Source organism: Spodoptera frugiperda, chromosome 29 (assembly GCF_023101765.2).
Source record: "Spodoptera frugiperda isolate SF20-4 chromosome 29, AGI-APGP_CSIRO_Sfru_2.0, whole genome shotgun sequence".
Classification (NCBI taxonomy): domain Eukaryota; kingdom Metazoa; phylum Arthropoda; class Insecta; order Lepidoptera; family Noctuidae; genus Spodoptera; species Spodoptera frugiperda.
Window position 1 is genome coordinate 12112372 of NC_064240.1, and position 1153433 is coordinate 13265804.

The window sequence follows — 1153433 nt, forward strand, 5'->3', positions numbered from 1 at the left end:
TAGATGGCGTTAGCAGTAAGTGCAATTCGAATTATCCCTACTATTATACAAAACAAATGGTGAAGTAAAACAATACTATGCTGAAATTCGCATCAAAATCAGTTCAGCGAAACGCGAGATAATAGCGCACAAACATATATACATATATACACAGATCAAACCGAGAACATATATTTCAAAGTCAGTTAAAAATTATAACATACTTATTTAAAATCAACTAGTACACAATTAAAGCTGAATAAAAATAAAACAACAGACTTATTTAAATAGATTTTACTATTCTAATCAGTTGGTTGTGCTGGGTCCACATCGGGTTTCTGACACATGTACGCTCCACATCGGTTGGGGCAGCACTTGAGGGTCCGCGGGCAGTCGGAGTCAGTGGTGCACATGTCACTGCACACCCACGCTCCTCGCGGCTGCTCCGGGCAAAGACCTGGCTTCACTGGAACATTTTAAGAAATAGATTAGTCTATCGGTCAGTAGTAGCACAGAGTCTGGATTGTGTGACTCACAGCTTATTACATGGGACTTATAACAAATGGTGAAATGTGGGTGTGTATTGTATAGCGGCATTACATGCTGTAATATGCACCTCTGCCCACACCTTCGGGGATAGAAGGCGTGACGTTGAAAAAAATCTATGGGATAAAATAAAACACTGTTTGTTCTACTAGTCGCATCTTTACAACTCAAACATGTAGTTGAATTATGGAGACAGAGATTATGGAGTTTCTTGCTCGTTCTTTTCCATTTGAAGCTACACTTTGGAACGAGCACCTAGTTTCACTGAGTAGCAGACTGACAGACATTTATTTCTTTATTTGTATATAATTGGAATAAATGATTTGACTTTGACTTTGATTTATATGCATGATACATTGTCACATAAAGTTAGCACAGATCAAGTATTTGGCTGAACCAAATAACCTCACACTCTTCACAAGAACTTTGCTTTCGAAATTCCCAATACTTTGGCCAACTCGTAAATAGGAGAAACATAGCATTCAGCACTCACACTTGCAACAAATAAAGTAATGACATCATCATTGTACCAGAGCAAAATATGACATAACCAGTCAACAATAAGGTACCTATTCCAACGAACCTGCATCCACAAAATGCCTCTGTGTCACAGCGTCCACACACATGGCTCCCCCACAAGCAGTGGGGCAACACTTTATGATTGTACCACAACAACACAGTACAATGATGATTGTACCAGACCAAAATATGACATAACCAGTCAACAATAAGGTCCCTATTCCAACGAACCTGCATCCACAAAATGCCTCTGTGTCACAGCGTCCACACACATGGCTCCCCCACAAGCAGTGGGGCAACACAACTGCTTAGGTTTCGTGCACGGAGACTCAGGTCCACAGGTTGCGTCACAAATGTCCACTGGGATGGTTGGGGGACAGGAGCCGATGATCTTGGCTGGCTCACATGATGACATGCCCACTAGGGATAGAGCTGGAATTCGATAATACAAATGTGTTATTTCTATTATGAAAATGGTTCTGTTATTTACAGTAAATGTTGTTAAGCGTACAATGCTATTTATAAATAATAGAAGTTTTGCGGTATCAGAAAGGTAACAAGCCTTTATGGTCTTAAAAATCAATCAATCTCCGCAATCTAAGCAATCTCCGCCGCTCATGGACACTCGAAACACCAGAGGCGCTACAAGTGTATTACCAACCATTTGGGGGTTAGGAATTTAAGCGTTGCTGGATTGGGAATGAAGAAGATTGGGAAGGAGCATAACGAAACACAAGCGTTATTTCACGTCGGTTTTCTGTAACGCTGTGGTAACACTTCATTCATGAAAATTACCTTACTAAAAATCTATACCATTTACAAAATATACTCTAGAGTACGCCATTAACAACATCCAGGTACTTCATCATCATTATCAAAGGACTTACTCAAATAAACAATTTACAGACATCTCAATGATCAGAATTTCATATCTTTTGATTTAAACACAAATAAAATATTCGGGCTTGGTGCAGAGTCCTCATATAAATTATTTATGCCTTCTTATGGAGCTCATTGCTATTCAAGAATGCTCAGTCAACAATAATCTTTGGTTGAACAAAACATTGACTTATTATTGTTAGAAGCGAAAATTTTGGAGATAGAGAAAGAGAGCTTTCGTACAAATTGAAAGTTGTTAAGAAGCGATTAGGATGAATGTTTTCGTTTTAATCTTTCAATATTCTTAGTATGAATTTGTAATTATGATATTGCGTTCTTGTTCGCTTGTGTTTAGTAGGCCACAGTTTTTTATGACGATGTATGTGTGTATGTAAACAGAAATCTTCAGATGATAACAATAGTACATTTTTACCCAACTGTTTGACTGTTCAGGGTCTAAAAGTAACAAAATATAGGTAAATGCTATGATTCAGTATTAAATTTCAAGTTAAATAACAGTGACTGCATGATGGGGAAATTGCAAATATAAACCAAAAATACCTGCATTATTTTTAACATAGGTATCTATAAATCAAACTACATAATTTCATTTCCATAAATAGGTTTATAATTACAATTACGAACCAGGAAAAATATCATATTATGTATGTAGTTAATGAACTCAAACATTAATTTAATCAAGTGAAAATAAACATAAATTCTGTTCCAAAACAAAAACAAGTACGTGTGTCATTAAAACATCACTTCTATGACAATAACAGGAAAATAAATAATAAATAATTATTATTATATTAAAATAAAATAATCTTACCGAATAATAACACGAAATAATACATTTTGTACACACACTCACTGGAATACTAATGATTTGTAATTGTCAGTCGGCGTGATTATCGCGAACTTATGACACTAATAATGTGATCTACGGTCAAGTAGAATGGAGAATTAATATTTATTTATTTATAAACTTTTCAAGTACACAAACTGGAATATAATGGTACATTTAAACGGGTTTGATAACGTAATTATACTGACATATTCTACCAAGCAACCTTAGGGTCAAGTGATTATTTATAACTACATCTAGTAATATTCAAAGCTCTTTAGAAATCCCTAAAACCGTTGTTTCTAATATCTATACTACTCCGGTACTGGCGCTGTGATAACTCGATGAAGCTGTTGTGAGTTATTGCGCATTAGATTCCGAGAATCTCAACAACTATTGTTGTAGTTGCGGTTAAGGTAAAGTGTTCTACTAAAATCAAAATGTTAACATATTATTTATTTAGATTTAGAAATTAATTTAAAGTTGGTTATATTATAAAAACTACAACTAGAGTTGTAGTTTAATTAATTTCTGCCGCTAACCTTCTCCTTGAATACTCGTAATTGCAGCTCTAAGTAAATATTGCCTTGATACTCAGACACTCAACAGGTTTTTCATTCGAACACTAGACGTCTAGACATGGTTTTAGGGCTAATGTAGCGATAATGGCATAATATTTCATTGTTTTATTCAGCTGTAGAAAAATCAACATTATTTTCTTGTGTACTTGAACCAATAAACCTGTCGATATCAAAATATTGTAGAGAAACTGTACATTTAGTACGAGTTTACTTGACATCTACCATCGAAACAAGAGCACGTTCAGCGCTTTGATTGGCCGGCTCGTATAAACCAGCCAATCAGACCGCCGCGCTAAAATACTTTAAACGTAAAGCAAACTCGTACTAAGGGTACAGAAGAGTTAATACTTTTTCTTAAGTCTGTTAAAGTATGTACGATATTTCGTCAATACACCTTGACGAAAAATCGTTCAAAAAACAAACTTTTTCGTCAACGTAGTTGGTCATCGTACTGGTCCGTGTGTCCACTCCGGTACTGTCACTGAGATAACTCGATGAACCTGTTTTAAGTCATTGCGCATTCGTTTCCGAGAATCTCAACAACTATTGAGTTGCGGTTAAGGTAAAGTGTTCCACTGAAATCGAAATAACGACTTTTTGTCGATGTTTATGAAGAGCCAATTGCCAAACACCACTGGTACGTAGGTACTTACGTACAGGATACTTATTCAGTTTAAAATATTGCTTTTGGGTTTTTCCTAATTAACCTAAAAACATCAACCCACTGGTCATCGTCATTACCATTTTCTCTGTTGAACTTTAACCCTCTAACATATAAAAGAAGGTTCCTATACAAAATTCATGTTTATAAGGCGGAATGGAAACCATAGTTGAGAGCGCTGTTGTCCAGTCTTCGTTAAACGTGCAGTCACTTAGTCAACTCTCACAATACTCGAAGGAAGAACTTTACCATTCCCGCTGCGCGCACTTAAAGAACTGTCAGACCACCAAAGATGGGATCCAGTAGGACTGATGCCTGATCCGGAGCTGCGGACTAACCTAGCGGGTTAACCGGGCTCCAGCTTGAAAAGCAGGAGTAGGAACGGGATGGTTTTAAGTCAGTAAGAGTCTGACACTCTCTCGCCTCGCCCAAGGCGGGAGAAGTCATTGGATGATTTGCCCTCTCAAAAACAAACCCTTCTTGGTGTAATGACAAATATATTCTACATGACCATACTCGCCACAGCATTGATTAAAAAAAAATACATAATATTAATATTAGTTGCAAAGAGAAACAACATGTTTGCATGCAGCGGACCCCACTTCGCCAGACATGCACGACTTGACGCAATGAGTATCCAAACTTTAATAACTATATGCCCAAATTTCATTCCAGCATACCCTTGAGGAAAACCACTGCAAATGAATCTGTACCTTCTTCCTCGCTAGATAAGGATTAAAATTGAACGGTGGGTTTCCCACTGATTAAACTTAAGTCTAGTGCACATGGAGATATGTAGATGTAGCTTAAATATTAGGTTTAGTGCTTCAAATATTAGTTTTATATTTAGTGGTCCCCAATTTTACTGCCTCGTTAGTATATTGTATGCCATGTTGAAGATTCGGTATTCAGGAAAGTAGGTGTAACTGAAATGTTCAAATAAAAATTAGCATTGAATTAAGGAAATTGTTAAATTAAATTGGTATCGTACTACAATGCGCACTAGTAGAAAGCAGTACAAATAGCACAAATAGAAAATTCATATCTCAAGACTATAATGAATGAATCAATATCTTAATTTCTATTTGTATTCATATGAATTTAATTCAGTACTTTAAATTATTCAGCTGTAATATTTTCAACATGAAACTGTAATACATAACATCGTAACCTCACGCCATAGAGGCCAGTCTCACTCGAGCGCGGATTACAAGATGTTACGGACATTAGGCAGCGTTCACACTGCGATCCAAAAGCGGGACATCACGTATTTTTAAGTTAAAAAACTACCTGGTAAGTACCGGAACATTTTTTCTAACAGATTAGGAAAGAGAAAAGAATCGTAGGATAAAACTTTTGTTGTATTTGCTATCAGCACATTTTTTCTGCTAGATTGGTAAAAAGATGAATAAATGCAAAGTGATTGTAGAATGAAACTGATTATGCAAATGACCACGTTATTCTATAGCAGTGTTTTAAAGAAAAAGAGTTTTGTTATTGCTTGTTTCTCCTGCGTTAAATTCTGAAAAGATGTCAGATTTATTGTTTAAGCTTGATTAACCTGTAACCTCCATGATATCTGGATCTGAGCCTGGTATATCATAATATTTACTACTCACTTCTACATGAATATATTTGGAAAAAAATCATGTAGACCAATTTAGCCCCTCACATTTTTGGAAAGACGACAAAAATAGCAGACGTTTTTCTTAAAAAAATATATGTATTATAATTTCTTTTAAAGTACAATATTAAATAATAAATAATTGAACCAATATGAACAAACCTTGACTGACATAAAGGTTATCACTAACACCGTTTTATTTTAATACCAGGAATCAGTTCTTAGAATGTTTGGAGCCGATGAAAATATTATCACAAAGGTCACTCGGTTTAAAGTTCGATGTTTTGCGTAATAAACCCAAAAGTATACGAGTATTAGATATTAATCACATTTTTATCCTCGTGTTATTATTTATTAGATAATATCCACATTTTATATAGTTGTTCTAATAGAGTTCGTAATGATACGGTAGGTGATTATGAGTAAACATGATGACTTATAACTGTGATGTAAAGTTTCCAGCTGCGAAATCTAGATGGCGTTAGTTGTACTGATTTAGTGATTGTGTGAATGTTCATCAATTTATTAGTATTAATAATACTTTCTTTAATTTGTGCATAGCCATCATGGGAGATGACTGTTTGCTGAGCAGAAGAGGGTTTTTCAATCAAACTGTTTTGTTTAGGTTCTCTTACCTTTTGCAACTAATTTGTAATGTAATATACGAATAATAAAACATTTTCTAATATTTTATTAAAATTACTAGAAAAACTCTATTCAACTGTAGCTAATGATAGTTCCTACTACTCTTTTACATCTTTTATAAAGATTCCGTTCGTTCCGTTGTGTTTTCAGCTAATACTCGAAGTTCTCAGTGTTCGTTTTAACGGAAATAATTTGATTTGTACTACTCTAGTAGACTAACAAGAAGCAATCATTGATACGTTCAGTTGAGGCACTTATAAACACTGAAAAAGTAAATAAATACTTACTTTTGTCCTTGGACATTTAAATGAAATTTTGGTTACTCACATCTCACATCATAATTTAGAAGATAATAATTATAAATTCTGTTACAATACACATTAATAAAAACGATATTCAAATGAACGGAACGGAAACGGATTTCAAATGAATGTCAATAAACATTCAATCTTCAATTGACTAACCAGTCACCGAATAACAATTGCCACCCAAAAAGGAACAAAAAATAAAACAAACAGCATAACCTATTACAATAAAATAATAATATATTAAATTAAATAAATTACACAATACAATCACTTGTGGATAAACTTGTCATCCTTTACTTCACTACTGGCCAGGTACTTGTCTAACCACGCTTCGATCACCGGCAGGTTTTCTGCCGACCACTTGGCTTCCTCCCTGATGTTCCTCATAGACTTCTCAATGATATGCTCAGCGGACGCGAACTGGCCTTGATGGGTGACATACAGCTGGGAAACCAGCTCCAATCCTTCTTCTGTGGTGAATTGTGACGTGGCTGAGGTGATCAGGTTGTCCCAGAGATTGGTTCTGCTTACGTACCTGTGGGTGATGTTATGTGATGTGAGATTGAATAGCTTTGTAAAATAAGTGAGACTTTTTTTATTAGAAATTGTGATCAATTGTAAACTATTCTGACAAGATCCGGAGCTGCGGACTACCTAACAGGTTTACCGGGTCTCCGGCTCGAAAAGCAGGAGTAGGAACGGAATGGTTTTTAGTCAGTAAGAGTCTGACACTCCTCTTGCCTCGAAGCCAATGGATGATCTTCCCCCTTAAAAAAATGTTGACAAGATGCCTATCTTGATCTTATCTTCACTAGAACGCTTATTTACCAGTAAAAATGCAGAAAAGTCGCATACGTTGTAGTAAAATAATGACATTATAAAAATATTCAATGGACCAATATTAAAAACACTTCTCTAGATTTCCAATAAAATTCCAAATTCACTGACCAAGCTCTCTAAGCAAAAGTTCAGTAGAAGTTGCTCTTTGTTTTGGCGAGTCTCGCTACATCCGAGCATCGAGCAGTAGCTACACGGGATAGACGCAAATGAGGAAAATTGGCGGCTGTGGTGCATAGCCATTAAGTCAGCCCCTACCTGAGCACTCTGAGCTAAACCCTTTGAGTGATGCAAACGCGATTATCGTAAGGCCACGACCACATTGCACGATCGAACATAAGATTTTTGTTTAAAAACTTATCGCGGAACTTGAGATGCTAAGAGAACAGATTTTCTTACTGGATTATACAACAAAACAAACACCTAAAGTGGTGGCCTTTTACGCCACACCAAACACTTCGAGCAATACTTTGTTTGAACATTTTTTGCACCATATTTATGTTTTTCGTTAGGCTTTGTTACCCAACCACTTTGTCTTAAATGTACTGTAGTATACATACCTTTCCTTCAAAACATCCCAGTTGTTGCTGAGGAAGTGGAATAGTGTAGTGTAACCAGTCGCAGATCCAGTCAACATGCTGAAGATTAAGAAGGCATCGGTCTCCGTGAAGTTAGCATGACCTTCAAGCAGTGTTATGTTCAAGAGCCTGTTAATTTTGGCTTCGGATTCAGGGCATCCAGCCAAGGTCTTCAGAAGATAGGTCCTCTCACTCTGCTTCCTCGAAGGGGGGAAGTTTATGACTCTTTGCAGACCAAACTCCCATTCTTTCATGGTACCCCATTTGAAGACCGGACAGATGTACTGGTTGGCTAGGCTGGGGAGCACAAACAAATCAATTTTACTACAGAGCATATTATGAGTTTTGTTATCGGATATAAGCATAAAATGACTTATTTTATTAATTGAAATTATTTGTTTCCATTATTCAATTACAATTTACTCCAAACCTAACGTCATACCTAACTATACAATATACATCATAACAGCGTCGAAACTATCGTCCCTACGCAAAACAGTCGACAAACAGTCAGACAATACAATGAAGATGTTATTATGTGCTTCACTGAACACACACACACACACACACACATGACAATGTTATATGTTTTGTGGAGTCCACTGTTCAGTGTATGGTTAATGGGTAACAATACAGGGTGTAACCACCTTGGTGGCTTAGTAACCCTGCCTATACTATATTTACTGCTATATTATAAGCCTGGAATAGGCAAAAACTTCGAAGGTCGAGGTTTTTGTAAGGCAGAGGCACACGATATTTTTAATGATCAATAGTAGCTCAGAGTATAGTAGACTATTTAATATTGTAAATTAGGGTGTCATAACATCTGTTAGAATGAAAAAAACAATATTCAACTTCACGCCTTTTATCCCCGAAGGCAGAAGTGCACATTACGGCACATAATGGCGCTATACTATGTACACCCTCTTTTCACAATTTGTGTTTTAAGTCCCATGTAATAGGGGGTGGCCCTACTGACATATACTGGGCACAATTCCAGACTCCGTGCTACTACTGAGAAATTTCCGAAAAAAGCTCAGTAATACTTTGCCCGACCCAGGAATCGAACCCGAGACCCCAACGAGGCATCAGTGAAATAAACAATATTATAGAGGAAAAATATTTTAAATACGACTGTGTGTCCCATACCTGTCTACTCTTCGGGAGGATATAAAGCATCATCCCATAATCAGGTCAATGGATTCAAATATGAGCAATTCGTCAAAAGGGTTAAAAAGATAACAGACAAAATTTCACACGTCATGGATATCAAACAGATACGTTCGCATTTTAAGGGTTTCGTCCCCATTCGTGGGATGAAAATGTCCCACTTGAAATACTTTGTAGGTCACGTGCTACATTAGATATTAATTGTGAAACATTTGGAACTGTTCAACACTGGACTGATTAATTATTTTATCGATTGGGGATTATGGTTTAAGTCCAGATATTATACTAAGACATTGTGCTTAATTATGTGCACCTATGCTAGTGGATCGCAAGACATACATAGGTACATAGGTGCATAGGAACACCCATTAGTGATGCTATAAAAGAGACAGAATTAAAAGTACCCTTAACCGACGAGCTTACATGAAAAGACTGATGTCTGTTGATGAAGCGAAAGAGGTGTGTAAGATTTGTAGCCATTTGGCAGTCTATTATCTGCGCCTACCCCATGAGAGACAGGCATGAAGTTATGTATTTAAAATAACAGAAAATCTAAAATCTTTTCTCCACTTCTTCCCTACATTTATCACGAATATCTACCACAGATTTATTATTAAAATAATTTTGTGCGTACAATTTTTAAGTGAGTCAATTAGACGCCGGAGCCTCAAGACGAACAAATTTTAGCCACGGTCCTCGACTAAACTTTGCCAATTTATTATTTTTCTAACTTCTTCCATACTTATTTTTAGAATAATTATCGAAACTTTACATTGTTGTTTTTAAACTTCTTTTAAATTGAAACTTTGGTGATATATATGCTAGTTACTTCGTGTGACTTCACTTGCTTTCCCTAAGGACACGTTATACGTGTCTGCGACGACATTGCTTGAATGCTTTTTGTCTTCGAAGTCAATCCCGTTTCGTGAAAATAAACTATAGTAAATACTTACAACTAAGAAAAGCGATTAGTGCGATTCGAATAAAATATTTTATACTGTTAAAACTTCTCAGAACTAGTAATAATTTCGTTAATTATTTGTTATCATAACACCACTTCATAAGTTTATTGAAAACTTACGGATTTCCCTCATCAGGGTTCTTGGCTTGCATCCACTTGCTGAACTGTTCCTGCGCGTCCCTGATGCAGGGTTTGTAGCCAGCCTGGCAGAGGAACGTCTTCGTCAGGGACCTGAGGTGCTTGCGCCAAGGCTCTTCATCCTCCTTCTCATCTTTGGCCAGTTCCTCATATAGAGGACTAAGGAGTACTCGAACGTATGCCTGAATGAAATTTGAAGTTATAATAACTTGCTGTTGCATAAACATAATGAAAACGAATAAAAATCATTTACTATAAATTGTTGGGGCGCCGAACTTTAATAAATAAAACATAGATTGCAAAAAGATCAAATAATCTCTTGGATCGATGGATAGAATATAAAGAACATCCTTGTGACATTTTTATTTAAAAAACAAAGGATTTGTTTCATTAAGTACCGGAACTCAAAGTAGGAATAATCGTACTATTTCACTAAAATGCCTGCTATTTCGAAAGAACATTTAAAACTAAATGCTCTTATGGTAACGGTATATTTACCTGGAACTTTCCATGCAGACATTGACAAATATGCCTTCCAAGATGATCGATCATGGTGAACACGGGATCCCACACCAGATGGTGTCTCTCGTTCTTCAAGAACAGAGTCATGTTGAAGGCAGTCACGAAGGACAGTTCTCCAGCGTACGCCAGATTCCATGCATCATGGAGGAGCTTGGCTCTCGTCAGCTCAGGGATCATATTCCTCTTGTCGCTTTGCAAGAAGTTGGATAGCAGGTTCCAGTTGTCTTGGTCATAGTTTACTGGGTAAGGGGCTGGAAGTAAAAAAAAATACATTAGAAGCTAATTAAAAAACAATTTGATTGAATGGTGAGTGCAGTCTAAGTTTTAGTGCGAGCCAGATCCGGAGCTGCTGACTACCTAGCGGGTTTACCGGGGCTCCGGCTTGAAATGCAGTAGTCGGTTTTTAGTCAGTAAGAGTCCGACACCTCTCGCCTCGCCCAAGGCGGGAGAAGACATTTGATGATTTTCCGCCATTAAAAAAAAGTTTTAACGTGAATCACTTTTCGTTTCATTTCTTGAAGCCAAACACACAACAAAACCAGTTATCTTAAAACCAAAGACAATCTTACTGTTATAAAATGAATATTTATTCATTAAAATCACCTTCACCCATTAAAATTCTCTAAGATTATAACAGACTTGTCAATTTTAAACACAAAACAGTCGACCGTCATTGAAACTTTGCTCATTCAAAGCGCATTGGGCTTTATTGGAGTCAGAGGTGCAATTAACTCTGGCTCCTGTCAAGATAGTAACAAAGACATGTTAATAATAAACGTGGCCATTTCTATTCCTCTTTAGACAAAGAAACTGTGAAATATATTAACGAAGGAGTTTTAGTAGCGAAGTTTCAGCTCGCTCTAGAATTCTGTTTCGAAATTAAATGGCGGATTCTCGGTGTTATATTTCGGTGGTGCTTTAATATTTTGTCCTATTTCTGGGGGGTTGCGGGTGCTTTTAAAGGATTCGGAAAGTTAATATTAATGTTTATAAATATGAATTGTAGATAAGTAAGTATTGAACTGTGTTGGTTAATAAGACTAAAAATTGTTGAACGTATTTCTTTACAAGAGTTATTAAACTAGTCTTGTCCGACTACATATAACTCAGATTTTTTTAACTTAATGGCGTGTAAAAGAGTTACATTGTAAAATAAATATCATTTATCATTTATAGAAAAAATCACATTGGTACTTGCCGTTGATTACGAACCCTCATGTACGAAAAGCGGGCGTCTTAACCCTCTTGGCCACCACAACTATGTTATATAGATATACCTACTCGCTAATTATGTTATGAATCCAACCCTACAGACACAATAGGGTAGGTAACAAATGTTTATTTTAATGTCCGTCTTGTAGATTATTTTAAAATATGAGATACATATTTTTCATTTTCTTAAGGAAGCAAATACTTATGAAGATTTGAAATATTGCGTGACGTCACTTCTAGTTACGTTCTATACGTAGAAATTACATAGTTAGTTTCCACTCCTAAACTTTGATTCGTTTTATCTAAGTATATGACAAAATAAAAAAAATACGTGTCTAAAATTTTTCCATTACCTAACTGACGGACTAAATAGTTTTTTGATTTTCATACCCCGTCACCATCCCACTACACCATAGTTGAAAATCCAAAGTCTTTCATTGAAAAACGTCACTAACTTACCAATTTCCTCAGGGTTGACAATAATGAACTTGTCTTTATCAGGTATGTTGGGGATGGTGAGTGGTGACCGATCCTTCATCCAGGCTGCTGGAGTAGTGTCCTTCAGGTCCAGAGTACTCTCCTGGGCAATCACCACTGGCAACCACCACGACATCTTGGCAGCTTCGGGAACATCGTGAGGCCTTTCGCGGAGATATACTTTCTGTAAAAGATTAGAGAGATTGAAGTTAAAACGGTATTTCAGTTTTGTCTTTTGTTTAAAGATTCCATGTCTATTTCCCCAATTATTTAAAGTATATATTTTATAATAAAGGTAAACTTTATTATTATATTAATAATACCTATAGAATAGAATAACGAATAGAATAACAAAAATATTAAAGTTAACTAAGAAGCTTCGTGAATTATACAAACAAAAATGTAAAAAGGTACACGTAACGCCATCTGTGACTGAAGTGTGAAACTACGGAAACACTGAACCAACAAGAGGTTGATGAAATGCTATGAAACAAAAAATAAATCTGGTTTTTAAATATATTTCATCTTAACAGATTTAATTACCAACTACATTATTAGTCACAGATTACCGTAAAGTTTGGTCAAATAAACGTATGTATTTCTATGTTAGGTACCTATTCAATCATATGCCGAGTTTTATTTCCAACTTCTACTAGCAAAGTAAACTCCTCACCTGAGTAACAACAGCAGTATTATTGCTGTAATGTCTCTGTACGTTCAGTAGAGGCAGTCTGTCCTTCTCGATCCAGCTCTTGGTCATCGTCTTGATGTCCACACCCTGGGGAATCTTGTTTGCTTCCCTAGCGGCCGCGTTCAAGGCGTTCCAGATGTCATCGCCAGAGAATGTCTTGAATTTGCTGTTCAGGAATACAATAATTCGAATTAAATATGTTGAAACCTATTTATAAAGGTGAATGGGATGTAATACTAAGTAATATTGTGGACGTAAAACAGAGATTGATGTTTTAAAAACAAAATGTACGTAGTAGCTTACCATACAGATCTTAATAGGTACTGAAAACACGTTGAATGTAAAATGGAACCGTAAAATGTAAATAAATAAAGAATTAAGTTTCTACTTTGTATTTGTATGATTATTTCATTAGTAGGTACTGATGAAATACGTTGAATGTAAATACATATAGAATTTCCTAATTTCATACTGGTCTTGTTCGATTTGTATGATTAGTTTTACTTTCCATTGTAAGTTTCTTAAAGCAAATCATACTAATTTGTCTTACTTAGTTTATCTTTAGTTGGGAGAACAAATAAATGTATATATGTACATATAATAAGTAAAAATCGAATGTGTGTACATTCAATGTTTTTTGAAAAAACTGATAGGAAGCAACTTAAAAAGACTCACAGAAACCAAAAAAGGAATTTTTGTCTGTCTGTCTGTCTGTCAGAGTAGAATATTTAGACACCAATAATTAAGTTTTAAAGAAATTACACGCTAACGGAGTCTCGAGCACAGCTTTCTATACTTTACTGCCTGAAAGTCAATATCCGACGCGGACGAAGTCACGGGCAAAAGTTAGTATGAAATAAAACGTGTTATGAATACCAAAAGAACAAAATTAAGTTATAAAGCATCTCATGTATGTGCATGTGAACTTATATGTTTGTAAACGCACCCACAACAGAGGAGAAAATCCTTATGTGGGACAACGTCTAGAAGGTAAAAAAAAAATATCTTACCGAGACTCCAAGAACCTCCAGATTCCATTCTTGAAGGTCTCTTCTCCGAGGGTGTAGTTGAACATGCGGAACAGCAGCTCGATCTTGGTGCAAGCGGTCTCTTGCTTCATGCCAGTGATGCGGGAGTGAGGGTAGCGCTTGCTGAACTCATAGTACAGGGAGTATAGCACGGTGAGGGGCCACTTGCCTTCCATCTCTGAGCCGTTGTTGATCTAACCAGAGAAGTGTGTAATGAGAATTATAGTTTAAGAAGGTAAGAATAAGGTTGAAAATATATTTGATGAAGGGACGTTCATAGTACAGGGAGTATAGCACGGTTTTTATACCGTTTTTCACAGGAAATACATATTATTTACTTTATAACTAAACTTCGTCAAGATGTGCAAAAGTTTGTTGGCGAAAATAGCGAAAAATTTAAATGTGTGATCAATATTCGTACAAAATTGAGCTGGTTACTTTTTTAGGTGATACCATAATCATTAATCCTGCCGTAATTAGTTTGAAAAATAAGAGATAATACCTCATGTAATAAGTGCAGTTCTGAGAGATTTAGAGATCCAACAAATAATTCATAATCACCACTTTAAAGTGAAAAAAAAAATATCAAATTGATATTCCCTAAAATGATGACAATGACCCACCTTAAAAGCGGTAGCAGCAGCGACATAACCGACGAGAGCCTTGTTCAGATGGGCATCAGTCCACCAAGCAGGGGTAGTGAGAGCTCCAAGCCATTGATAGGACAACTCCTGAGCAAGTTGGATGTAGCCACGGCTGCTTAAGTCACTCTCCCTGAAAACAGAATCGAATGAAAATATCGGTCGAATAAGCATGTACATTTTGGAATGAACTATAGATGTTCGCTTCTAGACCGACAAGGTTATTTATTTTATTTCTTTTCTTGAATTTGACTGCCTTTTAATTAAAATAAATGGCTTTAATTCTTTAATGGTTACCTACTTTCAATTAGAACCTAAAATATTTAGAAAAGACGAGGAAAGTCACAAAGTTGGAACTGGCATTCGATTCACAATTTTCTCTAAAGAGGTTTTACCTGAACACAATAAGACCCCAGTTATCAGCAGGCTTGACTCCTTGGTAGTTGGGCAGGGCGACGATGTCCAACCTCTTCAGAGGTAAGGGCACTCGCCAGAAAGCAGCCAACTCTTTGAACACTCGCACTACCTTCTCATTGATACCTTCCAAAGCTTCCAGATACTCGGGACGACCCCAGACACGAATTTCTAGAGGAAAACAAATTCAGTATTCTAATTTGATTGTGGTTAAAAGATTTTGGCTACTTTGCTTTTTTGCGAATTCCAAGGATTCATATTTGACTCAGAGCAGCAGACTGTCTAGTGGATTACCGGGGTTCGAAAAGCAGGAGAAGGAACAGGGTGGTTTTTAGTCAATATGAGTCTGGCACTCTCTCTTGCCTCACCCAAGGCGGTAGAAGTCATTGGAAAAAGTATGAACATTTGATTCAGATCGACTAGTAAAATTACTATCTTTAACACCACCGTCATTTTAATCAAACATATCTATGACTATGATGAAAGATTATCCAAATTATCCAATTACTATTGATCTACACTCTTTAAAGACTGCATTATTTTCCTTACCAATATCATTTCCACTGTTATCCTTAAGTTGCGTAGAGTTGCCCAGCTGCTTCAGGTTGGCTATGACCAAGCCGAGGGTGAACGTAGACATTGGAGGTGTCTTCTCGAAGTGATCACACACCGCGTCCGGTTCATCAGGACTGTTGAGTACATTTTATATCAAATACTAATCATCATATTTATTGTAATTCACATACTGAACAGTAACTTTTTTCGAAATATTTCGGTAGTGTATGGCCTCCTACATAAATGACATCTTCTATGTAGGCTAAGAAATATAATATGTATACTAAATATTGTTCACGAAACATTGCCTGCCTTTAAAGTATTTCTATTAAAGGGACAATTTATGCAGATTTCTGTCGATTACAACTCAGAATCATCAAGTCTTAACATTTATCTCAGATCTGAATATAGTACTGGTACTTACATGTTCTCAGTTCTAGCCACCGGCACGTTGCTCAGCGCGACCATGTCCCTGGGCCGAACTACGCTCAGCTCGAAGGGTGTCTTGTACCCAGGCTCATCAAAGCACGGGAACATACGACGAGCGTTATTCGGCCGCAGTTGAGTAGCTGCTATAATCCTAAACAGGATTGTTATTAAACAGGATTATAGACCGAATCTTCAAAGTTTCGGACAAAACAACTTTAGGAGAACGAGAACTTACTAAAATATTATTGTTTGCCAGAAAAAAATGTAGTTTAGCAGTAATATAAATATTTAAGTTGTTATTAGAATAGACCTTATTTTATAGAATTACTAAGTGGCTACGCCGTTCAATAAGTATCCTGTCACCCAAGTCAACTCATACCCTGTCTGTATACCAAATTTCATCAAAATCCGTTCAGCAGTTTCAGCGTGATTGAAGGACAAAAAAATCACATTTATAATATTAGTGTGATTAATACAACCGTTATTAATGACGGGAATACAGCTCTATTACATGTTCATTCGAGGCAAGTCTTCGGTGTTACAAATTACTTTCTGCAAATTTCTCATCCCACTTACCTTTCTACTTCCTGATCAGTCACATACGTTGTTTTGAAGAACGCTTCAGTCGAAGAAGTTTCCAGATTACCCTTGAAGCTGAACTTCAGGACTCCTGTGGCTCCTTTCGGGACTGTCCTCTCTAGAGAAAGAGTGACGATAGGCTTCTTCGAGTCCATCGACATCTTAGTTATAGATACCCTTTTCTGTTCCTTACTAAAACGAAATTAAGACAAAGCTATAATCACTACAAAGACATCGACACACGCGACATGTCAAGCAAAGCTGATCTTTTTAGCAACGATCTTAAAGTTGATTGTACCTTGTATTTAAAGTAAAACAAAAATTATATATTTATATAACGCAGCACAGGTTGTTTAAGTGTGGGAAAGCCATGCTTCGGCAATAATGGGCCGGCTCGACCGGAGTGATACCACGGCCTCACAAAAAAATGACGTGACTTTTCCCAACAATCCTTACGCACTTGTAACGCCTCTGGTGTTTCAGGTGCCCATGGGCGGCAGCGATTGCTTACCATCAGGTGATTCATCTGATTGTTTACCAGCTTATAACATAAAAAAGTATTTATTTACTTATAATATATAGTATCATACTAATATCCGAATATACTCACGCGTCTCCAGAAAAATCAGCTCTAACTTCAGACTCCAAGAGCTCAATTTCATGTGCGCAATGCAAAATGATCTCGTTACCGTCCATCAACCAGGTCACATTGATGGCTACATGACCTTTGAAAAGACCATCTTCTAAATAAGGTTCTAGGTCCAACTTGTAGCCTGTGGGTACCACCACCTTGTCCAGGCGAGTCTCCATCGATAGACCATGGGCATTGTTCAGGTCTATACTACGAGTTTTGATTATATGGATCGGCACCTAAAAATGTGAAGATGGATTATAAAACGTATAATCACACCATTTGATACCTAAAGTAGAAGAAGTTAAAGATCACAGTCGCATAACTGTGATAAATAAAAAGAGACATTTTATTTTAATATGTGTTAATGTACACACTTTAGAAAGTGTTAGCACCTACATACGGATACTCTATTAAATCGGTTAGAATATAGAAATATACATTAGTCCAGTGCCGTTATAGTTTGTACAGGACATTATGTAACCAAATACCTAAATGCACTAACCCACATAATGGTAATGGACGCACTATATCAGCTAAAACGGTGCATTATATAAAAGTGACGTGCGTCGGTGTTTACCTAATTTTATTCCTGGAAGAACCAAAGTATTTTAGTCAAACTTGTTTTATGTGGTTTTGTTACGTAAAACCTATAATGAATTACCTCATTTCTTATTCATTCATTTATTCTAATTTCTCTATAAATTTTATATTTATTTTCCTAATTTTTGCCTCGTTTACGACTAAAATATTTTTGGTGTTTTGTGTTTTGCAATTTTCAATACATTAGAATTCTGCCTTAAATCTAGTGGATTATGAATCTAGATGAGAAAACCTTTATTATTCAATATAACCTTTTAATGAAAGACCTGCTAAGGATGCTTAATATAACAATTACAATACTAATACCGTTTTTCAAAGGGGTAATCATCCAATAACTTCTTCCGCCTTGGACGAGGAAATGTCAGACTCTTACTTACTAAAAACCAATCCCGTTTCTACTTCTACTTTTCGAGCCGGAACCCTGGAATACTAACACCCTGAGTTATCACTATAAAAACGTGATAATATAGGCATTACTATAAAAAGTGTCCCAAAAAATCCAACCATACTACGTAAATAATTCTTGCCAAACTTGGCCTTTAGTTTGATTTGGAACTCGTCCGTAAGATATACCCAAATAAGCGAGTATCGCTGGCTCATCAAACCGTCGGCCATCGAGCCATATTTAGCGGTTTGTTATGCACATATTTGGTGCACTACTAACTGCTGCTAATCGCACTTAATTAATGACCGATGCCTAATGTTTACTCTCGCTCTGCTATGACGTCATTCCCTGGTAACTTTACTCTGATTTGTCGATCTTGCTGATTTTTGAAGCCGATTGTTTAGCTTGGTTTTATGAAGTTAAATGTTTTTACAGAAAAGTCTGTACAAAATAGTAAAACAATTGGTATTGTGTCTATGTTTCTTCTTATAAGTATGACGTTTTTGTGACATGAATGTTTACTCCTAAAATATGAAATTCTATTGACTAAATGCAAATCTCGACTAATTTTGACTCAGCTGTCGCATATATTTGTACGTAGTAAAGTCTGAACTCGCGAATGTGGCATAATTTTATAAGAAATCAAACAGACCGAAAACCGGCGTAAAACAACGTTTGTGTTGTTTCGTTGTCTGAGTGAGATTACCGGAGGCCCAATTCCCGATTCCCAATCTTCACAGTCCCCGATTCCCCAACAACCTTTAAATTCCCAACCCCCAAAAGACCTGTGCAACGCACTTTTAACGCCTCTGGTGTTTCAAGTATCCATGGGCGGCGGCGATTGCTTACCATCAGTTGATACGTCTGCTAGTTTACCGGATTATACCATAAAAAATAACACCAGTAAACCCTCAATGTCACACCTAATAAATTACAGCTAATCTGTTCTTGGAAAAATTTCAATGGACATACAATAGATGTGGTCACAATTTACCCAAGTAGATCATCTTGATCAATATTTGCTCTGACTTTGACCAGTATCACAACATGCGAAATACCATAACAGTGACGGAATATGTCTTCTATGCTTTGTTGCTGTTTCAACATAGTATTTATCGGGTAGTGATACATTTTAATAAGAAGTCAACCAAGTATAGGAGGCAGGAACTCAAAAAGACTGCAAAGGTAGTGTAAATGAAAGTCACTTCTGAATAGAATGTATGGGGGAAAAAGCCAACCTTTTCCATAGTAACATATTACTCTAATATCTAGGTTGCTGAAGATAATGATAAACAGAAAATTCCTATGTCCCCTAGATGGGGCAGAAGGCGTCCACTGAGGTCTTCCCTGGAGGATCTCTCTACTATACTACCAACAATTGTAAGTACTTTACAAGTTTTGCACGATTCAGGAAATGTGCAAATTCTTGCCAAATATTTCATCGCAAAAACTGACTAGAAAAAAGTGGTTTTATATTATTACGATGATGACACAAACGTACAAAAAAAGGTAACATTTATAGACTTTGGTTCACCTAAAGCGGCGGCGTTAATAAGAAACTGCTATTGTCCGTTATCACTGACTCGTGACAATGATAAAAACAAATATAAAAAACTTTGTACCAGTTTAGAACTACAACTGCGTACACAAAGCTGTGTATAGTCAATAGTCGTTCAATACTTAGCGATAGGCTCGATCATAGATCGTGATTGGATCCTGTTGGGGTCGTGGGTGAGGCTAACCATATATCGCTTGACCTTGGTATAGGAAAGAAGTTGGATCAGGGTGGTTTAGAACCAGTGATGGGATCCTGTTGGGGTCGTGGGTGAAGCTAACTATATATCGTGGCCTTGGTAAAGGGCAGGAATTGAATCAGGGTAGGGTTGCTCCCAACACGCACATGGTGAAAGGTCTCGTTGGATGATGGTGGTAATGATGAGGCTCAACCAGTACCTAATTTTATCAAACCCTATAACGGTAAAACGGGGTTAATAGAAATCAAAGGGTGAATAGACACAAGAATAAGGTGAATAGATGTTAGAACATTTTCCCAACATTTATTCACCCCTCTTCTGTGTCTATTCACCCCTCGAATTCTATTCATCCCGTTTTACGGTAATCGGATTCAAGATCTCATCCTCAATCCACTAACCCACACTTTGATTATTGCATAACAATTCCGAATCGTCTACACTAGACGATCTACTCTACATACGAATAATAGTGAGTCTGTACGGCAATCCGTGTCAATATCAGCTAACAAAGGCAATCAGGATGTGTCGTCACGAACCTTATCCGGCGGCAGAGAGTTCGCGACTCGGAGACACAGGCACACGAGCAGAAGGACGCGGCTGATCATCGTTTCCTTTGACTCTTTCTGTTATTTGTACCTAGAAAGAATAAAATGTATGATTCTTAATCCTCTTCAGTGGATCTGGTGGAAAAGATATTGTCACGAAGAAGAATCTTATGAGATATATAAACTTTAAAACAATAAAATTTCCACATGGCTTACTCGTTTGACAGGCGTTAGTTTCAGATAGACAAGAACGAAAGAATTTGAATAAATACATTTCCATCAAATGATACTGATTGTGATATCTATCTGACTTCTTAACAAATCAAGGTGGTAAAGCCAAAAATAATTTTCATCGTTAGTAATTTGCTTTCTACGCTTGAGAGTTTGCTTTCACAACCTACCAAAAAGCAATATGTGGACCTTATAACCTTTCTATTCGCTAGTTTATATAAAATCATTAAAAACAAAAAAGTAAATGTGGATCCAATACTAAAGAGCAAATTAATCTGCAATACTTAAACAAAACTCATTATGAGGGTACTTAAGAAAAAGATACTCCCGTAAAATCCCATATTTCAAGACAAAAATTAGAATGATTACTCTAAATCACGTGTCAGCAAACCAAACACTTGAAGGACATAACAATACAATACACTAAAGAGGTTACTGGTCCACAATAGTAACCTCCTTTCCTTTGAGGACATTTAAAAACCGAATAGAAAAAAAAACAACGGATTCTTCTTTCAAAATCTTCTTGGAGGGAACTGAAGAGAATTGTCAAAAACTATTTTGAATTAGGAAGGGATTAAAAAATATTAAAAAGAAAAAATATCCAAGGAGGTTTGACTTACGTGTTGGGTTGAACCCGTGCAGATTGCCACTGTAGTGTCCCAACGTCGGTCCCCCTCAATTGTATACAGGATATGCCTCATTTGCACTGACGACTCAACTCTTGTGAACCTCTTATATCTAATATTGCTAATGTTATTTACGCGTCAGATTGTACCGACAATTTGTTTTCAATGCTCCTATCACGCAATATTCGTGAGGATGAGTTATGGAGAATGCGGGAAGGACGTGACATCTTGAGACTATTTTGGGATGTAGTTTAGTTGGACTACGGGTTGTGGATAGGAACAGCGTAATGGGTGCTGTCCCACGGTTACCTACGTCAGAGATGGAACCATTATTGAAGGACTAAGATTTTAAAGAACTTTAACAGTATCTCATCTTAAAAACAATATTTTTTGTTCAACATATTTGTTGGACATTGAAATAATCAATATTATGATTACTAGAAAAACTAGGGTGTATTTTGTTTTCTATAAAACATCCGAAGCCGCAGGCAGGGTACTAGTTTAGTGCACTTCTCGTCCACGGAAGTGCGGTATTTAAGAAGTCCACATACTTGTTTCTATCCACAGGTGTCTAGAAGATACTCGAACTAGAACCTGTCTGATCTCTCAATTAGGTACTCTTGCCAAGCAAGGTGAATTTACCTCTAAAGATCGATGTTTCGGGGAATGACTTAAATTCATAGCTTTGGTTACTCCTTGTTCGTAAATATGCCGTGACAGTCTAGTACTGGACTATGGGTCTCCTCTGGGTGAGCTGGTTTACCATGCTTCCCCAGCTTTTATGTGGGGGATCATCCAATGACTTCTCTCGCCTTGCGTGCGATTAGAGGTAGTGTCAGATTCTTACTGACTAAAAACCACCCCGTTCCTACTCCTGCTTTTCAAGCTGGAGCCCCAGTAACCCGCTAGGCAGTTCGCAGTATAATTCCCCAATGTGCTTGGCACATCAAAATTGACAGCATTGATGGTATCATTAAAGACTACCTGACGATTCCCAAATACTGTACTATAAAAAATTACAGCTGCAATATTCTAAGCTTAACAACGTTGCTATCTAAAACAGTATTTTCGTAAATATCCTGTACCGTACGTAAAACATTGGAAATGGAGTGTGTGGGAGTGGAATGTATTTGAAAGTGCCTATCACAGTCAAACAGTTTCGTTCCAAACGAGTACAATCGACTAAATATCTCATGTGCAGACTGAAATAACAAATATTCTCCGATTTATTTAGTTAAACTCGGTTTATCGTCAATGAAATTGCATTTACGTTTTTCGGGTTTCCGTTGGTAAAACGGATTATTCTACGCGTTTTTTAGAGGAAAATGTACAAATAATGAAGCGCTTAGTATTATAATTACTTATTGGGAATCACTGAATTATTGGGAACGGTCTGTTTGACTAATTCACGAATATGGACACGGAACTTTTTTACGTTTCATCAAATTTAATTGTTTGATCATGTTCTATATTTTATTATATTATCTTTTATGCAACAGGGGGCAAACGAGCATATGGCTCACCTGATGGTAAGCGATTAGCGCCGCTCATAGACACCGGCAACACCAGAAGAGTTACAGGAGCGTTGCCGGCCTTTTAAAAAGGAATACGTTCTTTTCTTGAAGGTTTGAAGGTCGTATCGGTTAGGAAATACCGCGGACAACAGCTCATTCCACAGTTTTCTTGTGCTAATTCATCTAAGCTTATTTTGGCTGTAAATAGCCCCTAGAAATATCGTCTCAACATTATCCAAAGCCACATCCTTACACTGCCTGGTGGTACTCCGTACATTTAGTCGATAGTACATCTGCCATAAGCATGACATATTTAAAGGCACATATCGCCGGCGGAGGTGAATCCGGCGGCATTCCAGCCAAAATGTTATCAGTAAAATGTCGCTGGAAATACGTCTGCATTACTTCAGAGTTTGAGGCATCCTCACATCATGTGGAATACAATTTATACGTAGCTTAGTAACTGTACCTAGTTACAATGTAGGCACTTATCAAAATTGAACCTTTCATATTTAATAGGAGATCTAGGATTAAAATTACAATTGTATTTTCTAAGTATAGGTTCATATTTTAGTGCCGTTTTCTGTTAATGTAATTTATTTATTTCAATCCATGTTAGCATAAAAAAAATACATATCTCATTTACAACAAAATACTTTATTAAGTAATTACTAGCGCATTTGCTCTAACCGCCGTACTCAGAGTCACTTAATGGTTACTAACTATTCCTTACAAACGAATTTATACCGTAAGCAATTGCTAAGGACTGGGGGAAGTAATCATTAAATGACTCTGAGTACAGCGGTTAATGCGTGTGCTACGTGCCACATGACACACACGAGAAAATATAAGACGCATTACTAAAAGAGCATCTTAAAAAAAAACCTTTTTTTATTCAACGACATTCATCAAACTTAGATAATAAATATTATCATAACTAGAAAAACTAGGGTAAATTTTGTTTTCTATAAAACAGTCGCGGGCTGAGTACTAGTTTAGTGCACTATTCGTCCGTAGAAGTACGGTATTCAAATAAATAGTCCCAATACTTATTCTAATCCACAGCTATCTAGTTACTAACGCATCTATTGCCTTTAATGTGTGTGCTACGTGCCACATGACACACATGAGAAAATATAAGACGCATTACTAACAGAGTGGTCTGGACACGTAATACGTTAAGAAGCTCAGCTTATAAAGCCATAACTGATAATTCCTTAACCGCGAAACTAAGAAATTTCTATTGGAAATTGAAACCATAAAACCATACTGGCTAGTGATAGGCTAGTCTTGATAGTCTTCTGCCTAAGCTTCAGATCCCACGATAAAGATCAAGACAAAACAAGAACAAGATCTTTTTTATTTTATCTGACTGAAAAGATTTGGAATACTACATATTACTTTTTTTAAAGACAGTCTAAAAAAACGTCACGCCTTTTATCTCCTAAGGGGTAGGCAGAGGTGCACATTACGGCTCGGAATGTCGTTATACAATATACACCCATATTTCACCATTATTGTCCCATATAATAGGGGCTGAGCCTATTGCCATATACTGGGCACAATTCCAGACTCCGAGATAAATTTTCGAAAAACACGAAAAATGCCCAGTAATGCTTTGCCCGACCCGGTAAACGAACACGAGACAACTTGTCTGGCAGTCGCACTAGCGACCACTCGACCAACGACACAGTCTATCTGAATCTAAAATGAAAATAAAAGTCAAATAATATGTTTCCCGACCTCTACATCGAACCCATATACTCGACAATCACAACTCCAAGACTAACAAGTACTAAACAACTACCACGAATTCAATTGCTACAATCATTTGCGTCATTGAATGACAAGTGACGCGTTGGTTTAAACGACATGACTCCCAGACGTATAATTTTGTAATTTACACGTAGGTAATTTGCACAAGACAAAACGATTCTTGTATCAGATTTATTAACTACCTTAGTGACATATGTCATGTTTTGTACTACCGACTTAATTATTCTGTTGCGAGTGGCGCTAGTATCGTTTTAAGACTAGTCTATTTGTTTGTCGCTAAAAATTGATTTATGTAGTTTGTTATTTTAGGTTAATCTTTACTCATTTACTACTCTACTCTACTTAAATATTTTTTTTCTATATGTGTCGACATTTTAAAAGTACCAATTTATGATTTAATTGGAATAAACGATTTGACTTTGACTTTCGCTTTTATTCCGACTACAGATCACGAACTTCATATTCATTGGAACTGATAGGTAAATAAAGCAATTCATATATTTTTTATTGTATTTAGTTTTGAAATCCAATCTACAATTCTTTATCTACTGCACTCATGAATGTGGATTAAAAATAGTTCATCTAATAAAGTCTATGTAGATCGGACTCATCTATTTTAGAGAACGAAGTTTGGTATATAATTTTAGTTCCAATTTTATCCGCTTGCAAAAATAAATTGGTAGCTGTATACAGTGCCTACATAGTCATTGAACTTGACCCATACATTACTAGATGTGTAATTATTGCAGTTCCATTTCCTGGTATTCGATGGTCTTTAAATTATTATAAATGTACGGCATGTTCTAGTTTTCCTTGTAATTTAGGTACTATCAATCACGTATCTATTGTGACGTACAAGTTCCTTGTAAAAAGGGGCAGCTCTGAAAAAGTACTGAGACATTTGAAAATCTTAAAACCCTAACATTAAACAATTTATTTTTTTGGGAGGGTGTGGGGGATAAATGACTTCTGCCGCCTTTATACCTATATACTAAGCATTGCTGCATGATGATGCAGTTCGTACGGTGCGGATCAGTGGACGCAGTTGTATGAGTTTCTATACAAGGCAAAATAAAATTAGTTGCGTATGATGCGTGCAATGCGTACGATGTGGGCCTGTGGACGCTTACCCTAACCATGGCTACTCGTTGGCAGTTTCATCAGCTATAAAACTAGCTTAAAAATATAGGAAGGAAATCTGGTGGCACATAACATATTCGTATAAAATGGATGCCATTGTTATGTTACAAGAAGGCGCGCGACATTGGCATTCACCCAAGCGTGGTGAATCACGTGGGACTGATTAGCTAGTAACGTTGTTTTGAGTGCGGATTATAGCAAAACTTTACTACCTAGGTGATTTATGCATCTTACAATCATATTTTTAAAAGTACTTCATCACTACATAGTATAAAACAAAGTCGCTTTCTCTGTCCCTTTGTATGCTTAAATCCTTAAAACTACGCAACGGATTTTAATGCGGTTTTTTTTAATAGATAGAGTGATTAAAGAGGATCGTTTATATGTATAATATACAAGTATCACCATTGCACCCATGCGAAGCTGGGGCGAGTCGCTAGTTGTTTTATAAAACAAAAACTAGTTGTCTAAAAACCGAAAATCCACCAATTTCAATGGTGTCTGTGATATTTCAACTACATTGTAATTATGAGGGTTCATATTATATCATATCATATCTGACTGCACGGTTGGTGCGGTGGCTGGGCAACTGGAGCAACTCTTTGTGTGATCCACAAATTGTTGTTTCGGGTTTGGGTGTCATGTGCATGTGAAATTGTATTTTTGTAAACGCACCCACGACACAGGAGAAAATCCTAATGTGGGGCAACGTTTTTTTTTTAAATAAAAAAAAATATCAAATACAGTCTGACAGATGGACAGCAAAGTCTTATTAAGTAATAGGGTTCTGTTTTTACCCTCGGTCCTCGGTGCGCGAGCCTAACGCGCATTTGGCGGATGATTTTCATAAAAAACGTCGGGCCAAACATATTTTTTGTTGCATCTTACCACTATAGTACTATAACCACTTTATTACTTAACACAGCTAAGAACATAATTCACTCGGTTTACCTCACGTTGTATCCAAGGGCAGACTTGCAATTTTTATCACATTAAGCGGTAAGTACTGATAAAGTCTGAAATTTCATACTAACGATCTTCTTTGAGGACGAAACATCCTTCCTTATTGAAGATAAAAATTATGACATACATATGTGTTACTCGTACTAGCATATTGTTGACTTTAAGGTGATTTATGTTCATAATAAGATTTACATTAAGATCTTGAAGAGTTTATCCTGTTATTGTTTTTAACATTAAAGTAAGACGAGAGTGTAGCTCGTCGTATGTCGTAACAAATTCTCTTACAAAGGAAATTGGCAACATTTTCCACTACTTATTCATTACAACTATACAGATTTTACTCTGAATGGAGCCCCGGTAACCCGCTAGGCAGTCCGCAGCTCTGGGTCGGCATGAGCCCTACTGGGCCCCATCTATTGTGCTCTGATGGCTTTTTGAAGCGCGCGCGTATCGCGAAGCGTCCTTAACCCTATCAGAATAAAGTTTATAATACGTCATAAGTATGTATTATTATTTCATAATATTTACATATTACATAATATTCCAATAAGTTGTTTCATAACAATGTACTCGTAGGTACTCCAGTGAATCGATGATGGAAAATGTTAGCGGGTGTCTATTTCTGTTCATGGCTGAACCGTGGTTTCTTTTTATTTTGGTTTTAGATGCCAAAGATAACAAACCTTTATGTACAAGGAAATAAGATACGTATGTATGTATAATTGTTGAGTAGTGTTATTACATCTCTACGATTTCTAGGGATTGTTTTATCAACGTTTAAGATTAGTAGAGGAATATTCGGTCTGGGAATATTATCAAAGTACCTAAATGCTGATAACTTTGAGCCAAATTCTATAATGAATACAAATCCAGAATAAAGCTAATATTAGTTTTACATTAGTCTAAAAGTTTGGGTCAAAGTTACTCCCTAAGGCGAAAGAAATCCGATCTCATGGTAAAAAAAGACACATTGTCTTTTTTTATTGGTAAATGGTAGGCGAGAGGAAGTGTCAGACTCTTACTGACTAAAAACCACCCCATTCCTACTTCTGCTCTTCGAGCCAGAACCCCGATAAACCCGCTAGTAGTAGTCCGCAGCTTCGGAAAGATACGACCTACGATAGAGATTTGAAGACACTCAGATTGTATACCGTTCCACTACTTTGCAGTTCGCACAAGAAAACTAAAAGCGAAATATTCAGCGTTTGAGTAAGTGGAACATCTACCATGTAATGGTGACGTTTGATTTTTAAGGCTATACCTGTTACAGGGTCGGCAAAGCACATGTAATGTCCCAAGTGTTGCAAGTGTTTATAGACCACGGTAACCACTTACCATCAGGTGGACCATTTGTTTCTTTTCCACCGTGGTGGTGTAAAAAAATATTTCAATTTTAGACTAAGCGACTACAGGAGATCTCCTTTTACTCAACTGGAAATCGTAAGGTAACTGGAAAGATATCATTTCGAATCTCCGTCTGCATTTTCGAGAGTTTTAAAGTATTGTACCTACCTCGGTAAATGGGTTGACCATGAATCATCAGATCCATGATAAAGATAATTAATCATAATTATGTTTTCCTTCATCCAAAATGGAAGTCATAATGTTGCATATTAGTACTATCTGATGCCCAATATGGTTGCTTCAAGGAGGATCCTCTTTTCCCTGTACTAAAACCTTGAAGGTAAAGTTGTCAACAGTCTTGTATATCACGACTTGATGTGCAGTCGCGTTTCTTATCACTATATTGTTTCTTCTTTTTTCAAATACTTAATGGTGAGTTTTTATATTGTACTAGCGACCCGCCTCAGCTTCGCATGTGTGCAATGGTGATATATTATGCATGTATTATATATACATCAAAACGTTCTATTAAAAACCGCATCAAAATCAGTTGCGTAGTTTTAAAGATTTAAGTATACAAAGGGACAGAGAAAGTGACTTTGTTTTATACTATGTAGTGAAGCTACCAAATTGTGTGTGTGCAGGTGTTTGTGGGTGTGTAGTTCTTAAAAAATAAGTAGCAGTTACAATAATAAAAGTATTAATAAATCCTCTCCAGTGTCGATGAAACGAAACAATCAAAACATGACGTGTTGTCTTTATATCTCACGCAACTGATCGAATTACAATTACATGACCAATCCAGAACACGCTTATTAATAGCCCTTATACATATACAGTATTGAAATCACTCATACGATTTAAATGAAACTACAAATAGTACTCGTAAATAAAAGCATAATACAACTAAATATTTCAACAAAAACTGAAAAATCTAAAATTGAAATATTCAAACAAAGTAAAGAAATATATTATATGTACCTTGACCCCAGAAGAGCTGTAATATTAGGAATGTTACGGACATGTAGCGCTGCTGTTACAATGGCGTATTTGTAAAGAATGTTCAAATTAGCTCAAAGAGAATAATGCACTTTTTGGCTTACCTACTGGGCCTATTTTGCTCTTTTTTTTTTCGTATATCGTCAGCCAAGATGATAAAAAATATGTGGTTTAAATTAAGTCATAAGAGGTCTCCCCATACGGTATAGCATACACGAGAAAGACTAATTGAAATCTTTGTTAAAACAAAAACCTGAACTGCCCAAAAACAGGACGAGAGAACCGGTAACTGGCACCGAAAGGCTACGTCATTAAGTAATAATTGGTTTTCACCGAAATGTATTACTCATCGTAACACTTTCTTAAAACGATAACGAAACACTAAAAAATAAAAGTGCGGTTAATCTGAAAGAGTGGCGCCTGGAGATATTCTATCTAATTAGGTATTTCCCTTATGCAAAATACCTGTTTGATACTCATATGCCATTAATCTTATTTATGGATTCCAATGAACTTCCAAATTTAAACATTTAACTTCCCACCAAAAATGACTCTTCCACGCGAACATTATCTAAACAATGTTAAGTAGATTGTTATGTCTTTGACAGACAAAACTACGGTACAAGGTCAGACGTAGCTACTTTTCTTGCTCGTCATTGGCCAGTGAAAAAGAACTCACGCGTTAATAAATACAACTCTATATTGACACAGCTGCCGCTAGAAACACAGGTGTGCTAGGGGTCAACGTAAAATGGTCGTCAATACGTAAATTGCGCTCACCGTACGATCGTGCATATCGCCATAGATTGGAGTCGCGCGCACAACGCATAGCCGTTCGGTTTATTTGAATTTCGAATTATGTTTTGTTTTTAATTTCCAGCAAGAAGTTTTGTGTTGATTACTTTTTGTTTTTCTTCGTTTGAATTTGGAAGTGACTGTGTGTTTTGTTTTATTTTGGATCTTTATTTTTCGGCCGGCCAGTGACGGTATGTTTGATTTCATATTATTCTCCTTTATTTTTTCCTTATTACTACAATATTGTACACGTCAATTAAAATTGTATTAGTAACAAAATAACAAACATAAAATACATAAATATTGGTACAAAACATTGTTGTTTACACGCGTTTTCTGTAATTATCTATCTACTATGTCCTGCTTATGTATGAATCAGTAACAATTCAATTACAAAACATATGTCTAACGGCATTGTTAAAATATGTGTAAATAATTTAAATAGCAAATAAATTGAGGAGTCATTGGCTTGGATATTAGAGTAAAACAATCGTTTGTTATTTAAAGACGTGTTTATTACCACAAAGACCTGTTATGTCATTAGTTAATTTCTGAAAATAATTATGAAATATTCGAAAGACGGTAGAATGGAGGTATGTGTTAATGTTCTTAGAACTATGCTACCCTACGTAAGCGGTGTATTCAGTAGCATTTTCTCCGTGGAACAGACACGGTAAGTACTTAAACAATGCATGTTTAATTTAACTGAAACGTGTTCGTTTGCGTTGAGAATTTGAAACTACTGCCGTTGCGTGTACCCGAATTTGTAAGTTTAATTTTGTGATAAAAAATTTCAACGTTTTGTGTCGTACAATCTTTTCATTTTTAGATCTATTTTATTGCATAACTTTCTCCTTTGTCATGTGTGCGTTTAGAAACATACAAATTGACATACACATCACATTATTATAACATTAATTAAATAAAAGGGCCAAAAGGGCCCATAGTTGGAACATATTACTGTATAAAATTGTAGACCACACTGTACACTATGAATGCATTAAAGTGATTTGATTTGATTTTGATTATGCCCTAATGTGTGAATTACATAAAGAGTTGCTTCGTTTTTCAATCGATTGGCTGCCCAGTATGGCTGTAATGACAATCCGTCTTATGAAGGTTTCCAGACAGCCCACTAGTAAACAACATCCAGGTTTATGAGAGACCTCAGCTTTTCTTAACACAACCAACTGAAATATCCACTCTTTCTAAAGTATAAACTCCGCTTCGTTTTTACTTCACACCCGCAGGAAGAATAGGGACAGTGACAAATTAATTACGTTCTATTCTACAGTCATAACATGGCATACTGTTCCAATAAATCCTATGTAAGCTGACATTAAGTCCATATTCCTAAAATACGGTTTCATTGACCTGAAATATGCATAAAGCATAAATAACAGAAACCGCCAAGATTTATATCTGGCACGTTTTATTATTATGAGTTTATTTATTATCACAGACGAACATAAAGCTGAAAGATTGATTCCAATATTGAAGTGAACGATCAATTCAGCTTCTGGTGTTTTGACTCAATATTAAAAAAAGTGCATAATATAATATCACTCCTATTAATAAGAATATCTCCTATAAATAATAATAGAGGAAGTAGACTTGCGGATTTAATTAATGTTAACAACAATTCTTTAACCGTTTTTAAATGAGTTAAAAAAAAGGTTCTCAGTTTGACCAGTATGTATGTACGTTTGTGCGCGATTATCTCGCGTTTGGCTGAACCGATTTTGATGCGGTTTTCCGCATAGTGTTTTTCAGACATAGGTAAAGGTTTTAGATATATTAACCGACTTACAAAAATGGAGGTTCACACAATAAATTCTGAATGCGGTTCCCTTATTTTAAAAACAGTTTTTTATTGTCATGTAAGAATCTACTTACAATAATGTTACTTATATACATATAAGTATTGAAGTGTGATTAGTGTTTTTTTTTTCAAAATAATGAAGCTAAAGTAAGTACTAGTCAAAGTATGTACACTTTACCAGACTTGAGAATCCTACCGACGACGAAGACGCAAAAATCTTTCATAGCCGGTAAAAACTAAAAGTACCTACGCGTAATGATATGTCACACGATACTTTTACTATTATCTATGCAAACGATGTTAATTGTCCGATGCAAATACTCCAAGAATTCCATCCATCTTGCTTGTGTTTCGTTCCACTTCAAATATTTCATTACCATCTGTTTCAATTAGCTATTCAATTAATCTATTCGCGGCTGTGCAATCATCTCTATATTTAACTAATGTTTATAATCTGCGTACGTAATCTGACTAAAAGATACATAAAATTAGCCAAATTAGCTAAAAGATACATAAAAAAAATAGGAAAATAAATAAAAAGTAACTTACCTATTTAACTAAGTTATTTTTTATAAATTATAAAATATATATAATTTAATCATTATAATTTAATAATGATATTTTTTATAAAAAATTACTTAGTTATTTAGCTAAGTAAGCATAAGTTCCATCTTAAATTTTAACAAATAATTGGAAAATTAAGTACTATGCTATTATAAACAAAAAATATTGTTCTACTTTAGTGTCAAAAATCTACAAACTAACTAAGTATTAAAACAGAAATTATTTACCTTATTTAACTCATCTCATAACTAGTACTCTTACTCATAATTTTGGAAAATAAAATAACAATTTCAATCATAGAACATGGTATTCTTGGTTCACCACAACATTGAATTCATCATAATTTCACTCATGATTCACAACGACGGGCTACCTACACTACCTAGAAAAACAAATTAGAGAAACCACATTTATTCAAAATTATTTATTATTTAATTTTATTTGGACAAATTTCATTTTAGTGAGTCAATTTCGAAGTCATAAAATATCGTGGAAAGTCCTACCAGGTGTTACATAAAAAGTCATTAATTTTGTATTTATTGTGTACCAGCTGAGTCAATGAAATATTAGGGGATATTCCACGTCGATTGAGAAACCAAATTAAAAGTATTGTGGTAAATTGTATCAACTTGTATTGACCATTGACGCACTCATGCCACAGACTTATATTTCTGTGACTCGTGAAAAATTTTTTTCTTTTCTAGAATTATTGCCGAGCTATTATAAAATAACTTTTAGGACATTAGATACAAAGTTTAAAATTCAATCAATTTACCAACAATCACCTAATGAACTGAATCTTAGGCGGTGCAAAACCTATTTTAATTTTCTTACTTGTTAGGGCCGTACTTGTTAATACAAGTTAGTTTTTCGTTGAACGAGACTGCGTTCGGCACTCTAATTGGTCAGCTCCAATGAACAACCAATCAGAACGCCGTACGCCGTTTCCATCTCGTTCAACGAAAAACAAACTCGTACTAAACCCTCTGCATACGTACTGAATAACTTGGCACATGGCACATAAAAGGAAAAACACATAATTAGGAAACTGCAGTAAAGTGAAGAAAATGAGCTAATTTCAGTAACAACAGGGACAAAATCACCAGTATGGAGGTTAATGCATGTTGCATCACTTGCATCCCGCCACTTGAGGGAAATGGATAATCGTGCTCAAGTAGGTGATATCACTATGAGCAACAATCTTAGAACATTGTTATTTCTCAATGCTTTGCGTAATGATGCGTAATTGTACGCCATTATGGCTTGTTTTCTTAGATAAATACAGAAAGGAGTAGGCAATTGTAATAAACTGTTGATCCCCGGTCGGTTATTAGGTATGCATGTCCGAGGATTTAATAAATAATATCATATTGGAATACAATTATTGGAAATATCGTAAAATTACTATTAGCTTGATGTCCAATCAGGTATGGGCTCCATAGGACCAATTCAAAGCTTAAACTCACAACATTCTTCAAAGGACTTCAAAGTCAAAGCATTTATTTCAATTAGTTCTTAATTAGGCACTTTTGAAACATGAAATTGAATTGTCAGTCAATCTGTCCGTCAGTGAAGCTAGTTGCTCGTTCCAAAATGTAGCTTTGAATGCAGAAGAACGAACATGAAAATCCATCGGTACCTACTTCTTTCCAAAAATTTTTTTTTTTTACAATCTCACTGATAGATTATATTGAATCCTTTACCTATTTTATATATACGTGAGAACAACGTAACGACAACACATCCCTTAAAAGGAGATGGCTAAATGACTGACCCAGGCATAATAACAAGAATACGAATTTCACGCTAACCCGTATCATTTAAATATTCACTTATGAATTATTTTGTGTTTAACTAATTCTTATAACTTGGTGAACAAAAATTAACAAAAAATAAGTTTCATAATTGATTTTTTTCTGTTGTGGTTTGACATGACAACACGGAAGTAGGTACTGCAAGCTAATATTAGGACATTAGTTTCCCCGAAAATCAAATCGAAATAATTAAACGAACATCAATTTTTAATAACGGTAATATAATGACTTTTTTCTGAAACCAAATAATTGTAAATGTTTTGATCGACACAAAATATATATTTTGTAGAAGATTGCACAATCTTACTATATATTTTGTGTCTGTCCTTGGTTACTTTGTGTTCATTATCTAGTATAAGCAGAATTGTTTACCTATCTACCTCATATATAAATAACTTTCGGCTCAGGTTCATCAAAACGCCTTGGTAAAAGTTCACAGCAATGTTATATTTTGAAGATTTTGTAACGTTGTTTGACGTAGGAGCGCTACTTTATTTTCAGGATTGCGCAGATATGCCAAGTTTCTGGACCTTCTTAACTACAAAATATCAATCTTTAATTATGCGGCTTTATTTATTGCTAGGTACCATATTTATACAATATTTATTTGTACGGGTTACGACGTCCATACTTTGGTTTAGCCATGTCCTTTCGAAATTATTGGGACTACAAGACTGTTTCATTAACAAAAAAACGCTCGATAATCGTTTCACATCTAACCAATAAATATTCATAAAAATGAATAGCAATAACTTTTCATAACAAAGTGCAGTGTTATCGTCGCCCGCATGCATTCACCACGCACCAGTACATTGGACATAGTGCCTAGACTATCGAACAGTTGTTCGTTCTGCGCGTTACCCATATTACGATACTGGCAATCTTTAATTCGACATAGCTGCGGTTTCAAGGCCATTTCTTTTTAAACACAGAGAAAATACATTATGGTATTTTATAATGGCCTTTCTTTTGTGTGTGTTAAGTTTAAGTCACGTGTATTTTTATGACTTATTTGAAGTTTTAAAAAGTCTTAAGTCATATACAATACATGTATCTTTTTTTTAAGTGGCAAAAATCATCCCGTGACTTTTCCCGCCTTGGGTGAGGTGGGAGGGAGTGTCAGACTCTTACTGACTAAAAACCACCCCGTTCCTTCTCCTGCTTTGAGCCGGAGCCCCAGAAACCTGTTACGTTGTCCGCAGCTCCGGAACAATACATGTATCTAAATATGTAATTATTATCTGTATCGACAAGAATAAACTGTTCACTGTTGTCATCGTCATCATCAAAAGCCTATTAGTGGCCAAAGCTGACCAAAGCCTCTTTTTACATGGAGAAGCATTAATTGCCACGCTTGCTCAATGCGGGTTGGCGATTTCAAACATATATTATAACTAGCTTCTGCCCGCGACTTCGTCCGCGGAAAATTAAAAAAAATAGGGTTGTACTACCCCTAACATTTAGGGGGATGAAAAATAGATGTTGGCCGATTCTTAAGATACCGGATAAGCACAAAAAATTTCATCAAAATCGGTCAAGCCGTTTCGGAGGAGTATGGCAACGAAAACTGTGACACGAGAATTTTATATATTAGATTAGAAGTTACTTATAAGTAAAGTCACATTGATACTTGCCGTTGGTAGGTTTCGAACTGGCATCCTCATGGTGCATAAGAAGCGGTTGATTTAAAGCTCCAGGAGTCTGTTGAAAAAAAAGAGTCCGCTGTTGTGCCAAAGATTTGTTCCATATACTCTTATATGGAAAAAACGCCAGTAATACATACTTTTTCTGATTAACACATTGAACGCCGTGGTGGTCACCGGTGACGGACGTTAGCGGAGAATTTGCCTTTAACAGTTTTCTATTGGCAGTCAAAGACAACCTGTGAAAATTCTCGATGTGTCAACCATTATTTTAATTTATTTCACAAGCTATTTTTAACAAAATGAAATTCTACTTGCGACATTGATTTTCTTCGTGACCTTCCGACTGATTTCGTATTGCAACGGTTTCTTATTTGTTTACACTGTGACTAACACGGAGCGCGACCAATGAAATAATTTGTCATAGACTGGATCTAACGACTAAACAATTTGATTAGTCATTGAAATCTGTACAATCTGATATTATTGTAATGACACAAGTATAGGTACCTACCTAAGTATAAAAATATTTTGCAACTTTATTATACAAAATTGTACAATTTTTTTAAAAGAATTAAGCACTACACACATTATATTCATTCATAAGTATAAAAATATTTAGCCAACAAAAATGTAGGAAATTAAAAAATATTAAGTACATACACAATTTACTCACAAAATAAACAATATATTAAATATTGACACGATAAAGAAAAACAATTTATTTAGCACAGGGGACGGTGCACCAAAAATACACACAAATAAAAAATTACAGTACATAATATATGAAATACAGTACAACGCGACAACGCTTGCGTTGTGATAGTGAGGTTACCGGAGGCTTAATTACCCCCCATTCCCAATCCCCAATTCCCCAAAAACCTTAAATTCCTAACCCTCAAAAGTCCGGCAACGCACTTGTAACACCTCTGGTGTTTCGGGTGTCCGGCGGAGATTGCTTACCATCAGGTGATCCGTCTGTTCGTTTACCGGCCAAAAACACGTTATCCACTTACAACGTCCAAAGCAGTATTACTGCCTCACACGTCTAATTTTCAACTTTATACAACTTCGCATAAAATTACTTTTCCAATAACTGTCACGAATCACGACCCTCGTTATTTCTAAAACAATAATTAAATATACGTTACGTTCATTGATATTTATATTTTGTTATAATATTAAATCTGACAGCTCTTTTGTTATCCGACGATTACATTGTTTGAGCAACAATAAGCTATTTGCATAACCACTGATTTATAGATACTTTAATTATTAAATACGATATTTAAGTTACTGTTGGTACCAATGAATATTTTATATTTTATCGGTCTTTGTTTTACTACACTATAAATGTACACTAATGCCACGGACAATGTAGTTTTGGTACTTATCGCTAACACGGAATAATAGAATTGAGTTTCAAGAGTCTTTAAATTATATTGTTCACATAAGTTGACAAATTATTTACTTTGAAACCCATTTTAATTAAGATGTTTCAAGAAAAAAATATCATAACTACAAACTAAACCGCCGCACTCAGAGTCATTTAATGGTAACTTAACCCAATCCTTAGCAATTGTTTTCAGAACAAAATTGTAGCTAAGGAATAGTTTAAGTAATCATTAAATGACTCTGAGTACGGCAGTAAGGCCAGATTAAAGTTTTGTTAACATTAAAAAACTAATTAAAGATTGACCAAATTTCTTAAACAAGAGTTGCCCAAAAATTTTAAAACGAGTGAAGGAAGTTTTTACCAAATCTTCCCGCGTTCTTACAATAATATAATAAACCGTTGCTACTACAATCATTTCAATAAAAACAATACAGCAGTTTTTGAGATGCGATCATACATACAAACGCCTGTTGAATATAAATTCCGTGAACAAGTTCAGGTTTATGATAATTTTGTAATTGAATTATTAGATTATGAAGGACAATACGTACATTATCATGTAATTTGAGATTAACAGGCGTGGTTTGGATTTTACTCATTGTTTTTATGCGTAATTGGTATACATATTGTGTTTCTAGTTCCTACACGTGGCTACAGATACAAGTATACATATGTATAATCTATAGTTGTTGTCATCCAAAAATACCTACAACATCCAACACAACATACTACCTACATATTACTTGCCGACAAAATATATGATTTTCTTTCTTTCAAAAATGACTATTAAAACCACTGCACTGAACTACTTTTTCTACTTTAAAAATGTTCACAAAATACCTATTTAAAAATATAGGCTCAATCTGAAGATGATCAGAAACATGAACAAAATCAAGATTGTTTTTATTAAAAAAAAAATACCGGAAATGGGGTACACGTAAAATTTAGTAGTTTCCTAAGTTAAAAATAAATTATTTCATGATCACCGTCTATTCGTTTACGGGCTTATCTACCATAAAAAAACACATAAAAAATAGCCAGTAAGTAGAAAATTATAGCCAAAAATTTTTTCAAGGCAGCATGAACAAGGACGTTTCGCAATGAAAACAATAGTTCTTGAATAAATTAGGAGACATGCGGAACATAGATAAATAGTCTACTATCGATTTTTCGTCAACCTAACGTAAAATAGTACCAAACTGTAAATTTTGTTATTTACTATTAGTCATTTTTAAAAAAAGAATCTCCGCACAATAAGACTTACTCCCATGAAATGAAATTTGTTATCAAAAATACCCATTGTAACGTTATGAGATAAAAAAAAACAATAATTAAAAGCATTTCAATTATGACGTCATGAGATAAAACTTAAGGCATTAATTACCAAATCCTAACCACCATTCTCTAGCCCCAATTAGACAATCCTCCAAGCCATGGACTGAATTAAATTTCTCATTAGGTATCTAAGTACCTACATACATACTTAGCTACCTAATAATAACTGACGAGTACAGGATAAAACCCAACAATAATTAGTAAGTCCACAAGTAAATCTGTCACACATACCAACGTTAATTGAAAGTCTTAATTAGAACATTGATTTAAAGGAAATCCCTTAAGTATTCTATTTTAAAAACAGCGAACACAAATAGGTGATGATGACGAAGAACGGGAAACAAAAATAGTTTTAATTAGGTCTACCACCTAATTAAAACTATTTTTGTCAATAAGAGTTGACACTCCCTCTCGCCTCGCCCAAGATAGGTCATTGGAGATTTTCTATAAGGCGTCTGGCCTTATACACGGGCTGCTCAAGCAGTTAACGACTGTTGTGTGTACGGCAGCGAATGAATGACTATATTTTATACTGTACACCGCGGGATCGTGACATCAAGAAGTAGTCAATATCGTATAAATATTGTTTTTGTCCAGCTAACAGGGATGATGACAGGGTATGAAAAATAAAAATGTATGTAGTCCGTCAGTTTGATAATGAAAAAAATATAATAGAAAGACAATACGTGTCTAAACACGTATTTTCTTTATTTCATCGTTTAAGAAAACAATACCTACATAAAACAAACTAAACTTTAGGAATGATATTTTTTAAATATCGCGTGACGTCACTATTGAGTATAAAATAATCTCAAAAGTGACGTCACGTTATATTTAAAAAAATACGTGTCTAAAGTTTAAAAATAATTTACCAGACGGACATTAAAATAAAACTTTGTCATTTACCCTATTATTAGTAACAAATAAGAATGCTAATTGACGCAAAAATATGACATCATAACTCACTATTATGGTATACCCAACATAGGGTAGACAGTAGACACCTATGTAGAATACGGAAACCGATCACAGTCGTAGTAACAAATGGACAGAAAATCGTATTTTAATCATCGTTTCTATTTCAATTAAACATTCTTCTGTTTTATCGTAGTTATGGCAATGACTCATCAGTTTGATGACCAATAAACCACACTCGTGTGTAACCACAGAGTAAAATAATTGTACGTTTTGACGCCACCGCGCATAATGCGGTTGTGTGCAGAAAATAATGACACTGGCAGGCAGTACATGACGTATCATCATTTATCTGAACAGTCAGCTTAGTTACTTGGGATGTAGGTAAAAATATACAGATTGATTCGGTTCAGTAGTAGCTGTTATAATAATAAATAGCTTTTCGATTGGTCATCTCAGTAGCCAACCGTAGATAAAGCGCCTGTTTCACCACCTTCATATAAATGCCTTATAAACTTATGTGACAAAGTGGTTTACTTATACAAATTACGTTCTTAATTATTCAAATTCTGGGACATAGCGGCTATCCAAGCATAGGGAAAGAGGCCCTAAAATTAAGGTAATTTCCATGGCTCTGGCTTTAGTTTAATCCCCGATTTCACTAAACAACCAAATCGGTTAAGTCCCGAAATGTCAGGCCTTTTAACAGGTTTTCTTTTAATTTTCAAAAACCTTACCGTAATATGACATAAGCATTGCATCAAATATTTTGACCACTCTGTTACAATGGGGAGTAGTCAAACAACTGGCAGAATGTGACTATACTTCCTTCTCCCTTTTTCATCGAAATCGCTGGCATTTGATGAGAAATCACTGATATAAATATTTCCTACTTAGTGCCTAAGTACCGATTCCCTAATGTATTTTTAAAAAGGACCTAAAGATCCAATTCGACCTTTACTTTGAAATAAATAAAAAGAACCAACGTTTTAGCTAACATACAATTTTTAATCGAAACCCATTAACAAAATCAATCTTATGGTTCGACCACGGTTAATTCGCGAGCGGTGCATTCGCCGAAAGAGGACGGATCATTAGTCATCACTTCAAATTAATACAAGCCCTTTTTTGAAAGAACTTGCGCGCATCGTTGATGTATATCGCGCCAAAGTGCACACGTGTGTAAGCTTAGTACCTATATAGGTACTTGTAGTGTACCTAATGTAGTGATGTAGGATCAGATAATAAATTCCCATGACGCATTGCATTCCAAATCACTGCATCGAACACTAAAGGTGATTGTACGAAATACAAGTTGCTCTGTCAGAAATTACTAAGCGGAAATGGTACATAATGTGTTTTAGCTAGAAGCTATTTATCTACAGTTCTAAGAATCTAATGTAAAGTTTAAGTCATTTCCTTATAGTAACTGTGTACTTTTGTCCAAAATATGGATTTGGAAATTCCGTGCCGCAAGACATGTCTTCTTATAGATGATTAAAATAGACTCCAAACTATTACTGAGAAATTTTAGAAATGTTCCCAAAAACCCAAAAGCCTGGTTCTGCAGTTCAACTACCGACTACTCGACCAATAAAGCAATTATAGATTACATTTTAAAATGATAGACTGATAAAACAGTGTTGTTTTACTATGGTATTGTCAACCCAAAGCCGCTTCGTAATTCAATTACTTGTAGTAAAATACCTTACAGATACAGCATATTTGCGAACCCACTCGTACATAACGACAACAATTTCATGTTTTTCTGCGACCCCTCATTGGACTTTAAAGGCACTGCATTATCTTTGTCCTATTCTGCCGCGCGCGCCTTAAAGCTAGTATCTATCAGACCACCACAGATGGGGCCCAGTAAGGCTGACGCCTGACTGTGTACTACCTACCAGGCCTACCGGGGCTCCGGCTCGAAAAGCAGGAGTAGAAACGGGGTGGTTTTTAATCACTAAGAGTCTGACACTCCTTGTTGCCTCACCGAAGGCGAGAAAAGTCATTGGATGATTTTTACCCGTCAAAAACCAAAAAAAAACGATATTACCTCTTCTCGCAACGTGGTCGAAGAAGGCCCCTTAATTTTTCCCACAATCTCATTTTCCCTAAGGTTTTCTTGGTATTTGTTAGTAATCAAAGCGGAACTTTGAAACACAATAAGCTATAATTATATCAGATTTCTGTAGATACCAATCGTCATAATATATCAGTATTCCCCTCATGGATAAACCCATGATGTTTCGCAAATTATCAATTGGACGCACCACCCACTACCGACACCTCACGTGTTACAGTTAAGATATTGCGAGTCACGCCAGATGATTCACTTAACTTGATACAGCAAGTTATGTTAGTTTATGTTGGTAATCAGCCTACATTGTTTAGATGACCCCGGCGAACTTACTGCCTCAGAATCAATGAACTATTCCAACCGAAATAGATTTTCTTTATATTTTTTCAATGGTCTCATTTCGTTATGATTTGCTTTTTGATCAACCAAAGAAATTAACAATACCTAATTAATTAATTATTATGTTAAACTGGTTTGTAAAAGGTACTTAGGTATTCCTTTTTGGCAAGTCAGCTACTTGTAACTCTTAAAATTGTGAATGTGCATGTGATAATCACAAAGGTACCATCAGGAGATCTGCTCATTTGCCTCCTAAACATTCCATAAAAAATATTATGCCTCTTGTCCTCCAATGTCCGGAGAAGTAGGTACATACTTAGCCAAAAACTCACAGTTCATTCATCCACTTTTTACCAATCCGATTAGTCACAGCATGCATGTCGCCAAACACCGGACACGTTTCCAATTCACCGAGAATCTTCAAATTGGAAGTTTTGTAGTACCCTAATTTCCTATTCTGGAATTAAATCTGGAGTGACAGCTTGACTTACTATCACCCAACTGAAGTTGAAGGCCACATCTAATCGTCTTGCGTACACGCATCGAGCATCGATGACTGATACTACCGATATATATTTATACTCCTACTAAACGAGTTCACACAGGTCACGTGTGTGAAACATGTAAGATTTCGGGAGCTCTAATTGTTATCTTTATGTTTTCCGAATTAGAACCAATGTGCGAAATCAAAGAATCTTGAACTTGAATTTTCAATGAAACCACATTATTATTAGGTACCTATCCAATGCGAAAAATAACAATAAGCCTGTTATGAGGTTTTTCACCCAAATTAGGCAGGTGAAGGTCATTAGATACAGCAGGCAAAACAGCCATTTACTTAATTAAAATAAAAGCCCGTTACAGTTATTGTATTGATAGTATGAAAACACGCCGACGCTAGTTTTCATAGACTTCGCACGTTTCATGAAATCTGGAGAAATCTGGTATAGAATAAAATATAAAGTACCTATTTCCGATACCTATTTTAAATACCCGTCTGTAAATTGTTTCAGAATGAGTTAACAACATGACCCTGTCAACCAGCCGGCAGCAGTTCCTGGCTTACGAATCCCAAACACCAGAAGATATCCACTATGGAAGAAGGGGAGGAATTTTCATATCAAACTGCATTTGTGTAACATTCATAATTTTCGCCGTCCTAATTGCAGTCATCGTTGGAGTTATTGTACACTTTATTACCTACTTCAAGGTAAGCCCGAGCTTATTCACGTCATTTTTTTATGTTCGTAGGTACTATATAAATGTGCTCAAACCAACAGCTGTTATCTAATCTGTCACCAACTCCACACACGAGACGTTGGCCGATTTCAAGTTCAAATCGTCTTATCTAGTAATAATATGTCTTATCAACTTTAATTAAAAGCTACTGTCTTTCGTATAATTTTTATCGAACTTTAATTCCGCAGTTACACGCTATTCTCAGCGTTTTGCGGATAGTAGCAGTATAAATAATCATAATTGAAACTACTTTGTCCGGAGTAAACGTGTCCTTTGCCTGTAGGAACTCACTACGCTCTGAAAAAAAAAAATAAACGTCAAAATGACAATCGATCTCTGAGTGTTTGGAAGTGTGTGATATTTTTGCGAATATTTCTAAATATTTATTTTAACGAACAGTTCATTTCTCTGTAGTGTAAAATGTTTAATTTATAAAAAGAAGACAGCTTTTAAAAAGTTGTTTCCCTACGTACCTATTGCATTTTGTAACCTGTGATATTTTTAGTTAGACGCACAAAATGTTTATAAAATCTGTTATTGTTTTAATTTTATTTGAAGGAGTTATTATAAAAGGAGATGAAAAAGTAAGTACCTGTGAATATTTGCTAAACAATATAATCTTTCTATGCAAATGTATTGTATACATTCTAGACATGAATTGTATTTTCAGTGATTTTTGTTTCAAGCTTTAACTAATATTATTTAGTCTCTCAATAATAAATTATATTCACAAAAATACTTATCAAAATGTATGAAATGAATTAAAGAGATATAATCAACAGTAAAATTCCAATTCTTTATTCTTCCATTTATAACTTTCTTGTTTATTATTTACTTAAGTCAATCAACATATTAATTTATATTTTTATGTACCTAAGTCATGAAAATTAATTCAATTTAATCACATATTTATTTAATTAGCTGTTAGAATAACAATAGCAATAAATTATAGTTCTCCATTGTAGGATGTAATAAAATTATAAACTCATGTCCCTACATGTTTCATTATGATTAAATAATTATGTTATTGGTTAGAAACAAAATTTCAGTTGTTCTATATATCAAGTTAATACTTTATTGTCTTTGCCTATAAATCGTTTTCCATTGACTAGCAAAAGAAAATTGAAAACTTTTTTATGATTTATATGTGAACATTTTCAATAATACTTACATATTATACTATTGTTTCAGCTCTCACAGAAAACGGTAGACTTCTGGGATGAAACGGAACCATTTGGTCAAACAGGGTCACCATCCCCTGACCTCAGACTCCCATCATACGTAGTACCGAGTTTCTACAGGCTCAAACTAAAAGCGGAACTAGAAAACTCAACCTACTCTGGTGATGTTTACATAACACTCAAAGCCAGTAAAAGTGTCAAAGAAATTATATTACACTCTAAAAACCTCAGTATTAGTAGCAACGCTAAGCTTACAGAACAAATATATGAAAAAGTTGAGACTTTGCGGTCACTGAAAGTGAAGCGGGAAGCACCAGAAGTTAATGTCACCACCACTGCAGACAACACTACCACCGAAGTTCCTACAACAAGTATAGCTGATCAGAATGCAACAACAGCTACGGTACCAGAAACAACAACCACTGAGGATAATGCCACAACTTTAAGGACAGATACAACACCAGCTCCTACTCCGGTAGATACAGAAATAAGTCATAGTGCGGTGCGGACTATCAAAATTCTCTCAATAGTGCAAGGTACAGGAGACAGACTGATTTTAGGACTAGAGTCTGCGTTGAAAGCTAATGTGGACTACGTACTGCAGCTCTCGTTTGAAGGTGCAATCTCTAACTCATTGACTGGATTTTACAAGAGTACCTATGTTAATGACAAAAATGAAGTCAAGTAAGTCGCATTCTTTACATTTTATTGCTACTTGAAACTATTTATTTCGAATTTAATTTAAAGTAATTTTTTTCTTACTTTTTGACAATTTCTCATGGTATTATGATAATGGCCTTCCACTCTTGAAATGTTTGAGTAATTATTGAGGGACAGATGTGAGAAAATGTATGATTACAAGAGTCTTTTTCAAAGATTGAACCCACATAAAGTACCTCAGAACCAACTCTCTCAGTCACTATACCAACCACACTAAAAATGATAAAGTCATATAAAAATAAAACAATAACAAGATAAATATGCTACACAGTAACATTGTGTAATATTTATTTATAAGTAGTATATTTTATAAACAATTCCTTACTTGGAATTTATATATCTAACCCAAAAAGGTAACAAAAAAATAACATTAAGTGATAAGTAAGTGAAGTCGTGCTTTATCTAAGTGGAAGTTGAATCATTACCTTGTTGGGTTAATTTATTCATCATTATGACCTCAGCTTAAAGCTCATTGATGACTGAGTGTGGATAATGGTATTGTACAGACTAACTTGCAAATATGTATTGATTACCATTATCAACGGTCTGTGACAATAGGCCTCCTGTACTTAAGACTCCACTCCTCCTGTACTCCACGTTGTGAGACGCAAGTTGGTCGCAGCTTAAAAGGTCGTGTGGTTATCAGAGAGGATTACTGCAGGATCTCTGTCAAATGTAGACCCTTATGCCCGAATACTCAAACACTACTCAATTTTAAGACACTCTCAAAATGTAGTTCTGTCACTATCAATTCTTTATAAAATGACAGAGATAGCACGATATTTAAGTACAACTTATAATTGAGTAGCGTTTGAGTATTCGGGCGTTAGTCCGATGTTTACCTAATTGTTTCTGGGGTCTACCCACTATACCTGATTGTTCAAAGGTCTACCCAGAAACGTCGTGAGAATGTCCATTTAAAAAATAGTTGCTCACAAAATATCTATACAGGAAGATTTTGGTATTAAAAATATTTTTATATAATCTTTATCTTACAGGAACCTAGGGGTCACTCAATTCGAGCCGACGTCGGCGCGGTCCGCGTTTCCTTGTTTCGACGAACCAGCCTTCAAAGCCAAGTTTGAGATCAGCATTGCGCATCCCGAGACTGTCACTGCGCTGTCAAATATGAAGATAGTTGCGCAGGAGCCTGTGTTAGTGGCATTTTTATAGTTATTATTACCTAAGTTTGCTTGTGTTTTGAAGCAGATTTTTTGAAGTTTTGAAGCAGGTTCGATTACTTCAATCCCTGTACAATTTAGTGTATTAAACTTAATTTCTACTAGGTCGGTTACATTTTTAGATAGAACAAATCAGAGTATTTTGTTGAAAATACTCGGTACCAAATGTAAGTTCCTAAACTCATCAGCCTACTGGGATTAATCTATAAAGTTTCTCGTTCCCAAAACTTTAATATATTTTTTAATCAATTCTACAACATAAAACATAGTAAGTACATATTTGCCACTAAACTAAATAAATAGAATGATTAAATTTAGATTGTTCAAAGAAGTTTAAAATGTAAACAGTAAAATTTCATCATACTTGGTAGCTTGTAATAATTTTCAAATGAAAATACTACTTATATTTGCTAACAACACACGTGTAGTTTTGATTACGTTTATTTCGTGTTGAATTAAAAATAGCTGTTTAATCGATTTAATTCCATGTCGACTCATGATCATGTAATTTATTAGCCATTGCTTGCAAGCAAATTGGAAAATCACTTATACGAGAATCAGTTTTATCTCGTAATCATACTAACGTCACCGTCAACGTCACGTCACGTCACTGTAAGTACACGTAACGTATACCCAGTTAGGTATATAGATCCAAAAACATAACCATTTTGAAGAGTGCAGTTGATAATTTCACACAATTTTGTATCTTAAAGATATTTATCATAAAGTTGATTTTACGATATACGTCTACGATCTACGATCTACATCTTATCAGTTCTCATGCTTCCAAGAACCTTCAAATTATTTTGCATTTAACTATTTTATGGAACAGTCGAAATATTTAAATATATTTTCGACTATATTACAAACCGTTTAAAGTTGAAAATTAATCGAACAGTTTTAACAATTTTCCCTTTAATATATTTTCGACTATATTACAAACGGTTTAAAGTTGAAAATCACTCAAACAACACCTTGACTAACATCATTTCTACCCAATTTTCAGCCCCGATCAACCAGGCTGGCAATGGACGCACTTCGACAGATCAGTCAGCATGTCCACCTACCTAGTAGCCTACGTGTTATCAGACTTCAAGTCCTTAGAAACCAGCTACACAAGCACGAATAACGTTACCATACCAATCAGGATTTGGACCAGACCTGAGTTAATAGGGAAGGCTAAATACGCGTCAGTGATTACGCCCAAACTCCTCGCGTACTATGAAGAAGTGTTCGGTGTGCCCTACGCTTTGGACAAGATGGATCTTATTGCTATTCCTGATTTTTCAAGTGGAGCCATGGAGAATTGGGGGCTGGTTACTTTCAGGTGAGTTTTGGCTTATCTTTATAACAAAGTATAGGTAGATGGTGAAAGCAATGTTATATTTTTATTTATTTATGATCGATATGCCTTGCCTTAATTTCCTGCTTCGTCGACTGGTTGTGAGCATAACAGTCGAGCAAAAACTGTTTAGGCTCGATTCCCGGGACAGGGAAAATTTAAGTAGGCAGGCACTTTATTGGGGTATTTCAGATCTTCTCAAAGACTCGTAGACAAGATCTGGAATTAATTTCAATCAGCTCACCTCCTATTACATGTCTGATGTGTAAAGTAGGTGTTGACTGTCACCCATTACAAGAATTCTTAAATAATGTGGCGTTATTTTAAGTTAAAATTTCTCTGTAAAATAAATACGTAGTTTAGCTAAGCATATGAATATTGCCTGCACAATTCTTGTCGCATGCGTAACATCGATCTAATCGCAGTAGAATTTTAACTCGCCATAGCGATAGGCGAACGGTTTAACGCCTTTTATCGAGTTTTAGTAGTCGCACAGAAGCAAAAAATCTTAAACACCATATTATTGGCCAAATTCAAATACTACTTATATACATTTTTATGGTCTGAAAGTTCTATTGATATTAGATTCTTGATTTCTTTTAGTGTTTAATAAATATCACGTCATGACTAATGTCAGCATCCTCTGCATGTGGACCCAGCTGCAGACTGCCCTTAAGAGGTTACTGGGCTTGGAGATGGCTTGGAGATCGAAGGATACCGGTGGTTTTTAGTCAGCAAGAATCTAACACTCTCTCGCCTCACCTAAGACGGGAGAAATACATTGGGATGATTTTCCATGCGTAACCTCTAAAGTAGATTTTAACTACATAACATGGGTTGCCTTTTATCGAGTTTTAGTGGTCTCCACTAGCTAAGATTTATTAAAAATGGCAACCACAACAAAATATTAATTAATGATGTAATTTTTATTTTTTTTTTCAACAGAGAAACGACCCTTCTATTCGACGAGGCGGAGAGCGTGCCCCGCGACAAACAGAACGTGGCCATAGACATCGCGCACGAGCTGGCGCACCAGTGGTTCGGGAACCTGGTCACCATGCGCTGGTGGACCGACCTCTGGCTCAACGAGGGATTCGCCACCTATATCGAGTATGTTGGAGTTGATCATGTAAGTAGTATTTTATTATTCTTTATTTTGTTCATCGTAACTTTCAGCCATTACTATGTCCACTGATGAACATAGGCATTACTGCCGGTTTTCCCTAAATAGTCTATAGTTTGGTATAACCAGGATAATTCTTAAAAATGGGAATTTAAATTAATATGTAAAGAGCAGATTAGGTAAGGTGCTTTGCGAAAAAAAGATGTAAAAAGCAGTTTGAATAAGGTATTTTTGAAAATTCCAAGAACTAGTTATATCTTATCTGTATTCATATTGATAAATATATTTGAAATAGTATATTTATCAATATGAAAATTTAAAATACTCTAGTATATAAGACACAATAGAACATAGGCCTTCTCAATTTTTGTTGGTGTGACCTAAATAGTTATAGGTAGTTTGTTTTAACAAGGATAATTCATAAAAATGGGAATTTTCAAAATGTGAAGCTCTGAAGAGCAGAAAGTCCAAGAACTAGGCACACCTTATTTGAATTCATATAAATAAATGTAAAAGAAATAAAAGCCGCTTTTAAATAGGTACTTACTTCAACTGATGGACTGTTTAAAACTCATTGATACCGATACTTAATTTTGAGTCTCGTCATACTACGCACTAAACTATGACAATGCCGTAATGAGCACCTCTATCTACCCCTTCGGTGATAAAAGGCGTGACGTTGTAAACTACGAAAAACCAACTCTCATAAATCCAAATGTATATCTTCAGGTGGAGCCAGAATGGAACATGTTCGAATCGTTCTCCCGCGACAAGATGGACCTGCTTCGCTCCGACGCCCTGAAGAACACGTCTCCTGTGTCACGGAAAGTGGAGGATGCGTCGGAAATATCACAGAAATTCGATGAAATATCCTACACTAAGGGAGCCAACCTTATACGGATGTTGAACCATACCATTTCGGAGGATCTCTTCCATAAAGGATTGGTTATTTATTTGAATCAATGGTGAGTTAATACTATGCGATCTTTCGTCTTTTATTTTTTTAAATCGTCGCCCCGCACTAGGCTTTTCTCCTGTGTCGTGAAAGCGTTTACAAACATACAAGTTCACATAGGTACACATGATTCCCAGACCCGAACCAATAATTTGTGAATCACACAAAGGTCTGACTACTTTAAGATTTGAGCACTAATCACCACGCTTGCTCAATGAGGGTTGGCGATTTTAAACTTATAATTAGTAATTAGATTGGTATATTGGTAGGTTTTAAACCCGTATGAGAAGAATCTTAAACCTCCGAGCTACCACGACTCCAAATGTATGCTTAAAAACGTGCAATTAGCTTCTCGCTCTCATCTAACTATCTCCATTCTCCCAGGAAATACTCGAACGCGGAAGAGAATGACCTGTGGCACGCCATGTCGAAGGCGACTCCATCGGACCCCGCGCTGAAGGACCTCAATGTAGTCGACTTCATGAACTCTTGGACCAGACAGGCCGGGTACCCCGTCGTCAGTGTTAACAGGAACTATGAAACCGGACGGGTGGACTTTGAACAGGTACTTTGACTTGATTTCATTTAAATAAGCTTCGTTAATGACTGCCGAGCTGGACTTGAACCTAATTCTTGAATCGGACAAATCAATGTTTGACGTTTTCGGTTTATTTTTCACATCACAATGGTCCGTTTTTGTTGTAAAATGCTTTTGCCTGGAGACAATTAGGAAACTAGAATCATAAAGGCTCCTTTTTTCTTTAACCAAGGTGAAAAGCTAGTCCATTCATACTTTGCCCGATCCTGCAAATAAACTGTTTTTCTGTCATTCTTTCTCTTTCTTTCTATCCTAATGGATTCCTTACTCAATAGTTGCACTAGCAATAATTCGACCAATGAGACCATCAGTGTAAATTTGTTGATACTCATCAACTAAAACCTTCCCCAGCGCCTGTTCACGGCAGCAACAGACCCGTACCAGAAGATGTTGGACCAACTATGGCACATCCCCATCAGTTACTGCGTCGTGGACTCGCCCGTCCACACGTGGACCTCCAAACCCAAGACCTGGCTCAAAGGACGCACTACCGCTGTCAATCTACCTATCAACGATACGCAGGCGTTGTATGTCAATGTTGATGCTATTGGTGAGTACTAGCCAGAATATAAGTCAATATAGAATTGTATAAAATAAGCCATGAAACATGAAAATACTGTTTTACGAGTTGAAACCATGCCTGCACTCCAATAGATCAATAAAATCCCTAAATTCTATTGAATATCAGAGCCCAGCATTGATTTATAACTATGAGGGTAATGCCCCATTTTCGTAGTAAGACTTGACATCCGTTTTTGGGGTTTTGAACCTGTAAAGTACAAATGTATAAAATCAACTGACAGTCGATTTTTGAGTTGACATAAACCATTAAAACAAAAAGCATTTTTCCAATTTGGTGCAGTCAATCGCTAGTTATACGCTTACATACATTTCAATTGAATTTATTATTATTAATGACTTAATGCCTTAAAACATAGGTAGATATTATTTACAAATATTGACTAATAAACAAATCTCTCCACAGGTTACTACAGAGTAAACTACGACAAGAAGAACTGGGAGCTATTGAGCATTGCTTTGAAAACGGGACAAATTAAATCGCCCATAACGAAATCTCAGCTTATAGACGATGCCTTCAACTTAGCCAAAGTGTCACGCCTTAACTACAGTTACGCGCTCGGTCTGACCACTTGTGTCATCAATGGAGAAGATTCCAAAATGGTCTGGGATCTACTACTGAACAACATGGCGTTTTTGAGACATAATTTGAGAGCTACGTCTGGTTATGTTTATTTCCAAGTAAGTTTTGATATTTTATCCTGAAATATTTGGTTATTAAAAACCTAATAAGTGATCTTTTCATTTTATACGCAAGTGAACTTTTGTTGCTTAATACAATAGAATCATGAGACCATTATAAATTGAAAAGGTTTCATGGTTTAGTAATATATTTGAGCTTTTGACCACCCGTAACATCTTTTACAACTGACGTACAATTCAATTTAACGTTTCAAAAATGCCTAATTAAGGATTAATTTAAATAAATGCTTTTACTTTGACTTTATGTCGTTCATCTGAGACGCCTATGACAAAAGCGTTTGACAAAATATTTTTTTAAATAAATCTAATTTTATGAATTAATCTCTGCTTACAGTTTACTTATAATCATTAGTCAACAATGACCATACAAAAACTATATTAAATTAATTCACTCACACAATTAAAACCCTAATTCCAGGACTACATGAGAATATTGCTGGCTAAACAGCTAGAGAAAGTGAACTACGGGCTGTCGAAGCCGAAGGACGACAACGAGGCGTTCCTGATCGAGAACCTGGTCATGTGGGAGTGCTACGTGGAGTCCCCGCGCTGCCTGCAGTGGGCCAGGGAACAGTTCGACAACTGGACCCGCCAGGACGATGTTAACAATAACCCGTGAGTTTACATTTTACTAGCTATTCCCGCGCGGTTACACCCGCTCTGCTAGGCTCCTATTGGTCACAGCGTGATGTTTTATGCACTATAGCCTTCCTTGATAAATGCACTATTCAACACAAAAAGAATTATTCAAATCGGACCAGTAATTCTGGAGATTAGCGCGTTCAAAAGTTTGTTTGTAAACAAACAAACTCTTCAGCTTTATAATATTAGTATAGATTAGCTTATGCCGGTGACTTTCTACGCGCAAATAGGTGATTCCCGTTTTTCTTATTCCCGTGGGAATTTAGGGAAATCCTCTCTTATTACCCCCTACACTTTTTAAGGAATATCCATTCTAAGTTTCAGCTTCCTAGGTCTAGTACTAGTTATGGCTATGCCTTGTCTGTCAGTCAGCCGATCGCCCATCATTTTTCTGTTAATAACATTTTTAGCAGTACCACATTCAAGTATGAAATAAACGATAAATATAGTTACGATTGCTTAGAGCTAAAAAAATGCAAATCTTTCTGTCCCATTTTGAAAAGCTATACCGAAGGACATTTAATATGTGTTTAGGCCTTTAAAAATGTATATTTTTTGATGTGATTGTAATCTATATATATAAAAATCAATTGCTGTTCGTTAGTCTCGCTAAAACTCGAAAACGGTTGGACCGATTTGGCAAATTTTGGTCTTAAATTGTTTGTGGAAGTCCAGGGAAGGTTTAAAAGGTGAGAAAAAAATGTTTGAGGCGGTACGAAGTTTGCCGGGCCAGCTAGTTAATATATATACTTAATTTCTTTCTAAATTGTTTTTTTTTATACTTATTGCTTGAACGGTCTAAAAATAATGTTGAGCCTACCTTTAATTTAAGAGCATACACTAACTGTTGTTTCTCATATTTTTAAGATTGTCTGTATGTATCTTAGTTGGTAAGCCTTAATAAATAAATAAATATATGTTGTCCCCAGTATCCCCAGTTACCTGCGCGGCCTAGTATACAACATGGTACTCCGTCACGGCGGGCGCACGGAGTTCGAGTTCCTGTACCGCGTGTTCCAGACCTCCACCGACCCCAACGTCAAGACTCTCATCATCAACAACCTGCCCAGCACGAGGGAGGAGTCGCTTATTACTTTGTAAGTTGTTTTATTTATTTATTTATATTTGTGACAGTAACTGCCGCATTCAGAGACATTTTTAACGATTACTTAAACTAGTCCTTAGGAGAAATTTTGTATCGAAAACAATCGCTAAGGACTAGGTTAAGTAATCATTAAATGACTCTGAGTACGGCAATAAGTTTTAGATAGTTTAAAACTGTCTGAAAACGGGCTTTCATTCATAGCTCTTTTTTTACATTTAATGGGTCGACGTTTGGCCGCTATCTCACCTCTTACTTTTGTTATTAAAGGTATTGAGAATTTTGGTACAAATCTTTAATTCGTACGATTTTTTTTAATAGGGTTCGAAAATAAAAATTATCTTCTACTAGTAAAAATAGCACGATTAAAATAATTAATTAAAAATCTTCTATTATACAAAAAATACTTAGAGTCGGTTCGGTCGTACTGACGTATCATCGGTTGAGTGTGAACGGTCAATTCTTTTTTTATACATTTGTTTGTTATGGCGTTACACGACGCATGTTTTGTCAGATATGAACCGACCTTTATTCTATTTAAACGTTTTATATAAACACAACATAAATGCTTTGTTATCCCCGCAGACTGCTGGAGCGGTCCCTGTCGGAGATCCCGAAGCAGTACGCGGTGGCGGCGTGGAGCGTGGAGGCGCCGCTCGGGACCCGCCTCGCGCAGGACTTCCTGCTCAACCACTTCCACCAGGTACTCACTGCTACTGGACCGGGGGGGACAATGGACAGACCCACTGTACCAAGGTCTTATACAATACCGACGTCACGGTGCCGTGTCACTAAAGGCATTGGAGGCCCAGTAACGGAGTAACGAGGGAGTTTCCTACTCATTCTTCACCATACATTAACATTTTAGGCAACGAGTACCAAACCTCGCTGACAGACGATTTTTATATATATTTGATTATAATTTTTGATATTTTGAAAATGCCTGTTTTAGGATTAATGGAAATAAGTAACGTACATACTTTGAAATGGTGTTAAATGTATTATTATAAATCGCAGGTATACGACAAGTTCACCCAGATGGACGCGTTCATGTTCCCCGCCGTGCTCAGTGGCAGCTTCGGGTTCATCTCTACTGAGGAAGAACTTACCAGGGTATGTATTAAATGCTTTATTAAACCAATTGTCCAAAATGTTTAGGCCTTTTATCGCGTTTCTAAGAAGTACTTAATCGAGTACATACCATAACAAGACGATAGACAAACCGAAAGTGCTTATTCTCAATCGTTATGGTATTAAAATCACATGAATAGGCCTAAAAAATAATAATATTTTTAGGCTAATATTTTAGTAATAAAATATCTATCAATTTAAGTAGACCATACAAAACAATTACGAGTAATGACACAAATTAAGTAGTATAAATAAATCGTCTATTAATATTATCAGAAATGTACTTCTATAGCACATACTAAAGAGCTATTTAACAAATAATTTTAATATTCCCAGCTGAAGAACTTCGCCCTAAAACACAAGGAGCAGTTGATGCCGATGTCCCAGACGCTCCAGAAGTTAGTCGACACGGCCACGTTCCGCATCGACTGGGTCAGGAAACACTCCGCCGGCATCAGCAAGTGGTTCCAGGACTATGTCTCCGGTGAGTACCATACTAATAGAACAAGTATTACATTAACAATATTTATATATTAACGTTTTTAATGTGCTTATAATGTATGGACATCAAAATCAAGAGTATGTACCAAATATCAGATCGATTAGACGTCAGGAAGGGGGCAATATTTACCATTAGTTCCGCAAAGCCCAAAATATGGTGCGCGAAAGGAAAATAAATACACTAGACTCCGCCTCCGTTTAGTAAATACAAACGGTGAATTAAACTTAATGCCAAAACAAACAACTGAATGGAGCAACTGATTTCAATATTTTTATGAGCGAATGAGAAAATCTGAGTGGGAGAACACATGAAAAAAGAAATAGTATAAGTAGTCCCTAACTTAACTACAATTATAAAAGTGGTCCTTGACCAAAAAAGTTTGGGAAACCCTGACTTATACTATGTTTAACATGACAATAAAAATTTGCTCGCTCAACTTTGTTGACAAAAATGTGATGTATGTTGGTAGTATCGCCAGTCCTTACATACTAACCATACCTTTCTATACAGTCCATCGCCAGCGATGTCATAAACCGCCGAAATCATCTCTTACAAGATGCTACCAAATAAGAGCAAAAAGATTGGTTAGATTCTGATTGTTTTATGTATAACTTTAGTTAGTACTTGGTAATCGTAGAACGGTACCGTATAAACGTGGTTATACACTACACCGTAGATGTAACTATGTTATGTTTAGTAGTATTAAGGTTAGCGTCCACAGGCTCGCAACGCACGCATCATACAGATCGCACACAACGGATTTTATTTTGACTGCGTATGTAAACATACGCAGTCAAAAAAATATCCGTTTGATGCGATCCGTCCCAAGCGTACGATGCGGGTCTATGGACGCTTAGTATTACCGTACACTTAGTAAGTATACATAGCAACATTTCAGCAGTTCAGTAGTCGATTTATATCTTTTGGTAACTTTTTCTATCTTCAATAATACAGATAGTAACATTTTTTGTACTCTCGCAGGTAAATCGCCTCTATCACAAATAAGTACAGTGGCGCCGACTACAGCCAGCCCGGCTGGCAACTCCAGTACGACGGCAGACACTACGCCGAGCGACAATACGCCAAGTGGAACTACGCCGGAAAGCACTACGCCGAGTAACACTACGACACCTGCTGCAGCGTAACGCGCGCACTGGTACTCTTAACTTGATGTAAATATTTTTAAACGTTCCTAAACTTAGATGAATAAACCAAAAAAAAAAAACATCAATGGCAGACTCTGTGCTAAGAAAACTTGTGAAGATTTCATAATTTAATTTTGGTCTAACCACACTTGAAGACAAAATGTTACTAAAAATACTAATTTAACGATTATAAAACTAGCTAAAATCTACGTCCTTTAATTTTTTTCGTCGGAATCTCAAGATTTTATAGCTACTAGTGGCGTAGTGTTGCTAGGGTTTTCAAAATAAAATTATTTTCAAAACAACACTAGCCATACTACCAAAACTAGCAACATTTTTTCACGATTACTTAATAAAATATAAACTAAGTTTTTGGTTATAAAATAATATAATAATTTAGTATTAGACTTTGATATAATCAAGCCTAAGATGCGAGCTAGTCGCCAAATATTAAGTTCATTATATTTTGAAAAAAAAACTAATATTTTTACATACATAATTAAATCTTGTTCGTCAATCAAATACACATACTTTCAAAGTATTACCTTAACAGTAATCGGAATAGTATGTCCGATATTTGGACTCGACGATATACCGTGTACATAAATATATAAAAATATCGATAAACACCTCAATAATCGATTCTCATTATCGATAATTTCACATCCCTATTTCTATTCCTTTATGTATTTCTATAAACTTTATAAAATATATTATTTATTAGAATTTTTAGCGTTTAAAGGTTTTATATTTTATAATTATAATATATTTGCCAAATTAGATATTGCTATATGAATTATGTGAAGCCAAAGCTAAAAGCATACTGTCACAAAAAATATAATTAAGAATATATTGTTCGGCAAAATTATTGTACTTATTATTAAATTATAATTGTAATTTTTATAGATAATTTATTTATAAATCTGAATCTTAATGTTAGCATCACTTGTTAGATTTAGTACAATTATAAATAAGTTTATTTTTATTATTATGTTACCTTAGTTGTGGCCATATTACCTACATTGGATCTGTATACGATAACTTCTTAAATTAATGTTTAACGTGGACACTTTTGAGGCTAAACACGCACAAAATTCAGGGCTAACATACAATCACAAACATGTTACATGCAAAGTTACTAAAAAACACTTTACACATACTTGAACTAAAGTATCGATCATTATCATCTTATATCAGCCAAAAGACATTCACATAGGCCTATTATAATACCTCCAAATTGGCGATCTTGCATTTATATCGATACTTAATTAAAATAAGTATATCGATAAGATTCGCGCTGTATTTTATCGATACTGTACACTTCACTATGACTACTGACTATTTCGTCCATAAACAACACCAAATGTATGAAAGAGAGGACTAATACTATCTCTCTTTCTTTTAACTTTGCATGTAGCAATTTTTTGTAGATAAAAAGTCATGAACTAACCTAAATGACAAACATTTTTACTAATAGCAAAATTATTTAAAGAAAATTTAATGCATTTTGAAGTTTTTGAACTTCTTTAAGTTCAAAAATGTTGTTGATCTTGATAGAAGCTATTGACACTGTTTGTTTTATAAATATTTAATGCAATTACGATTTTAAATTCATATTCATTAAATAAAAAGAATCGTCATGGAAAATTATCGGCTACATAAATTGTTTACTTTTACACATTTCAAAATGAAAAAAGAGTTGAACTCTAGATTAATATTATTAAAAAAACAATAAATTATCTCCTGTATAAAAACCTATTGTTAATTATTATTGTGTTTTTTATTTATTACAGATAGCAACACTCTCCATTTTAAAATCCTACAAATAATCAATCTTTTTTAAATGGTTTATTATAATCTGTTGTATCAAATGTTACCATCATTGAAATGTTTTGTGTTGCCACCTGTAAATATTACATTATTTAATATTAATCGTTCCTATTTATTATACAAAAAAAAACTCGAATTTAGATAATCTTATTTGTTAAAATATATTTGTGTAAACTTTTTATTGTAAGTGTTTGCATGGGAAAGCTTAATGTTGAATAAATAATTTAATAAATTATACTTGTAGTTTCATTATGTATATTTATTTATTTATTTGTAGACAGGCAGACAGTTGAAACAACTGATAACGCCCGCATCCTGTTAATTTTCACTAGTTCATTTCATTATTTATATTATACTAGCTACTTCCGCGCGGTTTCACCCGCTCTGTTGACTCCTATTGGTCATAGCGTGATGTTTTATAGCCTATAGCCTTCCCCGATAAATGCACTATGCAACTAAAAAGAATTATTGAAATCGGACCAGTAGTTCCGGAGATTAGCGCGTTCAAACAAACAACGGAAGTAGCTAGTAGTTAGATAAAAAGAATCAAAGTTTAGGAGTGGGCAAATACGTCATTTCTACGTATAAAATGTACCTAGAAGTGACGTCACGCGATATTTCAAATCGATGTATCGTCGAAAATATTATTTTGTTTCCGTAAGAAAATAAAAAATACATGTCAAATGTTTTAAAAAAAACTACAAGGCGGACATTAAAATAAAAATTAGTCATCTAGTCCATTGTATATAAAGAATTGCATTTCATTTATTTTTAAATAGAAAGTACCTGTGACACACGTAGTCGTCATACATCTTCTCCTACATTTTCCAATATGACGTACTCACACACCTATAAAAGATACTGAGTCAGAAACTATTTTTCAATCTACGTACTGTAGATAGTGGCCAGCAAGTCAACCTACTTCTTTCCGTCATTTTTCTTTTTAGGTTTTCAACTTTATTGTTTCGAAGTAAAGTCGAAAATCCAATGAAAAATATTTGCATATTGGAGTAGGTCACTGTGTCATAGGACTAAATAATGCTTTTTTTCCCAAATTATTAAAACAAATTTTGCAACTAGATTGCGCTATACAAATAAAATAGATATAAATTAACTACTTTACTCAAAAGTAATGCATTACTAAAATTACAGTATCCTTGGTCCGGATCGTATGAACCAACCAATCACAGCGCCGATCGCGCTCTCGTTTCGATAACTTTAAACGTAAAGCAAACTCGTACTAAGGGTACTGTACAACACCTATATGTACCTATACTTACATAGCTATACACAGTTACACATACCTACGTATAGATAGATACCTACATACTTGGCAAAACGACAGTTAAAAAAAAAAACAACCAAAAAATGTTTCGTATGTAAAAACACCCTATAATTACTTTACGATTCATGACGATACTTATATTAAAAAAAATATTATTATATACAACACGCGACTCGATTATCAATGGTTCCCTCCTGCCACGTCATTTTCCCTCCCTAAGCGAAGTATGGCAGCCCTGCGGCCAGCGCGAAAATCAATAATCTGCTTGTAAACAAGCCGTACCAAATGTAGGGCAAACAATCATTGTACAATTTTCATATTCCGCAATTATTGTTTTGTCAAACCGTTTCATTTAACCTCCGTTTTAGTTAGTTTTGTGTGTGTAGAATAATTTAGTCAAAATGGATACCGCAAATGTTGGATATTCGTACCATTTGCCATCAGGCGGCTGGAACTATAAAATACGCAACACATTGTCGCAATTCAGTGATTTGTTTAGCGAATTTAATAAATATATCGCCCCGGCATATCATCATGATCGCTGTGAAAGGTATTTATGACTTTTTTTATACTTTTATCCTAATTTTTTTTTACGTAATTTAATATTTACGGAGATTATACCTACCTACCTAACGTATGACACCACTTGTATGATCTAATTCATACGACAAAATTATTTTTAGGTTTCTTTCTATTATTTTAATGTGCTTTGCTAAAATAAAATAATAAAATATCTGTTTAATACCTTTCCTAAATGGAACTTTCCACTATTACGTTGTATTTTCATGGGAAGGCACTCATTCGTGTTTTAATACCTAATTCCAGATCTGTTCAAATGAGGATTTATTCAATGCACAAAGGGGAGTTCGTGATGGTATTTATTGCGTTTTTCGCTTGTTTCGGATTAGGAGTATTTATAGGACTAGCAGGTTGGTACAATTACTCATTACTTATTTTAATTAGCCCTTTGTTTTTGTGGTACCACGTGGAATTTATACACTCCCGGCATAAATCCACACTTTAAAAATAGGAAAGATGGGAAATTGCAACCTATTTTCTCCAAACTGATACCTATATGTAGATATATAATTATATCTGTCTATACATTAATCTTGACTCCTTTAATCTGCGTCTTACGATCTATGGCGTCACCGCTTCATAAATAAGGGCAAATAAAGCCCTTAGCGTCTTCGTATAATTTGTGTTTGTAAACACACCCACGACGTAAGCGAAAACATTATTAGAATACGTACCTACCTACGAGAAATTTCATCGTTACGTTTCATCTTTTAACGAAAAAATCAGATAGCTTATTTGACTTGGTTTCATGACTGTAACTGTTTTCTTCAAATGGGTACCTACATAGAAGGATTATTAATACGTAACATAATCTTTTCATTAATTATTATTTTTTGGCTTACTCACGCAATTATTTGACTCGACTAAGAACTAGTGGACTTCCTCGTCGATTCATGTCACACGAAAGTATCGTGAGACATTCTCTATAATATAAAACTCTTCATTACTTAAGTATAGTATAGGGCAAATCTATAACCATACATGGACAACAAGTCCAGAATTATGTGCCTTAGCCTTAAGTAAATAATCCGAACGATTCCAGGACCATCGCCGACGATGACGACGTCGATGACAGCGTCGTCAGTGCTGACGAACTCGAGCACGATATACCAGGGACCCTTCCACCTGCACAGCAGGGCGCTCGGCCTGAGGGCGCAGCAACTGTGGCTCATGGCTGAAATACTCACTAATAATGACGACGGTAAGTTCCTATAAGTCAATAACACAGATTTGGTGTTATGTCAGTAACGAAATTGGAGAGTAGAAGACATGGAAAGGCTGACAAACAAATAATTTAGGGATTGTCTCTTTTTTATTGGGACAAACCCGCAACAAGCTTGCAAAACCGCTGCAACTCTTGTATTTTTTTTATCGAAAATGACGAGCAGACAGATCACCTCATGGTAAATCGCCGCCGCCGGTAACACCAGAGGCGTTAAAAGTGCGTTGCCGGCCTTTTGGATTTCGGAATTTAAGGGTTGTTGGGAAATCGGAGATTGAGAAGATTGGGGAAAGAGGTAGTTCAGCCTCTGGTAACCTCACTCACTACTATGAACACCTGGGGATACCACACACGTTTCACGTCAGTTTTGTCTGTGGTTGTGCTATCACTCCGGTCGAGGCGACCCATTCATGCCGAAGCATGGCCCTCCCACACGTATGTCAGGGTCTACAATAGACTCAAACATAAAAACCCTAAAACATTAAATTAACTGAAAACGTATTCTTTAATTTCAGAGGAGATATTCGACAAGAGCTTCCAAGTTAGTATTTCAATAGAGGGCGTGTTGGCCGACCACAGTAACACGGAGGAAATATTGTCCGAAGCAGATGCTCCCAATAGGTAAGAACTAATAAGCAAGCAATTTTATTATTATTAACATTGAAAACCACTAAAAACCACCAAATAGCCAATTGAACCGAAAGAATCCATCTATCAAAGACCAGTAAATGAGATGAGCGTTGTAAAGTAGCTACCATGTTTGCCGAGTGATGAAAACGAAAGATCTTTCAATACTTCTATTAACATTAGTTTAAACATAACTGAACCCAGTTTTGGTCAAACTGAACTTCGCGTTTAATAGTTTATGTCTTCGCGAACCGCGCATCTCATATCTTAAACTTTAGACATATAATCACCCCAGGCGATATGCCGTATCAGACTTTGCACAGTGGGAGGTTTGGATCTGGTCTACATTCAGATATAGATACCTATAAAGTGCTGATGAAAAAAAAATGCCTTAAATATAAGAGCATTTTTGCTAAACCTATCCTCTTGATTCCAGGACCCAACACCTGAAGTGCAAGAAGCGTGTGTGCGAGGAAGTGATGATCCTGCACATATTGTGGCTCGACTACACGCACTACGTGTTCAATATTAACTTTTATGGACTCAAGGAGTTCCACCACCGTTATATTATTAGGGATATTGTATTCTATGTAAGTACATAACTACATACAGGGTGACTGGTAATTAGTGAACGATATTTAAACACGTGATTGTACTGATGATTACAAGCAACTTTCCCAAAGAAACTTTATTTGTATACTCATTAGTTTTATTTTTATCACAATAACAAAACAACAAAATTTTGCGCGCGTGCTTTCGCTTGATCAGCTGTTAGCAGCGAGGCGCCTACGCCCGCGTTATAGGAAGACTAGTAGGTATTTTGGAACTTTACGCGCGCTAATGAAATTTGGTTATTTTGCCCGACTAGGAGCAGGAGTAGGAACGGGTAGGTCTGTAAAAGTGACACTTCCTCACGCCTCACCCAGAGTAGAAATTAGATTATTCTATTATTCTACTTACGAGATCGTAGATAAGGTAAAATAATTAAAAATAGCACGATATTAGGAACATGGGGAGATACTAACTAACACATTATTGCAAACAAATTATCTAACAATGAAAAAGAATTATCTTATCGTAATAGGTACCTGGGATGTAAGGCTTATAAGCATTATGACATAAGGTCTAAAATCTAGTGGCGCACAATTTTTGAACTCAATTATTTCTTTGTTCCCAGTTCAAAACCTACAATCCAGCTTTTACACAAATGGAAACGTGGTTTAGATTTATATTCGTGATGACGTCATTCTTCATGACCGTAAGTTGTACAACAATTTTATTAAAACAAACATGTTTTCCATGTTATATACTAAACTAGGTACTAATTTAGTAAATATTTTTCAGTTCTGGTTTGCCTACATGATGCGAAAGTACCCGATGTCCGACTGGTCGATAGAACAGAGATGGATCTACATCTTGTTGCCGTCCTTACTTACGTTCAATGGTGAGTACCGAGTAGTAACAAAGAATACATTGAGGACATACAAACTTTCTGTCTCGCACAGCAAAACTGTGGAATGAGCTGTCTTCGGCGGTATTTCCGAAGCGATACGACCTTCAAACCTTCAAGAAACGAGCATACTCTTTTTTAAAAGGCCGGCAACGCACCTGTGATTCCTCTGGTGTTGCGAGTGTCCATGGGCGGCGCTGATCGCTTACCATCAAGTGGCTCGTCTGCCCGTTTGCCACCTATTCCATAAAAAAAATATTGAGGACTGGGAATTCAGATGCTAAGTCAAACATATCATTTTTAGAATTACAACTTTATAAGAAAAGTATAAAGTTGAAAATGTATTTACAAGTGTTGGAACTGTTGACCTTGGATGCGGCACTCTTGCGTTCAGCCGTAGATACGTCTGAATACTATCATATCTCTTGCACAACTCTCTCTCTTGCTCTAGACTACTAAAGATTGACATTAAACACCAAAGATAATCGTTACAAGGCACTAGTACCCATGGTACGGGTTAGTTTAACGTTTAAAGTAATCGAAGGCGCTCCGATTGGTCGGTTTATTAGAGCTGGCTAATCGGAACGATTTTAAACGTAAAGCAAACTCGTAGGTACTATAAGTGAGTCCTGAAAGGTACCTATATGGTAGCATCATTTTCATCATCGTCAACAGCCCGTCACAGTCCACTGACAATGGGCTTCCTAGAAATATTCAGATTTATATAATCTCCACGCTTGGAGCGCGAGATGGAGATGTAAATCGCCTCTAAAAAGTTCAGAAAACGCGGCAAGCTAAACAAAGATTTTAAAATGAATAGAAGAAAGAAAGAATACCAGTTCATTTGCACCGTTGAAAAATATTTCAAGCAAAAAGAAAATTATTAAAAAAAATACCACGGCGCAAAAAGGCCAGTGGTCAGCTAAAATGCCGTAGCCTGAGCACGGTGGCTCGAGTCACGGCGTTGATTAATGTAATAGAAGTAATTAAGTTCCTTGCAATTTTATTTGTAGTTGCATAAAGTCTATCGAACCTACTACTACCTACTTTGCTACTAAAACTAATTCAAAATAAGTAATTCTTTTAAATAGTTTAAACCCACAAAAAAACCACGAGAGAACAAAAATCCCACAAACGTATAAAACGAAAACTTACAAAAACATAAATTCGGTGGACAAAATCGGAACTAAAATGTTTAACAAAGTGACAGTACCAACTGTCAAACGTATTACAAAGAAACTAGCGACGCTTGGAACTGCACACATAGGTTGGTAGCGTCATTCGTACAGCCATAGAGTAATGGTATTTAACAAAGGTAGCTACAGTAGGAGCTTGTAGCTTGTACACAAAGGACAAGTTAGGTGGGGATGAGGGCAGACGCCCAAAGTTGTATTTCGTCCCCAATCGAATCACTTTGTTTAGTAAAATGGTTTTAATCTTTTATGGACTCTTATGAAATTTTGATCCATACATTTAAAATCAGACAAATTACACACGGCTTTTTGATTTAGATTCTTACTCACCTCCTACCTACTTATAAATAATAATAATAATTCTCAATACCAAATAAACAAACAAATCAATCATTAGTAGGTAAATGTATTTTTATATTAATTAATTAACAAACCACAAAACAACACGAGCCGATGCGGACATCACTATTAATATTTACAACAAAGTATTAAATCAGGGCCTACCATATTTATTTACATTATAGTCGGAGTAGCGGCCATATTGGAAACGTAGATACGCCATCACCCCGACCGGTTTGAGGCGTCCCTTTGGCACTCGCGTCGTCTACGATAATAATTATAGACTCTTTGATTCACTGTTCCACACGCCTGTACCGACTACCTACGACTTTTCTACCCACATGTACTACAGAGATAGAAAGTACAAGGGCATTGTTATAAGTCCTTAGTCAAGAGCAAAAGGTTTATTTAACTACCTACTTCTACTACGAATTTCATATCGCTTTTTTTTCTGTAGCTCCAAACTTTTGGTCATTTATTTTTGTCGGAATTCCAGATTTACCTAGTAAACGAATTTGGACTCTGCTCTGTTAATTTTAAAGTGTCTTCTAGTACTACGAATCATACTGCGTCAATGGTTTTTTTTATACAACCGCTGCATACCCACCCAAGCTGCCTACGTGCTATGGCATAGTAAAAAAAACCTTGTCCTGCTATAAATAGAATCCCTTAAAGCTCAACTCGGCTTCTAATTTTTTTTATCTGATTTTCTATGACAGCTGTCCCTTTCATCTGTAGGATACAATACAATGGGGTGCTTTGAGACTAGTAAAAATACATTCGATGTGCATTGTCGTTAGGAAATGCATTACGTTGCATACCAATGATGGGAGTTCTAATGGTATAAAACTATTGAGTCAATGCTTTTGAGATAAAATAATGTGTGGGATAAGTAGATACGTATTGATGCCTGGGTTTTAAGTGAGGACTAGGCATACAACGTAGATGTTATGAGAATTTCCTATGCCTCGGTGCCTAAATAGTGTTTCATTTCTCTATACAATATTTTCCTGTTCTCTTCATGAAATGTGGCATTTATCATTTAAATGACGACTGCCTGTAGTCCTTAATTTAAATGCGAAAATTCTTTCTTCCGCAATTTACTTACCAGTTTTAATAAAGATTTACACAAAACTAGAAACTGGTGTCACATAATCTTAGGATTATCTATACTAATATTATAAAGCTGAAGAGTTTGTTTGTTTGAAAGCGCTAATCTCCGGAACTACTGGTCCGATTTGGATAATTCTTTTTATCGAGGAAGGCTATAGGCTATAAAACATCACGCTATGAAACCGCGCGGAAGTAGCTAGTGAAATAGATTTTGTGATATAAAACTTTACATTGGTTTTTATTAAAAAACAAATAGAGCATAGCTAAAAGTAGCTCAATGTATGTACTATGTAGCTAGTCAATATACACCTACGAGGCGTCAAGTTTCACCAGAGACGTAGCAAGACGCAAAGAAAGTAGAGAAACTCGAAACTCATGTTAGTAGTGGAGAAAATATTCTCTGTCGTCAAATGCTAAAGTCAACTTAACTTTAGTAACGCCTGTCGACAGCGAAAACCTTTATTTATTTATTTATCTAGTTTACAACTATGAATACAACGCGAATCAGACTACATTGAACAAAGGAACCACTAAATTTGTTGCTAAGCGCAAAACTCATGACCGACTGGCCATAGAGACCTTTTATAATCCTTTATTGTAGCATAGCAGGTAGATTTTCGTTTAGACACGAGGAATGTTCTAATATAAAGAAAAATAAGACAAAAAGATCTTTTGTGATAAAAAATGTGCGTTTAACTTTCGTGCCTTCTACCACGATGAGAATGATCTACCACCTAATTTATGAGTTCATCAAGAGTACCTATCTAAATATCACCAACATTAAAATTGTAATTTTAATCATCTTTTAGAAACCAGTAGGTAACACTTTTTATAATCGAACTTATTTGATTATAATCTCCAAACTCCAAATCGATACAGCACGAAGAATTCGATATAAGATATTCGACTCGAGTGTGTCATTCAAAGGTTTAAATTTCGAAATTCACAGCACTTAGTCGTTTGTGGATTCGATTTCTGCATTGCTTAGCAGTTAGGTATATCGAACCCAAATAAAAGGCACATATTATAAAAGCAATTGCTGTATAGTTCCTACCGTCTATCTTAAAAAAAATATAGCATCAAAAGCTACTAAACGAGTTTAGGCAGCAAGCATTGGGAATTATGGTGGGTGTCCATGGGCGGCGCTGATCGTTTACCATCAGGTGACCCGTCTGCTCGATTACCTCCTATTCCATCAAAAACCAGTTTTCCACAAGAATAGGAATACCTATATTCAGCATTGAACGTGTATACAGCTGTTGATGAAGATGCTTATGGTGACTTATACCCATTTTTCTTTACAGATCCCTTGTATCCTTTGAGGTTTTTCCCGGGAGCCATCATGGCGCCTCTGATTGGTAATTTCTTCCAGACAACATTCCTAGCAGCAGTTATGCTGTCGTGGTTGTCACAGTACCACGGACTTAGGCAGGTATGTAAAGATTAACATTTTGAAAGACAAACCTTTGCTTTCTAGCATGAATTTACTTATGTATATGTTACAGTCAGAGTGATTAAATAGCAATTATTCATAATGACTGGTTATTATGAATAATCGTATAAAAATGCCAATTTCACAAGACAATGTAATAAATTAATCACTTTATCTGGATATTATTCATAATAGGGAGTCCAAGTTAGTCAAAGTAATAATACATGTGTAACTCAAAATGTCATAAGACTTTTACTTGTAAGAATAACTTGTAAGAATAAAAATTAATCTTTAAGATCAAAGACTAATTTGTTTTGGCATAAATTTGATTCGCATAACGTTAGTAGGCCTAATAACTTATGTAGGAAATGGTGGTAAAGAACTTGTAGTGCCCCATACATAATTCCAATCAAACTAATTTGCTATAGTTTCTGTAACAATTAAATAATAATGTTGGTTAAAAATTTAATATGCTATGCAACAAAAGTTAGTGACAAAACCGAATTGCTACAAAACCGACTCCACGTAGTCTTGTTTGTCCTACCCCTAGAGTGTAATTTAAAATCGCGTAGGCGCGTAGGACCGAGGCGGCCCGCGGGCTGAGGAGTAGGAGGCTGCGGTGGTGAGCGAAAGCCGTCTGCGACGATTAGCACGCGTGGGGCCGCCGGAGGCCCGCAGCGCCGGAGCCATGACAGACACCCTGCCTGCTACATGCTGCATGTTTGCTTGCATGCTGCTCGTCTTATTACATTATCCAAGTATTCGAAGATTTTATATAAAATAGCTGGTTAATGTGATTAATTTTGTGTCATTTATCAATTTATCTAAATTGAATAGACGTTATATATAATTGCTAGACAGTATATATAATATCAAGATTTATTACTTTGGCTGTAACATATATAATTATGAGGCGTTGTAATAAACGGTTATTAAATTTGAATTGTCAACCGTTTCATGGAACAAAATCTTTATTAGGTACCTTTGCTAACTTGATAATCTTTATAGGCTAGGTGGTACCTTGGTAAGAAAGTTCATTTGATTTCAATTCCGATCGATGCGGATGTGAAAAATTTATTTTTATTATTCTCTGGTGTATAACTTCTCGATTTGTTACAGAATGACCGAGGTATCGTGTCCTTCTATTTGTTCAAATTCGTACTGGTGGGTCTGTGTGTGATCCCCGCCTTCATGCTCGGCAACTGGCAGAAGTTCAGCAGCTATCTAGATCCCACTTTTAACTACATGATGGATCCAGACTATCCCGTAAGTGTACATAGGTACCTAAATCATTTTGTATATATTTCATTACTCCAAAAAGTCTTCCCAATCCCCGATTCCCCAACAACCCTTAAATTCCTAACCCCCAAAAGGCCGGCAACACACTTGTAATGCCTCTGGTGTTTTAAGTGTCCATAGGCGGCGGCGATTGCTTACCATCAGGTGATCCGTCTGCTCGTTTACCGGCTTATTCCATAAATAAGTCCTTAATACGAATTTGGAAAGCACCTAAAGGATGACGAAAGATAACCAAATGTTTGAGAAGTGATTATAAAAAAGGCTATTTACAACCTGCAAAGAGTGATGCCATTGAAGATTAGACCCTTTGTCAGATTTGAGCTTCTCACCAGCGCAGCAGTTACGAACCAAGTTTATAAAACTCTACGTTAAATGTTGTCCTTTCTAAACTGCACCCTCTCCTATCCGAATCAATAAAAAAATTAAACGTTGCCGGAGCGAAACAGCTGTGGATACCATTGTTCTTTTTTTTTGTTAAAATTCATTCATGGTGGTATTTTTTTTTTTTTGCAGCTCGTCAAGCTATGGTTCTTCTGCGCAATCACGATATACTTCTTATACTTATTAATATTGATCATCAAAGCATATAGCGATTTGAGAAACATGCCATTTTTCGGTAAGTAATGTCCAATTAACTTTGAAGTCAGCATTACCACCTAAGTTTTTTTTTATATTTGTTGGGTCGTTGTTTGGTCGCTATCTCGTGTGGTAAGTGATGATGCGGCATACGATGGAGCACGTCTGCCCTTAAGCAACCTATTCACTCGGGCTTTGAAGACACAGGTTATCAGTATAGTACAGTCCTATTTAGATTCGACTAAACGTCAGTATTTTATATGGATTAGAACAGCTGCCGTTCGCCCTATAAACCTCTAACGGTAATGCCACATTCTTCTTTGACTGCCAATAGAAAACTGTAGAAGGCAAATCCTTCGCTAACGTCGGTCACCGGTGACCACCACGGCGTTCAATGTGTTAAATCTCTTCACGGACATTTAATACCTTTTCCCTAATCATTATTATGGTCTTGAAAAGAAAACACAATACTTACTATTGTGTATAATTGCGTCGTACACGTGCACCTGCGCTGGCGCCGTTTGCTGGACGTACCTATGACTGAGTGGAGTCCGTTATCAGTTTAAAGGTTGTTTTGATTCGTAAGCCTGATAAAGCAGAAAGTTAAGCGGCAATAGCACTAAAATAACCGTTCAATGCTTATTTTAAGGCGTAGGTACTTAACTACTAAGTACTTTAGTAATAATCTAAATTCGTTTTTATTGCGAAGTAGTGGATTAAGGAAAACTTTAAAAATGTCTAATAAGTAGATTGTTTCCTCGAATACCGTCTTTGACATATACATACATACATAACCTCACGCCTGTCTCCCATGGGGGTAGGCAGAGACAATGGAACGCCAATTACTACGAATCTTACATATCTCTTTCGCTTCATTTGAGTTCGTTTATTCGGTTAAGGGTACTTTTAATTTGGCCCTTCTTTTTTATAATTCATTTTTGGTGAATCAATAATAAAGTCTTCTAACGTCCCTACATAAAAGTTCCTTGTACTTTAACAAGTAGACTTGATGATTTGTATGATTTCTTTCAGATATCCGACTCAGGTGCTTATCCATAGTAGTGGGTACGGTGACGTCCATTATAACGGTGCTGGCGCTACAAGGGTGGGGCCCAGCCGCCTTGCAGGACCACTGGGCTTGCCAACCGAAGATACACTTCGATACATCAGCACCATTCATGGCCCTCTACGGATTATTCAACTTTTATATTTACATACTGGCCTATTTGTTCTCGCCTGGTGGTGGCTCCCTTCATGGTAAGTTTATCCTCACAGATGTTAATGCAAAAAGTAGCTTTTTTTCTCTTTATCCCATTCAGAGGAATGAGGAGTACGACCCTACTATGTTGGGTTATTTGACATAAAATATCGGAAACCATTAGCCAAACACTGCAGAAAAATAAGACTTTCAAGTTACCCAATTCAAAATTTCAACTAAGAAAATGTTTTTAGTTTTACTAATTACTTGTGCTGAAAACAAAAGGTTTTCCAATCTAGCATTCCGCCATTTTGTTTCAGAAACGGCCATAACCAAAGACAACCCCGCTTTCTCTATGATCAACGATTCAGACGAAGAGGTTATCTACGGATCGGACGAGGAGAGCAGACGTCCTCTCAACTCTCACCACAGGATTACTACCGACGAAGATCTATGAATATTAAATAATTAACTTAAAATAATATTTTCCGTACCTAAATGTAATTTTTTCTTGTTATAAAATTCTAAAACTAATTAGATGGAAGTTGTTTTATTTTAATAATGAAATAACGTCTCAATTTCCATCGTTATGCCTATAACATCTACATACATATTTTAATTTAATAAATAATTCCTGTTACCACCTATTGAGGTTAACGACTAATAATGTACAACTTACATAGTATCTACGTTGGTATGTACTGACCTACCTATTGATGTAAATGGTCATTTAACAAATTGACCTTACTGAAAAGGGCAACCGTTAGCGGGATGATAAACCTATAAGTAGTTTATTAGCTACTATACAACATGTAGCTCTAGTAGGTATTGTGAATAACGATCACTGATTGATTCAATAAAACAATGCGCATATTATAAGTAACGTGGTCTATTGAAATCCTCTGGGAACGGTTTTTGTTCAGAAAAAAGCCAAACAGAATAATTAATTCCAACTTATTCCTCTTATCCGTTCATCAAAATTCTATACACGTATCTATCTACGATGTGTTATCTACAATAATATTTAGATAGGTAAGTATCTCCATTCAAAAATACTGTGTGGTAAGTATATTCAAAGTCATTTAGTTTCTTCCATATCTCAGCTCAGCATGGACGGTTGTGACGTATCAAGAGATACGTGATGTAGGTCTTTGATAAACTGGAAAATAAAATAGCCCCTATACTATAAGTGGTTCAAACGAGAATTCTAGGGCAACAATACCTAAGTAAATGGTTATTTATTCATTCACTCGTACGTCAATTCACGTTGGATATTAGTCATGGAGGCAGGCTTCGCGAACTGCAGCGGCTGCGCACGGAGTCAACGACCCCAGTTCCTGGTCGTAGCGTATCCAGCGTAGTGTTACTGAGAATTAAGTTACTAAGTAATCTCGGCAACTTGCAATATAATATAATAATTTAGAAATTCCCTAATTTCTTTGGCTAAGTAAAATTAGTCCTCTCCACTAAATGCTTAGGTACGCATAGTTTTTATTCTATAGAAGTATAGATCATCTTTAACTGATCTTTCATGAAACTACACAAGGAATGACCACATTACACCAAAAAAATAAAAAAAATGTATATCGGCGTCGATCATACATTTGGTTGATAGTAACTGTTGACTACGAAACTTCCGATATGCACGTTATGCAGTTTGATAATGTAATCGTGAGGAGACAGTTGCGGTGGGTTAGTGGTTGTGCAAACGAACGCAGCTAACGAGGTGTCAGGGTCAAATAAAAAGTATTACTAGGTTTTTCTGAGAGGAAAACAACAACACAAAACTGATTGGACGTTCCTGCTTATTATAGAATTGTCAGTTTATTGCTATTAATCTCAAAACCGACTCCAAAAATATAGCTTCACCACAACCAATTCGCGTAGTCTCTAACCCTTACAAATTAACGGAAAGCAAACTAGAACTAGCATGAAAGGTCCAGTAGGTATTTCCAAAAGTAACGAATATTGAAAATATTGTCCAATCTCACCTATATCCTGTCTGTAATTTGTCAGGCACCATCACACTACGGCACAGGAAGTCTGACGTAAAAGACAAATGTAGTCAGGTAGTTATCGTTAAACGATAAGACCAGCGAAACCTTACCTCCTACTACTACTGAAGTAGGTACTACGGTAATTTACGCAAGTTCTGGAGAGCAGTACATTCCTCTATTTAACCGAAGGACGTTATATATCTTTAAGAACGCCGAGAACTGAGAACGAGAACGCCAAAAAGAGGAATTTTCTCCCAGACGTCCGTTTTGTTTGGGATTCAATACCGTTGACATTGTTTTCAGGTTAGTCTTTACTGTAGATTCTGGCTGCTGGTTATATAGTGGTTGGAAATGCAATTGGAACCGGTAAACACGGTATCCATCCATCGTTTCATCCGCTTTCAAGCGGCGGAGTACTCAAACGCCCTGAAACAATTACTTCTAGACTCACTAAAATGGAACCTTTAGTGAGTACGCGTAAGTTTAGATTTTTTATAGAACCTTTTTGTATCTAGCGTAGGTACTCATAACAGAGTGCGAGTGTGTTTTACGTTAATGCGATCGACGCGTTTATGATGTTTAGCGCTCTAATTAGTTGCTCCCAAGTTAACTAACCGATTCAAGGGTTAAACGCATTAACGTAAAAATAACTCGGACTCAGTACCCAGATACAGTAATGAGCAGAGACACTATCCTAATGAGTTATCACTGTAATGACACAAACCCAGTAACGGAGTTCCGGTGTGAAAGCCAATGAAAAAGTCATCCAATAGCTCTTCTCGTCTTGGGTAACGCATCGGTGACTAAAAACCACCTCATTCCTACTCCTGTTTCGAGCCGGAGCCCCGCCAACCCGTAAAGTCATCCGCAGGTCCGGATCGGGCATCAGCTTTACTGGGTTCCATTTGAAGTGGTCTGGTGGCTCTTACGAGGTGCCCGTGAATATAAAGCGCTGTTCGCTCGGTTATGATACCCTTGCTCGTCGGTCACAAACTTACGGTGTTACGCTGCGCTTACGATGTCCGGAGAACGTCGCGTGATCGCGACCCTCGGAGTATCTCCCGCGACGACAACTGGGGTGTAATGCGGTTCGCTCCCTCACTCGCCCCGCCCCTCCTCCTTAGCTAGCCTGACGCCGCTCGCTCCATAATGAAAATTCGGATCCAACCCAGTTTTTTGGAACGACATTATATATTTTTAACGATAGCTTCCGCTTGTGGACAATAATATTTAAATACATCTTTGTCATAACCTCTTCTATATTGACTTTCTGGCCACGAAGACAATAGATTTAAGAAAATGTGTCGAAAAAGAATTGATTTTCTCATTCCAAAAAAATCGAGGGAGGTTTGTGGTTACAGACCGAAAGCACAGGATGTTATCTTCTTCTCAAATCTAAACCAAGAAGTATTTTAAATGAGTCTAGTGGAAGGAGTCGTCAATGAACAAAAAGAGGAAGCTCAGCACAAGGCATGATGTCATCAATTCATAATCGTCGAAGTACAAAACTCCGAATGAGATAAAGAGATATCCCCACTAAGGTTCACGATTAACTTGTTGATCTTTTAACCATTATCGATTTCGATTTAAAAGTATTTAAAGATTTAAGTATGTGTATAAAAAATACAATATTTCAGTTCATTTGAATTAGTACGTGACTAAATCAAATTATATAATTATGTAGGTATTTACAGTAACAAACAGTTTTTAAATCGTCACATTCAAAATCAAATAGTTACAATGGAAATATATGTACATCGACACAACATGCATGCATTATCTATCATATTTTCTCCATTTTACGAAACTGACTGAATCAATGCTTACTCGTATTATACAAACATACATTTTGATGACAATCGCACCATCAGCAAATTCAGTCATGAGTATTAATAAAAACGAGACTTTACAATTGGTTGAATCAAGTCCTATTTACCTATTACATATTATGGAATTATACGAACGCCATAATTGGCCACAAGACTGTAATGTAACTCCAAAATGGTTTAAAAATTCCAAATTCTTGACTAATGCTACAAAGTTTTAAAGAAGTTACGAGATCCATGATCCTAAAAACTTTAACATTAATATTATTTAAGACATGAGAAACAGAGCCCTGTTCAAGTGATTTTAAATAAAAAGTGTAATCAAAGGTGCAGTAAATGTTAGTAGATAAATTCGCATTAGCCAAAAACGAAAGAATTAAAGAACATAATTTCTTCATCGTGCTGAATAACAAACTAAGAAAAACTAAACATTTTCGTACCAATCATGATTAGCTTGAACACAATGGATCAGATATCAGCGCGTTCTAGTATCCGCCTTCAATTTCGTAACATTTCCAGCCCGCTTAAAAATGAGTGAGTTCTGGGCTACGTACGTCCACATCCGACGAATGTACCGCTCGCGAGCATCTTGTAAACTGCGCGCTAGCATTTATACACACACCACCCGTGCGAAGTTCATGAGATTTACAAGAATTCGACAGATGTGGACGCTTCATTAGAGTTTAACGTAAATAACTATTAAGTGTTCTTTAAATTTTTGAGAATCCAAAACACCACTCATTTTTGCGCATAAAATTTAGTAGAACATTCGGTCATTTCTGAACAAACGTAATAGTTATGAGAAGGAAGATTCAGGTAAATTTATAAAGCTAGACTCATAAGAGGAAATAGTCAACAATGATATTATTCACATTTACACATTTTATTATTAGGCGAACTGACCATCTAAAGATAATATGATCCTTGTTTTACAAAATGTACCTACCTACTTATACTGTTACTTAACAAAAAATAACACAGTTTCAAGACATGCGCAAACGCATGTGGACCAAAATGGTGTTATAAAATATTGACAACATTTATACTAACAATATTTTTCTAAATATTCCATGATTTTACACTATACACTTGATAAGATGTTGTTTACGTATTTTTATCAAGTTGTCATTGGCTGTTATTCGTCCGCCATTTTGTCCGCACAACAACATAGACTCCACAAAATGGCGGCGATGAAAGTGACAATAGTGACACGAAATGAAATTTCTTTGATATTGATATTTAGTTTAATCATGAAGAATAATAAATAATAATTAGCAAATTTTCTAAAGATAAATATTATTACATGGAAATTCAATCTATGGAGATAGTTTGTAAATTGTTCAGAGCGTGTGTATGCGCAATGAGAATAACGGGATGTGGTTGCAGTACGGCGGCGGGTAGAGGGCGCTGACGAGCGCCACATGGCTCGGCGGGCAGGGCCTGTGGGGTCGCTGCGGTACGCCGCAGCACAGCCCCACCGCGCATCACACAAGTCACCCCTGCACGAGGATCACAGTTCTCATTTACACTAGTAGTCTCATCGTCTGAACACAAGTCAATCACTTCACAAACATTGTCCAATCGCTTCAAGGGGTCCATCGTCACTTCCGAATCAGCTGGCTGATCACAGTCTAGTCCATCCACAAATACAATGTCCTTATCTTCCAAGGTCTGTTGCTTACTCTCTCTTTCTTTTCTCAAGTTGTCAAGATACTCCTGTATGCATTTTTCTGACATTTTTATTAATTTAATCGAAAATGGTTTACATTTCAAGAAGAGCAGTTGACCTTTAATATCGAGTATTCCTTTATTTCGCTGATCGGGAAAAACATATTTTCTATTCCAATAGCTCAACGGTCTTCGGTATCTCACAGGAAATCGTTGATTTTTTATCTTAACATTGTAATTTTTACTAAAAGGTGTTGTAGTGCAACAATATCTTTCTACCCTTTCTCTTGAAAAGCTCAAATCCCTTCCATCCCTCTGGCAACTTGTTGTAGCACTCCGTCTGTAAGCCAGTGATGAAAATGGATACAGTGGACCTCGGTCTACGTTTGCATTATTTCTGTTTGCATTATTTCTAAGTTGCTTAGCTCTACTTCTAATGTTTCTTGGAGGAAGTCTTACTGGGATATTTGGAGGAGGATCAGGACGAGAACTGGGACCTGGAACCGCAACATTCTCAAATATTTGACCTACTCGATGAAGTTTCAGGGCTGAAAGAAAATCACGAAGACCTCTATCCTCTCCTGGGTCATTTTCAGGATTGTTGCATAGCCTCTCATGAGCTCTCAATAATTCCGCACTATCAAAGTGGCTGTCACAGTTGTCACATAAGTATACATCTGCAGGTCTCTCTGCAATATCATCTTCAATGCCCACGGGATTGTAAGATCTGTCATAATGTAGATTTTCATTTCTGAATGTAACCAGAAGTCTGCCACTAGGTCTGAAGTAAAGTGAAGTGGTGTGGTCTTTATTGTCAACATACCTGAGCCTGTTGCGTGGGTACCGCGAAAGTTGCGCAGAAAAAACTAATAGGAAGGCGCTTTTATGGTAGTCGTAGCATTTTTTCACTAAACTCCTCAACTTCATAGACCAGTCCTTGGGCACCTCGTTCGGTCTCACAAAGGGGTGCGAAAATGCAACATCTTTCGGCCACCATGGTGGCTGCCGAATGTCTTTCGCTGTATCATGTCCCCAGGAACATGTCACCATGAATGTTATAAACTTCTCCAGCTCAGCGACCTTGATCGCCGCCAGGGATGTCGGATTGCCATTAGCAAAAAGAAGCGGCAAATTGGCGATCATGATTCCTGCTGACGCTTATGGTCATCGAAACCTGAGGGAGGCCAGCGCTTGCGATGTCAGACCGCGCAGGTATACAATAACGGTTATTGCGTTTAAGTCCATTTTAGCGCGATAATCGGGAACAGTTATCACTCATATGGATCGTCACAATTCTAGATATACTTTTCAAACGATTACAAAACACCACTTTACCACTAAATCCACAAATTTTTATACAGAGCGAGAGCGCTACTAACTAAAAAGAGAAAGATCCATAGATCCGCCACAGACTTCATAGATCTTTGTTACTCCAAACGCCAAGTTTGCTGCGCACTGTTCGCAAGCGAGATCAATGCAACGTAAAACGAAATGATGTTGTGAACAAAATAAAAAAAATTACCGAAAAATTGAACAGTTGCGCTTTTATATTATTATTTTTTTATACCACTTGTTTGTGTGAATAATATTTTTTATATTATAATTATTATACTTTATATTAATTAAATTCATTATTTTTTTTAATATTTGCATCATTTGAAAAATGTGTAAGTCAAAATGTTTCCATAATAAATAAAAATATGAAAATAAAATAGAAACCAAATAAGTAGGTAATTAATTTAAAAGGGATTTTAAAAAAGGACCTATCGCTCAAATAATTTTTAGCTTACTATTACAGTGTTGTCAACAACAAAACTGTAACTAAAGATTTTTCAATTTCAAGAGCGTAATTAAAACAATTATTTAGTATTGATTTGATTTTGTATTAATTAATGATTGCATATTTTATTGATAACGGAAAAATGATCGATATTCAAGATAATACTCTTCTGACCTCTCTAACGTCAATGTCACTATGACAGTTATATAAATATCAACTAAACTTTTAGTTACCTATTTATTTTTACTCTGTGTCAGTCAGCAGTCAGCCAGTTGTCATTGTTGTCAATTTTGTGTAATCTCTGTTGTTATCACATTGATAAACTCGGTTATTAGAATAAAACTGAATACCTATATGCTTTTTATCAGAAGCTGACAATAATATTAATTTGTTTATAACTAATAAAAATGCTTTTCCAATATTAGAATTTTATGAACGAAAATGGTCAGTTTTGACAAGATTTTGCATGTGATTGTGGTCAATCTTTTTTTCAGTTATATTCATAATAGCATTGTTCCACAGGAACACAACAGCGCTGATAGTTCTCCCAACTCTCCTTCAAAAAAGTTTCCTGAAATCACGGACTACCAGTAAGTGAATTATTGCCTCCTTGACCTAACACCAGAAAGTTGTTTTTTTTTCTTTGTTCAAGGCTTCAGTTCAGTACATACTGATAATATTAGTGCTTTAAAGTTTTCAATGTCGTTGCTTGATGTTTACTATCGTCCTATAGTTAACGATTGATAACTGAAATGACTTCACCATTTCTAGACAACAAAAACAAAAAAGTTTTCTTTCAAAGGAATCTTCAATATTCTTTTACTAAGAACATTGAACAACAACAACTTTCAAGCTATAGAATATATATTCAGATACTTGTTCAGAACTACATACTTAAACCAACCACAACCATCATTGAAACAATAGAAGTTTGTCTTAGAAAGCACCTTCAAAGTTCAAGCTAAAGTAATACCATACCTCTGTTTATAAACCTCCTTTAGGTATATTACCTACCTGAAATATAAATTCACAGATTATTTCAATTCAACTAACTATAAATTGGTCGTATAGATCATTGCTACCATTATAGAAGTATAAAAAAGTTGTCTAAATAATTTATTTGTGCTGTAAAACAGGTTGGATCTCCCAGCATGGAGTGTGGACAGTCTGAAGGCTATAGCCATCCAGCAGCGTCTGCCTCGCCCCCGGAGCCTTGCATGGGCCATCTTACTGAATGCCCTGCCTCCTCCAAACATGGATATTGTGTCCAGGTAATTTATTGTCATCTTCTATATCGTTGGCTTATTACAAAAAATCATTAACTGCAAAAAATCACTAAATATGTTTTTATTTAACTATTTTGACACATTCTACAAAATGCAAACACAAATTTCATCAACATAGTTATTATATTTAGGATACTATAGGCAAATCAACAACCAACCGATATCTAATTCAAACTAAAATACTGTTTATCTTAGAATAGTGGATATGTCTCATAATGACTTTGTGCCATAAGCTGATGATATGGACATATCATTATTCATCATTTCTTTCATTATCATCTACGAAATTAGTATTAAAAAATTTCAATAATTTTTGATTGAAATTCTGTCTGTCTTTTTAGTTGCTCTAAATTGCCTCTTTAAAACCCAGTCATAATGTGTTTTTATAATAAGAATTGTTTATTCTGACCAACTGTATCCTGAGTCACACTCCTCAGCTTGCAATCATGACTCATTGTTATTTGGTTGCATCCAAACATTACCTAAATATTTTAACAAAACAAGAACATGAAATGATGTATTTAATTCTAACATTGAGACAATGTCTTGGTTTTTTAAGATCACATCATCCAACAATTGTGAAAATCTTGATTTCAATTTTATGCTTTACATTTGCTTGTGCTAAGCAGTTATTCTACGAAGATGTAATAGCTAAGCTGTGAAACTATGTGACCATTGCCACTAACACTAAGCTATGTAGCTGTGTGAGGAAGATCAATAGGGCCATCCATAACATGCATCTTTACATATCAAAAACATAGCTTACCAGTGCTGAGCTATGTATATCAATGAATATGATTGGTGGAAGCCAAACGCATCCTCAGCAACATAGCATAGCACAACTCTGGTTGAAATGTTCCTTTAATGTCAAATACTTGTGTGGTCTGCATTCCTAGATTATGAGTTTAGTTTTGCCAATGCTTTATTGCCACTTGATCTATTTATTCTGTGATATGTATGTTACTTTTATTACATTTGCCTGTTCAAGCATCACTTAAATTAAATACCTTAATAACATACATATTCTTTTCTACATTCCAAAATGGAAGATTCCATTAAGACTAAGTTTAAATAAAGAGTTTAATAATGACTTTTCTAAAATAAATACTCTGATAATGGCAATAGAAGATAAGAAATTTCAAATAAATAGCAGAATTATCTGTGAGATGTTAAACACTAAGGAGACTGGCCATTAATGTGTTTGTTTTAATTTATATTGAATGTGAATATCTTTTTGGTCCTTGTTTACCTAATTCAAAGTAATTATCAAATGTAGCGGATAGAACTACTTATGAATATAGACTGACCTATGTTCATGGATTTTCTTCTCTGTCTTAACTCTGAATTAATATTTTGTGTGTGCATGTGCATTCTAGACTGTATCAAAAAAAACATGTACCTACTGTGCCCTTAGTACGAGTTTGCTACACGTTAAACGAAAACGAAACGAGAGAAAGTTCGACGCTCTGATTGGCCGTAATAAGCCCTCAGTATAACTGTCATGAAAATTCCGAAAATTGAGAGTGCCTACTGATATTCTTTGTACTGAGTCCATCTTTATTGTCTCACCAGCATACTGAATAACATGACTGTAACACACACAGACAGACTGCATTTAATAAATAAATCTAACTTTTTTTGGGGGCGAAATTCATCCAATAACTTCTCCCGCCTTGGGCGAGACGAGAGGGAGTGTCAGACTCTTAATGACTAAAAACCACCCCGTTCCTACTCCTGCTTTTCGATCCGGAGCTCCGGTAAACTCGCTAGGTAGTCCGCAGCACCGGATCAAATAAATCTAACTTAACTTAATACATTTGTTAAAATTACTTGTCATTCTTGTTTCAGTCTAAAGTCTCATAGGAACTACTACAATGATTTGAGTGACAAGCTGTCAATGGACCCAAGGGCAGTCATTGGAGATGACCCACTCTCACAGGATGATGAGGTAATATGGCCATAATTATTATAAACAAGCAATGAAAACAAAACTTTATGCTTTAGGAACTAAGTCCTAAATTGTTTTACAGTATCCATAGGCGTAATTTAATGTTCTATTGTAATGCTATCTGTTATCGTTCTGTTTACAAAAAAATCTATTATTTATGCTTATTATGTGTTTTTACTGATTATATTGATGAGCTTAACTGCGCAATTAAATAGTATAATCGGTTATAACGAGCACTGACAGACAGACTGACGGACAATTCAATTTGACGTTTTAAAAGTGCCTAATTAAGACATAATTGAAATAAATGCTTTGACTTTGACTTTAAATACAAATATTCTAGTTAATTTGAAGACTCAACGCTCAATTTAACATAAAGCGTTTAACGTTAGTTACGAAGCAGCATAAGATATAAGGATAAGGTGACTTTAATGTAACATGTTTCCCCAATCACTTAAGTGAGGGCGAGTCTATTTAATGGTAATTATTATGTATCTATCTCATTGAAAATAATAAAAGAATATTATTTGAATATCATTCTTTTCACTAATTCTTGTTCTTGACTTGATCACGAAGTGCTTGATCACACCAATATGACCGTTTTGGAGATTGACCCTATTCCCAAATTTCCAAATATCAGGGCATAATTCCCGTTGCCAATTGATCTAGTATCAAGAAGTTTTGGATCACACGAGAGATTGATTTTGGAGATTGACCCTATTCTCAATTTTCCAAATATCGGGGCATAATTCCAGTCTCCAAATGATCTAGAAATCGTACCTCTCACGCTTACGATAACTCGATCAACAAGACAGTTTAGAACCTAAACAAAATCTGAAGTATAAGGTTTAGATATCCAATTCGCTACTGCCATAACAATAAGTAGTCAGGTCAATGACTCTTATATTATTCGCACTGAATCTGAAACCGCTATCTAACCTTTGTACAAATGTAATTAAGTAAACCATGTGTGCACACTTCAAGGTGAAATAATATTTGTTTTAATTATAGCTACAGATGCATATTATATATACCTACTTAGATACGTACATACTCATTGTTTTGTTCAAGTTCTAAGTAATAACATTATTACATTAAAGCTATGTATGTTTGATGTTATACTCGGTTTTCGTAATACATAATCTGCTAGCTTTAGTTTTTTTTTTTTTTTATTTAAACTCTAATGCCACTCTAGGATTTTCTCCTGTGTCGTGGGTGCGTTTACAAACATACAAGTTCACATACTCATGACACCCAGTCCCAAAACGATAATATGCGGATTACACAAAGAGTTGTTCCATGCGGGAACCCGCTACACGTAACGCGGCAGCCGGTTGCCCAGCCATCGCGCCAACCATGCAGCCAACCGTGCAGTTAATTCTCAGATAATGTTGGCAGACTGCCTGCTGCTTCTGACTGCTTCGTTGTTCGAGTGGTCGCAACTGCGGGCGGTATGGCTAAGTAATACTGGGCTTTTTCCAGTTTTTCGGTAATAGCATGGAGTCTGGAATCTTGGCTATGTGGCTATAGGCTCACCCCCTATTACATGGGGCTTACTTGAGGCGTTACACGAGTTACTTCTTAATAAAATAATGTTAAATTAATATTCTAATACAAATCTACAATGCAATCATCGTCCTATCAAATGCACACAGCATTCGAAACTCGACGTTCAATGAGATAACAAACCATTTAGCTCCATAAAATTATCTAGAACCACATTGGTACTAGATTACGCAGTTCCCCATTATTATGCAAATGCACATTTGTACAACATACAAACATAGATATCTCTTTGTATTAGGTATGTACTAAGCGGTTCCACTTTCTTAATTTAGTAAATATATTTTTTTAAAAGTTGCCCCACACTAGGATTTTCTCCTGTGTCGTGGGTGCGTTTACAAACATACAAGTTCACATACAAATTGTCACGTTCACATCGTAAAGAAGGCTAAGGTTCCTTCAGTATTTAAAAAAAAATCGAATGCTCCTCTCTTCTGATAGATTAGCAACACATTTATAACCGCTCTAGTTTGCGGGTTTCTATATATAGGTACATGGTTGCAACATATAAAACATAAATAATATTGAATTTGTTCCAGAGCGTATGGAAGCAACATTTCTGTGATAATGAGCTGAAAACTCTTATACTGCAAGATGTGGTGAGGACGTTTCCCGAAGAACTGTACTTCAGAGAGAAAGACGTGCAGGACCTGATGGTAAGTTCACCGCTTGAAACCTGTAATCAAAACCTATCTCTCTGGGTTTACTAATACAATTGGTACTAAGTAAGCATTTAGACCATTTATAATTCATTGTTTAACACGTGAAATAAATGTTCAAGATAGAGACAGGCGTTACTTTGCGGAAATCCATGCTACACTAACAAACAAGAGAAATTTAATACAATAAGCGACAAAACTAAAATTAAACCTTTTTAATATAAATCAATGTAATTTATTTTCCTTAAATCTGTGTTTCCAGGTCCGCATCTTATTCTTCTGGGCTCGTTCCCACGCTAACGTGGGCTACAGACAAGGGATGCACGAGATCCTAGCGCCCGTGCTGTTTGAACTGTACTTAGATAGGAAATTTGCGCCCGATGGACTAGGGTAAGTCATATTAAACCATTTCTGGTAACATAACTCCAATATAATATAGTAGTAATAAATGTTTAGAACAAATAAAGTGATCGATATCTCAGCCTATTACTTTATTATTAACTAGCGACCCGCTCCAGCTTCGCATGGGTGCAATGGTGATATTTTATACATAAAACCTTCCTCTTGAATCACTCTATCTAATAAAAAAACCCATCAAACAAGCATACAAAAGGCACAGAGAAAGGACTTTGTTTTAAACTATGTATTTATTAATAGAATATAATTATTATTTGTTTCAGGGATAAGTTAAAGTACATACTAAAGGAAGACTGCTTAGAACACGATAGCTAGTAAGTATAAAGGACTTAAATCTTCTATTTCTACTAACTTGATAATAAAGAGTGGGTAATTAATAAAACCAATTTGTTTCCAGCATGATTTTCAGTGCAATAATGAAAGGCATAGAAAGGTTTTACACGACGGGTGACATCGTGCCTACATCGTGTGGACGATTACCCACAGCTAAAATGTCTCACGTAAGTTACACATAACACAGAATATGGTTGCGCAAAATTAAGCGCAATTTCGCGCAACTATCGAGTTTGCGCAACCACTAAAACATATTAACTTATTGAGAACTAGCGACCCGCCCCAGCTTCGCATGGGTGCAATGGTGATATCTTATGCATGTATTATATATATAAAGTTTCCTCTTGAACCACTCTATCTATTAAAAAAACCGTATCAAATTCCGTTGCGTAGTTTTAAAGACTTAAACATTTAAAGGGATATAGGGACAAAGAAACTTTTTAATACTATGTCGTGATAGGGTATAAATACCTGTGCTATTATTTTACAGAATCCAAACGAAGTGATAAGATATTTGGATAAAGTGAGAGAAGAATTTCTAGTGCCTCTCGATCTAGAGTTAGCTGTACATCTAGTTGACTGCAACATATCTATGGAGCTGTTTGGAATGTAAGTACTCCTTCAAATACGACGAGTTAAGAAGATTTAACTTTAACTTTAGATTTGATAAACAATAAAATTGTAAACGTCTTTTTTTTGGTAAAAAAAAAAACAACGGTAAACGCGGAAAATATCTTTAAATAAATATTTTTTTAGTATGTTTCTTTTCTCTATGTTCATAAATTGCACTGTAAAATATTTTTACTATTTTCGCAGACGATGGCTACGACTGTTATTTGGCCGAGAGTTCCCAAGATCTGAGATCCCCAATCTGTGGGGATTTTTATTCGCCGACGGACCGATGTTCCCGAACCTACATTATGTCATCGTCGCCATGTTAATCTCCATGAGAAATACACGTAAGTATTACAAATTAGGTACACAATATAATAAAGCTTATATTATTTGTTTACAGATGTACATCATTAGACTTTATGAATGTGTAATACATATTTTGAAATTTAAAACCTTATAATTATTTATTTTAATGTGATTTTTTTGTTGTCTTGGACATTTCAAAAGTAAAAGATAAAAATAATAAATTCTTTGACTTTGACTTTATCGACAAAAGAATAATATAGCATAATGAAATTAAGAATGGATCATTGCTCATTTAATTGTCCGTGTGAGAAATTAACTTCATTCATTAGTTATATATGTAGTTACAATCTGACTTGAAACTTGATATGATAACTTTGTGCTCGGTGCCCTAACGTTCCCAATAACTATGTCCAGTGCTGGACCCGGACCCGGGCGTGATCCTGTCGGCGCTGATGCGTCCGGTGTGCCTGTGCGTGGGCTACGTGTGTGCGCTGGCGCTGCACCTGCGGGCCCCGCTCACGTACCCGCGACCGCCAGCCAGGCAGGAAGTCCTCAACCACACGTGAGTTCTTCTTTATTGAGTGGGAACCTTAACTTTGCATTCTTATTCAGGTTTTTCCGCAGTTCCAAACGTTCTGACTGAGGCTCAAGAATTTCAAGAAATTCTTTTGTATTTTATAAATATTTAACGGACATATTTCTTTAGTTTGCTTAATAGGTGTTAGATAATGTGTATAGCAATAGACGAAAGCAAGAAGACAAATTATATATATCTACAGAAGTGATGTGTATAAGGTTACTTACTGTACTGTGAGCTTAGTACGAGTTTTTTTTTACTTTTATCGCGTACGAAACGAGAGCCCTTTTGGCGTTCTGATTGGTTGGTTCATCGAAACTGACCAATGAGAGCGCCGAAGGCGGTCTCGTTTCAATCTAGTTCAACGTAATACAAACTTCTTCTAAGCCTTCTGGTGTTATAGAATACATTTTAATTTTATTGAAGAGATTATACAAAAAATCTACTTATATACGAATGACCTTATTTATTTGGCACGATCGTATGATCAGATGCATGATTTTGCTTTCTTCCTTTAAGACAAAACCTTGTGACACTAATTATTATATGATGGAAACGTTTTATACTATGGTAGTGTAACCTGTATTTGTACGACGCAGGAACGCGGAGACGGCAGAAACGGAGCCCCGTCCGTGGCGGGACGTGGAGGTGCGCGCGGGGTCGGAGTCGGGGTCGGAGGGCGTGGCCGAGGGCGCCGACGTGGCGCGCGAGCTGGCCGCGCTGGCACTACTCAGGGCGCAACTACCGCCCGCCGCCGCCGCGCTGGCGCAGGCCCTGCCGCGGCCCCCGCCCCATGTCCAGCAGCCGCTGCAGCAGATCCTGCAGGTATGTACTGCCGCGGCCCCCGCCCCACGTCCAGCAGCCGCTGCAGCAGATCCTGCAGGTATGTACTGCCGCGGCCCCCGCCCCACGTCCAGCAGCCGCTGCAGCAGATCCTGCAGGTATGTACTGCCGCGGCCCCCGCCCCACGTCCAGCAGCCGCTGCAGCAGATCCTGCAGGTATGTACTGCCGCGGCCCCCGCCCACGTCCAGCAGCCGCTGCAGCAGATCCTGCAGGTATGTACTGCCGCGGCCCCCGCCCCACGTCCAGCAGCCGCTGGGCAGATCCTGCAGGTATGTACTGCCGCGGCCCCCGCCCCACGTCCAGCAGCCGCTGCGGCAGATCCTGCAGGTATGTACTGCCGCGGCCCCCGCCCCACGTCCAGCAGCCGCTGAGCAGATCCTGCAGGTATGTACTGCCGCGGCCCCCGCCCCACGTCCAGCAGCCGCTGCAGCAGATCCTGCAGGTATGTACTGCCGCGGCCCCCGCCCCACGTCCAGCAGCCGCTGGCAGATCCTGCAGGTATGTACTGCCGCGGCCCCCGCCCCACGTCCAGCAGCCGCTGCAGCAGATCCTGCAGGTATGTACTGCCGCGGCCCCCGCCCCACGTCCAGCAGCCGCTGCTGCAGATCCTGCAGGTATGTACTGCCGCGGCCCCCGCCCCACGTCCAGCAGCCGCTGCAGCAGATCCTGCAGGTATGTACTGCCGCGGCCCCCGCCCACGTCCAGCAGCCGCTGCAGCAGATCCTGCAGGTATGTACTGCCGCGGCCCCCGCCCCACGTCCAGCAGCCGCTGCAGCAGATCCTGCAGGTATGTACTGCCGCGGCCCCCGCCCCACGTCCAGCAGCCGCTGCAGCAGATCCTGCAGGTATGTACTGCCGCGGCCCCCGCCCCACGTCCAGCAGCCGCTGCGGCAGATCCTGCAGGTATGTACTGCCGCGGCCCCCGCCGCATGTCCAGCAGCCGCTGGCAGATCCTGCAGGTATGTACTGCCGCGGCCCCCGCCGCATGTCCAGCAGCCGCTGCAGCAGATCCTGCAGGTATGTACTGCCGCGGCCCCCGCCGCATGTCCAGCAGCCGCTGCAGCAGATCCTGCAGGTATATCTGCTTTTAAACCTTTCAAATCCTTTTTTATGGGTGGAAAATCGTTTAATTAAAATCTAGAATGACAGGATCCCGCCATGGGTGAGACGAGAATAAATGTCACACTTTTACTGACTAAAACCATCTACTTCCATCTCCTATTCCATGCCGTAGCCACGGTACAGTTATATGGCGATGACCAGAACATCATGAATCACGACTGACTTTTAATAGACTCCACTAACTAAAGCTTTTTACTCTGTCCCAACAGCTCGCAGCGTTACTCCAATGCCGCAACCACGCCTTAATAGACGTGGAAACGGCTTTAGAAGCCGCGGAAGGCCAAACGACGGAGAAGGTAGGTCGTCGTCAACTGGTTCCCGTAGCTATGATACACAAGCAACAGCAGAAACCCAATATAAAACCCTTGAACAAAGTGAAAGAGGTCCCATTAAAGGTGTTTCATCAGGGGGAGAGTGTCGCTAGTGATCTCCCGTTCATGGACCCCCTGCGTTTAAGGACAGAGTGACTAAGAACTAAAATTATGTTATACAGTTATTACCATTAATGATGATTATGAAACTGGTCACCGATTTGTAAGGCCAAAATTTTAATGGGGGCTAACGATTGGCGCTAGTGTAGCATAAAGTCCTGTTTGACCAATAGAGATAGAGCCTGGAACCCATTGGACATTAAATTTTTGACAGCTACAGTGATTGGAACAAATTTGTCTCATGCTACATGGGCGCCATCTAGTGGACAAAACTTTGGTAAACTTCATTGCGAAGGTTGACTTCATATCTTATGAATGCTTTATGAAGTGTTAATGTATTTGATGATGATGATTATACAATGTCCTATCTCAGGGCAACTTCTGTGCTCCTTTGACTTTCAAATCGGTACTAATGTTCAAGATTTTAGAATAATTGAATTCAATTATTTCTGAATGGAGTTTTTAGCTAATTAATAAATTGGTTCTTGTAGCTAAAATGAATCTTTGTAATTTTCAATACTCGTTTTGTAAAAACTTTTCTTATTCTTCTCTATACTATATTCTAAACGTATTTTAATGTTTGTTATGTGTAATATATCTTTAGTAATCTATCTATTGTACTCACACTATTTATCGACTATTGCCATAATGGACCATAGCATATTTTTTGAAAAAATATTCATGTGTTAATGGACTTTAATTGACATAGAATTTCAAGACGATTTATACAGACGCACTTCAAATAAGTTTCTAGATTTCTTAGATTCATATTTCAATAACTACAAGTTATTAATGTCTGACTACAAACCATATTGATGAATGGCGAGAATTTCTTTCTCGCATGAACGTATAACGGTTTACTCACATAAATATTTACCTATTGAAAATAGCTCTACTAGTTTTAAGTGACAGAGACACTTTCCGCCATGAGCAGAGTGCACACAGACGCGGAAGAGTATATAGGTGTATATTTACTTGAGTAAACCGTTATTTGTATTATGGCACATTGGTATATGGTGAGAATGTTTCACCTTTTCTTATGAGATTTTCTGTTCGATCAAATCTATGACTTTCTAAACTCATTAATTATCTTTTTAATTAGTTTATGTATTAGAATTTAACATGTACACAATTTGTACAATTCATTGTGTATGGAAAACGACGTGTAAAAATGTTACAGAAAATAGTATATTTATTTAATTAGTTGATAATATGATCTATATGTATGTATTTCTTTTAAATATTCTTATGTTTTTCTGATATCTAAAATAAGTATTTATAAGATTTTATGTGTAAGTAAACATCTTTGTTTTCATATCTTTTTGTTAGTAAAACATTAATTTCTCTTTTTCCGAATTAAATAGTAAGTATAATTTTATTTGATTATTGTAAGGCTAGTCAGGTCACAAAATAGTGTTAAGTTTTTAGAACATTTTTAGTTAATTTTCATTTTGGGACTGGAAAAGGGGTTATGCATTTAAATTTAGAACAATTTAACAACTTAATTGGTCTTTGGCTAGAAATAGGAATAAGTTAAATTTTCTCGTTTTTACATAGTTTATTTTTTATGTACTTTAATGTTTTTTCTTTTTTTTAACTTGTAGCAAACAGTATTTTATGGATCCAGTATTTAACAATGTCTGTTTTTGTAGTTTTTTTATAATGCTTATCAATAGAAGATTTTTGCACTACTAAAGGTACTAGTGTAGTATAAGGTCTTTATATCAATACTAAATTTAATAGTACCTTACATCTCACTAGCGCTATATACTGAGCGCAATATCACAAACTCTTGTTAACAAGCTGTGCTAATTTCTCCTGATGCTATGACAATTTAATTTAAAGCCCAAACCATTTTTAACGCTAGGGTATTAAACCTCTTCAATCGATATTCGACTTAATCACAAAACCATAGAGATGAAATTGAAGTAATTCAACAGATTTGCAGTTTGATGTGCTTACATCTATACATATTAGAACATTTTTTTTTCTTTGTGTAACACATTTGTGTATAGAAAAATGAGTCTTATGACTATGTGAATTATATTACCTTCATGTAAATTTAGCGCATTTATTGCAATGCCATTTGGGTAGTTTTTATTAATATTCTAAAATGTTATTTACGTAGTAGTATTAAGATCGGCAGTTATAGCAAATGTTAGAATAGTCGCTTAGAAATTGGACCAACATTTGCCAAAGAAACTTGGACTTTTCTTTGGCCCAAATGTTTGTCCAATACATAGTAATAAGCATAGAATATATTTTGTGATAGTAAAAGCTTCAATATGAAATTTTATTACAAATATTGGCTGTTATGAAAGTGATTTTCGTACAATGGTTTAAGTGCAAGATAAATGTATATATTTGCTATTTAGATGTAAGCCAAAGAACAAGATGTTATTATACGTATAAATGTATATTGATTGAGCCTTTGGAATTTATGGAAAGTAAATAAAATATATTTTTTCGTCCATGATTATTTTTGTTTTGTAATGTACCTAATAGTACTATCATCTCTTCCTGTCCTGTTCATCAATACTTTTTGTGGTTGGTTGGTGGAGTAAGTTACAAGTCAAGATACCATTAGACATCTACGAGTGTACTTGCACACTATGATCTTATATAATCTTACCGCTTATTCAACTGATATAATTATTATCTCTCTAGTAAGTTTCTTAGAGTATCTTATTTTAGAGTAAAAATAGATACAGAAAAATAGATAGAGAATATAAGAACCAAAAAGGCGACAGTTTTTAAATTTCATAATCTATTACAATGTGAAATAAAGTGGTAGAGTGAAGAAAAGCTGGCACAAGTAGATATTTGGTTATGTTGAAATAATGAATACTTACTAGAAATTTTACTAGAGCGATTTCAGCAATAAGCAAAATTTGATATTGCTTATTGTATTTGATATTTTCATCTACTCCGTCTAACTCAATGGAAAATCGCAATTTGTGGCATGCGTGTTGATCATCTTGCGTGAAACGAAATGTTATGACTGTCAAGCAAGTGTCAAAAAATGGAATGTCACTTTTCTTATCAGCGAGTGAATGTTGTGTTGTCATAATATTTCATCAAAGTGAAAACGAATATTGTTTCTAGTTTGTATTATTATTAAGTATACAACTATAATTTCGAATAATGGCAGAAGCAGTAAAAGAGAAAGAGGAAAACCCGTTGGATATAGACGGAAGCAACTTCAATCCTGACATGTATTTAGATGTTCTCCTCAAATGTGCTACATTGAAGCAGGTAATGGACAAGGAGGCTGAAATAGTCACCCAGAGCCAGTTCCTACAGTCAGAAATGCAAACGTTAGTATATGAGAACTATAACAAGTTCATCTCCGCGACGGAAACTGTGCGAAAAATGAGAACTGATTTTAAAATAATGCAAGAAGAAATGAACAAACTGAGCGAAAACATGAACAAAATTACTACATTTAGCGCCCAGATATCTGATTCGTTGAGAGAAAGTGGAAACAATGTCAGCAGATTGTGTGGAACAAGACAATTGTTGGATAAACTTCAGTTCTTATTCTTGTTGCCTTCCCAACTGAACAAAGCTATTGAGGAGGGCAGGTATGCTGATGCAGTTCACGATTACACTCATGCTCAACGAGTATTACAAAAGTATGGCAACCAGCCTTCATTCCAAAGCATTCAGACTGAGTGTTCTGAAATCATCTATGGTCTAAAGAAGACCTTACGAGAAAGACTGCTAAGTCCTGACACCTCAGCCTCTGAACTGGCTGAAAGTGTTGGCTTATTGAGACAACTCCAAGAAACAGACTCTTCTTTACAAGATATCTTCCTAAGTTGTTCGGAGAGTCGGCTTGACCAGCACTTACAGGCATTAAGTGGGATGGTTGAAAGTACTGATATCCTGGAGTGGGTTGAAAAATGCAATAACACTCTCTTAGCTGACCTTGGAATTATTATATCTTGTTACCATGATATGTTTCAAGATAAAGAGAGTACTAACATTCCAGATTTTGCAGACAAAATCATGTTACAAGTATTCCACCTGTTTGAAGAAGTTGTCAAGAAACCAGATAATATTGGAACAGAAATTTTGATCAGAGGACTAGACAAGTTCTTTAGAAAGTTACAGGCAATGACAGAGATCATTTCTAGTGACACCATGTCTAACAAAGCAATAGATGTAGTAATACAGTGCATCAATCATAAGGCTACCATACAGTATCAGTCAATTCAATCCCAATTTAAAGATAGCTTGACAAAAGTGAGACAGTCTTTAGCAAGTAAAGGCACAGACACCACTGACTTGAAGGACATATTGAATTCACTCCAAGTATACTTAATGCAGAAAGTCCAAGCATCATTACTGGACCTCATGGCCTTCTTACAAAATAATCTCTCCTTTGGTCTGAAACCATGGTGTGCTACAGCTGTAGCCGACACATGTTGGAAAGTAATTTCTGAAACCATGATCAATTTGTCCGATATGGTGAAGAAGATGGCGTGCCTACAAACATCAAATAACAACATTCCCTTTGAGTTACTATTAATATTAGCTAAATTATGTTTAGAAATGCAAGAGAGTGGTGTTTCAACATTGCACACTCACTTGCTTAAGCTTTTAGAAGAATCTGCTCCAGGGTTAGCAGTACAGAATAAGGACACAAACAGTGTGATGGTACACCTCTCTACAGCTGCACAAGCTGCTCTGGATTCTGAGGTGGTATTTATTGGGCAGACAGCAGCACAGATGTTAAGAGTGTCAGTCCTGGCCAGGGATTGGTTGAGAGCACCTGAACCGCGAGGACCGCGTGCCGTTTGTCGCCGAGTTGTGGAAACACTGGCAAGTGCAGACAGTGCTGCCTCGCAACTGTTCCCGACAAGTATTAAACCTTCCAGCGATTCTAGTCGTCGCACTATCTGGTCGCGCGCTCCATCTTCATTCTCACCACTGAACAGAATATTCTCTGAGAGAATTGAAGTATTCAGTCCAGCTGGGGCTGACAGGGCTGCATTATCTAATGGAGCTCTGAAAGTAGCCCTGAAGGCGTTAGTAGAGTGCGTGAGACTGCGCACGTTCGGCAAGCACGGCCTGCAACAGTTGCAGGTGGACGTGCACTTCCTACAGCAGAGGTTGTCTTGTATGGGGAATGATGAGAGATTACTTAATGCTTTGCTCGAGGATGCGCTTGCTTCCGCGCAGCTGAGATGCGTCGACCCACAACTAATGGAACCTAGTATTGTAGATATTATTTGTGAAAGAGGATAAAATCTTACTTTAACTGTAATTAATATTAAATTGATGTATATTGATAATTTATCTGAATAAAAGAAACATTATAATAATTTTTAGACAATTTATTTATAACCCATTAATCAAAATTGCATCATCATATTAAAAATAATGATATCATCTACATATATAAAATTTTATGTTAAATGCTTCTAAAACATAAATCTCACAATACGGACTACTCTTTTATATTTTAGCAATTAATTACATTTTACACTGTTAGTCACGAGAGGAGAATAAACATTATTTAAAATTAAAAACAACATAATATATTATTACCATTAGAAACAGAGAAATTGATATATTTTGGTCCTAGTTCACTATAAATTTGGAGAGCATCATTGTATGAATACCCATTGACTAAGAAGACACGTGGTCCGAATTCTGCTAAAATCTTTGACCCTGGCTAATCATCAAGCAACATCAGAAAACTTGAACTGTGGTATATTTTACGACTATTGCAACTACTTGTGGCGCTGATTCTTTTGTGCATGTATCTAGGCTGTGTTACTAAAATTTAATTTTATATGAAAATAATTTGCACACCTTATTATATTTCGGTCCCTACCCACGGATGGTGAGTAATAAAACTATTTTATTATAATCCGAACAAGAGAATCAACACCATTAAAAATCTGGTACCAACATTAACGGGCGAACATTTTCAAAGTACCAAAGTACCATATAAAATGTACTGTAGCTACTCTAAATGTAAATGGTAAACATTTGCAAATATCTCAACAACTTGGTAAAGCGATGTGGGGAATCCGGAATTCGTGGATATATTGAATAAATGAAATATTTATCCAGTTATAATCCTTTTGACCGCCGCGTCAAAAAAAGGAAAGACGTGTTATTTTTTAGATGTGTTGTCATCCTAAATAAATATGGACGAAATATAAAGAAAAAACGTCCAACAAATACAAATAAAACTGAGTCAAGTAACATAATTATTTGTAATTGAAATAAAAAAAGCTTTTTCGTTTATAAATCTGACATGTAGAAGTGCTAGGATTTTTGGCATGCCATCTTTACATGGATTTGGCGGTCAAAAGCTCAATAACGCTGTCTAAACAGTATTATTCAGGACATCCTAATCCTGGATCCCTCGGACGCACCATATGGTATTGGACTACATAACTTCTATTATAAAATAGTAACCTCGGAACTACTCACGAAGTACAAAACTAATCAGATTGAGGTGCTGTTGTTTTTAATTATTTCATATATACGAACAATTTGGTACTCAAATTCCTCTAATCCCTTACATTAATGATGAAAACATACTACGAAGCACTAAATAACCCAAACTCCGCGATCGGGAAGCTCAATTATTCATTATTATAAGCATTGTATATTACAAATCCATTCAAATCAATATAATTATGTGTAAACAATTTCAATAATAAGCTCATTTCAAAACTTCCGATATTTATAAAATTCATTAAGAACTCCGTTATTCTAATATCATTTTAAAACTTAAGTTTTGCACCTTCTCGCAATATAGTTAGGCTTATTATTATCATTTCAAAAACAATTCGATAAATCATTGAATGGTGAACATTTACAGTTTAACTGAAAAGTACAGCATGTTAACCGATAATGCCAACGAAATTATTATGCCTAGATCTAATAAACATAAATATTTACTCTTATACATATATAATATCTAAACTCTAGAACAAATTGACAAAATATACTTATTACTTTAAGTTCTCATTTACATATAGACAAGATCAACGCCTATCTAACTGACTCACGATAAAAATATTGTTTGTTGATGAACCATTTCCATCAAATGTGTAAAAATATTTTTATTTAACAATGGTCCGTTTGTTACGATTGTGAGCCTTGTGATGCGCGACTTTATCTAAACATACTAGCGGTTCCCTTACTAATAACATCCCGAAATATAGGGAACATTTTCAGTCCAACTTCGTAACTCGAACCAATCTATTTATTACAATATCTACTTATTATTCTTCTGCATAAGTTTCCTCATCTTCTCCGGCACGGGCACGCCCCGGTGCGCGCCCGTCCTCCTCGGCTTCACGCTGGACTTCGCTTCAGACTTTTCAGGTTTTGGTTTCCTCGCCTCTGCCGGAGTTTTTGTGTCTTTGTCAAGCGATTTTCTTGTAGGTTTTGTTTCCTGTTTGTTCAATTTTGCATTAGTAGAGGTGCTACTATCGCTCCGTGTGCTCGATTTTCTAGAAGCCGGAGCTTGCTTAGGCTTGTCGGCGACGCTTGACTTGCGAGGCGCTGGTTTAATGGTAGGTTTGACCTCGGGCGACGGCGACCGCCGGCGACGTATCCGCGGCGGCGTGTGCGCCAGCGTCGTGTGCCGCGACAATAGGGCCGCACTACTGAACAACTGCCCGCAGTCGCATCTGTGCTCCACTTCCTGCGTTCCTGGAAAATATAAGTCATCAATTAGAATCTTAACAATTAAAATATCATCATGGACAATAGAAATAATAAAACTTCAACTTACTTCTCTTGATTTGTTTCACCGGCAATGGTTTGTGCCTGGCTGTGACGACTTTCCCCAAAGATTTCCTCTTTGCTATTCCACTCAACGACTTTCTCTTATCAGCTAAGGTTTTCTTTTGAGGTGTGCGATCTTGTGCAGATTTCGTTGGTTTTTCGGGAATGGTTTTTGGGAAAGAGTATTTCACGGTTTCACTATCATCAGAGTCAGTCGAAGGCATTGGTTCTACTTTAGGTGTCTTGGCTACAATTTTTACAGAGGCTGGTTCTACAGGTTTCGGTTTCAAGCGCGGAATTTTAGGCGGGTGTTGTAAAGATGTTCTTCTCTTAACTAAATCTTTGGAATTCGGCCGTTCTATTTGGAGTGAACTACGCTTATTCGCCCGAACTTTCATGAAGACTTTTTCTTCCGTTACGTCTTCGACTTGGAAGTTTGGATTCAGCATATATCTAACCTCATCATCATCACTTGATTCCACTGCCGGTTTATTGTCTTCGGAACTGACATCTGGTGCAGGCGCTGTAGTTTTGGGACGCTTGTTCGCATTGGGCGTAGTTTTTTCTTTCGGGGATTTCTTTTTAGGTGTTTCCTGGCCTTTAGTTTCAGAGACATCAACCTTTTTTATTTTTTCCGGAACTTCAGGTTTTTCTTCTGTTTTGACCATTACTGTCTCTGAAAAATCTCTTTTTGTAGGTGTAGCAACTTGTGGTTCGACGGGTTTGGCTTCAACTTTCAGTGGAACAGTCTCTATTTCTCTTTGTACCTCTTTTACAACTTCTGCAGGTTTATCTTCAATTGGTTTAGGCTTTTCTACAGGTAATTCGACTTTTTCAACTTCTTTTTTGTGCGTATCTTCCTTTACTTTCTCCTCGATTACTTTCGGAGTGTCAACATTCTCACTCTTTTCTTCAACTTTAGCAGACTCACTGGAGTCTTCAATAGATTCTCCTGCTTCAGAGCCTTCGACTGGTTTGGCTTGTTTTGACTGTCTTTTCTTCCTTTGACAGATAATTGTGTGTTTGTTTAGGGAATGCTCGTTGGGGAACACCATGTAGCAAAGTGAACACTCATGTATTATATCTTTGGTTGACAAAGAACTCTTAACGCTCTTATCGTCAGATTTTTCTGAACTAGTTTCTACATGTTGCTCCTTGTGTTCAATCAAATGATGCAGTTTTCTGAATGTTTTCTTACAAACTTCGCATTGGTGTAAAGTCACAGGCTTTTCGACATTGTTTTGTACCACAGCTGGCGTGGTCTTCTGCCTATTTATACCATCGTGGGTTTCCCTATGTTCCACCAAATGGTGTAATTTTCTGAAGGATTTGTCGCAGGGTTCGCAGCGGAAACCAGCGCTTGCATCTTCGCTGTGTTTAGAACTGTTTGGTTCTTTTTCAATCTTGGTGTCGGATTGCTCCGAAGAACTCTTTCTCTGAGTCCTCGCGGGTTGAGCTGAGCTAGGGTTGTGAATAATCCGATGCTGAACTAAATGATGCAGCTTTCTGAATTCTTTCTTGCAGACTTCACAGCTGTACACTGATTTTATCGCGGCAGGAGCTTCCTTCTCGACTTTCTTCGACTCCTCTTTCTTGTGTTGTAATTTATGACTCACCAAATACGATAACTGTCTAAACGTTTTACCACAGAACTCGCAAACCAGATCGTTACCTTTGTTGAATATTTTTGCTCTAGGTTTTCTAGATTCATGAATTTTTCTGTCATCAGTCTCTTTTTCTTTTCTTTCAGATTTCTCCTTAGCTGGTGGCGTATCTTCTATAACGATAACTTCGTCTTTATCGTCGGATTTAGCAATAGAATCCTTAGATTTACGTTTCTTAGGAGTTTCTTTTTTGACTACAACAAGAGGTTTATCGTCATCAAGATCCATGTCATCAGACTTGCTACTTTGTGACTTAGAATCAGATTCCTGTGATGGTCTCATCCTCCTGGGGCTTCTTTTATCTGAACCAGATCGACTTGGCGAAGGACCTGTACAATGTTTCACGTGTTTAAAAACTACGTTCTCAGTTCTGAATAACTTGTTACATATTGGACAGACTATGTTTTCATTGATTTTTCCCATTGTCCAATTTTCTTTGATGATTTCATCGTCGCTATCGTCATCATCGTCATCGGTTGTTGTCACGGGATCACGTTTAGGAACTTTGGCATCTATTAAACGAGGTTTCTTTTGTGGGCTTGGTGCTTTGTTCTTTTCAACACCTCCTTCTGGAAGCGGGTATTTCCTTGGACGGCCCCTTCCTCTTTTGACGGGGGTGCTCTGTTGACTGTCGGTATTCGGAGAATCAATAATGTTTCTGTTCTCTGATTGGTGTTCTAATAGCTCAGCAGCTTTTACTAAGTTGTCAATAGCTGATACGGCATTCTTGTGAGAGACCCCATTGTCGTTTAGATTTACAGTCTCTTTGAGAGGATTTTTGATGACATCTGTTGTGGGTGTATATTTGTCATCAGCTACTGTGTTAGAGCCAAGAAGGTAATACTTCTTCCGCATCGGATATTTCACTGTTTTGTCTGTTTTATCTTCTTCGGTTTTTCTTTTCTTCTTAGGCGATGCTTCGAGCCCCAAATCTTTTGGTTCAATTAGTTCTAATTCTGGTTCGTCGACAGGAGTTAAAACTTGTTTCCTCTGATGTTTGGATTTTGTTTTAATTTCTTCTTGTGCCTTAGTATCTTCAGTTGTATCTACAGTTTCAGATTCCAAGGAGTCAAGAGTGCTAACAGTGAAATTATCGGATTCAGTGACCAATTTCTTAGCGGGGGAAAGCTGTTGTCCCTGAAGATTAAGTGGGCTGGGAACAAACTCCATGTTATCCATAAACACTACTTTTACTGGTTTATCCTCTATTATAGTAATAGGACCCTCTAATTGACGTTTGGCTGACAAAGCCGAATGATATGCTTTTTGTAACTTAGATTGATTCCTATTTGAAGAATCTTCGTTAGCAGTACTACCCACTTTAGGTCCATGTACTTTAGCTGGTTGTATGGGACGCACGTTTTGGTACTTGTACGGTGGCTTGGCTTTAGGATCAACTCGTGCAATATCATTCTTAGAATAACTCTTTGGATATTGATCTTTCTCTACTACTGTTTGAATAACGTTACGAGTGTCTTTGCTATCCAAATTCATAGTGAGACAATTTTCATAAGTTTTAGAATTACGTCTTGCGAACTTGTCAAAATCTTTTTCTGTGATAATGGGTTCTTTTTTGCCAGCATCTTGTTTGGGTTTCTCTATACTTGCGTAAGACTTCGCTTTTTCTTTAGGAGGTAATTTAGCAGTAACAGTTTTCTTAGTTACAGCAATATCACCTGTAATAGGCTCGTGCTCTATTACTTCGTCTTCAGAGTCCACTTCTATAACACTATCTTTACTAATTTTTACCGGATTTTTATTTGCAAATGGTAGGAGATTCGGTATTTTTGAAGTTTTATTATGAATGGTGGCCTTTTCCTTATCAATTTTCGAATAAGTTTTTGGTTTAGCTTCTGCTACAGGAACCACTGGCAATTCATGTGCGGGTCTTTCGATAAATGGTATACCATGTAATTCATTCATTTTCATTTCTATTTCGTCTAGTGTAGCTTGATCAGTTGGTTTGCAATTCGGTGGAAATTTGCCACTTTGTGAAATATTGGATTCTTTCGCAGTGGTCGAACCTGGCTCATCTTGAGGTTTTGTAGGAGCTACTGTTCTGTGTATCATATCTTCTATTGTTTTGTCAATCAGGTCTTGGTAATTTACTTCTGTTCGTTGAGCACTATCTTTCTTGACACTAGTCGCACTTGCGACTTGAGTGACTTCATTTTGAACGTTATTTGGAACATCTTGCTTGACGGGAGCTTTTTCAACAACAGCTTCAGGTGTTTCTTTGACAATGTCGGGTTTAGGAAGAACCTTAGCTTCTTGTACATTGTCCTTCTTTTGAATTAGGTTGGTTTTGCTGACAAATGCCGTCTCGTTTTTAACATTTTTATTGGCTTCTTGACTTTTCGCTAGAGCTGCTGCACTGCTTGACTGTTGCCTTTGGCTATCAATTTTTTGGAGAACGTCACGCCTGTTAAGGTCGTTCGTGTTTTTCAGCTGATTACTGCTTGTAGACGGTACAGCGGGTGCCACAGTAGTTCTGTTCCTCATCTTAATTAAGAACTCTTTTCTGTTAGTTGCTGTCCATTTTCCGAAAGGCACTGCTTCTTTGCTACCCCCCGGCTCGTCCGTATTAGATTCATCCCTAGCTTCCCCAGTTTCATTTCTGTTGTCACTACTTTGCGAAGGAAGACTATCTGTTGATGTGCTGCTGACATCCTGTATGCCTGAGCAACTTGGTTGTTCTTCTTTTGGAACTGAACTTTTTACCTCTTTGACTATATTCTGTTTTTCAGGTATAGGGTCTTTTGGGGCTATTTTCACATCAGCGTCTCTACTTTTAGTTTGAGAATTAACTTCAGAGATACGTTGAGATGTTTCTTCAACAATTGGTTTTTGTTCTTTAACTTCCCTACTAGGCACTTTGTTACTTTTCTCCTCAGGTTTCTTAGTAGTGTCTACTTTTATATTGGCGATACTGTCAATTTTTAAAGGCATTATGCTAGATTGAGATTCAGCAAATGGCTTAGATAACTTTTTGGGAGATTTATCAAATACATTGTTTTCTTTTTTAGGCTTAACTTCTGTTTTAGAAGTCATAGACGAAATAAGAGTTGTAGTTTTAGTTGTTAGTGCTTCAGGTACGTAGATCAGCTTATCTTGATTTTTATCTATCTTTGTCTCTACTTTTTGAGGTTTCTCTAATTTACTGTAAGGCTGTGTTGGTACTTCAGCTACTGGAATATGTTTGACTACTTCCTTGGTATCCTTTTCTATTGGACCTGTTTCTTTCAAAGTTTCAGGTTTCAATTCAATTTTGTGTTCATTGACGACAATAGGTACTGCAAGATCTTTAGTCGACGTATCACTTTTAATTGGTTGTAATGTAACTGATTCGCTTTTTAATATTGGTACTGGTATTTTAGATTGACTAATTTTTGCAATCTCATTAGACACTGGTGACTCTTTTATTTTAGTTGGTGTCTTGTCTGTTTTAGTTGGTGCATCGTCTATTTTAGTTGATATCTCGACTTTTTTAGTTGGTGCATCGTCTATTTTAGTTGATATCTCGTCTTTTTTAGTTGGTGCAACGTCTATTTTAGTTGATATCTCGTCTATTTTAGTTGGTACCTCGTCTGTTTTAGTTGTTATTTCGTCTTTTTTAGTTGGTGTTTCATCTGTTGTAGTTGGTTTCTCGTCTGTTTTAGTTGATATCTCGTCTTTTTTAATTGGTGTATTGTCTGTTTTAGTTGGTGCCTCGTGCGTTACAAGCATGGCCGCAGGAGTTACACTAGTCTCTTTTTTATTTTTGTCTTCGGGACATTCATTTACTTTTGATACAGCTTCATTTTTCTTTGAAATATCTGACTCTACATTACTTTGTTTTTGGACTTCAACTTTTACCTCAGAAGACGTCTTATCTTCGATCTTGGAATCATCTATTTCACTATCGTCAATAATTATAATGTCATCATTATCTTGATCTGTTATATCATAAATAATTTCTTCAGCTTTGGTCTTATCTTGATTATCACATTGAGTATTGTCTACAACTGTTTCTTTATTTTTATTATTAGTAACATCAACTTCCTTTACACCTTCATCTGTAGATATTTTAACAGGCTCAGACTGTTTTTCTTCAACTTGATTTGTTGTAGTTACATCATTCACTTTTTGTATCTCAACACTATCGGATTGAACAGGTTCTTCTATCTTTTCTTCCACCTTATTTGTTGCACTTACAGCAACTTCTACAATTTCAACATCTTCCTCGGTTTTCTCAATAACATTTACATTTTTCTCACTACTTTTCTCTTCTTTATCCTCTTCACATACAATTACATCTTCAACACTCTCCTTAATTATTGCTTTATCACTAGTCATATCTTTATCTGTTGAATCAACCACATTCTCTTGTTCAACTGGAAGTTCTATGATATCATCACATTTTTCATTCAATACTTCATCAGTGTTTGGCACCAAATCTTTAGGTTTATCTTTATCTTCATTCTTTACACCTGTACTTTCCTTGTCTGCCTCTTTAGGAATATCTACAGTTTCAACTGATTCATCAATTACCAGTTCTTTGTCACTTATGACTTCTTCAATGATTTTGTTGTCATCATTGACTTCAACACTTTTGTTATTATCACTAGCATCAACATTTTTAATGTCATCACTAATATCTTTATTCTTAGTTGGTGTTTCAGCAGTCCTTTGCTTACTGCTATCAGTGTGAACTTCTATAGTTTTCTTAACATTATCTGAATGTCTGTTGGGATGCAGCTGTTGGTCGACCATTGTCTTAGTCAACGGTATGCGTTCTTTATTAGGTGTCGAGTGGTATGTCATGGCTGTATAACTGCCTATAACGGGAGATTTTCTCGATTCACTGAATTTCATCATTTTACCATTTATATTCACCTCCGTTTTAGCGTCAGATGGTGATTCTTTATTACTGTCAACTTCAACCTCTGTTTTTGTTAAAATTGGTTCTTTTCTGGGCACTTTAGTTTTTCTTTCAGCAACTTTGTTGCACCCAGACTCACTAATAACTTTATTGATATCTGTTATAGGCACATGTGATGATGTCTTCTTCTCAGGCATCTTCCCTTCTTTTGCAGGCTGAAAGGTAACAGATTTAATCAATATTTCAGTACAATTGAAAAGAAATTATAAAAGAAAAATTAAAACATGAAATGTGTAATTACACTTTTTTTATAATTTATCAGTTTTTTATAAAAAATATTTTAAAAATCTTATTTGAACAAAAAAAAAAAATACAAAAAACATGAGTTTGTGGAACGAAATTGAAAAAAGAATCTACACAATATTTGTAACAATATAAAAACTCCTTACCACTTCTTTAGGTACTTCTATTTCTATTTCTTCATAAACTTCTAAATTACCCTCAGCATTTTCACTGAAATACATATTACAAATATCAATCTTAGATCTAACAAATAGGCACATTACCAATCATTAAAATAAATTGGCAAGATTGCATGTTAAATAATGAAATTACAAATATCCATTTCTGTTAAGTAGTATAATAGTTTTAATGTCAGTATCACAAATAAGACCCTATATTCCACCCCTAGCAGTTAAGCGTTTACTTAGCTAGCAAATATATTTTAGCTGTGTTATTGTTGTGTGTGTGTAATTTCCATAGGCGTAGCCAGTTTGGGGAACCCCTAACCCTATAGGGGTTCAAACCCTCCCCGAAAAGTTAAGATAAAATCTGTTTATTACATAAATTGTTTTTTTTTTCTCATGAATGAAGGAAGTTCATGAAGGAAGTTTTGTTCGTTTTACTTTCTTAAACCCCTCCCGATACTAAAACCTGGCTACGCCTATGGTAGTTTCTATCTATAGAACCCTCTTCATTTGTTTTTTAGATATTGCTTCACACTGGGCTTTTCTCCTATGTTGTGGGAGTGTTTACAAATATTTACAATTTCACAATAACCTAGACCCTTAACAAAAATTTGTGGACAAAGAGTTGCTTCATGCAGGAATAGATCCTACAACAGACTGTACGGCAGTCAGTTGCCTAGCCCCCGGTTAACCGAGCATTGCAAATAATAAATATCTAACTTTTCTAGGTTGATGAAACCTGTAATGTATGTTCATGTTTATTCATAATGAAGACTAGCAACTTGTAACTATGAATATGTCCATTGCACTAACAGTATTTAAAAGGATGCATACAAAACTCAGACATCAATAAAATCATCAGATAATGATGATAATATTTTAAATCCCAAGTGTTTGTTTACCTGATATTATTTATTTTTAGGTCAATCAGAGGTGAGATTCTAGTCGGACTTAGTTCTGACAATAACAAACTTGTTTTTTCTGACTAACCGCCATACTCAAAGTCATTTAATGGCTACTTAACCCTGTCCTTAGCAATTGTTTTGAACAAAATCATTACTAAGGAATAGTTTAAGTAATCATTAAATGTCTGAGTATGGCAGTATGCTACACAAGTAGTGTACCTAACTATCTTATAAATACAGTTGGTATTATTTATATACAGTAGCTATTAGAAAATATGAATAAATAAAAAAAATATGCTACAGATAGGTAGTACAAAGTTAATTATGTATCATATACTATTCAACAAAAAATCTTAGTGTCAACAAAATCAAACAACACTTTATGAAATGAGTAAAAAAATAAAATCTGAAAACTAGGCAGTGAGGGAGCTTGCCCTTTGACATTTCTAAAACTGAATCCAGAACATTAATCCATGTCTAAGAGGAGGCATTTTAAAAAGATAAAAATAGACTATCCATTCTAAATAGGTCAGAATATGGTAATGCTTTGATTTCATCTTTCAGTTTGGATTTTTAAACTAGGTATTTATAGATTCCTGTATTAAAATATAAACCTACTTTGGTGTTTTCACTAATTCTAATGTGTTATACTAGGATAAGGTAGTAATGTTTTACAGAATTATCTTAGTCTGTATATTCAAACTTCTAAATCACTTTGAATGAATAACTATCTACATATATTCAATAACAATGTTGCAAATTAAAAGAGACCAATGTTAAGGTAATTTATCAAACATTTCCATAAATCTGTTTACTGTTTATTAGACAAACACAAAAATATTGAATTAGGTAACTAGTAAGAGTGACTCACCGCACTTTCAGGAACTTGAAGCTGGTTTGTTGTTGGTCATCATCAATTATCTGGACAGCAGCCAGCTCCTCTTGCCCTTCCTTCCTATACAAGTACAATCCATTACCAATATCTATAGCATCTACGTTTTTACCATCAATTTGTAGCACCACTTCAGTATCTTTACTAGCTATGTCCATCTCTTCATTTATCAATGTAGACTCAATCATATTCTCATCAGACTTAAATTGCATTTCCTCTGGCTGCTTCATATCAGAATTAGACTTATCGTCAACATCAACATTGTCATCAATCACCAGCTCGTCTCCATCATAAGAATTGTCATTATCATCAAATATATCCACACCGCCTGACAAAATGTTTGCAGCTTCAATCTGTTTACCAATTTTGTAGCTATCTAGCATATCACTTTTCTTTCCAATTGGAGATAGATTTGACATCAGCTCGTCAGCATTTGTTATGGTCCCTTCGGTATCAGTGGCGGTACTGGCCAGCGAAACATCTTTTATAGAAGAAATGTCGAAAGATGAATCAACAGAGTCCACTTCTGACAGAGAAAAGTACTTGGAGGAGCTCTCGTTGGCGGTCATGAAAGACTCGCTCGGCGGGGACGTGGTGTCGAGCGTGGAGTCCCGCGAGCCCCCCGCTTCTCCCCGCAAGTGGCTCAGCCTATCCATTTGCACACTTCATCTGCTGCGACAACAGGAAAACGATAATTTAGTTACAATGCACAATATAATCACAGCGCGAATACACTTCATCGATCATAAGAAAGCTAATGAAAACATTTGAAGGTTGGTCGATTAATTAGCACCTAGGTCAATAGCAAAGAACAGTGAAACTTTTAGAACAAACGATAATGATACTGTGACACTTTCGATAAAAAATAATAAATCACATCGTACCAAGTTATTCTTTTATATTATAGTACTCAGATAAGACTATTGAATAGAATGTATGTATTAATTAAATTGTAGAAGTAATAATAACAATTTTATTACAATTTTGTTAAAATATCACAACACATCAAAAGATTAAAGATGGACGCCAAATAGCAATGTTGCCGTTATTTTGCATGTCATTACGTTGATAAAAAATTGCAAACAAAAATTTTACAAATGGTTAAAGTTTCATTTTGCTGTTAAATTATGAAGCATGTCTATTAGTAGATTCACAAGCTTTCATACAAACAAAAAATATTCATTATTTTATGTCGGAATCGTCCATAAAATTGTTAAATTAGGTTGATTTTTTTAGTTGGCAACTATTGCCGCGCTATAATGGATGCTGCTGATAATGCAAAATACCTATCGTTAAGGTGTCAATGACCTGTGTGAATATGAAAGTCTTCTAGATCATTTTCTATTACAGAATATGCAGTATAAAAATTTTATTGGCTTATTTTATGTCAAAAATAATCTACAGAATATAGTTAGACGGCAATTCTGTTATAATTCGTAATGTAGGAATAAAACTTGAAATTCCCGCTGATTACTCCTTATCAATCAAAATTGGTTTTATACAAAGAGTATAATAAGTATACGGTTTTTTAAAATGCGTTTGTTGTTATTAAAAAAGAAAAATAAGAAAATAGTTTGTATGTCACTAATAACTATCATCTATCAAAATAAAATACAACTCATCATTATATGTATGGCAGATGGCAGGCAGGATTTAAAATACAGAAACAGAAAAAAAATGCATTTCTAGGTCTTGAGAAGCTATAGTTAATTTTCTTTAATATAAATAGCCACATTTTATTAAATATTTTTTAAGATTAAACTTATATTATTTTTTGTTACTATCTCTGCAAATGCATCTGTGCCATTTTAAAGAAATGTCAAAATCAAATCACCTGTCAAAGTCAAATCATCAAAAGCGTTATTTTCGAAAGTTGTTTGCTAAGCTCCGCTTTAGTGTTTATCTTATTTGTAAAATATAATATTGATAGAAAGTTATTAAAAAATAATTATGGCGCCTCGAGGTACTCCAAAACGTGCGGTAAAAGTACAGCCCGTTGTAAAAGACATGCCTGCTAAAGGTCGGGCGTCACCAGTTGGGGCGATAAAAAAGACCACTGTTATGAAAAAGCCTGTGGATAAAACACCACTCAAAAGTAAGTGATTATTATATTTCTATAGTTCTAGTATGAATAAAATACCACGTTTTTTACCTATACGTATTTGGATTGTATTGAATAACAAAATAAAAATATTTAGTACAGTATGGTAATTTAATTGTTCTCTCCCTATTACGATTTTTAACATGATATGAGATTTGTAACATGCCTAACTAGTGAAAAGCATAGTCATATTAGTCAACGAATATCTTAGAGATGCATGTACATGAGTATTATTTGGACTCCTCTTCAGGAATACAGTCTGGCTTGATGTAATGTTAGGCTCAGGTTAACTAATTCAAATCAAATGTAAATCCTTGACATCTACTACATAATTTATGTTCATCATCATCATCATAACAGCCACAAGAAGTCCACTGCTGATCATAGACCTCTCCCAATGACTTCCATCATTTATGTAATTGTATGTCACTGAAGAAATCATAATAAATCTACCTTATTATCATATCAACCACAAGACATCCCCTGCTGAACATAGGCCTCTCCCAATGACTTCCATCATTTATGTTATTGTTTGTCACTGCTAAATCATAATAAAACTATTAACTATAATTTCAGTAAACAACACAACAACGTCAGACGCCAGGGTTACAAGACAACGGACCAGCACGGTACCAACTCTTGCCACACCGAAACCAAAGGAGAACAAAGCAGTTCCTATACCCAGCAGTGTGACCAAGAGTGGTAAGAAACCTTCTTGGAAGAGAAGGCCCAAACCAGCACATTCTGGAGTCCCTATTCCTGAGAAGATGAGGAAACTCATGGAAAAACAGTTCTTAGACTCGGAATTTGTTTTATAACTTTGTGATGTAATATTTTATGACTTGTTCTATGAACGGACACTAGCACATCAAGCTATCCTCAATTTGCAATGGATTTTCAACTCTAGTATATAATGGTAGAGTTGAAAATTCATTGTAAATTTCATTGTGTTCAATTTCACATCATCAAAAATCCATTGTAGACTTTCTTCAATAGATTTTCAACTCTAGTACATAATAGTAGGGTTGAAAATCTATTGAAGAAAGTCAGATAGGAGTGATGTGCCTGTGTGAGTTAGTTAGGCAAACATGCACTTTGTGTTCATAGCCACAAATCTTACTTTAACTTTTTAGTGTTTAGATTTAGATTTTATTAGTTTTTAATTTCTTGACATTTTGATTAGGTACTTTCAATATTAATTGTACTTGTTTAATATTTTCTTTGTGTATATTGTTAGGATTGTATTGTTTGTAGCTTGAGAAAAAAATAAACATATTTTTTGATCCTTTTTTTGACAAATTATGACTTGATTTAAGACTTGTAAAAACCTTGCAGTTTTTACTTATATTGCCTAATTCTGGATGTCATAATTTTAGTATGGTAAATATTAATTACTTACATAAATAAATGAATACAAAATACAATAGTTAGAATACAGAAATTGAGCTTCCATAGGTATCTATAGTATGTTAAAACAAATGACATAAATTAACATTTTAAATATTGTTTTAACTATAAGTAACTTGCTATTTTTTTACTATAAAAAATAGTAGTATACTATAAAATTCTTGTGTTTTTATGTTTTGTTATTTTATGTCTTATTAATAATGTGGTATTATTAACTATAGACAAATTAATAACATACTCGATAAATTTAAAAATTACTTCAATTTTGTACTTGATTTGTGCCAAATTTAGATTTTAATACTTTAATTACTTTTACGAAAAGGGAATTGAAGTGGAAAATGTGACTTTTTGATAAATGTTTCACAAAAAAAAATGTGTTGATTTATTACAAAAGGTTGTATAACTTAACAGTAGTTTGATATTGTATTCTAAACTTTGTTAGTAGAGCCATAAGAGTGTTAATAAGACAGCACAAAATAATTTAGTAATTTTGTTTCCACTAGAAGTCTGTCGACAACTTTGAGCTTTAACTTACTAATTAGAAAGTTCATTATACAGTAACAAAATAAAAGAATCAAAATAGTCTTTGTCTTCTCCATATGCATGTCTATGAATTTGCACTTCAAAGACCTAGTAATAAAGTTTATTATCCAATACTATTCAGTTGCTTTATCCCACTGATTTTGCTATAGTTGTGTACCTGTCTAGTGTCATGTAAATATGTGATTACAATTACATTAATTATTGTATGCTAGAGTAAACCTGATGGTAATAAATATATTATCTTTTATGCATGTTGTTTTTCTATATAATAAATTTGACTACATGGTGACAATAAATAAATCTACATGAAATAGGAACTTAAATTTTAAGTAATACATAAACATGCACAAATTAAAAAAATAAAACTAAAACAAAGAAGTCAGTAGCAGCGCGACAATCGCCGCGTCGTGTGTCGCGGAATGCTGTTCATGAATATGAGCCTCTAGCATGGCTTGAAACTAGTCGAGCTCCTCGTTAAACAGTTACGTGAGTAAGCCGATAACATAATAATTAAAATAAATCAAAGATTAGAAAAACAAAAATTCCCTCCATTAGGCGTCACAGTACTCTATCACATCACTATCATTGGGGATCGTTTCCAGTGTTGGTGTGTTTAGATTAGTAGGACATTTATTACCAAAATTCCTTTGGGTGTCGTAAGGCCTAGGTGACCTTAACGACCAGAAGGTGGGGACCTTCTGATCGTTTTCGACGACGTGGAGACGAGACACAAGAGCTTAATAGGAAACTTATACAGTTTATCTATAGAGACCAAGCAGCAGTTCATTCTGATTAAAGGCGTGACGATATATCTTTTACTTGAAGACCCGTATTATGCCAAGAGTGCAGTACAACGTAGGAAGTCCATCGGGATTTCCATCGCGCTACAAAAAAGAAAGATCTACGCGAGACACAGTGCGTTTCCAATTGTGTCTCATATATACGAGAGGTAAATGACCAAGTTAATGTGACTTAAAAATGTAACTTGAAATCTACGTCTTATCTACGGTTCCTCAACTGCAGTTGCAGTAAAGCATCGTTAAAATAGTTTTGTTTCCCTATCGAAAGATAAAAACAATGTTTGTTCTTTTAATAATCTAGGTATTTATTGAGTTTCATTCATTCAAGGACTAGGCTTCTTGAAATCTGTGTTTCTATTACCACTTGGCTACTTAATGGTTATCAGTGAAACTATAAAAGTGTTATCACTACTATTGTCACAAAATGCATCGTAAATGCGAGTAAAATAGTGGCGCGCTTTTATCTTTGTATTTTGTAACAGGTTAGTACTCAGTCTTAACGGATAGATGGCGGGACTTGTACCAAATTAAAGCGATTCGCTGAAAGTATCGGTGGTCTAGTGGCCACAAGGGCGAGTCATCGCGGTGTTCGGTTTGATTATTACGCCTTTATGTGAAGGAGAAGGCAGATACATTTTATTTTTAAGTAGGTATTTCAGCAATGTAGGGTGTAAAGACAAGTACCTATTGTCTTTTTATTTTATAGCATTTTACTACAAATAGTTACTTTACAGAAATATGAAAATATTATGTACTTGAATCGGTAGTGAATTCATAATACCTTGCTCCTGTAAGTGTAACCTGTTAGGAGGTAATTGATTTAAATAAATAAATAAACCTTACCAATAATTCCATTTACTTGAGTAGCCTAGAATACCTAGGTAGGTACGTATTCCAGCAAGCCATGGTGCGAAGCGAGGAGGACCGGGAAGCCGTCTCCTCCTTCTGCGAAGCAGTCATGCTAGCTAAGGAGGAGGCGGGGCGCTTGAGAGAACGAACCTCTTCACGCCCCAGCCGTCGCGAGAGACACTCCGGGCGTCGGGGATCGCGGGACGATCTCCGGCCTCCGTAAGTGCGGGTCTGCGGACGGCGAGCAAGCGTAGCTCGCCGCCCGACCAGAACCAGACCCGTGCGTGCGGCGCGTCGCGTTCTGCGCGCGCCTCAAAGAGCCATCAGACCACCACAGATGGGGCCTAGTAGGGCTGATGTCTGATCCGGAGCTGCGGACTACCTAGCGAGTTACCGGAGCTCCGGCTCGAAGGACAGGAGTAGGAACGGGGTGGTTTTTAGTCAGTAAGAGACACTCCCTCTCGCCTCGCCCAAGGCGGGAGAAGTGTCATAGGATGATTTACCACACTCAAAAAAAAAAAGGTACTTATTCCATAGTCCTGTGTAGGCGGTAAAATCTATTTAATAGAAGGAGGGAGGATTTTTGTGCAATTTACTGATACTGTTTTTTTATCTTTATAAAAGTGGGAGAGCCTTGCTTCGGCACGAATGGGCCGGCTCGACCGGAGTGATACCACAGCCTCACAGAAAACCGACGTGAAACAACGCTTGCGTTGTGTGAGAGAGGCTATCGAAGGTCTAATTATCTCCTTTCGTAATCTTCCTAATCCTTGATTTTCCAACAACCCTTAACTTCCTAACCCCCAAAAGGCCGGCAGCGGACTTGTAACGCCTCTAGTATTTCGAGTGCCCGTGGGCGGCGGCGATTGTTTACCATCAGGTGATCTGTCTACTCGTTTACCAGCTTATACCATAAAAAATATAAAACTAGACATGGATTTGACCGCGATCTCACCTGATGGTAAGTGACGATGCGGTATGATAATAAAAAAACCCAATGATCCGACAGTCGGACCCGAGACTAAGTACCTACCTAGACTACGTTATCTGCTTACCACCAGGACCAGGGTCATAAGCTTATTTACAGTTAAGTATCTAGGTAGGCAGAGGTACGCATCTTTTCATCAGATCAAAAAAGAAATCGAACTTGTAACTCCCTTTTTTGGTTGAGTGAATAATTTATAAAATTGCCCTCGCTACTCCTTTTTTTACTCCTTTTTTTGGACGAGAACAGGCTGATGATGATGACCCCTTTTTTTGAGTGGGTAAATCGTCCAATGACTTCTTTCGAGGCGAGAGGGAGCGTCAGACTCTTGAAAACCACCCCGTTCCTACTCCTGCTTTTCGAGCCGGAGCCCCGGTAACCGGTTCCTACTGGATAAAATCATCCCGTTTCAGTTGGACCAGCCGGGACCTAGGTATGGCGACTATGTCAGGGCATTCTCGCATGCGACTACTAGATCATTCTAAAAAAGCAACCGACAAAATAACTTAAACTGGTCAGACTACTTAACATGCCTCTGTACATACTATTTAAAAACAGCACATTATAAATGTACAACTAATGTTATGCCACAGAGTAAATAATTGATGTAGCGTGACGTCATCTGTCACAAGATGTCACCAATAAATTGCGCGCGAGTGATTGATGAACTTCCCATAAACACGACTACTGCTTGTACGTCTAAATGTTTAACAATAGGATCATCTATAGCTAATAAAATTTAAGGGGATGTCTTATTTTGTTAAGGGAAGAATAATTATTATTGTTTTGTTTGTCTCAGTAGATCTAATAAGCCTTAAATCGACGAGGGCCGAGGGCAACATCTGTCTCAAAGGTGCTAGATGGTTCTATGATTAATTAGCATTGAAACTGTCCTAATGCTGGGCAAAGGTTTTTCGTGTAATTTTCTGCTGTTAGTTAGCTATTTTTTACATATGTATAGACCTTCTTTGTACTACTGGACCTGCTTCTCTGATACCTTTTTTTATGACGGGGAAACCTTCATAAGGCGCCTAGCTTTCCGGGGTAACAGACTAGGGCGTGTGGAATTTTTGCCTGACTAAAACCACCCTAGTTGCCACCCTCAGCATTTGTAAGGGGCACCGGGTTCTCTAACAGACCTGCTCCGGTGCGACGTCGGTTATGGCACATTCTTGAAAGCTTCTCTTATACCTACCACACGATTGAGCTTCATTCCCAGAATACGTCTACTTCAATGGTCAATGGTTCTCTGATTATAGTGATCGGTACTCCACGACGGATCATCTCGTTTCCGATTCATTCGTTCGTCCTTCAGATAGAGTCGAACCTAGACCTTACATAAATGAAAGACCAGTTCTGTATGGTGTCTATGACGATGTCTTAACAGATTCTTGCGTCTTACTAATAAAACGAATATTACTGCTTTACTAGTCTCTTTGGTTTATATGGTCATTGGTCGCAACCGCGAATGCTGAGCGATATTTTTTGGTTTTACTTCTTAAATCACGGTTTTTACTGATGACAGAATAAAGTTGAGATGGTATTATAATAAATGCCTACCTCGTTGGTCAAGTAGTCGGGCAAGGGATCTCTGGTTCGATTCCCGGGTCAGACTGTGTTGACCCTTTCAGGGATCACGACACAGGAGACAATCCTACTGCGGGGAAACGCTTAAAAAAATTGTTACATACTTAATCTACCCCAGTCCTTACGCCAGACACGTTTAAAAGTAAAAAGCTCATTTCCAAATTGAGTTATGAGACAATAGGACACTAGAAAATTGTTACTAAGTATCTACCTATTCTATCTACTTAGTTATCATTCCATGCATCGCCTACCTCCAGACTAGACTTCACTTCCATTGCAAGAGACCTACCACATACAAAAACACTAAAAAAACCATCTTATCGCCGTACATATCTAAAATATCCTATAAATGCCATTCAACAGCACCTTTCCTAAATACATAACGGCGCTAAAATATTTCAAATCGATTCCTAAGATTGTTATCGATTATTCGCCTTAACGAAAAAAGAATTTGAGATTCGCGCCGCGAACATTTTATACGAAAATCGTCTGGCGCCGCGATACGTTCGCCATTTTAATTGGTCTTCTAGTATTTTAATGGTTGTTTATTACCTGATGCATATCATAGATTATTCCTAGGCTTTGTTAGACTGTCTAAGTGTTTGGTAGCATTCTCGATACTTCGGTTAGTGCTACTTTTTTGGATGGTAACTGTACCTAATGGATTATTGTTTGCTTTGTAAAAGATTAGAAGTTCTACGCAAATAGAAACTCCTTTTTACGCTGCATTAGGATTAAGCAGTTCTTTTTAAAGTAGCTCATATCCAGTGTCTGAACTTGTGTGAAGTGTTGTGGAATGCTAGATACATATAACCATTTAGTAATTTACCTTTAGGTACACCATTTATGTTTATTCTAAACGCAACCATATTAGAGACCCGGAGCTGCTAACTACCTAGCGGGTTTACCGGCGCTCTAGCCCAAAAAGCAGGAGTAGGAACGGGGTGTTTTTTAGTCAGTAAGAGTCTCACACCACAGAATAAGTAACTGACACTCCCTCTCACCTCACTCAAGGCGAGAGAAGTCATTGGATGATTTTCTCACCTCAAAAAAGATATATTATACCAAAAAATTCAAGTGCTTTGCTAGATGCCAGGTTCCAAGAAAGAACAAACGGTTTTAATGGCCCATAATGGTAATAAAATAAGAACACAAAATATTAAGTTTTTATTACATATCATTATCGTATTACGTAACAGAGTCTAGACTAGCAAGAGCTTAAAATAAATACTAGAATATTGTAGGTACCTACTGTGATCAACATGTATCTGTCAAACAAATCCTGTCTGAGACCTTGGTAACTTTAAACCTGAATTGATTTATACAATGAACACTTTGTCTAAACAAAATCCTCTTGGATCGATTCGGCACTTGAAGAAATGACCTGATGATGAATAGCAGACCCATTATACCTACATTTTTGATACCTAAGTAGTTATACTATCTATCTACAAATCGATGCTTTTTTTGAACAGGAAAATAATTGACTTCTGCCTTGGGCGAAGCGAGAGGTAATATCAGAACCTTTCCTACTCCTGCTTTTCAAGCCGCAGCCTCGGTAACCCGCAAGACAGTCCGCTGCTCTGCACAAATCGATGATACCAAGTGATGTATTACTTTCTCCTCGACTTTAAACTAGGTTCCACGAGCTCTGGTTGTCACCAAGATCAAAAGTTAAAGTCATTTTATATTCTACTTTTGGAGTTCTGGAGTCTATTTTGAACAACATTTTACTATTTAAAGTATTTATACTTAAATGGTAGATTTGACAGGCCCGGTTTCTTGATAGTGCACCCGATTGCTCTGCATTATTGCAATCGGGTAAGAAAATCCTCAGAGTCCAAAAATTGTACTTTGCATTTTGAGACAGTTGCTTTACGAGACAGTTGCAAATCTATTAATCCACTTTGGTACTATTTAAATAGAAGAACTAGCTAAGTTTATTATTCTATAAATATACCACGAAGTACGAGTAGTAATAGTAGACTACTATCAGTAGTAAAAGTAAGGTTCCACTCGAAAATATTGGTAACGGCAAACAAAATCCAATCGCGTGTCGAACTCGGTCATCAGAACGTAGGCAGACATTTTTTTTAAAAAAAAACGTTGCCTATATTAGGATTTTCTCCTGAGTCATGGGTATTGGGTGTGTTTACAAACATACAATTTCACATGCTCAAGACACCTAGACCCGAAACAACAATTTGTGGATCACACAAAGAGTGCGGGAATCAAACCGCTACACGTTGCACCGCTACCGTACCACGCACCACATTGCAGCCACCGCGCCAACCATGCAGACTTAACCACTAGACCAAATAAGTAGTCATATTAATTTATTGGTATCATAAAATTAATTAAAAACGACGTTAATTATACTATTAATAATCACCCGAGTAAAGGTGTTGATTGCTTTACAACGTTCAATAGGCACTTAAGCTTGTTTTAGCACTCAATCGCTTGTTGGTACTGATTTACGATCATACGCAAGCGATCATCGACTAGATATAAATAAATACCTACCGCAATTCCGCAAGTGTGGAAGAGCCATGCATCGGCACCAAATGTCTGGCTCGACTGGAGGTAATCACCACGGTCAAAGAAAACCGACGTGAAACAAAGTTTGCGTTGTGTTCCCAATCCCCGATTCCCCAACAACCCTTAAATTCCTAACCCCCAACCAAAAGGCCGGCAACGCAATTGTAACGCCTCTAGTGTTTCAAGTGTCCATGGGTGGCGGCGATTACTTACCATCAGGTAATCCGTCTGCTCGTTTACCAGCTCATTCCATAAAAAAAATCTTTAACCAAAATCGGAGTAGACAAACAATTGTCTGGATTATTCTGTGATGTCATTGCGGACCTCCCATCCATCATAAAAAAGTTATCAATACCAAACCACGCCCACAGATAAAGATCTTCGCGCCACAAGGCGCCATTATGCGCCATAAAGGCTTCGTTTACACCGTACTCAATTCCATCGGCGTTCTAGTCACGTCCAAAGGTGCTATTAACAATTAAGTTTAGCAGTGAGCATGATTTATAGACGGCGAGACTCCGCCTGTCCGGTGTGATAGACGCGCATTATTTGACGAACTTTGAATTTGGAATTGATTGGGTTTGGTGTTTGTTATAAGATGATGGTAGCAAAACCACATTGTTTCCGTTAACCCTGGAAAAAATAATTGTGAATGTAAATGTAATTATAATTATTATGTGACCAATTTATTTCATATATTATCATATTTTACATAGACTTGATATTATTTTCTAATTACCGTTGCATAACAAACATTTTTCTGATTACTGTAAGTGCTCATAAGAGCGTATTCCATTTTAAAAGTCCGGCAACGCACCTGTGCTTCCTCTGGTGTAGCGGGTGTCCATGGGCGGCCCTGATCGCTTACCATCAGGTGATGCGTCTGCTCATTTGCCCCTTATTCCATAAAAAAATCACCATCACGTGCCAAATACATGATAATAATTAAATGGTCAAAGTCTCTTTCATACCTTTATTATTAAGGTTTAGGTACCGGTACCGAAATATATCTTCCTCATTTTGATACCAAAAAATAACGGTATCGAGCTAAAACTTGGATACCGCTATAAAGCGGTAATCTATCAGTATGACCTCATACAGCAATTTAAAGGTATCTTAATTTTCCGGTTATTCAGTCTCTAGTTATTTTATGTTAAAGTGTCAAAGTCCAAATTGTCATCAATTTAAGGAAATCTGTAAATTAGGGGTATGTAATTCCTACCTACTTACCTCATTCGATTCATATTAGGCACTCGGAAAATCCGCATTGGACATTGACATGACATTCACACTTTTCTTTTTTTAGAATTTCCTTTTTCACCCAAATAAACAAACAAACCAGACAAGCCAAATAAACCGTTTAATTAAAAACTTTGCCTCATGACTTGACTTTGACTTTCCCCTGTCGTACCTACGTGCGATAATCTTCTAATATATAAAATTCTCGTGTCACAGTTTTCGTTGCCATACTCCTCCGAAACGGCTTGACCGATTTTAATGAAATTTTTTGTGCTTATCCGGTATCTATGAGAATCGGCCAACGTCTATTTTTCATCCCCCTAAATGTTAGAGGTAGTACAACCCTATTTTTATTAATTTTCCGCGGACGAAGTCGCGGGCAGAAGCTAGTAAACATATAAATTCACTTACCATGACACCTAGACCAGCAGCAAGAATAATTTATGGATCACATAAAGAGTTTTGAGACTTTAATGCAGTCAAATACAAATCCGCTTCAGTTTATACCTTACAACATACACAAAAACAATGTTTATTAACATCATTGTATGAAGATTGGTACGCGTCTTGTTTTAAAACTATTAAGTAGTATTAATCTATCCTGATTTGATCTCATCATTACTGATAGGACTGTAGCTAGATTATGATCACTGGCTAGACAACCTAGGTCACATTGAAGAACCTCCTCATGTCTATTCTGGGGAATAGAAATGACGATTGAAGTAGGTTTACTTATTTATCTAGTTATTAGTTAATCAATGACTGCCTCGTTGGTCGAGTGGTCGCAAGTGCGACTGCCGAACAAGGGGTCTCGGGTCCGATTCCCGGGTCGGGCAAAGTATTACTGGGCTTTTTTCGGATTTTGGCAATAGGCTCACCCCTATTACATGGGACTTTAACACAAAATGGTGAAAAGTGGGTGTACATTCTATAGCGGCATTACGTGCCGTAATGTGCACCTCTGCCTACCCCTTCGGGGATAAAAGGCGTGAAGTTGTGTATTAGTTAATCAAGTGGTCGTGAGAAAATTTGTTGAGCATCTTAAGTTCGATATCGGGGTCTCGAAAAGAATTCTTGAAATTTTCGGTTTTCAAATATTTGATATCCATAGTAGCACGGAGTCTAAATTGGGGCCTACGTGGGTTTTGATGACTATTGGATCGCTATTTACTTTGCTTGACCAGGGAATTAAACTGGAGACTTGCTCTGCAGTCACACTATAACCAATTTAGTTGGTTTTACAATGGCAGTAAATTGCTATTTGCAATTTCCTTTTATGAAATTCATTATCACTTGTTTTAGCACCATAGGTAATGTGTGTGTATGACAATAGCTTTTACCACAGCTCTTACTGTCAAAGCAACAAGGTTCTATATCGCAGAGCTACTTACGTCGTTAAGGAAGCGTATTACTTAAATAGTCATAGTTTTACTCAGGGCATTAGAAAATTAACGTTTATTAATTTTCCGTAGTAACAAGGCACTGATAGTATTACCACAATTACTTACGTGTTGTGGTTTCAATAATTTCTATTTAATATAATTTCCTATTTGTAACTTTTTTGTCGTATGTTATAAAAAACCTGCTATACATAATCGTCATAACGCCAGTCATTAGGTACCTATAATTGGCTCAATTTATAAAAAGTTTTCTTTGGGTTAGCGTTAGACAAAGTATAGGTATCTTTGGCCTTTCAAATTCTCAGTAATAGCATGATGGCCATGAAGCCCAGAAAAAAAGCGCGAACTACTATGGTGTGGAACTCCTGGCCATAGTCCTCATTTCAGCAAGACAATTCTTACAACTTAGGTGGCTTTAAGTCATAATATAAATAAGATGCTTGTACTTTATGGTTGGCTGCACTATAGCCATAGTCAGGCCCCAATACACATACAAAGGATAAAATCATGCTTTTTGGTGCAGTTCCACCTTCCGTATACCCCAAAATTTGAATGAATTTAAAGTTATACCCATCTATGGTATAAAATGTCGAATCCAATATAAAAAGTGACTAATAGTTATAACAATTATGTAAAAATCCCACTACCCTTAGTCATTTGGCCGGAGCTGCAGCGTCAAATGACGTCGTGTGACATCATAGAATACGGTTAATACAGTAAAGAACTCGATCCTGATACATTTTCCTGTTACGGTGATCAACGTCATTAGTTATAGCAACATTATACAACGTCAGATCTTCAATTGCCTAAAGAGGATAAGTAAACTAAACCAATTATATGGACAAATGAATCATTATCATCATTTCTAGCCAACAGATGTACTGCTGATCAAGGGACTACCCGCATCATTATGGGTCCCTAATACAGGTTTTGCCCGTAATTCCCCACGCCTGGCAGGTGAGATGGCAGCCACTGAGACTGAGAGACAACAGCAGCATTCTCTTAAACTATCATGCGAACCCCAATCTGCTCGCTTAAGGGTAGGGATTATTTCAGAGCTGCGGACTACCTAGCGGGTTTACCGGGGCTCCGGCTCGAAAAGCAGGAGTAGGAACGGGGTGTTTTTTAGTCAGTTAGAGTCTGAAGCGAGAGGGACTCGCTTCGCCCAAGGCAGGAGACGTCATTGAATGATTTTCCCTCCTTAAAAAAGGGTGGGGTTTATGGAAAGGACGGGACTGTTTAACACTGGTATTCCGGCTAGCGACACTTTATACAATGACTATAACGCTATGTAATTGTAATTATACCATGACTCAATACAATAAAATGATGAATTAATAAAATTCAAAATGAATATGAAATTACAATTTAAAGTGACGTATGAGAAGGTATCGTTTGTTGCTAGGTTTACTCTGGATTCCCTATAGAATAGTAGGCGGTTATTGCAGGGGAAAATTATTCTTATCACTGAGTAATAAAGAAGGTAATTGCTTCTACCATTTAGGTGGGATGCACTTGCTTCCCTGTGCGTTACGTAGTGAGTTCCTCATTTCCTTCAAAGGTGTAGTGTGGTTTTGAGTGGACTATTCCCTTTTTCCATTTTTGTTAGATAGTGATGTGATGATGCCTGACGAGTAACAGAGAACTAAAGTACATAGGCTTTACGATTCCAACCGCCCTTCTTCTTAATCGTGAATTTGGTAGCGCTTAATGTGTGATTTATAGTTCTTGAAATGATTGTCTAAGGTTTTTAAGGATCTGCAAGGCGCATGTAATACCCCAAGCGTTGCAAACGATCAGCTACAATTACCACTTACCATCAGATGAGCAATATTTTGCAAAAAAATTCAAGGAGCAAATAAAATCCTTAAAATTTTTATCGTCCTATCGCTCGCCGCACCCGGTTCAGGGTGTATTTCCACCAGAGATGTATCAATGGAAACGGTCACATAGTTTCACAGCTTAGATATTACATCTTCTTAGTATAGCTACATAGCACATCTATGGTGGAAAAGCACCCTGAGCCTTATTGTATTATGGAAACTGCATCTCTTATGCGAGAGACCTTTGTTCAGCCGTGGATATAATACGACAATGATACTGAACTAACACTAGTTCCTGTCATTATTAAACCAAGAATTGTTCCGAAGAAAATGCTGAAAGAAAATAATAGATGATGGGGATGGGAATAAATAACAACTGTGGACTGAAACAATTACTTTCAGAAATACAGCTTAAGTAATATTTTGAGTATAGATCAGAAACAATGAACGATTGTGCTTAGCTATTGTCGCGTACTAGTACTACACAATATTTAATGTATAACAATACTATTTAAAACATTGTTCGATGTTTTTGAAAAGGTTTACAGTTGCCACTATGCCTATATAGGCACATTGAGATTATTATAGACAGATACAGATTATAATCTTGTCACCCATTAGGCTGATAGTTAACGCCCTTGGTAGGTAGGTACTGCCCTGGCGATTTGGGTGTCCAAGGGTGGTGCTGAATAATGCAAACGATTGCATTGGTACTTTCTTTTTATACATCCAATAGAACCTATCTATTGTTATAATCCCTGATTTCCCAACAACCCTTAAATTCCTAACCTCCAAAAGACCGGCAACACACTTGTAACACCGCATGTGGTGGGCAACACACTTGTAACATGGTGTTGGGCAGCGGGGACTGCTTACCATCAGTTGATCTGTCTGCTCGTTTACCGACTTAGAACATAAACAAATTACAGCAAATATTAGGAATCTAATGGTAAAGGTTTGACGCCAGTAGCTGTGAAAACGGGCACCATCACTTGGCCACTATGACACCGTATTATGTAATGTTACTTAATAATATTACTCTACTGTTATTAACTGTCCTAGCTGTAAGTAATTTGCTTATTCAACATACAGTACCAGCAACAGTAGCAAACAATAAATTGCTGACACGAAAATGTATGTAGGCCTAGGTCTATGCAACGTGTGCTTACGTTCGATACTCTCTTTAGTGACCCAGTTATTACCCGACTTACACAAATACGCAACTCATAAGGTTACCCATAAATAAAACAATAAGTTTTATATTGCATACCTATGTGCCTATATTATCCAAAAGACTGTCTTATTGGCCACTGACGCTTGATCCGTAGCTGTGGACCACCTAGCGGACTCCGCTCGCCTCGCTCAAGGCGGGAGAAATCAACAACAATGAATAGAGTCTAGAATAGTGCCTAGAATGTGTTGTAATAGGCTCCTATGTCTATAATGTCCTATTACATGGAATTAAAAAACTAAACTTTAACTTTTTAAATGGGAATGGGCCAAAATTTTGCGAAGATTTTGTAAGCATCTAATTCTTCAATCACTCAGTTTCTATTACAATAACAGCAGTAGTTGTACAACGAGTTGTTTGATTCATAGAGAATGGAATCCTAACGACTTACGCCATTTCCTATGCTTATTTATTAGCTATGATTCGATGATCGCAATGATTTATTAAACGACACTTATAACAAATGATTGTATAAGTATTTAATATATGCATCTCTACTATCAACGTTTGATAAAACTATTTTAAAACCGAAACCCTTTGAAAAATAAATAATTAAAATAAATCTGTGTTTCATTTCACCTACATCTAATTTATGTCTATAGTATAAAAAAAAACATAGGGCTCCCTGCGATTTTTTTGGTGACAATATGATAATTACCTTACTTTTGTTAAAGGTGAGTTAGTCTATAGAATGCGCATTGTCAAAAGTAACAACCCTCTTCCTAATAGGCTCGGTGTTTCTCGGTATTATTTGTTTGTTACACCGACTTCCGAAATTAAAGTTTTTTAACTTTTTTAGTGAAGTCGGTAAATTTTTTTGTAAAAAGTATTTTATTTCACACTTTTTAGTCGCGATACTCAGTATCGCAACTAAAAAAATCGGATAAAATTCTCTATCTCAATAACTACTTTATTTATTTGTATTGTCACAGTCACTTAATTAACTTTATTGTGATTTCTATGTGAGTATGCAGTTCCATTGACCATTTCTGGTCTTCTTCATCAGTTCCACCTCTTCAAAGGTTACTTTTTGACTGTAAATGCTTCAATTCTAGATGAATATACCACAATCACTATATAGTTCCCTATAATATTTGAGGAGTTCCCTCGATTTCTCTAAGATCCCATCATCAGATCCTAACTTGGTGACAATGGGACCACCTCAGAACTATCTACTTTTGAACAAAAAAAGAATTTTGAAAATCCGTCGACAATTGACGGAGTATAACTTTATTGTGATTTCTATGTGAGTATGAAGTTCCATTGGCCATTTCTGGTCTTCTTTATCAGTTCCACCTCTTCAAAGGTTACTTTTTGACTGTAAATGCTTCAATTCTAGATGAATATACCAAAATCACTATATAGTTCCCTATAATATTTGAGGAGTTCCCTCGATTTCTCTAAGATCCCATCATCAGATCCTAACTTGGTGACAATGGGACCACCTCAGAACTATCTACTTTCGAACAAAAAAGAATTTTGAAAATCCGTCGACAATTGACGGAGTATTCGATGAACAAACATACAAAAAAAAAACATACAAACAGCCGAACATAGTACCTCCTCCTTTTTGTGAAGTCAGTAAAAAGTAACAACCCTCTTCCTAATAGGCTGACAATGCGACTTGCAACCCCTCTGATGCTGCAAGGTATTCATGGACAACGCTGACTTTCAAAATTAAGTGACCCATCAGCATTTGTCCCCCTATTTCATAAAAAAAAGCCACCCAATCCTAGCCGTCGTTTCTATTTTCTGAAAACACATCAAATCAGTTCAAAACCTTGCTTGTATAATCTCAGGATCAAATCAAAATATAGGTATACTAAGGAACAATGCCACTCATATTGTTACATTTAAGGCACATTGTGCTAATACTATAATATTTACTTATAGGACCTTTTAACAGAGATTGTTATTGCACGAGGAGCTTGAGCGCGTGGCTTGTTTTAGTAAATGGGACAACATAACATAACACTACTTACTTGTGATATAGTGGTTGTAATAAGGATTAACTGAGATCTTTGGTTTTTGGATTATGCGAAGGACTATTGGTGGATTATGCGAAGGACTATTGGTGGATTATGCGAAGGAATATTGGTGGATTATGCGAAGGACTATTGGTGGATTATGCAAAGGACTATTGGTGGATTATGCCAATGGCAATGGCATTCTCACCAGACCATAAGTCCTGAGCAAAGGTCTTTACTCGCACGGGTAAGGTTTGAGCATTAATCACTACTCAACCTAGGGTAACAGTAACCTAAAGTAGGTTATCCATTACATAAATAATAATCTTCATCTTCCTACCCTTATCCCAAGCCACTTGAAGTAGTTGCAATGCTTCCGTCTTCCATTTTTTTCCTATGAGCCACATGTGACAATCTTATTTGTTATCATTGTATCATAGTTTCGTTATGCAACAAAACTGACACACGTTAGTTTTACTAATTATATCAATAACTATCTTAAACAATAACAAGAACTATGAGGCGACAATATAGATATACAACAAAGATCTCGTCATTGAGTTATTTAAGATTAGTCAAATTAAAAATAGAGATCTAGGTAATCATGTAACTAGCGTTTGGCTAAGGGAGTATTTTGGAGAGAAAAGTGAAGGAACCAACCAATGGTGCTTTACTCCCTTTTTTAAGGAGGAAAATCTTCTAATGACGTCTATCGCTTTGATGCTTTACACCCTGACTCTACAAAAGACAGTCAAAACAGGTTAATACCCATTAAAACGTATGAAAGATAAGCCCAATATTTTAATGGGTTTCAGTCAACTTTTCTGGATGAAGAGATTTTAAACATTATTATTTTTATGATGGAGTGGAGTGAATATTTCTACTTAAACTGCACAGTATTTTCAAACTAAGCAAAGCCTAAAAGGCCAGGTTCAAATTGGGCATGGAATAAAAGTTTTAGAATAGAAAGAAGCTAAGACGAAGCCTCATTATGGCAAAAAATAGGAGTTGCAGTTCAATTGCTAAAAATATGGAGGATCAATTACACGATAATTGATGACTTGATAATTACATATTATTATAATAATATATCTTTTTTTTAACTTGCTTAAAATGTTGGTGAGGTATGCAATAAACAATACAGACAAATTTAATCAACCGGTTTAGGTTCAAACGACTTTACGAATGCAATTGAAATAAAAACTGTTACTATTCAAATTCGAAGAGTAACGACTTTAATCGATCACCCGAACAATTATTGCAACAATCAAGTGCTGAATGGCTACACTGACGTATAAATATGTAAGACTGTATAATCCGAATCAATATCTATAATGTTTTGGTTCTAATCAATGGTCTTATTATGACAACTGTCCTAATAATAATTTACATCATCTCGTCGCTATGTTATCATCTATTGTTTAATACATTCGTTCAGTTGGGCGGCGCAGGTTTAACCCTGTTAACGACGATGCGTTTATTCTTTATGAAAAATTGTACGTTGGGTTGTAATTACCCCTGAATGAATGAGAACAGAAAAAAATGAGAAGAGAGAAGGTTCTATAACTAAACAATTTAAAATAAGTATTAATTTTCTTTGCATAAATGAATATTTGTGAATAAATTCTTATTTATAAAAGCATACTTATTTTAAATCTTTCGGAGCAACATTGAGAACCACATAAACTTGATAAATAAAAATTCTACTGTCGTATTACTTGCGTATATTATTGTTTGTTTACAAAAATACCTAATAATCAAGCGATATACACTCTTCACATGAACACACCCCAGAAATACGACAAGTACTTATTTAAAATCCAATAACAAAGTGCTAAAGAACACGCGTTCATCAAACCCCATTGAATGCAGATATTTTACGCTCTGAATACTGATACGCCAATATATTATGCAGCTAATACATATGCGTTTAGCCTCTAGAATACTATTAAAAATACTAATTACGCGGAACAGTTTTTGGCACATTATTCTTCACCCATTTCCGACATAATTCTTTTCATAAAACTCACTTTTCGGAACAAAACTAATAGTTTCATTGGTGAAAATTTTCATGCTCATATGTTTAGCGGCGAAACAGCGAGGTCGAAAAAATTGCATCGGTAACAACTAAGATCAACCGTGAAGACGTAATATAAATAATATAGGTATATAAACCAATGTGTGAAGCATGTGGTATTCAAATCAATTACATACCCTTTTAGTCGCACAACGCTTATTCGTTATTTCATTACCTGGTATTAAACTGCATTGATGGATTTAAGCTATCGCATATTTAGGTTGCCATATAAATAAAAATTTTAGGCACTAAATTTATTAGAAGAAAGTGATTAATTTGGAGGAAAAGTCGCGTGGTTAATGAAGCCCGTGTGTCATTGTTTGAGGGTTAATTCTCACGCCGATGACGCGTTAGGCCATTGAAAACGCAGTGCTGAAGATGTGGATGTGTAGTATATAAACCGCGGGCCGCCTGGCAGGAAGCATCGGAGTGTCCACTCAATTATCTCTAATTTTATATTAAAAAATAAAAGTGAATATGAGATCTGCCGTGTTAACATCGATTTTCGCCATTTTGGCGGTAAATGGTGAGTGAAAAATTTAAAAATTTTATTATTAGTGAAAATTTAAAATTAAAAAGTTAATTAAATGATAAAGAGTAATGATTAAGTCAATTAAAAAATTTTAATGTTGAAAGAAAATAGCATAACTAGATTTAATTATTTTCTTACACCTCTAGAGTAAATTAAGTGCTAAGTACTATATCGAATTGATAAAAAGATTAATTGTGGAGCTATAAAATAGCCATAAAAATCTATTTTTTTGTGCCACAGAAAACCATCATAAGAGTAAGTGGGCGTGGATTTAAACAAGAAAATAAAAAACTAAAACAATCTAGTACAGTATTAAGAAACATGAATTTATCAGTGTATAATAATTGCCTTCGATTTATAGATAATTGAAGCATCGGAATCATAATTCAAAAATAATGGTTAAGTAGAGTGAGGCCGAATAATTATATGCTATCATAAACATGGAGCACGTAAACTTAATCAACAGTTTGGTAATGAAACATGCGAAAAACGCAGTATTTTCCTCTCGTGCTACGGATCGCGCAAACATCCGACAGCAAACCAAACATTGTCTTGTCCAAAACAAAACTCTAACTATTTTCTCTACAACCCCATCCTGTATTTTCAAATATCTTATTTCAAACTACGAAAATTAATCACCATTTTCAAAATGGTGATTAAGGAAAAAATAAATTAATTAGTGTTTAAATTGTAACTTTCGTGAGACATACTAAATTAATTATTACATTGTTTGGCTTACTCACGTACCTAATTATTTGACGAGGAACTCGACTAGTTTCAAGCCTTGCTAGAGGCTCATCATATTCATGAGCAAAATTCCGCGACACACGAAACTGAAATAATTACGTGAATAAGGCGAAAACATAATAATTCAATTTAATATGTGATTGCATTTTGTTCAAATTATTAATTGTAAAACGTAATATCACAAACTGTTTTAAAACGGTGATTAATAAAAAAATATATGATTCCGTTTAAATCGGTATTAAAGAAATAAAGCAGGGATCTAATATGCAACATATTGCAGTCTTTTTTAATACATACTTAATTGGCTGTGATGTTGTAATTTCCATACAGTTTCACTATGTATAATCGTCTATTATATTTATTTACACGTGGCTAATTCACAAAGCATATTAGAAAACGTAACAATCATATTTTGATTAGGTATAAAATTGTCAGAGATACGAATTATTGTAGTTTGTCCCCGTAGCCAAAGATAGGAACATCATTCTAGGGTTGATAATGTAAAGGGCGAAAAGTTGTGTTATATTAAGAATCAGAATCTTTCCTTTCCCTTCCCCTCTTCCCTTTGGAGCTTAGAAAACGTCTTTTAAGACGTTACTCTTCATTTGTCATAAAGAAACCCTTTAGAGAATGACCCTATAAATTCTTTGTCAAAACCTGACCATGTTCAAATAAAATAGAACTCTAGAATTCGGGTTTAAAGAATGTTTTCGTAATGCTAAAGTTATCGTAACAGTTTGAAGTATGCGTCTTGTTTACCGAAGTAAATAAAACAGTACATATTCGGCATTTGTAAACAACAACATGGTTGCAATAGCACACGTGGTTGATACTGAATGAATGTGTTGTTAGTAAACACTGGCTGTTGTGATTTCGTTAGCTTATAAAAACTTTTTAGGGCTATTAGAGCATCCCCCATTTCGCGAAATGGTCTTTTAGGGCCGAAATTAATAACCCCTTTTATATTTCTGGATCGATTCAAGGTTATAATATTGACAGGAACTAAACAAAACGAACGTCCAAAATCGATTGTTAGGAATCTCCCTGTCCTCCCTAGGAACGATAACATTTTATGAGCTGTAGTTTCATTTTATACTTTGATATAATATGAACTCCGGTACCATTTGACTACTTGAAAGAAAAAAACAGGAGTAGTTTACTAGAAATAGATATAAAGAAAACTTGCCAAAAGACAGAGAATAGAATAAAGCAACAAAAATTAGCAAATTCAATGTTATAACGCATTTTATCCACGTGAAACTAAGGTAGGTTGTCCGATCTGGAATAGATAAGTAGCCAAACCCATGCTATGGTGTTTTAGCACGCAATGCGAATCTAAAAAGTAACAACGCGAAGGACGCTTATACTAATAGAACACGAAACTTGGAACATCGTGTGACAATTACCTAGATATTACAATGTTCATGTCTGCACGACATAATTAGTTTTGGACCTAGTCTAGCTTAATTGACCTGTACAAACTGGAATTTATTGAAAAGATAAAAAAATATTCTTAAATTCTTTTCGTTTTATCGGGCGGTTGCATTGCTGGATTATGAGTCTCCGGCCTCCTCTACATAAAAGAGATTGCCTTAGGTATAGTCACGCTTAGCAGGTAGGATGGAGATTGCAGATGAAAAGGTTTAGGCTGATCAAAGAGAGACGTTGTCCGGTTTTATCAAATGCGTGCGTAAGGTCTCTAAGTCACCCCTAAAGAACTCCCTCGAGAAAGAAAGGGTGGTAACAAAATGTAGTCAACACACTGCAGTGGGGTCTAAAAATTCTAACGCTAAATACAATTCAAGGCACACATAATATACTAAATTCTATCATAATAATCGATCACTGAAAATTGCAACATCGTATGCAAATATAATTTGCAAGCTTGACCTCAATTGTAGTTATACAATCTCCACAGAGGTCGATACTATTTGACAAATAAATTTTCTCTTAAATGCATCGTGCGTAAACTAAATGATAAATAACATGCAATGTTATGGGTTAACAAAAGAATTCGGCCCACTAGTCACGAATTTATCTAACCGATACATTATTCATGTGACAAGGATTTTTTATCCGTAAACTTGAGTGCAGCATATTATATTCTCGCTTGTCTTAAAAAAGAAGTACGGCAAATACTAGGCGATGTGTTTCAAAAAAAATCCTCATCATTTCATTAGTAATCGTATTATCATCAATAGTCCGAGACATTCCTTTGTTACATTGTAGGCCTTCTCTACAAAATAAAAAAATGCAATAATTCCCACGCATGTCAACCGGGTTGGTGATCGCAGTTTAAAAATGTTTAGGTTTATCAGAGAGCAATGCAGCCCGGTATTTAACAAATGTCTAAAGCCTTAATGGGCAGTTACAAGTTCCGTGAGACGAGTAGCAGACAGTATGGGCGCCAAGTTAGTGACAAATGTGTTTTCTACTGCGCGGTCATCAATATTTTAAAATTCGAGCAAAAAAATTGCAACCAAAAATGGGGTTTCTGCCGCTACAGCTGTCCCGTTTATGAAGTACGAGGTTATCAATGTACGAAGATTGTTTCTATTTTAAGGTACTACACCAACGGCTGGAAAGGGTAATTTAGTTGACAATTTTGCTTGCATAATGTATTTTTTTATTATATTGATATTATTCTCCTTTCCATCCTTTCACATCTAAGCAATGTTTTTGTCAGCAATAGGCACTTTTAATTTTTATATCACTTTACAATTCTTGTTAATCTACCTGATGCAGGTATCTAATATATTTTTCTATAACCCAATGACCTAATATCGCAAGCAAATTTTTTACAAGCACGCCTGTCACTTGTATTACATGCCATACACTTTTAATTTTAATTTGCAATACGATATTGCTGTACCAATATACATTCCTTGCACAGACAAGTATTATCAGTTTCAATGTATGAAAAAACTGGTCTAATCCTAGGATATTTAAATAAACAGTTTGATTGACAGTCGCATAAATCTAGGTATGCATAACTAAATCGCAAGTGGATTACTAAATATATAAAAAAACTTCCACGGCTGACACGGGTTTGTCTATAATGGGTTCCGTTTATCAGGAATAGCTTTGGATGATAATTTTTTTCTATACATGGCATGGTTTTTAAGCCCGATCATTTTATTGTGCCTTAATTTGATAGGTTGAGTAAAATGATTAATTTTATACCAATTACTTAATTACAAAGAGAGACTGACGCCGAATTATTATTGGGTTGGCGCAGCGGCTGGGTAACCGAAATGTCGCGAAATTCGATTCTTTGTGTGATCCAAAAACGTTTGTGTTGTTCCGCTTTGAGTGTGATGGGTATCTGAATTCATATGTCTGTATGTGAATTTGTATGTTTGTAAATGCACCCGTGATGAGAGAAAATCTCAGTATGGCGCCACGTTGAAAAACGTTTTTTATATTCCTTACGTTACGCAAAGACCCCTAAAAATTAGCATTCGCACAAAGTTAATGTGTTACTTGTTTAGCATAATTCGACATTCTTGTTGTACAAAAAATTTATGATTGTCACAACCGAAAAGGATACTCCCGCGTCGCAGATAGAATAATGAGTAGCAACTCGTATTTGGAGTTTAAAATTTATTGACGACTTTTCCATTTATAATTCGGCAATTTGTAATCTCATTGCGTTTGATTTTATGGCCTCTAACGACCGATGTATGTTTGGGTTAAATGACCAATTGTCAGGGCGTTGAAATGAGAAAATAATTGGGTATATATTTATTGTAATCACTTTTCATAGGAAGTTCATGGAAAAAGTTTATATGTGAATTTATTTTGTATAGCATAAAGGAAAGATAATTTTCTCGTCTTTGGGTGCGTTTACACACTATACAGATACAAATTCCCATACACATCGCACCCAGAACAACAACCTGTGGATCACACAAAGAGTTGTATATGGTTCCGTGTGGGATCCGCGACATGTTGCGCTTTGCACAGGAGACGGTCGCTCATCCCCTGCACCAACCATGCAGTACCTAAGATTGATGTCATCGCGAAAACAGAAAACAACAGTCAAAACAAACGTTATTGTTACCGTAGTAAAATAATTGGATCATTTATTATGAATGAATGACCGATGATTAAATATTATTGATTTTTTGTTTATATAATCAAAGGTTTATTTGATATTGTTTATACCGCCGCGTCGCGGGTAACAATGTTGTGTTACCATAACATCGAACGAGATAATCCGTTGATTAATATATCATCTCAAAATATTTTCATAACAAGCCGGCTGTATGGAAATTTTACGGTGCGAAGTTCGAACAATTGCTCTGGGTTCTTGAACTTTAAATAAACAAATGGTTTATTTTCAAAATCGTCATCATCATCAATGGCCCGTGCTCTCACTGGTGAGAACAGTGTGGAAGAATCCACTGATGGTTTACTTCCTCCTACTCCAGGCCTCCACTACAAAAGAGGGAGTTTAATCTTTGACACTAAGCACGTGGGTTGGATACCTACTTATATATTTTAGCTAATTTAAATGTTGTTCTAAGAACAAAAGGTGACTCTTTTTATTCTTCACAGAGCATTTTTCATGTGTTATTGTATAATATATTGATTTTTTTTTGGCAAGTGTTTATGAATATTTTTGATTGACTTCTAAGGCTTACTGTCCACCATGCGCATGCGCACGCAGTTTAGTCAATTGACGAATGTAAGGGGAATGCTTGTATTTTACGTAGAAATGAACAAAATTGTGTCCACGGAGCGTCATTATCCAAACCCGAAGGTTGAAAGATGTCCAATAAATCCTAGAATTTCATTTGATAATGATAGACCTACCTGATTATTGTGACAAGAAGTAATTAATGATTTGTTTCTCTTCCAGTTTCTCTAGTCCTTGGTTGGGGTTACAGAGCCTCCGACCAGAGGCGCTGGGCCGTCCTCCACCCGGCCTGTGGAGGTCGGCAACAGTCTCCCATCGCTATAGCTGCTCGTCAAGCTATCCCCATCTCCATACCTGCCATGGAATTGATCGGCTACCAAAACCCATTGCCTGGTCCTCTTACGATCACCAACAATGGACATTCAGGTGAGGATACAGGACAAGGAACTTAGCTCAGTTGATGTAAGACCAATTTTTGTATAGCAAATTAATGCTCAAAATCTTTCTATACCTCAAAAGCGTTTATGAAACGTAGCAAGTGGTCGCAACATGGACCTTTAGGTCCGAAGTACCTAAAAATGCCTATTAGTGTTGTCTTATTGTATCTCTTTAATGACCTGAAAGAAAGTACCGATTCCAAAGCCTTGATATACAAAATCTAATTCCTCATAAATTTTCAGTTGCCCTCACCATTCCCAAATACAGTTCTGAAGAAGAAAAGAAAGGATTCCGTCTTCCATTCATCTTCGGAGGCCCCTTGGACAATGAGTACGAGATTGAAGGCCTACACTTCCACTGGGGAGACAAGAACAACCGAGGTTCTGAACATACTCTTAACGATATGCGGTTGCCTTTGGAAATGCATATCATCCACAGGAATAAGAAGTATAGGAACCTCGCTGAAGCCCTGCAGCACCCTGATGGTCTTTGCGTGCTTGCGTTCTTCTACCAAGTATGTACCTAATATTTTGTTCATAATTTTGTAGAAGCGTTTCCGCGGTAAATTGTGCCACTTCGAACTTATGTAGTGATGAGGGCACAGCAAATTCAACCGGACTTATGAGTCATCATGCGTAAATTCTACTTTTATCACTTTCTGGGGAAGTCTGCTTTAGCCACCATGCACCATTATGTATCAAGTATCTAGGATAATCTACATTACTTTCTTCTATTCCAGGTTGTAGAATTCGACGCCAAGCTCCTGACTCCCATCGTCAAGAATCTGTCAGCCATCGAGAATTACAATACCTCCATGCAACTGCCACATACCTTCTCCCTGTCCTCCATCCTCTCTGGATTGGATACTGAGCGTTTCTACACCTACAAGGGATCCCTCACCACGCCTCCTTGCGCCGAAGCTGTCACATGGGTCGTCTTCTCAGACTACCTCCCAATCTCCGTATTCCAGGTACATTTCTCATAAAAGGTTATTTTGTAAGGAATAGAGTTGATTTTCCTAGGTAAAGTAATCCAGATAATTATAAAATAATTAACAGAGTTACAAAATGGCCATTTTGTAATCTTGTTCCTTTCCACTAATTTTGGATATTGATAGAGTTGTAATAGTCTTTTAGATACAGATGGATGACCTAACAGCTTCTATCCTCCACAGATGGACAACTTCCGCGGTCTCCTGTCTAACCTGAACCTGCCTCTCGTGGACAACTTCAGACAGTTGCAACCGCTATTTGGGCGGCGTATATTTGTTCGTATAACATCGAAGAATCCAAAGTTCAAGAAGACTAAGCTCCACTACTCCAAATGGGACTGGGTCGGCCACAAGAAGGCCGAGAATGACGTTGCCGAGTTCGACGAATAAGTTACCAAAGATTAACGACCTGTCTCAACTTTAACTAATAACCAATCACCCAAACTTTCATTACGGGTATATAGCTCATTTTTTGATACCAAATAAGCAACCTATTTGTTACCATTTTGTTTTTTTTATAACTATATGGTTGTGTGCACTGTATTATATTGTATATTTGTGTGAATAGAGTATTATAGTGTAAGCTTGTTAATAATCTTTGAAAATAAAAATATAAAACTATGTTTTTAGTTTTATTATAACAAAATAGACATACATACATACATAAATAAATAGGGGGCCAATAATAACAATATAAGTAATATGGAATAAATTTCAGTGACTAATTTGAGAAGTTATCAGCTCCAAACATTGACTGTAAAATAAAAATGAATGCATTAATATTTCACTCTTTGAAAAACGTTTTACTTGGAAAATATTTGATAAATAAAATACTCACTCAGATCAGAAACACACAACACACGAAAAAAATCGAAAATGTAAAATGTGACCATTAATTAGTAAAACAACAGTTTATACATCATAGACAATGATGATGATCCAGGATATTTTTTTAGGCAAAGATTCCTTTTCACAAACAACGCAGCTAAACTATGTTCCTAAAGCTGGAATACACGCATAACGCCAAGGGCCACAAAAATACAAACTCTGCATCTTCGGAACATGCTCATGTTACAATTTTGATGGTGATGTCATTATATGCTGCTCAAATAACATACAAATAAATGGTTTATCGTCAAGATCATTTCAAGTTTAGGATAATAATAATAAGATAGAGGTACTGTTTACTAACATAGTGTTATAAGTTGTTGTGGTACTAACTAATTTTTAATCTTAATTTTTTAATTTTTTAATTTGTATGTTTTATGGATTTTTCTGAAATAAAAAGCTTATTATTATTATTATTATTAAGATCATTTCAAGTTTGGGGTCAACGATTTGAGCTGGGCAGAGGACTGTAAAAGGTTTTTGATTTGCGCAAGGACCTGTTGTTGCGAAATGTGTTGCAGGTTTCTGCATCACATGCTCCACTCCACAATTTATTATTATAGGTCTGACGTGATTAGATTAGCAACTGCCAAAATTTTAATTTAATTTCTAAAGAAAATGAAGTTAAATGAAAATACCTGGAAGCTCAATATTGTCAATTAAAAAAATCTTATCCCATTTGGTACCATGCCATCTCAAACCTTGGCCAAAAATATGATGCATTCAAAACCATTCATTTCTTGTTATTAAGCAGCAAAAACACTCAAAACTAAACCAAAAACTCAAAAAGTAAATAAAACAACAAACTGGTATTTTATATTCTATAATACAACTTCAACAAATCTATACATGATTGATTAATACTCTGTAATTTAGGCTGGAACCACACTAAAGTCGCATTAAATAAAATAAATTATAAAATATTTAGTGCCGACGACAATTAAATTAAAATTAAATAGATATATAATTCATATTTTGACACGAAACATTTTGATAATGGCGCGAACCACTTTACTGAACTTCCAACCTTACATAATTATTTGAATAATTTTATCAATATCACATTAAATAACGGGATCATTCGCTGTAACAGTTAAAATAAATGTTTCTGGGAAGTGGAATGTTATAGTTAACTGCTTTAGTTTTAAATAAAAAAATTGCACACTGAAAACTGTAGACATGCATTCACTGACTAACTGACAAAATAGATGACAACAGATAAAATAAAATAGATATTTTTTCGCGCCATTTCAGTATCTATTTTTTTTTAATTAACAAGTTGGAGGTTTTGGCGCCTGGTCATCTTGTTATGTCATAGTTGTCAAGCGAATGCACGTCATTATAATGGATGGATGGTCACACTTATTGTTAGTCTGTAATGTTGGTACACAGCTGGCGTATATACAGGGGTCGCCTGATGCGCAGACAACAATATCATGCAATAAATTAGTTTTAGCGTACCAAGTCGTCTGGGTTGAACATGCCCTGAAATAGAGAAATAAATAATTAGTATCTTAGTTAAGATATATTTATTACTAACGAAGTTGAATTACGCCTTAATTTAGCACAATATAATGTTTTACTGACTATAGACTTTAAATGTATAGGAATAATGTTCAAATTATAGTTTTGTAAATTAAAGTGCGTGAATATCGCGAAGAAATATAAATACACCAATCAGTATGGCGTGCTGACTTTTCGGAGAAAAGGAGAAAAAAGAGATTGTCGTTTTCTCATGTAGACTATTGGCTAAATATTCTTTAGATTTGTCTTGTTTACTTCCTGTTATATAGAGATTAATTATTAATTTATTGCACAATGTACACAGAGACATTATATACTACTAGTACAGTAAATGACCCTGTTAAGGCGACTTATAACATAACTGGTGAAAAACAACCGTTACATTGTACTTACATACCTAATTACCTAGTAATGGTGTTTCATAGATCAATAAGATTTTGTCTGACTGCCTTGTTGGCCGAGTGGTTGCAAGTTCGAGTGCTGGGCAAAGGGTCTCGGGTTCGATTCCCGGGTTCATAGGCTCACCACCTATTACATGGGAGTTACAACATAAATTGTGAAAAGTGGTGTACACAGTGGCAATACCTGCCATATTGTGCACCTCTGCCTACCTTCGGGGATTAAAGGCGTGACGATATGTATGTATGTATGTATAAGATTTTGTTTACCTTGGCACGACGCAGGATGGAGTCCTTGCTAGCATCATAGGGATGGTCCTTGGATGGGATCTCAAGCACCGCGGGCACTGGAGCGGAGTGACTGTCAATCACATGTCGGATCATCTCAGCGATGTTCTGGTTGATCAAGATGATGTCGATGTCATCACGCTTCACAAATCGTCTGAAGCATTCTTCAATCTCGCTCACTGGTGTGTCTGTAACATTTTAATTTATTTGTGTTAGAACATCAAAATCTGGATTGTTGAAAATTATTGGATAGGAATTTAGCAAGTGTTATTATTCTATAATTTATTTATTCAATAAATAAAATAATAAATAAGCTTATCTTAATGTGATCAAATATAATCTTCTTGGAATGAAATGACCTTATAAAATATTAGTAGCTAAACAATTATTTTTATTTCTTTTCAAGCAATTCTGAAACTTGCATCATGTTCCTTCAACTGCTCTCTTCCATTAAATCTTTAATTTTCTATGAGTGGTAATATGACAATAAGTACATAAACAAAGAGTAGGTACAACATTGCTTGGACAAAAATATTTTATGTCTTTGTTTGGCAAAACTGATAAATTTTGTTTTGATTGATAAAGGATGATTTATTGATATATAAATCCTTTTTGACTTTTGGTGGCTATAAATAACATTTTTATCAAATCAAGATGACATCTAGTCAATGAATCTGAGTCTGAGGTCATGAGGATTTTCCACCATGAGGCAAAAAATTTCTGGGATAACGCTTGTCTCCCATTGGGGCATGAATCTCATATACTCTCTCGCTTTATCGACTGTCTGTCAGTAACATTTTAATAGTTAACAAAAAACACATCATCAAATAGGTACCATATAGGTAATTGCTAACTTTTTTTAAGATATTGATTATATTTGATATCAATTTGCTGAAGTTGACTGATTGATGGTTATATAAGCCACTTCTGGAAATATAAAACCACCTTGGATAAATAATATCATACTGACCTAATTTATGAAATTCTCAAAATAGGCCACATCTTACGAATATCTTAACTGGTATACTAATAAATTTTTGTATAAAAATATATATGAATATTATATTGACGGTTCAAATGCTAATTGATCCGACTGACATGTTTTTGTTATATTTAGTTATATACATTATTCGATGGAGAAAACCTCATTGATTCCAAATATGTATCTAACACAAAATCACATTGAAATGCTAATATCATCGCTAATTGATATTAGCACTTCAACTGTTGAATATTGATTTATAGTTTCTTCCCATGGCCTACCCCTGGAATAAAGGCTTATTTGGTGAACTAATTGATTAACCAAAAGAAAACATTTTTTTTCTTATAAAATAAACGTAAAAGTAAGCAATTATGGGATCCAATATGAAAGCTGCTAATTAGCCAAAAATCAAATAGATTTCTGAGCATTTTTTTAAGACGTTTCTGATAAGAATATACGTTTTATTTTTCTAACTGAAAGAAAAATATGAGACTTACTTTTGTCAACAACCATGAAGTTGGGGTGTCTGTTTTTGTTGATTTCACCAATCCCGCCCAGCAGGAAACCGACGCAAGTATCCTGGAATGAGATATTTCACGGTTCTTTAGACATTTTTACACTAATTGCTGGAAAACTAGAAAAGTTTCAGGACATGGGGCCAATCAAGTGTATACCTTTGTTAGATCATAAAATACCGATTTCTTACCTCGTCACCGATGACGCTGATCAATTTACCCTTAACTGCCATGCTCAGTGCCATGTTTAATGTTTTTCTTGGTTTTTATTATATTTTAGAGAAATATTGAACTGTCACAAGGGCTCGTCACCTGACTTGAATAGATTTTTAGCCGCGTTCGGTTGGTACTCCTGGATATGGTTGTCAAAAACAAAATAGTTTCCATATAAAAAAAAGGAAGTGAGATGATATTCTAGTCGGTATGACCGATATTCGTTCGGAAATTTAAAGATTTTTCTTTATATATCTCTAAATTTTCTAAAATGATTAATAATATCATTAAAAGCTTTTAGAAAAAATAATCACCTACGTAGCTCTTCTATTATATTCTTTAATTTCTAAACGAATTATTTGCTGTTATAATGACACGAGATTGAACTGCCGTTCCTTACCCACTAAAGTTGGGATATTTAGCATGTAAGTCACTTGTCTCTGTCCCACATTAGGGTAAATTGTAAGTAAATATCTTCTGTCACTGTCTCTCATGACAGCAGTTTTATAACCGTGAACGGGACGCTTCGTTGTAATTTTGTAATTTCACGAAAACACATTGTTTTTGTTATGAACGAAATATTTTATAAGAATTTCATATATTAGTTAATTAGACGTTGAACAAAATGTTAAATATACAAAACTACGGTAGCAGTTCAGAGGAAGAAGAGGATAATGAGACGGAAACTATTAAAGGGGAGAGCAACGAAAAGTTATTATCACACTTGAAACCAGTTGATTCTAACTTTTCCGTGGCTAAATCGATGCAAATATGTGCTGCGCCTGTTGTGATGCCCACGGTACGTTGTGAATATCATTTAATGTTGTTAAAAAGTTCAAAACGCTAACAAACTTTATCCATGACTCAAACTGTCAAGAAGTCATGGTTATTTCCTAGTACTGTATTAAGATGATCTATGATTACTGGATCTCATAATTCTCCCAATTAAATCCTCCATAACATAGTTCTTTTGGTCACAATTTGCATTGTCAGGTAGATTGTTAAGATAGAAACCTGGGAACTATGTTTGACAACACATATTGCTCATTACAAACTTTTCTTATTACAGAACAGCGACGATACAAGAGTTTTGTTACCAAACAATCAAGAATTAATGCACAATCCTAAGTATGAAGAACTATTTGCTCCTACATATGGTCCAGAGAATCCGTTTCAAACGCAACAGATGAGAGCTAATAGAAATATATTGTCTGGTTACGTAGAGAAGGCACATATAAGTGACTTTCAGTTTGAGAATCAAAGGCGAACATTTACTAGTTACGGACATGCTGTAGATCCTTCTACGGACAGTGAAGCCACTGGTGATGCTGTAGTTGGTAAGTAAAGTATGGTGTAAAATGTTAATTATATAATCTTCTCAGTATATTAAGGGAGTCCCAGATATAGTCATAGTCTTCATTATCAGGCAAATATATTACCAATAATATATATATATATACCTATAATAGTGCATCTTTATCATCATCATATCATCTGGTTACTGTTTGTTCTGTAAAATGGTATAATTTTAGTGTCAATATTTTTCCTTATAAAAAGGGCATATGAGTAGAAAAGTTGATAAAGTTTTCATGTATTATTTAAGGAGAAATATAAAAAAAATATGTTTTAATTAACATTATTTATAATATTTCCAGTGTCTGCAATGATAGCACCACCAGAAGAGGCACTAGGTAAATCAGTGTTTGAGACTATAAAGAAGAGGCCGCTTGACAAAAAGAAGAGGACCAAGAATGACAACCCTGAAGATATCAATGGATTCCTCGGACCCTGGGGAGGATATGAGGGTGAACAGAGGTGAGAAACTACTTTCTAATATTTTCAAATTGGACCAGTATTATAAATTAGTAGTAAACAATCTCTTCAGTTTAATAAATTAGTACATATAAGATAAGATATTAATTTCAGAAGAAATAACTATGGCTTCCATAGTAATGAAATTTTGAGAAGTAACTTTTGTGAAATAAAAATACTTATTATAATGTTTTTGTTAATTTTCAGAGTGATGAGGCCAGAAGGTGATGAAGCTAAGGAACTGCAGGAGATTGTCGCCAAACGACAGAAGAAAGGCAAAGTGGATGAAGACAAACCATTGGAAGAGAAATCTATATTCCATAGTGAGTTACAATGCATTAATAGTCTAACTATTTACTTAGCGAGGGCAATATTTAATTTATTTAATCTTTGTAAATGTTCATCAACAATCCATGAGAGATTGTGGGTCTCTATAAAAGAGGTGTTTGTTAAATCTCCATGCTTGGCAAGCTGGGTTTTTTTTTTTTTTTAAAAAAACGTTGCCCCACATTAGGATTTTCTCCTGTGTCGTGGGTGCGTTTACAAACATACAATTTCACATGCACATGACACCCAGACCCGAAACAACAATCTATGGATCACACAAAGAGTTGTTCCGTGCGGGAATCGAACCCGCGACACGTTGCACGGCAGCCAGTTGCCCAGCCACCGCGCCAACCGTGTAGTTAAAGCTGGTTGAAGACTACAGTTTAAAGGGATTGTGTTTAACCGAGAATGCTGTTGTCCTGATTCTGTTAAATATGTAGTCCCTTAGTCGACTCAAAATACAACATTCACCATTTTGTTGTTAAAAAGATTTATAAAAAGAATGGTTCCTCTATTGTTTGCTATGTATATCTTCTATTGTTAACTATTGTTTACTATGTATATTTTTTGCTAGTATAATCTAGATCAAAGGCTTTATTAGTACTGTATATTTGAAACAGCTTTATTTTCATAGTTACTCACATTTTAACATACTTATCTATGTTTATTCCAGTTGACAACGCGACAGACTACCAGGGCCGGTCGTGGATCGCGCCGCCGCGTAGTGAGACACAGCTGCGGAGTGATACGCCGCCCGACAAGTGCTTCTTGCCTAAGGTATGTGTTATTTATTAACATTACATTATTATCACATACAATAGCTAAAGGATCAAATAATGTAACAGTGCCTATACTTTGCCACATATATGCTTTGTTTTTAACTTTGAAAGCATATCAGCATCTTACTATCGTGGTAATAAAAACCTCGATTAGTTTCAAGCCATGCTAGAGGCTCATATTCATGAGCAGCATTCTGCGACACACGCCGCGGCGATTGTCGCGCTGCTACTGTACGGACTAGCATAGCTTGAAACTAGTCGAGTTCCTCGTCAAACATTTACGTTAATACTCACGAAAGTTATAAAAATATTAAGTAAATAAAGTTCATAGGGCTTGTATTTTGAGTTCACCTATAAAATAACTTGAAAGTGAAGTAAGAAATATAGTTTTTAATCTGATATTGTGGTTTCCAGGCACATATCTTCACGTGGAAGGGCCACACGAAGGGAGTGGCGGCGGTGCGCTGGTTCCCCGGCACCGCGCATCTCATGTTGTCTGCTGGCATGGACTGCAGGGTCAAGGTAAATATACGAATAAGAAAACATTATGGGTTTCAATATTATTCTTATTGACAAATCTTTTGAAAAAAATTTATAGTTTACCATTGAACTGATTTTAATGTTAAAGGATTCCAGTCCTAAATACATTATTTTTATGTATTATGGGTTGAATTTTTACTGCATACTTAAAACTTTTATGGTGGGATACTTGCAATAAATATGAAACCATGAAGATGGCCGATAAGAATGTAAAATCATAAAACGAATTTCTATTTATACAAATAATTATCCAGAGGTACATTACGGCTCGTAATGCCGCCATACAATGTACACCCACTTTTCACCATTTGTGTTATAAGTCCCATGTAATAGGGGGTGAGCCTATTGCCATATACTGGAAACAATTCCAGACTCCGTGCTAGTAATGAGAAATTTTCTATAAACCGGAAAGAGCCCAGTTCTTAATACTTTTTTTGTTTACAAATAATTACAAAACCATGATTACTTTTTATACAGATTTGGGAAGTGTACGGCGAACGTCGTTGTATACGGACATACTTCGGACACAGACAAGCTGTTAGAGATGTCAACTTCAATAATACTGGGGATAAATTCTTATCTGCAGGTTTGTATCATTTATTTTTTATAGAATAACTATTTATTTAAACAAGCAGACAGATCACCTGATGGTAAGTAATCCTTTGCATTACCGACACATTTTTATGGTAAAAGCCGGTAAACGACCAGCTACATCACCTGATGGTGAGTAATCGCCGCCGCCCATGGACACCCGAAACACCAGAGGCGTGCGTTACAAGTGCGTTGCCGATCTTTTGGGGTTAGGATTTCAGGGCTGATGGGGAACCGGGAATTGGGAAAACTGGAAAGGGGTAATTGGACATCCGGGAACCTCACTCACACAACGAAACATAACGCAAGTTTTGTTTTGCGCCGGGTTTCCGTGAAGCCTTAGTATATCTCCACTCTCCAGCCTGTCCAAAAAAAAAATAAATGATTTGACTTTCATATTTTAATTACATAATTATATTTTACACATTTTGTTATAAGTTTCAATTTCTAATCAACCGAATTTTGGTTATATAGAAAATGTTTTTTCTTTATCATTTTTATCTTACATCTAATAATTCTCTTTCAGCTTACGACCGTTACATAAAACTCTGGGACACGGAGACTGGAGAGTGTATATCGCGGTTCACTTCCCGGAAGGTGACATACTGCGCCAAGTTCAACCCAGATGAAGACAAACAGCATCTCTTCGTAGCCGGCACTTCGGACAAGAAGATTATTTGTGTAAGTTTCTGTGTTACAAAACTATCGCATCTTAATGTAACAATGTCTTTGTTCAATGCAACATGCATACAAATGGTTTATTATATTTATACATTACATTACATAATATTTATATATTCCCTCTTTAAAAATAATGTTGCTAGGATTTTCTCCTGTGCCGTGAGTGCATTAACAACAATCATGTTTCATCTACACATATGACATCGAGACCCGGAGCAACTACATGTGGATCACACAAAGAGTTGCACCATGCGGTAATCGAACCAGCTACACATTACCCGATTGCCCTGCTAGTCCTGCCACCGTGCTAACTGTGCAGGCGGTTCTTTTCAGGTTTTCGAATATTATTCTTACGTAAAAAGAATTAAGCAAGGCTCTCTGTGAGATGGAATTTATGATATGTTTACTTTTGCCAATTGTTTTACATATCATGATGGTTTTCGATCTTTACAAAAAAGGCCATAGCAAGCCTGATATTGACGATGATTTTATTTCTCTCCTACAGTGGGACATCCGCAGCGGGGAGATAGTCCAGGAGTACGACCGGCACCTCGGCGCCGTCAACACCATCACGTTCGTCGACGACAACAGACGGTTCGTCACCACTTCTGACGACAAGAGTCTGCGGGTTTGGGAATGGTGAGTACCACGTACATATTTATTTAGTTATACTACTAGCAGTTTCACTTACAAACTAGTAAATGTATTTACAATAACTATCGCGAGATATACTAAACGCCCAAAGACAGAATATAGTCTGGATTTTGACGAATTTTCGGTCCTGTGGAAAATCTATGCCACAGTAACAAAAACTCGCCAAAATCAATACTATATTCTCTATCTTTGGGCCAAACACAGATCCATTTTTGTATGGTATACGACGGCAAACCAGCATCATCACCTGATGGTAAGCAATCAGCTCCATCTATGGTCACCCGTATTACTAGAGAAGTTACAAGTGCGTTGCCCTCTTGGGGAGATTTAATGTGAAAAATACTTAAAAAGCTATCTTCTGCCAGAGTATTTATCTATAGGTATATTTTCCGACGTTTCCTGTTACGTAGTTACAATTTAAACTTAAGATACCGCTTTACGTCCCGTCATGATTACTATCTTAACCGAAATCACGTGATTTTAATCTGATGTTAAACTCAACAATATTTATATTATAGTATTTTGTAATGTCACAGTGATAGTCACGCGAATCTTTTGCTTAGTCATGATGTTATACTGTTATTGTATGTAAATTCGCTTATTTGTACCTATAGTAGAAATGTAGATAGATTCTAAATGACTAGTTTCAGATTAATTTAAGTTTTGAAAATTTATGCGGGGTCCACAAGAATGCTTATAAACGCACCACTGACCGAACAAGTGTGGTTTTTTATAATGCCATTGTTATTGTATAATAAAATGATTGTCTTCTATTGGCATCTATATAGATAATTATAGATGTGGGTAACTAGAGTAGGTAGCTAATAGCTAAAATAGTTTACATAAAAAACTATTAGCAAATAAAAATATAGATCATCTTGCAAAAAATCTCAAACCACTTGAGGGTAGAAGGAAAACATAATGTCAATTTAATGTGAAACGATTCTATGCAACGTATTCATTGCTATTTCACTCTCTCATGAGTAAAGACCGTACATAGATATTTTGACTTTAAATTAAATTTTCCAGTGCTTTAGTGTACCTGTTTTAATAAATTAAAACAATCAAAGTGAACTAAGTGTGCAGTGTGCTATATTCCAGCTTATTTCCTTACTGTACAATACTAAGTAGTCTAAAGCTTTTATTTTACTTTACAAATTAAAAATGTCGGCAGTACCAAGTACCAGTGGTCTATCCAAATACAGTTTAAATACTACTAGTGAAGATCATTCATCATCATCATCAAAATATAATCTACCTCATGCTTTAAATGATACAAGAAAGGGGGTTAAGCAAAGAGAGGAAAGATATAAGATTGTACAATCTTTAGATAGTGATGATGATGACTATGAGACAGATTTAATGAAGACAATGAAAACACCAATGGGAACTATGAGTAGAGATTTGAATAACAACAATGAAGTTTACATAGAAAACGATTTTAACAACAATAATATAGCAAATCCACATTATATCCCGCCGCGGGAATACAGTGAACCTTTAGTGCCAAATAGAACAGATATTTCCTACATATTTAAACACCAAGCGCGGATAGGAAAGTGTTCGCCATTTAGCAGAGTATTGGTTTCCCGCCAAAAGCCCGCGGCGACGCCATATTTGAAAGAAAACGATGAAACAAAGAATGTGTCGTTTGATTTTAGAACAAAGTCTCCTCGTGATTTGGTTTTGGAGAATACGCAAAGGAAATCAGTGCATACAGTTTAGTTTAGAATTAAGTAGTTTAGTTTTAAATATCTCCCAGTATTTGTGATATTTTTTATTAAGATTTGTAAAGATATGTATGGTAGGTAGTCGGTAAATTAGGTATTTTTTTTAATAGACTTAAGTCTATGTAAAGCTAAAGTTCAGTTAATTTTACATTTTTAAGGTTGACGAGTCTTGCTGGGTATTATATGGACTCCTGGTGTTAGTTCTTTTGTATATCCAACATCAGATAACAATAGTTAAAGGCATGGCGAAATCTGAAAGCAATCCCTTTCCTTATAAAACCAACACCGCACTTGTAACTTCTCTAGTATTGCGGCTATCCATGGAATGGGCTGATCATCAGGTGATTCGCGTAGGTATTCTTTTATCAATAAAAATGTGACTATATTTGTATTATTTACTATCTCTCTATTATAGAAATACAACCCGGGTCTTTTCAAGGTCAGAGTTAATAACTACTTTCTAAGTCTGTGTGCTCCATCTTCAGTCACATCTTCGCTTCGTAGCATAGTAGGTAGGTACTAATTTCCGGAGCTGCGGAATACCTAGCGGATTTACCGGGGCTCCGGCTCGAAAAGCAGGAGAAGGAACGGGGTGGTTTTTAGTCAGTAAGAATCTGACACTCCCTCTCGCCTCGCCCAAGGCGGAAGAATTCATTGGATGATTTTCCCCCTCAAAAAAAGAAGGTACTAATTTATTAAAATTTTCCACAGGGACATACCAGTAGACATGAAATACATAGCGGACCCGTCAATGCATTCATTGCCGGCGGTGACGGTGTCTCCCAACGGCAAGTGGCTCGCCTGCCAGTCGATGGACAACAAGGTGATCGTCTTCAGCGCCCTCAACAGATTTAAGATGAACAGGAAAAAGACGTTCAGCGGTCACATGGTGGCCGGGTACGCGTGTTCCGTGGACTTCTCGCCTGATATGAGGTAAGGATTACTTTTTTAATTAGTTTTTACTTTTTCTGACTTTGACTGCCTCGTTGGTCGAGTGGTCGCAAGTATGACTGCCGGAGTATTACTGGGCTTTTTTCGGTTTTTCGAAAATTTCTCAGTAGTAGTACGGAGTCTGAAATTGTGTCCAGTATATAGCAATAGGCTCACCCCCTATTACACGGGGTGTGGTGAAAAGTGGGTGTACATTTTATAGCAGCATTACGTGCCGTAATGTGCACCTCTGCCTACCGCTTCGGGGATAAAGACAATGTTGATTGATTGATTTTACTTTTTCCTGATACCCACTTTATTCATATTGGTTTTTTCGTTAACGTAGTCTGTATTCGATGTTTTATCCATCTCTGTAGAATCTGTAGGTACAATCTAACTTGTCTTATGTCAGTAAACACACAAACGACATACTTATACATGCAGGTTACAATAGTATTGCGAGAGTGAGCGGCACGATCACCTGATCGATTTATTCGTTTACCCCATATTTAACAGTGACTCATTACTCTAATCTAGGACATGAATGGATGTATTCAGTGTTATATCTAAGATTAGTATGTCTTGGGAAATTCAAGAATTCAATCCAATCCAAGTCTTCGTAAGATGTAAATTAGGTACATAACATAACGGCTGTGTTAGCAGATGTAGTTATTTTTATCGTAAAATGCTTGAAATGATCCAATAATACACAAAATGTGAACGTTTACTCAGTTGTCATCGATTTGGAACAAAATAAATAACAATTTATTACCTTGTCTAATATGGATATATATATATTTTATCTTATTTATCTAATACATACTAGCTTCTGCTAGCGGCTTCATTTCTGTGGGATAAAAGTGGCCCGCGGCCTATGTGTTATTCCATACCATAATCTACCTATCTAATTTATTAATTTTTATTAATTAACACATAGGCACCTACTAACATTGAACTTAACTACGCCATTGAAATAAACAAGAATTAATTTAAATTCATAATTAATGTATTTAAATTATGTTTTTAAAAATCAGCAGCAGTTTAAAGTTATAATGAGCATTTTAAACTTTAACTTAAGAACCGTACTTATAAAAATATTAATGATTTTTTTTACTAAGTAGGTATGTAATCGACAAAAATTGATTGACCATTGATCTTCCTAATTTGTTGGTTTTGACTTTCGAATTGCCATTCTAGGATCATTGAAGACCAGGCATTGGTAACCTACTTTTATTTAAATAAAGTAGTACTAGGATTTTTTCTTGTGTCGTGGGTGCGTTTACAAACATATTTCATATTCTTACGGGGTTATTATAGGTTGACCATCAATCTTATTGATTTAGGAATCTAGGTAGTAGATTTAGCAATGTATTCAGATTCACTGAACAGATATATTATTACCTAGCTCCTTGTGGGAACACTGTCCATCTAATGACTTTATTTATTTACAAACAAGACTATACTGAGGATAATGTGGTTTCTATGTATTAACTTGTAACAAGAAATTTGCGTTCCTAGGTGTGAAAATGTTGGGCTGAAATGGAATTGAACCAAAATCTGTTCCCTTAGTACGAGTTTGCTTTACGTTTAAAGTAATCGAAATGAGAGCGCGTTCGGTGCTCTGATTGGCCGGTTCGAATAAACCAACCAATCAGAATGCCGAACGGGAGTTTCGATTACTTTAAAGTACAAGTATACTAAGTTTAGTATTTAAAAAGGAAAGGCTAAATTCACATCACATAATATTATACGTTTGTATCAGGCAGTAACTGCCATTTTTAATTAGTGAGTTTTTGCCCAAGCGGGACTCGCATACTAGTAAAATAATATAATTATTTACTCCCCTTTAGGTGAAAGTAAAGTAAAACCTTTACCGTCGTACTCATTGAGTTTGACAGAGTCATTTAATTTACTTACCTCTGTCCTAAGCAATTGTTTTCGATACAATATCGTTATTAAGAAAGTACCTAATCATTAAATGTCTATGTACAGTTAAAATTAAATATATTTATTTAACTTTTTTCACGTACTAAATAATTGTATATGCCCGATACGATGCCTTTCGTCCAATAGAGGGTAAACGACTTTTATTTTGTGATTTTAAATTACTTATGCATATACACCATTCGATGGAAAAAAAATAGCTGATTCCTAATATTTATACCTATAACTAAAATCGCAAAAATGTCGCCTACCATCTTTGGCTGAATGAAAGGCATATTATGTATTATGCACGTTACAATGCAGAATACATAATTGTCTTCCGATCTCATCCACATCATTACATAGTGATTAAGTAGTTCATTGCCAATCAGCTGATCGATTCTATTTCCTCCTATCTCTGTCCACGACAGTTACATGTGTTATGTGTTACTGTCTCATTATATAACGTTGGTATATAAATAGCTCGCTCTAAAGATGCGTTGGATTGCAACGGTCATAGTGTTGTACGAAATATGTCCTATGACGGTTGTCCGTGTGACGCGGTGATCATGTGATTGTTTTTGAGGTGTGGGTCTAGTGAGAGAGGGGATGGGGAATGGTTAAAATGTTAGGACGTTTTTGGAGGATAACGGAATGGTTAGTTTTCTTCATGATACATGTTATTAAATAGAAGATTCCTTGTTTTCATAAGGGTATTTTGAAATTTGAGTCTTATCTTCTTTGAACTTGAAATCGACTGCACGGTTGGTGCGGTGGCTGCGGATCTGGCTATAGCAGAACATCGGGCTATAGTGTAGCGTCTTTGATTCTGGCACGGAGCAACTCTTGTGTGATCTACAAATTGTTGTTCTGGTCAAACTTGTATGTTTGTAAACGCACCCATGATACAGGAGAAAATCCTAGTGTGGGCAACGTTTAATAAAAAAAAAACTATCGTAAGTTTAACAAAATAATGTTATTTATGATTTAACACTTACTTCTAAGTTAACAGCCTTTATTTGCGATTACAGTTTTATTTGTTTAATAAAATGCAGACATTTATTTTTATGTCTCTGAATGATTTTCTTTAAACCGCCACGCCATTTACGTTAGCACCTTGTATCATTGCATAAATACAATCTTTCTATAATAAACTGATATCGACTTACTTACTTGAATCAATTGAATACAGAATCTCAAAAAAGAACAGTGAAAAAGCGTTCCTTTCTGCAATTCCTGCCAAAAGCCTATGGGTACGGAAACCAAACAAATTATAAATTATCAATTTTGATGAGAAATCGTCCTTAATTGCCAATCCGCGGCCACAGTGACCGCACCCCATTCGTGCGAGTATTTAGCCTTGTATGTTCTCATACGAGTGGTTCACGCAACTTTCTCCCTACGACCTCGCTCAATGGAGCCGAACTCACGTATACCATAACAAATAAACGTTGAGAAGATCTAGGTCTCTTAAGGAAAACGTGTGAAAAGAAGACATGTAACATTTATTTTTCGATCTGCCTGGCAATCGTGGGTATTATGGCAGTCCCATCTTCTGTATAATTGAGAGATGATAAATATTGTACAGGATTTTTGTGAGTAGGGTTGGTTTCTAAGTTATATTCTCGCTTTTTGGTCTAGTTCAGCTGCAGAAGTGGCTGATATAATATGATCATGATGATCGAACTATCATAATATGAGCGTACGGCGAGTTGCCTTTCACGCGTGCCTCTAAGAGCCATCAGACCACCACAGATGAACTAATAGCGGGTTACCAGGGCTCCGGCTCGAAGAGCAGGAGTAGGAACGGGGTGGTTTTTAGTCAGTAAGAATCTGATGACCACCCTAGGTGAAAGAAGTCATTGGATGTCTTCTTCCTTCAAAAAGGCTATCATAGTACCGATTAAAGAGCAGCTGCTGTCCTGCCACGGGATCCCTGTTCGACTACATTAGACAAGAAAATATGTTTAATAGCATGCTCCATAGATGTGTCAATACAACTGCAGTTGCAGCACTAACGACCTATTGTTTAGTCTATGTTACGTAGGTACCTACATACAGAGGGGCATCTTAGCGTAACTTCTTATTTACCGTAGGAAAATAGGTATGTCTTAGTATTAAAAGGCACTACAGTTTAGTAAGTTTTCATGAAAATATCTACTTATAATAATATTGGAAGTTTATTTTGTTTGGAATGAGGTAAACAAAACTAAAGTGTGAAGTCTGAAATATATTCATAAATTGCGTAGTAACGAGTCGTTGGCAGTGTGCCCAGGGTACCATAATTTGGAACTCTGTTTCAAAACTAACCGATTGCCGTCCAAGTAGGTATCTAGTATGTATTTAATTTTCATTTGTAAAGATTTCAACAATTACAAGTCCAGTAATATGTATCCTCTCGTTTAAACCATTTATACGATATTTTACACATACGGCTATTGGATTAACAAGGTAATCTTTAACATTGCGTCATGCGGTCACTCTTTTAGACGCCCATAACTGTACTCGTCAGGTATCGCCTGCCAGAGGTGATGGTAGTATGACTAACCCTTTAGGCCGGAAGGCTTTTGTTCAGCAGGGGAGGTGTATTTACTGATAACAAAGAATTCCATAATTATCTATAGCTTGTACTGATACAAAAGGGACGCATCCTGGATGCCTGACTGATTCACCATCATCAGCTCTTATGAATTCGATTGTTATTTGTTATCTTACTGTAAATGTTACGTTTTATCGAGTATTTTAGTTGGACTAATCTGGCGTTTAGCTGATAACATTGATTGTCACTTGGCACGGAGACGAGTGTTTTGAACCGTCCCGGTAGATGGCACGATTTCGTCATGTAGCAAGGTGACTTTTTGTAGGATAAATGTTATATTCTGCAATAAAGATGTAGGTAGTTAGACTGGTTGTTGGGTTTATCCCATTGACAAAAGATAAGCAGATGGACACGAAGTAAGAGATTGTTTAAAACTGTGTGATTTATTGATTATTAGGTATAACAATAGTACAATAGTTTTTGACTTTTGATCCGGAGCTGCGGAATACCTAGCGGGTTTACTGGGGCTCCGGCTCGAAAAGCAGGAGAAGGAATGGGGTGGTTTTTAGTCAGTCTGACACTCCCTCTGGCTTCGCCCAAGGCAAAAGAAGTAATTGGTTGATTTGTCCCCCTTAAAAAAACAATTTTTGACTATCCTTTTCAGATAATAAGATAGACAGACAGACAAGTAGGAGTTTATTTAATTTATTGGTTATTTGATTATGCTTTTACGCTTTACGCTAAATAATGCGTAAACCGTGTCATTTGTATACAAAGTAGGTACAAAATTGTGAACTCGTCACGTTTTATAAAATGTGGTGAATAAAATCTCTTAATTATTTCACTATAAAGTACCTGTTTTATTAACTCGTGTGGTGAATCGATATTAGCAGTTTCTAATTACGAATTTTTTTCCTATTCGGGTCTTATTGTCACGTAACTAAGCTTCTCGTGAATGGCACATGACACTTACAATATTTTATCAAAGTATATTAATGAGATTTGTTTTCTCAGAAAATATTCTATTCTTAATGTTGAAAGAACCGAAATTAGGAACATACATAGTATTGTCTTTCGCTAACCTTGTCTTTCGATTAATGCTAAAACCTTCCCCGTGTGAGAAGAGGCTTTGGTCAGCAGTGGTCATTAATAGGCTGTTGATGATGATAGGTTTGTCTGTAGTCACTTTCATGCTTTCTTAGTTATACTAGTTATACAAATAAAAACAAAGTTTACAGTGCATATCAATGTATTTTCGTTGCGAACAGCACATACATAAGTTACTAGCTACTTCCGCGCGGTTTCACCCGCTCTGCTCAGTTCCTATTAATCGTAGCGTGATGTTTTATAGCCTATAACGTTCCTCGATAAATGCGCTATCCAACACAAAAAGAATTATTTAAATCGGACCAGTAGTTCCTGAGATTAGCGCGTTCAAACAAACAATCAAACAAACAAACTCTTCAGCTTTATAATATTATTAGTATAGATGAATTCAAAGAAAAACAGGCAACCATTTTTCAGAATCCTAAATACAGTTCTGAATGTATTTTCTTTATTTATGTGCATTCTTATGAGCATCCGTTGGTTTGTTTGTCTTTCTAGAACGATCAATATGTAGGTAATTTGATTATGTATCAAATACAGTGTCCGTCCTATACCTAAGCGTAAACAAGTTTGGTATTCGTACGTGTAAACTACTAGGTTTCCGCCCGGTTGGTCGAAGGAAGAATATAAGTAAACTGAATTTTCAACTTCCTCAAAATACAAATAAAAAAATTCTGTTACTACATAAAAGAAAGTCATACAAACAAACTCACTTTAGCATTTGTTATATTCATAACGATTTGCAAATAGTTCTGTTAACTACATGGCAGGTTTAAAATACTTTTTTGTGACTCGAAGGACCAAATCATTGTTGATATTAAAACAAGAAATGAAATGGTAACAATATCCGATTATAGAGTACAAATTCGAAGTAAGATACTAAAATTAAATTTTCTAATAACCCTTTGAAATATTTCGATATTGGAGCACATAATATCATGTTATCCTAACAAACACATACTTATATGTGGTATATGTTTTCAAACAAACGGTGAAAAGTGGGTTTACATTGTATAGCGACATTACGTGCCATAATATTCACTTCAGGGATAAAAGTCAGTTCAGTTTTCAGTTCAGTTTTCATACTAATTACGAGTATATTGCCATCGCTTAGAGAGGTGCATCTAATCCGTCAATACGTTACTATCTAAATTGCAGTCCACTGAAGGCTGTTACGATTAAGCTGAACTAATTGGACAGTGTTTGTGAGTGGTATACCCTCAGGCTTTTCTCAAGTGTAGTGGTTTTACAAGGTCTATCGAGTGTTGTTACGTAGATTAGTAGGTAGTCTTTACAATATGGAGATAACATGACGGCATGTCTATTTATCGTAGCTGCATATACAGTATGGAGATTACTCATATGACTTAAATTAAACTACAAGTAGTACTGGTTCACAGAAGCATAATATAACACTGCTTCTCACCTCGTCCAAGGCGGGAGCGCATTGGATGATTTCTCGCCCTCAAAAAAAAAAAAAAAAAAAATCAATCGGGCGCCACTTCCTACGATAATAATTATACGATTTATTACTAGTAATTACTTACATTAATATATTTCAATTTGTTAACAAAACATTTGTTATCATCAACTTGCCTTGTCTATGAATTCCGCGTCTCTATGTCTATGCGTGGCCTTACCCAAGGTTTCGTATCTGTCTGTTTATGCAATAGATCGAAGTTCGTTCTCATTATATTTTAAACAATTTTGGCATTTATTAGTGTAGCAAATGAGTCTAATATAAAAAATATTGTAGTTTGTTAATCATTTCGTTCCGGCTCTAAGGACCACGTTTTATAAATATGCGCCACACCGCTCTCAAATGTTTTCATAATTGTAATCTTGAAATTAAATAAGAAACATACGAGGTATTGTTTGATAAACTCCTAATTTATTTTCGTAGTACTGTGAAAAGATCCAATAATATAATTTCATGGTACTTACGTATAAGTAACTTTAGATATTTATATCTTAAAATATTCAATTCTAATTGGTTAAAATAACCTTATCAAAAAAGTTTAAGTATTATCCTCAAATTTACCTTCTATTTTTGAGTTGAGAATTAGCACGTCTTATTGTATTGAGTACAATGTTGAGGTTTCGTGTTCCGAGTCATTCGGCAGCCATGATGATAAATTGAATCTGAAATCGAAATAAGTGAGTTATTAGCGAGTTCTACGTTATAATCGATTAAAAGGTTTAACATTTATAGTTCTTGATATAATTATTTAAAATCAGGACGCGATTTCTCATTGATTGGCCTAAAATAGATATTTTTGACTTTAATAAAGTAAACACACAATAATAGGAATTATTTGTAAAGAGAATTTTCATATGACCAGTATCAATAATGATCGTTAAATATGAGGTTATTATCCAAACAGGTTTGATGACTTGCAGTTATTTATGTTATTTTTTTTCAACATGATTTAGCAATTTTCTCTTTACTATGTTTATACTGATACAGCTGATTTAGACACGTAGATATCTAACCTTATTGCTAACGTTGTATTGACTTTTTATAATTATTTTGTTTATATTATTTTCGCATATTCGTATAAGTTATTTTTGCTTTGTATTGTATTTAATGTTTTTAATAGGCATACAATTAAAAATAATGTGACTGAACTACTGACTGAACTACTTTTTCTTACTAAAATGCTGACAGTGTATTTGTAACTCCTCTGGTATTATGGATGTCTATAGACGGCGAAAGGTGACCTCTGTGCTTGTTTGCCTCATAAAATACTAGTAAAAAAAAATGTACCGCAAGATGGTTCCACCATAAGATACTAGTTTGGTCCTTCGGTACGAATTCTGAAAGTCATCGTTGCTGCTGTGTGTCGACCTAACATTGGTAAATCGTTGTAACACGTGATCGTAACCTGAATCGACACGTCTGACGTCGGAACTGCATAATTGTTGAATATATAAATATTTTAAATATACACATCGATGTATTTACTTTGTTTTTGTGATGATGGTCGATGGTACCACCATACTTCGATGTCGTAACACTGTACACCCACCACGTATCGTCCTTAGGCTAGGATTTTTTAAAACAAATGCGTTATGTCTTGTGTTCGTTTACAAATACACATACAGTATGAAAGTGTGTATGTTGCTAAACTCTTAAATCCAATTTGTTCTTGTATAGATATCTATATTTTGCTTCGGAATTAATTCAAGATTCCTTAATGATGTTACATGGAAATTATATCTAGCTATGGTAATATTGTTATCATCACTTTATGGAATTTACATATCGTTCCCCATTAACACGTACAATGGTATTTTTATGATAAATCAAAGTTAAAATTGCAAATAAATATTCAAATATTCAGCTAGTCGATGTAAATATTATTCATGTAAATTTGTATTGTATACAAACTAGCTTGAAGTGGTTATTCGAAGACTAGTTAATTGGTGCTGTATCATTAAGTGAACACATGATCCGTACTATGAGGTTAATCGTTATATTGTTAACTACAGTTTAAGATTTTCCATTATTGAAACTTATCAAATACCTATATTTCTTAATATTATCATTATCATAACTCGGAAGACGTACATTGCTGAAGAAAGACTTCAAGGAAAAAGCTTGCCATTATCTCACAAGCTTGAGAGGCCCTTTTTAGAATTAGTATCGCGGATTTTCCACATCAATTTAAGAGGATAATTAGGGTCATGTTTGGGTCTGGTATACTATACAATGATACCAAAAATAATAAATAAACAAAGTAAAAGTTACATTGACAATCACATATTGCATTACTCAAAGGTTTCGATTCGGTCCTTGTTATTTATCAATGTTATTTATCCGCTTAATTCGGTCATCGAACCTGTCAGTTCAGTTTTTCTTCGAAAACAAAAATTATAAGGCAGTTATTTTTAAATATTTAAATTTTGAAATTGAATCGCTAGTGGAGTTTAATAGGCGACCTCCATGAATCAAGTAGGCATTGTAACAATTCGTTATGTCATTATGATTTGTCAACGTTATTATTTTTTTACCTTTGACATTTCAGATTTGATAAGGTTCAGCTAAGTCACGGTACATTAGCGATTACAAAAGATAATAATAACAACAAAGTAATTCAAATGAAAAGGTTTTTTTTTCAGTTAAACTATTCAGGTAGTATAGGTAGTTGGATAGCAATTTTATGTAACCGCATTCTTTAATAATATGACTTATTCTTTTCTAAACTCATAAACAACAACAGCCATAACTGATTCATAAATACATGCTATTTCATAATAAAAGGATAATTATTGCCTTTTATTTCAGAGTAATTTTCCTTTATTAACCGACTTTATTTTATTTAATAGTATGTTATAAAAATAGACTAAGCGTATAAGGACCAGATCTGCACGAAGGCAAAGAATTACTAGGTACGTGCTTCTTTTCCTTAAAGGAGTAGTAGAAATACCGTCATTTATTTTCTCTTCAACATTATCACCATGAAATTGAGAACATATTATTAAGATTACATTAATGAACCAATAAATTACTTACCAAAAGACTTACCAAGATGACTTAATACAAAGGTTGAATTTCCAGAATTTCAAAGAAGCAAACCTTTTATAAATTGAAATAATTTCACGTGTTGCATCCGTGTGTATCTTCAACGACAGTTATCAATGTAATTTTACTGCATTACTTTAAAATGTACGTGACCAATATTTTACTACTGGTGTTGCAAATATCGCAATCGTGTTAATATCTTCATATTAGTTCTTTATTAATATATGACTTTTTTATTTTAGTATCTGTAGGAACCATACATCATTTATTCGTATTTCTATAAAAAACGACAAGGATGGATACTGGTAACTGTAGGTAACCTGTAACACAAGAGGTTAATCATTGATGGTTACTATTTAGTGCTTAAGCTTAACTCATACAATAAGTAGGCACCAAGTACACACAAGTATAAAAAAAAACAAAAGTAACAAGGATTGCGTTGACGTACCTTTTCGTCATTACCTTTTTTTACCTTTCTGTGTTGGAGTTTCCACCTCCCAACAAGTTTAGAGATAATCCTACTTGATTAAATAAGGCGTGCGTCATCGTTTTACGTATGAGGATAGTTCTTAAGTGTTCTTGGAACATTTAGGAGTTCTACGATTTCATATGAGATGAACGTGTATTTCCTTTTAGACTTTTTTAAATCAAAATGAGAGATCCGCAAAACTGAGTAGCATAAAAGTTTTAATCGTCACAGTGGGTGATTTTTTTAGGATGTAGTATAATAATGATAGAGTTGGTTTTCGGAAAGTAACGGTGTTTCGGTTCCATGAAACTAATGGTAAGTTAGGTAGATGGGTATGTGAAACTCTGAAGAAAGAGGTATTCGGGAAATAAATATCTTATTTATAGGATTTGGAAATGTTTTAGAATGTTAATGTAAGATTACATTATAGGATGTATTATTCTTTTCAATAACAATACAGCCTTCGAATTGCTAGTTGAGAATGTAAGGACCAAAAACATAACCGGAATTATTTATTTATGGATAGTATTAAAAATATTAAAACAACTTTCAAGTTATTTCTTAATATGTATGAGTTTAATAATTAAAATGATGTATTTGTTTTGAACAGCACCGTGACTTAGCGTTTCAGCTTAAATATTGTTTGTCATCGTTACATTTTGTTACTTGATTTAGTTACATAAATGATAAACATATTGTTTTTATTGTATGTAACTATCATCATCACCATGCTTGTTTCTACTTCTAAGGGAGTACAGATATCTTTCATATTTTTCTTTTTTTGATTTATTTTTATTGCACTATCATCAGCCGGTCTGTACTGGACATAGGCTTACAATATCACGCCATTCAGGTCGATCTTCATCTCTTCACATTCAACTACTGCTAGTTGTTATTTTTTTCGTAGGCATCTAATAGCATCAGTTTAATTAATTTAATTATTTTTCTTATTAAGGTTATCGAGTTTCTAAAATAGCGTGTAACATAATATGTTTCATGTTAGATATTGTTTTCATTGTAGATAATAGAGATCGAGTGTTTTTTAAGATCCGGTAATCAAACTAATGTATTGTATTAACTAAAGTGGCTGATTTAATATAAAATGTTAATAAGGTAACAACAGATGATTGTCTCGTTGTTGGAATCAGATTCGGTTTTCTTGGGAATCTTCAGTGATAACGGGGAACTTAGACCTTTGATTGGGATTATATGAGATTTATGATCTAGACACACGGCAGTGTGTCCGCCAAGTTCGAGCAAAAAACCGACACACCGGCCGTGGGTTATATTACACGAACCATTTCGGCGCAAGTTCGACCCACCTATAACTCAAAATCTATTTTATCTACGAATATGAGATTTCTAGTATCTGTTGAGATCTACTTACTTATCTAAAATACAAAATTTCATTAATGTACCTATTGTAGGTCTTGAGATATTGACGTCAGAAAATCGCTATTTTTACTATACACTCACTGACTGACTCACTCACTCACTCATCAAAAACCTAGACCACTTCCAATGGTCGTATTGACTTGAAATTTGGCATGGAGGTAGGTCTTTAGGTCAAGGTAAAGGAAAAATTCTGAAAATGGCCAAGTGTGAGTCGGTTTTAAAAATAATGAAGGTGTAAATTCATACCCCTAAGGAACTAAAACAAAAAAATTATCTATATCTTCCAATGGTCGTATCGACCTAAAATTCGTTACGAAGGTTTGTATTTAGTCAAAGTAAAGTAAAATAAGAAAAAAAGAAAATAAACCTTACAAAAATAAATGAAATCCCACCCAAAACATAAATGTGAAAGGCTGCCAAGTTCGATAATATTGGAATGCTTCGCCTATAAAAGAAGTGAGATCTAAATAAGTACCAAGTTCCATACACAGACCTCAGTTAAAAATGATATAACTTGGCAAGTTTTAATAGAAAATTATATACTTGACTCATTGCGTTTAGTAGGTTTATAACAAAGTGTGTGAAAACTTGCCAACTTGTTATATCATTTTTAACTGAGGTCTGTGTATGGAACTTGGTACTTATTTAGATCTCACTTCTTTTATAGGCGAAGCATTCCAATATTATCGAACTTGGCAGCCTTTCACATTTATGTTTTGGGTGGGATATAACTAGCCGGAGCTGCGGAATGCTTAGCGGGTAACCGGGGCTCCGGCTCGAAAAGCAGGAGTAGGAACGGGGTGTGTGTTTTCTAGTCAGTAAGAGTCTGACACTCCCTCTTTTGTCACCCAAGGTGAGAGAAGTCATTGGATGATTTTCCTCTCTAAAAATATGTAGCTAGCGAAAAAAGTGGGAGTTACATCTAATAATATACCCCTTTCCTCACTACCATGAGGATTCTGAAGGCGTGATATTATGTTAACATAAACAATTAATAATAATAAAGTAATATTAACCTTTACCTTACACGATATTGTTATAGGATAGAAACCCCATTAAACTAGCTCGTGGTTGATCGTTATCGACTTGTATGTTGTATCGACTTTGACCACTTAACGCGCGTGATTCCATATCAGATTAGATTAACACAGACACTATACTGAACCTAAACAGTCAGATAATATTGACTGTTATATTACTATGTTTAATGTTTTAACTTTTTATCTTTATTTACTTAAAACAAACTTTTTGACTGTTCTGTTGATATAGGGGTACTACATAACATGTGATTGTTATGTTTCTATTTACAGTAAAATGGCCTTAGTTGATAAATTTATTTGTTGTTTTTTATTTAAAAAAAACTTACAAGACGGCAATTGGGGTCGCAAATGAAAAAAAGTCTTGGTCCTTTTGTCCGCACTTAGGACCAATATTTTTCATACTCCACCAAGTTAAAAATATTCACCTTTTAAATTTGTCGTTGTTTTACATAAACTTAGCTAAAGAAAATGAATTAACCCCATTACAAATATTTGTAAAAGTATGTCAAGACTAGACCCTAATTGTTACTTGACCTGCGTGCTACCTGAAGTAATCATTACTGGCTAGCCCTAACATAAATATTTGGAGTAGGTAACAGCAAACCTCCCCTAATCGGTCTCTTGAAGGCCAAATATCTAGGACAAATTCATAACTTGGTCCCTTTACGGTTTTTTTACTAGGCCATGTATGTATTACACTTGGGAAAACTACTCATCTCTTATGTGTATCAATTTATTATACGTACGTTTTACTGAGTAATTTACGAGTATATGACGTGTTGCTATCTTGTTACTACGATGATATACTTAACTGATATTCATGACTGAAGTATTTCCTAGTTAAGGGTACTCTACTACTATAGTAAGGTAAGTATGACGTACATATTAATGCCATATAATAAATAATACAACTGTTATCTTTGTTTCTAATAGAGTATCATTGGATATCCCGAAAAAAGAATAATGCGTAGTAGTTTGGAGTCGTACCACGAAACGTATGTAACATACAAGTTACTTGTACCTGGATCGAACTGATCTCATTCTATTATGATATCTAAATAAACAAACAAATAAATCAACAAAATTGATTTTTTTGGCAGATATTTCATTAAACAAAATTGTGTCTTATATCCATAGCCTTAGTACCTCTTTTGAGAGGTTTCTAGATCGATGATGGAGAGTTTTCCTTTCATGTGAAAAGAAAACTCTAGGTATATACCTAACTACATTGTAAGAGTACACTTTGTCCATCGAATGTTTTGTAATCTACGGCCGCGGCGATCGACCTTTGCCACTGTTTTGGTTATAACTAGTATTGTATTTCGGGTACGTTATTCTTGGCAACACAGGGCTTCACCACGTAAGTCAGGCGTGAATCCAAATAAAGTGGGCGCTTAAACCAACTCGAAACTGATGAAAAGACCAACCCAATTAAAATAAAATTTAATATTATTTACTATAAGATTTGCAATGAAATGAAAACAAAAATATTTTCCGATAGGACCATTTTAAATGGAAGTTCTGAGTTTTTAGTATTATGTAATGCATCGGGATTTTCCACTACGACTACGGTACTAGCAGACGTATTTTTAAATACGCGTGATACTTTTATCTCTATGCAACGTATATTGGTACATGGTTCAAGGATAGATGTTTGTAAATAGAACAGTAGGTCATTGTCTTTTGTGTCAAACTAAATGGAGCGCAGGTGTGATTTCTTTTTCTGATAATTTTTGGTGCTTTTTATACATAATCTGTCTTTTTTCTTGCATTGGAGTGACAATGGAACGCCTAATGACACGATTTTGGCGTACCTTATTCAATCTCTACATGAATGCTCGTCGATTGAAGGTATTTTTTGCGTGGTCCTTTTATACGCACAAAAACGGAGGCAATATAGGTCCTTTTACGTACAGTTTTAGTGTCTTTTTTACTGCTATAGATAAAATATACTTCTGAATTAAAAAAGCCTTATGTTCGTTAACATTATATTATTAACCTGTGTCAGTTCATTGACCGATTGACCAACATAATACCAGAATTGGATTATGGAGGTTTACTTACGGAAGTAATTTAGGTCTTTTGGCTTCTGTTCCGGTTTTTATCGGAATATTCAATGATTTTTGTACAAGTGTGTAGCCTAAACTATAGCAAAATATATCATTTTTAATAAAGTGGGTTTTGGACAAGGAATGACGAGGTTCTATGTATGATTTGGTGATGGATTTTTTTATTTTTTCATTATGACTTGGTTTGTGTTTAATAAAACAACAAAAATAGTGTGTTAGTTGTACAATTGATTATAATTCTTACTTCAATTTGTATTTAGATCAATGTTCATTAGGTCAGTTGAAATGAGGACGCGTCTACTCGTTTTAGGCAACTTTTTTAGTTCTAATTTGGAACATACGCCACACAGTATGAAATACCTAAGTTTCTTATTAGCAATCGTTTGTTTTTCTTTGAAATATTTTAAAGATTCAATAATGGTCATATCAAAACTTATTTCGAAATGTATTGAGTCCATTTTGAGTTCATAAAATGTCCTTATTTGCATTTTAATGAAATGTATTATAATTATTAATTATTGACATTTACGTTAATGATAAAGACAGTGGAGGGCTCTTAACTTAATTGTCTGTTTTAATGCAAACCTTAAAGTTACATCTATTAGGAAAAATAAATTACAAATGTTTTTCCCCATTCTTTGAATTAAAAGTTGTCGAACATTAGATTATATCATCATCATATCAGGATCAGGATCACTGCTGAACATAGATCTTCTTAAAATCATAGATAATCCTGATCCTCGAGATCGACCATTTAAGAGTGAGTGACCAGCATTCAGTGGTTTCCTGCGTCCTGTATCAAATTCTATAGTTCTTAAGGATTTCGAAATGGAGAATTCTAATAATGTTTAGCTTGGACCTGCGTTCTGAGCTTAGACTTTGATACCAAAAATCAAGTTTATGACAACACATTTAGACGTGAATGTTATATCTCTGTTTACTCGTTCCCAGCAAATATAGTTATTACAATGTACCGTATGATCTGAAGAATCAGCGCCCTTCGTAACCTTTTGAAAGTTAATAAAATAACACGTGGGTACAATGATGAATCACGATCATTTGTACCAATCGTGGCTGGTCACTCACTAACTACAACTAAATGCTTATTAAGCTCAATTAATATTTAATTGATTTACTAATTAATCAAGTTTCGCTACATAGTATTTAATGTGTTTGCGTAATAACTCGCGTTACACCATATTTTGTTATTTTAACTTGGGAAAAGTGACTGAAAATGTTTCTTCCTATATTATTTTTCTCGGTAGAAATAAAAGAAGTGATAGTCTATTGATCTTCAGATCTGAAGCTTCGTATAATGTAAAAATATTTGCCATAAGTACTTAAATTGTGACAATTCTGTTAAACTGTAGCAGGGGCGGATTGTAGGTAGCATATATGGCCCGTGTATAAGCAACTATTAGGCGTCTATGCCCAAGTAGAGAGCGAAGAAATCTTATCTTTGTTACTTCGATTTGGCGCCCAGTTTGGGCCTTATAAATACTGCTAGTGTTTACTGTATGTAGAAATATTATAAAATATTCCATTGTAATCTTATTCTCAGTACAGATTAAATACAATTCTAGCAATAAAATAAATGTATTCAATAGCTTAATTACTTGCGTAGAACTATTGGTGACACGTGTAACTTAGCGATTAATGTAACGCCAAGACAAGCAGATTGTATAGAAAACATATAATACTAAAATGTCGTTGGCCTACAAACATAAATAGGGATGTTTACTTAAGAATACATTGTATTAGGTATTAATTAGATTATAATATTCTATAGTTATATCGATTCTCGATTTATGTATGGTTTTACCGATCCTTATATGGTTCGATATGAAAGAGGTAGTGGATAGTTGAAGATTGAAGGGTTGTCACTTGTGACCGTTGGAAATAATATAATTCAAAAACATCCTGTTAGTCGTTTGTTAAAATAATAATATGATTGTTCGATTGACGATGATGCTTATGATGACAATCGTTTGTTCCGAGATCTCGGTCTTATACAAACGACTTATGAAAGTAAAATAATATAGGTATATTATATTGAAAGCGATTAGGTATATTTTTCTGAATTTTAATCAGAGGTGGTACGATGCCCATTTAATTAGCGGAAAAACACGGGTGGTGTGACATTACTATCTAATTGTTGTTTTTAATTATGAAACGAAAACATTTTTAATCGTATACCTAATGCCAATTTAACTATTTTGGATTTCTAATCGAATCAAAAAGGTCAAAAAACAAGCAAAGTTTATTTAGTTTATCAAAATGGGGTTGTTTTTGAAAATGATGTAAGACAATCAATCATTGTAAGTAGGGACCTTAATTATGATTATTATTTCAAAATAATAATTAAGACACTCCAAGTACATAATTGTGATTTGTTTCATGAATATGTACTAAGGGTTACGATAATCATAGGTTTTGATTAGCATATAAGGTAGTTTCTTTTTCTTAGCCAATCAACGTGGCTGTCTTATCAACACTTGCAATCGTAACTACTAGTGTTTATGAGCCACTATAAATATGTACTAGTAAGAACTGTCATAGAGTGATAGATTATGTTCTACAACTAGATTACCTAGTTGTCATATTGATAAAATACTCTAACCAAACTAGATTACTTTGTCATGATATTGATAAAATACTCTTCTGTCTATATAGACCAGATTGGTTTTATTTATCTAAACTCCTAATGCTTTATTGGATTAGATAGTATTGTCATGGATGTTAGAATGCTGTTAACGTGATATATTTTCAGAAAAATACGGTACATTTCATTTACATTCATTGGTTTTCCATTCAATATAGTACCTTCAATAATGGGTATTTTCCAAATCATCATCATTTGGAAGATTAAAAGTCTAAGGAAAAATGTGGTCCTTTTACCCAACTTGTGAAAGCGCCACCAACCGTCATCTGTTATTTTTAGCACTCTTACTAATATGTCTCGTAGACATATATCAAAAGATTATCGTAATAGTATTTGTTCCATTGTGTTTATTATATACCTAAATATAGGTATGTATTTATCTACATTTTATATCGACGACTTTATAAAGATTTTCCACTAGCTAGTCACTTTAGCGCGCTTTTCAGCTGTCACTATGCCAATTTTTATCATATTTTTTTATAATATCGAAACCGAATATATCCAGTTAGAAGATAGATAATAAAAAAATTAAACTTTTCCTTCTTATGAATGTTTGTTTCAAAATGATAAAAAGTATTTCAAATTTTTCCGAGCAGTTTTCCAAATAAGATTTGGGATAGTTAGGCAGGCACCTGCAGTAGATATAGCAGTTATGTAAATTTTTATAATTTATTTACGTAACATTTTACAAGCAATTAAACATTTACAGCAACTTTCAGAATGATTTTTAGGAAAAGGTGTCCTGAAAGACTTAAAGCCTTTTTGAAGGTTAACAATGATTGTAGTAGATTTATTCAAACTAAAAGCTGATTGGAGTAAATTTTACTCATATTACTCGTTCAAGGTCTTAAAAATATGAAAATTAAGGAATTGTACAAATACTTATCTCATAACTTCTTTTATTTTACCAAATTTAGCACGTAATTTGTTTATTTGTCCATTCGATTTACTCACTACTCATTTTTTACTTACATGGATCGAAGGACCAATTTTGGTCCTTGTACAATAATTCACGTTGCGTAACTTCGAACACGGTGTAATAGGGTGGTAATCTACTATCTATATATTATGATTCATTCAGTTTCCGAAGAACTAGACAGTGCCGAATAAAATGGATGTTATGGTGTTTTAATAAAGGCTAGGTCACGGTCACACCAGGCCATATTAATGTAGTAATGTCTATATTTAATACTTCAGACAGACATCAAAATGTTTGTTTTACTTCACCTTAATTTTCTTACCTTTAATTTTGTTATATAACCCAGATATGTAGGTAGGGTATCCTAAAGTGTTTACCGGGGCTCCGGCTCGAAAAGCAGGAGAAGGAACGGGGTGGTTTCTAGTCAGTAAGAGTCTGACACTAGCCTCTCGCCTCGTCCAAGGCGGGAGATGTCATTGGATGACTTTTCCCCCTAAAAAAAAGGGTATCCTAAAGTACAAGGCTCTTATCATTTTATCATTCATTTCGCTAATTAAAGGTATTTTGTTCCAATTTAATAGGTATTTGATTTATTAACTGTTATCGTGTAAAATAATGATAGAGTGAACGATAGGCGTAGGTAGTGCTTGATTAACCAGCTAATGTGCTACCTCCGGCTAAAGATTTCAGTATCTATATCTACCTTAGCGCGTAACAAATATACCTACGCTAAACATTGAACACTTTCCTTGGAGATCGAACCCAAATAACATATTATAGTTATAGTAATACATAAATGCAATTATTTATAAAAATTGTGTGGATGAAGCATTTAAAAAAGTAATAATAATTATATGAGCTACCTATTATGGCACATAATCAGAATTGTCTTTTCCTTCCCTGTAATTCCTCTGTAAACAATCCCACATAGGTACGAAAGCACCCAATCATCTCTATAAAAGGTATAACAAAATACGTCATTAAGGCTTCTTTCATGGATGAAATGTTCTCGTTTGTATTCTCACGTCGTCCGCCACACCTGCAGTATCGACCTGTCGGCCCCAAGGTTACTACAAGGAGGATATTCCTAGTTACTGTTCAGGACACAAGAGGGGAATGAGGATTGAGTAATAAATTATAAACTGTTATGATAACATATTGCGATATTAGAGTAGATATGTTTTCAGTAAATTCGTTTCTGTCTGAGCCGTTGATGGCAGAGTAGAATAAATTTACCTCCACTCCTACAACTGCGGGCTTAGAATCTAGAACGTCTAAAAGCCAACTGGGCATCGGTCTTTTCGAATGTTTAACCTTTTCAACTGATCTCCAGCCCTCGTGCCAATCTTGGAGATTATGGCAAAATTATCTTTTATAGAGAAGGCCCATAATCGCCAAAATTCACTAAAATTGAATCTGTAATTTAAGTAAAATTCATTTTCGTATTCATAAATACCCACCTACCTATCACACGTGGTCCTAAGTTCCTAACTTGTGCACAAAATACACATAAGTACATACATTTTAATTAAAAAGTTTTGTTATGTCTGTTCGGTTTTGTATAGACGTTTAATTAAACAAATGCTTGCCTTGCCATATAAGAAATGCGTCATAGCCCAGCACTGAAAGTATGCAAAACAAATGTATAGGACCTCGCCCCCGAGGTCGGATTCACGACTCCGTCGCGTCTGTTTTGTACCTATCAATCGTTTTTAGTAACAAACTATCAAGTTTTATTTCTAGAAAAGATAAATATGTATTTTTACACCTTATGAGTCCTTAAGTCCGCAGTCTTCCTATGTCGATGTACCTAATAGGAGATGAACCGTGCTGTACCTACATGAGACAATTGCTAGCTCCACCAGAAATTAGGAATTTAGACCCTTAATACAAATGCCGTACTCTTTCTGATCAAGGCGTCAAACCCTTGATTGTGACCACTCGACAAACGATGCGCTTGTTGTTCATAGTGTTAATTTATTTTTAAACTAGTTAAATTCTGTTGCAATGAATTTTAGGCCATTTCAAACAAGAAATACATATAAAATTACCTACATATAAATAAGTCTACCTGAGTGACGGAAGTAATTATAATTATAAGGACAAACTACGCGAACTCAAGTTTATAATTTGCAAAGGTCAAGTGCAATTCTAACAGGTTGCAATCAACTGGTGGCATGTAAATTGAGTACATATAAACAGAATTGCATAGGGTAGATTTTCGACTGACGCGCCGTACTTAATAAGTAATTTCGATAACATAACCATACTGACGACTAAATAATCGAGAAATGTGTAGCCACTTATAGTTATCAATTTAATAATAGTAAGGTCCTGATAACATGTACAGTCTATGCATTGTTATTTGTTATCCAGAATTGCACTGATAATGCAATCTTGCCAAAGAAACAGCTGGTTAGCAATAATTCTCAAGTTTCAGAATGAAAATCCAATTTGAATCGAACGGTAATTTCAGAATACACTTCTCATCGCCACCTATTTTATTTTTATTGCTGATTCACGCTGTAGTCATTAGAAGTTCGAAGTAAATACTTAGGTAGGTACATAACTAATGTGAAAAACTGGTTACCTCACTCAGTGTAGGTAATGTTTGAGTGGAATAGGTATAAAGTACAAATATTGTATTTTGTACACCTGATTTATCAAAGGTTACAATGTTTATGTTATCATTTTTTACCGTGCTATTATCGGTGTGAAAAAAACAAGTCCAACGTGTTCAGTGTTCACAGTTACATAACATTGTTTGTTACAGTTACCTCGTGTCCGGCGACGCGGACGGAAAGTGTTACATATGGGACTGGAAGACTACGAAACTGTACAAAAAGTGGAAGGCGCACGACGGCGTGTGTATCACATCGCTGTGGCACCCACACGAACCCAGCAAGCTGCTCACGGCAGGCTGGGACGGCGTCATCAAATACTGGGATTAAATAAAATGACTGATTTCCTTGATACCACGTTTTAATTTCAACCTAACATGAACCATGAACCGCAATACAATAACAATAAAATAGAAACATACATTTTTTATAGCTTACATATTTCTTTCTTTATATATTTTTTTAATTATAACAAGCGCCCAATGTCATGGTTTCCGCGGGGTCATGTCAAGGTCAACCTACGCGACTTGCGTGTACTTGAAGCTTGGCTCCTCGTACGCAATGTCAACCTTGTACTCCATGCTACACTCGCGGCATGTGCCATTCTTCATAAACTCATTGAAACTTATATTGTTCTCATGGAATGCTTCAGTTAGGGCTGTGACCAGGCTGTCGATCATCTCCGTAGTGTGGTAGGGGCCAGGCGCGAACCTCAGTCGCTCCTCCCCTCTTGCCACGGTCGGGTAGTTGATGGCCTGCACGTAGTGACCCCTCTTCATCAAAGACTCGGCGACGGCGGCCACTTTATCGGCGCCCGTTATAGGTACAGGTACAATGTGACTGACTGACGGCATTTGTGGCAGACCTGCCACAAGAAGCGACAGCTTTAGGTATCGCACAATAGCTTGGTGCTTGGCTCGCAAGCTTCTGCCCTCTTCACTTGCGAGAAGTCTAATGGCGGCTAGCGATCCCGCCAGTACAGGCGGCGGTAGTGCCGTGGTGAATATGAAGCCAGGAGCTAGGGATCTCACTGTGTCTACCAATAGAGAAGACCCAGCAATGTAGCCCCCAACATTACCAAATGCTTTCCCCAATGTTCCGGATACTATGTCTATCTTGTGCTGTATGCTTCTCTCTTCCCCTATACCAGCACCATGTTTCCCATACAACCCTACAGCATGGACTTCATCAACAAATGTCAGAGCACCATACTCATGGGCTATGTCACACATTTCATCCAGTGGACATATCGCTCCACTCATCGAGTGGACAGTCTCAAACACGACTAGCTTGGGTACACCTTCCGGTGATTGAGATAGTAACTCTCTCAAGTGGTTTGGATCATTATGTCTAAATATTTGCTTTGGTGCTCGACTGTTTCTTATTCCCTGTATCATAGAGGCATGGTTCCCAGCATCAGAAAATATTAAGCAGCCAGGTAGAATTTTTGCCAAAGTAGACAATGTTGCATCATTAGCAACAAAACATGAACTGAATATTAAGGCTGCAGGTTTCTTGTGCAGATGAGCTATTTCGGCTTCAAGTTTTTCTGTCATCTGAGAGTTCCCGGCGATGTTCCTGGTGCCTCCAGCTCCAGTACCATAGGCTTTAATGGCATTGATAGCAGCATCTTGAACAACAGGGTGACGGGAGGCACCGAGGTAGTCGTTGGCGCACCAAACGGTAACACGATGGTTGTCGGGGCCTTCCAGGGCCTGCGGGTACACGCCTTCTGCAGCTAACCGGGACACCTTCCTGAAGATGCGGTATGAGTAGTCCCTCTTCTTGGCACTGATCTGCTCGTGGAAGAACTTCTCATAGTGGTACGACTGCGCGGGCTCGGTGATGTCTTCCGTCATCTCCTTGGGTGCTTCGGAGATTCCAACATTTTGCTGGATGAAGGGGCACTTGGTTTCATCAACGCCGAGAGTGCGGAATCCTCGAGTAATCATAGGACAGTAGTTTCCGTATTGTTTCATAAGAGTTGCTCCGTAATTCTTTACGAAGGCTTGGTTCAACGATCCTAAGAATGGGCAGCGCATTTCTGCTTTTTTATGTAATCAATGACACACCAAACACTTGCGACACTGAGTATTGTAGGTAATATTATTATACCGAGATTTGGGCATGAACGTTGGCTCGCACTGTAGCCGAACGTCTCACAGTATTCAATCAACTGGTTGTACGGCGGACAAAACCTTTCATTTATAAAGTTGGTGTCGTCATATCGATTACGTTTGAAACTTCACTCACTCACTTCACTGCGAATTTTATTATGATTTTGTAAGAAAAATGTTGCCACGCTAAGCTTAGGTTGACAGCATTCGTTTAGATTGCCATTACAAAAACAAAAAATATTCTCATTCATCGATTTATAATGTAAAATATTTGTTTATTTTGAAAACTATATGTATGTAAATAAAATAATTCTGTCATTTTCAATTTGAAGTATCCAATATTAATTTTTCACGCATTTTTAATCTTTTTTTCGTACTCATAATTTGTGTAGATATCTAGTTGCAAAAATATATATCAGCTGATATTGAGCAGTCTATGGATTCTCTTATCTAAACTGACAGTTGACATTTTGACAGACATTTCAATTTGTCTCAATGTCAAACTTCTAAATTTTATCAACATCGTGAACTTCTGTGAATTTTAAAAGGAAAAAATGTTTTCATTGCAAAATCAGTTAGAACTACGGAAAGTAACAATATCAAGTTTGATAACATGCATTTATTTACCGAGTATTATTACAGTAATATCGTATAAAGGTATCCTGTATTCAGTGGGCAATGGATCTTCGTGCTTCGTTTTGGCTTTAATTTTCGTCGCTGAGTTGTTAAAATCATTTTATCTGAACTCCAGTAGCGATGCACAAGCGAAAAAGAACAAGGCCAATAAGAATATCGCGGGGGATATCTTGAGAGGCTTTGTGTTCCTATTATGTGTGAAGTTTACGTTTTTCGTGGGGATTATATTGTTCGGAGCGCCTGTACTTGATTGTCACGAGGAGACGCTGATGCTCTCGCTGTTACTTACGTTACTAACAGTGTTTCCTCTGTTACTGCACACTGGAGTGGAGTCATCCTTGCAGCTGCTGTTTGGAATTAGAAATTATGGAAAGAACACTGTGATTGAGATGTTGGTCAACAACGCCTTGTTGACGGTTTGTGGAGCGTGGGTGGGGGCTGTCGTCATCCCCTTAGACTGGAACACACCCTGGCAGAAGTGGCCGATACCTTGCTACCTTGGTGCAGTGGGAGGATTCCTGCTATCAAATGTACTAACAGTATTGAAAGTAACACTAATGAGCTCCGCACAGAAATATCCCATACTAAACATCTTTGTACAAATACTGAACGGGTTTCAAGTATCTAAGCAATGATTAGATTGTTATTATTATTTTTACATATTGACTAAATAAATTATTGAAATTAAATTCAAGTATTATTGTTTTAAAATATTGTTTTATTTTATCTTTTGCATGCTCCTTATTAAAACAAGGCTACTTCAAATCAGGGTTTTGTAAGTAAATCGGTCTGCTGTGTATAAATTCCGATGCTAAATTATTGAATGTTAAATAAATTTTCTTACAAGCTGGTAAACAAGCAGATGGATCATCTGATGGTAAGCAATAGCTATGACCCATGGACACCCGAAACACCAGAGCATTACGAGTGTGTTGCCGGCCCTTAGGAATTTAAAAGTTGTTAGGGAATCAGGAATATATCGATTGGGAATGGGGGATAATTGGGCCTCTGGTAACCTTACTCACACAACCATTCCCTGAAATAATCTCTAATTAATTACCTGTTTTTCTTATTTTTAGACCACATGAAATTTTGGGCTTGAAGGATAGGTTTTGGCTTTGTCAAATTAATCACTATCCCATTTAACAGCTTGTATATAAGACACAATAGAAAACACGTGAGACAGAATGTCTCACGTAGATCCGTGTTCCGGCACACCAAGAGTTAACTTTAAGGGAATTGTAGTGCATAGTTTATGAGTGCTATAATAAACTGGGTAGATACTTAGGTAGGTAGATGACTGACTCACTGGGTAGACTCGCACAAAATTGAATATAAGAAGGAATACCAGAATTAGAGGGAATAGAAGAAATACCCAGCAGTCGAATTGCACAACTTGGTTCGCCCTAGTCCTTTCCATCATCGAACCACTAGACAATCGGCGAGGCGTCACCGTTTCATGGTAGACATGACAGTTTAGAAACAATGGTTTTCACTCACACGATCAACATTTATATGACGCTTCGCTTCAAGCTTCGTTGTGTGAACTGCTAGGGATGTACAAGAGGAAGTCAGAAACATATGGCGACTTGTAGTATTAACATAAACATCAAAACAATAAGTAAAGATTTAAAAAATAAAACCAAATCCTCAACCGCTCGCCTTAGCCTTTTTGTTAAGATCTTAACAATTTCACCCTCAACTAAAAAGAATGACTTGTTGCATCGAAGTGAAGTTTGACACATTAAAGCTGCCAACGGTATCAGCAGTATCTACAATATTCAATATTTTAAATACTGTACATCACAGAGTAATTTATTTGTCCATGCCTTAATTATAAATATTTGAAGGCCCAAGTGGCCACAAAGGGGTCGATGGCCACAACCGGGTCACTTGCCCTAGATATCGCACGAAGCGCTGCGCTTCAAGCGGAACTCCTTGCCAGAGTCTGTGTTTCCTGATGGGTATAACCTGGGTGTCTTCAGAGCCCAAATGAATAGGTTGCTTATGGGCAAACGTGCTCCATCGTAGGCCGCATCATCACTTACCATCAGGCGAGATAGCGGCTAAACGTCGACCCATTAAATATATAAAAAAAAACCTACTAAATTGAATATTACAAGGTTCAACAATAAAACAATCATTTAGTAAATTAATAATTTTATTTTGTATTTGTTAAATATTTACATAGCCTATTTAATGCTCTATTTTTAATAAAATATGAAACTTAACCAACATTCGCTTGATCACATACTTTTGTTTAAATAACTCCTATAATATATTTAGTTAGCGTTACGTTCTTCACAAGTATTTAACAGCAATAGACTTAGCAACGTAAAGATACTCGACATACAACATAACAATAGTTAACACATCTAAGGCCTTTGTTTACTCTCAGGTTCTCTAGTGCTCAAATTTAAAAAGAATCACGATTTTATAATAAGTAGAACGGTTATAATAATCTCTTCAACATGAAACCGCTGCATTCATTTCCAGTCGTTTGTTGTTTCGTTAGCAAACGAATGAAAATGTAAGTAATGGTTAATTTTCACGCAATTTACGCTTTGCGATAAAGAGGAATATATTATTGATTGTACCATTTTACTCCAAAGGAGTCTCAACATACTACATTATGTTTGCCGGACTCGAAACGTTACATTAACGCCATCTATTGGTTAATTACAAAACAATTCCTCTTCATCGCAATTTTTATCATACTACCCTACATCTTAACACACCATCACGATACATCACACAGCTCTACATTGCTTTATAATCGTCGATTAATATTGAATGCTAACATACTCTGCAGAAAGATCACTTACAAATATAACTGTATATTAAAAATTGCAATATTGCACTCACACAAACAACACGCAAACGATTCACACATTTACTTCCTAACCCCGCAAATCAGTCGTTTCCTAAGGTCAGTTGCGGAATGCGGTAGAATGTTTTCTTTAGACCTTTGCATCACGATACTGACAAGCACATCTCATCGATAATTTGGAATAACAACTTTATTGCTTAGGTAATAAGATGCATAGCATAACACAGACGTGGTCGACTGAACATGAAACATTGAAACTAGCAACATGGGCGGTTACATTTGAAAAATTCAACCAACTTAGTTTAGAGGGACCTTACATTTATATTATAGCAAATATCTCGATCGCTTACACATATCTTGAAGAACATTTCTCTCAGGCCTTAAGTCTATCGGTACTAATAAACATTTAAAAATTGTTTTGAACAGGTGGCACAATAGTTACGGACAAAATAATTTAGATTTTCTTTTTTGTACACTTTGGCTAAGAAAGAAAAATATCGTTCCACGAAACGCCTTTGCCGTTAACAGTTAAACTACGTGATCGATAAATATAAATATACAAATGTTATATTTTCTCCTATTTCTATAATAACAACAGCATTTTATAACAATATCGAAAGTCAATATGAGGTAATTGGCAAAATCTCTACTCGATTACAATCCATACAAGCTACTTCACTCACAAATATCTACACAGTTTCGTGGAACGAGGAACCTGTAAAATGTTCTAAGTTTATAAAAATATGTTAAAAGTTTAGATGCATCATTATCCAAGGCTACGTACATTTGGTGATCCCTATGGCACGTCGAGGCGTGTCGCATTGCCGCTACATGCGAGTGGCAGTGTTTTATATTTAAAGGTTGGCAACACTACTGTGGCAGTACCGCCAGACTTTTAACAGTCCTTTCAAATGTGTCATCCTATTTTATAGGACCTATAGCATAGTCCCTGGCACATAACATAGCAAGATTACACAATTTTGTCGAGGTAAGGCTAAGTTCGCATATTGTGTATCCTCATTATTTTATGTTTATTGTTATAATTTAATTACATATGTCTACTTGGTAGGAAGATAGCGTAAGAACAAGAAAAATAATTTGTAATGAAAGTTAAAGGCAAAATAATGAGAATATACACAATATGCTACTTTATCCCCCACTACACAATATCTTGCTATGTTAAATGCCGGGTGTTACAGTGTAACATTACTGTCGAGCCCGCACACATATTGCATGGAAAGTCCTTATTAAACAGTTGGCGGCAAGCCATTTGAACCACAAATTCACACGACTACCTCTACACTGAAATCTCACGACGTGTCCTGAGAGGGTGAGTTTGTACTATTCTGGATCCTGACAGGCCTTCCAAGTATGGTCTCTTATCGACCACATATCGATATGTTAAAGCAGCAATTAAATATTTCCAATAGGCCGAAAACGTGCTGCGTAGCGTTCTTACTAACGTGCCAATTAAAATATGGATGACTACTCAATAGTACAAACTCACTTTCTCATTCAGCGTTTTATCAAAATCTACAATACCGTAGTGCGAGAGTGAATGTTTCCGCAAAAATCTTTAACAGCGTACGTATTTACATTACTCTAACATTATGTACCATTATTAAGCCTATATTAAAATCTATGTATGTAAAAAATTAAAATCTCAATATGCAAAAATTATCAAGCACCTTTGTGTAAAAATTAATTGTTAAATATCTAAATTTAGAGAAAGGGTTTGTTATATTTTAATTTTTCCTAAATGATACCAAATCTACGCGGTATGAGACAACTCTTTTCTATATTAAAAAATAACATTTTCCTCACTACTCACTAAACGAATACCCTGTCGCTTGAACAGTGAAGTTTCAGAGAATGGGGGCCGTGGGAAGAATACGTAGTGAACAACTAAGGTAAATATGGAGACTGGCAGACCAGCTAGACGCAAGCTCACTCTGCAAGTGGAAGTGTTTCATCAACAGAAAGAGCGGGAAGGCGGGTAACGCATGGAATTGGCTTGTATTCGTCTCTTTCTAAAAGGTCAAAATAGAGTGCAAATTCCAACAGCTTTTCTACACTGGATCATTCAAAGTTCACCCACAAACCACTCATGAGCATAGTCAGCATCAAGATTATTAAGTAGGAAGGTATACATTAATAAAATGACAGTTTCGTCTATTACTTTTACATAAAAATATAATATAGGTACAAAAAATAGCACACATTGTAACGTTCACAACTAAATACATAGACAAAATATTAAAAAAGTCTAAGTACCTTTATAGGTGGTTTAGATATAACGGGGTTGCAAGAGTTAAAAATACAGACGTAATAAGAACATCTAACAATCGATAATATGTCTTATATCAATTATTACAATTAAATAATATAAAATGCACCGCTAATACTAGATTACAAGATAATATATTCTCAACAATTTTAACTTTTCTTGTACTTTTTATTCACTGTCTGATTTATTTTAGAGTTCCATTTATGATGGTTCTTTGGTAAATTAAGTACTTAATGTACGTTTTACAGTAGGAATGGTTTAACCGGGTCGGTATACCTTCTATAGTTTTGGCGTATTCTAACATCTAAGTCTTACGATCATTCGAATTTCTGGACCCAACAGTTATCTGATATGTCACTGATAGGAATCTGTAATTTACATTACTCACAATACATATTTTTATCCTACGCCAAAATCTTTCGACACAATATTATTGAAATATCGTCAATTGTAACATTTTCTTGATAACGAGACTCGTTACAAACACAGTACGATCAGACAGTGAATAAATAGTCCACAAAAATACTATAACAGCGGCCTAAAAACGAGTCACCGTTTTTCATAATCAAACGGTCACTCGGATTCGAATTGCAGTGTTGCCAGCATATCTTTGTGAAATCCTACTAATCGATTATAAAAAAATTCAAGCAAACTTTTATTTTGCGCCGAGTTGTTTGGTAACAGTATTAATGTACCGGCGCCGTGTTAGATTAAAACGACATCTAAGTAGGTAGTCCTAAGATACACTTTTAAGTGATCTGTATTGCTAGCAATACTCATAGTACCTAAGTACGTATATTTATTGCTTGGAACGCTGCGGTCCAGCGAGAAGCGTGTGACAGTCGAAATCCTTCGTCGTATTGACACAGAGAGATGTTGGCAACTGGCCCGGAACATGTAACAACGATCTGAACATATAGCTAAAGGAGTTGATGCTGCGTCTTACGTATTGTTCGTGTCCGGTTGGAAGTAATGGAGACCGTTTATCTGCAAAAATAATTAATAGGTATAGTTATACAAGAGTTACTTATTTCTCTAAAGGAAAAGTGAGGACTTTATACAATACATTTTCGCTAATATTTGGTACTCCCGAAGGACAAGTCAATCGTCATGTCATACATAATATCCAATATGAATTTAAACTCAAAAAAAAATTCTCATAACAACAATGGCGTTGTGAGTGAATTAGCTGGATGGACAATCCCTCCTCCTAATCAAAGAAACCAGGCACCCACATGTAACTTTTATTTTACTTTTTAAGTAGTGTTACGGCGGAGCTGAATGCTTAGGTACCATCAGATTCAGATAATCCATCAGCTCATTTGCCGTCTGATCGTAGCAAAATATCGTCTACAGTATTTATTTCAGTTGCCAATAATATCTTAGTAACTAACTTACCGTCATATCGTATTCGGTGACGAAGGCCGGTACATCGAGCTGATCTCTCGCCATCACGGAGTACAAGTACTCCACTCCAGGAAGATTGTGTACTTTCGCCTTGATCGCCGGCGCCATGAATGTGGTGAACCACCACGTCATCATCTGAAAACAATCAGTTTCTTTTTAAATTTTGCCTTCTTTTGAGGGGGAAATCATCCAATGAGTTCTCGCGCCTTTGGCGAGGTACGAGGGAGCGTCAGACTCTTACTGACCAAAAACCACCCTGTCCCCACTTCTGCTTTTTGAACCGGAGCTCCGGTAACCCGCTAAGTAGTCCGCAGCTTGGGTAAATTTTGCTCTACACTATATTTCATTTCTTATGACAGTACGAGTAACAACTACAATATGATGAGTAGGTAGGTATATTTACCTTTGTCCAGAACGTGGGATGTACAATGTAGAATGCTTTGAGGTTCTTCTTATATCTGGAAATAAGAAAAAACACATATTTAGGAATATACGTTGAAATAAAGGAACAACTACATATAGCCTACTACTACTACTAACCTATACATAAAAACACAATCAAGAATATTACTTCGAAAGGCAGGCAGAGGCGAGCAAAAGAAACACCTGCTAGTTTTGCCAGTACCTACAAGTTTCATCTAATGGATGGCAAACTTATTGTCATATGTTGGACTCAGTTTTAAGATTCTGGTTCCGCCATCCCCTTTTCAGTAATCCAGTCACCCGTGGAGTTAGTCAAAGTTCATTAAATAAGTTAATTCTGCTGAACAGAAATTTGTCATGTCGCATACGTACTTGTAAGGCAGCACGGTGTACACTTCTTTGAGCCAGGAGAACGGCGGGTGGTTGGCGGAGGAGGCGAGCGTGTGGAAGTAGGCGATCACGTAGTCCCCGCGGACTATGGGGTCCAGCAGCTTGATCAGGTATAGGAGAGCCTGGAACATGGAAACATATTAGATAGGTTATGACGGCATAGGTTGACAAGGATGACAATAGAATTAAGTATAGTCAGGTATGATTCTGATACTAACAGACACGGAACTGTATTTGAAAAGGATCTTGTATAAGAATCATCATGATATAGATGATGTGCATGAGTCTACTAGGCAGGTATCTAAAGAAGACTTAACTAGTAAGCTAAACACTTTCTGCAAAGAACATAGAGAGGTACCTGAAGTATACACGTATGTGAATTTTCTAAAATAATAGATCTAGTTTCTCTGGTCTGGGTTTGTATTAAGCGCTATGCTAGTGCAGGATTCAAAGTAAAAATATACGAAGCAAATGCTCACCTTATCCAAGTCAATATCTCCAATAGGGAACCACTTCCCGATGAAGACGACGACGGGCCTGCCGAGCCTGTCCACTCCGCTCTGGTACAGGCAGCCTATGCCTGAGATCTCGCTGAGATCCTCTGTGCGCGCGCGACGGAGAAGTCGCTCATATCTGAGGGAGAAAGAGAAAGGATCTTTTAGTATGATAGTTATTAGAATTATGAAATAACACATTATGTTAACTTTTGTATAGAGTAAGTACATCATTGTTAAACTTTTGCCTAAAATGGTCTTACTGTTGACATTTAATGATTACTTAACCCAGTCCTTAATAATGGTTTTCAGTACAAAATCGTTACTAAGGATAGTATTAAGTAATCTTTAAATGTGTCTGAATGCGGCAGTTAGATCATTTGGCGCCCGTTGTATACTGAGATTCTACTGAAAATGCCTAATTTAATAGGAAAATACACCGTATAAAGACATACATAGGTACAAAAATCGCTTCGACGTGCCAAAATTTCACACAGCACTACCACAAACTCTAAAGAAAATGGAGCTGGAAAATAACTCATCCACAATATTTATTCACGTTTCTGATTTATTAAATCTCACTTTCAAAGAAAATCATTGAGAAAGGTTCAAGATACCCATATTCCTTTTATCATATAACGCATCAAACCGTTTTCAATGCAAAAATAATAAACAGGTCCATTCTACCAAAGTATTTATTTTAATTCAATATGTTCGTCTTGCCCTTGGCCTAAAATTCTCCTGTAAAACGACCAGTGTTGATTGAGCTATCCTCCTGAAAGATTTTGATGGTGTTGCGTGTCTGTGTATAATGGTGGTATGAGCAAACAGGTCTATTTTGAGCTGCACTACCCATCAATGACGTAGAAGAAGTTTAAGAACGTAGAACTAATATCGGAAAGGATATAATATGTTGGGGCTTTTTGCACATTACTTTATACTTTATGGCATTCATAATAAGGTTTTGTTTTGTTTGATCTGTGCATTGTGAATGGTTGAAGTATTTTTGGTTATACCTAATCTTAAAGAAAATACATTCTAAACTATTTCCATGATATAGAAATATATCATAATATATATTCGAAATAATCGTTAAAGTCCTACACGTAGCGATTTCGCGCATTAAATCTTGAGTCGCGTGCTTAATGTATATCTACTATGTTAGTAATTGGCAACATAAATTAGGAACAATACTTCGTTTAAACACCATTAATTAGTAGTTAATCTGTTGCATAATTGTTCTGTTTTGTTTTATAATGGCTACTTAAATAAGCAAGCAATATTGTATAATGTTCCACTTTCTTGAAACCACATTAAAACAGATTAAAAAATAAACGAATCATAAAGTGGCGCTTAGTATCTAAAATCTAAATAATCAAAAACTTCTTCATAGATACTTACTCCGTATACAATCAAAATAAGACTTTAACACACAAAGATAGAGTTAAAATTCGTGTGCGAGATTGACGTCTTTAATGTGACGTTGAAAATATGGCTGCTTCTTCGTAAATATTTGTTTAGTAATTAAAATATTTTAATTGCAAACACGTTTGTTCTCGGAACCGCATTGCGGGCACATTTTATTGAGGAATAACCTTGTATGTTCTAAATATCAAGTGACGATGTCAAGGAAGATTTAGTATGCGACATTGATAAAAGAATTAACGAACAGTTTGTAGTCATCGTGGAGCCGTATTTGAGTAACATAGTGGTCGGTAAAGGATTACCTATTACCTAGATTTAATTTTATCAACTTTTCAGTTATTTATTTATTTTAAACTTTATGTACAATCATACAATGGTGGACTTAATGCCAATTTGGCATTCTCTAACAGTCAATCTTAATGTGTACCCTGTAACATCGGTAACAGTTATGTTATACATAAGTCAAATGCAACAGGGAAATAATTAATTGCCGAGAATTGAAAAGCACAATAGTACTTTAGCCTGCCCACAAAACCCTTTGTTCAACAGTTGAACTTGCAACCAATCAACAAATTAATAAAGGAGTCTTTCACCTCTATAAAACACAGCACAATAAAAACATTAAGTATATTCTCGTACAAAGTGCAACCACCCTACTATTTCTGTTCCAAAGCCCTTCACAAAGGAAAAATACCAAACATTTATCACACGCCGCGATGAAAAGGAACTTTTCCTTAGAAAATACGCCACAAAAATCATGATTAATCGACATTCTTAGTTCTATTAATAACAGTTTTATTTTTAGACAGACCTACGTATTTGTTGCAATCAATGAATCATAAGTCACGTACATATCAAGTTATACAGAACCAGTTTATCATGGCCTCTCTTTATATCATCTTTCAGCACATTCGACGGTCAGTTTATACTGGTTGTATAGCTTCATGTGTAGTCTTACTATGTGTACTATGCTTTGTTTGAACGCATGGTGCTTCGTTTGTGTGTTTTATTTATGTTGAGTTGTTCCATTTCCGTACACGCAGGGTGGTAGAGGAATAGTTAATGCGTGTGACGTCAAACATTCATTGACTGTGTCGATGCTTTTGTGATACGAATGATTACTGATTTTTTATTCATTTTGAGTGATATTACTAAGTAGACGGGAAAATAGAATACATTTGTCAATACCTCTACTTTTGTCGCGTGTTTAAGGTAAGCGTCCACAGGCCCGCATCGTACGCATCGCACGCAATGGATTTTAGTTTGTCTTGTATAAAAACTCATACAACTGCGTCCACTGATCCGCATCGTACGGACCGCAGCATCAGCAATGCCTACATGCGATGCGTGCTGATGACGTCATACGGAATGCCTTTACAAGCCGATAAGGGACTATTCATTTTTAAACTGCGATCTCCAACCCGCCTAGCAAGGAGGTTATAACAAACCTTCTTTGATAGATGTAGATGTAAAGTCTAGCGGTGGATTATTACGGGCTGAAGATCTTATTGTTACGACTCGCATTCAGTTTCACCCACGTAATCTGAATAAAAATATTACGTCGATCAATGTAAAATGGATTCTTTCAATAAAACTTTCAAAATAGATTTATTTATTTATTTTGATACTTTAGAACGGAATTCGATATAAATAAATCGTGCGTGATTTTATTTATGTGCGCTCAAAGTTTACATAACTAAAAATAAACTTGCAGTTAAATTTATATTTAGGGAAAAATACGTCAATAAGATTCTATATGCGTCGCGAGAACGATGAACGATGTTGTTTTTAAAAAACAACATTCGATAGCTGAACGAAAATCGTACTAAAAATAAAGGGCAAAAGAAGCTTAATTCTTTGGAAATAATGAAAAATAATAAAATTTTCCCGCACGGAACAACTCTTTGTGTGATCCATAAATTTTTGCTTCGGGTCTGGGTGTCATGTTGTGAAATTGTATGTTTGTAAACGCACTCACGACACAGGAGAAAATTCTAGTGTGGGGCAACGTAAAAAAGAAAAAATCATGTCTTATACAGGCCTATATATAATACTAATGAAATAAAGACGTTAAAATATTCAATATAAAATAGTTTTCTACCATATTGAAGTAGACCACGCGTTCTATTGAAAGGCCATCATATCAAGCGATTGAACGAGCTCTAACATAAAACGGTAACATTATGTTTTATGGTCAGAATTCTGTTTAAGATCGTTTTATGTGCATTTCACGGTCAGTTACTGCTGACCTATATACAGTGCTTTAGGTAAACATTTCTTTTTTTATTGTTTTTGTATGTAACTAGCTTTTACAGATGTCTTTATCTGTAGTAATGCCTGGGTACGTCCATACACTCGACTGTGTGTTTGCTAAATTTCAAGAGTGGTTGATTGGATAAAAGACTAAGACTGTGGAGGACTAAGGGGGAGGACTTTATTCAACACTGGACGTCTCTAAGCTGATGATCATGATGGTGATTGGATAAAAGTAAAACAGACATATGTTCATAATATTGATTAGATTGGGAAACTATGTTTGTTTTTTTCCATACACTTAGAATTTATACGTTTTTAATTCGTTGAATCCTAATACGGACGGATGGAATGGTAGTGAACGCAAGATATCTGATAGGAGAGTACGGATAAATAAGATCTGCTCATAAGATAGGGCTTTATAAGTTCTATAATATGCTAGAGGTGGTCATGTAAGCAAACTCAATACAATTAGACCAACGAGGTAATAAAATGTTATCGTTTTTATCGAGCAAGCAACCACATTACAGCGATTTCAAGAAATCTGTTGCGGAGTTTTGTTACAATAGCTAGTACTACACTTTAATATAAAACTAGCTTCTGCCAACGGCTTCACCCGCGTTCTAGTGGCATAAAAAGTATCCTATCACCCAAGTCAGTTCATACTCTGTCTGTATACCAAATTTCATCAAAATCCGTTCCGTACTTTCAGCGTAATCAAACATCTTAACAAACATAGTTTCACATTTATAATTTTGGTGTGATTGGCACATTTATACAAACATTAATAAGAGATACCATATAAAGCACACTATGATAGCCAACAAACCTTTTCATACCGCATAACAGTCTCCTAAAAGCCTGACTTACAGGGTTTTGTAGGTACAGCCCTAAGGTACAAAACCCAACCTAATCCCAAAGCCAAAAGACACATATTCCAGAATCCCGACCCCACACATCTATTAATAGCAAGTACTAGCGTACATGCGTATTAAATGCCTCGTTTAGACGCACTATACCGGAGACTCGGTTCATACTAGCCGCAACTGGTTGCCAGTGTCAATGCTAAGTGCATTAGTGACGTATAATGTAGGATACGTTAGTCAGCCTAGCGGAAAAATACTACGATCTTTACTGTGTCCTATGTTATAACATGCAATAGAAAAAATATTCAAATTAGGTGCATTTATAGTCCAGTCAAATAAGGCAAAATTAGGTAAGAATCTCGGAATGCGAGATACCCAGTTGTAATTTTGTATATACTTGTTTATTGACCCCCTAAAACTTGTCTCAAAACCTACATATGGTAGGGTGTAAGCAACCCTAAAAATTTAGGGTCAAAGGGCCCAAAAATCGGTTTTTTCGAAATATCTCATTTCCTATGGGTTTTTGGTAGTTGTATTCAATAGCAATATTGTGAAATACAAAATTGTCTACAACTTTTGTTTAAACTTTTTTTTCTTTTTTTTTATACGGTGAACCGTTTTCGAGATAGAGGGCGGAGAGGGCGCGGTCACTGCATCTCTTCAAAAATTTTTTTTTTCGTCTAACCTATCCGTGATTGTTGTCTATGGATAGGACATTAAAAAATACGTCATGGTTCCTAAAACCATTTTTCGTCAAAATCAATCGTTTGAAAGATAGACGCTTCCAAAGTGGAAAAATGAGGTCTATAGAATGTGTCCTGCCCTCTAATTTTTAAAACAAGTGAGTAAGAAAACTAAAAAAAATATATGCTGTAGATTTTAATGGAAACTTTCAACGAAAATTGGTTTGAACGAGATATCATATATAGTTTTTAAGAATTGATACATTTAAAAAAAAACACACTTAATTTTCCACTTTCTCAATTCTTTTAATCAATTCTTAAAAACTAATTATGATATCTCATTCAAACCAATTTTCGTTGAAAGTTTCCATTAAAATCTACAGCATATATTTTTTTTAGTTTTCTTACTTACTTATTTTAAAGGTTAGAGGGCAGGACACATTCTATAGACCTTATTTTTCCACTTTGGAAGCGTCTATCTTTCAAACGATTGATTTTGACGATAAATGGTTTTAGGAACCATGACGTATTTTTTAATGTTCTATCCATAGACAACCACCACGAATAGGTTAGACGAAAAAAAATTTTTTTGAAGAGATGCAGTGACCGCGCGCTCTCCGCCCTCTATCTCGAAAACGGTTCACCGTATAAAAAAAAAGTTTACACAAAAGTTGTAGAGAATTTTGTATTCTACAATATTGGTATTAAATGCAAATACCAAAAACCCATAGGAAATGAGATATTTCCAAAAAAGCGCAAAAAAACGATTTTTGGGACCTTTGGACCTTAAAATTTAATAGTTGCTTACACCCTACCATATGTAGGTTTTGAGACAAGTTTTAGGGTGTCAATATACAAGTATGTACAAAATTACAGCTGGGTATCTCGAATTCCGAGGTGAATTCCTAAATTGACTGGACTATTAATCTATACTTAAGATGAAGAGTTTGTTTTATTTGAATGAGCTAATCTACGGAGCTACTGATTCGAATTGAATTATTTTTATTTTTGTGTTAGATAATACATGTATCTAGGAAGGCTACAAAATATCACGCCCTATTGCATGGGATGTATAACACAAATTGTTTGGATAGTGCCATTACGTGCCGTAAAGCGCCCCTCTACCCGTGACATTGCATATTGTTGCACATCACGATATGACCAAGAGGAGTCGAGCAGCGGGTGAAAACCGTGTGAGCGTAGTTAGTTAAGTATATTATGTTTAGATCTAAGTACCTACACAAGACATATTATGTCGTATGTTTATACGTACTTGTATCATTTTGAATTGAATTGCATGCTAGTGCGTTATTTACTCAACTACACGTAAAACCTTGTTGTCATTTAACGTAACATGACTATAGTATAATTACATTTATTTCTTATCAAATTTATTTCAAGAACAGTTATAATTTATTTAGAATTTGTCGAAAATAAGCAGCAATTTGTTGTATCATTTTGACATTTAAATGAATTGTTATCATTCTGAATTTAATTTAATTTTATGACATTTCTCTTCATGTGTGAAACTGGTTACGTTACGTACTAGGTTTGCATATTACGCCAATTTCATTTTATATGAATAAAAGAAATACTAAATTAGACGTTTTCTCTTTACGAATTAATTAATTTAAATTAAATTGACATGACAGGGTAGTAAACGTCAAAGTAATTAATACTTAATTTGAATGATATACATACAAGTATGTATATGTAAATGTAATTCTGTCATCTATTTACACTTTGACTATCTTTAATTAGAAATATGACATGTCTGTGTCAACAGTAGCGGAACTTGGATTTATAGTCGAAGATAAGGTTGATAAACAAGCATGATGTCAGTAAGGAAATATAATTACAACCTATATACATAAGTAAGGCGTGGAAACTATTCAGCGACATTTTCTTCCAAGATGAGAAAATATAGAAGGGATAAAAGGTCAACTCCCTTTTTGTACCACATAATGATCAATTAAGTTTAAACTAAACTAGCAAATCCGGCGAACTCCGAACGGAATTGGAAAATCATTATTTTCCCTGTTTTTCTGCTTTTCTCTTGAATTTTTCCTAAATTTTCTTTGCTATAAACCTCATAGAGCGCGAGACCTTTCCAACGAATGCAAAACTGTGGAAATCGGTTCGTGTTCTAAAGTTATGGAAGACCCAACTTATTTTTATATTATTATAGAATAACTAGGAGTGAAAAGTCCTAAAGAACTTTAGTATTACACGAAAATATTAAAATCTTAAACCTTTCCAACTAAAAATTCTTAAAACAGTGTACCAACACTATTTACTGAGCAGGTCAAGTGCTTTCCAGAGGTTGAATACGTCGCGGAGTATCTCAGAAGTAGTATGGAGTACGACCTCCGACAATGCACTGTGACCTAAAGGGATGGGAGGGTGTGGTGCGGGGCGCGACTCGTCTGGCGCCGCGCCACCGCGCCGCCCGCCCATTGAGACCTGACGTCATCGCCTTGGGTACATAACTTATATATACCTATACTGTACACTGTATACCCCACTTATAGGTACCTATACACTGTATACCCCACTTAGACGCACTTCCAACGGAGTTAGAACGCGTTTTTATTTGATGCCACCGCTAACCTTTACTTTTATTGTTTTTGGATTCCATTATTTGGTTGCTACCTTGAACTATAGCGTCGTAGATTTTGTAGAGGGCGAACCTATTTCGTTTCGGTGTTCAATTTTTTATACAGAAATCGTTTAAGTGGCGATGGTTTGGTTTAAGAAATGGTTTTCTATTTTATACTATGACTATGTTCCACATCATATAACACTTCTACCACTGTCTACTCCTTCGGGTCTTAAAAGACTAGTCAAAAAAGATCTTTTTCGCAAAGAAGCTACACATTTTCCAGTACTTTTCCTCCGTATAGAACGCGTCGATATTTAAGATCGTTATATTAAAGTCTTGCTTGTCAAATTACGGACAATAAGAGCACATTCAGACAAAGTTTGCAAAGAAATTGTGAACGTGACGCGACTTTGGAATCTGCGAGGGTTTGCGCACAATAGTCGAAGGTTCGGTAGCTTGGGCTACAGGTTTTTCATTATTAAGGATAATGACGGTGCATTTGTCTCTGTTTAACCCTATTGGAGAGAGGATTCATGTGTTATGTTTACTAGTAAGTATAAATTCTGGATTTTCAAATAAACAAAGTTACAATTATAAAGAAAGTATTTAAAATACTAGGTAGAGATGATCTAACGAAATAAACATCCCCTTATCTATGTTATTGGGAAACAAAGGAGAAGTTACTAAGGCTACATTTTCTTGCATAATTCTAGTCTTCTAAGACATATGACTACAGTCGTTGTACATAAAAGTAAGTACATCGTCGTCTGCTGTTCAGTCCACTGGATTCGATGACGTCACAAATGTGTTTAACGTTTGTTTAACCCGACCTAGCTTTTATGTAATAAAATGCGAAGATGTAAAAATAAAAAGGTGAATTGGTAAACCATTTTTATTGCTTTTAGTCTAGACTCTAGTTTTGTGGTATTTTGACGTTGAACTATCGTGGTGTGTTTAATGAATTCTAAACCTAAATATCATTGCTGTAAAGTTGAGATTATAATAAAGAAATTTGGGACAGTTTGATGTGTTGTACCATTCTCTGTATTACAAGCCCACGATCGGTGTTCCCATTTCGTAGAGTTGGGTCAAGTTTAGACGATTATTGGGTTTTCGGGACAATACATTTATAAATATTTTATAAGCTAACTGTGTTACGCAACGTCAATGGGCTGTTATTTGAAATTAGAAGCGGGCATTTTGTATAACGTTCTTAAAAAATAAATGTAGGTATTCTTTGTCGTTGGCAGTTTTTATTTTTTATTTTAGAACACTGCAAAATTATCATAAATGTATTTTTTTTTATATTTTTTTATTACTTATTTAACGACCTAGGAAGAATCACGTAATTGATTATTTTAATGGTAAGTAGCAAAGCAAGAAAAGTATTGTAATTTTTATGAATTTTATGAATGAATGTTGACCCAATTTAGAATATGACTTATATCATTCATACTGTTGCAACTGACGAGTAACAGCTGGCTGCAACAGCTACCATTGACCCAATAAATAAACTGGATTGATTAATGAATACTATTGTGTTGCATCCCATCGGTATTTGTAAATAAAGTTATATACAGAATACTAAATACACATTAGAGCACCTAGCTTCATTGACGGATTCAGACTGACAGTATCTTAACTGACTGTCCACTGATAGACTTATTCATTTCTTTATTTGTTGACATTTCAAAACATAGACTTTGACATTTGCATCGTAATTCGGTTCATTACAAAATCACAGAAATATTAAAAGTGACTGAGAATATGTTGTAATAAGTTGGTTTTGGCGGACCTGTATATTTTATGTAAACTACAAAATATATGTGGATACTGTCTTCTCTATTGCAAAGAAAAAGCTTGACGTTCAAATCAGAACATTTGTTATATATAAGTGAAAATGCCTTGGAGATCCAATTAGGAGAGCACAAAATATGATGTAACGACATTGTTATCGTAAAAGAGATCCCGTGTTCCCGCCACTTGACGGCAGACATCTTGGATGTTATGTCAAACACCACAGAGCAGGGCGCTAAGTTTTTAATGTTTTTTTTTTACGTCACGCCTTTTATCCCCGAAGGGTTAGGCAGAGGTGCACATTATGGCACGTAATGCCGCTATACAATGTACATCCACTTTTCACAGTTTACGTTGTAAGTCCCATATGTGACTCCGTATTACTACTGAGAATTTGCGAAAAATCGAAAAAAGCCCTGCAACACTTCGCCCGCCCGGGAATCGAACCCGAGACCCCTTTGCCTGGCAGTCGCACTTGCAACTCGGCCATCGAGGCAGTCGTCGTAATGCAACATGTCTGTAGAATTTTCCATGATTTATGAAGGTGACCATTTCTCTAACATATGCTGTTTTATTTCGCAGATAAAACGTTTTTGATCCACGGATGTTTATAAACATAGAGGTTAAACAAAGGATTTTCTGTAGCGAACTTTAAATTTGTATCGGAAAGCCCGAACGTAATTGTTTAAAGATATTAACGCATAGCAATTATTGTTACTGGCAACCTCTGGCAACTATGAGCTCTTTGTTGATTCGTCTATCTAATACGAATCAACAAAGATCTCATAGCATTGGAACAAAGAAATCTCTAATAACCAATAAGAAGTAGAAACCGTGAGATCTCAAGACAAATATCCAAGAAAGTCTCCCTCTACACAAATTACCATTAACCTACAACAATTACTTTTTACACCGTGACAATGTCATATAAAAACTTAACTGCTACACGAAAGCACAATTTTAACGGCTGCCTTAATTAATTAGAGTTTTAATGAGTACATAAGCGTTAATTGAAACGTCACACTTATTCCTGTAAACAATGAAAACTGTATTAAGTGAAGGAAATGGTTCATCAAGTTTTAAAGGACTAATTAACTTTTGTTTCTGTAGCATTTGACAAAGATGGGACGAAACATTGAGACTGGTTAATGGAAATGCATTCTCAGAAATTATGGATGCTTTTCCACCCTCTCATGTAAAAGATAGAAGATAACACATCTTTATGTGCTATGTAGCTATGATACGAAGATGTAATAGCAAATCTATGTGGAAGTTTCCTCCGATTCTAAGAAATGTAGCTCTGCAGGATAATGGGCAGTTTGAGTATGCAAAGTATCAGTAGTAGGGAAGCCATCCATAGCACACATTCATAGTACGCCTTTTATCCCTAAAAGTGGCAGAGGTGCACATTACGGCACGGAATGTCACTGTACACTGTACCATGTGTGTAATAGGGTGAGCCTATTGATTACCGCACCGTGAATTCTGATTACAGCGTAGCAACAGATATAGATAAAGCTAGACAGTAGACACTTATTAATAAGAAAAAGGGAAAGAGATGAGAAATTCTTGTTTTTTGCTCAAGACTCGACCTGTGGCTGGATTTTTAATCAAAAGCCTGTTGCTTATTGGTGCTTTGCCAATGTAATCATGCAGTCTACGGAGTTCATAACCTTTGGTAAAGCTATCTTTACTTACTTTTCTTCAGCTGTCTCCTCCACAGGTGGCTGAGGCACGTGTGTCGATAAGTCCGGCAGTTCAACTGCCATCGTGTCCATTGCCATTTTTGCACTAGTTATTTACACTTGTGTCCTTATAGTCACGGACATGGATATGTCACAATTCGAAATTCACTTTTTACTTTGCTCTGTAATTGGAATTTTATGTGTTATACTTTTTGTGGAAATTTGTTTCAGACGTTACTCGTTACGGTATTCTAACTGGTTATGATTTGGTGTAGATATTTTTGTCAACGTATCTCGGTAAAATACAGTGAGTGAATGCTGTGTGTGTATCAAACGTCGAGATAATGAATCAGGAAGCTGTATTATCATTATCAAAACACTTTACTGCCCATAGATTACGGTAAACATGATTTTCTAAATTATCAAAGTCTGCTGATTCATGGTCACAACTAATACTGAGTTTAGTTTAAGTAAATATTGTTTTAAAATGATTTTATACTGCTATACTGTCGTTTAGATAACTATACTTTTTTCCTGTGAATTTTATTACCCGCTTTTTTCCTTATTGTAGAAATAATACCGATTGACATTTCAATGTTTTGTTAATTTCATCAATGTTTTTTTTTCATTCATACAGATATTTTGACATATTTACATCGTAGGCGCGTTTAGACGGGTGATGCTGCGTTTAGGCGTGAACATTTATTAATAAAAAAATATATTACTAACAATTGCTTCACTATTTTTAGTTATTACTTCACTATATAAACATACTTAGCTTAGACAAATGAAACACTTATACCAAGCACATATACATACACGAACTCAAGTCGAGCGTCGCTGACGTAAAACTAAAAATCGATAGTTTGAAATTCTTTGTTTGTATAAGAACGTTGAGCTGATTTCGTTCGGAGCTACGGTTTAAAACTTTATAGAGAAAATCAACTACAAAGTTTTGTAAGACAAGGATCTTTGGTATTAAAAGATAGGAGCAGGATATTGAGTTGGTTGTTGCGGAAAAATGTTCTTTGTTTTTTATTGGTTAAGTGTTATTTTACTTTGAATATGGTTTTTAATTGGGTGTTTTAGGCGTACTTAAAGGATGATTGTGTTTATGTAAAGGTTGGAATTCGTTTTTGAGAGATATTTGGACTAAGTATACAGTATTTCCTTCTCCGTATAAGAAGAAACCTTTGTCCAGCAGTGGCCACTTATAGGCTGATGATGTGATGTCATGCAGTATTTTGAAAATATTTATTATTATAGCTAATACAGCTTAAGACACTGATCCTTTGCTATTTACATTCGGTTATTGATCTTCAGAAAAAAATGGATGAGCAATGCTAATGCAAAGATTGTATGCAAAAACTCTTGTTATGAATTTCAAATAGCTTTTTGTGACGTGACTAGCAAAAATACTTTAATATTTGATGGTATCTAAACTTTATGTCATAAGACGTAGGAGCAATTTTTGTATGACAATTTGTCTATTCATAATCATGTTCAGTAAAAACAGTAATGTGACATTCTTCAATAATTAATTAAACCGGTTTGGTTAAGCCTATTGTTATTTATTACTCTTACAGTATTTTTAATTTGGCTTTACAAGCATCCACATTACAGCAATTTCAAGAAGCCGTTTGCGAAGTTTTGTAATACATAGGTACTAACTAGTAGTAGTACTTTTAATAAAACTTAGTATAACTTAGCTTCTGCCAGCGGCTTCGCCCGCGGAATGGGATTAAAAATATCCTATCACCCAAGTCAGCTTCTACCGTGTCTCTATACCAAATTTCATTAAAATCCGTTCAGTAGTTTCGATTGACTACATCCAAACATTCAATCAAACAAACTTTCAGGCGTTTATAATATGTATTAGTGTTGTCGTACTTTCTAGAGGACGACCATATAAGTTAACGAAAAACAGAACATTTTGAAGCTAGAAGCAAACTATTCTTATAAAACGTACATCAAAAGGTAGGAAGGAGTTCATAAACAACACAATACCGAAGCTTCCGTTTCAAACTCCACGCAAAAATAACGTTCATACAAATAAACACTCAGAAATTGTTTACTGCACATCTTTGGTGCGCAATTTCCGTCTGCGCCCACGCGTCTTGTTATATCTAACCCTTGTTTACAACAATTGTTACTATAACCTCTAGTAAACGGATTTGTTCCCGGAATTTATTTTAAAGTGGATATTTTTAGGTGAACACCAGTGCCCTTAGTACGAGTTTAAACGAAACTAAATGAGAGCGCATTCGGCGCTCTGATTGGTTGGTTTTTTCGCACTGGCCAATCAGAGCGCCGAACGTTTCTTTTTCGTTCAATGTGCTTTACATTGAACGAAAAAGTCAAAGTCAAAGCATTTATTTCAATTAATCCTAAATTAGGCACTTTTGAAACGTCAAATTGAATTGTCCGTCAGTCCGTCCATCAGTGAAGCTAGGTGCTCGTTCCAAAGTGTAGCTTCGAATGGAGAAGAACGAGAAAGAAAGTCCATCGTTACTCTTTAAAAAAAATGTTTTGTACAATATCTCTGATACATTATTTCGTACTAAGGGTCCAACAGGCATTCGGAAGTGAGTGTGACTGAGTTTACAGTGATGTTTATTTGTAAGTATGCGAGTTATTGCGCGCCTACACGCAATTTGTTTGTGATATAACACGCGATGTTTTTTTGTGAATAAACAGGAAAGGATTTGGTGTAAACAATTAGGTATTTCTGTTGTAGTTTCTTGATGACGACTTACAGATGTGTTGTAGGTCGTAGGTACACTAACACTACAACGTAGGTAGGTTGAACTTATTTGGTATGAGGAGCTCTTGAGAAAGAGACGAGACGATATAAAATGACGTAAACTATACTTTTAATTCGTTTTCAGGTTTCTAGTGTACATGTTATGTTGATTAACTAAGTTTTAAGAAATTAAAAGCCAAAAATTCAAGTCACGTTATCACAAAACGGTTTGGACATCAGATGACCGACAAACTCTGTGTATATAAAGAACAAAGACGAATTTAAAACCGATGATCTGCAGAATAAAAATTAAGTATCCACAATCTAAATTCTATGAAACCATTATTTGTAAAGACTAGTTGTATGATACACAATTACAAGAAGCAAAACGTCAAGCCTTTTATCCTCGAAGGGGTAGGCAGAGGTACACAGGCACATTACGGCACGTAATGCCATTGTACAATGTACAACCACTTTTCACCAATTGTTCTATAAGTCCATGTGGTAACCATTATGGCACGTAATGCCACTGTACAATGTACACCCACTTTTCACCAATTGTTTTATAAGTCCATATAATAGGGGTGAGCCGATTGCCATATACTGGACATAATACCAGTACCCGTGCTACTACTGAGAAATTGACTAAAAAACGCCGAGTAATACTTTGCCCGACACGGGAATCGAACCCGAGACCCCTTGCCCGGCAGTCGCAATTGCGACCACTCGACTAACGAGGCAGTCAATTACAAGAAGTTGTATCACAAAGCGCGGAAGCCTGTAATTCATCAAAAGATCCCTTTGATAGCATTGTTTGACATGCGCTTACATCTGTCACCTTGACAGGAGGCGGAATAGTGGACACAATTATTTACGTCATTGAGTTGCTGTTTACTACGGTTTTGTACGTCCTTTGTGAACCAGTTTAATGTTTGGGTCATGTAAAATAGTAATATTATTACCGTCAAATACCTACGGTACTTATTATTTATTTTGTACTTTCATTTCGTATTTGGCAGTACCTAATAGTTAAATATGGCGTAAGTATCAACTATCGTTTTCTTTTCTTCTCCTCTAATAATATCTTCTAAATTATTTCGTTGCGGGATCCAAAACAGTCATTTATATCGACGGGGACGCGCCCGGACTTCAATGTTCCGGTGTTTTCATGGTTGTATCTACTGTAGATCCTGGCTTACAGGAGTTGCAGCGGTATGGGAGGTTGCGGCGGGCTTGTCCCATTTAAACAAATATGGCGTCCATAGCTATAAGGATAAGTAAAAGATTTTATCGATACAGGAAAACATGGTTAGCTGGAACTGCAGTTAGTGTTTTTAGGTATCCAATTATTATCCTCGTTAAACCAGGAAAGGGTTAATGTTTTTATTTATGAACGCACAAAATATTTGCGTCAGTGCTGCAACATAACCTCACTTTGTTATGGCCTGATGTACCTACGCAATAGCAGTATAAATGTTGTAGTAAAGTGCCATTATGAATAATCTGAATGAATCATCACAATTAAAAAGATTGTCTCGACATGCAATATTGTATTACATTACACGATTGCTGGGCAAAGTCTTGATAAAGTAATGTTTGATTTCATATGTTTAAAAGAAATGTACCAATTTTATCATATATGCAATATTTCAAAATGTCTTTATCATCTACATTTTGTTAATATTGATAAAGGATTAAACTAAACTATTAATAGAGTTCCTTCCTTTCACTTCGACTCTACTCATTTCGGAACTAGTTCAATAGAAACCCTGTCTACAGTCTTAAGTAGGATTTAATTGATTATCTAAGTTTAAATCCATGTCAGTCTGGGTGTCCATATCGGCTTACATGGATTTCCCATCAAGGGAAGGAAGCTTTACTACAACCATGTGTTTACGCACGAATTACGGCAATGTGAAAATATCACATGGTGTCATCGTCCATGTCTTTTCCCATGGGATTGTACTAGTGAGATGGGCAGCTACGCAGTTGTTATTCAATAGTGACATGGGTTCTCAAATTACTGAATTTTGCGTAGATAAATAATTATATATGAACGCTAAATGAATTCATGATCGCATCCACGGTGTCCATAAATATGATTTAAAAGGAAACTAAAAGCAACAGGTAATGAAAATAACCAATGACAGTAAAAGGAAAAAAGAACAGTATTATTGCATACACAAGGATCATTATATCCCCAACACAATTTATGTTATGAAGCCACATAGCGTTATCTTCATTCATTTTGTTAAATGTTCTTTCCAAGGCTTCATCAAATTCATCATATGGGTTCATAAGGGCTGATATTCGTGACTTGGAGTCTATTAACAAGATTGGCTTCCCGCGGGGGCTATTTCCATCACAATGACCACGATACGCAATAACGCGTATGTAATTAACTACACATGGTGGTCTGTTGCGAATGAATGCATGTTACGCTTCAATACCGCTGTAAAATCTCTCGTCACAAAACTGGTAGCTAGTATTTTATGAAAGTGTTCATCATGAGCCAAAGGGTTATCTTCCGACCCTGGAACACTGTTTACAACTATTCTAATAATAATGCCTTTTCCAACTCTGTCCTTAATTCCGTTGTTTTCTTTTCCTATAATTGTTCTATTAAGATTTTAATCGCCGTCGATTCCAATTAGATTAGACTGAAAAAATACTCATTCAGTTAAACCCGGTCGTTTGTTTCGTCTATTTTTGTCTTGTTTATTTTAGGAACATTGACAACGAACCGTTCTCTGTCCATTGAGACTGGTGTTTCATTTTCTGGTATTTGTGTCTTGTCGTTTTTATCAATGGCTATAATAATTTGTACTTTACTTGTATATAGATGGTCGATAAATTTTATTTTTGGTTAAACGTATCACATATTTGTCTAACCCTTTAAAGAATAATGGAAGCGATGTAAAACAAAAAGTACACCTATTTTAAAATTTTGAAGAACGTTATTGTATCTATTTGACTTTCAACAAAGTAATAAAAACAGATGAATCGATTTGTCCGTAACTTTGACTGAAGGAACAAATATTATTGTTTCAGATTCACGATTTGTTATTTTTATGTCGGTTTCATGGTTCTCTCTTATAGGTTAAGTGTTCAAAGCCGTGTTGCTTGCCAATTTGAATCAAGGTTTATGGCTTTCTTCAATTTTCTTTTGTATTTATCTTGTATCAATTGCAGTTGCATTTCCTTTATCTTCTGAAATTACTTATTTGTGTCTGTCTGTCTCTTTGGCATTATAATATAATATCTTACATTTTAGTTACTCGTTTTATCCGTTAGTTTCATCTCAGTTTGAACTTGCCTATGAAATTTTAGAACAAAAATTTTTAACCGACGCGAAGGAAAAGTTTGCCTTTTTGTAATAAAATAACTTTCAAAGTCAGCCTTCACGACAAAGTTTAAAGTAAAGAATCTGAGCTATGGAATATTTTAGAGCAAATTAATTATAAGGCTAGACTTCAGTCTAGAACAGATTATGTGACAACTGATAAGTGTGACTGACGGGCAAGGTTGTGAGCACATTGGCTAAAAATAGACAATATAGGTAAACCATGGAACAAAATGATAGGAAGCTGATGTTTTTACGTATAGGTACTCTATTACATGATCTTAGTTAATATTAACGACCAAATTCTGACGTCAATTAAATATCACATCACATCACATCAACAGCCCATAATTTACCACTGCTGACCAAAGGCCTTCTCGCACGTAAATTAAATTATCATTTTACAAAATCAAGAAATATAAAAATACTTTGTCCGATTCTTGTATTGCTTAGTAGTGGCTTTTGTTAGATCAGTTAATACATATCAACACCCAATTAATATTAAAATGAGTCACTAGAATAATAAATCAGTCATATGTTAATATTTGAATAATGCTAGTTACTCTGTTTTTTTTCCTTCACCGTTATCTGCCGTACTTAGTCATTGTACTGTGTAACGTTTGCACTTGAAACATTAATTTCTAAAATGTAACGTTTATCACAATAATGTTCAGCGGATGTGATTGTTTGAATATTATGCGATTGTTTCATAATGAGCGTAACAGCAGCAGTTTCACAACACTGCACGGCATTATGTGCAACCGTGCATATGCAACAATAAAAACATTCTAAAAATGGACATTATGACCGCCTCGCCTCGTTCTCAATTTCATTCGTTAATTAACAACAAAATGACTAGAAAGTACGAGCGTGAACTATTGTACTACACAACTACTGGTGTCGTTAATCCATGCTTTATTGAAGTTGTTAATTAAAATTGTTTTCATAACTCGTGAAGCAATTGTTCAGAGTTCGTGGTTATCGCCTTTGACATTAACAAATGGAATACCAGCAAATGGATTTATATCGACTCGGTTCTCGATAACACGATCCTATTTGGCTGTAACCTTTTCGAATGTTAAAACACTACCCACATCCTGAGCGATATTCACTAAGCGAGTAATGTCTGAAACATTTTTCTTGATACCAATGTGACATGTAAGTAATCAATTGTAGGGTACACAGGAGTATAACATACGTTTCTGCGGCGTTACATTAAATACTGAGCACTTATATCACTTCACATTCACTCAATAGTCGGGTACAGTGTATAACATGAAACTGTTGTTTATAGAAGGCAAGGAGGCGAGCGTGCGTGCGGCTCCGTCGAGGTTCGCGGCGCAACTGAAGGGGGCGCAGAGTTAGCCGGCGAGAGATGCGCGCCGCGCCGCCCCCCACGGGGTAAATTACCAGATAATTTGGGTAATTTATGTGTTCTACGTTCGGAAAATTCGTGTTTTTCAGCGTCAACGTGAGCTTGTTGTTTACGATTTTGGCTAATAGTTAAGGATGTCCGGTGATTTAATAGCTCGAGTTCAACTAAAGATGGAAAACGTTCATTTTAACGCGACCTAGATTTAAGGCCTTGATGAAAAATTAGAATTACAAGAACTGGATTAGTGAATCAAATATTCACTGGGAACTGGGAAGACGGTGAAACTGTCTCAAGGTAAGTTACTGAGAAAATTTTAATTATTACAAAGTTTTCCTTAACAACAGAATTGGCGGAGCTGTATCAATTAATTCAGATTCTCTGGAACAATAAAGGAATCTGGTAACATTATCGTTAAAGAAATAAAAGTAAAGGTAGCAGCTGGGTTGATCGCACCCGCCCACTCTTTGGGCGGAATCGTCGGATCGATCGGTAGACTGGTTGGGCGACTGGTGGGCCGATGGTTGTGAAGCAGCCCGCCCAACCCCGCGCCCAACCTACGTCACTGGTCGTCGATATTCAAAACTTGGGGTACTTTGTTTTGATTGTTTTGTCAACAGATTCAAATTGTTGCGTCAGGGTGCTTTCCAAGATAGCCGCGTAGAACATAAAATATTGTTGTACGTTTAATGTTCTTTATTATTTATTGTCTTATGTTTTTATTGGAAGAAGAAGACGTGCTTTGTGTTTTAAGGGTTTTCTATATGCCTACTTAGGTACACGTTATCATTTAACGAATTCACGTAAGTACTACATTGTTAAAAGCGGTAGCATTTACCACGGGTCCGTACACACTCTCTTATTTCTCAATTAAATAGGAAAGTAGAATAATATCTAGATATATAAAGTTGCCTGAATTTGCAAATAACGTAGAGTTCGCTCTGTGCTTTGTTAATGCAATACACAATACTAAACAAATGTAAACCTTTGCTGTTTCTTTACCTGTCTTGGGAAAAATGCTATTGACTAGCGATAAAGCTGTAGTAGGTAGTAGGTGGATTTATAGTGCAATGTGACTAGACAGACTATCACATCGATCGCAGACACAAATATTTATTCTACGTTATTCTGCACTGGCAGGAAAAAGTCACAAAAACTTCTGCATACGAGCATCAGTACCCTTAGTACGAGTTTCCTTTACGTTTAAAGTAATCGAAACGAGAGCACGTTCGGTGCTCTGAATGGCCGGCTCGAATAAACCAACCAATCAGACCGCCGACCGCGTTCTCGTTTTGGTACAGATGCATGTGTGTACTAAAGAAAACATTGAAGAATTCGGTATAAAAATAAATTAGTTTAACATACCTAATATTACATCCGCGCTTTTTAATTCTTGGTATAAGCGAGAGGAGGAAAAGTCAAGGTAAGTACCTATATATAGCATATACATTTTACATCAGTTGTGTTTGCTTGCAATAAACCCAGACTTTGCTTTAGGTGACAGACCATGACGATCGCAGTAGTCTTGGACGAATGACGATGAAGGAGCCAGCTCATTCCTTTCAATGTGAATTTGCAAATTGGAAAGAAACTCTAGCTTTATAGTAAAACTGATCAACAATGTACAATTTTATATACAAATTGTCCATTGTTGCAACCGCAAACAGGCAATGGTGAAAAAAGAGTTTTATTAAAAAAAAAGGAATTCAATGTTTATTTTATGTAATAATAGTTGTAATCAACTGCTTAAGGCTGATGTTGCATGAATAACACGAAAACTAAAACGATTAAAATTATAAAAACAAAAAGGAATTGTAGCGTTTTTCGGGAGCGTTCCGTTTACATCCTGTATAATGTTAAAATTATTGCCAACAGGCCGGATTGTCGCATCCAAAGGCTTAAATCGAACTAGCTATAGGATTATGTAATGAAGAACTAACATTAACATAGCATATAAGCATTTTCTATTACTAATTCACTAACAACGTATGAACTACTATTGGGTCTGAAATAAACAATTTTTTTTATGTCCCAGCCTTTATGGAATAATTGCACTAAAGTGTTCTGTTTTTTACTTTAGCTTCAGATTCGAAACTACTAAACAGAAATGAGAAAAAAATATGCAAAGTTTACCCATCGTGACTCAAGTAGAGTCAATAATCGATAATACAGCAAGTTTGTTAATAAGCAATCAGTTTCATTGTGCAATTTGTAATTACGTTGTTCTTTCGTCGAATTGTTAAAAAAACACCTGAGTTTAATATTGTTCGGAGGAAACGTGTTTTTAAAGCCTTTCATGTCAATGCTGATTAATTTAAATGCTGTTTCTAATCGTTTGGTACATCCTGAAAGATGTCAAGGTGGACATAGTTGTCCATACACTTTTAAGTCTTTGACTGCCAATAGAAAACTATTGAAGGCAAATCCTCCGCAAAGGCGGTCACCAGAGACTACCACGGCGTTCAATGTGTTAAACAGTCCATATCATCAGCTGAAAGATATTGACTGTTCTTCTTCGAAGGAGGTGTTGCCTTTAGAGTGCTTTTCCACTAAAGATGTTCTAAGCTACGTTGCTGTGAATGGGTTTGGCTTCTATCAATCGTATTCATTGGTACAGATAGCTTATCACTGGTGGAAACGCACTCAGCTGAGCAGTTTTTTATATGAAAAGATGTGTGTTATGGATGGTTTCCCTACTATCGATACATCGCATACTCGAGCTGTGCATCTTCCTCGCACAACTACATAGCTACTAATCTGATACTGATCAGTGGAAACGATCATATAGTTTCACAGCTTAGCTATTATTACATTTTCGTAGCATAACTTTACTACATAGCACATCTCTGGTATAAAAGCACCCTTAACATCAAATTTGGTAGATAGCTTGGTTAAGTCACCCGATAGTTCAGATGACGCTGCAGTTCACGACCATCCTTAGGTAAAATATATATACAGTTGAACAAGTCTCTCTCTTTTAATTAGTAAAACGACGAGTATAACACACAACGTGACAAGTATTCTCGTAGTGATGGGAAAGGTTGTAATATCCGCCAGCGTGTCAACATGTGCAGTCTGTATTGCAAACGTGACAGTCTCATATCCCTTGTTAGAACGGGATAGAGGGCGTTGTTGTGCAAGGTTGTGTTGTATAGTTGTTTAATTAAACGAAGTGGAATTGTTTGTAGACATTTTATTTTGAAAGAAGTAAACTATATACTTTTCAAAATTAAAGCAAAATAAAACATATTGTGATTTTTATTTAACACTTAAACGCCACGGGGGTCACCAGTGACCGACGTTAGCGGAGGATTTGTCTTCAACTGTTTACTATTGGCAGTCAAAGACTTAAATATCAAAAGTCTTTGGATAAATATTTTTGAAGGATATCACACAGACGGAAACCATTTGCAGTATTTTTGGAACGCTATTAGCACTCAAGTAGACGGACCTGTCTACTTAAAACTATTATTCGTTATTAAACAATTCATTGAACTTGTAAATATAATATTAATATACGGAAATATAATAAACGTCGACCTCGCCGTTTTATAATTTGCAAGTAATATTCAAATGTAATATCTCTCTCAATGCTCTTACAAAAACTGATTGATTAATTTGACTGCACGGTTGGCGCGGTGGGTGGGCAATTGGCTGCCGTGCAACGTGTAGCGGGTTCGATTACTGCACGGAGCAACTCTTTGTGTGTTCCACAAATTGTTGTTTCTGTGAACTTGTATGTTTGTAAACGCACCCACGACACCGGAGAAAATCCTAGTGTGTGGCAATGTTAAAAAAAATCAAGAATTCGAAGTGATTTCTCAAACATAGTAACATAGGAACAAAAACATGTAGTTTTCCAAGCCTACGTGTCTAACAATATCATTATCACGTCCGTCAACTACAGAGGCAGAGAAACAGTGTGCTCTTAATATCCGCGTGTCAACATCAACGTCGTGTTGTCAGTGAGCGTGACACGCTGTCTTTTCACATCACTATTGTTGCAACGAGTGGAGACGGCTCTTTCAAGTAAAAACTGAACGTGTAGAATGTTCAGAGCGCTTTGTTTGTTTAAATAAAACTGGGATTTTTTGCAGTATTTTCAGTTCTATTGATGATGTAATTCGTAGTGAAAACTTGATTTACAAAAGTTTGTACTATATTTTGAAAGGCTCAAATGCGTCATGTTATGTGTGATAGAGTATGGAATGGAAATTGTTAAACTTAATATTTTTTAATCAATTATAGCGTCTAAAAAACCATTGGTTGAAGCCCAATTACCCCCTGTTCCCAATTTTCCCAATTCCCGATTCCTCAACAACCCCTAAATTCCTAACTTCCAAAAGGCCGACAACGCACTTGTACTTAACGCCTCTGGTGTTTCGGGAGTCCATAGGCGGCGGCGATTACTTACCATCAAGTGATCCGTCTGCTCGTTTACCGACTTATGTACTATAAATAATAACTATACATAAATACTAGACCATAATAAAGTTACATAATGAAGTCTGAAATAACTTTCAAAGCAGCGAACGAGCAGACTTCCAACTTGCCTTGCGGTCACAGGCGGAGCCAGAGTATTGAATTATAGAACCGTTCCAGCCTGAAGCACCAAAGAGCAGTAATTAAGAGCACGACTCGAGCACACAACTAATTAACGGGCATAACGTATTCTGTTTGAGCTTGTGACCCATTTTAGATAGAGAACTGGATTTTTGCGTGTGATTTTTACTGGTAAAGGTAGCTACTAGAATATTTACGTCGTTTTTGTTAAAAGAAAAGGTCTGTTGAATTGTATATCAGTTTGTTAATTTTTTTTTTGTCGTCATTTGGCAAAATTTTGTCTTTCATTTGAGTTAGCTAGCATTTTGCACGCCTGCTCCTTCTACTAATTTCTGTTGCCCTAGTACTTGACTAAGAAAATGTTTTAGACATTTAGGTTATTGTATGTATGTCAGTTTGTTAATTTTTTGTCGACATTAGGTAAAGTTTATTGTCTTTCATCGCTTTGAGTTAGCTAGCCTAATGAACTTATAATTTGAAAAACCTATTCATACATACATACTTCTCTCAGATGTGGAGTGTATCTATTTACCAATTTTGATTCTTGATCTAACTACGAATGTCAAAAATGTGTCGAAAATCCAAAACCGTTTTTTTTTCATACTTTAATCTGGTAGAAGCTAAGCACATTAATGTTCTAGAATCTAAGTTCTACACTCTAGAAAATTTATCGGGAAGCCGTACTCAAACACCAAACAATTTAATTAGTGGCTCTAATATTTGCTGAATCAGAATTCGATTAAAACCTATCTAGGCTTGGAGATTATGTCAAATAAAAAAGTCTGAACATGTGAGAGTGCATATAAATTGGATAGGATGACAGCATCGTGTCCATTATGGGGCGGCCCCATAAGTGGTCTGGATGACACAATCTGTAATCCAATCTAATAATGGAATCTCTGGGTAGGCTGGTGACGTCAGAGGGTGGGGAAATAAATGTTCTTCTTGATATTGAGTTTAAAAGAGTAATTGTGGATTTCTTTAAATTTTATTTGAATAGTTTGTAGTTGCCGTTTACCCCTATTTCAGTTGAAAGGATTTCAGTGATATTTTAAGTACTGAAATGTTCAAAAGTACAAAGGTTTACACACGTAAATATGTTGAAAAAAGCTCTATTAGTTTCGAGTTACAGAGGAACTTTTCATCGCATTTCATTCTACGTCACGAAGCTTACTGAGTAAACAGTTATTAAATTAGTTAATTTAGTATGTCTTACGATAGTTTTTATAAAATAATATAACATTGCTGCTTATGGAATTATATGCGGACGTGTATTACCACAATATCGTTACCTATTTACTACACAAAGGTAATTTTATTTAATTATTTGAACATTTAGTTACAACTGTATGTTTAGAGAGAAGTGTGAATCAGATTTTGTGCATGTAGGTATTTCCCTAATACATTTATTTAATTGCATATAGGTTTTTCCTGAATTCAACAAGTAAATAAACATGGTGTTAAATACATAATTATATTGTTTAGTTTTCTTTTATAATGGCTTATTAAATCAGCGGATGTTTATTTATCGTGAGTCATAAATCTTTGTTTCATCTTTTTGTGCAGAATATGAATATATGGGGGACTTATGAAAGGCGTATAATTTGAAAATAATATTTTCTGGGAATTTCGCTTTGTAGTTACAGCTTTGTAGTTTTATAATGTTTTGTTATTAATGATTGAATGCTGCTTACATGGAAATTTTGAAATGATATTCATTTTGCCAGCGAAATTATAGCAGAAAAGTTTTATTTTTAAATTTTGAAGTCTATTTAGGACTCAAAACGTGCATCGAGACACAATATTGATATAGGTAAAACTGAGAATAACTAATATTACTATGCTTTGATGTTTAACGTATAAAAAAGTGAATAAAACCACGTAATTTTATTAGTCATATAAAATAAGTAAATAAATCATAATAAATTACCCAGATGTTGTTTTATTATCCAAGAAGGTATTGAGTCGTTAACTTTTGCCTAGTAAAATACAATTAAATGCTATTTATCTACAGTAAATCTATTTAATTAATAGAGTTTAGAATAAATTATTGAATCATTATTAACTAGCTTCTGCCAGTAGCTTTGCCTACGTTTCCGTGTGATAAAAAGTATCTATGTGTGTATACCAAAGTTCATCAAATTCCGTTCAGTAGTTTCAGCGTAATTGACGGACAAAAATCTTCAAAAACCAAATTTTTAATAATAAGTGTGATTAAAAGAACAGTTAGTCAAGTAATCCAAGTTATCATTTCAGAAAATGTAGCCATTGTTTTACTTAGTCAGTAAAAGAACACAGTTGTTGCATCATTTTAGATGACTAGTACTTGAATGACTTCATAAACTCGTTTAATGACGTCGATGACTAATAACAATTTCTCAATTTCTCCAGAAAGCGGAAAATCTGAATCAATAGTTACATTTTCTTGATTTATTACCGACTACGTAGCTGCGTCGTCCGTTTATACCTATAATAGTATCCGGAGCTGCGGACTACCTAGCGGGTTTACCGGGGCTCTGGTTCGAAAAGCAGGAGTAGGAACGGGGTGGTTTTTAGTCAGTAAGAGTCTGACACTCCCTCTCGCCTCGCCCAAGGTGAGAGAAGTCATTGGATGATTTTCCCCCTCAAAAAAATACCTATATTAGTAATCTTTTTAAAACGCAATAGGGACAGAACTATGATTAATTGTATTGGTGAATCGAAACAGTGTCATCATTAAGACTGTGTAATAGATGTATCACAAGAAATAGTGAAGTGTGAAAAAAAGGAAAAAGTGAAACTGTTGTCAATTACCTAACGTGACGTCACATACGTTGTTATCTAGAGGAACTAAACAAGTACTGTTTAATGTAACATATTCCATTACAACACTTAAAAAGTGTATAAGAAACAAAAATACAAAATTCTTTGCCTAGATCTTACACCTCTTTGTTTTTGAAAAAAATTTTTTACATTTTATGGGTCGACGTTTGGCCGCTATCTAAACTAACTAAACCCTAATAAGAACTAAGATCAATCTAAATATAGGACGTCGTCTTATAAAGAAGGTTATAACTACTACCATCACACTGCAGAGGACATATACCAAATTATATTGAAAATAAGGCGTTAAATTTTTCATGATCGTAAAATGGGACGTGAACATATTCTTCTAAGGATCACTGTCTACTGGGAGTAGTAACATATAGGTACATATAGTATAGGGTTATAGTTGACCGCCACGTGTATGCTGTGACGTCATCGTTCCAAGATGGAAGCCTTACTCTCAAGAGGTTAGTCACTATGTGAGGGTGTATTGATGAGTGACATACATTTAAAGTGTCACGCCTTTTATATGTTAAAGGGGTTAAGTTGAGATAGACAGAAGGATATACAACGTGTAACAAAATACCCATATACATCAAGAAGCCCTGATGAATACAGGTTGAATAGAATCTCTACACAAAGTTTCAGCTTATAATATGTTAATAAAAATTTGGTACCAAATAAATTGGTGTCGCATGGTTCTTGATTTTATAAATCACAGTCACCACATTACAGGGGTCACTCGCTAATTACGAAACATTTCTTCTGTAAATCTGATTGCCTAGTACCTCTCTACCTAATTTTGATTCGCGTGCCGGCGCGATTTGAAAAATTCATAACTTGGTACCATGAAAACATGAGTTTCAAAAAACCCTTCCCGTATTGTTTGTTATGTTATCTAGAAACTTGATATGTATACCCCTTTTGTTACACGTTGTATATTGAAATGTCAAAAAAGTATGTCGGTCAGAAATGAGCTCGTTCCAAAAGATCTATTGTTTTTTTGAGTTACATGAAGCTAATATGGGGAGGGGTTATTGAGATCAGCGTTATCATGAGGCCGAAACAAGTGCACTTTTAAACAAAGCCATGCTTATTTTTGTTTTACATGGCATAATTATATTGAGCTTAATTTTAGTCTAATAAAGAATTATAGAATTTGATTCACACGACACGTCGGGCGTGTTATCACATTTCTTTATTACCTCAGCAATTTCACTCGACCTCGTATGAGGAAAATCGGTTAAATTAATACATTTTTATATAACACTTCTGCCAGCCGCCCGCTTTCTACCCCGAACTATAAACCCTTGTGCCAAATTTCATCTCGATCCCTTCTACCGTTTTAACGTGAAGAAATAACAAACATACAAACTTTCGCATTTATGATATTAGTATGTAAGAATGGAGAAGGATCGTAAGGAAAACTGAATATTTAAGACTTAAGAAATACCTACATTTATGAAACCCTTTAGTCCATAATATGGGTTACGTGAGCGTGCAGTCGTGCGCCGTATGAGATCAGACATTGCATCCATGCGCAGTGTCAGGTAATTAAATTATTTACTACCTAACTGTTGAAAGGATAACTGCTTACCCTACTTACCTTACTTCTAAAGGAATATTGAAAATTATTTAATGAAAGATTTATCTATTCCACCTGGTTTTGGTATCAAAATATTTATTTCTGAATTAGTATTACTAGTTCCTACGTTTTATATTAAAGAATATATAAAAGATACTACGGTTTCACAACCTTGTCATTGTGTTGTGATACAATTATATTATACATATTAGGTTCTACTTAAGTACTGTGTAGTTTGTAACAAACTATATGATAATTACAGTTACTTTACAACATCAGTAGCTATATTAGACATGTAACGATAGCGTTACATCCTCCTAACAGGATGAATAAGATAGCCTCCTAATAGTAGGAGGCAATTATTATTCATGTACTGTATATAGGTGGTCAAAATATTATTACGTTTTTTAACAATTCAGATTAGGTAAATTCTCTTACGTCCTGAACTACGCAGAAAACACTGGATTTCTTTATACCGCAATCTCATAAATAATTAAGAAAACATTACCACAATAAAGATGTAACAATAACGGAAAACATACTTAATAATAAACTAAGTATCAATGTAAATAAACATTAAATGTCAGTTCAATCTAGATTGTAGTTAAACATAAACTAGCGAGCGATGTACAGAATGATATGAAAAATGATTGTATGTTTGTTCAGTGTCATGTTATGTATGTACTTTAATTAATTAATACAAACATGTAGCTAATATTATCTCATGAAAAACAAGCTACTAACAATAGACACGGGTTTATAGGAAGTGTGCATGAGACTTACCCATATTAGATATAGATATATATGTATAGGTGAGACTTATATTACCCAATATTATAAATACGAAAGTTTATTGATAGTTTATTCAATTACGTCAAAACAACTGAAGGGATCGGGATGAAATTTGAAACAGGGGTAGATGATAGTCTGAAATAATACATATACATATGTAAGCTTTTGATACCACGGGAACATGAGTGGAAGGATCAAGAATAAAAGAACTTGTGAAAAATTAAAATCCATATTACTTTTGATTCTACGAGAACCTGAACAGAGCTAGAATATCAGATCTCGTAAAAATGAATATCTAATACAATTAATACATCCTCTGCTTACCCTACCGGGAATAAAAGGTTAAGTGAGTATATGAGTCATTTGGTGCTCATTACTTTAGGTCTATATTTCAACTATGTACTAGGATAATGTTAAAGAGGACCACGGAGGCATCGATTGAGGAGAAAGAGACGCCCGAATACTGAAATGCTACTCAAATTTAAGTTGTACTCAAATCTCGTGCTATCCCTGTCATTTACTAAGAATTTACAGGGACAGAACTATATTTGAGAACGTCTTAAAATTGAGTGACGTTTGAGTATTTGACAAACAGTGTACTTGTAAACAAACATAACAAAAAAATAATTAATGATAAAACGATTCATGCATTTTTTACATCTTGATATTCATTCGTTCTAGGGTTTAGCATAAACACTATGTTTGTGACCTAGATCCTGATGAAACAATGGTTTGTCGTGGTTGATTCTATCTAGGTAATTGTTTTCCATGGCTGTTCTAAGGGGACAACCTTGAACACCAAGGAATTGTCTTAGAAAACTGTGTAGATATTTTTTAAGGACAGTGTTTCATATCTTATACTTTCAAGGCGTTGTACTCCATTTCTAAACTTGAATTAAATCAGGTTGGCATTTACTGAGCCAGTAAATAGAAAAAGTAAATCTGTTTAGATAGCATTTACTGCAAAATGTTACAGAAATCATTAGAAAAAAAATTACAAATAAGGCAAACCCGTCCGTTTTATTAAACCTACAAAAACAATACCTCCACAAGATCTCATTTGGGACAAACAAAACATCTCAGTACCTACACTTTAACCTAAAAAAAACGTAAAGAATAGTAAAACATGTCAGTTTAAACAATTTATCATAACCGTCCTACATATTTTGAATGAAATAAAGCTGTGTGCAAACATGTCAAACGGTGATGTTCAAACAATGCTATCGTGTCGCCGCTGCGACTATAGTCTGCAGTGTGACGCCACCCTTATCAAGCGACAACTTTGTCATGTGAGACAAAGCCACACAGGGCTCGATGCAAAACAGGAAATTATCATCAATGTTGTTGTAACCGAGATTCGTTTTATTTACTTTGATGAATTAAAAAAGTATAACATAATTAACACATTGAACGCCGTGGTGGTCACGGTGACCGACGTTAGCGGAGGATTTGGCAGTCAAAGACTTAATTGGTGAATAATATTACCCATGTGAGTTCTCTGCTCGATAATAAGCCACTTCTTTATAAGAGGGTTTGTCATAATCTCATAGTGGCATTGTATATCGCAGTTAAAGAAAATGGTTTTTCTATTCAAAATATTCTTCTAGGGTGTAGAAGCACTTTTCAACAAGCCTGTTTTTCAGCTTTCTTTTAAATTTCGTAGTAGGTAGCTCTCTTAAACCTACAAATACCTAGTTATACCTTTATCAAGCTATGATATTTCCGGAGTAATGTATCATTGAAAAGAACGACTCGAATATTTTCATTCAATCTTCTAAATGGTCTTTAATAAAACTATAATCTACTACCTTATTAACACCAATACAAAGCACAGGAAAAGTGGGTGTGCTATTGTATATATCTACTCTTTCAATGAACATTGAGCTACATGCTATATTAAGGGTTTGCTTAAAATAGACACCATTGTTAGTCATACGTAGTAGTAAAATAGAAAACGTGGGTGGTACCTACTACGTAGTATGTAATATTTTCTGCGTGAACACTTTAAACAAGTCAAATGGTTTACACGATTTATTGGGCATTACTCAGTGTTGTTCCTTCAGTAGGCTGTCTGACGTAAGAAGCATTGCATTTCTGGTACCAAAATAGTATCAGGAATACTATTTCAGGAGAGGAGATTTGGGGGGCGGAGGACGTGTTGCGTATTATCGTTTTTACCACTTACCTTGTATGGTGATTAGATGGTGATGACGTTGCTTTTAGTAGAATAACGTAGAATAATTCTGTGGCGGATTTCTACCGAAAACTTAACCTAAATTTTGTTTTACAATACGATGTACGTAACAACATCAAAGAATTAACTTTCAGTAGTTAACAAGAAATATTATCGCGTTGAAACTGATTATATTCAAAATTAGGTTGTTGTTTCAGGATCCTAACTGCTGAGGCGTTTGAGCTCGCATCAAAATACGATACACGCTGGTCACAAAGGGGTGTAACTACTACCGTTTTAATAACAACATACCCTATCAGTTCAATTCGACCTGAATATTAAATTCTTCAGGATCCTCTACCCTCTAAGTAGCCAGCTACGCCACTGGTATTGGCCCTTGGGCCCTATCCATCGAAAGCCTACTCATTATTAATCTTTAATAATCACCCTTTAATCTGCTATGCTAGTAAAATCATGATATTCTACCTTCTAATTATAAGTTAACGAGGTACTTACTGGTCTTGGTTATCGATGCGCGGTCTCCGTTCGTAAGGCTGTCGCTGATTGGCTGGCGCGAGCAGGCGTTGCGTGTCGGGTGCGCACGCGCGGGCAAACGCTGCAGCCGCTTCCACTGCCGCCTCCTCGTCGTACGTCGACGTGTCATCCTCAGCTGATGGACAAAAAGTAATTTTATTATTTTAATAACGTAACATAAACTTAAATACATAGACTAATTAAAAATAAAAACTAGAATACAATATTTAAAACTTAAAAATTAAAATTGTAGGTTTGATAGCTGAACTTAGGATTTGATGGGACATGTGGATACTGAATATGCTTAAACAAGCTTTTTCATTTTAATTCCTTTGGGATTTTGTAGTAAATATTTACCCGATATGACAAAATAAATTAATATTGTGTTTTAAACTTCCTTTTAAAACTAATATGTATATGAATAACACCTAATATCTATGACTAACAAATGTTAAATTAAAGGAAAACAATGTCACGTGTGTTAAAAATCTGCAATGCGCAAACGTGTTGACTTATCAGTAGTTTAAACTTCTATGGTGGGCTTGTAGATAACTGACGTATGACATAATCTAATTATCTAAACAAGTATGTATTTATAGTACTTATTTCTTTATTTAGCACTTACTTAATAAGATTTTAGTTAAGACTTTAATTATTATAATGAATCTTCTTTAAAGTAAAATTATGCAGCAATATGACGCGTAGATATAAACACGATAACGTAAGTTAGTATGAATGAAACGTCTGTATTGCGGATATTCAAATTAAATAACAATTTCATAATTATAACAACTGATTATTATGAACAACGATCCGCAAACGAACAAAAGTCGCCGGCATAGCCCTATTAGCAAGCTGAAGTGACAGTGGGCAGGCACATAGCGCGAAGAACCGATGGCCGCTGGGGCAGAAAGGTTTTCGAGTGGAGACCGCGTACCGACAAGCGCAGCGTAAGACGTCCACCCGTAGGCCGCCTGGGGGAGGCCTATGTTCAGCAGTGGACGTGTGGCTGATATGATGATTATAAACAAAACATATTTTATGATTTATGAGACCGAAATTATTATTTTCTTAAACGCAACATCCCTTAAACTTACGATCGTATTCAAACGCCTCGTTGTACATCCTTATCTATGACAGCTTCCGAACGTAACCATAAACAAAACAAGATGGCGTCTTGGCGGGAAACAGCTGTCAGTTCGCAAACATTGTTTCAGTTCAATATCAAATAACAATGTGGCACACATTTCATTATTTTGACATTCATATTATTATAAAATGTTGTTTAATTTTCTAGAGGTTAAAATTTTTATTTCACTTTATTTTAAAACACACACAGGTTTATTTCACGTTTCACCAACATTTAGTTCAAGAAAAACTTCCTTGAAACCTCGTCAATCGTTTTCCTGTTAGTTAACACAAAAATATGCAGCACTTATCACATTTTGTTGATTTTAACGACATAAAAATAAATGAATAGTGATTTGTTTTACTTCGTCTTGGCTTGGCGTCTTTACTTTAGTTTTAATATTTTAATATTAACACAATACCTGACTAGTATTTCAAAAATTGAAATTTACTGTAATTTTTTTTACAATAATTAAAGAAAAATCACTTCTAACGGTATACACATAGGTGCATATTTTGTTTGCACTTGTAAGTTGACTAGAGAACACTATCTTAACCGACGGCGGCGTAAGCGTAATGTGTATCTTTGTCACTGATCTCAGTGAATATGAGCCGAAATTCTGAGAGGTTTGTACACAGTTCGTTGATAGTTAGGTATATATAGTGAAGTAAAGTTGTATGTCTAGTACAAAGATGAAGCTTATTTTTTAATACGGTACGGGAAGAAATTCCGATAGGAATATGTAGTACCTTTGTGCTTTAATTTTATATACTATCTATTGTCTTTTGTGTTATATTATGTGTGTACATTAAAAGAGAAATAAATAATGAATAAACAAAAATATTGTTATTTTTTTATTCGATTTCATATTGTTATTGTTATACAGGGTGTCCCTGAAATCGACGTCCAACGGGCACTAGATGATCAGCAAGGTTCCAACTGTTATCAGAAAAATATAAAAAAATTCTAAGTCCTACAGTTTTTAAATTACAGTGCCTTATGTGTTATCCATAAAAAAGAACACCCTGTGCCAGTCTTTTCTTGTTGCTACAAATCTTAATATTTTTTGCATTTTTGCTTACATTATCCTGAATAGTGCTCCAGTAATATGGAATAATAAATTCTTAGCCAACTGCTTTAGATTGGAAAACATTGTTAGTTTTAGAGGAACCAAATACTCTAGATAAAATTCTCACCTTACTTTAAGTGACTATACTGAATAAATTATGTATGGCGCTAGTAGTGGCAAATTTCACCAAAGTTGGCGCATTTAATAAGGATTATAAAATGGTATAGCACTTTGCAAATTATTTCTTAAATTCGACACAAAAAAAGATTTTTCAACGAAACTCCGTTTCGATGAATTTATTTAAACTTACTAATATTTCTTCTAGTGTACTCAAATCATACGTTACAACCTCGTATGCACTAGACAACACTTTGCACGCGATTTGTTATCTTCATATTGAAAATTGTCAAACAACATTGTCTGTCTACTCATGATTTCGCTTGCAGCTTTCGTCGGCAATATTACTAGACTTACTAGAGGAACTGATGTTGTGTATCTTGTTTCACTAAATAATATTGAATGATTGCAATATGATGTTCATAGTGCATCAAACACATTATCAAATGTGTAGTAAAATCAAAAGGAACGGACGCGGTAGCGTCATGTACACAGCATATCGACGCGGTAGTTGTATGGTGTACACATACAACTACTGCCCTTACGCACAATTACTCGTCATATCACCATCAAAAAAAAAAAAATGGGTGAATCCTCCGATTAAGTTACGTGTTCATGCCTTGTGATCAAATGCAGGATGAAAGCAGCCGGATGAAATTTGTCGAGAAAGAGTTATTTGCACCGTTACAAGGTTATAATTTAAAAAATAAATAATCAACACGGCGCAAAAAAGCCAGTGCTCAGCTAAAATACCGAAGCCCGAGTACGATGGCTCGAGATGCACAACACCAGTTCGTCTAGCGATAATATTGCCGACGAATGCTGCAAGCGAAATCACGGGTAAACAGACAATATTGTTTGACAAGAGATCCTCGCTGATTTTCAACATGATGATAACAAATCGCGTGCAAAGTGCTGTCTAGTGTATACGAGGTTATAACGTATGATTTGAGTACACTAGAAGAATTTTTAGTAAGTCAAAATAAATTCATCGAAACGGAGTTTCGTTGAAAAATCTTTTTTTGTGTCGAATTTAAGAAATAATTTGCAAAGTGCTATACCATTTTATAATCCTTATTAAATGCGCCAACTTTGGTGAAATTTGCCACTACTAGCGCCATACATAATTTATTCAGTACAGTCACTTAAAGTAAGGTGAAAATTTTATTCAGAGTATTTGGTTCCTCTAAAACTAACAATGTTTTCCAATCTAAAGCAGTTGGCTAAGAATTTATGATTCCATATTACTGGAGCACTATTCAGGATAATGTAAGGAAGACTGCAGACGAAAAAATAAAGATTTGTAGCAACAAGAGTCAAAAGACTGGCATAGGGTGTACTTTTTCGTGGATAACACATAAGTCACTGTAATTTAAAAACTGTAGGACTTAGAATTTTTTTATATTTTTCTGATAACATTTGGAACCTTGCCGATCATCTGGTGCCTGTTGGACGTCGACTTCAGGGACACCCTGTATAAGCATTAATTAACTTTTACCTTAAGATTATGTTGAGGTTTTATAACAGTTATAGTATTTTTTAATTTACTTTATTAAGGCAAAACTAAACACATCTTCTAATACGTTCGTTGTATTGTGTAATGTGAATAATATTACGATTTCAAATTTTACATAGAAACGAATTAGCATAGTAAAATAGTACCAGAAACATACTTTAATTTCTAATTAAGGCCAATTAACACTAAAGAAAAAGAAATCAAAACAAAAAGATCATAATCTCTCGATAACAATTGTTCCAGTTTATATCGAACATATTTTTAAGTATTTACCAAATTACGAGTGTAAAACAAAAAGATATCGACTAATGAGTAATAGGTAGCTGCATGATGAATAAGAGATAACGAAATATTCTTGTTTTTTTGTTATTTTCACATTGTTTTTCGATTATCTGCATTCATCAGTATCGGAAATGAATGTCACTACTAAATTTTCAGGTAGTCAGTGCCATGGCATGCTTCATCTAAGAGACTTAATGTCACCGGGGAAGTCATTAAAAATGACTTCTCCCGCCTTGGGCGAGGCGAGAGGGAGTGTCAGACTCTTAGTCTTCTTAGTAAGTTTAGAACTAACTTTAGTACTAAAATAAACTTTAGTATAAGATTGATTTGGAATGTTGACGTGAAGTAGCTTGAAATTCTTTGAATTTATTTTTGTAAAGTTTTCCATATAATTTTGTCATGCTTCTGGCTTTTGTCCAAATATTTTGAGGCCGGTATCGAATCTTATCGGATTTGATTGGATCAATGAATACTATTATGGAATTACTACACTAATAGAGAACGATTCAATATTGATTTTATTTATTTATATATCTTGCACATTTTATGTTGCAAAAAATTCTCGAATCAACTTTGACAAGAAAGTACGAGTAAGTACTATCTTGTTAAAAAAAACGCGACTTGATACCTACTTAGGTACATGGATATGGGCACTAATATTAGTCCCTCATTTAGTCAATCCATTTTCCTTAATTATTTGCTAACATTACATCAGGCAACGAAATGTATTTATCGTGCCACAAAATACCACATTTGGTCGTATTCAACCAACCCTCCTTCGACCCGTAGTCTGAAGTCACGTTTACAAACCCTAGACTAGACCAATCAAAACTAAGAACTAAATACGTTAACACACATAATATATTACTACTATATACTAAACCACCTACCCGTAGGTCTTGGCTTCATCTCAATAGCAGTCACTTTGTTTTGAACCTCCATGATCACTTCACTATTACAAAATAAATCAGAATTCCGAAGTAAAACTACACGGAACAACTTTGTCACCGATTGTAATCGATACTAAATGCGTCAATACATCGATAACCCATTTATATGTATTCTTTATCTAAGATAAGCGTAATGTACTAATAGTCATATTTGTGTCGCATCCCACGGGTATTGTGCAAGGGAATATAGGTCTTATATGTTTAGAAAGAGTGTTGGGATTTGTGTGTATGTTTTTGGTGTTTGATGCGGGGTAGAGATTTCTAGTACTGTTTGTATGCTCTATTAATGCTAAAGGATTTTCATTCGAGTTTAATTGCATTAACTATCGTATCTAGATAGCTGGAGAATAAAAATCTTAACTAAAAATCACGGTTTACTCACGTAAGTTAATGGGAAAAAGTTCTGGGTACTAATTTTGAGTCACAGAGGGACTCTCATCATAAGCAGACGCAGCGACGTCGCGCAGCCTCTGTGACTAGAAACTAGTAGAATTTTTCGCCATTCATTTACGTGAGTAATCCTTGATTTTAGTTAATTTTGTATGTCGCACGATAGCTATTATAAACATAAAAAATTTGAACCGTTAATTACGCTTCAGAAATAATGTGTTTGTAAACACACCACAAACGAAAAAATCTCAACGTAGGGCGACATTTAAAAGAAATGTTTGTCATAACAACTGAGTCAAGACGCATGTTGTCTATGTAGATCTTAAAATTTCTTGTATTTGATAACGTACTAAGAAAGGATTGTCAAAATTTCCCGGTTACCGAGAAAAGCAGGTGCAGCGATAACGTCATCGTGGTTACTCATAGCTCATAGTGTTGGTTTAAAATAAATTTCATGGCGTATTGCCATATTTGTATCACCTTAAGGTTGATTTTACGAAATGAGTAGATAAGAAAGTAATGACCAAGAGTGGTGATTAATGCTCATTCCTGCTTTCGTAAGAGAAAAGGGCTTTGTTTAACAGTGAAACAGTTGCAACCGTTTCACGCACACAACGTCACGCATTTTATCCCCGAAGGGCTAGGCAGAGGTGTCATTATGGCACGTAATGCCACTGTACAATGTACTCTCATTTTTCATTATTTATTTTATATGTAACAGGAGGTAAGCCTATTGCCATACTGGGCACATTTCTAAACATCGTGTTACTACTGAGGAAATTTTTTAAAACCGAAAAATATCAGCCGAATTTTACCAGGCCGACGTGGGAATTGAACCTGAGATCCCTTGCCCGGGTATCCCACTTGCGACTACTGGGCTAATGAGGCAGTCATGAAACGAGTAGCTAGATGGTAAGTAATCGGTCACCCTCACGGACTGTAACATCCGAGGAGTTACAATTGCGTTGTCGCTTTTAGAATTGACGTAATGATGTTTATTACAAACAATATAAAGAAATCAATAGTCTAGCACTTTAATAAAATGTTTCATTTTATAATAGTAATAGTAAATTTTATTTGATAGAACTTTTTACTTAAAAGTGTGGAATAATCCGGGAAATACTTACGCAATACTACTCTGGGATGATGTAAGTACTGAGTTTATATGGAAAATAATACACTTTCCCCAATTATGGTATGGAAACATAACATAATGTATCATGGTGACGAGCTATCGTTGTGTCAACAAGCGATGTTTACTCTTCCATGAGTCAATTTCGATTAGTAATTTAATCGATATTGTTGAAATAGGATGACCAAATGATGTAATCTAAAATCTAGATGATTCTGTCTGCTTGTGTCTCAATAGTTGTGATGAACTAGGTACCTGTTGTTTAGCACATGCAGTGCCAACGACTCGCCCGGAAAGTCCATGTTAATTTTATTCCAGTGCCGTCGTCTCGCCCAGCGAGTTCAATGTTTTTGCTCTTTCTTTCTAAAAGGCATGGTGTATTTTCTGCTTAAAATAATACTGAAGACTAAAGATACCCCAATCTAAAGAATTACATAGAGAGTGCCACTCTACGGTTCTGGAATTAAATTTACGTGGACTCTCTGGGCGTGTTGGTGGCACTGAATGTGTTAGTAAGGGATAACTGAGTCCATGGCTTTTCTGTACGGCCGCGTTGTCAGGCAAACGATAACTATTGGGGCATACGTGTTCTGAGTGGAGGTTACTAATAGCTGGGTTGATATTATCCATGAAGCAAATACAAAGAGGAAATTGTCATAACTGGATTTTCCTTTAACATAAAGTGTCTCATACTTTACGGAAAGCACGGGACGTTACAAACTACGATTCTCTCTTTTTCCATTACGCAGTCGCATACTACGAAAAAATGTTGTCAATAGTCTACATATTTTTACTTATAATATCATTTCGACTGCACAGTTGACGCGGTGGCTGGGCAACTGACTGCCGTGCAACGTGTCGCGGGTTCGATACCCGCACGGAACAACTCTTTGTGTGATCCACAAAATGTTGTTTCGGGTCTGGGTGTGATGTGTATGTGAACTTGTATGTTTGTAAACGCACCCACGACACAGGAGAAAATCCTAATGAGGGGCAACGTTTTTAAGAAGAAAAAGAAAATCATTGGGCGGGCCGATTTGTTTTGTCACAGTGCACAATCACATTATGGCATCTCCTCTTTGTACTTGCTTCATGATGTAAATCTACTACCTACTTCACGAGAATTAAAGTCATTATGTAATGTTTCGTGCTTTATAAAGCCTTTCATGTTATTGAGCTTTCTGGTCTTACAATCTTTTGCTCAATTTAATCTGTTTACTCTATTGCGTAGTAATAAATGTTATCTTTATATGAATCAATGCCGCCCTTAAAACGCAATTAAAGTCCATTTACACCTTTATCTATATGATATCTTTGTCAATTTGTCTGTTTATCGTTCGTTATATCAATGTAAACATTATTAGTAAGTGGTAAGTGCATTGTACTTGATGTAAAAGAGATTTTGGCTAAAATAATATAGTAGGTACCCAGCTACACTGTATATATTTTGAACTGTGTTGTGGTCAAAATAGACTTTATAGATTGTGAAAGAAAATTCATTTTCGATTTTTAACGAGTAGAACAATATGTACCAAAATTGCTTTTACCATGAGGAGACTTCAAGCAATTTTATCTAATGGTTAATATTTAAAGCCGGGTCCAGACGAGTGTAACGTGTAATGTAATCCACCGTGTAATGTAACACGAATTCTACGTGTGGACGGCAGTACGAGCATTACATGTAACACTCGCGCTGAAGAATTCGTGTTACATTACACGGTGGATTACATTACACGTTAAGCCGGGTCCAGACGAGTGTAACGTGTAATGTAAGATTACGTGTAATTTAGCATCAACAGTGTGGACGGCACACGAACTCAAAGCGAATTGTGAACGCGAAAATATTTCAAAAGCTGTTTCCACTCAGTTGCTACGAACAAGCCGAATAGGAAGGTCGTGATAGCTGATCCTCTAGGTACATCTCTTTCCAATGAATGAGCAATATTATTCCAAGCATCGTGTTTCAGATTTTTTTTAAAGTATTGCGGGTTTTTTGGATCCCAAATAACAGGGTTTTCGTGATACAAACTAATAAGTTCAAGCGATTGTTCGTCACATCGTGAACGTACATACGACACAACCGTCACGAACGCCGTCCAAACGAGCACTGCGAGCGTCTTTGTGTTCGCGCGAAAAACCGACAGCCGATGGATCAACCCCGAGCGCCGCGCGAGCGTTACATGTAATGCTCGTACTGCCGTCCACACGTAGAATTCGTGTTACATTACACGGTGGATTACATTACACGTTACACTCGTCTGAACCCGGCTTTACACTCGTCTGGACCCGGCTTAAGTGTAACATTGACATAGATGAAAGTATTTAGGCTAAACTGTGAAGACTGATTACATTAATTGAGAGTTTTCGAAGTCAAAGTATTTACCGTGTGGGAGAGCCATGCTTCGGCATGAACGGGCTGACTTGGCCGGAGTGATACCACGGCTTCACAGAAAACCGATGTGAAACAACGCTTGCGTAGTGTTTCGTTGAATGAATATGCAAGCAGATAGATACCTGATTTAATACAGGTAGTTGACATTGTGATAATTTATTGTAATAATGATATTTTTTTCCTGTTTCGTAAGTGTTTTTACAAACGGTATATAGAAAAAATATTTTGAATTACATGTATGTAGATACATAATAGTAACACGCCATGCTTTTATCCCATATTTCTTTAATTTCTACCACATCCATGCATCCTTTCGAATGCTGACCACCATAGCTTATCCTTCTAATGTATATTATACCCATCAAGTACCTATTTTGTCGATTTACGGTTTAAGCTACTTTCCGGAGTTGCGGATAACGTAGAAGGTTACCGGGGCTGCGGCTCAAAGCAGGAGAAGGAACGGGGTGGGTTTTAGGCAGAGGTACTTGTTTCGTTTTCATTACATGTGCTATCTTTGTATGGGACTAACCAGGGACTTTAGTCTGCTATTACAAATGTGTCAGAATGGTCGATCACTGAGCAGTGCATGAGAAACGGAGCTATACAACCTTCATAGCTCCGTCCCTCTCGCACTGCTCAGTGATCGATCATTCTGACACAATTATAATAGCAGACTAAGGCCCCAGGATGAATATACCAGGCACGCAGTAAGTACAGGAGATGTATGAGCTTACCAGTATCGGAGTTGTGTGAGTGGGGGTTGTGTATGATGCGGATGCGGCGGTCGTGGTTGTGCGCGTCGTGCGGCAGGCGCCAGCGCGCGGCGTCGGCCTCGCGCGGCGAGCGCGGGAAGTACAGCGGCGCCAGCGCGCTCCACAGCGCCACGTCGGGCCCGCACCACGACCACAGCACCACCAGCGCCGGCGACCGGTGCGCCTCCAGGTGGCGACGGATCGTGCCTGTACGAGGATACAGTATTTGTGTAATAAAAGCTATATTGTTAGTGCCTACAAATTATATCGTAGCAATAAACAGTCTTGCGAGTTGTTGCTCTAACATAAAGGAAAGGTTGTTTTATCGGTAAATGTAGAACTGAAAAATATCATGTTTTCTATTTTACTTATGTTTAAAAACATAATTAATTCATTACACCATAAAATGATTTTGAATTACAAAATACTAGGGGCAAATAATGTGGGATAGTATCTAAATATTTAATATAGGGCTGAGCCTCTTCATCGGTTTAATGACATAATTTTAGCCTTATAAGTAATTTAAGTAATAATTGTATAAAATACTCACGGAGAGCAACATGTGCAGCGAGATCAGGCGGGAACTGCGTGCGGGTCCCGCTGATGAGGCACAGCGCCAGGGACCGAGCGCCAATCTCCGTCGCCTTGCAGAGCACGTTCCTGAAACATAGAAATTATACTTCAGATTAGACGGGTAATTTTATAATTCTTATGGTTTCATATTTTGATATTAGTTTTATTGTATTCATTCGTATCAGTTGAGAGATTTTGAATGAGAGACCCAATTTTACCCCTCTTCTCAATTTTCGATCCTCCGACAATCCTTAAATTCCTAAAACCCCTAGAAGGCCGGTAACGCACTAGTAACGCCACTAGTGTTTCGGGTGTCCATGGGCGAAGGCAATTGCTTATCATCAGGTGATTCCGTCTGCTCATTTACCGGTTTATTCGATAAAAAAACACATAAAAAAAAATGAGAGAAAGCAGCCTGAGTGGCTACTGAAATGTGGTCTATTTTTAACGTTGCGGTTAAAAACTATTTTGCGAGCTATTCTGCGATTTTATTACATACGTTACTTTAGTAACTTAAAAATCTTAACCATCCAGGATTCAACAGATCTTAGATTTAAATGAATGTCGGCTTGCTTCTAATAATCTTACGATGATAAGGTGCCAAACTGATTGAATAGTTTACCTGTAACAGTTGTGCAGCGATGTCTCCGCTGCAGTGTGGTACTTGGCCACGTACTTCGGGCTGACAGTGTGGATGATGTGTCGGCAACGCAAGCCGAAGCCAGGAGTCACAACCACTTCGCCTGTACGGCATTCTGGAACCAAAAAACAGAAATTTAATAATAAATAATTAAGATATCTTGTTCATAATAAACGATTTTTTTAAGAGGGGAAAATCATCCAATGACTTCTCCCGCTTTGGGTGAGGCGAGTCTCAGACTCTTACTGACTAAAAAACCACCCTGTTTCTACTCCTGCTTTTCGAGCCGGAGCCCCGGTTAACCCACTAGGTAGTCCACAATCGGAATCATCCGGAATCATAAAATATGCTTTGGTACTGCTACTACACCTCCGTTTAAAAATGAAACGGAGAAAACAAGAGAAAATATGAACAATGTTTTAAATTGCCGCCAACAGATGGCGCTAGTAGTCACACACAACAGCGTTTTAATAAAGTTTTAAATTGGGATATCTTTGCAATCTCCATGGCTATCTGCCGGGCGTTGGAAGTTATGGTAAACCCTTTTATGAAGATGATTCTTATAGTTCAACATTGGATTATGAATAATCTAAATTATGACTATATAGAAGTTTCACAGTTCACTTATATGTAAGTCTTTACGCTATGAATGCAATTTTTTCGATTTTAACCCGTGCGCGACAAGTTGAGACCTGTGTGGAATGTATAACAAAGCTTAAATTTTATACATAATTAATTAATATAAATGGACAACTAAATATTACATACATATCAACAAACCACCACTATTATTATTATTTTCGTAATTATTGTACTGTAACTTATTCTATTAAGTCTTATTTTGTCGCGTACAGGTTAACAATATTTGGTAAGGCTAACGTACCATATCCCCTGGTGATAATTTCTTCCTTGAGCTCAGGTCCGGCCACCTGCAGAATGCGTTCGTTGATCGCATTGCATTCTGTCAACGTCTCGTCCGTGGTGTTCGTGATGGCATCCACTTCTAGAGAAGATATATCACCTTGCCTGAAAAATTAAATGTACCAAGTTTTAAGGAGGAAATTATAAAAACAAAATGACAGATTTCGTAGCGCGGTGTAGCACGCCGTAGCACGGCGTAGCACGGCGTAGCATTATGTAGCGCTACGTAGTGCGGCGTAGCGCGATGTAGCGTGGCGTAACGTTAGTTACAAAATTTTTGACAGTTAAGCCGGTTAACGAAATGGGATTTTACTAAAACCAATTGATAAGGGACATTGATATAAAAATATTAATTGAGAACTGATCCCGGTCCTATTCACAATGAAAAATACTAAGAACTTACCATATGGCAAACCGGCTATTAATATGATCATCATGGAGGAACACAGGATGTGTGTGCGCGGGAGTGTTGTCGTAGTCGGCCTGGTGCGCAGGCGCGGAGTGCGACCACCGCGGCACTCCTGCGCACGACACGCCGCCCCCAGCTGGCGCGCGCATCACGCACACCTCCGCCTCTGAAGATAAATTGATATAACTTGTTAAAGGTTGTTGATTGGTTACATTTTAACAGGGTACAGTCAGCCAAGTTATTTGGAATTCAGGTAAGCAAATTCAAATTGATTCAGTACTGTGATACAGTTACAATTGAAAACGATCCTTAAAAATGATCTAAGACGTATATTTTGTATTATAATTATCGTGAGATATAATAAATTAACTAAAAATCACTCTTATGGTTTACTCACGCATATTAACAGAGAAAAGCTCTACTAGTATCGAGTCACAGAGGGACTCTTCTTACAGTAAGTAGCCTATGAGTAGGCTGCACATAGAAGTAGTAGTAAACTAGTAGAGCTTTTTTCCATTAATATACGTGAGTAAACCGTGATTTTTAGTTCATCCAAGACGTGATGACACTAAAGAATAACTTGACTAACGAGGGAACAACTATAACACATATTGAGGGGTATTATCATTTATTCACAAATAGCGTCTCAATTTTCTTAACTACAATTTTTTCAGTAGTAAATTTTCGACACTCGATACAACAAACGTCTATAAATACCCGACAACACAATTCTAAGAACAGCACCTACCCCAACGTTAGTCAAAATTGGTTCCCCATTTACTGTTTGATGAAGGGAGCCAATAAAGCACTATATCAATTAGGCCGTCAGTTTAGCCTGATGGAGCGATAACAACTAGCTATTAGGGTAGTTACAGACACGAGCTATTCTGAGCCATCCAGTTAATTCAATCGATGGTTCGTCCACGGCCCGTCGTAATTTGTAATACGATGGATGGGCTGTATGTGTGTGTGTGTGTGTGTGTGTGTGTGTGTGTGTGATGTACGTCACGATTGTAACGGTTGTTATTGTAGGTATGTTAGGTTATTACATATATAGGTTATGCTTTTTATTCTATGAAGGGATTGGCAGATGTATACAGATAGTGTATAAGAATCCAATTTTGTATGTTTTCAAATATTTTGTAGGTTACAAGACGTGCGGTAATAATGCTATAAATATCGGAATGAATTTAAAAATAGAAAAAATAAACCCTGTTGGACATATTACATGTTCGAGTACTAAACTAAAGATGTCATTTTTTACTAAAATCTTTATATATATAATTCTTCTGTACGTGTGTATGTCACTGAACTCCTCTTAAACGACTAGACGGATTTTGATGAAACTTTTTGTGTGTGTTCAAGAGGATCTGAGAATGGTTTAGATTCACAATTTTGTCCGCTGGACAATGTTTTTTTAATTAATTTTTAATTTATTAGTAGTTGTTGATTTTGGAATGTTTTACATCGGATCCGACGGACGGCGCTACCATCGCAGTGTCAAATATTAATGACGTTAGATATTGTCATAACATTTGAATAACAATTTTCATCAAAAAGGTCCAGAATGTTTTAGCTTAATAAAAAAAGTTTAAAATTTTCAAATTAAAGACGTGTAGACAGGACAACGTCTGTCGGGTCCGCTAGTATGTTATAAGACTGATGGCCACACTATCGCATTAGATTAAATCTGTCATGGTAGTTGTTAGTGCGTTAAATAAATTAATAAATACTGTTATTCGTCAACGAGACATCCAAAAAGTAGGTACATTTTTGATGTTTTTATGTAGGTTTTTGACTATACATATAGATAGGTATCTAAATAAAGTCCGTAATAAATTTTTGGCCATCAATCCATTCTAATTAAATAAAGAAACCTCAAATTCCTCACAAATAAACAGTTCAAAGAAGAAGACACCTGCCTACACAGAGCTAAATCTTCCAAAACGCTTTAATACCTACCAGGGTATTAGCAAAGGTTTAACATTCACAATCATTAACGTTTGCAACCCTACAAAGGGATTGAATACATTTCCGGACAGCATTAAACTCCGGCTTATCCCATTAGTACCCCATTAAGCCTCATTTTACAGTTCAACACACCATTCATGGAGAAATCGACCTACATTTCTAACTCAAGTACTAGGAACACAGAATCGAATGGAGCATAAAATTGAGCTAAAGTGACATTTGTATACAATACTGGACCTTGAACACTTAGATAAAAGGGCATTTTCGCATGAATTGCTACTCTGTAGGAGACAATGAAATTGAAATGTAATTTTGTTCAGCTAGTAAGTGGGACACGCAGTCCTGTGACGTCACAGAGTGCACTATCTCTCTCGCTCGACAAAGGAGAAAAAGAAGGCAGATTCATTGATGTTGGGAAATCTATTTCCTGCACTACTACAGTAGTGCTTTGTACGTCATTCATTGCAGATGTGCTATTTTTAGTTCCCAGATTTTTATTAAAGGACCTATTTTGTATAATAGCTACAAAGCTTCAAATGTTTTCTTTCATGTAGAAGAGCTATATTGTGTCTGTATTATAAGTATATTAGCTACATTTTCCATTTAAACAGACAAAGAAAATTATTAAAATTGATTTCTAGAAACGTTTACAAGGCGATAGAAGCAACTAGAACGGTTTGGTTACTAAAATACCAAACATTGAATCAATGGAACATTAATATTGGTACTAGGAATTCATGATACCCAAGGGCTTTTGCATAAATTATAGAACGTTGGCTTACAGAAATTGCAATGTTTAGTATGGGGCTCTATTCAAACAAAGGAAGGGTGATATATGGGTTGGTATAGGTAGAGGAAAGGATATGTTTTTTCCAATAATAATACGAAATAAATCTGACTGCTATCTAATTATTATCTTTTCTATACAATTTACTTGATGATAACCAACATTGTTATTTTGTAGACAAAAGACACGATACTTGTTGGTTGATCTTAAGTGATCAGCGACGCCCATGGACACCCACGACACAAAACGTGTAACAATTACATTGTCAGTCTTTAAAAATACTAGTTTCTTCTCTCATTCTTCTACAAAAAGACGATTCTTCTGGAGTATCCATCCAGATCCAGAAGAATCATCTTTTTGTTCCTCCTTTTATTCCCACACAGTTTAATCTACTAGGTTGCTAAACATGAAGCTTGCTTCTTATTTATTTAGAACAGCGTTTTCCAATCTGTGAGCCGGGACCCTCGCGAGGTCGTGAGCTTAGTGGCTTCAAATTTTTAAGTACTTGTATCCCTCAAAAGAATGTTTAATGTATTAAAAAAACAATATCAACTTAGTACAGAATTGCTGCATTTTAAAAATAAGGTGTAATTGCTTTATGTTGCACAAATAAAAAGGACAAAGGGGTTGAAGAATGGAGACTGCCTCGTTGGTCGAGTGGTTGCAAGTGTGGCTGCCGGGCAAGGGGTCTCGGGGTTCAATTCCGAGTCTGGCAAAGCATTACTGGGCATTTTTCGGTTTTTCGAAAATTTATCTGGAGTCTGGCATTGTGCAGTATATGGCAATAGGCTCACCCCCTATTATGGGTATGGGATTTACAATACAGATGGTGCAAAGTGGCTGTACATTGTATAGCGGCATTACGTGCCGAAATGTGCACCTCTGCCTACACAGTGGGGATAAAAAGTCATGTTGCATAAAAAGTCATAAAAATAAAACGGGTTATAAAAGTATTTTTCCTAGTATGAAATTAAATAATAACTGGAGATATTAAACAAAGGTTGACAAACCTTGTTTAGAGCAAAATGCTTGAATCAATATTTTACGTTAGCATTGTCATACAATTTGGGAATGCTGCCAATATTCTGGAGACTAACAAGTGAATATATTATGGAGGTGCTCCTTGAATTTTTATTGTCAATGTGATTTTATTAAATTAAATCTGAAAGACAAAAGTTGAATAGAAAAATAGTTATGTCTGAGCTTAACTTACTTTTTTTATTTAATTTTATATACTGAAAAATAGTACACACAGGAAAAGATAAGCCATAGTTTCAAAAGCAATTTCATTCGTGATCCATCAACAAATGAGCCTCAATGAATGAAACATCTGATTTATTACGCTCAAACGCATTTACATACAAATAAATTCCAATCGTAAATTCGTATCCTTCTTGTACTTATCGAGGACAACATTTAAAGGCATTTTTACGAGGGAACGCAATATAAATCGATTAACATTGTCTTTGACACGAAACATCGCGATTTTGTACCGAATTACCGAAAAAAACTGTCGAGGGACGCATGCAAAGAAATCAAGCACAGAGTTTATGTAGCCGTACCTACTTACGCGTAATACGAAGTCTGAAGGTCGTGCCTATGGTAAAAATGTGTTACATAACATACAAAGGGAATTTTCACTTAATAGTGTTGCGTGTTTGTTGAAATTATACTTTGAAATACCTACATTCTCTTTGTTAGAAACACCAGTCTAAATATTCTAAACATTTTGCATTTAAATATTTCATAGCGCTTTTTTAAAGAAAAGTACATCGATAACTAGAGAATAATAAATAAAATCTCACCTATAATCGTCATCACAATTCGTTCACAGAATCAAATCACACAAAACACTCACTGTATTAAAAAGTTTAATTAATAACAGAGACGTCTGTACGGCGCGGATCGCGAGCGGCATGTGACCTCGAACCGGCAGGATAGGAACACACCCCCGGGTGACGTGTGGGAGGGGTGGGGGTGGGCCGGCCGTGACGTCACACGGTCGACGACCCGCGGAAGTGGGTCATCGGGTTGGTCGATCTGCCAGTTTTGATAGAGCCTTTTGTAATTGTCTCTGAGTTACATAAGTCGTGTCACTCGAAATGTCACTGAGGATTTGATCATTGGCGTACAAGGTCGTTCTGGTTAATTGATTTCCAATCAATTGTTCTATAGGAGTTTTATATTACCTATCTGTATATTATATCTGCTTGTGTGGTGAACGTTGAGTTTAATAATAAGGTATGAATTTTTATTACCGTTAGATAAGCACGTAGAAAATGCATTATGTGGGATGATAATAAATTGACGTCTTTTATTATTATTTTGTTTAAGTATTTGCGCGGTCACGTGTGAAAATGCGCATTAATGCATTTCATTAATAATTTCGCTACTATATTGAATAATACTATAACTTTCAGTAGAATTACTTATAAAATAAAGAGATTATCATATTTTTGTTATTACCTGCACTCGGATCGACACTTCCAATTTGCCGCGCGACGTTATCAGCGTTCAATTAATTAAATAAATGAAAAGCATTGCTATCATACGTGAAATGCATGAAACAAATTAATTTTATAGTAATTGCTGTCTGTACGTACAAACGTAACATATACAATCTAGCTTCGTAGGTATGTATAAGTGTAATGAATGACAATAACTTTAAATTAATTTTATTTTTACTTTATCGTTTGTATTTTTTATGGAATAGGTTGCAAACGAGCAGACTGGCCACCTGATGGTAAGCGATCAGCGACGCCCGCAACACTAGAGGAGTCACAGGTGCGTTTCGATGCAGTACGATCTTATCTTAAAGTTTTGAAGGTCGTATTGTATTTTTCGAGTTTTAAAATACACGTTGTAAGATAACTCAAATAAACAGTAGATTGATATGTCAAGAATTGATAATTATATTTCTTTTTGTATGTACTTGAAAAAATATTGCTATACAACAACAGATTATCGTGATTTTTATTACAATTGTGAAATCATAACTCGTTATTCAAGTGTTGATGCAAGTGATAAGCAAACCATATCAATTCCCAATACAAAAGATAAACAAATAAAATGTAATGTAATTTAACAATGTACAAGATATTGATTAGCCTGCCAAACCAGACGCCAGGGAAAACATTTTCCAACAAAATACGAACGCCTTCACCTAAAAATGGCCACAGATAAGCACGAACTTCGTACCTATAATCTTGGTAAATGCACCGCCATTTTGTTACAAAAGCGCGCCAAACCGCGTTCGAACGCGTTCTTCCTACAAAATATATTCTTGCCGGGAACACTACCTACAGTTCGAACGCGTTCTTCCTACAAAATATATTCTTGCCGGGAACACTACCGTACAGTTTTAGATTAAACTTTGAAGTTAGTTATTTAACTTTTACTACATTGGAATAGGAAACTGAAGTTGTAATATACATAAACTTTGATAGACCTGTCTGTTTGTTAGTGGATATTTCGAGAACAAGGAATGTCCATTAAAGAGGTTTCGGAAAGGAAGAGTTAGTTGTAAGTCTTTTGCTGTCTAGACATTTTTATGTTTTATGCCGAATGAAAATGATGTCGTGGTGGCCTGGAGGTTCAAGACGCTTCATGATCAAATTCCATATCAATGTGACATTTTCCGAGTTATATGTTTTTCTATCTATGATTATTTAGATACTACTGACAAACGGTGAAGGAAAACATCGTGACAAAACCTAGGTTTCTAATTTCGTGGTGATTAATGCACAAACCTTCTCCGTGCGAGAAGAGGCCTTTGGTCAGCAGTGGTCACTTATAGGCTTGATGTATGCAGAATGCACACGCTAGAGTCATAATTATCATCTATTGATGAATTTAAATGTATCATCGTACATGTTTATGGAAGTTTTTATTGAAGGGAACCGAAGTTTGATTAAGTATTACCCTTTAAAACACAGATTTTCTAAGTAAAAGCGATTTTTAAATAAAGATAACTTGTTCATAAGATATGAGCGATTACTACCAGTATTAAAATATTTTTTTCCTCAAAATTAACCTCTATTTTACCATGTATATATACACTTTGACTATATCTATCCTCATATATAAAAGTAAGCACAGCTCTTACCGGCTACATTTGTACTGTCCTACCGTCCTACTTTGAGTGGGTAATGGACATTTTCCGGCTGATATGTGAACCGTTTTGGATAAGCGGTTTGTTGGCTTCGGCTCAAAATATGACGCGCTCTATCGTGTGGTTATCAGGCCACTTTTGTGTAGGGTTCTTTGAGACCTGATTTCGCTTCCTATGTTTGAAAGCGGTAAAAGATTAGTGGTGGAAGATTCACAACGTATGCAAAACTTGTCATTTTCGAAATTTATATTTGGTATTTACACTAACAATACAATAGATTTTTAGTTTTAATTAGGCTTTGGATTTCCGCAAAGTAACGCCTGATTCTATCCTACATTTGGTATTTTATTAGAAACAGCTTGACCTACAAGGCTATAAGGCTTAAACATGTTAAAATATATGCTTTCATTTCAAACTATGGCCGTACGTAAATCATTATTATGTTTTTCAATTACAAATGCTACTACGGCATCAGTCTCCTTTATAAATCCATCAACATTGTCGAAGGCATTCCTGTGCCGAAAGCATCCTCATTTATTAAATACTTTACCGTTTGCATGAGCAATATTTAAATTAAAAATCTGTCTCGAACTTTTCAATGAGAAATGTGAGGACCGGGGCTCGACCGGTAACATCGACCGCACCTACCTACCTATTTAGAATTTTTGTATTTTACGTCGCGTTTATTCCTCAGCGTTTTGTTGTGATTTACGAATAAATAATTTCCTTTAACAAAATTGGAAACAGACAGTTGGCATGTTTTCTTAGATTACCATTTTAGGTAAATTGATAAAGTTTAGTAGTAAGTCGGAATTATAGTAGGACAATGTGAATGTGTGGCTTATGCGACACATCTCTACCATTATAACAGGGTATCCGACTGCGTAATAAAAGTAACAAAAGTCAGTTCAAAGTACAATCTATAATACTAAGAAAAATAAAAAGCCTAGTACGGCTGACGCCTGATCCGTAACTGCGAACTACTTGGTCCAGCTCGACAAGCAGGAATAGAAACGGAGTGGTTATTAGTCAGTAAATGTTTGACACTCTTTCTCGCCTCGCTCAAAGCGATCATTGGATGATTTTCCTACCTTAAAAAAAAAGAAAATAAATAAAGACAGGAAATTTCTGAAAATGTTTGATAAAGTCATACGACGTCTAGTCGCCATTCCAAAAAAGTTGCAAGCCAAACATCAGACGCAAACGTTTAACCACAAACCAAAATCAGACACGTTTACCAGTACTTCACATCTTCATACTAATCACTTCTGCAAACTGTTAACCAAGACAGTTAAATCATTTTGTCATCAAACCGACCAAGGAAACGTGACCTCATTCAACACACGAGTAAAGTCACACAAAGAACTTGTATCGTAAAATGGTGTCATTGTTGTTTTAAAGACAATGGACGGATCCAGCGGATAATCTTAATGTGCTGATGGTGGCATATCAAGCTACACTAAACAGTGTAATGCATTTTGAACTTTTGCTATTGTGTAATAAAGTTTAAGTTTCATTAAATGAATTTTGTGGTTTTGGGTATCCTGATAGTGATTGAATCCAGTGGTTGTACTACATATTTGCGTTTTTATTTGGTCGTTTCCTGCCGTTGCTTGTGTAGTTTGGTAATTGAAACTCAATGTCAATAGAGTTTTGATTCAATTTCATTTGTATGTTTTTGGGTCATGTTGTGTCGTTTTTGCAAATTGGTATAAGCGTGTTGTTGAATTTAGGAAATAGTTTTTTTATTTAGTATATATCTAGGTCTTTTTTAGGAAAATATAATACAAAATGCACAGCTTAGTCGACTGGAAAAGAAACTGAAGTTTATAGCAAACAATGTTTTGTGGCAGAAATAGATATCACACAAGACAGTGCCTTTCTAAATCCCTCTTCACATAAAACTTTTCTGCACAATGCGAACTGTGACAGCATCTAATCTTTTCATTCTTGTACCTTCTGAAAATGCAGTAATATAAGATTCTGGGTTAAAAACGATTTTAAAAACACACTTATATGACACTAGTCGAGTTCCTCGTCAAATAATTAAGTGAATAAGCCGAAAAACATAATAATGAATTCAGACTCAAACTTCTTCTGCTTGTCAATTTTCAAAAAAAAAAAATTAGGTATTATTTGCCGACCTATGAATCAAACCAAGAAATCTATCTCAGAAGTAATTTATAAGATAGGGGAAGACTAGTACTTAGACTACCCGTGCCAAATGCTATTTAAGCACTTATCGACCGAGAGAGTAGAAAACTCAATGAATGATACTGAAAACTGTAAAAAAATACATCAATCCAATTTTTTTGAGGAGGTAAATCATCCAAAGACTTCTTCTCCTTGGATGAGACGAAAGGGAATGTAAGATTCTTACTGACTAAAAACCACACAGTTCATACTCCTTCTTTTGACCCAGAACCCCGGTAGTCCGCAGTTCTGAAAATCAATGCCATTCAATTTAATTTTCTACTTTCTACTCTCTCGAGATGGCATGTGACTCATAGCCCTGATACACTAGAAACGTAGTACAATCACCAATAGGACTAAGAAATGAGTACAGAGTCCTTATATTTTTGTAAGCTACAATACTATTTCCAAGCTAGACTTTTTCTCTCGGAGGCTATTAATCGTCCCGTCACTTAGTCTCCAGCCTGCCAGGCCGTTGACTCTTGAACGAGAGGTCGTGGGTTCAATCCCGGCCCAATGAACTGTTGTAGTGAACTCGGTCATGTTATACGCATATTTAACTCGCTTTAAACTTAGTCAAGCCGCACATTTATTTTAACTAGACTTTGTTCTCGGTTTTACTTATTATTTTTGGTTTGTGTGGGTTCTCTTTAGATTCTTGCTATAAAGTTATATTAAGGAGAGTTCTTAATGAGTTATAAATAAATACAGTCAGATTGTTTTGAATCTCAGTGTGATACGTTTGTATTTTCAAAGTCCTTAAAGTAATATTTTTTTAAAAGAGAATTTTTGTTTAAGCTGCAAGTCAAACGAATAGATTCCACAATACAAAGAGTTGGCCCATACCTAGCTTCAAAAATGTAACCAGTTTACAACCAGCTAGCCTTTTTTTACGTATACCAAATATCTTTTCTACCTCTCAGGGTCTATCAGGACCAGATGACTATTGGCTTTAAAATTTTCAAAAGCATTTAATGATAGAACCTATTTTCCTATACTTTTTGTTTGTATTCCATTAATTGCAATCCCAATACTGACACACCTGAAACCTTCAGCTACACTATCGTAGGTGCTCATTTAAAGCTGATTACAATCGCGTTGATTGATGGAGGGTGAAGGAAATTGTAGCTTTAGCTGTATGAAGTGGACTAAAGCTATTGACCGGTATGACTCTTTGTTTTATGTTCGGGTTACTGTTCCACTACTGGGCAAAGGGCTTTTCTCATATCACATATCACATCAACAGCCTATAAGTGGCCACTGCTGACACAAGCCTTCTTCTCACACATAGAAGGCTTCAGAATCGCCACGCTTGCTCAATGCGGGTTAATTTATAATTAGAAATTAGGTTCTACATGGTAATCTAGGTTTCTTCATTATGTTTTCCTTCACCGTTTGCCAGTGGTGTCTAAGTAATCTTAGAAAGTAGATATAACTCGAAAAATAAATTAGATTCAGTTAGAGCATCGATACACATGGAAAAAAATCAGCAGTATCATATATAAACTCCCTCGCAAATCTGCTTAAACTTCAGGCAAGAGTTGGTGATATTTATTATATGATCGGAGCTCATACAAAAACCATTTGTGGTTGAGACCCTCCGTCTGATACTGAATTTATAAATCCTTAGCAACAACCCTTTGTAATCCTCGTTAGCTTGAACATTGGACAGGCTGTTAATACTGTGCAAATGTCTTACTAAGATACGAGACAATAATGAGAACAATATGGACTCGAATAATCTTTAGATTTGAAGTACGGAAGGCAATTTGTCTGTTACGACTTCATTATTTATTATGGTATAAGCCGGTAAACTTACTGACGGATCAACTGATGGTAAGCCGTCGCCGTTATTACCCGTAACACCAGAGACGTTACAAGTGCCTTGCCGGCCTTTTGGGGGTTAGGAATTTAAGAGTTGTTTGGGAATTGGGAAGAGGAATAATTGGGCCTCCGGTAACCTCACTCACACAATGAAATACCTACAATGCAAGTGTTGTTTCACGTCGGATTTCTGCGAAGCCGTGGTATCACTCAGCTCGAGCTGGGCCATTCGTGCCGAAGCATGGCTCTCCCACACTTGAAGAATATATCATCAGTCAAAGTGGTGGCTAATATAATAAAGTTAGATTATGTTATCTGGACTAGGTATTATAGAACTTCAAACCGAATGCTTAGTAATAATTTTAGTCATCACATTACTAGCAAGACATTTAGTGTCTTATAAAGCAACATAATGATTGAATCCTCATTTCAACTGTTTCAGATAACGACCAGTATTGTTTGGAACATCTAAAGCTGAAACAAGTCGATACTTCTGCATTATTCATCGGGCGGCCATTATTCGTTCATACTGACTGAGGAACGATTCTAAAATGTCACTACAAATAGACGGTAATGTGTTCACTTGTTTATGTTTGCTTAAATTAAAAATAGCTTAACACATTAAACGCCATGGGGGCAAAAGTGACCGGCGTTAGCGGAGGATTTGCCTTCACAGATTTTTGTTGGCAGTCAAAGTCTTAGTAGAGTTCCAGACTTTCTCTTACGGCCGTACTCATAGTAATGATTAATGGTTACTTAACCTAGTCCTTAGCAATTGTTTTCGGAACAAAATCATTACTAAGGAATAATTTAAGTAATAATTAATTGTCTTTGAGTGTGGCCGTAAGTATTTTTTAGCTTCCCTAAACTCTGTGAGGAATCCTATTGTCATACTTAATCTCCAGATGGTCTTCTACACTCCTTATGGAATCAACAACCTACATCATTTCTGCTTATCGTATGACTGCTATGAATCATTTTAAAAGTACAATAACGTCATCACTACAATCTAGAAGTTAATAAAATCTACGTTTTACGTAAGCAATTACATTTTCCAAGATGTTTTCAAAAACAATTGCTATAATATCTACGTGACCGACGCGACGAATATTTAGACGGGCATAAATCAAATTGTATTTATGTAACACAAATACAATTAGGAAAATACTAAGCGGACGGAATACACATGAAACATATTTGTCAAACAGTAGTTGTTTGCAAAGTTTTAACGAGTGAACCGTAAAGATTTAACACATAGACGAAATAATAATTATTTTAGACAAAGAAAATGTTAATTCTACTTTAAATACAAGAGATAGTGTGGATTTACATAGATTATGAGGTCTAGAGGAGATAACTGCGTTTGTGTGACTAATGCTGTGGAAATGTCGTCGAGAAGTGGTGTGCCTTGTGCAATAATAGGCGGTCACGTAAATATAACATGGTACTTGGCGCTTAGAGCACTAAATGTGGATAAAATATATGTACTTAATACTAGTATTTTGCAAGGTACAGGCAGGCAGGTCTTTGATTATTTTAAAGAAGTCTAGAGGTTAGTAGAATTCTCAAGACAGTAGATAGTATGTAGCTAGTTGAATAAAATATATTTACAATTAGAGAAGACTAGTTTATACTTAACCCTTTTGTAAGCCCATATCAGTCAAAAATATATACAAATCCTTACAGAAAAAGGTTGTAATTGCAACAACAATAGTCATGTATCATTTCCATAATATTTACTTATATACTAAAAGTAAACCCACGCAGCACAGCCATGCGAAACATGCGTCACTTAATGACAGTTTGTAAAGAAAAAATAATAATGAAGACTTGGAGAGCAACATCTCAAGTTGTTGACCTACTCGTGGCTAAGCCACCGTAAGTCCATTGTCAATGTTTTGGTTGTTTCCAAACATCAACTAACGTGGAAAGAAAGGAAATCTTTTGTTACTGAAATGGCCGTGGGAACAAATGTATATAGAAGGAAATCTTAGCAGACTGGCGTCTGGTAAATATGACAATATAACGGGTTTTGGGAGGCTAATTTGGGTTAGATTTACATAATTTTCTTTGTATTTTTTGGTTAACTGGTAAAGTTAGAGGTTATCCGTATAATTGGTTAGGGTTTGATTTATGTGTAAAGTAATCGAAACGACAGTACTTTCGTGGCTGTGATTAATTGGTTTATCCGAGCCGGCCAAACCGAACGCCGAATGCGCTCTTGTTTCGATAACTTTAAACCTAAAGCAAACTCGTACTAAGGGCACCGAAGTACGTAAATTTTTAAAGAAAATTGTATGGGAAAGAAAAATCAACAATCATAAATTATTTTTTAAAACATGACAAAATTGTAAATTATTCTTTACGTAGCATCTATCCATCGGAATATTATAATGAATAAATCAATCGTGTCCCGTGTCGCTAGTTCTTCTTTAAACTAGTAAGAAACAACATTAAACTAATTCATACACTGCTTACAAACAAAAAGGCAGAGAGAAAACAAATTAAAACACGACAAACTTCAGGACAGACCAATCATAATGAGTAATTTATGTGTGCTTTAGTACCTTTGTGCCGTTGTTGCTTTGTGTGGCCATAAACCAATTATAAAGCGGTTGTTTTAAAACGTAGGAATTGTGGAAAGTGTAGGCAACGCTGTTATTACTGTACCGACCTCGTTACACATAATTTAGGGTACACTCGCATTTATGTAGGGCATTAGTTACTCCTACTATGTAACTTTGATACCCTTTTGTGATTATTTTTGTTTTTGTTTTTTTTTATGAATGTGTTGTTGTGTATTGATTTGGTAGAATTGTAGGTTAGAGACGTATAATTACAGATATGGAGTTTCCTGCTCATTCTTTAGTTTATCTTTTTTTTTGAGTTGGGAAAATCATCCACTGACTTCTCCCGCCTTGGGCGAGGCGAGAGGTAGTGTCAGACTCTTACTGACTAAAAACCACCTCGTTCCTACTCCTGCTTTGAGCCGGAACCCCGGTAACCTGTTACGTTGTCCGCAGCTCTGGATTTCTTAGTTTATCTACCTTGGTCTTGCAACAAAATATGCAAAAACAAAACACAACAGTTACATTTTTACATCAAAACATAAAAGATAAGTTGCTCAGTAAAATTAAATTATGTTTAATCAAAAGTGCTTTAGTCTGAGTACATAACGCAATTTAAGGGCATAAGAAATTCAAAACGAGATGTATTACATTATACACGGTGTAACAAAAAGGGGGTATACATATCAAATACACGGTTTTTAGACAACATAACAAACGATGCGGGAAGGGCTTTTTAAACTCATGTATTCATGGAACGAAGTTATGAATATTTCCAATACATAAAATTCTAGAAATTTAACATCAAAATTAGGTAGATACAGGTAGATACTAGGCGATCAGATTTACAGAAGAAATGTTTCGTAATTAGCGAGTGATGTAGTGTAGTGATACGTTTGTATGATGATTTAAGACTAAGAACCATACAACACTAAGTATTTGGTACCAATTTTTTTAACCGTATTTTAAGCTGAAACTTTGTGTAGAGATTCTATTCCACCTGTATTCTTCAGTCGTTCTTGATGTATATGGGTATTTTGTTACACGCTGTATATATGGGCTTTTACGATTATTCTATATTTTCTTTGTTCTTTTTACATCACATTATGTGAGGTAATGCGATGATTGCACCTTCGTCGATTATCCTTATTCATAAATATGTATGGACGTTCTGATTCTATGATCATGCTGAGTTGTTGATCATGTTTTGTACTACATTTACATAGTCCATACTATGTGTATGATAATATGTTTTACATTGTAGGTTGTAAAGGTGGTGGGTTAATGTTATTATTGTTGTTTTGTATCGTCAAGCCTTTCGTTGCCGAAGGGGTATGCAGAGGCCTGCATATTACGGCTTGTAATGCTACTGTACAATGTACACCCAATTTTCATTATTTGTGTTACAGGTTCCAGATAAAAGGGTGTGAGCCATATTTTCATATACTGGGCACAATCCCAGACTCCTTGCAAAACTGAGAAATTCTCGAAAAACCGTGAAAAGCCCAACAATTCTGTGCCTGACCCGACAATCGAACCCGGGACTCTTTGCACGACAGTCGCACCAACGAGACAGGCAACGACGTAGTATTATTGTTTTAGCTTTAAGAGAAAATAAAACAAATCATATATTCTACTCAATTCCTTCTAATCGGCCAGTATCTAAGGTCACCTACCACATAAACAAAACAAAACAACTATCTACAATCTACATTACAAATCTCATTGGTATTACAAGGCGGTGCATAACTGCACAGATGATAAATATGCATGGCCTGTCACCATGGAGCTGGTGCAACGAACTTAGATTGGGGTTAAGTGGTAAAATTGATGAGATCGGGCTAATGACTGCGGCGGCATCTCGTCATAATGAAACTACCCGGTCATCTGGTTACGAGTAGATGGATAGATTAGGTCCTAGGTTTATACCTGATATTTTAGGTTTTAATGTAGGTACTAGTGCTTATTTCCGAATGAAAGGTGTGTTTGTAAAGTATTATCGTTTTGTTTATTTTGTTAATGGTCCTAATGAATATAGAGGTGGGTTATTTATTATAATATCAGACCACCACAGATGGGGTATATATGGCACCTCTGTAGGGCTGATGTCTAATTCGGAGTTGCGGACTGCCTCCGGACGGGCTCCGGCTCAAAAAGCAAGAGTAGGAACGGGGTGGTTTTTAGTTGGTAAGAGTCTGACACTCCCTCTCGCGTCGCCCAAGGCGGGAGAAGGCACTCGATGATTTCGGCCGCTAAAAAAACCACCATAAATATTTTGGTAATGATAAACTTTATTCATAGGACATAATCAGACGTCAAATCTCGTGCTTGAGCGAGACTGATGTCTTATTTTAATCAGGGATCCTAAGGAGGAGTTCTGACATAGCTGTCGAAAAAGTTGTTGTATTGCGCTTACATACCTACTTGCAGATAAATAGTCTATTCGACCAACCATTAGAACAAAGCAATGTATGTGTTGTATGTTATTACTGTGTGGTACATAACAAACGCAGCATCATTATCATTTGTTCCATTTGGTTAACTAAATCCAATTTGCATTTGAGGTTTTGCATTTAAAATTAAATGCAGGCTAGATACATGTGGGTACATAATATGTTGCAGTATAGCGAGTTTACCGAAGTTTTTAGGCAGTAAGAGTCTAACACTCCCTCTCGACTCATCCAAGAAGTCATAAGATTATTCTGTTGTTGCAGACCGCGTCCATAAGTTAGGCTAAAGTAACGTCTTTCCATCTTGTCTTGTAATTTCTACTTAAAATACATTATCATAAGGTGTTTTTTTAAATGCGTGTGACCATTTACCAACAAAGGTATCACGTCATGTACCGCTTAAGTAGTTAACAACGTCTTTTGTTAAATACAACACAGAGATCGTGAATCACGTATACTCGGTACAAACTAAGTTAATCCGCTCTGCAAATAGTGCAGCACTAATTACTTCACAAACTTAATGGAAACAATGTATTCTTTACACGTAGTACAAGTATAAAATGAGTGTTTGTGTGGTTTGCACCGGACTATTGTTAGCTTTTTTTAATGGGGAAAATCATCAATAACTTCTCTCGCCCTGGGCGAGGTGAGAGAATTTGTCAAACACTTACTGACTAAAAACCACCCCGTTCCTACCTGTGCTAATTGACCTGGTCAACCGGATACCACGGCCTACCATACCTCATAATAAACCGGCGTGAAACATTACTTGAGTGAGTTTAGCAGAGTACCAATCAACTGCCCCTGAAAGGCCGAAAAACTAGGCGGGCAACTCAAGTGATTCCTCTGCTCGTTTGCCGACCAATCACATATAAAAAAATAATTTGCATTATTTTACTACAAACCCTTAAAACTGAACAATTACTGTAAATGGTTGAGCAATTTGTAATCAGCGAAACTGTTTAAAACGGGATTGCAATCACGGAGACCACAACCCACAATGGTAAACAGTATCCAACGTGCTGGTCAACCTACTCCAATCTGTCAATTTTATCATTGGACTTTCAACTTTATAATCAAAACAATGAAATTGAAAATGTAATAACAGAGAGGGGTAGGTTGACTTGCTGGGTACTTGTACATGATGTCATCTGGTCATATTGTTTGGCGAATGAGAATGAACAGTCACAAACTATCGCATAGACTGTAGTCATAACATTGGGTTGAACGATCATACGATCGTGTATTGTTTTTATTTCTCTCGGGAAAAATTAAATGATCTGTCTGGCTTGGTCTGCTGAGATATGTTTTGACTGGGGCGTCCTACACTACGTTTAAGACGCGGTCTCCACTCCAGGACTCGCTTACCCCAACGGTTGTCGGTCCTGCGGCTAATATGGCCGGCCCACTGCCACTTCAGCTTGCTGATCCGGTGGGCTATGTCGATCACCTTGGTTCTCTGCCGAATCACTTCGTTTCGAATGCGATTCCGGAGAGAGACACCGAGCATAGCCCTTTCCATAGCTCGCTGAGCGACTTTGAGTTTGTGGACCAGTCTAGCCGTAAGTGTCCACGTTTCGGCACCGTATGTCATTACGGGTAGGACGCACTGGTTAAAGACTTTCGTCTTTAGGCACTGTGGGATTCGATGAGAAGACCCGACGGCGTTTTCCGCTTACCAACCCAAGTGAATACGTCTGCTCGATTGCACGGCTCATGTTCAAAAAAAAAGTTGTTTCTACCTAACTGCAACGATTTGCCTCGAGGTAGACATTTTTATGAATAAAACGGCTCCGTGAATCGCAATCTGTTTCGTAAAACATCGAAAATCGGTTTGAACAATTTTGGTTTTGTCCAAGTTCATTTGCCGATGCGTCCAGAGGAGTCAGCCAGGTTTCAGCATCCCTTGTGTCCTGCAGCGTTTCTGCCATTATGACGTTATCGCAAGTGAGAGATGTGTTCGCCATTGATAGGCCACGTCCTTTCCAGTGCAGCGTCTTGAACATATCCTCCATTGCATTAGTGAACAGTTTCGGGGATATGACGTCCCCTTGTCTCACTCCTCGATGCGATGGTATGAGACGTGTTTGCTGATTCTGTACCGGACATATAAAGACATCTCATCACTTGGATGTATCGCCAATCAACCTGGCATCGCTGCAAGGACTCCAGGACAGAAATCTCTATCGAGTCAAAGGCCAACATAGTCCACAAATGCTAGGCACAGGGGCTGATTATACTCTTCGGTTTTCTGTATAATCTGCCGCACTGTGTGGATGTGGTCTATGGTGCCGTATCCGCTCCGAAATCCAGCCTGCTCCGGTGGTGGAATTCGTCGAGTCTTCGCGCAAGACGGTTCGTGATCACTCTTGAGAACAGTTATCCACGTGGCTTAGAAGCGAAATGGGCGATAGTTCTTCAGAAGGCTGTCCCCTTTCTTGAAGAACAAGACGTACTTCTGCTCCACGCCTCTGGAGTCAAATAGGACAGCGTTAAAAAGCTTCTGGAGCTACGGGATGCCTCCAGCCTTTAGCAACTCGGTAACGCCGTCCTCTCCAGGGGCTTTTCCATTTTTAAGCTGCCCAAGAGCAATCTCGACTTCGCCAATGCTGACTTCTGGCAGGTCTTCGGTGAAATAGCGCGTTAATGTAGCTCTAGAAATCGTGTATTGTATTTCTCTCGGGAAATATTTGATCTGTCTCTTGGTCTATGGGAAATGTTTTGATGTAGTGTTTAAAGAGTGTTAATGAAAATATACTGATGTGAATTACTTATAATATTTTTTAAGATTTTCGTCGTTCATCTTCTTTTATATATAAAAAACTCTTGCTAAAACTCGGAAACGGCTTGACTAATTTTGGTTTTGAATTATTTGTAGTGGTCCAGAGAGTCAAGGACTTTTTTGTAAACTAAGATCTATAATGTTATCTACAATTTGTGATGTTGTTCAAGGTTTACAGCTAATCAGTTTAATATCAAACCTCAGGTAGTCAAGCTTGATAAACATTTAAAAACTAACGACCATGATAAAATAAAAAAAAACATACTAAAAAATTAATTATACATAAAAATATCTAGCAACAAAAAACAAGCCAAAAACAACATTAAAATTACACAAAATAAGGTTGATAATCCATTGAATATTTAGTGCTAGACTGAAAAGTAGACATGTCTGGCGTACGGAGACTAAAATAACCGCAGAGTTTCCACGAAAGGCCAAAGGGCATGTTGGACGAGGCTGCGCGGTACTAGAGCCGGGTAAACCCGAACAATTCTAGCTAGGGGATGAAACCAACGGAATTATTTACAATGTAACCCCTACACTCTTGGCCCTGTATGCGTTCCTGGTAGCTGGTAAAATGCTCACTGTGTGTGTGGATACAATTTATGTGTTATTAGAAAATTATATTAATCTAAATGCAATGTCACGCCTTTTATCCCCGAAGGAGTAGGCAAAGGTGCACATTACAACACGTATATGCCTATACAATGTACGCCCACTTTTCATCATTTGTGTTATAAGTCCCATGTAATAGGGGGTGAGTCTGTTGCTTATATTATTATTCTCTACTGGGCATTATATTAATCAATTGGTTGAAATGGGCCATTTTTTAGCTAATTAGATTTGAAATGATAAACATTACTTTATTCAATCAACCTAATATTAATACTCACAACTTTAGTACAGTAATTTTTGCTTGCAAATTCTAGAAAAAGTAGGTGGTACCAGGCTAAAGGCTTGTGTAGTAATATTTTTAGTTTTAAGTATATTTTTTTTTTAATTTATTTAATAAAAGGTACAATCTATGACTTATAAACTAGCGTGATGTCCAACAAAATTATTGTATTTGAAAGCTATAGACATAAGAAACCAGTTGACAATAATCATTCACCGTCAGAGTAGTTTGGTTAGCTTTCATTTTTCCTTCACGCTTTCTTACCCATAGGCTAAGGTACTAGAAGCTACAAATAACTAATATTTGATTAAGAAATATAGCCTACTAAGAGAATAAAAACCTCAATATATGCGTTTATGCGAATGCGAATTATTACACGTTATGCAAGTGTCAAACCAATGAGTAGGTATTATTATGTCCCTGTGCATTCATTTTCAGAGAACGTCTAGTTTAACCATGTCAGAAGCTGCTGACATAGTCAAACTAGGCGCCCTACACCTAACATTTACGTTTGAAGATACACATCTCACAATAGACATGTTGTGGTATGCAAAAAGTCAGGGCTATACAAGGAAAAACCGATCTTAAAGTAATGATTTTTGATGTGGTTTTCCTAGAGAATATCATCATCATATAATCGTGATGTTTGTAACCAAATGACTACGCATAGGCATAATAATATGTTTTTCTGTAAAATCATCTATTCTTTTATTAGGGAAGGACAATATATTGTACACAAAACAAGAAGACAACGAGAGACAACGAAAATTTAAAGTCACATTATGTTCTTGTGTTATTGCAAATGTTAAAGTACCTGCATATGTAAGTACCTAAGTAGTATTTAAACTCTTAACATGAAGTACCCTTTGAAGCAAAAAAGGAACAAAAACATTAAGGCAAAAAATAAAATACAAAAACCAAAGTTAATTCAAGGGTAAATGACCACACTAATACTTAACTTTAAGATATTTTTTAAATGATACACTTCAATCTTTCCATTCCCCGATTCCCCAAAACACTTAAATTCCAAACCCCCAAAAGGCCCGGCAATGCACTTGTAACGCCTCTGAGTTTCGGGTGGCCATGGGGGCGGCGATTAATATCTGGTGATCCGTTGCTCGTTTACGACTTATATCATAAAACAAATTTGCGGTTGATTATTAATTTCCGGGTATTTATAATCAACCGCAATCCAAATTCGGGACATTCCTAATTATAGAAGAGGAAAACATCAGCTTACTCACATAACCCATGATAAAGATGACGCACATGGGAAACCGAACAAAATATTTTTAAAATATTTTCATTCGTTCAACATCAAAAAACATTTGTATACACTTAGGCCTGAATCGTACCAATCCTTTTTCACGATGAAATATAACATTGCGTGTCTGTTCGTCCCTAAGGCACGATAAATCGTTTAGGAATCCGGTGTACATTCGATCGGCGATTGGAAGTTGTGATTCACTTCCATTACTTGATTCCTTTATGTCATAACTTTTGGTTATAAACCTCTGTATATCGTGCTATTGCCCCCAACATTTAGTAATTTGTTGGCAAAAATAAACTGAACATGCTACTATGGAATTTTTGGGTGGCACCGTGGGTTATAATTGTTTGGTTTTGATCAATCTTTTTGCTGTTATTCCTAGTTAGATAAAGAGTTATTTTGTGTTTTCATTAAGTCATATATTCAGTAGCAGCGCGACAATCGCCGCGTCGTGTGTCGCGGAATGCTGCTCGTGAATATGAGCCTCTAGCATGGCTTGAAACTAGTCGAGTTCCTCGTTAAACAGTTACGTGAGTAAACCGATAACATAACAATTAATTTAGTATGTCTCACGAAAGTTATAATAAAGTCCGCTATTTGTATCTGCGTTCATATGTTTCAACATATATTTCAATTGAATGATCACAGTCACCAGTCACCGTCGGTACTTCTTATCTAAACAATATGGAGATCTCACTGACCAAATACGGGAGCCAATGGAGTCATATATTTTATATGGAATCTTTAGTGTGGTCGTGTGAATAAATTAATCATTTAGACTTTAGTCAGTAAAATATTATGCAACTTGCAAAGAAATAGGTACAGTCGGCAAAGTTTACGATAGCACACTTTTTAAACAAAATCCTGTGGCAAACTCGCTATTTACCAGGCGTTTTCCCCGTGGTGGTCGCTCGCACCGCGTCGAGTGCAAGCGAATATCGCCTAATAATGGTCAACCACCAACTTTGTTAATTGTACATTTAGTTGTTGATTTAGTTAAATCATGTGACAAGAGATTTTGCAGAGGTATATAGGTAAAGAGGTAGATAAAAGTTAGTTATGTGATATGTAAAAGAAAAGTAAAAAGAAAATAAAGAATCCTAACTAGTCTTTGAAATGATATCTAAATAGCAAAAAATGTTTTACCTATTACTATTTCTAATCGCATAAATGGTGCCTAAGTACCGAATGACAAACATTTAACTTTATAGTGCAGAAAATAGTCTGAATTGAGTCATCTTACCTATTACTCTAACCTTGAAGTGAGGTGCTTTTTTATCACTTAAACGTGGTACGAGTAATTAGGAAACATTACTACGCAGTAACAAGTATAGTGTGCCAGTGTAGACGAATACACTTAGATTATACCTACTTTCCGTAAAAAATACGTAGATATAAGCGAACCAATTTTTTAAGACTATTTATTAGTAAAGGAGTCTACATAGATACATAATATATTATGTGCATAAATAGGTACATGAGTTGAGTACTCAAGAACTTAGGCTAAATAATTCTGAGCTGCGGACTACCTAGCGGGTTACCGAGGCTCCAGTTCGAAGAGCAGGAGTAGGAACGGGGTGGTTTTTAGTCAGTAAGAGTCTGAAGTCTTCTCTCGCCTCACCCAAGGAGAAAAGTTATTGGATGATTTCCCTGTTATAAAGGCTAAATACTGCACTTAAATATATTTAATTAATTAAACTTTTAGGGAACAGAGAGTAAAGTTCCCGACGAGTAACCCGAAATTGTACTGTAGACAATGTATCCCTTATTACATAGAATTAAAGAACTCATAACTTTCATAGTTCTTTATGAAACACTATAGGCGAAACTACTATTTGTGTTTTCCACAACAACACTGGAAGTCACTCATCAAACTGAGTTCACGAAAATAACAGGTCTATAGTACGTACCTAGTATTTACGAGTATTTATCAACGAAGCGACCTTTGATAAGGTAAACACGGTGCAGTCGCGACTCACCATCGATTGCAGTGCACGCCGCATGCAAATACTAACAAATTGACTTGCAAATTGACATAGGGTATGTTTCTCCAGAACTGAATGTACTGTGGACTGTAAATGTTTAGTGTTAGTAACGTCTTTGGTTATTGAGGTTAATGATACATTGATTCGGGATGGTTGTTATGTGGCTGTGAGTTCGTAGGTTTGGATTGTGTCGTTTCTTATTTTGAATTTTATTCATTGGTTCTTATTAAGCAACCTAAGGTCGTTGGGCACAAAATTATAATTTCTTAATTACGGCGATCGTCTATATGCGCCTTATGTCAAATGTCACTTGTCATGTGTCGCCACAACAGTATAGCATCCTTTTAGGATTTAGCGACCCGACTGTGATTCCTAAGATAACCTATTTTTAAATTATGGGAAGGTCTTTGTTTAACAGTTAATAAGCTGATATCTTCAGCCTAATACTGGTGATGATAAACGTTATCATTTATAATTATGGATTTATGAGACAAAAAACGTCATAAAAACTTGTCATAACATCATAAAGATACAACAGTATCAACAATCCATTAAGTACGTACAAACAGGTCTAACAAATAGAACCTGTTTAGAATGCTATGTGTGTAACTCGATTAATTATTGTTATTATCGAGTTAAATAATTTACTAGTTACAAGTTATTCTAATAACAAATAGGTTGCATCTTAGGAGGCTGGCGTTAGGTGGATGTATCAAGGGCCTGATACAGAATTCAGTTCTCTTCGAAACGGCACGTATTGTGAGGAGGTTTCTGTCTCTGGAGCCCGTCTCTTACTTACCCGACTGTTTTATATATATTTTTAATATTTTGGATTTGTTTTTTTTTAAATAGAATTTAAAAATATAATTTTAGATATTTTTAAATAAATATCTATATTCTTGTAATTGTAGAGGCTTTTGTCATCAGTGGCCACTTACCTATAGATGATGATAATGAGGTATTCTTTCTTATAATCTAGCTCACATCTAACGTTTAGGTAGTAACACTAAAAATTACACACAGTGGGCATATTTTTTTTTATGGAACACGACGAGCAGACGTATCACCTGATGGTAAGCAATCGCCGCCGCCCGTGGCCACTTCAAACAACAGAGGCGTTACAAGTGCGTTGCCGGCCTTTTGGGGGTTAGGAATTTAAAGGTTGTTGGGGAATCGGGTATTGGGAAGATTGGGAAGGGGGAAATTGGGCCTCCGGTAACCTCACTCACATAACGCAAGCGTTGTTTCACGACAAATTCATATTCATAGCACAAACACGAATCTAGAACAAAACATGTCCCTAATTCCCTTAAACAATCATGCTAATATGTACCAGAAAGTCCTTAACATCTATTTATAGAGCCTCAACAACAAGCGATAGGACTTAATAACTAAAGTGATCACTTAAAGAATGTGTGGGTATGTCTTCACGTGTGTGTATACTTAGACCTCACTTGTTATTTTGATATCCAAGGCTAAACAACACGAATTATACCTACACCGTTACTTCATTTCTACCGTGAGTCTATCGTGAAATATCCTGTGTTAGTAGATGTCTATAGTTAGAATTTTTATTAATGCGTTGAATAGGTTTTTGTTACTGTTTTGTGTCTTCGTTTACGCTTATAATGACAGACAATTTTCTTTCGTTTTGTATTAGTGTTTAATAGTATCGACAAATCGCAACCGAGACTGCGGACAACTAGCTCAAAGCAGGAGTTGGAACGGGGTGATTTTTAGTCAGTAAGAGCCTAGCACTCCCACTCGCCTCACTCAGGGCGGGAAGAGTAAATTTGAAGGAGTAATCTGATAATATTCCTCCCTCAAAAAAGGTAACGACAGATGCCTACTAATTAAATGTCTATTTTTATCAGTGATGTTTTTAGTTTCATTGTTATAGGTAAAGAACGAGAACCGTATCGACCAAACCTCAGTCACAATTACTCCGTGTGGCTTCTAGTCATGATAACCTCTATTTCTATGACAAAAAGTACACATTACCAAAACGTAACGTATTAAGTTACGTTACGTAGTAAGTCTGTAAGCTGTTCTAGGCTATGACGTTAGTGTTCAAGGCTACAAACCAAACTATCCTAATTAGATTTGCTAGCACTAGAGGGCGCCATAATCTTTTGTTGCTCACACTCTTATAACCGACTGATAGGATTAAATTAAGTAGGTTTGCTTGGGCCTTCGATATATCTTATTTATGTTTATAATTTGCTGTTTACGGGACGTTAAAAATGTAGAAAGGATGGATGAAAGCAGATTTACAAGAGAAATATACAAGGCGAATATGAATGGGGCCGTCGATAGAGAAAGCCCTAGACGGACATATAGAGACTAGATTGGCGATATATTAAAGAAGGGCAAAATTAAAAGTACCTTTTACCGATGAGCATGCATGAAAAATCTGATGAATGTTGATGAAGCGAAAGAAGTATATAAGATTTGTCTCTGCCTACCCCCATGGGAGACAGGCATGAAGTTATGTGGAACGTTAAAAACAGATGAATGAATTATTGTTTTAATATCTGCGGCGTAGTGACACGGTGTATGGTTCAAAGAGCAATGTTCAGACCATGTACTGCCATAGCATTATGTAGCCACTAAGCCACTTACATACAACTCGTTCTACGAGGTGACGTCATGTGATTTATGTCGACACGATTTTAGTATTAGCTGTTACGATACTGATTAAAAAATATGATTAGATGAATAAAATGGTAGTTACATAAAAATATCCTAACCTAACTGATTGACTGCTTCGTTGGTGGAGTGTGTGAGAGTATCGGGTTCGAATCCTGGGTCGGGCAAAGTATTACTAGGCTCAGTTTTTTGAAAATTTCTCAGTAGTAGCACGAAGTCTGGAATTGTAGCCAGTATATGGCAATAGGCTCATCCCTATTACATGGGTGTACATTGTATAACGGCATTACGCCGTAATGTGCACCTCTGCCTATTTGTACCTGTACAAAAGGCATGACGTTGCATTAATATATATCCTAACCTATATGTGTTATACAAAGGGAATTATCAATTCAAATTGGTAATTAAATAGTGAATTTAACCCTGTCATCCTTGACTTAGCTAGCCACATCTCACAATACCAGAAATAACTAACCAAGAATACAAGCAGTATAAGTTTTGTACGTCCAAAGTTTGTAATTTCCCAGTTCTGACTACATTTTGTAGTCTACCGGACCAGTGGAACAAAGTTGGTGGCCAACTATAGTTGGACCAAACTTTGTCCAATGTCCAACACCTGCAGAACTTGGGTTAGAGCCGGAATATATTCCTGGCTTAATGAATATTGGTTTGCTATGAGATTTCACATATAGCAACTTCTGAGTAAGGGTGTGTTTATGCTGGTTTAATGTCAAGATTTAAATTCTAAATAAAACTATAAGTTGATCGTTTTATTAGACCCTAGTACGCCAGAGCGCAGTTTTAAGCAAAGCCATTGTATTTCTGTTTAGTCTCATAACTAAAATAGTACCCTTAGTACGAGTTTGCTTTACGTTGAACGAGAGCGCGTTCGGCGCTCTGATTGGTTGGTTTATTCGAGCCAGCCAATCAGAGCGCCGAACGTGCTGTCGTTCTATATTATTTTACACGTAAAGCTAACTCGTACTATCGGTACAGAGTGCCGAACACGCTTTCGTTTCGATTTCATTTAACATAAAGCAAACTCGTACTAAGCTCTCTGTATAAGTAATTTACCTAAATAAGATTTTTTACTTTTATAGTAACATAAGTACAAAAAATAACGATTACCTGCTACATGTTTGCCACAGACTAAGTTTTTATCGCAGTAAACTAAAAGGTTTATCCAACCATGCAAACTATGATGTCATTGTCCCTACTGTTCGACCAAGGCTAAGCAGAATTACAAAACGTATGGAGTACTTCACAAATGTAATGTTGTTCAAGATTTGTCGGCTCAGAGTACAATTTCCACAGTGAGTCATTTGTATTTGTGTAAAAAAAGTTAGGTTATATTTAGGTGTATTTTGTTGTACTCTAGTAAGTAATGGTCATTGATTTTGCTTTTATATTTAAATAGATTCATTCTAAGCCCCTGCTTCATCATCTCGATCTCTTCAGCTGTTTTGAAGAGAAGCAGTGATAAACAAACAAAATTACAAACTTCCGTATTTTTGTTTTAGTAAGATAGTAGGTCTTGTAAGAAGTAGGATATCAGGATGGTTATGTAATGACGTTTGATTAGTACGTAGCAAATCAAAATCACACACCAATTTACCAACAATCATCAAATTCCTAAGCCCCAAAAGGCCGGCAACGCAAGTACGTGGTATTACAAGTGAGCCTCTGATGTTTTGGGTATCCATGGGCGGTGGTGATTGCTTACCATCAGGTGATTCGTCTGCTCGTTTACCGGCTTATACCTACCATAAAAAGAACTACTTAAGCTTTGATTCCTCACCAAATTAAATAAAACTAAACTATATAATTATGATAATAATATAGCGACTACATAATTATCAATGAATACTTAAGGTCACATCGGCCTAAGATATCTTAAAATAGTGTTCCGAAATCAATTATATCTACGTAATATTTTAATATAAACTATTATATGAATTACTATAAAATACGTTATTTGCGTCACCAACTAAATGTAAATCAATTAAAGTTATTTTATTTTTATCGCGTGACGTCATCAATATTTGTGATTGACGATGATACATACATTTTATAATAAGGCCGTTAAATGATTAAATCTGCCAAAGATCAGGTAGCATGACGTAGTTTAAGTAGATACAAAGAATTGCCAACACAGTTCCGACATTGATTCCTGGGTTGGCTATTGCGGATAACTTTGAGGGTAATTTAAACCTTATGTTTAAGGTTTCCTCGTCTATTATATTTACATGGAGATAGAGATGGGATCTATTAGATTTTTAAATAGTTACAATAAATTAGGTAAATAAATACTTTCTTTTTTTGGTATATTTTATTGTCAGAACACCAACAGCCTGTAAGTGGCTACTGCTGACCAAATGCCTTTCCCGCACGGAGAAGGTTTGAGCATTAATTGTGAACAAGGAGTGTATGAGAGAAAAATAGTTTAATTCACCAAGGACGTTGGAAAAGTAACCGAGGCAAAGTTGGAGCAGCCATTAAAGTTCATACTAGCACCAGACAGATATTTTTGAATTATGTCTTCTATTTTCGGGGAATAACATCGATCTTAAACATGGCGTCATCACGATTTGTGATAGACAATGTTACAATAAAAACTCGGTTAAATCAGACACGACAGGTTTTTCCCTCAGTGTTTATATTTAATATTATTATCATTACCATATAGCAATACTTTACGTCAACATTCCACAAGACGTATTTGTAGAAATCGTTATAATATAGATGCAGTTTCGATAGAGAATAGATACGTTTCAAAATTTGCATTTATATGTTAAACTATTTCCAAAATGATATGAATAGCCTTGAAGTTTTTTGTTTATATTTCTAGTTTTTACATTGTTTGATCTACCTATCTACATACGTATAAAAACTTTGAGATTTGAGACAAACTATTTAATTTTAATAAATATAATAAAGTTAAAGTGTTATAGGAATGGTAATCTAAAGTCTATCAGGTTTTCCTTATGTTTAAATTTAGTATCTGATATGTGAGCATTATAACAATAAAGTTAGCATTTTCCTTAATACTAACTGAATTACTAGTTATAAATATTTATAAAATACTAGCTGACCCGGCAAACTTCGTACCGCCTCGAACATATTTATCTCACCTTTTAAACCTTCCCTTGACTTCCACAAATAATTCAAGTAATATTTTAATTTTCGAATTTTCGAATTCTCGAATTTTAGCGAGACTAACGAACAGTAATCGATTTTTATATGTATAAATAGTTACATGAAAATACATAGGTAGGTACTTAAAAACCTCACGAGTTTCTAGTTAAAATGAAGAACCAAAGGAAATGATATGTAAGTCATTATTTATTTCATTGATCATTGTATTAGATAGGTTATTTTAAAGGTACGATACCTGTACATGAAAGATCATGTTGACTGCTGACTAACAAACGAGTTACCACGTATAGTTTGCATGTGAACATAATAATTTGCTTTCAGTTTATGCTAATAATGCTTACACAAAGCTTACCAATTTACTTACAATAAACAGAAGCGTTCATAACAAATTTCCCATCACGGTAACCCATTAGAATTCTATGAGTTTACAAATGTGACTACATTTCTTAGGAAAGGACTGAATACACTACAATATTCAAGATCACGATGTTTTTCTTTAAATAAATCAACAGAAGAGACGCTCCGATTATTCAGTAAGCAAAGTTACATTAATTCATTCCCTATAACGAGCTTAGGCTAATTTTTGTGAAGAGTTGTTCTACACTAGGATTTTCTACTGTGTCGTAGAAAATTCGTGACAGTCAGACACGATATGTACAACAACTCATAAGTTGTTGTTGATTACACAAAGAGCTGTTTGCTCAACCACCACAACAACTGTGTAGCTTTAGTAGTATCACACCAGTTATAAACTCGAAATTGGAATTGAAACCAAAATTCCATCATCAGATATCCTAGCATAACTAACCAAGGACCTATCTGAGACCTAGGTAATTACACAAAACTATCCAATGCTGCACTTTTACACAAAGAAGAGTGAGTCACAACACAATAGAAACAGAATATCAACTTGATTCAATCACTCAAATCAACATCAAGTTTTACTATAATATAGTTATGAGCGGCGATGGTTCAATTACTATCAGCTGAACGTACGGGTCAATGTCAAACTGTTATAACATTTAACTGTTTGCGTAGACATCGTAAACCATAACCGCTAACTGTCAAATAGTCACGCGAACAATATAGTGCAATTTATTGCCATTTTATTTGGGAGACGTCCATTTAATAATGTAGGGTTGCAGTGAGTAGATTAATTTAGAAAGTGTAGTCAGTTACATTATTTGGTATGCAGGGAAGGGATTAGAGATTGATTCAGTGTAAAACTGTAGCTGTAAATAGGTTTTTGGGGGTTGGCAAGGCACATGTAATGCCCCATGTGTTCTAAGCGATTATAGGCCACGGAAACCATTTACCATTAGGTGTGCTATGGTGCCACGGTCGTGGTATATAAAAGAAAATTGTATGATAATTTGTAATTAATGATTAGTTCATTACCAGATGAAACAAGTTAGCTGACTGCTTAGCTACATTGGGAATAGCAAAGTAAATCAAATATAATATCATTGTTTTTGTTGAAAACTAGGTAGATATGATTAGATAACTAAATTAATCTCTCTTGCATTTATCTTTATAATACTAAATCAAATATTAGATTAATTATTGTTATAATCAACTCTATTGTGTGCTTGTAAGGCTGGTTTTGTCACACAGTTTCACAGCATAGCTACATAGCACATCTCGCGTAGAATAGCACCGCTCGCTGCTTGCATTATTAATTATTATGATGAAGTATCTCTACTACGAGTATACGTACCCACGATTTTACTTTTATACCGTTCCTGTACAAAATTGTTATATTTCTTTCTTTTTTTTTGTATATTCCTTTGTCACGAACCTTTTACATATTATTTTATTGTGGCACCCGCATGTGTGTTCGTTCATATTTAAAAAAGTTTGCGCTGTTTTTTGTGGTTCGCGTAAATACGGTAATAGGGTAGCGTTTTAGGCTACTTTACCTTATTGCAAAAGGTGGGCGTTGTCAAATTAGCCAGTACGCTTAAATAATGGATAATATGTTTATTTAACTAATGATTTTTATAATATACTAGCGATCCGCCCCAGCTTCGCATGGGTGCAATGGTGATATATTATGCATGTATTATACATATAAACATTCCTCTTTAATCACTTTATCTATAAAAAAAAAAAATCAAAACTCATTGCGTAGTTTTAAAGATTTAAGCATACAATAGTGGAGGACTAAGGGGGAGGCCTTTGTTCAGCAGTGGACGTCTCTCGGCTGATGATGATGATGAAGCATACAATGGGAAATAGGGACAGAGAAAGCGACTGTGTTTTATACTATGTAGTGATTCAACCTTTTGTTTTTTGGTTTGGTCAACTGGTGATTGTTATAATTGAGCAAAATTTTTATAATGAACTTGGAAGTTGCATCTGTGATCTGTTAATACCTACTAAAGATCTACACATGACAACAAAGCATAATTATTACCAACTAAAAACTCTAGCACAAAAAATCAAACAGATTTGTATGACGAAGTTCAAATTGTTCCACAAAAAAAAAGAAACAGAAAAAATTGATTCACAATTCCGAATTCGAACTGTCGAAACACAACGGGAATGCAAACAGAAGTTTATAATTGGAAACTATACGTCCAGCCTTTACTACGTTAATTGAAGCCAGTGCTGTTCCCACAATGCTTTCCAATAACCAAACGTCTCTCACTTTGGACAGTTACATAAATACTCGTAGTATTCTGCAAATGACTGCACTATGTTGCGGTGCTGGTGGTAACGGGCTCGATTCCCGCACGGAGCAACTCTTTGTGTGATCCACAAATAGTTGTTTTGAGTCTGGGTGTCATGTGTATGTGAACTTGTATCTTTGTAAACGATACAGGAGAAAATCCTAGTGTGGGGCAGAAAAAATCAAATCATTTATTTGCTAATATGGGTAAATTACATTAAGTTTATAACAGAAAAGTATAGTTCCGACCATATTACACCTTGAGGCAAAAGATTAATTTATCTCGCAAATCACCTTGCAAGACACACCTAAAAAGTTATTAAAAATGTTCAAATGCCACAATCCGAAAGTCAAATGTCAAAATGTTCACCTGACACTACTTCATTTTATCACCTGGTGGCGCTAGTGCAGAACTCACTTTCAGAATAAGAAATTTTAATCTCACCGTTTATTCTAGGTACCTGACTTTTATGATGTACGGCGCTTTGATTGACCAGCTCCAAGTAACCAAACCAATCAGAGGGTCAAACACGTAACTTTTCGACCATGTTTCTATTGCATTAACGTAAAAATTACTTTATTTTTGAGGGGTAAAATCTTCCAAAGGCTTCTCCCGGCTTGGGTGAGGCAAGAAGGAGTGTCAGACTTTTACTGACTAAAAACCACCCTGTTCCTACTCCTGCTTTTCGAGCCAGAGCTCCGGTAAATCCGCTAGGCAGTCCGTACCTCCAGGAACGTAAAAATAACTTGGCCATCTGAAGTGACGTTGCAAACTAAACTTTCAGAATAGCACTGCAGCTTGTTATAGCTTTGAATGTCAAGTCCCGACTTCCAGAAAGTCATTTGGGAATTTCTCCGAATTAATCCTGAACACTGCATCTAACCTTCGCACATTTCGACCCTCGCTGTGTCCTAGAGTCGGTTTGTTATACAACGGTGAAGTTTCTAGTTGTGTCCCCAACAATGGATGCTGTTTGAAGGTTTTTGTTTTAGATTGGTGTTGGAATACTAGTGAAATATAACGAGGTACGTCTATTTATATGAGTTAGTTGTTAGTACATGATAATAGTAGGATTATGAGTAAGATTAATTCCTAAGAATAATAATTATTGGCCATTAAAAACAAACAATCGAATTGAGTACCTCCTTATTTTTGAGTCGGTAAAAAGTCTGTAACAATCATACACGATATTTGCTTTTTTCTTCTTTCTTTACATAATATGTTTGATGTTTCGATAGTTCACAGCAAAAAGTTTGTGATTTATTAAACATAATATTCAGTCACCTCAACCTCATAACAAAATTAAATAAAAAATCCAAGATTTTACAAAAACCTTAAGCAAACAAAAACGCTTCATTTAGCGCGCAAAAACAAAAAATAAATCAATATTATTATTGATTAGAGACGATTTACCTATCTTTTTTTTGAGGGAGGAAAATCATCCAATGACTTCTCTCGCCTTGGACTAGGCGTTAGGAATAGTCAGACGCTTACTGAAAAAACCACCCTGTTTCTACTCCTGCTTTTCGAGCCGGGGCCCGCAGCTCCGGTAAATACATCAATTGTTTTCAATACATTTTCGAATTTAAATCAAAAACAAAAAAAATGAAAATCGAATAAAGAACGTTGATAAAAGGAGTAGTTTGACCCGCTATACTTATTGAACGTGACGATCAGAATCAGAAACAGAAAGAGACAGCTGAACAATCAGATTTGCATAACTCCCTCTAATTAGGTACACATGCGGCACCAGTGGGCCGTTTAATCAGATATACGGTTCATGGTTCACCGTCAATACACTTCACCGGCTTCCAACATGGCCAGAGGAAGCCCTGCCGGATTTATACCTATCCTATTTCCAGTTTATAACGTTATTTGTTGTCTATTATTAAGTAGCTTGGAAGATTAAACGGTGCAAATGTTCTATGAAGGCTGAACCACAAGGCTGCTAGATCACGCCTTCAAGAATTGAAATATGGAGTATTGTATTGGTATTCTGTTTTTGTGTATTAGGAAATTATTTATTAGTTTTATTATGATAATACTTCTTTTTTTTTTGATATTTATTAAGATCAAGATCATCAGCCTATAAGTGGCCACTGCTGACCAAAGGCCTCTTCTCTCACGCAGAAGGTTTGATTGAGCATTAATCACCACGCTTGCTCAATGCGGGTTGGCGATTTCAAACTTATAATTAGAAATTATAAGCCCAGGTTTCCTCACGATGTTTTCCTTCACCGTTTGTTAGTGGTAAATATTCTTAGAAGGTACAAAAATGTCACATTGATACTTGCCGATGGTATGTTTCGAACCCGTATTATGAGCAACGACTGGGCAACCACAATTGTTATTTATTATGTATAGTAAATCTACGTGATCAAAATAGTTACCTACTTAAAGAAATAGACACTAATATAAACTACAAACTATTCGTAGGCCGTGTTCAGAAACTTAGCAAGTTCATCATTTAAAATTTTGAAGTCTAAAAGGTTTACTTTTGAGTTTAATAATGGGCAGAAATCACGCAATAATAGAAGATTAGTGAACAAGAACCAACCAACATATACACATGAATCAACTACCTATCACGAGACTAGAATAGTGCTATGAGCCAATTAAATCGGTTATCCTTAACCGTCATACTCAGATTCATTGGATGACAACCTTAACCTAGTCCTAAGCAATTGTTTTCGGAACAAAATCGTTACTAAGGAGTACTTTAAATTATCATTAAAATTTTTTGTACGACAGTAAATCCCATTAGGGCCACAGTCAAAGCACTGATATTATAAATGATAAATAAATTATAAATGATATTTATATCTGTAAGTAGGTTATAAAATAACACACGTCGATATTTCAAATAGCTAGATGAGGCCGGCATTTTCTATCCGACTATTCTGAGAAGAAATGATGAAACAAACTCAGAGGTCATAGTCTCTTTTAAAGTCCAGACAATGATACTGCAGACACCATCACCATTTTTCAAAACAGAGCGGAGGTAGCATTCATATTCATATGAAAATAAATCAGAAACATGCACGAGCCGCTATCACGTTGAGCACATGTGGCCAACGAAATGGATCGCCACGTAACGGTATTACAAAGCGAATGCAATTCACGGGCCAACGGCTCCGCACAAAGAATGGCTGCACTAATTCATTGGTCGCTACCCGCTACTGTAGGTACTAGCTGTGGCCTGTGAGAACTCATATCAATGAGGATTGTTAAACTGTACCCTTACTATGAGATTGCTTTACGTTTAAAGTAATCGAAATTAGAACGTGTTCGGCGCTCTGATTGGTTGGTTTATTCGAGCCGGCCAATCAAAGTGCCGAACGCGCTCTCGTTTCGATTACTTTAAACGTAACGCAAACTCATACTAAGGGTACTGATGGCAGTGAGGCCAAGAATTTATGAATGGTTATTATTTGAGACAACAATATAAATGTTGTTGGTTATAGAGATTTGGAAAACATTGCCTTTATTGTTAGTAGGAACAAAGAGTTGGCTGTCGAAGTATGTTTTAAAAAGGTATCTTTAGATTCATGATCTCAAATTGAGAATGTCATCATCGAAAAACGTGTTATAACTTATGCGAATAGCTAGGGAGTGGAATTCTTTGCCGTAGTCTGTGTTTCCTTTTTTTATGGAATAGGTGGCAAACGAGCAGACGAGTCATCTGATGGTAAGCGATCAGCGCCGCCCATGGACACCCGTAACACCATGCAGAGGAGTCAGACATGCGTTGCTGGCCTTTCAATAAGGAGTACACTCTTCTTAAAGGTTTGAAGGTCGTATCGGTTCGGGAATACCGCCGATTGATGGATATAACCCCTGTGTCTTCAAGCCCCGAGTGAATAGGTTGCTTATGGGCAGACGTGCTCCATCGTAGGCCGCATCATCGCTTACCACCAGGCGAGATAGTTCTTACTACGACCCATCCAATACATAAACAAGGAAATCAGGAAAACCATACAATTCTAACCTTGATCTCCGTTGCAGTAACGCTTGCAATAATAAGATTACTGACGTTATTGTCAGCAATTAAATGATAAAGTTTAAATTGCTCAAATGATTATAAAATAATGTGCTTTAAATAGTTTCCTAAGATTTTCCGTCACAGTATTGTAGAACGTAGATGTCATTGTGATGAAATTACCGCAGCAATAAAGATCGTAAATGGTGTAAAATGACCAATGACCAATGACTTAATGATCAGAGTAATTAGTAATCATATTAACTTTAAATAGCATGACTCTCAGGTATTTATGAGGAAACCATAAGACAGAAATCCTCCTAACACTATGAACGTTTGTTTGTTACTCTTTCACGTCAATACAGCTGAAGGGATCGAGATGAAATTTGAAACAGGGGTAGATTATGGTCTGGAATAACACATAGGGTACCTACTTTTTATTCCAGGCTATAGCTAGGGACTGGAATTCTTTACCGGAGTCTATGTTTCCTTTTTTTATGGAATAGGTGGCAAACGAACAGACGAGTCATATGATGGTAAGCGGTCAGCGCCGCCCATGGACACCCGTAACACCAGAGGAGTCAGAGGTGCGTTGCTGGCCTTTTAAGAAGGAGTACGCTCTTTTCTTATATATACCGCCGACTGATGGATATAACCTGTGTGTCTTCAAACCCCGAGTGAATAGGTTGCTTAAGGACGTGCTCCATCGTAGGCCGCATCATCGCTTACCACCAGGCGAGATAGTAACCAAACTTTGACCCATCCAATACATAAACAAGGAAATCAGGAAATCCATACAATTTTAACCTTGATCTCCGTTGCAGTAATGCTTGCAATCAAAAGATTACTGACGTTATTATCAGCAATTAAAGGATAAAGTTAAAATTGTTCTAATGATTATAAAATAATGTGCTTTAAATAGTTTCCTAAGATTTTCCGTAACAACATCGTAGAACGTGGATGTCATTGTGATGAAATTACGGCAGCAATAAAGATCGTAAATGGTGTAAAATGACCAATGACCAATGTCTTAATGATCAGAGTAATTAGTAATCATGTTAACTTTAAATAGCATGACTCTCAGGTATTTATGAGGAAACCATAAGACAGAAATCCTTCTAACATTTATAGAAACGTTAGTTTGTTACACTTTTACGTCAATACAGCTGAAGGGATCGAGATGAAATTTGAAACAGGGGTAGATTATGGTCTGGAATAACACATAGGATACTTTTATTCCACAAGAACGCGGACGAAGCCGCTGGCAGAAGCTAGTCGAATGTAAAACCTCAAGAGAATAATGAAGTCAAGAAAGCATTTTAACGTTATCTTAAAGCAATAGAATATTTAAGGAGTGCTGTTAGAAACTTATCAATTAGGAATCTTTTTCCCAAATTCTCCGTTTTTTTTCTAGAAACTGTTATATTTGGTGATGATGATGATGTTATTAGCAACGGTACAAACGCTTGAAACTAGTTTACAAATAGTCATTTCAATTCAATTCCTTTATTGGTGACTCATGTTTGTTATTTTCTTCAACGCTTGATTATTGCGCAACCAAAATAAATATGTAGTTACATTTGTTTAGCATTTTATTTACATATTTCGACACGCAAACTTGAAAATAGTAATATTTAAAACTTAAATAATACAAGAAAGATAACATAGTCTGGCGTAAATGAGTAAATATTGTTCTATTTTGTTCGACAAAAAATCTAATTCTGTCACGGTGATGCACGCAAATGGTTGTAAGTTTTTACTTGATGCTTTTTGTTTGGTTGATGTACCTTCATGATTTGCTATAGCAGTCAAGTCCTCAAGTCTATTATTTCTAATGTTTGTTTCTAATATTGTATTTGGATCTTCATTCTTCTTCAATCTGATTTGAGGCTATTATATTACTCAACCCATTAGCTCATAGTTATCTTAACACTCATTAGGACATTCACACTAATATCAACAGCAGCATTACCAATCGCATTTGATTCAAACTCGACTAATTATGCACCGCGTCCATTGACCCAAATGCGATAGTACTAAAATTGCCATCCGCATACATAAAGGGTAATGGACATCAATATTCAGGAGATGAGCAGATAGTTTGCCATTAATGCCACACACGTATCTAATTGGCGTCAGCGATGCTAGCGGGTACGTGCGCTATGGTGAGCGCATTATCATTGTACCCGTCCGCTTTCGAACATTCACCTGTTATTTCTACGGGAATAACCACAGAACAGAGAAAATATGTAAGTACGGATATGCTTATGTCTGTCATTTAGGCGTTTGTACGCATATCAGTCTCGCTAGACTGTAATAACGTCAACTCGACATGTAAAAAATCGTCGAAAATCGTAAAAAAATATAAAAATGAAGAAATGTGCTATTTTATAGTGAAAAGGTGAAAGCAATAACATAAATATGCCTAGTAGTGGTATATCGTATCATCGGTAAGTGCTATTTTATTTTATTTAAATTTATATTTGGCTTGAAACTAGTGACGTATATATTTTTTAATCTACAAACTAAATATAAGTTTATGTCTAAGATGATAGAGTCTACTTTCTTTCAAACCCAAACCTGCTGTTCTAGAAGATTTCATTCGTGACATCTAAAATTTTGCTACTCGTTTAGGGATTGACATTATCGATAACAAGCTGTCGATATAATTAAAACTTTTTATTACGAATACAGATAAATACAAAAAAATGAATAATAAGTAACTATTAATCATTAATTATGTTGTTTTAGATTTCCGAAGGATCCAAAAATAAAAGGAAAATGATCGAGATGACTGGAAGACTAACTACAACAATTTGTTTGTATCAATTACTACTATAACTACTACAATTTGTTTGGACCATGTTGTACAACAAGATATTATATTATTAGTATAACCGAAAAAAATGCGCAATTTTTTACTATAAATAATCAGTTTAATTTCCAGATTGTGCAGGCAGTAATACCCAATCAAGTTATTTATGTAATATTGGCCACCATCTGAAGGGAAGTAACTTTGTTTAATGTTCAGTTTTATTTTCTATTTTTTTAACATACGACCGTAATAAAAAAATACTTTATATATAAAGTGTGATTTTTTTTTTGCAATACAAATTTTGTTAGAATACTACGAAAAGCATGTGACTCTTTCCGAGTTATATGTACTTAACTAAGATCATTAAGACACCACTGACAAATGGTGAAGGAAAACATCATGAGGAAACCTGGGCTTATTATTTTCTAATTACCTATTATAAGTTTGAAATCGACAACCCGCATTTGGCAAGCGTGGTGATCAATGCTCAAACTTTCTCCAGGCCTTTGGTCAGCAGTGGCCACTTATAGGCTATTGATGATGATGATAGATAGATAGATACTACTTCTTTTTCAGTCCAGTTTCAGTTTGCTGCGCCCGATGTGACTTGAAACTAGTACACCTTTTCTACATTAGTTCATCAGAGGACGCTGCTTACTTCAAATACATGTATACTTACTTTATTATTCTGTGTACTAACAAACCTAAAACCTTCAATTATTATCTCTTTAAAATTATAGTTCAGAAAAGAAAAAAAATATATATTTACAGTTTTACAAGGAAAGATGTTTATTCCTATAGAAATCTGATAAAATATTATAATGTATACGAGTATTAAAATGTGTTGAACATTTGAATTATATCGATAAGTAAGCTTTCGATATCGGAACATCACTAGAGAAAATACAAGCGATAAAGTAGCTCGTTAAACAAATGTCAACCTTAAAATGATAGCAATACAGCGTAATTGAATGCATTTATGATAGTGACATCTAGCGTCGAGTAGCAGAACTTGTTAGTGAAATTATGTTGCATTGAAAAAGAAGATTCTTTATTTTAAAATTAGTAGACAAGAGTCAACTCTATTAATATGTAATTAATGTGTTTTTTTCAAAGTGGTGACGGCTGATTTAAAGGCTATTTAACACGGACCAGTCACAGAAAGTTTTTGCTATTATGACATATTATGATTATCCTGGAGATGTGTTAATTTGGGCGTGGCTTCAGAAAAATTGCCACGCTGGTTCTGATACTAACACATGCGGTATACTATTTCTATCTCTTCTTCTCTATTCTGTGGGTATAACCATGGATAAAAGAAAGAGACTGGATTGGCCTTGTGGGCGGGCCACGCGTGCCGAGGGTGCGAGCCGGCGTACTGCGCGCTGTCATAACGCTCAAATGTCCATACTTACCGGCTAGCAATCGCTGTCATGTTTTGACAGCGTACGTATCTCCGCAAAAATATTATATTATGCCGTCTTGCGCTATTATAACGTGTCGGAAAAGAAACCAGGTGTGTAGCATAGCACGAGAAGGAATTTCTTTTCACCGGTAAGTCCAAAAACATAAAAATACGTGTGATATTTGTAATTATAACATTAGTATTATGAAATTTATAGACAAAAACGATATAATCGCAAGCAGACTAATAGTAATACATTGCTTGCGATAGATGAGTACAATCTTGCACTACGTGAGCAATCGCGCAATGTATGACGTCCATTGCGAGAGTCCCGAGTACCGAAACAAAAGCTCATTTCCACAAAATCTATGACATCGATAGTGTTGGGCAAATTTGTAATCAATGTCGATTGTTACTATGATACAGTCTATTATAAATTATAATAGACTGTATCATAAAGTGTGCTATTGATTATAATTTATAATCAATAGCACACTTTATAATTTAAATAATAAGTATTATTTATTACGACTAATTAGTAATATATGTAGATTTTGAGTGAGTTTTATGTTTTTATTTTTTTATAGAATGTGACATATGATTTATTTTAATATTATGTTTTAGGTTTCCAACAGATCCAGGTGTAACAAAATTGTGGATTGACACAACTGGTAGAATTAATTTTTTTTTTCAAATTCCACCACACAGATTAGAAACTGCGTATATTTTTATCTCCACCATATTTATACAGACATTGGTCTTAAAAACTAAGCTTATATAATAATTAATAGTATAATAAATTATGTAGCAAGTTACACGACCAGGTTTAAAACAATTGAAATGACAAGTGGTGGGATTCAGGAACCCAAACTAGGAAAACCTGTACTATGGGCTCCTGGATTCCTACTAAATGTAGCATATTTCGTTCGCAACATTTCGATGTTGATAATTACATAATAACAAAGTCAGGGAAAAGAAACTTAAAATTAGGCGTTTATCCGCACAATATCGCAATGTGTAATTCAGTAAGTAAACTGATTTTATTTTAGAAAATTTTAAATTAGTCTCTTTAAATCAGTTTTTTTGTCTAAAAATGGCGATATTTAAAATATCATATTTCGTAAATTTAAAAAATGAAATAATATAACCATGTTATTTCAATGTGTTCTGTACTTTATACAGATTATTGTAAATGTGAGAGCCCTGTAATTAGCTAAATTAGACTAGTAGAATGCATTTGTGTCAGCTTAGAGTTGTCATGCTCACTCAAAGGTCTCACTGGCGGTGGCACGGGCATTGGATCGTTCGATTCCCTGCAACATGGTTGAGTTGGACGGTGCTGGTGTACGTGCCATGTTGGTGAACCAGCGCTGTCAACTGGGACTGGTCAGCTCCAGACTGTATTAATTTTGTTGTTCTTAAGGTTTTTTTCTATCGCTTTGACTGAATATTAGTTTTACATTGTTCTCACATAGTTCAAGCAATCGATGCAAAGAAAAGCAATGTTATCAAGAATTGTATTGTGAATCTAATTGAAAAAGATCGAACGAACAGATCTTCGATCTTCTCCATAGGAATCTACACTTTGGAACGAGCAAATAGCTTCACTAGAGGGCTGACCGACAGACAGACGTTATTAATATTATTATATTTACTTTGACGTTCAAAAGTGCCTATGATTTATTTATTTTTTACTGATTTTTAACTTATTGAGTAATAAAATTGGTTTTAAAATTCAGTTATGTATTTTTTATTTATTTTAATTTTATTACTTGGTTTCTATTTCGCATGAATACAATTTCACAATATTCAACAATACTTGTAAAACAAAAACAAGATTACTTAAATTTTATCGATATCAACAATCGACCTTTGTCTCGCCCTAGCATACATGAGTTTTTATGCGTGTTAGAGTGTACGTCAAATGCAGTCATTGCGTTTGTGTGACAACCAATAGCAAATTCGAGATTTAAATGTGTGTTATTTATTTGTGGGGGTAATCCGCTCAGACATTGGTCTCTTGCTTGTAGTGAAATTAAAGGGTGTGAGAAACGGCGACACGCGTTCTGATACAAATCAGGAACTATTTCATTTCTACTCTCTTTATATGTTCTGTGGGAATAACAATATCTTTGTCACAGTTATCTTTGTTAATCAATACTTCTACGTGCGCCTTATTGATTTTATCTTCAGCTACATCTGTGTTGTTTTATGTTTATTGATTTGTTTCATTACAATACAGGTTTTATATATTTTTGCACCATAAATCCAGATCTAGTTTGTATTGGTACTCACATTCGTCATAAACCTATTGAATGTGACAATATTATAGTGTTTTTCATTAAGATATTTTAAAAGTTAAATTAACCTGTGTCGTAATCGTAACCTTATCACTGATAGATTTAGTGTTTTTAGTATTTTGTTTTTTGTGTTTAGAAATATTTGGTTAGTTTTTAAAAACTAGATCTAGTATTTTCCAGCAGGTGTGTTGTTTAAAGTTTGTATTCATTAGTTAAATGCCAGCGACTATAGTGCGCGCGGAACTATGAAGTTGGCCACGCGTGTTAAATTTCTAAAAATTCATTTGTCTTTTGTTTCAATAACTGAACAATTATTATTGACGATACCTCGAGATTGGTCATCAGTTATCATTGTCTAATCTTATTTGCGTTGCAGACAGTAAGCAAACTAGCCCGTCACTCCTGTTTACCACTTAAGGAGCGGCCAACTAGTTCTGCAACTACCTAATGCGTATTGACACTAGTAATAGATAAGACTGCATCGTTCACCTGAGATAAGTGTTTGAGTACACTAGACTAGTAACTCGGTCAAATTCGATAAACACGTTTACTACACGCTTCCATAAATGTTTGTACAAAAACATGAATACTGATCGGAGGGCATCAATGAAGCGACGAATGAATCATTCTGCCGTAAACAACTATTTCTTAGCGGCCTCTTTGCAATAAAATAACGTTTTTTACTTTTATAACTTACTCACGTTTCTAGTTGTTATTTGTGTTTAAAAAAACGTTTTGAATTGGTTCGTCGTCTCATTTTTTATCATTTTTTTTAACTTTAAACTTCTGTCTACCCTCTGTAAGTTTTAAATAGGTAAAATCTTTTAGTATTTTTTGAGGACTAGACTTTTTACAAAAAATCATAACAGATGGTACTTATTGCCAAAGAAAGCCAATGTACATTTTTATACAAGAAAATAATCTGATTCATTATTGTATATTGAAGGTTAGTTTAAAAACAAACTTTAATGTAGGGTATTAAAGTTAAGGTTTCTTTGTCCTTTAGACCTTCTGTTATTTATATCTGAAGAATATAGCTTTAGCTTACATTGTGGTTGCAACTCGATCGTGGCTGTAACAGGTTGGACAGTGGGTCGATAAACCCGAGCCGGCTCAGGTCAAGCGACTCCACATCCGCGCCGCTTTTTACTAATTTAGGCCGAGACTGGCTAGAATTCTGATTTATTTATATCTTACACAGCCTTACTTGAGACTAACCTTTGTGTCTACTGTTGTCATAAACCATTTTATGTTTCTGTAGTTTTCCATCCGACATTTTTGTCTTCAAATAAAATAAATGTTTGTATTGGATTCATTACTTTTGTTATCTGCACGTAAGGGTCGGTGACCCACCATTTATGACAGATTAACTTTAACAACATGGATTTTTTTTAAGTGTTCTGATGAAGATAATGAAGTTAATGTATTATTTCCATAGTACTAACTACGTTTTACAAAATGAACTGTTCATTGTGAGGGGTAATAAAAATCATCTAGTGTATAACTTTATTATTTATTTTTATTACCTCTCGTGATGAATTCATCACAGTACGTGCTACGACAGACGGATGTACGAACGCCATCGCGGGAAGTCACGAAGTAAAGACGACTTCAAATAACAATCGTCGATACATTAACAATAATGATTCCGTTGATAATTCCAACCATCCTTGAACAGTAAAAAGGTCGACAGATATTGATACGAGTGATAAGCACACGAAACATTGTAAAACAGTTTTGCTATCGCGGTATTAACGTTGAAACTAATTGCTTTATAGGCTTCGAGTTTGTACAACTACAAACTAACATCGTACAAGCAAGAATGTTGTACGGGAAACTAAATAACTAGGTGTGGAGGATGTACGAAGAGGTTATGACAAAACTTACCATCAAAATTTAAATCCAGGGTGGAAACGTTTGGAAACTTGGAAATAAACCCACTACTCTCACTGTCTCACTCACTGTGGTACTTCGAAAGTTTAATGACACTATTTTGTTTAAAACTGTACGCGAAGTGATTCACAACGAGCGGCGCGTGCGTCCTCAACGAACGTCCAACAGTGACTGAACGTGTCTAAGATGCATCGTTCTATAGCCTTCAAAGTTTTTATCTATAGAAAATTGCACTTTAAACTCTGTAGTTTAAAGTTATTTTTTGTTTGATGGGTCATTATTTTGTGTAGGCTGTTCTAATGCAGTTTTGACATCGAGTCGAACCCACGCTTTGTTCGCGTTTGAAATTGAATGAAAAATTCGCATGGCCAGTGAGGATTAACTTGAGATATTTCAAAACAAAGTTTTAGCGGATACTATTGTTTATATTAATTGGCCTCATCATTAAAATCTAAGTCCACAATTCAATAAGTAGGTAACACACATGGCTTTTAGTATATTTTTGTTATAGAAGCTAAGTCCCTTATACATTGAAAACCGGTATTTCAAGGTTTCAATGTCTTTAATACCATATTACGTATATCTAACAAAAAATCCGATCACTACTGGGTATTAGTAAGTACACACTAGTTCTACTTGCGGTTTTATCGTTGCGAGAAATCCCAATATTTACTTACGTTTGCAGCAGCAAATATTAGAATTGCTATTAAGATTACTATGAAGGCTGAATTTCTAAGTAGATCATGTTTTCTAATGACTGACAAAGATGGGATACATAAATCAGAAACTTTTGCATAATTATGCAATTAATCGGGAGATAATTCCAGGTTCTGATTAGCTGCAGTGGCATTGGCATTAAATAAGCTTCTTTATTTTAATGATGTCAATCATAAAAATATTTGCATCGGTTAAGTCAGAGTCGACCTCCTATCTTAGAGTTCCATGGGTACTGAACACGATTCAGTTTATCAGCTAATAGATAGTTACCGAAGAACAGATATCAATATCCATATTTGTTCATGATGGCCAAGTCCATCTAGTCCACCTTGGTTATTAAACAATAGATTATAATATACTGGTCAAGAATAAGAAGTGAACTTTCAAATAAACTCAAAATTATCAAAAACGGCGTTGCTATGATGACTTGACCTAAATTTTAAATAATTTACTTTTTTTTTGCCCAAAAAGGTGGCAGGATTGCCACGTTGTATGGTAATGCTTTTAAATAATTAAGTTTGTAAGGGTTTACGTGGTCTAGATGACCAACAAAAGCTAAAATCCTGCTTTAAAAAAGGAAAAATTAACTTCCAAAAAAAATATTGCAACAGCTTCTCATTGAACCAAAAGAGAACTGTTTACAAAAAATAACTAGCAAACCTAGCACAGATAGCAGACTTCTAAGGACCCCTTATAACGGAACATTACGATGCAAATAACAGAGCAGATGATGAAGAAATAAATTATAATAAGACAAGTCTATCAGAAAAACACGATACTATGACTAACAATGATAACCAAAAACAGATTAATGAGAACGCAGTAACGCGATTGCGTGTTGTCGATGCGAAGGCCAAAACGCAACGCAATTTGTAACAAATATCTATCCCAAGGAATACATTAAACTAGAACCAGGTAACGAGGTAGCTTTGTATCTGAAATAACTTGTCGATCCTAAGTTGTTCCTTGAAAGAGTAGGTGTGTGTAGGTGGATGCTAAAATGCTTATTGCAAACCTACTTTTTGTTAGTTGTGTGATGTTTTGGTGAAGTGTTTATGTCGATTAAACTAACAGAATTATGTAAACTAAAACTTAAAAATAAAATGTGTGGACCTAAATTTTTTTAAGACAGGTAAGATATCGAAAGTCTTCTCCAAGTCTGAAAAATACTATGCTGAAAATTGCATTAAAATCAGTTCAGCCAAATGCGAGATAATTGCGTACAAACATACATACTACACACAATTCGAGATTCTCCTTGTTTTTGAAGTCGGTTGAAAATTAAAAACGCTTTATAATAAAATAAATTGTCTAACCGATAGTTCTTTCAAAAAAGTGAAGTAAGTTTTCGTTCCAAAACTTTGCATGAAAATCGAAAAAGTGATTTAACTATATTTCAACTATTTTGCCCGTTAAGGCTATTTAGCCTAAGGTCTTACGGAACCAAGGCAAGTCTAAAAAAATAACGTCTAAAACATAATAAGCAGCAATTTTCTTTTTTTTAGAACAATACTGTCTTATCTAATCCCTGGTGTGTCGTGGAGGGAGATAGGCAGGATGCCCTCCGCTAATAACATCTAAATGCGAAAATTTGGCACCCCTATTATTCAAAGAGCCTTCCTGGTCGCTCTCTTGAGTAAAATAAAAGGTTTCCATGCAACGCCTTCTGGCAAAATGCTTGCGAATTAAGAATTTCTAAGCCACAGTAACATTATGGATTTAGTCATAGGTACATAGTATATCACCTGTTGTAGATAAACCTGTATATGTCTTATGTAAACCTATTCTTTTGCCATAAAATTGTAGACTTCGAGGTTCAATAACAGTTCTACATCTTCGGGGTTCAACAACAGATATTAAATATAGACTTCGAAGAATATATTTTTATAATACCCAGCGTGAGGCATACTAAATTAACTAGATAATCATACAAGTTCAATCGATGACCTAGTGTGAACAAATAACCAATAATATAAAATTTAAAATCGCTTGAAACGTGCAGGTTAAAAAAACCTAAAATAGTTATTATTATATTCTTATAGAGACGAGATTATTACAAATCAATTTCCACTCAATATACAGAAAACACACATAAAAAAAACCAGCTATAATATTTTCGTCTATATTTTTTTGCACAAATGCAAAATTTAAATTCGTATTACAACATACAATGGGAAAGTCGATGTGTTAAGTAATAATTTACATAGGTAATGCCATGCAAATATTTTATTGAAAATATGTGCTAATATAGTGTTTATGTAACAGTAAACAGAACATCTGTCGACGTAATATATTATTTGTGAAATTGCACTTTTTCTTTATTTTAGAACAGGTATGATGATAACAATAGTCTTTAGTCGGATTTACATTATGATATTACATGATTATATATATTTATTTCTTTATTTGTTAAACTATGTGACCGTTTCCATTGATATTAAGCTACATAGCTGTGCTATGAAGATGCATCGCCACAACGTAGCTGTGCTAGAAAGATTCGCAGCTAGAGTATACGATGTATCGATAGAACGGAAGCCATCCATACAAAGCATCTTTCCATATAAAAACAACTGAGCTGAGTCCGTTTCCACCGGAGCTAAGCTATGTGTACCAATATGATTGGTTGAAACCAAATGCATCCACAGCACGTAGCACGGCACATCTCTAATGAAAAAACATCCATTATGCAAAGAATCTGCACAGATTTGCCGAGAGCATCCTTAAAATGTCATATATCATATATCATTACATAAATTGGTTGAGATATTACTATTTTAAAACTCCTATACGGATGTAACACCACTTCGTCTTGAGTGAGCTACGTGTATAAGTGTAGAATGATTCTGTCAAAGGTCAAATCCATTGAAGACTGACATCGCGCGCAATAAACATGGTGCGACGACTCTAATACATGTCGGAAGATCATTTATTCGTAAACTATTCTTGGCGTACCTGAATATCTTAAAGGCCCTAGGCAGAGGTGAAGTTAATTAAATACAGGAATTAACCCAAGTTATGTTTTGCCGAACACTTATCAGTTTTTATGATAAAGCTGAGAATTTGAATACTACAAAATTCTATAGTAAATAAGTGTTAGATAAAGGCTTATTTATAGACTGTTACTAATAGTTATTGTGAAGGTAGTGTATTATAATACCTATAACATATCAAAAAGGTTCAATGAAATCAGAATTAGCTCAATTAACTCCAATATACTTATGAATAAGTTCCCCAAAAACGGCCCTACATACAAAATTAAAAACTTCAACTTATCAAAAAGACTTCATACACATTTACTTCCCATTGACAACGTAATAAAGAACCTTTTCTAAGCCTCCCATTCACCAGATTTCGCTTGAAACCATGTCAAGGACACCAATCAAAGCGCAAATCCCCAGAAGGTTACTTAGATCGCAAAATCTATTAATATCGAAAATAGGACGACCTACGTACCGTATCTGTATTGCATTGACGTTCAATGAATGAAGTAGTGGGCTAAAAATAGGCACTGCTTGTGTGCAGGGATTAAACCTGAATGGGACACACCCCCCGCGCCACGGCCGCTTCGTAAATAGGCCACTGTGTCAGTGGTGACGTCGAACGATGACGTCATAACGCATCCCAGGTGAAAGGAAGTGGGTCAGTGTGCACGTCAGCTTCTGAGGGTCTAGTAGTGGTGCGGTTTATTCAGGTTCATACGTCAGCTGGGGGTATGGGAAGGGATTAAAATTTGTGCGTGCATTGGGTGCTATAGTGATTTCTTTATGCTTCAGATGAACATAAGCTTTAGCGCCTGTTTCACCACCTTCATATAAGTGCCCAATAAACTTATGTGACAGATAGTAGTACACGTTCTTAATTCAAAGTTATCTGATACATAGCGGCTATCCAGACATTGAGAGACAAGTCCTTAGTCAAGTTGACTATAATTACTTACTAACAATTTTTAATATGTTATCATGACCAGGTTTTAAATAATTACAATGTCATTAAAAGTGGTGGAAGTCAGGAACTCAAACTAGGATAACCTGAGATGCCATGGGCTACCTTCTTTCCCTCTACCTAGCATATGCATCTGAATATCTGTTTCGTTGATCCATCAGCTCAAATTTTAATAAGCTATTGAATTCAAAGGATTTTTCTTAGGAGTTCAAACTAACATAAAAAATAACTTTACAGTTTTATTACATAATCGTATATTTTCTCTATTACCGTATGAAGAGTTCGTCATACTTAATCTGCAGTAAAGAAGTGTGAAGATAAGAAATTCTATTCTTAATTTACTTTTAATAAGCGATAGTTTACAAAGGCACGCACGTGTTGACGCATAAATGTTACAACGGGGTAGATAGAAGAACCAATTAATGAATGACTAAGAATATATATTTTTTTATACATAAAGAATGACAAAAGTTCACATAATAATATTCCTTATCATCATCATCATCAGCTTATAAGACTTACGCCCGAATACTCAAACGCTACTCAATTTTAAGTTGTACTTAAATATCGTGCTATCTCTTTCATTTTATAAAGAATTGATAGTGACAGAACTACATCTGTGAGCGTCTTGAAATTGAGTAGCTTTTGAGTATTTGGGCATTAGTGCAGCACTTAGCACTTAAGTGCACACTGCAGAATCAAGCTGCTTGATCAAGGAGGATCGGTGATTTCAAAATTATAAGTAGAATATTTTTATAATAATTATCATAAAGAAGAATAAATAAATTTCATGGAAACATTTAGTTATAAAGTGCAGGTAATGCAGGTAATACCTAGTTATAAAGTAAAGAGGAACATGAAACGATTGTATATGAATATGAACATACTTATGGAAATCAATAATAGCGTTCATTATATTCAATGCTATTATTATTTATTATATAGTTATTATACTTGGAGAATAGCATCTGGTATAAGGATTGCATGTTGAAGGACCGATAAGGAATTATTTTTCTTGTATTTTTTTTATTGTATAAGCTGGTAAACGAGCTGATGGATCACCTGATGATAAGCAATCGTCGTCGCCCATGGATATGCCCAACACCAGAGGCGTTACAACTGTGTTGCCGGCCTTTTGGCTTAGGAATTTCAGGATTTTGGGTAATTGGGAAGAATCTTCCCAATTGGGAAGGGGGGTAAATGGACCTCCAGTGACCTCACTCACACGACAAAACACAACGCAAGCGTTGTTTCACGTCGGTTTTCTGTGAAGTCATGGTATCAGTGCCGTCCCAGCAGTGCCGAAGCAAGGCTCTAGCAAGTATACTTTTGTCGTCTCTCTGCGATAGAAAAGTGAACCTTTTCTCTTACTGGCTACATCCCGTACGAATAATAAATCTGCGTACCTACTATACATATAGGACACAGGGGGCTAGAGGAAGGTAAAAATGTTTTATCGAGGTTAGTACACTAGAGGACTGACCGACAAAAATACATTTTCTTTTTATATTGTAATATTTGATTTAACCTTCAAAAGTGCCTTTGGATTATTTGAAATAAATAATTTTGATTTTGATACTTTATAAATTTCTAATTCAACAAATCTACTTACTTTCTTGACCTAAATCTTCCCTTGGGATAAAAAGTAAGTACAACGTTTTTTTTTTGCATTTTATTATTTTTGCTCACGGAATTGAAACGAATGGAATAACAATTTGATTTTAGATCGGTTCCAGAGATCGATAGTAAAACCTAGCAGAGAAACAGCAGTACGTCTGGTCTGAACTATTGAAATATTCAACGACAAAATAAATCATCTTCAAAAAACATCTGATCACATTCACAAATCATTTCACGTGAAACTCAAGCGCTAACCACGTACGGCGAAGTAATGTGCCGACAAACATATTTCATCGTTTAGGCCAGGAGAGCCTTAGATCCTATCACATAACTTATGGGATTAGGAACGTCGTAACCGTAACCCAATTCTCTAAGAGATCCCATTACGTCAAAGTGGCTAGCTCTCCTTACTACTAAAAACTGGTGAAGTAAAAATATCGATGGTAGTTTAACGAAAATAGAAGATGTGGCGTAGAAGGATACATCTTTACGTTGTCATGGCTTGTTATTCAATACAATGCCTTACCCTTATTTTCTAACTCATCAGACAATTTTGGCACTTAAATATTTAGTAGGAAGCTACAAAAGAATACTACTGACACTATTATATTATATTTTGTAACTATCGTGAGACATACTAAATGATTTAAAATTAGATATGTAAAGTTCAAAATGACATAAGACAATCTTTAGAGTCACAGAGCCTACTAGTCAGTATACTGCGACGTCACCGTGTCTGCGCACGCTGCTCATGATGAAGAGTCCCTCAGTGATTCAAAACTTACTTAAGTAAACTGTTATTTTTAGTTAACTATTATATTGGTCTAGTGATAGTGTACTTTTTTTCTATCACGCGACCACAATAATACCGGACCTTTGGAAGGCGTACGAGGAGCCGAAGCCAACTCGCAGAGGCCCGTTGAACAATTTTATTCTAAGTGAAATGGGACATCAGCCGGCAATTATCCCTGTATGCACTATGGAACACTACCCAAGGGCAATCCTTGGTTGATGCAGGAGTGTATATTAGTATCATAGTAAATTTATTAACGAATAAACATAGAAGATAGTGAACATATCTTTAGAAAGAAAACTAAGAAGTGAATATACCCATCGATTTTAATACTCCATGTTCAAAATAGTACCGTTATATGCAAGGGTTGGTATACGAGTCGGTTTTGGCTTGCTTCCAACCAATACCGACCCGAGATGTCATCTTACATTCATAACTACGAAACTTCCCAATCTGCATGCCCGTCTTAGCTTCCAAATTTAAGGTTTTGTTTTGCAAAACAATTCCTTATGGGTTGTGGTTTAGAATGTTGACAAAAATGATTTTATTTAGAAAAAACATATTTGTAACATTCATTACGATTTTAATATGTTTTTTTTAAACGTTGGCTCACACTAGTATATTCTCGTGAGTGTGTTTAAAAACTCGAAACAACAATTTGTGGATTACACAAAGAGTTGCTCCGTGCGGGAATCGAACCCGTTACAAGTTGCCCAGCCAAATGCCCCAACCGTGCAGTCAATGTTATGGTCGATATGTTTTAATTATTGTACAAATTGTTATTGCAATGACCAGTATTGAAGACTGGATTAGTAAAGAAACAGCTGATAAAAACGGTCAATGCTATTAACTAGTTATTTCTTTAATGCTGTGCTGCACTTCCTTAATTAGCAGACCCAAAGCCTGTAGCAACCTCCTTCGTGCCATGTTTCTTTATTACATAAAAACCCGGTAGAATAAACACTGGTTGCACTGGACCGAACAAAATAAATATTTAAAGAGCCATTGAAGAATTAACAGATTTAGCAATGTGTACAAAAAATATTACGATTCGACTAATATTGACCAAAGATCTTACATTAAAGAGCCTAGATACTATATTGGTATTAAGAATCAAAGCATAGGTAAGTATATGACGTCACTAAGAAGAATCAAATAAAAATCGTCAAGAGAAGTAAAACAAATGAAGGTAATGACGCAAATGCTAATCTCAAGAATGGGTCTCATTGAAATTTTCATTCAGAACCTACCTTTGTCTTTATAACGAGAAGTCAACAAGAAAAGGTACCAAAAGTAGGTCATCTAGGTTATTTTAAAAAAAGAAGCTTCTTTGGTGAGCTAGCGTTACTTGTTTGTTTCATGCATACGGCTTGAAGATATGATGAGGTCGTGGAATGAGGTCTTGCTTCAAAGGTAGGTAATGTTGCAGAGCGGAATGATGACGTAACAGCTTCTGTGGTACCGTGCCAAAAGGTGCAAGAGATATATCTATGCATAGGAGTATGTACCTTATTACGTAAGTAACAGGGGAAGATGTTTTCTGTCACGGTATTGGACCCACCTTTCCAAAATGAGGTACAATGAAGTTTATATAAAAACGACGGCTCTTTTGTAGGTACCAAAGGGATAGACATAGGTGGAATGGTACACCATTTTATTTTACTAGATATGGACGTTATGCCTGATCATATGTACAGACTTACTGACGAATGCAGGGATGTAGGGCACAGCTGCAGGGTATCAAGTTTTCGAAATTGATAATCTCTATATAACATTACCTTACAAAGAAATAAATAGCACCTGGCAGTGGTTGGTTGGAAGAAAGTCGAGGTGACCCAGAGGATAAAACCGATTCGAAACCTGACAAGTGGTTTGGTAACCAATGTGACGTTTCACGAGTTATTTGTGTTTTTTTAAGATTAGTTAGAAAACACCGTGAGTTAACATTTCCCCTTTATATTCCCAAAGGGTAAACAGAGGTGAACATTACGGCACGTAATGCCACTGTACAATATACACCACACTTTTCGTAATTTGTGTTATAAGTCCCCTGAATAGGAGGTGAGCGTATTGTCGTATATTGGGCATAATTCCAGACTTCGTGTCACTAATGAGAAATTGTCGAAAAAGGACTAGTACTACTTTATCGGATCCGGGAATCGAACCCGAGACCCCTTGCTCGGTATTCGCACATATGACTGTTCGACCAACGAGACAGTTGACGTGAGGAAACCAGGACTTATACGTATAACTTCTAATTATAAGTTTGAAATCGGCAATCCGCCGCGAGCAACATTGCATATCACATCAACTGCCTATAAGTGCCGACTGCTGAGCAATAGCCTTTTCTCGCACGGAGAAGGAATGAGCATCCTAGTGTAATGTTATTGTTTCACACCTTTGTCTTAAGGGCAGGCAGAAACAATAGAACGTCTCCAAAACTTGGGAAAAAATAGGCATAAGTATAATGTATCGTAAATCTGATCCTGGCTACTTATTGGGAACACCCTCAGAACACACCTAAGAGATCACCTTCCAGAGTAAATATTCTTAATATGTCTTTGTTGATCAAGGTCATAAATCTTATATTTCAAAACAGTATCAAAACCATTATTCCGTCAGTTCCAAATTGATATTACCTAGTTTTCTTCCAAAGAAAGTGTCACGTGAATAAATAATGAAATTGAACTATTTTCTATTATTTTCTACAGAATTTCTATAAAGTATGTCAATGCTTTACTTTTTTTATTGTTTTAAACATGTCACTTGGATAGTATAGCGTTGCTTATAACTTACGTATAGCGTGTTCAAATATCGAATTTAATTGTAAATAAATGGACGCCACGTTCAACTTTAAATGTAGATTCAGAACAAGAACAATAAATAATTTATTAATTATAACAAGCAACATAGACGTTACCTATAAAATACAATTTACTATCGAAATAATTATAGTATTTAGTATCATTATTAAAGTGAAATACAAATACATAAATTGCGGAAGAAATACACTAATGGAATTCAACAAGACACAATGCGAACATTTTATAGACGGACAAAGAAAACAAGAGACAGTTGTAGAATTCTAAATTCTGAGAATGCACGCATCTCACCCCTACACGGCTGACATTGGCCTTTGGTAACACAATCAATACAACTAGTAAAATATACTTTGCAACGAAAACATAAGTAGTACTCACATAGTTACTGAGGAACTCCGATGTGAAACACTTTAACACGACCTTACAAAGCTATAATTACTTAATTCAAACGTTAATTACAATATAATATTAGGAAAAATTCTAATCAAACTATCTAACGAGGACTAGCGGCCGCCCATTTTGTCTTTATGTCAGTTCGCAGGGTTGCCAGCGCGGAAAATGTTGAGAGAAAATCGGGTGCGCGTTCGAAAACTTTCGTCGCGTGGAAATTGTGGAAAATGTGTTTTTTTTTTTATGATTTTTTTCCTATTTTCTGTTTATGTTTTTTTTTAAATTGGTCAATTTAGTTGTCGTAATAATTGAGATTTACTTCGAAAGGATTTTCTATAGGCAGCTTTTCTTTGACCAAAACAAACAATTAATTAGCAGTATTGATTGGTTTTGATAGTTTAGTCAGTTATATTTCATTTCTATTTACACCGCAAAATTGTAATAAATTGGATAATGGCTTTTTTTAAAAAACGTGTAAATAAAAAATGAAAAAAAAACTAACTTACAAATTTTTACAGGAAAGAATCACACTATTTGAATAATCGTAATATACAAAAATGATCCTGAATAACTAACCAATTACATTAAGCGGTATAAATAGCGGCTTAAATTAATACAACAAACACAATTATTAAATAACTGACAATACGACAAACCCACATTTTCCACACACCTGTAAAAACATTCCGCACTGAACACGTAACGCCATCTAGTTGCAAACTGAGTAAACATTTCAAGGAAAACGCTTTCCATTATGTACTTGCAGCCGCGTAGTTACTGAAGTAGGTACTTATTACACGAAGTACATAATGAAGACGACAGATGTCGTTGTACACATATTTTTAAATAATAATAATGGTTTATGAACAAAAAAAAGATATGAATAATTAAATATTACTCGTGTTTAAATATACGAATTTTATAGTTAAGTTCATAGGAATTTTGCTGTAGAGTTTGCCGACATCGAACCGTTTATCAGTACATAGGGCGTCATATTGTTCGTAGGCGAGTTTGGTCCCGATGAAGGAGACTGCGAATATGCAGACGAGGAGCAGGGCGCATATTGTGGGGCAGAGGATCGCGCCCAACTTGTTGGCCCGGTCCGACCTTATCGAACCTATCTCGGAGTCCGTTACGCTACGTCGCACTGATGCTTTTGTCATTGCTGGAAAGTAAATAAAAATAATTTATTATTATTGTGTATACATTGGTAATAGTGTGGTGACTGCAGAATACATTTTGTCACTGACTCTACACCTTCCGTGGGTGTAGTATAAACTGGCTAAGAGATCACACATTTGACAACGGGCGGCATCAGTTCTTTTTGATAATTTAACTACTGCACTCAGAGACATTTAATGGAACTATTACTTAGTAACGATTTTGTATCGAAAACTATTACTAACGACTGAATTAAGTAGCTATTTAATGAGTCTGAATACGGCGGTAAATATTTTTCAAATCTGAAACTTTTCAAGCTGTGATCCCGCCTGCCCAGCTGGATGGTACACCATGTCGTATTTTCATATTTGACAGAGAATCCGACCAATAAATACTTTTCAAATAATACTACATTGTACTACTTACTGTAATTATTCTTTTATAAAAATATTTTTATAAATAATTTTATAAAATATTAAGCGACATGAAATCGACGAAATTGTACACAAAAATTTACAATGTCAATGTCAATTTTGTGTGTGTTTTACTTTTTTTAGAAGAATCTTTTTGTAAAGAGTTTGTTAGGCTGGTAAATGTGAGTACCCTTGCCTTGGTCCCTATTATGCACTTTCCTTGCCATTTAATTGTGTGTTCTTTTAACTGTACAGTCAAATTGTAGCTTCATGTAGGCTTTTTAAGGGGTGAAAATCATCTAATGATTTCTTCGCCTTCGGCGAAATGAGAGGAAATGTCAGACTCTTACTAACTAAAAACCACTCTGTTCCTACTCCTGCCCTTAGAGCCGGAGCCCCGGTATACCCGCTACGTAGTCCGCAGCTTCTGATCAGCTCCATATAGCCTACACACGTATGTAGCCTGCATTAGATATATTTCTTTAGATACACAATAATATGTCCGATCTTAGAACTCCAGAAAATCCAAAGTAAGTATCAAAAATTAGAAAACAGATTTAAGTAGATGTTTAACATTCTACAGCGTTGCTTACTGACTTCTCAAGTGACCCACGCTACCCACTAACCACTTGATATTCTACCGACTTGAAACTCTATGAACTTTGACTGGCTTCAAAGCCAATTTTCTGGGAAAACTCGTTAACGATATAGAAGAAAAATAAATATCTATCATCTACCGATAGTATCTATGAAGTGGTATCTACCGCGAAATCTATTGAATGATTAAATCGTAATTACTCATAGAAGACTAAAAAAAGATGATGATGGAAGATTAGAAGATAGTATGTTAAAAATGGAAAAATACGTTTTTTAAATGCCTTTTTGCAAATTGGTATTTTTAAAATACATCTGAGTTTGTTTACTCTGTTACGAAAGACTAAACCTATTTCGGTTTACCTTTACGGTTATTACTGTGTCGTATAATATTGATTTTGTTGTATCAATGTATTATAAATGTAATAGTAAAATGTTTAAATTATATTTTATGGTGCAAATAAGTAACGACCCAATTTAGTCCATCTACCATTTCGTCAAATTCTGGTATTCTGGTGTTTTTTACCCGACTGCGCCAGAAGGAGGGTTATGTTTTTCGAGTGTATGTATGTATGTATGTATGTATGTATGTATGTATGTATGTATGTATGTATGTATGTATGTATGTATGTATAATTGTTTGGCACGCTCTGCAGCCTAAACGGCTTGATGGATTTTGACTTGAGAGGTGTCGTTAGATTCGTATTTACTGTGAGAGTGACACTGGATATATAAAAATAATAAAAAAACAAAATGGCGGATTTTTGGCGCCAAATTCGAATATTGCTCACTCTCTAGCCTGAACGACTCGATGGATTTCAGCTTGATAGGGGTCGTTTGATTCGTATTTACTGTGAGAGTGACACTAGATATATCAAAATGAAAAAATAATAAAACTAAAAATAAATAAATAAAAAAAGTAATTTAAAAAACTAAAAAACCCGACTGCGTTTCTTTATAATATTAAAATACCTAAAACAAGAAAGTCATCGTAAAATTTAAGCAGTCGGGACCCATTCTAGATAGCAAGCCGTATGTGCCCTCACAAAGTCTTTATATTTAGAATGGGTCCCGACTGCTTAAATTTTACGATGACTTTCTTGTTTTAGGGTTTTTTCATTTTAATATTATAAAGAAACGCAGTCGGGTTTTTTAGTTTTTTAAATTACTTTTTTAACGTTCTTGTTTTAGGGTGCTATGTAGCTTTGCTACGAAGATGTAATAAGCTGTGAAGCTGTGTGACCGTTTCCACTGATACTAAGCTATGTAGCTGTACGAGGATGATGCGCAGCTCGAGTTTGCTATGTATCGATAGTAGGGAAGCCATTCAGAGCATGCATCCATAACACGCATCGTTTTACATAAAATAAATAGCTTAGCTGACGTTTCCACCAGCGCTAAGCTATACCAATAAATTTGATTCCTGGAAGCCAAATGTATCCACAGCAATGTAACATAGCACAACTCTGGTGGAAAAGCATCCATATTGTGTGATAAAAAAGTAAGGAGGTTTTAATTTATTTATCTAAATCTGTCACTTGGATTCTTAGATCTGTCAAATATTTCGCTGACAGCAAAGCGAGTCAAATTGTGATTATTTGTGATGAAGCTTGACGAAAGCAATTAAAAAGGAGATTAGCGATAATAAGCAGAAACTTGATAAGGTAAGATATTTAAATAATGGTCACTTGTGATGATGTTATTTTTTTCAAAAATGAATTTTATTAATATACCTCCTATAGTCACCTATTCAGAAAATTAATAGGTTGAAGTCCTTCTGATTGCGTTAATTGTATCATGATATTTCGGCCTCCGGTAACCTCACTCACACAGCAAAATAACTAGCTAAATTGCCGCCCTTTTGTAGGGTAGGAATTTCAGGGTTGTTGGGGAATCGGGGATAGGGAAGATAGGAAAGGTGATTCCTTTTTGTAGTAATTATTTCCTTTTTGTCTTCCAGCTAAGTGAAAATGCGTTACGTCCTCTATTTCGTGATATACTCCTGTATGATCATCAGCCTCTTCATCACGTTCCTCTACCTGATGACTGTGGTAGATCCTGGGCTGCTGCAGCTGCCTGAGAAGGCTGCCAGGTTCATGAAGGCTAACGCTAAGCTTGCAGAGGACAGTCCAGGGGAACTGGTGAGGATCATAAAAGGTTTCCATGATTTTTTCTGGTTATACTTGGGTGTAGTTAATATGGTTAAGCTATGGACTCATTTTTTTTTGAGTTGGGAAAATCACCCAAACACTTTTCGGGGCCTGGGCGAGGCGAGAGGGAGTGTCAGACTCTTATTTGCTAAAAACCACCCCGTTCCTACTCCTGCTTGTTGAGCCGGAGCCCCGGTAAAGCCGCTAGGTAGTCCGCAGCTCCAGTCAGCTATGGACTGTCCTCATTTCAGTCTTGTGAAGTTATGATTATGATGATGATTACCTACCTATGAATCTATGTTATATAATTTGTGTAACATATGAGAAGTATTTTTTTTATTAGTTTGGTGTCCTCAAAACAATTCGGCATTTAAATTGCCATGTTGGTCACCTATGTACCATAATGGTCAAACATAGAATTTCGGGTTCAATTACTGTATTCAACAAAGCATGTCCGTTGGCTAGTGTGGAATTACGCCTGGTGTATAAAATGTGATATTTTCTTTTTATTTCAGTAATCAATAAAATATGGACTGAAATTATTTTATCAGTGAAGATAATTATTTTGAGAGGTAAACTTCTTATACATATACCTCACTATTGGACAAATTTAAAACTGTTTGATACAAAATAATGTATCATCACATTTTAAAAGTAACACCAGGCCGCTTACTCTTGATACCAATCCCAATGTTAATGCTATTTCAATTCGATAGTTATTCAATGTCAAAACTATACAACCCCAATCGTTGCTGTTAAAATAGCATTCACCCGAAACTTAATACCAATTAGTTCATTCAATATCCACGCAATACGGATGCAATAGCCGCTAGTGTTGTAAATCAAGATCGATTGGAATTGGATTCAAGAGTAAGCCCCCTTTTTGTTGAACACTATACACCGGGGGTGATTCCAGAATGGAAATCGAGGAACTGTTAAAATAGATTTCTTTGACAAACTCAAAGTTTTATCTTAATAGTAATTTAAGTTTTTTAATCATTTGTCATAACCTTTTTATTTTTCAGCCTTCAGAAATGTATATTGATTTCTCTGAGCTATTCAACCGGAGCAGAAAGATAATAACTATAAGTTATTAATAAATAAATAATAAAGTGCTACGTATAAATAATAAAATATAGTTGTTAGAACAATTAATAAAGTTTTATATGCTAACTTAGTTGCTTATTTTTTATTTATCTGTATATTTATCGTTAATTAATACTGTTTTGTCCTGCACATTATGGAATATAGCTTAAAAAAAAAAAGCAGTATACCACCAGTAACGAGAGGAATCCAAGCTAACGGCGATCACGGCTCCAGAGAGAGGAATTTTCGACCAATACCAATATTGTGTCCAAAAACATCGCTTATTGAATTAGGCCAAACATGATTCAACCACTAAAAAAAGCCTACTCAGGTGGTCATCACCATATCAGCCACAAGACATCCACTGACCATAGGTCTTCCCCAATGACTTTTAGATAGGCCGGTTGGAAGCGACCTGTATCCAGCGGCTCGCTGCTACATTAATCAGGTAATTGTCGAGGATGTTTCGTATCATTTGGATATCATGATAGTTTTGTAGTTAGTCGATTTTGTGGAGAATTTGGTAGTTTTTAAAAGTATCCACCATGAATCGATGACGCCTCGCCGATTGTCTTGTGGTTCGACGATGAAAATGTAGCTCTTAAAAGTACAATAATTATTGTCTACGGAATCATTATATCTGCCATGTATCTGCCATTAATTGAAACCTGTCAATGTTTGTTTGTGGAAACTGACATTGCATTTGTATTTGATAAATATTTACTTTTATTTAATAAGATTTTTACTTTATTTATGTGTATTACGCTAACCCAGGTAAAGTCAAACTATATTTATAAGTTAAGTTTCTCAAAGTAAATGATTTGTTTTTAATTATTATGTTATCGGCTTACTTACGTAAATGTTTGACGAGGAACTCGACTAGTTTCAAGCCATGCTAGAGGCTCATATTATTCATGAGCAGCATTCCATTCCAACATTTACGTGAGTAAACCGAAAACATAATAATTAATTTAGTATGTCTCACGAAAGTTACAATAAAATGATTTGATTTTGTTAAGTTCTTTACGTCTTATGTTCTAGTAGTACTGTTTCTAAGGCCATGTTATATTAATTACATTTTCACAGGATAATGGGTAAAGGAGCAGTGTTTATTGTCTGCTGCAGCTTTGTTATAATAGGGGTCTTCATCGTAATGTGTTACTTGATGAGCAAAGTAAACCCGCCGCCTTTAGTTCGGGATCCGCTACCACCACCACCTAAAAATGTAGGAAGGAGTTATTTGGTAAGACGAGATTTCAACTTTGTTATAGACTTAGAAATATTTTGAGGGTTTCAGAACTACGGATAAAAATCTTGTTCGGAATATTTAAACATAATGCTAATCTAAGTATCATGAGGCAGGTTCATTCCCAAAACAAGAACATCATCTTACTCGAGTGAAACCACGGCTTGCTTTGTGTTTCGTTGTGTGATTGAGGGTACTGGAGGTCCAATCTTCCTAATTCCCGATTCCCCAACAACCCTTAAATTCCTAACCCCCAAAAGGCCGGCAACGCACTTGTAACGCCTCTGGTGCTTCGAGTGTCCATAGGCGGCGGCAATAGCTTACCACTAGGCAATTCGTCGGTTCGATTACCGACTTATACCATAAAAATAAAACATTTGTATTCTTATAACATATTTCATCAGTTCATTACATATAAAATCTAAAAACTTCCCAAAATCATGATAAAAACAATAATTTTGTGCCAACAATATCTCATTACACTTCGCAAGTACTATTTTAAGACTAATTTAATATTTTCAGTACGATTCGCTATTTGACAATCCCACGAAAGAGTACGGGAAATATAGATTATGGAAGTCTGAAGAAGGATCATTAGCGGACATTGCAACATTTAGCACTGCTCAAATATTATTCGATCAAGAATACAACACTCTCTGGACATTCCCGACGGTGAGAATAATAAACCCAGCACCACCTGGCACGGTAATAAATCGAACAACGCCATTACCCATACTAAAAGTGTTAAACAAAACTGAAGAAGTCGATAGAGAAACCACAACGGCCGGTGTAAATGGTACTCTAATATTAATACCAGTCAAAAGATCAGTAAAAGAATTCAAAAAAATCAAAGGAGAAATCAATTCTGTAATACTTAGGATTATAGACGATAGTGGACAATTTAATATTGAAATTAAAATTGGATCAAACGGTTCGTATTGGAAGGGAGATGAGAAGAATCGGGTAAAGAAAAAACCTACTTTGAGTATGTATTTGAAGACAAAAAATGATGATATTTATGAAGAAGCTGATTTAGCAAAAGGTGATGGTAATGAACTAAATTCTGATTCTGTTGACTTGTCAATGCATGATAAATATGACAAGACTTTTGGCAACAAAACTAAATACCTGAAAGACTTAAATCAAATGGACAAAAATGGTACTGCTACAGATATAAGTATCAACGGTACTTTTAATTATAACGATACTTCAAAATATAACTCCACTTATATTGATGACGGCAGTAATGTTACGGCTTATACTTTAGACTACAACAGTACAGTGGAAGACGTCCCACATGATGAGAACAGTATTGATATGAATGCTACTGAAACTTTACAAAGACATACTACAAACACTATCAAAGATTATTATGATATACCTATTCCAGAAAATTACACTACTCTAGCTCCTCACGTCACTAATGATAATGTTGATTTGAAAGATGTTATAGATGTTGATGATTCTCTAAGCAGTAACGACACTTATAATGCTACGATAAATCGCACCATGCAGTTGGAAGACAATGCGACATCTAACATAGTACAATACACTAATAACACTCTGAAGAAACCTGCACTTTACGCTAATAACAATCCGTATACATTTTTCTTTGAGAACGCAACAAAATTCCCAAGTCCTGCTTATTCCAAAACATTTGAGTTTATTGATAATGCTTTGTCGAAAGTTATAAAGAAAGGTAACGCAACGAAGAAGTACAAAGGTGACATTTACGGTTTTACTATTACCGAGGCTACGAAACATAATATGGATATCGATAATCTAATACCTATGGAGAATGTCAATCCTAATGTAGACAATACAGTAACTATAACAGAAATACCTGTGACAAAGAAAAGTTTAATCACACCGTTTGAATTATCAACTCATGCAAAAACCACGATTCTATTTAAAGTGAACATCAAAAACAACAATTCATTGCAAATCAAAAGAACAATTCAAAAAGACAATGATACGATGTTAAAAATTAATAAATCGGGGAAGTATAAGAATTTACCGATAGTGCTTCTAAAGTCTAAGGAATTTGCCCTGGACAGTGGATCCGATCAGGGCTCAGCAGTTAAAGATACAAGATGACAGGATTGATACGTAGTCCTTAGTATTATTTTCTGATGAATTTTATTGTAATAAATATACAATTAGTTGTTTATTCATTTAATTTGCTCCATAATTTTAACATGCCTTCAAGAAAAGAGCGTATTCCTTTTAAAAGGCCGGCAACGCACTTGTGACTCCTCTGGTGTTGTGGGTGTCTATGGGCGGCGCTGATCGCTTACCATCAGGTGAAGCGTCTGCTCGTTTGCCCCTATTCCATAACAATGCTTCTGACTCTTCCTTATAAATTGGAACATTCAAAATCATACAACAATTACTTTACACAAAGTAATCTACTTAAAACTTTTAAATTGTAGTTACATGAGTTCAACCTTGCATTACATTTTTGTACAATTCAATAAACGCCATTTACATTATGGGCACAGACGTTGCACATCAAGCTATCACAAACGACCAAAATTCTCCAACCGACTATCAAACTTTTAAACTCAATAATAGAGTTGGAAATCGTTTCACGGTGTGGGGTATCTTATAATGCTGTTGTCGGCACAATAAAGTTTAAATTAATAGGTGTTCTGCGAGACACGTGTTCGTTGCCAGTCAGCAAACTTGATCAATCGGTGAATGTTGAACGATCGGTTGCAAAATGTACTAACCTATGTTTAAATGTTTTGCTTTGATTGGCCTTAAAATACTTGTAGTTTTAATCATACTGCTTTGAGCCGTTCATCTGTTATTAAGGTTCTTTTTTAAGGTTATAGGTTTGGTTAAGCCATGACTGCCATGTTAATGTTTTTAACAAGGTAACTTTATATTAGGTTTGGTAATGCCTTTAAAAGACTCATTATTGGCTATTTTCTTTCAAAGAGTAATGATGTTAAGAAATGAAATTCTGTATATCATAATGATGCAGTTTATTGATGTTTTGAAGCGTCAGACAGGTGCCATCAAAGTAAAAATGGTATCGTTAACTTTTTGGAATATCACGTGAAAGAACTATTCACTTCCAAAGCTATTGAAAATTATGAAAATATTAAAATAGGACAGAGGACATTTAACACGAATTGTAGTACTTAGTTTACTTGTGTCATACTGATAGCTAGAGGGCGCTTCCATAGATAATAGTCGCACAGTTTAAAGTTACGCAAAGTAAGGAGTGTTTGTTACTTGTCAATAATAAAGTGAATGTAAACAGTTCCGCACATTAAGACCAGTGTCGAACATAAGCTTATAATGAAACTGATATTAATATACTACTATTGCAAACAGTGTTTGAAAACTTATTTCGTTTGTGATGCCGCATCTGATATTACACACAATATTTTGGTTTTAAGATTTCAATAATGTCTTTAGGAAGTAAATCAATCCCCGATTCCCCAACAACCCTTAAATTCGTAACCCCCAAAAGGCTGGCAACGCACTTGTAACGCTTTTGGTGTTTGGGGTGTCCATGGGTGGCGGTGATTGCTTGCCATACGGTGATTCGTTTGCTCGTTTACCGGCTTATACCATAAGAAAAGATTATTGACGAATGTTTAAGTATCATAAAAAGGGGTAAAGATCGAGGTTATGGATGTACTATTGGTGAGGTGTATGAGGCAAAACAGACTATCCAATTTAATATTTAAGAAATATTTTTTTTATGAATATTATTATAAGTCATAGTTCAAGTTAGTTAGCAAACAAATATTTAGGCATAAACCACTTAAAACCTCTCTAATTTGAATACTAACCTGTCGCTCATTAGAGAATGGCAAAAAATAAAAACATTTTTAAGTAGGCACTCAACATTAACATTGAAAAAAAATGTTTCTTAACACGTTCAACGCGGAACGAGACCTTTTAGTTCTCGTTTGTGACGTTTTAGTATCGCGCAAGTGAAATTCTATGTCCATCTCATTTCGGCAAATGATATTTCTGTATGTTTCTTTACTGATAGAGTGAGACAAATATTTTTGTTCACATTAGGTACAATGGATGTAGTATTTTTTTGAATGAAAACGTACGAGATCTAATAGGTCTCGTTGCGACCAAATAATAAAATTTTGCATCTAGCGCGGAACGAGAACTAAAGGATCTCGTAGCGATCTCGTGCGAATCCTCACAAGAAAATAATTTAGTGTCGTGTCAACTTTCGATGTGTGCTTATCAATTACGCTATAATCAGGATGACGAATCGCAAACTCTGTCGAAAATAATCATTTATTCATTAAGACAACAAAATTGGTCCATAAAATTAGTGAATAAGTAATACTTAAAATCTATATTAGTAATACATATAATATAATAACAACATGATTCATAAATTTAAATGTCAAAGTTAAAATGTCAACAAATATAAACAAAATGGTCAATAAAATAAAATCATAAAATTAAAAGATATGTCAGTAAAATAAATAAAATATTAATAATTTATGATTGTGGGTATTAAGGAAAATTTAATTATCTAATAAAATTTTCCTTAATACCCACATTACACCATACAGAAAAATTTTAGAAATTTCTTTTAGTTCTTCCGAAGAACTCTTCCATGTTTTAATGAAAAACATTGACATTTTTTGCACTGAATAGTTTATAAATTTCTAATGCCTTACACTATAGTATTATAATAAATGATTAATTTTATCGATAATGTTGTTGGTCTTATTGTTTCTCATCACTATTTTTTTATCGATACTATGCAATATTTGCAAAACGAGATCTAAAAGTACTCGCATTTTCTTGCTATCTAGTGCAGAACGAGATCCAAAAGTTCTCGTTTTTCTATTTTGTAAATTATCCATTATTGTTTTCGACATAACTTGAGGCGGTGAAAACCTACTGAAAGGTCTGATCATCTCCTACCTACACATACAAAAAAAATATAAAATTATTCAAATTTCATAAAACTATTGGGGTTTGAAGTGACTGAGTCGTACGAGATCTGCTGGATCTCGTTGCGTTATTCCTGATAGATCACGACGAGAACTTATAGATCTCGTTGCGTCATATTAACTAGATGCATAAATGGGCTTCCGCGATGAACGTGTTAATCATAAAATTTTAACAAATTATCTTTAATATCCGAAGTGGAGTTTTGAAGTGGATTGCGAAATTTATTGCGAAATGTTTCCGAGTGATGAACGTTCACTTAGTAAATGCGAATTGGGACCATTGTTCTCTAAGCTTCGATGATATATACTGTTAGGTATGCTACACAGGGTAAAGAGAGGCTTTACTTTCAATAATATTGTAGCCATCTTTTAAAGACGCGTTAAAGAAGTCTAACTAGGTAACATTAAGTAAGTATAGAAATTTGAGAAAATAATATTTTTTCAACGTTGCTGATGTTTTTGCTTTTAGAGTGAAGTCCTTCTTTGTTATAGTAAATTAAAAGTTAATACTAGTTCTCTTAACCAACGAGCATCCATGAAAAGACTAATGACTTTTTATGAAACGAAAGAGGTAAGATTCGTAGCAATTGGCGTTCCATTGTCTCTGCCTACCCCCATGGGAGACAGGGGTGAGGTTCTATATGTATGTATATTGTGCATAATATTATTTAATTAATGAAAAAATGACTTTTTTGTCGTCATTGTGGACTATACAAATTTTTCAGTTTTAGCAGCCAAAACGAAACATATTTCCATTATAAATCTATTATATATCTTTATCTTTCTAAATGGACAACAAGCATGACTAGCATACATTCAATTGCGGTTTACTCTCGTAATAACCGATGAGCTTCGTAAGATAATTACCCATGAGGTTAATTTTACGTCTGTTTTGCTATGAGACGTATTACCTACTCTCAATACGTTTTGAAATCACTGGCAGGTTGTAAAATCATAAAATCTTACTTTATGTCGAGGATTTATGTCGAAGCGTAGTATAATATTATGTTTGATGGCCAACGAAGGGATATGGTAGCTGGATTTGTAGATACCTATGTGCATTCACATTATACATTCGTATATGGAATTATGTTATTGTTAGGTACATAGAATATTGGATAACAAAACGATCGTGATGAAATTTAATTCCCGCTGAATAAGAGAAGTAACTTCTAAAACTTCCATTTATCGCGTAAATAGGTCAGGCAAAAGATAAGGACGCCGTGGTTGCTGATATTCTTTGACTGATGAGTGTCATATAAATACCTAAATATATTTTGGTAATTTTCTTTTCCATTTTTCTTTACTAAAAAGTCAAAGTCAAAACATTCATTTCAATTTAATCTAAATTAGACACCTTTGAACTGTGTTATATAATAATGTCAAATTGAATTGTCCGTCAGTCTGTCTGTCAGTGAAGATAGTACTATGATTGAAATTGGGACGTTATCATCGAACATATTGCACAATGATTAATTAAATCGATTAAACGAATTACCTACTAAAATACCACTTTATAGAGGTATTTCACAAAATTATTTACTTATGAAGTAATATTTAGATCATAAAGTGAATCGTAAGCTTCGTCAGTTTGTGAAATCTTTGCAAAATGGTTTAAATACTCAAGATGGCGCCAGTTGTTGGGATTAGCTGGCTTTATTTCTATGTTTATAGTCAATTTAGTATATAGTTAAAATACACGAATTAAACTAACTACATACACCAAGAAATATCTTATTTCACTACTACACATTAACATATAACTTCAACCCGTGAAAGCACAATGCTGGACAATGAGCCTCCTCTAAAAAAAGGATTTTGCCATTATCGGGCGAAGCGAGAGGGAGTGTCAGATTCTGACTGACTAAAAATCACTCCGTTCCTACACCTGCTTTTTTAGCCGGAACCCTGGTAAACCCGCTAGGTAATCCCCAGCTCCGGATCATACAATATCTTTTATTAAGACTCATTTAATTAGATTGTACGGTACCATGAATTTGTCAAAATATTTATGAACATTATGTATTGATTATAAGTTTTTTATCCAAATATCTTTGTCGATAAATGTTATATTTAGAATTGAATAAATCAGTTTGAATTTGATTATTATTATGTTCCTCTTAAGGTAAAACATAAAGGAATGTCTTGATATGACATTTAAGACTAAACACGCGGCAAAAACGTGAAACAGTGCTGTATTTAATAGATACCTGTTCGAAACAGATTCATTTATTTATCTACTACTAGCGGCATGCCTCAGCATCACCTGGGTATTATTTCCCGATGAATGTGTTGAATTTTTCTTTATCATGAACCTTTCTCTAACTGTACAAACTTGACAAAAAGCTCCCAATGTAGTCGAGAAGTTCGTGAGTAATGCGTTTACATCCATTTCGTTGATTTTATTTATTTTTTATTTATCATCTATGACAATGATCTACATCTTTATAAAGGGTATAAAAGAACAACTGAAGGCGGGATCAGGAAGAAAAGAGAAAAGGAGTAAAAGAGAAACGGTTTAAGTTGTAGCAATCATCATAATTATCTTCAACGTATTCCTATATTCAACTCAGTCATATTGGGAAAAGGTTCCTCTAATATCACGTCACTGAGCTTGATCTTCAAATCTCCGTATCCAATAACTGCCAATTGTAGCAGATGTCGTTTCTTCACTTCACGTCGTTGGGCAATCTAGAAAAAGAATTAATTTAGTACACACACACACACACAAACACATGCGATATCTAAAAATAAATACTACACTACAAAACTGCACTTAAACATTAGTCAATAAAGTTCAATAAAAACTGCATTCAGCCGGCCATAGTAACAAGACGTTCTAAAATAATTTGGGTGGCCACCGCCTCGCTGCTACACTGGCTGGTGAGAGAGCGGCGAGCGTTCCCACGTGCGCGCCCGCCTGCCTTGAACGACCTTGCCGATCGCCTGGTTTTACTTGCAACTATTATTTGTTCACCAGATTGAGGAGAACGCTTTTATATTATTATTAATTATAATTTTATTTATATTTGGTTACTTGTGATGCAATGGTAAGATTTTTTGGTTTTGACGTTTTAAGAAGCATTAATTATTAAGAGTAGATTCTTTAGTAACGCTGTTAATAGTGTAGATTCAGTGTAATAATCAAATCAAGTCAAATCAAATTTATTTTCAGAATTGCTTCCATATATTGTTAATAGAATAATAGATAATAGGAGAAATAGAGATAATAGATTTATATCTTAGTTTTAAATTGATCGTAGTCTACAGACAAAAAAACGTTTATTTACAATAGGGACTAATATATTTTAGGAAAATGAGCAATTTGCAATTCAAGAGTTAAACAAAATATGTATATGTTGACCGTTTCTACGCACAGTGGTAGTATATGGCTAGAATGAGTCAAATGAAAATTCTTGCACGAGTCGCATGCCAACAGACAGAACAAACTCATTTAAATAAATACGACTCTTTCTTCAAAAAACATTCCATTCAGTTTCAAGTTTAATAAAAAGAAAAAAGAACATTTGCACTTCTTTTTTTCTTTTACATTCAAAATTCAAATGGCGACTTCATTATTCTAATTTTAAAACATCAATAGAGTTCGCGAATCGTTCGACAAGAATGTTTGTTTTTCTTTATGGCCAGTGCCAAATGGGACGTCCGCGTAGCGTGGGTGATGTTACGTTGTTGACTCGATATAATGTCGAACTGTTTGGAAAATAAACATTTTATTATGTAAGAAAAATAAGACGTTACTCAGATGTTGCTAAATATGTAATGTGAATCATGGGGATAATATTTACGACCTTCATCGAGCAGACCTTGACAAATGACACGTAGGGTAATCGGACGAACTAGTAGAAAAGTCTTGTCTTTTCATTATAATATGTATGAAATTTTCTAACCAAAAACATATATAAAAATGATAATTGATTGATAGTTCTTTAGTTAAGACCTACTATAGTAATTGAGCCATTACAAACGTGCAAACTGTCACGTCAAAATAATATTACGATTTAGCAGAACTGTGAGCGAGTGATCATAAGTGTGAGCGAGAGGTCTGAGGGCTTAATAGGAGTTTGTCATACGTTTAACGAGAGCGCGTTCAGTACTCTGATTGGTTGGTTCATTCTCGCTGGCCAATCAGATAAAGTTCGCACGTTTGTAATGGCCCAACTATAATATACTTAATAATAAGCCCCAAGAAGGATGGGAAAATGGTTTCATCTAAACACAGCAGTTTTTCTAGCTCTATTTTTCTAGGATCTAGGATTCCTCTTCCCATTAAATGATTAGACTAACTGGGTGTGAACACTTTTCTTCTTTACAAACTGTGAATTTATTTCTTTTATTCTATTTTTCAGTGTTCACTTTACCGACGTAATTAATGTGACATAATGTCTGTCTGGTCAATTTGTGTCGTCTCATTGAGTGACTCATGACAGCGATTAGTGTCAAATTGTAAGCCACCGTGTTACCGGGACGATTTTTGTGGGTTGCTTAAATGCTGTTTATTTTATAGATAAAACGTACTAGTAGTAATCATCTAAGGTTGAAGGGGGATAAAAAACAGTGGTGACTGCGACGCTAAATAAAAACTATTGAACCAATCTGAAACTTTTTTTTTATGTTACCAAATTTTAGCTTATCCGCGTTGAACAAAAATAAGAATCTCGCAAATCGGTCAATAAACCTCGACGTAATCGGTGTATATTATACATGAAGTCGGTTAAAAACTATGTTATTTCTTTGATAGCTGAGCCAAATTGAGTGTCAATTGCTGAAGAATAGTTAAGAAAAAAAAATGGAATGTGCCAAGAAAGTTTATTTAATGAGGTAATATAGTTTATAAGTCAGAGAAAAATCAGAAATAAATATTGCATTCAATAAATACAATGGTTGTTGATTCAAAGCCATAAAAATATGCAAGTTAAAGCTCGCACTGTAATTGAGCGTACATGTTTTAATGCATTTAGCTAATGGAAAATAACTGCTGCGACCCCGTTCCTTTGTTTTAAATATTTTTTACAATTATCTCGATATTAACGTTAATATTGTACAAATATTCAAGATCAGGCCATTTAATGAAAGCTGCAATTATAATTTGTCAAAATGAATTGTTGTCGTTGAGTATTGTGAAATAATGTTGGAGGTTTAAATCAACTTGCTATACTTGCTGATTTTTCTCATTATTCAATGGTGTATCATAAAATGCCGTACTCAAACATCTCAAATTAATTGTGGATTTTGGCGAACAATAGGTACTTGTATAATAAATTAGAAGCAGAATAAACAAGAAGTTTTCTAGTCAATTCAAGAAATTCTGAAAATAAATTGGTGTTATTGTATTAAAATTATAATAAATACTTCTAATGTCACGAAATAAAAAAAAAAAAACAGGTTGTACCTTTAGGTAAATGTCATTTTTTTAACACGTATGTAATAAAAAACTAACATGCGGTCTCATTAAAAATAATTGGTATTTGAAAAAGGAATGCAAATTGTTTGACGGTTTACTAACAGGATAAAGCGTAAAGGAATTATATTAAAATGGATGCATTTGGCTTCCACCAATCATATTTATTGGTACACATAGCTTAGCACTGGTGAAAACGGACTCAGCTAAGCTATGTTTTTTTATATGGAACTAGCGACCCACCCCAGTTTCGGATGGGTGCAATGGCAATGGTATATATTATACCTATAAACGATCCTCTTGAATCACTCTATCTATTAAAAAAACCGCATTAAAATCCGTTGCGAAGTTTTAAAGATTTAAGCATACAAAGGGACATAGGGACAGAGAAAGCGACTTTGTTTTATACTATGTAGTGAAGATGCGTGCTATTGATGGCTTTCCTACTATCGATACATCGCATACTCGAGCAACACATCTTACTTGCACCGTTACATTGCTTAGTATTAGTGGAAACGTAATATTTAGGATTCTTCTATATTAAATTTTAAATCTCCGCTTATTAAATCGCCTGTTTAATCCATTTTCTAAAGTATGTACCTACCTAATGTATTCACGAAAAATATCAGTCGTGTCGACAAAGGTGTGACATTTTCAAAGGTTGGTGGGTGGCAGTAACTTTTTCAATTTTCCACCGAAGGCCACGTCGGTCTCGTCTCACTCCGGGATGGGTGTTTTATGTACCACTTGACTTTCTCTGTTGCTACTTATTTTCCGAGTTGCGTGATTTATGTGCGAAATATTGCGTTGCAAAGTTCCTGTAGGAGATAGATGATTTGCATAATGTAACATTTTGATTGGTTAACCTCATTCTTCTGGTTGGAGTTTAAGACTCGAATAATAGATAGTCTAGAGATTAGATATAATTAGATCGTAAAGCTAAGCCTAACTTTAACCTAAGACCCAGTATAGGTTTATACCTAGCTAACTAGTCTAGCTAGTCAGAGAATTGGAGCCTCTAGCATGGCTCGAAACTAGTCAAGTTCCTCGTCAAACTACGCGAGTAAGCCGAAAACTATAATGATTGATATCGTCAGAGTCGTGGGTGTCTGCTGATTTTTGATCAGTACCCTTAGTATGAGTTTGCTTTACGATTGAAGTAATCAAAACGTCAACGCGTTCGGCGTTCTGATTGGCTGACTCAAATAAACCAACCAATCAGAACGCCGAACGCGCTCTTGTTTCGATTACTTTAAACGTAAAGCAAAATCGTACTAAGGCTATTTATGTTTGTAGCCGAGTTTTCTCCCACCATCACCCCGACACAAATAAGTTAATAATGTCGGAGCTCCCGGCAGATAACGGAACCAATTATAACTATATCAACAGGGCCAGGCTTCAGTCAATGATCTGCATGTTATTGTAAAACATATGCCTAGTAGATTACCGTGCACTGTATTGTGTGCGTCATAGAGATCAATGTTGATTGTGATTTGTTGCAATTATCGACGCGTGTTTGTTGTTCCATGGATCAAATTATTTGTATTGAAGTGTAAAGTTAAAAAATGTTTTATTTTTTGGGTTTATAGTTTAATTTCGAATGCCATTAAATACTGATAGCTTATTTCGATTTACTATAGAGTTATTTTATATTTGACTCTTGTTGAGACACTCTTGTCTATTGAGCATTGAATCGAATCTTTATATAGGTTTGTATTTTTCAATAAAATATGGTGATTATAAATACTATTAGGTATCTTATTTCATAACTTATTGCGTAAGTGTTAAATAATCCATATGTTCCTTAACTTCTTCCATTTTGAGAAAGCTGCAATAATGTGTTTTATACGTGGGAAGAAAAGAATACGAAATTCTCAAACAATTGTATTATTTACCCACTACAGTTTGTCCGATTCATACTAAGCCCACACAAAATTTTTAGGACCCTTCACTCCTCTAGGTGCTTATAAACATCAAATATTATGATCTTAGAGTATCTTGTTCAAGCTGTCGGAATTTGTCCATAGTAAGAATATAGCGGAGGTCGAGTTACACAATTTTGAAACTCTCGAGTTTACACCGAGCCTTACAATTAGTTAGGTAAATATCAATTTTGTATTTTGTATAAAAACCTCATTCACTTGAAGTAAAAAATATACAATTTGGCTTGAAAATTGACTGCCTTGTTAGTTAATTGATTGATTTGAATTGAAGTGAAACTACCGATTACGGGATCCTGATTTTATTTTAGAGTTGAGTATTTTGGTTTTTTTAAGTTTCTTAATGTTTTTTAAGTAGGGGGGGGATCATCCAATCTCTTTTTCAAGTTGAGAGGGAGTGTCTGACATTTACTGACTAATAACCACCCCGTACCTACTCCTGCACTTCGAATCGGAGCCCCAGTAATCAGCTAGGTATTACACAGCTTCCTTTTAACTTAAATAATGTAATTAATCCTTTTAGTCTTATTCTTATAAGTTATTTAGTCTTACAATAAAATATGCTGAAAAGTGCGTTCGTCATCGAAAACCCACAACCAATTGCGATCAAAAGGTGCGACGTTACGTTTTCTTATGTTAGTAGCAGTGGGAAGTCTAACAAAAACAAAGCAAAATGACTAATATGACTATTAAAATAAATATTATTTTACCGTGTTACATTTTTCCTCCATTCCATTCATCTGCAATTACACCATGTTTAAGATATTTAGAAAGTAAGGCCGGCATTGAATTAGTTTTACAAACATAATTGTAATGAATTGCGAATTTTTCATCATTAAATAAACCTGTCCTTAGTGCTACTGAGAATTTTGTAACAATTTACTTGAGATTAAAATTGTACAGATATTACTTTTTTAAATTGATTTTTGTAAGCCTATTCATAGCTTTAGATTTGGTATTGTAAATAAATACATTTGGCAATAAACTTCGTTTGCTTTCAAATGTGCGCAATTACCTACTTGCAAGTTTGTGTTTAGAATTATTAAACTAATTGGTTTATGTAATCCAGTGGTTCCCAAGCGATGGTCTACGAAATGAAAAAAGAAGACACAAGACTAACATCTCCGTCCAATAGGTACATGCCACGGCTAAAGCACGAATTAAACTTATATCAAAGAAGAAAACTGAGAGGAGCAACTGATTTCAATAATCAGATTTTATGAGTGAATAAGAAAATCTAAGTGTGGGACCAGAATTATAAAAAAGTAATAGCAATTGCAGTCCCTAATTCAACAAGAATGATAATAAAAGTGGTTATTGACCAAAAAAGGTTGGGAACCCCTAATATTACCAAATGAAGTCGAAAAAAGCGATGTTAAATTCTAATCCCTTCACTGCTAACAACATTTAACACGAGAAAAAACTAATCATTTAACTATTTGATTTCAAAAAGGCTATGTATGACACTTTTGTGATTCTATAAATCTTAGATATATTTTTTTATACAGTTAATTACTTTTTTGAGAATTCAAAGCTTATGTGGTGTATGTGGTAACTTATAATAAGAAGTAAAATATTTGAAATTCGATTTTTAATATCCACATGATTTTAGTTACTGGCATTGACACTTAACAAGTGATAGGACATTCGCCAAGGTGCACAATGTAGGTATATTGTCAACAATTTGTCTCAATATATTTATACTTCTTTCTCCTATCCTTTCCCAACTAGGTTGGGGTCAACACCAACGCTGGATCTTAAGTCTATTTTTCACTTATTTAGTCTTTTAAGTCTTAATTCTGCAAGCTAAGTCTTGTTCCTAGCTCCACCCTCCTGTTCATGTAGATCAGATTTACTTATCGATACTAAGCAGTTTTACGAACTATTTAGAGTGTTCTATTAGTTCTATAATTGACTAATCTGATCTTAGATTGACGATATCTATAAACAATCGAAATTAATTATCGATCTTAATTTAAAATCTATTATCAAAGTTTTGACAGAAATTGCCGATTATTTTATGTTAAAAATAATCTTAATCCAAATATCTGAAATGAAATGAAATCTGAATGAATCTAAATCTGATGAAATCCCAAGACTTTTGGATACGGACCGATAGACTTGCAGCTTATTAGAACGTTTTCACACTACCGTTTGTCCAGCATAGGCGTTCGATAAACGTATGCACATCTCAGATGCTGCAACTATGCGACACCTAAGCCGCTTGCGCCGCCTAGACAAATTCTAGCGTGAAGGTGCTTTAGTATCAACGATAGAATTATGTAAAGATGAAGAGTTCGTTTGTTTGAACGCGCTAATCTCCGAAACTACTACTCCGATTTGAATAATATTTTTTTTGTTAAATAGTCCATTTTTCAAGGAAGGCTATAGGCTATAAAACATCATGCTATAATTGACAGGAGCTAAGCAGAGCGGGTATAACCAAGCCGAAGTCGCTAGTGTCCCATAAACGTAATTATATTGCATTTACTTTCATCTCTCTCAATGTTACTGTTGTATTTACTATTTATTCAGCAGCATCTTAGTTCGTTTACCTACGTTAAATGATGTATTATTTACTTTACAATATAAAATAAATACAATTTCTGTACAAGATATTGAAACAATTGTCTCTTATAAAGAATTTTCTGTTAGTTCCTTCATATGTGCACAATAAATAGCAAATAATAAATATGCATGAGATAAATTACATACTTAGGAGGTATGTATATATTTTTTTGTTTATTTACTTCTGGTATGTCCAATTTCACTTTGATGTCCCATCAAACGTAGGACATCCACCCAATATGTAGTCAGAGACCTGATTAATTTTACAGGGAACCGCTGGATACAGGTCGCTTTCACCGGCCTATGTGGAAGTCATTGGGGGAGGCCTTTGTTCAGCAGTGGACGTATTGTGGCTAATATAATGATCAATTGACCTATAACACAAATTATGAAAAGTGGGTGTACGTTATGTAATGGCATTACTTGCCATAATGTGCCTACCTCTTCGGGGATAAAAAGCGTGACGATACAAAAATAAATATCACTTGAAAGTCGCTGCTTTATAATTTGTCATTTAATTTAATGATACCCTTGGTATGAGTTTTGTTCGGCGCTCTGATTAGTTGGTTTATTTTAGCCGACCAATCAAGGACCGAATCTCTCGTGCCGATTACTTTAATCATAAAGCAAACGCTTTACTAAGGCTAAAGGTAAACGCTATTGCAATCTAGGAATACAATAATGCAACAGATACCTTATTCTTAAAAGAATCGCAACTGTATGTTCTCTAAAAATATCTAGCTAAACTAGTATTTTAATTTACTGAATTGATTAACTTGAACTGTGACATAAAGACCACCAACACTTATGCACATTATGTCATAATAACATATTAAGCTAATTATAAAATAAAATATAAGCAGTATTGCCCAACTGGCTGCTAAAGCAAAACTCTGTGACCCTCATGACATTCCCCACGTTTATATTTAGATTCATTGATGCTGAATTAAGAGCAATAAAGCTACTGATAGTAATTGCAAAGCAAAAACAATTGTGTGAAGGAGAAAGAGCTATAAAATTGATTGTTACTTTAAAACCGTTTTTACATTATACGATACGATATTGGAGTGTGTAAAATGAATGACTATTTATTTGTATCTTAAATTGTATATCGGATCCATAAATGAGGCATGTGATGCCCCATTGCTGTCAGACGATAAAGTTTGTCTTTTTATGGCAAAAAAAGAAAGCACACGACCCACTTGATGGTAACAGTTACCGTGGCCTATGAACGCTTGCAACACTTGGGCCGTTACAAACAAGCGCTTTGCCGACCCTTAAGAAACCTATTTACTCCTTTCTTGTCTGCATGCTATCAATGTATCTAGGTTATTTTTGGCCACAGCTCACTGCTAATTACAGCCACTCGGCACCTGACCAGGACCGTCTCAACAACAAAAGTTATTGACAGGTGGTCCTGACCGCAGTCTTCGTTGTGGTTTGAAAACAGCAAACGATATTGATCAGTTCGATCGGCATTTGTTATCCTACATCGATATCGGAACCCTTAGTACGAGTTTGCTTTACGTTGAAAGTAATCGAAACGATAAAGCGATCGGCGTTCTGATTGGCAAACTCCAATAAACCAACCAATCAGAGCGCCGAACGCGCTCTCATTTCAATTAATTTAAACGTAACGAAAACTTATTCTAAGGGCACTGATCGTATAATGTAAAAACGTTCTTACACAGAACACTCGTAGTAGAAGAAGAGGTTATAGTTTATCGGGTTTTGGACTTTAGTTCTATTTGATATTATAATGTTGCGTTCTGGGGATGAGTGCATACTGCATACAAATGCATTTGTTTATTAGTGACACCACGCGCGATCTACACGACTCCTCAACATGTTGATGTTTAGTTTAATTAAACGTGTCATTATTGGCTTATCTTGAGATAATTATACGTAGTCAATTATCACGTGTAGTGTAGCAATAGGTGAATAACCCCTTTTCCTTTAGTTTGTGAAAAGTCGATTGTTGGTTTTATAATCGAGATCTTTGTTGTATTGCCATTTTGTGTCCTAAGGTCGTTTGTAAATAGTTTCTTTTTGAATTGGTTTTTGTATGCAATTGATACTTGATGTGTTTGTTATTCAAGTTTGATACTGTTGCTGGGTGGTTTATAGTCCATTGAAATGTTACAATTTGAGGGCCGAATTATGCATTTTTTAGAGGACGCAATTTTATTTTTTGATCATGTAGGGGGGTCAATAGAAGCTTAACTTGAAGTTTGTGGGGTCGCCACCCTTGTCCCTCGGCCGCCATCTTGGAAAAAGGGATGGAAACACTTTTTTTGTTATATCTTGGAAACTATGCATCATAATAATATTTTTAAAATCATAATTTGTAGAAAATTATTTTGCCTACAAATATGTTTAATAACTTTTTGCCCTAAATTAACAATTAAAGAAGTTATAAGTAAAAAAGTGAATTTTTTTAAATAAAATTTTCTCTTTTGCTCTATAACTTTTTTTTTACATTTTATAAATAAATGGCTTCAGACCAATCTTGTAGAATATTTTTCGAGAAATTTTTTTCCCTACAACTGTTTTCAATTTCATTCATTAGAAACTCAGTTACAGCGCTCCGAAGTTAACCGGGTTCGTCAAATTAGTCCAGTCAAATAAGCTTAAATTAGGTAAGAATCTCGGAATGCGAGATGACCAGCTGTAATTTTGTAAATACTTGTATATTGACACCCTAAAACTTTGAATTAACTCATCTCAAAACCATGGTATATATGGTAGGGTGTAAGCAACTCTTAAAATTCAGGGTCAAAGGTCCCAAAAATCGGTCTTTTGCGGTTTTTTGGAAATAACTCATTTCCTATGCGTTTTTGGTATTCGTATTCATTATCAATATTGTAGAATACAAAATTCTCTACAACTTTTGTCAATTTTTTTTTTACATGGTGAACCGTTGTCGAGTTAGAGGGCGGAGAACGCACGGTCAATTTTCCACTTTGGAAGCGTCTATCTTTCAAACAATTGAATTTGACGAAAAATGGTTTTAGAAACCATAACGTCTTTTTTAATGTCCTATCCATAACCAACCACCACGGATAGGTTAGCTGAAAAAAAAAAAAATGTCTGATGTGATGCAGTGAACGCGCGTTCTCGACCGTAATATATACCATGGTTTTGAGACAAGTTTTAGGGTGTCAATATACAAGTATTTACAAAATTACAGCTGGTCATCTCGCATTCCGAGATTCTTACCTAATTTAAGCTTATTTGACTGGACTAATTTGACGAACCCGGTTAACTTCGGAGCGCTGTAACTGAGTTTCTAATGAATGAAATTGAAAACAGTTGTAGGGAAAAAATTTTCTCGAAAAATATTCTACAAGATTGGTCTGAAGCCATTTATTTATAAAATGTAAAAAAAAAGTTATAGAGCAAAAAAGAAAATTTTATTTAAAAAATTTCACTTTTTTACTTATAACTTCTTTAATTGTTAATTTAGGGCAAAAAGTTATTAAACATATTTGTAGGCAAAATAATTTTCTACAAATTATGATTTTAAAAATTTTATTACGATGCATAGTTTCCGAGATATAACAAAAAAAGTGTTTCCATCCCTTTTTCCAAGATGGCGGCCGAAGGACAAGGGTGGCGACCCCACAAACTTCAAGTTAAGCTTCTATTGACCCCCCTACATGATCAAAAAATAAAATTGCGTCCTCTAAAAATGTAAAGCTCATGTAACATTTCAATGGACTATTATGTCATCTGTTAAGTCTCTATTCAAGATACCAGTGGAGAGACAAACTTTGTATTTATCTCTATATTCCCTCGAAAAAGACTTGTTCCGTTTCTATTATTATGTTACTTAAAACTATCTCACTTGTCAAGGGTCTTAAGTAGAGTTTCTAGGTTTCTAGGTAGGCCTGTAGAGACTTCATAAGTTTTAAGAAAATTTTTAGAACGCAATAGTATTAAGATTTTAATAGAGTTCATGTTGTTGTTTGATGTAATTTTTATTTGTTGTAATTTTTTATGGTATAAGCCAGTAAACGAGCAGACGAATCACCTGATGGCAAGCAATCGCCGCCGCCCATGGACACTCGAAACACCAGAGACACCACAAGTGCGTTGCCGGACTTCTAGGGGCTATGAATTTAAGGGTTATTAGGGAATCGCGGATTGGAAAGATTGGGAAGGGGGGTAATTGGCCTCATGCGACTCATTTACTCACTTCTTGTTACGCCTGTCATGTAATAAGCTAAAATTGGATAAGAAGGTACTACTTACCTACTTTTTAAAACGTGCCGTAGTCTATTGATCTAAAATATCCTAATCCCAATAACGTCATAATACAATAGGTTTAGACAAATAAAGAGCTAATATGTGTTGTTTGTTCCTTTTCGTCCCGGATTCTGAATCACTCATTCAGAATATTAAGGCGCACGGAACGGTATCAACCGTATACCATTATGGCAATGTGACCTAAATAGGGATGGGCGTATTTCTGGTAAAAATGAAGCTTTGAATAAATATTTTGTGACGTCCATTTTTACTTATTTCACGCACAGGTTTCAAGGAATATCGTATAAAATGTATATTGCAAGCAGGTATATTATATGAGTAACTAAGTATTAAATACTTTTCATGAACATCATAAAATCATTAATCAATTAACATAAAATCATGTATTTTATTGAAACCAACAAATTAACTTTTTTTTTTTATTAGAACAGTATACGTACTCTTTTGCAGTAGCTAATTTGTGGACCTATGACCAAAAGTTCTTTATTAGACTACTACTATTGGTATCTTTCACTTACGGTCAGTAATGGGCCACTGCTAGACAATAAGCATCTTGCCCATTAGACGCTATGCTATAATAATCTGTCGATATTTTTCCAACTTTTTTTACCTTCCACTTTTACCGCTCCATTTTTACTCACAGTCCCCCATCCCTAGGCCTAGATAAATAATAAAATGTTGGGAACGACCGTTGAACCTGAACTGAGCTGTAATGTATTCCATAAATACCCTGATTATATGGAGTTTACGGTTATGACACCATACGTTACTCCGTGATCGATCTCACGTACGCTCAGTTAAGCAATCAGTTTCAGATGTAAATTATTTTAGGAAGTATTATACTTTTTATTCTGGAATGGGTTTGCAGAGTTCGTTTTTATATGTTGTCTCATATACTATGATTTACTCATGTGTCGTAGATACTGGAGTTTCTTGCTCGTTCTTCTCCATTCGAAGCTACACTTTGGAACGAGCACCTAGCTTCACTGACAGACAGACTGACGGACAATTCAATTTGACGTTTCAAAAGTGTCTAATTTAGGATTAATTGAAATAAATGCTTTGACTTGACTTGACACTGTTTAAAAAAAAATGGGGCTGGATTGTATCGGATTATTTCTTTGTGCATAGTTCTGGTTTAAAATCTGCTTATGAATAAAGGAAATATTTAATGTTACCTGCTTTCATACGAGTATGTGTAGAACATTTAATTACTAAAACTTTTAACTATATTCAACGGATGATTATGAGTATCGTCTTACAATTTATACATTAAATTATGGAAGTTGATGCGCGGTGTTTCAGGTGTCCATGGGCAGAGGCGATTGCTTACCATCAGGTTGGATCACCTGCTCGTTTACTGACTTGCTTAATGAAGGCAGCATTATCATCTCGGCTATATTTCTCGAATCTCGACCAGATCTCTCTCAAAAACGCAAATTGTAAAATTCCCTTTTTTATTTCAAATACGTTTATGATAAAGTATTTACAAGCACCAAAACCAATTAAAATGTAAATGGTTTAACAGATTTAGGTCAGAATCCATTATTTGTGCGTCTCACGTGTGCTCAGATAGATTAACTATCGAAACATGGCTTGAGAAGCTTTCAGGGCCGTTTTGTTTACCTGATACATAGATACGATACTTGCCTCATTTAGGATCAGGATTAGGATGCAAGGAGGAGAAAAATACGTTAATATAATATGTATTACGCTCAATTCTAAAGTCCTTATTGTCTTATTAACCTGTTAATAAGTGATGATGACGGGGTATAAAAATTGAAGATCTATTTAGACCGTAATTTAGGTAATGTCGTATAAGATAACAATATTTAGATAAAACGAATCAAAGTTTAGGAGTGAGAGAAAATATGTTATTTCTACGTATAAAACATACCTAGAAGTGACGTATTCCAAATCAATATTTCTCCGTAAGTATTTGTTTCCGAAGAATACGTGTCAAATGTTTTGAAATAATCTACAAGACGGGCATTAAAATAGAAATTATTCATCTACTCTATTTCGTCATGGAAAGCCCTTATAGTGAATCTAATAATTGAATCAAACTCAAGGTCTTGTGCTAGGTACAGTTACATTAACAATGTCGTTTTGAAATCTACTATTTCACAACATTACGTATTTCATGAATGAATCTCTCACCAATGTATTTATTATATTATACTTGACATTAAATCCGTATATATAATTTACTTCGCATTATTTTCGGCATCGGCTAGTGCACGTTCAATGTCATTCATAAAAACCAAGGCTCTATCGATTATGAAAATGATCCGCCTCTCTAATGATGCAATCTTATTCGTATATTGACAGATATCATTTTTCTTACCAATTGCATTGTGGTCCAATGGGTGTGTCTTAGAGAACCGACAGGTCTGATTTCTCAGATGGAAAAAAATATTAGATTTCTTATTTTGTAATTTCTTGTAACTGTTATGCATCTTCAAAATGTGTCAGGTGTATAGCAATAGGCTTTATTTACTACTTGCCAAATGTAATCGTATCTCATAAGTGACACAAAAGAGTTTGCTCTTCTGGAGTAATATCAAAACCTCACAGAAATCTAAAGTGAAATAACGCTTGCTTGCATTGTTTCGTCGTGTACTTTTTTTTAGGGGGAAAGTCATCCAATGACTTCTCTCGCCTTGGGCGAGGCGAGAGGGAGTGTCAGACTCTTATTGACTAAAAACCACCCCGTTCCTCCTCCTGCTTTTCGAGCCGGAGCCCCGGTAACCGACTAGGTAGTCAGCATCTTCGTCCCACCTCAAGGCTACAATACACTTGTAATTCCTCTAGTGAAGATTGCTTACAATCCGTTGGTCCCCCTATTCCAATCTTATAGGTACTAGGTACTCCTTCAGAAAGACACGATATTATGTTACCACTTTTCTCGTAATCGATTACCGATTCATCGATGTCTCCCTATCGAGTGATGTACGGGGAACAGCTTCTATTTTGAATCGATTGCATGATTGTATTTAGGCCAGAGTTCCGCTACGTCGCTTAGCTCTCCGTTATAGAATTACAATAAAATTGAAATTCTTATGAAATCGACTAATAATTATTATAATGTCACATCTTCTTTGAATTGAAAGATATAAATCTTTATTTACGACTAGCTTCTGCCAGCGGATTTGCCCGCGTTCCCGTGGATAAAAAGTAGCCTATGTGTTATTCCTGACCATAATCCAACCTGTTCCAAATGTTATTCTGTACAGCCCTTTTGACGTGAAAGAGTAACAAACAAACATACAAACTTTCGCATTTATAATATTAGTAGGATCGTGTCTTGACTTGAGTACTATTTTTATAGTGTCTAATAATAAAATAATGATCTGCAACTTGTCAAGGAAAACTATTTTTTCTTTCATTTATTGTTAGACCTTGTTTAACCTTTTTTATCGACCTTATAATGTACTCGTACCATTTTGTGATACCTGAAGTTCGTTAGTTTATTTCCTGAAGATACATAGTTTTAATCGGCCACACCTTCAGTATTGAAAAACCGGCCAAGTGCGAGTCGGACTCGCCCATGAAGGGTTCCGTAACAGGAAGTAGATGACATATTATAAAAGTTATAAAATAACTTGGTTTTACATAGTGTTTGTATGAACAACAAACTTATATTTGCAGTTTTTGAAAATGTTTTATTTCTTATAAACTAATAATGATATCTGATTCAAACCAATTTTCGTTGTTAGTTTCTATTGAAATCTACAGCACTTTTTTAGTTTTCTCACTATCTTATTTTTAAAGTGAGATGGGGGGGGGACTCTCATTTTTCCACTTTGGAAGCGTCTAACTTTCAAACGATTGATTTTGACGAAAAATGGTTTTAGGAACCTTAATGTCTTTTTTAAAGTCCTATCCATAGACACCAATCACGGATAGGTTAGCTGAAAAAAAAAATTAATTAGTTCCATGCATGGGTGTCCTCTTTAATTTTTAAATTTAATAATTTTTATTCAAAATTCGAATAGCGGTTACCAAACTACACCATACTACAAAGTTTCAACAATGTAGACCCAACAGTTTGGAAAATAAATGGCTGTGACATACGGACGGACGGACAGACAGACATGACGAATCTATAAGGGTTCCGTTTTTTGCCATTTGGCTACGGAACCCTAAAAACCCAGTAATGCTTTAAAATATAATTGATATGATACGAGCATCCATTAAAATTACCTACATTTAACCGATTGATATAAATATTAGGTGTACAATAAACTTTTTATTCTTTAGCCATTGAGAAAGGCCTCTGTTCAGCAGTGATCGCTTTGTAGTTGTTATGATGATGATCATGAAATTGAAATACCGTTTTGTAAGGTAACATTTTGAAGAAACTCCTTATTGTTATTTATAGAAGGGAACAACGAGTAAAGTTCCCAAAGAAAAGGTAGATCCTCAGCTCCAGCGAGGTGATCATGCCTGGGGGGCTTTCTGCCCAACTGTTGTTCGTTGGGATTTTCTATCGATGTTTATTCGCAACTAAACTTCACATGTGCGATGCAGGATATTTATGACGTCATCCGTTGATTTGCTCGTCGATAGTCTATGTGCGACTTCTGTCATCTGTCACTTGTTAGGTGTCGCCATAGTTTGATTGGAAATTATTTGACTTTGATTGTAAAAAAAACCGAGGATTTCCCCGTCTGCGGTTGCAAAGTCTGATCTTTAATGCGCCTTAAATTAACTAAACTAAGACCTTTCTGTTACTCATGCGATATGACTTCATCGTTGCTTGGTTAAAATTAATCAACAGCTTTTAATTTATAAGTAACATTGCTACCTAAACTTATTGTATTTTTTTATATCGTCATAATCAGTTTCAACAAGGATCATTAAGAATACATACAAGATAAAAATCACATGATTATAAGTAAAGCGATTAATATAAATTAGTCATCGGAGTTTACTAATAAATTCGCCATGTAGTGACGGCTGAGTTGAATACATTTTTGTCACGACTGCACTCTAACATGTTTGACGGAGACCGGACAACTGTGCTCTTTAATAAACCTAATCCCTTTACACTGCGATTGCCATGCCACCTGCTAAGCTTGGATATTATAACAAACCCCAATTTTAATCATTATTTTGTTAGACTTACACACGTAATTGTTTGATGACGAACTCAACTAGTTTCAAGCCATTCTAGGGGCTCATATTCATGACCAGCATTCCGCAACACACGACGTGGTGACTGTCACGTAGCTACTGGCATAAAAATTAATTGAGTACGCCCCAACAAGTTATGATGCATATAGTTAACCACCACGACGCATTATGGCTACACAAAGTAAAGGAGTTTACGCGAGTGAGAGGCATAATAATAAAGGAGATGGATCAAAATTGCCCCAAGTCCTTGAATTCCCATTGAAGATGTAAAAAAAAAGAATTGTGAAGAAAAGAAAAGAAGTATGCCATCTTTTTTATACATTTTTATCTTTTATTTTTGAGATATGTCGTTATAAGACGTGGGGCAATTTTGTGAGATTGTGGTCCTACTTGTTTAGTATGTCTCACGAAAGTTATAATACACACCCTATTTTGAAGACGAGAAGACCAGTCCGGCAGTGGACTCTGGTTTACGATAAATTATTACTTCCAAATCGTGGTTTCAATTACAAAAAAGAAAATGAATACCATCGTCATTTGCATAGTAAATTAAAGAGAGCTATCTCTTTGTTTCAACACAAATTGTCATTAATTAAATGAATCCAGCCCAGGACTGTTAATGATCAACCTTTAAAGCTAATGATATTTATGTAAGACAATAGGCTGCGTGATGATCTTAGACGTAGCGTGAGATGAACTAAAGAGACATTTCTTTACTTGAACTTATTTAATGGTAATAGGTACTCTTTTTAATTAATACGGTTTCAAAGTAATGGATATAGCTGTGCCCTTTGTAATTACGTCGTTGTCATTTATTTATCATAATTATGCTTGAAATTATTATGAGTTAATTATGCAAACCACTCTTAGGTATATTCATTGGACTTTTTAGACCACGGTCTTTTAAATAGTAGACCGGGGTCTTTTAATCAGTAGACCGCATTGTTTACTAGTAAAATACGGATATATAACCTTAATTGTTAATTACAATTAATGTAGTTATAAAAAAATCTTGTTGGCGGATAATTGGGAGAAAATTCATTTGCATATAAATAAATGATTCAAATAAATATTATTACATTTATGAATGTTTATCTATTAAGGAATTTATTAATCACAAAGTTTCAATTGTACCTATTTTCATACATATTTATTAGAGGATGATTAATCAATATAGTCCTTTCGGGGAAATGCCATTTAATTTTGCAGTCTGAGTCATTTGTTTGGGGGAACCCCCGATCGATGTCAGCTATACTTTGTGTTCCTATTGTTAATTTGAGTATGTATGAGCCCAGTATCTTATTCGATTGTCTCGTGTGTAATCTCGTGCTGTCACATTAATGTTGTTATTACTTTTTATATTATAATTATTGTTACATTTTTAGTAGTAACAGCAAGTATTATTACGCAGGTCATATTAATGAGTATTCTGTTTTTTCCTCAATGGGATTTACTCTATACCTCTCCTCTCCTGTTCCATCGTGGGTAAAAAATAAAAGACACAAATTCACTGTTTATATCACTTTTTTATAATTTATTTTCACAACATTTTTATTTCTGTAAAATTTACAATAGCTTAAAACTCCTCACAAATATAATAGTAATTATGTATCGTAACAACACATCGTCGCGGTTCGTGTGACACGAAACAGGCAACTTGGAAGAGAAAGAAAAAATAATAACTATAATGTAAATATACTTGATATAACCTAATATAAGCTTATATAACGTAAGGCCTAAAAACCCCTAAACTAGAGAGTCGGTGTGTCGAACATTCGCTTTTAACATATGAGCGAGAGTTTCGACACGGCGAGCTTCGGGCACGTAGGGGGCGGACAGGTAGCAGTGGTGCAGGGGATGGTGTGACGTCACAACTACGTATAACATACTCTGTGGACGTAGCACATTTGTGACAAGAGATGACTAAAACGGACACATTTGTGTCTCCATACAATTTAAAATTATCAATGCTTTTAATCGCGTAATATTCTAGAAAAACATGATAAGATACCTTTATCTGCGACATTGGCATATTATGCACGTTCAAGGCTATGTAATGCAAATTGTCCATTTAAAAACGCATTAAACTCTATTATATCAACTACCGAATAGTGCCACACCCACAGAATAATGATAGTTGCGATATTTGTACTGGTTTTGTAGGACAGTAGACTAAAGCCGCACCGCTGCTAATTGTCGACACCTCTAGTACCGCGAAGCTTCGCTTCTTATTACGGCGTTCACGTGCTTACTTCCACAATAAATCTAACACAAACCCAAAACCCAGTTGCTTCTTCAACGAAATGAGAACGAAGGAAATCATGTACTTTATAGTTAATTGATGAAAACTATCATCGTAGTCGTTTCGTTGACCAAGGAACTTGGTTCCAGTACCAACATTTTATAAATAGATAAGTAAATGCTTCTAGCTTAGATTGCATTACAACTGTTTTTGCATAATTCACGTACTTTTGTTTCCTCAAATGCCATTTGTTTGATAGCAGTGACATCATCATCTATATAAGCAATATCTGGTATTCGATTAAATGGAAATAATGTTCTGCAGTTAATATCAGTTTTTGTTTGAAGCTACATAGATCCAAACTGTTTATCTGATAACATTTATTTGACAAGTTAATACGTTTTGAATGCTCAAGTCTTTTTTCCAGAATTTTCTTTGCTATAGATGGTAATGTCATCTTTGCTTCTTACGACACATATGCCAAAATACTTTTAGAAACGTACAGAGTGCAATTACTTTTCAATCGTCAACCAAGTTAAAGGGCGAAGTTACAATATTTATTAGAAAACTTAGTACATTAAAAATACAAAACAAAATCTGGATTCAATCTCATAAATATCAAGATTGTCGAACAATACTTCTAGGGCTTTTAACAATATTTCACCACAAAGAGAACATGAGATATAAGACTGAGATGCGTTTGAGAATTCGATAATGATTTTGACCTAAAACCTTCGTGGTGGTTTAAGAAACATTGTTTTAAGTACATTACATAATATAAGGAGACTAGTATATATCTCTGTAAAATATATCAAATTCACAAAACCATATTCCAACAATATATACATATAATAACAAACAACCATCTATTGCACGAGAACGCCATTTGACCAGTGCTCATTAGAATTAAAAATTAATTATAAAATAAGGCTAGCTGAAAACTGATGGTAACTTTAGAAAAAAATAATAAATTCCTAAACTATACTGCAATGTCTCTCTTTGCAAAATAAAAATTTCAAAATATTTAGACCGTTTTTAGAAGCGTTTAGCCACTCGTCGTGGTTTGTGGAAGAGCTTTATAAACTAACCAGTTGCAGTATCTCTTGGGACCCCATTCACTGTTCTCGAATTATATTCAGTCTCGTGTATAATATACGAGTTGATTGTTTACGAAATTCTGAATAGTGAACTCGACCCAAACTAAAGAAAGAATTATGTAGATCTGCCAAGACACTGCCGATAGCATGTCCATTGAAATTGCGATGTTCAAAATCTACTTCGAAAAAAATTACACAAAGATTTGCAAATAACTGGCAAGTCCACTACGGTTAATTTTAATTTACTACATAATTATCTCCATAGTTGTAGAGAGAAAATTCCCAAAAATATACCATCGTTTATCTTTTTTTTACATTTCGCGCGAGGAGGTAGTTCTTAACGGATTTTGCCAATAGCTGATTTACAATATAGATATAACAATCACAGTTATTTATAATAAATATAGTGACAATATAGAATGACATTTAAAATACCTGTCGAAAAGACTACAAATCACAACTTAGACGCCTGTCTCGATATAGCAAGTAACACTAGTGATAATTAACTTACATTCACTCTTATTACATAAATGGAATAAAGTTTAGATTCAGTTAACTATGTTTATGTACTTCATTTATTTCTAAGTACAGACGACTGGGTACTATTTCTAATTTAGGGCTACCGTTTGACGAGGGCAATGCTCCGTTGTACTCGTGTCTTGTACCATGCGATATAATTCCGAAATGTCGACTCTAGTGCTTGCAATCCATTCCAATACAGTTTACACAAAATACATTATCCACAATATGAGCACTAGACTTTCACACGAGCGCAACGGATCACTGCCCATAAATATTTAACTTGCATCAAATGTCTTATCACCTCCAAGTCACAAAATGACATATAGCCAAGATAACAAGCATATGACAACAGTTAAAAGTGTATACATTACAACACTACAATCCCAAAAGAATTTTTGAAGAGATAAAAAAATGAGATCGTAAATTTTGGTTCGACAGTGAGCAAGTCGGGAAAATTCGTTCATAAACTCGATAAATTGTTCCGAAGTTAACGATAATACTCTATTAGATGATTGTACTTGATTACTTCGGATATATTTTCCGCTACTCAAAATATACTACATAACAAACTGCTTAGTAAAAGCCCTACAAAGTTCATGCAATCTGTATAAATATAGTATTTACTCTGAATATGCATTTGGCAAAATATCTAACACATTCACGTATTGGCCGGACACTGTTTACACCATCGTTCATATATTCTATATCTCATTAAAATACAACAATAATAATATATCTCTCTATTGTATTTAATCTACATAATTTTATGTAAGTAGATAATAATTATATAATCATCGACAACATGGTTAATTAATACAACAATTAAATCACATTTTCCATACATCTACAGCTTTATACAAACTGCAATTGATGAGACGTTAAAAGTAAAAAAAATGTTCATAAGTACTCTGTTACTAAACGTGACTTCACTACTTGTAAATGTTCTTAAAATATTCTCTAATGGTATTTTTATATTATTTAAAAAAGCGTGAACTTTAATATTGTACACACCTTAGTAATATATTTTTTTGGGTTTTTAAGTTTTTTTTATCATTTTATATTTTTCTATGTGTATCTTAATTTGTTACTCGTACGCCAAGCCGTATACAATACTAGAGCGATCACGAAACGTGTAAGTGTATACATACATCCTTTCAGATTGATAAATACATAGTAAAATAGTTGTTTACGTGTGTGAGAGTGAGGAGCGGAGGCGACCGCGCTGGCTACGTTCGTGATCTACTACTACTCAACGGATTTTCTCGCGTTTAAGGCCGTCGACAAGGCCGGACTTGTTACTTCACAATCATTGTTCCTACAAAAAGCACGCACGCTCCTCCGTTAGTATCTGTCGCGCAAGTGAACCGGTTATCATTTCTCGCAATAAATTTTCTCACTTACAGTTAGCAATAAAACTCGTATCCGACCGTCCGCTTCTCCGTGATATTTCGACGGCGAGAGACATGCCACTACTTTTATGGAGACTTCTATACGTAAAAGCTTAAAAATAACTAACTAGTCTTTTTATATAGGCAGACCATCGACTCGGACTCACTATCTAGCGGCGCGTCCGTCACAATCCACGTGAACGATAATTTTCGTACTGCTAACATATTAAGTTATCAACACGAAAGGAGTACGACTAGAAATTACTTCACGTCGCGGCGGGCCGAGAGCCGCGGGCCGGCCCGAAGCCAGCTCGCGGGGCAATTGACGAGCGAATTGATCGGCGGACAGTGAGCAACTTGACGCGGCGGGGCGCCGCCGCCCGCTCCTACGCGTACATACATTTATCCGTATTATATACATTTGGCACTAAATTCATCGTCGGTCGTACAGGATCTCCGGTCACGCCGGGCACGAGGCGGCGTGGCAGCAGTCGCAGTAGGGCGCGGGCGGCGCGCACTGCGCACACGCCACGCACTGCGCGCACTGCGCACACGCGGCGCACGCGCACACGCACACGTAGTACTGCGGCGCCAGCAGCACGGGCGCGCGCGCGCACAGCTCGCGGCACGCCAGCGCCTCGATCAGCGCCAGCGTCTGCCGCCGCTCGTGGCCCATCAGGCACACCGTGGACTCGCGCACCACGCCGTGCAGTAGGGTCAGGTACCTGCACACACAGAAATTAAAGGTTAAGCACAAATCTTAATTACAGCCTTGTTTATGTTACCACCAAAAGGCGAAAGGATCTCAGGTTCTCAGAGCATCTTTTGGGCAGTCCGATTGGGTTTACAATGGCAATAAACTCGCTTCAATCTCCTTGAGACTAATAACTGGTCAAGTAGGTGTTATACATATACTTTTGCATGGCCTCTAACTAAAATGATGTTAATTTCGAATGGATATGGCAATAAACTATCAAAAATTATAAAATATAATTTACCTATGCTTTAGAGCTTCCTCCTCTCTGCCAACGAAGTGGTTCCTCAGGTAGGCCTCGAGCTTAGCACGCTGCTGCCCGAGTTCAGGGAAGTCGATGAAGAACCTCGAGCACATGTAGCGCTCGAGGGTTTTGATTTTGTCTGGCCGTGCTGGCCGGTAGCCCTTCGCAAGCAGGGCGCAGTATTTTAGAAGACCGCCGCCACGAATCTCTTCAGGCTGCCGCGTCGCGATCAGTTTCTCGGCGAGGTGGTTCAGAGCCTCATTGAAGTCGCCATATACGGACTCGCCGACGACAGTTGGGTAGAAGTTCTCGCCAATGGGCAGTTGAGCGCACTCGTGGAACGCGAGGAGCGAATCGAGAGCAATCTGGAACGAGTCGACGGAGAACTCGAACTGGCGACGCATTGTGTCTACGAACTTCAGCTCTACAGATTTGTGGCCGCGTGAGTTGCCGAGGGAGATGAGGGACCAGCGGTCACCGTCCGAATTCACGCGAACCATCTTTGAGACGTAGGCCTCCTTGAGGCCAGCTGGCGAGGCGCGGCGGCGCGGCGTAGCAGGTGGCATGAGGGTGGACAGGTGTCCGAGCACGGCGGCCTTGACGCGGTCGCAGTGGCGCGCGGTGGGCAGCTCGGCCGTGAAGATGAGGTCGATGTCGGAGTACGGCTGCGGCCGGTCGGCCAGCACGTGGCTGGCTGCGCCGCCGTTGAGGCGCACGTCGCGCACGTTGACGCCAGCGCCGCCCGCGGTCTGTGGCGCCTCGAGGCGCGCGCGCACTCCCGCCACCAGCTCGCGCAGACGCACGTGCAGCGTGGGGAAGTTGCCGCGGCCGTGGATGGCCACCACCTCGTCCATCACATCGTTGAGCCGCCGCACCTGCTCGTAGCTGAGCACGGCGTGGCGCTCGCCTCCACCGCAGCCCTCTTCTGATGAAGTGTAGCTCGACTCGCTCTGTAACAAAAATAAAACAAAGTCTGTTAATAAACTGAAGTGTTACAACGGTAGTTTTAGGTGTAATGAAGTAATAATTGTTTGCGAAAACGATGCATCGCGGCATCAGGTGTATTGAGGAAACCACAGCGTAATGATCCTAGATTACATCAAAAGGAAATATAGAAAGCAATACTGCTTAGATGTTTCGTACAAGATTGGCAATCTTTAGTCATTACCTACATAATTCTCATTTTCTTATTAGATAGTGCCGATCTTCACCAGCTTGTATAAAACAATAGGCACAAGTATGCGAAGTTGGTTTGACAAAACGTTTCACACATTGTTGATAATAGTCGACAATAAATTAACAAAATAATGCTATGAATGGTCTAAAAATAAAAGAATATCACAGACAAATGAATGACATAATTAAACAATTCCCGAGAAGTATTGAGCGATGGCGCACAATATTTTTTTGCTTGTTCAATACTTAGCAATGCTATCAAGGTTACTTCCAAGCAAATAGGATTTGGGTGCGTTGTTTGTACAAATGAATGCCATTATTTTTTTATGCACACTTTTTGCCGTCTTTATTGTCGTTTGATAAACATTAATATAGCAAAATTGGTTAACAAATTGCAACGCTTTCATTTTTATTCATTGTTGGAGTGCTATTTCGTTGCATTTGCAGAGATCTGCTATTTGAATGCCTCAGCGAACTTATCTGGCACAGGTCCATGTTCCAAAATGCTCAATTGCCCACATGCACCAATAAAATATCCTTATACGTACAATGGCCATTCTTTTCGTTGGCTAAATGGTTTATTGTGTCTAAATATGGCAAGCATTGGGACCAATGAGTTCGTAATAAATCTTTGTCCATTAGACGTTGTAAAGCGATTCTATTTAAGTGGGGTATTGTTGGAGTTCAATGGTCTTTGAACGGGAATTGAGTAATATTGGTCTAGCCTGCTCGTGCTATACATACGTTTGTCATTGAATTTCTATGTTGCACTTACGTTTTATTGGTTTTATTAAGGACGCTAGAGAGAATTATTTTAAATGGAATTATAAGATACATATTGTGCTTAGTTTAGACCAACAGCAGTAGCTATGAGGCATTTATTTATCTGACAAACTTTTTGTAAATCAATTATTACTATACAACTTCTAGTGTTTTAGTAATTTAACGTAGTAGGTATGAGTCAGATGTCACAGGCCAACATTATGTGAACGAGGCAGAAAATTACGTCTCTGAAGTAACACTTGTCAATAAAATAACAATTTGCCTTCGCAACGAAATTATTATTGTTGTCTTACTCATCAAAAAGGTTAGTGGAAACGTTCCGTGGAAAATAAACGTAGCTAAGTGGTACATGTATTGTTTGTTTTGTAATAAAAATGTATTTTTATAATAACTGTCGTGAGACATACTAAATTAACTAAAAATCACGGTTTAATACACGTACATTAATGGAGAAAAGCTCTACTAGTTTCGAGTCATAGAAGGACTCTTTATCATGAGCAGCGTGCGCCGTGATTTTTTGTTAATAAAAATGTTCATAATTAAAGTTGCATTTTTGATTATTTTTATTTTATTTCGAAACTAGAGCATGGGTAATGAGAGCCATAACAAGACCTTGCTAACCTGTGTAGCTAATCTAATAAAAATAAAACTGTTCACGTTTTCATAAAAACGGTTTCAAGAAAAGATGTAAAACAGAAAACAGAAACAACCAGAGGCTGCAAACAAATTTTATGATACTGATGAAACGCCAAAAAACATTTTAAAACAAAATAAATAATAAACATTTTCACCGGCCACCTGTTCGAATTACTTCTAACTTATCTAGACAAAGTATCGGCATTCACAATGGCAATCCATCATGGGCTACCCACGCGGACTTTATCAATTCTATCCGGTTCGTTTACACTATCGCAATTGAATTCTCGTTCCACTGGATAATTATGTCCTGCTGAGCTACTTCCCATTTTATTGGTGTCATTACTGATAATAAATGCAACAGGATTCGTGAACTAGAATTTCTAAGTCAAGTTTGCGTGATTATGTTCTCTGAACCAATTCATTACGTTCGTGTTTAGCATTCACTGTTTCTGTTACATGTGTTCCATTAATTGTCACGTTATTTTGTTTCCGTTTATATTTATTGGCGTCATAAATGATATCACTTTATTGTATTAGCTGCAACTTGTAGTCGATTTTAATAAACTGAAACGCAATTCAAAGTCATCAAGTGCATGCTCACGGCTTATTGCAACAAAATTATTTCGTAACATCAAATTATTGCGTAACAAAAGTAAAACGACGCCTTCTTTAAATTTAGAAAACTTTGTAGAGAACTATTTCTTCATGTCTGAATGCTGATGCAATCGGTAATGCTATTTTGGCGATAAACACATCGCAATCCCATCGCGACCGCAGCCTTACATATTAGTCCCATAGTGTAAATAACAATGCACACATGTTCTCTTCATCTGTAAATAAGTTATTTCAGAACATTGTCGCCTCTGCCCATAAATCGTTGGGATTTTTTTATAAATCTGTAAAAGTGTCATTGTCATTGTCACGGCGGGGCGCACGAACGCTCTCATGAACTATGCGATGTGACCTCGTTACGGCGTCCGATTAAAATACGAAATTTTGTATTGTTTTTCCTCGTCGATTTGAAATCAGTCGGTCGCACGTTGAGGTCAAATGCGCAATCGTAACAAATCGTATCAGACACGAACCGTGTTCTCTACAAGCTTCAATAGGAATACTTTAACTTTTTTATTGAGACGTAGAAATCAGCTGTTCTGCCAAGGTCGGCCCGAGACGTCTGTTGCGTAGAGTTATTTTGTTCTACGGAGAATTATGTTTGAACTCAGTCTCAACTAGAACAATACGTGTGTAAACCGAGGAATAATACATTATATTATTTGTAGAGAGAACAAAAGATAGACTGGTGAACGTAAATTGAAATGAGATTCAAAAACAAATCCGAGGTTAGGCCGTGCAGGTTATAGATTGTATTATGAGTATGAAGGTTATTCTCCCCATGTTTTCTCTTTAAATAAAGTGCTTTAAATAAGTGTATAAGGTTCGCGTTATATATTCCTTGATAGAAGTATGATATCTCGTTATTTTTTGTGTATAAGTAATAAAGTTTGTTTTTCTAAACAGGTAAATGCTAACAATAGTTTAATTGAATGTAAAATCGAAAGGGTATGGCTACTATTAATATCCTTAACATTTTAAGATAATGGTTGGCAATAATCATTCGTTACATATTACTTACCTACATGTGAGATCCTGTTTATCAGCCAAGTTTGAGTAAATATATTGATCAAATATTAGTTTAAACCTTTGTACGTACAACAATGTTCACAAATGTACATTTTTGGGGCCAAATCACATCGTACCGTGTGGTTTGTTTGACATTTCATTCGTCACGCCACCGTTAAATAATGTATTATCGTCTACAATTCAGATTTGTCGACTCTACACGTGAATTAAAGCAGTATGTTAAAAATATTTAGCCGTTTTTTGGGCCCCAACTTGTACGTTTTCCTTGTAAGTTTAATATTATGATAATTATACAAGATAGTACTCTATCTAGTTTCGTTTATATCGTACGATATGTGACGATTATTGAATCGTTAAATTCCTAAAAAAAACGGACCAGGAAAATAAAACAGGTCGCTACCTGATACTAAAGTAACATGGTATAAAAACCATTAGCAAAATATACATAAACACATTACAAGCTAAGACTTATTGAACAAAAGATGATTACATTAACAGCTACTAGTAATGAAACAGACAGAAAATTCCGACATAATGTTATTAAAAGCAGTCATAACAACACGAGCCGTGACTAAACGCATGTCACACGCCACAGATCATGAACTTGGCAGTTTTTGCGTGCGAGACCAAACCCGAGTACCGTGCGGTACGGAACGAGAATGTGAAATTATGAATTTATTTATTTCCAAAGTGCTCAACCGAATTCCTTTATAACGAGAAAGTTTGTTCTATAATCGTCACATTAACTGTTTGTCAAAAACAATTTCTATTTTCACATTATGCGTTTTTCCAATACATTAAGTATTCATTGGATACAATAGTGCGCGATACGCTACAAAATTTGAGACGTAAATAGATATTGCATTTTCTATGTGGACTTGTTCATTTTAGTTGAGCAAGGACAGGTAAGGTTTTTGATCCAATTCCTCGCCCACTCTTTAACTTAATTAAATCATCAATTGATTTTATAGAACCAATTAACCGTCTCATCTCAGCACGAAGCAATAATACGTAGTTCCAAGTACACGACTCGAATTCTGATTCCGTTTGATACTAAAATAAATCAGAGATACAAGGTAAATTAGTGTAACGAGTGATTGCTTCTCAACGGATGTTTGCTAATCGCCATTATCAGATCTTTGCACAACGTTATCCAAGTTATACGTTAATGTAATCAGTATAAGAGGAATGCAAGACGTAACAGTCTGCGTCACTGCGCGACACACACTAAACGCAGATTGAAAACATCACGCGGCAGCTCAAGTACAATGGGTACAATACAAACTGGACTAACATTGAACAAGTGGCCCCACAATAGAGCACGCACCTACCATGCGTAGCTATATACATACGTTAGCATTTCTAAACCATTAGCATAATCATTAAGGATGTTTTTTATTATTAATAAAATATTCAAGACAAACAAAGTCGCTCCACTCAACACTAGACTAGTCTACGCATTCCTTAGGAAATGCCAATATGGCGCCTTCGGCTTCGCTCGTCTGTCAAAACTTCAAAACTAAGCGGGCGACCTTGCAACGGATAGCGTGATCGTGATCAGACATTTTAAAAGTACGATAAAAAATATCTCACTAACAACAAATTATCTCGGAAATCCGTAATTAGAGACTGAAGCCGGCGTTGGATATTGAACAATTTCGATTCAATATCTGCTTGAGATCTCCATCGATTGCTCAAGATATTGGCGATCTAAAGGTCAATTGTATTACCAAACTTTGCACTTATGATATCGATACAGAATGACGTGAAAAAAGCCTGCTTTGTTTATGACACAAGTGGTATTTAAAAGCTTGTTTTATTTGAGAACAATACGCGATCGGAATATTTTAAAGTAGGATATCATGTTATGTTTCTTTATGCGATCGCGTCCTACATCTAGACAATCGAGTGCTTACTTTCGATTTCGTGAGGCTAGTAATTAGCATGGCCTCGGCATACGTGTGCTGCGTAACACGGAACGGAACTAGCTCGCGGCGGCGCGGGATCCGTCATGGCGCGCGCTTTAAACGCAAACGCGCGGGAAGGAAGCCATTTTCACTTTCTTTTTAAATTATATCAACGTTTTATTGTTCGTATTGATTCATTAATATGGTAGGCACCGCTGCTTGCGTCACTGGAGCAATGCAAACGAAATTAAAAGTAACAGCGGTACACATTAACTTCAAGTTACGAAAACGTTTTGTTATAAAGATTACGAGTCGGTTCATTTGAAAGTATAAAGCGTAACATGGCTTGCAAATTCTTTGTTTTATGTAAATAATCTGGGAATAAAGAATTAAAGGCTGAAGTCATTAAAAGTGATGAAGTCTCCCATTTAGCGGTAATCATTGTCGCATCGGAATTTATGAAGCGGATTGTTTGTTAATTACGTAGGGTTAGGCCGCGCGACGGAGATACCTTTGCCTCATTTAATTATAGGAAAAAGGTCCATTATTTGTTAATGGAAATTCATTAATTATGTATTTAACGTCGAGGGACGAGGTGGGCGGTTGTAATGCTGATGGTACTGATTTTTCTGTGTTTTTGTAGCTGCGTAATATTTTACATCAAGTACTTAAAACAGACTATCCTAAAATTGGAAAACATACTTTATGAAAGTCCCAAAAAGAAATAATTTTAAAACAAAACAGTCGATAAATTAAGAATTAAACTCAATACGATTTAGCGATAAAATCTAGTAATACAATTTTATTGTACAAACGACCTTAGAGTCTCGTTTAAAAGGCAGTTGGCAACCAGAGACAATTATGGGCGCGGTCATAATTCACAGATACAGATTAAAACCAGAGACAGAAAACAAGTTTTTTTTTTATTCCATATCTTTGTTTGTCGTCTTGTTGACATTTATTTGTATCAATAAGTGCGTTTTTAATTGGTTTGCTCGAATTATTACAGATTTATCATTACATTGTAACTTGCCTACAGACAATATAAGGTTGGTCATTCACTTTATTTCTTTTTTATAAAGTTTTTAATTTTCTGTGCCATTTCTAGTTTAGAACCATAGATCTAATTTGTTAATACTTTATATTTTATGATGTTGTTGTTACGAAGTTAATAACAAACCTTTGGTGGCGAAGGGTGAGGCTTAATCATACTCATTCAAGCTTGATTAACAATTCCATTTGTTTTAAAATTGGATTTATCTCATCCCCTCACTTAGCTGTTAACGCATTCTGACAGATTCATTAAAGTAACTTTCTTCGCAGCATAGCAAAAAAAAACTTACAAAAAAAAAAGAAAAATAAACCAAATGCAGATTTATATAATTAAAAAAAGAACGTCAACGAACTTTTTGAATTAATAAAATTTGAATTTTTAAAAACGGAATTTGAACGTCACGGTCGGCGCCATGACACGGCCGACGATATCATCCGCCGATTAAAGATTTGACCGATTGCTAAACAATGGTTTAAGTCCAATGACTTTTATAACCCTATTATAACACAACCAGTAACAATACAACACTAACTTTATACCTTTTTAATGAATTACATAAAAAAAAACAATCTACTGTCAACAATCTACTATGAACACTGTTGGTATTTGTCAACATGACCTCTGAATGTCCTAAACAATAAAATTAGAAAGATTGAGGCATGCACGACGAGACAGTTTAAAAATAAATGTAGCTAAAAATAATTTTGAAACGTTAGTCATTTCAATTGTATACCTACTTAACAGGATTTTGTTACGATAGTCTAAATAAGATAGTGTAAGATTTAAGATATAATAAAGTACCTACTACTACTGATAGGAATATAACAATGATACTATAAGATTAGTGTTTATCAAGGGCTAATATGTAACACTAAGATGTATATAGGTAATACTTAGGCATGGCTATATGAAACAGTGGATAAAGGTTTTAAAAAAATATCGAAACAATCATGATTCTTACTTTTAAAATCACGCGTAAAACACGACACGACAGACAAATAAGTCAGTGAATCATCATTTAAATATCTAAATGACATTAAATCGATTACTGTAATCGACTATTCTAGATCAAGGGTCTACCAAGGAAAGGCTCAGGTATCGGGTACAGCAATTATTAACATTAGTGCGTCAGTCAGTGCGAGCACAACGTTGCATACTAAACATGTCCTCCAGCATTCCCCTGTGAGGCAACCGTTGGCAGTAGCCACACAAGCACATCAACCTACCTTGTACCACCACAGGTGACTAGTGACTTTAACACAAAACAATAAAGTTGAAAATCGATTAAGGAAATTGAATAGTTCAGGGTAGTTTGACATGCGAGCGTACACTACGTTTTAATAAATTCTCGAGAGTTGAGACAACGTGACGCCTCTACTATTTAATGCTTGTTAGGTCTGTGGCGTTTTACTCGATTTATGTTAGCCTTCAAGCTTGATCGGTAGATAATCGTTTGTAATATTAACGAGCTTAGCTTTTGAATAGGACGTGTGTTCGCATACAATTTATTGTGGTGCGATCGACCGTAGTTAACAATTTGACAATTATGTCTTTATTTCGTTGGGTTAGAGATTGTTTTTGTTTATTCAGTTCCGATAATAGTTTAGTGGGCAATTTTATAGGCAATATTTTTATGTATTGATTTATGGTTTGTGTTTTATTTAATTTTATTTCAAGTTCAAGTTTATTTATATTGTCGTCATGGAAGTTCTTTGATATTATTTAACTTTTATAAAAGTAAAAGACTGTCTTTATAGTTCGATTATTAAGTTTTCTGAAAAACAACATTTTGTAGAAAATTTCCTAACAAACAAGTTATTAACACGATAACCTAACACTTTAATTAATCTAGTTAACAACAGAATCTGTACAAAACTATGATTTTTGAGTTCAGAGGTTACAAAATAATAAACAGATAATTTCGATAGGTGCTTAGTATCACCACACTTTTTTGAAAAACCCTTATCAATTGCGTCTCAAAATTATAAGCAGCAATTAAATTAGAAAATGATTAGGTTGTTTTGAAGATGTTTTTTCAAAACGACCTGATAAAAATTTAAAAACAAATTTTGATATTTATTTACCTAACCGATATTTGAGATCAAGAACTGGAATCAACCAATCGTGAAATAAGTCCTCGACCAGAGTTAAAATAGTATAAGAAACTGGTAGTTAAAATAGACGAATGCATTTTTATCTAACAAAAAACGTGTTTCAATGAACTCGTGAGCTATCAACCGATATCTATTAATTAAAGAACTAGATTACAAGCATTCTGCTGATACCCGCTTATCTAGCAATGGAAAAACGTGACAATAACAGTGTACGCCCTCATTTTCGAGTTTTCTCAGGAAAAATATTAAATAGACAGCCTTCAATGAAAACTGACCTTTTGACGGACGTTACTGACAGACTATTGTTTATATTTGCTGTTGACGTTTCAAAAGTGTACCTAAGAGTCCTGCTCTATTTGAAATAAATAATTTTGACTTTTTAACTTTTGACTGCCCGTGTTACTTGAAAAAAAACTAGCCAATGTGTAATTTCAATAATGTACAAAATGTTGATAAAAATGACCACACACTAACCGGTGACCAACGCCAGACATTATCATCATAGTCTAACCACCATTTTATCAAAATGGTGACCCATTGTGGTGGGAAATGGTCAACCGATTGTAATCTATCTATTGATAGTGGTGGTAAAAATTGGAGTAGGTAACATAATTACCAGTGATAGGAATAGGCTTATTAGCCTTATTATTGAACAGAGAAAAGAAACGGAGTCTTCCATAGTACTATATTTTTTCCGGACATCTGCTTGAAACATGTTTAAAAATACTAATTATACCTATATTTGTTACAACAATATTCACAGCGTTTTATTTTTCTTTTACTGTTTTAGTTTTTTACATAAAATAGTGATAGTTTTAATGACTGTGTTATGTTACGTCTATTTGCAAACTTTTAGATAAACAACACAAACTTATTCTGAATACTTTTAATGTATTTAAGTGTTATCCGGGAAAAATATAGTACTAAGGAAGTCTCCGCTTCCTTTCTCTGTTCTTCAAAGTTTAGGCTAATAAGCACTACCTATTCCTATCATTGATAATATAATTACACATGCGCAATAACACACTAAAATAGTTTCCATAGAACAATAAAATATATAAGTAAACAAGGTGTTAAGTCAACTGTTGATCGGAGCAATCAATATTATGGTATTTATATATAATCATCGTCTATTATATAGTAAATTAGTAATCCTCAATGCATTGATGGAAAAACCTTGCCTATCATATATTATATTAAATTGAATGCAATTAATCTTTAATGAAACCTTTATGTACATGATAATATAAAAAATGTTTCTAACTGACTGTCTGTTTGTCTGTCTGTATGTATGAGCAACACTCGAAAACTGCTGCATTGAATTTTCACTGGTTTTACTAAAAATATAGACTCATATTTTTTTCAATTCTTTATGTAAGTAGTTTTATCCCAAATCATCTTTTTGAAATTTAACATACGTATTATTGGGAATATGGAAGAAGACACAGGTTGATTCACATAAGCAAAGTCACGGATAAAAGCTAGTTGTAATATTATTGTAATTAAATCGCATATTTTTCCCTTATGAATGATATCAATTTAATGTCACGGTATGAATATGTAATCTATTCATAATATGATATAATTATAATTATAAAGTTACCTTGAAGTGTAATGAGTTGTTTGAAAGTTGCGTGTTTGTCTGTTAATGCCATTACAGTTGTGGTCAAATATTCAATAGAGATAATTGATTTTTAATAGATTATATAAATGCTTCAATATGATATTTTATATTTTTTTCGTCACGTTTTATGTATAGGTATTTAACTTCGGATAAAAAGTATCTTATCACCCAAGTTAGCTCATACCCTGTCTGTATACCAAACTTCATCAAAATCCGTTCAGTAGTTACAGCGTGTCATCCAAACAAACAAACTCTTAAATTTATTATATTAATGTGATTAATGGAATTGGAATGCGACCACTAATGATTTGTCATCGTGTGAGGTAAACCTAATTTACTTTTGACACTTTGAAATTACCAATTGATGACCATTTAATTCGAGGAAGAATGTCATTCCTTCCAGGGAAACTTATTTATAGAAAAGATAGAATCATTTTACATTTAATTCAAAATTATTGTTCTGGATTGTTTATAAAATAAAACAAGGATTAATGTAATAAGTTTTTATGCTGGAAAAGTAAACTTGACTTGAAATAAATATGAAAAGTAGAATTGTGTGATAAAAACAAACGAGTACATAGTATGTTTATACATATGATTGGAGAGTATAAGTATAAGAAGAACAGATATTATGCCAACACTAAATAGCATAGTAGGTATATAAAGAAGGAAAAAAGACAGAATAATGTTTTACTGTGTAGTATGTACTAAGTATTACCTACTACAAATCTATTAACAGCCTTTACAAGAAGATCACAACATAAAACCAGTGCTGTATCTATTGTAGACAGCGATAACATTTATCTTTTTAGGCTATACAACTATTTTTATCAATCATTGCAAATGTTATTGCCAGCCAAAGGGATCTTGGATGCACATTGCAGAAGGTATTGTGAAAATACTTAGTAGATACTTCAATACTTAAAGTTTTAAGTAGGATTTCACATCATAATCATCAGCTTGTTCTCGTCCACTGCTGGATAAATCCCTCTCCAATGGCACGCCATAATTTTACATCCTTTGGTAATAAATAACACATAGAAATCATAATATAGTTGGTGAAACGTGGATGCTACATTTGGCCAGGGTTATCAAAAAAATCTGTAAAGACGACAATATCGTTTGAGTGATTTGAGTCGCTGGAAGCATAGATCATGGAAGACACAAAACAGAGAAGTATGGTAGAAAAATGGGGGAGACCTGAACCCAGTAGTTTGTGAACCTAGTCTAAAGTTAAAGAGGATGATAAAAGGTGTGACAAAAGCTATTTTTATCACAGCAAACTAAACTGACTGCGTCATATTTCTCGCATCTAGTGCGGAGATAAGAACAACTACACAAAATGCGGCATTCTATATAGATATAACCTTGAGCGCAACCAGTCCACGATACAATCAAGTGAAAGTAATTTATAATATTATTAATTATTATCGCACGCCGATAATATCGCCGATACAGCTTTGTTATTATTAATAATACCCACCTAATAATATAGGTACATTATTTTAATATCGCGTGCAGTATTTTTGGAATAAATTTCGATTTTGTATCGAATGATGAAACATTTTGTAGTGAATAAATTCAATATTTTTTAGTTTCTAGACAGAAATTTACTAACTAATTTAGTTCTTTGTACTTTTACTAAATCAAAATATTTAATACTCCGTCCGTCCGTAATTGGAATTCAAAACCTCACTCTTGCCAGTCAAATATATCAGCACACAACCAGTCACTATCATGATAAAACTTTTGCTTACCTACTGAAATATTACTAACACATTCAAAGTAGTGAAATTATTCCCATGAATAACTTAGTACGAAAATAATCCTAACATAATTCGATAACTTAGTTTGTTTGTAAGTAGCAGCTAGTTTCTACTTAGCGAACTGTATCAAACTTACTTTTAAATGATTCAATTTTCTCTCGCAAGTTATCGAATTAACTTAAAGTTTTGTGTTGAAGTTTCGATATTTAAGATTTTGTGAATACAAATCCGTAATTAGACAGTTAGACTTAACTTTTGTATAATTCGTTATTCAGTATTCTATAATATAATATACAATTTAGCAAACAGGGTAGATACAATGGGGGCTACAATTTTATTTGCTCATCAGATGTGATTTGTCTAATCGCAGCAACTGTCAAATAAGTATAGAACATAATGGTGTGACACTAGCTTAATTACCTATTGGACGAAGAACGATAAGTTCTCACTAGAGGCGACAGGTAAGTAAAAATACGGTATGTCGTATCACTTTATGCATATAAAATACCGAAAAATAAAATGTGCGCTCATTGAACTGAAAAAATAATTCAGGCACACATTCTGTATTGAAATTTCATTGTACTGTCTGACTATTGGACCAAACTGTAATCGAACTTTGTACTATAGTTCCACTAAACAATTAGATAAACAACTAAACAAGGCACTATATAAATAGATTAATGGACGAAACTATTAAAAACCAATAAGTTACGGAATCCAATTTAAATGAGAACACTTATGTTGTCACGTTAATTAAGAATGGACTAGTACATCGCCCGCGGCGTCACCTGCATTACCACGACAAGTTCTATGTTAATCTAGGTCATGGTCTATCTGTGCAGTCAATTTCATCGAAATCTGTTCCGCAGTTGTTGAGTAAAGGAGTAACAAACAACTTTTAATACAAACTTTTTTATATAGAATAGTATCAGGCGTTACTTTGCGGAAATCCATGCTACACTAACAATACATTAGATTTTTAGTTTTAATTCCGCATGCGGTGTCCAGCACCCACCTACCATTAAATGCTCATGCAGCAGAGGTGCAACATAAAACACACACATGACATGCAATATACCACCCGACATATGTTTCGCTCCTTCACGTACAAACTTTATAAGCAATAACGTAATTCTTGAGTTTTAAAAAACCAATCTTACAGAAAAAAAATTGTCGTGTAAGACTGACTCATTACCTACTTTTATTTTTTTCATTGAAAACAATACGTCGACTTGTGTGATCTTTGAAAAAGTTCATTAATCATGACTTGGCGGAATCGTTTCAAATTAAATCGGTGTTAGGTACCTACTTCTTAGTGGGTACGAAATTGAATGTTGGTGTAATTTTATTATTTAGGTACCTTTATTAAGTTCATGGACGTATAAATTCTACAACTCACGTGGAGTGATAAAAGTGATATCTATGTATTATCTTCCCTTCATTTAGTAGTTTTTAATAACAAAATTCGTTCATAAAAATTTTAAGTCAAAGTTAAAGTCAAAATTATTTATTTCAATTAGACCAGGAAGGCACTTTTGAACGTCAAATCAAATATAATAATATTAAAAATGTCTGTCTGTCGGTAGTCTCTAATCTCTTGGAAATAAGGTATATTATGAGAGAGAGTGAAAGAGGACACTGGTGTTCGCTCAGAAATTTAGAAGCAATATGTAAGTAAGTACATAATATTTTATAGTTGCTTCCATATCCACTAAACCCGTCACATCTTCATCAAAATAGTACTAACTAGTCTTTAAATTCTATAATTGCATACACTATTTAACCAAAAAAGACGTTTCTAATAATAAACTCCAGTTTAATTTTAATTTTAAATATAACCTAAAATAGCACTATCAGAGCATTAACGAAAGGAGTCAATGACGCCGATTATAATATCTATACATATAACACCTACTTAGACATGTATGTAGGTTCATGCACAATTATACCACTAGGTACATAGTACATAGGTAGGTATCACTTTAAAATTGACATGTATTATGTATCAATGTGTATACAATTTGTCCCAGATACATAACATTTTGACGCTGTCAATTAGACTAGGTACCTTTAAATTGCATACATTGTAAAACTAGATATGTACTATAAAGCATGTATTATACATAAGTGTCTGTTCAAATACCTAGGTATTTTAGTAAGTGGAATTTCTGTTATGACACTATTAAAGGTTACTTAGGTATGTGGTTGTTCATACAGTAGTCTTAAATAGAGTAATTCATAACTTCGATACTGCTTGATCTCGATGAAAATTGGTACAGATATAGACTGTAGTCTAGAATATAGCATAGTATACTTTTACATGACATTACGTACGTTGGTTTAACATGCAGACAAAGTCACTGACAGTAACTAGTACCACTATAAAATGTACATTTTAACGGTTAAACTTGGCAGTTGAAGTAAGCCGCATCCTTACATAACTGAAGATAAGCTGTCATAAAAATTCTTTCGCACTCCGAGATAAAATCCACTATAAGATGTCGGGGTAGTAATAAAATATTCTACATGAACGTAGAAACTTCGTCAGTCAACAATTTATCTTAACAGAGATAAGATAAAGTCGTTTTTTTAATAAATATTATGTCAAGGACTAGGTTGAATACTACTTTTACTTTTCATACATAATTTTGTGTGATATGTTGTTTGTATAGTATTTGAACGTAGTGCTGTAGTGCTAGTAACGCAATGTTTACAATGAGTTGTTTTTCATTTTGCTTTAATATTGTCTTATGTTAAGGCTGTTAAGGTTGAAGTTTGAATACATTTGATTTTGTTTATACGTTAATGAGGTTATCTTATTATTATTAAGTGGTTACAGCGAGACTATTTAGCAAAGGGTTGCTGGTTCAATTCCTGTGTAGGACACAGTATGAATGAGATTTTTGGTTAAGGGCATATGAACCGATGACTGTCTGTTTGTTAATGAAAGTTATGTACTAAATTAATTATCTAAACATCTTATATGTTAACAAATCAATAGGTATTATTGACATGATGATGTCAGGGTCCACTGATACTGAAGATCGATATAAGGGAATAACATTTTTTGTTGTACTTACATGTTTGATACATCCAAACAGATAGTGAGGAAAACATCAAATTAATATAATAACTACAAATTTCCATTAAGTTGATTATGATTACTCAGAATTGTTTGATAACAGAGACAATGACATATACATGTAAATAATGCTTAGTTACATATGTAATGTTTTATGACTAGGCTAAATAAAAGGCTTTGATAGTAGATATGTTTAAAAGGTACAAGGATTTTACGAAATCTTTGTACACAACATGACAAAACTAGAGACCTGCTAACTGGCGTTGGAAAATTGTTGGAAACATTGCCTAACTTTATATACGCTTTTTATATCTATTTATAACCTTAACTTCTGTACAATTCCAGAGCTGCGGACTATCTAGCGGGTTTACCGGGGCTCCGGCTTGAAAAACAGGAGTAGGAACGGGGTTTTTAGTTAGTAAGAGTCTAACACTCTCTTTTGCCTCGCCCAAGGCTGGAGAAGTCATTGGATGATACCCCTCAAAAAAATTTCTATGTAATAATTATCATAAACAAGACACTACTACAGTCTACCGCGACACTAATAAAAATACTCATAAAGTGAGAAACTCTATTTTATTTTAAATAATCAAAGACACCTTGATCAGCACTTGGACTAGATTCCAATAACAACACAGTCGTAACAATAAAAAACAAAAGAGACATAAAGTAACATCATCGTAAACAAGTAAAAAAAACTAATAAATAAATCGAAACGTGCACTTTTACCAGCGCGGGCGCACGCGAGGCCGCGATGCACGGCGCGGCGCGACATTGAGTTGTTTCAAAACACATTACGACCCACATTCTGCCTGCATCCGCGACTGTGAGCAATATTATTATAGAAAATGCTTTACTTATGAGGCTTAGGTTACATTAAGAGCGAAGTGCGATACATAAGCGTATATAACAACTAACCTAATACATAGTACACTACATGTAAATATGTAGCTACTGCCGCGTTGTTTGCCCGCTACTCGGCTCCTGTTCATAGCAGGATGATGTTTGATAATTTCTTCTTTCCTCAATAAATGAACTATTAACAGAAAAATAATGTTCAAATTCGAACCAGTCGTTCCGAAGATTAGCTCATTCAAAACAAACAAACTTTTCAGCTTTATATTTTAAGTGACTATTTCAATAGTGCTACTAAATAATTATGAGTTTGGCTACATTATACACCATTGTATTACCAGCTTTTCGCCCATAGTGTGGCCATGTCATAGCAAGTCGCTGCGTAGTGTAACCTCAGCCTTAATATCAAGGATGGTAAACTCACGAATATGCGCGTACGGCCCAAAGCACGCGTAGATGTAACACGTTCCTATAAATGTCTTCGATAAGCTATTTCGATAATGTCAAGTTTGAAAACTTGATTTAAAAGTAATTTAAAATAAACCAGTCTGCCTTATAAAAATGAATCTGAATTGCCGAAATGTAAGTTTGCGCTTAATTCTTCAACGGATTTACTAAATGGAAGATCTTTTTGTTTTTGTTGATGTCTGTTTTGTATGCATAAACTTATTTTTTCAGGAGAATGAAGCAGAATCAATACTAATCACATAGTTCCTATTGCATCCTAACTTGGATTCCTGACTTCCACAAATCCTTGTATGTTCTATATTTATTGCACTTATACTGTACAAAAATATACTTAGTGGGAGGAAAAATAAATCTTCATTATTTATTATTTTATTAGTTCTAGTCAAAACAGATTCAGTAAAAGACTAAAGCAGAAATTCCCAAACCACACCTATCTTCAAGACAACAATAGTTTAACTAATCTTACTCGTACAAATAAAATTGACCTGTATCCAAAACTAAACGATTTAGATCACGTACCGACCGCAACAGCTCATCAAGATACCCAAACTTGTCCCATTTCTTTAATAGACATTCAACCTTACTTTTAGGCAATTCAGTTGAAAGTAACTTAACAGTTTAAGGATATCTTGATGTGCTAGTATAACTCAGGTATATTATAAGAGTTTCTTATGATGATGTAAAAAGACAGAGTCGTCTGGACTATGAACTTTACATATGTAAATAATTCAGTCCAATATGACCCGATTAGGACGAAGGGGCTCGGTTGAATACCTTTACATGTACTACATATCAATAAGGAGCATAATCGAATGATCAATACATGTTTTTTAGAAAGGTACATTTAAAGTGGTGATATTTTGTTATGATATCGATTTTATATTGTTTTGATATTGATTTTGTATGTTTTAAATAGACAAGCGTTGTGTTATATGTCATGGTGGCCTGTAACTTTAACCCCGCTTCTCATTCAACAGCAAGTAACAATGTGACATATTTCGAGTTATATGTCCTTTCTAAAATAATTTGTCACCACTGACAAACGGCGAAGGAAAACATCATCAGGAAACCTAATTTCTAATTATAACTTGGAAATCGCCACTCAAACCTTCTTCGTACAAGAAGAGGGCTTTGGTGCCAAAGCGCCCCCTTCTTGTTCACTACTGATGTTTAAGCGTAGTGTATCTTTTGTTTATTTGCGAGTACTTCTATTATCCTCATAATTGCTATCTGTTTATTTAAACGCAATAAAAGTAAATAATAACTGCGCAATGTTTTTTATTTTGTACTACTATCTATTCAGGTATGCACTATAATGCTTTAAAACTATTATCATCCATTACACTAAAATGCAACACACATTTGCAAGTAACTTGTAATTTTTATCAAAAAATATTTCAATATAATATTTCTTGTAATAAATCTAAGTACGTTTCTTAACAAATCTGATGTAAATTCCGTTGAACTTGCGTTTTAACACCAACTAATTGGACGCATCCGTAGTTTAATATGCTAATAAATTAATAGAGTAACAATTTAAACAAATATTCACAATCAAATCCAGATCCTATTACTATGAATATAAAATCTAAACTTAAATAAATAATAAGATTTACTTAAGACACTTCTGACATTATAACCCCAGAAATACGTAAATTAAAAAAGACAAAGAAACAAAATTGAATCTAATTTCAATATAAATATAGAGTTGATATTTAAAAAAATGTTTCTAATAAAATGACATTGGAACATATCCCACGCACTCACGTGTTCTGTTCACATGCAAATTTTTCTTCATTCAACAATGATTTGCATGAGTGGCTATGTAAATACCACCTTATATTATAGGTAATAGAGTGTATTGAAATTAGCAAGAAATAGAAGAAAATAATTATAATTAAAATTATTATAACGAAGTCAAAACCGGTCAAGGTTCATATTATGATTTAATATTAATATAATTTCTTGACAACATAAAGATCCTTTTAATCATGATAAAGAAAAAATGGCGTCATATTTCAATGTCTACCTTGCACTGAACGAAGCTGTTTTCGATAGCTAGCCATTGAAGCATAAACGCTAAAAAGCAATCAATTCCAGCAAATCAAGTTGGGCAACAGACTAAAAAAGTCGAGAAAAATAAAAAAAAAATATAGCGTCAATGTAGGTAACTAAGCCAATACGGACACTCGGCCAATATCAATATGTTTGAACGCACACACAAACATTTATCTTTCGATACCAATGAATTTTTATTACGTTAATATGTAAATGATACAAGTTTTTACTTATTGTCATGATAAATATCTTAATGAGCACTACGTTCCATATATATTCGTAACAATATTTCTAAATACGTTCTCATTTTGACCATGAAAACGCAATAAATCTGTGTTGTTGAAACTTTAAAGAAAATTAACCACAAGGAATCCTCGACGCATGCGCACCGAGCGTGCACTGTTGCTAAGCATTGCGTGCAACACAACACACTCGGCTAGACACAAATTCCTTCGATTTACGCATATTGTAACATTGTTACTAACTACGATACGATCTTTGGTTGTGTGCTACACCTCGGCTACTCGAGTCTAAGTCAGTAGCCATCGAATAATAGAAACTTTTCATGCATTAAAACCTCGAGAATCATACGTTATCGTTACACGGTACACATCGAAAACTCACATAATCAAAACAATTTTTAACGATCTTGCGTCACCGCGACATTCTTTGGATCTCCGCTCGTTTGCAACAAGCTCCAATGGTTTTATTACCATGAATCATTGTTATACGTACGAGACTACTATCAATAAGGAACATTAGGCAATTGTTAGATCGATTCCTTTGTACCTACTGACTACGATAATGTTTTATTAAGCGAAGCATTCCAGTACTATAACTGAACGTTTTAGCGGGTACTTCTACAACTACCGCCACATGTTCGTGTGTTACGCACTAAACCGAGGGCTAAAACTGTGTGAATGTTCTCACGTAGCAATTCTAGTTATAGCAATCATGTCACAAACAACTGATAAGGGCAACCGCTTCCGTTGACCGAACGACACGAGTTTTCACCGCGGCTAGAAAACGCGCGCGATCTGCATAAAGTCGGCTGGCACGGCGTGTGCGCCGCGCCGAATACCATCGCGTAAAAGCGCATAACATTTAGAATTACGCGAAACGTCGTCGCGTAAATTGACGAGAACGACGAGACAAATGTCTGCGCCCACGCATCGATTCACTATATTTTTTCACTAACACGGAACTGGTCGCTTGGAACGCCGCCATCGCAGTTTTGGACATCACATGATTTTCTCTCGTAACACTTACCTTCATGTCGTCGAGCATGTCGCAGGCAGAGTATAGGGCCGCGGTGTCCGGGCTCACTTTGATGACGCCCATGGTGCTGGTGGAGTCAGGAGTTTAGATCCGAAGCGAACAGGAGCAGCAGGAGCGGTAACACACGGAGGACCGAGCGGGCCGTTTGCGTGTGAACTATTCTCCTGACGAAAGTTGGCTTCGATATATTTTACGTATTCTTTTAACGAGTGACGCGTGAGTCGGTGAAGTTTAGGAACACTAAGCGCGAGACGTGCTCACGCTGTGACCGAGCCGCGCGGACTGAAGTCTCTGCCGCCAGAACGCAACTTCGGACAGTGAAAGGGTCCTGACGTCATGGACACGATAACGCGCCCCCGCGCCTCGCGCCCGCGACTTGTTGCTATATTTCTTGTCTTGTTCACACTCGCGGCCTCACATGTCTGTCTGGCTCGCTCACTAATGACATGACACCTAGTCGTTTGATTAAACATATTCGTGCCTCCAGAATACGCGCGGTTTATGTTATCGTTTTGTTTATAACATGTTCTGCACTGTGATTTTATTAATTTCGAACAAAGAATAAAAACTGAATGCCAACGACTTTTAAAACTACGTTAAGTGTTTGAAGCTGAGTTATTTTTATACCGATGCACTTGTATGAGAAACTAGATAAATTAGTGTAATTTGTTTACGTAGTAGGGCTTCAATGTAGCCTGTGGTTACCGTGACGTCAATAAAAACAAACACTCGTAGCGAGCTACGTCTCGCGTAGGCGTTGCAGGGGCCCGGGCTACGCGCGTAGGCGCGACTGCCGCGTAGAGGATGCGTAGCACCTCGAGCTACCCTAAATAATTGAATGTTTTATAAGTTGGAAGACTTTACAAGTCTGCCAATCAAATTATTACCAACTCATAATATTAAAAAGAGCGATGAGAATATTGAAAAATAAAGTAAATTTAATATATTACGAGGTCAGAATATTAAAGGCGAGGGTAAAAATAAACGACGAAAAATAGAGAGTTTTTTATTTTGAAATTCTCCGCCGTTGCGGTGGCTCTTCAGAATATTCAATTAAAGTAAGCCGGTCGGTAAATATATTTGTTGACGCGTTTTTTTGTTGACTTCATATTGTCTGGGAAACAATAAGCGTGTTCGAGTGTAAATTCATTACTTGGATATTTGATTTTGAATTGAATATTGAGCTTTTGTATTTGGTTAAATAAATCCCACATAGGTTCATCAACAAATAGCTTTGATAAAGTATGTGCAATTTTACAACTTAAACTTCCTTAAGTTTAAGGATAAATAGTTATAATTCTGCAAATTCTTTAAGTCAAGATTTATTTGTGTTATAATTTAATTGTTTAATTACGTGGATGATTAATTTATTTATTTAACACGTATGTTCTGCAAAGAAAACCACACCGTTTACGCAAATCACCATCTGTTCAACTTTATTAAAATAAAAGAAAAAATAAATAGAAAAAGAAGCAAAAATGCTATTAAGAAACTGCGCTATTACAATTAAATCTGATCAACAGAAAAAAGAACTTTAAAAAAAAGTATAACGAAAAAACGAGTGTCATTTTTATATTCAGATAATGAAAGACCAATTTGTGTGACCCTGACCTTCTCGCCCGTACGAGAAACGATTCACACACATACACACACACACACGAAACCACTCACTCGTAAAAAAATTAAAGAAACGTCGTCCAAGAAAAAAGCAGTCACATAAAAATTAAATATGGCCTTATTATTAGACCTGTTGTAACAAGTCTGAGTCCAACTTTGTCTAAGAACTCAACTCTTGTCTATTATTAAAATTTCATTTGTTGGCCTGTCATTGTTACCGCTTCCATTAAGGGCAGCCTTAAAAAGGGCTTGGCTTTTAAAAGGTTTGGCCTTCATGTTGCCCAAGAAATATTTATTTTTATTACAAGCAAACGGTATCTGTTTTTATAACACCGTTTTCTACTGGGCCAATGTTAATTGTTGGTGTATGAAATGCCATTGGTTGGGTTTTTATTTACTTGTAAATAACTATTTGATTTTCGCTTCTAATGTTAATGTTGAGTTGCATTTTGGTTCCTAAATGGATCATGATCGCTCATGTGAAATGGATCACCACTTCAGACGCCTGAAGGCTTAGTACGAGTTTGTTTTACATTTAACGAGAGCGCGTTCGGCGCTCTGATTGGTTGGTTCATTCGTGCCGACCAATCACAGTGCCAAACGCGCTCCCGTTTCGTTTTCGTTCAACGTAAAGCAAACTCGTACTAAGGATACTGTTAAGAATAAGTCAAAGTTTTAAAGAACAGTCAAAATGAGTAGCTTGACGTGTTACAGTCCGTAAATGTTCGTGAAATTTCGCGAACACACGATAAGCGAGTGACATGTGAAATTAATTATTTATATTCAGTCATTATGTATCATCGCAGCAATTAAACTATCGATAAAAACGCGATAAAGCAGCTTATCTATAATAATAACGTTGAGTGCGATGCGGGGACATCTTTTTTATAATAATATTCACTATCTATTTATTTGAAACGTGTTGAAACAGGTTCTTGTTAAGAGCAGTTTGTGAGATTATTGTAGAGGCTGGAAGACTAGTGGATTCATGATCAAACAAGAATTGAATCTGCTGATTTACAAAACGTATCAGTTTTGATTTATGACTGTATGATTGTAATTTTTTTATTAATTCATCATCCCAGTCATCATCGTCAATAGCATGTAGCTTACTTGCTGCTTTTTCAAATTAAAGTTGTCCCTTATGTATAGTACTTATATAATATACCTTTTGTTTAAAAAAATGGCACCCAAACCCTCAAAAACAATTTGTGGATCACACATAGAGTCGCTCCGTGCGAGAATCGAGCCCGCTAATAATGTCCAAAATAACACCATAATGTCATAACAGAAGCTACACGTTTCAACAAAATAATTTCAATACACGGTCTTGAACAGACAGTCGCTGTGTCAATCATAATTATATTATTATTAAATGATGAATCAGATCCGGTTGCTGGTGTTTGAATACATTAAATCGTCAATGTTGCGCAGTTACTTCGAGTATGTAATAACGATGATGCAAGGATCTCGTCAAATAAAGTCAATATTTTTTTGTAAATGTCAAAAACCAATCGTTTTGTGAATGTGTGTTAGGAAGTATAAGGCTATAGACAATGTTGATGTTGTGTAGTAAGGTTAGGCAGAAGAGCGTATATTACACGTGATAGTTAATTTCCACAAGTTATGTTATGGTTTCCATGTTGTCAGAGGTAAACTTATTACCATATACAGTACAAACGACACAAAAGTGCGTTCGGTGCTCGGAATGGTGGCTGGCTCGGCTTGAATCAGAGTGCCGATCGCGCTCTTGTTTCGATTTCGTTAAAGATAAAACAAACATGTACTAAAAGCACTCTTACAGCTAGGCTAATCTGTAACTGACACTTCAAATTTTTGTAGTGAGCTCGATTACATTTTCACCCACCAATGACATGGCTGACCGCGGTAGAGTTCACATCGTTTTTTTGAATTGAATGTTACAGAAATCCGAACCGAAAACGAAAGGATAGGGCATACAAACCTCCAGATTTATATTATAAGAATTTGTAAAACCGACAAATAAATAATTATAGTAATACTTGCTCGACCTGGGAATTGACTAAAAATACGGACAATACTTGCTATAAATGCTGGCTTTGCAATAAAAAAAATTAAGAATATTTTGACAAAAACATCTTCAACCGAATCAAACATGACATTAAGTACAAATAAAACTTGTCAAGTAGGTACTTACGTAACAGCACTATCAAAGCTAAGGTGTGTCTAAGTACTTAGTATCAAAATTATAATTTTAGTGCCGTACTTTACACGTACACTGCAAGGCCAAATGCAAAGGTTAATACTTGTAACGGCATTTCAAAGTGTGCTAACTAATGTACAGATGGTAACACAACAAGCTATGCAAAAACGCTATAAACTGACCTTCAAATGTACCGAAAGATCATACAAAGCGAGATCATGATAAACTGGTTTTGTGTAGTGCATACAATGCACATGTACACTACACATGTACATGTTTACAAAATGTAACATGTCTACTAGAGTTCCGTAAAACGGTGGGTAGTCGCGAAATTGTAGAAGATTTATTTGTGATTTGAGCTGTCAAAAACAAATAGAAAAAACTTTTCCTCTTACTTAAATATTTTCCTTTGTTGTAAACTCGCATGAAACTCATACAACGTTGCATAGCAACCGATTGTTCAGTCACAGTCACTGCGCTATAAATGCAGTCAACACTGTGGCATTAATGAGAATTTGGAAAAGGAAAAATTCAATGTAACTTTGTCACCTAACTAACCTGTCAATATTAGTCAAGCAAGATCTACTAATCGGAAAATGATTTTACGAATAGAATTACGAATGATTTTAGTGAATAATCTCACAGGATTTTCCCAATTGTGAGAGGATCATGCTTCGGCACGAACGTGCCAACTCGACCGTAGTGAAACCACGGCCTGGAGCGTTACTCATTCGCTACCCCAATGAAAAGTAAAGTTATCCTAAGTAAAAAATAGTTCCAAGGATTGCAACGTAGCTGACGTCTGACCGGATCAGGCTGCGGACTACCTAGCGGGTTTACCGGGGCTCCGACTCGAAGAGCAGGAGTAGGAACGGGGTGGTTTTCAGTCAATAAGAGTCTGACACTCCTTCTCGCCTCGCCCAAGGCGGGAGAAGTCATAGGACGATTTTCCCACCTCAAAAAAAAAGGATTGCAACGTCACACATAACAAACAACGTTTGCCTATGTGCTCCAGAAACACACCAGTGATGTCATCTACGCTTAGTGTCATAACAAACACAACATAATGACAAACATTACGTATGAGGATAATATATAATAATATTACATTAATGAGGTTAATTACCACAACTATTTTATTATTGAATAAAACAAAGGGACTTAAGGGAAAACTACGTGGCTGGCCTATTACAAAATTTCAAAACCTTCTATTTACCTACTACAAAATTTGTAACAATTGTGTAGATCATGTAAACTGTTTACGAATTGTGTGACATATAATGAATTTATCAGTTTTCACTCTCCAGAGGGCTTAGTACGAGTTTGTTTTACGTTATAGATACCGAAACGAGAGCGCGTTCGATGTTCTGATTTGTTGGCTCATTCAAGACAGCCAATCATAGATTTATATAAAAATAAAATATTGTGCTGTTGATATGTTTTTTCCTATTGTGTGAAGATATTCATGACGCATGTATTTATACCTAGTTACAAAACATAATATATATAACAAATAACATAGGTATCTACATGTGAATTACGGTATTCATTGAAAACAAAGTTTCCAATCACGTTTGTTTGTAGTCGATTTTCATACAATTTTCACCTATACATTTTCTTTGAGGGGGAAAATATCATCTAGTTCTCCCACCTTGGGAGAGGCCGAATGTGATCTTCGAAGACTCTTACTGACTAAAAACCACCCCGTTCCTACTCCTGCTCTTTGAGCTGAACACCCGACAAACCTTTAGGTCTTCCGCGGCTTTACTAATGGATAGAGCAACGACTTCATTTGAAAATCTATGTAAAAAAAGAATAGCTTAAATGTATGTCAGTCAGGGAACATCACTCGAGCAAAGTCGTAAGTAAATAGCTAGTTTTGTTTATTAATAAAAATGGAGCTAAACGAGTCGAAACTACGTCGAGTCGGTGTTACATTTTAATAATATTAAAGTACAACTTTGACATTTTATTCATAGCGACGACGTACTCACATTGTCTAGAAATAATTTATAGACTAAACCTGACACTAGTTTTTTAAAGAATAATATAAAATTCGTACGTTTTTTTATACAATTTCTTGGAAAACAAAATTCTAGAGAATCGTTTTGTTTGATATAAAATTCGATTGCATTACTGACACCTATCTAATTATGTATTAAAAATCAAAAAGACATTTTTTATCGTGAATTATTACCGAGAATTTGCGAATGTTGATAAAATTCTTATGTGCAGCTGATATAAACATCAATCAAAGTCAAAATCAAAATGTTTTAATTTGATTTTTCGCTTTGCGTATCTAAAATGAATGAATCCTTTAGTACCGAATACCCTTAGTACGAGTTTGCTTTACGTTTAACGAGAGCGCGTTCGGCGCTGTGATTGGTTGGTTCATTTGCACCGGCCAATCAGAACGCCAAATGCGCTCTCGTTTCGTTTTCGTTCAACGTAAAGTAAACTCGTACTAAGGGTACAGATTTGTCTGTCAATCTGTCAGTTAACAGAAAGTAGTTACATCTTTGTTATGCATATGGAAGAACATTTAAGATTTTACTTAAAAAAATATGCTCAAATTAAGATTCTATAAAATTTTAAGTGTATTTTGAATGTCTTGACTTTTATTTTTATTACAAAACATTTGTTAATTTTATTCATTCTTTGATGGACTGAGGTATCATCAAGATGTTTGTGTATAATTACTTATTTCAATAAATCAATCGTTCAAGGTGATGCCGTGGGAAAGATGGTATATTTAAAATGTTTATTTTGCATCTAGTACAGACATTCTGTCTCGTCTAGTAGACGTAAGTGTTTCGAACAACAAGGTCTAGAGTACAATTGCAGAGTTGAGTAAACTTTTAACTTAAATCGAGAATTCATCATGATCTCCCTCGGTGATTCAAAAGCTTTTCTCCATTAATGTACTCACATACGTCCGTAAACCGTGATTTTTTAGTTAATTTAGTATGGCTCACGATAGTTACTATAAAAATATGTATTGATTTTTTTGATTCTGGACTTATTTTTGCGAACTTGATAGATTTATGTTTGAAATTTAAAAGGTCTGACAAAAGTGTGTTTGGTATATATACTTGTTTCTGTTTACCCTTGCGATTAATGATATAGACAGGTGAGATAGAAATACATACATTTATGAATTTCATCTAATATCACATTGAATTACCTGCCTAGGTCAGATCGACATAATATATTCTAATGTCGTACATTCGTTTCGAGCAAAAATATAGGTTCTACTCTTTCGTACGAAACTGTAATACAAATGTCGACATTGAATAATAATCGTTACGCATATAGGACATTTAGAATCATTGAACTTAAGAAAATAACCTTTAGATACTTTGTAGCGAATTGCAACAGTTCGTCTGGTCTAAAGAGTAATCAATTTACACATTAATATGTAGCTAATTATGACAAAAGTGTTCTGTGAGACGGACCTTAATATAGGGCAGAGGTAAATGAGTAGACGTATCACGCCAATAGTAAAAGGCAGTGCTGACGTTGGACACATGAAACATACCTATAGTTATAGCCTCTGGTAATGTCTTTAACATGACAAAAAATAACGCAAGCGTTGGTTCACGCCCATTTTCTGCGAAGTCACGGTATCACTCTGATCGAGTGGACACATTTGTGTTAAAGTGTGTCAAATAAGAGAAGAAAAATACCACGAAAGTTTATTAAAAATGATTTATGATTTAACATACAATTATTATAAGCTTTTCAATTATAGAGTGGTGGAAGTGAATTCATCTCATGACTCGAAGAGGGATTATCGACCGAAATCGAAAGTACTATCTAACGAAGTGGGTCAGTGTCGAGTCAAGGTAACATTATGTTGATAATTTACGTTCATTCATTGCGCTCACTCGCAGGGTTGTCACTATGCTACCATACGAGGTAAATATTGTATTTATTTAACGTAATTAAGTACACGCAAACTACAGTTTAGTTCGGTCGATTGCCGAGTAAGAGATTCGCGGGTAGATAGAACAATGTAGTATGTTGATTTTCAGTTATCAGAAATTCTCAGTAACGCGTACAGAATCTGATGTATACTGTGCTCAGTCCAAAGCACTCAATCGAAAATATCTGGCGAAAAGCGGAACTACTATTTAGAAAAAAAAAATTGGATCCGGGGATGTCACAAAACTAATATCCAAGCCATATGAAAAGAGTGAAGATGGAAATATAAGTATAGAAAAAATAATGGTAAAGGAGGTTTGTTCAAGCTCTTAGTACGAGTTTGCTTTAGGTTGACCAAAAACAAAAAGAGCGCATTCGGCGCTCTGAATGCAAATTTAAAGGTTTGTTCAATTTTGAATGCATACCGGGTAATAGTGATGATGACAGAAAAATGCATACTCTGTAGACAACCCTGCAAGTGCAGACATACAAGCGGTCGTGATCTTCATGACCCGCTTGCCATTTCGGAAGATGCAGGTGAGTATTAGTTAAACGAAAACATTAGAGCGATCGACGCAATATTTTACTGATACAGAGGTCGATCGGGTAACGATTGAATTCTGCGATTGTACTTTGTGATACCTTGTACCGTAGTATTTATCGGAGTATGCGATGCATGTAAACGTTATAATTTAGTTTAATTTATGACACACGTGCATTGCAACGTGTTTTGATTTTTGTAAGGAACTGATATTTTTATGTGATATCTGATAATGATTAACTATACAATCGTAGATAGCATTGAGGCTTCAAGTTAGGTAAAGCGTTATTATAACTAAGTCGAAAATCATAGTTTTCCTACTAGTTCTGTACCCTTAGTACGAGTTTGCTTGACGTTCAACGAAAACGAAACGAGAGTGCGTTAGGCGCTCTGATTGCCAATCAGAGTGCTCGTTTCGTTTTCGTTCAACGTAGAACAATCTCGTACTAAGCCCTCTGATTAATAGGTTCATTCGAGCCGGCCGATCACATACCAACATTATTGAAATTGTATTGATATTTTTATAAAACATCTTCATCAGCTTAGCAAATAAAATAAAAATTAATATATTATTGATCACGATGCATCAGATGCAATATAAATTAATCAAGCAACAAAAACTTAATAGCTACCACTTAATTACAGTAATATTTTCGTTTTGCGGTTAGTTTTTGCTTGGGAACCAGTTTATTAACCCCCGACGCAAAAAGAGGGGTGTTATAAGTTTGACGTGTCTGTCTGTCTGTCTGTCTGTCTGTCTGTCTGTCTGTGGCATCATAACTCCCGAACGGATGCAGTGATTTCAATTTAGTTTTTTTCGTATGAAAGGGGACTTACGTGCGAGTGTTCTTAGACATGTTTGAGGAAAATCGGTTAAGCCGTTTTAAAGTTATGGGCGGTGAAAGTGGGGAGATTAACCGAAGGTCTGCAAATATACTGGGATGGGGTCTCAAATTAAACCGCAATGAAAGAAGATATTATTTTTTCTTATTAACAGAAATAAAAATATATAATAAAAATAAAAAAAATAATAATAATTAAATAAAAAATTTAATAACAAAAATATAAAATTTTTAATTTAACGTTTTATTATAAACAAAAAATCTTGCACCAATGTAATCTTTAGCCTACTTATATGTAGAAACAAAAATTAGTAATTAATAAGTCAAAAAAAAAAGCGAACGAGCTTGACCTCGAATGTAATCTATACCTTAACATAACAAAAATCGAAATTATAGTAAGTATATGTAATATACTAAGCCTAACTTAACCTACCTATAAAAAGTATAAAATAAAAAATTAAATTAAAAATTTAAAAAACCCCCGACAAAAAACTTAATTTCCCTTTAAAAAGTAAAAAAATAATAATTAAAAGAAACTTAATCTTAAAGTACCTAAGAATGTACTAATAATTCTAAAAAAATACGTCTCGTTGGGGGACCGCATTCATATGGACTGTACACCGCCGCCCGCACCGCTATATTTCTATTTTAGAATATAATAGAATAATTCTAAGAAATAATTAGGAGCGGTCCCCCAACGCGACGTATTTTTTTAGAATTATTAGTACATTCTTAGGTACTTTAAGATTAAGTTTCTTTTATATTATTTTTTTACTTTTTAAAGGAAATTAAGTTTTTTGTCGGGGGTTTTTAAATTTTTAATTTTCAACATATGTAGTAGGTACCTACTTATAAAACCCCTGAGGTGACGAATTGGTTGGTTTCTGTGAATTATATTGTGACAACTGCATTCCACTAAATTTCCTCCTATAAAAACGTTTCCCGAATATTTAAGAATGTACCAGAAAATATTATTTATTATTTAGTAATTATAAAATCCCATCCCATTGAATTTTATTTATTTAAAAATGAATCATATTGAGGATACATGAATACCTATCTGTCTTAAAATGAGGAATAAATATTAGTCAGGTGCGAAATTATTGAAATTAAATCAAAACATTTTAATGTAAATATGGCTAGAAATGACGAATAGCTGATCAAAGATGCATTATACCTAATGCGCTCTAACAAGGTGCGGCTGACAGATGCCAGTATGACGTTGACGTCTCTCTTTAGGGATGGACATTAGAAAAATCTTTTTTTATCGTTATCGATACTCGCAGCATACATTTAATTCTCTTGAATTTTTTTATTAAATGTGTGTGTTATTTAGTTGTGCAGTCTAACTACGTGTATATACTTGTCAAAATAAATATTTTATGACCGAGCCCTGAGGTGTTTCAGAGTTATAGTTTTACAGAACCGTGAAGAAAACAAGGATATATTAGTTTGTATATGTTGGAATAGTAGCACCACGCATTATCAATGGCGCCGGAAATGTCTAGAAAAATGCCTACTACATATTTCTGCTCAGATAATGTCACTGTGGTTTGGGCAGAGAGAGCCGCGTCTACAGTGGATTTACCCACATAATTAAAGGTTTTTTAAGAATGATAATTGAACGACGCACGATTTTCGTTTTTTATTCTAAAAAAAACATCGACTACCTATCCATCGTAGCCGTACATCCCATCACTAAACACGACTATGGCTTTACGTTATACGCATAACACTTTACTTTATTTTTCATTTCATTAGATTTTAATTGAATACTAGAACATTCCGGTTGGTTTTAATTTAATTAACTACGCATCCGAATGATTTAACATAATACGAATGTGATACAGCTAAAATATTAAGGCATAATTTTTAAATCGCAGCAACTTTCAAGAGTGATACGAAACGTTACTAAATCTGTCAGCCGCACCTTGTTAGAGCGCATTAGGTATAGATTTCCTATATCAAAAGTTATAAGGAAGTAGTATTTGTTGTGATATATTTATGAAGAGAACAAAGGAGACTGCCTCGTTGGTCGAGTGGTCGCAAGTGCGATTGCCGGCAAAGGATCTCGGGTTCGATTCCCGGGTCGAGCAAACCATTACTGGGCCTTTTTCGGCTTTCGAAAATATCTCAGTAGTGAAAGGAGTCTGGAATTGTGCCCAGAATATGGCAATAGGCACACCCTAAATTACGGGACTTATAACACCAGTGGTGAAAAGTGGGTGTACATTGTATAGCGGCATTACGTGCAGTAATGTGCACCTCTGCCTACCTCATCGGGGATAAAAGGCGTGACGTTGCAAGAACAAAGGAGACTGATTTATGTGACTCGCTATTTGAAAAAATGCTTTTTTCAATTAAACGTAATTTAAATATAATCAAGAAGACATAATTCATCTTATTTTTAAAGCTTGTCTGTATTTCTGTCAATGTATACCGATATGCCATAATATGAATAAATAAATAAACTTTGCAGCAAGCAAGTATTGTAATAAAACAAAAGTGTGAAACTGACAGATTATTTCAGTAATTATATATATTTTTTAAATGAAACATATATATAACTTAGCGTTTTACACTTACAACGAACAATATTACATTAAGTCAATAAATTGTCTGCCGATAAGAATATGGCATTGGACTATTAAACAACAAACACGTGCCACAAAAAAAGGACCAATCAATGAAATGTAATTCGAATAAATTTCTTGAATGACACATTAAAATGCCGGATCCACAAAGCACTACATTTTACATCCCGGATATGTCATACAGGTTTCAAAAAGTCTATAAGCTGTACTCAGATCAGAATTCCCATTTTTTTTTATTTACTACCCAAACTGGAACATAATCAGAGGCCTTAGTACGAGTTTATTTTACGTTTGACGAGGTCGAAACGAAGGTGCGTTCGGCACTCTGATTGGTTGGTTCATTCGCGCCGGCCAATCACGGCGCCGAACGCGTACTCGTTTCGTTTTCGTTCAACGTAAAGCAAACTCGTACTAAGGATACTGGTGTCCTTTCTTTCTCTCGTCTAGTCGGTTACAAGGTCATTCATCAGGTCTTTGTGCTCTTAAACGGATTTGGTTGAAACCAGTTTATATATGACGTCACCCAACCGATGTATCGATGCAATGTAGTAGAATTTAGAGTAATACTTATTTATTGTTTTTTTTATATCTAATTCTCCTAATCCTCGTGTAGGTACATATTTAACAAAGAGGACAACCTTGAAAATTGATTGATAATAATTCATGTGGTTTAAATGCGGTTAATTTGTATATCAATAAAATTATGGGATTACGTATACGTAAAATACAATGAAATTACTCTTTGAGGAAAATAACAAAACACAATAGTGAAAACATATTCTATCATTGATAAATAATTACAGTAATGTAATCAGATAAAAAATCACTAAACACAAATAGTATAATAAAAATGTCTATAAATACAGCAACAGTGGACAATCAGACAGAACGTCACACTATTATATTTATAGTCTGTCGCAATAAATCGTACAAGAATCCCAGCAATATCGCTACTTTTAATAACAAACGTACTATACGCGTTACGAAAGGCTCCACAAATGACGAAACACTTCGATACGATGTAGTAACTTGCAACAATTTTAGTAAAATCTCAGCTGTAATTATTATTTTAATATTTATAGTTTCCTTCGAATCATTGTGTTCATGTTATCTGCTGCCTTCATCGCAACCGGTTGCTATTTTGTGTGGTGTTCCAAAGTTTGGATTGTTCAGTGTGTTTCGCGTACTTCTATGTTGTTTGAAATGTCTGCGGTTTTATATGATTCTTAATTAAGCTAGAGACATGTGAGCCCCGACTTTGCGGTTACGTGTGGCAACGCTTTTACTTATTTACTCAAAAAATTAGCAAACTCGATCAATTCTAAATCAACATCACCTACATACAGATCCAACAAATTGATTACAAAATCTTGCATACACGAAATATCGCGGCCGAAACCTAATTATAAAATTTTACCAGTCAATAAATTTAATCTACAAAAAAATGGATTTACTTAAAACCTCCTTGCACCAATTCCAGTGGAAGTTTAACAAGCTTACCGCCATATACGTATAAATTGATTGGTACCTACGTACGTACGTATGTATGATAAACAAAAAATAATGTATCCGTTGCCATGTGGCCAATTACTTGGGAGTCGTAACGGAACATGCATAAGTATGAATGACAAGATACAAGTGTGCCACACTATAGAATGTCGAATCACTGACGACCAAATTGGCGAGTTAAGAAAGCTATTCAAGGGTCAAATTAATTTTAATGACGACGTCGAAGGCGTACTAAATTGTACTGAAGTGATGCACCTTATATTTTATGAACACAGTAACTGTTTTTCTGGGATCGATAGAAGACAAAAATGCTTTTTCTTTTCTTTCGATCGATCGATCAGTCTACTGCTAAATAATACCATTTAAACTTATATGACATTATAAGTTTTTAAACTGACATGGTCACTAACACTAGAATTGGAAGTTACAACGGGATATTTACCATGTTTTTCAATTTTATCTGACCTTGAATCTTCTTATCTCAAAAATTTAAGTTTATAATGTATGATCATTAAGCCAAAAATGCATATTGTCCCTATAATCTAACACTCTTCCATCATAACAATTGTCAAAATCCAAATAAAATGTAACCAGAACAAATCCAAACAAAATATCTCACTCCAAAAGAGATTTGATTTTAATAAGGACAAACTTAAAAGGATTACAGATTGAAGCCATTTCTGTAAAGTTAGACAGAGCATTAATTATTCCAATTAAGTTTGTTACCGACTGAATGCGGATACTAGCGCTTAATTATTCGGTCCGTTTACAACTAGACTAATACTTTACAGATAATTTTAGACTCGCTCTGGTATGAGAGAATATTATCGAAGGACCTTTAGATTTTTTATTTCTATCTACTGCATGCTCCAATCTCTTTTGTTCGGTGACGAATGTTTCATAGGTATAGGTAATGTGATAGGTTACTCACCTATTTACTACGCTAGTCGACAACAACATGATTAGTGAAAATCTACATTTTCTGGTTACCGATACGGGAAAAAACAGACACGATGATGTAATGTGGTCATCCCTACAGTGATACCGCACTCGAATCGATATCATTGTGTGTAGGTAATCAACCAAGCCAATATAAAAGTGTCGTCATCAATTATCATCCATTGTTCAGTAGCAGACAAAAAAATCAATTTACCAGAATTCAACGGGGAAGTAAAAGGTCTGATATGAAATCCGCTTAGAATTCCAAGTGAAGGAGTGTGTGTATGGTAAGGGTGTCAAGTATTTTGTTTAGCAATCCGTGTCTATTACATGTTAGTACCTTATCGAAGTAGTTCGGCGCGGCCCTGCGTCAAGGACGGTCCACATCCGTGAGCGGACACCGCTACCTACATACATTTTATAAATAGACCGCTTAATATCTTGTGGTAATACCCAGTACCTTTATTTTGTTGGTTAAGATCGTATATAGCAGTTAAGGAAGACATTTTTATATAAGTACTGTTGATGGAGACCGCATAAGAAAGTAAAATAATAGTATCAATGCAGAAGGTTTACGTGATGTAGCACACGTAGACGAACAAATATTTTGGTCAAACACTGATGTAAATTCATTAATAATTAATTATACCAATTTAGAATTTGCTTGAGCTCAGGTTGAGAATATTTTATTTATTTACCTTAAACAGAAAACCAATGCGGAAACATAACAAAAGACAATATAAATGGAATTGTTACAAAAATAAAGATCAATTTTTGACATTGGCTTGAAATAAATACACAAGCTTTTATATTCGGATTCTACTATTTACGACAATTCTATGTATATCGTTTACTCTGATGGCTTGACCTTCTCATTAATCTTGGAAAACATTACCTTGGTCTTTATTTAGTATCACAGGACCATAAAATATGGTACACTTTTAACGGAAGACAATTTAATATTAATGGGAATTTTGCAGTTGGGTCGAAAAAGGTAAGTCGATCAACTCTGCCTCATAAATTGAGGGAAATGTATTACTTAGTATTTCTTGTAAGCCATTCAAGTTTTGCTCTGTCATGTCCAAGGTTTCAAGGTCTCGTTTGATTTAATGTAAGGAGGTTATAATATCTTTGCCATTAATATTGTGAAAGGGTTTATTATGGTTGGAAGCGTTATCTACTACTGTGTTTGGATTAATATTTGTGTCATGTTTATTTGTTTGTCGTAAAATTTTGATATAGTTCTTAATTTAAAGATACCTAATTAAAAACCATAGCAATCGTAGCTAAAATCTCTACCGATAAACAGTAATTCTACTTGAAATAGTTCAAAGGTGTCCATCCTCATAAAGCATGCCCTTAACTGCTCTTGAAACAAAAACACAATAATAAAAAAATAAAGCATCGGGCGATGCGTTCTTATCGTTTGTTTACTAGAACGTTGCGTAAAGTCTTCGTGCCGATGACTTTAGTTGCTAACTAGCTATATTAGTAGTGTAACATGTATTTTACTTATAATAATTGTTATTTAAAAACGGTGAAACAATTTGGTAGGCTCGTAATAATGGAATCCGAATAGAGATTTTCTACTAATTTCGAGAGAATTAGAAAAAAGAAGCTGTTTTCTCATACTATGAGTTTATTACGAGGAGTGCCTCAGGGCTGTGTATTAGGGCCAACTGATAAAAATGTAAGAATTTTCCATAAAAAGTTGATCTTTTTGATTTATTTGAATAAATGGTGGAAAAATTCTACCGTAAACAGTGAATAAATCAGAGATCAGTAATGGAGCAATCCGTCATTATTTACAAATTACGATACAGCACGATTCCATAAATAAACCGATTTGGCCTTTAAGGAAAGTGTTGCCGTGACACTGAACTTTGTGGTGGCAACTATCGGAGAGTAGTTTCGAGCTTATTATGAAGTCCAACTTGTTCACAAGTGGTACTTAAAGTTAAGGCTTCCTTACTTCTGATTGCTTCACTTCATTTACTTGATCGGAATCTCTTGTATAGATATCAGACGTATTTTCCACTTCGTCTGTTTCGATTTCGTTGAAGTGAATGCGTGGTTTTATGGAAACTTTTTTATCAATTTGCGCTTAATCCTTTTATCTTATTTCCGTCAATATTTCATGATTAACCTTTTTATATCGATTTTGGATTTTGAATAAAATTTATCTTTCGTTATTGCAATGTTTTAATTTGCAATATTTACTCTTTACCATTACTAGGTTCAACAGAGACTCGTATCTGTTTATGCCTCTCAGGGTTTAGATTTAAATCTGAAATGTAGGTAAGATAAAGATAATGTTTAGAAAAAAATATTCATCCTCAATCACTGAAATATCTTTGCACATTTTATGCGCTAGACAAAATTATACTCAACAGAAGTATTTTAAAGCATCACTCATCTATTTAAAACCCTTATAACTCTTAAACCACAAAACAATGGAATTTCACTTTTGATTTTCACAGAAACTTTTAGTTTGTATTGTATGAAAACTTTTCGATTTCAAACTATAGGTGAAGTGAGTTCGAACCGAGTATTATCGAGTGCTTGTTTGAAACCAGTGAGTGCGTTTCGAGTAGATGCGAGTGGCTCGAGTGCTATCAGAGGTGAGAGTGAGTGTGTGGAGCCAGAGTTTTGTTTTGAGAAAGAAATATTGCTGCAATTGTTTTTACAAACAATATATCATTCAAGAAGGCTCTGGAATTAAAAACATGACTGGTCTTTTTCATGAGTACTTTAGTTATTTTAATCCTGATTCGCCAATTCGACTATCCGTAATGGTTATTTTGTAATTTATGAAGAGTGTTTGTTTGTTAAAACGCGCTAGTCTCCGGAACTACTGGCCCGATTTGAATAATTCTTTTTTTGTTGAATAGTGCATTTGTAGAGGAAGACTATACGATATAAAACATCACTCTACGATTTATAAGACCCGAGCAGAGCGGGTAGAATCGGGCGAAAGTATACGTAGCTAGTATTTAATAAGTAGATTACTAATCAATTCTGGGAAAGTACCTAGATTTTCAGTTATGTAAGATATTGTGAGCGGCTAATACAATTTAAAGTTAGTTAGAAAGTGTAGACAAATAGGCTTAATTAGCTTCGTTTACTCAGATAGGAATATAGGCACAATATTATTTTATTACAGATAATAAATATTTTGCACTTTATCGTCAACAACAGTTCTTGTTAACAGCTACATAATTGAGAAGTTTCATTAACACAATACATTCTGAACTGTATTCCTTCATCGATAGAGTTTCTTATCCTGAAACAATTGTTGTTTAATATTTACCATTAAATGTAATGTCCATTGTATGATGGATACGATTGCATTGCAATATAGACCTAATTGATGACCTAAATAGTAGGTGCGCCATATTTTATTGGAAAAGTATATAATGATCGATATACAAGCAACTATAAGTTCTATGTCTGTATTTTTATGGTTTATATTCAAGAAATCTAAATCAAGCTTGTTTTCATTCAAAGGAGGATGCAAATCACTATGACGCCAAGTTCCAAATCTTAGTCCGTTCAGTGTTATTCTTTAAACATGGTAGTAGTATGTAAAATAATAGTATTATCAAAATTGTATTTGTGCAAGGAAACGCTTCATTGCGTGGGACCAGGGGGCCTACTATAATTCAACAAAAAACGAAGTTTCGAACGAAACTGCGTAGATTGTATACTACAATTCTATTTATTGCGAACTTTCGTGTACAACAATGAACGAGATAAATAAATAACTTTTGATATGAAATTAAAAATAAAACGTTATTTCAAATAATTCTATTAGTATATCAATAAAATCTACGGCCGAAAATTAAACGAAACTTCGGATTCGAGAACCGAGTAGGCCCCCAGATTTTATAGAGACTCTGGCATCCTCCTTTAATCTAATTATAATGTAGTAGAAAAGACAAAAAATTATCTAATATCTATTTAGGTATACGGATTTTAAATTATTACAACATGAAACACCAATGCATTATTACAAGACACATAAAGCTGATAATCGAAAGTCGTAATTTATTTTATAATAATCAAAAAGTCAATGCACATTAAATATCTCTCTCTATCTATAACAATTTATTTATTAAACAATTTGTAGCCGAACATTAACTAGCAACAAAGTATCAGCTGATTACAGTAATGTTTTGACGACACAAACTTTGATAAAAGTTATCAGCCCAAAAAAACAAATGCTAGAGGTGTGTACGCCTACTCGACTCGTGCAATTTGCTATTATAATAATTTTGACATTGGATATTTATTGTCTACGTGTGGATGAGTATGTTCTAGATCTACAGTCAATAAGATACTAGCAGGAGTATTGTCAATGGTAAGTAACTTAACTGCAATTCTTAGGTTTATATTTCACCGGGACGCCATGACGGCGCGACTGGTTGTACCGCCATAATGTCCCGGTGCAATCTAGCCCTAATAACGCTTGCTAAGCAAACCTCAAATTTAGAGACCTTGTTCAGTAGTGGATGTTTCTAACAGATAAAAGAGATAATTCATGATTTAAAGGTACTGTTGTTCAAGCACGAAACCATGTTGCAATTAAAGATTTGCTACTTAATATTATACATATTTCAGAATGTTGCTCAAAATCAGCAGGCTTATTTGAGTCATGCATTGCGAATCGACAGGCGTGCGATTTTTGTACATGCTCCAATATATGCACTTTTTAGCATGCGATTTTAGAGCATGTATACAGTATCTTAACGCTTAAAATGGTTCGTCATCCGTTTGCTAATAAAGACGTAACGTTGTCCTTTCATCCCTGGCCGTGTCTGTAATTGATTGGGGTCAATTACTTATTAAGCATATCATTTCTGTAGCAGATCATTTTGTAAAAGTGGGTGTACATTGTTCAGTGGCATTGCGTGCCATAATGTGCACCTCTGCCTACCCCTTTGGGGATTAAAGGCATCGATAGTACCTACCGTGTCACGTTAATATTAATTGCGCAGCGAATTTCGCTTCAGCAGCAATCTATACAAACTAGAAGCACTGATAACGTAAGCCAAATAAACAAAAATAACTCAATTGCTATAAAAGCAATGGCTTGTATTTTTAATCTTATTAAAGGTAAAAACCAACACAGATTAAAGCAATCATACTTATTAATTAAAATCAATCACTTCAGTATCGGATTAACTAGTGAGAATACGTAAATATATGCTCACGTACCTTTTTCAATACATTTTCTTGGATTTTCCCAGAAAGATTATTACAAGTATTTGGCAATAATAATTTTAATTGATTGTTTATCGAAATGATAAGTATTTAAAGCGCCAGTGTGCTTTTCCACCAGAGATGTGCTATGCTACGTTGCTGTGGATGCGTTTGGCTTTCACCAATCATGTTAATTGGTACACATAGCTTAGTACTGGTGGAAACGAACTCAGCTAAGCTATGTTTTACATTGAAAGATCCATGCTATGGATTCATGATTTTGATGAAAACGGTTAGGTCATAGTTGATAATTGACACAAGACATGACCTAGTATTGGACGTATTGTTACATTGTTGTCCAGCATTTAATTGAATTTGCACTCTTTCGGTTTGCGGTTACAAACGTAATGTCGAATGGTGCGATGTGCAAAAAACATTACAATGTCACAAACACATACCTACATAATGTATTTTATAACTTAACATCTTTGATTTTCCTTGAAAAAATAAACAAAAATTTTATTTTTATTTTATTTATTTAGGGACAATAAACAGCTACAATATGAAATGCATACAATTAACAATATAAACTTATAAATAGTATTTATAATATTGCAGCCCACTACATTATCCACAAAAATATGATAACTTTTCTGGTTTGCATATTACCTATATTGTGTCACCATGGAATAATTTAATAATTTAATTAAGAATCACGGTTTATTGACGTAAATTAATGGAGAAAAGATCTACTAGTTTCGAGTCATGAGTAGGCTGCGCGACGTCGCCGCGTCTGCACACGCTGCTTTACTCGTGAGTAATTTACTATGATTCACGATAGTTATTATAAAATAATTTTACTAATTTTCCTCCGTTGCTTGTTGATTTTATTGTATTATTCAATGGACCCTTCTTCTTTGCATTTTAAGCTATGATTGATTGTTACACTTGCTTATGTTCCTTTAGTCATTTATTCAGTAATGTATATAGTGTAAACAATTGTTGGTTAACCAAAAATTAATAAATATTACCTAATTAACAAAAATCATTTCAAAGATTTTCACAATACAACCCTAACGAATTATTGTTTTATTCACAATCCTTTGACAAAATGAAAGAAGGTTTACAAGCAACTACTAATTAAAACATCAAATTGTAATTATGTCTATAAGCTCTAAATAAACATAGTCTAACGAATATAGAATATGTTTGCTTCTATTGTCATCAAACTTCAACTCAATAGCACTATCATATAAAAGGCATATGAATCGATAAAAATATCCAATATTATCGCTTATACGAGATATCGATATCATTCAAAACAATCAACAATACTGGCCCACATGCTGACTACACGTGCTTATAGAGATTGAGCCCACATACACCCAAGTAGGTGCTGAAACATCTCAATATGATAACACGGATAAATAGTTATTGAAACGCCGGTATGAGTGCATAAAAGTCATATTTTATGTAATTGATGGGATTAGGAATCATTTTCCTTTGATTGTTTCATGGACAAGGGCTTTTAGCATAAGGGTGAGAGAGTATGACATGACAAAAGTGTAAAAATACTTCCATACCACTGATTATACAAAGTTATCACTAAGTTTTACACACAAGTATTACTGGGTCCGTAGAAAGTACAATTAATAGCAAAAGGGTCCCTGACTATTAAAATTCAATGTCAATTTCGGCTTTCAATGAAAAATCACCGATGTGTATTATACATTTCATAGAATCGAAAGTTCTAAATACCTGACTATTGATTGTGTTTATCAAAATTGCCTATCCAAAGGTTGTTTGATAGATATCAATATTACTTTTACTGATAAGTCCTTCCACGTACTGATTCTATTCTTAACCCATTAACCGCCAAAATAAAACTAAAATAAATATTAATATGAATTGTTTATTTCATTACTGCGTAGACATAAAATAAACTATAAATCAACAAAAAATTCAAAAATTATAATTTGGGTCCGTTTTAAGGGGTGTACCCAATTGGGTACAGTGGCGTATTATGTGTAAAAAAATTCAAAACCACTTTTTTCAACACACAATGTTTTTAGACATTTTTTACATTGCCAATGCACTCTTGAATGGCATACAACACATCGCAATGGTTTTTCAATCTTCTGGGGATAATGTCCTACACCATCTTGAGGTAATCCTGGTACCAAAGAAGAAGAAGGTCGAGCCTTATGTTGAGTTTTCTGGCGTAAATAAAACCTTGTAATGGAACGTCGAAACATAAGCTGATCCATGCTATCACTGTGACTCATGCACATGTAGACCCCAGGCATTAGCAATAGCCACGTCAAGCATATAGGTAAAAAACCCACCACCACTTCTTTCCGTGAATCGCAAGGAACCCCGTAAAGTGATAGTGAATTGTTTAGCAGGATGATGACCAAAATATTTCACCATTGATTCATCAATTGAAATATTATCATGCATCACACCCCACTGTAGAAATTTATAAAAGTAACGTCACGCCTTTTATCCCCGAAGGGGTAGGCAGAGGTGCTCATTACGACACGTAATGCCGCTATACAATGTACACCCACTTTTCACCATTTGTGTTATAAGTCCCATGTAATAGGGGGTGAGCCTATTGTCATATACTGGACACAATTCCAGACTCTGTGCTACTACTGTAGAAATTTATTCATAAGAATATTAGCTAGTGGCTGTACTTTGAACATCTTGTCTTTGGTACTACTTGCTTCATCAATGTTGGCAAAATGAAAACTATTTTTTATGTCCCGGAATCTTTGTCTCGGCATGGCCAGTTCACAGATTTGAATACTTCAATACTGCCAGGCACTTCATGTGGTAAGACCGCAGAAACCATATCTTCTTCGCCACCTTCTTCCTCATCTGTGACAACGCTGGGTGCTGGTGGTATGACAGCAAAGTCGTATTCGAAATCACTGTCAATATATTCTAACTTAGCGTTAACTGCTTCCTCTAACCCGCTGTAATGATCAGAAACGTTAAATAGTTTCGAACTCATTATCACACAAATCTAAAATTTGTTTTAGATTTGTGTGACAGACGAATAATCGTTATATAGATTCGGCCGCTGTACCCAATTAGGTACAGTACGGTTCCATGCTCAATTACTATGTAAATATATGAAACGAAATATTTATTTATTATTTTATTTGAAAATCATTCTATGCATTATAAAAACAATACATAAAATATAAAGTTTTATTTACGCTAAACTTAAAAAAAAAAATTATTCGGTAGTTACCTCCATGCAAAATTATAGTACGATGTTAAAATCCTCACAGATACAGATTTAAAAAATGTATCGACATAAACTGCCGTTTATTTGGAAGCCCTGTTCCAATGGACCACTACAACGAGCAGTAACAGCAGCAATAAGTAAAAATAATTACAACTTTTGTCAATTGTTTCACTGTACCCAATCAGGTACAGAGGCGCCAAATGGGTTAACTTCGTTTCATTAAAACGTGACGCACAAAAAAAAAGAGAAATTCCCTAACAGAGTGAACATTAAATTGACAGTTAATGATATTAAAGTATAAAACCTTAAAAAAATATTTGTATATTAATACGTCGATATTAATTAAATACGTATTCCGATATATATAACCTACTAGCTTCTACCAGCAACTTCGCTCGCGATCCCGTGGGTTAAAAAGCCTATGTGTTATTCCAGACCATAATCTAACCTTGTTCTAAATTTCATCCCGATCCCTTCAGCCGTTTTGAAGTAAAACAGTCACGAACATCCCTACTAACTAACTTTCGCATTTACTTAAATATTAGTAGGATTATAAAGTCTGCCGATTGAAGTCAACACTAGTCAACAAAGATAGTTCATAGTAAAGTTGTTTTCTCTGACGCTGCAGTACATATACGGCAGTAAGTCTAGTATGACAGTTGACATAAAAACACGTGCGTCAAAACTGTTATGTCATTCGGCCAGTTGTGGCACATGCAACACACTGGAAGTCGGCCATGACTTTCAAACGTGAACTGATAACACGAATTTGATAACGGCACATAACTGATAAAGAAAATGTGGAAAAGTTATTTGGTAAACAAATGTATTGTATAGTCGAAATATATTTGTATATGTGTGGTGGAATTTTTCTTCAGATTATCGAGTTGAAGATAAGATTATAGGGTGTATTGCTATTCTGTTAACGATGTAGGTAGGGTAGATCAATGTAGGACGTTGTGGCTCCAAGAGGTCTGAGATATTAATTCATCGTCTTTGCAAGATGTTGTTATGATTCGTTGGTTAAATAATAATTAAAATACTATATGAGGTATTGATATCCATTCCCAATTTAAAATTGATTCAGTATTAAAGCAAAGATTTTTTACGCAACGCAACGTCACGCCTTTTATCCTCGAAAGGGTAGGCAGAGGAGCATATTACGGCATGTAATGCCGCTATACAATGTACACCCACTTTTCACCATTTGTGTTATAAGTCCCATGTAATAGGGGGTGACCATTTTCATTTATAATAATAGTTGCCATTTTTGCGTCTTAATCCTCTCTTGTCTTCAAGTCTTCGTTTCCGGCACACCCCTCAACAGACCATACCCATACAAAATCAAACATGACAGCTTAACAGCTTAAAAAGAACCACAAAAATTACAACTGCATTAATCCCATAACGAATCAGTTTGACATATTAAAATAATTATAGCCACATAAATCATGGGCGACTGTCATCACATCGGCAAGGATAAGATGGTACGAGAGAAACAGCTAATTATTTAACAACATGTCAGCATGAACTTTGCAGTAGAAAGGTATGGCGTGAAGGCCGGTATAAGGTCACACTTTTATGCACCTGACTATGTTAAACCAGACCATAATGTTTAATGTTAAGCCTGTGTGAATTTGCAAATATTTTGTATTCAGTTTTTTCTTTGAGGTGTTTTGTATTGACTACTTTTCGACTGAATTGACTGCACTGTACTCTTATGCCTTGTTTGCTATTTGGGACAAAAGCAAGAGAGTTACTAAGTACTCGCTACTGGAATAAAATACTAGCATAATGCGAACAAAGCATTACGGCCAAATTAATAAATTATCTTAATTAAAATCTCTAGATCAGTCAAGGTGTCTGAAAAAAATAAATAGGACCACTATCCAAAATTAATCTGCACTCCTTAGTAACGAATCGCTCACTTAATGTCTATAGAAATCTGACTATTTGAACCAGTTTTGCTTTGTTAGTTCGTATTATTTCCACGCAAAAACCATTAAACGTACACGTGGTGACAGAAATAGATACGTAGGTATTATTGTCTCTCGGTCACTGCCCTCAGTTCAGGTACTTACATACAACATCATGTAACAATAAGCCTGTTTTTCAAAGGTTTACGATGAGATAATCCCATATATTTGAAGGCAAATCTTAATACCAGGATTAAATTAAATCTTTTTAGTACGGTTATTGTCTGACATCGAATATAATATGCTTAAAAATTCGATTGAAAATGCTAAATAAACAAATTATTAAATACGATTTCAATGTAAACAAAGAACACTGAAAAGGTTTTAAATAAATCAAAGAAAAAAAGTTCATAGTGATATTTTAATCTGTCAACTGTCACAGACATTTTAAAAATAGAATAGGCACGTTGCAATAACAATTTAAAAGATCAGTTTCATTTCAATAAGGAACTAAATATAGAAGGCAACCAAACAATTTACTACACAAATTAATCCATTAAATAACAATAAATTAATTTGATTATAAATGTAGCAACGCCGAATTCATAAATAAAAATAATAATGAAAAGATCATTTAATTAAACATTGGCCTTGGGTCCTTTCAAGCAAACTTACACCTTAACGTACAAGGTTTAGAGTTTAATTTTAATTTGTGGTTTATGTGACCTTGCAGGGCGTGCAGAATTACTATGAAAGTGAACACGAAAGGACCGCTTTCGTGTGGACAAAAGGACCAAAGTAATAGTACGCGCTCGTTCTCAAGGGTTACTGTAATTCTATAGTTGTTATGTGAAAAAGCTTTATTTTAAAAGATTACTGACCCTACAGGTTTTTTGGCAATTGTTCTCTTTTATTTTCTGTGCAAACTTACATGTAATTAGGTACTAAGTATTATGTTACCTCATTAAATGGCTGTATACAGTTGTTTTATCTCAAATTTTTAATTCCGTGTTTAACTTATCAATTTATAGACCCAGTTAAAACTAGTTATTCGATTTTTCACTATCGATAATAATGCATTGGTCATAATGCAAACTTAGGTCATTTTTTGATACAAATCTCTAGATTAATCGGTACATCGATATGCACTGTAGTGTCGATAAATCAGTAGATTGCAATTTAATCGAAGATGCACATTTTATACAAATTTTATTTTACTAAGTATATCAGTTTTGGCTCTGGATTTAATGTGTAAAAAATAGCAAGTTTGCGCTTCAAACATTTTCTAATTCAACACCATTCATTTCGAGTACAATGAGTGAAAATTTTCCCGAACAAATAACTGCACTATATTACTACAGAACATACCAGCTGTTATAGGCGCCAAGCCACGTGAACAACTGTTGCATGCAAAATCACGTTTCTTTCATCCATGTCGTACAAAAATAACTCTTACATCATCGGTAAACAGTTCAAATTGCTAAAACAAATACGTTGAGATAGGACGCTCTAATTTTGAAATCAAACGGGCGTTTTGCCAGATACCTAGAAAAAAATAAGGCCAATGTAAATTGATCTCTACCTTTTTGGTTATGTGGTTTGGATAATGTTCCTGTGTGTTTGTAGGGAAGAGGGTCTAATTAGGTTGGTTGCTTGTAATTATATGGTTGGTTACGTAGAATTATAATGGTTATTTGTAGATTAGTCAGCTGAGTAGCAAGTGAATGCACGTTCAGTACAAAGTTCCAGAAACTTGGCCAAATATTTATTGTAGTACTATTATAGTGGGATCACGAGGACCGGCGCCATATTTATCATCCATTTTAGTTCAATTTTGGAGCCAAAATATCTGTTGTATAATGTTAAAGATTTAAGAAAGATTCTAGTAATCTACTGTTTAATTTCGAGAAAAATTATCTATGCGATTCTGTTATGGGTTCAATTCCCGAGTTGCATCAAATTTCAACCGAATGTAACTCTCTGAATGAAATAATCGATGCAAACAGAGAAATGTCAAAATCCGAAATACCAAAAAACATATTTAGCCAGTATAATAATATTATGTTATATAAAATAACTATAACATATAGCAACAATATAGTATACGTTGTGTTTATTTATACAGTTTTATCAAGAGTGTGCTGATAACACCTCTATTGTGGGCACAGAGTACCTATATAAATGTAATACATATATTATTTTTTATAAAGGAACATAAAACACGGTTATGGTATATCTATTGATACTCTATTTAGGTTTCAGAAACAAAACATTTACTATATGTATAATGTCCATTTTAATAAAATCGATCGATCTGTATATAAAAAAAGATTTACAAATACAAATACTTATATTTGTAAACTGTTTGTATTTATATATAATAGATTGATATTTTAGATTGATTTTAGTTCTATAATTTCTGGTAGAAATGAAGCTCGATCCAAAGATTTTGGATTAAGATCGGTCATTGAAATTGGCAGTTATAGATTTTTAATGTATGCAATGTTACCTGCAATAACATTGCAGGTAACATTGTACATGGTGTTTCTGTCACAAGTTCAGTAACATTTTAAGTAAAACGTTCGTGCCAAAATATTGTTCCTTACTATTCTATTGATTGATTGTTAATAGATACAACTAAATAATATATTTACTAAGAAAACAGAGAACGTGAAGACTTTTTTCTCGATCTGAGAATAGAAAACGTAAATACTGTACCGATTCTAGTCGCAATTTCCTCTACCCTTATAACTTCTACAGTCATCACCCTTTCCACACACATGTCTATCACAATCATTAAGATTACAATAAAACAGCGGATGACATCATCAAATGTAAAGAACTGCCTACCGACTCACGTTTACGAGTCACAGATAGCATTAATCAGCGAATGTGTTTACAAACAATTAATTAAGTAAGTATCGCTATTGGTTATAGCCGATAGCTAGAGTGAACGATGTATCTAATATGATGTGAAACAGCTAGTTTATTTAGATGTCAACAAGTTTGTAACATAGTAACCTGGCCAGTAATTTGTTCAAAAAACAGTCAACTGATTACACGATAAAGTTTAGTAATAGTCAGATATATCTTACATCCCACTTAATAATACCCGGAATGTAGTAGCAAAGGTGCGCATTGTAAAACCCTACTTTTTACTTATGTTATGAGTTTTAAGTAAGTGGTAGCCGGTGAGCAAACTACATACAATTGGCACAATTCCAAACTATTAATGACATAGTTCCAAAAAGAACATAATTATAATCAAATCCATATAAGGTGGTCCTTTAGTACAATGAGTACTGAAGGACCAGCTTACAAAAAATATACTAGATACCTTTACCAGGTTAAAATTCAACCTGAGCATTACCAAGGACTCTAAATTTAGCATTACCGTCAGCCCCAAGGTATCCATAACTCCCCGAGTCACCTTCAAACCTAATTCGCTTACGTAAAACTTTGGAAGCGAGGAACTTAATTAAAAAATTACTTAATTTAAATTCGTTGTAAGTAAAAGGGCAGTTAGCAGTTTGATACAATTAGTTTACCTGTCTGCTGGTACCGTTCATAATTCTCGATCTCGAGAACCATAGATGAATATTCAATGTTACCTGTAACAAAATTACGTAGATTAGTCAATTAGGGAGTAGAAAACTTTTGGAGAAAATTATCGTAATTTGTTGTAAAAACATTGCGTTAGTTTTGTGATAATTTCTAAAGTAAGTAAGTAATTTATGTTTTCACAAAATATTTATGCTTCTACAAACAGTACTTAATTAATATTTTTTAAGCTCGCCTGTCAGTCTTTTATAATGTAAACTTTAATATTCTCATCATAAGTAATTAGTAGTGTTACAAAATTCTAGTTCTATTAAGGCATCCATTTCTAGTAACTGGCTTTTCACTTTTCACTTCAAAGATCGTTAAATTATATTTGAACTTAATTGTTTTATAAATATAGTCAAAAATCTATTGAAGTTTGGCTTGAGTCGACATGACTGCGTACGCCCTCGAAAGTGTGGATAAAATTCATCATGGCGTAAAATAGACAAGGAAGCCTAACCTCACGAATGGTTTCATCTATGCGCTATTTCAAATAATACCAAAAATACCATTCTAAAATAAGCGGAGTGTATTACCACCCTAGAGGCTCAAACTCAGATTAAATTTCACCTTCAACAATTCAGAAACCAAGGTTAATTAATAATAGAACAGCAGAACCTCCTCAGTATAATAAGTAATCCTGTTTATAAAATGAAGAAAATCGAGGATTTTCATCAAAAAATAAACTTCAGGCCTATCCTGACAGAGTTATACCTGTCTCTTTCTTTTGTTTTTAGAAAACAATTGTGTGACAGAGATGTTTTTGTTGAAGGAACTTTCAATTGTTTTGTTTCGATTCGAATCTAATAATACCTGTTTTTCTTTGCTGTGTGCTTCAGCATAGCCCTGTAGTTTGTTGAGTTAGAAATAAATTGTATTGCTTCTTTCATCTGATGCTTTCGCAACGAACTAAAATAACGATATTTTCTTTCATTTCTAGACTTTCTACTACGTAGTTGTACTACAGCACGTAGTCTGTTAATGTGCCTCATGTATGGCAATAAATAGAGTCATACATGAAATACATAACATAACTGGTGAAAGTGGGTGTTACAAAAATGTTATTTTTAACAATTTATCTTTATTAGAATCGTAGCAATTGGCGTTTCATTGTCTCTGCCTATCCCCATGGGAGACCGGCGTGAGGTTATGTGTGTATGTATGTATTTATCTTTATATCATAGATATCTTCAATGTATTAGTAAAAATATAATAAAGGTAGCTCTTAAGATCTCAAATTTGAAAGACATTACAATCATACAAAAAAAAGAACCGATACCAATCCGACACGACCTTCGATCAACCGTAAAATAATAATAATTGACTTCCGAAACAAGTTAAAACAATAGCGAACATGTTTTTATAATTGCTATTACTATTATAAATAATTATTACAAGCTTTTTACTAAACAAAGAGCTTCGTTATAAGGAAATCATGTAGCAAGCGACCGCCAAAACATATTTGAACACAGTCGTTCGTGTTTTACGTCTTGTTAATGTAAATTGTTTCTACTTCTGTGTGTAATTTGCATGTTTGAATCCGTTAACACGTGTATGTTTATTTATAGAAATGTGTCTTTATGTATAAGTGAGAGAATCATTACGCTTTGGAAGTTAAATGCGAATCTAATGACAATTAACAAACAAATATAAAATGGTCCTTTTAATACTCGTATAATTAGCTGATGTAGTATCAATTCCTACACAAATTTCACTAAATTAAAGTATTCACAACAAACGTTACTAATATAATAAAACAACTATCTCTTACTTACTATTAACATCTGCAAAAATAAAACCTCATATTACCTTAGTCTACCTTATTTAAATATAAAAGTTCAAATCGACGACGCACTCCAAAATGGTCCTTTTATCCGTAATATTCTCTACAATGAATACTTTAAAATACTTATAACACCCACCAGAGCAAGGAAAGCACTTCTTACTTAATTAAAGAAAAAAGAACGTAGAAGTAAAACGTCTTTTCTATTCTCAACACAAACTTCAAGATTAAAAAGAATCTTTTTATAAAATTCAATTTCAAAAATAGCAGGGTTTAAAAATAGCTCTAAAATGTCACCGTAATTAGTGCAGGTACGAACAATTTGTTGTGGAATTAATCCATTATGCAGGCAAGTGGAGTGTTTTGTACAATGAAACAAAAGGCTGGAGCGAAGCATTCAGGTAACTTGTGGACGGACACAGGCGAAAAGTTGTACCGTAGGACCGTAGGTATTACGTGAAATAATGTGAGCCAAAGTAGTTGAGGACGCTTTTTAAAAAGGATTTTCTGGGAAGTTGGCGTATGTGGGTGTCTTTAGCGACCAATTATGCTCACACGAGTTTTTTGCTAAAGCTTAGTGGAGTGTTTTTTGTTTATTATCATAATATTTAATCGTCATAACCTATATTACACATAATTTCTATATATTTTTGTAAGCTTAACTATTTGAGAGATTATTCTATGATAATATTTCGTTAAAAAAAGAAATCCTCCATATTTAATATACCCTGAAATGGGGCAGAGATTGTCATAAAAGCGCTCAGTCTCGGACTTGTAATAAAGTCCAATTTACTCCAAGTCTAGTGTCTAAGTTAACGACGTCCTCGCCCTAAATACTCTTTTATATAACTTAAGTAATCGTGTCTACTAAAATGTAAAAGGACCGAAAAGACGCATCGATATTACTTAGAATATTTACTAACCAATCAACATTGAAGTATTGACACGGTTAGTTTAATAGTTATTTCTTGAAATTCAACGTTTTGTTGTCCAGTCCAGTACTATGCAAAAAATAGCCATAGCAGTGTCTAAACCTGGATTAACATGTGGTGGGCGCAGACTCATGTGGATAGCTAGACCGTTATAATACCTAATTTATATAGGCCCTAACTTGGACAGAAAGATACAAAGCCTCGCGCGCCTACTCCTAACTCATAAGCCGTTACAGGGCCACAGTTCACCACAAAACGTACCACATTTGAACACAATCAAAACTAAAACAGCGCAGAACCGCTTGCACAACCCACACTGGATATACGAAGCTTCCATTGCGGTTTACAAACATACAAAGCAAACCGTGTCAAAACTTCGCAACACTAACAATTTACTGCACTTTGATACCGAAAGCTGAATGAAAACGCCTACTCAAACTAACTGCGCAATTCATACGAAGCGCATCGTCATCATGTCTACCTTACAACGGAACTCTCTGGAACGTGCCCGCATAGATGCAGCTATGGATGTTGTGTTTATGTTTTGGATCGAGGGTTGCGCCGAACCCTGGTATTTCGGTAGCGTGTGGGTTGTAGCATAATGTCGGGGGTCAAGGTGAAGGTCGAAGGTCATTGCAATTGCGCAATGTAAGGCGTGGGCTGCAAATGGATCGATTTTGGCAGTACAACCGTTTTATGAATGCGGTAGGTCCGTATTACGTGTTGTGATTGCGATTATGTCAGCTTATGCATTTGTTTTTAAATATGTTGTGACTGAAATGTTGATTGGGTGAATTAATTATGTATTTTTAGAATTCAATTTCTAAAATCTTTCTTATAAAATTTTTACAACAATGGTAAATTAATTTCATATCTTTGTTTAAATTCATAATGTTGTTTAGGCAGAGAGCTTGTGAGGCTCAAAATTTGTAACAAACCTAAATTAGAGATTGTACTCAAGAACTTGGCATTGATCTTGTAACTTAAAAAGCTGAATACTGTGTACATAATAAATGCACATCATCAGAAGAAATAAAAATAAATGAAATTCACAGCTTTCACACAAAACAACAGATTAAAAAAATCAACACCCGTATAAAAAGCTAGAGGGTGTGTAATTAAAAATAAATATTTTTTGCGACAATTTAATCTGCGTTAGCGAACAAAGCAATTTCACCCATTATAATTATATTACAATAACAAAAACAGAGATTGTGTGACCGGACAATGGATCCGACCACATTCTGTGAACCTTTTTGTGGTCCATGTGACCCTAAAAGGCGACAATTATTATGTTTGAAGGGGACACTGTAATTACAGGGTGATGGGAGATGAGACATTCGACCATTGACCTTGAATGCAGTATACAATTAATTACCTTTAATGAGACATTTAATACTTTCCTTAGCAATTGTTTTAGGAACAAAATCCTTACTAAGGAGTAGTTTAAGTAATCATTAATCATCTCTGTGTACGACTGTAAGTATTAACAAGGTGATTTGTACGTGTCTTGACCAATAAACTGCTGACATTGGTATCTTATGTTGCATATTATGAAAATGCAGAGGATGGAACTTAGCTTTTTATATTAGGTACTTTCCAACGAGTGGTTTAGAAACATTTAAGAAAACGCATTCTCTCTCATTAAAATAAAGAAGCCGATAATCTCAGACCATGATTAGTACTAAAAGGAGTCCCCCAAAAGACTACCAACTATTGTAACAAATTAGGATATAGAACAATAAAAGATATTTTCATTTTCATATTTCCTAATTACACTTTTGTTCGATGCGTCGCTTGTTTTGCGATTCTTTACACATATTATTACATTAAAATATATAACAAAACTTTTATCTAAAAACAAAATAAAAATATATCGATATAAAGCCCAGTATCAACCCTTGGGTAAAGTTGTGTGGGTTGGGATAGAAAATAATTTGCAGTTGAACCCAAGCATCGAATCAAAGGGGTCTAAAACATCCATATAAGATCCAAAGTAAATGAAAATAGCCACACGTGTTAGAATTTTATTATATTTTCCCGAAATCCTAACATGAAAGGGTTAATTAACTAGGCGCCGGTCGAACGTACCCTTATTTACATAATTACGTACAAGCCACGAATTTAGTTCGTCACATTTGCATATTCAAATCACCACGAAAATGTATTAGTTAATATCTTTCGGATTTTCGAAATTCGGGCTCATAGTTTGTCGGTATGGGAAAATAGAAAATTACTATAGTGAAATGATTTTCTTTTTAGGAAAAGTTCGTTAAGAAATTGTATTCAGAACTTAAGTTAGTAATTAGGTAGGTAAAAGATTCTTGCGATCGATCTCCATTTTAAGATATTATAGTGATATGATAAAATTTTGTATAACGTAATATTTTAATACACTTGAGATACTGATTCATCGCTTAATTTTTCTATTTCACGAATTTTTAATCTTTTGATTAAAATTATATTGAAGAAAACCTTCACGTAGTTCCAGCAGCCACGAATTTATTTATGCACCGAACATATCGAAACCACAACTGTGTTCTATTTATTTATCAATTTGTGGTCAATATCGTTGCAGTAATTATCGTGGCCATCCCGCCCACAACGACCCACGCAAATTAACTGCGTTTTCCATTCCCATTCCTAACCGAATTCGCAAACTCATTAATTATAATTAATGGAACATTTCGTGGAAACTATAGTTACCAGTAAAACATTTCAATTTGCACCTGGAACAATTTATATAAACATTATTATCGTACAAATATTATCGAATCTACAATATTATCTGATAAATGTGTAGATATTAAAATGACGGGAGAAGGACGTTTATTAATATAATTTATATATTTATGATTGTTTACAATGATAACGGCCTGTATAAGCAATGGCCGCCGCCCGCAGGCTAAGTAATTTCATTGTTGGTCTAATTTCGCTTGAAATTATAACGATGCCCCAATATTTTAAATTGGACGGTGATAAGTTCGCAGAAGTAAGTTTTTCCTAGAAAGATTGAGCCGAATCGTGTGTGTAGAATATATTAATGATATTTAAAATGTAATGTTTGCTAAGTTTTCAGGCTTTTGTAACGTATTTTACAATTGAAATCCGTCAATTAAAATGTTTAAACATTACTAAAACCAGGCTTCCGTCAATGTCCAACAGTTATATGCCACATTAGTTACATTAAAACAACTACCAAAACCGCTACTTTTACCATTATCAAAATACAAAACATATCATAAACTACAGTAATAAATACAGCTACTGATGCCCAAATCCGTCCCATACATAATGCCCAACGGAGATAATTTCCCTTCAAACGGCAAAAGAAGGAAACTTGGCACATAATTCAAATAGCCGATGAGCTATCTACATACAATATCGTACTTGAATGGGACGTAGGTGGTGAATGAATGCGTGGGCAGACAGAAAGAGATGGTGATACAACCCAGGTGTACGTAAGAGGGAGATGGAGCGAGGGTGGCGGGTGGCCGCCTACGCTCAGCTCTGAATGGGTGACGCTGTTGCTTCGTTGCTTCTCACGTTATTATTTTCTGAGGCGCAGTTGCTAGATTAGTGTTGAATATAAATCAGGTTTGTTCCCAAACGCTCTGTGTTTATCCAACATGTATTTTTACGAGTTTCCAGCTAGTAAATTATAATGTTTGTACATGGAAATGACCCATTTAAGTTTTGGTTGTGTTAACAATGTAGTATGAGTATATAAAACTGCTTCATCTGCATAGTTACAATCTGGATCAATCCAGACACAGTTTTTAGAGAGTTTTAGATCAGTTTTCTAGTAAAACAGTCACATTTAGCTCAACTTATAGAGTTAAGACAAATTTCTACTTACACATAAATATATAATATGATCTGTTAGACTGGTCATACTAAAAAAGCGATCAAGCTAATGACTTCTCTATCTATTGTAAGCATCACAGCACAGTTGAAAGAAAAAGTATATCGACCAGTTTCGTAGCGGGCTACTACGTAGTGGGGTTACGACGTAGCCGCGTAGGCTTTGTGCTACGCTTTTATAGATGTTTGCTACGACATTCACTTTCGTTAATAAAAATGTAGAATTTTCGAAAATGGAAATTGAAATGAAGAAATAAATATTATTATTGTTACCTAGTTAAGATTTCTTAAAGTTTATACATTAAAAAAAGCTCATTGCGCCACTTGAGCCGTATAAAAATTTACTGAATTCAACACATGTTATTGAAAATAGTACTCTGTGCTTAAAAGTTGGCTTGTTCCCCAAAGGAAATTAATTTAGGTTGGTATAATAATATAACTGGCATATATAGTTTCTAGGTATTATAAATAAGGCCTGTCCTTTCGCGGAAAAACAGCTACACCTACGAGTATAATTATAATGAATAACTGAAAAGTATATTTTTTAATAATTATTTACAACATAACATAATTGCTACCATATTTAATGTTAGCTCTAATTTCGTATATGTCAGGGATTAAGGAGATTACCAGTACTATCAATTGTTATATACATATATTATGTACATTAGACGAGTATGTGTGGGTGTGTAATTGTGTGTTGGCTTTAATCAGTGTATTGTTATAATAATTACGTTAATTACTATATTATGTATTAAGGTTATTTACTAATGGTGGTTGTTGTGTACGAAAGTAATGAAGTTATTTTATATTCTGACAATATATTATTTTTGTACTACTGTTTTTATGTTTGGTTATGAGTTATATAGATGCTGAGCTTAATCGTAAGGAATCGAAATCGAATACAGGAATTGCTCCGTCTCGAAAAGCAAGAGCAAGAACGGGGTGGTTTTTAGTCAGTAAGAGTCTGACACTCACTCTCGCCTCGCTCAAGGCGAGAGAAGACATGGAGAATTTTGAGCCCTCAAAAAAAAGTTCAAATACAAGAACCAGTTACAGTACTCTGTCCTTTCGGCTTCATTAAACTATTATAGCACATGTAAAGTTCACCCAGAATAATATAGATGCTAATCTTTGAAAAAAAGACATTAAACAAAACCCATAACACTACTTTACTCAGTAAACAAATCAAAACTAGATACTTTAATCATTAATTTTGTAGCTAAAGTAATAAGACAAATAGATATCTCCTATATTGACCTCACAAGTACAAGTGTACTACATACTAGTAAACATACAAGTTTTTACTGTGGTTTTACCTTCGTTTTACGAGCAACTCAAGTCGTGAGGTCAGTATTACTTCAGCCAATTGGACTGGCCAATAAGCCGGAATTAGGGTGAGCACATTTGCTGAATGAACTTTATATTGGCGTATAAAGTGCACAAGTAAGTGCAAAAATATGTATGTTATGTTTATGTAATTCAAAGTAAGTGGTGGAAAATAGTTTTTTTATATACAAAAACATACTATGGAGACTGAAATTGTATTTAGGGTTTGTTAATACAATTTTTACGAACGAACGAAAATGTAGTATATAAAAGTTTTACACTAATAAATAAATAATCAAGATATAGAATCAGTATCTCAATTATGACTCAAAACAGTTTACGCCAAAATAAACTTTACTAACCACACATTTTAAATTCATTTTACACGTCACTTAACCCAGTCCTTAGAAATTGTTTTCAATACAAAACCGTTACTAAGAAATAGTTTAAGTAATCATTAAATATCTCCGAGTGCGGCAGTTAGTACTATAACATCCATACATATATACAAAATTATACCTAATACTCAATATCGTAATACTGAGTTAATATCATGAGATCAACACAAGACATTAAGCCTGCTCAGTTGGCCGTATAACATGTCAATACTGAGCTAATTAATTGCTCCATTGAATAGGGAATTATCGGTCAACTAATCCCATTCAATAATTAGGACATAAACAACACTATATAGACCCTATTACCTGACTACGTGGCTGGACTTCGGCTCCTTTGTACTCCACATTAATCCAAGTCCCTATTATTACCTCGCTACGTAAGCCCATCTTACTAACGAGTGTAGATGACAAGCGAACGACCTAACCTACCCAACCATATTACAAATTCAATCTTCAAACCTATATTCACTGTATTAAGGTTTAAGTTGCTTCGTGCACGTTTTTTCACCGATTGTACTTGGTACTTTTAAACGACGCATTTACGCAGTACGCAGCTGTCTCCCCTCCTTCTTTGGGTGGTGGCTGTGACGTCACGACGCGGAGCCCTCTGACGTCATTCACACGTCACTCGCGAGAAAAGTGCCGGGAATTTGTTCAAACAAACATGCGAATTGTTTGTTAGGAAATTGAAATAAATGTAAATGTTTAATAACTTGATATTAAAAAGAGAGGCTGAGTCGAAAATAGCGATGAAGACAGATATATTTTTTACTGAAAATGTTGCTTCATTTAGTTGAAAGTGAATCCGATGTTTCGAAATTCTCAGAAGGAGCTCTTTACGACGGAGCAGCCAGGGACGTAAACTCAGTAAATTATGTGTGTCGAACGTTCTAAATCTTAATTAAGTTATTCATTGGGATTACTCTACTATGAATAAAATATAAAAAAGGAGCAGAAAGAAAATAAAGACATTTGACCACAGCGCTCCAGCTTCTGTAGGCTTATGAATAATAATTTACCTAAGGTAAAAATATGCCGAAAATTCTGGCCGAAACACGAATTAAGTAGTTGGTCCTAGTTGGTCCTTTATACCGACCCTTATTTATTTTTAAACAACATCGTTCTACCTCCGTGTTATTAAGAAGTGAAAATGAAAGACAAATAAAAAAGGTAATTTAAAAAACTAAAAAACCCGACTGCGTTTCTTTATAATATTAAAATGAAAAACCCTAAAACAAGAAAGTCATCGTAAAATTTAAGCAGTCGGGACCCATTCAAGAAAGCCAGCCGTATGTGCCTTCACAAAGTCTTTATATTAAGAATGGGTCCCGACTGCTTAAATTTTACGATGACTTTCTTGTTTTAAGGTTTTTCATTTTAATATTATAAAGAAACGCAGTCGGGTTTTTTAGTTTTTTAAATTACCTTTTTTATTTTATTTTTTTAGTTTTATGTTTTTTTTTATTTTGATATATCCAGTGTCACTCCCACAGTAAATACGAATCCAACGACACCTCTCAAGTCAAAATCCATCAAGCCGTTTAGGCTAGAGAGTGAGAAATATTCGAATTTGGCGCCAAAAATCCGCCATTTTGTTTTTTTATTATTTCGATATATCCAGTGTCACTCTCACAGTAAATACGAATCTAACGACACCTCTCAAGTCAAAATCCATCAAGTCGTTTAGGCTAGAGAGTGAGAAAGATTCGAATTTGGCGCCAAAAATCCGCCATTTTGTTTTTTTATTATTTCGATATATCCAGTGTCACTCTCACAGTAAATACGAATCTAACGACACCTCTCAAGTCAAAATCCATCAAGTCGTTTAGGCTAGAGAGTGAGAAAGATTCGAATTTGGCGCCAAAAATCCGCCATTTTGTTTTTTTATTATTTCGATATATCCAGTGTCACTCTCACAGTAAATACGAATCTAACGACACCTCTCAAGTCAAAATCCATCAAGTCGTTTAGGCTAGAGAGTGAGAAAGATTCGAATTTGGCGCCAAAAATCCGCCATTTTGTTTTTTTTATTATTTTGATATATCCAGTGTCACTCTCACAGTAAATACGAATCTAACGACACCTCTCAAGTCAAAATCCATCAAGCCGTTTAGGCTGCAGAGCGTGCCAAACAATTATACATACATACATACATACATACATACATACATACATACATACATACATACATACACTCGAAAAACATAACCCTCCTTCTGGCGCAGTCGGGTAACAAATGTTTAGTTGTTTGTATAACTAGTAAAACTAATAGAAAGTAATTAGTGTGCTGGAGTCCTTTGGCCTTGCTTTGTAATAAAAAAACCAGGAAAAAGACATTTAATTAACTACTAGGATATGAAACTAGACTCTATATCCTATATACTAATATAAAAGCTAAGTTATACATACATAAGTATGTAGTTCAAAAACCCAATAAACTTTCCTCGACACTGAATTTCATAAAGTCGTTAGGACCAAAATTGTGTGATACAAAGTTTTCTTAGCTTAGTTGTTCCTAACAAAAATTAAAGCTTACTTACTTAACTTTGGTTGCAATGTCAAAAATGAACCTTATTCACAAATACATATGTGCTATATTTGCAAACAAGTTTCAGTCAGTCACTAAATTATTCTAGAGCTTCAGTTTACTAGTTGTAGAGTAAACAACAACTGTTAGATCTGTCCAATAAACAACTATTCATCACTCCACTGGTTGATACAAATCGCTTGGGACACGACTAACGTCTTAACGTTGCAATACCTGTACCTACGTGATACGTCTAACACAGAGCAATATAGGAAATTCAACTTTAACACTGCATAAACTTAGTTCATTTTACATTAACAATCATACTGCCATACTCAGATACATTTAATGATTACTTAAAGTATTCTTTAGTAACGATTTTGCACTGAAAAAAAATGCTAAAGATTAGGTTAAGTAACCATTAAATGACTCTGAGTGCGCGAGATAGAGTGTATACCAAAATTATTCTCATTACAGGCAATTATACACGTTATACGTAGGGTTTAAAGTTACTTTTCTAATGCATTTGTAAGCAGTGCACGTGCATGTAGTTTCTTAGTGTTTGTTTACACTACCAGTGACGGCGATTGCAAGCTAACAAGATTACCTGTGACTTCCTTACGTGGGATGTGAAGGTGATTGGAGGAGATTGTAAAATAACAATGCTTAATCACTTTAGTCTTGTTATTTTTAGTCATATTTATAAACTATCGAGAGTGGTTGTAACAGTTGTGAGGTTTCTGTTTTCAAGTGACTTTGGTCTTTTGGTACACGGAAGGACCACGATTGTCAGTTAACTATTTGAGAACTAAAAATATAATTACCAGCCTAATAACAACTACCTTTAAACATCAATTCAAATAACAATAACTTTTCTTTTGGTTGTATCTTTAGTGAGTGTTTAATGTAACCAAATGTTGTCTTTTGTTGTCAGTTTAAATCATACACACAATAAATATGTTACATACTTTACTTACAGTAGTAGTAGTAGGCCAACCGAAGCAAGAACAAAACATTGCTTACGTAACTTACCTAGGCAACCTGAAACTTTCAGGTCAAATAAAAGTCTTAGCAACAAGATGTGTGTAGAAGTAATTGTTTATCTGTAGAGGCAGAGCTTGTAGCGACCTCTAACGACATAACCAGTGGGCGAACTAACTCGATAAGAGTTCGAAGAATACGTTCAAGAGATGTACACTGAAAAGACGGATAGCAGAAGGAGGATATAAATATGCAAATAAAATGTTTTAAAAATATTCGCTTCGAGAGTTTCGTTTGAAGTAATTCGCTAGACTAGAACACGTTTTACAGTCTTATATTCCACGGATTATATTACCTTTCGTCAAGTTTGTAAGAATGGTATTTTAATAAAGAGACGTGAAGGCGTCATTACTAAATTTTATCGTGTCGAAGTTATTTTGTACAATAAGTCTGTATAGAACAAAACCAACTGATTTTTAGGTTCTAATTAATTCTCTCCAAGTAAGACTGGACTAACATAACTGCTACAATTGATAAGTAAATGGAGACTATAATATTTCTTTAGTTACTGGGTGAAAGACATAGTTTTGTACTATTATTACAAATGAGGACTTTGCCCGACCTATATAAAAATTACGACACTCAACTCTTTTGCCACTAAACCACAGCCTCGAAATCAATCAGATTCCAACCTTCTGCCGTCCAACTCCTGAATGCCCACGACGAGGCACGTAGAAGACGCGTTTAATATTCAATCCGGCTTCACACAATTACTGGTCCTCAGTCCTCCGTATTGTTTCCCTCCTCCCAACGTAATGCGGTTTAGATTCTTGCACAAGACCAGAATATTATTTGAGGGAATAATAAACAGAATGATTGATGATGGGTAAACAGTTCTGTTTTCGATGAAAAAGATTCGTAAGCTGTTAAGCTGTTTGCAAGTTAAATTGCTTTCGTTAAAGTGTTCGATTTTATAATTTTCGCGATGACACTAGTTTTTGGATATGCAAAAAAGCGTCATCAAGTTTTATAATTGAGAAACTCATGTTTATGTCTAAGAATAAAATGAAAAACGTAAGATACGTAACAAATCAGAGTTCTTAATGTGTATTGCTACAAATTCGAGAGACTATTTAAATTAAATATATTTTTATAATACATAAATAGATAACAATACCATTTTATATTCACAAAATGTCCAATCAAAATTCATTTATAAATTCAAAAACAATTTTGAATAAACGTATCGTTCTTGGAAACTCCAAGCCAACCCCATTATTTTCTGTCCTTAAATAAACTCAAACTCTTAATAAAGTATCTCCTCAAACTTCTATTACAAATAAATTTCAAAAGCAGCCATCAGAAGCCGTTGTACAAACAGACAAGCAAACAATAAGACCGACCGACTTTGCTCTAGTGTGGGGACGTAATCGTTGCTAATAAAGCTTGAGGTTAAATATCGATACAAGCAAAATACAGATAAGTTTCATCGTCGGAAACAAAGCTTAGAGACGGGTAACGTTTCTATCGATATATTGTTAAATGTTGTAAGTTTGAGGAGCGATCTGAACTAAGTCCATCATTAAGAGCAACTGAATATGAACTGAAGTATTTTTCGACTTACTTGTCTAGACTAACTAGATAACTTGCTAAAACAAAAGTTGTTTTATTCATTTGCAAGCTAAAGCAAAACTGAGACTTACTTTTCTGAACTAAACTAAGACTTTCATAAAAACTAAACTCCATATTCAACTCTTTCAGTAAACAAGCGACGTTAACCAACTGTGTATCACCAAAAGACCTCGAAGTCAGCGTAAATTGTAATTAAAAATTCATCTTCATCGATATTGTTCCCTCCCTCACGTCCACTGGTATGAGGTTCTATTTAAAGGCTCTCCTTGAATGGTCCTCCCTCACCCCTCCGATCGTCGAGAGGAACATTACATACAAAACATTTCTTCGCCAATTTGTGCCTTAAAGTACAGTTTGTTCAGCTGATTGATTTTAATATTTATTATTTTATGTTTTCCTGGTATCAAGATGTCGGCTTTTCAGATTTTTACATCTTTTGATGAAGGATTTATTTGTTTTTATGATAAATTGGTTTGCGTACAAAAGGACCAGTTTTAAATGTTTAGATAAAAAACACGATTGCTATTGTATAAATGCTTTCGAAACATTTTCTTTTAAAATTGTATTTTTATAAGTATTGGTGCAAGATACCTTGTGTAGAAATGACGCAGGATTATTACTGGAAATATAAAATAAAGTTTTAACGAGAAGACGATAATTAGATGAAGCATTTGTAATGCGGTTAATAAATACTTCTAGGAAATGCAGCATGCAAATTGCATTCCAAAAAAAAACTGAATTGCTGAGAAAACGGGGTGTTTATAATAGTGTTAAATACGGTCAGCTGTTTATTATTTCGAAAAATAAAAGTCTCATTACTGAGCAATTTCGTTTTCGTCTCAAGAGATATCAAATATCGGTGGCGGTCCTTATTAAATTACACCAATTTATTTTGTAAATAAGACGATTGACCTTAGGACCCGCAAATAAATAAGAGATTCAGAGCACATCAATCACTATAACATGCTATTAGATTTTCTATTAGGGACATCGGATTTTTCGAAACTCCCTCATGAATACATAGACAGCCAAATTTACTGGCCCCTAAATATGAAATGAAATGTGTCTGGAAATATCCTTTTACTCGGACAAAGAATGGAGCTATTTTTAGACACATGTTATAAAGACTTATAAGCCCCCGAGGCAAAGAAAAGTAAGAAAAGAGATCAAGTAGGCACATAAAGTAATAGAATTTTCTGGACCATTGAGTTCATGACAGATGTGTTAAAGAAAAGGTACATGTTTGAAATAACACTCCCACACACAGCAAACATAAATCATACGCTTTATTACCCGAAAGGGTAGGCAGAGGTGCGAAAAATTAAATATTCTATGTCATTTCGATGTTAATCTTTAACTAAACTGAACTAAAATATCGTTACATAAGCCTGTAATACGAGGATGATGTAGACAATAATATTTTTAAAATGTATGCTTCAAAGGACCAGACATACGAACCCAATTAAAACCTTAGTTTTTAACAATCTAACTTATTAAAAATTTTACGTTTCCGTACGTACTAAAAATAGCCCGTTTCACCCTTTCCCCCTATTTTGTGGCGCAGTTGTGTGACGTAGAAGTGGTGTGGGGTTCTATTCTTGGTTGTGCGTGGGTGTACCCTAACTGGGGCCGGTGGGGGGAGGGTAGCGAGGCTATAGTAGGCCTAATGGGGAAAGTTAGCCAGATAGGTAATAAGTGTGATTTTATGTAAGCTCATGCTAATATTTGGGCTGGATTTTTAAGCCTTGTTTAACATCGTGAATTTAGTGCTTGTGCAGGCCTACGTCATCGTTTTTGCTTTATGAACGTGTACGATATGATTTTTTGAGTGTATAAAATTTGCAATTATTCACAAAAAAATTAGATTTGGATTATTTTGCTTTACTAAGAAATTGTTCTCATCATAACGCCTTCACAAATAGGTTCGTAACATGAGCGACGCCAATATTCTCAAACCGAATAATGTACTTCAAAAAGACATAGTTAATACTTATTCATATTTTTCTTTTTGCTCTTTACGTAAAACGTTCTATATTCCGTAGTTCGTATTTTTATTGGGTTTTATCGAGTTCTTTGAGGCGAAAACATATTAATGTCAGCGATACAGAGCGAATCGAGCTTAAACAATCCGACGGTCTGTTGCTTTTAGTAAGTCGTACAAAAAGGTTTTGCTAGGATTACGTAGATAAGGTCAGTGGTGATAGGGGTCCGAAACAAAAACAGAGAGAGTCAACACAGGGTAATGGATTAGGAAGGTACTCGGAAAACTGACATGAGCTCACATTTTGCGATAAATTTTGTATAAGAAAATGTTTCGTTAGTTTTCACACAGACATTAATGTTCCTTCTAAGTTCCTCGTATAGTTTACGTAATGATTTATTTAGTTGGCATCAAATTGAAGTGCCATTTACTGATACGAAAATTTCTCAGAAGTCGACTGGGATTCACATGGGTACCTGAAAAATAGGTAACACATTTGTTGACTACAAAATTGAACCTAATCTATCCCTTCTCTATACTTAGTCAAATTATTCCCTCAAATCAAAGCGTAAAATCTGTATATCATTATAAAAACATGATTCATATAACCAAATCGATTACATAGCCAACGTATCTGATTTTAGCCTAAAACTGATTTTCAGACAAAAAGAACAGATTTTTGCAAATTTACAAATGTGAATGCTCTTTTAAATTACACAGGTGTATTTGTATATGAGTTTAAACAATGTGATTTAATTAAATATTCGGTTAAACGATCAGAACAACTGTGTATTACTGTCTATTGAATTTAAATTACAAATAATATATGTATACACTTAAAATAGTTGTTATTTCATATTTTTACAATATTAATTCACAAACATGTTTAGTTTTGTTAAGTACGTTTGCATTGTTTTTTAATCACGTATATCATGACAGATGTGTTTTCTGTACTAGTGATTTTTAACACTAAAGTTATTTACACGATTATAGGACAAAATCCGTATATTTTGGGTAAAAATCCGTTATTGCTATTAAAATAAAGTATAAGGAAAAAAGCATTTTTACCTGAGATACGGTATTAGTACATTGTTTTCAGAAATTAAACACACGCCCAAAATAAAGAGAAAATTCTACATTTTACAAACCCATACTTTTATAAGAAACTTTAGGTACTAGGTACTTACAATATCATAAAATAGACAACGATAGGATACCTTACTAAGATACGAAAGTTTCGTCTACCAAAAGATATTTTGGGTTCAATTTTAATAAATATGAATAAAAATGTATTTCGACCGATTCTCTGATTTCGAAGGGAATTGCTTTATGTAAATGATCCGAGATATTGTATGGATTCTTATTGAAGCCCTTGTTGACAAGGACAGGATCGGCTGCGGATCAAAATAATGGGTTCGGGTGTACCTTGATTGAGTATCAATTTTATTAGTACCGAAGGACCAAAGTTAGTCCTTTGTGACTTTTTGACATCAACTAACAATTTTAATTAAATACGTGTGTCTTTTTGGGAACTAAATCTTTTTTTTTAGGCATATATAATCGTATATTTGCTGCATTGAGAAAAAATCCGAGTGTCAAATACAAAGATTTCGAATCTAAACTGTACCTATTCGATACTCTCACTTACAACTTAACCAAAAAATAAGTAACTTGTCCTTCAAAGGTTTTAAATTAAATTAATGTTTGTTTAACACGATGATAGACTATGCAAAATTTATTATAGCTTATGAAAGTCATTAGTATGATGGATAGTTTGTAGCAAACAGTTTTGTACGCGCGGTTATGTTTTAGACCCAAAACTTTTAGGCTGAGGTCGGATATTATTGATACAACGCTAAAAGGGTTATCTTTAGACATTTATTTGGACAGGCTAAGGGCGATAAAAAGTAAAAAATGGAGACTATAAATATCTAGGTACTATTTGTCATTTTATAACAATATTTTAAGTAAACATAATCATTTGCAGCAAATCTCTTTTTAGGCACTAATCTTGCTAGGAATTTTATGTTTATGCCATTTGGAAAGTGGCAAATTCTAAGATATTATTTAGATCAATAAAATATAAACACTTATTTCCCATTTTCATAGAACAAAATAATAATATACCAACTTTCCTCGTCTCTTCCTATTAAACTCAAACACCAACCGCGAACCCAGCCACTTAGTCACACATTGAACAATCACAAAACAAAACAATCAACAAATTAATTTTAATTAATACTACCTCCAGGAATTTCAGACGCCCAATAGAAATGTCACTGGAGAAATCTGAAATGTTTGTTCGATCGGAGTTTCCGCAGTTGAATACCAAGTTAATTAAGTAGTTAACAAAGTTTCTGATCTGGAACCTTCAGAGTGGGGTAACAGTGGGGGTAACCGTTCTCAAGGGTAACAGGTAACAGGTAAGTTTAGGGGTAAAGGTCACGGGGTCAACCGTTTGCGAGTTATTGGTACGTTATTGATTTCAACTTTGGATGAAGATTTGTCTGTTTATTCAATGAAGTGGGCTGTGCTAAGAGATTAGACTAGGAATTTAGCATAATGTTTAGTAGAACACAAGATATTTTCCTTTAACCCGCCATTGGTGACCTATATGTCTATGGGACCGAGTAATTTAAAAACTAAGAATAATTTTTAAACTGTTTATCGAATTAGGTTGCGATTTCGAGTAGCTGCCTTACTACACGCCCCTACCATTAGTCCATGGGAACAGCAATGCGCGTGTTTTATTTTTAGGCCATTTTATATCTTTTATTTTCTATTTGTATATTTATGTCATTTTGTGTCCTTCAATGTCAATGTCCATTTATATCGTTTCTAATTCGTATCTAAAAAATCTAATAATAATAAAAAAATAATACATAAACCACAAAATCACGGTGCAGGGGACCAGGGTCACTGACTATGTTAGACAAATACACGTCACCAGTGGCGGGTTAAGTAATGGTCGATGAAGACTGATTAAACATATTGGCGTTCCACTGTATTGCCTGCTATGCCCCAAGCCCCAAGCTGGCCTTTCACACACTTTTCTACAATCCAGTCACCTATATATCTTTACTAATAATTCCCAAACTGAAAAGCCCAACAACACTAGGCCCAAAAACCATACCTAGTTCACCAAAAGACCAATAACTTAATTCTTCTAATAAAGGAACAAAGGACCAAAAACTAAGTCACAAAGTTGGTAAGACTTGTGTCAACCGACGACTCGTAAATATAAATAGTTAGACGGTCCAAGAAACGAAATACTGTTGAAGGTCAAACCGTATTGTTGGAGAAGTTTTAGTCAATATTAAGGCTGTGTTAGAACTCTCTTGAAGTGGTTTGTTTTGATGTCATGTTCTAGTGAAACAGCTGTTACATTGTTGCTTGTAGTCCGAGGTTTTTGTAGATTCAGTGGTATTAGTATATACTAATACTATACAAGATGCACACATAGATAACTTTTTAATGAAAATAGTTCATTTTGTTTTAGGTATTCGTATTAGTGATTTAACCTCTCGTATATAAGACAATAATAGAAAATAAATTGTGTATCGCGTGGATCCGCGTTCCGGCTGACGAAGGGTTAATCTTCGAAGATTTTCATAGAGGGTATTTTGTATTAACATAGGTGTTGGTGAGACTCGATAAGAAATAGATTGGTACACAAAGACTTTTCGTGAAGATGAAATCATCACTTAATATTCTTCATCGAAGTAAACTAGCAAAAATAACGTGTCCAACTATATAATTTTATAATGTCTACGATAAATACATGACAGACAGCTTAATAAATATTAATGCTAGCTCAAAACGACGCCATTTTGCAAACTTCTAAAATATCATTTAAATATATTTCAATATTTATATTTAGAGAGAATTTGTTCGTTCGTCGCTCATTATTAAGATTGTTGTCTGTTTATGAATGAACTAAGTTATGGGCCTTCATTAAAGTTAAGAAAACTTCAGAGTTTAAGTACTTACGATAAAATTAACTACGTACATATTTTTATCTCTATACGGTAATTAAGAGAAGGAAGTTTATCAAATAAGACGTTAAAGAAACTTACAGACAAATTTACACTTATCAAACATTCATAAAAGTTGAAACTGCTATTTTAGACTAATAGGAGTCATTTAGGTAAAATGGTAATCCCCAATAACAAAATTAAAAACCCTACTATAAACAAGCCACTAAGATAATTCACTTTTAAAAAAGGAAAAGGTCGAACCAATAAAATGAGGCAAAGGAAAACACACCATCCTGCCTCTTACAATTAGCTAAAAAGCTTCTCGAGTTATCTCTGGCATTTAGAAGGTAATATTGTTTGTAACAGTTCTTTCTTTATTGTTTTTTGCATTTCGATTCTTACTGTTTAGTAAAAAAGATGCAAAATTGGTTGTAGGTAGCCTATTGACCATATATGGTGGTGAAGTAAATTATGAGCAACTAATAAATATGGTTGTTGATTCATTTTCAATCTGTACGATGCGATGTCCATTATCTCAAATAGAGTAAAACTTGTTGTGACTTGTTGTGAAGAAAAAGCATTAAAATTATTTATTGGAACAAATCAATTATTCAATCAAGTATTATAAACGGAACAAATGGACATTGGACATAGCCCCAAATTCTTAAATGCTATGCTCAACTAGCCATCGACTAAATGTCACACAGTTGCAAGCTTTGTCTTCAAGAATCCGGATATTTTCATAAGCAAATTCAACATTTAAATTAAATCCTATTTTTAAGGACGTAGGGTACAAAATTGTATTGGTCAGTTTACGTGAGATAAGTCGTTTGAGTTTGTGTCGCGTATCAGCTCAATGAATGTCAAGGGTAGAACCTACGACGCTGGTGCCGGTGTGAAACGAATGTTTGCTGCTAATAATTTGGTGGTTATGACTTAGTGATGAGCGGAGCGAGTAGCTGCAGTGATTTTATTACTTTACTGATACATATTTTATTCAAATTATCTTCACAAATTTGTTTTAGTTTATCTTTTGTTAAATCTAAAAACAAAACTACTTTGTGTATTTTTTTTGTTTAATAATGTTAATTGCTGTTGATATAATCATATGAAAAGTGGCGTAAATTATTTAAATTAAATTATTAACACTTTATAAAGCTCGTAAAATTAATTTAAATAAAATTAATGTAGGCACGCGGCTAGCGCATGCGTTGAGAATTCTAGATTAAAATCTAAGGAAGATGAATGTCTTTTTAATTATATAATTGATGCGATGACATTAACAAATAAACAAAAAAAAACTATTTAGTCTTACTGCGTTTTTAGCTTTATTTTAATTAAAGCGCCAGTCACAATTTACATTTAAATATACAGCAGCGTGTTTTCAAAACCAGATTTTTTTTTATATAAAATAGTCAACATTTAACTAAAAACATTAGCTATAAATAAAACCAAATATATTACAAAATGTATCATGTCCAATGTTATTCCATTTTATAATTTAATTCCCAGTTAATTAAAGTGACCAATTATTAGATTAACATGACTTTAAACATCACCAGCGCCACCTACTTAGCGATAAAATTAAAGCTTTCAATGAAATTCACTTTTACTATACACATACCCTAACCTGATAACATCAGTAGACAGACCAGCACAGCACAATTAGTTTGGGACAGGCCGTTGTAAAGATTACTTGTTGGTAATAACCAAATAGTTGTTTATATTGTAAACAATGTAATTTAATAAGATTTTGCTTCAAATTAATGGTGTTTTTATTTTACAATTTTGTGGTCCTTAGGGGTGAAAATAGACCTTAGTACCGTAAGACAAGAGTCACAAAACAATTTAGTACCTACCTAAAAGTGTAAATAACTTAGAAAAGCGTAGGCGTAATGTTTGACCTATTTATCATCAAAAGTTTCATGATCCTAAATATGATATATACAATCGAGTAACGTTAAAAACAAAACCGGCAGACTGTGAAATATTTATGTCCAAACTATTTAGTCGATGCAAAAACTTTAACATCGTTTCACTTTGTCTAGATTTTAATTTTAGCTTGAGGCTAACCTAATATAATAACAGCCTTAGATATTTTTAAGTAGTTAAGTATAGTATAAACTAAATACCAAAACCATTATTATGCAAATATTTCGCTTGTATTATTACTTAGCCGACAGTCTACGCTTTACTTAACTACAATCATTACTCAAAATGTTACTTTACAAATTAAACTTCAGCCGTAAACAATCATAATATTCAATCACCATTGCCGCATAAGCACTAATCTTTAGATTGAAACACTATCAAAACGCTGCAATGTATGATAATTGTAGCGAAAAATTAGTGCTAGAGTCGGGTCATGTCAATCAAGGTAAATACAATTTGTCGGCGTTTGCTTGACGTTTATTAGTGATAAATTATTGAATATTACGCCGTGGCCAAGCTGACATACATCGAGTCGTTCCGGCTAAAGAGTGGCAATATTCAAATTTAGCGCCATAAATCCGTGTAGATATGGTTCGCTGATAAACCGGCAACGTAAGCCTTTACTTAAGTACCTATATGTGTAATGAGGCTTAATACGAGTACATACATCAGGGCGGGGCGGCCGAGATACTTCGCTAAGATTAGCACGATGTTTGATGGTCCTTATTTACTTTTATTATTCTCATTACGATCCTTGATGTGCTCCTTATTACAGTGGGATATGATATATTTTTTATCGTGATTTTATTTATTTTGACTTCTTAGTCTAAGTCTTTCTCTCATCATGAGTGTGTATATAACAGGTATTGCAGTAATAAAAAACCGCATAAAACTTGAAACTGGTCCTTTTCGAATCAAAGGACCAGTATTTAGGTTTTTATTCATCTTTCATTAAAATTACTTTATCAGCATTACTTTCACATCTATTAAATTTGTGTTAGTATAACAATATGAATATAAACAGAACATTTCTTAGCTTATACATATATAATCTTCAGAGCATTAAGTACGTATTAAAACGTACAAACCATTTTTAAACTCGTTATTTCTAAAAATATTACACCCATATATTGCATTATCCACTTGAATGAAATCAGTTACTGATCTTTATTCTAACTCGAGTTAAACCGTCGGCGATTTTCAAAAGCTTTATATTTATGATCTTATTTAAACTCAAAGCACCGACGGAGCTCCTGTCATAAACTGTTCCTTTCGGCCGTAGTAATTGAAGTAATAAGCATATCAACCTACACCTTTCGGTTTCTATATTAGATTTTCAACTTTAATATTTTAATATAGAGTCGAGAATCCAATAAAAATATTAACAGATTGAAGTAGGTTGACCTGCTGATCACTGTATATACATAATCATGGTATTCTGGTGTTGTGACTGACTGTTGCTTTATGGAACTGACATTAAGTCGTGATATTATAATATTGAAAATGTTTCAGTAGTTTTGGCTCAGGTCTTTACCGCAATTTGAATAAGATAGACAGGGATGAAAGGTTCTAGAGCATCTTTACAAATAGGTGTGTAAAATAAAAATAGTATTTTTATTTCTGGTAGGTATGTGGAATTTATAACTAACTGGCGAACAGTGAGTGTTCCGCCTAATATACACTTCTACTTCTTCTTCTTTGACATGTAAAAGACATGTGAGACAGACATAAAGATATATTACATTATGTTATACTTTCAAATATAAAACACTGAACCTAAAATCAATCTCTATTCAAAATCTTATGATAGTGCACATAATTCTCAAAAAATATGTTCTATTTATTAAACAATATTCCGTTACCTAAACGTTTGCACACGGCGAGTTGCGCAAACGCACGAAGGCTTGCACTGATAAACGGTGCAGTGATAACGAGTGGCCTGTCGACCCTGATAGCGATTTGAAAGGCACCCGGCCACTACCGAACTGTTTTTCCATACCATATATGTAACACTGCAGCTAGATATATTTTTATATGAAACTGGATTATGCATATGAGGCGTGCTTGTGGAAATGTTTTGGTAGTTATAAACTAGTTCAGATATTATTATAACCATTTAAATTAGGTTTCTAAATGTTAAGGAATTTTAACAAAAAATAACTGGTTGGCTACTCGGTCTTCCAAACAACTAGAAGTTGTAAAACTGTTCTGGTTGTCTATAAATGCATAACCTATGACTTTACGTGTTCTACATAAGTCGAACTAATTGTTGCATAATAAAAATGGCAGTCGACCTCCAAGATTACATAACGACATAACCAACCATAATCGTTAAATTTTTATTCAAATTAATTGTATTCAACATCCATTTTCAATTAAGATTAATCTGCAACGTATAGTAACAAATAATAATTTGACAGAACCACACCCTTTTGTAACAGGCATTATTGTTTTAATTTAATAAAGTTGTTTTATTACGGCAATATCAATAAATCAATGTAAGACTTGCCCACTGCCCAGTGGACTGACGCGCCGACACCTAGTTTTGTTGGCCAAAAAAATTAATTGAAACTATAAGTACAAACCGCACAGTATTACTTGGTACGCGATAAAGTATCGGGAAACCACACACAAAATATTATACGTTTTATGTTTAACGATTTTAATGTGTTTGGTCATCAAGAATAAGAGTGTGTATCAAAAATCAGATTGAGCTGTTGTCAGGAAGGAAAAAAATTACAATAATTAAATTCGACCCAAACAAATAAACAAGCTAAATAAAACTAATTAAATAATGATGAAAACCCAAAAAATAATGAGACTGGAAGCTTAGTTACGTCTCATATATGGATAAAAACATTTTGATTTTGTAAAATATATCTAAAAATCTCATATGAACTTATTAAACATGTTAAAGTAAACTTTGCTTCAAAAAATATGCAAAAATATTTGATTGTGTTCATAACTGTCTACGCTACAACGAAGGGCCTAGTTAAAATGGTCGTGTGCAAATTTTATTATGATTCTGTAATTAAGTGGCGCCGAAGGAAATATATGACCATGACCGACGTGATTGAGAGATAATGAGTTTCGAGTAGATAGACCTCACACATGAAGCTAATAAGTATCCTGAGACAAAATAGCTGTATCTACGAGGTAGGTATCATCTATCTTCAGTCTCATTTCACAGTTCATTATTATCTACTTCATCAACAGATGTTTTAACTATTTTACTTAAATCATAAGTTGTATTAATATGAATATAACCCTTTCTTCTAAACAATTTTTTTACGACTCGAAGGACCAAGTTCGCTAAACTAAAATCTCCTATCTGTTCAACTGTTCATTCATCATATTATTATTATTCTTAAATGTCAACGACTCAAAAAAAGAGTTCCGAATACTAAACATTTCTTTTTCATCAGCGACCGTAACTAATTGGCATTTGCGTTCCAAAAAGTCCCTTTGCAAGTTTATCGTCCAATCAAAAGGTCGTTTTAATAAATCGTTCGGATTTACAAAGCGTGGGACTGTTATACCTATTATTAGGTTTGCTAGCTGGAATAACAATATACTTGTATACTTACTATTAAAAAAAATTTAAATATGGTCCTTTGGTACTTTTGAGTGCCCCATTCATTAGTTACTTTGTATTTTCGCCATTCTTTAGGATAATCTTTATAATTGTGTAAAGTAATGAACCAGTTATCTATCTAGTAACCTAAGGATATGCCAAAACATTGTTTGTCTTCAGAGACTTAAGTTCTACCATTAAGTTCAATTCCTTCCTGGAACAGTTAAATGATATTACGTTTTGGAAATTCTCAGCAGCACCCCGGAGACCGTGTGTGTAGTAAACTCCTTTATGCTAGCAACATACGTCTCTATGTATTATATATAGAGTGTTTACTGTACTATGTACACTGCAGATAATATTATTTACTATGCTAAATTACTATATTGCCACAAGACAAGACCACATCTTCAAAATAAAGGTTCTAATTTTACATACATGAAATTGACAATTTCTATCGTTGTTTCGCTATCAACTTCATTATCCTCTGTTTGTCATAGTGTAGTCCGGCCTTTATTAAAAAATATTGTAAAAGAAGTAGTTTTATTGTCATGTGAGACTATATAAGGCTTGTATATTTTGACTGGAAGTCAAGCAAATGGAGCTGCGAAAATCACGGTTCCATTGTGTAAACGCCAATTTACTGCTGCGTGAATGGACAGCTTTAGGTAGCCATTACGGTCGTGTGAGGCTATGCACGTGAATACGTGTGTGTGCGTGTTATATATTATATCAAGGTCGTACGTTAATCGCTGTTAAATAATAAATATCGATAAAAACCGTTTGCCTATCGACTAATTTATTAAACATGCTCTCAATTTAATGGGTTTTAGTGGAAAAAATGTGATGTCACGTGTTGATCGTCGATCGTTTTTTTTTTAGTTTAATTTAGAGCTTCAGTCGTGAGTCGAGACGGATTTTATTGCCGATGTATTATGTTTACATATATCAGAAGATATCGTATGACTACCGGTACATATATAGTCTGATTGATTTTATTTAAATTGCAGTCGTCGCAGTTTTGAAAGAAAACTAGGTACAGAAAAGATGGGTGAGTTCTGTTAGGCAAGATATGGAAGATAGTGATTAGTACTGGTGTTACATATTATGTTACAGAAACTTAATATAAGGAAAAAGAAGAAAATGTTATCGCAACTTTTAATAGGTAATTATCTATTACTTATCTTTGTTCTAAATACTAGTTTCCATTGGCTCGAGAATAACTTTACTGTAAGCTCTTCTTTAATTTAGTTTACGATTCTTGGTTCTTTAGGCTATTCATTCCTAACCAATGACTGAATGAATAAATAAAAATTATTCACAAACTACTTTTAATTAAAGATAAGCCAGATTAGGACATTGACTACTTTAAATACTGATAGGTTTTTTATACAAATCTCTTATACAGACATTGTATTTTTGGCTTTGTTGTCTAATAAACACACAGTAACTTAAGGCGAACATTGCAATATTTAAATATGGAGTCGGTAGCGTAGGTTGAAGTATTGCTAAAATTATGGCCGCTCTATATGTAACAGTTGCATTATATTATTAGGTTAGTGTACCTGTTCTGATCATATCTATAGACACTAAAGTGATTACCTAAATGCTACTGCTGATCTGGTAGGCGTTGATACAACATCACCTCTGCGATCAGATATGAGATAATTTCAACACGTTTTGCATTGCGGTCCTTTTGTACGAATTTTGATACGATCGTCAATTAGATGGGCTATCTAAATATATGCTTTTATATGGTATTTTGGGTGGAATTACAGCATTATTTTAATATATATAAAGAGCTAAAACCCACATTCTTGTATGTAACCTAGATAAAAAAGTTACCAGACCAATTTTTTGCACACATATCTATCGAATTGCGTCTCAAAAGGCGAGAGCGTAGGAAGGCATAATTCCAAATTCCTGTGCTACCCACGTGTGTGAGTGCGTGAAAAAACCATTAAAATGTAGCGGTTTCATAATAAATGCATACATATGTCGTTCGAGTAGTAGACGTCCTTGCCACGCCTCTTATGCAACGCGTGCATTGTAATTGTAGGTAGGCACAGTCTCAACAGCTTTTCTGTTAAATATCTTTATGTTATTATATTGGGAAACTGTTCAAAACTTGAGGAATAGAAATGTTCAACATTTTTGTAGCATAGTGATAACTTAATTCGCTCTTGCCGTAGCTATTCTAAGTGGACACCACGCTATAGTATTTTTTAACACAACTTAGCTTATTCTTAGTTACTATGCCAATTTGGGAACACTGCATATAATTGTAACAGAATAAGTATTGTTATAAACCTAGGTTTAGGTTAACAAATAACTAATTACATAATTAAATCCTTTTACTTTAGCAACTAACAAACAGGAATGATTACGCTGTATCTAAATACGTGTCTAAAGCTATGATTAATTAAATTCTAAACTAGTTGGCCATTGTTTCTTGGTACAACGAGAATTATGAATAACTTTCCTTAAGTTAGTCTACGACGCCTACGTAGATAGATAAGGGAAATTGAAATTGTCGCTCAAATTTAAATCAGTAACTAAGGTTTTAATAAAATATGATATGCGGCAAAGAGTCTTAAATTACCAGAATGCAAATTAATTTGATTAATCTGAAAGTTGCGCAGACTATGTATTTTGTTACACAAAAAAACTGCGTGAGACATTGAATTTGTTGCTTTTTTATTAAGTTGTGGATTAGGTGAAATATAATCACAAATATGTATGTACTAGTAGAGATACTAGGAGATATATCTATATCTAAAACAAATGTTATATATTGTATAATAAACTACCTGCTTCCATGCAGTTTTACTGCTCGGCTCCTATTATCGTAGCGTGATGTTTTATAGCCTATAAGTGTTGAGATATTTTATAGATTATATAATAATCTATATAAAGATTAAAAGATAGATGATTAAAAGAATGATAGATAGATGATGTTTTATAGCCTTCCTCGATAAGTGCACTATCCAACACAAAAATAATCATTGAAATCAGTCCAGTAATTCCGTAGATTAGCGCATTCAAACAAACTCTCCGACTCTATAATTATAATAAGTATAAATATAAGATATTAAATGTAAAAAGCATTGAGACTTGTCATCATACCTATTTGGCTTTCATTATATCAAACTGTGGTGTTACAATACATTGGATTTATATAAATATACATTAAAGTATGCGTTAACCATTTCTATTTCGGACGACCACGTCAGACGCAGCAGTACCTAACAGGTGACTTTGGAAGATAAGATTCACCTGTCGATACACTAATCAATGAAAACATTGTTTAATCCGGAAACTTTCAACTAATTACCTCACACTCATTGTACCAAATGGGAATCCCGAAGTCAAAGCAGTTCTGTAAACCGGTATTAACAAGTAAATATTGTAGATAAGTTGTGTAAGGATGCATTTACATGAAATGCACACGATATGCTCGTTAACCGAAGCTGTGGACAATTTTGTACAGATTACCGCAGCTTCGGTTCGAAGCTGGTTTTAAGTCAGTAAAAGTCTGATACTCTTCTTCGTCATACCCAAAGCGGGAGAAGACATTGGATGATTTTTCCCCTAAAAAAAGTACCAACGTTGAATCCCCTATGAAATTCTTAATTTGAATCTTGTGTCACATAAATAGATCTCAAATTGCATTTATCAAAGTCCATCGGGATGTAAGGTGAGCACAACGCGAGGGCAACGCGGACGCGACGTGTCAATGCAATTAGCAACCTATTCATATGCCAAAAGACCGAAATTACATGCAACAAATTTCTAAAGCGGGTTCAACGCGAGCGTGTTGAGTATGTTGTGAACGCGCCTTAAATGTAAAATACCTGATAGTAACAGCACTTCAACACCCGCTGGTAGGTACTGGGTATATTTTCCTTCATTTACCTGTAAGCAAAACATATTGGTGTTAATAGTTTATCTAGGTAGGCAGTAAATACATAATTGTGTGATAGGGTACATAGGGTAATCGAATATTTAACGCTAAGTGTTCCTTGTAATATGCAACCTGTTTGTGTATTCCTTTAGGTCCCCAGGCATTATAATGATAAATTCTTTAAACAATATTTCAATTTTATCTTTGATTTCATTTAAGTTATGATCTTCTGAAACATGGTTTTCTTTAAAAACACATCATACTTAGATTTGTAATCACAATTTGTAGATCACACAATGAAATGTTCTATGTACTATTAGACTAGACACTACATATAAAAATAAGACTTGAGAATAAGTAAAGTATTTTTGCTAATTTGGTCTTTAGAGGCGAAAGAGGCGATACAGACGAAAGCAAAACTAAAACTTAGACTCATGTACGAATATCTAAACATAGATTAGGTATAAAAATTATAGGTAGGTTTTTGTATAAGCCGGAAAACGAGTAGACGTATCACCTGATGGTAAGCACTAGTCGCCGCCTATGGACAACCGTAACACCAGAGGCGTTACACGTGGGTTGCCGGTCTTTTCGGTCAGGAATTTAAGGGTTGTTGGGGAATCGGGTAAGTACCGAAGTAAAAGTGGGGAATAGCAAATTGGGAAGATTGAGCCTCCGTTAACCTCACTTACATAACGAAACACAACCCAAGCATTGTTTCAATTCGACTTTCTGTGAGGCCGTGGTATCACTCGAGGCATGGCTATTCCGTAGAACGTCGAAAGTTTATGTATGTAAGTAAAATATCTATTTACACATTTCCAAATTAAAATCAATAAAACGCGAACTAACATTGTAATTACAAACATTAATCAGTATCCCCTTTCTAACGAAGACAAATAAATAAAAAATCCAATTATAATTACATACCAATGTGTGAAAAAATTCGTGGAACATAAATCAAATATCGTGTAGTATCATAAATATCATTTGATACTGTTATTAGATATCTCCCGTGGGTAGCGGGGTTCGGGATCCTGGACGATTGGTTTCGGTTCATATGTACATATGTATGTATGTATTCCGTATAGGTAGGTACTCGTATAGGTTGTAATTTCAATATTGCCGAAATTTTGTGTATCTCCCCGCTTTAGATTTTCAACATATTTAATTGAAAAATGTGTCTATATTGTGCCTATATTAATTTAGATTGTTTTTTGTCTAGTGAGGTAGTAGTTACAATTCTAAATGTAACTTCATTATCATTGAGATGTGACACCCATTGCTGGACTATGAGCCTTCTCTACAAAAGTAGATTTGCCACATAGCCTCCATGTTTTGTATGGGACTTTTGAATCGCAGTTAGGTTATGAAGTTTCTATCAAATTCTCGAGTACAGCAAAATACTATAGATGTTTTAGATTTTGAAATCGTCACACCTTTTATCCCCGAAGGGCTACGCAGAGGCGTTTTCCCGACCAAGGTATCGAATCTGAGACCCCTTGCCAAGCAGTCGCACTTGCAGGCACTCGCATTTTAAAATCATAAATATAGATACATAATATAAAGCGCCTAAGTAAATAGGTACTGATTTAAATTAATCGCGTCGATAACTCAGCGGCTATTAAAGACGATTAATGGACTGTACGTCCCTCGTATACACTGATAACATGGCTACGCTGTATAAAAGGAAAGGTTTAGGGATTCTAAATATAACTTTATAGATAAAATACACACGTGCACATTATGTGAAACGCAATATGAATTTTTAAACTGTTATAAGTTCGATATAGGTAATAGTAAGCCTGTTTGTTTTCATTGGTTGGTTTACAGGACTCAAAAATGACGAAAAGGACTGAAAACTGCAAAAATGGAAAAATGTTACTACTGTTTCAGCCCACATATATCAGGATAGCACACTATCACACTATATCCAACTATAAAAATATAAATGTGAAAGTTTATTTATTTGAATGTTTGCATGTTTGTCTGTCAATCACGCTGAAACTACTGAACAGATTTATATGAAATTTGGTATACAGACAAAACATGAATGGGTTATAGGATTTTTACTTTTTATCCTATGAGAATGCGGGCAAAGCTACTGGCAGAAATTAGTTAAAAATAAGTGTCACATATTTCTACAAGAGGCCGGAAGATGAATTAAAGTGGAACCAAGGCTCGGTGTTCAAATTGTTCAATGTGCTATGAAACTGTTAAACGAGTTTTATGCCACTATCTCTACTGAACACTCCGGTATAAAAATAGACTAGGGTTGTCGATGAAACATTGACAATTTGGTTAAATGACATTGATTTTCTCCTTTATCGTGGGTGCATTAAATTTACAAACACATAATTTTAGATCATGGAAAATGATGAGTGGATCACACAAAAAAATAGAAGAGAAAATTTAACCCATGACTTGTGGCGTAGCAGTTGCACTTGCGATCACTTGACCAGTGTACATGATGTTAAAATTACAATTATCACAATCATAATAACACAAACAAAACCACAAATTTTTCACCGAAACAAAAAATAGGTAACCTTAGAAGATTTTATACAATATTTCAACTTATAAAACAAAAAGATACACGTGCTCTTGTTACTAATTCAATATAATTATATTCCATTGTTAGTCCAAAGTCTAAAGTAATCTAAAAGGACGGGGATCAACAAAAAATGCTTGAAAACAAACAATTAATTATAACGGGACCGCAACAACTGACAACCCTAAACGGCTTTAAGGTCGTCCCCGATCTATTTCCAGCCACATTTAGGAGATGACCGCTTTAGCAAAAAAAAAAAACGCACATTTATTGGAATTCTCGTTGTTCTAAAGACCCAAGTAATTCGATTATCTGTAAGTTATTTGGGTGCTAAAAGTTTGGAAACGAGTAGAGATGTTGAAATTATACATTGTATATAGGTAGGGTTTTTTGTTTGTCTGTTCTGAAAAGTATGAGTTACAGTTATAAGATAGTTAGTGAGGAATATTTTGGAAATGATATATTATGAATATGCAGTTTTATATAGCATAATATAACATCACTTGTACACATATTTTTTTCACATACTTTAAGTTCACGAAGATATAGGCAGAGGTGCACTATGCCCGGAGCTGCGGACTACCTAGCGAATTTACTGAAGCTTCGGCTCGAAAAGCAGGAGTAGGAACGGGGTGGTTTTTAGTCTTACACTACCTCTCGCCTCGCCCAAGGTGGGAGAAGTCATTGGGTGATTTTCAACGCTAAAAAAAACAGAAAATAGAGGTGCACATAGTGTAAGTTTGATATAACATATCTACTTTTCACCAGTACCATTAACCTAATATCATACACTATGTGTAACAGGTTGTTGAACCTATCGTCATACACTCGGCTTAATTCCAACTTTCGTGCCAGAATTTTAAAAACCAAACCTACGCACATATTTGCGCTAAAATATCCCCTCAGTATAGACCAAACTAAGTACTAAGTAATACGATGAATGAAGGTGTGTCCTATTGATTATAGCAAAAAGCTTTGGAGTGTGTCCTTAAAATTCTATTCAAACTAATTGATCAATTTATCGCTCGTTGAGTGATCAATTGTTTGCTCAAATATTGATTTAGGTTGTGGTTCTCATCCTGGTAACTGGAGTTTACTCAAAAATTATTATGTACAGCATACACAGTCAATAAATAATATATAAAGTATGGTAATAATTATGTAGCTACAAACTCTTCGACACATTTTATAAGTTAAAATCCTCCTAAAATAATAATTTTCATAAAACCCGTATAAAAAATACCTATTACGAAAATTGAATTAAGAAAAATGTCTAATAAAGTAATGAGAGTACACTATAAACTCATAAAGTCAATAACACACCTGAGGCACCCCGTCGTATGAACCTGGCCTTACACGATACAAGACGCTCGACAAACCAGAACGTATGTACGTCACGACACCTATTGCCGTCGACTTGTTTCACCTAATCCATGTTAAAGGCACCGGTTCACAAGGGCGTTACTTATTTCACTTTAAATAAAGGTCTTTTACATTAAGTGAGGGAGTCAAAGGGATGCAAATGTTTGAGGGAGGGAGGGAGGCAAGATGTACATAAACGTTCAGAGGTACTTTATTAACGTAGCACCTACCTTTGGTTTAAATTTGGAGTGTGTAAAAATAATACGTGTTTTATTATGGTACGGTGTAATCGAGAATATGAAATTGTACTTTTGTTAATATTGGCGACTCAGCCTAAATTTCCGTTTTTTTTTTTTTTGGAATAAGCTGGAAACGAGCACAAGAAAGAAGGTAAGCAATCGCCGCCGCCCATAGACACTTGAAACACCAGAGGTGTTACAAGTGCGTTGCCGGCCTTTTGGGGGTTAGGAATTTAAGGGTTGTTGGGGAATTGGGGATTAGGAAGATTGTGAAGGGGGGAATTGGGCCTCAATGATTAAGTTTATAAATGAAGCAAGTCAGTAAAATGATTTCCAGAACCTTTTCACCATATCTGAATTAACTGCTATTAGCTTAACTGGTATATACTTTATACAAACAATGCGTCAAATGAACCGTCAGTCAGACAGAAGCTCACCCAGATATTGTGAAACAAACCCCTAAACTTCGCTTCGAACGGTAAAATTCTCAATTTTTCGTCGAGTTATTGACGTTGCCTGCGGCCATATTGCGAGCAATCATGTGTACAGTCGTGAACAGTATGTGTTTCTTTATAACGAGCAACGGTTACTGTACAATTGTACATACACTTTATATCAATTTATAAAAAAAATGGAATCATTTATCACATCTACACATGAATAAATAAAATGTGGTAGAGACATATTAAAGTGTGGGAGAGCCATGCTTCGGCACGACTGGGCCAGCTCGACCGGAGTGATACTACGGCCTTACAGAAAACCGACGTGACACAACGCTTGCGTTGTGTTTCGTTGTGTGAGACGTTACCGGAGGCCCAATTCCCAATCTTACCCAACAACCCTTAATTTCCTTAGCCTCAAAAGGCGACTTCTTTCTCATTACCCAAGATTCCATGTTCAATTTCATTCCTTATAACTGAGACTAGACCAATCATTTTTTTCTTTCCTTTAAATCCCATATAAAACTAAAGATTCTAAAGTTATTAGCATACATTGGCCCGCAATATAACCAGCAATAACACATGTAGGTACAGTCGTGAACAATATAACATGTACGTTCCTTTATTACGAACAACGGTTAAAATCACTCCGTATACGTATGTAGCTGGCGTAAAAATGAGAGCACATTTTGTGTGTATAATAAAAAGTATTGAAGGAGTTACGAGCTCATTTCGTTACTGTTTTGTTTACAATCATACCTAATGTTCATTGAAATTGTTTGTTTTAGGTTATAAGTAGTTTGGTAATGTTTATTGTGAGTGTTGTAAGTAAGATAAAAGTTTTGGATTTTGATTGATGAATAATGTACCCGTGTAGGGGTCATAAAAAGTATATGAAGCTACTCCTATTCAAAATGGGCGTCAAGTATCACAAGACGATCAAGGGTAGCTCGCCGCCCGACCAGAACCAGAACCCGAATGAATTGGTAAATGTATATCTATCGGAACACATAATTCATTTTATATTTATTAAAATGTACATGTATATGTAACATCACACTAAACCGCAACAGCATAAAAGAATATAACTCGATACACCACTACTCGTATCTACTAAAACACGACCTCGCTAAAATATTACCTTACATACTCTTACATACAAGTTATTAAAGTAAATATAACATTATGTATTCACATCACGACACCGCTTCATGCAGAACTGAAGCACAGAAGCTTGGCGAAGTTATATCAGATGTGTGTCAAAGGAGCCCGCTAAACGGTAGATGTCTATCGCTTAGTATATGCTTATCATGTAACCTATTATAATATTGCGGTTGGTATATCTAGATAGTGTACACAGAGGACTGATATATAGGTACTAGTAGATATTGTGCTAAGTATTGCTAATATTTGTTATGTTCTGTTCCGTTGAAATTGAAATTCAATTATTAACTGCACAGTTAGCACGGTGGCTGGGCTACCGGCTGCCCCGTAACGTGCAGCGGGTTCGATTCCTGCACGGTGCAACTTTTTGTGTGATCCACAAATTGTGGTTTCGGGTCTGAGTGTCATGTGTATGTGAACTTGTGTGTTTGTAAACGGACGACACAGGTGAAAAGCCTAGAGTAGGGCAACGTTTTTTAGCGGACCCGACAAAAAATATAACTATATACTCACATTAATACGAAATCACATTAAAACATTTAAAGCGATTATAAACAAACAAATTAGTACATAAACACCTAAGAAACAGGATCTAAACAAACCACAACACCAGTTTTCCTATACATAATGTAGGAAACAGCATTACTAGTTACTAAGAATCAGAGACAGAGGTACTTATCTATAACATAGATAAGTACATACACAAACAATTACATTCTAGGAACTGCAAAAAAACATATTTTCTTCGAACTATTTTTTGTATGTTATGTATTCAAATCGAATAAATAGGATCAGGATGTAAATAATTATTATGTTTTTGTATATAGACACTATCAAGTACATACGTAACTTCATGCCTATCTCCCATGGGGTTAGGCAGAGACTGTGGAACGCCAATTGCTACGAATCTAACATACTGGAGTGTCAGACTCTTACTAACTAAAAACCACCCCGTTCCTACTCTTGGAGCCGGAGCTGTAGGAATTATGTACAGATGGGATAGTTAGAAATTGATATTAAAATAAAATAATTATTATTTAGTCTACTGTGGAACATGCTTAACATTTAAGTATATAAATAATGGGTTCTTTGACTCAGGATACAAACCGGGGTCCTTTTACGCGGTAATTACATTACTTGACCATTGAAGCAATATCATAGAGGGTTTCCTCTATATTATTGCTAATGAATCCATTATGTTTTTGTAACCTTTCCATCAAACTATAAATGGATTTACATTTATTACAATGCACACAACGCTTACCGCCGTACTCAGAGACATTAACCCAGTAACAAACTGCAATTGTTTTCAGAACAAAATCGTTACTAAGGAATAGTTTAAATAATCATTCAAAGTCTCTAAGTACATCAGTAAGTTGTCCAATCATCACTATATACCTAATACACTGCTTAGCACCTATACTTAATACCTACACTTTACACTTTATGGTAGGCCATAAGCACCAGTGACGTCAATCAGGGAAGTACCAGTTTATCGAGCGCGCGATAAAACCACTCCGTCCGGACTTAGGCACTGAGTGCCATCAACTAAGTCACATTCGACCAATATGTAGTGCTCTCTTAGTTTCGGATTATCATAAACTAGGTGAGCCGGACATATATTTTTAGAGATTTTTTGTAACATTTTTTCTCTCTTGACAAAGTTACTAGAGACTTCAGCGCGGTTTCACCCACTATACCCGGCTGCTATTGATCGTAGCGTAATGTGTTAGCCTATAAGCTACCTCAATAAATGGACTATCCAACACAAAAAATTTCATTTGGACCAGTATGTAGTGCAGAAAGCGCCTACATTCTTCATAAATATTATGAGTTTCAACACACGAGAGTCAGAGAGTCAGTCTAGTTTTATATTTGGTGGATGCAAATTCAGACTACACTATTTTGCATACAATAAAAAACACATACAACAACAACAACGTTATGTCTTTTCACATTACGCCTTAGTGCACATTACTCCTTAGTAACATTAAAAAAAACATAATATAGGAAGTACTTACACCAAACACCACGGGGATTGAACAATTCATCATTAAATTTAATTATAGGTACATCTTTTACACAAAGCCTGAAATATACCCAAAACACCACTGGGATTAGACAAGTCGTCATTAAGTTTAATTATACATTTTCTACAATGACTCAATTTTTGACTGAGTTTTTCATCGGGTATAACATTCAATATCAGTCAAATTATCTATCTCTACGATGTAACATCATCAATTCAAGACACTATCACTCATCATTGTCATTATCAATTGTAACATTCAGGTTGTAACAACAAGGGGTGTTGACATAATCATTACGAGTGACGTCAAAACAATTAGTTTACATCCTCGCCGGGAATCATTATCTAGCAATCGAAATCGCTCAGTAATTTGATCATGTAGGCACCTAATTATGCGGTGAAATTACTTTGTAAAGTGCAGTTCATAAAGACGATGTACACAATTGTCTTCAACAATGCAATGCACATAGATACATGTGGTTGAGATTCTGTGTTGTATATTAAGATAGAAGAAAAGCTTCTATGGAGATTTTTGTTTAGAAAACATCGATTTCAGTTATATAGATTTGGAAATGTGTCAAAACATTAACACAACGCTACACCTTTTATTTCCTTAAGGGAAAAACATATGTGCTATGATACTAAGAAGTATTTGAAATATCTAAAAATGAAATGAAATATTGCATTTATCTCTTGAGGTATTCAAACCATCTCAGTGTCCAGACCTTAAGCATGAATGAACATTGGAAAAATCAACATAATCACAAGCAAGTGGTGTTACGCACCAGTAAGCAGCGGCAATAATGAGCCAACTGCTTTAATCGCCACATTGTAAGGGAGCAAAAACTAAGATTTCAACACTTGACGACGGCCGGTCTTAATTGTGCGTACGTTATTTTACTTCATATGTTAAATTAGACTAATTATATATTGTAACACCTAATTGTGTTACATTATCTTTTCGTCAATAATTATGTGCAAAATGTTTATTATTACAAACACTATAATTATTAATGAAATTGTTTTAATAATCCTATTCAAAGTTCAAACACAGTGATCTCAGTGATTTAAGTTTAGTACATTGATTTAAATAGCAAAATTTTCTTTTGGCAGCAGAGAAGCATGATATTATAACCAACCAAAGAATGACATGTTTGAAAGATAAAAGAGAATTTGATATAATTGGTGGAAGCCGGTCATATGTAAGTTTAAGTAATTGACAGTCACAAGAAGTTTCTCCGTATCTACGTAGAGGTACGTACCTATTGACGCCACCCTAAAATAGTTACTACCCTTAATCACGAATACACGGAAACTGAAATTTGTTAATCATACGCCGCCAGGACGTAGTTATACAGCAATGAATAGAAAATTAAGTGATTACATTTGCTAATTTGCGTACCGCCCGACTTTGAATAATCCATAACTTGGTGTTCGGCGCCTATTCACTAATTTACCGTCGGTTTAGTGAGAATATTCTAAACACGTATAATAAAGTCTCAGTAGTAACACGGAGTCTGGAATTGTGCCCGGTATATGGCAATAGACTCATCTCCTAATACACGGGACCTATAACACAAATGGTGAAAAGTGAATGTATATTGGCAGTGGCATACGGTGGCATTACGTGCCGTAATGTGCACATCTGCCTGCTCCTTAGGGTATAAAAGGCGTGACGTTGTTTTAGTGTGTGACTTAGAAAAAAGAAATAATGTAACAAAGAATAGCTTATTCTTCCTTGAAGATGATATTCATTCATAGCCAATTTTGTTATCATTCCATTTTCATAAGAGACAAGACATTTATTAGTAACAGATTAGATATTTGGAGCCTAATTCCAGACATCAGGCTAGGATATCTAAAGTACGATACTTATGAACAACACAGTTTTTGATAAACACCTTCAAGATGGTATATCATATCTTCAATGACTATCTTGAGTATTCTAAGACTAAGCACTCATACAAAGGACTATACAGTGTCGTCGAGTGGAGCAGTCCAAACTCTCAAGAAATGCAATTATAGTTGCTTTGCTCATACAGTCAAACATAAAACGTCGTGTTTGACAATTTTTTATGTGATAAACTTGCAGACGGATCACCTGAAGGTAAAAAAGTCTTTTTGGGGGTTTGGAATTTGAGGATTTGGAAATTGGGGAGGACGGTAATTAGGCCTCCGGTAACTTCACTCACATGACAACAACACAATCGTTGTTTCACGTCGGATTTCTGTGAGGCCGTGGTATCACTGTAATCGAGCCGATATTCTTGCCGAAGCACAAGTCTCCCTCTCTAATTCCACTAAACTATTTGAACAATACAAAACCCTCTATTTAAAACTTTAATGTCAATCTACAGATACAGTATCAAACAATTTAATATATTATTTATGCTCTCTGGGTGTCAAAACCGTTCATAACATGTAATTAATGTAAATGATTGCAAATTTAGACACTAAAATCAACGTGTGAAATCCGCTTTATTGCAATTTGCAATCCAATTCCGTAGTTTTACTCCCGGCCGCCGGACAAATGATTGGCGATTAGATAATAATTTGTTTGAATATTTGATTAATGTCACATCACACCTAATATTTATAACAGACAACGAAATGGGATGTTGAATATTGGTAGCATACTTTCATAATACATAACTTCACGCATTTCTCCCATTGGGGTAAGTAGAGACAACGGACCGCCAATAGTAGCATAGTTATTTAACTATATTCCAATACGCTACACAAGTATATTTATATACATTAAAAGGTAAAATGGCTTCGATAACGTTAAAAATATCAAAAATTACTAAAAAAAGGTTGTTTCCGAAATTTTCTTCTACTAAAGAACTTTAAACGCAAAAAATATCCGAAAAGTTCCGGTCATTTTTGAGAATAACGCATAGCGAAACATTTGACGATTAACTCACACAAAATTGAGGCAAAACAAGGATTATTTTAATACAGGAACTAAATATAGCAGTGTTCGCGTTATAAACGCTTACAACAATTACAATAATAACAGTAATTCATAATCAACATGACATTATGACAGGAGGAATACTCATTACTTATTCTACAATCATGATTTCTCATGAAACGTGACCAGGCATTAGTCAATTGTTTGTAAGTAAAAAAAAACTTCAAGGAGGTTTTCGCTACTAAGAAAAATGAACAGGTTGCTTTACGTGTTAACTTATCAGACAAGAAGATGATGTATTGTATAACAATCAACCTTTATTTTATTTTTTTACCAAGACCCTACCAGTTCGAGTTAAAGTCAAAGTTAAATCATTTATTCCAGTTAAACCACAAATACTTAGGTAATTTTGAAACGTCAACAAAGAAATAAGTTCAGCCAGTTGCTTATAAATAAGCAATAGTCTATCAGTCTGTCTGTGTGCTTCAGTGGGGCTAGGTTGAGCTATAATTCACGGAAAAAGTTATGCTCAATGCAACACAATGAGTATGTTCGTATAAAAAATCACTTACATTATAACAGATACAAAACAACAATCGCAACATTTATAACTGTACTATATTTAAAGCAATTTGTTTTAAACGTCACAATCCAATTTTAAACCCAATCCCTTCCTATTTCGGTCCTCTTAATATTTGCAACCCCTTTCAATTTATCAATAAATCATATCAAAGCAATTTCTGATCTTTTTGCGCCATCTTAGCAACAGTGATCGTCGACTTTGATCGTGTAGGCTGTCGATTCGTTAATTACACGTCCAATCATGCTAATTGCTTTATTAATCCGTCGGCTCGGCAGGATGAGAAAGCGAAGGTTAGTTACTGACGTACTAACCTCCATGTTTGACTAAACCTAGTATTATGTTGCTTATTAATATTCCGACTTCTTGTTGAAGTGTTTTCCTTGTGTTGTGGTAGAACGGATGGCATTATCACGTTGGATTAAGTATGTATGAGTAGGTAATTTTTATAATAACTATCGTAATATATACTAAACAAGCTAACTTAAAATCACGGTTTACTCACGTATATTAATGGAGAAAAGCTTTACTAGTTTCGAGTCACAGAGGGACTCTTCGTCATGAGCAGCGTACGCAGACGCGACTATGTTCATGCAGCCTACTTTGCAATTAATTTACGTGGGTAAACCGTGATTCTTAGTTGATGGAGTAGGTAATGTTCATAATCAAAACAATCTTCAAAATCCAGAACTAATATTTTAGACCAGATCAATATTGGATACATAAGACACCCAAAATTATACGTGCTTCTTTTCTATTCCATTATCATGTATTGCAATACTACACAACGATCCATCACAAGGTATTTGTTGATAACAATAGCAAAAACACGGCACATCTTTACACGGATTTCAATCTACTTCATCTCTGTCATTCTCATCAAACATTCCTTGAATTCTAACATACTTAGAAGCTTCTATGTGACCACACAACGAACATACGCAAACGCACAGCGTTGCATGTCCCAAGCAATAAAACAAAGGCAGCCATTATAATGAATTGCTGCAAAAATCTATAATTATGAAAGATTACAGTGTCGCGGAATTGTACGACCAATCACGTGCCACAGTTATTGTGTTTACCTACGATTTATTAATTAAATTATTGTAGTATTTTATCCCACTGGACGTTTCGAGTTTCATGTTTAAATTACTGAACGATTTATAATTAAAGTTGGAATAAAGATTTATATGCAGGATACAATTAAACCTCACGAAAAGGGTGACCCGAATTGAAATGTAATAATTATTATAATGTCTGTAACAGATGGTAAACAATGAAACTACTTACCTGACCATATTTGGCAACTATTTATTCGAAGAAGATCCTAAACAGATATAAGATTTTAAACTGACGAGACGGGACATTTATGTACCATGATTATTTATGTTAATGAGTTATGAGTAAATATTTCGGCACTGTTGCAAGCGCCATGATCACGGATGAACAGTTCATCCGTTCGTTCATCGTTCAACATAAATAAACGCGGTAAATATCACGTCTTAAGTTCTAATATTGGTCCTATAGAGATATTGTATAAATTCAGAACTAACAAATCCATAGTTAAATAAAACAACACAATACTAAAAAAAATCCAAACAAACATCCCTAAAAACCACATAATGTCACTGAACCGAAATCCAAATAACACGACGGATATCAAATACCATTCAACTGGTTTCATTAGCACATTCACATACCGAACACACATCCATCAGCCGATCAATTAATTAACATGCCAACATTTCCTACCAACTACACATTTAGTGTTTATTTGCAAACACTGGGTTTGCGGCATGTTCGAATATTCCATTTTAGGGATTATACATTTACATAATATAATGTCACGTATAATCCTCGAAAGTACAGGCAGAAATGGGAATATAAAATGACAGGTTCTATCATTGTATATTCCCATTTAGGTAGGTAATGTTATGTTATCCCAGGTATGTTGTGACATACATACATACATAACCTCACGCCTGTCTCCCGTGGGGGTAGGCAAAGACAATGGAACGCCAATGCTACGATTCTTACATACCTCTTTTTCCTTGCATGCTCGTCGGTTACAGGTAGTTTTAATTTGGCCCCTTTTTAATATATCGCCAATTTGATCGCTACCGATGGCCCCACTCATATTCGCCTTGTATATTTCTTTCGTAAATCTGCTTTCATCCATACTTTCTATAAATGTTATGAGTTCCATATAATGGAAGCCTTTAGGTAGGTATGACCTATATCGGATCTAACTCCAGAGGATCTCGTTGCTATTGCTGAGTTCTTTTTTAAACTGGACCCTTGATTTGAAACCTAGACCCCTTGTTCTACCTACTTGACCAATGTGACATTCGAGGCTATTAGTTACTATGCCAATATTTCCTATTAATGTTTATTTGCAAACACTGGGTCTGTGGTATATTAAAATATACCATTTAAGGGATATACATAATCGATATTCAAATTGATCCTAGGCAACTTTCTAATCATAGTTGGAATAAACATTTTGACCCTTGACTCGTTAAGACATCGGATTCAAATATCTGTGAAGATTTGTTGGGTCTTCTAGGTTCATGTAATTGGTCTTAAATTGTTGGCTAAGTAATCTTTGGATACTAATTACGATAAGTGTCAGTATTCCGGATTTGTTTATTGTAATGTTATTTAGCTAGTGTTAGGAATGTCCATTAGGCTGTGATTGGTAATTCTCTTACAAGCACTATAGGGTTTGGAGCTTAAACTGCAATGCATTGCTTCTTTCGAAATATAATGATAGATGAACGAAAATTCCATTTGCATCATGTCACTTTAACATCCAATAAAATAACATAAAAGGCATCAAAGAAAAATAAAAGTGTACCTCAGGGTCCCATTTTGGGTCCATTCAAAATTTCGACCTATATTTAATTGCCATGAATAATCTACCATAATTTTCCTAATGTCCGATTCCCTAACAATCCTCGAATTCCTAACCTCAAAAGGCCGGCAACATATTTGTAACGCCTCTGGTGTTTTAGATTTCCATGGGCGGCGACGATTTCTTACCATCAGGATACTCGTTTACCGACTTACACCATATAAAAATACATATCACACATTATCAAAATCTAATAATGAACTACATACGTTGCAAAAACATTATTCCTTTGAGTAAACTAAAACAATTACATCACTGTTACTTTAGTGATCTCAGTTTATCTAAAAATATTCTACGCAGGCGCTTCCTTATAGTCTTTAACATAAGAAAGGGAGCCGCTGGTTGGAGGTAGTGTCATAAATCACTCAGTCTGTCGTCGAGTACAGTTTACTTTACCTAACTATTCATGATTAGAATTATATGCTTCTTTAACCATATAAGAATTTAGTGAATTATTATGTTCATTTACCGGAGCTGCGGACAACCTAACAGGTTACCGGGTCTCCGGCTCAAAGCAGGAGAAGAAATGGGATGGTTTTCAGTCAATAAGATTCTGACACTCCCACTCGCCTCACCCAAGGCAGGAGAAGTCATAGGATGATATTTCCTTCTATAAAAAATGACGTCTATGCTTTGATGCAAGAAAAATTTATCTATTTGCAAAGGAATGTAAGATTGGGAATGATTTTCCTTTAAAGAAAAAATAAAATAAATTATTATATTAGTTCTCAACGATGAATAGATTGAGGAAGGTCAGTGATGCGCTGGTGTAATTAATTTAAATATATTTACCTTGGTTATTATTTATTATATTTCTTTTTCTTCTTGATAAGTAAAGGTAATAAATAATATGCAAGTACTTGGATACGAAGAACTGAATTGTGTCTCTGGTATGCTATTGGAAAATGCTAGCTATGTCTATCTCTGGAGAGTTGATATTGATGTAATAGTGACATTTTGTAACAATAATCTTTTACCCCATCTCTTAACAGTTTTACATATAGAAAAGAAGATTTTCTCACAGTTAGCAATATTTCATTCATCTATTCTGCTCACGCGACATACTGCGGCAAACTCAATAGATCGAGACTGGATCTTATTATGCGCAAACGCAACTTATTACTGCGGCGATTAAAGGAGATTTATTATGACGAAAGTATCTACATACATGCACATTAAAGACAAGTAAGTAGCGCGTTCATGTAATTTTAGTAACAGGTTTAAAAAGGAAGATGTGTGATAACAGTATTGTTATTATTTTAGCTATAAAAAAGCCTTTATTAAATCTAGTAGATGTCCAGAGGCTCGCCTATCAATATGTGAAAAAACCTAATAACATGACTGTAACAAAATAGGTGTTAGATTTACATATGAGCACCAATGAATCCTGAAAGAAAAACAATGCCCGACTCATACTTCAGGCGCGTCGCTATCCGCACGTGTCTCAAACAGCCATCAGACCACTATAGATAGGGCCCAGTAGAGCTAATGCCGACTTTCAAACCCAGAGCTGCGGACTGCTTAGCGGGATACGGGAACTCCGGTTCGAAAAGCAGGAGAAGGAACGGAGTGGTTTCTAGCTAGTAAGAGTCTGACATTCCTCGCCTATGGCGAGATAAGTCATTGGATAAACATATTTCATTTTGAAAATGAATGAATCAAGGAACTCTTTTCTCAGTAAGCACAAAGTAAGTTCTTAGGAGCCAAACATAATATATCCTAACTCCAATAAACTAAGATAGTAGTACTAACATCGCTATGAGAAGTCATAAACAGCAACAAGCATCGTTCCCAATCAGCTCGATGTGGCGCAGACCGATGACGAAATAGAACATCATCATAATAAAATGCTTTCGCACATTACTATAACCTAGTTGCCTTAACGAGTGCTTCACTTTTATGACGCCTAGATATCAAGTAGCTAGCACATTAGGTATGTTCGCACTTTGCACTGAAGCGTTTTTATATATATTTACTGATTATTTATTTTATTGTGTTTAGTTAAGCGTTACAAGTTGAAGTCTATTTACTAAAAACCATGTACGGTTCTAGGACAGTGAATTATTACCCTAAAATTAAAGATCTTAAGTTGGTGTTTATATTTATTTGTAATTGTTCCCGAAGTATTCCTACGACGTTACTATCTTCTGATGAATCATGTGTTTTGAAAAACCTTTGTCCTATTCTAGGAATTTCTCCTGTATCGTGAGTGCGATTACAAACATACAAGTTTAATGTACATGACACCCATTGAAAATATAATATGAAACAACAGTTTGTGTAGATCACACAAAGAGTTGTTTCGTGCGGGAATCGAACCCGGTAAATGTTGATGGCAGGCAGTTTCCCTGCCACCACGTCAATCATGCAGTCATAAGCTCTTTTAACATTTCAAATATGATCACCAAATTTTGACGTCATGCAAGAGTGGATAAACCAAAGACATATTAAAATTACAAATCTTGTATCACTTTTAGTAAACACTCAAAAACCTCATAATTATTTGCTCACTAAGCCCCGAATTAATTAATTCTACTTATATGAGAAATCAGTATTACGTTCCTAACCTAAAACCGCGTCTCGACGGCCTATAAACCTCAGTGCACTTCATTGGTATTTCAGCTCTATGAAACGGCAATAGAGCGATCGCATTCAATCGCAGCAGTAATTACACCGTCTCGCCGACCGAACAGAAATGTCAATAAATCACCTCTGCACCACAATGGCGTTTGTATCGAAAACATTATGCAGAAGGGCTATAGAGAAAAACATAAACAGGACACGCTTTTAAAATCGATAAATAAAAAAAACAAACCTAATCACGGTTTACACTTGAATTGTTAAGTTACTGTCAATAACAATAAATAGCATCATTTCTTTATTTATTTATTTCAACTCTTACAACTAATATTACAGGTAAATTATATAACTTAATGCATTAGTGAGGCATTTTATAAAATATTTACACACGTACCCAAACATTTGTGGCGTTTATGGTGATAGTTGCTCAATGGATGGAAGCAAAGCAAGGATGTTATTAGTACAGTCCTCATGACTATAAGGGCTACTGTCCCACACGCACTTTCGTCAATTCACGAATGCAAGACGAACGACGACACGAAATTTTATAAATTTTTATGTTTATTGTTTTTGTAAATGGTGCAAATAAACTGTTTTTCTTTATTTTATCATAAATGAAGCCCTAACTTCATATATTATTATGTTGTTTTTTTCAGTCTCCAACAAAGAAGATCAAGTATCATGTTAGTACCAGAAAAAGTTTGCATGGAATCGACCTACTCAAGGATTTTTTTGAATATCGATGTAAAAACGTCGACCATGGCTTTTATAACAGCATAAATTTTCATAATTTAAAATAAATTATAATATTTATTACTTAATAATGCATTTATTTCAAATAATAAGTAATTTACTAACCTATTTAAAAACATCTACAAATATTTTGATATTCCGAAGCTGTGGACTACCTAGCGGGTTTTAGGGGTTCCAGCTTAAAAGCAGGAGTAGAAACGGGATGATTTTTAGTCAGTAAGAGTCTGACACTCCTATTCGCCTCATCCAAAGCGGGAGAAGTAATAGAGGATGATTGTCCCCCTCAAAAGAAGAATATTTTGATATCAATGGTATTTCTGCACTATTCTCTATACTGGCTCAGTTACACAAGTGGGTAACAATTTTTGCATGCCTCCTGATATTTAAGGCTCACAATAGAATCGATTTGGTATTTATGTAGTAGGTATAATAATTGAACAGGGCAAGCAGGTTGGAGAGATAAAGGGAGTTAATGGAAAGGTCTATTAAGATTTATAGTTATTAAATGAGATTTAGTTTTCAAAGAGAACATGATAATTATAATTAATTTTATTAACGGTAAAGTAGAATAAGTAATAGTTTAAACAATATTGAATCGAAATCGTATTAGGGACTACTAGGGGCTAAAAAAACGAAGAAGAAGCCTTATTTCAAATAATAAACGTGTATAGAAAAATCATAGTGAAATGAAATTAATTTATTTTTATAAGTAGGCTACAAAAATGCAACATTATACGTCAAAAATTACTAGGTATATAAAAAAAAACTAGATGAGATTGCTTTTTCTATTTTAGACTACTCTGAGAGAAAATATCTTAGAGGTAAGTAACTGAGAGGTAACTGTGTGTAAGTAAAGTGAAAATATTCATTCCTAAAATCGATTACCATCCTCCAATACTTTGATATTAGTAGACCTATAGGTAGACAGCAGACCGATTTCGGATCGGTCTACTCGTACAATCTTAAACTGTCCAACTACATTCAACCATCAACGAACTGCAGACCAAAGGCCACACAAGATACAATAGTTAAACAGCTACACCATTTCAATCAGACGGACAGATCTTCAACAGTTTTACTCACAAACATAACATCCTGGGTACGCAAAGACATTTAAACCCGGGTCAATCATTGGTGAATAGACTCGTGGCATGTAGCTTGACTGACGGTTGCCCTATCGCAGTTATTGCAAACTAATATTTATCGAGTCTCACTATTTCTTCACGATCCGAAGTGATAAATGTTTGTTAATGTTAATGTACTTACTATTTGCTGTGCCCATCAGGGTCCACGATTGCTACCATGTTATTTATATTACCATCTTATCTTTACATTGTGGATTTGCAATAAAGAATTATGAATTACTGGTTTTAACTGCTTAAGAACTGAATGAAAGGCGAGTTAAAAAACTCGTATGTATGTAATTTGCCATTTAGAAATCATCTAAAATATATCGCACGTCTAACAGTGTAAAGATATTCGGAGCTGCGGACTACCTAGCGGGTTTACCGGGGATCCGGCTCGAAAATCAGAACGGGGTAGTTTTTAGTCAGTAAGAGTCTGACACTCCCTCTCGCCTCGCCCAAGGCGGGAGAAGTCATTGGATGATTTTCCCAACTCAAAAAAAAAAAACAGTGTAAAGATCAAATTACCAAGACCTACGACTTCGACCAGTAGCGAAAACGGGATAGTGCCTATAAACCACGTGTAGCAGTACAGAAATGTATAATATCAGAATTTAATCTAGCTAAGAATAGAGACCCTAAAATTCCCAACAATATAAAGAAAAAAAATCCTAACGAAAAAGGACCTTATAACAAAGCACGTACGTCTACATCCGGGGTTATTTCCAAAAACCCAGGACTTTCTAAGTGACCAATTCTGAGCTCATTGTCGGTACATTGAAATGGACAGTCACGGTCGTTATTACATGCCAAAATATCTCGACGTTTGGAAATAAGAAAACCGTATCGAATTGACGAAAAAACAGCACCTATTGTAGTAAAGATTGTTCAGTAGCATTTTAGGTGCTACGCTAGTTTCTGGCGATAAAATATAAAGGGGGATTTTTAGCTTGTTTTTAGTTGTCTGCACTATTTTATTGCTGAGTTTTGGACATGACATGACTTAATCCAGATGTCATACAATCAATAAAGAGTTAAGATTAAAATAATCTTGATATAGACTATTACAATCAGAGAAAATGTTAAAGGGACTTTCACATCACACTATTCAATAAATTTAACAACAGTTTAACTATTAAATATTATACAACGTTTGACATTATGATTATAATCAGCATTCATGTATGTAACGGCCATTTAACTTGAATTAACCCTCAGTCACCTTACACGACGTCGACGGATAAAGAGTTCAAATCGCCGACCACTCGCCACAACGCTGGCATTTCCACGATTTATACACAAGTAACATTTCTATTTTATCCAGCCGTAAAACTTGAAGCTGAAGATAATCTAATGAATTACAAATTACATGTGAATGAGGAATTGGAAAGATAATGTTAGACCTATAAATTATGTTGGTGTCCGCATAGCACGACACTGTGGCCCGGAGGGCTAGGATATAGAAGGGTAAGGCTTTATTCGAAGTCTGATGTACTTTCTAAGACACACATTTAGACAGCACTGATATACGGTGAAGGAAATAATTGTGATGAAACTATACCTAATTTCTAAGTATAATTTGATCAACAACCCGTCTTGAGCAAGCTTGGTGATCAATGCTCAAATCTTCTTCGTGTGAGAAGAGGCCTTTGCCTAGCAGTGGGCACTTATTATAGGCAGTTGATGTATATGTGATGTGTGGCAGCATAGCTTTCTGTGTGCAGACTTCTTTATGAAGAAAGGCAGTTGTTTCAAAGTTAGGCACTAAGTATGCACATCCGGCCTTGCCTGCGATTTTAAGAGAGCGTCTCGGCTCGTTGCTAAAACCTGGCCTTCAAATACCAGAACATCTCACAATAGCGATTATAAAATGTTCGTGTTGTAAGCTTCCTAAAGTCAAAGTGTTCGAGCGGAACAATGAATGATTTGTTAAATTTAATTATTGGGTCCGATGGTTTTGTTTAATGGCCAGCTTTACGCAAATTGCTGTATGTTCAGAAAGTATAATAATAAACAATGAATGTAAAAACGCTGTTAAATATTTCAAAACTGATTACTTTTAAATAAAAACACCATTGACAATCGTTTTACTGAAATAAGACTTATCTATTGTCATCAATTTAACACAACTTAAGAATGAACTCGTAGACATAATTTTGAACAAACAAAAACACACTTAATTACCTCACACTAAGAACTGAATTCACCTGAGAATTTCTAAGCAAAGCAAAGCAAATATATGGAACCAAAAGGACCAAATGAAAATAACAAAAGAGAAAAAATAACAATAGAATAAACACTAAACGAATAATCAACATGTGTGTACAAGTTGGAAACATTACGACATTGGATTTAGAATTCTGAGCCGGGGGGAAATCAGGCGGTGGACGTGACGTGTCGTGGTGACATGTTTGTGAGGTCCACAGAAGGGACATTCTGGCCAAATGTTAGGAAAGAGACTTTGACGTCAACTTAGGACATTGTTCTTGTTATAATTTTGAGTGTGAGGTGTTTTTGCGGAGTTGTCCAATTTCTACTATACGTGGATAACTTTATACTTTTGTATTAGTGTCAATTGATTTTATTTTATCTATTTCAGGATGTTTTCCAGTTTAATAGTGACGTTTTATTCCTATCTTTTTGAGAAGGTTATGTGGAGCATAACAGAACAAGAAAACTGTGACTCTTTAATAAATACCTAATAACTTTATGGGTGCAATTGCGGGTGCGGGTGCGTGTGTGGGTGCGGGTGCGGTTACTGGTGCGGATGTAGCTGTGGGTACAGCTTTCCCTGGGTAGTGGCAAATGCTGCAGAAGTAATTATTCTACGGGGATGACGTCGCAGGCTAAAAGCTAGTCTTGAATAAAATTTTCCTTTAAAATAGTATTATAGACAAATATTGTTGGTAATGGTACTAGTAGAATTTGTACCTTCTGTAAATAAACCTGTGTAGCGCCAAGAGGTCCGCCAGCCGTCAGAGCTCGGACCTTACATTTGACGGGTCGGTAATAGAACATTCGCCGAGATTACGACCGTTCGCACATGTTTATTGCCTCAGCGGAGACATTAAACAGTAGGTATTAATGACAATGATCATTTAGACGGATGGCCTCACTCGGTCAGTCGGTCTGTAAGTTTGTTTCTACGCAAATATGTATTGTGTTAGTGGATAGTGCGGGTTTATTTAATGTTGGATAGAAGGGATTATGAAAATGATTATTGTTTTGACCTGGAAGCTTGAATTTATAAGGAGTTCTAACAAAGTTTCAAGTACTTAATTGATATGTTTTTTTAACCAAATTCTTATGGTGCTTTTCCACCAGAGATGTGCTATGCTACGTTTCTGTGGATGTGTTTGGCTTACACCAATCATATTCATTGGTACACATAACATAGCACTGGTGGAAACGGACTCAGCTAAGCTATGTTTTTTATATGGAAATATGCATGTTATGGAAGACTGCTATGGATGGCTTTCCTACAATCGATACATCCAACTGCGCATCTTCCTCGCCCAGCTTCATAGCTTTACATTAGTAGAAACGCTCACATAGTTTCACAGCATAGCTAAGCTTAGCTATCTTCGTAATATGGAAAAAAGCACTCTAATAGTTTCATAAACCAACAGTTTGTAATGATGAAAACAGGTCGTATATCATAAGCGCACGGTGCGCGGTGCTTACTTATTGCGAGTACCAATGCAACCTTTTGCCGCAAATTATAACGTTGAAGTAGGAAACATAAGTTATTTATGGAGCTCTTAGCAACATATCTAATAATTATTTGCATTATTGCGAAACTGACTGGTAGATAGAAGGCGCCAAGCATTAAATGTCGAGGTTCGACAATTTGATGAGATTTTTTTTTCATTCAGGAGTTTTTCTGCATTAACAGGGTTTATGTAAACCATGAATCAAATACAAAGAAGAAATGTCATAACTGGATTTACCTTTAACATAATGCGTGACACTTTACGGGGAGTGCGAGGCGTTACAAACCACACCCCTCTCTATTTTTCATCTAGCGGTCACATACTACAAAACTGTTGCCAATTGTCCATATTTTAATGTGCCACTTTCTGAGCGCTTATTACCTACCTACACATTTTTACTAATAATATCATTGGACAATGCCATTTTTTGTGTCACAGTGCACAATCATGTTAAAACGTCTCCTCTTTGTACTTGCTTTGTAATACAAACAGATTGTTTATAGATTTTTTACCATAAACCATACATTTGCAATATCTACATCCAAATCACAGATCTAATATAACAATATACAAAATAACAAAGTACATTACTCAAAAATTCCGTATAATATAATACTGGAATAATAATACAACTAGGTACATAATTAGATACATTTTACCTCATTTTATGCGCTTTTGACATTTACGAAATGTCAAATGTCCCGATAGATGCAACATTATTGATATTACCTGTAACAAATTAATAATAACATTAAAATATTAGCAAGAAATTAATTTATAATGGCTAGTTTTAGAGTGGTGATTGCCGTATAAATATAAATAATTATTATAATGCATACACGTAATGTTCTATAATATGGAAGGCACATTGCAGTGACCATATGGAAAAATATCACTTAAATCTAGTTATTAAAAGATGCGGTCCTGATCGAGCTTAACCCCTATTGCCCCTATGCAACTTAAATGAGTCAACTTGGACGGGCACGGACCACTCTCTCACAGAATACCAACATGATGTTCTTATGTTAGTGTATAATTCCTCTATATATGTACATTGTGCAACAAATGTTCAATCCACTGTATGACTATACCATCACTTTTGGAAACCCTCTTACCCGAAAGTGATGTCACATTAACGTATTCCTTAAACGGTTCATAAACCACCCATCATGTTAGAGCAAGTACGGAAGATGAATATTATCAATATAATTTCTATTACGCAACTTTCCCTGTAACATTCAACAGCAAATATTTTAGGGTATTAAATTAATAACGAGCCATTTAACAGCAAAGATATCTAAAAATAGTTTGATCGCAAAATCCACGCCAGGCCGAAAGGTCAGTGAACCGTAATTAAAATCGAAACAAACCTAACGATAATTACCGATATAAACATTAATTGAACATCGATTCTTTAGGATATCACTTACTCGATATTACACAAATCGTTGAAAAGGAATGATAATAATAGATCATAAGTTACACGCATGTATTTAAAAATATTAGTAAGGAAAAGTGTCATTCCCATAATTTACCACAGGTTCAGAGACTCTAACTTAAGTCTGCATAACTCATTTTCTCATCAAAATCATCGTCATTCACCACAAAACAAAAACGAAATTAAAACATATCAATTAATTTACCTACCCTACGCCCCGTCTACATTTTTTACAATTTTTGACAGTTTGTTCCGGCTAATCTCTGAAAGGATTGGACTGATTTTGACGGGACTTTCATTGGCAGGTAGCTGTTGTACTAAGGCGTGATTTATGCTACATTTATTTTAGAAAAATAAAAAAGTTATGTCATGAAACTCATATTCTATGCTTACGAAGTTGTACAAAATAATGTAAGTTTTTGTATAGAGTAGTATATTAGAGTATTTTTTTAGTCCACGCAAGCCAAGCCGCGGGCATCAGCTAGTCTAAAGCAAAGTTTAATGAACCCTGCAATACATAAAGCAACAATTCACGGATAATTATCGATACGAACGTTGATCACCGATAGTAACATTGCGGCGCGACCAGCACGCACGATTTACGTAACCAACGCAACCTGTTTGTTCTCAATTTATACCCGGACAATTAATTATTACAGCTGAAGGGTTTTACTATGGGGATATGCTTTTAAAAGTGTAAATAATGAGGCAGAAATTGACGTGAATTGGTTGAATTGAACAGTATAATATAATTGGTTTTTATAAACCAACCACAAACGCATTTTATTTCAACTGTAAACTTACGAGTATTTTATCGACGATACCTTGTATCCTACTACATGCTGAGCTGGATAATGAAAGGTTCATTTAGATTTCCAATAGAAAAAACTAGTTTTGCTATTCCAGGAATATTATTTCTCTTATCCTTCTACAATCTAACGATTACTACTTTAAGTGAGGAAAAAGCAAATAATTTTCAAAATCATTTATTAATCCAAAGGAAGGAATTAGGCTTTTATCTAACCAGAATATCAACACAGTCAAATCTGAACGTGCGCCAGAACCACGACATTTCAACATGCTAGAGAACTGTTACCACCACCATTAGTTAGCACCGAGCTCGTCAATCAATGTCCACAGAAAGGACTAAGCCAAACATTTCTAAATATTTCACTATCGATCTAGAATTCCAGGTATTTGTTATGTTAAATGGCCATTTGTATAGAACGTTTTCGGTGCCCGCATTGAGACGTTATCGCGAGCGGGTGAAACGTGTTTTGAACTCTAAATAGTGTTATTTAGGTAACAAAATAGAAAAAATGGCTTAAGGATAGTTTATAGTCTGGCGGTGAACTAGGGCTCAAACCAGGTAGAATAGTGTCTATCGTTTTAGCTTATGTCTTTTATCTTTCAGTTCAATGGCTTGTAAATCCAAAAAGTTGTTCCTGAAATGGCATGAAATAGTGTTTATTCCTAACTATTTTTTACGGATAGTATTAAGACATTTAAAACAGTGTTTTTTAAGTGTTAACTGTAGGTTTAATGGTTCTATCCCGAGATCGACAGTCACGTCATTTCGATGTCATCACATCACGCGATAGATTAGAATCGATAGCTTGGCGCCACTATAATCCCCGATTTGTCCTCTAAGTCCAATATTTATGCGGCTGTGTCGCAAGGATTAGCATTGCATATTGCATAGCAACGCCACAACCTTCTATTCTCTGCCAAGACTCAGATGTATGCCATACATATGCATGGTTTTGTAAAATATCTGTCGCAGCCTCTGCTATAGATTATATCAAACAGCTGTACGTTGTATAAAGTTACTATGAATGCTTGGATACGTAATCTGAATTACTAATCATCATGCTATTCATTTCCCACAGACAAGTGTGGAAAGAATGGAGAAAGAACATATTTTTCCATACTTGATATTCTAATTTAATGATGGTTTCTTTGCAATAAGTTTCTTTGAATCTGCAGCCTCAATATACTGGAAGCGACGTCACCGTCAAGCAAATTGGGGTATTAGGAACAACGAATGTGAATTGGCTAGACAACATTTGGCAAAAAGAAGCTAAAACGAGTAGCTCGTATCCAGTCCCTTTGGTATCATAACATGTTTATACAGCCTAACTATTACCAAAAAGTCATCACAATCTCAACTATTCTTCTTTTTAGACAATCAAAACCCGATCACATCAACTTGACAGTAAACTAAACTTCAAATACGTGGAAAGCTGATCGCTCTTCAGCAAAACCTCGTCCATAATCCAGTTATATATCGACGGACTGGGATGGCTATTAAAAACTCATTCCGTAGACTATAAAGAGTTTCTTTTTTACTCTCTTTTAATGCTAGAGGATTCAAGTGTTTAGTATTTTCTATTGATATTCGAGCATCACTTGTTTTTACTACTTTTTAACGGACATTGAAGTGGTTTAGAGATTTGATCTTGTGTTAGAAGTTAATGATGTGCGAAGTAGTTTAGTTGAAGGTAGTTATTAAGTTAGAAGATAACTAATGTTGGAATAGTAAGAGGTGTACTGTCAGTTACGCTGTGTAGATATTATTATGTATCGGCACTTGTTCTGGATACGGAAACATTCTTACCTAATCCCAGCATCGAATGTTCCGGAGCTGCGGACTATCTAGCGGGTGTAGCAGGAGTAAGAACGGGGTAGTTTTTAGTCAGTAAGAGTCTGACACTCCCTCTCGCCTGACCCAAAGCGGGAGAAGCCATTGGATCATTTTCCCCCTCAAAAAAAATCGAAAGTATAGTTAAAAATTTACTTTTTCAGGAACTTTAAGATCTCCAGAAGAGAAGTATTTTAGGCATTTCTACATTTTGAACAGAGTTCTGAACATAACAGTGCTCAGAGGCTTATGACCGAAAAACACATAATCTAAAATCCAACTTTGAACTCTTTTAACTATCTTTATATAGCATACTAGCAAACCCGGCGAACTCCGTTTCGCCACCAATGATTTTCCCTGTTTTCTTGTTTTTTTATTTTTATTTTTTCCTGAATTTTCTATGCCATAAACCTCACAAAACTCGAGCCCGAGTCCCTTTTAACGAATGCAAAAACTTGGAAATCGGTTCGTGTATTCTGGAGTTATAGCGTGAGGAAGGAAAACCCGACTTATTTTTATATTGTAGGTTAGCATGGCATGGGTTTGAGACTGATTGTGTAAGCACAATCCCTATCTATAAATAGACCAAAAGCATCTTGGTAAAATGTGAACAGTTGGCACGCGATGGAAACTGCACCCTTAGTATACGTTTGAAGTAATCGAAACGAGAGCGCGTTCGGCGCTCTGATTGGCCGGCTGGAATAAAACAACCAATCAGAGCGCCTGTGGCGATACTCTGACAAGTAACAAGTGACAGATGACAGAAGTCGCATATAGACTATCGACGAGCAAATCAACGGATGACGTCACAAATACACTGCATCGCACATATGAAGTTTACATGCGAATTAACACGGATAGAAAAAATCCCAACGAACAACAGTTGGGCAGAAAGCCCGCCAGGCACGATCACCTCGCCTGGTCGGAGGATCCTCCTTTTCTTAGGGAACTTTACTCGCTGTTCCCTAAACGCCTAATGCGCTATCGTTTCGATTACTTTAAACGTAAATCAAACTTATACTAAGGGTACAGATCTAGAGATCTACAGTACCAAAACGTGTCTACTGTCTGCGAGGTCGGATCGCGACGGGGCGCCGCGTGCGATTGGCTGAGCCACGTGGTATTGACAGGCCAGAGAGTCCACAGGGAAGTGATGTAAGGGCGTGAGTTAGAAAGGAGGTTTTAATTCCTGTTTTTGATATTGTTGGTGTATTTAAAATAGAATCATTGTGTTGAGCTGTGGGATCATCGATCTATGTACCGAAGTTTGGGTAAAGAACTTTAGTATGAGGGTCTTTGAAAAAGTCGTTTTTTTATACAGGGTGGCAACAGGTGAGCCATAAGTAAGACAAAAAGATTTGGTTTTTATGATCAAAACAGCTTGTCAGGAAGAAATCGTCAGGAGAAAAATGTACTTTCCCAACATCTATATTAAGTTTCATGTAAGAAAATTTAAAATAGATTGCATGAAGTATAAAATCGTAAAATCAAGATAATAATCATATCTATAAATTCATAATGGCTGACCCTAGAGTCTGCTGACTCCTGCGCAGTTAAGTTTAAAGTTTAACCATTCGATCGACGCTAACGCACGCTATCTAACTAGATGCCATTCTGGATTATAATCCTGCAATTTTCAAAAGTACATAACTTCCTGATTACGTTGTATATTATGATAATTCGCAATACGAGTCGACAACACCTATAAATTCGCACATACTCAAACGATGTAAAAACCAATAAAGTTAAACGTAATACTAACCTGTTTGGAACAAAGTTGCACCTTTATTAGCGCAATAAACAAAAAACGAGTTGCAATATTATTCTAATCAACGTCTTTCAAACAAATTACGTTGCTTGGTTGCTTCCCTCATTTTGCTATTAATGTTAGACGAAGGAAGGTTCATCGACCCAAGGGATTTTCTTAAGTTGGTACAAATTTTGGCGAGTGTAGGTAGGTAAATTGAGTGTGGGTGGAATTGCGATACGGCAAATCCATTACACTACAGCCAATATTTGAACCAACAGGTTCCTGAATTCCAGTAAGTTTATTTATTTGGCACAAACATTGGTTTACATGTTACCAACTTAAGGTCATTGACCGGATATGCGGGCGGTAATAACCTCCCGGAGCGTTGAGGGATATTAGTCGATAGAAAATCGTTTTATCGATAATTAATTACATTTCGTTGACATCTATGTTGTTGTCAATAAGGATTATTTTGCTTTGGTTTTAAAAATGATAAGATACATTTGTATGCTGTTGCGGAGTGATTTTTGTGACTTCAGCTATTAAGAATGAACCTTACAGAGTGTAAGAATCTTGTTAAGATAAAGGTTACCTCATTAAAAACTACTTCAAGTTTTATCATCTATTTCTTTGAAATAAAGTCAGTATAAAAAATAATAAAAGTCGAACGTTCAACATTTACGATCAATGCACGTAACATAAATCTTCGACTACATAAAATCTTTAATGAATAAAGTAAAATGAGAAAGTAAGAACTCAATATATATAAAATTCTTTACAAAGTCTAGTGTATTTGTAACATTATTCCATAGACCAGCTTGTCTATAAACAGCAGGACTAACGTGTTAATTAGTGATATTTTTATTGTCATGCCTTCTATCCCTGTGTAAGATTAATTAATGTAGGCAGAGGTGCACATTACGACACGTAATGCCATTATACAATATACACCCACTTTTCACCATTTAATTTTGTTTTATAAGTCCCATGTAATAGGGGACTCCCAGCAGACTCCGTGCCATTCCAGACTATTATCCGATGACGTCTCCCAGGGTGGATCACACTCTTATTGGCTAAAAACCAACCCAGTTCCTATTTCTGCTTTGATCTGGAGCTCCGGCAACCTGTTAAGTTGTCTGCGGCTCAGGTTTATATATTAGCCCTACCGAGCCCCATATGTGGTGGTCTGATGGGCTCCTTGAGGCCCAGTGTAATTATGAATTTGAAAAGAAACTATAGATACTAAGTAAATGTAACTTCACTACATAAATTAATATAAAACAAAGTCGCTTTCCCTGTCCCTATGTCCCTTTGTATGCTTAAATCTTTAAAACTACGCAACAGATTTTGATTTCGATTTTTAATAGATATTAGATTATAATGTATAATACATGCATAATATATCACCATTGCACCCATGTGAAGCTGGGGCGGGTCGCTAGTAAGATTTAATACAAACAGGTGTTGAAGAACAAGATGAAAATGACTATAGTTTATGCGTCACAAATCACAAGAGAGAAGATCAAAGTAACGCGATTTAATTCAATATTTCCACTAAGTTCGCTCTATTATTTAATGCAGTTTACTCAACTCACTAAGTAAAGCTCAGATCCTTTCATCTGAGTATAATAAATTAATTAATTACTCAGTATTACTGAGTGTTACGCGAATGCAATTATGAGTCCGAATGGCGATGAGATATAATTAGGTGAATGTATTCTTTTTATCTTAGCTGTGATAATAATGCTAGCTTATACATATAGTCTTAGTATCATTAAGTAATCAAAAAATAGTAATCATATTTTTCTTTGCACGTGGATTTTTCCCTGTATTTTTACTTTTAAAAAGACTTCGGAAGTGCTAGCAAGTTGGAAATACATACATACATATACATACATACCTCAATTGCATTACTCTAATCTTGTAAGTATTAGCTAAATCTCAATAGAGGTGCAAATACCATTGTATAAAAAAATCAATATGTAAAATATTTTTTTTAATAAAGTGTCTAAATAATTGACTGAATCCCAATACCAATCCCTTTATATAAATATGTTTACACGAATGACATAAGAAAATTTCTATAATTTTGACAAAAAAGAAACGAATTTAGGAAAACTAAATATTCAGAAGACGTCCTTATCTTTGCATAATATTTTAAGGCAAACACTGACTAGTGTTTATCTTAATGCACAACACAGCTTGCATTCTATTCGTACACAGCTACACAAAACCAGTTTATCTCGGCCTCGCGTTGTATGATCTTTCCACACATTCGAGGCTCAGTTTATACTGGTTTTGCATAGCATGATATACAGCTGTGTAGCTCACACTAAGTCTAGATAAGACCTAGCTACAACTGTTAAAGTAAAATTACATGTATTTAAAGTACTTGATAGTTTAGAAATATTACGCAACTACAAGAGTTTGGTTAGTTTCCTAGTGGGGTGTAAATGTTTAACCATATACTTTTAGATAACGTAACGACCCACCATTTAATTCCCAAGAGTTAAGGATAAAAGATGTTCAATGTAATACCCACTATCTACAATTATAATTTACATATAGTATAATTAATAAATCTTTGCCGAAGTCTGTGTTTCCTGATAAGTATAACCTGGGTGGTGGTTGTCGTTCTACGTGGAGGAGCCTTTGTTCAGCAGTGGACGTCTCTCGGCTGATGATGATGATGATAACCTGGGTGTCTTCAAGGCCCGAGTGAATAGGTTGCTTATGGGCAGACGTATTCCATCGTGAGCTTCATCACTTACCACCAGGCGAGATAGCAGCCAAACGTCGACCCATCAAATATAAAAATAAAAAATATATGAGTATGTAATAGGAGGTAAACTTCGTTCCGTAAAATTATTTTTTATTAAAGTACTATTAAGGTTTAATATCACTTGCACATGTTTATAGGCAGCTTTATAAGTATCAATATCATCATCGACACATTACTGCACTATTTTATTTGATTGAAAAACGTATCTATCAATAAAATGGTGTGACAAAGAATTGTACGCAGAAAGTCCAGTCTTAATTATTAAACATAAAGTTGGTTCTACTGACCATATCCATAATCACATGTAAAATGATTCTCAGAAGAAACAGTTACTTAGTTTAAAAAAGGGAACCGACTTAATTTTTTTAAAGTCACAATTTTCATATGTTGGGTAATATCCCTAAGACATTCCCTGGGTCAAAAAAATACTATGCTGAAAACTGCATCAAAATAGATTCAGCCAAACGCGAGATAATCGCGCACAAACATACATACATACAGGTGAAACTGAGAACCTCATATTTTCCGAAATCAATTAAAACTCTAACGATTGGACAAAGCAAGTGTTACAAAAAAAAAGTATACTATTTTTATTTTGACCTTCTGTTTTAAAACTATTCAGTGACAACCACAACAGTAATGACGTCACAGCACAATTACGGTTTGCGTCTACGCATCTCTTACATTGCCCCAGTTATTGATGAACTTGTTACAAAAACAGTCTGAACGTGATTTATTACAGATGGAAATGAAATGTAATGGTGCGTGTGAGCTGGGAATGGAAAAAATCCATTTCAATTTATTAATACGTCATTATTGCTAGGAACGTGCTTATTTGAAACTAGGTTGCAATTTCGCTTTAGTTTTCTATTCCGTAGAAGCTTACATAGGTAGTGTCTAAAGTATTGGTATATTTTTCTAATATCATTCTTTAATTGCTGATATTTAAAATAATACTATGTTTGCCTACGCATTTGATGCAGTTAAAAACAGATTTCACCAATCCTCCCTTTTATTTCTACTAGCAGTAGCTGTATTTTGACTAAAAGTATCATGTAAGAAGTTTTTAGTGTACGCTAAAAACACAAATAATGTTATTTAGCCATAAAAGAGTGGCAAACGAAACAAACGCACTTACATACTTTAATATTTCTCGTATTATAACATCACATATTACAGTAGTCAAGACTGAGATTGCCTCGAGCGATGCGTAAGAGTTTTTGCACCTAACACACTAGCACGAACACAGAAACGTACACACACATGTAACATCTCGACGCGCGCCAAAACCAGTGCGGTCTTGGTACAAAACCGGTGCAAGTTCAGAACATTTTCGGTGTGAAATTAGTGCATTTTGGTGCAAGTTGGGTGCATCTGTAGTTCAGATGCAGTGCACACTCAGTTCATTGCACTTCAGTGTAGTGTAAGTACGTGTTGAGTGCATTGTGAGTGTACATATACTTCGTTGGTAGTTCTTTTATGAAGTTTGGTGTGTGGTTTTTAATTGAATCTGTTTTTTCTTAAACTAGGAGTTAGGTTGACCCATATTTTTTTATTGTTTAGATACGTTTCGGGATTATAACCCATATAGGGAGAGAAAGATATAAATTGTCACATATTATGTGCAAACATTGTCCATCACTCAAATCTTATCATCAACCTCAATCAACATCAGTCGGAAGGCGTCCCTTGTTGACCAAAGGCCTTCCCCTTAATCCTCCAGGTAGAACAACAAGCCGTTTCAATACAGTATACAATTTGCTTCTTGGAAAATATAACCAACTTTTCTTAGGAACCAACTATCCTATTCCATCATCCATAGCTATATCACCCACCCACATGAAATTCAGCATTTACAAAACAATCTTGAACTTGGAAATGTTATTTCAGGGCTGAAACAAATCCGTTTGGATCTATCTTTTCACGAGGGATTTTCCTTTATGATTATTATGATTCAATTCGTTGTGCGAATGTGAAATGCAAATGGTTTAGAACAAACTGAATGTGTACATGACCCATGGGATCTCGCGTCATTAAGTCTTTTGCATTATTACTTAGGCTGCGTACACAATTGTGACTTTTGTTAGTGTTTGTTTGTGTAACTTTCCTACGCTGTAACTGTTTTATTTTTAATATAACTTTCGTGAGATATACTAAATTATTATTATGTTATTGGCTTACGTAACGGTTTGACGAGGAACTCGACTAGTTTCAAGTCATGCTAGAGGCTCATATTCATGAGCAGCAATTGTCGCGCTGCTACTGTTTATTTTTTGTTTGGTTGAAATTTTATTCGATATTATTCAAAAACCAATAGCACAGTTAGCCTAAAATTAAAATAATCTTTATATTCTAAACTAAAAACAAAAACCTCGCTTTAAAATTTAAACTCTAATGAACACCATTTATCACAGATAGTAGCCTAGATCCCAACTATGACCACTACAATATTTCACACGACTAACAGCGTTGTCGGGTCGCATCGTCGCGTCGCCGCCGTTGTGTACGCGACCTAAGCCCCATATTAGCGCTCGACTGAAACAAAGCGGGGCTTACACGTAATGGTAGTTAATGAATCTTTCACTGAATTATGTATGCCGTGTGTCCTCGGCTTAGCTTTAGAACACATTCTATTATGTTTGAGTTTAATGTACGTTTGTGTGTAAACTGCCTTGTTGATGTTGACTGGTAGTAAGTGTGACATCCAGGGTCGGTTTCCTTGATCCGGAGCTGCGGAATACCTAGCGGATTTACCGGGTTCCGGCTAGACAAGCAGGAGTAGGAACGGGGTGGTTTGGTCAGGAAGAGTCTGACACTCCTTCTCACCTCACGCAAGGCGGGAGAAGTCATTGGATGATTTTCTCCGTTAAAAAAAAAGGGTCGGTTTCCGTATGGTGATGGTCACAAATGGTGTGGTTTTTTTTAAGAATATCGAATAGAGTTTCTTGCTAGTTCTTCTTCATCCGAAGCTACACTTTGGAACGAGCACCTAGCTTCACTGACGGACAGACCGACAGACTATTGTTTATTTCTTTCTTTGTTGACGTTTCAAAAGTACCTAAGTATATGGTTTAATTGGAATAAATGAATTGACTTTGACTTTAATGTGGAGTTTAAGATATTTATGGCATACTCCAAGCAACTGAGGCAAAAAGTGCGCGTCTTCAGTCTCATCTTTTCAGTCAGATATCTCTAAGTTTTTTTTTCTAAGATATATGTGATGAATATCGGATTTAATGTAAATTCGATGTTCAACTAAAATAATGAGCTGATTTATGTATTTTATTTTAGACTCGTATTTGACGTTTATCAACATTACTAGTATAAAGTGCTGTTTATTTGTAACCATTTTACATATAGATCGAACGCAGAATTTTAAGTCAATGGATGATAGCGATTTATGACATGAATTTAGATTAAAATTGTTGTTGTAGTAGGTATTTTGATTATTATTTACTGTGTATAGTGAACCTCAGAATGTTGTTTGAAGATTTCGCCGATCTAATGTATTTAATTCTTCTACTGCGTAGATATGGACTACATAAAATAAATCCGTTATATATATGTAGAATCTAACTTCACCTATATGTATAGGTCACCCGGAGTTGCGGACTACCTAACGGTTTACCGGGGTTTAGGCTCAAAGCAGGAGTAGGAACGCGGTGGTTTTTAGTCAGTAAGAGTCTGACACTCTCTCTCGCCTCACCCAAGGCAGAAGAAGTCATTGAATGATTTTCACCCTCAAAAAAGGTCTATAGGCTCCCTCTTTGAACGTAATCAACAACAATTTTCTTTTTATCATTAAACCTTTCTGTAGTTTTGTTTTGAATAATCGAGTTTTTTTTATATTTTTTCTGCTTCTTTCACTCGTTATCCCAAGCGTCTTGAAATCGGCCCAAAATGTCTTCTTTTACCACTCTCCTATCACAAACTCCTTTCCATTAGTCCCAGATTTGTTTAAATATGTAAATAAGAAGATGTCGCCTTCCAGAGTTGTATCTTCTGTGTCGCCTCAGACCTTGTGTGTAAGTTTCAGTACACACGTAATGCCTGAACGCGGTACAAACTATGTAGACATAAGATATAAACTTTACATATTCCATTTTACAGTTTAACAAACTTACTGAGCTTCATATAGTGGGATAGAAATTAGTTTTTGCTTTTAGACTATTTTATAAAGATTTATTTTTATACAGTATGATAACTAACAGAAGGCGTTCCTGTTCACCCGCAATAGTATAGCATTCATAAATGTAAAAAAAATATTACCCTTCAAAAACAAAACATTTTTTTTTATATTAAAATATCCACCAAAATTTTAAATCGATACGTAAAAGTGAAGCGTAGTTGAAGGAAGGCAACGTTGCAATTTATTGCTTATTTTTCTTTGCAGATATATTAATTTTAATCTATTAATGATATAGATTAACGATTTAAAGGTACGCCCTGTTAGTTAACATACTGCAGGTATATCAAATATTTTTGTAAAAATTATCATGCTAATTTTGAACAGGAGACAAAAGAGTTCAAAACGAATTGAAATCTCCTTAAATAGAACTACAACAAACTTACATTATACTGACTTATACCACCTAACTCCCTCACACCTCGCAATATAACTCCTTGTAACCCTCACCAGTCATATCAATTCAGCCGCCCATCAACCTTATTCGGAGGTGATAATTGTCGAGTTATCACTCGGATATTACACCGTTTGTAACTGATAACGTTTAATGATACCTGTATTGTAGTGGCTGAGTGACAAGGCGGTGCAATTGGAACGATTTTGCAATGTTTTTAAGTCAACATGTCACGTGGTTGGTGATTAGGTGTTGGTGGAAATTGGTTTAGTTTTTTTTAAAAAAATATTCTAGCGATCCGTCTTGCGTTTCCTTATATAGAATACTAGCTACTTCCGCGTGGTTTCACTTACTCGTGGTTTCATCATAGCGCTTTGTCTTATAGCCTATAGCCTTTTCGATAAATGCACTATTCAACACAAAAAGAATTATTCAAATCGAAAAAGTAGTTCCGGAGATTAGCGTGTTCAAACAAACAAACAAAGAAACAAATTTTTCAGCTTTATAATATTAGTAAAGATGTAGTATAGATTTGACATTTCGATAAATGCTGAATTATTTAAGTCTATTATTAATAACGAGTATAAATTCGTATTCGACTGCGTTGTGATACGACTCGGCACCCCAGTAGTAGTGACATTGGAACCTTGATGCGTAGGGTTGGCGTGATAAAGTAAATCTTATATTATATTATTTATTCGGTGTGAATCGATGTTTTAAATACCCAAATATAACCGTATATTAAAATACTGTCTTATTTACAAACTGTTTATAAATAAACGTCAGGCTCGGTTCAAGGGTCGAACATAGTATGAAAAATATGAAGTTCGACATATCGCTGGTAACTTGTCAACAGAGCAACAGACAGTAAAATTCTTTTTAATATACGCATATTAAATAAGAATTAAATAAGAATATAGACATATTAAATAAGAATTTTACGGAGAAAAACGAAACCACCAACTATAACATCACTTTACACGCTATCATAAAAATCTAGTAAACTTTCCTCAGTCTGAACACATTCTAGACTTTGTCTACTATGTAACAGGACCTTGTAACTCGTATATCACCGACGTATATAATAATATGTTCGTAATATAAAGAAATAGGTCAAAGAAACTAACGTTGTCTTGTCCTGTTAACCTGAGATTGTGGTTCTCTGTACAGAGGGCTTAGTACGAGTTTGTTACGTTTAACGAGATCAAAACTAGTTCGGTGTTCTGATTGGTTGGTTCATCAAAGTGAAGGAAACTCGTACTAAGGGTACAAAATCCTAATCCGAAGCTGCGGATATATTTTGGCCGACCCGGGAATCGAACTCGAGACCGTTTTCCGGCAATCGCGCTTGCAACCACTCGACCAACGAGGGAGTCAGCTTATTTTTCCATTAAAAAAGAAATATTGGCGTAGCGACAACCCTGCACTACAATCTATCACATGTCAAATCGCGATGGATTTTTTTCAGAATCGGATTTTCAGCTAAATTGATTGGGAGCTTCTGAAAATATTGTTCCAATGTTTTGTTGCCTTTTTTTTCACAACACAAACTGAAGGACATTTTAAGGGGTGGTTTTACTAAGACGATTTTTATAAAAAAAACACGAGTAATTAAATAGATTCTTAATCGTAATTATTATAACATAACATAGTTTGTTCTTTTTTTTTAAGGGTGGAAAATCTTCCAGTGACGAGAGGGAGTGTCAGACTCTTACTGACTAAAAACCACCCCGTTCCTACTCCTGCTTTTCGAACCGGAGCTCCAGTAAACCCGCTAGGTAGTCCGCAGCTCCGGATCAGGCATCAGCCCTACTGGGCCCCATCTGTGGTGGTCTGATGGCTCTTTGAAGCGCGCGCGGTACGCGACGCGCCGTACGCACGGGTTTCTTATTCAGCTCTTATCATAATTAAGTATTATCAATAGGAAAAAATAGAGGAACTAAAAAATTAAGTGCAATTTACATGATGATTGACAGATGTCAATCTGTCAAGCTGTCAATGATAATTACATGTTAATCATTGTTAAGTTCATGGTTTCATAAAAAAAGGTAATTTGATTGCAAACGTAGTTAGTTTATATGTACCTATAAACTTTAACAAGTATATCGAGATCAAATCTAAAAAGTATAATTTCTAATACATTCAAGAATATACGGTATTCGTATACCTTTCTTACTACTTTCCTAATAATGAGCCAGTTATAGTAAAATCAAATTATTTAATGACCAATTCAGATTGAATTATTAAGATTCTAATTCGATATTTTCTTTCAAACATCAACTTTCTTCTATGTCATTACCTAAAAATAATTCGATACAACATATTTTAACTTCAAAAGAATATGACATACCCACGCTTAACTCTAACTGAGTATATCTATACAGGAACAAACATTCAAATGACGTCAAACAAAAAAAATCCGATCAAAACTAGAGATAAGCACACAATGCATTTGATTACGTAAAAAAAAAATAACTGGAAGAATAAATCGTAACCAATTACTTGTCAACTAGATTAATTACAAGTTAATTATACGAATGATTCGATAATTGGCGATCATCCTTGTCTATTTATTAACGTTTTTATAATTTACGTTACAACTGTAATTACCTACGCTACAATCTCGGCAACCATTAATCTACAGTGCTGCCAACTTATGAGTGCAAACGGCAAAAATTTGAACTATTGTTAACGCCTTACACTAACCTTTTTTTAGAGAAACTAGTTTTTTTATGATATGAGCCTGCATGCCCATGGACACCCGAAACACAAGAGGCGCTGTAAGTGCGTCATCGGCCTTTTGGCGGTTAGGAATTTAAGGATTATTGGGGGATCGGGGATGGAGAAAATTGGGGAGGGGTGTAATTGGGACTCCGGAAACCTCCACAACGAAACACAACCGTGAGGCCGTGGTATCACTACGGTCGTGCCGAAGCATGGCTCTTCTACACACACACACAGCTGCATGCTTAAAACGGATTTTATTTATACAGTTCATTTGATCTAGATATTAAAGCCATGCTATATTCAAATACTTTTATTTACACACCACGTGTATAATTAAAATTCGATGAATCACTGCGATTGAAGATTATGCGTGAAGATCAATTTATTTACTGATTGCTTTGAAGCATAATTAGTTCAGTCTAAAGGAATCCGGGTCTGATTTATGCTAAGTACGTAGTATAATAAGTTTTCTTATTGTTCTATAGCAATTAGATACGAAAACGTTTTCTGTCAAGTGTAGTAGGCACATAATTTTCCTTAAGGATTCTGTAATTTAATTGTTTTATGTATATCGACACCTGAATAATGTTACCTGTAAAGCATGACCCAAAGCGACAACGGGTTACCGTAGCTCCGGCTTGAAACAAGAGTAGGAACGAGGTGGTTTTTAGTCAGTAACAGTCCCTCTCACCTCATCCAAGGCGAGAGAAGACACTGGCTGATTTTCTCCTCAAAAAAATCTACAAAGCAAATGTTATTTACCTTCTATTTACCTATAATGTAAGCACGCTCAGCGATTACTTACGCTTTATTGTACATTAAGACGTATTGCAAATAATCGTTTAATTTTAACGAGAGTTTCAAAACAACTGTCCAATATAATCGAATGAATATTTCATAAATAATTATTTTACGAGACAAAGTGAAATCCCACTTTGTCTATCTATTACACGGTGTGCCTTACACTGTCTGTCTTTGGTATTACACTGTGTGTTTCATATTTTTTATAGACGCAGAGATTTAACAGTTATTCAGTAATGATTCTTATTACATTGTAATACGTTATGATTTTGAAAGAAGCCTACAATTCAACATTATGTTGAATTTAATTTCAAGCAAAAATTAATATGCATAGTTTTCAAAAGAGATAACGCCACTAATCAATATTCATATGAATAAGCTGTCAAATAATAATTTTGACACTATTAAATAATGTTTTGATAAGTAGCACATGTCAAAATATTGTCATTGCTAACTAGTCATAAGATTAGTGATTGATTGATTAACTAATAGTAACTAGTTATTTTTAACTAAGATATCTTACTCAGATATGAATGGGGCCGTCGATGGAGAGATTGGCGATAATATATTAAAGAAGGGCCAAATTCTCTTAACCGATGAGTATGCATTAAAAATACTGATAACTGTTAGTGAAGCGAAATCGGTAAGATTCGTAGCAAATGGCATTCCATTGTCTCTGCTAACCCCCATGGGAGACAGGCCTAAGGTTATGTATGTATATACCTTAAACATGGGGTTTTATATTTCTAATCTGTTTAATTCCCCTACAAAGGCCAAACACAAATGCACATTATTATACTAAAACATTTACACATTCAAAACTAAATAATTAAAAAACAAACGGCCAACTTAATTCTTTACCTTATCCCCATATATTTATAGTCGAAAAATCCTTGAAAAACGCTATACACTCTAAATTACTTTACAACATACAGCGAATGAAAGTGGTCTGGACCAAGGTGAGCTAGTGGCGCGAACTATAGCGATAATATAATACGATACTAGGCCGATATATCGATATCGTAATTAGTGAGGTACTTACATACATATACTCTAGTTTACGAACGAGAATTAAACATTAGCGGGCATTAGTGTTGATCTATGTTTTTAGTTCACGAACTATAAAGAACATTAAATTGAGCCTTTGCTCGTTTCTGTGTTGGGAAAAACATTGCAGTTTTATGAACTTTAAATTATTAGTAACGCGATGATGTTTAGATTTGTTCATCAAAATAGGATTCCCTCAGGAAAATACTCAAATATCTCTAATTCTTAGAAGTGCAATCAAAATCCTATATGAAAAAACAGTCTAGTCGTACTTTATCCACAGCTTTACCTCTAAAGCTGCGGACTGCCTAGCGGGTTACCGGGGGCTCCGGCTCGAAAAGCAGGAGTAGGAACGGTTGGTTTTTAGTCAGTAAGAGTCTAAGAGTCTTACACTCCCTCTCGCCTCGCCCAAGGCGAGAGAAGTCATTCGATGATTCCCCCCCCTCAAAAAGTAAAGGACGTACTTTATCCTAATAATGATATAACAAGCACTACACACAACAATTGTTGAAGTTTAGAGCTTTAGTTCTCTACAATCCCTTCTGACAAACTCCTGCGCAAACCTCAAGCGAGCTAAGAACTCAAGGTTACATAATTGCACTCACACGCCAATCTCAGATCAAATTCATTAAAGTATTCCATATATCTACTGTAGCTTACTGGCTCAATTAGCTACGGTCTAGACCAGATACCGTTGCTAGGCAACCGTATAACATGAATAGCCTAGGCAACCAACTTGATATAGCTAAAGGACTAGACTACCTTTACATCCATACCAATATAATAAATTTGAAAGCCTGTGCATGGTATGTTTGTTCATACGTTTTCACGAAAAAACAAAGCGATATATGTATGTGATTTTTTAACTGAAGATAGTGCAAGGTTTCAAAATGAAATAGGCTAATGTTTGTCTCTTTCTAATACCCCACGTCCTAAATTGGTAAGGGGGTGTTCGATAAGATGGAGTATTTCGTAATTTTCAAGACGGAAAGTTAATAATTGATATACGGACTGTTTTGAGTAGTAAAAAAATCGCGCATTATTTTTTTATTAACTAATAGAGGCCCTGAATAGAGGGCGAACGAAGACGCGGGAAAAAGCTAGTAGCATATTGTAATTAGAACAAATACAATCGCGTACAAAAATTTACATCGCGCATGAATTTTTTATTTCCCTTGCGTTACAAATTAAATATTAATTGATAGGTAATTACATACGAACCTAGTTTCCCAATGACTGTACAAATTGTTTATTTAAATTCGCGTGCGTGTACCTAATGTTGTTCCGGTTTTGTAGGCCCGACATTTTTTTTATTTGGCAATTAAATACGTACTACATAAGTATGGAATTTCAAGGTGATCTGATTCTATTACTTCGGATGGTCATGTCATGTGTCGTATCGTATCACAATACTATTTCATCAAAGGGTAAACTGTATTGTAGAGTGTAGTAAAATTCATCCATAGTTGAAGCTTAGTTAGATACCTATTGTTAGATTACCGTTAGATTTAGATTACCTATTGGGCTACCAATTTGTTTTAAGGAATGGAAATAAACTTTTGTATTATAGGCTCATATAATAATGTAATTGTAAATGCGAAAGTTTGTGTATTTGTGTGTATGTTCGTTACTTAATCACGTCAAAACGGTTAAAGGGATCGGGATGAAAATTGGATCAGGGGTAGGTCGAAATTTGGAGTCTAGAATAACACATACTACGCTACTTTTTATCCCACAGCGTTCCAGGTAACGCCGGTGGCAGAAGAGAGTGTATAATATAGTTAATCAGTGAAAACTAGATTTAAAGTAAAACTCAAGTAGGTATATATTTCAAAGAAGTAAATAGCGCAATAATAATAACATTACAGTCACGTATCTAACAGTACACACAAAACCGACACTTAATATGAAAATGCTAAGCTTCAACTTAATAATTTATGAACGCAATATAACACCTCGTTTCATACATTTTAACTCTAATCTCTTAAGGAATTCTATACTTTAAGATAACATGCCGTTATTACCATACCACATAGTATGTAGGCCATAATTATTTCATATTTCTAGATTTTCTAGTACTTATATTGTTCTAGTTTAGAACTTGTAACGCTTGTTCTAGATTCTAATAGGTATTGGAATTATTCTTATAGTTTCTTGAAGGATTATGTGTTTTTAAAGAGTTAGTAAAGGTCTAGCACGAGTTTGTTTTACATTTGAATAGATCGAGACGTTACTGCGTTTAGCCATGTGATTGGTTGGTTTATTTGAGCAGGTCAATCAGAGCGCCAACGTAAAACAAACTCGTACTAAGCCCTCAGATTGGAATGTATAGTGTTACAAGTTTTGAACTTGTTTGTATATACTTATGCTTATAACACATATTATATGTGGTATAAGTCAAAACTGTTGAGCCTATGTGATTTGCGATTTGAGACATGTTCGAAAAATCAACAAACAGCTTAATCAATTTTATATTAATTAAAAAACCCAAAACTAGAGGAAGTTCAATATTTTTGTAAGCACTTTTATGTCTTAAGTTATTATATAGCTATATTCCTTTACCATTCGTAATTGAGATACAGTATGCTACAATACCTAGTACCTACATAACCTAACAACAGCCCTAATGTCTCTCGAGGCATTTACACCAATTTTCGATTCGCTCCTATTAATCTTCAGGCTAGACTTAATATCATACCAATTTAACTCCATCACAGCGCACTATTCGCCCTCGAAAACATCTCAGAAGGTCGCCGGCACCATACCGTTAAACTGAGATTAATACATCATCAAGTTAAACTAAGTTCTCGGACTACAAACGAAGACAAATGAACAACTGCCCCAAGTTTAAAGTAAATTCACGGATTAATTTCAATTGATTTAGTTAATGGACTCTAAAGTTGTATTGTGTATGGCTTTTTGGTAATTAATATTGTTTATTTAGTTTGTTAGGTAATTTGGTAAAATTATCGTTTCTAAAAATATACAAATGTAATTTACACTCCATTTTGTAGCAGTGTTCATTGAATACTTTTCTTAATATATATTTACCTACTTTCTGAATACATTGCTTTTTGTACAGCATTCGCGTTTCGGGATTGAAGCTTCACCTAATATTTACACAAGACAACTACCATTTACTTTCTAGACATTAATAAGGATGACTCTACACTACACCAAATAGACTTATACGAGCCAATTTAAAATACGATGTAAGTAAAATTTTAATTACGTCGATCAATAACATTAACGCTAGGCTAATTGACTGGGGTCAATACGATGCCATCAGCCCCAACAAAATCTCAACTTGTAATTGGTTAGAGACCTCTATGTTCGCATGAGATAGGCAATTTGACACCAATATGAATATTATTACCTAGTACATAGTAATTTGTAATAAAGACATAGTTACGTATAAAATACTATGTAGATAAAACTTGTCTAGAAAATGAACGAAATGGTGTATGTTTTATTGAAGGAGATTTATTTTATGGCTTTAGTGACAAAGATTCATATTTTAGGAGCTCAGACTGTCAATGTGTGTCAATCAGATCTTCGACTGTATTCTTTTGTAATTAAATCGAAAATCTATTGAAGAAACTTGACAGTTTGCGGTAGCTTAATGTGGTGGCTTCTACTGAAATTCAGTTATGACATCTCCTTCTTTGTATTTTTTCTCCCGCGTTGTTTTGGGCGAGCCGAGAGGAAGTGTCGGACTCTTACTGACTAAAAGTCACCCCGTTGCTACTCCTGCTTTTCAAGCCAGAGCCCGGGTAAACTTGCTAGGTAGTCAGCAGCTCCATAATTCGTGTAAGTTACAGCCATTCTTTTCTTGTTTATTAATTAATAATTATATAGTGTTAAATATAAAGATATCACATATTTTACAGTAAAAAAACAATTGCACTAGAATACCAATTGCAACCACTGACCAACGACGCAGTCTTAGAATTGACCTTTACAGCTAGATATAATGAAGTGACTCATATAATATAATATGTAGGTAATAAGTACGTAGTAATTAAGCAGGAAACAATAAGTAGCTAACGTTTCCTTATTAATATTGCGACAGGTGGATTAATATAAATCTTAACGTTACGGTAATGGTGTCTGTATGTCATGTTCTATTACTATTACACGACGGTTAAGTCATATACTTAGGAAATGTGTTTTTATTTTTGTTTCATAGTATTTTGTATACATAGACAAACATTCTTATAATAACTATGTAGTTGAGTATTATTAAATCAGACAAGGGGTCATGGGATTTGATTCCCGGATCGGGCAAATTATTACTGAGCTTTTTTTGGTCTTTCGAAAATTTCTCAGTAGTAGCACGGAGTCGCTCATCTAATTACATGGGAGTTGTAACACAAATAGTAAAAAGTGGGTGTACATGGTACAACGGCATTATACAGGGTGACTTGGAATTCGACGTATTCCTCTCGGGAGGTGATAATACAACTAATTTCCTACAAAATTAGCCCTGAGGAGTTCGGAAAGTGGATAGTTTCTGTGATATATAGCACATTTTTGGTTTTGGTAAAAAAATCCCGAATGGATTACTAAAACATCAATAAATAAAAAAATACTGGTTAGATTTTAATTATTTTAGTTTTAATCAGTTGCCAATACATCAGTTATCATTTATAAATACTAAAATTGCTAGAAATATCATTCGTTTTAAAATAGCAAGTAATTTCCTATGAAATTTTGTTTTGTTTCACTAATTTGGTAAATAGATAACTGGATTTATTTTGAAAAAAATATATGACACTAAGCGTACAAACTATTAGAAAAACTTTCTTAGTTTATTAGCCACCCAGAAACGTGAAATTATTTACAAAATTCCCAAAAACAAATGAATTAATTGATGATAAGTAGAGTGTAAAGAGAAAAGCGCAATTTCAAAAACATCTTAATTTGCAAAATTTTGTTCAAAATGATCTTCCCTACGACGAATACATGCCCGAACACACTTTCTTATCTCTATGACAGTCACTCTTGAACTGAATATGCGTCTTATTTCGTAATTAACTTCAAATATGTTTCGGAGAAGAATTTCGATACAAGGCCAATTCCTTCTGTTTAAACAAGGGACTTCATGTAAAAATCAACCGGCGTTAGGTTCTGGTCATTGTGCATGCCATGTAGTTGGACCGCCCTACTAATCCAATGCCTGAGAATCAATGTTTTCGACCATTGCCGCACAGTAGTTCGATAATGCACTTGACAATCGTCATGTGGAATAAATTCGTCAATCAAATTAATAAATTAATTCAATAAGTAGAATAAGTTAATTCATCTTGTTTCTAAATTCAAATTTAAAACAATGACCCTAGCACATTCCTTAAATTTTTTTCATAATTCTCACCATTTAAATTGTTGGATGAAAAGTAGGGTCCAATCAAATAATTAATTTATGATACCCCTGCAAACATTTGAATTAAAACCGCGATGCGCTAATGATGGTTTACTTTTTTCAGATTTTGTTGACTTTTTTGTGGCTAATAATGAATATTGTGATAGTTTATCCAGCGCACTATCGAACTACTGTGGGGCAATGGTTGGATACTTTGGTTCCCAGGCGTTATATTGGCATGGGGGTCCAACTATATGGCAAGCGCGGTGTCCAGAATCTAACGCTTTTTTTGTCTTCTTTTTTGCGTTTATGCAGAGGAAATTGGCCGAGCATCGAAATTCTTCTCCAAAACATAGTGACGAAATAAAACGCATATTCAGCCCAAGAGTGAACGTCATAGGGATAAAAAAGCGTGTTCGGGCATGTATTCGTCGTAGGGAAGATCATTTTGAACAAAATTTTGCAAATTAAGATGTTTTTGAAATTGCGCTTTTCTCTTTACACTCTACTTATCATCAATTAATTCATTTGTTTTTGGGAATTTTGTAAATAATTTTACGTTTCTGGGTAGCTAATAAACTAAGAAAGTTTTTCTAATAGTTTGTACGCTTAGTGTCATATATTTTTTTCGAAATAAATCCAGTTATCTATTGACCAAATTACTGAAACAAAACAAAATTTCATAGGAAATTACTTGCTATTTTAAAACGAATGATATTTCTGCCATTATTAGTATTTATAAATGATAACTGATGTATTGGCAACTGATTAAAACTAAAATAATTAAAATCTAACCAGTATTTTTTTATTTATTGATATTTTGTAATCCATTCGGGATTTTTTTACCAAAACCAAAAATGTTGAATATCTCAGAAACTATCCACTTTTCTCCCAAGGACCTCAGGGCTAATTTTGTAGGAAATTAGTTGTATTATCACCTTCCGAGAGGAATACGTCGAATTCAAAGTCACCCTGTATATCTGATTTTATTGTAACTTTCGTGAGATATACTAAATTAATTAATCCGATAACATAATAATTAAGGCATTATATATCGTTATGTGAAGCTTTGCCTACCCCTTCGGGGATGGAAGGCGTGACGTTGCACATATTAATAAATAAATTTCAAACTACTCTTGAAATAAAATAAGCACTTAATGTGAGTCTATGTGTAAAATATTCACCAGTTATGTTAACAGATCCATTTTTGCAATCACGAATTAACAGTTTTTAAAAAGTAAAACGAAAGACAAAACACATCAATTGCATTTCAATTTTTAAAATAAAATAGAACAATCAAACAACAATTTCGCGTAAAGAAAAGAGCATTTATTTTGGAAAAACACAAAGAAATAAATTCCTAACGCTCTGCAGTAGACGAACACGCAGATTTTCCACAAAATCTATTGTCTAGTCAATTTTAGCTCAAACAAAGTTCACTACAAACCATGTTTGAACGCAAACGTAGTGAATAAAAACGTACAACTGCGAATATTTTCAAAGGCTTCATTTTGTACGAGTCCACACTTTTCGTGTGTATAGCGTTTTTAAAGTCACAAAAAGAGGAATTTGTTAAGAGAGTTTTAGAAAAAATCTGAGCAACTACTGTTTGTATACAAATATTGTATGTATTTAGAAGAAGATACTGAATATTCGTATAAGTTTACCTACCCAATTAAATTGTTATTACCTACTAATGAATTTTAAGCAGACAAATATTTTCAAATGAACTATATTAAATCGAGAAGCAATTCATAAATATTCAACAATTCGAATAAATTAAAACAAAAAAATAACATTCACGAGACAAACAGAAGGAATTCAAAAAAAGAATAACATTTTAAGACTAGAAAAACACCGACCAGTTATTGAAAGACTTCTTCGTTTTAAAATTGAATTTCGAATAGAAATCGAATGCGACCTTATTAAAGACCTTGATATTAGAAGTTCTTCCTGTGTTTAATAAAAATAATGATTTAAAAAATTGGAATTCCAAGTGATATGGTTCGGTCATGTCGCGAATGAGATTGGCTTAGGAAGCTGTTACACTGCGTGCAGCGAGGCTATAAACGGGCGATGCTATAGAGATAGCGTATTTATTGTTGTGAATGTAGGAACGTGTTTACAATGTGTGAAAAGATAAAATTGTTTTATAACACGATTTCTTAAAGAGATAAGCTAAGTTTTCTCAAGTTCCGATGTTAATCTTGTTGTAATGAGAAGATGAGACATTGTAAAAACTCAGTCAAAGTTTCAGACGTTGCCTAAAATTTTTTGGAAATTTCGGAAAAAATTACATACTTAAAAACCAACTTTTTCATGAATAAACTGCATTTAAATTATCAATATCATCATCACCATCATTCACATTCAATGTGTCACATTTTAGACTGACATTCCAAAAAAAAAACACCAACATGCATCCAAAAATCAAATAAAAAAAATTGCTCCCTTAGTAACACTAGAACCAGAACAGGCTCTAGTCTAGATCTAAACGTGGTGTCGTGTTAAGCTAGTGCTAGGCCATTGACCCCATAACGATATCCCGATAACTGGCGCAATATGCTGTGAATATTGGCAACCGCATTTAAAACGATAATCCACGCGGAATATGGCAGCTTCCGCATTTCATATTTGTTATTGAATAAATATTAACCAGTATTTCGTATTTAAAGGTGTTTAAGTGTTTTGTAATAGAGTGCTATGGTGTAATGTTTTAATGTTGACTAAATTGGGAAGAGATTTAAGCCAAGGATACACTAGGGGACAAATGTTCCGGAGCTGCGGACTACCTAGCGGGTTTATCGGGGCTCCGGCTTGAAAACCAGGAGTAACTACGGGGTGGTTATTAGTCAGTAAAAGTGTGACACTTGTACTTGTCTCACCCAAGGCGGGATGAATTTCCGCCCTTAAAAAAGTGGACAAATGTCCCACGACATGTATCGGTAAAACGTCAAGCGAATTTTCGCCTGGTATATGGTGGCAACGCGCGTCTCAAGTCTGTAGCGACAGCGTCGTGTCGCACGATGTGGCCAGACATGTCGACCAAAGTCCAGGAACATCGTGATACTTCACCCAACGTCGCTGGCGACACGTGTCATCATTGGACACACGGACGTTTGTTCCCTAGTGTATCTTTGGCTTTAGGACTAAATTCACAATGCCTGATGTAAGTCACTATCTTTGTAGTAGTTTTTGAATAAAATTTCATAGAACTACCGTCAAAAATTAAAGCAATAATAAAGCTACTAAGAAATACGCCTCACTTTAACTGGTAAACAGGTCTTAATATCAATTACTTTTTTAAATCTTTATTACTCATATACATGTAATTACTACTTGGATAATTAAAAGCATTGCACACATTAATAACGAGGCAGGATAATAAACAGGGAATAATTATTACAAACATGACCTTAATTAGTCGAAATATTTTTTCTACATTAAAATTACTCATCATTATCAGGATGAAATGTGAAATTTTAGTACATAATTATCCGGAGCTGCGGACAGGTAGTCCGCGGAGCGGATTTACCGGAGCTCCGGTTCGAAAAGCAGGAGAAGGACCGGGGTGGTTTTTAGTCAGTAACAGTCTGACACTCCCTCTCGCCTCGCCCAGGGCGGGAGAAGTTATTGGAAGATTATCCCCCCTTAAAAAAAAAGTACATAATTATAAAAGAAGAAAAACTCGTTGTATACTTATAAAACTTCTCTGTACAGTTACTGAGAGGAATTTGCTAATGAAATCATTAAAAAACTATAAAAGTTTACAACCGTAACCATGCTGGTAAGTCGTCATAATTTTATGTACTTAGTATGTTTTTCAATACCATAATCTTTAAGTGTTTCTAGCGTTGAAGCCGGATACTGTTAGTGTGCTGTGTTCTTAGAAAAGTCATCTTATCTTAAATATCACGTCAATTCTATAAAGATATAGGTACCATAATAAAATTTAATACATTCATCTCTTTGTGTGGTACACAAATTGTTGTTTCGGGTCTGGGTGTCACTGCGTACATGTGAAATTATATGTTTGTAAACGCACCGGACGAAAATCCTAATGTGGGGCACCGGTTTATAAAGAAAAAGAAAACGCATTCATAACACAAGGAGGGAATCGTAGTGTGGACAAGGTTTTTTAAAAGATATGAGATTATTGTTCCTACAAAATTAACCCTTAAAACCCTCTCTAAAAACACATCTTTACGTCCCAACACTAAGAAACTACGTAAAACGCCAACAAATCTGAATCCCTAGACAACTTTAAATCCTCCACAGAATCTCAAAACTAGTCTAACAACATTAAAATATGACGTAAACTGTCGACAAAGAGTAACAAGTTACCAAGAAAACCTCTTTTCAGCGTGAAAAAGTTTGTACAAGACAGACTGACACATTTCCCTACAAAACTATGAAACAGTATTAGTGTTCGTAAAAAACTATCGGATAAAGCTATTAATCTTACGACTAGAATGTAGGCTAGTATCACACCATTACTTAAGAAACATTATCACGACACTTCATACAAAAACAGTTTTTTTAAACGGGAACCGCCTACAATTTTGTTTTCCACTCCTTTTTTTTTAAGTCAGGTAATATCATTAAACTTTTACTAAGTCTAAAAAATACAATGCTGAAAACCGCATTCAAGTCAGTTTAGCTAAACGCGATATAATCGCGCACAAATATACATACATACAGGCTAAACAGAGAACCTCCCTTTCTTGAAGTCGATTAAAAATAAGTTTTTAGTTCAAAATTCGTCTTTGTTAATGAATATATCTTGACTAAGATACTATAGTGATCAATAAATTGTGCTTAATTAAACATTCACTTTTTTTATTTACCATCACACTTCTTTTCATTTAATAAATTGCTTGCATATTAAAAAGGTGTAAATAATTACATCCATAATATGACTATTTTTCATAATAAATATTATTTACATCGCATATAATATTACTACTATTGGATAATTTATAACTCAATCAAGAATATTATTAATTTTAATAATCATTAGATCCCACACGCGATAAATAAGATACTATCGTTAAATATATTTTATAATTTTATACACACATTTATAAAAGTAAATAACCACGTGGCCTAATACCCGACATTCCGAATAACTATTTTTCATTTCTCTTAAAAAAGAAGTATTATTGAATTTAGTCAAGCCGTTCTCGAGATTTGCGCTTAGCAACACACCTCACGATCATTTTATTCACAGCATACCGATTTTTGTATGGAGCAGTGCAAACCGACGTACATACGTATAGCAAAGTGATATACAGTATGAGCAAAAAAACACAGATCTTGGCACTATTTTACTAGGAAACCACTTAATTTTTATTAACGCTTGACGTCCACTGATCTCCGTCTAATGGACGTATTAATGTATTTTTTTATTGACTAGTGATCGATGTGAGGCGGGGTGGTTTACTATGTAAGTGGTGTTAATAAAAATGTGACGATCGCTTGGTACTTAAGTACTGGGTTTTTGTTCTTAGGGTTATTGGGGGAAATGGGTTTTGTTTATGGAAGATGTAGTGGGGTGTGGTAACGATGTGGTTGTATGAAAATACTTGTGTGATATTTTTAACCGAGTTTAAAAAAGGAGGTATGTTTACCGATTTTGATGCGGTTTTCAGCATAGTATTTTTTAGACTTAGTAGAGGGTTTTAGGCATATTATGATTATTATATTGTTATAACTAGTATTAAAAGAATTATACCGCGTATAATTATTCACTATTAGTATTTGCTTTTAGTTTCAAATCACGTATTAAACATTTTCTAGTGAAATAAAAATATCTATGTTACTAAAAATTCTATCCCTATGGTAGCAAAAAACTTGATACGTAAACTTCGAGCTTAAAAAACTACACCATTACACACATCATCAATAAAGAAGGAAATAGATTCAGACCGTAATCAAACACTAACAATACTAGAATACTTAATACGCAAACAGCAAACACAACTGAAAGGTCACACACACATAGAATCCATTAATTTGATTGGTTACATAAACACGTCATGACTATCACGTACACAATCATAATATTATCACGACGAATTTAATGAAGACTTACTTCCTTATATGGTAATACGATTCTCATTAAGTAAATTAGGAAGTGCTCGATCACTTACCGAATCGATTAAGATGTAATCGAGTAATCGAGTGATCTCATTTATTTGAATCGTGTGCATATTTTATGATATAAAATTAATTCATTGCTTTTATTATTTGAAGAACTAGTAACTAATAAACAATCCACTAGTTGAAGCAATGTTGTAATAATTCTTAAGTTTCCTTTAACCGACGAGCATGCATGAAAAAAATGTTGACTGTTGATGAAACGAAAGTGGTGTGTAATAATCGTAGCAATTGGCGTTCCGTTGTCTCTGTTTACCCCATGAGAGACAGGCGTCAGGTTATGTACCTGAGTATGTATGTTTTTTCTTGAAACAAATAACAATATACACACGCAAGAAAATCTGCACAAAACAAGAGATAACAGACAACCCAATTTTCCAAAAAAAAACCAACAAAGACAATCTATCAACGGTCAACCGCGGCGAAACAATTACATGTCACACAGGCATCAATTATAATCGACGAAAGGTCACGATCAAAGGCCTGAATTAAGTAGAAAATAATTTATTATTCGGCCATTAGAGAAGGCGACAGTATTTCGGCGCCGGCGACTGCGACGTTAGCAGGCCACCAATTACCGCCCACGGCCTTAAATTCACACTCCCCGACGCCCTTCGATTACACACCCTGTATGATACAATGCATACGCTTTGTGCGGTAAAGATATGTTTAGAATATGGTGTTTGTTGTAGCAATAAATATAACGTTTATGGAACTGCCTTTTTGTCCTCATTTACTCAGAAATTGCTGGTCGAATTCAGATATAGTTCGCTTTACACGTTGGCGATATGGATTAACAATGAGTTGTTAGAATCATGTAACTCTTTCAGATTTGGATTTCAAGAAAAATCGAAAGAATCACAATCTTTGGCGAATCCTGGAATAAAATCCTACCAAACTCGAAACCACTGTTTCAACAAGTTTCCCAATGGTGTACTTGTAGTCTTTTCTAAATAAATAATATAACAAATCAACTCTTCATACATAAAAAGACAAACCACCAACCGTCTTATACATTATTAAAATAAAGCTTACGTATGCGAACGACAGTGTATGCCTAAATTGATTTAATGGAGCACACATTAACACCGATTTTCGTGTTTCGTATAAGCGTGGGCCGCACGTAGTCATGTGCCTAAAATTATGTAGTGCGTAGTGCTTACTTCGATGTGACCTAGATCTTACTTAGCTGGTAAGGTTGTGAGCTAAAATGCTACATTAAATTATATTATTGTTTTGACTATGGTTTTGTGATAATTTTAGGATGAATGTTATGACAGCAATAAAGGTTTATTTTATTTATGTTTATTAATTTATTTGAACTGTATTGAGTTGTGGCATTCAGAAAGGTGACTTTTATGAAGATATTCTCAAAGTATTGTGAAGAGATATTAAGCCTAGAATGAGCCTAGAAGGTACTTAAAAACAAAGAATCTCTGCGTACGAAACTACACAAACTAAAATTACAATAATCATGAAAATATTTGTAAACCTGTTGATTCCTTTGCGTTGAATTTTTGTTCGTATCAACAAGTGAATATCGTGACCAACTTTGTCCATATATTTGTGGCACTTTAATGACATTCAGACGAATTTGATTATCTGCACAGTTATGTAGTTATAATGTTGTGTCTAAACTGAAGATTGAACTGAAACTTCACGATTAAGAACGAAGCAAGTAATGTACCTACTAAATCTGATGCCACAAATTGAACCATATGTTTTTCTACATACCAAACTCGAACAAAAACCAAATCTTCCATACAACCTAACACCTAAACCCATTATGTACAATTTGTAGCACATAACGAACACTATACATAATACAGGGTGTACTTAATTGTCGTTGTTTCAACGTTGTCTATAATCAGGGGAGCGACGTCGTGGCGCCGGCCGCCATTTGCAATGTGACACAACTGTTAGGGATGAACGCGATAACACTGTGATCATGGGGCATTGATCTCAATTTGCTGTTGATAACTGGATTTTTCCGTACCTACCGTCTTGTGTTCCGAGAAAATAAATTGGCCTAGAATAGTACCCTGTGGCATCCCTGCGTGGAATTCTATTTAAATGTCTTCTTCTCTTCAGGGAATTTTCTTCGTTTTATTATTTTCTTGGTTTGTGGAAATAGTTACGTTTCTAAGTGCAATTTAGAATGTATTTTCGAGTTATATGAATACATTACAACTGTATAGAGCAACTACTAAATTACTCTTGCTTTGGTAGCATCTGAGATATAACGAAAAGATTGACACAGTTGAAACTGATAGTCTAAAGTCTCTTGCATATTGTTAAGTACTGAAATTCTACTACAAAAATGTACTAACTCTCCCACACAATTGTATGTTCTATTTTCCCATCCCTCCTTTCGCCCTCCATACGTACAACCATAAGCCCTGATTACCAAATCAACCGCCTTCGCACCATTTGCTGTGTTATTTTCATAAAGCCTAGTAATTCTTGCCTAGCGGTGACGTCATACTTTCAGACAGCACGTCATCACGTCAAGTGGTCTGGCGTCATCCAGCAGCTCAGTGATAAAAACCAATCAATTTCACAGCTTATCACTTATCACCCACGCTACCAATGATTAATGTGTGCCTTTATATTAATTGAAGGTGTTTGAATCATACATATCCTTGTCTGTTGTTTGTTAAAATCGATATTGTTACACCATGTTGGGTTTTGTTGATCCTGAACAGATTAGCTCAATGTATGCATTCAATTGACTTTCACTGTGATTCAGTTTTGGATATACATCTCATACTATGGTGCAAAAATTAACTACGATTGATTTCAATTAAACTTAGACCCGTGAAACAAACAGTACTAAAACATTTTTTCAACTCTGCAATAATGACATGCGAATACATATTAATTTTAAACCACAATTTTGTGCAGAAACATTTATCTTTTATTTTAAATTTAAACAACTTAACACAGATAATTTGTTTGCCCTCTCAAACCAAGTACAGATGAACATCTTCGAAAGATATAAATGTGCTTTTTTAAGGGATTATGCAAAAAATATTTTAAAACAAGCTAGCAAGTAGCAATCATTTACAATGATTAATGAACTCGCTAAACTTGCACAAAAATAAATAAACGGTGATTGATGGACGGAGCGTAACACCAAGTTTGTTGCGACGCGACCCGACACGACGGATTCATTCCTTGCTTACGTACAAAGTTTAATATTTCTGAAGATGCAATTATTGCTGTTGGCTTAACTTTGTGTTGAAGAATAAAGAATCGTATGATTCTTTGACATGAGTTATGTTTTAATATTTGTAAGAAAGAAAAAACATTTGTTTCACACGCAAAAAAAAAAACAAATGACGAATAGGTCCAGTTTATGCACAGATTTGATAATAATATTTATATTTTGTATGGATTTCATACGTATTTGATATTAATTATGTATACACTCTGTTGAACGAAGTTGTTATATAAAAAAAGATATTTTTCAAGAACTTTCCATTGTATGTCAAAAAGCAGTTCCGTGCTCAGTTTTATATTATCCTTTCGCAATTTTTCTTTGAAAAATACACATAATATTTATAAAATTTCTAAGAAATAAATCACATCAAATCGTATTAACTTGAAGTTTAAATAATTACATAGATTTCGCAACAAAAATATTATATTTTCTATATAATGTATTGTTGAATATAAAGTCACCTTGAATAACCAAAATGCGTAATACTTCGCAAATGTTTGCACAAATGTTTGGCTGAAAATAAACTGTAGTGATTGTTATTATTATGTAGATTTACATTTATTATTTATGTTTTAATGTTAATAGAACGGGATTTACCTATTTTTTTTCTTACTATACTGTGCTATTACATAAGGTTAGCCTATGATCCAAACCCCAATGATGATATGTGAGGGTAAATTATCATTTACATTGATCTTGAGACAATAAATATCATAATACGCTGAAGACAACAACTTATGGCTGTTTTTACTATTCAACCCTAAACCATTTCTTAACTAAAAATTACTTAGTATGCCGTACCACCTGAAACCCACCCAATCTTATACTGTCAAATGTCTTGTATAGATTGGTGAAAACCAAATGTCATTAAACGTCTTACGTCTTGTGTAATCTGTGTTGCTTAGGAGTATCTTAAAATTTAGAGAGGTCCCAGAAAAAAAAAATATAATATATGATCTGGTATCAGATAAGCAATCTCCCAAGAAATACCTAGCCAGAAAAATATAAAACACAACCAATAAAAGACTATTTATTTCGAAAATGGAGTCGCTACGAGTATTTCATTTTAGAAATAAATAAAACCTTCAGTAATGAAGTTTAAGTCCAGATTGGATTGGGAATTGTAAGAAACAAAATTAAATAACAAACGTTGCGAGGTAAATAGGGAAAATGAAACAATGCCGTTAGTAACTAAGTGTAGTATATGTACAAGAGTCACATATGTGAACGTATGTAATTACTTTTTTGAAGTTAAAATCAAAGTTCTGTGATTTATTTCTATTACAGTTTATTTCAATTACAGAGGATATTAATGGTCAAATGTATATTGATTTCAGTTGTTCTTTCTCATGTGTGGGATACAAAAGCATAACTTAACCTATTCTTATTTTATACTATCAATACTAAAGTCAACGTAGATCACATTTGGACACAAAAATCCCTTAGCTATTACTTACAAAATATTTTTTCTATAGTGCCAGCGATCGATCTACAAACTGTTTCTGGAAGAATCACCTCTACAATCAGTAGTAATACGACAATCGCCGAATCGTGTGTCGCGGAATACAGCACAATAATATGAGCCTCTAGCATGGTTTGAAGCTAGATGAGTTCCTTGTCAAACAGTTACGTGAGTAAGCCGAAAAACATAATAATTAATTTAGTATGTCTCATGAAAGTTATTGCATAAACACCTCTACATTTCTGAAGACCTTATACTACTTATCCAAACAAAATTTCAATTACCAAACACCATATATGTCCTAAGTCCTATCTTACAGAGTTAACAAAGAGTCCTTGACTAAACTAATCCTACAGTCTGACATTACAGCGCTAGTTCCATTGCAAGTATCCTCCAATCGGGGAGCAAACACTCGACTGGACCACTACCCGACCACTTCACTCCACTATTCGACCGTCTCGCAGGAACCTAACCAAGTTAAATATTTAACTTGAGACTGAAATTTAAAGAAACGGGACGTGTAGCCAAGTTTCTTGTTTAAATTGAGTAGAAAAGAAATTATTAATTTTAAAATGGTTCTACCTATGGATATTGTTAACTGTTTTAATTTTTTTTGCTTACCAAGTAGCGCAAATAAAGGTTTTTTATCCAATCACAGTAGTTATGAAAAATTGAACATCCAATGGTATGACACTAATTAATTCCCTATTGGATTAAATGTAAAAAGGTACTCATGTGCTTACCCCTTTACAAAACAACAGGCATTACACCGATCTGGGTGCTCAGCTCAAGTTATGTTAGGTTTAACTTTTAGTACCAAAGCAAAATCTTCCAAATTTCCCTTACCGAAAAAGATGGAAAAATCACCGTTTTATAAGGCCGAAATCTGCGTACAATTTACTTTTTCGATGGCATCGATGATTGGATCCCACTTCCCAATTATGTAGATTTTCCCATTTATTTCCACAACAGTGAGTAATATAAAGTTGACGGCGGGATAAAATTCGTCACTCGGATCAGTATAGCTTCTCTATCATATGCCACGCTATGAATTACTATGAACACTATGAATTAGAAGCCTAGAAAATTTTACTTTATTTTCCGTAGTATAAGAAACGTGATCAACTGGCGTTGGCAACTGTGCTGAAATATCGGAAACTCATAAAAGTAATAAACATAGTAAATATCTCGTTTTAAGTTCAATGATAATGCTGTATATTGATGTAATTTTCCTGACTTTCCTGACACAAACGAGGGCAGAGATGTGTGTGAATTATTAGCATTTTAAAAACCAAATCTTGATTCCAATAGATATAAGTCGAGCAGAGCATCATTAGTAAGTATATTTTACATTTGTCTATTTGCGGTAAGCTGATACTCATCCTTTAAGATAGTAGGCACTTAGTTACTAGTACATCTTCAAGGAATAAATCAAGAGATAAGAATAATCAAGGAATAAGGAAGGAAGATATAAATCAAGGAAAAAAGCGTAAACAAATTTTATTATCTAGAGCCTAAACTATTTCACCAATAACGTTATACAGACCGAACACAGAGTTGAATAATAGGACTTATTGCAGGGTTTTAAACGGATCCAACTGAATTTAGTTGTGAACCCAAAATGAATGTGAATTAAAGTTGATGTTACTTCGAAGATTTTTGGGAATACTAACATAATATGTAAATTATAGGCATGGGTTTCAGAAATGAAAACCTTTTCCATGCAAGGTTTTAATTAACACAAACAATGTTTTTGTGTGGCAATGAATAATTAATTTAATTATTCTTAAGGTTAGTGATTGAGATTTAAAAAGTCCTACTAACCCTTAAATTCCTAACCCCCAAAAGGATAGCAACAAACTTGTAACGCCTCTTGTGTTTCAGGTGTCCATGGGTAACGGCGATTGCTTACCATCAGGTGTTCCGTCTGCTCGTTTATCGGCTTATACCATAAAAAGTAGGTAACTAGTAACCTTACTAGTCACAATGCGCCGTTTCCAGACAGTCTTGCATACTACTGCATACTGCGGAAAGGTAATTACTAAACATTCGAAAAGATGCCTTGAAATTTTCTTTCCTATTCGATAGTCAGACTACACACCAAAGCCAAAGAGAAACTCGGTAAAAGAACAGTATAAACAAAACCCGCTAACAAAAAGTTAGTATCCTGTACCTTTTAGCGGCGGCGTAATAGTGCGAACTACTCTCCGCATTCATATCAGATACTTTTATTATTTATCTCACTCGCACATTACGTTGCGCTGTTTCAGAGTTCCGCAGTGAAAATGAAAATGCGTTCTCATTGAAACCGTGGCAGAAATATTTAGTAGTGCAAAATTTGGTTGTTCTATAGATATCTTTAAAATAATCATATTTTATTGAAAAATCATGCAATGACTTATCGTGGCTTGAGCGAGGCGAGAGGGAGTAGCAGACTCTTCCTGACTAAAAACTCACCCCTTTCTATTTCTTGATTTTCAAGCCGGAGCCCCAGTAAACCCGTTAAATAGACTATAATCATAATGACATCATATCATTACTTTTCATGCAAAAACTTACTATTTGTGTCTAAAAAACTTGCTAAAAAAGATATAATTGTGCTACATGACAGCCAATTATTTTGGAAAAAGACCAGAAAATATAGACAGATTAAAACTACTAGCAACCATTAGACACATCTTTATTACCTCAAAATACGAACCTCTACCTTTCCCAACATTAAAACAAGCTCATTTATTAATTAAACCCTAATAACAAATGATATAATGGAAGTCAAACATTAATCCCAAGTAATAAACGTAAATAACTTGAAAATAACTTTGTGTTGGCACAATTTTAAACGTGTTTGTGGAGTTTAAACTATGATGGTACACTAACAAAGTCAGTTCAAAGTTACCGTAGTAGTAAACTCGCACAATTTACTTCAGTTTCGGTTAAACTAAGCAGCGTCTATGCTCAACTGCTGTTAAGATTTCGGAGAACTAAGATTTTATGGCGGTACTCTTGTTGTTATTATGTGGTATTTGCTTTGTAATTTTATTTTATATATTTTTTTAATCGTTGCCTCAAAATAGGATTTTATCCGTGTATGTGCGCGTTTACATAAATGTTAAATAACATGACCACACCCGAAGCAACAATTTGTGGATTACACAAAGACTATGCTCCGATGGGAATCGAACCCGTTGCGCCGTAGCTAGTTGCCTAAGCTACTCGTGTACTGTGACAGTCAAGAATTAACACAAGTCGTCAAAACAATATATTATATTTATCTTAAAGAAACGAGGGATGAAATTGTGACTAAGATTTATGATTAGTTATTCTTTAAATTATTCATTATTGAATCTTAGACTACGTTTATAACCTTAAAACACAAGAGACTAAACATTAATTCAACCAAAAACATACCCATTACATTTTTCATAACAATAAAAAATCATGCGTACAGTTTCAAAATCACCCTCGCGTACAATAACCCGAAATCACACAGACACACACACAACACATGCCAAGCGAAAACATAACAAAAAAATATGAAATTAATTGACATACGGGTCCTTTTCCCAGCGCGCAGTTCGTTCGCGGAGTGCGGTGACGTAACGAACCCTCTGTCACATTACCGTATTGTTACTTTACGACCTTACTTACTTTTACTTAGTCGAACATATTTCTCTGCTTACAGCTGTAATTGTTTTTATTTCCCTTTTCCTTGTGAGAATTGATGGTATTAACATTTTTATGAGAAACGCTGCTTTCTGTCTTTATTAATAAGGTTTGCAAATTGTGTGGGTGTTGGTGTAATTTTTGTTTTAGATAATACTTACTTATTAGAATGAATAATGTAAACGTTGAGGAGCAGAGCGTACCAGATTTACCACATCATAAATTATGGAGGAGCAGAACACATAATGATTGCAACCTATTATGTTATAGAATTTTTGAAATACTGAAGAAGACACAATCAGCTGCGGCACCTAGCTTCGGGACTGACGGACAGAAAACTAGACAAAAGTCACTTATTTCCAAGAACTAACTATTTACGTAGCCAATATCCCCACTATCCCAGATCTAACAATTGTTTTGCACACATTTCAATCATTGATGAGTTAATAAGGGCTGTTTCGAATAAAGTGTAAGTAAAGCGTCAACTAGTTGCAATTTCGCTGCTAACGAGAAACATCATATTCTGTGAATTTTAAACTTGTGAAAAAAAATTGTTATGGATTTTGTAGCTGAAGGTATGTACTTTTTATTTTGATACTTAAAGTACCTATAGCTTTTCTCTGCTATTTACAAAACGTGCAATGTTGCAAAATTTTGATATTTTTTCGCCGTTTTTAAAGTTTGATGGACCAGAAACTATCTCTCCCCTTTTTCCCCCAGGTTGATATTTTTATATATCATAGCTATACTATTAACTTTTGATTTTTAGTAGTCATAAAATTCACAAAAAATTACAACTATGTTTTTTATTGGATTTTCAGACATCGAAGGAACAATTTCAAACATTGAGTTTTTGGAAGAATGGCGTAAAAATCCAAAATAATATCGTACCAGTGCATTATGTCAATATATAAGGAACAGACACGGCCCATAAGGTATCAGCGATGATTCTATGAAAGAGTTAAGGAACCATATCAGCGAAAATTCTTCAAAATTTTCTGAAAAATGAAAAAGTTCTGGAGGCAATATAAACGATTCTTGTTCAACCATTTTACTTATTTGGCAGAAGATTTCAAGTGTAAAGTGACTGCCCACCATTCCAAACCCTCAACGTCCACTCCGGGTCGTCCTACTAAAACCTTTGATGACCTGAGTGATTACTTCACATAAGCTTGAAGTTAAAAAATGAAACCTTTGAGATGAAAATGACAAAGCAAATGTGAAACAGCATTCAGCTCCAATCGAAGATTAAGTCGGAAATAGGTTTAATAGTCGATAAACCGAAACCTGGATTCGGGAATACTAATGATGGAAATACTTCTAGTCGTTTTCTTGTGTATCCTGAACTAGCTTCAGATATTTTTTAGGTTTAAATGTTTTTCTAATGTTTAAGTTTTAGAATTAATTATAATTATAATGGGATATTATTAAATATTATATATAGACATATTACGTATAGATATAAGTAAATATGAGTAGTTCTAGTCTGAATGTTAGTTCTGTCTATACTATTGAAGATTCTTCTTTAGAAGAATATAGTGCTGTAGAATAAAAAAAAGGACTGTAAAATGTACTATAAAATGTGAAATGTACTTTAATTGTTATTTACTAATTATAATTTTAAGAATGTAAGTACTTTAAGGCAATTTGATACAACTTAGGTACCTAATGAGGTCCCGTTGTGCAATTATCAATATTAAATTAATAATGTTGTTCTATTATTGTATTATAATTACTTTATTTGAAAATTCTTAAAAATGTAAACCCTGAAGAATCGGTTTAAGACGAAAAAATCATCCCATGTTTGCTGCCCACGGGGTGGCTCTTTAGTCAGTAAGAGTCTGACACTTTGGCGAGAGAAGTCAATTGATATCCCTTCGTCTATCAGACCGTAATACTGTATAATTATTACAAAATATGAACAAAACTCTAAACAAATTCACATGCAATTTTTATCATTTCAACACTTACAACGGCCGGTAAACAAGACGACTCACAAAAACCCGTACATGTACGCTTTCTGCGTCCAACAGCATGTAGATATGATTTCACTTCATGTAAACTGATAGTCGCGCACAGTGTACAGTTTCGGCCACGTTTTGTTTATGGGTTAACGGGAACGGGTCGGGGAAGGATGACTTTGAAATCGTGTTGTATTTTGTTATATTATTTTGTGTATATGGTTATTGGTATGTTTTGGAGCTAAAAAGATATGTGACTGTTGCAGTGATTTTTATGAACGATATTTATGAAATGAATTCTTTAAGGCTTTTCCGGGGTCTAGTCATAGAAATCCTTGAAAAGGATTTATCAGGAAAATCTTGGAAAATCAGTAAAATACATATTACATAAATTTTTGTCTTATTTTATTTAAAGTCTATGTGTAACAAACTGCTTTGGGCATTTACGTCAGTTACAGAAGTATGACATGCCGTGGTTGTATTTTCCAAAAGATCGAAACTCTCTACCTGACTGTTGATGAAGCAAAAGAGGTATAGAAGATTCGTTCACAATTGGCGTTCAATTATCTCTGCTCTGTCATGGGGGTGACAGGCAGGTTACGTATGTATGTATCGAAACCCTATGAACCAAAAAAAGTGATAAACAATATACACAGACAAAGAGTAACACCAAAACACGTCACTATCGACGATCCATTCTTAATGTTTCGTTTATAAATCGATTACAGACATTACGGCCTTCGCAAGTCCAATTTACAGAGGCTTCATCCGAGACGAAAATATCCAACGAATCAAAAGGCGGGAGAATAACATGATTATGCCACTTCTTTGAACGAGATTAGATGTTGGGATGTGTTGATTGGTCGACGCCTACGATGTGACGTACGAGTGTTATGTTCGGCACAACATCGCGATTCCTTTATGAAGAGAGAGAGGAATCGAAATGCTTAATTGGTCGTCTGTTTTAGGTTTAGGTTCTGGAGAAGAGGTTTAATAGGGGGTTTTTTAAGGGGGGGAAAATCATCCAAATACTTCTCCCGCCTTGAGAGTGGCGCGAAGTGTGCGACTCTAAATGACTGAAAACTACCCCGATTGTAGTCCTGCTTTTCCAGTCGGAGCCCCGAGAAGCCCATTAGGTAGTCCGCAACTCCAGATCAGGTATCAGCCCTATTTCTGATTCTGGTCGGGCGGTGAGCTACCCCCTTGTTCTGGAGGTAGCAAGGAGACTAGACAGCTATTTAGGTAGGATTTTAATTTTCCTTTAACCATGCAGACGATGCCACAGGTGACCATTACTTTATTAGCTAAACTGGTTTGAAGATACTTCATTTTTAATAAGTAGTCAATTCACTACGTCCATTGAGGAAACATATTCCTTTTCATTACTCAGCCAACCTAACTGACCTACATCACTAAAACCATGACGTCACACTGCACCACATCATTGTAATAGGAATAAAATCTATAACAATATAAGTTGTCATTTTGAAACAACAATTGTACGGCGCCGCAACGCCTACGACCAAAGTCTCGCCCACTTATGAACATAAGCCCAGTGACATGAAATAGAGAACAAACACAAATTACTTGCCAAACATTAGTCTTAATACACACAAACTTTACACGTGTCCGTCTTTCTACAAATAATTGGTTCCTTCGATTTTATGAAGACATTTCAAAGAGAAATAAAGATTGAGAGAATACCTTTTTTTACATTTTGTGGCTTCTTTACGTTTCGAAAGTTTTATTTTAGATTTTGTTTCTTTTACTTAAGGTTCAAATAGATGTTATAAAAATAGACACAGAAATGATTGTAGTATATAAATAGACGTAAACTTTTACAAATATTAGTTCTTTGTTTTTTTTTTAACACAGTTGACAAGACCTTATTCTATCTCTGGTTGGTGCTTGTATGTGACCATACTACACCTGTGTATATTATTTTAGAATATTCACACGAAATCAATCACATTTACAATCTGGTAAAAAAAGTATTACAGGACTTTTTTCCGAAAAATTGCCAGAAGAAGCACGGAGCCTGGAATTTTGCCCAGTGCCGATAGACTCACCCCCTATTACATGGGACTTATAACACGAATAGTATATAGTGGGTGTACATTACGCGCCATACATCTCTCTCTACCTACCCCTTTGGGGATAAAAAAGGCATGACGTTGCATTATTCGTATGAAATCAGTCACATTTACTCGGAAATCTGGTAAAAAAAGACTTTGGAAATAACGGTTCTCAATGAGTAAACCTAAGATTGGTTATACCTATATATTTTTTACTTTGTACCACATTCACAGTTATCATCACACACAGATACACAGTCACATATATAGTTTTCACCGTACATTTGAAGATAAGATTTTACTCGGTAGATGTCATCTCCGCGTCATTGCAGACTCACACGTACGGGTCACATTCACAAGAGACCCGTGGGGCCACGAAGTTTGATGCACAAGTTTACTAATACACATTTTAATTCTAAAGTTTACTATACTTCAAGGGAAAATAAACCTTAAAGCTTTCACCTAAAGTTACACGTGGAATAATAATTTTCTCTATAGCCATTATCTTAATTACGAATTAAAATTAGTACTAGTTTGCTATTCAAAAGAGGAAATAATTGAGAAAGAAATTATATGAGGAAAGGTTCCTCAATAAAATTACCTTTTGCGTACATTTCTGATGTCAAGACAAATCCAATATTATCCTGCTTTCAAACATACAATAATAAATGAGATTATTATACAGGACATACCTATTACCTAAACAACATTTCTTATTTCCTTGAACAGAAAAAGAACAGTTACCTACGTCATCAGTAGTTAAGCTGATTGGCTACGCACTACAGACGCTCCTAAGATAGCCAATCAGAAACGCTTATCCTGCAAATGATGCTCCTTACGTCATTCTCTGCGCTGGAACTTCCCCAGCAATGCAACTACTGTTATATTATGACGTCACAGTTCACAAACATACTGCGACTGAATAGTTTCGATGCTTGATTGCCATTTTACGGTATACGGTGCTCAATCAAAGTTGAAGCTTGTTACGTTAATTTACACAAAGATTAAACTGTACCCTTAGTATGAATTTGATTAGAGAGCGCGTTCGGCGTTCTGATTGGCCGGCGCGATTAAACCAACCAATCAGAGCGTCGAACGCGCTCTCGTTTCGATTACCTTAAACGTAAATCAAACTTATACTAAGGGTACTGTTCTTTAATTAGTTTTCCTTTGGTTGATTTGAATTTAGTTTGGAAAGTAGGTCGGAGTAATGATATTCATCGTATAATCAAAGTTATTGTTTTCTTACAATGCGTTTGCTGTTTTCCTATACTCGTGCCAAACTGATGTTGACTTTGCATAATAACTTTTGTTTTGGTAACTTAGAATGCAAACTCACAAGAGATCTGTTTTGCGATTAGTATTTTCCAAGAATTAAATAAAGAGGTAAGGTACTTCTTGGAAATTGTATTACGTTGCCTGTCTTTATTATTTACAGCAGTGTCAAATCATAACTTTTGGGCCGATTTTCAAATGAGATATTCACGGAATTTCGACACAAATTTAACATGTCTTATATCCTCGAAGGAGTAGGCAGAGGTGCACATTACGGTACGTAATACCGATATACAATGTACACCCACTTTTCACCATTTGTGTTATAACTCCCATGTAATAGGGGGTGAGCCTATTGCCATATACTCGGCACAATGACTCGGCAGAGTGAGATACTGAGAAATTTTCGAAAATCCGTAAAAAACCTAGTAAGTATAAGTAAAAATATGAATATTAACAAAAAATACTAAACCCAATAAAAAAGTATCTAATAATTACCTAAGCATACTTAAAAATACTATCTCGGTCACTACTCTCTACTATTCCCTGATTTCCTAGCCACACATTCATAACAAAATAATTACATTTCAACCGCTGTCCTTATGGCCATTTGTCAGGTCGTAGTACGTGTTTCGACTAAGGGACTAGATTGTAATTAATGGCTTGGACGCTGGACGGAGACTTCATCACTCAACCTTCTAATCTTCAGCTTTATAAAGACTTACTGTCCTACTCTAACTCAAAGAATAAGAGCGAGAGGAAATACTATCTTCCTAAATAAGAATACTGTTGGATAGGTGTCAGGGTGTCAGGGCAAGTTTATGAAAAGGAGTTGAAATATTTTTAAGGATTTATTTTTGTATATTAAGCCAAGGGATAGCCTAGTTCAATAAATAGATGTTTCATTTTGTACAAAGGCCGTCCGCGCTGAAATAAAACCTGAATTTCAGGCAGGAACACTGACAGACCATAAATTATAACTAAACACGTTTTCGCTATCAAGCAACGAAATGTTTTGCTAAATTAAAAAACACACTGCTTTTTAATATTAACGCGACGGTGACGTGACTTATCTGCAATCCGCTTTTTTTCGAAAAAAAAACATATGAATCGATAATAATGATAGAAAATAACTGGACAAAGGTTTCTATTTGTCATCCACAATTACATCAAAATAATAAAAACAACATCACGCCTTTTATCCCGAAGGAGTAGCCAGAGGTGTGAATTACGGCACATGATGCCGCTGTACAATGTACCCACTTTTCACCATTTTGTCATAAATCCCATTTAATAGGGGGTGAACCTATTGCAATATACTGGGTAAAATTCCAGACTCCGTGCTATTAGGTACTGAGAAATTCGAGAAACCGAAAAAAAACCAGTAATACTTTGCCCGACTCGAGAATCGAACCCGAGACCCGCACTTACGCTCTACCAACGAGGCAGACAAAATAACAAAATAACGATAATATAAAAAATCTTAATTTTCATATAACAACAATTGCCAGAAAATAAAATACACATAAAGGCTTCCATTTTTTGTTCTCTCCCAAAGTAAGCGCTGAACGTGGGCGTACATGATTGCCGGCACCGGTTTAGCGGATTCAACAGTTTAGTATAATACGAAAGCAATTTTCACAATGACAAAGCGTTGTTTCATATTTTCACGTGAAATTCTATGAAAATTGTATGATATGCTATTTTTTGAATTGTCGATAAGAACTTTTGTTACTTTCTTTTCAGAGATTTGGTATAATCTTTACGTTTTGGTAGAGAAGGAGTAATCAGAAGTTTTAAATTTTTTTGTCGACTTTTTCTTGAGTTATGTTTAAGATGATATTATCAATAATCATTAAATATCGAAAAAATGTTAATTTGAAACGACCGGACACCATCTTTTCTGGTATATCTTTTCTGGTAGAGAGCATCCCCGAAAATTAATTTGTAATGGAACTGTTTACTTATACAGACACAGGTATATTTAGGGACATTATTGTCACATCTATGAATCCATAAAGTATGTGTACCATCAAAGACCACAAATTCTCTAAAAAAAACTCTTTATCGAAATGTCAAAAGGTGAATATGATCTAAAAGTGAACTAAGTTCACAACGCGGTTTTGTTCATAAACTTTGCAAATTGAAAGCGTCGTCAACTGAAAATAATTGCGTAGGCAATTTAATTGAATTGTTTCGGAGTTTTCGTTTAACAAACAACTTTAAAAGTTACTTAATTATGATGTTCAAAACAAATATATTTGTGTATTTAAATGTCTCACTTACATTTGGTTTAATTTACATGCATACTGTATTATTACAATATGTCATTCTTTAAAACATTATTATGATATGTCATTCTTAACACAATAATACTCTAAATTAGAAAAATGTGTTAAGAAATACTTTTCTTTCGAAGTAAAAATAGAGTATTGTTCACGCTGTTATACCACAAATAAAAAAAATGATTTAACATAAAAAACTTACCACACGTAATGTGTTTTTCCCATTAGTTTAATAGGCAGCAAACATACCTGTAAATAAATAAAACCATATTGTAAGTCAAGGTAACTAATAAATCATTACTTCAGTAAAGAACATATTATGTGTGTCTAATCAAAATTGTCAAAATAACCAAAAATCTTTACCTAATTTCGTAATAGAAAACCTGAGACAATATTCCGATATATTATTACAAGATAACCACAGTATATTTGACAGGCGGTTAACCAAAGCAACACCTTTCTGACAGTAATTAGGTGTTTATTAATAACATATCAGTGATCGTGGTTTATTTAACTTGGTCAGATATCTTAATAGTGTACAAAAAATCATCGGTACTAGTTTTTATAATTTAAACGCAATTCATCATTAGATGAAGTCTTATAGGGATAAAAGGACCATTTTATGATACCAACCAAGGCAGAAAGACCAAAAATTTACCAAAATATGAAACTTAACAATCGGCTACAATTTTCAACTTAAAACATTTAAACTACTAACAAAAATACAGCTCAACCGTTCAAAAACTAGATACAAAACATTACTATTCCATGAATGAAGATTTCAGTTCAACGGATCCCATAAATCCATCTTTGTGCTCCTCTAAAACGAATCTACAGAGGCAAGAGCATTCTGTGGAAAATTTCCTATAAATATGCATTCAGGGTGACCATTGTGCATACGATCCGGTGCGCCGGTACACTGGACCGGGCCATTATATTCTACACCCTGTGTATACTATAAAAGAAACATTTCACTACAAATATAATCTATAAGAAAACGTATTGTTGGATTTTGTTTGAGATTCAGAAAAGGAGTGTTGATTTTGTTGAACTTTTATTTAAAGAAAACATGAAGAAAAATAAATCTCTTGGAACCATTTTTAACTGATTTTAGTGGTTATTTGTCTAGTAATGTTAAGAAAAAGGCCAGTATACAACTCACAAAACGAATCCTATTAGGAGATAAAAACAGGACCAAAACACTCAGAAACAAAGCACCAGAACATTTGCCCTACATTTCCTTCCAACATACAAGATATAACAAAACAAACAGCGAGCTACTAAACCCAGAAACAATGACTATAATCATAAGCAATGAAATGGGCATCGGTTCACGTCACTGCTAACTAACGACCGCACCAACCATTTGCCTAAAAGCCTGCGCACTTAATGTAGGGATCAAAATCTGCGTCCATCGTATCCTAGCGGCCTTTTATTTCTTATGGCGCAGCTTAAGTATAAGTTCCTCGTGTACAGGGTTGGATTGACACAATTCCTTCTGGAAGATTTTTGGAGTCTTTTGAGTGGTTCTAGATTTGCAATTTATGAAAGTCATTGATGTTTTTGAAATCATTTCAATCTATAAAGAACGCGATGAAATTCTCCAATAACATTTCATTGAAAATGAAAAAAGGCCCTTCGCTCCCGGTGACTTTTTGTAGTGATTCTATCACGTATCTGCATCGATTAAGGCGCGAAGTATACATAAAAGTAACATGCGTTAGTAGCGATGCGGTCGCGTGTTCAGAAAAAGTCGTAGGCGGAGACACTTAGATATGATTTAAAAAAAAGCAACAGAGACAGATAATGTAAATAACGGACACAAAGCAAAGGTCAAAGCAGGTGCTACAACACCTCGTGTTCTTCGAAACAAGGTATACTGACCTTTAGAAAATATCTACAGTTCACACATTTCTTTGTGTCAAGTTGTACGTTAACACGTGTATTTATTTCAAGAAAAGGTTGAAGTTTAGTGTACTTTCTCTATCTTTATTCTACTTCCAAACTGACTTGTCATTGTCAACTATTTTTAAAACATTCTGCCTAACTAAAGATAGCGGTTTACCCACGTAAATATTCTGAGCAAAGCTCTACCAGTTTCGAATCACAGGGGGACTCTTCATCATGAAGCGTGCATAGGCGCGACGTCGCCGCATCAGAATGTTTGCGTGAATAAACTGTTATTTTAGTTAATTTAGTCTGCCTTCTTATGAAACAGTTCCTACTGTATCTTACTGATAAGTAAAGTAAAGAAATAATATAATATTCATTACTTTAAAACTAAACTAGAGCAGAATTAGTTTTAGCTGGAGACTCATCCATCACCAAAGTCTGGAAAGCCTTGATTCAAATCTCTAGACAATGAAGTAACGATTCCTTAATCGTATGATATTTCACTAGCCTCCATTTTGTTTTATTTATAACTAAATCACCTAAGCGACTAATCTAGGTCTCAATGTCATCCAAACAAGTTTCTTCCGACTTCTTAGTTTTTCCTTTTATGGGTCGAACCAAATTGGCTGTTACATCAGCTTAGCAACAGGTTGAGAAAGACAGGATGATGGTAATAGCCTAGGTGCTATAAATATAAACCCTCTGTGCAAACCAGTTATCATTTCTATCGCAAACGGCATTTATCTCACGACTGTAATTGATCAAATGAATAATTTAAACGTTGACGACGTTTTTGAAATTGAAACTGGAAGAAATTGGGAAACATGTTACGAGATATTTCCCTTTACTTATTTTAAATTGTAAATTCACTAAGCACGTTTTCTAAATTGATAAATAGAATGATTAATCAAACTCGAGGGGTTGGAATGCCAATGTATACTATATTTTTCTAAGAATAAATACCATTTTCATTATAAAATCCCTCAAATTAAAACTAGTTCCTCACATTCCAAAAAAAAGGTAGAAAAAGTCACTGACTCTAACCAGTTACATAAGCCAATCTTGAACCACACGCGGATGTTGTCGCCCATTGAGAGCTAAAAACGAATCAATTAACATACGTCCTTGTCCGACCTTGAGCAAAAACTAACCAATAAAAATTAATTCAAATCATAACAAAACAATGACTCTGCATTTGGTTAAACGAAACGGTTTTTTTCTTTAGAAGTAGTCTCACAAAGTTTTTGTCTCCTGACAATCATTGATGGAGATTTGTAAATAGGAACTGCCAATTATTGACGCCTATTGTCAACACTTACATAGGTTTTGAAGCTGTGAAATTGGATAAAAAAGTGTAAAGGTGGTTCCCCCTTTTGTAGACTGACAATCGTTTGAAGAGCTGAATAAATACTACTTGAACCTAGACACTAAAATAGCTTTTCACAAAATGGAGAGAATTGTAAACTAAAAATAGTTGGAAGAATTCTATTTTTAGCTTCAAAGTAAATATAGAACACTCAAACATGTTTAATACAACTAATAAAAATATTCGGATCAAAGGACCATGTTTGTGTTGCTTATTTTGGAAGACAATATTACTCCTACTCTGAAGATTACTTATTTATTATATCCTTAACATAAGACAAGACACATCTATTTATCTGAAACGACAATAAAATTAAACAATCATCATGACTAAAAATAAAACCGTCTATAAATAGACACAAATCCATGGCACACAAAGTTATAATACGCCATAACAGACGGTTGTTGAAAAAAAAAATAAAACAGTCGCTATCAAAGTAGAAATTTTCTAGAAAAACTCTACGAATAACAGGAAATTGCCTTTATAGACAGACCAAGTTCACTTTCTTTAACTTATAAGTTGAGTAGAGGATTGAAACTGACGTCTCCATCCATTCCGCTACTTTCCTGCTGTTCTATTATTTGATTAGTGTTTGGATTATTCCAAAGAGTTCCTTTGAGTTGGTTTGTATTTTTAAATTTTCTCAAGGAGAGTATTGCTTAGATATGCCATTCCTATTTTAGTTGTTATGAATGTTTTTCTATTTGCAAGTAATCAGTAAGGATTTATCTAGTTGAATGATTAGAATATAATTGAGATCCCACCCAAAACATAAATGTGAAAGGATGCCAAGTTCGATAATATTGGAATGCTTCGCCTATAAAAGAAGTGAGATCTAAATAAGTACCAAGTTCCATACACAGACCTCAGTTAAAAATGATATAACAAGTTGGCAAGTTTTCACACACTTTGTTATAAACCTACTAAACGCAATGTGTCAAGTATATAATTTTCTATTAAAACTTGCCAAGTTATATCATTTTTAACTGAGGTCTGTGTATGGAACTTGGTACTTATTTAGATCTCACCTTTTATAGGCGAAGCATTCCAATATTATCGAACTTGGCATTCACATTTATGTTTTGGGTGGGATTTCATTTATTTTTGTAAGGTTTATTTTCTTTTTTTCTTATTTTACTTTACTTTGACTAAATACAAACCTTCGTAACGAATTTTAGGTCGGTACGACCATTGGAAGATATAGATAATTTTTTTGTTTTAGTTCCTTAGGGGTATGAATTTACACCTTCATTATTTTTAAAACCGACTCACACTTGGCCATTTTCAGATTTTTTCCTTTACCTTGACCTAAAGACCTACCTCCATGCCAAATTTCAAGTCAATACGACTATTGGAAGTGGTCTAGGTTTTTGATGAGTGAGTCAGTCAGTGAGTGTATAGTAAAAATAGCGATTTTCTGACGTCAATATCTCAAAATCTACAATAGGTACATTAATGAAATTTTGTATTTTAGATCAGTAAGTAGATCTCGATAGATACTAGAAATTTCATATGCGTAGATAAAATAGATTTTGAGTTATAGGTGGGTCGAACTTGGCCCGAAATGGTTCGTGTAATATAACCCACGGCCGGTGTGTCGGTTTTTTTGCTCGAACTTGGCGGACACACTGCCGTGTGTCTAGATGTCAGTGGAAATTTCCCTTAAAAAGCCACTTCACCAAAATTAGCGTGAAATCTCATCTTCCTTGAAGAGTCCAAACTCAAACATATTCAGATTCAACAAATATTCAATACATGCCTTTTCATTAAATGCTCGCAACAGTAACTTGTGACTTCTAGTTCTACAAGTAACTTTATAATTAATATTTCCTCGTTAGACCTGTCTCCGAAAACCAGCCCGTCAAAAGCCTAATACGTCGATGTGTAGCCGGCGGCGCGTGGCGCTCACAAAGGACCTGCGCTGGCGCCGCACCGCGCTACTTACGCGTTACGCTCGGCGCTTGCGTCTACATGCGCTTTATAAGAATATCAACACGTTTTGTTAAGAATTAACTTTGGAATATCACTATTGTGATTAAAAATAAGTTTATTTAATATGAATATAAAATACCTCTCAAAGTTTTTCCTGGAGAAATAAAGGTATGACACTATCTACATATACAATCATAAAAAAATACAATTTTTAACACTCTAAAGAGTTTTACTCAAGTGGTCGATAAGGAAAAAAAATACCTACATGGTTTGAAAAATCCTTATTGAATCGTACACCAACAAAGACCCCAGATCTTTGCTTGCCAAACAAATAAAAAACTCCAAGGTGGCAGATCAAGAAGCCCAACAAACGATTTCAATTAATCTATCCCCATAAAAATACCAACCGAACTTCAACAACTTCCCACAAGTTTCTATAATATGATGCCTTATACAGTACAATTAGAAAAAAAAAGCTATATTAATAACTTGAGCAATTTCTCTTTTGAAATGAAATAAAAATAAGTCGGTACTTCATTACTTGAAGTTCCTTAGGTAACGCTTCTTCGGTGCCTTTGCGTCGTAATTAAACGAAGGAACTCGATAATTGAAAATTTTCATCCGATACCACCGCGTCTTGGAGTGGCCATCGAACACGCGTCTAATTTGCTCGAACCTCAGGTGGACAATTACAGAATTTGATCCTTGGCACTTCTTTTCTAATTTATACTTTAAAAATGCCATGTTATTTTCAGTAAAGGTATTTCTCTTTCTTTTATATGATACTGGAAAAACTAGTCGACAAATTACCTAAGAATGTAAGAGATTAGCACCACCCAACACTGAAGTAAGTAATTAGTTTTATCTACATACCTTAGGTAATAACTAGATTCTTAGCAATTAATGCATAAATGAAATGAAACTACTTTTACTAACAGATTAATCAATAAAACCGTTTTCGAAAGACTTATCCAGTTAAAAGCTACATTCTTGGACATACATTTGCCCATAACTAAATATTGCATATTGGTCCTAATATCGCTTATTAGTAAAAACTACTTTTCAATTCATGAATATAAAACGTTTCCATAATCCATAGCAAAATTTACGTCACAGAAAAGACCACATATGAGAATTAAAATGATGAACGGTAACCAATAACCTTTAGTAGTAGTAAAAAGCATAAAAATAAAACGACTGGAAAGAAATTCAATTTCCAACGCAACGTACCTAAGCAGTGATAGTTATAAATCAGTCGGTGACAGAAACGATTGGTTGTAAAACGGTCCAAGCTTTGAATATTGCATTTGTGCGCACTCATTTTGATTAGTCGTCACTTTTGTGGCTGCTTTAAATTATTTCCCGGTCAATTATAGAACTCCTAGTTACGTTGGAGCGCCGTAACAGGTCCTTAAATATTCAATAGGTTGCTATAAATAGTTTTGTAAAGAGAATTTTATATTAAGGCTATTTTAGGAGGTAATATTATGGCCAGGTATTAATCTTGACACCTACTTTGATTGAGCGCTGTGTAGGCGAATCTTTGTAACTTTTGTCTTGAAAGACATTATTCATATTATCATTGATTTCCGAATAAAAGTAAATTTAGAACGGAATTACAAAGAAGAATAATCAGATTATTCAACGCATTTAATAAATGTTAGACACCCAAGAAAATAACAGTTCTTTGGAAAATCCAACACAAAGCAAGCTTCTTGAACAACGTTTCAGTAAACCTTTTTCGACCGGATTCTCAGATAAAACATGCATAGTACTTCAAGTACAAAGACCAGACAGACCATTGTACGAAGAATGAAAAGTCTACAAAGTTTCGTTCCTTCTTCGTTTGTCCGCGATACTTTTGTGTTAAACAGTACAGAAGGACCAAAATAGTTCTAAAGGACCTGCTGTGAAAGACTAATTATTTATTATATAATAAAATTTCAGCCTTCTTAATTCCATATATCATCAAGATTCCTAAACTTAAATTTTCTTTTAACAGATTTTCAACTATGCCTTGGAAACAAAACTTAGAATAAATACATTACTGTACTCATTCATTACAGCGTTTTGACAAGTAACAACATGATTTGTGCGTCAAGAATGACATTTTACCACTATAATGACACCTCAATGAGAAATGAAGGCACTCAATCTAGCCATCAGTAAAACAAAAGACGAAGCATCAACTGTCTAGTTAGACTATCACAAAGACATTAGGCTACTAAAATACTACCAACTTACATATGCATGCGGTTAAAATAAGAACTAAGAAAATGCTGAACTAAATAAGGAATATGGTAAAGAAACTAGCGACATCGTAAACAGCAAAGTTAAAATGGTCGGGCTATAAAATGATAGATGTATTAGAAATAATGTTTATAGACGATACGATTGGTGTTGAAAGAGTGGAGTAAATATGTGACTAGTTAGACATTACAGTTATGTTAGAATAAGATGGATGATACTCTCATTAAGTTGTGAAGTAATATGGTATTAAAGGCTTCTTTGCATTCAAAGGATTTACGAGCATTCATCGGCGCACCTTAAACGTAACGAATAATATTATAGAAGTTTAATAAGACTCCTTACACGTAGATATACTAAAGAGTATGTAATATCACTGTAGCCTAAACCAAACTACATGCTTACTACTACTAGTAAACCAAAATCTAAAGACTCAATATTACTGAAACATTTCCAGTCACTTAATTTCATCATTTACACAAACAATGATACTCAAACTAGACAGCTAAATAGATAAATCGATCTTAAAAATTACATAATCCACCGCTAAGCATCTCATTCTTTACCTCTTACTGCGGAAACAATGGACAAATAACAAAAAAAGAACTTACACATTACATGAACAAAGTGTAATGGGCAGATTCAAAGCAAGAGGATGGTTTGCAAAACAGTGTTGCGCCACGGAACGATCTCTCCGCATTCCTTAGATGTCAGCCTTGACGAGACCATCGCCACTCAGTTATGACTGCACTTTTAGATGCACCCAACGTGAAGGTGAGCAGCCTTCTTACATGTGCGCGAAAGGAATTGTGCTTAGGGATTTTTTGTGGTCCTTTTATCCGAAAATGTACTGAAGGACCACTTAAAGAATATTATGTTAATGTCTGTATCGGTTGAATTTTTTGTGCTCAACTTACCGGATTTTGAAAGTTGCTTTCTTGAAAATAAATATCATATTAGATATATGGTAAGCGAATAAATATTTATGTAAAATCCATAAGATAAATAAAAAAGAAGTAAAGTATGTTATTTTACAAATTGCTACGGCAAATGTGATTTTGGTACTTTTCAGACTAGTTCAGAATGAACAAGACCTATATTGCTAACCAGACTTGAAAACTAGATGCTCCTACGTTATTAAATATCTAAGAGGCAATATTGTCAGTATATAGGTACTCGTAGCTAATAGAAAAATGCTGGTATAATTTACTACTCAATGCAAATTACTTCAATTCATAGCAACAGTTCCGAGAATGAGAGATTTCGTACTAAATTGCCATGAACTTCCATTGAAGACGTACAAAGCTGGCCGCCTCTTCCAAGAACGCCAGCAAAATATTTCATCTGATACAATTACACCGTCACCATAATTCAGGCCAATGTCAACAAAACGTAATCAGCGTGTGTCACTAAAACTGCGTTAGCGCAACAATATCAGCCTGTCATCAAGAGACATCACTAAAACCTATTGTTAAGTACATCGCCGTAATAACTGAAGGCATAAAAAACCCGCGTGTCATCTATAACCACGTGACCCGGCCAAGGTCGTCGGTAAACTTGTTAGGAGACCCCCTCACCTCAACACTCCCCTCATTGAGCCCTCATTATGTAAGACTTCGTTGCATGCGTCCTACCATAACAATGCATTATGAGTCATATGCTTCCAACATAACATGACCTACACACTACGAAAGAATACTACGCAAAGAAGACCAGTGTATCCTGGTTGCTAATCTTCAGTTGTACAACCTTAGTGTTGCGTACGCGTTAAAGGAGATTGAACTCTTGTGTCTTGGTTATAAGAGTGGGTGTGACAGTAAGTGGCGTGCGTGGGTGGATGCAGCGTGCGTAAGATCGTAACAGTTGATGCGTAAAATGTAGAAACAGGCACATGACATGTTCACCAGTAAATGGTGTTTATAGAGTGCGTGTAGCAACTCAACTGACATAAGATTTATTTATGGACTAAAATTATTGGAATTATGGAAACACACAAGACCTGCTTGCCTAGAAGTCATTAATAATTATTCGCGACATGAACATTTGATTAATGGAAGTACTTAAGTGGTGTTATTTTTAAACAATTCTCATTATAACTATTTCATGCATTTGACTATCGGTTTTTGAGTAGAAATCTCTTTACAAAAGCAAATATTGGTGTAATTTGGGCTGCCAATATAAAATTATAGAAGCTTTTCAGGGCAATTTGAACAACTTTACATACCAGCAATGTTCTAACTTCTGTAATGATTAAACGATTTTAAAACAGTACACTACGTATTCATGCACGCGTGTAATTGGTTGAAAACATTATTTATTGCTCTTCTAATCATAGGCCTATAGAGGATTTTAGCTGTAACTTCGCTACAAAATCATAATACACAAAATCTTGCCGTGACTCTCAAATGGTAAGGAGAAAAGACTTATTTTTTTCTTTCGTCTTTGGGTACGCAAATCTATGCAAAACAGTGTATTTTCATTGGGTCTTATACAACAGAAACTGAGCGGTCAGCCAGAACCTTATTATGTAGCTGTAGACATAAGGTATGTATGATTCTTTAGGAAAGTCTTGATGGAAACAGATAATAATAATTTTGTTAACCCACTTTGTCATATTACCGCAATTAACCGTTGTGAACCCTATTACAACGTCATTAAAAACAAGTTTGATTAACACGTCAAACATTGTGGAAAATTATGCACGTATTATAGATATAGTTTTGAAACAAGTTGGTCAATTTCCATACAGTTATTAGTAGATACTTGAAGTAAGTGATTGCAGGTTATCTTACAAAACTGGCCAGTCTCTCGCAATTATTTTGTACAGCTAGATTTATTAATGCATGCAAATTATACTTGTCATTTACTTATGAATAATTAGCTGTGTGCACAACAGGACACTGATGTGAAAATCTGTTAATAATCCTTTGATTTATGTCTGGAGATATGAATTTGTAATTTTATATGAAGACATCTTTCAAACGAGCTGACTGTGAAGAGGAAGACGGGACCTTTTCACAGTTTTCCGTTGAAGACTCACAAGTCGGTACAAAACATTGAAATCATCTACTAACAACGTTAACACCAAAATTCGTCGTAAGAAATCAAACATACAGACACCCATATCCTATTGGGATGGGTGAAGACAATGGAATGCCAAGTGACGCGATTGTTTTGCTGCATTCTGACATACACGTCAGATGAGGATGTTTTTAAGAACACACTGTATTGTTAACTCTTTAAAAAGAAGACATTACACGTACAATGTCAACTTCACCTTACTATATCTGTAGCTACAAAATACACATATAGTGAAATTTATCTCAAAGGCTTTTCAAATATCTATTTTGAGTATAACACGTCACAAGCCAAAAGATCGATGTTTTTCAGTTCGAAGAAACACCCACTCCAGCTTTCAATTCATTAAGCTGAAGGTCACAAGATTACCTGAGTTTTAATCGGGAGCTGTATCAGACTTAGCTCAGAAGCGTAGCCTTGAGTAAAAGAGTCTTTAGTGACTCTTTGAAGGAACGAAATAAGTAGCTCAAATTGGAACTAGTAGTTCAAATTGGAATTACGACTTTGACTTTGAGAAATGCTTACATAAATTCATTATAATCATTGATTGATTGATTGCATCATCTATATCTGCCGTGCCTTATGCCCGTGAAGCGTAAGGCAGTTCTCTGCTAGCTGTAGCCCTCCTCACTATAAGAGGGTTACCTCTTACATTTACAATAAAATGTACAAATTGACTACACAACTCATCATTTAAAAACGTAAGAAGATTCTTTACGAAATAAAATTACTAAATTCACTCAAACATTTTAAAGCTATTATTTATACACATTCTTTATATTCAAACAAATAGCCCTCAAGACTACGAACTAAGCTGAGATTATTCAACAAAATATTCCAATAAAGTGATCTGATAGAGCATTTTATTTTACACTTCACCAACTGTAAAGTTACGGAGAAACGTTTCAAAAGCAAGGTTCAGTATCGGTGACACTTCAGCAGCTTTCAGCTTTCAAGTGGATCTCGCCAGACTGTAAGATATTTTACAAAATGTAAGAAATGAAGATTTATTTTATTTACTCCACGTGTAGTGAGGATTTTAGTGATTTTCGTAAATTGTAGTCACATTCTCAGGACTGAATTTGTAGGCTAGAGTGTTATTTAGGAATTCAAATGAGTTTTCTGTATGTTAGGTACAAAGTATTTCAGTTTCAGTCTCAATTTTCTTAGTATTCATATTAGCAGAGTTATCTAGATACATTTGTAATTTACTTTGATTTTATTAGTAATACCAGCAACTGATTACGCCCGACCTCTATTGAACTCCCTTAATTGGCCCTTACGATACCCGCGGGGAGAGGAGGAATGCTGACAAAATACTGCCAAAAATATACGACCAATTCATCATCATGATCATATTAGCCATAAGACGTCCACTGATGAACATAGGCCTCCCCCAATAACTTCCAGATAGGCCGGTTGGAAGCGACCTTCATCCAGAAGCTCCCTGCGATCTTAATCAGGTCGTCAGGACTTTCAGTTAAAACGCAATTATTATTAAATAGAAAAATCGTAAAAGTTGAAAAAAAAAGTACAATCTCCATCGTTCTTCCGCTTTAAACTTTACTTAAAATGTTGCTTATTCATTACTTAAGCGCTCGAACCTTGGGCCGGTTACACCGACAATTTTCGCACCGTCTTAACCAGCTGTTTAACATCACAACGCAAGGTTAATGTCATCTAGGACTTCCTACAGACGGAAGATTACCTAAAATGACAAAAAGTAAGACCTTGTTGGCTCTTTAAATTTTTTAACACCCCTCGATTGTCTTTTGATTACCCGGACAAGGCAAAATAATGACAATTCTCAGAAAAAATCAAAATGTTTAATATTTGCAATGTTATATGATATTACAAATATTATACAAATAAATGAAAACATTGAAATGATTTTCATTAAAATCAATAAGATACTAACAAATTCAATATTAGTCATCAAACTTTAAATTATGAAGAATTCAAACCACTCCCAGCTAATCAAAAATAATTCCTAATGAATAAGATCTAAATGACAAATCCTAGATTAGCATATTAGGCAGCTACATTTGTATAGCACTTAAAATGTCACTTGCATAGCCGGCAATCAATATGTTACAAATTATACAATTCGTACGCTTATTTCGACTATTCACCCACACATAATTAGCTAAGGTTAAAGATGTTAAATAATAAAGTGCAGTAGTACTTTACATGGGTGTTACTTAATCGAAGATTAGTGATTAACAGCTGTTTATATTAAACGCCTGTTAGCTATAACGAGCAATGGTGTAATCGTACCATTTTTTGGTTACTATACGTTCTTTTTTTAATTTTATTAATTAAACTTTTTTGTTTTTCTTACATTTTTCCTGCTTCGTTTCGCAAATTCAAATTCCACAGGTCGGCTTAATATCATTATTTGCATTTATTAATGAACATGGATCAATAATGTTGGCGAAACTTTTATTGTTACTGGTTGCTTTAAAAAACTAGAATTTTCTTAAATATCAAATTGACACATTTTATTTATTTATTGATAAAAACATGCATAATTTTATACATGTAGCTCATTCCTGGGAATCAATCATCATAACTACATTAAAACAAAACTGACAATACCCATCTCTGTATAACTGGATTAAAATTCACGCAAAGTTATAAACTTATAACAGTTACAGATTTCCTATGCAAATCGTGTTTATCTACTATAAACTTTAACTACATACCCTGTATCTTTGGGTAAGGGGCCTATTTCGTTGGGATATTACTATGATAGTTCTGCGACTAATCGCGCAAGATGATATGAAGAGAGAAACATAAGACAGACGGATTTATTTGCGCCCTTGTTAGAGTTTCGGGCGAGACTAGCCTCCCTCTAGTGACGTGCCGTAACAAGCGTTGCACCGTGAGGGCTCCGGACTAGGTCTACTCCGGTCTACTACTACTAGAAGGACTTGGTGCCCTTACAAGTGCTGAAGGTGGCCATCGAGGTGATTTTAGTGAGGTCAACATCCCACATTCTCTAGTCTTTTGTCCCCAAAAAGCTAGCGTCTTTTGAAGGATTCCTCCTGTCATAAAAAGGGTGTCTATTAGATTACTTAATCACCTATCTTAGCTTAGGAATACCATACTTTTAAAAAGTTTGGTTAAACTACTACTGAAATAAGTGTAGTTTAAGTCTTGATATAAGTACACATGTAGGTACTAGATATATGTATATAGGACCGTAAAACAGTAATAAACCGACGCCCTTTTCTCAGAACGTTTAACCGGAGAGCGGCCGATCCTTCACATTTTACGCAACAGGTACAACAAACATATGTTTGCTTTAACCAAACTTTACTTAACACCTTATTTCCAACAACTAAAGATTTATATTCGCTTGTACATTTATTTTGTAACTGCATTTGGTTTTGGGAATATTTTGAAATGACATTATTGTAAGGATTAGGAACGGGGATTAGTGATTGGTACAGGTTTATGTGTTAATCAATTATAATTATTATGTTTATGTAAATAAGGATGAAATTGAGGTAGGCATTTGATATTTAGACCTCATCTTTGATTTGAGACCTTGGAGACAAGTGAATGTCTCGAACGTTTGTGTTATTAAAATATTTAAATTTTATCGTTCGTCTAACATCTACTCGTTCTAGGAAAGTAATACCATATTTTTTCATACTTTATTGTACACTTTTAACAAAATACGATATTAATATGTACTTTTTCATATTATTGTAAGCATTTATCGTAGGAAAATCCAATAAAAATCTGACTAAACAATCAAAATCAAAAACTCAGACTTAAAAATTCACAATTGTTACCACTCAATCAAAGAACTTAAATGAAATATCCAAAATATTTTACTTCTATTGAATTTATTGCGTTACCCTTTAATCGTTTACCAATAAAATTCAACGATTTCCCCCAAGCAAACGAAATCGGAAGGCATTGTAGATTTGGCAATATTTTATTGTAAATTTTTCCTTAAACGACAACAGGGGTTGGGAAAACACGTGTTTGATAACTTAAGCTCAAGTTATCCAAGGGTTCGAACACAATTTTTAACCATATACATACTTATATCTAGTTACATACTAAGTACTTTATGTTCTCCTAGTACCTATTACATGGGACTTATAACACAATTGAAAAGTGTGAAAAATGGGTGTATATTGTATAGCGGCATTACACGTTATGTGCACCTCTGCCCACCCCTCGGGGTTGAAGGTGAATCGTTTCATTTATGTTCTCCATTCGAAACTACATATTAGAACAAGCACCTAGCTTCACTGATATGCAGAATGACGGACAATTCAATTTGACTTTTCAAAAAGGCTTACAAGGATAAATTGTAATAATAACTGCTTTGACTTTATTTTATAGATCCTAAACCGACGAGCATGCATGAAAAGTCTGATGACTGTTAATGATGCGTAAGAAGTATTTAAGATACGCGGCAATTGGTGTTCTATTCTCTGCCTGCGCCCATGGGAAACAGGCGTGAGGTTAGGCACATATTTTATAGACTAACAAGACTAGGTAGTCAAATCACAGTCATAGTATTACAATAAATTTAATTATTATAAAATCTACTAACAATAACACTTAAATAACTTAACAACAATTAATATTTAATTATGCGAAATATTATCCATCAATCACGAAGTTATAAAAAGACGATTATGCGGTAATCGGCTGACCCGAGTCAACGATACTTCAACGATACGGGCACGACACGCGATGCAATGATATATGACGCATACTTTGTATCACTTTAGAAAGTATTCTATACTACATAGTTTCACTTTTCTTTGACACAAAATATAACAAAACATCGCATCTTTTAACCCCGAATGGAGTTTTTGAGGGGTTCATACAAAGACTTCTCCCGCCCTGGGCGAAGTGAGAGGGAACTACCCCGTCGCTACTCGAGTTGTCCGTTAGTGGCAGCTCCGGATCTAAGGGGGACCGCACATGTGCAATAAAATACCTATTTCTTACTAATTATGGTATTAGTCCCATGTAATGGAGCCGTAGAGCCGAAAACACCATAATACTTGAATACCTATAATTTTACCGGACCTGAGATTCGGATTCAAAGTTGAGCAATTATGACAGGACTTAGATTAGGACACCATCGAAGCTAGAATAAGAGACAAAAAGAACAAAACAATAGTTAATCTCCTAAAACATGACCACATTAAGTAATTGTCAACCATTCAAGTATTACCGTGGCTAATCATTAACCAGCCAAATTACGACCTAGACTACACAGCCACCAATTTATTAGGTCTTTTGTCAATTAAAAAACAAACAATGAAGCCTAGGTTTCCTTAAAGCTTAGACAAAGAGACTAACTATTGTTTGGCATGACCAATTGATTTTACTAAATCTACAGAATTTATAAATGTAGGTAAAACTATTTCGTAATCAAAGAAGAATGAACGGGTTGAACACATTTAGGTTCCTAATCTAGGAAGGTATAGAAAAAGATAGACTAAGACCCAACCAGTTTTTTTAAATGAGTCCCTATATGACAAAAAAGCAACGTCATGCCTTTTGTCCCAGAAGGGGTAGGCAGAGGTGCATATTACGGCACGTAATACCACTGTATAATGTCACTTTTCACCATTTGTTTTATAAGTCCCGTGTAATCGTATAGGAGTCCCATGCATTTGATATTTTCGAATAACTGAAAAAAAACCAATAATACTTTGCCCGACCAAGAAATCAAATCCGAGACGCAGTTAAGCAGGCAGTATGTAAAAGAAATTTGAAAAAATCCGAGACTCATTTCTCAGCAGTCGCATTTACTAACCACCGAGCTAGCTTGTATGGAAACTTAACTAGAACAAACAAATATTATTGTTCTACTTAAACATTATTTACGTCTAATAAAACCATGAAATTGTAATATAATTACATTTACTACGGTTTACTGTTAATGGGGATAGCGATAGTGATTAAATAAAAAAAAATCTTATATAAGGCTAGCTCTTACAAAACCAAGGAGAGTAATTAACACAACATTTTACACACCATAATCTTAGTTTTGCTGTGAATATGGTTTGTCTGACAAAAAGATAAGAATAAAAATAACTATCTGCTGGATTAACATTTTAGTACTTGACTGCGTAATTAGTTTAGTGGTGGAAACAGATCTTGAGTATGCGATGTATCGACAGTAGGGAAGCCATAGCACACATCATAAAAAACATAGCTTAGCTGAATCCATTTCCACCAGTGCTAAGCTATGTGTACCCATGAATATGATTGGTGGAAGCTAAACGCATCCACAGCAACGTAGCATAGCACATGTGTTACTGCTGCACTCAGAGACATTTAATGATAACTTACAATTAGTCCTTAGTAACGGTTTTGTATCGAAAATGATTGCTAAGGAATAGTTTAAGTAGTTACTTAGTAGTAGTCATTTAATGGTTATTAAATGACTCTGAGTGTGGCCGTTAGACTGACACTTGTGGGATAGTGACATTATATTCAACCCTGCTGTCACCACACAGCAAGTTATGTTCCAACTAGACTAGACAAAAACTAGGCACCCTATAAAGGAATACATCCAAGTATCAACTTACTTAGCACTAGTATTTATTAAACACGGCGACAAAAGCCCCTCGCTCGCCACTTGTGTGCGGACGAAGAATAAAAAGAAAAATATTGAAAACCCGCTCTAAACTCACTGGGACGCGAAATTAACGGGATGGTTCCGTATAACATATTATTGAATTCGTTTTAACTTTATCATGAAATGGAATAAATAGGTGTAGGTTAGGTACAGCAGTGGTCTCTGATAGTGATTGTGATGATTGCAATGACGTCATCATTGTTATTCTATTAGAATGTAGGCTCAACTCTTTGTGTGATCCACAAATTTCGGGTTTGGGTGTCATGTGTATGTGAACTTGTATGTTTGTAAACGCACCCAAGACACAGGAGCAAATCCTAGGGTGGAGCAATGTTTCTTTAAAAAAAAGTATGTCCTGAGTGAATCTAAGAGTTAGCTAATGAGTTAGTCCTAGTATATTGTTCTACAAAAAGGAAAACAAAAAAAAACTACTATTTGGTACAACGTCTAATAAGACTATTTTTTTCTACCTAACCGTACCATGTTAGAACAACCTAATCCTAAGTTATGTTATTGTGAAACTTGTATCAGCTCGCGTTCCAATTTCATTGTTGTTTTTCGTTTCGTTTCATTTTGAAATTAGAAAAATAAACTAGCAAAGATACAAGCAGTCTCTTTATTAGCTCCTAATTGAGATACAAGTGCTCCAACAAACACGAGACGAGCTCACAAACCCCACGGGACTCTAAATTTGTCCTAGCAGCCATATCAGAACAATTTTCTCTCCAGACGTCTCCTATTTATTCACATTAAGATAACAATCGTCCAATACAAAACCAACTCTATTCCCAACACAATATAGCACAAAATTACCTGTCAATACACTGACACATTCTTAGACGACGCTCTTACAGGAATTTGATCTTTGTGTTTGTTGGTTAAAGCTGTTTTTGCTTTGGGGTCGCGTTGTTTGAGGTCAGTGGATCATTCCCACACCCTTGGTGGCAACAGGTTCTATTGATCGTGGCGCCATCTAGCGTGGTGAGGGAACTAGTGAGTTTGCAAGTTGCCAAGATTGGCATAATAGTTGTTGGGACAGCTAAGTGGTTTATAATTGTGGGCCAAGTTGGTCGCGTCCGGTAAACTCGAGTTAATTGCGTGGAAGATTAATTAATTAGTTTATCTCGTTCACGGTTTACGATAACTAATAAAATTAGTTATTTTCTATGATCATTATGATTATTAATATTATAACCTTGTCTTGTATAATCTAGTTCAAGTGTAGCATCATTTATTTTTAGCTTACCGCAGTTAAATATCCTTTACTTTATCTGCAAAAACTACTGACTGGCTTTGACTTACTTACGAATATTTTTTATGAGATAAGCCGGTAAACGATCAGGCGGATCATCTGATGGTAAGCAATCGGTGCCGCCTATAGACACTTGAAACACCAAAAGGGTTACGTGTACATTTCCGACCTTCTGAGTGGTTAGAAATTGCAGGATTGCGAAGATTGGGGATGGAAGTAATTGGGCCTCCGGTAACCTCACTCACACGACGAAAACAACGCAAGCGTTGTTTCACGTCGGTTTTCTGTAAGGCTGTGGTATCACTCTAGTCAAAGCATGGCTCTCCCACTAAATACTTAAATAAATACATCTAGATACGAAATTCCAATTATTTTCACATAATTAGATAAAAATACTTTTGTCATAATAATAGCAACGAATGATGAATGGACAATTTCGGTTTCCTTTGTCAATTTAAATAACACGAGCACTTTAAAATTCAACAAAGCAACGCCGAAAACATAAAGTACATAACATAACATAACATATTGCATCACAACATGTAAAAAATATTTACATAACGGATAATAAGCCACGACCGACATTTGCCTAGATTAAAAATAATGACTAACTTGATAACAACACCAGTTAAAAGCTGATAACTGTTCATGTTTGACAGCTTGTCAAAATGTAGTATTTTTTTTTATCAAAATTGTTGACTGATCCCCATGTTTGGACATAGAAAAATACTATAAGTGATAGGAATTTTGTATTATTTGTACTAGACAAATTGTTATCTAGGTATAGTAAAATAGTTATCTGATTAACTTTCATACACGTGAATAATGACGTCACAAATCATTACTTTTAAAAGTAGCCTAAGGTCACGCACTACCCATTCCCAGATCATTTGAAAAATTCCATCCAAAGGTTGTCTGGAAGAAATCGCCGTGTGTGATAAGACCGCCCATTGTACTCAAATACTATTACAATGTAAATGTGTTTTATGTATGTGTGCAATAAAGTATAAAATAAATAACGTCCTCACTTGAATTTTCTTCTGTGTCATATCGTAGGTACAGGAAAACATCGTCGGGAACTTTGGACATAGTGGTGATTAATACTCATTCCTTTTTCCAATGAGAAGACATGTTTACAAGCCGATATTTTATACAGAACAAAACCTATTTCATTTGGATTTTTTTGTAGACTCCACCTTAAATGAAACTTCAAATTCAGAAATAGTTTTATAGTGACCAATTCTCGAGAAATGGGTGTTTGTAAACAAGAGCCGGACAGCGTATTTCCCCGTTGCCAGTTTAAAATTAACCACGGTTTGTATAGCCTTGTTGGTGATGCATAAACTATTCTAGTTATCCCTAGTCCGGTTTTCAATGGTCATTCGAGATACATTTTATTTGAGTTTTTTATTTAGGTACGTTATTCCTAGTAATAGCACGGAGACACTAGATCTGTGGTGGTAAAGAAAGAGGTTTATGTTGGGTCTGTACTTTGATATTTTAAATATCTGCTTGCTGAAAAAAATTAAGGGTATTTTTATTAACTCTTTAAATAGGGATGATGATGAGTGGGAGCAAATACGTCATTTCTACGTATAAAACGCACCTAGAAGTGACGTCACGCGATATTTCAAATCAATAGAATCGTCGAAAGTATAATATATCTCCGTGTGGAAATTAAAGATACTTACGTATCTAATATTTTAAAATAATGTACAAGACGGACATTAAAATAAAAATCATCTACCCTCTTAATGATGAACCTTCTGATTACATGATATTTTGATGTTATCTGAGGTACAAAGTATCAAAATTCAACTAAGTAAACAGGTACATATAATATTAAATTCCTACATTACCAAATTCGACGCACAAATATCCTTTTTTAAAGAACACAATAACGTCAATAGAATAGTTCCAATTATGAGAATCGCTCGACAAACACACCGATTAGCGAGTCACGATTATAACGATCGGTATTTGTACAAAATCACCATTATTTGCACAAACTATTGTGATTTGTGAACAAAATAATAACGTTTGCTTTACAATTTGCGTTTTATTTTTTAGTTTATCGTATCGCGCGATTTTTAGCGAATATTATTTATTCGAGTGTTTGACTGCACTTTGGTTGGTTTGTTTGCTTTGATATTGTAAATTTGTGCATTTTTGGTGTTAGTGTTTCTGTGTAATTCAGTTGTGAAGTGTTGTCTGAACATAATAATATCAGCAAACAAAGCTTCATCCACGAATGCTTTCACCCAAACATAGGTAATATACAAATCAAATCAAAAGTACCTACTGCATCCTAGAACTGAAACCGCACCCTTAGTTTGAGAGCGCGTAGGGCGCTTTGATTGGTTAGTTTATTCAAGCTGGCCAATCATAACGCCAAACGCGCTCTCGTTTCGCTTACTTTAAACGTAAAGCAAACTCGTACTAAGGCTACAGAACAAAGAAGATGTTTGTCAGTCAATTCTGAACTCAAATTCGCCTTTGAAGAATCATTAAACTAATCTATCAATCAAAATACAAAAAAAACTAACAACCAATAATGATTCTTAAAAACATAATAATATAACACACAATTTAAAACACGGTTTCTATTAAAACACTTCAGCACACGAGATGTTGATCAGTAATTGCTATTTGAGGCGTTGAAGGTAACGGTTCAATAAGGCAATTATGTAGGCACGGTAACACGTCAAGTTATACAGAACCAGTATAAACTGACCGTCCAATGTGCGGAGAGATCATACAAAGCGAGACCGTGGTAGACTGGTTTAATAGTATAGGTGATTTTAACAAATTATTATAGAGGCTGTTTATTGTGCCTACTGGGTCAATTGCTGTTGTTTTACATGTGCTGATACAATGTTGCTTTACTTAATTTTAGAGCACATGAAGTACACTACATTTGTAGTAATATGAAGTGTCGTAAAGAATCCGAATTATTGTTTTGAAAGTAAGGATTAATAGATAAACAGGTCACAGCAATCTAAAATGCCTTAAAATGCTTCCACACTTAATACCTTCCACTCCTGCTTGTCGAGCCAATCAAAAAGATTCCAGCAAACTTCCAAAGGTATTCAGACTATTTGTGACCAACAAATAATCGTGATTTTTTCTGTAAGCCTTCCCCAACCCCTTAAAGTGTTGCAAGCGAAGTCGCAGACAAAAGCTAGTCGATGAATAAAATAATTTCAGTTACGTTGAAATCGTATTTTTTCTTTGAAATCTCTGCAACTAAAGAAAATCAATGAACATTCTGTAAGATTCACCTCATTTTAAAACCACTTAAACTCATAAACCGTAATAAGATGTGCGGGTCCAAATGTCAGGAGGATATCTTGACTATTTACTCTAACTGAAATATTTGGCTTCATCCGAGTTTTACACACGGTTAAATATTAGTCATTGAAAACCCACAGTATTTTGGTCCGACGAGAACTAAAGGGCTCACCCCCCACTACATGAGACCCAATTTATTATAACTTTCGTTGGTTTAAAAGTTATTTTAACATGTTTTTCAATACATAATCACCAGTCTAGTACTTTATCATTGAACAACGATCTATCAGCTCTTGTCAACAAATTAAAAACTGTGTGCTGAAGTATATCAGCCCTTGTACTATAAAAGATTTTAATATGCGATACACCATAACAAACATTCATTATACTCATTACACCTGTTGTCACTATAACTTAGTACGTAATTAACTTAGACACGCATAACTATCTACAATCTATTTAGTAATATTATGTCACCAGCGTAAAGTATTTTTTACATAATTATATTATAGTTTATGCTACAAAATAATGCTACACTTGGGAGCAAAGAAACGGAGCTACAAGCTATTTTTCTTTTTCATTTCTTGATAAATATTTTCTGATACAAGTATTTCATTAATTGGTAACGTATGTCATATGAAAAGTAATTTAAGTACTGTTAAAATGATAGTATTTTGTTCTAAAAGGATTATTTTTTAATTTATAGAGGGTTCTTTAAAATAAAAATAGACTCTAGTGACTCTGTTACTTTGCTCCCAAGTGTAGTTACTTTTACTTAAACCCTAACAATGATTGGACATTCATATTGTTATCTCGTGCCGTAGACCAGTAAAACGTTAAATCATCGTGATATTTTTTTTCCTATACATTTCAATATTCAGAGTATATTGTAAAAAATATGTAACAACATAACCATCCATTTATCATGAACTGAATTCACAAAAAACCAAAACAAACATTGACATCAATAACAGAAAAATAAATAAAATTAAACGTGAAAGTGGAAATCGCGTCGTACATCCGACATTATGGGGTCCAATTACGTAAACAATGGTTACACGAAATATATCGAGTGTCGCATCGTACGACCTTGACAATGTCACGCTAGCGAGCACGGTAATAACCCCCGCCGGCCGTCGCTTGCGCACCAAACGCTGATGTACTGAAATATGTTTCAAATGAAAATTGTTTTTTTTTCGTACAATGTACGAGTATCTATGTGATGTATTTTCCTCGTTCGTCGAGTGGTCGTATGAGGCTCTCTTTTTCAGCAATATACATAATAATAAGACATGGTTGCCACAATCCCTTCGCCTAGCAGGGAGCTTGGAGATCGCATATATGTGCTGGTTGCAGTGTCAAGACAATTTAATACAATTTACTTCCATATATTTTTTTAAAAAGGGAAAATCGTCCAATGTCTTTTCTCACCTTGGGTGCGGCGAGAGGGAGTCAGATTCTTACTGACTAAAAACCACCCCTTTCCTACCACTGCTTTTCGAGCCGGAGTCCCGGTAAACCCACCAGGTAGTCCGGAGTAGTATGGAAGACCATACCTATTATAATACTAACTAACAATAAAACAAATCACACACAAAACACAATCAGATATCAAAACGCTAAGTGTGAACGCGCCTGCGCTCTCGGTGCGGGGAGAGCGACGCGCGACGTTGCGCGGACGCACAGCACGCGACGCGCGGCCTTGTGCGCAGTTCCGTGAAAGGCGATCGGCTTAGCTAACACCAGTGTAGGGTTGCACCGGCTTACCTTATATTTGGAGCACTATTTTTTGTTAATATCTTTGTGTATGAATGTGAACTTTAAAATATGAATATAAGTCTCATTTTTGCTTTGCTGTAGTTGGATAAAAGGAGTTATTTACTAAGCTATGATTATGATGTATTATTTATCTGTAGTAGACATTTTCTAAATATGGTATAGTTTATTATGGAGTGCCTGTAAATATTACTATTACTAAAAATGACGGTCTGACCCCCTATTACATGGGATTTATAACACAAATGGTGACTTGTAACATTGCGTGCCGTAATGTACACCTCTGCCTACCCCTTCGGGAATAAAAGGCGTGACTTGTGCGCAAATGATGGTCTCAAACCGTTAGTTTAACCTTACGAGATAGAAGCATAAGTTAGATAATAAGAAAGTATACATTTTCGAAATTTTCTTAGCTCTGTCAAACAAAGCAAACTTTGCAGTATTTTAAAATTTAGAAACACAAAATGAAAACCTTGTTTAAAGCACGAGACAAGTTCTCGGCTGACTTAAATAAATTATATCTAGTTCCGACCGAGGACGAGCCACAAAGGAAATGCAAACTCCTGCGAAATACTAAATGTACACCTTCACGCTGTTTAGGGCTGACACGAAGTAAAATACTGATGTATAGCTAAGATTTACTATAATTATACATTTAAATTTTTAAATTGTCCTTAAAAATAATATGGCGTTGCAGACTAATGTGTAGGTATAGGTGAGATTTATGACTATACGCTGTAAATAAGAATAGTAATAGCGTTCAATCAAACTACCCTAAGTTTGTATCCCAACTTTAGATTTTAAAACTCTAATTCTATCATCTGGTCGTCTATCCTTTTGTCCAGTAAACGATAAAAAAACAACCTACGACACTTTATAAAAATATTTGTATTAAAAGAGAGACCTCTTCTCACTCGGACAAGATTTGAGCATAAACCAAACTTACAATCAGAAATTATAAGCCCAGCCTCACGATATTTTCCTTCATCGTTTATCAGTGGTGTCTAAACAATCTAAGAAAAGTACATATAACTCAAAAAAGTCATATTGGTCTCCAACCCACGAACCATACTTCATTAAATAAAATAACAGACGCAATAACACGCTGTGTTAAACAATGTATTTTTAGAGCAACCAAATAGTTATCGACCTTTTACAGAGAGCGAGCTAGCGTGGGTTTACAAAAGATAATTGCAACATACAACATTGAATATTTTCATCAGGGAAATGGCGTTGGAATATCAACTTCTATTTTCGTTGGCTCTTATCGAAATTGCGTATTGAATGAGGATTTCGATACGTTTTTTTAATAATTACACGTATAGATATTGGAACACGAGTTTGTATTTCTGTGAGTAAATATTTGGTGAACCGCAATGGCAGTGAAGCTTGCAATTTTGTTGGATTATTCCACTTGTATTTAATAAACAAACTATTTACTCATTTTTGTAATAACACTACTAATAAGTAACTTACTAATAAGTAAGAGTAACTTTTTTGGTATAAGCCAGTAAACGAGCCCTTGGATCACCTGATGGTGAGCAGTCGCTGCCGCCCATGGGCACCCGAGACACCAAACATGTTACAAGTGCGTTGCCGGCCAAGGCCGTTGCCGATGGGCCTCCGGTAACCTCACTCATACAACGCAAGCGTTGTTTTACGTCGATTTTCTGTGAGGTCGTGATATCACTCCGGTCAAACCAAAGCAAGGCTCTCCCACAGTTACTCCAACTATAAAAAGTAGGTATTTCTCTTCTATACATATTCCTATCCCAGTGACATTGTTACTAACTACCCAAACTTTTTTTCAAATGTATTGTGTGGTAATACAAAAATCATACTTAAACTAATTAGAACTACAAAGTAAACATCACTATAAATCCTTTCTTCCCACTTCAGAAAATATCTCAAGTTCACAACCATTATTTTCACACAAAACAATATCAACGTCTTAAACTCCTTTACTCAGAACGGACAGCCCTACCGAGTGTAGAGTAACAATAATTCAGAGTCGACGTAAGTTTCATGCGGTGCACTAGTGCCGCCATATTTGCTATATTTACTTTCGATATCGACCGCCAACGAGATCGGTATCGACTATTATCGAGTACTCGATATTTCCGTCATGTGCCTAATGTTTAGCTATTAAGCAGTTAATAGCATTGTTATTTATTAATTCCTTGTTTGTGAGTTCTACGTTACTTTGTAAGGCTTATTGTATTGTTGCAATCTTGATCTAGGAAGGTAGAAATTATGAATTATACATTTATAGGTGAGTGCAAAAGGGTGTATTGGTGAATGTTGAGTTATTGGGGCAAGCGATCGCGACAAGGCAACGTTACGCCTTTTATCCCCGAAGGGGTCGGCAGAGGTACACATTACGGCAATCGCGGCGGCACAGCGGCGATAGCGATAATAGCAATGAACGCCTTGTATCAGTGTCTTTTTGCAATTAATAAAACCATTTACGGCTTGTAGATATTTGAATAATATCGCTAAAAATATGTCTTTCAGTTAGACATTTCTAGAAACTAATCGATTCAAAACCATTCATCTCATTTATTTTTATTAGGAGCACTACAAATACCTTTATTTTTCTACCCCATCCTTCGAATCCTTTCCTCACACTTTTTAACACACACGATGCCATCTAGAATCCAAAGCATTCTATTTCCTACCCACTACGTGTTGAAGACAAGTACATACATACATTACAACTAGGTACGTTGAGTACTCCATGTGAACTCACTCTAGCAGCGAGCCCATCGCTCACACGTGTCGAGAGCATTTTGTAACGTCGCTTGGGTAATGTTGCACCTCTTAACACTACAGTTTCTATAGCAGAGAGATAAGTAGGTGATAATCTATGAAGGGAATAATATATTTTATATAAAGTTTTTCATTAAGTTGTTCTTCCCGCCCTAGGTGAAGCGGGAGGAGCGCTTGTTACACAGTTACTGACCAAAAACCACCCCATTTCAGCTCTTGCCTATTTTTTATTATCTAATAAATCTATTGCTTTATGATCATAGCATTCCGTGAATATCCAAAGTTTAAATTCAATTTTATAATTTAAGATTGCAATTAGAACACATTGTAACAATGCAATTACTGAGACAACTATCAGCCAATAGTGCAACTACATGAGAATCTATACAGCATAAATATTATCTTTTCTAAATCAAAATAACAAGATCCAAACATTTACATATAACACACCCTTTATAAAACACTTTTAAAAAGAAACGCCACTACATTTTTAACATCATCTAAACTCGTTACAAACGCATAAACGTCTCAGATTCCATAACAGTTCACATATCAAAGAAGGATACAGATAAAAATATACTTTATATACACGTACATAAGTTTAAATATGTATCCAATATGAAAATCCTTCGAACATCTCAAGCAGAAAGCGATGTACGAGTTATTCGTGCATTGTAAGATCGCTTTAAAATATCATCAACAATATTGAAATGATATTGAATATATGAATGCAATATGGAGGCTCATAGAAAGAATTTCAACTTGAATGTGATGCTACTATTCGAGTGATATTTGATAGATTTACCCTCTTATATTTGATGTGGAATAGATTTATATTTGAGTAAATATTTATAGGATAATGTAGGGATATTTTTGGGTATTTATTTTTCGTGTGTGCATTTAAGATACTTGAAAAACAAGTTCGAATAGTTTAGGTTGTCACATGTAGTTTTAGTAGTTTTATTCCTAACCCCAAAAGGTCTGGAACGCACTTATGGCGCCTCTAGTGTTTTAGATGCCCATAGGCCGGATTACTTACCGTCAGGTGATTCGTCAATTCGTTTAAAAGCTTATACCATAAAAAATAACTCACAACAAAACTACGATCAAACAAAAAGAAACAAAAACAATTAAATAAACATTGCATAACAAGTCGAGCATATTCATTAATAATTTTCCTGTTTACATATTTTACTACAGAACCGTGAGGCCAGTCACTTTTTGCTCCATATCTTAAAACTAACTGTTTTATTTAAATCGCCTTTTTTCTCATCGCCCACAACTTTGATAAGGTAATTGTTTAAATATGCAAATTAATTGATTTCGTTTTCGATATGATTCATGTTGCAATCTTTGAGTTACGTCTATTGTTCTGAAAAGCGTATTCATCTTATTCGGGAAAGTGAATTTTCGAGGTTCTGTTTCTAGCCGACGAGCATGCATGAAAAGACTGATAACTGTTGATGAAGCTGTATGTAAGACTCGTAGCAATTGACGTTCTATTGTCTCTGCCTACCCACATAGAGATAGATGTGAGGTTATGTATATGTTTCTAAATAAGCCAAATGATAAAGATTTTTTGGTAATATTTTATAGTCTTTAATGGGACAACGTTAGAGATGCATCCATTCAGAAGCTAATAATGTAACGATGCAACAAACAAAATAATTGCAGTACTAATAAATGAAACATAAAAACTTAACATTACTACTACTACACCTTTACCTATCCCTTTGAGAAGGGCAAGACCTTGTTACGTATAAAATTTTCACTTGTAACACGATTAATGTGGAAATCGAGCAATTTCGTAACGTCTTTTGTTTTAGATTAGAAGTGATGTTCGTTTTGATATTGGACGGAGCTGCACCTGGGCTCCAATTCTCACAAGAACAATACGGAGGTACTCTATTTGAGTGTTTGTAAATTGGTATGCAGGAACTGGGTAAACATCTGCAACAGTCAAGGTGACGTGTTGTTGTTTACTATGGAAGTAAGTGTAAGACTGTTAACTAAAACGATTGGTGGGTCTCACAAAGTTAGGACGCCTGATCTAGGTTTAGGTAATCTTTCGAACGCCAAAAAGTCTGACAGCTATACTTAGAGTCACAAGAAGCCACTGCTGACCAAAGCCTCATCTAACACAGAGAAGGTTATTATATTAATCACCAAGCTTGCTCAATGTCGACTGACGATTTTAAACTTACAATTAGAGCCCACAAACTATAACGAAGATTTCCTTCACCGTCTGTCATAGGTATCAAAATAATCTTAAAAAGTACAATAACCTGGAAACTTAAAGGAACAAAAACAACAGGCGCCACGTCCATGTCAAATTAAATATAAACACGTTTTTTGTCAGTACATCGGACATTTCAAGGTTACTCATCACCACCACTTCCCTACTACATACTTCACTAATTAGTATGAAAAAAATACTAATTACAACAATTATTTTTTTGTGAACACAAAGCATTTAGGTTTCGCCACCGGTCCTGTATGAAAAAACAACCAAACCTTGTTTCGAGATCATTAATATCTTAACATTTACCTCTAATATAAAATTCCAAGGCCTAAAGCCTAAATAAAAGCTTTTCCAGTATTTGAAACGAGTTAAAAATAGATAAATGATGAAATATTAATGTGCCACTTAGAACAAACGCGAGACTTAAGAGAAGAGAACGGATTATCGATAACAATATATGAATAAGGAACCTATTCCTGCAATATTGAAAAAAAATATCAAAAATCTAGTAAGTATTCATCGTTTACTAAAACTTTAAAAGATTTAATACCAAGACTGGGTTATCTCCGAGAAACCTAAAAGAAAGCATTATAGAATTGTAAATGTTTTGTTGTTTTTGCTCTATGATTTCAGAGTCCTTGTTTCAGCCTCGCTTTCAGACTGCCACAATGAGTGTGAATGATAACCTTTGCCCAAATACAAGAGGCACTATTACAACATTTTCTTTCTCCCTTCAAACAATGACCTTTCGTTCACCTCTATCACAAACCACTACAATGACACCAGCCACACACACTTGCACACTGCGTCCTTCTGACGTCACATCCGGACCCGGACCGTCGCACGCGCAGCTCTGCCATTAGGATGATTGACGAGACCGTCCTTCATCAAGTGCAACATGCGTATTGCTATTGTGTGAATTTTTATTGTGCGATGACTTTTGTGGAATTGTGAAAATATTTAGCATAGTTTTCAGGCTATTGTATTGTTCGCAGTTAGAGATTGAAATTTCAGGTTGACTGAAGGTTGTGACCAGTCGTAAAAATTGATTCGGAACATGAAATACAACGAAATGATCAGGCATATAAAAATAGATTTGTTACATTTTTAGAATGAAGATACAAACATATCACAGAGATTCACTGAAATAAAACAATACTAAAACACATTGAAGAACAAAATTACAAAACATAATCGTCCTCCCTAAAGCGTATTTCTCTTTCAATTGCCCTTTAAACATTATCTGCCGAAGCAGCCCACTAGCCAATAATCCAGGTGTTTAATAGGTATTATTTCACAGCCGGCTTCAGATAAGAAAGTTTATCAGACATTTAATATTTATAATTATTACACTCGATTCATAAAATCGATTACTCAACCGGGATCGTAAAAGGACCTTTATTGACCATAAATTTGCTGCAGGTTAATTTGCATATAGTACAGTGTAATAATGGTTAAATTACACTAGCTACACTGCAATGACTCCCAAACATAGTAATAGTACCTACTTATAATGTCACATATGAACAAAATGTCTCCATACAAAAGTAAGATAGAGAAACTAGGTGAAACAGTAAAGTTGCCTCCAGGGAAATGAAAATGCGTTTAGCAAATGCTTCGCAAATCTATAAAGTTTACTGTGTTAGTTTCAAACATGTCAAAAAAGGGACATCAAAAACCCTTTTGTTTACTGTTGAATATCGTTTACAATATCAGAACCTCCAGTATATTACTAGAGTAAATTGTTCCTACATCTAGACCACCTTCAAGCCGGAACTCAAGACACAGCTTTCTTCTGAGGAAGTACTAAAAGTGTCCATTTTTGCCGCTAACCAACATTGCTGTCCCGATTTAATAGGCATCGGGTGAAATCATACTACATCGCATCGGTTAAATACCTCGGTACGTCGCAGATAACCGTAAACGGAGAATACTTTCCATAGGAAAAAATCAAGATGGACATTTCCTCTCCGCCATTTAATGAATCATACACTCCTGCAACTGATACGTGTTTGAGAACAAAGACATTCCTTCCATGCATGATATAGGAGTGAACCCTAATTCCTCTGACGGGCTATTAAAAATTCCCAGGTCTAAAACAGCAGGTGCATTTACGACGGCTAAATAGCAAAGCGTTCAAGTACGTAAACATGCTCTTTTAATTACTCAAACTGGAATTATCCGTTAGTCATTAGTGAAGCCAGATGCTCGACTACTTTGTACCGAGAATAAACTAGCCTGCACTCAAAAATCAACTTAAAATTACTCAATAAATGAGTCGGAGATTAAAAGACAAAAAGGACCAAGACTTGATATTGGTCCTTCGGTACGAACTTGTTGCTTACACTTTTATTTTTTTACAAAGGGTTGATGACCCGGAAAATCGTAAGATTGTTACGAATACTTACACACATACATACTCGTATTATAGGTACTTGAATCATAATATTATGTGTACATTTCATAAGTACGGAGGTCAATACGCACGGGCGGTTTATTTATCTTTTTTATAGATGAGAATCTTTTGGTATGAAAAATATCAGGTTGAAACCAAATATTTTTTGTACTGATTGGATATGGGGGAGGCTCACCTTTTGGCCTTTGCAATGAAATGTGAGGGGTTAATGATATCGAGATTACATCTCTAACAAAATACCCTTTGGAAAATATCCCCATTCAATGTGTTGCAAATTTTAATATTTGGGTTATTTTTTCATCTTTTGGGATTTTTTTCACTCATATATATGATGACTCATCCTATGCCCAAAACACCAAATACTTATATTGCAAATTACAAACATATCATGTTTCGAATACAAAATACATGAATGTCACAATTAATTAAATCAGTCCACAATATTTAAAACATTCACAAAATACTAAATAAATACAAAAGAACGCTTAAACATAATTATGTATGTGTATGTATAATAGTAACAAAGATGACATATGGAAGAAATAATAACGTTAAGAAATATCCGCGATCGTATTGGCGTCGTTAGACAAATGTCAAGGTTGTTCATATATTTAAATCATACTATTTTTGGCCCAGCCGTTTTGCATATACACATTATTGACTGTCACACACATTGATAATGCATTGATTGAAATATGTCTTTAGAGTTATGTAATGTTCACAGATAGGAATCGTGATCGAGTGATACATAATTAGAGAAGAAAAAAAAAGAAAGAATGATACAATATATGTCACATACCAATCAAATAACGAGTGTTATACTAGATTCTGTACTATAACTGAGATATTTGGAAAATAAGGTCTTAAAACTTAGCCTGTTTTTCGATTAAAACTGTTGACGTATTTTTTTTTTGAGTGGGAAATCCTGCAATCTTAGCTTTACTTCTCCCGCCTTGGGTGAGACAAAAGGGAGTGTCAGACTCTTACTGACTAAAAACCACCCTGCTTTGGCCAGCGCCCTTCAGTTCGTTGCTTTCGCCGTGCGCCCCGGTAAGTCTCGCATTTACCAAATATACAACTTTAATTTTTAATACGATTATGATTTTACTTGCAGATTTAACTATTCAGTTATATTGTAAGGTGTGGCCGCTATTAAACAACCTCAAAATATAGTATACTAGCTACTCTGTTGCGTCATTGTAAGATCAAAAGCACCTAACATATAAAAAATAGCATTAGGCTAATAGGTATTTATTTGTAAGACTAGCAAGACTCTTGCCGGGTAGTTATTACAGTTAAATCATAAGCGTACAAAAAAATAAAGTTGGCTAATTGGTAAATGCGAGACTTGCAAGACTCTTGCTGGGCAACACTATCTGTGATATATCCGTCACAAAATTTAACAAGAAAACAAAAAAAACCTTAATGTACAAGAAACATACCATTTAAATTAAAACCCGAGAAATACAACTCATAATTAACTCACACTTTACCAACTGACAGACAGTAAACATTCCCAAAGGAATATCTGTCTGTATTGGAATAATTCTACAAGTCCTTGCACCACAAGGTAACTCCCCAGCCCCGTTACAGAGTGACCTTCATCGGAACACGTACATACGTTTATGTACCTAAAGGATTAACTTAACGAAAGCGAAATTGAGATTTATGTATGGTACAGAGGAGCTCAAAATCAATTGAGAGGTATAGAACGTTTGGGTAGGTAATCGATTTGGATTAAAAGCAAATAAGTTGAGAGGAAAAAATATAAAAAAAACTCTTTAAAGTTTTAAATTGCTGTAAGGTAAAAGTTTTATTGCAAATATGAATGAAGTAAAAATCAATTAGCAAATTATGGATAACAAAAAAAAACACAAAATCGAATACAAATGAATCAAAACTAATAAAGAAATACACTAGAATATTGAACAAAACCAAAAGAAAACAAAACAAAAAACACAAAGTAAGTTAACTAGGCAAGATTACTACAATTTCTTCGTCGTAAACCTTTCCCTTACATACCAATTGATGCAAGTCTAAGTCCCACTACTAAGAATTTAAAGTAATAGTATTTATCAATACTCGACAGCGTCAACGTAAAAAATAATTTGTACGACAAACTTTACAGCACCTCTAGTGAGCAATTACAGAACTAAAATAAGCCATACAAAAAAAATTACGTCGTCGCAATCGAATACCGACAAAAATACTATTGCTTTAAAGTTTAAACTCATGGTAAAGGTACCTACTGCACCTAAACTTTACAGCACCTCTAGTGGACAATCATAAAACTACAATAAGCCATATAAAAAATGTACATCGTCGCAATCGATTATCGACAAAAATACTATTGCTTTAAAGTTTAAACTCAAAGTAGAGGTACCTACTGCACCTAAACTTTACAACACCTCTAGTGGACAATCACAGAACTAAAATAAGCCATACAAAAAATTTACATCGTCGCAATCGAATATCGACAAAAATACTATTGCTTTAAAGTTTAAACTCAAAGTAGAGGTACCTACTGCACCTACTTCGCAACGCAGAGATGGCTTAGATCTGGAGTCAGGCCAAGCACGTTGGCACACTATGCAGTTACGTAGCAAGTCTGCTATAGTTTCTGCATCAATTCAAAATGCTTTGAGGTAGGTAAGAGGCTAATCTTTGTGCAATGTCGATTTTGTTGCTAAGTTAGCTTTTTTGGTTTGCGTCTTTAAATGTTACATTATTATCTGTACTCTTTATATCTTCATTATTATGTACTGTTTGTATTCTTTCTTTTCTGAATATTAGCGTTTCTTAATTTGCAGTTATTTTAATTTGAACCATCATCATCATCATCATCTGATTATTGACGTGTAAAAGTGTTATCTTGTAACCTATTTGCAAAAATAAATATCTTTTATCATTTATCATCAGCCACAAGACGTCCACTGTTGAACAAAGGCCTCCCCTTAATCCTCCATGTAGAACGACAAATTGCCACCTGCATCCACTAGCATATTTGAACCATATCGTTATATTAATCCTTCTAAAGCCTTAATATAGCCTATAATCTTATAATACAAGCAAAATAATTTTGCAAAATCACTTCGCGTGTTTATTCCTTTGTGTAGCCGAGGCCATGTAATACCTTTATTTATAAATTAAAGCGTTTATCACCATCTCTTACCAAATAGTGTGGCTATTACACAAATGATACATGTCACGAAAGAGCGGGACTGTGACGGTTTGTATGGTACGTATACAGAATGAGTATAAAATGGGCTGTTGATTGATTTTCAACTCTATAATGTGGTCGGTAAATTATAAATTTGTTTGTCTACGATCAAAATGTCCTGATGTATAAAATCACATGTACGTCAATCTAGTCAGGTCCTTTTACATTTTTGTCTTCTTAGTATAGCAACACGAATGCTGAAAAGATTCAGTATAAAAGTAACTTATTTTACCAATTTTTTTTATCATCCTAATATTGGTATGTACATTGGTAAAGCCATTATTTTGTTCCATGATACCCAGAAACGTCTATCCTGGTAGCTGTGCAATATTTCACCGAGCATTTTCCCGGTCACCCATCATGGTCTGTTTTCGATATTGTATTCCCTGACGGTTTCGCTGAGTTATGTCTTATACCAATGACTAAACATGGCTGCCCTGCCTTCAAAAAAATATTGTTTTACAAGACAAAATGCCATTTTATGATAATTGAGGCCATCACTGAATTAAGGATCCATCCTAATATTTGTCGTTTTAAACCACTTTTTTAACTTGATCATGCCAATAGGCATCATATTATTTTTCTGAATGAGCTATTAGTTAACGTTTGATATCGATTGCAACACTATCTATACACACACAATATTTTTCAATTCTTACAGCCTACCGAACAACTATCCCAACCACACCGCCAGCCAGTCGTGGGCAGTTATTTTGCAACAAGCAAACAGTTCCGCACCAAGCCTCGTTTACATTTACTCGCGTTCCAGCACTGTCCCTGTGTTTCCACACTCGATCTAAACGCGCACAATATCCCTCATCAAAAGCGACTCGATCACGAACTGTCCAACATAATGCAAGCGTCGTGATTCACACTATCCTGCACCAAACGCTCCTTCTCAATTCAATCCTTTAAATTTAATAACCGTTAAATCCTATAAAACCAACCTTACCTCCAACAAAACAAAGCACAAATTGCAGTGAATGTTTTCTTTTATTTCGGTTTTATTTTTCAATAAAATATAATAAAGGGGCTTGAAATGATCACTGTTGTCGAGCGCGAATGATAATTGGAAGCCCTTTGCGAAATGATCGTGTGGTGTATTGTTGACAAAGGTTCTGCCTATTATCTGTTTTCTGTGAAATTTGAACGTTAATACGATTTTATTTAAGGACCAATTTATATGGACATGTGGGCCTTGGATTGAGGAAAAACCGTCACTGAAATTGATCTCGCCCCCAATCGTTAGTCAAGTTTGGAAACATGAGGCTTCAGTTTGGACTGTACGCCAGAAAGTTTTTCGCTTAACAACATTTTACAATGGTTAGTTGAAATAAATTGGATTCGTTGATTTTAATGTGCTTTGTCGTAGGTATATGATTTACAACTTAGAAGAATGGTTCATAAAATACTTAGATAAGTATTCCTAAATACTAAATCGAGTACTAAAATGAACGCTCAACACGACCATACCTATATCATTGCAATCAATAAATACATTATCACATATTCCCTACAATGTTAGCCCAAAGTCAGACCTACAGAAAATCTATACCAAAAATCAAATACCGCTGAAATGTACAATAATAATAATTACACAGATGACTTGTAACGTTGGGTACTACATAGTACACTAGTTATTATATTTCTGTCCACGGCTGGAGGTCGGCGTGGCGTACCTCTGACCTTTACAGCTGTCAACTGTATTGTTGTGTAGTCTAGTTCTAGTTTTGATACGTGTATTGTGTGTGGGGACTAGGTTTTCACCTGCTGGTTCGCCTGTATCAATACTAAAACATTGACAGATGATAAAATGTGTATCTTCTTTTTGTCTTTCTTTTTTCTGCCTTTTTGATGAAAAGAAGATTCTTTTCATCTGAAAACTGTGTATCTACACAGTTTTAAAGACAATGATTTATGTATTTTCTGAAGAACCGTTTGTCATACCTCCACTTTTTAAAAATACCATTTGTTGTACCTCCAATAGGTAACCTTATCACACACCGGACTTTCGTATTCTCATCTGGCGATACCATCTTTAGTTGTATCACACCATTCTTATCACCAAATAAATCGTCGTCTAACATCTATACTACTTGAACTACGTACAACCACATCATAAAAAATCCTTTCATAAACAATTTCCTCGAACATAAACAAGCACGCACAACCCTAATTATTCTTTTCACAACTGCGTAAAACATCGACCCCTACCATTGGGCGTTGGAAAACAAAACGTAATCCTATTAGGGGTGTCCCGCGATCCTATGCTATAGTAATCACGTCGGTATCCGCCTGTCACTATCTCAAGGTCCGTGCTTGTGGGTTTTCATTGAATTAGGTGTCATGTTTTTGTGGAAATTTGAGGATATGTAGACCTTGATTGGATTTGATGATAGGGGACAGATTTCCGTGATAGTATACGTATAACATAGCTGTTGCCTTCGACTTTGGTTTGTTTTATGAAAGTATGGTGGTTTGTGTAAAGGTTGAATAGAATGTTTACTTATTTACCCATTCTTCCCAGACGTATCATAAGAGCCACCTAAAGGAACTAAGGCAGAAGTTCTCTGATAAACCTGAACCTTATAAACTACATTTTTCAGATGCTAAGCGCAGAGTACCTATACCAACTCCTTTTATGTAGAGGAGATCCTTAGCCTTTTTTAGGGAGAAAATCATCCAATGACTTAAGTTCCGCCTTGGACGAGTCGACGAGGAGTGTCAGCCTTTTACAGACTTACCACCCCGTTCCTACTCCTGCTTTTCGAGCTGGAGCCCCGGTAACCCGCTAGGTAGTCCTCAGCTTCGCGTACATCGATAGCCTAGCAATGGACTGACCTGGGTTTTATTTTATTGTACACAAGACTAGGCATTCATTGTGTAGTTGTAAGTATAAATTGTTTTACGTATGATTTTTAATAGCAATCTGTAACTAAATAGTGCACATTTTGTCTGTAATGCTATTGCTATAGTATTTCTGTGTCACTGATAATATCGCGTCAGTGTTACTTTTAAATCAGGCGCTAAATTACGCAAGTCAAATAAAGTATCTCTGTCTCTCTCACTCTCCATTCTACTAGAAAAATACCTATTATGAAATATTACGTAGACAACTCGAGTAGACCACTAATCTAATTAGAAACTTAGAAACAAAACTATGTTAATCAACTGCTTTGTAACTAAACATACCTACTCGTACATTGCAGTTCATCTCCCAAGATTTATATAAAATTAACAAAAAACCTAAATAAACAGCGTAATGTACACAGAATTGTTAAAACCTACGCAGGTTAGTAGATAGGACATGCAAACGCTCGATTGAAGAGTACTTAATACATTTTGCCCTTGAGCGAGCATCCGCCAACGCAATATCGATTTTTACATAGTACCTACATAGATTCATTTACAATAAGGCTTCACTGTCCACAATGTTTGTATTACAACATCCAACTTATCTCACAACTCAACATACGCAAAAAGCTACCATACAACTCAGGAACAGGGTTGATATTTCAATGTGATGACACGTCGCTTAGGACGTATGGAGATGAGCTAGCACTTACGAAGTTGTGACCGAGCAACAGTAATTAAGTATAGGCATTAGTGCTGAACACATGACCTTGTGTAAGATTCAATTTTCTATGACAAATTGTTCGTGAAGATTATTGAGAGAAAAACTTTAATCCTCTGTTTCTTTGTGGAGGCACGAGCTCACTTGAACTGAAAGACCATATGTAAAAATGTTATGATTTTCGAAAGATACACTTCAACATGTTTTCAAAGGGGTAGGCAGAGGTCATTATAACACGTAAAGCCACTGTACTATATCCCACGTAATAGGTGGTGAAGGACGATTGCCATATACCGGGCATTTTTCAGACTCCGAGCTACCACTGAGAAATTTTCTAAAAACCGAAAAAAGCCCCAGTAATACTTCACCCGACCCGGGAATCGAACCCAGTCCCCTTACCCGGCAGTCGCACTTGCAACCACTTGGCCAACGAGACAGTCAAGTCAATCAAAAGATACACGTGTTTTCCAATCATACGAAGGCCGTAACGTAACCAAACATACTTAAAAACCTCACACTCACAGTTACACCAGATAAAAAAAAATACGCAGATTCTTCATGCGGCAAGCCATAAGTATGCGTAAGAGTGCATTACTGGCATGCAATAAACATTTCCCTATCCTGATTGGAACAACATTTAAATTTTAAATCAAGAACATAAACAGGCTGAGAAAGGTGTTTGAATCACATAATTTACGTAATGGAAGGATGCAATCGCCTTCGGGAAACATCAACAATTAATTGCTAGAACATAAACATATACATACATGTGTACAAACACCTATTTCATATGTACCTGTAGACGTTTATTTGTTTCCTTATGTTTGTAAAATATCTATAGAAAGCCTAGAACTGATTATAATAAGAAGAAGGATATAACAGTACCCTTAGTATGAGTTTGGTTTACGTTGAACGAAAACGAAACGAGAGCGCGTTCAGCGTTCTGATTGACCCGTGCGAATAAACCAACCAATAAGAGCGCCGAACGGGCTCTCTTTAAACGTAAAACAGACTCGTACTAAGCCTTCAGACTAGCTACTCGTCAGTTTCACCCATTGCTCGACTTCTATTCTTCGTAACGCGGAACATCACTACGCTATAAAACATAGCCTATTTATTGCCTTCCTCGATAAGTGGAATATCCAACACAAAAATTAATTTTCTAATTGAGGCAGTAGTTCCTCTGATTACCGCGTTCAAACGAATTAAATGTGTTATTAATCATTTGTCAATAGTTTTTAGAAACATGACCCCTAAATTTAATATTACTTATAGGCAAACCTTTTACCACATTCACTCATATTTCTAGGTACTATCTTTTATAAGACCTTAGTTTAAATTACATTTAGTTTTAACCTTTAAAATGCCTACAACAGCCTACAGAAACATTTGTCATTAATCTGTCCTATTGATATGACGTCAGTGTTCATTCATTACCAAATTCATAACAAAAAAGTTTCATTCGAATTGTCACCTTTAGCTGTTAGCATAATGATCATTATTGAACAAAAACTGTTCAGCAATGACAATCGTTGGTAATGTGAATGGTTCAGGGTGAATCATAATTTGTGACGGTTGACTATCAAAATATTACAAACGTAGTTAGGTTACAGTAACCGTTTATCATTAGGGCCCACAAGCTTTAATACTACTGATAAAACACATAACGTAACATAACACAAACACATAAGCTCACGCCTCTTAAACCTCAAATCAAGAGATAGACATACACAATTTAACACCAATTTTTATCAATTATTTTGTAGAAATCATAAGAACAAGACATACTAGCGGTGCGTCCATTGGTTTACACCAGGTTTTTAAGGTTCTTCAAGACTCCTTCGCTACAGATATTGTATCGTCGCAATACATGACAAGTAACACATGACAAAAGTAGCACATAGACGATCGACAAGCAAATCAACGGATGACGTCATAAATCCTACATCGCAGATATGAAGTTTACATACAAATAAACATGGATAGATAACGAACAACAGTCGGGCAGAAAGCCTGCCAAGCACGAACGCCTCGCCTGGTCGGAGGATCTTCCTTTTCTTAGGGAACTTTACTCCTATTCCCTAAAGCACAATTGAGCCTATAATTGCCATATATCAGATAACTCCCAGAGGATTTGACTTCTAAAGTGTATAAAAGAGGCCTTTTAATACATACTATTCTAACCTTGTCTTTGTCTAATGAACGCAGTACATATTATACTGTATACTGCAACACATATATTATAATATATTATATATTATGGCACACAACTAACTTACGACCTAAGATGAAACATTATAAATGTATTAAGCAGATATTACCGCATCAGGTAATACGCATGTGCCAGTTTCATAACTTACTTGAATAAAAAATCTGATATTTATGAATTATGGCGCTTAACAACACGCATTCTAGTCCCTGGGGGTATAGGCAGAGGCGGATATTATTATATTAGCATGTATGTATACTTTTCACTAAATATGTTATGAATACCAAAATGAATATTGGGCAATCTGAAATACCAGATACAGTGAAATTGGTAATATCAATAATATGTACTTTTAAAATCGTATTGGTATACGTTGTGGTATATATGTAACTACAATAACACTTATAAGACTACAATCTAAAGTAAAACACGATGAAAGTTGGATTAAATGTGCTATGTAACGATGCTATGAAGATGTAACAGCTAAACTATTAAACTATGCGACCATTTCCACCAATACTAAGCTATACCTGTAACTCTGCGAGAGCCACCGCAAAGTAGCTGTTCGAAGAAGATGCACAGCTCAAGTATGTGATGTATGAATAGTAGGGAAACCATCCATCCATGGATGCGTCCATAGCACACATCCATCACACATCTTTCCATATAAAATACATAGCTTAGTTGAGTCCGTTTCCACCAGTGCTAAGCTATATGTACCAATGAATATGATTGGTGGAAGCCAAACGCATCCACAGCAACGTAGCACATCTCTAGTGGAAAAGCACTCTTACACGAGTGACACGTGTTCGCTATTTTCATTCAATGTGTGAAGAAAAAGATAAATTTATGATACGAATTATTAACTTACCTTTTCCTTAAATAAGTTGCTAAGTCGAATTGCCGTCAACTTAGTATATTCGTATTACAATATAACGCTTTTTTTCCTAGAATTTGTAGGCGTAAGGTATACCTAGTTATAGTACACCTTCAATTCAATACAAGTTGTATTAACAGTGTCAATGTTACTAAGTGAACATTACTAAACTCTAACAAATTTCCCGAGAATTCAGGAAATATTAAATAATACTTCAAGAAGTACCAAGTTTACTCCGCATCTTATAGGTATAAAGCTGAAGAGTTTGTTTGTTCGAACACGCTAATTTTCAAAACTACTGGTTTGATTTGAAACATTATTTTATGTGTTGGATAGTTCATAGTTAACGAGAAGGGTTACAGTGTATAAGAAACCGCGCGGGATTTAACTAGTATAATTTACGTATGGAATATACTATTTCTTCCTTTTTTATACCAATGTATGTATCAAGCCAAATTTTCCCATATTCAATAATACACTAAACATCTAATAACACTATAAAAAAATCCAAGAAATAGAAAAAAAAACTCGTTTCCATGGCACTAAGAATAAACAATACAGGAACAACTAACATTAATACTTCGAATATATAAAGTAAATAAATTCTTCTTAGGAAAGAACATATTTTTAGAGGTCCGAGTAAATAAAAAAAAAAAACAGTTACTGAAACCTTAGTAAGTACGGCGCGCCTATTGTCCTGAAATACTGAACAATGTCCTATTTATAGGTCGGACACAAAAGGATTGTTAGACAAGAGATCTTCATGTTCAGAAGTTTGACATTGTGGAAGAATGCTCAGAATTACCACTTCGATAAAGATTGGATGATAAATAAGTCATCGTCATTAGAATCAGCGTTATCAGCCACAAGACGTCCACTGACACGTAGGATTTCCTAAGAAATGTAAATAGTGTTGTCTGTCAGTCTATCCGTCAGTGAACCTAGGTGTTCGTACCATTAGCAATGTAATGTAATTAACAAAACTCTGATTAAGTACAAAATTTATGAAGGGTACATACATTTGAAGTTATTATTAATAAAACATTCATAATTTTATAACTTAAGCCAATAGACTTAAGTTATAGTTATAACCAAAAGGCTATGATAATTTCACTTTAATAACTGTTTTGTTATCTACTGTATTCGGTAAAAAGTGAATTTTTTAGTTAAAATAACTAAAAAAGTACAATGTATGTGCAAAGGAACAACAAACATACATTATTTGTATATTATAATAAAATGGTGGTACTACTGAATATACTTCCAAGTGTAATCTGAAGGCGGTCCAATATTTTGATAGCATTCATAAGAAATATTCAGGGCGAGCTTTCAGGAAAATTAAATTAATATAAGCCGTTAGCTACCTTCTGTGCGGGTCAAGTGAGACTCATTCATGTTTCACAATTCAATCGCAGACTTTAACCTTCCCGGTATTGAAACTAGGTTCAGAAAATCTTAAAGATGGTATCATTTTTTAAGGGATAAGGAATTAAGGTGATGTGGGGGAGAGCTAGATAACACATTAAACGCTGCACAGATCAAAAATGACTGGTGTTTTAGCACAGGTTAGATTTTGCGTTTAACATTTTTCTATTAGTAAATAAAAACTTAGGCAGAAACTTATAATACCATACTAATAATTTTAAGTTAATCATATATCAATAAAATAGTTACACTTTTGGTTTACAGAAAAAAAGGTAATGCATTTTATGAAACCCTATACTAAACTTCATCAATGACACTAAAATCTAGTACCTATAACGCAATATTAAGTATGCACAAATAAATCCAACTTCAATCATTTCCACGAACAATGTTAAGACTCATTGCTTATTCGAAAACTTAGTCAATAACTGAACTTTAAACAGCTTTTCAATCCAAATTCCTATCAGTTGACGTAAGAACGACCTTTGCCTACCATTCACACAGTACCTACTTACAATCTCAAAAACCGTATTGTAACAAATTGACACACATATTGAATGTAAGTGTAAAATGCAATGCAACCTCTCATTTCAAATGTCGAAATCGAAAAAAGACGAGTAGCCAAAGAGATTGTTAAAGAAAAAGATTCTAAGGTCGTGTACACATTGGTAATGTCGAAAGTCAACGACAATGCGAATAAATTAGAGAGATTGTCGCGATTACACCCGCATCGATTTTTGCAATAACGATCACGGATATCGATTTGCTATTAGTTTGGTAGCGGCGTAGCAACTGAAGTTTGAATAAAATTAAATGTGAATAAAACTCAACTCAAATGAATTAAACAAAGAAACATTATGTACTTAACAATGTTAACTGTTGTCTTAATTTACAATGAAGCTATAATTTCATACTAATTGAATGATAATACAAATATGTAGGTATGTATACTAATAAGTAAATAAAAGCTCATGATCATTTTGCAATGAAACATTAAAACGTTACTTAGCAAATTCACTACAGAAATGTAATTCTAACACAAACTTTTCGCTAACATTTGACATTGACACTTCGATCACTTATCGTAAATTAAAATGTCGTCATCTCCCCATCCCATTCCATTCTATTTCGATATTCGGCAAACATCATTGTGTACTAGGCCGTACGATGCATCGAGATTGCCGGTCATTGCATAAGCTACATTCCCCGTTCTAACATCACTATTGCTCAACTAGTGAATTCTATATGCAAACTATACTTTTTAAAAATTACGTCAATGAGGGCTATCGGTGCTGTGCTAACCAGATAGCGCTAATGTAACCTAGCTAGCGAAGATAGCGCTAGTGCCAAACTATTGTACAGTCAATATTGACAGCTACATTGATTGGACAAATACTACACCTTACGCTATATTAGCTCTATGTCTTGTAACAACAACTTCAGTTTTTTTTATTTCAAAATGACTACTTCAATACCTAAGCTATAACTGAAACCTAGGTTTAGAAAGTATAAGAACTGTATCCTAATTATGGATTGATTAAAGTCCATAAAAATGTATAGGATGTAAACGGAACGCTCCCAAAAACCGCAAACAGGTGATGGTAAAAACTAGTTTTATTTTCAGATTATTAAGGATTTCATGTAATAATAGTTGTAATCAACTGCTTAGGGCAGATGACGCATGAATAACACGAAAGTAAATAAAATTATAAAAAAGAAAAATGCGTTTTTCGGTAGCGTTCCGTTTATCCCCTGTGCATACTATGTTATGACGCGTAATAAAGAGAAACAATATCAGAGCTAAAAAAGTAATCAATAGTTATTTAAGGTACTGCTAGCGAATACAATAAATTATACAAACATTCCTCAAAATTCTAAAACAAATCAAATACAGTAACACAGCTAAATAGATCCCTAAGTAAGTACTAAATACGTTCACCATCGGTACCTATTCTCAAAGCTCTGGGCGCCATGATGAAAGGCGATGACGTAACGATATTGTGCCCTAGTTCGACGTTACATCTTAGCAAACGCCATTGGATTAATGCTGTCGCGTACCGATACTGTAGCAAGCTACGCAACAACTACAACGATACGTGTAATGTCTAGACATTTGTAAATTTGTTTGCCCTTTTCTCTCTATAGCTGAGATAACACAATTAATCGGTAAAACAATGTCCTTTTTTTAAGGGGGGACAATCATCTAATGACTTCTTCCTTGGGCGAGGCGAGAGGGAGTGTAACTTACTCTTACCGACTTAAAACTGCCCTATCTTAATCCTGCTTTTCGAACCAGAGCCTTGGTAAACCCGCTAGGTAGCCCGTAGCATGGTAAAATAGTAACTGTTTGCTTCTAAAACTGCAATAGATTGTGCTTTATCACACTACCTAACAGCTGAATAATAAGGTAAAACCTCGAGCCAATAGAAAACTAGAAAAAGGAGGAACTAATATAAGTATAGCACGACAATTAATGTAAAGATAATTAAATTCAGAATTTAATAGAACCTACGCCTAAACAAACTCTTACTTTAAAGCAAAACACATAAAATCCGCATCTAAAAAACCTAGCACTTTATATTCAGCACTACAACTGACACAATTAGGTCTAAAATTGCGTCGCTATACACATAAAAGTGAACCGCGATCCACCTGTACTTTGATGACATCATATAACAAAAACTGGTTTACGAGATGGTCTCCGGTCAGACGATGAATGTAAAACCAGAAATACCGCATCCACTGGACGCGGCGTTACACTGGCTGGTTCCTATGTCTCGACGATGAGACTCCAAACAGTGCGAGTTTGTTTCACTAACGCGATTGACATGTTTATGACGTTTAAAGCTCTGATTGGCTGCTACAAATTAATCAACCAATCAGAGGGTTAAATGTGGCAACGTTTTAATCACGTTAATGTAAAATTAAATCACACTTATGTCCCTGTGATTGGTTCAGATAAGCTTCTGCAAAAATCGAATTCATGAATTACAGTAGTATTGATACAGAGGGGACAGATTTCGATCGCACGTTATTTTATCCGCAATATGAAGATAGCTTTATTTTTATAATCTTTAATTTATGCAAAATCTTCTATCATCTTCAAAATTTGCGGTCACGAGACGTGCTTTAAACTAATACAATATCGATATTCACAACTTACTAATATACGGATATCAATAAGAAAAGTGTCACAAGTTCTATCATAGTTTTCATAATATAAGTTTTTAAACTGACATAGTCACTAACACTAACATTAGAAATTAAGACGGGATATTTACCATGTTTATTTATGTCTATGAGTTATATTGCAAGCGCCATGATCACGGATGAACTCATTTGTGATCATGGCGCTTGCAACAGTCTTAAGTTCTAATGTTAGTTTTCATAAAATAAAACTTCGAGAAGACAATAAAAAAAATGTAAACAAGAACAAAGCATCATACAACAATTGCATTAAAAAAAGCGAACCTTTTCTTAAACCGTTGATACACATAGCACAACTTTCTTTATCAATCCCAACGATCTAACTCACAAAACGGTGGAACAAAAGCTAACAGGCATTACGTAATACTAATATAATCCATCTCGAGTCTCAACAGCATTAAGAGAAAGGTACCGATTCAGTAGAACACACGTTTTGTAACAATGTTACTTTTATATAACTGTTTTATGCCGTATCTTTAGCTAGGAATATGGACGCGACTCTGCCTGTAATATTCCTTAAGAAGAAAGGGGAATAAATTGTAATTTCTATACTTGATTTTTTTTAATACGTGTATAAGAATCGTGTTGTTTATCTTATTATAAAAAACTGAAGAGTTTGTTTGTTTAAACGCGCTAATCTTCGTCTGATAGTCCATTTATCGACTGACTACTTTTAAAACATCACGCTACGGTCAATAGGAGAAAAGCGGGTGAAACCGGAAGTAGCTAGTCTCTTCATATCAGTCAAAAGTTTATGACTAGCTTTTCAGTCATTAATTTCTAAACGTAAAATCAATAACCTGTATTGACGATCTCATCTATATTCTTACCAAAACTCATTGAATACGGTTCAGCGATTCAGGTGTTAGAGTGTAACAAACAAACGAATATAAACATACACTATTTTAATCTGACTTAGAAACAACCTACATCGAAACATTTTATCATCTTATAAAACAGATGAAAGGCATAAAATACTGTGTATACTGCTTATTATACGTTAAGTAAACATTTCCCAATAAATTCTTCAGTATACGTAACTTAATCCTTTTTCTAATTAGAAATAATTTATTACACTATTGCAATTGCATTCCTAGCTGATATGTAATTATAAAATAAGCCGCAAGACGGTCCATTGCAAAAACTTTAAATTAAAAACTAATATAACTAACTCATTTATTCCACTTAGGATTAAAAATAGATATGTATGCAAGCACGCTTTGCATTGCTAATTAAAATCTCAGTAAATGTGAATTTTATGCATAACATTTTTATCTTGGATACCTTTTTTAAATAACTGTTCGTGTTAAATTAATATTCAGAGAAAAGGATATTCTCTACGTCGTTTTTGAAGTGAGGTGGTAATCGATAGTAATTTATAATATTTTTTGTATTTTTTCAACTTTATAACAAAAAGATATCTTTATAGCTAGCTAGCTTCTGCCAGAGCGGCTTCGCCCGCGTTCCCGTGAGATAAATAGTCCTATAACTCAAGTCACCTCATACCCTAAAAGGGTATCACCGCATATCTGTATACCAAATTTCATCAAAATCCATTCAGTGGTTTCAGCGTGATTGACGGACAAGCATCCAAACAAACTATTCCAATAATAATACCGGTGTGATAGACTAGGTTTAGGACGATGGTAGTTGGTAATACGATGACGTCTGATAGGAGAATGTACAAAAACTTATATTGCGCTTACTCCACTAAGAGTAGAAAAAAAATTAGGTAAACCGTAACAATTCGAAAGTAATTTCACAGAATATTGCTAAAGCAATAGTTTCAATTGGTTCTGTATTCATTATTCCGTCTTTGTCAAGAGATCGTACGGAAATAACTCCGTTCTAATTGAGAGAACAAATGCTATGCATTACAATGTGAAACGTAAGATCGCTTACTATCTATGCGTCCCTGGTACACGACGAATGATCATCCAATATTTTATTGAGAAGAAGAATACATGAACAGAGTATACTTCTTATTATATTTTAGTTAAATTTTAAGTAAATACGTGAATAAAATATCAATGACCAGTACATTATTATAACATATTCGTTTATAAAAAAAAACAAATACTAAATGGTCTCAATAAATAAGTAAATACTTGATTTACTTTATAAGTAAACTCATCGACCATTATTAAAAGCACATGACATGTGAAAAATCCGCGAAAACATGCCGTATAAAGCATATTGTTTTTTAACACAGATATTGTATAAGTATAATCTCGTGACCTGTTTCCTATAATCCTATAAGTTCTTAGAAAGACAATACAACAATAAACATGTCGTGTTTATTACTCTAAATAAATCGTGCAAAAACTAATGTCTAGTATATCCTTACGGAACATTACTTCTGTTGTCCGCTAACATTTCCGTGTACTTAAACAATATGGTTGTATTTACTCTTGTCGAGTACGCGATGGCAGCACGTGAAGCTACCCAAAACGGTGTTATTGCTTCAAAGAAGATTATCGCTTATTTTCTTTGTAATAGAGTCGAAAATCTGTTAATTATAAGTTGATAACTTTATTTGCTGGTGTCTTTGCCAGGGTGTTACGTTAAAAATAAAGGTATAATAACTAAGTGACTGACCTGAACGAGAGCATCCATGGCCAGGCGCTCGATGTCCACGTTGTAGAAGCTGAGCTGCGGTACGTGCCGCCGCCTCGGACGAATGTCATCGTAATACGCCACCACATCGTTGATCGACACCACGGGACAGTCATCGGCGACACTACAGCCACTGCTCACCCCATCCACACCACTGTCAGAGTCTCCTTCACCCCCAAAACCTTCCTTCGAATCCCTACGATCCCCATAACTTTGTTCAGACCCCTCTTGGTAACCAGACTCAATCATCTCGTCTGGGGCAATGATGTCGGGGATCTTTGTCGTCTCGTAATCGTAACCGAGGTCATCGTCCACGGGGTCGATTTCGAGAACGTCGGCCATCTTTAATTTATTTAAAACGCGAGTGAAAATTTGTGGTATTTATCGTTCACTGACTACTACATGCTGGTACGGGGGACTTGATCACTGGTAGCGCCCTGTGGACAAAACGAAACAATAAGTACACATTCCACACAAACATAATATTCTACACACTATTTAAGCCAAGCGTAAGCACTGCAGGATACTTTAAAAGTACAAAGATATGACATTGAAACTTTTAAATATTTTAAAGATTGACAATCGCAAAAATAAATTCCGCATAATTACACGCTTGAACAAATCAATCACACGGCTGCCAAAGTTCGTACCATAGGACATAATATCCACAAACAGTAATAACCAGTTTTAAAATGATGTCACGAGACTTGGAGCTCTGCATAAAAAGTCGCAACCGGCCACAGGCAAATATCGACGTATCATAACAAACCACACCCACATTTGTCCAACGTTTGCCAAATGAACCAATACGCCAACTTATAAAGCGAAGATGACCCGAAGATGACAAATTGGGTCCAATTCAAAGTCAATTCGTTGCAAATTCTTCGTAAGTAAACGGAAACGTCCAATCCATTGTGGAATTGGGAATTAATGCTTGTAAACTGTGGAAGTGCATTGAGCAGTTTTTCTAGAACTGATACCTATAACCTGAGGAAACGAAGGTCAAGCAAACTAAGGAGCTGATTCTCGAAATCCCCTGATTATCGATGAAAATAATGGCAACAAAGATAAAGGCATACAAACCCTTATTCCCGTATAAGACATATAATAGATACTAGATTAAATAATAGATTTTAAAATACAAGTATCAGACACCCAGACGATGCTTACAAACGCTAGCAATCCACAGAAAGAACAAGCCCTTTGAGATATACAAGAGAGCCTTAATCTAAAAATGCACAAGACCAAATAAAGCGAAAACTACTGAGTTTATTTTATCAAAAGCGACAAAGATAATCGGATTCGAAGGGCAGAGGAAGGAGATCAAAGGAATAAGGAAAACATAGGAAACTTTGAAATAGGTTAAGCTGGGAACAGTGTGATCAATAGTGTGAGTGTCCGGATTCTTATCTCACTGTAACCATATCTTAAGGATACTGCTCTCCTAAAAGTATGTAAGTTGATGTGTTAATTGTAGCTCAGAATAACGTATGATCATTAATAAATATACAGGTATATAAACTGTATAATAATGATAACTAAGACAAAATATTTACAACTTAAATGAAGAATCACTTAAAGCGTTGTAAAAATAATCCTTATCGGAGTCGTAAGGTATGGTGCCCAAAAGACTGGCAGCATTACCACGTTGAATGGCAATGCTTAACCTTTGACCAAGGTAGGCTTAAGTAACAGGCTCGGTCACCTGAAGGTGTCAACCATCATCTTTACAATATCATTATATCTATATTAGAAGTTTCTTTACAAATTGGTACAATAGTACCAGTTATCACATGAGACTATTTTGAAACAAAAACAAGCAATTGGGGCAAAACACAAGCCTCATTCTTCTAACCAAAATTCCTATAAGATAAAGTCACTTTCCAAACAAAATCTGTTCAAAAATGAGTCCATGGAACAGCTGGTTTTCGCTTCAATAATACAATAGGAAACTAACCTAACACAGTACCGTAAACACAGACTTGCTAAGTAAAACTACAAACCTTCATAAAAATCTTCCACAGCCTGCCACATTTCACATAATATATGTGTAACACAAAGCAATTTGTAGTACATAACAATCAACGATATTGAATTATTCTCATTATAACTTATTTGTGTGATAAAAGAAGGTGAGACTATGTAAACAAAGCGTATATTGACGTATGCGATAGACAATTGACATTTGAATCCGTGGAGTATTCTTCCATGGAGATCTTTATTTCATTGTAGAAGTCTTTATATGGTTACGTGGCGCCACCCATTTTTGTGAAGTTGTAAGTAAATGTTAAATGCTGCAATGAGCGATAGTGTATTAGGTATTAGTGCTAGAGGATTTTTTACTAGAAGTGGTTACTTTATAAATATTATACAAGCTTTTCTGTTCATAAACATTACAATATTTCTGCCAGAAGATCATTCAGGCCTGAAATCATTTACGTGTTTACTCAGAGCTAATTTTATTTAGGGCTTGATCTTACTGAACCATGGTCCTCCATAACTTTTTTTAACTTTTTTTAATCATCCAATAACTTCACCCGCCTTGGGCAAAGCAAGAGGGAGTGCCAGACTCTTACTGACTAAAAACCACCCCGTTCCTACTCCTGCTTTTCGAGCTAATAACGAAATATGTTCAAATAAGACGCTCAATCGACTCATAACAACTTTTATAAACCTATAAGATTAACAAAAACAACAAAACCCCATTTATATACCTACTACAAAACATAAACAAACAAAAACCAGAACTGATCCACAACTAATTTCACTACCAAACGAAAAAAAGGCAAACAAACTCGTAGTACTTTCAATTTCATCTGACCACTACTATCACTATCCGTAGTCAAACAGTGTCACTTTCGCTGTGCCCCGCAACAAGTGACCTCGTGCGGGGTCAATGACATACTCCACCAGATTTGGAACGATCCGAACTTGTAGAACTCATCAATGGGCTATGACGAACTTAAACATGTTTTTAGGTTATGAGGAAAATATTATTTTTTTTTGTATACTAGGAAACGTGTCATCTGATGGTAAGCAATCGCCGCCGCCCATAGACACTTGAAACACCAGAGGCGTTACAAGTGCGTTGCCGGCCTTTTGGGGGTTAGGAATTTAAGGGTTGTTGGGGAACCGGGAATTGGGAAGATTGGGAAGGTTAACTTAATCTTCACACCTATTATCCTAGTAAGGAAAATGTGTGTGAAAGTTTGTACGTTTGTTGCGCGATTACGCAAAAACTGCTTAAGAGATTGTAATATTTTTTGGCGTATAGATAGATTATTATCTAAATTATTAAGATATACATGTGATTACGTATGTATATTTAGACGGAAGTATTAGAAAGATATTATTATACTGCTTTTATGGAACAGAAGTTTGTGGTTGACAGCTGGTCAAGTTGCATAGAAGTCGATAGTGGATCATGAGGTCACGAGGTCTCATAGTACCACGGAGTGGGTTACTCTCATTGAGGTTGATGTCGTCATCGATGGCTGTGGTCATTAAGAGATCTGCATTATTTAAGAATTAGTGGTAAGAATTTGTGGTTTACCGTGGCTATACTATTTATTTACCAAAAAACTTTGGTGCCTTAATAACTACTTCAGATTTTTATATGCTCCAAAAAGATTTAAAGATCCTACGAATTGCTACCTATATGTTGAAGTTATCTGAATCGTTTTTTGTTTATTTTTATTCGTTTCGATATAATTTAATCATTTATAAGCACAGCCAATCAACAAACTTGATTTTTGATCCCGTTTTTTTATGGAATTGGTGGCAAACGAGCGGACGGGTCTCCTGATGGTAAACGATCAGCGCCGCGCATGGATATTGGACACCCGCAATACCAGAGGAGTTACAAGTGCGTTGCCGGCCTTTTAATAAGGAGTACGCTATTTTCTTAAAGGTTTGAAGGTCGTATTATGAACTTTTATCTTCTTAAAGCTAACACATTCGCCTCTTAAGTAAATCTATAGTTAGGTGAATGAAATCATTATATGTTTAAACGAGTTATGTTATACAATAGTCGAGGTGGGGATGATTATAATGCGATCGGACGGAATTTAGAAAGGTTTGCTAATTCAGAATTACCTCAAACGTAGCAACCTCGATTTTCTTAACATTTTATGTAATAACTTCAATGTATGCAATATTATAAACTATTAAGGATATTGGATACAGATTTTGTGTGCAAAATCTTACTTTTAAGGGAGATTTGTAATTTGTTGTTAGGTATTTACTAAACATTTTTTTATAGAATAGGTGCAAACAAGTAGCCGGATTGTTCTTACATTAACTCATACATCGGGTTTAGGATAATTTACCCTGAGAGCAAACGACGTTTTCTTAAGATATGGAAGCATGGAAAAATGGACTTCATGTGTATTTAACGTAACGAATAAATGTTACTATGTATATATTTTTTTTTTAAATGAAAAAATCTGTATATTAAACGTAACAAAATGATTAATGGCTTGATGAATAAGTAAAAAATAATAACCATCTGTGTCTTTTTTGTAGGTATCCTATGTATGTATGACTGCAGTATGACAAATACATGTTTCTCACAGAAACCGCAATTGAAAACTAACCACAAATTAATTACGATTAATAAGAATTGCAACAATATGTTTTTAATGCAGATATGCAGTAGCGCTTTCTGATAAACCTGAATCTTAAAACTGCGATCACAACCCGGCTCCAAAGCGGCGCGATTATGGCAAAATCTCTTATGTAGAAGAGGCACATAGTCCTCTCAATGGACTATCACGTCTATCAGAGCGTGTTACCCTCTGGTCGCGGTGAATTGTGTAGTGATCTATGATGATGATGATGATACTATGATCCACAATAAAGAAATTTGAATTTGTATTTGAATTCCTGTAAGTTTTACTCATGAAGGTAATATATTATTTGTAACTATCACCATACTACTTACCATATTCTATTGGTACATAAAAGAAAAAAAAGGAAAAATATTAATGTTAAATTAATGCATATATCGGCACTTAACAATCTTGAACCGCAGTTCCAATTCCTCTAAACCTATTGTTCCAACCTAATAAAAGTATGAATGCGATCCACGGAAGTTGTGCCCGGGGTGTCAGCATGGCGCACTTGTTGCGTGGCTCGGGAAGCCAACCTTGACACAATAACTGGGTCACAACTGCTTACACCCTGTGTGTACGTGGCGCTGTAGATATATTGCTATGGGAGCATCTGTTTGTTCGACATATTGTGTGTATTGAAGGTAAGTTCCTTGTTTGGGAAAGGATTAATATTTAATAATGTTTTTTTTTTTATTTGAAATGTATGAGTGTGTGTTTAATGAAGGATATATAGACTAGGTCACTATTTTTCATTAAATAATAAATCATCTTTGCTTTAGTTTGTAATAACTATTTTGTACTTAAATGCCTTTGTGTTAAGATCGCTTTTAACCATGATATTTTTACTATAGGTACTATAGTAAATAAATAAATGTATGTCCCATCGAGACTAAAAACCCTTCTATAAAATATTTACCAGTAAACTTCCAAACAAAATTTAAATATTCAATGCTATCCCAAAGTGATACTTCTGTCCTTCAACACAAGGTGTTCAGGGTTGCCACTTGTTGCATTATGGCTTTCTTATTGGCGCCGAGTCACCTTGCCGTATTGAAAACATCGGGGAAATGTTTTGTTTGTATCACGAAGGAAAGCATTTTGTTATTCTTAAGGCTTTGGAAACATTTTCGGATTTACTGTAGAGAAAAGATTGGGAAAACAGTGTCCATAGAATTCTGGAAAATAGGACGACATCGGGTATTCGATGCTATTTATAAATTTCACGTGAACCTTTTTTGACTTACACGTTTTTCCTTAGTACCCACTTTAAATATCGAAGTAACCTTTCTACTTTACACCACCTTCTATCTTTTAATTATAAAAAGAATGAATGCATGCAAAAACAGTTCTTATAACACCAAATACAAAACTAGAGCGAAACAAAATCCAATAAAATAGCAAACAGAATAACAGAGAGCGAATCGAACACACACAAACAAACATTTCAAAAAAGGAACAAAACTAGGTTCGTATTGGAAAATACAAGCTAGAACCGAAGTTCCAATATTTACAAGTGTGTGTCTAACAGTTGTAATGAAAAGTGCGCGCTGATTGGTTGAAAAAAGTTCGTTCGACCGAATGTTGACGAGTTGTTCCGAAACCTTTCGGACCGTGAAAATGAAAAGTTGCCGCCATGTTTGTTTGTTCTATTGTAGTCATTTTGATATAGACAGATAAACCAGTCAAAGCTACAACTTTATCTCTGTACATAAAAATCAATTGCTGTTCGTTAGTCTCGCTAAAACTCGAGAACGGCCGGACTGATTTGGCAAATTTTGGTCTTGAATTATTTCTGGAAGTCCAGAAAAAACAGGTTTTAAAGGTGAGAAAAGAAAATGTTTCATGGGTTTCATTGTTTCATTGATAAATTACTGTAAGGAATTCGATAGTTTATAAAAACAATTAGCCGAAGAAAAAAAAGCGATTTATCAAATTCTGGCTTTGATCTTATTCGTCTAATAACATTTTATTTGTTCGAAACTACATTATAATCAATAATTTAATATTATAATTAACCAAACACGCCCGTTTCGAGGAAAACGTTATACATCAAGTTTTCGCCAATTATGTTATTCGTGCTTTGAAAGTAATTAATTTCAGTTCAATTATAAAGTAATAGGTCATTGAAATATTCTTTAATATATTTATAGAAAAAACTATCGTCGCTATTAATAGGCTTAGCATATAAGGCTTATTGTATTAAACTTCAATACTACACGTAATGCCACTGTACAATGTACATCTACTTTTCACCATTTGTTTTTATAAGTAAGTACCATGTAATAAGGGGTAAGCCTATTGCCACATGAGAAATTTTCGAAAAATTTATAGAACGCCCAGTAATAACTATGTATCGACCTTGGAAATCGAACTCGATGATCCCTTGCTTGGCAGACGCAATTGCAACCACTCGACCAAGCAGTTAACACGAAGTTATCTTCAGCTGATTAAGAATACTCTCAATCAATAAGCATTCATGAAGAAATTGATCAATGGAAACAAAACTAAATATATAACTTTTTATTTAGTGTTCCTTTATTAACCTGACCGAGATTCATAACAGTAGTAAACACAAATGTATGATCCCAAATCCTAATAATCTTATCATATTTGTAACGAAACAGCAGCCACGATATTTAAAACCCATGTTCGACATAGCACATGTGTCATCGGTACATAAACATTGTCCCACATTCATAATTACAAAACAACATTACAAAAGCATTATTATTACGTCTAATTCGCTAAATCCCACAAACGATTTGTAACGCCTGATAAACCTAAAAATACGCTTTTATCTTTTGCTACTTGGCCACCGGCCAAACTGAGTTCGTTGTCATTTCTGCGACAGACCCACTCCTAACTCTCATTACATAAAGTAACATGTTACTGTATCCCCATCAATGGAAAATAGACTTTGTTGTATCGGATTAGGAGTAGTTTTCGAACTTAGGATAACGTAAAACGCATTGAGTTTTGGCATAATGCCACCTGTTGCATTCAGTAGCAATTGTTTTTTGTAGATTTTCTGCTTCCGCACTTTTAATGTCTAGTTGAACATTTCCATGTTTTGTGATTCAATTAAAAGCTTATTTATACCTATTTAAGGTAGTTTTTACCTTGTTGTCCTTTTCAAGATAATTGTCATAAAAAGTATATTGTATGCTACTGCACACTGTATCTGTCGTTATTTCGTTTCGCCGTCCCGGCAGTAAGCGGGTTGGTGGCCAAACGCTATAATATACTACTAGTTTTTCTTTAGCCTTTCAGGGCTTAGACTTATTTTATTTATGTAAAACTTCTGTTTATATTTTAGAAGACCTTCTATTCTTCATATCATCCTCAAAAAGCCATTTAAACTTCCTTATAAGTCTAAAATTAAAACACAAACATCAACTATTCACAAACTGTACACAACAACTTACAAATTAGCTTCAAAGTAAAACAATACACACACTTGACAACACATTAAGAGCATACAAAATAATCTCACCAAAATTCCACGCAAGTCACTCGTCACACAGTTTCACAATCGAACAATTAGCGCTATAATGAATTGCATTCAAAGCCAAGGTTATATTTGTGAGCCCGCCTGGCGCCGACCCAACTCTGCTAGCCATTCATCCGGCATTCCCCACTATAGCAGTTTATAGTAGACTTTTATCATAATAATATGTACGGTATGAACATAACCACAGAGTAAAGGTATAAAAATTCTAGGAGTCTAATAAATTAGAAGAGATCCTGACTGAAATTGAAACTTTTTTGTCAAATAAATATTTTGTTTAATAGCTTAGAGATCATACGCTCACTTCTACGCCTTCAATTGCATTATTTATATTTGGGTAATGTGTTTTAATATCCTGAAATGTTAAATTGGCATCGAATTATAGCATCAGAAATGACACCTGATGGCTTGTGATACACTTATCTTCATTGTATTAAAATTAAAACTTTACATTAACATTTTCAAAAAATTGAACTTTATCTATACATATAATAAAATCGTAGAAAAGTGCTGTCTGTACATTGAAAATAAAAATAAAAAAAATAGCAGGGGTTATTGTTATGTCGATGTCGAACCCAAAAATGTAATTAACTTTTTTTTTGTCTGTTTGTCTGTTTGTCTGTTTGTCTGTTTGTCTGTTCGTCTGTGCGCGCTAATCTCAGAAACGGCTGATCCGAGTTGGATGCGGTTTTCACGAATATATTGTGGGATGCTTAAATTTACATTTAGTGTTTGTTTCATGTCAATCGGTTCATAAATAAAAAAGTTATGTCAAATTAAAGAATCACGTCGAACATTCTATGCTTATACCATTAATCTCCGCAACTATTTGACGGATTTGGTACAGATATAGTTTAGAACCTTAGAAAGGACATAGATATATTTTTATTTCAAAAATCAAAAAATAAAATAAAAATAAAAATAAAATAAAAATAAAAATAAAATAAAAATAAAATAAAATAAAATAAAATAAAAATAAAATAAAAATAAAATAAAAATAAAATAAAAATAAAATAAAAATAAAATAAAAAAAATAAAAAATAAAATAAAAATAAAAATAAAAATAAAAATAAAAATAAAAAAAAAAATAAAAAAAAAAATAAAAATAAAAATAAAAATAAAAATAAAAATAAAAATAAAATAAAATAAAAATAAAAAAAAATAAAAATAAAATAAAAATAAAATAAAAATAAAATAAAAATAAAATAAAATAAAAATAAAATAAAAATAAAATAAAAATAAAATAAAAATAAAATAAAAATAAAATAAAAATAAAATAAAAATAAAATAAAAATAAAATAAAAATAAAATAAAAATAAAATAAAAATAAAATAAAAATAAAATAAAAATAAAATAAAAATAAAATAAAAATAAAATAAAAATAAAATAAAAAAAAAATAAAAATAAAATAAAAATAAAATAAAAATAAAATAAAAATAAAATAAAAATAAAATAAAAATAAAATAAAAATAAAATAAAAATAAAATAAAAATAAAATAAAAATAAAATAAAAATAAAATAAAAATAAAATAAAAATAAAATAAAAATAAAATAAAAATAAAATAAAAATAAAATAAAAAATAAATTTATTCCGGACATACAGCGCCATCTATTGTTCAATTTCGTACTTATAGTACGGAATTGAACAATGTCGGGCTGTTCCTATACTCCGTAGATAGATGGCGTTGATCGCGCAATGGTGTAATTACAATTGTTCAGTTCATGTTATTGTTTTAATTCATTGGAAATTTGTTTTTACAAAATAGTAAAAAGCAATGAAAAATATAACATAATACAACTTTTAGTACAAAGAAAACGCTCTAACGGAGTATAGATAATTCTATGTCGATCGTTACACGACTTCGGTTCATGTTATTGTTTTAATTCATCGAAAAAAGTTAACAAATAGTAAAAAGGTATGAAAAAAATTATATCAATATAATTAAACTTTTAGTACAAAGAAAATGCCCGAACGGAGTATAAATAAATAATCCAAGTTGTCTTTATCCTCGATAGATGGCGTTGGGATCGAAATAGATTGCGCTATGGTTTTGTTACAATTATTTGGTTGGGTATCGGCCGAGCGCTTCGGTACTATTGTAGAAAATGTGTATTATCAGTCGTATGATTATTTGTCTGTAGTGGTCCTGCTGTTTCGTATATTCTAAATTGGTTTCGTTGTATTTGTCAATTAATAAGTTTATTTGTTGGGTTTTCCTGGTTTTCTGGTTAAACTTTTTAACGTAGGTTTAGTTTGATATCGATTATTAGTAGTTACTGTAGTTAGTTTTTTTAATAAAATTGTAAGTCTAATTTATAAATTAATTAGATTAGATTTAAGTCGTTTCTTTTAAATTATTTAGTTTAAGCTTGGTTATTATAGCATAAAGGATAGGTTCTAATATAATTTCTTTTTTAATTGTTATAAATTCGTAATTCGTAGCTTTCTTTAGTTTTAAGTTAGTTTTCATCTAAAGTTCGGAAAGATTATAATATTTCTTTAGTTAAAGTCCGTTTTTAAACTATTTTTTCAATGCCCTAAGTGAGTATACATCTATTAAAATCAAACGCAGAGCTCATTATGTTGATTTTTGAAGAGTTCCCTGGAATATCTTCCACATCTCATTTTTGAAGAGATCCCGCGAGATCGGGAACTCATCATCATCATCATCATCATCATCAGCCTATAGCTATGGGAACTATGTGGTTAATCTTTCATAATTATCTACGTAACTAATGCATAGCTTTCAACAGGGGATCTCAGCAACTGTTGCTCTTCAAATAATTGTCTGCCATCTCATTACAATGTGAACTTAAACAGAGACAACTCCCAAATGAAAAGAAAGATTTCAAATGACAAGAAATAAAATTAACAAAAACCTTACTTTCATTGTAATACTAGCTTCTTCTAGCGGCTTCGACTGCGGTACCGTGGGATAAAAAGTTTCCTATCTGTTATTCTAGATTCTAGACTATAATCTGCCCCTCTGCCAAAATTCATTCCGATCACTTTAGCAATTTTGATGTGATTGAGTAACACACATACACACAAACAGTCCAATCTCCTAAACAGCTTAACAGAATCGAATGCAATTAAAATACTCATAGAAATATAAATGTCTATTCGTCACGGATTAAATAATTTAAAAAGCATTAGGTTCGCTGATTTGCATAGGACTGAGTGCATGCCTTTCATTCAGTCTACATTCCGCATACCAGTTTGAATTAAGGGAGACAAACTTGCTAGACGGAATACGAAAGCTAGACAAAATATATTAGTCAATTCGATGTCTAATACCATGGAGTAATACTAAACGATAGAAGATATTACAGCAGGCTGCACGACGTCACCGCGTCTACGCACGCTGCTCATGAAGAAGAGTCCCACTGTGACTTGAAACTAGTAGAGTTTTTCTCAATATATTTACGTGAGTCAATCGTTACTTTTAGTTAATTTTGTATTTTTCTCTATAGTTATTATAAAAATACAAGTATATGTTATACAATAAAATATATGTTTTTTTGACTAAATCATAGTTTTCGGACAAAAAACCTATATTTTTTTATCTTGAAAAGTAAAAATCCAAGTATTTTCTGAATTCTTTTCATAATTCAACGTATTCTAGAATCACAGATTTGAAAACATTTACACTGTCAAAAACCAAAACCCATTCAAAATAATTTAACACCTCTTTAATTTAAAACATTAACTTAAGTAAATATTTATGTTTGTTTAGCTTCCATTTATAGTGCATCTGTAGCAACCAGGCTCCCATTCGATGCGTGTGTTACGTCACAACGGCAGCCTGTTTCGCGAGTCGGTTATCAGCCTTAAGTGTAACCGTTGGGGCAATTCGAGGAAATATACAACCAGTTCTTAGAAACTTATTAACTGGCAGACGAGAGCATTTAGTTCAGATGCAGAGCATTCAGTGACTTCATTTAGTTTTATATCTAGATAATGAATTAAGAACTTTATGTTGTTACTGTTAGGGTTGACAGAAAAACGCGAGGGGAATTGATAATAGTGTGTACCACGGCCTTACAGAAAACCGACGTGAAACAACGCTTACGTTATGTTTCAGTGTATGAGTGTGGTTACTGAAGGTCCAATTACCCCCCTTTGCCATTTTCCCAATCCCTGGTTCTTCAACAACCTTAAATTCCTAACCCATAAAACTTACCAACAGGTGATTCATCTGCTCGTTTACTGGCTTATACCATAAAAAAGAACTTCTTTACAATCTTGAAACTATTCAAATTGCAAATATAGGTATGTACCTACATAAACATACATACACTAATGCAACCTATAACTTTAAACTTTTAATGATAGGAACTTTAACTGTATGCGTAAATAATTAAATAGTTAACGTTGCACCCAGTAATGAAGTTTATAGCGAGATAAGATTATGGAAAACTTGGAGATTGAAGCTTATGATCTTAGTCGGAAGGTTGAAGGTAAGTTTTTTAATAAAACGTTAGGAATATTGTAGTGAATAATTACACTGGAATAGGAGGAAAAACACAAGAACTTGCTCTAAAATGGATGCAACATGTCTAATAGTAATGACTATAATGTTAAGTAACTTCTTTAAGAAAATTTGGCTTTTATAGACCTCGGGTACTGCAGGCGTCCATTAGCTAACTAACATCTCAATCATATTATAAAAAAATATAAGTATCATACATTAGCTTTTCCCGCGTTCCCGTAGGATAAAAAGTAGCCTATATGTTGTGGCGACACATTGACAAGTGACAAGTGACAGATGACAGAAGTCGCACATAGACTATCGACGAGCAAAATCAATGGATGACGTCACAAATATCCTGCATCGCACATACGAAGTTTACATGCGAATTAACACGGATAGAAAATCCCAACGAACAACTGTTGGGCAGAAAGTATGCCAGGTACGATCACCTCGCCTGGTCGGAGGATTCTCCTTTTCTTAGGGATTTATACTCGCTTTTCCCTAAAGTGGTGACCCCCGACGTGATTGAAACCAACCTTCACGGAGCAGATCAGCACCGTCATCCTCATCGTATCTCCCTCACCCAACACTTCTCCGCTGAGCGGTAATCAAGTCGCAGCCAACCAGCATCCTCGGCCTCATCAGGGACCACCACACGCTACATCGAAGATATGCAGCCTGGTTCTTCCCTACGGCCTCATCAGCGTCTAGGCACAGCACTCTCTGCACACGGTCTGAGGACGCCTTCCTCCCGTCAACGCAGACGCCAGCCACTACGCACCTACCCTCGCAGCATCTATTCCCCGACTCACTGTGGGACACTGCGAGCTGCACTACTCCGACTCACTGGAGTACGTATCACCCTGCACCGAGCACCCGGAACTTGGGAAATTCTACACTGGCTCTGGCACCGCTCATCTCAAGCATCGACAGCCGTCTCAACAGGATCGACCTCCGGTCTTGGGGGGGAGTGATGTGGCGACACATTGACAAGTGACAAGTGACAGATGACAGAAGTCGCACATAGACTATCGACGAGCAAAATCAATGGATGACGTCACAAATATCCTGCATCGCACATACGAAGTTTACATGCGAATTAACACGGATAGAAAATCCCAACGAACAACAGTTGGGCAGAATGCCCGCCAAGCGCAACACCTCGCCTGGTCGGAGGATCCTCCTTTTCTTAGGGAACTTTACTCTCTGTTCCCTAAAATGTTATTCCAAATCATAATCTACCCCTGTTCCAAATTCCATCCCGATCCCTTCAGCCGTTTTGACGTGAAAAAGTAACAAACATCCATACCCACAAACTCATAAACCCAACAAAATATGAGTAAATAAGCAATCACTTAATACGAGACCAATCAACGAATCGACGCAGGCGTCGAAAGCAATATGTTTTAAGTTAAAACCATTTAATTGAGAAGTTGTAACCCAAAGCCGAAAGTTGCGAAACATATGTTCCGATTGGTATCCGATCCGTTCCGATATCTCACGAGACTAGCCCAGATAACACGGTTGGTGGACCAGTCAGGTAGGGCAGTGACATGAATTTATCTGTACAGGTACATTATAATTAAAGCTATATGTTCAGAATTTTGATGTGATTTTTTATATGAAACGTTTTCATAAATAAAACAGTTACCAGAATTGCACTGTAATTTCGTTTAGTCTGTGCGTACGCGTCGCGTTCCATAGGAGACTCAAATAGTCATCAGACCACCACAAAAGGGGCCCAGTAGGGTTCATGCCTGATTAGGGAGCTTCGGACTACCTACCAGTTTTACCGGGGCTCCGGCTTGAAAAATAGGAGTAGGAATAGGATGGTTTTTAGTCAGTAAGAGTCTGCACTCCCTCTCGAAAGGCTCATCGAATGATTTGCCCCCTTTAAAAAAAATTGCTTAATAAACTGACTAGGTCACTTATTAAATAGTTTAAGCTAGCTGACTGTCACAACAAGAATCTAAACGAAATAATAGTTTCATAAATGGGGAGTATATTGATAAAAACTGTTCTTCCGAACCTATATATCTAACAATTATAAAACCGACACCACTAAAAATATATATCAAAACTAATTAAACACAGCCCACAATTATATACAAGTCCTTAAGCAAAACGTGGCCGCTGGATACATTTATTAAATACCGTATATAAGGAACTATCACAGGGCGTGCTTAGTCGTTACGAAAGGTACCGACTGCCTTTACTTAGATAGTTAAATTAACGTTATATACCCTTTTATTTATAAACCTTTCTCCTTTGAATGTAGTACATTATATGCTCCTAGTAGTGATTTAGCAATTCGTTGCATAAATTGTTGATAAGTTATCTTTGTATTTAGTTCTATTGATAATTTGTTTGGTAAGCTGCTGGGCTATTGTCAATTCGAAACATTTGAAGTGAGCGCGTTATGAGGATAATCTTGACCAATAATGGTAGCTTAGATGAATCTATATTACTACGGTACAATAAGCCTAAGAGTTTACTTTTTTGGAATGCGTTAATTTCGTCGTATCATGGATGATTTAAAAAAATAATTAACTACATTTTGGTTCTCAAGGATAATCGAATGAAAAGGATAAAAAGTAATGACATATGGTGTTTGAACATTCGTATTGAAATACTAATTAAACCTTTGTAATGAACTTCCAAAATGGAGATTTTTAAACTACCATTAAATACAAAACTTTTAGGCATAAGTCTTATTGTAAAGCCTAAAACCGTTTAGCAATACAAAATGTTACCTTTTCAATACAAAGTTGTGCAATAAAAACACGAAAGAGGTTGACAAATTGCTAATTTTGTTTAGTGTGTGCAATAACTAATTACCATTAGGAACAAAACTGCTGAATAGAGAGAAACTATGATGAACGAGACAGAATTTCATAAAAAACACTTATGCTTATACGTCATTAGAAATGTATTATTGTTTAAAATAGCACAGACATGTGCAAAATATGTGACAGTACGTACTAACTTACGTACGTACTAATTGCTTTTCGACACAAATTTTCTACGCTGTGTTGTTGACTGACTATTAATTCATAGGCACTAGAAAAAGCATTAAAAATATTTCCACCACTTATTTCATTTCACTTCTTTTCTATTATTTTATTTTAACTGCAAGTGACAGCAATAGTAGTACATTTCTCTGCATTACCCTATGGTTGACTCCAGAGCTGCGGACTACCGGGACTCTGGCTCGAAAAGCAGGAGTAGGAACGGGGTTAGTTTTTAGTCAGAAAGAGTCTGACACTCCCTCTCGCCTCGCCCGAAGCGGGAGAAGTAATTGGACGTCTTTCGCCCCTTAACAAAATAACCTATGGTTGACTGTCAGAGAATGCCTTAAGGCATTAAGTCCGTCATTCACAGTTATTTGTGTGAAAAAGATTAAATAAATAATATACTTTTAAATATAAAACTTGTCTGTCTTAATCCTTAAACTCCGAATTTACTTCACTCGTAATTAAAAACCGATAACAACTACCTACTAGGTATCGTAACACTATCTATAAATAAAAGGTCAATCAACTCTCAAGGCCATAAACAAATGTTCTACTACACTACCATGGCTCACAAACTACATACTCCACACACATTAATGTTTAACATCTCATTTCGAAGAGTACGGCACTCTGACCGACTCCGATCTCTTTAGGAATTTCACGCTACGATTTTATTGAACACTAGCTTCTATCAGCAACTTCGTCTAAGTTTCCAAACTGTAGTCTATATCTGTGCCATTTTTATTCAGATCCGATCAGCAGTTATAGCAAACAAACACACACAGAGACACACATTCATACAGCCATCCATTACATATTTTCGCATTTATTACTACTAGTGGTCGCCTAGTGGCCGAAATTCGACCATATATGATTTAATTTACAATACCACTTAACGTACGTTGAAGGATAATTTTTATTTAATTCAAACTCTTTTATAAAACTCTTTTCATATGAGACGTGAGAATATCATCGCAATGTCTGTCAATTATGACATTTTGTCAAATACGATCAGATACTATGCATGTGTGTGTAATGTTTTATTTATTGATTTAATGTACTTTATATACTATATATAACTATAAGTATACCAAATTTTATGCTCCTACGTCCGCGCAATTTTCGTAAAATGTGGTCCAAAGTTTTTGCATCACGTATTAATATATAGATAAATGCAAAAGTATAATATTCCTATTGATCATAGCATGATATTTTATAGCCTATAAGCCTTCTTCAGAAAATAGACTACCCAACACAAAAATAATTGCTGAATTCAAACCAGTAGTTCCAAAGACAAAGAGACAAACTCTTCAAGTAAAGATATTCTACATATCAGATCATAAATTAACGCTTTACTACCTTTTGGCACCTGTTTGATGGCGATGTCCAATGTCACCAGAAACCGGTTGTGACTGAGTCACACCGTGTCCGAAATAACTCTCATTGATTTTGATTTATACGGTGTTGTGTTGAAAGAAAGTGACATAATAGTGTCGCTTTGATATATGCTTTATAACTCCTTTTTTATCATTTCTGGTTGCACTTGGAATATGGAGATTTAACAAACTGTTTATTCATTGTTAAGTTTATTGTTCATATCTAAAACAATTCAAGCTTGAACACACTTTTCTCACTGTAAAAAGCGAAACTAAAAACATCAAAATATTTCAAATTACAATCAATCAAAATGATGACCGTTTCCACTGATACTAAGCTATGTAGCGATGCGAATAAGATGTGCTATGAAGATGCGCCGCCGCAAAGTAGCTGTGCGAGAAAGATGCGCAGCTTGAGTATGCGATGTATCAATAGTAGGAAAGCCATATATAGGACGCATCTTTCCGTATAAAAACATAGCTTAGCTGAGTCCGTTTCCACCAGTGCTAAGCCATGTGTACCAATGAATATGATTGGTGGAAGCCAATCGTATCCACAGCAACGTAGCATAGCACATCTCTGGTGAAAAATCCTTATTTGAATAAACTAGTTCCAAAGACCGACAACGGCCTTATTGTGATGGAATCCAATTACTTTTCTTTCTTATCAGAGTGTCATTTCCAAGGCTGGTGAGCATCAAATTATTCAGTCACCTTGGGAAATGTAAAGATATGTAAAGGTCCAATAAGGGGACCATTATTTCACAGACAGTGAACAAAGCCATATGAGAGTATTATAGCTACGTAATGTGGATTTGACGTGGGGTCACAGTATTGGGTTAACAGTAGGTCTACGTTGACGCGAAAATATAAAAGATATTTTTGTAATAATACAAATTTCGGTAAATGATTCATTTAAAAAAATATGTTTTAAATGTTCTGTAGCTTATTATATGAAAAAAATTAATATCATTTCTTCATATTTATTTAATGAGACAAAAAAATATTTACTCTCGTATACATTTTTAAATCTAAAAAAAGAACAGAAATGCTAATCTTTTTGCTCATTTCATTCGTAAGTCTTACGTAAGAAGGATTTAGGTATTCATGTAATGTAAAACGATACAAATTACTTGAGATGTGCGTGTCTAAAAATAGATTCGCCCATAATTTCCCTTGAGGCTGATGTCTAATGGTGTCTTCGAATGCCAGATCGCTGCATCGATGTTGAAAACTTAAATTAAGGGGTATTCGTAGTTCCCCAAAGAGTTGAGAATTGGGTCAGAAGGATCAAATTGAGTTCCATAGGGAAAAGGCAGCTTAATTACACCATGAAAAAAACATAAAGCAGTCACTCAGGAAATTAAAACGGTTGTAAATATTTGTTTCTTGTTTTCCTTTCTTTTCTCACTATTTTTATTTCGTAAATAAAATGCGTTTTTTAATGCAAATAGTGCCAGTTCTTTAAAGTAACATGCAAGATAATAAAATTTTATATATCAAAACCTGTTCACAGTCAATTCATATTTATTGTGGGAAAGCACCTCTAAATGCCCAAGTCAAGAAAAATATAAAACCCTTAAATTCCTAACCTCGAAAAGGGCGGCAACGCACTTACAACGCCTGTGGTGTTTCAGGTGTTCATGGGCGGCGATTACTTACCATCAGGTGATCTGTTTGCTCGTTTACCGGCTTATATAATAAAAATAATAATACTGAGCTCGATTGTTATTATGTATAAAGTTTTCCAAGTATTTTCACAAATGACCTACTGATTCCGCTGTACTACGACTATTCCCATCAGGTCAACCGAGAAAACTCAAATAAGCGAGTGAAATTATTATACTCACTATACCAGTCGTTAAATGTACACGCAAAGTTCCGGGTTTGATGTCAAGGCTGACACTAACACTGCATGTGCTATAGTTATGACACCTTTTATGGGATTATAAAGAGAGAAATGATAAAACTTTCCATTGTACTCATGAGTGATGAATATCACACGTGTGTAGGGGGAAACAGTGAACATATTCATGCTTTGTGAACACAGAAATAATATATAGGTTACAGTTGAAACTAAAAAGGGTTGAAAAATGTACAATATTATAACAAACAAGTCTGCAAAAGCATGAGACGCTTAATGTACCACTTTCTAGGATTATTTAGATGCCACTGACACTTGGTGAAGAAAAACATCGAGAGGAAACCTGGGCTTATAATTTCTAGTTATAAGTTTGAAATCGGCAACCCACATTGAGCATGCGTGGTGATTAATGCTCAAACCTTCTCTGTGAAGAGGCCTTTGGTCGGCAGTGAGCACTATAGGCACTAACACTATAGGCTGTTTGTGTGATGTGAGTTATGAGACGCGACGACGGAAGAATATTAAAACAGATAATAAGTTTAACTCAATGTATTGTAAAGTACTGTAAATAATTTTAAGACCAAAGAAATATATAAAAACTTTATTGATCACCATTCACTTTTCTGAAGCTGATCTCAACAGAGGATGACTAAGAAGCACAGCAAACATCCATTAAAATAATAAATCCATTAAAGGAAATTTCCTTCAATACATTTCCTAGCTACCTATTAAACAAAACACACACACACATGAAACGAACACACTCTGAACTTGATACAGTTTCCATGGCGTTATCAACGCGCAAAAACCGTTAAAGGTCACGCCATGAGATTGCTGTACGTAACACCATCACTATAAATATTGTAGTTTTCCATACAAGAACAGTTAGAATACAAAAAGTGTAATAGATTAGGATAAACTTGGATTTGTAAATAACCTTTCCATGTTAAGGCTTTATGTTCATCCTTGGCACGTTATAAACGTGTGTCACCCAGGTGGTTTTCAGTCAGTAAGAGTCTAACACTGCTTCTCACCTCACCCTAGGCGGGAGAAGCCATTGGATGATATTGGCACCTAGCTTCACTGACTGACAGACTATTGTTTCTTTATTAGTGGTCGTTTCAAAAGTAGCTAAGTATTTATGGTTTAATAGAAATTAATTATTAGACTTTGATTTTCCACCGTCAAAAACAAAAGTATCACTTTATTATAACTTATGACTAAAGTTATTACTTTATTAGACAACATATCGGTCATAATCTACATTATGATAACTTCAAATGTGAAATGTTACACCTGTACGAATTGTTCGATACATGTGCATGGCAATATACACCTGAAGTCTTTGAGAATCACAACTAATATCCTCAGTTGTAACTAAAAACGTAGCCAGTTTCACTGTCACACTAGATAAATCAAATTACCCTAAACAGCTACATCAGATGAGCACTTTCTCTATAATTCAAGGGAATAATTATGTGACAAAAGTTAATAATTTTGTCGAACAAATGACCGTATGTCACGAACGACACTATATACAATAGTTATAAAAAAATATAGCAAACTGATGCCCTGGATGACATAGATCTGTGATTGATATGTATTTCATCATCAGCCGAGGACGTCCACTGCTGAATAAAGATATATAACACTGATATGTATTGATACTAACAATATAAAACTTTCATATCAGACAACCCCAACACTAGGTTAATGACCCATATCACACATATCATCACTATTTTCAATGAAAATCTCAACACATAAAGGTAAAACACACTACACAAGTATATCAGTTTCAAAAAATTGTGGTTAGAGTCACACTTCTACGTCGTAGCGTATCGCTAAATGCTGGCAGCCGATTGGGCCAGAGAGCCACGAAGCGACACGTCGATATGTTTCCACCATTTTTTTAAACGTTGCCCCACACTAGAATTTTCTCGTGTTGTGGATGCGTTCACATGCACATGACATCCAGACCCGAAACAACGATTTGTGGATCACACAAAGAGTCACTCCATGCGCGAATTGAACCAGCTACACGTTGCATGGCAGCCAGTTGCCCAGCCACCGTACCAACCAAAGTAATGTCCCACACAAGTACGACCGGAAGCATCGAAGTACATTCGAGCACACACGTGTCCATTCGTCACACGTCACGCTCCGTAAGTACATCTGCGTATTTAATCAGCACCAGCGTCCATTTTAAAAACACGATAAGTACTGTCATGGGCAAAAGTGTTATGCCATGGATCGAAAGCGTACGATAACATTATTGTGAGATTAGATTTACTGGGGGGTATTAAATAAAATCTTTTTTTTTTAATTTTGTGTACATATTTTATTGAAACGTCCTTAAAAAATATTGATATGAAATAATTACGTAGCGTGTGAGAGAGCCATGTTTGGCATGAATGGACCGGCTCGACTCGAGTAATACCACGGCCTCATAGAAAACAGACGTGAAACAACGCTTGCGTTGTGTGAGTGAAGTTACCGGAGGCCCAAATACCCCCCTTCTCAATGCTTGTGTGGCTCACCCTCCCCAATTCCTTGTCCACAAATACGCAATCCTTAAATCACTCATCCAAAAAAGTCCAGCAACGACCTTATAACTCCTCAATGTGTTGCGAATGTCTAAGGGCGGCGTCGATCGCTTACCATCAGGTGATCCATATGCTCATTTGCCGCCCCATATCATAGAAAAAAGATTCTTATAGTCTTCCTAACAAATATCAAAATTGGTAAGGAACTAAGGAGTGGGTGTTTTGCTTGTAGAAGTAGAAGTATGGTTACGTTATGCTAGTGTCCTACACACGCCACAAGGGAAATATATCTTAACAAGAACTAGATAACAGAGAATAACCATTTACGAGTTTATATGTTAGTGTAATGGAAGGTCAAAATGTGAATATGGTTCGTGTTATCATTCTTATGTAGCTGATATCTCTGGTAGTTGAAATTTTGAAAGACTAAAATTATAGTTTTACTTTAGACGTGAAATCTCTGTAAAATAAGTTTTAATTTGCAACGAGCCTCACTGAAGTAACAGCAAAGGGCTTATTACAAGTTGGTTTATGATTTACTACAGCGTGTTCGGCGCTCTGATAGCCAGCTTCAATGAACCAACCAATGAGAGCAGAGTGCCAAACGCGCTCTCGTTTCCATTTCGGTAAACGTAAAGCAAACTCGTACTAAGGGTAAGGGTCAGGACACTTATTTTACATGTTATGTAAAATAGTGTTAAAACTGAAATCACACAATCAAACCTCAACAATATGTTACAAGAAAACATAGAAACACTTTACTTTACTTTCGAAAATAAACTAAATATGTCATATAATATTATGTATAGTATGACTATGTATCCTAAACAATGAATTTTGATCATAATTACACTGCACAATGCAAAAATACATATAACCTTCCCTTATCTTTTAATTAACACAATTCTTCCGGTATCGATTAAAATGTATCTCTGTGAATCGATTATAATCAAACCGCTATCTTTCAATCGATACTCGGTATTACTGAAAACATAATATTTTTAATTAAATAAACTCGATATGATCGAATGTAAAATGCGTGGGTCGCTCAGTTCAACAACATTTTTACAAGAAATGTTTTGGTTAAACAATTCAATGTCGTCTATTCATTACTGATTTTTGGAGAGATAAAGATAGAAATACATTCTAATATCATTGTGTTTACATAAAGCAATATTCAGGAAAAATTTATGAATCAGTAGTTACTGTTGAACTTCATCTACATACTATAGATAAGTATATGTATACATATAGTATGTACATAAATGCTTAACGTTGATCTTGCAAATCCAATGTGTCAGGATCATACACCATATTACCTAAATTGTACTTTAAACTGTTGAATATACAGTTTAAATTTCTCTAAAACAATCATTGAACAAAAATATCAATATAATATTAAAACATACACTATATTACCTAAAATGCACTTTAAACTGTTGAGTATACAGTAGAAATTTCTCTAAAAATACTAAGTAACAATAGCCTACACGACAAAAAACGCTTAGCAACAAAATAGTCATCAATTAATTAGTGAAACCTATACAAAAACATGCAGTTTATAATACACTAATGAAGCTATATTTAGACGTCCCTAATAAACTGATTTGAATGCAATTACAACTGAATATGGTACAAAATTAAATGATTTGACCACACGCGATATACTAAACAAGTCCACCATTATTCATATGACACATGTTTAAATTCAGACGTAATTACTTTAACAATTCATTTACGTAATCAAAGTTCATTACTTTTGGTAACGCATGAATTCCTAGATGGTAGCTTGGGTTTCAGTACTTTTCAGATTAGAATATATGGGAACCACTGAATTAATTTTAGCAAATTATATTATAGTTTGTCAAAATCTTTTACTCTAATCATTTTTTTTGAGGGGGAAGGAAGTCATCCAATGTCTTCTCCCGCCTTGGGTGAGGCGACAGGAAATGTCAGAATCTTACGGGCTAAGAACTACCTCGTTCCTTCTCCAGCTTTGAGCCGGAGCCCCGGTAACCTTTAACGTTGTCCGCAGCTCCGGATCAGGCATCAGGCCTATTAAGCCCCATCTGGTGGTCTGATGGCGGTTTGAGGCACGCGCGGAACGCAACGCGCCTTACGCACGAGTCTGGTCTTGGTCGGAAGGCGAGCTATCCTTGCTTGCCATCCGCAGGCCAACAAAATGAAACCCTGTGCTTGATAAAGATACAAAACTTATCCCCTCGTAATGAACACAATAAAAAAATCTTGATCAACTTGTTCGATATTAATAGTCCTCAAAACGTTTAAATCCTCAGAATTTTCTATTATCATCTTATCATCCATCCACACAGATTTGTGACAACGATAAGGCCATTTTTAACACAAAGGAACACCTTATACCACTTTTGGACCAACACTACTAAGAAAACCAAACGATGCATTTTACATATAAAACATAGCTTTATCAACATACAATACAAGTGTATAATAATGGAAGACAGTGTGATAATGCCAGGCATAATATGCCACGGTAAGATGACTGGCAGACAGAAGTTAATGGCATAATTATTGACACATAACAACCGGGTTAAAGAAGATGACATATCATTTATCCAATCCTAGGTAAAACCAGAGGGTATTTTTAAACTAGATGGGTTCGCAGAAATGGCCAGAGAGGAAGCGTTTAAACAATAGCACAATACCGTTCTAGAAACTAGTTATTGTAAACAGTAGTGAGGGTAATTGAAAACTGGAGATTAAAATAAATATTGACATGGAATGAAAGAAAAATATGTGTGTTTTCTCTCGCTTCTATCGTGGCTGTAAATATATATAGGATTTTGTGACGAAAATATATAAATGTTTTATGTTCCGTAGTACCTACATTAATCGATGGCTTTTTTGTTTCAAAATCTTTTACATACATCTGTTGTCAGGCTAATTTACTCGTAACTTCCCTTACATTTACGGATAAATATTTTCACACATGATAGTTCATAGTCAATTTTTATGGATTTTTTTATCAAAATCCATACAGCAATACACATGACAGTGCAACAACAATCGACTTTCAACCAAATCAACAAAATCCTAATACACTCTTGTACCAAACAAACAATTTCAATAAAACGAACTATGTAATATGTGTTACATCTGTTTTCCAGTACTTTAGTCGAGTTTACTTAGTTAGCAACGTCACTCGGGTGGCATACCTTCTGTAGCAGTCTCTTCTTAATCCAATTGTTTGTACAGCCCTCTACGAATTCATTGTTGCTACTAGACTACTAGACAAGAGAATTCTACTAAACAACTTCGTTTTACCAAGTGTTTGTTCAGTAGAATTAGTCTTTTCTCAATCTAGACTTTCTGTGTATAGGTTTTAAGAATACTAGTATCTAATTATCCTAACATATGGTATGGTCCAGATCTTCCTGTTATTATCAATAGTTCGTGACAGACCACTGCTGGACTGTGGACCTCCACTACATGGCAAACTAATCAGCGAGTTTCGGCTCTCGGATTGGCCGGCTCGAATAAACCAACCAATCAGATCTACAAATGTGTCTAAGAGCGCTGCCCGGTAGCCCCATCTCGATCTTCTTGTTACCTACTACAAAATAATAATCAAAGTACATTTCGATCAATAGTGATGCTTGAAACCAATAATACCATCAAGTCAACGAACATATCGAAAGATATTCTTTCTATACGATTAAATTTTGTTCCATTCACGCCTTAAAATAAAAACTTCGGTAGCAACCTTTCAAACTCAACACTCGTAAATCAGTGTCCGAAACTAAGCTAATTAGGTCATACTTCCAAATGGTCAGAGCCAATCTAAGCCGAACCCAGAAAACAGCAATTATTCTAATAAAAAACTTGGTATAGCCACTCAATCTAGATCCATAATTTTAACTCGGAAAAAAATATTTGAAGCAAAGTTTTGTAGTAATAAATCAAATACAAAGACCGGCAAGGAAAGCTACCTCCGTAAATGGCAACGAACTATCGTACCAAACAAAAACCTATAGGGCAACCCACTAACTGTACTTTCAACCTTATACGTACTAAAACAAGGCGTATATTACTCTGATAGTAAAAATTCGAGCACAAGATAGTAGCATGAACACCAGTCAGCCTTGATACACTCACTTTTGTATATAACTATTTTATTTATTATGAATGCTGATTTGTAGAACGGCAACATTATTTGTGCACCTAATGTAAACTTTGATCTTAGAGACAAAGAGTTGAAAATTGCTAATTTCGACTTCGTAATTGTAAATATATAGGACATTATTGATTGACATTTTAAAATCGAGTTAGGCAATTATTTTGTTGTGTTAGATTCTTTTGTTTTACTTGGCTAAGTAATAATTTGAAGTTGTTATTGTACATATTTGTATTTGTACAACGTAGTTAGTGATTAGTACCTTGTCGAACTATAAAACGAAATGTCACTTTTCATATTATTGGGTATAATGAGTTGCCTTAATATCAGTTAGAATTTTAGGGACAACGACGACTAATGGAATCGTATGTAGGCATTGCCGATGAGCGGTCCGTAAGGTAATCAGACGCAGTTGTATGAGTTTCTATACAAGACAAACTTAAATACGCTGCTGATGCGTACGATGCCTGCCTGTGGACTAATTACTAAAATCACATATAAAACAAATATCTAATGAACTAGATAACACTAGAACTTTTCATTGTTATAATGTAAATATTGATTGTGAACCACATGGACATCGGTTATAATGGCAACATTGTTTAACTTCAGAATGTATTGAATATATCGATACATTCTACGGTACAATAACACGGTTTACAATATCTTCGCGAAGACTGATTCATTTGAAGGAAATTGTATAGAAAATAATTCATAATACAAGTATAATATCACAGTCACCAGCTTGCCACCGTTTGGCGATCATGTGATGATTGACCACACTTGCCCATATGCTACCTACACTCGAGTCTTGAAGACGCCCAAGTTGGACCCTTCTGGAGACAAAGACTTGGCAAGGAATTCTTCTCCTGTTTTTGCACAACATCAGATATCATAAGGGACGAGTTTTTTTTATGGTATAAGCCGGTAAACGAGCAGACGGACACTGCCGCCCATGGACACCCGAACACCAGAGGCGTTACAAATGTGTATTGCCGGCCTTTTAGCCTTTAAGGTTGTTGGAGAAATCGGGGGAATAAGGAACTCCTCTGGCACAACGAAACGAAACACAACACAAGCATTATTTCACGTCAGTTTTGTAAGGCCGTTATCATTCTGATCGAGCCGTGGTATCATTCGTGTCGAATCATGATTCTCCCACTTTCGAAACTAAAACTAGTCTATTCACATGAGTCTATTAAATCTATTCAAAACTTAACAAATGTCAGTAAAATATAGAATTGTATAAACCTACAATGAACAAAAAATAAAGACGCAAAGAATTCGCTTGAGCAATAACAGCAGCACATTAGCTTATCGGAGCGATTATATTTGCGACATGTTCAAGAGCCGATCAAGCGATATTTTTACTAGAAGAAGCAGACATAGCAGCAGATGAAGATACTCTTAACGTACTCTTCGATTTTCAACTTTATCAACTTGGTGTTACGGTTGAATATTGATCAAGAGGCTTTGATATATTGGGGGAGGTTGATATGCTGTCGTCTTTTAGTCAGAACATCCACGAGGCAATTAGTAGTTCATGCGTAAGACTGTGCGACTGCGGTACTTGCGGTTCTAATCGTAAACTGATGACAATATTTTCTTAGAATTAATTTGCAGTTCTGGAGAAATATGTTCAGTACTATGTACGATTTGTTTTTTTAGAGTAATGGCACGTGTAGCGTTTGCTTTGAAATGTTTGTTAAGAAGGTTATAGTAATTTTACTTGATCTGTTTAGCTATAACAAATCCCTAATGAAGTAAGGTAGTAATCTTTCCTCCATGTATTTGAAAAGTTCCTTGTAGGGGATGGTAATGTAAAAAACATATTCTGGACTAGAGGGAGGTTATCATTAGAACTTGAGACGGGGTATTTACCATGTTTATTAAATCTATGAGTTTCCGATATTTCGGCACTGTTACACAGGATGAACGAGGTTTCACTTTTTCATGTACCATTATTATTGACAGTATAATTTACAACAATACAAGTTTAAAACAAAATCGAGTATGAATGTAGGTATACATATACCACATAATATGACTCAAAAGTAAATTCTCAAATTAAAGCATTACACAATGTGTATTTTTCCAAACTTAACCACTTTCCTAAACAAAATAGGTAACAACAATGTTTTAAATACAGACCACAAAACCACGCTACCCTTTACTATCAAACTTCTTTAATCAATTTTCAACCTTAACCCTTAGTAATAAAGTTAAAATCTGTTTAAAGAATTTCGCCACTTTAGTGTACTTTGATATGCTGTTGTCTGTACCTTATGCAAACTCAAGTTAATTAACATAAGTAAGAAGGATATACGAGCCACATTATACTCTGTAGTTACCTACAATTAGTAGTCAATCTCTTTTGTATAACATTCTGGGAAATACCACATTTCTGATACTTACTAATGATGTAAGAATATGTGTGTGTGTGTGTGTTGTTATGGTAACTGAGTACATGAGTTTTAAGATTAATAACAGGCAGTTTAGCCCTTTATAAGGTAGACAGTGATTTATTTACGAAATAAACTAATTCAGCGCTTATTATACATATTGGGTGAACCTATATGAAGCGGTTATGTCAACCATTTTTGGTGTTTGGAGAAGAGTTATTCAGTAATTCGTCATTCTCAAATCATAATTATTAATTTACTTCCCTTCCCTCTTTCCAATCTTCCCAATCCCCGTTTCACCAACAACCCTTAAAATCCTAACCCCAAGAGGCCGATAACGCACTTGTAAAGCCTCTGGTGTTTCAGGTGTCCATGTAAGTTAAAAAAAAAAAAACTTCGTAGTACAGGGAATACCCGCACTATTATCTATGTTTATGACTATGAGTTAACAAAGTCATGTGTCCATACAAAACTCGATCAACACCGCAGGTGACATGATACAAAACATTCATGCAGAAGGTAAGATCATGTCTATGAACCTACGATTTCTGGTTAGATCATACAGGGTTATGATCCTATGAATCTACGATATCTTATAAACAGGGTTGCAGGTTAAGTTGATCGGATTCCTTTAGTTACCTCTCGAATATGAGACAACTATAGAAAACATATTTTGTCTCGTGTGGATCCGCGTTCCGGCACACAAAGGCTTAAGAGATGATAGTTTTCACCATTTGTGACCAATTCGACTAGGGAACCCCATATCCTAAACTTAACCGTTCTCAAGTTTTTAGTATTCTCAAGGGCCTTTAACTATATTACTTTTGTAAAAATTACAGTTTTCTTGCTAATTAATTACTTACAAAAATTACAGCATAGACTAATATTGGTACTATACGAACCACAATATGGGTATCGTTCTCACAACAAATAAATTTAATTGACTATGGCTAACAGATGTCTGAAGCAGCAATATTTATTTGAACCATATTTTTTGACATCTATGTAAAATGATTACATGTTGAAAGATGCATTTTTTTACTCATTAATACATTTTAAAAGAAACTTTGATTTTGTATCTTTTTAGTAATTTTCTAAACTATTTGCAAAATCTACACCATTTATCGATAAACCTTTTGCCCATTCAGATATAGTGTAGCGTGTGTCCGAACATTGCGTCAACTCCTGCGCAGTGAAAGTTAAGCGACAGCTGATTGGCGCGCGTATTTATCTAACTCACAGTACTTGTTGGCCCTTTGCGCTACTTGTTCACCCTTTACTAATAGTAAATGTTGTACTTTTTGTTTGTGCGGCCTTCGTCTACTGTTCTGTTTTGATTTGTGTGTCAGTCAATCTGTAAGGCTTTTGTGAGGTTTAAAAAGGTTATTTAGTTTGACGTTTAGTTGAAAAGAGACTTTATTTATATAGGATATTAAATTGACTTTTCTATGAATGTTGTTGTCTTTCTTTGAAATGCAAAATGACACTCTCGAATCAATCAGTTTATCCAGAAAACTCTACACTACAACCTCTTGTGCGCTTGGCGCACAAGAGGAAGACAATTCATTAAGTAGGTACCAAAAAATACCCAATACAGACAATAAAGTACAAAAGAACATTAAAAATACAAAATATACAATTTCCATCGTTTAAACTAATTGTTTCTTGGAAACAGAAAAATTCCAAATTAACGCTGTATTGTGTAGTTTCTGTTAATTAACCTCTGATGACAAATTACTATATTTGTTTGTCGTCAGACTTGTACATGGTTCCACATCAAGCTATACAACCAGTATAAACTGACCGACGAATATGTGGAAAGACCATACAAAGCGAGACCATGATACATTGGTTTTTTATATCTCGATGTGCGACTATAAAATAAATATTTTTGACGTATACGCTTTAAAGGGCGTAAACAATATTCGTCCTAGTTTCAGCTTTTTTTAGATTGGAATGTGATTGTGATTGACGTTTTTTTATCTGCGAAAATAAAGTGTTTGTCAGTTCAAAGTGAATAGAATTTGTTTGAAAAAATATTTGTTTTGTGTGTAGATAAAATTTTAAACTGGTGGTCCTTTTAATATCATTGTGACGGAAAATTGGTACCGAAGGACCAAAAAGACCAGTATATTTGTTTAGTTATAACAAACCATGTAAAGATCTGTGATAGATTAATTGCAATAAAAATAATGTCGCACGTAACGTGATTTTAAGTAAAAATATATAAAGTATTACAAAATTCATCACACTTACTTACTCAGCCTTACTTAACGAAAAAAACATCTTAATCTTAATGTAATCAAAAAAATAAACCTTAGCAAACAAATTACGAAACTTGTTGCTCAATTTTGTGAACATCATCAAAAGTGTTGCTTATAAACGATGTTTACTAATTAACGAGTGCAATTACTTATGTGTGGAACTAATCACGATGACGGCAACTCATTAACACTACCACCATTGAGATTTTGACCATAAAGCAATCACCATGTACATAAGCCATGTCGCAGATTGGTCATCTGTATAAATCTTTTTAAGTAGGCATCTTAATAGACTAAGTAAGTATGTTGTTTTTTGAGATTGCAACAATCGCTCTAATAATCAATCTTAGAAATTAATGACAATTAACAGAAAGGTGGAAAATGATATACCTATCTATAATTAACTGAACATTTATCGTTTCTCTGGGATTTACAAAAGAATTATGTTTTTAGATAAAATGTGTATTTGTATGTTTGTTCGTCAAGTACGCTGAACATACTGAATGGATTTTAATGATATTTGGTATATAGACAGGGTATGAGCTGATTTGGGTGATAGAATATTTTTATCCCACGAAAACACGGGCGAAGCTGGCAAAAGCTAGTAAATTAGGAACTACATAATTATTGATCATTTTCATGCAACTCAGCATGAAAGAACAAAAAGTTACCCAAAGAATTATATATTATATTTTCTTTTTACCTTAAACGCAGCTTTCAAGTAACTAACTAACATTTAGGATCATAATAAGGAAAATACAGCTAGCTGTGAAGGAATTACCAGGCCGATAATATGCGTGTTTCAATCGATTAACCGTACATAGGCAGTGTGCGTCAAAATACGATAATTAGTGATTTTTTACACCGACCGTACTCATATTGTACTTCGATTTTAAAGAATAATCCACTACGTATTAGTCCGTTGTAATTACAATTACAAAGGTTCGATTTTCATGTTTGAATCTGTAAAAAAAAGATATGATAATTCTTTACCATTCCCCTACCCATTCCTCTTTTTGGCCATCTTTTCAACTTCATAAATGATTATCTGATCAGATAGATATCTGACGATCACAGCTGTTCGTAGAACCTTCCCCAATGACTTCCAAATTAACTAGTTGGAATCGACACTCATCTAGCGCCTTCCAGCGCATTTTATCGCTAACTAGATAATATTGACCAATAGTTGCATTCGACCAACTGATCCCTAAATAAACAACACATTCAAATACACTAAGAATTTGACCTTTTCGTATCTTCATCGCGAAAATCCATGTCATATAACTATATAGTATATCATATCTACGTATATCGCAAATAGCGTATTGACACAGAGTACCCACTGCCTACACGTTTGACACAAAAATATTCAATAGGTGCTCCGAAACAGAGGTGATAAGATATTGACACTCACACTCATATCCTGTCCTACTAAAACACTAATTTCGGTAACAAAATGCCATAATCATGTTGGTATTAGTTAAAGTTTTATGTTGTATGGTGGCATATGATGCATGTATTGTACATATAAAGTTTCCTCTTGAATCACTCTATTAAAAAAACCGCATCAAAATCCGTTGCGTAGTTTTAAAGATTTAAGCATACAAAGGGGCATTTGGAAAGAGAAAGCGTCTTTGTTTTATACTTAATTCTCGTATAAGTTTGCTCATTGACTAGTGACATTTCGATACTAAATAACACCAGATAATACATCTTTGCTAACTTTAGACGAAACAAAGACATTACTGTTTTGTAACTTACCATTCAAAATCAACATTATTCCAACACAGTAAACCTTAGCCCACACTAAAGTTACACATATAGAAACCTGATTACACATTAAAGTGATCCTAAAATAGCCACAAAACGTACCTTCTCAATACGGGATTTAATTACAAGGAATTCCAAGCGTAAATAGATCAAAACTAATATAGTGGTCACGTCCTACCTAGAGTATTGATTTAGCAAAAGCTTATCTCTCATATTAGCTCTCAACACCTACGTAACTCAACATAACACAGTCATGTTATCTACTGAACGTAGATACCAAGACTAGATATGCCATTTTCCTTTAGGCGGAAAATGCTGATTTTGCAAGAGGATAAATTAGTGGAATTTTGACAGTTGTTAGTACGAAAAGTAAGAAAAAGTAATTGAATATTAGGAAATTAACCCGTAGTATGCCGAGAATGCAGATCTACGCGACACAATGTGTTTTCCATTGTGTCTCATATACTGGCATACAAGAGGTTAAGTAAAATTTGTACTAAAACACAACATAAATCCTAAAGAATCAAATGCACAACAGCTTAAGGTAAGAGTCAAGAACACCTACAGTAAAGTATGAGAACTTTATACTGCTCTGAAGTTCAATCAAAAATATGATTTTAACAATGATAAAAGCTAGAACCACCTCCTCAAAAAGCACCAAACACCAAATCAACTTCAAATAAAGTTCTTTGACATACAATGTGTGTAAATAAATAACTGAGGTCCTTATCGCATCTAGTTTAACCTTAATCTACGATATCCAGTCTTTCACCTATAGATGTAGTTTACATATGTTTTAGGTTCAAAGTATTGGGACAGACATACTCAACAGCTTTTGTGACGATTATTGAAAAGGTTTTTGTAGGTTATAGATTGAATCAATAAGACCTAAATAGGACATGTATTTACACAGTGACTGGACATTAAAGGGTTGAGTAGATAAAGTAAGACCTTAAGATATTTTGGAGATTAAGGTCGATATTGGAATTAAATAAATATGGCTACATCGACTTGATTTTATTTCTTATGGCTTACTATGTAGGTACCTAGGTAATTCTGAGTTGACCTTTTCAATGATTAAAAATGAATGCAATTTCATTTAAGTAGAACAAAGATACCATAGCAAACTAAAGGTCAAAAGACCACAAAAGTTGGTCCTTTCAAACACAAAAGGACCAAACGCAACCACAAAATATTAAAACTCTTAATGAGCAAAACTAGAGTAAAACATTAAACGAAACTAAAATAGAACAGAATTAAAATAAAGTATACAAAAAGGAACAAATAAACAGATTAATGTCGGAAAAATCCGGGGAGAGTTATTACGGAATTTACGGAAATTACGGAAACTGGTTGCATGTCAAACAAAGCTTCAACGATGCTAAATAAAGCAATTTCGTTTCCCACAATCCTTGTGAACGAATGAACGGTGTTTGAACGTTCATTCATTTCGGTCCCCGTGGTAATATTGGTACAATGAAATTACTTCATTTCTTTCATGCCTGGTTTCTTTTTTGTTAAGGTGAATGAATGACATTACTTAGTTACTGGTGAAATGTTAATATCGTTACTTCCAGTTTTTTTTTATGAGCAGTATCTGGATTGTTGTTTAAAGGTTTTTTTTTACAACCAAGGTGTAGAAAGAGGCGCATTTATTTATGTAATATAGCACTTACGTTTCACCAGTCATATAATAAAGATGAGCCCATTGCTTTACGCCGAACACAAATCTAGACTCTTATTAATCCGGAGCTGCGGACTATCGAGTTTACCGTGATCCGGCTCGAAAAGCAGGAGTAAGAGCAGATGGTTTTTAATCAGTACGAGTCTGAAACTGCCTCTCGCCACGCCCAAGGCGGGACAAGTCATAAAATAAATAAGATGATTTTCACCATTAAAAAAGACTTAGTAATAAATTTCGCGTATAACTAAAAATACCACAGATACCAAGTTCAGTAAGATAATTTCAACTGAAGTAAAGAAAAACTACATATATTATATCATACATCTAGGAATAAAAATAAAAAATAATCGTCGAGTAATAAATATGTAACTGGGTAGCGTTAACGTTACGAGTATATACGGATGGCAATATCCGTCGGTTAAACTTCATTAAACAGTTAATTATTTGATTAGTTTAATTAAATTATTTATTTTCTTATCGCAGTTGTTATGAGAGTTACCTATATTCTTTTTGACGGTTTTATCTTTGCACTCTAATTGTTTTTCAGTAAAAGGAGGAAACGTTGTAGGTGAATTTATTTCAATAACTGACTTAAAATAGAAGTATTTTCTCAGTTTCACCTGTATGTATATATGTAAACATACATTAACAAGTATGTCGATTATGGCCTTCTATGAGCGTTGATACTGATGACAAAAAACAAATATATGTATAAATAGAAAAGTATAGTAGTGCAGTGCAACATTTATCAAAATCAGCACAGGCTAGGGCAAATATATACTTAAAACCTTTTACCCAGCAACTGAAATCAGAACATATTAGCTTTTAAATTAGGTTGATTTTGAAACAAATCGATCACTTAATGTACTTCTAATCTGCTAGCCAATGGAGAAAATGTTCGACCTTGGCATTCCTGATTGGCCCCGCACTTTATATTATCGTATATTCTGTTAATACATTCGATATTACGACTCAATAAAATCACGTGTTTTTCCTACGAACGCAGGAGTGACTTAGTATTACACCCATTTCTCATTATTCATGAATACCCACTATTTAAATACATACATAAATAACCTCACGCCTGTCTCCCATGGGGGTAGGCAGAGACAATGGAACGCCAATTGCTACGAATCTTATATACCTCTTTCGCTTCATCAACAGTCATCAGCCTTTTAAGTGCTATTTGTGACTGCTTAAGAAAGATTGTTCCTATACCCTGCTCATTTTTAAGGCCAGCTTCAGCTACTACTAGATATAAGCCCCTCCAAACTTCATAATACATAAATATATTCTAATCTACGCAAAAAAAAAACAAACAGACAGTGCGTACATGCAATATTCATTATTTTAAGTCATTACAATACTAGCGAAACAAACTTGATTACTAGAACTATTGTATTATAAGGCCTAGTCAAATGGTATACATAATAACGCTTGTTTATAAATACCATGAAAGGTCAAAATTTTAGAAGTAAGTCAACAGGTTTGAAAATATCTAGACGTAACTAACACACTATACATAGTTATTTAAGGCTTTGTGAATACAGAAAGGACTGTATGGCCTTGTTGCATTTTTCTTCTAATACTCACAAGAAATTAGATAAAGTAAGACAGGGAAATAGACAGAAATGTCTTAAGTTTAAAATCATATTTATTCCAGTCGGTTAGAACAATAATAACCTCTTTCCATTACGACCCACACACTGTCTTTCCATGACTTTATGACGTTCTGTTATTGTGGTTTGTCAACGAATGGTATAACACTACTTTATGTGGTTAGAATCCTGACGTAGCTTCGTAGGGAAATTCATGACAACATTGAGTTAGGTGAGGCGTCTTTTGTCATTGCAAATTGACCCTTCAGTATATTTTCTTTTATAACGTCACGCCTTTAATCCCCGACTGGGTAGGCAGAGGTGCACATTATGGCACATAATGCCAATATACACCCACATTTCACAATTTATGTTATAAGTCCCATGTAATAGGTGGTGAGCCTATTGCCATATACCGGGCACATTTCCAGACTCCGTGCTACCAATGAGAAATTTTCGAAAAACCGAAAAAAGCCCAGTGATGCTTCGCCCGACCCGGGAATCGAACCCGAGACCCCTTGCCCGGCAGTCATACTTGCAACCACTCGGCCAAAGAGGCAGTCACCCTTCAGTATACAAGTTTAAATAAGAAAAAAGAACTATATTCCTTTAAAAATATGGTGCAATATTTACTCCTTATTTACTGTTTGTTACGTACGATGTTGCTATGTAAAAGTTGTTACATATAATGATATTTAATACTGAGACTACTGACAGATCGAATGACACTAGTTCAGCATTATAACTGACGTTATGTGTCACATCTCTACGGGTAGATAGATGTTCTATGTATTACATAATAGTATGTACATGTCTGAGGAACATGATTATAAACTTATATGTTGGTAGATGGCCTGGGCCTCTCGAGGGATGTGGCTTAGCAGGCTTTGCACAGTGGAGCTGATCTATGTAGTGACCATTGGGATATCTTTAATAGAAGTACAGATCCCACAGTACTTAATCTTTCGCCTCAAAGTTAGGTGTCTTTTAACCACCATGGCTTATTCTAAATATGACTTTCGTCTAAAACATTGTCTTAAATAACGATCATAATAAAAATCAGAATTACTTAATTGAATATATTCGTTTTGATGCTATTCTCTTACATCTTATTACTATTATATATAGCTGAAGAGTTTGCTTTTTTGTTTGAACGCGATAATGTCCATAACTACCAGTCCGATTTGAATGATTATTTCTGTTGTCTAGTCCTTTTTATCAAGGAAAGTTATAGGCTATAAAACATCACGCTACGATTAATGGGAGCCGAGCATATCGGGTGAAACCGAGCGAAAGTAGCTAGCCTATCATAATATCAAATTCATTAGTATCAGTTATCTACTGTCAAGTTTCTTTAACAGATTCGCTGTGTATGCACAAATACCTAACTCCCGGGGAATAACATACACAATTACAAGTTACATGAGATAATACTAACATAGCAACATATGACGTCATCAATTCAGCCGTGATCAAGCTATAATAAGCCCTTCTGTGTAATAAATAAAGCTGATAATTCGTTGAAAGGTTTAAAAGGCGTTGATAACAAGCGTTTTGGAGAGATAAGTAGGTATGCTGTAAATTTTGGACCCTTTACAGACCTCATACTGACAGGGGCAGTAATAAATAAGGATAAGAGTTTAGTTTAGTACAAAAATGTTACTTAAACTTAGGTAATACATGTAATCTTCGGAGTTAACGAAAGGCGTGTGTTGGTGTGTTTATTTTTCATCCAATATTAGTTATATCGAGTATAAAGTCGCTTGTTCACTATATTAGGGCAGTCAGAAATATTCTAATTGAACAAAACACTAATTTACTAATGCAACGATAGTATCTTCACACCTTTTATTTCCGAAGGGGTTGGCAAAGGTGCACATTACCTGCGGCATGTAATACCACTTTACGCTGTGCATCCACTTTTTACCATTTGTTTTAGAAGTCCCATGTAATAGGGGGTAGGCATATTATCTTATACTGGGCACGATTCCCGTCTCTGTGCTGGGCACCAATTGACATTTTTCTCAAAAAACGGAAAAAAGCTCAGTAATACTTTGCCCGACTCGGGAATCAAACCCGAGACCCCTTACCAGGCAGTCGCACTTGCAACCACTCGACCAATAAGGCAGCTACGATAGATCTTCCTCAAAGCCTGAATCGAATCTAAGTAGGTATTCCTGGTTGAGAGCAACATAATTACATACATACCGTCCACATATATACCATATTATATGTATATAAGGACAAATACTCCACTAATTAACTATTTATTACATAGTCCCATATAATATCAGAAGCATCTTATATTAATATCTACAATTCCAATATCAATACTAATTTAATTAACGTTTCAGTATAAAGAAAAAGATACACAAAGTCCAAAGGACTCTTCATCTTCTATTTATAAATCACATTAGTTAAGGACTACGATATTATTTTCTATCGTCATATCGTCACGCCTTTTTAACCCCGCAGGGGTATGCAGAAGTGCACATTATGGCACGTAATGCCACTGTACAATATACACCCACTTTTCACCATTTGTGTTATAAGTCCCATGTAATAGGGCGTGAGCCTATTGCTATACACTGGGCGCAATTCCATACTCCGTGGTACTGAGAAATTTTCGAAAAAAGCCTAGCAATACTTTGCCCGACCCAGGAATCGAACCCAAGACCTCTTCTCCGGCAGTCGCACTTGCGACTACTCGACCAACGATAAAGAGAAATACCCTTATCTCTATTCTTCTCTCTGTCTAATAAATTGTTTTTCCCTTGGAAAGTAATTTAGACTTGTTTCTCCTGGCCTACTTATAACTAGGTTAGGGAAGGCAGAACCTGCACTTCTAGGACACCTAGCTATTAGGAATATAGAAATTTTTTCTCGGTTCATGATAGATTCGTATTAAAAAAGTCAGGAAGATTTGTATGCGAATTCTTCAAAATGAATAAAGTAATTGTATACATGCTACTGTAGTAACTTACAGTAGCAGAGTGCCTGTAGCCGCACGCCTCGCCAAATAGTTACATGAGTGAGCCGAAAAACAATAATTTATTTTCTAATAGACTCAAAAACTACATTCAGATATCTATTTAAAAGTAGCACCCACTTTTCACCGTTTATGTTTTGAGTCCGATGTAATAAGGGTAAGAACATTGAGAAATTATTGGCAATGAGTCTTTTGCCAATGAAATCATTGACATAGTTACAGGAATCAGTATCCTTAGTATGAGTTTACCTTACGTTTAAAGTAATCAAGAGCGCGATCGGCGCTGTAATTGGCCGGCTCGAATAAACCAACCAATCCGAGCGCAGAACGCGGTGTTGTTTCGAATACAATACAGATAAACAAAGTCACAGGCTAAACTCTAACCAATAAATAAAATAATCCTTTGTAATCATATCAAATCCCTTTCTTCCTGTCGTCAATATAAACATTTTATCTTATCATAAATTTAATTAGCCGCGCATAAAGTAAATACGATAATGTTACTAAAACTGATGTAAACTTAACCTCGATTTACATCTGACAATATGTAAGTAGTGAATCATGAAGTCATAACATTACAATACCCTTTTAATCATTGAAGAATAGAATAGAATCAGAGAAACACATACATATAACTACTTTTAACCGGTAATTTTTGAGTACCATGTAAAAAGAGATGCATCTATTGCTACACATAATATGTTTAAGGAATCGAAGGCATTTTTTTAAGACGTTGGAGTTAAACAATACTCATTATTTAATAGATTCAGTTAACTTAGTATGTTATTATGTATATTTAATACTAGCTTCTGTTATCGGCTTCACCGGCCTTACCGTGCTATAAAAAGTGGACCATATGTTATTCTAGACTATAATCTATTCCTGTTACAAATTTCATCTATCCCTTCAGACATTTTAACGTGAAAGCGTAACAAAGAAACAAACACACACATTAGCATCTATAATATTCATATGATGTAGGTTTAAGGCATTCACCATAAATGCAATATTCGACAATATTAATACACTAATCACAATATAAACTTCCACTACAACACCCTAACAAACCAAGACAAAACAAAACACCACCACCCACAAAGATGATCACGATTCGATCGAACCACATCAGATCTAGATTCTAGAAATATTAACAAAACATGGCCGCTGCCGCTGTAAAAGTAAAACATAATAACGAGAGCGATACAATATAACTTCTCACGAAGATGACCGCACTGCAACTAGCAGGGAGTGTCACTATTTACATATAGCATCCGGCTCGGTAAAGGTTAGCCATAGGTCAGGTTGGTGATGCCTTATAAAAAGGCGAAAAAGAGGACAAATGATGAGCTTTCAAGGTTTTAGTTAGAATGCCTGTGACCTTTTTTGTGAGGCGGGGAAATCATGCAATGACTTTCTCGCTTTGGGTGACGCGAGAGGGAGTGTCAGACTCCTCTTGTCTAAAAACCACCCCGTTCATACTCCTGCTTTTCGAATCGGAGCCCCGGTAAACCTGGTAGGTAGGTCCACAGCTCCGGATAGTCCGCAGCTTCGGATGCCTACGACCTAATTTCTGTACTTTTAAAGTGTTACTGGGTTTTTTTCGGTTTTTCTAAGTGGTAAGTCTGGAATTGTACCCGGTGTATGTGTCTGAAAAGTGGGTGTACATTGTACAGTGGCATTACGTGCCGTAATGAGCATCTCAGCCTACCCCTTCGAGGATAAAAAGCGTGACGTTGCATACATAGTATATGAAAAAAAATATACACCAATAATATTTTCCTGAATTATACACCTATTTTTCTATGTAGATCTTAAAAACAATGATTTTTTGCTCCCTGTGAGCATAGACTTCACAAGCTGCTCTAGCAAATTTATCTAACACGCAATCTTTATTGCGTCTCAACAAACTAGTTAAATCAAGCAAAGCAATGTATACCATGGAATTAACGCTACGAACAAAAACAAACCTAAAACCAAACTTAATCGTTAATTTATGGCTCAGTTACAATCAAGAACCGCCCAGTTAACATCGAAATAACAAATACGCCATGATTGTACGAGTAATAGGCAAAAAATTCACTACTTAATATCGATTTAAGGATTATCGACACAGGTTTAAATTCTAAGAATCGAAACTTTAGCACACGATTCTAACCTTTAAAGTTAGGTAAATCTGATGGGAACGTTCGAACATAACGTATAATGCCTAGATTTAATAGTTAAGTTTTATAATTCAATGAATATCGAATGCATAACAGAGGATTACAGCTAAGACGGGATACACTCATGAACTTTGAGAAGCTGATTAAAAATGTATAAGCTATGAAACTCCGCGATACCCGGGAAAGGACCAACTATCCGTAAGTTACTACTTTTGCATAAAATACAGGGTTTTAAGCTTGGCAATAATTGCTTACTTGGTTCAAGTTGGGAAAGTTATTCTACATATTTTCAAGTCTTTATAATATAAATCTTTGTGTGATCCTCAAATTATTGGATCTGTGTGTCATGTATGTGAAATTATATGTTTATAAAAGCACGCATCAAATATCGAAAATCCTAGTGTGGGGCAACGTTTAAAAAAATCATAATTACAAAACTCCAAATAAAAAATTGTAAATGCAAGAAAAATTCAAACTGAAACTGGGAAACGAATCCGAAATTGGCTATGGTGTACAGTCACACTTCCAGCCACCTGACTAACGAGGCAATCACGCTATGTATTTGTATGTACGTAAATAATGGAGACCGGACGCAAATCAGCATCGAATAAGCAACTAAGTTGAATGAAACAATTAGTTCTGATGTACCGATACCAAGATAATTCGATATGACGAACATCTAGACACGTAGACAGCACATTATCTTACATCCTGTATCACGCTATCATTATTTTAAGTAGTGTATGTTTTTTACCAAGAGTACTTCTTGAATGAAGAGTAAATGGAAACGTTTCATGAACTGTTTCAATCGAGATACGTTTCATGTCATTGTGTTGAATTCTTTGAATCAACACGTCTAGAGATTTTCCAACTAGGTAGTTACCACATAACTATATCTTTTTAACTATCGTTTTCATAATTTTCGTTTTCGAATACTTACAGAAAGTATAAAAAAGAAAAGAAACAGAATGTAAATCTCGTGTAAATTCGTGACATCTGTCCGAAGGTATTTCGTGCTTCTCGATGCATATTGAAGTCTTTGACGTTACTGAGAAGACGTCAGATAAAGTTTGAGTAAAATACGCCGAATCTCTTCATGACACAGACTCCAATTCATTAATGAATTAAATTACTGTAGGAACTCTTAAACTCACCATAACTCTTAAGAATACACTAAGAAAAATCATCCGACGGTCTGCATACTAAAAGTGAAGCTAAACAATGGTTTTACAACGTAAATTACAATTCCATTATTCCTGTATTCATAGTAATTACAATGTCAAACTAATGCAAATATCTAGTCAAAACAAACAGGCATTGTACTAACAGATGGACTGAACAAAAATAACCAGAATCAAATCAGGCAAAGTACTAAAAATAGTAAATTATACAATGATCGTGGAGTGTCTGCATCAGGAACTAAGGCTTCAACATTTCCATTGGAAAACAGGTAAACTAAAGTATTGTAATGAGCCGGTAACACAGAAACCTCTCTACAAAGAAGATTAGCTTGGTCACGTTTTAGTAACAGGATTATACATAATCTATAGTATGTCATATGGAGATAAATTGTTAGGTTGTTCGGGTAATGGCATGGCGTCACTGATTACACGTGTCTATTTGAAATAGACGAATGAAAATGGTGTTATTATTGTGATAACATCTTAATTGTGTGTATTGAAATGAACAAAATTGGTACCTGATGGTGTCAATAAAGATAAACGTTGGGAAACACAATAGTTTTTGCAAAGCAATCTGTTTCAAAAGTACCTAAAAACCACTCAAAAAAGTAAAGTAAATCAATTTAACTAGCGACAGGAAAACACAAAAAATCGTAGCCTGCGTTTCAATACATTTTTCATTTCAATACAGGTTCTATCCAATTAATTCCAATTTCCAAATAAAATTAATCTTCGTACCCTGAAGGCATTAAACAACGATCTCTTAAATTCTCCGTCCATATTTACGTTCCACAACTATCCTTATAAACACCGCTTCCATCGCGATCCAATTTTACTCGACTTCTAATCTTATTTCATCATAGTTCTTTACTTAATCTGTTATTTTTTCATTATATTGTTTTTGTATTTTCGTCCCGTAATCTTATTGAGGCTGATGGAAATTTTCTTGTGTTTCATGATTCATTTCTCTTCAGCTGTCGATTGGAATTTTGTTCCTTCTGTTTATTGTTTCTTAATTTGTAGCTTCTTTTATAAATTTGATCTTGTTTCGAAATATTATTCTAACATTTAATTGGTTTACTATGTCTTTATGTCAGTTTTCTTTGTAATAATCCTTTGAAAAGTATATTTTTTATTGTAACTATGTAAAAGTTTAACTTTCTACGATCTGAACGGATATCGTCACCTGCATATTGAATTAAATTATTCATGGTTATTGTTAAATTCTATTCCAATAATTTTATTAAAACAAAACATTTCACTATCAGAGTTATATTAAATATTTTGCACAGTATAATCGTTCGGTCGTTGTAAATCGTTCGCTTTCGATCCATATTATAATCGATTTATTTGTTCCACATCACTCTATCGTAATCATGAAGTGTAATCGGCATTGCTATAAAGGACAGAATTGGAAGCAATTTTTCATCGTGGAAAAATACGAATTACGCTAATAATATTAGGTAATGGAACTCAAAGTCCACAGAACAGTTTACTATAGTTACAGATGAAATAAAATCAAACAATACAAATCTACTGAATGCAGGATTAAATCAATCCAACTATAAGTCAAAGATTCTAAGAATCAAGTGAAATCATTTTCGTTGAAACTAGTTACAAGGTTCATGTGAGTCGGAAAACGCAATAATCTCTATATATAAAAATCTAATGCTGTTCGTTAGTTTTGCTAAAACTCGAGAACGCCTAATGAACGATTTAACTAATTTTGGTCTTGAATTATTTGTGGAAGTCCAGGGAAGGTTTAAAAGGTGCGAAAAAAATGTTTCGAGGCGGTACGAAATTTGCCGGGCCAGCTAGTATGAAATAAAATCCACATCTTTAAATGCGTAGAATTGAAATACCTGTTCACTATAGTACAAAATGGAAATTGCAGCATGATAATAATTTAGTTTTTGTACATTTTAGGCGTATTCAAAGTTCAAGTTCAATGGAAATATGAACAAAAAGAGAACGGACGACGACAACCGTCAATTTTCTTCACTGCGTCAGTTTTTGTAAGTGTGAATGAAATACGCAGCCGGTTTTCTAATACATTCTGTTTTTGTCGTTGCGGTGTGGCTGTTACAAACGCTAGTTCCATCACGATCATCTACTTTTGTTTTAGACATATTTTCATAAGATTCCTGCCTTCCTGTCTAATTGGAAATTAAATATCATTCTGTATAACTAAAGATGCATTTTCTGCTTTTATCTGTTCGGGCTCTGGCGATATGTTATCATATTTCCTTCATTCAGCAATTCGTTTTTCGGAAGATCGTTTTTGCATTATAATGATTTTGTATTATATTTTTAAATATTTCTAAATATATTGCACAACTTGCATAATATTTTTTATCAGCAATCGTGAGAAACGGTTCAAATCGATCCCATTTCCTCACATATGGCATTCAAAGTAATGTTTTGGTAACAATCTCCTGGCATCAGAACCATTAACGCGTAATATTAGTTTTTGGTGCCAAAACCTAAGGGGAATTAGTTCGTCGGATGCCGAAACAAATGTGAATGAGCAGCGCGCAGTTCGGGTCGAATCAACAAGTGCAAGCCGCACCAACAACATCTCCCGGCGGTAAACAAAGAAAAGCAAGCAAGCCATGGAATTCGTTCGAGACAGAGGCAACGATCGTGAAAACTGGGCCGGACATGTGTGCCTCGGCCGTGACCGCTTTACAATCACTTTTCAATTAATAAAGAACAAGCAAGCACCTGCAGAATGCAACAGATTCTATCACTCGCAACAAACAAGCAATACGCACGCGTTTGATGCCGCTCCAATATAAATCCGGACCGCACTTTCACAGGTAAGTTAGTGTGTTTTGTTTACGTACTTTCAGGGGTATAACACAGGGCACAGGTACACAGGGTAGCACGAGTCGAGTCGCGAACGTGAGCGCGCTGCACGGCGTGCGAGTGGTTCGCGCGGCGGTCGGCACGGCACTGGCTCGCTGGCGGCACTGGCCGGCGGCGGCGCGCGGCACTACGACACGCCGCTCGGCGAACGGCAATTCGCAACTCGAAATACCTACGTAACGTAACTTAACTCCATAATATTTTATAGTTTCGTAATCGTGTTACTCGATTACTGTGCGCCGCTCGCGTCTAATCGATGTCACGATTTCGGGAGCGGTCCTTGGGACTGAGAGAATCGAAACTCACATGCATTCCATGTTTGTTAAATGCAAGCCTGTGAGGAAAGGTCATAGTGTGCGATCCGCAGCGTACATATCTCGGATTGTATACGTTCGTCCTCCCACGTAGTTTGCCAACGAGAACTGGGAAAAAGTTTCAATAGCAATTTGTGTGCTCATTAGTTTTGCATCAATTCCTTTTGGAAGCAGCACTCTGGTGTTAGTGAAAGACGTCAATGCTTAGATGTGGGTAGTAAATAACAAGTGACGAGGAACAGACAAAAAACATGTTTCCCTGTGGGTATTTTGCGAATACTTCACGACCGATTTGCGTTGCGTCGCGACGGTAAACGGGAACATGAATATTCAGGGGCTGGTAATGAGCAGTCGTTCCACATTTCGCTCGTCTGGATGACTCCTGTCCAATATATCCTTGTCCTAATTGCGTATTATTCAATGACAATATAAAAGACCGAAGCCCTTGGGAATTTGGGCCAGTAACTGTCTAGTCGAGATCCCCGATAGAACAAAGCCGGCAAGACACACAAAGGGCATAAGTTCACTAAAGATGGAATTATTACCAAACAATATTAGATGGCCTTGTCACTTTTATGAAGCCCAATTCCAATTTGTACTGTTGGGTACATAAAGGGAATATAGTAAGGCCCTGTCATCCTTGTGATTTGATGTTCGGATCTTCGGAGATTGGACCCGAATTGATGACGTTTGAAGTTTGTCCCGCGCCCGTGGAAATACTAGACTTCATAAAAGGTTTATTAGAATGTAATGAAATCTACAACTTTATATTCAGTTTTAGCAACAAGTTTGTTATCTGATTTACAAAAAATAATAGTACCTAAGCAGCTGAGTGTAAAGTTTAACCGTGTTGACTGAATATCAACATATTTAGTGTTAATTAACAGGAAAACGATATGGATTTTTTATGTAAATACGAATACATTATTTTTGCGTCGTCATTACAGTAGTCAAAAATAAAATGTACGAGTATTATCAAAAAGATTTGCATTGTAAGCCTGTCTGGTAGATTCATTTGCTGTATCAAATGCGATAATAGTGAAAACGCGATACACATTATTTGTATTGAAATAAATAATGTACAGACACGTTTAGACGTACACAATATACTAAAAATATTACAATACGCTTGCTATTTAGGATACAATAATATGATCACCATATTCGGAATTTCTACTAATTTTTTCCTTAGTATTTAATGTACGAAAAATTTCCATATTTCAGAGTTATTTTAATGATTTATGAGCTAAGAATAATTTGCCTCACTTTGAAAATTATTCGGTACATTTTTACACCGACTTTCCTGTAATATTAGTAAATGACCATCCCACATTAATGTATCTTTATTGAGACTTAAAGATGAACATTTTTTTATATAAACAGCTTTAGAAATATCTGCCACGGTTTTAATGGGAGGTAGTGTCGCGTTTGAAGATTACAATAGTAAATATAAATACTACGTATGAGTTTGTTATGAAAGAGCTATCTTTTTCACTGTCTCTGTCGCTTCGTCAATGAAAATAATTGATAGCGATTGTTTTCATTGTATCGTGCATATTTGTGAACCACTTTATGCAGAGTAGAGTTAATGTTTATTTTGTTTTATTTGCTTATTTAACTTCTTTGTGTTCTCAAATTGAATTAATTAATTAATTGTCCGAGGTAAGGTTTACTATAGTTATCTTCAAACACAACACTACCTCCCATAGTGTGACAGATAATTTTAGAACACCGTATATATTCTATCAACATATTTATTTATCGTCTATTTTTCATTACACTGTTATTATTTCTTTACAAATTTCGACTTGCATAGTTTCCTGTTTATTGGAAACATTGAATTCCCTCATTAGTAAATAGTTACCTAGTTAGCCTACCTAATTATATGTTAATTAAGATTAGTACCTATTTGAATATTTCTATCATCGGACATTGTGTGGAAAACGGACGAAACGTTGAAAAAGGGAGTCTGAGATCTGGAAAACGTATTATTATCACTATGACAAATATTTTAACCTCCAAAAATATCACTTGGTAATTAATCCTCAATAGCACCTGCGACCACTTTAGACAATAATAATATTACAATATACCTACTATTTATGATTCAATTAACTCAAAAAGTGCGTCCCAGCCCCTAGGTCAAAATAGAATAATGGGCAGCATTATCGCTAATAGAAATCTTCTCCAGACAATCTACAGCCTACATATAACGCCATTACAGATTTTAATTAATACTGTTTTAATTTATTTGGCCCTTATCCAGATTGACAGTATTGTGGGAGGCTGCCCACGCTATGTAGCCTGCTGTACTGCCCCCATTCCAAATATTTTTTGGCTTAGAATCCATGAATGAATTTACGTGAACTGATTTTCGGATCACTTCGTCTTAAGACAAAATGCAGATGTTGGATTACTGAGTGTATCCTACACGTGTCTAAGACACATTTTCGTAAAACTATTTTATAAATTATTATGTACTTGTGATGACCATACTTCGTGCAAATTCTTTTTTATGGGATAAACCGGTAAACAAGTGAACGAGTAACCTGATAAGCAATAAGCGACGCCCATAGACATCCGAAACACTAGAGGCGTTACAAGTACATTGCAGGCCTTTTAGGGATTCGGTGATTGGGAAGTTTGGGAAAGGGGGTAATTGGGCCTCCGGTAACTTCATTCACACAACGCAAGCGTTGTTTTACGTCGGTGAGTTGTGTTCTTATTCTTTTTCGTTTTTTATTCCTTTTTATGGACTAAACACCATTACTCATGATATTTTAGAGCATTTCACTGATTTTGGTTAACTTTAGGTATCTAGTGGGTTTATATGTTAACCCTTTTATATCAAAACAACAGAAACATACATACATACATACATACATACATACAATTACTGTCTCGAGTAACTCTTTTGTCTTTTGATATGCTAAGAGGATGCATAGCATATTCTGCTTTATAAACACTAAACTATGTTTTAGGAGCAACGTTAACTGAACAGAGAGTAAAAGTTTATTGTAGACCGTATAGTTCATAGCTATATACAGGTTTAGACAACGAGTTCACTCATATAAAGTAGTGTTTTATTCTCTAAAGAGGTAGATTATACATGCATATCATACTACAATGTAACATCTTTTTTTCAACATTTATTATACAAATGTTCATTATGTATAATTTTTTTTCAGTCAATCAGTAACGTTACGCCTTTTATCCCCGAAGGGGTAGGCAGAGGCACATTACGGCACGTAATGCCACTGTACTTGTCCCATGTAATAGGTGAGCCTATTGCCATATACTGGGCACAACTCCAGACTCGAAAAATGCCCAGTCATACTTTTCCCGACCGGGGAATCGAACCCAAGACCCCTTGCCCGGCAGTCGCACTTACTGTTTTTGTTAAAAGAAATAATTAATGTTTTAATTTTTATTAGACCCATATAATAAGAAAGACTGTGTTTGATACTAAACTTCTTGAAGAATTTCAGTCACTTGCATTTGGTAGAATTGAACTGGAGTAAACTTCAATGCAAAAGTCTAATAAAATACACGTGGCATGATCTTTAAATTCAAACTCACAGCGAAACTACTTGGCACCCGGTATAGATAAAGAGCTGAACTTCACAGAAATTCTCACTATTCAAAAATAAAACTCCGTAAGAGTTTTTAAACTGCACTGAAAACTGAAATTTCGTACTGCATTATAGCTAAGTAGTTGTGTAGGTGTATAAAGACACACCCACACTACAAAACGTGTTTGCTTATTCATAACATCCATGTTCGCGAAATTTTTCGCACATAACGTCAATTTACCCAATTTTCGGTGGAGCAATTTTCGCAATTTTTCACTTCACTATTTTCGTTTGACTCCGAAAATAATGCGTCGCATAATGGCTGGTAAGGGTGACATGCAGCAAATAGATGCAGAAGTTTAGTTTAAAAATTTAATACTTTAACAATAAACTGCATTTGTTTACAGTGCATTGTTATACACCCAATTTTCGAAATCATTTTTTAAACAACCACTGTATTTTTAAATAACATGTAATTACAACTAATGAAAGCCAGAAGAATTTTAATTTGCACTCTAATTTACGCATATGCATTACAACCGGAGCTACGGACTACCTAGCAGGTTGTCGGGATCCGGCTCGAAGACCAAGAGTAGAAATGGGGTGGCATTTAGTCAGTAAGAGTCTGATACTCTCGCTTTATCCAAGGCAGAAGAAATCATTGGATGATTTTCCCCCTTAATAAAAAGTCTATGCATCACATCGAGAACCGAATTATATTTAGCCTGTGGAAAACAGCAGTCGTGAAATATGATTACATTATTTCATGTTTCTTTCAAACTTTATAAACAGGCTGTACTATTTGTTTTTTTCTTTTGAGGGAGGAATATCATCCTATAACTTGTCCCACCTTGTGCGATGCGAGAGGGAGTGTCAGACTCTTTCTGACCCAAAACCACCCCGTTCCTTCTCCTGTTTTTAACCAGTTGTTCTACAGTATTGTTGATACCATAATGTGTACTAACAGACATTGATTCTTCCCCTTACCTCGTACAGTATACATTAACTTGAACGTAGTTAATTTAATTTCTTGCTACGTGACGTAATTTGCTATTAAGTGTCGCAATATTCCACCACACAATTAGTGCCATAACTGAGTTATCGGTAGCTATCTTCTGTGTCAGGTTCCGTTGCAGGACTGGGGAAATATTATACTAACAGATAACAGATCACTAAATTTTTTTTATTTTAATTTAAATTCAAGTTGACGTTAGTCCATGTATTATGTTTTTTAGTATTATTTTAGTATTATTGGGAGGCCTCTCCTTCTCGGGTTTGTTTTTTAGTATAATATAATGCTAAACCAGATTAGCTATCAAATAAAGTTATTGACAATTCTTGAAAAAGCGTATTATTTTTTTATCGGTTTACCCATGAAACTGTTTGACCGCAACCACCCCGTTCTTACTCCTGCATTTCGAGTTGGAGCACCGATAACCCGCAAGGCAGCTTGCGGCTCCGGTTCAAGCCATGCTAGGGGCTCATATTCCGCGTCTTTAGTTTGCGCGCCGACGCGCATCGCCGGGGCGAAACTCCACTGCCGCGCCAGATTAGTGCGTGGCGGGATGAGCTCCGGCGCGATCTCATGGCGGAATGGCAACAGCGACTGTCGCAACCGAGGGCTGGGCTCGCTGTCATTGCAGCGGTAAGTCCCCTCTTTGAGGAGTGGCTAGAGAGGCGCCACGGCGTCCTCACCTACCGCCTGACGCAGGTGCTTACCGGACATGGAAGCTTCGGTAGGTTCCTGTTTCTGATTGGGCGGGAGGAAACGCCCGGGTGTCATCACTGCGAAGACCGCCCGGAGGACACGGTGGAACATACGCTTGCGGTCTGCCCTGCGTGGGCTGAGCACCGCCGTGTCCTCAGGGATGTGGTCGGCACTGATACAAGCCATGGTGCGGAGCGAGGGGGACTGGGATGCCGTCTCCTCCTTCTGCGAAGCAGTCATGCTAGCTAAGGAGGAGGCGGGGCGCGTGAGAGAACGAACCTCCTCACGCCCCAGCTGTCGCAAGAGACACTCGGCGTCGGGGATCGCGCGACGATCTCCGGCCACCGTAAGTGCGGGTCTGCGGACGGCGAGCAAGGGTAGCTCGCCGCCCGACCAGAACCAGACCCGTGCGTGCGGCGCGTCGCGTTCTGCGCGCGCCTCAAAGAGCCATCAGACCACCACAGATGGGGCCCAGTAGGGCTGATGCCTAATCCGGAGCTGCGGACTACCTAGCGGGTTTACCGGGGCTCCGGCTCGACGGGCAGGAGTAGGAACGGGGTGGTTTTTAGTCCGTAAGAGTCTGACACTCCCTCTCGCCTCGCCCAAGGCGGGAGAAGTCATTGGATGATTTTCCACGCTGAAAAAAAAAAAAAAAAAAATGGGCTCATATTCATAAGCACCATCCCGCGACACACAACGCGCCGAATGTCGCGCTGCTACTCTTTAGAAGAAGCTTTAGCAGTTTTAACGGCGTGGTTACCCTCTATTACATGGTACATAGGACTCACAATATAAAATAACCGGTGAAAAATATATGTTACATTAATTCATATGTATACTCCTTCACTATTCCTTAAGGGTTTAAAACGCTAGGTTTAAAAGATACAGTATATCTTCTGTCTTTATTTCTGTCCTATGGCACGATGTAGTTATTGCAAAAGCTTGTTTGAGTGAGCTACATGATAAAGCAATATGCAAATACCAGGGGAGCAAATCGTACGCACCGAATACTTTTAATGTTCAACCCTATGGCCGTATAGGGAGTCAGCAGAGGTTACTGATACCGTCACCTTTATAGTTGGACTAGTTTTCTTTTATTGGGTCGTGGAAAACATATGTTTTGGACATAGAAGTAGGACAAAACCCTACTATTTCAAAAGCATCATCAGGTTTGCCTTTTAAAATATTAATATTTACTAACAATTTTAATTTTAAAACATAATTTTATTATTAAGTGAAGACCTAGTATTCCTCCTAAATCTTAAATAGCGGGTATTGTATTTGATATCCCAACGAGGCAATTTTTATGTTTTTCATTTCTACACGTAATTACTTCTCTCTGTAATATACGTAAAGTACATGAAAGTGCTTTGTAATTTCAACCTACTCGAATAGGACAAAGTGAGTACACAAAAAATAGGGCCTTCGTAGAACTGAAGGGAAAATTGGGTTGTACTGAAACTTCAAAACATATTCACACTTCAGAGTTGGTACTGACACTGAAACAGGCGACGTCAAACATGTCTGACGTTGGTGATACAATTATTTTGTCGCCTCTTACATCGCACGCCCACACAAACACGCACATTTTCCTGGAATACGACAACACAGATTACCTTTCAAACATTGTGATGTATTCAACAAAAACCTCACTCAAATGGCACAGTGTTGTTATTGTTTCAATATTAATTAACAATACATGCGTTACTGTCATGGTGGCTTCGTGGTTCAAGACGCTTGTATATAAGTGCGGGTTCCAAACTTACCAACGGCAAATTCCAATGTGACGTTTTCCAATGTGATAGTAATATCGTACACCCATATTTCAATACGTTTTATACATTTCAGTTTTCATACCCTGAGATGTCACTGAAATTTTTGAATATCGTATTATTTTAAAAAAAAAGGGATACTCTTTTCAGGTACTTATCAAGAATACGATTTTTAAACATTTACGAAATTATAGTCACTAAAATAATTAATTATTTTAAACTGACTTTTCAGAAAGAAAAATACACACGATTTTCTGCAAAACAAGTTTCTACAGCAAAAACGTTCTCATATCAAATTCACATATATTACACAGCATGTTAATATATTAATTTCAAACAGTATAAAGAAAAGTAGAGAAAATTATACCAGGAATATAATTTCAATCCTGGTTCCATAATAAAAATAACTAACATAAAAATAAAAATAAAGATATGAATGCGTTTCCTGGGATGTTCATTCATTTCCTTTGGTCGAAGCTCTAGTGCAGTATTTCCGCGAATGCATACAGGGTGTGTATAATTTATGAGATAGCTTTTATTACGCTACAGCTAAATTAACTTCTTTCTCGACATTTAAACGTGTTTGAAGTTAACTTTATATAATGTAGTTAAATTAATATAGAGTTTTTAACGTGAACATTCTGCGAATGTTTCATTAAGTTATACTTAAAGTTAAGTTAACAGTAATTGTAATATGTACTTATAACAAAAAAAATATTTAAAATTTAAGTTTTAAATACATAAATTCGATAAGTGAAGACATAATTTGTCTTTGAACTTTTATTGTTCTATTTGTTTTTTTTTTTACGTTGTCCCATAATATGGTTTTCTCCTGTATCTTGGGTGCATTTAGACCAGCCCAGACCCGAAATAACAATTTATGGATCACAAAAACTGTCACTCCGTGCGGGAATCGAATCCGCTACCAGTTATACGGCAGTCATTTGCCCAGACACGACGTCAACCGTGCAAATATTGGTATACAAAATCAATACCAAATACCCTTCACTTGACTAACAAGTCACTACAATGTAAATGTTACAAGAAAAAAATAACAAACTAAAAAAACACCAAAAAATGGTGTAACAAATACGAAAAATCAATAAAACCGAAATGTATCTAAGTAGCACAAACACGGCCAACAAACAAAGCCTATTTTCGAAACAAATTTTAGCAAACGAAACATTTATTTGCAAACTTATATTTGTGGTTACATGCACATGACTTTTGCGGTTTTGGAGAATGTCAGTGACTGACGGATAGACTGTCATTATGTCAGCGTTATTGTGATGACGAGATAGTTGTTACGTCGGAGTAACGGTTCAGATGATAGATGCATAGTTTGGCCTTTGAGAATTAAATGTTGAAGGTTAAAAGTCAAATTGGTACTTTCAAAAATGGGTGCAATAGATTCACTATCGATCGATCATTAGTCAATAGGATTGGATTAGCGATATAATGTGTAATAGGAGGTTAGTCTTTAGTCTAGATTTAGTGTATTTCAGATATCTTGGTCTAGATTAAGATAAGATTAAGTAAGTTATTCTAATATGTTTTGTTAAAATACTAGTATAAATAAAATATTAACCACGACCTCACAGAAAACCGACGTGAAACTGAAACAACGCTTGCATTATGTAAGTAAGGGTACTGGAGACCCCCTTCCCAACCCCCGATTCCCCAAGCAACCTTAAAGGTTCTTAACCTACAAAAGGTCGGCAACGGACTTATACCGCCTCTGGTGTCCATGGGTGGCAGCGATTGCTTATCATCAGATGACGGGTCTGCCAGTTGATACCGTAAAAAAATCTTGATGGGTAAAAATAAAAATAAAATAAAATCGCTGAAGGACGTGCACCATAAGTTCGTAAAATTTTCAGTGACCCAGTTGCCTGCTAAAAGTGGGTAAGCTAAACCCCTTCTTTAGAAGAGAAGTTTATTTCAGCAGTAGACGTGTTTTCGCTGATAATGATGATTAAATTATTTTACCACTCTCCCGAATAAATAATTTATCTTAAGTAATAAGATATTCGGGTAAATATCGCGCGTAGCAATTCGTAGCATCTGAAATTCGTAGCAATGGCGCGTTGAACTCTTTTATTCACGACAATTATGATTGAGATGAATCTATTAATTACGATCTTATTTAATGCTAGACCTATGATTAGAACGGTTAATAATTCGTGTAACAGTATTAATAAATTTCTTGCTTCATAACAAAAGAATATAAGACTTATGGCACTTTATATCAACTTGGGAGTAGGTCAACTTTGTGCATTTAATTCTGAATTCTAATATCTACCTAGACATTGAAAAACAAACTTAATTTTGAAAAGACTTACACTAAATTCAATAATGTTAAGAGTTTCATAAGATAGTGTCAAAACAAAACACAGAAAAAAAAACCATGCTATTACAAAAAAAAAAAAAAATTAACCCCTCTCCAAAGATATTTTGTTCAACCTGATGCTTAGTCCAAAATTTTGTATTTGGAACCTCCAAACTCTTTTTTTTATACAAGACAGTATCAGCTAATCTACTTAATTCCCTTACTGCCTTCTTAAACCTTACAGTAAAATGTACGACATTATTGATCAGTACAGACAGAGTAACAGAGTATACTCGTATTATCCGTTCGACACAGATGCAATAAAAACATATGAGATCAAAGGTCTAATGCGACCATGCAGGTTGTATTGCAGGTGTATGCTTTAGCTTGCTCATTATGTCCTGGTAATCGGTCTTAAGCAAGCCGTCGGTTTAGCTGAGCTGTGAGGAGATGGGTCGTTTGTTTAGTGGGTATAGCTGCTGAGTGTGGTGTCCGAAGATCTTAAGAAGAATTTATTGACTCATTAACGAAACGGGGTAAGATATTTTAGGGGTTTCTTTCTGGTCTGAATTTGAGCCTAGATTTTGGGAATAGTTTCAACTTTCAATATAAGAATATTATTTAAAATTACATAAAATAAAAATAAATCTTAATTAAACAAAATATAAAGAGTAATAAGTAAGTCTTATAAAGTTACACAGTCAGGTTTTGCATCGTTTACTTTTCTAAACAATTTCTTTGATATTACATTACATTAACAACTCTTGAGAGTCTGGACTATACAACTCTATAACAAAAGAAGAGATTATGCCATACGCTCCACGCTTTGCTATCGTATTAGAGATTTAAGCTAAATCTTATGATAATTTTCGGAACACTATAATAAAGTCATAGTCTAAATTGTCTAAAACGACATCCAAATCCTTGACTAAAGGACTTACAATCCCAAACAAAATTGCGACATGCAACTAATAAAAGAGCAATATATTAACGGTCTCAGTATCAAGCGTGACGATTATACTTTATACTACAAATACGTGTGTAGTAGCGCAGGCGCAGGAGTCATCGCCCGTACTAGTGTCGTGATCGAAAGTAAAAGTGACAGCTACACAGTGTACGAGTGTGTGTGTGTATGTGTGTGTGTTTGTAGTGTTGTGCAGTACACCTGAGAACAGGGGACAATGGGATTGAACTTGTTGTTGATATAAACTGGAAATTAATTATGCAAAACTTTCCAAGTCGATTTTTACAATGGTAGGTCAGTTATTGACGTAAGTGGTAAATGTTGATGGAGATAATTAATCAGTTTGTAATGTAAAAAGAAGTCATGTTACATTTATTTGTCTTCTGATTAGACGGTTGAGGCCAAAATAGTACTTCGAAAAAAATCATAGAAATGGATGATGTAATACTCGGACGTGTATCCTTAGTATGAATTTCCTTTACGTTAAAGTAGTCGAAACGAGACCGCGTTTAGTCGCTCTGATTGGCCGGCTCGAATAAACCTGGGGTACTGCTGAAAAGACCGTGTCATCAATGTAATTTTCTTTCATATTAAATCAGTACAGAATTTTGAATAATCTACAGCTACACTAATTTATACAGTTGAAGAGTTTGTTTGTTTGAACGCGCTAATCTCAGGAAATACTGGTTCGATCTGAAAATTATTTTTGTGCAGGATAGTTTATTTATCGAAGAAGTATAACCTTCTTAGGCTATAAAACATCACGCTACAATCAATAGGAATCTAGCAGAATGGATGAAACTGCACCCAAGTCGCTAGTAAATATATTATAATATAGTGGAAAATATTACATTATTTCTTTAATAGATTTGAAAAATGGATGAATTAGTGTAACCAACAATAAGGGATCACTGTTCAGTTGAAAAGACTCCACAATTTTTCAAACAGGCCTAAAATGCACAATACTAATTCGAATTTAATGTTCGTACTCAAGATTCTATTACCAGGCACAATAAAACCTGGGCAAGCAAATAGAACTCAATAAAAATACGAAACACCATCACAAACAGAGTATAATTACCTATTCCAGAAAAAAGGCACGTTTTAAAAACTCCACAATATCAGGATCTAAAAATAACTGCAAGTTGCCAAACTGGTATCATTTACTCTATGGTCCTGCTGTGCATGTGTGCGTGAACCTAGCCAACATGTCTACATTGTCTATGTGTGTGAATGGCATGTCGATTATTCTTGAACTAGTTTTGTCTTTGTTAACTCAGTTTATAAGCGAATGGTTTATTTTTTTAGTTATATAATAAATATGTAATTATTAAGTTGTCTTGATAACCTTCGAGTTAAGAGTTAACTGTAAAAGTTAACGGCAAGGGTTATTGATATCTTGGGAACCTTTTTGCAGATAATTAATTGGTCGTTATTTTCTTTTTTAGTTACGAGTTATGAGCACTCGATTTTAACTGGTTTAAATTATATGTAGGTATATGTATGATCAGTTGTATTGTAACTGTTAACTTAAGTTCAATAGACTAATATTATAATATTATGCTGAACTTAATATATAATAAGTATAATAGCATATTATATTATCGTTACGCCTAGCAATGTCTGAAGATGTAAGCAGCAGCATACTTATAGTGCAACAACTTAATACTAAGTATAATGTCCAAAATATTTTATGAAGTTAAATAATATTAGCAGTTCAAATTGTTAAGGAGCGCATCATCCTAAACAGCAAAACCAAATCCTCCGCTAAATAAAGGCTATTTTTTGATGAGAGGAGAAGTCTTCAAAAGGGGCCAAGCTTTTTGGACAGAAAGATTAGGTAGTGTGGGATTTTTACCTCACTATAACCACCCTGGTGGTCATCTTCATCTCAGATAAGGGAAACCGAGTCCTCTAAATAGACCTGCTCCGGAGTGACGGTGCCCCGGTTCTACTCTTGTTACGGCACATCCCTAAGAATACGTGTGTCTTAGTGTCGTGGCAGCACGTAACCACTGTGCTACCGTCTTCCCTGAGGACTAACTAAAAGGCCTACCTACCAAACAAAGATAGACATCGATCCCATCGCAGTTGTCACCAAAGACTTAAAGGATTCTGCTACCCGTATCTCACATATTGTTTAAAGTTCTATGACATAGGTACCCGGATCCGTAGACCAGGTCCATCCATAACTAAATGACACTAATCACAGGTGTCTATGCCTAATTGCCTACATGGAAAGATAACGAAAATTCCCCCATACCTAAGCACGTAGGTGTTGCCCTAGAAATAAGTTCACTTCATGGAAATCTAAAGAATGTTGCGTGTGCGATAAGAATGGCTGAGGAAAATTCTTCGAAGTATGTATTAAAATGCTGGTATTGAATAATAGGCTCTACTGAATGATTGTGATTGGTTACCTGTTTATTTGGCTGATATTGAAAAGCATAATATTACTATACGGTATGAAGATCACTTAAATAATTGACTGAAATGAAACTACAAGTAATACTCGTCCACAAAAGCATATTTATTTTTTTATGGAATAGTGGGCAAACGAGCAGTCCGTTCACCTGATGGTAAGCGATTAGCGCAGCCCATGGACACCCGAGGAGTCACAGATGCTTTGCTGGCTTTTTAAACAGGAATACGGTCTTTTCTTGAAGGTCTAAAGGGCGTATCGGTTCGGAAATTCCACTAACGATAGCTCATTTCACAGTTTCTCTGTGTGAGGACGAAAGTTTCGTGAGAAACGCACATAATACAACTAAATATTTGAACGAATAAAATTATAAATAAAATTTAAATCTACAATAAATCTTAAGGTGAGTAGGCTGTATAGACCTACAATTTAACAGCGCAGTTCAACTGTACAGATAATACTGCACAGTTAAATCGTAAGGTCTGTAGCGTGAATAAGTCAGCTTTTTCAACACTTGGAACAGTTCAAGTAATAGCAAATGTATTATTAAATGTGTTAGCACACGGCTTAAAATTAAAAATTAAACCACCCAATAACCCATTGGCAATGAAATGAAAACATCTTTACTTGACAACCGACCACATGGTCAGACGGGCAATATTAATAAAATAATTTCACAATAATAATAAAACGTTTATTAACGATGTCGGCGCTCGGATACAAAAAGGTTTCTTTTACAGGTTGAGGATAATGTCAGCACAGGCTCAATATCTTTATTGTACTGTCAACTGTCAGCTGCAGATCTGTTAATTTTATTGCAGAAAACAATATTGTTCTCTCCACGGTATTGTTGTGACGTAACTATTTCGTTCGTAAGCTTTTAGTGATAGTTAGTAGAGTATATGTATAGGTAATTGTTCCACATGTATAGGTAATAGGTAATGACTGCACGGTTGACGCGGTGGATGGGTGACTGTCTGCCGCGCAGCGAGTAGCGGGTTCAAAACCCGCTTGTAGGTAGGTGTAATCCACAAATTGTTGTTTTGGGTCTAGGTGTCATGTGTATATGAACGTGTATGTTTGTAAACGCACCCACGACACAGGAGAAAATCCTAGTGTAGGGCAACGTTTTTTCAAACCTATATCAACAAATAAAACTTAATGCATTAGCTCGTAATCAATGAGAACGACAAGAAATAATAAAATTGTGTGAGTGTGAAAAGTGAATCTATTTAACTAAACACAGTGCTACATTCACTTACAGGAAAATATTAACAAAAAATATTAATTTCGACGGTTTTAAGAGGTTCAAGGTTAAATCGTAAAACAGTAGGTACTTTACGTAGGTACCTACGTAAGTGTTGTAAGTATTTGCTAACCACCAAACAAACACCATGCGGGCCTGCATATTTTCGGACACCATGTGCTCACTAACAATTTTCGAAAAATTATTATGAACAAACACTCAGAACAAACCGGCAATCCCTTGTTGCTAAGTCTTAGTAACCGGCTATTCGATATCTAAGACTTGTTTTTACGTCTAGTGGATGACGAATCAGTAAAATCTTTTAATCATAATTAGATTTGTGATTTTTAGCCTATTTATATACGGTAAAGTCATGCGATAACGGCATTATTCATCAAATTCTTAGTAAATCCGTAAAAGAATAATACAAAATGTATTACGAATTAAGAATCTGTGCCACACTATGAACGCATCCACTCGTTGACAGCTGACACTATGAATGTGACAGTTGACAGTGACAACGAGCAACGACAGTGACATCAACTGTCAAAAAGTTTTTTTATTGTTTCATGTTTGTAATGCAAATGCAAATAATATTCATACTCATACGGTTTATTAAACACTAATATGATATTAACTCTTAAAATGAAACCAACAGAGTTTAAAATGGTAAAATATCGAAGCGACAATATCGCTAACATTGATCATGAACGTCATAAGCTAATGAAAACAGGAATGAGTATGCTTGGTGTTTCGTCATTCGACCGCTTATCAACGAATTTTAAGCAAAGCGCAACTAATTACAATTGTAGATAAGATGTATTACCTAATTTATTAATCGGTTCTACTGGGGGCACTACGCACGTCGCCATTATCGTTAAAAATGGCCAGTTTAGTGACGAAAAAGAGTGTTTTGTTAGCGAGATTAGTTAAAAATGTTGGCGATTGTACCAAGAGACTGTCTTCTCACTTTATTTATTATCCTGACAATGAGAAACCTGTGGAAGGTAAGGGAATATACGTATTTGTTGATCATGGCGTGACCGTGAAGTAAATGTAGGAAGCTATTACCATGCATATTTCTTTTCATTAGTTTATTGCACATACTTCATGCCACATATATTATGTTAGGAAAATAAAACTCACCCGCAATACTGTTTGTTCCTGAAGGATGTGTACTTTACCAAATTTAACAAATCTTCATGGCATTTTCTTGTTCACATTACTTAATCATTGTCTAAAGTCTAGACTAGACAAACATTTAAGTCTTTTAAACAAACCTCACCACACAGAGTGCAATATTCTATTTATTAATATTTGTTTTAAACTCTCACCAACTAAAATATAAAGACACACCCTCGAAAGAGATCAACAATTTTTTTATATTAACCTACCCCATTTTGAGGGTAAGGGAGGTAGGGGAGGGATGGGCACTTTTTCACAATTTAATGCATAAAACATCAGATTTTGTAGATAATCAACATTTATTGCCACTTCCTATTGCTCCATACTTTTGGCTAGATATATTATAAAGAACTTTCTTATAATAATAATCAGTCTCCTAATTAGGAGGTAATTAAAAAACTAAGTCAAAAGTGCCCAAGGCTCCCTATGGTAGGGAGACATGGGCACACCCTGTGGGAGGCTTGGGCATGGCCTGTAAAACACTTAACATTTATAATAGACTCCAAAAATAAACGTAATAACAACAAAAAATATATCACGACTTATCTTAAATTAGTTATAACCCATAAAGGCTTATATTTATATTTATCCGCTGTCGTTATTATTTTTGATCCTTTTGATACCTCTTCTATGGCTCGTAATATCAAATCTTTCTTTTTGAATTAAAACGGCATCTTTCTGTAATTAAAAATAGTTCAAATAGTGTAATTAAAGCAGATAATTATAATTTTAAAAGACCTCCTGTACGCAATATAAAGAAGAGAGCATTGGACATGCCCAAACCTCCCTCACATCCGACTGCCCATTGCTCCCTCTGTACACATTTTCAACACAATTTACCGGCATTTTTTTTTGTATAGGTATTGAAACGTGATTTTTAGTTTAATTTATTAGTTAGTAAATATACAATAGATATATAATAAAAAATACACATACCTTTCGTTACTTTTTTCTGTATTACGATCCGAATCCACAACAAAATATTTACTTTTACGAGCACATAATCTTCAAATGTGTTTGTGTTTGACAACTGATGGAAATAACAGATATTCTATGGATGAACAGTTTTGCCAGACGGTAAAGTAAACTACCAAATTAAGAAAAAAGAAAAACCTATGACAGGATCAGAATAAAAGGGGGGTGCCCATGTCTCCCGACTGCCCATCCCTCCCCTACCTCCCCTATTTATAAAATAGTCTACACTCATCATACTCTTTTTAAATTAAGAACAATAATGATCACACTAATATTTAAAATATGAAGTTGTTTGATTGAATGCTTGGATGTTTGTCTTTCAATCACACTGAAACTACTGAATGGATTTTGATGAAAGGGGATTGACCAACTTGTATGGGACTTTGGCTATTTTTGAACAAGCACTTCAGCTAATAATATATGTTTGATTTATTAGTTCATATCAGTAAGAATGAAGATACAAACTTAGTTTTGTATCAAGATTTATATTTAGATATTTTTTTACATTTTATTGAAACTGATTATGCATGAAATAAAACCATTTTTTTTTTCTATTAAATTGCATTATTAATCCGATTCATATGTAATTAAAATATGGTCAAGGAACTCGGCAGGTGGATTAATAATTTTCTGGTACCTTGCCGAGCTTAAAAACCAAATAATAGTTGTTATATGTGCACATCAACCTACTGTTCTATGACCCACCATGCAGTTGCAGCAATAATGTTTTATGGCTGTCCTGCCTTTAGTGTTATTTTCATATACCTAATATATATACAAAATATGTTTTCCTACTAATGTGTCTACTTTGTATTTTCCCACGCAATAAATTGGAGTTTCAACACTCACAATGCAAAAGAACAAAGCGAATAATATCTGTCATTTTGACGAAAAACACAACAGATTGACAGCAGATTGGCAGCACTAAAGTCAAATTCAAAGCCAACTACTACAAATACTTGGTCTTATCATAACAAATACCAATAAAAATCGATTTTTTTAAAGTACAAATTGATACAAAGTTATTAGCGTCAGACATTTACTAAAATATAAATAAAATTATTGGTAAATTACATTTTTGTTGAGCAGCCTGTTCAAAAATAGCCAGATTTGGACAATCCCCTTTGGTATACAGACAGGGTATGAGCTGACTTGGGTGATAGCATAATTACTTTTTATCCCATGAAAAAGTGGGTGAAACCACTAGTAGAATATAGTACAACCTATAATTTAATAATAAAAGTAATGATTTGTCCACATGATATGGGTTAGTGTTATTAAAAAACGATGTGCCGTTAAATAGCAACAAGATAAGAAGTATGATAGCAGTGATTTGCAATCAGTTTGAATTGTTGGCTTTACTTTTTTATAAGTCTATAAACTTGAGGATGCTAGTTAATACATTATTAAATGTTTTATGTATTTATACAAAACTTAAGCCTAAAAATATGGACTTGTGAATTATAGGTGTCCTTTAGAATAGTTATTACTGGTTAGCAAAGTAAATGAAAGAAACTTATGTAATTTATTTATTTATTTATTATAAAAATACATGCATAATTTTACAGCTTAAGCCAATACATTATTCAAGTTAAAGTGATATAAAAGTATAATAATTTTAATTACTTAAAACTAATTCATTAGCCATCCATCTTCTTTAATATGTAAGCCCAATCTGACTTAAAATATCATTAAGTATGGTCTTACATTAAATAGACATGAAATGCGTACACCTATACATAAATAAAATTTTCACATTTACATAATTATGAATATCACACATAAAACAATATCGGTTTATTCAACAATATTCCAAGAACAATTTATTTAGCTTATAAACATTAAATATTCCAATAAATTATTCTAGCGAACTTAAATATTACATAAAAAACATACTTTAACAATTTCAGGAGAGACTACAAAGATGAACATGATGCAGGCTATCAACAATGCCATGGACCTCACGCTGAAGAACGACCCTACTGCCGTACTGTTTGGTGAAGATGTGGCCTTCGGAGGAGTCTTCCGATGTGCACTTGGATTACAAGTAATGATTTTTCTAAACTTACTTTTAGCTTAACTGTCACTATTTTATATATTTTCATAAGTTTTAATTTAAAAATACTATATAGAAGCTTAATTAGATAATGGAAAAGAGGCCCAAAGTTTGTCAAGTCTCAAGTGCAAAACCCAGTTGTATTATTTAGTCTTGTTTTAATTTTGCTTAGAAACAAAACTAGAGAGCTATATACCATGTACTCTAATGAAGTAACCTGAGCAATTATTGACTCTCATAACTTCAATAAGTTAACAAAAACTTTTCTACCATACATTCTGGCTTTTTTATTTCTATTTATATTAGTTCTCCACTAACTCTTGTGTCTGTGCCCTAGTCATACTTTTTTCTTTATAATAATCTAATCATATAATACCTATGTTACACACTACAAGTATTCACATACATACATTCTGGCTTTGAACCTTAACACTCTATAGATAGAACTTAAGATCATCTGACAATTAAAATTACTTTCTACGATTTCCAGGAGAAGTATGGTAAAGACCGCGTTTTCAACACTCCACTGTGTGAGCAGGGGATTGCAGGGTTCGGTATTGGCCTGGCCACCGCCGGAGCTACTGCTATTGCGGAGATACAGTTTGCCGACTACATATTCCCAGCTTTTGACCAGGTTTGTACATAATCGTATAGTGTATATAGCTCAGAGTGAATAGGTACTTTCTAAGTCTGTGTGCTCCATCTTCGGCCACATCTTCGCTTCGCTGTTCTGGCAGTAAGCGGGTTGGTGGCCAAATGCAGACTTATTTCCGCAAAAAAAGTACTAAACACTACTTTACTAGAATTAGTTCTAAACAAAGTTATAATATGCTTTGTTTTTTTAGAAATTAATGATATAGTTCACATGCTCAAATTTTATTAAGATCTTGCTATGTCCATACTATATGCTATTCTCGGTTACACATGATATTTGACAAATAAATGAACCTATCTTTATCTTTAAGTTTTCTACTTTCCTATATGACAAATTAACAAGAAATTGTTCCTTGTTATTTCATTAAAATATCAATAAACAGTATTATTTTGCGTTTTAAACTTGTTTACAGAGTTTGAATGGATGATAACAATTTAGTCATGTTTTACTATTATTGCAATCATTAGAACATTTACAAACACTGTTTATGTGTATTATGTGTATGTACTTACTTTGCTGTTTATCATTAGTATTTATTTATTATTTACTCATTTCTCTATAGTGTATGGCTATAACTATGATTTATACCACATAAGGCCTCGGCATTGATTGGTGACATTTTTCTTTTAAATATGCTGAATTTGTAACATGATTGTGTTATTTTATGCCTAACCAAAAATGCTATAGGTAGACATTTTAATATTTATTCAAGTACACAAAAACATTCAAGCTACTTTGTAATTACAGTTTCATCCCATTTGAGTAAGATTTTATTCAGGTTATTAAGGGTTTACTTAATAAGAATAGGTCATAGACACAGGTCCTTGCCACCATCCATATTGATATCTAAAACTATTTCATCATAATGCATGCTGTGAAACTCTGTAATTGGCTTTAAAGCCCCATGTTCCTTTACATACCATACTATCTACTTAATAAATAAGCTGGTAGAGCTTCCAATCTATACTAATATTATAAAGCTGAAGAGTTTGTTTGTTTGATTGTTTGTTTGTTTGAACGCGCTAATCTCAGGAACTACTGGTCCGATTTGAATAATTATTTTTGTGTTGGATAGCGCATTTATCGAGGAAGGTTATAAATCATCACGCTACAATCAATAGGAACCGAGCAGAGCGGGTGAAACCGCGCGAAAGTAGCTAGTAAATAAATAAGCTAACTTCGTACTACCACAATTTGCAGATAATAAACGAGGCAGCGAAGGTTCGCTACCGGTCGGGGGGCCAGTTCGACTGCGGCGCGCTCACCATCCGAACTCCGTGCAGTGCAGTGGGACACGGCGGACTCTACCACTCACAGAGCCCTGAGGCTTTCTTCGCACATGTACCTGGACTTAGGGTAAGATAGAGAAAGAGAGACGATAAGATAGAAAGACTGATGTCGGAATACTCCAACGTTAACTGCCACATATAGTATTGACGACTCTACAAAACTGGAGGATTTGCCTTCAACAGTTTTCTGATGGCAGTTTAACTGGCTTAAAAATATTGACCCCATGGATTGTGGGCAGTGCAGATAAGTCTACACTGTCGGAGCAGTGACTAGACAGTCGGCTAATGCACAAATGTGTCGCGGATTCGATTCCCGCACGGAACAAATCTACAAGTTATTGTTCTTAGTCTATGAATGATGTGTAAAATTAAATAAATGTTTATTTGGTGTAAAAAGCCAGATTATAAAGTAAATCTTATTACCTAAAAACAAAAGTCGAAATGTATAAAACCTGAACTAGGTACAATCTTGTATTTCAGGTTAAACAATAAATTACCAAAGCTAAAATCTCGACTGCAGATTTATAATTTTTTAACTATGTTTAATTTCGTAAGTTAAGAGTATAATAAAATTATAGATTTATTAATGCAGTATGTTAAACATGTGCTAAACTTACCAGGTGGTAGTGCCGCGCGGTCCGATCACAGCTAAAGGTCTGCTCCTATCGTGCATCAGGGAGAAGGATCCATGTGTATTCCTGGAGCCGAAGATCCTCTACCGATCTGCTGCTGAAGAGGTTCCAGTCGAAGATTACACCATACCTCTTGGAAAGGCTCAGGTTTTGAGAGAAGGTGGGAATTTAGAAACTTATCCTAACTTAACTGGTCTTAGCTTAAATAATTTTAACGTAAATTGTCTTGTAAACGTGCAGACGGATCACTTGATTATAAGCAATCGGGGACGCCCATGGACACTCGAAACACCAGAGGCGTTACAAGTGCGCTGCCGGCCTTTTGGGGGTTAGGAATTTGAGGATTGTTGATGGTGCCGAAGCGTGGCTCTCCTACACTTACAATTAATTTTACCCAAATTGAGGGTGGCGTTTACTATCTGATTACTACTCCGGTTAAAAATAAATACTGAAACAAACTTGTAATACGTCCAAATGATTTCTCTTTTACCTTTTTTATTGAAGACACATCTAAATAAAGATTTGCTCTCACGCAGGTGACGCGGCGACTTTAATAGGTTGGGGCACCCAAGTCCACGTGTTGCTGGAGGTAGCTCAAATTGCTGAGGAGAAGCTCGGAGTCAAGTGTGACGTCATCGACCTACAGTCCATCCTGCCGTGGGATGAAGATACCGTTTGTAACGTAAGTATTTAGGCTATTTAATCACACTAATATTATAAATTATGTGAAAGTTTGTTTGTTTGTTCGCCAATCACGCTGAAACTACTGAACGGATTTTGATGAAATTTGGTATAAGCTGACTTAGGTGACAGGATACTTTTTATCCCCCGGAACAGCGGACGAAGCCGCTGGCAAAAAGCTAGTTTGATATGTCTAATTAGAACTTGAATTACCTATATCTTGTTTCTTACGTGGATCGGTTCAGAAAACTGGCGTGTAACACGCTTTGTTGTGATTCACCGAGTTATACCAGGGGCCTTAGTCTGCTATTACAATTGTGTCAGAATGGTCGATCACTGTTCAGTGCAAGAGGGACGGAGCTATACAACATAGGTCCCTCTTCGGTGTAATTCTGACCGTGTGATATGACTAGGCCCCAGAGTTCTGAAATCCAATCTCCACTCGCCCTCAAAAGACCAGCAACTACCACGCAACTTTTCACGTGTACTGCGAAAAAAATTTTAAATTGCATTGTATTATAACATGTTTTTATTTCAGTCCGTAAAGAAAACTGGTCGTTGTCTGATCGCTCACGAAGCTCCTCTGACGTCAGGGTTCGGCGCTGAATTAGCCGCTACTATACAGGTAAGTAAATTAGTTGTTTCAGACTTGTGTTGTAAATGTGTACCTACTTAACATAATGTGAATAATTTGTGTAACTTACGCCCGAATACTCAAATGCTACTCAATTTTAAATTGTACTTAAATATTCGTGCTATCTATGTCATTTTATAAAGAATTGATAGTGACAGAACTACAATTGAGAGCGTCTTAAAATTTAGTAGCGTTTGAGTATTCGGACAGTATCCAGATTGATTTACAAATAATTCCTTGTACCTATCTCATGTTAACTTATTGTTTGTATCAACAGGAGGAATGCTTCTTGCACCTGGAGGCTCCTATCTCCCGCGTCACAGGCTGGGACGCTCCCTTCCCTCACGTCTTCGAGCCATTCTACCTCCCAGACAAGTGGCGGTGCTACCAGTCACTCACTGAAATGCTAAACTACTAAAACAATTGTTATACTATCTACTATGGAGTGCTAACATCACATTTTCCTTGTTACATGGTATTTTAAGATATTTTATAACGTTATTGAATAAAGGCTATAGGTGAATAAGTTATGTGAAAGGATGTTTATTAAAATCATGTTTCTATTACTTCTTTGTGTATTAATATTGATCTTAATTTTTTCTTTATTATACGTTGCCTCACACTAGGATTTTCTCCTGTGTTGTGGGTGCGTTTACAAACATACAAGTTCATATACACATGACACCCAGACCCGAAACAATTTTTGGATCACAGAGTTGTTCCGTGCGGGAATTGAACCCTACACGTTGTGCGGCAGCCGGTCACCCAGACCCCGTGCCAACCGTGCAGTCGTTATTAGTAACGACAGATTCAGATAAAAAAGGAATGAAATTGGAAGTCTGATAATGCTTAAATATATTATGAGTAGTTATCACGATTGTGCATTTCAAATTAGGCTTAATCTTCTAGTAACGGCGCATTCCAATAAACTACGGATCGGTAGATGTGCCTACGAGCCGTAGAATTTTGACACATTTTGTATGGAGCTTATGTCAAAATTCTACGGCTGATAATGCAAATTTATCACGATCGGTAGTTTACTGGAACGCGCCGTAAGTGGAATAAGTGATATCTTATTAGGATTTGAGAGATAAAGAAAACAAGTAATTACTTAATCAATTTATTAAAAAATGAAAATCAATCCATAAAAATAACTAGATATTAAGTATAGTGAAGTTAGTAGAAATACTTAAGAACAAAATGTCAATTTATACGAAATTAAAACACACCTATAGGTCTCCTCGCGTTGTGCTGTCGCTTCGATACTTATCATATAAGAAAAATAAATCAAATGTGTGTATGCGTCGGTATACCCTATGAAACTTATCCTACTTAAAAACTATCATTTTTTTAAACAATTTGTTCCAAAACATCAGTAAATTCAATAACAAATATAAGCCCTTGAAACTTGTAACTTAAATCGAAATAGTAGAAATACATCTGAAACATGTGATGTGAAATATTTACAACAATTCGAAAGAGAACATTTTATTCTGCTACAACTATTGAAAAAAACATTTTTCCTTCAAATCTAAGGCATTAAGTTAAGACCAGCACCTTACTAAGGAAATAAATCAGATCAGTGACTACCGAAGTCGTAAACAATTTAATTGACAAGTACAAGTATTATAAGCTTAGTACATGTTATGGGGCGTGGCCCGTATTTGGGATATAGTTTATAATAATAAAATATAACACAGGTACAATATATTATTACAATCATTGACGTATTCAGGCAAGACTTCGTACAAACCAGATGACTATTAAAAACTTCAAATTACCAATCACAATCTAAGATGAAGTAAATGAGAAATACAAATGAACAAATATTATGCATTGTATTTATTATGAAAACATGTTAGAAATTAAAAACCGGATTAATTTATAGTCAATATGCATGCAATCTTTAACATTTTTACCTATGCCATTGGCAAATCAATCATCAGTTTATAAACCCGAAAGAAATGCAATGAAATGAACTTGAGCTACAGACAACAATCCTTGAAAGTTACTCGCAATAAATAATGAAGCTTTCAGGTCAAGTTCTGAAACTTCCGTAACACACGTATAACATCCCCGAAGTGGCGCTGCACCGGTAGCCAGCGGGCGAGGTCTACTCGTCGGGCCAGAGGCCGCGGCGCGAGTGTCGGGTGAGCGTGAGGTAGGGCCCGGTGGACGGCGACGTGGGGAAGCGCTGCATGTAGCGCTCGAGGCGCAGGTACTTGACGGTGATGAGGCGGCCCTCGTACCACCAGCCGTGCAGGCTGCGGTACACGACGCCCGCGTCGCCCGGGGACGCGCACTTCACGTACACGCAGCACGACGTGCGGTCGATGTCGATGTGCAGGATGTTGCAGTGCGTGTCACATTTCTCCAAGATGGCGTCCTGAATCTTCACCCTCAATAGAGGGTTGTCGTCGTTTTTGTCGAACATGTGTCGGATTTTGAGGCAGGGAGTCGGAGAGACTACTAGGTTGTTGACGGAGCCTTCCTGAGTTTCAAAAGCCTGGCCTTGCCATGATGCACTGCGCTTTGGGCTGCTGTGGGCAGAAATCCACCTCCAGACGCGGCAATCTTCACCATCCACGGATTGTACTTCCATACGCACTCTGCTTTCATTCCTTTGTATGAACTTGACGGCAGCATCCCAAACGGAAGCCATTTTCTCCCTGTTTTGAGGTGAGATGAGAGTATCCCTCACATGGTCCACAGATATGTATGGTTCTCCACTATCCTCAGTCTCTTGAGATATCACATCAATAATTTGTTCAACCATAGAATAGATCTCTTCACTCTTCCTCTTCTGATACATCACATAATATTTGTAAGCTCTTTGAAGGCCTAAGCCAAGTAAAGTTAGAAGGGCAACTACAATTAGACTGGACCCAGCAGAATACAAGGTGTTAACAAATAAACATGACAAAGGTGTCGATGGATCTGAGAGAGTGATGGCAACTGTACCTTTAGTCCTTTGTTGGACAATCAGGTCAGTAGAAGCAATGGGAGAGTATTCAACATCTTTTGTGTAAAGGTTTTTCAACTGGACTACATTCAGCCCCCAGCGAGGGTTGTTAATTAGAAGAACTTGCAAGTTGTTAAGGTCTGTGCGACACTGACTGACATCATGGGTGTCTGCCTTGGCACTGGCAATGTCAATAATTTCCCGTTCTGTGAGATAGGGCAGTGTTCCTACTTGACCACATTTGTATGATGCTATCCGACTAGTTAATTCAGGGTGTATGACTTTGAGGAGATCTTTAGCATAACTGACTTGTTCTTTAGGCACACAGTTTATACCTGGTCGATTGCCAGGTATGTTCAACTGACAGATTGGTATGACACTGTTCTGATCGTCCACCACCGACGTGATGTCGTTTTTCTTAACTATATACATGAAAAATAAGCAAAAAAAAAAAAGTGCAACTAACACAACCAGAGCGAGTGAAACAAGGTTATTCTTCAAAAATTTCTTGTCTGTAGCAGATTTATAATCCACTATATCAGAACGGTTGACACCAGTGATATAGGACCTGCGGGGCAACACAGTACTTCCATTGTTAGCATCGCGGTCCAAGAAAGATGATGCAGGCTTTGGTGGATCTGACTTGAGTGCCGATAGACGTCTCGTGAAGTTACTTAAATATGGAGATTCTACCTCATCAATAGTAGAAGTAGATGGCTGGTAAGTACTTGTTGAATAGTTGGAGGTGTAGTTAGATGTTGGACGATCTGCCAATGAAGATGTCAAACCTAACCGTGATCGTATTGAATTGAGATTATCAGAAGAAGTCATACTGGATGAGTATGTAGATGAATAGTTAGTTGGTATGATGGATGCTCGAGAGAACACTGATGTCTTAGGGGGACTAATGTTGACATCAACATTTGGTAATGTGCTAGAGATGTAGTCACTTGACCTAGAATTGCTTCGGAAAGGACTAGATGTCTTCTTGTCGGCGTCAACATCGCTGTCGGACCCAGTCTCGTAGTCGTCCGCGTCATTAGCCGCGTACGTGCGCTTTATAGTGCGGGTGGTCACAGTTTCAACTTCTTCGTGTGTTCTCACAGGTTTTTCTTCGTCTGATTCGGAACCCTTGTCGGAATCTCGTTTAGCGGGAGAACCCTTTTTCGGAGGCGGGCGACGTGCCTTGTTGGCCGCAGGAGGCAGCATCGCCCCTCCGGTCGTCGCCCGGCGGCCACGTTTCTCCTTAGCATTAGCAGTTGTATCCAAATCGGACTCCTCGCCGCTTGAATAGCGTGCGAGTGACCGCCTTGTGTCGGCCTTGTTATCGACGCTAGCTCGAGGCTTACTTTTGTTGTCTAACACTAATTTCAACTTTTTCACCAACAACTTTCTTGTGGACGCCGTAATAGGCATAATAGGAAACCCATGCTCTGCAAGTTTCGTTCGTAGCTCCGCATCTGACATTGAGTCGACTTGATCGGCCATTGTGAAGTCTGCAAGCACAATATTACAGGTTATTTACACATGCACTCACTGAAACACTGTTTATATAACACTATTAGCAATAGTTCACCTTATTTTCGAGATATGCACTGAAGAATTACGTCAAATTTATAATAAAATTCACCGGCGCGTCATGTCGCACGCACCGCGAAAGAACGTCGTTATTTAGTGTTGCCATGAAATATTTTAAAATTACCACTAAAATGGATGATGACAGCATGGAAGTTGAATTATAATTTATTTGTGATCATGTTGTGACTTGTGAACCCCGCTTTTCTACAATGTTTACATAATGTTGTGTAACATTGCAACATAAATATTATAAAGTATCGTATTCCATTTATGCAAATTATGACTAATTAATGACTAATGTAAAAATTAATAGTTTCATATGCGTTATGAAATTTAAATTTAATAATTTTTACATTGCTATTTATAAATTCAGATAATATTTTCTTTAATCTTATGGAATTATTTTATTTAAAAAATAGTCAAACGAAAAAATAACGATTTTGTGAAGTAAAAATTATTGTAAAGTTGTCTGGAACTTTCGAAGCAATGAAATTGGTCACTAATTTAGCACTTACATTAAAATTCATAACTTCGCTACTAACTTCTGTCGTTACGAATGGTGGGCTCTGGTCTTTTCTCTAAATTGTTTTGAGATACTGCTATCTAGAACCTTCCATCTGCTATCTAGTATATACTCTCCACAACCCTAAAGTGAGTAAGGCCTAAGTAGGGTGAATAAGGGTAATTTGGTAAAATAAAACCAATGTCGAAATTTGGATTTTTTTTTATCATAGGTGTTTATTAACCTTTTGAACGCCAATGGCATGTATAGATGTCATGCGCAAGCGTGCCCTGTGCGCCACCGACATCTATAGATGCCAAGAAACAGATCACAGAGAAAAACAAAATAAACACATTAAATCATTACTTTCACGTGTTTTATTGATGTATCTTAAGAACTGAATACCCAGTTATTACATAATTGTACACAGTGAACAAAATTGCAATATAGTTATTCTAATATTTGATTGATAAAAACAACTCAAATATCGGCTAAAAAAGCATGTTCTCTCGCGCCAATGGCATGTATATGTTACGGTAAATCTGATTAATTGAAAATTATTAATAATTTTACTAAATTATTAATAATAATCACATGTTTTGGTAAATGTGATTAATGTATCGAAATTTATTACTTTTAGTAGTAATTATTAATAATTCACGACACATATTGGTGAAAGTAATAAAATAAATATAAACCCAATGTTTTTTGACCACCAGGTATTTATTTATAATATTAAACACCGTCTAACGATTATATTAATTAGAGATCACACAAACAAGGTTACTTGTACTTGCTTTAAAACGAAAGGACAACAAATTCACATATCAACTCCTATAACTAACATTACTGGAAGTATAACCTAATGCGTAAAATATTAAATAGTGCCCTTCTAGGACACATTTATCTGTTCTGTTACCGTGTTTGAGAAGTGACTAGAGAGGCACCACGGCGTCCTCACTTACCGCCTGACGCAGGTGCTTATCGGACATGGGAGTTTCGGTAGGTTCCTGTTTCTGATTAAGCGGGAGGAAACGCCCGGGTGTCATCACTGCGATGACCGCTCGGAGGACACGGTGGAGCACACAGTGGCGGTGTTCCCTACATGAGCTGAACATTACCGTGTCCTCAGGGATGTGGTCGGTAACGACGACCTCTCGCGTCCGGCATTGGTTCAGGCTATGGTACGTAGCGAGGGGGACTGGGATGCCGTCTCCTACTTTTGCGAAGCAGTCATGCTTGCTAAGGAGGAAGCGGGACGCGTGAGAGAACGAACCAAAACTAACGATAAAATTATTTTAAAAATCAAATCTAAAATCAAACTTATGCAAGAAAGTCTTTCGTGGTGCATAAAATTGTAACAAAAATATAATTAAACAATTATTGTTTCATTAACAAAATCAACACGAATCCTAAAAGCAATCATCAACAAACATATTTGATTTGCCTGTAAATCTTCTGTAGCACCTATAAATGCAACTAATTAAAATTTTAAAAGTATTATCATAGAATTCAACAAATATTTGTTGTGCAAGGTCCGTTTAAATTGAAATAAAAATAACATCTTGGCCATTTATTACATTTATCACTACTAGGGTAAAATTATTAATAATAACCGACAAATGTGATTAATTTATCACTTTTACCTCGAGTTTCGGTAATTATTAATAATCATAGATAATTATTAATAATATTCAATTATTCACTCTTACCGTAACATATACATGCCTACTAGTGATGTAGTGTAATTCAAGTAATATTAAAACTTCAGCTAAATGACTCGCTTATTTTTTGTAATAACTATTAAAAAGTATATATATAACCTTAGTCTCTGAGAAAAAAGGTAAACTCGTGACGTCGTAAGCGCGTGCCGTGTTTTTAAATGCGGGGAAGTTGCAAAAAATATTTTATCTAGTACCTACATTTTAATTGCAAAAATGGCGAGTGAAGAGGTTTATATACAGAAGAACTATTGCGCATTCTAGATAATTATAAAATATTTTTGTAGGTTACTATCAACATCAGAAATTTTTGTTATTGATAATAATTATAGATAATATACAATTTAGTTTTAAATTTTACAATTCCAAGACTGTTAGTGAGCATAATGTTTTATAGGTACAATTGTTGATTTTTATATATTTTTAAGTTTCACGTAACCTTTTTCAATTACAAGGCTGTTAATGAGCATAATAAATAAATACGATTGTTGATTTTTTATATTTTTAAGTTTCATGTGACATTTTACAAATACAAGGCAACTATTTTAAGAATATGAAAGTGTATAAATAATATCACTAAAATCTACAGATTTTTTATATACCTATATAGATATTATAGATACCTATTTAGCAGTTTTCAAATTTGATTACCTAATACATAAATGAACTCGATAAGTTACATTATTCAGCTAACTACATCCCTAATCATAAACGAGAGATTAAAAAAAAATGGATAGTTGCCCGCGCCATTGGCATGTATACATGCCAATGGCGCGTAACTGATAGATAATAGTGCTGTAACTTGCTGCAATTTTATATGTATTTTTGTATCTCAAAAGGTTGATATTTCATTGATAGTTGCTATTAATGTGGTCTTAAGTTTATTACAGTGGGAGATTAGGTTAAATAAATATTCTTTTTATGTTATAAGCAGTTTATTCAAAAAAAAAATCAGACGAAAATTATTACTCACTTTGGTTTATCGATAACATTTTGGAATCCCTAATATTTTCAAGGTTATTTCGTTGAATTTGTGTCTCGGCGTGGAGGGCACGGCGAAGCGTTTATGCTCTGGCGGTCAAAAGGTTAAAACCAGAAGTAACTGCTTAAAGAACTGACGTCTGGGCGGTCTGGGCCAAAGAGCATAATAAGTATATGGGAAGTCTGGGTCAAGACGACTTACGTCCTGACTTCTGTGTGATAGGTATATAGGGCATACCTCCAGGGCTCAATGTCATTGCAGCGGTAAGTCCCCTCTTTGCGGAGTGACTTGAGAGGCGCCCCGGCGTCCTCACCTACCGCCTGACGCAGGTGCTTACCGGACATGGGAGTTTCGGTAGGTTCCTGTTTCTGATTGGGCGGGAGGAAACGCCCGGGTGTCATCACTGCGGGGACCGCCCGGAGGACAAGGTGGAACATACGGAGGCGGTGTGCCTCAAAGAGTCATCAGACCACCACAGATGGGGCCCAGTAGGGCAGATGCCTGATCCGGAGCTGCGGATTACCTAGCGGGTTTACCGGGGCTCCGGCTCGAAAAGCAGGAACGGGGTGATTTTTAGTCAGTATGAGTCTGACACTCCCTCGTGCCTCGCCCAAGGCGGGAGTAGTCATGAATGATTTTTCCCCCTCAAAAAAAGAGCATACCTCCAAGACATTCTTACGACGTATATATGGGCTTTTAACACTCAACAACCACTTCTAAATCCGATATTCAGCCATTGTTAACTGACTGATAAAAGCAGTAGCTTGTAAAGAATTATATTAATATTGTTATTTGAAGGAAAAATGAAACGAATATATCGCACCATTTCATTTATTTCATTCGCTATAGCCAATTACAATAATTTAAAGAGTGCGAACAATGATCAACTTATAAACCTACTAGAATTATGTAACTAATATTTAGTTCACAACTAAATATTACACTCACAGCACATTTAGATAATAAAATTATAATTATAAATAAAAGGTCAACAATAGTAAAAAATGGGATGCTAAATTGTGCATCTGATTGTGAAAGAATTAGAAGCACCCATCACAAAGAATTGATAAACATCCATTACCTCGTATATTCTTGGTATTTATTTAAGTAGTTACGCATCGTATAATAACATCTATACTTTAGCATACATACAAAATGTACAATAAGTACTATCATAAATAGATTACAATGTAATTAAATTACATTTCTACATAATTTGAAGATTTATCAACAATCCAAAAGGTTAATGCTCAATAAATAAATAAAATGTTAAAATACTGTTTTAATTGCTACCCAGACTTAAAAGTAATGATAACTTCATAAAATAACTCAGCTAAGGCAACATAAACTTATCAAAATAAAATTGCACACTTGGTTATTTCTAATGAAATTGGGTGCTCGACTATTTTATTTTACAAATATCTAAAAAATTCCGTGACAAGTAGAAACAAAATATATATTTTTAAGTGTAAAGGCAACAACTACTTACATTATAGGGTTACATTCCGTTAAACGGGAGAAAAAGATAGAAAATTTTATATTTTTATGCAAGTAGGTATAACAATTTCAAAAATAGTCAAGTACCCGATTATACGATCAATTTAAATAGAGATTACTATCACATACATTTACGTACAAAATAGAATAAAGTAATATGAAATATTCTATTACACTTCTAAGTTTTTTTTTCTGGTAAAAAAGATAAACCACGCCATACATGTGGTTTGTTGAACTTATGAACGATTTTGGTAAAGTTTCTTATTTAGCTTAGATATAATTACTGGGGCGGTTTCCAGCCACCGAAGCCGATCTCCAGTTGTTTGGCAACCGCTAAACATAGTCTATCTTGATTCGGAGCTGCAATTACCTGTAATATAAAGAAGACAATAAAGGGTTACTATTTAACATACGCTCTTGTAGACTGTAAATATGACGCCTCTATCAAAGTTAAAGGTTATCCTAATCGCGCTAAAGTCAAATTAATTGTGATAAAATATTTAAAGATAACTAAAATATTTTGTATTGTTATACACTAATAAAATTTAATAATGTATCTAACGAAAATGTAGATAAGAGAACTAGAAATCTGATTCTCGTATGTTGTATTCAGAATCCTTTACCTGTACACCAACAGGCAATCCCTTATAGAGTCCCATGGGCACGGTCGTGGCGGGCATGCCGAGGATGTTGAACACCATGGTGTACATGACTCCTGAAGCTTTCAGGAACACCTGGTTGTGATGGTGGGCCTGACCGATGAACACTGGATAGATCAACACACCATTGTCACCTAGAGTTTGCTGGAAAAACAAATTAACACGACATTATTTTAAAGTTTTAAATATATTTTAGTCTAGTAATTCAAAATTTAAGGTTGAAAATGAGCGGCAAATTGAAAAAAATGTATATGTATAGTTATCCTAAGATATATTGTGCAAAGTAACCCACTTTGTATAATTTATTGTTGTAAAATATCAAAATTCTAAGTAATCTAAGGTTTATCAGAATATAATAATAGTATTATAGCTTTATAGGTCTCCTGTTGCTTTATTTTACCTCCATTTGTTCACGTAGTTTATTTGCTCTTGCATGATAATAGCCACTCCGTGCCTCAGGTATGAACAAATGACTTCTGTTGATAAGTGAAAAGCTCAGTCCTTGTAACGATCGCGATCCACCGCCAAACATATATTTTATAAGCTCGACGACCAAGCTTTTGTCTCGCTATAAAAAGAAAAAAAAATATATTTTTAATAAAAATATCAAATGTCAATTAATTTTGTCACTACATATTTTTTTATTTATTTATTTATTTATTTATACTTTATTGCACACATACATAAAACACATTTACATTGTAATTAATAGTAATTAAAGTACAATGGGCGGTCTTATCACACACGGCGATTTCTTCCAGACAACCTTTGGATGGAATTTATCATATGATCTGGGAATGGGTAGTGCGTGCACAATAATTCAAAAGGGAAAAGAAAAGAAAACAACAAAAAAAAAAACTAAAAAACAAAATTTACAAACTATTCTAAAATTTGACATAATTCTAAGTAATAAATAAACTAATATTATATATAGTGTGTGTGTTTACCACATATTGGGGAAAATAAGTCAGGATAATATTGGCAACATTATAAAAAAAAGAGTTCGTTCCGTTTCGCGGCACTTACTTTCGGATTGGCGGGATCTTGCATCAGATTCGGAATATCCTTCATTGCAAAAAATACGGACACCGATATTTCGACTGAGTCTTCCAGGTCTTTGAATTTTTCCTGTAATTAATAAAATTTATAAAATTAAATCAGATTGTGTGAAATTCAAATAGTGTAAAATGTAAATGGGAAGAAAGTTCATAATAAAGAAAACCCAAACATCAATATTGCCCGCGATAAAGAGAAGACAAAAAGAAATAAAAATTAAATATGATAAATAGTACCAAAAAAAATGCCAAAACTACTTTATTCTTTACTATTCCCATAGATGGCGCTACATGTCTGGTAGAAAAAAATGGGTTTGGAAAATTCATACTGATAATAAAATTGTAAAACATAATTTATCAATCGTTTATCCTGTTTTTTTTAGGGCAAGGATGGCACATGAGCAGACGGACCTGATCTTAAGCAAACGTATATAAAACCACTGCAGTCCTCGTAGTAAAGTACCTATTAAACGCTGGTGAAAACTGAGACCTTCCCTAGAGCCTAGTACTATCTGTTCTGGAATGGTTTATGGAGTTTTATTAGGTTACCTTGAATGTTTGGGAAGTTTGGTCTATAGTGAAATGGTTAGAATAGAATGTTATCGTTTTGATGTTTTATTCGCGTTGTCTTTGAGCGTTTACTGTTGGTAAGGTAAAAACTAGCTTCTAACAGCGTCTTCACCAGCATTCTCGTGAAATAAAAAGTATCCTATAACTACTACATAATAGTCACCTGACAGACAGTACTGCCGCACTCCTTCTCGAGGTAAGCGACGGCGTTACGTACTGCGTCGCGGATGCAGCGGTCCACTCGGAGCAACGCCAGCGCGTTCGTCGCTTCCAGCATGTAGTGGACCTGGGGGGGATCAAAATGGTTTTTTTTTAATTTGGGAAAATATATGTATAAACCAACAAACTACCCTAATTTAATACTCCCTATTTGACAATAAGTTTGTAAATTAATTGCAGGTTATTCGACCTTTTGCAGGACTTCAATTAATGTGCTGGCTGACGTCAGCATACGAATATCGCACTTTTGCGCTTTAGGTAAGACTAGGTCTGAAGGCAAACATCCTAAAATGGTGTTAAGTAGTCCAAATACCCTATTTTAATGCGCATCACACATGGCAGTGGCTTTATTTGAGCAGTATCTGCCTTCATCTGTGGTCAGAACCTCTACCATGTATTTGAAGCAATAGTATTTGTCAAATTTTACAACGCCGGTTTACTCTACGGGTCACCTGTGGAACTAATAATTGCCACACAAAAATTTTACGTAGTCGCTAGCCAATATCGACAAAAACTATTACTTCAAACTCATGTTAGAGGTAGAGAAAATTTTATTAAGATTTACTTCCTAGAAAATTTGGTATACCATACCTTAACCTCCCTCATATCGACGGGTTTGTCGAGATTGAGCGTGTTGTGGGGGCCGGCCATGACAGACATGAGTAGCGGCAGGTCGTCGGCGCGGCGCGTCATGGGGCCCACCGTCAGGAACCGCGGGAACTGCTCGTCGCTCAGCGTCGGGATGTGGCCCTCGATTGAAATTACTCCTGGAATGGGGAAGATGGCATTAGTATTTTTTTGTTTTTTTAATAGAAACGTTGCCCCACACTAGGATTTTCTCCTGTGTCGTGGGTGCGTTTACAAACTTACAAGTTCACATACACATGACACCCAGACCCGAAACAACAATTTGTGGATCACACAAAGAGTTGCTCCGTGCGGGAATCGAACCCGCTACCCGTTGCACGGCAGCCAGTTGCCCAGCCACCGCGCCAACCGTGCAGTCATATGATAGTATTATTGACCTTTTAGGTCGCCCCAAAGGTAGATTTTTGCGATGCGACGCCGCAACGCAGTGTTGTGGATTCGCCCATAGGTATTGCTGAAGATTCTTATGAGGAGGTTTGCTATAATCGAATCGTCGCCGTTTCAGGCACTTCATTTGGGGATCGTTGTTACGTATCTTTAAGGTTTTTCTTTCATTGTTTTTTGTTAATATTCAGAAATTCTGTATAAAAAATGTTCTGTATCCTCTGAGTGAGGCAGATGGCCTGCATCTTAATCGGTCTTGATAGTCTTAAATAAATATTAATTTTCTTCTTTAACCTTAGCTGTGGATGGACACACACAACTGATAAAATGACATCAGAAAAATGTCTCGTTCTTTCTCTAATGTAATACGGTTTACAAGTCATTGAAGTAACTCCAGAAAGTACTAAGTAGACTGACCAGGCGTGGGCTTGTGTCCGAAGACTCCGCAGAAGGCGGCGGGCAGGCGGATGGAGCCCGCGATGTCGGACGCCACGCTCAGCGCCGACGCACCGCTAGCTAGCAGCGCCGCCTGATACAAACAAACATATTATAAACAATACACGAATACATAACATTACCATCGTCACGCCTTTAATTTCCGAAGGGGTAGGCAGAGGTGCACATTATGCCACGTAATGCAATGTACACCCACTTTTCACAATTTATGTTGTGAATCCCATGAATAGTGGTGAGCCTATTGCCATATACCGGGCACATTTCCAGACTCCGTGCTACCACTGAGAAATTTTCGAAAAACCGAAAAAAGCCCAGTAATACTTCGCCCAACCCGAGACCTCTTGCCCGGCTTACCCACGTAACTGTTTGACGAGGAACTCGACTAGTTTTAAGCCATACTAAAGGCTCATACTCATGAGCAACATACCGCGGCAATCGCCGTATGTTTTAAGAAAATTATAATAAAATTATTACCTACATCTGTTACCTTCCGTTTTACCTATTTTAATGAGAGGCCCTGTACCTTGCTGTTGCTAACCTATAATATTGTCAAACATTCGTAACAAAGTCTATTGATTGAGTGAACTCATTTAGAATATCAATCATGTTTAACTTCAAATAAGTACAAAATGCCGACCAAGTCATTGACTTTGCAAACTTTACTCAACTACTGTGGCCGAGATTTTCTTAATGTTAATTGTTATTTATAAGTCCCTACATTGTACTTAGGTTGGTACCCAAACGGTTAGTAAATACTAATGAGATATTTTTTTGTCATTTTAATCATCCAGTCAAACTCATTTTATTGAACTAGACTCATTTAAATCAACCTACATACCAATTTAGACAAGACAGAGATAGAAGTTTTTAAACTGACATGCTTACTGGTAATATCATTAGAATTTAAAACGGGATATTTACGCATATAATTTGATCATGGATGAACTTCATCCGTGATCATGGCGCTTGCAACAGTGCCGAAATATCGGAAACTCACAAAAACTAAAAAACATGGTAAATATCCCGTTTTAAGTTCTAAGATAGAGTTTGCCCGCTAACTGACATCTAAATCAGTATTTAAACTTGGCACCACTATTCAAGCTATTTACCCATTCTCTCATACACAAACTAATCATTACCCGAGTCACGCATTTACGTAAATTAACTGGCAACATTGACTCCAGAATCGCGGTAAACCAATAAGCATTAAGTCATTGTTGACTGTGATGACTCTTGCGCAACTATGAACATACATGGCACTTAGCAAGTGCCTATGTAAACATGGCATTGTACTTAAGGGAATACATAGGGAAAATGCTTGAATGGTTACTTCTTAACTATAGCCTATATCATAAAATAATACCTTAGGTACTGATTGCCTCGTGGATCAGAAAGGGTTTATGGTCGAGAGTCTCTCTTTGATTCGAAAGTTGTAGATCTTTTCTCCATTAATATACGTGAGTAAACCGTGATTTTTAGTTAATTTAGTCTCACGATAGTTATTACATATAAAATATTCCTGTGAATACTAAAAATTTCTTTGAAAAAAAATGCCGTAGTGGTACGGTGTCTACAATATTGTTCAGTACATGGCAATGAGTGAACTACCACCTCATCTCATTCATACTGCATCAGAGACACATGACACAGGTTGTTAAAAGTAGTGCTAAACAAATGTGCACATCTGCCTTTCTCTTCAGGTATTGAAAGGCGTGCCCTTTTTTTTCTAGGGGGGGGGGAAAATCATCCATCAACTTCTCCCGCCTTGGGTAAAGCGCGAGGGAGGGTCAGACTCTTACTGACTAAAAACCACCCCGTTCCTTTTCCAGCTTCGAGATCTTGCTATCTATCATTTATTTTGTTAATAATTAGACACGTAACGTAGGAAGCAGTCGTTTAAAACCCTTAGTACTTGATTTCATAGTCAAAACAAATAAGTCTGTAAGTAAAGGCCTACAATACTACCTACCTACATGGCTTTACCGACAGCGTTGTTTTAAAAGGAGGTATTGCGTCATACATCACAGTATAGTAACAGATAGTAGCACAGCTATAATAATAGATATAACAAACATTAGTTAGGACCATTATGGTTTGACCAAGTACCGGCTTTGTGTTTTTATAACACTAGTACTTATTTGAGTTAGGTACCATAAGACAGTACTAAAACGGATGCTATTTATAGGTATCCTTTAATATAATATTGCACTTTACATTTATTTTAAAGGAGTTAATTTACAATTTAGAAGAAGCTAATGATAATTATTATTTCATCCGAATTTTGTGTGCTACTCTCACGATCCGATAAGATTGATAGAGAGTTCAAGCAAGCAAGAATTGTGAGATTGACGTTGTCATGGACTAGACAAAAACGCATCATTTCCTACACCTATTTTCCTTTATCCGAACACGATTGCCAATTTCATTATTACATTAACAAGGGTCACTTTTATAAAACATTACTTAGCGACCCGTCAAACGGTCTCCAAAAGTCTACAAGAAGTTTACTTACCTCACCACCAGAAGATCCACCAGGAGTCCTGTTCATGCAGTAAGGATTGTTGGTAGTTCCTCTCAGCAGGTTGGTGGTCTCCCAGCCGAGGCAGAGCTCGGGAGTGTTCGATACGAGCAGAGGGATGGCACCAGCCTTCTTCACGAGGCTGACCACTCCTCCATCGGCGGTGGCCCGGCGACCTGCGTTCTCTAGGCATCCCACCGAGTTTGATAGGCCTGGAATAGAAGGGATTTACAAATAGATGGGTATATAGAATAGAACCAGGCGTTACTTTGCGGAAATCCATGCTACACTAACAATACAGTAAGATTTTTTATCATGCGGCGTGCAGCACCGCCCTCCCGCCCGCAATTTAATGCTTATGCAGAGTGGTATATTGCATGTTATGTGTGTGTGTGTGTTTTATGTTGCACCCCTGCTGCATAAAAAAATCTTACTGTATTGTTAAATAGATGGGTATTAAACTGACAGCTAACGTAACCGTATCAAAGTATTGCTGGGCTTCTTTTTCGAAAATTTCTTAGTAGTAGCACGGAGTCTGGAATTGTGCCCAGTAGTTATATGGCAATAGGCTCACTCCTTATTACATGGGACTTATAACACAAATGGTGAAAAGTGGGCGTACATTGTATAGCGGCATTACGTGTCGTAATTTGCACCTCTGCCTACTCCTTCGGGGATAAAAGGCGTGACGTTCTAACATAACAGTGATGAGGTTATAATAATGTATTGTAATGTGATGTGGTTGAATAATCCTTCACTTTGTTCTCAGGACATCATACCACAACGTCAACAAGATTGATGACTTATTGATTTCGTCATTACAAATCCTCAAACAAAATAATTAGCATCTTATTCTTATTTCCTGTCCGTTAAAAAATTAACGCCTTTGTGTGATATATCTTTACGCACAAGATTGTTGATTTTTTGTGTTATTTTCTACGCATGATATTTTTATCGTTTTCTGTGACTAATACGAAAGAGTATCATCTCATCACCTATAACATGGGACTTACAACATAAATAATTGTGAAAAGTACATTGTATAGTGGCATTACGTGCCATAATGTGCACCTCTGCCTACCCATTCGGGGATAAAAGGCGTGACGATATCATTTTGTGACATGACAATACTATTGCGAGACTTACCGGCAAGCGAGCAGCTCTCCTTTACAGTAAAAGGTACACCTAAAAGCGGTTTCTCTTTGACCAGGTCTTCGAAGGAGCCACTCTTCTTAGCCTCCACAATCCACCGGTCGATGGCCCTCGCGTCTTCTATCGCAGCCCTGTACCGTTCCTCCACAACAGCGTTGAGGTACGGGTTGACTTCTTTCACGCGATTTATGAACACCGTCACTAGTTCTTCGCTTGATATCTGAGGGCAACAATTATTCAAGTCTAAATCTGAAATCCGTTTAATCACTTATTATGTTGTTAAGCTCTGGGATAAAGGTGAAGGGGTCCGAATATTAAGAATCATCGGCATCTCTATGCAACGTTCAAAATCTCACATTTCAAAAAATTGGCATCTATGTGAAAGTTCAGGAAAATATGTCTTATTCATTAATCAAATGAGCGAAATGCGATTCAATTAAAACACTAATGAAACATTATTAGATGATACCATAGCTTGAAATATAACAGGAAAGCACACTGATAAAGTACCTATGTGCATTACAGTACAGGACAAATAGAAGCCCTTGAATCGGCTACAGTTCAAGGTATAAAATCTGTAGTCAAATCAGGCGCTACAGTGAGCGTCGTATATCAACGTCAAATGAACGACTTCGTCTTATACCTATTGTAAAACGTTCTAGTATAAGGATGTTGACTACAAGATCTATTGTGACTTAGAAAACTAAAGATTTTCAATTAACTTAATGTTATTAGTGTCTTGTATTTAGGAGAAAAAACTTTCGGGAGAACGCACAGAGCATTTCGATAACTTAGCTATTTCTATCTAGGTTAGAACAAATTTCAAGTAGCAATATTTTTGATCCTGTATTATAATACTCTCTACATACATGGTTAAAAAACTTCAGACGGCCGGAGTTCCATACGGTGGTCTGACCAAATATCCAAGGAACAGGAGATACCTACGAATGTTGCAAAGCATCAAGCAATGGAATGAGAGAATTGACGACAGTTCGACGACAGTCTAGTGTACAAAATCAGAGAGTCACGTTTCACAGGAGTGAGCAGAAAGAACTAAGAAGAGAAGAAGAGAGACACTAAAGGTTAATAGGCTGATCAGCGATTGATTAATTATTGCTAATGCTACAATTTGCGACATCTGTCTCAAGGGAAGTACATCGCCCTTAACCAACAATCCGATATTTCCCAATGATGATCACACCCAGTGATTACTCCACACAACACACATCTGTGTCACACAAACTGATAATTGACAATTGTCACTGCAATTAATGCATTCAGAATTGCAGTCGCAGTCGCTGTGTTGTCATACAATGGACGGTTTTGTCAGGATGTTACAAGTGTGTCAATTGGTGCTCAGTGGTTAAACGTAATCCCAAGTGTGATAATAGATTATGGTCTGATGGATATCAGAACTACAGAAGAAATAATTATTACTTTACAAATACTTCATAAGAGCCGAACTGACTTTAATGCTGGAATAGACTTATATGAGAGCTTGCCTATGAGTCTTGTTATAATTTACTCAGTTGCTATTTAGTTCCTACTTTTTGAGATATAATTTAATATGAATGATTTAAGTAATCGGAATATTTGAAACTATTGACAGTGAATGCTCAAGCCTTCTCCATGTGAGAAGAGGATTTGGTCAGCAGTGGCCACTTATAGGCTGTTGTTGACAGTGAATTTGTGTTATTAGTGACTGCAAATTCTGCTATACACAAAGGAATCACTTACCTCACCGTTCCTCACGGACGCTGCCAACTCTGCAGCACTTTTGAGCAGCACAGGGTTGGTGATGGGCGGCAGGCGGCGGCTGTCTCTCGCGCGGAACCAGAACAATGGTGCTAGGAAGAAGTTCAGCAGGCGGAGGACTATGCCTACCACTTGGACTCCCACTTCCATCCTGAGGAGACAAGACACATTAGAAATATTGCTTTTCTAGACTTTGAACGTTGATTGAGATATTTTTTTTTTTATAAAACACTAGGATTTTCTCCTGTGTCGTGGGTGCGTTTACAAACATACAAGTTCACATACACATAACACCCAGACCCGAAACAACAATTTGTGGATCACACAGAGTTTCTCCGCGCGGGAATCGAAACCACTACACGTTGCGCGGCAGCCAGTTGGCCAGCCACCGTATGAACCGTGCAGTGCACATTGGATAGTATTGATATTGGATAGTACTGGTGTTGATAATGATAGTTATATATAGATAGCTGGAGAATTATGTAGGTACTCTATAGCTATAGTACCTGCACATAAATAGAAGCTATAGGTACCCATTTCGGTCAATCATCTTCTATCTCTATTATATCCATTATGCCTCTAGTCAGTTAGGACCCTATATGCTAACGTATTAAGATTACCTTAAAATAGGCCTCCAAACATTTCTGGCCAATCAAATCCTTGTACCCATTTCATTTTGCAATGCTCATTGGTGATTATAATTTATACGATGCTCTGAATAGATTGCGGGCTTCAATTCCCGCGTGAGATGCGAATTGTGATTCGCGACACAAAGTTTGTTATAAATTCACTTGGACAATTTGTTTGTTACTGCTTCCATTGTTGGTGTTGTGTTTTGACGTTTTTGACGTGTTTTGCTTGCTTGTCACGGCAGATTCGCTGTTTTGATTGGCAAAAGTCAGGCGGGTAGAATTGTAAAGAGGTTTATTGGTGACCGAGTTTTGTAAGTAAAGATGAGCGCAGATTGGACTGTGGATAGTGTCCACATAAAGATGGCTAAAATGTAACAGTCATAGGTGTCGATTTCAACGGAATGATATAAGAGTTTCTAGTGGAATACTAACTTTGAGATCCGTGATAAAGACAAATGAAGCTTCTCGATTGGATAGAACGTCCTAGATTGCATACTAATCTCAAATGAATCAAATTGCCTTATTTTGGGTGGTCAGGCTATTCTGTAAGAGTCAATTATAACTTTTTAAGTGAGCTCAATCGCATTCTCACCCGTCATTGGTCGAGATTATTTACCAATGACATGGTTGATCGCGATGGAGTTTACTTCAATCTTTCAAATTGAAAGTTACAGAATAGCCTTAGGGGGCAGCTGATATAGCCAGTATAGGCTGGGGAGCCTACACAGGGGTGTACAGCCAGAAAGAATCCAATGACAAGTCCTTCTGGGTACTGTTCAGTCAGACTGATCCTTCTTTACCTCCAGCCCTATTTTCTTCTTCTATCTACCTTTTTTTCGTAATAGGTTTAGTAAAAGGAAGCAGTAACAATTCGGTCAACGTAAAACATTCAGAAATTAATACTTCATGTAAGCAGACAATTTACATCAAGGCTCCATGTCATTCCTCCTACATTAGGCAGGTAATAATGCCCTACCTAATTCAAGAATATATTTAAATGGTAAATACGTGCTTATGTAATTTTAAACACCCGTTTAATGATGTTCATGCTAATTCAACGAATGTAACATGTTTCTAATAACGTGTAAAGAGTTTTTTTGGCTTTTTGTTGCAAACTTTAAAACCTCTTAAGCACATCATCTTACATGTAGGTAGGTATGTAGGTGCCTATTGTAATAGTTTTTTTTCCATGTTTAGAAGTAACAAACAACACAAGGCTTATATTGTATTCTCAAATATATTACCCAAGTACGTAGACGGAAAACATTGTTTCGCAATCAGAATCTGGGGGCACGGTAGTGCCCCCGCCAAGACGAGCCAAGCGAAGCGCAAGCGCAAGGGCACTACCTACCTTTTCTCGAAGCGCTTCGTCGTATTTTTGAACCTTCATAATTTGAGTTTGGGTTATACCAGATAAACAAAATTTTCAGGATATAATGTCAGTGGTAGACTTAATAAACCTCTAAAGTTTCAATTGCATAGCTCTTATACTTTAGATTTTATTGATATCTAAAATACCCCGATTTCGTCACTCACTCACTCACTCACTCACTCACTCACTGATGATCAACAAAATTCTTAAGGTACTTCCTGAAGTCCTAGAAAACTGAAATTTGGTATGTAAGCTAGTATTAGTACCCAAACAACAAAAAAATCCTAAAACTTGGAACTTTTACCCCCAACCCCTTAAACTAGGGGGTGAAAGTTTGTTCGAGACTTCCGCAACTTTTGACGCTAGAGGTCTGAATGCGGCCGCGGAGGGTAAAAATCTGAAATAGGGACTATAACTTAATTCCCTATTTCCTGCTTGAGATCTGAAAATTATACACAAGTACATAGAACACAAACTTTTCATCAAATCAAAACATTATCCTACCCATAAGTACTTAGATATGAATAATATTACTACACTTCACTTCGGTAAGTGTTTATTAATCAACCTATACTTTTGAACATAAGCATCGTAAGTATAGTATGCGCCAACGCCCGCCGCCTGCCCCCTCGTCCCCGCGCAGTAACTAAAAATAATCGGCCCGTCAGCGAGCGCGGCACCCGAACGCGGGCAGACGCGCGAGGGCAGACGTCGTTGACGGTTGTCTCGTTGAATGAAAAGTTTTCGGAATATTTCGGTGATTTAAAAGTTTGCTATCGCGGAGAAAAAAACCATATGCCTAATATTTAATTGTTAGTAATTTAGTAGGTAAAGGTTTAGATACTAGTGTTTTAATTTTCATTGATAAAAAGTATTAGGATTACGTTTGCAATTTTCTTATAAATTTAGTAGTTTAGTAGGTGAATTTGTCGCTCATTTTATCTTTCTATCATAAGCAACCTACAAAAAGAAATGAAATCCCACAAAAACATTTCATGTTAAATGTTGCCAAGACGAGACCATATAGCTCGCACTGTCAAAAAGTAATCAGATCCCGTGTAGAGCCAAGTTTCTAACCCTATACTTTTGAACTGGCGAGTTGGCCGCACGGAAAGAGTTTAGAAGATTGAATAGATTTTTAAGCTCAAGCCCATATGACGAATAGCAAAAAGTCCGTGCGGCCGACTCGCCAGTTCAAAAGTATAGGGTTAGAAACTTGGCTCTACACGGGATCTGATTACTTTTTGACAGTGCGAGCTATATGGTCTCGTCTTGGCAACATTTAACATGAAATGTTTTTGTGGGATATAGGTGTCTATGGGCGGCGCCGATTGCTTACCATCAGGTGAAAACAGAAAAACATCTAGGATGAAGTCTGAGATTTGATCCTTGAGTCGTGTTTAAGTAATGATAGGTTGAATGATTCTAGTTAACAATCAGTGGTAAACTTAAAAGTGAATTTTGGAAATTGGAAAACCGACAAACTGCTTTTTCGAAGTCAATTAAAATGTGAAAAGAACGATTAGGTCAATATTATCACTACAAAGTGATGTATCACTTTTAATATTGACATTTAATAATGTCTCTCTACAAACTAGATCAAGATACAAATAAAATACATAACTAGCATAAAAATCATAAAATTCACTCTGTATATTCACACAACCAAAATAAAACCACTGTTTACAAAGTCAAGTTCAAGAAATTGTTCTTGTAAGTAACTCAAGTTCTAACGGACTATTGATTAGCGGCAGCACAATGCAAATTATTCATTGAATACAATTCGTAGTAATTGATGTGCAACTGATACGACCTTGGTCGCACAGTCGCTACATGCTACAAATATTGGCTGTGTCAAGTTCACAGTCGTTGGTTACATCATGACTTACTGTTTTGTTACCTTGTTAACTTGTGTGAATGGTGGATTTTAGTGCAGAATGTAACACTTTATACAGTAAACTTGAGTCTTTGTCTCATAGGAATAGGCATACTGTACCCTTACTCTTAGTACGAGTTTGCTTTTCGTTTAAAGTAATTAAAACGAGAACGCGTTCTGATTGGCTGGTTATTCGAGCCGACCAACCAGAGCGCCAAACGCATTCTCTATTCGATTACTTTAAACGTGAAACAAACGCGTACTAACCCTTACTACGAGTTTGTTTTATGCTACTGAACGCCACTTAGCTGTTTTTTCTTTAGCATTACCTAGAAAACCATCAAAAGCCTGCAACAGTCCACGACTGAACCCTGGGCCTTCTCTACATTGAAGGTTTATCATAATCTCCACGGTTGGTGGAGGGTTAGAAATCTTAATAGAAAGAGTTATTTAACTGTCTCTGTCAAAACTATGTCTCTTATGAACAGGGCTGGTGATAAGTAGGTCGTACCTACTGTATATACTGCCGTTACCACGAGCCGAAAAAATGGGAGCAACTTTAGGGTACACAATACAATAGGAAACCAACTGAAAACGGTGACTTATAGTCCTAAAATAGCCTCTAGAAGCGGCGATAAGTATCGCCCGTAACAAATGTACGTCCGGCGCACCCCAGGCAGTCCGTATCGTTGCTATATCTACTACGAACCACTATTACGGTAAGTACTCTTACCTACCCCCTAGAGGCAGGCTATAAATATTAGAACATAGAAAATAATATGTAGGGCATAACCGATAGCTTATGACATTTCTATTTATTGGAGTACTCAATCGTGAGGATGCACCAGTTTGTATATGTGTATGTAGAATCGGATTACTTTAAATGAGACTTATAAATTAACAGGCCAAAAGTGGGTGAGATACATCTTACCATATCAATCATTAGAAATTGATTGCAATTTCTTAAGTTATTTCATAATTATTGCTCCGGTGGGTAATAAGGAAACCTAGCTCTTTAGCTTTAAAGTAAAATATCGTTTTTATAATAACTATCGTGGGACATACTAAATTAACTAAAAATCACGGTGTATTTTCGTTAATTAAAAGCTCTTTTATTAGCTTCCCTCTGTGACTCGAAACTAGTAGAGCTTTGCTCCATTAATTTACTCACGCAAATAAAAGTATACAGAGTTCATATAGTATACAGTTTACAGAGTATCCGTATAGTATACAGAGTAGGTAGATAGTAGATACCTTGCAATTTCACACATTTTTATGACATAGGTACGGTATGAGGTATAACAGAGGTACATAAAGCAAGGTTCAAAGTACACGTCTGTCATAAAAGGTATGTGAATAAAATCTCACATCTCTACGGCATATGACTATTATTTATACACATAAAAGCCTTTTTGAAGAGGATACGTTTTTCTCACATATTATGTGACGTAAGACAAGGTGCCCTTCCTAAATAGAGGTGTAAAGGTACATCAGTATTCTGGCATTGGTTGACGTGTCAAAGAAAATCATAGTCGTTCTAAAGTCTCTCGAAATTGATGGAAAAGCTGATATACATAGTTTTGCAGCTACATTTTCAGGTAGTAGGTTGTTTTTCCAACAGAAATGTGTTATGCTACGTTGCTGTAGATGCGTTTGGCTTCCACCAATCATATTGGTACACATTGCTTAGCACGGTGAAATTTAGCTAAGCTATGTTTTTATATGGAAAGATGCGTGCTATGGATGTGTGATATGGATGTAGCGATCTACATCGCATACTCGAGCAGCGCATCTTACTTGCACAGTCTCAAAGCTTAGATATTACATCTTCATAGCACAGCTATATAGCACATCTCTGGTTGAATAGCACCCTTAGTGCAAACTCAAGCAAACATAGGTATCTACTTAAAAATAGTCAGTATGTCGTTCGTACGTCTACAAACGTTTAATAGGTAGACACAAAAAAAGAAAGAAAGAAATTACATAACAAAGATAATGTGTTGAATAATTATGGCCAAACATCCAAACAGACAACTACATAATAATAATGAATGATTCGTCCATTAATTAACTAATACGTTAGCAGCACAATACAGTTCTAACGTGGCTGGTCCATCATGAATGGTGTTTGTTTGTGCCCATACATCAGTTGTACGTGGGGCATTGTTCAAGCTGTTTGCAGACTGCATAAAGCATATTGATGCACTAATTATGTGTATTCACGATGACAGAGTCAATGACCTCTTTATAATGGGGTTTGAAATGGTAGTTATCAGTTATTTTATAGAAAGCAAAATTAGGTTTTGTTGATAGCTTTACTTGTGACGATTTTATGTGAATTGCATTGCTTAATCAATGCTTCTTTGTCAGTTAATGCTTGCGCGCTATGGGCCCCTGGCGTAGCTTGAAACTAGTCAGGTTACCTCGTAAGTCAGTTGCACATCCTAATATCCATAACTATGTCTCATGGATGTCAATCCCATTCATTACTAATATTCGTAACAGGTAGGTATTGCTTACCACCAGGCGAAATGGTGACCAAACGCTATCCTATTAAGTATAACTAAAAATCTATCTACATCTGGTAATTATTTTATTAAATTTACCTTACCAGTAACTTTTTCCTAAATACATATAGGCCAGTGCAGATACCTCTAATAAAGGTAAAAAGTAAAAGAAATTTATAGTAGAATGAAACCTATTGGAAATGGAAGAGAATATGCTAAAACAAGAAAAAAATAAAAATTCCACTCCATCCGAGTTCGGGAAGTGGGGGGGAGGGGGGTTTTAAGAGTAAAAATCGGTTTATCGCAATTTTCGGCGAAACTACAAGTTCTATGAAAAAAAGTTAAATAGCAAAGTTGTAGGTAATAAAAAGATCTAAAACTTTTGTATTTACACTTTTTTTATATTACCTCAAAATTTAGTGTAAAATTCAAAAAACTACGATTTTGGTTTTTTATTCTTATCTCTGACAAATATATTTTTTATTTTACGAAATTTTGTGAAAACGTGCCTTTATATGTACCAAACATACTGTAATGTTTTTAGAATAAAAAAAAATATTTTTTCTCCAGATATTTAATAATTACCGAAAAATTTGCCTAATTTTCAATCGAAAATTCACGCGTCAAAATATCAGCTTTTTTATAAAATTCTGTGGGTTGTTTGTTCGTTGAAATCTCTACTTTTTGATAATTTAAAAAAAAATACGTTACCATGGAAACTGTTCTCAAAAAACGCAATAAACTAAAAAAAACTCGAATCGAAAAAAAATGTTTTCATCATTATGCACAATTTCGAGCTATTTATTACAATTAACTCATGTAGCGTAAGATTTAATGGTACATTGACAATTAAAAAAAACATACAAATTAAAACATTCTACTATGAATAACAATAAAATAAGTTAATAATGTTTATATTTGATAAGACATCTACAATGTTATAAGAAAGTTGTAGAATTTTGTTTTAATTAAATACTTATTTGTTGCTATTTGAAGATAATTTAGAGACCTTTTTTATTTTTTAAGGTGGCAATATCATCCAATCCAATCCAATGACCTCTCTCGCATTAGGTGGGGTGAGAGGGAGTGTCAGACTCTTACTGACTAAAAACCACCCTGTTCTCAGTCCTGCTTTTCGAGTCGGAGCCCCGGTAAACCGCTAGGTAGCCCGCAGCTTCGGGTCAGGCATCAGCCATACTAGACACCATCTGAGGTGGTCTGATAGCTCTTTGAGGCGCGCGCGGAACGCGACGCGCCGCATGCACGGGTCTAGTTCTGTTCGGGCGGCAAGCTACCCTTGCTCGCCGTCTACAGACCCGTACTTACGGAGGCCAGAGTTCTTTGCGCGATCCCCGACGCCCGGAGTGTCTCTCGCGAAGGCTGGCGGGTGAGGAGGTTCGTTCCCTCACGTGCCTCGCCTCCTTCTTTGCTAGCATGACTGCTTCGCAGAAGCAAGAGACGTCATCCCAGTGTCGCTCGCTCTTCCAGAGACACTCCGGGCGTCGGGAATTGCGGGACGATCTCCAGCCACGGTTCACTATCACCTGTTTTTTCAGAACATTTTTCATAGTAACGTTTATTTTTTTTTACACTGTCGAAAAGTAGAGATTTCAACGAATAAAAAGCCCACCGAATTTTATAAAAAAGCTGATATTTTGACGGGTGAATTTTCGATTGAAAATTAGGCAATTTTTTCGGTATTTAATCAATATCTGGTAAAAAAATAAATTTTTCAATACCAAAAAAATACAGTGTGTTTGGTACATATAAAGGCACGTTTTCACAAAATTTCGTAATATAAAAAATATTTTTGTCAAAGATAAGAATAAAAAACCGAAATCGTAGTTTTTTTAATTTTCCACTAAATTTTGAGGTAATATAAAAAAAGTGTAAATACAAAAGTTGTAGATCTTTTTATTACCTACAACTTTGTTATTTAACTTTTTTCATAGGACTTGTAGTTTCGCTGAAAATTGCGATAAACCGATTTTTACTCTTAAAACTCCCCCCCCCCCACTTCCCGAACTCGGATGGAGTGGAATTTTTATTTTTTTCTTGTTTTAGCATATTCTCTTCCATTTCCAATAGGTTTCATTCTACTATAAATTTCTTTTGTTTCAAAACCTATCTGCACTGGCCTAATAATTAATTTCCCTTCAAAGAATATCACTAATTAAGTACATGTTTACGAATAACATGTTCAATAGCTTTCATTTCTTTCATTACTGAATGGCCGCTAGAGCCTTCCACTTCATATTTCTATTGTTCACATAAGGCGAATGCTTTTATTTACCAAACGCCGCGCCGTATATAACAGCATAGCATTCCTTCGCAACGGTGTAATGAAATTGTTGGGAGTTCATAGGAACAGCTTTGGTTTTCCAGGGGTATTAAGAGAACATATTGAATAGTGCCTACATTCACTATTCACTGGTTATGTTATGAATAGGGATGGTGACGGGGTATGAAAATTAAAAATCTATTTAGTCCGTTAGTTGGGTTATAAAGAAATATTGGACACGTATTTTTTATTCTGTCATATAAGGTAACAAATAAAACGAATTAAAGTTTAGGAGTAGAAGCAATTACGTCATTACTACGTATAAAATGTACCTAAAATTGATGTCACGCGCTGTTTCAAATCGTCGTCAAAGTATTTGTTTCCATTAGAAAATAAAAAATACGTGTCTAATATTTTAAAATAATCTACGGTCATAATAGAGTAGATAGTCATCTATCCTAATACTTGTATTGGTGAACATCATCATTACTCCGTTTTACTCTCCATCCACTGCTAGACAGTTTTGTAATGAAATAGGTAAATCAAATAACATACACATCACAATCACACGTCTCAATGTTTTGTTCAAGTAGTAGCATGTAATACTTTTCGTAATAAGTTCTAGTTTTTGTAAATTATAACTAATTGTATATTTGTATAACAAGGGCACGGACTCGAGTCCGTGGAGATTAATTTATATAATATAATAAAAAAGGCATACAACTTCCTATCGTTTATTTAAATATGCATTAGTACTTACTTAATAAATAATAGCTTGTTTATTGCATACAGTAACACCTACTTTATGCAATAAATATAAAAATTTTGGATGCCATTCATCTCACATGTTTCCAAACATCATTTTGGCAAAAAGAAACTGCACTAAGATTTATCTTCAAATTGTATGATCCACAAATTGTTGTTTTGGGTCAGCGTCATGCGTGTCTTGTGTATGTGAACGTATAAGTTTGTAAACGCACCCACGACATAGGAGAAAATCATGTGGAGCAAGGATTTTTTTCTTTTAAAAGAAAAAATCTGAAAAAAATTTAATTATCTATTGGTGGTCACAATTTTATGTCAGAAGTAGATAGGGATTTAGGAATGTGTATGGGTACCCAAGTTCAAATCCAATCTTACTAATTAAACCATTCACAACATTTCATCAAGTACGAGTACCTCTACTTCTTTATATCAATTCAATACAAAATGTATTTATAAAAGTAATTCAAATGTATGAATCGGCTTTCGTTAAGTCTTGTATCTATTTTTGAATGGGTCACGTAGCGCAGACGTCACTTTATCACCGGACACATAACAATAAGTATGGCTAGAGGTGCTCTATACATTTAGATTATATTTGACATCTGTATTAAAAAAAAAGTAAGTGTTAGTATTAAAACTTTTCCTTTCTTTGAACGATGAAATAATAACTTTCTCACATAGTTGAAGTAATCAAAACAATATAACCAAGAATTGTATTCTAAATCTGATTGAAAAAGTAACCTATGGAATTTCTTGCTCGTTCTTCTCCATAGGAATCTACACTTTGGAACGAGCAAATATCTTCACTAGAGGACTGACCGACATACACACACTGTTGATATTATTATATTTATTTTGACGTTCAAAAGTGCTTTCCTGGTCTATTTGAAATAAATAATTTTGACTTTGACTTCAAACTACCAAGAGAACTGAAACAGAAAGTTTATTTTGACCGAATGATTGATAAAAGCTAAATTGATTCGATTCCAAAATTAAGTTTCCCTATTTTCTTTAAAATAAAAAACTTTTATATCACCTTAAAGAGCACCTAAGCAGGGGTGTACACAAGAAATGTAACACCCATTGAAGACAAAAAATACTTTTCCAAAAAAAAAATCACCGAAAGAGCAAGTGATCACTGACAACCCTAAACGCTAATAAATCGAATTGTAAATCCTCTGTTGGCAGCGACCTCTGCCGTAGTAGTAGGTAACGTACGTGATGCTCACCAACAATGGTCATATTACCCCAGATTGGACAGTTTAGTACACTGGCTCCAATGCCTCGCAGCTTACAGATGTAATCTTGAGGTAAGATAAAGAGGAATTAGTCCAAACGATGTGTCGATGTTGTTTGTTTAGTGGTGACTTTGCTTATAATAAATTAGGTTGTTAGTTCTAGAAAAATAGAGAGTGAAAAAGTTAGTTATTTTTATATCAAGTCAAGTCAAAGTCAAAATTATTTATTTTAAATAGACCGGGAAGGCACTTTTGAACATAAAAACAAATATTACAATATTAAAAAAAAATCTGTCTGTCGGTCAGTCCTCTAGTGAAGCTATTTGCTCGTTCCAAAGTGTAGATACCTATGGAGAAGAACGACAAAGACCAATGAGCACCGGGATGGGTTTAATGAGATTCACGATGGGGGAATAATTCGTATAAGAACCAAATGAACAATTTTCAAATATCCTTCTATATTATTAGTGAAAAACTAACGATAAAATGACATGATACTGACAGTACTGTCTGGTAATCAATACACGGAATAAGAATTTCAAGTTGCTGAATAACTTGAGTGGCGGTCACCAAAGCATTAAACAATAAAATAAATGAATTGTATGTCATAATGAGCCGATCAATTCAATACTAATCGTTCCATTTTAATAGTATTTGATTTACATACATGCTTATGTAGTGTTTGAAAACATGACGCGTTTATTAACTTTTATTATAATATATGAAAGTGAATACGTTTTTAATGTATGTGTCTATAACGTTAACTCTCGTGCGTGAGACATATTAAACAATATTTTGCACAAATATATAAGTCGTTTAATGGTTACTTAACCCAGTTCTTAGCAATTTGTATTCGGTATTAAATCGTTACCAAGGAATAGTTTAAGCAATCATTAAATCTCTCTGAAATAAGAAAATATTAAAAAAAAATTGATAGCGTTTTCTTTTCAAAGGACAAACATAGTTATGCAATAGTAAGAAGTTTGCATTTGTACTCGATGTAATTAAAGATAGTAATTAATAACAGACAGAGAAACCAACGCATTATATGAATATTAATTAATGCACAAGTACTTGTCACTGTACCTGTCTCTATTTTATAAACATGCCGTACATAGTTTAATCAGTAGAGTACCTACTACTACTTAATGAATCAAAACAATTTGAGTCTTATGACATAGTAAATAGAATGAATTTTGCAACGAGGAAACCTTGCACATTACATTTGTTTCAAACTTCATTCAATTTCTACAGACAGTCTTCGAAGTCTCAACTTTAAAACTATCAAACTTCCACTTCTTGGTGTTCTATGAAAATGTAAACTCAGTTGCCAGTTTCATAGAGCAGATTCCCATTGAATATTAACAGGAAAGTTTTCAGTCTAGCTTTGAATATGCGCTACTACCATTAAAAGGCAAGATAACGGGGTCTGAAAATTAAAAATCTATTCAGTCCGTCACTTAGGTAATGAGAAAATATTACACACGTATTTTTTTTTCACTTTGTCATATTAGATGGGAATACTTAGATAAGACGAATTAAAGTTTAGGAGTGGGAGCAAATACGTCATTTCTACGCATAAAACGTATCTACAACTGACGTCACGCGATATTTCAAATCGATAAATCTTCGAAAGTATTTGTGTCCGTCAGAAAATAAAAAATACGTGTCTAATATTTTAAAATAATCTACAAGACGAAGATTAAAATTAAAATTAGTCATCTACTCTATTTATTGCAAAAAAGATAAGTCACATTTTTGGTTTCCAATTGTAACCTATCAGTCAAAATATAGGACCAACGGCAACGGCTTTACATCCAACTATTTTATTCACAAGCTCCAATTTGTTAGAAAAATCCAATTAAAAGTTAAAACTCCATCCTGGCTTTAGGGATAGGCTTTTCATCGTTCCAACTGAAGTCTAGTGGAGCAACAAGTATGATCGATACGATGTCATCAACCTTTTCAACGGACGATCATGTTTACCTACAAGGGCATTCGCCTTTCATGTTCCTGATGAGAAAAAGGAACCCAAAGTGTATTAAAAGTGTCAAAGGATCCACACTTCCCAGTTTCTACTTCGAGAATGTTCTACCAAAACATTATTTCAAAACCTTTGATTTACCTAGGGGCTCGCGCGAAAAGGTTGTTAGCCTTTCTCCCGGAAAAATGGTTTGCTAAATGAAAGCTTCCATATTTCATGCAAGGGTTTTCCTTTTTTTGCTTAACTGGACAAATGGGTTCTGTTTTTGTATCCTAATCAACAACAGTAGGTACACAAAGTAACATATACGTTTTTCAAGGTTTGATTTTTTCTTTTACTCGCCTACCAGCTTTTTCGGTTCAGTTGTATGTTGTACCTCGGGGTTTTGGTCGTTCATAAGCAAATACCAACGCTCGGTGGGTTTTCTAAAGCCTAAAGTACTCTATGTCTTAAAAAAAGCCTCTTCAATACCCATAACTTAGTAGGTTCTCACCCTCTTAATACAGGAAAAATAGATTCACAACCACCTTATCTAATTACCCAACCCAAACGTAACAAAATTAATAGAAAGCAAATAAAATATTGGAGTAGGTATCATTATCCGGCGAAACCTGGCGGTTTGCCAGGGAATTATCTTCCCATTCTACATCCATAAGCAAAAGGTCATCCGAAATGTTTCGGGTCAGTTCCAGGCGAGGTAAAGTGACATTAATGTGCCGGCGCGGTCACCAACCTGCTGATAAAGGAGGTAGACACCTGAACCCTTGGAAAATATATAAAATAAGGTGTCATTGCAATTTGAACTTTAAAAGCTTTTAAGATTATCGGCTTACTCACGTAATGTTTTGACCAGGTGAGGTGAACTTCACATTTCGCGACACACGACGCGGCGATTGTCACGCTGCTACTCTTCACTAATCTTGTTGATTGATTGATGAAGAACAATTGGATTTGCTTCATAATTACTGTTGTAGAGTTCAATATTACTTAGACAATAGGGCTTGTAAGGACTTAGGACAGTTACTGCTGTCATAATTATAGAAAAGAGTCCCATATAAAGTGCTTCTAGATACAATGTGCAAAACCGCCAACCTCACGTCATCTGCACCGTCCGTACGAGGCAGACAATATTCATTTTCTATCTCTTATTTAAGTACCCAGTGAGGTAATTATTCTACATTTCATATCATTCATATGACATATTTCTATTTAGTCTAAAAGCATTACGTGCTTACCTACTAATTACCTACGCTTGAGCTTGACACAACAAAATACCCCCGCAAACTAGTTCACAGTAAAAGCGAAGCTTCTCGTATGAAATGGGAGCATACAATATGCTATCAACGAAATAACTGCATTTAGAAACAGTAAATCGTGTGTTAAACGATTTCCGCACGAGAACCACAGTTTAAGTTGTCGGTAAGGTTGAAAATTGCATGTTGCAGGTGGAATGTAATAAGGTTTGCTATCTAGGATAATTAGGGGTGGGACACGATGGGGGGCGGGTTATGATAAAAACCATAACGATGTGTATTTAACAGGAAATTTATCCTTAAGAAGGTGATGTGACGTAGGCGGACCGTAGAAGAATATTGCTTTGATCACGTACATATAAGCTTTGATATTCAGTCGGGTACGATTAAAACACGTGGATCTGAATGTGTTCCAAAAATTCTAGGCACGTACTCAATGCTTATTCCCGCCGAAGGACTGGTGGGTATTACAAGTACAAGTATTTATTCGCTTATGGCTATTAGTTTAGTTATTAATTCCTTGTAATAGGGACTTAATTCGTTTGTTATTGAGGCTCAAATGATATTTGACAAACATAGGAACACAATATGCAGCATTAAGCATCAGAAAAACGGTTTTATTTCATACTTTACGACCTTAACTTACAGGATAATTTCTTTAACAAAATAAATAGACGAGTACAAATGTATAGGTAATATTTTCGTCGTTAAACATTATATAACGTGGTAACTACACTTACGAATACAAAGGACAAATAAATAGGTGTGAAATATTGCACTTTAGCATAACTATTGTGGCTAGATAAAAATATAAAAATATCATGCACTGGGTCCTGAAGTATGTAGTACCATATACCATTTACCTACTTACCTATTGCAATCAATCAATAGCGTCTTTTTTAAAGTCCATTAGCATACAAAGTGCTGTTGGGTCCTAGCTAGTTATTCATTAATTAAATAAGTAGGAAACTTTCTACGCCGCAGTTTAAAATATTAATAAAATCGATACAGTAAACTGAAAGGGTTGGACACACTTAGCTAGGGGAGAACAAAGTTGCGATCATTTAGTTGACATTGTATCTAAGTATATGAAAGCTTCGTGTGACTTTTTCTGGCCGGACCACCACAGATGGGCCCCGTAGGGCTGATGCCCGATCAGGATTTGCGGACAACGTAACAGGTTACCGGGGCTCCGGCTCAAAGCAGGAGAAGGGACGGGGTTTTTTAATTAGTAAGAGTCTCACACTACCTCTTGTCTCGCCCAAGGCGGGAGAAGCCATTGAATGATTTTGCCCCCTCAAAAAGATGACGTTTTCCGAGTTATATGTACTTTCTTTTTAAGTAAAACATTGCAAACATACAAGTTCACATACACATGATACCACTGACACATTATTTAGACACCACTGACAAACGGTGAAGGTAAACATCGTGAGGAAACCTGGGCTTATAATTTCTAATTATAAGTTTGAAATCGCCAACTCGTATTTAACAAGTGTGGTTATTAATCCTCACACCTCGTTGCGAGAAGAGGTTTTGGTGAGCAGTTTATGTGAAATTTAATAGAAGCAATTTTAATTTATTTAAATCTTAAAAACATTATATAATAAAAGTATTCGTAATCCTTACGAGTAGTAAAACTAGTTGTGTACTCCACTTTTAAAAAACATATTTTTTCTTTATGTAAATATTATGTAGATGGGCTAATAAAATATTCTGTTACCAGATTATAGCAGAAATGCATTTATTAATTCGCTAACGAATCTTGTGTGTACGAATCGAATATTATACTTAAGCTGCATTAAATTTAAATTACTTACCGCCATATCGCTTTTCTATGAAACCTGGTTAATTTAGATACGTAAATGAAATTATTTACATCTCTGCTACTCTCTCACGTCTGATATATGCCATTGCCATGCAGTAACATGCCATTAAAACATTACATGTATGCAATAAAAAAATGTCGAAGCCTAAATGGTTCGTGCCACGCTTCAAACACGAGGCTTTTGGCATACTAAAATACCAAATTAACGTTTTGTTCACGTAATAATTTTAATTAAAGATTGTTCACATTCTGCGCATGATGTCTCATTTGAACATTACTAATTAAATTATAATATTCGATAATAATTAAACGTGTTCACATATTAATTATTAGGTATGTTTTTCGGCTTACTCACGTAATTATTTGACGAGGAATTCGACTAGTGAATAAGCCGAGAAATGTAATAATTAATTTAGTATGTCTCACGAAAGTTATAATATAATTCACATATTATTTCAATTATTAGAATTTGGTTCATAAATAGAAGTAACGGGTGTGGTCCAATATTAGATACAAAAAAGGAATAGACATTAATATAAGGAAAAATCTGTAGGATAGAGCTTTTGGAATCTAGACCCATTAATTTTAGGTAACCCCAGATTTTGTCCTTTTTCTGCAATGGTAAATAATCGTTTTGATTATTTGGCCTGAACGAAGTATTTCACACGTTTTTAGTGTAAAGCCGTTCGATAGTTCTGACCCTTTCGTCGAGTCGTAGATATCACGCGGTTTTACAAAAAGGGATGCTTTTTGAAAAATGAGGTTTGATTATTTTAGTTAAGAACTTAACCAGAGAATCTGTTAAGTAGTTTCAGAGTGGTTAACGGACAAACATTCAAAAATCCAACATCCAAACAGAAAAACTTTTACATTTAAATGTGTGATTGTGTCATTTTTAATTTTCAATACAGCACAACTTTCAAATGCAATACTTATTTAACCGCATCGAATATGGAATGTGGAGTAATTTTTAGGCTCGAGGGATTTAGATGACACGATCACAACACAGCACAACTTTGTCACATAACTGTCCAATTTATGACAAAAGTTGGAATTAAACAATGTTCGCACACATAACAAGGTAATCAAAGCTTAAGGGTATTACATGTGTGGGCAGATTTATTTTGGATCTACTGCGTGTACCTGTAACTTTAGGAGTCATTAAAATAGTTTGAAGGACTGTGTTTATTAAGAGTTTTCATCGTAGCATTAGCCCAAACGGGGCTGCGGACTGCCTAGCGGGTTACTGGGGCTCCGGCTCGAAAAGTAGCATTACAAACGGGGTGGTTTTTAGTCAGTAAGAGTCTGACACTCCCACTTGCCTCGCCCAAGGCGGTAGAGGGGAGAAGGAATCATCCAATGAAGTCATTGAAAAAGAAAACATTGGCCCAAAGCAATACCCAGTGGGTTAAACTGTTTCAGTCGTCACCCACCGCTTATTACTTAATTTCTACTGACCGGGGTTATAAACATTCGTTATAAACATGTTTATTTATTCATGCATTTACTATGAATCTTATGTTGCATAAGTAGTACAGTATCCGATCGATGGTCAAGGACCTTTTAAATTATCAGTGAAGTGATAAGCCGCTCCCATTGTTAATGGACATCCGTATGAAACTGTGAATGTAATGTAAACAAAGATTGTGTATGATATTTCTTTTTACGCAACTATTACGCACACATTGCAAGGCACATTTTACAGGTCTCACACACGCTTATATTTTACAGATGGGGAGATCTGTGAGATGTTAGATATGTTAGAATTTATAGACCTTTTTTAAGGGAGTAAAATCATCCAATGACTTCTCCTGCCTTAGACGAGGCGAGAGGAAGTATCAGACTCTTACTGACAAAAAACCACCCCGTTCCTACTTCTGCCCTTCAAGCCGGAGCCCCGGTGAACCTGCTAGGTAGTTCGCAGCTCCGAATCAAGCATCAGCCCAATGTGGTGGTCTGATAGTTCTTTGAAGCGCGTGCGGAACGCGACACGCCGCACGCACGGGTTTTTATAGAGCAAGGCACAGTTCTTTATCTATCCAGCTAGGCATTCCACGATTCTAATTAACAGCAATTTTAATTAATTTTGTTAGAACATAAAAGAATAATAAAGACCAAATAAACACGTTTATGTATTTAATAACGTAAATCGTAGTTAAGTCGGGTAAAGTATGAACAGTGAAAGTTATCGTGCAACACCGGGAGCTGTGAAAGTACCGAGTGGTTATTGGCGATTTTCTTTACTTGTGAATGTAAAATAATTCATATACATAGGTAATTAAAGGCTTTGTCATGAGTCAGCCTCCATTATATAAAACTGCTGGAGATTACAGTATTTTAAACAGACTGAGAAATTTTCGAAATACCGAAAAAAAGCCCAACAGTTTTGTGCCCGACCATCGACCCTGAGACCCCTTGCCTGGCAATTGCACTTGCTACCACTCGACCAATGAGGCAGTCAATCAATCAAAGTCATCCAATAATATTTCGGACCATCTCCATAATTTTATTAGTAGATACACACAGGACAGCACAATAAAAATTATGATATTTTTTATTTATTCAATGCATACCTAATAAAACAATTATTACAAAAATAAAAATTAACTCCGATAAATTATACGACCTAATTAATGCACCTAGTCCTACATATTTAAAATAAATAATATATTTACAATTATTTTCTATAATTATCTATAATTGATACCTATAATAAATATTTCGAGGTTAATGAAACCTAATAGTTTTAAAACAAACACGCTAAGTACGAACATTTTAATTATACCCGGGTCTCGCCCTGAATAATACCTACGTTGAAAAAAAGTGAAAAACAAAGATTAAAGCTGTCGGGAAAAGAATGGAGGCTGCCGCCTGCTGACATATCTAATTAATTTATGTAAATAGAGAGTAGAGTGCAAGCCCTAAACACTTTGAGATAAATTATTCATTACTTTAAAAACTGCTGTGTACCGTGAGTATCTTAACCTCATTATAGAGAAAAGAGATGATTGTATAAAAAATTGTCGCGCATAAACATCATTACGAATTTTCGAAGTCATAGGACATACAGAATACTAGCGAAATATTGCACCCGGGTTCGGACATACACATGAGACGCCTTCGACAAAAATGACTAATTCACTTTGACTGCTAACAAAAATCTGTTGAAGGCAAATCTTCTGCTAGCGCCGGTCGCTCCCGGGGCTGCGGACTACCTAGCGGGTTTACCGGGGCTCCGGGTCGAAGGGTAGGAGTAGGAACGGGCAAGTTTTTAGTCAGTAAGAGTCTGATATTCCCTCCCTCAAGGCGGGAGAAGGCACTGGATGATTTTTCATCCTTATAAAAAAAGCGCCGGTCACTTTTACCCTCCATGACTTATGAATGTCTTAAGAAAGATAACCAATTTAGAATAACATAAAAAATCTGCAAGAAAGCAGTTTCATCATCATCATAATCATCACCACGGTGATTTTGGTAGGTTTCATTTACCCCATCTTATGTATGTATGGCGGTATATAAGACATTATATACAAACGTTAATAGTTTCGTAACTGGATTTCGGAGCTATGATTTATATGAGCTTAACACAAGTGTCCAGATTTAAGTCCTTAGGCCGCTCAGGTGCGGGATTCTGAGCAAATTCTCCGAATTCACTGTGGGACCAACTACAGACTTACCTAACTTTCTATATACTTAATGATAATTTGTCAAATTGTTGTATCAGTTACTTATTTCATTAGGGATTGTTTGTTTGGGAAATGTGTATTTAATCCTTTGAATTTTAATGATTATGGTAATTTATTTATTTATGTATTATTTTATGTACACACACATAACACAAAGGACAACAGATAATATATAAAATTGATAAACCTACATATTCCTATTGGAATTAGTAATCACCTATAATTTACGACATACAATTATCTAAAAGTTAGTTGACCCGGTAAACTTTGTACCACCACAAACACATTTTTTTCTCGTCTTTTAAACCTTCCCTGGACTTCCAATAAATAATTCAAGATCAAAATTTGCCAAATCGGTGCAGTCGTTCTCGAGTTTTAGCGAGACTAACGAACAGCAATTTATGTTTATGTTATATAATATCTAAAAATTTTATGGAATTTTCTCTAATATATACAGTTACAATCGAAACTAAGAGTTAAGTATTTGGATACTTACTTTTAAAACAGAATCACAACACAGAACTTTAAAATGGAAAACACACGTAGCAACAACAACGGAACGAAAATGTACCTGGTTTCAATTACAAGCGAGAAAACTCAATAAATAATTTTACGCGGTTATTTACTACGGAAAACGGCGGGAATGCGCGCGCAAGCGTCCGCGGGTTACCCACTCGCTCGCTCAGCCAAGACTAACGTATCGTCCATTCTGCCTCGCACAGACTAACAAATTGAAACTGATTGGAAAACTCCGGGGAAATGCTTGCCGACAACTAGATTGAAAACTATTATGTTTTCTTATTAAGCTTTAAACTATGTATTTTGATTGAGTTGTTTAGACTGTTGAAGTAAATGGTTCGGTAGTTTATTTTACTACAAAGTATTAACATAAAGCAACTGTTATTGTTTGGATGTTATGTTAATAGGTTGCTACCGTAACCGTAAGGTTTATTGTTAGCTTAGTGTTGTTTGTGAACATAAATAATCTGATATAAAAGGGTTAGTCGTCCTTCCATTGAAATGAATAGCTCTAGGGTTTAACAATTTGTAATTTCACCGAAAATATGGGAATAAGTAAGTGAAATACTTCTGTAATTATATTGCTTTACATATTTTGTATTTGGATGAAAACGTAGTGTTTATTTTTTAAACTTAAATGTAGTCCAGATCTTCTCGTTCATAGGTTTGGTGTATTGTCTTTCCTCGGCTAGGTCTACTAATAGACTCCAACAATGTCCATACAATTCTTGGACTAACTCCTATCTGGTTGATACACACGTCCCAAAGAGTGAAATTTTAATACATATCAGATTTCTTAAAATATAGTTTATTCAATTTCGAGGAAACTTTACTAGAGAGTGGAAACGTGAATACTTTACCTATACACATACTCGTACTAGTACACTCGTGAATTATTAATTTCCTTCGTCCGTGTTGCTTTAATAGACCAATGTTTGCTTTATCTCCAACGTACGAAGTACCTGGGACTAGTGACACAATAACTGACAGTTTGGCTACAATTTTACTATTTGCTCATTCAATTTACTGACCGACCGTAAGTAATGTTTATCATGCGGATATAATCGTAAAATTTCCGCGAATAATCTGTTTGTTTAACGTTTAATGGACAAATAGGCGTTTTATTGATGTTCCTTAGCACAATGACGTTAGATGAGACATAAAGGTGATTAATTCGCAGCTATGTGTGTTCAATTTGTTGTTTGCTATTGATGAAGCATTGCAAGGACCCGGGCATGAAGGATGAACTAGAACAGCTCCTCAAACTCCTAGATGGGTAGAGCATGGAGCATCCTTAAAAATGTCGATGACTTAACTATGAACCTTAAGCCAACGGCTGAGGTCAGGGATTACGACAAATCCTTTCAAGACGTCTTTGCGAAGTAATATAGAAATATTTTCCCTTCGAAACACGTGCTCGGTTCAAGTTTATACCTAGGTACGATCTATAGATACGGAATAACTACTAAAGAGCAATATTGTAGTTACAAATTGTACGAGCTTAAACAAGGCAATTTCCAACATAATGGAAAATGAATAAGTAATTTAAAACTAGTAAAGAAGCAACAGGTCTACTGGTACTCTGGCATTTATGGCGTGGCCAATTGCAACAATGATCCATTGTATTACAAAATTGAGGATTTGCAAGTGCAATTTTTTAAAAGTGGATTTGTAGTACCAAGGCTCGTTTCAGTGTAGTATTTTTGCAAGGTGAGTGGGTGTTTAGCTTGAGTTCCTGTTCCAGGCCTATGATAATACCCAGAAATATCCTTATATAGAGGCATATCTACGTGTGTGTGGCGCGTCTCGATCGGGCGCGCCTCAAAGAGCCATCAGACCACCACAGATATGGTCCAGTAGGGCTGATGCCTGATCCGAGAGAAGTCGTATCATGATTTTCCCCAGTTAAATATAAAACAGAGGCACATCTGACTTTTCTGTTTAGACACTTCGACAAAAGGTAACTAATTGTTTTTTTTTGTACTTAGTAAAATTATATTGCTTATTCTCAACATTATACCTATCCAGACATATACCTACCTGTATTCTGTATTACAGACTATAGTACACCTTCTATTCAAAGAACAAGTTCAGCCTTAGGAGTTCTGGCTCTACTTACCGCGTTAGTTTAGCGTTTGTTCGGTGCAGTAGAGCGATTCCTACCGTACAACTCTATACATGCACTTCGATCGAGACTTTACATATTTAAAGAGGTTTGACGAAGTTGATTCTACGTTCAGAATGTACCGATGTAGTAGTTATATAAGTATTTTCAAGGTACCTAGTACTATTCCACTTGCAAACGAAGTACTGAATTGCGGAAGCTGGGAAGAATTTAATTTTATGTATACAAGTAGTTTAAATGACGCAAATTCAAAAATAACATTTTACTTTCACTGTTTTATTTTTAAACTTATCGCCGTATTATTATACAATCGTTTTAATAATAATCTCGAACAGTCAGATGATATGTAAATAAAAGAGAAAATAAGAATATTGTATGAGAATGTCTGTGAATGAACGAATGCAGTTTAGATCTAAAACATTGTTTTGATTTACCAGCAAGTTAGAGTTTTTTTTAAGGTCGGTAATTGCAGATGAATCATCTGATGGTAAGCAATCGCCACCGCCCATGGATACCCGAAACACTAGAGGCGTTACAAGTATGTTGCCGGCCTTTTGTGGGTTAGCAATTTAAGGGTTGTTGGGGATTCGAGGATTGGAAAGTGGGGTAATTGGGCCTGCGGTAACCTCACTTAGAGGTACAAGCGTTGTTTCACGTCGGATTTCTATGAGGCCGTGGTATAACTCCGGTCGAGTCGGCTTATTCGTGTCGTAGCATGGCTCTCCCACACTTAAAAATTTAGGTAAAAACACGCTTTAACCATACAGACGAATGTACACATATAGAACAGCTAACTTATTCAAGTTAGTTCGCTTAAATTTCACTTAAATTGAGCAACAGCCTCAGCAAAAGGCGAGAGGAAGTGAGGAAAATGTGGAACAGATTGCAAAGAAAATACCAGATATTAGCAGTATACACGAGAAACATGTGTTTAGAAATAATAATGATTATGTACCAATAGTAAATAGTGTACAAGTTAATGATAAACAGATGCGAGTTGCATTATGAGTGGTGTTGCTAAGTTTAATGACTAAGTAAAGAAGACGTTGCCGTTGCGACAAATAGATTAAGTACACACTTAGAAACATTGAACATTTGATCCCGGAAACATTCTACATTACAATTTATTACAGTTATGAAAAAACAGGAAGCATTTACATATGCAAGACTGATTGGTCGATCAACATTGAAATTAATTAAAGCAGGCACATCAATGCAAAGGTAATCCGATAAAAGAAACATTTAATGAATTAAATGGAGCTGAAGATTTTTATTATACACTTCACAAACAAAAGTTCAGAGACCCTATAATCCAGTGTCTCCGTACAAAATATTGCAGAGACAATGGTTAGAATACCCAGTCTACTGGAGAGCATTAGGGACAGCTTGTAATTTTACGAGTCTGGATAGACGAGGGAATTTATTGTCCCTTAAAATCGAAAAGAAACCAACAAGAACTTAAGCTATCGGGTTTACCGGGGCTCTGGCTCGAAAAACAGGACTAGGAACGGGGTGGTTTTTAGTCAGTAAGAGTCTTACACTCCCTCTCGCCTCGCTTAAGGCAGGAGAAGACAATGGATCACTCTTTCCCCATTAAAAAAACAAAACTGCAACATGAACACAAGCCCTGGAAGTTATATTCATTCATAAGTTATTTAATGTAGTGTAAGATAAAGTTATTTTGATCAAAAAGTACATAGCCATGCACGATTCGATTCCCGCATGGATCAACACAAACTGTTGTTGACAAAAAACGTTGAAATCGGTGGCTATTTTTCACAACCCTGATTTTTATTGGCTTTTGTCGTCCTCAGACGAAAATCCCTCGTCTGTGCAGTGTTGAGTGCAATGTACTAAGGCTATTGTCCTTTCCCCACCTGAAACCCAGACAAGGGTAGTGACTGTGGCCAGTGGGAGAGAAACACAAGAAAAATAAACATTTCTAATGTTACTCCGTGACATTTGCTTGACATTTAGGACTTTTGAACTTGGAAATGTTCGAGCATCGTTAGCAGATGAAACAAACATTGGATCGGCGAAAATTCTGTTTGTTTATTTGTGCCGAATGCTTTGATTTCGGATGTTTTTAATTTTTACAGGCTGTGCTCTGAATTATTTGTCTTTTATTATAGCTATAAATTATAAAATATTGTAAATAAATCGGTTGGTTTGATAGAATGGTCCGTTTCGAAAGCTTTACTCTTTTTCTAGGATTGCAAAGAATTAATTACGTGTTGATTTTTAATTAACTAACTTATAGGGGCTCATACGGGTCACCTGATAGTAAGCGATCAGCGTCACCCATGGACACCCGTAACACCTGAGGAGACACAGGTGCGTTGCCGGCCTTTTAAAAAGAAATACAGTATTTTCTTGAAGGTGTTAAATTGTGATAAAAGGTAATATAAATAAGGACATGCTTATTATCCACAATGCTGATACAATTCCATAACAATTCTCCGGGAATCAACAACTGAATAATCGCTGTTTTTATTTGTATACCTAACAAACGTAACGTCCCAAAACAATAGCTTGCAAGAGAAACACAACTCCAAACCTACCTCTATCGTAGCTACGTATACTGCATTTCGCCCTCAATTCACTCCGCTATATTCTAAATGTAAATGTCAGAGTTTACAGTAACAGTACTGACGTCACAGGCGGAGGCTGCGATCGAATATGATGGATTTTACATGACGACCTCAGCAGCCTTCGCAAGAACGGTATTGATTCAGTTTTTCTAATTGTTAACGGTGAAAATGCAAAGTTGACGGCGTATCAGCTTTAAAATATTGGAAAGGTTGGCTGAGAACTGCTTACTGGGTTTTTGGAGGTTTTGTTAAGTTGGCTGGAAATAAATGTTTGATTGAGTGTATTAAAAGATTGGTGAAGAGTATATAACTATGTATATAGCTAAAGCAAGAGGAGGTATTGGTGATTGGGTGGGACAGAATACTGTAACGATGTCCAACCTGATGATTACTTACTTTAAGGATCAAATCCTTAGGCATCGTAAATAGCTTTTCAAAATAACTTCTACGTATCTATATATTTTTTAATACATAAAGCTCAAGAGCTAATTTGTTTGTTTGTTTGAAAGCGCTTAGCTTCGGCACTACAGGTCTGATACGAAAAAAAATTTTGTGTTGGATAGTGCATCTACCGAGGAAAGCCATAGTCTATAAAACATCACCCATCACGAGCAGAGCGGTAGAAACCGCGCGGAAGTCGACAAAAAAATACTGTAATAATTGTTAATGTTGTATGTGTAGATTTTCCCTTTAAAAAATAATACAGTAACGTATCATACAACAACATATGGAAGTTAGAACTTTGTATATCTACCAATTTGTGTACCTAGGTAGTATTACGAAGGTGACCTGTCTTAAGCTGCGGTTTACGGTTCGACGCTGAAATTGGTAATTAACAACGTGTTACAGTGTGCCAGTGGCAGGTGCATTTAGGTACTTTACATGGGTAGTTAGGTACCTATATATTTAAGCTACATCTAAACTATGTTACATAATATACATGTAGGTACTTATTATCTGTAATATTCACGAGGTAACATATAGTATTTCCTACTAATTTATATCAATCTATACTAATACATATATAAAGCTGAGGAGTTTGTTTTTTTTTTCGAGGGATGAAAATCATCTAATGACTTCTACCGCCTTGGGCGAGGCGGGAGGGAGTGTCAGACTCTTACTGACTAAAACCACCCCGTTCCTACTCCTGCTTTGAGCCGGAGCCCCGGTAACCTTTTACGTTGTCTGCAGCTCCGGATCGGGCATCGGCCCTAATGGGCCCCATTTGTGGTGGTCTGACCTGTTCTACCTACTGCTAACTGGTTTCTGAATAATATTTAAGGATTAATTATTATGTTTTTCGGCTAACTCACGTAATTATTTGACGAGGAACTCGACTAGTTTCAAGCCATATTCATGAGCTGCATATTGCAACACACGGCGCGGCGCCTGTCACGCTGCTAGTACTTACGTGAGTTAGCCGAAAAACGTAATAATTAAATTAGTATGTCTCACGAAAGTTATACATAATATAAATATTTTTGAAGTATGTAGCTATTTTTGGCACTGCACCGGCCAAGGCTAAGATTATAAATTGAATATATCAGGACGCTTGTGTGAAAGTAAATACGATAAAGCTCCGTGAGGTAAGATATAGTGCTTCCAAACTGTTTGTGACGTTTAAGGTACGGGCTTGTAATGGTAAGAAAATGGTGCATTCCCGCAAAGTCACCACGCAATAATGATGGAATTTCGGAAGTCGTATATACGAGTATTTACGAAAACTGAATTACGTATTACTCCGATCGTTGATTTATTAGTACCTAATCAAAGAAAGACAATTATAGGTATCCAAGCCAGCTTCAAATTCTCTGGATTTTTGTTTGTAATAACTTTGTCTATACGGTTGTCTAACCAGAGCAGACGGATCACCTGATGGTAAGCAATCGCCTCCGCTCATGAACACCCGAAACACCAGGGGCGTTACAAATGCGTTGCCGGCTTTTTGATAGTTAGCAATTTAAGTGTTGTTGGGGAATCGGGGCTTGGGAAGAGAGGTAATTGGGCCTGCATAACTTGTCAATTAGCTAAATTTATAGATACATATTTATCTCAATTTTGCAGGTAGTTATTCAGTAAACTATGTTAGATTGTATTTAAAGTAAGTTCTACCAGTGAATACCTAAATGGAAGTGTAATAGCACAGATACAAAGTTTGAAGCTAAAAACTCAACTAGTTTGAATGGCCAACTTTCAATGTTAGCTGTTGGCACAATCTAGTTGCTAACTTTGCTCTGGATTAGATTGTTTGTATGAAAACATGCTTTTTTTGAAATAACTAACTTTTTATTTAATTGAAATTAATGATGAAGTGGTAACTACTTATGATTTAATAAAATTATACAAATAAGCTTATTAGTGAGTATGATGAAAAGTAAAGGTGAGATTCCGCTTTTGCCATTTCTCCCCTAGTGAAATCTTTTGAGTGTTAAATAACTATCACTTAAAGATTTAATAATTATTAAAATCAAGTATTTATTTGGTGAATATGAAAGTACCACAACAGAGATAAACAAAATTTGGATTTAACTGTTTGTGGGAATACATACAGCGAGAGTATTAAAAACCCAGATTCCGGGTTTTACAAAATCCAAAATTATAATATTATTTTTATTAAATTTAAATAGTGTGTGTGTGTGTATAGCTACTTATTATTTTTTATAATTAATATTTATTGAAATGTGTCTCAGTACCTAGTCCTTAAACTTTTAATCTAAGCAAGTACCTAATTTGTTTCTAATTTTCGTTTTGTTTTGTATCTATTTTGTTTTTTGGTGCATCGTGCCCGGTGCAAAATAAATATTTTTTCTTTCTTTCTTTCTTTACCTATCTATAAAATAAAATAAACTTAAACAGTTTCTTATAAAAGATGTGCTCACCCTGCTAGTTGACAATTAATTTAACATGTAAGTAAAATACACTCATTACACATCTTATCTTTACTTGTTAACAAAAACAAAATAAAATAAAAAAAAACACTCACTAAGATGCAACATTGCGTTTCAGCCATTTCTTCCAAACTATCGAGACTCTGTGAAACCCTGTGAGTATAAAAAAAAAACAAAGTAAACATAAACAATAACAAAAAAGAATAACAAAATTTAAAAAAAGAATAGGAAAATATGTAAGTTAAATCTAGACCCGCCCAAACTAGCCGTGCTTATGAAAATATATTCAAATTACTATTATTTACTCACCTCATTTGTTCTTCCAGATAGTAATGCACTTAAAGCTCCTGTAAACAATAAGAATTGTTTTGAAAATAATGAAAACAAGTTTTTTTGGGTAAGTGCGACGTATTTCAATACTATTTCTATACTCACTTTGTTCGTCAGGAACATTTCTAGTTAGCTACCGGGATACTCTAACTACATATTGGCACATCGCGAACATATATTTCAAACAAAACACCATGTTTCCACAGAAAATTCTCGTAAATTTTTAGTCCAAAATTCAGAAAACCAATCAATCACACAATGTCGTTCCGTTTTCTGAAAATAATACTTTTGTCATTTGACAGTTTCGCTGTATTGATTTTCAACAATATGTCAAACTTATTCACTCGTTTCTGCGTGAAACGAAAAGCGTTTGACTGTCAGTTGTTCGTCCAGAAATTACGATTTTGTTATGTTTAGATTTTTATGCTGAAAATCGAGAAGAAACAGTTGAATGTGTTTTTTCGACTGTAAACTACCATCTATTGCTATAATTATACTGCCTTCTAATCAAAGGCGTTGGTAAAAGTTGATATAATTTCCATATATTTATTTAAAACACTCTAAAATTATATTTTTAAACATTACTTATAAAAATAAAAAACAAAATAACATTTAAAAATATAAAAATAGGAGCCGACCAGTAGCGGGAGCATGGTCCAAGCTACCGGTGGTTAGGGCTCCAAAGACAGAAACCTCCTCACAATACGTGCCGTTTCGAGGAGTACTGCCTTCTGCATCAGGCCCTTGATCCATCCGCCCAACCCCAGCCTTCTAAGGTGGTTGTCGAGGCTGTTGGGTATTAAACCGTTGGCCGACACGACTATCGGCACAACGATAGCCGAATCCACATTCCACATGTCGACAACCTCGTGAGCCAAGTCAAGATATTTTATTTGTTTATCTTTTTCAGCTTTCACGAGGTTCTCGTCATGAGGGATGGTGATATCGATTATCATCGTGCGGCGCGCTTGTCGGTCTATCACCACTATTTGATATAATTATTATTACAGTGAATGTAACACACTTTTCGATCTTGGGGCCCATGTGTAGCTATTTATTTCACAGCAGGGCAGTCCATTGCGTAATGTGTAGTTACTTTTTATAGATAGCTTGCTATTTATAGCTGGCTTTGCACTGATACTGTTTCCTCACTGCCCCATAAGTCAATAATAGATTTTTTCGGCTTGCTTACAGTATACCTACTATTCACAAGACGTTTGACTGCACGGCGTGGTGGCTGGGCCTACCTTCATTATTTTTATTCAATGTATTCAGGATTATAATAGGAAAAATAAAACCAAAAAGTTTTCGAAATATTTTATTTTCCACTTGTAAAAACTGTACAAGTCCTAACAAACTTATAAATTAACATTACATATGGACATTGCATGGCACTGACGATAAAGCCACAACTTTCAACATGTCGGATTGTACTCCTACACAATATCGCAACATTTCAACACTTTGCCTACAAAAACTTCAGTCGTTCTTTAAAATTGATATTCAAAATTTGATAAGGTCAAGGTCATAAATTTGTATAAAAGTTGATTGTTCCAATGATCGATAAAAGGTGGAGCTACACTTTTAGCTTCCAATCGCTGGCTGTACGTTAAAGTGGCTCGTCATTCATTATAAGATTGTTAAATAAAACTAGTTTACATTTTTTTTCATAATTCCACACGCAAGGAGCACGTTGTATCGGGTCCTTCCCCACAAAAAAAGTATAAATGATAAAATATTGTAATCGTCAGTGTTGCCTACCTATTTTTAATAATGTTGGCAACAGGAAATATTTGGGAAGTTGATTTTAGAAATGGAACACAATACAAACCATCTTATTCTAAAAATATGGGATTAAAATGTAAAATATATAAATTATGTACACTTTCAAAGCACCTCATTTGACACTGGCGATAATATCAATGTTTGTTCTGGGCACATAAAGTCTGCTCCAAAAATTTTATCCAACCTGAAGGTGTTTATCAATAAATCAAGTAATGTTCGAGACACTTTATTATAAATTCGAGCATTGAACATTCAATCCTTGACAAAATTAATGTATAATTTATTCATAAACATCTTCAGTTGTAAACTATAAATCCTGATGTTATACATAAGCACTAATTTATAGTTAGTATCTGTTTCTAATACAGTTATAATTTAACAAAAAGATATAACCTACTTAAAAATGTTTATTCAAAAGTTATAATATTCGATTGATTTAGTCCCTATGTTATATTAACAATATGATATATGGGGGTCAACAAAAAAATCTAAAATCAATTGTATATACATTAAAACTTAACCTTTTTATAATGATTATGTGTTAAGACATCGCTTTGAAAATGCAATCAAGAAAATGAAATGAAATGCGTTGTCGGAAATGTAATAATATAAGATAAAAATTGGAAGGCAAAGATTACAAAGCAGCCTCATAAATGCTGCAAAAACTTAATAGTATATAATCTCAAATGATTTTTTATATAGAGCAGAAAGGTTGCACAGTTTATTCCTAGGACTTGGCCAAAAATAAATCAATAAATTCCAAGTAGGAATTCGCATTTTTACATCAAAAGAAAAACGGACCATTTCTGTCACAACAAAACTGATACAAAATAAATAATACTGAATACATACTTTATAACTTCAAAACACTTATTCGAATTGTTCGTCAATATTTTTAATTTAATTTATTCAATAATATTTAAGGTCACTTTGAATGTAAAATATATTTATTTGTTACACAATGAGCAATTTCGATTTTTATATTTAATATTATCTAATAATCGTTTAAGATTATTGTCATAAATATTGGTAGAGTTGAGTAGGAAACACATTTGATACTCTTACATATGATAGACATTAATGCAATGGGGTAAGGTTCATATTGCATTTAATGAATAACTTATAGAGTTGATATGATTTTCGCTGTCAAAAGTGTTTCCTACTAAAATGTGACATGGAATAATCAATAAGTTAAATAATTAACCCTACACCGAGCAGTGACTAAATGATGATACGAAGTTACTCATACACTGTATATACAAACGCTGTTAAACGGTTACGATTTATCATAATTCGTTGTAATACAACACAAAAAATAATAAATAATATATAATCTATGAACATTCAACAACTATACTAAGTTATAACATAGATTTTGAATCGTTAACTAATTGAAACGTAAAAGAAAATGATTAATGATTAAAATAAAATCAAAATCATAGTGTATAAAGTTCGCAGTACAAATCGGCTGTTACCTATATAGTTTAGTTAGTGATGAGTGGTGACGTGACACTGCGGCGCTTCATATCGGTCGCGTGAAGTTCGCGGGGAACATTCCCTTCTCATTGGTTGATTCTTTGATGCCCATCAGCCAGCCTTCCTCCTGGAACATTTAATTAAGCAACATGTGTAGTCATATCCTATTAATAAAACATGTTCTAATAAATTGAATTAGATTGATTACAGTAAAATAATTTGTCTCATGAGTTATAAGACCCCACTTCTACCAGAGAATAAACAGCAAATATGTAACATACTCGAAAAAGTAATATCAATTAATTTTTATCATAGGTGCTGTTAAAGCCAGCTAAGGGACTGACTATGACACAGAGTGAGCAGTAGTTTTGTCTAAAACTTTTAAAATATTGAAATCTTGAATTCGCCGGTCTAGTCTAGAAATTATGGTAGACCCTCTTATACACCTAGAGAAGGCCCATAGTCCAACTGTTGACTGTCACATGCTGTTATTAATGATCATGGTAGATAACAAAATCCTGGATTTCTTATCGTGCTGATTTCTCCCTTGAGAACAAAAAGAAATTACATAATCGATATAGTAAAACACCATACCTGTTCATCAGGATCATCGTACTCCACGACGCGTATAACCTCGCCGACGTCGAAGGAGAGCTCGTCGGAGTCCTCGCGCGTGTAGCGGTACGTGGCGCGGACGCGGTACAGCGTGCCCGCCGGCAGACCAGACAGGGTCGCTCCTGGATCAACCAACACGTTAGGGGGGGCGGGGTAGGGCGTGGAATGGTAAAGTTTAGCAATGGGAAATAGTGAATTATGTAGTTAAAAATGTCCTGTTTTAACTTTCTCAGGGAATATTGAGAGAGAAATTCTAATCCAATGATTTATATTTCAATAAAAATAAACTATGGTAGCGAGTTTGAATAATCTATTGACACATTTCAACGGGCAACACAATTAAGTTTTTCAGTGGCAACATTAAATAAGGTGTTTTTTTTCTGTGTCAACTCTATGCAGCATGTTGATAACTATATTGACTATATTTTCAATTTAAAGTTTAAACTTACAAAATGATTGCAACGACCTCACAACAGTGAGCCATTCAATCAATATTTAATCTTATTTAAAGCGTTTTCTAATATAAATCTATCTTTATGCTTATATTATTCATGTATTTCCCTTGGTAAACTTTAGTGTAACAATATATGTATTAAAGTTAGTATTACATTGAAAGCTCAATTAATGATTAAAAAATATTAATACACGCGTGAACAACTAACAAGCTAAATCATGTGCACACAATATTAAAAGTAAAAGTATACATAAATATAATACATACGTATAGTATCTGCTGATGTCCAAATAATATTAATAAGTACACAATAAATAAATAAATACCAAATTTTATTTCGATCGATAAATACATAATATTGATGTTCAATGTTTAGATTTCTTAAAGTGTAAAAGGTATCATCAAATTGTCGTGGATATGTCATAGTGAATAAATTTATGAGATAAATAAATTTAATATGTTTTAACTTGAGTACCAACTAGCGCCTAGATTAAAGATTATGTTAATTATTCTATAACTTACGATAAAGCGTTGAGTTGTTAGATCCCCCACCGATGAGCGTTATTCACTAAGATTTAAGACTTATTCACACTACAAGATAAGTTAAAAATTGAATTTGTTAAACGAATCTAGAGATATTTTTCTTAAAATGTGATCTGGTAGTGTGAAAAGCCTACTACTTTTACCTCGGGAATAGAAACGAAATAAATTAATTTGTTCGTTTATCTTCTTTTGTTCGTTTGTCTTCCCTTAGACCATCACTTACCAATCGGTATGTCGTAAACATCGTCGTTCTTGTTTTCACTGTCATTCTCCTTCTCTTTCTCGCCTTTTGGTTCTACATCTACTTGTCTCTTTTCTTCCGAGTTATTATTTGACTTCTCCGGTGGTACGGGCGACCCTGAGAGAATTGTGACTTGCTATTTGTCTACTGATACATGGCTTAGTGTAAGTGAGACTACTGTATAAAGTTACTCTGTGTCTTTGAATTGTCATTCTGTATAAGTTGTACTGTGGCATAGTAATTGGGTTTAATGTCTTAGTGATTAACATTATTGTTTGGTATTAGCTATTTAGAAATAGCTGTAGCCATGCGTCTATGTCTACCACGACATCTAATTAGTGCCATCTATCTGGTACCTATACTCACCGACGTTCCGGAGGAACTTAGATTTTTTACCTACCTAAGATTAAGGTACTAGGAGCCCATAATGACTGGAGACGTTGATTTACTCACCAACAGGTATGTCGTATAATTCTTCGACTTTCTTATCCGTGGGTTCCTTCTCTACGTTGTTGTTGTTGACGGGGGGCGTGGGGGACTTGTCCTCTCTCTTGGCGGGCGGCGTGGGCGCGGCCAGTTTGGTTGGTTCCTCGGTGCGCGCCTCCGGCGTGGGGGGCGTAGCGGGGGGGTCGCCGGCCGCCGCGGGGGGCGGGGGGGACGAACCGTTCAGCGCGGGGGACGGGGGGGCTACACACACTCCGGACATGCATACACTTGTTACGTGTTAGGCGGGGGAGATGACCAAGTTCACATAAAATCACTTTAAATTACAATTTGGACAATAAATCTGTTCGTAACTTTGTCATCTCCGATTAATTAATTAAGATAATGCTAACAGCTAATTTAATTTCAAACCGATTAATATTTAGGAAGCAATCACTCCAATCAAATTATTTACTCGAACACAACACAAAAGCCAAATGTCAGTTGATTTTTTACATTTTTTTAATAATTTTCCTAAACTATGAAACCCTATTTGACTTTTTTAAATTGTGTTGTACTGTCTGACAATATGATATCTAAGTATTACAACAAGAGCTATAGTAACAAAACTGAATAACTTCCTACAAGGATAATTAGGAGGTTTCCTCAAACAAAAATTAATTGTTTTGGACTTATCAACCTTAATGAATAACTAGTTAACATTTTTTGACATATCGATAGAAGTATTTAAACACGGTTGGTTACCAATATTCCTTAACTATAAATAACTTTATCATTCTTTTCATTAGGATCCAATACAGATGATCAGTAGTATGTTATATTGCTATGGGAACACTCCAGCAGTGGACGTCAACAGACTAATCATCATATATATTATTATACTTCCTACATAATATCAGACAGTACAACATACACCGTATACTCCATTTCATTAGGAAAGTGCACAAACTTTTGGTATTAGAACTGACTAGAGTTGTGACAAAATCGAGTTAAAATATCGATTAAAAAGATGAAATATTTCATTAACACGATTTTATCATTACTACTACGACTCTAACGCCCGAATACTCAAACGCTACTCAATTTTAAGTTGTACCTAAATATCGTGCTATCTCTATCATTTTATAAAGAATTGATAGTGACAGAACAACATTTGAGAGTGTCTTAAAATTGAGTAGCGTTTGAGTATTCGGGCATGAGTAAGTTCTAATACCAAAGAAGAGCTACCTTTCCTAAATGAGACGGAGTTATAGTGTTTACTATGCGAGTACTCACTCTGCACGGTGTCGGTGTGTTTCCCGTTGAGCGTGTTGAGCGTGTTGGTGGGCGAGGCGGGCGCGGCCACGTTGTTCATGGTCACGCTGTTCGACTTCTTGCTGTACGAGCCGCGCTGGCAGTCGTTCGCCAACTTGTCCGTTATCGCTTCCAGTTCGCCGAATACCTGCAATTTTTAAGTACTTGGTGAGAATTCGGGAGCCTGTGGATGCAGGTCGCGGCTTCTCGTTCTAGGTGGAGGACTAAGGGGGAGGCCTTTGTTCTACAGTGGGCGTCTTCCGGCTAATGATGATTTTGATGAGAATTTTCAAAAAGAAAAAGTATTTGAAGATTTATCAATTGGGATAGGTTTAGAAAATAATGTGTACTTAATACAAAAAAAGGACTGCCATATTATTATTTTATAGAAGAGAATGGAAAAGAAGACGTGACGCTGACCTGGAGTTCTCCTTCAGGCCAGTTATTGTGAGTGAAAATATTATCCAGAATAAGTTTAGTAAATATTTTGAGTACTATATAGATATAGCTAAGATCCATCTAACCAGTGATCAGATAATGCGGTTCAGAGTAAAAACAACCATATCATGTAAAAAAGTTTCTATCAACAGTTCTCACCTTATGACTTTCAGAATGGAACAGTTGTTCAGCCGAGAAGAGTGTTTGCAGATTGTTGACGTAGAATAGAACCCGGGAGTCGTACAGTGCTGGCAGTTCGTCGTGCAGTTCAGAGTTTAGGACTTCGTATGTACGTTTCGCTTCTTCTAGCTGTTCCCTGCCTTTGGTTACCTGGAAGACAGATAAAGAAAATCTTAGTCGAATAGAACAGTTAATAAAATAGCAAACAAGCATACAGATCACCTGATGGTAAACAATCAGCGCCGCCCTTGGATATCCGCAACACCAGAAATGTTACAAGATTTGGTGCAAAAGTGAGGGTTCTTTTAAACTAATGTGTGATTCTTTTACAATTCGTTGTTCCGGGTAAATGCTCCCACGACACCGGAGAACATCCTTGGGCCAGTCTTAAAAAATATTCTTCAATCTTTGTCGACACGACTACGACTTGTAACCAAGAACATATGTCGACCTTTGTTTAGAGTAATAGTTACCTTAACATCGTCCCTCCTCTTCGTAGCGTTCGATTGCAGATTCTGGAAACTGTGCCTTTGACTGTCGTAGTCCACCAACTTGCGACCACGTTTCTCGATCTTTTTCTGTAATTATTCATTTAGTTTTACAGTAAATTTATATGCAACTGCTAATTTAGAAAATTAATGTATTATTTCTCGTATACCAGCCATCACTTTTATATGAAACCTCATCACAAAATGTATCATACTAACTACATTCACATATCTTCACAAACAAACATGTTTATAAATCGACCAAAACTAGCGCAAAACAGTCACATAGCTATTACGTGAATGACAGGAAATAAAACAATTTTAGCAATGTAACCCTAATTTGATTACCATTCAAAAGTGGTCGACCATAAACTGGCAAAATGATTTGAAGAGCGATTAAAAAAAATCATGTCTAATTAAAGTAATTAAGCTCGTTTAGACTCAATCAACATGTTTATAATTAGATTAATTTGATTCTAGCAAACTGTTTAATTATCTGTCATCTGTGATCGCGTGATTTGAGTCACCTAGCTATAAATATCCAGTAATAGTTCGCTGGTATATTAATCGATAAAGAAGTTAGAGACGGTTTTGAGCTTCTATTAATAGTATTTGTAACCATATGACAATAATAGTTGAGTTTATTTTTCAGTGATTTTTGGACTATTATACGACTTATTATTTTCATCATCAGTATGGTTAACAAGGCGAATTTTGTCATAATCCTTTGCTTGACTTAAAAGGATTATAGTCAAACAAATTTTATTCCCCAGTTTCTTAATCAGATCAATTCCTATACATATTGGGACTACCCATTTAGCAGTCTGATAGATCAAAATTAAGGTATTCGTAACTTACCCTGACTTCAGGGAACTGGTTGGTGTACGTATTGAGCGGTATGAGTACTTGATCGCCGAGCTTGTGAGAGAAGTCCTGCCATAGCATCTCCAGGTTTTGCGCCTGCACGTACAGGAGGTCGTGGCCAGACCACCCGCTCTCGTACACCTCCGTGATAGCCTCCATCAACGACTTCGACGCTGTTTGCACCGCTGAAGAATATCAAAAAACAGATTACATTCTGTGGTATTACACTATTTCTAAACCTACAAATTATATTTCAGTCTCGACCGAGTTCAAAAATGATATGTTTACGAGCGTATAAATTGTAAAACTTGTGCCAAAAGATATTAGTAGTAATACCGCTATCAACATTTCCACCAGCGATTTTTCAATCGATTATCGTTATCGGATATTTGTTTGAGTTGGATTAGCTGCGAAACTGATCACATTTTTCGCACTACACTAGACCCCATTACAAGCTGCGATCTATTTGTCGTAGCACTATGTGCACACATTTGGCACGCACCCAGAACGAGTTCAAGAATCTCTGCGCATCAGAGTGTTAGTAATTTGTCATTCCTTTGATCGAATTCAGCGCAATTTAGCGAAAGGAAAGTCTATAACTGTATTGCCAGGAAGAGTGCCTTGAGATCTGAACGCTGCTTTGTGTCCATACAATGGTCCGAAGGATGTGGAGATGAAATGATCAGCAACGTCCTGCCTCTTAGATTGCTGTTAGGTGGAATTAGTATCTAAGAATTATGAAGGAACCGTTAGCCTGGTTTCGTATTGTTGGCTATTCAGATCTCTTTAGCGTGACGTCGCATCGTCGGGATGATCAGATTTCGACCTCAATCAAATTTCCGACTGTCTCGAACAGTCTAAACTAAAATGAGGTTGGATAGAAAACAGAAATAGAGAAGAATTTCTTTGGTAAGCACATCTTTTTAAGAAGTTAATACTGGATTGGATATACGAAACAACAGGCTTAAGCTTAGCAACTGGAGATTTTGTTCACTGATTCGATGAATTATATTATGGACTAGCTTTTGCCCGCGACTTCGTTCGCGTGGAATAGTGACTTCCGGCAAATTTTTGGTTTTAACCACATAGTTCCCGATCTCGCGGGATCTCTTCAAAAATGAGATGTGGAAGATATTCCAGGGAACTCTTCAAAAATCAACATAATGAGCTCTGCGTTTGAATTTAATAGATGTATACTCACTTAGGGCATTGAAAAAATAGTTTAAAAACGGACTTAAACTAACTTAAAACTAAAGAAAGCTACGAATTACGAATATAACAATTAAAAAAGAAACTATATTACAACCTATCCTCTATGCTATAATAACCAAGCTTAAACTAAATAATTTAAAAGAAACGACTTAAATCTAATCTAATTAATTTATAAATTAGACTTACAATTTTATTAAAAAAACTAACTACAGTAACTACTAATAATCGATATCAAACTAAACCTACGTTAAATAGTTTAACCAAAAAACCAGGAAAACCCAACAAATAAACTTATTAATTTTTATTAATTGACAAATACAACGAAACCAATTTAGAATATACGAAACAGCAGGACCACTACAGACAAATAATCATACGACTGATAATACACTTTTTCTACGATAGTACCGAAGCGCTCGGCCGATACCCAACCAAATGAATGTAACGAAACCATAGCGCGATCTATTTCGATCTATCGAGGATAAAGACAACTTGGATTATTTATTTATACTCCGTTCGGGCATTTTCTTTGTACTAAAAGTTTAATTATATTGATATTATTTTTTTCATACCTTTTTACTATTTATTTACTTTTTTACGATGAATTAAAACAATAACATGAACCGAAGTCGTGTAACGATCGACATAGATTTATCTATACTCCGTTAGAGCATTTTCTTTGTACTAAATGTTTTATTATATTGATATTATTTTTTTCATACCTTTTTACTATTTATTTACTTTTTTTCGATGAATTAAAACAATAACATGAACCGAAGTCGTGTAACGATCGACATAGAATTATTTATAAATAATTTATTTCTTATTTTTATTTTTTGATTTTTGAAATAAAAATATATCTATGTCCTTTCTAAGGTTCTAAACTATATCTGTACCAAATTTCAACCAAATCCGTCAAATGGTATAAGCATAGAATGTTCGACGTGATTCTTTAATTTGACATAACTTTTTTATTTATGAACCGATTGACATGAAACAAACACTAAATGTAAATTTAAGCATCCCACAATATATTCGTGAAAACCGCATCCAACTCGGGTCAGCCGTTTCTGAGATTAGCGCGCACAGACGAACAGACAAACAGATAAACAGACAAACAGACAAACAGACAAAAAAAAAGTTAATTACATTTTTGGGTTCGACATCGACATAACAATAACCCCTGCTATTTTTTTTATTTTTATTTTCAATGTACAGACAGCACTTTTCTACGATTTTATTATATGTATAGATTCTTACCTCGTATACATCTTATGTAGTTGTTGAATTCCTTTTGAAGTCTGGTAGCCTGCTGGTGCTGCCTGTTGAAGTTCTGCAGGTGCTCTTCGAATATATCGTCGAGGGTCCGGTCTACCTTGCCCAGGTTTTGAAGGAGCTGTAAACAAAGAAAGAGGACTTTTTAGTTAAACGTTTTATGAATAGAAGTTTCTCTAATTTAACATACAATCTACACCAAAATTATCATTCAGAAAGCATTGTAAAAAATATTAAAATGGAGACCTTCACGATCCCATTTTATTCTGTAGGAGCCTTAAAATGAAACAATCTAAAACTTTTAACGTTCAGAGCTGTACTAAAACATTTCATCACAGCGTAACCCTACACTGGTTCACAGCAAGGATATCTAGGTTTAGTACGCCGCAGAAATGAGTGCAACAATTATTATTTAATCTATTACCATTCCAACTTTATTGCTTTGTTCCTGTTGCATTGAGTGCTTTGTGGAAGTTTATTATTGGACACATGGATACTGAGAGAACAGTCGTGTCATAATTATGCTGCTTCTGGGTAAATATTTGCATCATTGACGATTTAATAGCAGCTTAATAGAAGATTTGATTTAAACAACGTTTTGACTGACAAGGATTGCCCAGTATCAAGTCTTAATGGTTTACGCATAAGGATACTAGATGTGGTTTTAGCAATAAGTCCAAACCTTTAATATCCTAATTAAAATAACTAGAAATTTATTCATTGAATGCGACATATAAAGCACAGCCGTGGAGATAGTTGTCACACCCACATATGTATGTGAGTACCTCAATAACATTACACAGCTTATCATTAACTAATTAAATATTTGTCCTAGTAACCGCGTCACGTTGGAGGACCATGAAATAAATCGTAAATAATATTTGTATGAATGTTTTATAATATTATTTGTTCTAAATTACGTCATGCTAAGTCAATTGCGGGGAAATTGAGTAATTGAGTAATTAGACTAGTGGTTGAATGCCGCTACAATGATTTTCGTAACATATAATTTTGTGTACTGTTACAATTACAAAATCTCCCACGTGAACTTTGAAAATCAGCCTTATTCCTTTATTTCTGTTATTTTACGCAATTTTAAATAATTTAGTGTTTACTTTGCTTCTTGTTTATACAAAAGGCGATGTAAATAGTGGTTACAACACATACAGTCTATCATTCCGACCTTGTGTTCACTGATTGCTGCATTATTTACTAAACATGCACTTCGCACCTCTGGTGTGCACACTGCCTTGATCAGTAACGTTGATGCAAGTTTGTTGAGATGATCAGATTTTGCAAATGTGTATTGTAATACAGATTTGTAAGAGTAATTGGCTATTTGACAGTTGTAACAATAAAATATGAAACAAGTTTGATATGATAGCTTTAAGGTAGACAATCACTGTATAATTATTGGTTTGCATTAATATTAATTATTATATATTTTATTTTTGAAATTTAAATTTGTGATATTTGAATCTGTGCATTACGAGACCAAAACGCAGCGCGGCCATGATTGTACGTCAAGTGACGTCACATTTTATTAAACATTACCGCCGTACGTAAACAGTGACAGCACAACTCCACCACTGTTTTGTGAAATGTGACGTCACGTTATGGAATGTCACGTGACACGCTGTTTTCGCGCGACAATTCAAATGAATGAAGAAAATGTGTTATTTTTCTATTAAATAATTATATTTCAAGAAAATAAATTATTGTAAGACGTAAAAAAGAAACATCTGAATATAATACAAAACTTTTTCGAAAACTGTCAAGTAGCCAATTATTGCTTGCATACTCTTGCTCTAATTCGCTTCTTGAGCTAGATACAACGTTTTTGGAATTGGGAAATACTGAAACAGTTTGTTTAATGACTGTAAACCTACTACTGCTACTCATGAAACATACTACGGGGCCAAATCACATTAGCTCTCTTTATCATAAACCATGACCAGCTCAACAATAGAAGACATAATGATAGCCAAAAAAGATATAAAATAGTGTCACCCGTCACACTACTTAAGCCGACATAGATGATCCATTGACATACCAAACACGTATACCATAATGTCATCGACCGGGCCACCACACCCATTGTTCCAGTGTAATGCAACGCAAAACCATGAAATGGCCGAAGAAAATTACATTAATTATGTTTTGGTTCTACTGTGAGCACGGTGTTTTATAACCTACCAATTCCTAAACTTTGAATCGTATGATAAATATAGACGAATTCCAAAGTTTAGTGCTAGATTTTTTGGTGTAGAAGACTTGGAATTTGTGATTTCTGTGCATGATGATCAGTAGATCAGTCAGAGAGAGCTAAAGACTTGTTTTCACTATCTTTTTAAGACCTATCTGGAGGATTGTCTTGTATCGTAGAAGACAATCAATTATACACATCTTTTACAATTAGATACATTAATTAATTTTGTTGACTGTTCCTAGTTCCTAGGTATCCTTAATTCAATCTTCATCTTCCTCGCCGTCTAGGTCATGAAGTCTTCAGTCCATTAGTCACACATTAAAAACTTCACGAACATTTTCGGAAGTGACAATCAGGTGTAAGCGGTTACCTCGGTTACGTCCGTCGCTCATCGTGACTCGAGTGACGTCACATCCGCCGGCGTTTCCTTTCGTTTTCGATTGTCTTTGACCGAACTAATTATGATAACTCTGCGTATGAGTCGATTATTTTTGCATAATGTTTTGTTTATGAATGTTTTTAACGTGTAATTTTTCAGTTAGTACTTAATTCGCTACTTTAAGATGCTATTTGCATTTACCAGATAGTCCCCTGCTAATGTATCGAGAAGTCAAAAACATAATCGAAATAAAATTTGAAAAAACTTAATACAATATGTTTAATCTACAACAGAAAAGTTGACAAGTGAACACGTAGCCATAGAATGACACAGCATCAACTATTGAGACTAGGTAACCACGAGTAAATGGCATGTCATCAACCAATCAAAACGATTCGTTATTTCAAACCCCGTTACCACCATTTATGATGGTTATTCACTTTTTGTTAAAGAAGAGAATAGAATAACCGTGTGACGACACACTGAGCTACAAATTGTTGCAAAATAAAAACTGTGTAGCGAAACGATTACTTGAAAGTAAGAAATCTTGAACATCACACGTGCAAAGGTAAAGATTATGACAAAGACATACCTAGGCATATTAAATACTTGATGATAAAATATGATTAAAAGATTACAAAGGTATTATTTAAATATTTGTGCATATCGAATTTATCAATGAGCGATAGGGAATTCTTTATAGACGTAAACACAAAGGTAAGTGAATCATATGAGGTTGCCATTCTTGTTCACTTCGATTGGAATCAACGCTTTTGCTTGATAATCCCAAACTGAGAAGCAATACAGAGAGTTAATTATATTTTAAACACATTGTAATTTGATTAATTAACTCTTAGTTAGCTACCAAAATAAGATTTTGATTGCAATTCACGATGTATTCAGTATACAAGTCGTCATCCAATCAATAAAATGAAAATGAGTTATTGTTCTATTGTAATACAAGCTGCGGCGATACCGCTACATGTGGAAGTAAGCATGAAGTATTTTTAATGTGGTTACAAAAACTCGTAAAAATTAAGGAAGTAAATAGGTATTTTATTCCATTTGTTACCATGGTAAGAGTCGATTAAGGGGCGATATATTTAATACATGACAGGCAGCAGTGCTCTGTGAATCTCTGATATACCGTATCTTTAAATTGAAATGCGATCTCCAACCTGCCTACCAGTATTAGGTGTGGAGATTATAGTAAGCCCCCTATGTAGAGAAAGCCTGGCAGTGGATAGACACCACATATATTACACTACACATAAAAATATGTTATATGTTTATTGCATAGGTCCTATGCAATAAACATCATAAAAATGTTTATTCGCACTATAAAGTTGTAATTAAGTATACAAAAGAACAATAATAAATCATAATTGTTCAACATTGGCTAAGATTGGCACCTTCCAGGAAACTAATGCGGTTTCCTAAATGTAACGCACCGATGAATTTAGTAATTATTCGGTATCCTACTAAATGACTCGTATTGTGTAAATATAATTAGAATTTACCAAGTAAATAGTAAAATTAAGTTGATATAATAGTACAGTACTGTTTTATGAAATCGTGAATGTAAACTCTGGGTACCTGTTGCATTCAGTTTCTATATACCTCACGCATCTAATATGCGTCTTCAGAAGATTCTATCAAACATCTTGGTTTTGTCAGTGCCAATCTTTATGGGATTTAATTATTCCATTTGGCTTCTTACCTACAGGGAGAAACATTTAATCACAATAATATCATTGAAACAAGAAGTAATGATTGTTCTGTTACATTCCTTAAGACTTATTTACTAAATCTAGTGAACAATATGCGGATATAGAAATCAAAATAATGTATGGAAACAATACTTTAGATCTAGCATTGATTACTATAGTTTCTCAAGATTATAAACAAATATTTGTTTCCGCGATTGTCATTGAACAACAGTACATAAGTACACAAATCTATAAGGTCTCTACATTACTGATTAATAAAAAAGTGATCGTATATAGGAAAAGTGACAAATTATATTTACATATAAACAAAAAAAGTCGCTAAAAGTCATTCAACTCTTACTATCTACAACACTTGTGAAGAATAATAATTCATTATAATAATGTGACTAATGAAACTGCTAGACGGGCAGACGACATAAATATGTATATTGAATATTGCACTCGGCCCGTCAAACATGTGCTGGCTAAAAATAAAGCATCGATAAGTCTGCTGTTTGCTTTCCCAACATTTTGTTCGGGTTTCTCTGGAAACTATTTTGTTAATGTAGTAAACATTATTTCTTGTTTCGTCATGTTCTCTATTCCTACTGCACATGTATGTAGTTGGGTACTAGTTACTATGTACTCCTAATTTTTACTAAAGGAAATCCGGCGTTGCTCAGTTTTATTCGATTTTACAAAGTTTACGTTTTCAATGTTTATTTGAACAACGTTGCGTCAAGATTTTTTATTTCATTTTATGTGTATTTAGGAGAACTTTCGATATCATATATAAACTTGAAAAGTTGAAATCTGCTCGTATTGGAACTTGTTTGACTAGAAGCTTACCATTTACTTTTACCTTGATGCTATGTTGATTTGCCAGTAAGTCATTATAATTATTCACATAATTGTTAGAGTTCATTCATCTTTAGTATTTTGCATAATTTGCAAGGATACTTTGTAACGTCTTGTGTGCAGTTCGTATCATTCAGTTTCCGCTTTCTCTTCGTTTTGTGGGACCAAGACAGGCCCGTACCAGTTTCCATTTTAGCAGCTAGTATCTAATCTCCATTTTAACCGAAGCTCATGTTTCAACAGGTGTGCGGTGAAATTTTATTTCTCTTTTTATATTTACCAATTTTATGTCTAGATTGATTTTATGCACATTTACCTGTTTTGGCTCCAAAAAACGTTGGTATTATTTCAGACCAGATATAACTTGTAAACACTACAGGAGCCCACGAATCACTCTAGTAGTAGCCATAAATCTTGACAACGTTAAACAGTGAATGATGTAATGCTATTTTAGATAGACTTGAAACTTTAGCCAGACAAAAGCATCAGACAGACTGGCTGCTTACAGTCGAATCCATTTGATATCATATCATTTGCTAATTTGGTTTACAGAAGGATTTCTGGCTTGCCTTCAAACGTTACCACGCAGACTTGAACAAACAAATTGGACAGTAGCAACTGATATTTCATAATAAATAACAGCTGAAAACACAAACAAATACGGAGTTAGATATGGAGAGTTAGAAACGCGCGCATGATATCAGAATATAAATAAACATAGTATTAAGAAAAACTATGCTTGTATGGAAAAACTAATAAAAGTGTTCACATCATACGTGTAGAATCATTTAAGAAGGAGAAACGAGTGCTTCCTTCCACAACTCCAAGAGCATTACGTGTGAAATCGGCTGACAACGCATGTAATCGCCTATAATCGGTGTATCCCTTTTTTATACTCTTCACTCTTTACTAGTTTTGGGTTTCGGGGCCACTTAATTGATTTCTTATGGTTTTTTAACACCATATCCGGAATAGGAAACCTAAATGGATGATATCAAACATCTTTAAAGTCAAACCAGTGTAAATATACCTAACATTAATTAATTGGGAAGGGTTTCTCAAACAATATGATGAATTGATGACGTTTTCTCCATTCATAGTAAGGCCTTCCGTGTTAAAATATTTGCAACGAGGTTGTTAGTCGTAAGGTTAACTGAATACGACATGGTCGAAGTAGCATTGTAATTGGCGTTTCCAAGATGACAGACAGTTGACAATAATCATGCAATAAAAACTACAAATGAACGTCGCTCTGAAGTTCTAGTGAATGAGATTACCGTTCATGTGAATGGGATTATAGAGTTGAGGATTTGCTGTTTATTCGTTTTTGTAAATACCGATATAGCTATAAGTATAGTAGGGTAAGTCAAACTCAAACTCAAATCATTTATTCCAATTAAACTTAATCAGGTACTTTGCAATGTCAACAAATAAAGAAATAAATAATAGTCTGTCAGTCTGTCCGTCAGTTAAGCTAGGTTCTCGTTCCAAAGAGCTGGTATCTACATAGTTTCTAGTCCTATAGTTTTCTACGCTTAAAACCTAGACCATGACATTAGAAGATATCGGTTGTATAGCATGTAACAAGTACTGGTTAACTAACTGGCTAGTTTAGATATTTTGACTGTTACTCATACATAGTTTTAAATGAAAATGTGTGCCGTACTTGGTACCGCTATAGATAACATTCTCTACATTCACTTCCGGATTAATGCTGTCTTTTGGAGCTTCTATGTAAATTCATCTAATGAATCTGATGAATATTTTACGTTTAAATTACTGTCGACTGATGAATCGACATTGACCACAAAAACAGATTGAAGTCAATGCCATCGCTTTTCAACTGACACTAAACATTTTCGCAAAGGATGACAAATTATTTTAGTTTGATGATTTAGCCACAATATTAATAGATTTGTCTAAGTAGGACATCAAATCTCCTGCTCTCATACGGGAGGAAGTCATATCATCAAATGATTTCGTTACAATAGGCAGTATGGTCAAACTATCTCAAAGATCCTTCAAGACTTGACTGATGGCTGTATTGTCAGGCTAACAATGGACAGGTCGTCCGCTCCACAGATATACGAAACTATTGCTTTGTTTGATTCACCTGTAGTTTTTCAAGCAATACTGCGAAACATGAAGAACCTTTTAGATAAGCCTGGTTTTGTTTTAAACTTTCACTAGGCTTCACATGCTTTGCTTTTAAGTCTTTTGTGCTAGACTTTCCCTCTCAAAGAGGTTAGTATTTTGAATTTAAATCTATGTAGTCCAGCTATTCAAATTCCTTACCAACCTTGGGAGTGCCTTTTTTGGATATAAATTCTCTTCTTGACTACATTAAGCAGGTTTATTACTGTTATTTTGACTTACATTTTCTTAACACGTGTTTTAGTAGTATTCTAATTCATTAACATAATATTCATATGTTTACTTCAACAGGTTATATTACAGGTACATATTTTCTATCATCATTCGCTTTCAATATCGAGGCTTCCTTCACAACTGTTTGCGGTTTACCGTTCGTACACTTGTATCCTATGATCTAGAAATATCTAGCCCTTGTTATGAAACCTAGTCGGCCGTTGGTCACGTTTGCTAGTAGCTATTTATTTTAGACCGTTGTTTGTGTAACGGGTGTACACAGTACATACCAGTTGGTGAAGTCATTACATCGGAAATCTTTGCAACTGTTATGCCAGTTACACGTGGAAAACTAGCAATTTTCCTGCCGCTTAATGAGAGAGACAATGTTTTCCATAACGAAAGATATTTAACTTTGTTATTTCTTCAGTATTAATAAGGTGATAAGGAACAGAATTACCCATTTACATACTTGTAAGTACGGTTAGGTAATATCTAGCAAGCCCCTATGTAAGTAAGTTGTAAATACATAGTTTAGAGAAAGCCGGACTTTCGAGTATCGATTAGATAGATCTAGATTTTAGATCGATAACCTTAAATGTAGTACGTGGTTGTTTAACGACAACATGCTAATCTAATGGCCCTTGGAACAAATTCGAAACTTAATCACATTCTGAACTGCGATTACCAGCAAGATACAGAATCTAATGAAGTAATAGTTATTATTGTAAAATTGCATAGAAACGAAGAAAAGACGGAAGATGATTACATTCAAGAACCAAAAATAAATCAAGGCCACTTTACGGATAATTCATTGAAAATAAAACTGAATAGATATATGATTGTAGCTATAAAGACTATATTACTTAATACGCTTCCAATAATAGATCGTTTGCTACATTGTATAAGCATAGGCGAAAGTTTTGCATCGAAGCCAAAACGTCATTAAGATAATACAAATTACATTAATAGATAAATAAAGTAGTAAACAATAGAGTCCTGAACCGCAAGCATTGTGGTTTGTGTGGATTACGACAGACGAGGTTGAACTGAATACCTACAACCTACAAATAAACACTGATTCAATGAGCTAACAACAACTACAAGGCGTAATATTTTACACTGTCCCGCTAAAAAAACTTTGGCAGATGGTAGACAAGACAAGCATAACCAGGAAATTATAAGTGAAATGAAAAATTACACTTGACAACCTGTTAGTAATGATTTTCTTTCACCCATACGAAACAATTATTGAAGCAAGCTAACTGGTGGCACCTACGGAAGAAAAATTTTAACATTGGCAATGTTCCGAGTTTTCGCGCTCGTAACGCACTGGTGTTGCCGTCAAGTGTTCCCATTTGATATTTTGTAACATGGATCAAACGTTTTGTAGTAGCACTATAGAGACCGTGTTCTACAGTATAGGGTTTACGCAAGGTCATGTGGTAAACAATAGCGTTTCTATAAGAACATAGAGCTGACTTTGATACGGTTCTGGCAATTAGTTGGCTATTAAGAAGTTTATGAGAACCTTACTACTTTTTAAATACGATAGAGAAAATAAATGTGGCGTAGTAAGGGATCGTTGACCTACTAATTTGTTATACTCCATAATCTGTTCACGGAACCCCCAAATTAGAGTAATGTTAAGTACTCATACGGTACTACGGTCATATTTTACTCACGTTTACTAAGCTGTAAATTATATTAATTGTTGTTGACGAAATATTGTTGGAACGCAGAGCCAACTAGAACAATTAGAACATAATTTGAAATGCTGAGAGTTAGTACGGTAAGCGATTTTGTTGCAGGAAATTTTACACGAAAAATAATTGCTGTGAAATTAGAGAATAAGATTGTTGTATTAATAACAATTTATTCATTAGTCATATCCAGAAAATTATCTAGGTCAGCGATTTTCGACTTACATTTCAGCCATGACCCACTATGTTGTTCAGAGTGGAGCATTAGAAAATATTCCTGAAATATCTGAAATGGGCGGCGCCACATTCATGCACATTACACCCTAACATATAGGAGCTAGCGATGTATTTAGCTCACACACAGATATAGACGTAATACTTATTATGCTGCGTAGCAACATGCAATTGGGTCGCTAGTTCACGCACACTTGTCTAGTAATGTAATAGTTTTCTAAGTATGCGCTAACGCAGTTACTGCATCAGATTTACTTGTTTCCAGTCATCGTGATTTGTCTCTTTCAAGATAAGATAAAGTATAAACAAATGAGTCAGCTGGTCTGACTCAATATAAGTTTCTTTTTTATCAAATACATAACATTGAAAATACTGCGTCTTACAAATCTTGCTGATGATTGTAATCAGTAAAGTCTTATGATAATGCATAATTAGATATACAATTGAATTCTGTTTTTTTATAAATTAATAAAAATAATCCTTATAATCTACGCTACAAAGAATATAAATTTTGCATCATCATAAATTTTGACATCATTAAATTGATTCACAAAGTTTTTGCTCCATTCAGCTGCATGCATATGTAAACGTGATGCATGGACCGGTCGACCTTGCAAGCTATGGGTGTGTTAATTGTATGTAATTTAGAACACAATGTACTTATGTCATATCATTTTCAATGACGTTTGTCACATTGTTTATTGTGAAGGTATCAACAGAACATTCTTTGTTGACACTCCAACACTGGAGTATCTACATATTTGAAGTCTTGAATCGTACCAAAATGCAAATAGAGATACTAATTTTGATTTTTTATTTGATAAAGATTCAGTTATTATTTCCGATGTATAAATAAACTGCAATGCATTCTCAAATTGTACTATACCACTCAACGGATACTCAAAATAATGGCGCGAACATTTCAATGCTGCAAGAATTCTCATAAATGTCCGTCTGTTTAGCCTTTAATGGGTAATAACGTTCCAAAGATCAGATTAACTTACATGTTTGTATTTTACTCAGCGGTACCGTAACATAATTCATTGATGGGGATAATATCGTGTAATGTCCTAACGGGCTAAGCAGTTACGATGAGCGCTAAATTACCGCTTGAAAGTGCGTTTTGCATAGATATGGGGGTTATGGGTTACTACAGTTGCATAATGAGTTTGTAGACGGAAGTGAGAAAATGCATACAGACAATGAACTATTACTCATACCATTATGGGGAACGAAAGAGATTGTATGACCTGAAATGGAAGCCACAAAAGTATAGTTTATTGTAAACTAACTCGAAAGGCACCTTTCAGAAACAATTTTACAGTCAATACAAACATGTAGAAACAAAATAAACAAATCAAACAGCAACCACTTCTGGATTTAGATAATGTAGCGACTCCAGCGCAGAGCCGGCCATTCACCTGCAGTAGGATGCCGTAAGCAGTCGGATGACCTTCATTCCGATGCAATTTCATTCAAATTCTTATTGAATCTTGTACTTTTGTCGCATATTGATCCGAGTGTATGTGGATATAAAATTCGTACCTTGTATTACCTATACAATATTGGTAAAATCTTTGTGTAGCTATCATACCAAAATATAGCACCCCGTGTTAGACCATGTTTCTTCAAATAAGATACGATCAATCATACATTCAATGCAGATTTCAACTACACTTATATAGGCGTAATAAATCAAACAAAGAGGACATGCCTATGCATTGATCATAAATTCAAATCAGCATAACACATAGAAACAAACTAAAATCAATTTAAAGTTGATACATCATGAGTTATTTTTACAACTTATCCTTGAAATCGGTATTAGTATGCTAGATAATAATGATTGTGATTGTAAACAGTAGCAGGATAATAAATTCAGTAGATAATATGGACGAAGGACAACGGCCAAGAGGCCACTCACTTAATCAAATCAGCTGTAACAATCGTAGACAGGTAAATGGTAAATAAACTGATAAACGCATTAATTTGATTTAAGGCAAGACACAAAATATAAGTATTGAAATTCGTGAAAAGGCTAAAGAAAATTATAATAAGACGGATCTTGTTCCAAGTTGGAATGTTAGGTGACCCTTCTCACAAGGTTCTTCAATAGAATCACTCATACAATATTCGTAAGAACATTCCAAACTTAATGTACTACACTCAAATGACAATAAGGCATTAAATTAAACTGCGTACGAAACCTGCATAGCCTACGCATAAATTAATCAGTATTTCAACATTAAACGTGGTATTCCTGCAAATGTTGAATGATTAATTTGTGGAACTGTGTGGTACACTTGATCTTAGCTTCTTAGCTAGGAAATGGTTATTTTATTTGACTTGTCTCACCAAATATCAGTCATATATGTACATGCTGTAATTAACTAAATGACCAGGGATATTACAGGTCTTGCCTTAATCGCTGTCTCGTTGGAAATTGAGTTAAATACCGTTACCGTAGAGTTTATTACTCCATGTTGTAGCATGTAATATGTATAATGGTATTAGTGCACCGACGGGATTTGCCACTTCAGTGCTTACCTGATATAATCCTCTTCTAAGTCGCTTCCTAGTTCCTACTATAGGAAATGGTTTCATACTCCTATATTATAACTAGCAGCATATTTCTAGCGAACGAGTTATTTAAAACCTATAACGATATATTTGTGGCTGTTATCTATTTCCTTGCAGTGTCTCATTGGAAAATAAATCCTGAGGTGTAAAGAATAAAATAACATTTTAAGTGCACCTGATAATGCTACTGTAGATTCAGCAGAAGTAATCTTAGAATTACATTTACCGCTAACACTAACGTGTGTTTAATGCTATCGAAGCTAACTGCAATAAGATACTAGTCGGCTCATGTTAACGCATCCCTACAAATGCGGTATTTAATAATATACCTGGTGACAAGCAACGGATATGTTGGTAACAATTTGATCAACTTCTATTAAATTCCAAAACATTTTTTATACGACACGTTGTTGGATGATTAATATATCGACTACTTTGATATTTGCCTACTTTTAAGGATGGAAAGACGTCAACAACAAGACATAATGAAGTAGATAGGTATACCAACAGGAGGCAGCCCGTATTCATTCGGAAATAACTTATAAATTATCTAGTATATTGGTTTAACGTTTTCTCTATTTCTCTTTAATGACAATTTGGACAAACTTTCTATCAAAACTAATGTGTCATCAAGAATTTTGTACAAACACTCAACATTAGTTGTTTGACCTAAAAGTTAAGAAAGGATAAGTGGAACTAACATTAACATGCTACTTAGTAGAATACAAGAAGGCCTCGCTACAGAATCGTCCACCACGACACGGCTGAACGTGATGCAAAAACATGTGACCCTGTTTCAAATGCTGATCAGCCAACGCACTTATTACGTTCTTGACTTTCACAGTCAAGTTCAACATGTTCATTTAAAAACGTTGACCAGTGCAAAAACCTGTAAACGTGTTATGCAATTTACGATCAGCAGATTTTTTCATTCAACGATTTCTCTTCCATTTATGTATGACGACCGTCGGTACTTGTACTTGACCCTTACGTTTCATTTTTGAGTGTAATTTGGTGGTTCAGAAAAATCGTCTTGAGCAGATTCAATTCAAAGTTTATTCTTTCCGTCCTGGCACGAATTATTTAGATTAAAATCATAACGACTCAAAATATACTAGCCAGAACCAGACAGAAGTAGTGGGTAGAACTGTCTACTACTTTCATGGCCGGTTGAGTCATCCAAGGGAAAATAGCATTCTTTTCGCTATCTTCGTCTTATCTAAGCGAGATTAGGGTTTAGGGTACAAAATTGGGATGATTCAGAAATGAGTATTTTTAGAAAAAAAGGGAGAGGTTAAAAACGATGAAAGTTTTAATGGCCGTTTTCCCCAACCTATCTAAAAGTTACACGCCTACACGAACCCCTTATTTGAACTATTAAGTGACACTTATAGGTTAGTGAAAAGCGAAATGTCGTTAAATATCACCTATCTTTACCTAGGGGTTCCTTAAAATTATATCCAAATATTTTTACACACATCCAACTACAAGCAGTGATTTAGAATAAATATGAGCGTTCAAAACGATATCCATGTCATGTTAAGAATACACACGTCCTCCGCAAACTAGATCGACATGTCCAGTGGCTTCTATTTCCATCTCATTGTTGAAGCTGAATAGTATTGAGGACTGACGGATCACGAGACGTATTTACTGGCCTTTTGAATATATTGCCATCTATGTAACCTGGGTATTACTTGTTGAGATGAGATCTTCGCTTTTGATGCTCATGATTTATCAATCACAACTTAATAAAACTGAGAAAGTGATATCAATCAGAGTTGTGATTGAAATTATGTATCAGATCTGAATTATCCCCTACATAAAATTAGTAACACAAACGGTTTCTTTATGAGTTTACCGACAAAGCATTAAAAAGAAAATTTAATAACATAAAATTGGCATAAAACTAGAGAGTTAATCGCGCGACTGAATAAATGAGCGTTTAATGAAGATACCAAAGAGTATTTTATTGTTTTCATCGGAAATAGAGCTGCGTCGCGTTTAATTACACAGTAAAGGGCATCTGGGGAATAGAGGACCGTACAATTTATTTGAATGGAATCGCTGCCTAGAGATTTAAGCTGATTATGTTTATTTTTAGTCTATTGTGTCTTGAGAATAATTTCTATTTCATAACATTTGCAATATATTTTTTTACGTTTAGTAGGAAGCAGGCCTTCGTGATGTCCAAAGTGTTTCAAGTGCCTATTTAATGGTAAAGATACAATTTATAACCCTCGTTGAGGTTCGTATTTGTAATGGAAATGGAACCTCAATTGCAAAATTTATTCCTACGTTAAAAGAATCGAGAATCTCGAAATCAACAAGGAACAGTCAATCGGCCTACAAAGTACAATAACCTATAGACATAAATACTGCAATATCACGGAAATATGAATATTAATGTTAAGTGTTACAGGAAATGGGGAGTGCAACATATTTCCCAATGTAATGAAACACCTCAGTACGAAACAAACTATAAAATAATACGTAACGCCTCCGATCACGTATTGTTGCGTGAAACAAAACGAATTTGACGGCAGATTTGGACCAGAAACAATAAATGAAAAGAGAAATGATCATGTAATAACTCGAATACAATAATCCATGAAGGAGTAAGCAGAGTAAATAATTTTATCTGGTACGTCGAAACCTAAAAACGGTCCGATGAGACGTTGCAACATAATAGGAACAATGGTGGCTAATTTAATGAAACAAGACGATAATGAAACGTACATAACTATAAATAAGAATGAATTCACTAACTCTCACAATCTAAATCCAAATTCCATACAACCTAAAAAGCAAGAAACCCATGACGCTGCGAACGATAAAATAAAAGTCAACAGCCAAACTGTTCACATGAAACGCGCTCCAGTAAACATGTCGCAACAAACCCTTAGTTCAAACGGCCTGTATATCTAGTGATCTGTGAAGTACAAGTTTGTCAATACACAATCACTACAATGATGCACTCAAATTCGCTTCTGAACTCTTACTCATGGCTACATAAATCGAAGCATCTGTTTAACGTTAGCATTAATCAGGTCGATAAAGAATGCAGCATCTAGACGTCCTATTTTTTCCTACACCTGTATTCAGAATAGAACTTCATACTGACCTAGAGAAAACTCAGATAGAACGTTAATCTATACTGAGAAAAGGTAATTTCTAAAGGGAACTCGTCTGTATGAACATTTCCATAATTAGATAGAAACTGATCATCCGCTTAGTAATAAGTGTCTAAATACATCCTGATGGCTAAGATGATTAGATAAACGAGAGGATGTGATGTATTGTCAGGCTACTATAAGACCAGTTACCTGTGTGTCTCCTTGCACTTGTCATTTCAAGTGAAACAATTACTGGTTATTCCGTTGAACATCAAATACCATGGTGAGTTGAATTGATTGAATTAGGAAGAATTGAAAACGTATTATCAGAGGGTGAAATAAGACTGATTAAATTTTTATGTATTACGATAGTCAATCTCCGATAAGCATAAACAAAACATTCCGATAACACGAACAAGTATGAAAGATAAGCTGCCGTTACAATAAGAACAAAGGGTTTACAAATGTAGTAGATCGATGCACTGTTATAAGGGTACTTGTATTATTTAACAATACAAAAACCCAAGATTAACTAAATACGTAAGCGAATGAAGCAATTAAAAATAATCTCATAGGTATAAGAGACACATACACTAAAAACAAATCGAATGCGGCAGGCGAAAATAGAAAGCAATGGACGGAAGATGTGTGTCGCTTCGCGACTCTGGCGCAGGTGGACGCGAGGGTGGGGGCACGCTAGATAGAGACAGCGTTATACACGGAACTAATTTTACGCAAAAAGAAAAGGGACAGGGCGGACCGTCTAGTTTAACAACATCCACACATAGCAACATCTGGCTTTCGAAGCAACTAGAGAAATGTAATATTGATGGTTCGAGTAATTAAGAATAAGACAACATTGGATATAAAATAAAATACTATGAAAATAGTTTGGCCTTAGGATGTTATAAATCTACAGAACATACGGGTTCTGTGCGATATCAGCTAAACACACAAGACAAGGACGCAACATTGATTATAAAATAAAGCTAATGGCTCACAAGCTGCAAATATTATCTCAGCTGACGTGCGTATAATTTAAACAATTGGATTCGAAATGTACGCATGTTGTGTGAAAATTGATTTAACAACGCAGTTTCGTCATCACCGTAGGCGGGATATCACGTTTTTGCCACCATGACATTTGGCGCATAGCACTGTCGAGGCAAAGGCAACGCTCCGGGGATGCCTCGGGCTCGACTCTTTGGACGTTCACTCGCCGCATTCCAACTAAATAGACACAACACGTTGCGAAAATTTGAAACAATCTTGGGTAAACAAAGTTATTTCCACATTATGATAATGAAATAAGAAACAGTGGTTTGTTTATTTTAATAAATGAATGTATTGAAACGTTGGCAAGGGGCGATACATATAAAAAACAAAACGATAAAAGCATTTGAAACATACAGAAAAACAACGCACATTTGATGACAATAAAGTTGCAAGTGATAATTTTACAATAACTGATTGTGTCGCTTTTAGTAAGGCAAGGTTGATAAAGTCAGAAGAAACTTTAATGACAATCATTCATAAAATAAACAATCGTGAGAGCCATGTGGAAGATTCAAAGGCTGTTACTGTTACATAAAAATATCTGCGGCCGACTCTAATCTTGACCTCATTTCTCTTTTAAAACTACGAGAGAATACGTCAACCGAAATGTGCCGTCTTTATACAACTATTAAAATTATATGTTACGGCTCGGGTCTGAATTTTACGAGGATGAACAGCGAAAAGCTATTAAAAATGTTACATGGTTATTTAAATGGTGGATGTAGGTATTTAGATATGATAGGGATTATTAGGGACTGGGTTTCTTTAGGACTACATAAACTTTCCTTAGTTTTCCAGAATTTTTAATTGATTAATTTTCAATGCAATTAAATCTTTAAAAGAAAATGTGACCCAAGGTTTCTGTTTGCATAAACACAAATTCAATAGTGATTTATGTTCAAACGTCATCAATGAACCCTTAATAAGCACGGATTCGAAATTCTCGTGAAATTTCAAATTAACTTGATTGGTGTTTAATTTCATATTACTATGGACATATAATACGATTTCGGAGAAGGTTGGTCGGATTGGTACAATTAGAGCAGATATAGCCCAAATATTCAGTGTCTGTAACGACCTTGTTTTCATTTTCATTTACCATCACTGTGATGGTCATGCTCATTGGATTTGATACAAATAATATAGTTATCAATGACATAATGACGTGAAACATCGGAATTGATACGGTCAAATTGACCCTGCAGATCAATACTTAACAAGTAAAAATCATTTATTTCAAGAGATTACGTCAAAGTATAACATTGTTATGAATGAATCCAAACAATTTCAAAAAGAGTAATATTTAGTTTTTTCATACTTCCCAACCTAACGGTTAGCGAAATAAAATAACATGACGAAATTGGGGCGCTGTTTTGCACGATATTGTGATGCTAACGCTTCGTTTTAACATAAAATAGGCGGAAACCGCCATAAAACCTTCAAGTAGAGACATTTAGTAGTATTCGTGATATAAGATATTGAAGCTTAATACCTATACAAAGGAGCCAATTTGCAATAAAGTTAATCCTAATATTTTTTCCAAGTGAGAACAACGAAGATCCCGAACAAATTTAATTGATCATCTAATTCATAAGGCGTGTAGCTATCGGGACCGGATTCCACCGATCGGATCGTACAGAATGCATTGGAAAACGCATTATGTATGTAAGTGTACACAAATGGTACAAAACTTGTTCGGTTAGAGCAAGCGCCGTGTTGACTTTAACATAGACAGGTTCCTCGGCGCGCTTTTTGTTCAACAAGCTACAGCAATATCAATAAACTCGTTTATCTTGTGAAAGATAGCTCTCCTTTAATGGCTTTAGACCCATTAGAAAGGTATATTGAATCGATTGTAATACCATAACTATTAATCCATGGCAGCAAGGACCTAAAAATAAGTTACAACAAACTTGGTCTGGACTGAAAAACATTGATATGATGTCACCAGTCACCTTTAATGATTACCTACGTGTTGTTCTTTAAACGATTTATTTATCATTGTTAACAAAAACAGCTGCCAAATATGCACATACATACTCATACAAATCTCGAATAAATTATTAATGGGCGTGCTTTAGCGCCAAAATACAATTCAATTAATGACGCAGAACGATCGTGTTACACTTGTTGCGCCGTCTAAACATTACAATGAGCAACTAATTACTGCGCTGCATGACAATCAAGGCACGTGCACTATACCTACATACATACGGTACGGTGAGATAATCTGCTCAAATAAATATCGTGACAAGAACGATCACTTTTAAGGTCCAGCAACTCCGGTAGACAATAAAATGGCGCCAGAATTGAATGACACGTGCCAAAAAGAAGTTCGCATGCCATCGGACACAGAATCCAGCTTACTAGACGGGAATAGTCACACCACGGCCTGGCCTGGCGGCCGTCCATACGCGAAACCGCTCTAAAATGTCCTAACTCAATCACCGCCTTATCGCAATTTTCAATCTTACACGTAAGTATTTAGGTACCTTTTACTCTGAACTGTTTGTGGATATAGGTCGGGACGCTGATCATGGGACGGATATAAGTTGCGTCTGCGCTGGTCCTTACGTAATTTTTGGTTGACGATGAACTCAATACGTCACAACGTGCTTCCGGAAGACGGATGGCTGATTTTGTACGACCCTATTGTAAACCAATGCACAAAAGGTATCGTCGGAGCAAAACGACCTTGCGGTATAAATCGCGGTGTTTATATTTAGATGGGACCATTAGATGGACTCCATTAGCTTGATGTATCGCTTGTTTTGACGGTACTTGAACTTCATGTGGAGTGTAAGATTAAAGAAAGCGACGCGACGATCCGGTTTATATCAGCCTGGAAAGTGTTACAGAAAAACCAAAGAGGAAATCAAAGTATGTATTAAAGTAAGAAGACGATCCTCGGATGAGACTCTTCACACTAAACATATTTTTTCATTGAAAATACATTTGATATTAGTATATTGCCCGCCTACGAAGCAGAAAAATATTTTTTAGGAAGTCATATTTTACTGATGACACGGATGAGGTTTGGTGACAAAAATAACTGTTAGAATTAAAATGTTACGTATCGTAAATCGTTAAATCGTTGAGACTAATGAAGTTTGGACGTACAAAAATTATGATTCTGGATGATTTTAATATTTTTTATCATTAATGTGTCAATGGTCTAGGCGTTAATTAGGGAAGGGAGTTATAGAGGAAGTATTCTGGCTTTTAACGACTCCGGGTCATTCATTATGGAACTATTAAAAGCAAATGTAATTTTCTCTGCATCTCCTCATTTGAACAGGTAGATAACGCCTGTGGCATTTATTCACCTACGTATGCACTTTTTGTGAATAAAATTTAAATTAAAAATGTAATCCCACAGAAAATATGTAAATGGCAGATTGAGAAAATTAACAGTTGGAAGAATAAGTTTATAAGATTTTCTTTATATATTCAAAGGCAACATTTCGTAACAAATTAACACATAGTAGCTAAGAGACATTGGATACTGTGGCCTTTTTAGTCAGTGGAACTATCGTGATCGCTTTATTAGGAAGTGCGGACTTGCGTGAACGAGACACGAACATTTGGCAAGTTACGTTAAAAATGACGAAACTTGACATTTCCAATTACATAGTTATAATGGAATTGAATATCAAATATATACATAGCGTCATATTGGTATAAAATTAACGTTAACAAACAAAAACAATAACTTTTTAACATTTATGTATTACCCTATTACACTTGCATTACCAATGTCTCATAATAATCATGATTACATTACATCACAAAGTAAAATACAAATACGAAGAAAAAGGATTCAACCCAATAAAGAGTTTAACAAAAAGAGACAGAACATACTAGAATATGCTACTCATGTAGCGATTAAATTATTTACATCAAAGTATTTACACCATCGACGGAGGCATAGTGTAAAAAGTAGAAAATGTTGTTATGGAGGACTTACAATCGAGTCACGTCGGTATATCGACACGTACAGACCTTGATCCTGAGCCAGTCTTAGTAATAATGCCCATAAAGGATCAGACCGAGGGAAGGGATTGAACAGACGCCATTTAAGTTACTGTTTAGTGTCATTTTGGCAATGCGTGGGAATTCAGGCCGTTCACCCGTAGACCCTGACTAACAGAACGCTTTTGGACCTTCTCCAAAAACAGTAAGTTGAGTTCATAGTATGGAGACATACCAATCATTTGTTTCAACGAAAATATGAAATGGCAAAGGTTTATTTTTTTGGATTATTCCACTGTATGTCGATAAAACAAGAATGATCGACATTAACGTTGAAATAAAACGTAATAAACGTCAGAAAAATATACAAAACTCGGCAAAGAAAATGAAATATTAATAGCTCTCCATATTTCCTGTGCTCACTGTACAGAAATATAACGCAGTGGTCATGATTGTTTAGACCTAAATACTCGACCAATTCATGTCAAAGAAAATGAGGTGAACGATTGTAAAAACAATATGGAAAATCAACAAAGCGAGACAAATGAATACGATAATAATATTACCATTGAAAAAGGTAAAACAGATCAACGAATGGTATGATAGCAACGATGTTAGTTGTCACTGTGTGTGATATCAGATTCAACAGACAGCGACAGAAAGCAATGTGCAAATACATGATGTAGTTAAACACTGAGCTAATCGCACGCAACGCTCCACAGATTCGCTTTTTGCAGCAATTTATAATGGGTGTCTGGAATAAATTAAGCGGAAGATTAAAAGGAAAGTAGAACCTATTGGCTGAAAAACTCTAATGAGTTGGTCATATTTTGCATGTGAAAGTTTCTGCATTTCCATACTGAGAAGTTACTATTATAGATGAGGTTTTAAGGATTGAATGGAAAGGAATAATGTATCCATTACTGAAGTCAAGGCCATACAAAAGCAGGCTTCACAAGAGACAATAACAGTCTTCACTTTTACTCAAGTTAGAGATGGTACTATTTATTTTAATGTTACGTAATTAGCTTCTGTCAGACAAGATGGATTTATTTTATCACGATGTTAGTAAGAGCGGTTGATGAAGTTGGCTAAAGAAAATATCTTACAATGTACGAGTATAAGTCGAGCAATTTCTCTGCGATATCGCTTAGGACACGGGAACAAACGCTTAACGCTAATCTTCCGTCTGGGGCCAGAGGTCACAGCATTAAGAGCTGTCATTTGTTAAGTGATCTTACTTGTAGATTCACCGCATCTAGCACTAGTATAGCGGTTCTTTATTGTTAGTCTACATTCATTATATTACAAAAAAGAAATTTGCTTTAGCCGCCTGCGGAAATTTAGTTTTATCTTTGAATTTGTATTGAACCCAAGACTTTGAAATTAAATATACTAATCCATTCGAATTACTAATCTGACCGACATTATCTATGTATAAGTCTTATGATACTTATTGATAAAAGTAGCTAATGGACTATGGAGTACAAAAATTTACATTTATGTTGTCATCTAGACCTTGAGAAGGGATAAAAAAATTCAATAAAATTACAGAAACAAAACGCCTTAATCCTATGCAAAATAAAGCCAGTTCAGACTACACTAACATTAGTCGTAGGTAGGAGGAAACAACAATTTCATCGCTCACAATTGCTAGCAATTTTATATTCATAATAACAGTTGTTAACTATATGAAAAAAATCTGATCACGAGCTTGCGAAAACATCAGCAAAGCAAGATTTTCTTTAATTAGTTACTTGTATTTGACCTTGGAGTGGAAAAGATCCGTCTCATTGAGATGTCACTCTTATCAGATAAAACGACAAGGAAAATATATGTGCTCTATGATACTGAGGCACTTAAAATACATGTGATCTCCAAACTGTGTTTTATTCCACACAACTTAAGATATAGGAAAAATACGAGTTTTCCATGTATGTGACGTGATTTTCATGTTCATAATAGTTAAGGCAAAATTATATTGATAATAGATCAACCAATAGATTATCATTAAATGAAAGAACGAGCGTTTGTCCATTCTCCAGATGAAGCTGAATTTAACACCTTATCTGATGATGTTTTTAGTATTGTACTTACACCTTATCAAGATGCTGATTATTTTGAGGCCATACCTGGGAACAATAAGATAAAATCAGAAGTGAAACACATAAGTAAACATACAAAATTTATTTAAAGTACGTACGTACGTACTATACGTTATGTTGATATTAGGGCAGACAAAACGTTCTAGGAAATCAGATAAAATTGCGCACACTGAAGTAATTTCAGAAAATGATTTATCATTTGCATGAAACAGATGGTATGGAAATACCGAGACAATTAATGAGGAAAAACATAGCTAAGCAAATGATAGACATACCTATTTATCACAAAATTTATCCATGTTTTGACAAACATAATACAACTTTAGAATACATAGCTAGCACTTCTAGCGTAAACACTAAGCAGACTGACGACATACCGTCAACATTAGAAGGATACAATCACAGCACAAGTAAAGAACAAAACGATCCCACCTGAGTAGGTCGTCTCGATGAAATGTCCACACAAATACCGCGTCGCGGATTCAGTGTTACCACAAACACGCACCTGAGGCTACGTGCCGACTCGAGAAAGTACAAGTAAGAGAAGAAAGTGCGTGGACGCAAAAACAAGCGTCCGACTGTCGGATCGGAATTCAGCACAGCCCACCGTGCGAACTAAATATTGGGTTTGTGGAGAATAATATCGGGAAGATGGTAGGTATCTATCGTCGAAATTAATGGCAAAGAATATATTCTTATGAAGATAGTTTTCGTGTACTACATTCAGAAAGAAAGTAACAAGGATCCCAATTCAATAAGTCTGCTAGTGTGGTATAGTGCAAATGCAACTGTTATAGCTATATGGCAAGTGGAACAAACTTCAAAATACTAACATTTAGTTGAAAACCATTGCAATAATTACTTTTCACGGCTGTCTTGTAAGATTTCCAAGTGACCACAATCCATAAACTGATGTCTCGTTGTTTATTCACAGAGACAATCACTATGACCGTAGAATATATTAAACCATACAACAAAACAACTTTTGTTCTCACATGTAACACAATATCGATACAAAGCAAAATTAAGAAAATATTTTCTTACAGTTTCTAGAACGAATTGATTTGAAAGAAAAAGCTTCAACTTGTAAAGAAGTAATTAATGAGCAATGAATGCAGTGCTATGCAGTAAGGTGTCAAGATCAAATATGAGGAATGTACTTTAAAGGTGAACAAGTTTCTATGCGTACACTTCATATTGGTTACAACTTACAACGCTTCGTTCGCAATTTTGCACATGTCACCGTATAAGATGACAGAAAAATCATCTAAGAGAAGGATAGTCGTCTTTAAAAACATTGTTTCATGGATTCGTGTAAAGCAATCGACTGTTAAGTTCAGCTTGTTTCTAGTGTATCTATATCCACTTCAGCTTACTTGCTTTCATCAGAAACTATTAAAGACACACCGGAGAAAAGCACACGCATTCAACACACTACTCATAAACGTAATGCAAGGACACATAAACCTAAATACTTAATAAACCTAATTTCCGAAAGCAATAAAAGATTCTATCATTTTCATGTCACTTGCATCTTTTAACTTCAGATCTAAAATTGTTTGAATGTGTGAGTGATGAGTCATAAATACTGACATTGGCCGTTGTCTCTATGGCAACAGATTTTATTTTAAGTCTTGCCATTTTATTGTTTAATCTCCCATTATTTCTACCATCCGCATTCTCTTGTATTCTTAAATATTTTTCATAGTTACTTATTTTCTTTTTACTATGTTTTTCCTACTATATTCAATGTAATTGTTATGTTTCGTTTCTAGTACGACAAACCTTTTAGAGCGCCATAGCCTTGAGCCTAAGCATTAATTTGATTATACAAACTGATCTTCTAGTGCCCCAGTTTCAGCAAGAACTTATAGTTCAACTGCTACAAGTAACACTTTTGAGTTTATGATATGAATTGTTATGTAAGCCGTGTTTGATTCAGCGCAGCATTGTATTGTGTCATTGTGCTGTGATTGAGTGGCTGATGTAAGGCAAAAACTTGTTGAAAGGACAAAAATCCTTTTATGTCTGTTTGTTAATTCAATGACAAAAAGCTAAAATTCGTTGAACTCAAAATTGTTCACTGAATAGCTGACAACAATTATTTGGTAAGTTGATGGATTATCCTTTAGCAATCTGTGTCAAGAACGATTAACTAAGGATGAAAATAGTCGCAAACTTTACATCGCTTATTAATAGACCGAAAAGCATTCATTTCTATATAGATAGCAGTGTAACAATTGGCAACAGTCATAGGAAGTGGGCGACTGTGGTGAAATATGTGCCATAGTTTTTTAACACGGCATTTTACGAGTATGTTGAGGCCTACGAAACCGATTGCGGTATTCTGATGTTTGGTAACAGCATTGAAATGGTACCAATAATAATTAGACTGCCAGAATTACGTACAAAGTTATGCAGATATTTTTATTTGAAATTGAATGTAAAAATATAACTAGGTTTATATAATAGCAGGAAACTGTCATATGCGGCACATGAGTTACCATTTTTATCGATCTACCATCGTCATTTGGGTGGGTTTTTCTTGGCAGGCAATATCCACAAATGTGGGCAAACACATTAATATAACAATAACAATCTAAATATCTTAGTAGGTAAAACTCTGTAAAGACTTACTATTGGGCGATGAGTCAGAACAACAACCACATTTGTATTTTACTCTAAAAGCAAAATTATGTGCAGTAAAGTAACAAGTTGCAGTTAACATAGAGCAGAGATAAAACACGCAAGTAACACGTTAAGCATTGCATTTAAAGTCACACGATTGTCAAACAATCTTGAATAGGAATTGAACATAGCTGATACTAAAGACCGAGATTTCACTGTAGGGTTAAGATAACCTTGTAGGCTTTGAGATAACATTGACTGCAAACGATGTATCAAGATTAAAAATGTGAGACCATGTCCTAAACCTTGCCTTGCAAAGAATAATGGAAGAGTGAAAATGGTGTATGAACTTATGGCAAAATGTTTTCCCCACATAAATCTGAGATATTAAGCAATGCGATTAAACGAAAGTGGTTGTTGACGGTAGGCGGAGCGTGGGATAGGAGCAGTTTCTATGTGGGTGCACTGATATCAAGGAGAACACCTACAGTTCGGTGACGTACTAATATGCTAATGTAAAAATCTCGACGAAATCGCTTCTATAGTGAGAGTGATGTCATCTCAGGCCCTCGGCATAATATCTAAGTTATTCTTTGCAAGCAATAAGTCTGCTTTTATCATATATCGGTATTGCGCCATGGTTTCATCTTTACTACGTCAATATCGTAAAAAAACGTTCAATAATTTTATTACTTCAATCCAGATTCACGCATTCCTACAAAAACAGACTATAAAACTTCACCACTACAATAACAAGTATCCAGAAAATCTGATACTTTTCGAGTCACTGCAACAATTTTTATTATATGGAAATGTGGTTTTATTCACATGAAGACACTAACAAGCGCGTCGGAATACACGTTAATTTGTTTTGTTACAGCGCTTTAAGATTCATCTGTCACATATTTTAGTTAGTTACTGTATTTGTGACCGTGAAGCTAAAAAAGAATTGTAATGACTCACAATATTTAAAAAGAAAAATTCGTTAGCTGTTCAAGCTGTTTTTCTGCAGTAAATGAAGGTTATTACATGAATAAAATAACCGGGGAAGAATACCAAAAATGAGAATGAATCAATTTTATCGGACGTAATAGCACAGACCGGTGTAAACTAGGCCATCTAAATATAAATTTTCATATTGTTTCCCAAACACCTGTTCATAACATAACAGCATCATAATATAACATTGTTTGGCCTTGATTTACAGCTCACAATCCCCGCATAATGACTGTCGACAACTTTGTTGACCAAACAAAAAATGACCAGACCGACGACCGATCACGGATTGTTACAAGATGCAAGACAAAAGACGCAGCAACTACATTGTACAAATTAGAAAATTCTGTGTCAAATGAATTGCAGTCTGAAGTGGTCAAATTACCATATGTGAAGTATTTGTTCAACGATTGACAGTCGCGTCTCGTCTGCATCGGGGCCATAGAAAGTTCTCCATCTTGACAAAGCTGAAATTGACCATATACAATCTGTTTAGGTGTGGATTTGCATTACAAATATTGGAATACAACCATCAGAACGGTCACTTTCGACATGATATTACCATTACTTGTTACGATTATTTGGTAACTGTCCAAACGTATCAGAGTTATTTGGCTGCGGTTGAAAACGAAATTGAATATATCTTGGGTGTCAAGATACATTCTTGAGGTTTGGTTTTGGGGATAATTTTAACTCCGAAACCAAATAGTTCAAAACAGGAAAATACTAAGCAATCCAAACTTAAACATTTAGTGACACATAACACGAGAAAGACCACCGGTAATAAAATACTTTTTACAAAAAAATAAACCGACTTCACTAAAAAAGTTAAAAATAACTTTAATTTCGGAAGTCGGTGTTTCTCGGTATTATTTGTTTGCTACACCGACTTCCGAAATTAAAGTTATTTTTAACTTTTTTAGTGAAGTCGGTTTATTTTTTTGTAAAAAGTATTTTATTTCACACTTTTTAGTTGCGATACTCAGTATCGCAACTAAAAAAGTCGGTTAAAATTCTCTATCTCAATAACTACTTTATTTATTTGTATTGTCACAGTCACTTAATTAACTTTATTGTGATTTCTATGTGAGTATGAAGTTCCATTGGCCATTTCTGGTCTTCTTCATCAGTTCCACCTCTTCAAAGGTTACTTTTTGACTGTAAATGCTTCAATTCTAGATGAATATACCAAAATCACTATATAGTTCCCTATAATATTTGAGGAGTTCCCTCGATTTCTCTAAGATCCCATCATCAGATCCTAACTTGGTGACAATGGGACCACCCCAGAACTATCTACTTTCGAACAAAAAAAGAATTTTGAAAATCCGTCCACAATTGACGGAGTATTCGATGAACAAACATACAAAAAAAAAAAAACATACAAACAGCCGAACATAGTACCTCCTCCTTTTTGTGAAGTCGGTAAAAATAATAAATCTCGCCTCTTCAATACCACAACTTTCGTATAAGTTTAAAAACTCTCACTCATTTAAATTCCAACAGACATGCATAATGTCTCTAGAAGACAATAAAAACTATGAGTTGTGGGCGTCGGCTGGCGTTCCCATGACGACTGCACAGTTCACAGTTAACCCAACTGTTAGCATTAAGCATTGTCACGTATCGACCTTTGCAAAACTTGTTTACTTGGCTGCCTACATAAATATAGGCCCTATGTCAAAGCAGTAAAGGATACAAAGGAAGTAAAGATTATTTTGTATGATATGTCTCAGGTTATTGGAATAGTAAAGGGCTTGCGACTTCCTTCTGATGTTCGCATGCGGAATGCGTGAATAGATGATGATCGTAGAAACTTTCTCATGATATGATTGGCTTTGTATGAAGATAACAATCCTGGTGATTTTCTTCAATAAATTCCGAATAGTGAGATGGTAACAGGTCGAAAATTCACCTAAGAAATAAGGCTAAAGTTTCAAGTAATCGGCTTTAAGACCCATACAACACAAACAATATTCAAACAGTAACTAGTTATCAATCATCTCTTAATCCTACAACAAACCAAAGCAAATTATGCAGTAAAATTATTGAAGGCAATTCTAGAAGTGACAAAACAAACAAACCTATTCAAACTCCAGATGTTTTAGAACAATCTGATGTCCCCAAACGTGTTCAGAGCACGCTGACAGCAATTAATTAGATGAAATCATAAGCTTGGTTCACACTCCGGGTCACAGACGTGAGGTTCACGCTATTGATCGCTTTAAAATAAATTGAATATCCCAGAGCAACAACATTTATTATTGCCAATTTCTCCGACGTCCATTTTTATTCGATTTTTTAGTAACTATAACGGTCTGGCATAACATGAAGATTGCCAATTTCGTGCCCATTGTACGCCCATGTCAATGACAGACTGCCTAGCTGCCTTTTTGCTTGTCGGACAGTAAAAACTTCCGAGTGGTGAGATGTACAATAACCTATGTAACTATTACAGCATGCGGTGTAGATTAATGAATACTGACGCAATCTTTAAATTCTGTAACATGACAAATAAAGGTAATTTCGTAATAGGTATTTGTGGTTTGTCGAAACTCAAGAGCTAGAATTATTTTATTACTGAACAGGAAAAGACATTTTCAAACTTAACTGTTGTTGAACCCAAATCAATTACACTTGAAATGTAATGATATAACCAGCTTGTGAGAAGCATAATGTCTATGTTTAGAGTTACAATTGGGCCTACCTTCAACAAATCGGGCATCCAGTCTATTTTTATATAATGTTGACACTTAAATCCGGCTAATGCTGTTGAGTTCCATTAATCTGATCATGTAACATGATCGATATATTTTAATTATTACTACATAGTAATCACGAAGCAGGAAACAAGGGGACAAACAGCACGTTATCACGGCATGTAGCATAATGAATATAGTATTGCTTTAAAAATGGTGTTGGGCCAGATTTTTTGGTTAAAAAGAGAAAGCAAAGGAAAAAATACCCGGTCGGTTAGTTATTTACAGGTTTTGAGTGACATACGAGATTTGGTGAAATGTTTTAAAACATATTATTGTAGAACTGGTCATATGTCACGTCCGATCGCTAGTGGAACAAGACGATATTTTTTTAACAGAACTTTACTTAATACTTTTAGTTTAATTAATAATAAATTACAACAAAACAAAATATCCCTTCAATAAAGAAACATATTCTTAATTCAATAACTAGAAATTAAATAAATAAATCGAACGAGAATTTAGATGAAAAGAATTTAATTGAGGAAACTTAATACGCACACGAAGCGTACGTTGGTATTTGTGAAGCCAAGAATGAACTAAAGGGCAGAACAAAACCGGTTGATAGTAAAATGTCCAGATTGCCGAATACCTTTGGGTCACGTTTTACGCGTTTTATGTGGCTCTGCGGTTGGCGTTCCGGTGTTAATTTCTAAATTACCGATAAATATATCGGGAATATTGCGTTGTAAATGGCTAATAAAGCGTGTAAGTAGCTGAGGCAGACGTAGCAAATTTTAGGGAGTTCATTTTTGGAGAAGGTTAATTGATGCATACCAAACAACTAATTTAGTACAAGTTTTGGACATTTGGGAGTGTCCGATTTGAGATTTCAGTATACTATTTAAAGGGAAAGTAATGTTTAAACGAGTAGATTAATTGTGAATCAGAATTTTCCAACCGATTCATGTTACAAGTACACTTATCTCAACAACGTTGGGATGCTACTTGATATCTCTCGTTTGGTCATTGGCGATCCAAGCATACTCAAGCGCTCGTCATATTGTAGAAGTACTTTTTCGCAAAGTTAAACTTGACGCGAAAACCTTTACCCATAAAAATGTAGGGGAGGTAGGGGAGGGATGGGCAGTCGGGAGACATGGGCACCCCACTTTTATTCTGATCCTGTCATAGGTTTTTCTTTTTCTTAATTTGGTAGTTTACTTTACCGTCTGGCAAAACTGTTCATCCATAGAATATCTGTTATTTCCGTCAGTTGTCAAATACAAACACATTTGAAGATTATGCGCTCGTAAAAGTAAATATTTTGTTGTGGATTCGGATCGTAATACAGAGAAAAAGTAACGAAAGGTATGTGTATTTTTTATTATATATCTATTGTATATTTACTAACTAATAAATTAAATTAAAATTCACGTTTCAATACCTATACAAAAAAAATGCCGGTATATTGTGTTGAAAATGTGTACAGAGGGAGCAATGGGCATTCCGATGTGAGGGAGGTTTGGGCATGTCCAATGCTCTCTTCTTTATATTGCGTACAGGAGGTCTTTTGAAAATTATACTTATTAAACTATTTGTATTTTTAATTATAAAAAGATGCCGTTTAAATTCAAAAATAAAGGTTTGCGACTAGAAATTCCGAAAGATTCGATATTACGAGTCATAGAAGAGGTATCAAAAGGATCAAAAATAAAAACAACAGCTGATAAATATAAATATAAGCCTTTATGGGTTATAACTAATTTAAGATAAGTCGTGATATATTTTTTGTTGTTATTGCGTTTATTTTTGGAGTCTATTATAGATGTTAAGTGTCATGCCCAAGCCTCCCACAGGGTGTGCCCAATGCTCCCTACCATAGGGAGCCTTGGGCACTTTTGACTTAATTTTTCAATTACCTCCTAATTAGGAGACTGATTATTATTATAAGAAAGTTCTTTATAAGATATCTAGCCAAAAGTATGGAGCAATAGGAAATGGCAATAAATGTTGATTATCTACAAAATCTGACTTTTTATGCATTAAATTGTGAAAAAGTGCCCATCCCTCCCCTACCTCCCTTACTTCATGACCAATATGGATCAAAGTGCCAAATTATTGGTGTATTAATGGATAATATTGGACTTCTCATAGTACCTACATAATAACATGAACTTTTTTGCACAATGACCACCAAAGCAGACGAGGTATTAACTTATCGGTAAGTATCATTCATTTCGAATCTACCTAATAAGTAGGCAAATGATGAATGGAGGGTATTACTGCCAATGCAAGGTTCCTAATACGATCTTTCGTTTCTTATACAGTTTAGATTAAAGACGTTTAAAGTTTCATGGCTTTTGATAGACGAAATGTTTTGACTTTGAACAGCATTATAGGTCGTAAAGAATGTTGCGCGACTTCTTCGTTGGTTTCACACATAAATTAACGTAGCAACATCTAGTTTGTATCATTGATTACAACTTTCGAAAGGTCATAATGAAATGACCGCTCGTCTATCGGTCGTATCAGTAAGGGTTGAATTACCCTTTCAAATTTTACGTCATCAGGGTTTTTCATTAGTCAAATCAATAGCCATACATAAGTCATGTCGTGTTTAGTGCTACCTACCAGCTTTTAACACGAAACACGGAGTTCACTGAACCTCTTACTTGCGAGTGTGATGACTAATTACCGTTATTGACTAACAATTGATAAGCGTGGAGGTTGTTTATAGCTATTCAATTGTAATTAATATCACAACAATCAGGTCTTATATGCGTCTGACATGAGCCCATGGCCTGCATTTTGTTAAATAATGCACTGATTTAAAATATGTAGTTTAGTCTTCATGGAGGGTCCCTCCATATTTATTTTTAGCGTTTGGCGCCAAATGCGTCTGACAGCTGTAACCATAGACAAAACGAAAAGGGGTAGAAAATGGTTGGGTGTCGTTTTTATTTAATTTAACCGTGTCTATAGTTAGTTTCTGAAATATTATAAAACATTGTTTAAAAAATTTCTTACAGATTAAATTATGCTATTATTTAATTAAATGATTTAATACATAATTAGGCCAAGATCAGTGTGACAATGTTAGTAATTCTATAACAGATTACTGTAATTATCTAATTATGTTATGTTTTCAAACTAATTGTCACTGCAGATTTAATTACAACATGTACCTAACAAGCATAATCAAACAAAATAAGGTCAAATTCAATCATTCTCATATTACACACACAAGTCACACAACAACACTTCAATATGTTTATTTGATATTTTTATAGCTTATTTTTTATTATCACAAATGTATACCTAGTTAGAATAAATATTTTTTATGTATATGCCTACTGCATTCCCAGTCTGTATTTTTTTTTTAAATAAATATATATTTAAGTACTTAAATTCTAGAGCAACACTATTAAACTTGAAACTAAAACAGGTTATTTAATCTGTCATAAATATGTGAATTCATTAACAGTTTACTACAGAACTGATTTCTCTAAACACCATGTTCATCTTCACAGATAAAAAAAAGAAAGTGTTTCCAGTAATAAAATAATAATACATTAAATCAATGATGGTTTTACTATTCTATTTTCTTATTTTTGTAAATACTAATTGTTGGCAATAATATGTCAGTTGTGCTGGGCCATCTGCCAGACTAGGTCAATAACCGACCATGTCTATGGTAGGTGAATCAAGTTTTTTCTAGGTAACTAGGTAATACTTCATGTACCAAATTATGCCAAATGAAAGTGGTTTTAGAAAATATTGTGTGCAAGTATTTGATTTGTTGAGATGTTAGTAAAACTAATGATTGACTTTTAACCATTTGAATTTGAATTCAAGACTAACTAATAAGAAATTAAAACTTATAAGTATTGTGAGTTAGAAATAGGATTTAGTCACAGTAATAGTAAATTAACTAAGTAATTGGTTCGGTAAAATGTATAATATTTTTAATAATGGTATATAATTATGATAAATAATTAAAGTATTAATAAAAGTTGCTAAGCCACATAATAGTTACAATTCTTATTCACAGAACTACAGTCACAGCTAGACAGTCCACATAAAAATAGATGAGTTGAAATATCCACATTATTTTTGCGAAACCAGCACGACAGATCGGCTGTCTCTGTCCGTTCCCAACCAACTGTGTTATTTTTAAAACGGTCCCAATTCCCTAGAAACGTCTTGTGTAATAAATGGGTTTATTAAATTAATGTGCACCAATCGAGTGCTACACCAGTTGAGACTGAACTTGTCGTATTCTATTCAACTAACTGTTCCAATCCAAAATTATCACAACTGCTCAGAACTATAAATAGAAAATTAAATGCCCTGGAAATGATAAAACTGCACTGCGCCGCGACGGTACTGTCTGTACATGCGATACGTGTGCACTTACTACGTACGTAAACAAATATCGGGGAAAACACAGGTGTTCCATAGATCGCGTATCAGACAAGCAACAGGTGAAATTCGATGCACAAGGAAATCGTCTAGCAGCCTAGTCACAAATAACCTGTACCGGCGCGCCTCCGATCTTCTCAAAACATACTTTCACATCACATCAGCGATAAAATACATAAAAAATTCACCATCACCTACTAACATCACTCTTTCCACGTAAGGTGAATAAAACAATAAATACCTTTTCCTTCGCACGTCCGGCATGTTTTTGCACTGTTTTCGCGATCAACGCACCTTTACTTTCAGCCATTTCAATCACTATTTCATTCCAAAACGTCTATATTTCGATACACTATCAATCTGCAACCGAATCTGGCTGCAGCTGTTTGCTGTCACACGTCAAAATCCAAATGCGTGCTGTCGCCGTTTTGTACTGCCGCGAATGAGAGAAAATTGTCACCCTAGCGCCTCGTTCTCGTTGGTCATTGAGACGTACTAAGTCCGTTGTATGATTAATAGATGGCGCTCTACTACTTTTAGGGCGTTTTCAAAAGATTTTAATAATGTATGAACGAAAAAATGTAGATATAATTCGCATAAAATTAGGGTTAATATTATGATAAATCAATTCTGAATTTATGAATAAAAATATGTCTGGAAGTCTTTGAGATTTTCAAAAGATTTTTAATTTTATTTGGATGTCAATATTTAAATTCTAGATTTTACATGCATGCATGATTTTTAGAAAATAATAAAGATTTAATTTTTACAAAATAAATGTAATTTTCTTTCTTTTTTATTTTAAATGGAATAATAAAACGACAAATTCTATGACATTGACAGACAGCACAATATTGACATTTGATTTGACTGAATGTTTCCAATTTTGAATTTTGTTGAGCGTTTGTTTGTTTATAGCTTCTTCTATAATAAATATTTGTTAATTTTGGTTTATTTGGGGTATTTATTTACTAAGAAATCATGGTAAGTAATATTCCAACCGCTGTAATAAAAGTCTTTGATCCTTTCCCCAGTAAATTGTAGTTATGGGAATTATTCCTTGAATTTCCTTGTATTTAGGAGCCACGGACGGAGCTTCAGAAGAATGCCATGGCAGAGGCCCGTCGGCACGAGCTGAGCGTATACCAGCGTGCTCTGGACATGCAATGGTTGGACAGCCGCATGGCAGACGGTCGCATGGGCCGCTGCCTGGCGCTCATTCAACGGGAAGCTGAGATGGAGAGAGAGTTTCAAGAAGTAAGTATTTAATACATCAACACACCAGGGGGCCTACTCTAATTCAACGAACGAACGAAAAAACTTCGCAGATTGGATACTACAATTATAGAATTGCTGCGAACTTTTGTGAACAAAAATGAACGAATTAAATAAAGATAAATAAATAGGTTTTGATATGAAATTAAAAATAAAACAATAAATAAATAAATATATTAAATAAATAAACAATAAATAATAATTTTGAATAATTTTATTAGTAAATCAATAAAACCTACTGCAGAAGATTAATCGAAACTTCGCATTCGAGAACTGGAGTAGCCCTACTGTTCAGTCAGAGGCAATTGGGGTCATAATCTACTTTATTTTCTAGAGAACTGACCATGCAGCCATTGTAAATGCCAGAGCTGAAAAAGAAACAAAACTTGGCACAGAAGTGGCAAATGTTCGTCGTCAAGAAGTCTGCCAACTGTTGCGGCGTCATTACTTGCGAGAGAGAGACCCGAGCCTCAGGGACCTGGCTCGGAAACTACAAGCCGGATATGTCTGCAGAGATATACAGCAGCAAATTATACATAATGAGTACAAAAGGTTGCAGGAAAAGGTAAAATGTTGTGATTATTTCTACTTTTGATATTGAACTGAGTTTTTGAAGTTAAATTGGGTGTATAACTTTATTTGATTATGGTACGGGATAAACTAAAACTAGCTCGACTCTACAATTTGACTAAGTTGTAACAAATATCTATACATGCATCCACAACCAATTTTATAAGCTGTTTCACTAAATTACCATTCAAAGTCAAAGTCACCAATTCACGAATGTATTTATTTCACAGTAAACCAACACCGCCTCAACTCAACCATATTGTAACCAACTAGTTAACTAAAACTAATCTTTATTATCAGGCAGAAGAAATGCGAGCCAACAACATACTGCTGAATGCTCTGGCTGATGACAAGGACGCAATGGCCCAGGAGGAGAAACAAAAGATGGAGCGCACTTCACAGTACTGTAAGGAGTTACAACAGCAGTTGGTGAACAGGCAGCTGCAGAAACAATGCCAGTATGAAGACTCCTTGATTGAGAAGAAGATGCTCGAAGATATTATGAGGACTATTTCTGATGAGGATATGAGGTTGGTACATTTGTTTGATGCCTGTAGTAATGTAGGTATACAATTTACATAGTTAAGTATCAAGCAGAGATGGTTTTTTTTTATAGACAACATTGTCCCATATTAGGAATTCCTTCAGTGTCGTATGGGCGTTCAGAAAGAGTCTCAGAAAGAGTTGGACCGTGCGGGAATCGAACTCACTACACGCAGCCGGTTGCTCAGCCACCATGCCAATCGTGCAGTAATTACACCCAGAGAGCGACTTGGGAGGCACCTCATAGGCGCATTTATTTTATATTCTAATTCTAATAGACGTTATAATTTCTGTGTATTTGGCCGTATTCCTATTTATTTATTATAGCATACTAAAACTAATCGAACATTTCTTATCTTCTTAATAATTTACCAACCATATTCTAGGGAACTGCAACAAAAGCGTGCCATTACTGAGAAGATGCGACATGAGATGAAGACGTTCCTCCAAGCTCGCAATGCTTGGAAGGAGAAACAGAAGCAAATGGTCATCCAGGAGGAGAAGAATATTGAGGAGCAGAACAAGATGGTTTCTGACAGGAGTTCTGCTATGTGCGTTTGGTTATACTTGACTGGATTTATTTTACCTGGTCTGAGCAGTTTATTGTTCTACTGCAGGGTAAAAGAGCTTTTCAAAATCTTTCCATATTAGCCTTCCTGCCGCATCATCACAGTATACTTACGTAAGTTTGAATTAAAAAACGATGTAGCGACAAGGATTTAAAATGGAATATTACGATGGTTTGGACTTGTAGAAAGGTTGAATGAAGATCTAATTTGCAAGCGGCAGTGGTTAGTCAACCAAATGTCAAATTACTGTAACTAGTCAGCTACAAAACAAGACCTCGCGTTATATTATCACCGTCTGGTGAGCTCAAGAACAAAGTCTTAATTCACGTATTAATTTAGTTCAGTATTCTAAACAAGTTATTTTACGTTTCAGTTTAGCAGCACGCGAGGAAAGAATGCGTAAGAAAGAAGAATTCACCGAAATAATGTCTGCGAAAATATTGGCTGACGAGGTATGATGCTATGCATTTTAAAAAGTAGATGTTCTATTATTCAAAATTCAGACTGGGTCATTGTAAAGCTGGAAACTTTGTTTTAATAAGATTTTCTATGGGAAAATAGTCTAGGGTCAGTTCATATCTGACGTCAAATACTTCGAGCGTATCATCGGTCGTACTGTCGTATCGTCGGTTGAGTGTGAACGGTTAGTTGTTCTTCTATACACTTGTCTGTTCTCGCGTTACGCAACCGATTATACTCGACACATGTTCCGTCAGATGTGAACCGACCCTTATTTTTTCTTTAATACCTGTGTGAATAAAATCAAATCCAAAATAAGTTTAATACTAACTACCTACATTGTTCCTTTTCCAGGCGGAACGTAACGACCGTACAAACATAATAAAACTGCTGCAAGAACAAGAGTACTTGGAGAAGAACTTCCAGGACGATATAGCGGAGCGGGAGAAGGCGGAGCGCGTCCGCCAGGACACGTACAACGCGCTCACCAAGCAGATGGAGGACCGACGCCGGCGGGAGAGTGACAGGAAGAAACGGGAGGCTGAGTTTAGGAAGAAGGTTTGTTAGGACTTTTTTTGGTTTCTCAGTAATTGGCTTTTTAGGTATGGAAAAGGGTCTAATTAGGAGGACTCGGTGCCTCCTTTAGATGCAAACGGTGGTCACAGTAGAGGTAAAAATCTCACACTCCCTACTTTTTTCCCCAAAAGCCTTTGATGGTGGCCGGATCAAAAAAAAAAAAATCCTATGGGGAAGGGTATAAACTGGGTCCTTGAGTCTGAAATAAAATGGTTGAAAATGTGATGTGCTGACCTGTGGCGTATTGGTCACATTATATTTTACCACCAGATGAGTTATTGGCCATAAAATGTTGTATGAAAAATATATTTAACATGCATCAACATTTTATTATAGATACAAAAAGTAATGGTTCAAATGCCAGGTTTCTCAGTAATGAAAGTTTGAAATTTACATTTAGTTAAAAGGTGGAAGGCTCGTTCTTCTTATGACCGTAACTGATGATAAATGAAATAGAGACGTGACGTAATATAACTATTTCATATCACATAGTTCTCTATCTCTATAAATCGATGACTTATTACATGAACCAAGTCATTTAAGAAATTTTCAGATGTCAACAACATTTTGTTATTCCATCATGAGTATCTTAATGTTCCTAATCCTATGTTCTCTCAACAACCATTTATAGGTGGAAGCCAACCTCGAGGCAGACTTGGCGAAGGAGCGCGAGGTGCACCAGAAGAAGAAAGAGAAGGGCCAGCTCTACTCACAGGAGCTACGGAAGCAGATCGAGGCTAATGCTATAAAGAAGAAACGTGACGACGAGCTGGAGGAACAACGAGCTATCTACGTGAGGGAGTATGATAAGAAGTGGTCAGTATACTGTATACATAAAGTTGTGATTTCAGTCTAAACCATATAAACTTTGCAATGAATTGCCTTTAATTTATTTTCGACAAAGATCGCACATAGGGTTTAGTTTTTTTACCGGACTTTTCCTGTGAATCACAAGCCAAGCCAGCATTATTTATATTTGCTTTATACTTTATGTGTCATGGGCTGTTGATGTTGATGATTTTGATTTTTCATTTTGATATTTGAGACAAGTGTAGATAGTCGCCAGTGACGACGTAAATTTATTGTATGGCAAAATACTATTCCTTCAAAATCATTGAAGTAAAGAACATGTTTCAAAAAGAAACAAACCTAAAAATATCAACAATTTTAACAAAAAAAAAAACCGACTTCAAAAAATAAATATTCCAAAACAAATTAATATGCACTAAAAAGTAAAAGAAATAATTGCGTATTTTTCAACAACTTAATAGATCAACTAACTTTACTAACTATAATGACTTTGCTTGCAGGCATCACACACATTATAATGTAAGTAGGTACAATTATTATTATTTCTGGAGTCGGTGTCAGCCAACTAAGATAGGTTTGTTATTTACCTATTATCACAACAAAACATTACAGTTTTACACCAGTTGTAAGTAGGTACTTAACCACCACTCCGCCCGTGCCGTGCTAGTTGTTGGCGTTTCCTAGGCTGACACCGACTCCAAAAATAACAATAATTGTACCTACTTACATTATAATGTGTGTGATGAGTTAGTAAAGTTAGTTGATCTATTAAGTTGTTGAAAAATACGCAATTATTTCTTTTACTTTTTAGTGCATATTAATTTGTTTTGGAATATTTATTTTTTGAAGTCGGTTTTTTTTTTGTTAAAATTGTTTTTTATTTCTTGATTTTTAGTGAATAACTTATTTGAGTATGGGTCGACCTATTAAACGCGCTGCTCATATGAGACAGCGCCGTTTAAATGAATAATATTAATATCTATCCATATTGACACATAATTACATTATTTTCAAACTTATATTAACCTGATACCCTTACTTATGATCTGCTGAGCCGACAGCTAACAGTAACCTGTTCATAAGCTACATACGTAGTCAGTTGTTAAACACACAAACAGATTAGATACCCACATAGGTATACAGTCATGTAACTCAGACAGCACATCAAGCTACCCATCATTCTATACCAGATATGCTACTACTCTGTCCTGAATTTTGTGGCTACTGAGAAAGATAAGCTAGTATGCATCACTTCAACGTAAACGCAGAGCTCATTCTGCTAATTTTTAAGGAGTTCCCTGGATTATCTTCCACATTTATGGTCAAACTTTAAAAACAATTATATGGAACCACACTGTCATCGTACTCTTTCAAACACAAAAAGAATTTCTCAAATCGGACTATAACTGCCATGCATTTGTCAAACACAAACAGATTAGGTACTTACATACACATGTAAATCAGACAGCACATCAAGCTACCCATCATTCTATACCAGATATGCTACTATCTGTCCCGAATTGTATGGTTACTCAGAAAGATAAGCTAATATACATTACTTAAACTCAAACGCAGAGCACATTCTGTTCATTTTTGAGGAGTTCCCTGGATTATCTTCCACATTTATGGTCAGATTTTAAAAAAAATTATATGGGACCACACTGACATCGTACTCTTTCAAACACAAAAAGAATTTCTCAAATCGGTCTATAACTGCCGGAGATATCGATTAACATACATAAAAAAAAAATACGGTCGAATTGAGAACCTCCTCCTTTTTTTGAAGTCGGTTAAAAAATGAATAACTTATCAAAAAGTTTCCAGTAGCACACTAATGACTATAATGACTTTACTTGCAGGCGTGAAGAAGTATCAAAGGAACGTGAGAAAATGATAGCGGAGCACGTGCCGGGGCTGCTGGGGTACGTGACGGCCGGTACCCTGCTACACGCCGACCTGCCCGCGCTCAAGGAGGGGGCCAAAGCACGACCAGACCTCGCGCACCTCGACATCGACCACATGGCCACCTCTAAGCGACCACAGCGCTTTATTAAGTGCAACCCGCAATGTAGGGTGCTTAGGGAGTTTTAGAAGGAATTACTTCCTTATTTCATATTATTTTCTACTCAAAGGTTCAATTACTCAAATTATTTTCATCAGTCGCTCGACTGCTGAAAAAAGACGTCCTCCGCTAACCAAGGCTCGGAACCGGTTTAAAAAATACCGGTTAATACCGGTTTATATCGGTTTTCCTCCGAACTTTTCTTAAGAACGTGAACATTAAAGAACTTTATTTTAACCTAAATTAACCGGTTTATTCGACGAGAGGGGCATGTCGGTACACGCGTTGAAATATTATTATTGAAATAAGCTGAACAGCGCGCGGCGTTTCTTTGATGTGCGTCGTATTAACCGGTTTTTATTGCTCTAAACCGGTTAATCCGAAAAAACCTTTATGAAAATACTGTTCCAAATACCGGTTTAAAAAACCGGTTTCGCGAACGAAACCCAATGTAAAGGTTTTGCGTACAAGTACATAATAACGGTTTGAAAATTTAACCGGTATCCGAGCCTTGCCGCTAACACTGGTCACTTTGCGCCTCACTATGGGATTAAACTATCTGCCATTCTCTAGCTGAGCTAATGAAATCTATATTTTTATATGTTATAGAAAAAAATCTTATGATGATGTTTTATCAAGTAATAATCTTATACATAACAGTTTGTAATCAAAAGCTTCTAAGATTAGCCACCACCATACAAGGCTCGGATACCGGTCGCAATCGCAGGGTTGCAATTAGGAACTCATTGTATGTACTGTTAATTGTGGTTAGATATACCAACGTATATCTAACAAATTGATTATGTACTTATAAATTGTCTGTGTAAAATGTGTTTAGAAACTTAAATAATAGGTATCTATTATTTAAGTAGTACATATCTACATAATTATGTATTAATTTTGGATTAATCAATTATTATTTAAAACTGTGTAATCCGTCCAATATTTTGTATTACAATTGTGAATCCTAATTGTGATCAATTAGGATTTAGAACTTTGTTTGTAGTTCAATTTTAAATTAAACGAGCTATTTCTTATTATTCTTATATTGTTGAATTTACTTAACTCGTATTGTTTGTACTTTAACTGTCATACTCAGGGTAATTTAACGGTTACTTAACCCAGTCCTTAACATTTGTTTTCGATACAAAATCGTTACTAAGGAATAGTTTAAGTAATCTTTAAATGTCTCTGAGTGCGGCAGTGAGCAATTTGTATTATGCTTAAATTGCCAAATGTAAAATGTAACTAAAAAGACTGATAATTGTGATTAATTGTTCATTACTAATTAATTATTGTAATGTAATAAAATTTTGATGAATTATTTCTAAATAGTAATTTTATTTATACTTATAATACCAACCAATCCTGTATTTTTTGTCTCTAGTCGAGCGGTTGAAGTGCGTTTGATTCTCGCGTCCCAGCACGTAATTTATAAATTGACTGACTTAATTTACTAGTTGTGGTTGACAAAAACTGCTCTGCCGAATGCTTTGGACCGATACCGTACGTCTGGTAGGACACCGAAAGCTGTTTTGCTTGACCATTGTTCCTAGATGATCAAGCGCGCTTGACTATAACGCTTCTGTATACCTTTTATGCACTGAAAAAAAGGTCACAGTACCTTTTCCTAATAGCATTAGAGCTTGGAGTACCTACTAGTAATTTTCACTAGAAAATTAATTGAAACCGAGTATAAAAAAATAGGCGAAAATTTTGGGAGCAAACAGTATCTAAGTAGAAGTGATATTCAAACAATAATTACTGGGCGATGTGCCCGCCCCAGAAAATATTTAAACGACTGAAATTAATTCCAAATACACCGCTCGAATATTAAAAGGGTGGACTGTAGAGTGACCACGGGGTGGCTTCTGACTGAGTATCTTTTCTGTGCTCCCACGTTCTATGTAGTTTTTTTTTCAGAAATCATTCCCGTACCTATTATTGGAAGCACACATAGGGCCCACTTAGTTTTAAATCAAATTTCCATGCTGCTTGGCGACTGGGCTTCTCCCAATTAAGCAGTCTCTTTTATGTCTTTAGGCTTAAGTCATTCTGTCTCCTGCATTAAATTCACCGAGGGAAGTGGTAACTATGGTTTTATTTTTCTTCTCCTCTAATAATATCTTCTGATTTATTTCGTTGCTGGATTCAAGACAGTCATTCATGTCCCTTAGAGGCTGGCTAGACTTCAGTGTTTGATTATCGTATATTGATCCAACAAATACAAATAATAAGTATTTAGTTCATTGCAACATTGATACATCACAACATTGATACTTCATAAGTCCAATAACAAACATACCAGATGCTAAAAGCTTATATTTTCAATTTCTCTCTAAAGCAGATGTCTACGAAATCCGCAGCCACACAGCCACCCTATCCTCTGAATGAAAGTTAGCATTTTTGTGCAATAAAGAAATAAAATCCGCGACGTCAGCGTTTGTTCGAACACGTTATGTTAAGATAAACATCAGCCCCTCTATATCGACACGAGCCCTCTATTTGCCACCCTCCCTTATCTTTGCAACGCAGAATAAAAATCGTGTTTATTTTACGGTAAATTGCTGGCTTAGTGATGTTTTTAATTTTACGTTATGTTATGAATGTGTGTGGTGAACTTATCGCGGATTTTATGGTGATTTGAATGTGGTGTGGAGTGATAATCTATGATTGGATGGAGTGCTTGTTATAGCTTCGTGAAAACGGTTTGTTATTTTGTGTTATGGTTGTGAAGTAGTATGTAGTATGTGTGCAATAAAGTATAAATAAATGATTACCTATACAATTACATTCTTTACCCTTTTATAATAGTTTTGTTAAGTACGTGCAGCATAAGTAATTTATTGTTATAAACTGCATATAAAAAAAAACATACAGACGTATAAGTAAAAGCGTAGCAAGTTTCCCGTAGCGCTACGAAAACGTAGCATGCGTAGCGTTACAACGGTTACGTCGTAGCCTATACTACGAATATTTTTACTTGACATCTAAAATTAAGAACAGTCACATTTTCTGGGACGTATATTTGAGTAAGTAGTCAACTCGGACCACATGCCTACGGCCCATTTGGGACGAGTTGGGGAAATTAAAAATAAATTAAATTTTTAGTGGTCAACTCGTCCCACGTCACTACCACAATGAGATAAGGTACAGTCAGTAGCAAAAGGGTTAGTGTGGAAATAATAAAGTTCTATTACTTTGTTGAAAACAAAAGATTTTCTAGGAACTTCATTCTATCTATGTTATCATTTACTTCATAAGTGACCGCCATGACCATTGTTTAAGCCACACATGTTTACTATTCTTAGTAATTTTGGATAACACATGAATTTGTGCGATTGCTAAAATAAATTGAGCTAATAAATTATTTAACCGACACTAAAAAAAGAGGTTCTTACTTCGTAAGGATGTTGTAATATGAAATAATCTATAAATAAAACGAAAGTAAAGAAACAAAACAATAAAAAATATTTTTAATCTTGTGTTGCTAACTGTACCAAACATTGATAAAGTTTAAAGATCCATACAAAAAAAAAGTGGGACGAGTTGACCACTAAAAATTTTATTTATTTTTAATTTCCCCAACTCGTCCCAAATGGGCCGTAGGCATGTGGTCCGAGTTGACTACTTACTCGTATATTTTAATTTAGTTTACATTTTTACACAAAAACTTTTTCTTTAATTAGTCATTGGTGCCAGCGTTGCTCGTAGTGGCACTACTGGGCGCTGATTTAGTTTCCTTTTTAGCCTTCGTTACGTATTTCTCAAATGCTGCTCTGTAGTCTAATTGTTCTTGTAAGTGCTTCGCTTCTTTAATGCCAGGAGCTGTTTTCTCGTGGTACCATTTCAGGTACTTGTCGTATTCCTGAACAAACATGTAATTATAAAGACTTTACTTACATATCTATATGAACAATTTTTGTATGAGTTTTCAATTATAATATAATTTTCAACTTACAACTAACTCAGCAGTTTCATCCTCTAAAATATAATTTAAGACTTCCATAGGTGTTAGTCCATAAGCAGCTATTCTGAAATTAGTAAAGCTCAATTTAATTTCAACAAGCCACATTTAGGTAAGTTCATTTAATTTCATTTATGTAACCACCATGGGGAAGAGGTCAAAATATATTTAAGATTTTTTCACTTTTCTTTCGGTAGTCAAAGTTCAAATCCCAGTTTATGTGCCCATGTGACAGGTGCTATAGGAATATGAATCTAAATGATAAATTCATAAGAGTTATCTTAGATTACACCAAAGCACTATCTTACTTGATAATTCTGTCAGCCGACATGAACCTCTCCAGCGCGTCTTTCAGATATCCGAAGCTGTACCCTCGCAGTATATGAGCCAAGTTGGTCACGTTGAAGTTGGCTGGTATTACTTCATACCTGTAAGTTAATGAGTATTAGTATCGAAAGTCCATGACAGTGGATTATAGGTCTCCTTTATATAAGAGGGGTTTGCTAAGGGTGATAGATCTGATGAGAGAAAAGCTCTACTACTGATGCAGTAGGCTGCGCGACGTCACCGCGTCTGCGCACGCTGCTCATGATGAAGAGTCTCACAGTGACTCGAAACTAATAGAACTTTTCTCCTTTAATACGCGAGTAAACCGTGATTTTTAGTGAATTTATTGTAGATCGTTATTTCAAAGATTTTGGTGTATCCGGAAACGATGCTGCCCTGTCTCGTCAAACTAATAAAGCTTTTCTCCATTATTGTACGTGAGTATATCGTGATATTTAGTATTGTAGATCGTTATTTCAAAGATTCTGGTGTATCAGAGAACTGCAGATGCTGTCCGGTCTATGTCAAATATATAATCACTTAGTCGGTTCTTGCTACATTCACGAGAGGAGAGGGGACAATCTTCACAAATATCATGAGATCGAAATAATTTTAATATTACGGCAATTAGACTCGATAACGTTATACCATAAACAGAAGTAACTTACTTGATCACCCAATCTTCCAATAGCAGCACGACTTGGGAGTACGTATTGTCTGGTAGAAGCAGGACTGTAGGAAACGACCTCAATAAACCCTTGCTTTTGGCTAGCCATGGGTCTATGCAGGTACCTGAGGAGATGACAAGTCACGGAGGAGTTTAGGTTTGAAATACTTCTACAATAATAAACGAAGTGCAACATCATGTTGACAAACAACAAAACATTCAAAGAAAGAACGAGAATCAAAGACTCAGCTGAAAATAAAATTTTCTCACAACCGTAACTACCAAAAAATTTAAAAATATTTACCTACTATTGTTATGTTGTCAGTCTTGCTAATATTTTTCACCAAGTACTGTACAAAGTACTTCTTTATAAGGACATAATTCATGTCTACGTCTTCAGTTGGTGTCTGTAAATCAAGAAAAGAAGACAACAAGCAAAATTGTAGTGAACATTTTTAAAATCCTTTTTTAATGGAATAGGGCGGCGATCGAGTGGATGGGTCACCTGATGATTATCATCAGGCGATGGGATGTCCATACATACGAAACACCAGTTACAAGTGCGTTGTCGGACTTTTGGGTTGTTACGGAATCGGGGATTGGGAAGATTGGGATTTGGGAATCTGGTAAGCCGAAGCATGACTTTCTCACACTTAAAAATTGGGGGGGTTGAAGGTTGAAGGGGAGGATTGACCTTTCGATAACTTCTGAATGTTAACTTTTGAATATTATGACTCTTCACGCTCATGACTATCTACCTAGTACCTACACTATAAATTAGAAAAGTACCTTATTATAAAACAGTTTCTGCACATGTTTGACATGGATGACACAAGGCTGCAACACCTTGGCACAAGTAACTACCATTTTCACCAGACGTTTCAGGAATGGTGCCGTTTGCAAGTCTCCTTGGATTTTGTCAGGGTCTAAGTCGAAAAGGACTGCCTCTGAAAGCCAAATTCCATAAACATGAACTTCATTCTCCTATCACTTATGGTACTTATTTAGTAAGTAGTAAAATGTGTAGTTAACATGATACTGATGATGACAGCAGTTAGAGCCGAATTGTGACTGTTTGATTTTTATTAGCCCTTTGTATGTGTATCAAATGACATCTCCATTCCATAGATAGTCCATAGATTTTTTGCAAAGCAATTATAATTTTGGGACATGTGTGAATTGTGTAGGGCGTCAGTAGAAGCCTAAACTCAAGTTTGTAGGGTCGCCATCCTTATCCCCCGGCCACCATCAGTGACCAGTTTATTATCTCACTTTATATGATCTTTCCATGTATGATATGTCCCAAAAATGAAACTGCGTCCTCTTACAATGCAAAACTCGGTCCTTAAAATGTAACATTTCAATTTATTTTCATAATTATTACAAAAACTAACATTAAACTTACTATTCATAGAAGCTAAAGTCTTAACAAGTATAGTCTTGCCACTGGTTCTAGGTCCAACCAGCAGTATCCTGTTGAAGCCGTGACTCACGTCACGACATCTCTCCCACCAGAACGCTCGGATTTCAAAGTTGAATGGAAATGTTGGTCTGGAACAAATGCAGAACGATATATGACCGAAATTAATAACCGATGCTTAATGCAAAATCTTTAATCTCAATCCAAAATGTAAAGACTCCTTAACTTGTAAAGTTAATTGTTATTTTTAGGGTGTCCAAATCGCATCCAAAATTATTCGAATATGTTACTTACACAATTAGTCGCCTCAAATCCTCTCCACCAAAGTTAGGGTCTCCAAGAAAGTCTTTTAATTTCACTCTAGGATATTCTACTATGATATCTTGTAGAGCTAGTTCCTGTAGCAGCCGGAGACATACAAATAAGTAATACTAAAGATAAAGTGTGTCTAAGAAGTGTATGTGAGACTTGAATACTGTCTAAAAAGGTATTGTATGTTTCGTCTCCTGGTAGGAGCAGCTGCTAAAACAATCTCACCTCAATCATTTTTTTAATATTACTATTCAATTCAACGCGAATTATCTTCTTCTGCTTTTCCTTTTTCATTGGCTTTGTCACGTCCTTCGGTATTTCCTTCTCGAGGTTTTTATAATCTTCGCTCAAAGCTTGCTTTAGTTTTTTAAGTTCATGCCTAAAAAGGATTAAAGTAAATGAATGTATCAATTTATTTCTGTTATTTTCTGCATTTTTTTACCTCGATTTTCTTACCTCTATTAACGTTAGAATTGATTACTCTTAGTCTTTGCTCCTCATCATCATAAACAGCCTATACTAGCCTACATTGTGCACCACTACTGACCAAAGCACTCTTTTTGCACGGAGAAGATTTAAGTATTAATCACTACACTTGCTCAATGCGGATTAGCGATTTCTCACGATGCTTTCCTTCATCGTTTATCAGTGATGTCTAACATGCTTAGAAAGTACATATATAACTCGAAAAAGTTACGTTGGTAGGTTTTGAACATACATTGCCGTTGGTAGGTTTTGAACCCGCACCCTTAAGCATGAGAAGCGAGCATCTTAACACTGCGGGCCACCACGCCTGCAGAGAGTCATCTTACCTCATATCTTGATCTACTTTTGGCATAACTTGAAGCGACACTTCCATTATGGCGTTAATCACATCAACTTCATGAACGTACTTTTCTTTAACATCGTTAGTTCCCCATATATCATATATGTCCCATGACTGGTGATAGTAGTCTATAACCTGCCCAAAAATATATTTTCAAGTAAGTAATTATTGCTAGGTAATATTCCTATTATCAAATTCCACCAAAACATTCCAAGGACAAAAGTAATAGTAAGTATTTCAAAGGGATCTTTACATCTTTAAGATTTTGAATAGTTTTCGAAACTGGAAACTTATATCCTGGATGCATCGTAGGATTTTTCATCATCTTCTTTAACAAAAGTGCTTCTGATTTATTTTTCATTAGTTCTTTTTGTTTTAACATCTTTTCTTGCTTTTTTGCTTCTAGTTTTTCGAATTTTAGCTGTAACATAAAATTGATTTAACTAACAAAGTCCTCTACTATTTTTGCCATCGTAAATACCATTTATCTTAGGATATTTTTATTAGTCTTTCGGTCATTAGACACATTACTTACATCTTGAGGACTTTTCTTTTTGTTCGCTGCATTTTTCATCAGTTGAGCTTCATTCTGCTCATACCAATCTTCAGGATCGGGAACGTTACCATTGAAGATTGCAACAGGTCCTTCTTTTGGTATGTCGTAGAAAAAACGTACTGCATCAAACCTAGAAATTAAAACGAATACATCCATGAGAGTATTTGACTGTCTATACTTGTTTAACAAATTGAACGCCGTGGTGGTCTATTCATAAATTTATACTTTACCATTGAAGGAACCACTCCCTGATTTGGTCCCGTAGTTCATCACAGATTTTTGCTTGTTTAGATTTGAAAACTTCTTCTCTTATCTTATCACGATGTTTTATCCACTCTTTCTCATAAATGCCTCGCAGTTTTGAGCGCTCAATAAGCATCTAAGAAAATTGGAGAGGAATTGTTAGATCATAGTTGTAAAGTGGCTTTGCTTTATTTACCTACTGAGTTAGAAGTATGCTTTACATCAGAAATCAGATTTTAATACATCTCTTTTAAACAATTCCTATATTGTTGTATTTGTATGCGTACTTACTTTATCAGCATTTACTCTTTGTAGATCTAAAGTCGGCGAGTCGCAAATATTAATTCCCAATAATTGATCTCTCTTACAGTCCTTAATCCGCTGTCGTTTCAACTTGAAGTATTCCCTGGATGAAAAAAAGATTTTTTTTTTGTAAATTTTCCACAAGAAATATTTACAAAAAGATACAAATGTTACTCAATTTTAAGTTGTACTCTCACATATTGTGCTATCTCGGTCATTTTGTAAGATATTTGTAGGGACAGATATATTTTTGAGAGCGCCTTAAAATTTATTAGCGATTGATTACTTTACCATAATATAATGTTTTATATTGTAGAAAACCAGTAAAGAGTTTCACTACTATCCTTTTTACTACGCTTTATAACTCCAATGGTATTAAATCAACCTGAATACTTTACAAATGAGTTGAGAACTTCTCTCTCTGATCTCATATCTCGCTGGAGGCTGCAAGGTCCCAGTCAGCTCCTTCACCCACATCTCTCTTCTTAGTTGATTCTTTTTCACCATTTTTATAACTTGTCTATAAATAAATTAAATTAATCAATTCTAAGAAACAGCTTACTGACGAAGGTATAGTAGGTATATTTGAGAAAGTTACTCAAGTAGTTCTTTCCAAAGATATTTTTAACTCCTAATAAAAATAGCTAGGAGAAAATCGATTAGAAAATGACGTACCTAAATAAATTGTTTAAAATTAACTTTATACCTGGATTTTTCATGTGCAAGTATCAAAGCCAGATATTCTCTCGTTTTGCGTACTTCTTCTGGTATATTCAGATCCACTTCTTTAGCTTTAAACACAGGCTCCTCGTCTTTCACTTCAAAACCCCAAAGATCAAGAAACTGGACTCGCGGTTGTTCAATTTCTTCTTTTTCTTCTTCTTCTTCTAAAATGGACAATTTAGATTTAAGTACGAGTATACCGCAATTGTATGTCTGATCGCAATTTTTATTATATTGTATTGCAATATCAAATGAAATGTTTGTTGGTTTTCTTTTCATTGTAAGTGCAAATACTATAGGTTCTGAATTCATTCTGAATTCAGTCTTCTATTACCATTGGTTTTAATTTATTAAATCTCGAATTTGGTATTAATATTCTAGAATTTGCCTAATGTTCTTAAATACCTCACTGTCTTTCTTTCTTTTCTTCACATTTCATTTGTGTTGTATATTATCACTGGCTGGAATCTTACCGACTTCTTCAACAACTTCTTTCATTTCCTTCACTCTAGCTAGTATTTTATCAAATTCTTCCTGTATGTGTTCTGGTCTGCCCACCTGCAGGGGTATCGCGGTCAAATCGATGTCAAACACCGTGTGATGGACTGCAATCAACCCATGACCAATGAATTGAAAACGACTTCCTTCTAATTTTTCCAGTTCGGCCTTTAGCTCAAATATTCTGAAAGTATTATAACAGTATTAACTTTTTGATTCATTATTCAACTTAGCTTTTACAGACTTTTGAAATAAATTACCGCCTATCTTTGTTTTGGCATAACTACTTAAGATTTATCAGAGTCAGACTAGGTTTTAGAATCAGTGTTATTACAAAGAGAAAGATCTTTTACGTCAGCATCATCATCATCATCATTATCATCAGCTGGTAGAGGTCCACTATTGAACAAAAGCCTGGCGGGCCCCTTGTTTTTCCACGTAGAACGACAAGCCGCCACCTGCATCCACTGGCTCCCCACGACTGTGACGCGACACGTCACATTCACGTGTTTTACGTAAATAGGTTTTTAAAATGTTGTCAAAGCAATCAGTCGGTCTTATCGATTCCGTCTAAATTAAATTAAATTAAATTAACAGTAGAGTACCTAGAAACAAGAGCCTTGATAATATTATCGATGAACGCAGTCTTCTGGACTTGCAGGTTCTGATGGCAGCATTCAATGAGGTGGTTGTACACCACCATGTACTCGCCCAGGACTCCAGACAACCGGCGCACGGCCTCGAAGAGAGTTGCGTCGTGAGCTTTGACGACCTTCGTAAAAGAACAGATGGAAATGTCAGTCATGGGGTGGTGGTGAAGACTAAGGATGAGTCACAAAACAGAAATACCACTGTGTTCTGTGGGATCGATAGATGATTAAGAGGATTAGCTTGCCCTTTGTTGTTAAGTTTTTGAATGCCAATAGAAAACTGTTGAAGACAAATCCTCCGCTAACGTCGGTCACCGGTGACTACCACGGCGTTCAATGTGTTAAATATGAAATCAGATGATTCTAAATAATAAACTTAAGACTATCTGGCCAACTATCTGTGATTTTAGACGAATTTATGAATATACATCTAAAATTAAATATTAAATACCTGTAAATGAACGTCATATTCAACCAATTTTTTCAAGTCTCGTATAGTGTGTTTCCATTTCTCAAAGTAAAAGTTTTTAGACATAATAAAATAATACAAAATAAATTACTTTATAATTAATTAAAATAAAATATAATGTATGTTAAACTAAGGCATGGATTGTCAATAACCTAAAATAATACATAACGTGTCCAGTAGGCTTTGGCGAATACATACATGGTGTTCTCAGTGTAAGCTATAAACAATTATATAGATTTCAGCTAGACTATACTGTAATTGTCAATTCGAAACATTTGAAGTGAGTTCGATCGCATTCTCGCCCGTCATTAGGTCGAGATTATGCTCACAATCAATGATATAGCGAAATGCGATCGAGCTCATTTCGAATATTTCGATTACTCGTATTTCGACTACGAATACTGAGACATACTGTAATTTTGCTTTCTTTTGTAATAACAAAAACCTAGTTTCAGGGATTTTATTTTTAGGCTCTAAAGTCTGTAGAAAACTGTGGTAGAAAACCTGATGACGAGAAGATGATGATGAGAATTGTATGAAACTAATCAAAATGTGATATTTATTCCTTCTAAATGAGAAACAGAAGTAGTCTCTTTTAAATCGTTTAATCAACATCTTGATTCAAAGTTACGCAGATATACAAGCTTGCCACCAGGCACCGTCCATGATGTAACAAAGCCTACTCCATAGTATGAAAGGGCAAACGATACCATTACGTGTTATCGCCACTCAGGAAAACTTACATCATATTCAATGCGGGAAATAAGCGATCGCACTTGACGGCAACGCTCTTACTTATTGCTTTCCTTTCTTATTTTGAAAGAACGTAAGAAACATAGACATGCATAATAAAAATAAACTTTAAGAGTAAGTAGGTAAGGTAGGTTTTTGGTTGAACGATGGTAGTAGTTGTGACGTTTTGCTACTCTAGTGTTATCGTGTTTTTGGGCTCTCTCGCCGCAGTTTCCGGCTGCTCTGAACGCTCGGCCATCTTGTCACCGGAAGTAGTAAAGTCTTCCGCAGCGCCGTCTGTCGGCGGGTGGTGGAAACATGTTTTTTGTTGTTGGAACACTTTTTTTTTGTTGTGAAAAGGGTATTGTGGGCGTTTTCACCCTTTAATGTTTTTAATGATCATTGCTATGGTCCTATGTTGCCAAGGGGATGATGAGTGAAATGGGGATTTTTGTGAATGTTTCAAAGGCTTTTTGTAACAAATGTTTGAAGTGTAAATTATAACATCAAAAAATACTCCTATTTTATGCTTCATTTAAATTTTGAAATAAGCGCCTATTTTCTGGGGTCTTTCGTGTCATAAAAGTTTTTAAAACTCATGTTGATGTAACATGGATTTTCTTTATTTCTACTAACAGATAAGAGTTACCTCCAACTTTTTCCACTCTGCACCAACCAAACCCACTCCCACACACCACAATTTGCCACAAACACTTACTTTCAAGTAGAAACCGGTGAACTCACAAGGTATTCCCAGCTTGGCGGTCTCGCTCGATGCTGTCATCATATTTTTTGGCAATATCGTATTATTAGGTCCTCCGGGACGTCTAGTGGCACTCGATACTTCGACGCCTAGCTCTTAACGTGTCACGCCGACGGTACGCTTCATAAAAACTCATGTGACGTTTATTGGCGCTGTTAAGATGATATGCTCACAGTTATGCTAACCAGATGAGAAAGCAGGATGCTTGGTTGTCAATGTAGGAGCTGAAGACCATAATTTATGTCTGGGTGTGATGTGTAGGTGAATTTCTTTCTGTAACCTGGGACAAGTTTTTTAAGTGACTAGGTCCAGCTGCAATTTCTTGCTAACATATTTCCAAAGTACCTATTTGCTCTCTAACTCGTTAAGCTCTCTTACTCGTTAAGTTGGAAATGTTTAAACGTCTAGGTTTGAGTTAGTTTTTCTTGATCATACATATTATATTCCTGATCATACTCACGCCTGTCTCCAATGAGTATGAAAAGTGTAATGGAAATAGACGAGCATGCATGAAAAGACTGATGACTGTAGATGAAGCGAAAGAGGTGTGTAGGTAATGTTCATATTTGGCGTTCCATTGTCTCTCTTTCTTGATCAAGTAAGAATATGAATAAATGGCATAATGATCCCAATCATTTACTTATTTGTTAATTAAGGATTTATTTATTCTTCTTTATAATGTTGTATTTGCAGGGCCTGCTTATATTTGAATAATATAGCTTTGTTATTCTAAACCTCTCGAGATCAGTATCAAAGCCAAACTCACTTAAATCCACCGTCACATCAATACTCCTTGTAAAACCCTTACATATTGAATACTTTTAACAACAAATAGCATGTCAAAGGCACGGTAATAAATTCAAATCAAATTCAATCAAATATCGTCCTCAATATTCTTTGTGATGTCAAAATGTACCTTATAAGTTGCTGTTGGTTTAAAGACCCTGCCTTTTAAGTCCAGAGCTTATAAGGTTCAAAATAGTTTGGCTTAAAGTGTTTCAGAAGGTTATACGAATATGTCACTTCATCATGTGTGTCTTTTAGAATATTTTTGATGTATAAAATAGTTTTTTTTTCATCATATTGAAGGCCCTTTGAGAGGTATCGTGTTTTATGTAAGTGTGCCGTGTTAGAAGGGGATGAGTTCATAACAGAGTCAGTTACAGTGTCCGTGGGGATTAGAATGAGAAATTTTAAATTTTTTGAAGGCAATTTTCGTAGGATATTAATTTAGCGAGGGTGAAAGTGTTAAGTAATAGCTGTGTTTTTCTGTTGTTCTATGTGTTGGTACATATTAAATGGTTATGATAATGTAGGTAATTCCGTTGCCAACATGAGGATGGAAATGTTTAAGGTGCAATGGGCACCTAAATATTATGAGTGTGGGACAACGCTTGCATTGTTGTGTGAGTGAGGTTACCGAAGGCGCTAATTACCTGCTTTCTCAATCTTCCCAATCTTCGATTTCCCAACAACACTTAAATTCCTAACCTCCAAAAGACTAATAACGCACTTGTCATGCGTCTGGTGTTTTAGGTGTCCATGGACGACGGCGAGTGCCATCAGGTGATACGTATGCAGCGTATGCTCGTTTATCGGCGTATGCCTTAAAATATATGATATTTACCATTGCACCCAGAACGATTGTTGATTATGAAGAGTATCAGCAATACATAGCAAGCCCATAAACACACGGATAGTACATAACTCGTAATCATAACCGCCATATTGGTACAAGCGCACCTTCCACTGCAATACGTCACCGACTAACAACGTAATTTAGGAAATGTTCGCGACAATTTATAGGCGACGCAAACAAGTTGCAAATTGGTCCGCTAGAACGACGTTTTCGCTAAATACCTATAAAAATGTCCGTTTGCTGTGAAATATTGTAACTAGCTGCGCGGTGTCAGAGAAAGGCTGAAGCGAGTTGAAGAAGAAAAATATGGCATACCTTCTAACTGAGGTAAAGTCAGAATTTTAAGTTTTCAAGCATAACTTAAGCTGATAATAAGAAAAAAAGTATAACATTTTAAATTATCTAACAACTGTGTATTACTCGTTCAGTTTCGAACTACATCAGGGGCTCATAGTCGACATAAAAATTATGATCATAAAAGATAAAACAATATACTCTCTACCACCGTATTTCTCTTAAAAAGATAATGTGTTCTAAAGGTTCTTGGAAAATTCTTACACATATTACGCTAATACGGATTCACAATAATATTGTTTTTGTAGAAATGTACGTATTCCGCCATGACAGGTCAATTACCCGAGCCTCTATGCCTTATTTACGAAGAAATTGTATATCCTTACAAAATCTGACAACGGCAGGGCATCATTTGTGATTTTATTATTTATCCCTTGAATAAAATGTTCTGTTCTAATACATCAACTGGAAGTCTTTGGAGGAAGCATATGCAAAGCCGTAATAAAAGCCGGCTGATAAAATATGATGATGATTGTTGTTTTCACTATCCTTGTACTTATAATCGACTGCACAATTAGTGCGGTGGCTGGGCAACTGGCTGCCGTGGGACGTGTCGCGGATTCGATTCCCGCACAGAACAACTCTTTGTGTGATCCACAGATTGTTATTCCGGGTCTGGGTGTCATGTAGATATGAAATTGTATGTTTGATAATGCACCCATAACACAAGAGAAAATCCTAGTTTGGGGCAACGTTACATTCATAACTAAGATATCATACCGTCACAATCGCTATGATCGCGGATGAACTGTAAATATAGCCTATCTTAACTCCATTGTATCTAGTTTATTACAATGTGGAGACTGCGTCTGCTCACGCCTTGGACACTTAAAAAAGAACTGTAAATTGTAGTACTCGGTGGGATGGCTCATTTCGGCCGGTTGTAGCAAAGATACTTTATCGTTGAAATGTAAATTATCTCCCTTATCTGTTTTATTAGCTGTGAACGACCACTGCGCCGTCTTGTCTACTCCTAAGTCATATTTGTTTATCTCCAGACTTGATGTTAGTGGCTGACAACTTACTGAAAATTTTTAGTTTACACAATGTGGTCTTATCTTGGCTGTTTTAAAGGAATACGCTTTTGGATAGATGTTATTTTATAATGAGTTTGAGACGTATTCAAGACTGTAGGTAGTTATGTAGTTCAAAATTAGGAGTCATAACTGATACCAAGATCAAAAACAACTTCCCAAACGTAACTGGTAATCCATCAAACCCTTCATACATTAGGCATCCCTAGTCTTAGAGCTTAGAGCTCCACAAATTCCCATCGAAGCGAGGCCCGTAAACAATGAACTTAATAACCCATCCCTTGCACCAGGCCAGAAACCCTATCAATCATCGTACATCACTTCCAGAATCCGCAAACCGTCCGCTAATCTCCTCTCCTGCTCAGACCTCATATATCAGAGTGGGACGACGTTTTTACGATCTCTTAATCAAGAAATATATGATTGCGCCCGATTAAGAGCGTTGGCTTAGCGTTGCTAATGCAGTATGTTGATGTATTGTTATGGAATGATGACGGGAGCTCTGTTTCATATTCTGGGGAGTTATGGGACTTGCTTCCTTGTATGTTGCACGTAAATAATGTAGTGACTTAACGTGGAAGTTGTTACTTCAATTAGAACCTAATACCTACCCCTGAAAGTGAAAAATGCAGTGACGTGAGGATGAACGTTACTTACAATATTTACGTAAATTGCTATGAAGAAGAACGAGAACTGATATAACTTTACTTTTGGCATCTAATTCACACATTGCTAGCATAGTTTTAAGTAATATGGCTTATATTTTGGAAGATCCAATAGACAGTCCGTTGTGATTTTTTATTCGATAAACGTCTACCTACATGTTCATCCTTGTTGAATGTATTATTGAAGTCAAGCAAATCTGTCGTGAGTTCAAGACACAAAGCTAATCTGAGCAAGACAACCACAAACCAATTTAGTAAGTCAGTTAGCCTACAACCTTCCGGCGCGGGCGGTGGTGACAAGAAACAGTTTGTGCCATTTCTTGCAGTAAATCTACAAGATGGTTTATGCCATATACAATGTATGGAAACTACATAACAGAGTTATCATCAAGTATTGCGTGTTTCAAGGGTATTGGAAGAAGTGCACAAATATTCATTACATAGGTAACCCATTCCAACCAAAAATGCAAATGCAATTAAGTATCAAAAGAGCTGTTTTTGTACAACATCATTGGTCTTACATAAACTACATACAATTGCTAACTTTGTAGCCAGACACAAAGTTGAATTCTGCAGTGTAACATTGTCTTCTTGACGTAATCGGTGACTGTCCAGAATTGAAGCGTTTAGCCCTCGTCTCCCGAGTACAGGCAGTAAAAGTAACACATCTCCAACTAACTCGTATTTGTCGTGAAGGTGATTCTGCAGTGACGGATCGTTGGCCCGCCCGACATATTTCAACCCCCGTACGCCGCGCCCGGTCCTTTCCACCGCTGTCCGGAAGATTTACGAGCCCTCTGACGGAAAAAATGTGGACTCTCTAAAGATTTCACTGGTTTTTATTCGTACCATATATTCTGAGAGAAATGACGCGTTGTAAGCTCGATGACTCGCGATTTATCCGGACGATTTCCTGATAGTTTTTTATTGTTGCGTTTGACTGAGTGTTGGTTTAGCCTTTCTTGATTTTCCAATAGGCGAAACTTGTGATAATCTTTAACTTATTTTTTCTGCTAACTTACATACTATAAATACAAATTAATTACTGCAGACTATTCTTTTTCTTTCATCTTTCTATGTCAAAATGAAGTGAACCAAAATTCTAAAGCTCTTAAAATAAAAGTAAAACGAACGCTCTTATAATCTCATTACAAGAGTTTGTCTTGTGAACCACAGGGAAGGTAAATAAGAAAAAAAGTAATTAAAAATACTTTTTTATTGCGTAAAAGTTTTACGGTTTTACTTTTTTTATTATGACAAACGGCTACAATTTCCTCTTTACTTGAGGTAGATTTCAGGCGGTACGTAATTTAAATGAGGCATTTTATCTTAAATTCCTTTATGGGTTGGCTTTTCAGAATATTGAACGATAGTTTCTTTTGAAATATTTGTAATTATTTTGAGATGACAATCACTGTACTTTAGTAAGAAAACAGATGGTACTTAAAAAAATTATGTTGCCCCCATTTTTTTAAGGGGACAAAATCATCTTAAATCTTTTCCCGTCTTGGGCGAGGTGAGAGGGAGTGCCAGACTCTTAGAGACTAAAAACTACCTCGTTCCTACTCTTGCTCTTCGAGCCTTGGCCCCGGTAAACCAGCTAGGTAGTCCGCAGCTCCGGATCAGGCTTCAGCCCTACTGGGCTCCATCTGTGGTATTCTGATGGCTCTTTGAGGCGCGCACGGAACGCGACGTCGCAATGGTTGATGTTACCCCTAAAATTTCAAAAAGCAGTATCTGGACCAGCAACTTAATTTACTTATAAAAAGAAATAGACCCTACTGCTATAGACCCAAGATCTAGTTGATTAAACGCCTTCCACAACCCATCCATCAACAACAAACTGTCTCATCTTACAAGGGTTGTCAAAAAAATTGCAAGAATATAAATAAAAATAAGTTTTCAGTAGAAAAACAGGGGTGTACGCGATGTGTCAGCGGGTTGGCCGTATTTTATGAAGGAAGTTGTTCATCGCACTATAAATCAGACGGACGCCGCCGAGTTAGTGTGGTACAAGATTGTAGGACACCCGATGTAAGGGCTACTTTTGTACCCGGTGCAGAATATTTTGTTGATATTTTGTGCAACGGCGGATAATGGGTTAAATATTATCGATCGAGTGTAGTCAATGAAATAATGTTATTTTTAAAGAAAATATAAAAAAGCTTACTACTTACCTAAAATCAAATGCGTTATCCTATGGTGTTGTAGGTGTCTATGGGCGACGCTGATTGCTTACCATCAGTTGATCCATCTATTCCATAAAAAAGTGCCAAATATTATTCCATAGACATATTCCTAGTTTCCCAAACCTCATATCGACCTTCATTTTAAAGGTCTTATTGAGGTCTCCGCCTCATTTTCAATACCGACCTGTACTGCCATAAATCTTACATATTCAGCAGCAACAGTAGTCCACTATTGGACCAAGAAACAAGGACACAAAAACACAAATCAAAAACGGTAAAGAAGACCTTCTTCAATATTAAATGGCGTACATATTATATTATTTAGAACATTGTACCGTAGTATCTGGGTGATATATTGTCGGGAGGGCGGCTAGGAATCACACACTGACAAATTCATTCTCCACTTGACACCTTGCTCTGTATATTTCCCCCCCTACAAGTGTGGGGGGGTTGTCTTGCTAATCTCTGTAACAGCATGAATTTTTCATGCGTAATGTGCCTCTCAGCTTTTTGTGACGGATCGTAGTTTGGCGTTCGTTTTTTTGTTTTTTTTTCGCGTTTGTTTTCTGGGTGTCTTGTAATAATTGAGAGTTGAGTTTGTTATAAGATACGTAAATCTCTGGTTTCACAGGACTTGGCGCTTAACTGGAACCTGGATGAATAGAATGCAGATATTGTTACGGTGTTAGATGACTGCCTCGTTGGTCGAGTGGTTGCAATTGTGACTGCCGGGAAAGCCGTCGGACAAACGGGGTCGGAGTCTGAAATTGTGCCCAGTATATATCAATCAGCCCACTTAGAGGGCGAGCCTATCACATAGGACGTTAACACGAATGGTGAAAATTTGGTGTACATTGCATAGCGGCATTAAGTGACGTAATTTGTACCTCTGCCTGCGGGGATAAAAGGCGTGACGATACGAAGTTAGATGATGAGTAACTGTGCTTATTGTTATCAAAAGCTTGTGGGTATACCAAGCAGTGACCATAATTGCTACGTGCTAAGTGGACTTGCTCAAAATCGAACCGAACCGAAGATCTTAGGTACAGCAGTTCCACCTTTAACTCTTTACCCAACAAGATCTCTAAGGACCTATTTTTCAGCACAAAAAGAACTATTTATAATAAAAAAAAAATATCTAGGGCAGTACACAAGCGACACAAGTTTCTTTATCATTCATTCTCAGTCCCAGTCTTTATCATTCGGTCCCGCTCTTTATGATCGCATAAATTCACTTTTATCTTTATGAATATTCAGTTGGGCTGTTAACTACGACGTTTCTTTGTTGTTTACTTTTATATTGCTGGTGTTTTGTGGGGTGAGCAGGTTGAGAGGTCTTTGTAAGAGAACTTGGTAAAAGGTTTTGTTAATAAGTATCATGGTTGGTAGTTAATCAGTGAGATATTTGTTTTACGTCATCATTAGGTATTTTTTTGATTGAAAATCATCTATGACTTCTCCCGCCTTGGGCGAGGCGAGAGGGAGTGTCAGACTCTTGTGATTTAGTTTTAGATATAAGTTAGGGTTACTACAAAATTTTTTAGTCCATAGTAAAATTATCTCGCGAAAACTCTATCATCTCACTTGTTAATGGGGAAGCGTAAAATGATCAAGCGAGAAAATTAGGGAAGTAAAGCTGTACCAGCGCAAATAAAACACATATCGTCAACTTAAGATATTTATTAGCTATAGTTTAACGCCCTACTAAATATAGATTCACATCAACCATTGACAGTATTTTATATTTCGGGTTTTGTAACTGTCTAGTCAATCCCATGTAAGGAAGTCAATCAGTTAAAGTCACAAATCTTAATTCCTTTGCATGTCAAAGCTTTGGCTTTAAATTATTTGACATTATGCGAAGAACATCCACCTTATAAACAGCAGCTAACCACAAAAAACGACACAACTTTATCAACAGCCACAAGCCGGAGCCACGACAAAAAAAAAAAAACCGCACAGCAAAAAAAAAAAACGAGGAACTCGCCAAAAATCACGCGAAGGAAAACTTTAGCGGGTATTAACAAGCCAAAGTCTATGTTGGAGTAATCCTCGTTCCACCCCGGGTGATGTATGGGCAACCCCAACCCTGCCCCAACGACCTAACCCCATAACTCACTCTGAAAAGTAACCTCTGCGAGTGTTTTATTACCTGATGAAATGCTCCGCCTGTGAGAGCTCCTAGCCTTTGTGAATCGGACAGTTTTCCATTGGACCTCGTAGTTCGGTATTTGCTATGCTTTTTTGTGTGTTTGTTTGTTTGTTTATTTGTGAAAATGTGTGTGTGGTCTAGTTGCTGCATACGTGACTGTTATGCGGTTGAAAAAGCCAGGTCAGGCAAAGCATGAGTTTACCCCTCTAGGAAAAATATTAACATTCAGTTGTAGGTTATTTTTATACATACTATACACCACCTTAAAGAACAATACGCTAGATGTTAGGAAATTATCAGTACCTATCTATTAATCTATTTCATTAATTATATTATTGTATTCGTAATTCTTACCATAATGTAAGTTCACAACGATTTGATGGGCGTAATGATAACAACGCCTGTCAAAAGATGATTAGTATTTTTAGCGCCTGTAAAAAGTAAGGAGCAATAACTCGACGTTCATCGCTTTGCTTTCATAATTATATACGGCAACAACCAAACATTTTAGTGATTATTTTAAGTACACATTTTTTTAATGCTCGCATATTTTTTCTATTTTCTAAGTGCGTAGGTTTTCTTTAAATAAAATTAAACTTTTAAAAATGTGGTGTGAAGTTTTACCTCACCTTAAGTTTTTTAATTACCTATATAACTTTCTTCCTTCTAGTATTCTCAAGAACACATAACATTATTTATTAAACACACACGTCAATTCCACAAACATCAAATAATTATCTACTAACAAATTCTACCTAATTAAATACAATCCAAGTATTCAACACTTATATTTAAATCGTGAATAAACAACGACAAATGCATAGTAAAACAGTCGCTACTGAATTAACTTAATTGAGACATAATGACAAGAAAATTACCTCAAACGATCGCTAAGTACCGAGTAGTGCTAAGAAATTGTATGTTTCAATCGATCGATCACTTTGTCTTATCGATTGTGTTTATTTCTGAATCAGGACATCGAATCGAATAATGATTTGTTAAAGAATACTGCTGCACATTGTGATTTGTATCCTGAGATATATTTTCAGTGCTTTTTTACTGCAAAATGTGGTGTATCCCTCATTTCATTTACTTTACTTAAATACATAAAATCTGGAATTATTTTTTTGCTAGTCTTATTGAGAATCTTTTTATAAATGTTTATGAGATTGTGTGTAGATATGTGAAGGGAACGGGATGAAATTTGGATAAGAGTAGGAGAAGCTAGATTAGATAGGTTATATTTGATCAAAATTATAAATAAAGATTTCTCATTTTAAAAGTCTTAACTTTACCTACTCAGGGGTAAATACACAAACGCTTTCAACCAATTCTTATAAAATAAAATACTGTATAGGTATCACTGAATAAAAAAAAAAATGAAAATCATTCGATTATTGGCGGAGTAATTAGTCTGAGATCGGCTGTGAGCTGAGTCTCATGGCTGACACATAATAATGATGGAAAAAATCTCAAGACCCATACTCCGAAACCTCACCTCATTGATACCATACACAAAATCGATTGTACAATTAGTAGTGATAATTCGATTGTAATTAGTGGCACTAAGGAATAGCTTCGTTCATACTGAAGTAATTATGGCAGCTCTGTCGAACGTGTCATGGCGATAATTGTGTTTTAATGTTAAGGTGGGCCGACATTAATTGTAGTCGACGACGTGCTTTATTAGAACTGGGTTATCGATATGGGAAATTGTAATGGGACGTGTAGACAGAATGTTTTAATAGTCAATATAATAAAGGTCCGATTCCCGCGTCGGGCAAACTAATACTGGCAAACTACACACACTGTATTATTACTACTACTACAACACAAGAATCTGTGTAGAAATAATAGTTTCTCAGTAGTATTAATACAGAGTCTGGAAATCTGCCCGGTATATGGCAATAGGCTCACTTATTACATGGGACTTATAACATAAATTTTATTGTAAAAAGCATAATGCACACCTTTGCCTACCTCTTAACGGATAAAAGGCGTGACGAAATTCTTTTCAGTGTCTTACTAATAAGAATTTCTTTATGTACTTACCAAGAACAAATGCTACAAGTTCTTAGATACTAAAAAACTTTCTGTATAAAATAATCGTAAAATGAATTCCACAAAAACTCCCGTTGCAACGTGAATCACAACAAACGACGTCTGTCTAATAGACAATATAAGATTATGCAATCCTATCTAATTCCAGCCAGTCTTTTGCATACTAAATGTTTGTCAGTCTGTCTGTCTGCAAGCTATTTATGATAATTTCTATTTGTTACAAAAAAAAACATGCTTTATATGCGTAAAACTGTCTGGTTTACACTAGAAATGCAGAGCACGAATTTCTCGTCAGATTCTTGTGTCAATCGAAATATATATGTCTCTATTTGCCATTTTAAGTGTTTTATTTTATCTATTTATCCTTAAGAACTTAAGACAGATATGTATTGAGTAGTTATATCATCATCATATCAACGACAAGACGTCCACGGTTGAACATAGGCTTCCATACTTCCAGATAGGCCGGTTGGAACTCATAACATATAGCGTTACAAAAATGCAGTAGGTATGTAGTTCCAAGCATACACTCAATATAAATCTAAAATAAGACAATTTCCAACGAATGAACACGTACCAACCGATACACATCTCCACAAGTACACGGAGTATTAAAATCAGACAGAACCACGTTCTGAAAGCCAGTAATAAATAATGATAATTATACATAATTTATAGCTAATATATACCATCAGTCTGGTAGGCTGTCAGTCAAGATGAATGTACAATGTACTAAGCTATACAAAACCAGTTTATCATGACCTCGCATTGTATGATCTTTCTGTAGATTCGACGGTCAGTTTATATTGGTTATGTGTAGTTTCATGTGTAGCCATGTATATTCTGCTGATGGTATTTACCATCTAGTTGGTAGCACTTTGCATGCGAGCCTGCTCTTAATTGGTACTTGATGGTGCTTTATTTGCGAGGCTATGTAGTTTTTGTTTTTGTATAACATTGTACATAGAATCACGCATCTTTGATGGGTTTTGCTTAACCAGAATGCCTAAGTGCTGTTTAATTTTTTTTCGGTGTCAAGTAATTGTCTGTCGTGTTGTAATCGAGAAGGTTGGTTTGGAGATTTATTTGTGGAGTTATTGGTTGGTCTATGCGGTTTCTAAATTCTTCGTTAAGTGGTTTACTAGCAATCTGTTTTGTTAGATTGTTAAAGTCGCAATGATCTTGATTTTATTTGAACGTGTAGCTTATTTATTCCTTGTTTATGTAAATATCATCTATAAGTATCTGTATGTATCTATTTAGCTATGTTATCTAGTGGGCTAAGATCATGTTGAACATAATGTTTACTGAATATTATTAAGCACTTATAACTATTAATTTCTTTACAAAAGATGGTTATTGTACAAAGCTTGCAACTACAATAAAAAATACCCTTGCTTTAAATATCCTCACACAACAATGTGCAAATAAATAAACTTCTTTGTTAGGAATCAATTTCACGCATCACATGATCAGATGGGAGTTGCTGATAACAAATTAGATTATCACATTATTTTATACGAACTGTGATGTGATGTGATGTGAACAAAGAATTAAAACTGGTTTGGAGCTTTAAAATTAGTGGGGTCTGTAGTAGTCATAGTTTAGGGGTTTTTGCTACGACAATTAAAAGGTAAATAGTTCTTTGCCTGGTAATGTGTTAAAAATGAACAGAATTAGTCGAAACTCATAGAATAGAAGACTTTAAATAAATCTGTGCTAATGGTAGGCAACCGTTACAAAAAATTAAATAAAAAGTGTGACGAATTCCGGAAATCTTTACTAACTCTTAATTCATTAGAAATGTATATTTATTGACAGCCTTATCTAAAAAAAAATCGTATTCAGAATTTGTAGCAAACATTCAATTCACACAATTATTCTTAGTACAGACCCATAAAGCGACAACAACGCCACTTCTATTTTTTTTTCAATTTTGGACATACGCTACCTATTCATACGTAAGAAGGTTGAAGTTACCGGTGGTAATCGCTAATTCTAAGCCCTCCTGAGCCCTCCTAAGGCCTCCTAATCCATGTATTGTCAATTTAGTTCACCAAAGTAAGTGGAAACCTTGTTCCTTTGTGTCACATGATAAACATCACGGCACTTCAAACACGTTTTGTATGAAAGGGCAGGAAACGTCGCATTATTACATGTTGTTTGTGGTATTCGAGGGTTCGGGGTTGTGGCAGCTAAGTACTAAGTAATAGGTGTTTGGGTGACGTCTGTTTGTTAAGTTTAGAGATTTTGTTGAGTCTGTGAGTTTATTCTTGGTAGGCTTATTTGCTGTCTGAGGTATAATCTTCTAGGTTAAGTTTTGCATTAAAATAATGTGATACATATTTTAATCTCTACTTTCAATTAGCTAGTGCAAAACTCAATATTTATAAATCAATTTATGAAAAAAATTATAATGACTACAATTTAAATTCACAAAAACATAATAAAAGAAATGATAACATCAAACAGAATTAAATAAAGAACACCTATTGTACAACTGCATTCCAAAAAACCAGCACGCTGTATAAACACAACACCCTTCGTTGCCCAAAAAGCGGATTAAGCGCTGCCTCACAATGCCATGTATTGTCAAAGAAATCTTTTTGCCGTTGACGAGTGATAATTACGCGGCTGAATACCGCTTGACAAGCCGGTGACGTACCGAACTTGGTTATTGTTACTCTACTGACAACCTTGATTTTAACACTCCAAAAACACAATCACTAACCTTAATACTAAAGAATAAGGTTCAAAATTCAATAGCAAGATTTATTCTATTTGAAAAACTAGGGTTGTGTATTACAAATACGCTTGTTTGGTTATCGGTTCCGATCTTAACCCGCAACTGATGTAATCGGACTAATTTATAAACGTGATATATTTTTTTTATTGACGCTGTTTTGTTTTTTTTTTTTATTATTTTATTGTAAGGGTTGTTGCTTAGTGATGCGAATGCTATTTGAAGATTTTGTTGACATAGTTATTCATATTAAGAACTACTATAAAGACTATGCTATTAAAATATTTGTTTTAATGAAATTAAACTGATATATATTTTTGAAAATGTCAACTCCTAGTGAACTTCCTTATATAAATAATTATCTACGTCTATTTTTAACTTAATAATTTGAAATTTTGTTAATATCTTGAGGCTTGAAATCATCTACAATCTACATAGATAATACCAAATAATGCTGCGGAATGCTGCTCATGAATATGAGCCTCTAGCATGGCTTGAAACTAGTCGAGTTCTTCGTCAAAATGTTACGTGAGTAAGCCGATAACATAATATGTAATTAATACCAAATAATTTGATATAACGATACTTTTCATTTTTATTCCTGTAATATAGTTTTTCATAGCACAGCTTTTACTACGTGTAGGCACAAAACCTTGCATGTCACAAATACAATATAAAAGTCACAATGAAAAGCATATAATTTAGTCATAAATAATGCGACAAAACTCACGTGAACTTATTTACTAAAGCCATGTATTTTCCATACTTTTTATCATTATAAGTGAATGGTGTAATAACTTAAAGTGACATTGTACTTTTTAAATATGCTGAAATGTTATGGGTAGATAGGTAGATTGTGCCGTAATATTATATTTAAAACTCTACTAACATAATCATTAGGTATATTTTTATATAATTTGTATTTCCTTTTTATAAAAGTACGTTTTATAAACTGCACAAATCTCTAAAAAAAACTCTTCACACTTCAAACCACGCCTTGTTTCTTAAAACCTTATACTTACGTGAAAAGGTACAAAATCCGTCACATTACCATTAAAATCAAACACTCAGATTACATTCAACACTTAACAATTGAACATATCATTCAACATCACAGACCAACATTGCATAAATACGAGAAAATGTACAAAAAATATACATCCCTATTATGTCAGGAGCTTATTAGAAACAGGACAATCCTATTTGTAAACACGTAATCTGAGTATATCGGCTCAAATGACCATCACTAGCCGTCCACGGGTTTTATGATAATACCAACTTACTTTTACATTGCAATGAGTACTTAATGTCTTTGGAATACGGTTCAATTTACGTAAATAAGGTGATTATGTATGTTGGGATTTAAGGAATAAATGCCACGTTAAGTAATCTGTGATGAGTGACAATGGAAGAGTCGGATGACGTCACATTGTGTTTATAGGGGGTGCGTACAATAGGGTGCTTAATAGCCAATGTGGAGTTTATTTTTATAAGGGAATGGAAATGCAATTTCATTCTGTGCTGTGTTATTTTGTGGCTGCATTGCAGTTGAGTTTATTTTTGTATAATTTTATTCCTACCTTTGTTATGGTTGTGAATGAAAATTGAAGGATGTGTGCTTTTCCAGGCTTTACCTATTATTATGCAGATAAACGTCATTTTATTGTATAACTTGGGTGTCGATGCAGATTAAACTCTTTTCATTCATGGTAAAAGGAAAGCGTGTTGTCTGTGAAGTGGCCTGTCTATAAATATCACAAATGATAATTTAAAATCAGTTGAAATCATGCTTATATCATATTTATGATACCTTTTTTTATTACAACCCCTCAAAGCCTAAAGATTTGATTGCACTTCCTACAATTAACCCTAGATTTTCGCCGAATATACAAACACGTATAACCCTAAAAAGTTCGTGGAAACACCCATTTTTTATACAACAAATGATACCTTTAATTTAAATAACATGAGTTTAAGAGCTTTGTGTGGAATTATATAATTTTCTGGTGTAGTTCTAACAAAGAGGAGGTAGTTTTAATGATATTGATTATAGTCACGCGATGTATAAATCAAGGGAAACAAATGACGTTCTGTCGGCACTATTTAAACTTATTTTTTACTTTGACTTTAACAAAATGTTTCGTAGTTTTTTTATTCGATGTCATTAAAATGTATGTCTTTATCCAAGTCGTTTGCATGTTTGTTTTTGTTTAGCTTGTTAGGATTTGTATGCCATTATGCTGTTTGCTTATTAAAGGTATAGGCAAATCAAAAAAACATTTTTGTTTTAGGGGGAAAGTCATCCAATGACTTCTCTCACCAGGGTGAGACGAGAGGAAGTGTCAGACTCTTACTGACCAAAAACCACCCCGTTCCCGCTAGGTAGTACGCAGCTCCGGATTAGAAGGATTACTAGTATAGGTCGAAGTTTCGTTTATATTTTGAACATTAGTGTTGCCAGTTTCAGAAAACTGATAAAGTCTGGTGACTCAATATTTTAGGTACTAGGGTAAAAATAGAACTGGCGACTCTATACTGAGTATTTCTATTTGCTATTTTCCAACATTAATACCGGACTTTTTTATAACGAATATACAAAAACGTCGAACTATAAATGTATAACATTGCTACCAACCACAAAAAAAAAAAAATCCTCCATCACAAATCAATAACACATTGGCCCACATTTTGGCCCAACCATTGGCCAAACATCGACTCCCTATTGTTCAGTAGTCGCAACACTCACTGTTACTGAGTACGCCTGTTATTGGCATTATATTGGCATTGGCGGAATAATACTCATTTTGTAATACTACCTCTTTGAGGGCGTACTCACTTTTATAACAATTGGGTAGAAATATGAGCTGTGAAGTGGGTCTGATGTGGTTCAAATTGGGTTTGGGTTGATTTAGCAGATGTTTGCGTGATATAATGGGATTGTTGAGTGACATCTGCATTGTAAGTGTGGCTTTAGATGTTGGAGAGTGTATGGGATGCTGTCATCATTCACAATTCATGTTCATCTAAATCAACTGTGGAGATTAACTAGAAAAACATTGACATCCATGTCAGTATATCACAGTAAGTATTACAAAGTATCGAATTGACTCTACTGTGAATTTTATCAAAGAATGTCACTGATGAATTGAGAAAGAAGTCAGACAGATTTACTAAAACAGATAATCGGAGGAACTAACAGTACCTATAATTATTTTAGCAACTGTTCTAAGAAAGGATGTCTATAAAAGAATAAAATTTAACAACCCCTATAATGGAACAGACGTCAATCAAACAACTATCTATTATTCAATACTAAAATTATTTCCATAAATATTGAATAAAATAAAAATATAAAGGTAAGGAACCTCAATGATGGATAGTTACGACCGCTGATTGGCCTCAATCACTCAAAACATAAGAAAAAAACTTAAAGGAATCGATCAAAATTGTATTATAACAAGCCGTTTTATAGTTCTAGGTACAAATTAGTAGTATAACCAATGTTTAGTGGTCGGTAGTGTGTTATTTAGTTCCATTTTAATTGCGTTTAATGTATAGCGTTTACAAATAACTGCGGTTAGTTAGAGGACGGGGAAAAATAAGGAAATTATACGTTGAATGTGGGTTAGAGTGCAATGTTCCGCGGCGCCGATTGTGATGGATCGCCTGCATTGTGCTTCTAATGGTCTAGTCTATAGGTTCTGCAAAAAACTAGTCGGTCTTTTAAACAAAGGATCTGTAACCGTATTAAAATTTCACAAGTTACAATTTTGTATCATAATACTTCGAAGTCTGATTATGACCATAAATCAAGGCAACCATACAAAATTATGCTTTCGAGTAAATGTAACGACGTAATATCAGAAGATAACTCTGACACGACGGTTTCATACAAGTGAATAATATGATGAGACACATACATAAATGTATGCAGTTGTCGCGATCTGACATATCTTTGACACAATTGTTTGGATGGATGTGCGAAAGGCATGTGCCTTTTATTCTTCGAGCGTCGAATAGTCGCTCAGGTGTGTGGAACAATTACTAGTGAGAGCGACGTCTGTTTCAGCCGCAGCGAATGAAGTGGTTCTACTGATGTTGCATCCATGTAGGTATTCTGTATTAGACATTTGAATGAAGATTACTGAAGCTACTTTCTTTGTGTATTCCGCTAATATAAGAGTGTGGTTTCCTTGGTTAGATACAGATATTAGCAAGAATAATGTAGTAAAATATAATATCGTGAAAACTTGAAAAACCAACTGCATAGTTTTCATAATCACAAAGCATTAGACAGTAAAAAATGATAAAACTACAAAACACATCACAATTCAATTGTCTGCTATACACATAAAACAACTTACAAAAAGAATAAAATCCTCGCACTCCGAAACATTTTATTCACACGAAAATATTCTCGTAAAATGTCGCCGCAGTTTACAGGATTGCAGCTAATTTGCAATGAAAACCAATCGATGTAGTGCCGGGGGCAATTCTTTGCAATTCAAATAGCACGATGGTTAGAGGCGACTCCGTCGAGTGATTTTATGCTAATATTTTACGTTTATTATGCAAAACTGGGATGCTGTGAGGGATGTGTGCAGTCGGTGCATAACGATAGAATTTACTTATAGAATTGCTGTAAAATGTTCACAAACTTGTTTGAAAAATCCCATTACTGAGACTTGGACTTGGACAGACTTATTTATTGTCAATGGTTGTCGTGAACTTTCACGGTCTTTCGGTCTCATTCTTTTAGAGACTCAACTCAACTTCAGAGAGAGAAGAAAGACGCCATAATTAGTATTATAAATTATGCTACATATTTGTTTAATTTCTTTTAAACTCCAAAGTTTGTACATGGTTAAGGTACAGTCATAAAACTTCTGGTCACAAAGGGTGTAAAAAGTATTAGCAACAATATCGATATATCACGTCCTTACTCCCATCCCTAATATCCCTTGTCGGCGGTTGCACGGTCGCCAATTTGCGTTTTAATTAAGTGTTCACATAACAGCTATGTTTTTGTAACAGAAACCACTGTCCTCTACCGAAACTAGGAAGGAATATAATGAAGTGATTTAAGGGTACTTGGTACACAGATGAAGACCATATAAGAAGAGAAATGGTAAGAGGCAGAAAAGTTTTTTGCACATTGAAAATACGAGATAAAAATGCCTCATTAGGTGGTTGGTATTTACTTTGATGTCACTAATTCTAACAAGATACCTTATTTCCTAGATTCCTAGATAAGCAGCATTGAACATTCAGTTCATAAATCATGTAAGTCCCATTCAAGCACAATTACTTGTAGTACGGTATAATTATTAAAAATCTAGAGAAACAAAATAAACTTAATTCTTTTCTTTACAAAATTCCGCTCAGTACAAAAAGTATTGAAAACTATTTGTGCCGATGGTATTTACTGATTAATTTCGTAGCGGCATCCAAGGCAGATTGTTCATCATATCTCTTGGGAGGGCACCGGCTTAATTGTCTCGAAGCTTTTCCGACAAGTCTGTACATTCTGGCTTTCAACAAATCTGCTTAAGTTTTTAATTTAAGATTATTTATTTCTATTTGATTGTGTGTGCAAGCTGGTTTTCGTCTGCTCAGTAATCATTCTCAATCAAAAGTGTGATGTGTGCTTCTTAATGCTGTTAAATGTTGTATGTATCCCTATTAACACACTAAGATTTTCTCCTGTGTTGCGCGTGCGTTACAAGTTCACATACACATGACACCCATACCTGAAACAACAATTTGTAGATCAGACAAAGAGTTGCTCCTTGCGGGAATCAAACCCACTACACGTTGCACAGCACCCAGTTGCCCAGCCACCGCGCCACCCGTGCAATCACAACCCTATTTCCACACAATCAATGAAACACCCGAAAAAGCGGAGATGTCGTAAATACCTTCGCATGATGAACAGCCACACAGCCATTAGCCGAAGTAGCCTGGCACGATTCCATGGTCCTTGCAGCCGCTGCTAGCTCCTGTTGCAGCAACACTTTACCGACCATAAGTTACAAGTTAACGACAAAAAGCTGCGCCATTTAACGTGATATACCGTTGTGAAGCCGCTTTTCATAAAAGTTAAGGCGACTCGTGATACATTGCTGTTTGTAGATTATTTTGGATAGATCTGATAGGTGTAATATTGTTGGGTTTTGTGCCTACTTCTTTGTTAATGTTAAAAAAATTATGTTTGGTTATTTATGCCCTAGTGATTATTGATTTTCTTAAGATTTAAATCACTGAGAAATGTAGATATTGTTATATGAAGTTTATGGATGGAATAAATGTGTTAAGTTAGATTTTAGAGTAGTTGTTACTCATAATAACAATCAGTAAAGGAGGCGTGCTTAAACAGAAACGAATAAGTTCCTTATTTTGAAAAAGATGAAGAAAAAATTATATTATTTTTTTCGATAAAAATTATTTATGACAGTTCGCACGTTTATAATGACCCAACTATAGTGATTATTATTAGTTCTATATTCATGTCTGTTATTTCCATAATCTGTGTCCCTAGTATTGTGATACTGCGGTTTCTCTTCGGTTTTCTAGTAATATTTTAGGCTATGCACTAGTTGTGACACACTCGTTATTACTGTGTTCTTATTTTTTTATTCTAGTACTAGATCTTTGGATTATTCGCTTGAAATTGTTGGAATAAAGTTGTGGAAATGGGTTTCAGACTGAAGATTCTTCATATCAGTCTGCGAATCTGAAGTCTCGCTATAAACTGGTACAAATTTTAAATTGCCTGACTTAGATACTAACTGCCACCTAGGTGTTTGCGATGAAGACTTCGTGTTAGTGTGGTGGTTGCAACCGGCTGCTGCGTAGTGCAACGTGTAGCGTCTTCGATTCTCGGATACAGAAACTCTTTGAGTGATCCACAAATTGACATTGTCATAGGCATGCCACGACAGAAAATCTGGTGAAAAAAAGGAAGATATTAATTAACGACAAACTTTTGCTAAGCTATAAAGGGTGTAAGTGTCATTGTGTTCATTTAATTACAAAATAACCACAATTGTCTGTTTTGTAGCTATAACCGGTAATAACAATTGATCAAAGTACTAACTTAAGTCTTAACTATACATATTTAAGGGAAGCTATCTACAAAGCAACTTCCCACTAAGTTCAACGGTATCATTAGTAATAAAACATGAGAATCGCAGTTGGGCGAGTATTTTTATGAAATCTGTCGCCACGGACCGTAACTCAAGTTAAATGGAGCAGTGTTTGCCCGATATTACTGAGTTATGGCTGCCAAATAAACTCGATGAATGTTACTAAATTTATGCAATCACTTTTTATTCTTTTTGGAGTTTTTTCGGGTGGAAGGGCAGGTGGTTTTAAATAATGTTTTTGTTTTAGTGTCTTGTTGTATTTTAATTCTGTTAAGTATACCATAACTTTATTCAAGATATAGATGAATGTTTAGATTTTGTGTCGAAGAGCCATGCTTTGGCACTGTGGAGCCTGCTCGACCGATCTTACAGAAAACCGACGTGAAACAACGCTTGCGTTGTGTGAGCGAGGTTACTGGAGGCCACCATTACCCCCTATCTTCCCAATCCCCAAATCTCCAACAACTTTTAAATTCTTAGCGCCTTATGAGTTTCGGGTGTCCATGCGCGGTGGCAATTGCTTACCATCAGGTTATCCGTCTGCTTATTTACCGGGTTATACCATAAAAAATACTTTCGGGGTGTTAATAAACTACTCGTCACCTCATTAGGGACTTTTAAAGCCACTGTCTTGCATGCAATCACTAAAGTTAGTAGTTAGTACATACTTATCCATATTATTGTTGCTTTAGTATGTCGAGTCCTAACCACAGCACTACTGGTACCGCTTGACGTATAATTTCGGAAGTACACATTATCATATAAAGGCGCAGCCAAATGACTGGTTGTTGCAGGATACCGCATTGTAGATACTTAGTATGAGTGGTCAGCTTCTATAGGCTGTGATTATGTTGTTGGGAGGTGGCGGGAGTAAATTGTGCTACGATTCGGTTTTGTATTATGCAAAGGTTTACCTATAACTATTAAAAATGAAATTATGCCCATATTTTAGCGAAAAGAGAGTTGTATCAAAAGAAGACTAGAAGAATCTAAATAACTGCTATGTGTTAGTATTAACATGATTGTCTTTTGAGGAACAGAGTAGCAATTTTTTTTTAATTTCTGGATTAGGTGAATTATTATTAATTGGCATTTTGGTTTTAAAAACGCAGCTACGGTTCGGAAACCAAATATGCTTAACACAGCGCTCAGTCAGAAATTCAGTGCCCTTTCTGTGTACATAAAACCAACAACGGTGTCTACACTACTTATTCAGAAAAACAGTGAATTATACATATACCTATCTAATATACAATTTAGAAATCTTTAACAGTCCATCCTCACAACTCAACTCGCTATCGCTGTCTCCTTCGCTTGTACTTCTGCACCACATGATAATGGTTACAAGGCGGTCCCGATTATCCACCGTGACGTAATACGGCCTGGAATACCACGTATTTTCCTTTCCATCAAACTTTATACTCGTACGAATGTATCATTACCGCACACAAGTCATGTTTATGTCGTCAAAGAGACAGGAGTTTCCTTGCGTCGTCTGTTGGCAATAGGTAACTAATGATTCCTTCCTGTCATTAATTAGGAGGTTTTTAAGCATTGGTTCTAACTTGACATAATGCAAACATGTTTATCAATATTATTAATCATAACTGTTAATCATAATTATGTAACTGTTATTCTCTTCGTCTCTGTCGTTTTCCTCTTTGCAAAGCGTTAGTAGTCACGTTGTGGTGGCCGTATTTGTATTGAAGGTGGATGCTGCTTTCCTCACGATCTTCCGCCATCTCCCTCCTTGTTCGTTAATTCGACAACTCCTGTACCCAGAGGTTCCCGTTGCTAATTGACTTGATCGCATTTATCTAGGCTCAGGTAAACGTAGATTAGGGCGGTTTCCAGATCAGTTAGGTGAAGAGACGTTATTCGCTGAATAGCTGGAGGTTATTAGATACAAAAAGCTGAAGATCTAACTCAGTGGCATGCTCTTATGCAGACCATCATCAGCTATTCCCATCAGGTGAGATAGTGGTCAAGCGTGAACCTATAGTAAATAAAAAAAAAAAATTGATGGCAAGAGTACATTTTAGTAAAGACAATATTTATCATCGCTACCTATTCTCAATTCTCCAACCCGAACCAAATGACACAAAAATGCTATCATATACATAATACATATACATGGAATAATAAAAACACTAGTTTCACAATAGTTTCCCCTCATAAATCATTAAATGTTTTTTTATCAATATTTTCTATGCAATATATCAAATGCTTTATCACTGGCTACTGACGTGGAGTGTGAACGTACTATCATTGCGCTATGATTTATGGTGTTGGGCAGCATAATAAACTATTTTTCTGTCCCTTATCTGCTTATTACTAAATTATTTATTTGACATGTTATAGTAAAAATAGGTGATTGATAAGAATTGTTTCGTAAAATAGGAAGGATGTTTTTAATTTTAATGATAGCAGTATATGTGTTTGTTTAACTTGATACATAATTCATTACCGTTTATTGTTCTCCGAAATGCCGGTCTAATTATTTTTAACCGAATTTTTGACATCTGTATGTATGTATGTATGTATGTTTGTGCGCGATTATCTCGTTTAACTGAATCGATTTTGATGCGGTTTTCTAAGTTGTAGTTTTCAGACTTAGGAAAAGGTCTTGGATATACTACCTGATTAAAAAAAATGGAGACGGTAAAGAAAATTAAAGGCGATTTCCTTTTTTATATCATTTATCGACAGGGTTGTTATCTCTACCCTTGAAAAGGTTAACTTTAAAAGAAGTTTTAAAACAAAATATTCAGTACGTGTCCCCTTTCAGTTTGTTTTTCAAAATGACAAAGATTGATTCAACCATCACTCTCCTCACTTCAAAACTTAACAATTGAACGCAACAGCTGTTATTTTACGCTAAAAAATAACAGCTGTTATTAATAACGTTAAAAAAACTGTTATTATGAATAACGTTGAGAAGGCGTTATTAATCAAGTTATGTTAGCATTAAGAGACGTCGCTTGTTAATTTGTTGGAGGATGAAATGTTGACCTATTAGGGTTGATGCCTCCCCAGCGTTTTTTAGACGTTTTTCATCGTACACAGTAACAAATAGCGGCCCTTAAGAATTAATTTTGCATGAAAAATTGCGATTTTCTTTTTGGTTTCTTGTTTAATTGGTTGTAGTGTTGTGTTGAAGGAGTATATTGTTCATTGGCCAAATTGCTTTGAGAGTTGACAACAGTAGTTTGAAAACTAGATGCGGACTCATTGTACTAATAAATAGTTTTCTTTCCACATGACAAAGTAAGTAATACTGGGCTTTTTTCGGTGTATCGAAAATTTCTCAGTAGTAGCACGGAGTATGGAATTGTGCCCAGTATATGGCAATAGTATCACCCCCTATTACATGGGACTTGTGACGCAAATGGTGAAAAATTGGTGTATATTGTATAGCGGCTTTACATGCCATAATGTGCACCTCTGCCTTCGCCTTCGGGGATAAAAGGCGTGACGTTGCGTAGTTATGACAAAGTAATTTAAAAGGTATCTTATTAAAGAAATCTTAACAATAAAACTATGCTAATAAACTGTTTTTAAAATTAGCTGCAACTGTTATTGATTGTCGTTATAAAAAATAACGTTCAGAATAACATATAACTATTTTAATTATTCTTTGATGTTACGATTGGTCATTAGTTATTATTGTATATCTTTGAACATTTTAATGTTGATTTGTTGTCTTCCATAATTTGTTGAGACGGGGAATTAATAATGTTTTCCTTTTGTTTTGAAATGAAGAATCGCCCTGTTTTCATGACAAATGTGGGTCATGGAATGTTTTTTTAAAGTGCACATTCTTCATTCTTTTGGGCGCTTTCATGTTGAATTATTAATGTTATAGTTAAAAATTTTGGAGTTCCAGTAGTTTAGTTAAAAACAATGTTATATTGAAGTAAGTAATTGATAAGTCTATTGAAATTCTATACAAGCTGTATAAAAACTGACTGTTACTACTGTACTGTGTTGTGTTGCTAAATATATAAAATTTTTGTGAAATTACATCCAGTAGTAGATACTCATTAGAGTTGACAATAATAAAAATAGGAGTTAATAAAGTACAATTCTGCTTGTACCTCTGAGTAAGTAAAATACATAATATTAAATCATGTAAATATCAGAGAAATGAGACACACGAGTGTCACAACACAAGTTATTTACGAACACATCACTATCAGCGGTACAGACACCTTGAGCGACCGTTTAACAGTTATGTCGCAGTAAATATTAACGTTATTGTAGCAACTGTTAGAATTAACGGTTATTGTGCATGATAGACGCACAACACTGATAACTTGAGTCTGGAGCTTGAAAGAGTGGATGCGGTATTTTATATTTTGTAATTATTTTAATAATTTTGTTCGATAGTTTCGTTGATTGAAAGATAAGTTAAAGTATTATTGGAGTTTTTAGCCTTCAAAAAAGTAGAATCTCTTTACTGCAGTAAATATTTGGAAGGCTAGAGCGACATAGAGCAGATACAACAAAAAAGTTTGTATCGAATTAGTGCACTTGTGGAGACGCAAGAGCAAAAGGCGAGGCCAATATTTCACCAAATTTTATCATCAAGAATCCAAAATCATTACAAAGTGTGGGAGAGTCATGCTTCGGCACGAATGGGCCAGTTCGACTGGAGTGATACCCCAGATTCACAAAAAACCTACGTGTGTTTCATTGTCCTCCTTCTTCGCTGCGTTGCCGCGAAGAAGTAAGTGCAACGTACTTGTAACGCTTCGGTATTTCGGGTGCCCAAGGACGGCGACGGATTGTTTACCATCAGGTGATCCATCTGCTCATTTACTGGCGTCAAAAAACCAATAAAACACAATCTTACCGCATCAACTTTCATTAAAGATCCCACAATCACCTACCATATTGTAGAACAAAGATTTCAAAGAGTATTGTCTCGTTGCGCAGGAGTGTAGAGTTACGACCAATCAGAGGCGATACTGAAGTGAAATGACTTTGTTTACAATGCGCTAATGGTTACGGCTGTAGTAAATTATACTTTATGTTTAGATGCCGGTGATTGGTCTAATGTTTCGGGGAATAGGTAATTACTGGGACTGTATTGTTTTGATTAAGATTGTTATTGAAGGGAGATAGAAAATCGTTTGGGAATTGAGAGTATTGTTGTTTGAGTAAAGGGAATGTTATTTGACAATTAATATGGAATATTTGTATTGTGTATTAGTCTAATATTATGGGAATAATAAGTAACACACGTTGCTTCAGGTTATGGGCTAATAAAATAGACAGAACTAGTCTCTGTGATTTGAGTAAAATTTTATTCGTACTAGAGTACCAAAAACATTCAACCATCGATTCTTATGAACTTCCGCATTGCTGATACAATACATGAAGATTAATGCCATATATCTTCTAAACCTCACATCATACAAGGCCACGGACGGTGCGGATCGCTTACCATCAAGTAATATGTCTGCTAGAATGATCTCTACATATTTCACAAAAAAAGAATGGAAATAATCATATGATCAGTGCAACGAAAAATGCAAAGTCAGAACAGATCACTAGTTTCTCACATACCTAGAACCAACCAATAGCAGCCCAATCACTTTAATAAGAATTTCTTTCGCCGTCCACAGGAAGCAATGTTTACAAGACTATGAGATGAAAGATAAAGATTTTAGTAAAACGTTCCAAGTAATTAACAAACGAAGATATTTCCTTCGCCCACACCATTTTACTATTTGTTTTGTTTTCCTGTGTGTTACTGATGGCCGACGGTGGGTGTTGATTGATGTTGTCGGAATTAAAAGATGATTGGTAATGTACGCCGGTGTCCATTAGGTGAGACTTGGGTGAAGAGTTCCGTTGGTATTTCTTGTACATGATCTGGATACTGGCCACAAACACTCTCTATCAATTATCCAAAGACAAAATACATACATAATAATATCGTCACGCATTTAATCCCCGAAGGGGTAGGCAGAGGTGCACATTATGGCACGTAATGCCACTGTGTACACCCACTTTTCACAATTTCTGTTGTAAGTCCCATGTAATAGGTGGTGAGCCTATTGCCATATACCGGACATATTTCCAGACTCCGTGCTACTACTGAGACCAAAGACAAAATCGAAATCGAAATTCAAAACACAAAAAAAAAGGTAAAGATCTTAAAAAAAATTCGCGCTCAAACGTTCAGGGTCGTGCGACACGTCACGTGACTATTTATGACAGCCACGTCGCCGCCAGCCGACACCATTTATAAAACTCAATTACCGCCGTCTCCGTTGCTTCGCTCCCTAATAATGATAATTGATGACGAAATTTGCGAGCTTTTTGCGGGGATCCTCCGTCGGCGATATTTCTTATTTCGCGTTTGTTCGCATTGTTGGTTGCGGTACGAGATTTTGTTTCAAACTAAACATACTGACGTACTTAGATATATTTAGTGATTAATGTATAACGATTTTGTTTCGAAAATAATTACTATTCATTAAAAATTAAACTTTCACGCCACAGTGTCATAAATGCATAAAAAAAATTTCGTAAGTAAAAAAAGAATCGTTTTATGCCTATATTTATTTTCTGTTTTCTAAGGCACGTGATATGAAAAAATATAAAACAAAATATTTCGATTTAGTATGTGTTCATAATTTATACCTACACTCAAGTCAATTATTTACCAGAATACAAAATAATTAAGGTGAAAGAAAGGTCAGGTGTGTTTTTAAAGAAGGTGTGTAATTATTTGTGTTGTTCCAAGGCTAACATTTAGTGTTTTGTCAACAAAAAGTTATTTTCTTTAAGATTCTTTAAGTATGACTTATGTCCGGAGCTGCGGACTACCTAGCGGGTTTACCGGGGCTCCGGCTTGAAAAGCAGGAGTAGGAACGGGGTGGTTATTAGTCAGTAAGAGTCTGACACTTCTTTTTCGTCTCGCTCAAGGCGGGATGATTGATGATTTTCCCGACCATAAAAAAGTATGACTTATGTTTTCAAGACTTAAGCGAATCAATGGAAACACACATTCGCAGCTCGCGATATTTCTTCATAACACGGCCCCTGTTTAATTTGTAAATCGCTTGACGACTGATTAAAAACTCTTCTCTGAAATATTTACGACGGACGAGACGAAGTATTCCTGCCTTTGCCTCGCCACTTCAACGAGTAAATTAAAAAAAATCGTCCATAGAAATGAAATGTCTATTCAATTGCGGATTTGAATTTCGAATGTGAATTTAAATTAGGATTTGTTATTGATTGCCGGTTTGTAATTCGGTTTAATTTTATGATCTTGTAAAAACATATAGAGAAAAGTTAAGATCTGACTAGTGTGATTTTGTATTTTATTAGAATAATAATAAGCCAATATTAGTTTAAGAAATTAGACACCTATATGAGCTTAGAAAACCATTTATTTTAATCCTTTAAATAGAAATTGTTGTTCATTTACCTATTTTAGGAAAAAATGGGCACAAAACTTTGAGTAAAATCAGAAAACCATAGGAGATACATCATAACTTTACACATCATATTAACTCACAAACAAAAACAACACGAGAAACTGAAAGCATCCAACTAAATTAGTGTTGTAAGGTAACGAGCAGTTTGCCCGCAAACAGTCCACTTTACGGGCAAAGCAAATCGGAGGCATTCCCATCAATTTGCCATGGACTGATATTACGGTGTGACGTGACGGCGCGTCGGATCACAGTAATGACCGGTGACTGGGGCTTCGGGGGGCTATAAATCTGTGGCTGTAAGTGGCCACCACTAGAGGTGCTTCACTTCTGTATCGATTCTGACAAATATTGATTGATTTTTGTCGTTTTAAACCGTTGGTCTACTCAAGTCTACTAAGTTATCGTGACGGTCTTTTACTGAGTAGACCGTTGATTAGGATTAAGATACAAAATAATCTAAACGCAAAAACTGACGACGAATTCAAATTCTTGACAGTAATTTACCAACAATTATCACCGCATACACTAAAATGAAAAGTTGAAGGTCTTTTAACTAAAAATAAAAACAGAAAAATGTACTCTAAAGTACAATAACTAAGGGTTGTAGTCCTCTAATATCGATCCACAAGCCCACCTCTATCAAGTTACTCGCGATTAGTCATCTCGCGTCCAGAACTGCGGTTAGAGGCTGAACATTATACACGACCATTAGTTAGACTGAAAGGTTTGTCAGGATTGCATCGCTGATGATGTAGGGGCTCTCCGTTTGTGTGGTCAGTCTTTGAGAATATAGTTTCGTAACACGGAAAGGGGCTGTAGGGTTATTACGTCAGACGTACTTGGTTGGGTTGTGATGCTGATATTTACTTTCCTTGTAGATTTTTGTTGTATTTTCCTTAGTATGTTTGAAAAAAAAAAATGGTTTAAATGATAAATGATATTTATTTTGCAAATAGGTTACATTGTAACACTTTTACACGTCAATCTCTAAAACAACTAGATGAGGCTGGCATTTCCTATCGGACTACTCTGAGAAGAAATGCCGAAACAAACTCAGAGGTCATAGTCTCTTTTAAAGTCCCGACAAAATCAATTAAAGATGTCAGAGAACCGTGCAAGTTGATTCTGTAGTGGTTTAAAAAGCACTAGAAACTGTTGAATACCTTTCGTTAGGCTTGTCTGCTTAGTCATAAAGCTTTTACTCGTTTTTTCATTTCATTATTTTGATCTTTTGTGAATTTCAGCATAGACTTCCATGAGCCCTTCAAAAACAATCGGCATAACAACACCACAAACCTCTATCATCAAATACAAAACGACATATTTAGCCTCGTGCCCAAACAATCTCTCCGCATGAAATAACTTCAAAATTACAGAGCTCCACCATTTCGTCACAATACACTTTTGTTTTCAAAAAGTTTTCGACACAATTACATGGAATTATATAACGTTTCGAGTGTCGGGTTTTAAGTAACGGCTTGGCTCGGCGTTTACCTGATTGAGTGACTCGAAAGTGCCTCAAATTACAGGCTTGCAGCCACCGATGTGTTATTATATGTGCCTCCAACATGTTTAACTTAACGAGGAACGTTTTAAAACCTCGTATGAATTCTGAAGACTTATTTTAAAGCTATCGGATTTCCAATCTTTGAATCGCTGTTGGTCTTTGTATAGACCGTAACTTCTTGATCTTTAATACAGATTTTAGTGAATGTTTACTTTGCTAGTAATTATTTATTCTGTCATCAGCGCATATTTTATTTACCCTACATTTACTAACTGCTGTGTAACCACAAACTAAAATAGCGTAATGTTATAATAAATGAACTTCAATGGACGCAATAAATTAGAGCAATAAACATCTTAATAGCGTATTAAAAGTAACGTTACTGCCAAATATTTACCATCTTAATGACGGTACTTGGGAACGAAAAACGTCCATTTAATCCTACGGCAAATATGAGTTGGCATCATAAGCTAAGGCATATTAATTTTTACGACTCAACATAGTATGACAAATAGTGTAGTCGTGATCGTAATAATAAAGCGTGGTATCCTAATTATATTATTACAATGTCAAAATATTTTTACGATGTAACAGACAATAATTTAACGTAGTTTTCAGTGCCAAGACTTGCTGACAGTGTGAGGAGTGAGATGAATCATGAGAAGTGCATCGCTACAGACAAGAACATAGATGAAAGAGCTGCACTCGATGTCGAAGATGATTTAGACAAGTATATGGGAGCCTTTGGAAGATAATAAGCTGCACAGGTTACTATAAAAGTTTTAACAATTTCAGTTATGCGACAAAACTTTGATGGCATGAGGAGAGAGAGATTTTTGGAATAAGTGAATTAAACACAACAATTTTCTCGTGTGTGTAACTTTCTTTTCTTTATAATAACTATCGTATGACATACTACATTAACTAAAAATAATGGTAACGAGGAAAGCTCTATTAGTTTCAAATCACAGAGGGACTCTTCGAAAGGGTGACGTCTGCGCACACTGCTCATGATGAAGAGTTCCTCTTTTTGCTCATAATGAAGAGATTTTTAGTTAATTTTCTTTTCATTTAATTTGATTACAGTAAAGCTGCTTTACAATCGAAAATGACTGTAAAACCAAATAATTACATGAACTCTTCGATCTAGTTTACAAAAGCGACAGTCAATAATCACTCTATCATCGTGCAGTATAGTTGGTGACTGTACTGTGCTATTATGGTATAAATCAATACAGTACTGAAGTCCGATCGAACATATTCATCGTCGCCATAATTGGCCTGATACAGGTCAATCGAACGATGATTGTTTGATTGGACGTTATAAGCGGTTGGTCTATTAGAAGAACTTGGTGATTATACATTGAAATGTTATTAAGAAATAATTTGTTTTCAGTTAGCAACGTCAACTGCTGAAGGAAATTGCTGAACAAGAAGGAAACCCGAAAAAGTTAGACATTGTTTTTTTATCGTTTATCTCTCACTGCCGTATTCAGAGTAATTTAAAGATTACTAAAACTATTTCTTAGTAACGATTTTGTTCTGAAAACAATTGCTAAGAACTGGGTTAAGTAACTATTAAATGATTTTTGAGTACGGAGGTCAGACTTTATCTCTCAGAAGTGCGTTTTTGGTCTATTTGAAATGAATGATTTTGTTTTAACTACTTTTATTTGCAACATAATTACAAGTTGATAAGAATTACTCGGTTCGTAACTCAAACGGCATAGTAATAAAATTGTACTCAATAATTATATTATGAATATGAGCTTTACTTCAAGCTCATGTACCTTCAAATTACGTGCAATGTTTGCCCCTTTTTTGGGCCACATAAAGCCACAATGGATAGCATCCTTAACATTACAGTTTTGCCTTTCATTGCTGCGGTAATTTGTCTTCTGTTACTAGAAACAAAAGGCCGGAAATTGCGTGACACGGTAGATGAATGATAGCGTTAATAGCTGGGGTGGCAATAAATGGCTTCAAAATGATAATGAGGATATCAGTGAGTTATTAGAATATACAGAGCTGGGGAATGGTAGCGCGGATATGTGAGGAGACTGTGTTTTAATGAAGAAGTACTTGTGAGACAAGATTTTGTATCATTTTGTTCGTTGTGTGAAAGCAAATTAATTTGTAATTAATATTTAAAAGGTGCTTATACCATAATAAGAGTAAAATAATCACATTTCACAATAATCTTACAAATGTGAAAGTTTGTTTATTTCGATGTTGGTCCATCAATCACACTGTACTGCAAGCAGTTTGCTGAACGGATTTTGATGAAATTTGTTATAAAGACAGGCTGTAAGCTGACTTGGGTGATAGGATACTTTTTATCCCACAGGAAAGCTGGTTAAGCTACTGGCAGAAGATAATAAGTTATTATAATTAAAAAACCTTCTTAAAAAGCCATAATAATATATTAAACTTTTCCTCAAAGCTATTTATGGACGAATAATTGAAACGAGTTTATTACGAATACATGATTAAAACTCTCCAAATAGTAATTGTATGCTATTACTGCCCAAGTAAGTGCAAAGTCATTAAAAGCAAATTATAAAATTAAAAATTAATCATGGAACTGGGAATTACGAAAGTAATAACCTGGTTGGACAGTAAAATGTTAAGTACACCCAAAATACCTCCTTGAAAATGATTACATAAATGAGTCGAAGCAAATTGGTCCAAATTGCATGTTACACTACCGTACACATTTTATTGGTTATCCATTTTAAAAATATTCTCAGTAATTTCTGTTTTGATTCGTCGATAAGTATCGAGATTAGGAATTCCATGATGATAGGTTTCATGGTTTGGAAATTTATAAATATTGATGTTTAGGGGAACTATCGTAAGTCATCATTAGAATGAGCCTTCATTTTGAGTAATACGTGTCTCAAGGAAAAGCCATTGAAAATTATAATGTTGTTTTAAAATTTGACGTTACATAACAAGGTCATATTAGAATGAAAACTACAATTTTGCTATGGTATTAGCCGGTAAACGAGCAGTCGGATCATCTGATGTTAAGCAATCGCTGCCGCCAGACCAGAACACAAGAGGCGATACAAGTGCGTTGCCGGTCTTTTGGGGGTTAGGAATTTAAGGGTTTTAGGAGAATCGGGGATTGGGAAAATTGGGTAATTGGGCCTCCGGTATTTTTTATTGTCTTACTGCCAAGTGCCGTTTCCGAGTAAGGAGAAGTGGATTGATTTTTCGGTTAAAAAAATAGGTAAGTACTCACTATTAATTTGTAACATAACTGGCGAAAAGTCTTTACCATTCATGAAGTCCACTTTTTCATATCCCTTAGAAAACATGAATCTATTACAACAAAATCGATCGATGAATCAATTTTCGCTGACTCATACCTCGCGGACTCGATAATAAAGGCGTTTAAAACTTCCTTTGATCCAAGTTCAAGAAGAATGATTAATATCACCTAATCGGTATAAAATGGGACATCAATAATACAATGGTAATATAAAAGGTATGCTTTGTAATTGGTTAAGTGCATAATTGGTTTTCAAGTGGACAACTTTAATTTCCTAGTCAGAACGATCTACTTCTAAGTAAACGGTTAGAAATCGATTAATTGGTCTCTTTGATGTCCCATAACTACTCTATACGAATGGAATTGATGTGCTTTGATTGAAGCGAATTCATAGTAGTTTACTCGATTGATCGGTTGTAGAAATGTAGACCACTTCTTTTTATAAACGTTTCCAATAACATTCACCAAGTACAGTCAGCACAGCTTTTTACAATGCTGATAAAAAATAAGAGAGTAGGTATTATTTATACTAAATTATATAGCGTTTAACCAAGCCACATCTTCTGTTACTGTTGGTCGGTTCGGTAGCCAACCAATGATGACTGTCTCTGTACTGAATCAATCATTATTTTTTCATCTACACATGCAACACAGTACTCTATATTATTTTAAAACAGCACAGTGATGCTGAATTAAATAATAGCAATCAAGATATTATGAGGCGACGAAAGGACAAAAGCAGCAAGAGGTTTTTATACAATCACTGCAAAACTATAAAACTTAAAAACTAACAAAGAAAGTAAAATAAATATGTATTTACAGAGCATCTAAAAATTCGTTCGCATCGACGTAAATAGTAAAAATTACCCAGAAGACTGGCTGCTAGCAGCATTGCCACGTTGCATGGTGAAAGGACCAAATCTACAAAAAGCATAGCAATTAAATCTATCATCACTTATCTCCTCTCCTAACAAATCGGGGCTCAGTATCAAAACCCTGTCATTTCAATAGTCCATAAATAACGGGAGATAGAACAAAGATTTAGTTCAACTTACTGATAAGATTTATTAAGTGATTTGTATTAACGTTTCCAATAATCTCGGGTCATCGGTATCCGACCCGACCCTTAGATATATAGATCAAAGGGTCAACTGGGTCACTTATGAGGGTGTAATCTGCTTTCCAAAATGTCTTTTTAGGGTTTAAGTCGGTTCTGTGAAACGTTTTGAGGTTTCAAAACTATGAATAAGAATTTCTGAAGTATATGAGCATCGTAATCTTTGGAAAATAATCTTTTACTGATTTTCGATTTTTGTCTTTTACGAGAACTTCTTATTTGTGGTATCATTTATTTTACCTTAAACTACGAAAACTTATAATATCATCACAAACACACATTTTCACAATTTTAATATCTATTAGTATAAGAAATATAGTAAAGAAGCTGATTGGATTAGTAGTATCTCATGATTTTCTCTAGATCATATTGTATCAAAGTAACAACTATCATAAGTCTCATATCAAACGTCTGCAACCCTGCTATAAAAACATATATGTAAGTTCCGACACAGACTTTATAATTCACACGTTACATCGGTTGGTTTAAAAGGACCACAATCATTTCATTGACCGTCGGTCCTTTGATCCGGGGGTCAGCGTTGAGAGGGGGGCGGCTCCTTTGACCACAGATAATAATATGCTAAATTGAATCGGACTGTATTTGTTTCAGCGTGTAATGTGTCACTTGCCAACTTGCTGATTGTAAAATACTGTGTTCCTGTTGTTATTTTGGTCTTTTATGGCGGCTTTTGCGTGTGATTTTTTCAATGCTACTCGTACTTGTGAAATTTGGTTTTTGAAGATATTTTAAGAATTTTAGCAGATTTGCGTCTAATGGCAAAGTAGGTACTACTATGACATCAATTATTTGAAAAGAGACAGAATACTTTTAAATGACAGTCTGGAGGGAACATTTTAATCATAGCAAACCTCAAACAAAAAATAGACCAAAGAATAAAAATCCAAAACCATAATTTGATCTTGAAGAAACTCCTACACGAAATTATGGTTTGGAATCCCAATCTAAATTGTTCACGAAGTGACGATCTCTGTCCACGCCTGGGGCAGGTCGGGATGAAGATAAAAATTACCTATCTAAATCGAATACGTTGAGAAACGTGATGCAGTTGCACACAGACCTGTTGTTAGTCTCCGATAAGACCTACTATTTGGTTTATTTGACGGTATCTTACTCTTGGCGAGATTTAAGGTAATAGCTATTACGTTGTGAAGGGGATTTTGTTGGATAGTGTTCATCGACTGTTGGGGATAATACTTTTGCTGGAGATTGCTGTGGTTCGGTATAAAATATATTATCTTCTTTTAAATTTGATGCACAGGTGCTGGTATAAGTGCTTCATCGCCTCTTATTCTTATGAAACTATTGCGTTAATTTCATCAATACAATTACTATGATCATACAGTTTTGATAGGTGTTCTATATCATTTACTTTAACTTACTTAGTGCTTAACAAAAAATACCCTAACATCTGTTAACCATTAATCTTCACTACCCCAATTAATAGTTTTAATTCCATCAAAAACATGACCATTAACACGTCATTACAAACTATTATCTAGAACAACAAACTCAGCGATGTACATCGTCCAATCCTTTAACTACTGGCAGGATACGGCACATCTATTATAATGATTGATGGGAGCGACCGCCGGTAGGGGGCGTACGATCACTTTATCTACCATCTTTATAGCATCGCCGGTATCAGTATCCATTGTTTTATCCGTGATTTATGCTACACCATGTATGTTATCATATTGTGAATGGTTTTGATTTGCACTCTGTATGGTATGGACCTCCCTACAGTTCGCTGTGGGCGTATAGGGCTTGTGAAAATTGTCGGTGTTTACTTCTACAGTTGATGGTCTAAAGGTTATTTCTTTGATGGGAAATTTTAAAGATATTGTTAGTTGTGTGTTCTTTTACTGACAATACTAGTAAGATGTCTACAATTTATCAATAAGTAGATCACAAATATTTACTACAAGTAAACTTATTTCAAAAGCTTTTGGTCAATGTTTCATCGAAATCTGACTTTTAGATTTGATATTATTTTTTTCAATGATCACATTTTTTAAAATTCTATTCTCATCAATGTCTATTTGTGGTTCAAGGTTCAACCAGCAATAGATTTAGTTTGTTCAGCGGTTGTAAGTTCTAGAAAGAATGGATAAACAAACGCAATAAGGCAGGTCCTTCTGGGAAAATTCCACATACTGTTTTATGCAGTGTACGTGCGTCTGTATGATGAACGTGAATGTTATCTCTATCAGTATTTCATTCATAATTTTCATATGATCGAGGATTATCAACACGTAGCCACAATGAGGTCCCAGGAGGTGGCGGCGTGAGGTCTAAGATCGGTATCTCTTCCGCTCGTGTGTGGTCTTCATTGAGTAACCTGGCTAAGGTTGTGACTTCTCATTTTATAGAGAATTATAGGTAACTGAGAATTTTGGAGTCTCTCAGTATTTATGTTTATGTGTTGTCGTTGTTTCAATTATTTTTGGAGTCTTAAAAAAATTTAAAGTATGCAGACATACAGATTTTTTTAGGGCGATAATCGTTAAATGCCTTCTCTCGCCTTAGGCGAGGCGAAAGGGAGAGTCAGACTCTTACTGACTAAAAACCACCCCGTTCCTACTCCTGCTTGTCGAGCCGGAGCCCCGTGGAAGTCTGCAGACCCTGACAGTGTAACTTTACGGATTTATCATATTTCTAAAGTCCTAGGAAAACAACAGCGTAATTTTTTTAGTGATTACAAAATCCATGTTTATTGCCAAATACTAGGAATTACAAAATCGAAAATCTCTTACATAACACAAACTTGTTAGATAAATCCTTGATTTATGTAGTGCTTATAGGAATTTAGTGTAGCGATAGGTCTATGTTACACAATCAGATTATTGGCTCTGCTATTAACTTTCACAATATCTTGGCAAAGTCTCACAGCCTTTCAAGGTTGTATAAATGGACAAAATTTATGTTTAGACCTAAATAGGATTTACGTTGTTAGTACATAGTACATCTAGGAACAAAGACCAATAAGGGTAAGGAATATTACATCAGATTTATAACACAAATGGTCAAAAGTGAGTGTATTTAACATACATGCACCTTTGCCCACCTCTTCGGGGATAAAATGCGTGATTTTGTTGTTTTATATTTATTTTTTGTCATAAACCTTACTAGAAATCTAGTAGCTATCCGGAAAACTGTGCTCTGACGTCATACTGGCTTCTGTAATCCAACACACATTTAGTACGTCCATAAACATGCGCAGTCTATCGTCGTCTTAACAACTGTAATGTCAAATATCCTCCTAATAAATATTATTCTTATCTTCTATAAAACTTGTCCGGCTTGTCTTCACGTCTGTCCCATAAATCTTCAAATAATGTTTCTGTCCGCAGTACTGATGTACCACAGCCGTTAGCGCGACTTTAATTGTTATAGTCTCTCTTATGGTCGGCGTGTGGTCATAGAATGTCGAAAGAGGCAAAACTGTAATTATTTGAACAATGCTGTGTTGTTCCTTATTGATAGGCAGTAGAGAAGAATGTGTGATATGAATGTTTATTGTGATGCGTTTAATAAATAATGTAATTATGTCTGTCAAATTGATTTTTGAATTTCTATTGCTTATTAGTCTTTAGATGGGTGTAGGCTCTAACTCATGTGGTACGTGAAGGTAAGGTACTTAGTCTTAACGTTTGAAATATGTTGGAAAGGAAGGCATCCTAATTGGAGAAATGTATATGGTGTGTGCATAGCGTGGGAGTACGAACTAACCCATGTTGTTTGCTCACATCCTACCTATAACAGTAGTTTTCCAAATATTTGATAGGTACACTTTAAAAGTAATATTTGTGAGAGAACCAAGCAACGGCACACCTTGAATTTTCTTAAACATAATAATATGTATATTTTACCAGACCAAAAATGGTAATCCATCAGACAATACAACTGTAAATTCTATGTTAGCTTGCAAAAGTTATTTAGCCTTCCTAATTTTCACGACGATATAATCACGCAGTATGCATGCACCAGCCACCTAACCCTGTTGCAAACGAAAATAAATTGCAATCACGGACGGACAACGCTGTAGGTGACGCAAAAAACTTGTGCTTAGCATTCACAGAGTCACCTCTTGGCTGGTGGTCGGCCATATTTATTCACGACGCGTACCAGATCGTAAGACCGCAATTATAAATTATATGACCAGTTTTAAAAGTATGATTGTTAATTAGCTAATGTTATTTTGATTGGTATTTTGAGCAGGTGCCTCGTATTTGGGACGGTGGATCGGAAACTTGTACGTCAATGGATGAGGAGTTTGTGTCCTGTGTTTGGTCGCGGAGCTGTTTCTTTGGACGTGTTCTGTGTTTGAAAAAAAAGTAGTTTTTTGAGTTATGGGTTGTTTGTAAAGACTTTTGAGCAATTTCTATTACTAGACTGGTGTATTATCATGCAGTAACAGATTTTTGTTGTAGTCAAAGGCAATTAAGTGAAGCTTTTCTTACAGTTTTTCTCATAGAAGCTTCCTCTTACAGAAATACTGAGAATAATGATAATTTATAGTGTCTGCTATAAGTTTCCAATAATGAAGAAAGTAGTTCAAGTCAATCAGAAGTGCGAATATCCTAACTAAAAAAATGCGCAACACCATATCTAAAACCCACCAGCGAAGTTACGCATGACTTCGTAATTTTCCTGTCCGAACAAGGATGCAGGCAATCAATATTCATTGTACCACGGTAAACGACGGACCAAATCTCTATCGACAGCCGGTTGGTCACGGAGGTCCGTCAGTAAAAATTCACAAAACGTAGCCCCAGCGAGTTGCCCACTCGATTATTGGGCCGGTAAGACCCGGCTCGAATAGGAACGGGCTGATTATCCGGCCCATCGAGAGACCTTGTGTAATAGCTCCGTTAGGAGATAGGACTCGACTCGTGTAACAGTTGGTAATAACGATTGTTATCTCGCAGTTTTAATCGAGGATCGACGAGTTTCAGCTGAAGTTTGAGAGTGGAAGGTGCGATATTGAATGCGTTTGCCGCGTTCAAAACTGAACTTGATACTGAATTTTGCTTTTAGAGTTGATCGTATAGAAATTGCTGTTAATTTCATTAAATTTAATTTTCTTCATTTTAGATAGTAAATATTAAAAAAGTATTATGATGAAAACGAAGAGTGGTTTTAAACGTGTTCGTCGCGTAGAACTACGTGTAACCAAGAAGTATTGTTAATTTAAAAAACGTGTGCGAAAAACAATTTCGTAATTCACATTCGCAAATAAGATTACTGGGCTTCTAAGGAAACAATCTAAATCACTTAAAACAACCACAAACAAATATCAACCAATCACAAGCATTAAAACAAGCCAATAATTTAAAAACACTTTTATTTTCGTGACACCAAAACTAGATGTCGTGTTAATTTGCGTTAAGAGCCAGCCTCACTATATTTTACAACTTGTAATTAACGAGCGACGCCGGCGATAAAGATATGTATGTTATGTTCACAATCTTCAGCTCCGAACAGTTTATTACTTTTCAGATCTCTTTGATTTTATTACTTTTAAATGTGCAGTTTGAAGCGAAATTTTACGTCTTTGAATTATGGTAGGGATTAATTTTATTCCTGAGATATGACCCTGCTTTATGTGCGCAAGAGTTTGTGTGTGTGATGGTGGTCTTAAATTTAATATCGGGGCTTATGATAGTAAACTGTTTTGTGAATGTTTATTTAGTGAAACTATCTAATGTTTGTTCTGTAGTTTTCATTATTCAGGTATGTAGTTGTTTGTGCGTAATGTGGGAAGAAGTTTCTAGAATTAGATTTTTATTAAATGGTTCTTCTATGGAGTCATCACGATGATAATACCATTGTAATATCATTACACTATAGTATGATTTTTTTTTTATATTTGTTGGGTCGACGTTTGTCCACTATCTCGCTTGGTGGTAAGCGATGTTGCGGCCTTTTATGAAAACTATATATATTTCATCTATTTAAGCAGTTGTATGTAACTAAATACGTTACAATTTACAATTAACTAACGTAGACGAAAAAAAATTCATTTCCCGGAATTGAACCGCACACTAAACGTTACAAGGACATGGCTCATGATGTCAAACACGTTTAGTAAACATTCGTAAATTAAAGTTTTAAATGACAATAAAATAAATTAACGTGTTGCGTCCAGTGACGTGTTTATGTGTGCGATAAACAGGCTGCGCATGCGCCGGTGTCGGGGATTTTATTGTTAGAGCCGATTTCGTTGTACACACGAAGCGATTGTTTCAGCTGCTTTCGCATTAAATAATTAACTTTGTAGAGTTTGTTTTTAGATATTTAAAAGAAAAGTTTACAAAGTTTTTGACTCTACGTCGGTTTCAGTTTATGATCTAGTAAAATACTTGAAAAGATTCTTATTATGTTTTTGAAGGGGATGTCATAGGATCATCCTGGTTTGGGTGAGGCGAGAGGGAGTATCAGACTGTTACTGACTAAAAACCATTCCGTTCCTTTTCCTGATTATCAATCCAGTGTCCCGGTTAACCTCGCGGCCCGTAGCTCTGGGTCGACATTATCTCTACTAGGTCCCATCTGTGACTGATATGATGACTCTTTGAGACCTTAAATTATGGATAGAGTCACTTTTCACGTTGCATCGTGTTTTTATGAAATGATTTTGTACTTGAAAATAGAGAATCTGGAGAGTGAAATAGGCTCCATATTTTACCACGTGGGTGAAGCCGCTGGCAGAAGTCACTGCAAATATAAAACAAAAACAAAATTAAATCACAAAATAAAAACCAACGACGCAGAAGTGAGTACCTACCAAGGTTTTATTAAAAGGAAGCAACAATCGGCCTGTGTGTCCGCCCCCAGTGTAACTCGAAGCCGAATCAACACGAGTAGTCAATAAAAGTGCAGTTAAAATCAACGCCACGGATTTAACATCGGACATAAACCGAGACATTGGCCGTTTATTGTAACAGACGCGTTTTATTTATCCCTCAGTTTCCAGTTACACGTTTAGTACTGCAACGTTGGAAATTGTGCGGGATTCGACGCATTATTTTTGGTTGTCATTGTCAGTGGTGGTGCGACTTGAGGACTTTGTATCTGTTATTGGACTCCAAAGATATTTTTGCGTAACATTTTGACGGGGTATAAAAATTAAAAATGTATTAAGTCCGTCCGTTGTTTAATGAAAAAAATATTAAACACATAAATAAAACGACCCAAAGTTTAGGAGTAAAAGTTAACTACGTCATTTATAAGTATAAAACGTGCATAGAAGTGACGACACGAAATTAATATATCTTTGAAACTATTTGTTTCCGTAAAATCAGAAAAAATACCCGTCTAATGTTTTAAATTAATTCTTTTTATTTTTTTATGTCAACTATAGGTTCACGCTTGACCACTATCTCACCTGATGGGAAGCGACGATGTCGTCGACGATATCTACCAGAATCTATTAGCCAAAGTCAAAGCTACTAGTACTTGTAATACTAGAGATATTGGGAAAACAGTCACGAGTAATATTTGTCTTTCTATTTCGTTAAAAGGTACCGAAAAAGTCTTCACCTCTTTTTCGGAATTATGCAAAATAAAGATGATTACAACATACATATCTTGTTTTGTTTCAAAAATAAAACAACAAAGATTACAAAACACAAACCTACAATAACTCCACGTGTGGTCCGAGTCTCATAATTTATCACGACACTACTGCAGTAAGTCGAGGGCCAATCATTGACAAATTATGCCACACTCGTAGAACACTCGCCAGTCGCCACTTATTGCACATATTTGTTATTTTGTTTACTACCAGTTTGCAGGAACTGTCACTGGCTACTATTAGATAACCACTTTAATCATAAATCTCCCACAATTGTCCCGCAATTTATATTCTAAGACAATATCTATTAATACGAAACTCAACATATTCTAAAACATGTTAATTTGACATTCAAACATAGTGCGATTCCTTCTATTCCTATGGGAAAAGTTGATAATATAAAGAGCTCTCCACACTGCCGTCGTCGCTGCGACCAGCCGTATAATTTTCACATTCAATCAAACGTGAAGCCCACTTCTCGAAACGCGGTCTATTCATAGTGCTGCCTGTCTGTTGCAATTTCTGTCGCTTGCTTAAAGTAAAGTCTGGAGGTTGCTTTATTTTTGTTGTGTGTTTTACGAGTCTTTGTTTTAGATGAATACGAGTTTTAAGTGCTTTTGTTAATGTGGGTACTAAGTACCTTGGTGGAGGTGTGAGCTGTGTACGGTCGTTAGGCGCTGTTACAAGAGGCATTATACAGGAACCGTATCATTAGTGTTGGGTGTCCTAAATAGTTTTGTATTAATTAAAATATTTTTTGTTTGCATTGATATTAAGATTTTAAGTTAGGTTTTTTTTTAATCTTTATTTATTTATAGGGTTATTTTAAATTAGGTTGGAAATCGAAACTTTTTGATAAGTAGCATATAAATTGTTATCTTACTCTTTCTGTGAGTGTTGTAAGAACAGACTGAAAGATATTTAACAGAGACTCGGCATCAGTGCCAACTGCGATCTCCAACTCGCCTTCCAAGCATGGAGATTACCGCAAACCCTTCTTATGTAGAGCAAATAGCTTCATTAGAAGACTGATCAATAGATTGACATTTAAAAAAACAATGTTTTGCGTTCAAAAGTGCTTTCCTGGTCTAATTGAAGTAAATGATTTTGACTTAAAAACTTTACAAGATAGGAGACCCGTAATCCAACAGTGGATTGATGACAAAAAATATAAAATGATGTTATGTTACTTTAAAACTCTTTTCATCGAGACCCACATCTGTCCTCATGGTATGATCGCTTGATAGACTCGTTGACTGAGGCGTACCATTTCTTGCTGTGCGCGCTTGTCAACATAGACGTCACAGCGATGATTAACAGAAATGCTGTTGACACTGCTGCATTAATTTTAGATATTGACAGGTAAGTGTAGTGTTTGCTATGGATGAAGTTTAATGATTGTGAACTAACTCTAAATTAAGTGGATTTGAATTATTTAATAAACTTATAAAAGACAAACAGATTGAATAATAAAAAAAATGTGTTTGAAAACTATTATGGTATTTTTGTAATTTACAAAAAGCTATGTTGGTTCTTTACTACATGCCACTTACCTTCTACATAGTCATTTGCCAATAACAGGTGTCATATAGCATGTCAAAACCTAAGCACAACTTAATTAGAATTCAGTCACAATTCGATCGCCTTCAAAAACTTTCCCAAGAAAACAATACTACACTATGAATACGGTGTTAAACAGCAGATTAAGTTGCGCGGGCGCACGGCGCGTACCTCACATTTATTTCTTTATTTATCCGTGGCCAATAAGGCCTACATTCAAATAGTTCATTAGACATAGCAGTGACATATCCAGCCCTTTATATGCGAAGCCCGTTGGCAAGGTTTATTCGACGAGCTGTTGATGAAAACGAACGGGACACACGGATAGACAGTTTGATAGCCACTATGAATGTTAAATAACGTGGAAAATTGGTAGCCAGTGGAAAAATACTAAATGTCTTGTAAACACGTACGGTGTATTGTCTTACGCTATTAATCACTGTGATTTATTTTGCGAAATATATTTTTTCTAGTGTCTATTCCCATTTTAATGTACCGTGTTATGAGCTGTAAAAGTTGTTAATAAAACAATCGTGGAAGAGGAAATTCTGGAAGGAAAATGTACTGGGATATGCTTTATTTACTCTGTATTTATAGGGTTCTATTCTTATCTGAAGGTATTGAGAGTAAAGTTTGGTTCTTATTTAGTTTTCGTCCGTTTCAGTAAAGACAATTAGAATACATATGTGTATGTGTGGCATGAAAAAAGAAGACTCCTACAAGACCGTATGTCACACAAGTTAAGCTGCAAATCACTGCGTGAGACGGTTATATACGGTCGCTTGCAATGAGAACGGGAAATGATAGCACGTCGCTAATTTAACATGGCGGACCTTCCTCCAATACTAGTGTTGCGACACTCGCCTTACCATTGTGCCATGCATATTGACGCCCTATTACTGTCAAAGGTCTTTGTCAATTGCGATTTATTGGATGACAGATAGCAAAGAAGTAGGTTGAGGTAAATGTTGTTTTGTTTTTGTTGTTCGGAAAACAAAATGGTTGATTAAAAGTTTTTGTGGCTTGAATTGGAGTGGAGTGTGTGGTGTGGGGTAGCGTTGTCTTGATTTGTGTTATGTTGTTTTTTACCTATTATAAATTTTGAAGAAAATGTACGTATATTAATGTGTATTGTTTTAAGTATAAATGATGATTTGATTATAATTACATATATTACATAAAAAATCCTGCTGTATTTTTCTAATTACCAAAAAATGTAGTGCCGTGTTTAGTGAAAAATAGACTTTCGTATACTTTTAATACAGGTCTCCTAATATAACTGACTTGCCCCTTTATTCAGAAGTTACAGGCACGAGACGTGATGATAATTATTATAAGTAATACTTTATCTAAAATGACTTAAGTATTGCATAAAGTTTCCAAAAACCTCATTTAAAGGAAAAATAATACAAAATCTCTCATTTTATACCAATTTTCCTGTTATTTATGGTAAATAGGACATGTAGAACATAACTTCTCGAATCAAACGATTGATGACTGAACACCTGCATTCATCGATGACGACTATAACTTCAAACAATAATTTACGACACTATAACGCTTCTTATTATTCCGGTCGTGAGCAGACATTTGAAGTTATTGCTCGGTTCAGTGTAATTTGTATGTACTTTGAGAATTTGTATTGAATTTATAGTGTTGTTGAAGTATGAATTGATTTGTCGATGGATGATTAAGTTTGTGAGTATGTGTTCATAGTTTCCGGCTGTGTGTGGTAGACCCGTTAGATATTTAGTCATTTCCTTACTAGGTGAGTAGATATGTATGAAGACTGAGAAATCACGAGTTTGATGTAATATGGGACGAAGGTGTAATATATATAATTCCAAGTACATTAAACATAATTCCAGAACAAATTTTTGAAAATCGAAACTACACGAAAATCGAAATCAAGATGCTTTTTTTTTGAGGGGAATAATCATCCAATGACTTCTCACGTCTTGGGTGAGGCGGGAGGTGGTGTCAGATTCTTATTGATTAAAAACAATCTCGTTCCTACTCCTGCTTTCAAACCAAGACGCTTCAAGTAAGTTAAGGGTATCCATCTCACTATTTTTCTACCATAAAGTCTAAAATGATTGAGAACTAATTTAGTAAAGTACACCTACATAATGTAACTATGTAGGTATAACCTTTATCCAAACAAACAAACACACATCGAGATAATAATTATGAATACAAATAGGTTACGCTTTATACAAAACCCAATTTGCTTGTAAATAATACGTCGGCAATAAGTTCAGTGCCGAGTCTATCACTCAAGCCGTAGTGATGGGCATCGGCGTTAAAAATAATGTCGATAAATCGCGCCGAAGATCAAAGCACGAACAAATCGGTTGGGCGCGCCAATGGGGAGCTAGGAACGGTGTTCCCTGGATACGGTATGTTAAATTCAGTATTGTGTAGAAAGGCTGTCTAACTAAGTAAAATTTTACGGTATACGTAAGTTTTTATAGTGGTGAAATGTTATTTTCGTAGATAAAAAAGGTTTGAATGAAATTTAGAGACTTTAGTAAAGAAATATCTGAAAGCAAACGAGGAAAAAGTCTCGTAAAATAAATTTCACTTCGTTTAATCGCAGTATTAACTGAAAATAGCTACAAAAAGCGTATCGAAAGTCGCCAAAAATATCACCGGAAAGTAATACCGGTAAATTCGAAGTCTCTCTCCATATAATTCGCCAGTTCCACGGGTTCCCACGTCCTGGGTTCCGCGTGATTTACTCTGTGCGCGCGGGCGCGGGGTGGGCGCGGGGCGCGGGGGCGGGGCGCACTCGACTAATAAAAAACACCCCGACGCCCTCGTGACTGATGCGACAATTAATTTAATCCCATTTCTCTGCGTCTTTCAAGCCGTCAGGGCTGGTTCCAGTTTAAAAAATTTGGAGTCTTCGATTGGAGAGCTTTTAAGGTAGTCTCTTGTATTGGGTAGATTTTTGAAAATGTTCATTTAGTATATTCTTTGGATGATAGAGAAACTTTTTCTCTGCAAAAGTTACCAAAATAGACTAGAATCATACATTTATGATGTCGTCTTTTTGTGGCTCCCTATAATATTATCTACTACTAACTCGTTGCAGTAGTCGGTGACGTAAAACAAAATACCGCGCCATACAGTTCATTCAATTCAATTGACATTCTAAAGCAAAAACCACAAAGCGGGTGCACAACTTGTGCAACTGCACGGTCGTCTGTTTGCCACTTTTGTCTATCTGTCAGCTGTCAATTTATCCGTCTGTCAGCCGAGAGGTCAGACGTCGCGTCCGACTGTTTCTTTTATTAACTGCTCAAGTGAAATTGTAAATGTTCTGTATTTGGTTTTGCGCAGTGGAAATGTTATTGTTTTTATGTTCACTTGTCAAAGATAGTTGAGGCCGGACGGACAGTTTTTGCAGTCGGCGACAGTGACACGCATATTGATGTTATTTATTTCTGCTTTGAAGTATGGAGGCCGCGCGTCTCGACTTTTTAATTAAACATTTTGGACCAAATATTGACATGAACTTTAATGTTGCGTCAGTTGCATTGACAAGATTGTCATGTGGCGGCAAACCAGCCTTTTAATTATGACATTGTTTCGATAACAAGCATCAATTAAAATCTACATCACCTGTTCTTTAAAACGGGAAGCTTTTATGAAACGTTGTTATTAGCATTTCATATTTAATTTATGGAAAAACCTGCGGCGGCACACTTGCCAGACCAGACGTCTTAGTTCTAAAAATACAGTCCACAATAAGTTGATAAAATAAGTTGGTGGGAGCGACAGCCCTGAAAGGCGCTAGAAGCAGACATCAGCGGAGCAGGCGGCTATTAAACAAGACTAATTGAGCGATAAATTCACGAGACGAGAGGCCGATATAAAAACGAACGAGAAACGAGAAAAATCTTAGATGAGAGAATATTGAAAGCGGTCCACGCGAAATTGATTACTGTCAATTAGGGACACGTCGGTGTCTGCGCCAGATGCTAACTCGATTCTATTAGGAGCGCTCCTTTGATCGGTGTTTGTTTACCCCTGTTGTTCGATGCGTGTTGTGATAGTTGAGTTGTTGCTCAAGATTTCATTGTGATTCTGTTCGAGTAGATTCAGGGAGCGCCACTAATTGTTATCTCAACAACAAATGCAGCTTAATTACTTTTCTCTTTTGTTATAATTTTATTTTGCTGTTATGAGTTTTGTATTGCACATAGTATGAACTTTGAATTTATACTATGTGCAATACAAAACTCTAACTAAAACTAAACTAATTACAGATTATTTTTTGTCGCTTTTGTTTCTTGTTCCATATAAATAAGAAAATCCACGAAATCACTAGTACACATTATTAATTTTATAAAATAAATTAACGTTTTAATCCTGGCTGAGCTACATTTTCAAAAATTCAGTACGCAAAAACTAAAGTTAAATATCAACAATGTGAGGTTGAATGTTCTACAGTTCTGGATTATTACATATAGCTTTATTAAAGAAATCACGTTCAAACAATTCTTGGAAGATGAAACGTAATCGTAGTCCTCAAAAAAGGTTACATCTAAGCCGCGACTGGCAGATTTAGGTCATTATTGATTCCGTTGTTAGATGCTAATCCATTAGTATCAGGAACGATTCTTTGATGTGCCAGATATTGTTTGTATTTACCATATAAAACATAAAGACTTTGATCTACACACATATTGTTAAATAACTTTACACATGACAGTATTTAAGGACGAGTTTGTTCTAAAAAACTCAGAGTAGAAACAAATGTAAATATTATGATAATTTGTAATTTATACGACATCATTAACCAAAAGTTTTCAAGCTGAACATCACACGTTCCCACCACAGAACACTACTCGTACATGTGAAAAATATGAGCCCATCCCCAAAATTTATAGCACCACTAACGCAGCTTCTAATTCCCTCGACACACATTAAAATATCCGTTGCAACCGCCTTATTACATACGACAGTGACTTATTTCCATGAATAATAACACACTTTCATCCTAACAGAACGTATTATATGGATCATTATACACAGAGACGTTCGCGAAGCCGCAACAATGGCTTTTCAACCTCATTTTTGAATGAACATGACTGATTGCCCGCTGCTACGAACAAAAGCCGCTAACATAAACATTCTACACGATAATTTGTCTGCGTTGTCAAATGAATGGCGCTGTCGTCTCGAGCAACAGTATTCATTAACGCATCTGTATTGCCTACTTAGCTGAGAGGCCAGATATAAACGTTAATGTAAAGCGAACATATCGATAAAGTTGCTCGTTTTTAGTTCATAAAATGCTGTAGTGATGGGGCGCATGTGTCCGGGAGTCATGTCGATTAATAAAGTTTACAAGATGAAAGCCGTTGAGCTGTTAGTCGCGATGCGTTCCAGAAATAAAAAGCAGCTTTAAACTCGGCTGGGGATACTTACATCGTGTAGTGTCGCCACGTTTAATGGAAGGACAAAGTCGCTGTGAGAATTGTGTTACACATTCTTTGAAGACTTTATTTTGTCTTATGCAAGTACGTCTGTAACACCAAAGTGAAATGTAAGATTTTTGGTAGATATGGATTTATCATTCTGACATAATGAAGAGATTTAAGTAAAGTAAGTTTATGAATACCATCTCCATCCATTTTATTATTACTATCTTGTTGATTTACGCATAAAGTCCATTTTATTTGACAAACACGTTAAAATTGACAATAAACATGAAATTGCCAATTTTTAATTAAGCAAAAGCCACTCGTCCAAATTTACGAGCCACAATAAAAAAGATAACTCCCTAACCGCCTATCACCGACGAAATATGCCTACCACTGTTATAAAACGCATTGTATAAACGACAGCAATAATTGTCGCCCTACACGGCCACATGAAATATACTGCGTGCAACTAATAGGTGGGACGGGCGTTAAGGAGCGCATAAATTAGCCGATGTTGTGACGGCCGCGACGGCCGGCCATCTGTTTGTCGATATGTCACGGCGCAACACTACGCATTTATATAGAGATGTTTATTTCACAATGAAGAATAATGTGACGTGGATTTTTATGATTTTTTGCTTTTTGTTTAAATTGCACCTGTTGTGTAATATATTGTTGGTGAAATTTTTAACACAACTCCATATTTTATGGATAAGTGGGTAATGGGATGTTGGAAGTGCGTCTTATAATTCGTCATGTGTAATAAATTCATATGAATAACGACTTGTTGTAAATTAGAATAAACAGACGTGAGTGCTTATGAGAGGGATGATTAATGAATCATAACGTTATCTAGATTATAGTTATTAAAATTTGTGACGCCACTTCTCATTTGTGCGAATGGTTCGTTATGTATATGTGTCTACATACACATATAAAATTTATTGTAGCTCTTTATACATGCGATGTCAAATAAACATTTCGGATTTGACATTACACGTACTAAACAAAATAGATTTATTAATTTCACTTCTCGTTTATCAGAATTTTTGTTTCCGCAGAAATTTTAAGAATTCCTTCGTAATTCTCATTTTAATTATGTCTGTCTTATCCATTTATTTTTGCTCCTAGACCCGGTAGCTTTGTTTTGTCATTGAAATAATTTCAGATTTTATTGAGCACATTTTTTGTGTGAGACAAAAATGCAGAACATTAACGTTCAATGTCATAAAACATCCACAATTTAACAGAGAAGAATTAGAACAATTTATAACAGTTCACCACAGGAACATCTTAAAAATGTCTAACGCTGGCAAAGCCATTATTGTGGGTAATAACTAAGAGCAGATTACTTTCTTCAAATTGACCATTGACCTGTTTACAAAGCGGGGAAATAAAATGTGGTATTAACAGCTCGGTGTGGTGTCCAAATCCCATAAGTAAAGAATTATTTCTGATCTCCAGGACCCATGCGATGATGGTAGGCGACATTTGCTTTCGTTTTTTCAGCTTCTTAATTGCTGTACACATTTTAAAGTCGTCGAGGGCGAGGTTAGATGTCATGTTGATGGCTCGGATAAGATAATAACTTGAGAGGAAATAATTATAGGAAGGGAAAAAGAAAAGTGTAATGGAAATTAAATGCTGTGTACTCTTAGTCAGGGTTTAAAATGAGGTAGGTGAGGGATTTTTTTTTGTAGTGGTAATAGTAATTGTGAATGTGGATTTTAAAAGTAAGTCGAATGATTTGTTTGTCCTGTTTATATCATTAGAGTACCATTTAAAAAATATATGGAACCTTCTAAAACGTAAGAAAGTGATGTGCGTAGAACATGAAACAATGAAGTTTAATTTTAAAACTGCTACATTGTGAAGCTATTGAATAAAATATTAAGCTATCACAACCAACCCTTTAAAAATACTGCCAATGAGACAACAAACAAAAATAACAATAATTAACTTGGATGAGAGTTTTTTTCGAAAGAACACTAATTGAGGATGACGCGAATTAATAATAAGCATATTGGCACGTCGAAAGAATTACAAATCGACATAGACATACGACTTTACTAATTGCCATCATCTGTTAATATCACAAGTATATTTCGGAACTGTTTTATCAATAGTTTAGTAGATTTCCATTTGACATCTGCGCAGTTGAAAAGTGTTGTGAATTTGTAATTGATATTACTGCGTTTTCATCCAAGCTTTTTGTATTGATGTCATCTTGATAACAGGCTCTGTCATATTGACTCTTTAAATTTTAACTTTTACTTCTAGTGAGTGGTAGTGACCAACAGTAGATAACATTAATCAAGATTTTCATTGGGAATCTTTTTTTATGGTGTTAGCTGGTAAACGAGCAGACGGATCAGCTGATGGTTAGCAATCGTAGCCACCCATGGACCCGAAACACCAGAGGTGTTACAAGTGGGTTCTCGCCCTTTTGGAGGTTACGAATTTAAGGGTTGTTGGGGAATCGAGGATTGGGAAGATTGTGAAGGGGGGATAATTGGGCCTCCGGTAACCTCACTTACACAACGAAACACAACGCAAGCGGTTTTTACAATCTGCGGCTGATACAACTTCGTTTAAATCTGTCGATCGACTTCTGGATTCTTGTAAAAATAGTTCCCGAAAAAAACAAAACAAACAAACAATTGACGACACTCGTAATCCTAATGCTGTTAACAAAACAGTCGCTTAGAAAAGTGTTAATGGACATCTTGAAAAATTGTCTAACACCAATAAAGTGGGGAATTTATGTTCCGATCCACGATCCATTATAAAATACGAGTTGGCCACAAGCAGCACACGTGTGGGATCATGTTATTGTCAAGCTATTTAAGAAATATAGTATTAATACTCTTATTAACAATTTGTTACATATTTTACAGTTTCGGATTGTTTATTTTGAATGTAAGGCGTCGTAAATTATGTTTTTATTGCGTGTTGCCGTCAAGTGTAGCGTTTAGTGGGGTGATGTCTTGTTTTATGGACGAAGTGTGGTGCTCTCACTGTCTGGAAGATAGTGAGAGTTCTTTATGAGCTTAGGGAGAACTATTTTGGTTGCAGTAAGAGAAGATGTTGGTGTATTTATTTTCAATTTACACTTTATCGTGGTATGGGAAGTGAATTGTTTATAAAAATCCTTATAATAAACCAGGTTTTTTATGTTAGGACTTGAATAGATTTCTAAAATCAATTCTTTAGTAGTGTTTTCCTGTAGATGCGCCTTCTAGTAGTGTTCAAACTAGTAGTCTTTAGTGCTTTCTTCAAGCGAAACATTCCTTTTTGAATATCAACCAAAAACAACAAAATTTATTTGAAACGTGTCAAAAGTCTGCCAAAAATAAACTCTGCTATAATTAGCTCCCAACATATCACGAAGCCATTAACAACGTGGAAGACAAGACAAACGGTTTGTCAGCAATGAGGTAACAATTATCCCGGGATCGTCCCGGGGTGCAACCCGCGGTGTTTGGGCACGACCCGGCCTGTCCCGGGGGACGGGATAGAGCCATGGTTACTCCAGTCGATTTGTCAATGATATTTTGATGTAGAATGTAGACAATATGATTTTCAGAGACGTACTAAATAAAAGATTGTTTAATAAATCTTACAAGGATTTCTGTTAAAACCATTGTGAATCTTTTTGTGATATGGAAATTAATGGAAATCACTACTAGGCAATCATAAGCAAAAGGGTGACGATTTTCGGTAGCTGGGTGTGAAGAATTTAATATGTCATAAGATAAAGATGAGTCTAGCAGAAAACATAATGATGAAAATTGGTCTCTCTCTACTATAGGTAGGTATTATAATTGTTTGCTCATTTCTACAGTTGATCTTACAGTAGGCTCAAAAAGAGCGTTCTCCTTTTTAAGAGGCCGGCATCGTACCTATGATTCCTCGTATGTTGCGGGTGTCCATGAGCGGTGCTGATCGCTTACCATCAGGTGACCCGTCTGCTAGTTTGCCACCTATTCCACAAAAAAGTTATAAAGCACGGTTTCATATTCCAAAATGTCTATTACGATAAGCATTTAACGTTGTATATAAAGACGCCCATAAAGGCACTACGACGAATAACCCTAAACCATCAGAACACATTTCCATTCCACTAATTCGCATGCCCCACTTACGTCACTGACACATTAAACAGAAATGGTCAACACATCAACCAACATATCAAAAACCGCGGCAAGATTATGAACTAAAATCACCCTTTGACATGTCTTGTTGAGTGGCGCCACGAGCTCATGATAAAGTGTCAAGTTACGTTGGTCGCCGGCCTGACACTGCGCAGTCCTTGTGATGGGTGACAGTCATCGTTGTCAATTTAAATGAAACTGTAAACGGTGACAGCCGACAGTCGAGGGCTCAACAAAAAATAATTAATGGGCCGACTAATGAATATGAGTACGGTGGGCAGAACAAAATGGTTCGTTTCGTGAAATGAAGTGTAATTTCTATCGTTGTTCGTGGTTACATTATTTTGTTTAATAATTGTTATTCGTTTTGTTTATGAATCGTTTTGAGGAAAATATTTATTTTTGAGTTTAAAATATTAATATTGAGGTTTTCGGTATCATAGCTCATATTCCATTTGTGAATCTGTAGTCTTCGTAATAATTTATTTCAAACACACGGCTGTAAATTAAAGAACAGGAAAATTTATATGTTATTGTTGTCAGTTTTATTTTTACTAAAGCTTATCTATGTTGAAAAATATTCAAGGTCAAATCATTTTATATCACGATGATGACAAAAAAGCACATTGCCCACCTGATGGTAAGTGGTTACAACACTTTGAGCATTACTTGCGCTTCACCGACCCTTAAGAAACCTATTTACTCCCAAATGGTTCCTTGACTTCATATTATAAAAACAACCTCTAAAACTTTTACAAACACCAACACCTACATATACATAAACTAACTTCCCCAGCTTAAAACAAAACAAAGTATAAAACAATAACATCATAAACATGAAATTAAAACGCACATTTATTAGAATATTCCTGCGGACGGTACCAAAGTCCCCGGGGCTGAGTTAAACTTGATTTATTTCACCTCATTTCCGTTCCTTGCGGTTGGCGGCCGCTGAATTAACCGACGATTCATATGACCTTAGTAATGTTCAAATAATAATGTGTTTGTTTGTTTATTGACAACTTTGCCGTCTGAACTTTGTTTGTGGATGGTTTTGTGAGTGTTGTGTTTAATTAGACTTGTAGCGTGGGTGGAATTAATTGTTGGGCGGTTGTTTTTTGTTTAAAAGAATGAGTAATAACGACGAGAGGAATCAGCACTGAGATTTGGGCTTACAGTCCTGAGGACAAACGTTATTTTTTTATCAGTGAAATACTGCTATCCAAATCCATTGCCTAATAAGCTTTTGTCACGAATACTTTAAAGTACACACAGTAGTCTACAGGCACAGAATACATGGAAATCATTACACGCAATAAAATGTGAACACAAAAAATACAGTTTTCATGTCGCCCATAAAATTCGCGATAAGGGGGAAGTATTACCACATTTACACAAAAAGTGTTCTAAAACACGACACCATAATGTGTCTATCTATGGCATTTTTTGCACGTTTCCTCCATAAAATGCCCATAAAATGACACATTGGGCAAACATTGAGTTTGCGTGCGCCGGCGCAACGCAGCATGAAATTTATTACTTCCTCGGCCAAAGGAAGAGAACACTTAAGTTTTGAAAGCACTTAACCAAGTTTTTGCTCATATCTTCAATTTGTATGCAGTTTTACGTCAAGCTTTTACATATTAACTAATGACTTAATCTAAGATATGTGATAGGGCAAATGTGGCGCCTGTTTAATTTGTATGTTCATTGGATATTCGATGTTTTAGATAGCTATGCAAAATATTCAACGATCATTTAATGGTGGTGTGATGACAATCTTGATTCAAATATACACCAAGCGGTTTTGAAGCTACAAATTATTACAGTCATTTTATAAAAACTAAGAATGATTTTTAATTGCACTATCAAAAAACAAACATACACAACAGATGCCAGCCATATTGACCAATTTACTAAATCTCCGACAGACATTTAGTGAACGTTGGTGGCGTGTTTAAAGCCCATCTATTAGTTTACGATGTTTAGACACATATTTACGGACCACAATTCCCCAAAATCCCACATAAAATTCAAAGTCAAACTCTGGCTTGTCAAAACAACAAGTTAACACCGAAAATCGTCGCATCCTGAACCCGCTAACAAGCAACAAACGGCCTGAACAAACACCCATCTGAAATATCGCATCGGTCCCTCTAACTACCGCACAAATTGCGCCTTTGTACGCAAAACTAACACCAAAGACCCAACATACAACACCTGTAGCCACAGGAATTTCAACCTTATCACCTTGACTGACATCACCAGTGATCTGCATTGGTCTGCAAACGTTTTCAAATGTTGGTAATCCAAAGGAAGCCGAGATCCATCAAGTATCATTCTTGTTTATCTTGTATCGAGTCTTAAAAGCTCGTAAATATGGTGTAATCTTTTAATGTTTTCAACATGCTTCCATATTGGCAGTGGCAGGAAGAAATAAAGATGGCAGTTGGTATTATCAAGTCTAATCTACGGCAGCTATAGTTTTGGATGAGTTGACAAAGACGTATTATGAATGTAGAAGAAATCCCAGAGGTCTAGATAGGGATACTACTAAATATTTCAACACCACCATGAAATGGAAAACTAAAAGCTGTTTTACATTTTTTCTACTTATAAATAGAAAAAAATTAGGCTATCAGAGTAACTAAACTTGTTAACTCTGCAATATCAAAAATATTAGCTAATACTTAGTTTGTGAAAATCTGATCCGACTTACAAGTAAATTCTCTATCCGAAACAATGTTGACATAAATCTTACTGGAAAAGGATAGAAGAGAAAGGATTGAAATCAAATAGGGTTAAAAATAGTCATGGCGCTACACAAAATGTAGTACATAATACTTACATACACCCTAGACAAATAGGAATATTTACTTTACTTATTCCTAAAGGTATCTGAAAGAAACGCTGCAAGAATTTGTTTCATCATTACATTTAATATAGTCTAAAAGGAAATTTGGTTTATCCGGTAATATAAAAGTGATATACGTTCCACAATTTGGTTAAGCGCGAGCCCATCGCAGTATATTTATTACTTCCTTGCAATCGAGTTATTTTTTTCATCTGAAATACTTATCTTTGCCAGAATACACATTGGGCAGCTGGCGAAATTTCGTGGCCAAAAAACCCGTCTAAATAAATCTTCAGTTTGACAAACACTTCTGGCTGCCGGTTTTGGACATCCCAGTGGGCAGGTGATGAGAGTTTCTGGCCAAAATAGTTGTTAGCTTTTCTCGAAAAAATATCTTGCAATTTGTCAGTAACCTGATGCTTGACATAAAGCCGGCGCCAAAGTTCCCATTGACCATAAAATTTTATCAGGCAAAAAATTTTGTTTTTACTACATTTGCATGTGATTTTTATACGAAACAGAAGGTTATAAAAGTAAACACGATCCGAGATTTTACAAAACGTGTTCGGTTTTAAAAGTTCAGAGAATTGTAGTCACTAAATGTCAAACTATGAAATAGAATCGCTATAAAGGCGTTACACTTTTTCCAATAAAACATATTAACGTAGATAACGTAACTTTACGACTTTCATATACAAGGGGGTAGACAGAATAACTTAAAAATGGGTATGAGAATATAACAGTAGTACATATTAATTAAAATGATTCTATGGCGAACAAAGTTTTTTATGTTTTCATATAAAAGTTCCAAACAAGACACAATGCGAACTAAACACGAGAAAGCGATGTAACCTCCAGATACATCCATAACACCATTACAATTCCAAAAACCGTCAACAAGAACACATCAATGACAAAAGCTCATACAAATCAGGCTGCAAATAATAAATAATTTATGTGCCTATCTGTGAAAGGGCGTGCCAACCGACGTTTACACAAAGAATGAAAAATGACGCCTGCCTCGACTGCCATAGACCGTCAGAACCACGAAGGATTAGTCGGCTTGAATAATGTCACACTGCTCAATGACTGGCCAAAGTGTTATTTTTGTGTGCAAGTAGCTAAGTCATGTTTATCATGCATTCTTAGAAGTGTAGGGATTACATTAAGTTCGAGTTTTGAGTGTGTTTTGTGATTATTGTTTGGATGTTGATATGTATCTGTTGTTAATAGTTATTAATGGTTGGTTGTTAAGTACTTTAGATTGGTGTAGGCTGTTGTTGTAAATTCTAAAAAAGTAAGTACATAAAAAGTTTTGTTGTTTTCCTGTTTATTGATCTATTTATGTTACAGTATCTATAAGTACACTGAGTTGAAAATCCTTCTATGTTCGCCTTGACAGCGAGGTGCATAACAGACTTAGTATTGCTGAAGAAATGTGGGCCTGCTCTAAATAACTTTTTGACGAGAACAAAACAGTTCACTTTTAAAAAGCAACATTGCACTTAAAAAGATGCACTGAACTGTAACTTCAACAGTTCCAGCAAACAAATGTCAATAAAAACCGCGTTTTCGTATGCAATCAATGTGCGTACATTAATCAGCAAGCGGTGAGCGCTGTCAATCAGACCCACTGCGCTGTCGCAGCGAACAAGCGACGGACCTGCGTGGACAATTTACGAAATGTTTTATTTTTTTTTTGGCCACAGATTTTGCATTCTGGCGCACTGTGTTTGTAGTGTTTGATTGGTGACCGAAAACATACGTGTGTGCTTACAATTTTTTTTTTGTAATACTGTTAGTAGTAGCTATGCCGTAATGAAAGTGCACCTGAAGTGTACAAAAAAGATACATTAAAAGTGTATTGCTGTATTGAACTGTGTAATTGCACTCAAGTGTGGAAAAGGGTTCATACATTATGAATGCAGTGTACAGAAATGCACAACTGTGTACAATGCACCTTTTGAACAAGATCACGAAAACTATTCTTCGACTTTTATGTCACTTCATTTTACAAACAAATAGAATAATTCCGATACGAAAAGAATTATATTACCAATCTTTGCAGTCACACGATAAAGTACCTAAGCCTTTGAGTGGGCCGCGGACTACCTAGCGGGTTTACCGGGGCTTCGTCTCGAAAAGCAGAAGTAGGAACGGGATGGTTTTTAGTCAGTAAGAGTCTGACACTCCTTTTCACCTCGCCCAAGGCGGGAGAAGTTATTGGATGCTTTTCCCCCTTAAAAAAGCCTATGAGTGGAAAGTTATAGCAGTAGGTATCAAACGGCCATAAGTTTAGTCCCATTGCCTGAGAACGTCATATTGACCTTATTCCCCGAGTGGGTTTGATAAACATCGAATACATTCATGTATAATTTTATTGCTAGTTCGTTTACTGAACTTATTTATTAACAACATTGAAATAACTTTTCCTTCGTGTTACTTTTTATTGCTCTATTTGGTTACGAAACGGTTTATTCAATGTCTCGTTGTTGTTGAGAACTTAGAGAAGTGATTGGATGAGGCGTGAGATTGGAAAACTATGTTACAAACCGTCCTTTTAAATTGTAATCAATGGTTTTTAACCTAATATGTAACGTCACGCCTTTTATCCTCGAAGGGGTAGGCAGAGGTACACATTGCGGCACGTAATGCCGCTATACAATGTACACCCACTTTTCAGCATTTGTGTTTGAAATTTCTATACTCTTGTGTTTAAAGTATTATTAGCCAATCTTGAGGTTTTGAGAGAATGTCTTCTTCTTTAGTAGATTTTATCTTATTCAATATTCTTTACTACTTACTATAATGGTAAGATAACAAATATGTTCCAGTGAAAATGCTTCAGAAAAAAATATGTGTTAAAACAAAAACCCTATTCTTTATTTCACCGTTCCCTTTTTTCATACCCTTGACGAAGATTTGTTCGTATAATTTATGTAAAACTAGCTGTTATCCGCGACTTTACTCGCTTGAAATTAGAAATTAAATATTTAAGTGCACAGCAATGCCATCTGTTGGAGAGAAATAAAATGTTTGTTCTCGAGGGGTTCACGTTTTCCGGGTTGCAGTTATGTGGGGTAGTGGTTGCTCAACTATTTTGTGAAGAATTCTGTGTACCTGTGGATAAAATAATAAAATGGTGGTTAGATTAAATTCAGTAAAGTTTAGCATCCTATTACTAAAAGCTGTTAAGAATCACGATTCATGATGACTGCTATAGAAAACTTGAAAATGAAAATCGGAACTTAGTTGTCGAATCAGTAACTTCCATTGACGAGTCGACAGCTAGGATTGCACGCTACACGAGACTGATTCTACACAACCAAAACCCAAAGACAAATAAAATGAAAACCACGTTACCAACTACTCACCATTCTAAAATCACCCCCAAACACAGACAGGCACTCCATAATCCCATATTATTAAATCGAGCAAACTTATTACGGTCATAACATAAAGCACAGCCCTAAACAATTACATTGCACCCGTTCCCGGCATAAAGTCGTAAGTGGGGGTATTACAGGGTTGCCACGCTGGGGTAATACTGGGTTAATACAGGGTAACATTAACGTCGTATCAGCCGCGGTATTAATAGACTATCATCGAGATAGGATGCTATGCTACGGTTATGACTAAGAAATGGAGGCGGTCTGATAAATTTTATGTGTTATATTCAATGTACGGGTTTTTTATGGTGGGTTTTACGTGGTGGGAGTGGGGGTGTAATTCGGTTTATGTTGGCATTACTTATTGATGTTGATGAGTGGGTGTTGTGTGTGTAATGTGAGTAGATACTTAGTATTGATGCATGTGATGGTATTGATAATGTGTAACAGTATTGGATATGAGAAGTATCACAATGGAATAGACCTAGTTAAATAATTAGTAGACTTAGTTTCTAATTCTAATCTTGCTAAACATAATAACATAAAAATGAATAAATCATAAACTTTGAGATTTGAAAACTAGCGGTTCTTAATACTTTACACTGATCAAAATCAGCGCATATAAACGATTGACAATCAACTTGTATCTGTTTAATTAATTAGCTTTGCCATCAAACGGCTATAACGGCTACCTGCTTATCTACCTCCTCCAACGCCGACAAAATCTTCATGATCGCACTTCATCGCGAAGACATCATTAAACCGTCCATTCACACCGTATAAACCAACACTAACGGGAAATGACACAACAGAATTCAAATTAAAATTACCAACACACGACACGACAAGCTTTTTTAATTGTCACTTACCACTTTTATGTAAATCCGTGGTGACGGCTCCCACTGGGTGTCAGGCCGGCTGACAGGCTGACAACACTGACAACTGACAACCGACAGCTCGCTGTTCACCGGGCAATTTGCGACCGAGCGGCTGCACCGGGAGAAATATTATTTTACTTGCCTTTTTTACCGCGACGCGGCCAGTGTGCGTCCTGTCACTCTGCTGGTGTTAATTTCATTAGGTTCTCGACTCTTTTATTTTGTTTTCTTTTTTTAGGTCTTTGAAGGTGATGGAATTTGTTGGCTTAGTGATTGTCGATTGCAGGTTTGTGATTTGCGGACTTATCAGTAGAGAATACGAGATTTATATCAGTCATTTCAAAGTTAATACATTCGTCTATGATGCTAGAAATATTAATAAGAATCAATGTAGATTGGTTATTGACATCTAAAACTTCAATACGCGTTATTACCCCAAAACATCTCAGAATACTTAAAAGGAAGTTGTAACACTCCAACAAACGTAGCTAGTAAAAGTGGATGCGTGTAGAACTGCTCAGAAACCAACATTTTACTAGAAATTCTTCTAACATTTATCCAAACAAATTCTCAAGAAAGCATCGTTGTGTACAACGCATTAAGCACTAAACATTCCCTATCTGAACTAACACACAATACGGGCCTTTCACACAGGCGCATTCCGGTATCTCAAACGGCTACGTCGGAACGGCCGTCTCTCGCGGCGTCTTTCATATTTTGAATACTTACTCGAGTTATAAGAATTTACGCGACGCTTACTCGAGGGTAATGGGTCGCATAAAATCTTATGACCACTCAACTCTTGTGTATTGACTTTTACAGCGGCGCCATTACACGGTATATTTTAAGAGGGGTAGCAATTCGCATTTTGTGGGAGCGGTGTCTGTTATTTTGCGAAATTATTTTCATTTTTTTACTGTTATCCTTTTCTGTTAATGTTTTTTGGTGAATTTAGGCCGCGAGTCGGTTTAATGATGGCTCGTTTTGGGGAATTAGCTTTATGCTTTAGGAAGTGGTGGTGTATTCTGGTGGTTGTTTTATTTGGTTGAATTGAATCGGGACATTTATAACAAAATAAAATAAAGTGTCAGTCAGTAGAAATTGAGTTTAAAATTAAGCTACTAGACTTCATTTGCCCATCTTCTTGTAAAACACTGAAATTAATCTGAATCTGATTAAGATCAACTAAAAACCCCGAGCGTAAAAACTAGTCGGAAAAATAACAAGAACAATGGCTTATATTTAAATCAAAAAAGCCCATAGAAGAAGCCCAAAAAGAAAAAAACTTTATAAAATACCTTATCAAAAGTGAAAACAGCTTTATTCACTTTTACTTACCAACGATCCCATACCAAAGCATATCTAAGAGAACACAGCGACAAAACGATCCAGTCCTTTACTAAACCTAGTCTAGAAGCACACAATAGCGACAAAGTGTCCGTATTGTCGCTGTCCGCGCTCACTGCGACCGCGCCCCACACGTGTTCACATGTCGCCGTAACAATAAGTTAAATAAACGCCCTTTACGCTCTCGTGACGACTGCTGTTTGAATTGTGTTATGTTATGACTCGCCAGAGGACTCCCTTTCTGTGTAACTTTTGTATTATTGATTTATGAACTGAAATAACTTTATATTAGTGTTTTATTGTAGTTGCTGTGTTATGTTGTTGTTTAACTGGTTCGTTCGCTTGGTTGTAGTGTTTCTAGGATTAATGTAGGTGCTATAGAACTTTTAATATTCAGTCAACTCACATACTACCATGTAGATGAGTGTTGCTCTTGAAGTTACTGGTGTGATTTTATTAGATTTATTTTTCTAAAGTAAGACTATGCTAAACTGACTGGGAACAAATAGTCACCCTATTCTTAATCAGATCCCAAAAGAAACTAGTTCATTATGATTAAATCAAAACTACAGTTACAATTAGAACAGCGAACACGGAACCGATAACAAACACACACAATTAACAAATCACCGTAATATAAAATAAACTTAACAAAACAAATAAAACTAACAATAAACGTGGAATCTATTAACAATAAATCATATTGTTCGCTAGAACGCAACGATTGAGTAATAAATATCAATGAGTTTAATGTTCGGCCGTACACGCGATAACTGTCAGCCGCCATATTGGAAGCCATCTTGATTTATGACATTTTATTGTGAACTGTCAATAGATAGCGCAGAGCTATGAAAGGAGCTAATTGTTTTTGCTTTGATGTAGTACATTGTAGAGTTTATTATTTTGGGAATATAATAGAAATATTTATAACTGGCTTTTGCCCGCGACTTCGTTCGCGTGGAATAGTGACTTCCGGCAAATTTTTGGTTTTAACCACATAGTTCCCGATCTCGCGGGATCTCTTCAAAAATGAGATGTGGAAGATATTCCAGGGAACTCTTCAAAAATCAACATAATGAGCTCTGCGTTTGAATTTAATAGATGTATACTCACTTAGGGCATTGAAAAAATAGTTTAAAAACGGACTTAAACTAACTTAAAACTAAAGAAAGCTACGAATTACGAATTTATAACAATTAAAAAAGAAACTATATTACAACCTATCCTCTATGCTATAATAACCAAGCTTAAACTAAATAATTTAAAAGAAACGACTTAAATCTAATCTAATTAATTTATAAATTAGACTTACAATTTTATTAAACAAACTAACTACAGTAACTACTAATAATCAATATCAAACTAAACCTACGTTAAATAATTTAACCAAAAAACCAGGAAAACCCAACAAATAAACTAATTAATTGACAAATACAACGAAACCAATTTAGAATATACGGAACAGCAGGACCACTACAGACAAATAATCATACGACTGATAATACACTTTTTCTACGATAGTACCGAAGCGCTCGGCCGATACCCAACCAAATGAATGTAACGAAACCATAGCGCGATCTATTTCGATCCCAACGCCATCTATCGAGGATAAAGACAACTTGGATTATTTATTTATACTCCGTTCGGGCATTTTCTTTGTACTAAAAGTTTAATTATATTGATATTATTTTTTTCATACCTTTTTACTATTTATTTACTTTTTTTCGATGAATTAAAACAATAACATGAACCGAAGTCGTGTAACGATCGACATAGAATTATCTATACTCCGTTAGAGCATTTTCTTTGTACTAAATGTTTTATTATATTGATATTATTTTTTTATACCTTTTTACTATTTATTTACTTTTTTTCGATGAATTAAAACAATAACATGAACCGAAGTCGTGTAACGATCGACATAGAATTATTTATAAATAATTTATTTCTTTTTTTTATTTTTTGATTTTTGAAATAAAAATATATCTATGTCCTTTCTAAGGTTCTAAACTATATCTGTACCAAATTTCAACCAAATCCGTCAAATAGTTGCGGAGATTAATGGTATAAGCATAGAATGTTCGACGTGATTCTTTAATTTGACATAACTTTTTTATTTATAAACCGATTGACATGAAACAAACACTAAATGTAAATTTAAGCATCCCACAATATATTCGTGAAAACCGCATCCAACTCGGATCAGCCGTTTCTGAGATTAGCGCGCACAGACGAACAGACAAACAGACAAACAGACAAAAAAAAGTTAATTACATTTTTGGGTTCGACATCGACATAACAATAACCCCTGCTATTTTTTTTATTTTTATTTTCAATGTACAGACAGCACTTTTCTACGATTTTATTATATGTATAGATGGCCGTACTATCATTATAGTCTACTACGATAGTTTCCGATAGTGTATTATGAGTTTGGTTATATTGTTATAACACAAATGGTGAAAAGTGGGTGTGTACATTGTATAGCGGCATTACTTGCCGTAATGAGCACCTCTGCCTACCCCTTCGGGGATAAAAAGGCGTGACGTTGTATTCGTTTTGTTTGTTTTGACCTCGTACGAAACATACACGTGTCTATGTATGTTTTACTTAATACGTTGTTTTAAATATGTATTATTAGCATTCAATGCAATGTAAGCCATTGTTTAATATATATGAATGTGTTAAAAGTATTTGAAATTCTAATAAGGCGATGATCAACCATTTTTGAGCGACGAAACGTTCACTTTCATGTCCACTTTATTTTTATCTATATTTTCTTTCATGCACGTTTTATTTTAAGTAAAATTATTATTGTTTTATTACGTAACACTATATTTTTTTTTATTGTTACTTAGTGACTTTATACGAGTAGTTCCTTGAATTGAACTAGATAAAATATCTATGACTTTGATCATTCCATTTTAACTTCTTTTACCACACTTAACTGCCGTACTCAGAGTCATTTAATGGTTACTTAAATCAGTCCTTAGCAATTCTTTTCAGAACAAAATCATTACTAAGGAATAGTTTAAGTAATCATTAAATAAATGTCTCGGTGTATGACAGTATATCTAATTAATTCTACATTTTCAATTACCCAACCAAATGTCGATGACAACATGTTAGACCAAAGATCACATCATTAATATAACACACAAGTGACAAGCTGTCTAGCTCGATGTTTACCTTCAGTCCTGCGAAGTGGATACACTGTCCTACAAGTAGGTACTGCATGTCGTCCTACAAGTACTGAACAAATAGTACTGTGGCGTTTAATTCATACTTAGTGATGTTTCCATTTGCATATCGAGAGGAGTGTTAAAATAATGTGATTATTGATTACCTATAGTTGGGATGTTACTGCAATTTATTCAAATTTTTGTGAGACATATATGTGCTGTTTTTTTTAATTTATTTAAACACATTGTCTCTTAGGTACGAAATCGTCTAATAAAGTGCTGGTGGTAGTATAGAATACCATCCCTAATCCTTCTCGTGGGTTTTGTAATCCATCAAGGGTCTAAATATTTGACTTGAATGCGTATTGTTCTCTGATAAAACTGATTTTAGTTAATCTTGTGCGGAAGTACATAGTTCAACAGTGGATTATTCCGGAGCTGCGGATAGCCTCCGGAGCCGCGGAATGCCTCCGGACCTGCAGACTGCATCTGCTGAAAAGTCATTGAATGATTTAGCTCTCTCAAAAAAGCAGTGGACTGTTGGACTGTTTGTGGATGAATTGGTGGTGAGTCTGAATTCCAGACTCAATTATTTAGTCCGCATACTTATGTGCTTTTTCAATAACATTTCCTACACCTTAAACAAGTCACATTCATAGATTCATGTTGCCCCCAAGTAGTTGCGTAACTCCAGCAGCTGTAACGATGCAGTCAATATCAATTTATTGGGCCAATAGATTTCCTATGAGCAATCTGTTGACCATCACACATCATTGTTTATGCAGACTACCTTTGTATGTTAATGGGTCAATGTGATGGTGCCATTTGTTCTGCCAAGTGAGCTGAACTTTGGGTCGTTGTGTTTTATTGTATGTTGGACTTTAAACAATACTAGTCAGGGTTGGTAACGTCAATTATTAGATAGATCAAAAGATTTGAAATATATTGGTGTTTTAGATTGCTGTGCCACAGTCATTATTTAATAATCGTTAGTATTATATGCATAGTAGGTAATTAGAATTACCGGGAATCGATTTAAAACCCTCCGTTTTGAACTAGCAGCGCCAGCGCACTTTTGCAATATACAATTGCAATTTTTGTGTACCTCGGCCGTATGAAATCATTCATCGACACGTTGATTTTTCAACATTCATCAGTTCTCCTGGCAAATACTTGTTGTTTACGCTTTCTGATATAAATACATAATATGCCAATAATTTATTATGCAGACAAAGCCACGGGCTAAAGTTTGCGTAAATATGATAAAGCTCAATATTTATTAAAATCAATCCGGTGAACTTTAATAAAATAATGAGGTGCGAGGCCCCAATGTATCATTATAATAAATTAACAGCAATAAAATTATTAATTTATTGCAATATTTTATTTATTAAATAAATTAATTCGTTGCTCTGCCGTTGTGTAACGATGATTAATTTATTACTGTTTACATTATGTTGCCGTTAATATTTTATTTTTAATTTTAATCGTAAATATTTTATTGTAATCGTGGATGTTGTTACGGAATTATATTCACAGTTCTGTAATTATCTTGTAGTTCTCTTTGTTTGTGTATGCTGTTTCCATATCATTTCTACTAGTATGACAGACTGCTTGACGGAGTTACATACATAAATTATAGTATGTAATGTATCCCGTTCTTTTTATGCCCGATATAGATATATAGCGATCATTTCTTATTCATCTGCAACAACGTCCAAAGAAATAAAACTATGGTTGTCAATGGTGTTTCTTACAAATCTTCACACACAGTATAGGTATTTTCCAAAATCTAGGAACCTTTTGCTACTTTATTAAGGAATCTTTTTAGTCTCCCAAGCTATCTACTCATACAGACTGTTCACTGTCTCCATATACAAGGCTCATGTCCCTTCACCTTCAGATCGGCGGTAACGAGCAGTATTGATAGTGATGGCTCGATACGCCACAATTTATGGATGTAGCTTCTCACCGTCATATAATTGCGCAGCGCCCTGATTGATGCGCTCGCTCAGATCACTCGTAACTCATTCAGAATGAACGAACTGAATGTTTCTGTGTTGTTTACATTGTACCGTTGGAGATGTTAAATTAGTTTGATTCAATGTTGTTTGTTGTTCGATTGTATACTGTTTTTGATGTGTAGAGTACCAATCAATGGGTGACAGTAAGATTTTACGTGAATTTAGAATTAGAATTTGATATCACATGAAAGACTACTATTTCATTAAAATCCAATATCAATATCAACAGTCTAGATACAAGTAAGTTGCAACTGTTGGTCAAAGACTTCTTTTCCGCGAAGAAGGTTTGACAATGAAATATTATAATGAAAAAATCTATATCTATTTGTTTACACTTTTGGATAAGGTGAGACATTGTGTTATTATGAATACGAAAGTCTCCACGCCTAACAACATGACATTTAACAGCTGTTAATCTCATAGCAAAACTATCAAGAACATTAAAAGCACTTGTCTTCGTAATCTAAATTGATAACAATTCGTCAACTCGAAAATCGTCCAAAATCGAGAACAGCTGCAGAAAATCTCGAAGCATTATAACACAATCTATATCACGCCTTAACCCTCAACTCCGTTCACTTTTAGAATATTAAATTTTTAACTGTCACCGAGACCTGACACCGTCAAACTTTTTCTATTAAATTTTTCATTAGCATTTGACAGGACATTCATAATGTTCACGACTTTGATGAATGGGGCTTGCTGTCAGAGTCGAGCTAATGATATTTGCTTGAAGCGCTTGATGTATTAAAGCCGGTGGCTTGGCGGTGGAGAGCTGAGTACAGACACTTGGAGAATATTCTAATGTTTTGAGTTTATTGTAGTTTCTGTTCTAATTTAAAATCGTGATGTTGTATTGGTTTGATGGAATGAAGTTGGAAATATTATACTTTTGACTGTTTTAATTTTAAGAGACTGAATATTAGTGTAACATTGTTCTCACATAGTCGAAGCAGTCAAAAATGTAACCAAGGATTGTGAATCTGATTGAAAAAGAGTAACCTTTAGGGAACAGAGAGTAAAGTTCCCTAAGAAAAGGAGGATCCTCCGACCAGGCGAGGTGATCATGCCTGGCGGGCTTTCTGCCCAACTGTTGTTCGTTGGGATTTTCTATCTGTCTTAATTCGCATGTAAACTTCGTATGTGCGATGCAGGATATTTGTGACGTCATCCGTTGATTTGCTCGTCGATAGTCTATGTGCGACTTCTGTCATCTGTCACTTGTCACTTGTCAGAGTGTCGCCACAAACCTATGGAGTTTCTTGCTCGTTCTTCTCCATACGAAGACTCTATGGAGAAATATTGCAACGAGCAAATAGCTTTACTAGAGGACTGACCGACAAACAGACTTTGACTTTGACTTTTCAGATATTGTTGTTATAGGCTTGGGGTTTAAATATTATGCCCAGTTTAGACGAAACAAGTTAACTAGAAACATTACTACTCTAAGCTGCTGACAGAAGACTATTGAATTTATAATAAAACTTGTGTTAATAAAAGCTTTACGTGCCCTCTTAACACTATTTACTCAAATTAACATTAAATGAAAAAAAAAAGTAATATTCTAAAGTAGTATAATAGTAATAGTAATAGCATAAAATGAGCCAATTTGTACCTACTTATGAACATAAAAATAAATTATTAAATCCATCTAAAAGTATAAAATAACACACTAACACTGGTTCTCACAAAAACTCGCCCTGTTCTCGCAAGTAATGTAATATCATTATCATAATATTTATACTAGAATACTTTTCACCCATTACAGCGTAAGCGTGACGTATGCACAGAATGTAATCATAGATAGCAAAATTACCAGTAAATCAACTTATACTATAAAGTTAAACATCTTCAATCGATTTTCAACGTTAGACTAGTATTATATAAGGTTGATACTCCTTTGAAGAAGTTTGACAGTTTAGGTTAAGTTGATATGCTGTTAGCACATTATACGTCGTTCGCAATATGGTAATAACTGATAAAATTCATGATACATATGCCTATAAAAAGTTAAATTATTCAGTGTAAGAGCAAAAAGTATGAATAGCTATTAGCTGCAGTATAATAACTGTCTTTGCGTTATTTGCAACTATGTAACAACAGTTAGTGAGTTTGTAAAACTGTTATTTTAATTGATGCTACGCTACTTGACTTTTGTGATAAAACTTTGATCGATACTACGTATTATGTTACTATAAAAGGGATGCTTTAATGACACCGGCCTCATCTAGTTATTTAAGAGATTGACGTGTAAAAGAGTTACATTGTAACCTATTTGCAAAAATAAATATCATTTATCATTTATGACATAGCGAAATTGATTACCTTAGTTATCAGTTGGGTATAAAAGATTGCGATTCCGGTCGAGATCCGCAGCTGCGGTCTACCTAACGGTTCTGGCTCAAAGCAGAAGTCTGACACTCCCTCTAGCCTCACAAAAGGTGGGAAACGCCATTGGATGATTTTCCGATGACAGTACGTCATATTTAGCTATGTTCGACAATACTCGATTGCTAATTGTTTTAAACCTAAATCTAGGAAATAGGAACAAATTCTAGGAAATGGAATAATGGGAAAAGATATAAGGTTCTAGGCGAAACAATTACTTAAAAATTCAACAAGTTCAGGTACAACAAAAATAATTTAACACATAAGAAGGATGCAAATCCTGGTCCTACCTTATAAGAGCTATATGTGCTACGTCATTGGATAGGTAATTTTGAGGTGAATAAAAGTTACCGACTAAGATTTAGAAGTTGGTGCCCTAGTAACTATAGCTATTGGAATTGGCACCAGGATTTCATAGAAACTCTGGCATCCTCCTTCACCATCTAGTTGTAATAAAGATCTTTAAACTTTTGAATTAAGTCATATTGTCAATTGTCCACGTAATTACACGACACGTATTTACTTACAGTAACGCGTGTTATATAAGAAAGTACATCAAAAACACAGTGGAGCGAGCGACGGAACAATAAAGTCACATTTAATACAATTACCTACAAAATATATTAGTGTTTATTTTGTAAGTCGGCGCGAATGTTTGCTACGACTGTACTCAGGGTGCGGTGCAAGGCATGAGAACAAGCGTTTTGATTTATTTATTTATTACTATATACTATTAAGGCACGTCAACAGAATAAACACCAACATTAATAAAAAAACAAGATGAAGACACAATGTTATGAGCTTATACCAATTAGAGAAAATAATTAGTGTTTTGATTTTAGTTGTACCTTCTTGGTTTTTTGCATCATATTATATTTTATATTTTTTAAGTGTGAAGGGAATATTGATTATGGTCGATAACCTTTTAACCCATATTATCCCAGTGCTCCATAAACAGGTCTGCATGTTGGACATAAAAGTTCTTACCCAGAGGCTTATCCATTTGTTTAGTCGATTTGGAATGAATACTGAATTCAAGGGTTTCATTCAAGGATTAATATTGGTAGCTGTCATTATTATTATGAAGATTTACATGAAGACCGTTAGCTACTAATGGAGTATCACGACCGCTACTCAAGTTTTGTCGAACAGTTACATCTTAAGATTTTCTTCATTTTCCTGCTTCATCGCTCGCCCGTGCCGTCGCCCGCTTCCTCTTACCGTTTAACCCTCTCGCAGCTTACACACGATAGCTATAAACATACATCAATGATATTTATGGGAGTCATTCGCTAAAGCGTGTAGCACAACGATTACTAAGAACCAAACGTTAAGGCAGCGGCGACGATTTGTGACGAACTTGCAGCTACAATTCTTTTTTTAGTAGACAAAATAACGTAATTTAGCGGCAAACGACGCCACTTTTGGTAGTTCGCGTTTTTTATGGCTCCACTTTTAGATTTAGTTTGGTGGGGTTGGTACTAAATGGTGGTATAAAGCATGTGCTGGGTGATATTTTGGGGTGTCAAGCTGTTAGGGGTGAAGTTTTTGATGTAGGAGTGTTAGAGGCAGTGGCTGGTGCAATGGCGCCGTCGTTTGTTTATAGTGAAGGCTTGGTGTTAATGTATTGGGGGTTTAGTTTGGAGATAGGGTTGTACAAGAAACCATAAATATGTGTATTAAATCTGGATTACAATAAATTTCAACCTGATAAAGCAATAATGGAGGAAAACGTTGCAGTGTATAACTATGGTTGCAACAATATTACAACGAAATGTGATTAGAAACCACTCCAGTACTCTATCATAAATTCCAAAACCAATTAATCCTCTCTAACCAATATTTCCTCCTCATTAAAAACCTGTCACTTAGACTAGGAATTTCAAACAGTCCCCCCCATTTCCCAAATGAGCCACAAAGAAGAATTCCTTACATTTAGCACTCACAAACTAAATACCAGCAGTACTCCACCATTAGTTGGCTGTCACATCTGTCGTGTGTCGCGTCGCGTCACAAAAACGCTCGATGTCGCGGCGAACGCTCCCGACATGTTTACGATCGCGACGACAAAAATATCGCAAGCAGCGATTGTCCGTCGATTGAGTTAGTGCGGGCCCTGTTCCCGACTAATTTATCGACTTGTTAAATGAAAGCCGTGCGATCACGGCGCGACTCGTCTTTGAAATAAAATTGTCGAGTGTGTTCCCAGCTTTATTACAATTTTTGTGAACGAATTTGTTTGAAGTTAATTATGTACCCGGTAAATAGTTTTGTTGATAGTTTAATGCGGTGAGGCGATTAGTTGAAGAATTTATGTTTCGCGGTATCATAGTGATTGGACAATGGAACTATGTGTAATTGTTGTTGGCACTTTCAAGAAACTGTGTTTAATGTTGCCACTTTGTATGTATGTCGTGTACAACGAGACACGTGTAGTATTTATAATTCAGCTTGAACTTGTTTAAATAGTTCGGTACACGAAATCATAGTCATCATCACAATGAAGATATTCCTTCAGCATCATGGCCTATTGTTATTATATGTATATCTTGCCCAAGTTAAATGACTCATTCGTCTCATTAATAATACAATGCAAATGTTTGTGAGTTTGTGTGTATGTTTGTTACTCAATCACTTTAAAATTGTTGAAGAGATCAGGATGAAATTAGGAACCGAGATAGTATGTGGTCCGAAATAACACATAGGACACTTTTTATCCTACGAGACCGAGGGTGAAGCCGCTGGCAGAAGCTAATAGATTATAAATAAATAATTGTACATTTCATACAGATCAACTACCTCAATTTAGGACAAATAACTTTAAATAAAATACAGGAGCCATATGATGTCTAGAGGAAAACATACAATTGAATAATCTCCAGTAAAACGTATACATGTAAACAATAGGTAAGCTGAGTTGTAGAGCGCGGTGCACAGCGGTAACAACAGAATTCAATCAGGATATCGACACGGCACAGCCGTCAGTAGGACTGCGCTGCCGTCGACACCCGTCACTTGTTACTGCACCTCTAACAAGCCGGTAAAGCGCGTGTAGAGTGGATAGGGACTTATTTTATGTTTAAATGTGTTTACTTTTTTTTTGTTTTGTGAATGGTTTAGATATGAGTATACACTGACACACATACACATTAGGCCACGTCATTGCTGATTACTTCAAGAGTTGCATATAAATACGATGCTTTTGCGATTTTTTTCTGAGAAATACTTGTACTGTATAGTACTGTATGTACTAGTCTTTTCAAGGCTAGAGTAAATAGGTAATTTCTAAGTCTGTGTGCTCTATCTTCGGTCACATCTTCGCTTCGCCGTTCTAGCAGTAAGCGAGTTGGTGGCCAATCGCAGACTTATCAACGCCAAAAAAGAAACTAAAGGTTTTGAAGGTTTTGGTTTCGATCAAAGATTTTGTTTGACAGCCAATTACAACCACTTCAGACCATTATTCAGAGTAACATCATCATAATTCTAATAGTATTCCGTGCTGACCACAACCTCGTTTCTACTCCACCACACAAAAGCCACTTTACCAATTGTATTAAAAAACCAATATAACGCAAACATGAATAAAGAAAAGCCTCCTCCTCATACAACAACCTCGTCTCGAAGCTAAGACGCTTGTTACTCCAAGTTTGCATTGAACCCCCCCCCCCCTGCGGGATCAATGGACAATGTGGGCGATTCGTCGGGTGACACCTTCGTAATGGGATACCGTTTGTATGAGGGATATGACGGTAGCAGATGTACGCGGATCTGAGATGTGCGGATGTGTGGAAGCTGATCTGGAGCGAAGTGATGCGGTGAGGAATTGGAACAATTGGGTTGGGTTGGTTTGTATTCTGATTTCGATATTTAAATAGGAATACAGTAATAGTTTTCTTAACGATGTAAGGTATTCTATAGGAAGCAACAATTTGAGGATCTAATAAAGAATGATCCGTGCGGGAATCGAACCCGCTACCCGTTGCCCAGCCAAACCAACCAAAACTTGACTCAAACGAACAACAATTGAATAAATTCAATCAAAATGTAAATACCTCTTGAATTATTTTTGTAAGCACTCACAAAAATAGTACTCAACACACGTCAACTTAGAAAATATACTGATTATTCTCAAGAACATAAGTAAAAACATATCTCCTGACTTGTATTTGATCCATAAATTAATAAAATTAAAAAAATAAAGAAAACCGTAACAATTTAAAAATAAATAAATAAGTCTGCTTTGTGTTTACATAGCTATAGGTATTATATGTAATGACCGTTATATACATAAAAATTGTCAACATTGCTGTTTATCCTAGTATACATAATAATATACGTATGGGACAGATGACTTGCTATAACCATGACTAATGGACACTACTGTCAATTAGGAAGTAACAAAGTAAATAAATTAATGAGAACTGTTATTCTCTGAACACCTGTTTAATGTTAAAAAATGTACTTACTAGGCACACTAGGTATTTATTGTGTATGCACTCTTGTTTCTGTCATGTAGGTAAATTGTGTATATTCGTGATCTTAATAATTTTGTTATTTTTTAACTGCAACGTGACTTTATAATTCAGTTATCTAGACTATAGTTGAGCTTTTACAAACGTGCGAACTGTCATAATTTATTTTTTGTAGTGTACTATTTTTTATAGTGTAGTATTTTTTATAATGTACTATTTTTTAATAATGTACTATTCAACAAAACAAGAATTATTCAAATCGGACTTGCAGTTCCGGAGATTAGCGATAAACTAAAAATCAATTATCAGTTTTATATACTACTAGCTGACCCGCGCAACTTCGTTTGCGTGTATCCCGCTACTTCGACAAATACAGTCAACGCACCAACACATATTGGATACTAATTTTCAATTCACAATAACTTCTCTTTCCCTTAACCGCGTTTAAAATATTAAAATGTTTTTTGGTTTCTGTGACTCTTCTTTGATCGCCCCCCCTATCAGTTTTTGGAAAAAATATTTAAGTAATGTACAGATTTTTTTTTTGTCTTATATGTATAGATCAAAGTCGTAGTACCTACTTTTTAATATTATTTATTTTTTTATATTTTTGTTTTTTTTTTTATGTACTTACCTACTTTTGTTATACATATACATCTAACTATTATTTTCTTGTTTACTTTTTAAATTATTTACATTCTACATTTTATTACTTTTAATGGGGAGCCGCTGCCGCCGACGCGCTATTTATAGGGACGCTGCCCCCGCCGCCGCGGCCGGCCCGTACCGTGCCGCAATACTAATATCGTGATATCTCGTAAACTATATGTCTAAATAACACACTGTAAACTGCAAAAATAATCTAAATTAAATGCTCGTGATGATGAACTTACTTATTATGATAAGGATATATGTATTATTGGTTATATCACCAGTTAAACATCACCCAACGAATTAAATGTTTTTTTAATACAGAAAAGTAGTTTTTGTGACTTAAATAAAAAAGCTGGATATATGTCATCGCGGACTTTTTTGTAGAACTAATAAAGACCAATGTTTTTGCTATACATTGTTCTTACTTGTATCCAACGGTATAAGCGGCGCACGCACAAATGCAATCTTCAATTAGATTTTTTTCTGACTTCTTGGACATAAATCGCTATAACTCAGCTAATATAGTTTCAATGTATTTCAATTATATATAAAAACCTGTCGGAGAAAATACTCTTTCTATTAGTGAAAACCGCATCAAAATCCGTTGCGTAGTTTTAAAGTTTTATGCATACGAAGGGACTACAGACAAAATGGGCGACTTTGTTTTATACTATGTATAGAAGTACGTATAGATAATATAGATTAACACTCATGATCACTACATATATACGGTTTCTATTCCAAAATTGTAGTGGCTAGGTATCTTTGGGTTGATTCCTTCCTTTGGCAAAATTCGACTGTAGGACCTGGTTCAAAAATATATTGCTCTTTCATATATCCTGTAACAATCTCTTGCAAATCCGGGGTCTTGTCCCGGTCAAAAATTCGCTGTAACGATGTTGACACGCGTCGCATGTGCTGAAACTAATAAGATAAACAACGTGTATGTCTGTATGTTTAGAACAGTTTTTCAGTAACGAGAGCTTAGTGTCAATCACCTTTAGAGATTACAGCGTTAGATTTTTGTAGGATCCTGATGGTGCAATTCATAGCACTATGTTAATTCTGTGAATATGGTGCATGTCTATAATTGACACAAGCATATGATCTTGTGTCTTCATCTTGTTTTTCATTAATGTTGGTGTTTATTCTGTTGACGTGCCTTATAATAATAAATAAATAAATAGCACGATAGTTCACTATCTATTGCCAAATTATGAGTCTTGTCTACATAAGGCAGTTAGCCATAATCCCCTGGACTGACAAGCGGATTGGAGGTCGCAAGTTAAAAGGTTTAGGTTGAAGGTTCTGTGACGTTTCCAAAATCTATGTACGTGATATTATTTTTCAAAGTCAAAGTCAAATAATTTATTCCAATTAAACCATATACTTAGGTACTTTTGTAACGTCAACAAAGAAAGAAATAGTCTATCACTCTGTCCGTCAGTGAACCTAGGTGTTCATTCCAAAGTGTATCTTCGAATGGAGAAGAACGAGCAAGAAACGCCATAATAAAATTCATATTTAAAAAAAAAAAGATAAACCTACGTATCTAATTACAAACTCCATATGTATATATTAGGGTGTCCCAAAAAAATAAAAGTCGGTATTTTTGAACGCATACCCTCTAATTATTTTCGAATAGTGTCAACATACACGTAAATAAAGTTTCATTTACCTAGAAGCACAGTAACCCGTGCCGACTTGCCTTTATACATACCAGTACTTGCAAATTTTGGCGCGTCGGAGTTATCGTATCGCAGTGCTGGTTATTACTTGTTTGATTTATTAGGGAACATATTGTTTTCATTTAGTCAAGATGTCAGGGGTATTACGCAGTTCTAAAAAGTGCATATTCTTCATAGGTGATGTATAATATCAAATTAGCGGTTCGAAATTGCCCTCCAATTGCCAAGTATTGGCAGTTTTGATTTACAACATTCGCAAAGACAATATAATCAATGAAAGTGCAAACCTAACTATTCCTGAGTGCATTATTTATTGGGAAAAAGCCCGTATATCAACTAAAGCATTACCTAACTGTGTTAAGAAGCTAGTAACCTTATACCAGGTTTGGAGAGATCTACAAAAAAAATGCGAACAAAACCCAAGACTTATTTAAACGGCCTCTTCAAGTTTATTTCTAATTTGGACAATTTATTCGACATTGCATATCAGATTCGACGCTCAATAAAGATAGATGAAGATAGGATCTTCTTGCAGCGACAGAAAGAGTCTGGCAGGCCTGGTCACTTAGCTGGAGTGGACAAAAACCGGAGCCTTGGTAAACTCGCTAGGTAGGTCGCAGTTCCGGATCAGGTATCAGCCCTACTGGGCCCATCTATGTTGGTCTGATGGCTCTTTGTACCGCAGGGGTCTGGTTCTGATCGGGCGGCGAGCTACCTTTTGCTCGCCGTCCGCAGACCCGCACTTGCCAGAGATCGTTGCGCGATCCCTGACGCCCGGAGTGCCTCTCGTGACGGTTAGATCTTGAGAAGGTTCGTTTCCTTACGCGTTCTGCTTCTTCCTTAGCTAGCATGACTGCTTCGCAGAAGGAGGAGATCGCATCCCAGTCTCCCTCGCTCCGCACCATGGATTGAACCAATGCCGGACGCGAGAGGTCGCCGTCGCTGAGCACGTCCCAGAGGACACGGCGCGGCGGTGCTCAGCCCATACAGGGCATGCCGCCACCTATACACCAATAAGTTCCAAAGTGTCTTTCAGGCGGTCACTATTGAGCCACTTGGACTCAACATTGATGATTATTCCATATGTAACTCCTCCAAAAGCAAGGCCTTGTTCGATCATTTTAAAATTGATGACAGTTTCCTACACTAGGTCCTATTCATGGTCAAAGAATGCTTTTTTTTTCTACAAGTAAAGGCACAAATATTAATACTGAAGCCGTAAATTATACAGCCAGCAGTGAAATTAATGCAAGATTTCCACGAAAAAAATCACACTCGAAGAGGAACAAAAACAGTTATTACTTCATTGCGTACAGGAACACAGACTGAAATATCCTGACTCTAGAAAAATGCCATTACAGAGGAAATTTTGTATATAATATTATTTTAATAATAAATAAATATTTACAATAATAAAAAATATTAATTTATAACGTTAAAGCTAACTTAAAGTGATTTTCCTTACAATCTCCACACAAAATTTTTCTTGAAACTTTGACATGAAGTCGGCACGGGTTCCCGTTATCCGATACCAATGATATTTTTTATTTTAGTTATTATGGTCAAATAGAAAAAATATAGAGGGTATGCGTACTTAAAATCGAAAATTTTTTTTTCGCCCTACTTGGCTGGGACACCCTAGTATATATAATGTAACTTTAAATAGGACGTTTTTATTCAAGTAGGAAACGAATTTATAGTTTACCTATACACCAAAATTACTTCAGTACATAATGTATGGAAGTATTCAACAATGTTATCACCTGAGCCTTTTCAATGGGGCTGTAATTGAACCAATTACTGCCTAGGAATTTACGATCATCTTTATCTAGACTTGTTTTATGTCACCTATTAGATAATGCCTTTAAATAAAGTTTTCAATTTTGTGTGCGTGTTGAAAAGTTTTTGAATAGACTTCTAGTACTAATTTAAACGTTAGATGCAATGTTTGTATGTATGTCTTTATCAATTTTATAAATATCTAATATTTTAAATCTGAAAGTTTGTTAGTTTGAAGTTTGGATGTTTGTCCCTCAATCACACTGAAATTACGGAACGGATTTTGATGAAATTTGGTATACGGATAGGGTATTAGCTGACTTGGGTGCTAGGATACTTTTTATTCCACGGGAACGCGGGCCAAGCCACTGGCTAGTACTGATATAGTTTATTAACGTGACGAGGCATAACAGTGTTACAAAAAAAAAACCAAACATTGTACTTTACAAATATTTGCTTTAAAGCTTTCTTACAAAAGAAATCATTATAGTAAATCGTTTTTTTTTTTATTTGAAGACTATGATTGTCAACATTTTTTATAATTGACGTTTTTTTCACCATTTATTTTCATATCACAACACAGTTTCAATAAAATGGTGCTACTATATTTTAAATGTAGGAGTATTATATTTCTGACACCTAAACTAAACCTCAGGAGCTGCGGTGCCTTACCACAACTTCTTACTTGTTCATTGCCTTGACATATCTTACTTAGTTAGGTTGGTTAGTGTTCACTAGTACCTATAGTATATCTAATTAATTCCATTATGTAAAACGTTAAAATACATTACAAAATTTATTGAAGACTAATCTTATGACTGCCTAAAATAAATAAATTAATAAAAAAAATACTTATAACAAACATATTTGTAATTCCCTATTGGTCCTTCTAAGACAACTACAACAAATTTCTATAGCAGTACATGTATGAATGTAAGTTGTCGTCATAATTTACCACTACCAAACACAGTGACGCGGTACCTACATCCTCACATAACACTCCAACAATAAATCCAACCCTTTTAATCCGTCAAACAAGTAATTCATCCTTCCTATAGGTAACTAATAAAAAAATGTAAAACGTTACCCCGGCTCTGAATTCCCATAAATCAACGGTTGTAAATTTCAATTTTATTCGACAATTAAACAGGCGGGCTTTCTCGCCGGCAGTAAATACGCGTAAATACACGTAAATAGTCGTAAATACGCATTATCGTTAAAACGTCACTGTTGCTGTAAATCTTGCTGAATGGCAACGCCGCTGTCTTGGCAAAGATTATTGTTGTTGCGTTAGTTTTGTGCCTATTTGTGTGTTGCATCGTGGGAGAAAGAGAAGTGGTGTAGTTATGTGATTTTTCAGAAATGAAAGTTGAGTACTTTGTTGATAAAACCATAACTGTTTGTAATCTCATTGTGATATTAACTGACCCCAAAGAACTCTGCACCCCAACTCTAACAATAAGCAGTTGATGATATAAAATTACAAAAGGAAAAAACAGTTTATGTTACCGGACCCCTTTCCCAATCTTCCTAATCCTTGATTTCTCAACAACCCTTAAATTCCTAACACCCAAAAGCCGGCAACACACTTGTAATGTCTCTGGTCTTTCAGGTGACCATGGGCGGCGGCGATTGCTTACCATTTTCGAAAAAAGCCCAGTAATATTTTCCCGACCCCAGAATCTAATCTGAAACCCCTTATCCGGCAGTCGCCCTTGTGACTATTCGACCAACGAAGCAAGTTCAAAATAAAATGGCTCGACATATCGCACCTATATGTACGTACATTCTACGACGCAGAACTTGAAGAAAAACAATAAAATGTATCAGCTGCTACCGACAGTCATAAAACTGACGACTGATAGTAAAAACTTATTGTTAGACTTATTTAACTGCTGTTAGATAGACAGCGGCGATAATACATGTGCCTGAGAATTTTCCCTGTACACAGCTAAGGAAAACTTTGAAATACGATGTTGGAATATACAAATAATTATTTGCCTATAGTTAGAATCCTTAAATATCATTCAAATATCCTTAAGTGGATAAATTACCTGCATGATATAACCGACTTCAAAAAAGGAGGATCTCAGTTTGACTTGTATGTATGTATGTGCGCGATTATCTCGCGTTTGGCTGGACCGATTTTGAAACGGTTTTCAGCAAAGTAATTTTCAGAATAAGGAGCAGGTTTGAGGGATATTACATGACTTAAAAAATGGAGACAGTAAAGAAAACTGAAGCCGGTTCCCTCTTTTAATGGTCTTACCAGTCGTATTTTCAACAAAAATATTGATCTTTGATTGGCTCACTCATGATGATTACTTTAAAGGGTTTATGTAACACTACTTTTTTAAAAAACCAAACAGACTGCTGCCAATGTAAAATTAATGTGATAATGTGTTGGGCTACAAATGTAACGTTATTGCTTTTCAGGTTTTTTCAATGAAATTGAGGTCATCTCTTTTCTTTCATTGAAGCCTTTTGTAGAAAGTGATATATATGTTTTATTCTCATGTAGTAGTGTAGTCGTAAGTGCGACTGTCGGTCAAGAGGTCTCGAGTTCGATTCGGGTCGGGCAAAATATTACTGGGCCTTTTTCGGTTTTTTGAAAATTTCAGTGGTAACACGGAGTCTGAAATTGTGCCCAGTATATGGCAATAGGCTCATCCCCTATTACATGGGACTTATAACACAAATGGTGAAAAGTGGGTATACTTACGTGCCGTAATGTGCACCTCTGCCTACCCCTTCTTGGATAAAAGGCGTGTCGTTGCTTTTTACATAGTAATATTAAATTCAATTAAATTAGGTAGGGCTTTCGTAGTGCGTCCAAGAATTCAATATTTTCCAGCCAATGGAAAGGCAACATAAATTGCAGTATCGTAGTTCACAGCGCCAATACATTACGTACAAATATCAAATACTTTAGCCATTGCATTTATATCGAACGTCAGCACCGATACTATTTCGATATCGATACTATTCGAATTTAGTTTCGAATAAATTTTGTCGGAATGAGAACGATTCGAAACTCGAGTATCAATATCAGAGTCAATATTTCCATGGCGTTTTATTGCGCAGTTGATAATTTTACAACAGCTTTGTGTCTCTTGTCTCATATTACTGTGGAATATTTCACGTGATTATGATCGAGTCCATTTTCAATAGCATTTGTTAATAGTGGTATCTAGGTATGATGTCCATACAGGCGTTGCACCATAGGGTCTCCGGAGTAGGTCTAATTAAGGGCTAGGTGCCCCTCATCGATGCTGGAGGTGGTCTTCGGGGTGGTTTAGTAAGGTAAACTCATTAAACACATTCCTAGTATTTCTCTTTGAAAAGCTAGGCGCCTTTAGAAGGTTTCCTCTCGTCATCAAAAAAAGTTATGATGTCTAGTCACTATTATTCTGCGACAGGTTTAAGGACGGTTAAAATGATGTTTAAGAAATATAAATGTGATTACAAAGACAATGTAGCTTTAAGAGACAAACCCTGCCAAGAAATTAATAAATTAACTACAAACTCCTCATAATTTTATACAACGCCATTAAAATCATAATACTCTCGCCACATTGACTTTCATGGGCTGAGTGGAACAGCATAGTAGCTCCTAACTTTTTGTCCCTCAACAAGAATCAAGTTACAATGTTTTTCTCATAAATTATAGATGTGCAAACGCATAAAATCGGATATCTAATGGTTAGACTCATGCGCAGAACTACGGTTAAACCCGTTCCAAGTTATTTATTGGACATAACTTGACATTCTGATTTATGTGTTTAGTTTAATTTGTGATATTATTTCGTGTCCTGGGCTCGAAATTATAATGTCTTGTTAATGTTGTGTCTTACATTTTGTTGTCTGATTTACATTGTAATATTGTAATTTGTTGGGAAAATATGTTGCTTTGTGTCTAGTGGGACGTCATAAAATGTTTTGCAGCGTACTAAAGTAATGTAACCAGGATATGGCAATAGGCTCACCCCCTATTACATGGGACTTTAACACAAAATGGTGAAAAGTGGGTGTACATTAAAAAGCGGCATTACGTACCGTAATGTGCACCTCTGCCTACCCCTTCGGGGATAAAAGGCGTGAAGTTGTGTGTGTGTGTGTGAAGTAATGTTATATGTCAATGTACAGGAGTTGCGCCAGATGTATGTGAGTATGTATTGCAATCAGCTTTCTTGATTGTACAGCATTGTAATGTAAGGTAGGCTAATACTTATTGGTATGTCTATTGGACAAATGTCGTGGTGGCCCGGTGGTTTAACTCACCCGCTTCTTATGTATGAGAGTGCAGGTTAGAAACCTACCAAAGGCAACTTTCTGAGATTGTTTAGACACCACTAACAAACGTTGAAGGAAAAACATCGTGAGGAAACCTGGGCTTTAGTTTGAAATCGTCAACCCGCATTGAGAGAGAGTGGTGATTAATGCTCAAACCTTCTCCGTCTGTCAGCAAGATCTGTCAACAGTAGCGTATTATAGGATGATGTGTATGTGGGTGTATATTAAAGAAAATTTGTCACGTGCGTGTCTATAATACCTATTACAATTATTTTTACTTCTACATTTCGCAGAACTATGACGGCTGACTAACTTCAATCACAACTGCTGACAGATCTTAATGAATTTAATGATGTGCTAATTGACAAGCGTCATTAATAGTTTGTCTAAAGGTTGCATATCGGTTGGCGTTGGCCTAGCGCCTGCACTGATGTCAGCCATTTTACGACCACATCAAAGGTTGACATCGTAAATTTTAAATTCCATTGCTTCACCAGTTATAATGATACTTATATGTTGTTGTATGTGGGTTTCACTAGAACGGGTGTGGAATGGTTTTATATATTTTGATCTAAATATTGTTTTTTTATTAACTTCGAATAGCTGGCAGTGGCTGTTTTAAGGGGGAACATTATCCAATGACTTCTCCCGCCTTGGGCGAGGCGAGAGGGAGTGTCAGACTCTTACTGACTAAAAACTACCCCGTTTCTACTCCTGCTTTTCGAGCCGGAGTCCCAGGATTTGAAAGGCTGAAGATCAAGCTCAGCAGCGTACTATTTGAGCTCATAGTTTTGTTAATACAAACCTCTTTCTTAAAGCTGTTTTTACCTAACCTCACAGTTTGCCACAGGTAGTATAGGAGGAGGTATGCTAGATTTAGGAATTACGAGGAAAATAATTGTAACAAAATCATGCGAAAATCGATAATTATTGAAGTAAAACTATCTATAAAGAAACATGATTTATACTCCATCCTGATGTTTACGACCAAACAATAGATAGTCTAGAGTACATAATACAGCATTAATTGATGACTTTAATAAAATCCAATTGTTATAGGGCCATAAAAATATTGAAACACTGGGTACAATAATAAAAATGTTAACATAAACCTATTTTCAATGACACAGTTTGTTACGAAACGTTATATTGATTGGTATGCATTACCAATACAGCTGTTTATCGATTTATGTTTATTTAAGTATTAGTTTGGTGTGACTGTCTATCTAATTATTTATAATGTATAAGTTTTTATTGGTGATAAAATATTTTGAGTGGGTTTGTTTTGACTAATTCAGCCATATTGTTGGTTGGTGGCCAGTGTCATTATGTCAAGGCGCCCGCGTCGCTTGCATAAGGGGTTCGAAAGATACCAACGGCAAGTACCAATGATTATTTTAGTTAGATATTATTTAGATACCACTGACAAACGATGAAGGAACACATCGTGAGACATAGTGGGACAGAAACTATGGACTTAGTGGGTAAACATGGGCTTATAATGTCAAATTATAAGTTTGTAATTACCAACCTGTATTGGGCAAGCGTGGTAATCAATGCTCAAACCAGCTATGTGAGAAGAGGCTTTGATCAGCAAAGGCCAATGGCCGTTGATGCTGGACAATTACATGATGATGTTGGTGGTGTCTGTAGACTCTGCTTCTCTCTTTTGGGACATAACTTATGTATATTATACACTAGCTTCTGCCCGCGACTCCGTCCGCGCGGATGTCGGTCTTCGCGTGGAAGTTTTATTTCTCCATTTTGAGTAACTCTGACAACGACATCTTATAAATATCTATTGGACCCAAATACGACGAGGCCCATAATAATTAAGGAGATCCCTCTATTGAGCTACTGCTGTTGAGCAGAATAAAACTGAAAAATAAAGATTTTTTTCTACGTATTTTTCCAGGATAAAAAGTAACCTATTTTATGTCCAGGATAATAAGACATAATTATACCAAGTTTCATCGAAATCAAACCGTTAGTTTTCACGTGATGCCTGAACATATATAGACAGACAGACAAAAAAATTATAATCACATATTTGGGTTTGGTATCGATCCAGTAACACCCTGCTATTTATTTTTTCTATATTTTCAATGAACAGAATTGACCCTTCTACAGATTTATTATAGCCCGCGACTTCGTTCGCGTGGAATAGTGACTTCCGGCAAATTTTTGGTTTTAACCACATAGCTCCCGATTTCCCGGGATCTCTTCAAAAATGAGATGTGAAAGATATTCTAGGGAACTCCTCAAAAATCAACATAATGAGCTCTGCGTTTGAATTTAATAGATGTATACTCACTTAGGGCATTGAAAAAATAGATTAAAAACGGACTTAAACTAAAGAAATATTATAATCTTTCCGAACTTAAGATGAAAACTAACTTAAAACTAAAGAATTAAAGAAAGCTACGAATTACGAATTTATAAATTCGACAAAAACAATAACAATTAAAAAAGAAATTATATTACAACCTATCCTCAATGCTATAATAACCAATCTTAAACTAAATAATTTAAAAGAGACGACTTAAATCTAATTAATTTATAAATTATAGACTTACAATTTTATTAAACAAACTAACTACAGTAACTACTAATAATCGATATCAAACTAAACCTACGTTAAATAATTTAACCAGAAAACCAGGAAAACTCAACAAATAAACTTTTTAATAGACAAATACAACGAAACCAATTTAGAATACACGAAACAGCAGGACCACTGCAGACAAATAATCATACGACTTATAGTACACTATTTCCACAACAGTACCGAAGCGCTCGGCCGATACCCAACCAAATGAATGTAACGAAATTTAACATTTATTTTTATTTTTTTAAATAAAAACTATCCTATGTCCTTTCTAAGGTTCTAAACTATATCTGTACCAAATTTCAACCAAATCCGTCAAATAGTTGCGGAAATTAATGATGCTTATACCAATAAGCATAGAATAGTGTTCGACGTGATTCTTTAATTTGACATAACTTTTTTATTTATGAACCGATTGACATGAAACAAACACTAAATGTAAATTTAAGCATCCCACAATATATTCGTGAAAACCGCATCCAACTCGGATCAGCCGTTTCTGAGATTAGCGCGCACAGACGAACAGACAAACAGACAAACAGACAAACAGACAAACAGACAAACAGACAAAAAAAAAGTTAATTACATTTTTGGGTTCGACATCGACATAACAATAACCCCTGCTATTTTTTTTATTTTTATTTTCAATGTACAGACAGCACTTTTCTACGATTTTATTATATGTATAGATAATTATATGACTGTCTAGGCGTGACAATAAATTATGTATACAATGTGATAGGGGCGAGACTTCGAATCCCCTCCCCCTAAAAATTATGGCCATTTTAATATTTTTTTTTACTTTTTTTGATATCAAAGGTATGCGTCGTAGAAACAAAAAAAAAGACGACAAACGGTAGCTAATAACCTTGGCTAACTAATTCATTATTTTTTTCATATGTTTGATAATATTTTGGTGAGAGAAAAAATCATTTGTGAATTAATCTTACCGAAAAAATCACTATTTTTCAATATTTTCAATTAGGGGTTCAACCCCCCATATTATTTTTTTGTCGATAAAATTAGATGTAGTACTCAGCCTTAACGGGTTAGAAGTCCCACCCCTATCACATTGTATAAGTATATAGTAATCACAATTACGCAATCAATATAAAAAAGCTTTATGAAGTCAAATATGTATGAATATGTTTCTAGTTATTGCCGATTACATATAATTATGTCAATTATTTATCACTAAGGTATGCAATGACTGTCCGTTAGTTTAGGAATGTAGTCAACAGAGTTAATTATAACTGTGTTATGTTATTCTATAAGTTATGTTAGTTACATATTTTATTATGGAGGTTTGTATAATTGTGCGCATTTGTCTTATAAGGGTAAATTAATACAATTATTCTATCTATCTGTCGTCACGCCTTTTATCCCTGAAGCGGTAGGCAGAGGTGCACATTATGGCACGTAATGCCATTGTACAATTTTATTTATAATGTAGCCCACTTTGCCGTTTGTGTTATAAGTTCCATATAATGTGGGGTGAGCCTATTGCCATTGCCGTATACTGGGCACAATTCCAGAATTCGTGTTACATCTTCTACTGAAAAATCTTCGAAAAATCGAAAAATGTGCAGTAAAATTCCTCCCTTTCTTATATTATTTCAGGTTACATCAACATTGTATGTGTTAACTTGTAATTACTTACCTAATGATAATTTACCAATTTTAAGAAATTCATTTTTACTGCTTTTTATTCTCTTTCTTATTAAAAATAACAAACTTAAGCAGATACACAGAACTTAAACTTGCATAAAGTAATACGATTTGACTTAATATGTACCTTACTTTATTTTCTGACAAAATCGGGTGCAAAATGCTAATATAAAGTTTAATAATATACAACAATATATTTTACGAGTAAACATTTAAGTAAATAGGACTTATTTCACTCTAGTCCCGAGACATTCAGCCCGTGGCTTGGCAATATTATCATATAAACAGTATGAACAGCCATTAGGTCCCCAAAGGCTTTATTGCAAGAATATGTATAAATGTAAAACCTTCCTTAAACGGAGACTGGCGCTCATATATCGCGGTGTAAACACATTCAGTGTGGAGGGTTTGGATGTGGTATTTGATATTTGAGCTGGTATATACTTTCAGAATGGAATTCTGATAGTAGTAAACTGGTTTGATTAATTTGAAAATTTGTATCTAGCTTCACTGACGGACAGGCTGACAGACTATTATTTATTTCTTTATTTGTTAGCGTTTCAAAAGCACTTAAGTATTTATGGTTTAATTGGAATAAATGGCCTTTGACTTTGTAGTATTTTTATTCAATTTTCAATTGTATTTAGATGATGTTTAATTTATTTATTAAAACTATGAATGGCGGTATACCGCATATCGGTTTATTGGATACATTGATTTAAGTTTCAATCACATTTTCACATTAATTATAATTTTAGAAAATGACTAGGTACTATATTTATAATTTTTTTTTCTCTTTTAATGTAAAATATGTATTAGATTTAACAGAAACAAGACCTACATTTTTTGTGTTCTGCGTATAACTTATGAGCCACTCTTAAAACTTTACCGCATCCATAACTTCTTGGCTTGTAACCGCGACATGCGGTGGCCGACATGTTGGAGCTCCGCGCTATTTTAATTGATATGTCTCCGCCTGTTCACAGCCAATACCAATTATACTAGGGCTGTGCCTTCAACGTATTATGCGATGCAATGATTGATCGTCACCTCATACTGTTTATTGGCAAGTTTCGGTTTGATAATATAAATATTATTCGAGTTATTTAGCTGTAGGAATAATTAATAGGTGATTGTATTTGTTTGGACATCGAAAACAATTTTTATATCTGGTCCTGTTATAAAAGTCCAAAATAAATAAAAAAGATAAATAATATGGATAATATGGTTTCACCCTCAGCCCGGAGCTGCGGACAACGTAACAGGTTATCGAGGCTCCGGCTCAAGAACGAGAAAGAACGGGGTGGTTTTTAGTTAGTAAGAGTCTGACACTCCCTCCTGCTGCACCCAAGGCGTGGGAAGGCATTGGATGATTTTCCCCCCTCAAAAAAAATCCTTAGGGGATTTTTGGTGGCAGAATAGCAGTCATTCTTTGTACGATACAGTTGAGTCATTATTACTGTCATAATTATCTGTTTACATAATTACAGTTTAATTTTTAGTAATAAAAATACAATTTATCATTATTATTTACATTTTTAAATGACCATGACACAATGTGGTGTAATTTTTGTTTTAATTACATTGCAAAAATAGCAGCCATATTTTGTCAATTATTTTTTTTAATAAACCTACTTAACGCGTTGCTTTTTGGATTCTATATTTATCGTCAAAGTCAGTCAAAATATTGACGGACAAAACACAGACGTTTTTACTACAGCAGACAACTTTTGCACACGTTGCATGGGAGCTAACGACATTTGAGACTATCAGTATGCAATCCAGACCGTCAAGCTTTTTCCTACCATCCGTTTTTAGCTGCCACGAGTCAAAGTTAGATTGGAAGGCACAGAAACTTCATCCAGGCTGACTAGTAGGTACATCTATCTACGATGAATGAGAGAGAGAGAGAGCTCATATTTTTTTCAGAGTTTTTTTTTTCTGTAAAATTCTAAATATGTAAAAAAAATACATTAATTATATTTTCTGATAACCATAACACAGTGTTATTTACGAATTAAATAAAATAAATACAGAGGAGTGCCAACACAGCGAAACAATTCGAGCAACGCGCCATGGAAAATGCAGTTCAACACTGACATAACATGCGTTTGATATAAAAACAAGCTGTACGTATGTACGTATGTATGTCGCGACACGCACAGACGTACACACGAACCAGTATAAATATTTTCGAAAAAAATATGCTGCACATAAATATGTCCTTATCCGTCATTGAGGTTTGGTGTCAGTGAGCGCGATTCGCTCATAGGTTTGCAAAGCGATTCCATTTTCTTAGCATACGCTTCATGTGCCATTCATGTGTGGTTTACGACTTGGCTATTACTCTGACGTGTTTATGCCAACTATTCTTGAAGGTGTCTCTCTTGTCAGTTCTTAAATTGTTTTCGCATATACACGCTGATTGACACGTAAATACTAAGTGACTCATTGTTGACTGTCACACTTGTTGTGGTTGATGTCTGCGCAAGTAGGTAGGTACCCTTTTATTTTAAGCTTTCGCTTCTTTAACCACTAATAACGTAGTATTACAAAGAGGAGTGGGAAAGGATTCATTATACCAGTCAGTGTGCAACCAACAAGCCTTATTATTTTAATACTCATACTCGGAATTTACAAATTACGTTCCAAGAACGCCAGAAGTCAGACTGAAACACGTACTTTAACACATTGTAACAACATTTAGCTTTTAATTAAAACAATTAGCGCTCATAAATACAAGGTAACATCACCGATACTTGATAATTATCCTCTGTTACGACTTCCGTGCTACAACCCCTATCATTTACGGGCAATTAAATTCTTTTCCTTTCTCCAGGAGTATAGTTAACCCGCGCCCCGCGGGCGGTGGGACCACGCCTCTAGAATGCGGCCGCCTGCGCCCGTCACGTTATAATTATCATTTAAATTGTGCCCACCGCGCTACCGCTCGACACTTGACAAATGTAATGACGATAGACCGTCGCTTCAAGAATTTTTATACGCTCATATCCACCGTTTTATATGATCGTGTCAGATCCCCTTTATATGTACGCCAGTTTACGCGTGCACCTCGCATTCTATCAGCGGACTTTATGGCCCAACTTATAAAGCTGGTTATACAATGACGTTTTACATTTGATAGGAAAAAATATATTTGTTGTAACGCACAGAAAAACTAAAATAGGTTGCTTGATGAATACCCAACAATGGAAACTTAATGCATTGTGTTAGAGTCGAAAATTGTGTATAGGATTATTTTATTAGTCATTACATTGTGGTAATGATAAGTAGCGTAGTCGATGTTTTGCTCATAAAAAGCGCGATACTGTGCACATAGATGACGTTCTATATAATTTCCATTTGATTTGAAGCGAGTTTTTGTGTCGTGCGCGTTGACATTTTTATTTTTATTAATTGGTTTTTGTATAATGGCGGGCAACGATTAAGTTCTCGTTGAGCGTCAATTTATTTTATTGTTGTTTGTTGAAATAAAAACTGTATCGTGCTGCGTTTGTTTTGCTTTAACGACTGCTGTGGCACCGATACTCATTTGGATTCGAGTAGCGGAGAATGGAAATTATGACTAGTTAGCATGTGATTAAGTACGTTTTCTTTTAACCTGCAATAATTTTCCACATATTTAGTTGAGAGACTGTAGTACTCCTACCTACATTCAGAACTGATTCATGTTATCATTTACTCGTCACAATAATAATTCACAGCTTACGAAAATATCGAAACATGAAAGGCCATAAGAATTACTATTTTATAAACACTTTATATCTCTTCTTGTTACCGTCATTACATTAGCATTTTTCTCTCTTTGATCATGTCGGCTTTTACCGTACCTTATTTAATATGAAATTATTCCAAGACATGCATTTTACTGCTCCACGTAGGGTAAAAGTACCAATTCATATCACTTCACACGCTTTTGTATCAGATTAAATTTTATTGCGAAACGCTCAATTTATTGCCTCCAGAATATTCTTAGATAAGATTTTATTCGTAATAAAAATACTTATTTAAATACATTTTTACTTGTTCATAGTGGAAATGAGTGTGTCAACGCGACTGCTTCCTTTTATCGATCAAATTATTCGATGTATGTGATCGTATCGGGATCATTTTCTCACCATTAAAAACTCGAAAACTATACACGGTTTGTCGTGTAACTCGACACCTCAGGTGTTTCAAGTAAGGTTGGGGACACAACGAGCTTTTTTAATCGATTCTTAATTATTATTTTGACTCGGTATATTGTATCGAGAGATCTAGTACTGCTCTCTAGACCTATCGATCACAAATAAGTAGGCGTAATTCTATAGAATTTATACGCACTAACTAAAATACAACAAGCGTTACTACGTACTAGTGATGTTTAATAATTCTAACAGATACACATTATTTAATTAATTTACCATAAAATGTGAGTCAAGGAAAACTGATTGCAATGCTCTGCTCCTTCAATGCTAAAACTTGAGATTAATGTAGTGATTGTCATTCCAGACTGGTGGTGGGATTGCTGCTGGACATACATTATGTGATGATGACTGTCATCCATCATTTAACTGTTTATTTATTGTTGATGTCCTTTTAAGCTACTGTGTAGACTAACTGGTGTGACTAAATTATTAACCAGGTTATTACGAAAATACTTAAATATGATTTACATTATATTGTATTACGAAAATACAATATAATGTTAATTTTAATTTAATGTAAATCATCTTTTATTAACATAAAGTACTCGTAACTAGTACGTAGCGTTACGTTACGTTTAACGCACCTATCAGCGTCGTGTTTTTATACTTTTTAATAAAGCTAATTTTAATTAAGTATATTGTTGAAAAAATACTCGCAATTACACATTACCTCAATCAACCAAACATGGCTATGGTTCAACAATACAGAAAAATAATATGTCAAAACCTTGAAAAGTTCTCAGTGTGTCACAAAAGAGGAGACACAACAAATAGTCTCGATAGTAATCGGTGGTCGGGAGTGTAAATATCGTCGCGATGCGAGCGATAACGCGCGGCTACCGTCCGTTTTATGTACGACTTGTGATCGAGATAATAATACAATTTATACGTACGGCTTCGGCTACTTGAGATGTTTTACGTGATTATGTAGGAGATGGGACACTTCTTAGTTGTGTAAGTAGTTAACAAGTAAAATAGGGGGTGCTGATGTGGACAATAAGGACTTTGTTGGCAAGAGTTTTCAGTAGCATAATAATGGGAAGAATATTTACCTACTTTAAATCCGTATTTATTTTAAACCTGTTGAAAGTCAAGGACTATGAAATGCTTTTCGTATGACACAAATGGAGAATAATTATATTTACCAAATCATACTACATTGCAAAATAAATAATCAAATATAAAATAAGAACAGTATTGGTGCTTAGATACAGAGTTACGTAGGGCTGCAACCATAATACATCTGCTCTTCAAAACCCGACATAGAAACACCGCACACTGGTTACCATAATAAACAAATGCACAAATAAATCGCATTGAAAACATAAAAAAACGTATCTAATAAATCGTTTATTTAATTATGTGTTGGAAAACGAACAGCCAAAACAGTGAACAATAAATTTCTTACCAATTTATAAACTCAACGCAACTAATGAAGCGTAGATGGCCAGTCTGCCTGTCTGCGAACCTAGAGTTAATCTTTGCCACGCAAACCGTTGAAAAATTTGTATGTTGATAGCCAAATGAAAATAGACATTTGATATACGGCCAGTGATGTACGCAAACACAATTCTCTTTCAAATTTATGAATAACTACTAGATATATTGGAGTCAATGGAAACATTGTAAATTGTAATAAACCATCACACAAGAGTTACCGTTTCTCGTAAAATATTAGTTTTATAGACGTGTTATAACGAAATATGTTTCGGCGGAAACGTAAACGGGGGTAAAAATAATGGTTTATGGTTTCTTTATAATAATTTATATCGTGGGCTAGTGGTGTTATGTAGATATATTAGGTTTATTGAAGAGGGTTACTCCTAACATTTGGTTTATACGTTGTTTTGAACATGTCTCGATGTTCGAGGTTACGGAGTATAAGTAGTAAAGCTTTTAACTTTATTTGCGAGGCAGAAGGTTCATATTAAATGTCACATATTTCACAATATTAATAAACACTAGCAACAAAGTATCAATCTCGCCTCCAAGGAGTACCTATTAAAGTAAATGATGTCCATTTACTATCGGTTGCCATTTTACTTGAGTATTTCTGTTATGAGTTTCCCTTTTAATAATTATTATGCGATTTAATCAACATAAATCTGTATAAATATTAGTTTTATAGTTTTTTAATAAGAATACAAAGTACGCGTATTAATGGACTGGTATCATAATATGCCCTGGAAATGTGGTTCTGGTGGAAGATGCTTGGCCTATTGTGGACTGAGTTCCGCACCAACGCATATATCCTTCGAGAACAGACGCGCATACTGCAGTACTTTGACCATGTCTTCAGACGTGATAACAGCACCATAGAGTGACTACTCGAGGAAGAAAAGTCGAGGGAACCAGATCACGGGGCAGATCACCTATGAGCTGGACTGATCAAGTCGAATCGGCTACAGGGAACCCTGCGTCAGACAGTTTACAAACAAGGAGAGATGACGGGAGATCGTGAAGAAAGCAGCATCCACCTCCAATACAAATACAGCAGCCTCAACGTGATCATGACCAAGAGCCAAATGACAGAGAAGATCATAACATTCCTAACATATTAGAAATCTAGCTTAGAAATCTAGTGTATCTAGAAACATCAACACATTGTATAATTTGACTTTGAAAGTAATTTACTTCTGTTTATATTTATACATGTATAATTCGCTGATTTCTTTTTAAACAAAGTTTCATCTATCTACATTCCATTACATGGTTCGCATTTCTACAGTATATTTGAATGTCTGTCAGTTTAATGACAACCGCGAGAAGAAACAGCTGCCAATCATAATTAATTTATAAAAATATTATTTTACATCAATTAGGTGGAATTTGTTATGACAATTCATTTGAAGCGGTGGCGCCAAGATTCCTAACTTGTGACGTTTGTAAAAGGAAGTGTATGTATAAATAGTATGGTTAGCCAAGCTATTTTGGTCTTTAAAAACAATGAATTCAAAATGTATGGTGCCAGTTTGTTAATTTATTTTATTTTTCAAAGTTTTTTGCTATACAGTAAATAGGGCAAATTGTTTTGTTAAGTAATGTCACGTTTTGTCTATAATTTAAAGAAGACTGTCTTTTTACCAACGATGATACAGCCTAGTTGCTTCTTACCCAGAAAAGGTCTTCCAACGGTAAGAAGCCTTTTGGTTTAAGCGGAAAGTTTCAGGAAAAGAGTTGGGATATCTACCATGAAGCGGTGGCGCTTCGCCGATTGTCTTATGGTTCGATTATGAAAATGACTGATGTCCGTAAGGAGACAGTTTACTTTAGGCTTAATAATTGCAAACTGCGATATTATAAAGTGGTTAAAAGACACTCTTGTTCACAGTTTTCCTCATAGAAAACTTAAACGGGACTTTTCAATTAGTATATCTCATAAAACTCTGTCATTATAAACTTTAAACATAAACATGCACTTTCTTAATTATATTTGCCAACACTCTCGTATTAATTACGTCACTATCATAAAATATGCTTTTTATTGGCTGTATATGGAAGCTTAGCCTTAACAAAAACTTCACTATTTGTTATTTATTGGATTATTGGTAAAGGAGACCATATTTATTAAATGTGGTTTAGACATCTGACTTTAAACATAGGGCTAAAATTGTTGAGATGCTATGAGAAAATAATAATCATAAACATTTATGTAATTTCCACCTTATTAGGTTAGAATTAGGTGTTTTTTACAATAAACCGTCAAAAAAATATTCGCGACAAACTCACTAAGATATCGTCTTGTCTTCGGCTGCTTAAAGATACAAATATCTAGATTTATACCATTTTTCGTAACCCAAAGGGAATTCTCATGGACTTCCCATGTCGTGGTGACGACGGGACCCTTACCGGCTAAAACCACCGCGATGTTCCTCCTCTGCCTGTGGCCGTGACCTGGGTTGCCCTTGAGGATTCACTGCACCCGGCAGGCCTTGACCTACCGCTATATTTGCGACAGGTCCCACCATGTAGCAGCCCTTGAAGGCTGCTTCCTTTCCTCGAGTGGCGAGCGTGGAACACTACGCTAACGCCTACTCCTGCCCATGCAGCGGACGCCTGACTCCTCCAGTCAGTCGTCCGATCTAGATTTATACCTAAAGTTTCGCAATTTTTATAAAACAAGAACCAAACCACAGTTATTTTTAACCGACTTTATATAAATATTTATTTTTATAATTCACTCCAATTGTTGCAACTTGCAACTAATTAATTGCAGTCATGGATAGTGTTGCAGCCATATCAAACTATAAATAACCATCTTTACAATATCCTGGATTACAATTAATTAAATAAATACTTGGATTCCTAGGCAAATAAAGATGCTCTTTATTTATTTACAACAAAAGTGTTAGCATGAAAATGTGGCACTTCTAGACATTGCTTCTCACATAATCTTCTTCAATGGTCCACAGACAGACAACTTGTTTGTTTTACATACAATATTTATGAGACCAATTAAGAGCCTAGCTTATTAACTACTAGACGAATTTACGTTTTAAAATAACGGTCTACCAACGGGTTGTATGTTTTCTTAGCTACACTGTGACTATATTTAAAAGATTTAACAAAGAACGGCATCTGTTTTAAATTTGGAAGGTGTTAAATTAGGCATTAGTGCTTCGAAGTGAGGTGTGGATTATCTTGTCTGTGCTTAATCTGTGGTAATTTAGTGATGGTTTATTGATTTTAATTGTGGTCGCGATGTGGCTTTTGACTCTGTCAGAATGTGTTAAACATAACGTAAGATTCTTGGCATTTTTCATTTTTGATAATTTTAAATAAAATTACAATTTTCACATTATTTTTCAGGCCTTACCACAAAATACTTACGCTTTTGGTTTTCCAAGAACTTTTACATTGATTCAGTAAAATTTTCCCGAAACATGTTATCTTTCTACCATTCACAAAATCCCCCAAAAAACACCTTATTGACACACAACGTTAAATAGAAAAACCTCTCCCCAACACTCCGTCTACACTGACATATTACGTCTTCCGACACCACCGGAAGTACGTCACGATCCTTCCATAGACTATCAGACACAATGTTGTTATCAGAAGGGGTGAAGTCGTAAACAGGGGATGTTTATGCCGACGTTCACTTCCGGTGACGTCACTTTACTTTTTTGTTGGAGTAATAGCGCACTACTTAGTTATCTGTGTAAAGACTTGGCTGGTGGTCCTGACTTATAGGGGTGTTGGGAAAAGGGGTTTATTGTTGGTATATAAATTTTATGTGCTTTGAACTGTTGCGGCGATGTCTTGAAGTTATTGTGGGCTTGAAATTGAAGAGAGATGTTGAAATTTGTAAAATAGGATGGTTGAAGGATTTTTTTGAATAAAGTGTAGTCTAAGTAAAGGCATTTATTGTATCCAAACAAAGTTAGGATTAAAGAAAGATAAAAATATGTGGTGGAGTATAATAAAGTATTAATAAATAAATAAAAAAATCATCAAACTTCATGAATTAGATCTTTCATTTATTTTTAAAATATGAACGCGCATAATTTTGGAACGAAAATTAATTTTCTGACATTCTTCTAGGCGCTAGACATTACAGTGTACACACATTGAAACGGGAACAATTACAACATCACAACCAGAAATTCTCCAGCATCACATAGATTCAAAGTCATCAAAAAACCAACTCATTATTTATTCGCATTTTTCCTTCCGATCTTTAAAAGCAGGCTCCCCCCCCCTTCCTCTGATCCCCCCATACCCCCGATGATGCCAGCACTTGTTTGTCAATCTGTCTCCGAACATTAAAGCCCGTCTTCATCTAATGGATTTAAACGTCCAAAATGTTTACATATCAAACTGTGAAGAACATTATTTTTTCTTTTACACATTAAATTAAAAGTTGTTTGACTTTCAACGGTATAAATTGATATGTTTATTTTGAGCGAGCAAAACAAAGTGCTTCGAAGGGCTTTTTTTTAATTATTTTTCTGTTAAGTACACTGTGATGATGAGTGTACCCACTTTCTTAGTGGCGTTTGTAAGGAAATATTTTTTTAAGATGTGTGGAGAAGACAGCCCTTCTTAGCTGAGAATAAATATTATTATTACTTAAGATTTGGTCTCATGATTCGGCCCGAGGTTTAAGACTTTACATGCATGAGAGCGTGGGCTCGAAACCTATCAACGGTAAGTACCAATGTGACTTTTTCTGAGTTATATGTACTTTCTAAGATTATTTAGACACAAACTGACAAAATTGTGCAGGAAAATAGCGTGAGAATGTTTTCTGTCAGGTTTAAAATTTCTAATTTCTAATTAATTATAAGTTTGAAATCGCCAATCCGCATTAAGTAAGCGTGGTGAATAATGATCAAATCTTCTCCGTGTGAGAGGTCTTTGGTCAGCGAGGGCCACTTATGATGGTGTGACTCTGGGAATCGTGCTGGAAATAAATATTACTATTATTTAACATTAGGTCTTACGAAATTAAAACGAAAATAATGATATCAACATTTTAGATGACAGTAGGTATTTAAAACAAGGCTCGGATACCGGTTAAATTTTAAAACCGTTATTATGTACTTGTACGCAAAACCTTTACATTGGGTTTCGTTCGCGAAACCGGTTTTTTTAAACCGGTATTTGGAACAGTATTTTCATAAAGGTTTTTTCGGATTAACCGGTTTAGAGCAATAAAAACCGGTTAATACGACGCACATCAAAGAAACGCCGCGCGCTGTTCTGCTTATTTCAATAATAATATTTCAACGCGTGTACCGACATGCCCCTCGTCGAATAAACCGGTTAATTTAGGTTAAAATAAAGTTCTTTAATGTTCACGTTCTTAAGAAAAGTTCGGAGGAAAACCGATATAAACCGGTATTAACCGGTATTTTTTAAACCGGTTCCGAGCCTTGATTTAAAAAATATAGAAGATAAGTTAAGATAGAAGACCAGTAAATAAATTGTCAATTTTAGAAAATACAAGTTGACCAGTTGCTAAATGCACCTGTGTCTTTTCTGATGTAGCTAGTGTCCATGGGCGGCGCTGATCGCTTACCATCAAGTGATCAGTCTGGTCGTTTGCCTCCTATTCCAAAGAAAGTGTCCCTTTCTGGAAGACGAACGCTTTGTCTCGACAAAATAATATTAATACAACTCACGTTATTTAAAGTTCACAAATAATAAAGACGATCTATCAAGTACTACTACTACTGTATGAGTAGTATGATTACTTAACCCAGTCCTTAGCAATTATTTTCGGAACAAAATCGTTACTAAGGAATAGTTTAAGTAATTATTAAATTTCTTGAGTGCGGAAGCTAATTCTGATCCTGATTAGTCATCAGCGCATAGTATATCTTTCAGTAAATACTTAAAATGATATCATACAGCAAGTTATACGTAGTTACCTACATATACATATACTATGTATGTATGTAAAAGTCATTAATTGTTGACTTCAGTAGTCAGTACTTCCATAGTATGTGTAGTCATGAATCTTTATAATGAAGATAGATCTACTATTTTGTTACACGTCTGGATTGTACACATTGTGTTCGACTAATGGTAACAATATGTTTCAGACGTTTTTTCTTACATGAGACTGCGTTACTTTGTGAGATCAAGTTCAGGTTCATTTTCTTTAAAAATCTAGTCTTGACTTTAAATTTAGCTTTAGAGATATTAGCTTCTGCCAGCGGCTTCACCTGTGTTCCCGTGGGATTAAAACTAAAAACTATCCTATCATCCAAGTCATCTCATACCCTGTCTGTTTACCAAATTTCATCAAAATCCGTTCAGTAGTTTCAGTGTGATTGACGGACAAAAATCCAAATAAATAAACTTTCACATTTATAATATTAAGTAGTATGATATCATAGTTTTAGTATGATTCGTAGGGCGGTCGGGCCATTTAAGGGCATTCGCACACATTCCTTCCTTACCTTTATGACTTTTTTCCATGGTAGCTTTCTCATGAATCCCAGTTCGATTTCAGAGCAAAGCGTTCTAGAGGTGGAATATCGAACAAATACTTCTTGATTTCCAAGTTCCAACAGAAAAGCAGACTTCCTCAGGAAACTTGTGTAATTATAGTTTACCACCTGTTTCTCTCCAATCAAGCAACTTACCATCGAATCCAATATGAAATCGAACAGATTCATTCCAAGAACATTTTTCATCCGAATCGCTTCCGAAAACAAGAACAAAGCGAAAACTAAGTAAATAACAATTTGTTCCACCGAAGTAACATCGCACACAAAAAGGTTTAACAAAAAATAATATAAAAACAAAAATAGACGCGAGAGTTCAGTAGCGGACGTTAATCTGAGCTGACAACGCGCAGCGGCTTCAAAGTGGCGGGGCTACGTTAATCACTCTTCCACTCGACTGTACGATGCTTATCTGCCCATTGCTTTACCACTTCAGATTATTGACTTTGACTGTACCACCATACTACTCACGTTTCATGGAAAAAATATGGATATCTTTATGTGATGTAAATCGGGTGTGTACAGGCGAGTGGAGCGGTGTTATTTTTAGTAATTGTACGCGCTACTTGACTGTACCTAAGTTATCGATTCTCAGTTTAAGTAACGATGTCGTTTACTCCTTTTATTGACATTTTGTTTTAATGCTCTTTTAGAACTTTCGTCGAAGAAAAAGTATCAATAAAACTATAGTGGTTCTTGTAGAATTAACGGGACATGTCGAGATTTAGTGAATTCAGTATTCCTTTAATTTATATGGAGAATTTGCTTTTTTTTAAAGATGCATTGAAGGGAGCAAAGTTACTATGTATTGTTTAACATCTTGTTTCATATCTATCAATTCAATCTAGATATATTACTATAGTACAGTAGGTACTAAAATATTTTTAAAACCTTTTTTATCTCAGTTATTAGAAGCCAATATGAGTAAATTAAATCCCTTGATTAAACTCTTCCGACTACTCATAAGTAGCGTGTTCACTGATAAATTATTTCTAAACACGTATTTAACACCACAATTAAAATCAACGACAAAACATTTACCTCGCCATTCATCAAAATCAGTAAATCGTAAAATAACGCCTGTCACCTTTTTTACTCCAAACCCACTGGTGCAGAATTCTGACCGCTTCAATTTTCTAACACCACAGGGTAGTCCGTTGATAGCCAAGTTCAATGACTTTTTAGCTAAAGTCTAGGTTTTGTCTTTCACTGCCTAAGTTTTTATACCATCCAGGTAAAGTTGACCATAATTGTTGGACCATAAAATTGATTTTGGTGGTTAATTTATTTTTTAAATTGTGAGTTATAGCTTGACAAAATGTATTGTGCGTTAAAAATTCTGGTATTTAATTTTGTAATTTTTATTGTGAAACATACTAAAATAATGTTAATGTAATGTGTCATTTTTATGTCTAGGAAAGTATTTACTTCATACACAGTAATTACATTACATTTTTCCCAATTTACTACCAAAATATATTTAAAATATAATTAAAACAGCATTCTCAATGTTATGAAAGTTGTTTAACAGGTTCTTATCGAAGTTTATTTATGTTTATTCGTAATAATTTCCTTCAATTATTTCTTGCAACAAGTCAAGACATGACAAGCAACTGACAGTTATCCATATACGAACACGGAACATTTGGGTTTGGAAATACATAATAACATATAATATACGGAAGAATGAAAATAAAATATATAATATAAATCATAATTGAGCAATGATTGAAAAGTTCATGTTCAAGTAAAAAAATAATAGATTACATTAGTAAAAAAACGAAGTCTAAAGTTTTACTAAGTCTCTGGAATTATGAGGACCTTCTTTCTTATTCAGCCTAAAATTTTTCACGCGAGTTATCAGCATCAAACTGCCTTATTTCCTAATACAATGCATCATTGATGAAGTTTTCTTGCTCAAAACAAACATCAGCATACAAAAACCAAAGTCAATACTTTAAGTAAAATAAAATAAATAAGATTTTTAAATAGTAAATCCTATCCCATAGTTTTTCTGTGACAGTGTTGTATATTTTTGTTTTTTCAGCAGACTTCATGTTATGTGTGTAAGTGGGTGTATGATAAATATAACTCAAATATATTAAATTTAGTTTAAATTACAAGTTTCGCCATAAAACATAATGTTTACACATAAAACTATTCAAAGATGAAAGGTTATAAAGAAATATGTAGCAATATTTTGTTTCATTATAAACTAGTGATAACTTACAACCATCATAAAATAAAACCATCATAATTTACATCTAATTAAACGGCCCACAGCACAGTTTTCGGTAAAATATCGCCGCACATTAATTTCCAGAGCTACGGTAAATAACGTTTTTTTACGAAACAGTCGACATTTAAGCGTTTCGTCATCAGCTCGAGTAATTACCGTCACCAAACTCGACATACTCGCTAATTACCCCTGCCATTATTGCCAATAATTTTCACGTCAATAAAAATTAACATTTAAAAATATTTTTTTGCACTTTTTTTCGTGAGTGTACAAAGTGTCATGGCGTCGGGTGAGCGGCGAGATCAAAGCGGTCGGCGCCTTTGAACTGCCGCGTGTATCAACACTGCCACGCCGTAAACGACACGTAGAGGAATGAGAGGTACAGTCTGCAACGGAAATTAGCTGCACGTCTGTTCAACCACGTTTTTTAATGAAAACTACGTATTTAGTGTTGTGTGTCGACTGTACGATACTGAGATGAGTGACTTTTATTGTTTTATTGAATTCATTGCATCTACAACTAAATTTAATGTGTTTAATTGTAGCCTCTGCACTATTTTCGTACTGATATATGTACATTTTAAAGATCCCGGTGACTTCAAACCTTGACCTGCTAATCACAAGCGTATTAAAAAAAAAACAAATGAGTAGAAATGACCTCAACATACACGTGCATTGATTTTCATACAATAGGTATGTTTACACAAATAAAATATAGGCATACAAGCTGAAATAAATATTTAAATAATTTTAAAAGACGTCCCTGATTATGTAATTATAATTAAGTACATAATATAATGTATTCTTATATTTTGTTCTAGCATTTATTTCACAGTTACTCCACGAAGCAGATGGTAACAGAACCCTCTTTTATTGTAACACCTTACCCAAGGTACCGTTAGCAAAAAACCAACTAATTAATTTATTGGAAATTAATTTGCTGTCCTTTCCTTTTTCCCTGCAATCTATCAAAACCGAAGTTTAAATTGTTTGTATTATGTAAATATCTTTATAAGACCTGACCTCATTGGCTTCGTGATACACCTGCCGGGTTCCGGGTTCGATTCAGTGTCGGCACATTAGTACCAACATAATGATTTCCTTATCATATACTTGGTTAGTCATAAAAAAGTTGACGTATTAAATGTTCGATAAGGTGAACAAGACTTAATTATTTTCTTTTAATTAAAATGTTCAGTAATTAAGTTACTTAAGAGTTCATTAGTTTTAATTATATTACAGGTTGTTTCACTTTTGATGACAGTTCGGGGTGATGAATGTGATCACATCTGTCCGACAATGCACTTGTAACTCCTCTGGTGTTGCGGGTGTCCATGGGTGGTGAGCTGCATTACCATCAGGAGATCTGCTTGTTCCTTTGCTAGCCAATACTTATTCAAATTCAAATTTATTTACTCATTTGCAAACATGCGATTTCCTCAAATTCTGCCTGCACTTTGCATGCAAAAAAATTTAAAATTATATAACAAACTTACCATAAATAATCTGTCTACAATAGATAATTGAATCTGAAAGATAAAGTCTAGAAACTAGTCACGCTAGAATTGTTGATTCACAGAACGCTGTGTTTTCCAATCAATCTGAACCGAATCGATTTTATTTCAATTCTCCATGGAAATAATTTAAAAATACATAATATTACTATGACATGATTCATCATAATTTTGTTTCATGGTTGCAATGGATGCAACTGTTGAGTCAAAGGCTGTAAGATTGATTCTTGGGTTAAGTAATACTATGATTGATTTTTTTGGTATGGAACTTAGAATTATCTAAACTTTTACTGCCGGACTCAGAGATATTTAATTATTACTTAAACTATTCCTTAGTACCAATTTTATTCCGAAAACAATTGCTAAGGACTGCGTTAAGTAACCATTAAATGTATCTGAGTACGGCGGTTAGTATGGTGACAACAGAGTAAAATACATTAATCACCAAATCATTATTAATTCTCACTAATATAAACAGACTTTGAAACTGACTGGTATTTAGTAATACTCAATCTTTTTTATCCAGGGATTCATAACACTCGTACTATGCCCACTGGTAAAAAATATGTAGTTATTACCATTGAACAGGTGTCTCTCTGCCTAAAACACAGTGACATTCAGATCGTGCCAAGAATTACAAAGTTGGTAGATAATGAAGCAATGTTCTGACTCCTGACTTCTGCGCTGTCAATCATGCAGGGACGATGTACAGATGAAATGGAGCGTCTGGTACACTCGTTGACAATGTTGTTATTTTATAGTTTTAACTAGCTGGTGCCCGCGAACTCCGTTTCGCCAAGAGATGTTAATGCGCCAACAGAAGATAAAAAACTATTATAATAGAGTCATTTCCGTATGTTTTTAAAGTGAAGGTGTTGCATGCCAGTTAAATAACCACTTCTCATATATGTTGATCAGGACACTTTGTACTTCCACCATACCGAACGTCGAAATACATCGCAATAAGCCTAAAGAATTTCTTTATACACCACATTTGATGTTCTACCTGTAGGAGCCAATACAAACAAATTATCGGAGCTAGTGACATGCGAGAAAGCCACATAAAGCTGTCCGTGTGAAAAACAGCTCGTCCTAAGATCGACACCAGCGGCTCGAAGTGTCTGACCTTGTGACTTGTTAATGGTCATCGCAAAACATGGAGTAACGGGAAACTACACGCGCTTAAATTGAAATGGGAAATGATTTGGGATTAGCGGTATGCGTGGTATAAATACTACTTCACCAGATCCACAACCCGTGAGAATTTCGGCTTCTATGATATTACTTCGAAGTGCAATTACTTTTAGCCGAGTTCCATTGCACAGCTTAGGGGTGTTAAATTACGAAGCAACATTATGGGAATGCCTACTTTTAAAATAATATTATGTGCGGGGAGTCCAGGTGCAGCGAGAGAGTTTAAAAATTCAACCGGGTAATTTGTAACATCCATTTGATCTACCACTGTATTTATAGACCGGTATACAACTTGGTCTCCTTCAATTCGCTCTAGAATAATTTGGTTGATGGCAGCGGCTTGGTCATTTTTGGGCGTAAGTATTGCTCGCTCACAAAGCCATGAATTGTCTTGACCTATTAATTGGGAAACATCACCATAAACCAAATCAATGAGTTCCTCCACCGAAGCAACAATTTTACATAGGTTGTCGGGTAGAGTTACTGAATTACTTGATTTGGGAAATGAGCCTTCGCCGATTTTTAATAAAACTCCAGAAAATTCCTGCGCACTGGGGTTTCCACCTAAGTGAGCCCTCATGTTCTGCGTCAAGCTCAATTTTTCTATCCGAGGCCAAAGCACGGAGCGTTTTAGACATGCCCCGACCTCATCAGCTCTAGTTCCTCTGGTAATCACGGGTAGAGTCTGACGAAAATCGCCACAAAATAAAACTGTAACCCCTCCCATAACGTGATCATTTCGCCGGATATCTTGTAGAGTGCGATTAACGGCTTCCACGGCCTTTTTGTTCGCCATCGTACACTCGTTCCAAACGATTAGGCTGCACTCTGCAAGAATCTTTGCCTTTTCGCTATTTCGGGATATGGCACAAACTGGTGTTTCATTTATATCTAGGTCCAAAGGTATCTTAAACATGGAATGGGCGGTCTTACCTCCTGGAAGTAAAGTGGCTGCAATACCCGAAGAGGCGACTGCTAGTGCTATTTTTTCTTGTCTTCGCACTTCAGCAAGTAGCAGTCTAGTTAAAAACGTTTTTCCTGTACCACCAGGGGCGTCAAGAAAAATATTCCACCATCCTGTTGACTGACACTTCTCAAAATTCGTTCATACACAGACTTTTGTTCATTTGTGAGGGTGCCAATATTATTGTTCACGATTTCGGCCATCGCGGCACGATCATAATTTGTCTCCGCTGCATACTCTCGACCAACACGCCGAACTTCAGTGGTTTCCTGCGGCTCTGGAAGACCATAATGACTCAAAGGATTGCCACCTATTGAAATCACAATATCTTGAAGTGAACAAAGGCAACGATTAATAATACGCTCGTCAGACTCTGCCACACTATCTCCATCAGCGCGCCTAGCCGCAAAACGAAAATCTTCGGATAGATGCCGTTGGTATTTTTCCCATAGCTGCATTGGATGGGCAAGTCCGCAGTACACTATCATGATTGCAAACAAATGTCGCAATCGGATGGGAGTGTCGCTGACTACGGCCTCTTCAAGAGTGTCGTCCCAATTTCGATCGTCATCTAGCAGACGCAATGCGCTGCAAGCTTCGTGAAAGGTGGAATGCTCAACACCATTAACAGTTTTTAAATATGTGTAAGAAGTAGCTCCCCGGACTGTGTGCAGTAAAAGACGCAAGTAATAACATTCATTATTACTCGGATGAATCGTGTACACTCGTCCTAGTGCATGCTCGCGATATACTCCTGGAAACCCCTCCACCGGCTGTCCCCGTCGGCGTCTATTAAATACTCCTTGTTGCTTATTGTACGTGTAATACGACGGTACTTCATTGTATAGGAGCGTTCGTGCAAAACTGTCTTCTTGACACAGACTGAAATATGCTAAGAGTGTGGTACGGCGTGGATTTTCTAAGCGTTCCCGTACGTTTTCTGGATTGAAATATAATCGCTGTCCGTTTTCTAGATGGACATCTAAATGCATTACAGTTGGGTGTCGGTCGTGGATAGAAAATCCAAGTATTCTCCACACCGCTTCCGAGGTACTGATATAGCGACCAGATTGATATTTGGTCACTTCATCACGATCACTGCTCTGCAATCCAAATGTGGCTTGATCACTTCCTTTGTTTACGTACTTGCATATGTACTTTATTGATTCTACACTCGCGCAGTACTCTACATTTACGTGAGCTTCAAAGGCACGTGAGAGTACTGGTGAATATGGCACTACCCACCGATTATCAACTGTGACACATTGTCCGCGCATATTTATTTCAGCAATAAAATCACTATTTTGAGGTCTCCGACGGCGGTACCATGGGTATCCGTTTTCACCAGTAACGGTTTCATCACAAAATTTTTTTGGAAACCTCTTTGTGCAACGGCCTTCTTTCATGCAGGGTGAACTGCTGTTAAATGTGCCACATGGGCCATGTATCATGTTCGTTTTGACGATTCTGTGTAAAATAGGGTATGTGTCTGGATTAGGTATTTCCGCACTAATAAGACGATCGATTTCGTTTGGCCTGACCTTTTCCTCTAGCCACAAAAGATGTAAAAAGCGTTAATTTTCATCGATTTAGCTTCAAAATTAACGGAGTTTCATGGAAACTTACCCCCCCTTTTTCAGCCCCTATTAGGCATATTTTCCAAAAATCCTCATTGCATCATTCTTAATTTGTAACCAAATAGCCGAATATTAATTTTAATCGAATTAGCTTCAAAACTGACGGAGTTTCGTACAAACTTACTCCTCCCCTTTTTACCCCTTAAAGGGCGAATTTCCAAAAAAAGGATAGCCTATATGTTAGCGAGGACTAATAGCTATATAACAAAAAAAGTTTCATCAAAATCCGTCCAGTAGTTTTTGCGTGAAAAGCGAACAACAAACAGACAGACAGACAGACAAAAATTTTTTAAATCATGTTTTTCGCTTCTATTGGTTGAATAAAGATCCCCCATCTTATTTTTTCTTAAATATCTGTAATGTACAGACATGGAGTTGTTATAATTTTATTATATGTATAGATACTGTAATGTGCTGTAATGCTTGTTGATAGCTGTACTAGATGAAAATTCGTGCTTACTATTTAACTTACTATGTGTCCATTTTTAAACAATAATGTACTAGATAGAAATTATAATTAAAGTTACTCATCTAGCCCATTATTACACATGATGCCACACACGTTCTTATTTAGATTCATGTAAAATTTAAAACCTTTGATAGGTATCTACGAGTACATAGTATCAGAAGTCACATTGAATGAATCTATCTTGCTTAAACCCCGTGACTTAAAGCTGGTAATCATTGTCACTACTCCAAAACGATTACACAATTAAGAGAATATTTATAATAAATGGCCGGAGACATCCGCTGCCGACCCGAGGCGTCGCTACTTCACTAGCTATCTAATTAATTTATTTAAATGAAACATGTATATACGTTTTAATATTAAATTGTATGACAAATTGATAGTTATGTTAATAAGCGTAGGTTTCCGTTCCGCTTTATTGCTTCAGACTTGCCTCTGTAATCGGATTATGATGTCAAGGAATTGATTGTGGACTAGAAAAATTGACTTTGGACTTTAATGTAGTTTTATTTAGTTACGTAATTGCTTCTCATTGAGAGATCATTCTCTTTTCGTGAATATTTGCGATAAGGCTGCCTTTGTACCCTACCATTCTTCAACTATATATGTATCTATGTTTTTAAGTGTAAAGGTGTACAATAAAGATTATTTATTATTATTAAAATTTGGTGACGTTTTGATTCTGAGTGAGGCTGCTTTTGCGATAATCGAGAAAAAGGCTAGGTGAAAGTGAAGAAAATCAAATAAGTATGCTAAGATCCTAGTAAGTGGCATCTGAAGTTTTTCTCCACGCTAAAGGGACAACCATGTGATATAATTTGTATAACCAAACATCGTAATATTCTCCACCATACGCATTCTATCAAAATAAACAAAATATTTACGCTACGAAAACCCATAATTCAATTAAAGCTGTCTTGTATCTAAATCTATGCGAGCCAATAATTTCATGGAATGTCATATGGAAATATAGTAGCAAAACATATTTGATTTATGTTGTAGAAGCTGCACCTTGTTTCAACATCTTATTAATTAGCTTCTGGCAAGACGTGTATCAATTATTATTATTAGTTTGTTTCCAATACTTTAGTGGAAACTGTGTATTTGTGGGAAAGTTCTTGGAGAACTATTTCAGTGAATAATTGGAAAAAATATCGCAGATTTCCTCATAACTGGGATTATTTATCAAACGTTATTAATGACATTCGATTTATTTAATCTAACATTGAAATAGATTCTTTAGATACTTGGTATCAAAAGTTAGTTGATTTTCTACGTTGCTACTCAGAAATCTACATACTTTAATGACTACTTAGACACATATAAAGAAGAATAGAAATCAATGCATTACCAGTCGCTCAACCAATTAGAGAACATAGAATTAATAGCGTTGAAATACGTTGAAAAGAAACAATTATGGCCGACACTGAATAAATTGTTCACAAAGAACTAAATTGTTTTCACAAGCACACAAAGTCATGACCTGCTTTTAAACTATTTAAAACACGAGTTTTTTCTTCAAAAACAATTCAAAAGTAACTGTTGAACAATAAAATGTATAAAACAAAGACATATTATACTCGTTTATGACTTTAATGAATATAATAATGCGAGAATTATTCTCGAAATATGTTTTATAATTTCAATATATGCTGTTTGCCATATTATATGTTATATTTCGTAAACAGCAGGAAACTATAAAGTTTTATTATGGCCAGTGAATATACATAAATACATACTAACATTGTTTTAGAAACTATCATTAGTTTTAAATAAAATTAATGGCGTTATTATAATTTTTATATAATTTATTTTATGTTTATTATGTTCAGCGAGCGTAACGGCGTTTAGTATGCTATTATAATTTATAATTTAATTTTGTTGCTAAATAGAATGTAACTTGATTTAGTGCTAGAAACTTTTAATTATTCTAATTGGATTGGTCATTGAATGTTTAACCGATCATTTATTATAACCGTGTCACTGCTTTTTAATTGTGATGCATACTAAATAATTTACATCGTATATGTATACAACAGAGTCAAGGTAAAGTAATTATGCCTATAATGTAGAATATATTTCATTACGTACATTATACCTAACCATTCGAATGGAGGCCCAATTACCTCCCTTCCCAATCTTCCTAATTCCCAATTCGTCTACAATCCTTAAATTCCTAACCCCAAAAAGGCCGGTAATGCACTTGTCACGCGTTGGTGTTTCTGGTGTCAATGGATAACGGCGATTGCTTACCATCAGGTGATCCAAAAACAGAATTAATCAATTTCTATACACCTATTACTGTTTTAGATCTCGGAAAATTTACTGATAACATCTTGAGTGTATTTTCACCAGTATTCGCATCGTCATTTCTAAACTGTCGAAGAAAACTACTTAAAAATAAACGAAAACTAATTCCAAAAAGTTAATAATCCAACATTTTAAGATAATGTTTCGGTGGAGCTAACAAATGGCGCGTCCACCGTGCACATTGGTCATAATATTTCAACGCTAGTGAATGCTGCACGGTTCGTGATGTATGGCGACAGACAGACAGATAAATTGCTTATAATTTATTGTAGTGGAAGCCGCAACAGTCCTAATTACGTACGACGTTTGAGTCATATGTTCTGAAAAATATCATTTATTAGTTCCACTGTTGCATCACGCTGTGTGGGCTTGTGTGCTTCTTGTACCAATTCTTCTTTTGTACCTTCTGGCGTTTGGTCTGTTTGTTATAGATTTGTGTTGTTGATTTTGGCTGTTATTTAATGGTAATGTGAAGGAGTGAGTGGGATAGAGCTATATTTTATCTATTTATTTCATCGTAGATTTTGTTCCTATTTTCAGGTGGTACTTCAATACTTAGGTACTAAAGTTTAGTCTCATTTCAGTAGCCGTCATTATTTTAAGCACTCTGTTCTTTTTCTAACAATTGCTTATTATTAAAGTTCATTTTTTAATGCGCTAAATATCAAATATTATGTGTTGAAACGAAGAATTTAATAGCAAGTTAAGCGAGGAACATTTTGCAGTATTATGAACATTGTATGCATGAGAATGTGGATATTTGCATTTTTGAAGACTAATTCGCTGTGCAGTGGATGCCTTTCATAATAGTTTACACAGTTTTGAGCATTTCATGTGATTATACTTGACGGGGGGTGGCAGAAATCAAAGTCTGAAGTTTCAAATTAAATATTTACGTATATTTTTTCGCTTTATGCCCTTTATAACAACAAATTTAAATTTGAACTGTTACCAGTTGCAAGTATTACAGTGTCCAATACTTCATTATGTATGTTGTACACGCATTCCGCTTTCACACTATTATCATTTGTGTCATTATTTAACATTCTGACAGTGTACTATATAAACATTAATTTATAGTTACACATAAAAATATAACGTGCCAGTTTTGCAAGCATTACAATGTAAATTTTAAAGTAAAGTGTATTCGTGAGATTCATCTAAGATTTTATCATTTTCAAACTGAAAGTAGCAATTACATAAATATAAACGAGAAATAGTTGCGGTAACATTATAATATATCTGCAATATTTTAGTCGGACTACGATGCGTCTACGAGAAACGTTCAGTCACAACGCACATTCATTATAAAGATATGTGATAGGTCAATGTATCGCCAAATCATTAAACGTCCACTTAAGAATACAAACACAATTAACAACCGTCACTAAGTAATTGCAACAACTTAAATTATAAAAAATCAATTATAATTACAATCTATAGATTTGGTACATAAAAATTTCGTTAGTCTAACTAGAAAATGAAACCCGCACATGCGGTTACGACAAAGCGTTCAGTGCACTAATTATTATGATTACGAGTTAGAGATCACAGCTGTCGCGACCCCCGTCTGCGGGGGCTTACACTTCCGTCGATGATATGAGCCGACTAGAAACCCGAAGAACACTAACATTATATTTACACTACTTCGGTTCCGAATGTCCTTTTGGCATGGGCGTTAACGGTCGGCGCCCCCCTTCTTGTGTCCGTGGAGCGCCGATGGTCCTCAAGGGTGCAGCGGCCGCGGCCCGAACAGCGGGTACGGCGGGAAGTACGCCGCCAGCGAGGGATGGGGCGGCAGCGGGAAGGGCAGCGGCGGCGAGGACACCAGGTGCGACGGCTTGCTGTACGGGTGGAACCGCGGCGTCAGCGGCGACAGCGGCGGCGTCGGGTACGTGCGCTGCAGCAGCGGGTGTGTCGCGCTCAGCATCGACAGGCTCGGGCTCGACTCTCCGCTCGCAGTGTGGGACCTCAGGTGTTGCAGTAGTTCCTCTGAGGTTGCGAATCGTTTACCACAGTAAGCCGAGTCGCCTGCCATCCAACTGCACACGTAAGGTAGTTGTGATGCAGCCGCTAAGGCAGCTAGTTGCGCGTGAGCATACGCAGCCGCTGCGGGATGACCCGTAGGTAACGGAAATGGAGTTTTGGCATGATCACATTGAGCACATCCTGCCGGACATACTGCTGATTTGAGCAAATGTGAACTTAGTGAGCAACCCGTGCAGTATGGGTCTCTGCAGATTCCAAGATCACTACCAGGTGCCTTCATCCTAGCGTACGCGAGGTATGGATTTAATCCATTCTTTAGTGCATGGTGCTGCGCTGCCATTAAGCTGCTGGTCATCAGATCCATTGGTAGGGGAAATCCACTATGAGGCAGTCCGCCGAGGAAGGCGGAAGATGAAACAGGTACACTGGGTTTGAAGCTTGAGTGTTCTTTGGTGTCTGCGCTGTACGATAGGGAGGTGGGCGTGTACGGTAACTTGGATGCAGACGAGATACTGATTGACTCAGAGTTAGCTTTAGCTGGTACTGGTGAACCATGCAGAGGACTGGACCTCTCGTCTGATTTCTCTGATGGGGTCTTACGGTGCGCCGGGGGAGGAGTCCTCTGTGAGGACGAGCTCTGGTTACTGGCGCAGCGCGCTTGCACTGGTGTGGTCGACGCACTACCCTTAGACGACAGTGGCGTCTTTGAAGAAGCATTGACAGACCCTCTGTCATCAGGAGTTCTAGTCTTTTCTCTCGCTGTTAGGCACGATTCGTAAGGCTTAAAGCTGGGTTTGTTGTCAGGTATGTGCGTCTTGTCATCGTACTTCTTGCTGGCTTTCTCGGCAGCGGAGATCAGCTTGGGGTTGGGTGAGTCTGCACCGATAGCACTGCAGGTTTGCGCCAGTAGCGCCAGCGGGCTCTTTTTCGCGTCGAGCTGCAACAAAGAGAGGCAGTTTATGAAATGAAACGTCGGGTCGAGGTTGCGAGTGACGGGCGTACAAAGGGACCGCGGGGGTGCGGGGCGGGGGAGGCGGGCGTCCAATCACGCGGCCGACGCGCCATTATCCGCGCGTCTGGCAGCCGTCGGCTCCGCTTGACATTTCACTCGGCTCCCGCATGATGTAATCTCGCAGTGAAAAGGGCAATTTGTGCCGCTGAATTTGCGGCACGCCTGAACTTGTGGCGTGTTGTCACGTCTATTGCCGCCGCTCAACCGTCGCTATGTGTCGGGAATAATATGTTTTCTGTTTTACTCGCGTTGTTTTGTCAAAGTTTATTTTAGCTGCGATACAAATCTTATTAGAGTCTACTTCCAAATACTAATTACTCGTTTGTTAGCGTTTGACGTGCGCTTGTTTTGGATTTTGTAATTACACGATTTTGTGTTATTATTTCTATTTTATTCTGTACTACGTTATTTTATTGTTTATTATTTATTTTTAACATCAAATAATCAAATATGAAATTTCGTAATTTTCAATGTAATCATAATTTTAATGATTAAAGTTTAATAAACTGAAACTCAATTTTTACAAAGTTGAAAAATATTATCCAGCTTTTAAATCTCTTGCTCAATTTCAGGAAATTATGTTCATTGTCCGGAAGATTACTTAATAACATTAACGAGCTTCATAAAATGTAATTTTATTACCTGCTTTAAGTATAATTTATTATTGATTACTAAATAATATAATTAAACTATTAATTGTATTATAGCACCAATTCTTGTAAAACTTTTCCTCAAAGTGAGTTTTTGAAAAAAGGAAAACGGTTTCTTATTGACATTTCCTTTTACACGTATGTAGGTAATTTTCTTATATAAAGTTTTGCGGGTTTTTTATTTTACGTCATTATTTTGTTCTCGATTTATATTTATTCATCAATGTTATATATATGAATATATATATTCATGAATGTTAGCAAAAAGAAATACCATCACGCAAAACTAGAAGTTCAGAACAGCTCACCTTTCTGATTACTTAAAATTTCTTTTAAATCCCATTTTAATCTGTATTATTTACATCTCCTATCTTGATATTAAAATATATTACATAGTGGTAAAATACTAGGAAACTCAATTCACGAACTGTTGTTCCGTTTTCCACGAAAACTCGGAAAATAAATCGGTCATTCGGTAAAGCTGGCGGTGGATCGAATCATTTGTTTTTGTTGAAAAGCGATCAGAAACAATAGTCCAGTTGAATTCGGAAGTTTGCGCTTTAATCCATGTAGTTTAGTCTCAGAAATTATTTTGTAATGGAAGGTAAGCAAACACGATGAAGTTTATCAATTTCTATTTTCTTGAAAGAATTTTCCGCATCTTATAAACTTTCAATATTGAAATAAAATTATTTAAGTCATCTTCTCTAAGTTTTACCATGTAGATAGTTGTCTCAAAATCTTTTTAAGCATGTTGGAAATACTTTAAACTTGTCCCTTAACAATCCTATCAAAGCGGTATATCCCGAGGAAACGTCTTAAATAACTTTTATGACCGTATATCCAGTATCCAATTCTCTCGCTGTGGTAATGTAAAATAAATTACAGCTAACGTGAGCGCAAGGATAAGAAAACACGAGTTTGTCATCATCAATCAAACTTACCGTTGTCGGAAGCGGTGACAGGTAATCCGGTCGTAAATACTGATTGCTTGACGTGAGCATGTTGCTCCACAGACCAATATCCTTTTCCAGCTTAAAAATGATAATGAATCCACAACACAGAACAATAGCACTTCACAAAATCCAAGGCTCGGTGTCAGCACATGATACACAAGTCACAGTCGCGGCGTGTGTTCGGAGCGGGACGAGACGTGTGGCTGCCGCGGCGGACGGCTCTGAACTGAGGCTCGCGGTGACGTGCCCCCCTCCTGACACCTTGTCACTAGTCGCCTCGCCATTTTTGCATTCTGTGTGCTCTGCGGGAGCTTTGCCGTCTTATCCCCACCGCTGTTTGACACCCCGTTTGTCAGCGGCTTCCTTCTCGCTCGCTCGCGAGAATTACTAAAAGCGCTTTCCGCGAACTCGACGTTTTGATGAAAGGATTATATAAAATATGCATCGCGCCAGTCAAAGGAGTGGATGCGAACACTGAGATGCATGCCATGGGAAATTGAATAGCTGCGGAGCTGGTAAACGGCGGCTTAGTAATAATTTAGTTTTAGTGTCGTCTCGACGTGGGCGGACCTTTGTAGCTTAATGTGGGTCAAAAGATTTTTCTGAGCGATCTCGTGTAGCGTTTTGTTATTTACTTTGTGTCGTGTGTTTTATGAATTTATAATGGTCGTTTTATGTTGTGCGGGGAATTTATTATTATTAATCTTGTTATTAGTCAACACTTTCTTTTCTAGAAACATGGTCATCGTGTTAATTTTATGGCGCTGTTGGAGCGATATTAACATTTCTAATTCCGTTGCATAATCTCAGGTAAAGCGTGAGTTTACTTTTTAACCCTAAACTTGTATGGGTGGGGGACCAGACCACCCACTGGTTTTACGATTGTGAAAACGCATTCTCATTGTTTAGTTTTCATAAACAAATGGCTTAGTCATCGCAATTTCTGTAATCTTTTGTAGTTTTACTGTGGGTACTAAAATGATACTTTGGCTGGCTCTGACAATAGTGATGTTAATACAAGCGCTTATCTTAATATTCCGGACAAAGAAGTAAGTTTTAAGCACTTGCAAGTTTTTTTTAAGCGCAGATTACCAACGTATACTTGTTTATTTGATAAGGAAGGAATTAGTAAAAGTGAAGAACTAGTAGATAATACAAATTGTATTACGAGTACATACGACTATTGTTATATTGCGCCAAAGTTTTTTTTCACTGTCTCGTCAATAGAAAATATAATAATTTTAGTTTTTCTTAAAGCCCTGGGTTTCCCACACTAGAAGAATAATTTATTTCTTGTTTAAAACCCAAAATGAAGTTGTAATAAAACTAATCTTTATTTGTGTAATCGTTAAAATAACAATACAATAGAATGGTGGATTTTATCTAAGATAATGTAATTAAATATTTATTATTTTATTAATTATGTGATAATAGTGGTGTCATTATAATAAAGTACACATTAATAGTGTTGATTAGGATCTAGATAATAATTAATGAAATAATATTTCTAGTTTCAGCTCTGTGCTTAGTTTAATTGCATATTTTTTATACGTACATATTTATTATCGTAAAATGCTAAACAGCGTCTAAATTATAATTTAAGACCATAATAAGATCTAGGAAGACTAGATGACTGTGGTAGATATCACTAATTGATTATTTTAATAACAAAATTACATAAGTACATACATAACATCACGCCTATCTCCCATGTTAGGCAGAGACTATGCGCCAATTGCGACGATTGTTATATACGTACCACTTTCGCTTCTTGTAGTGTAAGGGTTTAATTTTGTCGTTAGATCTCTTTAATATATCACCAATCTGGGAGATATATTATGTTTTAAATTAATATTATTTTATTATCGGCTTACTCAGTAGCTTACTCAGTAGCAGCGCGACAATCACCGCGTCGCGTGTCGCGGAATGTTGCTCATGAATATGAGCCTATAGCATGGCTTGAAACTAGTCGAGTTCCTCGTCAAACCGTTACGTGAGTAAGCCAATAACATAATAATTAATAAATTATGTTCGTCTAATAAAAAATAAGATTGAGATAGATTATGGTCTGCAATAAGACATAAGCTAATTTTTATTACACGGCCAAACCCGCTAGCAGGATCCAGTAACATTAAACATGGTACTAATTAAAATAACGAACCGAAATGAGACGGGACAGTCATCAGAGCCATCAGACTACAACATGCACGTCATCACAGCGTGACAGGATCAAACGTGCCGACAAGCGATGGAACCCGACTGTAGCCGAGCGTGACGTGACAAGCGTCATCTCAGGCCTGATGTGACGTGATTAACTAATGTTTTCAGTAATGACCTGTATTTCATGATGTTTTAGAAGTATTTTTTAAGTATTTTGTATTGCCTGTGTCTTTAGTTAGAATTGTTATAAACGCGAGTGCTAAGTGTAGGGTCTCGGATTGTGTTGAGTGTTAATTTGATTTAGGATTTAGGAATCTTGTTATTAGTATAAAGCATTTCCATTGAATGCTAATATGCTTGCAAATGATACTTAGTAAATCAACTGTAGATAATGAAAAACTTTTATCTAATCATTCAGATTCAGGGGTTAAAAAAAGACTTTATGCAGTATTTAAAGTGTATACTAACAGATTATTATGTATTTGTTTTAAGGACAATAACCACCGTACTCGAGAATCGTTTTCGACACAAAATCGTGTTACTAAGGAATAGTTTAAGTAATTATTAAATGTTTCTAAGTGCGGTTCTTAGTGTGTGTGTATGTGTTATAAAAGTAAATTAATTTAGTTCAACCTTATCATTTCAGCTTCCTTATTACTGCATTTAACAATTGTATGTATGACTGCACGAGGTTTTAGTTGTATTAAGTTTATGCTCACTAAGTAGTAACACGGAATTTGCATTTGTGCTTTAAGTCGTACCTGTACTGTATAAAACTGATTATACAAAACGGGGATATTCAGTATGTATGTATATATACTCACGTTTTCATGCAAAAGTGGTATTTTTATTAAAAAGTTCCTCAGTTCTCCCTATTACTTGAGACTTACAATAGACATGGTGAAAAGTGGGTGTACATAGTACAGTGGCATTTCGTGCCGAAATGTGCACCTCTGCCTACCCCTTTGGGGATAAAAGGCGTGACGATACAGTTCCTCACTGTAATCATTAATCATATCTCAATATTCTTTGTTTGCTTAGAAAAACATAAATAATGAAACCCTCTTTAATGCCATCACAATATTGTTTACTAGACATTCTAAAAAGTGCATCTACACCATTGCTTTCTCAATTCTAGTTCCATCTGTAATCTCCTTCATCTCCAGCTCAGTAACTTAGTTTCAACCAAGTGTATCCGTTTCTAGTTCACCACCGTTTGCTGAAGACAAAAGGATTACCAAGAAAGCGTTCGGAAAATTAGCTCTAGAAGTGTCTCAGTCTTAGAGCTGTAGTTTCTAGGTAGACACACCCAACCCAGAAACATCAAACCGCTTGCATTAAAACGTTAACATAACACTTTGAATGCATTACACAATCTGTACGTTAATCTCAACTGAAGATTAGTTTTGGCATTGCAACGTTTGAGACTCGAGCCAGCCGAGACTCGAGCCCTGCTAATCCCCAAGACTCGAGCCAGATAAGAACGATAACATAACTAGAATTTGCATACGTTTGTTTTAACGAGGTTTCTCTATGTAGAACAGTTGAGTTTTGGTTCATGGAAAAGTCGGGTTTTTGTGGGGTGGTGAATGGTTGGATGTAGGATCAGATTTTGCTAAGTCTTAAATTAGATGATAAAATTTATTTGGTTGTATTCCATTCTATTTATTCACAGATAGAAAAATCAGATCAGTCACTAAAAAGATCACAAAAATCCGGTTAAAATGATACTAACTAATGCAGCTGTGTATCCATTGCAAAAATAATCCTAAACCAATTAAATTAGTCTACAACAACGATAAAATTCTCAACAGCAAACTTAAGAGATTAGAGCTAAAAGTCTTAATACTACTAATCCGATTAATAACTGAAGTGACCACCAAAATAACAGTCATAGTCAACGTCCTATACAATAATCTTGTATTATGACAACCAGTCAACTATAATAAAATGTCAAACTGTCATTTATAACACTGTTAACAATAGAAGTCCAATAAACAAACGAAAGTCGCCGTTGACAGATTTCAAACGAACAAATACTATACACGTAGTGCCTGATCGTCAAGCAAATACAGCGCTGTATGTCGCGTGTCGCGTCCGACAAGCACTTAGTAGCCGAGTTGCTTGAAGCGCTAGATGGTAGACTTGGGAAGGTTGAGAGAAGACTGATTCTGAATGGTAATGGTTTTGTATGTGTAAATGTTTAATAGACGACTCTAAGACTGGCGGACCGTAAGTTAAGCTATATATAGTTTGGGCGACCCAGACGGCGACACTTATTTGACTCTGAAGAAATGTGATTACGTTGTGATCTGCGACTGAAAGGTCCTTTATTGTGGCATGACTTGAGTCAAATTCTAATCAAACTCGATTCATTCATAACTCAAAACTATCGGCTCGATTACAATAGGCACAACAGCCTGCCATTTTGTCAATCTGGAACTGCGAACAATGTAACTGGTTACCGCTCCGGCTTAAAGCAAGAGACGGAACGGTTTTAAGTCAGTAAGAATCTGACACTCCCTCTCGCCTCACCCAAGGCTGGCGAAGTGATTGGATGATGATCCCTCGTAAAAAAGAGTAGGTAAGTACAGATTTGTGAATTGAGAAACTAAGACTTTGTAAATATGATTCTAACACCTCTTATATCACATTATCACTCCATAGCACTTACCAATATTACCAGGATAACTTAAATGAATATAATATGACAGTTTCAAACTGGCAAGTCCATACAATTATGAAGTCTGTTTCAGTAACAGATCTGAAAGCGACCGTGTGACTTCCGTCGACGCAAGTGCATCGCGTGAACAAGATGTTTGCCTTCATGCAATTTACATACATCAGTTAGTATATACACAGACGTAGGTATTTACTTAGCGTAGTTACATAGACATGATATTGCATAAAAAAATTTATACTGAAAATACCGAAGTAAAATAATTAGGACATTTATGATAGTATGCTAAAATGTGAGGCGTTTTAATTCCAATATTTTATTTAATATTTTAAAAGCTAGGATTTTTAAAAAAAATACGAAAAAAGTCCAAAAGAATTGATGCTATAAAATTTTAATTGTGATGACAAAAATAAAATCAGTTTTAAAGATATAAAGAAAATCAACTTTATAGTCATACTAGCTACTTCCGCGCTTTGCTCAGCTCCTATAGGTCATAGCGTGATGTTTGTTTTATTTAGTCTATAGCCTTCCTCGATAAATGCACGATTGGTTAGATTTGCTAACCAGTAGTTCAGAAGATTATCGCGTTCAAACAAACAAATAGACTCTTCAGCTTTATATACCATAGTACAGATTAAGATATAGTACAATTTCTACTACTAAAAAGTTATTAAGCATCTGAACACCTAGCCACTGATACTCAGGAACCGTGAGACGTTTACCAAGTACAAAAAGCTGTACAATATTTACATTGGCAGAGCATGGATGATGGATGGGCGTGATTTATACTGGGCCATCAGCCGGCCCCTATTTATGCACTTATTGTGGAGGAAAGCGATCATAATTCATAATGGGGCAGGCGCCAATTGGAAGTGAACGCGATTTCCTGAATTGTGATGGACCAAACTTATTGCTGGTGGGGACATCTTTTGAAAAATTGTTTGTAATGTTAGTGAGTACAGTCAGTTTTAAATAAGAATCATTTACTTCATCATTTTCTTGATAGTCAGTTATTGTCTCTTCTCTTTAGATAATTTCGGCAGATATTTTGCACTATTTCTAAAGCATCTTCAAGAGTATGATCCCACGACCTGTATAGATTACACTTGCGGCAGCATAATATTTCTTATTAATATCCCAATCGCTTACTCTTACTCCTTGATCCAAAAGAGCAAGTCTGCTGAAGCTCATTAGCCAGGAGATAATCAATCATAAAGAATTACCGGCTGCCGCCACGGCTGCCGATCGGCCGTCACTGCCGACACCACCGTCACTGCTCCCATTACGTAACTAGCGTGATGTAAGGCTGTGACGTCAGCGGAAAATGGCTGCCTGCCTGGTGAAGGGTAATAGAGCGGTTGTCATTGTATTATCTACTTTGTCGTGCTCCGATGATCTAATATCTCTGAGATTGCTTCTGGGATTTGCTGCGGGATGTTCAGCTGTTTAGAAAAATGGGATTGTTTAGTGCTCAAGAACTTTAAGTTCTGTTGGTTGTGCTGAAAGATTTTGGTTTGGATTTCATATCTGTTATCATTTATCACATTTATGCAGCTTAAAATTGAAAATTAAAACTCAACCCATTAAGTCTAGTCTAGTAGACTATCTGACACCGATGGAATAAGTACATAAAACTGTCATAGCAGTAGTTACTACTATTCTACTATTTCAACGAATATTTCTATTAAAACAAAAACGTTTCTTTAATAACATAAGCCAGTAACTGTCAGAGCGCAATGAAAATTTATATTTCAACTAATACGTATCTTAGGTCATCTGCAGCAATTTTTATGTCACGTTCACTTAACCCGAAAACATATTAATAAGACAATCTCAATCCATATTAACACGTCGGAACATGTAACGAGCAATTAGGCTGGCCACATACGGCCGACACGCGATATTAAATGCGACCCCACTTTGTAATGAAAGAAACAATGGCGTTATATTTGCGCAGAAAATGTGGATCTTGCGACTAACGCGTGCGTCAAATTGCCGTGTTTGGTTTCTGTTAGGTGTGTCGATAGGCGATAGGGGATAATTTCTATTGGCAGTTTAGTTTTGAGGTTCAGAGCTGATCTTGTGATAGCATACTAAATTAGTTTTGGTTTTTGATTCACTCGGCTTTAGCGTAAAGGTTTTTGATGTCTGTGAAAAGTATAGACATTGTTTACCAAAAGCTTTAGGTGTATATAACAAACAAAATCTGTTCAAGATTTCAAATAACAACTCTAAAGGTATCTACGCTTTAAATGTATTTTGAACGGATCAAATAGCTAAGTAAAATCGTTGGTAATACAAACACCAAAAGAAACAAAAGCAAAAGCAATAGAGATTATACACGTAATGGCTCCAAGCAAGTGGGCAGAATGTTAGTCCACGATATTCTAACATCGGGAGATATGAGCGAGTGAAATGAAAGCAGTATTCTGTAGCAAATTGCTATGTTTGTCATATTGTCTCATTTGTAGTGGCACGACGTTGTTATAACTTATTCTCTGAAAATAAATTGTTTCGGAGAAGGGCATCGAAGGTCTTATTCCATATTTGTGTCAGATTACGAGACTTTTTATATAAAGCTCCTAGACTAATGGGTCTGGATGATAAAAAGGCATTGTTTAGACATTTATTTACTTAGATATCAGATTTTGTTTATATTTGCATACTCATCTTGTTATAGACCATTTTATGAACTAAGCTACATAAATCTAGAACTGAATATTATACGACAGAACCTTTTTATAAAACTTGCTACAAAATAATTTATATTAGTTAATAACCAAACAGCTAACAACATAGTTGCACAAAAGGAAACTACCCAAGCCATTACTGACAGTTGAAAGCAAATCAACCACAATACATATTTGAAACGAATATTGAAAAGAAAAGGCAATGACGATACAAAACTCAAACAGTAGCCGATAACACGGCACAAAAACTTTACCAACAATGAATTTAAAAGGGTATAATGTGTTATTGCACTGTCAGTCACAACAAAGGAAGTCGACGGAAGAAAACATGGCGTTCAATGAAATAACTTAAATTAATACCTTCGGTGCAGTGACGTGACGTGAAATGACCCCTTTGGGAGCATTCTGCAATGTTGTGAATGTGCCCGGCGATGCCCGCGAGGTACTTCTTCGGTGAGAGTAATTTCCAAGTGTCTGCTTGCTTGACGTTTCCAAAGAATTTTTCGGATAACAATTATAATTTTCGTTTCAAATTGTATCCTCTGAGTGTTTGTGGTTTACGAAATGTGTTTGGTGGTTGTTAATTTGTGAGTTATAAAAGAGTTATTATATCAAAATTAAAAAAAATATTGGATGTGATGCTTTCAATGTAAATTTTGGTAAATTGTAATAAAGAAAGTAGAATGAAAAGAACTGTTTGTATTCAATTTTGATTTGTATGCTCTAGTACTAGCACATCAGCATTCGAACTGAACCTAGCAAAAATGAATATGCTAAGAATTGTATTTTTCCTTGAGAAATCCAAGATTGCATTCAATTTAGCACATAAAACTAAAAAAAAAAAAACACTAGAACATCAGATAGCCAATTTAACATCAACTTGAAAAATAGCAATAAACAGAGGATATTAGGTGAATATCAACAAGAATAAAAATTAACCTATTCAACGTACAAACAGACAATTTAGTCCCTATTACTATAACAAGCAGTAATCCATCAGAAATATTGAATGCGCGTAATATGTTTTACGCAAACATGGTATTTCATGGCTCGGTAGCTGCATGATTACAATGTTAATGACAGGAGTCTTGTCCTGTCTTGGGGGTCGATTATACCCATCTTGGTTATGGTACTTGAATATAAATTTTGTATTTTTTTGTTTAAATAAATTTATATGTTTTTATTATCATCTTCTGTGTTTAGCATTCTTCATTGTATGCTAGCGTTTATGGGCGTACATAATTTTACTGTTGATTAATTTATTGGTGCTAGGAGTAGCAACGTGTAATAATTTGTATAAAGTGTCCATTTGTCAGCAGATTTGTTTTTCTTTGCGTATGGATAAGGATTTCGCTTCTCCTATACCTAAACTAGTTAATAATAAACATTGATAGGCACAAACATATTCAGACACTATATGAAAACTAAAATACATTTTGTTGTCATTGAATTTCCTCCACGTTTGAAGTGGCCACTTACCTATCCATTCTCCTCAAAATGAAAGAGCTCACAATATGACAGGTGTCAGGCACACAAGTCTCCGTCGAACTAAAACGAGGAACGTTTATCAATTTAAACCGAATTAAAATTCAACATTCACACCGTCTCATAAATAAAACATGAATTAAATCACTCAATTACCGTCGCGGACGCCATGACAGCCTTCCAAGAGTATTCCTAAACGACGTAGATGGATGGGATCCCTTCAACGCGTCAATTGTCAAAAGGAAATGATCCAGTTTTTTTTTTGCTGCCATTCTCATCAGCATAGTTAAACTTTATTTTTGTTGTAATAGGGCTTATTTTTGCTTGTTGGTTTTCAATGTTTTCTTCAACTAATTTGTATAAGAATGGCACAGTGTGATTCATGAAAGGTTACCGATGCGTGGCTTTATTAAGTGCTATTGTGTTAAACTGAGTTTAGCGAGTAGCGTGTGATTGATCGGGTTAACGATGACAGAACAATGATTACATGCATGTGTGGCTCTCCATAAAGGTGTTCTGTGTACCGGTACTCATGTTAACTCACGAGTATAATCTTCGTTACAATTAGTGATTACTTCTTTGATATCACGTTTGACAAGGTTTTGTTAGATCAAAGCTAGCTTTTGTTAGGCTTCTCTATTGTCCGCCAATTAGTATGATTGTATGTACGATTAATTGATGTAACATACACGCATGATTGACTTTGATTAAGAAAATTTATGATTACATTTAATTTGGTTTTGTGTAACTTTTCGTCTACAGTTTGATACCAAAGAATGTGATATTCTAATATTTTTTTTTAATTTTTCATTAAAACTTATAGTGATCTCTAAATTGTTGAAAAGTTTATGACAAAAAACTTAACGTAGAAAGACTTTATTAATTACTAGCTACTTCGAGTCAGTAGCAGCGCGACAATCGCCGCGTTCGTGTGTCGCGGAATAGCTGTGATGTTTTATGAGCCTATAGCCTTCCTCGATAAATAGTCGAGTTCCAACGTCAAAACAGTACGTTATTCAATTCGATACCATAGTTCCAGATTGATCTCTAAATTGTTAAAAAGTTTATGACAAAATACTTAACGTAGAAAGACTTGATTAATTATTTTATTTTAATAACTGACTTGAACGAGGAACTTACAAATTTCATAGACATAGAATACACCAAAACACTCCAAGACACCCCATTAATAACATCACCCCCTTACCAGCCTTAGCAGGTCGTAACAAAGAATTAGGATGTACTACAAACACGCGTGTCCTCGCTCATGCTAACGTATGATAGCGGTAATCCTCCCGAGCTGATGGTAAGCACGGATGCGGGGGTAAGAATAATTAACTTGTCTGGAGTATAACTTTCTTGAGAGCTTGAGATGTTACGGGAAAAGGGTTTTGAAGGTGGGGAAGGTAATAAGGTTTCTGAAAAGGTAATGGAAATGGAGAAAGATGAAAAATATATTGATGCGTTTGAAAAATTAAAAAGAAGTGGTTCTTTATACAAATGAGAGAATTGATATGATACTATTCATTAATCAGTACAAAAATAAGTTGTCTTATAATATAAGTGATCCTGAGGATGAGTGATGTTCTGCCGATATGTATCCTACAAATTTTGATGGTTAAAGTTGTTGGAGAAAACATGATCCTCCGTCACTTTTTCAATTTTACCTTCTTCATCATCATATCAGCTACAAGACATCAACTGCTAAGCATACGCCTCTCTCAATGACCAGCTCTTTGCATTGATACTTTTAAGAAGTTTTCACTTAACTGTTGAAATGGTGCAACCAAAGTCCATATAAACGGTATGTTTTAATGCCGTCAGGTGACCACTGCAAGTGCCACGTTTTATTGCAAGTGCGACCACTATCAAAACCACTGTTTCGGTGATCTGTAGGTATCTTACAAGTTTTGATGGTTGGAAGAAAACATTACCCCCGTCACTTTTTCATATTTACTTTCTTTCGATTTCGCTTTTTCGCTTTTTTTAAAAACGTTGCCCCGCATTAGGATTTTCGACTGTGTTGTGGGTGCGTTTACAAACATACAAGTTCACATACACATGACACCCACACCCGAAACAACAATTTGTGGATCACACAAAGAGTGTGATCCACAAATTGTTGTTGTGTCTTTATCATCATCATCATATCAGTCACAAGACATCAACTGCTGAGCATACGCCTCACCAAATGACCAGTTCTCTTTGCTTTGATACTTTTAAGAAATTTTCACTTAAGTGTTGAAATGGTGCAACCAAAATCCATATAAACGGTATGTTTTAATGCCGTCAGGTGACCACTGCAAGTGACACGTTTTATTGCAAGTATTATTGCGACCACTATCAAAACGAGACGTGACTGTTTCGGTGGTCAGGTGTCAGTTTACTACTGTCTCGGGATCAGAAAGTCAGCTAAATAGAAATTGAAAAGTACTATTAGAATTCAGTTATAATAATTGTACCTGACTTTCTATAAACTGCAGTTTTAAATTGATGTGTTTGTCGAAAATAATATTTTTATGCTCATCGATTTTTTTTAATTTAACTCCATTCAATTGCATTTTGGCAATCACAATTTGAACTTTTTTCCTTTCCTCTCTGCAAACAAAGCAACTACCGTACTTAAATAACGCGAGAAATTCACAGTCCACAGATAATTTCGTATTGATTATTGCATTATTGCAATCGTTCAATATGCAAAGTTAGTTTTTCTTTCCCAGTCGAGAGTGAGTGAGTGATTTATTTCATCGGAAAATTGAATGAACTATAATAAATGCGTGCCGTGGGAGCCATGCATGTATGCGTGTTGTGAGCACAATTTCCAGCATTCGACATTCTGTTATTTCTAGGAATGGATGAAATAATTCCCACATTGTTATGTGAATATAATAAAATCTGAAGAGTTTTTTGAACAGAAGGTAAAATACAGAAAGAGAATAATAACATGTAATTTTTTTTAACCCACACAAAGCATATCGTTTTATCAAAATCTTGGGTAAACAATTTTCGTTTTTGGTCTGTTTAATGAAAATAAGTGCTTTAAGTTTTTGATTTGATCTATTCAGAAGTCAAAACAATAAGGACCTGATGAGGTCTCATATATCTTTTCTCATTTAATACCAGAAATTTATAAAAGTTTTAGTTTTACTATCTATCATAACACGAATCTAATTCAAATAACCTCCCTTGCTAACGTCCAACTTAATTATTTATTCGTCAGCGAAGCTTCCCTGAGGACAGGGGCGGTTTTCGGGATTCGGGATCGGGAAGCAATTTCCGTGCCCGAGGCGATTGTTAGAAAATCAGTAATGTAACGAGTAGGAGGATCGACTGCCACTTTGATCCTGCCGATGCCATTTCTGGATATTGCATTGCTGCGTCTATCTGTCAGTTGTGGATTGTTATATCTTGTTGATGTGTTCAATGTTCATATTTGTAGGTGTTTGTGTCTAATGTTGTTTCTTGTGTGATGAATTAGATGTAATGCACGCTACATACCTTAGAGTTTATCTGTGCAGTTTTAACTGTACAGTCGGACTGTTCAGTTAAATCGTATCCTAAGCCTACACACCTTATTATTTAACAGTACAGTTAAATCGTAAGGGGTGTTATCGATATAAGTAACGCTTACGTAAATTTTAATATAAATGGTGGTGTGTAGATGGTCTTAATTTTACTTTTATTTATTTCTTTTCGTTTCTTTTCAAACAGTATGCACAACAATTTCGTTCCAGTCAAAATGTAAACTAGAAAGCTATCAAGTACTCAATTTATTGACATTAATTTATCTGTGAACACAGTAACAAACACATTTACTATACAAGTGAACCCGTTCAATTAAAAAACCAGTTCTGTACTTGTTTATTCGAGAACACAATCATAAATCGTATATTTAATCGGTTCAGTAGCGCTTAAACTTACCATTGTGTACGTACACGTCCAATTTGAATAAAAAATATATCTATTGTAACCCAAATGAGTGTTATCGGGAACCGGTATCGAGACGAAAAACATACATGTTAGTTGTTCACGAAATTCAACGTTAACCCTCGTAAGACGCGGGGTATAACGCGTACATTCCTATTGTGAGCGGTCGCCGCGACCCGAGTAATGATCTCACGTCCCGCGTGCGTGTCCCGATAAAGGGTTAAGTACACACTAACAACCTGACGTGAGTCACAAATCCACCATTATTATGTTATTGTGGGAGCCGTGTCGCACCGGTCCGCCATTTACATACAATTTAACATGAAATGTGGGCAATAATTCATGGCGGCTGTTGCGTTATTATTTCTATTATAAAGTGTTCAACTTGACGTTTTTCGTGTTGCCGTCTGGCGTGTTACTTTTTTTTTCACTGTAAATGCTTTTCGTTTATATGTTAACGGCCCGCCATTAAAGTCCAGTTTCGCTATCTCGCTAGCTTGAATAATGATCGCTGTTTTGCATGAAATTCATAACGTGCCTACTTTTTCTATTATACCGACTCGTATAGTTGAAATAACCCCCTATAATTAATTCTGTGCGAGTGAGCTTAACGATAATTTTGAGCATTAAGACGGCCAAAACAAATTAATCAAGAATAATCGTCGATTAATTCGTACCACGCGGCGAGCGGTGTGTGAGTACGTGCTTACTTTTTGTTGTCGAATGCAAACAGAACAAGAATGAACCCTTCCAATAGGTCGCCCGCCGACAAATCGAGGAACACCATTATCTACGCGTCGCTTAATTCCAATTCAAATGAAGGCATTCAGTGTTTAAAATATTAATCGATGCGAGAAGCTTATTGAATATTTTTACGACGATTTATGCCCAATTAGCAGCCGGTGCGTGAATTGAATTGTTTGTGCCCGAAATCTGAATAAATACCACAATATTTACGATAATGTCCGGCCGTTTGAATAGGCGGCACCGCGGGCGCGCCGCGGGAGAGAAGCGACCCGAGTAGTTTATTATGCGGCGGCGAAGGTTTACCTCTTTGTATGACGTTTTCATGTTAATTTACGCGCTAGCTGACAAGGTGGTCTGTCCGACCCGCTGCGAGTAATACGACGTTGGATTTTAAAAATGATATTTTAGTGTTAAAGCTATCGTTGAAGGAGATTGGTTTTGGTATAAACGTGAATTTATGAGACGTTTGTTTGGTACTTGGGTTGGGCATTGGCTAGTGTTGTGTTCACTGATTATTTCCGAGCGGTTTAACTTTTCATAATAGCTCATTATTGCCGTTATTTAATTACGAGTAACGTTTGTTCGGCTCAGTTGGTTTAATTAGTATGAAGCGGCTGGGCCGTGATCAAAGCTTTGTGGGAGCGATCGCGCGGATGTAAATCGTTTTGTAGATGGTTAGTCAAGCGGCCGTGTTGCCTCAGCGGACGACTGCCTAAATATACCTTCACTTATCTGTAGCACAACACTTCGTTAATTTAGTTATAATATCTAATTAATTTAAGCCGTTGCTAACTAGAAATAAATCCTCCAACTTAGATTTGGTATGAAAATGTTCAATAAAATCCATTTCCATATAGCAGTCGACTCAATTAAAGTTAAATGTGGCCATAAATACGGCACAACTTGTTAGTTGGCCTATCTCAAGCTCAAAACTGCTGGATAAGGGCTCTGCCTTAATTTATTATTGCGCTTAGAGATAAAAGGGACGGCAGATTTGTTTTGTATTTATACTCTGATGGTTTATGAGAGACAGGTGCAAGGTAGTGATGTGACACTGGTGAAGTGTTTTATCGATAATTTTATTATAACTTTCGTGAGACATAATAAATTAATTATTATGTTAAACTAGTCGAGTTCCTCGTTAAACAGTCACGTGAGTAAGCCGATAACATAATAATTGTTTTATCGATAGATGGAAGGTTAGGTTGTTGAAAATAGGTATGTAGTTGTGAAGTTATATACTTTTTGACAAATTATCTAAGTTAATGATTCATTGTTACCATCTCTAGCTTGACTATCATTATTTTTTTGAAATGAAAAGAACACTTTAACCGATTAATAATCTTGGCATCAATTCATTTCATACTAATAAATTGATTGGTCTAAGGGCGCTTACCCTTAAATTCAATTCTCAATGTCAATGCAAGTTCAATCCAACAAAATTTCAATAATTATTCATGTCAAAACTATACAGCTCCAATCGTCACTATTAAAATAGCACTCAGAGTACGGAATATAAAGCCAAACTCGATACCATTTAGTTCAATCAATATCCACGCAATAAACATGCAATGGGCGCTAGTGTTGCAACTCGACAGTACGAAATTTTACAATATCAATGTCGATCGATCGGAATTCGATTCAAGAGTAAGACCCCTGGTGTCTTCACGATATAATGATAGTTATGTACTTGACAAAAAAAAAACAAGAAATATCATCAAACACTACAAAACAAAAAAATTCACTGCACTTTAAAATTATCGACATTTTCTCCAATACCATGTTTGACATCACTAACCACTATTTCTACATGTCATAACTCAGGGCTGCCTTATTAATGCATCTATATTAAAGCCCGATGACATATTTAGTCGCATAACTCACACAGGCAACCTCATTCACTGAACTTTTGCTGAAACTGTTCAGGAACCAGTGAATGAAATATTCCTACTTCTATTCAATCGCACTACTTCAGGTATTGAATTGGTATGGCGCTTTCATTACGATACTGATCACAAAGATAAGGAAGAAAAGTGTATATTTTAATAATGTAATCATAATTCAGTATAAATAATAATCATCATTATCATATCAGCAGCAAGTCATTGACTACTAGACGTAGGTAAGTTTTCTTCAATGACTTCCAGTGGAAGCAACCTGCTGATCGGCTACCTGCAACCTTAAGTTTAGTAAGTAATATATAACTACTAGTATTAAAACATGCCAGTTTGTTTGTATATAAAATTGAGAAGACATTATTTTAAGGAGACTGCAACTTGTCCTTAAAAGATTTAAGATCGAAAAATCAGAACTAGGGCCAGGTCTTTGGCTAAACAGTTACTAAAATCAACGAAGCAAGCGCCATGATCACGGATAAACTGGAGTATATGCGGGTGGATGTTTAAGATCAGACAAATCGGTCTACACACTCATTCTCATAGACAGATTCTAATATTAGTCTTAGTGACCATTTCAGTTTAAAAACTTATGTTTTGTACAGCCTCAATATTAATAGACCTATAAACAACTTTGAATAATCTCTCAAAGATATCTTCTCTAAGAATTCCATTCCAACTACGTACGAGTATGATGGAGATAGATTAATTCAGATACTGTAGGAACCTCTTTACTTGAAGATAAGTCAGTAGTTATAATTACCGTAATCTATTTGAGATTATTTATTAGATTAGTATTATTAAAACTATTAAGATCTTTGACACTTGCCGCTGTAATCAATTAAGGAGGTGGAGTAATTAGGTTGTCTGGTAGCTGGCCTTTTGGTGGCGGAATAAATTAAAACTGTTGAGTACGTTGGCACATATGGACTTGTCGATAAAAAAAATATAATATGTACACGTGATTAGCACATTAGGTACACCTGTTAAATAAAATTAGGAAAGAAGAGTAAGAAGAAGATTGGAAAAGAAGTTAAGACATCCTAAGCGAAGATTGAAAGAAAGACTAGCTTTGACTACTATAAGAATTTATTTTACCTACCGGGGGTCTCACTCGAAAACAGGATTAGGAATGGGATGGTTTTAGTCAGCAAGAGTCTGGCACTCCTCTTGCCTCGCCCAAAGCAGGAGAAATCATTCAATGATTTTCCCACATCAAAAATAAAAGCAATATAATGTGAAAATGAACTGAAAAGTCCTAAGTCAAATAAGAGAGAGTAAACTCTTCTCATACAGATGATATCGATGTATTTAACAAAATTAAGCAGAACATTAAACATGTAGTAATTGATCAAAGAACCCCAAAAAGGAGCATTAACATAAAAACTCAATTAGTTTCAATGACAGGACACAGCGTTACAAGAAAAATAATTTCATAAAAGTTAAATTATACATTGCAAGCAATAATTTCCATTTGAATTATAGGTAAGGTAATTATTGGGTAGTGCAATGATACAATGTTAGTGACTCCGGTAGTTAGGAATACGATAATTTTGTCGGATAATTTGTTAGTTTTGACTTTTGCTTACTTTGTAATGTGTTAAACTGATGATTAAGCTGCTCGCGGTGTGCTCGTAAACGGTAATGAGGATGAGTTATCGAGTTGTTTACATATCTATGGAATATTGAAGCATGTTTTGCATGAAGTTTCACTAATGACTCGTAAGTATTATGGCGAAATCGTCAAATTAGTTTGCTATATCCAAAAACCGATTGTCAGTATTGTAAAAATACATTTCTACTAATGCTTTTCAACTAACCAACCAAGTAAGTAACCAATCAAGTAGTTTAAATTATTATAAAATGTTGTCTAAATCGTAGATCACTCATACGCATACGTATGTTAGAATTTATGGAGCACTTCAACGTAACCAATGCGCAATGACTTTTTTAGGGAGCAAAATCATCAAGTCACTTCTCCCGCCTTGGGGAGGCGAAAGGGAGTGTCTCTCTGTCACTCTTGATCACTAAAAACTACCCCGTTCCTACTCCTGTTTCTCGAGCCGGAGCCACGGTAACCCGCTAAGTAGTCCGCAGCTCCGGGAAATGCGCAATGACTTAGACCAACCTTTAGGGCAGCGGCTTTTCGAGTGCAGATCGTCAACTATCTTAGAAGCAAACTATTGTAGGAATGAACAACAACAACAAATCTAATCATCAAACAGAACCATAAATAAAACAAAACCAAATTGAAGATCAAACCAACCTATAAAATACGTACTCAATCAAATTAACGTGGACCGACATACAACGGGCGAACAGTTGATATAAAGTATTACCCCGTATGTGACGCAAATAGTCATCTAGCATGCGAAATGTGCATTGAAAACTTTGCATAAATAGATTTATATCAGGTTATCCATTAGAGCAGACGATGATTTATGTAATGTGAGCACGCTTGCCATATCATAAAAGTGTTTGTTCTGTTTTGTTAAAGAAACTAGTATTTCGACGCGGGTTTACTTGTTGCTCAATTGTGATATTTTGTTCTTTTACTTTATTTTAATTTTTGTGTTCTTTTTTTGTGTCATTTATTAAGTACGTGTAAAATAAGGGCGTGGTGGCTCGAGGGTTTAAACTTACTAACGAGAAGTACCATTGTGACTTTTACAGAGTTATATGTACTCTATAAAATTATTTAAATACCACTGACAAATGGTGAGGGAAAATATTGTGCGGAAACCTGAGCGTTTAATTTCTAATAGTCCAGTCATTTGGTAGATAAAAAGGGGGTTACCTGGAAAGTTATCCGGGAGTTTTGAAAATTGGTGAATTTATAGATTTGGGTATGCTCTTTTCGAATTTCAACTTTGCCACCTCGTACATCCGCCGCTCGCGCCGCCATATTGAAAAAATGGCGCCTAAAAACGGTTTTTTAATAATATCTCCGTTCCGACGCATTTTACGAAAAAATATTTATCTACAAAATTTAACTAGAAAAAATTTCCTACAATTTATGTATTGATAACTTTTTCATAAAATCAATAGTTTTTGGCGTACGAGCACCGCAAAGTATTATTCATCTGCACCACCACGTGTACAAACAATGTGTGTTGTGCAGCAACGACTGTCGCAACCGAGGGCTGGGCTCGCTGTCATTGCAGAGGTAAGTCCCCTGTTTGAGGAGTGGCTAGAGAGGCGCCATGGCGTCCTCACCTACCGCCTGACGCAGGTGCTTACCGGACACTGGAGTTTCGGTAGGATCCTGTTTTTGATTGGGCGGGAGGAAACGCTCGGGTGTCATCACTGCGAAGACCGCCCGGAGGACACGGTGGAACATATAACATAACACATATAACATCAGAAACAGGAACCTACCGAACCTACACACATTGTTTGTACACGTGGTGGTGTAGATGAATAATACTTTGCGGCCCTCGTACGCCAAAAACTATTGATTTTATGAAAAAGATATCAATACATAAAATGTAGGGATTTTTATCTAGTTTAATTTTGTAGATAAATATTTTTTCGTAAAATGCGTCGGAACGGAGATATTAATAAAAAACCGTTTACAAACAATGTGTGTTGTACAAACATTGTTTGTACGTAAGTTTCGGTAGGTTCCTGTTTCTGATGTTATATGTGTTATGTTATATGTTCCACCGTGTCCTCCGGGCGGTCTTCGCAGTGATGACACCCGGGCGTTTCCTCCCACCCAATCAAAAACAGGATCCTACCGAAACTCTTGTGTCCGGTAAGCACCTGCGTCAGGCGGCAGGTGAGGACGCCATGGCGCCTCTCTAGCCACTCCTCAAACAGGGGACTTACCTCTGCAATGACAGCGAGCCCAGCCCTCGGTTGCAACAGTCGTTGCTGCATAACACACATTGTTTGTACACGTGGTGGTGCAGATGAATAATACTTTGCGGCGCTCCTACGCCAAAAACTATTGATTTTATGAAAAAGTTATCAATACATAAATTGTAGGAATTTTTTTCTAGTTTAATTTTGTAGATAAATATTTTTTCATAAAATGCGTCGGAACGGAGATATTAATAAAAACCGTTTTTAGGCGCCATTTTTTCAATATGGCGGCGCGAGCGGCGGTTGTACGAGGTGGCAAAGTTGAAATTCGAAAAGAGCATACCCAAATCTATAAATTCACCAATTTTCAAAACTCCCGGAAAACATTCCAGGTAAAACTACCAAATGACTGGACTATAAATATAACTTTGATATCACCAACCCGCACTGAGCAAGTGTGGTGATTAACTCTTAACCCTTCTCCGCGTGAGAAGAGGCTGATGATGTGACGTGAAAACGATACGACATTAGTTAAATCCAGACAATCTAGTCGGATACGAGATTTCTAATAAGCTTAACAATATTTGCTGCGATATACTTACATAGTCTCATCATACCTTTTAAACCTCAACGATTATAGATCAGTTAAGAGTTCCTTGCTATAAACTTAGGTACATTTAATACATCCCTTTTAATAAAACTTATAGATATTACCATTATCCTTAATGCAATGTTCGAAGGGTAGACAGTACCATTAAGTATTGTGAACATAACTTCATTAAGATATTTACGATCGTTAAGCAGTTATTGCATTAAGCATCAACATACATTAAGTAATAACTTTTAATAGTTCGCCGATGGATAATAACAGGGTAAGCAGAGTAGTTAATATTTATTATGAAAATTATGGACACTGTTATAGTAATAGTACGGAGTAAGCTGAGTAAGCTCAGCTTCTATAGATTACAAAGGGTATAGTTAAATACTATCTCGTGAAACGGGATGGATGACCGACGTCTACTTACCTTTTTCGGTCTTTTTTATAATGGGAAAAATCATCCAATCACTTCTCACGCCTTGGGCGAGGCGAAAGGGATTGTTAGATTCTAACTGACTAAAAACCACCCCGTTCCTACTCCTGCTTGTCGAGCCGGAGCTGCGACTAACCCGGTAGGTAGCCCGCAGTTCCATACCTTTTTTGGTGTAGGAATAAAATGATTTCTATCTATTCTCTGAATAAAATCATAATGTTAAACAGAAACAGTTTGTGTAGAACGTCTAGTCACGTCTTAGTGTGGTAACTGGTGGTCATTCTGTACCGTAAGACTAATGGTGCTTATCAAATTATATTGTATACCTGTCAACAGCAATAAATATTTCTAAGTGAGCAATAACCATATATCCAAGTTCATTTACATCTGTACCAAGCAACGAATTCTCACGCTAAGCATTCGTGCTTACGACAACTAAATCAAGAGACATTTAGGTACAAACATAAAATATTATAAAATCTAAACTCACGCCTGTCACACGTAGGTATGTCAGTCTGTATGTCTGTGTGACACAACTTCCTCGTAGCCAACGAGTTGACAGGCGACGTAATTTTTATTTCATTCTCATGTCACCCACGCGGGAAGCCGACACACTTTATGCCTTCCTTTCAACCTAACACTGTTATTTCAATCCCCATGAATACCATCGCAATTTATTAAAATTACCAATCGTATAAATATCAATTATTTGTTCGAAAACATAAATTTTGTTCGTTGGACATCGCGTGCATGTCAGCCGAGTGTCATGAGCCGATCATTACTGTGTCACTGGGCGATGTCGCGACGCCCACAGTAATGATACCGACGATACTCTACGCTGACGTTAAACGTCATAATTGAAATGTATCAACGTGATTATTACGAAATGAGAATGACGAATGGTTGACGGTAATGACACTCTTCAATGGATGACGGCCTGTAATCAGCTTCACTTTAATAATAAGCAGTGAAACCACTTGCTTACTGGACTATGAATAATGAAACGCTTTCCGTCTAAAAGCCCATTATACCTGTGAAGTTTTCACAATTTACTTAGACACTAAAGACTACTCTCTACCTATCAGGTTTTACCATCGGCACGAACAATGTTCTATCGAACAAATAAAGTGCACAAACAAAGCGACTCTCGTTAAGAAACAATACATTTTAACTAAGGGAGCCTGACGTTCACTGGCATTCGCCGAAACCAAACATTGCCAGCGTATCAGCCGTATAGACACGATCCAATCAACCTTTACTTCACAGAGGCATGCCGCAGACGTCTCTCGATTCAATCGAAACTGCAACTGCATTTCCAGTTGGCAGTCCTTTGATACGTCCATCGCTTGTCTGTCCAAACGATTGTGCGACATGTCCAAACTATCTAGAAACCTCGTTTCATTACCGCGCGCCCCTCGCGCTCCCCCAGTTAAAGGGTTACAACCAGCGTGGCAGTTCAACTTAAACCGGTCAAACGTCAGCCTCCTTTGAATACAGAATACACCATCATTTCAATTGTCAAGCCGTAACTCGTAAACAGGGGAGGTGATAAATTAATGCACTAGTACATTAGACGCCCGTGATAATAAAACACGCATTAAAATGTAATTGCTGACAACCATTCCACCCTAGGCGATGCAACCCCCGTACTTGGAGTTCATTGCTAGCTTTGTCAACGGAGTCGGTAGCGTTGTTGCGAGTGACGGAGCAATGGTGCTGTAAGACATCGATGTAGTTGTGTAGTGTGTGGGGTGAATGTTCACATTGCAGGGCGCCTAACAGCAGAACCCACTCTGGAGGGTAATCGCGCACGAAAGCGTCTAGTAATAAAAGTGATCGTAAAATTGTAAGGTTACGAGCCGTGAGAGAGGAGAGTGCACTTGGATGGCACACTGATACGTTTTTCGGGTTCAGTCGTTGCCACTTGAACTATGTCATTTATATGATTTATGGGCTCTTGGTATTGATGGCTCGTACCGCCGGCATACTTGTGTTTATTACATTTTTATGGTGTAAAAATAAATACTTTGCAAACCTCGGCTTGTGTTATTCATGATATTGTAAACTGAACATTCGAATATGATTACAATATTTTATGTTACACGTGAATTTATACGATCTTACAAAACATGCCACTATCCATAAAATATCGTTTCCCAACAGATTTGTTGCACATTACAGTTTGTTGTCTGATAAAATCCATTTCAAATGTTATGTTTATAACAAAAAATGATACCACCTACAAACTCAATTTAAAGCTCGAGGTATATCATTGAATCACCTTTCTGACCCCAAATACCTTTTAAAAATAACTTAACATACTATTCATCCAATTCAATCACCATTACATACCAACAATAAGTACTCAGTGACAAAAATAACAAACAAATGAAAAAAAAGCAGAAAGACAGCCAGCAAATGTTAAACAAAATATTTTACTCGAGCACCCCAAATTGTGTGCGTCGAGAAAAATTTGCTCCCGCCAATAGACTACGAGATTAACTCCGTCGTATCAGACGGCAACGTTTCATGCGTTTTATCTCGTGCGGTAATTGGTCGTAAGATTCGGGCTTTACAGTCGACAGTGGCGTATTTTGCAGGAGCTTTTGTGCTCGGTTGTACGTGATTGCCACCGAAATGATTATTAAATGCCCCGATAAGGCTCGCTCCAGATTTATCGCCTAAGTTTTGATCGTGTTTCAACTGGTGTTAGATTGTGTATTAGGGTGGGCGTGTGGCGATGAATGGTTACGTATATTTCTTTTTGTTAGTTTAAATTGTTCAATTTATACTTATTGAGGCAAATGACAGATGTCACTTTGTAAGTAAGTAATATTGGGCTTATGCAAATATTTGTTATTAAAAAAAATGCCGCCCAATACAACGCCTTTATTTTATTATGTTCATTATTTTTAATTTATAATAATTATTAAACGTCGTGTTTAACCCAATTAGTTTGAAAAAGCCCCACAAAATGATGTACAGTCGGCACGCTTCACGTTATACAGCACAACTGTCACAAAAATGAAAAATTATTACGAATATAATTTGTATAAAGTACCCTAACACAGCAACTTTCATTTAAGATATAAATAATATTCTCACAGTCCGTAAAGGCTAGTTTACGTTAACTTCAAAACTTTAAGTTGGGAAAGCGAAAATTATAAAATGGTTCTTCTCGAGTTTTCACTAAGCACGGTAATGAGCCAACCAGGGACTTTGACCCCCGCCCGCCCTTTCTAAAACACCCTCGCGTTATATTTTACTAAATACTGCCAAGTTTCGGGAGGTCATTGTTACTGGTCGTAGTTGAAAATGTTTTTAATTTATTATACCACCGTGTATTTTTCGGCCATCTCTTATGAAATATTGTCCACGAAGCTTTGTACGCTGAATATGTTTTTACCTAGCACAAAATGGCGGCAGGTATACTTTAATGGTGAAAAATGTGCTCGATTACATAAACAACAATAATAAATATGTCAGTTTATTTGTTCGGTTGATTAATGAGATGGTAAGAATAATTTGAGACGAAACGCTAAGAATACAATTCTTAGCAATTAAATGGATTGAATTGTTCAAACGTTACAAAGCGATACAAGTTCTGATTTATGGCTTAAGATATAGTGAGACTAATGGATTCTGTTGACGATAGAGAAACCTGTTGCCAATTTCTGTTGCAAGCAAGAAAGGAAGCGAACATCATCTGTCTCTATTTCTTGAAAACGAGAAAAAACATCAATGCATTTGTTCCGATATAATGTTCTATCAAATAATGGCACAAGCCCCTCGGAACACGTGTCTCCATTCAGGCTAACACGCTCAAACTGACCATCAACACGAACAAAATGTAAAAGGACCTTTGTATGTTCTTTTTCACGCAAACTCCGGAGCATAACGCGACGTCCCTAATGACGTGTGAAAGATTGATCGAGCTAACCTTGAGAGCGCGCACAATTATTCTTTTATAATGTATTTTAACTAGACATTTTCGTGGGTGTACGATTTATGAACGTTCAACGTTGTTTTATGACGTTACATTATAGCATGCTGATGGCAGTTGACAATGTAGGCGGACGCGATGATCTGTTATTTACGATTATTTGCTAACTCGTTAAAATTGTGTCTATTAACGATTGTGATAAAGAAAATCTAGTTCATGATGCGTTTGATTGTGGTTTATGAGACGTGATGGATTCGTTCTACGAAATATTTCATTTTAAGTGATGTAATATTTTTATTTAGTTGAATTGTTCTTTATCTTCTTTGAACGCCTTTTAGGCATTTAGAAGGAATTATTGATACAAACTCAGGAAGAACGATAATAGCATTATAGTTGACACAAAATTCACATACCTAGTCGATAACTATTTGTCGATACCACCTCTTAAACTCTTTCCATTACAGATGAAACTAGCATGAGAGCAAAAAGGAACTAAGTTTCCTTGAACAAATAGTGTAGGAGTCGTAACCCTTTTAAGTTTAGAGTAGCAAGCTGACCCATTTCCTCAGGTAACGAGTAGTTCGAGCAGATAAGATGATACGATCTCAGTGAAATTGTGCTAAGAGCTGTGGCTGCGTCACAATTGTCTTTGTTGATAACTCTCTCGGAAACAACTTTGATAACAATTGTGTTTTTGCTTTTGATCCTTTTCAAGAAGGATAGTTTTTGAACATCTTTGTGTTACTTGTGTGGAAGATGTTTGAATGAAAATGTTCCTTAGTTTTAGTGTAATGAAAGTCAACCTTTCCATTCTTTGATGGTGTATTTTTTGTGGAATATATGGCAAATGTGCAGACTGATCACCCCATGGTTAGCGATTGATTTGGACCTGCGGACTACCCAGCGAGTATACCGAGTTGGAATAGGGCGGTTTTTAGTCAGTAAGAGTCTGACACTCCCTCTTGCCTCGGTCAAGGCGAGAGAAGTCATAAGACGACTTTACCCACTAAAATTATGACGATTAGCATCACCTATGAATACAACTTAGACTTCAACTTTTTGTCTTTTATGCTATGACTGGAACAGAAAAGAACGAGTAAGAAACCCTTTAAGTAACACTGTTTATCTTATTCATCATCAACTCATCACACAACCAAAACGGGATGGACAAATACATCACATGACTACTATGACTACACAATCATCTGTCACAGTACATTGCACAGGATTCTGGCATGCATATCAACATTAGCATGTGACTGATATTCGCCATCGCATGGCCAAGACATGGCATACATGAGTCACATTCCTTTCACAACATAATAGAGAATTATTAACTTTATAACTTCATAAATTAAGACTCGGATTTACTTGTCAACAGAGTGTTCCAAACTCTGTTTGTGTTAATTAATGTCTGCATATAAACGTGTGTTTGTCGTTTCTATTTCATTCTGATTTTTATCATAATTATTTAGATCTAGAAGATTGATTGAGATATTTTAAATGGTATTCTATGAAAGGTACAAATGTTAGGATATAAATTAAGTTTTTTTTTTAAATATATGTCAGTTTTATTTTCAACCTTTTCTAAGCAAATAAAATATTCAGTGTTAGTCATCAATTTGGCTACCATAAATATAATTATGCGACTATTTATTTCATTTTACAACATTCTGTCTATAAAATGAATTAAAAAACTAGAGTCACAAAGACTAAAATATATAAAACCAATAAAATTTTACAACACCTATTTAAATTAGTATTTTATTTACCTGCGAATAAAAAACTAATTCCTCATAAACATAATTAACCTTTTACGGTAATTCTAACCTTGTTCTTAATATCTAACTTTCCAATTTCACATAATGTGATCTTTAATCTGCTACTGGCTATAAATTAAAGTAATCTGGCTAGTTGGCATCCATCTTTAAATTAACCTTTCGACATTAGTTTTCATCAAATGAGTAGCTATATTTCTTCTTGTAAGCCAAAAAAACTTTTGGAAATCTCGTACGGTTTCAATACAAACGTATTGCATCATATATTGTCATAAATAACGCTATTTGGCACCGATACAGTGTTGCTAGTGTTATAAATTTACGGATTTGCACACAATTTATATGTTTAAAGTGTAAAGCCATTGTGCTTTTGGAGTTCAATGGAGGAGGGCTTTGTTGGTGATGAAATGTGCAGACGGTTAGATGATTTGATTGAGAGTTTAAATTTAGTTGAACTTTTTTAAATACTGAATCTTATCTTTTATACTTTTAAATCTCCAATTCTTTTGGACAGATTTTATTTGTAATTTGATAAGCACCTAGTAATTTAATCGTTGTCCTATTTATCTTTTTTTCTGCACATTTTTTTTCCAGGGGCGTTATAGGTACGTTTCGTATTTTGATATTCTCAAAAATTAATACGGAACCTTCTAAGCAAATCTACGCTTCCCACAAAAGTTGCCTAATTCAGATATTCGCGTGTCACGAGCCCACAATACTATTTTCGAATTCAATTGTGACCGTCAGCTTTTTGTTTGCTGTTCATGCTTACCCATACATCGCTTTCAAACTCCGAAAAATCTTCAAATATTACACAATCACCTCTAAGCAAACACATTAAAGTTTATTTTCCTTCAACACTGTTGATAGAAAAATATGGTAAATACATAAGTGTTTGCTAATCTCAGAGTCTTTCAAAATTTCCGGCTGCAGAGCAAACATATTTTAACTTGTTTCATGTAGCTTTTGGTTTAGAAAATAAGGTTGAATTTCGCTTGTGCTTTGGTGTGTTTAGGTTTGTCTAATAGTGATGTTGACTCAGTTGGGCTGACAAATAGTTATGCCATTGCGGTTTAATTGACGGTAGCTAATATTGATTTATTAAATAAATAGTGTGTGTAGGCGGTCTTATGTTTAGGATTAATAAATAATGGCAGATGTGTCATAATTCATGTTTTTAGTACGTTTTGTTGGATCCTGTTTGGGATTTATTTTGTTTATAAATACTGCGAGCAGAAACGTATTAATTAAATTATTACCTACATTCAACCTCCATAAAACATATTAACGTACCTATTAGTCATAGTCGTTGGTGTTGTTTTTCTTCAAGCTTTTTGCGGTATTGTAATTTATACGTGGGTATATAATTGTAAACCTAGACTTCTTAGTGCGACGTTTAATCCTGAATCAAAATCATTTAAAATACACATATAAAAGATCACGCAAAAATGTCTAGCATACCTATCCATCCATGCCATAGTATTAGGCAATTGAGATCTGATCCGGAGTTGCGGACTACCTAGCGGGTTTCCGGGGCTCCGGCTCGAAAAGCAGGAGTAGAAACGGGGTGGTTTTTAGTCAGTAAGAGTCTGACACTCCCTCTCGCTTCGCCCAAGGCTAGAGAAGTTTAGATGATTTCCCCCCACAAATAAGTATTAGGTAGATTTTTATTACGTGCACGAGTGCACCAGATTGACCACCAACAGGGAGCGATGGCGGGACATCGTGAGGCGAGCAACATCTGCCACACAACCCACAGACACTACATGTTGACCACGACCACTCTGTCAAGAGTGATACGAATGAGAAGAAAGAAGATTTTTATTTTAGAAAATAAATTAAAACATTTAAACGGTTTCTTAAAAAGTTTTCTGTATTAAAGTAAATAAATTAAGCAATACCTTAAACTTGTAATGAAACAGTACGAAGTTATTTTTACACAACATTGTTTTTAAATTGTCGTAAATCGTTAACTAGCACCTGCTCATTGCTCCCCATTTGAATTGCTAAACTGAATGTACTTGTGACGTAATGCAGGCGAAACACAGAAGGTTTACTGTGTAATTAGTACAGGATTAACTAAAAAAATAACTTATTAGAAATGTTGAAACATTGTAAGTTACTATTTATTTAAAGACTACTGTTATATCTGAAAGTTATCCAAAAAGTCATCATTTTTGACAATTTCAAAAATATTTAACTGAAATGATTATTTTTTAATAGAAAGAAAGAAAAAAGACAATACATTTATTTGGTACAACAACACCAGACACAAACAGTACATGCAACATGAAAAAATAAGAAAAAATAAATATACTACTAAATTTTTAATCATCTGTGAGAGATTGATTATAGGTCATTTTTCAGAAGTCACCCTCAAACTAGCATAGATATTTTGTTACTATGTTTCGAAGTGGATTTTCTGCACCACAATATTTACAATGTCACCTTTATGGTCAATTAACTTGAATTTAATTGCTTTATACTTGATACCCAATTGTTTTATAAAGATGTCCATTCAATGCGAGCGTAGGACTTTAATTTATTTTACTGGCTGACATTTTTGTGCCAAATTAATTGTTATTTTAACTTTCAATGATTATTATTGTTATTTAATTCCATTCGTTTCCTACGATAGTAATAATTATTCTTCGACTTAATTATTGGTGTAATTAGTTTTAGTTGTAGTCGATAACGTTTCGCGGTAATTAGTATATTTACGACTTGTGTCATGTTCCTGTTTAGATAATAATATGTAGCTACGAGTGTAAAAAAATGTAGAAATATAGTGACTAAGTATATACCTATAATTACTAGTTTTAGTACATTTTGTTTAGGCATTTTTTCTATTTTTTAACAGTTGGTGTATCAATTTCAGAGTGAGATGATGAAAGTTTCTAAAACATAAATTTTTATAAGAATTTTCTCTATTTTGTGATAATAATAATCATTTTTATAATTATACACCCACTTCTAGGGGGCTCACTCTTGCATCCAATTGTAATCGATCGACAGTGATATTGTGAAATTTCGTTCTCTTGAGTTGAAACACTAGCGCCCATTGCATCCATATTGCATGGATATTGAATGAACTAAAAGCCAGTAAGCTTTATATTTCATACTATGAAAGCTATTTTAACAGCTACTATTGGGTTGTCTAGTTTGTGATATTGAATAATTATTGAGATTTTATTGCATTGACATTAAGGTTGGCTTCAAGAGTGAGCGCCCAGGCTCGCAACCGACCGAATAGGACAGAAACCAATTATTGTTGTATGCGACATTCAAACTAGGTAACTTGGTATCATAAAATCCTTTTTTACTAAGTAGCCTTGTATGTTAAGCAGAAGTAATAAAAAACAAAGTAATTATCAGCAATTTTAAATAGAATTACACTTATAAAAACTTCATCAAGTAATACAATTGTTCCATAAAGTATGAATAAATATGAATAAGTTTAGTGTTAGTAAGACATTATGTATTTTAATTATTCATGGACATGCATGTTCACGGTGTTTTACCTTAACAGGGTGAATTAAATTCTAAAAGCACTCGTAGTTATGTTGATGAGTTTTTATTGTTTGATACTTCAACTATGTATGTAGAACTTTTTCTATACTTCATTGTATTTTAATTTTTGCTACTTAACTACAAAGGTATACAATAAAAAAAGTTATCGACTTGCTATATAAATTAATATTGTTTTAAAAAGTATTTGTTACAGTCTTGGAAGATGGGGTACCGAGTTACGATGGATTTCAAGATGTCTTGACTGGTTTTGAGCTATACTGGGACCCATAATTATGTACTTACAAGTTGGAAAGACTATTTCATTAGTACCTCTCACGTATTTAAATCCGATACATATTTTTGATATAAAACATAATGTTTACTACTTATAAAAAATTATGCAGCAATAGATTTAAAAAAGCGTAAACAATTTGATACAAACAGACTGCTAACCCAGTGATTTATCCCGATCTTACCAACATACACGTACGCATCGCCCTATTCAAAGCACTCACTATTCTTGCTAATGGTTTTGAAGTATCAGCTTTGTGTCCCGCGGCCCTAACGCTTTGTACCGCGTTATTTATGTGGCAAACCTATTAATACTCATTATTATAACAGCTGTGAATTCCCCTATAACTAGTGGAACACTCACCTTAACATAGACTAAAATATATACCAACAATCTAATTGTCACACTGCATTTTTCTAATTTTAAATTGTAGGAGATTGTTTACTCTGTGGCAGTGTAAGCTATAAGTGTCTGTTATGCGATATGTCATAAGCCATTCTCTAAAGAGCTGAAAGATCGGCTTTGTTGCACAAAGTGCCGTCGAGGTGGCGTGAGTGATGTTTTTACCTTTTGTGTCCCGGCACACATTTCTCATGTTAATGCCTTCTGAGAGCTCTAAATTATTTATTTAATGGCGGTCATAATTTCTGTTGCTGTTAAGATATTTCGCGGAGATGAAATGTTTAAAAGTTCAAAAGTGAGTTCTCACATATTGCAAACGTCTACTTTTATTATTTTATTCATATTACAGTTTTAAAACGTTAGTCTTTTAACCATTTATACCTATACTGCCATTAAAATGTCACATAGCATATAAAAAATATCTTGTGCTAAAATTAAGACAAAGATGATTAATACACACAATTTCGTCTAAAAGCCGTATCAAATCCAAACCACACTGACCACCACACATCATAATATCAGCCCCTATTCTTCGCAGCGTGAGGATATTCAGCGTCCAATATCACAAGCAATAAGCGCCCGGCTGTGCTCGTCACGTCACGTGTAATCGCACATATAAATCAGCCATTATCTCGCCTCTCGAAGGCAACAGTACAAAACGGTGACGCCAACAAATGACTGCCATTTTTCCCAGCAGCCGTGGCGGAGGACTCTGTCAATATATCCATGAGGTGCGGCCGAGTTTCAGCGGTGAGCGGACGCGTATAGGGGCGTTTACCCTAGTTTTAGTGATGTGTGGGTTAAGATTTTTTTGTCTTGTTGGTTAAATGAAATTGATAGTTCATAATTGTTTAAGCACTTTTTATATTTTCTTCTAGCTTATAAAATATCTATACAAACCACTTGAGTATATCCCGCTTGTTTAATATTAAAATTCAGCACCAATGATAAAATTAGCATTCAAAAACTAAAAATAAATTTCTTACTTCATTTTAATTTTAACTTTTTCATCAAATACGTTAAATAAACAAAACATGTACAGTCATACGTCATCACGTCGCTCATAACTCTTGGCAGACTGTCTCAATAAAAATAGTAATTATTTTTGTTGCAGTTCACTTTAGTTGCGCATAATAAATTGTAAATAATGAGCGTTATTTATGAAGAGTTGAGTCTTGAATGATTATTTGGCAAATGGCGAACAATTGCGATGTCGTCAAAATGTATCTCTGTCAACAGAATGAAATATATTATCGCCGTTCAAACGACAAAAGTGCTTTATTTCTGGATTTTTATCATTAGTGTGCTGGCAAAGAAAACATTGGCTAAAACAGAATGGAAATTATTGGTATGATTAAATAATTGAGGGCATCAATCAGTCAACTATGTAATTTGAATTAATGTTTGTATTCACAAACGAAGCGTTGGATTTATTGGATCATATTTTTTATGTGAGATGTGTGGCCATGAAACTGAAGATTACGCGTTAGTCGCTGTAAGTGGGACCATACCCTACCTCGCCCCATCTGCCACCCTAACCACTGTTATATTTTATTTGCCCTATAAATTACTTTTTATTACACATATTTTGTCGTGTTATAATAACTAATGTACTCTCTCAATTCGCGTGTAATGCTGCGTAGCGATATATTTTTTGTTATTTATTTCACGTTTTTATTGCTTTCTACCCTTCTTTGTTTGATCGACGGCCACAGTTAGGACTTTGAAAATTATTTGATTTGTTTTATTTGTTCAGGGGGTTTTTGAGGATTTTTCGTGTCATATTTTAAACTTGTAGTAAACTTCTGTTGAGTATGATGTCAAACAATTCTATTATGTCGATGAACAACTATATTTATTTATCTTTATGTTGGTATTTTTAACACTGGAGTAGTTTGTTGCGACAAGCTCTATACATATAAAGTATTATGCATACTCTATGCTCAATACATACAAAGTATTGTCATAATTGGACTTCAGTTTTCATAATTTCTTTTTTGTGTCTGGGGTTTTTGTCTAAAACATATTCTGTGTGTGTAGTGTGTTGGTGTATCCATAATATCAGCCTACATTATTCTTCTCCTTTTTCCCCCCTATTATTTTTCCAGCCGCAGTGATATATCTGCCTCTAAGGTAAAGATGTCTACGAAAGTAGAAAACGCAATAAAGGGAAGAAACAAAATGCCTATACGAAAGCTTAAGCAAATAAACATAAAAACAGTACTAAAGTTTAAACTAAGAATCCCATAATCCACCACCCCTGTGTTCCAACTGCTATAGACATTATACAGAAGAGAAAGAAGTTTCAGTTAAGTATAAATAAGATTGTACAAGATATATTTTATGATATGAAGCAATTATTTTTGCGATAACTTGTAATTCAGTTAAAAGATATAGATATTATAAATGTCATATTTAAAAAACAAAATAAAGAAATGTTTTTTTTTTAACAAAAATAAAAACGAAATGTTTTAAATAATAGGAAACTTGTTTATTATATTTTTATTATAATTTTCGTGAGATATATCAAATTAATTATTATGAGTAACAACGCGACTATCGCCACGTCATGTGTCGTATACTACTCATGAATACGAGCTTCTATCATGGCTAGAAACTAGTTGAGTTCCTCGTCAAACAATTATGTGAGTAAGTCGATAATAATTGTCTTGTTTGTTTTGCAATTTTTTTTCTACATAGATCTCTATTGGACCCATTTGGACATTTCGACCGTAGGAAAAGGTAAAAGCTACAGTTACTATACAATAGTTGCCACGTAACTTTTCCTATATTTTCTTGATTTTCTGCGCTCGTTTACTGAATGGTTCCAAGGCTGTATACCCGAAGGCGTGATCGCTGTTGTTCAATACGTCTCGCTCCCATCCGCATTATGTTCGCGGCCGCTCGTAAAACTTCGACAAATTCAAATGCCGCTAGTTTCGCCTTGTAAAAACTGTTTCATTATATCGATAAGTGTAGTTCTCTGGCCTAGTTCTAGAAAATTCCGTCCCTTGGTTGAGATTTTGCTGAATTTGTCGTATTAAATTGGTCGTTTGGAGGTTTTCGAAAACTTTGACGTTCTCTTTTTTAAACACCTTTATTTTACTTAGTGCCGCACTCAGAGTCATTAAATGATTACTTAAACTATTCCTTAGTAACGATTTTGTTCTGAAAACAATTTGTTAAGGACTGGGTTATGTAACCATTAAATGTCTCTGAGTACGGCGGTTAAAAATAGGCTCGCCTCCAAATGCACGTAACTTCAAATTGATATCACTGATATAATTAAGTTTTACATCTATTAATACTTACACCTCTGCTTATCCCTTCAGGCAAAGAAGGTGTAATGCTTAAGACAGTTATTCATGTTTAACAGTTGCTGCTATTCACATTATTCTTACATTCCAACATTGAAACAAAGCACTTATATATCATAGCTGTAAAAAAACATATTGCGCTGCGCACATTACTACTAGCCCTCAAAAACATGACAAATGATATCCATCCATAATTTTATTATAATAACCATTACGTCAAAATATTTTTTTTCAGATTCACGATAAATTAAAGTTGAACATTGATCGTATCATAATTGCTGTATATAAATACATTAATCATAATGTTAGTGCGCCCATTAATCATACTTGTAATAACATCATCGATATACTTCATTCTTTAATGTTGCTCGCCATACTTTAATTTTAGGACAACGTTTTGTTATGAGGTCAATTTTTAGTGGAAGGGTTAATGACTTGTATAAAATATATAATAGAAAAAAAATCTAAAATTGCATTTGTTTTTGCTATAGGTATCGTAAGGTTGACAGATGTGCGCGTGAAGCAAACTTAGTTAAATTTAAGTTCAAAAAAGGAGGGGGGAAGACTGATGACAGTTCCATTCTATTATTTTTTTTTATATAAAATACAATTATATAAAAGACAGTAAATTATTACTACTAAAATAAATTTTCATAAGTATCGATACAAATTACATTGGCACATCACTAGACAGAAGAAAAATACTGTTATTGCAATGGTCGGTGAAAAGAGTTGGTACATTTTAAAATGTAGTGAAAATTTAGTATTACGGTAATAGCTTTTATTGTATTGGGGCATATAAATATAGATGAGAGTTCTTTCCCGAATACTTGGCTATTCTTTTACCAAGTTTATGACGGTGATTTCGGATATATAACTTTGGAGAAATGTATATTGCCTTTAGCGTAGAGGATGTGGAAAGGTAAGAATTGTTCTATGCAATGACCAAGTTTTTAAAGCAGACAGAGTAATGAATCTGATACTTTTTGCTGAAATCACCCCTGAACACTCCTAAATTTTTCTATAAGGCACACAATATTCTGCATTCCAAATCTAATAAGACGACTACATGACGTTCGTGTCCTCTTCTATCGAGCAGTGCTGCTCATGGCTATGAGCTCCGGTGTGGCTTGAAACCAGTTGAGTTACCTCGTCAGAGTACCTAAGTTGTAAAGCATAACTAAATGTCTTACAACAGTAATACAAAAAGAAAACAGTCTTACCCACAAAGATATTATCGCTACTACCGTTAATACAAAATATTTTCACTTACATGAATAACGATCTCCTCAAAGTTCCGCCAATACGTAAATAAATTGAAATGATGCGGAGTGCGGGCGTCGGGACAGGATGATATGTGTGGCGTGCCGGTTTAATGACCTCCATACATCTAGTGGCAACTGTGAGGGGACCGGAGTGATTTTTCATCGGGACACTACCGTAATGCATGAACTTCCTAAGTATTCCGCCTTTGAACGGGAGTTTTTCGTTGTTAACAGGATCTTGCTTTTGGGTTTCGAGCGTCAAAGTCAAATCATTTATTCCAATTAAACCATAAATACTTAGGTACTTTTGAAACGTTAACAAATAAAGAAATAAATAATAATTTGTCAGTCTGTCCGTCAGTGCATGTCTATATTTTGATGTCTAGTGCATTCTTCTTCTTTCTGCTCTTATCTCAAGTTACTTGGATGCAAGATGTATTCTTTTACCCATCTACCCTCTTTAACCATCCCTTTCTTTTTCCTGTCTCAGCATCCCATACACAATCTTCTCCACTCGTCTGTTTCTTGGTCTTTCTCGTCTGTAATAATTACGGTTATGCTAGAATGCAAATTGATGTGCTTATAGGAAGCTCTGTGGGTACAGGAGGGCAGCTTATGATATTCTCTTTCTTGCAGAATCTACAAGAATTACCATGATTTCATCTATAAAATGAAATGTAAATGAATATAAAAATAATCTCACACTGTGGGCTAAGATGAATGTTAAGCAAGACAAATCGCTATTTCTTTAACAGTGTAATAAACTGAAAATTAAATCTGAAATCACATAAATAACTAAACGAACTATAAAATAAAACGTAAATCTGGTACACAAATCAAAGTGTAATTCATACAAATCGCAACAGGGCCGTTACAGAAGGGACATGTGCTAACGCAAATAAATCGCAACGATTTATTAGTCGCACAGTCGCACAATCCGAGAGCGATATAAATAATGATAATAACGAATGAAAATATAAAACATGCGTTTGTTGTGAAATGGAAAACATTTTAGATGTCGCCGAGATTTGTGGGACTTCGATGGTTTTTCAAATGGTCTGGAAATGTGTGTTTTATTATTTATATTTTCGGTTTTTGGTTGGCTGAGCAGGAGATCAACAGTATCGATCAGACTTAGCATTTTTGAGTTGATCCATTTTTAAGCTTTTTGTAATAGCAATGTGTCTAGTATTTCGGAGGTTTAACCATAGTTAATATATGTAATATGTGTTTATCGGGGCTGTGGCTCGAAAAGCAGGAGTAGGAACGGGGTGGTTTTTATTCAGTAAGAGTCTGACACTCCCTCTCGCCTTGCCTAAGGCGAGAGAAGTCATTGGATGATTTTGTCCCCTTAAAAAAAGATTAGATTTGAAAAAATAATATTTATTTACATTGATAAGAAGAATGATTGGTCTAAGATATGACATTACCTATTGGCATGGAAGTTAAATCAAGACATAAAACAAGCAAAACTACAAAGTCAACTGAAATAATTAACTCAGCAACGATAAGACACTAGAACATAGATTAACAAAGTTGTAACGAGCCGACATAAGCGACATTGTCGGTACAATAAACAATAATAAATCAATCAATCTACATTTCAACGATCTAAGCTGTCAGCAAAACAAGAAAGTAATTGACATAATTACGCGTCGACCTCAGAAAACATAAATCGTTTGACCTCAGAATTGAACCTAGGACCTTGCTCTCAAGTTGCTTGACGTCATTATTGTAAGTGTCACTTATATCAACTATTAATGACTGTAATGAATATTGGATGCATTTGGTTTTGCAGTTGTTTCTATATGTTTGAGAAAACAATACTTGTAAATAGTTAAGTGAAGAGTGAATGTATTGTAAAGTTATCTCTGTCGACTTAAATTGTAATTAACACACAAATATGTTATTTTCATGTGGTTTTCATGCGTGACAGATTATTGAGAAAACATAATGAATTGTTATGTTTTTAAGCTTATTCTCAATATAATAAAATATTTGACGAGGAATTCGACTAGTTTCAAGCTAAGCTAAAGGCTCATATTCATGAACAGCATTCCCATAATTCTTTAAATTTTCTCTTAAGCTATCGATGTCGGAACACATAGTTTTATGTGTAAAAACACAAATAACACCCATAATCGTTAACCTAACACACAAGTATAGAGTTAAAACAAATAACATATCCAGTTCCCTACGAGTAAACTCACGTGTAACGACCAGACATTTATTCAAATGTCCATCAATAAAATTTTACTGCGACATAAAAATATCAAATGCTAGGGTGTCGTGATGGATGGTGCGGACATAATTGGCCGTCCCCCACATGTTAATGAATCGTGCGTAATGAAAAATGATTGTGCAACCGTGTCGGGACATGTCCGGTCGCGCTGTGATGTATGGTCACACTATTTCGTGTAACGAATCCAGTTACAAATGGCGGTGTTTGAAGTGTTTTTGGAAATACTCACGGAGGGGTTGTTAATGGATAGAGGAGTTTGAGGAATATTTGAGTAGACGCAGATGTCCTATTTTGTTGTTGATGACGATTCATGATAGGGCCAATCATTGGGGATGAGTATTGCAATGGTTGATCGTTGCAAATATTTTTACATATAAAGAAATTTTACAGAGATTTGTCTAAAATAACACAAATGTGTATATTTTTCTTCAGCATACAACAACAAATTACAAAAAAATAAAACGAGTTTAGTTCTGAATTTATTGAAACAAAAAAGATATAATAAGAATAATCTCCACAGTATTCTAATTCTATCCCATCTTCATCCCATCAAATCACAAAAATCACTATCAACACACATCTAAATAAATTTTAATTCACACCAGACTCCAACAAGCATACAATTAAACTCAATTACAATATTCATATTCGTATCTCACCCTAGGAAAACCGTTAAAACTTAACGCACGATTTGCAAACCCCATAAATATTAGTACTTACTATTAAAAGTAGTCATATATTTTGCATGGCAGTCCAGATAGCGATGACCATGGGTCCCATAAAGCGTGTGATGATAAAGTGCCACCATAGCGAAGGATTCCCCCAATATTTTTACGTGCCGTCGCATTTTACGCCTCTTATTTTTGGTCGGGTGCAAGGGATGGGATTAGAGCGTTGAAATTGTGATAGGTCTAAAAGCTAGAGAATAATCAATGGCTTTCGGATAGAATAGTCTCTTATAGATACAAAATATAATTTTCGTGAAACAACACTCGTGTTGTGATCTGATATGGAAGTTCAGTTACCGGAGAAACAATCTCTGCACCCGTATTTTTAAAATCACTAATCTCTAAGAGAATAAGATATAGGAGCGGATAAGAGAATAGGTACCTAAATTAAATAATAATAGAAGAGGACATAATAAGAGACTAAGACCCATAAAAACTGCAGGCAGAGCGGGTACCTAATTTTTGTAGCTAATTTCTTATAACATCTACCTAATTTTCTACAGGCTAACGTTCTAACTCCGCTTACGCTTATAACTTAACCCGCTGTATCTAGTGTCAAATTTGGCAATAAAAATTGCTTTTATGTATAATGGTCATTTGTACCGCCATTCAAACATAGTGGTGAGCACGATTTGAATTACGACCATTGGGGATGTATTTATTACAGCTTTTGATTATTTATTGACAACCTCGTTAGCACAGTGACCACTAGTGTCACTGTTGTGTACGAGGTTCTAAGTTCGAATCGTGATTGAAAATACTACTGACACTGATGATGAACCTATAGTACGTATAGTGGATTGATCTTATGATTTTGTCCATCTTTCATTGTATTATATGTTTTATATGCTACAACAAGTTGTATTTTGCAATAAGAATAAGACTTCAAGTTAGTAATAGTAAAACCAGTGTTTTGTTTGCCTCTTTATAATAATTTTATTTGGTTAACAATGGTGTAGAATTTCATGAAATAATAAATCTGAAGTCTCACAAAATAACAATAAAATAGCAATAGATAGATAATAATCGTACAGGAACTCAAAAATAAAAATACGAACAGAAATATATAGAAACATAAACATTTTAAACTTCCCACATAAACTTAATAAATACACCTCATAGAGTAACTACAAATCGATTGAATCGAACAATACTTAACAATCGAATACATAATTCATACAATTCTGTTAAGCTTTCGACAATTTTATCGATACGCCCCGGGATAATGTTAATTTATATATCGATGTTTGTCGGCGCTTTGTGTTAAATGATGCTCGATTAATTTTATCGAGTTTTGAATCGATTATAAAATGTGAAAGCACATCTGTCGTGACTGTAACGGGTGTGGTTATTACAATTTATGATAATGTTTTTATTTATGTTTTAATGTATAACGTTGTTTAGAAATAGATTCTAAATAAGTTTAATATTTGATACATAAAAGTGTGATTTAAGATATGAGCTTCGTTTTGGAATGATGCTCATTAAATTATACAAATTCATGAACAAGTTATAATGTTAATCAATAATGTATGTCAGTTAGTCGATATGAATAGTGACCGTTGATAGATTCAACAGTATTTTTCAAGTATTTAAAGATATTAATGAATCAGTACAACAACAAAACAAGCATTGTAAAAATACGTATCCGATGAGTGATTGAACAAACAAAAATCATCAACTATCAGTAACAGAACAAAGAACAATTACTAGCAATACATCTTCGTCCCACTCGACACAGAAATCAATGTACAGTCAATAACCTCATTACCAATCGTCTGTCAAATGCTAACAACATTGGGACCCCCTTATTTTCTTATCCAATTCGTTCGCATCAAACGGCCCGACAAAAAGCTAATTCCAACGACTGTTTGACATAACAAAATCTGAAAGGAGAAAATTCAAATTGGATCACGTCACTTACTCGACGACTGAACAGCGAAAACCATTGCTATCTCTTTCCCCCAGAATTAATGACTAAAGTCTGGTTCAGTCGCAAGTTTTTTGGCGGAATCTTGGCGCTTGGCGAAAGGATGGTCATTAACACGTTTGCCTCATGAAAGTTAAATTATTGTTTAAGATGGAATTGGGTTTTTATCGCACCACATTTTTAAATTATGGTGCGGGGGAAATTTTTTGACGTATTCAACAGCTGAATCAGTGAAAAGAAATTCATAAAGTTACAAAAACAGGTATTTTATTTGTTTATATGTTTATTTATATTTAAACTATATTCTGCAAGCAGCCTCACGTTTTGGTCTGCAATCGTCTAACTAAGATTTCGATAAAACCGAAAATGAAGTCAATGCATTCTTTAAATCACATTTGATTTTAAAAAGTACCTCCCTTTTAAAGCATGCCAGTACTTTACAACATTACCATACAACTGCCAAATCAAATTACCGATAGTAAAACAGCACACTGACATACAGGGCTTAAATTCATTAATTCCATCGTTAGACTTTCCATCAGAACGCCCCCTTATACCGGCAATAAGATTATTATATTTGACAGGATAATTCAGCGACACAGACAGTGTCAGGCCAATCTTATTAGCCATGTAAATGAATATAGAATGAATCCATTATTTCCCAAACAAGCCTCGGGGAGGGGGCGATCATATTTAAGGGAATGGGAGACTTGGGGAATTGTATAGAGCTGTTAATTTGGGAACAAGTTTGTAGGTGAAAATTGGGAATATAAAAAGTGGATTTAAAGATAATGTTCACTTTCTTGACGTTTTTTGCTTATTTCAATACGTAACTACGATTTTTATTCAGCTTCTATGGATGCAATATTGATTCTGAGGGTCTATATTTCACAATTGGAATGAAAAACTTTCATCCTCTTTCAGGTTGCATAGTTCTTTAGGTTCCCGAACTACACAATAACCTACTGGCAGACTAACCAATACCTTCAAATAAACTGACATGATATGTCAAAAAAATTGCAATATCCAAAAACTCTTAAAATGTATGGCAAGTTAATAACATGTCAGGTAATAACAGCTCTGAAACACTTGAACCATTAAGTCGTGGCTATAATAAATGCGTTACCATATTTTCGGGTATATTACGTGTTATTTATTGGCTTAAAATTGTACTCATCGCGTATATTATGTATGCAGGTAATTACCCTGCTAGCGCTCCCTTCTTAGCGCGTTCCGATTCGGATACTTGACACAGAGTAGGTGGGTGAAACAAAAATAAACTTTTTAAGTTCACGAACTTTTATTTAAAACTAGCTTTTGCCAGTGGATTCGCCTGCGGTCCCGTGGATTTAAAAGTAACCTATGTGTTATTCCAGACCATAATCTACCCCTGTTCTAAATTTCATCCCGATCCCTTCAGCCATTTTCACGTGGTTACGTAACAAACATTCGCATTTATAATACGAATGTATTAGTTAGATAATATTTTTCTTGAAGATGAAATAATATTTTATCTTAACCATTGTTAACCGACTTCAAAAAAAGGAGGAGGTTCTCAATTCGACCGTATTTTTTTTTTTTTTTATGTATGTTAATCGATATCTCCGTCAGTTATAGACCGATTTGAGAAATTATTTTTGTGTTTGAAAGAGTACGGTGTCCGTGTGGTCCCATAAAAATTTTTTTAAAGTCTGACCATAAATGTGGAAGATAATCCAGGGAACTCCTCAAAAATTAACAGAATATGCTCTGCGTTTGAGTTTAAGTGATGTATATTAGCTTATCTTTCTGAGTAACCATACAATTCAGGACAGATAGTAGCATATCTGGTATAGAATGATGGGTAGCTTGATGTGCTGTCTGATTTACATGTGTATGTAGGTACCTAATCTGTTTGTGTTTGACAAATGCATATCTCTGGCAGTTATAGTCCGATTTGAGAAATTCTTTTTGTATTTGAAAGAGTACGATGGCAGTGTGGTTCCATATAATTGTTTTTAAAGTCTGACCATAAATGTGGAAGATAATCCAGGGAACTCCTTAAAAATGAGCAGAATGAGCTCCGCGTTTACGTTGAAGTGATGCATACTAGCTTATCTTTCTCAGTAGCCATAAAATTCAGGACAGATAGTAGCATATCTGGTATAGAATGATGGGTAGCTTGATGTGCTGTCTGAGTTACATGACTGTATACCTATGTGGGTATCTAATCTGTTTGTGTGTTTGACAACTGACTATGTATGTAGCTTATGAACAGGTTACTGTTAGCTGTCCGCTCGGCAGATCATAAGTAAGGGTATCAGGTTAATATACATTTGAAAATAATGTAATTATGCGTCAATATGGATAGATATTAATATTATTCATTTACACGGCACTGTCTCATATGAGCAGCGCGTTTAATAGGTCGAATAACCCATACTCAAATAAGTTATTCACTAAAAATCAAGAAATAAAAAACAATTTTAACAAAAAAAACCGACTTCAAAAAATAAATATTCCAAAACAAATTAATATGCACTAAAAAGTAAAAGAAATAATTGCGTATTTTTCAACAACTTAATAGATCAACTAACTTTACTAACTCATCACACACATTATAATGTAAGTAGGTACAATTATTGTTATTTTTGGAGTCGGTGTCAGCCTAGGAAACGCCAACAACTAGCACGGCACGGGCACGGCACGGGCGGAGTGGTGGTTGAGTACCTACTTACAACTGGTGTAAAACTGTAATGTTTGTTGTGATAATAGGTAAATAACAAACCTATCTTAGTTGGCTGACACCGACTCCAGAAATAACAATAATTGTACCTACTTACATTATAATGTGTGTGATGAGTTAGTAAAGTTAGTTGATCTATTAAGTTGTTGAAAAATACGCAATTATTTCTTTTACTTTTTAGTGCATATTAATTTGTTTTGGAATATTTATTTTTTGAAGTCGGTTTTTTTTTGTTAAAATTGTTTTTTTTTCGTTTCTATATTTGATTGGTTACGTTTAAAAATACTAGATTGTCTTTGACAATGTCCAAACGTTTGGTTTAGTAAAAAAAAAATTACATACTACATTATTATATTAGTGATTTGAGTGCTAATTCTCTCTATTTTGTCCTTTACACTCTGTACTCAAATGATCATACTACAATATTTCTGTCCTACAAACGTTAAGTACCTAAGTCTGAACACATCTCAGCGCCCTCTTTCGGGCTCGATGACACTTCACTTTGTTGACAGGTCGGTGATTAATTCATATTTGGAGGGTAGACGTAGAATATTTATGCGGCACGATATTTATAGTGCGGGGCCTAGTAAAAAGTGGTGAATATGATTAAATTTTAATATCATTTTGGTAGGGACCTTGTTTTTCGTGTAATGTTTTAATAAGTATACCATTTTTGACGTGTGAGGCAACATTTGACATTTTATGAGGGTATAATAAAGTTGTTTTAAGTTCGTTTCGTGTTTCTTTTATTTATGTACGAGGGAGGCTTGCAACAGAGTTGCCTTACTTATTAAACATAGCTACTTTATTGTAATTTTCATTGCCTACCGAGGCCCTGACATTTTCGAACCTGTGATTGTGTGTGTCTATACATGTTCTGAGGTATTACGGTATTCTTATCCACGCTACAACACTCATCTTATTAAATTTTTGTCAAACATGTCAATTCTTAGTCTATCTATCCTCAGAACCCAGGCAACCAATAATATTTACAATCAATCCACAGAAGCCAAGATATGACGTGTAACAAACCCTTCCTCCCGTCAGAACTGCCAAACAATTACCGCAACACATGTACAGCACACAAAGTCTACAAGACAAGCGTCGCACCGCGATTACTCGCTATTAACCCATAGCTAGCCCCCGTTTAATTTAATTAACACGCAACCGCATTCCGTCCCTTTCCAACTTTAGTACGAAGCGTATCTCTGTCTCTGTTCCCCTGTAATCTGCACACAGCCTTGCGGTCACCCGAGGCAGTTAACATGCTGGCCATTGTTTCGGAGATTTCAGTGGGCCACAAGGATAAACTTGCAGGATTAGTACATTTGTCGTGGTTGGGGTGAGAATCGGTTGGGGTAGCCGAGGATAAGTCTTGTTTAGGCTCCCGGGAAATTGTTGATGGACCGGAATGTGAGGGTTTCGGAGATAGTTAACAAGTTGTTGCTGTTTTTGTTGGTTTATGGTGATAGATTTTGTCTATTTTATATTGAAAGTGGTTTCATCTTTTTTAAAACAGGTTGCAATTTGACCTAACAGTGTAAAAACTTTGATATCGTTGATAAAGAACATTCACTAGTGTAACTTATACAAATGTTTTCTTGTAGTCCTTCGATTAATAGAATTACTTCGTTAGACCAAGTCTAAATCATAAACCATGAACTTCAACAAATAGTTGTAGAATATTCCGAATATTTCCACGGAACAATAGTCTCCCTGTAAATACTGGAGATCCTAATGTGCGGAAGACTATGCGGTTGGCCCTTTATGTGGGCCGTATTAAATTCTGTGTGTAGCAGTTGTGGCCCGCCATGTTAATTTGAGACCTCAGTATTACCTACTAATGTTCGCTGCTAGTTTACGATGCTTGGAATTAAGATTTCAGTATCTTAGTGCTGAGTTTTGGTCGTAAAAGTGGTGCAAGAGTTTTCTTGAGTGTTTATATTTTGCTACTTGTGATTTCTTTTTTAACAGCTTACATTCTCTAGAATCTACTTCTTGAAACATTTGGCAACTATTTACAATATTACACGAACAAAGAAAAGTTACTACTCAATCGCGACAATCAAATCAACCACATTTCAACAGAACAAAATTAAATTCACAAACACAAATTTCAACTTGATCCCAACTAAACATTTCACCGCCCCAAACCACAGATTCACTCCGAGTTTCCCCAAAAACCAGCAAATCAACGAAAACAAACTGGCTTACCGAATCCCTTTAATTTTCCCATGTAACCTCATAGAGCTGACCACACAATTTATAGTTTTAATAGTAGGCCAATATACTGCCGCAATTTATCTTGACTGCACTGCATTAAAGGGATCTAGTGACCCTTAACGGGTTTTAAATTGTCCAGGACAGTGGACTGGACGGTGGTTTGGTTCGAACGAGGATTTTGGATTGAAAATTTAGTGTTCAAGGTTTAGTGTTACTGGTTTTTTGATATTGGGAAATTATAAGATGCTTTTGGGTGAAACTGTTCTTTATTTTTAATGGTTCTGACTTCAATGACAAACTGATGTTTTGAAAGTATCCATAAACGACCAAAATCAAGTGTTGTTATATTGTTTCACTATGGGCACTGTATTAACCACAAGTGGGTACTGGGTATGGTCTAATAACTAGTAGCAAAATAAAAAGTGATACTTTAAGGAAATCACGATTAAAAACTGTTTGGTTTGCACATTGTGATGCCATTTTTACTTCAGACCAAAATGTACACAAGAAGAAAATTCTTCCAATTCTCTACTTGACCGCTTGCCACTCAATGTCATTTCTCTGGATCTGAACGATACGCTTCGAATATGCTTCAACAGAATTTTCAATTCTTCACATATCACAAAGCCAGTTCTCGCTTAGCTCTAAAAGTTACCATGTTGGATAGCGTTGGAATCACAGACGGTGGTGCCCACCTGCATTAGTCCGGAGATTTGCCCGGGATTGAAGGGGGTGAGTTAGTGTTGCTCGTGCGGCCAGTGTTGGGATTTCGCGGGATTCCCGGATTTTGGAATCTGGGTCGAATTTAGTAGTCACCTGGTAGCTATTAAGGACTATTTAAGTAATGAGTGGTTAATGTTGTTAGTGCTCATTGTTATTGGTAAAGGTAAAGGTCTTTGCATACGATTACGTTGTTCCATTATTTATCAGCATTACATCTATCGTGTGGTTAATTTCTTAGTCTTTATACTCGATGTTTCGAACCCAAACCACCATTAAAGTCAGTGCTAAGACTTTGTTATGAAAACCAGAATACCTAAAAGTTCGTTCAGTCCAAAACCAAAGTCGTTACGAGTTTCACCTTTAACAGTTGACCTTATGACCACTAGGTAAATGACATAGTCTATTAATTCCAATCACAATCAACAAGCCCAAAACACCAAACGTTCCCATGTAACCGTCACTAAAATCTGTCATCATCAGGGATTATCCCTATAATTTCTAAAACCAATCAATTTCCAACAAAGCTGGCAGCACTATGTAATTTCCTATCGAAACATTTTACGGTAACAATGTTATGAAGCAATATTACAACGGCCACGTAATCTGAGGCTTTGGACCAACATGGAGGTGGCACACGTAACCAGGATTATAGCGAACTATCTAAATATGATTAGCATACAAATTAGAGGTTTTTAAGTGAAGAACTTTATGGCAGTGTATGGTTGTATGGTGAAGAGATTTTCGGATTAAACCGTTTGTTTGAAGTGAATAATGGTGTGTTTTGGGGATTATTTTCTATGTCTATTTGTGTTAAGTATGTGTGTTGTGGTTGTGTGGTTTATTTTGAGTAAGTATATTTTGTTTTACGTTTGTTTTTATTTGGATTTAATGCAATTTTTTTTTTCTGTCTGATTGTTTAGTTTAAATCTGTTCATGCAATACCTTTTAGGTGTTTTAATTAGTTATTTGCCTTCATCCTAATTGCAATAATTGAAGCTTGATAGTGTTGTTGCAAAGTTTAAATTAAAACACCCAGAAAAGTTTTGTGTTCATTCCAGAAATGACACAATCAACAAAACAAACAATATTTTCTTACTATTCCACACACTACTAGAACCATCAAATAAATACTCTCATGAAAACGACATAACATAAACATTTCAAGTCTTTAAAACGAACAAATTATTTTAAAAGTCATCCTCGATTACTTGGCTCCTAAATAACGCCTCATAAAATTCGGGGCCGCACATAAAGAGTAGTTTAACAGTGAAAAATTTACTCCCAAATGAATAAGGTCAGTAAAAATGTGTACTAGTAAAGGTCCATTTCTATGTAAATGTTATAGGGGGCGTCCGTTTAATCCTACGTTTTCCCTCGTTCCCGGGCTTGTATCTGGTTTAAACTGGATTAGGGTTGCTCCTAACTTAATAAACTGTGTTAACTAAAACTTTGATGGGTTTTAGCATTATTTTTGGACTGATGTTACTAACTATACTGTGTAGTAAATAATTAAGCTTTTTATGTTAATCATTTGTTTGCATGTAAATTATGCTTTTATTTTTTAAAGGAAACCTTTTTGCTGATGACACAGTACTCACTAGAGTTATATGTTATTTTGTACTATACCTTTCAATTTATTTTGTTTATTTGATGAGCCAATACATCTATAACTTCTACATTTTCTATTTACCCGCCTGGTGGTAAGCGACGATGAAGTTCGCCTTTCTTCACGAAGCAACCTATTCCCTCGAGACTTAAAGTCTTAAATAGATTATAAACTTAATTGTTAAATAATAAGATTGAAAATCTATTAAAAGAAAATAAACTGGGACAACTTGATTTGCAAGAACATTTTAGATACTTTTTACACAATTGCCAACCCTATACATCTGATATGTGTGTAATGTAATGTATGTATGTATGTATGTATTCCCTGCTTATCTGATAGTTTGGCAACTCCGTTAATGTTGCTTCTGATACATATTTTGCTTTAAACGTCTACTTTGGTGTTACATTTAATCTTGTATCTTTATTTTAAACTATAATAATTTGATATGTTAAGTTTAAGCATTTTGCGACCGAAATACATAAATAACCTGTCTTGATCCAAATTCCATCGCAATCTTTGATAGAAACTCTATGAAACTATAGTAAAAAATTGTTCTTAATCTTAATCCTTTTTTTTTGAGGATGGAACATCATCCTATGACTTCTCTGATCCTTGGGTAAGGCGCGTGAGGGAGTGTCAGACTCTTACTGACCAAAAACGACCCCGTTCTTACTCCTGCTTTTCGAACCGGAGTCTCGGTAAACCCGCTAGGTAGTCCGCAGCTCCAGATCTTCTAATCTTAATCTTAATGTTACATTATCAAAGTAATTACTACTGTTGATAAAGACTGGCTTAAATGCATAAGCCTAAACATTGTATTAACGGACTTCAGATTTACTTTTCAGAAACCCCAAGAATCTTGTCCGTACAAAACTACAGACAACAAACAGAACCAGACAGAAATGAATTATAAAAACGTGCCAACTGTGAACAATAAACGTAAAGTCGGATAGTGCTGGACAACCACGGCGCCGGAACAACTTAATAGAGCCTTATTCGTTCCTAATAACCACCTTCACGGCTTTATCTTTATCGATAATGGCGATTGCCAACACTATCGACTTTGGTTCGGAATCGACGAAAGAAAAATGTGGATGCACCTTTTGGTATAGCGTTGAATTTTGTTGAGTTTTTTTAAAGAATTTTATCTCAATAAGGTTTTAGGTTTTGTAACCTCAGTTGATAATAATATATTCCGAAAGGATTAATTTTTAGTAGAGCATTTTATTATGAGGATTCAGATTTCTTACTTCTGAAAAGTTTGATATCTGATTGATAGCTGATGAGACGCGACTTCGTTTATATTTGAGCACTGGATTTCGTCTTCAGTGGGTGTAGGAATTTAAGTCGTAGTTAGACTAATCATCGATTAGTCGCAAACTAAAGGTCTTATTCATTTTTATTATAATACATGCTAAGAAGGCGCCTTTCGTATGAATAGGCTATTAATTTTCAATCATGCGTGTCTCATCATAACATTCCAAATCAGGAGTTACTAAAATCATTAAATAAAACCATTGTTCTAAGTATGGTAGCCATAAAAATATCCAAGAAAATTGATCATAGTTTGAAAGCACGCGGTTCAAGCACCATCTCATTCGTTCCCATACAAAACCTTACGACCTAAGTCTTTCCATTTATCTTTTATTCCAATCTGAACTTTGCCCTTTTGTGTAAAGGTCCCATTTCACTTGTATCTTCTGGAATGGAATGTCCTGACTCCGATAGGGTTGTATCACGTTAACTATAGTCGCAAATTGGAACTATGCGACACTCAGTGTTGTTATTCGCTTTGCATTCAGCAGACGCTATCCACTCGACCATTCGAAATCAGGTATCGAATAGGCCAGGATCGAGATAAAATTGAAAATGTTAGAATCGAATAAAATATTGATTGTCTGTTATAGGGTTTTTAAATTAAAGGTTTCTTTTATCACGAGTAAATACTTAATTTGAACATGATAATTAAATATGATTCTCGTTCTGGATTTGAGCAATAAAATCCGTGATTGGTATGATATATTTTAGGTTAGACTCAGAGGTTCGAAACGTATATGTTTTATTTAAAAGCAAGAAAACAATGTTTGTCGTTTCATAAGAGTTCTCTGTTCAAGTTATTCCTTTCTTATTTTCGTTTACATTATAAAAACCGATGGTACAATACAAACAGTAACAATTTCATGCCCAAATGCAATGACTAGTGTATCTCTTCAAACACTAAAACGCCACCACTTTTTGCCTGCTGTCTGCAAATGCCACGACACTAGATCTAAAGTTCTTCGTCGTCCACATTTTTATCTTACAAAGTGCTTGGATAGACACCGGAGGAAGTTTGCGGGATATTCATCACAGTAGCTGAACATAAACGACACAAGACACTAGACAACACAATCAAATATGAACTGTGTTTCTCAAACTTTAGGGTTGGGTTTTGTGTGAAAAGTTAAGTGTACTAAGGTCGTTTTTCAAAAATTTCAGGCTTGTTGAACGCGAGAGCCACGTATAAATGTATGAAGGTACATTAATCCAAACAGACGCGCTTCTTTGTGGGGCACAGTTGAAATGGCGTGAAAATATGAGTCGTTATTTATGTCCCGAGTACATGCTCCGCTTTGTAGTGACTGATTCACTTTCGTGTTTATTTTTAATTCAAGCCAAGTTTTTGGTGGAAGGACAAACATTTTGTATTGGGTCTTTGGTGTGTCTTGATAGTTTTGATGTCTGTATTCTGCTATGTGTTGTCTTGCTTTGAAATATACTTAAGAGTGTAATTAGTATTGGAATCTTAATGTTTATGAGGGTAGAGGCAATCATTTTAAATATCCTGTGTACTTCTGTCGTCCCTTTACATAAAGACAACTAAATTACCACTTTGGTTTTATAACCGAAGGCAAACATTAAGAAGATTCATTATGTGTCATTCTAATATAACCACTCATTCCAAAACGACTGACACAATCCTCGAGCATTATCGTAACAGATACCCATATCTCACGCATCGCTTAAAGCGTTTGGTTCGAACATCATCCGATGCTAATACATAACAAGGATCCCAAAATAAAAAGCCGCTTGAAGCGCTGTCGGATCGCGATCATACAAGTTATGACGTCATTACCCGCGCTCAACGCTGCAGCTTTTTCCAGCGCGGCTTTACTCCCAAATTTATTTGACAATTATTAAGGTGTCCGCATTAAAGGAGCATTACCGGCCCGCTGCTGGTGGAAATTCATGTTTTTCTTGGGATGTTTTCACCAGTAACTCAGTATAAAGACCGACACGTGCGAACTATTAGCCTCCCGACGTTCGGATTAGAAAATAATTCACCACTCTGAATGTTATTATGGAGGCAAGTCGGATTTATTTTATTGCTCCGCGAGATATATGTTAGTCTTTCGGCTTTATCCGTACGTTTCTCCGGTTTGTTTATTGAGAAAGCCGGAGATAAACGTGTGTAGCAAATTTTATAGTGCGAGGGGAGCTGGGGCTTCGTGTTTAGGCGTAAATCTTGTTAACGTCCCGTACTCAGTAATTATTGTTTTATACGCGTGAGTAGCTCATGTTCTACTTGTTATTGAATGTTGCTATAAAATATTATTGATAGCGCCAATAAAACTTTATTTATGTGGGTTCTGCGTTTTTATATATTTTTTTCTCTTTAACTATCCATTTGTTTGTCTATTTCTGTTTCGGGGTCGCGTATTTTATTTTTTGTGCTGCTATTTTACGGTTATTGGCCATGAAGGAAGACGTATCGATGGCTTTTCTTATTTATTTTTCGTGTCTATAGCGTGAATATTCCTTGTCGTTTGTTCATTGCATCCTGTAGAACTTCACACTTTAAATTATAAACTAACTCATCACCTCACTCTCACGCTACATCCTTGCCTTCACAACCACAAACAAATCATCCCACTTCTAAATCTAATTACATGTGTCGCTTACAGTTTCTGCTATTTTTCACCAACGCCCACTCAGCACTACTGCACTGCCCATTACCAGTGTAATTGGGCAGGTGCCCATAAATAATACTCTCACCACCCAACCAGTCTGGTAGACTACCCAGGGGCTGTACTGCGGATGCACCAACTGCATTACTCGAGTCCCTGTTTTATTTCTGTTAATGGGTTGCTCTGTTTTATAGCACCTTTTCAAGGTTTTGTTGGTGAGGCTAGGTTTTAGGTTGTTATGTGTGAATTAAAGTATTTTTAGTTCAATTATTATAATATTTAGGTATATTTCTTAATACAAATGGTGAAGTTATCAGAACTTATGAATTTTAAATGGTGAAATAATGGTATAAATAATTGAACGATAAACAAGCATTAATAAAACACCCCACAATATTCTATATAAGGTAATAAAAAGCAATGTTCTCACACTACCATCCAGACAAACGACTTCGTGAATAAAAACAAAATAATTCACAAATATATTAGTCATACATTAGCTGATGAAGATACCCCAGCGAAATTTCTAGAAAAAACATGGACATCAGGCCAAGGCCAGTAACTTTTTCACTGAGCAACAATCCATAAATTCAGCGTAAGTTCTCGTAAGCCGTAACTACCATAACTTTGGCCTCATAATCCGTTGAGGCCATACTTTAGCTTTATGGCCTAGTGGACGGGCGAGGAGCGAGTGGGTGAGCACGCTAATCCATTTTTGTTAGTCACCCGCCTGGATGCAGTTTTGTCCCTGAAATAAACAGCAGTTTGTAGAATAAGAAGAAAAACTATGAGTTTACAAGCTTACAGAAAGGTATCTAAAAGATGGAAGAAACATAATTAAAATGGTTAAAGTAAAAATGTTAAATTGCAACACCATCTCATATAAATAGGTATCTATTAAACAAACATAAAATTAAACCATTACATATTACATCTTCATAATTACAAAGATATTTACAAAGCAACTAAGCAAGCAAAACTAAATATTTTTAATTGCACACTAAACTCAACATTTTCTCTAAAACCTAAAATTACAACCGTTGCTAAAACTCCACAAAACGTATCTCAATCAACGCTTTAAGCATACGAAATCACAGTGCCCGGGTGTTTCAACAAATAAGTGCTTGAAGCGATTTATTCGAGCGATAAGAGCGCTAAGTGCTGCACGGTGCAAATATTTCGCGTCTAAGTCTTCCTTGCGTTAGTTAGCGCTTACTTACACTCGCTTACGCCGGAGTTTCGCGTGATGTATGTGATTCTAGGGGTTTAAATATAGGACATAAGCGACAAATAAAACATTTTGTTCTTTGTTTTGGAAATGTAAAGATATATAAGGGAGAAAAGTTAATTCTAAATAACTATGCTTCAATTGGAGGATAGTCAACCAATTGATTGGGAGCTTTCATTTTTAATGTCTAAACCCGGTTAAGTATAAGGTTTGTAAGGCATTATCAAGTAAAATTGAATTCAAAATTTGCTTTTAGTTTTTTATTTTTTACCTTAAAAAGCTCTGTGGCATTACTTGAGCATCTTAAAATTGCGAAATCTAACATAGGTCTTACAAACGCCTCTCCAGATCTATGCATCAAATTGAACCTTAAACTCGTTGATACAGTTACAACCAACCCATAATCAAACCAGACTATTATTCCATTTTCTAACTTACCCCAAACCTCTTCTCCCCTTATCACTTGTACCACCGTAGCGCACCTCTGTCAGTCTTAACTGGGTTGCTTACGATTTACGTACAACGTTACCTGAGTATCGCAGGCACTTATTAACATCTATTTTAGTTAAACGCTATCCTCACTTACCTAGCTTACAGTTAATAGCCACGTAATGATCGAAGTAAATTTGAACTTATAGGGAGTTTTCTGATGTGGGAACTGAATTGATGATCGCCTCTTTAGTGAGGATCTTGTTTTAACATTAATGTGATCAAGCATTCGTTCTGGTCTTTATGAAATGCTTTGCTAGGATGATGAGGCTTAGGAATAAATTGGAGTTTCATCATACACTTTCATCTCTATGTTAATTTATTCGCGATAATAAGTAGTAACCTGAGTCTTACACGTGGAGAGCAGTACATAAATAAATATCCTGATCGATTTCGATCACGGTGGCCAGTCTGTCTGACTCAAGAGTGTGCACAAACACTGGTGCATTCTCTGTTCCTTCACTCTCTAAACCCGATGAGAAGGCAACCCGACGGTTTTACGTGTTTTCCGATGCAGACGAGTGAAACCTCGCCAAACCTCAGGAGGTTTAGGTTAAAAGGCCCTGAGTCAGGACTCAGCGCCATTTTACTCAGAAATTGTCATTATCACTTTTTGGCGGGAATCGAACCGGCGACACTTTTGTGTAGCAGCGGGTTACCCAATCACTACGCCAACCTAGCAGTTGTACGTGCAACGGAAATCAATATAGAATCAAGAATTGAGAAAGCTTCGCATCTGTAACAGGTGATATTAAATATCAGTCATTGTGTTAAAACAAATTATCAACCACCATTATGTTCTTACAAAGAAAGGAAAATATCGAAACTCCATTTACCGAAAACAAGCCACAAATAGGGGTAAACAGTAACAATGTCAGTTAACAATATTACCAGTAATTACATATAAAAGCTACAGTTAAGTAGGTACTAACAAAAAACGAACGGACAGACAGACGTAGCTTGCGGCGTCAGGAACATATAATTTAATATGAAAACCACGGAGGCTATTACAAAGGGAACTTTGTTATTATAATAAGGTTATTATTACGGAAAATTGGTATGTCGGTGTGTGTGTTCATGATAATCGTGAATATGAATCAATTTTTGCCGACTGCGGGGGAGTAGAAGGCACGAAGAGAAACCAATCGTTAGGCTAAGAAGAGGACGATAATTTGCACAGCCATAAATCAGATATCTACTAAATAAAGGTTAGTTGAAATATTCAGCATAAATAACACCAATAACATCATAGCTATTAGTAGTAGAACATACCTAATAGCAGTAATGTGCTGTACCGATACAAGATTGGATAAGTAAAGGATAATTTAAATTTTTGACTTTTGTTCTAATCTCCAGAGTGATTTTGTTTTCCAAGGGTTCTAAAGTTTTATCTAAACAATTCCCATGGTAACCCAAAACCCATAAAATTTAAAAGCTCCTCCAAATAACCATGCACTGTCGCCATCACATACCGTTATCCAATTACGTAGACACAATAATCGATCCACGAACAAAGCGATGCATCGATTTCTTTTATCTGTCAATCAAAATCGATTGTTACGACCGATCGAAGCAGACACAACTTTAAAATCTCAACCAAGCTTTTATCTTTAGACCTTATGATTATAGACATAGGGCTGATAATTGAATTTAATAGATGAAAACTTATATAGGTTTGAAAAGTAGTGACGTGATGTAGATTGATTGGCGGCAGATCGAGATAACTCAAGCTTTGGATATGCGGCTACCGGTCAGATAGCGAGGTAAAATAAAAGAGAAACATTTGTAGACAATGGTGATATTAATTCTGGATACGACAATCATACGGAGTAATAAATGTTCCGGAGTTATGGCCGTTGCAGCAGCCTGCGTGAAATGTGAAATGGTATGTGAGACAACAATGGTCTTGTTCGTCACGATACATTTTTCAGCTGCTTTTTGTGCATTATAACTTAAATTCAACTTTACGACTGTTTTCTCTTGTAGAGATGTTGACTATAATGTCAGTTGAAAAAGTGAGGATTAATGTTTTCGACACGGTCTGTACGTTTGCAAAAAGTTTATTTGAAAGTTGAGGTGGACCCAGACATGTTCCTTGCGGTACACCTTGGTGAAAACGTAATACGCCTTACAAAAAACCAACAATACAAGATAAAATACTCAAATATGTAACCGAATTAATGTCATATCTCTTGGTAGAACTAATTTAACACACATTTATTTAACCAAAGAAAAACCAGTTCTAATAATATAAAATATAATAAACTCTTCCAGATCAAACGACTGTAATATGGAAGCTAAATCAATTACACCTGATAGAGGAGATTAAAAAAGACAGAAGCTGTAAGGTCGATAAAATGACTTCGTATATAACATTCATTACGATAGCATTAAAATGACGGCGGGTGATTCGTTAAATTTTATCCGGTAGCCGATTGGTGGTAGCGTTGGAAGAAAAATAATGATTTATTATGATATTAACATTATTTATTTTACGGTAGTTTATAAATTGATGTCGAGAAAAGGTGGTTTGATTAATTCTAAAATATTTGTAAACAAGTGTTGAAATGGTAAGAGTCCTGAAAATGTTTCTTTATTTAAACTAATTCAATAGTATGTTTTCCACAAAAAAGTCAACATTGGAGATGCTGATTTTTAAAGTACACCAAAAAACTCAAAGCATATAAACATTAATTTACTGTATGTATTATGATTTTTATATTAGAACGGAAAAAGTTCTCCCAACATTTTCCTCCATAACTTACTGTTACAAAGCTCGGTTTATGGACCATAAACTATACAATACCAAACTAAGTGCTGTTGCAATTTTCTCGCTGATATTTCACATTACAAGTCATCAGTTTATAACATCGTCATAAAACTACACTAATTATAGTACACCTAATTACTTCTGCACATTATCTGCAAAGGAATTACGACTTACCATATTTGGATCAAAGCTCATAATTCTTCGTCAGAGGTGACATTTGAAAAACGTTGGTAATTTTTTTCTTTTTTGTCGTTCGTCTATAATTGGTTGATTGAATGTTGGGAGCTTAGGACTAATCGTTAAATGATTACATGCTATATATTTTTTCCATGTATAGGCGCCATTTGCCTTGTGATTGACAGCGTCCGATACGCTCAAAGGAAGCAGAAAATTGTTAAAAATATAATATTATGTTATTCCGTCCCTACGTTTCTCACTTCTTACTTTAAGCCAGTTATTACAAATTAGAATTAAATGGAGGGTAAGCATTTTACTTAACAAGCATGCTTCTTATTGAGTTTCGGATTAAAAAATTCAACAGAAGCTTTTTGAAGAGTTAAAAAATACTCACGACATACAAAAAATAAATACTCAAAATAATTAAATTGAACCTTTTCTGCCAACCATCCTCCTAAGTATATCGGCCAATCGCCGTCGACCACAACCGGTCGCCGACTGTCTAAATGATATACTTTTGACAGCGGAGATACAGTCAGATAAGAATGACAGCAGCAATCCGCTCACAATGCGACCTGATAAAAACTAATGTATTGTCGCTAATGAAACTAGCTAAGAGTTAGTTAACTATACTGATTTATCTACGTATGTATGGAGTTTGGTCAAATTATTATGCTAAGGAAAGGAGTTATAATGTCTTTTAGTTTAGGTTCACAGTTAACCCCTTTTTTGAGGAGAGAATATCATCAAATTTCTTTCTCTCTTCGAGTGAGGCGAGAGAGAGTGCTAGACTCTTACTGACTAAAATCCACCCCGTTCCTGCTCCTGCTCTTCAAGCCGTAGCCCAGGCCACCGTGTCCGAGCCTCGGAAGACTATTTAAATACACCAGTCTTCAAGGTTCGATGGATTGACAAGTACCTTTTGTTATTGGGAACGTTAATGGAGGATGACCAACATCGATATTCTGCCAGCTTGGAATAATTTTGAATACTTTTGTCGAACCTTCAAACATAGATTAGTAAGAACTATTTACAAGTGAAAGTATTAGAACCCAAATATATCCTAAAACTGCGCCATTTTTTTATTTAATTATGACAATGTAGGTTTATAAGACTCATTTTAAAAAACAAGGAAACGTTACATATATTGAACTACTATATAAGGAACCGCCTTACATCACAAAGGTGATATAAAAGTTAATGCCTGTATTAACATCGCAACTACAAGCTCTATACAACTAATTTAACCTTACAATCAAGTGCCGAACAATCATTTACAACTTAACATATCATAAGCTGTCAAATTAAAACACAGCTGTGTCCTACATTAAACATACAATACCAACATACATAAAAACTCTAAAAATTACATATACAACCTTATATACTTAGTAGTAAGGATTATTTTTGCTAGTATCTCAAGTTTTGCAGTTGTAAAAATAAGTTTGTAAGTATATGGAACTAATGTTATGAATTAATCAATCAAGTAATAGATCAATTTAATGCAGGAAGTACTCAATAACGTTGACAACTTCAAGTAAACTGCATAGTAATGTTGGCTATACGCTCTAGTTACATAAAGAGAAATAATTTTATTTATTTAATTAGCATATAACATTATATCATGTAAATTATAAATGCGTGTAGAAACAAGGACGAGACACGAGTCTACATAATATATTATTGCATTAAACAAGAACGATTCCATTAATTTACCTTAATCTTGATCAGATTTTTGTGATATTCTTTTTTAATTATTTTTCGTGTCGATTTTGTATTGTTTGTCTATATTTTTCAGAGTCAATATCTTCGACTGTCCTCTGTATTTTGGAACACGAAAAGCACTATGCTTTTGCATTTGCATTGCATTTTTATTTAAGACCTTTTGGCATTGACACATTTTTTCAGCCCCTAATCAAAGATGTTTACTCAAAAACTGGGACTTTAAGACCTAAGAATAAACAAATAGAAGAAAAAAAAATAACTCACGTGTAACCAGAATTAAAAAAAGAAGTAATAAGAAGTTTTAACAGATAGTATAGTCTGTTGAAGTTTGCGATTATTTCTTAAAACTTTGTCCAACAAATAATACTTTATACGCCGCTTTGTTCGAAAGATTTTAAATTGAATAAGAGATAAATCTTGTCAGTGTTTTTATGGGGTGCAGTGACGGCGTCTCCGCGTCGCTCGTCAGTCTCAACTCCTCGTCTCAGTTTATTTTGTACAGAAATCCACAAAAAATGTCATCAAGACTAATAGGTATGCTCCATACGTTATCAATTGTTTGCCCTGTTCTTTTTCTAATGCAAAATAGAAACACAAAACACGTAAACTTGTTGAGTTAAAGTTTTGAGATTTATGAAAATAAATGCCATGAGGAGTTCTCTAGTCTGGTTATTATTCTAAACTGAAGTCGGTGATCATATTATAGTAATTCAGAGTTTTGATTCATCCACGATCATAATTGTTTTTCAACTAATGACCGCGTTGGTCAAGCAATGATTCCCGAGTCCCGGGTCAGTAGAATATTATCTAGTTCCCACACAAACTCGTACATACATAACCTCACGTCTACGGGTGTAGGAAGAGACTACGGAACGCCAATTGCTACGAATCTTACATACGGTACCTCTTTCGCTTCATCAACAGTTAGCAGTCTTTTCATGCATGCATCAGTTCAGGGTACTTTTAATTTGGCCGGTCTTTAACATATCTCCAATATAATCGATATGATTGTATATTACGATATACAATCATATCGATTATATTGAAAATACCGCCGACGATATACGTATCGTCGGCGGTATTTCCGAACCAATACGACCTTCAAACCTTCAAAAAAGAGCATACTCCTTTTCAAAAGGCCGGCAACGCACCTGTGACTCCTCTGGTGTTGCGGGTGTCCATGGGCAGCGCTGATCGCTTACCATCAGGTGACACGTTTGCTCGTTTGCCACCTATTCCATAAAATAATATATAATGTCCCTCTACCGACGATCCCATTTATATCCGCTAACTAGTTCTTCTAATTCTGAAATTAATAGTAACACGAAATATGAGGCCAGGTAATGATAGGGTATATTACGTTACTAAGTGTTAAACATACATTAGGAAATTGCGAACATTTACTATATGTAGTAGACATGCAATTCTATTATAATCTATTTTGCTAAAACTAATCATGGGGCACAAGGCTACGGTTGTAATTTATCATTTAATTAGTTAAAATGACCCATATTAATATGGGGATAGGCGAGGTGAAGTTTGTCTAGTGATGCGATGACTAAAAGTATTTTGAGGTGTAGCTTTTAGGTACCGATTTAGATTTTTTGGAGGTCTAATGATGGAGTATGAGGAGAAAGGAGGCAAAGAGTAACCACATAATTATGACAAATGACAGATACAGAAGTCGCACATAGACGATCGACGATCAAATCAACGAATGACGTCCTACATCGCACATAAGAAGTTCACGTGCGAATTAACATAGATAGGAAATACCAAAAATCTTGTACAAAGCCTTATATACATATTTCTGTAATAATAAAATTACAGCACGAAAAATATGAAACAGTCTAAGCTAAATTAAAAGCAACAATTACAAAGCCTAAAAACTAGGAAGGATGTACAACACTATGTTTACTGACATAATTACAGTTTGATCTAATATACTGATAATTATCGAAAAGTCCCTCAGGCTCTATGTGGCGAATATCCATTAACCCAATTAACTAAATATTGTACTGCAGACTTTTCTATTCATTTGTTGAAATAACGCATTCGTGTGTGGTTGTGACTTGTGAAGTTAGACAAGATAATATTTGGTAAAAAAATGGAGTAAGTATACAACTGCATTGTCCATTACTGTGTACTGTGATATCTTCGTGTCTATACGGAAAAGTTTTGTTGTGATCGCTTTTATAAAATTCGTCCTTGTATATTTATTATATTTTTACACTGTTTTTATTAAAATTTGAACCATATTAGCCATTATTGCTATTTTATTTTTATGTCGTGCTGTGAACTGAATCTTATTATTAACGTGATTACAGTATATGATTTAAATATCGATCACTATCCATTATTGGGTATTATAAGTTTGCGTTTTAATTTTCACATTTTTTTAAATACCTACCAGTTTTAGTATACTTCATTTCTTAGTAGCAGCAGTGCTTAGTAGTAACTTAGGAATATAATAATACCAAAATACATAGTTCAAAATAATTTGGAAAAAAAAGAAGATTATGTAGATGAGGACGATGATTTAGATACTACCAGAACATTATAAGTTTTTAAACTGACATGGTCACTAGTAACATCATTAGAACTCACTCACTCACGGATGAAGTTCATCCGTGATCATGGCGCTTGCAACAGTGCCGAAATATCGGAAACTCGTAAAAAGTAATAAATATGGTAAATATCCCTGTTTGAGTTCTAACGATGTCACCAGAACTTTGTTCAATAAAACAAATGAACATCTGAAACACAATTACGTATGTAATAGCTAAGGACCAGTTTCATTATAACATCATTTATTCTATTTCTAGGGGTGAAGTGGATGAAAATGGTATGGTTATAATCACGAATGTGTATGGTGACGTATGTATTCGCAAGGCCAGAAGAAAACGTCAGAAGCTGCTGATAAAAGAGCTCATGTATGACTATGCTAACAACACCACTTTGCATGGTCTTCCGTATGTCACTAGAAATGGATTAACTCGCCTTGAAAGGTAAGTACTTTATATTAACACATGGTTACCAATATCTACATGGTTTACTAATTTTAGTAAAACGTATTATTCGTTTTATGTAACACATTTTTTTTAATACTTTACTTCACACTAGGATATTCTCCTGACACGACACAGGATACACAGGATACACGTTCACATACACATGACACCCAGACCCGAAACAACAATTTGGGGATCACACAAAATGTTGCTCCGTGCGGGAATCGAACCCCGGTACACGTTTGCCGGCAGCCAGTTGCCCAACCACCACACTAACATTAAAAAAAATAATTTGAATTTATTTAGTTACACAATTTATTTATAAAAAAAAAATGAGTCATTGGCAAAAATTAAGTTCTAAATAATTTCGTTGTTGTGTACTTGTGTTATTTAGCAAAATTCTTAGCATTTTTATGTTATTTGCAGGGTCGTGTGGCTAATAATGTTTCTGACTAGTGTGTGTCTGTGTCTCTTCTTGATCAGCAAAGTCTGGTACAAATGGCAGACCAGCCCAGTGATAGTAACTGTCAGTGAACAGTTAGTACCAGTGAGTATGGTAAGATCACAGTGCCATTTTTTTTAAACCTGGCGATTATTCTGACTGATTATCTTTTGTGGTAATAATAGATATTTTTTTTACTGATAATAATGATGGTCCGAGGCTAAAACCCTGTGGAACACCACCTTTCTTCTTAAATCTTAAGATAAGTTGGTTGATTAACAAGTTTCGATATTTCCATTTATTACTAACGTAAAAATAAGACTTAAAACATTACCGATTGTGCTGTTATACCATTTTGCAGGTACCGTTTCCATCAGTGACAATATGTCCACAATCAAAGTGTAAAGTGTCAGTCTACAATTTTACCGCGAAGAACATACAATGGAAAAAATTTAAATATCATTATAGGCTTAACGGAAGCATTCTAAATGAGACGTAAGTTTTATAGTAATTATCTATCCATTTTTATTTCTCAGCCCCCCATTATGAGAGTTATAGTCGTATGTGTGCTTCGTGGAAAACCTCAGAATATTTACTTCAAATAATAATATTCATGAATTATAACCAAATTCTTGTTTCCTTAAAAACTGTTTTATTAAAATTATGTATTATCTTCTAGAATGGTAAAAGATGCTGCTAAGTACTATGGAATATCACAAATATGTGATATTATCGACTTTTCATCTTATTCGTTAGGAGAAAAGTATCGTTACACAGATTCTTCTATTGTGGATAATTTATTAGAGGTAAGATATTTTATAACAAGATAATAAGATAGAGGTTACTGTAGGCCGAATTACCCTCCTTCCTAACCTTCTCAATGCCCGATTCCCCAATAACCCTTAACCTCAAAAGGCCGACAATGCACTTGTAATGCCTCTGGTTGGATCGAGCGGATGGTTCCGATCTGATCCATCCGCTGGTTTACCAGCTTATACAATAAAAAAAAATCACACCATTTGGACAGGTTAACACAAATAAATTAAATACTTTATTAATGTGTTATGACGTTTAGTTTTGGTAAATGATTTTTTTTTTAGATTTCTCCCGATTATGACGATGTCTTTTATTACTGTACATTGAATGGAAAGGGTAGAAGTTGTGCAGACATCTTCGACAAGGTGGTCACCAGTGAAGGAATCTGCTACACAATGAATTCTCTTGCTGCCTCCGACATTCTTCGGACTGAGACGTATTTTTAGTACAATTTTATTTGAAAATGTTTCTTCTTCCGCACATCTTTACTTCAATACATATTCTTTTTTCGATCATTTTCTTTATCAGGGATCTATGTTTTTTAATCATCAATAAACCAAATTATTTTTCTTTCATGGCATTTTTCACAACGTAGCTATAATTAATATATATTATTATTCATTTTAATGTTTGTGTTCTATTCAGTTAAATATTGAAAAACTTTTGATTTAAACTTATATTGAATAAAATTAAACTTAACTGTAAACAATATTATTTTTAGAATACAGAAAGACTACTTTTATTTGAATTCATCGAAAGAAATAAAGGGTTGGTCTCTCGAACATGGTTATTCGTACGAAAATAACCATTCTAATCCATCGTCATCGTATTATCCAATGCCAGGAATGGTAAGTACACATATATTTCTCTTGGTTTTTATTGCAGTGTCCTATAAAATATAATGTAAGTAATGGACGACACAGGAAGAAATCCCAGTGGAAGCAACGCTTTACCTAAAAAAAAACAATTGAAAAGACAGGCACACTAATAACGTCCATTGGAATATGAAATCTGATAAAGTCGCAATAAGGACCAGATTAAAACTTAAATAAATAATAAAAATGTCTGCAATACTGATAATATGGATCCGACAAACCAATAGTCCTGCTATGAGTCAATCAGTCATTATTTATGATGTTCTTGTTTCTTTGTTTATCAGCCAAACAGAGCATCACCTGACGTAGAGATAGTACTACGAGAGTATCATGTTCGAGACAAACTCTGCAATGCCATTAGATCTGGATTTAAGGTAACATTTTGAAATTGCTTCTTTATTCTCCTATTTATTTTTCAGTTTATATAATTTTCTTTATACAATGTACACCCACTTTTCACCATTTGAGTTATAAGTTCCATATAATAGGGAATGAGCCTATTGACATATACTGGACACAGTTCCAGACTCCGTGCAACCGAAAAATTTTCGAAAAGCCTCTCTAACATTAATTTGCCCGACACGGGAATCGAACCCGAGACCCCTTGTCCGGCAGTTGCACTTGCACTTTAGTTTATATAATTTTCTATTAATTAATTTGTTTTTCTTAGGTATACATTCAACATCCGACTGATCTGCCCCAGTCTTCGCTGTACTACTACGCTGTATTGAACTCTCAAGTCTCCTCAATGGCACTCAGCTTCAGTATCCTGAACAGTTCGGAAAGATTGAGGAGTTACGATGCAGAAATGTGAGACCTTTGAACCATTATTTCGGCTACTTAACTTACTTTTCAATATAAATAAAATGATAAATGATATTTATTTTGCAAATAGGTTACAATGTAACTCTTTTACACGTCAATCTCTTAAATAACTAGATGAGGCCGGCATAGAATAGAGTCATACGTTAGTTTGCGTAAATTCAGGCTACTGTGTTGCACTTCTGCTGCGTAAGCATTTAATTACGGACAGGAGGGTTGCTGCACACCGCATGCTGAAAATACAACTACAAGTGGAATGAAAACTAAATAGTGTTACTTTTAAATGTTAATATTTTACTAAAATTGCCACTGACTTTATGGTTTCGATGTTTTAAGGTTAATACTACTGTAGGTTCTGGTTGAGAAAAGTTGCAAAGGTTTTGAAAGTTTGTGATGGGCTTGTCCTAAAAATGATGGTGTGATCTGATGTAGAATCTTGTTAAAATACAATGAATATTAGGGCCACAAATTGGCGAATTGCGTTTTTTACTTTTTTAGTATCATACTAACAAACTTTACCGTTTCTTTGTGTATTAAAATTATGTTCTTCTGTTCCAGACGTCAATGTTATTTCCCTGATGAAAGGTACTTAAAGTATTTTAAAATATACACTGCGAGCAACTGCATGATTGAATGTCTCTCTAACATTACATATGAACAATGTGGCTGTGTGGAGTTCTATATGCCACGTAAGTTTAACAAAATAGAACCCTATTTATACAAACATAAGAACTATAATAATCTGGTCTGTTTTCTAAAAATCTACATTTGTTACAGACTCAAGCAGCAAAAAAATTTGCACCCAGTATGATGATGATTGTATTGAAACTGCAAGAGGTAAGTTTACATGTCAGATATTAGATTTATTGTTTATGCTGTTGCTGCTAATAGACTATGACAATTCGTTAACTTGACTGCACGGTTGGTGCGTTGGCTGGGCAACTGGCTGCCGCGCAACATGTAGCAGGTTCGATTCCCGCACGGAGCAACTCTTTGTGTGATTCACAAATTGTTGTTTCGGGTCTGGGTGTCATTTGTATGTGAACTTGTATGTTAATAAACGCACTCACGATACAAAAAAATCTTACGATATTAAGAGCCTGTTTCATCATATTCATATAAGTAACTTACATGTAAGATAAGTTCATACAAAATACTTTCTATAGGTATATTTTTCTAGTACATAGTGGCTATCCAGACATTGTAAAACAGACCCTAATTGTATCAAAATATGTCACAAATTAATATTAATTTTCAGAAACGATGCTTCATCGAGAGTCGTCTCAAGGAGATTACGTGTGTCACTGCCTACCATCATGCAACTCCGTCGACTACGATGCAGAAATATTGAAAACAGATTATAATCTACAAAAATTGATTGATATTTATGATGCAATATATAAAATTCCTGATAAAGAAGAACTTAATAGGTAAGTTTAAGGCGACGTATTACTTTTTTATTTTATTTTTTTGTTATTTAGATATCGAACTAGCAAACCAGGCGAACTCCGTTTCGCCACTAATGGTTTTCCCTGTTTTCCTGCTTTTCTCTTGAATTTTCTTTGCTATGAACCTCACGGAGCCCGAGACCTTTACAACGAATGCAAAATCGTGGAAATCGGTTCGTACGTTCTGGAGTTACAGCGTCCGGACGGAAAACCCGGCTTATTTTTATATATAAAAATTTTGATTATAAAAATAGTTTTGCTAACGAAACCTCGTAAGATTATCTTTATATTATATATTCAGGAATTCGTTTATGTTCCTTGGTTTTCTTCACCACTTTTGGTGAGAACTGGAGAACAAGAGAAGTCTCTTTCTAGGAACTTCAGTACTTTTCTCTCTCTTTTTTCAGTAATAGAGATGTGTTTATGTTTCAGTTACAACTACTCCAAGATGGAGATATATTTCAAGAAGCCTAGATTCCTGTCGATGCGTCGCTCTGAGTTGTTTGGCATAATTGATTTCCTCTCCAACTGCGGTGGTCTCCTAGGATTGTTCTTAGGATTCTCATTCCTCAGTTTGATGGAGATTATTTATTTCCTCACTTTAAGGTAACGTTATCTTAAGAATAGAACAGACCATAGTAATCAGACAGATTACAGATTAATTTAATGGATTACTTCACCAACCGCCCCTAAATTGTCACTTAGTGTAACGTAGCACCTAAACTAACCCCTTACCTGTACTGTTTGGAGTCATTTATAGATTGGTAAAAACTACAATGATCTTAGTTTAGGGGTTCTTTAAATTGAGGAGAGGTGGCTGAAAACGGGCATCAGTTACCCAAGCATTTAAAAACACAACTCGAATGAAATAATATAAAAGTAAATGTATGAGCTTGACTTAACGACATAAGTTAGTATTGATATAATCTCGTTGACTGTTAATGTCAGTTACCTAGAGGCCTACTTACTGCTAATTATATAAATCCAAAGTTAATATTCATAATAATAGAATCACAAATATAGTTTAATGCTTATATTTACAGGTTATGCTGTACATTAAAGAAGGATTTGGAAGAAGAAAAAAATGAAAAATTATCACACGGGAAGGAAATTCACTTGGAGAAATATTAGTACCTACACATTAGATTGAAATATTTTGGAAAATAACACACAACTACACATTAGATTGATTTTTTTAACACATCGCCTGTCAAGCCTTTTTACAAATACACAGATTTTAAAAATAATCATGAAAATATAAAGAAAATTTTCAAAATCAAACACATTGAGCAACTGTACCAATATTAGCACAAACAGGACGTCAGTTCAACTCCCGCGCATCGGATCAAAGGCACGATTTATGCGCTGTCGGATTACTTCAATTTATAGCGCGCTAACGAACGCACGTACCCTGACATCGATTATTACTAGATCTCTTGATATCCGTTCGGAAATAGAAATAAAAATATGGTCTATTTATTGGGAATCGTGTTTTATTTATTTAAAGTAATGTATACTGTCAGAGGTTAAAAGGTCATAGCTTGTTTTTTGAAGGGGGAAAATCATCCTTTACTTCTTCCACCTTGGAGGGAGATAGAGTGTCAGATTCTTACTGACTAAACCGTTTCTACTCCTGTTTTTCGAGACGGAGTCCCAGTAAACCCGCTAGGTAGTTCGCAGCTCCGGATCAGGCATCAGCCTTGCTAGGCCCTATTTGTGGTGGTCTGGCTCTTTGAGGCGCGCGCGGAACGGATGCGCCGTACGCAAGAGGTCATAGCTGGTATTGTCTTTGTTATCTAAATAGACATTTTAGTTGAAACTATTTTATTTTTCATGTATTCTATTTTTGTAATGCTAATAGATATTTCCCAAAGGACCACGGAAATACAATAATCAAAGAAAATCTATACCTGCCAAAAATTAATTGAACAATAAAATACGTAATAATTGAACAATAAAATACGTTATAATTTAAACAATTTGTCTAAAGAATAATAAATTAGAACATTAAAGAATATCCGAACATATTTTACATCGAGCAAAACACTTGAAGATCAAAGGGTGCGCTCGCGCAGGAAACACGCAATCGTCTGTCAATGATACAGAACCGCCTTTCAGTGCCACTTGAGGGCTGAGTGGGCCAAAATGTGACGTCATAGATTCTGTATAATATCAAGTAAAACAAGATTGATAATACCTACTAATAAGTGTTTTAGTCACAGAAAACCGACGTGAAACAACGTTTGTGTTGTGTTTTGTTGTGTGAGTGAGGTTACCAGAGGCCTAATTATCCCCTTCTCAATCCCCGATTCCCCAACAACCCTTAAATTCCTAACCCTCAAAAGGCCGGCAACGCACTTGTAACGCCTCTGCTGTTTCAAGTGTCCATAGGCGGCGGCGGTTGCTTACAGGTGATCCGTCTGCTCATTTACGCGCTTAAACCCTAAAAAAGTTGATAATAACTGCTTCATACTAAATATTGTGGTACTACGAAGAACTTTGGTATGGAAATTACTAAATAACACACAAATGTAAGACAGAGGTAGCCCGCCTTATGAAATCCTACTATAAAGGTCAACATAAAACGGCTATCCAAAGAACCCACATTAATCCTAAGATAATAATAACATGATTATCAAAAATGGCGTCACAAGACAAGATCCTACCATACAATTAGTGGGTAATTACTCTGCTGATACCCTGCGGCTAAAGGATAATGCAAGGGCAACAATTTAGTTCGGTGGCCATTACTGCGTTTGTCGGGTTAATGGGTAATCAAAAAACAGCTCGTAAGTGGCCCACTCTTTGTTCCGCTTGCCCATTGTAATTGGTTAGGCTTGGCTTACATACTGGCTGCTGTGTTTTTGGTTTTGGATGGTTGATTGTAGGATTCTGTTTTAAAAAGGTTAAAGAAGACTAAAGGATTGAATCATGATTGTGATGGCCAAGGGATTAAGTTTTTTTTTATGGAACACGCGTCGGTAACTAGCAGACGTATCACCTGATGGTAAGTCTGCTCGTTTACCCATGGACACTTGATCACCGCCGCCCATGGACACTTGAAACACCAGAGGCGTTACAAGTGCGTTGCCTGCCTTTTGAGGGTTAGGAATTTAAGGGTTGTTGGGGTATCGGGGATTGGAAAGACTGGGAAGGGGGGAATTGGACCTCCGGTAACATCACTGACACAACGAAATACAACGCAAGCGTTGTTTTACGTCGGTTTTCGGTGAGGCCGTGGTATCACTCCGGTCAAGCCAACTTATTCGTGCCGAGAGCCATGCCTCTCGCACACTTATTTTGATGTATGCAGTTGGTATTGTGCCTGCTTTGATTCCATGCCTGACTTTAATGGAGCTTAAAACATTGTTTTGACCTAAAACTACAAAAATCTACAATTAATTTTAAGATAATTTATCATTCTCAGTATTTACTCCATGTAAACCGAGCCGACGCAACCATCTTACTTCGCCATATGATTAATTTTTTCTTCGACGTTTTTGCGTCAATTCTGTTAAATTACTGATGATTCGAATCTCCATCATTGCGAGATGATTGATGATACCTAGCCCCGGGTAATGAGAGGCCACTGTTGAATCAACGTCTTTGTTTAATCAATTCATACATTATGCAAAGAATGATTGGCTCTTTCGAAATCTTTGTATGGAATTACTATCGATGAAAGGATTGCCATTTAACTTATAAACGCCAGCACATTACACCACTTCTATATATTACATTTTTAATCTTATTACGTTTATTATAATGTTTAAAATCTATGAACGAATTTTACTCACAGCAGTACTAAATAGAAATAGACATGGAACGTAGCTATGAACACCTACTACAAATTCAAATATATTTTTCCTAAGAATAGTTTCCGTATCATATTCATTATGAATGGCGTTACACCTACTCCCATTCCAAGCACCCTTTTTCTCACAAACACCTCTTGTAACATACGATGACGTTCATTTCTCACTACCTAAGTCATCACTTTATTATTTGTACCCTATCGTCCTATATTTCGACAAAAGGTTTATTAAAACCACACACAGCTATTCATACGCCCCCGCCTAGGACATAAAGGATCTATCTAGACTTGTATCAGAAGGCCATTGTGTGTCTAATGCGTTCTATTTTCTTCTGAAACAAGATACCTGGCCTGTCAATATGTAGAAGTCCTTTGTTGATATTGCAAAGATGACGTAAATGGAAGACCTGTTTTTGAAATAGAAAATCTTAATGAAGAAGTGAATGTTTAATGTTTTGTTGACTTAGACATTTGTGGATGAATGGAAATGTTAACTAAAGTGTTCGGCGTACTTCGACTACAGACTTAATGTGAGGGAGACTACACAAATTAGTTTTTGCTAAAAGATAAACAAAACTCTAAAATGAATCTAGAGATGTGATTTGATTTCATGAATAATCCGTGCAGCCAGGGATTCGAACGGCTTCTATCTTTCCTGAAAAACAACCCGGGTCTTTTCAACTTTACTTTCTAAGTCTGTGTCCTCCATCTTCTGTGTGTCTTGTGTGTGATTGTGGTAATTATATGTATCTTTATGTTAGACTCAATAATGTTTAACAAACTTATTGTACTTAAGTTAGACACCTTTCATAATTCAAACATGCTGTATTATATCCATCTGGATAAAATTATCAAAGCGATGTATTGAAGCCTCAATAGATTATTACATCGACAGAATTTCAACTGTCAAACTGAGTGGAGTGTTTACACTGTGGCAGTCACTTGAACGAGTCAACTCGACCGCTCGACGGTAGCCGGTGTTTTGTTTACTCTGCTATGCCAACAGTAATGTTGAGAGCAAGTGAATAATTGTGCGCTATTGTTGGGACAGAATAGAGATGGGATATGATAAAGAAGATGGTATCGATGTCGATAGAATACACGTATGAAATACGTAGATATTAAATTCAACTATAAAGATAGAGAAAATTAAATGTATGAATTTAGAAGAAGTTGATGGTGTTTAACTACTGATTACGGTGAAAATGTAATTGCCATGGTCCTTGTATGAGCTTCACAATACTTGCGTAGATCTGTCGTACTATCGGTTATTTAGGTTATTAACCTTGTCTCAATAATCATATTGTAAGCAATTATGCTTACTATAAGAAAAAACTATTTAAAAAAAAATGTTTAAACTTCTACGTAAACGATGTTAAATATTTTTAAACTTAACTGTTCGATAATCATACCTCCTAGATATAGTCAGTCACATCCCTAAGCCATAACGAATACAAACACTTGTGAGTGAGCATAGTTTTGTATGATCGATGATCGGAACGAGGCTCGCGTCCAGTTAATCGTGTTTACACTCTCAACACTCGATATTGACATTTTAAAAATCCGCGGGTGGCCAGCTACTGTTTGCTTTTTACCTATGATTTGAACGCTCCTTCAAAATTAAATGTATTTATTTTTCGTTACCAACTCAATTTGAGCTTTACCACCTGAAAAATTGGGTTTATTTTAACTTACAAAGTATTGTTAAAACAAAGATCTCTTAAGACACGCGTGGGTTTATTTGGTGAAACAATAACTTTAGTAAATACTAAGAAATAATATTGGGGCTTGTAAGTATAATTAAGTGACCACAAAATGCTTTCAAGTTACACGGTAAACAGAGGTTTCGCGAACATTGAAAAGTAGTATTAAAAAGCATTCGTCGTAAATTAAACTTATTTACAGCGTTTTAAAATGTGTATTAACATTAAACGAGTTAATTACGTCTTGAAAAATAATCCTCAAACATTCAAACATGATTCGTTGTAGGGTGACTAATTGCACGACGCTTTTAGAAACTGTCCCATTTATAACTCGGGCTGATGATGATGATAAAAATGTTTTATGGGACCTAATGTAGATTAGTTGCTTTTAAATTAGTAACATTAAATAATGAGCGTTTAATTTAAACTTTATTGAAATGTTACTTTTAGTTTAATTAAGGGTGTGTAGTTTTAAATTATTCATGAATTTGTAGTTAAACACAAATTTATTACAAAAAGAAAACAAATATCATGATGATATATTATTGAATTACTCATGAATAGGTAATTTATTTTATTAACTTCAATATATTTTCCTACCTATAATAACATAATTAATTATTTGCATGATTACACTTACGTGACGTAATTCAGAAACGTACATACTTTATTTAATTATTAATAAATATTTTATGGACTATTATAATTCAAATTACCGTTTAATCGATACCAATAGAAATATTCGATTTATTTTAATGCAAATTCAATATTTAACGTATCATTAACTGCTTAAGTTAGATAATCATTCTCCAAAGTCGGTTAAAAAGAGGTATAACATTTAGCCTGACATGTGACATGATTAATGTACAGGAAATAATAAGAAACCACTATAATTATACATAATTGTATGTTCAATAAAGCTCGCTATTTCGCTTGTATACTGTCAAGAATTATTTATCGTGTTTAATATGCATGAGAGGTTATGAATGGTCGTAGTTAAAAACAATGAAGGTCGGGAAATGAATTTTAATTTAAAACATCTTTGTTGTGAGTAATTATTTTAGTTTTAGTTTTTTTTTTGTTGTAATTATTGCTGTCAAAGCTTGTAGTCATCAATCAGTGCCTGAAAAAATAAGAAATAAAGCTTTAGATTAAGTTACATTGCTACTTTTCGTTGATTTTGAGTTTAAATAAATGTCTTTCATTTTTCACAAGTTAAATTGCAATTCTTCTATAGTTAATAGTTTTTTAAAGTCAAATTCAAAGGATTTATTTGCTAATGATTACAAGAATATAAAAAGTGTTACAAAATGAGAAAAACAGAGTGTTCTATTAAGAATTGAACTGGAGATTCCCTGTTTGGCAGTTTCTCTTGCGTGCACTTGACCAATGCAGCGGTTAATTTAATACACTCTTATGTGGCTTTATTATAAAATTACATGGTTACCGTATAACATGAGTCTCATAATTATTTTAGTAATTTACTGTAACGTTAATGACTTAATAACATAAAGAGCATCGCATTTTTACCCTTCTGTGTAACTTATTAAGACATTATATAATTTATATAATGACACTATTAAAAATAATTTTATCACTCAAAAGGTTGCCGTTATGCTGTACCTAGGGCTTGTCTTTATGGGTAACTATTATGGTTACAAAAGATGAGCTAGGTCATTTTATTTTTATTATATCTGGCCTAAGGGTACTATTAGAGTTTAGAAAATGGCATGCATTCTTCTTACAAATTATTCAAATACAAGTAAAAAATGGAAAATTAAACCCAGTTATGCGGACTACCTAGTGGGTTTATCGGGGCTCTGACTCGAAAAGCTGGAGTAGGAACGGGTTGGTTTTTAGTCAAGTTGTTTTAGTAAAAGTGTGACACTCCATGTCGCCTCGCCCAGGGCAAAAGAAGTCATTGCATGATTTTCCCCCTTAAAAAAAAGTTATGTTTTTCAACAAAATTAAATTGTTAGTAATTATTCAGTCACGTTTCTAATCCGAACAGATCATACTTAAATGGGTCGCACTTATATTAAGAAAAAATACCTCGCCATTTACAAAAAAAAAAGCGTTTTTCTCAGAATTAATTAAGCATCATTGCCACCCTAACGCGCACGCCTCATTCACCGAGATCAATTAAAAATCTCAAAAATTTTCAATGATAACACCTACAAAAGAGCTCTCAGAAAGATAAGTACCAGTCTCATAATTAAAAACGCTCTCAGAAAGTGCCGCCCTCTATCTTAAATTACTAAATTTAAGTAAGACTTTTATCAAAGTGTCGACACATGCGTCATTGGCGGCACTTTGTCGACCGATAAGGGAATTAATCGATAAAAAATTATGTCGACCACATTATTTTTTGGAGTTAACTACTGGCGTTCACGTTTTATGTGCATAACGGGTTTTTGAGTGTTACTTTACTTTCAGTTTGTCTTTATTTTTAAAGTTTATATGCATATAAAATTACTGGAGCATAAATAAAATAAAATGTGTAAGTATTTCACAAAGTAAGAAATTGTGTTACTGTCACACTTTTAAGTTTTCGTAGATTTAAAGAGCAGGGTGAAGAGTTTTAGACTTCAGTCTATGATTTGGGCAATTCGACTATAATAGTGTCAAACTCTTACTGAGGGAAAAACTACCCTGATCCTACACCTACTCTTCGAGTGGGAGCTCCGGTCTCTTCGCTAGGTACTCCGCAGCTGCGGGTCGGGAGAGTAATAATTAGCTACTAAAATTACGGGTGTATTCCTAAATACACATTACGGAAAATTGAAAAATAGTAGATAATTTTCATTTTCAAAAGCAATTACATTCCTACTCTACTACTAAGTATTGTATATTACTAATGTGGTTACAAACACAATGTTGCTCACTCGTATACTTTACAGGTCAGGTTGCAAGCCTGTAGCCTGAAGGTACCATTTAACATACTACATCCTTTAGAGAAGCGGCTAACTTGCGTCACTGTATAAAGGACTGCAGTGAGTGAAGTTCATTCGACTTTACTCTAAAATTGTATACAAGTATAAATACATAAAATTCGAATAAAGCAAACCAGTTAAACAAAGGATATATTATTGTGTACATTGATGTGTCATACCACCATATATTATTGTGTATGTACAAGTAATACATTCATTTATATTAAGGGTGTATACCAAGTATCAGATCGAGCGGACGTCAGGAAGAGGATTAAAATGACAATTACCATACACCGCCAAACTTCCTGACTCTGGATTGACAATAGCCATTTTACTTAGAAAATGTCATTATCACTTTTTGACTGACGTGTGTACGTTGCCCAGCAGCAGGTCACCCAACAACTGCACCAAACAAGCAGTTAATCTTACAAAATACACTTCTACTGAATGTGTAATTCACCTTCTGTTAAGACATTTTAAAATGTTCATACAAAGTCTTAAGTCACTTACTTCCTTCACTCTGACAGACACCGGAGGCAGTGAACAGCTGATGTGTCTTCACGCTTTAATTTGAACACGGGGTAAGCAGAGGTACAGGTGGCGGCAGGTGTGAGACTGGTCATCGAATTAACGCTAAAAGGTGTGACAGACAGATAGACACTAATAGAGGTGATTAAGTAAGAAAAATGTTTGAAGATTTTTTAGGATTTTTTGTGTATGAATGACAAAATGAACAGGTGGTGACCTATATTTAATTATGTCAATAGGTTTTTCTGGTTTGAAGTATCTTCGTGAGCGCAAACGTAATTGCTGAAGTATTTTTAGATTCAGCAAGATGATCTGTAAATCGTTAATTATTTCTATGCCAACAATAGCCATGGTTTTACGTATGCATGATAGAATTGTTTTTATTAAGAGCATATTATTGAAACCCTAAGTTTTCAAAGCAACGCCATGTTTAATGCATTTCAATAAATATTATGACTGTAACTACTCGTCTATAGAAAGTTCCACCTGGCTAAATCCTGCATAAAAATCTGCCTTAAAAGGACATAAATCAACCCGTTTCCTGTACATTGATAAACATCGAACCCACGGTCTTTATAATAAAAAATGGCGCATATTAACTTCTATGCGTAACCGTCCTCTCGCTACAAGCTGTCTATCATCGTCATATATGATTGATATCACTTTTTCATTCACCACGTACTGTGCGAAAATGTCGAGTATTCGCCTTAACTAACTCTCTAACTGTAAAAGAAATACAACCTTATTTTTTGACCGTCAACGTTGAAAATCGTATCATAGATGTCTGGCATACGATTCACAATAGCCACAAGCTAATTTGAATTTTAAAGTGTGTGTAGGGGAGTTGTATTTGGTTTGTATTGAGAGCTGTTTAAGGGGTCGTTTGCCACATCCTTAACATACAATGAAACGCACGTTGGAGCGTTTTTGCGGTTTTGATGGATAGGAGCCTACCGCTAATATTGTATTGAACATTTAGATCGTATGGCGCACAAAACATTGTAATTGGATACAATTATGATTCTTTAATTATATTTGTGATGCGTAAGAATGGAGATACGTGTTTTTATTGTTCGTCTTGTAACGGTTTGTGAAAGAGTCAGTTTGTAAAGGTTCTTAACTGGTTTAATTTTACATCTATTATACGGATACGTAACTCTTTATCCGTATGCTAATTTATTTTTATTTAACTGTTCATTCTATTAAAATTATACTTATGTTTATGCAGCTATCAATATTTCTATAATATTTACAATACATGACTTATATCACTTTCCCCTACAACATATTACATATATAGAAGTGGACAGAAAGCATATCAAATCATAATGCCAGACACACACTCGACCGAATACTTGAATCGTACATTTAAAAATAAATGCGCATCGCGTTCGGGTAACTGGTGCAAAAAGTCGCGAGTCGCGGCAGACACGTCAACCGGCGCGATGACACGCCGTCAAACGGGTGAAAAACGGTCCAGACGCGGTTAGAAGCATGCGAGTATGTGAGAGAGATATTAAGGAGCCTGTCCTGAATCCATCGGCTTGGGTATATCGTCATTGTGTCTTGATAGTGTATATGGTGGGGAATGACGACTTTCTTGCGGTTTTTATTCTGGTTTTTTAAGTTTTCTTTTGGTCTTACTTGAGCACCTATAGAGGAGTTGGTAGTAATCTCGGAATAGTCTGTTTCATACGCAAGGAAAAACACACGCTCTTTGAAAACTTTTTTTTGAGGAGGAAAATCATCTAATGGCTTCTCTCGCCTTGGGTAAGGCGGGAGGTAGTGACTGACTCTTACAGACTAAAAACCATCCCGTTCCTTCTCCTGCTTTGAGCTGGAGATCCGGTAACCTGTTACGTTGTCCGCAGCTCCGGAACGCTCTTTGAAAGCTCAGGTGCACAACGCGCTCACAATATTCTTCACTATTTCTACAACGAGTCGAATGTTTATAAAAGATGCATTTTGTAGACTGGACTGGTGTCCAACTATCCGTGCATACAATATTAATTTCATAACCAGCATCATACTACAACCAAAATATGTTCCTAACAAAATTTCAAAAAGCCAGGTCTAAAACTAAAAACAAAAGCGAACAAAATCTCTCGCGGCGCTTTCATCGCGGTCCGCTGACATGCTGTCAACTGACGCTGAAAGAAATGTGTGACGCACTGCAAATGCTGCCAATCACTCAGTATTCAGTCACACGTTTGACGTCCGTGCGGTGAAAAAACACGGCGTAGTCACGTGGAAATCAGGTCACGGTGGACTTTGTTCAGCCATCAGGGACACTAGGCCTATGTGGATCTACGGGAATAAACGATTTTTTTTTTTCAAGCTTTGTTGAGGTTTTATTCAGGACCTGCCTGGTCCACTTTAATGTAGAAAAAGAAAAAAAGGTGTTTGTCCCCTTTCCAAAAGAAAAACATTAAGTGAATTTTATCACGATTAATATCACAGTTGTTGGTATACATTACCCTGTAAATAAATGCAAAAAGCAACAAAATTATGTACTTACCAAAATAAATGTAAGACATCAGAAGGTTGATAGCCTTCCCAGGTTAAAGTGTAAAGAACATAAACATTTTTTTGCCAATTTTTTAAGAAAAGATAAGCAAAATGGCAAAATGTAATCTGGGAAGAATGGCAATAAATTGATGCATTTTTCTCCTTTAAGAAGTAACATACAGAAAGAAAGTATATAATACACATAAAAAACCAAACAAAAACATTTCTTATCTCCACAAAAAATGCATCAGTCCTTACAATGGAATTATATAACCCTACAATGCGGGCGGTCTAATTAGAGTTCCATTAACCGCTCAGGGACGCTATGAAATATGCATGCAATGATTTGCATCACCGCTGTATAAACCGAGACGATTCCCATCAATCTATACGGGAGCGATTGTAAAGCTGATGATTTGAATATTTTGATGACGTGGGATACTATTTTTGGAGGGGAATTGAAGGGTTAGATGCAGTTGGGCTTTAATGAATAAATCGAACTGTAACTGAGTATATTAGATTAGTCTGTTGTATGACTAACTTAGTGTTCTGTTCTTGATCTGTTTTGGATGTGTGTATTAAATTCATTGGTAATCCACATTAGGTATACTCAAGTATCAAAATAGAATGCAGTCATCAGCAAAATGCAACTACGTCTAAATAAAACACCCATTCATTGCAAGGAAATATATAATAAATATTCAGCACAATCGTCATTCGATCGACATTCTATTTTAAAATTCTATTGAACAGACGCAACCCGCAACTGCATATAGTTTATTTTTAAAACAATCTTATATTTTAAAGCGGAATAAGACAATAGAATTGTGCATCACATAAATCTCTCAACTTTCCCGACAACGGATGATTAAGATTGACAAAAGAAACGGTTTCTGCTAGAGAAATTCACGAATTCCACCATCTATGGCCACCGAAATTCTCAAGAATCGATTTAGCGGTAAAAGAAGTGCCGCTCGAATAAATAATAGGACAAAACACGTCGGAAATATTCGCCGATACCGCCGACAGGCTTGCCGCCACGTCCAAAAATGTCAACTTCGCGTTCCAAACTCTTCATGGGTGGAGAACGGTAAAAAATCAAGCATACCTAAGTCTGCTTCAGCGCTCGACGCCTAATTTCGAATGCTGCAAGCGCTTCGATCCCGAGACCTCTATTATTATTTCAATCAACGATAATTGGACACTTGTCACCGTAAAAAGCGCTGGAATCGCTGATTGGTAACCGCGAGTCACGAGCGCGCGGTGCTTTTGATTTTAGAGTCGTTTCGTTTGAATTTCAAATGGTCTGAAGACGTTCGGGCGTTGTCGGTTACGTTCGACTGAATGGAAGTCGAGCGTGCGTTTGAAAGTTCAATAAGGGGACGTTAGCGACAACTCGCGTCTCTATTGAACTTTAATTAAATTTATTGTTGGCTCCTCTGATATTATAGATAGCATTCAAATGGATTCGTCAGTTCGCAGCACACTATGCAGTCTGTGGATCTTAGACATAAGGATTAAGCTTTAAGTTTATCTTCTTGGTATGTATTGTGTAATTTGAAAGGCCTCAACAGGTCATATCCAGTGCTTATTGTATTTTTTTGTCAAACAACAATAGAAAGATAAGAACTAACAAAGAAAGTTTATTTAGGGAAAAGCCATAAATTTTCCAATGGATAAAGAAAATAATAACAGAATATTACATAATAAGATCACTTGGTTAATGAGGCTCAATAACAATTGGCATAAAAGGACAATATTAAGTTACTTGCTTGGGTGTAAAGTTCTTTACAAAGGCGCTAGTTGCCACCATAAACGGGCCAAAGGACCGCATCCTGGCCAACAATGGCGTTATCATATTTCTAACGCCTACACTCATAATTAGCTCCCAAAAAACGAAACAAAGGATTCATAAAAACAAGTTTCATTCATAACTTGTACCACCCAAGATGTTGCCGAAATTATATTTTAAATACACAAAGAGTGCAGGTAATAATTATTACCTTGTTCCGGCGGCGCCAGCACCAACTTGGCGCCAATACCCACAAAACTTAAATCGTCCAAATTGTTTACGAAACCATTCGTCAAATGTTTGACACAAAAATTTGCCAAATTTTCGCCTTAATAACTCCTGATGAATGGGTTGGGCCAACATCACGCGAGTGCTGATTAAGCGACCGATTTTCGTCCAGCATCTGTAATTTGGGGATCGCCGCAAAGAATTAGCTTTTCTAATTGGTAACGTGAAATGGCAGCGTGATTGTCTGTCTGTGGTTTGGTGAAATTACATGTTATTTGGCTGGGACCGAAAGCCGAAAGCCGAATGTTGGCGCCTCGTTGGACGAGTGGTCATTATGTTATTGAGGGTTTGTCGATTCATGACTGGCGGACAGGGTCGGATTGGACGGAGATTTATTATAAGAATTATGTGTCTTGCGGTGAAGTCAAATAACAGGTCATGTAGGATGTTAACTCATTATTATTTTTGCTAAAATCGGCAAGTGGTCTTTTGATCCGCAATTTGTGTGGGTCGAACAAAACGTTTGCTAATCGACAAATGATTGTGAGGTCCCATTATTCATATTAAAGACAGTTATTTAAAGACAAGTTTGAGCCGGACATGGTTCAGGTATTAGTTAAATGACGTCCGCCATTTTTTGCAAATATTGACTCGTGTTGATACACATTTTCACTACACAGAAAATCTCTTTATACCAAAATACGTTCCTGTATTCAATCGTCCGCCATAATAATAAGGAATTACATGATTAAGCTCAGCACTCGGTGGAGTATTTTTACTGTGGGTCATAATGACCCCCGTTAGCCCTCGATTGGGGCTAACCATACGTTAGATAAGTAGCAGTCGATATTTTACAATTACTGCTATTAGCAGGTTTATAGCTAAAGGGTGATTCTATACGACTTACCTTGAAATTTTAAATTTATTAGTTCTTGATCTAGAAAAAATCATACTTGACTTGGAGCAATTTTTGCAGTTATTACACTCTATTATGGTTTTAAAAAATATTTTTTATTTACTAATCTGAGCTTGATCTAGCAATTGTAACGTTGCACGAGGTCGTGCACTTACTAACAATATTAATCATGGAAACCAGTCAAGCCAGTCAAGGTTAAATCAGTAAAATAATTTATTGTAATAAACATAACATATTTTTATTCATTGAAGATATGAGTAGGAATGAGTGCCTATTGGATATAACATCCAGTCTTCGCCAATTTAGTTACAAGTTCTCTACAGGTAGGTACCTAATTGCAGAGAGTTTAATAGCCAGGCACTTTCCCAGGTATCTTGCTATTACTAAAGATATTGGAAATCCAAAAGCTCTATAATACTTTTCCTAAACCGCGGATTGAACCCAAAACACGGTGGCAGTTGGATTTTTAAGACTACTCCATCAACCAGGCAGGCATTAAACTCTACATCAAAATTAATAAAGTAATTTATCTTGATAAACAAACAGCAGTTAAGTTCTCTACCACTTAAGTACTCTTCTGCCTACCCCACAAACAGAGCAACTTCACTCACGTAAGAGGTAAAACGTGCAGTTGCAAAGTGCAAGCGGCCATGTTGTGGTGTGACGTCACAGGGGGCGGGGCGCCCGTGTCCCCGCCTCCGGCGCCCGCCTCACGAGTTTTTATAGCGTCAAGTTCGGACAAAAGTTTGTATCGATGTTTCATTATATTTTTCTTAATTTTTTAATAATTTAATGTTGTTTATAAGTGTGTTTTACGTGGAAGTATTTTATATAAAAAAAGGAGACATTACATTTTTTGTGAAACTTTTATATTTATTTGAATTACTAATAAAAACAATTTTATATTTATTTGAAGTTTCCTGTACTGAACAAAGTAGTTTAAAATAGTGTTTATATAACTAAGCTTATGAAAATTTAAATACAATTCTAGATTGCTATTATAGCTATAAAGGAACATTTATTGATAAGATACTTATTAATGCATCAAGCATTACATATTATGTTTTTATTTAAAACATACTATACTATTCCACTATAAGCTAAATCGTAGAAAAAATAAAAACGAAATTCTTTTTCCAAATGCATACACCCATGATACGCCACTAACAACCAATCAACAAGTCATTAACGAAATCATTGTTAAATCTCCGACTCATGGTTACCGAAACTTACCAAAAAGTTAGCGTAACTCGGCAGTTTGAGACGCATCAAACATGTCGGCAATAAGTCAAGGGGGCAAAAACTGTGGCGGTAACATCAAACGGGCGGCGAGCTCAGACGGCCGACGAAAGGACTTGTTTCCCAGTTAGGTTAGTGTAAACACACCGCTACATCAAACGCGCCGGTCGGGGCTAACGGGTGCTGCAGCGGATTTTTTGTCGAAACATTTTTTTCGACATGTCGAATATTCGAATTTTCGATGATGGTTAGCGAATGGTTTGTTTGCTGTGTGGGGTTTAGTGTGCTGTGGTGAACTGTAAATCCTAAATAAATAAAATAAGCTAAATGTTTATCCTTGACACTGTCGTAAAAAATACCTATGTTTGAATAATGTGTGAATTTTTAACAACCAGCTAAATAATAACAGACTCCCATTTTAATATTTTATTGCCCCTTTTAACATAAAAAAGAGATTAAATTAAGAAACCTATTTTTGACTATTATTTTCAAAACATAAAGGCGAATCATTCTTTCGAATATAACTTTCGAAAACGTTCATTCGTTTCGACAGCACCTTTCTCCGGCCATCCTATTTAAAGGCGGAGGGGCTCAAAATTTTTTTTACGGTTTCTTCCGTCAATTTGCCAGTAATACAATATTTATTCAACGCCTGAGGCCAGTTATTATTATAATGAGACGCCCAAAACTATCAATTAAGTGGCGCCTGCCGGCACGTCAAAGGCACGGGATGAATATATGGGCCTTTTGATGCGGTCAGCTAAATGCTACGGTTTAATGTGCCTAATGATATAGCCTAGGAGAGACAGGGCTGAGGTTTTTAGATGTCGATATATAATTTAAAGTACTAAAATTAGGTTAAAAAGATTAACAGTTTAATTCTTAGAATTGGAATGAGCTAAATATTTTTAATATATACTATTACAGTAAATCATGCTGGCTTTTGATGTAGGTATCTGAAAACTGACAAGAAATAAACGTATTACCAATTTCTGTAAATTATATTTCACTTGATTTATAGACAGGTGAATTAAACAGGAAAAACAAGAAAAAAAAACAGACTGTAGGTTAATAAAGAAGATTTCACATATGTGCTGAATCAGTCATCAGTATTTACCAAAAAATAAGCAGGTTCACTAAAACTGAATCAATATTATCGATAAAAATTCTATCGATAATCGTCCAACACTAAAAGGAACTCATGTTCATAATTTATATTTAATTTTACACCGTTTTATGGTCTATTTTAAGTGTTCCAAATGGCCATTTCCGGTATTTTAGTGATGTGTAATGAAAAACGATCGTTTTTTATGATCATTGATTTTAGAATTATGGTTGCGAAATTATTTAATTACGCTTTGAAATGGGTTCGGATCTTTCCAAAAAAACCTTGGATGTGGTTTCCATAATTTTATGGTGTATAAAAGATTATAAAACGATTTGAAGTGGGTTTATGTTAAGAGGGAACCGAACCGCAGAGTGGGTTCAGCGATGCGGTAGTAGCTACTGTTCATTATGCTTGAATGAAGTTTTATGAATGAAAACTGGTCTTCTAGAGAAATAAAATTAAATAAAGCAGCTTAAATTTCTTCTGTAATTATATAATTTAAAATAACTAAACATAATCGCATAGATACATTAGTTACTCCGAACAGAGGCAGGTGAGAGTTACCTAAAGAAAACTACTGTAAGCATATAAGCTACTTTTATCCTAAATAAATTTAAAAACGTTGAAATAGGAGATGTAAACAAATTAAAGCTTTACTCAATAGGAGGCAAACAAGTAGACGGATCGACTAATGCTAAGGAATCAACGCCGTCCATGGACACCTGCAACACCAGAGGAGGCACAAGTGAGTTGCCGGCCTTTTAAAAAGAAATATGATTTTTCTTGATGGTTTGAAGGTTATTTAGGTTAGGAATTACCGCTTAAAAAGGAGACAACATATTAACAACTAATAAAAGAATCCTGAAAAACATAAATAGGTAAACAGTGCTTCGAAACCTCATTACCGAAGAAGCATTACATGTTGTAATTACAACTACATAATGTAATAAACACATCACAATTACGTTTATAATTACACAAGGTACGTGTGTGTGTTGTGTAGTAATGTCCAAAACAATTGCGTGACGAACAAACATAAAGTAACATTCGTGTTCAACTCAAACATATGCCCTTGATATATTTGATTAATGTGCTGTTGAAATGCTATTGTGTTAGCATAAGTGCCCTCAATTAATTACCAAGTAGCTTGTGTTAGTTCATTCTTAGGATAACATGTTAGACGTGGGTGCTGCAAAAAATTGTTGATGAAGTCATAAAGATTTTTTGCTGCCAGCCAGCTGTACTTAGGTTCAAACGTATTTGCTGTAGTTCATGATCATCTGTTTTATGATTTGATTAATAAATACACCAACAGCCTATAAGTAGTCACTACTGACCAAAGGCTTTTACTAGCACTGAGAAGGTTTGAGCATTAATCACCACGCTTGCTCAATGCAAGTTAGCAATTTCAAACTTATAATTAGAAATTATAAGCCTAGCGGTTTCTTATGATGTATGATTTTACTTCACCGTTTGTCAGTGGTATCAAAATTATCTAAATATTGATTGATGGATTATGGAAGGATAATACATATTTCGTTTGATGTCTGATACCAACTGCTTGATCTACTATACTGAAAAATCTAATCGTCTATACTTCGATCAATGTCTGTATATCTCTTTTTGCTAGTATTGATAGCAATAAAACTTATATTAGGTTGCAAATGATGGTTAGCAGCCACCATAGTCTCATATCACAACCGGCCTATCTGAAAGTTATTGGGGTAGGCCTATGTTCAGCAGACTTCATTTTGGCTGATATTAATGAACATGATGACAGTCTAAGTATCTACTCCTACAATGATAGAGACAATAGATACAAGTCCATTGCAGATCATAAAGGAATAAGTTTCATTTATTTAACTCTTCTATGCAATGAATTGTTTACATTAACGACCTCTAGGCTAACTAAAGCTTAATAGCTGTACAGAGTAAGTACTAACAAAAATTATTGAAATTAAGCATATTTAAAGACCTTTAGATAAACAAATATTTATACCTCACAACGACACTGAACAAAGCACGTGGGTGGAAACCATGAAGCTATAATAATAAGATAGGTGCTACTATTTATAATGATCAAATACCTCCCGCGGTCCACTTCACCTCGTCACGATGTAATTGCCTTGATCTGAGGAGACGGCGCACGAACTGTCTCCAGCATGACAGAGACATTACACGACGACTGGATCTCGTCAACCTTCAGCCATGTTGATGGAGGTGAGGGTGACACGTGTGGTGGTGATGTGGTTCTGCATAGGGAACTGATTTATTGTTTAGTTTACATATTAGAATCGATTGACATTAGACGTTAACGGATTGAATGGATATTGAACGTGGATTTTAAAGTATAAATAATGGTTTTAGTTAGTTTTATACGTAGATCAGTGTTTTCAAATGACGTATTTTCACCTACTCCTAAACTTTGATTCGTTTTATCTCAGTACTGTTATCTTATATGTTAATTACTTAACTGACGGATTAATTATATTTTTAATTTTCATACCCCGTTATCACCTCTATTGCCATTGAGGTATTTTAGACTTTGAGCTACTGCCTCTTAGTTAAGTTTTAGTGTACTTTTACACTAGCTCAAACAATTAGATTATTTTGATTGGTGATTCAAGTCACCTTTTACCTAATAAAAAAAAAATACATTAAAATTATTTGATTTTATTTATTTTCAAAACGAGAATTTAGAGAATATTTTATCGTATCTTAGCTTAAAATTTTATTTAGTATTAAATTTAACTACTACTCAACCCTGAAACGCCTACGGTACCCAACGAATGTGCAGCTACACAAAAATACCCGGTAATACTCAGTGAGATCAAAGTTGTGTACAATTAGGTTGCAACTCGATACGGGTTCAAAGTGACGGGTGCCGGCGTTACTACTAATTTCTTCGCTTCGTCTCGTAACGTGTCAAACCCTTTTAATGGTGGGATCACGCGTCAGCCACCCGCGACGTTAGGGCTGACAGATCATATCTACGGCTTGTGGTTATGATGTTGGTTGTGTTTTTTTTTTGGGTTTCGGTAGAATGCAATTAAAATTCTTTGTTAACTGTTTTTGATTGAATATTGTCACCAGTTTGGTGGTAGATACTTCAAATTATGAGGACTTGATTTTGTTAATTGTATTACTCCAACCAACCCAAACATGACAACTAGATACCATCAACACGAAACCGTTTATTAAACACCGCCAATATCCGACCACGCCGTTACCTGTCTACTAATTAAATCTTACATCCACCCAAAGCATAATTAATAATTCCTGTCGAAAATTAATTTGACAGCGTCAACCCTGTCGGCGGCGCGGCGCGGCGTGGACAAAGCTCGGCGCTAACTACAGTCACGGTGAAAAGCGTCTAATTGAAAAACGGTCAGCGATTAACCACCACAATGCAACCGCCTGCCGCCGCGATGAGAATTTTAATTGCTCTCTCTCACTCTTGGCCTTTTTATCCCCTGTTGTTGTAGGTGCACTGCGTTTCTGCGGTAAACAGAATATTTTTAAATTTGGTCTAGGTTGAGACCTTGTGTTATATGAAATTAAATGTCTCTAGAAGTATGGATCAAATCATACAGGGTCATTTCCTAACTTTTTCATCGCAGGATGTTGGTCAAACTCTTAATGGAAATCATTTAATCATTTGATCCATATTTCTAGGGACACCCTCTACAGGAAATGCAGTAGCATTAATTTATTCATATCACTTGTAAAGTTAATTTATTTCCATTGATTATGGTAAGGTGCTGAATAACTTTTATTTTAAATTATCTCTGTTAAAGTAACTTAGACTCTATACATATTTAGTACAGATCATATTTCTTCATCAGATCATAATATTTTTAATAAAATGTTCTCATGCTTAACATTGTACATATTAATATTTCAAGATGACAATACAGTTAAGACTTCATTTTAAATTGAATTAAAGGAACACATAACATAAAAATATCGCAGTAACATAAAACAAAGTACCGTACAAATTAATGTTACAAATGGTTATGAATTGTATGACACAAACAATTGAAATTGAGACTTAATGCCGCAGTAATAAGAAAAGAATTCAATTATATTGTTTTAGTGTTAAGAGGCAGTCAAAAATGAATTGCATACGATGTCATTTTAATTGGCAAGTTCTCAATAGCTGTTGAGGTATGGGCGGCCATTATGGAATTTTTCGCGGTAATGACAAGAAATTGATTGCAAACAATGTGGGGCTATTACGCCATATTTTTTCAAGACACTCCCTTTTTGAATTATTAATTTATATGAGTGTTGTTTGCACTGCCATTTCAAGTGATACTAAGATGAATACCTGGGTTTTCTCGTGTTGGGAGTGCGTTTATTTATTTGGGATTCGTTGTGTGGTCTCGACCACCTTGTGTTTTGTTTCACATGGTTGTAATTTTTAATATAGAATCAGGCAACTCAGTTTTGAGAACTTGGAATGAATTAATAAATTTGATTGAAGCCAGGATATCAAAATTTTGATAGGTCCATACACCGTTTAGACCAGACCCATAAACCAAACCAAACACATTTTTTGGCAGACTTTACTAAAATGTGAAATATCATTTCTTTCAAGATCCCACTGTTGTTCTTATTAGCTATGTAAAATAATAAAAGCCAGTAGTATGAGACAATTAAGAACCCTTAAGTCAACTAACCCTAAGAATTTTTTATAGATAATATTCAAAGAGCGAAATACCTATTCTAACTGTATACCATTTAAGTCACATTAGGCAAGTTTTAGTATGTAACAGTCGTTCTTTCATATCTTGGTTATGAAGATGTCATAAAGTTTTTGCTCAGTGAATGTTATTGACAGTGTATTGTCGCCTTAGGGCAAGTTTAATGGATGTCAATTTTTTTTGCGCACACGTAGTAGGGATGTTGCTGGTTGAATATTAATCGGATGGTGGATAATTTTTATGAGGTTTTGCCATAACTGTACCATTAGTATAGTTTGCTTTACGTTGGTATTGGTTGGTTTATTCGAGCTAGCCAATCGGAGTGCCGAACGTGCTCTCGTTTCGATTACTTTAAACATGAAGCTCATACTAAGGATACAGGTTTAGGTTACTACAGGAATTGGTAATATTGATGACCTATTTTTATTGCCAACTTTTATTAAACAAATCTCATTAGGGTAACAAATTCTCAGTACTTAATACGTAGCACAGGATCCAGAATGGCATCAAGCATGTATGCTGGCCAAGGATTATGTCACAAGTTCGTGGAATAAAATGCATTACTGAAGAAGAATTATATTTCACATTTATTGTTTCTTTTCATGTAGGTAAGATACATAAAGTTATTCAAATCAACAGGTTTTGGAGTGAAAAACGTTACACAAAAATTATAAATTGTCTGCAACACTTACACATTAAATTACTCAGAGTAAGGTCCATTAATTGTTATAAAAGCTCTATTAATAATCAATAATAACATACCAACGTAATTAAAATTCCTACACTTATAAATAACACGAGTAATTACAATACATTTTCATACTTCATCAAAAATTATAATTCTCATACATATTGTGTGAGCGAGTTTCCAATAAAAAAATATAAAGGGCAACTCATGTATATGTATAGAGTAGCTAATAAAGTTAAAAACCAGTACACATTGTTCGTGTCCCGCGGCGTACAACGTCTTAATAAAGAAACTTAGTCTTATGAATTATTTTCATTAGCATTCTTGAAAGAATCATGCATCAAGTGTAGTAGGGAACTATGTTTAGATTAGTTTTTATTGGCAATTTCCAGTGCGGTAATAATGTCTCCTGCGATGTATGCTATTTAGGCTTGGTGATGGTTATTCAACAGTTAATTACTTCTGTTTAAAAGTTTTAGTGCAATATTTTTTATTTCTGACTGGAAGGTTGGCGTGGTGGCTGGGTAACTGCTGCCGTTCAAACTATAACAAGAAGTACCTAGTTTTTATTTGTGTCATGGATTATGGAATTGTATTTGGTGCCTAATAAATTTGAAAATGTCAAAGATTTTAGTAAGGGACCATTATAACCTGACTAATTGGAAAAGCATTCAGATAAAACATTTATTAAGAACTTCTACGCTATTAATAATACAAAACTAATGAATGTGTAGACACAGACAAATGAAAACTACTTACTGTATTCCATTGTTTCATACAACCAATAACCAAGTATTTTATTTTTAACAAATTACTACAAGATGATCGTGAAGAATTAGCATACAGAGAAGGACTTAAAGATAATGTATGAGTAAAAAAACGTTGTAATAAAGAACTGAACAAATTTCATCAACATATTGGATCGACTATAGTATGTCAATGTAATTGTAGTGAAGGAAAACAAATTGCTATCTGTCGATGTGATATTTATCTTTGGTTGTAAATCAACTTTTTGCAAAAGATACTTGTCTTGGCTTTCCAAGTTCCATGTAAAGCGTTCGAGTGGTTTTTCTTTGAGATCGTAATCAGAGTGTGAATGTAATTCTTTATTTTTTATATATGTGGTATAGATATAAAAGGACTATAATTATGTTTGATGCCAGCTTGGTGCATAGGAGATAAATATTAATAAAATAACCACTTGAGTGAGTGTTAATAAGTTATAAACTAACGACTAAAATATTAATTATTATTTTTGATAATACTGTGAAGGAACTTATAACACTGACTTTACTCAAGGTATTGCCCACTTTAATAATTTGTGATATGGTAGTAAGCATTAAGATATCCCCAACAACCTTTCTCCTCATCATTGGAATTTCTTCATGAATGAGCTTTACTTTAAGACCATATATCAACAGTACAAATTGCGATCTTTACACCCTACTGCGCATTTTTTCCAACATAACTTGCTATTTAACCATTGACTACTTCGGTTAAAACAACCAGTTTACCATATTGAACTTCACAAACTGATAAGAAAACAGCTGTAGTTTTTTATAACCAAATTAAGATAAATACGTGTTGGTATTTATTCGTCGTATTATGAGCCTTAATTATTCACAAGTGAATATTTTTTGACGCTTACCTTATTCAGTAGTTGACAACTAATTAAAGTTGTATTTTATGGTAAGACCTGGGCCAGTCGTGTGAGGATGTTATTAAGGTGTTTACACATGAAGCTTGAAGCAATTTATACGATTTAGTTTACATTCTGCTTAGGTTGGTCCTAAGATGGCACCCTGGGAAACACCCTTACTTGGTAATTTCTTTGAAAAAAGGTGAGCTTGCAAATGTAGCAATTGCAGAAATGTTGTCATATTTTTTCCTCTTTCCACGATAATAGAAGCTTCTCGATGTAGTAACATGATCATTTGCTTTTCTATACAAAAAGTAAAAATTTGCAAGCGTTACATTGTATAACATTTCAAAGAATCCATCAAATGAAAACCAAGTGCATAAGAACGCATTATATCATACCTTGTACGGTAACTTAGAAATCATCATTGAAGCATACACAGACACACGTAAACTATGAGAAAATACCGACAGATATAAGTAAAGATGGGTTATGCGGATGGTTGATGTGCTTCTGACGAAAAAATGCTTCAACCATCTCCCCTGGTATGTGTGAATAGGCCATTAATGAGTTCTAAATAACGAGACATGTGGAATTTCCTTACTCTTACAGATGGTGCTAATGAATATATACTCATGTTGCAGTGTGTGATGGAATATGAAGTTTTTTTGTAAGCTAGTAATTATAGATCGCCTAATAAAGACTCTTTTGTTCTGCGACGTAGTATCACGATGTATAAACGTGATATGTGATCATGTGATGATAAAATTAATTTTAGATTTAATAAATTATGTTTGTTTATTTTAGCTTTTAGATCAAGATGAAGTAAACTTTCCTAAGTTGATAAAATTACAGGTTGCTCTCAGGTAAGCGTGCTCTTCATCGCTTACCACCAGGCGTGATGGGGGGCAAGCGCCATCATGTTAAATATTAAAAAACAATGTATCATAGTAAAGTATTTATTCACAGCTTCTATTTTATGTCGACAATATAATGAATATCATATCGCTCTTTATACTTTGTATATGCACGTCATATACGATGCATGTCATATACGATCCACTATTTCTCGTTTCCAATTCCTTTAAATACGGTACACTTCATGCTCTGGTAATTGATAAACATTTTTCTTTTCATAAAGTTCAGGAATTCATCACTTCTTTAAAGAAACTTTAACGGCATTTCTAGAAATCAACTGTTCAACGATACAACTACCACATCGACACATTGTTCTCTTTTTATCGCACGTTGAATACCGTTGAGTGATCGCTCTTACAATTCATAGAACCAGTAGCATAATATGGCAGTTTTAATTAATTAATTATTTATTTATTAAGCCATAATATACATCACACGCAATCATTAGTGTTGTTTCATATAAAAACGGTTATCCTCTGCTATTTGCAGTTGTCCTGACAACTCTTTGAGTGCTAATTACCACAGAATTGCTTGTAAGGAATAAAGTTTAATATGTATAAGGTAAACTGACGCTTTTGGCTCTGTAGTTGCGCATTGTTCCAAGTCACGTTTTGGTATATTAAACCTAAATTGTAAATAGAATGGCCAGTCCTATTAGTTCTTTGTCTATTTCCTTTGTCTTTTAACGGTGATCAATTTGATTGCTAATAATAAATTACATTAATATTATAAATGTGAAAGTTTGTTTGTTTGGATGTTTGTCCATCAACAACGTTAAAACTACTGAACAAATTTTGATGGTATACACACACAGGGTATGAACTCACTTGGGTGATAGCATAGTTTTATCCGACGAGAGCACGAGCGAACCCACTGGCAGAAGCTAGTAGTATTTCAACCATATTTTTTATACTTTCAGATAGTAAAGACTCCACTCGTGCCTGCAAGTCACAAATAAAAAATATTATTTTTTCTTACAGAATTAAATATGTAAGTCTGTACAAGTTGTATTGCTACAAAATTACTCATTTCAACATGACCATTCATATCGAAAACGATCACCAATACCGTACATTACACCAGAAGATAATGCTCAATTAAAATAAACTTCCACATTCTGCATTCTGGAAAGTTGTTCAGTAATTAACCGACATTGAAAAGAGAAATACTGTTCTGTCAAGCTATGGTAATGATAATTATTATAATCGACGGTTTGACACGGCTAAGTAATTGCCTGTTGGTTTTAAACATACTAGCTGTTCACTCGGCTCCGTTTGAAGGTACCTTAATTTATTGCTGCTTGTTTCTATTATTGAAGTACTGACTAATGATGAACGAGTTTGTTTGTCTATTTGCGATGTGCGCTTTTGTGGCATAGGTAATTATGTTAATGTAGAAGCTTAGATAAATTTAAATGTTTAATTATTTCTTATAGGTAAAATAATAAACGTTAATCAAGTGATGATTATAATTTAGATTAGTTTTTTGCTAGTATATAGACATCACAAATATTTGGAGAAACTGGTGTTTTCATTGTTGTATCTACTGTAGAACAGGAGTTGCAGCGGTGTGGGTGGCTGTGACGAGCTTGTACCTAAAAAAATAAAATAAAGTTACAATTATTGTAAACTTCTGAAATTCTATAGAAACTACAGAGCCAATAAAATTACTGTGTAATAAAAAAAGGAGAATGAAGAAAATAAAATAATACGCAAAATGTAACCTGACAATAGCCAATCAACATACTGGTATCATCATAACTACCATGTAAACGATTTACTTCCGTGTCATCAAACTGCTAATATATCGAGGTATTCCCGATGACGTGTGTCATCTAGCGTGTCAGTCATAAATCTGATGAGGCGAGCAATAAATCTACATTGCCTGTTGATATTGCTTCAACATACGAGTATAGCTAGACAGACAAACTGCTTCATATTTTATGTAAACGAATAAAATATGAAATAGTGGGTAATGGAAAAGCAGTGAGATAACATATATATAATAGTTTAAGAAAGAGATTTTTTTTTGTTTTTAAGTTCTCATCAAGGTAGACTGCATGATTTGTGCGGTGGCTTTGCAACCGGCTACCGCACATCGTGTAGCGGGTCCCGTTCCGCACGGAGCAACTCTTTGTGTAATCCTCAAATTGTTGTTTCGGGTCTAGGTCATGTGCATGTGAACTTGTATCTTTGTAAATGCACCCACAACACCTGAGAAAATCTTAGTGCGGGACAAGGTTTTAGACAAACAAAAAAAAAAGAAAAGCTAAACATTTTTAGATATAACTTTTGTCTTTGTTATCTTATCGTATTACTCGCTTCCTTCTATTTGGTTTAACATTAGCAGTATTTTGATCCAACTTTGAAATCAAAACAATAGTTTATATTGAATTTGTAACAAGTTTCCTATGTCTCTAGTCTCTAAGGCCTAGGCATCAGACCAGCATCAAATTATGCACTAATTCTCCCATCACAATTCTACGATCGCAAGCGCATTGTACTTGTACTGTCACTCGTAAATCAAACGCGTCACGTTGTAAATCTTGAGCGTCAATTGCGCAAAAACGATGTGCGCTTGTTTCACGGGGCTTGTAGTCTGTGGAGCTTGTTGGGGGATTTGTTGGAATCGCATGGATGGTAATGAGAATATTGGCTTTGGAATATAATTATATTGGGCTAGGATTTGGATTTCCTTCCTATTCGAAGTTATTGATGAGAATTTTACTATATAAAATGAAGATTCTATACTGCAGACTTGCTGCGGACTGCCTAGTGGGTTACCAGGGTTCCGTATTATAAAGCAGGAGTAGGAACGGGGTGGTTTTTAGACAGTAGGTAAGTGTCTGATACTCCTTCTCACCTCGCCCAAGGCGGGAGAAGTCCATGGATGATTTCAAGCGCCCTATTAAAAAAAAATACATGTAGCCTTAAAAAAAAAGAAGCTAAGAAATCTTCGAATTATTTCGCTTACAAATATGACGCTTATCCTTAAAACAAAGTACGTTTGTTGGACAAAATATCTCACCGTATAAAACCGCGAACTAAAAACGAAAATTACGTAGCATTCTGTTGACGGTAAGGCGGCGCGCACACTAGCATTCAATCGCAGATTTATTGCAGATCACGATAAAATTATAATCGTTATTTATCGCCGCGTCTCAAAGCGTGTACCTGCATTATTCATCCGATCGCTTGTTGCGATGTCTTGCAACGATTTACTATGCATTGTGGAGTATTTTAGCCGCGATTTTCACACGACATTTTAGTATGACGAAACGCGATTTGTGCACTGATTCTTAGTAGAGTTTAATAGTTATGGTTAGCTCTGGAATAAATATACGTTTGAATGTTTGTTTGCGTTAGAGTTGTGCATATTTACATTCACATTACATCATTGTATGTGATAGAATTGGAGATTTGGTCATCTCACTAAAATGTTCAGTAAACAATGTAAATTACACTGTTAGGAATTCCTACTTAAGTTTACATGAGGATAAATAAGTTCAATAAACATTAATTAAGAAGTTGCAATCATTCCAACTAAAACAAATCATACCTGTATCATTCTGAAAAGAGTTACCATTATACTCTATGAAGCAGACAGTAATCTTCCAAATAGTTTAAGTAACACAAAATCACAAGTAAATGTTCTTCACATAGTTAGTATAAAACATTACTTCTCACTATATTTATAGTGTAGCAATCAAGACGTCTCCGCGGACTGACGGCAGCGTGTTAGCATCAGTAGCGTGTAATGTAACAGCAGTTTGCACGCTCTCGACTAAATATTTGTTTCTGCTAAGGAGTTCAATGTTTGCTTGAACTAATTTACTGACGGACTGACTCGTTGGAGCTTTGAATTCTGGTAAAAGGATTAAACTGTAATGAGTTTAGGATTTTTCAATCGTAGACATACATATGTACATACTCACGCCTTTCTCTCACAGGGGTAGGCAAGGGACAATGAAAAATTGCTACGGATTTTACATACCTCCTTCGCTTTATCAACAGTCAATCGTAGACTTATTGATTAATCTCCTGTATATATAAATCTCTTTCGTTACTGATTGGCTGACTGACGGACAACGCACAGCCAAAGCCATTAAATCTAGGAACGGGAATCACCTGTTTCTAAGCTAGTCTGTAAATAAAATTGTGAAAAATACAGACAAGATCTTCTTAATTTTTATTAATTCTTTTCTTTGGTTTACAACTTTCATAACTGGATTCCTTAATTAATTTAATTTAATTTTACTCTGAAGTAACGAGCAGATCATTAAGGTATACCATTCCTTAAATTCAGCAGTCAAAACCATACTTCAATATAAAAAATCCTTTTCTTTCCATACCATTCATTCTTCGTTCACTTAAAATACCTATAACTGTCTTCATTAATTAAGGTTGACAAAGAAAAAGTTGAAGAATCAAGCCGAATTCTGTCACGGTGTCTCTCGCACAAAGACGGAGGCTAATTGTCGAACTAATTAGTGGACACCTTGTGGCTATCCGTCAAAGTGGTTGGAAAAAATCTGGGGCACTGTCGTACAGAGCCGACTAGTCGTTCAGAATGGAAGAAGGCTGGGTTTTTGGTGCACCATGTGATAAGTGTACTGCGTTTCTTTGGTTTGCTAAGTGTGACAGTAATAAGACCTTATCCCACTCTAGGATGTTCTCCTGTATTGTGAGTGCGTTTACAAATATGTAAGTTCACATGCACATGACACCCAGACAACGATTTGAGGATCACACAAAGAGTTGCTTCGTGCGGGAATCGAATACGCTGCATGTTGCACGACAGCTAGTTGCCGTCATTGCCGTCAGTACCTTCCAAATTGTACCTTTAATCTGAATGATTGAAACAAAAACTGAACAACAAAAACATTGAAAACGAAACATTATGGAAATAGCCTACTGCAGCTGACTTCCAAAAAAACGTACCTAGCAACAATCAGCGATATCTAAAATAATAGAATTTTCCGGCTGTAGACAATCACAAGACATGAAATTTTGAATATACAATGTATTCGTGCATTATGCAGCGGTGACCCGATGTCTGGGCGATTACATTATGCGTAAAAACTGCAGAAATCTGTCTGGACCATTCATCATTGGCAGCCGCTGAATCTTTGATGATCACGTGGTAATGAGATGGGTGAAAAAATATGGCGTAACAACTCATACTGTTTTGTTGATGTGCTGCAAAAGTTTGAGGAAAATTATTGCAGTAAGCAGGATAAGTAAAGTGCTTGAAGATTGTATATATTCATGTAACTTTTGCAGAATATTAAAAATTTGTTGGAATTGGAAATTGTGATATACCTAATTATTCTTTTAGTCTTGCCATTTTCAATAAAACTATGACACAATTCGCGTTTTTAATGTAATGCTGCTTCAATAAAAGGCATGTTTGTTCTCTTTACATACCGTAAAATTGGTATAATTTAAACAAATAAAGACGTAAGATGTGTCTAAATATCACTTCATTCCCAGACTCGGCTCAAATATCTACCACTTAACTACAATATTGTATTACATATTACAAAATTTGAGGACATATTTTACATCAATTCACGTCATTATTAGAAAAACCAATATAGTAAATATGATATTTTATTGAATGCTGACATTTTGAAAAGAATAATTAACTAATTTAGTGACCATCGCCTACCCTGCGGGGTTTCTACTCAATATTAATAATTAAGTTATTATTAATTTTGATAAATTTCCATTTTTAATGAACTCTATCCAAACATTATAGAGGGACCTACTCCAAAGAAGTTTGGTAATTTTGTGTACACTTTTCAAACTATTCCTTGTTTAATGCAATTCAAACTTCGAAGCCGAAACGTTTACCAACACGGGTAGTATCACAATAATCAAACTTGCAGCCGCATAATCAAACTGACAGACAGAGCTAAGCGTATTCCTTTTTAAAAATACGTAAAAACAGTCACTTACTATGCACCGTTGACCTGGACTCCGAAATTACCGAATTATGCTTATTGGAAGCTGCAGACAACTGCATTTAATACGGTTCACCCGCCATTTATCATGCAACTGTCGACAAGACATCTATTCCGGTGTCAAATGAATTATACATAAAACATTCGATGCTACTGTCCGTCCGTAGTATAATATTATCATTAATAAACCCCAAGGTTTGGCTCTTGTCTACAAATTCGAAGCTCCATTTTTAGATATTTTTTTTAGAAACCTTGGATCATTTTCCCGGTGACATATAAATTATAATGGTTTTTATTTGGGTCAAGTGTGTCATAATAACTTGTGTAAGTGACATAATTGTATTTTTATTTTCCTTTTTCCACTCTTTAACCGCAAGGTACCTAATCCAAAATGAGGAGTAATAGTAGGAAAAAGGCCCAGGATTTGAATTAGTAAGAATCTACTCAAGATTTATGATAAATATCTTCTATTGATGAAGCTACGATGAAGTCAAAAGATAATTATAAAAGAATACACGGTTCAATTCATACCGTTATCATATTAACATCAGATGTAATAAGGTTATTTTTATACTTTTTAGGATACCGTTTGGCCACCATCTCACCTGGTGGAAAGCGATGAGGTGGCCGACGACGGTGCACGCCTCTATTTTGTGCAACCTGTTCTGTCGTGACTTGAAGACACCCAAGTTTCCTGGAAACACAGACTCCAGCAAGGAGTTCCATTCCTTAGCGATTCGCACAAGGGAACTCGAAGCAAAACGATTCGTGCGTATTGGTGGAATATCAACCATATACCAATGTCACCTGAAAACAATTTAAAGCATTGTTCAACTTTATATTTTTAAATGATACTACTTACATGTTGACAACCACCACCTCCAAAGTCTCGTCTCAACATACATCCACAGTGGCCAAGCAACAGTAACGTATCAGTAAGTATGACGTTATTTACTTTGTATGTATGTAACATGTTGCCAGGTCTTTTAGCATATCAAGTAGCAACTGCATCAGTCTCTTGAATTTTACATGATCTCCAACACCGATCAATCTTAATGCCGAACATTTTCGATTTAACAGTTTTTTATGCACGTTTTCAATGAAATTTCCATAAAAGTCGGCGATATTGGCTATCGTGTGGGTAAAATTATGTGTCTGGCACTCTGTGTCTGTATTATACATGACAGTGACAGTAAGGAGTGCAACGTCTGGCTCATTTGTCAAGTGTTCACATAAATGTTTCATGTGTCTGACTTTTTTTTCGTCGATGAAATAAAAATGTTAAGTGCGGGATTTTTTACGGCTACTTTTCTAGATATTTTTTGGTATAATTTTGAATGAAATATTAATGTCTACTGGTTGAATATGCATATTCATTGGTTTATGACATCCTATCCTATATTTTCAAAAGTATTTAAATTTTATCGCTCGACTTAAGTATCGGTGTGGTTTGTTTGTAAACTGATGCCTTACAGAAACCCTGAGAAAAGTACTGCTTCCTATCTGAATAGACGAGATTTTACACCTATTTCATAATGATTAATACTAGCACGGTAACAAACAACTGCAAGCCTACATAGAAACCTTCCTCCCAATCAATCAAGATCAAGACGACACCTATAAGCATTCCTTTTGTACCAACACATGACAAGCAATATTTGACATTCACGACGTGCTTTGACATAAAAACATAGATATCAAAATGCCATACAATTGCAAAGAATCGTAAAAAAATCCGTACACAAGCAAGTGTCCCAGCAAATTGAAGTTCGACTCACGTCATGCACTTGGGTGCAGTAAAAAATGGTCGCATAAAATAGCCATAGTCATAAAGTAAGTACAGTTGTGACTCCATTTGTACTTCTTATGGTAGTTTAAGTCTTGTACTCTTATCTCAATCGGCTTAGTAAAGCGGCTTGTGCCGATTATCGATAAAATATGTTCGCTAGTACTCTTGGCCTTACGTGTACTTATACAAGCGAGTAAATATCGCATTATCTTTATATTGCATGTTGGTTTAGTTAAATTGTGTTCGAGGGTTATGAAGGTATTTTTAAATTTTATTTAAGGGACTTATTTGCAAGCAACTTTGTTTCGTGGATGGTAGTTTGTATCCACGGTTTATAAGATGCTTTGTGAAGGGGCTCAAGATTCTGATTTCTATGTAATATAGGAACACTAAGCAATATAGCAACCATTTTAATGTGTCTACTAATTGAAATATATTAATGGTATTATTAGGGAAGCTAAATTCAATGTTTATATAAAGATAATAGTGTTCATTTTCCTTCAAAAATAATTCCATTACGTGAAGTTTTCTTCGTTACTCGACTTTGAGTAATGTAAATTCTTATTTATTCCTTTAAAAGCTATACTTACTTAACTTTATGACTTACTACCTCATTTATTGCTAAGATATAGCAAAGTAACATAGTTTCTTTATCTTAATTGACTATGTAAAGTAGCTGACATAGCATTAGACTATAAATAAAATAAGGTATTTATACCGATGTTAGCAAGTTTGAATGTAAGTACATGATCATTAATACTAATGTATACTATAATCTGCATAACTAAATGATGCGGGTAATTTATGTATAATATATGCCATATTTTTGCCATTTATGTTTATAGAGTTGCTATTTATGACATTGGATATTTATTTATTTAATAATTCTTTAAGATTCGATTTAAATATTATCTGATGTTCTTCAAGAGAGTTCGGATTTTGCTTCTTTATGTCATATGTTATAGAGGGTGAGCCTATTGCCATATATGTACTGGGCACAATTCCTGACTCTGTGCTACTACTGATAAATTTTCGAAACCGAAAAAAACCTAGGTATTCTTTGCCAGACACGGGAACCAAACCCAAGAATCCTTGTCGCCGGACAGTCGCAATCGCCATTCGACCAACGAGGCAATCAGATCATTATTCTTTATATAAAATAACTGCTAATTTTTCCATAAACATACATACTTTCTTTTTTTGACCCCTAAAAATATCATCAATGCAGCAAAATAGTAAATTTTCTTTATCAAGTTTTTAATAGAGTTGAAAATCATTAAGAACATGTTTTTGATTGCTAGTGTTTGTATCCGTTCTAGGTCGATAAACTCATTTAGTAATGATAATGATTTCAATATCAAGTTGCACTGCACTAGCTGTATCATCCCACGCGTTACTGTTTATTTCAATCCTTAATTCTATGCTAATAAGAATCTGTTTCTTATAACAGTAGTTGTAGTTTTATATTGTACTTATGTGCAAGCATGGAATCCTTGTTTCTCAGGTTAGACAAGACAAGGAACCTGTTTTAAACTATCAAATTCTCAAAATTGTCACATAACACAGTTTTTCCTCAGTATTGCATGTAAATAAACTAACTAAGAAATCACGGTTTACTCACGTATACATAAATTAAGAAAAGCCCTACTAATTTCGAGTCACAGAGGGACTCTTCATTATGAGCAGCGTGCGCAGACGCGGTGACGTTGCCGAGGCTACTGAACGAAAGAGTATCATAACGAAGAATTTTCCATCTCACGATAGCTATTATAAAAATGTAAATAACCCGTATTTTTTTTTCTGAGTAGGGAATAAACGAGGTGAAATTATATGGCAAATAATTACATGGCACTAAAAATAAGTTTCATAAAACTCATATAAGTAGTATAAATATGCAGCTTCTTCAGAATTCAATTTAGCACTACGCAGTCAACTTTCAAACTACTTAAAAGTCAAGACATCAACACCACAACTAATGAGACAAGCCATAACGCTTAGAAAACTAACAAACTAACATACATACATGACATTATGTATAATTTAATCGAAGTTTATTTAATGGAAGTCTTAATAATGACAAGAGACGCCGCGGGGAGCCAGCAGTTTGCCAGATGTTAGATATAACGTCATATATGATATTTGCATCGGGTTTGGGTTCAGTAGGAATTTTTATATTTTTAAAGTTATTTTATTCGAAATACTGAATCTAAAAATATGGGCAATGATAACCGGTAAAACGTAAGAGTTATGTTCCCAACTGATTACCTAAGTGTCAGATAGAAAAAAGATATGATGCTTTCAGATTTTTTTACATAAAAACAATAATGTTCAAAGTCAGACACTAACTACCAATCTCTTCAAAAATATGTTCTAATAAAAGTAAAGTTACATCGTATTTCAAATACAAGAAGACATTTATACATAAGCACCAAAGCATAAACTCAGCCAGCAGTTCGCACATCAACAATAGAATATAACACCTACTTTATTGCACAAGTCGGGTAAGAAAACAGGAGTACGTAAAGATCATTTTATGGCCACTCACGGTGATTATGATATATGGGACATAACCCCAGCCCCTAAGTTTCCACTTGTCCATTAAGTTTCTAGGTAATACCTACGTCTGAAGTCACAGCCATCGCTCGCTCGTAAACGTTTAATTTACGATTATTATACGACTTTAAAACGTTATTGAAGCTTAATTTTCGCGTTTTATTGTCGTTTCGTGCTTATTTAATAAATATTTTTATTTGTTATCGACAGTCGTAAATGGTAATTTGTTTTGTATTGAAATTGTTTACGTATTGAATTTGTAATCAGGTTTTTAAAGTCTTTTATAGGGTTTAGGAAGGTTCAGACGGTGTATTAAAATGTCAATGTTTTTAAGTTATTGAATTTTGATCGAACATTCGATGTCCACAAGTTTTACTGTCGACGGAGATTTAGAATTCATTCATACATTGATTTAAGAATCATAGAAGAGCTCTTGAGCGTGTACCCACTATTTAGATTTTCGACTTATGTTACAGCTATAATATTTGGATTTTGAATGTAACAGGACTTATACAAGTAATTCATATATTATCTAGTCCTTTAGTACGTATCTATCTCTACTGCGACTAAAACTTGATTGAATACTGATTTGTTGTTTAAAGTCATGTGTATGAGTACTACATATTCATTGAGTGCACATATATGATTATTATGAGTTTGTAACACATAGTTTGTGGACAGTTGTTAAACACATTATAACACTTCCTGAAATAAAAATGATCCTGAAAGTCGAATCACAGTGACTATAGCTAAAACTAAAGGAAGAGTCAAAAAGTTTACAGAAACACAGTACAGTAACACTATTCAGTACATATGCATCTACACAGCAATTAAATCATAATTATTATCTAACACAAACGACACATTACCTTACATAATCACCCAATTTTCCGTCTCACTCTCAACCAATCACTTTAATTGCATCTGACAGTAAATTAATTACACAGTGTAAAAGGTTGCTAATACAAATAAATAGAGTAGCGGTAATATACATTCTAAATGAATAGTGCTGTGCCCTGTCACTCGATTATCGATTGTTTATCAAATATGCTAATATTGTAATAGTGTTTTAATGGGACAACCGGTCGGTGATTTTAATATTGATATTAATATATTCTTACTGTCGCCGGTAGGTGTTGCGGGTTCAGACAGAGTGTGCAGTTGATGCAATTGTGGTGTTTATTTTTGTGTGACGGTATTTTGTGCATGCATACATGTACATACATACATACATGTCGTAAGTCCTATGTAATAGGGGTTTAGCCTATTGTCATATTCCAGGCACATTTCCAGACTCCGTGCTACTACTGAGAAAATCGTCAAACAGAAAAAAACCCAGTAATTCTTCGCCCGACCCCGGAATCGAACCCGAGCCCTCTTGCCCGGCAGTCGCACTTGCAACCACTCGGCCAACGAGGCAGTCTACTCAAAATCTTATCTAAAGAATAATCTTCTCAAAGAAAACTATTATTACGATAATTTACTGAAATGTTTGCAACTATATGATAAAATATCAAAAACATTTTCTCTAAGAACACGTCTCCACGGACACCTCTGTCCTGACACTTGTCTTGTAAATAATGTCACTGTGTAATTCGGTGTGTATATTAGAATTACGAAACTTGTCGATTTACGCGACACGTCAGTCTGTTTGATCACTTGTTTATCGATATTACGCAACTAGGTAAAGGTACTACACTATTAAATGTAAGATAAATGTCATTTTGTTACTTGTTTTATGTCCACTATGTGTTTGTATTTAGAAAGTTACATGATGTTAACAACTTAGAGAAACGACAGTTATTTGAAATTTTATAGCTATTTATTTGTTGCTCACTTAATTAAAAATCGATTTCGTTTCATTTTAATTTCAAGGTGAACATTTTATGCATTACTTTCTAATTTACAACAAATATTTTTTTAAACAATCGAATTTCATTACAGAAGAATATCGTTAAGCAATAATTAATCGATTATTTATTTAAATCACCTTACACTTTTGTTTTAATAGACAAAACTAAAATATAAAAATGTCCAAATACATAATTTACTTCACTAAAATATTTGATAATCTCGTGTCGTAATCAAATAATACTTAGACACGTACTAAATTAAAACCAATAAAATTCAAAATAGCAATTTACGTTTCATTTTTTACGGCACAATATTAATGTTAAAGGTTAACATTATAATTTAAAATGCAATTAAGGGGACGAGTGATAATATTTTTGTAAAAAAAAACACGCTAATGACACGCCATTATTTATCGATACAATTAATTCCACACTCTATTTCTTTTTTTTTGTTATCGATAATTTTATTTATGATGAATAAAAAATAGGGTCGTCACTTTTGTGGTTTCTCTTACTTATAGGCAATCGTTGAGACGTATCTTTTTAAACTCATGAGACAAAACCCTACGTCATATAAAGTCAATTACCAACAAAGTAGTTGACATATTTATTGTTTTAATTTACTCTTTTAATTACGGTTTCAGCTTCCCTGTGTAATAACAGCAGCTGATGACAATTAAAATTTTAATCGTATTTTTATTGATTTTTCAAAAGCAATTTGTATGTCTGTTTAAAATATGATCTTGGTCAATCCTAGGCAATGAATATTAAAAGAAACGATTGGAAAGTATAAAACTGGAACTAGGAAAAACCAATGGCTTTATAAAATATGTGTTTTTGGAATCAGTAGTGGTTTTAGTATGTAGCTTATCTTTTGGGAGATAATAAAGCTGATAGGAGATACATAAATCTTAGTATATTCATTAATTATTTACCATTTTGTAGTTGCTTATGTAAATGTGATTCTAAACTATGTCTGCGATAGATTAACTCAGTAGTTTCAATTGGAGCTCGTTAATATTACTTTTAGTTTTTGTACAATGTATTTGAATGGGCTCTTAAATACATAGTAAGATATTATTGGCTGTATGTATACATCTACTTTTATTTAAACTGTATTGCTCTGCTCTTACAAGGTATAAAAAAGAACGGTTCCACATCTGTCGTCCCATTCCCACTATGGTTAAAGTGGTCTATAATCATCGATAGCACCCATACTACAAGTTTAACATATAATACTATTTAACAGCATTACACACAAAAACTTTATTACACAATTATAGTGACATCCGCGACGGTGTGTACCGTGGAAACTCGATCCTCGATGCTAATGAATGTATAACGATTGCCGATTATCGTTGTGTCATCATCAGATGCGGTATCTATTTGCATTTTATTGATTGTAAAATTTTATTACCATGTCGTGCTAAGGTATCGACTCTCAAATTGATATTTTATCGATATGGCACTCGGACAACACTAAACGCGAGAGCGGCGAACTTTAAGTTTGAATAATATTTATAAAGTTAGCTTTTAATTTTATTTCGAATTTATTAATTTGGGCTTAGCTGTGTAGGGTAAGCTGTGACTATTATTGACGTTGAATTTATGATTTTAAATATAATTTTCGTGCCAATACAGTATGGTTGGGGTATTATATTTCTTTTTTAGGTTTTTAAAATATCGTGTTGGGTATAAAGATTTTATGACAAGCAGTTGGAGTGGTCGTAAATTGTGCTTAATCGGCTAATTCAGGGACTTAGCAAGCCATTGCCGTGGACCAATCTGTGCGATGGTTGTGTATGACTTGTAAACTTTTATGTTAAGTACGAAGAAAGCCGATAAAATCAATGATAGTGGGTGTGGAACCTATATACGATTTTATTGCAACTTGACTGACTGGGAAATTCTAAAATGTGGAACTAAGTAATAATCTTTAAGACTTATAATTAACTCTTCATACGTATAGTATTATGTATTTCTCAATTATCAGAAGATGACACAATAATTGACTATTTACTACTCCTTATAATAAATTTTCCTGTCGGTGTCACAAACCTGAAGATGTTGAATATTTCACAAGATAATCCAACGTGAAAAAATCTCCAACTTAACTAGCACACTCCTTTAAAAAGGTAATAAGTTTAACTCAAAAAGAGTAATTACACCTGCATCCACTGAAAGCTGAAATTCCTCGTCGTTTTTCGTCACGTCAGTCGTGAAGCCAGTGAGACAAATCCGCGGGCATTCGTCTAGTTGGCGGAGAGTGATCGCGGCAGCAGCGAGCGTGACACGCGCATTTGTCACGCCACGCTACGTGTTAGCGGGCTATTGTCCCAGCACTAGGACATTTACAATATACTGCCTGGATTTAAGGTGGCTGCCAATGTGGTGGTTTGTTTGATGAAATTTGGAAATGAGGAATATTCTGGTAGAGAATAAAGTAATTTATTTTGGGTACTGTTTAAATTTTGTCTATCTTTAAAAATTTCTGTCTTAACTAAAGTAGTATTTGTTTTAGGATACAATTTATTAGAATAATGGAGTTGTTATGAATTATAGTAATGGAAATGAGAATAAAAAAAGCAAATAATACTAATAATTTCTTACGTGCTCAGGTAAAATGTGGTTAAACTTTTTTTTTTTGTTTTCGATACTGTCAAATCCTCACAAAAATTTCTTCATCATATTCCACACAGTTAATTAAACTCTAAACAAAACCAGTAATCACATCACCTCTATAACTATGTATATAAGGTTTAATATGCAATTTTGAACGAGTTTCACCCCTCAGTATTTATTGTGGAACCGCAAGAGGAATTCAGTTTGGCGTCATCAAAGGGTGCAACCAAACAAACGGGATAACCAAAAAACAAGCTTCAAACGGCTTTAATACGGCACGCGTTTATTGCAGCCTGAGGGTAGGAGCACCAGGGGTTTGGACTAGTGTGGAATGGTTTTGGTTGGAGAGTAAAGAAAATTGTTCAAAGGTTTTGGTTAGGGATGAAACCAAAAGTTTAATCTGAAGTTTTTCTGAAGGTTAAGTGATTGCTTTTTTAAGAAAATGTGTTGTTTTTTGAATTGTAGAAGGCACAGACTAGATCTTTAGTTAAATTGTTATTTTAGTCTGAGCTGTTCAATGAATATATTTTGGAACAAATACATTAACGAAATGCAGCTGTTAAATACTGCTATCCTAAAATATGACGTGTTAGTCACAGCCACCCTACCTGATGAGAGAACGTATCGCAAGGTTCATTTTGTCGGGTTCTTGCGCCCGAGGGCGACACCGTCGTTTCCGGGGGAAGCCGACAGAGGGCGCTGGCAAACACGAGCTCCATTTCCGGCGCGGAAGAGCGCCGCCGACGTCGCTTCCGGCGGCCGACTGATTGGGCCTTTATTAAAAACTGACACCTGGGGCGATCCACCGGTTTTGTTTTCGCGAATTTTTCTTTTTCCACCAAGAGTTGGTTATGACAAGCGCTTTTTTAATGTTCCACAGTTGCAGTTTGTCACCGCTTTCTGAATTAAATTGTGGGTTAAACAGAGGGGTGGGCTGAGATTGGATTTTGTTTGTTTTTAAGATTTATGAAGACTTGTTTCAATTTATAATAGTGAACGAAATGCAAAATGATTTATGGAGGTGTTTGGATTACTTTAAATTTCAATATGGATGAAAAAATATGAGAGAAAAATTATACTAATAAAAACACACGCAAACCAATATTTTTACATGGAATAAAAGATTCTACCTACCCATAATTTACTATGAACAAACTACAGGTACAACTTTTGTAAAACAATAACACTAATATCCTCCAATTTCCAATATTGTCATGAAAACCTCACATCAAGTAGAGTGTGAGACAAAAACCCGAGTAGAGTGGAGCCTCCGTCGGCGACGTATCGCGTCACGTCGGTACAAATCCGACGCCTTGTTACTTGTACACCGGATAAGCTGACTGCCTAGTGATGTGCCGGTGTCGATATCGATAAAGTGTGCTGAATGTTTTTCATGATTAATATAGTTGTTTGAGTTTATAAGGGTGGTAGGTTGTATGCGGTGTTTAAAAATAATCGATCATACCATGTGTTAATTTTGAGTACACTTACGGACTTGGTGTCGGCTCGGTTCGGTCGGTTTAACTAATTTGTTACTATAAGTTATATCCATATTCATTTGGCAGTAAGATTACATCAATAGTATATTGTTTTATTTCTGATTTTACCTGTAAAAATGTAACAGGTACTAAAATATCGGATACATTTTAGTAGTAATATGAAAAAGAATTCACGAAGAGATATGTAATCAAATAAACCATAACACAAGAAAACATACACCAAAAAAGTCACACATAAAACAAAATAAGTCTAGCCAAGAAAGGGAGAAACGACAGCAATTTTTCTTTTTACCCTAAAACTTTACTGAAGTTTCAGTACTACCTTATCCGTCGCTACGCAACTCAGTGAGCGATAAATCGGAAACACACGAAATCTGAACAATAAATTGCAGACAATATTTTCAGCAACATCGTTCCCGTAAATATTGTTGAAACTATAACTGAGTTCTTCCGGAGTTAGGGGTGGCACGTACTCGGTAACTTATGGGAGGGAAATTGTCTGTTTGTTTTTGTGGAGCAAATTAATATGTGTGTATGTTAGCTAATAAGGTTGTGATTGGTGTATTGTGAACATGTTAATGTAGATGTTGTAGGAAAGTAAATACGTAAACATATGTGAAAGAAAATAAGATACAGTAACAATTTTAGTTAGGTCTACATGGGCTTAAAAATTGATAGAGTAAGTTTACCAATCACATTTTTACCAATGAATTTTACTGGTCAAAAACTAATACTACAAAATAACTTTCAAAAACCATTTAATAAAAGTTACAAAATAAATAAACTTAAAAATTTCAAAAAACTAAAATTGCCAACAGCCCTAAACGCCGGTGGAGTCGTAAAAACGTATTTTATTCGGAATGGTCAATGCAGTGGTTCCCCGGTGGCCAGTTATATGTCGTTCGAATGTGCTGCCCTCTATACGATCACTCTTTTTACGTGTCTCGACCAGTCACGTCGGACACGTGGTAAAGTACTTTGAGGTTGAAATACCAACCTTTTTACTACGCCTAGAGGTGTCACCTATAAATAGTTATCTATATTGTTGTTTTGTGAAAACTGTTAAAATTTTTGTCGTGGCAAGCTGTGGACTTTGTGGACATCAGTCAAATTTTGGTTCAGCTTTTTATAAATTTGTGTTCAATTATTATTAGTTTTACGCAATTGTATATGCAATACAAACTTGTATGGATAATATGGATCCTCGCCATAAATCAAACCAATAAAGAAAACAATATCTTTATTAACAGCCAATAAAATATTGTACGCTTTCAATTTAAGTTGTGCCTTCCATGTCATTTCAAGTGTCGATAAATACTCAACCCGACTTTTGATCTCAGGCTGAGGTGGAGCAGAATTGAAACTCGTCAAATAAGGTCGAAGTGACATCGACATCTTCAGTTTTATGATCTCCGTAAATGACTGTCTCCGAAACTGGCTAAGTTTAATCGATTTTCGTACACTTTTGTGTTATTTCTGTAGTTTCAAACCCTCTTTTAAGGTCCTCCGTTTTATTGCTTTTATTTTTATCGTTTACTTGGGAATAAAATGAAATGCTTGCGAGACTCATATGTAATCGTTTTATGATTGTTTGGCAATATGCTTTGTTTTTTACTGACATCGAATTTGCCAGTTCTCTTTATAAAGCTTTTAGTAGTGGTGTAAATTCAAATCGTGTAGTAGCATCTGACATGTGAATACAGTGTTGAAATGACAAAGTGCCAAAAATAACATGTCATTTTGCATCTATTTGCGAATCAAATCAGTTTTGCATTGGCATGTGTTGCAAATTCATTAGTCAGTGAGAATTCTAACTAAACTACACTGTTTGCCTTTCTGAATAGGGTTCAAAATGAGATGACTAAGAAGTTATTTAGAAATTCTTCAGTACTGGACCGTTAAATTGAAGTGCAAACAACACGTTTAGGCGTATTAATAAATTATCGGTCGGCAAGTTTATTTGCTCACACATTTTAGTGTACTTATGTTAATCAAAAAAGAAACTCAGCGTTAAGTTGTTGGCAAACAGTGTGAGTGTGTATTTACATTGAATTATGTACGCAGTCCATCACTTGTAGTGATAAGGTTATTTATTGGAAATCTTCCATTAGAAAATTCGATGAACATTTTTCGTATTGTACCCACTTTCTTTTTTATCTTTTAAGAAAGAGTTTAGCCATTAATTTTGTCTAATTTGTCAATCAAACACTAGTCTTCTAATAAAATTCTCACGAGTCAAATCTCCCTTGTAACAAAAATAGCTAGAATACCTTCAGTACAGTTATGTGTGGTACTTATATTTATTAACAGGTTTCTGGGCCATAATAAATTATTAATCCTATAATGACTCAACTCGATCAGATAACTCTTTTAAAGGATACAGAATGACAGGCAGCTGACAAGTGGACGTTTTTGCTTTATTTCCCTCATCAATATGGATATTAATTAACCTCAGTGTATCTGGTATATTGTAACCCAGTTGGATGTATAAAACTATACATAATCATACAATATAAATAATATAAAAAACAGGAGCCAGATAACGAAAGTCAAAAGAATTTCTATATTTACTACGAAACATCGGACAAAAGCAACGAAAATGGTAGCAGCAAACATGCACATTTTTTAAACTTTATCCCCATTCCATAGAATTACAAAAGTGATTAGAGGAGCAGCATAAATAAATAAATATTTATTTTTCTTTGCCGACGTCAACCGCCCGGCGATCTTTAGCGTGGACACGTTAAAATCGCGTTTGCCCTCACATCACACACGTTCCCAGAAGGACCACATGTCAATACCAAGTTCTAAAAATCGAATTTCAAATTTGTTGGACAAACCATTCGGGTCCTGTCGGCTCGTATCGTTCGTCACGAAGAAAAAGGAGCAAACGGATTGGTCAGTTTAGTATCAGCTTGCTAATGCGCAGACGACAAAGATACCGACGACACACAAACCTCGTATTTCGTTTCCATGACATTTTTAGTTAAATCAATATATTTTTACTATTTGTACATATTGGTATTTCTTATATGAGACAATTCGATAATTTATTGTGTAAATACGCGGTGATGATGAAATAGTTTCTCGGAATACGTACAGACAGTATAACTATTGTACAAACAAAGATTAGAACATGATTTTCATGGTTATCGAATGTAGTAAAACAGTGAAAACTGGCTTCTTATCTTTTCTTTACAATGGCCATGAAACAAATAACAAAACAATACGTTTTCAGACACGCCAAGCTCTACTCTTATCTAGATTTAACTTACACTCGACTTCTAAAACATTTATAAAACATGCCCTTTTATGTTTCTGAAATAAAGAGAGTTCACGAAATTGAAAAGACAACGCACACACATAATGCTAAATAATAAAATACAACATCTTCTCATTCTCAAAACCATAGAACGAACCTCAAAATAAAAACAAATAAAATTCTAAATGAAAAACTAAATTTTATAACCGAGGGCTGGCTACAAAATAAATCGGAATCGTCTCAAATAACACGACGTGAACTGGACCCGGGTATCGGCCGGGTAAATTGGATCGGCATCGTCGACTCGATCGCGGGGATTATCCGGGATCGTTACGGAGCAACGTTAACGCTGCCCGCCTCTGATTGTCTCTTTACTCTATGTGCATTGTGGGATACATGGGGGATTGTTGAAGGTACAGTGATGTGGCTGTTTATTCTATTAAATTTGTATTTTTATACAAATACAATTAAAAATTACTCATTGCTTTGCTTTTTCAGGTGCAATTTCCACTAAGAAGATAAAGTCCGAACTTGAGTTTATTTTATTTTTGACCTGATAAAAAAGTTTGTAATTGCGGTGAAAATTCAATGTAATTTTTTTTGTATTTCTTTGCCTTTTCACTTGATACTGACAATCTTTGTAGTGTAAAAAATACGTTACATATTGCTTCATCATCATCAAGTTTTTAAGAAAATAATTCTACATTTTAATTAATTAGAATTTAGAAATTTACTTTAATCATTATTATATGTACTTCTTTTACGAAAATAAGAAAAAATACTACCCATTTTTCCACGCAATTGTATCCAATTGCCCACTGTGCAGATCCCGCCCACAAGTTCAGCTGGCTATCGCAGATCTCCGCTCGTTTGTAACGACGTCTCGCGTCCGACGTAACGACTCGATCCAGCTTTTTATTTCTTTGCCCACCTGGTTTTTACAGAGTGCCCACTGTGCATTTCAGTGATGGGGATTTTCGGGTTAATTTATTGAAGATTTTCTCATTCCCTTTCTTTTATGAGATTTTCATAAACAATAGGTCCCTCAACGATCTCCTTACGATCATTTATGAATGTTTAAAGTTTTAAAAGCAATTTAAATGTTTTTATTTCAACTTTCGATTGTATCTTTATTAATCTAATGGTTGCATGCTAAGTACGTGATTGTGAGTTCGATGCCATAATTTGATAAACTTTAAAGTTTTTTAAATTTAAACTTCTACATAGCACAAATACGTACATACAAACCTTTACTGATAGTACCTAATAAATAAATTGTTTAAAACTGAATAGAAAAGCAAAGAATCGCAATATACGTATGTTTTACTTTTCAACAGAATTTCGAAACATTGAGACATCCTGTCTAAACCCTATAATAACATGATTGTTACCATACGGACACTTACAAACCAAGCATGACAAATCACACGTAGCACTCACGAAACACATCAAATAAATATTGAAGTCACACCATACTAAACAGTAGCACAAACAATCTCTATATTTGGACACACGCTAACAACTGCAAATCACGATAAAAATTATCAAAAATTTTAGCAAGAAGTATTAAAATCAACAAAATAAACTAATCAATCACGCACACATTACATATAAGAACGTCCAGTTACAGCAGTTACTTAGAAACGTGCGAACAGACGAACAAACAGGCCATCAAACGTGGTAACTGATCTTTGTCCGACTTGTGATGCTAAATGAACGTAACTGCGTTTTAGCAGTTTGATTAGCAGGCGTGAAGGCACGGTTTTTTATTTTGATACTTAATTATAGGACATTAGATGTTATTTTTAAGCAAATAATAATATAGGGTATGACGTAGGTTATGTATGTTTGGGTACTTTATCTATTAGAAGGTTTCAGTTGTGAAATGACATTTTCATTTTCATGGGTACGGAATATACACACGGTGTTCTAATTCTTAAACCGCCGTGTTAAAATGTTCGATGAAAACTGACGAATTCCTATAATGCAACGTCACGCCCTTTATCCCTGAAGGGGTAGGCAGAGGTACTCATTACGGCATGTACCCAATGCTGTAATTCCTATAACTAAAATCTAAAAGGTGATTTATAACATAACTGGAGAAAAGTGTAACTGTATTACCGTTTCACACACTTAATATAAAGCTTTTCTAAAAACAAAGATTATTTTCACTATACTCGTACACGTGTCATGGACAACACTAATTTAAAAAATCAACAAACATAACATTATAATTGAAAATTCTGCGAATCATATCCTAGAATTATTGACAACAATCAATTTACTTCAATTAGTTCGTCACAACCTATGCTTCACACATTAACGCATCGACCACACAAAGGGAAAATCGTATTTCAAAAGCTGTACAACAATTGTAAACAACATACGGTTGCTAATACGACCAAATTGATATAACTATCGTTGGTATGAAATCTCAAACAGAGTGGGCACGAGGGGAAATAGCTGAGTAATAACGATAATTGATTTGGCCAATTTTCGAAACGTATGTTTTATTTGAGCAAACAACCGGGGAATGTGTTGACATACTTAGTGATGTGGTAGTTGTTGGTGGAAGAAACATAGAGAGAGTTATGGTTGGAAATGTATTTAATGGTACTGATGGAAATCAAAGTTTTGATGTTGAAGATAAAGCAGTAAAAAAATTGTTCGTTGTAGTAAAAAGTGTAGATAGAAATGATGAGTTGATTAATGCAGCAATGGATTGATAATGTGGATAAGTATTAAATAAAATAAAGAACAATACTCCGTCGTACTACGTGGAGGACTAAGAGTCCTTGTTCAACACTGGATGTCTGATCGAGATGATGAAAGAAAAACACATGTTGTTACATATCTAACTCTTTAGAAAAACAAACACGGCATTAGATTAAATGTGTATAACAAGTAAAAGCGTAAGTTTATTGAGATGAAATAAATAACGGTGCCCATCCACTAAAGTAATAAAAGTAATAGAGAAGTAAAAAGCTATAGAGATTGTTCTGAGACAATCTATTTGAATTACGCGTTTCTACCCCGCCTCTGTGCTTAGTAAGATTTACGCGGCTTTTAACTTGACGTTAGCTGAGATTATCAGTCCGGGGCGCTCTCTTGTTGACCCTGACTGAACTTAGCCAATAATTATTCTTTGTACATCGTACATTATCACTAATCTACAATCATTTAGGTGTTTATGCGGCGCCAAATTTCTTTGACTAACTTGCTACGTTCAATTTTATGAGGGTTGAGTTTATCTCAACTCAAAGCAACATTTTTTCCCTTAATGTTGATAAGTATTAATGTATTAATCTCGATGACAAAAACCAACGAAAAATATGTCCCCAACCACTGGAACGAAATCTAAATACTGTCATCAATCAGCCCGTTACCGTTTTACTTATCCGACCTGTCTACATGTAAGAGAAATTCGTTCACCGTTTACAAAACCCGAAAGAAATCAAGCGATCGATCAATTAAAGTAAAACAACTTATCATTCCAACCGAAAAAGAACCACGAATCCATTATACAAGGGCATTAACAAACAAATGTTCACACTTAACCTTTCTTTCTGGCTTGCGATATACATCTCTCGACGAAGCCTCATTATTACTGACCGGCAAACTCACAAAAACATTTTCAACAACTCTTATTTACCCAGAATACAGTTCAAATTAACCTGGTCCGCAGGTAAAGACAATTTAGCCGAGGCTCTTAACACAAGGGGGGTATCTCAGGTGTCGTGGAAAACTTAATTTATGTTAAACTCGTCTGCGCCGCGATTATTTAACTGGCGGCGATGGGACGATAAGGAAGATTAATTGGGCTGGGCGTTGGATAAAAAATGCGAGGACAAGCAACCCGTGTGGTTCCGTCCGCCGAAATAACGATACGAACAAAGGCGGTTCTGGGAGGTTTATTTATGGAAACGCGTCGGACAAGACGGAGACTCTCATTTAAGCTGTATAAATTGGGTAATGGCGACTACTTATTAGGGAGATCTGTTTTCAATTCAGAGACACTTAATTTACCTACATGATGGCGACGGAGTAATTAACAAAACAATACAATTATTAATTAAAGATAACAATACTGAATTGTGTCATGTCAGACCTTTATCCATGACCTACAACAAGTTACAGTTCATTGATCTACAGTTACATCAACTGACGAATGGAACTCAAAACAATATTATTGATAAGTACAGACATAATATTAATTTCGCCATTCAGTATTGTTTTTACTTTCGTTAATGATGTGTAAAATAGAAAGTGAATATTATTAATTATAATATTTTAAATGTCGCTAAGATTTAACCCTTTAATTCTCAAAAATCACGAAGTAGCATCAAATTTTATTGCAGATTCTATAAAAATAACTATGGAAAGGGATAGACGAGTTAGTAGTACTGTTCGATTACTTGAAAGTGATTTTGAAGATGATTATATTGTGAAATCTATCGGTGCATTTGGTGTGTGGCAAGCAACTGTTTGTGTGATCGCAGCGTTTGTAAGACTAACAGCAATATGGAACATGCTATCAATCGTTTTCCTCACACCTACTACAGAATTTATATGCACACAATTTGAAAATAATGCAACTATAAAAGCAGAAAACTCAACGTGTTACAGTAACTGTGTGGAATACAAGTATTATGAAGATTTATTTGACGAGACATTGATCTCAGAATTTGGATTGATTTGTGAGAATGCTTGGAAAGCTAGTTTTACTCAATCAATGTTAATGTTTGGGTTTCTAGTTGGAGTTTCCTTGTTTGGGTGGATTTCGGACAGGTAATCATATTTCACACTCAATACTTTATTTTTCCTATGAAATTTTGTTTGACTATGACAATATTGAGTTATTTTGTTTCAGATACGGCCGCCGTATTGGATTAATAATATCTTCATTTCTTAACATCGTATTTATGTCAGCTGTGCCATTTTCTCCAAGTTACTGGATATTTAACGGCTTGAGGTTCTTTATAGGAATGGCCTCAGGTGGTGCAATGATAATCAGTCTAGTATTTATTATTGAAATAGTTGGACCACAGCACAGAGAGGCTGCGGGCAGTTTAGCAATAATGCCTGATGGATTAGCACAAGCACTGCTCTCTGTATTTGCCTATTTTGCTGTGGATTGGAGAATGTTCCTTATGGAGTATGCTATAACATCATTTTTTATTTACGTGTTTATTATTTGCTTACCTGAATCACCCAGATGGTTGATGTCTAAAGGTAATGGAGAGAAAGCTCTTGAAGTTTTAACGAGAGCTGCGAAAAGGTAACATTATTTTATTGTCTTATTTATTAAATAGTGTCTTAAACAATTAAACTGATAAAATGTATTTATTTTTAGAAACAAGTTAAACACTTCAGCTATACGAGAAAATATTGCCATGGCTCTAGATGAAATGCTAGTAAATGACAAAGAAGTACGCAAGTCATCATATTTGGATCTGTTCAGAACTAAGAAGATTGCTTTGAAGACAATATCTTCAATAATGATCTGGATTTCAGCAGGAGCTTGTTACTTTGGCATAAACCAATACATTACGTTTATTGGATCGAATGTTTATTTGATTGTGATATTATTAGGATCCATACAGGTCAGTACATCAAACTCTCACCTAATCTGTCAAACAATAAGAGTTCTTAAATTGATCACGATAAAGTTTTGTTTTTATTTTTCTAGATTCCAACATGTCCGCTAGCAATGATGATGAATAAAACCTTTGGTAGAAGGATATCTACAGTAGCAACTTTATCAGTCATTGGTATCACAATGACGATCCTCATATTTGTGCCACCAGGACATACAGGGTGTACTATACTTGGCATCATCGGTTTTGCAGCCACCTGTACCACATTCGGAGTTCTCTGTGTTTACGTTTCTGAATTGTTCCCTACTCCATTGCGCACTATGGCTTACGGTTTGAGCTCTGCTGGTGCTAAAATAGGAGCAATGGTTGCGCCATTTGTAGCAACCATCAACCCACATTGGATACCTTCATTGATATTTGCAGTTCTACCGTTTATTGCTTCTATGTTTTGTGTTATACTACCAGAAACTAAAGGGAGACAGTTGCAAGATATTATATGAAATAGTTGGTAATAAATCAAGAGATTTATAAGTTGTTCATGTATAATAAAAGATGGTGTCATCGCTTAGCGAAGTGACAATTTATTTTGTGTTGTAATATTATTTGCGTGCAGACTTAATTAAAGCCTGAGAAACTTTATGTACCAACACAATTTAGATTACGGTCATAAAGCCATTCATTTGTAAATATCACAAAAGATTTATTTGACAAACATGATTTATCCAAAAAACGTGACCGATCATTGTGATTTTGTAATAAATTGAACTTTGCTATCACGAAAACTTATCACGATTTGTATAATAAATACGTTCAATAGTATTGCTCATAACGTTTCCAAGAAAGAAAGACAACTCCACACAGTTTGATATAATAATATTAAGATAAGAAATTTTATATAAATAGTGTGCAATAATTGGGTATGTTTTAACTGTCTCTAGAGAAGTTAGTTAGACTTATGATGTATTTTTAGCAACTTTTGGATAACTTGTATATGTAATAATCATTTCAGTAATTCACTTCTAGAAAAGCATGAAAAAATACTTTATAATGTTCTGATTAAGTTCCTATTAGTTTAGCTGATGGTTAATCTAATGTATTTTTCTTATCGAATATGTAAAACTATGTACCAATTATTGAGATAGTAATAGCCAAGTTGATCAGAGTTTTGAAACAGTCCAGAAAAGCTTACAGACAAAATGATTGGTTCTCAACTCCATCATCATCATAAGTCGGAAGACGACCACTGCTGGACAAAGGCTCCCCCTTAGTCCTCCATGCCAAACGGCACCTCGCTACCTACATCAACTGGCTCTCCGCGACTCTGACGATGTCGTCGAACCACCTACCGGAAGGTCTTCGTCTCCCGATCCGTGGTCTCCCCTGGATCACTTTACTGCCCCACTAACGGCAGATGAACCAGGAAAGTGATCAACTCCATCTACAAATAAATCTTCTGCACAATATTTTAGTACCGCGTACTAATGGACGTTGACACTCATATTTAAGATAAACTTGTCCGAGGCAAGGTTGACTCGTAATTAGTAAATAGGTGATAAGTGTGATAACATGGGATGCACCGAGCTGAATGGTGGGCATAAATAAATGTACTTGATCATTCAATAACGATTTACGACGCCGACATATTACATGAAAGAGCTGATATTATTATAGCACATAATTTATTATTATTTATTAGAATATTAGCAATATACATACTAGTTTCTGCCAGCGGTTTTGCTTTGCCTGCGTTTCCGTGGGATAAAAAGTGGCTTATGTATTATTCTACACTTGTTCTAATATAAATTAAATTTCATCTCGTTCCCTACAGCCGTTTTGACGTGAAGGAGTAACAAACAAACACATAAACTATCACATTAGTATGTATGACTATACTAGCTCCGTATGTACAAAAGTTGATTTCTGTATTTTCTATACCCAAGGGGTTTTAAGGAAATCCTCTAATAGTGTTCTTTTACACATGCCAAAAATACACATATTATGTAAATGCTTAGGTTCAGCTTCCTAGGTCCTGTATTTTCAGTTGTGCATTGTATGTCAGTCAATAACGAAAGGGTTTTATATATTTATATCGATTAATTAATATTATGTACAGCCATCATGTAATACAATTATATTCATACAAAGATTTAATATCTGCATTATTTTTAATTCCCTATGAATAAATACTTGGTAATAATAGGCATTAAGTGATCGTAAAATAACTCTAAATGGCCATTAATTGCGTTGTACTTGTCGCGTAAGATTGTACTATAAAGCATATTTAATAATCAGTTGATTTATAAACATTTATTTATTTATGCTTCTACTTACCTCTTTTAATATCCAATTAAAGCTCAAGTTATTATGCTTAGTCTCCATTAATTTGATGAGACCGTCTAAACAACAAAATCAATTTTAAATTACTAACAACACCTAACGCGACAGTGGCGCCATTACCTCGGAACTATTTCCATGAAAAATGAACTCGAAGTGTAAACACACAATAAAACTATAAGTACATCACGAACCATCCTTTAGCCTATAAAACAAACTCCATAGAACTTGAAGCCACCATTAATAATGGTGTAAATAATTCAGAAATAGCCATAATAGCGACAATTAGCCGCTGGCTGGCTTCTCCCATAAACTGATGGTGTTTGTGGTTTATGGGCTGTAGTCACGCGATGCGCCCGTAAGGATGCGCCTGGGCATAGCAGTAATTAATTGTGCCTGATACCATATCGGGTTGGCCAAGCTATTTTATGTGCTGTTGCTAAAATTAGGGGGAATGTGAGAGCTTCGGTAAGATAAGTTGTGTATTTTTAATTACTTTATTTAATAGTAATTTTTGTTATATGTTCAATAAAGGAATAAGCGTATACTGGAGACAAAATTCGATATTTCATAAGCTAGAAGCATCGTCCAACATTCGACAATAAACGACACGGCCGCGTCGCGTTATTGTAAATGCCGTTCCTCGCATAAATTTTACTTTTGAAACGTCGAAATATTGATCACAGAATAGCATACTTGCGACTAAATGTTAGGGTCTTTGAATTATAATCGTATTATGAAACTTTACAACTATTCACATTGCCTGAAAAATAAGGCTCGATTAGTTTTATTATTTCTTGTTAATTACCCATAATTTATCAATAATTCAGTCTTGAAAAGCATGGCTATTTAATACAAAATCCATTCAACATCCAACTCAATCCAAACACAACCAAAACACCTACGATTATATCGTCACCCATACAACACTAAACAAACAAAAAAAAGCGCAGTCGCAACAAAATAATCGCACGTCTGTCCCCACAGTGCCATATCTCATCGCACAGATGAATAACGAGCGACCTGCCAATTACACTAAAAAATGTCCATAGGCGCCAATTAAAATGATTTACATATCAATAAATCGACGCCATGCTGCTCGTTCTGAGTTTTTCTACGATATCGCGTAGCCGGCAGTGGGTCGCTATGATGTATTATTTGTTGCTACGGACAATGGATTTTTACCTTATTTTTGTATGTTTTGCTTTATATTATACTAGTGATGTTTTTTGCTGTAGTATCAGTTTTTAGTGACAATAGTTTTTATTTGCACGTTTTATGTAAAAGGAGCAAAAAATGTGCTGGAATGAATGCGTCGATATTGTGATCTATTCATGTTATATTGTATAAAATAATAGCATAAGTTCTTCAGTCTTCATACTTTTACTGAACTTTAAATTACATAAAATTACTAAGTAGTTAACTATTACTGAATAGGAAGTATGATTGTTTTACAAAACAAACTTTTGCATGCAACGAAGCAACAAAGTAAGGAAATGAAATAAAGAAATAAATAAAAACCGACGACTTCGCATGTGACAAGTCAAATTTCAACTAATGAGTGTCATTGTTGACAAAACATCGCATGTCAAAAAGCAATATAAATAAACCAACCACATGCATTTATTATAACTCCCATTTTCAAAAACCTATTATTAACTTTATTCTTTGAGAAATAGGGTTCAAATTCCTTTGTAGAATGGATATGATTTAGTATCTTAAAAGTACAGTCATCGAATAAAATTGTGTAATTAAAGGCAATGTAGATATATTATCGTGATGAGACGGGGACGATGTAATGTACGAGATTATTCCTCTAATGATAATAGACGTATGAAGAAGTTGGAACTAAGCACATTATAATTTAAATGACACATCGTAATGCTTACATTATTGTATTTGATGAATGTTAAATTGTAGCCGATGTATAACAAACAAATGAGTTTTAAACACGCTACTGAGTAAAGTTAATATAACTTTATACACTTGATAATACCTGACAGAAAATGAGAAAAAAAAAAACAGAGAAAGATAGTATTCTTTACGGTAAAGAAACTTACACTTAAAAAAGTTACACAAAAAATAAAGAACATATCGAAAGAACTTTTTACACCGACTGTACAACATACTTACACATCCGTGCAGTTTTATTGATACAACATTTAACACAAATCACTTGTTGATTGAACGTGCGTGCTTTACACTGCGTTGCAATTAATCGTGCGTCGCAACTTGTTTACACGAGTTTGAGTGCACGCGAGTGTACGATACACTTTACGTTCGACGTTTGACGTTTTTATGCCGATAATGGCCACGTTATAGTGGCCTGCAGTTTATTTTAATTAATACGCCATAAATCTTTTTTGAAATCGAATGGGAAAATAATATGGTATGGTGAGTGAACGCCCTTAATGTAATGGTGTAGGCTGTTATTAGATGAAAATGAGAGTTAAATAAAATTGGTTACTTGAATAGGTAGTTTATTATAGTCATGTAGGCATGAACCTAAGTAAATTGTATAATTATATAGATACAGTCTTAACGTAAGTTTTATTTTATAAGCCGGTAAACGACCAGACGCATCACCTGATGGTAACCAATCGCCGCCACCCATGGACAATCGAAACACCAGAGACGTTACAAGTGCGTAGCCGACCTTTTGAGAGTTAGGACGCTTACGTTGTATCACGTCTCTTTTGTGACGTCGTGGTATCACTCGGAACCGGTCAATTCGTGCCATAGCATGACTTTCACACACTTAACTCCCACAGTTATAGTAGCGTAAAGATTCGCGGTTCACAAAAATATTAGTAGGTAATGTAAACAACACAACTACTTTAGAGTCACCCTCAAAAAAGACCGTACACTGTACACCAAATATGATTTTAGTACACACCAGTCAGTCCACCAACTCACACGCACCAATCACCCACATTATTACCGAATACCGCGATAAATTAAAATTTACGACGTTAATTTCGAAAAACACTTTATAAGTCGATTAATTATTGGTTGATTAAACACAGGCAGTCGTAAAAAGAAACGATATGACGATATCATTAACATACGAGATCCGAATGTCATTATTAGTATTCAACATACAACATATGTATGATAATGACCAAACTTTGCATCGCCTCCTACGGTTAGTGGGTTTTTTGGTGATTCATAACGATGCTACTGACTATTTTGTATGTTAGAATAAAAAATTATATTATTATTTAAGTGCTTTCAAACTTATTGTGGGTGAATGATGACTAATAAAATAAAACATTAAAAAATTATGTGTATCCTGGAATTATTATACGATACGACCTACAAACTTTCAAGAAAAGAGCGTATTCCTTTTTAAAAGGCTGACAACGCTCCCGTGACTCCTCTGGTATTGCGGGTATCAATGGGCGGTACTGATCGCTTACCATCAGGTGAAATGTCTGCTCGTTTGCTCCATATTCCATAAAGATATATCCATTTAGAAATCTGTTAATTATGTTTTACAGAAAAAATGTGAAGAAATGTAATATCCTAGAATTCAAAAATAAATAAATAGATAGCATTCTAAAACAAAATCTGTATAATAATATTTTCTTAAACTAAAGTTGAATTAAATCTAAACACAAAATAACAAAGTAACAAAATCGCAGATACAGCGTTACCACCGTCCGCAGCAGCCGTCCCAGTTCGGGCCGCATAATGTTAACATAAATTACATTGGCGAAATCGATGGCTAATTAAAACCAAACATATTTTAACGAGCACATCAATAAATTTATAACAATAATAATTTATTGACAGCAAACTTTTTATGTCGGCTCTTGAATATTAATGGGACGTTATTTATTACCAGCTTAACGCTTGATATAACAAGTTTTTTATACATTTTAATATTAAAATATCAAAAACTTGTTTTATTCAGTTTGAAGATAAGTCTCTCTTATTCGGAGGGATTAAGGACTGTGCCTTATGGAACGTTTGATTGATCAATTCTATTGTTAAATGTGGTAGTCAGGGTTTTTATATTTTTGATGTCCAAGTTTGTATTGAGTATTTAATAGATTTTGGTAATAAATCATTATTGTATTGTATTGGCCTGTGTTGTTGGTCGATGACCTTGTTGAACTGGTTATTAAATTAATATGTTTTGTAAGATAATACAAATGATTTTCTCTTTGTGTATCGAATTGATATACGATAGTTATTAGTTATTGTGAATACAGATTTGTATAAAAATGCCAGATTAATAAAAAAAAATGTTGTACTAAAATATTTTTTATGAGAATATAAGTAATCACTTCTTTTATGGTCTCTCAGTAGCGATCTCTATCTTATTCCTAGGTCGTACCAAATGAATGTACACATAGCGCGATTATCCCAACGCCATCTATCGAGGATAAAGACAATTATTTTAGGTCAGCAACGATTTTGGAATCGTTATTACCTATCTTACCTTGTGTGATTCACAAATTGTTTTAAGGTGACGTAGGATTTTTTCCTCCTCCTTAGCTAGCATGACTGCTTCACAGAAGGAGGAGATTTAAGCGTCCCAGTCCCCCTCGCTTCGCACCATGACCTGCCAACGCCGGGCGTGAGAGGACGCCGTCGCAATGACCACATTCCTGACGATACGGCGGTGCTCGGCCCATGCAGGGCACACCACCACCGTATGCTCCAACGTGTCCTCCGCAGGTGACGTAGGGTACTACCTTATCACTTTGTTACATGACGTTTTTTGTTCTACGATCGTATACTGGGCTTTCAGAGATTAAATAATTTTCATCTTATTTATTTTTAATTAAAATTAATACTAAACAACAGTCCTTAAAATCCATTTTTCCACTGAAGCACTATGACACAATCAGTCCAATCTCAATCAAGGCCCATAATTGCAGTCCAGTCCACATTTGTCAGATACAATCTCACTTCCTGGCTACAGACGGACAGATCAACAGATCAACATTGTATGTAAATACTTGTAGATGTAGTGATTACATTGATACTACATCATGTTCCTACTTACATGTTAATGTCGTCATCTAGCTTTAAAACCCTTTGTAGGTTGCTAGCGTTTACGTGTGGTTATACTCGTGTGAATTAGCATATCTCTTATGTGTGCCAAACTATGTATATCGTATCTATAGAGTAGGAGATGTGTCGCATCAGTCATTGAGAATTTTTTGCTAATTAATTTAGCGAAAAATGTCTACACTAAACTCTGTTTTTATTTACGTTAAGCTTATTTTACTTTGACATATAAAATAAAATATGTGTGTCGATACACATAAAGTCATTTTGTAATTTAAATCCAAAGTCTGTATTACACAAACAAAAAAACACATTTCAAAATTCCATAATTTCCTTTGACATTTCAAACACACACACGTCCCACATTTTCTGACATTCCCACAATAAAATACGAAATTAAAACTAAAATTATGTAGATTACAAAATAAATAAACTGGAAAAATATCAATCGATATCATTATTAATACAACTGTTTTGGTAATTAACATTTAAATGTTTGTCGTGTTTATAATTAATGAATTATATCCGTGAGTAACACTTTCGACCAAACGAATCAGGTATAAATATAATCACATAATTTATTACCCTATAAAATAAAATACTACGATTTGATTATTCATATAAAACATTTATTTACATAATTTATTTATAATTCACTTCTGAATTAAGGATATTGTGTAAGTAAAATAAATTACATATTAATTTTATTTTTGTTTTAAATAAATAAGTACAAAGAGCATTGACGTCTATAAACAATTATAAATTTTGACTTAATTACATAATTTATTCATAATTCACCTAAATTAATTTTATATAAAGATTTTTCAAGTCTAGAACATTCTAAATTATACCACAAAGTAATACCTACATACTATTTATAAAATTCAATGCTTTGTTCAAATTTAAATTACTGGCTACACTAAAACTACACGACTAATTCGCACATTATACATACCATAACTCAGCAGTTTTAATAGAAATAAAAATATACTCCAAGATGTTCGTTCTAATCACACATCAATAGCCTTCAAGTGCCCACTGCTGACCAAAGGTATCTTCTCACATGAAGGAGGTTTGAGCATTAATAACCACGCTTGATCAATGCAAATTCATTCAAATAATTCTTCCACATCTTAGGCATAAACCTAGTGTTACCAAAACCCCTCTGCACAAACACATCTTTGGCCAAAGATCCGGTATTAAGGTGTCACAACACGTCGCAGATTTCACGGTCTTCTCCGGATGTGAGGCTTGCAGAGATTACCTCGACAACTGTGACGAATGAGAGATGAACTGTGTCAACATGTCCGTCGGTATTATGTGGGATGAGCAGCCTGTCGTTTTGTTTTTAGTCTTTGGCTTTATAAGGTTCGAATGGCCGTTTTAAGATGGTGAAGTGTTGATGGGTTAGCTGAAGATTTAGTGATAAAGATGTCGTAAGGTTAATGGTGACTGAGTAAATATATTGGTAGTTAGTGGGAGGAGGAAGTTTTAATAAAAATCAATGGATTGTGTAAAATTAATGGATGTTTGACTTAATGTTAACGTCTTAGATGCTCCAAACAAAGAAATGTTAACAACAACAAAAAAAGTTAGGTATTAAAAAACATTTTCTGCAATAATAATATATGATTTGGGAAGATCTGATAAAGTACATTTCATAAATTTAAGACATATTGAGAAGTTTAACCTATCTATCGTATTAGTAATGATTAGTATTGTATTGAGTAGTTTTGTAATACATAGGTTAGGTAAGGGTTTCTTCATTATGACCTTATTTTTTGTATAATTTATTTTTAGTTTCTTAAGTTTATTATGTACTCTAGGTTAAGCCTCACTGTTGAATTGGGAAAATCCTGTAATGAGAATAGGAAGATTTTTATGAATAAATAAATAAATAAATAAAATAAATAAATTTCACACCCTATACGACAAATAAAATTTCACCCAAACAAGACAAATAATAGTAGACCTTGAACTCATAATACATTAATAGCATCACCACATATCAATAAAAGTTTACATACATTACAAAAGCACAACACAGTACTAAAATAAATAAATTCCCGAGCAACACCAAAAAGTGACGTGACGTGAAAATGAATAGTAAATTATAATGTCCCGCCAACAGGATAATGTTAATTATACAGCTTCATTTACGCCACTTTGTGGCTCGCTGTATTTCCATCGCGTTTAATTGCAAATGAATTATGAATATCTACCGGTGTCATTTCGATGTTGGGGCTTGATCCAAGATATAAGGTGGAGCGAGATTTGTATTAATTAATTTAATCTGCTTCGTAGGAGAGTTATGCGTCGGTAATCAATGAGCAATGACTCGACTTGAGTGCTCGACCTGAATGATATCACACAAAAACCACCGAGTATCAAAAGTATTATTTGTGCCATGTGAGAGCAACATCAGTGTCGTGCCTTTAATCCTCGAAGGGTAGGCAGAGGTGCAAATTACGGGACGTAATGCCACTATACAATTTACATCCATTTTTCACCAATTGTTTGATAAGTCCCATGGAATAATGGGTGAGCTTATTGCCATATACCGGACACAACTCCAGACTAGGTGCTACTACTGAGAAATTTTCGATAATCCGAAAAAGGCAAAGTAATACTTTTTCCCGACACGGGAATCGAACCTGACACCCCTTGCGCGGCAGTCGCAATTGCGTCCACTTTACCAACGTGGCAGTGGTTTTGTCTATTTTGACCGGGCTAGTAAGGTTTTCGATGACCCAATCATTCCTTTCCATTCCAATCACCAAAAGGTTAGCAACGTCCTCGTAACTCGTCTGATATTGCGTGTGTCCATACATGACGCAAGCGCCTAATGCCCACCAGGTGATCCGTCTATTCGTTCATCAAACTATCCTAGTTCTTTGGACAACCAGCACTTGTAACATTAGGACTTACATCTAAACACTTACCTATGTTATAATTAATTTAAATGCACAACGTTTTCAAGTGACACAACATGCACTATAGACATAACGATGATATTATTATCAGTTAATAAGAAAATACCCTGAGTACCGAAAAAAAAAAAACATAAACAGTAGAATTATAAAATTGTAAAGTAAAAAACATACCTACAAAACAAAACAACAAAGGTACGGTACATAAAAAAATTATGACAATCAAAACAAATGAACCAAAAAAACTAAATTTAATGAAAAAATAAAAAATATAGTATTTGTGGATGAATTATCATTCTGAAGCCGTGTAGTAGCGATAAAGCCGTGTATGCCTTTCGTAGTGGGTATCGTAAGACTCGACTAAAGGATTACAAAATTATATGACAAAGACCGGGTTACAGTGTTCAATGATATTTTCAGCGATTTACAATTAACCAGCCTAGCCTCCTAAGCGTGAAGATCATAGTAAACTCTCTAGTAATTTATGTACTTGTAACCATCGAAGAACAGGTCGAACGGTACCTGGAGCAGCCGATCCTCCCCGATGAGGACCCCATCGTGTTCTCCCCTGGCCTGGTGCGGCGTATGGCTCTCCGAGCCCCACTACGCAAGGCACCCGGTCCGGACGGCATCCCCAACGAGGCCCTTCGCCGCCTGCCGCCGCGAGGAATCGCGACGCTGACCCGACTCTTCAACGAGATCCTCCGCACCGGACACTTCCCGGCCAAGTGGAAGCTCGGCAGAGTTATCATGCTGCCCAAACAGGGGAAGAACACGCTGCTGCCGGGGAGCTATCGCCCCATCACGCTCCTCGATACCGTCTCGAAGCTCTTCGAGAAGCTGCTGCTGTTGCACCTGCGCCCACACCTCCAGCCACGCGGCGAACAGTTCGGCTTTAGGGCCGAACACTCCACGACCCAACAGGTTGCGAGGGTACTGCACGACCTGGCCGCCGCGCGTAACAAGCGCGAGCGGGCCGCTGCAGTATTCCTCGACATGGAGAAGGCGTTCGACCGCGTCTGGCACGCCGGCCTGCTCAGCAAGCTGGCCACATCTACTACTCCTCGTCGACTAGTTAAGATCGTGGCCACCTTCCTGCACGGCAGAACCTTCCAAGTGGCAGTGGAAGGCGCTCTGTCGACTGAGCGCGGCATCCAAGCCGGCGTGCCCCAGGGAAGCTGCATCTCACCCGTGTGCTACTGCGTGTACACGGACGACATCCCCGTCGTGGACGGCGCCAAGCTCGCCCTCTACGCGGACGACGCGGCGCTCTACACGACGTCGCTGAACGCCCGGCACGCAGTAGTCAAACTACAGCGCGCCCTAGATGCACTCCCTGACTGGCTGGAGAAGTGGAGACTGGCTGTGAACGTGGCCAAGACTCAAGCACTCGCCGTGGGGATCATGAAGCCGGAACCTATGACTCTGATGGGTGAGCCAATACGGTGGGCGCCGAGAGTTAAATACCTCGGCGTGACCATCGACCGCTCCCTGTCCATGACGCCCCACGTGCAGCAGGCTGTTGCTCAGGCGCGCGCCGCCCGTCACCTCCTGCGCCCGGTCTTCGACTCGTCGCTGCCGCTCCGTGCGAAGCTCGGCATCTACAAGGCCTATATTCGGACACGGCTTACCTACGCCGCCCCGGCATGGTACGCGCTCGTGTCCGAAACAAACAAGAAACGCCTCCGTGCGCAGCAGTCTCTCACGCTGCGCACTATAGTAAAGGCCCCGCGCTTCGTACGGAACGCGACCATATCGAGAGACCTCGGCGTAGAGAGCGTCGACGACTTCGTGCAGCGCCTGAGCACAAACATGTTTGAGCGCGCCAGCAAGTCGCGGCACGACCACCTTCGGGCGCTGGCGCCATACCATCGGCGCCCCCGACGGATACGGTCTGCCTCGAGACCTGGTCGCCCCGACCGACCCACCTGACGCAGCCACATGAGCCTCCCGCCCGCCCTAGCTAGGGCGGGGCGGTAGAGGCTCCCCCACCGGACTTGACCACGCGCCGCTACCCGCCTGCTGCTCGCCGGGCCAGCCCGGCTTGAGCGCGGCCGCTAGCGGCGCGACTACACGGACTTGACACCGCATCGGGCCCCTCGCGGGGCCCGACTACTCCAACCCCTCGCCCGCAGTTGCGGGCAGCGACTTGAAACCGCCGAAACAGGCCTCGGCCTGGATCGCGCGTCCTCACGCCCCCAGTCGGGGACGTAGAGACGGCCCCCCGTCGTCGTGGGCGGTCACTTTTTAGTAGGCACGGTAAGGGTTACTGTGTGATCAGGTTTTTAATACAACAATTTTTGCATAGTCAGCTGAAAACTGACTTTATATCTACTTGAAAATCTTCGGATAAAGTAACTTGACAAGATATTCAGTCTTAACTTATTTAAGATACGATTTAAAATATACTGTCGAATTGAATGGATAAAAACGGTAAAAAACTATTTATTAGACAAACAGAGCACTTATATACATATACGCCATCTGGTGAGCACAATAACAAAATTCATTATTGTGAACCTTGTTTTCATTCGCTATGGCATAGTCTTAGATAATAAAAATTGTCTTAGATTAAATGTGGGAGATCCATGGGTCGGCTTGACCGGAGTGATACCACGGCCTCACAGAAAGCCGATGTGAAACAACGCTGTGCGAGTGAGGTTACCAGAGGCCCAATTAAATCCCTTCCCAATTCCTGATTCTCCAACAATTCTTAAATTCCTAACCCCCAAAATGCCGGCAACGCACTTGTAACGCCTCTTTCGATGTCCATGGGTGATGACGATTGCTTATCATCAGGTGATCTGTCAGCCCCTTTACCGGCTTATACCATAAAAAAATAGTTAAGAAGGTCCTAGTCCAAGAGCTCGCTACCTCCACCGCTTTGCAACCCGAGCAACAGTTGCCCCACTCGCCTCAATCAGCCACATCGATTCGGCCCGAGATTGTAAACGTCAATTAGCAACACTGATGTATGCTATGTATTAACAATGAGATTTATTGCCGACCAATGTTCACTGATCAACCACAATGTTCTCTCTTATATGCAAAGTAATTCCTGGTTCATTTACTTTGTAATGAAGTGTAATCATAGAGCAAATTGGTCTCGAGTTCGATTCCTGGGTTAGGTGAAGTTCCTTTCTGTAATTTTCTCACTAATAGCTCAGATTCTGGAGTTGTACCCGGAGTATGGCAAAGGAAAATTGTATGTTATGTCATATTTCATTATAAACCTCTGCTGTTCCTGAGCTTCAAATATTGTCATGTTAAGTAATGCATGTTTTGTTATGTCGTTCTAATGAAGATCTGAAAACTGAATCAAAATCGGTTCAACCAAACGCGAGATAATTCTCCTTTTTTTAAGTCGATTAAAAAGCTATAATTTTTTCGTCCATCTGTTCGCACATAGTGCTGCGTATAAGAAACATGTAATTACAGAGGTAATAACATATAATATTCTGCGCACTGACTGTGTGTCTATAAAAACGTGATAAGAACATGTGTAGGTGAAAAAATGGCTACCACGCAAGAGTGGATGTGTAGTGTTCACCTATTAGTAGTAGGTATCTAAGTATTGTTTGTTTGTCACTTTTTTGTTTTGTACCTATAATAACTACACTAAAACATACTAAATTAAAAATGCTTCCTTTAATAGTTAGCTCTACTCTACTAGATTCAAATCACACCGGGACCTTTATACACGAATTAGAAGAGCTTTGATGACATTAAGCACTTTTCAATTCATATAATTATTTTACCATTATGATTATGAAATATTATTAATCTGTTATTTTAAAACCTTATAGTTGCCAATTCACAGTGATATCACTACCAGGATTGAACATAAATTTCTTATAACACATACACTAAGCCATATAATTATGCTTTTGAATTATTACGCTTGGCCCATCACCTTGCTGCTCTCAAATTATTATTTCGTCTCTGTTTCAACCTTTTTATCCAAATTTGCCAAAATAAATCGCAGATAGAATAATCGATGTATATGATATGTTACTTTTAAACTATAAAAGTAAGGTTTTGATAAATTCAGATAAGAATGGAAATAAAAAACGAAACAAAATGCAAAAAATTGTCGTGTCCAAAGTCTATATTGCATGGCTAGTAATAATTTTAATACCCAAGTACAAATATAGGTACCCATTAAGTTTTACCGACAAGCTATCAACATGTTTATAGATCCCCCTTATACGGTATAACGCGTACATTTCCACCCAAGCACTGGAACTTTTTAACTTAATTCATAATTGCTTAACAAACATTTATGAAGAAAAAGTAAATTGGTTTTGAATTGGTGCAGCCATAAAATAGAACTAGACTATAATTTTCTTGGTGGTAGAAAAAAACTTGTAACTCAGCTATAGACTGAAATGGTAAACGTATGAATGAAATGAAAATCTACATCTGAATCATGTAGTTGGGGCAAAAAATAAAGCATGACTTGGGGTTCTTTTTCAACAGAGATATGCTATGTTACATTCCTGTGGATGTTTGGAGTTTTTAGATTGAAGTTCCACCAACGATATCAATTGGTACAGATAGCTTCACATTGGTGAAAACGGTCTCTGTTAAGCTATGTTTTTATATGTAAAGATGCGTGCTATGGATATGCTATGGATAGCTTCCCTACTATCGATACTTGAAATGCGCATCTTCTTCTTACTCGAATAGCTACATACCTTACTATTGATGGAAACGGTCTCATAGTTTTTGAGCTTAGCTATTACATCTTTGTAGCATATAGCTACTTAGGATATCTCTTGTGAAAAAACACCAACAACCAATTACCGAAAGGATATTTATGAAAGTGAAGACCAAATGTAGCATAAAGCGCCCTCCAGCTAGTGGAGTGACATCCGGAGCTGCGAATAACGTAACAGGTTACTAGGGCTCCGGCTCAAAGCAGGAGAAGGAACGGGGTGGTTTTTAGTCAGTAAGAGTCTGACACTGGATGATTTTCCCCTCTCAAAAAAAAAGCTAGTGGAGTTACAATACTCACAAAGTCATTGGCAATAGTTGGATGCAAAGTCCTTAAGATCGAGCTAAGAGGTATGCTTTGAGAGAGGTCATATCCAGCAGTGAACGAAAGCTGACATGATGGTGACATTTATAACATACGTTAGAATTTCACTGACTTTACTAAAGCATTCGACTGCCTCTAGAGATAGTTTATACATTTTTGTTAGAAAAACCAGACCAACGACGGGAACTACATGTAATAATTGTTAAGGCAATGTATCCATGTGGCATGTACCGTTACACAATTTACTTAATTTCTATCGATATGTACATAGCTTCACTTACATGGGTATACCTATAAAAATTCTACAAAATCCTTTTCCATTGGAGTTTCGCTGGGCATTCGACGATGTATGTAATTGGCGCAAAAAGTATCAAACACTGTTGGAATACTGTACATGTTAGACATTTCTATGCGCAAGTAGAGAGTGATGTGAATTTATTGATACTTTTCATGTTTTAGTGGTCCTGCTTAGGTGTGGAAGAAGCTTAGGAAGTTTGTGTTGCTCCCATTTCTGTATTTAATAAGCATTTTCAAAATAATATTGTCTTCGGATCATTACGACTGATTACACTTATGAACTTATTAATATTTATGATGATGAAGAAAGTTAATAAAAAAGTAAAATACACTGAAACAAGAAAGTTATTACATATTTTGATTACACAAGTGAACATAAATTATTGACTTTTATTTTTAATGTGTATTTTATTTTCTTCCATGAACATTGGTTTTAATTATAATTCTCGAAACTATACTTTATAGATGCCGTATAATATAATATATTATAATGATTTTAAGTTATGACACACCAGGAAATATATCCTCAACAAACAAGAAGTGCAAATAAAAAACCTGCTGCAATTAAATTCTTATACTAAAAAAAGGATAACATTTCTTTCCTACATTCGTAGCGGTGTATTGGCCAACTAATAACAGTTATACCATAAACAGAATGTAATGTCCGTCTGTCTGTACGTGTCCACTAGTGCTGTGGCAGTACTGACATTGCTTGCATGCCGGACGTGTGTCGTAAATGTATGGACGTAGTGCAATTATAGTTTCTGACATTTTTACGCAGTTCAATTAATTTAAATTTTAATTTGCTAGCTGTTTTATTGGACTACTGGTTAACTGGTTACGTGTCGTTGATGAAATACGAGGTTGGCTATTCTGGGTTGCATAAAATTATGTGTTTTTTAGTGGTAGTGGTAGGTAAAGCTATGATGACCACGCAACCAAAAATTTGCTCTCTAAAACATTGATAATAGAAGGATATCTTAAATTTTAATTTTTGTTATGCTTGCAGATTGCAAGCTTTTGTTATTGAGCTATCATCATTTTTCTGACAAAAAAACGATGACTCATAGAATAAATTTTATTTATTTCTAACATTTCCTCTTGATTGAGGAAGTATCCACTCAATACCTGACGGTTTAGGTGTCTTCCATATTAGTAACAAAATCGTCGAGTATAAAAACTAAATTATTAATTCCTTTTAGACTAGTTCGCACGGCATACTTACACGTTCGATTCAATTACAACTCATTTTCTAGATCACGACGTGACCATTTTTTTTTTATTAATTCTACCAGTTTACTTTGTTACACAAATGAGTGGTTCTAACTTTTTATGTTATCCTAGTATAGAAGCTGTCAGCGACTGATTTTTTTAAGGGTGGATAATCATAGATAGTCAGACGTTTATTAACTAAAATCCACTCCGTTACTACGCCTGCTCTTTAAGCCGGAGCCCCGGTAAACCCGCTAGATAGTCCGCAGCTCCAGGTTGAGCATCAGCCCTACTGGGCCCCATCTGTGCTGTTCTGATAGCTCACTGAAGCGCGCACTTAACGCGACGCGCCTGATTTGGGAGCTAGTATAGCAAGGAAGGCTGCAGTGGGCGAGGAGTGGCGACGAATTGTAAAGCTTGCTAACACACCTACATGACGACCATGACCACTCTGCCAAGAGTGTAACGACTAAGAAGAAGTATGATGTGTTTGTGAAAACTATGTGAAATCGTCATTACAATTAACCGAAGTCAAACCTGAAAAACATAGATACATTAACATATTCACATGATTATATGGTATACTACTCCACACATTATGCAGAATTTAGTTTTTGCCAGTGACCACAACCGTGTCAAAGCTTATCTTTAAATATTTGAAACATGAGAAAGCTTTAGAAAAACCAACTATTTATTTCGAATGACTTATAGATATAGACACAGTAGGTAGCCATTTTAAATTCAACATAAAATATGGGTGATACTTGATACGTTTGCATTTTATGGCCACACATTAAATGTATTTAAAGGCGAATAAATTCAATATAAAATCTGCTACTTAACATTTAAAGTCGACAGTTTCATTCGAATTTAACATAAAAAGTGCTTTAATTTCGAGGTCGTGTACACTCAGCTACCAAATTACACTATCAACGCACTTAAAGTACATTAAAAATAATGCATACCGACTCCACATTATCTTATCTATGTATATATCGTAAAAACTCGATTTAATCGATACGAAATCGAGATCACCGATTTTATATCGAGAAACGTATACGATGCAAGTGTTAAAAACATGTTATGGGAATTTTACACTTATTGCATAGTCGTAAAATTTTAAATACCGTCGTTAAATATGTTACTTGTATTTTTGTGCAAATTAAGGTTATTCTTACAGACGCCGACAATTTAATTCTGCTATATAAGTTATTTTTGAAAATGATTTTGTATAAAATCTTATACAAAACGATTTAAGAGCATTTATATTAGTATTATATCCTTACTTATGTGTGGGTATACTTTATTTTATTTAAAGCTTATGATTTTATATGGAAACGGAATTTATAGAGCTAAAAATGTATGATGGAGAATACCTACGTTGTAGAATTAAAAGTATTTAAAACTATTGAACGATGGATGGTGGGATTAAAATGCAATAGGGTAGATGACTATTTTTTTATTTGAATGTATGTAATAATACTCTATTATCAATTACAATGTTAAATAACTCTTTGCATCCTCAAAGGAAGATGTACAGAATGTGTAATAGTCCAGTTACACTAAAAATAATTCAACAAAAATAATTGTACCTGCGTGTAAAAAAACGAATTCCTTCATTTTCTGAATTAGGTGATAATTAACATTATCTAGTTAATTAAAATAGTGGTATTTGTCTACGTGACAGCGGCCTATTAATGTCATTTGAAACACTAATTACTGAATACCGGTAGTTTTAATGAAGCAAGCGTAAGCATGTTCTTGCATTCTCGTATGCTCGCGTAAATATAAAAGTAATTAACAAAAATAATTATTATATTACATTTACACATTTGAATATTTTCGTAATTTAATATAAAGTAATATGATTATGTTAATTTTTATCGTGTCCTACAAAATTTTAATTACATTTTGTTGTATCAAATGTTTCGCTCTCAGGTTATACGTAGATTATACTTAATTAATTCAGAAGAACAGGCAGATCCTGGATTTTATTACATTTTTAAATGTAACATGACATCATTGCATTTTTAATGTAACATAAAAGCCAGCATACTCTTGGAACTTGGTAACTACGCTGGTGTTTCGAGTATTCGTGGTTGGTGTTGATCATTTACCAACTAGTGAGCTGGTGAGGTCAGATGTAAAGTATAAGCCTAACTTATAACCTAGACTTTACATACTAAAAAGTAAAAAAAACAAAATCATTAAACTGCCACATACAAAATAGTCACATATCTGTCAAAAATTCTAATAAAGAACGTTTGCACAAAAAGCTAATCCGAATGTACCGCATAAATAATTCCGTCCAATGTTCGAAGACAGGCGTGAACTAATCTTAGTAAAAAATACGACGTACAATAAAACGTATTATGGTAGACAAAAAGTCCATCACTCGTCTCGGAGTGGACGTAAACAAAGTAATTGATTTCCATTTCTAAGATTACTTATCGCCAAGTTTTTATTGGTTGAGCAGGTCGTAAATTAACCGTTTATCGCTTTATTCGCCACTCATTAAGGTTTTATATTAGAATTATGCGTTATTAATTTTAGAAAACGGCAGTTAAATTTATGATCCGCCTCGGGTGTTGCTGTTTTATGTTTCTGATTTCTCACAAAGATTATCCGTTGCAGACTGGACTTGTCTCTAAGCATAGTTTTTTTTTATTGACCAATCTCTAAACAATTAGTATTAAGGCATTAAAATTTATTATTGTTGATGTTAATCTGCATCGTGGTTAGTAGATAGACACATACAGTGTTTGTATAATAGCAAAAACATGATTTAAGTACAATTTGTTATGTAAAACCAAAAATAGAATTTATTGATCATTTAATACTTTTGCACATAATTTAGTACCTTAGGATGGTACAGAGACAGGACATGATAGATGCATCTATATTTCGAAACGAAAAATAAATATGTGATCTCACTCTCTAACTCTCTATCCATCTCCTTTTTTCTCTTATTTGATTTACATTTAGAGGTACATATTAGGCACAAAAGCCAACACGTCATTTCACATCTACGTCCCACCTAATCTACATCGTTAGAAACGGGTCTTATAGCATGTGATTTAAGACCAGTGTCAATTGGCAATGTATTAATACATACGATTCCTATGTAAATGTATGTACTTTAGCTGTGTGACACAAATACAGTAGTTTACATACGACCGGACACTTACGTCACTCAATGATTCTCTTTTAGTTTGTTTGTTCATTGATTTTTGATGGTTTGAGTTTAGTTTGTTGATTTGATGTGTCGATGTTTTATATTGTAACTCTTAATTTAACTGAAGATAAGTTATAAGAAGAGTTATAAGACATGTGAAGAGTGGGGTCTTATATGTATTCTTATATCTCAACGTAAGATACATTGTATTGAGATTAGATTGATACTAGACGTATTGAGAAATAGAAATAAACTAATTTCATTATTTATATTTTATACTGTTTGAATAATATAATATCTATAACAAAATCATAATTTTTGGGATGTTACAGAAGATTGATTTTTGATAAATTAATCAAGTTTTTTTGATAGGAAAATGTAACATAATCCCTATACATTTTATTGGGGATTTAAAATTCTCTTCGGAAGAAGAAGTAGGTAGAGCTTACATTTAATGACCTTATAGAAACACATGTTTAATGTAATTACCCCAAAATTTATATATACATTTCAATATAAATAATTTCAATAACAATTAAAACTAAATATTACAGCCTCTTATTTATAGGTATTTTAATATATTTTTAATTGCACAGTAAGATATCAGACCAGCTGTCATCACAAGTGTGTTCAACAAACAAATAAACAAACACACAACACTGGGTATCACAATAAACACTGAAAACACATTCATTTTCGACAAAACATCTCGTAAAAATGCTGCGGTGTATTTTACACAGACTGTGCAGTCTGTAGCCCTGTGTAATGGGTTCCGTATAACAATTATTTTTTATTTAATATCCAAAATGTTGGTAATTATAAATTCATAGCATTATTGCGACTGTGATTTCGTTTGCTTGGATTTTTAATTATTAGATTTGGATTAGTGTTATTTGGATCGTGGAGTGTGTGGCTTGGGACGGGCCGCGTCGTGCCCTCAAATCTGAGATCGGTGACGATCTGTCACTGCCGATTGTTGTCCAAAAAAATGCAGAGTGCAGTGGTGCGAAGATGTCATGTCGCCAATTTCTGTACCTTCTCGCAGCAGGCGCACCGGGCGTAAGTTTTCGATAATCCGGGGACGGTGGACTTGGGGAAGTCCCCGTTATGTTATTTTTTGTTATCCATAATCTTCTTTATTAATATTAATAATGACATAAACGAAAATATTCAATCAATTATTTTTTAGCTCTTTTTCAGTTTCGGTTTTTTTTCAGAAATACATATATTTAGTCAAACAAGTCAGCTTAAATAGAACATAAACCACAGTCCCACAGAACCCTAATCACAAAACTATAAAACGTATGCGTGGGCGCAGCCGTGTGCTCGATCACTGTTTATACAGACATTTAATGGTAAATTAATGAAATATGATTATTGTGTGTTTACTATGAGTTTCACTAATAGATGCGATCACCATGTTTTGACACCTACTTATAATAACTTTAAGGAAAATTATATTTTGGCGCTAAGTCAACGGAGAAAATGCTAATGTTAATGGATTAAGGATTTTATTTATAAGGTTATAAAATTTAATATAATTATATATGTAACGGGAATGTGAACTCGTTTTAATATAAGATATTATAATAGTTGCTTGAGGAAAATAAAATATTTCATTGGTAGAATCTGGATATTATGAAGTTTTGGATAATCAGAAGTGCAAATATAAACATTTATTTGGAAGTAGATAGTAATAAAATTAAATGTAAAAATAAACAATACTAAATAAAATATAACGTCTAGGTATATCTGTCTTTAACAGTTATAAATACATTAAAATGCATTATTTAAATAACAGAGTACACTTTATTTGTTTAACGAAGATGTATATTGTTTACTTTCAATGTATTTTATGTAGGTACGTGTTATTAATTGAGTTTTATTTATAATTAAAGATTAGCTGACGAAGTAAATCTTTACTACATAGGTACCTAGACCAACATAATATCTAGGAGCTTTTTCAGTTTTATTCAACCTGATGATCAGCAATGAAACATACTGATATCTTTATTGTACTCAACCATTAAAGTACAAAATCATTTTGTAAACCCAATACAAAAAACATATAACTTTTTTTTCTTTTATCACTCCTACAAAAAATGACTACACTTTTTAATCAAGTAGGTAAGCAATCAAATAGTTCACAGCAATATGTTCAATGTTTGCCAAGCAAAACCAAGTGCAAAACCTAGTAATTACACTCAGGAGTTGTGCATGCAACCATCAATTATACAGGCTGTTGTTTTTTGCCATTCGATTTGTTTTGCATTCGATAACGTCCGAGGGAATTATGCGAGAGCGCGCCGAGGTGATTAGTGACGGTATCATGCACAAACAGACGTGCAATTTACATTAAGAATAAATATTATGGAATTGTAAGTGAGAGAATACATTTTTTGCAATTTTTTTATTGTTTTCTATTCAATACATAATCTTCTGAAAGTATTAAACTGGATATTAATATTCTTCCATCTCGCTTGTCCTTATGTGACAAGAACTTTTTAGGTAAGAGTGGTTGTAAACTGTCTTAAGGTACGCGTGCAAAAGCCTGCATCGCACGCATCGCCCGCAATGGATAGTGTGTCAAGTATAAATAAAAGCTCATATAACTGCGTCCACTGATCCGCATCGTACGCACCGCATCATCAGCAATGCCTACATGCGATGGGTGCTGATGACGTCATACAGAATGCGTACGATGGGGGCCTGTGGACGCTTACCTTTAACACCCTTTCCATTGCTATTTATTTTAGAAATAAGATGATTGCAATTCTTTTTCCTTCTCTTTGTTGTTTTGTCAGTAGCATTCGAATTACAACCTATCCATTTAAAACAAACAAATAACTATGAACTTAAAATCCAATCGAACAAATAATTGTAGGGCAGGCTTCTAACATAAAATTATGACTTGTTAACCCATAACGTTTATATCTTGTCTAACGAGACCACATAAAGCCAGTGGTTTCAAACCTTCGGTTACGTCTAATTATGGTACAATAAAATCAGAGGTAAAATGGCTGTTAATTGCCGTAATATAATTTTGTTATCGCGCTGTTTGAATTTGTCTAATGTTATATTCCACTTTGCACCTGCCATTCTTGATTTATTTTACGATGGTGCTTGTGTGGGTTTTGACAGCTTCGCCTGTTTATGGTTGCTTGTTTGTTTGTTTTTAAAGCGTTTTTGCTATGGTTGTTTTATTTTTTTGTGGAGGTTCAATTAATATTTTAATCGCTGGTTCAGTAATTATTTAGTTTTATTAAGTTACGTGTCATTTATAGCTGTTTAATTTTTTATTAATGAAATAAAGTTTAACGTCGTATAATAATTATGTACAAAAGGAAGGTTAAAAAAATTGTGATTATAAAAAAGTAAGTAAACCACCTTTAAGCCTCCTTAGCGAAATGAAACGTAAAATACAAAACCGTTTAAAAACTCTTACCTACAAGGAACAAACTTGAGTTAACTAAGCGGAATAAACCGCCCAAATTCTGTTATTTATGTTCGGTTGTTATTCGAATGATGAATAGCCATCGTATACCTCTTTTTATGAATACCGCATTACCGACACGAATAACACAAATGAAAACAACCCATATGCTTTAAGCCATAAAGTTTACAATACCCGCAAGCAATTTGGTCAGTTCTTACAAAAGCTTTTGTGAATGTTTTTATGAGTATGAAGGCGTGTAATGGTAATTAATTACGTATGGAGAAATATCATAGAGCTGTTAATTAAATCTTGGTAGGTTGGTGGTTGAATACTTCGATTTAGTGGCATAGCATTGTTACCTTGTTTACGTAGAAGAATAAACATATTTTATAAAATAATTGTTTAAGTAGCAATTTCAATGTGCACCTCTATTTTGAGCGGTAATTGTATGAAGACACTTCGTATTTATGTATGGTTACAAAAATTAATTCAACTGAAATGCTTTGGTAAAATGTCGTGGTATGTGTGGTGCCCAGAGGTTTAAGATGCCACCCGCTCCTCATGCATGAGGTTGCGGGTTCGAAACCTACCAACGGCAAATACCAATGTGACTTTATCCGAGATATATGTACTTTCTAAGATTATTTAGACACTACTGACAAACGATGAAGGAAAACATCGTGAGGAAACCTGGGCTTAGAATTTCTAACTATAAATTTGAAATCGTCAACCCGCATTAAGCAAGCTCAAATTTTCTCCGTGCGAGAAGAGGTTTTGGTCACTAATAGGCAGTTGAAATAATATTGGTACAATATTAGGAATATTGGATATTGTGGTTGACAAATAAAGGGTGAAAGATTATTATTTTTTAATTTTGTTTTACCTAATAGAGCTTTCGTAATGCTGTGTATAAATCGGTATAAATCTTCTTGTAACACATCATGTTATTCAACAATAACTCTTTCTTTATATCAATCAAATTCACTGCCAATTAGTTGAGAACCTCTGACATTTTAATTGACGTCTTAACATTTTTTTTTATCGCGTAATAAACATCTTCAGTTTCGTTCAATATTAATTAATAATATTGACTTTTATAGCTATTTTTCGAATATCAAATATATTTTTACGATTCCAAATATATCGAATTGATATACACCATTTTTGGGGAAACTACATAGCGAATTAAACGATCGTATAGTTTAATGACGAAATTTGATACGTATCGATGTTGAATATATTATTATAAGATATGATTTAGCATAAATAATGTGGTCGTTTTTATCGATTCCAATTTGGTTATGATTGTATTCCTTTTTTGTGTCCATAACAAATGACTTATTGTGATTGTGACGAAATCTATTCTGTCTTTTTATTACGTTACATAAAGACCAAATTAATAATATAATCAATAATTTAAATGATAACAAATGTTATGAAACCAACGCAGCGGGTGTCTCAGACAGACGGACTACGTTTTAATTATTTTGTTGTAAAATGTCACAATCAATACGAAATTTAATATTTTGTCAGAAATAATGAAGTTTTTGTAAAATATCTCAACTTCTTTGCATAATGTATTGAGATTTCAATAATTTGATCCGCTGGTATTGTCAATCGGATTATATAAATGTTGTCAAGATCATTCTGAGTGTCAGAGATGCAAATAGAACCATAATCCTACTAATATTAAAATTGCGAAATTTGTTACTCTTTCACGTTAAAACCACTGAAGTGATCGGGATGAAATTAAGAACAGAGGTAGATTATGGTATGGAATATTTCAGTGGCAGAAGTTAGTAAATAATATTAAGGATGTCCAAATAATCATAAAAGCAGTAAGCACTAAGTTTAATAAGTATGCAATGAGTCATGAAAATCTGTTATAACAGCCCTCTAAATAAAACGTGCTCTTCATTCAAAAATAAATATATGTATGTCATCATTATTTTATCACCAAAAAAACACGAATAAAACAAACTGCAGGAAGCTATCAACGCTTCCTTCCTTCAGCCGTACGAATTTATAACGTGTTTTGTCAAAACATAATGGCGTATCACGAATTTGGCACCGTGACAACCCTGAATTATGATTTTTATTGCCTGACTCAGAACGAGGCACAAAAATAAAAGGCCTTTCCACCCATAAAATAAATTATCACCCTAAATTTGTCCAGATTTATAGCGAAACGAAGATTTGAATGTGATCGCTAAATTATCATAGAAAAAAATATATGACAAAGAAAAAAGTTGTGATAGCAATAAAAATGTCAGTGTTAGAGAATGTTTTCTTTTAAATAAATTATTTATGTGTTCGTTAATATGTTTGCGTTGATGAAAGGTGGTCGGGTGTTTGTTGTGTCAATAAATAAATGTGACGAAACTATCAAGGTTTTTGGTGGAATTTTTATTTGATGTGATATAATAAGTCTGCCTCGTTGGTCGAGTGGTTGCAAGTGTGACTGCTGGGCAAGGCGTCTTGGATAGGGCACAGTAGTAGGCAGTAGGACTCCCAGTTTAGAGTCTGGGATTATACAGTACATGGCAATAGGGTCACCTCCTATTAGTAAACAACAATTACTGTACGTATAAGGTTACATGGGCCTTATAAAATAAATGGTAAAGTAGGTGTATATTAAGTGCAGTGGCATTAAATTCTGTTGTGAAAACATATAATAAATGGTTTTGTTTTAATTTTGTTACATTACTACTTACTTACATACATCTCTTATCTTTTCTTTTTATTAACAAAAAATCTGCATTATTCGTGGTTACAGATAGTAACTGAATATCAGTCATATACCTTTTGATTAATCTTATTTATTTATATAAGCAAGACCTTTAAAAACAATTACCTATTTAAAACTTATACAAACGTTCAAGCACTGAAACAAATAATTATCATATTACAAATTAATCACTTATTTCAAATTGTACATTTCCTCATTGGACAAAAAACCAGGCTTCAATATTACTGCAGTAGTAAAAATGTCATTAAAATTCATAATGCAATCAATATATTTATTGTTTCTATGACATTTCAAGACGGAAGTCGTCATGCTGAGTGACAAATAATATAATTGGTTTCGCACAAACCAGATCTTATCTAGATCAAATTCATAGTTATTTATGACGTTCAATAAAACCAGATTATTATTGAAATTAATTTATACATACATACATAACCTCACGCCTGTGTCCTATGGGGGTAGGCAGAGACAATGGAACGCCAATTGCCACGGTTCTTACACACTTCTTTCGCTTATTAATTTATATGTATAGAAAATTTAATATTGTTTCACCTACCCTGTATTCTCAGCACCTTTGTTGCATAACAAATACCACGGTCGGATATACATATATTATGACAAATGAAAACTGGGCTAATACTGCCACTGTCAGCCATAGCCGAAGACAAAACGTAATTTTTAATGTACATTTTGTTTGCTATCTATAGCCGACAATGGCGGTGCAACAGAAACAAAGCAGTTTCACCTACAACTACTTGAACAACGACTTAAAGACCAATTTAAATACTAGGTCATGCATTACGAGATGTGATAAAACAAGTAATTACCAACATGTTGAAATAATAAAAGTACAATCGTTATATTTAATTGGTGCCCCCAACAATATGAGCAATTCAAACTAGAATCGTAAAAAGAAATTTTATTATACCAAGTGTCGGTATAAAAATAATTAAAAACATTTCATCATTATTATCCTCCGGACAATCACCAATCGTGTTCGGTATTACATCAATAGTAATCTATCTGTTAATTTATACGTTGTCCAATTAAAACAAGATTAATGTGATAAAAACGGCTACTTGTAACTCCCGATACATGATTAAGTTATAAATTGTGGACGGTCGAAAACTTGCGTTCCAATTATTAGGCCGCAACTGACAGGGCCAAAGATTAAGTGGGGTGGCTTTGTAGACTGTATCTACGTTTGTAGGTTAATCAAACAAAGTTTTGTTAAGCTTTGATAATTAGTATGGTTTGGTCACATTACTAATCTCCCAATTCAGTTTAATAGATTACATTATGTAGGCAATAAATAAAGAAATAATAAAGGCTAAACTGATATATGCCAGTTGATAATGAATAATAGTAGGCACAGTTCATATTAAACTTAAATCACAAATCAATTTTCAATGTAATCCAGAAAGTTGTCATTTATAATGCATTTCTAAATTCTGCATACCTACATTCGCTTCCAAAACTTTCACAAAGTAACACACACCCGTAATCCCGCGAAAAGCAAGCCAAAACTTTCCCCATTCATTAGGTACTTTCAAAGCAGACCAACATGTCCCGTCTGCAATATTTAAAACGTTAATCTCAGGAGTAATATTTCATCGTGTAGTGGCGTAACACCTGCAAGCGGCATACGTAGCTGATTTATTGAACCGTTTGTTTCCCCAACCATCCTCCCAGTCCCCCTCTACCCCCCAGTGTCATCCTCCTGTCATCCTCTGTGAGGCTATGCGAAGCACGACACTATGATTTGTGATGTGACGCTTAAAATTTTGATGAACTGTGTGAATTTTTATTTTATACTCTATTTTTATTTTTATTTTGTGCTGCCAATCCGCGCACTGTCCGATTGTATCATGTCAAGTGGCTCAATGTAAACGTATGCGAATTGAAAACCTTTTTGTAGTCGAAATTGTTTTTCATAACCGTTCGATGTGTTTGTTTCTTTTTTTAAACTTTTTTGAGCGTTGCAATATCAAAACATCCCTATAAAGTTGAGTGGGTCACTTGATATTTTTTCGAATCGATTGGTTTTATATTTTTCTAGTAAATTGACACACCAAAACCCGTCAAACAAAAATAGTTAGTTTGTAGAGAGTTAGAATTTCATATTAAAACCAAACCCTCACGAGTAAAAATATCTCTGTATATTTTAGAGCTACTGAACGCATGCTTCAATAGTCTCTTACGTTGTGACAAATTTTATTTATCAATCTATATTTGGAAAATTGAGACAAATAACAACGTATGCCGTGAGAATGCTACATTATACTTCCAGTCCGCTTTTGGATTATCATGCATCATCAGCACATTAACTACCTCAACTAGTTACTAAGTACAGACAACATAGCAAGGTGTTTCGGCACTTCTTATACTCACGTACATCGTAAAATATAACTTTATAGGTTCTCAGTACTGAATGTAAATGTAATTGAAGTTTTACGATCCAAAAAATAGACATCCATTACTATCGACCGATCATAGATAACCATTTAAAGAATGACCGAATGACAAGTATAATCGATTCTAAAAAGGACGTAAGACATAAAGTAACGTTTGTAAATTCCAGCAAAGTTGTTTTGACGCAATATTTTACAAGTCCTCGAGAATAAATTACATCAAAGCCATTTTAGATATATCGCTTCGAAATTTAAAGATTTCACAGAACATTACATTTGAATTTAGTACACCACGCAACAGAATGCATAACAATAAATTATAACACAAATAATCTTCACTCATATTGTCTGCCTATTAACATAATAAAATGTTTAGCACCACTGAAATTTACGCACACTTGAACAATTGAAAATAAGCTTTACGCGCTTTTGTATAAAGTCGGCTTCTGATTGGTCGGTGTTTCGTTTCGCAACCACATCTCCAGGGGCCCATAACTTTAGGTCGCGTGCGCCAGCGGCGTATTATTTTTAAATTATTAACGCTGTAATGGAATAATTCCGATATGCTAATGCTGCGACGAACGGGCACTGATCACGATATCGCCACAGGGTACGATTAGCAGTAGGGCAAAATTCAATTCACGGTGAATTTTGTTTGCGGTACGCTCTGCTGCAAATGATTGAGAATGTGTTTATTTTGCTTTGAAAGGGTTTTAGTGGAAGTATTATTCATTAAATTAATTTATTCTCATTCGTTTAACCATGCATCATCCTATAGCCTAAAGGAAATATATATTGTGTATGTGCATTTGTCAGAAATAGACGAAGTAGATTATAAAATAACACTCAATGAAATCTCACTTTATAGTAGTTAACATAGGACAATATCGCGCAATTTGCGATTTGCAAGTTGTCATCATAAATTTTAATGGCGATGACAGAGAGGTTAGAGGGTTATTGCGACCAAACGACTTGACAATTTATCTGTGTAGTTTATGAATATCTAATGAATAAGGTCGGATGAATTACGAAATAAGTCTGGTGCGATCATTTGTCTTGATATGAATTTAAATAATGGAGGAGTAACAGCTTTTAATGGTAGGTCGTAAAACGTACGTAGAAATTAAAGCGGCCACCGGAGTTGTGACATAAAAAAATGGTAAAACAAAGCTATAAAAGAATAACAATGAGAAGTGTGGCATTAAAATGAAGATAGTCTACATCACTTCCCTAATTACCTTCTTTCAACACGATTCCTTAGATATTTGTATGGACTTGTTCTACTGTTCTACAGCTACTGCTCAAGCCGTTAGAACTACCTCCCCGGCTAATTGCTAGTGCTTGCAATTTGTTCGCTTGCCCAGTTTGTTGTGTGTCGGGTTTCTTTACCAGTAATGGATTGCTAGGCTATGGCCTATCTCTACACTTCATTTGGCCTCACTATCTGATTCAGTGATAAGTGGAACGTAAATACGAGAGTGTGGACTGGGATTTGTGTAGTGTCATGAGCTCTTTCGTTCTTAGCTGAGGGATTTAGGAGGTTTAGATGGTTTGTACGTCACTGATAGGGAAGGTGTAAATTATCTGGTGGAGCTGTTCTTAGTTATGTCTTCTTTTAACTGTTTTGAGCAAATATTTAAAGATGTCCTGGGTTTGTTAGCCATATACAATTTTATAAATCTTGAGATATCTTATTACACTTAAGAAGTTTAGCTTGTAAAGGCTCTTTTATAATACTTTGATATGTGAAAATTCACCGTAAAACAGTCCAAAACCAGATTGTCTATAAAATATTCTTTTTTAATTTAATACTTACACAAAAGTACAATTCCAATCCTTTTAAAACTACTAGTTTTACTTTACATTGGAGCAATTTCATGCCATTTATTGCCTCATTCTAGCAATAGCGTGTTAATTTAGATAGCTATAAAGCCAATCCCACTACGTAAGCGCACTATGATAAATCATTTTTACCAATTAATGGAAACTAAGCGGGCAATTTATTTATGATTTCATCAACAGTTTATCATATCTGTCTGTGTACCGGTAGCTAACCTGGTTGTTTATAAGTATTTTGATTGGGTTTTTACCCATGTTTTTAGGTTGGGTTGACTTGGTTTAGTTAACTTGATAGATAGACGACCTGATTAGGGATTAAGGTCGCAGGAAGCCGCTGGATGCTGGCTGCTTTCAATCGCCCTATCCGGAAGTCATTGGGAGAGGCCTATGTTTAGTATGACTGATGATGATGATAACTTTAAGATTTGTGTATATTGATTGTTAATCTTGATCAAAAATAGACTTTGACGTTACAAAAACATTATATTTTAACCTCACCATCGTATTCAGGTTTCAATCCTTAATAAGACATGAAGCGACAAACGGCGTCCGCTGCTGCCTCATGTCGCGCGCTTTCAACTTGTACCTCCCTTCGAGTTTTACTAGCGTTTCTCATAATTCAATTACTTGATTCATGTTAATAACATCTAGCATAATCATCATCTAGTCAATCTTGACGCTATATAAATGATGAGTGTGAAACACATTAGCCTACCCTCTTAAGCCGAACCAGCGTGACAGTATGACGTAATGTACTCGTATAACAGTGAATACAAGCAACGTACTTACTTTCAGATCGCGAGATAGCAAATAACTATGATTTATACACAATTTATTATAACTTCCTTTACTTACGAAATAACTATGTATTACCACGGTTGTTAACTTTTACGGGGTCGGCAGATAACGTGCTATAATTATTAATACAGTTAGTTTGTTTGGTAATTAGTTTTTATGTCTCAATTTTTTTTATGAAAACAGGCTATTGTGTTGAGAAGTCGTTATGTTATATATATCATGTATGATTATAGTGATCTACTAAATTACTGTTGTTTATCTTGCTTCGAGTGCGAATGTAAGGATAGAGTAGATACTTTTTTTTAAGACTTCTGTTTCGTAGTTTAGGTATCTATTAACTAATATGGTTTTAGTACGAATTATATCCAGGAATCGGTATTATATTAATGTAGTCTATGTCCATTTTCATATTCCTCGAAGATATAATTATAGTAGATAAAAGGTAGAAGTGATAAACAAACAAACAAAAAAATACACTTTCGCATTCATGACGAGGATTGTCATAATTCCTGTAAAACTAATCACATTTTCCGTACAAACATGTAAATTAATTATTATTTAATAGCCATGCTACTGTCGAAAATTACATTTCAACACAAAACTCACGTGATTACAGACTGACATTTAATTAAAAATGTGAGATAATAACAGTAGTTGTAATTAATGCAAATGGCCACCTACATACATTATTGTTTTATTTTTTCTTTTTTTAATAAATTGAGAGTGAAATATTTATTTTGAGTTGTTGTTATTTATTTACAAATTGATTTAATTTTATAGGTCGTGTCTGTCGCGTTGATCAAGTCTATGTGTAAACGACTGTTGATTAAAGGGTGTTGATTTCGATACTCAGGTCAAACTAAGTATTATTAGGTTCTTCAGTTTTAAATGTTAGTGCCGTAAGCCTGGTGTATGACGCTAGACTTGCTCTCAATTTCATGGGGCTTATAAAATATCTGGTGAATAGTAAGTATTTCTGTGAAATGGGCAACTCTGCCTACTCCTTCATTTTATTAAGATAGTTGTTATTATACGGCAGTCTAGGAAATACTAGTTTATACTTTACGATCAAAGTGATTAGGCTTGAGAAAATTATTGAGCGATATGTAAATCTTTTGAATTTATGCTACAGCGCAACGTCGTCTATGCTCTATTATGGTTCTTTATTACAACAAGTTAGGAAAATGTGTAAAAATACATATATTTTTGCCACGTTTACGAATCACAGGACTAATCAAATTCAGAATCAATCACACGTGTATTTGAATTAAAAAAAAGCATATGCCATTGTCCTATAAGGACGAGCACTCAAACAGAAAAAAGAAACATTATCTTAAAACAAAACTTTAATCTAAAAGACAAATACGACAGCAATATTTTAAAACACCAAACTCTAAGCTAAGTCTCGATTAAAAATAGGTGCAAGCAACATCAAAACACTTGAACATTTCAAAAGTGGGTATTATCATCTCTTAGTTAAGTCCATCTCCGTGGCATCTCGTGAAAGGCGTCGTGAAAGATTTATAATTTAATTAGCTGCTGTAAATAGACGCCGCTGGTTTACTGGCTGGTGAGCAGTCAGTGATCTTTGGGACCAGATACGACGGTAGGTAGAATGCTGAATTGGCCAGGATCGAGATGTAGGCAAATATATTGGTGATAATATCGGCAGTTATTTATAGGGTTAGTCGCAGAATGTAGCGTCGGTCTTGTAGATTAGAGTCTATGACTTAATTCTCTTGTCGATGGTAGTAGTAAACTGCAACATCTATATATCGAATTCCAAAAAAAAAAGTATATCTTTATATATATAATTCTTCGGTACGTGTGTATGTCATTGAACTCCTCTTAAACGACTAGACGGATTTTGATGAAATTTTATGTGTGTGTTCAAGGGGATCTGAGAATGGTTTAGATTCACAATTTAGTCCGCTGGACAATGTTTTTTTAATCAATCAGATGTGTAGACAGGACAACGTCTGTCGGGTCCGCTAGTATATATGTATATAAGCACAGAAAATCACTAGAATACTGTGTCTAAAGTAAAAATCTAATTCCAATCTTTTTTGTGTATATATGTGTGTGTGTGTAGTGTAATCTTGCTACTGAATTTTGAAACAAATACCTTTAAGCGATTCAGATGAAATTGTGTATAAAGGTTTAGTTTGCAGGATCATAAACGTATGTTTTAGAAACACTTTTAAAAAAGTATTATAACTAAAATTTAATTAAGGTAAAGTATAACTTCTACAGTCACCAAAATCAAAAAACAAATATTTTCAAACCTTCAGTTTTATAATCTGACAAGCTCGACATGAAACTAGTTTACATACAGTGATTACTAAAATGATTTCACTAATTAACAACGATATATAATTCATTAAATTAATTATCCATGTTAATCTGTACACAGACGGACATACGTCCAATGCTGTTCAAATATTCAAATTTCATTTTAGGCTTTGAATATAAATCAAATATTATATCATGATTGTCATAATATAATAATGTATAGGTTTTTTTGTTGTGGGCTGTTGTGTATCTACAAACTTTGTGAAATAGTGAAACAATGAATTTATTTTTGCAAATAGGCTATAAAGGTCACTTTGACACGTCAACACAGTCAGTTGCACCGTCTCTACTATAGTCTTCGATCAACGATACCAACTATAGTAGTGCTCATAATCTGCTTTTTTTTAATATGTTTCGATTATATTAAAAAATTCAAACTTAATTGTTGAAAAGTGAACATTGCTTCGTTACCAAATAAATTTATGTTTCAAAATTATGATTATAATTAAATTATTCGCACTTACCAGAAAGACAAACTAAACATATAATAAAATTCATAAAACAATCATCTTATTATTCTTTATTTACGTGGGAATGACATGGTCAAAATTAAATCAATTGTATTCTGAATTTAAAACAACGTGTGGATAATTTGGGTAAATAATCAGTTTGCACACTCTACACTGTTTCTCAAGCTGAGTCATCGGCTGAGTTTAGTCACAGTACTTAACAAAAAACAGCCGACACTTTTACCGGTATTACTACTAATTGCAGTTTCCGCTTCTCGTTATAATTACCACATTCACTACGGCAAAATTATTACGTAAAAATGTACGAAATAAATCTTTAACGTGTCACCTTAAGTGGGACATGTCCGCCCGCTCCAAGTGTTGTGCAACTACTTATCGATAAATTAATTAATTTTATCGACTGTTACCGTTTTTTCGACAGGACATTAACGAGTATTCCAATAAGCAGCGGGTATTGTGTGATAATAATGTAAAATTTTTAAGTTTTTCGATGAATCAGTGAATGTATTGAATTCGTTGAAAAAGTTGTGGAGATTTTTATGGCGTTGTTGGCGGATGAAAAGAAATTTTTATCATTGTGTGGTCGGATCGTGAGATGACTTGGTTTTCATTGCATTATGCATAACGTAATCTGTGTTGTGAATGTTAATTTCATTCTTCGCGATAATTATTTTTCATACCTTAACTTCCCTTTGAATTTGTTTTGTTTTACATACTAGGTGTTGTCCTTCAATTTAGTACATTTGGAATCCACTGACTTACAATTAACACTATCAGCTTTTGGTGTCTCACAAACAAACATTATTTATATGAGCTTTTGGAGTAACACTTATCGCATTCAGATTAAACATCACACTAAAATACAAGATTGAGCACCAAACCAATAGATTCCTAACCAAACAGATATTACAAGCGATATATCACCCATTTTATCTTTAAGAACAACGATTGCGATCCAATATTTCAGAGTAAGAAATACAACAGTACGTCGGTGTTATTCACCTAATCAAGTTGTCCTCAATCCAATCTAACTCTATCTTAGAGTTTGCTAAGTCCGAGGATAACGGGTGTCGACATAAAGTCACCGATTTATCCCTCGGTTACAGTTGTAAACTCGAACGATATGTGACTGGATAACCGTTGGCAAATTGGAGTCATTTCGTTCCAAGGTTTGGAGTTAATAGCCTAGATTTCTTAGGGGACATCTTATTAGTACTGTTTTATATTAACACTAAGACTTGTGGCAGCTGCTGTGTATTAAACATATGGGAGAAATGTTTCACTCTGTGAATAGTAATGGGGGGTTGATCAGAAAACCTGTCGAGTTATTATGGGTTTGTTTATTCATGATGTTTGTGTAAGTAGTGGGGGGAAAATTAATTGGCTTGCTGATATTATATGAATATTAACAAGATGAGTGAGTACATACTGTGTGTGTGTGTTTTCATGGTTTTATTGGTAAAGGTTTAATTGAATTTCTAAAACCATTTATCAGCAGTGTGCATAATTTCAAGAAATAATTTAACAAGTACAGTTGTTGCTAAGTGTTTTCATTACAATTTCAAATACAGTTCCACGATATCTTACTATGCTTAGTTTAATTATAAATGTCTCATATTGTAAGGTTTAAAAACAGCAAATAATCATGAATACCCAAACCTAAACCCTCATCTATGACAATTTCATACACAAACAACTGACTAATGAGGCAAGAACCAATAATTTATCAAGAAAACATTTATACGTAATACATATTAGAAGACATAACATCAATCAATCATGTCTAAACATTACATCACCTAATACACATACATAATTAAAATAAATTAGCACCCTCTAATGCGAGCCTCATAATTATTCTTCACACATGGATAAACTAATTACGTCGGCGGCTATTTACTTTGGAGCACACACTGGCGTGTCAATATAATTTAGTTTATCAATATTTACTATCAATATTACGACAACGAGCCAATTTGCTGCTATTTAAGCGAATCTAGATCACTATGGTGTCACTAGAATATGTGCCTTAAATTGGTTGTTAGTGATGTATGGGTTTGATATCGATAAAATTGGAAATTTTAAATAGAGCACAGTGGCAGATGTGCTCTTTCTTTTTTCTTTATACTGTTATAATATTTTAATGTTTTTTCTCATACTATATACTATTAATATGATTTCTATCCATATTGTCTTATTCTAAATTTATCTCTACACTGAAATACCTGATTAGTAGCATATTTATATTAAAAAATGAACATTCATCATCACAGCTTACTTAAGCTTACCGTAAAGAAAATACAGGAAGCTAAACATAAACAGTTGCTAACCAAACTACAGCTCAAGCCCTACACGTAACATCTTCGCTCGACCAGTTAAAAGATAAAACATATTGACGTACTCAAAATACAAGTTAAGCGTTATCTCAACGGCGCCGCTAATTACAAATGAAAATCGCTTCCCGCCGTTCCCTGTCACAGATAACTGCACGTCGTAATTCCCATAATCTATGCTCACTAGCTATCTTAATTATACCGAGCCGCCGAAGGAATAAATTTTTAATTGAGCCGCCTTATCTTGCCGATTACATGACAAATGCATCTTGTCCACCACTATTTTAATTTAGATATTTAATCGATATATTTTTTTGTGTGTGCTACTGACAACTCTAGTTAAGGTCCGTTCACATTAGCACGCTACACTCGTTTTAGGCACGAACTGTTTGACATTTCGCGTTTGTTAACGCGATTACGGTGTTTTAACGTGTACGGGGACATGTGCACCTTTCAGACGTCAGTGCATTTATTGCATTATGTGTCTTGTTACATATATACCTAAGGATATCAAATTACTAAAAGCTTTGATGGTTCGAATTGACTATACTAGATGCAACATGTGATAATAATATTACTAAGAAGTGTAATAGCTTGGCGTAAAATACTAATATTGCATTATACTAAAATATATTTGTTACTCATCGTATGTATTAGTAGAAGTTTTCCGAGAAAACAAAACGATAATAATCACTTATACCCAGCTGCTGCTAGCAACGTGTTCAATAGTCTTTTAATTTCCAATCAATTACTTGACGAGTTTTATGTCCATTATTTACGCCCCAAATAAATCTAATCTTTCATAAATGTCGCTGCGTAGAACAAAAATAACAGTTTACAATGACGCGAGCCATACACTTGGTGCTCATTGATATATGATGTTACTTATGAATAGCGTTTATTCTTCGCTGCTGTAATCAATCTAAATCATTAGAATGGGCCGTTAAAGTCATTTTAAAGCATTAATGATACGATTACGCTCTTTGTAGGAGCATTACGTAAATCATTGTGAGAAACGGGGCGCACAAAAAGAGCAATTAGTGTTGTGCCAACGTCGATAGTTTAGCGGATGTCGATAGCATTCCGCGCGGTGCGACGTGACTGCACACTGAAATGCAGCAAACTTCAGAACACCTACTGTTTAAACGATTTTAAACTTTATATTAAAGGTGCTAAGGTTGTATAAGCGGTTCTTGGAAGTTTGTGGCTGCACAGAGACGTGAGTTCGATTAAAAAATGTGATTTGTGGCTGCCACTCCGCACGTGTTTTATTTTGCGAGTTATGTTCCTGACAGGCTCGTCAAGAGGCCAAGATAAAAAAGACGCCGAACGTTAGAGCTTTAAAACGCTTGAAATGATTTCGCCGATGAAATGTTTTAAAAGCGTTTTAAAATTACAAAGCAGCAGACGTAGGTATAATCTTTCAACAAAAAAACCATTTGCATTGAATCGCAAAAGTATTGCAATATTTCTCGAAACTACTTACTAATGTTTTGTTAGCGGTGTAGAAAAATAAACGGTTTTCAATGTACCAAAAACAAAACTATTATCTTCAAAGAAAACGGTGGAGCTCTTTGGTGATTGCGATTGTCAGTCTACGTGCGTCTAGTCAACCATCATTCACACCTGTCAGTCAGAGCCTTTGAACGGCACGGACAGGCGGGGACGGGCCGCAACGACTAGTCGACGGCGATTTGTATGGCGCGAGTAAATCACTTTTGAAGTAATTTATGTCTGAACGCTGTTAGTGATGCACGGCGTCGAGGGTAGTTGTCGATGTTCTTGTTTAAACGTTTTATTTACGTGAATTTAAAATTAAACATTGGATTCAGTTTCGTGCTAACGCTAAACAAATAGTAAATTGATTTAATTAGAACGCAATAAACAACACTGTGTACTTGATACGTCTCTCACTCACGGTTGAACATAATTTATCGACTATGAAAAACATCTGCATGAAAACGCATTGTACTACCATTTCAATAGATCTCAAATTGACATTCATATCACGACACGCGGCATTCGACAGCAATTGTGCTGACAAAAAAGTGAAATAAAGAAAAACAAAATACGGCCGAATAATCAGTTCGTCTATTAATCATACAGGGGCTGTCACCGTGTGACAGTTGACGTATGGTGACAGGGCCCGACAAGCGACGTATGTGACAAGTGACGTGACGTCCTTTGATGTGTCAGCCCCGGCGCTAATGAGCGAAGTCTCAAAGGCCAATTGCAATGGTTTTCTTTGAACCGACGATTGATGTGGTGTGATTATTAACTTTAATGTCCTACTGTTAAGAAGACGGCAGACTGTGTTGAGCTTTTTGAATGTTTTATGTTTGCGTTTCAAATGAGTGAGATATTTTATGAAGGAAATGCATGTCCGAGAATTAGAAAGTTTGTCTAAATAATAATAGATTCTTAGACGCTGATGACTGAGTTGTGAGTGAAAATAAAATGGAATGAAATAAAACCCTCTTGTATCAAATAGTACAAACGTGGGACGTAAATATTTACGAATGTATTCGCTTTTTTAAGTTGATTGCTACTTAAGAAAAGAAAATACGGGTTGTTTTGTTTTTCCAAGCACCAAACATTTCTAATTTAAATGCATCTAGCTCCAAATGCAGTGTGATGATGTATTTATTGCTGGTAACATCGTTGTCCATGATGTTTATTGTGATTTATACAGAAACATACTACAAGCGTCTGTTTCAGAAATGTTTTCTACAAAGCATTCGTTTTCTTCTTCATCGCCGTCATTCTAACCATTAATTTCAGTTGCTAGAAACTATTTTTCGTTTGGTGTAATTTCATCGTCTGTGTAGTCAATACTATTATTTATAGTCACATTTATTGTAACACCTAGTTAATTGATCGCTTTATCACATGATCGCTCAATTCCTGCCAATTTAAAAGATTCATAGATATCAAAATTACATCACGTATTCTAGAAAGAATTTTATTGAAATACTCGTATGCAGCATGTATACCTTATGTATAAATAGTTTTTTCTTTATCAAAAACTCTTTCTAGCATTCTGTATGAACAGAATCATAGCAATACGCAATCAAGTTTTGAAACTCATCTGCAAATTGCTCTTAGTTTGCAACAGTCGTCACTTCGTTAATAAATTAATTGCTACTTGCATATACAGAACTAGTAAGATTGAGTTTGTCAGTTGCACGCTATATGCTACAGTTTCATGTGATGGGAGCTGTTCAGTCTATGATTGAAGTTGTTATAATTATATCTGTCTTGAAGTTCTTAATGAATTGACTGTTGGAGTGGTATTTCCAAAATAGTTCATGTACTTATAATGGTCAGTCTTTTCACGCAGAATACTGTCATTTAAAATTCAGTGCCTATCCTAATATGGTTGTGATTAGGTCAGAAAAAAATACACTGTTATATTGTTACCTTTACTTATATGTGCAAAAGAGTGAAACTCTCTTAAGTAAGTCTTGAATACTTTTTTAAACTAAGATTGTATTAATTTTAATGTTAGGATACAAAGGGGTACTTACTAGAAGCCACGTTTGGTTTATGCTTTTGTGAGATCAATGAGAAAGGCAAAGTATCTTGTTATTATTAAGTTTTCTTAGAGTGGCTTAGAGCATAGGAGTTTGAGTACCAAATATAATTCTGTTTCCATCAAGTGTGCAGTCTTCATTTATTTTAACAGCGTTGTGCAGTCGTTTGGGCAGCAGTAAATCACGCAAGCCACAGCAGTTGGACGGTGCTCGTTTTGTACACAACGCAAGATATTATATCGCAGAAAAATCATTTCGATCAATGTCTGTAGCATCCAACATACTCAACTACATATTATGATGAAACAAATACTGTATAGATAGGAAGAAAAAAACGGTTAAAATAAATCAGTTTTGATTTTAATTTCAGTAGTATCACTGATTCCCGTTTTCTTGTAATGGACCTTCTGTGAAATCACTCTGTGCTATATAAGTTGTTCGTTTTGTACGTATAATTGATGGGTGCGCGTGCTCATGATATGTGTGACGTTTGCCGGCCGCGAGCGATAGATGGCGCTATCACAAATTTTAAACCTGAAGCGGATTTGCGCTGGAATTATTGCAACTGGTCTTGATTTAATTTAATGAACGTGGAAGTCAATTAAATGGACTGAAACTAATAATAATGAGGAAATTATGAAGATAAACTATTTTAATTTGATATTCAGACGTCATACAATATGGTGCCATAAGAGTGTGTGTGAGTTGGTTCATATTTATTGAATGCATAGTCCAACTTAGTAGGGTAAGTTGGTTTGTATCAAGAGTATGAAAGTCAAGCAAAACGCCGCCAAAGCGGATGTTTAATTAAAAATAACCAAGCTGGATTTTCGGCGACAGTATAAGCAAGTATGGACCACCAAGCTGAACAAAAACTATCAGACAGACAGTACCAATACTTTCACTCCAATCAGCATGTTTATCACGACATAAATCTCCAGCAAGACACACACCTTTACAAAGGCAAGGACATCAAAAAAGTTGGAACCCCGCAATCAGTATTCGTCTGAGCTGGCAATAAAATTAATATGTGCATACGGCGAAGCGCGAACTCCATTTGCAGTAAAACAAACGGCCGACTGACGCCATTCTGCATTGTTTTTTTAAGGTTCCGTAATTGAAAAGGGTGAACGTTGTACGTTAGTTTATGTGGTTTGGAATACAGGGTTCGCTGAGGAAATTGGCGCTTTTTGTGCTATGGTTTCTGGGGAGGTATTAAAATTCGTTCTTGTGTCGTGTCTGTGGCTGTGTTTGACTAACTAAATAGTTGGTTCTTTTTAGATAATGATAATCAAGATTTGCTGTCACAGTGTATTTCTATCTCTTTTAATTTATTATGAGCTGAAACGTTTGCCATTGTATTCTTAGAGCAAATCCCCTTCTAGTCCTTTTTGGAGAATAATCGAGTCCACAATTCCTCCCCATTCAAAAGATCATAGATACCTCCTTTCCTCAGCTTATACGGAACATTTCACTTACAAATTGAACTCACGATCGATGTTTTTATTTCTGCATTGTTTCTTATACTCATCTGATTTATGCGGAGTCACGTAAACGTCGCATAATACCCTTGGGGTCGAGAGCACATCGTCTGCACCTTTACGTCCTATTTTGGCGACATTTTAATTCACAAGTGACAACTTTGAAGTATAGGCGGGCATATATTTAGCGCTGTCGGCCCGTAAATTTGATTCCAAGAGCCACTTTGGAAGTAGCCTTTTTATTTAAAGTACGTGTATTAAATAATGGTCGTGATTTATATGCAGGTGCTGAAGTTTAGTGGCTGTTAGTCATTCGTGAATATCAGCAAAGTGCATCGCCTTGTGGTCTGTCTGTATTCTTTTATGGCTAAGAAATAACTCAATAATTCTTGTTTTGACATGCTTTGTTCATAAATTTCCTAATTATGTAAAACAGATGTTATCAAACCCCAATAAATAAAGGCAACTGACACAACTTGATATCAGAATTTGAAATTGATGGACTTTTTTCAGAACTGTGTGCAATTGACAAGATGTGGGGTAGATCAAAAATGATGGATGGATATAAAAAAAGATAATTTATCCAATTTGCGCCATATAACGGGCAGCTGTTGCTCGTCCACATAAAACAATTACCTGCAATAAAACTACCTGCTTCTAATGTCATTCGAGTAATAAATCAACGTGTCAATTAGTGTCACGAATGACACTTTTTTTAAATGCCCATAATTTATTCTTCACTCAAATAGTCCATTATAACTGGCTACCGAAATGACGTACATTAAAAACACCTTATAATAAATTATGTCTAATTATTTCTCGCCCTTTGTAAACGTAATGGGTACATACTCCCCTATAAAAGTATTTTAACAGATAATGGCCAGCTATTATGCTGATGCCCATGGCTTTCCAAGGGGATTAATCTACCATACGGGTGGCAGATTTTTTCGTTGCCCTTTTAATGGCCTGTTTTGTTCATTCATTGTAATATATGGTGTCAAAATTCAGGATGAAATCAGAACTTGTTACAAACAACACTCTTTACGTATGAATGTGTATTTTTGTTATAGAGTTGTGATTTAACTGATACAACAAAGGTTCAAAAGAAGTTTTAAGATACTATTATTATTGTTGTGTTGATAATTCAGATACTTGTGATAATAACACTATGAGAACAAGTACAGCCCACCTCATAAAACAAAAAGAGCATGAACTTAAACTATAGCTTATAACATATTCTGTTTATAATAATATAATAACCCCTGTCCTACTCGTCATAGTCGGTTAAATTCCCCATAAAAAGGTGCCTATTATACATTTCTTTATAATTTTGAACGACGTAAATTCATATAATTAAACAATTATAATTAGTCGTTCAGACAACGAGTGGCGAAATTACATTTAGCTTTCGCTACAGTAAGCGTTGGTAGCTGCATAACGGTCTACGTCAGGTTGTTGTTAATTAAAAATATTGCTAGCCTTAATTGAGTTGGCTTCACTTTTTGTTTGTGTAGCCTAATTGTCATTACTTTTAAATTTTTTTAATTGCATTTAGTTTTTTATTCGTAGACTCCTTAAAATAAAATAAAATACAACAATAAAATGAAAATTTACTTTTAGTTTTTTTACTTTAATAACAATATTATTTATTAACTGTAATGACACAATTATTCGCCATTTTTATTCAGTTTCAAATAAATAACACACAAAAATAATGCACCAAAATCACAAATCCTGCTCTACAAGCAACAAGTTCGTCCCAAATACGTCACAGTAGTGTTGTAACGTATGCTCAGTATGTCGCGGACTTTCCCCTCATAATTGTCTTGAACCTTGATACCAAAATGTGGGCTTGCATTGTTAAGCTAAGCTGTTTTAATTATCACCAGCTTGTTTCTCTCGCTAATAGCTTAATTTCTCCTTAATTATAATACATTTAAAATTCTAATTATAAGATGTTTTTAATAGAAAACTGTACAGTTTAATTGGATAATTTACTTACTGATTGAAACGTTGTTAAAGTGTTAATTACATCAGTAGCAGGATTCAATTAATGTTACGTCAGAATGTAATTGACTTAACGAGATGATTTAAATTACAGACCGAACTAAGAATTTACAGTGGTCATTTTTGTAATATATAACTTGTATAATATCTTGGAATATGTACGAAATGTTCACAAAACAACAGCTTTGCCAATAAAACCATGACACAACAATTTCTCGTGACTAGATAAAGACAAAATTTACGACAGGATTCTTGAATAATTTAATAACTCGTTTTTATTACACATAATAACAGTTATAATTATGTTTTATTACACTGTTCTAAGCTATTGCGAGTTTACCAAGTTATTTATTATTGAAACGGTTTATTTTTACTTTTATTTTATTTTCAATTACTGACTGACGTCTGGTTGTTAAGTTTTGTATTTTTCCACAATATGTTGTTGATTTTTAAATTTGAATAATTTCTGAAAAGATGTTAATAAAAAAAAAAGTAATATAGAAAGCGATCGCAAGTACGACTGCCGATCCATGGGTTCGTAGTTTGATTACCAGGGCAATCAAAGTACTATCGGTTTTGTTTTTGAGGTAATTGTAAAGATTTCAATAATAGCCCGGAGTGTAAAATTGTGCCTGTAAGTATAATGGAACCCCCTATTATTTACGCTTCCAGGGATGAATATGCGTGATCAGTAAATATTTATATTATTTATAAGTATAGACTACACCTACTACAGATAACAGAGGCAAGTCCACTAGTAATTGTATGGTTTAACAACATAATGGCGAATGGATGAAGTCATTACGCTACATTATAGAAAAGGGCAAGACAGTGCTGTGCACAGCATAATAAACTCATATTTTTGTAGAAAATAAGTAATTGAGTTTCATTACTGATACCAAAGTAATAAAAAATATGTATCAAAATGTCATAAAAAATAGTGAGTTTTCAAAAACGTAAGAGTTGCTCCGTGCGGTAATCAAACCCACTACGTGGTGTGCGGCAGCCGGTTGCCTAGCCACCGCGTCAACCGTGCAATCACTATATTACTATCTCCATTACAGGGGCATAAAATACAGTACTACACAATTATGATTATGATATTACACAGCCAAATATCATGACAGGAGCAGTGGATGGTAATTACGCAACTCGTAGCAAATGTCAGTAGTTTGATGATCTGCCGAGGCATATTAATTGACTTGTCACTGTTAAGGCAGTAATTAATGTTCAGGCAATTTGTTTGGCGATTTTGTACTGAGACTTTTAGATGATACTGTAAAGGTACATGATGATGCTGTAAGTTTTTTGAAGGTGTGGGAGAGTCATACTTCGGTACGAATGGGCTGGCTCAACCGGAGTGATACTACGACCTCCCAGAAAACCGACGTGAAACAACGCTTGCGTTGTGTGAGTAAGGTTAGTGAGGTCCAATCCAAGTACTCCCTTCCCAATCAGCGATTCTCCAACAACCCTTAAATTTCTAGCACCAAAAGGCTGACAATGCGGGTAGAAGCGATTGCTTACCACCAGGTGATCCCACAACAAACGTAAAATGTGACCCAGTGATAAAGTGTTTGACAAAAGTATACATTACTAAGGAAACCTTATTACACAAAAATACACGTGGCCATAACACAACTAAATGCCAATCATTAGTCCGTCAGTATAAAGCACGAACATGTGTATGTAGAAAACCTCACAGAATGTATGGCTCATTATGACATCAATACCAACACAATACAAGCCTGCCAACGTATCACTGACGACAATACGTTGGCAGTTGTCACAATATGACATAAAGCACAATGATTGTCACAATTTGACGTGATGGCTTAATGAATTGTGTGTGGGATTGAGTTTGTTATTATATAGGTAGCAAATATTTTGGAATTTTGTGATTAACTTTATCATCGACGTCACCGCGTCTGCGATTTAAATCATGATGACAATTTCTTCGGTGACTAAAACTTAGTAGAGCTATCAGTTTTTCCATTAAAAGATACGAGTAAATTGTGCTTTTAAAAGTTAATATCTTCATCAAAGGCAAAATACTTAATTTAACAACTGTCCGTGTCTCCGGTGTTACAAATACGACGATGAATCACAAGTTGTAAAACTAGTACTATGTCATCGAAATTAAAGACATTTACGTTCAATTAATCCACATACTATCTATTGAACAGTCAAAATAGAATTACCTATCAATTTTTCAGAAAACCTTTAACGCCATATTAATTGACGAACTCATAAACTCTACAACACTATCACAAACAGCAATCAAAACTAAAAAATCCGCCCTAATTTGGTACACACTTTTATAGCTACATATACATAAGTAAGTATATATATAACGCAGCTGGCTAATTAACAGAATAACACGGCACTTTATATAATAAATGTGAAACAGTAGTGCGCGTCAATAAACTTACTGCCCTTAATTTTACGCCGTAAACTAATAATTATAACTGGCGATACGTTACACCGACACTAGCCGTAAATATATTGTAGGGCTGCCGGGAAATTATAATTGATAGTGCTTCTTTTAAGTAAAATATATTGTATATGGCAATAGGCTCACCCCCTATTACGTGGGACTTATAACACAATGGTGAAAAGTGGGTGTACATTGATTACAATGTCACATGGTGCACTTTAGTGCACCTCTGCTACCCCTTCGGAAATAAAAGTGACGATGCATTCCATTCGTGTGAGGTGTTGAAGGTGTCCATAGCGGCGCTGATCCCTTACCATGATGATCCGTCTACTAGTTTGGCACCCATTCCATAAAAAAAATATAAAAATAATAAAAGACAATCAAAAACGTAGACTTAAAAAAATATAGACTGCACAGTAGCCCAACAATGACCTTTTATTTTTCGAAATTAATAATATTACGTACTTTATATTTTATGGCCAGCCCTATTAACAACTTACCTATATATTATGATTATGACTAAATTATAGCCGGTGGCATTTTTAAATTATACCAAACTCAATTTATACTTTTATAAGTCTAATTTCATTTCTATGTTCGTAATTTCTTTGTTTTAATAACACAATATTAAGGACAAATGTAAATGTCACATTCATATAAATATAAAAAAAAACAATTAAAAATTACAGTTAAAGAAATCAATTTAAAGAATAAAATGAGTTTTTCGAAAATAAAATAATGCATGCTTCACACGAATTCAATTTACATGGTAATAAAACAGTGACAATAAAAAAGTAAATTTTATTTCAATTTTCGAAATTGATATTCTGATTATAATATTGTTAATCTGTCAGACTGATCAATAAAACTGAACGTTTAAAATATTACTTTAATTTATCTAGATAAAGATTAATTTCCTTTAACAAAAGTAGAGAACCTCTTTTCTTTTAGATACACCAAAGATCTAAAGACGTTCTTCATGTTCAGTAAATCAAGATTCACTCCAATGTATACTTTTAACAGATTTTCAACTTTGACATCTCGTGATAAAGTCCGAAATCAATTGGTAGTTAGTTTAATATCTGTACATAATGTCGACTATAATTTAATAATCCAAGCCACTCAAAGCAACAATAATTAACATCGTTTAATTACGACCACTTCTACACATTTACAAAGGCCGGCGTTTCGTTTGATGAACTCGAGATCTCTGCCTATTACCTTTTATTAGCTGTCGTTAAGCTATTTATGGTTGTTCAGAATCTTGTTCTTTGACAAACATTTTTCGTTGGTGAAAAGGTTAATAGAAACACTATGATTTATGTTCATAAAAGTCATAAACAATACCATGGAATGTGTTAAAAAGAATTTTGATAGAGCTAAACAGTATAGGATACAAATTAGAATTCTTAATTTTTGAAGTATTGATTAGCTTATTACAAATCTAGTTCAAAATAATGATCAATGACTAGATATCTATCATTTGCTTCTTTCCATACTTTATAAGAGTTTTGTTTTAAAGTTGCCAATAATATTGGCAGTTTTAAAACTATATAATTGTGCCAATGTATACGTGCCTATATACGGGTACTTGAGACATCCAACAGCAGATTGTAAATAGGTTATTTATGTCCAATAAAACAATTCTATTGTCTTCGAACAAAATCTAATGAAATTAAAATAAAATTATACAGTTGTACACAATAATTTATTTGATTAACGTCATTATTATACAATCGCAGCGTCTATTTAAATTGCCAAGAATACGTGTATTAATAACATCTATTAATTAAGCAGCAATAAATGCCATCTTGGTTATAAAAACGTTGAAATATTACCATCAATAAATATAGACGTTAATTAATACATGACCGAGTAATTATTTTAACATAAACCTCATTCTGTGTAATCGTAAAAGAATCGATTAAATATAAAAGCTGAATTTCTAAATTGGACATCACTATTTCGAATTCACGGTGGATTTTCTAAACTTCGTGACATGATTCGTGGTGTCCTATTCGTAGAATCGTTACTCGGAATCGATAATCGTGTTTACAATGTATCGATAATCGATATGGGTATTATACTGGAGATTTATCGAGGGTTTCCGAATATAAATGTGATGTAATTGGTGAAGGCGCTGTGAGTAATTACTTGATGTGCCTCGTATTACCGGAATATACGTAATTAACTAATAAATTGACTTTGTATGGGAAACAAGTATTCTCTTCTGATTTATGTACAGAGGTGATTAGTTTTTAATGTATGGTGATTTATTATTCCCGGTTTATCCATTTTGGATTATAGAATCATAAACAAGTTAAGTTTTTATAGTTAAGTACGTACTTCATTAATTTATTGTTCAATAAAAATTGGATATCAGTTTTACTTAACACATACACATACAAGTAGCATTGCTATTGATCGAAAAATTAGTTTAATCGCGAAAGGTAACCAATAGCAATCTAAGCTAAGAAAACTCCAATATTGTTGTTTTCAAAGCCAAACCTTCAAACGTCCTTCAAAACACATGACCACAAACAAACCAAGACAGATGACATTGGACTCTAAGGCCCAACCACAGGCCTGCGGCATCATCTCAAAAATTATATGTGTTCAGTTAATATCAGCCGGGGTGCAATCATGGTTCATTATAATCGTGATTAGTACGGCCCGAGCACCGAACCCTAGCATTATCCGTAGTTAGTGCACATTACGCGTCCCAGTCTGTTGTTCAATTTTGTGTACCGCACTCCGTGTTTATCGGTTGAGCAAGTTCTAAAGTGATAAAGAATGTGTAGTTGTTTTTTTTTTTCTAGACAGATAATAATTATGGTAGCGTCTTTTATCTGTATAAAATTTTTGCTTCTATTTTACATTAAAGAGGTGTTCCATTTGACGAGTAGATCCGTTCGACTCCCGTTATTTAGACACCATTGACAAACGGTGAAGACAAGAAGTAAAACATCATGAAACCTGAGCGTACAATGTCTAAATATGTATAGGTATAAAATCGCCAACCCGTATTGAGCAAGCGTGGTGATTAATGTTCAAATTTTCTCTGTGTTAGAAGAGGTCCTTGGTCCTTTGGTCAGCAGTGACCACTTAAAGGGTGTTGATGAGACAAAACTTTTATTATATGAAACAAGGCTTGTTATGTAGATAACTCAGCTTCTTAGCTGGATATCAAAAATGTAGGAAACAACTCTGTAGCTGTTCCTAACCTTAATAAGCGTAACTCACTATTAATAAACTAAATTGCACCGTTTCAATGTTTTTGTAATATACACCAAAACTCAACCCTTCCTATCCAAGAAAGGGTTTTGATTTTAATACGATTACATCAAGCTCAAAGACGATTGATAAAAGATCAAAAATCCAATTCAAATTATTCCCATCAATACATTCAATCTAACCCCTGCATCGATTTTAATCCTTCAAAGGAAAACAAGAATAAACAGGAAACTATAGAGTCGTCGATAAATCCCTTTACACTGCACTCAATAAGAACCGATGCAAATATTTATTCAAACGCTTCCATTGTTTTGGCAAAACAAAACAAATGTAAAGCGACTCCATTGGAACAGAAGAATTTAATGACTGAACCAAAGTCAACGGCGAATCTAAATATTTGATGAAGTTTTTTGTTTAAAATCAAAATATTTATTTTTCTTCATCGGTAATGGAGTGTAAATTGCGTCCGTATTTACCATACAATTCATTAATTGCTTTGTTTCTCTGTGGTTCTTGGTTTTTTTTTTATTTGCAGTATGAGATCACCCGCGGTCTTTGATTGGTATTGTTTGGTTTAATCGGTTCGATTTGATTGATTTCTTTTTTCTAATTTGAGTGCATGATTGGCGCAATGGCTGAGCAAGCGGCTGTAGCGCAACTTATAGCGGGTACGATTGCGGCACAGATCAACCCTTTGTGTGATCCACAAATTGTTGTTGCGGGTCTAGGTATCATGTGTATGTGAAATTGTATGTTTGTAATCGCACCTACGACACAGGAGAAAATACAAGTGTGGGGCAACGTTTTATTAAAAATATTCACTGAGGTGACTATTATTCATAAAGTCTTTGGACAAAATATTATTAATGTTTCTGATGCAAAAGAAAGACTCAATTTGTTTCAATATCAAATTAGTTACAAATGAAAACGCATATTAATCAGCTAATATCTTTATAGAAATGAGTGTTTATTAGTAGGTGAGATTAAAACATATGAAACACTAAAATGACCATTAATTAAAAACCGAAGAAAGTTAATACTCAATAATAAAAAAATATGAAACCAGTAGCCAAAACATAAACAGGAAATGTCGGACAAGTTAAAATGAATTCAAATTTCATATAATTTACATATTTAAAGTTAAAAAAGAAATTAACAGTATAATTATAAACTAATAATGGTCTATAATATTAAACTTATGTCCAAAGTAATGTTTGTCTCACCCTCATTCTAGAGAAAGTTTATATATGGACGAAAGCATTTATTTAAATGTATATTATATATAAATAAATGTAATTGGAAGCTGTAGAAATCAAGAGATGAAGTCATCATGCAAATTACAAGAGAATGGAATTCTGTAATTAACTATTTAAACCAAAGTCTTTAACAAACAAATTGCTAAGACCATAATGTTGTCTATTTTATTGTTTTATTATGCAGACATTTATTTAAACTGTTAGAATGTTATTATACAGTTTATATATTATAGTGATGTATTATAGATTGGATAATCTTTATGCAGTTGTGCAAGCTATCTTTAGAAGATTAATTTAATAATTCTAATATTCCATTGTTTATTTAATTGATTTATGTTATTGTGACTAACGTTTATTTTCGTTTTTTTAGTTCAATTGGTAAATTTCTTTTAAACTTTAAACCAAATCTACTGCCAATATTTTGACTTATTCGTCAACTAGCGGGTAAGAAATTCGCGCACCTTTTTTAATGTAAGAGGTAACTTTTGAAATACTTCTATCAACATTTCTAAGTCCTCTATAAACAGCAATACTAAAAATCTTTAACACAAATGTAATAAAACAACTACATACACCATTTCTTAGCCCAATCTCACGTTTTAAATGATGCATATTTGTGTAACAATTGTGAAAATATAATTAAGAAACGAAACCACATTAAAAATCTCGTTTTTGTATAATGACCTAAAGAGCTTATACCTGCTGCAATATGCAAATTAAAATAATTAATATATTTTAATCCTTTATAATTTCCTTAATGATATTGTAAACTGTGGGAGTAAGACATTTCACAAAAACTCATGCATTTATTAATTCAATCAACTTCTGCCTTATGACGAACATAAAAAAATCAACAAAGTCGTTCCCACTTTGATATTTATTTTATTCGAGCGTGAATCTTATGTGAAATATCATGAATCACTGGAAAACATCCTGAATTATTCGTTTCATAATTCAACTGAAATTCTTCAAAGGGACGTCGAATGAAACAAACAAGCGATCGTTACTGAGTGTGCATCCTCTTGCTTTTATCATATTTTGTAAATATGTTTTCTTTGTTAATTGGACGTTCTCAATTGTTGAATACTTTATTCTTTTACTGCAATTCGTGCTAATGAGTCAGCATACATCTCGGCTATGACTGCATCTGACTGTGTTCTGTCTTCATCAACGGAAGTAATCGAAATAAATCACAACGAAATGTAATCATTAAACAAATAAAAACCCGAAAAGTTCAAAAACATTCCATAGTACTCAGAAGTAATTTCTCGAAAAATAAATCGATTTCATACCGAGCGTCTGCTCAATAATCCGAGGAAATATTCTACCATCATTTGTCTTCATATTCAAGCATCAAACATTCCACCCACAATTACCGCCCAGATAGAAACATAGTAAATTACCATTAGAATCACTTCACCGTCAACCATTTCCTTGATAATTTCATCAGATAGTTTTAATTCCGTGAATTTATGGTACAGATGAACAGTTCTGATGATTTGTAAATAAACGAGGATAAACTATTACCCGGCTTCACGTTTATAGCCAACATTACAGAGTGTTTCTTTGATGTCACTTTTTTCTTTGCAATAAATTTTTCAACGTAACATAAAGAGAGGTCTACGCGTTATTAGACATGGAAATCGTTTTGGGACACACAGACAGAAAAGTTTGGGACACTTAATAGTTTTAATTAATTATAGTTATTGCTTTGACAGCTTAGAAGAGACGCGCTGACTACTAGGAACATGAGACATGAGCAAAGTCATAAATAATAATAAAATACAGCTGAACATTAAAACAGCAACTGTCATATTAATTCTAGTACAACATAAAGAACTATGTTAAAACAACAGTAAAAACGATGCTCTTCCTAGAAGCTAGATCATAAATTCAGGTCCAGACAAACAATTCGTTAAATAAAACACGAAGCATAAAGTTCACGCAGACAACAATTTGTCATGTAATTCACGATGCGTTTGAAGTTGCTTCGCTGGCACATCCGTGAGTCTCGATGGCTTCACACGTCGCCTCTTCAAGTATAAATCTGCCTTTACAACTGCATAAATTTGTCGATGGAGAGATTTTCGTATCCGGTCCGACTTTATTCGCCCCGCATCCTGTTTGCTGTGTAACAACGATTTTCTAGGAAACTTCGGCATCGATAAATAAAAGAGAACTCCATTTCGCTCGTAAAAAGTCAATACTATCAATTGAAGTTTCACGATTCGAATGATCGATATTGGAGTTGCTATCGACTGTATCGAATGCCTTTGAGGATTGATGGTCTGTGTTTGATGGGCTGAATTTGCATTTGAGTATCTGTTCGAAATGAGTTTCGTGGTTAAACGATCAAACACACCAGTATTGAGTATTAATGAGATCGTTTGTGAGGCGAGTAGAAGAGAGCTCGGTGTCTGTTCACTGTCAATACGAATATAGGCTTTTTACTTCATAGACTTGACTAGATTGAGTGCTATGAATGCTTTATCACATTCTAGGTTTTATATTCGGGTCAGCTGAAGTGGTACTGGGGATTATTGCCTCGATTTTTAAAGAAAACTACAAGTTAATGACTTGTAGAAGTCGATCACAACATGTCGTAAAATATGTGAATTAGATGAAACTTTTTTCCCACTTTTTCATATTTTTGTAGCTTAGTTCAACCATCACAAATGTATAGACACAACCAATACTTTTCTAATTCCAAAACCACCCAAAAACCAATACCCCTCAACAACACCACCCAGATTTAATCAAAGCACCACCTCGATGCACCTCACACATCGTTAATCACCCACGACATCTTATTTTGACGCTCCATTCACAGAAACTTCCCAGTCATTATCACACAGCACCGAACTTCACTTGCAGCACTAATCGCATTACAGATGACAGTGATCGGTTCGTAGGGGGTGCAACAGAGGTAGAAACTGATCTTGTTAAGAACTCTGAAAGTGTGGAGAAGGATGGGGAAACAAGGGTGGATATGAAAGGTTAATAGCAATTTTAAGGTCGACGTGATAGGGTAGAAGATTGTTTGTTGATATATGGTGCAAAAAAAAAACAAATGAAGAACTGGAGTGTACATTTGGAGTGGGCATTCTATCAACGTTGCTAATAATATCTGTTAGTGTGTCGTTTAGTGAAACTGTTGTTTCATCTCTACCTCTGTGTATTTCATCAATTTTATCACTTCATGGTTAGTCTTTTATTTCAATGCCTAGTCTTTTATTAGTATTTTATTGGTTAGTCTTAGTTAGTCCTTTATTTCTTATTAATTGTTTAAATATATACAACCATATTCAGCTACTGTAACTCTTAATCAATGTCCAAAACCCACTTCAACAATGACTCATTCAATTTTAAATTCATTTACATCACAAGCATTAATTTTCTCAAGCTAATGCCTTTTAAATATAACATCAAGTCCACCTCCAAATATTTCCTCGCTCTTTCACCTTGACGTCATAGACATTTTTTGATTAACGATCCGTCTCGGGTCAGATCTCCATTGTGCCCCCTTTGAAATTCCGACACTCATTTATCAAGCTTACTGTTCCGTTCTGAAAATTAATGCGCTGGTACAATTTATAGACTCTTGATGTAGAACATGACTTTCATATTAATATTTCTGATATATCAATCATCTTGGAGTCATATAAAGTTTTATTGACCAACCGATAAATTGGCTTTTTTTGGTAAATTGTTCTTTATTTTTGCCCAAGGTTCCTTGTCTCGAAAATCTTAATATTTCTAGTAGTATGAAACTAAAAATGAAACGGATTATAACAAATTGTCAACTTGTAATAATCCTAATCCTTTTGTGAATAATACTTGGCATATTATCCAGGCAACTGCAAGCTTCACTCATGAGCATAAGCACCAAGGGATTAGACATAGACACAAAGAATTTTTTTTTGTAGTCGTTTCTATTCCACGTCCCTTTAAAGACAAGAAAACTTGCGGCTACCTATGATGTATTTCTTTTAAACATCATAGTCTTATGAAAAAAAAAACTTTTAAAATGTTCTACAAAATTGGATATTCGAAAAGAAAGGAAAAGTATAATTCAAACCGTAGCTTTTAAACTTAAAGTGGCCAGTACTCGATAATACATGGCATTTACAATGTTACCGACAATTAAGGTAATTGAGGTTACCACCTTTACTGTCATTAAAGGCTATAATTGCATGTTGTATCCCTGCAATATACTGCACTAGACTTATGCCCTAACCTCTGATCAACATTGAATGAAATTGAATTGTTGCTAATTACTGTTGATGGTGTCAATAAGGGAAATAAGTACTTCGATGTAACTGTGTACGGTTTTTGTTCACGGTTAGTTAGGTCATTTTATGTAATGCAGTGTATTATGGCATGTATGTAATGCTTAGTAGTAACTATTACATTATTGTATGAAATATCTGCATTATCAGATTAACAAGTCTTAGTTACAAATTGTTGAAACATTTGGATTAAAACAAGCTTCTTTCTGCAATTTCTTAAATGAGGGACACGTTATTTGATGCTACGATTCTCACTTAATGACTTTAGAGCAAAAAGATAGAATATATCGATGAAATTTTAATATTCCTGGTCAGATTTGTTAGTTTTTTAAATCAAATACTAAGGTGACGTAAAATATAAAATATTACACATTCTTAAATCGCTTTTCCCCCAACAGAACGTCGATAACTTAAAGCCACCTCGAACGGTGTGCGACGTCGGGTGAAAATTTACGCGAACACTGATTTTGACGTATCGCCTTATGGGGGTGGTTTTCATGAAAAATTATTTACGAGCGTCGCGTCGAACGAAAGCCTGTTCATGAAAACTGAAAGAAGACTAAATGCTTCAGTAATTATCATACGTTTTAGTTTTAAAGTCATTTAGAGTTAAAATTGGTTTTGTTTCAATGATTTTTTTTTCAGAATATTAACATAATACCTGTATAAAACTGATTCTTTGTGTATTATTTTCATTCTTTTATCAATATTTTGGTGAATAAAATGCGAAGTCTAATGTTTTTGTATTATGAACGTAAGTAGTTAAGTTTCTAATAATAATTTAAATTAATTAAAGTGTCACACACATCCATTAACAACTCACTAAGGCATTTCATGTCTCCGTTCCTATATGGCATGCAAATCTGTAATTTATTATACCTTTACATCAAGATTTAATTTGATTTATATCAGGTTTTCTGCATAAATCATTTAAAACTACATTATGTACGGGGTTTTACTACCAATAATTTATTTAACTACATAATAATTGTTATCTACGTATGTTTATCCTCAATAATAAAGGTAGGTTAATTGCAGCAGGTAAGTAAAATATGATTTGTTTAATATATTCATACGATCGATGAAATTATCCAAAATATTAAAAGATCTCCCCTAAAACAGTACGCCTCTGTCCCCAGTTTCAAAACAAAGACATTATAACATCAGATATGGATAAATGCTTTTCTAAACTCTACAATATATAAACCAGATACATACGTGCTAAGTACGAGTATTTTCAATCATTGAAACGATCCAATTACCTCCAAATCATAAGAAAAAACCTTCAACAAAAATCCTCAAACACGAAAAGACTGCCCTACAAAAATCCAAGTAAGAGCAACTAGTTCCAAAGTCTTGGCGTGTTTGATAACCACACATCTAAACGTCTATCCGACTTGGAAGTAAAGTCTATCAGAACATGCGTCCATTCATTACCCGTCGACTCCCAAGGCACGAGAAACATCGAAGGCAGGTCAGGCCTGAATTAATCAACTCACGCTTTGCTCCATGTCACTTGACAACCGGCTGTCCAGACCGACAACTCGACCACAAACCAGATAAGAACCTTACACCAGTAGATATAAGACCCTTTTTTGCAGAGCTTCCCAGCCAGGAGCTGGTTGTACTCAATGTGTACTGTCACGGAAATGTTGGGTAGCATGTTAGTAAACAATTGCATGAGACAGTTCCGCTTGATTGATATAACGTACCTACAAACATGGATACTGTTTATGCTTTTAATCGATGATGAACATCTTTTTGTGGATGAAAAACAAAATGAGTTATAAATCGTGGTATAATAATAATTGATTGCCTTCATATTTTAGTTTTATAAATGTAATATTGAGGTGCATACTAAATTACGCTCGCAGTATTATCAATCATGATCAATTTCTAATAAACGCGTAACAAAAATCTAATAACCACGGTACCCATTAAAGTAATCAACCCGCAATGACAGCGCTAAAACTCACCCCGAAGTGTTCGCATTACGGGCCCGTCTCAAAATAAACCAAACAGTATTAATCATACTTCTCCCTCCCCCCACTCCTAGCGCGTACACGATAATGATATATGCGATATTTGATGATAAACAATCAGGGTCATTTATTATCTGTCCGTTATTTGACAGGCGGTAGGCAGATGTCATTTGTCATTTTCCACGATCCGTGGGTCCCTTCGTTACGCCGCCGCCGCCTCCGACAGTGGTTAGCTACCAACAGATATAGTTCAACAGAACCAAGCGAAAATTTCATCTAAAACAATGGTGCTAGAGTCGGATTTAGAACGAGTAAAAAATCAATCTTGATTGTTTTCAGCATGAACGATTATGATAGATGAAAGAGTTAGCGCACACACAAAGCCGATGAAATTGTATCAACTGCTGAACTTTAAGCCCATGCGGATAAGGTTGATTTTCGTGAAAATAATCAACGTGTAGTCCCTGCCTCAGAGAAACGTGTTATTGAAGATGAAACAGTAATGGATGGGGATACGGAATGCGTGAACGCTGTCGGAGATGTATTGTTATCTGCCTTGTTTATCGCTATACGAAGATCGTTTCTTTAAATAATTACCTTTTAAAAAGTATATCCCGTCCGTGCTACTGGTAATATATTCATTATATCTGACATCTTACAAAGCGCCATTGAAATAAATAAAAATATTTTATAGCTGGACAGAGATCGCGATAGGATCGTTTCTTTAAGAAGACATATTTGGAATTTTGACTGAATCATTAACGTCTGAATCATTAAGGATCGTTTTAATTTGTTGTTGAAAACATTCTGAGGTTTTATGGCGTGCTCCTCGACCCACGCTTGCGGTAAACATTCTCGCGTAAATACCAATTAACATTTTAAATATAGTGTTAAAGGTGGCATAAAATGTTTTGACAGGACTTGCGAGATTCAGTGGCCAATAACTCAGACTGTTTGGTAATGTGAAATGCTTGTTGAACATTTTTAAAGGCGAATGTATGTATGTGAATAAATTTAGGGTCGTTCCCACGGGATGTCACGTCGTCTGCGGATGTGTCTAGTAAATCAAATGTTTAATTTCCACTGTGAAACAACGAGCATTGTGCGGTTCACCCCTTTTTAAAAGGATGTTCGCCCGCTCATGTGTTTAGTCTTTCCGTTTTGTATATTGCGGCGAAAACTTTTATTACTGTTGCTTAACTGTAATTTATAATCAAAATCTGCAAAATAAGTACTTCTTTTTATTCATGAAAATAAAACCCAGAAGGTCCTTTTGTATCACTAAACGTTAATAGTCATGTTTGTATGATTTTTTTCACAGTATTTTGATATATTAACAACAGCCATAAAGCATACCAAATACAAATCACAACCGAATCAAATCCATTATTTGCATCACTAAAAAATCTATTATGTAAAACGGCCTCTTCCGTATCGCCAATTCTAGTCCTTAATTCCCAAAACGGGTGCGCTCTTTTAAAATATTCAATAGAATGTTCTGTGGATCCTGCTTCGCTGTCAAACGCATTATTTACTTCATTACTCTCACCTTGACGTGCCTGTTAATCTTTCATTGTGTTTGGATAAAAAGAAGCTTAAACTTGTATTGAATTTTTTTTTAAAAGCTTCTCTTTAATGGAATTGTGTGAGTTGCGCGTTTGTATTGATGGGGGAGACGTTTCTATTGTTACGGTTAACGCTGTAATGAGTTAGTGGTAGATAATGAAATAGTTAATCGCTTTCTAAGCTGATGAAAGATATGATACAATGATAGGGCTCGACGTAGCTACAAAAATGTATATTATTATATTGTTGCCTCTTTTACATGAATGACTCGGTATGCATATCAGATAGACAATCACAAGAATAAAATTCTTCTCGTTCTTATCGCTAAAATATAAAATGTATAAAAGAAAATACATAAAACAATAGCCGAGCGTATTCTTGTCTCTTTCTCAACATCTCCAGGGGTAATCTAGTTCCTTCAACAAATACAGTGAAGGGCTCGAACGCGCCGGCAATTTTTCGTAAGCACCTGACAGTGTCGATCCATCGTACAGAGGCTGTATAAAAACGTCAGCCAGTGCCGACACTGACTATGATCAAGTATGTCTGCTTAGTGCCAGGGCTAGCCTTACTTCTCATTTTATTTCAAAACTTATTTTAACTTTTTCATCTTCAAATAATTAATTCCACTAAGCACTCATTACAAATAATAATAACTAATCATCTAACAGTAAATACGACCATAAATCAAAACATTTAATTTATACAAAGTTATTTTGCACATCAATAAATTATTCAGTATCATTTACGTTATCTAAAAAAACAGAACTTACAACTGAATATTAACAAATTTCTATATCTAAATGATAAATGCATCAAATAAATTATAATGAAATTTAAATAATGTCTGTTGATTCTTTAATGGGATGGAAACGTGTAATTAATTAACAGTGTCGCTAACAAATTTTGTCTCCAGTCGACAGTCGGACAAAAACGGGGCATAATTTATGTGTGTAGCAGCCCTGGCACCGCGCCCCCGCGCCCCCGCCCCTCGCCGGCAGGTTGAAAGAGTCACGGAGCGTGATTGATGACGGCCCCTCCACGCCCACGCGCCCTAACAACCGCCTAGAACTGACAAACTATCGCATTGTTGGCCGCAGGAAATCATAAGGCGATTGGCTTCGAATTTATTGCCTTGTTGGTACCATGCGTTTAGTTACGACCGTTGAACGTGAGGGACGGCCAGATCATAATCTCGATTAACACGATGATTACTCGTATTTTAAAATAAACATTAATTAAATAGAAGATATATCGAGCTTAGAGAACTTCGAAAGTTCTCAATTACATCGACTAAGATCTTCAAGATACGGCGAACAAATCTGACAAATCTTTTCTATTGCTTCCAAATTCTGTGCCGACGCTCTAATAGAAAACAGTGCGATGACGAGCATGTTTTGTGTCAAATCATCGCATAATGAAAAATATGAATTCGTCGAGGGTCCCAACCGCATTAATCTCGGCGTGTCCACGTGAAATTCGTTTCTAGACATTTAAATACAAAGGTCGATAGAGTGATAAATTATGAATGAAATAACAATTCAGATTTCAATAGCATCAGTTCGTGTTTGGCGTTGAACAACAAAAAGCGCTTGTGTGTACAACAATAGAACTATAAATATGGGTTTCTGTTGCGTTCTGCTTTAAGCTCGGTTCGCCTTCCGCTCGATACGGCTCAACGACGTTTTTATCTTCATTGTTATCGAGAAATATATTAATTGCCATTGCTGTCTAAGCCGGTACAACCCTGAGTGAAATTTCACCGAGAGCAATAATTTATGCATTTGAAGCGGACTCAGGCACGCCGCCAGCTAGCGATAGACCGCTCCGCGTTATATCTCTAAATGCATCTGACACAGTTAATCCATATAAAGTTATTATTGCCTCGCCTTTCAACCGACTTAATTGGCCGCTACCGGCTAGTGTAAACTCATGTGTTAACGATAAAGTAACTGAATAAATTGTGGTTTTAAATACTGTTCACGTTCGTTGCTCACGAATGCGAATTGCACGCCCGCTTGTTTTTATTGCCCTCGTGTTTACCTAAACGATTTTTCCTTCGCAACGCTCGTAAATATGGAATACAAAGGACGCACGTTCTTTATGCGATCTTGATAATATTGTTCTCGGTTTCTCGAGTTGAAATTTTAATTTGTCAGAAAATTTTAAGCCAACTTTAATCTTCTTACGTCGGGGTGCTGTCCGATGTCCCGAATTAGCCCGGCGAGGCGTGTAGGCCATAGATTAAGTCGGATCTCGCGGCGAGACCGTTGCCAACGTCTCAATAAGCCGCTCTACATTTTTACGGCCCCTATATCCGTTTCGCTGCGTAAATACACTTAATGACCGACATTTCGTGAACGCTTTTATTGTGAAGTTTTTATTATCGAGAAAATCATTTGTTTAGTCTACGTACGGTTATTGCGAGGCAACTCAGTGCGTTTCGGGGTTTATTAGGGTTACTTTATTACCCTTTTATACTCCGTCTTTAATACAGAAACATAGCCTGCGAGCTTTAAACTGTCTGAGCGGCCGGATGGTGATAATTAAATTTGATTTTGATCTGCGAATATGATTACATATTCCGTTATTACGCTGCTAAAGCCTTTTTTATTTTACTTCCAAAAAGAGTTACAACCGAATCATGAATGTTGATCGCTGATTATTTCCTTAATGGTTTTCGATTAGAATTTTTTACCGGTTGCGTAGTTAGAATCATCTAACGAGCTGTATCGCTGATCTAAACGCGTGAAACCAAATCTGTGTAATTTAAACCCATGGAATTTCCGTCCAATACACAAATTAATGTATTCGAGCAAAAAGTCAACACCGTAATCTTGCTGGCCATAAAGCAGTGTCAGACGACTATAATAATTTTGAAACAGTCTATTAAGTGAATCTTTATGATAATGTCGGAACAGAAGTCGCGGCCGCGAACGGGCTGCCTGTTATTTTGATACATTATCATATTTAAACAATTCAGATGATAATAGACACGTCGGGCGAAACCCTTTGGTAATATAAATGGTTGTATTATTATTTATTTATGGGTTTCCTTCCTCTGGGCCGGGGGCGATGTGGCATATTTCATTGAGCGAAAAAATGCTTGGAGTCGTGAGTTTATACTGGCTGGGATCCGGTTTGAGTACCTGAAACGACTGACTATAAGCTTGTTGCCGCAATAATAAAGATTTATGCGACATTCGGCGGTAGCGTGTTTTGTTCTGTTACGAGCCGATTCGCTTTCTGAAAGATCAATAGCGCTCTTTATTGTATGCGGTGAATTATCGTCATCGACTGTTCTTTTAGCTTCGACTATAAATTCTTTGGCCGCATTCGATATCTTATTATCGCCTCTTACATCTTCACCGTCTTTACGATTGGCGTTTTGTTTCACTTCAATAGCGTTAAGTTCATGTTTTACGACTGTAACTTCTTAATAGTTCTTGTCTTTTATCTTTTATTTATTTTTGATTACGAAACTGGTCAAACGATTTAGACCTTTAGAGTTATTGGCTGTTAATTCACTTAATTGTTTTGATTGTGATGTTTTCATTTGATTGTCTTCACAACATCTATTAAATATTTTTCATATCCAATCTAGCAATATCTTTGTGATATCATAATTATCTTCAGACGTAAAGTCGTCTTCACTTCTAGTTATAATATTTGCGTAAAACGCCATCAAATCTAAGCATTCGAGAAACAATTAGATTTGCATGCAACATCCAACAATTATTCGCAATAAAAGTATCATCAGCATTGTAAACGTCCGACTTTATCATTCTCATCTCGACTAGTGCGCACTCTGTAATTTTTTCAAGTAATCTCATTATTACGTACTACACCAGTGCACGGTGATTAACCACTTGATTTATGGCATATGCAATTTGCATCAGACTCGATGCTATGGCTTTTTGCTCCGAAGCCGATGATTATCGTTCGTATCGTGTCGGTCTTAATGATAGTTATTTCATGACCCGCCAAGCTTGCTCGGGGACGTTTCATTAAAACTCTTTACATACATTATTTCGACGAATGTGTCTGATTATGTTAATGCTTCCTCCGCTCGGTATCTCAGTAATGGATTGTTTGGTTTTTGCGTAATTACTTATGACGATTTATTTATTGCTGGCTCTGAGACGGGGAGAGATGTAGACAGACATTTCAAATCAACAAGTGGATGGTTGGTAATTCATGAGTCGGCGTGACAGTGGCGTGTTTGTGCTAAAGATGTATTGTTGGTGGTGGTGCTATGTGTTTGTGTTACGTGCACATATGACAAACATGACGGCTCGTTTCCTTGTTGACGTACAGCTTGGAATGGATAGCACGCCGCCGCTGTTGCACTTACATTTTTCTCTTTGTTCCTTTTACTTTGAGACGTGACATGGCACTTGTATGTAAGCGTACAAGTAAAATTACTTAGACGAGACATGTCATAAAATGGTTCTAAGTGATAATAAAGCAATAAAGAGGAGATGATGACTTCCTCCCATTGTTTGTTCTTGTGATGTGTGACGCGTTGCGTAACATGTGTTACAAACGTGACTATCCTTACATATTAAGGCTAAATAACCATTACCATTTTAGTATCGTTTACATTTCTTCATACTTAAGCAATAACACAAGCATCATCAAACATTGATGAGTTTACAAATCAATAATGTTTTGAATTCTAGACAATTGATTTCCTTGTTCACTCTTCCATTATACTCATAGTTGAAAGTCATTATTTCGCAGGGTGACTATAATTTCACTATCATACATATAATTTTCTCTGTGTCTTGCAACGTGTTACAGAACACGTGTTTGCCAGGAGCGTGACAAGTTTGGTGCGTGCACATAGATAATATCGTACATAAAACAAAACGGCGCGACGCTGAATTTATGAATCGGCCGGAGCTGCCTTCCACACAAAAGTTGTTTATTACAACAGTAGGGTTGCTAGTTCTTATTTTATTTGCACAAAAGATTTCTTACCTTAAAAGGAGTTAGGGATATTTTATTGAGGTAATTTTAGTTATTTATCGCTAAGTGTTAGCCATTAGTTTATACACACTACTAGAAAGATTGGATTTTTAATTAATTTCTACAAATACTGTAAGTTGTTTATTAGAATTACACATTTTACTCAGTTTAGGTCATTGAATAGATTTCTATGTGTTTTTATTCCAACATTTAGAACAAAATTGTTCCAGATTTCGCAACATCGACACGGTAACCCTAGCCCGATGTTTATTGGTTCTCCATAACTGACATCATAATTTACTTTATATTATTAGAACAAGATCCTTAATGGCGTTATGAATTATATGGAAAAAAGTACCCCGTAGCGACCGCCGACCATTTAATCGCTATTATTTATATCGTTTATGCCGATACAATCGACTAAACGTAACATCGATATAAAATCTTCATCGCATCCGAGCGATGATTAATTGATTTTTGTTAATTTCATTCGTGATCTTTGAAAAATTTGAATGTGTTATCGTGACTAGTTGTAACGATTTTTATCAATCGAGTAATATCGATGTAGCATCGAATTATCGATCAATCATAGCTAAATATTATTAATGGTAACTGTCATATGTTAAGCATTGTATCGATCATCGTAAGTTGCTTACGCGCATTAATTTCGGTTCGGACGTGATTTGTGTTTAATTTATTTATAAGATGTGTTCAGTTGTTGATTTATCAATGTATCCCACCTACGGAGTGTAGGTCGGTGTTCTTGGGGGGTGGGCAGAGGCTTAGGCTGCAGTAACATATTGCTATTCATACATCAGTTGAGAGCTGAGCTAATGACATTGTTGATCTAACCTAACGGTAAAAAAATGGCAATCAGCAATGTTTAATCAATTTGAATTTAATTTAAAATTTTAAGCCAATCAATTATGCACCTTGTACAAACACGTTTAATGTTCTTCAATATGCTATATCTTGTTCTTACTAATCTACTAACTTCATGCAACTCTTGGAATCTCTTAATGATTGTCGAAAATTAATATTAATTTAAATTACTTCTATTCGTGGTGTAAATCACAAGATAGTGTCACAAGTAGGTATTAATAAGACAAATAAAACGATAAATAACGTAAAGACTTTACATTTTATCGTGTGTGGGTGTTTACCATGTTAATGGCGACTGCAGTATCTTTGATAAATTATCTTCTATCCATCCATATTAATATGAAAGCTTTCTAATCGCTCGTTTAAATCTCATTAAGATACAGTTTTATTTTTATCTCCCCCCGATGTGTCTACGTCGGATAGTTATAAATCTTCAATCAAAGATTTTAGCTTCTTAGATAATCGTATGACGTGACGTCATCCTTGAGATGGAATGAAAGTATATTTTAATAGGCTTTACGTTAGTAAACCAGTAATTTTATAATTTTTTCTTTTCTCAATTACTTTTTTGGTTTTGGAACTTATTCTTATTCAGACTTGCTATATGTCAGTAATTTACCATCTTGATTTTACAACTTACTAGATATACTATCACAATATTTTATACAAATAAAATATTACAGGTTGTTATTATTCTTTACCCGCAATGTGTATTTGGATTATATTCGTGCTCCATATTAGTGTGATGTCAGGTTGTCTATAATTTTTAACAATAAAACAAAATGTTATATGACATGTTTAAATTTTTTTTCTAATTAAAGATCCATAGATAGAGATTTAATTAAAAAATACAGTCATTTTTAAGTGAGAGAATACCTACATTTTATTTAAAATAAAGTTTAATTTCAAAACAAAATTATACCTTGAAAATGTTTCATTAGTTTTTATAGAAACATAAGCATATATGTCAGTGGTGTCTAATAAATAGCAAAATCTGCATTTAAAGAACATATTTTTAAAACTAACACGCCAAAATTATTAATTTAGTAGAAAACCTATCAACATTAATAAAAAATTCAAATTAAAAAATAAAATATGCGAATCTATTTTCATATTTCAAATTAAGAACACATTAATTTTACCAAACGAATTAATGGCCTCCTTATACGACCTATCACATTCAAAAAAAGAATTGTGTCATTCGTGGTATCTATATCACAGTCGCTAATTATATTTTTGACGATATCATACGAGTAAAGGTAAGCATCCACAGGCCCGCATCGTACGCATCGCATGCAACGGATTTTAGTTTGTCTTGTATAGAAACTCATTGTACGCACCGCATCATCAGCAACATGCGATACGTAAATACTGAACTGATGACGTACTGATACTGAATGCACTTCGACGCGTATGCGTGTGCGATGCGTACGATGCGGGCCTGTGGACGGTTACCTTAAAGCCCACTAGGAACTTTTTTCGAGCGACGTGCACCGGTGACAACAGGCGATGTCGGGCGACGTTGGACGTCATCGCCGCGACATTATTGAAACTGTTCCTTGTTGGATTGTCGTTATCGACATTAGTGATAAAGTGTGTACGGATTATATATTATTTATATTAATTTTTAATTGTTCAATGTACTAAGAACAAAATATCTACATCGACTGTGCGACAAGGAACAGTTTCAACAATGTAGTCGCACGCGATGTCGTCATCGACGATGCTTGACACATGTCGCTCGACAAATGTTCCTAATGAAGACGAGGCTTAAGGATGTCAATATTAATAAAACACTTACTTATATCAATTTCAGAACAGAATAAAGATGAAGTATACGAAACACACCCTCGGTACAACCCTGCCGGCGGCGGTGAGACATTAATACAAGTTGAAATATGGCCCACTAAAGACTATATAACGTAAAATTTACAATTCATAAAACAGAATGATATATGCAGTAAAGGATGGCTGTTGTACCGGAGTTAGCAGGCCTTAGTTAACGCCGACCATTTCACTGTTGATATACTTATTGCACGAGTGCCAGTTTGTTTTGCTTTCGTGATTTAAGAATTTGATGATGTATGCTTTTGATTGCTTGCTGTTATTTTGTGGGTATTTTTGGGTTTGTATTAATTTGTGTAGTGTTAGATTTTAGTAGTTATTCTTGGTTGAAAAGGTTAAAAGTTAACTAAATCAATGTCATGATATATTATGATTAAGACAAAAAACAATGTATAGTTAAATATTGAAGGCTGTGCTATGTGTAGATCCAATAGCCCTATCTGTCAGAGGCTGTATGAATTTGCTTTACGTTGACCGAAAACTAAAAAACGGTGCGTTCGGCCCTCTGATTGGTTGGTTCATTCATGTCGGGCAATCAGAGCGTATACTATTACCATATATGAGCTACATAGTTAATAAAACCTGTTCTTCCTAAAAATCATACCAACACCTACATGACACAAAACAAATCACAACATTATCTACTAAAACACAAGACATACACACACAGACAAAAACTGACATTTAATCAGGAGCGAGACGAAGATACTTAGAACACAGATAGCATCGTGTAATCTAGATTGAAATGGCGACATGTAATGAAATGCAGCGTCGTCAGAAATCAGGGAAAACTAACGACACGACACGTTGTACCGCGACAGACGTCGGGACATTGGAACTTCTTACACCTGCAGATGGAGTTTGTACTGATAGCAAACAAGTAACTAACCGACGAAATGTGTGTAATGGATATTCTGTTTACCAAATTACTCTACATAGTGTGGTTGAAAATATGGATGAAGTATTCAAAGTAAAAATCTAATATTTCAAATAGACCAAGAAGGCACTTTTGAACGTCAATTCAAATATTATACTATTACAAATGTCTGTCTATCGGTCAGTCAACTAATGAATCTATTTGCTCATTTCAGAGTATTCAAATTATAGATATATTAAAGATTCCTCCATAGGAAATCTTCTATGGAGAAGAACAAGCAAGAAACTCCATAGGATACTCCTTTTGATAAATGGACAATTTTCACAATTTTACACCTATATTTTGGGCTACCAATTTCAGTGCAATGCGTTCTTTTGGTCAACTTAAGGAATCATAGTTTTGGAGATGAGTATCAGACCACCGTTATTCAAAGAATTAATTAAGGCAGTGTTAACAGCGATTCCAGAGTTCATTCAATCAGTCTGCAACTATTTAAGTAGTTCAATAACTACAAAACAATTTCATAATTCTACGTTAGAGCCATTATCATTACCTTATTGGTGTACTTGTATGACTACTTATAAGTTCAAGCACATAATTATTTCCACGTAATTACCGTTCCTCGTTTGGAACGTGGCGTGAAAATATGTGTACATGTATGTAATTATTTCTAGATGTGGTGTCGACGTGGGAATCGGAGAAAAAACTGTACCAAGCATTTAGACTAATGGTTGAGAACTTGAGAACATTAAGGATAGATGAAAGGTAGTAACTTTGATTCTAGGAAAGTTCTAGGTAACAAGTAACAGTCTGTAGTCTGTAATTATGCTTAAAACTTATTTTAGTTCTTTAAAAACTTTTTCTCGTAGCTTATTTTGTCTAACAGACAAGGTCTTATCAAATTCTGTAATGTTTGACAAAGCAGTTTAATAGTTTGGGGATTTCAACATAGGAAAATCTTTTTTGATTTCGAATCTAATTATCAGAATAATAGTTACGGCCTGTATAATCGATTCTTACTACTAATTAAAAGCACCAATATCCAAAATACAGTCACCAAAAATTGACATAGATATTTACTTCTGGATAGGCTGCGTAGTAAAAACAGTTCACCAACAAAATGTTTGCAAATTTGGATCAATTTGCAAATTCTCAATACCATCAACTATGTTGCTGTCGCTACCGGCGGGCGCGGGGTGCGGGGTGCGGGGTGCGGGGTGGCGGGGCTCGGAAGTAATAAATCAGGTGGTAACGTCGACGCGGCACGCCATCACTCATACTGCTGACAACCGTTCGGTCACGTCATACAACGGTACCTGAGTAGGGTTGCTACGTTACACTGTCATATTTAATATTGTGTCGCCAATTGTTGGTTTGGACAGCTAGTGATGGTGTACATGTCTTGGCAGGCTTTCAGCTGCTTCATTGGTTAAGTGGCCAATTTTGGGATTTAGGTTTGATTTCTGGACCTGGTATGGTATTACAAGTGTGTTATTTACAAAATTCTCAGTAATAACAAGCACCATCATATCCACCATTATATCATTTTAAATTAAGCAGCAAAATGGTAACTATCAAATGTATAACTTCAACTTAAAGTAAATGCATAAGCTTTTTACAGAACCTAAATATTTCAGTAACTTTGATGGTATTTAAGCTTTTTTCTTAACTCTTTCTATTTTAATAAAACTTAGAACTAACTTTTTCCTAATATTAGTGTTAAATAAAATACTAATTATAAAATAAATAAATAAATTCAATTAACTTTTATTTAACCTACCAACCCTACCACTACGGTAACTAGTGTGAATCATGAACTCAAAAAAGGAGTGGACTTGCCTTTGATAGGACAGCCGACGACACGACATGTCTGTACATTCATGTTTAATTAGCTGGCTTGAAGAAATGATACATAAACATCAGCTGCTAATTGGTGGGGTGACCATGAGATCATGCTAATGTGCCTCTTCTATTGAAGAGTGCAATGGTGGCATGGAGTCTTAGCTCTTTTCTGTCTAAGATGATGGATTAATGTTTAGACATACATTCACGGATTAGCTTTATTTTGTTTCAAGCTTCTTTAAAGTTATCAAAGTAGGTAACATTGGGTCAGGTACATTTTTTTATGGAATATGTGGCAAACGAACAAACAAGTCAATCATCTAGCAGTTTTGACACAAATTATTTTAGCAATATCGATTTCAATGCAACGTCACGCATTTTATCCCCACAAGGGTAGGTAGAGGTGCACATTATGGCATTATTCACTTTCAGATTAATGATGAATCCGGAGCTGCGGACAACGTAACAGGTTGCCGGGGCTGCAGCTCCAAGCAGGAGAAGGAACAGGGTGGTTTTAGTTAATAAGTATCTGACACTCCCTCTCCTCACCTAAAGTGGTAGAAGAAACTAGATGATATTTCCTCCTCATAAAAAAATAGCAAGCAAGGCCGTAACTACAAAGCAGGAGGTTCAGAATGTGACCCTTGAGTGAGCAAAGTTTATACGGCTTTCTTTAATAGAGCTTAGCTCTCTGTCTTATACATTATCTCTGTCATCGCATCGTATAAGGAGTAAGAATCGTCAGAATAGAAATTCTCGTCGAGTTGATCTGATTTCCTTACAAGGTAGACAGCAAACTATGAACAAGATGTTTTTTACAATGTTCTAGGTGAAATGCTTGGAAATCAAAGAATATTTCGAATCATTCCAATTCTTAGAACAAAGTCATGTTGATGGATTAAGATGTCACAATTTTTTCTTTACCATTATTTTCTAAGCTCTTTTTGTTCTACAACAGATTTTTTCTCTTTTGAGCTTAATAGTAGGAATGAATAGTAGACGTTGTCCATTAAATCCTGCCGCAATATATGTTCAACACTACCTACTCCCGCGTAGTTTCACCTGCTCTGCTCAGCTCCTATAGATTGTAGCGTGATGTTTTATAGCCATACTTGATAAATTCACTATGCAACACTAAAATAATTATTCAAATCGGACCAGTAGTTATGGAGATTAGCGCGTATTAGTGTAGATTTAATAAGCCTTTACATTAATATAAAAAATCCATAAAAATAACAAACAAACAAAAGTATAAAACGTCCTTAAATACAATAACCCTAATTTTTACAACGTCACGTGATCACGTGCCGGCGTGACAGCGTGTCACGGCAACACGTTGCGTGACGCGTTACATTACGTTATCCGTCCACCGAGCAGCTAATTGGTCTCATTGATAACCAGCAATGTACTGAGTACTGAGTACTCGTTTCTCTATGTGACAGTAATGATCTAGTGAATTGGCATAGTTTGTATGTTTTATGTGAGCTCTGGGTATGTTAGTGAGTACTGTTTTAATAGGTGTAATAATGTTTTTAGTTTAGCATTTTGGTCGATTAAATTGATGTTTTTTTTTTTAAGATATCTTTGTATATAGCGCACAGCTACTTCGCGGCGGCACATCTTCATAGCACATCTTACTCGCATGGCTCCATAGCTTAGTACCGGTGGAAACGGTCACATAGTTTCACAACTTAGCTATTATATGTTCGTGGCGTAGCTACATAGCATATTTTTGGTCGAAAAGCACCCTTAGAATAATATGATAGCTAAGGATAGACGTTTTGTTGTACTTGATTTCTGGGACTTTTAATCCAAAGTCCAATGCTTGGCTATAATTTAGTCGACGAGGCAGTTTGATTTATTAAAATATACATAGTTCAAATTCAATAATTGAAAATAATTATTATCTATACGAAAATAAAATATACGATTTATTACAATGTTGAAAAATATTTTGTTCAATAAGTTCATTTCAATTAATTTGGCATGCAAATAAAGTATTATACAAAATTAAATATATAAAACTGTGAACAATAAATAAATTTTAATTATGTTGTACGAATAACCTCGTGTACTGGAGTGACCCTGGGCTTTGATTTCGATGTCCTTAGTCATAATTATTTACTTAAGTGTTAACTTTATATTACTGCAATAAATCTTTAATTACGAAAAATAAATAAAGTTTTAAAACTCAATTGTATGTAGGTGTAAGAAATAAAGCAATTTAATAATTATTTGTTATGAGTTATGAGTTTAATGGAAGGTTTTGCCTGTGATAAAATATATTATTCTGTTAATAATTATTCTGTTTTATGTATAGCATCATCATAATCATCCTCCTCATCATAACCCTGCAGACGTCCACTGTTAAAGAAATAGTACGATCGCCGTCGTCCATAGACATCGGAAACCAGATGCGATATAAGTGCATTGTCGGCCTATTGGGGACTAGGAATTTAAAAAATTGGGAGATTAAGGGAGATGCGTAATCGGGCCTCTGGTAACCTCAATCACACTACGAAACACAACGAAAGCGTTGTTTCACGTCAGTTTTCTGTGAGGCCGTGGTATTACACCGGTCGAGCCGGCCCATTAGTGCCCAAGCATGGTTCTCTTAAAGTTAGGTTCTCTACGTAGCAGAACAGCTCGCCATTTCATGGTAGTTAACTAAAACATATACATACTAAGTAGTTACTATTGTCATTATTGCAATTATTTTCGCGTCACTACAAATGACGATGTTCTCGTTGCACCACAAAAAACGGTCATCTGTTCTAATGACATCAATAAACATGATCGTGTAATCATGTTAATGAATGTAGAACAATAATGACATATAAACACGTTACACCTATAATGAGAAACAATCCATTATAATTAGTTCGACAGTTTTTTACAAACACGTTAATGACGAACAATCACAGTCAATAAATTAAAATGGCGATCATTTTACGATTGTGTTCGTGTATTAAGATTGAATGACATGCTATCTGTTACTAATTACTTGTGTATGTACTACACGCACGTTTGTTATTTGGGGAAATGCTGGTTTTTGATTGAATTGTGCTCATTGTTGCAGGTTTGGATTTTTAGTCGTATTTCGTGTTATATTATTTAAAGATATATCTAATGTGTATTCTTTACATTTTCTTATTTAAACTTAGACTACTGGGAATGTGTGTTTATTTCATTTCCACGTAACCATTTCCATCCACTCTACAATATTGGTGCAATGAACTCTTAGAAAAATAACACATTTTAAAACCAAACTTCATTTCTGATAAACTGAAAAAGCTTACAGATTAATCTAGCAACGTTCATAATACACACCCCAATGGCCGAGCTAAAGTACTATTTCCATTAACATAATACTCCACACATTTGTTCAAACATTGGCCCAATGAGGGCGTCGTCGCCGTGACACTTGACAAGCGTGACAGTTGTGACAGATTGCGGCCGCGCGCAGATTATGTCACGTCATAAATGAGATGATAAAAAGTTAATCCGGACCGTGTGTGGAGGGCTCATTGTGTTGCCAGCGCTAATTAACTGATTACCAAGGTGGGGCCTTAGGCCGTCTACACGACATCCGCCCGGACGGATGTTGACGTAATATTTTTGTTTTAATTGCTTTTTCATTTTAATTTTTGATAATAATATTATGCAGTTTCTGAATTAAGAAATCGTGAAGCAAGGACTTGTAATTGACCTAGATTATGCTAAAGTAATTTTGGTAAATTAAAAAAAAAATATTCGATAAAAAACCAAATAAAAAAAAAATACCACCAAACGATTTCATCATGTCAATGTTCAGACGTCAAATTGTCAACACAGAACACCCTTATCAGTGACTGAAGACAGGATCTAACAAAAAACGACTAGAATCATCAAGCATAACACGAGACTACAAAAGGTCAAGCATAAAAAGCGTCCCAAAAAGCGATAATAATCCACCGTTTCCAGTTTCACGGATTACACTGTCATTGGAGTACGAAAAAAAAAATTTAGAAAAAATCCTTTTCGAAGCCGCCGCATCGCGGTAGGCGCACTCATGCGTCATGATTGTGACAGGCGGACTGACGTCAGTCTCCAGCCTTCCTGACAAGCCGCCTGACAAGCCGCGCTAACGCTCCGCCGGATTATACAGCTTGATGGATTAATTTGTGTACAATCTGTATTCACTTTGGTGCTCAGATCGTAATCAAAATATAATGAGGTAACTCTATAGTTTCGTTACTCGATCGTGGGAGGTTATCTCTCTTAATGAGTGTTATACAGGTATAACTTCTAACTGTTCGTGTAATTGATAGCCTATAAAAGGCTGTTTATGTTAATTCTACGATAGTACTTTAGTATGGAAGTGTGGCGTGCGTCCGGGAAATGGCTCCTGTACGCTAATAAATATGACTTAGTTTGCTATGAAAATTTTATAGCTTGTACAAGATTTACGTTACAAATAAGTAAGCCAAGATATTTAAACAAGAATAAAAATATTACAATTTTAGAGAAAATGAGATTTGTAACCTTTTGTTTCAAAAAGAGAAAGAGGTATGTAAGATTCGTAACAATTGGCGTTCCATTGTCTCTGCCTACCCCAATGGGAGACAGGCGTGAGTTTATGTATGATGTTTCAGAAATAAAATTAAATATATATTTTTAGATCTTATTTTCTGAGTTATTTATCTACTTGCATACATACCTACATTTATCCAAAATTATTCCTAGGTGCAACGCTAATCTATGTTAAGTGCTGGTATAATATCTAACGGTTAATGCACAGTAATTGACAGCTCGATAGCTTATAAAACGCTAATATTAAGCGTTCGTAATGAATTCCAGGTGTCATTACAGAATTAGTAGTGTCAGCCATGTTTTAAAGTAATTGCCTACCTATGTACGCACGCTAGTACATAAAGACACTCTTGTATATTCAACTTTAAAGATTTAATAATAGAGTTATAAATCAATTGACAAAATTGGACAGATTAGGGTATGTTGATCTGCGGTTGTGTATTCATGTAATGTGCTATTTTACCTAATTTCCTCTTATAACTGGTGTGGTAAGATACCTATAGTGGATGCCAGTATGTCAATTATTGGGTATATTGAAACATTTCCTTCCAATACTAATTAATTTCCATAAATTTGAAAAATATGCTGATTTTTTCTACTAGGTAATTAAAAGTTTATTGACAAGATTACGACCGACGTTGCATCGTTGATCAAATGTTTCTAGTAAATAGCTTCGGGTTCATCGCAGAGACAAATAAAACACTATAGGCCCTCGAATTTATCAAAAAGCAGTGTACAAGAATACACTTGCTAGACAAAATAACAAAAGGCTAAAAAAGTAATAATATATGTAATTATCAACCCCCAATAAAAGCGACATAATAAGTAATATCACATCACTATCGCTCGCACATCGCAACAATCAACTACAATTACACCACTACTCGATCAAATCACAAACATAAATACAAGCAAATGTCGCAAGTGATTAATTTAGAGCCGACGGCTTATGAAATTCGCCAATTAATGCTCAAACGTTAGCATTAACAGGCTTCATTACCATTGATTTATGGCCACGTTACAACACTATTTTAATAGCAGCAAAAGAAAATTACACTCAATTAATTATAGAATTGCAATTTTTTATCGATTAATTAATCGTAGTGCTTGTTTATACTGAGGCTCGAATTGCGGAAGGTATTAACGCTAAATTAAAATTGTGTCAGTCTGTAATTTTAATTTGTATAACTTTGTTGCTGTTTTATGCTTCTTGTATAATGTTTTGTGGCTTGGTCTATTAATGATATAATATAATTAGCATAATCTTTGATATTTGAGCTCTATAGGCTAGGCTTTGGACACGTTAATTAATTATCATAAAACTAAATGGCACGTTTTAGGGATTTACATGCTGTTATTGAAATGAAACTCAATGTTTGTTTAAAGGTTACGTTTTACTGTCGATCACGAAATCTCGGATTTGATCACTACTAAATTCTTTGTTGCTTTCCTCATTTAAGACTTAGGTAGACTAAGGCTACTGCTCTAACTCAAACAAGAGCTATTTTATTTTATTAAGTGTCTATTTAGAAATGTAATTTGTATACACATCTGCATATACTAAAGAAACCATTTCAAAAATTTGGAAAAGAAATCACAATCATTTCCATCACAGACGTCAACAATAAACCCAAAACATGTCATTAGCGAAGTTATTCCACCATATAAATTGCTATCGCCATTAACAATACACGAAATAGGTACAATGTAACGGTGCCTCTACTCAGCAAACATCACAATAATTAATGTCTAACATAATGTTCAGTTAACCACCACAATGAGCCTTTGTGACCACAACGAGCACAAAGATTACCAATTTCGCATGAACCGTTTAATTTTTTAAACTCCAATTTTATGCTTGTCAACCCATAATGATGGCGACTGATTGTTATTACTTGTCGGGCCTGAATGCACACGTAATACAGCAGGTAATGGTTTAATTTATCAAATGTTTGAAAGATTACAAATATTTTTTTTTCTCGCCAAAAGCCAGAGTTGTGTGTTGCGAATTAATTTTGTGAATGCCAGAGATTGAAATCGGATTCTGATAAATTTGCACCTGCTCGTTTTATTTTACGTTTAAATCGTTACCTATTTTGTTTTTGACAGATTAATAGACAGTTGTTTATTTTATCTGACAAAAGGAATCAAACAATACATTACTTACTACTGAATAAAACTGTCAATTATTTTTCTTATTTAAATTACGCATTGTACGTTGTAAGTAACATTCACATCGGGCCACTCAACTACCGATACTCTCAATCGATTGTTACCGTGACCGTCGAACAAATTGGTTGACACTCCAAGACGGCGGCGGTGCCTTTACCGATGTCTAACTAGTGTAAATCGATTCTGATGCATCGATACCGAGTCGAATCGAATATAACTCGGGTTACTGTTGCTTGTTGTGCTTGGGGAATTAATTTTGTTTAGAAAAAAAGTTGTGACATATTTTTTTCGATTGGAACTGATGTGGCGTTTGATTGGTTTTGTAAACTAGTCTTGTAGAAAGAAATTACTGCAGACGCCAGCTTTAAGGGTGCTTTTGCACCAGAGATGTGATATGTAGCTATGCTATGCTACGAAGATGTAATAGCTAAGCTGTATCTGTATATCGGTGCGAGTAAGACGATGTGAAGATGCGCCGCCACAAAGTAGCTGTATTGAGTATGCGATGTATCGATAGTAGAGAAGTCATCCATGGCACGCGTATTTCCATATAAAAAACATAGTTGAGTCCATTTCCACCAGTGTTAAGCTACCAATGAATATGATTGGTGGAAGCAAAACGCATCCACAGCAATGTAGCGTAGCACATCTCTGGTGGAGCATCCTAAGAATAGATAGTTCGTTTATAAGTATGAAATTAAAAATAATTAAATACGGTACCTAGTTCAGTTTGACAGCTGACTATAATAGGTTGACTTATTGGGAACGAAAAGTACTTACCTGTGATAAATAGAAGAAAATAAATATGCTCACAACATCAAATAACATGAAACCAATTGAGGAAGAAGAAATCTAGTCCTTATTGATTAAAATTTAAACACTATTTTTCCTTGTGAGAATTAAATTACTAAGATCAAGTTGCTATAAATGCATACTCATGTAACAGCCTCAGTGTTGTAATTTCATACAATACAAATACAAATAAGCGAAAATTATTATTTACATAACCAGTAGCTTTTAAAATATTCGGACGCGGTCCTAAAATAATAAATAGTGTAGACTTAACCGAAGCAAACATTAGTTTTTGGCACTATCCTATGTAAACAACCCACGAACACGAAATACGAAACTTTTTATTGTTTATACAAATAAAGGTCTGCAGTTAAAACAAAATAAATAAATAAAACACACGAAATATTATATTCCATAAAATAAATTATTTCGATTTGTGTTTATTTTATGTTATGTCCCATAAATTAAGTGTTCGTGTTCAGGTAGCCAATAATTACTATGCACGGTATTTATTTATTGGACTCAGAATGGGAACCCAGTACCTATATTTTTTAATAATTATTATTTACTGTTAATTAAATTACTACTGCCTCGCTGAGGTCGTCGCAAGATGAACTAGACAAGTGGTGTCGAGACCGAAACTCGGTACGGATAAAGTATTCGGGAGAATTTTGGTTTTGGAAAATATTCAGTTGTAAATAACATTTGTGTCCATTCTGCTCACTGCTAGATAATAAGATCATTCCTGATAAAAGTGACTAGTGCCTTCCTAATAATTATATCTTATTCCTATTTCAAAATCAACAATACAATAGCTACAAATAGACAATCGAAATAACTTTCTTACAACGTATTAGTCCATAATGAATTCTAACACATTTCCAGTATGTAAGAAAGCAGTGCTAATAAATAATGTATGGTGGACAGACAGACAGACTGCACCGGAATTCTACTTGCACTTTTAAAACTAGTCTATTTTTTGTTGCATACTGATGGATGAAGAAGATAAAAATAGCGTTTGAAGAGTATACATGTAGTCAAAGTCAAAATTATTTATTTCAAATAGACTAAGAAAGCACTTTTGAACGTCAAAGCAAGTATAATAATATTAAAAATGTGTGTCTGTCTGTCAGTCCTCTAGAGAAGCTATTTGCTCGTTCCAAAGTGTGGATTCCTATGGAGAAGAACGAGCAAGAAACTCCATAGGTTACTCTTTTTCAATCAGATTCACAAGACTACTAGGTAATATTTTTTCAATTGCTTCAATTATGTGAGTATAATGTAACACCAATATTCAGTCAAAGAGATAGGAAAAGAAAATAACCTTGAGGACAACAAAATCAATGCAGTCTGGAACTGACCAGTCCCAGTTGACAGCGCCCGTTCACGAACATGTCACGTATATTATAATGTTTATATTATGTAAATCAGATTTTGTATGAAAAGTCATTGTCAGTTACGATCAATTTAGTTTCCATACCCTTTCAAAGCCGCATACAAATCTGTTAAGTAGGTTTTGGATATATCGCAACAAGAAGGATAAAACTATCAAGACTTCGTTGGATGAATGAATAGTATTAAATAGTCCATTACTTATAAAAAGAAACCAATTGTATTTATAAAAGAAAATGAATAGAACGCCAATGAATGGTGTAAATAAATAAAGCTAAGTAATAACTATAACGTTGTTTTTCACACAAATTATGGAAGTAATTTACTCCGAGTCCACATTCAGACGGTTTTATATGACCGCTCGCACTTTATTGGGCCATAGAGCTTAATATCGCTCCATAATTTTACCTTAACATTCGTATTATCATATCATCTGAATAATTGAATTAATTTCGCTGAAACGTTTCGAACATTGTAATTATCGTCGCTCGGATCGGATACCCGTCCACCTTTAACAATTTTATTTTATGTCACTTGTATTCAAACATTCACTAGAAACTATCAATTTGCAATATTGTCGCTTGCATATATACGGCCGCATAAAATTTAACGACACCGTTTCGAAAGTATGAGCTAGGCGTTGAAGTTTTAAAAATTCATAAGCGTGGGCACTGAAAGGATCTAAATTGTCTTATTTACATTTTAATACGCGCTAAAATAGTATTCGTTGGGTAGTTAATTTATTCAAGTCATTAATTCTAATGAGATAATCAGTAGTCGTGTTGACTGGCTAGTTGCTGGCCAACTGACCCTTGTATGTTATGGGATGAGCTTCGAGTAGTCGGCAGGGTGCAGGGAAGTACTATGCATTGCTGAACGTAACTAGTTTTTTTTCAAAGAGAACCGGCAGCTAAAACTAGCTTCTGATGAATAGTATGATTCGTTCCATGTGAATACTTCGTAAAAATAAAGATTAATTAACAGTTGTGTTAATAATCGCTTCATTAAAGGACAATATGAGTAAAATAACCTTAACAAACATTTTACTTCAACAAAGCAGAACTTAAATATCCAGAAACACGTTTTAACAATTTGTATTATTTAAAAATAGAATCGTTTCTATTTGGACAAAGTCCCATGTGTATACTAGAGAGTTCTGAGGCGGCTACCGTCTGTCATTGTGTACAGAAGTCAAGAGCGGCTCCATAGCAATTATAGATGAAAGCAAAATATAGACGGTAGATAATCGCCTGTCATTCCCGTCCGGGACTCGAACAGCAAACACAAGTTTTTTTGTGACCGCCCCTGAAACGTCGCGATGATTTTACAATTTAATACTTAGAACAAACTCACAAAAAAATTTAACATTATTCTTCAGAAGTTGAAATAAATGCAAGCATTTGAATTCCAAAACGCAGGAAGCCACCATTTGATATTATGTTCAACGAATATATTTCTATTTCTTGAAATTCTTACAAGCGTTAAGCATGTAATCTCAAATGTCTCATATATCCGGTATATAAAGGAGTTTTGATGTTAATATGTGGGGCGTATCAATCATCCCGCTTCCTCTAATATAATTTTTACAAGATTATTCGTAACACAGGAAACCATAATCTCTTCTAACGCAAACTCCGGTTCCCTATCAAGATTTATTATTTTTTATACTATACCAAATGAATCGGTACATAAATTTCAAGATCATAAACGTTCAGTAAAATATATTGCGCTATTTTGAATGTGAAAACAGTTTTATTTCTCAATTCCGTCTTTCCATTCCTTTCTGTTTCACTGTCGTAAATTTTACTGCCGACACTGTACATGCGTCTACATAAATTCGCAGCTGATTTCCGATCGAGAAAATTAAAAGGCATTCAGCCAAAGACAAGAAATGTGCGAATTAACATTAAATGCGCGTGAAATGACAGGCGAAACATAAAAATTTCTCCTTTTAAAACGCGCCTTTTGAGACCGTTCTCACCTTGGGCAGGTTCACTTTATTGAGCGACTCGATTAAAGTGTGGCGAATCGGGCTGTTAAACTACCGACGTGATTGACGATGGCAATGACTTATGTAATGTACCACGTTCTAATAACAATGAACTTTACGTTTCTAAGTATAAAATTCAAATTCCAAAAGTATATCGAAACGTGTAAGGTCTTTTCAGATATGTGGCTGTCGTGCCGCTTGGGTGAGCATTTTGTACGTTGATTGGCATTTTGCCGCGCGAAAAGCAACACCTTTGCGGCCATGACATGTCGTCTGATTGATTGTATAATTAATTTTGTTTTAAATTCAAAACGCCAAGCAATGCGTGTCAGCTGTATGAGCTGTCAATTAATTTGACAGTTCTTGATGAAGGTAACCCATAACGAGGTGTTTTGTAAGCTCCGCTTTTTGTGGTTAGTCATTAAAACTAGTTGTCTTGCTTTTAAAGGATAAGTTGACAGGTATAAAGTGCGAATGTTTATTTCTATGTTTTTTTGTTTCTGCCTAATTTGTTATGTAACGAAATAATAAAAATGTTCAAAGATTTGAGAACCGCTAATAAATCTTCTAATAAAATGTTATTCCGTTAGTCGAGTGACGCAACTGCGCTTCGCGTAGCTAGTTTATTTTTATCTCTAAGTAATCTAGCTTTTTGTATTTTTTTCTGAAATCAACAACACTGATCAAAGTAAATCACTTTTGCGGAAATAATTTGCTATTGACGAACAAAAAAGTCCGTGACAATGCTACAAAAAGCTTGAAACATTTTAATCATTTTTGTTAAGAGAGAGTATAAATCCAAAAACAGCAATATCCACATCCAAACAGCGTCTCACTTCCACAAATATTCGTCTGCTAAAGAAACAAAGGCCGCATGATGAATGGTTCTTGCCCGCCATACATCATCCCGGCCGCGATTGCCACTAATGATGAATAATTAGCACCGTTTGTCTCGCCACACTCCCTTTGTGTAGCCACAATGGTTCCTCTGACATCTACCAGTTATTGTGTTACAGTGACATTAATATCTTATCTCTGCTGCACTGCTTTGAGAGGAATTTCATCTTCTTGATCAGCTAAATTATCACCTGTTTCCTCTTGCAGTCCTAATGAATGTTTCAAGTTCTATATTCGATGGAGCAGCTCAATCAACAAGTCCTAAGTTAAATCTGATTTCGCTCACGTAGGCTATCGCTTAGCAAGTTGTCGCTACTTAGCCTTAAGTTCAGTGGTAATTTATTGCTTGTGGTTTCAAGACAAGTACATAAATCTTGTGAGTTCGACTTCACTGCGAAAGAAATAGAATGGTAGCAGTTGAGTTTTAAACTATATTACATTAAGTATCCTACAGGTGTACTAAGCTCTTTATTTCGCGATAGTATCCATTTGTAAATAATGTTATCTTGGAAACGTTATTTACATCTTAAGTTGGCAACCCTAAAGCCACAAATGTACGGCCAACATTTCATTTCCTTTCAAATCGGCAACAATATCCATCCATCTCTGGTTACATTTCAAACGAATCGTAAATATACTTTATAATCCATTCAAAGCCAATGGAGTTGAAACGTCGGCAACAAACAAGGAACGGATTCACAATCAATCGTCGACAATAAACGGTGTTCACCTCAGCAGTGCATAAAAGTGCTATTCATTACCATCCATCAACTATGACGAACGGGCTCTGAATGCTTTGTGGACTTTTGGTATAAGTTATGAGATATTCACTCGGCTCTAAGTAATTAGTTCTTTGTGGAGTAGTTTATAAGTGCGCAATGTGTCTGGCGTCTTTTGGATTGGTGTTGGATAGTTATTTGTGCTGATTGATGTTGATGTTGTGGTTCAACTAGTATTTCAAACTATTGTATAATTTCTTGAATAGTGTTAGTTTACATTGGTTCATTTAATAACTTTCCAACGACATTCGTAGGTGTAACATTACACTTATCTAGCCAGTTTTTTAAATATCCGAACACAGTATACAGTCACTTCCTAACCTATATCTTCAAAACAAATAAAAATAAATCAACACACACGCGGCACTCAGTTCTTCTAGCAATATACATTAATAAATACCTGTCACAACATAACAAATTATAAAGATAATAAAGTATTTTCTAGATATAATGTAATTATAATCTGTTTACACGTTATGGCTGGGAATACCAACACTAATTTTCTCATTATCTCTTTAATCTCTGTCATTAATTGGTGATATTTTATAATCGTTATCTTAATCATAATCATTATCCTTCAAGTGGCATTAATCACAGCCGGTCGATCGCTACATCTTGTCGCGCGGGCCTCTCCTCTCTCATTTTTCCTCTCCCTTCAATCTAGCCTCAGCTTGTTTATCTACACAATACCTCCGACAATTTGTCTTCGCCGTTTCTAAATATCCCTCATTGTCTTTGAGTAATTTTGTTAATAAATTCTACCAGTCAAAACCCTCAAGCGTTTCTTGAGCAATTTTCTTTTGTTTATCGAATATTCTCAGACGGAATGATTTATGAACGCCTGTTCTTTTTATATCAACATCCATACTTTGACGGGTATTAATTAATAGATCCCCCTCAGTTGTTGCGTTGTTTAATGCAAATAAATGTTATGCACAGCGAGTTGTAGCCTTAATGCATTTGTATCTAGTTTTTTTGTAAGTACTGAAAATATTCCTTTTATTTTTATGTAGATTTTAATCTGACAGATGATTGGATCGATCGCGCTTTCGGGTCCTTTTAGTTTTTATGTTATTTTATCAACGATCAAGGCTTAGCCTATCATTATTGTGTTTTTGCTTTGTATTTTTTAATTAATTTTGCACGTGATCATGACCGTAAATAATAATGCTGAATAATTCTGATAGAAATAGGATTGCTACATCTGATATGTTTATTTAATAAGCTTACATTTTTGGATTCACACAAATGTAGGTAATATAAAAGTCAATGTAATAAAACTTTTATTTTATGACAAATTCCTTATTGATCATTAGTGAATCAGACTTAATTTACAACACAAAATGTTATTATGCTTGAGTTGTTAAATAATCCATTTATCATACATTTTAATATTGTATTGACGTAATCCCCAGGGATTCTGACATGGTCAAAGATTAAGACGAGCTTTAAAAGTCACGTATCACATAAAATTTATTAATTTATAATATGAAAACGGTCACGCTAAGTAGGAACTAATAAAGTTAGCATAATTTATGTAAACTAATATTAATAACAATAAAATCTACACGTATTTGGAAATATTTATGGATGTGTAGAAACGATTCGGTGATACCAATCTGTTTAGGACATGCTTGGGAAATGAGATTTGAATCTAATTCTAATGTTCTAGTCCAAATGAAAATTTAACGAGTTTCTCATGTTGCATAATTATATTTGGACGGTTTCTTTACACGAGTGTCACGTTTCACTTTAATCTGTTTATTCAAATACACCAACGTAATGTGAATGCATAATGTGTATGCAGGTATGTTTAACTAGCTCTTTGTTTCGGAACTTTCTACCTAGCTCTTAATTTTGAAGCCAAGTAAACTTGATAAAATGTTCTGAGTAGATAGTGTCAGCTTCAAAAACAACAATTGCATTAACTAACACCTACCCATCTCATGCAATCTAAAGCCTTACTTAAAACTATTTACAAGTCATTTCACAGTCTCGGTACCAGCTTATAACAGCATGATCATTTATCAAACGTAAAATTCTAAACCATTATAAGAACGTCCAAAAATAATTGTATGAAAAGACGCTCAGCTCTTTCATAATGGATAACTCAAAAAACTGACCATAAAATATTATAAGTGATTGCCACCTCTCAATGACACAGCATACTCACAAACAACTTATAATCAACACGATGACTATAGAAATCTTCTTACAGCGAAGTAATGAGACTACCGATTATGATTAACACCGAATAGGGGCCCATAATGAATAAGTAGATGATATTCAAGATCTGGCCCAAGACCGGCGCCGGCAGTAAATGTTGATGGACAAAATTCACTAAGTAACCAATCGAGCAAAAATATGTTGTAAGTCCAAGTACTAAAGGCTTAGAAGAACGTATCGATAAGTTTGTTGGTGTGTAAGCGAAGCCGACAGCCGTCAATCAGACGGTAAAAACCGGTAGCCGTCGAGTCAGACATTACGGGCTAACAAATGGCGTGGAGTGGTTATTACGTCGGTATATTATTTCCGTAATGCGACGTGATTTAGAGATAGTGATTGATTCGTACGAATCGTTTTGATTGCTTCCGTTGTTAGTGACAGTTATCTCTGAATTAGATTTGTGTGGCCAAGTGAGGTCAAGATCCAACTAGGTATTAAATCTTAGTCTTTTGCATGTCACGAAGTGGTTATGTAATAAAAAAGCGATAGCTGTAAAACATGTAATGTTTATTGTTATATTGCGTGCAAGTATTAGATTGCAAAATCCAAGTGTATCCATATCAATTACTCAAAAGCTTTTCAAAAGCCTAAAGGCGATGTTAAAAACGATGATACAACAGAAACAGTAGCCGACGCCACTCTCCACACGTCGGTAGTCAAACATTTTTATCCCGACGTAACCGGCAACTTGACAGCACGGGGATTATACAACGCACCGCAAGAACAAAAAGTTCCCAAATAAATTACTATAGAGGCCAAACAAAAAACATCTTGAAGATAGAATAACAATAATACAGATAGGCTTTGATATTATGAAAATAATACAAAAGGACCAAGATGAAACTTGAGCGGCGTAAATGTTGGATATGAGGCTATACTTACATTCTTGTTAGGGACGTAATGGATGAGGGCTAGAGATCGTATCTTTCAGCTTATTATCTTAACAAGTAAGTACAATTTTGTATGGAACAACAAGAGAGATATTGAAGTAAAAAACATATTGATAAACTGAGTTAACAATCTATACTTAGCCTTGCCAACGGCGGCACAGTTGAACTTTGATTGTAATCGGAGACTCAATTGAAAAGATCCCAATTGACATTTACTGATAGAGAAGCCATCAATTAGAACTGATTCTGATTACAATCGACGTCCGAAGCCTGGTCCGTACCACTCTATATGGCCTCGGTTACAAAACATTTAATGTCCTTATGATGTTCGAAAACCCCATATTTATTTCTAAATATTAGTATGTTATCAATACGTATTACATCACAAATCAATTAGTTTCAATAAGGTGTTGGTTGAACAATAAGTGATTAATGTGCTCCGACGTAGAAGGTCGAAACTTCAGCTCCATGAGTTATAACAATTTGTTTTTATTTAATAATGCTCGTTGGTTCAATGTCGAAATTTACATTTTTATTATTGATTGCGATGTTTATTTATGTGCCATATGTGTATAGCGCAAAAAATCTGACAGGATCGTGTGTCTCATAATTGTCGTTGAATTTTAAATAGGTAAATATTATGTATCTATTAGGCAATGATAATGGTATTCGAACAATGATTTATTTTTTGTTTCCCATTAATCTTAAAATGTTTTTAATCTTTTATAAATATATAGTTGTTTTAATGGACTATAGTAGAATCAACTATAACCTTATGCTGAGTGCTTATGTCATAATAAACTTGAAAATTTTGAATACTCGTAGACATTGAAGAAATTTGTTAGTACAAAAAAGTTATTAATATGTCTTAGCAAATTTTAATTTAATAGTGAAGTTTTTTTTACACATCGCAAATGAAAACACCTATGTATCAGAATCCATGATAGTAGAATTGTACCACATAATTCTTTGATGACATTCAGCAAGTAAAGGTATTCAATTCCAAAGTGTTTTTACCTTTTATGTCTTTAGCATCATATCTATTAAACATACACATACACAACGTCACGCCTTTTATCCCCGAAGGGGTAGGCAGAGGTGCACATTACGGCACGTAATGCCGCTATACAATGTACACCCACTTTTCACCATTTGTGTTATAAGTCCCATGTAATAGGGGTGAGCCTATTGCGTAATAGGGGTGAGCCTATTGCCATATCTATTAAATTAAAAATAAATTGATTACAAACTTTTAAGGACTTTTCATCGTTACTGGAATCGCTCTAAATGCAACTGCTTAGGAAGTGATCATGAATTTAATTACCTGATTGCGTTACCTGAATTACCAATGATTAAGCATGCTTTGTATAATATGTTTTTTTTTTTTGTTTTCCAGAAATTATCAATAGCACCATGGGCTTTAGAATTTAACCTTAAGTTATGGCAATATATATTATGATGTGTTACTAAATTAGCACATATTGGGTGTTAAGTATAACTACGCGCATATCTCTTTGCGTAGGCGCCAAAAGGGAATTTTTGGAACTTCAATAAACTACGAAATATCTTCTCTGAAACACAAAACCTAGACTTACTTCAACAGACAATAAAACCGTTTCACCGTCCAATAGTTCCCAAAAACCTTTTAGCTTTCATACTAAGTATCACGTCACAAACATATCAGGTATCATTAGAATTCTAGTCCGTAGTTCAGATAGTCAATTGATATCTGACAAACGTCCATCTGGTTTCATATGCAAACGCCGAAAATCTCCTCACAACTGAAAACATACCTTTCAGCTATCCCGTTAAAGTTTCAAATCGTTTGAGGAATTTTCAATGTTGAACGACTAACAGATTTATATGACTCGTATAATTGTCTGTGTCTCTGTAAAATAATGCTTTGTTGATGGAACTAGGTATTTCTGAATAGATTGTTGACTTTCGAAAGTATTTTAAAGGAAAATAGACGGGAAATGTATCAATAACTATTGTTATAAGAGCGTGTTTTGTAAATATTGAGATTTTATTTTTAAAACAGTGTACAAAGGCTGTTGTTCATTTGTTGGGAATAAGTGAAGAAGTATTTTATTTAGTTTTAACTTTTATGAGTGTAAGTTTAAATATTTATATCAAGTAAATTGAAGGAAATGAAATTAATGAGGTTTTATATTATTTATATTATAAAGCAACTACAATATAATGTACGAATAATTTAATATTTAACAATATCATTTCAAATATTTGCATAAAAATTGCATTATTCATAAATTGTATTCTATTATTATTTAAATCAAATCATAAATTAGATAAGTATAATATTAATTACAGTCATTAGGTAATTTATTTAAATATATATGGTTACACAATGACCTCTAATTAAAATATACAATCGCATACATTTATAATACAAAAATTATGCGAATTTTCAAAAGTAAAATATTTAGATTTTCCGGTATTAATATCTACATGATGTAAGAAAGTACAAAAAGTATTCCGATACCGGGAATCGAACCCGAGCCTCCTGGGTGAGAGCCAGGTATCCTAGCCACTAGACCATATCGGATGTTGCGAGGCAAGCCGAAATTACTGCTCCAATTCTTCAAGTATTGAAACTTATTTTTAATTTCTTGATTTATTTTCATGCTGTAAGACAAAGTGGCCTTATTTTAAAATATTGTTGGAGTAAATTATATAAGAGATACTGATTAGAGCGTCACTCAGGAAATGCTTGTTCAGTTTAATAGATGCACATAAGTAAAACTATTATTTTAATGCATTTAAGGGCAAAATAAATCCATTGGCCCATATTGGCAATCACAACCGTCCAAAATCAGGACAGGTCATTTCGGACAACTACTTTAATGGACAATTGACCCGTTCATCAACTTCTGTGAACTTATTGATTCATAACACTATTTATATTGTGTAAGTACCTATATAAACTTACTATATACAAGCCTTGTGTTGAAAATAATATAAATTGAGAAGTTGGAATTTGATTTAAAAAGAAACGATTGCTTTCTAAAAACCTATAATGAGCAAACAAATTCGAATTTAAAATGCGACTTCAACAAAAACCGAAATAGAATTTATTTGAATAAAATCGACATTCCGAATTCAAACTGGAACCGCCATTCCACTTTGTTAATACGCGACTTATTATATGGTAAACAGTGCCATTAGCATGTCTCGCTGCACTGCATACCTGTCGCCGAAGGCTGTCGATCAACGTCACTCAATCGCGTCGGCTGCCGACCACAGCCGACTTCACCCGACATTTGCCGACATCCCACGATCTACTATCCCGATGTTATCCCTTCGGAGCTTTGTCTGTCCTTAAACGGCAGCTGCATTGAATAGCTTTTGTTGATGAGAGACAATAACTTGGTTTTTTCTCAAAGAAACCCGATGTAAAAGGTATTAATTATCATAAATGTAAGGGTTTGTCATGTAAATAGGGTTAAGGATTGTATTAGATGCGGACGTGGTTTGGTCAAATAATGAAACTTGTTTTTAATAATAGATTATTTATATATTTTTTCTAGGGGTGGAGTAATTTGAGCCACTGTGTTGTGGGGTACAATTTTCTTGTATAAATAATGTTTGTATTATTAGGGGTTTCAAAGGAAATACAGTAGCGCAGTTATTAGGCTGTAAGTAATTACGTGTGTGGGTAATAATTAAAGGCATGTGTATAGTTACACGTCATTTCAATCAAATTGTTTCATCAAAGTGGATACAATGTTTCAACGCTGTCATAATTATATGAATACATGTTTGTGAATTTGTAGTTGTTACAGGTAATTATTTCAGTAAAACAATGTATTCGTCCTGAATCACCCCAATTTACTTGCAATGTAATTTTGCTTTGATTATTCTGCTAACAAACCTTTGTTAAAAACAAAATGAGTTCAGTTATTCAATTATGTTTTTTTATAAAATCTCATTCGTTTAATATTGAATTACTTTAATAAAGATTAAACAACATTGTTACAATACAAAATATCGTGTCTCATTTAAAATTTAATTAATCACGAAATACGCGTTAAATAAATCAAATGTCGTTTAGTGAATAAAAATATTTAAATGATCGCTTGTATAATCACGACAGTACTCATACGGTGTTGGAGGCCTTGTCACGACGCAGATCACGATTTGTCACGTTAGAGCGCATTGTCACGCCTCTGCCCTTTGTGTGACGTGCAGTTTGACAACGTGATTGACACGCTATTTAATGGCGTGAAGATGTCAATAAATATGGAGGGCGCTGGGTGGCTGGTAGTTGCAATTTGCTATTTTGGAGTATTGTAAAAAAAAACAGTAATAATGATGTCGTTTTTATATTTGAGGAACTACAATTAATTACTTCTAGCATAAAGAATTCTGACATTGCAATAGATTGAAATTTAAATAAAAATGTTTTAAAAATGCATATATCAAACGAATCAGACAATCAAAATCTGCCCATTTATTTTTCAAACAGAATCTCAATACGCATTGTATAAACCGGTACAGGCACGAACAAAATCGTTTAGCAATTCACACGTGCACAGTGTGCCACATCGAAAAAAAATGGGCTAAAAAATGGAATTTATTTTGTTACCGTGTGCGATCGCATATATCAAGTGGTTGAGTCGCACACAGCGACTACATAGGGTTGTGTTACATGAAATTCTCTCTGACATGTGACGCCTGTCATAACACTGTCACACACACGTCGGATTTCGATTTTATCGAGTATTACAGAACATTGAATGTTATTCTATGATTACCATTAAGTGTACAGTTTATTGTATTGCCCTTTTTAGGTAGGGTGAGTAAATTATTAGGTTGCTGCCAGTAAGGGTATTATTTATTTTAAATTATCCCTCTTTACCTGTGTTTGACGTGAATTCTTACAACCAAATCATTTACAAAGGCCGAATATTACACATCTTTGAGTAACATAAATGTATTGCTATTTAAAGTAATTTATAGTGGAGTCTTCCAGCCATTAGTCACGCAAAGTCCACGTTGAAAATACTTAAACAACATGTAAAACCCATAACTATTTATCATTGTGTGTAGCAGACATCAGTCAGATGTTATCAGAGTTAATATTTTCGCAGTACGTCGTGTCTAATTCGGTAACCCTGTCAGTGACGTATTTGTATGCAACACATACTGTTGCAACGCACGCGAATTTATGTTCTGTGCTTTTGTTTCTACGAAGCACTGAGTTGTCGCAGTGGGTGGCCTATTGTCAGGTGTTGGCCTGATAGCTTTATGTTGCGTCGTGTTATGACAGAGAATGGATTTCGGTTATTAGTTATGCTTCATTCATCCAACCTGCGAGAATTTATGAGTTTCATGAATTTTAGAAATTAAATATCATTTAAAGGACTGGTTACTTGTAATTTATAAATACACTCCAGGTGCTCCGTTTCATAGAAATAGCCTGTGTTGCATTGTAAAGGATACAGGATGTATTAACTAATATGAAGTAAATGAATTCGTAGGAAGTCAAGATGAATATCTTTGTGTGATAATATCAAGTGCTTGAATAGCTACTTAACATGTTAACGAAGTCTACAGCTACTCTGTTAAAGAATATTCTGAGAACATTTACAATATGTGCACGATGAAAGAACGAGTTAAACTGCATTATACCAGTAATCTGACACGTCGGCGGGACAATCAGGAATTAAGTTTAGCGAGAACCGCACATTGTATTGTCGAATAGACTCTGTATTCAATTACGACGTGTATTAAACCCACGGCGTCGGGCGCACTCCAGCTAATCTCCGAACCAACAATAGCCCGATTTATACTAAACCCCATTGTCACCGCCAACAAAGATCTTGTCAATTATAATCTCCACGAAATCTTTCAACGCCGACCCGTCAAACGGTAGCGCACAGTGAGCCAACTGCCGTGGAACTCTGGCCAAAAAAACTTTTTAATAAATTATTTGCAAAACTTGTTTGGAACCCTTCTCAAAGGGCGGCGAGGAAGCGAAACCGATTGCTCGTGACGTGACAGCCTTTGTGACCGTCGAGTATTATGTTGTCAAAATACACGGGGATTTTGTTATTATTTTTGTGTTTGCGAGCACACTTAGCACCCTTTTGTATTGCGCGGACCTTCTCAGAAGAGGGGATGTGTGAGCTATAAACCGAGCGTCGTAACTCCAATCTTTCCATGAAAGAGGTCCATGTGAATGGAATAGTAATAACGCATCGGTTAAGCAGTTCACGAAAACAATGCGTAATCTCTTATTATCTCGCACCGCTTAAAGAATGATTATACGAAATACGAAAGCGTACTTCTAAAAAAGGGCTGGGAAATCACATTTCGTGTTCACCGACGTGCCCTTAAAAAGTTAATAACATTTTTGTGTACGAAGACGTCGGTTCGAGTTACGCGATCTGTGCCAACTGTAACTGCCAAATTACACCATCACAACACATAAACACGCGTGGCTGAGCCCGCTTTTTGTCACGTCACATGTATGGGAGTCTCCTTGATATTTATTCAAATTATTATTCCTCGTCGCCCTCTTGTTATGTTCCGAATGAATTTTTCATGCACACGTCGCCCCGAGCCTCGGTAATTTCACTTTGAGTTTGCTCCACGCCAACGAAAATGAGTTTATTTATGTTGATATTTTTTTTCCAACACGTCTACGGTTTAATGACATTGGGCGTTGCGCCGCAGCCTTCGAGATATTGGACGTGTAAATATTTAAGCACGATAATTTGTTCATGAAACACATTTTTGCCTTCAGCGCAGATTTTATGAGTTTATACATGTGTTTTTTTTTGTCTTAGGAAGTTAAAAAATCTTTACCGAAAATCCAACATTATTCTGTCTAAATATAGAACTTTTATAAGAAAATTTTGCGTTCCTGTTTTAAGTAGATAAAAATCTTAATAAAGCGCATTTGACATATTTACAATAAAATATCAGTGAAATTAAATAAAGTGACAGTAGCTGCCATCTTGTAACTTTTATTTATCTTGTTACTGAAATACACAATGTTAACAGAAAGACAGATATAATATTAATTAATTTACGTATTTTCTCAGACTAATTTCAGCATTGTAGTCGAATAACAACTAGACACTTACGTCAGTACGTAATCGTAGACAGAAAGTTATAGAATCAATTGTGTCATGAGGTACCTACATGTAAATACTATAAATCGTTTCAATTTGCATAGCGCCAAGGTTCAACAAAGCAAACTCATCAACGTTATCAGACATAACAAAGCCACCGCAGTCATTACCCAAAATATGTAAGTGTGTTATAATCCAACTGCAGCCCTGACTAGCCTCTAATTCCTCTGCTGTACCACTGTTTGTTGGGCCTTGATGATACGCTGATCCGCCATTAATCATCCTGCCAAAAGTACTTTCTTGTGCCACGTCACGCCGCACTTCCACTTATCATCATCTAGCTTGAAAAATACTTCTGCTGCCACATATGTGACACTATCGTTTTATTTGTCATCCATTGCATTTTATGTTACATTTATATTTCCGACGCTAGCTTCAAAACTCTCAGTGGTATTTGTCTCGAAATATTTGACGGCAAACAACAATTTCTCTAGTTCACCAGCATTGGATTCACAGCAATAAATTTCGTCGAGTCTGTTGACACACGACACATAATATTTGCTAACATTATTTCACGACAAACAGAGTTGTCACTGAACAAATTTGTGGTGTTTTATTCCGATAGTGTTGTTTAATTTAATTATGTGCGGTGCGATTAAATTATTTGTTTAAAGCTAATGGAGTTCGGGTATTGGTTTAACTTGATAGCGCTCGTATTTGTCTTTGATAACAGGGATTTTATTTAGGCCAAAAATAAAACACACACAACCTCAGTATTCTTCCGTGTTTTTGTACTTGAAATTGTGAATGTTCCGTAGTACGGTAGTAATGAAATAAAATGAATCATGATTATTGCATGAATGTAAATTAATGATCAGTCATTACGCCAACGTCTTCATCCAAAACAGTATTTATTGTGATATGACGCCTCAATATGCACTTACTTAATTGCACAATATTTTATGTGAGAAAGCGGATAGTATAAATTACAGGCAATTTGTTTGATGGAATAATGATTAGGAAGAATATTATAATATAATGTACTAAATGTTCTAAGGCAGCCGATCTCACAGGTAATTTATGTTCGCTTAAATGCACATAATTTTAAATAGCATTAGGTTTTTCTGAACGTCGTCGATAGTCATGTGTGCACCCACACGCCAAAGCGAGTAACACATTTAAAACATAAACATGTCACGCTGCAGCGAACATTACGGAGCCGACCATTTTTTAGAACCCATTCGTTATTATTAGCGTTACTCGTAATGTCTGTCATTTTAGTGTTACCGTCTATCTGAGACCTCCCATAAACCACCCCCTTAATCTAAATATCGCTCTTTTATCTGTCTTTAACAATTTCGTAAACTCTCACTAAACCGTAGCTGGAATATAAATTACATCGATACCACATCGACTTTGCGTTCGTGTATATTTCCAGCTATTTCATTTTCAACCTTAATCTCTGGTACATAGAAGTTATTATTAGGCTTGCTTAATGTTTCTATAGCGTGATGTTAAATTGGTAAAACTGGTAGAATACATCGTCTCAAATTGCCCCCTGCCAATAAAAAAGGGGAATGAACCACAGGGCTGAATTTTGTTTATCGCTATCTTTATGGCGGGCCCAGTTTATTTATACTGTATTCATGCGTGTACGACATGTAATATAATACGTTTTGGAATAAACGAAGAGTTAAGGGCCAGATATTTAGGGTATTGATGTGTGAAGGACCAGAACTTCAATACTTTGAATAGGATAGATTATATTGTTATCGTCTTTAAGAACGGTATCCTTATTTGCTAATACGTTCTTATAATTCTTTTGTACTTCGTCTTTTTTGATGCTATCATTGTTATGGTAATAATCGTGTTCAATATTGTCATACTTTTCAAACTGAATCAATATAATAAGACTTAATAATATTCCCTGGGAGTTAAACTGGCTTGTATTGTTAGGCAAATGTATATTTATAAACGTAATTGTAATACATAGATGAAAATCTCGACACAAAAGTTTTAAAAAGTTTATTGTAAGCAAATTCTAAAACTGTGTTGCGTCCTTCCCTAATCCTGATCCATTGAAACGTCTTGATTGAATAATCCGAATTGTGAGATCAAAGTTAGATAAAATCCTTTATTCCATTTCAAGTATATCCCATTGTTTTAATCGTTGAGACAACCGATTAAGTTTTGTCATCCTTCGAGACAGATAAGATTCAAATTTAATCCGAGCCCAATTTTCCTTTCAAATAACAAGGATTAGATAAGAAAACATAGGGACAAAGAATTCGGATTAGAAGAGACTCGTTTTACTTAACTAGGATTATAGATTATGAATTAACGTTTTATCAGTTAATTTGGTTCAACAGCTTCAGTTTGTTTAAAGCCTTAGGACTATTTGTAAGACTATCTTTGTTTCTAAAAACTTTAAAATTAATGAAGATTAATTTAGTTTCAAATTACACTGTGATATTCATGTTATTAAAATTAATTCACGTTTCTCATTACAAATAATTTTTTTCTTTGGATTTTTTATTGACGATGACAACCCCTTTAATTGTGTCAATAAACTTAACCCTTGAAACGTGACTGTGTTTATCGTCACCCTTTCCATTAGCTTTGAATATTTTTTTATCATGAAAATCGTTAAATTCATCGCTACCCGACAAACTTTGGTTTACATCTGTAGCTTGCATTCTATCGTCGAGTTCTTTACAAATAACTTCTACTGCTATATGGTTGGTAGCAAATATAAGTTTGTCAATGCATTTCTCGGAATGTGTAAAAGTAGTTATTTATTATGCGCATACGGTCCGTTCGGTCGTGTTTACATATTTTAATGTTTTGTTACGCGTCCGCTACTGGTGTTTCTGTTATAATAGTGAAATATTTATTCAGTAAACGATTCGTTTTATATTTATCGGTCTGTGAGGTCTCGTGTGTGTTTTGGATTTTATGTTTTTAGTTTTTACCATTAACGAAGGCGTGTTGTTTAAATTATTTTTAAGTACTGATGCGTGTCCGAGAATTACTAATACTAAAATTAGATGCGGATTTTGCACATTCATATTTGCTCATATTTTATAAATGACGTTGGAAATAAAGTTTTTTATGAGGCGAGTATAATATCCCTGCAATTTGTATCTGTCAATATAAAACTGTCAAAACACAATACTAACTTTCCCCAAGGAACTAAAGATAGAATTTGCAAAAAGGACAACTGACCTTGAAAATGGAGTTGCCAAAAAGTACCAGTATTGTACTATTCAGTCCATTTTGGATGGTCATAAACCATTGGGTTGTTTACCGTAGCGCCGGGCACAAAGTCGGTTACAGTCAAAATCTTACAAAACGTAATCATTACTGCTGTAGTTAAAGTATTGTCTTGTTGCCTTTTGAGATTCGCCGACTTTAGTGAGGCTTTAGAAGCAGCGGATGACATTTATGACGTTTCTAACACAAAGCTGTAGCAAAAGGCGCCATTTTCCTGTTTAGATCATTCATGTTGTCAAATAAAGTAATATCACAATTTTTGTTTTATTTAATAGTGCGTCAAAAGGCTTTTAGAGCGTAAATGTGTCATTTTATATCAATTTATCTGTACAGTAAATAGTAACATAATTACACCATACAATAAAGATCGCCGCTATCTAAAACAAATAATTTTTCGTTTACTCCTAACGAAAATATCTTTCAACGATACACTGAACACATATCTTTAATGTTTACGATGATATTTTTCACCCAACAATCAAGAAAGTCGTAAAAATGAAAATCTTTTTATCAACACAACGCGTTCATTTAATATTTACAACTATTTAAATTTAAATGCATGTCTGATCTCTGAGAATAAAACGAGAAAAACTGAATGCCTTGGGAATATAAATATAAAACATCATTTTAAAGACATGATGGTAAAGAAAGATACATACGAAAGCAAATGATAAGTTACATGGAATACATATTGATATTCATTTTTCAAAGTTAAAGATTTTAAAGTAGCCATAATGTCGAAAATACTAGAAAACGCTATTAAACTTAACGTTGAAACAAAAATCGCTGTCGCTAGCGCCTAGTTTCCTTGCCCGCTATTTTAACACCCCAACTTAACAAGTGTTACAAGGTGACTTGCGCACAACGAAATTATTTACAACGCGCGGTGTTTCACAAAAGCTCGCCTGTTTATTGCCACCATAAATACTAATACAACTCGGCGAAAATTTATTTTACCTCACCTTTTATTTATAACTCTAGTGCAGTGGTCCGGTTTTTCCCTGTGCCAGTTTTTTTTTCAATTTCGTAATCAAGGATCTGCTGTATAACAATGAATGCATGAATGCAGTTTGTTGTTAACGTGTCCAAATATTGTGACTGTTTTATCTTTTGTTTTCTTTCTAGTATGTTCCTTATCATCAATGTCGGTTGCCTTTGCTGCTTCTATTTCCATGTCTGTCATAGTTCTCGCAATAATAATGAATGTATTAGCTATGTTCTTGAATTCTTGTCTTGTTCTTGTAACGCAATATAATTATCTTTCTACTTCTGTTTTACTGCAACTTGTTTCACTGCGAACAGTTCCTGTAATACATTACTATGCAGTCCACGAGAAACACGGAACGTGTTCTTCTAGTCAGTTCTTACAAATGACTCACCTATATTTACATCAATCCTTCAGCTGTTACTGTTCTCCATTAAGATAACATTCAACTTTACGATTTCTGTATCAGTCTCACAAAATATCCCAATCTAAATATCTAGATTACCAACAAATCTGCGGGCGTTGGAGATAATTATTGTAAATAATGTTGATATACTGTATCATTTCCACCGAGACCGATACCTTTACCATTTGCTCGCATTTAGTCATTGCTTACAATCTGATACTCGGGACTAGAATGTAGGTAACTGGTTGAAGTTTATTGTTCCGATAAAGGCAAAAGCAGACGTTTGAAATCTTTATCTTTAGTTCGTTTTAATGCACAGATAAGCGTTTACTGCGGCAATAAATATCGCAATTAGGGGTTGGAGGAACGAATTGTTTTATGACCGGCATAGTTCTTAACGACTTGCCAGTGGGAGGTCCCGGCTTGTATTTGGCGTAAAATTTGGTGTCTTACTACATTTCCATAATAAAGGAGGAATAAAGGGAGAATACCGTCGTTGTTTACTGTTTTCTAATATACCTGGGGCATATTGTGTGAACAAAAGAAGATATTTGTCTTCAATATTTAAGTGAGTTCAATAAAAAACATGACGTAACAGCTAATACCTCCACATAACTCAGTTACCGAAGCAAACACCGAAAGCACGAACCCAGTTAACTCCTAACAACACCAAACGAAAATCTAATTTCCATCTCATCCGCCTCCCATCAGATCATCAACATACACAATACACAATTATCCACGTCCCTTACAATAATTTAAAAGCACTCTAGTGTATATCGATGACTCATTAACAGGCTCGTGATCATAACAGAACATCAAAGAGATTGAAACCGAAGCAAGTCGGTGTGGGACCCGTCAAGCTTTTTACACCGTTTGTAAACAGTAATTTGGTACTGACGGTTCTGAGCGGCGACCGCTTTGATCTTGCCGCATCCGCTGCGTACAATGACTGTCTATCTGGAGGCACAGTCGGTGATTTCACAGTAGAACAAGTTTCAGAGCACTTTGTTAGTTAAGCGGATTTATGTGCAATTTCATTTTTGTCTGTTCTGCTCCAGGGTTGGACAGATGTTTGCTTTTGTATAACGATGTTGTAGTATCCGTACTTTTATTATTTGTTTCATAATCTTCTTTGCTAACTTTTACCGCATCCACCCCAAAAATATTACATTACATAATTTTCCTGTTACCATGTACCACGTTTAAATCATGCATTGCATGATTGCGTTGATGTTTTTACAGTTAACTCAATAACCGTTTTTATAAAACGAAATAAAATATAGTCATAAAATGAGTAAGCCTTTAGTGTCGTATATTTACATTATTAATAAAAGTTTTATTGCAAATTACGTTCGATAACCCATTAAACAGTTTCATGGCCTGTGTTGTAAATTACGTTTAAATTATCGCGCGATTGATAACTGAGTTTTAATCGACGGTGTGATCTTACTGCTCGATGGTGTCAGATAAAATTGATACTAATATCTATGTTGACATTCAATTGTTCTCATAATTACCAATGTTCAATAGTTATTGTGAATAGTTTCGAAGCAATTATTATCTCACGAAGAAAATGATACGAGTAACATTTTGCCTCGTCACCTCGGTACAATAACTTCAAATTAGTTGCTACAAAGAATTCGATTCAATTGAAGATAAAATTGTATTGAATTACCAGATCATATTACAATAACAATTATTTTGGTCAAAGCCCATTTAAAATGGCCACGATAAGTTGTGATAAGGTATTGTAACTACATATTATAAATTACTGTGATATTTATTCTCCTTTTATATCACAAAGCGTAAGAAACATCGGTGTAATTCTCATTATACACTACTGTTTTTACCCGACTGCGCCAGAAGGAGGGTTATGTTTTTCGAGAGTATGTATTTAAATAAAATACCTTGTCACCACATCACAAACGTTTGTTCCTACTCCTGTTCAAAAGGATTAAATCTACAGGTTTTAGCCAGTAAGAGTTTGATACTCTTTGTCGCTTCTTCCATGTGAGAAGCCATTGGATGATTTTCCCTCCGAAAAAACCTCTAATTTATAATTAATTTTATTCAAATAAAGTTATCCTCTTAAACATTAATTTATTATTCCTATCTTTCAGAATCTTTTCATCCTACCTATTATATTTACAAGAAGATTTTATCAACAAATCCTGAACATATAAAACTTATTTTCTTCTTACAATGCACTGTGTTCGATTCCCTAGCTAGTTAACCGAACTTTTTCCGTCACGGCCCAACCTCTGTCGTCATAATTGTGGCTGTTTACACTCCGCTGGATTTCCACGTAGCTATAATTGGGCCAGGAAATTGTTTTCAAAATCTCTTTAGTGGCCGATCGTGCGTCCAATGTTTTGTGTTCACGATTTATTTGAAATTCTACAATGCTTGTTTGACGATTTGTGGTATGTTATGTTGAAACACTTTTTCAATTGAATTCTTTTGTGATGCGATGGTTTTCTTGTGTAATCTTCAACATAATAGTGTATTACATGCCAATGTGTGTCTGAATACAATCCATTGGATGCACATCCGATCATTTTTAATAAGACTAAACATAATTATACTTTACAGGTACTGAGTTTTGCAAATTAGTTTACATTACAATGTGTGAACACAATTAGTTGTCAAAATAAACGCATCAGCGTTGCCTAAAGTTGCCTCACATCGTCTCTAACACATGTCAACAGGCCATTAGCAGGCGTGCAATGACTGCGTGACAAGCAAAGCCTAGCCGTAACTTGTTCTCGTACAGCTCTCCTAAACAAACACTCAAACGGCCGCGTGCCTAATTTATAGAACAACATGGGCCGACACCGGCCCGATCTCGCAATAAACATGTTTTTTGTTTCGCATGTCCGCGCACTGTCAAATATATTACAGCCCGCCGGGTTATTTACGACCTCTGTCGTCCGCCCATACGTTATACTTAGTATCTTTGTTTGGACACAATAAGCAATATTTCTAAAGGGCCCCGCCGCCGTCTCTCGCAGCTGTTGATATGGGTTCCCAAATTGACATATTTAATTTGATCGCTACGGAGGGTCCAAACTCGCCCGCTTGACAGGTTTTAGTGTCGGATTAACATTAACGTTATGGACTTAGCGATGTCGATAAACTGAAATATCGCCTTTTGTTACGCTCAATGTTTATCGATCTACATGTAAACGGCTAAAGTTAGCGTGTGTGTTGACACATCAAACGGTTTCATGGAAAGTCCTGTCTCGGGAACAGATCAATTTTCCCTTTTGAACCGGCTCCGATGCATCCCAGAACAAAGCGGGCTCGTAAAAGAGTAAGTAGTTTCGAATGTGTCAGCAGTAAAGTGCGATGACGCCGGCGAAAGAATGAAGCTGCGCCGTCGTCGGGGGCGTAATAAAAGTGGCGTGAAACAAAAAGCTGAGGAGCGCGCTGGTGCGGGCGGGCGCGCGCTCGCGCTCAGGTAGAGGCGCAGTCACGCTCGCGGCGGCGGCTCAAAGCGCTGCCGTCATGGGTGGCGAGCCACCAACACCATCGCACGTCTCAATCCGCACCCGGCTGCCGACCATACCGCCTTTCCTTTTTCCCCTACCGCAATGCAGCTATGTGTCGTTTCCGCTTTATTTTTTATGACCGAGCGCTGCAGCGGTGAGACATAGCGCTCTCTCTCTAATGTTGACTTGAGATATCGCTATCCTTGTCGCTCGCGGTGCGGAGTGAGGGGGCCGCGGCATGTCGGCGGCTGGTGGGGTCCGGTCTCTCAGAGTTGACTCGACCGCCGCCACAGTCGCACGTGTTTCTCCTTTTCCCGCGTACCGGTGGCATAGAGTATACATTGCCAGAAGCGTTTCGTGACCGCACTGTGAAGTTAACAAGTGATCGTAAAAGTTATCTCCCAAATGGTGGTGCTTGAAGACGGTGGAATGATGACTACTAATCCTAACCAATATCTACAACCTGATTATTTGACTCCTCTTCCTTCCTCTGTAAGTATAAATATTTATTAAAGTTTTAATAAATTATAAAAAAGTTTTTTTTTCGTTTTAAATTTTTAGAACAATTGTACTTATTTTTTATTTCTATTGTTGCAGTTGGATTCGAAGAAAAGCCCCCTTGCGCTCTTAGCGCAAACTTGCAGCCAGATCGGTGTTGACTCAGCGCCAAGCAAGCCGCTGCTGCCGCCGCTAGACAAGAAGAAAGTGAATAGTGTTAACAGTGATACAATGAGTCGTTCGTCTCCTACTAATACCGTGATCAAACCGGACAAACCGCGTTCATCCCCGGAACACAACAAACATCTGGCGTTCAAGCCTTATGAAACCAATGTTGTAACCAAGAAACCTGAAGACAGGCCTTCATCCAAGGCCAGTTCCGACAGCTCCGATGACAAGAAATCCGGAAAAAGTACTCCTGGACGTAAATCCACGCCGCCGACGGCTGAGACCGGCAAGAGCAGCCCTGCAAACGAATCCAAATCTTCACCTGCAGGTTCCTCTGGAACTAGTCCAATTATTCGCTCCGGACTCGAAGTTTTAGGACATGGCAAAGATCACCTTGGAGCTTTCAAGAATATTCCCGGATTGTCTGGATTTAATCCACTCGCTGGACTTTGCTGCCCGCCGGGAATGGAACAGCATGCTAACCCGGCATTCAGACCTCCGTATGCGGGTGCTCCGTTCAGTGCACACCACGCTGCAATGCTTGCGGCTGCCGCTGCTTTCCCTGGATCATCTCCAAACCCATACCTAGGGTATGCGAGAGTGAAAACACCCGCCGGAGGTGAAACCCTGGTGCCAGTGTGCAAGGACCCCTACTGCACTGGATGCCAATTCTCCGTAAATAACCATCATCTGTTAATGAGCAATGGATCATGTCCCGCTGGTTGCACACAATGCGAACACCAAAAGTACAACCTCGCGATGGCTATGGCCCTCTCCCAGCAAGGGGCCGCAGCCGGCGGCATGCCATACGCGCAGCTAAGTCGCCCCTATGTTTGCAACTGGATTGTGGGTGAATCTTACTGTGGCAAGAGGTTTGGCAACTCGGAAGAACTCCTGCAGCACTTGAGAAGCCACACGACAGATGGCTCCACACCTGCATCTGTCGCATCAACGCAAGCTTCCCTACTGAACCCGCTGAACCCATTGTTTACGACGGCGGGTTTGCGTAGCGCGTACCCGACGGCACCGCTCAGCCCTCTGTCTGCGAGCCGGTACCACCCATACTCTAAGGCTGGTCTCCCGGCGAGCCTCGGAGGTTCACCATACGGCGCCTTCAACCCAGCACTGGGTCCGTTCTACTCGCCCTACGCGATGTACGGCCAGCGGCTGGGCGCCGCCGCCGTCCACCAATAAACCAAGTGAAGTGCAAACCTGGACTGACCGTCTATGTTGTATTGTCCAATTTTCTTCTGTGATATCGATAGACTATTCATGTTGTAAGGCGCATTCCGCCATGACAAATTTAGTGATTAGTGCAATTTAAGTATAGTAATTTATAATAAGTGGACGCGCTCTTGAGCGCCAAGTGTCGTTATAACGGACTGTACAGCCAAATGTTTTGTGTAAATAATCTCTATGTTTAATATTAAATGAATTATTTCAAATATAATATCTACCTACCAATCATAAAACGTTTTTTCTTTATTTACTCATAAATGCTCATCTCGATCTGTAAAAGAAAACAACACAGAGATAGAAACAGTCAGATATATTTCCAAATAATGTAAACACATACACAACACATACATCACACAGATTTATTATCGAATAGAAAGTAAATAACGATAAATATCAAAAGTTATAAATTTTATAACCAATCAAAGTCGTTAGAGAGCCGCTACACGATCTTACGACGCAATAAACTTAGTCCATTGGTTAATTAATGTTCAAGCAAACATTAAAGCCGTCAATCTCCATAGTAAAACAAGACGGCAATCACGCGAGCACACCTCCCATAGCGAAAAAAGACCAACAAAATAATTTATTACATTGAAAATGTATACCAAAGAGGTCGGCGTATACCGTCATTAATAATGAAACCGTGAGCTGTCAGCTTTAATGTCAAGTTTTTTTTTAATAAATGCTATTTTGATTAGGCTCACGTCATGTTGGAAATTCAACTGTCAAAAGGCGTAATTGGTTGGACGGGACGGGTAACATGAAACAGAGGCGACGGGGCAACTACAACATGACTGCTGGCCGACAGGCCCGCCATATTCCATCAATATACTAATACTTTTCACTTTCTAATCGAGCCTGCTATTCAAAACATCCTCATAATATTAATATGAATTTTATAATAGACTTTTATGCCCATCCAATCCTTCGAATGTTACACTTTCATTTTTATGGCCATACTTTATACATTTGGCCGTGGCAATAAATTTCATAATATTACATGGATTTGCATACAAATGTGTAGCAATTTTTTATATTTTCCGGTATGATAGAGAATCATAGTGAATGCAGATTTTAATTAACACTCATTTGTTACGAGATTATCATCACTAAGCTGACATATTTCGATTTAATACATTATGAATTGGTTAATTTCCTATTTATGCCATTTTTTGCGTAATCTGGTCCTTGCTTTTTCTTAGAAGGATTATTTACAACTTAGAGAGGATTATAGCAAGTTTTTAAAAAAAGTTGTTCGTCTTCAACTTTTTTTTCTGTTACTAAATAGAGTTGGGTTTAATACTTTGAATAAAGAAGTTATTGAAGTGCTCATACGGATTGAACTCAAGGCTCAGATGTATTGTATTGAAATATAAAAAAGAAACATAGTTTTTATCTAGATAATATTTCCTGTTTTAGACATTTCAAACTTTTAATATTTGGTACATTAACAATCTTCTTGGTTTTTTTTTATTTCGATTTCAGCTCATCTCTTTTACACCTTCAACACAGTTTTCAAAGAAACCATCCAATCTATCAACAATTGGTAAAACGCATTAAGATTTAGCTCACCCAATTAAGCAAAGACAGTGTGAATAAAATAAATCAAATAAATTAAACGCGGACCCGTATTGACATAGCCCATGAATATAAATCAGCTATTGCATTAGATACTAGTTTCATAATTAACATCAACTATTCGAGTTGATTGATAGCGACGTTTATATCCGTTCTGATTTGATTCAATAAATCATTGATATTGTTAAATAATGTGTCGTTTAGATACGGCTCGACTTTGACATAGTTTTGTACTGTTCGTGTCAGTTTGTGGACGGTGGCGCCATCTCTTATTCGGTTCCTGAACTGTTGGTTCTAAAGTTTGGTTGCGATTAATTGGAAATTATGCCTTGAGGGTTAATGTTTTGTTTGTGATTTTGACTTTAGATTTTGTTTTGTAATTATACGTATTGGGCTCTTGTTTCTATTTCGGCTACTTTTTTGAAAAAGATGGCGATTTTCCGTAATCTTCTTAATACTTACTTAAGAAGTCTTTTCCATTCGTGGAAAAAGCTGGAAGAGGCCTATGTATCGCAGGACACGCTGATCACTAATTAGGATAACTGATGTGTTAGTTTATAAGTTGGATAAAAGTAATTTAATGTATAGTTTTCAGCAATAAAGGCTTATAAATATCAAGAAGTCTTTTTATAACATACATATTTTATTTCTAATACGTATACGAATGATGACTAAAAAATCACAATCTAATCTTAAATTAAACTACCAAGTACTAGTCATAATTTCTGCAAGCACAAAGCCTAAGTTATTGCGAAACAAACATTGTAATTTAAAACAACTTACTAGTGAATTATTACAGCATTATTTTAAAATTATTATTATGTTAAAAGGTTAACTGAGTAATAATTATGTATCGCGAAGATCTTTCAAATGGTCGGATAGATATTTTAATCATTTTATAAATTGGGTGGTATTGTATAAAATTTACAGCATTTTTATGCAAAATAGAATTAGTGATATTCAGTTAATTACGTCTACGTTTGAACTAAAAATCAAGAAATACTCGTCATTTGTTATGTACTAAGTAAATAATTGTAGAACAATTAGACACATTTGACACCTATGTTCTTCAATGGAATCTAAATAAGGAACAGATAAGTAAAATTAAATAACTTTTTACTTTATTTCAAGAACAGTAACGTTGATAATCTATATAAGAGACAAATTAGGGTGGCATCAAATACTCTGCTGTCGTCTTTCGTTCCAAAATATCAACGTGTCAAAACTCCGAACAAAATGAAACAGCTCCGTCTCTGTTTTACACATCCAACGTGATTAATTATCACATTAAGAAGTTTTTAAAGGGGACGAATAAATCTTAAGATATTAATTGAGATAATAATGTAGATTTTATGAATGCCGCCGGGGCACGCCCTGAGATATCACTGGTGGTTCTATATAAATGACCTCTCACGGCGGGATTAACTTTGACAGATGCGTAGCGAAGATTGATGCCTTACAGCGCTGTAATCCGTGCAGTGAAATAACCAATTACGATTAGCATAAACATAAGGTGGAGTAAATTAACATATTATCAACGGATGAATAATGCATACGGGGTATTATGTACCCGCACATCAAATTAGAGGGTTATGTTACCCATCAACGCGACGTATTGTCGAAATCGGTCCCGACGATCCTCGTTATTATGTTAATATTATCATGTTTTTGTACCTGGATTTAGTTAATTCATGAATTATGAATCGGTTCTCTATTTTGTAAACGCAATGTCAATACAGTTGAGTTTTATTGGTTCGTTTTTTGTGGGTCTCGGCTGTAAGGGTATTTGACGGTGACGGCGCGAACGACAGGAAATTTGACAATGCGTGACCGAGTGAGCGATCGGTTCATTTGATAACAAAAGTTCGCATTTAGAATATTAAAAGCTAAACGATATTTTATTGTGATACAAGTCGTGACGGTGGGGCTGTTGTTGTGAGAACTACTTGTGTGTAAGTGTAATAGGATGCGGACTTTGTATTTTAATGCTGTTCCACTGTACTGTAGGGTCCGCAGACGCCGGGATTACTCACGTGAATAAGGGCGATGGTACGATATACATTTTTTATGAATTTCGCAACATCAAAGAGAAGTTTGTGAATTACGTTGCCTTATTACTTTATGAGTCGGGTATTATGTTTGAATATAACATGGTCGTATATTTTTATGAAATTAGGCGTATGAAGTTGTAATGGCGTGTATGTATAATAATTTAATAATACATACAATACAATTTATCGTTGTGTTGTATGGTGCAAAGTTCTTTTTTATACGTATGATTGTCATGAAGTTTCGTCATTTTAGATCTAATTCCCATTTGTATGTATACGTTACCTACATAGTAGATAAATCTGAGTTGATTAACTAAATAACTACCATAAAACATCGTTTTAAAGAAACATAATATACGATTGTATATTAATTAAATCTTTCTGATTCAGGACACTAATTCATTATAGCTACTAAATTACCATTCTAAGCTATTGCTTAATAAATTAAGTTATTACTTAGATTAGTTTAAACATAATCTAGTCAAACTAAATTAAAATTACGTCACAAAGTTGAACATTAAATATAAATATTCACACTTAACATTTTCGAATTAATAAACGTTAAAATTTGAATTTAAATTCGATAACCAAGTTTGCCAATTAATTGTGCAACAATATAATAATAATTAAAAAGTGTAATATTGCAACACCAAACGGGTTGGACTTACAAACTGTCGCGTGACACCGTGTACTGAATAAAAAGTCGGCACCAAATAATTATAAATGCATAAATTTAATTATACGTACAATATTTCATGCAAACCATAATTTCTTAAGTATAATTGACTGTAATTGATTGCTTCGTCAAGCTATTATTGAGCATTTAATATAATGTCAGTCTGTTACTATCATAATTATCATGTCTAAACTACTGGTTAAATTTTGATGACTTTCTGTGTCATCATAAATAGTATCATTATATAATATCATTAGTCCAGGTTTACCCACTTCTGTGTATAGACATCTCCCCTTATTCCATTTCACTACTCAGTTTACTGATTGTAAATAGGAATCTATCTATCTATCACTATTACGTCTTTCTTAATATGTAAGAAAAAACAAAAAAAAAAAATAACTATCGTGAATCATACTAACTAAAAATCACGGTTTATTCACGTACATTAATGGAGAAAAGTACACTGTTTACGATGAAGAGTCCCTCTGTGACTCGAAACTGATTTTTAGTTGATTCTGTTTTTGTTTGTTTTTTTTCTCACGGCATTCAGTCTAGCTAACTACGCAGAAGATTTTGAAGTGCGTCATATATGCACTCAGACACAGATGCACTCCCTGCTCCCTCACACTTACCGTCCAATGGGACGGAAATCCAACACGGTCACACAATGTCGCCCAGAGGTCGGACACAGGACTCACGAGTAATACATTGACAATAGACATACGTACTTAGTAAGTACATACTGTATATTTGGCCAAGAATAATTACATACTAATTGTGTAAATAATGAATAAATAATTAATCATTGGCCCATACAATACAATGCTGTATAAACAATTATTATAATTATATTCAAATTTCGAAACTTAGAATTCAATTATTTATTTTTAAATGAATGTTCTAGTTTTGAATAATATTTACAAATTCAAATGTTCGTTCTGAATTTATTCAAAAAATCGTATTAAGTATACAGGCGGTAAGTCGTAAAATATTTGATTAGTTAATTATCTGGATTTAAATATTTATAAAATTTTATGCAGCACATTTTATTTAAATCTAGATATTTTGGAACTAAATAAAATATTCAAGTTTATATTAGTGTATTTTATTTTATAAATTCAAATTACATTTTATTGTAGAAAAGACTTTACCTGCATGAATTTTGAGTTCATTGTTAATTGACACAATAAGAATTGGCTAAATCCTACAAGCAACTAATAGCTATTATTGTCACGTGGAAATAACAAAGGTTTACATGCCATTTATGTATAAAAAATTATCAACAAAAAACCGTATCACAATACAACAATCTAAATTACATTTAACTATAAACTGTCAACAAAAACGTTTAATGAATAATTCGAAAGAAATAATTAATACAATACAATACAATGCAATAATTAATACAATATTTTGTCATTACTTCCTACTCTGTGTTGGCCGCAGATTGTTTCTGATAATAATTTAAGAGAAACTTAATAACATGACATGTGACATGGATAGTGGGACAAATTACAAGGTTAGCTTGGAGCTTAGTCCAAGTTACAAGAAAATGGAGCGATAATGATGATTAATAGAGCTATATTTTAAGATCTGAGTAAATTGTGATTTAAGTCTTTTAACATTTTGAGAACCTTGAACTTTGTATTAAGCTAGAAAATAATATGATTGGATTTCCTCCCAACTTATGGCTTGTTGGAAATTCACAGATCTTGAACATCAAATCAGGACCTTAAGTCTTCGTTACATGGATCATTTTTCTATTTCAATATTTACATCCTTTAAAAAATCCGTAAAAATCCCAGTAATACTTTGCCCGACCCGGGAATCGAACCCGAGACCCCTTGTTCGGCAGTCGCACTTGCGACCACTCGACCAACGAGGCAGTCTAGTCTAGTCTAGTCAGTAGGCAGAGGTGCACATTACGAGCTGTAATGTGCACCTCTGCCTACGAGCTGTAATGTGCACCTCTGCCTACCCCTTCGGGGATAAAAGGCGTGAAGTTGTGTGTGTGTACATCCTTTATTGGACCTAAAGATTATAAGAAATTGTTACTTTTGCGGGCAGCGGGGCGGCAGCGGCGGCGGCGCGGACGATTGTACCATGGTCATAAGAACTACAGTAGTTGTTGGTCCAATCGATTGCATCAGCTCATGACTTGTACCACAATAATCGCTATAGTTTAATTGCTGGCCAAGCTGTCACATACGAAGGTTCACAAAATGTAATTATAAAGAACCAAATTGTATGGCTCACTAGTCACGCCCCATCGAACCGTTCATTTCTCTAATTACTCTTTAAATAATGGTACCTAATTGTACTTCCAATTTGTCGAGAACTTATGAAAAAATATGGAGTTTTGTAGCTGGTTTTTATTGAATGTCAAAAAACAATGAAAGCGATTGCTATTGTTTGGTGTGGACAAGTAACATGCTATAGATGGAGATTATTTTATGGTTGAGACTATTAAAACTGTGTTATTAGTACTACATTAAAATGCAACACAAAATTTCACATTCAAAACGAGAAGCAATTTGGAAACAAAAACTAAATTTTACGATGTCGATGACAATAAATATGCAAATTATAACGATAATAATGTTGACATTGATATAAATTTTACAAGATAAGATTTCCTACGAATAGACATTATATATGCTAATTAGATTTGAATAGATCAAATAGCTTTAAACACAGATTACATTTCTATTAATGACCTGATAAATGAATATAGTGGTAATAAAGTACCAGTGGTTGCTGGTGACGAAACGGTATATAAAACAGCAGTAGTTATTAACTGTGACGTTATCAGTAACGTATCACTAGTCACGGCTCCTATCGATCCAATATTAATTGAATACTTATCTAAGCTCAAAGTGGTATTAAGTGAAAAATGTTTTAGAACATGAAACTTGTTTTATGCTTTACTCAATGTCAGTTGTAATAACGAGGTTGGTACAGGCCATGGCGATATAAGGAGAGATATTATAGGTATTGATAGAACATAATTATGTAACAAATGAAGCCAAATCACATAGTAGTACGACTGTTGTTCAGATTTTTTTCAAAAGACAAAGATATATTTGCTGTATCACTTTCCGAATAAATAAATAAATGAAACTTTTACAATATGAACATTCTGTTGTTCGTCTATTTTTGATATGGCATGTTTCCATCGTACCACGACGTAATTAATTTCCTTTATTAACATTTTTAAATAGCAGAAAACACCTGACACAATTCTTTCATTCACAAATGATAAAATTCCCAAAATAATAAGAATACCACATTTGTCATTTTAATTAAGTTGGAAACACAAAAGGAATATTCTGAATAGTTTTATCATCAGCTATAGTAACCATTCACATGCACGCCATTGTCGAATTAATAAGTGTCCCACTTACATTTGTTGTTAAATAAGTAATTATAACGTTTTGACAACACATTGTCTCTGTAATTACTTTGGGAATGATAAGACTATTGTGTTGCGAAAGTTTTTGTCCAAGGTAAGAATCAACAATTAGTTTTTGCTTATTAAATAATGCAGTGTGGCAGTTGTTGAAGACGTTTGCTAAAAATAGAGCAAGAAGACAATGCATTTAATGTTAATATTATGAGAAGACTCGACAATGGATCTTATATTTTTATTGTAACATACAATTTTATGCATGCTCTTTTATTTAAATATGAAATATAGATCTTCCAGACAGATTAATTTGAACAATTCGTCTCGAAACTTTTGTCAGCCACTTAAGTTGTTTTCGTTAATTGTTACTTAAAAATATATTTAAATGCATGTTTGGATTATTCATACTTGATAATTTTAAATACTTTTTCACAAAGTGTTGAGCAAAAGTGATGTTAAATTAGTTTATTAAGATTCCACAAATGTTAAGTCTCTACTGCTCTCTCTTCCCACAAATTGAACATTTCCGCAGTATGATATACTATAAAAGAAACACAATCCGTACGTACGTACGTTGATTTCCCTTTATAAAAATAGCAAATGTGGCCAATTAAGTACAGATTTAACTTTAAGTGGCTCTGCAGTATATCATGGTGTCCTTTTACCAGCCAGCGAAACATGATCTTACTTAATTTTATCACCGAACACTAAATCTCTTTAAGCAGAATCCATAAAATCTGCCCACACCTTCAACGCCTATTAATTTCCCGGCGGACAAAGCGCAGAGTCCGAAACAACGACAAAGACAGAGCATTGCAATATCTTCATCTGCCGTTTCACACGGTGCATTACAAAGATTAATGGGGCAATAGAGGCAGCACAATTTGAACCCGGCTCCCGCTCGCGCAGGATACAATATTTTATGTTGACAGACATAACAGCGCTTATACGACCGCTTATTCTTTGTGCCCCGTATTTTATTCGCTTTATGACGGTCCCTGACAACCTTGCCTTGTACAGACCTAAAACTAACATCCGTTCAAATTTAGACTCTATGTCCCAAGTGACACAGTCCTGTTTAGTGTTAGTTGTAAGCAGCATCGTTTGTGGCTTTATAGTAATGGTCGTGGATGCCGGTTGAATGTTTGTTAGTATTTTATTTCGGGGCGTTCTCGCGTCATAAAATAATAGCGTAATGCAGTGTTGTAAATCAATTTTCCTTTTGAACGATGACGTTTATAATGAAGGTCGGTAGTTTTGAATTAGTATAAAATATTTTTTATAAACGAACGTGATTATTATCTGTATGGTTTTATTAATGGATGTAGAATCTGGCGGCTGTCGAGGCTTTCTTTCATTAGTTGTCGGTACAACTATAAATAGGTTTAAGAAGATTGATTTACGAGGATTAGTATGGAACAATGAATGCTTGTGGGATGTATGCTGTTTATAGGTATGTAATATTTGTTAGAAGGTATACAAAAAGTCATAAACACAAAAATATGAACAAAAAAAATCATAGGTCACTAGAAATTTGTGGAATTTAAATACAATTGCAATACATAAAGGTACAAAATATCGTAGAAATCCAGCACGGAAGCAACAGACGACGTGGCAAATAAAATAAACATTCAAAAAGCATCCCCTACGAATGCAAATTGAAATAAAAATGCATGAGTGCTTATCCAAGCATCGGTTTGTGAATAAAACAATACACAGCCCACGTCGGCAAACGACTTGGATCACAATGTTTAGGAGGATTGCAGTTTTTTGGGGTGAATGTAATTGTTAACATAGAGAGTGCAAAATTCAACTCTGATGAAATTAAAGCTGTTGAAAATAAACACAATCTAAATGATAATTTTGAATGCTATGATATAACTGGTCACGTAGATAGAAAAGATTTGAACATCAAAGAACATGATTAAAAGAGAAACGAATAGTTAATTGACGATCGCTCTCAAGCTATGCGAGTACCGCAGACGGAATCGCTCTGACATTTGGCAGAAGACTGACTTACAGTGACTAATTGATTTGATGATTTCATTTCAATGATTTTTTTAATGTATGGATGCCGTCATTGCCTGTCATGTAATTTGAAGAGGTATTTAAATTTTAATTAATGCGTTGAAATTAGTGATGTGTGTTTTTTGTTGTACCGTATAATTTTGTTTGATTTGTGCAGTAAATGATTAAATAAAATACACAATTCAAATTAGTATGATGACTTCATTTCCTTTTTAAACGTACCTACTACATCATTTTAGTTATTTTTTAACAAGTCAACATCATATAGATCATCTACATGGTACAAAATCATCCAAAGGGTTTCCTACTAAAACTTTTTCATCGTCGGCTCATGTTCATCGTCAATTAAGACGTAGGCCTGTCCAAAACCACACCACAATACATTTTATATTAATTTAATTCTAAATCAACCACATCCACAAATCAGTAGCAGAGTCCATCGTTCATCATCAGCTTGTCCAGAGTATTCAACAGTAGGGGTGGCAACAGTGACAGGCCGGCTCATCCAGTCCGCGGCGACATGACGTGGCTTATCCCGCCTGTCGCCCATAAATACGTAATGAGAGGATCCGACGCCCGCTACTATGGACTGCTGACACACTTTTACATTAACATAAGGATCGTTGGACAGATTTTCAGGAATTGTATTTTATTTTCCAACTTGGGTATGTTTGTCTTTAACTAGTTTGTATTTATTTAGTGAGGCTTGGCTGGAATGGAGTTGTCAAATCTTCTAAGTTATCAACTTCTCCTTCCTAATGCAATGCTAATCTTTCCTAATCAAAAATTGTTAATGGGGTTTATGGTAATAATTAAGGAAAAAAACAGTAGCAACTTTGATACAAAAATATGAAAGTCGCTTTAATTGAACACACACAAAAGGAAACATAATATACGTGTACATATAAATTCATGTAAAAGAATAATAGAAATAAATATAGAGAAAACTGAATGCTGTAGAATATTCTAGAGTTTGCTCTAACATTATGGTTGTAGACGAGTTTCCTTTTCTATTCATGTCCATACATACCAAGACGTCAGTGTCAAGAGAAAGAGTTATAAAAAGGAGCTACTGGTTGCTACCATGACTTATTAATGCATCGAGAAACGAGTTCTTCGTGAAGATTAATTAGGCAGGCGAAACTATGGTCATCTATTTATTAGACGGAGATAAGCCTGTGGGCTTATTGAAGAAATATTGTAAGATTATGAGTTTTAGAGGTTTTAAAGATTTGTCTTGAGGTAGATGACTGCGGTCGGGTTTTTGACCACTTAATTCAATGAAGCAAGGTAAATAATTTTCATAAGTGTTTAAAGTTTTTTCCAACTGACAGACGATTATATTCAAGATTGGGCGTAGTTGATTGATGGAAATTATTGGAATTAATGAAAAAACATGGATTTACACACGTATACCGGAAAGTACCGTCGTTATAAACGTGATTATGATGATCGAAAAGAAGAAATATCCTGTTGATAACAAGACATTTTATGATAAACATGCAGTTTTAGTTAAAACTAGTTGCATTAGTAGCACTAGTGCAGTTGTTTGTTTTAAATCCTTGGGTTGTTCGAGGAAACTGGCACCTAGGCATCAAATGAAACATGTACTAATGCCACTTGTATAAACAACTAAAAGTCGTAAAATGCACTTGCAACAGGAATTAGGTTAGCATCGGTAACTCACAAAATCTAACATGTTGGAGCAATATAAATAATTTTGTTTTGTTACCAGAATTACATAAACGTGCATAAGAAATAAACATGGAAAAGATAAACTCGTATTTAAGAGTTTACCATAAAAATATTAACAAAGTAGAAAACTGTATGTGACTTCGACTGAACCGTAGTACCGGGTTGTTCATAAATCTTCATTGCGTCCCGATGACACGCCGCGACACGTCTCTCTGCTACCGCGCTACCGACAGAAGCCACAATACGAAAGGCTTACAACACCATCAACATTTCATAGAAATCCCAACTCAATGTTCTGTAGATAAAGTTCATTTTTCAAATGATCATTTCACCTGGAACTAAGTCACATTTCCCAACACGAATAACTCGACAAAGTTGGCGCTTCCAAAGAATTTTGAAGCGATATGTAACGCAATAAGGTTCTATTCAAGTTGTGCAATATTCTGTAGTACTTTGTTCTTTTCGTTAGAATTCTCATTGCTCGAACAAGAACGTCGTTAGAAGCGTTTGCTGCAGTGGCCAAAACTCAACTTTGGGTGTGAGGATCAGAGTTGGTATTGGAGTGTGATGGAATATTTAGTGTGGCAACAACATTATCCCTCTGTGACAAGCAACGTCAGGCTGTCGATCATTATAATATATGTGCCGGGCTGTCAGCTGTCTTAGCGCATGAATGATTCACTCCGTGATAAATTTTAGCTTATGATTACCTTTCAGACGTACGTCAATATGTCTGTTTACGTAATTACAACTTCTATATTTAAAGGCTTTCAGACTGTTTTATGGAGGGACATGGCGGAAGGCAAACTCGTTTGACGTGTGTATGTGGCTCTAAGTATTTGTGAATGAGTATGATTTATCACCGTAACGGTTCGAATGATAAATCGCACTCGAATTCATGGACTGTAAATACAGAAAGGTGGTCGTTTATTTCCTTTACATGATCATCAATTTTCGAACTGTCGATTGTGAGATCATCAATTTCGAAAATTGTTTAGTATCAATCTCCAGTTTGTTATTAAGAACTAAGTGAAATAAAAATGTTATTACTCAAGAGAGTTGGATTGAGTGTACGAGACTACGAGGTCAGCTTAGTGTTTGATAAAAGTGCTGATGCATGCAGTCAGGTGGTAAGGAGAGCATGACGCGGGAAGATTAATGTGTACAACAAGTAAGAGTAATTGTCTTCAATCACATAAGAATACTTCACCTCTTGAATTATTTCATATGCTCTCTGCTAAATCGAGTTCATTCATTATTTTTCCGTGAGATCGGTATAAAATCTTTATTGTCCGTATATATCATTACGATTAAACCTTATCTGAACAGGGTGAGTAAGAATCTCTGTGTACTGGACATTTTTTATTGATCATATTAAGATGGCAATGTCCAGCTAATATGGCACATTTATCAAATAGGAATCACGTATTAATCATTGCGATCTGCAATTCTATGGAGTAAAAAATGAAGAATTCTTTGATAATCATATAATAAAGTAGTTGTGATGCACTGACATTAGCGCTAATGACGTCGTCATAAGAAACGTATTTGCTATTTATACGATTGTAAATATACTTTTATTATGAGAAGCGAAGCTTTAATAAAGTTAATGTAAAAAATGTGTTGTGAGAACTTTATTATTGGTAGGGTCATTAAATGGTATACTTACTTTGAAGTTATTTTTAGATGTTACTGAACCTATTCTTTGTGTTTATAAGTTTCACAGTACATTCAAGTTTTAATTCTGAACGACCCAGAATTTTGTAGATCAGTGTCTAAAATTGTGTTTTATGCAACCACAGTTACATGTCCATAATTTAATTCATTGACATTAACAGTTATGTCATCATGGTGATATCTTTTCCATTTACAAGAAAAGCAACACACACTCACACCTATCACATTAATCAATACATTATTCAAAAACATAGTGAAGTCAAAGAGTCGCAGTATTTGTTTGACGTCGCGCCAGCAGAGGGCGTGTCACGTCACGTCGGCGTAATAACATTGTCTGTCTGTGTGTCTGTACAATTGATAGGGGAATTTATGTGATGGCGATTCATTACGAAATGTTGTTAGTCTTCCATTGATTGCAATGGAATGATTTTTAATTAAATTTCCTTTCTTTTACGTGTGTGGTCTTTTACTGATTGATAGTGGGTGTTCTATTTGTTAGTGTTGCTTGTTACAAGATTAATTACAGTCTGTTAAAAACTAAGTTAGATGTAATGTAATATTTCTTTTTGAATATTTTGGTACCTACAACTTTGTTATGATCATTGCCATTGAGTATGATATTTGATTCATCTGATTTTCCAAAAAGGATCTTTAAATTAAGGTACTACACATTGGGTACTACAGACTGGACTATGTCTCATATCATCATCGTCATTCATTCAAATTGTATCTAATCTTTAGTAAACTTGCACGGAATAAAACAAAACAGCATCGTTAGTCACAGAACAATATAATGCGCAGAACTAGTTTGTAACCTCAACTCGTGTAGGTAGATACATAAAGCAGTCGACTACATAGAAAGGACTCTCGCAACTCAAACTACTTCGGTAGCGACAGACAGACAGACGTACGCTTATTGAAACGGCTGCAGACGTACATCAAGATGCGGCGCATACATCAAAGTCAGGAGTCTTATCTTGTACGTTGAACGCATTCACACAGAGCCGAGGCAAATGTTCCTCTTTGATCTAAAGTGTTGGCTTTATGACTTGTTGTGAGTCTGCTCTACAGTTGAATGGTTTTTTACAAGTTTGTGGCTTGTGGGTACTGTGCTTTGTGCCATTATCTTCTTCAACTGACTAGTTTGCTGTGAGATGTGTGATTGTGATAAATGTGACTCTGGTGGGCCATTTAATATCAGATACTATTCATACCAATATTAAAATTTATATGTATCATTACAATAAAATTCTGTAAAGAATGCAATTAAAAATAACGATACAAATAATTCAAAAATATTTTTTCCAACGTTCCACCGCTCGCTTCTGTAGTAAATGCACGTTCGGCAGCCACAGAAGCGGAGATGAGGAATGCGATACAACGTGATGCGAGCATTGTCTGAGCTCATGACTACCGATCAGATGCCACCGCACTCACATCCAACACGACACATAAAAACTAACCAACCAAATAAAGCTTTAAAAGACTTCACGACCGCTCAGACAGATACAAAGATAACCGCATTTCTATTCGCAGAGGAATACATTTTAAACCTCCAACACAGCAATATCTCATGTATATTTTGTTAGCGCTACAAGAAAAACCAAACAAGCTAGATTAATACTCTAATACCGCGAGGTTAAAGCGCCTAACAAATCAACGCAACAAATGTACCGATAAAAGAACAAATGACGCCGATATAAAATACTATCCCAATTATTTGGGACAATTCATTAGAGAGCCCCTCGACGCTTTCCGATTGCCGCGATCCGTCACACCGCTCGCGACAGATGGGGATCTATTCCGTATGGAGTGTCAGGAAGAAATGGGCACAGTAAATCAACCGTCGGCCGACAATCTCGCGCAGTCGCCGTCGATACATCAACTGTAATGCCTCGGATACCGCAGCCAGATAATCGAATGTGAGCATCGACTCGTTACGCTGGAAATAAGATGAGGTTTGTGACTCCATGTCAGCGGTAACGACGTAACTCGGACACGATTTTAACGGACTATAGTCATTATGGAGTGCAGCTGTTTGGCTTGAGGCGCATTAATTTGGTGGAGACTCGTTCGACGGACAGTAACAGATGGCAGTGTGTCACGGCGCAGCTAAGGTCGGTTTTGGTGCGCGCTCGCGAGTCGCTTGTCCCCGCCGAGCCAGCGCTGATAGATCTGTAAAGTTTGCCGCGGACAGGAATATATCGAGTGGTTGCCTCCGTTCGGCTTTATTTATACATAACATCTGTTTGAAGTTGAATCTACCGGCGCGGACGGGGAGCGCATTACCGGAGATTTATTCCGCGTCTTAATTGTGAATCGATGGGTTAATGAAGATAAAACCCGCGGCTGTGTTGTAAATTAGCTCGCGTGTCGACTCGTGGCTCCGATAAAGGCCTTCTTTATTGCTTTGTTTGTTTTCTCGGGCCGTACTTCAAAGGGTACGGAGATAAACTCGAGTTTTATGCGAATGTATTTATTGGCGAGCTTTTAAAGTTACGCCTTTACTCAGAATCGGACGTCAGGTGGAAATAGGAAGCCGGCGCGAATGACAGCCGAGAGATAAATGGGAGCCGAAGAGAAATTAACGATGCGTCGACGCCCGCCGTAATTAACTAGGCTACTTATAAATCAGCTGTAACCTCGGCCGTCTGTAACAATAGCCGCAAAGTAAGATAAATCGACAGGACAGCTCGGCTCATACAAGTCGATATTGACAAGCGCGGTATTCCCTCAGCTCGTGTTCAGACTTGGCTACACTTTGGAAATTGACTGGGACCACATACAAAATAGTGACTCTTACTTATTTTTACCAACTGGTTATTTCTACAGTCTGTTGTATGGCATTTCACTAGTCTGTGTCAGCTGAGTGTGGTGACGTAGCACAGTTTGGACGAGGTTAACCCCACGCGGTCACACACTCTCGTCTAATGGCCGTGATTCGACAAGTACAAATGGCCCCTGTGACAAATGGCCTGCGGAAGACCCCGTGTCGAATACTATGTCGTAAGTTCAACTTAAGTACAAACCAAAATAGCTCTTATTGCTTTGATTTTGAATATTTGAGACAGTAATCACGTTCAATGATGTTAGAGAATTAAATGAATGTAAAATGAAAAATTATTGACTAACTATTTCATACCTTTGGTAATCCGAACAGAATTTAACACGATGCACAAAAAGGTATTTCTTCTTAAATATTGTCACAGAATGTCAAATTATTTATAAGGTCCAAAATTGTTTGTAAAATAAGAACGCTGGCGTTAAATGATAAGTGAATACGGAAAGTGTCGATAGCTTTCTCAGTTCGCCCTCTGATACCGATCAAAGGTCTTATCCAGTACAGACCCGCGAAAAACACTCTTATAGTGCACGTTTAGAGGAAATGTTGAATGTTTTTCGAATGGCGATTTCCCTTTTGCTAGTTCATGTAGTGTCGGTTCCGTAGGGGAGATCTCTTATGAACCACTTGATTTATGATTGGTATTGCTGCCAATGTTGCTTTGGGTTCACCGATATCATTTCTAACAGTTTTGACGTACGGTCTAGTGATGACGCAACCCCCGCGATATTAGTTTTGGGAATTATTTATAGGTTCGCCCATAAGTGCGGATGTATTGTTATCTGTTGTGGGTATATTCCTTGCTGCTATTAGAGCATTGTATTTGTTCGTAAAGTGATTTACTATCTATAGTGATTGATGTTGTAGGGAGATTAGTTTAATATACATACTTGCTGATTATTTTGTCGGTTCTCAGTAATCATTAGTGATGTTTGTGTATGACTAAATTTATGAACGTAGACGAATCAGAATAAATATATAAGATTCATAGCTACAACCACACGTGGATTCCAAAAGTTAGTTGCTATCTTGAACAAGCTGTTATACCAAGCCGTTTCCAGATTTAATATACTACGGAATGACCATTACAAATTTGTTATTTGCTATAACAACAAACGCTCCCATCAAAACAAAAATGTTACTCTCAGCCACAAATCGCCAAGCTCTCACTAACCACAAACCTATAACCATTACACAATTAAAGGGAACCACAATAAATAACGCGGTAGATGCAGACCATCCATCTTATAATGAAGAAAAGTGCGCTCCAGCGATGCTTTATCGCCGATCTGTGTAATTAAAACGTTACCCGTAGGAAATGTGAGGTAATAACAATAAATCTAAGGCGCTCGTAACTCCAGCCTGGCGTGTAGATGCTGTAATTGCACCATTTGTGAATGGGTCCGGGATCTCTCGAATACTTGATGGGATCGTGGATCAACGGATGGATTTTGATGGTCAGCGTGTGGGAGATGTTGTGTTTAATACAGGATTAATTGCTAATGTCCTGAGTGGGTCTGGAGATAAAAGTGATGGGTTTAATGTTGGAGATAGAACGTTATATTGTGAGAAGTAAATGAACATTGATGTTTATCTTACCCTATCTATGTTTTACTACACCCATAAAATAAAAAACCGTTGTGTCGATAGATAACCATAAAATTTTGCATGAAATTTTCGAAAATAAACTTTTTTATTGTAATACGTATTTTATTCCGACAGGTTTTAAAAATGCAATCACAGATGTCGTATAAAATAAAGATTGGTGTCTTCCTTATAAATATTTTTTTAAATATGTTTAATCTGAAATGAGAAATGATATTCGAAAGAAACTTATGATCCTTAATCATGCAAACGAGGTGCCAATAAATAAGAATAATGTAAGCGGAAAGGTCACGGCTTTGTGAGAATATCGACAAGTTGCCAATTGATCACTGATGGGCATTAAGTACAGGAACATTAATTTCTCTTAGCTTAACTCAACATCAAGGATACTTGTATCAGTTTTTCAAGATAAAAATGTTATAGAAGGATTTGTGCTTAATTCTCCGACTTATTTTTCAATGACGATTTATGTATTACACAAAAAAATACCTATAGCATGAATTTCGCAAATGTTTGTGTAAAATCGATAGTTGTCATTTGTAGTTCTGTATCACTTATTTCTATTGCCTTTAAAATCCGCTATTTTCTACGACATAAGAAAGAAATCTATTTCCTGCGTTTTTCTACAGCTACGAAAGAATGGCCAAATCACATGAGATCATTAGAAGTTTTCATATAATATTTAGAAGTTTCGACGACATTTAGCTTCAACCAACCACAACACACTTGGGAAAAGGCCAGAAGAAGCAAACAATAAGAAATTAAATAAACAATACTAAACTAAACAAGAAAACATAAATCACAGCACTAATATTTGTAAATATTTCCCTGGGCTAACACAGACACAGTACAGTGTGCATATGTTACACAATATTGTGCTGTCTGAGTAAGGCTAGACTAAGATGTTATTAGCATAACTTTGCATACGCGGTGTACTCGAGTGCCAAACACAGGTTTTACCTTTGTCCGCAGACGTTTGAATATTCAATAGTTGAAATGATTATTGTTTTACATACAATTAACTACTTTCGCTTGTTTATTGTTCACGGCTTTTTGTATTCACTTTCCGTTTTACACTTTAGTGTTTGTTTTTATGTTATTAGTAATTCATTACTTAAGCTTGACTTAAATTAAAAGTGGGTGTATCTATATGAATTGTCACTCCTTTTATCCTCAAGAGTTTGACAGAAGAGGTGCACATTATGGCTCGTAATGCCACTGTACTTACAATGGATCCCTACTTTTCACCATTTATGTTATAAGTCTCAATTTGTCGTAATTAAAAGTATGTTTGTTGGGTTCTAAATCTCTTCCCATGCTTCTTTTGTCAAAGACAAAGTGAAAATAGATTTTTGTGGAAATAAATAAAAATAGTCTACACTCTACAATGGTCTACATTATAATCTACAGTCCACATAATCAAACCTCACGTCTATTACCGTCCACATCATAATTTTCATTAGAACCCCTTTATCACAATGAAATGATATCACCTTTAAAAGTAACACCAATAAACAGTAATAATCATAATGATTATCAGACAGTCGTTATATCCGCTGCATTTACAACGGGATATAAAACTAATAAACATATATGAAGGACACTTTATAATATTGCCTTTATCTATATCTTTAAATATTAGACGTGGGTGTATTTTATTGATGTGTTTATATAAAACACGTTTAAAGAAACAGCTCACCTATTTCAAGGAATGCTGTGGCGCCTTGTGATAAAGTTTGGTGTTGTAAATCGATTCACGGACTGTGTTAGTGACTAGTGTTTGGCCGTGGTTATATTTAAACAATTTATATTAGACAATTGTACATAAAAAGGAATGGATGAGAATGAGGCATGTCACGTTAATTCCAAAAAAACATCAAGGTCAATTTGCTGTTAGACTGACAGGCTTTAGCATATATGGGGTTCGTCTGCATCTACATGCTTCGCAAGAGTTTTGGAGATCGTAGTTTAAACGTTTCAGATTCAATAATCAGCTCGACTGCCTAGTCTTCATCAAATGTCCATTAATCGATGGAAAATCGATTTGGCATAAGGACCTTACTATAAAGATACTCGCAGAAGATTACATTATTACAAAGTACACGAACAAAATGAAATTTTCCATTTATCATTAATGCTAAATCATCATCCAAATCCTTGACTCATTACTATCACAGTATCATAAATTCGTTCCACAATATAATATGTACAATCGCAATAAACTACACTCCCCACTCGATCCGCGTACAGTCAGTAACAACAAGCTATTTGTAAATCTATTTGTTGTGTGCGCGACTGTACGAACAATAGGGTGGTCGCGTCGCTGTCCGCAACTGTACCGCGTTAATTAGTTGTCAACATGTTTTAAACTGTTGCTCTTTAGTTTGGGTGCAATATTTAGTTTGAACTGGTTATAGCCAGTTTGGTTTTGTAAGTAAATTCGTGGATTAAGACGCTATTTCATGCAATTAAAAGTTTTGAGTCACATACTAATGTAGTTTTAAAGTACATTGTTTGGGTAGTTAATTAATATTTATTTTGATGATATTTTTTTAATGTTTATTTGAAGCATTGCGTAATTTAAAGATGACTTCTTTATATCCTTAAGTTAATAATAAAGAATGTTTGCATTGAAAACAAACACAATTTATTATGAAAAGCACTATGCATACATACAACACACCTCAAGAAACACACTAGCGCCACACACAACACAACGGCACATACTTTTTAAGCCATTTTTATCTGTAGTCATCAATTGTAACACTAGGGTAACAAAGATGTCATTCACCTCGCAGATGCCATTTATCCAGGAAAGTACCCACTAAACTAGGTACATAAATTATTTTGTCTGCTTCGCCAAGTGTAAGGAACTCCTAGGGAATTTATCACGCGTGTGCCGGTCTAATCTATAAGTGATAGCGAGAAAATGGTAAGAAAATTGAGTTTTCTTCGTGGTTAAAAGGGTTATAAGGTTTTACGATTTGTATATGTAGTTTTAAATTAGATTGTATTGCAGTGTGGATAAATGTCTGTGCCACGGATTCGTCATCGATTGTAAAAATATACATTCCAATAGACGATCTATACCTTGGGACGAGCAAATAGCTTCACTAGAAGACTAACCGACAGACAGACGTTCTTAATATATATTTGCTTTGACGTTGAAAAGTGCCTTCCTAGTCTATTTGAAATAAATAATTTTGACTTTGACCTTGACTTTGATACGATTAAACAAAGATTAATTTACTCAGAAATATTACCTTCATACAACGCTTGAGACAAGAAAATTAATTTTGATTTATTTCAATACTTTGTACTAGAGCAATTATATTTTAATCTGTTAAGTCTTTTACATTTTTTATTAAGTTTTCTCTCTAAAGCCTCTAACTTGCTCCGATCTTGTAGGAAAAATAGTAGCGAGTGCCGACAGCCATTTTGTATAAAGCAAGGGGGTGGTTTAAAATATTATGCATCGTAAGGAAATGTATTTTTTTGTAGGTGCCGAGCTCTTCGTTTATTTAGGCAAGGATGATAAGTCTCATTTATAATGCTGAAGTCAGTTCTATGTTTATTTCTCAGCTCGAGATTACAGTGGCTTGCTTTGATCTATGTGAGCTAAAAATTTTATGTGCTAAGATCAGAGTGTGTTATTATTTCACCCTAAAAGATTAAACCTCTCTTGTTTTTTTAAAGCATAGGTCGATTATTTTATTTGTTGATGTTTTTGTAACTTTGTATGTTTTCAAGATATAGGCTTTTAGCCTATATCACGACCTGACTAATCATTCCTGGTAGACGTAAGTCTAGAACTAAACATACATGAGATCATACCTAGTGGGTAGGCCTCTGCCTCTTCTCATGTATAATATGGATGCCAATTGCAATTACATACCTCTTTCGTTTCATCAACAGTCTTTTGTAATGTTTTCTGTTTCTGGAAAACAAACTTTTTAAGATAATAGTGGCAAAGTACAGTAGCATCTACTTTGTTTCTTCATAAGGAGTGAGCTCATTATTCTCAAGTTTTCCGTGATTTTAGTTATGTTGTTATAGTGTTACAACGAGTGTCCTCTGCCCACCCTATAAAAAAAATGTCTCGTAACCTTAACTAAGCATTTTGTAGTAAAACACGTATATATGACAAGTATTGCGAATACAGGGTGGTCGTAAATCTGCCAGAACATATAAATATCGCGGGACGCCACGCTGAATCACTTTGCTGAAGATAACATGAAGCCAGTCAGGGGTGGCGCTTCGGTAGATAGTTCATTTCAGTAACGACTAGTGAAGAGTGAGGTAACTCATTTCATATTAGGTGAGTTAAGAGGTTAGTGATAATATCAGATACTGTATATTACTTACAGTAAGATAAAATTAATTTAGAATTAAAATGCTATTACATTTGCATTTTAACAATAAAATTACAATTTTGCCAAAAGTAATTTAATATGGCAGACAGTTCCCAAGCACATTTCAAGGAAATAAAAGATATTAATCTGAAAATCTGAAATGACAACGATTTTTTTCAACTCAAATACGTCATCACACATTTCAACATTTTGAATATAAGATCGTAAATTTTCAGTAACAAGTCGCCGTTTCGCGTACCGTGCAGCACATATCTCAAAGTTATTTCCCTTGGATGAAATATGTGGCAATTTCTTTGAATAATACATGGGCCATATTTCAGGCGTAGCGCTACGAGCGTAGGCCGTAGCCTCGTAGCGCTACGAAACTATATATGTTATACTAGGAAGTGTCAGTGATGTTTTCGACTTTGTTTTATCTTCTTGTCGTGTCGATTGGTTTTGTCACATTACCACCTTAATAAAGAACCAGCAGAATATGCTAATAAAACAAATTTCAGGCATACAAATGACTACATCATAAAGACATACGATCAAAATTTCACACAATTTATATCAAATTACCATCAATCCGCATGAACTAGCGTGCCAACTTACCACCTGCCAGTTTTTGCCAACAAAGATGGCAGACTCCAATTTATCACGACACGTCTTTAAGACATATAATATATTGGAACATTAGAACATAATGAACGGCTCATTCGATCGTTTGTCATGTTTTTCTGTAACTTCAGCAAATGACGTTGAACTCAATCTTATGCCCCATGTAATAAAAGCTATTTTTCCACAATTTGCCATCCACATAATCTTTGTTCATCTTTCACGCTTGTATCAATTCTGAGACGCGTGTTCTCCCATTTTGTGACTTTTGAGAACTTTTTCAACAATCGGTGATTTTGTGTGAAAGGGCAGGGGACTGAATTGTCATGCGCTATTATGTGGAGTGATAAATGTTCGGCTTGTTTGAGGCTAAGTAGGAATGCCATCTGGAATTAAGATTTACCACCTGTGGAGTAACAAAAAGTTGTTATATTCATTTTTTTAAATAGCTTTAGAACACCAGTGCAATTTTCTCCATCATATTTTGTTTCCTTAAAAATTCAACACAAACAATTTTTCCAGACCCTAAAATGCGCAGATAATCAAAAACACAACCCCATCACTGGCGTAACACGAGGTTCCTCGAACAAATCATCAGCATGGTTGTCATTCTGCTCTCATGGCGTCATTCCCTTCACACCATCACAGCCCCTCGTCCCACGAGTACCACTCTTAAAACTCGTAAAAGGCGCGCCATAAGTTTGAATTATCGTCGCAGTGAGCCCCCGTAATGAATATGGTCGACTGTATATTTCAATTTAGGCCGCAACTGTGAGCAATGTGTTACGTTTTTACGAGCACACGCTTTTTGGCAGCACCTTTTTGAAAATTTTAGGAGGGATGCTCTTTCATATGTTTAATTAAGTATCTAATTAAGTATTCATTGCTCAATTTTGAGTTGGGGGTTTGAGAAGATGAACTCTAGTAGAGCTCACTGCTCTGTGTTTATCTTAGTTTATTTTTATTTCACGTTTTGTTAGAATTTTATTCAGTCTATGTTTGGAGTATTATAAACAGAGATGTTTTAAACAATTAGCGTCTTTTTAATTAGAATTAAGAAAACTTTTAGAATATACACTGTATAATACAAACATCACAAACCATTCAATTTTATGCTTGGGCTGTACACCTCCATTCTCACAACTCACATAATCAAATAAAAAGCACCGGCCTGTACATTTTTCACCGCGAATACCCCACAAATTGTTACTCTAAAAAACTCTATTATCCGCATCTATAGCGACATTATATCATACTAAGCCATACATTGCGAGAAAGGCTAATTTAGCGGGACCATTTAGCCTCGCAGCGAGGTTGGAATTGTGATATACAGGGTGTTTCATTACGCTCGTACGCGCCGTAACCGAGTAATAATTCAAAATTATAGCCCGCTTTACGACTTTGGCCGACGTCAGACGATGGTACACGAGTTTTAAATCGTGTTCCGCTGCGGATGTTTAAGTGAAATGTCCGAAAGTAGGAGTGGGGGGATGCCTGTCTTATGGTTATTAGGATGGTGATAAAATCTTGCTGTTTCTGCTTGGGAAGCCTCAAGCGGCAATTTATTATATGAAAATAATCCACAGAAAATTTTACCGAGAACCTTGATGCAGAGTAAAGAAAAGTTTCTCCAACATTAATTTTTAACAAAGCTGTGACAGTAAAGTTTGTGCTGACCCCATTTGGTTCGGTGTCGAGTCTTCAATACCCAAAATGTTTAGGGTTAAGGCCAGTAAAGATTAATGAGCAAACATGTAATCATAAAATACTACAAATATTATAATTTTTATTTATGGCCCATTGTGTAATAAATCCAAAAAAATAATCACATCAATAAATCAAGGTGAGCGTGCTAATCGTCGAACCTCGAATTCTCAGTTAATGCGAAATCATTTATAATACTTTTATCCCGACAATTCTATTGTTAATAACAATTTCAAGTAATAAATTCTACCTCCGGCGTATCGGATCCCCCGGAATCACACAACAAAGAGAAGCACTAGATCATCGACATACAAAAAAACCGTACACACCACGACACCGCTTATTTATTTATGAGTTCAATTCAAACTCAAAACCCTCTTCTACAAGCATAATATTGAGCGATCGATATCAGCTCATTTCGGGCACCACACCGAGTTGACACAAAGGGACGCGTCAGAAAAAACCGCTCCAAGTGTCATCTTTCTTGTGACAGACGACAGCTGCGGGGAACATGACAATACGAGCGATATCGATTCATCACATCGACGACAATGCCGCTCATTGGGGTGTCTACCCTACACAGTGCGCCACAGACTAAAAATATTCCCTACACTTGCTTCGACTAACTGATTCTTGTTGCATGTGTGTTGATGTTACGTTGTCTACTCTGTGCGGGGTGGAGGTGACAGTAATCGGTGGCAGTGTGAAACGGATAGACAGCCGTGGTAAATTGACAATGGTAGTGATTTAAAAGGGAAATAAATAGGGTAAAAGCCGTGACGATAGTAATAACAAACACACATTTCATGGTTGGGGATTTGCTTAGGTTAGTTGTAGTTGATTTAATATGGGTGTCGAATGTATTGAAAGGTATGTTCTGTTTAAATACTGAATTGTGAAATACAATGTATTGTGTAATATGTAAACGAATAAAAGATGAGATATCGACATTCGTTGCGGGTAAATACCGAGACCAGGTGTTTTATTTATCGTACATGACAATGTTTTTGTTCTGCAGAAACACTAATCAAAATAAATACACATAGTTAAATACACTAATATTCTCAAATTATGCTCTGAAAACATCATCAAATACTTCTTGTATAAATAGAAAATTATCAAAAATATAAATGAAATTTACTAAAAATCTTTTACCAACTGCCATTGTACATAATTTCACGGATGACTGTGTAAAAAAGTATGAATCTATTGGAGCATGGCGAGCATTAATGAGAAATTTAAAACCCATGGGAACCACCTGTCTATCTGGATTATCATGGTCGATGTTTTACAACGCATTGTCAGTGATAGTCACATGTCATTATAATGGATATAGGGAGTATTGATAGGGGTTCATGGTGGCATAAGAAAGGATTTCAAGATAATGATTTGGTATTAGCCACAAATTGTAAAGTAAATAAAATATTATTATCTTCGTACCATCAAATGAATAAGAAAACGCAAACACTGACGCATACACAATCAGAGATAAACATCTAGAAGAAATAAACTGCAAATAACTTAATTATTAAACGCCATTGTCGCGAATAATCGCGATTCATTAAGTGATTATTAATAAAAACAGATTGAATCACTCTCGCTATCAATAATACCAATCTTTTCCCTTATCTACTCATCAGCTGGAAATATTTAATCAAACTTGTTATGTTTGATAATCAGCGAAATGTTTTTGTTCTTAATCTCTATCATAATATAATATCATTGCCATTCCTTTCAGATTTGGGTATGTAGGTTACTTATAGGGAAGCGATATACTATCGTCACTCACGATCACTAGATAGCCGCCAAATAAGCTTATCAATTATATCATAAATTACTATCTTCGATAATGTATCCTTCACGAAATCCTGTCGACTTTCCACATGTAACCTTTTTGCAGTTTTTCCCCGAATGTGAAAGCCACAGTCATTGGCATAAAACGTAATATATAACTTTATACGATTACTAAGAATTACGAAAATCGATGAACTCAATAACGCTTTGTTCGTACCCGACACTTTCCGTGTCGTAAATAATATTTAACTAACAAAAAAAAGACATGACTTCCAAAATCGTAGTTGCGTTAATAAATTATCCGGGGGACATTGTTCAAAGTAAATCGCGGCCCGTCAAAACCTCACACCGCGCTGAGCCCGTCACTGCCGTCAACAATGGCTACGTGTCCCCGTCACTGTCCCATTGTCGTCCACAATCGTGACAGACAAACAGAATGTACCGTCCGAGCTTCCTGCGCTTTCAAAACGGCGGAATTGTGTAAACACCACTATATTGTAAGTGCATTTTTCCATCAACGTTACGACCAAAAAGCCAGAGCTACGTCAAATGAAATTGAAGTCTAATTTTGTGAGTGTACGGTTTATTTTTGCTTGTGAACATTTTCAAATGAGGTTGTTTTTCAGTGAGTGGTAGAAGTGTGTGCGGGTAATGGATTGGCCGATTGTCGGCCGTCGCTCGAGTGGCGGTGGGTGGTCATTTCACGTCGGCAGCTTTACATCATCGTTTGAAAAGAACACAAAGGGCGAATATTAAATGAACGCTCGTAATGTACGTCGTTTTTTATTGTTACGTTCGTTGTTTGGTTTGAATACATAAGTGATGGACTTGAGATACTTGAGCGTTTTTGTAAGATCTCGTATTACGAAAATTGCACGGACCTTTAAATTGTTCTTCATTAACTTTGAGCCTTAATATAATCATTACAAGAGTTATTATTATCTGTGAGTTTTAATTGAAGTCGTAAATGATACAATATTGCAATGTCATGTTATTAAACTTGTAATCAAATAACTGATGCCCTCGATGCCCGTAATTAACAAGAACACTAAAGTTATTTCAGTCTTTTGCAACATCTTGGCTGAGGCATCAACAAATAAACGCTAAATTCAAAGAAGCACTAAGTATAAAAGCGAACATAAAAACGAATATCTGTATCATGTCGCAATTCACAACAATAAAATCTAACTGCCGACGGTTGAATAAAACCTGTTATTAAGGTAACGACGCAAGGAGCCACATAAAATGTATATAAAATACACTTTAAATAAACATTAAAGTGTCAGCATTACTCCATATTCACTGCATTCACGTGTAATATCACCAATTAAGGGGCTGAGTTATGGCCGCCAGCGTCATTACACTGCCACCGCCTGTCACGGTAGTAAAAAAATAAAATATTCTTATCATTACCGAGCGCCCGACTTAAGTCACTGTTTGAACATTAATGTGTGACAAATAAAAATGTTGGCACCAACTTTAAAACGCTTTTTGTGACAGTTGGTGCTACTTTCTATGTGAGTGAGTGCTAGGGGCCGACCACTTTTTGTTTGACATCAAACACACATTCTAGTATTTGTTAAAGTTAAACACTATCAATCAAGTGGTATCAGCTCAGTTTGTGACCGCGATATCACAAGTTCCACGCATAAAATACGAATTTAGGTACTGCTATCTCGCCACTTACTGTTAAAGGGTTAAAATTAAAATAAATAACAGATACCACACATCACTACAAGATATCATTTACAGACTTAATAAACTACCGAGTGTGCAACATAAATTGTGTTAAAATGTCTTCGAAAAAAAGGAACGTGCCAATATAAAATGTCAAATAACAGAAATATAAAGCTTCGTGGCTGTAAAAACAAAAGTTATTTATGTTTCGGTTAACATTTATCAAGACAAAAAGGTGTACATTACACTAATATCCCAATATGCTGATACAACACGGCCGCGACAATTTTTATGTGTGGAGATTAACAAAAAAATATGGCGTCCGCTACCCGGCTGTCACGGCCGTATCTGGCGTCGTAATTCAATGTTTATTTTTTTTATTTGACTTTTTTTTAATGTATTCTAACAAGAAGCGCCGACTTTATCTTTTATGAGTGGTAGATTGAGGTGTTAAATGTCATAGTTACGGTTAGGAATGAGGCTTTTAGATGTGTTGTGGGGAATCGTGGTACAATATACTTCTGTTCTAGATTGCTGGGTGTATGTACCGTTGACATTTATTCCTTTATAAGTATTACCAAAGCAAGCTGTTTGTTAAGCTCCTTCGTGTAGGAGAACATTTTTGATTTAGACTATTTTTTTTCTGTTTTGTAATTTGTTTCGTCTATTAATCGCTAAATAATGTTCTTTATAGCTATCTAAACATAACTTCTACGCGTAAACTGTACACTATACACATGTGTTACAAAACCAAAGAGTAAATTCCTCATTTTCGACATCTTCTATAAACTTAATACATCAAAATTTTAACCAAAAATAAACTTATATTTCATACCGAGTACGTCCCAATACAAGTAATCTCGAAGCCATTTATCTAATCCCCACAAACGCGGCATCAATAAATTATAGCTAAGTGAAACATAAACGATAATGTCAATTGTGTAAACATTCGTCCCCTTTACATTTGTACAAACACTGACCTACTGGCTTGTATTAGGGCCAACTAAGTATAATAAATCCCATATTACTTCGCCACCACTTAAAACCAAAAACCAACTTTAACATCAAACAAATAGAGTTAAGTTTTCTTGTACCGCGAGTGTAAGTTACGTCGTTTCGTTCTGCGGTGAGTGGTGGAAACAACTCCATCGATCATCGGTAAGTGATCGATGAGGGCTGCCCAAATATTTGAATTATTTGATATGAGAGTACAGGAGCGACTCACTCACTTGCCACTGTGTTAGAATTATATTTTATTTATTATTTTCTAACATATTTTTCCAAGTAATATTTTTAAGGTTGGAATTTTTGTGTGAATAAGTACTTGGTGCGGAGTTAGTGGTTCATTGAGTGTGTTTCGAGGATATATTCGTTTGTTCGGAGTATTTTGAATATGTTATCGGGTTTCGATTTGAATAACTTGAATGCTTAGCTATGGTTCAGTGTAATGTTTTGCATTTTATAGCTTCATAGAATGTTTTAGTTGTAGTAGTGTACTGTACTGCTTGTGTGTAGTACTGAAACATGCAACTTACTGTATCACATTTTTAGATGAGTTGCTAATTGTTAATATTTTTAAAATAAGGAACTTATAACACAAGAGGTGAATATAATTAAACTCATAAAAATATTGGATTAAAAACATCTAAGGCCTAAAATTAATACTTAGTTAAATAACAACTGATGGTGTTTAGAAGGTAAATGGACATCTATAATACAAAGCTCATTACAAACCATGCTAAATAACTCATCAAAACCCACACACTCGTATCCAGTTAATGTACTGTTGATGTACATCAACAACCATAATAAATTATTTGCATCATAAATTCTAGCATCCCTTTCATTCTCTCCTATATTATGTTTCCTAGAAGATATAACTCATAATCTTTCGATAAATCGATGTTGTCTCACTGTTGAAGTTACACAAATCTTATGGAACTGAGTATCGGTAAGATCGGGTGGCCTTGATCCTAGGGGGTAACTTTGACCCAAATTCTATAGCGCTTTTGAGTTTGCCACAATTAGCAGATAGAGGTAGGCCACAGATTAACAGGCTGACAGCTTAGGTTTAATAGAGTGGTACATAAAATATATTATAAAGTAATTACATGGTAATATATTTTAGTCAGCCATTTTTTTTCATATACCAAAATCATATTTTATTAATTGTAACTGTCTTTTTAGAGACCGATCATAGAATTGGTATTTAATTTACTAGTTACACGAAAACTACATACACGTGTAACATTGTATATTTTCAATGAACTCGTCGATATTTATGTGTGTATATTATTATTATATATTTATCATTAAAATCATATTTCAATGTCGTTCGCAACGTCGCTCCTCTAATCGCCCACCTGTCAACTTCGCAAACATTCTGTCCGTCAAGCAAACAAGCTTCACCCATATTTGTACGTCGATACAAGTATACGTACAATATTTAGTTATCAATTTATTGCCTTATTATTATGAGTAGTTTTGGTAGGAGCTATATTATTAGTCGCTTTTAAAGTTTATTTTTTATGTGAGGTTTAGTGGTTCTTTTATTTATTAGGTACTAGCTACATTCGCGCGGTATTACCCGCTCTGCTTAGCTCCTATTGATTGTAGCATGATGTTTCATGTACATAGCATATCATAGTCTTTCTCAATACATGCACTATCCAACACAAAAATAATTATTCAAATCAGTACAGTAGTCAACCCATATTTCCTCATTTCGAATTCTATGAAGTTGATAAACAACCCTAAATCAACCCTGTCATCTTTATAGCACATCAAACGTTATCACTTTATAATAGTGAATAAATAACATCGACAAATAAAATATTCTACACGAAAGAATATATCGAGAGCTTTACTCATAAACAGTTTCTCCAGGCCACACAAACTCTTAATCTCTAAAACAGTACTAAATCATTTTCATACGGAACCATGTTAAACGTCTGTCAGTTTGTACGAAATATTTCACTTACAAAGTACATTTTGTGATCTAAAAACAATTTGTTCTATTAACACAAAAATTAAAGTGATCAATTTTGAACGATACACAATTCACTTTTATAATTCCCTGCCTGTGCACAGAGTAGGGACAAAGCCTTCGTGCAGTATGTCAATGCAAAATGTACTTTAATTATAGGCACTATGATATTATTTTAATGAAACGTTGCTTCTAGACGTATTTTCTCTATCTGTGACGAGCTTTTGTTATCAAATAAAAGTGTCCTAGAATTAAATAAAATACATCAAGGCTACATAAAATACGCCATTCAGATAAAGATGATTGATGGCTAATGGCGTTAAATACTAGTTGTATTAGATAGTGATAAGAGAAGATTGGAGTAAATAATATATTTGGTGTTTGAGAATAGGAGAGAAGAAAGCTAGAAAGAGGAGACTTGCAGTTTGAAGATAAAATTTACCAAATTCAGATTTAATCAATCAATGAAATTCGTTATCAATTTAACCAATAACAACACTCCCAAATCCTTTCTGAATACCTTTTATAGAAATGAAAATGTTCCAAGAGAAACTGTTGAAGGTACTGTATGATCCAGCCTGTGGCTCGGTTGTCGTGTGGTGACGATGAATGATGAGCGTGCCGCAGTGATTAACGACGCGCCATCCATCATGCCGCCCCCGTAGGTGCCTACCCCGACGTCCCGTCGCCGCCTCGTACTACAGCCGTATTAATTTGATTGACGCGTTTAATATGTTGTTGATACTCGCGGAGTGAGATTTTGGTTAGTCTGTCGTGTGTTATTGGATTGTTTGTCTTGAATTAGAATCGAGTGACTGAAGTTAGTCTGTTGATAAAAATAATATTACTAGTTAGTAATTTTTTTCTTACAAGGATTCGTGGTACTTATATTGTTCATGCCAGGATTACATCGTCACGTCACATGGGACTTCATTGTCTCGATGATTAATCTTTTACCAGTTGGTTTCTGCATAAATCCTAGCTTACAAAACTGCTGTTATCCTGAAAACAAAAAGAAATACATAAATATTTTACACAAATCTTCAGCACTTCTTGGAATTTGGAGAAATGGGTCGAACAAAACAAAACATCATACGTATTAGTAAGTAAGACATACATATTTATTGAGCTGATATAGCAGGTATTATAATATTATGAGTATAAATTATAATTTTTTGATAGTAAACAAATAACCATAAATACTTTAAGCCAGGTATATCCTGATTGGTGTATCTAATCTCCGGTATCGGAAGGCATCGCGCGATTGTTTATTGGCTTTGCTAGACTTGTCTAGAAGGCCAAGATTTTACGTTTATGACCTCGATATACCAGCCACTCCCTATTTCTATACAGGTGTCCTACTACTTGTTGCTTTCCTATGTCTGATTCATAGATCAAGTTCTTATTCTACCTTCGAACATGGAAAAGTTCAGAAAGGACTGCAAGCTATAGTTTAGGTCCGATATAATCACTAACAAAAATTTAATGAGCTTTCAATACATCTCTGCATACCCCTCAAAGGAAAAATAGGCGTTATAGCTAGCTATTACTAGAAGATACAAATTAACTTTTTTATGGAATTGGTGGCAAACGAGCAAACGAGTCACCTGATGGAAAGCAATCAGCACATTTGTAACTCACTCAGCATACATCCTGTATTCTTCATAGATAACTTTAAAGCACAGTCGCGCTTAAGTAATACCTGATTTTCTACCGTCATAGATACTATCCTTATCAATGATCATCACAAATCCTTATGACTCCCATTAATTTTAATAGTGAGTGTCGTAAATAACAAAGTAAATAAGTCTGTTCCATCAATTGGTATATCTGGAACCAATCGAGTGTCGAGGAGCGTCTGGCTTCGTGATGAATTGACTTCTAACTCGTTAATCATAGATCCTGGTGTAAACGCATGAGTGGAAAGCGTGGCGGGGAAAGTTCTTGAAAATTGTGATATTTTTGGCAAAGATCTTAAGCGAATACAAGAAACATTTAAATATGTCGATGAGCTGATAGAAATCAAGGATGAGATAAATTTTGCTTTCTTAACTATCTTTAGTAGCACATTAGTCCAATACAAGTAGTCAAATCGCAAAGTGAAAGTATTCCATTTATTACTTTGAAATAAGGACAATAAAGATTTCCACTGAATTGTCCTTCACATTTTATCAACACATTGTTCTATCAAACACATTACTCATAACAAACCTTCTACGATTATCAAAACGATTACGACACAAAACAGAGTACCTTTCACTTCCTACGTCTCAATCTTTCAATCATGTGATTGTTTAAGTTGAAAACTGTCACTAAGTAACGCCCACTAACACAAACAAACTTCTAATTACCTATTGTCTAACAAGCTATTATTGTATCAATCGATCAATCATTGCAGCGATTCCAATCTATCGGACGGCTTATAAAAATCGAACATAGTTACACTAAAACTACTTCAATGTTTCGCGATAACGATCTAAATGAATCGATTAAAAATTTACAAGAGAAATTACACGACTGATTGAATTTGATTTAAAAACTCGCCGCGATTATTGTGGCCAGATAGATAGATAGAGTGTATTTTTTAATTAAAGTTTCCAATTAATACGATGATATATTGATGGATTTATAAGGAGATAGGAACGAAATCATTACGTGTTTATTGCATCATGTTTTAATTTAACATCGAAGTGATTGAACTTACACTCAATATTTTTATGTATCGATATCTACAGTTACAGTCTACAGTTTTTCAAATACAATAATTGTAGCTTCACTGTATGTGTCATTTGTAAAGCTGACGTGTATTCAACACGCAAACTGTCAGTCTATGAGTACGTGCATTAATTACACATGATAAAAACTAAGATGTTGGCAATATCCTCTGGACATTAGCAGTCAAAGCATATCGGATTATGCCGGCAATAAATCATAATTAACCCGCTGTTGATTACGATCAAGATTCTCAACGCACATAAAAGCAATATTTTTTACCTGATAAGGTTTTCCGACCGAATTGCACACGATATTATTTGCATAATTCGCTATATTCCTGCATTAATTTATTGCATTTTTGTTGGATAATTACAGGTGTGATTTAGTACTGGATGTTGAATTGAGGATTTCACAAATTGAATCTTAATTTAACATGCAATTTACGTCAACGATTATATTATTAGGGTTTAGTACAATGTTCCCAAATTGTAGGTTTATCGTTATAATGTAATGAATGGTTTTGAACGTAATTGGTAGCAAAATTAACGATGTAATTTCAATTACTAATTTGACAAGAAGCATTGTATTATTATTCTACTTTAACTGCCTATCCTCTGAATTAACAACTATTAACTAAAACGTGTAGTTTGAAGATTGAAAAATAACATAGATTTTGTTGACAATTTGTGTCCCAAGATAACTTATTCTCAAATAAGAATTACTATATTTTATTAAATAAAATCAAACTGAAGTAATCTTGACTGTTCACCCCTATATGACATAAGAAACATGACACGACAGACAGACAGCACCTACCTATTGTTTTTGTCACAAAACAACTGTCAATCAGTGTTACATACACCTGTAATGTGCATTTGCATAAATCTTACGTAAAAATAAAAACGAAATTAAAATTTGCCAAGGTCGTTGCTGCAAAAACATAAGTTGTCACATAGTTTTGCTTTGCAAATGATTAGCATCTTGTCTAATTATTATTTAACATATACAAGTGGCTAAACAATAGAAAAACATTGCATATGACGACGACGCCGCGACGCGATGTTCAGTCAATCAAATTGCTTTTCAAATAGATTGACAGATTTCAGATCTTTGGTTCACACGTCGATCATTTGTTCTATATGTAGATAATAAATTATTTGTGTAAAAATATTCATAATATTTTATTGCTACCGAGAAGTTCTAAAAACCTCTTTAGCTTTTAAGGCTGCGGAATTGTGTACCAATCTTGAAATACCACTGTAAGACTTATAAACAGATATTAAGCTCTATAGTATAACCTGTAAACCTTAATAAGTCTTTAGCTACCCTAACAGAAGACAAGCGTCTCGATATGTGTGTATCTTTAAGTATTTTTATGTTATCTTTCTTTATTTTCCAGAATAACAAGACAATTTTGAAGGCAACCATTGAACAGTGTTCAAGACACTACGACAGTACGACAAGTCGCACTTACCCGCGACTGTAACAAAGCAAGTCGCAGTCGCGTGTCGCTGCGACAACTGTTGACAGCGCGCGCCATTACTTCCGTCGCCGCCTTCCGCCTGTCAAGCAATGATCGATAGTGAGGGGAGCCTGTCGATATCGAAGAAACATACATTATATTATTACAAAATAGTCTTTGATGCCAATATGCGTCGGTATTATTGTAACACAAAGGAAGTGCTCTTTTTTGTATTTGTACGATTCTGTGGGTGCTGAGTTAGTGGATTGTGGTTGTGGGTGGTCGAAAATATAGAGTTACAATGCGTAGGTAATACTTTCTGTAATAATTTGGTAAAAAAAAAATTGTATGCTCATACTGTGAAGTTAGGCAGTTTCATTTTCCAATGTATTTAATAATAGTACTAACAATTAACCAGTATCGTTTAGTAATCAGACTCGATTTTAACGTATACGTATTACATTTATTTGTATTCATACCCAACTGTCAGTTAACAAGCAACCTCTAATTAGTTGCAAAGGGCTGAGAACTGCCACACGAAATACCGAGTAAGGAAAAGTCAAGAGAAAGTGAGTCAGATTAAATTACAATCGAATGCAAACGTTCAGTTGATCAATATCAACATCGTGACAGTCCACTGCTGGAGTATGAGCCTCCTCTGCGTAAGAAGAATTGCCATAATCTCGAAACTTATTAGGCAAGATGGAGATTTTAACTGGTAAGGTTCAGGTTTATCAGAGTACGCTGCTACCCTAGTATTGGTCAAATATAATGTTATGTCTTATGTCACCAGTAGAAAGAGCAACGGTGGCCATAAATCCACTCTAATCTACAGACACTAGAGAGTTCATCCAGTTCATTAAGCACAATTTGTATTATATCGATACTTGTAACTAGTCCAATAGCCTTCCCTATTTCCGTTCCTAGCAGACGTGTCAATTAGAAACGCGGCCGCCGCTGTATCTTGTCAGAGCCAACCGTTTAAACGCTCCCCGTCTACAAATGTACTATGAATCACTTTCTTTACAGGTCTTCCACAGGTGTCGGTAACGAGAGGTTTCTTCTTTATTTTAAAAGAATTGACTGGTGGTATTTTCTGTATCTTATCATTATTGGGAGTGGATTGAGGTTTGTATTCGATATTGTTTGGGTGCAAAGTTTAGGATTTAATTTTTATACTGCGATGATAGTAATTTGTACTTTGATATTGACTGTATCTTGCTATCTAACATTGTGACTTATCACTATTTTTCCTGGAACACGCCGTAAACGAGCAGACAGCAGCAGACAGTCATCGCCGCCACCCATGGACACTTGAAACATCAGAGGCATTACAAGTGCGTTGCCGACATTTTGGGGATCAGGAATTTAAAGGTTGTTGGGGCATCGGGAATTAGGTCTCCTTTTCTACATCTTTATTGACTGAAAGTTGTAGTTTGATTTTTACTAAAAGTCTTTGAGAAGCAAGCATCCTCGTTTTTTGATGACAGAGCTCGATATGACAGCTCTCATTATTTTACAAATCATGACTATCTATGGCAAAAGCACATAAATGTAGGAAGATATAACACTAAGAATAATAATGAAACATACATATATTTCGCTATACCCACATAGCATACAGCATTGAACCCTCAAGGCTGACCTAAATGATGTTTCAAAAAGTGAGCAAATAAGCACAAGATTGATGATACCGCGCAGACAGATGATATCTTCATAATTATTTTAACAATATTTTCATTCAAGGTTTCAGTGTAATTAACCGTCATAATTATTGAAATTGATGATACTCGTACGTCGGTCATTATCTTCTACTGTTGTTTAAAGAAGTAATTGTTAAGTTAGTGTCAGGTGTGACTTAGACCTTCAGGATTAAATATTAAGTTCTAAAGTGTTTTTCTAAGGAGGTATTTAATTATATTGATGGTAAAAAAGAGTATAATGAAGAAAATAACAATGATAAGAATGCTATTGGAGAAGAGTGACATATTATTAGAATTGTACTAAGTGACCTAAGAAGACAATTTTTGTATATACTATTTTCAGAAAATAATATGGTTATGCATCGTCACGCCTATTATACCCGAAGGAGTAGGCAGAGATGCACATTCCGTCACCCACTTTTCACCAATTGCTTTAAGTTGTCAATGTATTGTTGTCACAATTATGTATGTCCCATGTAATAAGAGGTGAACCTATTGCCATTATACTGAACGCAATTCCAGACCCCGTAATACTTTGCCCGACATAGGAATCGAACCCGAGACCCCTTGCCCGGCAGTCGCAATTGCGATGACTCGACCAACGAGACAGTCAGGCAGAATAGCAGGTAAAATAATATATTTAATAAACAAAATCTACTAAAATTAGACGTCACAGCTTCACCACAAGATATCAGTACTGACCACTGGACATAACGGTATCCCTATTCCCAAAATTGCAAACACACAAAACGTGACAATAAATCACGCCGGACGTCAGCTGTCACGGCGGCGTGACACGCGGCCGATCTGTCACGCTGTCACCTGACACGCTGCGGCCGCTCAGCTGTACATTGAATTCTGTAATTTGGTGAGAGACCTGTGAAATGTTGGACAATTATGTGAACACTTGATGTGCTGTTTAAATGGTATTAGAATTTAGTACAATAAATAGTTTACCTACCTTTAAAGTAGAAGTATATAATTAATGAAAATAATTGTTTGGTCTGACACCTGCCGCGTCTTTTCGCCATCGATCTATATAACCCCACTTCCAATTAAACAGGCAGGTTTTGCGGGTTTGCCTCAAACTTTCTGCACAGCAAAACTGTTGTATGAGCTCTCGTCATATTCCCGAACTGATACGATCTTCAAACCTTCAGGTTATACCTATTTAATAGGCCGGTAACGCACGTGTAGCCTCTGGTGTTGCTCGCCCATCGGCGGCGCTGATCGCTTACCATCAGATGATTGACTCGTTTGCCTCCTATCCCACTAAAAGACAAGAATGCGTCTGTGAAAACATTTTGTAACTCTTCCGATGTTATGGGTGTCCATCGGTGCTGATTGCTTACCATCAGATAATCAATTTGTCATCATTTCCAAAATAGTACCAATTCAGTTTTCCTATGTACTAGTAGCTTATAATATTTATTTAAAATAGTATGATTAATATTTGTCACAACTTTTTGGGGAAGAAGATATTTTTTTCAAATTAAACCAATTATTTCTTTAATTTTTCTACTCTTTGTCTCTTAAGTCTCGTTACAAAAGTGACCGCTATACAATTTCTTGATAATAATCAGTATTGATGTCTTCGTGACAATCAGCAATTAATTGACAGTCGTTGACAGCGATCATTGTAAACACTGACTTAATTCCAGTCATTATGTACTAGATATTACAGGTAAATACGTAATTAATATTACATTTCATTGTAATTGGAGGATTTTTTAGAATCATTTACTGTTTTAATGAATTCTGAAGTTTCATTTGTAATAACATAATGTCAAACGTTCCTATTAACAGATTATTTTAAAAGCATATCATGAGACTGATAGTTGCCATGTATGTATATTAATCAAAGTATAGGTTATGTGCCATTAACTTAATGTGTTCGTAATGGTTTCCTCAAAAGTACTTCAATTACGTTCCCTTGAACTTTCACGTGGTACTGTTTAAAGTACGCTTACAACACTTTTTTACAATAATTAACATTTCTGACGTCTTAACATTCTGACGGACGTGACACAAAAAATCCGATAAACAAATCCATTAATGTAGAGTCGATGCAGACCGTCAATCAATATCAGTCAGATTAGCTCATTAAGGGATTTACTGACGCAGTCATAACCACGTCAGTTACCATTGTCTACACATCACAACAAGCCATCAACGTCGCGCTAAAACATACGAAAATAAACTTTATTGCACCGCAATAAGCATCAATCATTTGTGATTCATACACGGTTTTAATGAGGCGAAAATTATGAAGCACATTCTTGTTGAGCACTTGGTTACTGGAAATGCAACTTTATCTCGTTGTGTTAACGTCGAGTGTTGCCGCAGTGAAAGTTGTGTCGCAATTAGCTAATTACCGGCGGTTGTCAGCGTGACGGGCCGTCACGTTCGCGGCGTGTTGGACATCATGACGTGACACGCGGACATGAGAGTGACATAACTTTTCGACGGCCGTCCGTCGGTCACTGATTTGTGGAAAGTGGAGAATTTATTGCCATGTTTCGTTGTTTTTTGTCAGATATTTATACGTTTGCTGACACACATATAGGCTGCAACATAAATTGTCACAACGGAACAAAACGATAAGAGTTCTGTGCGCAGCGACTTGGTAGTAATTTCAAAGTTTCACATCTTTTTAATTTATTTTGGGGCGTTATCTTGCAAAATAAGAGACAGATTTTAAGTCAGAATTTACGATGACAGTTTTAGCACCTCAAAAAATTATAATTATTTCATAAGTACATAAATAACTGCAGTGTTGACAGCATACACGAATATTCATCGCTTACAACATTACTCAAGCATAAACAACGACAATTTCATCGAGAAATCGTAAAAAAAAAACTGAACAGAATTGTAACACATCGCCAGCAAATGTAGTTCACAGCTTCCCAAGTATCACATTTAAACAATAGTGACAAATATGCAATAAATTAATCCGCAAGATATGGCAGTTTGCCTATCAACGCTATGTTAGTACGTCAGACTGCAGACCGTTCTGTAGTTATTAAACGTAGTGTCGTGTCGTGTCCGTGCGACGTTGCGTTGCGTTTATTTATAATGTAGTGTTGTACACGCGACGCGACGCTCGCAACTGATTTATTGCCGATATCTAGGCTGGGAGCTGGGAACCCTGCTAGTCTGATGACCTGCTTTCGATGTTTATCGATAACAGTATTTTTGAAATATTGCTTCTGTTTTTTTGTAAGTAGGACCTTCTTGCGATGTATAGATAGACATAAACCACTTCAAGTCGCATAATAGTAAACAGATATTGCAGTTATTTATTTTTTAATTGATAGGTCGACGTCATCTAACCTGGCGGTAAGCGATGATACGGCCTACTATGTAGCACGTCTGCCCATAAGCGACCTATTCACTTGGGCCTTGAAGACACTCAGGTTGTACCAATCAGGAAACACAGACCCGGGCAAAGAATTCCACTCACTAGCAGTTTGCTCAAGGAAACTTGAAGAATGAGCTCCTACCAATGTTTTGAGGTCTCTAAACCGCTTCGTTCGTCAAATGGTTAAGAGTGCCTCATCTAGCTATTGAAATATTGACGTGTAAGTTATTTGAGTGTTATTTTATAACCTATTTACAGAAATAAATATCATTTATCATTTAGTGCACTTACCAACTAATAATAATTATAACATTTGTGAAACCATTTCATTGGAGTGAAGCGATATAAATACCAAACTTACTGATTTTCTAAATCATTTGAGATAATTTGTTTAAAGTAAGTAACAAAGATTGATTAAAATATACGTCTTCTTTATCCCTTTCTTAGAAAGACAGATAATAATGATGCAACATTGTGTTAGACGTAGTTGAATTCTGCATAGGTATAATAATGTTGACAAGACTGACACTAAATACTAGAGGGATTTTCCCCTTTACAAGTTGACGCGTGGAGGTTTATTTAAAACGTCATGATGCTGGACACGCGAAGACGTTGACAATTGATTTATTGGCGACAACATTGTGCGCAGAATTATAAACAGGGAGCTGAGGTTTCAACAATGTATTCTGATAGTGATACCACTATGGAGACTTTTATTTAGATTTGTGGTAAAGGATTTAGACTTTTATTACCATTAAGATAGATTAACTATGTCACGTAAGCTCTTGGTAAAAAAAAATAAAAATAAAGAAATACTGTCTGGCTATGGTAATAAGGAGTTATTTAAGGAAGTTTATTTTGCATGTTGACTACCTCGTTGGTCGAGTGGTCGCATGTGCGAATGCCGGACAAGGGGTTTCGTGCTTTTTTCGGTTTTTCGAAAAATTCTAAAATATGGCAATAGGCTCACCTCCTATTACATGGGACTTATAACACAAATGGTGAAAAGAGGATGTACATTGTGTAGCGGCATTACGTGCTGTAATGTACACTTCTGGCTACCCCATCGCGGGTAAAAAAGGCGTGACGTTGCGTTTATTTTGCAAGTTGGTAAGTTAAAATAATTAATTTAAGATTGTAAGAATAATTATCATTTACCAATCCTAACAGTAACCTATAAACAGCACAGACAAATATTTAAAAAAAATACTAATACCTGATATTATTTACACACACGCAGACTAAAAAACCAAACTATCCTTCAATACAGACACTGGCACATAAATCGACTGTAAGTTATAATTAAATCCACTTCAACACAAACGATTCTCATGAAATCCTTGCCTTTATCAAACGCTTGTGAGCACTATCCAATCAATATTATTCAATCAGTGGCGTCAATCAGTTTAATTGGTTAGCTCACTGGCCAGACGTAAATACAAATTACCAGTCGTGCCAAGTTTAAATTAAAATATAAACGGTTTTTACAATCACTTTCCTTTTAGATAAACTGATGAAAAATTGTATCTATTAAAGTGATTAATCGATAGTTGTAAACTTGTATTATTAAGTTGGTGTACAGCTGTAATTATGTTTCATAATTTATGCGTAATCTCTACTTATTTTAGTAGTCTGTTGAACCTGTATTTTTTTTTCTGGATATAAAATATTGAATGAAATTAAAAAAGTACATATTTGTTGTAATTTATCATAAAGAAATGCATTAAGTTCACTATTCATTAAATTATTTTCTTTAGCTATAATAATAATGATTATAGCTATTAAAGTGTAAAAAATCTAGCATATTTCACCGGATTTAATCAAGAACACATTTCGAAATAAACTAGAACAACTATCAAGAAATGAACAGCAACCGATTGAATGCGAGAATTTCCTTTCACTGCATACAAATGTGACAGTAAACAATTCTAATAAGATTAATATAAAACAGCTCATTACTCATCCGGACTGACAAAAAACCACACTCCTACCATACATTGAAATCATTAACATTAAAATTTCAATTACCATTAATCATAAAAGATAAAATTCAAATCGATCGGTACAAAAACGTATTATTAGGCTAAGAACACACTACGGCTTTTTTACGTGCGCGGTTTACCGCTCTAAACGAAAAACCGCAATATTTTCAACCTTAAGAATTTAAGTTTACTATGAACTACAAATTTGGCGACAACCAAAATTTTGTATGGTTTCATGGTTTTAAAAACAGATACCAGAAAAAAACACTAGAGGAAAAGCTAGTACATATTCGTTTTCCTTATTTACAAAATCATGCGATTTAAGACTTTGACTACTGACAAAAATCTGATTAAGACAAATCCTCCGCTAACGTTATTACCAGTGCAATGTCTCTCAAGGAAAAAATCGCGACAATTTTACCGTAGTGCAACCGCCGCTTTATAATATATTTACGTTCTTCGAATTAATTTTCCGGTCCGACTCCCGCGCTAATATTTCAACGCTGCGCGTCGCAGGCGCACGCAATCGTTGCACCGTTGACACTTACACGACATGTCTGATGATGTCTCATTTGCTTGATGGCTTGAAGATGTACGTTCGTGTATTTTATTGTTCACCTTTGGCTTGATAAGTTATGTGTACTTTGTTATTTTGTAATTCAACCTTCGGTGTTTATTATACGATTTTGTTAACGGTATATGTCTTTGATATGTTTTAGGTATATAAAAACGTAAAGCTTTTTCTGTCTAGGGCCTTTTTAGACTCAATTTCAAACGTGTCTGACCCACTAGCCAACTAGCTACATATCTAAATCTCCTGCTACCACTCTAACATTTTAGTATTTACACATATAATTATCACCTCTCTCCATTTGCATAAATTTACAAAACAAGGCTAATGAATTTCACCTTTTTCTTCACAAACAGCTTTGCTCATTCATATTTTAATTCGAATCTCTATTAATGAATTAAAATCTCAGGAACTATAAATAACAGTGTAACGCTGATGCAAATTATTGCTATTAATTAAGTCAGTTGTAATGAACGGCGAACATTCTCCCGCTCATTATTGTTCTGCTGTGATGACAGACTGCAACATGGCCGCGGTTTTTCATTGCTAACTGAATAAAGACTAATTTTAACGACGAACAGACGCGACGCTTATACAAACTCATTTGTTCTAAACATTGCTACTTAGAATTCTGTGGTTGCATATCTGTAAAATGCTAATCACTCTCACAATAGCTGCTGTATTTCCTAATTCTCGCATTAACATAAACACGACAGTAAAACGTTGCTTTAAGCACATAATAGTCTAACAAGGATACCTGTGTCGAAACCTAAGTACGTTTTACCAATTAAGCAACGAAATAAAAACGTGATAAATCACCGACACGTTTATTTCATTTTCTTTCGGCACAAAAACAAAAGGAGCATGAACAATTAAAATAGAAAAACACGTCGTTTCTACGTTTCCAGTAAATATTTATTATGCTTTGACACGTTATGATTGACGGCCCGCTCCGAGCCGCCGGTCACGCGATGGTTTCCAAGATCCACGTCTATCAGATTCGAAATAATTGCAGCGAGCTGTTGTGTTCATAATTAGATTCACAGTAATCTAGATTTTATTACTTACACGAAGAACAAGACGAATTACACGTCTTAGTAACGGGATTTAGGTAAATTATGTAATGGGAGGTAATGACAGATTGAGGAAAATGGCGACGTTGTTTAATATGTTTCTTTGTTTAGATGTTCTTTGACAATTGTATGGTTATAGCTAGTTTAACGAGCAGTCGTTAAGTGGTGTCATTAGTGCCGACAATGATGGTAATGATGCTGTGTTCAGTGGTGCTCAGTAGCTAACGGCCGATGATTGTGTTGTTTTCACAACTCTTCTTTGAAACTCGTTTAGTTTTGCATAATGAGTGCAGTTTGTCTGACTACACTGGTAAAGATGGGAAATTCCTAATAATTTCTTTTGTCAGTACAGTGTTAACATCTTCGGAAAAAATCAGAACATCGCATTAGACCTGAATACAGTCAAAACTAAGCAAACAACATTTCACACTCACATATTTCACATGAAACCCGTGTTTACTATGCTAATGGAATCCTCAATACATCATCTACGCTGAGTCAACGAAAGCAAATATTTCGTAGAAAAATCAAAAGGAATAAAGTGGTTCAACATTGTTGTGTGATGGCGAGACAAGTTGATTTAAGTTTAACACACGTTATTGTCTACCAGACATCCGCCAAGACGTCTTATAAATAAGCTTTCATGCCTCGGTTTTTAACTGTTTGCCAAGTTTTGTTGGTCGTATTGGCCAATGTTTGTGCAAACCGGACAGAAACATGAGTTTTCTCTTGACATTGCTGGGGCGTGTTTGGATTGAAGTTTTTGAAATGTTAGTTATGCTACACCTACACTCGAGGATGTCTCGATATCGTTTTGACACAGTTACATCAGCCGTACCAGTCAAAGACAATAATATAATCATGTTTATTGCTGTCGTAATAGAGACCACCCAGAAAGATTTTTACGATATCCCTTCAATTTACTCAATGTGTGTCAGAACAGAAGACTGACTTAACTGTTTGCCAGTCGCTACTCGTATTAGATTTGTGTTCGGTAGCCAACTTGCGCAAAGACAATTATTTGATGAATGTTCTATTGTGTCCAATGTTTGCCATTCTAAAGGTTTTTATCTGACGTAGAATTGTAATTTATAGAACTATAAACGTTATGGTTATTGTGAGTTAGATGCAATATTCTTATCCTGATTTCCACCGACGTATAAGAAGGCACTAAAGCTCAATTTTGCTTAAAGTTCTAGAAAGGTCCGTTCAAAAGAAAACGGGTGTGAAAATATAGAAGAGTTGGTAGTATAAACCAACATCTGTCACCAACTGGCAAGCTCCAAACATTGGCCACATGTACCATTAGAGCCACGCCGACAACGCGAATCGTCAATCATCTGCACGCATTAATCTTGTGAAGACAAGTTGATAGATCATCGCGTTGTGCGGCCCGTGGAGCGAGAAACAATTTAGTTAGAGTGACTCGTGGATGCGGCAGTTGTAGCTCTTATAGTGTATGGCAAGAATTATTGATACGTTATCTATTAAAGTACCATTATGTATGTCTTACAAATTCGATTTGAGTAAAATCATATTTTTTAAGCAGTAGAACGCTATAATGCAACAACATTTAGAACTTAAGCTAGTGTATTCTCGATAAACCTCTTTACAAAGAACATCCTACAACCAACATATCACGATGATAATTTGTTCCCTGCTCATAACATAATACCTGAGTCACGTGCAAAAACCACAGAAACCAACAAACAATACATTTTTTATTACACGAACACATTAGCCATTGATTATATTCTATTAACAAAGTTTGACGCATAAAACATCTGTATCGAATGACCTTTAATTTTTTCCTAAATTAATGAAGCGTTTCATTTTAATTGGAAACCCTTCTGATATGTTTTCTGTAGAAGGCCACCTAGGCGTCATGTCTTCGATATTATCACTTCATACTTGTAGTGGGTTCAAGAATCATTCGATGTACAATTGAAATGTTGCGTTCTAGTGACTCGATCGATATGTCAGGAGGAATGAATATCAATTGAAGTTAAAATGGAAATAGATTTCTCGGGTTAATTGTGGGGTTAATCAAATGTGGGCCTTGTAACGTGGGCCAGCGGCGATGGAAGTTTCTGATTGTTCTAATGTTCATTGCTTCATTATATCTGTGCTATATTGCATGACATGATTTTATATCCATAGAATTATAACCATTACATTCATCGAACAACTTGATTTAGCCCTGAAATAATTACTTACTTATTATGTATATGTTTATTCCTTTTAAGTCTCTAACTGCCTTACTCTAACTTAATGGTTAGTTAACTCTTTCCTTAGCAGTTGTTTACGATACAAAATCGTTACTAATCAATAGTTTAAGTAATCATTAACTGTCTCTGAATGCGACAGTAAGACATTTCGCGAGTTCTCATATCATAAAATTGTGGTATCACAGCATTATCACCTCCAACATCTTATAAAAATTGTAGATTCTCTGCGACGGACGTCCAGGCCCTCTCTCGTGGCTTGCAGGTAATAAATCGTGTTAAACAAGTAGGTTGGGGCGTTTTATCAAAGTCAATCGGTATCACGCCGCCGGCTGTGAGTAATTACTTGATACTTCTTCCTCTGATAAACTAATTTATACTCTATACGAATGTGATAAGACCGCTATTTGTGGGCACGCTTTAATGATAGTGTTGTCTGTCTTTTTCTGTCTTCATCTTTTTAGTGTTGGTCTTTGATAGCTCGGATGGAAGTGTGTTTTAGAAGATTTCGAAGTGAGGCCGGTCAATTACGAAATTCAGAAGGGACGTTTAAGATGCTTCGTGTTATTTTCTTCTTAAATTTTTGGATAATTTGCATGAGTAAGTATAAGTGTTTTGTAATATTAACATAACTTTGAAGCCTTACTTCGAAATCCATTATCGCATTCTATAAGTTTTTTTTTAAATTGCCCCCACTAGGTTTGTCTCCGGTGTCGTGGGTGCGTTTACAAACATACAACCTCACATACACACGACACCCATACCCGAAACAACAATTTGTGTATCAAACAGAGAGTTGCTCCGTGCGGAAATCGAACCCACTACCGCCACTGCTTCAACCGCGCAGTCAATAAGATATATTATAACTATTATTGAATTACTAAAACCTCATAACAAAGCCACAGCACAACTCAGCGCGCTGTCCCGATAACAAACTTATTCTGACATGAACATTGAACAGTAAAGTCGTGAATGCTTACGAGATACTCCTGCTAACCACTTTTATGGCGAATTCATTCAAATTATGTTAAGCCGTTGGACTTCCCACGCAGTCAGTCGTGAGTCTAAAAAGGTTACTTCACGATCCAATACCGACAAGTAATAATGGTTGCTGATATTGTGTTCTTCGTATTATGAATAAAGAACTTTACAATATAAATGTTTCTGGTGTACCTACTTATAGGCACCTATAATATGTAGTTTATTTTGAAAAATAAACTTATGAAATTATACTAAAACATTATGGCGAATCTCTCTTATAGTCTGGAAGCCAGTAGTCCAGGAGTTGACTGTTACTGACTCTCGATTATGATACCGTAATTTACATGTCTCTCTACACTAATAAATTAAATTGGAGTGCCGTCAGTGAGTGGAATTGATTTTGAGGGCTATTGGCTGGTGTACTATAGGGTAAATTAGGCTATTTTATTTTTTCGAGCTGCAGACTACCTAGCGGTTTACTGGAGTTCTGGCACGAAAAGCAGGAGTAGGAACAGGGTGGTTTTTCATTATCATTGTGGTGATTAGATGACTTTTGATGATCTTAGAAAAAGGTTAGTTTTATTTTGGAAAAATCCTAATTTTCTCGGGAGTCATTATTTTACGCGGACGAAATCGCAAGCAATAGCTGGTCATGAATATTTGTAATAAACAACTAATTAAAATGATAATATTAATTGTTCTTAGGAGTGAAGGAAAACTTATTATTTGAAATACACGTGGACTAGGTATTTACACTTTGATTGATAGATGTCATTAATAAATAGATTAGGATCTTAATGTTGTTGGCTAAATATTCTTTGCGGCTTTAGTTAATCGGATTATTGCTCGTCGAGTCGTCACTATCTGCGTTACATAATAACTAATTTATAAACAAGAGATTTGTCCTGACTTCGATTGTTGTTCTATGTATTTGTTGATGGAAACTATCGTTTTCTTTTCTTCTCCTCTAATAACATCTTCTGATTTGTTTCGTTGCGGGATCAAAGACAGTCATTCATTTCCCTGGGACGCGCCGGACTTCAGTGTTCCGGTGTTTTCATGTTTGTATCTACTGTAGATACTGGCTTACAGGAGTTGTGGCGGGCTTGTACCAGAAAAAAAAATGTATTTGTTGATATACATATTATGTACGTACCTACTTACCATTGTCTGTTTTTCATATACATACTACACATTTTTCATATTACAAAGGTCTTTTCTTACAGTAACGAAGACCATGTTTTCATCTTTGCACCTTAAGAAAATAGACTTATAGACACATTTATGATTCCTTTGATATTGCGGGTGTTATCGCTGACGTCTGCTTATTTGCTCCTATCCAAAAAAAGTTGAATAAAATTTTCACTCCTAAGGTTTTTTTTTGGGGTAATTATTAGAAAATATTGTAATATTGGGCGATTCTTTTTTTATAGTATGTATATTTTGACATGTGGAAAACAAAGACTTTCACGTGATATTTCAGTTTTGATGTATTAGTCGCCAGGTGGTCGATAACACAGTTGATTGATATTTTCATAATTAAGATCATCTTACAGATAAACTACAGCGGAGCGGCCTACTTAACGAAAATATGTGGAATCGTCCGACAAATTGAGGAGATAATGAGACTGGAATATATCTGGCTTATGTACTTAATGACCCTATATCTAAATTATACTTAATAAATAAAATCGTATTGATATGAACGTTGTGAATGAAACTACTTAAATTCTAAAAGATTAGTTCTTGGAAATAAAAGAATAGGCATGAATTTAAATAAAAACGACAATGAATAATCGTGCAGCTTAATAAATAACACATAGGCTACTTTTCATTCAAAGGCAGAAAAGGCTAGTAAGTAATATTAAAAAAATATATAGCGTTTTACTTAAAAAAAATCTTTAGCTATCATAGATGTTAATCGGATATAAAGTTTATTATCTTCAGTTGCAGACAAAGGAGAATTAGTCTCTCATAAATCACAAGCCAATGATATCAACCAAATGCACCGCTCACACTAATAAAAGCTAATCTAGATAATGCATCCAGGTCATGCAATTATCGACCTAATCAGTGATAATGAATCATAATGATAAATTGACCGAAATTGATCCAATTTCAAGTGATGACGTTAAGTATAAATTAGATTGATGATTGCTTTATAGTCCACCTTTCAACGATTGTCAATGCCGTCGATATTAAATGTGTCTCTTGATTTATATTTGTTGTGTTCGCTAAAAATCTGCTTAGGAAGAAGAATGAATTTGTTTTTTTAATGATGATTTATTTGAACGGATTTCCGTGTGCAATTTTTGTCCTGTCTTTGATCAAAATTATATAACCGGAAAAATATTATAATTTTGGAAATTCATATCTATCTAAAACGACTGTAACACAGTTTCGTAATACATACTAAAAAGGTTTAGCTTTTTTTTCCCAGGAATTAATAACATAAGTAGTAAAGAGGGGATGTTCACCCCTGTATTTTCATTCTGGGAATACATATCCATGTTTAATCAAATCTATACCTTATACCCCTAACATTAACAAACATAATTAATTATTTGTGAGTATAGACTCTTACTAGCTTCTTTCACTGTTTACTTCTATAAAGTTTCATCATGGTTTTACAATTTCTTAAACAATTTGTTACTAAACATTGGCTTTAGATCCGCTTTGCTGGAAGTATACGTGTGTTCATTAGCACACTAATCACTGTAGAAAGTTCCTCGTTTACAATTTAAACTGGCTATTAACGACTGTGTTTTATTGTAACTTAAGTTCTATTCTGTCATCAAACGTCTTAGTATATTGCTAACAAACATAATGATGACGACACAGGAGAAAATCCAACTGTGGGGCATCGATTTTATCAAAAAGAAAGATTAGAAAATGTAATCTTTCTTAAAACCGTATATCGTATAAAGCATATCGTACATAATTCTCAATTCCGTAAAACTTTTCGAATAATAACTGCACTATTTTGCGGTTAACTGCAGCTGGTGCTATTTTCAATTTATTAAAACTAGATACAACAAACAAGAATGATTCTTATTTTTTAGTAGTACCAAAACCATCAAATTACTTCAGCAATTAAAACACGATTCCATCCTTGAGGTGCACATCCATCAAGCTATTAATCAACAAAAAGAACTTGAAAAAGCCTTACAAAAAGCTTACAAATAAACATTCTTCAAACACATTACGCAATATACCGACCATCATTCTAACCGACTCGCTTGATTGATGACTGCAGCAATCATGAATGCCGGAGGACCAAGCACCATGATCTCGCCGCGGAACGAAGGACCAAGTTCGTAGAGACCAAGTTACACTGGGCTGGCAAAACGGTGATAAATGAATGTTCGGATAAACATGGCTACTTTATTACAGAGAACGGTTATGATTTATTCATGCTCTTGTCAGATTTGAGAGGTGGTTGCACTTGGCGCCTTGGGAATTGTACCTTTGGTCCGCTCCGCAAATTGTTTGTTTATTTACAACGCTCCTTTGTATATTGTGTGTTTTAATTAAATGGATATCCTTTAAATTAAAAAGCTTTTTATAAAAATTATAATTGTTGGAAGAATTCAATTTGTTGAATGTATTTGGATGTGTTTGCATAATTTGTTGTAGGTAAAGAATTATACTTTTGCTATGGATACCTATAAACTAATCAAAATTGGTTAAATTCGAGCTATGATAAAATTAAGACCCAAACTATGATATTAGGAAATAGAGTAATTAGGTACTTAGATGATTATCGCTTAAGGATATATTTACCAAAAAACCCACTGATGACACCAAATGACTTGGATTGGCCACCTATTGAGAATTATCTTTGTAAAATTCCCAATTTTTCACTAGTCATTCTTTTACGTAATACCTATCTGTAATCTTCCTTAATTAATATTAATAAAATCAAATGCTGAAAGTGTTTAAATAGATAAAAATATGTAATAACTATCTGTATGTCATTGGTTAATAAGATAAGGATTTAATTGATAATACTGCAATGAAAAAACAAAATACCTGAAGACATTTAAAAACTATGACATTTATTGCGTGATATTGACAATTATTGATAAAAAAATGGTCATATTCACTAGTTGTAAGTAGAAGAAAGTGATTGGAAGCTTCTTTCAATCATTATCTATGCATCGTTCGGCACTGCTCGGCACTGTTCGGCTCTGCTCGGCTCTGCATGACTAATACGTGCTTGTATTGATGAATGTCACTAATGACTTTGATGCCTTTGTATCGCATGGGGATAAGTGAGAGACCAACGGTCAGGCAAACTTTGTGTTCGTGTATTATAAGTTTGGTTTAGGGTTGTAACTTAATACTTGATCATTTTGGATCAAATATTAAAGATTATTTTGTAATAGATTTCAATTTGGTAACAAATATTAATTCAGTAACTTAGTCAGCAGAAAATAATAGGACAACAGGTGATTCAGTTTTTCAAAATGGAGTTATATTGCAATAATTTATTTTAATTTATTATAAGCTTTAACATTCTTTAAATTATTAACTATTTAAATAAGACAGCTCAATACAAAACTCAACCAACAAAATAATATTCACAAAATTGTCCAATACCACACAGTTAGTAGTCGCGCCAACGACATTAACAAGCCCGCCCGGGGCGCCCTCTGCCAGCAATTTGTCAACGTCAAAACTCATTTTTATTGTAACCAAGTTGTCAACTTGGCCCCTTATATCTTTATAATGACACGTTACCAAGTAGCTTTCTTTAATGTCACTTTGAGACAATCGTTCGTGACATTTGGTTAATGACACTCAACGTGTAATTTTGGTCTTTTGAGCCGAGAAAGTTGAAATGTTAAATTACTTAATTTTTTACCGAGATCATATTTATATTTATAGATGTTTTGATAACCTTTAAGGATAATATCGGGTTGCAAAATTATGAGAGGTGACAAGGTGATCAGATCTGTCTCTGATATCCTTTTCCCCAATTATAGTAAATTAAAATTCCCACTTACGTACTTTAAATAAAATGTAACTTAATTAATATGTATATAATTTTATAGCAGATAATATAATAAAATAATTAATTATTTTGTAAGACGTGGTTTACGACGATGTGTAATAAAGAAATAAATCAGCTCATAAGATTATTACAATATTTAAATGAGGTAAAATATCATGTAGAAACATTTACGCGTCATTAAATAAATTGTATTATAATCAGCAATATTTTATTAGTCTGTATTACAATTACTTACCCACAAACTAGCGATCATGGATTCTAGTTTGCATTGAAAACCATTCATTCATGTTTATTGGATTTAATCAAATTCAGTGTTACTCATAATTATGCCCCAATAAAACGTTCAAGTACAAATTATTGCGAAATTCAAACACGATTAACAAAATGATCTTGAGCAGTCACATCAATCCTTTCTAGCACAACTTCAAAGATCATCAGAACAAAGATTCGGAAAAATAATTTAACCATAATGAGTGCATTAACAATATCTAATCTCCCTCCCATCTATTTGCCAGGCAATCAATATCTGTCAGAGAAATCATACTAATCGCATTATCTTATATTAATATGTGATTTATATTGACTAAAGTTAGATATAATATTATTTATTGGCAAGTTTACCTCGGCGTTCGATAAAACGACTTTATGAAGCTTAGATCGTGATCGATCGGTTGATGCTTATTTAAAATCAGCAATATTACTTGATGTATATCTGGGGTTTCTATGTCCTTTTATTGATAGACGTGGAGATAATTCACGTGATTAGTGTTGTGGTTAAATTACTGGGTTTTTTTATGGGTTAGAGGTCAAACGAGTAGACGGATCACCTGATGGTAAGTAATCAGCTTTGCCCATGGACACTCGCAACACCAGAGGTGTTGCATGCCTTTCAAAAAAGAATACGCACTTTTTTTAAGTTTTAGAGGCCGTAACGATTCGGAAATAACATACGACCGCTCATTCCACATTATTGCTGTGCGAAAGTTCCGAGAGAAACGCAGGTTGTGACCTTTTTGTTTTTTTCAACCATTTATATTATTATGATGGGGATGTAGACCTATCGTGTAGGTCGATAAGAGAAAAGATTTGGTAGGTATCAGACCAAAGAATTCCTCAGAGTGTTTAAGCGATAGAGAATGCACAAAAACGGTATTTTGTTTAATTGTAACTGTGTAGGTTATAAAAATTAAGATGGCTTTATTAAGTAATAAATTGGTTCTAGCATTATAGCGCTTCCTTATTGCAGTTTTTATTACATTTTATACAGTTCGATTAAACATTTATTTTATGTGACTAGGTCACTATTTGAAACAGTGACCTTCTAATAAATAAGTCTTATAAAATGTATGATTGATTTATGTACCGTCTGCACGGCTAATAATTTGGCATGCAGGCAAAAAAATAAAGATTGAATCAGTACAGAGACAGTAGCTTTTATCTATAAATAGTTTTATCTATATTAGAAATGTTCAAAGAAGCTTTATCTTTTGTAACCATTGATGGGAATATGTCAGATGGAAATTAGGGTCCTGTCACCGACAACGGTAGTGTATGTGAAACTATTTATATTATATTAAGATCTCGATGTATACTCAGAAATATGTATAAATGGCAAGTTTACCAATATAATAGAATAGTCATTTATATATATAAATTTTTATTTATTATAATTAAAATGTATATACCATAAATGACTATTCTATTATATTCTGTACTGAATCAATCTTAATCATAGTACTTGCACAGGTACCAAATAACCTTATATCTCGACATACCTAATGCACTACTATATACCTGGTACATAAAGGTGACTGATGACTCCCAAATCCAAAAATCACCAACATATCTTGTGCACAAACGAAAAACAATCACCTAAGTACACATTTTTCAGTAGATCCCCGTTTGCGTCTAAACAAGTAATTAAAGCGGCCACAAAATGAAGACACTAATGGCTCCAAGTCACACGGGAGCGGGATCCTGACAGGATGATGGATCCGCCACTCCTCCTAATGACTCCTTATGTTACGAACTGTAAGTCATCCCGCTTATAAGATTAGATATTGCGTGATTACTCCCCGTTGTAAGATGAAGTAGTTTGATCGGTGACAGGGACGCGATGACAGAATTTAATTTCTTGTCTGTCGATTAGATTGTTTTTGTTTAGGGAATTTTATTTGTATTTTTACTGTATTAAATATTTATTTTACTGTTACAAAGCTGTGGTTCATTTTGATAGATTTATTAGATTATTATTTAGCATCAAAGTATGACTACATTGTCACTAATTTGTGAAGAGTGTTTTTTTTACTATCTCTAATGGGTTAAATTGGATTAGTTTAAAGATACATTTAGATTGTTGTTGTAGATATAGTTACATATACCAATTTGTCAAATTCAACTTTATGATTGTACAATACAGTTGAAATTAGTTCACAGGGACGTGCTGGCGTTTCTACGTAAATTAGGGGGAATACCACCTGATATAGGTACTCATCTATTAAAATAATGTCAGATAAAAAGGTTTGCACTCCGTACGTACTGAAATTACCCTCAATTGGGAAATACCACAGATGTCATCGGTATTTCTGAAAGATAAATTAAATGTTATATTAAACTGATAGAAATCTAAACAAAATATACTTAATTCCAGCAATAGCAACAGTTATCGTAGTCAGATTAAAATTATTCAACATAATATATACTTTTTTTCTGTTAATAATTTTTCGATTGAAAATAACAATTCTTTGGAAAATATGTATTCTAAATGTTAAAAATTAGAAGAAGAATACTTTATTTCATTCTCCTCTTTTACTACAGCTTTGAGTATGTAATGACTAATAATCAGAAAAAGAAACTATTTTGATGTACGCTGATGACAAACGTTTACACAGACGTAGATATTATGATTACATTCACTCCACATACGTATAAATGCAATCCAAAATGCACCGATCTTCTGGTTCAGACTCCTCGTATTCAGCACCTACGCGACTCCCGCAGTCAATCACCATCAGCAGGTTAAATAATAAACCTGTCCACATAATTTTAAACTGTACGTCGACCTGTCACCTGTCTTTCGGCATTTTGCCATTTAGTACCAATGCCCGTCAACTGCCAAGAATGCACCGACGATTGACAATCTATTAAACATCCCTGCTCATGCCAACTGGGTGTGAAAGATGCATAGTTTCGCTCTAATTAAACTAGACGGACATACTTTTTGGATGTTTCATAGAATTGTAGTGGTACACGTGTGTGAGTGATGTATTGGAGTAAATGCTTGCACTTTGATTTTATATTGTACATCATTTTTATGTCAATCTGGTATTAAAATGTTATCAACTGGTGACTTTTTGTAATTTCTTGCTAATTTTGAATGTTGGACTTAAAATTAGTAGTACTGTATTTTGTACTGGACACTTACACGTTCACAAAATCTTTTGATTACAAATACTGGAATTGTTTTACTAAACACAAAATAATTGTAAAATCTGATGATAATTTTACTACGGTTAGCTAAAGATTTTCAGTCATCTAACCATATAAAAAGTTTGACAGCTGTTAAAGTAGTAGAGCAGACCTACCACCAATGGAAACATACCCAAACTCTAATAGCTCCAAATGAAAACGTACCACAAATCCACAAAACAATGTAATCACCAATAACATTGGTAATTTAAGTAATTGATATGAACCCACAATCCGGTTGTTAAGTGGGCTAACTCCAACAGGTTTGAAATTTTAGTCAAACAACAAATTAATCTCAATAAGCGCAAATAAATGGCACCTAGTTTTATTCAGCCGACCCGAATGTTAGTTAGTTGCTGCAAAGCCAATAACTCTGTAATAACTGCTATTAACATTGTCTCTTTGATGTTTGTAAATTGGTTACTATTGCCTGTATTTTATTGGTAATGTGTATGTGTGCGCAAACTGTTTCAGATTTAGCTAATAACTAGACTAATAATACAATAGATTTTGAGTTTACATTTCGCTTACAGATGAATCTATAAAAAATCAATTGTGTTGTTAGTGTAGCATGGATTTCCGTAAAGTAACGCCTGATTCTATTCTGTGTACAAATAAATAGATTAAATTAATGTCATAATATATTGATTATGTTTTGTAATTGATAACGTTTAAAAAGCCTAGAGAGAAGTAAGTTTAGTTGATTAGATTGTTACAAACAATAAATAAAAGATCGAAGTAGCTTAACAATATGGGTTTCCGTCCTCAAATCAAACAAATATGAAATTAGCTAGTATAACTAAAATTAATAATAGGTTTGCACTATGAAATTAACACTTATATTCTATTCAATTTCAACATGAGAATGAATCACCTCCAGCATCTTACATCCCCACATCATCATCGAAACACGCCTGATCACTAAGAATGGGCGTAAACTGAACCAGAACACATTTTTCATATCACACGCTTCTATTATTATCTCATGTCGGTGCACCTCTATTATAATAACGAGTGGGCCTCATAATAATTTATTACCACCATTAAAGGTACCAACATGTTAAACGCGCCGGTTGCCCAGCGGGGCATCTTATTATGCCCACTACTGAAATGCTAAGTTCCTTATTGATATACTTCGTGATTGATCGCTTTATGTAACTGACTAAATTGTGGTGTTTGTAAATTATTTTTGGGCTTTGATTTCGTGTGGTCTTTTGGGATTCGGGTGGTCTTTTCGTCTGTAGAGGTCATTGATATCCAAGTTTATGTTAGTAGCGTAATTATAAATTTGGTCCTTTGACTGCGTCGTCTAAAAATGAGATATTGCTAGAATGTTTACACTGTAGCAAACTGCAGATGTGGCACAATTTGATAAAATCTACACTACTTCTGATGTATTAAACGTATTTTTCTTTGAGTGATAGTTTAAGGAAGAAAAACCGGCCAAGTGCGAGTCGGACTCGCTCATTAAGGGTTCCGTAACAGCAAGTAGATGACATAATATAAAACTTATAAAATAACTTGGTTTTACATAGTGTTTGTATGAACGACAAAGTTATATTTGCGGTTTTTGAAAATGTTTTATTTCTTAAAAACTAATAATGATATCTCGTTCAAACCAATTTTCGTTGTTAGTTTCTATTGAAATCTACAGCATATACTTTTTTAGATTTTTCACTCTCTTATTTTAAAAGTTAGAGGGGGGGACACTCATTTTCCTCTTTGGAAGCGTCTAACTTTCAAACGGTTGATTTTCACGAAAAATAGTTTTAGAAACCTTAATGTCTTTTTCAAAGACCTATCCATAGACACCCATCACGGATACGTCAGCAGAAAAATTTTTTTGAACCAGTTCCATTGTATGGAGTGCTACCCCTTAAATTTTTAAATTTATTAATTTTTATTCAAAATTCGAATAGCGGTTACCGAGATACACCCTCCTACAAAGTTTCGACTATGTAGGCCCAACAGTTTGGGAAATAAATGGCTGTGACATACGGACGGACGGACGGACGGACGGACGGACAGACAGACATGACGAATCTATAAGGGTTCCGTTTTTTGCCATTTGGCTACGGAACCCTAAAAAGCAGAAAGTAAAGCTGTTAATTCATGCAGTGATATACAAAAATAAAAATAGCACAGTACAAAATAGCCAGCACTCAGCTTAGTGCTGTGGCCCGATTTTAAGGATTAAGGCTATTAATCTTATCAGTCCTAAATTAAAAGTATCAGCTCATAATGGAAAAGTTCAAAAATATACAATTGGACACACAGATAATAACTAAATATGAACCCTAGATACACAAGCGGGCAAATAGTTTGAAGGATAATCTCATTCTTACAGCTAACGACTTCTGATTACAGAAATGGTGTCAATTGTCAGTAATAATGACAGTAAATTATACACATTGTAATGACAGTCGGCGACATTAGGAATACAACAAATTGCTGTCATAAAGACGTTTGTGTTCTGTAATTGGTCGGAGCAGAATTCGTCATGTGTTCGTGGTTCGTGTCTAATTCGTGTCGCATATTGCAGGTGTCGACTGTGACCAATTGTTGTGTGTGTATGGAGTGTTCAAAATATTCTACATTGGTTTATGATGTTACAACATAAGAACTCTTATTTTCGTGAAATACGTAATTATAACAATAAACACTTTAGAATAAGGAAACCGTCTTTAAAAGTTAAACTTCTTTTAAAAATATTATGCTGAAAATCACTTCAAAATCGATTCAGCCAAACGTGAGATAATCGCACACAAACATACATACAGATTAAACTGAGAACCTCCTTTTTTGAAGTTGGTTAAAATTGTAATCAAATGCACAAAATTCTCTACGTTGTAATTTCAATCACTGTATAAATATAGAAGCTGATTATCTCAATCTAATATTTATACCACCAGGAAATTACTCTACGACTTGATTAGCAATCGATTCCCACACCGAATACTTTGAATAATTCATACCTTATCTCAATTTAAGAGCATATTAAACACAAGTCATATCTTAACTCGATACCGAGATACTTTTATCACAGCTTCATCTCCCAGCAATACCTCACTATAATAAATGGTGAACGTTCAGCTCAGATGCTGCCATTCACCTGTCAAGCGAGTTGCATCTATCTTTTATTGTAGACCACAATTAAACTCGTCGAACAGATAAACGGGCCTCATAAACAAATACATTTAGTTATAAATCGTGCGCATAATAGCTACTCTTTGAGTACGCTTTAACTCAACGGAGCGGGGCCGACTGGGCCCTATCGCTTTCGCCTCGAATAATTTATGTGTATTGTCGAAGCGAACGGTGTCGATTATTCATATTTATGCCGCTAGTGTGGGCACTGTGAAATATTGAGCCGAGGAAATTACTTTGCACGCCTGAGGTGCGGTTGTGTGGGGCGCCAGTTTCAGCGATTAGCGATTAGCGATTTTTGTTAATGTCAGAAGCTTTTTCTTTTGTTGAAGACGATTGTAATTACCATTAGTTGCATTTATTTTAAAAAGCTACATTATTTCTACTGATGTCCTAGCCAATCTCTTACGTAAAGCTGTTGTGCACTCGACTTTATATAAACTAAGTTATCTATAACATTACTTATATTTATATACTTACTTATCAGTTAAAAAATAAGTATCAAGCATTGCAATCTAAAACGCACCATGTCCAAAAGTATTTAATAATTGATTGATTGCTCATTATCTCCTGTTTAAAGGCGATAAATCATTTTAATAAGTTGTGATTATGATACCAGTGATAGATTTGTGACATCGAAATAAAAATACGTATATAAAAATACTTTATCCGTTTATCATTTCATTTATATCCTGTGATGAATGGTTGCCAATGATCCATCGCACCTGTCTTAAACACGAGTTAATGAATGAACAAGCCACACCTACTTTCTTTCTTTAATTGAAAATTAATATTGCATGCAGTTCGCATACATTATGTATTATAATTTATTATAAGAAAAATATTTATCGATGCTTTATTTGACAGTCACAGATTTACAACAGTCATCAATAATGAATGATTTAATGTTAAAATACATACATACATAAAATTACGCCTGTCTCCCATGGGCATAGGTAGAGATAATGGAACGCTAATAGCTCCAGAATCTTACTTACTGTATTCAGTAACACAAGTAAAATAAAATATAATAAAATAAAAGAACGCCGTGGTGGTCACCGGTGACTGACGTTAGCGGAGGATCTTCTTTCAACAGTTTGCTATTGACTGAACGAGCAAACAGAGATGTCTTTATTATAATTCTCTATTCGACTTTTTTTTAAATTCACAAGCAACTTTCTGCACGAAAAAAAAAACGCCTCACCCGCGCCCACTGCGACCACACAAACGATGAATTGTTTCATAATGTTAGTGCCTTAACTGAAAAGTTTATGTTAATCGCCACTAGAGTTAGCGTTACGACGTGTTCCAACTAAGTGGACTTTAACGGCGTATGACTGATGCATACCATTACTGTACCACTTGCATGGGAATAACTAAACGATTTCCACTTACTGATTTTTATTGAGAGAACGCTGATTTTCTTTTTTTTGTATTTGACTCTCCAGTTATGTTATTTTCTTTATAGAGAAATGATTGAAATGTTTATATTGAAATGAAATAAAGCAGTCAATCCTTTTATAAAATATATCTTTTATTGTAATGACAAGTAGATAACTTCGTTAAATGCCAATGCAGGTCTTCACCTAATTTTTATATAAATTTATGAATGCAAGCGGATAAAAAGTAGTAATAAAAAGAATTTAAAACATCTAATTAGAACAAAAACAAACCAGAACAACGTAAATTTGTAAATAGTGATGCTAAATCATTTAAATTTTTCATTACACAAAATATTATTAATCTTTGCTACGCAAATAACAAAAATTCTAATGTTTTGGAGAATGACTTTGATTTAGGAATTGAACAATCTCAGACTTAAGACCTATAACTAGTTTATGTTTACAATAGATACAATAGAATCAGACATATAATTCAAATGTAGTCCATAAAATTTTAAAGCTTATACAAAAACCTACTTTGACATCTTCTCCTTAAAGCCTAAAGTCATAAAATACAGCATTGAGATAAAAAAACCTCGAGATAACACGACACTAATACATAATGAGTCAATGATGAATCCACAATGTTTATTGCCTCTATAATGTCACCATATTTTTCTCACTGCAATCATCAGAGAATACATAATGAATAAAACCACATTCAATGACTCAAAGAGTCAAGAGCCTTAGTTTTGAACATACAATGTATGATATACATGCATTTATTATCATTATTTTAAACTGCAATAAAGTTAAGCCTCATATTCACTAGGCAACAAGCAATATTGACATGCAACATGATTTGATCATCAAACATTGTCCAGTGGAGACATAATGCTCAACACTAGTTCCTCTGGCGACATGTTGCCAACAAATATTGCGAGAGAAATCATAGCGAATTAGTAAATAGAAATTTCATGTTTTATTTTAAGTTACATGTTTTGTATCATGTTGTATAACAAAACACACGACATAATTGTTGCTTTGTCAATACGAGGCTTTAAACGATTAAACACAACCGTCTGTGCCATACCACATCTGAGAACCAATTAAATTTAAATTTAGAATTCATTCACAGCGCCAACCGTCTTCGAATGAACGGAACGAGTGAACGAGTGAATGATCACTTTTATATCCCGCTTATTAGAATCGAGTGAATGAATATGAATTCTTTATTTGACTGATGCATTATGCGAATGTCACGTCCAATTAACTTTGGAATTAATTTCGTTTTGCATTTAAATCGTATTAGTATGGCGGATAAATTAAATTATGAAATGATTTGACTAGTATAATATCTTTAATGTCTGATTCGCAATATAAATAAAATTCACAAGAAAATACAATAGTAGGTATGTTGTTATAACTATGTCTAATTATGTAGCAAGACTACATTATTTAAGAAAAAATAAGGAATAATACATATTTAAGTAGCAATGTAATGTAAGTCAACCCCAACTGAAACTTCTTCGGCATCAACCCTACTGTTGCATTTATTCTTATTTACTTGTCCAATAACTCATGTAACCAATAGGTACAACAAACAACATCAAACTTAAAATATTTAGGTACTTAAAATATAGACAAAGATACGGAGAAGAATATAAGCTAAAATCACGCAGACAAAGTCACAACTAAAACCTAATTAAAAACACATACATTGTTTCCATTTTACAACCATATTAAACTTTAATATCTACACAAATAAATAGCAGAGACTTATTAAATGTCTCGCAGCCAAAGAACCTGATAATAAATTTAATTTTATATTCTTCCTCTGCACTTATGGAATAGTAATAAGCAATTAAGTTTTACGAGGCTAACAGGAGACATAATAAAGACTGATTACCATTTTAATATGGTCATAATACAGCACTGGCTGGGCCTGCATCTTAATGTGCACTGATGACAATCTACTAGATTTAAGTGTAGTGTGGTCTGTGTTATAATGATGTGGTGATATGACATGATGTGTGGGTAACTTGTGTAGTAGGAGGTTCATAATGGTTGTTGGTAGTTTCGTCATTTTGTTTTAGGAAGCGACAAGGAAATGAAGGTAGCGTCGCGTTCCGTGCGCGCCTTCAAGAGCCATCAGACCACTACAGATGGGCCCCAGTAGAACTGATGCCTGATCCGGAGCTGCGGACTACCTAGCGGGTTTACAGGGGCTCCAGTTCGAAAAGCAGGAGTAGGAACGGGGTGGTTTTTAGTTAGTAAGGGTCTGACACTCCCACTTGCCTCGCCCGAGGTGAGAGAAGTCACTGGAAGATTTCGCCCCCTCAAAAAAAAAATTTTTGAAAAAAATGTGTTTAATGTCTTAGGTTATATTTTATAAAAACACCATGGCAGTGCAACCAGTCGCGCCAGTGTGGTGTCCGCAAGCCACTTAACTAGTCACAAACAGATACCAGAGTCGCCACACCCCACTGCGACAGTAACAAAATGAACTTCGAAGAGATACTACTGGCGGTTGGACTGGCAGCTGAGCCTATAGCAATTACTGGTGGTGCGATCAACGTGGATGCGCAACCAGCAACATTCTGTGCTGCTGTCCGAGCTGGTCGCGCCGCTACATCACGTTGGGGTCACCACTTTAGGGAACAGAGAGTAAAGTTCCCTAAGAAAAGGAGGATCCTCCGATCAGGCGAGGTGATCATGCCTGGCGAGCTTTCTGCCCAAATGTTGTTCGTTGGGATTTTCTATCTGTGTTATTTCGCATGTAAACTTCATATGTGCGATGCAGGATATTTATGACTACATCCGTTGATTTTGCTCGTCGATAGTTTTTATGTGCGACTTCTGTTATTTGTCACTTGTCAGGTGTCGCTACACTAAAAAGTAGAACTTTTAAGCATAATTCTTCTATTGACAATTTCATTTACTTGCCTCATAAATATAGAATAAGTAAATAAGCAGCTCGTATATATAAAGCCGAACAAACCCTAGACTTTGTAGCTTATCTTAATACTAAATAGTATTCAATTCAATTTACCAGTTAGCGTCCAGTCGTAACTGTAAACTCGTGTGTATATCATAAACAAGTATTAAACATCTTGTAATCAGCGTGTACTATCAATAAACAGCTAGTTTTGCGAAACCTTTACTAACATGCTAAATGAGAAAGTGTGTTTGTTTGTTCGTCTTTCATTCAGTTCAAACTCAAAGTCAAAGTTAACATTTTTTACTCTGTTAGGTCGAGGCTCAGGAGTCATGGTATTTTGCCGACAACCCTGAGGAAACATTTCCATTTGTGCGATCTGTCGTTTTAAATATCGCCGAACTGATGCAAGCCAACATCTTCGGACAGAACGCAGGTGTCCCTGCGTGCTGACGAGGGGAAATATGGTATTACCAGAGCACAGAGAAGTACTCGAAACCTTTTTAAAGAGGAGATCACCCCAGTTTGCTGCCGTGGGACCACCGTTAGACCTTGCTACGCATAAAATCAAAGTAAGTGACGACCATGAGCCTATTGCTTCATCTCCCGAAACCGACTGTGACTTGTGTCTCACTGTGATAGATATACACGTAATTGCTTCATCTCCCGAAACCGACTGTGACTTGTGTCTCACTGTGATAGATATACACGTGCACTTCCGACGTTTGGCTCCTAAGTTGGAACGGACGGGGGCTGCGCTTAAGCGGCTCCTGCCCAACCTCGGGGGGCCAAATGCCTCCTGCCGGAGGTTGTACGCGGGGATCGTGCGGTCCATGGCCCTCTACGGCGCCCCTGTATGGGCCCCGAGTCTGATGCGGCGGCCAGCTCGGGCGCTACTTACGTCCCAGAGGGTCATGGCCATCCGAATAATCCGTGGATATCGTACGATCTCCGGGGAAGCGGCGAACCTCCTTGCCGGATTGCCACCATGGGATCTGGAGGCAAAGGTGCTTGCGCGCGTCTTTAGTTTGCACGCCGACGCGCGTCGCCGGGGCGAAACTCCGCTGCCGCGCCAGATTAGTGCGTGGCGGGACGAGCTTCGGCGTGATCTCATGGTGGAATGGCAGCAACGACTGTCGCAACCGAGGGCTGGGCTCGCTGTCATTGCAGCGGTAAGTCCCCTCTTTGAGGAGTGGCTAGAAAGGCGCCACGGCGTCCTCACCTACCGCCTGACGCAGGTGCTTACCGGACATGGAAGTTTTGGTAGGTTCCTGTTTCTGATTGGGCGGGAGGAAACGCCCGGGTGTCATCACTGTGCGGACCGCCCGGAGGATACGGTGGAGCATACGGTGGCGGTGTGCCCTGCATGGGCTGAGCACCGCCGTGTCCTCAGGGATGTGGTCGGCGACGGCGACCTCTCGCGTCCGGCATTGGTTCAGACCATGGTGCGGAGCGAGGGGGACTGGGATGCCGTCTCCTCCTTCTGCGAAGCAGTCATGCTAGCTAAGGAGGAGGCGGGGCGCGTGAGAGAACGAAACTCTTCACGCCCCAGACGTCGCGAGAGACACTCCGGGCGTCGGGGATCGCGAGACGATCTCCGGCCACCGTAAGTGCGGGCCTGCGGACGGTGAGCAAGGGTAGCTCGCCGCCCGACCAGAACCAGACCCGTGCGTGCGGCGCGTCGCGTTCCGCGCGCGCCTCAAAGAGCCATCAGACCACCACAGATGGGGCCCAATAGGGCTGATGCTTAATCCGGAGCTGCGGACTACCTAGCGGGTTTACCGGGGCTCCGGCTTGACAAGCAGGAGAAGGAACGGGGTGGTTTTTAGTCAGTAAGAGTCTGACACTCCCTCTCGCTTTGCCCTGGCGAGAGAAGTCATTGGATGATTTTCCCCCCTGAAAAAAAAAAAAAAAAAAAGGCCAAGTGAAGTCCGGAAGAATCAATTAAAAGACCCCGAGGTACGCAAGATCATAGACGCGATGGAATCTGACTATCCATTTAGTGAAGTGCTTTTTATCTTTGACTTTAACATTGTATGGATAGATAATGGAAATTAAGTTATACACGACTATGTTTAATGGATATTATTAATACATTTTATAATGTGGGGTGTTTGAAAATAAATATTTAGATTGTCGGTATTTACTTCATAAAAGGGTCACCCAAAAGTTGCAAAACTTTATACTCAGGTATAAACAAAGTTTAAAAATATTTGATAAATACAAAAAAAAAACTTATTGCGAAATATCGTTTGTCATCCAATAACATAAAAAATACGATGAGAAGAGAGAGATCTGGAACAATTGTTGGAACATCTCGAATGTAAATGATCATAACAGTTACTACATTCGATATATTTCCAACGTATCATCATCATCATCATGTTTATCAGCCTCAGGACACCCATTGCTCAATATTGCTGCAACATAGGCCTCCCAGGAACTGACGAGAACTATCCCAAACTATGTTCGTACCATCATTTAGTTCTTCCAACGTAACCGTGTACAAACTGGATTTATTGTTGTAATGAATATTTTGCTTGGAAGACTTCATTTACTTTTCTTGCATATTTATATATCGGAATACAGAGCGGTCTAGTTTTCTTCTCTCTCCTTTTATAGGAAATAACGAATGGGACTAAATATATTTAAAATAAACGTACCCATAATTTTCAATTTATATTTAACGCCCTATATATTTATGTTGCAGTTTTGATAGTTTGCGACCACAAAATGTTATGATGCATTAATTGATCATGTAATAGATTAAAGGAACATTGTTTCCTACTTTGGTTCAGGTATAAATGTCATTAGAAGTGGTGCTGGAGTATTCAATTGGATCTGAAACTCACAATGAAAGGTAAGTGACAGTGATATAATTAAATTTTGCGACCGGTTCGATATTAAACAAAAAATTATTCAAGGCATTTTTTAAATGGATAAGAATTTTTATTCATTTATTATTTTACTAGCTGACCCGGCGAACTTTGTACCACCTAACAGTCAATGAATGTTGTGTCACCTTTTAGCTAATTTAAGTTTTGATGAACTTAATACAATAAACGTATATATATCTCTCTCATAATTATGTACTCGTCGAGTTTTATTGTTTTTAAGATGAATGTTATGTTATGTACAATGAATGATAAATCCAACGAATCAAAATCCATTAAAATTGGTCCCGCAGATGTCGAGTTATAATTGTTGAAACAAACCTGTCTTTGTTTTATACAATTATAGATATTTAGATTAAAATTGTTTATATTTTTAGGAATAATTACATTATTGGTCATCGTGTACGCGGGAGTGGGGCGGGCCCAATTAGAAGAATGCCGGAAAGAACTGGAAGCCAACGGGGACGTTCAAGTGATGCTCAAACATGAGGATTGCGATAAATTCTTTTTATGTAATTCGGGTGAGCCCACTGAGATGAGTTGCCCTGACGGCCTTTGGTTTAACATGAAAACAAAGCACTGTGACTGGCCACAAAACGTAGATTGTCAGGGCCGTAATATTCCTGGGGAGGCATTAGAGGATTCGGATGAAACTGAATATACGACTCCGGAGTGGGAGACGACTCCGGAGTGGACTACGACTACAACGACTGAAGACCCCGAATTTTGTGATACACAAACACCCACCACCACCACCAGCACCACCACCACCACCTCCTCCCCCACCGTACCTCCAATAGAAATACCTGACGAGTTCTTGCCCAATGGATGCCCTCTGAACCCTCGTATCCACTGGCTGCTGCCTCACCAAACTGACTGTAACGCCTTCTACTCCTGCGTCTGGGGACGACTGGTAATGAGGAACTGTCCACCTACATTACATTTCAACAGAAAGCTTCAGGTAAGTTAAAGTTAGATACTTACGTTCACTTTTTTACATAGTGATATGGGTTTGTGTTTGTTGATTCGATTATTCTCATAGAAATTAGCGTCGCTTCAGATGTATGACAAAAGGTTCGCTCTATAATGAGACTCCTGACATAGTATTGAAAGAGAGGATTGGATAATATCAGCCAAGTGAACAAAGGAGAAATTTGTCTTTATTTCAACTTTTATCCTTACTTCCACCTGAGAATAAGGTAGATGACTTACTTTTATTTTAATGAAAATATGAACGCAATATTGATACTCGTTGTTTATGCATCATCATATTTCGTGTTTTGACAAATATGACTGCATATTTGTTGCGGTGGCTGGGCAACTGGCTGCCGCGCAACGTGTACCAGAGTCGATTCCTGCAGTATCGTAGCAGGAAGTAGATGACATAATATAAAAGTTATATTGTTTTTTAAATCAGTTTTTAAATTTATTAATTTTTATTTAAAATTCGAATAGCGGTTACCAGAATACATCAACTTACAAAGTTTCAACTATGTAAGCCAGACAGTTTCGGTAATAAATGGCTGTGACATACGGACGGACAGACAGACATGATGAATCTATAAGGGTTCCGTTTTTTGCCATTTGGCTACGGCTGCCTAAAAAGGGGGAACAACCATCTCCACCTTTAAATGATGAAGTAACAATGAGAATAAGCTTATTTACCTAATTATTTGTTAACATAATAATTAATTTAGTATGTCTCACGAAAGTTACTTAGATTACACACGAAAGTTAGTTAAATTTCTAGAAATAAGCTTATTATTTTTATTGTTATATCTAGATATAACACTTATTTCTTGTTGTTGGTAAAAATTGTAAGTTTTTTTTTTATTTTTTATTAATAACGTAACATTTTATTTTCTCCAGGTTTGTGACTGGCCTTGGGCTGCCGGATGCCCAGCTACATTCAACAAACATTTGACATCCAGACAATCACTGAGATAAATTAACCCGAAGACCACAATAACTAAAACGAATTTAAATGAGACAATGTGAAAATTATACTTTATTCTTTTTTTGCATATTTTATACTCTACAGCATTTTTTATGAATAAAATCTAAGCAAGCTTTAATTAAAGTGTTTTTAATAAGTTATCTCCTGAAAAATATAAACACTAAACGTGGATTCCACAATAACACCATCTCACAGTAGTAGTACTTAAGTAGTAAGAAATTTCAAAATTCTAAATTCCATGCAGTAAGTATATCACTAGTATATTATGTTTATACTAGGGGTCGCCTAGTGGTCGAAATTCAACCATATACGATTTAATTTACAATACCACTTAACATACGTTCAAGGATAATTTTTATTTAACTCAAACTCAAACAAACTCTTTTCATATGAGACGTGAGAATATCATCGCAATGTCTATCGATTTTGACGTTTTGTCAAATACGATCAGATACTATGCATGTGTGTGTAATGTTTTATTTATTGATTTAATGTACTTTATAAGCATTATTTTTGAAAAATATTAGCGTTCTACACTTCTCCTACACATAAACTATAAGTGTACCAAATTTTATGCTCCTACGTCCGCGCAATTTTCGTAAAAAGCGGTCCAAAGTTTTTGCATCACGTATTAATATATAGATTTCACTATCATTTATTTAAGCCTGGGATATCTCCCATTACTGACCAGAGCCCTGATATTAATTTTAAAAGCCAGATGATCATGTCACACCGTCTTCAAGCACGCATATACAAGCAGTATTAATTACTAGGCGAGCAGACAAGCATAGCTTATAGGTATTATCATGTTATTAGATATAAACTTGCATGGCATGGCACTGGCATATGTATTACGCCAGTGACTCTCTGACACGGCGACTATCGCACTGAATCACGCTGTCAGCACTACTATATTGCTAGTGTAAGAGGAACTTCAGACGAAGTAGATGTGCGGTTTATTTTTATGTGGATGATGGAGAAAAAGTCGATTAAATATTCGAGGTGAAGACCACCTTAAATAAATAAACATAATAAACTCTAGAAAATTTATTTTCTCTTTAGAAGAGTTACTTCAGTTTTTAATGTAGATTACAAAAAAACTTTAACAATTTGTTAATATAATAGTACAAGATATAGTCCATAGGTGAAATGAAATTAATGTTATCAGTTATCTCGAAAAAGTATATTAAAATTAAGATTTTGATTAAAAACTTATTTTAACAAGCATAATTCAACAACAGCGTCTTAAAGAAAATTGTCGACTTATCAGTTTTAGAAAAATACACAACACCCATTACCAAGTTCTACACTTCCACACAACAACCAGAAACGCAACAAAACCGCAAGTTCCATCTAGCGCAGCCTTAACGCAAGCTCCCACACGGGCAGACGCGGCATCGCGACATAAATCTAGACTGTAATCGCGCGCAATCTGACAGCCAGCCTGTTGAAATGAATATTCGTGATAAATCAATGTTAGCCACCGTGCCCGTAGTGTTGCCGTTTATATTTTGGTCGCCATGTTTATCGGGACATGGGAATTGGGAAATATTATTTTGATTACGTTAACGATTTTGTCGACTTAGTGTTTAGTTCCGCGTTTGTTTATAAATATTTTGGTTCATGTTATGTTTCTTTTTTTATTCACATTAAAATTGATTATAAGCGTTAACAAAAATCCGTGATATCCTAACTGAAATAATAGTATTCAGCACAACGTATAAAGGACTTTTGATCAGCATAAATACCTATATTATAACAGCTCGATTTACAAAAGATTAAAAACGGTGTTTGTAAACTCTCTTCACTTTTCGAAAAATAAACTCTTATCTGGATAATAATAAAACCTAAAAACTTGTCAAACCTGTTATAATTGTCCTAATATATTTAAATACGTATACAATAGGCAACTCCATTGCGCTTTTAATGTCCTAATATACTTCGATACTGTAGGCAGCTCCATTCCTCTTGTGTTAGACAGGCGACGACAATCTCCGTCCATTATTATGTCACATTCATTATCGTTTTATTACACACACGACCTATGTATTGGAACCTCTATTTACACTGTTGTATACTTCACGCTATTCAAAGTAAATTATTATGAAACTTAGGTACTGCTTACTGCTAGGATAGGTCCTCTTTCTTATCGAAATACACTACGTTTTTTATGCTAGACTATTTTTTTAATTTATGGAACAGGAGGCAAACGAGCAAACGAGTCACCTGATGATGAAGCGATCAGCGCCGCCCATAGACACCCGCAACACCAGAGGAGTCACAGGTGTGTTGCCGGCCTTTTTAAAAAGGAGTATGCTCTTTTCTTGAAGGTTTGAAGGTCGTATTGGTTCGGAAATACCGCCGACGACAGCTCATTCTACAGTTTTGCTGTACGAGGAAAAAAGTATAGAAGAAGAAGAATTCATAGAAATTACATATAGTCGCTTGTATTATTCCATCTTATTAAGACACCTGCTTCTCATCTATGAGAGTGCGGGTTCTATATAGCTATGCTTCGAAGATGCAATAGCTATGCTGTGAAACTATGTGACCGTTTCCACTGATACTCAACTATGTAGCTGTGCGAGTAAGATGTGCTTGAAGATGCGTCGCCGCAAAGTAGCTGTGCGAAGAAGATTCGCAGCTCAACAATATTATGAACTCTATAATACTATGAAAGCTAACTCACTAGCAGACCAATCTAATAATATATAATGATTAGAAAAAGGGTACTTAGTAATGTTAAAGGGAGATGTACAACAACATTATGCACATAATTTCCTTTGTCCACCTACACGAGTAATGTATTGAAACTATAAACAATAATTAATTTATAATTAAATTAAGCTCCGAGTTAAATACGGATGTTGTGCTCAATTTATGAGATATTCTTCGATAATTATTCACAATAATTATACTGTTTACTCACTGCGGCACTTTAAATTAATAATTAAATGTCGTATAGTCAACTTAAATGTATTTACACGTTAAAGTAAACCATGAGCGTTAATAATTAAAGAAAGTTAATATTAAAATTATTAATGAAATTGATTTTATTATAAACTAGTACATATATCGCGACTTTACCTGTATTATTTTGAAATGTCCGATGTTTACATGACACTTAAATATATTCCTCCATTTTATTCATGTAATATAAGGATAATTGATAGATATATTAAAACAAATCAATAATTAATTATTATGTTATCGGATTACTCGCGTATCTGTTTGTTTCACAGTAGCAGCACAACAATTAACGTTGTGTGATGTGGAATGCTGCTCATGAATATGACCCTGTAGCATGGCTTGGAACTCGTTGAGTTTCTCGGCAAACAGTTACCTGAGTAAGCTCATAATGTAATGATTAATTTAGTATGTCTTTGAAAGTTATAATAAAAAGATTTGTATTACCCCATTCATTGATAATATAAAAAATTAACTCATTTATACCATTTCTCTTAATAAAAAATATTTACCATACAACTACCGATTAAACCTAGCGATTTAATATCCTGTTTTAATATCCTGACATACATATAGAAGTTTCCTGATATCACTCCACAATTTACTCACATATCAATATTAAAGGATTAATAACTGAGCACGAAATAAAATGGCTTGGTATAAAACAAGCAATATAATCAATTATATACGGCACAAACATTATAAATCACTGGCTTACTGATACATCCGCGTTATAAATTTATATTACTCATATATATTACCTATATATATACATATACATATATTATTATATACATCTGTTATTATTCACGATTAATAATAAATTAATCTTCAGCATAATCGGCGGATGCCACATATATGATTTACATATTTTAATCATAGATATACTTATATACACGGTGTAACAAAAAGAGGGTATACATATCAAGTGCACGGTTTCTAGATAACATAACAAACGATACGAGAAGGGTTTTTTTTAAACTCATGTTTTCATGGAACGAAGTTATGAATTTTTCCAATATTTTAATTTTTTTTTCATGCGAATCAAAATTAGGTATGTACTAGGCGATCAGATTTACAGATTTACAGAAGAAATGTTTCGTAATATTAGCGAATGATCCCTGTAGTGTTGTGACACGTTTGTATGATTTAAAATCAAGAACTATGCGATACCAAGTATTTGATACTAATTTTTTTTAAACGTATTTTAAGCTGAAACTTTATGTAGAGATTCTATTCAACCTGTATTCTTCAGTGCTTCTTGATTTACCTACCTATATGGGTATTTTGTTACACGCTGTATATGTAATAATTAAATGATTAGCTAGCAAAGTAAATGACGTGAGATTTTATATTTCCGAATATTTAAGAGAAAGTTATAATTGTGAAGGTCATTATTTTAATTTATATTCGACCTTAAAATCATGGGAATGAGGTCGCAACTACCTTTTAGTTTGTTTTAATGTTTTTTTCATAAAAGTGAAAGGTTGCATTAAATGGTGCTTTTTGTAATAATTATAAAAGTAATTATTGTTGTTTAAAATTAAATAAAATTGTGGTACTTATGACTGTTACTTGTACTTATAAACTTACACGTTTTTCAAGTGGAACCTTTTTAAACAAGTACACACAGTTTACAAGTTATGAAATGCTGATTATTCTTCACCATGTATTTCCAGATCTGTTACCACAGTTGTACCCTACTGACTTTTCCAAAGCAAAAATAACCAGTATAAACCTAGATGACACCTAAAATTTACCGTTCCGACATTTTTCTCACACCCACAAAACCAACAGACATTACCAATTGATTTATTTAGTAATTAAAACAGAATACAGAACTCTTCCATAATTCTCAGGTAATTTGTCAATCCCACGTAAACAGATTGACAGATATGTTAATTCTTCCATCGCGCCATACTTCCAGTGGGCGATACGACATTACATTATACCTGATAATGTAATCAGTTAATACCTTATTAACAATTCTCAGATCAGTAAACACTAATAAATCAATAACGTATTTAAAAGGCTTATTAGAAAACTTTAAAATGATTACCTTTTATCATAAGGAAAATACAACATTTAACATTCATTATCTAAAATATACCATAACACGTTAAATACAAGGTATCATTTACTTTGTCATTTATGCAAGTATGTAAAAATATAAAACAATTATAATATACGTGTCTTTAATGTCATTATCTTTGTTATAAAATCAAGAGAAGCGGTCATAATTCTTATACGTTGATATATTTGAATTATTATGGGTATATATTATATATTGCGGTAATAATAGAAAACCCAGTTATTTAGGAACTGTTTACGACTGGGAAATTCCCAAGATTAAGGGATTATATGCGGCATATAATTTATTAGGAATTTCATATTCGTGTTCATACTTATCTTACATGCAATATTTATTAATATGCTTAATATTATTATAATAAGGAGTCTTTTGGTAATAAATATACGTCATATTATTTTGAAAATCATCATAAAGCCATAAATTTGAGTCATCATCAGCCGGAAGACGAACAAAGACCTCCCCCTTAGGGGTGGAGGTTACCATAATCCCCACGCTTGGCAAGCGGCTTGGGGATCGCAGTTAGGTTCGGTTAGTTAGGTCGTTACGTTGAACGAAAATGAAACGAGAACGGATTCGGCGCTTTGATTGGCCGGTGCGAATGAACCAACCAATCAGAGCACTGAACGCACTCTTGTTTCGATCTCATTAAACGTAAAACAAACTCGCACTAAACCCTCACCACTCTTAAGCATTCCGTTCAACTAAGTATTTTCCTTTAAAAGTCAATTAATAGGTACAATAGCAGCACAAAAAGTGACACCAGTAATTTTGTAGCCATTGTCGTGTATCGTGCGGTGTTAGACGGGAGCTAATTACTCAGCACTCGGCTACAATGTACGTATGTACCTGTTAATTGTAACAGCTTTACAATGCGAACTTTACTATACAGAGGTGTGGACAAAAGGTTTAGTTAACATGGGTATTTAATTTCTATTATGTTTTATTACGAAAATTGTATCTAACTATTTGTCTGTTCACGTTATGATAACCAATTTCGATAAGATGCAGACAATTCCGACATAATGTACTTAATGTAACGACATAATTTCAGAAAACAAGTAATTTGGAAAATTCGAACAGAAGTGCCTAATCAAGAATTAATGAATTAAAATTCTTGATTAGGCACTTTTGAAACGTTACATAGTCCGTCAGTCTGTCTGTGAGTGAAGCTAGATGCCGGTTCCAAAGTGTAGTTTCGAAAGAAAAAAAAATATGAGCAAGAGACTTCAAAGATACTTAAAAAAAATCAGCTTCTAGCTGCATATATTTCACCAACTTTTTTATAGAACTCATGACTTCAAAAGTACTATTTCTAATCACTACATGAACAAGACATTACATTAATTTATCTAAGCATCGCCCCATCTCTGTCAAGTCAATGATAAATTGAAACGACAGATAGCGATATCATAATTAAGTTCTATTTCAAATTTATCTGATGGTAATCTATGAAATTGACCGTAAAGCTTCTGCAGTGAATTCTTATTTATTTTGTTTTCAAATTCTTTAATTAAAGACACAAGTACAACAGCTATTGGTCTCAGATTAGATTCTCTGGTCGAATACAGTATTAAAATTATTAATGGACGCATTATTGGCAAAGTATGCACTCCAAAGAACGAAAGGTGTATGAAAAGTAGATGTACCCTTAGCATGAGATCGCGTTCGTCGCTCTGATTGGTCGGCTCGAATAAACCAATCATACATCAGACAATCAGAGCGCCGAACGCGATCTCCTTTCGATTACTTTAAATGTAAAGTTAAGTTATACTAAGGGTCCTCTATTTATTCCTTCAGGAATTAAAAGGCATCATTATGTTAATTGTACACTTTGTCCAAAGTAATACTTCTGTATAATTTTCCCAACACATATAATAATTATAATGACCATCATAAATCATACTCAACTATTAATTTTCTAGCCATTATAAAGTACAGTATAAAACTACTCGATTAATATGAGAATATGCGTTCTTTTACCATTATGTACTTGTAAACGATTTTTAAGTATAACCCATTAATACATAAAAGGTATTGATTGTGATTAATTTATGTAACAACCTGTATGTATAGGCTTTATATTTTAATTTAATTATAAGTTGTGGGATCTGTGGCCTCGCACTGCGTTGTGGGATTATTATGTGTTGTCACTTGTTTAATTGAATTTTATGAGATTTGTTGTGACATAGAGGCTTGGTATTTTTCTCTTTAACAATCTTAGGTATTGTTAATAAGTGTCGTGCTGGCCCAGAGGCTTAAGACACCCGCTTCTCATGCATGAGACGATGGATTTGAAACCTACTAACGACAAGTACCTACCAATGTGATCTTTTTCATGTTATATGTCGTTTCTAAGATTACTTAGACACCACTGACAAACGGTAAAGTAAAATATCATGAGGAAACGTGTGTGTGTCTTCGGTTAGCAGTGACCACTTACAGGCTGGTGATATATGATGCATTGCTAAAGATTGAGCTTAGTGCCGTGTTTTTGGAGAGACTAGACCCATGTCTAACACTGGAGAGAAGGAGATGCCAATTCTAATGATGCAGAATAATATACAACGGATATCGTAAAAGGAAGAATTAGTTTGAATAATCTGCACGCTTTTTAAATTCTTCTAAACTGGCACTTCATTTTACTTAAAATTACAATACCTGAAACGATGATTTTACTCAAAGCGATTACAATACTGTCAGTATGGCCGAAACAAAGTACTACAACATCAAGCCATATGATTACGTGTCCTTCAAGCTCTCCGTATAAACTATCCATGATTACTCCACCTCCGAGCATGTACCAATCACACGCAGCGCCTGTAAATATTACTTTTAATTCCCATTTTATTTTGCCGACCGTACAAAACCATCAATAAGTCAAATGAAGCGGTAATCTTGTGCGGTTAACTGCTCATTGTGTTGCCGAATGATTTATTTTACGACCGTACTTTCACTGCGTCCGCAATCGGTTGTTTTGCTGACCGTACCCAGTACTCGTTGTTTACGATTTGGAAATTGCTAGTTTCAGGAATTTGCTGGCTGTACTTGGCTATGTATGGGACGATGATGTGGAGTTGCATCACTTAAGTTACAGCCGTTTCTCACGTGAGATCGTGCTGCCGCAGAATTTATTGAATATGATTGGTGGGGGTTTATGGTCGTATCTATGAGTGCATCTTTGATCATTGATCCGAGTTATTTGTAGCCAATTATGGGTTGCCAAGATACAATCATGTGCGATAGAAGCTCTAAGGTTAGTTAAATCAGAAAAAAACTTATGCTTAAAGATGATTAAGCACACAAAAGTAGTTCACGTTCCTATGTCCTTTGATGAGCCTTACTTCTTATTTAAAGAAATCATTATAATTATAACATTGTTAAATATTATAATGAATAAAACATTTTGTACATTTAGATACTAAACTCATTTTGAGAGGTTTTTAAACAATATTGGTTGAAATAAATAAATCAATCAATAAATTGAAGAACGACCAGCTCAATTGCTCCCTCCCGCACATTACCCCAATCACCCAATACCATCGACATCTCAATAAATAAAATGATCAAAATTAATGTAAAAACATTCAATATCCAGTAACCGTGTGTAATTCATATTTAACATTTCATTGCCGGGTTGTGGTAACCAGCAATTATCGGCAATACATCGTAAGGTAGCCGCCGACCAAACAATAACGGGTTGGCTCAATTAACTCCGGCTCGTATCCAGTTACCCGGAATGTTTATGTGGAATTTTAACCGTGGAATTATGGGGAATTTGTTAATGTTATGAATAGTTAATTTACCACTTATTATTATATTTTAATATGTTTTTTGCGCGCGACTTTGTCCGCGTAGAATAATGACTGCTGGCAGAATTTGGGATTTTGATTAAATGGAAGGCATTCTAAGATCTGTATCAAACATCAAAATCGATTCAGTAGGTACCTAAGTTTTCTTTATAGTGAGATGAAAACAGACATAGCTACTACCAACATCCAGTTCACACAAACAATTGTCTTTGGATTAGGAGGACTAAGAGGGAGGTCTGTGTATCGCAGTAGACGTCTTCCGACGGTCGCGCACTCGCACCCGCACCCGCCAAAGGACTGATACAAACCTGAGATCTTATGCTTTGCAGTTGCAAATGCAATACCTCCACTGACGTATCGATCACATTCACGGGACATAACAAAAGACTGTAATAAACTCGTACATGTTGCACATAGAATAAAGAAAATACTGCAATATTCTTAGAAAGCTGATGATTAGAACGTAGTTATAATATAATTAATGTAAATAGCAGCCATAAATCCTAGGTTTTTATGTCCATTGCATTTCTCACCGATGAAGTGCGCAACATCGCGTAATAACAACTGCGTTATAAGCAACAATGTAATAAAAAATCATTAATACTGAATACAAATGATCAACAATTTACATATTTCTTGCTAATTTGTTTTACACTTGAAGCTACTTGAAGATTTATCTCTTGATTTTTTCTTTGGTCTTTATAATAATCAAAGGCTTTTTGTTAAGGTTTAAAGCGCAATGCGATTTTTTTGTCAGATCAACTATCTTGCAATGATTGATTTATAAGAAGACGTTAAGTTTTTTATACGGTGTGATGAAACAGGTTGATTACAACTTATAGGAAGTATTTACACAACATCTACAAAATAAATAATCAACAATGAAGGAACAAGATCTGCGCCTGATATTCTGGTTTACGCAACGGTCTATCATGCATCAGAAACTACACTTCTATCATTTATTTGTTATGAGCCCTTCATTTGGGTCCTTATATGGGTATGGACATCCCAAATGCCCTAGATGTCCATATTTGGCTTCACTGTCCCCATACAAATAATATGATTCCAATATCTCAATTCGTTTCCCAGCATAAAAACTCAGATTTCTTCTCCGAACTAATAAAAGGCGCCACAACACAGAATACAGTTATAAAAATCGTACATTTTACGACACAATATTATAACCCAAACAGTTTATAACCACGGTAATGTAACTGAAAATCGATAAAAACAGCGAATCGAAACTTTAAAGGATATCTCGATACTTTGGAACGATAAAAAGTAATGTTTGGCGCAAATCGAGAAACAATAGTGAGTCTGTAAACTGCATATGGATAAAGCCATTCGGTATTCAACTTTATTGCTTGAATGTAGAGTAAAATTTTGAATGGATGTAAGAATTCAATAAAGTTTCCCGTGGGCAGTCATGGCCCACGCCGTATCGGATTTATTGGCGGTTTATAAGAGCAGTATTGATGACTGAACTCACATAAAACATATGGATTTTGTCTTAGTTTTTGTAACTATGTGAGACTATGTTACTGAAGGAACAGCAGGCCCTTTGTATCTACGTTTTATCAAGGAATACAATACACATAAAGATCATATTGCAATACCATTTACCGCAGAGATACTACAATGGTTACAATGTAACTTAACGATATCTTTTCTAATACGGGACATGGAAAGAATTGCAAATATGTAGCTTTAGAATATTAAGATAGAATTAATTATGTACCTTATACCTATACGTATAGTGGTGTAAATAAAATAAAATTAGTCACGACTGTATTACACACAGACTTTAAATCAACACAATCAAGATCAAACCTAAGATCTCACGGCCAGTAGTCATCGCAACTATCATTAAACAAATAAGGTTCTGTAATATTTATCTTAGTTATTACATAGCATCTGTTCCACCATCTTAACACGAACCAACGCAACTTACATAAACCTTGCGATTGCAACTAAAGAGCGGGGAATGTCTCGCTCGATATTATATATCGATTATATTATCGATTATTACCGATTACTAAGCGTGCAGGTGCGCGATTGATTGATTGATTAATATTTATCACCAATAATCGGTGATTGCATTAAATTTGTTTGCTCCAAGACAACTTATTTTGCAGTTTTAAAATTGTGGGTGTTGTTGTTTATTATTCTGTTCGCGTGCTTTTATCTATTGAAGTTTATTGAGGTTGTTGCAATTTGCTAGTCGATCGATATCTTTGACAATATCGGTAAAATTATGAGGTAAATTATATACGTCATACTAAACTGTGTAATTCGATAAGGTCGGGATCGTTAGTTGTTTTATGGTGATTTTGGTATTATTGTTGTGTTGGTTAATTGATTAAAGGTATATGCAATTCCAAACATGAGATAGTTATATTTAATGTTTTTTAATAGTAATTCTAATTTCTATTACCGATTTCTAAAAAAGGAGGAGTTACTATTTTCGGATGTATATTTCTTGTTTACCGATTATTCTGCTACATGTCGTTCGATTTTCAAAAGATAAATATCATTGAAAGTCTTTGTGACCCGTTTATATGTAGCACCACACTTCTTCGTGTATGAGTAAACTCGAAGCCTTAATCATAACATCTTGGCATTATACGTACAAACACTTCACGACTAACTCGGTTTACTTGAAACTAAGAACGTGACGAGAAACCGATCCAAGCGATCCATTGTCGATATCGTTATCAAATCGATCGTTAACATTATCGACAACACTGAACAGGCATTATGCGATGTAAATCATCGGTCGTCAATCGGTAGGGACGATCTAGATCGTTATCCGTTTCATAAGAACTTCGTGAACTGTTTGATGTATATTTTATGAGAAAATTGGCATTTATACAACGGTTGCCTGCAATCTACAGTTATTGTTGGCTGTATATAACATCGCGCTATTTAATCCTTAAATAGGTAGACTGGTAGACAATTGTGTACCTCTTGTTTCGTTATTTTGAGTTTATGTGTATGTTTTTTACTCAATCACGACAAAACGGCTAAAGGAATCAGAATGAAATGGAACAAGGGTAGATTATGGTCTGGTATAATACATAATTATGACACTTTCTATTCCACGAAAACGTGGGCAAGGCCGCTGACAGAAGCTAGTAAATAATGTAAAGAATTAAACCCTTTGCTTAGCAGTCACTTGACCAACGACACAGTGACATTGTAGTTAGTAGTAATTATAGTTACTGATAGATTTATGGTCGCCATTATGTACCGACAGTATGATTGTTGATTGACCAAGTATCATTATCCATGTTTTTAATACAGTATATATCCTTCAGAAATTACTCTTTGACATTTGTAGTGAATTGAATTCGTAGTGCCTCAATAACATACAGTTTCCCAATGTAATCCGATAGTAGAAGTCTAGTAGAATTATCCACATTGCCCAATTCAGTCACTGAAGCTGAAACCCGGTGTTCAACAGTCAATCCTTCAACTTACCTACTCACAGTACAAGTCAAGCCGATTGATTAATTCCATCCAAACACGAACTGACGCTTACCTTACAAATATGCAGAAACTGTTCAAAGCAATTTAGATTTTATTTGTTTAACTTTAAACATAATTTCAAATAACAAACTTAATACACGCCCAATTAATTTAACGTATGCAAATACGTACAAATAGTACACTGGGGGCCCATACTTCACATTATAAAGGCACATAATTATTGCTTACATTAAAAAAGTTGTTTCTAAAAAAGCTATAAAACTGGCAAATACGCCTCCACTACGATGTATTGTAATTAATACGTTTGCATTAGCACGGCTGAACACGACTTATGAATTTTAAAATAATATCGATCGTAATTACTGGCCACGTTAACAGGCGGTTATAGCGCAATAAATTCTACGTAGACTTGTTAATAACTATGTTTTTTCTAGCACAATTAGTTAGCTTGTTGAAAAGGAAGGAAACTTTGAAATAATTCGCTTGTAACTAGAAGTTATAGTGTGGCTATGAAACTGACAGCTGGTTGTTGTTAAGATGACTGATACTCATTGATAACAGGGAAATAATTAAAATAGATCTTGTGTAGATACAATAAAACTAAAGGTAAGTGTCTTTCTGAGATTGACAAGGTTGCATAACAATAAGTTATAAGACAGGATAATCAATAATCATAAGGAAATGCTTATCACCATATAACAAGTACCTAAAGAGTATAGAGTTTAAAAACATGGGTTGCGATATCATTGCTTTGTATTAATATGACGCATCTCATTGCTTACCTTCATAGTATTGAAAGCGTGATGTTATTTACGTAACAAAAAAAAATACAAATGCAATAAATAATCTTAAACATTTAATTTAAAAAAAAAATATAAGTAAAGATAATTTTACAAAATGTACAATTAATCACCATTTTCCTTGTCGATATTCATGTATTTAAAGTTTGTGTAAATAAATAAATACTTGTAGCAATAAATCTTGGCAGCTGTATGTTAGCACATCTCAATCGAATATCTGAGGTACAATTAAATTTCAATGTGCCGGAGGCTGAATGCTCAACGCATGTAAAGCCTGTGTGCTAGGGTTGCGAACATTAAACGTACTGAGAATACTAAGGATGGGAATTACTTGGCTTATTATTTTGATTAAAGTTTTAATGCATAGTTGTAGTTACTACTACTAACTAGAGGTACTAAATCTTTTAAATAGAAAACCGACAAGCATGCATGAAAAGACCGATGATAGTTAATGTAGCGAAAGAGGTATGTAAGATTCGTAGCAATTGACGGTCCATTGTCTCTGCCTACCCCCATGGGAGACTGGCGTGAAGTTATGTATGTATGTTAACACCAACAACTTTGTAGTATTTAAACAACCTTGCTCTTCTAGAGAACGATACAGCAACTAATTTAATTAATAGAAGCGCCAATCGTATTTAAATACTAAGCAGATTTTCATGACAATTAGTTCAAGTTAAGTTAAGCTTTAATATTTAATAATTTTTTCAGGTTAGTGTAAATTCTTTTGAAGCAGGATTCAAAATCAAATGACAATTTAGTTTCCCAATAAAGTCGCGATACTGGCCCTGTTCCCATTTATATGAAACGTGGGGTCGTTCCCAATATTCGGTAGCGTCTGTAAACAGTTTAAAGCCGATGTCTAGACATAAATGTTTGCACTTCACCGAAGTTGAATGAAAACTCGTGTTCTATCAAACGTAAATATTTAGGGAAACATCGTAATACAAGCTATATTGAATTCAAATCCTTATGAGGAACAAGATTCTTTTTCCGTTGACAGCAGTTCCTTCCTTCAAATATTTTGCTCACTCAATAATATGTTTGGTTTCTAGCATAGACTACCTAAGTATAAAGTAATAATCGTCAAACAATCATCGCAGTCCTCTATAAAATTATGACATTTCTATTTCTTGTTGCAGATCCATCCATCAAGAAGACTCCCCATAATTCTTCTGTAAGGACACAGACGTAATCCGCCGACCAGAGGCAGGCTACAAGCGCAATAAATCCAAGGCACTTCATAAAACAAATAATCCCAACACTACATTATTGGGCTAGGCACTGCCACACTATCGGTCCACCCATATTGAGATCTAAAGGCGTAACTGAATGTAAATTTACGTGGCGGCGTGGCATAAATAATGTGTGGGACCATTAAATATGATAATCTTGTTGCTGCATCGGCGGATGAATGGTCTTTGTTCGGCCCTGGGTGAACAGATCCCGATAGCATTGTACGGACTCAGATTCACTCGTAAATACCACCGCTCGATACTTTGTGTTTGTTTGTTTGCTTGCTTGCTTGATGATTAGCGAGGGATTTAGGATTGCTGTTGTTCTATTCATTAGTCATGTGGCTCAGTTGTGACGGCTGGTTTTATTCTGGTCACGAATTGTTAATGATTTAAGGGGTTTGATCCACCCTAAACATATTGTATGTGTGTGTGTGCCTTGTGTTGCAATCATACGACTAGTAGATAACTATTAATTTACATTGGGTTGATCTTCCTCAACTTATCCATAGAACAAAGCAAAGATGACAATAATATCTAGGAGAAGCCAAATACAGAACATAATTCTGTTAACCTCGTTTATACTAAGAATATCTGTAACCAACCGTTACTGTTAATCAGAAGCCAGAAAGTCTAACGCGGTGTGTCTAACTAAGGATGTCGTTTTACCCATGTTTAGACTTTCGAGAGTTAATAGTAAACCCTCAGCTTAAAACACATCCAGTCGATTATGAACGATACGGGATAAAATTCTGTACAGGAAAAGATTAGAAAGAAAAACATTTGGAAAGAAAAGGAAGGTTTTTAAGTTGTACTTACACATCACGAAAATGTTCTTAGTTAATGTACTTAACTAAGTCGATAAGCAAATTTAAATGCAAATCCAATGCGCCAGCTACAATATCTCGCACAAATACAAAACTTCAAATTGAAATCGACATCGAGGGACTTTAGTAGCGGCCACACTATCACGCTATAATTTATCGCCGAAGGAAGACGTAAATCATACGCCGGATCACGCCCTCGTAAATCCAATAATATTATCCTGTGCCGTTTGGGGGTCGGCGATAATGTTACAGTGGTTTATGACCAGATACGGCCAATGGTGACGTGTTAATGGGGCATTTTGATGGGATTTCGTGTGCTGATTTTTGGTACTGAGAAAGGAAATGAAAGTATTTTGTTACTGTGCTTGTAAGAACAAGAAAATAACATTGAGATATCGTGCTGTTCTATTTTAGTATTATTCTTTACAGTCTTCTAAATAATCACCCAATAAGTAATAAGGAAAAGATTAAACACATCATAGAAACCGCGTAAAATATTTCAGTACAACAGATAGCAGCGTCTCGTCTCTCCACCGTAACATAAACATGAAGACAGACCAATTTAAATTTACACCTTCGTGTAGGCACTATCTACAGACAATCCAACTATCTCCGATACGAAAAACATACGCATCTTCCTCCCATTGTTACCTCTAACCAAAGTATTACGTAGGAGTCACTTGGACAGCGACACGGCGAGTCATGGAGTCACACTGTGTCACGTCTCACTACTAAAAGTTCGGCTTAAGGTGAACGGTGTCACAGAAATGGAAAACAAGTCCAGGAGATAAAATGACGGTATCAAGCGGACCCATTGAGGGTTCAATAGGTATGGAAATAGGCCATCAGTGGTGCACATGCAGTATCGGTTATATGCCATTCCCTATCTGTAATAGCCACTTAAGTGCGAGCCGTGAAGATATCGTATCTGTATGTCTCTATTGCTGGAATGGCTACATTCAGTGTATTTTATAGACGTGAGGAAGTTTTTCAATGAAGTTGTGTCGGTTTATATTTGTTGATGGAAGTTTGTGGAGCTGATAGCTTTAAGTTACGCTGCGTTGGGCTTATTGGGAGGTAAATTGTAGTCAGTTGTATATAGAGGTCATTATATCTTGTATGATATGTTAAAATTCTTGTCATAATACCCAAAATGACGACGTGTAGCTTAAGGTGTGTAGTAAAGCCAGTTTTAAAGCCAAATATTAAAACTTTTTCAGCTTCTTTACTTACGGTGTAACTTATTCAAGCCACAATATATTCCCACAATAACTTGTCTCCTACATTTTGAAACGTTAAAAAACCTCCGCGGCACACAATCTCGGAGCCATAACTCAACCGCAACATCCAGAAATAACATTAAACAACAACAAAAGACGGTCGCAGAAAACGCTAAACAATAAAAAAGATACACGCGCCAACAAAAAGGCCTTAGAAGTTGTAACATAAAGGGGAAAATTATGGGGCTTTCAGCGGCACATTTAAACGGGACATATTTCAAAAGTTTCAGCGTATTAAGCAACATTTATTTTGGCAGTGACTCGGCCATTACGCAGCCGTACGACCCGCGCTGGATGTTATGAAAAACATTGCGCACCTACTATGAGTTTCTCGGTAATGATACCATTCACAATATTACACTAACTAGAAAAGTGGAAAATAACTTTCAGATGAAGTCTTGTTTTATAGCTAGGTAATGTAGTTGTTTATATGACATCACTGGCAGAAAGGTAAGTGTCATGGTATTCACAGAAAAAGAGATACTGATGGCATCAATGTTAAGTATACTATAATGATATTGCTCTATCAACCAGTTCTATACATACATACTACGTATACGTGCTTAAAAGCCTACAAGAGATAAGCAAACTTCTTGAATATCGGTTTTACTTAAAACTGAAGAAATTATGACTAACTTATGGAAATAGAACTCACTATCACATATTTAACTTTAACTCGAAAGTGAGAGATCATTCTAGAACCATTGATACTGGAGTATCTAAAGCTATAACAGCTTGGCCGTCTTGTTACATTCTAGATTCATGCCTAGGCCCAACGCCAGCGTTTATTATTTAGCCCGAGCTCGATACACCCGCCATCGCACATCGCCAGCGTTTTCTTACAAATTACGTCTGCACTTCGTCTTGAGATGGGAATGTGTGGCGATATTATTTGTACATGAATTGAGCCGTACATGAACATTTGGAAGGCCAAATGTAACAGCCTATTTGGCAAGTAGAGTAGTTTCTTTTTTTAGTTTTATTTTATTTTCATAATCTACTAATCTATCAATCTTAAGTAGTGGTTTTGCATAATCAAAGTTGTATTGCTATTAGAATAACAAGTGCTGAAACTAAATAAAAAAGGTATAATTGTTACGTCATAAAATTAAATTAGTTAAGTACCTACGGTAGTTAGCGAAACACGAGAGCTCCGGCTAGAAGAGGAATAGGGTGGTTTTTAATCAGTAAGAATCTGACTCTACTTCTCGCCTCATCCTAGACAGGAGAAGTTATTGAATAATTTTCTCCCTATAAAAAAAGCCTTTAACTAAATGAAGTTTGACAACGATTCAGAATAAAACGATAAACATTACTCTACTGAATTTCCAAGAAAAAAATAAGCTTTAACGCAGTTTTTCTCAAAACATAGTTGTTTAGTGGCGCTCCCCTACTTCTGAGTAATAGCAATATCGCACAAAGTAGAAATATTGCAATGATAACATTCCAAGTATGCTCGTGTTTCTCCGGAGGATAAAGTAATGCGTTTCTTTCAACTTGTTGTTATTTCATTTTGTAGCTGTTTCATTGTCTTGTGGTCTCATTATTTTTATTTTTCAGACTTTGTTTTATTTTTTAGAACTATTATTTTCATATTAGGTATTGTGTTTGTTTTTGTTGTTATATCTACCTATCTATTTTCTTAAATATCATACCCACAAAACGTGAATACGCGTTCATTGCTTTAAATCTAGGAGTTCAGTGTTTTCTATCCGAAATGAAAGTTAAAGACGTTGGGTTTTAATAGAATGTCAATAAAAAACCATTAGAAAACCAAGTAGGCATCGTATATACCTTATTATTTTAGACAACTTTAACTGTCCGATAAACATTTCGTATTATCATTCCGTAAATCAATAATATCTATTGGTATCCAAATACAATTGATTTGCTTTGAATTTATTTGAATTGAATAGATCCTATACGCTTTAAAATCTAAATAATATTTAGTGTGTACTGTCAAACAACAAACAATTAAAGAGAAGGCGTGGAGATATCCCGCAAAGTCCTACATTCTTTACCAAACAAACAAACCTTCCAATAAAACCACATTTTTAGAAGAACAAACATCAATATTTCCTAACAAATACTATTGAATCTATTCACAGCATTCCTACAAAGAGCTCCGACTGCTTGGAACAATCCTGGGCAGTATACATTGAGCCGTGTGAAAGGTGACAAGGGTATTGTGATCGGTTTGGGGCGGCAGTGTATAATTTGTCAAAGGAGGCGGGATGACACGCCCCATTGACACTCCAGGCGGCCTGTTAAGAGACATGTTTTGCTGTGAGATAAAGGACATTGTGTTAATGGGTTCGTGGAAATGTCCTAGCTGTACCCGAGATATTGGCTACTATTTTCTACAAGGAGAAAGGTAATAATACGATCTGGGATATTGATTTGTTACATGTTTTTGTTGTTAAAGTGAACGTTCAATAAGATTGTTTATTATATATTTTTTTTTGCTAATGAATCTCTTCAAATAGTGATATTTATGAAACTACATCAACAACATCTACAAGGTAAGTCAATCAAACTTCTACCTCATTACAAAGATACAACGATCTATTATTGTCTGTCATAACAAATTCACCCAAATTATAATAATCTCCGTTTGTACGAGAGCGTGCTCTGAGCACAATCCTGGGCAGTGCTGAACAGCCCCGCCCATCACTAACGAGCCCCTTGTCACAACGACACTCGACCATTTCACTAATAACAGGACAAACAATTGCTATGTATTATTTATTCTTGTTTCTACATATAACAGGCTTTTGTTTCGTTATGTATTTTGAGTCAGATAAATATTACAAAACCTGGAAATCTATTGTTTATCCAATGCTTAACTGCGATACTAATAGTGCCTTTATAAACATGTTTGTTTTTCGTAACTGATGTAATTAGGATTAAGGAAATTCTGCAGAACACGGAAAATAATAGTCTGGTAGAAGCAGTATTAGTAGTAGTGGCTGACGCAAATGTGAGTAAAGAACTTTCTGACAGTGATGGTTAAAAAAACTAAAACCAAGTAATTTATTTTATCATTAAGCTGTTGATAAAATGATAAACAACAGAAAGCATATACTCACATAACAGTTTGTTCTAAACTTGACTCACTCCCAGTATTTAATAAGGATCTCCATTTAAATATGACAGGATGCACTTAAGCACAGTATGACATAAGTAGACCACGCCCCTTGCTAACTGCGCCGAGCACTCAACATTATTTCAAGTTACAGAACTCATCACCACCAAGATTTTTTTAACACTACTATTATGAAATTTGAACCCTATGCAGTAGGACATACAGATGATAACAGGTGCATTAATAAGTTAGTTGAGAATGCGGCGTCTGTTCTTAAGAGTTGTCTTAATTAAAGATTAAGTGCATTGGATACGTAGAGTCAGGAAAATGTCCGTTTTGTACTGAGTATAATTTTGCATTAGTATTTTCAAGGCGAATATAGTTTAATCCCATATTATTTAGAGCCAACTTCAGGGTTTTTATTATTTTCTAAATGGCGGTGTGTAAAGGTGGCTAAGTTTGGCTTCCACAGATAGTATTCATTGAGTACACATCGCTTATCACTGGTAGAAGCGAACTCAGCTAAGTCGTATATTTTTATATTGAAAAAAGCGTGCTGTGGATGCGTGCTATGGATGTGTGCTATTGATAACTTCCATTTAATTCCATGCCATGACAATCACAACACATCCAGTAAGTTAAACTGCCCAATAGGTATCTAGATATGGCCAGTCCGGTTTACTTCATCAAACGAAAAAGAAAACAACAAATTAATTCCTAATCCTAGATAATCACACAAATAACTTTCGCCCTATCTATCAAAATCACGCTCTGCCCCATTGAAAATCAGCGTTGCGGATGGGCGGAGATAGAAAGCATCCTTGAAGCCCCAGAGCGACAATTTGGACTGCTATTTGTCAAATTAACAGAGAGGGAGACTGTACCATCTTAATCACGTACAAAGATTTTAATAAACGGCACGTAAATTATGTATGTAAGGACTTGGATTTTCACGGGAGGTGAGAGCCTTTGAGATACAACGCTGATGAGGAAATTAATTTAATTAAGGTGCGATTTTGGTAGGAGGATTTTTTAATGCTTGTTTGCCATTGGAATTTGTTAGATTATTAGATTAATATTCTCAAATTCGTTCACATTATTAAGAAGTTTATCGTGCGTTTTGTCTAATGATGTTGTAGTTATATCTGTAGCCAGTCGCTCACTAACGGTTGGACAAAATTATTTTGCTCTTACACCTAACCCATTGAGATTGCAAACGCACACAGCACTGCAATACAAAAGTTCAAAACACTCGTATTGCTTTCTGTAAATTGAATTTCACATACAAGTGAAATATAACCGACATCCATATCGCTCACACAGGCATGTGCCGCGGTCAAATAAATACAATATGGAGAACGGAGGACACTGAACTAAATCTGTCAAAAACTTAGAACTTCCAATCTTATTTACGTCATCTATACTAATATTATAAAGCTGAAGAGTTTGTTTATTTGATTGTTTGTTTGTTTGAACGCGCTAATCTCCAGAACTACTGGTCCGATTTGAATTTTTTTTTTGTGATAAATAGTGCATTTATCGAGGAAGGCTATAGGCTATAAGACATCACGCTATGACCAATAGGAACCAAGCAGAGCGGGTGAAACCGCGCGAAAGTAGCTAGTCTTCAATAATTCTAGTTTCAAGGTAACTTGAGCTACTGTTACTGCTTACCCTCCGGCTGGCATATCATTGCGACGTTAATGGCTTTGTGTCCAGCGCGTGCGCCGATAATCTAGGGTGCGGTAAATCACCGTGTGACCCGCGCTATCGCACATCGGTGGGTAGGGCTGCCTCTGGTAAGGTGATGTTGAGACGTGTTATCATTGATGATGTTTCTTTATTCATTCCCTTGATATAGTAAATTGTGTATAAAATTTGAATTTGCTTGATTTAGTTTTTCTGCTGCTATCATTGTTATGTTACCGTGAAACTCTTATCTACTGATTTGGTCATCGTCATCCATATTTCTTTTTCCAGACATTGGACTCCATGTTAGCCTTTTTTCAAGAAGCTAATCGTCATATATACATGTTTTATTATATTCGTTTAAAATTCCGTACATTTATTTTGGCCAGCCCTACGCACCTGCGGGTCGTGAGCTTTATTGAATTTAGCATATTTCGCTCATATCGAGACATCGACCTCGCATTGTCCCAACACTACCGTATGTGTGTTATGTGCTTGTAAATGTTAATGCCTGAGTTATTGCATTATACATTATCGGTAGCATTTCTGTAATAACTAAATTCATTGAACTACAGATTCCTGTTATCGAATGATGATCTCGAATCACTCGACTGTTTTCTTCAGTAGGATCATTGTAATATTTAATCAACGCTTATCCCAAATGGTTTCCAATCGGTCGGTGCAATACGAGTCAAACACCATACTTTCTGGTTCTTCATATCACTCCACAAGTCCACATGTAATTTAAGTAGTATATTATCTATACTACTTTCTTGTAGATCTTCTTTCTATGGTTTTCCTCTACTCTTCCATCTGTATTTAACACTTGTATCTCTCCAATTGATTGTGCTCTAAACAGTCGCACTTCGACTTTTACGAATTAAACCTTTTACCAATTTTTCAACCAAAAAGATATTTTGTTTACTGGAAAGATTCGCACATTTACAGCAACATGCACATGTGCACGTGTCCTAGGTATGTCCGTGCATGCAATCGTGCGTGATTTAGTGCTGTAACGAACGGCTGAGCAAACTGTGTCGACTGTGCGAATAGTTTGGTTACTAACCTAATGGTACAGTTGGTTCCTGTGCATGTTCTAATGATGGTCACTGAGTTTGAAAAAAAAAAGTTTATCGATATTTCCACATGTCTGATGTGTGACGTCGTCCTGACCTTCTTTCTTATAGATTGAGAAGTTTATTAGTACAAGATGAGTGGAGATTACTTGTCGTACTGCGTGGAGGACTAAGGCGGGGCCTTTGTTCAACAGTGGACTTTTTTCCGGCTGATGTTGATGATGGTGATAAAGATGAGCAGGATACCGTATAATACACCATCATATATCATTGCACCATCATATAGTTATATCCAACAGTTGCAAATGAGACTTTTTGCTAACATTTATTTTAATTTAACCTATCCGCGAATCACCTAAGTGAGAATATTATTTACTGATTTCATAATACGACTACAAGTTTATACCTTATCTTCAAGCATCCTTCTAGGTAGAGTAAAAGTGGCATCCTACTTACATTTTCCTACCTCCGGATCTAGATAAATTGAACACCGTTTATCAAAACAGCACTATTTCAATATAATCACGATACAAACTAGCGGTGAATTACAACAGTTTCCAGCTTTCCAAACAATATGAGCCCGTTATACAAACACATTACTACTAAACAATGTGGCACCATGATTCAGGTGTTGAATTGATCATTGCACGCTCGATGATTTCATTTTGGTTCACATGAACTGTGGGGAATCATTAGAGTCGCCAGTCGTAATATCGGTGACCATGTCGCTGAGGGTACCAAATATTATGGAGGACTGTGTATGGGCGTCAAATGATAATTGGACAAAATACGCTACTAAGTTAATAAAATGTAAGATACGTAAAAAAATGTTGTCTTACAATTATATAGGTACATATATTCTGTGATCTCACGCCTGTATCCCATGGGGGTAGGCAGAGACAATCGTACGCCAATTACTACGAATTTTACATACCTCTTTTATCTAATCAACAGTCATCATGTTTCATGCATGTTCGATTCAATCGAAAGTAAGTGTGATTAGAATGGGCTATTATGTGTTCCTTAAGATTTTCTTCGAAGATGTGATGACAGGCAAAAGTATGATAGTCTTTTCAGCAATCTTCTTTTCCTTACCGACCTTATCTGGAGTTTCTTGGGGTTTTTTTAACATAACTCATTACGATGACACATCTTTATATATATATTCTTCTGTAAGTGTGTATGTCACTGAACTTCTCTTAAACGACTGGACCGATTTTGATGAAATTTTTTGTGTGTGTTCAAGGGGATCTGAGAATGGTTTAGATTCACAATTTTGTCCGCTGGACAATGTTTTTTAATATTTTTAAATTTATTAGTAGTTGTTGATTTTGGAAAGTTTTACATTGGATCCGACAATTTTTCAAATTCACACAGGACAACGTCTGTCGGGTCCGCTAGTTTATATCTATAGAACCAAAGAGTCAATGCATTGGTGAACTTCAATACGAAACAACAATACGGTGATCATTCTAACAAATGCAATTTAAGCAACCACTAACATAATTTCATATCACAGCACGATCAACAACAAATATTACTTTATCTAACCAACCATTACATTTACTGGCTAAATAATGAACAACAGTAACTTAAATCATATTGTAAGAGAACTAAAATCGAAATTAAATTTCCATCTTCCGTGGTATCTAGAGGCAGTAGGCAGGGAGCTCTCACGACCGAATATTTACGAGTACACCCGATACAGAACATTATTTATGTCTCTGTTTCCCCATTTTTGTAACAATATTTATTGTGCTCGAATATATCAAATGTGGAATCTTTTACGGAGGCTTCTGTTTGGTAAACCACTGAGATGGTTTTTTTTTCAAAGGTGATATATTTTATTTTTTGTCACTGTGAAAATTTAGATGAGTTTTATATGTTTAAACGGTTTTTTTTATATTTTCACCAGCTCAGATATGCTCTGTTTATGTGTAATTAATGTTAATTTTCCAAACTTTCACTGGAAGAATTATATTCCTAGGTTTTTTTTAAATGGTATCAAAATTCTGTTAGTAGTCTTCCAGGCCGTGGTCACAGAATACTACCATGTTTGATATTTTCTCGTGGTTTGCAGTTTTGGCACTATTTAATGTTAGAGTAAATTAAAGACTAGATTATGATGTAGTCATTAATTTACTTTCAATATTTAGAGTTTATTTTTGTTTTGCGAACGCAGTCATGTGCAACTGCAAACAAGAAATAAAATGAAAATATTTTATAGGTAATATCGAAGTCATGTATATTTTTTTGTAAATAGCTTTGCTAATAATTTCTATATCTTATTTCTTTATTTATGACCAGATAGCATTACTCTATGGCATTTTTATGAAATTCATGTTAATTTTTTAACTAATTTATTGATAGGATTGCTCGTGTTTTGCATGAAAGTAAAAAAAGAAACAAATTATTCGTTCGATAAATAGAACAAAAATTGTATCGAGTCTGATCAAGTTTGCATGTTCCTATAATATTATTTATGCACAATTGAACACATGCAAATGTTAACTATACATAGAATATTTCCTTTTGTATTCGTAACAGTTTTTATTGGTAGTTGCATGTAGAGAAACCACATGAATTTACTTTTTTTCTTAAACAAAACATGTCTAATGTTCCATGACTGCCAAACACATTTTTATGTGATTTCTATTACTTGTAGATTTTTTGCATGTAATTTTGGTTAAATTATGAATATTGTAAAAAAATCTGATGGTACCACTGGTTCGCTTACTCGTTGTGGAGCCGCAACGCCTCTTTCATGTTCGGAATCAGATAGCGGCGGGATTTATAGGAGTCCGCCTTAATTGCGGCCCGATCAGCCGGCCGCATCAATTCAATTTGTTATTATGAACACTTAATGTGGACGCCGATTTTCGTTGCCGAAATTTTACTAAAATAACGATGTGATTTCTTAATTTACATGTTACAGGATCTCAGAAATATATTTATGAATCAGACAACTAATTAAGAGATTGAGACGATTTGTCTTTACATTCAAAGAAGCGGTGAAAATACGGAGTATTTATTTAAATTATATTCGCAGGTGCCTAAATAATTTATAACAGTTAATTATTCTTTTGATTTAAAGTCATAAAATATTTTTTATTAGAACATTGACAGGTAAAATTATAAAGTTTCCATACTTAAAGCATTAACTGCCGAAAGGAAACCGCCATGTGTAAAGAAATAACGCAAATTATATGTATAAATATAAGAGACGCAAGTGACAGTCGTTGTTAAAAATATGAATACAAGATTGATGATTGAAAGGTATGGTCTACCTTATTAGAACCTGAAAGCCAAAACCAAAAACAATAACATAGTTTCAACTAAACCAGAAGCAGACAATCCTCGAGTAGAATAAGTAGTAGTTAATATATTTTGTTTAAAAGCCCACAAGGAACCTCGAAGCGTGTGGACTAACATTTTTATAGAGCAATAAAGTAGGTAGTGCGCCATTCGCAGACCACCTATCGCAGAGCTATCGCAACAAATTGCGCGTGATGTATCGCCCGCTATTACTGGGACGAGCATTGTTTCTGCGCTACTGAGACTGTCCTGGAGGTACTGGTTTACATTTTGCAGTATTAAACAAGTATTAGGTTATGTGGTATATCTGTGAAATATAATTGATAGTCATAATCTCATCAATAAACTCAATTTTATAAAGTAAAGTACAAAACAAGTAAAGTAACTAACAGATAAATAAATCCGTTTAAATACGGTATATAATCAATACTTGATAAAACCGAAAATAAGCACTAACGGCCATACTCAGAGATATTTAATGTTAACGATTTCGAAAACAATAGCTAAGAACTGGGTTAAATATGCATAAGAAAATGAATATTTTCTTACGTTTTACCACCATACTACACACTCTAGTGTGTAGTAAACCACAGCTTAATATAAAACTATAGGTACTTACGCTGATTCCTATAGTTCCACTTCGCAGCACAAGTTTTAATTATCTTTGTAAACAAACACACAAAAAAAAAAACAATATAATCGAGAAGCTATCCCAGTTTCCGCATGGACAAATAGTCACCAGTAGTATTACGTCCGGCGGGCGCGCGCTCACCACCGGCTAGATTTTATCGCTCCTTCGAACCATTAAAACGGCCATAATGAAGTTTCCCCACGGATAATGCACTGGAGCATTACGCCATGATTTACAAGGCCAGCAATAAAAAGAATTTAAGGGATGACCCGGGATAGTAAAAATAGCGGCTCGGGGCGAATCGACATCGTAAAGATGAGGAATGTGCGCGGCCCAGTGTGTTTTATATGTGCACTTTATTATATCATATTGCTTGTAGTGAGGGCCAAGTGGGCCTTTATTGCGGTTTTAGCGAATATTTTTCTATGATAATATATCTACTATTGTTTGTGAGAACGTATTGTATGCACATAATCCTTACTTGAGTGTACGATCAATATAAAGCATACCCGAAAATCTACTAAATTGATTTTCTTCTCTTAGTTTAAAAGCAATATGCTAATCAACTTTATATTGCTATTGAATACGTTGCGCAGGTGGCAAACATATCAAATTAATAAGAATTTAATTTTTAAAATGTTCGAAACTTCTTTTCAATTTCATAGCAGGCATCCAGGATCCCCGCGGATAAATCCTCATTCTCCGCACAGTTGCCTCTCAAACAAAATTCATAATCATCGGAAAATCATTACGCTCCCAAAAGGGAGTTGTTCAACATAAAAACATTGTCCAAATCCATTGAATACAATTCAATCTTAATAACAAAAGGTCCAAATACTTAACGCGGCTATTGAACGAAACCAAATTTTGTATCAATTTCAAATCATGCCGGGATTATTTCTGACCTCCTGGTGAGACAGACCCCTTTCTGGTGAACCCTGAAAGTGTTGCATAGATTACGTAAAAAAGAACAGATGCGTCACTGAAATTTGGGGAAAGTGGTTTAGGAACTCGAAATAATACCAGTCTATTGAGATAGCTTTACAAAGGTCCAAGTAATTAAAAAATTTCAAAAGTTATTATGATAAAGCTTTGAACAATACAAAGCTCACGTAACTGTTTGACGAGTAACAAAGGGTAGTCAAACAGTTAAGTACGTGAGTAAGCTGCTAACGTAATAATCAATTTAGTATCACTCCCGAAAGTTATATCTAACAAAAATAATACAAAACTTATTAAGTTTTAAACAATTTTTTTAATGATTAACATTCAAAACCGACTAAAAACTATTTCTGCTATACTAAAATTGTGTCAAGGTGACCTCAAATGAGCACCACGTTTTCATTACTTGAATAGGCTTTGATAAACTGTCAATCTACAAATTCAAAGAGTTCATTACGACGTTATAATTGGTGTCCATTGAACATTTTGATTACCTTTACGAAAGTAATCTCATTGAAAACAATAAATCGATAACAAAATGGTGTTGTAGTTGTAGCCAGAAATTGTAAATAACTTTTTAAAAGTGTAACGAATGGAGTTTCTTGCTCGTTCTTCTCCATTCAAAGCTACACTTTGGAACGAGCACCTAGCTTCACTGACGGATAGACTGACAGATTATAATTTATTTCTTTATTTGTTGACATTTCAAAAGTACCTATTTTATGGTTTAATTGGAATAAATGATTTGACTCAACACACTTCTTCATGGGCATTAGAATAAGAACGCTTTAATTTTTGTAGTATTAAATTCTCTGTATCTAATATTTTACTTCTCTAAATTAATTATTGTTTTATACCTACTATTGAGGTAGGTACTATCTATTCTCCCCATAACTTATCTATGGCAGCGTAATACCCAGGACCCCCGGACAGTGCCCCGCGGGAATCGAACTTGCTACCCACCGTATTATAATGCCGACGTTACACTCAATATTAGGCGTAATGATGAAGCGGGTTCCTATTACTCATTACTTACTCAATGACGAGGGGATTTTACTTTTATATTTGTAACAAAAATCAATTTGATTTCTCTCTGTAGTTTGTTATGGTGTAACTTGATTTGAGGCAATCGATCAGAGATGGAAATAATCCTTGAACTGAATATACCAAACTTTACTTTATTTTATCACAAAATAGGTTTTCTCTTTTGAAGAGCACTTTTTACGTATTTATTTAAAGTTCTTAAATACTCAACATGAAATATAATATTATAAATAGTATATAAAGGCAGGTCTCACGGAAAACCGACGTGAAACAGCGCTTGCCTTGTGCCAGTAAGGTTACTGGAGGCCCAATTCCAAACCTCCAAAAGGTCGGCAACGTACTGGTAACGCCTCTGGTGTTTATGGTGTGGGCAGCGGCAATTGCTTACAATCAGGTGATCCGTCTGTTCGTTTACCTGCTAATACTATTCTCTACCAGCCACCCTGAGAGTCAAGGGACAAGTGGAGAAATCAGCGAAATATGCAATAAAGGATCATTAGCCATTCTTTTAACTAATTAACAAAACAAAACAACATCTTCAATTACCAAACCAGTCGCACTTATACCCAGAAAACAACAAACCAATTACAATTCCAATCGTATCACTAGCCAGAGTCACCACAGAACCAATATAAACTGAGCCATACATCACTCCCATGGCGTGTCCGCGGAACATTAGTCAGTAACCGAATCAATGAGCCATTGTGCCGGGTTAGTACATTAAATTCGCCGCCATAACTCATGGTGTGCCATAATTCCGTTCACAAAAGACCGCCCGGCCAGCCATGATTAATATTGCTGGAAGACGCTTGAAATGAGATGTCGCGGACGTGAATTTGATTTGAATGGTTTTTATTTTATTTGGGAAATTGTGGAGGTTGCTGATTATTGTTTTTGGGTTATCGAGATTTAAATACTTGTTTAAATACCAGTAGACTAAGTGACATCGCCACGTATGCGCACACTACTCATGATGAATTTGACGAAGAATCTCTCTGTGACTCGAAACTAGTAAAACTTTTTACCATTAATGTATGTAAGTAAACCGTGATTTTTAGTCAATTTAAGCACTTACTAATATTTGTAAATGAAGATATTTAATCCCTGCTTTAGTATCCAACTTTAGTTTAAAGTTAGTGCCCATTAACACAAAAAGTTGTGATAGTAGAAAATAAACTAGAAGATGATAAAAGTTTAAGAAGACTACAATAGCCAGTTTATTATAAAGAAGTCAAGTGTCTGTAATCTGAAAATTGTAAATTATTTAGTAATTTAACTTAAAATGGTTGCATTTCAGTCCAACCCTTTTGCAAGCTACCCTCATTTAAAAAGAGCTCCAAAACTGTATAGAAAAGAATAACATAAATTAAAACAATCATAACACCAATATTTTTCGCAATAAATCTACCCCCAAATAAACATCCCTCCATTAGATATAAGTCAATACGTCCGCGGCGCGTGTTGTTGCGATCCAATAGAAAACTAATCACTACAATACTGCGGGCATCGGCTACTGACAGCTACACGTGTCCGCTGTCGATACAGCGCGCTCGGATTTGTACAGCACAAAAGGATTTGTTAATACAGATTTTTAAATCGAACAAATAGTTATTGAAACCTATTTACTACTAGATATTGTTAACTATGAAAGGTGTGCACTTGATAGCAGTTCTTGTTATACTCTATTAGAAAAGTACCTTCCGATTGTTGACTTATTAACTGGTAGTTCCATGCTTGATCATATTTCATTGTAAGCCCAGTGCTGAGGATATTCCTGATTATTTCTTTACAGCTTTTTAATTTATAGATATGATTTTGACTTGAAAATTAGCCTTTTTTTGAGGGAGGAAAATCATCTAATGACTTGTCTCGTCTTGGGTGAGGCAAGAGGGAGTGTCAGACTCTTACTGACTTCCTTCTCCTGCTTTGACTCAGAGCCCCGGTAATCTGTTACGTTGTCCGCAGCTCCGGGCCTGAAACTTAGCCTGATGTTCGTTTTTATTTACCTTCCAATGTAGGTAATCTTGCGATGCAAAACAACCTGTGATATCATGCATTCTCGAGAATTAACGTTTCAAGAACTCGCTCTTCTCCCCACTTCTCAGGAGAAATACAGGGGGATTAAAGTTACACCAAGTTTTGACAATCGCAGTACACCGGGCGTGCAACCGCCGCGGGTGTCCGTATCACAACAATGAGTTCGGATTAGCGGTTGCCAGCATTCCGGTTGCACCCTTTGTGCACGTGACGCCGCCGCCGCGCCACGGGCGATGCTTCTACCGGACGTCACGCAGACCTTAGATGAGGAGCAGGATAAATTAATATGAGGAATCATGTGAGTGGTGGATGGGAATTGATTTTGAAGATTACCATAGAAGAAGGCGATAATTTAGTACTATGAAAGTCGGTGGAAGTTAAAGGTGCTGTTTAGATTCAGCAGTGGTTCTTAATATTTTTCAAAGAAACAAAATCATGGATAAAATTAAGTTATCTTGTATTGAACACGAGGTAGTCAGTTAAGTATGAAATAGTCGGATGAGTAACGAATGAATCATTGATTTAATATGATCGTTATCTACTAGTGTTATAAATGCTCGATTATTCATTCTAGTACCTAAATCTGGTATACCTACACTCAATTTATAATTAGATTTTTATTATAACATGCATAAACACGCCTGTCTCCCGTGGGCGTAGAAAGAGACTATGGAACGCCAATTACTACGATTCTTACATAATGTATTTCTTAAGCTCATATTAAAATAACAAAAACTCTAAATCTGAAATTGTTTCATTTCAGAAGTTTTAGCTTTCACACTGGAAAAAAGAAATACATATATTTGGTATCGGTAGAAAAAAAAATCACCAATTCATTATTTATTTTAACAATAATTTCGAGCATTGTATTTAAAATCTTATTAATATGTTGAAAAAGTTTATTTTCTTAAATGATCAACGCCATCTATGAAATTTAGGGAGAACCAAAACAAAATGAAACAAGACAATATACATGTAGACAAAAGTTCGAGAATTAAATGACAGGTGGCGCTACGAACTCAAATATTTTATATCTAAAAAGGGTTCTTGCTTTTTATTTTATTTACTACTTAGTATTATTCACGCAATAATTCATCGTTTATGTAATTTTAAAAGTCAAATATTAAAGCAATGCGTTAATACAGCGTCATCGTAACAAAAAACGTGGAACTAAAATTCCTAAAAGCGTTCCTCAACGATGTGAAGTGTTTCAATTGTTCAACAGATGTCGCTAATAACAAAACAGACACAACCAAGTATAAAAATATTTTTTAATCCTTTCTTTATTTGAGGTTGAATTAATTACTTATCATTACTTATATTCAAAGGATTATGAAATATTTTATAAATAAAATATATTTAAGACATACTTTGTAATCATCGTTTCCGGTGATAACATTTAATAATTTTACCACTAATAATGCAGTATCATTTCATATTTTTTACTTGGTCTGCTTACATAGGTATTCCTTAAAATAAATAGTTCGTAGTAGTAGTTCGTAAATAGATTATAATTATGCAAAGGTAAAGGTATTACAAAAATATATATGTAGATTAACTAAAAAACACGGTTTACCCCGAACATTAATGGAGAAAAGCTCTACTAGTTTTAGTAATTATAAAAATATATGTAGATTCAAGCTCGATGATTTACCCCTTTAAAAAAACCCGAATAGATAATACTAGTAAACCTTATTTTTGAAAAAAGATATCTATTTAGCAATGGATGTTTTCGGGCTGGTAAAGATGATGACGATGAGAGGATGTAATGTGACTTACTTACAGAAGATAATATAACATACATACATCGCCATAATCTCCATGGAGGTAAGTAGAGACAATGGAAAGCAATTGCTACGAATCTTAAATACGCTTCATTAATAGTTTAGATAAAATTCTTCAGTAAATATTGATAACTTCAACAAAAATGTCGACGTCAGTTTGTCCATTTTATTTCCTTAATAGATAATATTTTACCTAATACGCATTAGAGATTAATTACTTATTGTAAATTATTTAAATATTAGATAGGTAACAGTTTATTATAAAACATACTGCTATCAAACTAATTTGATAAACATGCTGAGATTATTCTGATAAGGCTTCTGTTCTAGGTATCATTAAAATTCTAATCGTTTTTCTATCTTATAATCTGGACTAAGAATTTGGTTGTGAAATAAAACTGTGAAACTGAAAAAAAAAACATGTCCTGGTCATTTTCTAAATGAAGTAGAAACTTCACAAAACAACTGGCATTTGTTTTTGCTAACGGCCTGTATCGGTACCCTTAAAAATGCAAGAAAAGGACATGAAGTACCACGTTTGCTTACAAGTCCAGATTTCCTCAGTATAATATCTGATATATTGAATTAGCTTTCAAATTACCTCAATTTGACTTCGAAATCACTAGGTACTGTAACAAGAATGCCAATTCAATTAAATCCACTAATGCATTGGAGATTAATATTATAATAATTATTAATCCAGATTGATTACCACCATTGCTAATCTCAATACATTAAACTAATTGTAGAGGAAATAATCAAATATATTTGGTAGAATACGAGTGTCTAAAATGTGTTTAAAATCAAAAGATACATTCTTTTTACAGCGTTTTTGTTGAGACCTTCACATCTCATTTTCAAAATTCTGTTAGACAATGTCCACAAAAGAGTCCACAGGAAGAAACAGATCAAAAAAGTAAATAAGGCTTAATTTTAATTTTGATGTTTTTAGGGACATTAACAAATGTCTTATGGCAGCAAAATTAATTAAAACATACCAGTTTTATCAATCATAACATAAAAACTGGAAAAAAATCTACCACAAGAATACAAACCTGCTTCAGGTCAGTGGAACTTATAAAAAAATAAGTTAAAATAAAACAAAAAACTAAATTATTAACGTGCACACAATTGCATATAAGTTTATTGCACCCATTCGCCGATATAGAAGCACGTGCTGTGTGAAAGTGCGTATTGGTAGCCATAATTTATTATACCTATATAGATCGTTTCGGCCATAAATATCGTATACTCAAACATATGGGTAAATACAATTATTTTTCTACTTTTTGTTTCTTTATTTGAAATCAATTCACAAAAAGCATTGAAGTCAGTATTTAAAGTTAGAGGTGATTTTGCCGTAGGTTTTTCTTATAATATTACAAAAAATGAATTGTTATACAACAACTTGCAAAGTGAAAAAAAGAACACTATCTTAAACGTTTTGCCGCGCAGTTTACCGCGCCATTCAAATGTTGTTCTTTTTTCAAAATGTGACCGTTGAGATTTATCGACGGTTATTTGTGCATGACATTCACTTGTTTCCTGACTTCACAGCTATTTTGCGTCGAACAAAGAAAAAAAAATCGATGTAACCGATGTACCTACAATCTACATATGTACATTAACAAAGTTACGACGAATTGAGAACTTCCTTCTTTTGGGAAGTCGGTTAAATAAACAAAATCTTAAATGTTTTGTCGTGCAGTTTACTGAGTCATATAAATGTTTTTCTTTTTTCGAATTGAGATTTAAATATGAACGGTCATGACATTCACCTTATTTCCTGAGTCCACAGTTTATGTTTACATTACTTAATTAGTTGTATTGCATTACTCTGTGTATTTGTTGTCCACAGGACAGATAATCGTGATAATTTTGATAAGTAATCAGTAAGTATTGACTATTTTAGGTTTTTTGTCAAACACCTGCAGTATTTGACAGTTTTATGTAAAGATATTAATTATAATCGTCATCTTAGTGATAAAGCTGTTATCGTCATTAAAGATCTGACAGTAGGTAGACTACGAAGGTCACCGGTTAATAGTGACTAGACTAAAAAGTAGCTTAATCTAATTAATCTATGTTCTTAAAAATTATACAAAATTTTCCATTACTTTGTGGTCATAAAAATCTCTACTAAATCCAAAGTTTTGATGTATTAAAGTAGTAGTAAAATATATATATAATAAAAAATAACTAGCACATTTCAACGCACCTGTGACTCCTCTGGTGTTGCGGTGTCCATGGGCGGCGCTGATCGCTTACCATCTGCCGACCCGTCTGCTCGTTTACCCCCATTTTTTTTTTAATTCCATAAAGAAATTAAAACAGAAAAAATATAGTAAAACAAAATACTACCGCTGCTTGTTTCTCATTTTAAAATAGTACGGTGACATTTGCTGAGTAAAAATTAAAAGGTTCCATTTAAAATATATGAAAAATGTGAAATAAAAAAAATATGTTCATAAATAAAATAGGTATATAAATAAAAACCTAATCGTTAAACCTTTGCACACATACCTAATTACATTATCTAACACTTCGGAATGTTAGCACCAAATTAGACCATTCTTATTTTAATTTATTTAAAAAAAGTATCGCTGTGTCGGGGTTTATTAACCAATTTAAGCACAAAATATGATAAAGAAACAGATTGATATTATGTTAAACAGCTAGCATTTGCTCTGAATACCTCGTTAAAGAAAAATAAACATAGATAAAATTAAAAGGATTATAATATTGACACTAATGGGAATTTGCTGTATCGTAAATTAGGAATACTAAAGTTCCTAATAGGTACTCATAATTTAGAGATATCCTACAATGTCGATCACGTAGGTACATATGTATATGTTGACGTACATTATATAAAGTAAACGTACAGATAACATAAGGTTTCTATATAGATAACTCATTGCCCGCTTAGGAAGTCTAAAAATTCCTTTCTATATTAATTATCTAATTTTAATTTCGAGCTATCTTTTTAATAGTGGAATATTATCGAGTTGTATCTAAGTTCGCAAATAAATCAGAATGTATCGCACTAATATTATAAATGTGAAAGTTTGTTTGTTTGGATTGATGTTGACAACGATGAAGCAGCTAAACCGTCTACAGGTTTACTTGCCCTTAAACTTGGAAATTAAATGATTAAATGACACAGAGATATCGCCTCAGAAAAAATTGCTGCATCATGCACAATGCGTACATGACAACCTACTTGTACCACCTGCAACTGGCCATGATTTTGCATTTCACTCCTTCATTGATAACATTAAATTTGTGATGTATCATGTATTTATCTGTAATAATAATATCAGTGCCAATAAACAAATCTTTAATACAGATAACTAGTGAAGCACCCCGATCTTTCTCATGCTATTTCTCAACGTTTCCGATTAATTTTGCAGTGTTTCTTAAAGAGAAACTTCTATATCATATTGTAGTAAAATAGCCACCCCCTTGACTCTTTCTGGGGGTGTCTTAAACAGCAAGCTTTTATACCGCGATCGCCAATTCACCTACCAAAGAAGTGGCGATTATAGCAAAACCTCTATGGCGACATATAACAAATGACAGATGACAGAAGTGGCACATAGACAGACGATCGACGAGCAAATCAACGGATGAAGTCATAAATCCTACATCGCACATATGAAGTTTACACGCGAATAAACATGGATAGAAAATCCCAACGAACAATTGTGGGGCAGAAAGCCGGCAGACACGATCACCTCGCCTGGTCGGAGGACCCTCCTATTCTTAGGGAACTTTACTCACTGTTTTCTCAACCTACTATAATTTAGGAGAGGACTGTCATAAACGATAACCATAATAGGAAATATAGTGATGGTGATACAGTAGTCTCGATGTCATATTAGCGATCTTCTATAACATGTGCAACATTTAGATTGCCTTATCTACATAGCATTTAGAATTTATTAAACAATTTTTTATTACTTTGACCTGGTCTGCAACCAGTATTGCTATTTATCTTTTTTGTTGTAACTGGTTTGCATTAAGACTTTGCACAGAGTAGTTTTATTAATATTATGTGCTACTACAAATAAATGCCAAGATTTTCGTTAGACGCGCAACAATTTATTCCAGGTAGATATATTTGCGGTTGCGTTGCGTCCTATCTACAGTGATGGCGTGTCGACTGTCACGCATTTACTCGTTATATCAGAACTGTTTGCGTATGTTGCTGGCCAAAGACGCGAGGTCGGCGATTTTCTTGCAGCGCGATAGTTGATATCTATTGTCAACTAAAAATTGCTCGTCTGTTGTTACTCTAAGAGATTTTAATCTGTTTTGTTGTTGCATGGGTCAATGAACTATGTATTAAGTTTACAAGTTATAGTTACCTGTGGCTTTTTTCATTGATGCATATTTTTATGTGACAATGATTTGTTTATAATATAAATTGGTATTTAGAGCAATGCTGTGTGATGGAAAAACTCATCTTTACCAAATAGAATAATCATCGTATCCAAAGTCAAAGTCTAAATTATGTATTTCAAATTGACCGGCAAGGCACTTTTAAGCGTCTAAGCAAATATTATAATATAAAATATGTCTGTCAATCAGTCTTCTAGTAAAGCTATTTACTCGTTCCAAAGTGTAGATTTTATGAAGAGGATCGAGCAAGAAACTCCGTAAGTAACTCTTTTTCAATCAGGGATAGGTTGGTTGTACCAATTTGTAGTTTAAAATGATGTATCGATTAGTATCTACAATGAATTTAAATTAATTTCAGTACATTTAGTTCACGTCCGAAAAGTTCGTACGAATTTCATCGAAAATCAAAATTGGACATTCTCGGTAATTAATAATACGACATTTAGTTGTCCAGCAGTGGCAAGATAAAGGTAATAGAAGCGAAAAATCTTTAATATTGTAATCAGTATAAAGTAATCATCTGATAATTCAGTAATCTGTGTATTAACAATATAATTATATTCACGTTGTACCTAAAGTTGTCGCTCGTACGTTTATCTGTACGTAGTTCGCAAAAAGTGCGAATGTTTGAAGTCATTTGGTGATGATAATTAGTCTATAAAAGACGTGTTTCATGTTGTGCTGAATTAAAAAAAGCAGGTGAGTTCTCTATTGATATATTAATACAATATCATTCCTCAATTCCTATATTATTGTGTCACATTTCAGAAGTAATTGTGATCATTTATTGCAGAAACTTATAATTATACAAAAAATATTAATTAAAATATTTCATGTATATATTTACAAATATTCATCCTAGCTTTAAAACATTTTAAATAATTCCATCTGTATTAACTTTAAAAGCAATTTAAATAAATTGGTTTACAAAATTTTGAGTGTGCTATATTCTTATTATGTAGCTTATTAAATTTTAGTATACACAGAAATCTAGGCAATAGACTTAAGAGCTTTTACTAGATAGATTATGTATTAAAGTCTGAGATTCAATGGAGATATTGTCTGGATACTCATAAATATAGCAACAATAGTTAGTATGGCTTAACATCAAGTATTCAGTCGCACTGCCACCACATCAAACGTCTCTGTTCCTTCACTTTGTTAAACAATTCTGAGTAATATTAAGAAATTCTAAATCTCAAATAAATACTTGTACTGTTCTTGTGAGGCTATTCCCTTTTGTGTGGTCTGTAGGTAAAACTGTTTGATCGTTCATTTATATTATAAGTGTAGGTAGAGAACTAACATTTAATACAAGGTGATTTGTTTTCCTAACATTAAAGGAACCTGAAGCATTAATTGCGACAGCTACTTCGATTTAAATGGATCTAGTTTTAAGAGAAAAATCAAGAATAATTTTATATTATCTCCTAGTTAAGTAATGCACAAATCTAGTCATACAACCAATGCAAAGAGCAACCAGTTTAGAATTTTAAATCAACACCTTATTGAATGTCTTTTCAATATCACATAATGACATATAAGTACCTACTTACATATTCAAATGTAATAATTTGCAATAGGTATCTTTATCGATGACGTCACGTTATAATCCTTTAGTACGAATCACGAACACCTATAATGAGTAGTTCACAATCAACGATTACGTTGAAACAGCTGAACAAAGAAATAAAACTGATTGCAGGATGACAGGAGCTGAAGTTAAGCAGAGAATGGTTAACGGCAGCAAGGGAGAGAAGAAGAAAGCAGTAAAAGGAGAGAAGACACAGAAGTATTGGGAGCCATTAACAGATGGAGTGAAATGGATAGAAAAGTATGGTGAAGGTCTGGAGAGTTTCTTCGAAAGACTGCCAGACTTCATCTCGACGTTCATAGCAACACTAGCCATATTCACGTTTGGAGCCACGCTGCGAGGTATGTCGCTTTGTTTTTATATTTTAAGTACATTTGTCATTACATTGATAACGATTCGATTAAGATTTATCGGCGACCTTAGCAATAAACTTTGGCAGCAAAACAAAATAGTAATGTGCATTGAACAGCTGATGTAGCTCTCGTACGGTAGTGTAAATAAAACCAAGAGTAAGGAGTTTTTTCTTTGATATTGAATGCATTGCATAAAGGTGAATTCAGAAAAATAAATTAAGATTAATAACTCGAATTAAAATCAATTTTCTAACATATAAGATAACAACTGTTACTAAATATAAAAGTAAATATATTTAGTTTATTTTAATGATTGGATGTTTGTCCGTAAATCACGTTGAAACTACTGAACGGATTTTGATGAAATTTGGTATACAGACAGGGTATGAGTTGATTTGGGTGATAGGATACTTTTTATCCCACGAGAACGAGGGTGAAGCTGCTGACAGAAGCTAGTATTACATAAAACTATTTTGTTGCTCTTAATGTTGATGATGATTATAAACCACGATAGTATATGTGACTCATATAATAACATAGAAAAAGTGTATTCTGTCACATTTGTCACTCTATCTACCAACACTAAGCTTATAGTGACTCACTAATTTCAAATTGATAGTTTCGTCGAATACAATCCTACGCAACGCTACGTTCGTTAATTCTACATGCGAAGTATTACAAGTATTATATCATGATGGAACTGAATCTAGATTAGATAGTTCCTATAGTTACACATAAGACAATGGTAACAACAGAAATTGAATAATATGATAAGGAATGAATCAACGCAAGGATTGATCGTGAGTCACCCTGATAATATAATAATACGTTAATAATAATACCCGTCTTTTAGATAAAATTTTAAATCTATTAGCTGTGCGAGTTCGCAACATTGTTTGATAGTTGATGTGTCCAATCTTGGTAAAAACTCTGCAATAGATTTAAAATATCGATGATTTCATTTCATAATTATCCTATTGAAACAAAATGTGAGTAATGACTAGAGTCAGTGCTGCGGACTACCTACCTGGGGTCCGGCTTGAAAAATAGGAGTAGGAACGGGAAGGTTTTTAGTCAGTAAGAGACTGGCAATCCCTCTCATCCCATCCAAGGCAGAAGAAGTCATTGGATGATTATCCCTACATAATGCAATGGCTTGAGGACCTTCATTTCATTCATGATCAGTTCGCGTTGTCATTCTGTTGGACTTATGATTAGCTCGATACTGAGATTGATTTTCAGTACTTTAGGAGTAGGTACATAGAATCTGAATTCGACAAGATTTTAAAACCCGTTTGATTGAAAGATAAATCGTTAACCCAATACTGAGCTAGTTTCGGTTTTTCAAAAATGTCTCAGTAATAGCAGTGAGCCTGAAATTGTGGCCAGTATACGGCAATAGGCTCATCTATTACCTGACATTTCGTGCCATAATGTACACCTCTGCCTACCTCTTCGGGAATAAAAAGTGTGACGAAGATCCAGAAATATTTATATAATTATAATTACTACAAAAATAGATATATTCTAAAAGAACAACATTGTAATATCCTCCTTGGCAACTAAAATAGTCTTGTATAACAATGTATGACCTAATCATGACAATACTGCTAATTGATCAATACGATAACTTATCTTTGACAATGGAATTAGGATGAAACTACAAAGTAATCGCTGACACATATGCCTTTGACTTAAAGTGGCTTATGACTTAAGTCAATGACACAGGTTTATATAGGCTTCTTTTGAAATTAAATACGTGTGAAAATTAAGGCATGCACTGCAAGCTTTTGTGTCAATATAATATCGCAATAATCACATCAAGTCTGATGTTCCCTGAAACAGAGGAGAGCCGTCTAGTGAGCAAATAGCTTAACTAGAGGACTGACCGACAGACAGATTTTTTTATATTATAATATTTACCTTAACGTTCCAAATTGCCTTCCTGGTCTATTTGAAATAAATGCTCGTCAATTTGACTTTGACTTGATGACCGAATCATGAATTAACATAGTCCATGATGGAAAAGCAAAAGGAAGTGAGAACGTTTTTACAATCCAACTAAATGTCATATTATTTACTTATTGTTGTATGTATCTAAAATGTACCTAAAGTACTGAACCTAGGTACGTGTGTTCAGTAGTCGCCTATCGAGCACTCGATCTAGCACTCATTTTACATAATCTCAATATTTCGAATAAGAGGATTATCACTCCAACAATGTTTCCATTTCCAATGAGGTAAATTACCTCAAATTAATTATTTTTATCGTAAGCTATCGTGCAACAATGTATTAATCTACTGATACGTTAAAATAAATAGTAATTAGCATAATCTTGTTGTAAGGAATGCTTTGATACTTTGTTTAGGGACTGTGAGCAAAGGTCGTTATCTGCGCAAATTAAAACAAAGTTTACAATTGCTGCTGAATATGTATAGGTTTTGAGTTGTTTCGATTTTACTAGTTAATTATTCCAAAAGCTCGTAGAGTTATCGACACCGTAAATAAAGTGCAAATTAATGAACGGCGATAACTCGGTTTACACAGAAAATGTACTCTAATGCAAAGATTTATGTATTATATTGACATAATTGGAGATATTGTGTAAAGGACGAGTGCAAATAGGCTTTGAAAGTAGATCCATTAAAATTTTAATGACAGATTGAGAGTTTTAAAGTGCTCTTTACAAGAATTGTGAAATATATTTGTTAACTTGGTCAGTCACATTTTCTTTGTATATCTATGTTTAATATTAAATGTAAAAGGTGTACATTGAAACTAAAATTACTTTGAAAGCCATCAAAAGTTGGTTTTAGAATTAATTTCAGCTCTAACATTGACATTTTATTGTAAGTGGCATCATAATTTCTATGAAATTTTAAATTACTTGTAGGTTCCTTTTATACTAGGAACCGGTACCCTAGCAGGTTCTGAGGGTCGTTTTAGTGAGATAAATATCCACACACCCTAATCTTTTATTTAGAAAGCTAGGCGACTTTTGAAGGCTTCCCCACGCCATAAAAAAAAAGGTTCCTTATAGACTAATGTGTTCCCTACTATATTTCCAGGAGAATGGGTGGTGATCCTGGTAACAGCGCTGAAGCAGCTGACTGGTCAGACACAGAACACCACGAATGCTACAGCCGTCCTGGAGCTGTTCTCCTCCAGGAACCTGAAGTTGGAGAACTTCAGCATGTTCTTCATTGGAGCTCACATCGTGTCGTTGACTACTTACTTCCTCATCGGAGGTTTCTTGCATGTAAGTAGCTGTCATGTTTAAAAATTAAATAGAATATGTGTTAAAGTCTTGAAAATGTCTCTTAAATCGCTTACTAAAATTAAATCACTCATCTATACAGTTGTTACCTTAAACAAATCTATCTATTACTTATTGTTCATATTAGATCGTGTAGTTTGCATTTTCAAAGTACTTATATTAAACTCTGAATTCAGCATGTTGATATTATTGTGTAAGCTTCAAACTCCTCAGATTCCATGCTCTCACGGTAAAAACATTTGAGCTTTAAAAACCCAAATCGCGAGAAATGTACTTTGGAAAAATCACAAACGTTAACATTTTCCACACGCTTACTCTCAACACTTTGAAACTTGAAAACAAATTCAGGAATACCACAAATTGGTTTTGTCTAGAAAACTTTCGACCCGAACTCCATTCTAGAGCGATAGTGAAGCGTAAAACCTAGATTTAACTTTTGAGCTAGGATGTATATTTCTGTGTCATGTGTATTCAGTTTATTTAACCTAAGTTGGAGCTCGTTTCAACTTTAAAAAGTACAACAAAAATTGCACAGCATAATTATTTTACTACAAATATTTTACTATCACCTAATCATATTTCCAACAGCCTTAATTATAGAAATCTGTTACAAAATCTATTCGTTTCAATTAATCCCATTAATCATGATGGTAATATTAATTGCCCGTCCAAATATCTGTTCAAGATTCTCCCTTTCAAAAGCAATAATCTAATAAAATCTCTAATCCTTCCTTGGTAATAATTAATTTTGTATTATTAATATTTACGTCACTGAGATAAGGAACAATCCGTTTGTTATCTTTCGTTTTAATCAGAACTTTGGCCAAGAATTTGCAGACCTGACTTTCATCACACACGTACTTGAAGATTATCATAGTACTACTGATATGAAGCTGGTTCAAACAAACCACTTACACGATCTTCGTTTCGATAGACTCCCACACCTGAATATTAAAAATATTAATCGTTTTACAAGATTAATTATTATCATTAGCGTTGATAATAATAATGACGTAGAGTAATAGGTAGGCAACAATTATTTAATTACACAATGATTGTTATTAAATCACGCAATGTTACAACAAAACTTTTAAATTCGCTTCAAACGATATACAGCAGAAGAATGTAACCTTAATCAAGATAATTTTATTTCCAGTGGTACTTCTACATGAACAGAAGACACCGTGCCAAGGAATGGAAGATCCAGCCTAACAAGTGGCTCTCCCCTGAGCTGGAACGCCATGAGATCATGGTTGGCACCATGTCGCTCCTCATCGTCGGTAGCTTCTCAGCTTTCCTCGCCTGCTACATCTACAACGGCAACCCTTCCACCGTCTACTTCCAGTTCGACGAGTATGGCTGGTTGTGGTTCTTCTTGCAGTTCCCTATCATCTTCTTGTATGCTGTAAGTAAACTAAAGACTATTTAAGTCATTACAATTGGAAGTTACAACGGGATATTTACCATTTTTTCAATTTAATGCGCCATGATCACGGATAAACTGTTTATCCGTGATCATGTGGCGTGCAACAGTGCCGAAATATCGGAACTCATTAAAATTGAAAAACATGGTAAATATCCCGTTGTAACTTTCAATTTTAGTGTTAGTCGACCATGTCAGTTTGAAAACATATTTAAGACATGTTCAACTCTTCTTTTTTGGACAGTTTTCTTAATTACCATTTACTTCTTGTTTCCAGGACTATACGACGTACATTCTCCATCGCTTGTACCACACCCCGTGGCTGTACAAGCACTTCCACAAGCTGCACCACAAGTACAAGCAGCCGACTGCATTCTCCGTGACTGCCATCCATCCCGTCGAGATCCTGCATGTCCAGCTCACCAGCTGTCTGCCATTGTTCACCATGCCTGTGCACTGGCGTAAGTTCAATGTTGATATCAAAACCAAAATTAGAACTTGATTTCACTAGAATGACCGCACGATTAGTGCGGTGGCTGGGCAACTGGCTGCCGCGTAACGGGTTGCGGGTTCGATTTCCGCACGGAGCAACTCTTTGTGTGATCCACAAAATGTTGTTTCGGGTTTGGGTGTCATGTGCATGTGAACTTGTATGTTTATAAACGCACCCACGACACAAGAAGATACTAACGTGGGGCAACGTTTTTTTTTTTTAAATTTAAAAAGTAGTATTATATTTGTTAAGAATTTACATTTTCATAAAAGTTGATTCTATTTTGTTTGATTTGAAAAATAATTTTATTGTACCTTTTTAAGAATATTACTCAATTTGACGAATATTAAAATTACATCAAATTCATCTATCTGACAAAACCCTTAAATTATTTTCCAGTGCCATTCTACTCGGTGGCCATCTACGTGTACTACCACGGCATCATCGACCACTCCGGCATCAACTTCAAGGCCCAGTGGTGGCAGCCGTGGCAGCCTGACGCCGAGTTCCACGACCAGCACCACGAGTTCTTCCATTGCAACTTCGGGTTCAACATGTCCTTGTGGGATAAGGTGAGCAGTTGAGCACAAACTTAATAATTCGCAATTAATTAATATAGTCCTGTTTATGTAATTCAACCCTATAGGCATTTTAAATTTCGGCTTCAAAAGTCCATTTTTACTTCCTAAATTACAAATAAAAAATATTATTATATAATTATCTACAAAGCTCATTTCTTAAAATACTTTGTTACAGTTCATAAATTTTCTTAATCTTAAATTACTACAAATAAAAATTACTCACTGTTTATAGATTAGTATATTATATTATTCACAGTCAATAGATTTACCTACATTACATTACATTGTAAAATTTATGACATGTCGGATTAGTTTGTCTTTGGTGAATCAAAGAGCAACGCTATTTACTTTTGGCATTGTTCCATGAAAGTTTAACAATCGATTTACTTCTTTTAAACTCATGGCCATAAATCAAATACTTTTAAGATTTTATTTTAGATTTTACTTAAAGTCAAATATTTGAAGAAAGACACTAGTGATTGATTATATTTACTTAACATAGCTTTCAGATATTAATATCATTATAACGATTGATAAATCAATTTTGATCTTTATTTTGCAGTTGCACGGTACGATGAGGAAGCAGAACCGTGCATACACTGAAGATACGTACCACGGTGAGGCTCCAAGTATCGACAGTGCTGAAGGTAAAGCCATCTTGGCAGAAAACCCCGACCTTATCGACAGCAAGGTCCTAAGAGAGGAGATCCCTGAAGTAATCCAGAATATCAAAACATCTAAGACTGAAGTTGACACAAAGAAGACTAAGTAAACTGTTGGTGTAGGAAACACGTTCTTTATTGATAATTATCATCCTGTAAGATGTAACTTATGTCAGGATTTAAATTATCTCGTTCGCCAAAGTTCTGTCCTAACTGCTAGTGGTTTGTAAAAGAATTGCTATCGGTTTTGAATTCAGAATGGTGATTGAGGTGCAATTGGATCAATGGTTAGATACACGCTGTATCTTAGGTATGCTTAAGTATTTTTTCTACTGCTTTAATGTCTAGAGCATTTAGATTGTAAATCTTATGGTTTTCAATGTAGCCGGGAACTGCTGCTGATAACACCGTGAATTCTATTGTTTATACATCAAAATATATGGAAACAATAGTGTTTATGTAATTAGTTTCTTGGCTTACATTGTGATAAATGTTGATATTCATTATTTTAAGACTATTGTTGATAATGTAAAAATACATAGATTGTACCATTTTTATTTATTAAAATAATGTTAAAACGAAATGTATGTTTTTGTACTCAGTTAACACTCTTAATATTATGCATATACACTCGCTTTTGCCAGCGGGTTCGTCCGCGTGTTCGTGGGATAAAAAGTATCCTTTCGCCCAAGTCAACTCATACCCTATCTGATACCAAATTTCTAAAAATCCGTTCAGTAGTATTAACATTATTGACGGACAAACATCCAAACATAGACATTTATATTTATAATATTAGTGTGATAGTCAGTTATAGGTTCCCCTTAAAGAGATATTAGATACCACCCTCTATAAACTTTAATACTGTGATCAAAATTGGACACCCAATCACACTCGATCAAAAACCCAATCTCATTACAGTTTATGTCGATAAAAAAACAAACAATAAAAATAAAAAGTCGAGAGAAATCACAAAATTCCTTTGTGAGATGATATCGAAATCAAATTTCCATCGCCGTTGCCGACAAGCTATTGAGGCATCAGCTTTCTCCGTGGTACGCCCATCAATATATTTGACTGCAAATAATTTGTCGTAATAAAGACATAATAGGATATTTCAACGTCTCCAATTCTAGCCGCAGATTGAAACAATGTCGGGCCGTAATGGAATCTTTTACAACGATGCTCAATTATTTTTTCCTTGAAAAACGACGAGATTTGCTTCCTTAAGAGTTTAACATTGTGCGATGAATTTCATTTTATTATTGGTTTCAATTTCTATTGAATTTTAATTATCCATTTATTGCATTACATTACACAGTGCGGGAAATAAGATTCAGATTGCTCCTTTGGATGGAACTACAATGTCTAAAACTCATTACAAAATCGGTTGCATTTTCATTTAACTTTTTGGTTTCTATTTACATTCATTCAACAATGGGAAGTAATGTGCTGTATAAGCTGCTGTTGATGCAGTGGAAAGGTAACCGGCTGCCCCACGGGCAGCGGGTTCGATTCCCACACTGAGCAACTCAACAAATTGTTGATTGTGATCCACAAATTGTTGTTTCATGTCTGGGTGTTACGTGTATACAAAATTATATACGATATAGTAGAAAATTCTAGTGAGGAGCAACGTTTTACTTAAAAATAAAATAAAAACAAATGACACTTTATTCTAAAAATAGCACCACCCTAAACAAAATGTCAAAAGTGTTCACATTTACGTTTTTTCACGAGTAACATTTCAAGTATACTGTTTACGAGTCTTGAAGACTGTGGAGCCGTTGAGGGACCCGTATTTCAGTGTACAACAGTGCTTCCATCTCGGTTATTAGGCCTTGTGGGTCTAACCTAAGTTATGACCTGGCCACGCAAGTCAAGCCTATAAATTTGACTGCCCCAGTACTTATGTCTGCCGTTCTTGTTTATTCAGCATGTTTTCAGAACGAAAACACGGCAATTTGTTTTGATGTATGGTTTTTAGTTTTGTGTATGTAAAGTATTTATTGGTATTTTCCTATTGGTTGTGTGGTAAGTTTATCTTGTGTACGGTTTCACTTTTGGTGTCTAAGGGTGCTTTTGCACCATAGGTAGGTATGCTATGTAGCTACGCTACGAAGATGTAATAGCTAAGCTGTGAAGCTACGTGATCGTTTCCAACAATCCTAAGCTATGTAGAATGTCAAATTACTAATGATACAGAATCTTGTTAAATATGGAGTAAGACAAAAGATACGCGTATGTTACTAATGCCAGACATTAATCATATTATATATTTGAAATGAAAGACACATTAAAGATCTAATATAGAATACTAGGTAAATACAGTTTTCTAATATAAAAATGTCTAACCCAATTATTCATAAAATCGAAAACGTTGTACCTAAAAGTATAAAACATAAAACAAGTGTCTATAAAGATGAAGGCTTTGTCCCTAAAATATAGCAAAAACCTATATTCCCTGAGGGTCACACGAGCTACACACACACACATACACACAAATTGTTTGAAGAGGACATAATATTGAGCTCATAAAAATATATATCAATAACTAATTTTAGAATTGTTAGGCTCATTATTTGGAACTTCGAAAAGCCCTAATGTTGGAATTGTAAATAATAGATCGTCAGACTCTTGAATTTATTGAAATGGATGGAAATTTTAGCGATAATTTCGTCCAATGGAAGATTTGAGTGGTAAGACAGCGATAATTGAGCAAGATAAGTTCTGTTTATTTAGATATAGCTAGAACATTATACAATCAGAAGTGCTTCATAAGAAGTTGAGCGTCAAAATGATAAATTGCACATTTTTCAAGCAAATCATCTTTCAAGTGTCATTAAAAAGTGAAGTGAATGTATAGCGATCCCAGTGCCAACTTTGCTGGCACTCGACCAATCAATATCCGCAGTAAGATGTTATCTGCCACTAAGTGGTCTCACTCACGTTAAGCATGAGAAAATCGCCTGCATCCCTATCGAGCGATCATAATAATTCACCGTTCAAAACAGAATTCTGCCTTTTCACGCAAACCATTTATCACTCTGGTGAGAAGGAAAAAATTACCGTGGCCCTGAGGGGGCCAAGTGAAAATAATGTGAGAGCAGGGGCCAACTCCATTTGATTTATATCGCTCAGAATATTGCGTTAATTAGGCTCCGATGTAGTACTTTGCTCTGAGACAATAGACTTCAAGGAGACTGACTACAATCATTTCTTTTTCTTGGTGGATGTTTTTCTAGAAATTTTCTTTTCTTTTTATTAAACGTTGCCCTATATCGGGATTTTTCTTCAATTTCGTGGGTGCGTTTGCAAACATACAATTTCACATACATATGACATACAGACTCGAAACAACAAATTGTTGATAATACAATGATTATTCCATGCGGGAATCGAATCCGCTACACGTTGCGCGGCTGGTTGCCCAGCCACCGTGCCATCATTATGATTATTTCAGTTTGTTGAAATCTTAACAGCTTATGATGTTTGACAAAAACTCACCTGACCTATATGTATAATATCTCTTCTATGAACAACACGCACGATTCACACAATCATGCAATTTCTTTAAAATATTGTTAATCCATACCCTAAAAGTCTCACCACAATTTACCAACTTAAATAAAATTGGAAATCAAACTGTAGGTTAAACATTTTCACGGCTAAATACCGCTCTTTTTGTCGGATCAAACTCAAAAAGCAGATTGTTGAACTCCTGTTATATTAATTGAACTTATATAAGTTTTTAAACTGACATGGTCACTAACACTATAATTAGAACTTGTGACGGGATATTTACCATGTTTATTGAATTTGGTGAGTTTCCGATATTTCGGCACTGTTGCAAGCGCCATGATCACGGATTAACTGGAGTAAATGCGGGTGGGTGTTCACGAGCAGACAAATCGGTCTACCCGCTTTCTCGTTCGTTTCTTGCTGACGTCACTAACACCACTACCATTGTCACTTGTATCTCGGTTTAATTCTCGACACACAAAACTCACTGTGTCCGCTCGCGAACTTTTTTCTTTCTTGGCACTTTTGCGGGTTTTACACAGTTGGACCACTGGATTCCAAGCCCTCGACAGTTGAAACCCATCCTCCCGGTTGAAGTTTTTGTACTTGGTTATCTCAATCGCTTCTCTTACCAGTCTAGGTATATAGTGGCGTTCTGTCGAGATAACTTGTGGGTTATGTAACTCAATCCAGTGGTTTGATCCAGCCTCCAGGATGTGTTGAGCTATAGCGGATTTTTGTGCGTCGTTGTTTTTCACCGCTCTGATATGCTCAGAAATTCTACAAGCCACAGTACGCTTAGTCTGACCGATATATGATTTGCCACAACTACAGTCCACTTTATAGACACCAGGTCTTTCTAGAGGGAAGCTATCCTTCGGCGAGCGCAGCATCTGGGAAACTTTCCGGAAAGGAGTGAAGACAGTCTTAATGGCGTATTTGTGGAGAATGTTTGCAACCTTATCTGTCACTCCCTTCACATATGGCATAAATGCTGGTTGCCTCTCAACCTCGCACCTCCGATGTCTATTAGTGGGTTTCTTCTTGTGCTTTGCAATCCTATATCCGTTACTCTGCAGCACCTTCATCACATGTGTCAGCTCCTCCTGTAGATGTTCCTCGTCGCATAAATCATATGCGCGGTTGGTGAGTGAGGTGACTACAGAGTTTAGTTGTCTGGGATGGTGGTGAGAATCAGCTTGTAAATATCGGTCAGTGTGAGTCGATTTCCTGTAAACCGAGTGTCCTAGAGAGCCGTCAGCACGAACGAAAATCTTCACGTCCAGAAATGGCAATGTCCTCTCATTTTCCAACTCGTAAGTGAAGTTAATCTTCGCGTGCATGTTGTTTAGATGTGCCAAGCATACTTTCACCTCTTGTTCGCTCCTGTATGTAGTACTGACCCTCTATGATACAGAAAACGTCATCGACATACCTCTTCCACAGCTTTGTACCAGTTACTTTGTATACCAGGGTCAGTACTACCTACAGATTGATGGTGTGGCAATGGGCAGTCCAGTGGCTCCGGTGGTGGCCAACATTTGGATGGAACATTTTGAACAGTTGGCTATCTCCACTGCCACCACATCTATAAAGCTGTGGAAGAGGTATGTCGATGACGTTTTCTGTATCATAGAGGGCACGAGCAAGAGGTGAAAGTATGCTTGGCACATCTTAGCAACATGCACGCGAAAATTAACTTTACTTACGAGTTAGAAAATGGGAGGACATTGCCATTTCTGGACGTGAAGATTTTGGTTTGTGCTGATGGCTCTCTAGGACACTCGGTTTACAGGAAATCGACTCACACTGACCGATATTTACAAGCTGATTCTCACCACCATCCCAGACAACTAAACTCTGTAGTCACCTCACTCACCAACCGCGCATATGATTTATGCGACGAGGAACATCTACAGGAGGAGCTGACACATGTGATGAAGGTGCTGCAGAGTAACGGATATAGGATTGCAAAGCACAAGAAGAAACCCACTAATAGACATCGGAGGTGCGAGGTTGAGAGGCAACCAGCATTTATGCCATATGTGAAGGAGTGACAGATAAGGTTGCAAACATTCTCCACAAATACGCCATTAAGACTGTCTTCACTCCTTTCCGGAAAGTTTCCCAGATGCTGCGCTCGCCGAAGGATAGCTTCCCTCTAGAAAGACCTGGTGTCTATAAAGTGGACTGTAGTTGTGGCAAATCATATATCGGTCAGACTAAGCGTACTGTGGCTTGTAGAATTTCTGAGCATATCAGAGCGGTGAAAAACAACGACGCACAAAAATCCGCTATAGCTCAACACATCCTGGAGGCTGGATCAAACCACTGGATTGAGTTACATAACCCACAAGTTATCTCGACAGAACGCCACTATATACCTAGACTGGTAAGAGAAGCGATTGAGATAACCAAGTACAAAAACTTCAACCGGGAGGATGGGTTTCAACTGTCGAGGGCTTGGAATCCAGTGGTCCAACTGTGTAAAACCCGCAAAAGTGCCAAGAAAGAAAAAGTTCGCGAGCGGACACAGTGAGTTTTGTGTGTCGAGAATTAAACCGAGATACAAGTGACAATGGTAGTGGTGTTAGTGACGTCAGCAAGAAACGAACGAGAAAGCGGGTAGACCGATTTGTCTGCTCGTGAACACCCACCCGCATTTACTCCAGTTAATCCGTGATCATGGCGCTTGCAACAGTGCCGAAATATCGGAAACTCACCAAATTCAATAAACATGGTAAATATCCCGTCACAAGTTCTAATTATAATTGAACTTAATTGGACACTCTACCCTTCTAAGGGCACGGCTTCATTATAATTTTCGATAAAAAAGACGCAAATTCTTTTTAAAAATTTACTTTCTGTAATTGCTTTCGATTTTATTGTTAAACCCTTGTTTGACCTTTTGCGGATGTAACAATATTGATTTTTAACTTAAAAGCCTCAGAATCAAGAGTGGTTTTTGTTTGTACTTTGTTCATGATTTTGGAATTGCAATAAATGCTTCATTATACCGCTTTAAATAGGGAAGTTTTATGTCATTTTTTATTGAGTACCACGTAACCTTATCGGCTATAAAAGTAATATCTTCCATATTTTAAATAAGAATTTGTATCTTGTCATTCTTCTTCCCATAAGAAAAGTTAAAGTATGCCCATTTCCCATGATCAAAAAATCTTTGGTCCATTCAAAGATTTACAGTTCATCAAAATTCTACTCTTCTTTACTTTTATGGCACCAAAACTTCTGTTATTACATCTTTAGGCGGCGCTGGTATAGCGCTTAAATCTAAAAATAAAATGAAGCTTTGAACTTCAAGTTTAAGTTGGAGCCACTTACGACAATAACAAGCTATGCGGGGCTATAGCCATTTTGCTGCTTGGAAACACCTTAAGGCTTAAGAACTTAGCGGGAATTGTTTAAGAAAACCTTATTTTACTTTCTGGCCGTGGTAAACACTGGCGTAGGTAATATTTGGGACATCAAAACGTCATCGCCTTGATGTGAGAATATGGCGTTCTTATGTGTTAAAGATGCATTCAAGACGCCTATTAGTTACATTGATCTCATAATACTTAGGTAGAATTTGGGTCAAGTACTTTTACAAAAAGTACTAGGTACTTCTTGTATTTTTTGTAAGATTGATAGCGTCTTACAGTTTGTACCATGGGAGCAAAAAGAGGCACAGAATAGGGGTGGAGTCAAACGCGTCGAAAGCCTCCTGCATTATGCATTGTGACTGCACCAACCTTTGACTCGCGGATTATACGCTGGAGTTATTTCCCAAATTCTTACTTAGATCGCAGCTACTTTGAGACCATTTTTATTTTATGATGTTGAGTAAAATATGGTAAAGATTTTTTTTAAATATTCATAACATATTTTGTTTATTTTTTCTTAAAAGCATTTTTTATTTAACTTCACGATTTGATTTGTGATCATGTAATATCTTTGCAACACATTATCAACATTTTTGAGAGCAACACCATAAAAGCAGAATTATTTAACATCTTTTTTACAAACTCCTGAAAAACATGAGCATAATAATTTCCAAGTTACAATATGTATATTCACATCTTACCCTGACATTCCGAACTTTCAAGAGTTAAGTAACAGACTAAAGTCGAGGGCACGTACCAACTATAAAGTAGAAAAAAATATTTTATTAAGTTTTCCCAAAGAATATGACACAAAGAACTGAAGCTCGAGTTTTCTACTTGTCGTAAAAAGAGACAATAAAACATGGCGGTTGTTCACCGGACCGTGTCGTACGTACGTACGGACGGGTGGAAAGTTGTACGTGTGTCGCGGGTGTTGGACGAGCTCACGTGTAATGTAGCTTGTTGTAATATTATGTATTCTTATTTTAAAAGTTTTAATTGTTTCGAAAGGTACAAGATGCTTAACTGAACTAAAATTAGAGACGTAAGAAATTACGGGATATCGACTATGCGTTCGTACTAGTTAGTTCAACAGTGAGCAATTGGAGTTATTAAAACTAAACTAAGTATACAATTTGCTTTGTTTAATAAATTCATCAAAATAATTAGGTATGTAGCTCTACGTTTTCGTGTTTTTTTATAAAAATATCACTGTACAAATTCGTTGAAAATCTGATAAAGTTAAATAAATACTGCTGGCTATATTCTCTTGTACGAGTATCGGCAGTAGCTTGCGTAACAGAGAGCTCAATTTATTGCTCGTTCCGAACATGTTTCTTTACAGCAAAAACTTACAACTTTTACAACGATGCCACTACGAAGGGTTGTGTATTTTTATTCTTCTTGTTTCAAAACTGTCTCAGAGCTAGAAACAATGCGGACCTTTTTGGCATGTATGCCTTTTTGTACCAGTTATGAAAGAATTTATATGAAGATGCTCCGTAAGAATTGAGGAGAGGAGGATGCAACGAAATTGACGTCTTGGCACACGCGAGTATGTCGCCTTAACATTTTCTTGTTAATGTAGGAACAAGTAACTGTTTTGAGAATCCAAGTCTATTGTGAATAAGTTACGTAGTAGAAAACTACAAACGTTTATTCATCGTCTGTTTGTCTGTAAATGTGTACATTACGTCTCCATGTGTAAAATTAGGGTTAGTAATAATAATCTTGTTATACAGTTACTTGTCTGGAAAATTTCCAAGAAAGCAAATAATATTTGTAGGAAAACAAACATTTCTTAATGAACTCTAAACAAGCCATACAGTTGCTAACAATTGTTGGTGCTAAGCCTCTTAAGGAGTTATACTCGTGGAACAGTTCTGTGTTAACTACATCTGGGTGACCTAGATTTAACTTCTCATTCATTTAATTTTCATTTAGGACCCGTAGGTATAGAAGTTACAAAATTACTGTGTCAAGACAAATCTGCTATAGTTTCCAAGTAAGAAGTTGACTCCTGTAGATTTGAAATTAACTCTTGTTCAAATTCAACACTTTCTTTATTGCCTTAATTACTTATTGAGAGAATCCAGTTTTCAATTTATGATTCAAAGTCCAAGTTTTGCTCGATTTAAAATAGATTTGCTTAAGTGTTGTTCGAGTTTTAGTTTCGCGGTTATAAATAAATTTAGCGAGAAGTTTTGTGGCATCATTTATTTAATGGTAGACGAGAATACATAGGAACGTAATTAATTACTCGAAGGATTGGTTCCTGCTATTCATAGCCGGAGCTATTCAGGCTAAAAGAGCTGAAGATTTAGCTCAATGGCATCATGACAATATACTTTTAACTACTAACAAGGCACTACAAATTAAATAGTACATAATTAGAAATTTTACAGCCTGATAGCGTGACTGCTTATGAAACATGAACTAAAAACCTAGAGCCTTCATTTTAAAGGTCCCTAAATAACGGCGTACTATTTTACGCTATAATGACTGTACATTAATGAAGTCTACCAGACAATGGAGATTCACTAACGAGCGATAACCGTAGACATTATACCGTACGACACCCGTCCACCAACAGCCAAATTAGTGGGGATTTTGTTATAATTCGTTATAATTTGCTATCATTCCGTTCGTTTGATTGTTAATTGCTGCAGTCGGTGACTCGGTGTTAACAAGATTTATTTTGTGGAATTTTACGTTGGTGTCTTCATTTATGTAGGATTTATGAGAGAAACAGCTGACTTTCTTTTTTTATTTTGTTGATGAAAGTGACCATTGTCACTGACTGACTTTCGACTGAATTTGACATGCATAGTTATTAACTTAACTGTGTATCATCTTTAGTATACATGAATGCAATAAATGATTTGAGTTTGAGTTTGAAAACTATATTGGGGGGGGGGGGATCATCCAGTTACTTTTCAGTTCTTTTCCAGGACATAGGAGGTTTTAGGTGTTTTAACTTATGAAGGTTTCTTTTTTTAAGTTTTATAGTATTCATTGTCATACACATTTTTGTGTTGCGTAGTAAATAAATAGGTACTACTCGTTTGTATACAAAACTACGAATGTAGTATTTAAATGAAACTGGCGTCAAATATTTTCGCAGTAAACTTGTTTTTAATTTTATGTTTCATTTCTGCCAATTTTCTATATTTAGTGATTTCCTTTCATATGTAAACTCTGGATAGTGGGGGAATTTACTGGGAAACTGTATGTACAAACTACACCCTATGGCATTCCTTTTGCTGCCATAAATCTGATTCGAGAACCCAACTCATGCTTCGATTCACAGTAAACGTTTATTTTCTAAGAAATTACTAGAACCAAATGAAATGATATAACTTCTTACTTTACATTTAACATTCGTGAAACGAACTGCAGACTTGGCCAACTTTATATTAACAAAGGATTATAATGAAGTACGTATAAAGAGACTTTTCATTTCCTCGTCCACGTTTATGAGTGTTCACGAACTTGCAAGATATTAATAAATCCACACAACGATTAAAAGTTACAGTTTTATAGTGTAAAGTTCTTAGACAATAGCTTATAGTACTAACTACTTACAACAGCAGTCTGATGGACTTAAGACTATGGAACTCTCTACTGCATGACGCAGTGGTTAGGTGACCATGTGGTAACGGCATTTTCTGAGTAAAATGACCATTATTAGCCTGGAGTCAGGAAGTTCGGTGGTGTTTTCCCCCGTGTCTCCGAAAGCACGTAAAGCCTGAGCCTCTCTCCGGTCGTGTTGGTTTACTGTCTCATTGGGTTCTGTTTGTTCACTAACACTCGTTCACTCTGAGCAAACGAAGAGAGTGCACCTGTGATTGCACACGCACTTATGCACTATAATATCTTTTGCGTCTTTAACCGATTAACCCACTGGTTAATCTAGTTAGACAGACTGGCAGGAGATTTACTGCATACTAAAGAGTATGTCTTAAAGGATTCGCTAGTCAAACTAAAAGACTTAAGGCTAGTCGTCGATGTAGCCGTAGATAAGTTTAAAGGCAAGAATATCTTTCTGGATGCGAAACATTTGTTTCCATAATACCGACTTCACAAGCCGAAAGCGTTCAAATCGAATCCTATTTGTCTGTAAGTACAATACCATCAGAGAGATTTTACGAAGCAATCCAATATCTGTAAAAGTACATATAATTTTGTAAGAAAAAATCCTATTATCTTTAATACAAAAGCTTCAACCACGCCGATTTGAATCTAGACAGAAGATTTTTCGCCAATACAACGATTACGAAGCAATCTCACTGGATTTACTGGGATTTCGAAACAAATACCTTTCTATTGGTACCTTTGATTTCAAACAGTTGTGCGTTGTTTACAAAACTGTTTTGTTTCTACGTTGCGAACACATCTGGTTCTTTGATAGTCTCGATACCAACACTATACTAAACAAGCAACAACTCTACCCCAATATGCTGGGAGTTTCTTTGTGGAGATTTCCTTATTGGATGTTGTTAGAAGATAATTTTATTTGTTTTCCAATGGATACAACTCAATACGATAGATCCCGAATACTGTCGGTTGTATTTTTAAAATATCTGTACACTTAGTACAAGTTTGCTTTATGTTTAAAGTAATCGAAACGAGAGCGCGTTCGGTGCTCTGATTGGCTGGTAGGAATAAATCAACGAATTAGAGCACGGAACGCGGTCTCATTTCGATCTGATCGAACGTAAAGCAAACTCATACTAAGGTTCCAGTTTCTAGTAAGAGTACCCTTTACATTCATATGTTTTGATATTCTCGATAACAATTCCTAAATGACTCGCAACATAAATGGTACGAACAGTTTTTGAGAAATCTTGTACGTACTGGCTTTTATGTCGTCTATACAGACATTTCATTCGTTCATATTGAATTTTTTCTCACTTGCATGTTTTAATTTCAGTGTTCCAGTTGGTATCCTCGTGGAAACTCGAGGAAAATTCAAAGTGACAATGAATTTTGATATCTCTTTCGTAAACCTTTTTAGCTCGAGTTTTTTATACTACTTTAATAATACATGGCCAGCCATGTTTTTTTCTGGATGGATGGAATATAGGATATATTTTTATTTTCAACAAGCACGTGTATGCTTTCTTTTTGATTGATCGGTATGAGCTCTGATTTAATATACGAAATAATAGCCGTTACCTTTTTTTCACATAATTCTACGAAACATATGTACATTGTATATTTTTCGCCGTAAATGTTAAACAAGCTCGTAGGTAAATAGAGAGATTTTTTTACAGAATTAAATAATATACAATATATACAGCTTAAAAATATTGCATTTCCTATACAAGTAACTGAACAAAACTGCCTATTGGCTAGCGGTTTACCGAGACTCAGGCTCGAAAAGTGAGTAGTAGGAAACGGGGTGGTTTTAGTGAGAAAGCCTGACATTCCCTCTCGCCTCGCCTAAGGCGGGAGACGAAAATTTACAATTATTCCCCCTCAAAAAAAAAGTATATAATACGTTGTATTTACTTCAAAAGTGAGAATGTATGTGAGTTTGATCCAGTGCTTAGGAAACAAACTATACGCTCAGGTAGTGAGTGAGGAACAAATCACAGCGAGTTTACGAGATTGCCACTTTTATGGCTCCGTATTGAATCATAAATGTTAAAGGAGAGTTTTCTTAAGACTCGCTCCGTGCTACTTGCTAAATGTTCTAACTTTTAAATAAGTCATTTGTGAGAGGAGAAGTTTAGTTTTAATTAAAACCTAAAACATATAAGTTTTGCTTGATCAAATTCTTATTTGAGACTAATGATTTAGATTCAATTTAAAATACAGTTATACACCAAAATGTACAATAACTTAAGAATGTGTATAAAAGTGGGAAATGTATTTTCTCTAAGAGCAAATCAAATGATACTGTGTACAATATTAGATTCAGATAATCCTCCCATAATGCTAACAATTCAACTTGTCTTATTAAGACAATATCAGATCTTTATACCAAAGTAAGGGTATGATAAAAGAGTTGGACCCATACTTTCCTGCTTCGAACGAACGACAATAAAGTTTGTGTTGCTGTACATTGCTGATTTTCTTCGGTAGGCGTTACAAAAACTCGGAACAAAACAAGCATGCTACTATGTGTGAATCGATATAAACGTTTTTCCTCGAGGCTTCCAAGTGTTTGCCGGAAAGGATTAGGACAGCAGCGCTAAATTAATAATTTTGTTTATATACACGAATATATTATGTAATTTAGGTACTTTAATATGGGTACGCAAGTATTTGCTCAGTATATTCTAATATACTTAATTATGTGCCGAAAATAAATCTAGCTCTCTGAGTAACACCGATGTTTGCTGAAATTTTGTGAAGACGTATATTCGTGAGAGTTATATTAAAAGGAGAAAATTAATTATTATCTACGAATCGTTTGTAGCAGTTGATTGGGACATTTAAGAGTTTATTGTAGTCTCAATTATTATTGTTGTCGGTTATTGTTATGAACATCTTTTGTTCTATCTACCATCTTCATTTCTTCAAGACGGGTTCGATAGCCATGAGTGGCAACTCAACAATGGTCCTTTGAATCACACTGAACGTCCAAATTTTCCACAACGACTGTTGTGATCGTTCAAACAAAAATAACTTATTGAATGCGGAGAAACACTTTTTCATTGGCAATTCGATTTATATCTGAGACTGCATCTTACACTCTGTATTTCTCTTTTGACTCTTTTCCTGTTGACTTAAGGTTTATTTTAGAATGTTTTTCAGTTTTTGCTTGGTTAAATTTCAAGCTTCCTTGGTAAATATGTTAAGTCGTTTGATCTAGACTGTGACGGAGGTCGGCCGTTGGGCCCGATAAACCTTATAAAGGGACTGCTACGTTTGATATAATACCATTGTTGCTATTACTTTTATTTGTTTTGATATCGGTACCTGGAAGGATTTGTATGGGTTGTTTTCTAACAATTTGTTGGACAATCAGTATGCCATTTACATGACCGAAACGTACTGTTTTTTGTTTATAGATTCACTTCGATATATTCAATGTATTCGAATATTTTAGGTTTCAGTTGTTTAGTGAATATGGTCTCTGAGTACGTAGTTGAATATTAAGTATTATTCAGAACCGTAACTTATCCTGAACATGCTAGTTAAGCTGTGTTATCTATACCTATGTTTTGGATTTCATCTATACTATAATATTATAAAGCTGAAGAGTTTGTATGTTTGAACGCGCTAATCTCCGATTCCACTGGTCCGAATTGAATAACACTTTTGTGGTGCATAGTGCATTTATCGAAGAAGGCTATAGGCTATGAAACATCACGCTATGACCAAAAGAAGCCGAGCAGAGCGGGTGAAACCGCGCGGAAGTAGCTAGTAATTAATAATATAATTTTTTTTAAAGAGTTTGAACTTAAGGCTTATATTGCAAAAGCCATCTTATTCGTCATAATAACTGGAGAAAGCGTCAGGGCTATCATTCATCTTGAAGCTGTAAAGTGTCACCGGATTAATTTACCCATTAATTTGTGCTTGTTTCTTCTCAATTACGAGAGCACAATAATGAATTTTTGTTTTACCAATTAACCAGAATAAACAAGAAAAGATATTAATTTTATATAATGTTTTTGAAAGCGGTTTTAATGGGTTTTCTTGAGTATCCCTCGCAGTTTGTGCCATGAATTTAAAAGGTATAAAGGTTACGTTCAAATTTTAATTACTGAGCTGTGTACGGGGCCTTAAGTGGAAGTTTTTTTAGGCGGCAGCCATTTTTAATTTGATAAGTGAATGGCATGGGGCTGCATTGTTCATTTTCGTGACAATTTACGTAAGAATTAAGTTAATGGTTTTTTAAAACTTACTTTATTATTTTTTACCAAAATATGCAACCATTACTCCAATCATGAGGTAATAAATTTTGCTTTATATAAAGTTAATCATTATCTACTGTAAACATTGCAAAATATTTGCTAGTATGATATCGTGTTCTGATTATTTACGTAATAATTTACTATTTATATGAAATAGCATTTCATTTGGCAGGTGTAATCATACGTGTGTACAAACTTCATGTTAACTCAACCGTTTTAATTTAATAGGGATCTTGTATGAAACGTGTATCGTGAGCTATTATTTTCAGCACTTTTTTCAGTTTTGGGAATGGTTTTTTTTTGTGTGATCAATAGCGCTTACGAATTTCAGTTTAAATAGTTTCAGATATAAATTGTTTCTCCATCCTCCAATACGTATGTACAATTATTAAATGCTTTATTTTGTACAACTTTGCTTATTAGTTTGATGCATAATTGTTTCAATTTTTAAACACAATGTGAGAAAAATATGTGATTAAATGTCTCGATATTCTAAATTAAATAGCTTGTCTACCAGACTGAAACTGAACATCGAATACAAAACAATAACCAAAGTTTGAAATCTGTCTGAATTGTACATTTCAATTGAAGCCAGAACTAAACCTTGATTGAATCTGTATAGAAGTTCCAAGAACTGTTGTATAGTACGGATCACAGAAAATACTGTTTTCACGTACATTATAAAGTATGGACCACAGAAAAGACAAAGTCTGTACCTAAGTATTGTAACATAAAGTACGAGTGGAGTTTACGAGGATGTGAGCGAAGAGATCGCTACTAAACATGGCTCAACTTTAGCCGATCGCTACCGTAGTGATACACTTAGGGACTAAGTTTTTAAGGATGAGGATACACCGGTGGAGTTCTTGGTTTTGTAATGCTAGAGTTATTTGGGTAAATCTGTTTAGTTGTTGATAGAAAAAGTAGGTTGAACGTTATGTTATTATATTTATTCGATTTTTCATTCGTGATGCTCTTACCAGTCTTGTCATTCATTACTTTAGTCATTTATGTTACTCTTGTCTGTTTTATCATTATTGAACATCTTATCTATTTTGTCATTACTGTCTATTTTGTTAGTTTTTTCACTCTCGTCGTTCTTGTCTCTCTTACCAGTTTTGTCAGTATTTCCTATCTCGTCAGTTTTGTCTATCTTGTCAGTCTTGTCAGCATTTTCTACCTCGTCAGTCTTGTCTATCTTGACAGTCTTGTCAGTATTGTCACTCATAACACTAATCAATCTTAACACACTTTTCACTCTTATAATTCGTGCCACTCTTGTCACACATTACCCATTGAATGTGTCCCCAGCAGTAACACTGAACATCAGTTAGCACGCGCTCTCACAAGTTTCATATTTAGAGGCACGAACACAACGCGACTTTATTGACTAGTGCTAATACTATGAATATTGAACACTCCTAACTACTATGTATTTAGTCTTTAGTTTAGAATGTATTACGATTTTATCGATCAACATTTTATATGTACTGTATGAATAATTTATGAAGGCTAGAATGTATGTTTTATGTTCATCTCTTGTATGTAACATTGTGATAATATATTATGCTTTAAAATGCATGTATGAAGTTCATACATCACACTTGGGATTAACCTTATGGGAAACGACGTGATTGAATACAATATTACAGTTAAGAAGGTACCTAGTGTAGTTCTATGGGAAAGTGTAAACGATAAGCTTATCTACATACCTATACCAAATTATAAATACAATTGAGAACAATTTCCACAGTACCTATAAAATGATACAGAAAATCTGAAAACAAAACATATAGCGATACATTATTAACTTTGTACGACTTTGCATAATGTTATAACAAGCACAAACTCTGTTATCTCGTTAATTTTCGAAGAGAACGCACGACGCAATTGATTACGGTGCTTAATATTTATACTCGTACACGTAGCTATGCGCCATTATGACGCAATCTTCTAACAGGGAGTAACGCACTTCATTTTAAAATATGGTCCTAATATAGTAATTAATTTTCACATAATTATGCAGTTATTTTGCCTTAGAACACCAAAAGAGATGAATGTCATGATTCGAATATGGAACTATTCAATGAATGTACGCGACGCATAGTTCCAAGCGGCGCATTGCCAACAATACGTAGGCTGGCTAATAAAACCCTTGCCGCCATAATTACCGTCATTGTTCCAGTATTACCCAGTTAGCAACCATACAACAGTTACGGACGAACGTAAACAACATTAACATTAAATTAAAAGGCGTTTAATACGATTATTCTGGGTAATCTGGGCGAGTGGTCCGAGATGGGGCGAGAAGGTCGAGATAAACCGGATAACCGGGATATTGAGAGAGGGGACGATTGTCGACGAGTGTGCCCGTCTGATACCGGCGAACGTGTAGCGAGGAACGCGAATATCAAATTAGGCTGAACTATGTAATCTGCTAGTTTATATCACTTTACGAAATGGTTCACGTGAGTCTATGTTCTGTTTGCTAATTGTTTACAGTTTCGTGTATGTATGTACAACACGTATTTGTTGTTTTGTTTGTCTATGTTCAATAACATCTCGATAGTAACAACGTTGGCATAGAGAGCGCTTATAGGATTACGCTAAGAGGATAGGAAACTGCTTTCATGTGCTTCTGTTAATAACTGAGAATCCATTTCTTTGGGCAAATTATGATAACAACTACATCATCAATTTTTCCAGCAATTAATCACAGATAAAATGTACGGCTTGTTCAGAAAGAAGGCTTGATAACTTAAAACTCCTTGGATTAGAGGACAATTTAGTCGTAATTTTCGACTGCCATTTAACCTTAATTTCATGTTTTAATGTTCATATAAGGCGTAATGAGGACACAAGTCTATAATAACAATAATCTTCTAAATATGTAATAAAGCTTTTTCAAAATAGTATAAGTTTATCTGTTGTTCAAGCCATTTTCATTAATTTTAGTTTGTTTGCATTTTTGACTTGTCGAGTGTTATTGCCCAATCCGCTTAATTAAGTATGTGCATTATACAAGCGCATGTTGGACAGTGCATTAAAGGCATTCAACCCGTACTGACGTTTACTTTATTGACAAACACTCTCTAATTAATCTTCCCGTGACATTCTACTGACATTCCCCTTGTGTGTGCTTACAGGTTCGCACATCTGTAAAAACTAATTCTTAGAATTCATTTCTTATATCAAAAGTTCTGAAGTCTCAAACGACATGCGTAGGCACATAAAAGCATTTTTTTAAATAACGTCGATCATATTTTATTATCATGTTAATATTAAACATCGATCTTACTTAGTTTTCTTTGAAGTACTTCTAACTTGATGGAGTGATGCGTTTAGCCTTTATGTACTTGACTTAACAACTATTATTGTGTGGCACTTAAGTATATAGTATTAGTGTATAATGGTCATGCAATTTATTTTAATGCAGTCGTTTAACAAAAGAGCTTTTCATTTATTCATTGTATTCATATTTGGTCTGATATTGCATTTTTATAATGTTTCATTCTACAACAAAAAATAAATACGTAGCCGCTTAAAATAGAGTTTTAGTGAACACTTCTACTATAGATATTTAAGTGTAGGAGAGCGGATACGGCACAAATGGACCAGCTCAACCGGAGTGATAAACAAAAAACCGACGTGAAACAACGCTTGCATTTGTGCGAGTGAAGTTACCAAAGGTCCAATTCCCCCTCTTTCCAATCTTCCTAATCCCTGATTCCCCCAAAAGGCCGGCAACATGCTGGAACCGCCTCTTGTGTTTCGGGTGTCCTTGAGCGGTGGCGATTGCTTACCATCATATTATGATCCATCTGCTCCATTACCGGCTTATACGTAAAAATATGTTTTTTTTTTTAAATTAAGATTATTGAAATAATATATTAAAATAATAAATAATAGTCTTGCATGTTTTTCAGTTAAAACCATGCAAAACTATCAAACTATTGATTTAATACCAATTACAATAACTGATCTTAATTCAAAATCTATGTATAGATCTTCATTGTTGGCAGAAACACTATAGAAATAATGTTGCAAATCGTTCTTTTTGAATTGTGATGGGTTATTGAAATCAGCAGTTAGACAGCATTCAAAAAGACAAAACCTACAAACAAATAGCAAAAATCAGCAAGATGACACAATTCAAAACATATTTCTGTCCTGGCTACCGACCAGAGTCGTTATGATAATCCTTAGAGCAGACGCATGCATAAACTTGGCTGGTATCTCATACCCAGTGGAAACCATACATCGTACAAAAACCGGATTTTAAATAAGCGCAGGCATTCGTTGCTTGGTCGGGTGCCAGTAGAATTTATCATGCACTTATCAAATTCTTTTCTTACAGTTTAAGTAGGACTTGGAACCAGTATGACACGTACCCCATTTTTCATTACTTTTGAAACAATTCCCAGCGTGATTTGTGAGCATTTAAACATGCACAGACTTGGATGTTCATTGCAATGTGCCCGTGATAAAACATTTTGTTCTAGTTTTTCTTTTTATGCTCTCTCGAGTCGTTAGCTGTGAGTTTTTCTGATTTAATAAGTGTCTGATGTCGTCACGTTTTCACACAGATGTGTGAGTGTGTGTGTTTACTAAAAAAGTATTCAATTATATTATTCTATATTTAGATGTAGTTACAATAAAGTGAGAGAAATATTAACTGTCTTAAAGCTAATATCAATCTTAAAACAAACAAGTTTACTGTCAAGAACATTTAGAAGTCGAGAAGATAGTTTGTTACTACTGCCAGTGACACGAAGACAGATTATACTAAATGTAAGCAGTGGAGCCAGCAGAAACAATTTCATAATACAATAGAAAAGTAAATGTGTCTGCGGTAAGCTCGGCGTGTCAATCCTTTTGGTTGGCTATTTATTTCACTTTGTCGGCTAAAGCCGTACCACAAAACTTGGCTTTCGAGATGAAAAATTTCCGAATTACCCTCGCCCAGCAACGAATCCCATCACTTATCTAAGCCACTTCCAAGTCGGCAAACTGAAAGCTCGTTTTGAATCACGATTTATTCAGTGCGGGACTCAGAGTGGCGCGCGGCGATGCTTGCGACTCGCCGGATTGTATAATTTTACATACAACTTTCCGAAACTGCTTTTGGAACTTGGGATTTTTTGACTATCTTTCTAGCTACGAATGTATTGTGTTATCAAGGCAGGTAATGTTCAGGTAAAATAATTTGTTCGTCACAATGACTTTTTAACAAATTAAAAGACTTCCCAGACTGTATTGTATAATTAAAAACCAACAACATTATTAATAAAAGAAATTGATAGAATTTATTTTCGGTTTGAATATTGAACCCTAGATATTTGTATTAGCATTTGCACATTTGCGATCAAAAACCTTTATGAAAGCTATATTTCTCTACTGTTCTATAATTATATAGGTAAATTTTTTATGGAATACGAGTAGAAGGGTCATCTGATGGTAAGCGATCAGCGCCGGCCATGAACACCAGAGGTCTTATAAAAAGGAAGACGATTTTTTCTTGAAGTTTCGAAGGTCATATCGTTCGGAAATAACGCCGGTGACAGCTCATTCCACAGTTTTGCTGTGCGAGTTAGAAAGTTTAATAAATTTGACGAAGTGCGTGTATTGCATAAACAAACATACACACACAACTAAATATAGAGCAGCGACCTTGAATTCCGAAACCGACCAATTCGTCCTGAATTATTAATTTAAATTTTGACATTGATGGCTTCCTGCCTACTAACAATAAATTAAGTTACGCCTCGGAAGTGAACGGAGTGATAATTCCGTGATATCTGGACGGTTGGAACTGCTAATAATTCCTTTAGTTTATTTTACAGCTGGTAGAAATAATGGGAGTGTGGATTGTTTAGTGTTTACCCTTGGTTTTGTTTGTAGACCTGATCGTGGGGGATGGGATTCAAGATGAGTAAGATTACACTGGTGCTGTCATGAAACTTTGCAAATTATATTATTTTCACTATCATCGTCCTGTTAATGTTAAGCTTGTTAATACTAATCTTTTCCGTCGTAATTTCTTATCATATGAAGTTCAAAATCTGAAATTGATTCTGAAATTTGACTTTTGCAGATTTGTACAACACAATAAAAATATAAACAAAATAAGTGCTTTACAATCCACAGTACTGATTCATCTGAACTAGTTTTAAATAACATAATCGATTCTGTCCCTTCTGTATTATTATTTCTTTGTTTGTTGACATTTCAAAAGTACCTTATGCTTTAATTGGATTTGACTTTGAATTTGTTTATGTTCACGCAGGTCCTAGGACTCAAACTTTAACATAATATTGTTCGAACTATTACACTATACTGTTACGCCCTAATCAATAAGCACAACACCATACAATCCCCACAGAACATACAACAGACACAAACATAAATATAGCATTAAATCATCACGTTAGGAAATTACCCCTTAACTGGAAATCCTAGTTAAGCCGTGGGTCGTTAAAATGTCGTAAATACGGCGTTAAATTGTTGCATCGCGTTCAAAATGGACATAATTGCCTGACTAGTGGATATACACGGTAATTATACTAGTCTGCCCGTACTTGGCGCGGCTTTTTAAATGTTCTGTAATTGTTCAAATGTGAAGTACGGCAGATTTTCATTTTAAACCCTTTTTTGGTCTATTCCTGAGGTTGAAACGTGATTTAATGAGTGTTAAACTTATTTTTACCAGTTATAAAGTATATTTGCCACAAACTAGACTTGCCTACTAAATCTAAAATCCGTCCTATATTATTGCTATTTGCAAATTTCAAACAACCCATTAAACATTGACCGATTCGAGTATCGAATCCAAGACCCTTTGCTCATCGGCTGTAACTTGTGACCACACAACTAGCGAGACAGGAGAAATATTAAGAAAAAATTGCAAAGCTTTCCTATTCTGAAAAAATGACGGGCGTCATTTTTCATATCCCCCATGGGACCAAGCCACAAGGATTTTCTCAAAGACCCACATGGTCCTGAGTAGATACATAAACAACGCTAATATGTGGCCATTATAATGCCGGTACCTATAAGAAAGCAGCGGTATCCCCGACGGGCACAACATGTTTGTACAATATTATGTCGGGTTTAGCACAATACTGGCCAATAACATGATATATAACGTATTTGCCCCATGGGTCCATTTGGGCAAAAGGGTAGGAATCGAAAATAGAGGACCAAACGAACCAAGGATGTGTTTGTTGGGCTATATCTATTCCAATGTAGGTACTTTGTTTTGTTTACCAGACACGAATGTAATCGGAAACTTTGTTACTTAGTACTTAGATATATGTTATTGATTGCTTTGTTAACTAAAGTCGTTACTCATGTCTTACAGTAAAAATAATTCGCAAACAGAATATTGTTTATTTGGTTAGGCAATGCTAAAGTTAATGTTTGACCTTCTACGTAGAAACCTACGTTTCGAAATTATCAATCAAACATGGTTTGGGCAAGGGACTGTAAGATGTAGATCTGTTTCTATTTATGCAAGGTAATGGTTTCCAAGTTTAGAACCCTAAAGTACTCGTACGAAAGTGCCCTTCTTCCCTCCCAAACTATGGAAAGCTAACGATGTATGACCTGAACAATAACCTAGCCTCGTGTAACGTCTACCAGCGTGACTCGAACTTCTACCGTTAATGATATCTCAAGAATGACTCGCGTTTTCACACAACTTCATTTTTCATATAAACTTACATTGTTCACTCGCTACGAAGTTTATTTTGGAAAATTCTCGGCATTTCGAGATTAAGGATGCCTCTCGAATAGTTCTGTTCTTTACTAGCTTTGGGCTGCTTTCTTTGAATTCGGAAACTACTTTGTTGAAATTTTGAATGGAGTAATGAGATTCTGCCCTGGAGACTCTAAGTTATGTTTGAATTACTTACATAGTTGTAAGTTGTTTCATTGTCTTACTTGTTTAATTTTAAATTGTTGGTAAGAAAGTAATGAAAGACGGAAGGCATGAATATACCTTATTATACATTACCTACGGAAAAAATACTAATATTATACATGCTAAAATTTATGAGTTTATGTGTATGTCTGTTACTCAATCACGTGATAAGGGCAGAATAACACCCGCAAACTTTCTAACTCAAAGGAACGCGGGTGAAGCCGCGGTCAGAAGTTAGTGTATTTATATATATAGGCTTAGCCAATCGTTATCGTAACCGTTTAAGTAAGTAAACTAGAATGCTGTTTTCAAATAAACATAACAAACAGAAATATAGACAAATTTATAAAATATTATTATTGTATTGTTTCCAATTATAGTCAGCTATTATAATATTGAGTAATTAATACCACATAACTGGAGGCGAATTCATAACCAAGCAATACTACAGATATTAAATGGAATTACACAGAGAATTTCAATTTACGTACGTTCAATAATGCTAGGTATATGTAATTATTAATTAATAAAATAGTGGCGCATTTAAATAAACGCACAAGTAATGAACAAATAAGTAATTACCATATCCAAACATACGTAGGAAGGTAAATAAAGTCGGCTTTATTTACTTTGGTGGAAATGTTTGGGTAAACATAAAACTTTGGTAGATTCACAAACGATTCGTAGTTCCAAGTAATCAGTCATCTACACACTAGTGTAACGAGGAAAGTTTTAATTCAATAAACGTGTCCCCCAACGACTACTTGTGTGGGGATCGCCTAACACCTAACTTTGATTATATCGAGACGATACGCGTGAATGAATTTGTTTTATAATTAGAATAACATATAATAAGGTATTATTTACTCTATATAGATCTTATTTTGGCTCGATCAACACGTTTTGTTGTTTTCTACTAAGGGCTCCACGAAGTCCATGGAAGCTAAATTCAGCAGCTATTAAAGTAAAGTCCAAATGGTGATAAGCACCTGTAACATAATGGATACTATTAGATAGCGCTAGTCTGAACTAGTCGTTTTTATTTCTAATAGGGAATTAGCCAGTATCACGCCATTGGACGTTCAATATTAGACAGCTGCAGTGATTGGACAAAAAGTCTCATGCTGCATTTGCACCATTTGGTGACCAAAACACGTTAACCCCCATAAAGACTTATATGTGAGAGTGATTGTGCTGTACTTGCATCCATAATATTAGACTCCTATGATAAGACAAAACCATTAAAAAGAGGTTTATAGACAACTTTTTACTATTGACTTACAACCCTGAACGCCTATATTACATGTGACCTAATAAAATACTAACCGAGACCTTTAATTAAGAGCAGACCTATTTGTTAGTCGCCAAAAACATATTATACATATAACATTTGAATTTAATAATGAGTCTTACTTCGTAGTAGTTGGGCCGCTTTTAGTGATATCAGTATTGTGTCATCAGATTAATGTTAAATAAATGACTGAAAATATACGTAAAGTGAGCGAAATCCATTAGTTAACTACTGGTACTATTTCGTTCACTTTTCAACTTGGCTTAAGCCAAAAAGCGCAATTATCTTTGAACTAATTTGAACACTCTTTACAAATACATTGCAACAGCCGCGCCGCATGTCTATAGCATTCTTAGGTAACCTATAGGTAAAAAAACCTATAGTTAGGTATAAATAAAACACAAATACTGAATGAAAACATGTGTTTTTTTATATTCTCTATGGCATGTGAGTAAGATCTCGATATATTCAGGTTCACTCGTTATTACACATAAAAATCACAACAATATAAACAACGAAAAATAAAATAATATGTTCCCAATTTTAGTACCAACACCCACGTTGTACGCTCACCCTTTGGAGGATAAAAAGCGTAAAATAAAACATGCAATATAAAATCAATTTAGTTAAGAGGAACAGAACATTCGAAAAATGTATTTTCAGATTTCGAGAATGTAATATGAGATTCTATTTTTCACCTTTCAACATCCTCTTGGCATGTTCTCGAAATATTTACGACGGATTTTTCATTGAACAATATATATAATACATATTATGTATACATAAGGACAATACATGTATAAGTACGTATGTATAAAAATCTTTACCCGGTCCCTTTGTCTCAATACATTTCAAGTTACAACAAATACGATTTGATATGTTCCTCTTCAACACAATATGTTTCAATTTGTACGTGAAAAAGTTTTTGGAAATCTGGGAAATTCTTAACAGTTCCCCAGTCAAAGAAACTTGTCGATATTAAATATTTGTTGGACGTATTTTTTGTACGACACGTTATTGTTGCTATATGCTGTAACTGTTGTAAATATCTTGATTGGCTTTATTTTGATGTAATAAAAAAAATATTTTGAAGAATTATATTTAAAGTATCTTTATAATATTTTAAGTCTTGTTTAGTATTTGATCTTCAACGTTTAATAATAAGGCACTACTAGTATTCCACTAAATAGGTATTAGGTTAGCTCTGCCAAGGCACACGTTACATACAAATATTAGTATGTCTGAGGTTCTGAAATGATGTCAGTAAGTAATGAAGTTTTTAAGTAAATAGTTGAATAAAATTCCGAGTAACTAGTCTTTAATAAACTAGTCTGATCCAGCCACATGATTGCACAAACTAGACAAACAATTCGAAACTCTAGTAATTTATATCCTTTCAATGTACCGTTTAAACTAGCAATTAATTTAAATAACAGGGCCAGCCTGCAGACGTTTGATAACGAACTTAGAGACACACGCCAAACCCTATAAGTTAACGTCAATAAAACAATATTATTATGTAGGGCTAACCCAAAACGGGATTAGTTTTGTATTCGTGAGTCGGCGTTGGAGCGTGATGAATTAAACTGACTTAGGCGACGCGATATTGATTCAGAACTTGCCAGTCTAAGATTGCTGTGAAGTGTATTCTGATAGGGCTGCTCGCCAATATAAAAGGTAAGCGAACAGCGAACTGGTCATTTGTATGTAATTAGAGCTGCCAACTGACTGAGAAATTCCTAGCGATCAAATATGTGTACTTCATTTTCTTAACTAATATTTTTCACGAAATTCAAGCATGACATGACAATAATTTGATAATCAAACCTCGAGAATTTTCCTATAAGGAAATAAATACCTAACTTTTCTATCTAAATGTCTATTTCACAACAATATATTGCCAAATTAGAACGTAATGCTCCACTTTGATCGCCCACGCTCCTAACATGAGTCTGAACAGTCGTCAGGTGTACAAGTCGGCTTTGTATCGGGACGTGATCTGACGATAATCGATCCAATGCCGCCTGCCTGTACGACTCGCTATTGTTATTATAAAACCACTATGACTTGGCATTGTCGATCAGCAGTTGAAGTTTTTTGATCCATTCTGTGATGGTAATGATCCTTGTTGCGTTTTCGTATACCTAGGTGTGTATCTCAAGGACATTTCAATCGAAATTCGAAACTCCTAACATCGGTAATGTATTCATGAATGCTGAAAAACTTAGATGGAACTCGCTTGTGCATTCAAATCGCGGATCAATTGTTAGATCGTGCAGTTACGAAACTTGGTAGTAACACGGATAAGGATAGTACCTAGTCGTGTCTCAGTTCTAAGTTGTGGTACTAGTACTGCAACAGGTTCTCTACCCTGCCACTAGATTTCTCAAATAAATGACTAACAATTACTGCTGAAATTGATCCCGTTTTTTGTTCCAATTCTCTAGAAAAGCTGCCAACATTGTATAAAAATGATTTTAAAATAAAAGCATGCTGATGTATAAACAACATAAATTAATCATGGAATTTGATATTATTTTGACAAGGCTATTGCCACTTTGGGCACCGTCACTTCGTCGACGCCAATTAATTACCAACCCTTAGGGTCAGTTAACTTATTCACGTCGACGGCTTCGTCAAGTGAACTAATGATTTACGACTCTCGCCCTTCAATTGTTATATTCAATGATTGAATTGTACTGATTTGGAATTTAAATGAGGCACACAAAGTATGATTTATGGTTTCTTCCTGCGAAAGAAATTGCTTCGATCTATATTGATAGCTTCGTTAAAGTGATGCAACTGTAATATTGAAATGTTGTTATTGAAGTTTGAAGGAGTATTTGATCTGTTTGTAAAACGTGGTTTGTAACGATCATCATTCAAATTATAATTTATTTAGAAAATCCCTGAATAAGTTGTTTTTTTTTTAAATATAGCACGGGTATTATAAACATGTGGCCAAAACAGAGAGTTTTTATTCGTACCTCTGACTTAGCTAGAATTTACCTGGCCATTAAAAACACCCAAAACAATTAGCCACACAGCTCACGCAAAAATGCAAAGCAACGAAACAAGACTAAGCTTAATGCTAAGTTTCATTGCACAGCGTACATGAAACAGAGGATTTACACTTTCAGTTTTGTAGGAGCAAAGTGAGGTTCTGCTGAATGTGTGAATTCAGCGCCCACGGCTACTGAAGCTGTAGGCTGTAAAGAAAGGGGTGAAAGGTGTAGCTGACGTCACCAAGTCCTGAACAAACACACCCTCATTTGAGAGCCCGACTTCTGATTTTCATTTCTGATTGAATTGTATTTACATAATATCCTTGTGGTCAGTTTACATAAAGATAGTACTTGATAGCTGCACAAGTTCTGCTAGTTCCAAGCGTTATCAAAATTACTGTTTCTCTGTTACTAAACGGTACAATATTACGGTCAATGGTGGTACTGAATTGCTATGGTTTGTCTACAAAGATAAGAGGGAAAACTGGTATCTTATCATGGGTTCGTTCATAATAGTGAAACTTTGTTTATTACTTGCTCCATCTTATAAAATTTTATCATCTGACATGTCTACAAAAAAACCTATAGTTAAACTCAGTTTCAGATTTTTCAGTATAGTGAGAGTAATTAAGGTTTGTTTCAAGCTTTTTACATTATTTAATTGAAGGATTAAAATAAAATAAAATATTTATCACAACCAAGGTCAGTTGGTCACTTAGGCACAGATATTTTCACAATGCTAATCCTAAAATCCTTAACTTAACAGACATGTTATTTGGTATGTAAATTACGTAGGTCTGTCTGTCTGTATTCAGACCCAGATAAAATTAGATTAATTCTATAAAACCATTTACTTACACTCAAACGGGATTGCTCCAGTTGCCAAGGATACCAGACTACGACTTAACAACTCCAAGATATAATAAGTTTATTTTTAATTTCGAGTAAGAAGGTTGAGTGATCACTAAGCTTGTACTATTTTTAATGAAAAATAAAATATTGAGGAATCTAAACACATTTGTTTTTGTCTGAAATTAGATATTTAAATAAGGTATTCCAAAATTATCTGCCGCGGCTTTAATGGGAGGTAGTGTTGTGTTTGAAGATTACTTTAGTAAATATATAAATAATTTATTATTATGAGTATTTTTGTTTCGTACAAAAAATCTACGGATGAGTTTGTTATAAAAGAGCTATCTCTTTCACTAGCTCTATCGAAACAATTGCTATATTTTTTTTTCATTGACAAAGCTACACATCGTGCATGTTTGTGATCCACTTTATCACCATGATCTCAAATTGATTTAACTGGTCCGGTTCAAACACAACCTTACCTCTTATTAAAGCCGTGGCAGATAATTTAAGAACACCGTATATAGTAAAAGCAAAAATTAAAAACTGTAAAGAGTACAATGTGTTTTTTGTTAAATGTAATTTCTGCCTGGCTTAAAGCTTTTATCTTGTTTACGTGTAATGCCGTGGTGGCCCGGATGTTGAAGACACCCGCTTCTCATGCATGAGAGTACGGGTTCGAGACATATCAACAGCGAATACCAATGTGATTTTTTCCGAGTTATTTGTACTTTTTGATATTATTTAGACACCAATGGCTAAAGGTGAAGGGAAATCTGGGCTTATAATTTCTAATTATAAGTTTAAAATCGGCAACCAACGGTTGAGCAATCGTGGCAATTAATGCTCAAACCTTCTCCGTGCGAGAAGAGGTCAGGAGTGGTCACTTATAGGCTATCGATGTGATCTTTTGTTACATAAGAGTCTTGTTTTCCAAGTATATAAATGTATACCAATGTACTACTGTCATAGGTAGACAGAATGATATGAAAAGTATTACTATCATATAAATTGAAACTTATATGCTCAGCCAATAAAATTCAGCTTTAATAATATATCCCCAAAATAAACATATAAATAATCTTCTCTCAATAACCCCTGAATAAATAAAACCCCTTTTATTGAAGTATTATTGATAAACTCGTTATTCGTTGCTTAGCAAAGTGAATCGATATTGTTCATTAAAGCCTGGATCTACGAGACATGGCACAGCTAAGAGACACCGAGCCTTCACTTAGTTCGGCCCAATAGCTACATAAGATGACATCCAAGGAATAACTCAATTGACCCCAATCGGTTCCCATTACTGCAATATGGAACTAACCCTTTGTCTAGCAGCGCCGAATTTTATTCGCGAAACATGAAAGACTCGGGCTCTTTGTTATATATTTATTGGAGAACATTTTCTCAGAAATATTTTGAATATATAAAAGCTTAAGTGTTGTTCGTTTGTACACGTAATATATTTATATTTTGGGTACAATATTGAGATATTGTGCGTTTTCCCCGTATAGTTCTCCGGTTGTGGTTCGTTGGGCACATTTTTGCGTTCCGGCTTAAGTTACAGGTTATTTTTCCTTTGAATTGACAGTTTGCTGGTTCAACGAACAATGAGGGATTAAATCCGGCAGATGGACACAAGATTTGTTACAATACAATACGGATGCCTTGTTTGGGAACTTATTGATTTTGTGTTTAAGACACTCTGTTGTTCGTGAAGTAGTTGATTTAATATTTAATCAAGTGAATGCAGTTGTTGGTAGAAGTAGATAGATTTATTTATTCAATAAGAGATCAATTTGTTGCATTCAACAAATTGCTGTACTAAACTATTGTACTGTTGTGTTTTACTATACATCACACTGAGCACGTTCTACAGATCACTTTGGTTCATAGAATATTCACAAAACTTTTTGTTATACATCATAATCTTAAAAGTAGTATCAATATTCAAATTCACACATACCTACATACCTAGCTAAGAGACTCCCAATCACTACTTAGCATAAATCTAGTGCATATTAGAGCTAATATTATTACGCGCCAAACTGCTCCGGTGCGGTCGTCAAACGTAATAGTCGGTGGTCTGTGTGTTTGTTGGCAATAGTGCAATGTATGGCAATTGAGACGTTCGGTACGGTTCTGTTGCTGCCAGGTAATTAACGAGAATGCTTCGAGTTCATATTGTATCACAATTTTGAGTATATTATACAGTGTGACTGGTAATTCGTGCAGGATATTTAAACACGTGATTTTACTCATGATTACAAACAACTTTCCTAAAGAAACTTTTTTGTATACTCATTATTTTTATCATAATAACAATCGTGATAAAAATAAAACTAATGAGTATACAAAAAAGTTTCTATGGAAAAGTTGTTTGTGATCATGATTACAATCACGTGTTTAAATATCCTTCACTAATTACCAGTCACCCTATGTACAGCAAAATACAAAATTAATTACAGAAATACTAAAATCCGAACATAATTCTAATTAATGCATTTGTTACTGATATGTTAACCACATCAAAATACATTTGTTTTTGTCCACATTAGTAATTAACTTAAATGAGATTTAGATATTATGTGACTATTATCCAAATCTAGTATAAAAACAAACATTTTATAGAATCATCCTCTGAATTGCAAATAACACTTTTTATTTTTATTCGTCAAAATAACTGTACAACACTCACAAAATAAACCGTAAACATATCTGTTAATACTTTCAGAGAATTTAAAGATTATTATATTATTATAAAAGCCCTAGTATTTTATGTACGTATATACATACAGGTAATAGATATATGTATATATTTACAAATAAATTATAAATCAACATCGACTTAATTCTTTCTATACGTAGAATTTCATAATAATTTATGCACAAAGGTAATAAGGCACTTCTATCAAAAGCAA

At 35.2% G+C, this 1153433-nt stretch overlaps 32 protein-coding genes, 3 long non-coding RNA genes and 1 other non-coding gene across 59 annotated transcripts; 19 read left to right on the forward strand and 17 right to left on the reverse strand.

The window, feature by feature from the left end:
• Positions 1-258: 258 nt before the first annotated feature.
• LOC118268286 (waprin-Phi1-like) lies at positions 259-5963 on the reverse strand. Of its 2 annotated transcripts, none has more exons than XM_050706381.1 (3): positions 5799-5963; positions 1276-1476; positions 259-445 (listed from the first exon to the last, which is right to left on the reverse strand). In XM_050706381.1, the coding sequence occupies exons 2-3, from the start codon at positions 1457-1459 to the stop codon at positions 282-284; spliced, it is 348 nt and encodes a 115-aa protein (XP_050562338.1). In that variant the 5' UTR covers positions 1460-1476; positions 5799-5963; the 3' UTR covers positions 259-281. The 2 variants fall into 2 exon arrangements, with proteins under 2 accessions (XP_050562338.1, XP_050562337.1); XM_050706380.1 differs by lacking the exon at positions 5799-5963 and adding an exon at positions 2756-2920.
• An 838-nt stretch (positions 5964-6801) lies between these two features.
• On the reverse strand, positions 6802-21751 carry LOC118268285 (aminopeptidase N). The gene is made up of 15 exons (XM_050706287.1): positions 21591-21751; positions 20731-20830; positions 17432-17691; positions 16819-17013; positions 16238-16393; positions 15808-15947; positions 15240-15429; positions 14827-14977; positions 14186-14397; positions 13158-13341; positions 12467-12668; positions 10772-11046; positions 10256-10455; positions 7987-8301; positions 6802-7124 (listed from the first exon to the last, which is right to left on the reverse strand). Exons 2-15 carry the CDS (start codon positions 20797-20799, stop codon positions 6857-6859), a joined length of 2817 nt encoding a protein of 938 aa, XP_050562244.1. The 5' UTR covers positions 20800-20830; positions 21591-21751; the 3' UTR covers positions 6802-6856.
• An 8364-nt stretch (positions 21752-30115) lies between these two features.
• LOC118268234 (aminopeptidase N) lies at positions 30116-58242 on the forward strand. Of its 3 annotated transcripts, none has more exons than XM_035582628.2 (16): positions 30116-30318; positions 43049-43245; positions 44466-45139; positions 46174-46329; positions 47363-47683; positions 48644-48827; positions 49551-49786; positions 50161-50341; positions 50726-50924; positions 51360-51634; positions 52074-52270; positions 53227-53394; positions 53985-54102; positions 54417-54512; positions 54867-55014; positions 56014-58242. In XM_035582628.2, the coding sequence occupies exons 2-16, from the start codon at positions 43063-43065 to the stop codon at positions 56175-56177; spliced, it is 3300 nt and encodes a 1099-aa protein (XP_035438521.2). In that variant the 5' UTR covers positions 30116-30318; positions 43049-43062; the 3' UTR covers positions 56178-58242. The 3 variants fall into 3 exon arrangements, with proteins under 3 accessions (XP_035438521.2, XP_035438522.2, XP_035438523.2); XM_035582629.2 differs by lacking the exon at positions 30116-30318 and adding an exon at positions 30635-30800; XM_035582630.2 differs by lacking the exons at positions 30116-30318; positions 43049-43245 and adding an exon at positions 43327-43858.
• Positions 58243-59513: 1271 nt separating this feature from the next.
• On the forward strand, positions 59514-70857 carry LOC118268632 (transmembrane protein 181). Its single transcript, XM_035583190.2, has 12 exons — positions 59514-59842; positions 60118-60221; positions 60914-61072; positions 61609-61714; positions 62157-62310; positions 62898-62978; positions 63065-63164; positions 67120-67247; positions 68367-68513; positions 69060-69162; positions 70155-70379; positions 70641-70857. Exons 1-12 carry the CDS (start codon positions 59694-59696, stop codon positions 70775-70777), a joined length of 1593 nt encoding a protein of 530 aa, XP_035439083.1. The 5' UTR covers positions 59514-59693; the 3' UTR covers positions 70778-70857.
• Positions 70858-73948: 3091 nt separating this feature from the next.
• Positions 73949-77269, reverse strand: LOC118268264 (uncharacterized). The gene has a single exon (XM_035582681.2). The coding sequence runs from the start codon at positions 76952-76954 to the stop codon at positions 75455-75457; it is 1500 nt and encodes a 499-aa protein (XP_035438574.2). The 5' UTR covers positions 76955-77269; the 3' UTR covers positions 73949-75454.
• Positions 77270-77823: 554 nt separating this feature from the next.
• On the forward strand, positions 77824-90168 carry LOC118268589 (TBC1 domain family member 5). Of its 3 annotated transcripts, XM_050706546.1 has the most exons (14): positions 77833-78035; positions 78114-78181; positions 78728-78862; positions 80726-80825; positions 82928-83044; positions 83310-83437; positions 83728-83778; positions 83862-83964; positions 84288-84406; positions 84614-84756; positions 85133-85280; positions 85895-86178; positions 87099-87156; positions 87471-87650. In XM_050706546.1, exons 1-14 carry the CDS (start codon positions 78033-78035, stop codon positions 87505-87507), a joined length of 1494 nt encoding a protein of 497 aa, XP_050562503.1. In that variant the 5' UTR covers positions 77833-78032; the 3' UTR covers positions 87508-87650. The 3 variants fall into 3 exon arrangements, with proteins under 3 accessions (XP_035439023.2, XP_050562503.1, XP_050562502.1); XM_035583130.2 differs by lacking the exon at positions 87099-87156 and having other exon boundaries at positions 77824-78035; positions 85895-86120; positions 87471-90168; XM_050706545.1 differs by lacking the exon at positions 87099-87156 and having other exon boundaries at positions 87471-90168.
• A 556-nt stretch (positions 90169-90724) lies between these two features.
• Positions 90725-93023, forward strand: LOC118268607 (vacuolar protein sorting-associated protein 51 homolog). Its single transcript, XM_035583154.2, has one exon. It carries the CDS (start codon positions 90837-90839, stop codon positions 92943-92945), a length of 2109 nt encoding a protein of 702 aa, XP_035439047.2. The 5' UTR covers positions 90725-90836; the 3' UTR covers positions 92946-93023.
• On the reverse strand, positions 93020-105291 carry LOC118268606 (titin). Of its 4 annotated transcripts, none has more exons than XM_050706547.1 (5): positions 105127-105291; positions 104222-104914; positions 102428-102491; positions 95461-102193; positions 93020-95378 (listed from the first exon to the last, which is right to left on the reverse strand). In XM_050706547.1, exons 2-5 carry the CDS (start codon positions 104896-104898, stop codon positions 94939-94941), a joined length of 7914 nt encoding a protein of 2637 aa, XP_050562504.1. In that variant the 5' UTR covers positions 104899-104914; positions 105127-105291; the 3' UTR covers positions 93020-94938. The 4 variants fall into 4 exon arrangements, with proteins under 4 accessions (XP_050562504.1, XP_050562505.1, XP_050562506.1 ...); XM_050706548.1 differs by having other exon boundaries at positions 104222-104911; positions 105127-105289; XM_050706549.1 differs by having other exon boundaries at positions 105223-105272.
• A 789-nt stretch (positions 105292-106080) lies between these two features.
• Positions 106081-108540, forward strand: LOC118268281 (uncharacterized). Its single transcript, XM_035582698.2, has 2 exons — positions 106081-106337; positions 106920-108540. Exons 1-2 carry the CDS (start codon positions 106193-106195, stop codon positions 107159-107161), a joined length of 387 nt encoding a protein of 128 aa, XP_035438591.2. The 5' UTR covers positions 106081-106192; the 3' UTR covers positions 107162-108540.
• A 16610-nt stretch (positions 108541-125150) lies between these two features.
• Positions 125151-132760, forward strand: LOC118268251 (carbonic anhydrase 7). The gene is made up of 5 exons (XM_035582663.2): positions 125151-125315; positions 130933-131136; positions 131391-131662; positions 131888-132118; positions 132323-132760. Exons 1-5 carry the CDS (start codon positions 125267-125269, stop codon positions 132527-132529), a joined length of 963 nt encoding a protein of 320 aa, XP_035438556.1. The 5' UTR covers positions 125151-125266; the 3' UTR covers positions 132530-132760.
• Positions 132761-133834: 1074 nt separating this feature from the next.
• Positions 133835-137106, reverse strand: LOC118268252 (V-type proton ATPase subunit F). Its single transcript, XM_035582664.2, has 4 exons — positions 136926-137106; positions 136717-136798; positions 135220-135425; positions 133835-134512 (listed from the first exon to the last, which is right to left on the reverse strand). Exons 1-4 carry the CDS (start codon positions 136977-136979, stop codon positions 134480-134482), a joined length of 375 nt encoding a protein of 124 aa, XP_035438557.2. The 5' UTR covers positions 136980-137106; the 3' UTR covers positions 133835-134479.
• Positions 137107-137439: 333 nt separating this feature from the next.
• On the forward strand, positions 137440-166612 carry LOC118268076 (pre-mRNA-processing factor 17). The gene is made up of 11 exons (XM_035582331.2): positions 137440-137746; positions 138017-138284; positions 138603-138762; positions 138967-139082; positions 139760-139863; positions 140280-140387; positions 140883-140991; positions 141523-141677; positions 142183-142316; positions 144773-144994; positions 166413-166612. Exons 1-11 carry the CDS (start codon positions 137573-137575, stop codon positions 166588-166590), a joined length of 1728 nt encoding a protein of 575 aa, XP_035438224.2. The 5' UTR covers positions 137440-137572; the 3' UTR covers positions 166591-166612.
• Positions 166604-168540, reverse strand: LOC118268077 (5-aminolevulinate synthase, erythroid-specific, mitochondrial). The gene has a single exon (XM_035582332.2). The coding sequence runs from the start codon at positions 168300-168302 to the stop codon at positions 166779-166781; it is 1524 nt and encodes a 507-aa protein (XP_035438225.1). The 5' UTR covers positions 168303-168540; the 3' UTR covers positions 166604-166778.
• A 304-nt stretch (positions 168541-168844) lies between these two features.
• LOC118268075 (phosphatidylinositol-glycan biosynthesis class F protein) lies at positions 168845-169724 on the forward strand. Its single transcript, XM_035582330.2, has one exon. It carries the CDS (start codon positions 168932-168934, stop codon positions 169646-169648), a length of 717 nt encoding a protein of 238 aa, XP_035438223.1. The 5' UTR covers positions 168845-168931; the 3' UTR covers positions 169649-169724.
• Positions 169725-171156: 1432 nt separating this feature from the next.
• LOC118268698 (protein GDAP2 homolog) lies at positions 171157-274560 on the reverse strand. 3 transcript variants are annotated; one of them, XM_050706446.1, is made up of 12 exons: positions 274314-274560; positions 220332-220503; positions 219891-220033; positions 218990-219122; positions 218345-218454; positions 217777-218001; positions 208048-208201; positions 176830-176983; positions 176333-176472; positions 175941-175995; positions 175529-175672; positions 171157-175117 (listed from the first exon to the last, which is right to left on the reverse strand). In XM_050706446.1, exons 2-12 carry the CDS (start codon positions 220484-220486, stop codon positions 175073-175075), a joined length of 1458 nt encoding a protein of 485 aa, XP_050562403.1. In that variant the 5' UTR covers positions 220487-220503; positions 274314-274560; the 3' UTR covers positions 171157-175072. The 3 variants fall into 3 exon arrangements, with proteins under 3 accessions (XP_050562403.1, XP_050562402.1, XP_050562400.1); XM_050706445.1 differs by lacking the exon at positions 274314-274560 and adding an exon at positions 264036-264222; XM_050706443.1 differs by lacking the exon at positions 274314-274560 and adding an exon at positions 224901-225010.
• On the forward strand, positions 258614-261586 carry LOC126912741 (uncharacterized). The gene is made up of 2 exons (XR_007707410.1): positions 258614-259997; positions 260473-261586. It is a non-coding gene; the product is annotated as an uncharacterized LOC126912741 (long non-coding RNA).
• A 649-nt stretch (positions 274561-275209) lies between the features above and the next one.
• LOC126912742 (uncharacterized) lies at positions 275210-276022 on the reverse strand. Its single transcript, XR_007707411.1, has 2 exons — positions 275913-276022; positions 275210-275490 (listed from the first exon to the last, which is right to left on the reverse strand). It is a non-coding gene; the product is annotated as an uncharacterized LOC126912742 (long non-coding RNA).
• Positions 276023-280384: 4362 nt separating this feature from the next.
• Positions 280385-283072, forward strand: LOC126912769 (uncharacterized). Its single transcript, XM_050706681.1, has 3 exons — positions 280385-280503; positions 280816-280972; positions 281498-283072. The coding sequence occupies exons 2-3, from the start codon at positions 280820-280822 to the stop codon at positions 283070-283072; spliced, it is 1728 nt and encodes a 575-aa protein (XP_050562638.1). The 5' UTR covers positions 280385-280503; positions 280816-280819.
• Positions 283073-306765: 23693 nt separating this feature from the next.
• Positions 306766-564640, reverse strand: LOC118268615 (terminal nucleotidyltransferase 5C). Of its 6 annotated transcripts, none has more exons than XM_035583165.2 (4): positions 564446-564640; positions 504488-504942; positions 311507-312456; positions 306766-311233 (listed from the first exon to the last, which is right to left on the reverse strand). In XM_035583165.2, exons 2-4 carry the CDS (start codon positions 504845-504847, stop codon positions 310969-310971), a joined length of 1575 nt encoding a protein of 524 aa, XP_035439058.1. In that variant the 5' UTR covers positions 504848-504942; positions 564446-564640; the 3' UTR covers positions 306766-310968. The 6 variants fall into 6 exon arrangements, with proteins under 6 accessions (XP_035439058.1, XP_035439059.1, XP_035439056.1 ...); XM_035583166.2 differs by lacking the exon at positions 564446-564640 and adding an exon at positions 548951-549137; XM_035583163.2 differs by lacking the exon at positions 564446-564640 and adding an exon at positions 548879-549098.
• LOC118268616 (2-oxoisovalerate dehydrogenase subunit beta, mitochondrial) lies at positions 563975-571972 on the forward strand. The gene is made up of 8 exons (XM_035583169.2): positions 563975-564306; positions 567370-567506; positions 568006-568149; positions 569371-569526; positions 570080-570251; positions 570628-570773; positions 571311-571397; positions 571684-571972. Exons 1-8 carry the CDS (start codon positions 564183-564185, stop codon positions 571822-571824), a joined length of 1107 nt encoding a protein of 368 aa, XP_035439062.2. The 5' UTR covers positions 563975-564182; the 3' UTR covers positions 571825-571972.
• Positions 571973-572513: 541 nt separating this feature from the next.
• LOC118268201 (inner nuclear membrane protein Man1) lies at positions 572514-576112 on the reverse strand. Its single transcript, XM_035582563.2, has 2 exons — positions 575945-576112; positions 572514-575864 (listed from the first exon to the last, which is right to left on the reverse strand). Exon 2 carries the CDS (start codon positions 575854-575856, stop codon positions 573520-573522), a length of 2337 nt encoding a protein of 778 aa, XP_035438456.2. The 5' UTR covers positions 575857-575864; positions 575945-576112; the 3' UTR covers positions 572514-573519.
• Positions 576113-579968: 3856 nt separating this feature from the next.
• Positions 579969-618217, reverse strand: LOC118268305 (fatty-acid amide hydrolase 2-B). 5 transcript variants are annotated; one of them, XM_035582745.2, is made up of 13 exons: positions 618045-618217; positions 617919-617956; positions 617705-617762; positions 590047-590215; positions 588304-588529; positions 587152-587369; positions 584601-584712; positions 583743-583918; positions 583096-583218; positions 582334-582435; positions 581708-581875; positions 581272-581451; positions 579969-581018 (listed from the first exon to the last, which is right to left on the reverse strand). In XM_035582745.2, the coding sequence occupies exons 4-13, from the start codon at positions 590212-590214 to the stop codon at positions 580929-580931; spliced, it is 1563 nt and encodes a 520-aa protein (XP_035438638.2). In that variant the 5' UTR covers position 590215; positions 617705-617762; positions 617919-617956; positions 618045-618217; the 3' UTR covers positions 579969-580928. The 5 variants fall into 5 exon arrangements, with proteins under 5 accessions (XP_035438638.2, XP_035438635.2, XP_035438636.2 ...); XM_035582742.2 differs by lacking the exon at positions 617705-617762; XM_035582743.2 differs by lacking the exons at positions 617705-617762; positions 617919-617956; positions 618045-618217 and adding an exon at positions 609983-610206.
• Positions 618218-619244: 1027 nt separating this feature from the next.
• On the reverse strand, positions 619245-662772 carry LOC118268175 (myc box-dependent-interacting protein 1). Of its 3 annotated transcripts, XM_050706719.1 has the most exons (10): positions 662525-662765; positions 629233-629368; positions 626755-626945; positions 625882-625986; positions 625388-625558; positions 624773-624938; positions 623507-623740; positions 623036-623170; positions 621795-621937; positions 619245-621327 (listed from the first exon to the last, which is right to left on the reverse strand). In XM_050706719.1, the coding sequence occupies exons 1-10, from the start codon at positions 662591-662593 to the stop codon at positions 621247-621249; spliced, it is 1431 nt and encodes a 476-aa protein (XP_050562676.1). In that variant the 5' UTR covers positions 662594-662765; the 3' UTR covers positions 619245-621246. The 3 variants fall into 3 exon arrangements, with proteins under 3 accessions (XP_050562676.1, XP_050562679.1, XP_050562677.1); XM_050706722.1 differs by lacking the exon at positions 623507-623740 and having other exon boundaries at positions 662525-662772; XM_050706720.1 differs by lacking the exon at positions 623036-623170 and having other exon boundaries at positions 662525-662737.
• A 359-nt stretch (positions 662773-663131) lies between these two features.
• On the forward strand, positions 663132-669686 carry LOC118268254 (meiosis-specific nuclear structural protein 1). The gene is made up of 9 exons (XM_035582667.2): positions 663132-663267; positions 663364-663540; positions 663893-664123; positions 664429-664658; positions 665058-665222; positions 665614-665692; positions 666054-666257; positions 666907-667091; positions 668945-669686. Exons 1-9 carry the CDS (start codon positions 663265-663267, stop codon positions 669174-669176), a joined length of 1506 nt encoding a protein of 501 aa, XP_035438560.2. The 5' UTR covers positions 663132-663264; the 3' UTR covers positions 669177-669686.
• Positions 669687-672828: 3142 nt separating this feature from the next.
• On the reverse strand, positions 672829-680224 carry LOC118268534 (IQ and AAA domain-containing protein 1-like). Of its 2 annotated transcripts, XM_035583070.2 has the most exons (19): positions 680091-680224; positions 679595-679761; positions 678965-679173; positions 678475-678655; positions 678154-678288; positions 677757-677871; positions 677453-677601; positions 677202-677352; positions 676920-677087; positions 676653-676801; positions 676066-676219; positions 675823-675926; positions 675514-675659; positions 674898-675055; positions 674413-674515; positions 674110-674233; positions 673423-673542; positions 673109-673181; positions 672829-673015 (listed from the first exon to the last, which is right to left on the reverse strand). In XM_035583070.2, the coding sequence occupies exons 1-19, from the start codon at positions 680172-680174 to the stop codon at positions 672833-672835; spliced, it is 2673 nt and encodes an 890-aa protein (XP_035438963.2). In that variant the 5' UTR covers positions 680175-680224; the 3' UTR covers positions 672829-672832. The 2 variants fall into 2 exon arrangements, 1 of the variants encoding a protein (XP_035438963.2); XR_007707424.1 differs by lacking the exons at positions 672829-673015; positions 673109-673181 and having other exon boundaries at positions 674417-674515.
• Positions 680225-785052: 104828 nt separating this feature from the next.
• On the reverse strand, positions 785053-786444 carry LOC126912770 (uncharacterized). Its single transcript, XM_050706682.1, has one exon. It carries the CDS (start codon positions 786442-786444, stop codon positions 785053-785055), a length of 1392 nt encoding a protein of 463 aa, XP_050562639.1.
• A 3842-nt stretch (positions 786445-790286) lies between these two features.
• On the reverse strand, positions 790287-794316 carry LOC118268253 (zinc finger protein Elbow). The gene is made up of 2 exons (XM_035582666.2): positions 794005-794316; positions 790287-792335 (listed from the first exon to the last, which is right to left on the reverse strand). The coding sequence occupies exons 1-2, from the start codon at positions 794062-794064 to the stop codon at positions 791136-791138; spliced, it is 1260 nt and encodes a 419-aa protein (XP_035438559.2). The 5' UTR covers positions 794065-794316; the 3' UTR covers positions 790287-791135.
• A 58959-nt stretch (positions 794317-853275) lies between these two features.
• On the forward strand, positions 853276-860418 carry LOC118268532 (pickpocket protein 28). The gene is made up of 14 exons (XM_050706673.1): positions 853276-853573; positions 854287-854469; positions 854899-855028; positions 855276-855409; positions 855594-855720; positions 856015-856166; positions 856452-856578; positions 856890-856979; positions 857276-857415; positions 857986-858116; positions 858205-858264; positions 858686-858857; positions 859308-859481; positions 859919-860418. Exons 1-14 carry the CDS (start codon positions 853569-853571, stop codon positions 860004-860006), a joined length of 1713 nt encoding a protein of 570 aa, XP_050562630.1. The 5' UTR covers positions 853276-853568; the 3' UTR covers positions 860007-860418.
• A 46939-nt stretch (positions 860419-907357) lies between these two features.
• Positions 907358-909319, forward strand: LOC118268697 (solute carrier family 22 member 3-like). The gene is made up of 4 exons (XM_050706674.1): positions 907358-907926; positions 908009-908416; positions 908492-908741; positions 908828-909319. Exons 1-4 carry the CDS (start codon positions 907433-907435, stop codon positions 909233-909235), a joined length of 1560 nt encoding a protein of 519 aa, XP_050562631.1. The 5' UTR covers positions 907358-907432; the 3' UTR covers positions 909236-909319.
• An 86221-nt stretch (positions 909320-995540) lies between these two features.
• Trnae-cuc (transfer RNA glutamic acid (anticodon CUC)) lies at positions 995541-995612 on the reverse strand. The gene has a single exon. It is a non-coding gene; the product is annotated as a tRNA-Glu (tRNA).
• A 12712-nt stretch (positions 995613-1008324) lies between these two features.
• On the forward strand, positions 1008325-1010442 carry LOC118268343 (zinc finger protein Noc). The gene is made up of 2 exons (XM_035582793.2): positions 1008325-1008796; positions 1008902-1010442. The coding sequence occupies exons 1-2, from the start codon at positions 1008710-1008712 to the stop codon at positions 1010162-1010164; spliced, it is 1350 nt and encodes a 449-aa protein (XP_035438686.1). The 5' UTR covers positions 1008325-1008709; the 3' UTR covers positions 1010165-1010442.
• A 25920-nt stretch (positions 1010443-1036362) lies between these two features.
• On the forward strand, positions 1036363-1045407 carry LOC118268453 (uncharacterized). Its single transcript, XR_004783028.2, has 3 exons — positions 1036363-1036732; positions 1036862-1037006; positions 1045013-1045407. It is a non-coding gene; the product is annotated as an uncharacterized LOC118268453 (long non-coding RNA).
• A 30273-nt stretch (positions 1045408-1075680) lies between these two features.
• Positions 1075681-1077900, forward strand: LOC118268344 (peritrophin-1). The gene is made up of 3 exons (XM_035582794.2): positions 1075681-1075786; positions 1076198-1076781; positions 1077690-1077900. Exons 1-3 carry the CDS (start codon positions 1075780-1075782, stop codon positions 1077765-1077767), a joined length of 669 nt encoding a protein of 222 aa, XP_035438687.2. The 5' UTR covers positions 1075681-1075779; the 3' UTR covers positions 1077768-1077900.
• An 18595-nt stretch (positions 1077901-1096495) lies between these two features.
• Positions 1096496-1123250, forward strand: LOC118268498 (uncharacterized). 2 transcript variants are annotated; one of them, XM_035583020.2, is made up of 7 exons: positions 1096496-1096650; positions 1115989-1116218; positions 1119300-1119490; positions 1120665-1120913; positions 1121209-1121392; positions 1121824-1121996; positions 1122568-1123250. In XM_035583020.2, exons 1-7 carry the CDS (start codon positions 1096511-1096513, stop codon positions 1122775-1122777), a joined length of 1377 nt encoding a protein of 458 aa, XP_035438913.2. In that variant the 5' UTR covers positions 1096496-1096510; the 3' UTR covers positions 1122778-1123250. The 2 variants fall into 2 exon arrangements, with proteins under 2 accessions (XP_035438913.2, XP_035438914.2); XM_035583021.2 differs by lacking the exon at positions 1096496-1096650 and adding an exon at positions 1114824-1114982.
• A 3115-nt stretch (positions 1123251-1126365) lies between these two features.
• Positions 1126366-1127532, reverse strand: LOC126912771 (uncharacterized). Its single transcript, XM_050706683.1, has 2 exons — positions 1126998-1127532; positions 1126366-1126388 (listed from the first exon to the last, which is right to left on the reverse strand). The coding sequence occupies exons 1-2, from the start codon at positions 1127530-1127532 to the stop codon at positions 1126366-1126368; spliced, it is 558 nt and encodes a 185-aa protein (XP_050562640.1).
• A 339-nt stretch (positions 1127533-1127871) lies between these two features.
• Positions 1127872-1128246, forward strand: LOC126912772 (uncharacterized). The gene has a single exon (XM_050706684.1). It carries the CDS (start codon positions 1127872-1127874, stop codon positions 1128244-1128246), a length of 375 nt encoding a protein of 124 aa, XP_050562641.1.
• The last annotated feature ends 25187 nt before the right edge of the window (positions 1128247-1153433 follow it).

Excerpts from the sequence above, each read along its gene's own strand:
- LOC118268632 (XM_035583190.2), top strand. The coding sequence starts at position 59,694 with ATGGATACCGCAAATGTTGGATATTCGTACCATTTGCCATCAGGCGGC. Across the intron at positions 59,843-60,117 it reads CATCATGATCGCTGTGAAAG|ATCTGTTCAAATGAGGATTT; the intron begins GTATTTATGACT and ends ACCTAATTCCAG. Across the intron at positions 61,715-62,156 it reads GAAGCAGATGCTCCCAATAG|GACCCAACACCTGAAGTGCA; the intron begins GTAAGAACTAAT and ends TCTTGATTCCAG.
- LOC118268589 (XM_050706545.1), top strand. Across the intron at positions 83,779-83,861 it reads TGCTTAGAACACGATAGCTA|CATGATTTTCAGTGCAATAA; the intron begins GTAAGTATAAAG and ends ATTTGTTTCCAG. Across the intron at positions 84,757-85,132 it reads AATCTCCATGAGAAATACAC|TGCTGGACCCGGACCCGGGC; the intron begins GTAAGTATTACA and ends AACTATGTCCAG.
- LOC118268281 (XM_035582698.2), top strand. The coding sequence starts at position 106,193 with ATGGCGCCTCGAGGTACTCCAAAACGTGCGGTAAAAGTACAGCCCGTT. Across the intron at positions 106,338-106,919 it reads GGATAAAACACCACTCAAAA|TAAACAACACAACAACGTCA; the intron begins GTAAGTGATTAT and ends CTATAATTTCAG.
- LOC118268606 (XM_050706547.1), bottom strand. The coding sequence starts at position 104,898 with ATGGATAGGCTGAGCCACTTGCGGGGAGAAGCGGGGGGCTCGCGGGAC. Across the intron at positions 102,492-104,221 it reads TTCAAGTTCCTGAAAGTGCG|TGAAAATGCTGAGGGTAATT; the intron begins GTGAGTCACTCT and ends TATGTATTTCAG. Across the intron at positions 102,194-102,427 it reads TAGAAGTACCTAAAGAAGTG|CCTGCAAAAGAAGGGAAGAT; the intron begins GTAAGGAGTTTT and ends GTTACCTTTCAG.
- LOC118268286 (XM_050706380.1), bottom strand. The coding sequence starts at position 2,780 with ATGTATTATTTCGTGTTATTATTCG. Across the intron at positions 1,477-2,755 it reads TTATTTCGTGTTATTATTCG|CTCTATCCCTAGTGGGCATG; the intron begins GTAAGATTATTT and ends ATCGAATTCCAG. Across the intron at positions 446-1,275 it reads GAGGCATTTTGTGGATGCAG|TGAAGCCAGGTCTTTGCCCG; the intron begins GTTCGTTGGAAT and ends AAAATGTTCCAG.
- LOC118268234 (XM_035582628.2), top strand. The coding sequence starts at position 43,063 with ATGACCCTGTCAACCAGCCGGCAGCAGTTCCTGGCTTACGAATCCCAA. Across the intron at positions 43,246-44,465 it reads ACTTTATTACCTACTTCAAG|CTCTCACAGAAAACGGTAGA; the intron begins GTAAGCCCGAGC and ends CTATTGTTTCAG. Across the intron at positions 55,015-56,013 it reads GTTCCAGGACTATGTCTCCG|GTAAATCGCCTCTATCACAA; the intron begins GTGAGTACCATA and ends GTACTCTCGCAG.
- LOC118268698 (XM_050706443.1), bottom strand. Across the intron at positions 218,455-218,989 it reads TCGCTGCACAACTGTTACAG|GAACGTGCTCTGCAAGGCGA; the intron begins GTAAACTATTCA and ends TCTATGTTTCAG. Across the intron at positions 175,996-176,332 it reads TACACCGTGCTGCCTTACAA|ATATAAGAAGAACCTCAAAG; the intron begins GTACGTATGCGA and ends TCTTATTTCCAG.
- LOC118268252 (XM_035582664.2), bottom strand. The coding sequence starts at position 136,979 with ATGGCACTGAGCATGGCAGTTAAGGGTAAATTGATCAGCGTCATCGGT. Across the intron at positions 135,426-136,716 it reads CTTCATGGTTGTTGACAAAA|ACACACCAGTGAGCGAGATT; the intron begins GTAAGTCTCATA and ends AAAATGTTACAG. Across the intron at positions 134,513-135,219 it reads CCATCCTGCGTCGTGCCAAG|GGCATGTTCAACCCAGACGA; the intron begins GTAAACAAAATC and ends TCTCTATTTCAG.
- LOC118268305 (XM_035582742.2), bottom strand. Across the intron at positions 583,919-584,600 it reads CGGACACAAGCCCACGCCTG|GAGTAATTTCAATCGAGGGC; the intron begins GTCAGTCTACTT and ends TCCCCATTCCAG. Across the intron at positions 581,452-581,707 it reads AACTACGTGAACAAATGGAG|CAAACTCTAGGTGACAATGG; the intron begins GTAAAATAAAGC and ends TTGTTTTTCCAG.
- LOC118268615 (XM_035583165.2), bottom strand. The coding sequence starts at position 504,847 with ATGGCCGACGTTCTCGAAATCGACCCCGTGGACGATGACCTCGGTTAC. Across the intron at positions 312,457-504,487 it reads CCATGGATGCTCTCGTTCAG|AGCGAGTCGAGCTACACTTC; the intron begins GTCAGTCACTTA and ends TTTTTGTTACAG. Across the intron at positions 311,234-311,506 it reads GAGGAAGCTCTAAAGCATAG|GTACCTGACCCTACTGCACG; the intron begins GTAAATTATATT and ends CTGTGTGTGCAG.
- LOC126912769 (XM_050706681.1), top strand. The coding sequence starts at position 280,820 with ATGGGTAAAGGAGCAGTGTTTATTGTCTGCTGCAGCTTTGTTATAATA. Across the intron at positions 280,973-281,497 it reads ATGTAGGAAGGAGTTATTTG|TACGATTCGCTATTTGACAA; the intron begins GTAAGACGAGAT and ends TAATATTTTCAG.
- LOC118268498 (XM_035583020.2), top strand. The coding sequence starts at position 1,096,511 with ATGACACGCCCCATTGACACTCCAGGCGGCCTGTTAAGAGACATGTTT. Across the intron at positions 1,121,393-1,121,823 it reads CACCATGCCTGTGCACTGGC|TGCCATTCTACTCGGTGGCC; the intron begins GTAAGTTCAATG and ends ATTATTTTCCAG. Across the intron at positions 1,121,997-1,122,567 it reads ACATGTCCTTGTGGGATAAG|TTGCACGGTACGATGAGGAA; the intron begins GTGAGCAGTTGA and ends TTTATTTTGCAG.
- LOC118268264 (XM_035582681.2), bottom strand. The coding sequence starts at position 76,954 with ATGATCGCCAATTTGCCGCTTCTTTTTGCTAATGGCAATCCGACATCC.
- LOC118268175 (XM_050706719.1), bottom strand. The coding sequence starts at position 662,593 with ATGGCTGAAAGTAAAGGTGCGTTGATCGCGAAAACAGTGCAAAAACAT. Across the intron at positions 626,946-629,232 it reads CTACATAAGATGTATACGAG|CGGTGCAAACAGCGTCGAAG; the intron begins GTAAGAATCTAT and ends GATATTCTTCAG. Across the intron at positions 623,741-624,772 it reads ACACACCGACACCGTGCAGA|CCCCCCCGTCCCCCGCGCTG; the intron begins GTGAGTACTCGC and ends GAGTGTGTGTAG.
- LOC118268075 (XM_035582330.2), top strand. The coding sequence starts at position 168,932 with ATGTTTTCATTGCAAAATCAGTTAGAACTACGGAAAGTAACAATATCA.
- LOC126912772 (XM_050706684.1), top strand. The coding sequence starts at position 1,127,872 with ATGCACGCGAAAATTAACTTTACTTACGAGTTAGAAAATGGGAGGACA.
- LOC118268344 (XM_035582794.2), top strand. Across the intron at positions 1,076,782-1,077,689 it reads ATTTCAACAGAAAGCTTCAG|GTTTGTGACTGGCCTTGGGC; the intron begins GTAAGTTAAAGT and ends TATTTTCTCCAG.
- LOC118268697 (XM_050706674.1), top strand. The coding sequence starts at position 907,433 with ATGTCGCTAAGATTTAACCCTTTAATTCTCAAAAATCACGAAGTAGCA. Across the intron at positions 907,927-908,008 it reads TTTGGGTGGATTTCGGACAG|ATACGGCCGCCGTATTGGAT; the intron begins GTAATCATATTT and ends ATTTTGTTTCAG. Across the intron at positions 908,417-908,491 it reads TTAACGAGAGCTGCGAAAAG|AAACAAGTTAAACACTTCAG; the intron begins GTAACATTATTT and ends ATTTATTTTTAG.
- LOC118268343 (XM_035582793.2), top strand. The coding sequence starts at position 1,008,710 with ATGGTGGTGCTTGAAGACGGTGGAATGATGACTACTAATCCTAACCAA. Across the intron at positions 1,008,797-1,008,901 it reads TGACTCCTCTTCCTTCCTCT|TTGGATTCGAAGAAAAGCCC; the intron begins GTAAGTATAAAT and ends CTATTGTTGCAG.
- LOC118268534 (XM_035583070.2), bottom strand. The coding sequence starts at position 680,174 with ATGTCTAAAAACTTTTACTTTGAGAAATGGAAACACACTATACGAGAC. Across the intron at positions 677,353-677,452 it reads AGGGAGTGGTTCCTTCAATG|GTTTGATGCAGTACGTTTTT; the intron begins GTAAAGTATAAA and ends TTTAATTTCTAG. Across the intron at positions 673,016-673,108 it reads ATGAAACTGCTGAGTTAGTT|GAATACGACAAGTACCTGAA; the intron begins GTAAGTTGAAAA and ends ATGTTTGTTCAG.
- LOC118268532 (XM_050706673.1), top strand. Across the intron at positions 855,029-855,275 it reads AGTTAGTACCAGTGAGTATG|GTACCGTTTCCATCAGTGAC; the intron begins GTAAGATCACAG and ends ACCATTTTGCAG. Across the intron at positions 858,858-859,307 it reads GATAAAGAAGAACTTAATAG|TTACAACTACTCCAAGATGG; the intron begins GTAAGTTTAAGG and ends TTTATGTTTCAG.
- LOC126912771 (XM_050706683.1), bottom strand. The coding sequence starts at position 1,127,532 with ATGCACGCGAAGATTAACTTCACTTACGAGTTGGAAAATGAGAGGACA. Across the intron at positions 1,126,389-1,126,997 it reads TTGTGGCAAATCATATATCG|GAGTTCAACAATCTGCTTTT; the intron begins GTCAGACTAAGC and ends TTAATATAACAG.
- LOC118268076 (XM_035582331.2), top strand. The coding sequence starts at position 137,573 with ATGTTAAATATACAAAACTACGGTAGCAGTTCAGAGGAAGAAGAGGAT. Across the intron at positions 137,747-138,016 it reads CGCCTGTTGTGATGCCCACG|AACAGCGACGATACAAGAGT; the intron begins GTACGTTGTGAA and ends TTCTTATTACAG. Across the intron at positions 139,083-139,759 it reads AGAGAAATCTATATTCCATA|TTGACAACGCGACAGACTAC; the intron begins GTGAGTTACAAT and ends TGTTTATTCCAG.
- LOC118268251 (XM_035582663.2), top strand. The coding sequence starts at position 125,267 with ATGAGATCTGCCGTGTTAACATCGATTTTCGCCATTTTGGCGGTAAAT. Across the intron at positions 131,663-131,887 it reads TGCTTGCGTTCTTCTACCAA|GTTGTAGAATTCGACGCCAA; the intron begins GTATGTACCTAA and ends CTTCTATTCCAG. Across the intron at positions 132,119-132,322 it reads TCCCAATCTCCGTATTCCAG|ATGGACAACTTCCGCGGTCT; the intron begins GTACATTTCTCA and ends TATCCTCCACAG.
- LOC118268616 (XM_035583169.2), top strand. The coding sequence starts at position 564,183 with ATGGCCAGTTTAGTGACGAAAAAGAGTGTTTTGTTAGCGAGATTAGTT. Across the intron at positions 570,252-570,627 it reads GGCTCAGGTTTTGAGAGAAG|GTGACGCGGCGACTTTAATA; the intron begins GTGGGAATTTAG and ends GCTCTCACGCAG. Across the intron at positions 571,398-571,683 it reads AATTAGCCGCTACTATACAG|GAGGAATGCTTCTTGCACCT; the intron begins GTAAGTAAATTA and ends TTGTATCAACAG.
- LOC118268253 (XM_035582666.2), bottom strand. The coding sequence starts at position 794,064 with ATGCTCACGTCAAGCAATCAGTATTTACGACCGGATTACCTGTCACCG. Across the intron at positions 792,336-794,004 it reads TGTCACCGCTTCCGACAACG|CTCGACGCGAAAAAGAGCCC; the intron begins GTAAGTTTGATT and ends TCTTTGTTGCAG.
- LOC118268254 (XM_035582667.2), top strand. Across the intron at positions 664,124-664,428 it reads ACAAAAGGTTGCAGGAAAAG|GCAGAAGAAATGCGAGCCAA; the intron begins GTAAAATGTTGT and ends CTTTATTATCAG. Across the intron at positions 664,659-665,057 it reads ATTTCTGATGAGGATATGAG|GGAACTGCAACAAAAGCGTG; the intron begins GTTGGTACATTT and ends ACCATATTCTAG.
- LOC118268607 (XM_035583154.2), top strand. The coding sequence starts at position 90,837 with ATGGCAGAAGCAGTAAAAGAGAAAGAGGAAAACCCGTTGGATATAGAC.
- LOC118268201 (XM_035582563.2), bottom strand. The coding sequence starts at position 575,856 with ATGGCCGATCAAGTCGACTCAATGTCAGATGCGGAGCTACGAACGAAA.
- LOC126912770 (XM_050706682.1), bottom strand. The coding sequence starts at position 786,444 with ATGATACATGGCCCATGTGGCACATTTAACAGCAGTTCACCCTGCATG.
- LOC118268285 (XM_050706287.1), bottom strand. The coding sequence starts at position 20,799 with ATGATCAGCCGCGTCCTTCTGCTCGTGTGCCTGTGTCTCCGAGTCGCG. Across the intron at positions 13,342-14,185 it reads TGGAGGTTCTTGGAGTCTCG|CAAATTCAAGACATTCTCTG; the intron begins GTAAGATATTTT and ends ATTCCTGAACAG. Across the intron at positions 10,456-10,771 it reads GTCTGCATGGAAAGTTCCAG|GCATACGTTCGAGTACTCCT; the intron begins GTAAATATACCG and ends AATTTCATTCAG.
- LOC118268077 (XM_035582332.2), bottom strand. The coding sequence starts at position 168,302 with ATGCGCTGCCCATTCTTAGGATCGTTGAACCAAGCCTTCGTAAAGAAT.